Genomic DNA, 1,153,433 nt, shown 5'->3' on the forward strand with positions numbered 1-1,153,433 from the left:
TAAAACTTAACAGGCCAATGGCTTATTTCATGATTAGCATTTTGTATTGTTTCATACCCTAAAGCTCGATGCACACCCCCAGTTTGCAGGGAGAGTGCACGGCACCTCACTCCCTTTTCCTGCTCCCTCCCAAAACATATCTGCACATCAGGAAGGGCTTCCCAGCAACTGCCTCAGTGAACAAGCTCCGGCGTGCCGTGCGGTTCACTTATCTGTTGACAGCGTCTCCCGCCTCTCGCTCTTCCCCCGCTCGCATTGCCCCTCGCTGACATCCCCTCCCCTCCCCACCCCCTCCCGCTCCCGCTCGCGGACCGGCTCGTCGCCGCTGTCGTTCATTGGTGCAGCCCGAGACAAATTGGCGCCATTTTGAAGCGTTCCGGGGGTAGGCGGCAGCGGCGCTGTGAGCTCTGGGCTTTGACACGGGTGAGTGTAGGGGAGAGAGCTGGAGGGTAAGATCGCGTACATTTAATCGTTTTTCTTGCCTCCCCCGCGTTATATTTTGAGGGCAGCGAATGCAGAGTTGGCGTGCCGAGGGACACGTTGTCCGAGTTTTGCGGTGTGGGCGCAGTGCCGTCTCGGCTCCGTTCCCTGCCTGTCCGCCTTCGCTGCTTTCGAACTCGCCTTTGCCTCTCGTTGCTGTCGTTTTGTTTTAGCAATTGGGAGAGTGTCTCTGCTGTAGGACACCCTGCCCGGGATCGGCGTGGAAAGCTCTTTTGGATTCCGCTGGAAGCCATGGGGCGAGATGATTATGATTGCAGTGTGTATGTTTTTTTTTGTGCATGTGGGTGTAAAAGGGGAGAGAGATTGAACATTTATATTAGAAGTGTGGTTGGTTGGTCTTTTCCCCAAAGGGTCGAGTTTGCAGGGGTTTGGGGCCTGTTTTTGCTGGTGTTTTGCTGTGGCCTGGAGCTTGACGTACTTCTTCACATATTTATATTTTTCCTCCCTTTCAGCAAGAAATCGCCGATTCAATATAGAATTTAAAAAAAAGTAATTATGATGGGACCTATTGAATTGTAGTCGATTATGTTGACAAATATATAAATAATTAAATATGTTATTGTTACTGTAGATGTTAGGTTTGATCAAGAAAGTGATTGATAGTGAAGCTGGAATACTGTAAAGCAAGGTAGTGTTTATGACATTCCTCTCGTTTCCTACCTGCGACAAACAGCAGCCGTTGTGGATCAAGAATGGTTACAGGTTTTGATGCGCAAGTGTTCTCCACCCTTGGAATTGAAAAAGCCATTTTTTAGTTTTCATTCAGAAACCACATTTAGCAGAATAACTTTTTGAAACCAAATATAATGCATAATTTTGAAGAAAACAAAGACTTGTCGTTTCTTGCTTTGATTAGCAAAAAAAACTTGCCATTTGAGAGTACAATGAATTTTCCAAGTATTGTAAACAGTTTCTTTTTTTTCTGCATCTTATAAAGCACATGAGCTTGGCAGTATTTAAATTATTTCTCCACATTTTATTGGGAATCATTTGAATAATTGTTCTTAAATCTGTTTAGATTAGAACAAAAATAGTCTGTAAACAAAGCTAACCTAACTGTTTTGAGTGCTGGTTTTGTTAATGTTTCAATATCATTATAGATTGGATAACTGGTGTTCTGAAGTTGTGTATTTTTGGCTTAGAGACCATAAATCAGATCAGTTATTACCTCAATTGAATAGGTTAGAGGCATTGTACGACCTATCCATGCTCGCTTATTGTGTTTTTTGTATTCTCATATATGTTAAAGGTGGAAGGTGTTGACAAAGGTGTTCTGATTTCCTTTTTCTGTTTGATGTTCCATTAAGTACGAGTATCTAGTTTTAGCAAATGGCAGAATTGGATAAAACTTCTCTTGCACAGCATAATTGGAGTTATAATGAGTAAGTTTGCAGATGACAAGTAATGGTATTGATAGTGAGGATGATGGTCTTAAATTATAACATGGTATTGATCACCTGGTATATTGGGCAGATCAATGTCAGATTAAATTAAAGCCTGTTAATTAAATTGCAACTTGATGCATTTTGGGAGGTCTAATGAGGGAAGGGCAGGACCCTAAATGTGTTGAGGAATTGAGGACCTTGGTGTAGCAGTTAGTAACTCACTCAAGGTGGCAGCACAAGTTGATAAGGTGTTGAAGAGGTGTATGGGATATCAGTTTTTGTTTGTTGGGGCATGACATAGAATCTAAGAACATGGGTGTCATGGTACAACTTAATAAAATTTTTGATTAGGCCACAGCTACATTTCTGTACACTATACAGTTCTGGTTGTCAGTCTATAGGAAGGACATTGACTGTGATATAGCCTAGCATGGAATGTTTCAGTTATGAGGAGAAACTGGATAGGATTGGTTTGTTAATCAAAATTAAGTAAGTGGGAAGAGATATTCAAAATTTTGAGGGGTGTACATAGGGTGGATAATGAGAAATATTTTTGCACCCAGAAGACAGCTAAAATCAGAAAGCATAGGTTTAAATTGAAGAGATTCTGAGGGGGAAAAATTATGCCAGAAAGATGATTGCAGTCTTTTAATGCGCTGCCTGAGCAGGTGTCAGGGCCAGGTACACTCTCTGTCATTGAGGAAGTATCTAGGTGAGCACTTGGAATTGACAAGTGCTGCTAAATGGGGTTAATATATATGGTTGCTTGATAATTGGCATGGACATTGTGTGCCAAAGGGCTCTTTTTTTCTGTGCTATGTATCTCTAAGGTTAACGTGATTCAACGCCACTTAAAGAAATGTTGCCTGTTGAAAATAAGTTTACGTGATTTACATTGCCTTAAAAATTCTGTGGAACCTTTGTGCATCGGTTCACTTGTAGCATAACTAGCACTTGGCATAGCAGTAATTCCCTTGCCCTTGAGATACAAAGTATAAGTTTGGGCTTTACACTAGAATTTCAGGGTTTTGACCACAGTTGCATCTTTTTTTTGTTGTATGTAAATTTGTATGGAGTGCTGTAGCAAGGAAGCAGAGATCCCACCATCCAGGCCATGTTCTCTTCTCAATACTGCCATCAGGCTGGAGGTACTGAAGCCTTGGGTCCTATATCACCAAGTTCAGGAACATTTATTACCCTACAACTATTAGGCACCTGAACCGGTGTGGATAACTTCTAATTTGAACTGATTCTATGACTTACAGGTTCACTTTCAAGGACTCTTTACAACTCTTGTTCTTGGTATTTATTTGGAGTTTGTCTTTTGCAGAATGGTTGTTCGTCAATCTTTGTTTATGTGTATTTTTGTGGCAGTCTTTTGTATTTTTCTGTAAATGCCAGCAAGATATTTAATAGTTACTGTATAGTCACATTAACGTACTTCCATAATAAATTTACTTTGAACTTTGAATTAATTGCTGCATTTACTAAAGCAGTAACTATAACAACAACGCAGAAGTAACTTCAAGTGTAAAATGATTGTGACTATCTGAGGAGTGAAAAGTAAGATTGTGAATTTGTTCTTTGCATTATAACATTGTAAAGTTTAAGTTGGGATATTGGACATTTTAGACAGGAACAGATCATTGGCCCAACAAAGCTTGTCAAATTCCTATTCACACAAGTTATAATGAACTTGATCATAATTTATTGTTAAAGAAGACCTTTCTTATTAATATTGGATAGCAGGTTTATTAAACCTCAGATTTTTTGTTTGAAAATATTTGTTTCAGCTTTTTAAACTCTAAACTGCAATGTATGTGTCCTAGAAGTAGGAATTTACTTTGGATATCTAGCTAACAACCAATGGAGAGATGAAGATTTGGTGGGTCCAATACAATTTGTAGACCTGGCTATGTAGATTTAAATGTAGAGGAACCACTGAAGTCCTACTCCAATATGCTGATAAAATGTTACAATGACATGAAAATGAGGTGTCTTTGTAGTATCTAATAGTTCAACTTTTCCAATTTTGGTCTACTTGTACATGTAATGAATCATCTAAACTGTGTAGTTTACATTCGGACTGTTCAGTGTTGAATAGTTGACTGTTGAAATAGTAATAAAGTAATAGTTGAAAAGCTACAAGTAGCTTTTATCAAAAAGGAATTTAACCACACATGGATTGAGTGATGGCTGTCTGTGTAATCTTGAAATACTTCTTTGTTTTTAATTATTGCAGATAGGTTGATTATTATTGATTACAGGTTTCCCCGGCTATTCGAAGGTAGAGCATTCCTCTGAAATAGTTTGTAAGCCAGAACGTCGTAAAGTGAAGAAGCAATTACCATTTATTTATATGGGAAAAATTTGTGATCATTCGCAGACCCAAAAAATAACCTACCAAATCATGCCAAATAACACATAAAACCTGAATTAACAGTAACATATAGTAAAAGCAGGATCTGACAAATAAACAGCCTTTATAAAGCAGGAATACTTTTCTGCAATTATTGCAGCACTGTGCACCACAGCAAAAATCTCACGCAAATGCTCTTGGCAGCACTCGCGGCAAAAACACAGGGCGCAATCGCTCTCAGCAGAAGGACTCTTTCCAGTAACTTCTAAGCTATGAAGCTGCCACATCATACCAAATAACACATAAAAATACACAACCTATATAAAGTAGAAATAATGTACTTCCAGTTTAGTTTCACTTACCGGAATTGGGAAGACAGTGAGCACACTGATGATGGTGTGTTAGGCTGAGTCGTCAGAGGTTGGGGTGGTGGGAGACTGGGGTGTCATCTCATCATCGTCTGTTTCCATCAGGGCAGGCAGGTCATCTTCTATGTCTGCCTGCCTCGATGTCGAAGGTCGAGGTTTGTCGTTTGCTGTGGCTGATGTGGAAGGCTTGAAAAACGACAGTATGCTTGACTGCTTAGCCTCGCGCATTTTTCTATCATACAGTTCTTTGTAAGCACTCAAACCATCCTGCAAATATGCCCTAAACCTATGTACCCTTTCAAAATTAAAGTCATACTTTTCTGCAATCATTGCAGCATTGTCAATCGCAGCGAAAATCTCACACAATTGTTTCACGTTCCGTTCCTGGACGACTTCACTTTTGCTACTGTGTTTGGCTTCAATTGTTATCCTTTCCTTTTCATCAGCTCTTCATCTGTCAGTTCTTGGTCATGGGATGCCAAAACCTCTTCAACATCATCTTCGTCAACTTCCACGAACCCTTAGCCAAACTCACTATATCCTTCATTCACCACGATCGAAATGCTTTATTATGTCTAGTTTTACACTAAGTGTAACACCCTTATGCGCTCTTTGAGCTTTTCCGATACCTTAGAACTCATCTTGCTAACAGATGCGCAAAATAAATCGACATAAAGCACAGATGCTCACAGACACGTGTTTAAGCAATGCTGGCTAGAAGGCAGTTCTGGGGGGGGAGGAGCTTGGCTGCTCGGCACGCACGCTGCCTTTTTTTGCATGCTACCTTTTTTTGTAACAGTGAAAACGCCTTCTGTTAGCGAAAACTGGTAACTAAAATAGGTCTTTTCTAACAGCAAGGTGTCGTAAAGTGAGCATTTTGAAAAACGGGGAGCACTTGTATTAATAACTTAATGCAGATGATGGAAATCCAAAACAATGGCTGAAACATCGCCAGCGAACAGGCAAATAAGTAAATAAGTAAAGACAAATGTAACTTGGGGATTCCAATTTGTTTCAGTAGTTGGTTCTCTGTAATTTCAATGGTGATAGAATAAAGAACTGCTATGTTTTTAAGTGCTTAAATTTGAGGGCATGGTGAGGTTTAAATAGTGTCAAAAATCACTGCATAAATTTCAACAGCCTGTATTCATGCAGTACCTTTTTTTAAAAATCTAGTTTAAAAAAAAGTCCCAAGAAGTTTTACAGATGTGTGGCATTAACTCAAGTCAGTAGTCTGAGTGATTCTGAAGGACAAGGTTTAAGGGGATGGTTCTGGAGCTTGGTGCTTGAGTAATAGAAAATATGACCTCTAATGGGATAGGGAATTTAAAAGTGGGGGTGAACATTGGGGTTAGAGTTGGACGTGCATTTATTGCTTGGTGGTTTGGCAGGAGGTGGTTACAGAATTGAGGGGAGGTGAGAAAATGGGAGTGGCTAATACAGGTGAACATTGTAAATTTGAGATGTTAAGTTTAATATAATGCCAATTTAGGCCAGTGAATAGCGCTGAAGATGGGATGAGATTAGGTGTGAGGCTGAATACCAAGAAAAGTTTTAGTGAGCTGACTAATAAAACAAAATATTTTTTGGAATATTTCAAAAAATATTTTAGAAAGCAGAATTAATAATTTGAATACATGTAGCAAGCTTTGGATAAAGGTACTTTGAACCCATGGACCAGTTTAAGGAGCAGAGGGGTACTGTATACTGGTACCAGTATTCTTGTGGGGTGTTCTGCTTGTGCTGTGAGAAAGGTTTAACCTAATTTCAAATAAAAACAGAAAATGCTGACAAAATTCAGGTCAGACAGCTTCTGTGGAAAGAAAAGTTAATGTTTCAAATTGATTCTTCATCAGAACTGGACATCTTGCTGGAATGTAATAGGCTGCCAACTAGTGTGGAGGAGCACATTTACAGCAAAATTGCAGAAATGTGCAAAAGCTGTAAAGTAGTGGTTTTGGGGGATACCATTTGTTCAAATTAGACTAAGATAATATAATATCAGTAATATAAGTGACAAATAGAGGGGAGAATTTTTTCACTGTCATTATGCTTCTGATCCAACAAGTGAGGCAAATTACTTCGTTCTTGAAAATAAGTGAAACTAAGTGAAGCATGTACTAGCTAAGACAAGAAAGGAAAAGGTGATCATGATGTAGTAAGCTTTAGAGTACCTTTGGAAGTATAGAGCACTCTAAAGAAATACAGCTTCATTGGGATAAGGAAAGATCTAGGCTGCATAAATACTTTTTTTGAAGTTTCGTCTTGTCATCTAAAACTTTGATGGAAGTTCTATAGATGCACAGTGGGGGGTATTTTGACTGGTTGCATCATGGGCTGGTATGGAAACACCAATGCCTAGGAATAGAAAAGTCTGCAGAAAGTACTGGATACAGTTCAGTCCAACACAGGTAAAGCCCTCCCCACCATTGAGCATATTCCCATGGAGCACTGCCATAAGTAGCATCCGTCATCAAACCCGCACCCCCCCCCCCCCCCCCCCCCACCATCCAGGGCCTGCTGTCGACTCGCTGCTACCAGTGGGCAAAGGTGAAGGAGTCTTGGGCCCCACACCACTAGGTTCAGGAACATTTATTAGCTATGCCTCTTCAGGTACCTGAACTAGCATGGATATCTTCACTCAGCATAACTCTGTGCACTGATTCCACAATCTACAGACTCTCTTTCAAGGACTTGACAGCTCATGTTCTCGATATTATTTATTTTTCATTTGCGCAATTTGTCTTATTTTGCACATTAGTCATTTTGTCAGTTTGCATATAGTTTTTCATAAATTCTATTGTAATTATTTTTCTGTAAATACCTTTTAAGATCTGGTAGTATATGGTAATGTGTGTATTTTGATAATAAATTTACTTTGATAAATTGGAATTGAGCCTGGTAAACAAAATAGTAATTGAACAATAAGAGACATTTAAGGTGGAGATTTTCCACCAGTAGTGTGGGTGTAATCACAGAAGGGTAAGGAATTGGAGCTCCATCAATGATCCAAAAAAGAGAATAAAATGGAGCTGAAAGATAGTGGCTTGTCATAGGCTATGTCATTAAAACAAGGGAGTACCAGGATGATTGAGGGAGCTTCCATGGGGAAGTTTTAAAGGGAGGATGAGAAAAGACTGGAGGCAAACATAAAAGGAATGCCAAAATATTTTGTGTATTATGTATCTTATTAAAAGGAGGTGTGTTGATCAGAAACCAAAAAGGGAATTTTACTAATTGTTTCAGTAGGTGTGGCTGAGGAATTAAATTAATATGTTAACATCACAAAAAAGGTGTAGGGAGATGCTGAAAGGCTAAATTTAACAAGAAAGGCTGGTTGCACTTAAAATGAATTAGCCAATTAATCCAGATAAGATGTATCCTTAGTTGCTGAGAGATTTAGAGAAGGAAATTTGACAGGCTTTGATATTAAGGTTAGTGGTATGAATGAGTTCAGGGTATTGATAATTATTTTATTGACACGTACTGAGATACAATGAAAAACTCTTTTGTATGCCATCCATACAGATTTCACAGCATCAGTATATTGAGGTAATATATGTAAAAAGCAATAACAGAGTGCAGGATATAGTGTTGCAGTTACAAAAAATGTGCAGGCAGATAAGACAATAGCCATCACTAAAGAGCTAATGCTGAGTAAACTTGTGGGCCTAAAGATAGACAAGTCCTCTGGTCCTGATGGAATGCATCCCAGGGTACTGAAAGAAATGGCAGAGGTTGTAGTTGAGGCTTTGGTGATAATTTACCAAAATTCTCTGGACTCTGGGCAGGTCGTGGCAGAATGCAAGATGCAGAATGTCACCCCACTGTTCAAAAAAGAATGTAGGCAAAAGCTATATGCCTGTTAGTTTAACATCTGTAGTTGGAAAAATGCTTAAGCTGTCATTAAAGAAATAGCGAGGTATCTGGAAAGAAATGGATCCATCTGACAGATGCAGCATGGATTCAGCAAAGGCAGGTACAGTTTGGCAAACTTGCTGGAGCTCTTTGAGGATATAACAAGTGCAGTGGATACAGGGGAACAGATGGACGTTATTTACTTGGATTTCCAGAAGGCATTCAATAAGGTGCCACATAAAAAGACTTATCCATAAGGTAAGGATGCATAGATTTGGGGGTAATGTATTAGCATGGATATAGGATTGATTAGCCAATAGAGAGTTGGGATACATGGGTGTTTCTCTGATTGGCAATCAGTGGTGAGCAAAGTAGCGCAGGATTTGGTGCCCGCAACTGTGCACGATGTACATTAACGATCTGGAAGAGGGGACTGAGTGTAATGTATCTAAGTTTGCTGATGACAAATTGAGTGGAAAAGCAAATTGTGCAGAGAGATATAGTTAGGTTAAGTGAGTGGGCGAGGGTCTGGCAGATGGAGTACAATGTTGGTAAATGCGATGTCATCCACTTCAGAAGAAAAAATAGAAGATCAAATTATTTAAATGATAAAAGATTGCAGCATGCTGCTCTCCTGAAGGACTTGGGAGTGCTTGTGCATGAATCACAAAAGGTTGGTTTGCAGGTGCAGCAGACTATCAAGAAGGAATTAGAATGTTGGCTTTCATTGCTAGAGGGATTGAATTTAAGAGCAAGGAGGGTATGCTGCAACTGTACAGGGTACTGATGAGGCCGCATCTGGATTACTGCATTCATTTCTGTCCTTGCTTGAGGAAGGATATACTGGCTTTGGAGGCGGTGCAGAGGAGGTTCACCAGGTTGATTCCAGAGATGAGGGGATTAGACTACGAGGAGAAATTGAGTTGCCTGTGACTGTACTTGTTGGAATTCGGAAGGATGAGAGGAGATTTTATAGAAACATATAAAATTATGAAAAGGATAGATAAGATAAAGGCGAGAAAGCTGTTTCCACTAGTAGGTAAGACTAGAACTAGGGGACATAGCCACAAGATTTAGGGGAGTAAATTTGGGATGGAGAATGGGAAAAACTGCTTTTCCCAGAGAGTGGTGAAACTGTGGAATTCTCTGCCCAATGAAGCAGTGGAGGCTACCTCAGTAAATGTATTTAAGACGGGGTTGGATAGATTTTTGCATAGTAGGGGGATTAAGGTTTATGGGGAAAGGCAGGTAGGTGGGGATGAGTCCATGGCCAGATCAGCTGTGATCTTATTGAATGACTGAGCAGGCTTGATGGGCCGGATTGTCTACTCCTGCTCCTATTTCTAATGTTCTTATGTATCAAGGAGTAGGATGTCAGGTCAAGAGTCCACCCTGTTGTACAAGAGGTGAATTGCAAAATTCAAGTAAATTTATTATCAAAGTACATATGCGTCACCATATACAGTCTTACAGCAGTCACAGTAACTCCAAGAAACATAATAAAATCAATGAAAGACTGCGCCCAACAGAGTGGACAACAACCATTGTGCAAAATAACTGTGTAAATGCAAAAACAATGGGAAAATAATAATAAATAAGGAATAAATATTGAGAACATGAGTTGAAGAGTCCTTGACAGTGAGTCATAGATTGTGGGAACAGTTCAGTAACTGTTGAATAAAGTTGAGTGAAGTTTCAAGGGCGTGATGCTTGAAGTTAATAACTGCTCCTGAACTTGGTGGTACAGGTCTTGAGACTGTTATACCTACTTCCTGATGGCAGCAGCAAGAAAAGAGCCTGGCCTGGATGGTGGGCTTTCTCTGATGGATGCTGCTTTCCTGCATCTGCGCTCCATGTACAAAGTAGATGTTTTTGATGGTGGGGAGGGCTTTACCTGTGATAGACTGGACCATATCCATTACTGGATGCAGGATAATTGCTGTATGTATCCTTGTATAATTAAGGAGTACAAGGATAAATCCAGTATCTCCATTAAGCATAAATCACTGGATAAAGTTATAGAAACAGTGTGAGAATTAGCAGTCATTTTTGGCAAGCATATATTGATCAGGAAAAAGTCAGCATGATGTTGCTGAAGGGAAATCATGTCAGCTTTGTTTAAATCTGCTTTTCAATAATCTGGGCTGAGCTAGTGAGGCCAGCATTTATTGCCACTGGAATGCTTGCTAGGCCATTTGAGAAAGCTTTTCCAAATCAACCATATGGAGTGGGTCTGGAGGCCAGATTTGGTAAGGATGAGAGAGTTGCTTCCTTCAAAGGACTTCAGCGAATCAATTTTTTAATAAGATTTTTCATTACTAAAAATTATTTGTTGCTTTTAAAAATAATATTCCAGATTATTAATCTCAGTTTAAATTCCACAGCTGCCATGGTGTGATTTTGGACTTGGTTCTCTGGACCGTCAGTACAGCCTTCTGGATTCCTAGTCTGGTAACTTAATCACTTTGATACTGCTCTGCTACTGATAGTTTCTTAGAAGAAAAGAAGGTCAATGAGGAAAAGATGGTTTTGTGGCATGAATAGATTTCTAAGTAGCATTTGTTCAAGTTCTACAAAATAGGTTAGTTATCAAGATTAAATCCCAGGAACTAAAAGGGGTTAATAGCGTGCATTAAAATTGGCTAAGCAATCGGAAGCAGTGAATTACAGTGTAAGTTTTTTTTAAACTGGATGGAATTGTAGCATGCAATTTTGTGAAAATTGTACCTTATGCACCCAAGTCCATGAAGAAAAATTGCTGCTTTTCTTCAAGGGCTTGGATGCATAAGGTGCAATCTTCAAATTTGTAGAAGTTATAAGAATTGGAGGTTTTTATGTTTGTAAGAAGAATAATATTAAAACTTTAGTTAAGTTGTAGCTGGGTTGTTGCGATGAATGATGAAGTGGCAGTTTAAATGTAATGCTGAGAAATAATTGCTTTTGTTGGAATGAGTCAAAGAGAAAAGACAACATAAATTAAGAGTACAATTCTGAAAGGGCATGAAAGCAGGAAGGTTAAAGGAACATATATTTTCTTGAAGTGGGAAGGCCGATTAAGAAAAATATATGGATCCTGGTTTACAAATGGAGTCATGCAGAAAATTAAGAAAACCTCGATGAAACGTTAAAACACTGGTTCAACCACACCTGTTGAACCAGTATCATGTTCATTTGTAGATGCCATACATTAGGAATGTAAAGTGAAGAATTTTAGTTAAGTGAATGGATAGGAGAGGCTAGAGCATCAATCTGCTGAGGGAATTTATCCTCCTGCACATTATTTGTTGCTTCAGATTCCAGCATCTACAATCTTTAGCCTGTCCAGCAGAGACCAGAGTTTTTCTTGAAACATGAGAGGTTCCAAGAGGGTCTGATGCAAGTGTTTGAAACCAATAAGGATATTGGTAGAGTACTGGAAGGGTCAAGAGCGAAGGGATATACAAGATTGCAAAAGAGCCAAAAAAACAACAAGAGAAAGAAATCATGAAATTAGAGTATTGAATCTGATGAGGATTTCAAGAAGAGGTAGGTAATGGAAGCAGATTCAATTGTGGCATTCAGCAGGGAGTCAAACAAGTATCTAAAAGGGCAGAATTTGAAGGGTGGAATTAGTTCCAGCTGGATTGTTCTTTAATAGAACAGTACAGCACAGTATATGCCCTTTGGCCCACAATGTTGTGCCAATGTTTTAATCTTCTCCAAGATCAGTCTAACGATTCCTTCTCATGTACCCCTCCATCCACGTGCCTGTCTAAGTCTTTTACATATCCTTAATGTATCTGCCTTTATCACCTCCCCCAGCAGGGCATTCAGTGCACTTGCCATTCTCCTATACTTTAATCATTTTAAAAGTATGCCCCCTCATATTAGCCATTACCACACTGAGGTAAAAGACATTGGCTGGCTACTCTATGTGTCTTATCATTTAATACACCTCTATCAAGTCTCCTCTAATCCTCTGCTTCAAAGAGAAAAGCCCAGCTTCCTCAGCTTTTCCTCACCAAATCTTGTTCTCTAATCCAGGCAGCATCTTGGTAAATATTGTCTGCACTTTCACTAAAGCTTCCATATGCTTGATATAATGAGGTGACAAGAACTGAATACAATACTCCATGTGGTCTAACCAGAGTATTATAGAGCTACAACATTAGCTGTTGAACACAATTCCCTGAATAATGAAGGCCATACACAGCATAAACCTTCTTAACCACCCAATCAACTTGTGCAGCAACTTTGAAGGATCTATGGATTTGGACCCCAAGATTCCTCTGTCCTCCACACTACTAAGAATCCAGCACTTAACTAGGTACTCTGCCATCAGGTACGACCTTCCAAAGTGTATCATTGGATGCTTTTCTAGATTGAACTTCGCCCATATTGTCAATGTCCCATTGTAACCTATGACAATCAACACTACCAACCCACACAAAATGCTGGAGGAACTCAGTAGGTCAGGCAACATCTATGGAAGAGTAAACAGTCGATGTTTCAGACCAAGACCCTTCTTCAGGACTTCTTCAACACTGCTAACCTTTGTGTCATCTGCAAACATTCTAATCCACTTCCTCATCCAAGTCATTTATAAAAAGTACAACTAGCAGGGGTCCAAGAACAGATCCTGCAGAACACCTTTAGTATGGAACCTTCAGGCAGAATACACTCCATTGTCTACCACCCTCTGTCTTCTGTGCACATAGTCAAGTTTCTCTGGATCTTAAGCCTCTTGACTTTTGAATAAGCCTACCATGGGAGAAGCCTGTCAAAATCCATATATAATACATCTACCTTCATCAATTTGATTTGTCACTTCTTCGAAAAAGTCCAATCAGGCTGAACCTATCCCTCACAAGCTAAGCTAACTATCCCTAATCAGACTATGCTTCTCAAAGTGCTTGTACATGCTATCTCTAATAGTCCTCTCCAATAGTTTGCCCTCCACTTATGTAACTCAATGATCTATTATTCCAGGGGTTATCCCTAGTACTTTTCTTGAACAAAAGAATAACGTTTGCCACCCTCAAATCATTTTGTACTACTGTGGCCAACAAGGACACAAAAGATCATTGCCAACAGTGCAGCAATCCCTTCCCTTCCCTTCCTGTAGTAACCTGGATTATATCCCATCTGGCCCTGGGGGCATGCCTATTTTCATGTTTTCAAGAGTACCAGCACTACCTCTTTCATAATTTGGCATGTTTCAGCACATTAGTTCTGTGCTGCTCTTCTATTCGGTAACATCCCTCTCTGCTGAACACTGTACCAAATTAGTAATTAGAGATCTCCCCTACCTCCTCTGACTCTAAGCATGTTTCCTCTTTTGTCCCTGATTGGTCCTGCCCTCACTCTAGTCATCCTCCTGTTCTTAACATACATGTGGAATGCCTTGGGATATTCCCTAATCCTGTTTCTCATGTCCCTATTTTGCTCTTCTAAATCCATTTTTAATCTTTTTGGTTACCTTGTAAGTTTAAAGAGCCCTGTCTGGTCTTTGCTTCCTTCTCCTTGATTAAATGTTACACATCTCTTGTCAATCTTGGTTCCTTCACCCTACCATCCTTTCCATGTCTTAAAGAAGCAAACTTATTTAGATCAAAATGTAAGTGCTCCCTAAAGAATGTCCACATTTCCCTGAGAACATCTGTTTTCAACTTGCTCTCCTAAGTAAAATCACAAAATGATGAAGGGTTTCGGCCCGAAATGTTGTTACTACCTTCTCCCATAGATGCTGTATGGCCTGCTGAGTTCTGCCAGCATTTTGTGTTTTTATTTATTTCCAGCATCTGCAGATTCACTCGTTATACTCTCCTAAGTTCCTGCTTATCAGCATCATAATTATTCCTCCCCCAGTTAAATACTTTCCCACGTTGCCTGCTGCTATCCTTGCCTAAGGCTATGCCACAGGTCAGGGAGATGTGGTCACTGCCTCCAAAATGCTCACTCTGTTTGATCTACACATCTAGTGTGTCCTCTCCTCTAGTTGGCCTGTTCACATATTGTGTCAGGAATCCTTCCTGGACACACCTAGTAAATTCTGCCTCATTTAAAGCTCTTGTACTAAAGGGGTGCTAATCAATGTTAGGGAAGTTACTGTCACTTGTGACAACAATACCTGTTAGCCAGATAGTGATTGATTGATTTATTGATAGATAATAGACAGTAGGTGCAGGAGTAGGCCATTTGTCTCTTCTAGCCAGCACCGCCATTCACTGTGATCATGGCTGATCATACACAATCAGTACCCCGTCCCTGCCCTCTCCCCATATCCCTTGACCCCGCTATCTATAAGAGCTTTATCTAACTCTCTCTTGAATGCATCCAGAGACTTGGCCTCCACTGCCTTCTGGGGCAGGGCATTCCACATATCCACCACTCTCTGGGTGAAAAAGTTTTTCCGCATCTCTGTGGCCTCTAGTTCTGGACTCACCCATCAGTGGGAACATGCTTCCTGCCTCCAGTGTGTCCAATCCCTTAATAATATATGTTTCAATCAGATCCCCTCTCATCCTTCTAAATTCCAGTGTATACAAGCCCAGTCGCTCCAATCTTTCAACATATGACAGGCCTGCCATTCCGGGAATTAACCTTGTGAACCTACGCTGCACTCCCTCACTAGCAAGAATGTCCTTCCTCAAATTTGGAGACCAAAACTGCACACAATACTCCAGGTGGGGTCTCACCAGGGCCCTGTACAGCTGCAGAAGGACCTCTTTACTCCTATACTCAATTCCTCTTGTTATAAAAGCCAGTATGCCATTAGCTTTCTTCACTGCCTGCTGTACCTGCATGCTTGCTTTCATTGACTGATGTACAAGAACACCTAGATCTCGTTGTACTTCCCCTTTTCCTAACTTGACTCCATTTAGATTGTAATCTGCCTTCCTGTTCTTGCCACCAAAGTGGATAACCTCACATTTATCCACATTAAACTGCATCTGCCATACATTTGCCCAGTCACCCAACCTGTCCAAGTCACCCTGCATTCTCAAAACATCCTCCTGACATTTCACACTGCCACCCAGCTTTGTGTCATCAGCAAATTTGCTAATGTTACTTTTAATCCCTTCATCTAAATCATTAATGTATATTGTAAACCGCTGCGGTCCCAGCACCGAACCTTGCGGTACCCCACTGGTCACAGCCTGCGATTCCGAAAGGGACCCGTTAATCACTACTCTTTGTTTCCTGTCAGCCAGCCAATTTTCAATCCATGTCAGTACTCTGCCCCGAATACCATGTGCCCTAATTTTGCCCACTAATCTCCTATGTGGGACTTTATCAAAAGCTTTCTGGAAGTCCAGGTACACTACATCCATTGGCTCTCCCTTGTCCATTTTCATAGTTACATCCTCAAAAAACTCCAGAAGATTAGTCAAGCATGATTTTCTCTTCATAAATCCATGCTGACTCGGACTGATCCTTCTACTGCTATACAAATGTGTTGTAATTTCCTCTTTTATAATTGACTCCAGCATCTTTCCCACCACTGACGTCAGGCTAACCGGTCTATAATTCCCTGTTTTCTCTCGCCCTCCTTTCTTGAAAAGTGGAACAACATTAGCCACCCTCCAATCAGCAGGAACTGTTCCTGAATCTATAGAACATTGCAAAATGATTACCAATGCGTAGATACAGCTTAGTAACAGGCAGTTCTGGTCCAATGAGCCCTGCCACTTAATAACACCCGTGTGACCAATTAACCCTCTGAACCATATCTTTATAGAATTTGTGAGGAAATGGGAGTACCCAGAGAAATCCCAAGTGGCCATGGGAGATGATATAAACTCCTCACAGACAGTGGTAGGATTGAACCTGGTTCACTGGCACTTTAATAGCCTTATGCTAACTGCTGCGCTATCTATTATTGCACCTTTCCAAAATATGCCTACAGATCTGCTCATCAGGATCCCTATTCTATTGAGGGCCTATAGAATGCTCTAAAAGAGTGATTGCTCCCTTCCTGTTTCTGACTTCCACTTACAGTGACTCAGTAGATGATCCCTCCATGATGTCCTCCTTTTCTACAGCTATGATCTGTCCCTGATCAGTACTGCCGTTTCCCCCATCTCTTGCCTCCCTTCCTGTCCCTTTTGAAACATCTACACACTGAATGTCTGGCAGCCATTCCTGCCCTTGTGACAAACAAGTCTCTAATGGCCACAACATTGCAGCTCCAAGTACTGATCTATACTCTTAAGTTTATCATGCTTGTTCTTGAAACTTCTCACATTAAAGTAAACTCATTTCAACCTATCCAATTGCCATATCATCCTACTCTTACTGTAGCTCCCTATATTTGCTCTTCAGGATCTCATACTTTTTCGTAGATAATGTCATTAGTGCCACTATGTGCCACGATTTCTGGCTGCACTTCTTCCCCTTTAAGAATCCTGTGCTCTCAGTCTGAAATGTCCCTGATGTCCCTTGTACCTGGGAGCTAGTGAGGCAGTGTGGACTTTTTTTCCATGCTTTAACAACTCTTAGATCTATAAATTTTGGTGCTACACGGCATTCACTGTGTAGTCAAATGTGATTACACTTCAAACTAGCAGGATGGTCAAAGACTAACTGGAAATTGCAATTTTAACACAGAATTCACAAACAGGAATATGATAATCAAATCTATTTTAGTGATGTCAGTTAATGAAAAAATATTGCCCACCTCTACATAGACTGTGCTATATTATTCCCTTTTTATATTTGTGTGATAAAATCATGCTTGAAATTCATTATCATGACCTCAGCTAAAACATTGGTGGTATCCTAACTTGCACTGCATCCATATGTTTGCTGACCTATGGTGGAACGCTTTATCAAGCACCTCAGCTCTGTCCACAAAAAGCAGAATTACCCAGTGGCCAACCATTTCAATTCCTAGCCCCATTCCTGTTATGACATATTAGTCCGTGGCCTCCTCTTCTGCCGTGATGAGGCTGCTGTCAGGTTGGAGGAGCAACTCCTCTCAGGAGCCTCCAACTTGATAGAATTAACATTGATTTCTCCGATTTCTGGTAAATTTCCCCCCCCCCCATCTCTCCTCTCTTACCACTTCTTATCACCTGTTCACCACCTCTCCATAATGTCTCCCCTCCTTTCCTTTCTCCCGTGATCCACTGTCCTCTTTTATCAAATTTCCTTCTCCAGCTCTTTGCTTTTCCCAGTTACCACCTTCTAGCTTCTTGCCTCATCCACTTGGCTTCACCTATCACTTAGTGTATTCTCCTTTCTGTTTCCACCACCACCACCACCACCACCCCCATCTCTCCCCTTCCTTTACAGTCCTGATGAAAGGTCTTGGCTCTATATGCCGACTGTTTATTCATTTCTGTGGATACTGCCTGACCGGCTGAGTTCCTCCAGCATTTTGTGTGTTTTTCAGCATCTGCAGGATCTTTTGTATTTATGGTGGATCCTAGTTGAGTGTTGATCAGTCTTAGCGTACATATCTTGAACATATTTGGGAAATTATTGTTAATAAGATGCAGAGAAAGCTGTATTTCTTTAACAAAGAAAAGTCATTGAGAATATTGGACTTTAGTTCAGAAAAATGGAATTGATTTGAACTGGATATTCCTATATGCAGGTGTCTGTATTAATAGTTGTGCATGAAAACTCTTGGTAGCTGGCCTGCTATTAAGTTTTGGATTGTCTCCTGTTCGTTGATGCTGCAGGGACTCAATTAGCATTGTGACAGTGTATTAATTAAATACAATGTTGGTGTGAAATATGAGGTTATTAAAATATTATGTAAATTCAGTATCACCAGAAAGTGAATCAATTAATAATGTTGATATGATCACCTTGAATTCTGAAATTGTTTATATTTATCTTGAGGTATAGTACAATATATGAAACCATGCTATGTCTGGAGTTTGCAGTTTACCTAAAATTATAGATAAACAAGTAAGAGGTGCGTAAGTTAATCCCTTGTGAAAGTAAAGTGAATTTATAATAAAATCTCTTAATCTTCTGGAACAACCAAAATATTTTGTGATGTAGAATCCTGAACATAGAATCTCCTGGTATTTTGTTGGAAACTTGGAAATATAATATGCCTTGTAACGGTATGGTTGTGGTCCTTTTATTTGGATTTTGACTGATACGAGTTTTTCTTTTTTAAAAAACATCTTTATCTAAAATGATAATTTAGATCATAACATTTTAATATAGCTGTGATTGTACAAAATATTCCATGTTTTTGTCTAGCTAAGTGTTCATGCTGATCAAGGTCAGGGATTTTTTTTTGCAGGAATTCTAATACTGTACTTAAACTCTTTTTATTTCTCAGTTATTTCCAACTTGGGTAATGTTAGCTGCACATATCGGAATGATGAAACGCTGACTTCTGTTGCCTATAAAGATGACAAAAGCTTTGGGATTTTTATGCATGCATTTTGTAACATGGGAATCATAAGGGTGCTGTGAGCATGGATGCTGTACTATTTGCAGCATTACACACTGCAGTAGGGTAAAATCATTGGAATTGTTGTTAAATTTAGCAATTTTAAACTAATTCTGTTGTGAAATACCTTGAAATTTTTGCACTTCATTTCATGGGGTCTGTGAGCTTTTAGTAGCACAAGCTATAATTTGTTTGGCAAAGCGTCTGGCCAAGTGTGCTTTGAGGGTTCCCAAATAAAATGTTTCCAAAAGTGGCAGGTTTATGATCAATCACCTCTCTTTGATGCCCCTCTTCCATTTCTCCCATGGTCCAGTGTCCTTTCCTTGGATTCCTCCTTCAGGTCTTTACCTTTTCCACATATCACACACCCAGTTTCTCACTTCACCCCCTCTCCTCCACCCACCTAACTTCTTTCCCTCTCATCTGGCTTCACCTATCACCTAGGTTGGGCCCTCCCCCCCACCTTGTTGTTTTAGCTTCTTTCCCCTTTTCCAGCCCTGATGAAGCGTCTCAGCCCAAAACATCCTTTTCATGGATGCTGCCTGACCGGTTGAGTTCCTGTAGCACTTTGTGTGTGTATTACTCTGGATTTCCAGCATCTGTCCCTTGTGTTTAAGTTTATAGTCAATCAAAATTTTGAATCCGGTAGCATACATTCATGGTGGTGTCTAGTTCCTCAAAGATAAGCAGCTTTATTTCAGTTTACTTTTTTCAATATCTTTTAACCATTTATTTTCCACGACGGCACTTGACTTAATGGCTTTGTTACAAACTGCCAATGTGTTGGTGACCAACAGGTTGCTAGAGGAACTCTGGCTGAAGCAGCATCTGTGGGAGGAAAAGAATTGTTGATGTTTTGGGTCAGACTGGGAGAAGAGAAGTGAGGTGGCCATAATTAAGAGGGAAGGGCAGTGGTGAGACACGAGCCTCTAATGGTTGGTGGACTTAGATGATGGAGCTGCTAGATAGCGACAGAGCTGGACTTATTCTGTACTATTGTTCTCGACTTGTAGAATACCATAGTAGCGTAGCGTGATACCAATATTTATAATTTTAATCATTTTTAAAATGACTAGATAATAAAGAATGAAAACATCTTTGGACAATTTTGTAAGTTTACTTGGATGTTTAAGATGTCTTCAGCACAAGACTCTGTATTTAAATGCAGAGAACTTGAGTATGATTTCAGTGATGTATCTATTACGGATATTATAGGTGTACATGGTACATCTAGTTCCATTAATGTCTGGTCTTTTGCTCTGGTACTAAGTGTTGAGGAAGGAAGACAATATTTTGGAAACTTATTGAATGTATTCTAGCAGAGTACTTTTAAAAAAGATTTCAAGGTAATTGATCATTGTCAGTCTGGAATTGTGATAGTAAAATCATGTTTGACAATTTTTTTTTCATGAAATTCTTTAGAAGCACTTGCTGCAGATTGGGTGGAAACTGGTGGATGTGCATGGATTTTCCAGAAGGCATATGATGAAGTTTAGTGGAAGGTTATTAGAAAACAGAGCTAATAATGAGAATATGATTATGAATAGAAGATTGTCGAACTGACAGGAAACAGTAGACATAAATGATCTTTTTCTGATTGACAAGGGGATTCAGCTTTTTATGATTTGTACATAGTTTGAGTGAAGCCAACAGAGATCTTGAATATGTAATGAACAAGGTGAATGTATAATTTTAATTCTGTTATGCAGTTTCATGTTTACGGAAGTTCAAAAGCAAAGTGGCACTTGAGAAAACTGCTACACTCAGATCCCACATAATGTTACTCCTCATGGCGCTGATTTGTTACAACACGGCTATTCAATTCTTTATTGAAATTTTTAAAAATGACAAAAATTCATTCTAAACGACACTTAAAACTTCTTGGGTGTCTACCATTACAGTAAACATTCAATCAGCCAGTGAGAGTGCATTACATGCACTCTGAGCCACTCACAGCCAATCATGTATTAGTTCATACTCAGCCTCCCTCACATATGTAAACGTTCTTGCTCCCTGGCCAATTTATTCTTTTTTTCACCTGTAATGTCCGGAAAATGCCTGCAACTTCCAGTGAGAGTAGTACATCTAAGATAACTAGAAAAAGCATTGGCATGGATGTGAAACTTCAAATGATACGGCGTGAGGATGATAGTGAACAGTTGAATAGTTCCTGCATTCTCAGTGTGAGAGCCTTCATAATGAAGAGCTTTGAGGATTGGCAGAGCAACGCATCCTGGGTGAATCTGAGGACACAGATGGAGAAGAGGAAATGCCAGCAAGAAACCTCACCACAATATTCCTCAGCACTGGCATCACCACGATCACACAAATCATGGACCAGTTCATCGATTGACCCTGACTAGGAGGGAACCAGTAAGGCAGAGAGGGGTATTCTCAATGTGATCTTTCTGGTACCGAGATCTGCTTCATGAGATGAAACTTAAGAAAAGGCAGTCAAATCTCAACACTTACTTGAAGAAGAAGCTGAAGTTCGAGAAGGACCCACAGCCTGGTCCCTCCTCTAAGATGTAACCACCACCCACTTCCCTCTGCTGCTGCTGCAATGTTTTGCTGTTCCACTGATGTACAGTTTAGGCCTATTTGCATGTTTGTTATTCCACAAATTACTGTGTATACATAAAATATATATCTTGGGTTTGATTTTTTTTAAATTTAGGCATACATGCCCATTTATGTAATGTTATAATGACCTAGCATAGTACTAATTTATATGACACTCCACCTCCGAAGAACGCATCCTCGGCGTTAAGCGGGTCTGAGTATACTTTCACAAAAGTAACTTCAATTTTTAAAATCGTAATTTGTAATATAATATATAAAACAAACAATTATTAGGTGAGGTAATGAGTGTGATGGATTTTACTTGGGATGAGAATTGAACTTTTGGCAAAGTCATGTTCCTTAGCTAATGTTTTTCCATAGTAAACATCTTTGACCATCCTACAGTCTAGCGTTGCATCAGATGAGTTAATTGCATTAAAAGTATGAATCTTGAATTTCTAAATAAATCTTTGGCTACCAACTGGCCTGTAAAGAATGTTTGGTATAACTATACTGCTCTTGGAAGCGGATTCTTTCTGTAAATAAATTTTCAGTATGACTTTTAATTGGCTATTATGTTTATCGAAGCTGCTTTACAGTATTTAAATTTGTTAAGTGGATTGACAATTTTTGAGCCTCAATAAAACACATCAAAATTTCTCTGGAAAGACAACAACTTGAAACAGGTATGTAATGACAGATACTTTAACAATATCAAAAGAATGATTACCAACAGCTAAATTGGTTGATTATTAGTACAGTAAAGCATCAATAATCCTCTATCCATGCTTAAGGCCTCGCAAGCTTAAAGGAAATTTAGACGTGAGGTCTTGATCAGTTTGTGCTTCCAGCATTCTTTCTAAGCTCGTCAAGGCCCATTTTTGCATGTGCTCTTGAAACTGACCAAGCTTTGTTTACTGCACTCCAAGCTGAACTGGTACATGGAAAAGTAGTTTTACAATTGTTACGAACCCCGTAACTGGGTCACTTACCAGCAAAGATAAAGAGGTCTGTTGAAGTCTGATGATACTATTTTTAACAGTATTTATTAGTAAAAATACACAAAAATAATATCAATGCAAATATACAGATAATATACATTGTCAATACTAAATCTAAAAGTGTGGGTATAATAATAATCAATAAGAAATAAGCTCTATCATTGTCTAGGGCAGGGGTGTCAAACTCATTTTAGGTCACTGGCTGGATTGAGCAAAATGCAGCTTCATGCGGGCTGGATCAGTCGGACGCGTGCGAACGCAGCTTTCGTTGCCTCTGTTTTTTCAGCCTGCTCTCATGTGTCTCAGTCTCTGCTATAACTACAAAGTGTTTCACTTTACAAATTCCGTTTCTTATGAAGAAGACTGCCGAATAAACACTAAAAACCCTGAAAACCTGGTACCTGAATAAACTCAGCATTAGCCATATCATATGCCATAGGCGCTTCGATTACTGGGGCCAGCTTTAATAGTAATTAGATATTATCTCGCGGGCCAAAGATAATTCCACCGCGGGCCTTGAGTTTGACATATATGGTCTAGGGGATAATGTATTGTCCAATGGAAATATGAAGTTCACTCAGTTCATGCAGGCTGCAGCCTTTGGGGACCGCTGGGTTGCAATGGTTGGAGAGAGAGAGAGAGATTTGGAGAAAAACTTGCCGATTTTTCTTTTATGATTTCGATCCGTCGGAGTCTCTGTGTGACCGTTCACTTGTGGCCTCTCCTTTAGCTAAACCGTTCTTCCGTGTTGAGCCCGCCAACCCAGGCAAGGGAGGATGCACACGAGCCCCACCGGCTTTTGCTATAAAACGCTATCACTGGATTTCCAGCGTTTCTCCTGGTGCGTCTAAAGGGGTTGTTCCCCAGACCCTCTTTTATCCTTACTCATGGGGTCTCAGATGTCAATCAGGTTGGGATGATGCAATCCCTCAACCACTCTGGTTGTCCCCTGAGGGTTTCCAATGAATAGTACAGTACTCAATACACAATTCCGTCTCCAAGAGACAATAGCCGTTATCAGTGGCTCCGTTTCACTGAGGCCAGGACACATTCCAAACCTTGTGGATTCTGCGTGTGTCTCTCTCATTTCCTGGGTCCCAGACCCGAATTATTAGCGATCTTGCGATTCTCAAAAAGCAGGGGGCGACTGTGTACCCTTCGGCCCATCAGAGTTGCGTCACATTCGTAACACAATGAAATTATTGAAATGGTTGTATGATGAAATTGTTGGGGTACTAACATAGTACAGCACAGGAACAGGCCCTTCAAACAAGCTATATGTGCCCAACATTAATAAGAATACCAATCAACAGTCCCAAAAATCTGTCAGTCAGAATTGTTCAGCCATTACCTCTATGTTGACCTTTTTGCCCTTCCACACTGATGCCTTTTTCCCTGCATTCACTGCCTCTTGTGCATTGTCTATTCAAGTGCCTGATTAAATGTTTCTTAAAATTAGTGATTTGCATCTTACTCCACCATGTCCTCAGGCAGTGAGTTCAAGATAGCAACTACATCAACTGCTCTTCATGTATATTCAAAAAAACCTTTCATCTCTAATCCCCCAGTCCAGCAGCATAGTGGTCCTGAGTGCATCAGATAATCAGTTTTACTATATGAAGCAATAATAGCTTGACGTGGTAAAATAATTTTGACTTGATGTTGAAAAAACAAATCACAGGATGTACTTCCTAGCTGTAAATCAACCTGCTCAGTTTTTTTGGTTAGGTAATTTCATAGTGCTCTTGGTTTTGAGTCAAATTCTAGATTAAACTGCTCTCCAAGTCTTAAGTAAACTGAGCAACTGCTTTTTTGCCTACTGTGTGAGATGTTTAAACTGAAGTTTCTTTAGTATCTAACTCGAAAGCACTTCCTTGTTTTTTTTTGTGTGTGCTGTCCTAACAAACATTCCGGTTCACCCTTTATTACCTAGGGTACATACTCACTTGTTTATGACATTCTACATACCAAACTTAATTGCTGAATTTGCTTTAACAAGCCATAGTGCTTAATTGTAAGCAGAGTGCTTTGGCACTTTCAAGATGTGATAAGATGTTACTTTATCTTGTCATATTTGTATTTGTGTAATGGAAATTTTACATCCTTGGCTCCTTTCTCACCCCATCCCCATGTTTATATTGGAGATGGAGTAAGTGCTGAGATATTATTTCAAAGTGAATGACATAGGTTATTGCTTCTGCTTAAAATGTGAACCTGCTATTAATCATCTTTCTCATAGTGGTGAGTTTGTGTCTTCGATCATAATAATTTGATAAATTCATAATGTCTGAAATTAATTTCATTCCTTTCCCTAAGCATTTTGGCATGAATTGGATTGCTTGCAAATTTAATGATCATTGAACCTTGAACTGAATCTATGACCCACTGTCACTTTTGTTCACTTCCTGTTCTTTTGGCATTAGTATTGTAGCCTTTATATCTATTTTCAGATATGTAGTGTTGCTCCATCTACCAGTTAATGAAAGCGTTAGCTTGCATACTATTCATGTTGTATACCCTGCACTAATTTATGTCCCTGTCCTTATTGACATAGACTGCCTTGCCATCACCTTTCAGGACTTTAACGTTCAAAATTGTAATCTTGGGCTTAAATATCATCATGGTCTTGCAACTCCTATTTGAAGTCTCAAGTTCTATAGGATTTTTTTCCTTCCTTTCCTTGGCCCGTTGCTGTGATTTGACCCCACTGACAGCAACATAAATATTTCCTTCTTAAAATGCTGTCTCTCTCTTACTACTTTCTTTTAAGCCCCTTTGTTACTCCCTCACCCTTCATTAATTGTTAGTATTATTTTGTATTCATGATCAAATTGTTGTTTTTGGAACTTTGTGTTCATGTCATTCATTCGCTGACAGAAAGACCAAAATGCTACAGGTTGTTCCATAATGCAAGTGAAATAGTGACCATTATTATTGTGATTATTAAACACGAGGAAATCTGCAGATGCTGGAAATTCAAACAACAAACACAAAATGCTGGTAGAACACAGCAGGCCAGGCAGCATTTATAAGGAGAAGCACTGTCGACGTTTTGGGCCGATATCCTTCGTCAGGACCCATTATTGACGTTTCGGGCCGAGACCCTTCGTCAGGACTCAGCCTGAAACGTCGACAGTGCTTCTCCTTATAGATGCTGCCTGGCCTGCTGTGTTCTACCAGCATTTTGTGTGGATTATTGTGATTAATAGCTTAAAATAAATTGAAATGAGACTGGAAATCTATGATTGTGTGAAGCAAATTAATTTCATAGTTAATCTTACATTGCCCAAATTTGCAAAGGTATTTGGAAGTTTCTGCCTTTTTATTACATAACCAGATAGTTTAAAAATCCATAAAAACAGCATTGCTTAGGAATTATTGCAGTTTGATGTGTGTCCTATTCTCTGAAAAATGGTCAAATTGAATGTTATTTCTTTTTTCTTTTTTATTAATTTTTTTATGCGTTTCTACAAAACTACCAAAAAAACCATCAACAAAATGAAGATTAATACAGTGCAAAACAAATGTATCAAATATATAGTTCATAACACTAAAGAAACAGCACCCAAAATAAAATCATATGAAGTTAGTATCCTCCCCACCCTCCCACTACGAAAATCCAGGCCAACCATTACAATATGTAAAAAAAAAAAAAAATAATCAGTGTGCTCAACCCCACAGAGCTGTAAATGTATAATTTTTAAAAAGTATAATGCCTACTACCAAAACTATAATGTAATTCCCATCAAAAAGAAACCATAAAACTTACAGGAAAAAAGCTGAAAGTAAAGGATTATGGTACAGAAAAAAAGAATAAACTTATTCTAAAGAGGAGTTATGAAAGTATTCGAGAAAAGGTCCCCACACCTTATCAAACTTTATGTCTGAATTGAGAAGTGAATAATGAATTTTTTCAAGGTCTAAACAGGGCATAATATCACTAAGCCATTGAGCATGAGTGGGTGAGACAACATCTCTCCACCTGAGAAGAACTAAGCGTCTAGCCAAAAGAGACGCAAAAGATAGTCTTCGACATTTAGTCGGACTCAAATGCATGTCTGCCTCACCCAAGGTACCAAAAAGGGCAATCAGAGTGTTAGGTTCTAAGTGGAAATTAAGAATATTGAATAAAGATAAAAAGACTTTTCTCTCCAGAACTTCTCTAGATTAGGGCAAGCCCAGTACATATGAGTAAGAGAAGCCTCGCTCCCTGTACACATGACGCAAACAGAACTAATGTCAGGATAAAACTGTAACAATTTAGTTTTAGACATGTGAACCCTATGTACAACCTTAAACTGTAAAAGACAGTGGCGAGCACATAGAGGTTGAATTAACTGAATTGAATCCCAAACCGCATCAGATAAAGAAATATTTAAATCATGCTCACAAGCAGTTATAATTTTATCAAAGGGGGCGCGCCTCAAGGTCACTAACTTATCACGAATAGAAGATATTAAGCCTTTACCCAGTGGATTAATACTGGGTAAAAGAAACAGGTCCACAATGTTTTTCTCGGGCATCTCAGGAAAATTGGATAATAAAGGGTTAATGAAATGTCTAATTTGAAGGTATCTAAAGAAATGAGTATTAGGTAGGTTAAACTTTACATACAGTTGTTGAAAAGTTGCAAAGCGTTTATCTATGAAAAGATCTTCAAAGTGCCTAATGCCCTTTCTATACCAATCATGAAATGTTGAGTCTTGCATAGAAGTTAGGAAAAGATGATTGTGTAAGATAGGACTAGAGAGAGAGAGAAACCATGAAGGCCATTATATTTTCTAAACTGAACCCATATTCTCAGTATGTCTTATATGAGGATTAACAATTAGTCTAGGCAAGTGACAAGGAAGTGCAGATCCAAGAAGTGCAGAAATAGAGAGATCCTTAGTAGAGTTCAACTTCATTGCCACCCGTTTTGGGCAGTCAGACTGATTATGAAAGAAGGACCAAAAAGTAAGACAGCGATTATTGGCTGCTCAATAATATGAATGGAAGTTAGGCAAAACCATACTGCCTTTTTTAGATTTTTGAAGGTAAGCTTTATTAAGTCTAGAGTGTTTGCCCTTCCATAGATAGGACAAAATGATAGAATCTAATGAATCAAAAAAAGCTTTAGAAATAAAGACTGAAATAAGTATAAAAATTTAGGAAGGATATACATTTTAATAACATTAATTAGACCTACCAGAGACATAGATAAGGGTGACCATTGTGTCAAACTCTGTTTTGTAGAATTTAAAAGATTCTGTAAGTTCCTTGTTACTGTAATACCAAGGTAAGTAAATTGATTATTAACTACTTTGAAAGGGAGGTCATGAAATACTAATGCTTGTGATTCTCTATTAAGTGGGAAGAGTTCACTCTTGTGTAAATTAAGTTTGTAACCGGAAAGCTGGCTAAATTGATTAAGAGGTAAAAACATTGGGGGGGGGGGGGTAAGGAAGTAGACGGATTTGATATTTTAAAAAAAAAAGTAAAAGATTGTTGGCATAAAGAGAAACTTTATGCTCAACACCTCCCTTCCAAATCCCTGTCAATTCAGGACAGCTTCGAAACGCAATCTCCAGTCTATGGCTAAATCAAAAAGTAAGGGACTTAAAGGGCATCCTTATCGGGTGCCACGTTTAAGGCTAAAAGACTGGGATTGCTGAGAGTTAGTCAAAACAGAAGCGGTGGGACATGAGTATAACAATTTAATCCGTGAAATAAAACTTTGTCCAAAATCAAGTTTTTCTAAAACTGCAAAAAGGTAATTCCACTCCATGCAATCGAATGCTTTCTCTGCATCAAGAGAAATGACACATTCAGGAGACCCAATTGAGGGTGATTATAAGATATTAAATAGATGCTGTATATTTAAAAAAAGGAAGACTATTTTTAATAAAACTGGTTTGGTCTTCAGAAATAATGGAAGTTGCACTGTTCTCCAATCTACAAGCCAAAACTTTAGCCAAAATTTTAACATCAACATTTAACCAAGAAATAGGCCTATACGAAGAACACTGGATCTTTACCTTTTTTGGCTAAAAGAATGATACATGCCTCATTAAATGGTGGTGGCAGTTTACCATGGTTAAACAAATCAGATAGAACTAAAAATAACTGAGATGAAAGTAGTGAGGAAAATGATTTATAAAATTCTTCAGAAAACCCATCAAGTCCAGGAGATTTACCCAACTGCAGTGCAGAAATGGCAGAGGATATTTCTTCTAGTGATAATAGCTCATTGAGTTTTGCTTTAAAATCAGAGGAGAGCGATGGAATATTTAAACTATTTAAAAATGGTCAACGGAGATATTATCATTTGAAGATTCAGAGGTTATAAAGTTGAGAATAATAATTCTTAAATGTGTCATTAATTTCAGAATGATTCGAAGTAATATTCCCATTCGAATTTTTGCAATTTTGTTGTTTAGCTTTGGAGCGTCTTAATTGGTTGACTAAAAACTTGCCGGATTTATCACCATGAATATAAAATCGGCTCTTGCTTACAAGAAGTTGCCGTTCACTGGTTGAGTGGAAATAAGATCAAATTTAGTTTGAAGTTCTACTCATTTCTTGTACAGTTCAGGATTTTTGGTCTGGGCATATAGTTGGTCTATTGCTTTAATCTGACTGATCAAATCTAATCGCTCTAAATGGGTCTTTCTTTTCAGATTTGCAATATATGAAATTATTTGACCCCTCAAATATCCTTTCATGGCATCCCAGACAGCATGGGTTGAGATTTCAGATGACGTATTAGTGTTTAAGAAAAAAGTTATCTGGTCCTTCATAAATTTTACAAAATGTTGGATTAAAACGCCAATGTTTATTCATTTGAGGAAGACCAGGAAAATCTATAGATAGGGTAACTGGAGCATGATCCGAAATCAATATACTCTGATATAATCATGAGCGAACAGATGGAATCAGCTGGTTATCCATTAAAAAATAATCAATTCTAGTAAAAGTATGATGGACGTGAAAAAAAGGAATAATCTCTCTCAGTAGGATGAAAAAAAAGTCACACATCAGAGATACCATAGTTAGAAAGAAGAATGAATAGATTTACTAGGTAGTCTAGGAACAGAGGATGATTGATCCAAAACTTGTATATAATCAACAATTAAAGTCGTCACCCAATATAAATTTAAATCAGGCAATAAAAAAACGTTCAGAAAAAGTACACATCATCCAAATTGGGAGCATACAGGTTAGCCAATACTACCCTAGTATTATACAATTTCCTAGAGACAATAATAAAATGACCATTTGTATCAGATACTTTATTGTGGAGCTCAAAGGAAACATTTTGATTAGCTTTAGCTGGGAAGAAAGAATGGAAATGCTGTCCCACCCACCTTGACATAAGACGAGAATTATCAAAGCTTCAAATATGAGTTTCAGCTTTGAGCTGCTTAAGATGTGAAAACACCCTTCTTTTAACGGGATGGTTCAATCCCTTTACATTCCAGCTTATAAAATTCATTGAGCTAAATATTGTCATTTTTTAAAAATACATAAAAGATAGTAGGTATAAACAAGATCAAACATTCAGATAACAGCTCTAGGGCAAAAGTATAAGCCAAGAGAATCAGGACAAGAAAATGTCCTGAATAACTAAAAATTCAATGTATGGTGTTGGCACTAGAGAACCCTCCCCCAACTACCCCCGAATCCCAAAACAAAATGGCTACCAAAAAAAAGCAGCAAGCTCTTTTGGGGGGAAAAAAGACACCCCAAAACCCAACTTCCAGTTTTGTAATATTATGATAAGCTCTGTTTAACTAATAATTCAAAAACTAGAAAACTTGTGCACTACGAATCAAAGTTATATATAAAGAGAAATAATTCCATCAAAAAGTATTAAACTTAATTCAAAATAATAATCCAGAAAAGCCTACCTGTGAGAAACTATGAAAAAAGATACAGTAATTTAAAAAGAAAATAGGAAAGAAAACAAAGAAGAAAAATTTTTATTAAGTACTTACCGGCCATTTTAAATAATTAGACCGAGTCTGATGATGTCGAAATGGTGGGGAGACCTTCAATAAAATTCTGATCTTCTGTAACTGAGTTTATATATTCAGAGTTATTCAGAGATGGGCTGGGTAATGCAGAGAGGGTCTGAATCCACGATTGTAAAACTCTTTCAAAACTTCTTCATACATGGCACGCATCTTCAAAACTTGAGGAATGTAATCTTCAACGATACGGACAGAGCGACCCCTGAAATCCAATTTTCCCCTCCGACGTGCTTCCATGATCAGAAGGTTTTTCACCTGATATTGATGAAAACAGAGAATAACTGAACGTGGCCTAGAGCCCAGCTCAGGCTTGGCCAGAAATGTACGGTGTGCTCTGTCTAATTCGGGTGAGGTCAGAAGAATTACCTTCCCAAAAATCTCAGAGTAAAGAAGAAAAAAATTCAATGGAGATCCCCTTCTGATAACCTCTGGCAGACCCAGAATTCGTAGATTATGATGTCTCCTCCGGCCTACGAGATCAGTTATTTTGGATGTTAACTTGGTGTTTTGCTCACTCAAATTGGCACAGGCGGCTTCCAGCTGTTGAACGCGGCATTTTAAATCTTCAGAAATTAACTCAAGATGGGATAGATATTCAGCATTTGATCCAATTTTGACTCCAACAAACTGAAAGAAGACTTGTATTCTGATATAATCTCTTGTCGATGCTGTTCCAAAATGGAGACAATCTCGGCAGAGGAAGCAGACAGTTGCAGTCATAGAGACTTTTTCCCCCAGATTTAGGGAACTTTGTGTCCATTGTAGGACAGGCATATTCGCAGGCAGGTAAAAGAGCAGAAGTAATTTAACAGACTGGGATAATAGAAAGGAGATAAAGAGTGCGGAGGTAAGAAATGAAACAGAGCGATAGTTTTAAGCGACTAAACTATTGCCATCTTACCAGAAGTCCCGAATTTGTTATTATTAAACTTTTTAGAAGTAGACTTTAATTTACACAGCACCTTTTCAAGATGGCTGGATGACACAGCACTTCACTGCAACTAAAATACTATAATGAATAAATTAGGATGTTAGAACCATGCCTAGTTAATAACATACTACAAGCTCTCACAAACAACTGTATGAAATGGACAAGATTATCTGATTTAGTTTGGGTGACAATCAAGAACATGTTGGTGACGACGGAAGAAACAGTTCACAACCCAGAAAGACGGCAGTTGGGGCAGGAATTGTTTGCAACCCAACCTGCATCTTCCAAAAGGAGGAAACCCTACAAGCTGCAGACAGACTGATGGAGATATACCCCCAGTGGAGCCTGGGGGGGGGGGGGGTGCGGGAAGATGAGCACTCTGCCAAGACAGACTTAAGAATATCAATCTTTGCGAACAAGTTATTGCTTACAAGGGAGAGGTGCATTTATGGCAAGGTCTGCAAGAATCTGTGGGGCCTAAAAAATATATCAGGCCAAGATTAAATGCCTGGAGCAGGAGAGAACAATGCAGTGCCCAGGATTCACTCTTGGTGAGATGCAGGAAGAGCCTGTCTCATAGTCACCCCACAGTCCCTAGAACCTCCAGGCGACAGAAACTCCCACTCCAGCCAGAGTACCACATCACCAGTGGCTTAAGTGGCCTCCCAACAAATCATTTAAGGGAGTGGTTGCAGTTTGAGGAGGATGTAGTCCATATCAGTGGCCAAGGGAGATTTTGGTAGATGACTCTAGACCATGTTAACTATCATTGTCAACTTTGTTATTGAAAGATTCAGCCAAGTGAAGAAGAAAGTCAGCAAAGCCCTGAACATGATGAACTCTAGGGTGGCCAAAATAAACCATCTACATTAAGTGCTCTTATCCCTTACTAAATTGGAGGAAGCAGTGGTGGTATGCTAAGAAGTGAAACCACCACTTGCTGAGCACTGTAACATGTTCAGAAGTAAGCTTATGACACTGCAGAGATGATATAGCACCCTATAAATCTTCCTCCTGGTTGAGTTCAACAGCAAGGAGATCAAGGAAGTAGTCAGAGCAGCCAGAGTTAGTTCTGCCCTGGCCCTAGTGAGTACCCTGCAAGTTCTACAAGCACTGCCCTAAGCTCCTCCAGCTATTTTGGAAAAGTCTTGGGTTATCTGGCATAGGGGAAAGGTCATGGACTAATGGAGGTGTGCACGGGGAGTCTGGATCCTCAAAGAGGAGAACACCTAAGACATTGAGCAGTTTAGATTAACCTCGCAGCTCATTGTGGAATGGAAGATATTTCCCAGTCTTGTTTCCTGCTGCTTGGACTGAGCTTCTCTCAAAAGATGGCTACAGTGATACATCTATATAGAAAGGAGCGACTCCCAAGATGCCTGGAACACATGGGCATAATTTTCCAGCTGATCAAGGAAACACACAAAGGAAAGGGAGACATGGTTGTACTATGGTTCAACCTTGCCAATGTATACAGATCATTGCCTCATTTTGGTCTAATACGGGAACTTCAGATTGAGAGTCTTCTCAGGATCGACCACATCAGGTTGGCACTGGCACTCGAAGGGTATTATAACTGGATGTACAATCTTAGTCATCCTCTTCTTCAAGACAATGATCATGCTGCTTAAAGCAGCCGAAGTGAAGTGTAGAGGTCCTCTGACTTAAGATGAGTGTGCTGCAGGCCCCAATCAGAGCCTTCATGGGTGACCTCATGGTGACGACTATATCGGTCCCAGGCAGTGGATGGATGCTCCAGGGGCTAAAGAGGATCATCGCACGAGCAAGGATGAGCTTTAAGCCAGAGAATTCTAGCTCTAGTGCTAAAGAAAGGCAGACTGGCAGCCAAATTCTGTTTTTCCTTGATGTTATTGCTATCCCATCCATTTCTGAGAAACCAGCCAAGAGCCAGTCTTTGACTGTAGCCTGAGATGCAGCTGCCATCCAAAAAACTACCAAGAAGTTAGAAGTCTGACTCACCAGTGTTGACAAGTCAGGCCAAGCAAGTTAAAGGCCTGGATCTACCAGCACGGCATCCTCTCCCGAATTCTCTTGCCAATGCTGGTGTATGAGAAACTCATGTCAACTTTTGAGGCTCTTAAACGAAAGATCAGTAGCTACCTTTGAATATTGCTTGGTTTTCTGCATAGTCTGAGAAGCATTGCAAAGTACAGGAAGAGGAATAAACTGTAGCTTCCCTTCAGCAGCCTGAGTGAGGAGTTCATGGTTTCCTATACAAGAGAATTGTTGCTGTATATAGAGATTCCAGTGACCCCAAAGTCTCTACAGCAAGCATTGAGGTCCAGGCAGGCAGGAAGCAGTAGGCCCAAGACACAGCGGAATTGGCTGACTCGTGTCTGGGGTACAGGGGTCAAGTAGGGGCAGTAGAGTCTGATCATTCATGACTGGGCAGCTTTCCTTCTACTATTTCAACAGGGCCCAGGGTAGTAACAGGTTCAGGAAGAGTTGTGGTAGCTGTTGAGGAACAGCGTACCACTAGGATGGTAGGAGTGGGGTAGCAGGGAACTTGGACAAAATAGGAAGGTGCACTAAGGTGGAAGATCTGTTGGTCTAACATCTGACAGGCAGAACCTCAGTGCATCAAGTTCATGATCCTGGCTGTGTATGACATCTTGCCTAGTCCAGTGAACCTTTTTGATTGGAGAAAAAGCAAAGTGCTATCATGGCCCCTCTATCCTGGCAGAGAAACCCTGGAACACACCCTCAGCAGTTGCCCAAAAGCCCTGGGAGAAGGCTGTTACTGCTGGTACCATGACCAGTTGCTGAAGGCTATGGCACAAAATTCTCCTCGGCCGTTATAACAGTAAGCACCTCCACCAATCCAGAAAGCCCATAGCTTTTGTTAAAGCTGGAGAGCAGCCACCTTGTCAGCCCAGATCACTACCAGGCTTGCTTGCCATGCTGTCTGAAAGTAAATCTTGGCAAGCAGTTAGAGCTCCCTGACTTCATCGTATCATCATCACTGAGGCCTGATGTGATCATTCTGTCAGAAACGTCAAAGCAGGTGGTCGGGGTTGAATTGACATTACTTTGGGAAGACCAGATTGAGAAGGCATTCGAACACAGGAAGGCCAAATACCGGGAGCTGGTAGAGCATGCCAAAGACGGGTGGAGGGCATGTTGTGAATCTATAGAGGCAGGGTGTATGTGTTTTTTGCTGGCTGCTCACTCTGCAGAACTTGTTCTTTCTTTGGTATTATAGGGGCTGCAAAGAAAAGAGGCATCAGAACTGTTATAGAGGCTGCTGAGTGTTCTTCCAGGTGGCTGTGGATCAAGAAGTGTGACCCATGGTCCAATGCTGCTGAGATGTAAATCGGGTCTGATCAACCCTGTCTGGATTGACTGGGCAAGGGTGTCTGTTGTTGAAAGACCTAAAACACCTGGTGACCCCAGGTTACAACGCTGTGAAGTGTCCTAGTACATCCCACGATGTATCTCTGCATTTAGCTATTTTTTTGAGGCAGGTATAGATATTGGTTGGGATCTTGTGAATAAAACTCCTTAGAATTTATATAAGATGATACATTGATACCTTTTGCATCCACCAAAGAGGCCAGCAGCCTCCATTTTATTGCATCTTTAATACATATAACATCAGTATACCACTGAAGCATTAGTCTAGATTTTTGTACTCTGATCATTCCTTGATGCTTGGTAGTTAGTGCTGCATTACTGGGTGTGTTCCCTTCTGAGACTTGGCTAACACATGAGTATTGATTCTGCATGTATATTGGTGGAACCTTTTCACTCCCTCCCGTCAAGAGTCACAGGTGTTTAGTGATCAAATCTAACTCGTACAGGATGTCAGTACACTAGTCCCAAATATGCTGATTTATCATCTGTTTTCTTTAAGTTTATTTACAGCTCTCTTTCTGTAAAAAAAAAATAAAAAAAAAATCTCTGAAGTGAAATTATACTTTCTGAACAAAATACACAGTCTCACATGGTCAAGTTATAAATGTTGGCAATGCACATAAAATGCTGGAGGACCTCAGCAGGCCATGCAGCATATCTGGGAAAAGAGCAAATAGTGAACGTTTTGGACCGAGACCCTTCATCAGGTCTGGAAAAAAAAGAGAAGTCAGAGTAAGAAGGTGGTGGTGGTGGGGGGGGGGGGGGGGGCGGGAGGAATAAGTACAAGGTGATATGTGAAACTGTGGGAGGGGGAAGGGTGAAGTAAAGAGCTGGGAAGTTGATTAGTGTAAGAGATAATGGGCTGGAGAAGTGGGAATCCAGAAAGGGAAGAGGAAGGAGCACCAGAGGGAGGTGATGAGCAGGTAAGGAGATAGGTGAGAGAGTCGGAAACAAGAATGATAAAGGAGTGGGGGGGGGGGGAGGCATTTACTGGAAGTTGAAGAAATTGATGTTCATGCCATCAGGTTGGAGGCTACCCAGACAGAATATAAAGTGTTGCTGCTCCAACCTGATTATGGCCTCATCACGGCAGTAGAGTTGCTTTGATTTCCACCATCTGTAGTTGCTCTCAAATTGTAAATTTGTAGTCTTCATGGAATTTGGTTTTACCATAACTCTAATTTGGCAATTTGAAACTTTGAGGGTGCTGGACTCGCAGATCTTGACTATTTTTTCCTTTTAATACTACATAGTAGAATTGTGTTGGAATATTGAAATTTTTCCAAGTACTCAGTAAGTTGAAAATGTGTATTGAAACTGGAGCAACAGGGGAATTTAGTAACTGGCCCACTGGCGAGTCTCAGAAGTGAAGGAGTTGAGGTCCTTGTGATTTACGGGAAGCAGACAGACATAGCCTTATTGGAATTTTTGAATAGCGAGTTAGGATTATCAGTGATGGCTTAAACATTGTAAGCAGTAAATAAGATCTGTTGAATTTCTAAATCATTATGGGATTTGTGTTTTTTTTTCATTATGTAATTAATCATGGTGGCCCTGAACCACATTTACCAGTGCAATTTGGTTATGGGAACCAAGTTTTGTTTCCTTGCCAATGTTGCCTTTGGTTTATTTATAAGATGGGGAGTTGGGGGTGGGAGGAGAGAGGATCCCGTTCTTTGTTACCTGCTTTTCAATAAAGGATAGGATGCACACTATTATAACTTACAATGAAATGCTTTTCCATATCATGGCTGTAATAAGTTGAAGATCATGGGTGAGGCTATGGAAGGAAGATCTATGAAAGCACATGTTTTAGTTCTGTGAACTTGGAGAGAAGAATCTGAAATCGCAGGAGTTTAAAGAGATTGCTAAGCCACCTTTGCTAGTCAGCTTTGCAGGATATTATATGCTTTTAATCTTGTTAATTTTTAAGGATGAAGCCTTGATTGGTAATTTTAAAATTGAGATATCATTTTTATAGAAAATATTCAATGGGGAAAATAAAAATTGCATATGCTAGTGTGTTATCAGCACACTGGTACTTTGAAAAACTTCAGTTCTGAAGGATTAAGTTTCAGTAAAAACTCCCTGATGGCCCGAAACATCAACAGCGCTTTTCCCTATAGATGCTGCCTGGCCTGCTGTGTTCCACCAGCATTTTGTGTGTTGTGTTGTTTGAATTTCCAGCATCTGCAGATTTCCTCGTGTTTGATGATTACCAGTCTTGTGTGTGTGGTCCTTGAGGGTAGAACAAACTTAATTCTTCATGGTTCCTAATTTCCAATTCAGTTACTTCAAAGGGCAAAATGATTGGAGAACCGTACTTGAAGTGTTGATAGCAGATAAGCAATGGATGATATAAAAAATTAATCGTGACGTTAAAGGTTTACCTGGCACAAGAATAAGCTAGGAAAGTGTCCTCAACTGTGGTTTCCAAAGGGATGGTATTGGATCCAAATAGGATGCATTTAAAGTTGCCAGAGAGGAAACAATAGGCTTTTATTTGGAGAGATTTAGAATTTGGTAAAGGAAACAAAAAGGTTCAATAAGGTGATGGGATAGAGGGAGTTGGGAGGGGAAAGTGGAAAATAAAATTTAGTTTGCAGTGAATGCAAAAGCTTTTATTTCTCTCTTCACTTTATAAGTGAAGATAAATACAGATCCCTTACAATCCATCATCAGAGATCTCCACCACCTAGATCATGCACTCTTCTTGCTGCTGCCATCAGGTAGAAGGTACAAGAGCCTCAAGACTCTGGTTCAAGAACAGTTACTACGCCTCAACCATCAGGCTCTTGAATAAAAGGGCCCATCATTGAAATGTCTCCATAACCATTATTGAGAAAGTAAAGAGGCATGGGATCCAAGGGGGCATTGCTTTGTGGATCCAGAACTGCTTGCCCACTGAAGGCAAAGAGAGGTTGTAGACGGGTCATATTCTGCATGGAGGTCGGTGACCAGTGGTGTGCCTCAGGGATCTGTTCTGGGATCCTTACTCTTCGTGATTTTTGTAAATGACCTGGATGAGGGAGTGGAGGGATGGGTTAGTAAGCTTGTTGGAAATGTTGTGGATAGTGTGGACGGCTGTCGGAGGTTACAGCAGGGCATTGATAGGATGCAAAACTGGGCTGAGAAGTGGCAGATGGAGTTCAACCCGGATAAGTGTGAAGTGGTTCATTTTGGTAGGTCAGATATGATGGCAGAATGTAGTATTAATGGTTAGACTCTTAGCAGTGTGGAGGATCAGAGGGATCTTGGGGGCTGAGACCATAGGACACTCAAAGCAGATGCGCAGGTTGACTCTGGTTAAGAAGGCATATGGTGAATTGGCCTTCATTAATCGTGAAATTGAATTTAGATGCCGAGAGGTAATGTTGCAGTTATATAAGACCCTGGTCAGATCCCACTTGGAGTACTGTGTTCAGTTCTCGTTGCCTTACTACAGGAAGGATGTGGAAACTATAGAAAGGATGCAGAGGAGATTTACAAGGATGTTGCCTGGATTGGGGAGCATGCCTTATGAAAACAGGTTGAGCAAACTCAGCCTTTTCTCCTTGGAGTGATGGAGAATGAGAGGTGACCTGATAGAGGTGTACAAGATGATGAGAGGCATTAATCGTGTGGATAGTCATAGGTTTTTTCCCAGGGCTGAAATGGTTGCCACAAAAGGGTATAGGTTTAAGGTGCTGGGGAGTAGGTACAGAGGAGATGTCAAGGTAAGTTTTTTTACACAGAGATTGATGAGTGCGTGGAATGGGCTGCTGGCAATGGTGGTGGAGGCAGATACAATAGGGTCTTTTAAGAGACTTTTGGATAAGTAGATGGAGCTTAGAAAAATAGAGGGTTATGGGTAACCCTAGTAATTTCTAAGGTAGGGACTTGCTGGACCGAGTGGCCTGTATTGTGCTGTAAGTTTTCTATGTTTTAACCAATTATCTCTATTTTAAGGACTCCTTATGTTATTATCCCATTTTCTTGTTATTTATTTACATTTGCATTTGCACAATTCATTGTCTCCTGCACTCTGGTTAATCTTTCATTGATCCTGTTACAGTTACTGTTCTATAGATTTGCTGAGTATGCCCACAGGAATATGAATCTTGGGGTTGTATTTAAAAATGTTTTTGTACTTTGATAGTAAAATTTACATTGAACTTTGAAAGTGGAGAAATTATAATTTGGTGAAAAGATATAATAGAGTAAGTAAGTGTATAGTTTGGTTTTGTCCCCATGAAGGAGGGCATAAATAGCCTCTGAAATGTATTAAGGAGCCAAGGGTTCAGTGAGATGGAGGCATTGACAAAAATCAATGTTGGGAATTGATTTGGGCCTCAGTTACTCTATATTTCAGTGATTTAAATGAAATTACTAAATACTGTGGATGATACAAAACTATGGATGTGGCTGGAATTGCGAGCTCTGTGGGGGATTCAAACAGTAACATGTGGCAGTGCAATATAGTGTGAATGAGTCTGAAGTTACTCACTTTGTTCTTTATAAACATGTTATCTAAATGGTAAACACACAAGGGCCTGCAGATGCTAGAAATCCAGAGCAATACACCCAAAATATTGGAGGAACTCAGCAGGTCAGGCAGCATCTATGGAAATAAATAAGCAGTCGATGTTTATGGCCAAGATCCTTCTTCAGGATTAATCTAAATGATGGCAGGTTTAGGATAAAGGAAGTGCCACAAAACATGGACATCTTTGCACATGAGTAAATGAAAAGTTGTGTTTGGGTATAGTAAGCTATAAGGCAAATGGTATGTTGTTCTTCATTAAGAAAGGATTTGAGTAAAAGAGAAATGGTGTCTTGTTGAAACTGTACAAAACATTGGTGAAATTGTACCTGAAACTTTGTGTACAGTTTTGATATTTTTATCTGAAGAAGAATATTTTTCAATGGATGGAGTGTTACTAAACTCATTCTTTGGGTGGTAGTATTGAATTGGTAGGCCTGCATTTACAGTTATGTGGAAGAATGGGAGATGATCTCATAGAAATTTGTACAATAACAGGAACCGACACCCTCTGGAAGAATGTTCTCAAAGGCTAGAGAAATAAGTAGGGTGTCATATCTTGATTATATTTAGAATTAAGATCAGGAGAAAATTCTTTGACAGTAGATTGTAAACCTATGGAATTTACTAGTGCATGAGCAATAGAGGCCAAGTCATTAAATGGAGGTTGGTGAATTTTTCATGCCAGCGGAATCGATGGATATAGGGAAAAGGCAAGAGCAGGAAACAGTGTTGCTAGGTTTCCTTCAGGTGTTTTGATTTGATCCCACATCCAAAAGAATGCACACTAGTAGGTTAATTTCCTGATGTGCAGATGAATGATAGAAATCGAGAGGGTGTTGTGAGAATGTTCAGAGAATAAAATAGGGATTAACGGGAGATTAAGGAAAATGAGTGTTAGATTGGCACTGTAGACTTGGGTAGGTGGAAGGCAAATGGTTTCTTTTCATGTTGATTTGTCTTGGTTATTCCATTATGAAATTTAATTACCAGTAGATCTTTGTGTATGTTATTTTCTCTAAGTTCTTGCTCTTTTGTGTATATACAGTATGCACCTGAAACTGTCACAGAGAATATCAACAGCCTTCTGAAACTATTCTTGATATTTCTGGAAAAATTGTGGAACAATGAACCAAAAATGGGTTAATTTTCTTTCATTGTAACTGTAATGAATAGAATTTAAATCTAGGTTTATTTTGAAAAGCTGGTATCATCATTTGTCAAAAAAATGCCAGATTTTAAAAGCCTTCAGGTTTTCCTTCACTGGGGGATATCTGTTGTTCTTCTCCAATTTGTGGAGACAACAACAATGTTGTTGATTCATAATTGCAAATTTAATAATTACATTAAAACAAAATAAGATCAAACGTTTTTTTTTGCAGCCCAATTGATGTTGTGAAGTTGGGAAATCAGGTCCACAAGTTAGGATAGGGCCATGCTTGTAAAATCAAGGTTTATAATCCCTTGATATGTCCACTCTGACCATGAGTGTTTGCACATAAGCATAGGTTCTCCCCAGGATATGAATGTCTGACTTAACCAACATAAAAACACTTAAGGATGAGCATTCTGAGACCATCAGGTTGAATAACAAATGATTTATTGGCCTGCTGTCAGTTGGTAAGCATTTTCTGCCAAGTGGAAATTGGATATTTCTGTGTGCTTTCTTTCCCACCATCCCCTGAGCTGTAACAATTGATGGGGGTGTGCATGTGGATTGCCCTGAACAGAACTTGGAGCACTGAGCAGGCTTACTGTCTTGCTGAATGACAGTGGCTGGTGGCCACTCTTCCTGTGTCTGCTTGCTGTCCTGTCACAGCTGCTTCTGTGATCTTTTTTCAAAAGCTGTTCTTGTTACTTCTGACTTACAAACCATTCTCAGGAACAGAACTCTGTTATATACTGACCAGTACCTGTATATTTTCCTCTTGAACACCCCATGGAGAAAATAAAGCGTAGAGAGAAACAGAAGAACAAAATAAACTCTGGATGGTGGATTAATGTGCATGCCATCTCTGCCCAAGTTCTGAAGGTCGTAGCTGGAGAGTGAACTATCAGATGTCAAAGGTGATACAGTTCAGGTATGAGGAGATAAATTCAGTGTGGCAAGTCCAGGCAGAAACAGTTGACCTTCCAGAACAGTACTTTCTGTGAATCTTGGCAGTGTAGGGTTAGTGCACTATTAGATTGGAAGCTTTTTAGGGGAGATCTCCTGATGTAATAACATGTATGAAGGATTGGGAAGCAAAAGTCTTGAATTTGTTGGTTGGATCCTTGTCTGATTAGATAGCAGGGGCTGCTGTCTAGCCTCTGCAAGATGGATGTTAATTAACCAGACTTTTACAGCACTGCACTTGTCTATGGGTTATCAGATTCAAGAATCTGCAGCCCTTTGTCTCTAGCAATTATCGTACAGCCTCTGATTTCATAGCCACCACACTTGATCCTTCCCACTCCACCAGGCTCCATCTCTATCACTCTTCTAGCTCACCCCTTTATACTGGCTGTTTTCTTTCTCCACTCTCCATCCTAATGCAGGGCTCCTACCCAAAATGTCGACTATCCCTTTGTCTCCATAAATGCTGCTTGACATGCTGAATTACTGCCATTAGTTTGATTTTTTTTGTTTGTGAACCAGCATCTGCAGTTTCTTATAAAACAAATGGATTGAGAGCACAAGAAGTCAAAAGTCGAGAAGTTAGAAGTAAAATTATTATTAAAGTACACATAGGGTAAGTGTCACTATATTATTTTTATTTTGAAATTCAGCACGGAATAGGCTCTTCTGACCCAACGAGCTGCACTGCCCAACAACCTAGCTTAATCACAAATGAGAGAAAATCTGCAGATGCTGGAAATCCAAACAGCACACATAAAATGCTGGAGGAACTCAGAAGACCAGGCAGCATCACACAAAATGCTGGTGGAATGCAGCAGGTCAGGCAGCATCTAGAAGCGCTGCCGACATTTTGGGCTGAGACCCTTCGTCAGGACTAACTGAAAGGAAAGATAGTAAGAGATTTGAAAGTAGGAGGGGGAGGGGAAAATGTGAAATGATAGGAGAAGACCGGAGGGGGGTGGGGTGAAGCTGAGAGCCAGAAAGGTGATTGGCAAAAGGGATACAGAGCTAGAGAAGGGAAAGGATCATGGGTTGGGAGGCCTAGGGAGAAAGAAAGGGGGAGGGGAGCACCAGAGGGAGATGGAGAACAGGCAGAGTGATGGGCAGAAAGAGTAAAAAAGAGGGGGGGCAGCTAAATATATCAGGGATGGGATAAGAAGGGGAGGAGGGGCATTAACGGAAGTTAGAGAAGTCAATGTTCATGCCATCAGGTTGGAGGCTACCCAGCCGGTATATAAGGTGTTGTTCCTCCAACCTGAGTGTGGCTTCATCTTGACAGTAGAGGAGGCCATGGATAGATATATCAGAATGGGAATGGGACGTGGAATTAAAATGTGTGGCCACTGGGAGGTCCTGCTTTCTCTGGCGGACAGAGCATAGGTGTTCAGCGAAATGGTCTCCCAGTCTGTGTCGGGTCTCACCAATATATAAAAGGCCACACCGGGAGCACCGGACGCAGTATACCACACCAGCCGACTCACAGGTGAAGTGTCGCCTCACCTGGAAGGACTGTCTGGGGCCCTGAATGGTGGCAAGGGAGTAAGTGTAAGGGCAGGTGTAGCACTTGTTCCGCTTGCAAGGGTAAGTGCCAGGAAGGAGATTGGTGGGAAGGGATTGGGGGGATGAATGGACAAGGGAGTTGTGTAGGGAGCGATCCCTGCGGAAAGCAGAAATGGGGGGGGGGGGGGAGATGTGCTTGGTAGTGGGATCCCATTGGAGGTGGCGGAAGTTATGGAGAATTATATGTTGGACCCGGAGGCTGGTGGGGTGGTAGGTGAGGACAAGGGGAACCCTATACCGAGTGGGGTGGTGGGCGGATGGGGTGAGGGCAGATGTGCGGGAAATGGGAGAGATGCATTTGAGAGCAGAGTTGATGGTGGAAGAAGGGAAGCCCCTTTGTTTAAAAAATGATGACATCTCCTTCATCCTGGAATGAAAAGCCTCATCCTGAAAGCAGATGTGGCGGAGACGGAGGAATTGTGAGAAGGGGATAGCATTTTTGCAAGAGACAGGGTGGGAAGAGGAATAATCCAGGTAGCTGTGAGAGTCTGTAGGCTTATAGTAGATACCAGTAGATAAGCCATCTCCAGAGATGGAGACAGAAAGATCAAGAAAGGGGAGGGAGGTGTCGGAAATGGACCAGGTAAATTTGAGGGCAGGGTGAAAGTTGGAGGCAAAGTTAATGAAGTCAACATCATCTCCAGAGATGGAGACAGAAAGATCAAGAAAGGGGAGGGAGGTGTCGGAAATGGACCAGGTAAATTTGAGGGCAGGGTGAAAGTTGGAGGCAAAGTTAATGAAGTCAACGAGCTCAGCATGCGTGCAAGTGGCAACGCCAATGCAGTCGTCGATGTAGTGAAAGAAAAGAGGGGGACGGATACCCGTATAGGCTCCTTTGGCCTAACAAATTCCCCTCTCCCACTACTCTCCTCTGTCTGGCAGAATTAGTTCTTACTCTCAATAATTTCTCCTTTGGCTCCTCCCACTTCCTCCAAACCAAAGGTGTAGCCATGGGCACCTGCATGGGTCCCAGTTATGCCTGTCTTTTTGTTGGCTTTGTGGAACAGTCCATGTTCCAAGCCTATACGGGTATCCGTCCCCCTCTTTTCCTTCGCTACATCGATGACTGCATTGGCGCTGCCTCCTGCACGCATGCTGCACCAGCATTTTGTGTGTGTTGCTTGAATTTCCAGCATCTGCAGATTTCCTCGTGTAGGCCAAGCAGCATCTATGGAAAAGAATACAGTCAACATTTTGGGCTGAGACCCTTCATCGAGTCCTAAATTTATTTAAATGGGTAAATTCCATAGTTATTTTGTTGTGGATAAAGAAATTTTTGATGGAAGTCATTTGTGCTGGCATTAGTACGTTCTTGCTTGCGCTTAATTTCAGAAGTTCTAAGGTCAAGTTTAATGTCAGAGAAATGTATACAATATATATCCTGACAACACACACAAAATGCTGGTGGAACGCAGCAGACCAGGCAGCATCTCTTGGAAGAAGTACAGTTGACGTTTTGGGCTGTGACCCTTCGTCAGGCCTGAAACGTCGACAGCGCTTCTCCCTATAGATGCTGCCTGGCCTGCTGCGTTCCACCAGCATTTTGCGTGTGTTGCTTGAATTTCCAGCATCTGCAGATTTCCTTGTGTTTGCGATTTTAAATATATATCCTGAAATGCTTTTTCTTTGCAAACATCCACAAAAACAGAGATGTGACCCAAAGAATGAATGACAGTTAAACGTGAGAACCCCAAAGTCCCCCCCAGCTCCTCCCTCCCGCACATAAGTGGCAGCGAGCAACAATCCCCCACCCCCCACCAGCAAAACAAAAAGTGCACCTGCTATCAAACGCAAGCATGAGTTAAGCGATAGCAAAGTCATAGACCAGAGTTAGCCCAAAGTCTTCGCATTTCATCTGACATTCGACAAACTACAGGTTCTCTCTCTCTTGCCCTAGCAAGGGAGTGGGAGGTGTCCCCCATTTTCACAGTAAGCAGGAGACATAACAACAACCTGCTGGTTTACAATGTTAAAAGTCAGTTTTATCGCTTTTTTCGAGCTCTGTGTCCGAAGATCGAGAAAACCTCGGGTCTTTGGGCCCACAGCGAAAGACTTTCCGGCCTCCCCAATGACACCCAAGTCTCCTTCCATAACACTGACCTTCAATCCGCCCATCTCTGGAGGCCTGATATCTTAGGCTTCCGAACATGATGGAGACTCTCAGGCCAAACATTGGCATATTGAATAACGGCTGGTCGTGGAACCCCGAGAATGGGCCCCATTCCCGCAAAGAACCAAGGCCTGCGTGGAACTCCAGGTCAGGGTCTTCAAAAGAACCCTGAAAAGAAAAAATAAAGATATTAAAAGTGGAAAAAGAGCTGTTTCCGAAGATGCAAGCAAAGGAGTTGCCGTTAGGTGCCATTATCCCTCCTAAGTTCCGTCTTTAAGGTAAAATTTATTAGACAAAGAGCTTGCATATTTGTACTCTGTAAAAAGCTGTGGTGTGTGTGTGTGTGTCTATAAAAATAATATAGCTGTGGTATGGGAACTGTACTTCCCTCAATCGCAGGACTCTGCTGAGAATGGTGTGGACAGACCAGTGCATCTGTAGATGTGAGCTTCCCACTACTCAGGACAAGTGTGTAAAAAGGGCTCAAAGGATCGTTGGAGACCCGAGTCACCCCTGCCACAGACTGTTCTAGCTGTTACCATCCGGGAAACGGTATTGCAGCATGAAAGCCTAGACCAACAGTTTCCGGGACAGCTTCTTCCACCAGGCCATCAGACTGTTTAATTCATGGTGACACAACTGTATTTCTATGTTACATTGACTATCCTGTTGTACATAATATTTATTATAAATTACTGTAATTGCACATCAAGTCTCCGTTCAAATGTAAAGATCTTTACTCGTGTACATGAAGGATGTAAGCAGTAAAGTCAATTCAATTCGAGAGAAAAGCCAGGACAGTTTAAAAAGGAACAAATCGTTGCTTTTCAAGAAGGACAGGCAGCAAGTCCAGCACTGCTTTAAATGAATGCCATGTTATAAGGTATTTCTTTTTGGCTGTCTTTGCCATAGAGCTGTACTGCACAAAAATGATCCTTTTGGCCCAACACCACTCATAATGCTAACTAATTGCATTTGTCTGTATTGTGGCAGGTCATTTCATATAACTACCAACCTTTGTATTGGGTGGGGTGGGGGAGGGATACAATCTTGCCTCTTGGATCTCTAAATTTGTTCTTTTTCACCTTAAACATGTGCTCTCTAATTTTAGACTTCCTTGCCCAAGAAAAATGACTGTTGTCCTGTCCATGCTCATTATTATTTAAACCTCTTTCAGATTACACATCAGTCACCTTTTTAGTGAGAATAAATGCAGCCTATCCAAGCCCTCTATTTCAGGCATCATCCTAGTGAATCTCTGCTCTTATGCTACAACTTTCTTCCTATAGTGTGACAAATAGAACTGATCACAATCCTCCTTTATCAGCCTGACCATTTTTTTTTTTACAACTGTACTGTGACACTCTTAAGTCTTTTATTCATGTTTTGGCCTATGTAGGCAAGTATGTTGCATTCTTTTTTTTCACTACCCTATCTACCTGTATTAGAATTTTCAGGTAACTGTGAACTTGCACCTAAAGATCCCTCTGTATATCAATAGTCTTAGAGCCCTGCTCATTACGTATGCTATTAACATTTGACATCCCAAAATACATTACCTGACATTTCAATTAAATTCCATCTGCTACCACTCCACCAACTTTTCTACCTTTCTGTCATTTCATAACCACCAATTTTATGTCATCAGCAAACTTAATAATTGTATACAGATGACAAACAACTGTTGTCCCAGCACTGATCCCTGTGGTGCACTACGAGTTATAGGCTGCCAGTCAGGTTGAACAGCTTTTGGTCATTGCCTGTCTTTTATCATCAAGCCAATTTTCAATCCAGTTTGTTAAGACCCTTTAGATCCTATATACCCTAACTTTCTGGATCAGACTACCATGTGGGGTTTTGTCAGAAGCTTTGCTAAAGTCCTTGTAGACCACATCATCAGTTCTGATTACATCATTTTCTTAGTTAATTTCTCAAAAATCTATCAGATTTGAGAGACAGGAATTCCCCTACCACAAACAATATTGACTCCATAAGTCCCTACCTTTCCAAGTAAACATAATTCCTGTTCCTTGTTCTTTTTTCTAATCTTTTACTCACTATTGATGTAGGGCTGTGGTTTTCTTGTGTATCCATACTGTGCTATTTGAATAAGAGAACATTAGTTATCCTTCAGTCTTCAGATACCTTTTCTGTGGCTAGCAAAGTTGCAAAGATCTCTGTTCGGGCTCCAGCAATTTCCTTCGTTGCTTCCCCATGGTATTCCAAGACAGATCCCACCAGTCTGTGGGGATTTATCCATCTAAGATTCACGAGAATGATTCCAGGAATGAGAGGGTTACTGTATGAGGAACGTCTGGCAGCTCTTGGGCTGTTTTCCCTGGAGTTCAGGAGAATGAGGGGGGATCTCATAGAAACATTCCAAATGTTAAAAGGCCTGAACAGATTAGATATGGCAAAGTTATTTCCCATGGTAGGGGATTCTAGGACAAGAGGGCATATCTTCAGGATTGAAGGACGTCCACTTAGAACTCAGATGTGGTGAAATTACTATGGTCAGAGGGTGGTAAATTATGGAATTTATTGCCATGAGCGGCTGTGGAGGCCAAGTCATCGGGTGTATTTAAGGCAGAGATGGATAGGTTCTTGATTAGCCAGGGCATTTAAAGGGTATGGGGTGAAAGCAGGGGAGTGGGGATGACTGGGTGAAGTGGATCAGCCCATGATTGAATGGCAGGCTAGACTCGATGGGCTGAATGGCTTACTTCTGTTCCTAAATCTTATGGTCTTAAATGTATGGCAATATATCATACTTTCTCTTTTCTGAAACTTGTGTCTTCTAGGATAATCAGTATGCTACTTACCTAACTTAGTTGTCCACCTCCTCTGCTTTAGTGAATACCAATGAGTAGTATTCACATTAATTCTGCATTTATTTTCTGGATTTGTGCATTGGAAGGAACCTACTATTTCTCTAGCTTCCCTGTTCTTTGAGTGACAAAATAAATTGAAGGTAGCGTGGTGAATTTGGTGTATATATGGATGTTAACATGGCATACAACAAAGTTCCCCATGATGGGCTCATTCAGGAAGTTGGGAAGCACGGGATCCAGGGAAACTTAGCTTTGTGGATTCATAATTGGCATGCCCACAAAAGGCAGAGGCTGGTAGTAGTTGGAGCATATTCTGCCTGGAGGTCCATGACTAGTGATGTTCCACAGGGATCTGTTCTGGAACCCCTGTTGTTAGTGATTTTTTTATAAATCTGTTGTATGAAGAAGTAGAAGGGTAAGTTAGTAAGTTTGCAGATGACATGAATGTCGGTAGGGTTATGGATATTGTAGAAGGTTGTCGTAGGTTACAACAGGGCATTGACAGGATGCAGAGCTGGTGGAGAAGTGGCAGATTCAATTCCGTTTAATTTCAATTCAGGTTAAGTGCAAGCTGATAAAATTTGGAAGGTTGAACTTGATGGCAGAGTATAAGGCTAATGGCAAGATTCCTAGCAGTGTGGAGGAGGAAAGGGATTTGGGTGGGGGGGGGTGGTAGTTCCATGTTCATTGGTCCCTCAAAGTTGCCACAAAGGTTTATAGGGTAGTTAAGATATAGTTTAAGAGGATTGTGCTCAAGAGCTGTGAGGTAATGCTGTAGCTCTATAAAACTGGTTAGACTACTCTTAGAAGATTGTGTTCATTTCTAGTTGCCTCATTCTAGGAAGGATGTGGAAGCTTTAGAGAGAGTGCAGAGGAGAGTTACAAGCATGCTGTCTGGATTAGAGAGCACATCTTATGAGGAAAGGTGAGTGAGCCAGGACTTTTCTCTTTGGAATGTAGGAGAATGAGTGGAGCCTTGATAGAGGTGAATAAGATGATGAAAGGCATAAATAGTAGACAACTGACACTTTTTCCCCCTCCCCCAGCATGGCTGTGGCAAATATGAGAATACATTTTTTCAAGGTGATGGAAGGAAGTTTAAGGGGGGAATGTCACAAGTTAGATTGATCTTGGAGTACGTTAAAAGTTCAGCACACCGTCATGGGCAGAAAGGCCTGTACTATGCTGTACTATTCTGTGTCGTTGACGTGACGTGACATGACATGACATGAATGACCTTGACTCCACTCTGCAGCAGGCTATCTGGCCTGGACTTTTGCCAGGCTAGACCAATATGTACTGTGGAAAAGCCAAATGTCAGCTGAATAAACAACAAAGCTTTAGGGACAGATCATATTCCTGCCAAAAGCTGTACTAGGAGACCTCAAACATTGCAGTTATGAGTATCTTGAAGAAAGGAAATAAATTGAATTTGTGGTAACTACTGTGGGATTTCCCCGGTGTGTGCTAAAGGGAAAGTTATTATAAGTATTTTCTTGTTTTCTTCAACTGCCGCCTCCTAGTGGCCAAAGCAGTTGCTCTGGATTTCAGTGTGGATTTTGAGCATTTCAAGGTATAGTATACATGATCTTAATTATTGGCAACTCCTAGAACAGCATTGTTGATTGATTATACTTGGTATTTTATATAAAGCTTTGGCTGTCAGTTGAGAGAGACTGGTTTATATTATTAAATTTGGCTGCCCTCAAAAATTCATCTTTTCTACACGATGATTTTAAATCAAGCTATGATTTTAAACAATGGATCCAGAACAAACTCCATTTTGGTGCACAGTGGTGTCTTTGTGTCATTGCTCCAACACCTGCCTTTAATTGTTCTCACTTTAGTATTACATCTCATTTCCACTATGTTTCCTAGAATGGATCAGAGTGTCGGGCAACTGGGGATACTTACTTGGCCTCCACTCAAGAGTCAGACTCACTTGAACCTCAAAGTTCAAGGTAAATTTATTATCAAAGTACGTGTACGTCACCATATACTACCCTGAGATTCAGTTTCTTGAGGCCATTCATAGTACAAAAAGAAATACAATAGAATCAATGAAAAACTACATACAAAAACCAACAACCAATGTGCAAAAGAAGTCAATCTGCAAATATGAAATATAAAAAAATAATAATAAATATGTAATTAGTAATGAGAACACGAGTTGGAGAGTCCTTGAAAGTGAGTCCATAGGTTGTGGAATCAGTTCAGTTTTAGGGTGAGTGCAGATATTCACACTGATTCAGAAGCCTGATTGTTGAAAGTTAATAACTGTTCCTGAACCTTTTGATATGGGACCGACAACTTCTTTACCTCCTTCCTGATGGCAGAAGTGAGAAGAGAACATGGCCTGAAGGGTGGGCGTCCTTGTTGATGGACGCTGCTTTCTCATGGCAGTGCTATCTTTAGATGTGCTCGGTGGTGAAGAGGGCTTTTTTCCCTGTAATGAATTGGGCCGTATGTCCTTTTTTTTTTGTAGGCTTTTTCATTTTTGGGCATTGGTGTTTCCTTACCAGGCTGTGATACAGTCAGGATACTCTCCACCTGCAGAAGTCCGTCGAAGTTTTAGTTGACTTTCCAATTCTGTGCAAGCCTTTTTAAAAAAAAAATGTAGAGGTGTTGCTGAGCCTGCTTTGTAATGGCACTTGTGTGCTTGTTCCAGGATAGATCGTCTGAAATGATAATGCCAAGGAATTTAATGCTATTGACCCTGTCCACCACCAGTCCCCTAATGACCTGGCTCATGGACCTCTGGTTTCCTTCTTTTTGTATTCAACAATCAGCTCTTTGGTTTTGCTGATGTTGTGTGAGAGATTGTGGCACCATTCAATCAGAGTTTTAATCTCGCTCCTCTACACCAATTCGTCACCACCTTTGATTCGACCAATAACAGTGGCAAACTTGAATATGGCATTGGAGCTATACTTGGTCTCGCAGTCATAGAAGTATAAAGCAAGTAGAATAGGGGTCGGCACACAACCTCTTGGTACATGAGGGAGATTGTGAAGGAGGTGTTACCAATCCAAACTGACTGGGTCGGTCTGCCATTAAGGAAAATTGAGGATCTAGTTGCATAAGGAGGTATTGAGGCCTCTGACTCGGAGCTTATTCTTTGGTATTGAGGGAATGATAGTGTTGAATGCTGAGCTATTGTCAATGAAGAGCATCCTGATGTATGCATCTTCACTGTCCAGAAGTTCCATGCTGTGTGAAGAGCCAATGAAACGACACTTGCTGTTAACCTGTTGTGACAGCAGACAAATTGGAGTAGATCCAAGTTGCTCCTGAGGGTAGTAATTGATATGTTTCATCGTTCATCACAGTGAATGTAAGTGTTACTGGATGTGTTGTTTTCTTGCCTTTAACTGCTAATAAGACCCTGAGCCATGAGATAGAACAAAGCTAGAACATGAAATAAACCTTTATTCAGTAAAACCATCACAGCCTCAAAAATGCAACAGTGCATCCAGAGCACGACTATTTAAAAGGCTTCTGAAGAATATTTGAAGCATTGGGACCGACACCCGCAATCAGTGAAAGTAACACTGGGATTGCTTGTCAGTCAATCAATTGGCATGGGTTGTTTTGGCTCGCCAAAACATCTCCCTCTTGAAGATGACTGCTTGTAGGTTTTGAGCCGAGGGTTGATTTGGATTGGAACAATGAGCTTATGCTGGTGATTATTCCTTAGTGGTCACAGGCTGTCCCGTTCTTGTTGCAATGTTGATTACAGTGGTGGTGGTTGATTTGGTCAGGGTAAATTGAACACTTTGAGGAGATGAAGATCTTTGTTTGATGATCTGCCCGATGAACTGGAGCACAAGACCACAACAGGTTCATGTGGCAACACTAGGAATGTTTGTCTACGAGAACTTTGTAGAGTGCTTTCCCCATTTTTTTCCTTTGACAATCTGACCTGGTACCTGGGAGTCTTAACCATTGCGATACTGTCTGGCCTACACTGCACCTCCAGGCTTGAGTGACTTCACCCATCGATCAAGGTCAGTGTGACTGTCTTTTTGCACCAGACCATCTGTTGTCTTGCATGTTGGATGCTGTAGCTGCATTGCATCCAAAGCTGCGCAGTTTCTTTCCCAAAAGCATTTCAGCTGGAGACTTCTCCTCGACCTGGACACAAAGTAGTTAGATATGTCAGTAAAAATGTGTTGAGAACTTCGGCTGGTGCTCCTTCCTTTCTTGATTTCAGAACCAACTGTTTGAAGGTATCCACAACTCTCTCCACTTGGCTGTTGTCTGTGGATGATAGGGGAGGGAGGTGGGTAAATGGATATGAATTGTTCCACTGTTCTGGCAGAATGCAGCAAGCTACTGTGCACTGAATTGGGTGCCATTGTCAGAAACAAGCATTTCTGTCATTCCAAAGCAGCTGAAGATCTGCAGCATCTGTTGAATGGTAGTCTCTGTCATTGTTGACTTCATTGATGATACTTGGGATAGTTTTGTATAGTCGTCAACCTGGACAAGATAGGTACACTCGTTGACTGTGCCAACGAAATCAATATGTACTTGACTCCTGATAGCCTGAGGCTGTGGTTGTGGCTCTACTTTGATTCTGTGTTGCCATAGAGCATTGAGTACACTGCTTGCATGCGGGTGTGGTATCTTCATCTATGCCTGGTCAGTATACAAAGCTTCTTGCTAGAGCTTTCATTTGATGCTCAGTTCACAATGGTGGATTAGTTTCTTTACTTTTAGTCAAACTGTTCATGGAGTCACTATTCTGTCTCCAAACATTAAGCCAGGGTCCAACGGTGAGACTGATATATGACATTGCTAGAAGGGTATGGTATCTTCCTTAATCTTAACTTGCCATCTGTCATTGAGGTATCTGGAGATCTGAGGAATAAGATGATCTGCACCCATTTCTCCTCTGATCTTGTTGACCATGAGTGGAAGACCTTCAACACCATCTGTTACAACCTGGTGGACTTCGCAATTAACTGAAATCACACTCATGATTGTCATCATTTTCAGTAACTTGCTGACTTGAATCTAGAGAGGGCATCTGCTTGACTAAGTTCCTGGGTTGATGTGTTCTTGATTTCAAAATCGTAGGCTAATAACATTGTTGCCCATTTTTGTAGATGATTAGCAGGATGTCTTCAACCTGAAGATGGACAACAGTGGCTTGGGGTCAGTAAGGAGAACGAAGCATCTGCCATAAAGCATCTTGTGGAAATTCTTCATGACAAATATGATTCCCAAGATTTCCTCCTTGATTTGTCCATAGTTCCTTTATGCTGCAGTCATTGATCTGGTTGTATGCATGGCAGCTTTTTCAGGACCATCAGGGAAGATGAGGGATATGGTGGCATCCACCCCGTAGTTGGACATATCCGTCACGATGATGGTTGGTAACTCTGTTGAAATGTGTCAAGAGAAGGTCAGACAGCATATTCTTCACCTGATTGAAAGCCTCTTGGGATTGTTTGACCATTTGCGCATGGCACCATTGAGTGGCTCCCTCAGCCGGTGTATGGCTGGGAGGAATGTTGAATAATGACAAATCATGCCCAAAAATGCTTGTAAAGTGACCACATCTGATGGAGAAGGCATTTTAAAGATATCAGTGATGTTTTCTGGATCTGAGCGATAATTGTGCTTATCTGTGGTGAACCACAGATACTTGATTGAAGACATCAGGAGGCTGCATTTTTCTGCTTGAAGTTTGAATCAAAAGCATTGTAGATAGTTCAAAATTTGGTCCACAAGTTGGCACAGTTCTGTCTGATATATGCCCATCACAATTATGTAGTCAGGGTAAGCAGCAATACCATCAATACCACTCAGCATGTATCCATAAGCTGTTGAAAAATTGAAGGAGTCACCTTTACTTTGAAAGGCAAATGGAGGTATGAAAGCAACTCCATATGTGTTGTAATGGCAAGAAACTCCTATGGGTTTTGTGAAATTTTTGCTCCTTCTTCCTGGAGGTAGGCTTCAGCCAAGTAGCGTACAATTTTGCAGTGATCTGCAGATAACAGTACATGACATGAGTTTAGATATAATAGTTATATCTGGCACTGTATCAAGTTGTAGTTTGACCAGCTGATTCAAAAATACATGACATTTTATTTCCTGGTGCTGAAGTCAACTTTGAATGTGACCATTAAATTCCTTGTAGATTTGATGCTTTTGAAACTTCTCGCTCTTGTGTTTCACTAGCCTAGAAGACAACGAAGAATGGCAAAAACCTTCTTTGTGACCATGGTGTTGGCATTTGCTGCAAATGTGATTCTTACATCAGCAGTTTCTTGCATAATGCCCCGTGCCACAGTTCCAACAAGCCCTGCTGAGTGATGATGTTTGAGCCACTAGAAACTGCATTGACATGGTTCTGTTCAAGCAGGGTGGAATTGTCTTTCAAGTCAATCAAACACCAACATTCTTGAGTGACAGTTGTAGAGTCATATCAAAGGTCTTTCTGGTTGGAGCCGTTTGTGAACATCTGCATTGCCAGGTGCCTGAAGTCCGCCTATGAAAATTAGATATTTCAACTATGATTCAGTCATGTTTCAATCAACTTTTCACATTCATGATTGATGGCACTGGCATTATCTGATGGAATCATTGGTGCATACTTAATGAATTTTAGGCAATGGTAGCATATACTGAAGAGAGTTGTCTGCTCTCCAAATTTTTCTTTCAGTTATTGGTTAGTTTTGCCAAATTTAAGCAACATGAAGTTGAAATAATGCTCATGTTCAGCAGAACCCTGATTTTGGAGCAAAGTGCATCTCTTCCATGAGTCAACTTTACTGGCAGATTCAACCTGGAAGATGTATTTGTAATTTTGAACCGTGATTCAAACATAACTCCAGGAGGGGCATCGAACCAGAAGTTGGTAATGGTCGCAATAACTGACTCACATGAGTTCTAGTCAGAGTTTGACACAGATGTTGTTGGACTGTGATACCCTGCTGGTCGAGGTTTCATTTAACTTCAGCTTTGCCACATCAAATTGAGCTTGCTGCAGTGGGCATAACCATGACCAAATGGTGTACACCCCAGGGTTCTGAAAGAGGGGACTAAAGTGATTGTTGAGGCATTAGTAATGATTCTTCAAGAGTCAGTTGATTCTGGCAGGGTTCTGGAGGACTGTAAAACTGCAAATGTCTCTCCACTCCAAGAAGAGAGAGAGGCAGAAGAGAAGAAATTTGTAGGCTGGTAAGTCTGACCTCATGGTTGGGAAGATTTTGGAGTCGGTTGTTAAGGATGTGGTTTTGGGGTACTTGGAGGCATATGATAAAACAGGTTGAAGTCAACATGACTTCCTCGAGTGAAAATCTTGCCTGGCAGATCTGTTGGAATTCTTTGAAGGAATAACAGGCAGAATAGACAAAAGAGAATCAGTAAATGTGTACTTGGATTTTGAGAAGGCCTTTGACAGGGTGACACACGTGAGGCTGCTCAACAAAGTTAAGAGCCCATGGTATTACAGGAAAGATAGAGGATTGGCTGATTGGCAGGAGGCAAAGAGTGGGAATAAAAGGGTACCTTTTCTGGCTGACTGTCAATTGGTGACCCCGACGGCCCAAACGCTATTTGGACCGGAGATGAACGACGCCGCATCTGTTCATGCAGTTTCATTAAAACTGCCAAGCTTCTGGACGCTGCAACCTCACCTATGGTTCCAGCAGGCAGAACCCCAATACCACATTCGGCAGATAACCTCGGATGCCACACGTTACTACTACGTGGTGAGCTCCCTCGACCAGGAGACAGCCGCCCAGGTTGAGGGGTTCATACAATCGCCCCCAGTGGACGGCAAATACACAGAATTCAAAGCCTTGCTCATGAGGACTTTCGGACTCTCACGGCGCGAGCGAGCTGCCCGCTTACTGCACCTGGATGGTTTGGGGGACAAGCCACCATCGGCTTTGATGAATGAGATGCTGTCCCTGGCTGGAGGTTACAAGCCCTGCCTCATGTTTGAGCAGGCATTCCTGGAGCAGCTGCCCGAGGACATACGCCTGCTGCTGTCGGACGCGGATTTCAGCAACCCCCGGAAGGTGGCGGCCTGGGCGGACGTGCTGTGGAAAGCCAAGAAGGAGAGTGGGGGCGTCCGTCGCACAGATCACCAAGCCATGCTTCCAGCAGCAAACCAAACCAGGCCCGGCTGCAGAGCCCGCTAACCCCAGAGGCAGGGGTGAGGAGACCAACGAACAATGGTGCTTCTACCACCAGCGGTGAGGCGCAGAAGCCCACCGCTGTAGCCCGCCCTGCAAGTTCCTGGGATACGCCAGGGCCAGCCGCTGCTGATGGCTACGGCGGCTGGCCATCGGGATAGCCTCCTGTATGTCTGGGACAAGCAATCGGGACGCGCTTTTTGGTCGACACCGGAGATCAGCGTCTTACCTCCGACGAGTTACAACACCCACAACAGAGAACCGGGTCCCACCCTGAGGGCCGCAAATGGCAGCACAGTAAGGACCTGTGGCACCTGTACGGTGCGGCTACAGTTCGGCTCCAGCTGGTTCACGTGGGACTTCACACTGGCTGCCGTAGCCCAACCGCTCCTGGGAGCGGATTTTTTGCGAGCTCACAGCCTACTGGTTGACCTGCCCAGGAAGAGACTGGTCCACGTCAAGACCTTTCAAACGTTCTCCCTGGGTGTGCCGGCCCCACACCTAGACTCCATCACGCTGTCCGACAACGACTTCACCAGAGTCCTGGCGGATTTCCCATCGGTTCTGGCACCGCAGTTCACAGCAGCCATGCCCAGACACGGCGCACAGCACCACATCCCGACACAAGGACCATCCCTCCACGCCCGTGCTCAAAGGCTTCCCCCGGACAAGCTCCGGCTGGCAAAGGAGGAGTTCAAGAGGATGGAGGAATTGGGGATCATACGGCGGTCCGACAGCCCATGGGCCTCCCCCCTGCAAATGGTGCCCAAAGCAACAGGGGGCTGGAGACAATGGGGCGACTACCACAGGCTGAAAGAGGCTATAAAACCGGACCGTTACCCTGTGCCGCGCATTCAGGACTTTGCAGCAAACCTGCACGGCGCACGGATCTTCTCCAAGGTAGACCTCGTCCGGGGATACCATCAAATCCTAATGCATCCGGACAACATCCCCAAAACGGCACTCATAACCCTTTTCAGCCTTTTCGAGTTCCTCCGCATGCCGTTCGGCCTAAAGAATGCTGCACAGACGTTTCAGCGGTTAATGGATGTGGTGGGACGCGACCTGGACTTCGCTTTCATGTATCTGGACGACATCCTCATAGCCAGCAGCAGTTGTCAGGAGCATCTGTCCCACCTCTGTCAACTCAACGCCCAACTGAGTGAATACGGCCTGACAATCGACCCGGCCAAATGCCAGTTCGGGCTCGACACCATCGACTTCCTGGGTCACAGGATTACTAAAGACGGGGCAACCCCTCTGCCCACCAAGGTAGACGCGGTCAGCCATTTCCCCCGACCCAACACAATCAAAGGCCTTCAGGAATTCGTGGGTATGGTGAATTTCTACCACCGCTTCCTCCCTTCAGCTGCCTGAATCATGCGCCCCCTGTTCGCCCTGATGTCGGGTAAGGGCAAGGACATTACCTGGGACGAGGAGTCTGCTGCCGCTTTCATTAAAACCAAAGAAGCCTTGGCAAACGCCACGATGCTAGTGCACCCCAGAACGGACGTCCCTACCACCCTCACAGTGGACGCATCCAACACGGCAGTCGGTGGAGTACTGGAACAACTCATCGAGGGTCGCTGGCAACCCCTGGCGTTTTTCAGCAAACACCTACGACCACCCGAGCTCAAATACAGTGCTTTCGACCGGGAACTGTTGGCGCTATACCTGGCAATCCGGCATTTCAGGTACTTCTTAGAAGGTAGGCCCTTCACCGCGTTCACGGACCACAAACCACTTACCTTTGCCTTCACGAAAGCATCCGACCTCTGGTCGTCCTGCCAGCAGTGACATCTGTCCTACATCTTCGAATACACAACGGATGTCCGGCATGTCTCGGGAAAGGACAATGTTGTGGTGGACGCCCTCTTCCGCCCTAACATCCAAGCCCTGTCCCGGGGGTAGACTATGAAGCACTGTCGGAGGTGCAGCAGGCAGACGAGGAGATCCCTAGTTACAGGACTGCAGTCTCCGGTTTGCAGCTCCAGGACCTCCCCGTAGGCCCAGGTGAGAGGACCCTACTCTGTGACGTCACCACCAGCCAACCCTGCCCCCTCGTTCCGGCGGCGGCGCGTTTTCAACTCCATTCACAACTTAGCGCACCCCTCCATCAGGACAACCGTCTGCATGGTAGCCAACAGGTTCGTTTGGCACGGACTCCGCAAGCAGGTCAGTGAATGGGCCAGAACGTGCATGCACTGCCAAACAGCCAAGCACACCAAAGCTCTACCGCAGCAGTTCCACCCCACCCGCCGGCGTTTCGACCACATTCATGTGGATATCGTGGGCCCCCTGCCAGTGTCGTGAGGAGCGCGGCACCCCCTGACTATCGTGGACTGGTTCACAAGATGGCAAGAGGCAGTCCCGCTCACCGACACCACCTCCAAATCTTGCGTCCGGGCACTGATTGCCACCTGGGTATCTTGCTTTGGTGTACCGGCCCACATTACCTCTAACAGAGGCGCCCAGTTCACCTCCAGCCTGTGGTCAGCTATGGCCAGCCTTTTGGGGACACAGCTGCACCACACAACTGCTTACCACCCACAGTTGAACGGACTGGTGGAGCGTTTCCACCATCACCTGAAGTCGGTTCTCATGGCCTGCCTCAAAGGGCCTAACTGGGTGGACGAGCTCCCCTGGGTCCTGCTCGGAATCTGCACGGCGCCCAAAGAGGATCTGCACACATCGTCGGCCGAGTTGGTGTACGGCGCATCCCTGGTCGTCCCAGGAGAGTTCATACCAGCCCCAAGGGGGCAAGAGGAAGAACCCGCAGCAGTCCTGGGCAGACTACGCCAGAGGCTCGGTAACCTGGCCCCCATACCCACTTCGCAGCATGGGCAGAACCTGACCTGCGTACCCAAAGACCTGCAAAACTATAAGTTCGTTTTTGTACGACGGGGTGGACATCGGGCACCGCTACAGTGGCCCTACGAGGGGCCATTTATGGTGATCAGAAACAACGGGTCCACATTCATGCTGGACATTGGGGGGGGAAGAGGAGGTTTTCACGGTGGACCGACTCAAACCGGCCCACGTGGACTTGGCGCAGCCGGTCGAGGTTCGGGCACCGCGGCACAGAGACAGACCTCCCAAACAGAGTCCGACCCAGACTGTGGAAATTGGGGGGGTGTATTGCCGGTTCTGGGGGGGGGTGGGTTATGTGGCGACCCACTTCCCAGCGCACTCGAACCGGCTCACAAAGCGGCGCGCGCCGGCATTGAGGCCGGTCCCAAAGAGGGCGCCAAGCCTGCTTCACCAGCAAGGGGAAAAGCCCGCGTGTGGGACAGGACTGTGAATACGCGCCCCCTACAGCATTCCCGCCCAGGGAAGGCGGGATCAGGAAGGCTTTAAAGCGAGGCCGCGAAGTTTGAATAAACCTCTCTTTGTAACTGCAGCTCACCGACACCGCTACAGGATGTCCTTTTAGAACGGAGATGAGGAGGTATTTCTTTAGTCAGAGAGTGGTGAATCTGTAGAACTTGTTGCCACAGGCGATTACAGAGGCCGTCATTGGGTATTTTTAAGGCAGAAGTTGATAGATTCTTGATTAGTCAGGGCATGAAATGGGGAGAAGGCAGGAGGTTGGCACTGAGGGAAAATGAACCAGCCATGATGAAATAGCTTAGCAGGCTCAATAGGCTAAATGACCTAATTTTGCTCTTGTATCTTATGGTTTATCGTAAGCCTTTTTGCTGAAATTGGCCACATTGATATAAAAACAAAACCTTATTGCAATTTGTTGTGTTTGCTAGCCTGTAACTACTGATGAGACCCTGGACCAGGAAGGCTGCTCTCATGTTGGCCTCAGACTGAAATCGCAGGGATTTTGGGGTCTGTTGGAATTCATGACAGTGCCCCCATGTTTTGTTAGTCAAAGTGAGCATAAAAGGAATCAAACTTGTGGGAGCAAAACCTTTTTGTCACATACATTGTTTGCTTTTGCTTTGTAGGAATAGATGATGTTCAAGCCCTGCCACAGCTGTCAATTCAAGTTTGTTCCACAATTGCCACTTTGCCTATGAGATGGCTTTCCAGAGGTCATACCTGACACTTTTGTACTTTGCTTGGTTGCCAGACCTGAACACCTCTGATCAAGACCTCAGCAAATTGTGGATTTCTTTTAGAGAAGATGGAATGGTTTTGAGGGATCTTATTCCCAAGTGTCTTTTATGAAGTCCTTGCTGTTGCATATTCATTTAGGTCCTCTGAGGCCTTGAATATGGCCCAGTCCACTGACTCAGAGACAATAGCCAGCCCTCTGCATCCCCTGACCACCTATTTGTTCTCCTTGCCTCTGGTGCTTGGCTCTTTAGCCTCTGCAGTTAGAACAGCCCTCTGTCATTGAGCCACAACAAGCAGACAATTCTCACATGTGCTCACAATATGTTCTGGGCTCACTGAACAATTTTCAACTTCCTCTTACAGGCTGACATCCCACAGTACCGAGTCTCTCAGACTGCTCTCTCGGTCATGCCATGCTATTCACATGCCTAACACTATACAACTGCAACAAGCACATTCAGCTCAGTCACTGTGAGAAATTACAAGGAAGGGAAGTAATTTGAGCATGTTCTGGAAACTCATTAAGAAGAAAGTAATATCGTAGTGAACTTCTTGGAATCTTTGACTCATGATCATTCCAAATGGAGAAGGAATATTCACAACTGGACCGAGAATTTTAGGGTCCTTTAATTGAACACTGAGCATAACTGTCACGCCCATCTGCCCTGTCAAGCACCAACTGCTGCAACTGTGCAAGTTGCACGTCCCACATTGACCTCAGAAACCACAGAATTGTAGTGCGAGCAATTTGTCTTCAAACCTGAAGGTATGCCTGAGGAGCAGTGTAATGTATTAATGTGACCTCTGCCAGCTAATTTTCACTATTCTATGGAAAGTTGAAACATTTATTAGGGATAAATTGCATTAATAGATATAAAAGGAATCGTGGTCCTGTCTGGCATCCATGGGGAGCAGAGAACCTTAAATTTCAAAAATTGTCATTCTCCAGACAATATGGATAAATGATGCCTTCTTAATATTGTGAAATATCTCAAGTTTCATGGAAGTTTTATCTAAGTAATAGAAGCTGATTGCACACACTTAGTTCCAATAAGCTATTAAATACACCCCGAAAATATCTAAGAACGGAGCCATAATTGTTCATCCTCGCCATCAACAATTAAAATTTCCCTTATTCCCCAGTAGTTATCGTTATTCCTTTACAGCTCTTCTTAACACTCCAGTCCTCCCATTGGCCTTAAACAATCTTACTTGAAAACTACAGGCTTTGCTGATTTCATATTCTTTGGAAGGTGTGGATAAGTAATTTCATTTAGGATGAGGAAATAAATGCAACCAAATAGTCAAATTTTTGATTCTGTTGAATCACTACTTGTAGTTATTTTCTGCTGTTGATGAAAGGTGCAAATACTGGTGACCTTTTCACACATACTGAAATGCTACTTATGACTTGTAGTATTTTTGAAATATTGTGGAATATTGTAAGATTGGGTTGGGTATTTGGAAGTTTGGTTGATCACTGAGCTTGGCAAAATGTTTGCAGAAGTTTCAGCTCCAATCGAGAAGCTATCATCAGTGCACAGTTGAGGGTGTTGTCTTCTCAGAACGCCAGCTTATATACTCCTCCATGTCCAAATGGATATTGATTAGATGTTGTAATCTGGTTGGCTGGTTCAAAACACTGAGCAGTTTAGCAGTAGAAGAATCTGGTTGACTAACTTCGAGGGAGGTCCGTTGGAAGTGTTTCCTTCACTATCCAGATCCCAAGATTACTGTTGATTGTTGACATCATTGTTTCTCTTTTATTCATCTGGGTTTGTATACCAGATCTGTGTCAATGTCTTTGTTGATTGATTCTTCTGTAGAGAACCACGTTTTGAGAAATGCTCATTCCTTTCTTGTTCTTGCTTGAGTGAAGACTGTCGTCCAGTTGGGATGGTGTCCTTCTTCGACTTCATGAGCTGATACTAGCAAGAGTGGGTTGTGTCTTCTGTTCCTGTAGCCTGGTCGATAGTTTTTGTCCTGTTTGATCAACATAGTACTTGTCACAGTCACTACATTGGATTTAGTAGATGGCATTGATTTTACCAGTCACATTTTGTTGCATGCATAGGTTTTGATAAGTTCCTCCTCAAAGTTGTAGTCGGTATGTGCACAAGTGTGTTGTGCTGCTGAAGCTATCTTACTGTCATTTCTGACTTTTAGTCTTGTTTATAACATTTATCTGAAGGTGTAGGAATATAGAATTTAAGAAGTCTTTTCCACATTACAAACATGCAATAATTACAATAATTGTACAGGGTAAAGTAGATATTTCTAAGTTTGTATAAAAACTTAAAACTACAGTTCATTATAATTGTTTGGGTGGCAAAACCAAAATTGTATCAAATATTCATGACCTTCATAATTTCATTATGACAGAACTGTGGACGGCTATGAAACTTGGAATCTTTCACCATGGTAAAAAGATGCCATTTATTCCTTGTTGCTTGACTATTTTTGAAAATAGAGGTTCTCTGCTCCCTCTGGGTGACAGAAAGGAGCACAATTCTTTTAAGCTTATTGTGCAATTTAGCCAATACAATGTGCTCTACTTTTTTCAGTGAAAATTAGCTAACAGAGGCCACGTTAATACAGAATTCTTTGTAATTTACAAAGAAAATTTTGCTTAAACACAAATGAACTAAAGCAATTATTTGCAAAAGTCAATTGGGACTACAATGAACAAATACTAGGACAATCCCATACAATCACATATCTCATCATATCTGCTGATCTCCTGTTAACAGTCTTTAACCTGGTAATGTGACAACCCCGTGCTACTCACTTATCTCTCCTTCCCAAGATCCACAGAGAGCACTTTCCTTCATTGGCTGATTTGTTTCTGACTGCTCTTACTCCACTGAACTCCTTGAATTTCCAATAATCGCTTTCACCTACATTTGGACACTTCACAAGCTCTCCACCATTTTAACAACAACTGATTTCCCTTGCCCCCACCACTTTGTATTCATATGGCTGTATAATTTCTTGTGCACCTCTATTTCCCCATTATTAAGTCATGAGGGCTTTCAAGAACAAATTCAAACAGTTTCCTTCTATGAATACACTCTTTTGAGTCCCAACACAGGGTATTGACCCTAAATGTTGACTATTTTGTTACCTTCACAGATACCACCTGACTACTTGGTTCCTGTAGCTGCTTGATGTTCTTTGTTCCAAATCCCAGCATTTGCAATCTCTTGTTTGTCTATAGTTTATGGGCAGTGCTAAGGTAATGCTGATGCAATCAGTGGGCCACATGGCTTCCTGCTTTATATGAAGGAGTATTTCATTTGAGAAGAACAAATTTATTAAATAGAAAACAAATTGCTAAGCTGGAAGTTTTCATTTATTAAATTGCTGCTGTAGATGATGATCTTGCACAGTTAGAATATTATCGTCATGGAACTTCGGGATTAACAATGATGCCAGTATTCTTTACCTGTCCTGGAACACTGAATTTGTTAATTTCCATTAAATAGTACCTTAAAAAAAATTGCTTTATTACATTTGTATAAAATCAAGCATAGTCTCAATGCTGTAAAGATAATCAGCGGTTCTTGCATTTACTTGACAAAAATGATGATGGGTTAGGCTTGCATTCTAACATACAGTGTGAATGCAGTCTCCAATCAGTACATGTTTTAATATGATTTATAGACTTGCTCAAGATGCAAAGCTGTTTTTCAACAATGTGAGAGCAACATATTGCATGGCTGTCAGTATTTTCTGACCAAAACATATTCACACTTTTTACTTGACTGAAGTAAGCAATCTTGCAAAACAAAAAGGGAAAAATCACTCATTTTGGCTTTGCTTTCTTTGAAGCTAATGATTTTCAGTAACTAATCTAATTGAATTCATTATTCCATTTCAAATTTCTGTATGTCAAATAGAAATGCATGAACTCCTGCCTCAGTAAGGACCTGGACCCATTGCAATTTGCCTGTCGCCACCATAGGTCAATGGCAGATGCAGTTTCAATGGCTCTCCACACTGCTTTAGACCAGCTGGCCAACACAAGCACTTGTGCCAGGATGCTGTTCTTTGACTATAGCTCAGCATTTAATACCATCATTCCCACAATCCTGATTGAGAAGTTGCAGAACCTGGGCCTCTGTACCTCCCTCTGCAATTGGATCCTTGACTTCCTAACCGGAAGACCACAACCTGTACAGATTAGTGATAACATATCCTCCTCACTGACGATCAACATGTGTGTGTGCGTGTACACACACGCACGCTTAGCCCACAGTTCTACTCTCTATATACACATTACTGTGTGGCTAGGCATAGCTCAAATACCATCTATAGATTTTCTGACAATACAACCATTGTTCGTAGAATCTCAGGTGGTGATGAGAGGGCGTACAGGAGTGAGATACGCCAACTAGTGGAGTGGTGCCACAGCAACAACCTGGCACTTAATGTCGGTAAGACGAAAGAGCTGATTGTGGACTTCAGGAAGGTTAAAATGAAAGAACACATACCAATCCTCATACAGGGATCAGAAGTGGAGAGAGTGAGCAGCTTCAAGTTCCTGGGTGTCAAGATCTCTGAGGATCTAGCCTGGTCCCAACATATCGATGTAGTAATAAAGAAGGCAATACTTCATTAGGAGTTTGAAGAGATTTGGCATGTCAACAAGTACACTCAAAAACTTTTGTGGTTGTACTGTGGAGAGTATTCTGACAGGCTGCATCACTGTCTGGTATGGAGGGGCTACTGCACAGGACCAACAGAAGCTGCAGAAGGTTGTAGATCTAGTCAGGTCTATCTTGGGTACTAGTCTACAAAGCACCCAGGATATCTTCAGGGAGCAGTGTCTCAGAAAGGCAGCTTTCGTTATTAAGGACCTCCAGCACCCAGGGCATGCCCTTTTCTCACTGTTACCATCAGGTAGGAGATACAGAAGCCTGAAGGCACACACTCGGCAATTCAGAAACAGCTTCTTCCCCTCTGCCATTGGATTCCTAAATGGACATTGAAATTTTGGACACTACCTCACTTTTTTAATATACAGTATTTCTGTTTTTGCACATTTTAAAAAAATCTATTCAATATATGTAATTGATTTGCTTGTTTATTTATTATTATTTTTCTCTGCCAGATTATGTATTGCATTGAACTGCCGCTGCGAACATAGAATAGTACAGCACAGTACAGGCCCTTTGGCGCACAATGTTGTGCCGATCCTTAAACCCTGCCTCCCATATAACCCCCCCCACCTTAAATTACTCCAAATACCTGTCTCGCATTCTCTTAGATTTCACTAGTGTATCTGCCTCCACCACTGACTCAGGCAATGCATTCCACACACCAATCACTCTGAGTAAAAAAAACCTTCCTCTAATATCCTCCTTGAACTTCCCACCCCTTACCTTAAAGCCATGTCCTCTTGTATTGAGCAGTGGTGCCCTGGGAAAGAGGTGCTGGCTGTCCACTCTATCTATTCCTCTTAATATCTTGTATACCTCTATCATGTCTCCTCTCATCCTCCTCTCTAAAGAGTAAAGCTCTAGCTCCCTTAATCTCTGATCATAATGCATACTCTCTAAACCAGGCAGCATTCTGGTAAATCTCTGTACCCTTTCCAAAGCTTCCACATCCTTCCTATAGTGAGGCGACCAGAACTGGACACAGTACTCCAAATGTGACCTAACCAGAGTTTTTTTTAGATCTGCATCATTACCTCGCGATTCTTAAACTCTATCCCTTGACTTATGAAATCTAACACCCCATAAGCTTTAACTACCCTATCTACCTGTGAGGCAACTTTCAGGGATCTGTGCACAAGATCCCCTCTGCTTCTCCACCCTACCAAGTATCCTGCCATTTACTTTTGTACTCTGCCTTGGAGTTTGTCCTTCCAAAGTGTACCACCTCACACTTCTCCGGGTTGAACTCCATCTGCCACTTCTCAGCCCACTTCTGCATCCTATCAATGTCTCTCTGCAATCTTCGACAATCCTCTACACTATCCACAAAACCACCAACCTTTGTGTCATCTGCAAACTTGCCAACCCACCCTTCTACCCCCATATCCATGTCATTAATAAAAATCACGAAAAGTAGAGGTCCCAGAACTGATCCTTGTGGGACACCACTAGTCACAACCCTGCAATCCAAATGTACTCCCTCCACCACGACCCTCTGCTTTCTGTAGACAAGACAATTCTGAATCCACCTTGCCAAACTTCCCTGGATCCCATTCCTTCTGACTTTCTGAATAAGCCTACTGTGTGGAACCTTGTCAAATGCCTTACTAAAATCCATGTAGATCACATCCACTGCACTACTCTCATCTATATGCCTGGTCACCTCCTCAATGAACTCTTATCAGGCTTGTTAGACAAGATCTGCCCTTCACAAAGCCATGCTGACTGTCCCTGATCAGGCCATGATTCTCTAAATGCCTATCCTTTTCTGACAGCTTTCCCACCACAGACGTAAGGCTCACTGGTCTATAATTACCCGGACTATCCCTACTACCTTTTTTGAACAAGGGGACAACATTCACCTCCCTCCAATCCTCTGATACCATTCTCGTGGACAACAAGGAGGACATAAAGATCCTAGCCAGTGGCTCAGCAATCTCTTCCCTCACCTCGTGGAGCAGCCTGGGGAATATTCCGTCAGGCCCCAGGGACTTATCCATCCTAATGTATTTTAACAACTCCAACACCTCCTCTCCCTTAATATCAACATGCTGTGGAACATCGACCTCACTCATATTGTCCTCACTGTCATCAAGTTCCCTCTCATTGGTGAATACCGAAGAGAAGTATTCATTGAGGACCTTGCTCACTTCCACAGCCTCAAGGGACATCTTCCTACCTTTATCTCTAATTGGTCCTACCTTCACTCCTGTCATCCTTTTGTTCTTCACATAATTGAAGAATGCCTTGGGGTTTTTCATTACCCTACTCGCCTAGGCCTTCTCATGCCCCCTTCTTGCTCTTCTCAGCCCCTTCTTAAGCTCCTCTCTTGCTACCCTATATTCCTCAATAAACCCATCTGATCCTTGCTTCCTAAACTTCATGTATGCTGCCTTCTTCCACCTAACTAGAATTTCTACCTCACTTGTCACCCATGGTTCCTTCACCCTACTATTCTTTATCTTCCTCACCGGGACAAATTTATCCCTAACATCCTGCAAGAGATCCCTAACCATCGACCACATGTCCATAGTACATTTCCCTGCAAAAACATCATCCCAATTCAGATCTGCAAGTTCTAGCCTTATAGCCTCATAATTTGCCCTTCCCCAATTAAAAATGTTCCTGTCCTCTCTGATTCTATCCTTTTCCATGGTAGTGCTAAAGGCCAAGGAGTGGTGGTCACTGTCCCCCAGATGCTCACAGAAAAGATCTGTGACCTGACCTGGTTTGTTATCTAATACTAGATCTAGTATGGCATTCCTCCTAGTTGGCCTGCCAACATACTGTGACAGGAATCCATCATGGACACACTTAACAAACTTGTCCCGTTTAAATCATTGGAACTAATCAGGTGCCAATCGGTATTAGGGAAGTTAAAGTCACCTATGCTAACAACCCTGTTATTTTTGTACCTTTCCAAAATCTGCCTCCCAATCTGCTCTTTGGTATCTCTGCTGCTACCAGGGGGCCTATAGAATACTCCCAATAGAGTAACTGCTCCCTTCCTGTTCCTGACTTTCACCCATACTGACTCAAAAGAGGAACCTGCTACATTACTCTCCCTTTCTGTAGCTGTAATAGCATCCCTGAGCAGTAAGGCCACCCCTCCTCCCCTCCCCACCCCCTTTCTGTCCATTTTAAAACTCTGAAATCCAGGAATATTGAGAATCCATTCCTGTCCTGCTGCCAGCCAAGTCTCTGTAATGTTAACAAATTTCACATTACATGCCAGTGATAATAAATCTGATTCTGAGATGTGCATTTGCAAGAAAAAGTTTGTGAACCCTTTGCAGTTTCCTGGTTTTCTGCATTAATAACTCTTAAAATGTGGTCTGATCTTCATCTGTCACAATAATGGACAAACAGTCTGCTTAAACTAATAACACACAAACAATTGTATTTCTTCTCATCAAAACTGTGTACACCATTTAAACAAACACAGTCTAATTTGTATGTGAACCTCTGGGGTAATGCCTTCTATAAAAGCTATTTGCACTGGAGATTAAAGGTGTGGGTTGTAGAGCTACCTTGCCCTATATATTTAAAAAGTGACACACAAGTTCAGGTTACTGACAGAGCCTGCTCTTCTCAAGAATGATCTGTTTATGTGTTTCATGCCTCAATCAAAACAATTTTCAAAGGACCTTAGAAGATTTATAGAGATGCATGAAGTTAGAAAAGGCTACAAAAGCATTTCTAAAGACCTGAATGTTCATCAGTCCATAGTTCATGTGTCTAAGAAAAACACTGAACATCAATGGTGTTCATGGAAGGATACCACAATGGAAATGACTGCTCTCCAAAAATAAAACATTGCTGCATGTCTCAAGTTTGCAGAAGACCACGTGAATGTTCCATGGCACTTCTGGGACAATGTTTTGCAGACAGATGAGACAAAAGTGGTACTTTTTGGCAGAAATGCATGCTGCTGTGTGGAGGAAAAGGGGCAATGTACACCAAAGCCTTAACTCAACTGTGAGGTATGGTGGAAGGAGCATCACATTTTGGGGTTGCTTTGCTTGCAATCGTTGAGGGAGCAGTGAATTTAAAATTATATTAAGACATTTTATAGAAGAACATCAGGGTAGAGGTCCATCAGCTGAAGCTTAATAGAAATTGGATGATGCAACAAGACAACGATCCGAAACACAAGAGTAAATCAACAGCAACTGGTTTAAAAACAAGAAAGTTCATGTTTAGTAATGGCGAAGTTAGAGTCCATACCTCAACTCAGTTGAGATGCTCTGGCATGACCTGAAGAGGGCTGTTTATGCAAGGTATCCCATAAATACTCATGAACTGAAACATTATTTTTCTACCAGTTATTACATAAAAAGGTTTACATTCTTTTTCCAACCTGGACTGTGAATGATTAAACAATGTGTTCAATAAAGACATGAAAAGTGCAATTGTTTGTATGTTATTAATTTAGGCGGAGTGTCAGACCATGTTTTATGAGTATTAATGCAGAAAACCAGATAATTGAAAGGGTTCACTAACTTTTTCTTGCAACTGTAGGTTTTCAAATCCAGAAGAAATATATTTTGGAAATTTGCTGATAGATGCGCCTCGGCTTGTACTTCATATACACTTCAATTGAATTGCATATTTAAAATCTAACACCTCTCTGTGACAGACTGTAACTAAGCTATAGAGAAAGAATTGAATAGATTTTATCTCTAACCATAAACAACTGAGTGGTGATCAAATGCGTACTTTAAAACTGTTGATAGTTTAGGATGGATGTAAAATTTAGAAAGATTTGTTTGCTACCTTTCATGATCCTACATGAAATGAAGTAGTTTTGAATTGTTAGTTTTTGTATTAATTAAGAAATGCAGTGGATCAGGTTCTTGGAAAGAGTAGTAAGAAAATCACTAAACATTCTGGTTTGTTGTAATAGCTACTAAGGGTTAAACATTGGCTAGGGATAACAGCCTGATTATAGAAAAATTTTCTTCCGGGGAGTTCAAAGAAGATCAAAATAAAATTGTTGTCATCAAATTGAAGAGCTGAGGTTCATAGTTTGACGAAGTTTTTAAGGATGCTTGTAATTAAACACAAGGGACTGACAATTCTGCAACATTTTGGATAGGAGAAGGCTGTAATGGGACTTTCTATTTTATGTGAGTCAGAATCATAGCAACTATGATTTCATTCTCTCTCACATTGCTTTCAGTTTATCTGTGCTACTTTGCTCTGTTGAATCAGATGCTGCCTCCCTGTCAAGGTCAGTCATTTGCACTTCCCATATTTGTAGTTTGTAGTTAGCAAGTTGTAATGATGTTTTGAAGCAAAGTAGAAAAATAAAGCCCAATGGAATATTGGTAAGCAGTTTATTAGTAAGTACATGCTGATTGAGAATGCTGTTTATAATAACCAGGGTGATAATTAATTGGAATAGATTTGGTCTGCTAATTGCTGGCAAGACTGAACAACAAATTTCCATATTGTGTAGATAGCACAGATTAGAAGTACTGAAATTGCTTGGCCATAGATGTTGCTAGTTCAAGGTCACAATTCTTTTAATTGCCAAATTCTACACCCTTTTCTACCCCAGCCAGTTAATCAAGTTATCTTGCAAGACCCTTGAAAGGAAACTAAAACTGTTTATCTACTCAGGACTGCTGTAGTTGCATTTATCGCCATTGTTGAGGATAGACCCAGCTCTGATATTTAATGATATTTCTTTCTTCCAAGTTGTGGCAGTTGGGAGGAGTACGTCTTTAACTGAAGTTGGATAGGAAGTGGTTTCTTTTGCTTGGAACCACATGGGTTTGAAAATGGTGAAGATGTGTCACCTTCTTATGCATTTGCACTATTAGGACAGGAATTGTGAAAGAGGATTTTAGGATTCTACTGAACTGTGAAATTCTGTGAGTATTACTGTTTCAAGCAGATGCTTAATTCAGTAGGCTGTTGATCAACCCTCCCACAATGCCTTAGCAATGTCTAGTGGACCAGATGTGGGCCTTTGTCTCACCACCCAGCCAGATTTTCAATCTCCCTCCAATATGCTGATTTGTCACAACCTTTTATTTAGCCAACAATAGTGGTGTCGTTAGCAAACTATCCACCACAAAAAGCAAACTTTCCTGGTGGCTATCCATTTCAATTCCACTTTCCATTCCCAAACTGATATCTAACTGTCTGTAGCCTTTTCTACTACCACAATGAGGCCAAACTCGGGTTGGAGGAGCAATACCTCAATATTCTGTCTGGGTAGCCCCAACGTGTGATGGCATGAATTATGGTAATGACCCCCCCCCCCCGCTGCCCTCTTTTTCAGGTCCCCAATCTTCTTAACCCCCCCCCCCCCCAGTTCTCATCATCTGCCCATCACCTCTGCCTGGCCCTTTCCTCCTTCCTTTTTTCCATGGTTCATTGTCCTCTCCTATTAAATTCTTCCTTCTTCACCACTTTACCTTTTCCACCTATCATCTCCTAGCTTTTTATGTCAGCCCCTCATCTAATCTTGCTCATTCATGTGCTAGCTTGTGCTCCTTCCCTTCCCATATCTTACTCTGGCTTCTGCTCCCTTTTACGGTCCTGATGAAGTGTCTTGAGCCAAAACACCACCTCTATAGTTGCTGCCTGATGCTGAGTTCCTCCAACATTTTATGTGTGTGACTCAAGATTTCCAGAATCTGCAGTTATCTCTTGTGCCCAGATACTAATTACACTTTGTGTGTGAATAATGTACCCCTTGTATCCCCTTTAAATCTTTTCCCTCCCACTTTAAACGTGTGCTGTATAGTTTTATATACTTCTATGATAGGAAACAGACAATGATTATTGATCCAGTCTGTTTCTCCACATTTTATATACCTGTATCTCAGCCTCTTTCACTCCAAGGAATACAGATGCAGCCTGTATAATTTCTCATTCAAACCCTTCAATCAGGGTGGGAATTGTTTATGTTGTAGTGACGGGTAACTCTGGCAATTTAGGGAACCTCGGTTAATGAGGAATGTATATCTTTTCTGCACCCTATCTTGCTTAATCATATCTTTTCTATATTCTGGCAACCAGAACTGTGCATAGTACTCCTTGTGCAAATGGATCCTTGATTTTCTCACTTGCAGACATTTTCTCACTTGTCAGTTCAGTTTGGCAACATCTCCTCTACAATCTCCATCAGCACAGATTCACCACAAGGTTATGTTCTTAGTCCCCTGCTCTACTTGATTTACACTTATTACGGTGTGGCTAAGCACAGCTCCAATGCCATATTTTAGTTTGCTGACAGCACCACTGTCATTGGCTGAATCAAAGGTGGTGGCAAATCAGCGTAGAGGAGACATTGAAAATCTAGCTAAGAAGGGCTACAGTATCATCCTCTCACTCAATATCAGGAAGTCCAAGTAACTATTATTTTCTTCAGGAAGAGAAAACTAAAGGTTCGTGAGCCGGATGTTATCAGGGGATCAGAGGTGGAGAGGGTCAGCAATTTAAAATTCCTTGGTGTTATCATTTCTGAGGACCTGTCCTGAGCCCAGCACGTAAATACAATTATAAAGAAAGCATGGCAATGCCTCTATTTCCTTAGGAACATGCTAAGATTTGGCATGATATCTAAAACTTTGACAAACTTCTATAGATGGGCAGAGGAGAATATATTGACTGACTGCATTACAGCCTGTATGGAAACACCAATGCCCTTGAATAGAAAATACTACAAAGAGTAGTGGATATGGCCCAGTCCATCATGGGTAATGCCCTCCCTCCTGACTCTGAGCACATCTACATAGAGCGATGTCACAGGAAAGCAGCATCCATCATTAGGGACTCCCACCATCCAGGTCATGCTCTCATGATGCCATCAGGAAGAAGGTACAGGAGCATCTGAACTCTCACCACCAGCTGTCTTCTTTTGGATTTGCACAGTCTGTTGCCTTTTGCAGAACTGATTGTTTGAATGCCATGTTGGGTGCAGTCTTTCACTGATTGTGTTATGGTTCTTGGATCTACTGAGTGTGTCTAAAAGAAAGCAAACCTCAGGTGACATACGATTATACTTTGATAATAAATTTACTTTAAACTTTGAACTTTATAATCCCATCAAAATGATCACCTTTCTATTTCTAAGTTCCACCTTTTAGGGCCTCACTGGATGTATCCCTTGCCCACTCCCCAACCAGGGATATAATATAACAATACTTTCTCGCCTCCTTTTGTACCTCCATCTCTTGTCAACCTGAAGCAGTCATCAGGGAGGTTGGGTATGGTAAAAGAAACAGCTTATCATTCATAGAAGATGCTGCATTTTGTGATATTTTTTCCCTCCCTCCAACCTCACCCCCCCCCCCCAACACAATGTCAATTCATTTGTGCACACTGCAAAAAATGCAAGTTGAAAAAAAATTCTTTCACATAAATTTTGGAAGAACAGATTTTTATTCTATATCTCAATTTTTGATAGTTATTTGTAATTCCTTAAGGATGAATTTCCACCCTATCCTCGTTATATGCAGGGGATACGTTCCTCGCAGTTGACGCATAATGTGAATAATTATTTAAATGGCAAAAATAGGGATGCGTTCCAGAGGACTTCCTAAATAAGTTTTATCTGTAATTTATTCATATTTTCATACCAATACGACACAAAAGCAGTACCCACAAGGCAACATTTATATTATGTTTCATCAATTTAAGGTAATTTTTCAGTGTAATAAATCATATAAAGTTAACATATTAGGGTGTACAGTACTCACCAACGGTGGCAGGTATGTTTGCTGTGGGAGATGAGTGGTTGTTGTGATGTTGGGCAGCTTTACATGGATAAGGTGGACATCGAGAAAAACAAGGGGTGAAGGAAGACTCACAGAATGGCAGCAGGATTTGACACCGGTTTGAAGAAAGTGGCGAGGGTTGTTTGCTTGGCAGCATTTTGTTTTTCAGCCTAAATTTGCTTGTAAGGAAGAAGGGTTGATGGCAGGGAAGGACTGAAATGCTGACTGCGTTCTAAACTTGGGTCCATGTCCATCCCATTTGTGCCAAGTGTTCCAACTTCCACCGTTCCCTCACCGTTGGTAAACTCCCGGGATTTTCAAAATCGTCTGTTCCTTGCAGCATCTGAGAGGTAGTTCACTGTTTAAAAAAAAAACTTGAATGTGGATCACACCTTGGTCGAGTGGTTGAATCAGCGATGTTGTGTTAGGCAGCAGGAAACGCACTGTTATATTACGATGAATGCTGCCCAAATGTTCAGGATGGGCTGGCGCATTGTCAAGCAACAGAAGAACTTTAAAGGCAAAATTCTGTTCCCGGCAGTAGCGTCCCAGAGCTGTGTTACCTTTACCTGATTCAGCACTGTTTATAATTTCCAACTTTTTTTCAAATGTTAAAGCAGTTCTCTGCCACTCGGCTGATGGCCCAGGACATGAAATTGGATGCTTAGGAGACATAGTTAAATATTTCAAGCACAAAATCACTGCACCGTAGGTAAAACCAATAAAAGTTTAAGAGCGCAAGATCGCACATCCACAGCTTGCCAAAACCAATACGAGACTGTCGGGAGTTAGACTGTGAGACGCGCACCTGACTTATATTGGCGGGAAAGCAGTGCTTCTCATCCCAACTGTGAGGGGTGCGCACGTGACTTGTACTGGCGGGAAAGCAGAGCTCCTCGTGTAACTGAGTTTTGGACGCATATAAGGAGACGTTGGTAGAAATAGGTTCCTCGCGTAACTGTGGATCCGCATAGTCTGAAGGCGCGTATAACAAGGATAAGGGTGTACCTGATCTACTGAAAATTGGGGGTCACCTGTACCAATCCTGCTCATTCCTCAACCATATTTCTATAATAGATGAAATATTCTAATCCCACTGCTAATCCATTTATTGAGTTCATCTGCCCTATCTATGTGGCTTCTTGCATTAAGGTAGATGCAGTTTAAACAATCAGACTTTTCAAGCTTCATGGCCTGGCCTGCCTACTGGGCTTGTTTATATTTGTATTAACTTTCTTTTCTGATACATGACTACTTTGGGTCCCACTCTCCTCCCAGATTAGTTTAAATGCTTCTGAGTAACTAGTAAACCGACCCGCAGACAGGTGCAACCTGTACAAGTCACCTCTGCCTTAAAGAGCAGAACTTCCTCTTCTTGCCCCCCCTCCCCCATGTGAGTTCTACATTCATTTGGATGATCCTTTTATTGCTGCTGCCAGTAGCAAGTAGCACAGGGAATAAATGAAAAAGCCTTAAGGTTTTGAATTTTAACCTTTTCCCTGACACTTTTAATTTACTTTGCATGACATTTTTCTCTTGATATCTGTGGCTGCTCACCACTTTTAGGAATGTCCTGCACTTGCTCAGGTACGTCCTTGATCTTACCGCCAGGAATACAACACATCATCTTGATCTTTACTCTTGGCCACAGAAATACCTATTTGAGTACCTGATTTGAGTCCCCATCACTGATGTTCTTCTAGACTTTGGCCTTCCTGTTCTACAAAGGAGCCAGTAAAGGTACTACTGATACAGCTGCTGCTTTTGCCTGAGAGGTCATCCACCCCAAAAGTATCCAAAACAGTCTACTTGTTATAAAGGGAAAGCCTCAAGGGACAGCAACACTCTATACCTTTTCCTCCAGACAGCTACCCATCTATCTAGTTGATTCTGTTGTGTGACTACTTCCCTAAAACTCATCGTTAGCACTCTGCTGCCTCTGTGCTCCCTAGTGAGTTCAGCCGACACTTCAGCTAATCCATACGGCCTAAGGAGAGCCACTGCTGGACATACTTTCTGCAAATGTAGAGATACAGGCAAGCCCTGGGTTATGAACGAGATCCGTTCCTAAGTCTGTCTTTAAGTCAAATTTGTAGGTAAGTCGGAACAGGTACATACAGTTCTTATTTAGCATCAGTTAGTCAAATGTTTGTCTTAGTATATAGTGTATATTTTACCTTTCTATGCAGAGCTTTTCTTTCTCTCATCATAAATGGCTTTGTAGCAGCTGAGGTCCTCGGTAACTGTACGGTAAACTTTGGTGAATCTCTCTGTATTAGGACCTTGCTCCTCTAATTTTGCCATCCCTGCTTCAATGAGACGAAAGGCTTCAGCTAATTCTTCCGTCAAAAACTTTTTCAATTCTGGAGTTTTTGGGTCCCAGTCTTCTTCCTCAAATGCTATCATCACTTTATTGTTTAAAATTGTTCCGATTGTTAACCGACTGTAGCCTAACGCTTTTCGAGTGACCGATGGCATTTCACCTCTTTCTGATTGCTTTATTATTTCCACTTTTTTTTCCAATCGTGATCGTTTTCCTTTTCTTTGATGCATCACCAGCATTTCATCGGATTTACGCTTTGGAGGCATGGTTACAAGGGTAAATAAGAGAAAAATTTAAGCTAAATACAAAATTACACACTCAACACAGTGTTAACGGCAACCTGATCCAACTTAAAATGGCGGACGGCGTTCTCCTTCCTCAAGTCGACGAACCACTGAAGCAGCACAATGTTTTCATGAGCGCCACAAAGTAGTGCGTGCATTTGTTATTACAAACCATTGTATTTAACTCAATTTTTTAATGTAATAGGCTTTATGGCAGTCCGTTCGTAAGTACAAGTTGTCCGTAAGTCAGACGTTTGTAACCCAGGGACCGCCTGTACTCAATTTCTCCCTGATCTCTTTCTCACTTCACAGGAGGAGCATAGGGCTTTGATGATGAGGGTAGAAGAAAGAAAAACATTGCCTTGACTTACTGCACCTTAACACCCTTCAGCCTTTTCACTGAAACTTCGCTTGTAAAAACCTCTGTACTGTACTTAGCATTTTGGCCTCAAAATAGCTGCTCTGTTTGATTCATTTTTACATGTTGGACATTGCTTACTGGGCTTGTTGGCATTAATATGGCAATAATCTTACCTTGTTCTGCCATTTTAAGTTTCCTCGATCTGCTGGCTAGACCTAGTGTCATTCCAGTCAATCTTGGTTGTTTAATCTATAGATGAATATATATGTATTATAGAGATATAGAAAAGAGAGAAGATTGTTAACTTTTCAGGTCATTGACCTTTCACCAGAGTTGGCAGATTAGAGGGCTTTAAGTTGCAGAGAGTGGAAGGAATGGAGAGAGCAAATCAAGTTTATTGTCATTTAACTACATGCATGTATACTGTCAAACAAGACAATGTTTCTTCGGACCAGGGTGTAAAGCACAGCAGTACACTAACTTATAGAATATAGAGTATAAATAGAATGCACAATAATTTAAGTAAGATGAAATCTACACAGACTAACTGTGATCTTTCAGTTTTTAATAAGTCTAGTATCCAGTTACCGACGGAAGCTTTTAAAAGGATTATTTTGATAGGGTGGGAACTAAAGAGATTGTAATACAAATGGTGGTGGTGCCAACTGAGAGAGGGCGAAGGCATATTAATTTCCCCACCTTCTATCTGGTAAAAATTACCGCTGAGTGTTTTATAAAATACGATAAGGTTCCCTATCCAAGGCTTCTTCAGAAAGTAAGGACGCATGAGATCCAAGGAGACCTTGCTTAGTGGATCTAGAAATGGCTTGCCCACAGAAGGCAAAGGGTGGTTGTAAAGAGTTTGTATTCTGCATGGAGGTCAGTGACCAGTGGTGTTCCACAGGAATCTGTTCTTGGACCCCTTCTCTTTGTGATTTTTTTTATATAAATGACCTGGATGAAGAAGTAGAAGGGTGGGCTAGTAGGTTTGCTGATGACACAAAGGTTGGGGGTGTTGTGGATAGTTTGGAGGGTTGTGAGAGTTTACAGTGGGACATCGATAGGATGCAGAACTGAACTGAGAAGTGGCAGATGGACTTCAACCCAGATAAGTATGAAGTGGTTCCTTTTTGGTAGGTCTAATTTGAAGAGAGAATATAATATAAATGGTAAGACTCCTGGCAGTGTGGAGAATCTGAGAGATGTTGGGGTCGTGTCGATAGGACAGTCAAAGCTGCAGCGCAGGTTGACAGTGTTGCTCAGAGAGGCTCGTCATGAGGCATATCAAGACCCTGCTGTCCCCCTCACTGGACCTCCTGCAGTTTGCGTACCGTCCCAGCCGCTCAACAGATGATGCCATTGCCACCACCCTCCACCTGGCCCTAACCCACATGGACAAAAAAGACACATACGTTCGGATGCTGTTCATAGACTTCAGTTCAGCATTCAACACAATCATCCCTCAGAAACTGATTGGAAAGCTGAGCCTACTGGGCCTGAACACCTCCCTCTGCAACTGGATCCTCAGTCAGTCCGGATTGGGAGCAGCATCTCCAACACCATCACACTGAGCATGGGGGCTCCCCAGGGTTGTGTGCTCAGTCCACTGCTGTTCACTCTGCTGACCCACGACTGTGCAGCAACACACAGCTCGAACCATATCATCAAGTTCGCCAATGACACGACCGTGATGGGTCTCATCAGCAAGAATGACTAGTCAACTTACAGAGAGGAGATGCAGCGGTTAACGGACTGGTGCAGAGCCAACAACCCATCTCTTAATGTGAACAAAACAAAAGAGATGGTTGTTGACTTCAGGAGGGCAGGGAGCAACCACTCCCCGCTGAACATCGATGGCTCCTCAGTAGAGATCGTAAAGAGCACCAAATTTCTTGGTGTTCACCTGACGGAGAATCTCACCTGGTCCCTCAACACCAGCTGCATAGCAAAGAAAGCCCAGCAGCGTCTCTACTTTTTGCGAAGGCTGAGGAAAGTCCATCTCCCACCCCCCCATCCTCATCATATTCTACAGGGGTTGTATTGAGAGTATCCTGAGCAGCTGCATCACTGCCTGGTTTGGAAATTGCACCATCTCGGATTGCAAGACCCTGCAGCGGATAGTGAGGTCAGCTGAGAAGATCATCGGGGTCTTTCTTCCAGCCATCACGGACATTTACACTACACGCTGCATCCGCAAAGGAAACAGCATTATGAAGGACCCCGTGCACCCCTCATACAATCTCTTCTTCCTCCTGCCGTCTGGGAAAAGGCTCCGAAGCATTCGGGCTCTCACGACCAGACTATGTAACAGTTTCTTCCCCCAAGCTATCAGACTCCTCAATACCCGAAGCCTGGACTGACACCTTGCCCTACTGTCCTGGTTATTGTTTATTGTAAATGCCTGCACTGTTTTTGTGCACTTCATGCAGTCCTGTGTAGGTCTGTAGTCTAGTGTAGCTTTCTCTGTTGTTTTTTTTAATTACGTAGTTCAGTCTAGTTTTTTGTACTGTGTCATGTAATACCATGGTCCTGAAAAAAGTTGTCTCATTTTTACTATGCACTGTACCAGCAGTTATGGTTGAAATGACAATAAAAGTGACTTGACTTGATATGGTGTATTGGCATTCATCAACTGTGGGATTGAGTTCAAGAGCCGTGAGGTAATGTTACAGCTATAAAAGACCTTAGTTAGACCCCACTTGGAGTACTGTGTTCAGTTCTGGTCACCTCACTACAGGGAGGATGAAGATACTATAGAGAGAGTGCAGAGGAGATTTATAATCCTGGATTGGAGGGTGTACCTTTATGAGAATAGGTTGAGTGAACTTGGTCTTTTCTCCTTGGAGCGATGGAGGATATGAGGTGACTTGATAGAGGTGTATAAGAAGATGAGAGGCATTGATCGTGTGGATAGCCAGAGGCTTTTTTCCAGGGTTGAAATGACTAACACGAGGGATCATAGTTTTAAGGTGCTTGGAAATGGGTACCAAGGGGATTTCATGGGCAAGTTTTTCACACAGAGTGGTGGGTTTGTGGAATGCACTGCCGGTGGCGGTGGTGGAAGTGGATACGATAGGGTCTTTTAAGAGCCTCTTAAATAGTGCATTCTATAGGAAATTCTAGGCAGTGTGTCGAGAAGGTTACATGGTCTGTACAATATTGTGGGCCGAAGGGCCTGTAATGTGCTGTAAATCTCTATGCTGTATGTATTATCAGAACTTGTATACAAACCATTGCCATTACTAAATATAGGAAATAAAGGAGAATGGTTGAAATATACAGCAGCTTAGATACTGGAAAACTGTTAGCTTTGGGTAGTATTAGCCTCATTTATGCAATATTGTTGATGATAATTCTGTAAGTACATTCACGTGCTTTTTTGCCGATTGGGACAAAGAAGAAGGGTATATACGAGAAGACAATTAATAAAACTGCAGATGCTAGAAATCCAAAATAAAAACAAAATGCTAGTTATTCAGTAGATCAGACAGAATCTATCAAAAGAGAAACAAGCAATGATTTGGATCTGCCACTGCACATCAAACTGGGAAAGAGATGCAAGTTATATTTCAGTAGGAGAGAAAATGGAAAAGGAACCCTGATTGACTGAGTTAAAGTGGCTTAATAGAAACAGAAACCAGCACATTAAGCTTCTAGGTTTATGTAATGTCTCGTTAATGGTAAGGTTATGGCACCTGCCTAGCACTAGACATGTATGAGTAGAATAAGATAAACTGAGGCAATGAAAGTAACAAAATAGAAAATGGAAGAGAAGCTCAAGTGAGGAACCCTTCACTTTACCTGCGAAGGAAAGAAACAAGTTAATCAAAGCAGCCATGAAGTTGGGCAAGGGTGATATGGTGTGGTGGGCAAAAACAGGAATTACTTTGACGAGCTGAAGTCATGTGAAATCAAATTAAACTGTGTATTTTTTGGGTATTATAGTTCAGCCCTGCTGGACATATTTAACAGGTCTGATTATATATGGAGAGGAAAGAGTAAAGGATGATGGACAAAAAATGTTTCTTGTGTAGGCTGGAAGAAAGAGCATGTTGGCTAAGGATGGAGAATTCTGTATAGTCGCCAGAAGATTTCAATGTACTCTGACCAGATAAGGTGGTTTATTTTTAACTTGCATTGAGTCTTGTAACAGTGCAGTATGCTGCATAGTGGTATGGTGAACTGAAAAGTGATTATACCAAACGTAGTTAAACTGTCTGTACTTGATGTTGATATGTGAATATCAGAAGTGGGAAGACATCCCTATCATTGGCACTTAACGTTTCATAAGCTGAAGTGGTAGGAAAAAAACCCTTATTATGTATTCTGTTTATTTTCAGGTGAGAAAACGTGAATTTTTACTATGGCTCACACAAAGCCCAAGGCCAATGATGGAAAAATTATATACCCACCCGGGGTTAAAGAAATCTCTGATAAAATATCCAAGGAAGAAATGGTTCGAAGACTAAAGGTTTGTTTTCAATCTAAAATAATAAACTGGAATTTATGCACCTTGATTACCTTCTGTTACAAGTGTGATTACACTATTGATAAGTCCTCAAAATTAATTAATTAATCAACTGTGGATAAGTTCCAAGCATGTAGGTGTTGTGAATCATGCTACTTCTGAGAACATTAATCCACTATAGGAAGGCTGTGATTGAAATAGAGGGGGCGTAGAAAAGATTCATAAGGCTGTTGCATGGATTGATTTGAGTTATGAAAGATTGGATAGGTTGGATATCTTTTCCCCTGTAATGATGGTGTGATAGAAGTAGTAAAATTTTGAGAGGCATATGTAGGGTAGATAGCCAGAGTCTTGTTTCCTATGCTGGAGCTGTCTGAAACTTGAAGGCATAGGTTGAAGTTGCGAGGGAGGAGGTTTAAAGGAAATCTGAGGTGTAAATTTTTCACAAGGAGCTTTTTTTTTGTTTGGAATGAGCTATGAGAGGATATGGGGAGGCACGAGCAGCACCAACATATAAGAGGCGTCTGGACACATACTTGAATGAGCAAGGCACAGAGAAATTTAGTAATGCCGCTTGCCTGCATTAATTCTATCAATAGGCATGATAGTTGGCATAGACACAATGGGCCAAATGACTTGTTTCTATGCCAACTATCAGCTTGTCTATGTTAATACATCAGGAACAAATTTCTTGATTTGCAGCAGATTCATAAGTAGGATTGTTGGAGAGCCTTACAAGCAAAAATATGGTTGATAGTGAAAGGTTTTTTTGTGTGTTTGTATCTTAATTTTGAGACCATTTCCTTGTTATGTGGTGCAAAAACTGAATTTATTTCCATTTTCATATTTTCTAGCCTAACATGATGCTTGCTCTAACTGTTCCTTAAATTTTTTTTTTGTTATAGTGGAGAAAACAGAAATCCAAGCAAACAAATTGATTACAGGTGACCCCAAGTTACAGGGGAAGGGGTTGCTTTTCTAGAAAATTATCATTTTTAAGAAATGCAAGTTGATAACAAAATTGTTTTGATTTTTTATTTACTTGTTTTCTACATGTATTCAGTGAGAGCAAATTCTATTCTGTTCCTCAAATTTTTGGGTAGTAGTGATTTGTAAAAGCAAACTTCCATAATCCAAGCTGCCATAATGTTGCGTTTGTCTGTAACTGACTTTCATTGCTTGTAGCATTCATATAAAACGAATACAAAATGGTGATGGATGAACTCCAAATTTTGTAGTCATTTGTTTGAAGATTTGTTTTTGGAAATGTCAGTCACCTGTTGTTGATACAACAATGGATTGAAATACTGGTGATACACTTTGTATTTCTGTATTTTGGAAAATACGGCAATGGAAATATTTTGGCAAGATCAAAAATAGTTAGACTTAAGCTTTAATTATTATTTGAATGACTTTTATTGTAGTTTAATGGGACTAGTTAAAATAGAGCTTAGAAGTTACAGTGGAAAACCATACATCAGTAAAGTACTTTGTTTAAGATCAGGAAGCCGTTGGCAGATGTTACTGTACAATATGCTAAAGATTCTGCATGGTTAATTTGAGCTATAACAAACTAACTAGTTCAGAGTCATGGACTTGTAGAGTAGACTGCCACCTAGTGATAGCTGTGTCATAAATTCAATAAGGAACTGAATTGTTTCATGAATCAGCATATTGTGTTAATATAGGGATTAATGATGCACAGTACAAAAAAAGCAGTTGGGTTGGTTTTGAGAATTAAATTTCCACACTGGAATGCCTATTATAGAAGTCATACTGTTATTTGTTAATGGTGAGATTTTCTTGATATTGGGACCATCTGCAACCTAACTTCAGCATTCCCAATATACTGAATTGGTGCTTAAGCTAAAATCAAATTACTGTTTATACCTTAGGCATATGAAGTTAAGGCCTTGAGGACCGGAGATAATGTGCATTAATGACAATTGCAAGCATTAATGATTTAGATATGAATGTAAGGCATATACTATGAGAAATCATTATGGTGCTGGGCTACAGGACTAAATTGATTGGTTGATAAGTATAAGCAGAACAATGGCAGGTGGAATTTACTCCTGATAAGTGTGAGGTGATACACTTAGGAAGGGTGTGTAGAATAGGATAGAGAATTAATGTAAGGATTCCAGTAGCCATGGGGAACAGGGTGTACAAGTTTAATGATCCCTGAAGGTCATAGCACTTGTAGTGGGGAAAGAGGCATGCAGAATACCTGGTTTCGCATGCTCGTGCATAGATTGTAGGATTAGGAAGTCTATGGTAAAACTTTGGTTGGGCTTTAGCTCTAGTACTCTGCACTTCTGGTCACAACATCATAAGGATGTGAAGAAAATGCATGAAAGATTCACCTGGATGTTGCTTCTATTTCTGTTAAGGGGTGAGATTGAATAGACTGGGATTATTTTCATTGGAATGTAGGAGGCTGAAAGGAAACCTAGTTGACAAATGCAAAATTACAAGGGCCATGGATAGAATTGAAAGCAGGGAAGTTTTCCTCATGCAGGTGTCTGAAACTAGCATGTGTGGATTTAGGGTGGTGGTAAGAGGGTTAGAAGGAATCTTAGGATATTTTAACCCCCACACAGATTGTAGTTGGAATCTGGAACTTTTTTTTCAAAGGCATTGTGGGAGTGGTGGAAGCAGGTACTCTTACAATATTTGAGACATATATTGACAAGCACTTGAATCACCAAGGTATGAAAGTACTCACCAATGTGGTTAATGTGGATGGTTATTTGATGGCAAGCATGGACTTGGTAAGCCAAAAGTCCTGCGTCTGCGCTATATAACTCCATTATCTGCACCAAGAACTTTTTTTTTTAAATCTTTTTTTTTTATTAGTTTTTCTATACATTTTACAAATTAAAAAACTCCAAATCCCAATGAGGAACATTAATATAGTGCAAAATTAAGCATACAACGACAATATGCTACAAAGGAAGAGAATTTGACAAAAAAGCACCTAAATTGAAGACAAGTAAGCTTAGTATCCTCCCCAAGCCCCACAACACAAAAAAAAAACAACTCCAGACCAACCACAACATAATATAGAGAGTATAAATCAGGACAATCAAACTCCCAGACTGTGAATACACTTAGCAACAGAGGATAATAATGCCTACTACCAGGAAAAAAAAAGGGAGCTGAAAGCAAGGGACCGAAAAGAAAAAAAAACCCTAGTCAGGAGGAAGGTTATGAAAGTACTCGATAAAAGGTCCCCAGACCTTATGGAACTTTAGATCCAAATTAAGAACTGAATAATGAATTTTTTCGAGGTCCAAGCAGGCCATAATGTCGTTAAGCCATTGAGCATGAGTGGGTGGGGCAACATCTCTCCATCTAAGGAGGATCAAGCATCTAGCCAGGAGGGAGGCAAAGGATAATATTCGGCATTTGGTTGGACTCAGACGTAAATCTGTCTCGCCCCAGAAACCGAACAAAGCAATTAAGGGGTTTGGTTCTAGGTGCTGATTCAGAATACACGATAACGTAGTGAAGACATCTTTCCAAAATTTCTCCAAGCTAGGACAGAGCCAGTACATATGGATGAGAGAGGCCATGCCCCTCTTGCATTTATCACAGAGCGGACTAATGTTAGGGTAGAATCGAGATAGTTTAGATTTAGACATATGGGCTCTATGAACAATCTTAAACTATAAAAGGCAATGGCGAGCACAAAGAGAGGTTGAGTTAACCGATTTGAGAATCGAGTCCCAGCTCTCATCGGATAAGGAGGTATTTAAATCCTGCTCCCAGGCCATTTTAATTTTATCCACAGGGGCCCGTCGTAAGGCTGCTAATTTATCTTGAATAATTGATATTAAACCTTTACCTAGTGGATTAATGGAAAGAAATGTCCATAGCGTTTTTCGCAGGCATTTCAGGAAAGTTAGGAATTAAAGGAGCAATAAAGTGTCTAATTTGGAGATATCTAAAAAAAAGTGAGCATAGGGCAGATTGAACTTAACAGAGAGCTGCTGAAAAGAAGCGAAGCGATTATCAATGAAAAGATCTTCAAAATGTCTAATGCCCTTCCTATACCAAACATGGAATGCTGAATCGTACGTAGTAGGTAAAAAAAGGTGATTATGTGCGACAGGGCTGGTAACGGAAAAACCATGGAAACCATAGCATTTCCTAAACTGAGCCCATTTACGCAAAGTGTGTCTAACAAGAGGATTAGCTATTAATCTGGACAGACTACTAGGGAGTGCAGAGCCAAGAAGTGCAGAGATAGATAATTCTTTAGCGGAGCTCAACTCCAGTGCCACCCAATTAGGGCACTTGGGTTGGCCGTGGAAGAAAGACCAAAAGGTAGCACAACGTATATTAGCTGCCCAATAATATAAATGAAAGTTAGGTAAAGCCATGCCACCCTCTTTTTTAGATTTTTGGAGATGGATTTTATTAATTCTAGAGCGCTTATTCTTCCACAGATATGACAAAATAATAGAGTCTAAGGAATCAAAAAAAGATTTGTGAATAAAAATTGGGATAGATTGAAATAAGTATAAAAATTTGGGGAGAACATACATTTTAACAACATTAATACAACCTACCAAAGACATAGATAAAGGTGACCATTGTACCAGACTCTGTTTTATAGTATATGAAAGATTGGCAAAGTTTTCACGAAAGAGATCTTTAAACTTCCTTGTGACTGTAATTCCAAGATAAGTAAATTGATTATGGACTACTTTAAAAGGGAGATCACGAAATGTTAGTTCTTGTGCTTCTTGGGAAAAGTTCACTCTTATGTAAATTAAGTTTATAACCAGAGGTCTGGCTAAACTGGTCAAGAAGTGAAAACATTAGAGGTAAGGATGTAGTCGGATTTGAGAGAAAGAGTAATAAGTCATCAGCATAAAGAGAAACTTTATGCTCAACACCCCCTCTCCAAATCCCGGTCAATTCAGGACAATTTTGAAATGCTATCGCCAAAGGTTCTATAGCCAAATCAAAGAGAAAGGGACTTAAGGGGCATCCCTGACGGGTGCCACGTTTGAGATTAAATACCTGGGATTTCTGAAAATTAGTAAAAACAGAAGCAGTAGGACACAGGTACAGCAATTTGATCCAAGAGATGAAACTTTGACCGAGGTCAAATTTTTCTAAGACTGCAAAAAGGTAGTTCCACTCTATGCGATCAAATGCTTTCTCTGCATCGAGGGAAATAACACATTCAGGAATCCCAGTTGGAGGTGAGTATAAGATATTGAATAAACGCCGAATGTTAAAAAAAGGGAGACGGTTTTTAATAAAACCTGATTGGTCATCAGAGATAATGGAGGGAATAACGGTTTCTAATCTATGAGCCAAAACTTTAGCTAAGATCTTTACATCAACATTGAGCAAAGAAATCGGCCTATACGAGGAACACTCTGTTGGGTCTTCACCCTTTTTTAATAGAAGAATAATAGATGCCTCATTGAAAGAGGGTGGCAATTTGCCGTAATTAAAGAGTCAGATAATACTGAAAGTAACTGAGGAGAAAGAAGTGAAGAGAATGATTTATAAAATTCTACTGGGAACTCATCAAGTCCAGGAGATTTCCCTGAGGACAGTGCAGAAATTGCAAAAGATATTTCTTCTGATGATATAGGCACGTTAAATTTGGCTTTAAAATCAGATGAAAGTGAAGGAATATTCAGATTCTTTAAAAATTGATCAACAGAGATATTGTCATTCAAAGATTCAGAGGAATAAAGCCGAGAATAAAAATTTTTAAATGCGTCATTAATTTCTAAATGATCTGATGTAAGGTCTCCGTTCTCCTTCCGGATCTTTGTAATATGTTGTTTGGCTTTGGAACGCCTCAGCTGATTGGCTAGAAGTTTACCAGACTTATCCCCATGAATGTAAAAGCGACTCTTGCTTTCGAGAAGTTGGCGTTCGACAGGTTGAGTAGACAGAAGATTAAATTTAGTTTGGAGTTCAACGCGCTTCTTGTATAGTTCAGGGTTCTTAGTTTGAGCATATAGTTGGTCCAATTCTTTAATCTGGTTAATGAGGTCTAATCGATCTGCACAGGATCTTCTGTTGAGATTTGCTGTGTAAGAGATTATTTGACTCCTCAGATATGCTTTCATGGCATCCCAGACAATCTGGGATGGCACTTCAGGTGATGTATTAGTGTTAAAATAAAAGGTTATCTGATCCTTAATAAATTTTTAAAAATCATCATCCAATAATAAAGTTGAATCAAACCGCCAGTGTTTATTCCTCTGAGGGAGACCAGGAAAGTTCAGAGAGAGAGTAATTGGGGCATGTTCAGAAATCAGTATACTCTGATAGTCACAAGAGTGGGCAAATGGAATAAGTTGGTTATCGAGTAAGAAATAGTGAATTCTAGTGAAGGTATGGTGAGCATGTGAGAAAAAAGAATAATCTCTCTCAGTAGGATGAAGGAAACGCCATATATCAGAGATACCAAAATTAGAGAGAAACGATTGGATAGCTAAGGCAGATTTAGTAGGTGATCTGGTAACAGAGGATGATCGATCCAGATTAGGATCTAACCAACAGTTGAAGTCACCACCCAGTATAAGAAAGTATGAGTTTAACTCTGGTAGTGAGGAAAAAAAACGTTCAAAAAAAGTTAACATCATCAAAGTTGGGGGCATACAGGTTTGCTAGTGCAACTTTAGTGTTATATAGTTTACCAGAAACAATGATAAAACGGCCATTTGTATCAGATATTTTATAATGGAGTTCAAAAGGAATATTTGAATTAATAAGAATGGAGACTCCCCTAGCTTTAGCGGCAAAGAATGAATGAAAATGCTGACCCGCCCACTTTGACAGAAGCCGGGAGTTATCAAAACAACGAATATGAGTTTCTTGAAGGAAAGCAATGTCAGCTTTGAGTTGTTTAATATGTGAGAATACCTTCCTCCTTTTAACAGGGTGATTCAATCCCTTTACATTCCAGCTCACGAATTTAAGTGCACTAGCCATTATCAATTACTAATGCATAAAAGGCAGCAGGAATATAAAAAGTCAAGCAATACAATAGCAGTCTGGGAGCAGAAATGTAAACATAGATTCGTAAAATCAAAACATAAACATGTCCTGAGCAATAAAGAAAAACAATAAATACAGTGAGTGATGTTGGAGCTGGAAAATCCACCCCATCCACACAACCCAAAACTAGACGGCTACCAAAAAAAGCAGCTAGCTCTACCAAAAAAATTAACCCAAATACAACTTCCAGATCTGTGTCATTAACAGCAGTTCCGTATAAATACTATAGCAAATAGTAACTAGTTTATGCACTAGAAAACATAACTACAAATTGGAACATCTTCTGCAGAAATATAAGACTTAATACAGAGAAAATCGGAAGAAAACCAAAACTAACCTACCCGCGAAAAATTATAGAAGAATAAAGTAAGAGAAAGGGGGGGGAAAAGGGAGGAAGGGGAAAATTATAAATTCAAGAAGAGTACTTATCAACCATTTACAGAGAGGAGAGAAAAAAAATCAGATTTAAAAAAAAGGGTGAAGAAAAATAAATAAATAAATAAACCAATCAGCAATTAAGCTGTGAACCAACAATCAGGGAGGCCTTCACTAAAGACTTCAAACCTCCAAAACAAGTTAGAGTCAGTTGTAGAACTCTATAGATAAAGTTATACAAGAATAAAATAGATTACATAAGTACTATTTAAACGTCCATAGGGAAACATTAAGCACAGAATGTCTATTTAAAAAAGACACACCAAATCCAGGGAGAGATTGTCAACAGCCTTTAGAGTTTCAATGAATAATGTCTGAGTGATTCAAGTAAAGTCTGAGTCCAGAAAAAGTAATTTTACTACGAGAAGTACTTATCCACCATTTTAGGAGGTCCGATCGGGTTCCGAAGATGACTGGATAGCCGGAAGACTTGCCACAAATGCTTCAGCCTCCTTTACTGACTTAAACCACTTATATTTTCCAGTATTAAGCTTGATTCGTAAATCGGCAGGAGTGTGAAGAGAGGGTTTAAAACCACGATCAAAAAGCACTTTAATTACGCCTTTAAACTCAGCGCGCATCTTTAAGGTCTGGGGTGCAAAATCTTCCACAAAGCGAATGATTGTATTTTGGAAAGTAAAAGTACCTCTGCGATGTGCCTCCATAATCAGACGGTGTTTTACCTGGTATTGATGAAAGCACAAAATTACCGGTCACGGGCGGGAGCCCAGAATTCCGGGGGGAACGTAGACCCTGTGTGCCCTTTCGAGCTCAGGTGGGTTTGGAAGCAAATCTTTCCCGAATATCTCACAGAGAAACTTGGCGAAAAACTTCACGGTTGATCCCTGTTCGGTGGCCTCTGGCAACCCAAGAATTCGAAGATTACAGCGTCTGCTGCAATTTTCGAGATCCACCGTTTTTGGAAAGGAGTTTGTTCCATTTTTCCTCTAGGCTCGAACACGACTTTCTAAATCTTCAGAAGTCGAATCGATGCGAGATAAGTGTTCAGCATGTTTGTCCACTCTATCGTTGATCCGATCCAGTTTGGCTTCCAGCTGTTTGAAAGCAGTTCTAAATTCCTTTAAAATATCGTCTCGGAGCTGTTCGAGCGCAGCCAGGGTCTCAGCCGACAGAGCCGGAACTTCCTTTCTCCTGGATTTAGAACTCTTGCTAGACATTGTAAGGTAGATGTGTTCACAGGCAAGTAAAAGAAACCGAAAAAGTTCCTAACTAAGGTTTAAAAAATTGAGACATTTAGTGCAAAGATAGCGACAATAACGGAACAAAAGTTCGGAGCAGCTAAGCAATCGCCATCTTACCGGAAGTCCCCCCCAAGAACTTTCTTTGAAAGCATTGGCTCTTGTTATTAAGATTATGTTTAAAAGATTCTTTTTGAAGTCTGGAGTAGCAAAGAAATTAGTGGTGTTCACTTTGGATTTCCTGTTGTTCTCCTGCGCTATTCAGAATGTTGGCCTGACTAAGCTATTCGAAGGCTGCATAGTCTCAGTATAAGTATTATAATTTTGCTGTATGGCAGCATTGAACTAAAACCAGCATTGGGATCAGCTAGTCTCAAAGTCATCAGCTTGTATATTAATCAGCTCACACCAGTTGTAGTTAGTGATGTTCTCCCTTTTTGCTTACTATATTCTGTAGGAATAACTTTACTTTCATAACAGAGGTGACGAGCAAAAACTGCTTCAGTGGATTTGCATATTTTAAACGAGGGTTATCGCTCTCCCAGTTCCCCAACCTCCAAAAGTTAACTTATGAATATCTAAGTTATATGGTGCTTAAAAAAAAAATCCAAGTAAGTCACAAGGACTAAAACATGGTCATTTTTAAGAACTTCTGCTTTAATTAAGTACTTGCCAACTTTTTTTCTCCAATAAGCGTATATCTATGTATGCCAAGGAATCTTTCACTATATTCACTCCAGTGTTGCTGATAGTAAACTGGATATTGTAATTCTGATTAATGTTGGGTATAAGTGATTCTGAAAGGATCATATTTCAATCTCTATCTCCTCCCTCTTATTGCGTTCCAAGTTTTGACTGTATCTGATGGAGTAAGTGACTAATGGTGGGACTTGATGCTGACCTGAGCTGTGATTCCTATTACCTTGCTGACAAGTTAAATACTGTGGATATGACTAACTTGAAAGGGAATTTCTTCTTTGCAGACATTCGGTTTAAATACATATTATTTAATCTGAGTTAACTAAATGTGGAAGTTGCGATATAAGTATGTTTAACTTTGTCTCCTCTTAGATGGTTGTAAAAACCTTCATGGACATGGACCAAGATTCAGAGGATGAAAAGGAGTTGTACCTCAATCTGGCTCTACATCTTGCTTCTGATTTTTTCCTTAAGCATCCTGATAAGGATGTGCGACTGTTGGTTGCCTGCTGCTTGGCTGATATCTTTCGAATCTATGCGCCAGAGGCACCCTATACATCACCAGATAAACTTAAGGTAGAGTTGTAATTGATTCAGAAAATTCTATTTGCTCTTTCTCTTTAATATTGAACAGATTTGCATTTATTTGTTTCATTCTTAAGTTATTGGAATACTGTTATAGTTCAATCAAGTTTTGTTTTCAAAGTTGTTTAAGTGTTCTAAAATTTTGTTCTGTTTAGGATATTTTTATGTTCATAACTAGACAACTAAAGGGACTGGAAGATACAAAAAGTGCACAATTTAACAGATACTTCTACTTACTTGAGGTGAGTGGTATAATGCACCTTTTTTTTTGAATACCACAGATAATAGGAAATTGCTGCTTGGATTCCTTATTGATCCATATGGTTGAGTTCTCAGTTGCTTTGAGAAGCAAAGATGTACAGAACTTTGAGTCAAGTGGAATTTGCTGTCATTTGCACAGGTACCATGAGGTACAGGCACATAGGCTCAGAATGTACTAAACTGTTTGGCGGCACAAATCTGTTTTAGTATAGCGGTCTATCTTTTAGTCCTGTTTATAGTTGTGTACCTGTAGCTATTGAGCATCAACTTTCAATTGTGATCTAATAACCCTTTGCACAGTTTTTTCCCCCCTGGTTTTCCCCAAAGTAGTTAAAGTATACTTCAGCTGGTCACACTGTGATTTGGTATATCAGTGATTGCATTTCTTTGTTTTTTTCATGTTGAATGATTCTGTAGAATTTCATTCTCTGTGATCCCTGATCCTTGACCTTGGTTGTCTTATTTGAGATGGTGCTGGTGTTGTAGGCCTTTCTCTCAGTTCAGATTTGTGGTGTCAGCTAGTAATCTGCAGTATTGCTTTAACAGTGTATTGCAGGGGGAGGGCAACTGGGCACTGACCACAAGTGTCCGCAGCATTGCCTTGTACAGAGTAACCAAAACATAGACTTTTCATATTTAGTTCTTTATGGTATAATGTGTGACAGATGGATACCTTAATCACTCTTGTTTTCCCCCTCTATTTTTCTAATTCTAAAGCTTAGTCCAAGGTGACCCTGCCTTTACATGTACCTTACTGTGAATGTTAGTAAGGAATAAAATTCCAAAGATTTTAATGGTTTTTATTTTTTGACCAGATATAACCTTCTGAACATATACATTTTCTCTTGTAGTTCAGCCTTCTCCTCCTTTGTCTTTGAAGACTTCGTTGCCGCTCTGTAAATATTTAAACAACTCACAGCCTGTTCATTTGCTTGTTAGCAATGATAAACTTGGTGTGGCTGTTCTGAAGTTTTCCAACATGCCCGGCCATTTTGTTTCTGTTTGGAAACTTTGATACTTTGCAGTACTGCTTGTTGTATTTGTCTTGAGTATGTCATTTCATCCATTGAACCTCAAGAAGGTAACATCCAACATTAAAGACCCTCACCATAGGGCCATGCCCTCTTCTCATTACAACCATCAGAGGAGATACAGGAGCCTAAGACCCACTCTCAACATTTTTAGAAACACCTTCTTATTCATTCAACTTCTGAATGCATGAATACTGCCTTGCTATTCCTCTTTGTACTTTGTATTTTATGTAACTTGTAGTGTTTATGTCTTGCACTCTACTGCTGTCACAAAAACATCAACTTTCACAACTTATGTCAGTGGTAAGAAGTCTGATTCTGATTCTAATCCGGGTCACATTTCATTCTTCAGGAAGATTCACTAACTTCTGAGCCTCTACAAGCCTTTTTCAATTTCTCTAGAATATTAGCGTTTTGTTTCTGATTTAGGTACAGTACTGTACAAAAGATGTAGGTACATGTATATAACTAGGGTGACTATGACTTTTGCACACTACTGTGTTTGACAACGTAGAGCGGAGAGCAAGTTGCAAGTTGTAGAGCAGGAGCCAAGGATGTTGGGAATGGTGAATGTGGAGTTCCGTATGAGGGATGTGGGATAGGTGGCAGTGAAGAAATGTCAAGGGAGAGGGTGGCGGTTTGCAGATACACACAGCCTTGAGACACCAGGCAAGGTCATTTGATTGCAAACAACTAGTTTATTAATCATTATAGTATGTCTCTCTTGTGCATCCTGCTCCCTCCCATCTCCTTTCCCCCTTTCTCAACCATGATTACCCCTCTCACAGCCCCCTTCCCACTCTTAGTACATAATAAACACTTGTATCAGAATCGGGTTTATCATGATTCACGTATGTCACGAAATTTGTTTTTTTACAGCAGACGTACTATGCAATGTATAAAATTACGACAGTACTGTGCAAACGTTATAGCACCTTGGCTATATATATAATGCCAATAAAAAGTATTCACATTCCCCAACCCCCAGAAATGTTCATGTTTTATTGTTTTACAACATTGAATCACAGTCTTCGCTGACGATCAACACTGGCGCATCTTGGATGTGAGCCGAGGCCACTGTTCTACTCTCTGTGTATGCATGACTGTGTGGCTAGCATAGCTCAAATACCATCTATAAATTTTCTGACGATACGACCATTGTTGGTAGAATCTCAGGTGGTGACGAGAGGGCGTACAGGAGTGAGATATGTCAATTAGTGGAATGATGCCGCAGCAGCAACCTGGCACTCAATGTCAGTAAGACGAAAGAGCTGATTGTGGACTTCAGGAAGGCTAAGATGAAGGAACACATACCAATCCTCATAGAGGGATCAGAAGTGGAGAGAATGAGCAGCTTCAAGTTCCTGGCTGTCAAGATCTCTGAGGATCTAACCTGGTCCCAACATATCGATATAGTCATAAAGAAGGCAAGACAGTGGCTATACTTTATTAGGAGTTTGAAGAGACTTGGCATGTCAACTACTACACTCAAAACCTTCTATAGTTGTACCATGGAGAGCATTCTGACAGGCTGCATCACTGTCTGGTATGGAGGGGCTACTGCACAGGACAAAAAGAAGCTGCAGAAGGTTGTAAATCTAGTCAGCTCCATCTTGGGCACTAGCCTACAAAGTACCCAGGACATCTTTAGGGAGTGGTGGCTCAGAATGGAAGCGTCCATTATTAAGGACCTTCAGCACCCAGGGCATGCCCTTTTCTCTCTGTTACCATCAGGTAGGAGATACAGAAGCCTGAAGGCACACACTCAGCGATTCAGGAACAGCTAAATCACCTCTGCCATCCGATTCCTAAATGGACATTGAAGCTTTGGACACTACATCACTTTTTTTATATACAGTATTTATGTTTTTGCACAGTTTTTAAAAAATCTCTATACGTAATTGATTCACTTGTTTATTATTATTTTATTTTTTTCCCTCAGATTATGTATTGCATTGAACTGCTGCTGCTAAGTTAGCAAATTTCACATCACGTGTCGGTGATAATAAACTTGATTCTGATTTAATTTGGCTTTTTTTAAAACTGATCAACTGAAAAAGACTAATTTGTGTCAACGTGAAAACAGATCTCTACAAAGTGATTTTAAATTAATTTCAAATATAAAACACAAAATAATTGAATGCATAAGTATTCACCCCCTTTAATATGACACACCAAATCATCACTGGTGCAGCTAATTGGTTTTAGAAGTTAAATGGAATTCTGTTTTTGAAGACCTGTGTGCAGTCAAGGTGTTTAAATTGATTGTAGTAAAAATACACCTGTATCTGGAAGGTCCAACCACTGGTGAGTCAGTATCTTGGTAAAAGCCACATCATGAAGACAAAAGAAAATTCCAAGCAACCCTGCAAAAAAAGTTATTGAAAAGCACTCATCAGAAGATGGATGCAAGAAAATTTACAAGTCACTTGTATATTCAATAATCAAGAAATGGAAAGAATATGCCATAGCTGTAAATCTTCCTAGAGCAGGCCATCCTCAAAAACTGAGTGACTGTGACTGAGGGGACTAGTGAGGGAGGCCTCCAAGAGACCTATGACAACTCTGAAGGAGTTACAAGCTTCAGTGGCTGAGATGGGAGAGACTGTGCATACAACAACTGTTGTCTGAGTGCTTCACTAGTTGCAGCTCTATGGAAGAGTGGCAAAGAGAAAAAAGGCACTTCTTTAATGAAAAATACATGAAATCTCAGCTAGCATTTACTGGAAGGCATGTAGGAGACTCTAAAGTAAACTGGAAGAATGTTCTGTGGTCTGATGAAACCAAAATTGAGCTTTTTGGCCATCAGTTTGGTGTAAGCCAAACACAGTGCATCATCAAAAAGGCATCATCGCTACCATGAAGCATGGTGCTGGTGGCTGCTTCATGAGGTGGAGGGTGAAAATGAATTCAGCAAAATACAGAGAAATCCTTGAGGAAAACCTGATGCAGTCTGCAAGAGAACTGCAATTTGAGAGAAGATTTGTTTTCCAGCAATACAGTGATCCCAAGCATAAAGCCAAAGCTACACAGGATTAGCTTAAAAACAAAAGTTAATGCCTTGGAGTGGCTAAGAGTATCCAGACCTCAATCCAGTTGAGTATTTCTGGCTGGACTTGGGAAAAGGCTGTTCACTGACAAACTCCATACAATCTGACAGAGATTGAGCAGTTTTGTAAAGAAGAATGGGGAAAAAATTGCAGTGTCCAGATTTGCAAAGCTGATGGAGACCTGTCCAGAAAAGATCCAGAGCATGTGAAGTGTCATGGATGTAGGATGTAGGATGTAGGAAGGGACTGACTAGGGAGGGGATAAGACAAAATCGATATATGTAGATACGAGTTCAGTGGGGCAAGAACAAGCCGAAACAATGGATCTACCTGGACAAGTGGGTTTGTGGATCTTGGGCAGGAGGTAGAAACAGGAGGTGTGGGGTGCGGGAACTATGATGTTGGTGGCAGTGGATGGGAGATCCCCAGAGTTAATGATGTCTGTGTTGGTGTGGGAGACAATGGCCTGTTGCTTCTTAGTGGGCACTGGGCTTCAGCAAGGTAGAGGTCAGAAGGCCAGACTTTGCAGCGCCCCCTTTATCTGCTGGTTTGATGGTGAGGTTAGGATTAGATTGGAGGGAATGAAGAGCAGAGTGTTAGGAAGGGGTGAAGTTGTAAAAGGAGGGAGGAGTGTTGAAGTTGAGACAGTTGATGTCCCATCAGTAGTTGGAAATGAAAAGGTGCAGAGCAGGCAGAAGACCAGGGTGGGGTATCCAGGAAGAGGAGGCAGGCTGAAGACAGGAGAAGGGGTCATTGGTGCGGGTTGGAGAGTCCTTGCCTAAGAAGTAGGCTCTGAGATGGAGGCGGCGGAAGAAAAGTTCAGCGTAATGGTGGGTGCAGAACTCACTGAGGAGTGGGTGCAGGGGGACAAAGGTGAGGCTCTTACTGAGAACAGAATGTTCTGTCTCAGGGGAACGTCAGAGGGGATGGTTAAGACCTGGCATGGATGAGCCCTGGGATCGGAGGGGGGAAGGGGTTTGGTAGTATCTGATAGGAAGGGAAGTTTGGTGTGAGAGGAAGATGGGGTCTCTGAGGGCTTAAGAGCTGGTGGTGGGATATGAGTGAGATGGGATTACGATGTGGTGGTGGGGGAAGGTGAGATGGGGGTTCCAGCAGCCGTGAGTGAAGAACCGGCCTGGTAGTCAAGACTGGAGTGAGTAGGGGGTTGTGCATTTGGCACTTTGAACCTGCATTGATGGAGGTGGAGTCCAGGCTTTGAATCCGTTCTGGATCATTAGAGCCATCGAGGTCGGTTGCCGAGCTCCAGAATAACATAACTTGTACTGATATAATTGTTCTGTTGTATTTCAGACAAAATCAAAAATGGATGAAAGGTGATTTTTGTGGTTTTTTTGTTTTGGGTATTTTGAAATTAATAATGTGATGCCTGTGACCCTGGAGCACCTAATAAGAGCATTATTAGCAAAAAGGCTCATTGTTAATTGTCTGTTTTTTTTGAGGGACTATTGCTTTATATCTCCATTCCTTTAAAAAAAAATTGTGTTTTATATATATATATATATAAAAACATGGAACTAATGCTAGAGGATGTGGAACATTGCAAATCAATTGACATCTGAAAGGCTGAAAGCTTCAACTTCTGAGACCTCAGTTTTATTCCTAAGAAATGCATTCTTTTGTTTTATTAACTTTTCAAGAGTTTGGTAACACAGCAGTACAGTCAAGCCATTTGAAAAATTATCTGTTGAGCTGCAGTGATCATAATAATGATGCTGATTTGCATTCTGGTATCTAAGTACATTTGACTGGCTTGCCACTGTTTATTACCGAAGCAGAGTATTCAATTACCTTTTGATACTATTGGCATGGTCATATTGATAACATACCATTAGTTTTATTGAATTTTATAATGTAATTTTTCTCCTGCAGTCATCTTTAGTTCATCTGTTTAATCCTGCTGGGCACTGATTGTATTTCTTTTTCTTTATAGAACATTGCCTGGGTAAAGTCATATAACATCTGCTTTGAACTGGAAGATAGCAATGATATCTTCACTCAATTGTACAGAACACTTTTTCAAGTAATAAAGTAAGTTTTGCTTACAACTAAAATGAACTTGAAACGGAGTTTAGATTACCAAGCCAGGTCTACTTACTGCCTTGCATTCAGACTATTAGACAGAGGAGCAGACTTGGGCCACTCGGCCCATCAAGTCTGTTCTGCCATGCCATCATGGTTGATTTATTATGCCTATCAATCCCATTCTCCTACTTTCTCCCTGCAACCTTTGATGCCCTTTCTAACAAAGAACCTATCAACCTCTGCTTTAAATATATTCAAAGAGATGGCCTCTAAAGCCGCCGGTGGCAAAGAATTCCACAGATTCACCACATTCTGGGTACAGAAATGCCTCCTCATCTCTGTACTGAATGAATGTTCCTTTGTTCTGAGGCTTGCCCTTGGGTCCTAGACTCACCTGCTACAGGAAACTTCTGCACCATATCCATTCTATCTAGACCTTTTAGTATTTGATAGGTTTCAGTGAGATACCCATTCTTCTGAACTTCAGCAAGTAAAAGCTCAGAGCCATTAAACGATCCTTATACATCGACCCTTTCATTCCTAGAATCTCCTCTGAACCCTCTCCAGCATCTTTTTCCAGCTGTCCAATATCCACTCTTACCTCCCTTTTACTGCTTGTATATCTGAAAAAAATCTCTGATATCCTCTTTTTATATTATTGACTAGCTTATCTTCACATTTCCTCTTTCTCATTTATTTTTTGTTGCCTTCTGTTGGTTTTTAAAAGCTTCACAATCCTCCAGCTACTCACTAATATTTGCTAGATTATATGCCCTCTATTTTGCTTTATTGCTGTCTTTGAATTCCCTTGTCAGCCATGGTTTCATCCTCCCTTTAGAATACTACTACTTTGGAATGTATCTATTGTCTGCTTTCCAAATTTCTCCCAGTAACTCCAGCCATTGCTGTTCTGTCATCCCTGCCAGTATTGCTTCCAATCAACTTTGGCAGCTCCTCTTTCATGCCTCTGTAATTCCCTTTACTCTACTGTAATACTGATACATCTCACTTTATCTTCTCCCTCACAAAGTGCATGGTGAATTCTATCATATTATGATCACTGCCTCCTAAGGATTCCTTTTACCTTAAGCTGTCTAATCAATTCCAGTTCATTGCACAGCACCTAATCCAGAATAGCTGTTCCCTGAGCAGACTCAACCATGAGCTGCTCTTAAAAAGCCATCTTGTAGGCATTCTAGAAATTCCCTTCTTGGGATCCAGTACCAATCTGATTTTCTCAATACCTACATGTTGAAATTTCCTATGACAATTGTAACATTGCCCTAATACATACTTTTCTATTTCCTATTGAAATTTATGTTCCACGTCTTGGCCACTGTTTGGGGGCCCATATAAAACTACCATAAGAGTCTTTATACTCTTCAGTTTCTTAACTCTACCCAGAAGGATTTTACACCTTTGATTTGATTTTTTTTTACCAGCACAGCCACCCTCCGCCTACCTGCCTGCTCTTTCAAAACAAGGTATCCTTGGATGTCAAGTTCCCAAATGTCATCTTTCATGTATGTCTTAGTGATGCTCACAATGTCATACCTGCCAATCTCGAACTGTACTACAAAATCATCTACCTTATTCTGTATACTATGTGCATTCAAATATAACAGTCCTATTTTCATCACCTTTTTCAATTTCTGTCCCCATGTTGCACTTACCTCATTCCACTGACTGCAATTTTACCCTATCATCTGTCTGTCCTTCCTCACAGTCTCATTACACACTGTATTGACTTGATAAACAGCTACCCCATCCTTAGTCCTATCACTCTGGTTCCCATCATATTACCAACACACTTTTAAAATCCTCCACAATATCTAGCAAACCTGCCCACCAGGATATTAGTCCTCTGGGTTCAGGTGTAACCTATCCTATTTGCGCAGGTCATACCTTCTACAGAGGAGATTCCAATGATCCAGAAATCTGAAACCTTGCCCCTTGCACCACTTCCTCAGCCACTCATTCATTGTATTATCATCCTATTCCTACCCTGACTAATACGTGGTACTGGGGTGTGACCTGGAGATGACTACTCTGGAGGTTCTGCTCTTCAGTCTCTAATTTCACATTCACTGTGCAGGACTTTGAAATCATTGTCCTGCTGGCTTTTTACCCCTCTCCAGTTACTTTTTCTACCATGACTTTTCTTTAGATAGTATTTCAAAAGACAATTTAAAATTTATTCATCTTCCAGCTTAATTGCCACTGTTCCCTTCTTTAAACAGCTTAAAGCTTATTAAGGGTTTTAATTTCTTTATTTGACTGTGTGAAAATTTTCTGATGTGTTTGGCTGCTCATCTTACTTGATGACCTCATTGATTCTCTATATCTGACAGCAACTAATATTGGCCAAAGTGAACCTATGGTGGAAGATAAATGTAATTCACTGTCAATGTTGAGCAACATTACTTTGCTGCTAAAAAATTTGGCCCTTTTTTTTTAAACTCACTGCAGTTATGTCAATATTTGAATATTATAAGGGCTGTCCTGGCTTATGAACACCCCACTTCTGGGCATCTTGCAGACGAATGAGCTTCCATAATATAAAGTGTAATAATCAAAGATCTGTATGTGGAGATGTTCATTCCTATGAACTGCAGAATTTGTTTCCTCAGAGTTGGTCTCATGCTCTTCACTTATAGTACTTGATCTTGCATGTGCTTTTGATGACGCTCATTATACAGTGGTGCTAGAAAGCTTGTGAATTCTATTTCTGCATAAAAATGACCTAAAATGTGATCAGATCTTCATGCAAGTCCTAAAACCCAATTAAATAAATAAGACAGAAAAACATTATACTTGTTCATTTATTTATTGAGAAAAATGATCCAATATTACATGCATTTGTTGGAAAAAGTATGTAAACCTCTGGCGTAATGCCTTCTACAAAAGCTATTTGGAGACAGGTGTTCCAATCAATGAGATGGAGATGTGGATTGTAGAGGTGTCCAGCACTATATATTTAAAAAAAAGACACGCAAAGATGCGTTACTGACAGACCCTGCTCTTCTCAAGAAAGATCTGTTTATGTGCATCATGCGTCGATCAAAACAACTTTCAGAAGACCTTAGTAGAAGAAGAATTGTAGAGCTGCATGAAATTGGAAAAGGCTACAAAAACATTTCATCAGTCCACAGTAAGAGAAATGAAGGGAAGTCAGTACTGTTGCTATTCTGCAAAGATCACACCAAGAGCACAATGTGCAATGCTGAAATAGGTAAAGAAGAACCCAAGAGTAACAGCAAAAGACATGCAGAAATCTCTAGAACTTGCTAAAGTCTTTTCACATGTCCACTATAAGGAAGAACACTGAACAAGAATAGTGTTCATGGAAGGACACCATGGAGGAAGCCATTGTTCTCCAAAATAAAACATTGCTGCATGTCTCAAGTTTGCAAAGAACCACCTCGATGTTCTACAACATTTCTGGAACAATGTTCTGTGGACAGATGAGACAAAAGTTGAACTTCTTGGCAGAAATGCATATTGTTTTGTGTGGAGGAAAAACAGCACTACACACCGACACCAAAACCTCAGCTCAGCTGTAAAGCATGGTGGAAGGAGCATCAAAGTTTGGGGCTGCTTTGTGCCTCAGGGTCAGGATAGCTTGCAGTCATTGAGGGAACAATGAATTCAAAATCATATCAAGACATTTTACAGGAGAATGTCAGGGTAGCAGTACATCACCTGAGGCTTAATAGAAATTGGATAATGCAACAAGAAAATGATCCGAAAGACGAGAGTAACTCAACAATAGCATGGTTTAAAAAGAAGAAAATTTGTGCTTTGGAATGGCTGAGTCAAAGTCCTGTTCTTAATCCTGTAGAATTTTTGAGGAAGGATCTGAAGCAAATAGTCCATAGTTGAAGAAATTTTGTAAGGAGGAATGGCCTAAAATTCCATCAAGCCAATGTGCAGGACTGATCAACAGTTACTGGAAATGATTGGTTGAAGTTATTGCTGTATAAGGAGGTCACCCCAGTTACTGAAAACAACGGTTCACATAACTTTAAATACACATAATATTGGATCATTTTTCTCAATAACTAAGTGAACAGGTATAATGCTTTTTGTGTTATTTAATTGGGTTTTCTTTATCTAGTTTTAGGACTCAGCATGAAGATCTGTTCACATTTTATGCAGAAAGAGAAAACAGTATTGTGAAGGTATAGTTACCATATCAAGTAATATTTGAGTGTTTTCTGAATTATGGACAAATTGACCTTCAAAAATTAAACTTTTGTTTGCTGGAGATTACCTGTAGTTTAACTAATGACCAAAACATGCATACTGTCTACAAAGAAATTGCAAGCATATGATTGGTCCTCTTGATGATTAGAGAAAAAATTCTGTCTCTTTAACAAAGAAATATGGTTATCCTGGCATCAGAGCTGGGAAAAGCTGGAACTGCATTGTTGGGGTTGTCTGTTTCTAAATTAAGATAAAATTGATTAGATTACCTTTGTTTGTCACATTTACATTGAAGGATACAGTGAAATGCATCATTTGCATCAATGACCCACAGCCTGAATATGTGCTGGGGGAAGCTCACAAGTGTCACCATGCTTCCAGTGCCAGCATAGCACGCCCACAATTTACTAACCTTTAGTAATCCAAGTATCTTTTTAGAATATGGGGTAAAGGAGGAGAACCAGGAGGAAATCCATGTGGTCATGGGAAAACGCGTAATCTCCTTTGGGGAATTCAATCCTGATCATTTGTTCTAACCACTATCCTACCATGATGCCTTTGTTAGTTAATTATGTTAGTGTGTTGCATAACCAGAATGCTTGAGAATTGTAAAGTACCGTAGATTCCGGATTATAAGCCGCTACTTTTTTCCCACATTTTGAACAGCTTTGAACTCTGCAGCCTTTAATCCAGAGCGGCTAATACATGGTTTTTTTTCATGCCGCCTCGTAAACATTTTGCCTCGTAACAGTAGACCAATAAAATTGATGAGTAGTTCACAGAGGTCCAATGAAATTGTACGATAAATCAAGCGCACTTTCACAATTAAATTATTGTAAATCAGTCATTTGTACTCACCCTCATCAACATGGAAAATACTCGAAGAAAAGCAAGACCCGAGCGCGTCAGACCCGAGCGCATCAGACCCGATTAGACCCGATCGCGTTACGCAAGCGCGTCAGACCCGAGCGCGTCAGACCCGAGCGCATCAGACCCGATTAGACCCGATCGCGTTACGCAAGCGCGTCAGACCCGATTAGACCTGATCGCGTTACGCAAGCGCGTCAGACCCGATTAGACCCGATCGCGTTACGCAAGCGCGTCAGACCCGAGCGAAAACGCTGCTTTTAAGTTAAAGGCGATCAATAACTTTTCCTGGTAGGCTGCAGTCTATATATTTTTACCAGTCGCTAGGAGATACTGGAATGTTGTTCGTGCTGTTCAGTAAAAAAGTATATGCAACGTAATTTGTGTTACCGATACGTATGTATATTTAAAAGTAGCGGTGCGGCCTAAAATCCGGTGTGGCCTTTACAATTAAAAAATTGATTTTATTTCTAAAATTAGAGCCAGCGGCTTTTAATCAGGTGCGCTCTGTAGTCCGGAATCTACGGTAAATGGCAGAGAAGGCAGGTGCTAAAGGTTCATATTTGGAAAGATGTAAATCAAATAATAGAAACAAGGCTGGTGGGAAAAATAATTGAATGTGGTAAATGACAAGCTAACATTTGAGTGATATTTACTGTGCTGACCAAGACCATTGTTTCACATAACTCGGTGAAGGGGCAGTTTGTTGAAGAGTTGGTTGTACATATAGGTGAACAATCAAATGCATCACTACATATAGAGAATCTGCAGATGCTGGAAATCCAAGCAACACACACACACACACACACACACACACACACACACACACACACACACACACACACACACACACACACACACACACACACACACACACACACACACACACACACACACACACACACACACACACACACACACACACACACACACGGCAGCTATGGAAAAGAGTATAGTTAGCGTTTCAGGCTGAGACCCTTTATCAGGGCTTGTAGAAAAAAAGGATGAGGAGTCAGAGTTAGAAGGTGTGGGTAGGGGAGGATGAAACACAAGGTGATTGGCGAATCTGGGGGTTGGGGGTGGGTGGAGGGGGTGAGGTAAAGAGCTGGGAAGTTGGTGAAATAGAGACAGGACTGGAGAAGGGGGAATCTTAGGAGAGGACAGAAGGCCATGGAAGAAAGAAAAGAGGGAGGAGTACCAGAGAGAGATGATGGGCAGGTAAGGAGATGAGGTGAGAGAGGAAAAAGGGGATTGTGGAATGGTGAAGGGAGAGGGAGTTCATTACCGTAAGTTCGAGAAATCACTATATATGCCATCAGATAATTTATAACTACTTGGGATACACATGCAGGCATGTGACCTCAGAGCGTGGAAGGTTTAAAAAGGGAAGCAATTTTCAGTGGTTTTTTCGATTCACAGCAAGCAGGCAACAGAACAAGTCGCCATTTTTCGGGAGAAAATTCAGATAAAAAAAAAACTACTTGGGATAAAAGGCATGACTGCGCAGGCGCGTGACCTCAGAGCGCAGAAGACTTAAAAAGAACACCGCCATATCCAGTGGGCAGTGGAGTGAGAGAGTGCAGAGTGATAGGGCTTTGGCTCAACAGACTTTTAGGTGGAAACAGGAAGCGGCTTCCAGCGACCATTGAGTCTGATAGTGAAGGAGTGAGTTACAGGTTTATTTATTTAGTAATAACAGTAGCATCAGAGGTATGCATCTAGGATTAGTGTTGTGCTTGGAGTGCCAGATGTGGAGGCTCTGGGAGACTCCCAGCCTCCCCAAGGATTACATCTGCACCAGGTGCATTGAGACGAGGCTCCTTAAGGTACGTGTTAGGGATCTGGAGCTGCAACTTGATGACCTTCAGCTAATTAGGAAAAGTGAGGAGGTGATTGATAATACCTATAGAGAGATAGTGGACAGCACCTCTGTGACAGTCCCCCTCAGAAATCGATATATCGTTTTAGATACTGTTGGAGAGGTTGACCTGACAGAGAAAGACCACAGCAAACGGGACTCTGACACTCTCCCCAGTGCCGTGATCAAGAGAGCCAGGAGAGATGCAGTAGTTATAGGGGATTCCATAGTGAGGGGAACAGACAAAGAGATTCTGCGAGCCAGACAAGGATACCCGGATGGTGTGTTGCCTCTCTGCTGCTAGGATACTGGATGTCTCAGATCAGGTCCAGAGCATTCTGAGGAGAGTCTTGGTACATGTTGGTACCAGTGACATAGACAGAAAAAGAGAGGAGGTCCTAAAGGAAGATTACTGGGAGCTAAGAAGAAATTTAAAAGCCGGACCTCCAGAGTAGTAATCTCAGGATTACTGTGTGAGCCATGCACTAATGAAGGTAAGAGTAGCAGAATTAAGCAGATGAATGTGTGGCTAAATAACTGGTGCAGTGGACAGGGCTTCAAATTAGTGGATCATTGGGATCTATTCTGGGAGAGGAATGACTTGTACAAAAATGATGGGTTAAACCTGAACTCAAAGAGTACTAATATCCTGGCGGGATTGTTTAATATAGATGTTAGGGAGGGTTTAAACTAAGTTGGCAGGGAGAAGGAAACCAGGGTGTTAGGGTCGAGAGAGAGGAAAATAGGAATAAGTCAAAGATGCTGTGCAGTAAAAATGGCAAGAAGGACTGGCAGGTGAATAGATAGAGTAATTTGCTGTGCGATTAAAAAAAAAATATAGCAAAATCGGTAACGTACTGATCTAAATGTACTGTACTTAAATGCACACAGCATTATAAATAAAGTGGATGACCTTGTTGTACAGCTACAGGTTAAAAGATACGACATTGTGGCCATCACCGAGTCATGGCTAAATGATGGATGTGATTGGGAGCTGAATGTCCAAGGATAAACAGTGTTTAGGAAAGATAGGAAGGTAGGTAAAGGGGGTGATGTGGCCCTGATGGTAAGCAACGATATCAAATCACTAGAAAGAAGGGACATAGGATCAGAAGAGGTAGAATCCTTATGGGTCGAGTTAAGAAATGGTAAGGGTAAAAAGACACTAGTAGCAGTTATATACAGGCCTCCAAACAGCAGCTGGGATGTGGACTGCAAGTTACAGCTGGAAATAGAAAAAGCGTGTCAGAACGAAAATGTCAAGATAATTATGGGGAATTTTAATATGAAAGTGGATTGGTAAAGTCAGGAAGGTACTGGATCTCAGGAGAGGGAGTTCGTAGAATGCCTACGGGATGGCTTTTTGGAGCAGCTTGTCCATAAGCCCACCAGGGGATCGGCTGTTTTGGATTGGGTGCTGTGTAATGAACCTGAGGCGATTAGGGAGCTAGAGGTAATGGAACCACTTGGAAGTAGTGATCATAATATGATTGAGTTCAGTTTCAAATTTGAAAAGGAGAAGCTGGTATCAGGTGTATCGATATTTCAGTGGAACAAAGGAAATTGCAGTGATATGAGAGAGGAACTGGCCCATGTTGATTGGAAAAGTAAGCTAGATGGAGGGATGGTAGAGTAGAATTGGATGAAATTCCTACAAGAAATAAAGAAAGTGCAGGAAAAATATATTCCAAGAAAAAAGAAAATCATGAATGGGAAAAATGGCACAAATGTGGCTAACGAGAGAGGTTAAGGCTAAAATAAAAGCAAAAGAGACGGCATACAAGGAAGCAAAAATTAGTGGGAAAACTGAGGACTGGATGACTTTAAAAACTTACAGAAGGAAACTAAGAAACTCATTAGGAAAGAAAAGTTAAGTCTAAGGACTAAGGATAGATAAGTCTCCCGGACCTGATGAGATGCACCCACAGGTTCTGAAGGAGGTGGCTTTGGAGATTGTGAAGGCATTGAAAATGATCTTCCAGGAATCAATAGACTCTGGCATGGTTCAGGAGGACTGGAAGGTCACAAATGTAGTTCCGCTGTTTAAGAAAGGAGGGAGGCAGCAAAAAGAAAATTACAGACCTAGTAGTCTGACATCGGTAGTTGGAAAGTTATTGGAGTCGATCCTCAAGGACAAGGTTATGAAATACCTCTAGGTGCATGTCAAGATAGGCCCAAGCCAGCATGGTTTCATGAAGAGAAGATCCTGCCTCGCCAACCTATTGGAATTTTTTGAGGTAATCTCAAATAAGATTGACAAGGGAGAGGCTGTGGATGTTGTGTATTTGGATTTTCAAAAGGCCTTTGATAAGGTACCGCATAAGAGGCTGCTTAATAAGATGAGAGCCCATGGAATTACAGGAAAGATATAGGAATGGGTAGAGCATTGGCTGATAGGCAGAAAGCAAAGGGTGGGAATAAAGGGATCCTATTCTGGTTGGTTGCCGGTTACTAGTGGTGTTCTGCAGGGGTCAGTGTAGGGGCCACTTCTTTTTACATTGTACAGTCGGCCCTCCACCCCCCGTGGATACCAAAATTCGCGGATGCTCAAGTCCCTTATTTGACATGTATCAGTGTGATGGTCTTTAGGACCCAGCGGAACCCCGGACTTTATTTAACATGTCTCAGTGCGGTGGACCTTGCGGCGCAGCTCTGAATTCGCAGTGTTTCTGTTCACGAAAATAATTACGATCGCAATTGAAAATAAGGTGGAAGTAATAAAGCGATCAGAAAGAGGTGAAATGCCATCGGTCATTGGAAAAGCATTAGGCTACAGTTGGTCAACGATCGGAACAATTTTAACGGAGAATGTGAAAGGCCCTGTCTCAATGAAAGCTACAATTATTACTAAGTAACGCAGTGGTGAAATTATTGAAATACATATGTTTCTTATGCATGGAAAGGTAAAATATATACTATATACTAAGAAAAACGTTTGAATAACTGACGCTAAATAATACTGGATGTACCTGTTCCGACTTAAAGATGGACTCAGGAATGGAACTCATTCATAACCCAGGGATTGCCTGTACTTTTAAGTCATTTCTAGATTACTTATAATACCTAATACAATGTAAATGCTATGTAAATAGTTGTTATACTGTATTGTTTAGGGAATAATGACAAGAAAAAATAGTCTGTACATGCTCAAGCAACGAGTGTTGGAGAGAGAACTTCTGGGTTTTCCCGATCCACAGTTGGTTGAATCTGCACATATGGAATCCACAGATAAGGAGGGCTGACTGTATATCGATGATTTAGATTAAGGATTAAATGGTTTTGTGGCTAAGTTTGTGGATGACACTAGGGTAGGTAGAGGAACAGGAAGTGTTGGAAGAAACGGAAAGGCTGCAGAGAGACTTGGTCAGTTTAGGAGAGTGGGCAAAGAAATGGCAGGTGGGATACAGTGTTGAGAAATGTATGGTTGTACATTTTGGAAGAAGAAATAATCGGGTGGATTATTATTTAGATGGGGAGAAAATTCAAAAATCAGAAGTGCAAAGGGACTTGGGGGTCCTCATGCAGGATACCCTAAAGGTTAACCACCAGGTTTGATCGGCAGTAAGGAAAGCGAATGCTATGTTGGCATTCATTTCAAGAGGAATAGTGTATAAGAGTAAGGAGGTGTTGATGAGGCTCTATGGGGCACTGGTGAGACCTCATTTGGAATACTGTGTGCAATTTTGGGCCCCCTGTCTTAGAAGGGATGTACTGGAGAGAGTTCAGAGAAGATTTACAAGGATGATTCCTGGAATGCAGGGTCTAACATATGAGGAGCGTTTGTTGGCTCTTGGACTGGATTCATTAGAGTATAGAAGAATGAGAGGGGATCTCATAGAAACATTTTGAATGTTGAAAGGGTTGGAGAGAGTAGATGTGGAAAGGCTGATTCCCTTGGTGGGTGAGTCCACAGTCTTAAAATTAGAGGGTACCCATTTAAAACAGAGATGAGGAGAAGTATTTTTAGCCAGAGGGTCATGGATTTATGGAATTCGTTGCCACATACAGCTGTGAAGGCCCGATCATTGAGGGTGTTTAAGGAGGAGATTGTTAGGTATCTAATTAGTCAGGGTGTCAAGGCATATGGGGGGGAAAAGCCAGAAATTGGAACTAGATGGGAGAATAGTTTAGCTCATGGTGGAGCCTGAGAAGGAAAACATGCAGCTGGATTCAAGGCAACTAAAGACCACCTGTTACTCTTGCTATGGGGAATGCATAAAGAGATGTGCTGAAATCTTGTTGATGTAGAAAATCTTAGAATTATTGAACTAAGAGCATCTGCCTGTAATCTGAAGGGTAAATGAGGGCTTGATTAATGTTGCCATCTTCTGATAGTGGTTCAGGATTTTTACCGGAGTGAAACATTCCTTCAGTAAAAATAACCTTGAGTTTAAAGCTCTATTGAATGCTCCTGGCCATCCTAGAACACTGATAACCCAGCAACTGGAGATGATCTACTTTCTACTAAACAGTGAATGAACTGGAATACCACATCCTTTTTCAAGGCTTGTTACCTTTCTTTGAGGCACCTTTAGAGAGTTGTAATAAAAATTTAGTTATAATACACAGTTGAGAAGGAGGTTGTGTAATATGGTGAAGGCCGTTGATTATGTCAGCATATTAAGTGGAAGTCATCAGCATGTATACAAACAGTATTTGGTTGAAGTTGTGCTTCACTAATGTCCACGACTGGATGATTTTGATGTACCACCTCCAGAGAAATGCTCCATGTAAAGAAAGTAATGCTAGATCTCTTCTAAAAGAAAAAGTGACACCCAGATCCCAATTCCCGGTAGTATGAGCTATAGCTTGGCTTACACACTCAGCTGTAGCCTCTTCCACTTTCTCTCCTAATGTCTTTGTGATTTAATTTTTGTCAGTTTCCAATGCATTCTGCATGCTCACTGTTTAATAATTTAATGCCTTTTGTTTATCCTCAATGAGGCCCTCACTTATGCTCATAGACAGAAATATAATGCTTTCAGTAATTAATCTCCATTTATGCATAATGTTTTTGAGCTGATTTATTTCACACCAAGATACCCAGAGACATATCCTGATTGCTAAGTGAGGTATCATTGTACTATACTTTGGTTTCCAAAGGTATTTGATATTAAGGGAAAACTAAAGGTCGTGCTAGGCAAGGTAAATTGGCATGGAAGGAATGCGGAAAAAGACAGCAAACATCTTTTCTGATTGTGACATGTAACAAGAGGTGTCACAGGGATCAGTAGTAGGGCCTTAGCCTTTTACAATGTATGTAAATAACTTGAAATAAAGACACGAGATGGAGTGGCTAAATCTGTGGTTGATACAAAAGTGGGTAAGAAAGCAAGTCATGAAGAGGATATAGGAAAGACTGAAAAGGGATATAGGTAGGTTGTTAATGGGCAGAGATCTGGAAAATAAAGTAGGGGAAAGAGGAAATTAATTTTGGCAGGAAGAATATAATATCTAAAGTGCTGAGAGATTGCAGGATTCAGAGATGCAAAAGGATCTGGGTTTTCCAGCAAGTGATTTGCAAAAAGTTATTATACAGGTATTATAAGTAATTGGGAGATCTAACAGTGATGCTGTTTATTGGTGGGGGAATTTAGTATAAAAGTAGGGAGGTCACACTACTGTTGGTGGTGATGGCTCCTTGGACCATCAGGCTTGATCGGTCTTGATTGCATTGGCTCTCTGACATGGAGACGTATGTTGCTCAGGGAGATGGTGTCGACCAACCTTCTATTTCATCAACCAGTATCATTCTGCCTTGGCATTGAGTCTTTGAGCTTTGAAATAGCATTAATCTTGATGAACTGACTGGCACTACATTGAGACCCCCTCCCCACCCCACCTTCTATCTCCATCACCCCTGGCTCCCAAGTCATCGTTGTTGATGCTTTTGTACTCCAGGATGCCCTTTAGAGTATCTTTGTGCCCCAGCATTTGCCTATCCTTTGAGCATAGGTCAATGCAGAGCATAGAGATGGATTTGATACTGGTGGGCACAGCCTCAGTTATGTTTACACTTGATTCCCAGGATATGTAGGCTATCTGCAGCTGTAATGGAGGTTGATGAGACTGCACCTGGATTAATGTATTCAGTATCAGTTTCCTTATTTAAGTATAGATATTGATGTTAGGTGCATTTTGGGGAATGTTCATTTGACAAATATCTTGAATGGTGTTATGAAAATAGTTGAATAGGCTCAGCTTGTATGTGCTGTAGCTTAGAGTGATAGGGGCATTGAATGAAGCATAATGGGTCTTGACAATGTGGATTTGGAGAGGATGTTTCTTGTGGGGGGGAAATCTAAACTCGAGTCTTTTTAAAAAAAAAAGAATTAGTGATTGCTCACTTAAGAAAAGGAGAAGTTATTTTTTGCTTTTGGCAAGTTGCTGGAATCCTTTTAGGACTGAGTAGTACAGCACAGGCAGAGTGTTGTGCCAAATCAGCTAAAAAGCGAATAAAAAAATGCCTGAACTGTATTCTCTCTACCGCCACCATGTCCATATCCCTCCACTTTCCTTTCATACACATGCGGATTCAAAAAATCTCTTGAAATGTATTTACCTCTACCACCATTCTAGGCAGTGGATTCCAGACGTCCATGAGTCTCTGAGTGAAAAGACGTTGCCTCTCACCCCTCCCCCCCCCCCCCACCCGAACCTATACCCTCTCACCTTCAAAGCATGCCCTCTGGTATTCGACATTCTTGGGGAAACAAATACTCTCTGTCCTCTCTGTCTGCTTCCCATAATCTTCTAAACCTCTATCAGATCTCCTCTCAGCCTCCAACACACCAGAGAAAATAGACCAAGTTTATCTAGCCTCTTGTGATGGCACGAGCTTTGAAAACCAGGCAGCATCCTGGTAAACCTCTTCTGTACCCTCTCCAAAGCCTCAACATCCTTCCTACAGTTGGGTGACCAGAATTGTACACAGTACTCCAGATGTAGCCTAACCCAGAGTTTTATGAAGTTGCAACATAGCCTCTTGACTTTTGAACTCAAGTACCTCAACTAATAAAAGCAAACATTCCATAAGCCTTCTTAACCACCTTTTAACCTCTTTCAAGGAGCTATGAACTTTGATCGCAGAATCTCTCTGCTTAGCAACACTGTTAAAGGTCTTGCCCTTAATAGTGTATTGTCTCCTTGCATTTGCCCTTCTGAGGTGCAACCCTTCACATTTATCTGCGTTAAACTCCATCAGCCATTTCTCAGCCCATATCTATAACTGATCTATATCATGCTGTATTGTTTGCCAGTCTCCTAAACTATCCACAGCTCCCAATCTTGGTATCATCTGCAAATTTACTAACCTGTCAGATGTCTTACTAAAATCCATGTAGACAACATTTGCTGCCCTATTCTCATCAGTCTCTCTCATCAGTTTGTCAAAAAAACTCAGTCAAGTTGGTAAGGCATGACCTGTCGTCCGCAAAGCCATGCTGGCTCTCCCTAATTAGACTATGATTTTTTTAAAATCAACTTCAGCCAAATTGGTGTACTCCGTTCCTATTTCATATGTTGTATGTGTGACACATTCCTTGAAGCAAGATTCATAGTTGTCATTTCCTATTCTCTTTGCTTAACAGGAAGCTAATTTGCATTAAGAAGGCAGCCAGTTATTTGGTCCATTGGCTTACTTAATACGTTGTGAATTCTTCAGAAGTTGAGCTTTAATGCTATATTTTGTATCCACTAAGATCAGTCTTGACACTTCTTGCATCTTCATCTGTAGAACTGGTCCATCCAAGTGCTTGAATCCTTCATCAGGCTTGCATTGGGTACTTGAGTAGTGCAAAATTCCATACTTAAACAGTGCTGCTTGCTAGTTACTGGAATGTCATTTAGTGTTCAAACTCAAAAACAGCTTGTTTCAGAAAACAAACTAAAAACAACAGGCATATAATTAGCAAGGAGTACTGGAAGGGAATGGGAAGAATGAGTGCAAAAATGTGAATGAAAGGTGCTTATCAGAACATACTTCAGTTTGTTGAGGCCCTTCGTTGGTCGGGGTCAACCATGGATATTGCTTCCTAGCTGTCTGTGATACGCAAGGCAGGGCGGTACGATATGGAGAGCGAGCTGTTGCCATGCAGCAGACTCCCCCTCAACACAGCTGATGAATCCAAAGGAATGGCAGATACAGTTATAGTTTGGCACCAGTGGTGGTACAATAGTTGCCAGTCAGCTTTAAACTCATTGTAGGGCTGCCTTAGGGACTTCACCTCTAGACTCCCCTGTTTACTCCCGAACCCTTCCCCATGAGGGGGTATAGCCGCAAAGCAGTGGAGGTTTGAGATCAGAGTTTTCCTTCTCCTAGATGAGCTCCCAGCCATGACTGATGAGCCCCAGCTGCCCAAACCGATTGGTTTTAAGACTCCAGTAACCAACCCCTCACCCCCCTTGCCCCTTCTCCTATCAGTAGAAATGGTGCCATTAGGCTTAGTAGCTAAGCTATACATGAAGGCTAGGAGCTGGACTTGGTTGTCGAAGGCTATTTGAGACGCACACCTTTGGGAACATTTAATAGTTGGTGGGAGCTTATCCAGCTACGACAACCTCAAGAACTTCAATACCAGAAACCTAGTAAATAATCTGGATCAACAAAAAGCAAAAACAATCTAACCACTACTGGAAAAAGCAAAATGTGGATTCAAAAAGAATAGGAATAGCATGTTAGTATTCCTAATTTTATGCCTTTCAGTTGAGATAGATGAGAAGAATTGGAAATAGGGGTGCAGTGTGTTTGAAAAGGAAAATTTACTGCAGGCATAGCATAGCAATGATTGTGGGCTGATGACTTAATAGTTTATGAATGTTCTTTATGCCAGCATAGAGAAGGGATACAACAGTTGCCAAATCTATGCTGTTTGTATGTTGGTGTGTGTAGGGGAGGGGAAGAGTGATCCTATTGATAGTATTGGCGCCTCATCAAAAACAAGTAGAGCCACAGGTGTTGCTGTGTATAAGCCACATTTGATTCAGTGCCGTGTCTCTCTTTGTATCTGTTAGCTTCAACTGTGTTTGCTACATGTACAATGCCAGCTGTATTGCCTATCTGAATACTCTGTTACTACTTTTTTATGCTCTTGAAGTACTGTATATATGCAAATGATTGTTAATATTAATGATAGATAGATAGATACTTTATTCATCCCCATGGGGAAATTCAACATTTTTCCAATGTCCCATACACTTATTGTATCAAAAACAATTACATACAATACTTAACTCAGTATAAATATGATATGCATCTAAAATCACCCTCTCAAAAAAAGCATTAATAAATAGCTTTTAAAAAGTTCTTAAATAGTTTACTAAAATACATTGAATGGTAACTTAAGCTCAGTCATAACCCCGGCACTTTAACATATCTTCCCCCGGCGGTTGAATTGTAAAGCCGAATGGCATTGGGGAGTAATGATCTCTTCATCCTGTCTGAGGAGCATTGCATCGATAGCAACCTGCCGCTGAAGCTGCTTCTCTGTCTCTGGATGGTGCTATGCAGTGGATGTTCAGGGCTTTCCATGATTGACCGTAGCCTACTCAGCGCCCTTCGCTCTGCTACCGATGTCATACTCTCCAGTTCTGTGCCCACGACAGAGCCCGCCTTCCTTACCAGCTTATTAAGACGTGAGGCATCCCTCTTCTTAATGCTGCCTCCCCAACATGCCACCACAAAGAAGAGGGCGCTCTCCACAACTGACCTATAGAACATCTTCAGCATCTCACTACAAACATTGAATGACGCCAACCTTCTAAGGAAGTACATTCGACTCTGTGCCTTCCTGCACAAGGCATCTGTGTTGGCAGTCCAGTCTAGCTTCTCGTCTAACTGCACTCCCAGATACTTGTAGGTCTTAACCTGCTCCACACATTCTCCATTAATGATCACTGGCTCCATATGAGGCCTAGATCTCCTAAAGTCCACCACCATCTCCTTGGTCTTGGTGATATTGAGACGCAGGTAGTTTGAGTTGCACCATATCACAAAATCCTGTATCAGTTTCCTATACTCTTCCTCCTGTCCATTCCTGACACACCCCACTATGGCTGTGTCATCAGCGAACTTCTGCACATGGCAGGACTCCGAGTTATATTGGAAGTCTGATGTGTACAGGGTGAACAGGACCGGAGAGAGCACAGTCCCCTGCGGCGCTCCTGTGCTGCTGACCACAGTGTCAGACCTACAGTCTCCCAATCGCACATACTGAGGTCTATCTGTCAAGTAGTCCACTATCCAAGTCACCATGTGAGAGTCTACTCCCATTTCCGTTAGTTTGTGCCTTAAGATCCTGGGCTGGATGGTGTTAAAGGCACTAGAGAAGTCCAGGAATGTAATCCTCACAGCACCACTGACCCCATCCAGGTGAGAGAGGGATTTGTGCAGCAAATACGTGATAGCATCCTCCACTCCCACCTTCTCCTGATACGCAAACTGAAGAGGATCCCGGGCGTGCCTGGTTTGTGGCCTCAGATTCTGTATTATCAGCCGCTCCATGGTCTTCATCACGTGCGACGTCAAGGCAACAGGTCTGAAGTCATTCAACTCCTTTGGTTGTGGTTTCTTCGGTACCGGGACAATACAGGATGTTTTCCACTGTCTGGGTACTCTTCTCTGCTCCAGGCTCATGTTGAAGATGTGCTGTAGTGGTTCTCCCAGCTCAGTCGCACAGGCCCTCAGTAATCGTGGGGATACTCCATCCGGTCCAGCCGCCTTGCTGGTACAGATCTTCCTCAGTTGACCTATCATCTGTGCAGCCGTAATCCCGGGCGTGGGCAAGGTCTCCTGTGAGTGGCTATTTTCCTGTGAGGGGAAGTAAGAGGGAGGACGAGTAGAAAGACAAGCCTGGTGTGGAGTTCTCCGGTGAGGATGAGATTGTGCTATTGAACCTATTGAAGAAGTTATTCAGCTGGTTCGCTTTCTCCACATCTCCACTTATGTTTGCCCCCCGCTTTGCACCGCATCCGGTGGTGATCTTCATCCCATCCCACACCTCCTTCATGCTTTTGTTCTGCAGCTTTTGTTCTAAGTTCCATCTGCGTCGGGTCTCGCCGATGTAAGTGCTACACCTGTCTCTACACCTCCTCTCTTATCACTATTCAGGGCCCAAAACAGTTCTTCCAGGTGTGGCAACACTTCACTTGTGAGTCTGTTGGGGTCATCTATTTCATCCGGTGCTCCCGGTGTGGCCTCCTCTACATTGGCGAGACCCGACGCAGATTGGGGGATGCTTTGTCGAGTACCTCCGCTCCGTCTGCCACAACAGACAGGATTTCCCAGTTGCCATCAACTTCAACTCTGCTTCACATTCCCATTCAGATATGTCCATACACGGCCTGCTCTACTGCCATGATGAGGCCAAACTCAGGTTGGAGGAGCAACACCTCATATACTGTCTGGGTAGTCTCCAGCCCCTTGGCATGAACATTGAATTCTCCAACTTCTGGTAATTCCCTCCCTCTCCCTTCCCCCATCCCAGTTTAACTCTGCCTCCTCCTCCAGCTACCTCTCTCATGATTCTGCCTTCTTCTACTACACATAGTGCTTTCCCCTTACATTCCTTCTTCACCTTTCCTGCCTATCCCCTCCCTGCTTCCCCTCCCCCACCCCTTGATCTTTCCTCTAATTGGTTTTTCACCTGGCACCTGCCAGCCTTCTTCCCACTCTCCCCCCACCTTCTTTATAGGGCCCCTGTCCCCTCCCTCTTCAGTACTAACAAAGCGTCTCGGCCCGAAACCTTGACTGTTTCCACGGATGCTGCCGGACGTGCTGAGTTCCTCCAGCGTGTTGTACATGTTGCTTTGACCACAGCATCTGCAGTGTACTTTGTGTTTAGGCCTCATCAATGTTTTGTACAACTTCAACATAACATCCCAACTCCTATACTCATTACCTTAATGTATGGAGGCTAATGTGCCAAGAGGATGGCGGGGTGAAGATGTGTCTCTTCCAAAGGAGGTAGAGGGGGCTTCCTCCTCTGCTAGCCTGCATTTCACCCTTGGGCAAGGTGTAGCACCTGCTTAGCCCCCTGATCAGGATTATGTGAAGCCATGGGTGCAGATGGTGGATGGTTGTAGGAGCAACTGGTTATGCGACCACTGACACTAGGCAGACAGTTTCTGAAGAGTATTGATAATAGCTGGGGTCATCTGTCCTATAATGACACTGCCTAGAAGAAGGCAATGGCAAATGACTTCTGTAGAAAAATTTGCCAAGGACCATCATGGACATAGAAAGACCATGATTGCCCATGTCATATGACAGGGCACATAATGAACAAGTGTACCAAAACTCCTCTCTATGACCCCATCTACCTGTGATGCCTCTTTCAAGGAATTATGATTCTGTATTCCCAGTGTCCTACCATTCACCTCAATAGTCATACCATTGTTTCTTTTCCCAAAGAGAGAGAGTGAGGAGAATAATTCTTCAATTCATAGAAACAATGTATGTGCATTAGATTTTTGTATTTATAATATTGTAGGAGCTTTTGCATGTGTAGGTATGACCAAAAACTGGGTGTTCGTAACTGGGGTATGACCTATATCCTGTCTCTGAGCATCTAACATTTACATTCCATCCTGCATCTAAAGGATATTGAAAGATTATGGCCAATGCCTTCACAAATTTAATCATTTGCTTATCTTGGCAACCTTAAGAAGCATTTTATCTGGACTACTATACCTCTGTAAATTCTAAGCCTCTGCAGGAATGGAACCACCTGCTTTACACCTTTTCTTATATGATACAAGTGGATGGCATTGCAGGTTTAAAATCCTATTATTAATGATAAATTTGGCTCATTTATAGGCAGACCATTCTCATTCTTGTTCAGGTTAGAAATACAGCAAAAATATAGAGGTAACGTGATCAATGAAGAAACAAATTTGAAAGCAGGAGTTTAAGGAGCTAGTGAAAGTATGTCTTACTGAACTATTTTCTTGGAATGCATACAATCTTGGGGATTGTATATACTTGCTTTCTGAGAGGAAGATGATGCTGAGCCTCTGAATTGCTGCCGTCTACGCAGCATGATATGGTTGAATTAGGAAATTCTGTATTTAGATCTTGTATAATGACAGTTTATACTGGTTATAAATCTTGATAAATTCTTCATTAACTACATTAAATCTGATTCTTTTCTTTTTGAATACTTTGCAGCAATGGCCATAACCAAAAAGTTCACATGCACATGGTGGATTTGATGAGTTCCATTGTTTGTGAGGGGGACACTGTTTCTCAGGAACTTTTGGATACAGTTCTTGTCAACCTTGTGCCAGCTCATAAAGTAAGTAAGCAATATTATTTTAAAGATTGCAAAATAGTAAAAATACTTCTTGAATTCAAGGATAAGTTAAACTTAGAACAGATTGTTTTGATTGTGTGGGCAAATTACATTTTCATTGAGAACTTATAACAAGAAAAATCATTTGAAATATGCATTTTACTATCTTAAAGTTAATGTACTGTATTAATCTTATAATAACTTGCCCTTTAGATTGAAACCTTCAATTTGATAATCATTTTACATCAGTTGTGATCTCAGTAAATTTAAAATGCTATTAATAACATAATGGAATAATATTTGATGAAACTTGCTCTGTAGTTCAAGTGTATGTGTGGTTCATTATTTTCCTTCTGAAATTCAATAACTTTCTAACATTATGTACACCATGCAAAAATTCTACATCAGGGTTTCTTACCCTTTTTGTAAATGCCAGGGACCCCTTTGTTAGTCTGGTGAAGCCTATGAACCCTTTCTCAGAATAATGTATTTAAATATATAAAGTAAAATTCATAGGATTACAAAAGAAACCAATTATATTGAAACACAGTTATAAAAATATTTTAAAACTAATGAGCGAAAAAGGTGATTTATTAACACATTAAATAACGTGTATACATTTAAAGTATAAGCAAGTTAAAGTTAGGCTGTTGTTGCTTAGCTCAGTGGTCCCCAACCACCGGGCTGCAAAGCATGTGCTACTGCACCGCGAGAAAATGATATGATTTGGCGATATGAAATGATATGAGTCAACTGCACCTTTCCGCATTACCTGTCATACCCACTGTTGAACTTGAACGCATGCGAGGTCATCACTGCATTTAGGTGACTGATACCCTAGCGCCAGGGATCACTGGTTGGCCTCGGGTAACCGGCCGCCTCGCACGACCAGCGGGAAGTGCTGTTGCTACCGGCCTGGAGTGCAGACAGATGGGCACTGCCTCTAAACTTATTTAGCACACTGAATGTTCGTGGGGAACCTGGTGCTAAAATATCCACAGACGACTTAGTTTGGGCTCAGGGTTTCGTAATTAGCAGAGCATCTACCTCATTGAGATCTACTGAAAGTCATCCCTCGAGCCAAACTTTTATCGGCCGATAGATCCGATGGGGGGGGGGGGGGGTCGCGGGCGCGTGCCCTGTCACACTCCTTGCTCGGTCGGTCGCTCTCTCCGGACTGTGACCTCCGTGGCCCTGGCACGGGGATCTCCAGCCCTTACCTTGTCCTCTCACCCCACCCACGACCAGCCACACCTGGCCAAGGCATCTGGTGGCAAGTGGTTGGGAAGCTGGAGTTCGGGCCCGGAGGCTGTCTAATGAGGCAACGAAGCCCACAAAACTGCTTCAGTACCTTGAGTCCAAGCACCCTGCACTTAAAGACAAACCCGTTGAGCTTTTTGAACGGGAAAAAAACGTGAGCAAGCGGGACAGAAGCACGTACTGAGAGCCACAAAAACTAAAATTGTGGAATAGACTGGACATAAGGAACCCCCTTCGAATATCGCTGTCTCCCATCACCCCTTGATGGGACCGTATTGTTGCAGGGATACAAGCCCAGGGCTCCCACTGATTCAGCGATATTGGTGTGTTGCAATGATTTTTATATGCTCATACGAGGAAAATATGCGCTGTGTGTTTAAAATCCAAACGTTACTTAAAATGTTATGATATTGACTTATAAGTGACTTATAATTGACTTATCACTATTCATGCGGGGAAAATACATGCTTTGTGTTTAATATTAAATTCATTAGATAAACCCGTTTAGAAACAAAATTGTGTGTATTAGCCACTTATAAGTGACTTAGTGACTTATAGTTGACTTATCACCTGTATTCCAGTCACGATTAACAACCCCCCCCACCCAATCGGCCAGTCCGCAAGAATATTGTCAATATTAAACCGGTCCGCGGTGCAAAGAAAGTTGGTGACCCCTGGCTTAGCTTGAATAAGAACATTAAACTGTGGGGTGGTCTTTGACAAAGCAGCATTTATGTCATGTGGGACATCCAGCCAATTTTGATTTTTTGTTTTAATGCTTAAGCATTGAAAAACCTGACTTGCAAAGGTATGTTGTTGCTTCCATAGCTTGCTCTACAAGGTGGGGGATAAGCTTCTCTCAAGGAACACCAGAATTCTCCAAGGTTTTTTTGAGTTAAACCTCAGTTGTTGTAAGTTGGTTTTTTTTGTCCTAAGATCAATGAGTTCATCTTTGGCTAGAACAATCTCTTCAATACAGTTTATATCAAAAAGAAAAGGATTACAGGTCCTTGGTTCAACTTTAATGGCATCAAGATGGAAATAACTTTTGAAAGAGTTTTGAAGTGTTTCCAGGTGTTTGCAGATGTCTCTCTTCAAAGAAATTGACAGACAGTTTTGTATCTTGGCTCCATCTTGGTAAAGCACTTCCTTCAGTATCTGAAAGTTTGTGAAGGTGTCAGCCATATCTTCTTCCATATCGGCAGCTCAGCCGCGAAAAGCTTGAAAATTTTCAGTAGCATTCATAATGATGACTTCAGGACTTGGAAATGAAAGGTTTATTTTAATCATTTGGTTAAAATTATCTGCAATCCATGGATAAGCCAATCCTTTTTTTTTTCAAACTGTTCCAAGAGTGGATTTTCTTTTACTTTCAGGCAAAGTGAAACTTCTGTCCTAAGTTCAGACAAGTGCTTTAAGACTTGTCCTCTTGAAGTGTGGGAAAGAAGCACTTCATGTTTTGCAGCCATTTGTTGACAAAGTCTTTCAAAATGTGATTATTCAGAGACCTGCTTTTAATGAAATTGATGATTTTTATGGCTGTTGACAAAACTTCTTTCAGGATTGTAGGAAGAGTCTTTGTTTTTACATGGGCATACACCGGCAACATTGAATGATGACAATGTGAGGGGTTTCCTTTTTTCCTAAAGTTGCCAAACTAAATGTATTATCAAGCATCACAGAAGCTCTGTCAATGCAAAGACTATGAAGTTTCTCTTTCCAGTTTGGGGAAACATCTTTTTACCATGTTCAAAATAAAGGCCTTTGTAGTTTCTAAAAGGGACTCCCAAAATAAGTATTAAAAGTCTTAAAAGCTGAGGAGTAGATTTAAAAGGTGGTGGGGGGGGGGGGCAAGGGAAGGGGGGAGAGAAACATCAGGTGACAGGTGAAACCTGGAGGGGGAGGGATGAAGTAAATAGCTGGGAAGTTGATTGGTGAATTAGATAGAAGGTCATGGAAGAAAGAAGGGAGGAGGAGTACCAGAGGGAGGCAATGGGCATGCAAGGAGAAGGTGAGAAAGGGAAAAGGGGATGGGAAATGTTGAAGGAAGAGGGGTGTGGTGTGCATTACCTGAAGTTTGAGAAATCACTGTTCGTGCCATCAGGTTGGAGGCTACTCAAACGAAATACAGTGTGTTATTCCTCCAGCCTAAGTGTGGCCTGATCATGACAGTGGATAGACATTGGAATGGGAAGTGGAATTAAAATGGGTAGCCCCTGGGAGATCCCACTTGTTCTGGTAGATCGAGTGTAGATGCTACGCAAAGCAATCTCCCAATCTATGTCAGGTCTCATCAATATACAGGAGGCTGCACTGAGCACAGTAAGTGACCCCAAGAGACTCACTGGTGAAGTGTTGTCTCACCTGGAAGGAAAGTTAAGGGCCCTGAATGGTAGTGAGGGAGATAGTGTAGGGGCAAGTGTAGCACTTGTTCTGCTTGCAAGGATAAGTGCCAGGAGGGAGATCAGTAGAGAGGGTCGTATGGACAAGGGAGCGAACCCTGCGGAAAGCAGAAAGTTGGGGGGGGGGGGGGGTTGCTGAGGGGGAAAAGATGTGAAGATGTGCTTGGTGGTTGGATCCCTTTGCAGGGTGAGAAATTTCACAGAACGATGTGCTGGGTGAGGACAAGAGGAACCCTATCCCTGGTAGGGTGGCGGGAAGATGGGGTAAAAGCAGAATTGTGTGAAATGCGGTTGAGGGCAGTGTTGATGGAGGAGGAAAGGAAGTCCCTTTCTTTGAAAAAGGAAAGCATGTGCATAGTGTAAACAAACAAGGAGCTGACTACATTGAGAGATGTCTATAGTTTCATCCAGTTGCATACTGAATGGGAATTGCAAGGCTGCCTATTCCTCAATAACCTGCTTCAAAATGTTAAAAGAAATATCAACTATTGGAGAACGTTTCACAGTATTTGATAAGGGAACTGCTTCCAGTTTTTCCCCTCTGTTCCAGTCCAACCAGTCCACAAACCAGCTCGATCATTTCCAGTTCACATAGCTTTACTAAAGTCTCTCTAATAGGACAGGGCTTCTTTTTGTTTGGCATTCTAGTAAGCAACAGTATAGAATTAGACCATTCAGCCTGTTGAATCTGCTGCTCATTTCCATCATGGCTGATTTATTATTCCCCTCAATCATATTGTTGTGCCTTCTTCCCAAAGCTTTTAACATCCTGACTAATCTAGAACCTATCAACCTCGGCTTTATTGTGATGTACAGGTTTCCACCACTATCCGAAAGTAGTGTTCCTATGAAACCTTTCGTAAGCCGAAGAAGCAATTACCATTAATTTATATGGGGAAAAAATTTTGAATGTTCCCAGACCCAAAGAATAACCTACCAAATCATACCAAATAGCACATAAAACCTAAAATAACACTAACATATAGTAGAAGCAGGAATGATATGATAAAAACACAGCCTATATAAAGTAGAAATAATGTGTGCACAGTGTAGTTTCACTTAAAAGAATTGGGAAGATTTAGCCAAAACAGATTTGTAGAAAAAAATCGGCAGTACATGCATGTGCACACACCTGTCCACTGAAGGCTTCACGGTCATGGTAGTCTTTCTCTGGGTAAACACAAGTTTAAAGCAGGCACCTTTTCTCATAAAAGCAAAAATCCTCTTTGGATTTCTTTCAGTTAGTGAAAACAGGTACTAATGTAGGTCCTTCGTAAAAGCGAACTTTAGTAAAGCAGGGACACCTGTACCAATGTTTTCTGCACAATTGAATGATTGTGTTTTGATTTTATTGTGTTTCTTTGTTCCACTGTGAATGCCTGCAGGAAAACGAATCTCAGGGTAGCACACAGTGACAAATAATACTTTGATAACAAATTTACTTTGAACTTTGAATTTTAAATGAAGTACGGAAAGAGATCTCCACTTATTTGGAATGGAGTATAGGGAATGGGGTTCCAGTGAGATGGAGTGAGATGGAATGAGGTGCAGGCAAAAGACCCCAGTGAGTTGGAATGGGTTGCAAGAAATGGTAGGGTTTCAGTAAACTAGAATGACGTATGGAAAGTAGACCCATTGTGTTGGAATGAAGTGCAGGAAATAGGGTCCCAGTGAGTTGGAATGAAGTGTGGGGTCTTGTGGCTATCCATTAGGTGGCACTTAACTGCAAAATCAAAACCTATATGTTAGATGTTTCAGGAATAGTCATGATCAGTAGTGTCTTGTTCATTAGAATAGAGTTTGGGTATGGAGCATTGGAGAGTCAGAACAAGCACAGGAACCATTACCTGGTCAGCCAGACACTGACCATCGAGATTTCCAAATGGCCAGTTCATGGATTAGTAACTTTTGCAACAGATGGATCATATGGACTTGAATTTGATTTTACAGACAAAGGGGCCTCCTCCTCAAGAAGAGGTTTTTTTAGAAATGGCAAATCCAAATTTTGGAAGTGTCCCAACTTTTTAGAATTGAACCTTCTTTGCATAAAAACTCTTTAACTGTAGGCGTGTTTTCAGGATGAACAGCTGAGGTTCTCTTTCAGTTTTGCTGGTTAATACTTCAGTTCGCAACAACTTAATGGCCTATTCAACGAATGGCCTACTTCTGCTCCTTTGTCTTGTAATCTTGAACTTTTCTCCACAAGAAACACTGGCTTTTGCATCCTGTCATGTGCATTAATGCAAGTGAAACAGTATAATACTTAGTTTTCATCATATTTCCTTTCCTTCGACATTAAAACTTAAATTGGGTCTGCAAAAAATATAAAATAAATCTAAAATGAATATTTGATTCAATTGATAATTTTTTAAACTCAATATTTTTCTGTGGTTCTTAAGTAATTTGTTTCATAAATTTGCAAAGAAATAAGTAACTTGTGTGTTAATTAAGTGAAATGTCAGATACAGATAGTCCCCGAGTAACGAATGTCTGACTTACGGACAACTTGTACTTACGAACCGAGGAAGGAGAACACCATCCACCATTTAAAGTCAGATTGCAACGCCGTCCACCATTTTAGGTTGTTGCCGTTGACACTGTGTTGAGTGTTTAACTTTGTATTTGGCTTAAATTTTTCTTAGTAAGGTTCACCCTGACCCCGCCCCCCACATTCCGGTCAGCTGGTGGCGCAGTGAGATCAGCACTGGGCTCAAGAACGGAGGTTCGATCCAGTGAGGTCCAGTCCCGTGCTGGGTTGATGTCGAGCTCCCAACTCAACCTCGTTTAAAAAAAAACACTGCCACCTCCAGTTTAAATACCCACGCAGAATATTGTGGAGGATCAAATACCCAAACTCAGCACAGCCCCCACTTGTCCCATTTAGCCTGTCTCAGTGCGGTGGTCCTTAGGACCCAGCGGACCTCGGGAGCCGGCAGAGGTCAGGAACCACTGCCCGCAGTGTTTCTGTTCCATTGACGGGAAGCGATCGTGATTGAAAATAAAGTGGAAATAATAAAGCGTTTGGAAAGAGCTGAAACGCCATCGAACATTGGAAAAGTGTTAGGCTACAGTCGGTCAATGATTGGAACAATTTCAAAGGATAATGGGTAAAGTGAGAATAAAGGAGCATGTGAAAAGCCCTGCCCCGATGAAAGCTACAATTATTACCAAGCAACGCAGTGGTTTAATTATTAGAATACATACTTTTCTTAAGTGTTTTATATGCATAGAAAGGTAAAATATATACTTTATACTAAGACAAACATTTGACGAACTGACGCTAAATAATACCGGATGTAAACACGAGGAAATCTGCAGATGCTGGAAATTCAAGCAACAACACACACAAAATGCTGGTGGAACACAGCAGGCCAGGCAGCATCTATAAGGAGAAGCACTGTTGACGTTTCAGGCCGGGACCCTTCGTCAGGACTAACTGAAAGATAGTAAGAGATTTGAAAGTAGGAGGGGGAGGGGGAAATGCGAAATGATAGAAGAAGACCAGAGGGGGTGGGATGAAGCTATGAGCTGGAAAGGTGATTAGCAAAAGGGATACAGAGTTAGAGAAGGGAAAGGATCATGGGATGGAAGGCCTAGGGAGAAAGAAAGGGGAAGGAGAGCACCAGAGGGAGATGGAGAATAGGCAGAGTGATGGGCAGAAAGAGAGAAAAAAAAAGGAGGGGGAAAATAACTAAATATATCAGGGATGGGGTAAGAAGGGGAAGGAGGGGCATTAATGGAAGTTAGAGAAGTCAATGTTCATGCCATCAGGTTGGAGGCTACCCATATAAGGTGTAGTTCCTTCAACCTGAGTGTGGCTTCATCTTGACAGTAGAGGAGGCCATGGATAGACATATCAGAATGGGAATGGGACGTGGAATTAAAATGTGTGGCCACTGGGAGATCCTACTTTTTCTGGCGGACAGAGCGTAGGTGTTCAGCGAAACGGTCTCCCAGTCTGTGTCGGGTCTCACCAATATATAAAAGGCCACACCGGGAGCACCGGATGCAGTATACCACACCAGCCGACTCACAGTTGAAGTGTCGCCTCACCTGGAAGGACTGTCTGGGGCCCTGAATGTTGGTGAGGGAGGAAGTGTAAGGGCAGGTGTAGCACTTGTTCCGCTTACAAGGATAAGTGCCAGGAGGGAGATCGGTGGGAAGGGATGGGGGGACGAATGGACAAGGGAGTCGCGTAGGGAGCGATCCCTGCGGATAGCAGAAAGAGGGGGGAAGGGAAAGATGTGCTTGGTAGTGGGATCCCGTTGGAGGTGGCGGAAATTACGGAGAATTATAAGTTGGACCCGGAGGCTGGTGGGGTGGTAGGTGAGGACAAGGGGAACCCTATCCCGAGTGGGGTGGTGGGCAGATGGGGTGAGGGCAGATGTGCGGGAAATGGGAGAGATGCGTTTGAGAGCAGAGTTGATGGTGGAAGAAGGGAAGCCCTTTGTTTAAAAAAGGAAGACATCTCCTTCATCCTGGAATGAAAAGCCTCATCCTGAGAGCAGATGCGGCGGAGATGGAGGAATTGTGAAAAGGGGATATCATTTTTGCAAGAGACAGGGTGGGAAGAGGAATAGTCCAGGTAGCTGTGAGAGTCTGTAGGCTTATAGTAGATAAGCTGTCTCCAGAGATGGAGACAGAAAGATCAAGGGGAGGGAGGTGTCAGAAATGGACCAGGTAAATTTGAGGGCAGGGTGAAAGTTGGAGGCAAAGTTAATGAAGTCAATGAGCTCAGCATACGTGCAGGAGGCAGCGCCAATGCAGTTGTTGATGTAGCGAAGGAAAAGAAGGGGACGGATACCCGTATAGACTTGGAACATGGACTATTCCACAAAGCCAACAAAAAGGCAGGCATAACTGGGACCCATACGGGTGCCCATGGCTACACCTTTGGTTTGGAGGAAGTGGGAGGAGCCAAAGGAGATATTATTGAGAGTAAGAACTAATTCCGCTAGATGGAGGAGAGTGGTGGTAGAGGGGAATTGGTTAGGTCTGGAATCCAAAAAGAAGCGGAGAGCTTTGAGACCGTCCTGGTGGGGGATGGAGGTATATAGGGACTGGACGTCCATGGTGAAAATAAGGCGGTGGGTGCCAGGGAACTTAAAATCATTGAAAAAATTCAAAGCGTGAGAAGTGTCACGAACATAGGTGGGAAGGGATTGAACAAGGGGGGATAAAACAGTGTCAAGGTATGCAGAAATGAGTTTGGTGGGGCAGGAGCAAGCTGAGACAATGAGTCTACCTGGACAGGCAGGTTTGTGGATCTTGGGTAGGAAGTACAAATCCGACTGAAAGACAGACTCAGGAATGGAACTCGTACGTAACCTGGGGAATGCCTGTATTCAAGAAATTTGTATACCACACATCACACTAAAGGGGCAAAAGCTACTGGCAGTCGACAGCTTTACTTATCTGGGCAGTACTCTATCACGAGCGGTGAACATAGATGCAGAGATCAGCAACAGAATTGCCTAAGCCAATGCCGCCCTTGGGAGACTCCATGAGAATGTATGGGAGTGGAGAGGACTCAGCCTTACCACCAAGCTGAAGGTCTACCGAGCAGTGGTTCTCACCACCCTCCTCTATGCCAGCAAGACCTGGACTGTCTGCAGCAGACACGCTAAACAGCTCAATCACTTCCACTTGAGCTGCCTCCGCAGACTTCTCCACGTACGATGGCAGGACAAAGTCCCAGACACAGAAGTCCTGGAGTGGGCTAGCACCCACAGCATCTACACCCTCCTACAGAAAGCCCAAGCCAGATGGGCTGGCCATGTCGTCAGGATGTCTGACAGTCGACTACCAAAGCAGCTGCTGTATGGAGAGCTGCGCTCAGTTGGAGGGCAGAAGAAACATTTCAAAGACTGCCTCAAAGTCTCCCTCAAAGACCTCAACATCAATCCCAGTAGCTGGGAATTGCTTGCTCTGGACTGCCCAACCTGGTGGAGCAGGACCACTAAAGGAGCGTATGCAGCAGAAATCAGACGCACCGCAGAGGCTCAGAGGAAACGCGCCACGCGCAAGGCTCAAGCTACCTCCACTTCCACTGCAGCACCTACCCTCATGTGTCCCACATGTGGGCGAGCTTTCAGGGCCCAGATTGGCCTCACCAGTCACCTCAGGACCCACAGTCACAAACCCTCCAACTGACTGAAGTTGTAATCGTCTTCAACTCTGAAGGACGAACAACAACAACATACTAAATAAGTAAAATGAGGCAGGTTTTACAATGTATCCAAAGTTTTAACAGTTTTAATCGCTTTTAGTTACTCAGAGTTGTAGCTCACGCATTGGATCCTTCTTGGAATTCAGCTATTGTTGTGCATGTAGTCGCATAGTATAGTCGACCCTCCCTGTCCGGGAGAGATTGGTTCTGGGATCCCTTGCAGATACCAAAAAATGTGGATGCTCAAGTCCCTTATTTAACCTGTTTTAGTGCGGTGGTGTTTAGGACCCAGTGGAACCCCGGACCTTATTTAACCTGTTTCAGAGCGGTGGTCTTTAGGATCCGGTGGAGCTCTGAATCTGCAGTGTTTCTGTTCACAAAAATAATCACGATCACAATTGAAAATAAAGTGGAAATAAAGCGATCATAAAGAGGTGGAACGCCATCGGTCATTGGAAAAGTGTTAACGATCAACGATCAAGTTGGTCAACGATCGGAACAATTTTAAAGGATAAAGTGAGAAAGGCCCTGCCCTGATGAAAGCTACAATTATTACTAAGCAATACAGTGGTTTAATTATTGAAATACATTTGTTTCTTAAGTGTCTTATATGCATAGAAAGGTAAAATATATACTATTTTCTAAGACGAATGTTTGACTAACTGACATTAAATAATACTGGATGTAGCTGTTCCGACTTACTAAGAGAACATGATTTTTTTCGCTCTCAATCCACAATAACCTATGCACGTCCTCCCGTATACTTTAAATCATCTGTACATTATTTATAATACCTAATACAATGTAAATGCTATGTAAATAGTTATTATACTGCATTATTTAGGGAATAATGACAAGAAAAAAAGTCTACATGCTCGAAGAACGAGTGCTGGAAGAGCACTTCCGGGTTTTCTCGATTCGTGGTTGGTTGAATTTGCGCATATGGAATTCGCGGATAATGAGGGCTGACTGTATTACAAAAGGCCACGCGGCATTACAGAGAGTTAAGAATTTTCATTTGAACTGTCCAGTTTTGCAAAGCTTAAACAATTAAAAATGGCTCACCTCCTACGCATTGATCAGGTAATTGTAGATGGGGAATAATGAAGAGCAATGTAGATGTCTAGGTCACAAATGTTAGAAAACACGACTTCATTTGGTGGCTGAGCAACTACTAGGCACAGGGCTGCCTAATAGTTGGCTGGCTGTGTTGCACTGTGATTTGTTGCCTACTATCTTCCTAATTGAAGAAAATGCTATATTTTAGAGGGCATTGAAAATAAATATGTAAATTTTTTCCCCATCCAGGTTCATGGACCTGAGGTTAAAATACTTGCTCTACATTAAACTAATGTTTACTGGAATGTTTTTGCTATTAAGATCATTGGTGATTGCTTTTTTTTCCTGTATTGAAACAGTTTTAACATTGTGTCCACTTAAAGTGAAATAAAATTACAGATCTTAAATGGTTTTACGAATTTGCCAGTTCCTGTGATGATGTTAATTAATACAGCCATTATGTCTGTCTTCGTCTACCAATTATGCCCCTCATATTAACTACATCTATTTGATTTAGTTCCATAATCCTTAGTAATATTGTCTAACAAAAATGTGGTAATAATCAGCTTAAAAATTTGGATTCGATTTAGCTTTGAGCTGTTTTTGGAAGAGTGCCCTAGCTATCAATTTTTGAAGCTCTTGGACATCAAACTTGACTTGGATTCCCTTTGTACTGTGGACTGCACTCCATAAGAATGGCTCATTTTCCAGATTGCATAATCATGAACATTTCATTTGAATAACTTTAATTCCTGTATTCCAGGGGTTACAAACACAATCTATCTAGTATCCCTTATCTTAACTTCCTTTCACTAAATTTTGTTAAATTTGTGATGTTTTGTGCCTCTGTGAGTGCATTGTTTAGATTTAATTTGGAAATACAGGCCAGTGTTTTGTAGTTGGTAGTACAGTGATGCTTCTGGCTTTGAGGGAAGCTCAAATAAATTCTGCAAAGATCTGGTGATATCTTTCCAGCATGTATTTTTGTTTTGTCCAATATTACTTGATTCAGACATCACCATTTTAATGGATTCTTTGGGTGTTTATGCCCTTTGTTTTTCTTGGTCATGTTGATGTTACCACAGAGATTGTTAAATATTTTAATATAAAGGATTGAAGGAAATTGGCATTGAGATAGAACACATTCTATGTTCTTACTGCAAAACAGACTTGGCACAAGGAGCTGAATGGCCCACTACAGTTTCCATTGCTCAGTTATTGGAAAATTGGAATGATGTGTAGCATTTTTTAAAAAAGATATTAATCTGGAATTTCTGTATTGTTGGCAGATTCAATTTCTATTGGCATCTGTAACTGCTCCTGAATAAGGTAATGGTGATTAGCAGCAGTCAGTGTGGTGATTACAGGCAAATTGGAGATATACAGAAAGCACTAGTTTGTAAAAGACAGTAGTGTAAACTGTTTATATTGTACATAATTGAATTTTAGTTGGAAGCTCTGGTTTTCAGATATAGCTCTATATTAGATACAGAGGCAGTAACTGTTCTATTTAATAAAACCCAAAATGTCAGTAACCTTAGCAGAATTAAGTGGCAGATGAATTTTAACATCATTTTGTATGATATCTAGATCACAAAAAGCAAATTGAATAAAAGACGAATATGGTACAAATGTATATCAGCAGTGTGGCAGGTCAGTAAAGCAATTAAAAATAGGAATTTAATTTTCCTGCTATAGAGCTTAAAATAAATGACACTATGAAACTTTGTAGAGGAACACAATTTTGCGCTGTTTTGATGTCCATAAAAATGATACAGTGCTGGGGAAATTGCACAAATAATTTGTATAAGTAGAGGAAATCTATAGGAGCATTGATTGTGGAGTAAGGGCTGTCTTCTTTAGAAAATAAAATTATTCCACAAATCAGGAATGATTGGGACCTGTGCAGTGCAGGATTAGTGATTTTGCTGAATCACTAGTGGTTAGGTTAGGATTAAATAAATAATCACTTCCAGTCCACTTAATGATCACCTCATCCTTGGATAATAAAGAAAAAAGCAATTCTTTCACAAATTCTATCCTGCTCTGCCAGAGTCAGCTGCACGTAGTAGCTGTTTCATAAATAGGGAGCAATATTTGGCCTTCTAATAATGTAACATACTATTGTCCAGGGTTTGAATTAATGATGAACAGTGAAGTGTCAGGTAGATACTGTGAACATTATTCTTTACCAAGAGTTCTGCTTTAGGGTGTGCAGAGCAGTTATCTGAAATCAGCACTCACACTTCTGGAATGAAGTAATGTTCAAACCATTATAATGTATTATCAGTATAATCTGTCCTTTTTTGTGAGCAAAATAAATTACTGGAAATTGCTTCATACCTTTTGAAAGCTCTGGAATACAGGTAGTCCCCAAGTTACGAATGTCTGACTTATGGACAACTCGTACTTACGAACTGAGGAAGGAGAACGCCGCCCGCCATTTTAAGTCAGATCGCGACGCCGTCTGCCATTTTAAGTCGTTGCTGTTGACATTGTGTTGAGTGTTTAACTTGGTATTTGGCTTAAATTTTTCTTAGTAAGATTCATCCTGACCCCGCCCCCCCATTCCGGTCGGCTGGTGGCGCAGTGAGATCAGCACCGGGCTTGAGAACAGAGGTTCCTGAGTTCGATCCAGTGATGGACCGCTCCCATGCTGGGTTGATGTCAATCCAGTGACTCCCGTATGATCCGTGCTGGGTTGATGTCAATCCAGTGACTCCCGTATGATCCGTGCTGGGTTGATGTCAAGCTCACAACTCGACCTTGTTTAAAAAAAACACTTCCACCTCCAATTTAAATTCCCACGTGGAGTATTGGGGAGGAACAAATACCTACATCCAGCACAGCCCCCACTTGTCCCATTTAGCCTGTCTCAGTGCGGTGGTCCTTAGGATCCAGTGGACCTCGGAAGCCGGCAGAGCTCGGGACCCATCGCCTGCAGTGTTTCTGTCCCATGGATGGGAAGTGATTGCAATTGAAAATAAAATGGAAATAATAAAGCGTTTGGGAAGAGGTGAAACGCCATCGTTCATTGGAAAAGCGTTAGGCTACAGTCGGTCAACGATCGGAACAATTTTAAAGGATAGCAGATAAAGTGAGAATAATGGAGCATGTGAAAGGCCCTGCCCCGATGAAAGCTACAATTATTACTAAGCAACGCAGTGGTTTCATTATTGAAATACATACGTTTCTTAGGCGTTTTATATGCATAGAAAGGTAAAATATATACTATAAACTAAGACAAAACGTTTGACTAACTGACGCTAAATAATACCAGATGTACTTGTTCCGACTTGCGTACAAATCCGACTTGAAGACGGACGCTGGATTGGAACTCGTATGTAACCTGGGGACTGCCTGTATAAACTTTTGCCGATGACTAACAACTTGCACTTGTGGGTTCTTGCAGTGTTAGAGCAGCCTAACACAGTGATGTGAACTTTGATATAACAGGTTGGTTATTCTGCATTCTTCTAGTACAACGCCAATATAAGGTGGTTTCATCCGCATTGTAGACTTGCTGAGGAAAAATTTTCATCAGAAACTAACTTAGCAAACTCATCAAAAAAACTCAACAGTTGTTTCCTTTCTTGCTGACCGTTATTCACCATACAATGCACGAAACTTTATGCCATGTCATTGCTTGAAATGCTGAAGCTACCTTCACTGTAATCACACCCATAATCCAGTCTCCTAAATCTTCATGAAATAATTTTGCTTGTTCCTTCACCTTTTCTCCTGACAGTTCTACACCTTCGCTGACGCAGATTTTAGACCATTTTATGAGAACTTTGTCTAGTTGTGAGCATATTACATTTTGTTTTCCTTGTGCACATATTTTTTTGATTCACTGACAAGAAAGAGCTGGAGCAAGTTTTCTTTGTGTTTCTTTATATCATAAATTGTGGAAGAGCTTGTGTTATACAAGTCACGTATGCTTTTCACTGCTATTGACTTTTTCAGAACTTCCACCTTCTCTTGCATAGACAACATGTTTGCACTTTACACCACGAGAAGCGCTTTCTTTATTCAATAAAGACATGACTGTGGCTAGATAAGCACAGGTTATAAAAATAAATGCAGAATAACACAGAACAACTTGCTTCTCTTAAAGACTGCCGACAGCTGATTCTGCTAGTGGCGCAACCATGCACTCTAATTTTTAATCAATTCAATCTCTTATTTAGAAGATGCCCCTAATATTTGACATTGGACTAATAAAGCTATCATTTCCTCATTTATCTAGTCCGTTAGCATTGAGGTAATATTCTGTCTGTCCCAATTTAACTGACTTTATACTATTGTTGGGATATTGCTTTTTATTGTAAATGTTATAGAATCTAAATTTGTACAGTGGAAGACTCATGAAGTAAATATTCCGAACAGAGATATTGATGTGTATAATCATGATTACCAAAATATGTATGGTGAAAAATAATTCTGCATGAAGTCCTTTTGGTATCTTGGTTTGGTGCCTCTGAGTGATCACTTGAAATTGGACATAATCCAGCACTAACATCTGAGGATATTAAAATATGGACTGTGTAGGTAGCACCATAAGAACAGAGAAGTAGCAGGATACCCATCTAAAGAATTAAAATATCATTATTTTATTAAGGCACTAATGCTATCCACCAGCTATTTGCTTTAATCTTAGGAGTGTCCATGCACTTTTGGAAAGTTTTGAAATATGTTATTTAATTGGAATAAAATAACTTTTACTTTGCTTGATAATATTATTGGTGCATCACTTATAGACATGATAAAGTGTTAAGAAAGTACTCTGGTAACCCATTGCTACTGACGTTGTGATCAATTTTTGTTTTTCTTTCGGCTATGGTGTTCATTTGCTGTGGCAAGAACAGGAGAACTTAAAAGAGCTGTTGGATAGGTGTTACTGAAAGAAGCAGAACACTTGGATGTAGTTGTTGATGTAAAGGCCATTCAAGTAGTGCAGGTTCTAATTAAAACAAAATTGTGCATTTTCCCTCTATAACTGAGTATGTTAGAAAGGTGTTAACATCTGAAAATAAGCAAACAGCAGAAACCAGATTGCTTGCTTAGTATCTACAAAACTGAGGCATCCTGTCTCATACCACAACCATTTCACCTGATGTAATTTTAATTAATTTTTGTTTACGTGGGCACCTCAACTAGAGGGATGGATACATCACTGGCACAATGGCAAAATATTTTAACTAGTTTTGACTTTGTATTTCTTAAGACATATTAAAAAATTTAGATTTAGATATTGTGTTTCTGAATTTAGCTTTTGTCCAAACCAGGGGTGCCCAACCTATTTTATGACATGGACCCACACCATTAAGCAAGGGGTCTGGATCCCGGGTTGTTAACCCCTGGTCTAAACAATGTAAATGCAGAATGCATTGGTTAAAACGGTGCAGTAAATGTTTCTCTAACGTATTAGTATGCAGTTCTTTGTTATAGGTCAATATGAATTGGGTTCAGAAACTACAATGTTTTCCACTATAACTCACAAATTAATGTCACTGAAATTTCTTTATTGATGTTTTTTCTTGCAGAATCTAAACAAGCAAGCATATGATTTAGCAAAAGCTCTTTTGAAAAGGACTGCTCAAGCAGTTGAACCATACATTACAAATGTAAGTATTTAACTGATCTCCTCCTCCCCCCCCCCCCCCCCCCCCCCACCACCTCCCTGGACAAGATTCAGAAAATATTGGTTCTGCTTGATTTATATAATATTTGGTACAGCACTGATCAGTAATAGCTATCCCATTGGCACAACATTTGTTTTAGGTTGAACGTTACCAACTTTGCTTCATCACACAACTTGAGCTTGTACTTAGGTTTTATTAAGAATGATTTTACAGTGCATTAGTGTGTATCTTAAATTTGCCTATTGTCACAATAGGTTAACAGCAGACACAATCTCCATGGCTCTTCACCCGGCTTTAGACCACCTAGACAGCACACACACCTACGTAGGATGCTGTTCATCGACGATAGCTCAGCATTTAATACCATCATTCCAACAATCCTGATTGCGAAGTTGCAGAACCTTCGCCTCTGTACCTCCCTCTGTAATTGAATCCTCAACTTCCTAACTGGAAGACCACAAACTGTGCCCATTGGTGATAACATATCCTCTTCGCTGGCAATCAACACAGGCGCGCTTCAGAAGTGTGTGCTTAGCACACTGCTCTATGCTGTATATACACATAACTGTGTGGCTAGGCATAGCTCAGATACCACCTACAAATTTGCTGACGATCAAACCATTGTTGGTAGAATCTCAGGTGGTGACGAGAGGGTGTACAGGAGTGAGATATGCCAACTAGTGGAATGGTGCAGCAACAACCTGGCACTCAACGTCAGTAAAATGAAAGAGCTGAATGTGGTCTTCAGGAAGGGTAAGACGAAGGAGCACATACCAGTCCTCATAGAGGGATCGGAAGTGGAGAGAGTGAGTAGTTTCAAGTTCCTGCGTGTCAGGATTCCTGTGGATCTAACCTGGTCCCAACACATTGATGTAGTCATAAAGAAGGTAATACAACAACTGGACTTTATTAGGAGTTTGAAACGGATTTGGCATCTCAACAAAATCACTCAAAAACTTCTATAGTTGTACCATGGAGAGCATTCTGACAGGCTGCATCACTGTGTGGTATGGAGGGGGTACTGCATAGGACGAAAGAAGCTGTAGAAGGTTGTAAATCTAGTCAGTTTCCTCTTGGGTACTAGCCTACAAATTACCCAGGACATCTTTAGGGAGCGGTGTCTCAGAAAGGCAGCATCCATTATTAAGGACCTTCAACACCCAGGGCATGCCCTTTTCTCATTGTTACCATTAGATAGGAGATACAGAAACCTGAAGGCACACACTCAGAAATTTAGGAACAGCTTCTTCCCCTTTGCCATCTGATTCCTAGATGGACTTTGAAGCTTTGGATGCTACCCCACTTTTTTAATATACAGTATTTCTGTTTTTGCACATTTTTTAATAACCTATTCAATATATGTAATTGATTTACTTGTTTATTTATTATTATGTTTTATTTTATTTATTATCCTTTTCGCCCTCTCTGCTAGATTATGTATTACATTGAACTGCTGCTGCTAAGTTAATAAACTTCACGTCACATGCCAGTGATAATAAATCTGATTCTGATTTTATTTTCAGCCAATAATTTGTATTTAGTTTTGTGAAAATCTTAGGGTAGATTTTATCAAACATTTTTTTAAGGTCCATTAAGGTTCGAATACAGCCTCACCCACCTACTGTAATCTACTTTAGTTGGAGTAAAGAACCAATCCAGTTCCATTTCACATTGGTTGAATTTTACTTCTTTGCTTTTAACATTATTCTTCACATGTACTGTTATATTTAGTACAAAAATATTGAGGAAATTGATTGTATTTTCAATCTTGAGTCAAATGATGTCTGTTAAAATCTATAATAGACATAAAATAATTAAGCTAGAGGCCCTAGTTTTTCCTCCATATCTGTGGGAATTGCTCTAAAATCTATGAAATATTAGAAGAAACACACCACTATACAACTGGATTTTGGAATTCCTAACCAAAGCCCTTCAGGTAGTCAGGATGCACATATGCTCCTCCAACCCAAAAAATCATCCTCAACACGGGTGCCCCCACAGAAGTGTGCTGAGCCCATTACTGTGCACTCTGTGCACATGTGACTACACGGTCAAACACCTGAGTAATCACATAATCAAGTTTGCCAATGGCATGACTGTGGTGGAGCTCATTACCACTAATGATGAGATGGCTTACAGAGGGGAGGTGGAAGAACACGAAACCTCTGGTGCCAAGCAAATAAACTTTTCCTCAATGTCTAGAAGACGTAGAAGAAGGTTATCAATTCCAGGAGAAATTGCACCACCCTCACTGCCCCCACCTTTATGTTAGTGGCACAGCCATGGAAACTGCAAGCAGTTTCAAACTAGTTGGAATTCACTTCTTGCACAGAATACATTCCAAATGTAACACTTACCCAAAAGGCTGGTATATGTCTAGGGGAAAAGGAGATCCAGCCACTCACCAACCCCGCCTCCCGTACACGCAGGTGCTGTGAGATTCGCGTTTATGCCTCGCGCCCGCCAACAGTATCAAACCCACAACAAATACCGGTATGAAATACACTTTAAAGAGTTTACTAAAATTAAAAGAGTATTAGGCAAAGGCGCCAACTTATCAAAGTTCAGTCAGTTTAGTGCACTCGTTGGAGCTCAACCAGCGAACCATTTGACTCCTCATTGCTTGCCCCCCAACTTCCATGTCTTCCACCTCGGACTCCCCGGTGGTCTTCCGAGCGCACGTCCTCCTTCCTCGGCGTCTCCCTCCCGACTCCCTTCACCCCCAAGCCCGCGCAACCCCTCCCCCAAGTTCCCAGCCTCACAAAATACAATAACATTCCCCATTGATTAACAAATGAATACAATTACCATATCAGCCATTCTAAAGCGAAACAACGGCGAGAGAAACATTTAACAGACAAAGAAATATTCCTACTCGTAACAAACCAAAGAAGCCCTTTTTAGTAACGTACACAGGACATTGTACATACACAATTACAAAAGCTCACCAAATCCCCTGTTTTCTGAGGCTGAAGCGAGCTAGACTTTGCACATCTATACTTAAGTCATTCTACAGATGCACAGAAGAGAGCATCCTCACAAGCTGTATCACTGTTTTGCAGCAGATAGGAAGGCTGTACAATGGGTAGTCAAAACTGTCCAACACTACACCAGCACCAGCCTACCTGCCAACAAGGACATGCTTTCTGGAAGGTGCCAGAAAAGGGCCAGTAGCATCATGAGGGTCTCACCCACTCTGCCCATGGACTGTTTGTCCCAGTCCCATCAGGGAGGAGGCGACACAGCATTTATGCCAGGACCACCAGACTCAAATACCGTAGATTCCGGATTATAAGCCGCTACTTTTTTCCCACATTTTGAACAGCTTTGAACTCTGCGGCCTTTAATACGGAGCGGCTAATACATGGTTTTTTTTCATGCCGCCTCGTAAACATTTTGCCTCGTAACAGTAGACCAATAAAATTGATGAGTAGTTCACAGAGGTCCAATGAAATTGTACGATAAATCAAGCGCACTTTCACAATTAAATTATTGTAAATCAGTCATTTGTACTCACCCTCATCAACATGGAAAACACTCGAAGAAAAGCATTGTGCTGCCTTTATGGCAGTTACTTAGTTTATAATATTTTCGCTTAGTAATTCATTTGTTAGTTAAAGTTAGAAGTGTTTTAACTATATTTGTTTTCTGTACTACATCGCGGGATGCTATGACGTCACACCCGGTTTCGCCGCGTCTTGTGGGAAAAATACCGGTTTGCGATAAACGGGAAGGTGGGGGCATTACGCGAGCACATCAGACCCGAGCACATTAGCCGAGCTCATTAGACCCGATTAGACCCGATCGCGTTACGTGAGCTCATCAGACCTGAGCACATTAGCCGAGCTCATTAGACCCGATTAGACCCGATCGCGTTACGCGAGCTCATCAGACCCGAGCACATTAGCCGAGCTCATTAGACCCGATTAGACCCGATCGCGTTACGCGAGCTCATCAGACCCGAGCACATCAGACCCGAGCACATTAGCCGAGCTCATTAGACCCGATCGCGTTACGCGAGCTCATCAGACCCGAGCACATTAGCCGAGCTCATTAGACCCGATCGCGTTACGCGAGCTCATTAGACCCGAACACATCAGACCCGAGCACATTAGCCGAGCTCATTAGACCCGATTAGACCCGATCGCGTTACGCGAGCTCATTAGACCCGAACACATCAGACCCGAGCACATTAGCCGAGCTCATTAGACCCGATTAGACCCGATCGCATTACGCGAGCTCATCAGACCCGAGCACATTAGCCGAGCTCATTAGACCCGATTAGACCCGATCGCGTTACGCGAGCTCATTAGACCCGAGCACATCAGACCCGAGCACATTAGCCGAGCTCATTAGACCCGAGCGAAAACGCTGCTTTTAAGTTAAAGGCGATCAATAACTTTTCCTGGTAGGCTGCAGTATATATATTTTTACCAGTCGCTAGGAGATATTGGAATGTTGTTCGTGCTGTTCAGTAAAAAAGTATATGCAACGTAATTTGTGTTACCGATACGTATGTATATTTAAAAGTAGCCGTATTACAGGCACGGTTCGAAAAAAAGCATTTGCAATATATATTTGTTTGTTACCATATGGATTTAATTAAAAGTTAAAAAATCCTCACGTGTAATATCTTTCTGTGTAAATATCTCATATTACAACGTGGGACACCTGCGGCCGAAAATCCGGTGCGGCCTGTACAAGTAAAAAATTGATTTTATTTCTAAAATTAGAGCCAGCGGCTTTTAATCAGGTGCGCTCTGTAGTCCGGAATCTACGGTAATTGCTTTCCCCAAGCAGTAAGACAGATCAACACCTCTGCCCACTAACTCACCCCACCAGCAGCATTTTATCATTTCCTATTAGCTTCACAAAATGTACAGATGCTTTTTGTGCCTGGTATCACTTTATGGACATACAATCAATCAATGTATATAAGCTATCTCGTGTATTTATATTTATGGCAAATGAGAAAATCTGCAGATGCTGGAAGTCAAAGTAATACACACAAGTGCTGGAGAAACTCAGTAGGCCAGGCAGTATCTTTGTCGGGGGTTGGGGGGGGGAGAAGAAAAGGTTAGTATTTGATGTTTTCAGCTCAAGTCCTTCATCAGGGCGAAGGATTTCAGCAAGAAATGCCGACTGCTTACTCTTTTACATGGATGCTGCCTGACCTCCAGTATTTTGTGTGCATTACTTGTATTTATTGTGTTGTGTTGGTGTTTTTCTTGTCGGTGAAGATACGGAGTAACAAGTATTTCATTCTCCTTAACATGTGTATACTTGAAATGGCATGAAACAATCTTGAATCTTAAAGCTGTCAATGAATGAATCTTCATTCTCATTCAGAATCTTTGGACTTCTCAAGTCCTATGACAGTATCACCTCATAGACCCAATAAGTGCACCAGTGCTAATTTTTCTCTTGATGCTAATTTGTGTTTCTCATTCATTCTAGGCTTCCACAGTTTAAAGAACATTTTCTTTATCTTCAGTAGTTGATCAATTAGCATGTCTGTGGGATGTGGGAGAAAATTCTACACACAGTAGATCAGAATCAGAATCAAGTTTATTATCACTGGCATGTGACATGTGAATTTGTTAACTTAGCAGCAGTTCAATGCAATAATCTAACAAAAAAAAAGGAAAAAATAAATAAATAAATCAATTACATTTATTGAATAGATTTAAAAAAAAACATGCAAAAACATAAATACTGTATAATTGAGGTAGTGTCCAAAGATTCAATGTCCATTTAGGAATCGGATGGCGGAGGGGAAGAAGCTGTTTTTGAATAGCTGAGTGTGTGCCTTCAGGCTTCTGTACTTCCTACCTGATGGTAACAGTGAGAAAAGGGCATGCCCTGAGTGTTGGAGGTCCTTAATAATGGGCGCTGCCTTTCTGAGACACCACTCCCTGAAGATGTCCAGGGTACTTTGTAGGCTAGTACCCAAGATGGAGCTGACTATAACCTTCTGCAGCTTCTTTCGTTCCTGTGCAGTAGCCCCTCCATACCAGACAGTGATGCAGTCTGTCAGAATGCTCTCCACGGTACCACTATAGGAGTTTTTGAGTGTATTTGTTGACATGCCAAATCTTTTCAAACTCCTAATAAAGTATAGCCGCTGTCTTGCCTTTTTTATGACTACATCGATATGATGGGACCAGGTTAGATCCTTAGAGATCTTGACACCCAGGAACTTGAAGCTGCTTGCTCTCTCCACTTCTGATCCCTCTATGAGGATTGGTATGTACTCCTTCATCTTACCCTTCCTGAAGTCCACGATCAGCTCTTTCGTCGTACTGATGTTGAGTGCCAGGTTGTTGCTGCGGCACCACTCCACTAGTTGGCATATCTCACTCCTGTACGCCCTCTTGTCACCACTTGAGATTCTACTAACAATGGTTGTATCATCAGCAAATTTATAGATGGTATTTGAGCTATGCCTAGCCATGCAGTCATGTGTATATAGAGAGTAGAACAGTGGGCTAAGTGAGGTGTGCCAGTGTTGATCATCAGTGAGTAGCATATATTATCACCAATCTGCACAGATTGTGGTCTTCTGGTTAGGATAACCACATGACCATAGTGAAATATGCAGGGGGAAAAAAACAAGACAGAACTAGAGGTCAGGATCAAACCCATATCCTGAAGCTATGCGGCAGCAGTGATAACTGTGTGTGTCACCCTGCTGCCCAAATATCTATTTTACTTCATCCTTCCTTCCTGTGATGCAATGTCCATGCAGCAGAACTTGCTGTCCTATTGCCTTGCCTCCCCCTCCCGCTATCAACATGTGTTAAGTGGTCTGATGTGGTTATCTGAAATTGAAAGAAACTGCGCAGGTCATCCCCACTCCGTGATACAAATTCTTGAACGAAATGTTAGTACCTTGATGGGTTTTCTCAACACTGAAATACTTGAATTCTGTACTGCTGTCATTAGCTTGGGCACTCATTTTTTTGACATTGCTGCTGTGAGATGTAATGGGCATTGAGCAGCCAGTTTAAAGAACAAGACAGTGGGTACATTTTATTTGGAGGAGCTTACTTTTGAAGGAACATCATCTTCAGTGAATGATAATAGTGGTGAATTGGTCTGGCATCTTACTGTTATTTTTCTCCTTTAAATCAGTGCTCTTCAAAAAATGTCACTATGCTGTAGTCTTTAATTTCAGTTAAAAAGGATGATAGTTCCACACAAAACTACAGCATAGTGTAGTTCCTGAACTGTTTCCAAGTTTGGGATCTCCTGTAATTATGTAGAAGTTACATCTTTGGAGATTTTTCTATTGTTGTCTCAATAGCAAATATCGCTGTGATGATTGTATACTCTAGTAGTAAAGTCCAGTAGTGAAAAGTTAACTTTCGTAGTTGACCAGCATGTATGCTAGGAAATCGGCCCATAATTCCTTTGCCTGCTTATACCTGGCTCAGGGTTATTGACCCCCTTCAATTCAAAGGAAACAAACAACCATGAGGTATGTTAAATATAATAAAATTTTTGTTTTATTTAAATTGATCTCTTTGACAACTTTTCAGTTCAAAGGTATGACTTATCAATTCTCAAAGCATTTCTGCAAATTGCTGGTTGATGAGTCTTTTACTGTGCTGGCAGCTGATCAGAAGTTTGGGGCAATTTATAATTAATGCTTGGTATTAATGCTTGGGATGTTGGAGAGGATGTTCACTTTTACATTGAATATGATTTTCATATACACTTTTTGGATTGTTATAGTGCTGATGTTTAGTACATATCCTACTAACTGGTAAATTTTCTGCCAACAGTTTTTTAACCAGGTTTTAATGTTGGGCAAAACCTCCATCAGTGATCTATCAGAGCATGTCTTTGACCTGATCCTTGAGCTCTACAATATTGATAGTCATCTGTTACTTTCTGTTCTACCACAGCTGGAATTTAAACTTAAGGTACATCTGTTCACTCATTTCTATATGTTGCATGGTGACTGAAACATTAACTTGATCTGTAATTCTTAACAAGTAATGTGTAATAATGTTTCTTTAAAATTAATGTAATCATGGATAATTTCTGGCATTAATATAACTAGACCATTAAGTTTCTTTAACTCTATTCAACCTTCACTGCACTGTAACACTATTCTTGGAATAAATTTTAAAATATTTTTCTTGCCTGGTTATTTTCTAGATGCATGGTAAATTGTATCTTGTTTCATTGTCTTTCAAGATAAACGTAGGGAAAGACTGGTTGTGGAAGGGCAGGACAAACATGAGGTTAGCATAGGTAGTTTCCTTCAGCAATAATGTAGGGCAAAATGTAATGTTTTTAAGCAATGACTGAGATGACGGGATGCAAGAGGTGTTGTGGGTGACTCTGAGTAGGTTGGTTTCTTGGTATGAGTAGATCAGAAATTGGACAAATGAACTGTGGAAAAAGAAGATAGTTAAAAGGTGAGAAGAGAGTTTGCTAGGACAATATGATCAGGCACCTTGGGTGCAGGAGTTAGTATTGCTTTGTAGCTCTGGAGACCCACGTTTGTTGTTGACCTCTGGCGCTGTGGTGAGGAGATTGCATCATGTATGTTTCTCCAGATTCTCCTGCTCGCTCTTGTATTCCAAAGGTATTGTGGTAGATTAATTGACTACTATAAATTATTTCTTCAGTTCAGGTTAATGGCAAAAGAATGAAAAGGTAGTTGATGGGCTTATGTAAGAGAGAATAAGTTGCAGGATACAAGTAAATGGAGGGAAGTGGAACTAAGTGCTGAGCCAATTTGGAAAGGCTGAGTAAATGCTGAGACAATTTGGAGAAGTTGAGAGTGGCATCTCCGGCAGTGAAATCTAGACCTGGATTGAGTCATCGCAGTGGGGTCCAGGTCCTATTGTCAGCTTCAGACAGTTTAATCAGATAGTCTATGTGCTCCTTTCTCTGCTACGCTAAGGCTGTAAGACTGCCCCGGTTGCTGTGCTTCACATCTGCGAACTTTGCAGCAACTTGCTCTGCTAATAGAATGAACTGAGTTCCAAAGCTTTGCACCTGAGCAGCTCTGGGGATTTGCATCAAATCTGATTTGGAATACAGTTGTTCACTTCTATTGTTTGCATGGTTTGTTGTTTTTTCTCTTTCTTTGCGGGCACTGGGGGTGGTCTTAATTTTTTTAATTGGTTTCTTTCGGGTTCCTTGCTTTACAACTGCCTGTAAGGAAACAATTCTCAAGGTTGTATAATTTATACATTCTTTGATAATAAATTCGCTTTGAATTCCCCTGAAAGTCACCAGGGACCTGCTGGATGAAACAAGTCTTCTGAATTTGTTTCAAATTAATATGAATTTCATACACTTTTAAAGTAAAAAATACTTGTGCATACATAACCATGAAAATGTTGATGTTTTTTGATATTTGCATACTTTGGTGTTGCATACAACTGAGACTAAATTCTGAACAACATTGTCAATTTCTAAGAAAACCTCCACCTAGTCTTGGGTATAGTTATTTTATTAGTTAACTTCCTGTCTTCCTTACTTTGTTGTTGTTTTTTAATGCTTTTTTTCCCCTTCACTAAGCATGAAAACATGCTTTCAAGTCTCTCCATAAGTGACTATAAACAATTGTGCATTCTTATCCTGATGACACTGTTTCCAATCTGAAATACTGAGGATGAGTTGTTGACAGGTGTTTTGTTTGGTAAAGCTCAGTGCCCAAGTTGTTCTGATTTTAATAATCCAGTTGCTTGAGAGAATGTTGCAGTATTATATCATTTAAAATACTTTGGCCTTTCTAGCCACATATTTGAGCATATCTGAGCTTGTATTTTGCAGTGTGCATTCTGTAAAACTCATCCATCAGAGCAAGGATTTGCTATACAATATTTGATACTAATAAGTATTTTCACCTTATTGTAGACTACAATATATTGCCATTTAGTTCATGCCATTTAGAACATCATAAAGGACTCCTTCCATCCTGCGCATGAACTGTTTGATCTGCTTCCGTCTGGTAGGCGCTTCAGATCCCTCCAGACTAAGACTAATAGGCACTGGAGAAGTTTTTTCCCTACTGCGGTCACTTTGCTGAACAGTTAACTGCCGGTTAACTGTCGGCTAACTATTACTTGGATTGCACTACCTGTATGTATAATCTATATTTTCATTTATATTTATCATTATTATTGTTCTGAGCAGAGAGACAACATCTGCCGGAAGTAAATTCCTTGTATGTGCACAGGTACTTGGCGATTAAAGTCTGATTCTGATTCTGATGTTTGTCAAGGCAGTGTTGAATTCTATGGGAACTGTACAGTAGATATATTAGATATATCTACTATCTAGATATTAGTAGATAAATTGTATATGGAATATTAGAAGTGGCAAAGTAAACTTAAGAAATATTTAAGAAAATGTATCTTAATGTTATGTCAGAGAATTCCAGGTTACATAATCAAGTTTTAAGAACAAATCTTAAGTGTGCTCTTGATTGCAATCATGAAGCTTCAAACTTTTTTTTTGAACTGATTGCTCTTCTACACAAAAATTAAAAATTTTTTTTTGCATATTATAACTGAGAGGGCACTGTTTTAAGGTGCTTGGAAGTAGGTACAGAGGAGATGTCAGGGTAAGTTTTTTTTTTACGCAGTGAGTGGTGAGTGAGTGGAATGGGCTGCCGGCGATGGTGGTAGAAGCGAATACAACAGGGTCTATTAAGAGAATCTTGGATAGGTACATGGAGCTTAGAAAAATAGAAGGCTATGGGTAATTTCTAACGTAAGTACATGCTTGGCACAGCATTGTGGAACGAAGGGCCTGTATTGTGCCGTAGGTTTCTATATCAAGTAGATCTTGTTTAGAAAAGGGAAAAAAAAATAGGATATGTACTATTGAATATATTCCAAATTTTTTTTAAAAACTGCAAAATTCCTGAAAGGTATCGCAAATTTTGCCAAAGAAATTTGTAACTGGATTACCAAATAATCTTCATATCCCTTTTCTTATTCTATCTTGTCCTTTCTTTTTAAAGAACTTTAGATCACTAGTTTCGAACCACTCTGTAAGAATTTCTTTACCTGCTCAGGCACAACTGTAGTCATCCATTAGTAACAATTTCATTTGTTTAATCTGAGTCTTTTTCTGCGATATTTGGGTTTCTGACACACTTTAGTTTCTATCTTTTCAACATTTTGGATATAGATTCCTCATTCTTAGACTAGAATACTTTCATTTTTTCACAAAGTGCATTTGTTAATGATGATGGCAAGAAGAGACTTATTTCAATAAAGGGGTTTTTAACTGTTTACGTGATGAAGCTTTTTTAAAAAAAAGAAATTTGGATGGCAATTTCTTCAATTTTTATGTTTACAGAGCAATGATAATGAAGAACGTCTAGCAGTCGTTAAGCTGCTGGCAAAAATGTTTGGAGCAAAAGATTCTGAATTGGCATCCCAGAACAAACCATTGTGGCAGTGTTACTTGGGAAGGTAGGTTACAATTTAACAATGACATAGAAACATAGAAAATAGGTGCAGGAGTAGGCCATGCGGCCCTTCGAGCCGGCACCGCCATTCAGTGTGATCATGGCTGATCATCCAACTCAGAACTCTGTACCTGCTTTCTCTCCATACCCCCTGATCCCTTTAGCCACAAGGGCCATATCTAACTTCCTCTTAAATATAGCCAATGAACCGGCCTCAACTGTTTCCTGTGACAGAGAATTCCACAGATTCACCACTCTCTGTGTGAAGAAGTTTTTCCTCATCTCGGTCCTAAAAGGCTTCCCCTTTATCCTTAAACTGTGACCCCTCGTTCTGGACTTCCCCAACATCGGAAACAATCTTCCTGCATCTAGCCTGTCCAATCCCTTTAGAATTTTATATGTTTCAATAAGATCCCCCCTCAATCTTCTAAATTCCAGTGAGTATAAGCCTAGTCGATCCAGTCTTTCTTCATATGAAAGTCCTGCCATCCCAGGAATCAATCTGGTGAACCTTCTCCGTACTCCCTCTATGGCAAGAATGTCTTTCCTCAGATTAGGGGACCAAAACTGCACACAATACTCTAGGTGCGGTCTCACCAAGGTCTTGTACAACTGCAGTAGAACCTCCCTGCTCCTGTACTCAAATCCTTTTGCTATGAATGCCAACATACCATTTGCCTTTTTCACCGCCTGCTGTACCTGCATGCCCACCTTCAATGACTGGTGTACAATGACACCCAGGTCTCGTTGCATCTCCCCTTTTCCTAATCGGCCACCGTTCAGATAATAATCTGTTTTCCTGTTCTTGCAACCAAAGTGGATAACCTCACATTTATCCACATTACGTTGCATCTGCTATGAATTTGCCCACTCACCTAACCTATCCAAGTCACCCTGCATCCTCTTAGCATCCTCCTCACAGCTAAGACCGCCGCCCAGCTTCGTGTCATCTGCAAACTTGGAGATGCTGCATTTAATTCCCTCGTCTAAATCATTAATATATATTGTAAACAACTGGGGTCCCAGCACTGAGCCTTGCAGTACCCCACTAGTCACTGCCTGCCATTCTGAAAAGGTCCCGTTTACTCCCACTCTTTGCTTCCTGTCTGCCAACCAATTCTCTATCCACATCAATACCATACCCCCAATACTGTGTTCTTTAAGTTTGCACACTAATCTCCTGTGTGGGACCTTGTCAAAAGCCTTTTGAAAATCTAAGTATACCACATCCACTGGCTCTCCCCTATCCACTCTACTAGTTACATCTTCAAAAAATTCTATAAGATCCGTCAGACATGATTTTCCTTTCACAAATCCATGCTGACTTTGTCCAATGATTTCACCTCTTTCCAAATGTGCTGTTATCACATCTTTGATAACCGACTCTAGCATTTTCCCCACCACCGATGTCAGACTAACCGGTCTATAATTCCCAGGTTTCTCTCTCCCTCCTTTTTTAAAAAGTGGGGTTACATTAGCCACCCTCCAATCCTCAGGAACTAATCCAGAATCTAAGGAGTTTTGAAAAATTATCACTAATGCATCCACTATTTCTTGGGCTACTTCCTTAAGCACTTTGGGATGCAGACCATCTGGCCCTGGGGATTTATCTGTCTTTAATCCCTTCAATTTACCTAACACCACTTCCCTACTAACATGTATTTCCCTCAGTTCCTCCATCTCACTGGACCATCGGTCCCTTACTATTTCCGGAAGATTATTTATGTCCTCCTTAGTGAAGACAGAACCAAAGTAGTTATTCAATTGGTCTGCCGTGTCTTTGTTCCCTATGATCAATTCACCTGTTTTTGACTGTATAGGACCTACATTTGTCTTGACCAATCTTTTTCTTTTTACGTATCTATAAAAGCTTTTACAGTCAGTTTTTATGTTCCCTGCCAGCTTTCTCTCATAATCTTTTTTCCCTTTCCTAATTAAGCCTTTTGTCCTCCTCTGCTGGTCTCTGAATTTCTCCCAGTCCTCAGGTGTGCCGCTTTTCTTTGGACTTGATACTATCCCTAATTTCCCTTGTCAGCCACGGGTGCACTACCTTCCCTGGTTTATTCTTTTGCCAAACTGGGCTGAACAATTGTTGTAGTTCATCCATGCGATCTTTAAATGCTTGCCATTGCATATCCACCGTCAACCCTTGAAGTATCATTTGCCAGTCTATCTTAGCTAATTCATGTCTCATACCTTCAAAGTTACCCTTCTTTAAGTTGAGAACCTTTGTTTCTGAATTAACTATGTCACTCTCCATCTTAATGAAGAATTCCACCATAATATGGTCACTCTTACCCAAGGGGCCTCGCACGACAAGATTGCTAACTAACCCTTCCTCATTGCTCAATACCCAATCTAGAATGGCCTGCTGTCTAGTTGGTCCCTCGACATGTTGGTTCAGAAAACCATCCCGCATACATTCCAAGAAATCCTCTTCCTCAGCACCCTTACCAATTTGGTTCACCCAATCTATATGTAGATTGAAGTCACCCATTATAACTACTGTTCCTTTATTGCACACATTTCTAATTCCCTGTTTAATGCCGTCCCCAACCTCACTACTACTGTTAGGTGGCGTGTACACAACTCCCACCAGTGTTTTCTCCCCCTTAGTGTTATGCAGCTCTACCCATTTCGATTCCACATCCTCCAGGCTAATGTCCTTCCTTTCTATTGCGTTAATCTCCTCTCTAACCAGCAATGCTACCCCACCTCCTTTTCTTTCCTGCCTATCCCTCCTGAATATTGAATATCCCTGGATGTTGAGCTCCCATCCTTGGTCACCCTGGAGCCATGTCTCTGTGATCCCAAATATATCATATTCATTAATAACTATCTGCACATTCAATTCATCCACCTTGTTACGAATGCTCCTCTCATTGACACACAAAGCCTTCAGGCTTGTTTTTACAACACTCTTAGCCCTTATACAATTATGTTGAAAAGTGGCTCATTTTGCTTTTTGCCCTGGATTTGCCTGCCTGCCACTTTTACTTTTCACCTTACTACTTTTTGCTTCTACCCTCATTTTACACCCCTCTGTCTCTCTGCACTTGTTCCCATCCCCCTGCCACATTAGTTTAAAGCCTCCTGAACAGCAGTAGCAAACGCTTCCCCTAGGACATTGGTTCCAGTCCAGCCCAGGTGCAGACCGTCCTGTTTATACCAGTCCCACCTCCCCCAGAACTGGTTCCAATGCCCCAGAAATTTGAATCCCTCCCCCTTGCACCATTTTTCAAGCCACGTATTCATCTGAAATATCCTCCTATTTCTACTCTGACTAGCACGTGGCACTGGTAGTAATCCAGAGATTATTACCTTTGTGATCCTACTTTTTAGTTTATCTCCTAACTCCCTAAATTCACCTTGTAGGACTTCATCCCGTTTTTTACCTATACCGTTGGTACCTATGTGCACCAGGACCACTGGCTGTGCACCCTCCCATTCCAGAATGTCCTGCAGCTGCTCAGAGACATCCTTGACCCTTGCACCAGGGAGACAACATACCATCCTGGAGTCTCGTTTGCGGCCGCAGAAACGCCTATCTATTCCCCTTACAATCGAATCACCTATCACCTATGACATATTTTAAAAGTATATTGTTATTGTTAAGTAATTTGGATGCCCTAAAACAGTGGTCCCCAACCAAGACATGTGCCACCAGGCCACGAGGAAACAATATGATTTGGCGACATGAAACGATGAGTCAGCTGCACCTTTCCTCATTCCCTGTCACACCCACTGTTGAACTTGAACGCACGCAAGGTCATCTGTCGCCTAAATTCAGTGATACCCTGGCGCCAGGGATCACTTGTTGGCCTTGCGTGGCTGGCAGGAACTGCCGTTGCTACTGGCCTGGAGCACAGACAGATGGGCGCCCCCTCCAAACCTGTTTAGCACACCGAATGTTCGTGGGGAACCCGGTGCTAAAATATTTGCAGATGACCTAATTTGGGCTCAGGGTTTTGTAAGTAGCAGAGCAGCTACCTTGCTGCAATCTACTGAAAGTCATCCCTCGAGCCAAACTTTTGTCGGCCGATAGAACCTACCTACGTACGGGGGGGGTGGGGGGGGGCGGGGTGCACATGACTGTTGCACTCCTCACTCAGTCACTCTGTCCGGACTGCGACCGCTGCAGCCCCGGCATGGGGACCTCCAGCCCTTACCTTGTCCTTTCAACCCACCCACAACCAGCCACACCTGCCCAAGGCATCTGGCGGCGGGTAGGCGGGAGGCTGGAGTTTGGGTCCGGAGGCTGTCTAATGAGGCAATGAAGCCCTCAAAAATGCTTCAGTACCTTGAGTCCAAGCACCCTGCACTGAAAGACAAACCTGTTGAGTCTTTTGAGTGGAAAAAATGTGAGCAAGCAGAACAGAAGCAAGTACTGATAGCCATGAAAACTAAATAATTGTGGAATAGACTGGACATAAGGAACCCCTTTCGAGTATCGCTGTATTCCAGTTGTGATTAACCGCGCCCCCCCCCACCCCCGGTCAGCTGGTCCACAAGAATATTGTCAATATTAAACTGGTCTGCAGTGCAAAAAACGTTGGTGACCCCTGCCCTAAAACCATGAGAGGAACTGATAAATATGTTCTTCCAGGATTACATGAATTTCAAATTTAAAAGTTACAGATGGTATCCTCATATTCACATTTATGTGGGCTTGTTTATATATAAAAAAAGAAGTGATGTATCTATTCAATATTATTTACATTGCAGATTTTTATGATTTTGAGCCTTGCATTATTAACACAAAATATAAAAATCATTGCAGAAGGTCCAGCATGGATTTGCTATGGTTCTATGGATGCTGAATTTACTTCAGTATATTTTAAAGTCACTATTTTGATCCTTGTAAAAGTTTTAATTCCATTTGGAAAAAACCTTTGTATCTGGCTACTAAGAAAGCCACATCTGCCTGTAGGGTTTCGCTTGTGGAAAATGAAATGCAGTTAGTTTTGGTGAAGAGTCTGCAAAGTTTATAAAGATTTCATAATAAAGGCTTAAAGCCTCTAGTGTATGTGGCTTAGTTTTAAAAAAAAAATTCCCAATTCAGTGAACTGCTTCCATTTTTGCATTATTTCTACAATCTTCCTGTAGATTCAATGACATCCATGTTCCTATCCGTCTTGAATGTGTGAAGTTTGCAAGCCACTGTCTTATGAATCATCCAGATTTAGCAAAAGATCTGACTGGTAAGTATCCAATTAACTAATTTATAAAGAATATACTGATTTCTCAACTAATAGAAAAAATAATAATAATACTTATCAGAAATATTGGGAAATTGATGACAAGATCAGTATAGTTAAATCCTACTGTATCTTGAAAATGTTCTTCAACGGTTGGAGTCCTTGTTATGAAGGAATATCATGGTGCTGTTGGATAAGGAGTTCCAGATTTTGGACCCAATCACAATAAAAGAATGGTGATATATTGACTACACAACAGAAAACTTGGAGGTAAACTTGCTGATGGTGGTTTTCTGATGTGTCTGTTTTTAACCTTTCGTAGTAAAGATTAAGGGTTTTGGAGATGTTGTTCAAGTAGCTTAGGTAAGTATCACATTGAACTTTGTAAAAGATGCATATTGTAAATACATGAAATTCTGAAGATGCTGGAAATCCAGAGTAACACACACATGCTGGAGAGACTCAGCAGGTCAGGCAACATCTACAGAGAAGAATAGTGCTATGAAGGATCTTAGCCTGAAACTTTGACTGTTTATTTCTCTTCATAGATGCTGCCTGAGATGCACATTGTATTCTTTTTACAGCAGGAATGGAGGGAACAAATGTTTATCGTAGTGGTCATGGTGCCAATCAATCTGGCTGCCTTACCCGAGATGGTTTTGAACTTCAGCTTTTGGAGCTGCACTTATGCAGACCAGTGGAGGATAATCATAACTCACCTGATTTATGTCTCCTAAATCCTGAAAAGGTTTTTGAAATGTTAGAAGGTGGATGACTCACCACAGGACATTCAACTTCTGACATTTCCTTGTGACTTTTGCATTTATGTGACTGCTGCAGTTGTATTTCTGGTTTCCATAATGCTGATAATTGGGAACTTGACAATAGTGTTGCCATATATTCTCGAAATAGAAAGAAATGTGCACAAGAAATAAAACAAGAGTTAATGTTTCAGTTCAATGACTCTTCATCAGAATTGTGAGTTCTGCTGTTGTTCATTGGAATGCTTTGATAGTCACTGAGCATGGATGTGGGTTTTGCTGGCTGTCAAGATCATTTGTAGGTGGACTAGCCGTTTGTAGCTTAGAGGCTGCTGTACTCCCGAGGGCTTTCTGACTATTCAGCAGGGAGGCAGTTGCCCATTGGAATCTTAAACCCCAGAAATCAATGGTACGGGATTGGAAATTTGGGTAGCTGGATGGATTTTATAAGATATATCCCACAAAGAACAGGGAATAAAATGGATATCAATTCAGTGCATAATTGAGGGTACTTGTATTTCTGAAGTTGTTGCAGTCTTTTTGTTACTTATGACTTTGGGTTAGGGCTATTTGAGTGTTTCAAGGAAAGAAGGCTAATTGAAAGAGCATCAAACAAAACACAACAGAAGAGAAAGCTGCAAAGTTCTGATGTGCTGATTTTAAGGTAATTTAATCTTCAAGTAATTTAATAAATATTTGGAACAACAACATAAATTTTATTCTACATCTGGATGTGGTATTTTGATTATTGTTTGGTTACTTTAAATTTCAGTATTGCGAAGAATAAGAATTATTGCTTATGAACTGCGTGCATGGATTTCTTTTAATCTTTATGATGAGGTTCTGAATTAAACTGGGATTTTATGAAAGGCAAGATTGTGGGAACTGTGAAGTGGATTTTTAAGTTTCTAGAAGGATGTGGGATTTATGTTGAATTGTGTTGCTGTATAGGCTAGATTGTGTAGAAAATTAATTAACCACAAATGGATGGTGAATTACAAGTATTGCCCAATAGTCCTCATTGTGTCACAAATGTGTTGAACGTTCACAGTTGAAGTAATTAATGGCTTCAGCTTCAGAAAGGAATATATAAATTCATTGTTGATGATAATGGTGTTGAATATTTCCTTAGAGGATTTAAATTATATTGCTGTGGAAACAACAAAGATTCATTCATAAGTGGTTTGTAGAAAGTAAATTTGTAATTAGTTGCAGTTCTTTCCCGGGTTACTGCAGTGTTCCTTTCCCTGAATTGCTTGTAAGTCTGGAATGCAGCCTCGAACCGAATTGGCACATGGCAGAAGATGTGTGTAGCCCTGCAGAAATCTACAGATACATCCTGCTGGTCTCCCAAATGTTTGATCATATGCACAGGCTGCATACAAATCGGGTGTTTGAAGGTGGCAGGGACCTATACTCTACAGTAAAAACTTTTACTATTTCAGTTTCTTTTGAAAATGGATAAAAACATAACAATTTTAAGGTGTTTTGTATTTCAAGGACTGAAATTAAGTCATGTTGCTCTTCCTCTGAGTTTTATTGATATTTGGCGAAGTCAAAAAGCAAATTTTAAAAAATGACGATGTTCATCACGTGCTCTGCAGTGAACTACATTGCAACTTTTATTTGCTGTTTGCATATGCAATCCGGACAGGTGATTTTTTAAACATGAAGTTAAGTTTGGTGCATCACCTTTGTTACTAGAAACATTTGATTTCTTTTCCTTGAATCCTTTTGAGTATTTCTCATATTGGACCAGATTCAGTGCAACATCACTGACTCAACATGTTATTGTGGCATATTCTCAACTCTGTTCTCATTCAGTAGTTTCAATAGTTCGATTTAACATCAGATAAATGTATGAAATACACATCCTGAAATTCTTGTTTGTCACACATCCACGGAAACAGATGAGTGCTCCAAAGAATGAGTGATATTTAAAACATTAGAAACTCAGAGTCCATCCACCCTCCTCCCCACACAAGCAGCAGCAAAGCAATGACCCTCTCCCACCCCCACCCACTTCCATTTTTAAAAAAAGCATCAGCACTCTCCACCCATCAAGCATGCAATAGCAAATCCCCCAAGAAAGACCATGATTTGCGGTACAACAAAAAAATAATCTTTCACCTAACAATTTGTCATGCCACAGGCTTTCTCTCTCTCCCCCTAATAGGGAAAAAGAGGTGCCCCCTTTCAGCAAGAGTGGAGACATGACAAAACAACTTGCTGATTTATGGTGTTAGAAGTCAGTTGTGCCACTTTTTTTTCTAAGTTCTCTGCTTGGAGAATCGGCAATAATCTCTCCTCCACCAACTAGGGGGAGAGAGAGAGAGCGCGATTCACTGTGTACAGAGCATCTAGCAGCTGATCTGTTGTTCCCGATGTTCTGTTCTCTCCTGCAATGCTTCAGTCAGCGGTACCAGCTTAGAATCATCCTATCCACAGGGCTGCGAAACTTCGGAACCCTGAAGGCCTGCTTGTCTTCTAGGCCACGTCCTTGGGATATTGAAAAGCAGCTGGTTGTGACCCCACAGGAACAGGTCCCAACACCGCAAAGAATGTGGAAGACTGAAAGATATAATGTGTACCCTTCTGACCTCTTACTCTATTTCAAGATCTGTGATTGAGTGCTGGAATAGAAATGAGAGACTAGATATGTTTCACTTATAGTCCTGCCATAATGTTGCTCCATTTTTTTCTAATTGGAAAAAGGTCCCGTTTATGAACATTATGTGCTGTGTCATATGGTGTGGGGTGATCATGGTCTTCCATCTGTCTTTAATCTGAGAAGTTCTAAAAAGCTCTTCAGAACTTTTGGCTGTCCATCGCTTGATGCAACTCATGAATGTCATGCCCTATTGACTGCAACTTTTTCTTCCATCGCTGCATGATGTTCAAGCTTCTCTTTCCTCAGTACACATCCCAGAAATTCTAGCTGCCATTTCCTGATTGTTATCAGTTATCTTCTTATTCCAGCGTTTTACAGTTCATTTATTACTCTGACCTTCTACGATATTTTCAGCATTCTTCTCAAAAACCACATTTCTACAGCTTTTGAGTCTTCCCTCATTTTGCTTTGATATTGTGCAACATTTGCTCCATATGTTAGTGTGGAATAAACATAACACTGGTTTATGTTTATGAGTTTTGTACCCATAGAAATTACGTTATTCTTTAGTAATCTTGCTAAGATGTTCGAACATGCATTTAACAATCACAATCTTCCTCCTAATTTCAACTTCAGCCCTACCGTCAGATGCTATCATGCTCTCTAAGTAATTGAACTAATTACTTCGTTGCCCACTTTCAGTTCACATTTCTGTATTTCTTTCTTTTTGTGACAACCATACATTCGGTCATCTTGCAGTTGACGGTCAGTCCTCTCTTTGCATGTTCTTCGATTTTATCTACTATTTCTTGGAGCTTCTTTTTAGAAGTAGCTATCGGCTCTGTGTATTGTAGGTTGTTCAAATTGTATCTGCCAGTTATCATGCCTAGAATATTGCTAATTGCTCTTAGAACCTTCTCACTGTAAAGTTTGAATAGGTCGGGTGAGAGAACGCTGCCCTGTCTGACTCGCCTCTTAATCTAGACAAAATAATTTGTCTCATTTTCAATTCTCATTCCTGTTCTTTGTTCCCAATACAAATTTTTGATCATTCTGATATCTTTCCCATCAATATCCAAGTGCTGAAGGACTTTTATAAGCTCTTCATGTTTCAACTTATCAAAAGCTTTGGTATAATTGATGAAACTTGGGTACAAGTTTTTTTGTGTGGGAGGGGTACTTGGGTGGGCCGGGGGGGGGGGGGGAGGGGGAGGTTTGATTGTGCCTGTTCTGTTTTTGTAGTTTTTGTGTGGGGAAGTGGGATTTGGGAGTTGATGATCATGCTGCCTTTCTTTTCTTTCCTGGTTTCATGGCTATACCCGGAAAAGAAGAATTTAAGAGCTATACACTTGGATAATGAATAAATGAACCTGAAATCTTTCTGGGCCTCTATAGTGCACTCACAAATCATTCTAAGGATGAAGAATGCATTTCACGTTCCACTATCTTCAGTGAAGCTTTACTGCTCTCGAGTGGTCTCCAGTTTTGTTCTCTTTCCTCCTCTCATCATGATGATTCATTGCAGGACTTTCACTAAGATGACTCATTAAACTAATTGTGCAGTGTAACTAGTATTTAATTGCTTTAGGTTTTGTTCTGGCAGTGTAATAAATGCTGACTTACCCCTTTCCTCAGGTATTTTCCCACTATCATATACGTATTTCATTCAGCAGATCATTAAATTAAATTCATTTAAAAGCCGAATGGAGGTTTTTTTCATTTAATAGCAATTTCATGTGTTTCTAATTTTTAAAAAAATATTTAAATTTTAGTTTTTTTTAATAGTTTCTAGAGATGTTTGATTATCAGATATGTTTGGAAACTGAGAAAGTTTCATGATGCATCAGGTTTGCTCAGTGCAAATGCTCTATAGCTCCAATTGTGAACTGCTATTGCTTAAAGAGTTGCTTGGTGGCAAAACTTAGAAAAAACAGGAGGGGGGAATATTATCTGTGAAATAAGCTACATTAAGAACCTAGTTTGCATCATGTAAATAAAATATACCAGGTGAGTAATAGGGTCCTTTTGCTGTGCGACATTTATCTCATGTATTCTAATGACAGCAATGTTTTGTCATTGCAGTTGCCTTCAAAGTTAATAGTTCTCTGGTTAATAGTTCGAGATTGAAATTTAAGTTCTCAGTCCATGTTGGCAGTCATCACAGTGATTTGCCTCATGTTTTTCCTATTTGCACACTTCACCCATGTGGTTGCATAGCATTATTTAAATGACCAAATCAAGCTGGATGTTGCTCCCTCTCACCCCCTACAGTGTATTCTTCCTCTTTTGCACTAAATTGGTAAAAGTGCATAGGTCCCTGTCACCTGGGACTCAGCGTTGCACAAACAGGTGACAAGTTATAGTAAGGCCTTGGCTGACCTTTTACTGAATTTCCCACCTCAAAAAATGCTGTTAGTCGTTGACAAGAAACAAAACTTAGATGGAACTTTGCCTCTTTCTAAGTTGCCCTGGTTTAATAAAGCTTTTCAGTGTGTGATGTGAAGAAATAACTTAAAACCATCAAACTTGATTTCAGTAATTCTCAAAGTTTTTAAAAAAACATTTAACAAGTGAAACGGATTAAAATAAAATAAAATCATTAAAAAATGTAAGTAATAACTACCAAATTTCCAGCTTAGGAATTCCCGTTCTGTTGATTATGGATTTGATTTTCCTAATCGGAATGACTGATATAGCATTGCAGCGATGTTTTGGAATTGGTGGCCAAAGGCAGTTAGATTGAGCTGAACTCCATAAATCTGTTTCCAAATATATTTTAGAAAGCTATCAAATTAATCTTGTAGGTGTAATTAATATGCAGGCCATCCTCCGATTACAAACGAGTTAAATATCCCCAAGTCGATTCCCCCCCCCCACAAAGAAGTCACATAATATGGTAACCACACCTCCATGGTATTGTAATGAATATTATAAAAATATGTAAGTTTGAGAAGTAAGAACAATTACTAAAAGTATTGGCAGAGAGGTACCATTTCTGCTATTTAGGGATGAATACAAGTCAGACTTTTGAATTTGATAATATTATAGGATCTCTTGTATATGTAGCAGATGCCCATATGGTGTGTGTTTTTTAAACCAGCAATGGTGTGCATATGATATATTGCTCATAATTTTATATTAGTAGATTGAAGTAATTTGGCACTATTGAAACTGAAGTGTTGGTTTGACATGACTACCTGATGAAAAGCAAAGCATGCAAATTCATTCCAAGTTTATTATATGATTTCAGTCTGACATGTAGAACCATCCAAATATTACAATACAATAAATTAATCCAAATCTGCTTTTCTGTTTATTTCAGTTGCTAATTGCACATTGCTTGTGTTTTAAGGTTTTAATGTTTTAAGCTGCTAATAAGAATTTAGTGTAAAGTATATTAGTGTATTACCAGCAGTTACTGGGTTGAATGCATTTTACTTCTGTAGTCCAAAGTATGTGTGATCTCAAACCGTGAGAGAACAAGAAGTTTTTGAAGCCTTAGTTTATTTATCCTTTTATGAGGATTGCAATTTTATAGCCAGTCTCTCTTTCAGATGGTTTTCATCAATCCATAATTATCAACATTTCAGCTTGTCTGTAAAATGATCCTATTTTTGGTTACTGTAAACAAAGAATAAAGGTTAAATTTGGGTATCTCTAAATATAGTGAATGACAATTCACAGGAATTTCAGTACAGTTCCATAGGTTCGGGTTTTAATAAAGGGTTGTTACTACTAATGTCTCCTGAGTAATTTAAAACAGAAGCAGTAATGAGATTTCAAGTTGCCTTTACCTGAATGTGGATATAGCAGCTTATTCAATTTTGGAAGATAAATGAAGGTAGTTAGTGACTTAAAACTGAAAACTGCTGTTTGGCATTTTGTGTACTGAACTGAGCTGTAAAAATATGACAATCGTTTATTACAGAGTTTCTCAAAGTCAGATCGCATGATCCTGAAGAAGCGATAAGGCACGATGTCATTGTATCAATTGTAACTGCTGCTAAAAAGGACCTCTCACTCGTTAATGATCAGCTGCTAAACTTTGTAAGAGAGAGGACTTTAGACAAACGGGTGAGAAGATTTGAGTTTTATCTTTCAAGTGCTATTCTCTACTGCTTACATTAACTTTTTTTTGGTGGGGATTACATCACTAATTATTCACTGACCCCAAACCTTCATATTATTACTCTCCATGATGTTTATAGTTTTGAATAGAGTTTGTTTTCCTTTTTTTCTCTTGTTCATTACTGTTTTACTTTCTTAATTTTGGGAATGACTGGGTTCAGTGTTCAAACTTTTTGAAATGCCACTTGAAAATTATTGTGCAGTGAACAGGATCTAGAAAAATTACTACTTGTCATTGATTGGTTAGCAGATTTTTTTTGAGAAACTTGTATGTTTTTTTAAATATCCCTATTAAGAAACTAGAACAAGATGGGAATACAGATATCCTTAATTGTCAGCTATATAGGCAGTTGTACTGAATGATAAAGAAGCCAGTATGTACTTATGAGATAGCTGAATACTCTGCCTCAATTTTCTTCCTACTTAGGGCAGCACAGTGGTATAACTAGCAGAAACATTGCCTTGCATCGCCGGAGACCCAGGATAAGTCCTGACCTTGGGTACTGTCAATGGAGTTTACAAGTTCTCCCTGCGATCTCATGAGTTTGCTCCTATAGACATACGGTTTGGTTGGTTGATTGGCCACTGTAAATTGCCCTCATCAGTAATAGATTCTGAAGGGGTTAACTAGAAAGTGGAGTGAATATTAATAAATGGGATTAATGTAGAATTAGTGTAAATGAATTATGGTCAGCATGGGCTGAAGGCTTTTGTCAATATATCTTACTGCTCATTAGGGTTGCAGTGAAGATCCTGCATCTCTGGCAGTGTTCAGGGCTTCCTTCATGTCACTCGCTTCCTCTCGGTTTTCACCACTGTCAGTCACACGAGTCCCAAATGGATACTCAGGAATACAAGCGCACTCAGATGTAGAAGGATTCTTTATTGTTGTTTCTGCAACAATTTCGTTTTACCAGTCAGAGTTGTTAGTCCTGAGCTGAACCCCTGAACTTGGAGTACCAGAGGATGATCTTCATCTCTCTGGATCATTGAAGCACACATGCCTCCAAACCCAACAAAAAGTTTGTGATCCTCATAGAGATCAATACATCTATATTATTGCTTATATGATCCTTCATAAAGTTGCCTATTGGGAAAATTTCTTATCGCATCCATAGCCTGTCACATTTTAGCTGACTTTCTGGGCTTGCATCTGCATACAGGAATGTTATTTCAGTCTTATCTTTCTCTAGCATAACCTAACAATTGAAGTGAGTGCTTGTATATATTGTAATAATCACTATATAAGTTAAAGTTTTTTAAAAATAAGGCTCAGACAGGATACTATTCATAAATTTATCTAGTTATTTATTGCATTTTATTGCAGCGGCCAATTGTGGAGACTTGCAATTATATTTTTGCTCTGTTTTTCTGTAGAATTGCATGCTATGACCACACAGACAGATGGGCACACATGCAGACACCAACATAGACACGTACACAGACATAGACATGAACGTAGACACGGGCACACAGACAGACTTACGCACACACGATCATTTAAATCTGGTTCTCGACCTTTTTATATCATGGATCCCTACCATTAACAGAGGGATCAGTTGACTGCAGGTTGGGAGCCCTTATTTTAAATAGAATAAAAATATTTATGCTTGTTTCATTATTTTCAATTGTGTAGAAATAAAAAAATATTATATATCCAATGATTTAAGTAAGTAAGTAACACTTATTTTTCCTTCCCAGTGGAGAGTGAGAAGAGAAGCTATGATGGGTCTGGCACAGATCTATAAAAAGTATTGTCTACAAGCTGAGGCAGGAAAAGAAGCTGCCAAACAGATTTCATGGATTAAGGACAAACTTCTGCATATATACTATCAGAACAGCATTGATGACAAGTATGTGGTAACTTTTGGAAATAAATGTAATGCAGGTGATTGTGGCAATTCTAACTATCAAAGAAACAAAAGTTATGATTGTACCTGTTTTACAAATTTAAAATGCCTGCATTATGCTTGTTCAAACATTCACATTATGATTTAAATCAATTTCTTTCCATGTTAAGATTAATAATTGGTGATGCTATAGGTCTTTTACATCGTGATCTGACTGTTGCAGGAGGATATTCAAATTTTATACCATTGAGTTACAGCAAATTTTGCAAAACTGAAATGAGAAATCCTGGTAATATATCACAGACTTCTTATTTATTTCTTGTTTATTTTCTGTGGCTTTGTCCAATTATAACATCTTCCAGTTCTAATGAAACATGGTTAACCTTTTCTGTATCTAAATACTATATTATCCTGACTTATTTAGACTTTCATTTAATTCCTGAAATTTACCATATTTAAAATATGATGGTAAAGTGCTGAACATTTTTTTGCTCTGTGGTAGTTTTTCAAAGGAGATGTGATCTTGGGTAATATCCTTGGTGATTTGTAGACATGAGAATTTGGCTCTGAGAAGATGAAACTTCCAACTCTGCTGATATTTAAACAGGAGATTGAGTTTGGACCAAGTTACATTGTGAAGTAATCTTAGTGCCATTACCTTGATTTTTTTTTTGCCCTGAATCTCTTTCGTTGACGTGTATTTGCATTTTATTTGTGATAGTTCTGCCTTTCATTTAGTGAACTTTAGTGTTCTATTTTTAAGCTTTGTTCCTTTACTGTGGTGATAGAAAATGAAGGAAGTGAAGAGTATTTATTTATGATTGTGCCTCTTATGGTTAGTTTCATAACCGCAGCATACTGGCACTATATTAAATGCCTAGTGTGTAGAAGAAGGCTGTGGTTTGTGGATTGCTATTCATAAAGTAGTAAATTTATTTAAGATATATTGATCACAATTGTTAGCCAGTTTAGCCATTATCAAATTTATACCTTGCTGGTTACTGTTCCATGTGTAATTGTTAGACTTAGTGGACTTTGATGGACTGGCATATCAGACACCAGACTCCCAGAGCAAACACAGATGGATAGAGGAGTAGATTCAAGTTTTTTTCAAAGCCTCCTTGTCAAAAATTCTAAAATCCCAATAGATTGCAGAAGTTCCTAGTTAATCTGTTTGTTGGGATTGTACCAAAGCCTGATGTAAATGGTGGGAGGAACCTCCCAAAATACCCACCCATTAGTTGAGCACCTCCTGACCCATGTGCACAGAGTATACAATTCTGATCTCTTCGGTACCCAACTTGAATGGAAACAAGTACTCAGTCCTGAGGACTTTCTGAAAAGACTTTCCCAATATTAGTTGCTATTACATGCCCACTTATAACTCCCTCCAAAAAGTAGATTAAAAACAATATTTTGATAGGTCAGTTTAAGACCACAAGGAATATTTCCAGACTTTGGCTTGTTTCTTTTATCTTTGGAACATCTACTCAACAAGCTTGTATATTGGGTGTAATTTGTATAATTCATAAAAATTTCTGTCATCACCCCAGAAAAGAATGTTTACTCTTCTTGCAATAATATTTGTTTTTTTATAGCCATGAATGTGTTTACTTTTAGTGTCAAAATATACTCACTGACAAAAGTAATTTAATATACTTTGAATTGCTATTTTCTGGACTTCATAATTTCTACTCTTAAAGAAATTTTCTGTCCCTCCTATTGAATTAATTGTGTATTTTAAGAAGATACGTTTCACTGTTTGTCTTCCATGTCAGGATGGAACATTTCACCTCAGTTTTCTTACATTGCCCTAGCAAATGGTTGATATTTGTAGTACAGGTCTCTTCTGGCTTGGAGGCTAGTCACTGAGTAGAATTAATTGTAAATTTTACTTAGCTCATGGACTTAATATTCTTTCCTTTGTCACTAAGATGAATGGTGTTTTCAATTTAAATAATTGATAGTAAATCTCAACAAATTGTTGTTGTCATAGATGCAGATTGAACAAATCCCCTAGCTAGCAATAGATCAACATTCTTTCTTAATATCCTATGTTCCCTGAAAAATTATATCCTAAGACTTGGACAAACTAGTCAACTAAGAGAGATTGACTGATGACTTCATTAGCCTTTGTAATTTACCCTTAAGTGCTTTCTTCCTGTCAGTGACTGTTACTGTTTTGCTGCCTGTTAGTGGTATTATCCTGTCAGACTTATTCCCCACTAGGCTAGCCTTCATTTGTTATGTATTTGTGAATAACAGTTTAACCGTAAAGTTATTCTATTACAACATTGCTCCTGATATTTTTTTCTTCCTTTTCATGTACAGGTCAAGTGTGTGATTGATCATACAGTACTGTGCAGAAGTCTTAGCTAGTGTTCCTAAGACTTTTGCACAGTATTATATGTACTAAATGTTTACCAATATTAACAAAAACTTAAGACTCACAGATATTGCTGTTTCATGGGCAAATAAAGAGAAGCTAGTGTAGATGTCTTTCCACCATGTGCTTCAAATCAAATCAAAATTAACCCAGGAAATGATACAAAAAATAGCCTACTGTACTTGCAAAAGTCTTAGGCACCTGCGCTATATATATGTACCTAAGACTTTTGCACAGAACTGTATCTCCATCACAACTTTAAATATTTTGTTTTGTATTCTGTGCAAACAAGTTAGATTAATTTACCAGAGATTCTGACAAGATCTTTACATCTTACTGAGTTCTTAGCTGTCCAAGAATACTACTAGTGCAATTTTAGAATCTTTGGGATAAAGCTGAGGTGCTGCTAAATTTAACAATAGCAATTTATTCCTTACAGAAAATAAATATGCCTGAAAGCTTGAGTGTGCCTAATCATAACCAGCTTAACAGTCCAATAGCAGATCACATGAAGTTCTTAATGACTTTGTTCCAGGACCGCGTTGGGGATATAATATAAATTCTTATTCTTTGTAATGAATATCTTTTTCCTTTGTCCCCTTTTCTGTGTTCACTACCTCTGTAACTTCACATTCATAGTCTTATACATTGTGTGCTCCTTCATTTCCCACTTGTTTCTCTGTATACTACCATCCTCAATTTTTTTTGTTGTCAATGCCAGCAACATAGTTCATTAAATCTCCTTTTTGCTAATTTCTGACCACCTAATTCCTATTGTTGCAAATAATTTTAAATCACATTTACCATTTCATTTAAAATACTTACTGCTCTTTCCTCCAAAGAAATAACCAATGGTTGAAATATGAGCACTTGCCAGAACTTAGTATGATGGATTAAGCAGACTTTTCATGGAAGTTTGACACATTAATGGAGTTTTTCATATTGTAAAACTAATATATAGACCATAAGATATAGGAGCAGAATTAGTTCATTCGAACCATTGAGTCTGCTCCATTATTCCATTATAGCTGACTATGATCCCCCTCAACACATTCTCCTGTCTTCTCCCCATAACCCTTCACGCCCTGACTAATCAACAACCTATCGACCTCTACTTTAAATGTGCCAAATGACTTGGCCTGTACAGCCATAAATTCCACCGATTCACCACCCTCAGGCTAAAGAAATTTATCTTTTATCTCTCTTCTAACTGGATGTCCCTCTATTCTGAGGCTGTTTACTCTGGTCCTAGACTCCCCCACTATAAGAAGCATCCTCTCCACATCCACTTTATTTAGGCCTTTCAGATTTTGATAGGTTTCAATACAATCCCCCATCCCACCCCCATTCTTGTAAACTCCAGCCCAGAGCCATTGAATGCTCCTCATGTTAACCCTTTCATTATTGGGATCATTCTTGTGATTTCCTCTGGTCCCTCTCCAATGCCAGCACATCTTTTCTAAGATTAGGCCCCCAATACTGTTGACATTGTAGTCTGACCAATGCCTTATAAAGCCTCAGCATTATATTCTAGTCCTCCAGAAATAAGTGCAACATTGTATTTGCCTTCCTCACCATTGACTCAACTTGCAAGTTAACTTTTAGGGAATCCTGCACCTATGTACCTTTGCACCTATGATTTCTGAATTTTCTCCCCATTTAGAAAATAGACTGCCTTTATTCTGTCTACCAAAGTGTATGACCATACATTTCATAACATATATTCCCTCTGCCTCTTCTTTGCCCATTCTCCTAGTCTGTCTAAGTGCAGCTGTAGACTCCCTGCTTCCTCAACACTGCCTGCCCCTCCACCTATTTTCGTATATTGTCTGCAAACTTGGCCGCAAACCCATTAATTCTGTCATCCCAATCATTGACGTATAACATGAAGAGAACTGGTTCTAACACTGACTCCTGTGGAATGCCACTATTCATTGGCAACCAACCGGAAAAGGCTGCCTTTATTTGCCCCCTTTGCCTGCTGACAGTTAGCTAATCTTTTATCCATGCTAGTGTCTTTCCTGTAATACCATGGGCACTTTTTTGGCTGCCTCATGTGCTGCATCTTGTCAAAGGCCTTCTGAAAATGATGTAAACTACATCCATTGACTCCTTTGTCTATCCTGCCTGTTATCTCTTAAAAGAATTCGAACATATTTGTCAGACAAGATTTCCCCTTAAGGAAACCATGCTGACTTTGGTCTATTTTATCATGTGCCTCTAAGTACCCTGAAGCCTCATCCTCAATAATGGATTTCAACATCTTCCCAATCACAGAAGTCAGGCTAACTGGCCTGTAATTTCCTTTCTTTGCCTTCCTCCCTTCATAAAGAGTAGAGTAACATTTGCAATTATCAAGTCCTCTGCAAATTTCTTTTTAAAAGGTCACTACTAATATCTCCACATTTTCTCCTCATTTAGAAAATAGTGTACAGTTGGCCCTCCTTATCCGCAGATTCTGCATGCGCGAATTTAACCAACCACGAATCACGAAAACCCAGAAGTGCTCTTCCAGCACTTGTTGTTCGAGCCTGAACAGACTTTTTTTCTTGTCATTATTCCCTAAACAATGCAGTATAACAACCATTTTACATAGTATTTACATTGTATTAGGTATTATAAATAATCTAGAGATGATTTAAAGTATATGGGAGGATGTGCGTGAGTTATCGTGCATCGGGATGGAAAAAAATCGGAGGAAGTTCTCTTACTAAGTAAGTCGGAACAGGTACATCCAGTATTATTTAGCGCCAATTAGTCAAACGTTTGTCTTAGTATATAGTATATATTGTACCTTATTATGCATATAAAACACTTAAGAACGTATGTTTCAGTGCCGGGCCTGGGAAGTTCCCGAGTTCGATCTAGTGACTGATCGCTCCCTAGTGCACTCTCCACCATGCCGGGTTGATGTGGAGGATCAAAAACCCAAAACCCAATAATTAAACCACTGCATTGTTTAGTAATAATTGTAGCTTTCATTGGGGCAGAACCTTTTTCACTTTATCCTTTAAATTAGTTCCAATCATCGACCAACGTAGCCTAACGCTTTTCCAATGACCGATGGCGTTTCACCTCTTCCCGATCGCTTTATTATTTCCACTTTATTTTCAATCGTGATTATTTTCGTGAACAGAACACTGCGCATTCAGAGCTCTGGCGCTGGGTCCTAATATCCACCGCACTGAGACAGGTTAAATAAGGTCTGGGGTTCTGCTAGGTCCTAAGGTCCACCAGATTGAGACAGGTTGAATAAGGGACTTGAGCATCTGTGAATTTTGGTATCTGCGAGGGGTCCAGGAACCAATCCCCTGCGGATAAGGAGGGCTGACTGTATGCTTTTATTCCTTCTACCAATGTGCAAGACCATGCACTTCCCTACAGTATATTTCATCTGTCACTCCTCTGCCCATTCTCTTAATCTGTCTAAGTCTTTCTGTATGTTCCCTCCTTTATCAACCCTTTATACCCCTCCACCTATCTTCATATCGTCCCCAAACTTGGCCACAAATACAGTATATGGATGTCACATGTTGGTGTTACCTCTGAATTACTTAGACCTTTCTTCAAATTCACCACCTCCCATCACAACTTGCTGCCTTTTCCTAAATATCATGCATTCCATTTAAGGTGACTATCTTTCTAAAATTTACTTTTAAACAAGTCATATTTGAAATTCTACATTATAATTGTTAATGCCAACCTGTTTTAAGGGCTGCCTTTACATTGTCAGATTGCTTGGTTAATATCCAGGGAACATCAAAGCTGATGTAGAATTAGCCTCCTTTCTACCAGTTCTATCAGCATTTCAATTGTGGGTACCACTGCCAGAAAACAACAAATTTCAAACTAAACAACATATGCCAGTGATATTAAACCTGATTCTAGTTCTGAAAGGTGAGAAACAACAGTTATTTTGAATGTCTACATCCTCACATCACTAAAAGTTCATTCATATGTACAAAAATGAAAGTCAAAAGCCTCTTAAAATTTTGGCTGTAAAATTGCTATGACTGGAATGTGGGAATATGAAAGGAATTTGTTCAAACCTAGTCATTTTTACAAGTGATTTTTCAGTATGGTTCCTCATAATAAATACAATATAAGAAATTGGAGCAGCATTGACTCATATTTAGCCATTTGAGTCTACTTCACTGTTTAGTAAGATCATGGTTCATCTGATCTTATTCCTAACTAACCTCAAATAAACTTAACTCCCCTGTTATTCAAAATCTCATAGAGCATGGGAACAGGCTTTTTCAGCTCATCATATAACCATATAACAATTACAGCACGGAAACAGGCCATCTCGGCCCTTCTAGTCCATGCCGAACGCTTACTCTCACCTAGTTCCACCGACCTGCACTCAGCCCATAACCCTTCATTCCTTTCCTGTCCATATACCTATCCAATTTTTTTAAATGATAATATCAAGCCTGCCTCTACCTCTTCTACTGGAAGCTCGTTCCACACAGCTACCACTCTCTGAGTAAAGAAGTTCCCCCTCGTGTTGCCCCTAAACTTTTGTCTCCTAACTCTCAACTCATGTCCTCTTTGAATCTCACCTACTCTCAATGGAAAAAGCCTATCCACGTCAACTCTATCTATTCCCCTCATAATTTTAAATACCTCTATCAAGTCCCCCCTCAACCTTCTACGCTCCAAAGAATAAAGACCTAACTTGTTCAACCTTTCTCTGTAACTTAGGTTCTGAAACCTAGGTAAGTTCTAGTAAATCTCCTCTGTACTCTCTCTATTTTGTTGACATCTTTCCTATAATTTGTTGACTAGAACTGTACACAATACTCCAAATTTGGCCTCACCAATGCCTTGTACAATTTTAACATTACATCCCAACTCCTATAATCAATGTTCTGATTTGTAAAGGCCCGCATACCAAAAGCTTTCTTCACCACCCTATCCACATGAGATTCCACCTTCAGGGAACTGTGCACCATTATTCCTAGATCACTCTGTTCTACTGCATTCCTCAATGCCCTACCATTTACCATGTATGTCCTATTTTGATTAGTCCTACCAAAATGTGGTACCTCACACTTAATCAGCATTAAACTCCATCTGCCATCTTTCAGCCCAGTCTTCTAACTGGCCTAAATCTCTCTGCAAGCTTTGAAAACCTATTTCATTATCCACAACGCCACCTATCTTAGTATCATCTGCATACTTGCTAATTGAATTTACCACCCCATCATCCAGATCATTAATGTATATGACAAACAACATTGGACCCAGTACAGATCCCTGAGGCACACCACTAGTCACCAGCTTCCAACCTGACAAACAGTTACGCCCCACTACTCTCAGGCATCTCCCATCCAGCCACTGTTGAATCCATTTTACTACTTCAATAACGACTCTGTTCTGCAAGATGATGTAATTCCACCAATCTTATGCCAATCATTGTATTCTCTGTGCTTCCCTTAATTCCCCACGTAATCTACCACAAACTTGCACACCAAGGGCAATTTACAGTTGCAATTAGCTTACAAACCTGCCCATGTTCTATCCATGAGAAGAAACTAGAGCATCTGGAGGAAACCTATGCAGTCGCAGGAAAAGCTGGGTATGTCCACCCAGGCAGCACCAGAGGCCAGGATTGAACCCAGTCACTATGTCAGTAACTCTACTAGCTATGCCACCGTGCCATTCCCTTTGTCTGCCTTTGCCTATTATGAGTATGGAAACTTAAAAGCTATAGTGATCTGGAATAGAAATTTTTAAAACATCCACAGCAATTTGAGAAGTGTGATGGCTCCTCTCTGAGTGTTGAGTGTTAAGTGGCTGCCACCTTATCCTATGATTAAGTCCTCTACCTTGTATAGCCCTGTCAGATTCTTGTGTGTTTTAATGTGGTTACAGCTTGGTTTTCTACAACTCCTGGTAATTCAATCTTTTTTCCATGGACCATGAAAAAACTCCCTTATTCCATTGAGTTGGAAAACTTGAGCTGCATTGTCCCTTTTTTAAAAAAAAAACAGAGGTCATGTTAGTACAAATTATTTTGGGTGGCTTAATCAAAGCCCTAGAGTGCTTGAATTTGGTACACTGCATACTTCACAAATAATCTTAGGATTTAAAAGGTTGAATGATGAGGGCATTATGGGGAGCTTGTGATGTCTTGAGTTTACATTTTTCAGGGATGGTTTTAAGTTTTTTGAAAATAACTTCCTCCTTTTGGAAAGTCTGGCAGTAGGACTATATCTACAGAATTAGAACTAAATTATTTTAGGAGAGAAATTAAGAAATGCTCTTTCAAATGTTAACGGAAATACAGAATTTGTTTCCTCTTTCCCTTAGTTAAGAGTGTAATGGTTAAATTAAATATAGCAAACAACAACAGTTGAAGTGAAGATTAGCTACGGTTTGATTAACTTGAACAGTAAATGGTTCCCAAGCAGTGACTTGGAGTTAAAGCAGATCATTCATAATAGGATGTGCTGTTTAACCCTGACTCAAATTATACATCCATATCCCCTCCCTGATTTAAAAAAAAAATTGCTACCAACCTCTGTTCCATCTTAGCCTCTGGTGGTTAAAATAAAATCTTATACTTGTCTATCTTTTGAAGCCTGACATTTCTGTGAGCATTATTGTCTTTCTGTTCCTCCACAACTTCCATAAATCTATAAAAGCTGTGTGGACTCTGCCCTGCCCTCCTATTTACCTTTTTGGACCCCTTAGTTAATAGTTCCATCATATTTGGCTCCTCTATCACCCTTTGCAATGCATCCCAGGTACCCACCACTCTGCTTTTAAAACAAAAAGCTTTCCCTACGCATCTCCTCTGAACTTCCTCTCATCTTAAATACTAGTTTACTAGTAGACAAAACAATCCGAAGAAAATGGTTCCAGCTGTCTACCCTCTCTAGGTCTTTTATAATTTTATAAACTATAACCATGTCTCCCCTCAACCTCCACCACTCCAGAGAAACCAATCCAAATTTGTCCATCCTCTCCTTATAGCACATGTTCTCTAATCCAGGTAGCATCCTGGTAAACTGTTTTGTTGCCTCTCCATTACTTGCACAGCCTTCCTATAATGGGATGATCAGAATTCAACACAAGACTCCTGAAGTAGCTGAACTGCATTTTTGGAAAGCTATTTGGGAACCCGGCTCATCTGTAAAACTTTTATCTCATTTCTCAATATTATTTTATTCTATCTTTTTCTATCCATGAAGTAGCATTCTAAATTAAGGATTCTGCAAAAGAACAACTTTTTCTGTATATCTGTAGTTCCTGTGTATATTCCATGCATTGAAAGTGCAGCACCTATTTGCAATAATTTTTATAAAGATCATATAAAAAAACAGAAATCAAATTTGGGATTTTGCAAAATCTGTAGTTTATATTTTTATCTTTTCATTTACATCTTTATTGCAGAATTTTAATAGAAATTAACTATTAAACTATTAACTATTAAAAATTAACTATTTTAATAGAAATCTGCAGATTATATTTTTATCTTTTCATTTACATCTTTATTGCAGAATTTTAATAGAAATTTTATTAAATCTACAGGTCAACTTATTATCTAAAGCTTTACAAAGTTACTTTTAATATTTGACAGAATTAGTTCCATGGCTCTGTAAGTGTCTAGATTTTAAGAATGTCTTGCACAGTAAAAATTGAGAAATAAAAGGAAGTTGAGGGAAAATTGCAATCTTAAAGACATGCTTGGCATTGAAATTTTCCAGCCTGCTATTTTATAGGGTTCCAAATTCTGCCTGTAATTGATACACTGGGCTAATCATTTGATTTTTAAACTCTTTGAAGATGGAAGTTTAAAGCACTTGACTTGCTTTGCTTCAACATGTATGTCTGTTTTAGCTATTCAGTGTAATCTATTACACACGAGATTCTGCAGATGTTCCAAATCTTGAGCAACAGAAACATAATGTTGGAGGAGCTCAGTAAGCAAATCAGAGAGTATATTTGGATCTCTTAGTAGGTACCTATTTCAGCGACTTCCCATTCTGACATGTGTGTCCATGGTCTCCCCTAATGTCACAATGAGACGAAGCTCAGGATGAAGGAACAACACCTCATATTCTGTCTGATTGTCTCCAACCTGATACCACGAACATTGATTACCCAAGCTTTCAGTCATCACACCTTCCTCTCCCCTTCTCTTTTTCTATCCCCATTCTGGTAACCCTTTCTCTCCTCCTTTTCTCATTTACCCATCACCCCTTTCCTTTTCTATGGTCCACTGTCCTCTCCTATTCTTGCTTCTCCTTCAGCCCTTTATCTTTTCCATCTATTACCACCCAGCTTCTTACTTCGTCCCGTCTCCCCAAACAACTTCCCCTTCACTTGATCTCACCTATCATTGCCTGCTTGTACTCCTTCCCCTCCTCCCACTTATTTCTGCCCCCTTCCTTTCCAGTCCTGATGAATGGTCTAAGCCCAAAACCCCTGTTTATTGCCCCTCCATAGTTACTACCTGACATTGGTGAGTTCCTCCAGCACTTTGTGCATGTCGCTCAGTGTAATCTGCGTGCACCATATTATCATAAACTGCTCTTTTGCTTAGCTTATACTGTATATAATCTCTTTGATCAGCTCTATACACTGTAGTATTCAATAAGAGTTAAAAAAAAATATGTGACAGTCCTTTGCTTACAAATGAAAAGGCACAATGCCTATTTTTGTGTGAGTACGATCAATTTTGAAGGGTTTACAGTATACTTAGCCAGATAAATTTACACCCGAATTGGAAGAGTGACCTCTGGTGTGCACTGGAGTCACTAAGCGGTTGTTTGCAACATCAAATAGTTTGCAGAAGTAATTGCTGCTCTGAAAGTGTTAAGTTTTTCATTAAGATATCATATTTGAACAGTATTGCAGCTGCTACATACTGCAATATTTTAAAAACCAAACCAATGCTTTTGAATTCTGACTTACAGATTACTTGTTGAACGGATATTTGCACAGTATATGGTGCCTCACAACTTGGAGACTACAGAAAGGATGAAGTGTTTGTATTATCTTTATGCAACCCTGGACACCAATGCTGTGAAGTATGTTTTAAAATTGTTTTAACTGAACTCCCAAGTGTATGATTCTGAATTATTCACTATTGTCTCTTTGCTTTCTTGAAAAATTAGTCAAGAGTAATGTTCTCTTTACACAAATATGCAATTATATAATACTAATTAGAGTTTAAGCATATTAAACACAGTCTTATGGCTTCAGGTATGATAATGTTTTTACCTTCATAACAAGCATTGCATGGATTGCTGAAGTATAGCACTCCAGCTGTCCTATGGAAATTAGCACTGAAGTAAAAAAGTTCTATGCTCCTTTACCTATGGATTTAACTTCCTGCTTCAGAAGCACTTAGCCATAATATAGAGTTTGTTATAACTATTGCCAGAACAATTTGGAAAACCCTGAATTATAAAAGTAGCTTAGCTATAAAATTCTTTTGACCAATTATTCATGAATGCTGTCAGCTTTCTAAAACTTGAACTAACATCATCCAACTGCATCATCTAAAATTTTCCTTTATTTAAATTGCAAATTTCGTTCTATTCAAGACACGTCAATTGTTGGAATTGTTCAGCTGTACTCAGAGCAAAGTGTTAAAATCCACAGTGAAAATGTTACGTTGTGATGATTTTACTTCCATCATCATAGGGAATTATGGGCCACTGCTCAGAAATGATAGCTACTCTGAGATTTGTTATTTTGATGTTTTTTTACATGACTCTGTAGGGGTTCATGAGAAGTCACCAGCAAGAAAGAATTCCATTTCTCTATGTACAGGATCTCCCCAGGTTACAATAGGGTACCATTCCCAAGAATAGTTTATAATCTAAACATATTGCACATTGGAAATACAGCTACCTGGCAATATATTTAAATAAAAACATAGGCTGACCAAGAACAATGTGTAATCAACCCAGGGTGTTTAACTCAACCGTTCATATTTCTCAGTAATGTCTCCTACCCAAGTTCAGGCTTCAGAAACTCCAATGGTACCACCAAGCTTTCCTGCCTAGCCCCAAGCTCCCAATGCTGTGGGTCTTTTTCTTCCTCCCCTGCCACCATTCTCACAATGGCTTCCTCTCTCCCCATCCCCCACCCTCTGACCTCATATCCTACTCCCAGCCCTGCACCACTCTCCCACCCCTGTCCTTGCCTTGTCTCCAACTCCTACCAGGTCTTTGACATTCCAACCCACCTACCCCTAGGGCAGTGCCATTATAGTCTGGCAAACTAACCCCTACCTTGCAGGGGCCAGACAGCAGCTCTCGGATACTCTCACACCTACACTGAAGCATGACCCCCACCCATCAATATACATCAGACACTACTCCTGCACTGTCACAAATGTCATCACATTCAGAGAGCTCCCCTGCACAGCCTCAAATCTATCATGCCCTAATCCTTATCTCTTAGTCAAGATATATAAACAGGGCTGTCTTTGTTCCTGCCTACACTTGTCCCTCCTCTGCAAGTTCTGCCAGCTGCTACGAGATTCCCACCAATAGCCACATTTCCTCTTCACCCCTTTCTAACTTCCAAAGTAACCACTTCCTCTGACTCTCTAGTCCACTCATGCCTCCCCCACCAATCCTTCTATAACATCCGTCACTTTCCCTGCCGTACTGAATGTCTTCTTACACCTGCCTCACCACCATCCAGGGATCTAAACAGCTCTTCAGCATGGAGCAAATATTCACATGCTCCTTCACCAGCCTCATTTATTGAATTTGCTGCTCCTGATGAGGCATCCTGTAGATTGGCAAGTACAAGTGTAGACTACAGACTGTGCATAAGTTGGGATTTCAAAACCTGGGGAGGACTGTGCCAGTCATTAATTTGGCAAGTGCTTTCTATCATATTAGAAGTGTTTGATTGCTTACACTGCTGAAAAATTAAAAATAGTTGTCACTGACAAAAAATGCACAAAACTTTATTAATAAAGGTTTGTGGTTCTCACATTTCATTACTGTTATCTAATAATTAGTCTTAGATGACAGTAGTTTGGGATTCACGATTCCTTGGTGTGTGAATAAATTTGATTTACAAAAATTTGTTCTTGCAGGTACTGTGTACTATTGCTGGGAAGTTGCCATTGTCAGTGCATGTGTAATTCTGAACTGCAGTTTAAAAATCTAGAAGCATAATTTTCTGGTATTCAGCTATATAGCCTGCTTATTTAAAATATAATTAATGTAGCATTAGGGCTACAACTTTATATTAAGGAATAGTAGTAACAGAACAAAAATTTAGTATACATGTTGTAGTAGCATAATAACTATCTAAAGATGGTAATAAATGGGGAGAAAAGTTTGATTTGGCAAATAGTGAAAAGTTCCTGAGCAGAAGCTTTTTATTATACCTTTTTGGAATCTATAGTTAGCTGATGATTTGAATGTGAAGTGGAACAAAGTCTCAAATGTTCTGCTGCAAGACATTTTCAACTCATGCACTGTGTCAGATCTTGTACTAAATACCTGCAATACCAAGACCCTCTGTCAACCTGTCACAGCTACACCACACTGCCTACTGACAATGAATTGAAGACATGGACCACTTCCTGTATTTTGAGCTCTCAGTGAAGGCAGATATCTGTGATTTTGCACATGAAAGGAAGGGGTACATAAAGATCAAGACTTCAAACTTGACACAAAACTCTCATGCTGTACCAGGCAGCGGCAATTCCTCCCATCCTATGTGTTTTCAAAACCTGGATTATATAGTGTAGATATCATGAGGCATTATTGCTGTGTCTGTAAAATTCTTCTAATGAACTGGAAGGATAAGTGAATCAAAGTCACAGGCCAGCATCCCCAGCACTGACACCCTAATTATTCTTGGTCAGCCACTTTGGTCAAAGTTGTTTACGTGTGTGGCCCCAGATTCCCAAGGTAAACACTTTATTTCAAATTCAGTCTGGGAGAAGACTATTAGTTGGTCAGAGGAAAGGATTCAACGACATCTCCAGGAACTCAAGGGCATCTCTACTTCATAACCTCCCGAAGTGGGTAAGGAACATTCAGGATGGTATTGAGAACCCTAGCCAAGCACTGAAGGCACAAAAGTCCTGTGTAAATGGCAGAAGGAGAATACCACTTCATAAGCTACTTACACATACATCCATTGGCCACTTCATGTTCTGGCTATGGAAGAGTCTGCAGTTACTTATGGAGTTTAAATGCTAGATTTCAAAAGCAAGTGTGACCTGTTAAGATCTGTGAAGATTGAGATTACAGAGAAAGTTGCTTGTGGAGTTCAAGCACCAGATTTCAAAACAGAGGCTTTGACTCAAGAGATGGAGGCTAGGTTGAGATTTCTGTCAGGTTTCTCCTCCTTTGTCTATTAGTGCCTAGCTTAGAGTAGTGCCCAGCCTAGTGTTGTGCTTTTGAAAAATGTTAGTACAGATTAGTCCCAGAAGCCCAATGGGATATGCCGAAGATTATATGGAAAGCAAAGGAAGAGATTGTTGTGCCTTTGGGGATGATCTTTGTGTCTTCAGTGGCCACAGATGCAGTTTCAGAACATTGGAAGCTAGCAAATGTTATTCCTTTGTTCAAGAAGAGTAATAGGATTAACAGTGGGAATTACAGCCCAATGAGTCTTGTGTGTGGTGTGTAAAATACTAGAGAGGGAGAAAGGATTTACAGACATTTGGAGAAGCATAGTCTGATTGCGGATAGTCAACATGGTTTTGTGAGGGGCAGGTTGTGCCTCGCAAGTTTGATTGTTTTTTTTGAGGAAGTGACAAAACAAATTAAAGGCAGAGCATTTTATGGATTTTAGTAAGGTGTTTGACAAGGTTCCCTGTGGTAAGTTTATTTGGAAAGTCATGATGTATAAGATCCATGGAAACTTGGGGACATGGATTCAAATTAGCTTGCCCACTGAAGGCAGAGGGTGGTGGTAGATAGAGCATATTCTGCCTGGAGTTTGATGAACAGTGGTCTTCCGCAGGGATCTGTTTTTGGATCCTGTTCTTTGATTTTTATAAATAACTTGGCCGAGGAAATTGAAGGGTGGGTTATTAAGTTTGCAGATGACATGAAGGTTGCTGGTGTGGATAGTATAGAAGATTGCTGTATATTGCAACAGGACATTGATTGATAGGATGCAGAGCTGGGCTCAGAAGTGACATATGGCTTTCAAGCTGGAAAAGTGTGAAGTGATACAGTTTGGAAGGTAGAACTTGAAGGCACAATGCAGGGTTAGTGGCAGGACTCTTAACACTGTTGAGGAACAGAGGGATCTTGGGGTCCACATCCATGGACCTGTCAAAATTGCAGTGCAGGGGTTATTAAGGAGGAGTATACTGTGATGGCCTTCATTAGTCAGGGGATAGGTTTCAAGAGCTGCAAGGTAATGTTGCAGCTCTATAAAGCTCTGGTTAGAGCACACTTGGAGTATTGTTCATTTCTGGTCACCTCATTATACGATGGATGTGGTGTGGAAGTTTCAGAGAAGGTGTAGAGAAGATTTACCAGGATGCTGCCTAGATTAGACAGCATGTCTCATCAGGATAGGCTGAGCAAGCTATGGCTCTTCTCTTTGGAGCAAAGGAGTTTGTAAGATGACTTGGCAAGGTGTACAAGATGATGAGAGACATTAGATAGAATAAACAGCAAGAAATTTTTTTACCCCCAGGACAGAAATGTCTAATATGGGTTGGTGGGAGGTAAAATATAAAGTGCTTGGAGAAAAATAAAGGGGTTGGATCTACACATAGGGGGTGGGTTTCTACACAGAGACTGGTAGTATGTGGAACGCACTGCCGGGGTGGTGGTAGAGGCAGGTTCGTTAGTGGCATTTAAGAGACAAGACTCTTACATAGTCACGTGGATGAAAGAAAAATGAAGGGCTCTGTGGGAGGGAAAAGTTAGATTGATCTTAGAGGAGGTTAAGATGCTGGGTGGCACAACATCATGGGCTGAAGGACCTGTACTGTTCTATGTTCCTACATTGTCCTTGTTAGCCACCTCATAGCACACAAGAGTGATGTGGAAGCAAATCATCCTCAATCTTTTAGAAGAAGTGTATTCTGTAGCTGACAAAGCCAGATTAATTAGTGAAGAGCCTGTTTTTAAAAAAATAGAAAAGACAGGAACAGCAACAGAGCCTGAGAATTTCTTCAGAAAAATTTAATGAATGGAGGATATTTTAATATAAATTAAAGAGCTTGAACGGTCACCAGGTATGATTGATAGGGAGAAATGAGTGAAACTTTTCTATGACTGGCTTTAACATTGACACTAAAGGTGACATTACTTTTGTTCCTTTTATGGCTGTGATGTGCTTATTGCACATGTAATGGAAAGTTTGAGCGAAGATCTTAAAGGATGGGAGAATTTTACAGAAGAAATTTCTCATTTTTGCCTCTGGCGATAGCAGTATGAGAATTGCCATAGTTACTTTTGAAACAGTAAATGGTAATTTCATGCAACTGGACAAGAAATAGAACAGAAGATGATAATATGAATGCCAATTTTAGTATTTCCAAGGAGATAGAGAAGGGAACAAAAATATCATATTACAGGCAGTCCCAGGGTTACGTACGAGTTCCGTTCCTGAGTCCGTCTTTAAGTCGGATTTGTATGTAAGTCAGAACAAGTACATCCGGTATTATTTAGCATCAGTTCGTCAAACGTTTGTCTTAGTATATAGTATATAGTTTACCTTTCTATGCATATAAAACACTTAAGAAATGTATGTATTCCAATAATTAAACCACTGCATAGCTTAGTAATAATTGTAGCTTTCATCGGGGCAGGGCCTTTCACATGCTCCATTATTCTCACTTTATCTGTTATCCTTTAAAATTGTTCCGATCGTTGACCAACTGTAGCATAATGCTTTTCCAATGACCGATGGCATTTTGGTTCTTTCCAAACGCTTTATTATTTCCACTTTATTTTCAATCGCGATTGCTTCCCATCAATGGAACAGAAACACTGCGGGCGGCAGGTCCCGAGCTTGCTCTTGAGGTCCGCTGGGTCCTAAGAACCACCGCACTGAGACAGGCTAAATGGGGCAAGTGGGGGCTGTGCTGGGTTTGGGTATTTGATCCTCCACAATATTCCACGTGGGTATTTAAACTGGAGGTGGCAGTGTTTTTTTTAACGAGGTCGAGTTGCGAGCTCGACATCAACCTGGCACGAATGGTACGGGAGTCACTGTATCGACATCAACCCGGCATGGGAGCGGTCTGTCACTGGATCGAACTCGAGCCCGGCGCTGATCTCACTGCGCCACCATCTGACTGGAATGGGGGGGGGGGTGGGGTCAGGGTGAATCTTACTAAGAAAAATTTAAGCTAAATACAAAGTTAAACACTCAACACAGTGTCAACGGCAACGACTTAAAATGGCGGACGGCATCGCAATCTGACTTAGAATGGCAGACAGCGTTCTCCTTCCTCGGTTTGTAAGTACGAGTTGTCTGTAAGTCGGACGTTCATAACTCGGGGACAACCTGTACAGTCGGCCCTCCTTATCCGTGCGGGATTAGTTCCTGGACCCCTCGGCAGATGCTCAGGTCCCTTATTCAATCTTTCTTAATCCGGTGGACCTTAGGACCCAGCGGAACCCCAGACCTTATTTAACCTGTCTCAGAGCGGTGAACATTAGGACCCGGCATCAGAGCTCTGAATGTGCAGTGTTTCTGTTCACAAAAGTACTCACGATCACGATTGAAAATAAAGTGGAAATAATAAAGCGATTGGAAAGAGATGAAACGCCATTGGTCATTGGAAAAACGTTAGGCTAGGTCAGTCAATGATCGGAACAATTTTAAAGGATAAAGTGAGAAAGGCTCTGCCTTGATGAAAGCTGCAATTATTACTAAGCAACGTAGTGGTTTAATTATTGGGTTTGGGGTTTTGGGTTTTTGATCCTCCACATCAACCCGCCACAGTGGAGAGCGCACTAGGGAGTGATCTGTCTCAAGTCCCGAGAACTTCCGTTCCCGAGCCTGGCGCTGAAACATACGTACTTAAATGTTTTATATGCAAAGAAAGGTAAAATATATACTATATACTAAGACAAATGTTTGACTAACTGACGCTAAATAATACTGGATGTACCTGTTCCGACTTACTTAGCAGGAGAAATACCGATTTTTTTCGATTCTGATGCACGATAACCCACGTACATCCACCTGTATACTTTAAATTATCTCTGGATTATTTATAATACCTAATACAATGTAAATGCTATGAAAAATGGTTGTTATCCTGCATTGTTTAGGGAATAATGACAAGAAAAAAAAGTCTGTACATGCTGGAACAATAAGTGCTGGAAGAGCACTTCTGGGTTTTCGCGATTCGCGGTTGGTTGAATCGCGGATAAGGAAGGCTGACTGTATAAGAAATAGGAGTGTGAGTAGGCCATCTGGCCCACCGAGCCTGCTCTGCCATTCAAGATTCAAAAACTTTATTGTTATTCTAACCGTACATCAGCACTGCAGGGCAGAATGAGATAGCGTTTCCCAGGAGCAGTGCAATCATAACATAACAAACGCAACACTAAATAATAAACATAACAATAAATAGTAAAACACAACAACCACATGTCGGTTAAAATCAAGTTATAAGTGTCCAGTGCAAGTTAAGTGTCCAAAGCAGAGTCAGGTAGAGCAGCTATTTAGCAGTCTGACTGCCTGTGGGAGGAAGCTGTTTTCTAGCCTTGTGGTTTTAGTTTTGATGCTCCTGTAACGTTTACCTGATGGCAGAAGAACAAACAGTTCATGGAGAGTGTGTGAGGGGTCTTTAATGATGTATCGTGTCTTCTGGGGGCATTGACTCTGAAAGAGGTCTTGGACAGAAGATAGGGAGACCCCAATAACCTTCTTTGCTCCTCTAACCACCCTCTGCAAGGCTTTTTTGTCGGCAGCACTGCAGCTGGAGTGCCAGGTTGTGATGCAAAAGGTCAGCATACTCTCAACCACGCCTCTGTAGAATGTAGTTAAGATGTTAGTGGGGAGTGATACTTGTTTAAGCTTCCTCAGAAAGTGCAATCTCTGCTGGGCTCATTTCACAATCCCAGTGGTATTCCTGGGCCAGGTGAGATTGTCTGAGATCTGAACCCCAAGGAACTTGATGTTTTCCACTCTCTGCACTGTGGAGCCGCTGATGCTGAGGGGTGTGTGCTCAGGCTGAGACCATCTGAAATCGATGATCATCTCCTTGGTTTTGGTGACATTAAGCATCAAGTTGTTGTCACTGCACCAGCTCTCTAGGTGTTTGACCTCCTCCCTGTACATTGTTTCATCATTTTTGCTGATGAGCCCCACCACTGCGGTATCATCAGGAAATTTAATGATCAGGTTCTCCTTGAATCTGGCTGATTCATGAGATCATGGTTGACCTGGTCATGGACTCCTCTCCACCTACCTGCCTTTTCCCCATAACCTTTGACTCCCCTACTATGCAAAAATCTATCAACCTTGTCTTAAATATATTTAATGAGGTAGCCTCCACAGCATTAGGGCAGAGAATTCCACAGATTCACCACTCTGAGAAAAGCAGTTCCTCTTCATCTCTGTCCTAAATCTACTTCCCTGAAACTTGAGCCTATGTCCCTTAGTTCTAGTCTCACTTACCAGTGGAAACAACTTTCCTGCCTCTATCCCTTTCATAATTTTATATGTTTCTATAAGATGTCTTCTCATTGTTCTGAATTCCAGCAAGTATAGTCCCAAGCAACTCAGTCTCTCATAATCTCACACCCTCGTCTCTGGAATCAACCTGCTGAAGCTCCAATTATGGTCACAATTGTTAGAATGTAATTTGTAAGTTTTACTAAAAGTCTTTGTGCTGGGTAACAACTTGATTGGATAAATTTAAGCTGTACTTTACTGAAAAGATTGTCACAGACTTGAAAGCTACCAGTGTGATTAAATACCAATAACTGATTAAAATATTTTTCTGGGGATATGGCATCACAGAAGGATATAACAAATTCCACAGTATTTCTGTAGTGGACTTGAAATTATAATGAATCCATAGGTAGTTTGAAATTGGCCACTTATGTCCTTGCTTTTTATTTCAACTTTTAACAGGGCATTAAATGAAATGTGGAAGTGTCAAAACATGCTGAGACATCATGTACGTGATTTGCTTGATTTGCACAAACAACAAAAAGTAAGTATGTTTTCCCACTCTGTGTGCAGGAAATGAGATGTAAATGCTATCTGTGATACTAGGAGACTGTGCTAATCATGAAATGAGCAATTGATTTTTTAGTATATTTTTGGCTTAAGAACTCTGGAACAGTTGAAGCTTGTCTTTGTATTAGTTCCTGAGAGGTGAAACTTAGCCATAAGTTGCAGTACTGCTATGCTAATTCTCTTTCAGTTTTGTGCTGGTTGACTTACAAATATCATAAATTTGTGCATTGTTCTGTACTTAATGCGTAAGGTTCCAATATTACACATCAGGTCATCCTTGACATTTAATAAATAGTAATTTAGATTTTTATTCATCAAAAATTTAAATTTCAGTTCCTTGAGCATTAGTGTAATGTAACTGAATTTGAAATGCCAACCAGCATTGCAGATGTTCAAGTCAAATTTATTGTCATTTAACTGTATACATCTGTACCACCAAATAAAACATTCCTCTGGATCATGGTGCACAACACAGTACATATAACTCACAACACCTAGTAATGTTACCACAAATAAATTAACAAATAATAAAATGTATTCCAGAAGATGTTTGGCATTATGGATTGGAAGGTAATGGTAGAGAATCTTCAGGAGTGTACTGTCTTTATCTTCAGGAAAATATATAAGGGTTCTGTTCCTAAGAACTATCTGTAATCTGATTATTTTTCTGTTAGTCAGGAATGTAGGGAGGGTTGATTAACATGAACATTTATTTATTGCCTTTCCCATGAAGATACAAAGATACAGAATCAGAATGTCTCACATCCAAAGGCTGTTTTTGATGGCCTTAAATTATCATTTATCAGTGCATGTAATGTTATTTGGCAAGATGTTTCACAAGTTAATAAAAGAGATTGCCTTGCCATTTTCCAATACAAATCTCTTAATAGTGCTGCATCCAGTTGTGAATTGGCAGCTGTGTTATTAACAGAAATTGGTGTCTATTTGATTATCTGGAAGGTTACATGTAAACATTTTATTTGAGGAGTGGTTGCCTTTATGAATTAACTAGCTCTACCCCTATCCCGTATGTGAAAACCTGTAACTAACTTTTTATTTGAAAACTTATTTTAAAAAATAGCATAAATTTGGATTTCTGTTAATTGTCTTTCACAACCCAGTGATCCCTCTATTTGTAATAGAATGCCACAGAGATTTACCTTTGTGATTCTTTGAAGAGCAAGTCTTATATAGAAAGAGACATAAAGTAGACTGCCATTTCTCTCTTGAGTTTAGAAAAATAAGAGCTGATCTCATTGATACGTATGACATTCATTGAGGGCTGATGGGGAGTATACAAGGATGCTGTTTCCTCTCCCTTATAATAGGGAGTCAACTGTTCAAGACCAGGTGAAATATATTTGCTCAGAACGTAGTGAATCTTTGGATTTCTCCATGCAAGAGGGCTGTAGATTATCACAGACAGTGCGGAGTGTTATTGGTTCATTTGTTGAGTATATTAAGACAGAGGTTAATGGATTTTTGCATATGAAAATAATCAGAGAATGAAGGCATATGGAGCTGCTGTAAGAAAGTGGCTTTAAGCTAAAGGATTAGTTGTGATCTGTGGAACAGGTATATGGGGCTAAATGGCTGACTCACCTTGTAACGAAATGGCTTTGACAATATTAAAAGTATATGAGATATCTCAATTTTGAGAAGTATTCTAACTAAAGTTACTGTATCAGTTGTTTATGGATGTTTGATTCCTTATCTCTGGGGATTACTTTAGACATTTTGCTCAGTTATACTTCAATGTAGCAAACATGAGGAAATCTGCAGGTGCTGGAAATTCAAGCCACACACACAAAATGCTGGTGGAAAATGAGCAGGCCAGGCAGCATCTATAAGGAGAAGCACTGTCGACGTTTTGGGCCAAGACCCTTTGTCAGGACTAACTGAAAGGAAAGATAGTAAGAGATTTGAAAGTAGGAGGGGGAGGGGAAAATGCAAAATGATAGGAGAAGACCAGAGGGGGTGGGGTGAAGCTGAGAGCCGGAAAGGTGATTGGCAAAAGGGATACAGAGCTGGAGAAGGGAAAGGATCATGGGACAAGAGGCCTAGGGAGAAAGAAAGAGGGAGGGGAGCACTAGAGGGAGATGGAGAACAGGCAGAGTGATGGACGGAAAGAGAGAAAAAAAGGAGGGGGGGAAAAACTAAATATATCAGGGATGGTGTAAGATGGGGAGGAGAGGCATTAACAGAAGTTAGAGAAGTCAATGTTCATGCCAACAGGTTGGAGGCTACTCAGCCGGTATACAAGGTGTAGTTCCTCCAATCTGAGTGTGGCTTCATCTTGACAATAGAGGAGGCCATGGATAGACATATCAGAATGGGAATGGGACGTGGAATTAAAATGTGTGGCCACTGGGAGATCCTACTTTTTCTGGCGGACAGAGTGTAGGTGTTCAGCGAAATGGTCTCCCAGTCTGCGTCGGGTCTCACCAATATATAAAAGGCCACACCGGGAGCACCGGACGCAGTATACCACACAGCCGACTCACAGGTGAAGTGTCGCCTCACCTGGAAGGACTGTCTGGGGCCCTGAATGGTGGTGAGGGAGGAAGTGTAAGGGCAGGTGTAGCACTTGTTCTGTTACTGCCCCTCCTCCCCTTCTTACCCCATCCCTGATATATTTAGTTTTCTTCCCCCCCCCTCTTTTTTTCTTTCTCTCTTTCTGCCCATCACTCTGCCTGTTCTCCATCTCCCTCTGGTGCCCCCTCCCTCTTTCTTTCTCCCTTTCTTCCTTGGCCTCTTGTCCCATGATCCTTTCCCTTCTCCAGTTCTGTATCCCTTTTGCCAATCACCTTTCTGGCTCTCAGCTTCACCCCACCCCCTCCGGTCTTCTCTAACATTTTGCATTTTCCCCTCCCCCACCTACTTTCAAATCTCTTACTATCTTTCCTTTCAGTTAGTCCTGACGAAGGTTCTCAGCCCGAAACGTCGACAGTGCTTCTCTTTATAGATGCTGCCTAGCCTGCTGTGTTCCACCAGCATTTTGTGTGTGTTGCTTATGCTTCAATGTAGATAGATAGATAGATAGATAGATAGATACTTTATTCATCCCCATGGGGAAATTCAACATTTTTTCCAATGTCCCATACACTTGTTGTAGCAAAAACTCATTACATACAATACTTAACTCAGTAATAATATGATATGCATCTAAATCACTAACTCAAAAAGCATTAATAATAGCTTTAAAAAAGTTCTTAAGTCCTGGCAGTTGAATTGTAAAGCCTAATGGCATTGGGGAGTATTGACCTCTTCATCCTGTCTGAGGAGCATTGCATCGACAGTAACCTGTCGCTGAAACTGCTTCTCTGTCTCTGGATGGTGCTATGTAGAGGATGTTCAGGGTTTTCCATAATTGACCGTAGCCTACTCAGCGCCCTTCGCTCAGCTACCGATGTTAAACTCTCCAGTACTTTGCCCACGACAGAGCCCGCCTTCCTTATCAGCTTATTAAGACGTGAGGCGTCCTTCTTCTTAATGCTTCCTCCCCAACACGCCACCACAAAGAAGAGGGCGCTCTCAACAACTGACCTATAGAACATCTTCAGCATCTCACTGCAGACATTGAATGACGCCAACCTTCTAAGGAAGTACAGTCGACTCTGTGCCTTCCTGCACAAGGCATCTGTGTTGGCAGTCCAGTCTAGCTTCTCGTCCAACTGTACTCCCAGATACTTGTAGGTCTTAACCTGCTCCACACATTCTCCATTAATGATCACTGGCTCCATATGAGGCCTAGATCTCCTAATCCCTGTTTTGTACCGCTTGAAGCCTTTAAGTTAGTTTGGAGAGAGTAAGGCGGGGAGAAAATCCTTTGAAACTACAAAAGTTGCACATACATACTTAAAAAAAAATCCTCAAATGTGTTCTATGTAAAATTAAAATACAGGGATTCCAGTTAATTGGGCCATTCATTAGTCGTGCAGCTACTTATTTGGGACAACTCTTCAAGAGCAAAAAAACTAATCTAGAAAATAGCCAGGATTCCCTTAGCTTATTTCCGACACTTGGACTTAGAATCTATGTTTCTTCAAGCATGCATTCAACTACTGTATGTTCTGAGTTTTTGCCTTACCTCAGCAGGTAACTGAAAAATCTAATGGAATACAGCCTTTTATTTCAAGGGGCATGAAGCAGAAAAACAGGAAAGACTTGTTACAAGGCTGTCATGAGACCACATCTTTTAATTCAGTGAAGGTTTACCAGGTTGATCTCAGCAATAGAGGAACTCTTGTGATAAAATGTTTGTACAAGTAGGCCTATTCTCCTCTAAATTCGAAAGAATGTGAGCATGCAAGTTTCCTTTAGTCTTGACAGTGTATGTGCTGGGGTGATGCTTTAATCATGGGAGAATTTAGGATCAAAGTGCATAGTATGAGAATAACAGGATGCCTGTTTAAGATTTGAGATGAGGAAGATTTTCTTGTTTTGAAAGGTTGTGAATTATTGAGATTCCATGTTTCAGAAACTCTGGAGGCTGAACCCGTGAATATATTCAAAACAAAGATTAGACTTTTTTAAATCAGTAAGGGAATCGAGGGTTGAATGTGGGGAAACTGGATTTGAGGAGAGCTGGATAGGTCATGATCTTATTGAATAGTGAAGCAAGCTTATTTCTGTTCCTACATTTTGTGGACTTCGTTCTATATCTTGTGGTATTGCAGTCTTCCCTATTTCTTGCCTTGTAATAAAATGAGGAATAGTTTACCCCCCCCCCCCACTAACCTCTCCTCACCTCTTGCTACATAATGGCATTTCATTAATCAGTTCTGAGTGTGCATCCCCCGCCCTTCCCACAACCTATAGATTCTACAATACCTATATTCCAATTAATGTTAGTAGTTGAAATTCTTAACTATTATTGCCCTAACATTTTTGGTTTAATTTGGTACTTCAGTCAGCTTGCGCAACTTCCATTTGATGTTCCTTTTATCATATCATCCCATCACAAAGCTCTGAAACGTTCTGTAATTACTATTGCCACAGTCCATACCTTTCTCATATACAACATGATTCTCATGTGCCAGCCTTGTACTCAAAGACATTTAAGTGCCAATTCTATTGTGTTTCAATAATAGCTAAACTATCATTCTTCCTTATGTCTACCAATGCCTCATTTCCCTTTTCACTGAACACTTTGCATTTATTTATAATAAGTTTCCCTATTACAGCAGAGATTATCTAAATTATTTATATCTCAGTGAACACATTTAGAAATAGCCACAGAACCCAAGATTGTTTCACAGCCAGAAGTTTCACCTGCCAAGCAGAGTGACTCCCCTCTGTCAGGATAGATGTTATCCCACTAGAATAAAAAAGTCATATGTCACTAGAGAGCAATACATAACATATTTAAGTTGAGTTACATCCTATGTTGAATTGGAGTTTGTACCTAAGCGGGGAGGAGTGTTGTGAATTTAATATTTTGGTAATATTTGAGTTTTAAGCATTCTTTGTTGTTTACATAATGCATTCTGTGTTATATGTAAATGTACATGAATGGCATATGTCATCATGACACCATGTCATACATTCATGCCTTGCTTGAGGTAAAAACAAAACTAAGATGTGCATTTCTGGCTCCGTGTTTTTCTTTCAATTAGTTTTATGTTTTGAATTTACAAAAACATAAGTTTCCCATTTGTTAGTTGATATTACGCAAGTATATGTTGTTTGAATAAACATTTGGTTAATTGAACTGTGTGCTTCCTTAAAAATGTGATTACTGGGCAAAAATATAGGGGTTTGATTGTTCAATATGTTGTAATTGTATGTGTAAATGTATTAATTTTTTATCTTTAAATTCCAGTCTGATCCCACTGATAAAGCCATATTCTCAAAAGTGATGATCATTGCCAGTAAGTATTTATACTTGCATGTTTTTTGCAACCCTTTTACTTGAATTGCATACTATTAATTGGATGTAATGAATATAATGAGAAACTGTAAGATACAACAGCAAGGATGAACAGTACAATTATTGCAGTAGCAAATGTGATTAAAATACGATTTTGTTGTCAGAAAACTTGCCCGATCCAGGAAAAGCCCAAGACTTCATGAAGAAATTTGATCAATTTTTGGAAGAGGATGAACGAATTAGATCTCAACTGGATGTGCTTGTTAGTCCAAACTGTACCTGCAAGCAAGCAGAAGGATGTGTGGTAATTGCAAAATCATGCTATATTAAAGTTCATTGACAGTACATGAAAATGCAATCCTATTGTTTAATATATTTCTTTTTAATTTTTGTACAGCGTGAAATTACCCGAAAATTAAGTAACCCTAAACAACCTACAAACCCATTTTTGGAAATGGTGAAGTTTCTCCTAGAGAGGATAGCACCTGTCCATATAGACACTGAATCCATTAGGTATGAATTTTACAGAAGTAATAGCGAAAAGTCTGATTATTTTGACACTATGATTCTTGAGCACATATTGTGTGTTACATGGAATCCAGGATTTATTTTTATTATTTAAGCTGTGATACAAGTTTTAACCAATTTTTCATAATATGATAAATTTACTGAATGTTGAGCATGAAATAGCCAAATAATGTCGAAATATTTAAATGCCTGCTGTATATGTTTGAGAAAGAAGAGGTCAGTGGAATCTGATAGACCATAAATATCTAAAGAAGCCTTTAAAGGGGCTTGTGTAGTGCATGAATTATCAGAATGATTGCTTATGCCAAATATTTTATTTCTTGTCAAACATGCCAGTTAAGTGAGCAGTCAAGGTCTGAGATTTTAAAAACTTAGAAGTTCACAGATTGAATTCTGTACCATTGATGTTGACATTTCTTAATTTCTTAATCCATGTCAGACCAAAACTTTACTGCTTTATGTTATACATCTAACTAATAAGATACAGCATCAAAGGAAGACATTTCGCTTTTAGTGATTAGACAAGCTTTTTAGTTAAACTATCCAATTTATTACATTTCTTTCTGTACAGCCCTGTAGATAGTTTAGTTTCTCTTCAATTTTCATCGCTGTTGTAGAATTATTTTCCACCTCTTAAAAGCAAAATATCTCAAATTACAACTTGATACATTAATTATTTTGCTGTAACTTTAGGTAACTGATCTTACTGCCACTAGAAACAATCTTTCCTTGACTTATTCTTGTGAAAATTCTTAATAGTTCTGAATACTTCTACCAGATATACTACCAGCCTTATCTGCTCTGTAGAGAACAACCCAAGTTGCTTCATAAATACGAAGATCGAGGAGGGTAGTCTTCGACTGCACTGTGATATTAATGAGTTGGTAAAATATATAGAAAAATGACAGATTTTAATGCTGAAAAATTTTGGGAGGCTCAGATGTCCATAGTGAACTATGGAATACTAGAAAATGCAAAGGAACAGAGAAATCTCAGCAGCACAGATAGATAAGATGACTAAGGAAACATATGAAATAGTTGACGTCATTAGCTGTGGCATAAACAAGGAGGCTATGATATAAGTATGGTATACATTAAGTTAGGCCACAACTGGAGAATTATGTGCCATTCTGATTGCCACCTTATGGGTAGTATGTAGTGCACTGAAGAACGTGCTGAGGTGAATCACCATGATTTTGACTCAAATGAAGTGGTTAAGCTCAGAGGTGACACTCAGTTGGCAGGGTTTGATTTTTCCCTGGAGTAAATGCAGTTGAGAAGTGTCCTGAGTAGTGTGGGTAGAGTAGATAGTAAACATTTTTTCCCTGCTAAGATGTCTATTACCGGGAAGTATCAGTTTAAAGTATGGGGTAAACAATTTGGTGAGGTATTTGACAAATGTTTTATTCCATCTGAGATTGGTTGAAATCTGGAATGCATTGCCTTAGGGGGTGGTGGAAGAAGGTAGTCTCATAACATTTAAGAAGTATTTAGATGAGCATCTGAAGCACCATGGCATAGAAGGCCATGGGCTAACTGCTGGGAAATAGGATTATTAGAGATAGGTATCTGATGGTCAACATGGACAAAGTGGACCTGTTTCATACTATATAATTCTATAAACAATAGTCTCATAATACAGACTTCCTATATTTATAAATGCAACTTAACAAAATGCACAAACATTCAGTTGATCTTAATCCTGTTGTTATTTTCCTGGCACATGTGATAACAAATTTTCAAAAGAAAAATTAAAAATTGAGTTTAGTTTTTGCATTTCAGAATGAAGTCCCATAGAAAAGAAATCCTAGATGCACTAGTTTTGGCACTTTGGCAGAAATAGCCTAGTACCAAGAATTGAAATGAGTGCTTTAGCCAATTGTTATTCATTGTTGTCGAGAGGCTTGGCTGAGTTGCTTTCTAATTCTGGTTTAAGATGACGCTACCAACAATGTGCAAGAGCTTACTTGTGGTTCAAAAGCAAAGGAATTCAATTAAAAACATTATTAATAAATTTTTTGAAAAATAAATTACGGTTAACTATCACCACAACACTGAAGAGGCAAATAAGGGCAAAGCAAACTCAAGAGATGTGCCTGCATGTGCGCTACAAAATCAGTGTACTTTGAGTCGAAGTGGACAACTCGGAGGGGAGAAGACAGGACAGAGGAGTTTCAATGCACAGCTAACTAACTTAGGTGTGAGGGTGGATCACTCTTAAGTGCCAAGCTGATTTGGAGAGGTGGATAATGGCTTCTCCAGCAGTGAAATCTAGGCCCAGAATGATTTGTTGCAGCAAGGCCTAGTTCCTAGTGCAAGGTTCGGATGATCTAAACATTGGCCTAGATTATCTGAGGTTCCTCTCTCCACTACGCTGATGGCATGCCTTTCTGGGAAAAAATGAGGAAGGTGCAGGACATATGTATTCCAAAAGCGAAGAAATACTCTTATGGTAAAATAGTACAACCATGGCTGACAAGGGAAGTCAAAGTTATTGTAAAAGCAAACGAAAGGGCATACAACAAAGCAAAAATTAGTGGGAAGATAGGATTGGGAAATGTTTAAAAACCTACAGAGAGCAACTAAAAAGTCATTTGAAGGAAAAAGATGAAATATGAAAGCAAGCTGGCAAATAATATCAAAGTGGATAGTAAAAGTTTTTCCAACTATGATAAAAATAAAAGGAAAATAAGAGTGGATATAGAACCACTAGAAAATGAGGCAGGAGAAATAATAATGGGGGACAAGGAGATGGCTGATGAACTAAATGAGTATTTTGCATCAGTCTTCACTGTGGAAGACACTAGCAGTGTGCCTGATGTTGTAATGTGTGAAGGAAGAGAAGTGAGTGCAGTTACTATTACAAGAGAGAAGGTGCTCAAAAAGCTGAAAGACCTATAAGTACATAAGTCACCCTGACCAGATGAACTGCATCCTAGAGTTCTGAAAGAGGTAGTGTTAGAGATTGTGGTGGCATTAGAAATGATCTCTCAAAACTCATTGGACTCTGGCATGGTGCCAGAGTACTGGAAAATTGCAAATGTTTTTCCACTCTTTAAGAAAGGAAGGTGGCAGAAAGGAAATTATAGACCAGTTACCCTGACCTCAGTGGTTGGGAAGATGTTAGAATCAATTGTTAAGGACGAGGTGATGGAGTACTTGGTGAGACAGGATAAGATAGGATGAAGTCAGTATGGTTTATTAAGGGAAAATCTTGCTTGGTGATCCTGTTGGAATTCTTTGAGATTACAAGTAGGATAGATAAAAGGGATGCAGTTGATGTTTTATATTTGGACTGTAGAAGGCCTTTGACAAGGTGCCACACATGAGGCTGCTTACCAAGTTAAGAGCCCGTGGTATTACAAGAAAGTTACTAACATGGTTAGAGCATTGACTGATTGGAAGCAGGCAGCGAGTGGGAATAAAAGGATCCTTTCCTGGTTGGCTGCCAGTGACTAGTGGTGTTCCGCAGGGGTCAGTGTTGGGACCACTTCTTTTTATGCTGTATATAAATGATTTAGATGATGAAATAGATGGCTTTGTTGCCAAGTTTGCAGATGATATGAAGATTGGTGTTGGGGCAGGTAATGTTGAGGAAGTAGGTAGGATGCAGAAGAACTTAGACAGATTAAGAGAATGGTCAAGAAAGTGGCAAATGAAATACAATGTTGGAAAATGCATGGTCATGCACTTTGGTAGTAGAAATAAACATGCGGACTATTTTCTAAACGGAGAAAATCCAAAAATCTGAGATGGAAAGGGACTTCAGAGTCCATTTGCAGAATATCCTCAAGATTAATTTGCAGGTTGAGTCGGTGGTGAGGAAGACAAATGCAATGTTAGCATTCAAGAGGTCTAGAATACAAGAGCAAGGATGTGATGCTGAGGCTTTATAAGGCACAGATGAGACCTCACCTTGAGTATTGTGTACAGTTTTGGGCTCCTCATCTTAGAAGAGATATGCTGGCATTGGAGAGAGTCCAGAGGAGGTTCACAAGGATGATTCTAGGAATGAAAGGGTTATCATAAGAGGAACGCTTGATGCCTCTAGGTCTGTAGGTGCTGGAATTTAGAAGGGTGTGGTGGGGGGGGGGGGGGGGATCTCATTGAAAGCTTTCAAATGTTGAAAGGCCTAGACAGAGTAGATGTGGAAAGGATGTTTCCCATGGTGGGAGAGTCTAGGACAAAAGGGCACAGCCTCAGCACAGAGAGGTGTCCATTCAAAACATATGCAGAGGAATTTCTTTAGCCAGATGGTGGTGAATTTGTTGCCACATGCAGCTGTAAAGGCCAGGTTGTTGAGTGTATTTAAGGCAGAGATTGATAGGTTCTTGATTGGATATGGCTGAGGAGGAGAAAAATAAATGGTCAGCCATGATGCATGGTGGAGCTGACTCAATTTGCCATATGGCCTAATTCTGCTCTTATGTCTTGTCGTCTAATGGAGGCGTTGAATATAAGAGCAGGGTGGTAAACTACACTGCCAATTTTAGTACCATCTACAGTTGTCTTTATTGCAGACAGAAAATGCAGGAAGCACTCAGCAGGTCAGGCTACATCTGTGGCATAGGCATGGTTAATATTTTGGTTCAAAGACTTTTCATCAGAAGTACGTCCATTTGAGTCTGATAACAATAGAATAGAAGCTGCTCTTGAGCTTGGTGGTACATGCTTTCAGGCTTTTGTATATTTGACCTAATGGGCCAGGGAATATTTCTTTGGTGAGTTTTCTTGGCTGTGACATCAACATTGTTTATTCCAGGTCAGGCTGTTGGTGTTGTTCATATCCTGAAGGCAGAAATAGGTTTATGGCAGTAGTTACTTGTGTTTGCTTAGCAGCAAAGAATTCCTTTTTGAAGCCATTTTACAGTGTGTTCTTTGGGTGGCGGTGTTATTCTTATTTCTCTTGTGACCTCTCTTGCTCGAACTCTGCCACAGCTTACTTTTAAGATCTTTGGCTTGAGATTCATGTAGTATTTCATTTCATCCTGGTCTGCTGCAGCTTATTTTGCCTCATTTGAAACTTGACAATCTCTTTTTGAAGATGCCACAATTTCTTTCTACACGTCGTTCATTGTTTCATGGGTTACAGAGCACCAAGAGGTGCTGATTTAAGCTGTGATTATCTTGATACTGTTCTTCCTCCCCATTTTTAGAACGGTTGTTTGTGGCTATATTTCAGCTTTGAAGTAACATCTTCATTATGGCCTACAGAAAGTAAGTCTTGAACATATCAATAACACCCTGGTCTAATCACTGTAATAATGAAGTTGTGTTGAGGAGCATGCATGCTCCTTCACCATTATCAGCCATGTCATCAATAGTAAATGGATCCAGAGGCACAGATGTTGTCCAGGGTTATCCTTTGCAGTAATATTGTTTGGTGTGTGGGAAGAGAAACTAATATCATCTTGAAAGGGCACAGCACACCATCCCTGCAGAACCCCCTTTTTTCTCTAAATGGTAGAATATGAGAGGCTTAAATTAACAGGTACTCTCAACATTATCTCCAAGGGGAGGAGTAAGATGATCTTTGGCTGCATTAAAGCCCGAAGCAGTTTTCTCATCATATGAAATGAACAGTTTTTAAGGTATCTTCTTCTAAAGGAGCCTTATCTCATCACCGTTAAGCACTTCTTTGGGAGTGAATCTTCCCTCTGATTCATTTCAGCTCCTTGGGGTAACTTTCTACTGTCAACAGTGACTATACTTCATTAGGAGTTTGAAGAGATTCAGTATGTCAACAAATACATTCAAAAACTTCTATAGGTGTACCGTGGAGAGCATTCTGACAGGCTGCATCACTGTCTGGTATGGCGGGGGTGGAAGGGGCTACTGCACAGGACCGAAAGAAGCTGCAGAGGGTTGTAAATTTAGTCGGCTCCATCTTGGGTACTAGCCTACAAAGTACCCAGGACACCTTCAAGGAGTAGTGTCTCAGAAAGACAGCGTCCATTATTAATGGCAGCACCCAGGGCATGCCCTTTTCTCACTGGTACCATCAAGTAGGAGGTACAAAAGCCTGAAGGCACACACTCAGCAATTCAGGAACAGCTTCTTCCCCTCTGCCATCCAATTCCTAAATGGGTATTGAACCCTTGAACACTACCTCACTTTTTTAATGATAGGCTGAAGGGAAATGGGCTAGGGGGAAGGTGGAGAATTATGGGAAATAAAAGAGAAAGAAAGGTAGGGCTGGGGGGGGGGGGGGGAGATTATAGTGAGGGGAGAAAAAGAGAGAAAGAGAACCAGACTAAAATTATAGATAGGGATGGGGTGTGGGGGGGGGGGGCAGGGGTATCAACGGAGGTCTGTGAGTTGAATGTTCATGCCGGCAGGTAGGAGGCTACCTAGGTGGGAGATAAGGTATTGCTCCATCAACCTGCGTGTGGCCTCATCTTGGGTAGAGGAGGCCATGGACAGACATATCGGAGTGGGAGTGGTCACTCACCCTTAACAATTTTTCCTTTGGCTCCTCCCACTTCCTCCAAACTAAAGGTGTAGCCATGGGCACCCGCATGGGTCCTAGCTACGCCTGCCTTTTTGTTGGCCATGTGGAGGATTCTATGTTCCAATCCTACACCGGTATCTGTCCTCCTCTTTTCTTATGTTATCTCGACGACTGCATCGGCGCTGCTTCCTGCACACATGCTGAGCTCATCGACTTCATTAACTTCGCCTCCAACTTTCACCCCGTCCTCAAATTCACCTGGTCTATTTCCGACACCTCCCTCCCCTTTCTAGATCTTTCTGTTTCTATCTCTAGAGATAGCCTATCCACCGATGTCTACTACAAACCTACAGACTCTCACAGCTACCTAGACTATTCTTCCTCCCACCCTGTCTCCTGCAAAAATGCTATCCCTTTCTCTCAATTCCTCCACCTCCGCCGCATCTGCTCTCAGGATGAGGCCTTTCATTCTAGGACAAAGGAAATGTCTTCCTTTTTTAAAGAAAGGGGCTTCCTTTTGTCCATTATCAGCTCTGCCCTCCATCGCGTCTCCCGTATTTCACGCACCTCTGCCCCTCCCGCCAGCCCACCAGGGATAGAGTCCCCCTGGTCCTCACCTATCACCCTACCAGCCTACAGATCCAACGTATAATCCTCCATAACTTCTGCCACCTCCTACGGGATCCCATCACCAGACACATCTTCCCCTTCCCCCCCCCCCCCCCCCCCCCCCACTCTCAGCTTTCTGCAGGGATCGCTCCCTACACGACTCCCTTGTCTATTCATCCCCCCCATCCCTCCCCACCGACCTCCCTCCAGGCACTCATCCCTGCAAACGGAAGAACTGCTACACCAGCCCCCACACTTCTTCCCTCACCACCATCCTAGGCCCCAGACAGTCCTTTCAGGTGAGGCACCACTTCACCTGCGAGTCAACTGGGGTGATATACTGTATCCGGTGCTCCCGATCTGGCCATTTATACATTGGGAAGACCCGCCGCAGACTGGGAGACCGTTTCGCCGAACACCGGCGCTCAGTCCTCCAGCTGTGGCGGGATCTCCCTGTGGCCACAGACTTCAATTCCACAGACCACTCCCACTCCGATATATCTGTCCATGGCCTCCTCTACTGTCAAGATGAGGCCACACGCAGGTTGATGGAGCAATACCTTATCTCCCGTCTAGGTAGCCTCCTACCTGCCGGCATGAACATTCAACTCACAGACCTCCGTTGATACCCCTGCCCTCCCCTTACCCCATCCCTATCTATTATTTTAGTCTGGTTCTCTTTCTCTCTCTTTTTCCCCCCTCACTATAATCTCCCCCCCCCCCCCCCCAGCCCTACCTTTTTTTCTCTTTTATTTCCCACAATTCTCCACCTTCCCCCTAGCCCATTTCCCTTCAGCCTATCACTTCCCAGCTCTCTACTTCATCCCTCCCCCCACTTCTTATCCCCCCTCGACCATCCCATGTTACTTCACCCCTGATGAAGGGTTTCGGCCCGAAACGTCATCACTACCTCCTCCCATAGATGCTGTCTGGCCTGCTGAGTTCTGCCAGCATTTTGTTTTTATTTATTTCCAGCATCTGCAGATTCACTCGTGCTCACTTTTTTAATATACGTTTCTGTTTTTTTTGCACGTTTTTTAACCTATTCAATATATGTATACTGTAATTGATTTACTTATTTATTATTTTATTTATTTTTCTTCTATATTATGTATTGCATTGAACTGCTGCGGCTAAGTTAACAAATTTCACGACACATAGTGATTCTGATTCACAGTATTTGCACTTCAGAATTTCAAACTAAACAGGACTGTAATTGAACATGTTGGTACTTTCAAAACTCCATCAATTTCTTCACCATTTTTAAAATACTTGCTCTTAATCCTTCTTTTCCCTAGATCTTTATCGTTTAGATCTCTTCCCTTTTGGAGACTAGGATTTTTTTCATTATTGTTAAGTGTTTTTCACTGTATAATTTAATGAATAACCAGTCTCCACCATGAGTTCATATTTTTTTCACTTTTTATTATATTGATATTTGTAAAAATATATATAGCTTGCCATGATTCCAAGAGGGTTGCAATGTTTTAAGCTGCTGGAATAGTTGAAGCGTTCTTGTAGCCACAATAACGAGCAGAACACAGTGGTATGAGAGGAAGTGCCAGATGCACTCCCATACAGTCAATGGCATTATAGAGAAGAGTCTGAATTCAAATTGGAAATTACTGTAGATGTTTAGCTGGCAATAATATTCTCCTCCAACTTTCACATGCAAATGCATTGTATACTATAGGTTGTTTCCGCAATACAACTACAAACTTTTTGGTTGCAGCTGAAGTCAGGAAAACCTGCTTAAATTTATGCTCTGAAGGCAACTGCAGCCTCTTCTGCTATTGTGCAACTTTCTATAATGTGACGCTTTTTAATGACTGTAAATATAACTTTATAGAAGAACCTTTTGTACACTGAAGTTTGCAGTGTGAGAACTTAATGTGTGGTCTCAATCTTTTTTTAAAATAGTCATTAAATTATTTGTTGCAGTGTTTTTACAAAATGGTTCGTATCTTGTTTTTAACAGTGCATTAATCAAACAAATTAATAAATCCATTGATGGTACAGCTGATGATGAAGAAGAAGGTGTGCCAACTGATGAAGCAATTCGAGCAGGCCTTGAATTGCTTAAGGTAAATGCTTGAAGTGCCAGAACTTAGTTATTGATAATTTGACACAATATTTTCAATAATATTTTTGAAATATTTTAGTGCTTCCTTTTAACTCTTTCTGTATTTCTGTAAGAAGAGTCCTTCAAGGTCAGACTGCACTAGAGTCTGGGAACATTATCATTAAGTAATTTAGTGGGATGTGGCATTGTGCCACAGAATATTATTTTCTATATTACTCTTTGAAAGTTCATAACTGGTTGTAAAATGGTCCTTGATGCTCATAGATTGTGATAGAAATTATATAAATGCAGTGCTGTATAAGTTATGTGTGGATTAATATGGGAGGGAACATACCAAGATGATTATAAGAAGTTTTATCTTATTGGCAAAGGAGTCATTTTAATTCTAATATTTGATCTTGGTGTACATTAACACCTGTATTTGGGAAAGCTATCGCTTTGAAATGTATCAGCTTTTACTGTAATCGCTTGCATCAGAATGCACTAAAAATTCTCCTTGGCAATACGCAGAAGGACCAGAGTATCATTCTGTAGTTTGATTTCCACACCTTTTCTGTTTGTTGTCTATCTTTTTAAAAAGAGAACAATTGTTGGAAGACCACATTTTTGTACACTTTTTTTTTCCTGAAATAAAGCAGCCTGTCTGCATTGAAGTTGTCTGAAAAGTTCATATCTGAAGCCCAGATATTTTCAGAGAAAGATTTATTTTAAAATATAATAGAAAACAGTGATTTTTAAGATTATAGGGGTAGTGTTCTAAAGGTCTTTCGGTGTGCATGTCTGACTAATTCTTCTGAGAGTCTTTGATTGTAAAGGATACCTTAATTTAACTGCCTGAATATAAAACTTTGATGGATTTCTAATATATTTGCATTCATTTTTGTTTTATCCTGATTAAAAATTGGTTGAGAAAATGTTAACACAGGTTTTAATGAGGAGTATTGTAAAGCACCTTAACAGTGGATTCCCGGAAGAGTGAGAGAGATCTTCAGATCCCGGCTAGACATCAGTCTGGCAATAATAATAAATGAAATTTGGAAGTTTAGGTCAGAAACAGAATCAGATTTATTAACACTGACATATGATGTGAAATTTGTTTTGTTGCAGCAGTACAGTGCAAACAGAGACCTAAAACTCTAAATTACAAAAATAAATAAATGGTGCAAAAAGAAACAATAATGAAGTTGTGTTCATGGGTTCATGGACCATTCTGATGGCGCATGGGAAGATGTTCCTCAATCATTAGCGGTGCGACGTTAGGCTGCTGTACCTCCTCCCTGAGAGTAGTAATGAAAAGAAGGTATATCCCAGACAATGAGTGTCCTTAGTGATAGTCCTTTGTGAGGCAGTGTTTCTTGAAGATGTCCTCGATGATGGGAGGATTGTACTCGTGGAACTGAGTCTATTCTGAAACATATTCATTTCATAAAATTTTGATTAATTTAAGTAAAAGGATTTCAAAATAAATTTAAGTAAAAGTAAATTTCAAAACCACAGTAATTGCAAATGCAGTAAAATTATGATGATCTAGCACCCGTGGCATTTTGTTTTTGGTGCTGGACCAACAAATTTTTCAGACTATTGGATGTTATTTCAATTGTACCTGTATGGCAGGTAGATGGGAATCTGGGGAAAGACTAAGAGGGAAGCACTGCAAAGACAAAAGCAGATGTTAGAGAAGAGAGAAGTCAGACTGGAGTACAGTAAAGTCAAATGCAAAGGACACAAAGGTCATTAAATTCTAAAAAGGCAATGAGTTTAAGAGCACTTTATCTGAATGCCCATTGCACTCAAAGCAAAGTTGGTGATCCTGTGCCACAAAACAGTACAAAGGGTATGATCCAGTGGCCGTTACAGAAAAGTGATTAAGGGTGAGAATATTTGGGAGTTAAATGTCCAAGGGTTTCAGCTAATACAGGATAGGCAGAAAGGTATGTGAAGTGAGGTAGCATGCTAAATTAAGGCTGAGATCAGGATGAATGATAGAGATGATGTAAGATCTTAGAAGCAGAATGTTAAGTCCATCTGGGTAGAAATTAGGAATAGTAAGGAAAAAAAAGTGGGAGGTTTCTATAAGCTATTAAATAATAGCATTACAGTGGCACGAGCAATAAATCAGAAAATATCTGATGCACATAAGAATGGAAAGGCAGTTGTCATGGACTTGAACTTGCAGATAGACTGGGTGAATCAAGTTAATTGAGGCAGTCTTGAGGAGGACATACCTGTAGTAGCTTACTTGAACAGCATGTCAGTAAACTTGCAAGGGAAAATGCAATCTTTGATCTAGTCCTGTGTAATTGCACAGTAAAATTAACAATCTTGTAGTTGGGGATCCTCTTGGAAGGAGTGATTACAGTATGATTGAGTTTCTCATATAAATGGAAGGTGCAATAATTTGATCTAAAACCAGTGCATTATGCTTAAACAAGGGAGACTATATTGAGATGAGGGAGGAGTTGGCTAGTGTAGACTGGGAACACGGGCTATATAGTGAGACAGTTGTGGAACAGTGGAAGACTTTCAAAGAGATTTTTCAAGGTGCCTAACAAAAGTATATCCAGTTAAAAGCAAGGACAGGAAGTGTGTGGAGATCCAATCTTGGATAACTAAGGATATAAAGAAGGGACTTAAACTAAAAGCACATGCATATAAAGTTCCCAAGAGTCGTGGGAAAATTTGAAAAGGCAACAAAGAACCACTAAATAGGCAATAAGGAAAGCAAAAATAGATTATGAAAGTAAAGTAACACAAGACATAAAACATAGTGAAAGGTTTTATAACTATTTAAAGCGAAAGGGTGGCTAAAGTGAATGCAGGTCTCCTAGAAGACAAAAAGTGGGAATTAATATTGGGCATTATACCAAATGACTATTTTGTGTTGGCCATCATGGTGAATGACACATTCAGCATGCCAGAGAGACATGTTATGGATGCATTGGGAGGCAAAGACTTCAGTACAATCACTGTCATTGAATAGGTGGTGATGCTAGTTAGCAAACTAGTGGCTTAAAGGTAGGCAAGTGCCCAGGAGAAGTGTTAAAAAGTGTATAGCACAACAAACTAACTAAAACCTAAATTATCATCATAAAATAGAAATCACTAATAAACTACACACAACACTACAGTACATAGCAGGTCACAAATATTTCCACAAAGATTTCAGGGTTCATGATTTCTAGTCACCAGTTGATCATTGCTGTTGTCAGGGGGGAAGCTCCAAATTCTGACTCGCTCATGAAGGGCCCCTGGGACCTAGGCAGTGATTGCTATTTCCAGGTCTTGGTTGAAGTCCAACAAAACCGGGAAAGGCAGTCCAATATATTCACAAGCTTCACAATGCAGAGTAACCAGGAAACAGACAAACTCTTGATCTTTTGTCTCAACACAGCCTGTTTTTATTTCAAACATATACTGAGTCCATTAACACAGTCCTCATACATCAATTAGACATTGTAATGGAATTTTAAGAACAGAGAGCTCATGCTGAAACTCTGCAGGATACTGGTGAGTCTGAACCTGTATTCTGACCTCCTTACTTGAGGAAAGATATACTGGTTTTGGAGGCAGTGCAGAGGAGGTTCACCAGGGAATTAACCTATGGAGAGAGCTTGTGTCACCTGGGCCAGAAAACAGCCTGTGACCAATCCACACTTGCTAGATGCTTTCTGATACCATCAAGACTGGCCTTTCTCCAATTTAGAATCTCAACCTGCAGGCGAAACCACTCTTTGCATATTTACTTTGAGACTAATGGCATTGTGATCACTAGATACAAAGCATTCCCCTATGCAAACTTCTGTCATCTGCCTTGTCTTATTCCCTAATAGCAGATCAAGTATAGCACCCTCTGTTGTTGGGACTTCTATGTACTGATAAGGAAACTTTTCAGAACACATTTGACAAATTCTATTCCATCTAGTCTTTTTACAGTACGGAGTCCCAGTCCTATGTGGGAAGGTAAAATCACCTACTATAAACGACCTCATTTTTCTTGCAACAGTCTGCCATTTCGCTCCAAATTTATTCCTCCAAATCCCTCGGACTGTTGGGTGGTCTGTACTATAGCCCCGTTAATATGGTTGTCCTTTTCTTATTTCTCAGTTCACCCATAATGCCTCACTAGACAAGTTCTCCAGTCTGTCCGGACTGAGTACTGCCATGACATTTTTCTAACAAGTAAGGCCACCCTTCTCCTTTAATCCCTCCTGTTCTGTCATGTCTAAAACAACAGAACCCCAGAATATTCAGCTGCCGTTCCTGCCCCTCCTGCAACCAAGTCTCGTTAATGGTTAGCATACATAGTTCTAGGTTCTGATCCATGCCCTGAGCTCATCTGCCTTTCCTCTGATACTTCTTGCATTGAAATATGTGCATTTCAGGACATTAGAAACACCATGCTCAACCTTTTGATTCCTGACTTTCTCAGAGGGCTTAACAACATGTCTCCAGAACCTTTGCACTAACTGTTCTTGCACTCAGGTTCCCATTTCACGCAGCTCTAGTTTAAACCCTACCGTGTAGCACGAGCGAACACTCCCACCAGGATATTGGTCCCCTTCCAATTCCGGTGCAAGCTGTCTCATCTATACAAGTTCCACCTTCCCTGGAAGAGAGCCTAATGATACAAAAATCTTATGCCCTCTCTCCACCAACTCCTTAGCCACATGTTAAACTGTATAATCTTCGTATTTCTGGCCTCACTAGCATGTGGCATGGGCTGCAGTCTCAAGATCACAACCCTGGAGGGCCTGCCCTTTAACTTATCAACCTAACTCCGTGAATTCCCTTTGCAGAAGCTTGTCACTGTTCCTTCCCATGTACCTACGTGGACCACAACCTCTGACTCATCATCATAGCTTGTCACACCAGACAGCCAGCCACTCTAGTGTTGTTTGGTTGATATTGAGCAGGTCAGTGTCAGATGAGAGTGGGTGGTTGTGCAGAACATGTTCGGTGTTCTGCACCCTTTCACCACACTCACAGTATTCGCTGGTCTTTAAACCCCACTTCACCATATTGTCCCCCGTCCCACAAACTCCCACTCTTGCACCACTTCCATCTGTCTAGCATCGCCCCATCTGGCAACATTTCTGTGCAGTCTTGCACTGTATTGTGTGGTGGGGTGATGGCTTCTGTTTGTTGCTAGAGGTCAATCCTGTATGTTTGGGGGGATGCTCTGTGCGGTAGTTCCTTTACTGTAGCAAAGCTTTTCCTCGATTTTAGGTGGTTGGAAACTGGCCCATGATAATGTAGTGGGTGCCGTGGATTCAAGTTCTGTTTGTCTTTTTCAATTTTTGTTGTTGTGTGTCTTCAGATCTCTGGGGGAGCAATGCCTGCAAGTCTGTAAATGATGGTAGTGGGTGTGGGGCACAGTGTGCCCGTGATTATTCGGCAGGTTTCATTAAGCAACGGGTCTATTTTCTTCGCATGGGCTGATTTGCCCCACACAGGCGCACAGTATTCTGCAGGTGCATAGCAGAGTGCTAGGGCAGTTGATCTAAGTGTGTGAGCTTTAGCTCCCTATTTCATGCCTGCTAACTTTTTCAAGAGAGAATTGCAAGAGCCAACTTCCCCTCAAGAGTTTTTGGAATGTGGGTGGCAAATGTGAGCACCCTATCCAGTGTCACGCCCAGGTAAATTGGAGTCGAATGGTGTTTGAGCTCCTTCCCACATCAGAAAATCTTGAGTTTCCGAGCTGCTTCTCGATTCCTCAGGTGGAATGCATACACTTGAGTTTTTGAAGGATTTGGGTTCAGAGACCATTTTTCATAATACTGCTTCATTGCTTTGAGGACTGCTGTAAGTCATACTTCAACTTCTTGGAAGAAGTTAGCTTGTATTGCTATGCATAGGTTGTCTGCATAGGTAAACCCGCGTGTGTTAGGAAAGGTTCGTTGGTCGTTTGTGTAAACATTAAATAGTAGGAGGTGCCAGGACTGATCCCTATGGTAGTCCATTCTTTTGTGTATGCCACCTACTGTTAATTCCATTCATTTCTACATAAAATCTACGATTTTCTAGGAGGCTTCTTATTACTTTGACTGTGGTTTCGTTCTTTAACATTTTAGATAATTTCAGTAGAAGGCCTCTGTAATTCACAGTGTTGTATGCTGCTGTTAAGTCAACGAATACTGCCCCTGTAATTTGTCACATTTCAAAGCCATCCTCAATATACTGGCAACACACACAAAATGCTGGTGGAACACAGCAGGCCAGGCAGCATCTATAAGGAGAAGCACTGTTGACGTTTCGGGCCGAGACCCTTCGTCAGTATACTGGGTTAGGTTCAGGACTTGACCGCAGCAAGAGTGGCCTGGCCTGAACCCAGCTTGGTCTGGTGTTAGAAGATCTTCGACTAAGGGGGATATTCTTTTCAGTATGAGTCTGTCGTAGAGTTTATAGAGGGTGCAGAGCAAGGAAATCGGTCTGTAATTTTTAGGAATGTTGAGGTCTTTATTGGGTTTTAGGAGAGCAACAACTTCGGCTCTTCACTTTTTAGGTATTTTTAATGATCTTAGGCAACAGTTAAAAAGGGACAGAAGCCAGTGGAGTGCTTTAGGTCCAAGATGTTTAAGGAATTCATTAAGAATCTCATCTATGCCAGCAGCTTTGTTGGATTTTAGCTATGATACTTCATCCTTTAATTTTTCTAAGGTGAAAGGTGGGAAGTTGTTATTCCCTTTTGAGAGAGCTGACTCCATCTCTGATAACACACACAAAATGCTGGTGGAACACAGCAGGCCAGGCAGCATCGATAAGGAGAAGGACTTTTCTTTTGCCTCCATTCCTTGTTATTTGGTCGACCATTTAGTATTAGTTGGTGGGCAACCTGATTGAATGTAACAGCAGCAATTCTCTGTGGTGGTCTATTGTCTGAATTGAGTTTCCCAACAGTTGCCCATGCCTTCTTACTGTTCTTGGTCATGTCTGTGTTTTCTATCAGTTCCTGCCAACGCTGTTGTCTCTCTTGGTTCATTAGGGACAGAACTGACTCTCCCATTTCAATTATGTCTTGACCAAACGGGTCTTGGTCATATAAGCTGGCATACTCATCATAACTTTGCTTGACATCACTAGTCAATCCCTGAATATATTTGGTTCTGCAGGCTGTAGGTATATTCTGCTGCGCTGCTTTCCAGATTAGACAAATTCATCATAATGGTCAGGTTCTGGTGGTATGGTATTGATAAGTTGATCAATGGATTCTGTGAAAGATGTCCAATTCACTTCTCTTAGGTTAAATCTTGGTAGTTACTTTGATAGTACAGGTTTCAGAACTGGAAGGGATTCTACCTGGACTGGATGGTGTTGGGATTTGGGTATATGTTGGACGACTGCTCGTGTGAAGAGGTTGGAGCTTGCTGAGGTAACAAAGGCAAGGTCTGGGTTGTATCCTTTTATCCATCTGGCACTTGTGAAGGTAGGGGTGTCCTTTGACTTGTATAGTAGCTCAAGGCTGTTGTTTAGAGCCCATGATACAACTTCTTCTCCGTTTGCATCGTCATCTTCATATCCCCGGTTGGTGCTATGGCTATTAAAGTCACCAATAATGAGGTACATTTTGTCTTGGAGATCTAGGCTAGGTGGCCATATGAATGGTTCATTAGAGGGTTTGTAGACTGAGATGATTTTTTTTGTTTCAACTTTCAGAAGTTTCATTGAGCCAGCTTGGATGTTTGCTGTGCTCATTACTATAGATTTATCTTTAACAAAGATTGCATTTCCATAAGTTTAGCTAGGGGTGTCAATAGCCAAGTGCATTCCTGGCACATAGGGTTGGTTGTTCAGCCTATGAGTTTCTTGTATGCACAAGATGTCTGGTTTTAAGTTTGCCAGGATTTCTGCTTTACTGTGGCTGAGGCCTTCGATGTTGTGGCTAATGATTTCACTTTTCCCAGTGGGCCGAGGGTTTAATCTTTTACCACCCACTGGATCACTTGGTCTGGCGCGTAATGTCGGGATTGGTCTCCTTTCGAATTAATGGTCATGGCCTGAATGTTCCTGACTCAACCTCTGGCTGTTCACCCATCCACTTAAGAATGCTGAGGGCTCGATCCAAGATATCTTGGACCCTGGTACTTGGGAGGCAACGTGCCACCTGGGAATCTCGGTTTTGCCCACAGAACCTCCATCCTCTTCCTCTAACTAATGAATCCTCTATCCTCATAGCTCACTTCTGTGCCCCTCTTCCCCCCCCCCCCCCCCCCCCCCCCGTGTTGCAGAGTCAGTCTTAGTGCAAGAGACCTTACCACTGTGTCTTTCCTCTGCTAGGTCATTCCCCCCACCCCACCGCTCAACAATATTTAAATTGGTATACCTCTTGTTGAGGAGAATACCTACGGGTATTCTGCATTGGCTGTTTAACCCCTTTCTTTTTCCTGACCGTCACCCAGTTTCCTGTGCCCTACACCTTGGGTGTAACTACTTCTCTATATATCATATCTGGCACCACTTCAGCTTCCCAAGTGGTCTGGAGTTCATTCAATTCTAGCTTCAACAATGCAGAGCTTTAGAAGCTGCAGCTGGATACACTTCAAGCCCTGCTTTCTCACATCCCGCAAGAAGAGCATTCCACTCTCCAGCCTGGCATTTTTACTGTACTAATTGAGCAAGTAGAAGAATAGTAGTAAAATTTGTTATCAGCAAGTTGAAAGAGAGAATGAAACATGGGCCCCATGGTAAACCTCACCTGCTGAGCTGGTTGCTGAACCATGGGGACATTTGAAGAGTGATTTAATAAATTTTTTGACTTCTTCTGTACTACTACTTCAGCCATCTATTGTAACTGACGTTAGGGATTGTTTATTCATTCTGGACAAGCTCTGAAATTTATTGAAAGCTGTTTCTTTCATTGTCATCCATGTTGCCATGTGATGAGAGATGATTTTGTTGTCCCATTTGATATTTTGATGGGCTTTTGAAATGGTAGAATCTAAGAGAATATTCCCTATCGTGGGCTAACTGGAGTTGGGGGAGGGGTGGTGGCATAAGCCTGAACTCACGCCAGTAGACAATCTGTCTGTCTTCAAAATTGAAAATAAATATATTATCAAATTACATGTATGTCACTATATACAATCCTGAGTCTGTTTTCTTAGAGCATACACTCTAAATCCAAGAATCAATGAAAGACTAGACCCAACAGGACAGGCAAATAATGTACAAAAGGCAACAAAAGAGAAATAATTAAATAGGTAGGTAGATCAATATGCAACAAACAACCCAGCAATAAAATATCGCGAACATGAGATTTTTAAAATTTATTTTATCTTACTGAGTTACAACGTGGAGTAGGCCCTTCCGGGTCTTCGATCGATGCCACACAGCAACCCTGATTTAATCCTAGACTAATCAAGGGGCTATTTACAATGACCAATTAATGGACTAACCAGTATGCTTTGAAATCCTTGAAAATGAGTCTATGGGTTTAATGATGAGGCGAATATAGTTGTGTGAAGTTATCCCCTTTGGTTCAAGCGCCTGATGGTTAAGGAGTATTAACTGTTCCTGAAACTAGTAATGTGCATCCTCAGGCTCCTGTACCTCCTTCCTGATGGCTGCAGTGAGAAGAGAGCATGATCTATGTGGTGGGGATCTTTGGTGATGGATGCTGCTTTTCTGTGACAGTGCTCGATGTAGTTGTGCTCAGTGGTAGGGAGGGCCATATCCACTACTTTTTATAGGACTTTCCATTCAAAGGCATTGGTGTTTCTATACCAAGCCATGATGTAACCAGACAGTATACTCTCCATCATGCATCTATAAAAGTTTGTTAAAGTTTTAGATGTCATGCAGAATCTTTGCAAACTTCTAAGGAAGTAGAAACACTGCCTTGCCTTTTGTAATTGCACTTGCATGCTGGGCCCAGGACAGGTCATCTGAAATGAAAACACTGATGAATTTAAAGTTGTTGATCCTCTCCATCTCTTATCCCCCTGATGAGGACTGGCTCATGAACCTCTTGATTTTCTCCTCCTGAAGTCAATAATCAGTTCCTTGGGTCCTGCTGACATTGAGAAAGGTTGTTGTTGTGGCACCACTCAGCCAGATTTTGAATCTCCCTCTTATATGCTGATTTGTCACTGTCTTTGAGTCGGCCAATGACAGTGGTGTCATCATCAAACTTACATATGGCTTTGGAGCTGTGCTTAGCCTCACAGTCATAAGTATAAAGCAAGTAGAGCAGGCAAGGGCTAAGCCCAAAGACTTGTGGTACACCAGTGCTGATGGAGATTGTAGAGGAAATGTTTTTGCCAATCCAAACATTGTCTGGGGTTTGCAAGTGAGGAGGTCGAGGATCCAATTGCACAAGGGGATATTGAGACTAAGGTCTCTGAGCTTATGATTAGTTTTGAGGATATAATAGTATTGAATGCTGAACTGTAGTCAATGAAGTGCATCCTGATGTATGCATCTTCACTGTCCAGATATTCCAGAGCTGAGCGAAGAGCCAATGAATGGTATCTACCATAGACTTGTCTACCGGTAGGCAAATTGGAGCAGATCCTAGTTGCTTCTAAGGCAGGAGTTGATGTGTTTCATCACCAACCTCCAAATCACTTTATCACAGTGAATGTAAATGCTACTTGATGATGGCCATTGTGGCAGGTTACCATGTTCTTTTTAGGCACCTATCAAGACTTCTGAGTGAAGTTTTGTCATCTATGTTCCTTGGTTTTGCTTTGCACAAGGTAATAGCATTCAAGCCCTGTCACAGCTGTCAAGCATCCTTTGTTGATTCAAGTTTAGTCTGGAATTGCCTCTTCACACATGAGATAGCTTTGTGGAAATCATACCTGGAGCTCTTGTATCTTTCTTGGTCACCAGACCTAAATGCCACTGATCTGACCCTCAGATTGCAGATCTCAAAGTTCATCCAGGGATTCTGTTTGGGGGATAACTGAATAATTTTGTGAAGTCACACTTGCCTATGACTGTTTTTATAAAGTCCAGCAGTGGTGTATTCATTTATCCACTGAGTCCTCGAACATGGCCTAGTTATCGATCATTATCTTTGTTATAGCGGGAGCCTGTTCACTATTATCTCTGATATAGGGGGAGCCTATCCACCGTTATCTCAGTTACAGAGGGAGTCTCTTCCTCCATTACCTCTGTTATAGAAGGACTCTTTTTCCCATTACCCCTGTTACAGAGGTAGTCTCTTCCATTAGCCATCGTAATTGGGGACAAGAAATTGTGGATGAACTGAATAAGTATTTTGTATCAGTTTTCACTGTGGAATACACTAGCAGTATGCTGGGATTTCAAGAGTGTCAGGGAGCTGAGGTGAGTGTAAATACTATTTCTCGGGCGAAGCTGTTTGGGAAACTGAAATTTCTGAAGGTAGATAAGTCACTTGGATCAGATGTTCTACACCCCGGGTTCTGAAAGGAGTAGCTGAAGAGATTCTGGAGGCATTAGTAATGATATTTCAAGAATCAATATGTTCTGGCATGGTTCCGGAGCACAGGGAAATTGCAAACTCCACTCTTCAAGAAGGCAGGGGCATTAGAAAGGAAACTATAAGCCAGTTATACTGACCTCAGTTGTTGGAAAGATGTTGGAGTTGATTGTTAAGGATGTAGTTTGGAGGTACTTGCCACATGATAACATAGGCCAAAGTCAGCATGGTTAAGGGAATATCTTACCCTACAGATATATTGGAATTCTTTGAGGAAATAACAAGCAAGGTAGACAAAGGAGAATCGGTGGATGTTGTGTACTTGGATTTTCAGAAGGCCTTTGACAAGGTGCCACACGTGAGGCTGGTTGGCAGGAGACCAAGAGTGGGAATAAAGGGAGCCTATTCTGGATGGCTGCCAGTGACTAGTCATGTTCCATAGGGGCAGTTTTGGGGCCACTTTTTATGTTGTATGTCAATGAATTGGATGACGGAATTGATGGCTTTGTGGACGATACAATGATAAGTGGAGGGGCAGGTAGTGTTGGAACAGGGAGTCTATAGAAAGTCTTAGATAGATTAGGAGAATGGGCAAAGAAGTGACAGATAGAATACTGTGTCGGGAAGTGTATGATCATGTACTTTGGTAGAAGGAATAAAAGCTGGGAGAAAATTCAAAGTGAATGAGGGGAAAGCATAAAAAACAGGTGCAAAGTGATTGGGAGTCCTCGTGCAGGATTCCCTATAAGTTAAGTTGCATCTTGAGTCGGTGGTGAGGAAGGCAAATGCAGTGTTAGGATTCATTTCACAAGGACTAGAATATTAAAAGAAAGATGTAATGCTGAGGCTTTATAAGGCTTTGGTGAGGTCTCACTTCAAGCATTGTGAGTGGTGTTGGGCCCCTTGTGTAAGAAATGATGTGTTGACATTGAAGAGGGTTCAGAGGAGATTCACTAGAATGATTCCAAGAGTTAAAAGAATTATCAAATGAGGAGCGATTGATGCTGTGGGTCTTTCCTCATTGGAATTTAGAACAATGGTGTGGGGGTTGTGGATCTCATTGAAACCTGTTGAATGTTGAAAGGCCTAGATAGATTGGATCTGGAGAGGATGTTTCCAATGGTGGGGAGTCTAGGACCAGAGGGTGCAGGCTTGGAAAAGGGACATCCATTTAGAACGGAAATGAGGAATTTATTTAGCTAGAGGGTGATGAATCTGGAAATGACATCAGGATTGGGGTGTGGTGGATAGTAAGCAAAGCTATCAAGGTTTGCAGAGGGATCTGCATCAGCTGGAAAAATGGGCCGAAAAATGGCAGATGGAATTTAACGCAGGCAAGTGTGTGGTTTTGCACTTTGGTAGGACCAACCAGGGTAGGTCTTGCATGGTGTACAGTAGGGCACTGAGGAGTGTGATAGAACAAAAAGGATCTGGGAATACAGGTACGAAATTCATTGAAAGTGGCGTCACAGCTAGATAGGGTTGTAAAGAAAGCTTTTAGCACATTAACCATCATAAATTAATGTATTGAATACAGACGATGGGATGTTATGCTGAAATTGTATAAGATGTTGGTGAGGCTAATTTGGAGTATTGGGTGTAGTCTTGGTCACCTACCTACAATAAAGATATAAACGAGGTTGAAAGAGTGCAGAGAAAATTTACAAGGATGTTGCTGAATCTGGAGAACCTGAGTTGTAAGGAAAGATTGTATAGGTTAGGACTGTATTGTTTAGAACGTAGGTGGTTGAGATGAGATTTGCTAGAGTTATACAAAATTATGAGGAGTGTAGATAGGGTAAATTCAGGCTTTTTCCAGAGGTTGGGTGGGACTACAACCAGAGATCATGGCTTCAGGGTGAAAGGTGAGAAGTTTAAGGGGAACATGAGGGGAAACTTCTTCACTCAGAAGGTCTTGAGAGTGTGGAATGAGCTGCCAGCACAATGGTTCATACGAACTCGATTTCAGCATTTAAGAGAAGTTTGAACAGGTACATGGATAGTAGGAATATGGGTGGCTATAGTCCCAGTGCAGGTTGTTGGGAATAGGCAGTTTAGGTGGTTTTCGGCATGGACTAGATGGGTCAAAGGACCTGTTTCTGTGCAGTACTTCTCTATGACTCTTAAGTTCCACTTCATCTCTATATTAAATGTGGGGCGACTTATTTTGAAGCTGTAACACAGTTATCCGAGAAGAAGGAATATTTTCTCAACATCTACTTATAAAAAGTTCATCAAAATATTAAATAGGTTAACAAAATCATCTCTCATCCCATGGTAGCTTGGAAGACAGTGATAGAAACTGCCTGGTTTTCAGTAAATGATTTCCAGACTTGTGTCTAATGAACAGACAATACACTAACATCGGTTGCAATAAATGGCTGAATTAATATGTAGTTCTTGAAAAACTTCAGTAATTTGTTACCTCAATCTTCAGAAATCACATAGTCTTTCAAATAGTTCATGAGATAAGATTTGCCTTGTGGCCTTTGTTACAACAGTCCCTTTCAATTTGTCATGTACACTAGAAAATTTATTTCAAGACTCTGTAACATCATTTTTATATTAAAAAAGCAAACTGAGTTATATGTTGGGATGTTGTTTGAAATAGCATCCAATAAAATGAAGAATATGCTAGCCTAGCACCACCAAAGTGCCGGGGTTTTAATGTTTTTGCATTTGTTGTGGTTTTGAAATCTGTCTTCCTTTAAATGGATCAAAATATTAGAAATTGTGCTGAATATGCTTCAGACTGATTAAATTTAGTTGGAAAATGTGTCATATCACAACATAGAAGGAGGCTACTCAGCCCGTCATGTCTGTGCTAGAACCCATCTTTATCACAGCCGCCACACCCCCCCCCCCCCCATTTATTTTGCCCATGCTTTCAGATGTACCCCATCAAATACTCTCTAGTACCCTTGGCATCTGTTTGCGTAAGGGGTAACTTGCAGTTAACCTATTAGTATCTCTTTGGAATGGGGATGGAATATGCACACCAGCTTTACAATATGAATTATTGTTTAAAATATTGATAGCTAATGTACAGTGGCATGCAAAAGTTGGGCACCCTGGTCAAAATTTCTGTTACTGTGAATAGCTAAGTGAGTAAAAGGCATAAAGTTAAAGATGACACCTTTTTTTAATACTTTAAGCAAGATTACTTTTTTATTTCCACCTTTTAAAGTTTCAAAGTAACAAAAAAGAAAAGGGCCCAAAGCAAAATAAGCACTTTCTATAGCCAGCTAAGAGTCTTTCAATTCTTGTTTGGGGGATTTTCACCCATTCTTCCTTGCAAAAGGATTCTAGTTTTGTGAGATTGTTGGGCCATCTTGCATGCACTGCTCTTTTGAGGTCTATCCACAGATTTTCGATGATGTTTACGTCGGGGGACTATGAAGGCCATGGCAAAACCTTCAGCTTGTGCCTCGAGGTAGTCCACTGTGGGTTTTGAGGTGTGTTTAGGATCATTATCCTGTTGTAGAAGCCATCCTCTTTTCATCTTCAGCTTTTTTAGAGACAGTGTGATATTTGCTTCCAGAATTTGCTGGTATGTAATTGAATTCATTCTTCCCTGTGCCACTGGCTGCAACACAAGCCCAAAACATGATCTATCCACCCCTGTGCTTAACAGTTAGAGAGGTGTTCTTTTCATGAAATTCTGCACCCTTTTTTCTCCAAACATACCTTTGCTCATTGCGGCCAAAAAGTTCTATTTTAACTTCATCAGTCCACAGGACTTGTTTCCAAAATGCATCAGGCTTGTTTAGATATTCCTTTGCAAACTTCTGACGCTGAATTTTGTGGTGAGGATGCAGGAAAGATTTTCTTCTGATGACTCTTCCATGAAGGTCATATTTGTGTCGCTGCACAGTAGAAGAGTGCACCACCATTCCAGAGTCTGCTAAATCTTCCTGAAGGTCTTTTGCAGTCAAACGGGGGCTTTGATTTGCCTTTCTAGCAATCCTACGAGCAGTTCTTTCAGAAAGTTCTCTTGGGTCTTCCAGACCTCAACTTGACCTCCACTGTTCCTGTTAACTGCCATTTCTTAATTATATTACAAACTGAGGAAATGACTACCTGAAAACACTTTGCTGTCTTCTTATGTGGGCATCATTTACTTTAATTTTCAGAGGGCTAGGCAGTTGCTTAAAGGAGCCCATGGCTGCTGATTGTTGGGACAAGGCTTGAGTCAGGGTATTAATAAAGCTTTGAAATTTGCATCACCTGGCCTTTCTTAGCAATGACTGTGAACAAGCTGTAGCCCTAACAAGCTAATTAAGGTCTGAGAACTTGGTAAAAGTTATCAGGGAGCTCAAATCTACTGGGGTGCCCAAACTTTTGCATGGTGCTCCTTTCCTTTATTTCACTCTAAAATTGTACGAAACAAAAATAATGCACTAATCTTGCTTAAAATGTTGAAAAGAATGTTTCATCTTTAACTTTATGACTTTTGGAGATCAGTTCATCTTCTACTCAGTTAACTATTCACAGTAACAGAAATTTTGACCACGGGTGCCCAAACTTTTGCATGCCACTGTATATTTACCATAATTTCTAAAATATGTTTTCATGGAATAAAACTAATTATTAAAAGTTTAAAAATTATTTTTATTTTAGGAAACCCTATCCATTAAATACTTCTTTCCTTTGTTCTAGGTGTTATCATTTACTCATTCAATCTCTTTTCACTCTGCGGAAACATTTGAATCCCTCCTGCAGTGTTTGAAAATGGATGACGAAAAGGTAGCAGAAGCTGCATTACAGATCTTCCGAAATACTGGGCACAAAATTGAAGATGACTTCCCTCACATCAGATCGTATGTTTCAATACCTTTACTCAGTATAGTGTAGTGAAATATAAAAATCTCTTTCAAAGAGCAGTATGAGAATAATTTTTTCTGGTTCTGCAAGATTATATTGCTTATCCAGATTAATGTCGGAATAGTTATTCAAAAAAATTAGTTTTCAGAAATTTGAATGTATTAAATACTTTCTACTGTGAATTGCAGATTGACTTTCTTTCACGATGTATGTGTTTATTGTTCAGTGAATACATATTTCCACTGATTTTTTTGCAATACTGCTTTTGAAGAACATTGTTATAGTTGAAAATGAAAGTGAGTAGAGAGATTATATTGTAATTTATAAGGATTTATACTCCTAACTACTGTTATAAAAGTCTGTCACACAAAACATCAATAATAGCGAACTAAGCATTCTTCCAATACACCTAGTATTAATTTATGAACTCCATGTTGTACTGGGGGACGGAGGCTGAGAATTAGAAAGACTGAGGGAAAAAAAGTTCAGCATCGAGTATGTCTGTAAAATTTTAATGTGCTGTGTAATGCATCCCACTGCCTTGCTGCATTCAATGTTCACAAGATGAAGCAACAAATACTAAGAGTAATCATCAAATGTTTGTAGTGAATTATGTTCATTTGCACAATAGTGATTGTGTCATTGGGTTCAGTTATACTTGTGTTGCTTGAAAATAAATTTCAGATTAATTTCTTACTGCTGAATTTTTGTCCATCTATTGTCTTGTGTGCATGTAAAATAAGGTGGACAAATACACAGACAGCAGAGGGTGCTATTCCATTAGTGAGGTTCTTGGAAATATTCAGGTCAGTGCCAAACGATATTTGGCACTGGTATTAACCTTTCTATCAGATGCATATTCAATTTAATTTTCCAAATCTTGTGAAACCAGAATCTCAATCAATATTATGTTTAATTTTTCTTAGTGCTTTGTTACCAGTACTGCAGCAGAAGGCGAAGAAAGGGACTGCTCGACAAGCCAAGCATGCTATTCATTGTATTCATGCAATATTTTCCAGCAAGGAGACACAGTTTGCACAAATATTTGAGGTAAAACATTCATTAAAATTGGATTTCAATGATATTTACCATTATCCTGTTCCTAGTTCAGTTGATGGTTCCAAATTGTTTTTCTGCTTGATGACGGTAAAATCTTTATAAGCCTATTCATATAACTTCAATTCACATTATATTCAAAAGAGTAACTTGCTTTTGGTTGTGTTAATCGTGATTACTTGTACAAATCTTTATGGTCTTGATGGTAACATTAAGCTAGCGTTTCTGTACAATTTAGCATAACTTATTTCACAACTCCCTCTTTTCACTTAAGCCTGATAGATCATTTTTAGCACCCTCTTCTTAGTTCCAGCAATTTTAGTAAAATGCTGTTGCACTCTCCCCTGGACCCCTGAAATAATATCACTAAAGCTTGATCTTTGTTTTTGAAGGAACTAGTATTTGCATGAAAGAACCTGAAGGAAAATGGCATAATGTTGATTTGAGCATGCAGGGTAAAGAATTTTAGTTTTTGGGATCAGGGCATTTTTAGGAAGGCCAATTTATGGCTCATTCTTAATTATCCTTGAGAAGATAGTAATGAAATGGCTTGTTATTCACCTTTTAGTGAAGTTACATTTGTACTGCTGTTTGAGAGGAAGTACCAAGATTTAGATCAGTGATAACGGGTGTAATATATCTCTAAATTGGGATAATGTGTGGCTTAGAAGAAATGTGTAAGTGGTGGTGTCCCCATGCAACAGAACTACCTTTACCTTTTTTGATGATAAAAGTCAGGGGTTTGCAAGGTGCTTACTGAGTAGCTTGGGTCGAGTGTTGCAGTTCAGTTGTAAATACCACATACCGCAGCCAGTTGAGACAGGTGGTAGAAGGAATGAAAGTTCAGAGAAGTGGAGAAGATACCAATCAAATGGATTGTTTTATGCTGCTTGGTGCTGAAGTCCTTGAGTGCTGCTAGAGCTGGACCCATCCAGGCAAGTGACAATATTCCATTATGGTCCTGAATTGCATTTCAGGATGTATATTGTATACATTTCTCTGACATTAAATGTACCTTTGAAATCTTTGAATTGTCCCTAGTAGGTGATGTTAGGATGGGGGTTGTTTGCTGCAGAAAATGCATTTACAAAATCTTGAGTTGCTTTGTAGTGATAACCCACAGGATGTTGATGGTGGGGAACTTTGCAATGGAAATACTATTGTGTCAAGGTTAGTTGGTAGACACCCTCCTGTTGGAAATGGTCATTGATATTTTTATGGCATGGGGGTTATTAATTTGAATACTAATCATTTGATGTTTGTGAAGAGGACATGACATGGTTGACTGGCCTGGACGTGGTTTTGCCTTGGTGGCTTTTGGTGCTTAAAGTTGATGCTGACTTGTCCAACTAGTTTGTTGTATTTCAATTATACTAGTGAGAAGTTTGTTTGATCATTTGAAGGAGGACTTTGGGGACAAACACATTGGTGAGTCTGAGTTACTAATAGGTCAGCCTAGGTAAGATTTGCAGATTTTTTGAAAGACATTAAGGATTTACAGTACTGTGCAGAAGTCTTGAGCACATACCGTTAATATAGCCAGTGTGCCTAAGACTTTTGCACAGCACTGTAGTTGTCAAATTGGAGAGGAGAGCCAGTTTGTAAATCTGGCAGGAGCAAAGGATGTTGGGAATGGTGAGGGTGGAGTGCTACAGGAGGGGTGTGGGACAGGTGGCAGAGACGGAGTGTCGGGGCAGGGGGTGGTGCAAGTGCAGACACACCCAGCCGTGAGATACCAGGCAATGTCATTTGATTCCAAACCATTGGTTTATTGATTATTACAGAATGTCTCTCTGATGCTCCACATTCTCTCCCCCTCCCTTCCCCTTTTCCCAACCATGATTTCCCTCTCTCTACCCTCTTCCCACTCTCAATCCACAATAGAGACCCATATCAGAATTAGATTTATCATTACTCACATATGTCATGACATATTTTGCAACAGCAGTACAGTGCAGTATATAAAATTACTGGATTATTCTAGCCGTTCTGTGGTCGTAATGACTTAACAATTAGTTGTCTTAACTATGAAGTATTATTAACTGATGTCCCACAGTGACATTGGATGCTTTTTGAACTTTGTATTTTTAGATTGTTAGCTATGAATTGCAACTCCATTATTTTAATTTCAGCGGCATCACTTCCAGAAGTTCAGTCTTTCTAGTTGGGGTAATCTTGATGCATGGCGATTATATAATGGTTAACTAATGAAATTCAAATTAATATTTGCATCAAAAGGATTGAAGTTGTATTCCCAATTCTGAACAGATACTAAAGGCAATTCAGTAAATCACTGATGATTTAATAAAGGTGAAATGGAATCCATAGCTGGTGTATTTCTTTGTAATCTATATCAGCATTCAAAATCAAATGGGTTCTGTTGGGTTAACAAACTATTTTCTCCAAAAACTATTAGATTAATTTATGGGTTTGAATTATAACTCTAGAAAGAATCCATCTTTTTGGAGGTCGGATGCTCCTGCACAGATGATTATCAGCATCTTATCATTCAGGTGCTTTCAAAATAACCAGACTAGGAAAATGAGACATAAGAGACTACAGATGCGGGAACCTGGAGGGGGAAAAATAAGATGCTGGAGAAACCAAACAGGTCAGACAGTATCTCAAGGGGGAAATGAATAGTTATTACAGGTTGAGATTCTTAATGTGAATCTTCTGACAAAGGCCTTCAACCCAAAATGTCAACTGTCCATTTTTAGCAACAGATTTTGCTGATCTGCTGAATTCTTCCCAGCAGCTTGTTGTATATTGAGAAAAGAGAGATTTAGACCATAAGATATAGGAGCAGAATCAGACTCTAGTGAATGTGAACTTTGCACTTGCCTTCTTCACCATTGAATCAACCTGTAAATTAACCTTTAGGGAATCTTGCACAATAACTCAAAGTCCCTTTGCACTTAAGAATTTTGAATTTTCTGTCCATTTAAAAAATAGTCTACCTTTTTGTTTCTTCTACCAAAGTGCATGAGCATACACTTCCTGACTGCCATTCCATCTGCCACTTCTTTGCCCATTCTCTTAATCTTTCTAAGTAACCTTTCTCAACATTACTTGCCCTCCTCCTATCTTCGAAACATCCACAAACTTAGCCACAAAGCCATCAATTCCATTATCTAAGTCATTGACATATAAAGTAAACACCGCTAGTCACTGGCATCCAACAAGAAAAGGCCCCGTTAATTCCTACTCTTTGCCTCCTGCCAATCAGCCAATGCTTTATCCATTTTAGTACCTTTCTTGTAATACCATGGTTCTTAACTTGTTAAGCGGCCTCGTGTGTGGCACCTTGTCAAAGGCCTTCTGAAAATCCAAGTACAGCATTACTTCTTAAACTTACTTCTTAAACATTACTCCTTTGTCTGTCCTGCTTGCTATTTCTTCAAAGAATTCTAACAGATTTTTCCTAGAGGAAACCATGTTGACTATGGCCTATCTTATCATGTGCCTCCATGTACCCCAAAACCACATCCTTAACAATCACTTCCAGCAACTTCTCAACCACTGAGGTCAGATTAACTGGCCTATAATTTCATTCCTTCTGCCCTTTTTCCTTGGAGAGTGGAGTGACATTTGCAATTTTCCAGTCCTCCAGAACCATGCCAGAATCCACTGATGCTTAAAAGATCATTACTAATTCCTCCTCAATCTCTTTAGCCACCTCTAAGAATCCTGAGGTGTAGGCCATCTGGTCCAGGTGACTTGTCTACCTTCAGACCTTTCAGTTTCCCAAGAATCTTCTCCCTAGTAAAGGCAGCTCCACACACTTCTGTCCCCTGAGCATGCACTTCGAACTAATGGCATACTGTTCATGTCTTCCACAGTGAAGACTGATACAAAATACTTACACAGTTCATCCGCTATATCCTTGTCTCCCATTACTGCCACTCTAGCATCATTTTCCAGCAGTCTGATATTCACTCACACCTCTTTTACACCACATATATCTGAAGAAGGTGTACTCTTTAATATTATTGGCTAGTTTACTTTTGTGTTCCATCTTTTCTTCCTTAATGACTTTAAATTGCTTTCTGTTGGCTTTTAAAAACTTCCCAATCCTCTAACTTCCCACTAATTTTTGCTCTATTATATGCCTCGCTTTGATGTCAGCTACAGTTACATCATCCTGCCTTTAGAATACTTCTTCTTTGGAATGTATGTATCATGTGCCTTTAGAATTGCTCCCAGGATTTCTAGCCATTGCTACTCTGCCATCATCCCTTCCAATCAGTTTTGGCCAGCTCTTCTCTCATACCTCTGTAATTCTCTTTTTTCCACCGTAATACTGATACACCTGACTATAGTTTCTCCTTCTCCAATTTCAGGGTGAATTTGATCATATTATGATCACCTGCCCCTAAGGATTCTTTTACCTTAAGCTCTCTAATCTTTTCTCTACTCTCTAATCATTGCACAATACCCAATCCAGAATAGCTGATCCTCTGGTGCGCTGAACCACGAGCTGGTCTGAAAAGCTATATTGTAGGTATACTGGGTACTCCCCCTCTTGAGACCCAGCACCAACAAGATTTTCTCAGTCTACCTGCATATTGAAATCCTCCATGACTATCGTAACGTTGTGATTATGATGTGCATTTTCTTTCTCCCATTGTAATTTGTAGATGACATCTTTACTACAGTACTGTTTGGAGGTCTGTATATGACTCCCATCAGAGTGTTTTTACCCTCGCAGTTTCTTTGCTCTACCCACAATGATTCTACATTTTCTGATATCTATCTCTCTGTCTGTCTCTATTTTATTTAATTTTTTACTAATATACCCCTTCTGCCTACCTTCCTCTCCTTTCAATACAATGTGTGCCCTTGGATATTAAGCTCCCAGCTATACTCTTGTTTCAGCCATGATTCATTGATGTCCACAATGTCATACATGCCAATCTGTAACTCTGCTACAAATTCATCTACCTTATTCTGTATACTGTGTGCATTCAAATGTAACAACTTCCGGTATTCATCACTCTTTTCCATTTTGCCCCCTTTTACATTGCAACTCATCTGATTGACTGCAGTTTTGCCCTATCATCATTCTCCTTGCTAACTGTCTCACTACGCACTGCCTCTGTAAATCAACTACCCCACCCTCAGCCCTATCATTCCAATTCCCATCCCCATGCCAAATTAGCTTAAACCCTCCTGGACAGCTCTCGCAAACCTGCCTGCAAGGGAAAATTTATGCTCTGTGAGAGACTTTGGAAACTATTTTCTGAACTGGGAAGCTCTGTAGCAATCTAAGATTAATAAGAGTTCTGACAAAAAGTTTTCTTTTTTCTGATAATTCAGAATCCAAAATGCCAACAAATGAGTAATTTGCATTAAGCTTTAAAAGTTTAAAAGTTTGCACTGAGGCACAAAAGACCATCTACTTATGCTTTATTGACAATGAAAAGGCTTTTGATAAAGTAAGACATGAAAAAGTAATAGAGGTGCTGAGCAAGTACAATCTGGATGGGAGGATGTGCAGATAATAAGAAACGTATTGGAATCAGAAAGCGGTGGTCAGGGTAGAAAATAAGCTATTAAACAAGGCGTAAGGCAGGGCTATGTTGGCTCAGCAGATTTGTTCAACATCTACGGAGAATGGATTTTTCGGGAATGCGACCATCAGGCGACAGGTATTCCAATTGGAGGCCAGAAGGTGGATAACATCAGGTATGCAGATGACATCACGTTGTTAGCTGACAGCGAAAACAAACTGCAAATTGTGTTGAGTAAAGTGAATGAGAAAAGCCTTGACTACGGACTTAAAATCAACCCAAAGAAAACAATATCGATGGTGGTAAGCAAAAGAAACACCAAAGACTCATTCATGATGGTATCGTTACAAATGAATGGACAAGACATTGAACAGGTGCAAAAGTATGAATATCTTGGCAGTTGTCTGACAGATGACAGGTGATGTGAAGTTGAGATCAGAAGAAGAATAGGTATGGCTAAGACCCAGTTCATGAAGCTGAAAGATCTACTATGCAGTCAGAAGGTAGATATCTGAAGTAGAGTCCGTTTCCTCGAGTGTTACGTTTGGATCAGAAACATGGACCCTGAAGAGGGATGACATGAAACAAATTAGTGCTTTTGAAATGTGGTGTTATTGACGAATGTTGAAGATTAGCTGGGTAGAGAAAGTTTCAAATGAGAGGGTTTTGTCCGAAGTTGATAGACCATGGACATTGCTGGAGAAGATTATAAAGTTAAAAGTTGCTTATTGTGGACATGTTACGCGGAGAGATGACATCTTGTCGGACTTGCTATATGGAAAGGTGGAGGGAAAGAAAGGAAGAGGAAGGCAAAGAATAATGTGGCTGAATAACATCAAGGATTGGACCAAGCTGGACAAGACTAGGGATGTTGTGGACAAGTGTCAGGACAGATAGCGTGGAAGGAAATCGTCCGCCAACTGGAAATTCCAGATGCGACCTTGGGATGATGAACTACGATCTAAAGTCTAAAACCAGAAATGAATCTTATCAATCACATCAATGCATTTCTTTATGTAACGGGGTTTTTTTTCTTTTTCTTTGTTACTGTGTATGTAATCAAAATGGCGTCTTTGTTTTGTTACAAGTAGGAATGCTGGCGCCTGTATTAATAGTAGGAATGCTAGGTTCTTTGTTATGATAAGTGCTGGAAGCTTGTTTGGGACTGTAAACTGATTGTTGGCGGGGCTTTTGGGGAGTCGGCACGATGGAGTGAGAGAGAGAGGACGGGGTGCTGGATGCTGGGCGACGGGTCGGACCCCGAGCGGGGGTCCCCGGCCCAAGGTTTTCGGTGAGGAGAGGAGACGGAGACAGAGGAGTGTGGAGCGACTGGTCGACCACCGTAGGGGTCCCAGGAGGCGGGTCGAGAAAGTCGGAGGGGATCGAATACCAGAAGACTTCAGTAATTGAGCTCCAACGGTTGTGCACGAAGTGGTTTGGACTTTGATAAGTTTGGCGCCTTTTCTTTTTTTTTCTCTTATTCATATATACTGTATCGTTAGTAATCGCTTAGTTATAGTAATCTTTATAAATTGTACTCATTTAATCGCATAAGGTGTACTGTCTGTTTTTTGAGCGAGGCGGGGACATCACACAGCATCCACACCAGCTGATTACCCAGTTTGGCGGGGCCGAAGGCTGCTCCCCCTAGACTAGAACGAGTTTGAGCGATGCCAGAGGCGACCCAGGGGTTACATTGTGGGTGCGATCGTCCGGGATTGATTTCTGTGGAAGCTGTGTGATCGCCCTCTTTAAATTGTGTCTGCGGCGAAGAGCTGGTGTGCCTTTGTGGGTGTGCGATTGCCGGTTATCTCTGCATGTGTGTTGGGTGGGGTGGCTGCTGTTGGTAGCCCGGAGGTCGTTGTTCGAGTTCCGACTAGCGCTGACGAAATGGTGGTGGTACCATGGGTTGTCCGTACTGTTTGGAGAGTGAGGAGTGACAGGTTGGGATGTTTCAGCTATGGTGGGCTCTGCCCGGTTGTTGGAATAACGTCCAGCCCTAAAGGGGCGGAGACGTGGGCGGAGCAGACCTCTCAGTTGTTGGGTGAGTGGCAGTGCTTGGCTGAGGGAAAGCGACAGGGATTGGTTGAAAGTTTGAGTAGGCGGGCTGGTAGCGTTGTTAGAACTGTCGGGCGCAATTATCTCGAAGTGACAGCTGCCAGTTCTGGGAAAGTGTGGGAAAATGCGTGTGGTTCGACTGGAAGTCAAATGCCGCAGCAGGGGGATCTGTCAAGGGGATCAGTTGTTCCGTTGATCCGAGAGGTGTCGGGAAACTTAGAGGAGGCCCAGTGGGGGAACGGCTTGGGGTCTCTGGGGGAGCACGTTCCCAGCAATGTACCAAGGAACTCCCGCAAGGAACAGACCCTATTCCTGAAGGCTTAGAGGGACCACGCACTCAGGTGTTGTTACGGATGGATGGAAGTCAAGTTAAAGCCATCCTCGGCACCGGGGCACCGGTTAAGTTGCTGTACAGTTTGTTTTATAACCGTTTTTGGAAGCCTTTACCCTTGATGACATTGACGGCACTGGAGATTTGGGGTACCAGTGCCGGTGATTATAAAGACGACGGTTGTTGGTCAGTGAAAATGGAGTTCTTAGAGGCAAATGTGGAGGTGACTGAGGTTCGTGAATCGTTAATGCTGATGTGTCCGGACACTGTTGAGACGGGCAGCGTTTCGGTTATGGAGAGAACCAATATCCTGTTGGTGCGCTTGGGGGCCTGCCCGGAGGAGGCGGGTGAGAGCTGTTTGGAGGCATTATCGATGCACCCAGAGTTTCGAGCTGCTTGTGCGGACGTGTGTAGCAGCATTGGGCCAATACCGAATTCAAACGAGAGCCGGTGGTGGTATGGCCTGGAGGAGTATCTGAGGGTGAGACCCTCTTAGTGGACGCTGCGAAATACCACCAGGGAGGGGAGTTGACTGCTGAAGACACCTCGGTGAGGCAGAGGTTGCGGCGACTGGCCCCTACAGCGTGGCAGACGTAGGCAGCGTGTGTGTGGATTATATTGGGCCGTAGAGGCGATGGCCTATCTGAGTGGTGCGAAGACGTTTAAGGTGCTGGATCTGAGGAGTGGATGTGGCAGATCCCGATGAGCGAGGCCTCCAAGGAGAAGACGGCGGTTAAAAGTTTCCTAGGAGTCTTTCCGGTCCGAAAAGATACCACAGGGTATCTCCGGAGCCCTTGCAACCTTCCTGCAGGGCATGTGGAAGACCATGGGGGTGTGGAGGCGTTTGGAATTTTGACGTATGTGGATGATCTCCTGGTATTTGGATTTGCCTCAGGAGAATATGAAGTGAGGTCGTTGCTGGAGCGGCTGAGAACTACAGAGTTACAGTGTTTTCTGGACACGTGCCAGGGCTGGCGAAGGTCGCAGCTCGTGTCTGTCTGTCTCTACGGAATCAAGTTTGAAATGAAGACTGAGAGACCGGAGAGAGTGATCTGGAACCATTTGAAAGACTTGCAAGTTGGAGAGAACGAAGAAAGTTGTTTGACTGAGGGCCACAGCGAACTGAGCCTGGAGAAGGGAGTTTGCGGAGGTGAAGAAATTGCAGACAAATCTTGGAAGGGGGAAGCGGTAGCTTGAAGGGAACCTGAAGATGACCATCGACAGTTCAAATGAAGTGCAAAACCTGAAGGTTGATCTGGAAGAAGTCATGAGGAGAAAAAAAAAAGAAGCTGGAGAGAAGTGCAGTGAATACTGAACTGGAGGGTGACCAATCTTTAACTGCTGCTTTTCAGGTCGGGGTGGAAGAAGCTGTTGGAGTAACTGCATTCCAGATTGAGATGGCCGGGATGCAGGAGTCAGAACTGCTGAGCCAGGGGCCAGAGAAGATGATAATCTCAATTGCAGGAGGCTGAAGAGACTGCAGGAGCAGTGCAGGTCACGTGTTTCCGTTTGGAGAAGATCAAACAGCAGCTACCGATCAAAGAAATGAGGATGAATACGGATTCAAAGGCTGATGGCTGGATGTGTGGTACATGCTGCCTTTTGCTGACTTTCCCTCGATTGAGGAAGAGACCTTTGGCCCTTCTTCCACTGAGTCAGGTGTAGTGGGGAGGGTTAGCTGTGTGCAGTGTGGGGTATGAGTGAGAGATTGAAAGAGGAGTTGGTAGTGGACCCAAGGTATCCCCAGCTGTGCCCTAGCCTAAGGGTTTAGGTGAGGGGGGTACAGAGGTCTCAGAAGGGTTTGGGAACGCCCAGATAGTTGGCCTATATAGCGCCTAAGGAACAGGGCGTGAGGTTTACTGTGTGGGGAGGAGATGTCACTGCTGGTGTTTGGGTTATGGTGTGTTGGCAGGAAAGGTGACGAGTTATCTAATAGTCATGAGGACATGACTTTTATTTGGTGGGGGGAGAGTGTAACGGGGTTTTTTTTCTTTTTCTTTGTTACTGTGTATGTAATCAAAATGGCGTCTTTGTTTTGTTACAAGTAGGAATGCTGGCGCCTGTATTAATAGTAGGAATGCTAGGTTCTTTGTTATGATAAGTGCTGGAAGCTTGTTTGGGACTGTAAACTGATTGTTGGCGGGGCTTTTGGGGAGTCGGCACGATGGAGTGAGAGAGAGAGGACGGGGTGCTGGATGCTGGGCGACGGTACGGACCCCGAGCGGGGGTCCCCGGCCCAAGGTTTTCGGTGAGGAGAGGAGACGGAGACAGAGGAGTGTGGAGCGACTGGTCGACCACCGTGGGGGTCCCAGGAGGCGGGTCGAGAAAGTCGGAGGGGATCGAATACCAGAAGACTTCAGTAATTGAGCTCCAACGGTTGTGCACGAAGTGGTTTGGACTTTGATAAGTTTGGCGCCTTTTCTTTTTTTTTCTCTTATTCATATATACTGTATCGTTAGTAATCGCTTAGTTATAGTAATCTTTATAAATTGTACTCATTTAATCGCATAAGGTGTACTGTCTGTTTTTTGAGCGAGGCGGGGACATCACACAGCATCCACACCAGCTGATTACCCAGTTTGGCGGGGCCGAAGGCTGCTCCCCCTAGACTAGAACGAGTTTGAGCGATGCCTGAGGCGACCCAGGGGTTACATTTAATTGTTTAGCACAGTTGCAGACCACTTCTCCATTAATTCGTGCTAAACTGCTCTGGCTCTGACCTCGCCCAGCCTTCATATGAAATTTTTTTAAACTTTCTCAACTTGGTATTAATGATTAGGGAAGCAGATTTCTATGTTTTTGCAAAATAGTTCTGTCCCTCTGCCTACTTGGTTAAATATTATTATAATACTTTGAATATATCTTATTTATTGCAGTAGTTTTATCAGAATCTGGAATGAATTGATTTATAAAAGCCCACTTCTGCTTTAGTTTGTATACAATATTCATTCAAACAAGGGCGGTTTAGGTTATTGACAAAAGGCTTCAATGTAGTGATTAAAGTGTAGAGAGCATCCACCTTTCAATCCTTTACTCTTTCCAGCAATGTAATATTTAGAAGGAAAGTGAAGTTTTCTAGTGAAAGCTGCATAATCTCACTAAATTGCAGTTAAAGTGATCCTCATATTTCAAATATCATTATATTCCTTTATACAGGCTGTTCTTGATTTACATACACCCAATTTATTGACACCTTATATATTTGAATGAGATCCCATGAATATTATTAAATTCAAATACAAACCAGTCTTTGGGGGGGAGGGGTGAAATTGTGTATATGTAACCTCCCTGCAATGATCAGGCACCATTGTTTCTTAACTACATGAGTCACCAGTTTTGCCATGGGAGGCCACTTAAGAGTTGGTTTGGAAATTGACAAACAATTGCTTCAATTGCGTAGCAATACTTCAATAGACAATGTAGCTCCACTGACACACAAGTCCATTGAAACCAGCCATCAAGCATGGGACATCCTGATTCTGATTATTGTAACTAGGCAAGGAAGATGATAAATGTTAGCACTAATTGGCCCTCATCAGCACCATTTCTTATAATAGTACATAGGCATTGCTATGGTATTGAATTATTTTATGGACAAGATTGACTTACAAATATCAGTAAAACCAGAACCCATCCCAAAACAACATGCATTGCTCATCAGGATGATCATGCAGTTTAGTGCTGTCAGAGAATGATCTGGGATATTGTGGTTTGTTGCTTTCAAGAAAAGATCACAAGAAATTTAGGAGCAGAGTTAGGCCACAAGGCACCCTGACCTTCAATTAACACTTGAAATATGTGTCATTTGTGCACCACCACCTCCTGTAAAGTATTCCCTGACGGTATTGTTACACTGGGATGTCAGAGCACAGAACTGCATCTGTGGCATTTGCAGAAAAAGTCAATGTAACCTGATTACTTTGTTTTTTTAATATTTTAGCCTTTACACAAGAGTTTGGATCCAAGCAACCCTGAGCAGCTCATAACGCCTTTGATTTCAATCGGTCACATAGCTATGCTGGCTCCAGAACAGTTTTCGGCACCTCTGAAATCCCTGGTGGCTGGTTTTGTCGTGAAAGATTTGTTAATGAATGACCGGGTAAGTACTGATATGGTAGTTGCAGTTTCTGTTGTTTTTATTTGTGATATCTTCTACCTGCCACCAATTTCAAGCCAGCAAGATGAATTGTAAGTTTATTCCCAAGTTTCACGAACACATATTGATAGTTCAAGAACAAAAACAAAGTACTTCAAACTGTCCACATTCATAATGCAATTTCCTTCAAGTAAACTAACAGTCAAAATGTTTCCTAATCTTCTAGATTGGGAGCTCTTTGTAAGAAAACATTAAGCCTGTGCTGATTCCCATTTGCGCAGTATGTAGCACATCCTTTCACAATACTAAGAAAATGTAAGCAGAAATTTTTATGGAAAGGAAAAGCAAATTAAATCCTGATTGTGTGTACTGTATCTTCCTGATTTTTATTAGCCATTGTACTTTGGCAGTCACTTGCAGTTTCTGTATATAAGGCTTGGATTTTTCATTCTTAACAGATTTTAAAAAAACAGAATACCAGTTATTTTCATCAGTAAAACACTCTGCTGACAATAAATACATACCTGAGAAATGTCATGGAATTCCCTTTTTTATAAAAAGCTCTCATACAAGTAAACATTATGACCATTGATTTGTGACCAGTCCCCTTGAATGTGGATTATACTGATCAGTGACGTGATCAGTTATTCGTGGGAATAATTCCAGAAAATTAAAATGGAGTCAGAAATGAGACAAAATAGGTGTCAAGATGTGTACAATATTAGGACAGGAAAATTTTGTCGAAGAATTACTTAGGAGTGTCTGAACTAGTTTGCCATAACCAGAATTGCCATATCTATGGTTTCTACAAAAAGAATCTGACTGACGTTTGGACAACTTGCACAGTGCCTCACACATTCTATTGAAAAGCTGTAGCCCACCATGAATTAGTAAGGAAATTAGAAACTAGGTAAACTTGAAAGGCATGTGGATGTGGCAAATGTCACTCTTCAGTTCATATAAGTGGCAGTGTAATTTGGAACTTTACAAATCAATTGCTTGGATTCTGATAAGAGCTTCATCACAATAAAGCTGCAGCAGCAACAATTCTGCCATTTGCACACCAGCTTTAGAGCAAATATTGTTCAGCGGTTTTAGAGAATGACTTAAGTTTCAAGCAATGGATGAAGAAAAAGAATAGACAGTCTTTATGAACTTGAGTAAGATGACATTGCATTGATAAGTTAGACATGGTAGGCTAGTCCAGAAGTTGAGGCAGAAGGGATTCTCGTGGACATGAATGTAGGAGGCATAATTAGTAAGTTTGCAAAAGAAAAGAAAGTTGATGGCAATATGGATTGACAGGAAAATTGTCTGAAGTTAAAGGAAAATATAGATCAAATAGATGTTTGTATCGAATGTTGGCATATAGAATTTAAATTGGATTTCTGCAAGGTGATGGACTTTGAGAAGTCATAGTAGTAGGACATATACAATAGATGATAGGATGCTATAGAATGTTGATCAACAGTGGGACCTATGCTTTCTGGTTTAAATTCATAATTCCCTGAAAGTGGCAAACCTAGTGGAAAGAGCAGTGAGGAATGAATATGGCATACAGGCCTCCACATACAGTGGCATACATGTTTGGGTACTCCTGGTCAAAATTTCTGTTACTGTGAATAGCTCAGCGAGTAAAAGATGAATTGATTTCCAAAAGGCACAAAGTTAAAGATGACGCATTTTGTTAATGGTTTAAGCAAGATTGCTCATTTATTTCCATCTTTTACAGTTTCAAAATAACAAAAAAGGAAAAGGGCCTGAGGCAAAAGTTTGGGCACCCTGCATGGTCAGTACTTAGTAACACCCCCTTTGGCAAGTATCCCAGCTTCTAAAGGCTTTCTGTAGCCAGCTAAGAGTCATTCCATTCTTGTTTGGGGAATTTTCATCCATTCTTCCTTGCAAAAGGCTTCTGGTTCTGTGAGATTGTTGGGCCGTCTTGCATGCACTGCTCTTTTGAGGTCTATCCACAGATTTTCGATGATGTTTAGGTCGGGGGACTGTGAGGGCCATGGCCTCGAGGTAGTCCATTGTGGATTTTGAGGTGTGTTTAGGATCATTATCCTGTTGAAGCCATTCTCTTTTCATCTTCAGCCTTTTCAGAGATGGTGTGATGTTTGCTTCCAGAATTTGCTGGTATTTAATTGAATTCATTCTTCCCTCTACCATTGAAATGTTCCCTGTGCCACTAACTGCAACACAAGCCCAAAGCATGATCGATCCATCCCTGTGCTTAACAGTTGGAGAGGTGTTCTTTTAATGAAATTCTGCTCCCTTTTTTCTCCAAACATACCTTTGCTCATTGCAGCCAAGAAGTTCTATTTTAACTTGAATAGTCCACAGGACTTGTTTCCAAAATGCATCAGTATTGTTTAGTTGTTTCTTTGCAAACTTCTGACGCTGAATTTTATGGTGAGGATGCAAGAAAGATTTTCTTCTGATGACTCTTCCGTGAAGGTCATATTTGTGCAGGTGTCGCTGCATGTAGAACCACCAATCCAGAGTCTGCTAAATCTTTCTAAAGGTCTTTTGCAGTCAGACGGAGGTTTTGATCTTCTTTTCTTGAATCCTACGAGCAGTTCTCTCGGAAAGTTTTCTTGGCTTCCAGACCTCAACTTGACCTCCACTGTTCCTGTTAACTGCCATTTCTTAATTACATTATGAACTGAGGAAATGGCTTCCTGAAAACGCTTTGCTATCTTCTTATAGCCTTCTCCTGTTTTGTGGGCATCATTTATTTTAATTTTCAGAGTGCCAGGCAGCTGCTTAGAGGACCCTGTGGCTGCTGATTGTTGGGATAAGGTTTGAGGAGTCAGGGTATTAATAAAGCTTTGAAATTTGCATCACCTGGCCTTTCTTAACGATGACTGTGAACAAGCCATAGACCTAACAAGCTAATTATGGTCTGAAGACTTGGTAAAAGTTATCAGAGAGCTCAAATCTCTTGGGGTGCCCAAACTTTTGCATGGTGTTCCTTTCCTTTATTTCACTCTAAAATTGTTTGAAACAAAAATAATACACTAATCTTGCTTAAAATGTTGAAAAGTATGTTTCATCTTTAACTTTATGACATTTGGAGATCAGTTCATTTTCTACTCAGTTAACTATTCACAGTAACAGAAATTTTGACCAGGGGTGCCCAAGCTTTTGCATGCCACTGTAATGGGGCATAAAGTACAAACATTGGAATGTTGTGTTGCAACTTTGCAGAACATTGTGGTCAAAAGTTCACTTGTGTGCAGTTCTGGTTGCCACACTACAGGAAAGATATTATGCTGCAGAGATTGAAGGGGAGATTTAACAGGATTTTGCCTGGATTGAAGAGATTGGATAGACTTGTCTACTTCCCTGGGGTAAAGAGACCCAAGGCTGACCTGACAAATATATAATACTATAAGAAGTAGAGATGGGATCGGTCGTCAGAATCTTTTTCTTAATATCCCTAGCTCTCTGCAATGTTCAGACTTTATCAAGTTTGTAGGAATAATTTTGGAGACAGGGAGGGCAGTTAGGGGCCAGGTTATGGTTTAGGGATAGGGATGTAGAGGTCACGCCCGATTCTAGTTCTCCATTCCATGCTTGAAGGCAGGTGATGTGGATGTGAGGCAGAGGACATCCATCGATGTCGGGCTGGTAAGCCGTGTGGATGAGGACCAGCGAAGACGAGGGCTCGTGGTTTGCTAGGTCAGTGAGTCCCCCAGGTTGTCGGGTCTTGGGATCAAATGTCCATGTGAGCAGAAGGCAAGAGGGTCAGTCAGCAAGTTTGGAGCTTGACGCTTGGAATTCTGGGTCCTGTCATTGTCCAGACCTGAGATTAATACTGAAGATCGGAGCCCAAAGGTTGTTTGGAAGTCTGAAAGTCAAAGCCAGATAGCTGAAGCCCTTGATCTACCAAGTAAGAGTCCGCAGTGGCAGTCAGTGACCCATTTTCTGAGAGTCTGAGTTCACTGCAGGTTGGAGTGCCGTAGGCCTATCTTGAGGTTGGAGCACTGTGGGTTGCTGGGAGGGAGAAAAGAGACTTGTTTTTGCTGTTGTTGGCTTACTGCTTTTTGTGCTCTTTGTGGGCATGCTATTTTGGTACCAGATTGTGTGGCAACACTTGCAGGTTGCCCTTAGTGCGTCCTTAGGTTGTGTTAACACAAAGATGCATTTCATTGTATGTTTCAATGTATGTGTGATAAATGAATCTGAAGAAAGTACAGGTTTAAAATGAGAAGGAGTTTTAAGGGGGATCTGAGCGCGGCAGTTTTTAGAGTGGTTGATATCTGGAACTTCCAAGCAGAGTAGATACAATTACTACATTTAGACAGGCATTTAAATAGTCCAGTCATAGAAAGATACAGACCTAATGTGGGCAAATGGGAAGAGTGTAGCTGGGCTAAAAGGCCAACACAGACACGGTGAGCTGAAGGGTCAGTTTCTATGCTGTACAACTCTGATTGTCAGACATAATGAGAAATTTAAAAATATATACTCTTAGAAGTCCTTAGATATATTCTTTGTGTTCTGTTTACATTCATTGATGGTATGAATGAACTTGAGAGCAATACTCTTGACAGCTAAAATGGAAGTTGTCCAATTGGACAATTCCCTCTTAGCAAGATTGATCAGGAAAATTCTTAATACATTCAAAATGTTGTGGGGAGATGTAATATGTTTCTGCACAATATTCCAAGCTATGTGATGAAGTTGTTGCAAAATTTGATATCTGTTTGATCTCACTGAGGAATATACCTTCAGTCTCCTTCCACTTATTTCATATGAGAAAAAGGCTGCCTTTAAGCTTATTTTTAAAAAGGTGGTGAATTTTGTCATTCATGTTGATGCTTTATCCAAAAGTACACAGGCGCTGAATTGAACATATTTTGCCACCTGCCAAAAAATTGGCTCAGTGGCAAATGTCTTGAGATGTAAAGTCTATAGGTGTTCTAAATTTAAAATAAAACAGAAAATGCTGCAAACACAGTAGATCAGGCAGCATCTGTGCAAAGAGAAGCAGTTAATGTTTTAAATCAAAGGGATGCTTTAAATCCCACTTGAAATCCAATTTTCTGTTTTTAGGGTTAAAATATTTTGTTGGCTTTTGCTAAAACTGTATAGTGCAGAATTTTTGCTACATTGTAGAGATCCATGTCTAGCTGTCATTTTGAAGAAAATGAGTACCTTTTATTTAGTAGCTTAAGTTTATGTCAAAGAACACATTTGCTCTGATTTATTCAAAGCACAGAAAGTGATGAAGCCTACATTTACAAGGAATTTATCAAGGAATGAAAGGAATGCTCTTCAGGTTGAACCAGCATTTAATTACATATTCCTAATTGCCCTTGGAAAAAGTGCTGGTGAAGTGGTGAATTTTCCCTCAAAATCCCAACTGTTCAGTGTATTTGAAAAGCTGGAATTATTTTTATTCAATATTTACAAAATAGCAGGCAACAGCAGGTGCTGCAATTTTAGGAAGAAGATTTGTTTCAGATTAGTGTACAAGGCAATGACTTTACACTCAAGGAACAATTTTTCCAAGCATTTGATGATAAGGGTTTAGCTTTTGGTTTGCACAGAGATAGATCAGAAGGTGCTGCAAAATCTATTCAAACATTATGCACTTATTCTAAACCTGCAAATTAGATGCCACAGCACTTTGTGTTGTTTCAGCTATTGCAGATGTGTGGTTCCTTCAGATTGGAAAAAAAGCCAGTAGTGTTTGGAATGCTATAGTTTGTTTAGCTGTAATTTGTGAAAGTTATGTGGATATTGCATCTCAGTAATTGCGTTTTTGTTTTTTTAAATTATGCATATACTGTATTTTAATGCAGTATTTTATTAGAAATATTTATATTAGTCAAAGCACGGCACAAATAATGAAGTCATTATGTTTTTGTGCATGTGATATAATTATTATCTATTCATATATACATTAGAGAGACTTGTTTTGAAAGACCAAAATTACTTGATTTATACTTTGTATATTCATTAATATTAATTTGAAGTAATGGTCCTGCTACTGCCTCAAGTGACCAAAAAATAGCTGAGAAGTTCAAAGTCAGTTTTGTGTTCTATTTGTTGTTTTCATGCCACTTATCACATTATTTCCCTAAGATTAATACCTCTGTGATTTCCCTACCTTCCTTAACTGAGAAAACAATAAATATAAAATAGTTAGAGCATATTTCATTTCAGAGATTTATCTTTACAAGGTTTTTAATGAGATGAATGTGTCTAGTTGAGGTTTGTTTTTTCTTAAAATACCTGAAATGCTATAGTATTTAAAGCGATAGGTAATTCAATAACAGTCCTAATATCCACAAAATGCTAAATGAATTCAACAGGCCAGGTGGTATCTATGGAAAAGATGACTAGTCTTTTTCATAGATGCTGTCTGGCCTGCTGAGTTCCTCCAGCATTTTGTGTGTGTTGCTTGGATTTCCAGCACCTGCAGATTTTCCCTTGTTTGTAACAGTCCTAATATTCTGTCTTTAGTTTCCAGTAAAGAAAACAACAAAACTTTGGGTGCCAGATGATGAAGTATGTCCAGAGACACTGACAAAAGTAAGTGCCGTTTTAGTAGAGTGCTTTCATTCTGCTTTGTAAAGGATTTAATTTTCTCTTACTGCATTCATCCTTCATTCCTGAGGTCTGAGTTACTTAAGGAATTTAAAGGGATTCAATAATGATGGGTAATAAACAGGACTTATTGGAAACTCTTGTTTTTTTCATCATGGTACTGAATGTTCAGATTCTTCAGATTTTGTTTCAGCAGTGATTTGCCTTTGTCAACTATATTATTTGAGAGAATCAGCAATGGAGTATCATGATCGTTTTAAAAATTCAGAATTCTCACCTCACTTGTCAACCAGTGAATATTACCCCATAAAATTAGACAGCATCCTTTAGGAACAACAGAAAGAGATTGTAAACAGGTTAGAGTAGAAGTCTGCAACTCGTTCTTGCAGAAGCCTCCAAATGTTGGAGATTCGTACTGTGATCTTTTGAAAATCACTGGATACTGAAATGGTTCCAGCAGACTGGAAAATTTCAAATGTCACTCCACTCTTTAAAGAGGGGAAGGCAGAAGAAAGGAAATTATAGGCCAATTAGCCTGACTGGTGGTTGGGAAGATGTTTGAGTTCATTACTAAGGATAAGGTTTAGGGGTACTTGGAGGCACATGATAAAATAGGTCAGAGGCAGCATGGTTTCTTTAAAGTGAAATCTTGCTTGACAAATGTTGGAGTTTTTTGAAGAGATACCAGGCAGGATAGACAAAAGATGTGGTGATGTTGCCAAGGATGGCAAATAAGGATTTTTAGTCAGTTTCTCTGAAGGATCATACTTGTAATTTAAATGCCGCATCATCATTTTACGTTCAGTACTGTGTATATATTACAATTCAGATTCAAAAGAATAGTTATAACTTTTCAAAGTTTGTGTTTGGGGAAGGAATTGTTTTTTCTAGAACTATATATGTTGCATAATTGAAACGGAACTTTTAAAAATATATTGTAAGTGTTACCTCAATTAGGAGCATTCGTAATGGAATAGGACAAGGCTCAAATGGATCATTGCTTTTCCCAGGTGTAAGAATGAGACCTTCAATGTTGGCTGTGAGGCCCCGATGATATGGCATGGCCTTCTGACTCATTTCGATGCCAGTTCAAACATATTTACAAAAATGCTGAGAAATCTTTGAACAGGTGTACTGACCTGAATTTCTTAACATTCAAATTGATTGAAAATAAATCATGCTACTTTTAAAAAGTGAGGAAATTTAGACACCTTAAACTCAAATGATTAAAATTGTCAGATATTAACATTTTCCATATTTCGTAACAGAAGTTTACAAAAATCATTAAAGCATAACTCTAAATCAGGTTTAAATGGGTATTTGAGTAGATTGCCCAGGAGAATTGCTTCACGTTTCTACTAATTCTTGGCTGGCATTCAGGGAACTTCAAGAATCTCTGTAAGGAAGTTTAAGGATTTGTATTTTTTATGCATATATGAAGTGCATTCCTCCGATTAAATTTGAGGCTTAATAACATAGGAGCAGAAAATGTACAATTTAAAGAGTTTATTTGTTGCATTTCTGTGATACCACATTAGAAGTAATATTCTATTGAAAGACACTCAGGAACTTGAACCTGCTCTTACAATTCAGTTAGATAGAACATTGGACAGTACAGGCTTTTCAGCCCACAGTGTTGTTCCAACCTCTGCAGATCTATTTTATGATCTATCTAACTCTTACCTCCTACATAGCACATAACCCTCAATTGTTCTTACATTCATGTCTATCATGTCATGTTACAGTTGTATAAAACCTTAATTAGGCCACTTTTAGAATATTGTGTGACACTTGGTCACTGCATTACAGAAAGGATATGGAGGTTTATACTTGAGTAAGGATATACTGGCTTTGGGGGCAGTGCAGAGGAGGTTCACCAGGTTGATTCCAGAGATGAAAGGGTTAACCTGTGAGGAGAGATTGAGTTGCCTGGGACTATACTCTCTGGAATTCAGAAGAATGAGAGGGGATCTTATAGAAACATACAAAATTTTGAAAGGGATAGATAAGATAGAGGTAGGAAAGTTGTTTCCATTGGTGGGTGAGACTAGAACTAAGGGACATTGCATCAAGGTTCAGGGGAGAAGATTTAGGACGGAGATGAGGAGAAACTGTTTTTCCCAGGAAGTGGTGAATCTGTGGAATTCTTTGCACAGGGAAGCAATTCAGACTTCTTCACTAAATATATTTAAGATACAGTTAGATAGATTTTTACATAGTAAGGGAATTAAGGGTTATTGGGGGAAAGGCAGGTAGATGGAGCTGAGTTTACGGACAGATCAGCCATGATCTTATTGAATGGCGGGGCAGGCTCGAAGGGCCAGATGGCCTACTCTTGCTCCTATTTCTTATGTTCTTATCCGAGAGTCTCTTAAATACCCCTATTGTAAAACCCTCTACTGTCACTACATTCCAGACACCTACCACTCTCAGTGTAAACAAAAAAAAAGCTACCTCTGACATCTCCCATAAACTTGCTACTTAAAAGAAAATTTTCTTTAAAAAAAAAATTGACATTGGTTGAATCCAGATTTTGCCAAATGCTTACATCAGGAAATTTAAAAAAAATATTGATAGTGCTGGCTATAATTGAATGTCTTTGCTGTAATAGAAATAATTCCAGGAACTTGAGCACAGAAATATACAAAATAATTAAGATTCTGAGAGGATGAAAATATTGAATGGCCATATTGTTTCTTGCAGTATTTTACAAAGTAATTCATGGCATTGGTCAGGGATCAGATTGTGTTGGCTGTGACACCAGCTCTGAAGAAAACGATTGGTGTGCTGCCACTCCCAGATATATGCCACACTTAAAATGATCCACCTCACATCTGTGGAATCTGCTGCATGATTAGAATCTCCATTTATAGTGCCCACAGTTGGAGATATTTTTAGCTTAATATTTAAAATCCTTAAAATATATTTATTCTTTTAATCTAATTTACCTAATCAAATAATGTTGGAATGGAATATTAATGACTTTTTAATGTTTTTAAAAACCATTACAAAATCCTGGCGACTTTGACAAGTGCAGGCTTCACACCCCAACCTTTCCTCCTGTTGAAGATTGTTGGTATGTTTTTGGGGCCTCAGCAGTATGCCATCTGAAGTCCATTCACAACTGAAGCTTCTCTGTCAGCAGTAGAGGGAAACACAGAAGCAACAGATGAAATAATCTGTAATTTGATTAAAACTCTGTATTGGTGCCAGCAAATTCTGTCCTTTACATCTAGACCAGTATAAGTCCACTGATTGCATTAGACAAACTCCAGCATATTTCAGCTCAGAGTAAACACCAATGATTCTCATGTTTACACGAACCATAACAGGATTTTGGACTAGAGGTAGACAACATTTTCATTCGTGTTTAAAGCAGAACATCCAAAATCTAGCATTATTCCTTGTACTTTCTTTTGTTTCAAGTACTTAACCATCTTGCTTCTGGTATTCATATCTTCTAAGTTTTTTTGTCTGTTCGCACCTATAGTAGGAAAACTATGAAGAGAAATTTTAATCAGTTGACTTGAAATGTTTTTTTTATAGACCTAGAAGTTAATGTGCTTGGGTAGGTTACCAAGAGAGCCATGAATCTGTAGTTGACGTGTAGTCTTGATAATGGCAAGGCACTTACTTTAAAGGAAGGTTTAAATACTGTGCAACTGTGATCTCATTAAGTGGTAAACAAACTTGAAGAGCTACATGTCTTTAGGTCTGGTACACTGAAAGAAGAACAAATTGGCTAAAGGATTTCATCCAAAACTGTATAGAGATGAGATTTGTTTCTTTAAGTCCATTTCAATGTATTTGAATCCTTGTTGAGATCAATTGCCAAAACATTGTAAGCCCTTCAGGTGTTGTAATTGAGCCTTCCACCTTGAAGTAAAAAATACATTGGATAAAATGTGATTTCAAATTGTCAAATATTTAGCATTTCATTACAATTAAATATTTTTCAATAGTCATAAACCTTTTTTTTAGGAAGCAGGCAATACAAAAGAGCTCATTATTTAAAACACAGCAGGCTAGGCAGCATCTATAGGGAGAAGCGATGTCGACGGAAAGGAAAGATAGTAAGAGATTTGAAAGTAGAGGGGGGAGGGGGAAATTACTATCTTTCCTTTCGGTTAGTCCTGACGAAGGGTCTTGGCCCGAAACGTCGACATTGCTTCTCCCTATAGATGCTGCCTAGCCTGCTGTGTTCTATCAGCATTTTGTGTGTGTTGTTGTTTGAATTTCCAGCATCTGCAGATTTCCTCATGTCAGCATTTAAAATCCATTCTTAGTTACCTTTAACAAAGTGGTAGCTGAACTGCCAAGGTATCTGGCAAAAGTACTCCCACAGTGTAATTAGGTGGGTGATCTGATTTGGACCCAGCAAGGATGAAGGGCCAGCAATATACTTCCAAGTTAGGATAGCATGCAACTTGGAGGAGCCCCTGCAGTTTGTAGTGTTACCATCTATTTGCTATCCTTATCATTCTAGATTACATTAATATTATATTAGCAATACAGTATCTGTGAATTAATACATGACTGCAACAGCCATTAAGATATTAAAATATTTGCAGATAAGCTCACTGTCAGTAGCTCTTTAACCTGTTTCTTTCTGTTATCACCTTACAGATTATAATATGTATGCAATGCATAATTCAGTATAATTAAAACTGCAACAATTGGTCAATTTGTAGGTTGTTTTAATATTAATTTTAATTTATATTATAGAAATGCAGCTGTAATTATTTATTTATTTCTAAAAATGTATTAAGGTTGTGCATTTTTATTACAGATACAGGCCATGAAGATGATGGTACGGTGGTTGATGGGAATGAGGACCAACGCAAATAAATCGGGGACCTCTACCTTGAGACTGCTAACTGCAATATTACATAGTGATGGTGACCTGACAGAACAGGGGAAAATCAGGTATGTAATAATAATAATCAATTGAGATGGTATATATGCTTTTCCTGAGGAAAAGCCCCCTTACCCTGAGGAGCAGGCACTCTCTCTGGCCGCAGCTGATGAAAAAGACCCTACCCAAAGTCAAGCTACATAAAGCTGCCAGGTCTGATAATGTACCTGGTTGGGTGTTGAGGAACTGTGCAGCTCAGTTAAGAGATTCTAGCAGACATGTTCAATATCTCTTTGGAACAGTCTACTGTCGCCTCAGGCTTCAAGGCAGCCACTGTCATCCTAGTGCCCAAAAGGGTGACAGTAACCAGCCTCAATGACTACTGCCCAGTGGCACAAACCTCAGTGATAATGAAGAGCTTTGAATGGCTGGTTATGGATTACATTAAACCCCATCTCATGCTACATTGGACCCTTTCCAGTTAGCTTATCGCTCAAGTTAGTCCACTGATGATGCCGCAGCCTCTACACTGCACTCCATTCTGTCTCGCCTGGAAAAATGTGCCTTATATGCCAAGGTGCTGTTTATTGACTTCAGCTTGACTTTTAATACAATTATCCCTCAGAATAATTGTCTTTGTTGGGTCTCAACACCTCTCCCTGTAACTGTATCTTGGGCTCCTTGGCAGAAAGGCCACAGTCAGTTTTGTGTTGACAGAAACATTTCTAGCTCCGTCACACTGAGCACTGGCACTCCCCAGGGCTGCGTGTCAGCCCCCTACTGACGCATGACTGCACTGCTAAGTCCGGTTCAAACCAAATCATCAAGTTCACTGATGACACAAACGGTGGCTGGCCTCAGCAACGACAACGAGACGACGTACTGAGAGGTGGTAGAGTAGCTGGTAGAATAATGCAAACACAATAACTTGAGTTTCAACATGAACAAGATCAGAGAGATGTTTATGGACCTTAGGAAGGTGCAGGCTGACTGCTCCTTACTGCACATACACTGCTCCTCCGTGGAGAGAGTTAGGAGCACTAGGTTTCTGGGATTACATATAAAGGATGATCTCACCTGGTCCCTCAACACCTCCTCTTTGACCAAGAAAGCAGAGCAGTATTTCCACTTCCTGAGGAGATTGAGGCAAGTGAGGCTCCCCCTGCCCCCACTCTAACCAATTTTTACAAGAGAACCATTGAGAATGTCCTGACTAGCTGCATCACTGTGTGGTACAGGAATTGTAAGCCTTCTGACTGCAAGTCCCTACAAAGGATTGTGAGGACTGCTGAGAGGATCATTGAGGTCTCTATTCCACCCATCCAGCCATCAAAGATACTTATCTGAAGCACTGTATACGCAGGGTCCTTAGCATTATCAATAATCTCTCCCACCCATCCAACAAACTCTTTGACCCACTACCCTCAGGCAGGAGGTACAGTAGCATTGGGCCAAGATCTGTTAGAATGGGAACAGTTTCTTCCCCCAGACCATAAGACTACTGAACTCCCTGCTGCCACCCAAGTCTCATCACGTATGGAGCACCAGTAATGCAATACTGTTAACTTTTAAACTTGTGTTGTAAATGCACCTTGTTATTTGTAAATTTATTTGGGGTAATATTACTTAATGTATTATGTATGTGTGAGTTATATATACTCTGTTGTGCCCCTTGGACTGGAGGTGTATTGGTTCGTTTGGTTGGCTGTATTCATGTGCATAGTTGAATGACTATAAATTGAACTTGAACTAAATGGTCAGTAAGATGCTTGGTTTTCGATTTTGTGCATTATTTATATTGTAGAGGTAAGTCTTCATTCAGATAGCAATTTAATTTTATTTCTCACAATTCAAGAAATGGGGTATATGAACTCAAACCTAGAAAATGTATTTTTACGGTGCTACCTTAAACAATGAGTAAGGTAATCAATAGTTTCATTTGGTAAAATAGTAGAGACTAATGAACTAGAAAAAGCTATATTTATGAAGAGAGGTGATTAAGGGAATTGGCTTTGAAATCAGCAAGATCAAACTATCTTTGCATTGTTTATCAGAGGAAATAGATTTCTGTATATGAGAATATGATTAAATAGTGAACTTTTTTTAGTTCAGTCTTGGCATTAAATCCACACAGTTCACTTAGGCACAGGAAAAAGCTTAATACAATTCCCCTGTGACATGTTTTAATCTTGGCTTTGGCCTTCAACTGAATTTGATAGATGTTGGGCTTCCACTTTTTTGCACACTCAAACCAAAAATGGTACTTAAAAAGTTATAGAGTTGCACTAATTGCTAAAAAAAGAGTACAAATTTTCTTAATCTTCCTCAGCCTTCTACAAAATTAGTTTCATTTCAGTTGTGAATTGTCATTGCAACTTGATGCAGCAGGAGAGGAGCTGTTATTTTACTGTTTTAAGATTTTTATAAAAGATAATGTTCTGTTCTGGAGGTCATGACTGGTGGTGATCTGCTGCGATCATTGCTGGGACCTGTACTTGTGATTATGTATACAAGAATATAAATGATCTGCGTGGTAAATCTGCAGAAAGCACAAAAATTGGCAAGAGTTTTGGATAGTGAAGAATGTTGTCAAAAGATACAGCAGAATATAAGTCAGTTAAAGATATAGGCACAAAATTGAAAGATAGCATTTAATCTGGACAAATGTGAGGCATGCTCTTTGAGAGGTCAAATGTAAATGAAAAATGTACAGTAAAATGAGAGGATTTTTAGAAGCACTGCACAGGAATCTTGAGATGCAAGTCTTGTTCTTGTGATGTACTGCTCTTTATTCTCTGTTCTGCTATATTTTATTTTGAACAGATTTTAGGTGGTATAGTATGAGTCATAATAAAAGTTTAAGAATGTTTTCCAGTGACAGGTTCCCTTCCTGATGGGCTTGAATGGTAGCTAAATGATCTGAAGCTTGTGTTTTCAACTCTAAATAAACAGACAATGAATTTGGCTTTTTTCTTTTTTTCTTAACTCGTATATCTATGCTTAAGTTCAAACATTACTTAATGAGATTGAGAAGTCAATTAAGTGTAATTTGCAAATAGGAAATGTGGCTTAGCATTGGCTTATTTTAAATTCTAACTTCATCATTGTGCCCACAGGAGCTCAATGAGAGTTGACCCGTATTTTGAAAGTGTGGTATTACTCTATGATTGTAAACTTTACTAACAATGTTTTGCATCACTGAATGCATGGAAGATGGGGAGCCCATGTTATCAGTCTGGGTTTTCTACTCTTTCTGTTTTGTATAATGTACTCTCACTACATCTAGGATGTAGGTGATGATCAGCATTGCCATGGATAATTCAATATAAAGAAAAATAAGTTCTCTTAAGAATAGAATTTAACTATACAGTTGTAATTTAGTTTTAAATGGTTTTTCCAACCTGTATCTGCAATAATGTCTTAGTCTGGTACTTAAAATGAAAACTTCTGTTTCTATTATTCAAATTAAAATTACATGCTACCTGGAAATCTTGCTTGTTTAAAAACATTTTAAAAACTGAGTAAGGTAGAAGAAAAACTGATGTGCTTTGTGTATAGTATTTAAAAGTTTTCCTAAAAACTTAGAGAAATAAGGGGCTAATAATAAATAATCAGTCCTGTTAATGGTAAAACTGAACTAAACACTAGTATGGTTTTTAATCCATGTTATGACTTTAAAGTGTAAATGACCATCCAATTAACCTGCTTGTTTTCCTGTTTCTTCCTGTGTAGCAAGCCTGATATGTCACGTCTGCGCTTAGCCGCTGGATGTGCTGTTTTGAAGCTAGCGCAGGAACCATGTTACTATGAAATCATCACTCTGGAACAGTTTCAGTTATGTGCACTGGTAATGAATGTAAGTCATTTAAAAAAAAATCTTGTTTAGTCTAATTTATTTTTGGTAACTTTTTTGGGCAGATAAATGCTTCATATGTTCAGATATGTTTCTGTCAATATTCTATCCATACTGAGGGTAAGTCTGCTAGGTTTGATATGAAAATATATTTTGAAAGAAAACTTTCAATTTAAACTGATCTTGAGAAATCACAACATTTTTTCTTCCTTTTATTATTGGTTGTATACAAAGTTATTAACATATAAATAGTAAGTTGCTTTACAGAGATGCAAACTCAATATATTTTTAGTGTATAATGTGTATAAGTTGTATTTTTCATCTAAACATTTGGATGCTGATAAAACATGTTTTACATTATGGTATAACTTTATTAACTATAAACCACATAGTACTTAAATTTAGTATTTCTCTTTGCTAAATTAGCAACTGTTTCAGGTTTTTTTAATTTCAAGGTGCAGACAAGCCTGGTAAGGTCAGCATTTGTTGATCATGCTTATTGCTTTTGAGAAAGTACTGATAAACTGCTTCCTTGACCGCCAGAGTATTTCCACATCACTGACACCAACAATTTCTACTTTGTTGAGCAAATCATAATGAAGGAAGAACAACGTGCTTCCAAGGCAGGCTTGGAGGGGATCTTTGGATTGATGTCACAATCTTGTTATTTTTCAGCTATCTTGGAGTCACAGACTTACATGGTGGTTTAGTTGTGTTTCTGGTCAGTCATCAATCCTAGAATATCAGTGAAATTCAACAATGATAATATTTTAAAATAAGCCGCAAGGATTTTTTTTTTAATATTGGGAGAGTCTAAGACCGTAGAGCTCGGCCTCAGAATAGAAAGGTGTTATTTTAGAATAGCAATGAGAAGGAATTCCTTTAGCCAGAGGGTGGTGAATCAGTGGAATTCATTGTCAGGGACAGCTGTGGAGGCCAGGTCATTGAATATATTTAAAGCAGAGATTGATTGGTTCTTAATTAATCAAAGGTTACAGACAGAAGGCAGGAGAATGTGGTTGAGGGGGATAATATATCAGCCATAGTAGACTTGATGGACTGAATGACCTAATTCTGATCCTGTGTTTTATGGTTATAAGGAAAAGGTGAGTGAATGGGGGTGAGAGGGAAAGCAAATCAGCCATGATCGAATAGTGGGACAGACTTGATGGCCCAAATGACCTTATTCTGTTCCTATGTATTATGGTCTTAATGTTACTGGTTTGGGACCTGTACTTGTTGAACATCCTCATATAAAAGGTAATTTATAGTGTGAAACCTGCATCAGGTGTAGCTGGTTTACTGACCTGGATATTACATGTGAAACATTGCTTTTCAAAAAAAAGACATTTATGTAAGTTGAAAGCTTAAGACGATGCATTATGAACTGGTGTGAGCCAATAAGAATGTGGGAATCCACATTGTGATATGTAAGATTGAGCATTTAGTTTCTAATTTTTAAGTTGGCTGTTTTCTTCTGTCTGTTTCAGAGTAATTTGTTTCTTTACAGGATGAATGTTATCAAGTGAGGCAGTTATTTGCACAGAAGCTCAACAAAGGACTTGCCAAGTTACGACTACCACTAGAATATATGGCTATTTTTTCACTCTGTGCAAAGGACCCAGCAAAAGAAAGAAGAGCACATGCCAGGCAATGTCTTGTGAAAAATATCAATATTAGGAGGGAATATCTGAAGCAGCATGCAGCAGTGAGTGGTAGGTTTCACCAAGTTATAGGAAATAAATAACCTATTGCAACAAAAAAAATTCTAATAGTTTTACTTATTCAAAGAAATGTGTAGTATCTTTTTCCCGTGGGGTTGAAGTAATAGTAATTCCACAGTGGATTTGGTAATAAAATTGCTTTTATTTTAATTTTAATCTTCACTCATAGGGTCTGCACAGGTGTTTTACTAGAGAAGTTAATTAAATATAATGATTAAAAATAGACCAGTGGATTTCTAGAGTAAAATAAAAGGAACTGATCAAGGTGTTTTTCAAAGTATTCACTGAACTTATAAATTGATAAATACTCAATGATTTTGAAACAACTATATAATTCAAATATTTCATTAATTGTACCATTTTTTCAACTTTTCTTTATTGACTGGCATTGATATCATATGCCGTACATAATAGTGTTTGAGCATTCAACTGACAGCTTGAAAGGTTACTTTAAGTTGATTGTTACTTGTTTGGTGGTATTTATAGTTAAGTTATGTAATGCTCAAGATGTGTAATGGACACATTTACTTGGTGTGGTACTATGGTTAGTGCTCTTACTGATTTGGTGAATGCTGCTTGCTGGTTATGCTTAGCTAAGTAGTGCTGTGATGGTTACCTCAGTCCCACGTTGGAGTACTCTGGGTGGCATTGCCTGCATCTGTCACTTACAGGATGCCTTTAATGAATTTTTGTTGCCTTTACAATTTGGAAAACTTTTTGTTTTAAATACAGCTTGTAAGAATAGGTTAGGGACTTTAACATGAACAAGATTGTAACATCTCAGATGGAGTTCCTATTTTGACTAGAATGATTGTATCCAAGTAAGTTAACATTTAATACAAATAGCAAAAAGTCTGACAAACAAATACCGGTTGTAGTGAGGTGAAAGACATCTAAAGTTAATATTGAATTGTACAGTATGGAAACAAGCTCTTCGGTCCAACTCATCAATGCTGGCCAAGATGCCTTTCTGTGCTAATACCATTTGCTTCTGTTTGGCCCATACCCTGGACCTGTCCAAATTGTAGTGATTTCTGCCTCTGCAGCTTCCTCAGGCAGTTTGTTCCATATCCTCTCTCAGCCTCCTTTGCTCCATTTTTTCTGCACCCTTTCTTGCTTAATAACATCATTTCTATATCTGGGTGACCAGAACAGTGCACAATACTTCAAGTGTGGTCTTACCAATGAGTTGTACAGTTGCAACATGATGCTCTATCCTTGTACTCAAATACCATGACTGATTGAGGCAAACATTCCAAGTGCCACCTTTACCAGTCTGTCTACTTCTGTCATCACTTTCAGCGAACTACGTATGTATACCCTGACCCCCAAGGTCTCTCTATTTTATAACACTCTGCAAGCCCTTCCACCTACTATGTAATTCCTGCCCTGGCTTAACTTCCCAAAATGCAGCACTTTCTACTGATCCAAGTCTGCTATTACTGACATAATTAAGCAAATTCTTTTTGGTGTTAAATGAATAATTTGTTACCTAATGACTTGTTACAATAGGTTTTTGTTTTTCTATTAAGATCCTCATCTTTTTTTTCTGCAGAAAAGTTGTTATCATTGTTGCCTGAGTATGTTGTTCCATACACAATTCACCTTCTTGCTCACGATCCAGATTACGTAAAGGTACAGGATATTGAACAGCTGAAGGACATTAAAGAGTAAGTATGCTTCCAATTTTATTGTAAAATTGTGTTTACAAAACAATTTAAAATTGCAGAGATTGACTTCATCTGTGTATGTTGTCCTATACACCATTTAATACTTTCTCTCATATCTAGTTGCTTCCTTGTCCTTTTTCATTTTTCATGCACTTTTCTTGTGATTGAATAACTTTTTTCCCCCTCTTCCATCTATCACTCCTCCCTTGTGATGTTTATTTTGTTTTTATCAACAGCTCTGGAAATGGAATGATGTTTACCACTTTTATATTTTAGAAATAACTGCATTCATTTTCACTTCATTAATCTTCTGAATTTGCCATGATTACAGATAGAATACATTTAGATTTATGACAAGCCTTCACATCTTTGGGATATCTTCAAATATTTTATAAAAAAATATTTTGAATATAATTATTGTCTCTTAAGAAAATATAACATTAAGATTATCAGAAATTAAAGCATCTCTATTTTCAGGTAGAATGCAGTTAGAATTAAACCAAATTCTTGACAACAAAATTGTAAAGAATTGGTATTATTGTTGAGGGCAAGGGTGTGGGAATCAAATCACCACTTTCTTTAGAAAGCGGAATTTTGTCTTGAAATTGTGAGTTTCACTTAAAATAAATGAGTTTGTACACAAACCTCATTAACTTAACCTTTCTCAGATCCAGAAAACAGTAAAGGTCTTTTAAATATTAAATATTTGGGGAAAGAATAAATGATAATAATGGCTTTGTTTTGAAACCATTACACAAAATGGAGTGCTTAAATTGGAGTCTGAATTTGAACACAAACTTTGTGCAAGATGGGGAAGGTACTTAATTATCTGTAGTCATGTATGTAAGCTTGAAATGGCAAAGAAATAAAATTTTGTACACTGTTTTGGCACCTAGTGGAAATTATAGACTTTTCCTAGGTTAGAGCAGAGTTCTGTTCTTTTGAAGTGTTCTGTGGCCTGAGCATTTAAAAAGTCAGAAGTGTGGCTGCAGGCTCAGCAGCCAGCAAATCCATCCACTAGTCTCCCATATACTTCTGCATGTTGCGAGCTATATGTGAGTGGGGAATTCATAATCTGGCAGGCTTTAAAAATATATATATAGATTTTAGAATATTAGAGAATAGGTTGTGTGACTCAGCTGCAGATTGTGGAAGTTATTGTGGTAGATATCTCCCATCTTCGAATATCTCAGCTTTGTGTTTTAGTCGAATGCAAATATGAAATAAGAGAGGAGTGAAGCTTTTTAACAGTTTACAGTGGTCACACCTCATGCAGAGTTCTAGAATGAGAATAAGTTTCCTGTTAACAAAACTGTTAGACATAAGGGAAACTCACTGTGAGATAATATACATCTGCCTCCATTTAATTGATACAGTAAAGCATTGGGGAAAGGTTTTTTAGCTACGCAAGTATACTTGAAGGCTGCTTCATCAAATGTTCTGAATTGAAGTGGAATGGTAAGTATGCCTATTTTAGTGAAACAGTACAATTGAAAATCTGCTATTTCTGTACAATTATATTTTTAAACTGATAAATGAATTTCTCTTTTAATATTCTTTTCCAGATGCTTATGGTTTATGCTTGAAATCCTGATGGCTAAAAATGAAAATAACAGTCACGCCTTTATTAGGAAAATGGTGGAAAATATAAAACAGACAAAAGATGTCCAGGGACCAGATGATCCAAAGATGAATGAGGTTTGCCTAAAAATTTTGTGCAGATAATTTGGATGTTTGAGGCTAAATGCAGAAAATACTCAATAGATGAGGCAGCATCTAAGGAGCAACATACTGCACTACATGTCTGGTTGATGATCTTCAATCAGAACTGGCGAAAATGCGTTTCTGTCTCCACAGATGCTCCTAACCTCCTGGCATTTACTTTTTATTGATTTCAGATTTCCAGCATTTATGGTATTTTGCTTTTAATATTTTGAGTATTTAGTTGCTACTTTGAGAATGTTCATGTAACTGCAGAATGTGCAGCAATATGTTTTAGATATTTATGCTTACTGTTGTGCTAATCGCAGAGGCACAAGAAGTGGGTTATACACAAATCTGACCTTCTCTGTTTCTGAACTTGCTTTTGAATCCATTAGAATGCAAAAGTTGCTGAGATGAGTAGCTGGATGGACTTAGCTTCTGGTACCAGCTTTTTTGCTAGTGGCTAGGCCATCAAGCTCAGACCCATGTTTTAATTGGGTTGTTGACTTAATATAAAAGCTAGGTTTTTTTTCATGGAAACCTGCAGCAGCGAAATAGCCTCTTATGACCCACCTTGTCCATTATTTATTTTTCTTATTTCAACTTGTGTTTATGTTTTTAATTCAGTAAAAGTGACATTATTTCACAAAAAGAGATCAATTTTAAAACTTTTTTTTAGCTTTTTTCCCGGAAATGCTTGATTATCAAATATCAAATTCACTGTACTTACAAGCCCTTCTTCCCCCTCCTATCCCTATTCCCACCTACCAACATCATGGCATAGTTGCCATTTGTAGGATAGGCTACATTGTGATGCTAACAGTTTACTGGGAGCTATTCAGTGGCAAGAAGTGAATTTGACCTCTGGGCAAGCAAGAATATTGAATACTAGGAAAAGACAATGTAGCAATGATTTGGCCTGTTTCATTTTTTTTAAGGTTATAGAGGATAAAAGGGGAAAGCATTGAGTGTTGCATTGAGACACTTAATGAAATACATTGAAGCAAACATTTGTGCCTCAATTTTTTTACTCATGAGATTTTAACAATTTGTTCTTAAACTAAGTGGCTTGCTCCACTATTTTGAAGAGTAGTTAGTTGTATTGAAGTGGATTTAGAATCTTGTGTAATAGATAAAGGTAGTAGTTTGCTTCACTCATAGTTTTGTAGCTACTGATTAAACTTTTTATTCCTGAATGACTTAATTTAACTGATTTGCTGGCTATGTTAGTGGAATTTAAATATTCAGGTCATTAATTAATCTCTTAAATACCATGCCACTAGATGACTATACTTATAATTCACAATTGTAACCTATCAGTAAATTATATATTTGATTAATTCCTTTTGGAGAACATAAGTAAAGATTTAAAATGTTTTTGGTGAGAACTAGTAGGATTCTAATAGGAAAGGATGTATTAAATGTGACTCAACGCTTCATATATTTTTTCAAATATTAATTTAAGATAGTTACATATCAATATGCTTTGTTTTTAGAAATTATACACAGTTTGTGATGTTGCAATGAACATCATCATCTCTAAAAGTACTACTTATAGCTTGGAGTCTCCTAAGGACCCAGTTCTTCCTGCTAAATATTTCACTCATCCTGATAAGGTGTGTACAATCAGTTTATTTTAGGAGTTATTCCTATTTAAAATGTCTTATATTTTACTTGCATTTTAGTATGAGAAAAAGGAACATGTATAGCATACATCAATGTCACCATGGTGGTAAATCTATAGAAATTTTTAGAAAATCTGAGACTTGATTGAAACACTACTTGTCTCCATTCTTTGGATGCAAATGTTAGTGACATTATGGCATGTGTTATCCACTGTAAAGTATTCTTGTGAAAAAGCATATGAGCTCTTACCTTTCACTGATGTGATCCCATGAAGCTATTTAATTTGGAGCAGAAGTGAAGGAATCCAATATATTTCCAGTTCATGATAGTATATGATTCTTTAGATTGTATCAGTCTTCACTGTGAAAGACACTAACAGTATGGTGGAAGTTCCAGCTGTCAGGAGGCATGAAGTGTGTGAAGTTACCATAACTAAAGAGAGGGCTGTGGGGAAACTGAAAGGTCTGAAGGTGGATAAGTCACCTGGACCAGATGGTGTACATTCAAGAGTTCTGAAAAAGGTGGCTGAAGAGATTGTGGAGGCATTAGTAATGATCTTTGAAGAACCACTAGATTCTAGAATAGTTTCCAAAGACTGGAAAATTGCAAATGTCACTCCACCCTTCAAGAAGGGAGAGCCAGAAGAAAGGAAGCTATAGGCCAGTTAATCTGACCTCGGTGGTTGGGAAGATATTGGAGTCTATTATTAAGGTGAGTTCTCAGGCTATTTGGAGGTACTTGACAAACTAGGCTGTAGACAGCATGGTTTCCTCCAGGGAAAGTCTGTTGGAATTCTTTGAAGTATTAACAAGCAGGATAGACAAAGGAGAATTGTTGGATGTGGTGTATTTGGATTTTCAGAAGGCCTTTAACAAGGTGCCACACATGAGGCTACTTAACAAGCTACGAGCCCATGGTATTACAGGAAAGATTTTAGCATGGATAAAGCAAGTGCTGATTGGCAGGCGGCAAAGAGTAGGAATAAAGTGAGCCTTTACTGGCTGGCTGCCAGGTCTGTGTTAAGACAGATTCTTTTCTACATTATATGCCAGTGATTTGGATAATGGAATTGATGGCTTTGTTGCAAAGATTGCAGATGATATGAAGAAATGTGGAGGGGCAGGTAGTTTTGAGGAAGTAGAAAGTCTATAGAAGGACTTGGATCAGGAGGATGGGCAAAGAGGTGGCAGATGGAATATATTGTAGGGAAGTGTATCATCAGGCACTTTGGTGGAAGAAATAAAAAGGGCAGGTTGAGTCTGTGGTGAGGATGACATATGGAATGTTAGCATTCATTTCAAGAGGATTAGAATATAAAAACCAGGATGTAATGTTGAGACTTTATAAATCACTGGTGATGCCATACTTGGAATATTGTGAGCAGTTTGGGCCCCCTATCTTAGAAAGGATATGCTGAAACTGCAGAGGACTCAAAGGAGATTCATGAAAATGATTCCAGGATTGTACGGTTTGTCATGTGAAGTGTGTTTGATGACTCTGGGCCTATATTCACTGGAATTCAGAAGAATGAGGGATGACTTCATTGAAACCTATCAAATGGTGAAAGACCTGTTAAGAGTGGATGTGAAGAAGATGTTTCCTATCCTGGGAGAACCTAAGACCAGAGAACACAGCTTCATAATAGAGGGACGTCCTTTTAGAACAGAGATGAGGAGAAATTTCTTTAGCCAGAGGGTTGAGAGTCTGTGGAATTCTTTTTCACAGGCAGCTGTGGAGGCCAAGTCTTCATGTATATTTAAGGCAGAGGTTGATAGATTCTTGATTGGTCAGGGCATGAAGGGATTTGGGGAGAAGATAGGAGGCTGAGGAAAATTGGATTAGCCAGGATAAAATCATGGAGCAGACTCGATGGGTCAAATGAGCTAATTCTGCACCTATATCTAATGGTCTATTGGAGAGATTATTGTTAACAGAAGTAAACACTGCACCTGCAATAATCCAGTAGAGGAGAGATTGAATCGTAAGTGTGGTGAATAGATTTCATTTACAGAGGCTGCTTTATCTTAGAAAGTAGCTTACATCCTCTGTTGTTTGAGTTGCACTCATCCAGGAAAGTGTAAAGTGTCTTGGTACCTTGTAGATGGTGGATAGAGTTTGAAAGTCAAGACATAAGGTATTTTCTGTACTACAAGGAGTTTCTGACTTGCTTTTAAAATGACCTTCACTTCTGTTTTATGGTAAGATTCCAGTAGCTACTTTATTCAATTTTGCATTATATTGCTGCTTAGTATCTGCTGCTAATCATTACTTCACCTTCAGATTTGTAGGGATATACAGCTTGGAACAGACCCGTTTAGTTCATTGTCCATGTCGACTATCACCCATTTGCATTCATCCTAAAATGTGCCTCTTTTTATTCTCGTATTCTCCCTCAGATTGGACCATTCACTTAGCTACTTGAGGCAATTTACAGTGACCAGTTAACTTCCCAGCCCTCATGTCTTAGGATGTGAAAGGAATTGGAGCACCCAGGGGAAAGAAAGTTGGCAGGGAGAATGCACAAATTTCACATGGTTAACACTCATACTCAGGATTGAATCGGGTATCTGGTGCTGCAAGGCAGCTGCTCTACCAGCACTTTCTTCATAACCAGAAGTGGATCAATGCTTTTGTTATAGTCTAGCTGATGTTTTATAAAGATTCCACATCAGCTCTCCTTTGTACTCCATGTCTGTGCTTATGAAAGCTTGAATAAGGTCATTAGACCATTAGATACAGGACCAGAATTAGGCAATTCAACCCACTAAGTCTGCTCTGCTGTTCAATCAAGGGAAGTTACTTCTTTCAGTTCCATTCTCTGACCTTTTCCCTGTAACCCTTAACCCCCTTATCAGTCAAAAACTTACTAATCTCTGCCTTTAAAACACCCAGTGACTTGGCCTCCACAGCCCTCTGTGGCAAGAAATTCCATTACCATCTGGTTGAAAATATTCCTCTTCATCTCAGTTTGTAAATGAGCATCCTTTTATTCTCAGGCTGAATCCAAGGTGCTCTTTTGAATAGAAACATCTTCCACTTTATCCAGGCCTTTCAGTAATAGATTTCAATAAGATGCCCACTCATCTTACTGAACTCCGTCGAGTATAGGCCCAGAAACATCAAATGTTCATTAAATCAAGCCTTTCATTCCTAGGATCATTCTTGTGAACCTTCTCTGGACACTTGTCTGAGCCAGCACATCTTTCCCAAGATTCGGGACTCAAAATTGCTCAAAGGTGGTCTCATCAATGCTTTAGAAAGTTTCAGCAGTACGTTCATGCTTTTACATTCTAATCTTCTTTAAATGAAGGCTTACTTTGCATCTATTTTCCATACCACCAACTCAGCCCACAAATTAATCTAATGGGAATCCTCAACTGGGACACCCAAGTCACCTTCATTCTTCCTGTCACAGTGCAGAACCCCACACTATATTCCACCTGTTACTTCTTTGTCCACTCAATCCAAGTCCTTCTGTAGACACTCAAATGCCTCAACAAGACCACCTGAACTTTGACCGATCTTCATATTGTATGGAAACTTGGCCACGAAACCATCAATTTATTCATCCAAATCATTAATACAGTGGCATGCAAAAGTTTGGGCACCCCTGGTCAAAATTTCTGTTACTGTGAATACTTAAGTGAGTAGAAGATGCACTGATCTCCAAAAGTCATAAAGTTAAAGATGAAACATTCTTTTCAACATTTTAAGGAAGATTAGTGTATTATTTCTGTTTCATCTAATTTTAGAGTAAAAAGAAAGGAAAGGAGCACTATGTAAAAGTTTGGGTACCCCAAGAGATTTGAGCTCTCAGATAACTTTTACCAAGGTCTCAGACCTTAATTAGCCTGTTAGGGCTATGGCTTGTTCACAGTCATCATTAGGAAAGGCCAGGTGATGCAAATTTCAAAGTTTTATAAATACCCTGACTCCTCAAACCTTGTTTCAACAATCAGCAGCCATGGGCTCCTCTAAGCAGCTGCCTAGCATTCTGAAAATTAAAATAAACAATGCCCACAAAGCAGGAGAAGGTTACAAGAAGATAGCAAAGCATTTTCAGGTAGCCGTTTCCTCAGTTTGTAATGTAATTAAGAAATGGCAGTTAACAGGAATGATGGAGGTCAGGTCGAGGTCTGGAAGACCAAGAGAACTTTCCGAGAGGACTGCTCGTATGATTGCTAGAAAGGCAAATCAAAACCCCTGTTTGACTGCAAAAGACCTTCAGGAAGATTTACCACACTTGGTCCACCACACCTGGAGTAGTGGTGCACTGTTCTACTGTGCAGTGACAGATGTACAAATATGAGCTTCATGGAAGAGTCATCAGAAGAAAACCTTTTCTGCGTCCTCACCACAAATTTCAGCGTCAGAAGTTTGCAAAGGAACATCTATCTAAACAAGCCTGATGCATTTTGGAAACAAGTCCTGTGGACTGATGAAGTTAAAATAGAACTTTTTGGCCACAATGAGCAAAGGTATGTTTGGAGAAAAAAGGGTGTAGAATTTCATGAAAAGAATACCTCTCCAACTGTTAAGCAGGGGGGTGGATCCATCATGCTTTGGGCTTGTGTTGCAGCCAGTGGCACAGGGAGCATGTGCGTGAAACATTCAGAATAAGGAAAAATCGCTTGCGGGCCGGATAAGCATAGTATCCCATTATCTGCTCGCAGACCGGTCAAAATACCTTTGCGGGCCATAGGTTGCCTACCCCTGGTTTGCAAGCTATGATACTTGCCAAAGGGGGTGTTACTAAGTAGTGACCATGCAGGGTGCCCAAACTTTTGCTTCGGGCCCTTTTCCTTTTTTGTTATTTTGAAACTGTAAAAGATGGAAATAAAAAAGTAATCTTGCTTAACATGTTAAAGAAATGTGTCATCTTTAACTTTATGCCTCTTGGAAATCTGGTCATCTTTTACTCGCTTAGCTATTCACAGTAACAGAAATTTTGACCAGTGGTACCCAAACTTCTGCATGCCACTGTATATAAACTGAAAAGTTGTGGTTCCAACACTGACTCCTGCAGTACTCTACTAGTCACCAGAAGTGGAATTCTGCAAATTATCCTTTCATTAGAATCTGCCACTTAAGTGCATGCAGGTACTGTATATATACACCCAAGTTCCTCTACTCCAATGTGCTCTTTTGATGTAGTGGTTAGTCTATACTGATGTTTCTGCCAAGATTATACCTTTTATCATTATTGTTTTTAGCCTCTTTCCTCCTACCAGAATAAAAATGGGGTTGTAAATTATGGACATGAGGTACTGCAGATGCTGGAAATCTCGAACAAATACACAATATGCTGGTCAGGCAGCACCTATGGATGGGAATAAACAGTCGACATTTCAGGCCGAAACCCTTCATCAGGATGTGTGTATTGCTGAAAGTAGGGTTCCCCTCACCTTTTATCTGCCAATCTTTACACTCAAAGAATCATCCTCAATAATTTCTGAGATCATCAACTAATAGTTACTAGATAAATTATTCCTTTTGCCCTTCTCACTGCACGATAAATGTAATTGCACGAATTACAGAACTTGTCCTATTACCTCCTCCTTTCCACATTCAAAGACAAACTGACTTATTTGTACTACTTTCAACTTTAGTGCATTACATTTGCCACTCATGATGTGATCTCTTCTACCTTGCAAGAAACAAACACAGATTGGTTGACTGAAAAACTCCATTCAGTCTGCAAATTTGATCATTTAGTTTCCAGTTGCTTGTGACTTTAGTTTTACATTGAAGTCCTGTTCTGGCCTCCCTTTGTCCTCCTAGATCATATAAACAATCCAATGCAAATTTGAGGGACAACACATCATCTTTCTACCAGATCCATTGAATTCAAGAATTTCAGATAAACAGCCATTCTAGTATTGTATCCTGCATAATAATTTTTTATTATTATGTAGTCCTTTACTGTCACCTGTCATTTAGTTTCATCGCATATTCAGTTCTTCCAGCTCTCCATCCTATCAGAGACCATTCCTTTTTAGTTTCTTCCATCCAAGCCTGGAATATCTTTAGCCTGCAATTTCTCTCTTTGAACTTAACTATCTCTGTCTCTGGATAGCCAATCCTGTTGGTTGTGAAGTACAGAAGTGAGACCTGAGGGGCCTGAACAACAGATTTGGTCGTTAACAACAGACCAGAACAAAACTCTTCCACAAACATTGTTACAGTTAGCAAAGATCCTTGCCCAACTTTACTACTACTCAGGTTTTTCCAGTGTTTATAAATGGGCCTGTTACTCAGACACTACATGAGTGATTTTTCTTTCAACTAGCAACTGTTTAAAATAAAATTAATCAAAATTACATGAAAAAGCTTTAAATTTTAAAACCAAATAAATAATTTGAGAATTTTTTCCTTATCTATCTTTTCTTATCTTTTGCCTCAGATTCTGCAATAGGTCTAATTTGCAGTTTTTGAGGGCAGATTCTCAAGCATGAGTACTGATATACCTCAACAAACTCCTGCTCTACTCCAAATAACAGAATATGGCTACAAAATCATGATAAATTAATAGTTTGAAGCTATCAGCAAAAGAATCCATTAATTGGTCAAATCAACTTCTTCGTCATTTTATCTCTCTACCTCCTCTTGTTACCCAGTTATAATTTACCTGTCAGTAGAAAACATTTGGGTTTGTCTTTTATATACAGAGTTGCCATTCTCCTCTTGTATTTCCTCTTCCAGATATCCTTCTTTTCAGCACCATTTCACTTATTTAGCTAAGTTTTCATCTGAATTATTTTTGTGACTTAAGCAGTATGCCCCCTCCCTCCCCTGCCCTTTATTTCTGTTTTGTCACATGCACTGTTTCATTATCCATGGAGTTTTGGCTTTGCTTCCTCCATCATTTTTCTGTTTGAGTTTATATACCTAAACTATATGAAATATAATGGTTCATTTGTTCCATTATCCCTTCATTGTTTGGTTCCACTGTCTTGGCCAGATGCTTACTCCTTCTTTCAATAATCTTTTTGCCCTTTCCTGTTATTGAAACCTCAAGCATATTCTCACTAGTTTTATATTTGTTTTATGTTATTTAGAGATGCAGTACATTAACAGCCCTTTCCAGCCCAACCTGCCCATGAGACCCAATTACACCCATGTGACTAATTAACCTACTGTACATCTTTGGAATGTGGGAGGAAACTGGAGCAGCTGAAGAAAACGCATGTGGCTACGGGAAGAATGTACAAACTCCTTACAAGTAGTAGAAGGAAATGAACCTGTGTTGCTGGTGCTATAATAATAATATGCTAATTGTTAACTACCGTGCCGGCCCCTAGCTAATTGGGTTCAGTCCACCTTATTCCCCATCCTTCTCCCTCATTTATACTGAACGAAGAACTTTTTCTGACCATATTTAAGAACTTCCTCTCTCCTACCTTTTCCTTTGTCTCAACCAATACTGGAGTAATTAAGATCTCTTTTACTGCCATTGTAAAGTTCTTGCAATCTCTGGCCCAGAATTGTTCTTGCACAGCTCTGTGTAAAATTGTTCTTGTATTTTGCCATTTGATGGCCTATAGAGTAACCTCAGTTCTGTGATAAATTCCTTCCTGCTTAAATCTTACCAAATAAATTGTCTTCGATTCTTCTCGAGTATTCTTTTGTTCTATTTCTTTACTGCTTTAAAGACACTTTATTTTAACCACTACCATACCCTTTTTGTTTCTTCCTTACCTTGCAATCGTTTAAACATTTGTAACAGATTACAATAGCAACCTGTGTTTCAGTTTTAAATCTAAAGTAGCTTGAAGGAAGTGTGGAATATTCCAAATGAAGAGGCAGAAGAATAGCCCAAGAAGTCTAGCAAGCTCTTTTACCTCTGCCTGTATTTTTGATCAGAATTTTTTTAAAGTAAAATGGAACTTGCTGATGTTGGTTTGAAGCAAGTAGAAAGAATGTAGTTTGCATGTTTATTCCCAGTGACAGTTTCTTCAAACATCTTATGGTACTACCAACGACAAGGATGACTGTGTTGTAAGAGAAGGTAGTTCTACACCTGTCTTTGGATTTGCTCATTAGAATAAAGCTGTCCTTGCTTTCGGTACATCAATATGTCTAAAGGAGAATCTAAGCAAAATTCACTCTATTTTATTTTACCCCATTTAAAAATTCTTGTTGATGGGTTCAGAACATTTATAAAGTTACCTAGCATGGATAATGATTTGAAAATGACAAATTGCTGTCTTGCCATTTTACTGTGTAATAATACTACTGAAGCTGAAATGATTGTTTTCTGAACTATTTCCAGAATTTCAACAACAACAAAAATTATTTGCCTTCGGAAATGAAAGCTTTTTTCACACCTGGAAAGGTACTTTTTCATCTTTTTAATTCGAACATAGAGAAATTTGGAATAACAATTCAGTTTCTGTTAAATATCTTCGGCAAATCTCAATCTTGATTTTGTTTCACTTTATATAACATTGAAACCTTTAACTTTTTTGTGTCTTGTGCTTTTGATATCTGTATATTTGATATCTGGGTTCAACAGCTTGGAAAGGTATGAATTAAGTAAAAGAGAAGAATGCAGGAGAGGTATGTGTGCCTCCAGAATAAAGAATAAGACAAAGTTTAGAAAGGCTTAAGAATTTATGCCTAACTTAAGGCAACATGAAGACAACATTGAAAAGAAAGGTGGTAAATACATGACTGAAGGTGTTCTATTTGAATTAATGCAGATTACAAAATAAGGTGGATGAGCTTAGAGCTCAGCTAGCAAATGGCAGGTATGAAGATGTGGGCATCACAGAGTCGTGGGTGAAACAAGATCACAGCTGGGATTCTGGGTGGGGTGACTCTATTGACAAAAAATGAAATCATATCTTAGAAAGAGGCAACAAAGGGTGTGGAATCCTTGAGTTAAGAAACTGCAATGGTAAAAAGACCCTGATGAGAATTATATACAGACTTCTGAATAGTAGCCAAGATGTGGGGTACAAATTACAAAGGAAGTTAGAAAAGGCATGTAAATAGGGCAATTTTACGTTGGTCATGGGGGATTTCAATATGCAGGTAGATTGGGAAGATCATATGGTACTGGATCCCAAGGGAGGAATTTGTAGAATGCCTAGAATGTGGCTTTTTAGAGCAGCTTGTGCTTGAGCCCACTAGGGAAAAGACAATTCTGGACTCTGGTGTAGTGCAATGACCCATATTTGATTAGGGAGATTGAAAGGAACCTCAGTGTTGTATATGATTAACATTGAGCTAATCTGGAAGCAAATCCCTGTTGTTGCCTGTGTTGCTTGATTTAACTTAGAGGTGATGGTATTTAAGTTCTGGCACAAATGTCAAAAATCTTTCATTGATTCCAGTTTTGTCCAGAATCACCACGCTGCTTGTGAGCTGGCTTTGTGGAGACCATACCTGATCCTCTTGTAACTTTCAGGGTCATCAGACTCGAATGCCTCTGATCTGGCCCTCAGCAGATTGTGGATCTTGTGGTTCACCCAGAGCTTCTGGTTGGAAAAGACTGAACGATTTTGTGCAGAAACACTCATCCACAACTGTTTTAATAAAGTCCATGAGAGCCATGTTGTATTCATTCAGATGCACTCGAGTCCTTGAACATGCAATTCCATAGCCGCTCCTCTGTCTCCTGCATCTACCTCTTTGTTGTCCTAATCCCTGGAGCATTGCTCTTTAGCATCTGCCTGTGTGCAGGTAGAAGAAGGAAGCCACATTTACAGAAATGTGGTCTGTGCATGGAATGGTAGGCATTCCTTTTCCTAGTATAACAGTGGTCTAGTGTGTTGGGACCTATGCTGCCACAGCTTATATGCTGATTGTGATTGGGCTGGCTTTTCTTCAAACAAGCCTGTATGAAGTCCCTGACTATAATTTGAAATGTATCAGGATGGATTGTTTCTAGTTTGGAGATGGCATCATGTACTATCTTGAGCGCTTGATTATAGTCGGTCATTGGTGGTTTGTAAACTGCGGTCAGGATTATGGAGGAAATGTCCCTAGGTAAATATAACGGATGGCATTTGCTTGTTAGGTGTTCAAGGTCAGGGACCACGAGTTTGACAAAACTGCCACATCAGAGCATCACCAAGGGTTTATCATGAAACACTGACCTCCAGCTTTTACCTTTCCAAATCAGCAGTGTGGTCCACTCTGTAAGTTGAGAAGCCTTTAGATCTGTAATTGGTGTGCTGAAAGAAAGCCACATTGCGCTCAAACATAGAACACAAACTCTCATTTCCCTCTGCTATAGCAATCTTCAGGTCCTCAGTTTTGTTCTCCAGTGACTGCATATTTGCTAACAAGGTGCTGGGTAGATAGGACCTAATCCATCTGTGTTTCAATCTGGCGTGTAGTCCCCTCCCCCCCCCCCCCCGTACTGCCTTAATTCCGGACATGCCAATCAACCTTCCTCCACTTAAGGCTGTTGTACCTGCTTGGTGGGATGAGTCCTTCAGAGGATCGTGAAATCTGTAGATCATTAAATTAATTTAAAATACATTTGAAGGGCAATTACATGCTGCAGAATGCCATGAGAGTTCTTCAAAGTATAGCCCGCAGAACATTGCTGTGGCCCACCGGTGTCATCTTGCTTTTCTAGCCTATTTTCTAAATGGAGAGCAAGTTCAGAAACTGGAGGTGCAAAGGGACTTGGGGGTCCTATGTGCAGGATTCCCCAAAGGATAACTTGCAGGTTGTGTCGATAGTAAGGAAGGCAAATGCAATGTTAGCATTCACTTTGAGAGGAATAGAAAAGCAAGGATTTAATGCTGAGGCTCTGTAAAATGTTGGTCAGACTATATTTGGAGCATTGTGAGCAGTTTTGGGCCCCATATCTAAGGATAAATCTTCTGTCATTAGAGAGGGTCTAAATGAGATTCTGGTTTAATATCACTGGCATATGTCATGAAATTTGTTTTTTATGGCAATAGTACAGTGCAATACATAATAAAAAATATATATTACAATAAGAAAATGCATATTATTAAACAAGTTGTGCAAAAAGAGAACAAAAAAGGAATAGTGAGATAGTGTACATGGGTTCATTGTCCATTCAGAATTCTGACGGTGGAGGGGAAGAAGCTGTTCCTAAAACATTGAGTGTGTGTCTTCAGGCTCCTATACTTCCTCCTTGATGGTAGCACTGAGAAGAGGGCATATCTTGGGTGATAGGGGTCCTTAATAATGGATGCAGCCTTTTTCGGGCATTACCTTTTGAAGATGTCCTCGATGCTGGGGAAGCTAGTGCCCATGATGGAGTAGGCTAAGTTTGGAGCTTTCTGCAGCTTTTTCCAATCCTGTCCAGAGTATCTGGTGACATACTAAGTCTCCTCATGTAGTGTCTTCCTTGTAATTGCATCAATATGTTGGGCCCAGAATAGATCTTAAGGGATGTTGACGCTCAGGAACTTGAAACTGCTTGCTCTTTCCACTGTTGATCAGACTCAATGATGAATCCCTGGTTATTGTCCAGTTCTCTGACATAAAGCAATCCTGTAAGCACTCCTTTGCCTCCCTTGACCCATACCTTCTTGGTCCTCAACTTGAGAGGCTGTTTCCAATATTGGGAGAATCTCAGACCAGAGGGTAAAGCCAGAATAGAAGGTCATCTCTTTAAAACAAAAATGCATAGGAATTTCTTTAACCAGAGTGTGGTGAATCTTTGAAAGTAGAGATTAATGGGTTCCTTATTAGTAAGACTGAAAAGTTACAGGAAGGCGCTAGGAGAATGGGGTTGAGAGAGAAATCAATTTGATAGGCCAAATGGCCTAGTTCTGCTCTGATGTCGTGGTCTTATTGGATCTATTCAGGGGATGCTAAGGAATGATCCTACTAGGGTCAGGTAATGGTGATTTCAAAATAAAATGAAGCTTGTATTTTTTAATAATGGATAATTTCATGACATTTATTAATTAAGCCATAGCATTTAAAACTGTGGTTGTTTACTGACTTGAATTTTAATTTACAGATCAATAACATTTTGGATTTTTGTTCCATATAGCCAAAGGCGACAAATGTTCTTGGTGCAGTAAATAAGCCTCTGTCATCAGCTGGAAAACAGGCACAGACCAAGTCATCACGGATGGAGACTATGAGTAATGCCAGCAGCAATTCTAATCCCAGTTCTCCTGGAAGAAGTAAAGGAAGGTACAAAATTACAAACCTGACATTTCCGTATTTGGTGAGGAGTTACTTAGGTCTACCTAAAATTGAAAGGACATTCAGTTATCAATCAACCCAATTAGTTTTTTTTGTTTCTTCAAGTTTCTAATCTAGAACATTAACTTTATGAAGAAACTTTCACATCTTAGCAGTAAAATTAAAATTATTTTGCACAGAAAACGTAATTCCCAATAAAACATTTAGTTTTGATCCAATACTTCCACTTAAGTGTCCAGTATTACTAAATTCCAATGCCGTTAAATTTGAAAGCCAAAAAATGTATACAGTAACCATTTTAAAAGCCAGTCTATTTTCTGTAGTGAAAATGGTTTGAGATACCATTTCTGTAAGCAAAAGTTTGAAGAAAAACAAGATAACTAAAATATTGAAAAGGGAAACATGGCATCCGTTTATAAGAAACACTCTTGCAGAAAGCTAGCTGTTGGAAATTTTCGGCAAAGTGGCAGATTATGAATAATGGCTAAATAATTAGTTCTATAACAAACTATGAAATTGATTAGGAATGTTTCAGGTTAGACTGCTGTTTGTTCAGATGGAAGGGAAGTTATTGGAGTTAATTCTTTAGTGAACTTCGCCAAGTAGCTTGTTTTATAGGAATGACGTATCTAAAAGGAGAGGAACTAAACATTCTTTGCAGAGTTGCACCCAGAGAAGTATCGGTGTCCAGCTACAGTACCATGGCAGTTTCTATTCTTTTAAAGATAATAGAGATGAGCATAAGTGTTGTTCACTACTTTGTTTCAAAATTGTAATTAGCTAATTCTGAATTATTTGATTGAAATTATTTCTCTTTAGGAAGCCTCATTTTATACTTAAAACAAATAAAAATGGAGTTTACTGGTTTATAATCTTTCCACCAAATACTATGGAATAACCATGATAATGAAAGAGGGTAATCTTATCCTTTTCAGAACAACCATTATGATAGCAGCATAATCTTAATGCAAGTAACAATTATTTAATGTGGGGAAAATCATGCCCCGAAAGACTCATTAGTAAACGGTTCTGGTTAATTGGGTAATCAGTTAATCTGGGCAGCTGCTTATTTGGGACAACTCTTAAAGAACAAAAACTAATTGAGAAAATAGCTGGGATTCCCTTCATTTATTTGGGACACTAATTTGCCACTTAATTAAAACAGGAGACTGTTGCTGAATAGTTTCTAACTAGCTTCAGTGTTGCTGTTAGACACTACACCATGCTTAAAGTGAACAGTTTTTAAATAGCATCAGTTGCCTATGTTTGTGTTCAAAAAGTATTGGATTTTCTCACTGATAGTTGGTGAGAAATAAGCAGTAAGACAATTCAGAATTGTTTTGCTTACTGCGGTTTCAAGCATTCAGAAATGGAGATTCCAGTAATGGCCAGGAGGGAAAATAAAATAATTTCACTGCTTCAAGTTAGGAACTATGAAGAATTTGAAAATATCAAGAATCACCTTGAATGTTACAATGAAAATGAAGATTTGGAGGATGCAATCGTCAAAAGCATTGAGTGAAAGCAGACTGTTATCTGCACTAGGTGTCTCTGCTGACTTCATTCATTTATAATCAAAAGAACATGTTAGTGTACAATTGATGAATTTCTCCATTGATAACTATTAGGAACACAGTTTTATATTTGCATTTCCATGAAACATTGGTTAATTGGACCAAAATTATTGGTTCCGATGTGTCCCAATCCACTAAATCCACTGTGTTGATGATTCTCTTTTGGAATAACAGGTAATGTTTAAACTATAATTGCTGTACATTTTATATTGCATCAGTTTAGAAAAAATGGGGGATAAGCTACTTATAGAAATGTGTCGATAGATGAGTAAAATAATGTAATGAAAGAAAAAAGAAATAAACTTAATTATGTTGGGTGCATTTAAATATTCAATTTGTGAATGATTTATTTGAGGCTGGATAGCTCTGAAATCGATCACAGTGAAAATGAAGACATCACAGTAATGAAGAATCCTCCTCTTCAAGCAAAGAAAATGGAAAAGAGGGAAGACTCAGACCATCTGAGGGTATGTCTAACTGTGTTCAAGAGAAGACTGTATTCCATGGCAAAGCTTTTTTGAGGTCAGAACTAATTTGATATAGTGTTATTAAGGATGTATCACTGGTTTGGGGATAAGGCAAGATGGATTATCAGGATTAGTGGTTAATTACTAAATGGTGATTTCCTTGGTATGCAGAAGTATTTTTTATGGAGCATGTTGGAAGGTTAGTTTCTTTTTCAGTTTTGGTGTTCAAGGAAGAAGGGCTTCATTGAAAACAAATTATCTGTATGTTTGTATGTATACCGTTACACATTTTATTACTTAATCTTATGTGATTTTAGTCTTTTCCCTTGATTTTACTTCACCCAGATTTTACACTCCAGTTCTTAAAAGCCTGAATTTGCATAGATGTGATTCAAAATTTAATTAGATCATGGTTCATTATATTTCAACTCTGTATGCCATTGCTGCTTAAATAGCAATATCTTTGCTTCATAAAACTTTATTGATTCCATTTGTGATTGCTCGTTCCTCTTAGACTTCAAAAGGGTTTGAGTTCCAGATTTGGCCTCTGATGTTTTGAAAAAAGCCTACTTATTTATTTCACTGCAAGTCAGCCTAGCTCAAAATACGAGTTATTGGCCTCTTGTTCAGGATTTTTCCTGCCACTAAAAGGTTTTACTATATGCATCCTTTCCTGCTCTTCATTTCAAAGATTTGAATTGGATCACTTGTTAAACCTTCAAAACTTAAAATAAATATGAACTACAATGATGTAGCTTGTCTTTTTTAAAAAAGTCATAAACTTATACACAAATGCTTTCAAGCAAAACTGTCAATAAACCACGAGGTTCTACATGATGGATGATCAAAAGGTATTAAGTCATGTCTTTTAAGTGTGGAAAAGAAAGGACAATGTGTAAGTGGGATAGAAGAAATTCCAGATCCAAGGACTTGACAGCTAAGACTGTTAAAGTGATTGAAGGGATTCTTAAGAGATCCAAATTGGATTAGCATAAGGATTCCTAAAGATTGGAGATTTGGTGGAGTTTAACAGTATGGTCAGTTGTGGGTATTGGTGGTGGAAGGGAGATTGGGATTTTAAAAAATCAAGAATTGAAGATCTTGAAAAACAGGGTATTGGTTAACCAAAAACTAGTATGGATCAGGGAGCACAGACTTGACCAGTGATTAGTATTTGAATGCGTTAGGATTCAGATACTAGAGTTTATGATGACTAGAACAAGGAATACAAGCTACAGTCATATTGATATGGTAAAAAAGTAAACATATCGAAGGCATGAATTTTCATCAGTAAATGAGCTAAAATGAGACTGGAGTCAGGAATTATTGTAGTAGAAAGTAGTTCTCAGTAATGGTGTGGTCTGAAGGTTAGATAATGTAATACCAAGATTATGAACAGTTTAGTTCAGGTATCAAGAGTTGCTTAAAAAATCAAATGGAGTTGATGGCTAAGGATCAGAGTGAGGATGAAGATTTTTCTTTTCCCACTATTTAGTTGTAATAAATTTCTTGTGAGATACTGGCTAGATTAAGAAATGTAGTATTAAGATAAAGCTGATTGTAATCGTGGTACCTGTGGAAATTGCCGTTTTTCTTTTCAGGTTGAGCAACATGGTAGTGAGACGTATCCTGGCAGTTCATCAGTTCACCATAACTCATTATGGGTTATATTCCAGATTCACAGGCTAGCTAAGAATTAATGCAGTTGGATGAAATCCCACCAGCTTGGGCAACCGTAGAAGAGTTCAGGAAGAGAATAATGTGATCAGCCATGTTAAATGCTACACATGCCAGTCAAGAAGAGGGAATTCCAATATCACAAACATTAGTGAATTTGATACTAGCTGTTCTAAAATCATGACATGTACAGAAACCTTTTTCACAAGGATTCAAACCAGAGGGTCTAGAAAAAAAATGGAAATTTGGCAATAACGTTCAAGAGTTGGAATGCAATAATATGAGGAAGGTTGAATGTGTCAACAGTTTGTTCTGGTTTTGAGAAGAGGCATAGTGAAGAAAAGATGGCGCCTTGAGGTAATTATGAAAATTTGATCCATTCCAAGGAAGGAAGGGAATTGGTGAATTAGATGATGGCATCGTTTTAATTTTGGTAGCAAAAGATGTCAATTGACTGTGACCTGCTAGTAAGGGAAGAAGAAACTGTGCAGAGGCATTTCTATAGGTATGTTGACAGTAGGGAAGGAAGTATAAGGTTATTTTTGTGATCTTTGATACTGGAGCAATCACTCGCTTTAGTGGTTGAGAGCAGGGCTGAACTGTGCTTTCTGTGGTTCATCTTGATCTAATGAAGAATGGCTTAGCTATTGATCTGCACTGTGTCCATTTTCATTTTTGTCTTGGTCTTAAAGGACTGGAAAAGAGGGCCAAATTTAGGGAATGGTCAGCATGAGAGACTAAGGTGTAATGTTGCATAGATTAGACTCTGGGAATGTGAGTCAAGTGATGTGCCAGAAGTTAAGCATTTTGAAAATATGGATGCCAGTGACAATTCCAAGCATTTTGCCATTTTCAGATAGGAAAATTTATCTACATATCCTTGTGTAATTTATGAATGTATATTTCAGTATGTACAAGTGATTCTATCCTTAATAAGACAATTTTTTTTAGAATGTTACTTTCTAATTCTACAACTGTAAGGAGCTTTTAAAATTCACTTCCCTCAGCATTATACTGGCTACTGTGGCATTTGCATCATTTTTTAAAAAATTGTCTGATCTGCAGGCACTTAAAGCTTGAAGATTTGTTCATCTTAAGCCGCATTATTTTGAAGAGTTTATTTTCAAGTGTTTGTTAACCTTGAAATTCACCAAGTTCCTCCCTCTTCCAGATTGACTTTCCCTGTCCTGGAGATTTTTAATCCTCTCTGAAAACAGATGATGTATTTATTTAGCGCAATTTGTGACCTACCTTTTGGTACCTGATATTTCCTGAAAACCATCTTTCTTGATTGATGTCAAACATCCAGGTTAAGTTTACACTGTTTGCTTAGAGTTGACTTGCGATCGTAGTTCCTCCCAGATGAACTCTGCTTTGGTACAAATTCCTATGAGCCATTTTTACACAGAAAGTGCATTTTGTTTGTATTCTGCCACTTGAAAGGATATTAGTAAAAAGGAACATGTAACTTTGCAAGGGATAAAAATGAATAGCTAGGTGGTACTGACAGGATAATATTTAGATAGAGTGAATACACACAACTTTTTTTTTTAAACAAGGAAAGGGAACCATAAACCATTAGGCATAGAGAAAAGATCTGGAAGGAACCTGGGGATAGCTTCTTCACAGAGAAGGTTCTATTTATATGGAATAAGCTGCCAAGAATGTTGTTGAGGCTGGTAAAATAATAGTAAAAGACTTGGATGAGAACATGGATAGAAAAGGTTTAGAGGGATATGGGCCAAACATGGGCAATGGGACTTGTTTAGATGAGCATGTTGGTTGGCATGGATAACTTGGGCTAGAGGATCCATTTCCATATTATTTTTCTCTGACTCAAATCATTTGTGTTTATAACTCCCTGTTCACAGTTTCGTAGTGTGGTAACTTGCAGGCTTCTTAATGCAGTGAGCTTCTCATTCCGATTATTTTTGGAGTTAAGACTCATAAATGCTTTGCAAAGTTGTTTACTACTTTACAATTACCTGCAATACTTATTAAGTAAAGGCTATTTTTCTTATAATACTACAAATTAATCATATTAACCAATTATTCTTTATAGTCCGAGACTGACAAACCCAGAGGACGAAAGAAAGGATCCTCTGCAATTTCATTAGATCAAGATGATAGATCAAGTGTAGAACTTCTGGATCAGGTGAAACCTGCTAAAACAAGTCAACGGGGCCGAAAAAGAGCTGCACATACCTCTGAATCAGATGAACAGCAGTGGCCAGAAGAGAAAAGATCAAAAGAAGACCTCTTGGAAAATGAAGATGAACAGAATAGTCCACCAAAGAAAACGAGAAGAGGTCGTCCACCCAAAGTTACTAATGAGGAACTCTCAAAGGGAGAGACCCAAAGAAAAGGAAGCAAAAAGGGCAAGAAGAGGGCAGCATCAGCGGATGAAGAAGATGGTGATGGAGATAATGAAAATAAAGAACAGAAACAGAAAAGAATGAGACAGCCAAGAACACCCAAAAAATCTCAGCAAAGGTTAGTACTTGAAATTGGATTATTTCTTGGCTTTGGATGCACTGGTGTTTGAAAAGGTTAACTGATTGTTATTGTTAAAGTGAAATAGTGACCAACAACATCCTCAAGACAACTAGAAATATTGTAGATTTTTAAATGTAGGGAAAGTATTCATAAACACAAAATATTCTGCAGATGCTGTATATCTAGGGCAACACACACAAAATGCTGGAGGATCTCAGTAATTTAGCAGCATCTGTGGAGAAGTCCTGATAGGTCTTGGCCCAAAATGTCAACTACCGGAGATTCCGGACTACAGAGCGCACCTGATTAAAAGCCGCTGGCTCTAATTTTAGAAAGAAAATCAATTTTTTACTTGTACAGGCCGTACCGGATTTTCGGCCGCAGGTGTCCCACGTTGTAATATGAGATATTTACACAGAAAGATATTACACGTGAGGATTTTTAAACTTTTAATTAAATCCATATGGTAACATAAACAAATACATATTGCAAATGCTTTTTTTCAAACCGTGCCTGTAACGCGGCTACTTTTAAATATACGTTGCGTATACTTTTTTACTGAACAACATTCCAATATCTCCTAACGACTGGTAAAAAATATATATACTGCAGCCTACCAGGAAAAGTTATTGATCGCCTTTAACTTAAAAGCAGCGTTTTCACTCCGCCGCTCGCCCCCCCGCCATCCCGTTTATCGCAAACCGGCATTTTCCCACAAGACGCGGCGAAACCGGGTGTGACGTCATAGCATCCCGCGATGTAGTACAGAAAACAAATATAGTTAAAACTCTTCTAACTTTAACTAGAAAATGAATTACTAAGCGAAAATATTATAAACTAAATAACTGCCATAAAGGCAGCACAATGCTTTTCTTCGAGTGTTTTCCATGTTGATGAGGGTGAGTACAAATGACTGATTTACAGTAATTTAATTGTGAAAGTGCGCTTGATTTATCGTACAATTTCATTGGACCTTTGTGAACTACTCATCAATTTTATTGGTCTACTGTTACGAGGCAAAATGTTTTTGGCGGCATGAAAAAAAACCATGCATTAGCCGCGCCGTATTAAAGGCCGCAGAGTTCAAAGCTGTTCAAAATGTGGGAAAAAAGTAGCGGCTTAAAATCCGGAATCTACGGTATTTATTCCTCTCTGTGAATACTATTCAGATAGTTACCACATCAATTACCTTTTGGTTGGCAAGTGCTCACATTGATGGTTTGAAATTCTATTTGGATTCTATCTGTTGATTAAATTTGAGTGTAGCTAGATACGGTAGATTCCGGATTTTAAGCTGCTACTTTTTTCCCACATTTTGAACAGCTTTGAACTCTGCGGCCTTTAATACGGCGCGGCTAATACATGATTTTTTTCATGCCGCCAAAAACATTTTGCCTCGTAACAGTAGACCAATAAAATTGATGAGTAGTTCACAGAGGTCCAATGAAATTGTACGATAAATTAAGCGCACTTTCACAATTAGATAGATAGATAGATAGATAGATACTTTATTCATCCCCATGGGGAAATTCAACATTTTTTCCAATGTCCCATACACTTGTTGTAGCAAAAACTCATTACATAATTATTGTAAATTATTGTAAATCAGTCATTTGTACTCACCCTCATCAACATGGAAAACACTCGAAGAAAAGCATTGTGCTGCCTTTACGGCAGTTATTTAGTTTATAATATTTTCGCTTAGTAATTCATTTTCTAGTTAAAGTTAGAAGAGTTTTAACTATATTTGTTTTCTGTACTACATCGCGGGATGCTATGACGTCACACCCGGTTTCGCCGCGTCTTGTGGGAAAAATGCCGGTTTGCGATAAATGGGACGGCGGGGGGGAGCGCATTACGCGAGCGGCTTTGGATCTGAGCGAACGCTGCTTTTAAGTTAAAGGCGATCAATAACTTTTCCTGGTAGGCTGCAGTATATATATTTTTTACCAGTCGTTAGGAGATATTGGAATGTTGTTCAGTAAAAAAGTATACGCAACGTATATTTAAAAGTAGCCGCGTTACAGGCACGGTTTGAAAAAAAGCATTTGCAATATGTATTTGTTTATGTTACCATATGGATTTAATTAAAAGTTTAAAAATCCTCACGTGTAATATCTTTCTGTGTAAATATCTCATATTACAACGTGGGACACCTGCGGCCGAAAATCCGGTGCGGCCTGTACAAGTAAAAAATTGATTTTCTTTCTAAAATTAGAGCCAGCGGCTTTTAATCAGGTGCGCTCTGTAGTCCGGAATCTACGGTAATTTTCCACCACAAATTGTCTCTGTATAACACAAATTTATGCAGCTTTTGCCACCAAGGTTGCGAACATCTGTGATTGGAAAGTAGAATTGTTTCTCTTCATTAGTGTGGCATGAATGAAAATGCACACAATTAAACCTGCCAGAATATTGCCTAAAGATTAGAATTCTTTTTTCACTTTATCCACTTCTCTGTTGAACCATTCACTGACATTTCCTCTGTTCTCTCTTTTTCACCCTACCCCATCCTTTCCTATTTAATATCTGCTGATATCCTCAATTTTCTCATGTAGGATCCTTGACCCAAAACATTGACACTCTTTCTCTTTTCATGATTTCTGTCTGACATGCAGAACACTTCCAACATTTGATTTTTTGTTTTGGATTTCTAACATCTGAACTTAATTGTTTTATCAACTGAATTTGTACGTAGGTGTTGGGGTAGAGATGTGTCTCTGCCATAGGAGGCTTAAGGTGCACATTCCCTCTGCTTACAGCCTACAGGTCACCCTTGGGTAAGGTGTTGTATCTGCCTAGCCCCCCGATCAGGGAGCGATGGGAGCAGGTGGTGGATGGGTCATATGAGCAGCTGGTGCATATTGTAAATACTGGTTATGCGACCACTGAAGAATGTTGATAATGGCTGGGGGCACCCGTCTTATAAAGAGCAATGGCAAACTACTTCTGTAGAAAATTTGCCAAGAACCATCATGGTTGTGGATGGAGAAAAGAATAATAACAATAGCATGAAAGGGGTCTTCCTCACGGGCTTTAGACAGATGGAAGACCTTGATAATACAACATGGCACATGATGAATTTATATGCCTGTAAAATGATGGAAATGAAACCACATTTCCAAGTACTTAAATAATGTTGTTGGCACACTATTTGCATGTTATTAGATTAGAAATATCAAGGAATGGGGGGCAAAATTGATTTCAATTAAATTTAATTGTAACCAAGTTATTGAATTAAATCTAAAATGGGTAGTGCTAAGTACTTCCACAATGGTGAAAAACTAGAAAATATAGAGCTGTGCCATTCATCCAAAGAGGAAGATAAACATTCAGTATTTTATAAAGTTGATGAAATTAAGTTCATACTTTTAATACCCCCCACACAAGCAGCAGGAAGTTTGATCAGTGTTTGATCATTTATACATCAATATGTTCATTTAATTTATTACCTGACATGGTGTCTCCACTGAAATGGAAGTGTTTGTATTAAATAGTTAAACTAACATGCCAAATTGGTCACACACATCTCTACAAATTAGTCCAAATCTTTCAAAAATGCCATTTTTTGTTTTGCTGTGAACACTTTAATGCAGAAACCTAATTAGTAAAAGTAGTTGTGACATTTTTATAAGTTTGCCTGGTTTCAAAACTTTGTTTTGCCATTTCCCTCTTACAATGTGCATGTGCATAGAGGCCAGTGGATGTGTGTAGTACATCAAACAGTGTCACACTTGCACTTGTCCACTGATGGCTTGAGACACTCGCAGAAGAATCACTTGAATGAAGAGTTGAGGTTTGTTTTGGAGCTAATTAAAGGGGACCATTCTTACTAAGACTGATGTGACAATTTTCTGGCAGGTATTTACACCTAATTCCGGCTGATAATATATCAGGACTCCCACCCCCTCCACACCCAACCCAGTCATATCTCTTCATTCTGTGCCCCACAGATAATTAATTGAACTGCACATCCCCCTTTACCCTATCCCCAGCGCTATTCTTTGTATCTGCACCTTAGCGAAATAATCTTTTGCATATATCTCACATGCAGAAATTGAATGGGGAGGTGGGGCATCACTACATTAGTACTGTCTCATATAGTTCTGCTATCATGCACCTTTACTGGGCCAAAATCCCACATGAGAAACGATAGGACTATCATGCGTTCCTCTGACTTAATACTGGTCTCATCCACATTTGTTTCCCTCCCATTTTCCCCATCTCCCTCAGTTCCTTTCTGACCTAATTTAGGGGTAGGACAGTGACACAATTACTAGAACTGCTGCCTCTCAGCTTCAGCAAGCTGGATTTCATTTTGATCTGCATTGTTGTCTGTCAAGCTTGCATGTTCTCCCTGTGAAAATGCATGAGTTTCTTCAGGGTGCACTGGTTCCCCTTCCCAATCCTCATTCCAAAGATGTGCAGGTTGGTAGGTTGTCTGACCACCGTTAATTGACTCTAGTGTGCAAAGATGAATGTCAGCGATACTCTGAATGGGAGTTGATGGAAATGTTGAGGAATAAGGAAACCAGTGTAGGATTGGCAGAGTATATTAAGTTTCAATATAATATCTGTAATTTCCCAGCTCCAGATGTTTGTATTTGCTTCCCTTTGCCCTTATTTGGTACTGCTGTATTTACATGGTCAGCTATCTAAATGGTTATTATGACCTCACTTGACTAGTATTTTTGATTACAAGATTGTATTCTTACTTTGTCACGATTGTAGACCTGGAGTTATTCTTTGAAAAGTTTTGTGTTTATTAAATCTATGGAGCAACAATTTATGAGTCTATTCTGAACTACGTCTTGCTGAAACAGATCTATATAGTTCAAGGAGACTTGTTAAATCTCCAAAGCTGTACTTTTCTGATCTTTTCCTCTAGTCTGATTTGTAATTTTGTACACAACACAAAAATTGGTGGGAATGTAGTGAAGAAGGTTGTGAAAGGATGCAGCAGAATATGGATGAGTTCAAAATTTCGGTGGAGAGATGGTAGATTGAGTTTAATCATGTCACATTTTGCATTTTGGGAGGTCAAATGCTAGAGGAAAGCATACAGTAAATGGCAAGATTCTTAAGGCTGATTTATACTTGTGCGTCGCATCTATGCCGTAGGTGTCGCGTACCCTACGCTGTAGGGTGACGTGTACCTCTTCAGAAAAGTTACTCACACGTCGTGGTGATGCAGACCGCAACAACTGTGATTGGTCCGCTTGGTAGCATTGCTTTTTCTCCTGCACATTTCAGGTTGCTTCTTCTCCGCCATGTCTGTAGGCTGTGCGTACACCGATGCAAAATAGATGAACCAAATCGTCAAATCTACCTGCCGACATGCGAAAATATTTGAAGTGCATTTCCTCGTCCATGTCTCTCACAGAGAAACTCAACACAGTGGCATAGAAACTCCACCGCCAACTAGTGTTTTGGCGCACACCAACGCAAGCTCACTATGGCGTAGAGTGACGCAGAAGTGAAAATCAGGGTTACAGCATAGGCTGCGGCATAACCCGTACGCACAAGTATAAATCAGCCTTTAGGATGATTAATGTACAAAGGTATCTTGGAAAGCGTGTCCATTGCTCTCTGGAAGTGGCAATGCATATGGATAGGACGGTAAGGAAGGCTTGTCTTGATGGTGCACTGAGTACTAAAGTTGGCAAGTCATATTGCAGATGCATTTGGAGTATTGCCTGCATCTCTTGTCACTGCACTATCGAAAAGATGGAAGGATGGGATTGGATTGTTCTTGGAGTAGGTTAAAAGGTTGGCACAGTATCTTGGGCAAAAGGTCCTGTACTGTTCTGTGATGTGGGACTTTGGAGATGGTGCAGAATAAGTGCAAGAGATCAAGTTCAAGCTTTACTTGAACCGTATACATGCATGCTGCCAAACAAACAAATTCCTTGAGAGCAAGGTGCTCAACACAGTACATGTAACTTACACACAGCTCATAAAGTAATATTATCACAATTAAACTAACAAATAATAAAATAAAAGGCTGACATTTAGCATTAGGTGCTTTCACAACATGTTTCAAAAGTAAACAGTGTATCACTACTGGCGCTTCACAGGTGATGAGACCTGGGTGGTGGCAGGGTGTTCAGTAGTCTCATGGCCTAGGGGAAGAAGCTGTTTCTCATCTTGCTCTTTGTCCTGTGTGATGGAAGGGAGTCAAAGAGATTGTGGGACGGATGGAAATAATCCTTGACAATGCTTAGGGCCAAGCGTTTGCAGCACTACTGATGGTGAAAGAGAGAGCCCAATGATCCTCTCAGCAGTCCCCGCAATCCTTCATATGGTCTCGTGGTCAGATGTCTTGCATTTCCCATACCAGATGTTGCCTAGATTGGAGAGTATTAGCTATTTGCTAATGTGCAAGAGGCTGAGGGGCAAACTTTTAAAAAATGTAGAATGGATTTTAAAAAAACTTAATCCAAAAGTATGAAAACTGAAAATGACAACAAAGAAAGAGTACAAGATTGAAAAGTTCAACTGATGATGTTTATGCTATTTAATCTTTTGTAGTTGGATTATGGTTTTAATAAAAGGTCATTGACTTGAAATTGTAACTCTTTTTCCCTTTGCTGAGTATTCGCAGCATCTGCAGGATTTTACTTTTGATTAACTAACTTTATAATTTAATCTCTACATTAATTTTATATCAGTAAGTCAAATCTTTCACATAATGATTTGAATGTATTTTAATTATAAGTTGTAGTATTAGCTTTTTAATAGACTGAGCTAATAATACCAAGTGTTACAATCATCTGTATTATAGAATAGAAACTCCAGAATCTGATATGAATGACTCTTTATCGACGGAATCAACACCACAGAAGAAACGAGGACGGCCACCCAAAGCCTCACCTACATCGCAATCACAGCCAAAGAAAAACTTGTAAGTGATAACTTGCTTTGAAATTGAAGATGTATACTATTTGTTAAAGATTGTATTAATATTTTGAACACAATTTTATACCTCTGCAGGTAATAGCTTAGATGAAAAATAAATATATTTGATCCTTGATAATTTGGAAATTGAAAATTTCTAGATCAGACTTTGTTTTCAAAATTCAAAACTTGTCTTCTTCTAAAGCCCATCACCACTACTGGGGTATAAGACACTGACAACAGCTCAGTGCTCTCTTCTAGGCCAGTCTCTCAATCTTTCAAGGTGTAGCCTATTAAAGATTCTTCCACTTCCAGGGATGAAGTTATTTGGAGCTTCTGTTGGCATTTCTGTAGCACTGGGCTTTTTATAGGCTGGGTTGCCATCCCCATGCCCCATGCGCAACCCTTCTCCTTTGAGTTAGGATGTTTGGGTGATAAGGAAATTGTCCGAAAGCTTGTCCAATCATCCTGTTTCTGTATCAATGGGAATTAAATGGTCCCAATAGTTAGAGAAGCACAATAAAATCTGTAGTGTCATAGGGTTTTAAAATTGGACCTGAAATCTGCTATTTCCTTGGATTAACACGATTTCTCCTGACTTCTGCATCACTATCAGTGTAATACTAAATTAGCAGTAATTTTGCTTATATAAATTGCTTTTGACATACAAACTTGAATTTTTATAAATATTCTTCAACAGTTGTGTATTCCAATATCTAACTTGATATTAAGGGTTTCCCTTTAACTTTGGTCATCATTACATTGCCATTTCCCTGAATATATATATATTTTTAAAAATGCATCTCATGGCTAACCATTTTATCCTAAATTACTAAATGACTTAAATGACTGTACTAGTTGCAGTACATCTGTTTAACAGAAATCAATATTAAATTACAATTCTTCTATCTACTGTGAGTCAGAAGCAAATAAAAATAGAGCTGAATAAACAGTTAGCACCTTGTTCTGAGACCAGTCATCAGAGTGGAGAATCTCAGCCCGAAACATCGATTGTTTATTCATTTCCATAGACGCTGCTTGACTTGTTGAGTTCCTCTGGCATTTTGTATCTGTTGCTCTAGATTTCCAGCATTTGCAGAATCTCTAAAACTAGGACTGCGTCCTTCTGGTTAATGCACTTGGCTTTCAATGGAATCAGCAGGTTTTTTTTTAGCTGCTTAATCAGTGGCAATGTTGTGAACTGATGAAGTGGAAGTACTTTTAAACTATATAATGAAAATTAGAATAATCCATATATCATTGTTGGCGTTTCTATTTGTGATAAATAGAACTGGCTGTGGTACGTGCAAGCAGCATGTAGTTAGCTGTCCTCAAGAAGATGCTAATACAACCCACTCTTGAAACTAGTTTTCATTCATCTAAGTCATTAATAAACATAGTGCAAGACCATTAGTGCCGTCATTGCCAAGTCTGCATAAAAATAAAAATTATTGTATCATGCTTATCTACTATGTTAAAAGGAATAATTTGTCTTCCATAAAATAATCTATAATTACATAGATATTTTCACTTAAATTTTTATTAAAAAACAGTATTTGTCAGAATAAATTGACATGCAAATTGTAACACAGTTTTGTTGCATGATTCCCACCTGATAATTAACACTGTTGTACATCAATCAGAATCAATCAGAGTTAAGCCAATTTTAAGAATAAACAAATGTTGTAATTGAGCTTTTAGATCTTGACTATCCACGTAGATTATCCTACTTGAGGAAGATCCTAGATTGTGTGTGTGTGTGTGTGCGCGCGCGCGCCAATCCGCATGTGCGCTGTCCATACTACAGAAGCTGACAACCAGCCATTTTGGACAACTTTGCAATTGGTCAATGACCTTTTTCTATAGAACCATAGAACACTACAGCACAGTACAGGCCCTTCAGCCCTCCATGTTGTGCTGACCCATATAATCCTTAAAAAAAAAGTACTAAACCCACACTACCCCATAACCCTCCAATTTTCTTTCATCCATGTGCCTGTCCAAGATGCTCTTAAATACCTCTAATGTTTTAGCCTCCACCACCATCCCTGGCAAGTCATTCCAGGCACTCACAACCCTCTGTGTGTAAAAAAAAAAAAAAAAAAAAAAAAATCCCTGATGTCTCCCTTAAACTTCCCTCTGGTGTTTGCTGTTGGTGCTGACTATCCACCCTATCTATGCCTCTCATAATCTTGTAGGCCTCTATCAAGTCCCCTCTCATTCTTCTACGCTCCAAAGAGAAAAGCCCCAGCTCTGCTAACTTTGCTTCATATGACTTGTTCTCCAAACCAGGCAACATCCTGGTAAATCTCCTCTCCACCTTCTCCATAGCTTCCACATCCTTCCTATAATGAGGTGACCAGAAATTGAACACAATACTCTTAAGTGCGGTCTCACCAGAGATTTGTAGAGTTGCAACATGACCACTCTACTCTTAAGCTCAATCCCCCAAGAAAGCAAGACATTGCCCCATCAACATGGGAGGGTCGGACTCAAGATCGCTCACAATGGATGGACACCGTCAGAAAAGGTGTGGACGTTGCTGAGAACAAACTCAAAGAGGCAACAAAGGAAAGGCACAGGAAGCGCCACAATAGAGCTTCTGCCCCTGCTGCCCCTCCAAGCCTCACCTGCCAAGTATGTGGCAAGAAGTGCCTGTCAAGAATCGGCCTGTACAGCCACTCCAGGACGTACATATCAAACTGACTGAAAGGAACCATCATTATCCTATGGGATGGATAGCCATAGCCGGGTGGGGGAAGGTGTGAGTTCTCCTGAAGTCGATTACCATCTCTGTGTCTTGTTGACATTGAGGAAGAAGTTATTTGCCTGTCACCAGGCAAAACAAATAGTTGGTCTACAGCTTATAATTTTTAACTTTTATCTTGCTTATAGATATTAGTACCAGGGAAGGGAGAATAATGATTTTTTTGTTCACCTTTTGTACCCAGTGGTATTGTGAGAAAAGCAAGTAGACAGATCCAAGGAAAAACCTAATCACACTTGTAGAAATACAGAAGTTTAATGTTACAGTGTATGATTCTGTTAAAGGTTCATGAGAAAAGTTGAGCAGTAATAAAGCAATCAAACTATTATGCAGCAGTGTTAAGTTGATCCAATTTCAAACAAAAATCAGTAGCAGATTGAATTTTTAGAAGATTTTGCTCAGGTCACTTGGTGATGATGTCGCTGCTTCAGGAAAGGTTAGTATAAATTTACTTGCATTGAGACCAATTACCCTCATAGTCCTTAAAGGTTTAACCTATTTTCTTTGAAGAAAAGGGAGAAGAGGGAGGGAAGGGGTAGATTGATCTTGGAATAGGTTATAATGTTGTGAGCCAAAGGGCCTGTACTACTTTGTGTTGTATGTTCTAATCATAAAATGGGTGCCTAATTTCTAGGTATAGTAGGACAGAGCAAATATTTTAATACTCCGCATTAGTTGCTACAGTGCTAAACTAAGATGTGAATGCTTGGTGTTGGGCTGAAACACTAAAGTTTGGACACTGGTGTATCCTTGCATATTGGTTTTTAGGCATTACAGGAAGTGTGATAGCAGTCTGCATGACTGGAGGATAGATACTTCCCTTCATAAGAGTACCATTTACTCGCAACAAATTTTAATTTTGAAAATGTCAGAATGAGTGTAAACTTTGATGCTAAATATGAACTTGATAATCAGAAGTGAATCACATTTCAATTTACGCATCAATTATTCACCATTTTTATCATTTGTTATATTGGGCTCCTCATGTCGGTTTTGAAAATACTTTGCTCCTGTGTCTTTGCAGTCGGGCAGGAAAATCAAGACAAGCTACCAGTAGAGAAAATGATTCTTCAGAAGTGGATTCGCGTCATGACAGTTCACTGGAGAATATGGATATTTCTCAAGAAGGGTCAATGGATGGAGTGAACACAGAAGAGGAAAATGAATTAAGTACACTAAGGGTATGATTATCAGTTGAATATACATGTGTTTAATATAACCATTTTTACAAATCCTTGATGTGTATCCAGGGTATTAGCAATTCTTCATTACAAACTTGTTTTGGAAAACCTTTAGTAACTAACGTTGATAAATAAGAAAAAATAAAAGCATCTTTTTAGTGTTTTACTTATTGTCATTTTTATGCTCTTGTGGATCAATTGTTTTAACATGGAAAAGAAGGATAAAATCTGGTAAATCTTGTAATAAATCCTATTAAACCATTACCTTTGTTCTGAGTCTCTGAATTATGTATTATTCAAAAATGAATTTAGGGAATACACATTCCACTTTGAATATAAAAAAACTTAAGTACCATATTAAGTATAATACTTTCAAAATAAAACTATTTTGTATCTTGCAGGTGCGACGCAAACCTAGCAAAAGGGAAAGAAGATGAAGAGTAAATATTTTCTGTTTGCATTGGAGATTGACAATTGTACTGTACAGCTCAAGCCTGGACACTGTTTAACAGATAAATTGGTTGTTAAAGAAGGCATCTTGTATCTATTACCCTTGCATCTGCAGTCCTAAGTTCACAAGCTTTTGGCAAACACATCATTTCATTAATTGTGGGTGGTCGTGCATTGTGATGAGTGCTGACTACAATGTACTGACTTGACGGAAATATTGAAATAAATGATATTGTAAATATTTTTTTTAATGTTTTGATTGAAAATGTGCTTGTATAGCTTTCAATTACAGCTTTAAATCACCAAGACAACTGTGTATTAAATGTGTAGGTGAAGAAAGTTGGTTACAATGAACGCTGACAACTGAAGCAATACTTAATAGTTATTCCTTCTGTGGCATTCTACATTTGAGAAGGGACTGGTTCTTGGAAAGAACATTATTACAATTTCCTGCAGCACATACTTCTGTGGTTAGATTTATTGGGAAGTCACTTTTTCTAAATCCCTTGAGTGTATGATTATACCTACTTGTTTCTGTAATCAGCTCTGTTGCTTCTGCTTTCCACCACTGAAGTTGTTGGACAGGAAGTCCTCAGTTGCATAAAATGTGAAGTCAGCTAAAAATGCTTGTGGCATTTTACTTGTCAGTATTGATGCCAGAACTGTCTAGAAATTTAGATAAAATTGGAAAAATAAAAGGGTTTTAGCTAAAATATTTTAATACTGATGGTGTATTAGTCATTCAAATTGTACACCTTTAGTTAGCTTCTCTGTCAAATTTGTATCAATCTACTGTATCAATAAAATTCTGTAACTGAGTTTGCCTTGTTATAGTGGAAAAAAACTTGTGTATTTTGAAGGATAATCCTCCCTAAGTTATGGTTCCCAAGAGTTAGATCATGTTAAAAGTTGTTCATTGTGGTATGTGATTAATGAGACAAGGAGCCTTTCTGCATTGTAACAACTGTTCTGCTCTGCTTGAAATGCACTTGATATATCGTTTAAAAAATGCCTGCAATAATATTCTCCTTGTTGATTTTTATTTCTGTATTGTCAATCTGTACCAAAATTTGGGTTTAATCAGATTAAAATTATTTTGTTTTACAAAGATAGCTATTTGAGTTACTGAAGAAAAATTGTCAACTATAGTGGAATTTTGCTTGTATCTTGAACTGCACAAGGTTTATGTAAGCTGCTGCTAGAAATATGCTTCAAGATTTGATCTCTCAAAGTTCAGTTCAATCGTGTAAACAGGTTCTCGTATTCATTATGCCCTTTTTAATGTGATAAAGAAATTAGCACATTGTGTAGCACAAGTTTGTGTGTACATTTCTTAGCTATAAAAAATACCTGCAAAGAATGTAAATCAATGTTAAGATTTTTGTTATTCCAACTAAAGCATCTTGAAATAGCAGCATCATTTTTTATTAAACTGTAATTGTGGCTTTTCTGTGCTGGCTGTTTACATGGTATTTTAAACAAGTTGCTGCTTGATTGTAATGCCAAAATTGTATTCACCTATCCAGTAGACGTCTTTGCAGGCATTGTGAAAGATTAATAAGGTAATCTATATTTTAAATACATGCTAAAGATGGTAGGGTATCCATTTTCTGATAATACTAATAGACTGACACACAGAGCAATGCTGAAATTCTGTAGGACCAATGAGTTTTCTGCCATGAATGAAACCAAAGTAAACTACGTGAATATTCAGTTATATAAAATAGATGGTCCTATTGCAATATTTGGCACAGTGGACTGATTATTTTGAGGAATTAAAGCTGAGTAGTACAGGTAGAATCTTTTCCATGACATTTTATATGTACTTTTGCTTCTGCCATCTTGTATCTTATTCATCTCTAAAATGCGTCACTTATATGTTTCATTGTATACTTTTGTTTTCTTGAAAATGATTGCTCTTCAGCAGTTCATTATCAGCTGTGAAGCATTTGGAGATATCCAGCAGAACAAGATATTAATGCAAAATCGTCTTTCCTCCTGTGTTGTTCCTAGAGAGTCTTGAGATTTTTAATTGTTGGATTGCAGCATTTATATATGTATTTTATAACATGCTACTACCTAACAATCATATTGTTGTAATTGTTGACCTGCTTCACCTTCTCATAACAATTGTACTGTTATAATTGTAACACTTGTACAAATGTGCTTTGAATTCTTCTGTCTGTTTCTGCCCAGGTGGAAGAGCATGTTTCTCCATAGAAAAAATACATAAATTGCAACTTATTTTGCATAAATGAGTATCATGAAGAAGACTGTGTAGGCTGTATTTGCAGACTGGAAAGGCTTGGTTTTCTTTGGAACATAGGAGTCTGAGGGTGAACTTAATGGAATTATACAACATTATGAGAGAAATGTTTTAATGGTAGAAACATTTCCCATAGCAGGAGGGCATGGGTTTATAGTAAGTAATAATTGATTTTGAAAGGGGACTTCTGGAGCAATTTTTATTTTCAGCCTGAGGGTGGTTGGAATCTGGAACACATAGCCTGGGAGAGTGGTGAAGAAAGGTCTCCAAGCCATGTGGTTCTGGTACTGTTACATTGGCATCTCCCTGAACTCAACAGTGCCGAGTTTGGACTTTGCCAGGACTACCCTGCTTCTGCTTACACCACAGCTTTATTTCAAGCACACTTTTAAGAGCTGAATTCCCAGAGGTGAGGAGTGGAAGTCTGTCTTGACATTGAAGCAGTGTTTAGCTGAGTATGGTAGCAAGGAGCCCTGCTAAAACTGAAGTTAATGAGCATCAAAGGAAAACATCCAGTTAGCATATATAGGGGAAAGTTGTTGTGGTTATTGAAAGTGAGTCATCACAATCACAGGTCATCTTTGCAGGAATACTTCTAAACAATGAGCTATCCCAACATCAATGTCTTGGGATGTCATTGGTATCTTAACTGGACCAGTACATACATATAATACCTACAAGAACAAGTCAAAGATATTCTGTGGTAAGTGACTCACCTTTATGACGTGTAGCTCTTTCCACTGGCAGCATAAATATTGAAATTGGGACAGAATGTTCTCCACTTTCCTGGAGAATACATCTACACCAACTCTGGAAAAAGTTTAAGACCTTACAAAATAATTCACCACCAGTGGGTAGTAACTAGTGTGTGGTATCTACCAAATGCACTGTAGTTACTGGGCTGTTTTCATTGAACCTCTCAACTGCAATCACTACCACCAATAACAACTGAAACCTTAAGCACAGTAAAATACAATTGCTTGCATATTTCCTTTCAGCACAATTTCCTGCTGAGAAATTATGTCATTAGTTCTGAAGTCCCAAAGTAAAGTGATCTGCCTTAATCAATTGGACGGGAATGGTCTAGGTGGTGAGTTATCACCAACTAATAAAGGACAATTAAGAGTGGTCACTAAATGCTGAGTGTGCAACCATTACTTGGATTCCAGAAAAAAGGGATGGAAATAGGTAAGTTTTTCTGCATTTGGAGTTAAATTATTTTCAACTTGTATTTTTCTTAAATAAATTATAAAATTGATGACCATTAGCTGAGTGGGACTTAATTTGAATTAAGTCCTTTGTAAAGTGCATAAATTAACCAAGCTATTAGAGGAAGTGAGTTAGTATGGATTAAAAACTAGTTATATAGAAAACAGAATTGCGATAAAAGGGGTATTTCAGCTGGGAAGGATGCAAGTTGTGGGAGTACCCCAGGAATTTGTTCTTGGTTTCAATTGTTTTTTATTTATGTTAATGACCAGGAAGGGGGAACAAATTGAAAGTTTGCCAATAATATGAAGGTGGGTGGGAGGGCAAGTGATGAATGAACTTGTGATTGTGCCATTGGGTATTGATAGTCTGAGTGAGTGAAAACCTGGTAAATGAAGTTTAACGTGGGGAAATATAAGATATTTAGCAAGAGCAATTAAAAAGCAGATTATCTGAATAGAAAGAGGGTGGAAGTCGGTAAAGTTTGGATGTATTTAGGTGTTCCAGTGCATAAACTAGCAGGCAGGTCCAACAAGCAGTTAAAAAGGCAAGTGAAATGTTGGCCTTATAACAGAGCATTGGGGTTATATGAACATGGGGGGGGGGGAGTGGGGGTGCAGTTACATCTGTACAGGATGTTGATAAGGCATGGGAGTAGTACACAGTTTTTCTGTTGGAGCAGAAGATACACCAGGCTAATTCCAAGGGTAAGTGGGCTGTCTTATCATGAGAGGTTAGATGGGTTTCTGTAGATTTCAAAAGAATGAGGGATGATTTCCAAACAAGTAAGATCCTAAGGGGTCTTGACAGGATCAATAATTGAGATGTTTCTATGAGTGGGACTGTTGTGAACCAGAGCTTAAGACTACAAATTAAAGAGCAACTCGTTAAAAACTGAAATGCACAGTATTTGAGGTGGAGATGGGTTATGGAGAACTAGTACAAGAGGAACTGAAGCCAGCATTGATCATATTGGATGGCAGTGTGTGAGAGGTCAAGTAGTCTACTCCAATTCCCTCGCCCCCCCCCCCCCCCACTTGCAAGCACAAGGAATTTGATTAAAAATCAATTAAAATGCTTGTCTTTTACTGTTTTAAAGTTGCAATGCCACTTCAGCTTATTAAAAAGCTTACATATTCCTGCATTTAAATATAATTACTGATATAACAAATGAAAGTATAAGAAACCGATGTTAACCACAACAGTGAAATACATATAAAGCTGAAATTTAACTTTGCATTGTCTTAGACAAGCTATTTGTTATTTCCAGGAATATATAATGCTTGAAATGGTCTAAAGGTAATAAACTTGCCAGTATGAAATTGAATATTTTGTCAAACAATAACATAAAAAGGTAATTCTAGATTTTTATCAGGAATTTATCAGAGAGATAGCAGACAACTGCAGGAAACATAAAGATGTGATAGTAGGGGATTTAAATTTTCCACATACTGATTGGGACTCCCATACTGTTAAAAGTCTAGACGGGTTAGAGTTTGTAAAATGTGTGCAGGAAAGTTTTCTAAATCAATATATAGAGAGGATTCAATATTAGATCTATTAGGAAACTAGTTAGGACAGGTGATGGAAGTGTGTGTAGGGGAATACTTTGGTCCCAGTGATCATAACACCATTAGTTTCAACTTGATCATGGGTATAGATAGATTTGGTCCTCGGGTTGAGATTCTAAACTGGAAAAAGGGCAAATTTGAAGAAATGAGAAAGGATCTAAAAAGCACGGATTGGGACAGGTTGTTCTCTGGCAAGGATGTGATTGGTAAGTGGGAGGCCTTCAAAGGAGAAATTTTGGGAGTGCAGAGTTTGTATGTTCCTGTCAGGATTAAAGGCAAAGTGAATAAGAATAAGGAACCTTGGTTCTGAAGGGATATTGGAACTCTGATAAAGAAGGAGAGATGTATGACATGTATAGGAAACAGGGAGCAAATAAGGTGCTTGGGGAGCATAAAAAGTGCAAAAAAAAACTTAAAGAAATCAGAAGGGCTAAAAAAAGACGAGGTTGCTTTGGCAGTCAAGGTGAAGGATAATCCTAAGAGCTTCTACAGGTATATTAAGAGCAAAAGGATAGTAAGGGATAAAATTGGTCCTCTTGAAGGTCAGAGTGGTCGGCTATGTATGGAATCAAAAGAAATGGGGGAGATCTTAAGTGGGTTTTTTGCATCTGTATTTACTAAGGAAACTGGCGAGTCAGTGGAAATAAGGCAAATAAGTAGTGAGGTCATGGAACCTATACAGATTGAAGAGGAGGATATCTTGATAGCTTGCTATCTTGAAGCAAATTAGAGTAGATAAGTCCCCAGGATCTGACAGGGTATTCCCTTGGACCTTGAAGGAGACTAGTGTTGAAATTGCAGGGGCCCAGGCAGATAATTTAAAATGTCGGTATCCACGGGTGAGGTGCCGGAGGATTGGAGGATAGCTCATGTTGTTCCATTGTTTAAAAAAGGTTCTAAAAGTAATCTGGAAAATTATAGACCGGTTAGTTTGACATCAGTAGTAGGTAAATTATTGGAATGAGTACTAAGAAATAGGATCTACAAGTATTTGGATAGATAGGGACTTATTAGGGAGAGTCAACATGGTTTTTTCCATGGTAGGTCGTATTTAGCCAATCTATTAGAGTTTTTTTGAGGAGGTTACCAGGAAAGTGGATGAAGGGAAGGCAGTGGATGTTGTCTACGTGTATGTCCCGCATGGGAGGTTAGTTAAGAATGTTCAGTCGCTAGGTATACATGGTGAAGTTGTAAAGTGGATTAGACATTGGCTCAATGGAAGAAGCCAGAGAGTGGTAGTGGAGGATTGCTTCTCTGAGTGGAGGCCTGTGACTAGTGGTGTGACACAGGGATCAGTGCTGGATCCATTGTTATTTGTCATCTATATCAATGATCTGGATGATAATGTAAATTGGATCAGTAAATTTGCTGATGATGCAAAGACTGGAGATGTTGTGGACAGTGAGGAAGGTTTTCAAAGCTTGCAGAGGGATTTGGACCAGCTGGAAAAATGGGCTGACAAATGGCAGATGGAGTTTAATGCAGACAAGTGGAAGGTATTGCACTTTGGAAGGACAAACCAAGGTAGAACATACAAGGTAAATGGTAGGGCACTGAGGAATGCAGTAGAATAGAAAGATCTGGGAATACAGATACAAAATTTCCTAAAAGTGGTGTCACAGGTGGATAGGGTCGTAAAGAGAGCTTTTGGTACATTGGCCTTTATAAATCAAAGTACTGAGTATAAGAGTTGGAATGTTATGGTGAGGTTGTATAAGGCATCAGTGAGGCCGAATTTGGAGTATTGTGTGCAGTTTTGGTCACCAAATTACAGGAAGGATATTAATATGGTTGAAAGAGTGCAGAGAAGGTTTAAAAGGATGTTGCTGGGACTTGAGAAGCTGAGTTACAGAGAAAGGTTGAATAGGTTATGACTTTATTCCCTGGAGCATAGAAGAATAGGGAGATTTGATAGAGGTATATAAAATTATGATGGGTATAGATAGAGTGAATGCAAGCAGGCTTTTTACACTGAGGCCAGGGGAGAAAAAAAAACAGGATGGGTTAAGGGTGAAGGGGGAAAAGTTTAAAGGGAACATGGGGGGGGGCCTTCTTCACACAGAGGGTGGTGGGAGTGTGGAATGAGCTGCCAGATGAAATAGTAAATGCGAGCTCACTTATAACATACAAGAAAATCTTGGACAGATACATGGATGAGAGGTGTATGGAGGGATATGGTCCAGGTGCAGGTCAGTGAGACTAGGCAGAAAAATGGTTCAGCACAGCCAAGAAGGGCCCAAAGGCCTGTTTCCGTGCTGTAATATTCTATCGTTCTATGGAATCCATTAAAATGTTGGGAGTAATTGGTAAAACAATAAATTGATTTATAACTCTGCACTTGGCAAATCTAGTTGAAATTGATTTGTGGTAATTCTGTATTTCAAGCTGCTTTGAAATCATGGAATGTATCTGTGGCAAAGTAAAGATCACGACTGACCTTTTTAAAAAATATTTACCCTGCTGCTAGCAGGTGGAAAGGAAACTTGAGAAAACCCCAGAGCATTTAATTCAATGCTTATCAATAATAAAATAATTCCTTTAAAGTTGCTTCCATTCATAAATTGGTCCGTTATGCTGTTGGCATAATAAACATAGTTTTGTGCAGAATTAGTTTGACGGCAGACATCTACAGCTGAAGCTGCAAAGAAACTATGGTCTATCTTTAAAAATATCTTTATCCAGAGGCACCGTTTGTCAAAACCTTTGAAGCATGATTGTGATAGGTTCTTTAATGCTTATAACTAATGGTTTAACTTATACAGTTCTTTGACCCAACCTACATGACTTGTATTCAAATCACCTTAAAACAGAACAAATTAAAATCTACTTGTACTGTGTAGTTTGGGATTCTTTGAATGTTGTTCAAGTGACAAGCATCCTCTTTGATGTTTGAGGTTTGGCCTGAACTGATGATCTAATTAATACAACTTTGACTTTGATAGCAATTCTTCCATTATTGTACCTTCTACATCATCTGAATATTAGTGATTGTATGTGAGTGAATGACACTGATTTCACAAAACTGAAGGATTAATTAATCTCTGCTTCATTTGAGATTTTTGAAAGTTCTTTCCCAGGTAAGATACTGTCAATGGAACCTAGAATGCAACCAGAAAGTGGCTAGCTCATAAATCTAGGACTTCCCAATTTGGACAAAGTCTGAAAGCTTATGTTCAATTGTGTTGAGAAATGTCAGCCATTTTGTACGGAATTTTATTATTTCCCAATGAGATTCAATTACCAGTATTTGAGTGTTGAGTATATCCTTTTATCTTAAGTATCAAGCTTGAATGAACAATTGAATTACTAGTGCACAGTATTCAACATTTCCTTTACTGCTTTTGACCCCATATTGTGGTTGGCAACAAAGTTGATTTTGCAGTTTTAAATGTATGTTACTTCTCTCCTCCTCTGCTTAATTGTACAATTCAGTTGTACACCAACATCTACTGGGCAACTTTAACAGAAAAATGTTACTCTCACTGAAAAACTATTCAAAGTTATGTGGTTACGTGAAGGGTACTTTTAGAATAGTTCCCAACTGAGATGTTTTTGTATCAGTTACATTTCATTACATATGTGGGTAAAAACAGCCCATATAGCTGGTAAGTGGGAATTCTGGTTACTGTGCATCAATATTATTCCATAACAATTCACTGATTTCTGACTGCCAATGTGCTACGAGGTCATCATAGAGCTGAAAAATCCCATTCCCACCCTTTATTCATGAACACTAGTGAGGAAATTATTATACAAAAGATTATAGGAGAAATTACTATGGACATGACTTTTACCAGAGTGATGATTAAGGAACCAGGGAGAAAATTAATACTGGAGATCAAAGGCAAGTGAGAAGGGGATCATAAAGGGTTTTGGGAGAATGGGACAAAGGTATCAGGAGAGTTCTACTTCAAAACTAGATATTAGTAAACTATCTTCAGTAAATCCTTTCTGTAGTTGGTGGGTGTTAGGAAACCTCTGGAGTTATTTGATATTTCAAATTAAATTTTTTAAAAATTCTGTATTCTGTTCACAAAAATTAACTTTTCAAAAGGCATAAACCTGTACCTGTTGCCAACAAGTCATCTAAGTTGTGTAAAATTTCCAAAACAACCATTACTCTGCAACTGTTTCAAAAATTATTCTTTATTAAAGGATAATTGAAAGACAGTAAAGTCAGTTCTATTTATCTTTCTAATAATAGAACATTTGAAATGCAGGCTTTTACAGCATGCAGCAACAATGTCTATTTAAATGGTTCCAACTGATACAAAACAAGAAACTAAACTAAGCTCATCATACTTTATATTATTTCTATGTACATACCCTGTAAGTCTACTGATGCCTCTGGACACATCTTCAGTGATGTTCCTGGGATCATCAGGTGTTTCAGGTCTTTCAATGTCATACAACCTCCAGGTGACCCAGCTGGGGCTGATCAGACCCCAGCTTGTGTCCAGATGGCTAGCTACTTATGACTCCAAGGTTCCCCTCTTTTGAGCCACAGTCATCTTGTGGCCCTCTCTGCCGGATCAGTGGTACTGCAATGGCTCTCCTCTTCCTTTCTCCTTCATATTATGCAACCCAAGTTGCTGAAGGCCCTGGCTGAAGAACAGGCTGCAAATCCACTGGGAGACACCTCACTCTCCATCCAGCCTGCTGACACTTGCTGACCAGTCCAAGCTTCCGTTGCTTCATTCCCACCGCCTTGCAGGTTCTCGTCTCCTCCACTGCTGCTCTCACCTCCTCCTGAACTAGGCAGCGCCTTTCCTTCCCTCTGATGGTGTCCATTTGGGGACTTGGAAAGGATCCTAGCCCAGCTCGGCCTCGTGTAACCACTCCCATCACCCTTCTGTGACGCAGCCTTGCCTCTGCTTCCTGAATAGCTTCCTCTGCCCTCCACTTCCTGCCAGTCCTCACTTGGATCCCTGCTCTAGCCACCTTTGGATCACTTGAGTCCCTGTACTGTACCACTTCTCTGGCTCTTGTTACCTTGAATTCCTCCTCCAAGGATTTGAAGAGCAGTTGCAGTTTGTTGTGGTGTCCATAAGAGCGTGATGCTGCTCAGGCTCTTTGGCAGCCCCAGCTATCTCCTGAGGTGCATGCTGACCCTCCTCTCTAAGATTTCGACTGTCGAGATCAGATCTGTATAGACGAGGAGGGGCCACAGGATTCTGGGAAGAATCCCATGCTGATACACCTAGGCTTTGAACTTCCTGGGTAGGCCAAACTTGTCCACAGATTTCAGCCAGCCACCCAACTCAGTGCAGGTCGCCTGAATGGATGTCATGTCTCCTAGGGAGCTGTCAAAAACCTTAGCTAAGCTATTGACTGGCTTTTCTGTGATGATTGGGATGGCTGAACCGGAACTTGTTTTCCACCTTGCCTTTCCTCAGCACCATTGATCTTGATTTGGCTGGTTTGAAACGCATCCAGGCCCACTCCACCAGCTTTTCGAGCCCCTGTAGAATCCACCGGCAGCCTGGGACTGATTCTGTGGTGACTGTGAGGTCATCCATGAATGCCCTGATGGGTGGTTGCCGTTGAGCGGAATTCACTCTGGGCCCTCTGCACTCTGGTTCAGCAGACTCAGTGAGCATGTCCATGGCTAGGGAGAACAGTGTCACTGAGATAGTGCACCCTGTGATGATGCCGATCTCCACCTTGTACCAGCTTGATGTAATTGCTCCTGAAGAGATCCTCATCATGAAGTTGCTGTAATAATCAGCGATAAGGTCTCTGATTCTGCTGGGGACGTGATGCTTGGTCAGTGTGAGCTGCACCGGCTTGTGCGGAATGGAGCCATAATCATTTGCCAGGTCGAGCCACAGCACTGACAGATTGCCCTTGTTCTCTCTGGCCTCCCTGATGAGCTGTGTCACCACACAGGTGGGCTCCAGACAGCCTGGCATCCCTGAAATGTCACCCTTCTGGACTGGTGTATCAATATGGGTGTTCTTTGCTAGGTAGGTGCACAGTCTATTTGAAACGGCACTGAGGAAGATCTTCGCCTTGACACACAGCAGGGAGATGATGCAGAACTGGTCTATCTGGGTGGCGTTTTCCTCCTTCGGGATCCACACCTCTTCCACCACTCTCCACTGTTCCGGGATCTTCTCGAGTTTGGGACAGTTCTTGTACACTTTGTACGAGGTTCTGCTTGGTCCTGGAGCCGAGCTTGCCCTTGCTTTGCGGACGACCTCTCTGACTTCCTTTAGCTGCAGCTCTGACGTGTCGAACTGCACATCCGGTTCCATTCAAGGAGGTCTATTAGGATGTTGCACTCCCCCAACTCCCGCTCTCATTTCAGGATCACTGTAAATCTTCTTCAGATGTTGGTCTGTGTCTTCCTGCGAACAGGCCAGTTTCCCACTGCGCTTCTGCCCTAGCAACTCCTTGGTAAACTTGAAGGGGTTGGCGATAAAGGCAGCACCTTTTCGGGCCCTTTCACGATGCCACTCTGCCCGGCGGAGAACCCTGATCTTCTTTCATAGTATGCATATTAGTTGGGCCAAGCCAGTGCGCTCCTCTTCTCCTGCCTCCTTGTACTGGGACTTAAGCGCTTTCATCTCCCGCCTGATGTTGTGGATCCTCAACGCTCTTTGGTTCTTCGAGTAAGGTGTTCTAGAGCCTTTCCTCTTTTCTCCGAACCTACTGGCAATGATTGTTGTGGCTTGTAACTTCCTATCGACCGCTCCCTTCACCGTTGCCTCCAGAATTTGGTTGACATCTTTGTCAAACTGTTTCCACAGTGAAGTCGTGTCAGCTGCAGGCCATTTGATCCGACTCCTGTTAGACTTGATGTTAGGGGAGTTAGTTTGCAACACTTGGAGGTTCTGGGCACTATGGGGTGACTCCGGGCATGGCACCTCCTTCGTCTCACCAGGCTGGACACCTGCACGTTGTGCTGCTCCTGCTCCCGCCAGACACTTCATCCTCGCTCGGTGGATCTTCAAGCCGCGATCCTGCTTGCAGATTTTGCCACATGCGCACTGCTTGCTCATAGTCATTTGTTCGTTGCCTGGGTCTGATGCCGTTGTGTCCATCCGGCAGGGGTGCTCATCTTCTCCCCTCTCGGGCATCCCTGGGGGTATGTTTCCCTTAGATTCATCGTAGCTTTTGTGGGGGTCCTCCTCTCAGAGGACACAGATTGGGTTGCCAGCCCGTTCTGCCTTGGTCGCCGTCTCTCCGGGCTGTCGCTGACTCCCAGTCGTCACCACTCTTTTCATGGTTGTCACCCAGTCTTTCCTGGCTGTCACTGATGAACTGTGTAAGCTGTGTAGGTACATCTACTGATGCCTCTGGACACATCTTCAGTGATGTTCCTGGAATCATTGGGTGTTTCTGGTCATACAAGCATATGTTAAACACAGTAAATCGTAGCATTTAGGGAGTGTTGGTAAACAGGGACCCTCGGGCACAAGTCCCTATAGATTTCGGTAAGTGACAGCACAGGTGGAAGGGTAGTGATGAAGACATAATGGATACTTGTCTTCATCAGCCAAGTATAGGATACAAGAACAGGGACATTGCGTTACGTTTTGGCACGTACGATGGAGATTGAAAACCTGGTTGAGTGGTGCCTCAGCAGCCACTCATTCAGTATCAACAAAACCAAAGAACAGGAAGAAGAAGCCAGAAGGCCATGGACAATCCTCATCAGGGAAATGAAGCTGAAGACGGTCAATAGCTTTAAATTCCTTGCTATCCCTGGATCAATAGTTCTGCGAGAGCAGGACTTACCGTGCGACACAGAGCTTACGCTGCCAGCAATCAGCAGGAGCTCAGGAAAAGCAGCTACGATCTGTGCAAAGCTATCACGGCTGCGAAACAACAATACAGGGACAAAATTATGTCAAGGTTCACGACGAATAGCACACGTGACTTGTGGTGAGGGTTGCACACCATCGCGACTTCAAAGCCAAACATAGTGGTGTCGCCAACATCGCGGCTTCTCTCCCAGATGAGCTCAAATCGCTTATACACTCAGTTCGATGTCGCTAACTCAGAGCCTCCGAGGAAAGCCTCTGCTAAAACCTGCAACTTGGTCATCTCTGAGGCTGAGGTATGCAGATATTTCTGCACTAGTGGACAGTCACTAGTGGACAGTCACTAGGCTGTGGGACCGGACGGCATCCCAGCCCCAGTACTCAGGATGTGTGCAGCACAGCTGGCTGGTGTATTTACAGATATATTTAATCTCTCCCTCTCCCAGTGTAGAGTGCCCTCCTGCTTCAAATTATCCACCACTGTCCCTGCACCAAAAAAGACCAAGGTAACGTGCCTGAACGACTGGTGTCCTGTCGCACTCTCCTCAATAATAAGCAAATGCTTTGAGAGGCTGGTCAAGGATTATATCTGCAGCATGCTGCCACCCACACTGGACCCCCTATAATTTGACTTATACACAAGGATCCACAGATGATGCAATAGCCACAGCTCTACATATGGTCTTTACAGATCTGGAGAAGAGGGATGCTTATGTGAGCATGCTGTTCTTGGACTACAGTTCAGCATTCAACACCGTAATTCCATCCAGGCTGGACAGGAAGCTCAGAGTCCTCGGCCTTGACCCTGTCTTGTGTAGCTGGAACCTGAACTTCCTATCAGATCACCTACAGGTGGTAAGCGTGGGCTCCCTCACCTCCAACCCTCGGACTCTCAATACAGGAGCCCCTCAGGGCTGTGTACTAAGTCCCCTCCTTTACTCCCTGTATACCCATGACTGTGTTGCCTCCCACAGCTCTAATCTGCTAATTAAATTTGCCGATGACACTACATTGATTGGCCTAATCTCAAACAATAACGAGGTGACCTACAAGGAAGAAGTCATTTCTCTGACACAGTGGTTTCAAGAAAACAACCTCTCCCTCAATGTCAGAAAAACAAAGGAGCAGGTTGTGGATTACAGGAGGAATGGAGACGGGTTAATCCCTATTGACATCAATGGATCTGCAGTTGAGAGGGTGAACAGCTCTAAGTTCCATGGCATCCACATCACCAAGAACCTCACGTGGTCAGTACATACCAGCTGTGTGGTGAAAAAGGCACAACAGCACCTCTTTCACCTCAGATGGTTGAAGAAGTTTGGTATGGGCCCCCAAATCCCAAGAACTTTCTATAGGGGCACAATTGAGAGCATCCTGTCTGGCTGCATTACTGCCTGGTATAGGAACTGTATCTCTCTTAATCGTAGGACTCTGCAGAGAGTGGTGCAGACAGCCCAGCATATCTGTAGTTGTGAATTTCCCATGATTCAGGACATTTACAAAGACAGGTGTGAGAAAAGGGCCCGAAGGCTCATTTGAGACCTGAGTCACCCCAACCACAATCTATTCCAGCTGCTACCATCCAGGAAACAGTACTGCAGCATAAAAGCCAGGACCAACAGGCTCTGGGACAGCTTCTTCCACCAGGCCATCAGACTGATTAACTCATGCTGATTTTGAGTGTATTTCTATGTTACATTGACTGTTCTATTTATTATAAATTACTATGATTGCACATTTAGACAGAGATGTAACGTAAAGATTTTTACTCCTCATGTATGTGAAGGATGTAAGAAATAAAATCAATTCAAAATCAAAGGGTAGCCTCCAACTTGATGGCATGAACATTAAATTCTCTAATTTCCAGTCATTTCCCCCTCCCCCATTTCTCTCTTCTAGTCCCTATTCTGGCTCCCCTTTTACCCATTCTCTTCAACCACCTTTCACCTCCCGTTGGTGCCCCGCTTCCTTTGCTGCTTCCCATGCTGCTTGTTCCTGTCAGATTCCTCCTCCTTCAGCCCTTCACTTTTTCCACCCTGGTCACTTCCGAGCACTCTTCTCAACACACGGCCTCAGGGCTATTTTGTATTTGCACAGCTTGTTTTCCTTTGTACATTGATTGGTCGTCAGTCTTTGTGTATAGTTGTTTTGAAAAATTCTATTGTATCTTTTTTCCTGTAAATGCTTGCAAGAAAACAAATGTCAAAGTAGTAAATGATACTATATACTTACTTTGATAATAAACTTACTTTGAACTGTCTAAAACAAGGCTTCACCTTTATAACGTATCGATCTGTTTGTCACACAATAGTAAGGATGTTATTGAGCCGGAGAGGGTGCAGAGGAGATTCATTATGATGTTGCAGTAATGTTTTACAATACCAGCGATCAGGTTTCAATTCCCACTGCTGTCTGTATAGTTTCCCCACGACCGTGGGGGTTTCCTCCACATGCTCCAGTTGACTCCCACATTCCAGAGACGTATAGGTCAGTAAGTTGTGGGCATGCCACATTGGCACCAGAAGCATGGCAACGCTTGTGGGCTGCCCTCAGCACATCCTTGAATGGTGTGGATGCTGGAGAAACAGCCTACTGAAGGCATACAAAATAATGAAGGGGATAGAAGGGTAAATAGAACATTTTCATTGACTGGGACATTGGTAAAAGATAAGACAGAGGAGATTTAGAGATTTGAGGCAATATTTTTCACACAGAGTAGCTGGAATCTGGAAAGCACAGTCTAACTTGATGATAGAGACAGGTGCATTCAACTTTCAAGAACTACTTGGTTAATCACTATAAATGCCAGAGCATAACAGGTTATGGAGTCAATGTGGGTAGATGTGTAGCATAGATACATACAGTAGTCAGCAGGAACATAATAGGCCAAATAGCTTATTTCTGCATTGCATAGCTCAATTCCTTTGTATAATTTATGATAACCTTAAAATTAATCCTAAAATTATACTTAGAAAATTGATGAACATTTTCCAATCCAGAAACTTAACATAGAATTTGGTGACTTCCGTCATTATCTTTAAGAGATTGAGCATCAGTATGACTTTGGACAAAGTATTAAATCAGCTAGGAGTGAATGTATTGTAACCATTATTGGAGTTTATTAACAATTATATAAATTGGAGAGCAATTTCCAATTATAACACGTGTATTTAAATATGGAAGTGAACAGCTTTACTTAGACATTCAATTAGTTTGGCACAACAAATCAATAATATAAGGGTCGTGGTCCTGGAATGTTAACTGTTTCTTATTCCACAGTTGCTGCCTGACCTACTGAGTGTTTCCAGCATTCTTATTTCAAATATGGAAACCTTCCCTGTTGGATAAAGAAAACTAAATACAAATATTAATCAAACAAAATAAGTGTGCATTTGTTTTCAAAGGTTGCAGGATATTCATTAGAAATTATTTTGTCTGCTGCTGTTACCACATGTAGAAATGATGTGCAAGTTCTGATCCATTTGAGCGAAGGTATTTTTTTTACCAGATGAAGTGGAAGTGAAACAGATCAATGGAAGATTGTCAGTATTTCATATTGACATCAGTTTGTACTTCAAACACCAACAGCATCTGTTTCAGCAAAGTGACAAATGGTTCAAATGAAAGCAAAACTTGATGTAACTTTTAAAATATTTTCAACCATCTAACCATACCGTTCATAGTTTGATCTTCTAAACTCGATGGAAAAGAGCTCTAGTTTTACCACTTGTATTTGCAACAATCCTTAAAAGCCCGGTACATCTTTAATTTGATTTTAATTTACCTTTCATAGATTGTTTCACCTTCGTAACAATAATCCTAACATATACATCATGAGAAAAAAAGCATAGTAAGTGGAATAACAGGAAAAAGTTTGAATATCAATTTATGAAATGAAAAACAAGGGAATGAAAATACAGCATAATTTGAACTTTTATTCAAAAAAAGTAGATTATTTTTCAGTTTTGCAAAAGACCAGAACAGGTGTTAATGCATATTTCAGAAACTTAATAATTTAAAGGTGTGAGCAATACAAATAGTCATCAGTTGTTAAGTCAACATACACAGGGGAAGAAAACAGATAAAAAATGGAAAACCTGCTAGGTTTCCTGGAAAATGTTGTATTTCCTCAAAGTCATCATTAGAAACTCATCCAGAAATGAAGGTATATGAGATCTACAATAACTTGACCATTTGGATTCAGAACTGGCTTGCCCAGAGAAGTCAGACAGGACTTATTCTGGCTGGAGGTCCATGACTGCTAGTGCTCCACAAGAAGCTACAGGACATGTACTGGGACCTCTGTTGTCTTTGATATATACAGTATGTACTGTATTAATAACTTCAGATAGTGTGATACAAAGGTTAGACGTGTTATGGGTAGTGTAGCAGAGTGCTAAAGGATACAGTGGGATATACAGTAAATCAGTTGCAGATATTGGTGGAAAGAAGGCAGCCAAGCATGAGGTTTGCAATTTGAGAGACAGTTCATAGTGAATGGCAGCAGTGTTAATCTACAGAGGGATATATCCAAGTCATAGCTCTCTGAAAGTGGTTGCACAGGTCTGTATGTTTGTTTGTTTATTTACTTATTTAGAGTTACAGCATAGAAGTGGTGCTTGTGGCCCTTTGAGCCATGCCACCCTGCAACCTCTGATTTAATCCTAATCACGGGACAATTTACCATAGCCAATTAACCTATAAACTGGTACGTTCTTGAACTGTGGAAGGAAACCCTCACATTCTATGGGGAGGATGTACAAACACCTTACAGAGGACGCTGGGATTGAAGTCCAAACTCTGATGCCCCAAGCTGTAGTAGCATCGTGCTAACTGTTACGTTACTGTGGCAGGTTGTAAGGAAAGCATATGGCATTGTTAATCAAGGCATTGATTTCATTAGTCAGGAAGTTACTTTGAAGATTTATGAAACCTTAGTTAAACCACATCTGGAGTATTGTATTCAGTTCTTGTTGCCCTATTATAGAAAGGATGTGGAGGCTTTGGGAATAGTGTAGATGAGATTTACCAGGATGCTGTCTGTATTGAGACCTTATAGAAGTTTGGTAAGATTATGAGGGGCATCGACAGACTATCAGTATCATTTTCCAAGGATCAGAGGTCATAAATTTAAGGTGAGACAGGGTAAGTTCTAAGGGGATGTGCAGGGCAAGTGAGTGGTGGGTGCCTGGAAGGTGCTGCCAGGACTAGAAGTGGAGCCAAATTTGATAGGGGTACTTTAAAGCCTCTTAGCTACACATATGAATTTGCAGAGAATGGAGAGATAAGGACGTTCTGTACATAGAAGGGATTAATTTAGGTAGGCATTTAATTACTAATTTAGTTAGTTTGACACAACATCATGGACCAAAGGTTTCTTCCTGTGCTGTACTGTTCTATGTTCTGTGTTCTATTAGGAGGCTGGGGACCCTTCTGAAAGGCAGAAAATGCAAACAATCTCATTATTCTTTTCTAGTTTTACTTCTAAAAGTGAAATCTGGTGATAGTGCCTGAATTTGCTGCAGATCTCCAGTGCTTATATTAAGGAATCCATCCACTAAACCTGCATTAATTAAATCTGGCACAGTGTTATCCAATCATTTCCACAAACTGATTACATTGGGCAAAAGCTTGGATACAGTCATTGTGATTTTTAAATTATTTGAGTTTGCTTAAGTGTTTTAAAATATTCCAACATTTTAATTTTAGTTGTTTAACTGTTTCATTGAATTTTAATACTTTTCAAAACTATCCGAATGTCAGGGACATCAAAACATCACCTGAGAGCAGCTGCTGAACTTTTTCAAAGTGGAGGGCTAATAAACAGAGGTTGTTGTACACATCGGTAGGAATAGAGATGAAGTCTTCCAAAGTGAGTGCAGGCAGCTAGGAAAAATAGTTCAAAAATAGGACCTGAAGGATACTGATCTCTGGACTATTCTCAGTGCCACATGCTAGTGAGGGCAGGAACAGAATGTAGGTCAGGGAGCAGGAGTGAATGCCATTGCTATTACAAAAGCAAAAATGCTAAGCAAACTCAAAGATCTTAAGGTATAGGTCAACTGGACCAGGTGGACTACATCCCAGAGTCCTGAGAGAGGTTGCTGAAGAGATAATGGATGCATTGGTCACGATCTTTCAAGAATCACTTGATTCTGGCATGGTCCCGGAGGACTGGAAGATTGCAAATATCACTCCACTCTTTAAGAAGGGAGGAAGGCAAAAGAAAGGAAATTATAGGCCAGTTAGCTTAACCTCAGTGGTTGGGAAAGTGTTGGAGTCTGTTATTAAGGATGAGTTTTCAGGATACTTGGAGACTAATGATAAAATAAGTCAAAGTCAGCATGGTTTCTGTAAAGGGAAATCTTGCTTCACAAATCTCTTAGAGTTCTTTGAGGAAGTAACAAGCAGGGTGGACAAAGGAGAGGCAGTGGATGTCTGTTGCCTTACTCCTTTCCTAAAGAGTGAGGTGACATTCGAAATTTTCCAGTCCTCTGGAACCATGCGAGAATCCAATGATTTTTGAAAGATCATTGTTAATGCCTCCACAATTTCTAATGCTACCTCTTTCAGAACCCTGGGGTGCAATTCATCTGGTCCAGGTGACTTATGTACCGTGTTTTCCACAGTGAGGACTGACGCAAAAGATGACGAAACACAAACCAATCCTCATAGAGGGATTAGAAATAGAGTGAGCAACTTTGTTCCTGGATGTCAATATCTCTAAGGATCTTATCAAGTCCCAACATGTCGATGCAGCTATAAAAAAGGCAAGACAGCATCTATATTTCACCAGGAGTTTGAAGAAATTTGGTTCGTCGCCTAAAACACTCTAACTTCTATAGATGTACCATGGAGAGCATTCTGACAACCTGCATCAGTCTGGTATGGGGAGCCTACTGCACAGGACCAAAAGAAGCTACAGAAAGTTCTAAAATTAGTCAGCTCCAACTTGGGTACTAGCCTCTGTAGTATCCAAGACATCTTTAAGAAGCGGTGCCTCAGAAAGGTGACGTCCATTATTAACATTCCCCATCACTCAGGACATGCCGTCTTCTCATTGTTATCGTCGGGAAGGAGGGACAGAAACCTGAAGGCACACAGCCAGAGATTCAGGAACAGCTTCTTCCCCTCTGTCATCCAATTTCTGAATGGACATTGAACCCATGAACACTACCTCTCTTTTAAAAAAATATATATGTTACTTCTGTTTTTGCACCATTTTAAATCTATTTAATATAGATGTATATACTTACTGTAATGATTTACTTATTTTTTTCTTTCTGTGTTATCATGTATTGCATTGTACTGCTGCTGCTAAGTTAACATGTTTCACAACACATACTAGTGATAATAACCCTGGTTCTGATTCATATCTAAAGAGTAAAAGGGTGCCTTTTATTTTTTTTTAGAGATCAACATGCATGAAAATTGTGGCTGACAAAGCTCTTTGTCAAAATGTTTTTCAAAATGGTAACAAAGAGGATAGATGAAAGTGGGGAGTGTCTTTATAGACTTTGACAGGCCAGCCTGGAAGGTTCCAGGAGAGTTTGGTTAATTGGATTCATAATTAGCTCAGTGGTGGGAAGCAGAGTGATCTTTGCGGGTTGTTTGTTAGACTGGATGCCTGTGACTTGTGGTGTTCCTCAGGGGTCACTGCTGGGACCTTTGTGAATGTAAATTGTGTGGCGAGTAGGTCTGCAGATGATATTAAAATAGTTGGCATTGCAAACAGTGCAGGCTAGAATGAATTACAGCAGGATCTTGCTCAGATGAGTAAGGGAGCCGAAGATAGTGTGTCATATTAAATTTTGTAAAACATTGAATGAATGTCCGAACAGTTCAAAATTACACTTTAACTCTTTCTGAACCCTTGTCATGTGGGGGTCTGTATGTCTGTTGGAGGGTAATGTCTGTGAAGTAGCTGTACAGATTAAACACTTAATATATGTAAAAAGTCTGTTAGTGACTAAATGTCAGTTGGTCACATTGAAAGCTGGGTTGATGGATTCTTCCTTAGTCCCAGGCACCTTTAAAATGCAAACGTCTGTCATGCTGGCTTGATGGATTCTTTTTTGGATTCAGTCTTATTGCTTATATGTAATATTAATGTTCTTCTGTAAGTCCAAATGAATGTTGCGTCCAAAACTTTTGATGGTCTAATGGATGAAGAGTGACCATTAAAGTGTCTAATTGATTTATGATTTATGAACACTGTGTTAATGGACACAGCATGTGTTTGAAAAGCGACAGGCTGTGTTGAGACAAAAGATCAGTTTGTCTGTCTTGTGGTTGCTCTATGCTTGTGAAACTAGTATTTACTGGGCTGCCTTTCCCTGTTTTCATTGAACTTCAGCTGAGGGCTGGAAATCACAAGTGGTGCCTAGGAGCGAGGGGTGGTTTCATGAGTGATTCGGAATTTGGAGATCCCCTGGCAAAAGCAACAGCCAACTGGTGACTAATAATCGTGAGCCCCAAAATATTTGTGACTTGCTACATAGTATTTTATGTGACTTATTTGTGCTTTCTCTTTTATGATAATAACTTAGTCTGAAGTTACTTTGTTGTGCTTGTTACCACCTCTCCTGGATACTCAAAACATTGGGCCTGATCATTTGCCATTACAGGTTGGCAAATGGCTTTCAGTTCAGATAAACATTTTGGAAGTCAAATCAAATTAGGATGTTCACAGTGAATGAACAGGGCTTGGAGTTTGGGGTGTCACACATACTCGGGATGGAGGAGAAGGTATTGAGCATACTGGCTTCCATTGGTCAGGGCAATGAGTATAGGAGTTGGGACATTATGTTGCAGTTGTACAAGGTGTTGGTGCACATTCACTACCATTGAAAACTAATATTTGTTTTTCTCTCTTTCCAGTTATAAAGAAGGATCCTATAACTGGAATGTTAACAAATTTTCCTTGGAGCAAACACGAGGAAATCTGCAGATGCTGGAAATTCAAACAACACACACAAAATGCTGGTGGAACACAGCAGGCCAGGCAGCATCTATAGGGAGAAGCACTGTTGACGTTTCGGGCCGAGACCCTTCGTCAGGACTTGGATTCTTGCTGTTAACCTCATTAGAGAGCTAGGAGGCATATGATAGCTGACTCTACATTACAGTAGCTGGGTATTTCTTACCCTAAGCCTTCAAGGAATTTTCCTTTGCTGCTAATGACGGGCTTTGGTTCATAAGCTTCTTTTGAGTGAACGACCCACATGCAGAGCTCACTAATCCACTGAAGGAAGAGGGTAGATACCACCATGGCCTTCCTGCATGTGTGTGCAGTGACTGATACACAAACATTTCTCCTCAGTTCCGTTGTGATTATGTTCTTGGGCTTACATTCCATATGCAAAACACACTGAATTTACTTTCCTCGGTATTGTTACAGCACATTCCGAACTTGTGGCCTTGCTTGCCGAGAAGGACAAGGGCAGCAGATTTATGGAAGCATCTCCATCTGCAGGTTCCATTGAATATTGCACACCACCCTGACTTGCAAACACTTTGCTCTTCTTCCAATTTTCAAATCCTGAAAATTTACACTAGAGCACCATCAGGGAGCTTCTACCAGTGGTTTAGGAACATGGTACTCAAGCATTTTCTCATGAACAATTGAGGAAGGAGGTGAGAAGAGGTAAGAGGCCAGAGTGGGGAATAGAAGGAGGTGGGAGGGGGAGGAAAGAAATATCTTTTTTTTACCAGAGGAGAAATGGATATCATGCCATCAGGATGGAGGCTGCCCAGATGGAATATGAGGTGTTGCTCCTCCACCCTGAGGGTGGCCTCATCTTGGCACAAGAGAAGGGTCTCGCCAATGTAGAGGAGGCCGCATGGGGAGCACCGGACACAATAGATGACCGCAGCAGATTCACCTCACGAGGAGAAGACTGTTTGGGGCCCTGAAAGGAAGTGAGAGAGCAAGTGAACGGGCAGCTGTAGCACTTAGGCTGAGTGCAAAGGTAAGTACCTGGAGGGAGAGTAGTGGGGAGGGACGTATGGTGAAGGGAATTGAGGAGAATGCAATCCCTGCGGATAGTGGAGAGGGGAGAGGGAGGTAATGATGTAATAATAGTGGTAGGATTTCTTTGGAGATGGCAGAAGTTGTGAAATACCAAGTGTTTTATTTGTATAATATTTTAAAACAAATCCAGTTGGAGCCCTGTCCAATGTCTCTATTAACTTTAGAGGAGGAAGCATGCTGAAACAAGAATTTTTCTCATTTGTCTTTAAGTGGCTTCTCCATGCAGCCTGTACTTAGAGAAGCAGATGTGCTGTATTAGATGTCACCTTCATTTGCCATACTCCTACGACTTAGAAGTTAGTGAATAGTAACTATCATTTTGAGAAAATTGTCTTATAAGGCCTTGCAAAAAATCCAAGGCAAACAGAAACCTACCTTTAGTTACCTCCTTTGAGACTGGGTTGAGTACATCTTACAACCAGGTAGAATTTGAATTATTGACACCTTTGTGAACAATGGGCTTTATAATTTTTCTACTTTTATAAAGGTTTTACTGTTATGAGCATCATAATGCACTCAATTTTACTCGATTTTATCCCAGAGATTCAATTTTAATATGTGCACCAGCTCAGTATTTAATCAACTACGAGATTATGTATTTTCATTTAGTAGCACTTTCAATCCACTGTACAAATGTGGCAGTTATTTGATCCCTGGGTGTCCTGATAATAGTTGGGATTGGTAATAGCAGACGTGCAGTGGGTGTACTCTCTGAAGTTGTTAGATTTTTTTTTGTAGTGAGGATTTGTCCCTTGTGACTCGTATTAACTCTGCAAAGTAATGGCGTATGGAAGAGTACAGAATATTCCTGCGATAGGGTCTCCAATGGACAACACCAAGAGTAGACTGACAGCACCTCCAGGGACTGAGCTGATTGGGCCCCTCCTGTTCACCCACGGCAGATGTCCTCAATGGCAACTCTGGTAGAGTAACCACTGCTCAGTCCTTGTGAAGACAGAGCCCCATCTTCACACCAAGGACATCGTCCAGTCTGTTGAAGGAATCTGCAAAATGGGAAAATCTCAGAACAGACCTGTGGCATGGAGCACTGTAGACCAGCAGCAGCAGAAATGCACCTCACACAAGCAGCAACCTCGTAGCTCCTCATTCTGTCATAACAATCAAACTAGTAAGTCATCCCTGCTTACTGGGAGAGCAGACAGGAGCAATACAACTGAAGTGCCCACTGAGTGAATCGACAACATAGAACGATAAATGACAAGACAGCAAACAATCGGCAGGAGGAATTCAGCGTGTCAAGCAGTATTCAAGTTCACGTTCAAATTTATTGTCATCTGACTGTACCTAAATACAACCAAACAAAACAGTGTTCTTCTAGAACATGGTGCAACCACAAAACGTATAACACACGCAACACATAAACCAAAATAATACCATAAATAAGTTAATAAGGTACTATTCCAAAGTGCATGCAGTGCAAGTAAACAGTATAGTGTACTGACCTAGAGTGACCTAGTGACAAGGCAGGGTATTTATCAGTCTCACATTCTGGGGGGGGGGGAGGGAGGGGAGGGGCAGGCTGTTGACTGCTCTGGATTCCAGCAACTGCTTGCTTGCTGGCTTTGCAGGGGTTACTAAGTTATGTAAGAGACCATACACTCTTGGGCCCATTAAGCTAAGGAGTGTAGGGGCTTTCATTTGCTCCTCCACTTTGTTCATATTAGAATGCAGTTCAACCCTCTCGATATACAACTCCCAGCCTTCATTACCACTATCAAGTTCATCAACTTCCCCGACTGAACCGATAGTCACGTTATTTTTATCTTAAATTCAGCGTGTCTTTTACAGTTACTTGCGCGTTCCTTTGTTAACATCTGTGATGGCTTTCTCATGAGCGAGAGAGAGAGCGAGAGAACAATGTGCATGCACAGAAGACAGATCAATACGTAGTGCTAAGGGGGGTGTCATTGCTCTAAAAGAAATAGATCCAAACATTACACATTTCTCAACAGGAAACTCACCATGATGGGCCCAGAACTGCCAGGTCATTGTCAATGTCATGAGAACAGCCAACAGTATCTGTGCCAATGTTCCGTTCTTACCTCAAATAGCGTCCTTCAAACATTTCCTTTAGTCGTAAATTGCATTTCATTAATAAGGGACATTAATCATAAGCCAAATTAATAATGGAATTCTAACTTTGACCTGGTTCGGATGCGAAAACACATGAGCCCAGGATGAGCTAGGCAATTGGACACGTAATTGTCTCAGTGGCAGGAGTCTGAGGGGTGATCATGGAGGGTCCTTTTCCAGATTGGAGGCCTGTGACCAGTGATGTGCTGCCAGCATTGGTTCTGGCTTTCCTATTGTTTGTCATATTTGTTAATGATTTGGATGAGAACGTCAGTGGCATGATTAGTAAGTCGGTGGGTTTGAGATTGTTTATTGTCATCCATCAGTAAACAAGTGTAAGTGAGAACAAAATGATTGTTACTCTGGATCTGACGCAGCTTGAAAAAAACAAAACATGATAAGCATAAAGAACACAATAAATATAAATACATAAGATTAGTTTATAAGCCAGTCGGTGGTGTGGTGGCACCTGCAAAGGACTTTCAAGGCGAGTGGTCCCAGGTTCGAATCTGGCCAGCTCCTTACGCGCTTTCCATCTGTGCTGGGACGAGCATCGAGCTGGCAACTCGTGTGGTGAACTACATATACCTGTCTGGACATGCCCCCTGCTGAAGTCTATCAGGTGGTCGAATCTGTCGCTGCGATCTACGTAGCACCGGCTGTGATTGCACAGGTGCCGGTGGTGGTGATTGCACAGGTGCCGGTGGTGGTGATTGCACAGGTGCCAGTGGTGATTGCACAGGTGCCGGTGGTGGTGATTGCACAGGTGCCGGTGGTGATTGCACAGGTGCCGGTGGTGGTGATTGCACAGGTGCTGGAGGTGGTGATTGCACAGGTGTCGGTGGTGGTGATTGCACAGGTGCTGGAGGTGGTGATTGCACAGGTGCCGGTGGTGATTGCACAGGTGCCGGCGGTGGTGATTGCACAGGTGCCGGTGGTGGTGATTGCACAGGTGCCGGTGGTGGTGATTGCACAGGTGCCGGTGGTGATTGCACAGGTGCCGGTGATGGTGATTGCACAGGTGCCGGTGGTGATTGCACAGGTGCCGGTGGTGGTGATTACACAGGTGCAGGTGGTGGTGATTGCACAGGTGCTGGAGGTGGTGATTGCACAGGTGCCGGTGGTGATTGCACAGGTGCCGGTGGTGATTGCACAGGTGCCGGTGGTGGTGATTACACAGGTGCAGGTGGTGGTGATTGCACAGGTGCTGGAGGTGGTGATTGCACAGGTGCCGGTGGTGATTGCACAGGTGCCGGTGGTGGTGATTGCACAGGTGTTGGAGGTGGTGATTGCACAGGTGCTGGTGGTGGTGATTGCACAGGTGCCGGTGGTGGTGATTGCACAGGTGCTGGAGGTGGTGATTGCACAGGTGCCGGTGGTGATTGCACAGGTGCCGGTGATGGTGATTGCACAGGTGCCGGTGGTGGTGATTGCACAGGTGCCGGTGGTGGTGATTGCACAGGTGCCGGTGGTGATTGCACCGGAGACGGTGGTTGTGCTGGTTCCGGCCTAACTGGAGGTGTCAGCCCACTAGGCGTCAGTGATCCCTCACGCGTGTGCGAGGCACCTGGTATATACGCGTACGAAACGCCCGGTATAGGAGTGTCGTGAGGAGTCTGTGTAGGGCTTGGTGTGCGCGGTGTCACCTCGGGTACAGGGTTCATAGTTACCGTGGAGTGTTCGGGGTAGTGGTCTGCTGCTCCTGTGGGCGCCAGGTCGCGGACGGAGACCGTGTCCTCCCGCCCATCAGGTAAGACCACGTAGGCATACTGGGGGTTCGCATGTAGAAGGTGAACCCTCTCGACCAGCGGGGAGTATTTATTACTCCTCACATGTTTCCGGAGCAGCACTGGCCCTGGGGATGTCAGCCAAGCTGGTAGGGTGGTCCCAGTGGCAGACTTCCTGGGAAAAGAGAATAGGCGCTCATGAGGGGTGGCATTGGTGGACGTACATAACAGGGAGCGGATAGAGTGGAGTGCCTCGGGGAGGACTTCCTGCCATCGAGAGACCGGCAACCCTTTTGACTTAAGGGCTAAAAGTGTGGCCTTCCACACTGTGGCATTCTCCCTCTCCACCTGTTCATTCCCCCGGTGATTATAGCTGTGGTCCTACTAGTAGCAATACCCCTAGCCAGCAGGTACTGGCGCAGCTTGTCCTCATGAAGGAGGACCCTCTATCACTGTGGATATAGCAGGGATATCCGAACAGAGTGAAGAGCTGGTGCAGGGCTTTTATGACGGACGTGGTAGTGGTGTCGGGGCAGGGGATGGCAAAGGGGAACCGCGAGTACTCGTCGATAATATTGAGAAAGTAGACATTGCGGTCGGTGGAGGGAAGGGGGCCCTTAAAGTCAACACTCAGTCGCTCAAAAGGGCGGGTGGCCTTGACAAGTTGCGCCGTTTCAGGACGGTAGAAGTGCGGTTTGCACTCAGCGCAGACTTGGCAGTCCCTGGTCATCGTGCTGATGTCCTCAAGGGAATACGGCAGGTTCCGGGCTTTCACGAAATGGTAAAATCGAGTGACCCCTGGATGGCAAAGATGTGCATGGAGGGCGTATAGCTGGTTGAGCTGTGTGCTGGTACACGCTCCCTGGGATAGGGCATCAGGGGGCTCATTGAGCCTTCCAGGCCGGTACAGGATATCATAGTTGTAGGTGGAGAGTTCTATTCTCCACCGCAAAATTTTATCATTTCGCCCCGCTGTTGGTTGCTGAACATGAACACAACTGAGCGCTGGTCGGTCAGCAAAGTGAACCTTTTGCCGGCGAGATAGTGCCTCCAGTGCCTAATAGCTTCCGCTATGGCCTGGGCTTCTTTCTCCACCGCGGAGTGCCGAATTTCAGAGCCTTGAAGGGTACAAGAAAAGAATGCTACTGGTCTGCCTGCCTGATTGAGGGTAGCAGCAAGCGCGAAATCGGAGGCGTCACTCTCTACTTGGAAGGGAATGGTCTCGTCCACCGCATGCATCATTGCTTTGGCAATGTCCCCTTTAATGCAGCTGAAGGCCGCACAGGCCTCGGCAGAGAGGGGAAATGTGGTAGACTTGACCAGGGGGCAGGCCTTGTCTGCGTAATGGGGGACCCATTGGGCGTAATAGGAAAAAAAACCCAGGCACCGTCTGAGGGCTTTGAGAGTGGTGGGAAGAGGGAGTTCTAACAGCGGGCGCATACGGTCAGGATCAGGGCCAATGACCCCGTTTTCCACGACATACCCAAGGATAGCGAGTCGGGTGGTTCTGAACACACACTTGTCCCTATTATAAGTAAGGTTCAGGGCTTCGGCCACTTGGAAAAATTGTTGGAGGTTGGCATTGTGATTCGGCCAGTCGCGACCACAGATGGTGATGTTATCCAGATAGGGAAATGTGGCCTTCAGTTGGCACTGGTCCACCATCTGGTCCATTTCCCTCTGGAAGACCGAGACACCATTTGTGACACCAAATGGGACGCGCAGGAAGTGATAGAGCCTGCCGCCCGCCTCGAAGGTGGTGTAGGGGCGGTCCTCTGCGCGGATGGGGAGCTGGTGATAAGCGGATTTCAGATCTATCGTCGAGTACACCTTGTACTGAGCTATCTGGTTGACCATATCCGCGATGCGGGGTAGGGGGTACGCGTCAAGCTGCGTGAACCTATTGATGGTTTGACTATAGTCCACGACCATCCTATTTTTCTGCCCAGTCTGAACAACAACCACCTGGGACCTCCAAGGGCTTGTGCTTGGCTCAATGATCGCCTCCCCGAGCAGCCGCTACACCTCTGACTGAATGAAGGCCCTGTCCCCCGCGCTGTACCTCCTGCTTTTAGTTGCCACAGGTTTACAGTCGGGGGTCAGGTTGGCGAACAGCGGTGGGGGAGGGATCTTGAGGGTGGAGAGGCTGCAAGTGGTGTCAGTAGCGCAGCTGTCGGCATGGTGCTGGGTGGGATGTGTGGTTCGGTGTGTGTGTGTGTGGTCAGTAGCGGGGTATATGACGAAGTCCCACAAAACTGAGGATTCCTGACAGTGAGTGGTGGGAGGGGCCCGTCATATGCCATAGTCACACTTTCGAGATGGCTGTGGAAGTCCAGACCCAATAGCACAGGCGTGCACAGTTGAGGCATGACCAGTAGCGCAAAGTTCTGATATTCTGTGCCCTGCACCATCAATGTCGCTACACAACCCACCCGGATGTCTGTGGAATGCGACCCAGAAACCAAGGTGACCCTCTGGCTTCCCGGCCGTGTCACGAGTCCACAGCGTTGCACTGTGTCCGGGTCAATAAAACTCTCAGTGCTGCCCGTGTCAAACAGGCAGCTAGTCCTGTGCCCCTCCACCAGGATGTCCATCATTGACCTTGCAAGCTGGTGTGGGGCACTTTGGTCGAGGGTTACAGAGGCCAGAGTTGAACCGGCTTGGTGCCCGGTAAACACCGGCGGGTCAGGGGCGGGGCATGCTGACGCTGACAAAGATGGCCGCCCACATCCGGACATGCAAGATGGCGGCCCCCATGTCTCACACGGGTCAGGGGCGGGGCATGTTGACGCCAACAAAGTTGGCCGCCCACATCCGGGCATGCAAGATGGCGGACCCCATGTCTCACACGCAGCGCTGTCCGACCCCGCTCGTAGTTTAGACTTACAGACCTTGGCGAAATGGCCCTTCTTCCCGCAGCTGGAGCAGGTCGCTTCTCGGGCCGGGCAGCGTTTTCGGGGGTGCTTTTTGAGTCCGCAGAAATAACACAGCTCAGGCTTTCGCCTGGCCGCAGCCGTGGTCAGGTTCGGGAAGTTCGTGGAATCGCGACTGGCAGCGGCGTTGGCGAATTCGCTCGCAGGAACCGGCAGTGGCGGGGACTGAGGTGTCCACGGAACTGGTGGGGGATCGCGCGACTGGACAGCGTCAGCATTGTGCAGAGCAGCCTCCAGCGTGTCGGCCGTCTCGATCGCCGAGCGTAAAGTAAGATCGGTATTTTCCAGCAGCCGCTGGCGCACATACACAGACCTGATCCCTGTAACAAAGGCGTCTCGTACTAGCAGCTCCGCATGCTGTTCCGCCGTGAGTGTTTTGCAGTCACAAGTTCGGACGAGTGTCTGTAGGGCTCGGAGAAATTGGGCGCTCGATTCTCCAGGCCGCTGTCGTCGGGTAGCTAAGCGATGTCTTGCGTAGACGGTGTTCACCGGCCGCAGGTACTGCCTTTTGAGGGCGTCCAGTGCCCCTTCGTAGGTCGACAAGTCCCTGATAAGTGAATAAACTTTTGGGGTGACCCTCGAAAGGAGAATTCGATGCATAAGTGCGGGGTCAGTTGCACGAACCTCCTCCAAGTATGATTGGAAGCATGCAAGCCAGAGTTCAAAGGCAAGAGCTACTTCAGGGTCTTAGGGGTCCAAATCCAATCTTTCTGGATGTAAAACGGTTTCCATGTTTTAAAACTTCCAGTCAATAAAATTGATGCACCATCAATAACTCACTCTGAGACGTAAAAGCGAGGTATCGGCTTTTATTGACTGGAAGAAGGAACAAGCAGTGATTGACCACCATACTACATCCTGGAGACAGAGAGGCCGGGCTCAGATCTCCATCACCTTTATACCGGGGTTTGTGGGAGGAGCCACAGGAGCAGTCAGCAGGGGGCGTGTCCAGACAGGTATATGTAGTTCACCACAACTTGGCCTTGTAAAAACAGACAAACGGTAAGGTTGCCGCCCGATGTGCCACAAGGTGCGGAACGGAACAGCAAGATTAGCTTATATACGTAGACTGATCATATGTACGTAAAGTGTCACTAGGTACAGGGGTTTCTGTACATAAGGTGACTCTGACAGGAAATGAAAAAGTAATGGTGGTGGGGTGGGTTAACGGGTGGAGGTGTTTGATCAGCCTGACGCTTGAGGGGAGTAACTGTTTGTCAATCTGGTGGTCCTGGTGTGGATACTGCGTAGCCTCTTCACTGATGGGAACAGGACAAGCAGTCCACGAGCAGGGTGGGTGGAATACTTCATGATATTACTGGCCTTTTTTCCCCAGCACCTCTCTGTATATATGTTCTTAACGGCAGTAGGCTGGTGCTGGTGTTGCATTGGCAAGTTTTAGCTACTGGTTGTAGAGCTTCCCTGCTGCCGTAGTGCAGTTTCTGTACCATGCAGTGCTTACTAGGATGCTCTCACATGCACATCTGCTGAATATCGTGAGATTAGAGTGCATAGTCCAGCTCTCTTCAGCCTCCACAGGAAGTAGAGAACTTCCTGACACCAGAACTCCTGATGCTGTGGACGGTAAAGAAGGTTGCCTATAGAATAATGCCTTTACCTCTGGGTTAGTGAGCAGTAACAAGGGTGCTTGCTCATTTCCAGAACACACTTTGGTACCAGATCACATTTCATTTTGGGGGGAGCGAGAGATTATTAACAGGAATGCTTTTCACCGCTGCTGACGATAGAAATATCCAAATGAGGCACAACATCAGCGATTGGTTCTTTGCATTTATTAAACACACTGACTTCAAATTAGGTGAGTATTGTTCTTGGAACAGGAAAGATTTCTGAAAATCTAAGATACCTATTAAGCATCAGATCCACATGAGCCATAATACTCATAGCATTGTTTTACCACAACTCTGATACAACTGTTACGTCAAGGAATTATTCCCAACTTGTAAATCTTCACGACAATCAGGAGATGATTTCTGCAACATTCTTCATCTTTGATAGTCATTGAACATGTTTTAATATGATTATTATCCATCTGTGCATCTATCAAATGCTCATCCAAAATGTTAGTTTTTCACAGCATGTTAAGGTTGTTAATGTATTATAATTCTGGGTTAAATGCACTAAAGGATAAACAGGAAAATTATTCCCACAATATCCCAAAGCAATGAATTATATTTTTGAAGTGTAGTCATTTTATTATATGTACACTAATTCATGTGTTTTATAAGCAACACACACACAATGCTGGTGGAACGCAGCAGGCCAGGCAGCATCTATAGGGAGAAGCGCTGTCGACATTTCGGGCCGAGACCCTTCATCAGGACTAACCGAAAGGAAAGGTAGTAAGAGATTTGAAAGTAGGAGGGGAAAGGGAAAATGCGAAATGATAGGAGAAGACCGCAGGGGGTGGGGTGAAGCTGAGAGCCAGAAAGGTGATTGGCAAAAGGGATACAGAGCTAGAGATCGGAAAGGATCATGGGACGGGAGGCCTAAGGAGAAAGAAAGAGGGAGGGGAGCACCAGAGGGAGATGGAGAACAGGCAGAGTGATGGGCAGAGAGAGGGGGAGAAAAACAAAACAAAAAAAAACTAGATATATCAGGGATGGGTTAAGAAGGGGAGGAGGGACATTAACAGAAGTTAGAGAAGTCAATGTTCATGCCATCAGGTTAGAGGCTACCCAGCCGGTACATAAGGTGTTGTTCCTCCAACCTGAGTGTGGCTTCATCTTGACAGTAGGGGAGGCCATGGATAGACATATCAGAATGGGAATAGGACATGGAATTAAAATGTGTGGCCACTGGGAGATCCTGCTTTATCTGGCGGACAGAGCGTAGGTGTTCAGCGAAACGGTCTCCCAGTCTATGTCGGGTCTCACCAATATATAAAAGGCCACACCGGGAGCACCGGACGCAGTATACCACACCAGCCAACTCACAGGTGAACTGTCGCCTCACCTGGAAGGACTGTCTAGGGCCTGAATGGTGGTGAGGGAGGAAGTGTAAGGGCAGGTGTAGCACTTGTTTCGTTAATGCCCCTCCTCCCCTTCTTACCCCATTCCTGATATATTTAGGTTTTTTCCCCCTCCTTTTTTTTTCTTTCTCTCTTTCTGCCCATCACTCTGCCTGTTCTTCATCTCCCTCTGGTGCTCCCCTCCCTATTTCTTTCTCCCTAGGCCTCCCGTCCCATGATCCTTTCCCTTCTCCAGCTCTGTCTCACTTTTGCCAATCACCTTTCCGGCTCTCAGCTCCACCCCACCCCCTCCGGTCTTCTCTAACATTTCGCATTTTCCCCACCCCCTCCTACTTTCAAATCTCTTACTACCTTTCCTTTCAGTTAGTCCTGACGAAAGGTCTCGGCCCGAAATGTCGACAGCGCTTCGCCTTATAGATGCTGCCTGGCCTGCTGTGTTCCACCAGCATTTTGCGTGTGTTGTTTGAATTTCCAGCATCTGCAGATTTCCTCGTGTGTTTTATATATATTTTTCTATATGAGAGTATTCTCTATGTCCATACGTTATATCTGAACCTAATAAGTTGGTTTTCTGCTGCTGTAGCCCATCTACTTCAAGTTTCAATGTGTTGGGCATTCAGAGATGCTCTTCTCCACACCACTGTTGGTTATTTGAGTTACTGTTGCCTTTCTGTCAGCTTTGAACCATTCTGGCCATTCTCCTCTGACCTCTGTTATTAACAAGGTGTTTTCACTTACAGAACTGCGGCACACTGGATGATTTTTGTTTCTCGTACCATTCTCCATAAACTCTAGAGATTGTTTCCTGTGAAAATCCCAGGAGATCAGCAGTTTCTTTTTTTTTATTAGTTTTTTAATACATTTTCTACATAGCTACAGATAAAAAAACCCCAGATCAAAATGAAGAACGTTGATACAGTGCAAAAATAAACATACAATAATAATATGATACAAAGAAAGATAATTGAGAAAGCACCCAAATTGAAGACATGTAAAATCAGCATCCTCCCCAAGCCCCGCAACAAAAAAAATCTCCAGACCAACCACAACACAATACAGAGAATACAAATCAGGACAATCAAACCCCCAAAACTGCAAACACACCTAGCAACAGAAGACATTAATGCCTACTACCAAAAAAAAAGGAGCTGAAAGCAAGGGACCGAAAAAAAACCTTAGTTAAGAGGAAGGTTATGAAAAGCAGTTTCTGAGATATGTACTCAAACCATCCCCAACTGGCATCAACAATCATTCCGTGGTCAAAGTCACTGAGATCACATTGCTTTCCCATTCTAATATTTGCTCTGAACAACAGCCATACCTTTTGACCTTTTGTCTGCATGCTTTTATGCATTGAGTTTCTGCCACATGATTGGCTGAATAGATATTTGTATTAATGAGCAGGTGTACAGATGTACATAATGAAGTAGCCACTGAATGTATACAGATGAGTCATAAATAATATGAAGTATACAATCGTTGACAAAGGAGTACTCTCTTGAAATGGTGCTAATGTTATCTGTTTAACTCCATGGTGAGGATTTGAATTCACAACCACGTGGCTTAAGGATACTTGGCTGCCTGCACTCATCTCCTACTAAGAGTAATTTTCACAGTGCTTTAGGTGGCAAACCAAACCTCAAATGAACCTGACACTAAATTCACATCAGCTACTGCAGTATTGATAAAAATGATTATTGCCTATAAACAAAAATGCAAAATGAATACAAAAACTATGAAAATATCTATTGTATATAATATTCTGAACCATATTTAGCAGTGATTCATCTTAAGATGACAAAGCATTCTGCAACATTAAATTAATGCACTTTTTAGCAGTCAGTTGACCTTCCCTTTAAACTGCAGTGCCAAAAGGAGTTACTGAATAATTCACCGGCAGTTCATCTGTGTGTTTATATGCCTGAGGAGTTAATTTTGAGAAAATATTGATTTTAAAATAGATCTCAAGTATTTTGTAAATATAATGGAGCTTAAAATCAATGGCATCTAAACACATCTATTGACAGAGAGCAGGGACTTTTGATGAACCTTTCTAAATTTTCGATTAGAGTGCATTTGTCTGAAAGATATTTTCAGATAAATCACATGTTTGTGAAATATAGTGTTGTAATTTTGGCAGTGTTCTTTTGAAGATGAAGGTCAGTGAAACACAGGCCTCGGATTTACTGCGCTGGGATTCCCAACTGGAGGGTGTGGAGTTCTAGCTTGGGTTTCCCCAAAGCCCCATGAAATTATAAGCTTATAACATCCAAACCCTATATTTAAACATTTCGCCCAACTGGATTCCACCCCGACTAGCCTCTGGTCAGTTGAACAATTCTCCGGAAGAGAACAGTTAGGAGTGTTTAAAGAGGAAAAGCTAAAAGCCTGGGCTCCATAACCTCTCAAAGACCTTTAAGGCCCTCTAAAATGCGTGCTGGCCTAATGTACTACCCTGAACTTCCTAGCATAGAAAGTATGGTGTAGGGAGGGTCACAGAGGGTTGGAAAGGAATACAGGGTACAGGGATGGCAGCTTGGGAAGTGATTGGAGCAGAAAGAGCAAGAAACTCAAGGGAGAGATCAAGATCAGATTCTGGGTGTGGAGTCCAGAATATCCAGTTGGATGGGAGTGTATCATTCTGGTCTGTCCTTCCACAAACTACAGTGAAATAGTAATTGCTGTATCCTATGGTAGTCTTCACTTTTCCTTAGCATCAAAGGTCTGGGATACTTCTGTAGCCAATGTTAAACCTAAAGCAAGAAAAATCTAAGGCATAGCCTGCTTAAAATATTTATGAGTTCCCTATCTCCCAGGAGTGGTTTAATTCATCACACACCTCCATTAAAGCTGAATAGGAGCAATAACTTTGTTTAAGATTTGTTACATATTAAGTTCCGACCTGGTTTAAATGCACTCATCATTGAAATTAAAATGGCATCTCATTCATTTCTTGGTTCTGGGTTAACTTACTGTTATTGCAAAATGATATTTACTTTCCATTAGATACTCTATTCCCCATAAAAATTCAGAATTTTTCCTTTACTTTTGCTTGGTTGTTATTGATCTTACAAAAATTCTGAATGAAAATATTTCAGAACAGTTACAATAAATGATAGACACCCTGAAGTGAAATGGTATTTCTCAACCATTAGCAAATGAAGTGATTACATATGCTTTTCTGATCTATGAAGACTAAAACACTTACATAATCATCAAGGGATGGAGCTAGCCACATGGTGATAGTAGTTACTGACTGCATAAATTGAACAATTTGCTGCCTGATTTACAGTTATTTGTAGTCCTGTTTTGAACATGTTACAATGTACAAGGCAATAAATCTGTAACCACTTATCAGCGGTCAGTGTTTGAACATAGAACATTACCACACCATACAGGTCCTTTGGCCCATCTTTGACCAATCTTTTACCCTATTCTAAGATAAATCCAAACCTTCTCACCTACATAACCCTCCATTTTCTATCATCTGTGATTTGAATTGGTGCACTGGACTGTATTCAGAGATTCAACTTTGAACCTGGATGAGTATGCTGCAGTTGTTACTGACTTCATTAAAACCTGTGTGGATGAGTGTGCGCCTACAAAGACTTACTGAACAAAAGCCTTGGATGAACCAGGAGCTACGTCATCTGCTGAAGGCTAGATCTGTGGCATTCAAGTCTGGCGACCCAGACCTGTGCCAGAAAACAAGGTATGATTTGCGGAGGGCTATTTCACGGGCGAAGAGACAATTTCGAACGAGGTTGGAGGCGATATCAGATGCATGGCAACTCTGGCAGAGTCTGCAAGACACTACTTCTTACAAAGCAAAACCCAATAGTATGAATGGCAGTGATGTTTCACTACCAGATGAACTCAACACCTTCTATGCACACTTTGAAAGGGGGAACGCAACTACAGCTGTGAAGATCCCTGCTGCACCTGATGATTCTGTGACCTCTGTCTGATGTTAGACTGTCTTTAAAGAGAGTGAACCCTCACAAGGCAGAAGGTCCTGATTGAGTACCTGGTAAGGCTCTGAAAACTTGTGCCAACCAACTGGCGGGAGTATTCAAGGACATTTTCAACCTCTCACTGCTATGGGCAGAAGTTCCCACTTGCTTCAAAAAGACAACAATTATACCAGTGCCTAAGAAGAATAATGTGGGTGCCTTAATGACTATCGCCCAGTAGCACTCACATCGACAGTGATGAAATGCTTTGAGAGGTTGGCCATGACTAGACTGAACTCCTACCTCAGCAAGGACCTGGACCCATTGCAATTTGCCTATCGCCACAATAAGTGAATGGCAGACACAATCTCAATGGCTCTTCACATAGCCTGAGACCACCTGGACAACACAAACACTTACGTCAAGATGCTGTTCATCGACTATAGCTCAGCAGTTAACAACATCATTCCCACAATCCTGATTGAGGAGTTACAGAACCTAGACCTCTGTACCTCCCTCTGCAATTGGATCTGTGACTTACCAACTGGAAGACCACAGTCTGTGCGGATTGGTGATAACATATCCTCCTCGCTGACATTCAACACTGGCACACCTCAGGGGTGTGTGTTTAGCCCACTGCTGTACGCTCTATATACACATGACTGTGTGGCTAGGCATAGCTCAGATACCAGCTATAACTTTGCTGATGATACAACCATTATTGGTAGAATCTCAGGAGGTGACGAGAGGGCGTACAGCAGTGAGATATGCTAACTAGTGGAATGGTGCCACAGCAACAGCCTGGCACTCAGCGTCAGTAAGACAAAAGAGCTGAATGTGGACTTCAGGAAGGGTAAGACGAAGGAGCACATACCAGTCCTCATAGAGGGATCGGAAGTGGAGAGAGTGAACAACTTCAAGTTCCTGGGTGTCAAGATCTCTGAGGATCTAACCTGGTCCCAACGTATTGATGTAGTTATAAAGAAGGCAAGACAGTGATGATACTTTATTAGGAGTTTGAAGAGATTTGGCATATTGACAAACACACTCAAAAACCTCTATAGTTGTATTGTGGAGAGCATTCTGACAGGCTGCATTACTGTCTGGTATGGAGGGGCTACTGCACAGGACCGAAGAAGCTGCAGAAGGTTGTAAATCTAGTCAGCTCCATCTTGGGCACTAGCCTACAAAGTACCCAGGACATCTTTAGGGAGCGGTGTCTCAGAAAGGCAGTGTCCATTATTAAGGACCTCCAGCACCCAGGACATGCCCTTTTCTCACTGTTACCATCAGGGAGGAGGTACAAAAGCCTGAAGGCTCACACTCAGTGATTCAGGAACAGCTTCTTCCCCTCTGCCATCCGATTCCTAAATGGACATTGAAGCTTTGGACACTACCTCACTTTTTTTAAGTATACAGTATTTCTGTTTTTGCACTTTATTTTTTAATCTATTCAATATATGTAATTGTTTTACTTGTTTATTTATTGTTATTATGTTTTATTTTATTTATTTTTTTCTCTCTGCTAGATTATGTATGGCATTGAACTGCTGCTGCTAAGTTAACAAATTTCACGTCACATGCAGGTGATAATAAACCTGATTCTGATTCTGATCTAAGCTTGTTAAATATCCCTAATGTATCTGCCTCTACCACCATTGTGGTAGGATGTTTCACACATTCACCATTCTCTGTGTAAAAAAACTTAGCTCTGATGCCCCCCCATTTCTTCAAGTCACCTTAAAATTATGTCCCTTCATATTAGACACTTTTATCCTGTGCAAATATCTCTGGCTATCCAGTCAGTCTATGCCTTTTATCAACTTGTACACCTCTATTGAATCACCTCTCATCCTCCATCGCACCAGAGAGAAAAGTCCTAACTTGCTCAACCTATCGAATCTTATCCAGACAGCATCCTAGTAAATCTCTGCACCCTCTCTGAAGCCTCTACATCCTTCCTATAAGAACCTCACGGCTCTTGAACTGAACCTCCTGACTAATGAAGACCAACACACTATATGCCTTCTTCTCCTCCTCCTCCTCCTTGCTGACGATCAACACCGGTGCACCTCAGGGGTGTGTGCTTAGCCCACTGCTCTACTCTCTCTATACCCATGACTGTGTGGCTAGGCATAGCTCAAATGCCATCTATAAATTTGCTGATGATTCAACCATTGTTGGCAGAACATCAGATGGAGATGAGACGGCTCACAGGAGCGAGATAGACCAGCTAGTGGAATGGTGTTGCAGCAACAACCTGGCACTCAGCATCAGTAAGACCAAAGAGTTGAGTGTGGAATTCAGGAAGGGTAAGACAAGGGAACACAAACCAATCCTTATAGAGGGATCAGAAGTGGAGAGAATGAGGAATTTCAAGTTCCTGGGTGTCAATATCTTTGAGGATCTAACCTGGTCCCAACATATTAATGTAGCTATAAAGAAGGCAAGGCAGTGGCTATGTTTCATTAGGAGTTTGAGGAGATTTGGTTTGTCACCTAAAACACTCGAAAACCTCTACCGATATGCTGTGGAGAGCATTCTGACAGGCTACATCACTGTCTGGTATGGGGGGGGGGGGGGTGCTATTGCACAGGATTGAAAAATGCTACAGAACATTGTACAATTAGTCAGCTCCTTCATGGATACTGGCCTCCATAGTATTAAAGACATCTTTAAGCAGCGATGCCTCAGAAAGGAAGCCTCCATTGCTAAGGACCCCCATCACCCAGGACCTGCACCCTTCTCATTGTTACCATCAGAAAGGAGGTATAGAAGCCTAAAGGCACACACTCAGTGATTTAAGAACAGCTTCTCCCCCTTTGCCATCCATTTCCCAAATGGACATTGAACCCATGAACACTACCTGACTTTTTAAAAATTATTTCTTTGACTGAGTCAGATAACGCTTTGCCATAGATTTGATCCATATGATTTTGTCAGAAAAACGAATGAGATAACATTTGAAATTACAAACTTTGGTACCTATTCCAATATTCTGTCTCTTTCCATTCATTTTATTAGGGGTTTGAGGACTCAGGCGTGATCAGTAATGGCACTTCCAACAATTTTGTTTTTGTTTCACCCTGTCAGTAAGATTGGGTTGTAGTAATCTAAGTCTCATCCATTATTGTCTTTCCATGAGACATTCTTTTGGTAGATATTCTGCAGTGCTATGTGGTATACTTCTGTATATTAACGGAAATGTTACTGATCATTGTATTTATGAAAGAGAAAGAAACTTGCAGTGCTTGCTCTTTACTGTATACTTCATTGTTCTGTCATATTATTCAACCAATGGATGCAGAACAATTTGGGAATGCTGAGGTTTGTTTGATAACATTCCTTTTACCAAAGTTGTTAAAGAAGCTTCAAGTGTAATAGTGGTCTATTGTCAGAGATTATTTCCTCCAGTAGACTTAGACATACAAAAAAATTGATCTTACCTGATTAAAAGTAGATCTTTGGTAATAGAAATTCCCCTAGACTTTAACTTCCAGCCAATCAGAATGATTGTCAATAGGACTAAGAGATTATCATATTCTTTTCCTCACTAAGTGTATCAGCCCTCATTGAAAGAGGTTTATTGAGCATGTGCACTCTTGCAATAATGCTCTCATGGGTATTGAACTGAGCTACGGAAGTAAAATGGTTCATTTTTAGCTTCCGCAAATCCAGCCACTCTTTACGAGGATCTAAGACCCCAGCTCAATGGATTTATTTGAGATTTTTAAGATAATCGGTCACTTGTGACAGGCTTTGGATGGCACTTCCACGTTTTGCTAGAGTGGTCTAGATGCTGCATCTGCCTCAGTAATCTGTTTTGAGATACCAATTTTCATTTGGGAGGTTCTACTGAAGGAGTATGGGCAGGCAGAGTCCAAATTTTAAAAAAAAACAATTACTTCTGGATTATTATCTGAGATATGTAAAAATTTACAGGACACGAGAACTAAGCACTGAGGGAAGCAGGAGATCCTGTATTCCATGGGTAGGGCTTTATCTGAATCAGAGTAGGAGCAGTAAAATGATAAGAGAAATTAAAATGAGTGGAGCAGAATAAGAAATATAACAATTGACTGCAAAAGCCTCAAAGCTGTGTGTAAAGGATTGGGAGCAGGTTGCTGTGAGGATTGAATCGAATTGACTTTATTATTTACATACTTCATATACATGAGGAGTAAAAATCTTTATGTTACGTCTCCGTCTAAATGTGCAATGAGCAATTTATAGTAATTTATAATAAATAGTATGTACAACAGGACAGTCAATATAACATAGAAATACAACTGTATCAGTATGAATTAATCAGTCTGATGGCCTAGTAGAAGCTGTCCTGGAGCCTGTTGTTCCTGGCTTTTATGCTGCGGTGCCATTTCCCGGATGGTACCAGCTGGAAAAGTTTGTGGTTGGGGTGACTCTGGTCCCCAGTAATCATTCAGGCCCTTTTTACGCACCTGTCTTTGTAAATGTCCTGAACGATGGGAAGTTCACATCTACAGATGCACTGGGTTGTCCGCACCACTCTCTGCAGAGTTCTGCAATTGAGGGAAGTATAGTTCCCATACCAGTGTTGTGGATGCCAAGGAACATAAAGCTGTTCACCCTCTCAACCCCAGATCTATTGATCTCAATAGGGGTTAGCGCATCTCCATTCCTCCTGTAGTCCACAGCCAGCTCCTTTGTTTTTGCGACATTGAAGGAGAGGATGTTATCTTTCCACCACACAGCCAGTATGTACAGACCTCGTGAGATTGATACAATCTCATCATCACTGTGTCAGGGTGATGACTTTTTCTCTGTAGGTTGCCTCATTATTATTTGAGAATAGGCCAATTAGTGTAGTATCGTTAGCAAATTTAATTAGCAGATTGGAGCTGTGGGTGGTGACACAGTCATGGGTGTGCAGAGAGTAAAGGAGGGGGCTTAGGACACAGCCCTGAGGGGGCTGTGGGGTATGGGACTGTGGTTGAGGCATCCAGCACTTCCTAGGGCAATGAAGTGTTGAAGCAGAGAAACAATTGTGATCTGTAACTATTACGGGTGGGGGCAGGGAAGATTTTAGTAACTGGAGGATTGCAGATCTGGTGGTGAATAGGAGATTTTAAATTGCCGAACAGGTTGTGCAGTATGAGGGAGGCATCCCCAAGGATTCCAACAGATAATTTACTTTCCTTGCAGAATTCCCGGTCAGGCAGTATGGAAGTAAGACGTTGTGGCCAAGAACATGTGTCTCCAGTATAACATGGTCTGAATTTCTTTGAAATGCTTCAATAGCATCAATTCATGAGAATGATGGCAACTAATGAATCTCAGAGCTGAACAGCAAAATAAATTTGTTGACTGATGTAGGGAAGAGAAAATAAAAAAATGGACATTTGAAATAACATCATCAATAAAAACAGATGGAAGGATAGGACGTAAAGGTTGGGAATATCTCTGGTAGGAAATTGCCAGCTTTGGATAACTTGTTCTGAAGTGAATCCATCTGTAATACTGGTTGAGTGTTTCTCTGTGTTAGCACTGCCTAATATGTATGGTTTATAGCTTTACATTTCATTACTTTTACATTTTTAATATGTTCTCACTTTCTAACGGCCCTTGTTTCATGCCTTTCTTTGTGTTCTCTATCTCTAACTCGTCTCAGCAATAGCTAATCCCTGTGACAATGTTGGACTCGCACTATTAGAGATATTCCCTTTGTCCTATCCATTCTTCCCCCAATCTCGCTACTACTTGAAACTAAATTGTTTTCCCTTGTCCCAGGTTAACTCTGTTTCACTTTCTATAGATGCAGGGATATGTCGAGATGAATTTTCTAAGTGATGTGAAACAACCTCGTCATGAAGCTACACATACACAATACTAAAGGAACTCAGGGGCTCAGGCAGCACCTATGGAGGGAAATATGCCTGACTTGCTGAGTTCCTCCAGCATTTGGTGTGTGTTGCTCAAGATTTCCAACATCTACAGAATCCCTTAACGATTAGCTTTACTTGTCAGCTGTGCACCAAGATGCAGCGTGCAATGCGTTGTTTGCATCAACAACCAACGCAGCCTGAAGATGCGCTGGGTGCGTCCACAAGTGTCACCAGCATAGCATGCCAACGTCTTACCAACTCTAACCGGTACACCTTTTGGAATGTGGGAGGGAAATGGAGCACCCTGAGGAAATCCATGCGGTCAGGGGAGAGCGTACAAATTCATCACAGACAGTGGCAGGAATTGAACCCTGATCACAGGCACTGTAAAGCATATTGCTAAATGCTACACCACTTTGCTGCCCATCTGTTTATGGAACTCATTTTCACCTCAATATTACCTTACGTTAATCCATCTCTGCACAACTATTATTAAAATCTTTCCTCACAAGGATGATCAAATTTCTCCAGAAAAGCAGATTCACATCGCTAAAAGTAGCCCCAGTACATTTCAATAAGACATGTGGCAGCTTGATGGGATTCAATTTCATAAATACGCAGCTGAAGTTTCTAAAATTAACTCATGGGCCGGCAATCAGAAGAAGAGCTGCCCTTCCCCATAGGGTGGCAGACAGAAAGGCAGGTGTCGACAGTGTTACAGCTTTATCAGCAATGAGGATGTTTCTCTCAGGAAAGTGCCACAGATTTTAGTCCGAGGAGATTTGTGAAATTACTATTTAGGTATCTTGTATGGAAATGAGAACATATTCTACCAACATACTTCTCAAATATCTTCCAATACAATACAAAAATAATATGACTGCTGCACCCCGTGATCTGGATGTTTACAATGTAACATCCCTACAAAGAGAATTTGCTTTATGTAATTTGACTTGACTGGATGCGCTCGTATTTTTATCCTCGACCTAAGGGCTTCTTTGAAACAGGTGACAGAATAATCTCTCTGCTAGAGTGGAATTTGAATCTTCAAAAAGGTCCAGGAATATCTGCCTTGGTTGTCTTTCTTGCATCTGGCAGTATGACCCTGCTCTTCTTCATTCAATTATTCTTCTATGTAACATAGAAAGGAGGATTCCAAAAATCTCCCACAAACTGCACCGTGTATCCCACCTACTTGAGTCTATGTACTGTCGCACATTACTGGCACTGCTCTTTGGTTTGATCCTGACCTTGGCTGTTGCCATACTAGAGGTTAATTGGTTACAATAGCTTTCCCCTTGGGGTATCCAAGTTAAGGAAAAGAAGTTCACTTCTAGTGTTAGAAGCAGAAATGTTTTAATGTAAAATATGATTAAAATAGGTGATGAAGGAAAAGGAGCTCAAGTGATATGAAAAAGGATAGATACAAGTCCATTATCCAGAAGCTACCATTAGTTTCCTCACTGTCAAACCCCATTCTTATAAATAAATAAACCATTGTTCTTTCATGATCTCTAACTCCACATCCTAGACATTCCTCACCATGAGCACTGAAGGAAAGCCTTCACCCTAGACAGAACTGGACAAGAAAGTGGTTCATCATCTCCTGGTCAAGGGAAATTAGGAGATTATTATTTTTTGGTGATGTTCATTTCCCCTGGATGAATAAGAAAACTAATTAGATCTATTTGCTTATATGGAATATGAACAATGTTTGACTAAGCCAAATGGTCTGCTGTCATTTTGTAAATACCAGGTCTAAGAATAATAATACACTGCTAAATTCTGAACAGTTCCATCTGAATCATTAATCTTTCCATTTATTGCTTTTGTGCTGAACTGCTATGTATTTTTCAGCTTGTTTTCATTTACTGTAGTTTATTCTACTTGGTTTGACATGCATGCCAATTTATCTTTAATCTCCAAGAAGTTTAATTGCAGCCACAACAATTCTACTTTTTACTGGGCGTACAAGTATTATATAAGGAAGGAGGTTCTGCAGTGTGAATTTGAGCATCCAGGAAACATAGTTCCTCTCCATTTAATGGATTGATATTAGTTTGAATCTTGAAGGCTTAAAACCATCATCATCCTATCATCCTGCTAGGAAACACGCCTCTCATTTGTGTAATTGCTCCTCAAAATATAAATCCTGGAGTTCATTTGTTCCTCTGTTGCCATGGTCCTCCTTTCCCAAGGACAGTGCCCGGAATGCCTCTCTGTATTCCAGATGTGATCCAAACTGTTGGAAAAATTCTATCCTATTGAATCCAGTGCTCCAGATATAAAGACCAGCAATTCTTTAACATGGTTAACTTCTGTGTATCCTCTGACATTTTCATAATCCACATACGTGGACCAAAGACCCTCCTTTCTGGATTGTGTTTTCCTCCATGCCATAGCTGAGAGAGACTTTGACCGTATCTCATCCATTTCTCACAACTCTGCTCTTGCTCTTAGATAGATAGATAGATAGATAGATACTTTATTCATCCCCATGGGGAAATTCAACTTTTTTTCCAATGTCCCATACACTTGTTGTAGCAAAACTAATAACATACAATACTTAACTCAGTAAAAAAATATGATATGCATCTAAATCACTATCTCAAACAGCATTAATAATAGCTTTTAAAAAGTTCTTAAGTCCTGGTGGTTGAATTGTAAAGCCTAATGGCATTGGGGAGTATTGACCTCTTCATCCTGTCTGAGGAGCATTGCATCGATAGTAACCTGTCGCTGAAACTGCTTCTCTGTCTCTGGATGTCAACTTCCTCGACAAAGCAAGAGCAGCTTCCGCATTCATAAGATCACCCTTTGCAATTTCTGTCATCTTCAACAACATTTCATCACCAGGCACATTCCTCACCAACTCCCACCACCATGCCCATTTACTTTTTCCATTCACACCATCCAGAGACCTATGCACCTCTACATCAACCAGTGATTTCCTTAAACCTCATAGACCCCTTCCTGCAGCTGGCTCCATCTGCCCATCTTCCTCCACCTCTCCAGTAACCTACCAGCCCTTTTCCCACCTCTTTGTCCAGGCTATCTATCTTCCAAGTTCTTCAGATGTTCCACTGAACAGGAGTCCCTTATAAATCCATCTTCTTACCTTTGTCCAGGACTCTGATTATGAATCATTCCTGACTCCTGTTCAACTCCTTCCCAATCTCCAATCATGAGCCCCCTAAGTAGGAACCAAAACCCTATGCTCTGATGTTTTGACTTCCTTGTGTCTTCCAAAATATCCACCTGGATATCATGACTCTGGTTAATTATCCTCAGTATCCTCAGACACTGACACCTCAATTACTCTCCATTACTTCTTGCCTCCCCAACATCCAAGATCACAATGAAACTCCACTTACCTCGAGGGCCTGTCAGTCCTCAGCCAGCTGACATCCCGGATGCCAGTTATCTTCATTCTATTGTCTCTGTAGCCCAGTGGCTCCAAGAACACAGTCAAAGCTGGCAGCCTCTTTCTAAAAACATGCAATATCTTTTGGATCATGCTAAAATTGCAAGGTTTTCAAATGATGAGCCCTTAACAGAACCAGCGAAGGTTACTTTGTTTGTTCACTGTTCTTAACGCCTACGACAACTGGAGCTTTATTGGGCACTATTTACCATGATTGTTTAATATTGCATTATTGTGCTATATTTTAAATTTTAAAATTGGTCACTGTTTGAGTAAGTTCAATAAGACAACATAATTTAATTTTTAAAGCTTCAATGCTTTATGTACTCAACATACACAAAGAGATAGGTTTGCATGCACTTGGCAATTTTCCCATAGATTCTACCATTAAAGAGAGGTAGAACACATTTAATTTACATGCGTAGCTCTGTCTCAGGGTGTAACAGGTTGGTGTTTGAAGTCACATAAAATATAATTGCTTATTATTTTGGCTGAGGGATCTGTAGCTTATGGTCAAAGCTCAAAAATGTAATGTTGATAACTTGTGCAGCAACATCAGTGCAAGGAACTTCCAAATTTTATATTCATGTTCACTGTTAGGTTTCTCAGCAATTATGAGAAAATGCCTAGTTTTCACTCAGAGCAGCAATGATAGGCTTTGAATGGTATTTTTTAATAATAGTAATCATAGCTCATCAACAAGTATTTAAAAATTACTCATATCTCGACAACAAATAATTAAAAAGAAATAGAGCAGCTTCTGAGGTTGGTGATGCCATCGGTGGGATGGGGCTTCAATTCATGACCACTTTAACATTCGTGACCACTGAATGTTTTAAGAACTGCACTCAGTTAATTGAGGGTTGATTTATGGAGGTAACCACCAGGGCTATTCGGGCCCACAGCCTTCTGAGTAAGTGTTCAGGGATCCTTCTCTGAATCTGATGATCCAAGATATCCCTCTTCCTTTCCAAAAGACCCACTGATGTTGCACCATTCTGAAACGTTTGCCAGGTCAGATTCATCTGTCAGCCCCTCTCCCAGCCATGATCCACATCTTCTTTTAGAAGATTAAGTTAGTTTTTATTAGTGGAGTCTTACATTAGTTGGTGCTACTCTTTCTATATTGGCCATCTGCGAATGTACCTGGGAACTCAAAAACAGATGAGCATGAGCTCAGTGCTAAAATCATTGAAATGATCAGAGATACTTACAGATACCTCCTGTACCTAATAAAGAGGCCACTGCCTGTATGCTCATGGTCTTCTGCCGCTGTAGCCCATCCACTTTAAGGTTGGACATTTTGCTCATTCAGGGATGCTCTTCTACACACCATTGTTGCTGCACACAGTTAATTGAGTTCCTGTCACCTTCCTGTCAGCTTGAACCAGTCTGGCTATTCTCCTCTGACCTCTCTCAGTAACAAAGTGTTTTGATCCACAGAACTGCTGCTCACTGGATTTTGTTTTGGATTTTTGCACCATTCTTTGTAAACTCTCGACACTGCTGTGTGTGAAAATCCTAGGAGAACGAACAGCAGTTTCTGAGGTACTCAAATTACCCCGTGTGGCACCAACAATCATTTCCATGGTCAAGGTCACATTTCTTCCACATTATGATGTTTGGTCTGAACGACAAGTGAACCTCTTGACCATGTCTGCATGCTTCTATGCATTGAGTTGCTGCCACATGATTGGCTGTTCAGACATTTGCTGTATTGAGCAGATTTACAGGTGTACCTAATAAAGTGACCACTGAGTGTATGTCTATCATCCTGCTGAAATAAAAATACTTGTTTATCAAGATCATCTTATTGTTAAATAGCCTGAAGATAGGTCTGGCTTTTACATATTACTGACATTAAGCATTTTTATCAATCGCATTAGGATCCTTGATTAAATACACATTGCATACAGCCAACTGTCGTGACATTTTTGATCTTAATAAAATCAGGGATGATTGTTGTCCTTTTGAAGCAGACAGGGACCTTCAACTGCAGCAGTGAGAGATTGAAGGTGCCCTTGAACATTCCCGCTGGTTGGTTGGCACAGGTTTTCAGAGCCCTACCAGGTACACAATCAGGGCCTGACACCTTGCAAGGGTTCACCCTCTTGAAAGATGTTCTGAGGTCCACCTCCAAGATAGCAATCACAAGGTCACCAGATGCTGCAGGAAATCGCAAAGGTGTAATATTATTCTCCCTTTCAAAGCATGCACACAAAGTGTTGAGATCATCTGGGAGTGAAGCATCACTGCCATTCATTATTTTAGGTTTGCCTCGTAGGAAGTAAAAGCCTGCAAATCTTGCCAGAGCTGATGTTCTTCAATTCCATCTTCAACCACAATCAGAATTGTTTTTCCACCCTTAAATTAGCCTTCTGTAGGCCTAGACTTCTTGTATACTGTAGATCTGGATCATTAGTCTGAATGCTACAGATCTAGCCCTCAGCAGATATGATCCTCTTGTTTCATCCAAGGTTTGAGTATGTCCGATATGTTCTTGAAGGCACACACTCATTTGCACAGGTTTTGATGAAGTTCCTGATGACTATGGTGTATTCACTCCGATTCGAAGATGAATTCTTAGGTATTCTCCAGTCCACCAAACCATCCCTGTAAATGCTCCTCCACATCCCTTGACCATACCTACTTGGTCCTTGCCACCGGTGCTGTGGTCTTTAATCTCTGCTTATATGCTGGGAGTAGAAGGACGTCCAGGTGATAGGGCTTTCCAAAGTGTTGGTGTGGAATGGCACTCTTCAGGGTGCTATAACAGTAGACAAGTGTGTTGTCTCCTCTGGTTCCATGTATGATATGTTGGAGGTAGTTCTTCAAGCTGGCCTGGTTGGAATCTGCTGCAATGATAGGGAAAGTATCAAGGTGCACTGATTTGTGCCTGTGGATTTCATTGCTCAGTTCTTCCAGTATATGCCTGACATTGGCCTGAGGTGGAATACACACTGCTACCAGGATGATGGCAGAAAACTTCCTCAGCAGATAAAATGGATGACATATGACCAATAGATGTCTAAGTCAGGTGAGCAGGACTGAGACAGAACTACCACATTTGTGCATCATGATGAGTTAATCATAAAGCATACTCCACCTCCCCTGCCTTTAAAAAACTGAGCCAATCTGTCTTTGTGGAGAATGGTGAAGCCATTGAACTGCAGCGCTGTCTCTGAAATGGTGGCGGATAGCCATGTTTCTGTGAAGCAAAGTACACAGCAGTCCCTGATGCCCCTCTCGTTCTGCAATCTAGCTCTGAGGTCTTCAGTTTTATTTTGCAGAGACTGTACATTCTAATGTAAGGGTGAATGTTACTGAGAGAGGTCACAGGAGTGGAAGTCTAAAGCTTCAACGTTTCAATTGAACTAGTAGTAGAAGCGGCATCCTCGCTTCGGTTTTCTTAAAGGGAAACTGCACTCGCGACCTGAGTCTGCCATCCGAGGTTCATCAATTTTGAGTATTGATAGATTTTTTAAACATCTTAAAATTATGCTGCTTACTGGAGTACCCATGTCTGTGACTGTGGTTTTCAGTTGTAGTAGAGTCCTAAATGGGAATATTTGATGATTCCGATCAGAGCTGCTTGCCATTTAATGGCGATATCTTGAAGATTTCTGAACGGACAATGAACCCATCCACCCTTCATCAGTCAGCAGGTTCAATAGAACCAATAAAGAGAGAAACTGACTTAACATTTCAAGTCAATGGCCCTTCATCAGAGTTAGGAAACGTAAGATGTAAGAAAGTGGAAAGGGTGGAGAGAATATGGGGAATGGCTGTGTTCAAGAGAGAACAAATGACCTAAATGGCAGCTGAAAGAGGGTGATATGGGCTTGTCAATCTATCTCAAATGTGAATGGAGAGAACCAGAAATGCTACTGCAGTGAGATGCACAACATTGAAATTGTATATGAAGGTAGGGTATTCTCAGCAGGCCAGTCTGATTCTGATGCAAACAGGAAAGGCATCAGACTTGTTAAATTCATTGTTCATATGACCTTTAACTTGATCAGTTGGAGGGTTAGATGTTATTTATTAAGATTACTTTGGAATTTATTGAGGCCAAAGACAGAGAGGTCAAAGTGAGAGTGAAATAGAACACTTAAATGAGAAGCTTTTTTAAACTCGGGCTCACACCTGCAGACTGAACTGAGGCATTCTACAAATGGGTCACCTGATCTACCTTTGGTTTCTCTAACATTGAGAAGTTAATGATATAAGAAATAATTGCAGTACATTAAATTGGACAAAGCAAAAGTGAATCACTGGATCACCTTGAAGGAACACTTAGGTCTAGTAAGAAAATAAAGAAGCATTTGTACATTTCCTGTAGTTACAAAGTGATTGATTGAGTGTTGCTGGAAACAGAGGAAAAATCGGGGAGCTGCAAAATGAACAGTCAACCTTGGAATACTGAAAGGGAAGGGAGAGGGTGGATGTGTCTGGTGTTGGCATTATTTTGAAGGTGGTGAAAATGACAAAGGATGATCTGTTGAACGTGGGGTTGCTGGAGTGGAAGGAGAGACGAAGGAGTTTGCTTCAGCAGATTGGTTGTTTGAGTTTGTACATTGGTTGCCTGTCAGTCCTTGTTTGTGTGTAGTTTTTCATTGATTCTCTTGTATTCCCTTGTTCTACTGTGAATATCCACAAGAAAATGAATTTCAGGGTAGCATATGGTGACATATACGTATTTTGATAATACGTAAATTTACTTTGAACATTGATATTTCAACCTTGATTTGGTTGAGTGGAGGGTAGCTTCCAGGAACTGGAGATGTAGTGGAGAGCCCTGCCAATCATGGCAGAAGGCACCCTGGGGTTACAGACAAAACATGCCATTTCAGCACCTCTGGTGTGGATGGTATCCACACCAGAATAGCTACCATGGAGCTGGTGAAGCTCGGTGAATGGAGTGAAGTCATTACAGAATGGACAAAGATGGGTGGAGCTGTGACACAGCTCGAAGAGCAACTGGCTCACAACACCAGACATCGGGGTTTGTTTGAATGTAATTGACATTAGGATAAGAAAGACTGAGAAAAAGCGTGGGACAATGACACAGTCTTGTATGACAATAATCATCATCTCTATGATCAGCAATCTTAACACCATCTTCTTATTCTCTCCCTATGGCCCTTAATGCCTTATATATGGAGAAGGTGAATTTAAGTCCTACTACAAATGACACTTTGACAAATTGAATTCAGTTGCTTTTTAAAAAGAAATAAAAAGCTGGAGTGATTTTGGAATGGGTCTTTCAAATTATTTACTGAATTAAAATAGAAAATAGCGGAAGTACTCAGCAGGTCTAGCAACATCTGTGGAGCAAGATATGTAATGTTAGACCTTGAGGAATTTTAAACAGGAGGATACAAATAAATTTGTGAAAATGCCTACAGTGACATTGTGCATTTGGGAAAGGAACCTGCCAAACTGCATTATATCTGACTGCAATCCCAGACAATTTGGCTCTATTCTCTGATCTATTCTTTGGTCTAGTAAATAGTTCCATCATATCAAACCTTGAGCAGTATCGAGGAATGGGAAATAATTGCCATCTTGGCAACCTATGCCTACATCCCGCTAATGAATCAAGACAAAATTGTAGTTTTGCTGCAGTTTGCATTTTTCTTACTCAGACATGCCATTTGGGCTCTTGCAAAGTCTAATATGTCTCCTAATTACTTGATTCATTTCTTTCCATCTATGTAATGTTCCTTGTGTCCACTGCTCCATAGTGTCTACTTTAATCTATCTGATCTGTGATCTTGTAAAAGTGTTTAACTTACATGCATATTCAGCATGATACACTCAGAGGCCACTTTATTAGGTACACTTGTACATCTGCTTATGAATGCAAATATTTAATCAGCCAATCATGCGCAACTCAATGCATAAACAGATGCCGACATGGTCATGAAGTTCAGCAGCTGTTCAGACCAAATATCAGAATGGGGAAGAAATGAGATCTAAGTGACTTTGACTGTGGAATACTTGCTGATGACAGACAGGGTGAGTGGTTTGAATATCTTGGGAAATGCTGATCTCTTGGGATTTTCATGGACAGTAGTCTTCAGAGTTTACAGAGAATGGTGTGAGAAACAAAAAGCATCCAGTGAGCAGCAGTTCTGTGGGCAAAGATGCCTTGTTAATGAGAGAGGTCAGAGGAGAATGGCCAGACTGGTTCAAGCTGACAGGAAGGCATCAGTAACTCAAATAACCACGTGTTACAACAGTGCTGAGCAGAAGAACATCTCTGAATGTGCAACATGTTGAAGCTTGAAGTGGATGGGCTGTAGCAGCAGAAGACCACGAACATACACTCAGTGGTACCTAATAAAATGGCTACTGAATGTATATTCTTTTTGGTTCAGACTGCATCTTATTTTCTCACTTCCCTGCAACTTTGAAAACCTCTTAATTTTAATCTTTACATAACACATTTGTTCATTTATTTCTTAACTAGTTCTATTCAATCTATTTTCAAAACTTCTCATCTGGCTTTGTCCCTACAAATTTTGCCTGTCATTTATTGTCAGATTTTCTCTTTTTGTAGCTTTCCCCTGGGAATCCTCTGGTATTTGAGAAATTATTCTGTCATTTATCGGTGACTTAGCCACTTCTGTACCTTCAGCTGGAAAATATTATTAAAAATTATGGGAAGCTCTTGGAGGAAAAAAAGTGAGATTGAAACTTCTAAGTTCCAGGCATCTTTTCACTGTAAACATAGAAACATAGAAAACCTCTAACACAATACAGGCTCTTCGGCCCACAAAGCTGTGCTGAACATGTACTTAGCTTAGATCTACCTAGGCTTACCCATAGCCCTCTGTTTTACTAAGCTCCATGTGCCTATCCAGGAGTCTCTTAAAAGACCCATCGTTTCTGACTCCACCACCGCCGCTGGCAGCCCATTCCATGCACTCACCACTTGCTGCGTAAAAAACTTAGTCTTGACATCTCTCCACTGTACCTACATCCAAGCACCTTATAACTTTGCCCTCTCATGCTATCATTCCAGACCTGGGACTATCCACATGATCAATACCTCTCATTATCTTGTACAACTCAATCAGGTCACCTCTCATCCTCCGTTGCTCCAGGCGAAAAGGCCGAGTTCACTCAACCTATTCTCATAAGGCATGTTCCTCAATTCAGGCAACATCCTTGTAAATCTCCTCGGCACCCTTTCTATGGTTTCCACATCCTTTCTGTAGTGGGGCAACCAGAATTGAGCACAATATTCCAAGTGGGGTCCTATATAGCTGCAACATTACCTCTCGGCTCTGAAACTCAATCCTATGGTTGATGAAGGTCAATGCACCATATGCCTTCTTAACCACAGAGTTAACCTGCATAGCAGCTTCGAGTGTCCTATGGACTCGGACCCCAAGATCCCTCTGATCCTCCACACTGCCAAAAGTATTACCATTAATGCTATATTTTGCCATCGTATTTGACCTACCAACATGAACCACCTCACACTTATCTGGGTTGAACTGTACTTCAACAAATCCCATCCATTTCCCCAAACAGTCTCACCACCCATGACGGGCAGCCAGACCAGCTCTGGGTTATTGCGGATTATGATAGAAGAACAAGACAGGTTGTTTCCACAAGAACCTAAGAAAAAAAGCAGCAAAATTAGCTCAGCCCTGCTCCATCATTCAACAAGATCATGACCCTGACCTCAGTTCCTCCTCAGTGTCATTTTCCCATATCCTTCAATTCCTAGATCTTTCAATACGTTTATCCATCTCCTCATTAGGTACATCTTATGATCTAACTTTCAGAATCAGAATCAGGTTTATTATCACCAGCATGTGACATGATATTTGTTAACTTGGCAGCAGCAGTTCAATGCAATACATAATCTAGCAGAGAGAGAAAAAAATAAATGACATAAAAATAATAATAATAAAAATAAATAAGTAAATCAATTACAGTATATGTATATTGAATAGATTAAAAAATGTGTAAAACTCAAAAATTCTGTATATTTTAAAAAGTGAGGTAGTGTTCACGGATTCAATGTCCATTTAGGAATCGGATGGCAGAGGGGAAGAAGCTGTTCCTGAATCACTGAGTGTGTGCCTTTAGCCTTCTGTATCTCCTACCTGATGGTAACAGTGAGAAAAGGGCATGCCCTGGGTGCTGGACGTCCTTAGTAATGGACGCTGCCTTTCTGAGACACCGCTCCCTAAAGATGTCTTGGGTACTTCGTAGGCTAGTGCCCAAGATGGAGCTGACTAGGTTTACAACCTTCTGCAGCTTCTTTCGGTCCGGTGCAGTAGCAACTCCGCCCCCCCCCCATCCCCCCACTCATACCAGATAGTGATGCAGCCTCCATGGAAGGGAATACCAGATTTACAATTCCTAGTGAGAAGGATTTCTTATGCATGTTAGTTTCAAATGGCTGGCTGTCTCCTTGTCTGGGTTGCTGCTTTCAGCTGGACACCTCATTGGCAGCATTTTGATAAGGCCCAGATCTTTCATACATGCTACCTTATTACCAGTCAACACAAAATGCCTCTAATTAAAGCACTTTCAGAGTGTCATTTCATTTTCAGATTTGCCCTAGTGCCAAAAGAAAAAGGAATTGTAAATCCAAAGCAGAGGAAAAATATATTGATACACAGCAGACAAATCAGCATTGGAGTGAGGTTGGACTTTTTATAGTGTTCAGAATTTAATTAATTTACTTTCCTTTTTCAGACATGAGTTTTATCTGCCGTGCATTTCCAGCACGTTTGTTTCATATTAAATTCAAATGGATTTATGTCATGATTCAAATACTTTGAGATGGTCCCACTTACTTGATCAATATTTTAATTCTATTTGTGCCTGCATCTATTGTGTGGTTTCCATTTAGAATGAGCTCACGCTGTGATTTTGATTTTGTGTGATGCTTTTCACAATTTAATGGTTTTTCTTTAAACTATCTATAGAATCAGATTACATTCAGGACCCAAAGTATACTTATACTAATACTATATCTCTCTGTTATTGCAGTGGAAATCAGTCAAGCGATCAGTAGCAATGGGGTCCTTAGATGTTTAGTAGAGCTGATTGTAGCAGACAAATCCACAAGCAGAATTCAGTTAATTTGATAAGTAATGCTGTTACGATTTTATCGAAGGTTTCTGAACTGAAGCAGTTACATTGTGAAATTGAATAACAGAAATTATTTGAAAGCTTGGCAATTTCTACATCAACTCCTCAAGTAATATGATAAACAATCAGTCATTAATGCTGATTATCAATCTGAAAGAAATTCTGCTGTTTAATGCTGAATTCTGCCAAAGGGCTTAATCTTGTTTTAGACCTGAAGTTACAGTTATTGTGTCTGCTAGTAATTTTATGATTATATGTATGTTTTCATATATCAGATTACAATAAAAATGTTTTGTGTAAATATTCCAGATTTGCTTTAACTGATACATTGAATTTTGAACTCTTTGCCTCATTCAAACTCACGCAAATTCTACAGTTAAATATGTAGTATAGTTATAATTATGAGCCCTGAAGGAAGAGTTTGGGATATAGTTGCAGCAGTATGGTTCAACTGTCTCTTGTTCCCATTGGGAATGCTGGAAGGGAATTGTGAGATATAACCTTCGAATCTCTGATTGTAAATTAAGCAGGGGCTGTACATTTGCAATACACTGAGAAACACTTCTGTGAGAGCTCGTGCATCATGATCAGAGAAAGTGAACTTATACCAAAACATTTTTCTACTTATGACTATGTGGCTGAGAACAGACTCAATGCTGTACTTAAATTTGCTGAAGACACTGCTGTTGTTGGCTGAATCAAAGGGGTGATGAATTGGCATAAAGGAGGGAAGCTGAGTATCTGGATGGGTGGTGCCACAGTGCTAACCTCTCACTCAACACCACCAAAACCAAAGTCCTGTCTACTGGCTACAGGAGGAAGAAGCTGGATGTCCATGAGCCAGGACTCATTAGTGCAACGGAGGCGGAGAAGGTCAGTAACTTTAAATTCCTCTTTATCAGAGGACCTGTTCTGGAACCAGCATGTAAGTCATTACATAGAAGGCATGGCAACACCTCTACTTTCTCAGAGCTTTGTGTAGATTGAGCATGTCACCAAAAACTGGAAATGTTTATAGATGCACAATGGAGAGTGTCCTAACTGGTTGTTGCACAGACTAGTATGGAACAGAAAAGTCTACTGAAAGTGGTGGATACAGCCTAGTCCATCCCAGTTTAGCCCTCCAGAACATTGAGTATATTTATGGGGAGCTCTGCACAAGAAAGGGGCATCCATCATCGAAAACCCCACCGTCCAAACCTTGCCTTCTTGCTATTACCATTGGGCAGGAGGTACAGAACCCTTAGGCCCCACACCACCAGGATCAGGAACAACATCACCCTACAACCACCAGGGCCCTGAAGTGATGTGGATAACTTCAATCACCACGACCCTGAGCTGATTCTATGATCATGGACCTGGTGCTCTCGGTATTATTTTCGTTTGCACAGTTTGTCTTCTTTTGCACATCGGTTATTTGGTTGTCTTTGTCTGCTTATATACAGAGTTTCTTTTTGTAAATCTTATCATATTTCCTTTCTCCTGCAATGCCAGCATGAAAAGTAATCTCAAGGCAGCATATGGTAACATACAGAATAGGCACTTCAATAATAGATTTACTCTGAACTTTGAATTTTCAAATGAAGGGCTCTATATCTCAGTTAGATCAACCAAAACATCAGCAGTGCAACACCAGGATCATCCAACCACAAGTTTACAATTTCAAACACTAGAATTATTGCCGACTGTCGAGGGAGAGTCAATAATATTCCCTGATACAATGCATTTACTAAATATAGAGTAAGCACCAGGGACGGCATATTCAAACTTGTGCTAAACCTGTCAGCACTTTTTGCAGCACAATGCAGATAGGATTACTTCAGGAAAGCCATTCAGGTTTGCTAAATGTAGCAGTCACATTTTTTTGGCAGCAATAACACGGCTCATCAAAAATATGCTTAGTCTTACAGAGAGTACAGCTGCTGTCACACAGCTCTAATGACTGGGTTCAATCATGACCTCCAGGTCTATTTGCGTACAAGCTGCATGTTCTCCCTGTAACCACATGGATTTTCTTTGAGTTCCTCCCACATCCTAAAGACATCTGGGTTGGTAAATTAATTGCCGTTGTAAGTTGGAGTGCAAGCAAGTGGTCATACGTGGGGGAGCTGAGAATGTGGGGAGAAAAATGGAATTATTGAAGGCAGATAGTCGAAGCACAATGGGCTGTATTCCTTGATCTATAATTCTTTAACTCCATAGCCTTTTCTGGACTCCCATTAATTCTGAAAGTTCTCATGAATAATCCAGGATGCAGATAACATAAACAGGAGAAATTAAGCTGCAGGCAAAAATAATTTAATGTAATATATGTGAATATATTTTTTATTATTTATCAAAATAAATGTGAATATATGAATATATTTTGATTTAAATTTGGATAATAATTGACATTTTTGTTTAATTGACTGTCCACCAAATTATTCCAAGCCAGACACAACAAAAAGATAAAATATTATCAGTTTGATTGGCAGGTTAGATATTTTGCTCACGTGGTCAGAAGGACAGAAATAGAGATAGAAAATAGAGATGGAAATGCCTTCAAAGCTTAGGGCAACCTGCCAGCCACACTTAGGTGGATGTTACTAATTCTAGGTTTAAGGTAAAATGGGGTGAAATGTATCTGCAGTTGTGCTCCAAATGGTTTGTTTGACCCAGCTCAACTTGCCGTGCCAACATAGTAGAAAGTTTTGTCAGAAGTCAATGGCCTCTGCAGAGATTTTTTTTAAAAATATATATGTGAATGGACATACAAATTTAAAAAAACCTAAAAACCAAGAAGTCTTTTTGCTCAATGTTACTTAATCAATACATTGACAATGGAATTAACCATGGAATCTTACTCACAGGATGCAAAACTCCAATCGAGTGGGGTCACAGTATGATAAGTAGCAAGTACACTTCTCAAATCAGTGGAATGGTAGGGTGTGGCAGAAGTTCATTTTGCATCTGAGCAAATTTAATTCCCTTCCCTTTGAAAGTACACTCATTATGTCCTGCAAAGCATTTATTTAATAGGTAAAAATCTATGCCAGCTATAGACTAGAACACTTGTTTTCTGAGGCTGGGCCCTCTGGTCTTAGACTCCCCCATTATAGGAAACATCGTATCTAGGCCTTTCACTATTCTATATTTTTCTATGAAATCCTTCCTCTTTCTTTTAAATCAATGATGATGTCTTGGATCCACTCCAAGTTGTCTACCATCACAACAGGTCAACAGCTGTTTCTGTTTCATTGGCTCTTCACTCCGACCTGGAATATCTGGACAGTGAAGATACATACAACCTTCCCTCCAATTTTTTTTACAGCTGCGTGGACCAGCCATTGTTCTATGCAGGTAAATTTACATAGCCTGAAAACTGTGTGGCTCTTCAATAATTGAAAAGTATTATGAAATTCAGAACAACAACAAAAATCTTTCACATTTCATAACTTTTTTTCATCTGTCTTTATTACAAATCCATTCTCTATAAACACTGTCCTGATTAATTTCAGATCCAGATGAAAGATATGGGCTGGCAGTTTATTTACAATGAGCTACCGACTTCTATTCTGCGCTTATTGTTACAATTTGAACAGTGTTGAACTTGAAACACTGACAGTATAAATACATTGAAGCTCTAAAACGTTTTAAAGTAAAGGCTGTGGAATGGTTATTATTTAGAAAATATATTGATTATATTCATTAGCACATAATTACAGGATATTTCACAATTATACCAACATAGGTTTTCAAATTATGTTAGCGCAATTTCAAAATTATATTAACATTATATAAAAGAATATTCCATCTATGCATCGACAAAGAGTATGTGTGTGGGGGCATTTCAGTTACTGTGTGGTTGAACACCCATGCAACTTAGAGGGAACACATGAATACATACATCAGCATGTTCTTCATTGACTACAGCTAAGCATTCAACGCCATCAATCCCTCTGAACTAATCAATAAGCTCCAAGACTTAGGCCTCAATACCTCCTTGTACAACTGGATCCTCGATTTTCTTACTTGCAGACCCCAGTCACTTCGAATTTGCAACATCTCCTTCACAATCACCATCAGCACAGGTACACGACAGGGCTGTGTGTTAGCCCCCTGCTCTATTCACTTTACCCTTACGACTGTGAGGCTAAGCACAGCTCCAACGTCAGATTCAAGTTTGCCGACAACACTACAGTTATTGGCCGAATTAAAGTTGGTGACAAATCAGCAATTGAAAACTTGGCTGAGTGGTGTCACAACAACGACCTCTCACTCAATGTCAGCAAAACCAAAGAAGTGACTATTGACTGCAGGAGGAGGAAATCAGAGGTCTGTATGCCAGTCCTCATCAGGGGTCAGAGGTAGAGAGGGTCAGCAACTTTAAATTCCAAGGATCTGCTCTGAGGCTAGCACATAAGTGCCATTACAAAGAAGGCACAACAGCGCCTCTACTTTCTTAGAAGTTTGTGCAGAATCGGCAAGTCATCTAAAATTTGGCCAATCTCCTACAGTGGAGTGTATCCTGACTGTTTATATCACAGCCTGGTATTAATTGAAACACCAATGCGTAGAACAGAGAAGCCTACAAAGTGTAGTGGATATAGTCCTCCCCCACACCCCACCCCCATTGAGCACATCTATAAAGAGCGATAGCACAAGAAAAAAGCATTCATCATGAAGGGCTCCCACCATCCAGGCTATGCTCTCTTCTCACGGCTGCCACTGGAATGAAGGAAACTTCGAAATTTACTTTGAAACTCCAGCAAATACAGGCCCAGAGCCATCAAAAGCTCCTCATATGTTAACCCTTACATTAAAACGATAGAATATTACAGCACAGAAACAGGCCTTTTGGCCCTTCTTGGCTGTGCCGAACCATTTTTCTGCCTAGTCCCACTGACCTGCACCTGGGCCATATCCCTCCATACCCCTCTCATCCATGTTCCTGTCCAAGTTTTTCTTATATGTTAAAAGTGAGCCCACATTCACCACTTCATCTGGCAGCTCATTCCACACTCCCACCACTCTCTGCGTGAAGAAGCCCCCCACCCCCAATGTTCCCTTTAGACTTTTCCCCCTTCACCCCTAACCCATGTCTTCTTTTTTTTCTCCCCTAGCCTCAGTGGAAAAAGCCTGCTTGCATTCACTCTATCTATACCCATCATAATTTTATATACCTCTAACAAATCTCCCCTCATTCTTCTATGCTTCAGGGAACAAACCTATTCAACCTTTCTCTGTAATTCAGTTTCACAAGTCCCGGCAACATCCTTGTAAACCTTCTCTGCACTCTTTCAACCTTATTAATATCCTTCCTGTAATTTGGTGACCAAAACTGCAGACAGTACTCCAAATTCGGTCTCACCAATACCTTATACAACCTCACCATAACATTCCAACTCTTATACTCAGTATTTTGATTTATAAAAGCCAATGTACCAAAAGCTCTCTTTATGACCCTATCTACCTGTGATGCCACTTTTAGGGAATTTTGTATCTGTATTCCCAGATCCCTCTGTTCTACTGCACTCCTCAGTGCCCTACCATTTACCTTGTATGTTCTACCTTGGTTTGTCCTTTCAAAGTGCAATACCTCACACTTGTACATTCTTGAGATCATTCTCGTGAACCTACACTGGAACCTCTCCAATGCCAGCACAACTGTTCTTATATAAGGTGCCCCACGCCACTCACATTACTCAAGTGCGGTCTGACCCATGCCTTATAAAGCCTTGCTCTTATGTTCTCATCCTCCTCAAATGAATGCTAACGTTGTATTTCCCTTCCTTACCACTGATTCAATCTGCAAAATTAACCTTTAGGAAATCTTGCACTAGGATTCTCATCTCCCTTTTTCACCTCTGATTTCTGAATTTACTCCCCATTTAGAAAATAGTTTATGCTCTTATATCTCGCATCAATGTGCATGACCAGACACTTCCTTACACTGTATTCCATCTGCCACTTCTTTGCTCATTCTCCTAATCTGTCCAGGCCCTCCTGCTGCTTCTCAACACTACCTGGTCCTCCACCTATCTTTGTATTGTCCACAAAGCCATCAATTCTGTCATAACGTGAAAAGAAATAATCCCAGCATTGATCCCTGTGGAACAACACTAGTCACCGCAGCTGACCAGAAAAGGCCCACTTTATACCTGCTCTTCTCCTCTGCCCATCAACCAATTTTCCGCCCTCCATTGTATCTGCATTTATTGATTCTGACTTGAAATTATACGGGGCACATGAGTTCTGTAGATCCTGCATTACTGCATAGCCGTAGCAGGTACAATGCAGCTTGAATATAGTTAGGAGCGCTCCATGAAATAGAAGCACAAATTTATCAATAGCCTGCCTAGTGAAGTTGTTCTGTATTGGATTTCTCATTTCCTACAGAGCAAAATCTGCTTGACATATTGCAGAATTGAATTGTGCAGATTATTTATTCATGTTTGTGCTTCAGAAAAAGAACAGCAAGCAAAAATAGAGAAACATCATTTCCATTTTTTTTGTGCAATGGTTGTGAGTTCAATAATGTACATGTTGTGAGATGGATAAATATCAGTTTGTTGTATGCTGCTGCTGGGGTCGTCAGCCTTTGCTGCTGTGTAGCATTGCAGTAAGTAAAACCAATGATTGCAAAAGGTTTGTTAGTATATTCTGATTTTTACACACATGTTTCACATCAAATTGTTAAAGACATTTTAGTAGTTGCTCATCCTTTTGTTAAATGAATTGGGCTTATACAGTCGATGTTATACAGCAGCTTCAGAAGATTGGCTTGTTATAAACGGAAAACCACATAATGAAAAAGAGAAATTAGATTCTGGAAATATTAAAACAAGGCCAAAATTATAGTTTTTAAAAAGCTACAGCATTATATATTCTGCAAAATATCATTTTGTGAAATAAACACACCAGATGCTTGATTTAAATCTGAATTTTTTTGTTTCTATTTCTTTACAGACGGTGTAGATATTAAAGATTTCATTGTCAGAGAGGTACAAGAGAAACCACTAAAGTGCACTCAATCTTCATATTGTTAATTAATTATTCAGATTGTCCTTATATTGAACACTGTGATGTGAGAATAAATTCTTTTTAAAGTGATCGATTGGAATACTGAATAAGCTGCTGACCAAAGTGATCAATTTTAAAGGTTGAATTAAATTGTTATCTTTCTGGAACAACTGCCTACAACAATTCAGTTTGAAAACCTTTTAAGTTGGGGCATTAGAAATTCTGTCCTATATTTAAAAAGAACATAGTCTGTTCTGATTCAGTGAACCATTCACTTTCCAGCTCATCCAATATATATGCATCTGCTAATGGCATAGACGCGTATTGCAGTTCATAACATTTTATAATGTGAACTTACTTCAGTGGCAATGCAGATTCTTCATGGCACAACACACTCTAAAAATCAAATGTTATGCTTTTTCTTATTCAGATAACTTGTTTATGTGCAGAAATATTTTTGATAACTTGAGCAAGCATAAGTATTGCAATGCAACAGCTTAAGTCCCAGTAAAGTTGCAACCTCATGGAAAATTGCTCAGGAATAGCCTGCCTCCAAATGCAGGACAACTCCAATATGGCCAGTTGCTGTCTCACCAGACCATCATTTATCAGCTAAGTGATGGAAAGTAGCATGGCAGTTATATCAACAGGTATTTATACTTCGATAACTTGTTTAATGATTCTTACTCTGTGTTTTGCCAGAACCATTCAGCTCTGGCTTTCATTACAGCCTTGGTCCAACAAAGACAAAACACTTAGGTTCCAGAGGGCAAAGTGGTAGTTACAGCCCTTGCAACTGCAGCATAAGGAGTTCTGGCAAACTGAAGACAATGGATTTGAAGGGGAAACTGCTTCGATGGTTGCAATCAAACCTCACAAACAGGATGGTGGCTGTGGTTTTGGAAATCAGTCACCCTACTCACAGAACATTGCTGCAGCATTTCCTTAAGTCATGGCCTGATCAGTGACAAGTAGCAACAGCACCAGGTAATGACTATCTCTGACAAAATAACACAAAAAATAGGAGCAGGAGTAGGCCGTCAGACCATTCAGGCCTACTCCAGACCATCCAATAAGATTATGGCTAATTTGGGACTGGTCTCAGATCCACCGACCTACCATGACTCTTGTCTTAAATGTATTTAATGAGGCATCCTCCACTGGGCAGAGAATTCCACAATTTCACTACATTCTGGGAAAAGGAGGTTCTCCTCATACGTCCTAAGTCTATTCCCCTGAATCTTGAGGTCTAGTTCTAGTCTCACTTAGTAGTGGAAATAACTTTCCTGCATCTATCTTATCTATGTGTTTCATCATTCTATGTTTCAAAAAGATCCCCTCTCATCTGTCAAAATTCCAGCGAATAGTTCCAGGCAACTCAATCAGAATCAGGTTTATTATCACTGGCATGTGACATGAAATTTGTTAACTTAGCAGCAGCAGTTCAATACAATACATAATCCAGCAGAGAAAAAATAAATAAATTAATCAATAATAATAACAATAAATAAACAAGTAAATCAATGATGTATATTGAATAGATTAAAAAATGTGCAAAAACAGAAATACCGTGTATTAAAAAAAAGTGAGGTAGTGTCCAAAGCTTCAATGTCCGTTTAGGAATCGGATGGCAGAGGGGAAGAAGCTGTTCCTGAATCGCTGAGTGTGTGCCTTCAGGCTTCTGTACCTCCTACTTGATGGTAACAGTGAGAAAAGGGCATACCCTGGGAGCTGGAGGTCTTTAATAATGGACACCACTCCCTGAAGATGTCCAGGGTACTTTGTAGGCTAGTACCCAAGATGGTGCTGACTAGATTTACAACCTTCTGCAGCTTTTTTTGGTCCTGTGCAGTAGCCCCTGCATACCAGACAGTGATGCAGCCCGTCAGAATGCTCTCCACGGTACAACTATAGAAGTTTTTGAGTGTATTTGTTGACATGCCAAATCTCTTCAAACTCCTAATAAAGTGTAGCTGCTGTCTTGCTTTCATTATAACCACATCGATATGTTGGGACCAGGTTAGATCCTCAGAGATCTTGACACCAAGGAACTTGAAGCTGCTCACTCTCTCCACTTCTGACCCCTCCTTGAGAATTGGTATGTGCTCCTTTGTCTTACCCTTCCTGAAGTCCACAATGAGCTCTTTCATCTTACTGACGTTGAGTGCCAGGTTGTTGCTGTGGCATCACTCCACTAGTTGGCATATCTCACTTCTGTACGCCCTCTTGTCTCCATCTGAGATTCTACCAACAATTGTTGTATCTGAGCTATTTCTAGCCACACAGATATGTGTGTAGAGAATAGAGCAGTGGGCTAAGCCCACACCTCTGAGGTGCGCCAGTGTTGATCGTCAGGGAGGAGGATAAGTTATCACTAATCTGCACAGATTGTGGTTTTCCGGTTAGGAAGTCAAGGATCCATTTGCAGAGGGAGGTTCAGAGGCCCAGGTTCTGCAACTTCTCAGTCAGGATTGTGAGAATGATGGTATTAAAAGCTGAGCTATAGTCGATGAACAGCATCCTGACATAAGCGTTTATGTCATCCAGGTGGTCTAAAGCTGTATGGAGAGCCATTGAGATTGTGTCTGCTGTTGACCTATTGTGGCGATAGACAAATTCCTCATGGATTAACCCTCTGATCTCCAGAATCAAACTGGTGAAACTCCTCTGCACCAGTTCCAGTGTCAGAATGTCTTTCCTCAATTAAGAATGCCAGAACTACACACAGTACTCCAGGTACCCTGTACAGTACTGATGGGGATACTTGAGTTACATTTTAACTTCTCTACCAATGAAGACCAACATTCCGATTCCGAATTGTATGCACATTTGGATGGATTTATCAGAAGGATGTGGAAACATACACAAATGTACTAACAACCAAAGGACCTAAGGATGTGCTGGGGCAACCTGAAAGTGTTGCCACGCATTCCAGTGCCAACGTTGCATGCCCAACAGTGCTCAGCAGAACAACCCAGAGCACGGCACAACAAGCAGCAAAACAAGTCCCTTTCCTCCCGACTACAGACGTTAACAATATCTGCAGATTCTCTTGTTCTTATAGCTTGTAATTACTTGCCTTTTGCCTACATCTTCTTGTAAACAGTGGCATGACTTTCACTGTCTTTGAACCTAACAGGACCTGCCTAGAGTCCAGAAAATTTTGGTAAATGATCACAAATGCATCTACTATAACCTCCTCCACCCCCAGCACCTTTAGGCCCAGTAGTTTGCTCAATACTATTTCTTTAGTGATAGTGATGGTATTCTGGTCCTAACCTCCAATTGTATCCATTACATCTCTCTACGGCATATTAGATGTGTCCTCCACCATGAAGGCCAACACAAAATAGTTGTTCAAGGCCCGGCCATTTCCACATTACCCAGTATTAATTTCCACTTCTCATCTTACAAGAGACTTATGGTTACTTTAGCCACCGTATTCTGCTATATAAAATTATAAAATCTTTTTTATGGTTTGTGCTGGTTTACATTCATTATCCAGTACAAGAGAGATAACGGAGAATAACCACTTACCTTTGACATTCAGTAGCATTTCTATTGCGGAATCCTGCCCAATCAATATCCTGGGGTTCACCACTGACCAGTAAAATCTTGCTTTCTTCATTCCTAGTCATCATCTTAGATATACCCTTTGGTCCTTTGTAACAAGCAGTCTAGTCAAATTCATTTATCAAATCTCTTTCCTCAGCTTCACCTGCTTCTACCTAAGTAGTCCTGAGTGATTTTAACTTTAATTAAAATTTTAACTTGATTTAAACTTTGAGTACAAATTTCTTGGGAAATAATTGCTCTATGGTGATTTTAATGTCCTGTTTCCTAAATCCAGTGCAGCCTCATTAATATGTATATCGATCAATTGTCTTTTGTTTTCAGAATTGTACCCTCTTAATGGCAACTTCCAGCGGACTGTTGATTGGACTACACATAAGCAGGCATTGACTGAAGTCACAGCAGCTTAACCTTCATATAAATTTCAGCCTAACATATTGGAGGGAGACTGAAAATCTGGCTGAGTGGTGCTACAACAACAACCTCTCACTCAACGTCCGTAAGACCGAGGAACAGATGATTGACTTCAGGAGGAGGAAACTTGAGGTCCATGAGCCAGTCCTCATCAGGGGATCAGAGGTGGAGAGGGTCAGCAAATCGATTTGGGTTACTCAGAGAAATCGGCAGTAGCAGAACACTTCGTCGACACAAAACTTCTGTGCTGTGCTTTTGGAACCACCTGGTAAAGGAAGCCATTGAAATAAAATTAGAGGAAAAGAATTTTAACAAATAGGAAGGCCTCACTCTAAGTAAGAACCGGAATTCAATTGTAAACAAGGTGGGAGAGTGGAAACCTGATTGGATGAAAACTGACCAATCAGGAGGGTCAGACTATGGACGTATAAATAACACCTGACTAGACATGCCCAGACATCATCCCTGATGAAGGTGGCAGAGTTTGTCATCAAAACATTGGTTGTAACTGATAACTGCACCTGGCTGGAAGACCAAGAAGAGTTTATCTGTCATATACGCCAGGAACTTCACTCACCCCATCACTGTACTGTTTCTTCAACCTATGGCCTCACTTTCAAAGACACTTCATCTAACATTCTTGATATTTTCTGCTTATTTATTATTATTATTTTTTCTTTTGTATTTGCTTAGTTTGTTGCCTTTTGCACATTTGTTATTTGTCTGTCCTGTTGGGTGCGGTCTTTCGTTGATTCTATTATGTTTCTCGGATTTATTATGGTGGCAAGAATACCATTCTCAGGGAATGTTGGAATTCTTAATCAACAGACCTTAGATAGTCAGGATACACAACCACTCCTCCCTCCCCATCATTCTCAATGCAAGTGCCCCCCACCCCAGAGATGTGTGCTGAGCGCATTGCTGTACACTCGGAGTCAAATTTAATGCACGAAAATACTCATGTTCTTTTACAGATGTACAGTAGTAAGCATTGAAACAGGTTGCATTACTGCTTGGTACCAAAACTGCACTGCGACGGACAAGAAGGCTTTACAACCAGTAGTCAAGCTGCCCAATGCATCACCAGCACCAGACTACCCACCTTCAAGGACATATATACAGAAAGCTACCGGAAAAAGGCCAGCAATATCATGAAAGATTGCACCTACCCTGCTCATAGTCTGTTTGTTCCAATCCAATCAGGCTACATACATCCATGCCAGGACCATCAGACTCACAAACAGCTACTTACCCCAGGCAGTAAGGCTGATTAATAACTCTGCCCACTAACCCCTCCCTTCTGTCAAAATCACTTTACATACAGACACTCCTGTACCTAGCATCACTTTATGTACAGATAATCAATTTGAATATATAAGCTATCTTATGTATTATATTTATTGTACTTTTTATTGTGTTCTATATGTTAGTGTGCTTTTTATATGCTGCATCAGATCTGGAGTAACAGTACTTCCTTCTCCTTTACACGTCTGTATTGGAAATAACAGTCCTGAATCTTGACTCTTGAAACAAAATTCCTAGAGGGAACCCAGGGAGAGCATGCAATCTCCACACAGACATAAGACCATAAGACACAGGAGCAGAATTCGGCCTTCCGACCCATCGAGTCTGCTCCACCATTCAATCATGGCTGATCCTTTTTCTATCTCCTCCTCAACCCCAGTTCTTGGCCTTCTCCCCGCAACCTTTGATGCCATCTCCAATCAAGAACTTAACAATCTCTGCCTTAAGTACACCCAACAACCTGGCCTCCACAGCTGCATGTGTCAACAAATTCCACAAAATTCACCACCCTTTGGCTAAATAAATTTCTCGGCATTACTGTTTTGAAAGGGCGCCCCTCTAAGCTGAGGCTGTTCCCTCTTGTCCTAGACTCTCCCACCATGGGAAACATCCTTTCCACATCTACTCTGTCTAGGCCTTTTAAACATTCAAAAGGTTTCAATGAGATCCCCTCTTGTCCTTCCAAATTCCAGCAAGTACAGACCCAGAGCCATCAAATGTTCCTCGTATGTGAACCCTTTCATTGCTGGAATCATCCTTGTGAACCTCCTCTGGACCCTCTCCAATGCCAGCACATCTTTTCTAAGATGAGGGGCCCAAAACTGTTCATGATACTCAAGGTGAGGCCTCACCAGTACCTTATAAAGCCTCAACATCACATCCTTGCTCTTGTATTCTAGACCTCTTGAAATGAATGCTAATATGACATTTGCCTTCCTCACCACCAACTCAACCTGCAAGTTAAACTTTAGGGTGTTCTGCACAAGTACTCCCAAGTCCTTTTGCATCTCAGACTTTTGGATTTTCTCTCCATTTAGAAAATAGTCTGCACATTTATTTCTGCTACTAAAGTGCATGACCATGCATTTTCCAATATTGCAATTTTATTTGCCACTTTCTTGCCCATTCTCCTAATCTGTCTAAATCCTTCTGTACCCTACCTGTTTCCTCAACACTACCTGCCCCTCCACCAATCTGCATACCATCTGCAAACTTGGCAACAAAGCCATCTATTCTATCATATAAATCATTTATATACAGCATAAAAAGAAATGGTCCCAACACCAACCCCTGTGGAATACTACCATTCACTGGCAGCCAACCAGAAAAGGGTCCTTTTATTCCCACTCACTGCCTCCTACCAATCAGCCAATGCTCTAACCATGTAAGTAACTTTCCTGTAATACCATTGGCTCTTAACTTGGTAAGCAGCCTCATGTGTAGCAGCTTGTCAAAGGCCTTCTGAAAGTCCAAATATACAACATCCACTGCATCCCCTTTATCTATCCTACTTGTAATTTCTTCAAAGAATTCCAAAAGGTTCATCATTCAGGATTTTCCCTGAAGGAAACCATGCTGACTTTGTACTATCTTGTCCTGTGTCACCAAGAACTCCATCACCTCATCCTAACAATTGACTCTAACATCTTCCAAACCACTGAGGTCAGACTAACTGGTCTATAGTTTCCTTTCTGCTTACTTTCTTAAAGAGTGGAGTGACATTGCAATTTTCCAGTCCTTTGGCACCATGCCAGATTTTTGATTTTTGAAAGATCATTTCTAATGCCACCACAATCTCCAACACTACCTCTTTCAGAACCCTAGGATGCAGTTCATCTGGTCAGGGTGACTTATGTACTTTTAGGTCTTTCAGCTTTTTGTGCACCTTCTCACTTGTAACAGTAACTGCACTCACTTCTCTTCCTTCACACACTACAACATCAGGCACACTGCTAGTGTCTTCCACAGTGAAAAGTGATCAAAATACTCATTTAGTTCATCAGCCATCTCCTTGTCCCCTGTTATTATTCCTCCTGCCTCATTTTCTAGCGGTCCTATATCCACTCTCATTTCTCTTTTATTTTTAACATACTTGAAAAAACTTTTACTGTCCACTTTGATATTATTCGCTAGCTTGCTTTCATATTTCATCATTTCCCTTCTAATGATTTTTCAGTTGCTCTCTGTAGGTTTTTTGAAACTTCTCAATCCTCTGCCTTCCCACTAATTTTTGCTTTGTTGTATGCCCTTTCTTTTGCTTTTACAATAACTTTGACTTCCCTTGTCAGCCATGGTTGTACTATTTTACCATTTGAGTATTTCTTCACTTTTGGAATACACCTATCCTGCACCTTCCTCATTTTTTCCAGAAACACATGCCATTGCTGCTCTGCTGTCATCCCTGCCAGCAGCTCCTTCCAATTTACTTTGGCCAACTCCTCTCTCATACCACTGTAATTTCCCTTACTCCACTGAAATACTGTCACATCAGACTTTACCTGTCAAATTTCAAGCTGAACTCAATCATAGTGTGATCACTGGTTCCTAAGGGTTCTTTTACCTTAAGCTCCCTAATCGCCTCCAGTTCATTGCATAACACCCAATCCAGTATAGCTGATCCCCTAGTAGGCTCAATGACAAACTGCTCTAAAAAGCCATCTTGTAGGCATTCAAGAAACTCACTCTCTTGAGATCCATTACCAACCTGATTTTCCCAAGCAACCTGCATGTTGAAATCTCCCATGACTATCATAACATCGCCATTTTGACACACCTTTTCTATTTCCTGTTGTAATCTGTGGTCCACCTCCCAGCCACTGTTGGGAGGTCTGTATATAACTGCCAACAGGGCCCTTTTACCCTTGCAGTTTCTTAACTCAACCCACAAGGATTCAACATCTTCTGATCCTATGTCACATCTTTCTACTGATTTGATGCCACTCTTTAACAGTAGAGCCACACCACCCCCTCTGCCGACCTTCCTATCCCTTCATTATAACATGTACCTTTGGACATTCAGCTCCCAGCTACAACCATCCTTCAGCCATGATTTATTGATGGCCATCACTGGAATCTGGGTCACTGAAGCCGTGAAACAGCAGTTCTGTGCCACTGTGGCACCGTGTGTATAGGAATATGCTGCCAGCTATCAGCACTATATCTAATGTCTTCCCTTAACCTGGCATAGCTGAACACACACCCATCAGCAAGAACTACCTCCACCGTGTACGAAAAGAGAAGGCACAAGGATAAATCATAAATCTGAAGAGAGTGTGGGATGAGTGGAAGGTGGAATATTCCAAGGAAGATTAAGATAACTCTCTGATAATTTCAGTGACCCAGCTGTGAGAAGTATAGTTATGACATGAAGGTGCTCCAATCTACTTAGTACTCAGTGTCCTTGTTTAAACATCACCTTGCCTTGCTTGACATATTGAAGCATGCTAATGAGTGCTACACATGCAGAGTAGCCAGACTGGTTGAATAGTCGGTAGTGAATGCAGATGATGAGATATCAGTGAAAATGTACAGAGGTTCTTTATGTGACAGCACCTGCTTTATAGATATGGGACGTGTGTCGTAGTTGAGTGATACGGGTGTGGTAACTCAAGCAATATTTGAGTACAATATTTGATAGGATAGGGAATTTAAAGATTTAGTCACTGGCCTTGTCGAGTAAATACTCACTCCCTGTTGTAGTGCCCAGCCATCTATAGTTAGCTCTGCCTTGCTGCTGAAATCATTTAGGATATTGGCATGCTGTCAATATTGCAATCAGTAAATGTGGGCTTGCTTATTGTCATCCCATGCCTGTTAATGGGAGGACTGAATTCACACCCCCCCCCCACCCCTTCCACTCCACTTTACCCAATGGAAATTTTAAAATCCTGAATGTCAAATTGGAGAGTAAGATTCAAACATTTACAAATATTTACCCAGAAATTCTGCTCCACTAGTAATACCATGTCATGCAGCCTTTATGAGCAGCCATACTGTATAAATTACATTCTAACTTCCATATTTTCTGCATAGATACACACCTTGCTGTGCATCACTCCATATATCTCCATGAGTTCATCCCACAGTCCTTAACATTTGGATCATTAATCCTGAATCGTTCATTAAAATCAGTGAACTGAACTATAGTAGGTTACAGCTCCTTTTATGTATGCTACCATGTGTAAGAGGCCAAACATTTTTGTATAATAATTGTTCTTGCAGTGTAAGCTTAGACATCTGAAAGTCCAACCATAATTTAAAATTAACTGAGCATATTATTTTACATTCTGTGAAGTATTAGAGTGGCATGGTAAAGTGATATGCAATTCATCCTGACCACTAATCTGTTTTAATGATGCTAATTAAGCAAAATTAGTAACTACAAAAAGAAACAATGAGCCCAAAATCTGGAGAAAACCAATCTTTATTTCAGATTCACAGATTATAATCAATAGCAAACTTCTCCTTAAAATTTTGCAAGTAGAAAAAGATGGTGGGAAACAAATACGTTTCTTAGATCACTTTCTAACAATAAACTTTGATGGCTTTAATGCCCCAAGTAATTGAGCCTGGTGGTGTAGATCAAAAAATGATATGAAGATAGAGCAAGTTCTTTCGTTGTAACAATACAATTTGATTTGAATCAAAATAGGTTGGCTAATGAAACTTTCTTACCTTAACAAGTAATGAGAGCTGTGTTGGTGGACATAAGATCAGAAAGTGCTTAAAATGCACTACTGTTGTAGCGAGGGACATGCTTATACCTCAGACTGATATCATTTTGGGAAACCAGGGTGACCTCAGGGCTTGAATTGTAAACACAGCACAAAGAGGGCAGAAATCTAACTTTGTAAGATTTTCCGTTACTATTCACTTTGTGAGAAACACTTCACTTTCAGGAACTTCTGGAATTAAAAGAATTTGCACTAAAAGATTCTGCTTCAATAAACATGTATAAATTCAAGGCACGTGTTCAAAACTGTTCTGCACACTTGAGTTGTGATAAATTAATCTGAGACTGAACAATTCTCAGATTCTCAGAATGAACATCCAAACAATTCCTGTTATTTCTATTTTAATTTTCAGATTTCCAACATCTACGGTATGTTTCCTTTGTAGAACTCCTGTATCATCATGTACCTGATGTCAAAATGTGTGAAATAAAGAATGGGAATTTTCAAAGTGCTCCAGCATAAATTTAAGCCACCAACATTTATTTTTTTGGAAAATACTTCAACAAACTTTACAAGTTGGGGACACAAGAGATGACAGATGCTGGAATTTGAAACCAAAAGTAAACTGTTGGATGAAAGCAATGGGTTGACCAGTATCTGTGGAGGTGAAGAGGTGGTGGACGATTTAAGTCGAGACCCTGCATCAGGACTGAGATTGTAGAATGAAGATAACCAGTATAAGGATGTAAGGGGGAGTGGTGATGCAGGATCTGATAGGTGTTGAGTGGAACTAGGTGAGGTGGGGGACGAGAGGTAGATGTAGCTGGGGGGAAGGAGAGGAGGAAATAGGGACATGGACTGAAAGGTGATGTGCAATGAGATAAGGGAGAGATGATGAACAGATAGAACTAGTTGGGGTAGGCAATTGGAAAGAGAGGATAGGAGAGAAGAAACCCAGGTAGATAGGAATGTGAGTGATGGGGGAGGGTACTGAATATACAGAAAAGGGGTGGGGAGGAGTGCAAAATGGTGGAAGTGAACAAAAGGTGATATCATCTTAGTAGAGCAGCAGAGTGGTAAAGGAACACAGGGAGTGTAGGTCACCTGAAGTTTTAAAATTCTGATCTACTTATGGAGAATATGAAACATTATTCATTTAGTTTGTGTTTGGCTTTTCTGAGGCAGTGGAGAAGATCAAGTAACTTTACAAGTCATTTTACTTTGGGACCTTATACACAATTAGAACAAATTTTAGTGAATTTCATGGTTCCAAAGAAAATATGTTGGGAATTGGGAAATTTATGTACCATTACTCATTCAATCTGTTCAATTGACAAATGTTGGTCTTGGCAACATCCATATATTTTCATTTGTACAGCTCATTTAACATGGCAAAAATGTTCCAAAGTGCTTCGTAAGGGCAAGAAATTGTCAACAGTAGCCATAAGGGCAGACTGCTGAAGCTTAGCCAAAGAAGTAGCTTTATAGGAGAGTTTTAAAAGATGAAAGAGAGTTAGGGAGGCAGAGAGATTTGAAAGAAGAGTTCCAGAGCTTAGCATTAGGCTGTTGAGGATGTCACTATTGAAGTGATAACATTCAGATGGGGCACAATAATCCAAAATTGGAGGAGTCTAGATACATCTGAGGTTGAAGAAGATTTAACTATAGGTGTAAAATGAAATCTTAAAGTCAAGGTTTGGTTTAACTGAGAACAAAAGCAGTTCAGCAATCTCAGTGATGATGGATTAAAAAGTTTCCTTAGATATTAAAATATCAGAAATGTTATTAATTTATGTGTAAATTATTTTTTATGTTGTAACCCTATTTTATAGTACTAAGTGTTCACCCAAGCACACTATCCAACAGTCCATTCAAAATGATTGCAAAAAGTGTCATGGTCCCTTCTGGCAATCACCCACCTGGCTATTTACCTCAGGAATTGGGCCTCGATCACCTCATTTAGTTTCCAATCATACTCAGCTTCCACTAACTACAAACACCTGCTTTCCATCAGCAACTGCAGTATAAAAACCCTGTGAGCCCAACAGGGAACTGCCAGTTTGTTGGTGGACTCTGGTGTGAGTAACCTTGTTCATAGTTCTTAGGACTACCAGTCCTTGGTCAAGCATTGCTCCTGGATACTGACTCTATGCTTGCTATGTTAATAATGCCTCCTGACTCTGCCTCCATGCCTGTGTTCTGCACTTGGGTTCTGTAACTGTAGCACTTTATTCTGCATTCTGTTATTGCTTCCCCTTGTACTAACTCAATGCACTACTGTATTATATTGAAATAATCTGTATACTGTAGATGACATGCAAGACAAAGTTTCTCACTGTACCTTGGTATATGTTATAACAATAACATTATAATAATGTTATTGGCCAAATCAAGGATGGTGATGAATCAATATATAGGAGGGAGAATGAAAATCTGGCAGAGTGATGCCACAACAGCAACCTCTCATTCACTGCCAGCAAAAAAGATGATTATTGACTTCAGGAGGAGGAAATCAAAGGTCCATGAGCCAGTCCTTATCAAGGGATCGAAGGTGGAGAGTGTCAGTAGCTTTAAATTCCTCAGTGTTATCATTTCAGAGAAACTGTCTTGGGTCCAGCAAGTAAGTGCCATTATGAAGAAAGCACAACAGTACCTTTACTTCCTTAGAAGTTTCACAAGATACAGTATGTCATCTAAAACTTTGATAGATGAGTGGTGGGGAGTATATTGACTCATTGCATCACAGCCTAGTATGGAAACACCAATGCCCTCATATGGAAAATCATACAAAAAGTAGTAGATACAGCCCAATCTATCACAGGTAAAGCCCTCCCCACCATTGAGCGCATCTACAGAGAGCCTTGTCGTAGGAAAACAGCATTCAGCATCAAGGACTCTCACGATCCAGGCCATGCACTCTTCTCACTGCTACCATCAGGAAGAACATACAGAAGCTTCAGGACCAACACCACCAGGTAAAGAACTGTTATCACTCAACCATCAGGCTCTTGAACCAGTGGCGATAACCTCACTCAATTTCACTTGTTCCATCATAGTACTGTTCCCACTGAACTGGACTCATTTTCAAAGTCTCTTCATTTAATGTTCTCCATATTTATTTCTTATTAATTTATTAATAGTATTTCATTTTTTTCTCTCATGTTGTATTTACAGTTTGTTGTCTGTCCTTTTGGCTGAGGTCTTTCATTGATTCTACTACATTTCTTGACTATAATTGCCCGCAAGAAAATGAATCTCAGGGTTTGTATATGGTGACATATTTGGACTTTGATATTAATTTTTTGTAACTTTTTAAACCAATTTACAAATTGATTTACCAGTTTACCAAATCTCCACTTAATAGTTTTCAGATCAGGACCTGGGGAATTAAAAAAATTCCAAGATATCCATATCATCTTTATTATTAAATCTTTGCTCAATTACACAGCATACATGTGCAATCTACTGGTAGAATCAAACTACATACTTTGGAACACAAGAGATTCTGCATAAATCCAGTATAACACACAAAATATTGGAGAAACTCAGCATGTCAGGCAGCATCTATGGAGAGGGATATACAGTTGACGTATTGGAAGAGACCCTTCCTGATGAATAGATACAGACTGACCTGCTGAGTTCCTCCAGCATTTTGTGTGTTTTACATACTTAAGAATATTTTTTTTATCATTTACATGTCCCTATACGCTTTAATGTTTATGAATGAAATGTTGCATCTTTCTTTACTTTTATGCATGGATTTTTATTATTATAGGTATATAAATGCAGAATCCTCATTTTGATTTATAGAACATTACGGATACTTCGGCACATCTAAGTATTTACATCATGTCAGTGTATTTTACAGAATTGAGCTACTATGGGAAAGCACTGATGAGCTGTAGGCCTCTGGTTCAGAAAGGATGACAGTCAGGTGGACAGAAAGTGGGAGATACCTCATGGCACTGTGGAATTCACCAAGCCTGAGTGAGCTGAGCAAAACTCAGTGCGTGCTTTGATTGTATTTTCTCTGCTATAACCTTTAAGCTCTTTGATCTCTATGATTATTGTATTTCTAGCAGTAATTCTCAGAAATGTCCTTGTTGTTTTACCTTCCATAAACTCTGTCCTTTGGAAGGCATCCAAAGGTCAAGTAGTTGTTTATGTGTTCTCCGTATACAGTATATTTACTACCAAAATATACTTCAGTCTTTTAATGTTTGGATCAGAATGACACAGCAGAGAGCCTAATATATTGACTGATAATGAAAGATGGGCCAGTGATTTAACTGACAGTCCAGCCTACAGGGAAAATATACTGTGATCCTGTAAGTTGCATAAGGAGAGAAATCGGAGTTGGAACATCTTCTCATTAGAATAATGATAGTAAGTCTATGTACCGTTTGCATTGTTTTTATTTAGATTTAGAAGATGAGTTTCTTTTGAATACATAGCACATTGATGGTAGTGATGGCCTGATCTGACAGATTGGCAAAGTGCAGAGGGTTCAGTCCAGAATAGTATATCTCACCATACACACTGCAGCAGGCCAACTTATGTCCGTATGGAGGCAGTACATCTCTTCTTATGGAATAGATCAATCTGCAATGAAACAGGTGAGCCAGGTTAGTAACAACACGGGTGCCAAATGTCCCATACTCAGATTACATTTACTCTACAAGCTGAGTGTTATGAATCTGTACCATCCTGCTGGCATTCAACCCAATGCACCAAATTGGCTCTATAATGTAATGCCTGCTATTCACCTTCCATCTTTCTCTCATGTTCACTGCATCTTCAATTTTCCCAATTCACACTGATGACTTCAATTATTTTCCTTTCTCCTTTAAGCTTCTCAGCTCACCACACGGGATTACTTTATGATATTATCTTCCTACTCCTGGAACATATAATATTGTCTGGAACATAAACACTGGCATTGCTACGGGAGATCTGAAACTTATCTCCACTTGTCCTAAAAACTGCAGGCAACTCTGTGTGAACCTGTCGGAAAAGCATTGTAAACCAGGAGACATTATGATGCTGGTACTTAAATCTTCTCCTCTATAATTTTGTTAGCAGCTCAGGTTGGCTACAAGAATAAAACAACCCTTTCCAAAAAACAACACACACAAAATGCTGGTAGAACCCAGGATCAGAATGACACAGCAGAGAGCCTAATATATTGACTGATAATGAAAGATGGGCCAGTGATTTAACTGACAGTCCAGCTTACAGGGAAAATATACTGTGATCCTGTAAGTTGCATAAGGAGAGAAATCGGAGTTGGAACACCTAGGCAGCATCTATAGGCAGAAGCACTGTCGACGTTTCGGGCCGAGAACCTTCGTCAGGACCTTTCCAAATATCATTTGAACGTGCTATACCAGAAAGAACCATGAATTATTTTATTCAATATGCCTCCAACTCCAACATTTTGAGACTTACTACAATATTACCACTTCTATAAATCGTAACAATGCCCTAAAATCAGATTTGATAGAGATTTTTGATTGCCTATTTCACAGAACGAGGTTTGGAAACATTGGTCAGTTTGGTGTTTATCGAGAATTTATCGATCTTTTGCGGAAAATGGTGCAGAAAATATTTACCAAGTTTCTACTTGATTCAGCTTTCAATCCTTCTTGGATTTTAAAGGAGGAATTACTTTTCAAAGTTGTTATTAGATTACAAAAATATTCTTTGGGTTGAATTAAAAAATACAGCTGCTAGAGAGCTAAAATAAAATGTAAAGTACTAGAAATACATAACATCTGTCAGAATTTTAAAGAGGAAAGCCAAGTTATGTTGTTCTGGCTGTATTCAATAGTGGCAAATAGATTTTCATGGAATCTGCAGCCTAGAATCAAACAATCTAGTCTTATTTACCAGTGTTTATACTGTAGAAAAGCCTCTAACGCTGTCAGGCCCCAGCTTCCTGAGAAATAATGGCAATAGTGAATAATCCAAGAATCCTTTAAGTTTTTGGATCCTTAGCACAATTTTATTCGAAGTATTATTGAAATCTGGAAGGAATCTTAATACAAACACTAGAAGCGATGGCAATGGATGTTTTGTTGCATTAAGACAAGCTTTATTGCTGCTTGTGGGAATGGTTGTCTTAGAAAGTTGCTGGATTAATGTTCTCAATGAATCTTTTACCACTGGGATGTTCATGATGTACCCAGACAGATGTAGTCTGAATTGCCAAGTAATAAATCAAATGAAACTGAACATATGAAATGATGCCATAGCAACCTTACATTGCTAACAACTGGTGCAACTAACAACTCATGCAGATAAACTGCATAATAAATACACAATTTAAAAGTACAAACTGATGCATGCTTGTTGAGTTGTTTATCAAAGTGGCACATTACTTTATTCAGATAATGGGCAATCAAATTATTGTCAGCAGTGGGTTCTCTTTGTAATCACTCCTGAAGTTTTGATTTAATTCCGGATACTCAATTAAACATGTTGCACTGACAATAGAAAGGTACATATAAATTCTAATTATGCCTGCAACTTGGCTGTGATTGATGAGCCTTTGTGAATTAACAACAACGTCTTGGAGATAATAGAAAGGCGATTTTCAAGAATTTAGAAGGTAGTGTGATTTGTGATGATATTAAAAGATGTGCGGCTTGCTACCAGTTTACCAATGACAATAAGGTCCCCAGTGAACCTCAAATGCACCTGATCTGTGTGCAGAGCTAGTCCAATTTGATCGGTAGCACCACTGTAGGTTTACGCAATTACATTTCTCCCAATTATGTTGCCCTACAGCACCATTTAAAAACTGGTAGCAAGCAGCACCAGTTGAACAAGCTGGTTGAACAAGAATGATTAATGAATTAAGAGAAATCAAGAAGGCATGTGAGACTGGGAAGAGAGAGGAGGACTGTTTCAATGCCGTACTTTCAATGCAGAACATGCTATGAAGAATAAAGTTCCATGACAACCAAACAAGCGTTCAGGTCTGAAATTTTAATACTGATTTTGAAATGCTTTACAGTATGTCAGGTATGTTATTAAGATGTGATTCTTATAGATTGTAGATGGGACGATATGCTTGGGGTCAGAAACCTGATTAGATGCACACTCAGTGACACACTTGCTCATTAGAAACCCAAGAGGTCCAGCTGTTGTTCAGACCATACATCAGATTGGGCAAAAAATGTGATCTAATTGACTTTGACCATAGAATTATTGTGGGTGCCAGCTGCGATGACTTAGAATCTCAAAAACTACTGATCCCTTGGGATTTACATGCACAACAAACTAGAGAGAATGTGTGAGAAACAAACAAACAAAAAAATCCAGTGGGCAGCAGTTCTGTGGGTGAAAATAACTTGTTTGTGAGAGAGGTCAGAGGAGAATAGCTAGACTGGTTCAAGCTGACAGGAAGACGACAGTAACTCAAGTAACCTGGCTTTACAGTAGAGGTGTGCAGAAGGGCATCTCTGAACACACATCCAAGCCTAATCACAGGACAATGACCAATTAACTTACCAACTGGTATGTCTTTGGACTGTGGGAGGAAACCTGAGCACCCGGAGGAAACCCATACGGTCACAGTGAGAACGTAAAACTCTTTACAGGCAGCAACAGTAACTGAACCCAGGTTGCCTGTACTGTAAAGTGCTGTGCTAACCACTATGCTAACATGCTTAAGTTAGAGTAAGTGTGTTCATTACAGGTGTTACTAAAACAAGGGGTAATCAATGTAAAATAGTTATAATGTTGAATTGGAATTCATGAAAATGTTGTTTGTCCAGGGAGTAGTTAGAATGGGGGATTTCCTTTCATATGGAATAACAGAGGCAAGTATTATAGAAGCATACAACAAGAAGGCAGATAAACACAAAATCATAAGAGAGAACAGTTTTGAGAGACATGTTGAACAAGACAGAAGAGAAAGAGTGGGAAAGTGCTCAACAGTATTAATTGTGGAAACAGTATGACCTTGAGGTAGCTAGTTTACAAACAGAGGCAATGTGTAGTGAGGGGAGGGCAAAATTACAGTTGACAGGAGGTGTTGCAACTTAAAAGGAGGACATAATCAAATCAAAAAGAGTGAATACAGAGCTGAAGGTATTGAACCCGAGTGCACATAGTACACGGAATAAGGAGATGAACTTGCAGTGCAGTTGCAGGTTGGCAGATATGATGTTGTAGGCATCACTGAATCATGACTGAAAGATTATAGCTGGGAGCTTAACGTCCAAGAAAATACATTGTATCGAAAGAATAGGCAGGAAGGGAGAAGGGGCAGTGTTGCTCTGTTGGTGAAAAATTAGAATTTCAAATCATTAGAAAGAGGTTACATAGGGTGGAAAGTGTTGGATCATTGTGGATAGAGCTAAGGAATTGCAAGGTAAAAAGACCCTGATGAGAGTTGTACACACACCCCTAAACAGAAGTAAAGATGTGGCCTACACATTACAACTGCAGTAGAAAATACATGCCAAAAGGGCAATGTTATAATAGTCATGGAGGACTTCAATATGCAGGTAGATGGGGAAAATCAGGTTGGCACTGGATTCCAGGAGGGGTAATTTCTAGAGTGCCTACCAGGTGGCTTATTAGAGCTGCTGGTTGTTGAGCCAACTAGGATGAACTATTCTGGATTGGGTGTGGTGCAATGAACCAAAATTGGAGACCTTAAGGTAAAGGACCCTTTAGGGGAAAGTGATCACAATGATCAAATTCACCCTAAAATTTGAGGAGTAGATAAAGTCAGATATATCAGTATTACAGTGGAGTAAAGGGATTTACAGATGCTTGAGAGAGGAGTTGGCCAGAATTGATTGGAAAAGAACACTGGCAGGGATGACTGTAGAGCAGCAATGGCTGGAATTTCTGGAAGCAATTCAGAAGGCACAGGATATATACATCCCAAAGAGGAAAAAGTATTCTCGATGAAATATGACACAACCATGGCTGACAAGAGGTCAAACCCAACGTAAAAGCCAAAGAGAGGGCATCTAATCGAGCTAAAATTAGTGGGAAGTTAGTGGATTGGGAAGCTTTTAAAAACCAACAGAAGGGAACTAGAAAAGTCATTAAGAAGGTAAGGATAGAATACAAAAGTAAGCTAGCCAGTAATATCAAAGAGGATACCAAATGTTTCTTCAGATACATAAAGTGTAAAAGAGAGTCAAGAGTGGATATCAGCCTGTTGGAAAACGATGCTGGAGAGGAAGTAATGGGGGACAATGAAATAGCTGATGAACGAGTATTTTGCATCTGCCTTCACTGTGGAAGAGACTAGCAAAATGGTGGAAGTTCCAGGTGTCAGGGGGCATGAAGTGTGTGAAGTTGCCATAACTAGAGAGAAGATACTTGGGAAACTGAAAGGTCTGAAGGTAGATAAGTCACCTGGACCAGATGGTGTACACCCCAGAGTTCTGAAAGAGGTGTCAGAAGAGATTTGTGAAAAGCATTAATAATGATCTTTCACAAATCACTAGATTCTGGAATGGTTCTAGAACACTAGAAAATTGCAAATGTCACTCCAGTCTTCAATAAGGGAAAGAGGCAGAATGAAGGAAATTCTAGGCTAGTTAGTCTGATCTCAGTGGTTGGGAAGATGCTGGAGCTGATTATTAAAGATGAGGTCTTAGGATACTTGGAGGCACATGATAAAATAGGCCGTAGTCAGCATGAAAATCTTGCCTGACAAATCTGTTGGAATTCTTTGAAGGTGTAACAAACAGGATTGACAAAGGAGAATCGGTTGATGTTGTGTACTTGGATTATCAGAAGGCATTTGACATGGTTCCACACCTGAAGCTGCTTAACCAGCTATGAGCCCAAGGTATTACAGGGAATATTCTAGCATGGATAAAGCAGTGGCTGACTGGCAGGAGGGAAACAGTAGGAATAAATGGAGCCTTTTCTGACTGGCAGCCAGTGACTAGTGGTGTTCCACAGGTATTGGGACCAATTCTTTTTACATTATATGTCAATGATTTGGATGATAAAATTGATGGCTTTGTTGCAGATGATATGAAGACAGGTGAAGGGGCAGGTAGTTTTAAGGAAGTAGAAAGGCTACAAAAGGACGTAGACAGATTAGGAGAATGGGCAAAGAAATGGCAGATGGAATACAATGTTGGGAAATATATTGGCATGCACCTGGTAGAAGAAATGAAAGGGTTGACTATTTTCTAAATGGAGAGAAAATACAAAAAACTGAGGTGCAAAGACCCTTGTGCAGGATTCCCTAACAGTTAATTTGCAGGTTGAGTCTGTGGTGAGGAAGGCAAATGCAATGTTAGCATTCATTTCAAGAGGACCAGAATATAAGAGCAAGAATGTAATGATGAAACTTTATAAAGCACTGGTGAGGCCTCACTTGGAGTATTGTGAACAGGTTTGGCTACTTATCTTAGAAAAGATGTGCTGAAACTGGAGAGGGTGCAAAGGAGGTTCACAAAAATGATTCCAGGATTGAATGACTTGTCATATGAAGAGCGTTTGATGGCTCTGGACTTGTACTCACTGGTATTCCGAAGAATGAGGTGAGACATCATTGAAACTTATAGAATGGTGAAAGGCCTTGATAAAGTGGATGTAGAGAGGATGTTTCCTATGGTGGGAGAGTCTAGGACCAGAGAATACAGCTTCAGAATAGAGGGGCGTCCTTTTAGAATGGAGATGAGGCAGAATATCTTTCGCCAGAGAGTGGTGAATCTGTGAATTTCTTTGTCACAGCCAGCTGCAGAGCCTAAGTCTTTATATATATTTAAGGCAGAGATTGATAGATTCTTGATTGGTCAGGGCATGAAGGGATATGGGGGTGGGGAGCGGGTGAGAAGGCAGGAGATTGGGGCTGAGAGGAAAATTGGATCAGCCATGATGAAATAGCGGAGCAGACTCAATGGGCCATATGACCTAATTCTGCTCCTTTGTCCTATGCTCTTATAATGGCGTTTTTCTGTCCTTCACATAGAGTGTTCACTTCCATATTGTTCATATCTGATAAAGTTAAAGAAAGATCTTTCCCTTTCCTGAAAACATTAAATTGAACTCACTACCCTGCACATAATGACCATTGAGTCATTGCTATTACAGGTTGAGCATCTCTTATCTGAAATGCTTGGGACCAGAAGGGTTTTTGGTTTTTAGAGATTTTGAGTATTTGCATTTAAACCCAAAATTCATTTACATCACATATACAGCTTGTGTACAGTTGGTATGAAGCTGACAGAGTGAACAGGCTAACATGATGGAGCTGGGTCCACCACAGACTGTTGGGGTTGAATGACCGCCCTCGACCGTGTCTATAACCAGGTTCCAGCACTATGATTGAACTCATGTCCACCATCAATTTCAAACAGCCTGCCATTCCACAGCAACTACAATGGGAGGGGGTAGCTTTATATAATTTTTAAAAATAATTTTGTGCAAGAAACAATTACCTTCAATTTTCAGTTTATCATAATAGATCTTTGCTTGTTTCATGATCAGCATACCATTAAGCCGCACAGGTGCATGCTGATGCTGATGAACCTACTCTTTCAATACACAATCGAGAGCTTCATTTTTGTTTTATGCAGTGTTTTTCTATTTTTCATTAACTTCTCTTCATTACATATGTGAGGTCACTTCTCAGAATTGCCTGTGGTGCTCAGAGCCCTATGCATCATCTGGGAACCTTCCCAGAGCCTAGCGGAATTTTCCATTTGTGATATCAGAAAAATTCAGAGTTTGGATTCTGGAATTTTGGATAAAGGACGCTCAACCTAAATAACTAAAGTATGCTCAGATAGAAAAGGAAACAGCAGGTTAAGGAAAGGTTGAATGTTTAAACTTATTTAAATTTAGTTTGGAACTTGTAAAACATGATATGTCAGTAGTAGGTCTTTAATTAAACTTACCCACATTAAACATTAGCTTGTCATATTATACCATAAGGCCATAAAGACATAGAAGCAGAATTAGGCCACTCGGCCCATCGAGTCTTCTCCCCATTCCATCATGTTTGATTTATTAACCCTCTCAATCCCATTCTCCTGCCTTCCCCAATAACTTTTGATGCCCTGACTAGCTAAGAACCTATCAACCTCCACTTTAAATATACTCCACAGCCATCTTGGCAATGAATTCCACAGATTCACAGCTAAAGAAATTCTACCTCATCTCTGTTCTAAATGGACATCCCTCTATTCCGAATCATTCTTGTGAATCTCCTCCAGAATCTCTCCAAAGTCAACTCATCATTTCTTAGATAAGAGGCCCCCAACAGCTGACAATACTCCATGTGTGGTCTGACCAGTGCCTTATAAAGCCTCAGCATCACATCCTTGCTCTTATATTCTAGTCCTCTCGAAATGATTGCTAACATTGCATTTGCCTTTCTCACCACTGACTCAACCTGTGTTAACCTTTAGGGAATCCTACACAAGGACTCCTAAGTCCCTTTGCACCACTGAATTTTGAATTTTCTCTCTGTTTAGAACATAGTCTATGCCTTTATTCCTTCTACTATAGTGCCTGACTATACAATTCCCTACACTATATTCCATCTGCCACTTCTTTGCCTATTCGGCCAATCGGACCAATTTTCCCTGCTTTCTCAACACTATCTGCCCCTTCACTTATCTTTGTATCATCTGCAAATTTGGCCACAAAACCATCAATTCCATCATCCAAATCATTTTGACATATATTGTGAAAAGAAGCAGTCCCAATACCAGCCGCTAGTCATCAGCAGCCAACCAGAATAGGCCCCCTTTATTCCCATTCTTTGCCTCCTGCCAGTCATCCAATCTTCTATCCATACTAGTATCCTCATGTGCGGCACCTTCTCGAAGGCCTACTGAAGTAAACAGCATCCACTAACTCTGTTTTATCTATCCTACCTGTTATTTCCTCAAAGATTTCCAACAGATTTGTCAGGCAAGATTTCCCCTTAAGGAAACCATGCTGACTTTGGTCTACTTTATCATTCACCTCCAAGTACTTGGACACCAACGTCTTTCCATTAATAATGGGCTCCAACATCTTCCCAACCACTGAAGTCAGGCTAACTGGCCTATAATTTCCTTACTGTTGCCTCTCTCCCTTCTAAAAGAGTGGAGTGACATCTGCAATTTTCCAATCCTCCAGAACCACTCCAGAACCTAGTGATCCTTGAAACCCCGGGTACACAGTCCATCTGGTCCAGGTGACTTATCTACCTTCATATCTTTCAGCTTCCCAAGCACCTTCCCCTTAGAAATAGCAACTATACTCATGTCTGCCCCCTGACACTCTCAAATTTATGGCATACTGTTAGTGTCTTCCACAGTGTAGACTAACACGAAATACTTATTAAGTTCGTCTGTCATTTCTTTGTCCCCCATTGCTACTTCTCGAGCGTCATTTTCCAGTGATCCAATATCTATTTCTGTGTCCCTTTTACTCTTTATATATCTGAAAAAAACTTTTGATATCCTCTTTTATACTATTAGCTCGCTTACTTCATATTTCATTTTTTCTTTCTGGCTTTTTTAGTTGCCTCCTCTTGGTTTTTAAAAGCATCTGAATCCTCCACCTTCTCTCTATTTTTTGCCTGTATTATATGCCCTCTCTTTTGTTGTTATGTTGTCTTTGACTTCAGTTGTCAGGACGGTTGTCTCATCCTCCTGTCAGAATATCCCTTCATCTTTGGGATGTATCTCTCCGGTACCTTCCAAATTGCTCCAATACTACAGTGACATCTTGTCGTCATTTAGAATCATAGAATCGTAGAGCAAAGCAGCTTGGATACAGGCCCAATAAGTACATGCAAACTACATTCTTACATTCTGCGCCATGAATGCCTGAATTCTTTGAACATCTTGGGACATTTTCTCCATTATAAAGATGCTACATAGAGTCAAGTTATTGTTGAATAGTACACACACTAGCCACTTTACCTCATAAAGTGGCCACTGAGTGAATGTTCTTGGTCTTCTGTAGCCTACCCACTTCAAGGTTCAACCTGTTGTGTGTTTGTGTGTTTAGGGATTGCTGGGCGGCATGGCTTAAAGGCCCGGAAGGGCCTGTTCTGTGCTGTATCTCAATAAATAAACAAACAGAAAAAAATAAACATCATTACCATTCTGCTCAATCCTTCTTGAGAGCTGAAAAGTCTCACATAGCGGGTGAATTTTTTAAGACTTGTCTAATCCTCTATAGCAGCCTTTGAAATGGCTGCTGGAGATATCACATGTTCAGGAGTTGTATTTTGAGTCAAAAATGAGTGATGCTTTTCTCAAATGTCACTGGTGTAAATTGGATTATTAAGTGTTCAACCAGGACATTGAACTAGGGTAGTCAAATATAATCCAAATTATAATTGTGAGCCAGGGATGTTTCACATTGCGCTACCTCTCTGTGCTTGGCCACTCAACCAGAAATCCTTTGAATGGCTCAGTCCTCAGAGTCCTTATCTTTTTCACTCCCTCTTCCCTGATAAAAATCACAGCTTTGGAATTTCTTTTTTAACCCTTTACCTTTTCCATCTATCACCTCCCAGCACTTCATCCCCCCTCCCTCCCTCACCTACCTTCTTGTTTCGCTTATTGCCTGCCAGCTTGTACTCCTTTCCCTCCTCCTCCTCCTCATTCTGGATTCTTCCTCCTTCCTTTCCAATCCCGACGAAGGGTCTCAGTTTGAAACATTGACTGTTTAATCCGCTCCATAGTTGCTGCCTGACCTGCTGAGTTCCTTCAGCATTCTGTGTGGCTTGCTCAAGATTTCCAGCATCACCTCACACCTACCAGGATTAAATTTCATTTGCCATTGTCCTGCCCAGTTTCCCAGCCAATCTATATCACCTGTAGTCTAGAACTAGACTCATCACTATGAACAACTAATGCAATGTGTGTTCTCTTAGAAAAGGGAAATACTGTAAAGAGCTAATTAGTTTTATTTGTCACATGTACATTGAAACAAACAGTGAAATGTGTCATTTTGTATCAAATCAAATGAGAAGAATTGTTCTGGGCAGCCTGCAAGTGTCACCATGCTTCCAGCACCAATATAACATGCCCACAACTCACTAACCCCAACCATACGTGTTTAAAAAGTGGAAGGAAACCAGAGAACCCAGAGGAAACCATTCTGTCACGGGGAGAATGTACAAGTTTTGTCCAGGCAGCGGCATAAATCGAACCCCAGTCGATCTAACAGCTGGTGCTGTAAAGGTTTACTCTAACTGCTACGCTACTATGACCCCCCACCCACCTACTGAGCTATTAGTGGTTAATAAGAAGGCAGGAGGCAATGTGTGGTTCTTAAATAAAATGAGGAGGAGAGATGCTTGATGAGAGTCCCCTGAATGTGAATTGCAGGAGTGCTGGCAAGACGTGCAGGTTGTGCACTTGAGAGCAAGTGAGCTGTTTGTGGAAATAGTGAAGGCAACAAGCAAAAAAAGGGACATGTGCAAGAGATGATTTTGCAGCCAGAAGAAATGGGAGTGATGGTGCACAGAATGGTCATTCATTGAATAGAATAGAATAGAATAGATGTGATGGAGTGAGTGAGGGGAGTGTGAGAATTGCTGTTTCCTGTAGCATTCAGTCAAGGTCCTCGGAGAGAACATTTTGATGCCAACCCTTTCTACTGCTTTGACTCAGTGGCTTCTGCTGATATTGCGTGTGTCGTCTTGCTACTTAGTGAGACTGGTTGCTTCCCTCCTGGTCTGTAGCGAGCACCGCTTTCAGAGAGGCACCAGCAACCATGAAGTATTTTTTCTTCTCTTTGCAGCAAAATTAGGAGTGTCAAAAGCACACCTCCCATTCAGAGACACATCCATCCATGGATGGGCTCAGGATTCCCACTCGGAATTGCACGATGTTAACAGAGATTTGATAGGCAGATGTCCCAGCCTCACTGTAATGAGATCTTATTAATGTTTTCAAGGAAGACTTTGTTGGTCTCTGCACAGGTGTAGCCTGTAAACATTTTATTTCATATTTCCAATATCTGTAATATTCTACTAAAGAAGCCCAGTTGTTAAAATTAGCTGCATTTCAATATATTTCAGGCCCATGAGTCCATTAACATTTGAAACTCCACACTGCCTCAACTAATTACCCATCTTGCACCATTCCTGTGCTATGTTGAGTTTAATTTGCTTCATTTGTAGGAATGCCCTTATTTCCTTTGGATATACAAAGGATAAGGCCTGCCTTCTAGTACTGTTGTATGGTTTCTACGTGTTGGACTTAAGCAATTCCTTTGACAAAATTCCACTTGGTATGCTGGTCTGGAAATATCGAAACATAGAAATCCTACAGCACAATACAGGTTGTTCAGCCCATAATGCAGTGCTGAATATGTACTTAGTTCAGAAATTACCTAGAGTTACCTATAGCCCTCTATTTTTCTAAGCTCCATGTACCTGTCCAGGAGTTTCTTAAAAGACCCTATTGTATCCACCTCCACCACCGTCACCAGCAGCCCATTCTACGCACTCACCACTCTCTGCATAAAAAAACTTACCCCTGACATCTCCTCTGTGCCTACTCCCCAGCACCTTAAAACTGTTCCCTCTCGTGCTAGCCATTAGGTTCCAATAAATCCAGGGGAGCTTGTTGGATAGATTCAAAATTGGCTCAGTGGTAGGAAGTAGAGGGTGGCATTTGAAAGTTGTTTCTTGAAAGGGAGACTAGTGAGTAGTGGTATACCACAGGAGTTGGTGTTGAAGCCCTTGTTATTTGTTATTCTTATAAATGATTTGGATACAAATACACAAGACTCGATTAATAAATTTGCAGATGACACAAAATTAAGAGGTGTTGTTGACAGTAAAGAAAATTATTGTAGATTATGGGGGGGATCTTGATCGGTTAAGGAAGGGGGCCAAGGAATAACAAATCGATTTCAATGTAGATAAGTATGAGATGATGCATTTTGGAAAGTCAAAACACTGTAGGACTTATTCTGTGGGTGGTAAGGCACTGGGGAGTGTAATAGAACAGAAGAACCTAGGAGTACAAACCATAGCTCTTTGAAAGTGGCATCACAGGTGGTGAAAAAGAGCTTTTAATACACTGGCCTTCAGGCCCCTGAGTATACAGTAGGAGTTGGGATGTTATGTTGCAGGTGTTGATGAGGCCACACCTGAAGTACTGTGTACAGTTCTGGTCACCCTGTTAGAGGAAAGAGGTAGTTAAACTGGAAAGGGTATAGAGAAGTTTTACAAAGTATTTGCCAAGACTAGAAGGCCTGAATTATAGGGAGAGACTGGCCGTGTTAGGTCAAGATTTAAGCTGGTATGGGAAAATTTGATAGGAACCTGGGAGCAACTTTTTCATGCAGAGGATGATGAAGATATGAAATGAGTTGCCTGAGTTGTCAATAGAATTATTTAAGAAGCCCTTGGATAGGTACAATAGGAAATGGGGCTACAGCTATGGACTGAAGGAAGAAATTAGGACCAGCTGGGTAGGCATGGAGTTGTCGGGCCAAAAGGCCTGTATTCATGCTGTATTGCTCTATGACTCAATGAATCTAAAGTCTATATAACCCAGTAGGTTGTATGTTGTCAATGCCAACTTGCATACAAAGAAAAAGGGCAGGAAATCATGGTAAATGGTTGTTTTTTCAGACTGGAGATTGGTAGGCAGTTGTGTTCCCCAAGTGTTAGTATTAGGAAAACTTTGATTTTGATATTTATAAAAGAAACTGCATGTTGGAGCTCAAACTGAAATTCTATGCAATTATTGTGGTACTAAAATATAGATGTGTGACAGACAGTGATGATAATTTCAATCAATTGTAATTGAGCAAAGGTAGCCCAGCAAATAAGGGGTGAGTGGAGTTTAATTGCAATGTGAGAGATGATGTACTTCAGCAGGGGGAATGGGAAAAAAAATCAATATATCAGACCTTGGGCTTTGTTAATAGAACAACTGAGTATAAAAACAGTAAAGTTATATTTATAAAGGTCCAATTGGACAACTGTTGTATCTGGATCTGACCACTACATTTAAAGAAAATGTGGAAGTCCTTATGAGGGTCCAAGTAGACTGACTAGAATGATTCTAGGGATAAGGGATTCTAGCTGGAAGGTCTAGGCTGGAGAAGCAGGGATTTGCAAGGAAATCTGGAAAATAAGATAGACTTGGACAATGTAGATAAAAGCTGTTGCAATGAGGTGATGGTCCTTAAGATGCAGAATTAAGACATTGGTCAAGCGACATGGAGTTAACATAGAGGTCTTTACTATGCAGTGAATGATAGTGACCTGGAACTCACTGCCTATAGGGTGGAAAAAGCAGAGATGATCAATAAGTTCAGACAAAATTAGACGATAAATTTACAAGGTTATAAGATTGAATGAATGAATGCATCTGACTAGACAGATCTACAGAATGCCATCATGGAACTGATGGGGGCAAATTGCTTCATTCTGTATCATAATGACTCTATTATCTGGGCAGTGGGTGTGACAGCTTTGTTTAAGAGGGCTTGGGCGGACTATGTGTCACAAACATATGGATTACTTTGTACATACTTATCAGTCAACATAATGAAGCATCGTTTCAGGCTAACAAATAGATGAATTCAAACGAGGCTCTGAAGGCACGATCTGTCAGTGTGCATGTTATCTCATCGTTATAAAATAAAACTCACCCTTTGTTCCATTCATGTTGATTACCAATGACGTCTAATCCCCAGCAGATAACTGAAAGAAAGACAGCTGAAGAGTGAAAGGAGCATTCATTGTGTGGAGGGCAGTAGATGCAATAGGCCTCGAAGTTGGAAATTAATTTTCAATTTTTCTTTTCAGCCTCAGTTTTCAGCACTTCACGTAGCTATCAAAACTTAAATTTACCAGAATATTACTCAAATATCGTATGTATGCCTTTTGATATTATATTGCTCAAGCTCTGACCGGCTATATATTCATTAAAGGTTAGCTCATTTTGTAAAACTGCTTTTGAAAATATTTTAACGGGATAGTGGGATATTACTAAGCTGAAAGGTAAAATTTTAAGTGCATGGCACTTACGTAAATTTATAGCCTCTGGTTACAGAAGCAATGAAACATTGACATGTAACATTCACCTCCCCTGCATTAACTTCAAATAGTCAAGTTGAACAATGTTAGAAAATTTTATCTTTTTATTGGTAACAATCAAATCAAATATTCACTTTTCTTATAAAATAACACGGTTGAAAAAAACATTAAATGGGAATAAATGGCTTAGTTTGTATTTTTATTCCCGATGCCATAGTTTAGTGTAAAATTGTCAATAGCAATTTATCCAGATGATCTCACTAATTTTTTTGATGTATCTTCATTGTGAGAAACTGAGCTTGTTGCAGGTGATTGATACTGAAAACGGTTAACACAAAATGGTGTGATATAAAAGACTCCTCGTCACGACTCACATTAATCGCTCCTTGTTAAATGAGCTATTGTGGTCTTAATCTCTTTCGACAGTGACTCCGCATCAGAAGTTATCCCTAATTTCTCTCTCATACGTATACTCAGATAAAAAGTCGATGTGACACATTAGTACTCACAGGGATTTCTGTTTGATGGTTTCCTGTATTCCATGCACTTAATTCACTTTGTGCAAGAATTTGATGAAGTTATGGAACATGGTGAAATGTAAAGCAGTAAACATTAGAATAAAAAATATTACAACTAGATAATCTATTTATTTATTTATCTGTCTACCTACCAGCTATTCATTTATTGAGATACTGCGTGGAGTAGGCCCCTCCGGCCATTTGAGCCTCTCTGTCCAGCAGCATCTGATTTAACCCTTGCCTAATCATGCGTCAATTTACAATGACCAACTAACCTACCAACCGGTATGTCCTTGGACTGTGGGAAAGAACTGAAGCACTCAGAGGCAGCCCACGTGTTCGGAAAGAGAATGTACAAACTCCTTCTGGCCAGTGGCACGAAATGAACCAGTATCGCTTGTGGTGATCGTGCTGCCCAAAATTTTTCAACCAAAGGGGATACTTCACATTTTTCTGCATTCTTGCTCACTCTTTTAACCATCTATACTCCTGAAGAATGCAGGCTTGAGTCAAAGTTAGATATAAAGTGGATTCCGATTAACTGGGACACATTGGGACCGGTATATTTTGGTTGGAGGAACAACGCCTTATATTCTGTCTGGGTAGCCTCCAACCTGATGACATAAGTATCGATTTCTCAAATTTTCCAGTAATGCCCACCTCCTCTCCCCCACTTCTTCCCCGTTCTCCATCCCCTTTTCCCTGTCTCACCTTACCTCCTTGCCTGGCCATTGCTTCCCTCTGGTGCTCCTCCCCTCTCTTCTTTCTCCCATGGCCTTCTGTCCTCTTCTATCAGACTCCCCCTTCTCCAGCCCTGTATCTTTTTCACCAATCAACTTCCCAGCTCTTTACTTCATCCCTTCAGGTTTTTCCTATCACCTTGTGTTTTTCTCTCTCTCTCCTTCCCCCACTTTTTAAATCTACTCCTCAGCTTTTTCTCTCCAGTCCTGCCGAAGGGTCTTGACTCGAAATGTCGACTGTACTCTTTTCCAAGAACGCTGCCTGACCTGTTGAGTTCCTCCAACATTTTGTGTGTGTTGCTTACAGTATTATAAAATCGTAGTAGTTCCTAATAGTTACTGACGGATCAAATGTACACAATGAACAAAGTCAGCGCAGAGACCTAATGCAGATACAATGCTGTCGACAATTGCATCTTTCAAATCTTAATTTTTATTGTAACATTCAAGATAACTGTCGATGATATCAAATTCTTCGTAATTCCTAACTTGTTGAAGTAGTGAAATCATTTCATTTTCACTTCTGGCATCTCTAAGCCTGAATTCTTGAAACCACAGTGAAACAAACTGTTCTGAATTCTCTTACTGCTTATTGCTCGCCAACTATCAATGACAATGATGGATCATTGAGTATACTCAGTATTGATATTAATTGTTTTTTTTCTCACTGCTTTTTGAACACAAATGCCCATAACTGATGCTGTTTAGAAACTATTCTCTCTAGGCGCAGTGTAGCATCCTATGGCTACACTGACGCTAGTTAGGACCTGTTCGGAAACAGTCTTCTGCCCAATTTGGCTGCCTGGTGTCCCAAATAAATAAAGGGAATTCTAGAAATTTTCTTGATTAGTTTTTGCTCTTTATGAGTTGTCCTAAATAAGTGGCTACCCCGATTAACTGATGGCCCAATTAACTGGAATCCACTGTATGTAGAGTCAAAGTTACTTACAGAATCATAGTTTGACATGGACTAGATGGGCCAAAGGGCCTGTTACTGTGTTGTGGTGCTCTATGACACTGGCTCTGGTTTGGCACTGAAGTCAATACAATATGGATTTACGAGGGGTGATTGATAAGTTCGTGGCCTAAGGTAGTGTTACGAACCCCGTAACTGGGTCACTTACCAGCAAAGATAGAGAGGTCCGTTGAAGTCTGATGGTACTATTTTTTAAAGTATTTATTGATAAAGGGACACAAAAATAAGATTAATGCAAACATACAGATAATATACGTCATCAATACTAAATCTAAAAGCGCGGGTATAATAATAATCAATAAGAAATAGCTCTATCGTTGTCTAGGGGATAATGTATTGTCCGACGGAAATATAAAAGTCACTGTCATTCAAGCTGCAGCTCTTTGGGTTGAAGAGAGACGGTTTTAAACTTGCCCGGGTCTTTTATGATGCCAATCCGTTGAGTCGGGGGAGTTGGTTTCCCCATTGTTAGTTAAAAGCTGTTTTCCGTGGTACCAGCCACCAGTTCCAGGCAATGGAACTGAATGCGCGTGGCCTCCTTCAAATGGCTTCCCGCTATTACGGGATCGCTAGTGTTTCTTCTGGTGCGTCTGAGGGGCTGTTCCTACAGCCCCTCTTTTATCCTGACTCGCAGGGTCGTAGATGTCAATCAGGTTGGGGTGATGCACTCTCTCTCTCAACCAGCCCACTTTGCCCGAGGGTGTGCACGTAGCATAGTCCCCAATCCACAAACATTGTCTCCAGGAGACAATGGCCATGTCTCATAGCTTTTCATCGCCGGAGAACAAGGCAATCCGCACGTCCCTCCCTCATTTCCTGGGCCCCTTGACCCAACTCAACAGTGATCTTGCGATTCTCACAAAGGAGGGGGCTGCAGGCATAACAGTAGAAGTAGTCAATTTTAGAAAACCTAGCACATTTATTTTTCAACAAAGTCCCCTCCCACATTTACACACTTAGTCCAGCGGTCGTGGAGCATACGGATCTTGGACCTCCAGAAAGTGTCCACTGCAGGGGTGATTAATAAGTTCATGGCCTAAGGCAGAAGGAGATGAGTTATACAGCTCTTGTTACATGCACATGCAGGTCAACTTTTTGAGTGATTATGCAGAAAGTTTGAAGTTAATAACTCATCGGGGTGATTGATAAGTTCATGGCCTGAGGTAGAAGGAGATGAGTTATTTGCCAAGGATAAGGAGCTGATGAAAAGATATCTGTAAATCTTTGCAATTCTCTATTGGAGTGTATTGTGAATGCTCTGCCTTTGAGTAAACTCAGTTTTGATATCAGTTAATTTTTTTTGACAATTAATAGATACAGTATAGGGATAATGTGGAAAAATGAACCTCGGGCATAAAATTAGATATGATCTTATTGAAGAATGGAGAAGATCCGATGGTGTATTCCTGCTTCTAATTCTTATGTTCTTATACAGATCTTTGCAGCCGTCCTATAGATTACTTTTGAATTAGACTTATACAGTCTGAAGTCTTAGATATACTATATTCAACCCTCATTTCCCTCATTTTGTTCAACAACTTGAGTCTCAATGTGGACAAGACCAAAGCAATGATTGGGGACTTTAGGAAAATGGAAGCTAATCTCTCTTCACTGCACATAAATGGCTCCTTCATGGAGAGAGTTAGGAGAAACAGGTTTCTGGGAGAGCACATGATAGTCGATCTCACCTGCTCCCTCAACAACACTTCTTTAGTCAAGAAAGCACAGCAGCACCTCCACTTCTGGCAAATATTGAGGAAAGTAAGGTTCTTCTCTGCCTCATTCTAACCAATTTTTATAGGAGCACCAGTGATAGTGTCCTAACCAGTTGCAACACTGTCTGATATGGGGACTGCAAGGCATTTGACTATAAGTCCCTGCAAAAGATTGTGAGAATGGCTGAGAGAATTATTTGGGTCTCTTTTCCACCCTTCTGAGAGGTTTATCAGGATCACTGTATACGCAGGGCCCTTAGCATTGTTAGTAATCCCTTTCATTTGTCCACCACCATCAGGCAGGAGGTACCAGTGCATTAGGACAAGGCCTGTTCGGACTGGAAACAGCTTTCTCTCACAGATTGTGAGGCTTCTGAACTCCCTGCACCATCCAGGTCTCATCACACAGGAAACACCAGTAGTGTTATACTAGCAACACACACAAAATGCTGGTGGAACGCAGCAGGCCAGGCAGCATCTATAAGGAGAAGCGCTGTCGACGTTTCGGGCCAGGACCCTTCGTCAGGACTAACTGAAAGGAAAGATAGTAAGAGATTTGAAAGTAGGAGGGGGAGGGGAAAATGTGAAATGATAGGAGAAGACCGGAGGGGGTGAGGTGAAGCTACAAGCTGGAAAGGTGATTGGCAAAAGGGATACAGAGCTGGAGAAGGGAAAGGATCATGGGATGGGAGGCCTACGGAGAAAGAAAGAGGGAGGGGGGCACCGGAGGGAGATGGAGAACAGGCAGAGTGATGGGCAGAAAGAGAGAAAAAAAGGAGGGGGGAATAAATAAATCAGGGATGGGGTAAGAAGGGGAGGAGGGGCATTAACGGAAGTTAGAGAAATCAATGTTCATGCCATCAGGTTGGAGGCTACCCAGACGGAATATAAGGTGTTGTTCCTCCAACCTGAGTGTGGCTTCATCTTGACAGTAGAGGAGGCCATAGACATATCAGAACGGGAATGGGATGTGGAATTAAAATGTGTGGCTTTGTAACATTGATTTCTCTAACTTCCGTTAATGCCCCTCCTCCCCTCACCCCCTCCTATCTTCTCCTATCATTTCGGATTTCCCCCTCCTCCTCCTACTTTCAAATCTCTTACTATCTTTTCTTTCAGTTAGTCTTGACGAAGGGTTTCGGCCCAAAACGTCGACAGTGCTTCTTTCTATAGATGCTGCCTGGTCTGTTGCGTTCCACCATCATTTTGTGTGTGTTGCTTGAATTTCCAGCATCTGCAGATTTCCTCGTGTTTGAGTAGTGTTATACTGTTTACTTTTTAACCAGTGTCATAAATGCACCTTATTATTTGTTAACTTATTTGTGGAGATATTACTTTATGTGTTGTGTGTGTATTATAGGTACTGTGTTGTGCACCTTGGTCTGGAGAAACGTTGTTTCATTTGGCGGTATACATGTATGCGGTTGAATGACAATAAACTGGAACTTGAACTCAATTAAGTTGTAAATATCTGATGCCCTTGGTCCTCAGAAGGATAGTGTGACAAAAAGTGGCACCACACCAAAGAAGCAGACATTGCACCAGATTTTGTCGTGTTTGTCAGCAGTTCTGCATGTGAAAGCCATTGGCAGGCCAGCATTTATTGTCCACCCCTCACTTCTCTCATACTGAGTCATTTCAGAGAGCAGTTAAGCATAAACTAGTCGGTGCGGTGGGCTTGGAGTTACACAGCATGGTAGGGCTGGCAGTTTTCCTTACTTGAATGACCTCAATAAGCCAGGCATTTATTTTACTATAACAGGGCAGTGTCATGGTAACTATTCCTGATCCCTATTTTTTTTTGCTTCACATGCAATCAGTAATTTTATTTTAAGTTCCCTAACTATTAAGGTGGAAGATCTAACTACTGGTGCAAACCTGGTAAATGGGGAATTTGTTCTTCTAAATTTGATCATGTCAATGAGATTTGATGACTGTGAGGAGGAAAGAAAAGATTTAAGTTCCATTTTAACAATTATTTGTCTTTGTATTAACGTTTGCAAATATTTAAGACTTTTTTTCATTATTTTTGCTGGTATTATTTCTTTGAGAAGTTGTATTTTTAAATTTATTTATTGACATACAGCATAAAGTAGGTCCTTCTGGCCCCTCGAGTTACACTGCCTAGTAATCCCCTGATTTAATCCTGGCCTAGTCACGGGATGATTTTACGATTGCCTAATTAACCTACCAGCCTGTAGGTCTTTAGAATGTGGGAGGAAACTGGAGTACCCAGAAGAAACCACGCGGTCACAGGGAGAATGCACAAATTCCTTACAGGCTGCTACGGGAATTGAACCTGGGTCGCTGATACTGTAAAGCATTGCGTTAACCACTTCACTATTAGAAGCATCAAAACTGAAAAGCTTTGTTCTTGGCTGGCACGTTTATACTCTCAGGTAAGTGTGCAATGTTGATGTAGTTCAGCGGTGATCTGGGCCATATGATATACAGACAGCAAGGGAAGTAATAATGCACAAATTCAGTCCTTTTTTCAAGAGTGAGATTAGAAATTAATGCAACTCTTTAGGGTTGCACTCTTTCAGAAGTGCTTCAGTACTGGTACATCAAGGAAGGCACATGAGGTAGGTAGTCATCAGGTTAGAGTGGCAATAGTATAGGATGAGAGGGCTTCTAGGGCAATCAATAAAATCTTAACTGGGTCTGTATCCTACTCCTTGTGAAACCAGAATTACAGTCAGTTCCTATCTCAAATGGTCATTTGATCATATTTATGTCACTATGTCCTAATTGCTATATTAAATATGATCAAATACCTTAATTAGACAAGTGTATTGGTCATCTGGTGGTAAACTCCTCCAAAATAGTGTTACCTGCATTGTCTGAACTGATGGGGCAATAAGTTCTCACCTCCCTTCCAAGCCAGGCGAGGTGAATCAAAACTGACACCAATGGCGTTCAATCAAATATCCTGAATTGCAGATCTCGCCTTTTGGGAGAAGCAAGGGGTGGTTGCTGAGAGCATCGACAATTCCTTTCTCTGGCAAACAACATGGCAACCACCTCGTTACCATATTCGAGGATGGTAACATGATTGTTGTCAGCAACATTTTCTGTGCTGATCTGCATTGAGTGAGACAAGGCAAACTGAGCTAGTTGGCAGCCATTAGTAGCAGTGTTCCTGATGGATTGCAGTCTCCAACTACACTATTCTTCAGATGTTCAGCCAAGATTATTGTGATCTTGGTTGGTTGGAATTACAGAGGATGTGGAATATCTTCGATAGAATAATATGGTTTGACTCTTTGCTTTCATTCTCTAGAGCACAGGTAGTGGGGAATCCTCACTGGAGCCCACAATTTTCTGTTATGCAACAATTATTATAAAATGGATACCTTAAAAGCTATGCTGAGAATATGCTTCAAATACAGTGTTGGAGAGCATCATAAAGCACTGAGATCACACATGAAATTTGAAGGCTGGTGCTTTAAATGATTCTGCACACAAGGATATAACACAGCAATGCTATTTATATGGAAACATTAAGAGGCAATTCCTGTCTTGAAGATCAGAACATTAGATCATCTTCTAAACCATTTCTACTAAATTATTAAACTCCTCTTTATTTTCTGAAGATACTTCCTCATTTCTTTACATTGCCCAGGAATTTGTTAGGGAGTACCACTACCTGTATTCTCTGCAATAATCTGTGTGACCAATTCTATCTAAATTTCATCCAGTTGCACATATTTATTAGGCAGTGAAAGAACTAAATCCAAAATGACAAAATCAAAACATTCACTGTGATGTGTTTTATCAATGTCTGCTATAAAAAGAAATCTATAGGAAGGCTTTCACTATTTTCTCTTATTATAAAAGAGGCACTAATAATTCACTTACTTGTGCTTATCAAAGTACTAAGCAGAGGAAAATATGAGGAGTAAAATAATTTCAGCCTGTTTTGGGTGACAAGCATGGAGTGTGCTTTCCAGTTCTGACAGCTGAATTTGAACCAGGGTTAATGTTATTCAAGTGAACTGCTGTGAGCTTCAAAAGCCTCCACCAGCAGCTCCACTTGCTTTACCAGTAGATGGCTGTGTATGATTCATCAGGATGGTAGTGGGTGGGCAGGGCAGGGTGGAAGTGGTGTTGTCCCGGTTGGGCTGTGGGATCCAGCGAGGTGGTCAACTGAGGAGGATGCTAAAGGGTCAGGGGAAGCAATCTTGCCTCTCTGTCACCTTAAGGATAGTTTTAAATTGTTTTAAAATGTATTAACTGGTTTTAAAATGTATTTGTTGTACACTAACCTTGAGATAACAGCTGAGGAAGTTTGTGTAGATTGAGTCGATGCTCACTTTGCCCTGTGCAGTACGTTGGACAGTAAGGTTCCGGAAGTAGGTGTGAGTGTATCATTTGGATAATGATGTATATCACCTTGCTGGGTTGATCTCAAGGGCAGCTAACCCAACCTTATGTCGAATGCCTCTTAGCCACTCTTAGGAAGTTGTCCCTTTCATATTCAAAGGTTGCTGGCAGACAACCAGTGCAAAAAGCTCCAATTTCTGCTATATTTCTGGAGCGTGTTTGTTGCCAGATTTTACAGACTGATCCAACTTGAGTCATGATCAATTCTTAAAACTTAATTCCTTCAGTCATCAAAAAGTTGTGACAAGAGATGAGAACTTATCTGGTGTAATAAGCAAAAAGAGTAGAAGGCAAAATCTCAGGATCAACAATTACGTTCGGTGGCTGGGGGTTTTAGTCCTGTCTGATGTGATGAATTCTTGTCAAGTCTCAGCAATTTTACCTCAGGGGACAGAATGCACTCTACCTTCATTAGTTTTGTCATGGAGATGAATGCTGAAACTATATTAACCACACACGTAAAAATGATCTAAATCTTCCTTCTGCAGCGGGGACAAAATCAAATAGCAAGAGATCCAATAATGGAAGCAATGCAGTGTTGTAACCATTTGATAAAGGTAGCTCGGTATTTGTCCGTCAGGACAATTAAAATATTGTTTGAGGAAATTTTTGTTCACTAAGTTGTCAGTAGTTCCATCCTAGTCAAAATAATTTAAGATATTTGACATTAAAATGAACTTGTTTGTAGGGTTGTTTACCGAGTCTGGAGGTTAGGTTGCAAACGTTTCATCACTAGTTGAGTTGACACCGTCAGTGAGCAATTGAGTGTTATTTTTGCAGAAAGCATTAAGCTATCTAGTTGGGCAGGACCTAGAGGTCAGTGCGTCAGCCAAAACGATCAGAACAATGAGTCAGACCAATACAAACGTGAGCATGCCACAGAAACAACACTCAATTGTGCACTGATGATGTCACCTCGACTGGTGATGAAACGTTTGCGACCTAACCTCCAAGCTTGGTGAACAACCCTACAAACAAGTTCACTTTAATGTCAAATATCTTAATTTACTTGCTAAGTTGCTTAACACCTCACTTAGTCCCAAAAACTACAGTGGTACTGAAATGATAGAATTCAGGACTTGTTACAAATGTGATGTTTATTCCATGGCTTGTGCTTCTCATAGGAACCACCAGAATCAAATTACTGCCAGATCATACAGAGCTGCAGTGAATCTTCTTCACTCATATAAAACTAATTGTGATTACTGGCTTTTTCTCTTGTTCCTGGGCAGCCAAGCTTGATGGTCTGCACCATGCGTTCAACAATGTTACTCCAAAAGGAGCATCAGAATTAAGGAAGTGATGTGCACCCTTCATTTTTTGCTTAACCAACAAAAACAGCGAGTTGGGAAATGGAAATGCTCTCTGCGGTATTCTTAAGATTTATTTTTCAATCAGAAACACTTCTCGGGGACCAAGGCACAACAGGTAACTTCTGCTGACTGGTCAAACGGTTACCGTCTTTAGAGATTTAAACATGTGCCACGCAAGTGGTCTGTGTTCCTCAAATGGATTCTGAATGCCACAGTTAGAAGTGCCAGTGAAAAGTATTATTGCATTTATCTTCTAGATTTTCAACAATGTTGAATCCAGATGGAGCAGCTGTGAGCATCAATCAAACAGAAATGTGCAGTTATTTCTCAAGTTTCCACTCCATTGCTTTGGAGGATTCCCTCCCTGGATTGGATTTCGAATTTCCATTGAGCTATAAATAACAGCCACACACTCTTCCACTTGCCAACGAATTTCCTCAGTGCAGACCCTAATAACATTATTTCACAATTGCTTCATATAATCTTCAGTGTCTGGTCTCTTTCTTCAAGATTTGTACACTTGTTTTCACTGATGAACTAGATACTAGTCACAGGTAAGAATTTTTATCTGATAGGTACATTTCCCAAGTCAACAAAGAAAATGTTAGAATATAATTTTGGATTGCCTAAGATAAAGCTACCAGCAACAATATTAGTATCATTTTCATGACGCATGTATAACCTGACTTGTCATGATTTCTTCAAATAATGTCTGGAAGCTAGCAAAAACTGGTCAGCAGTGTTAGTTGCTCAAAAGTTGGCCCAAACCCACAGAGAACTGATAAAGTAGAAGGGCTCAAATAGGTGTTTGTATATTTTCCTTATGAATGTATGTTTCCTCCAGGTGCTCCAGTTTCCTCCCACATTCCCAAAACATACAGTTTAGTAGGTTAATTGGCCATTATGACTTCTCTTGTGATTAGGCTAGGGTTAAATAAGTGGGCAGCTCGTTGGTGTATCTTTAAATAGCTAAATAAATAAACAGATATTTATAAACAGATATATAAACAGATCATTCTCATCCCACTCAGTGTAATTGCCAACGAAAACTTAGAGCATCAGTCCAAATAGAAAATGCAGTGTTCTGGAACGTTCCATTTTCAAACATTCCATGTAGGCTCACACCACTGAGAACGTTTAGGTGAGTTTTCATCCCAGGAAATGGGGGACAGGAATTATGATTGATAGCCATAACTGGAAAAAGGTGACAACAGCCATTGTTCTGACTGCTATCAACCGGCTTAACTGGCTAAGTTTTGCTATTCTGGAGTAGCAAATCTGGCTACTCCAGAATATAAATTGTTGCTCCTCCACCCTGAGAGTGGCCTCATTGTGGCAACAGAGGGGGCCATGCAATGACACATCAGAACAGGGATGAGGATAGGAATTAAAATGGTTGGCCGCAGGAAATTCTGCTTTTGGCAGATAGAGTGGAGGTGTAGCTTGCAGGGATGTGTGCCAGGAGGGAGATTAATGGGGAGGGACGAATAAACAAGGGAATTACGATCCCTGCAGAAAGAGGAGGTAAAGATGCGTTTGGTGGTAGGATCCTGCTGAAGATGGCAGAAGTTGAGGAGAATGATGAGTTGGATGCAGAGGCTCATAGGGAGGTAGGTGAGGACAGGAGGAACTCTATCCCTGTTATGGCAGAGGGAAGATGGGGAGAGTGCTGATGTCCTGGAAAGGAAAACATCAGCCTGGGAATAGATGTGGTGGAGACAAAGGAACTGAGAAAAGGGGACATTTTTACAGGAGACAGGGTGGAAGAAGGTATAGCTAAGATAGCTGTGATAATCAGTATATTTATAAAGGAAGTCGTTAGATAGTTTGTCTTCAGATATAGAGGCAGGGAGTTTAAGAAAGGAGAGAGTGATGTCAGAGATGGACCAAGGGAAAGTAAGGACTGGGTGGAAGTTAGAGATAAATTGAGTTTGGAGAAGTGGGATGAGCCGAAGGAAATTGTTGAGTGTGAAGACCAGTTCTGCCAGATGGTGGAGGGGACCTGGTTCAGTCTGTTGCCCAGAAAGAAGCGGGGAGCTTTAAGGACTTCATGATGGGTGATAGGGTATAGGGACAGGACATCCATGGTGAAAATGAGGAGGTCAGGGAATTGAAAATTGTGGTGAGATTGAGGGCATGTGAAGTGTCACAGTTGTAGGTAGGGAGGGATTGAACCAAGGGGGATAGAATGGAGTCGACTTAGGCAGACACGAGTTCAGCAGGGACAGACAATGGACCTGCCTAGATAGTCAGATTTGTGGATCTTGGGTAGGAGGCAAGCTGTGTGGGATAAGGGAACTATGGGTTTGGTAGCATTGGATGGGAATTCTCCAGAGGTGATGAGGTTAGTGATGGTGTCAGAGACGATTTTCTGATGGTGCTGAGTGGGGTCCTTTTCAAAGGGGTAAGTAAGAAGAGGTGTTTGAGAATTACCACATGGCCACAGCAAGGTAGAGACGAGCACATCACATTACAATGGCACCCCTTTTGTCTGTGGGTTTGATGGTGACTTTTTTCCAGAAGACTTAGCAACCTGTTGGACATTAGGCGAGAATGAGGAAATTCTTGAGAGCTCTATCTCATCACATGAAACAACGTTTGTGAAGACCCTGTTTAGGATAAGCCTTCCATTCTCTTTTCCATCCACTGCTGTTCATTTTGTTACTGTTTTATTGCTTCCTTGTCAATCCAGATATAAATTCCTTTCATTTAATCCAGTCCATTTCGTTCTCTTCGTCCACTTATCCAATGCATATAGTACCCTTGTCTGCCCCTACTTTCCAGAGTTCAAATTTATAATCAGTTCTTGATCTCTACTTTATTCTGATACTCTGCCTCCCATCTCTCTCTATCACTCTGTGCATGTATTTTCCCCCATCTTTACATCATTCTGCTGTTCTGACTTTTTTTAAAGACTGGTTTTATTTTCACATGTACATCAAAACATCGAAACCTACAGTAAAATGTGTTGTTTTGCATCAATGACCAACACAGTCCGAGATGTTTGGGGCAGCCCACAGGCATCACCGTGCTTCTGGCATGCTCACAACTTAGTAACTCTTTCTGCCACCTTTCTTCAAAGAAGTGCCCTTAACTTTGGCCCCATCCCTTCTTTATTTTCTTTCATCTGTCACTGTCCATTTTCTCTTCTCACATTCCCATTAATTTCCCCTTTCCTATGATTTGCTTCCTTTGCCATCCACTCTCTTTCATCAGATTATGTTCTTAGCAGCAAAATGAATATGAAAAGAATAAGTGAGTAGCATTTACATTTAAATAAGGTTCTAACATAGCCAATGAAAGGACAGTTATATTTGAACGTGTTTTTGCTAATTTTGATACTTTATATCAAAACTGTTGAATCCTGTTTGTGCTGGACACTGTCAGCTGGAATAATGCGCCACAATCATCAGCTGTAACTAACGTACAGTAGAAAACAGCGGAGGATTATTTACTAAATGTTAGCTCTTATCCTCCCAATTTTCTTGGAGCAATTAAATATTAATACTGTGCAATAATCAGTGCTGTTACCTTGGAGTCTCTCCAGACTCATAGAATGTGATACCTCAAAACATTACTATAAAAATAAGCCTGATTTGTATAGTAAAGAGATAGGTTAATTGAATTAACATGCAGCAGTTGTTGAAATATTGAAAAATTGACTTCATGGTGAGATCACAACACTAAAGTCCATGAGTTCCTGACTCCAGTGTGATAAAAGTTGACTGATTCGGTTATGGCAAAGCAGTGGCTGTGAACACTGGCCAGGTTTCTGCATGAATTTGCAAATACATTTAAGCTGCCTAGAAGCTCCTGCTCAGTCTCCTTTTCCTTCCTGATGTAACATTTTTGTAAAATTGTTATTTGGTCTTTTTCCCCAAAAAAAAAGAATATAGGGTCAATGTGTAACTTATATCATCAAAATTACAGAAAAAAATGTTCAAAAATTTATGAACACAATTGTATTTTTTCTTATTAATGTGATGTATCAAATTGATTCAATCATGTCAGATTCTGTACTTATATGTATGAAATGGTCCAAAATTCAATAAGCTGTTTTATGGGTCTTGGCTCTGACTTTGTTACACTAGCAAATTGTAATGAGAATTGAATATGTTTTCATCTACTTGAAAGCTGCTAGGTTCAGCTAAAAGGCTGAATGTTTCCTTGCAGTTCATTTGATGTTCTGCTCTGAGGAAATCAAGCATATACATCCACTGTGGGGGAGAAAATTAAAATTAAATCTAGATGTGGAGGGTAGAAGCATATATGTGCAAAAGAAACAAAACGGATGCCACTGAGGAAGTTATTTAAACCAGGTGCTTCATGCAGTCTTTGACTTATGTATACTTGCACTGTGTTTTGTTTTCCTACCCCTCACTTTCATCTGGCCAATAAGTCATGGGAAATTTGACTTCATCTGTTTTGAATTTCATAATCATTGGTGAAAATACTAATTCTGTTTTAGGTAAGCAACACTTTGTTTATTTCATAGGGGCAAGAGTCTGCAGGTGTCTATTAAAATATAAGAACTAGAAGCAGCCGTCAGGCCATTTGGCATCTTGACCCTATTCTGACATTTACAATCATGGCTAATACACATCCATATCACTTTTCTGATCAAGTTCATTTTGTAACCAGTCACAAGTGTGGATCATGTACTTGTATCTTTCACCCTACATTTCAGCCTGAATGCAGTAGTTAGACCTGCAGTGAAACAGCTGGATGAAGCTTGCATTCAGGCAGAATTCTGTCATAGCATTCAGTCAAATTCCTGTGGATGGTAGCTTCACTCTTCAGCCAAGCATAAGCACCAAGTGCCCAAACTATCATTCTTCTTGGACTGACCAGGATTACTACTACAACAACACATTATCATCATTAGAATAAAATTAGCTTATCTCACAAGCAACTCTTGTGATATTTTAGGGGTTGTACTGTGATATCTAAGGTAGGCAGGAAGTTTAGTGTACTGTATATGGTGATTTATACTATCTGTTGATAATCAGAACTGTTTGTTTGAAATTCAAAGTAAATTTAACATCAAATTACATGTATGTCACCATATACAAACCTGAGATTTGTTTCCTTGCACAGTAAGTCTAAGAAACACAGTAGAATCAATGAAAGACCACACCCAACAGGACAGACAAACAACCAATGTGCAAAAGACAACAAACTGTGCAAATGCAAAAAAAAGAAATAATAATAATAAATAGATAAGCAGTAAGTATCAACAACAGGAGATAAAGAGTCTTTGAATGTGAGTCCGTAGGTTGTGGGAACAGTTCAGTGATGGGGCAAGTAAAGTTGAGTGAGGTTATCCCCTCTAGATCAAGAGCCTGATGCTTGAGAAGTAATAGCTGTTCCTGAACCTGGTGGTGTGAATCTTGAGGCTCCTGTACCACCTTCTTGTTCAGTTTGTTTTCACTACCAAAAGAAACATGGCAGAAACATCCTTTACTAATGGCAAACTAACAGCAGAGGCTCTACATAACAATGTGAGGTGCAGCACCCATTCATTTACCTCTTTCTTGAAATCTGAATATTGTTGTTCTGCTACCATAGCTCAGGAACTCAGACGTTTTGACATCACCATATCCACACTGAGTGTGACATGATAAGCAGGACATGTCACATCTATTCACCTATCCATTCATCTAGAGGTGCAATGGAGATGATCTTCACCACACAATAACTTCAAAAAATTCCAGAATGTGACAACAGCTACTATACAAGGCTTTTCTGGATTACATCAAAGCCTTTAACTGCATTACCCTGGAGAACACTCTCCTCAATTTCATCTGTCTAAGTTTGCCCCCATTTTGCACATGATCCATGGCACAATGGAGCCAACCTCGATGCAGACAGTTGTCAAACAAAGCTGCAGCGGTACCCCAAAACTTCTCTCAGTCACGCTTGTGACAATATTGCACCTCATCTTCAAGAAATTCTAGAGCAGAGCTCACCAACAGAAATAGTGAGAAACTATCCAAACAGTAGTGACTACATCAAGGTCAACAGATTCTCAAACTCCCAAAGCAGACACTCCACTTCTACCCACCAATACAGTTCATTGGGCACCTCCTGCTCCATTTGTGGAAGATTTGATGATTCCAGTCCTACTGGAGAGTTCCGACCCGAAATGTTGACTGTCCGTTTCCCTCCACTGATACTACTTGACCCATGGAGTTCCTCCAGCAGCTTGTTGTTTAGTTATTGAATCCCACATTGGCCTCATCAGCCAACTTGAATGCACACAGCTGGAGTGGAAGCAAGTCATCCTTGATCAGATGGAAATGCCTTTGAAGAAGAAGAAGATGGAGTTGATCAGCATTTTATTTGATCTGGCAGATTATTCACTTCATTAATACACATCATTACTCTGCCAGTTGTGATGTAGTGAACTGTTTTATTTCCAAGTACAATAGCTTCTTTATCACTGAATAAAACTTGACAGTATCAGTTTAATTGTGTGCTTTGTTAAATTTCCTATGCAAATTTCTCATCACTGCGTTGTATCATAAAGATCCAAATACGTACTGCATTTGAGTTGAGCAGCAAAAGGATGGGCTGAATTTCATCCTATTAGGGATGGTAAAGGATTCTTTTGCTTTATTTACTGCCAGGATTTAATCCAGAAAAGATGTGAGAATTTTTTTTCATATCCATTATACAGATAGAAGATGGTCACTTAATCCATTAGGTTCATGTTGGCTCCTAGTAGAGCAATTCCATCAATCCCATTCCCTTTCCTTTCAACCCTGTAGCTCTGTAACTTATTCTCTGCTGCATGGTCCATCCGCTTTGCTTGGGATCTTTTGGCCCTTGTCAAAAATCCTAACTTCTTCTCTCAGAGAGTGGGGCAAGTGTAGAATGAGCTGCCAGCAAAAGTGGTAGATGCAGGTTCAACTGGAACATTTGAGAAAAGTTTGAATAGGTACATGGATGAGAGGGGTTTGGAGGGATTACGTTAAGGTGAAGGTAGGTGGGACCAGCTGGAAGATCTCATCAGCATGTTCTGGATGGGTCAAAGGGCTTGTTTTTGTGCTGTATGAGTCTGTGACTCAAAGGGTATCTTTGGGATGTGGCAGGAAACTGGAGCACCCAACAGAAACTCACATGCTCACAGGAAAATCCTGCGAACTCCACGGAGAGAGCACCCAAGCTCAGGATTTAATCTGAGTCCCTGGAGTAGTGAGTTACTGGTACTAACTGCTGCTGCACTGTGCACCACACAGTGGTGCTGAACAGAAGGAAGAAAAAGAAAATTACCGATAAGAAGGCAGCAACTTCTTGAAGTTTGTTTTCTTTAATCCATGGTTCTTCTTGTGCTTTTTAGTTGGATTTGATTTACTTCAAATATTCATCAATATATATTTGAAATCACTAGATACAGGAAAACTATAGCTTCAGACGATATCATTCCACAATGTTGATGCATGCTATGGAATTAACTGTTGCAATATTCAATACTGACATCTACCTAACAACATGAAAATTTGCCCAGGAATATCTGTTCAGAGAAAAGCAGGACTAATTCAAACCAGGTAGTAACTGTCTATCAGTCTACTCTCATTCGCTAGCAAAGATATAGGTGCTGTCACTGACTTGCTCACCAGTCGCCTGCTTATCAGTGCTGAATTTGGGTTCACTGGGAACACAAAATTCCAGAGGCAAGGTGAGAATTATTGCAGTTTTGAACTGACTGGGGCATGAAGAAGCCCTGGTGAAATTAAAATCATGAGTAATTAAAGGGAAATGTTTTCATTAAGAGCTAAGCCAAAGAAAAAGGAAAAGGGTTATGATCAATGAAAACTGTGATCCCAGTTAGTGGTATTCTAGACCTAACTGTCTCAGTATCTTCATTGTCGTAATGTCAGAAATGGGCTTATATGGCTTCATTTGCAGTTTTTCATTTAATGAAGTAGCTCACGTTAACACGGAGCAAGATCTAGACAGCAGTCAGAGATAAGCTAATATGGTAAGTGACATCCCTGTCTGAAAACTACTGGCAAGAGAGATTAAAACCACAATGCTTGGCATTCAGTAACATTACCAACCCCAGGCTCACTATTATCCAAAAAGTTAACACAGCCAGCCTCATAAACACCATGAGCAAAAGATCACATCTGATGCTTGATATTCTGCAGTAACTCATCCCATTTTTTTGGAGCTTCACCACCATCAAGACATAGGTCAGCACTCCAGTGTAATAATCTCCACTTGCATGGGCGAGTGCAACTCCAACTTACTGAAAGGATTCAACTCCATCCAGGACAAAGTAATCTTATCCTGCATCCTAATTATGAACCAACTCAACTATTAGCTCATGATATAAGTAGAACAGGAGATGAGGTCCTCAGAATGAATGTGAGGAGTGAGGAGTTAGGTAAGAAACTAAAATGCAGAACCTCAAGGATAGTGATCGCAGAATTACACCCAGTGCCATGTGTTCATGAATCCTGGAAGAGAAAGGTAGGCCAGATGAATTCATAGCTCTGCAGATGGTGCAGGGGGCAGGGCTCCAGGTTCTTGGATCACTGGGAGCTTTTCTGCATTAGAGGCAACCTGTAAAGAAGGGAATGGTTGCACTTGAACTAGAGGAGGACTAATATCTTAGTGGGAAATTTTGCTTTACCATCAGGGAGCATGAAAACTAGACTGGCAGCTGCATGGGACTCGAGAGAGCAAAAACAGTGAGAAAACAGAGAGGCACATGCAGCAACCAACGAGTGTAAGCTTAGCAATTAAGATAGCCATGTTTACAGTAAAAGGACAGATAGGACCACTGCTTTAAACTGCATCTATTTAAATATAATTTAACAGGTAATGTGGATAAACCAAGGGCATGAATTGCCTCTAGGGACTGTGATATTGTGGCCATAACAGAAATGTGGCTGAGCAAAAAGCTATACCAGAGTCTCAATATTCTGGCAAACTGATGCTTTGTGACAAAGATTCAATGGTTCCATTTAATATCAGAGAATGTATACAATATACAACCTGCATTTCTTACTCTCCACAGACATCCACGAAACAGGAAAAAAACCCAAAGAATGAATGACAGAAACATCAGAACTCAAAGCCCTTCCCACTCCCACGTACAAGCAACAGCAAGATCATCACAAAAGGATCAGGTCAGAATGGAGGGGGTATTGCCTTTGTGATGAGGAAGGATATCTGCAATGCTTAGGGAGGGTTTCTTGAGGGACTATCTAACCAGGCCATTTGGGTAGAACTCACAAAATAAGAAGAGGATGGTCATTTTAGTAATGCTATAATATAGGCCCCTAATAGACAGAGGGAATTTGAAAAACAGATGTGTTGAGAAAGTGCATGCAGTTTTGAGAATAGTAGGCTAGTGCTTGTGGGAGATTTCAATTTTCCCACCATCAACTCGGCCACCCACACTGCAAAGAGCTTGGATGGGACAGAATTGTGCAGAATGACTGAGGCAGGTTCCTCTTGCACTATATAGAGGAACCTACTCGGGAAGGAGAGAGAATGGTAAGATAGAAAATAGAACTGCACAGGACAGTACAAACCCTTCAGCCCATGATGTTGTACTGACATTTTAACCTACTCCAAGATCAATCTAATGCTTCCCTCCAACATATCCCTCCATTTTTCTTTCATCCATGTGCCTCTTCATCTATGTGTCTCTTAAATAGCCTTAATGTACCTAACATTGGCCAAATCAAAGATGGTGATGAATCAGCATATAGGAGTGAGATTGAAAATCTAGCTGAGTGCTGCCATAACCACAACCTCTCACTCATTGTCGGCAAGGCCAAGGAGCTGATTATTAATTGCAGGAGGAGGAAACCGAGATCCATGAGCCAGTCCTCATAGCAGGATCAGAGGTGGAGAGAGTCGGCAACTTTAAACTCCTCAGAGTTATCATTTCAGAGGATCTGTCCTGAGTCTAGCAGGTGAGTGTCATTACAAAGAAAGCCCGGCAACACCTCCACTTTTTCTTAGAAGTTTGTGAAGATTTGGCATGTCATCTAAAACTTTGACAAACTTCTATAGATGTGTGGTTGAGAGCATAATGATGGATTGTTATGGAAATACCGAACAGAGAAGTCTACAAAAAGTAGTGGATATGGTCCAGTCCATCATGGGTAAAGTCCTCCCCACTATTGAGCACATCTACATGGAGTACTGATTCAGGAAAGCAGCATTTATCATTTAGGACCCCCACCATCCAGTTCATGCTCTCTTCTCACTGTTGCCATAATGAAGGTGGTACAGGAGCCTCAGGAACAGTTATTACCTCTCAACCAGCATGCTCTTAAACCAGAGAGGATAACTTCACTCAACTTCACTCACCCCAACACCAAAATGACTCACTTTCAAGGACTCTTCATCTCATGTTCTTGATTGTCTTGCTATTTTTTTGTCTATATGTATTTATTTATTATGTTTCTTTGTACTTACTGTGAGTGCCTGCAAGATAATTAATCTCTGGGTTGTTTATGGTGACATATATGTACTTTGATAATAAATTTACTTTAAGTATTTGAACTTTGAGATCTTCAGGGCCACCGATGTGCAGAGCCACAGGAGATGGGTTAGATTTTTAATGTTTGATTCCCTTTGATTATTTATTAAGGAGAATATAGAAACATAGAAAATAGGTGCAGGAGTAGGCCATTCGGCCCTTCGAGCCTGCACCGCCATTCAGTATGATCATGGCTGATCATCCAACTCAGAACCCTGTACCTGCTTTCTCTCCATACCCCCTGATCCCTTTAGCCACAAGGGCCATATCTAACTTCCTCTTAAATATAGCCAATGAACTGGCCTCAACTGTTTCCTGTGGCAGAGAATTCCACAGATTCACCACTCTCTGTGTGAAGAAGTTTTTCCTCATCTCGGTCCTAAAAGGCTTCCCCTTTATCCTTAAACTGTGACCCCTCGTTCTGGACTTCCCCAACATCGGAAACAATCTTCCTGCATCTAGCTTGTCCAATCCCTTTAGAATTTTATACGTTTCAATAAGATCCCTCCTCAGTCTTCTAAATTCCAGTGAGTATAAGCCTAGGCGATCCAGATCCCAGGAATCAATCTGGTGATCCTTCTCTGTACTCCCTCTATGGCAAGAATGTCTTTCCTCAGATTAGGGGACCAAAACTGCACACAATATTCTAGGTGCTGTCTCACCAAGGCCTTGTACAACTGCAGTAGAACCTCCCTGCTCCTGTACTCAAATCCTTTTGCTATGAATGCCAACATACCATTTGCCTTTTTCACTGCCTGCTGTACCTGCATGCCATATCATGGATTTCAAAGTAGAGAGGTCTTGGATCATATGCATTGGCTTGAGTGCATTAAAGTAGACAAATCCCCAGGGCCTGACCAAATGAACTGACCCTGAAACTTATGGGAGACCAGGGAAGAAATCATAGAGGCCAGAAGTTCCTTAGAGATATTTGCTTCACTACTCATAAAGTTTCTAAAGGACAGTGGGTGGTTAATGTTGTTTAAGAGGACAGCAAGGATAGACCAATGAGACTAACATCAATTGTAGGGAACTTACTGGAGGGTATTATGAGGAACAAGATCTACTATCACAAGGATAATCAAAGCCTGATCAGGGATAGTCAGTGTGGTTTGTGAGGGGGAGATCATATCTGACAAATGTTTAGGAGTCTTTCAAAGAGGTAAGTAAAGGGATAGGTGAAGACAGGGCAGTGAATGTTACTTGTATTAACCTTAGTAAGGCCTTTGGCAGGCTGAACTGAAAGGTCAGATCACAATGGATTCCAGGGATGCTTGCTGATGATACTAAATTAGGGCTCTTGTAGATAATGAAGCAGGTTACAATGAACTGCAAAGAGATTTTGATCAATTATGGCGATGGCTGAGGACTGCAAATGGATTTCAATTTAGGTAAATGTGAAGTGATGCATTTTGGGTAGAACCAACACAGTGAACGACAGGGCACTAACAAGTGCTTTGGAACTGAAGGACCTGGGGGTACAAATACATGACTCGCTGAACATGGTCAAGCAATTAAACAGGGTGCTGAAGAAGGTGTTTAGCATGCTGGTGTTCATCAGTCAGTCAGGAGTAGGGCCATTATGTTGCAGTTCTTTAAGTCATTGTTGAGATCTTGGAGTATTGTGTACAGTTTCGATCACTATTATAGGAAAGACAGTGTCAAGCTGGAGAGGGTGCAAAAGAGATTTATGTTATAGGGATAGGTTGGCCATGCAGGATCTTTATTCCCTAAAGCACAGAGGTGACTTCATAGAAGTTTATAAAATCACGAGAGGTATGTATAAGGTGGAAGGTTGTAGACTTTTCCCCAGGGTTAGGGAGTCCAAAACTAGAGGGCACAAACATAAGATAAGAGGGAAAAATTTTAAAAGAAACCTGAGAGGTAACTCCTTTACACAGAGAATAGTAAGATACTGGAACAAGATGCCAGAAGAAGCGGTTGAGGTGGGTTTGGTTGCAACATTTAAGGATAGGAACATGGAGGGGATGGGTTTGGAGAATTATGGGAAAAATCCTGACAACTGGGAGTGGAAGGAAAGATGCTGTGATTGGCCTGGACAAATGGGCCAAAGGGCCTGTTTCCACGTTATATTATTCTGTGATTCTGTAACTCTATGACCATCAGTAAAATACACTCTAACAACTTGCCAAGGCTTTCTCAACAGCACCGACTCCACTAGCAGAGCAGCAAGTTTTCCCACTTCACTGATGCCTCTCATCATCTTGTACACCTCTACCAAGTTGTTTCTCAGCATCCTTCACTCCAAAGAGAAAAGTACTAGTTGACTCAACTTCTCATTAGACATGATCTCAATCCCAGACAGCATCCTGGTAAATCTCCACTGCACCCTCCCTAAAGCTTTCACATCCTTCCTATTATGAGGTGACCAGAACTGAACACCTTACTCCAAGTGTGGTCTAACCAGAGTTTTATAGAGCTGCAACATTACTTTGAGGCTCTTGAATTCAATCCTCCAACTAATAAAGGTCAACACACGATATGCCTTCTTAACCACCCATTCAACTTGAGCAGCAAACTTGGGATCTATGGAGTTCAGAATCAGAATCAGGTTTAATATCACCGACATCTGTCATAAAATGTGTTGTTTTACAGAAGCAGTTCATTGCAATGCATAATAATAAAAAACTATAAATTACAATAAGAAATATATATATATATAATATAAAAAGTTGAATTAAACTAGTAGTGCAAAAAGAGAGCAAAGAAAAAAATCATGAGATAGTGTTCATTGTCCATTCTGAAATCTGATGGTGGAGGGAATGAAACATGTTACTGAAACATTGAATGTGGGTCTGCAGGCTCCTGTACCTCCTCTTCGGTGGTAGCAATGTGAAGAGGCCATGATTTGTTGTTCAGTCGTTTAGTTGACTCGTCGTGACCTCATGGACCATAGGGTCCATAGGGTTTTCATGACAAGATAGGTTGCCAGGCCTTTCTTCTGCCTAGATACTGCTGCTGCCCAGGTTGGGACCCGGCTGGGCTTGAACTCAGGACCATCTGCCTTGAAGTCCAGTGCTGATGGCACTACGCCACCAGCCAGCCTGGGTGATGGGAGTCCTTAATGATAGATACTGCCTTCTAGAGACATCATCTTTTGCATCTTTTGGAAGAGCCCTTGATGCTCAGGAGACTAGTGTCTATGATGGAGTTTGCAACTTCCTGCAGCTTTTTTCAATCCTGCACAGTGGCTCCTCCATACCAGGCAGTGATGCAACCAGTTAATAAGCTCTCCACGGTATAGAAATTTGTGAGAGTCTTTGGTGACATATCAAGTCTCCTCAAACTCCTCATGAAATATAGCCACTATCACACCTACTTTGTATTTGCATCAATATGTTGGGCCCAGGATAGATCTTCAGAGAAGTTGACAGCCAGGAACTTAAAACTGCTGATCCCTCAATGAGAACGGGCATCTGTTCCCTTGACTTCCCCTTCCTGAAGTCCACAATCTATTACTTGGTTTTACTGACACCGAGTGTAAAGTCATACCTTACAAGCTTAATTGACTTTTTCGAGAAAGTGATAAAACAAATTGATAAAGCTGATCAAGCTGCTCCTGATACCATCTCCACTGTCAATACCATTTATTTTAGTGTCATTGCATTTATTCCATTCATAAAATGCTTCCCATTTACCAAATACTAATGCTAAAGAAGAACAAAACCATTTCGCAAAGAGAAGCTAAGGTTAGTGGCATTTGAACGACAGTACATCAAATGTAAATATATATTTTTAATGAATGAAAAAAATATATAATAACTATATATAATAATAATAATAACTGAGGCTGATTCGGACGGCCAAAAAGGAAAATTCAGTACTCATAGTGGAATTTTTTTTAAATTGTAACAAGTAGAGAGACAAACTCTGTCACCCAATCAGTAAAAGCAGAATATCCTTATCCGGAGAGCACTGACACTACTTATCACAAGCCATCAGCACATCGTGTACTTTCTGTGACCTTGTACGTTTTGTGCTTGGTGTGGAATATAATTTGATTTGTTTTTCAGGTGAAACTCTGGCTGTACTATGGCATTATTTTCACAGTGAGCAATAGACTCTAGTGATGCATGGGTGGAAAATGACACACAACTACGTCATGTTAATAATTGTCACATTTACAAATATCCTTTACTTCTGCCTGCTGTACTTCTTAACACTGGTAACAAATGATCTCTGATGGCTCAGTGAATTTATCCAATAAGTTCCTGGAATATACACTTTAAAAGATTCAGGCTCTATCATAATTTAAACCATTAACTAACATCTAACAGAGAATATGGAAATGCTATAGTTGGTCCCAGCTTTGGACCCTTAACAAAGCATCTTCTCTTTATCTATCCCTTTAAAACTACTTTGTAATTTTAATATTTCTGTCAAGGTTATGCTGAGTTCTCCTGGATGATATTGCTTTCCCCAGGGATTATTGATATCCCCGGGGATGTGTGCTCTCCCCACTGCTCTTCTCCCTTTACACTAATGACTGCACCTCACAGAATCCATCCGTTAAACTCCCGAAGTTTGCAGACGACACAACTGTCATTGGCCTTATCCAAGATGGTGATGAGTCTGCATACAGACGGGAGGTGGAACGGCTGGCCCTCTGGTGAGGTCAGAACAGTCTGGAGCTAAATACACTCAAGACTGTGGAGATGACAGTGGACTTCAGGAGGAGCCCCCCAATACTCCCCCCACTCACTATACTCAACAGTATTGTGTCTGCTGTGGAGACCTTCAGATTTCTGGGTGTCACAATCTCCCAAGACCTGAAGTGGACACCCAACGTGGACACTCTTATCAAAAAGGCTCAGCAGAGGTTGTATTTCCTACGTCAACTCAGGAAGTACAACCTGCCTCAGGAGCTGCTGATTCAATTCTATTCAGGAATAATCCAGTCTGTTCTCTGTTCGTCCATCACTGTCTGGTTTGGATCAGCTACCAAGCAAGACAAGAATAGACTCCAAAGAACCGTCAGGGCTGCGGAAAGGATTATTGGTGTGAAGCTGCCCTCGATCCAGGACTTATATGCATCTAGAGTCAGGAAGCGAGCAAGCAGCATTATTGTAGACCCATCACACCCTGGACATCACCTGTTCCAACTCCTTCCTTCTGGTAGGCGCTTTAGATCACTGTATGCCAGGACAAATAGATACAAGAACAGTTTCTTTCCGTATGCCATCAGTCTTATGAACACTTGAATTTTAGTCTATTATAAATCAAGTCCACCTGTACATTTAGTGAGGTGGACCTCATTGTATATAGTTGATGATTATTTGCACTATTGTTTTTGTTTGCTTTTAATTCTGTACAGAGAGAGCTCAGGGAAACCGGCATCAAATTCCCTGGATGTGTCCTCATACTTGGCGATAGTAAAGGATTCTGATTCTGATTCTTTGTCAAACGTTATTAGGAAAGGAAGACTGTGAAGGAAATTCTAAGTTGGTCTAAGTTAGGTTCTATAGCAACTGTTTATTGGGTAATTCTTAAGAAGCCAAAACAGATTTTCATTGTGTGAAATGGATCCAATGGGAAATGTTTTGAAAGCTACATTTGTAAAAAGCTGTTTATAGTGAAGCTGAAAAGTCCACTAGACAAATAATGAGAAAGATCATAAGCATTTTCATTAGTGCTTTGAGCTAAAAATCCATGGTGTTTAGTCTCAGGAATACCCCCATAAAATGTAAAGAGAAGTCAAAATACATATTTTGACATTGTTGTTAGAATATTTGAAACTGTTGTGTCAGTGTTTTTCCAGGCAAACTGCACACGTTTTAACGTGATAGTGACCATTTCTGGAGTAAGTCCCACCCATTGGGAAATTGGATGATCACTTGTGCACAATTCACCGTAGCACAGCTGACTTTTTCCAGTATCATTCAAGCACAGAATAACATCACCAACATTCACAAAACTCAACACTGCTTTCTGGTCAGAAGTCAGAAGAATAATGTACAACCTGTGAATAGCCACTGCATCATTACTGGAAGTCATGTTTACTGCAGGCTTGTAAAGCTAGCACGGTAGAAATGCTGTGTAATCTACCTGAATAATGAACTCATCTTCTCACTAGCATGGAGCCTCTTGTGGTTTGGAAATCTGTTCCACATCCTCCCCCCCCCCCCCTCCCCAAACTTCATAACCATGGCTGCCTATTATTTTGCTAAGCACAGGAGATTCTGCAGATGTTGGAAATCCAGAGGACTATGCACAAAATGCTGGAGGAACTCAGCAGGTCAGGCAGTGGACATTTCAGTCTGAGACCTTTCAACAGTACCTCATGTGGTGAACTAGATATACCTGTCTGACTGCTCCTGTGGCTCCTCCCAAGACCCTGCTGACTACCCCTGTGGCTCCTCCCACAGACCCCTGTATAAAGGCGACTGTGGCCTGCTGCTCTCCCTCATTTTCCCCAGGATGTAGTGTTGTTCTTCAGTCAATAAAAGCCGATATCTCACTACCTAAGTCTCGGCGTGAGTTATTGATGGCGCATCACCTCATTAAAGGTCTTGGCCTGAAACATCAACTGTTTACTCCTTGTCATAGATGCTGCCTGACCTACTGAGTTGCTCCAGCATTTTGTGTGCGCTACTCTTTTATTTTGCTGTTCTCTGGCTGTCATGGAGAGAGTTCTTTAAGGTGAAGACTCACTGCTCATCATTCCTCGTGCCAAAGACGCAATAGCTGCGATGTCCGTGAGCACGTGTGTCTGAGCCAGCAGAAATCATGGGAAACAGATCGTAGTCTTAAAGAGCGCTCTCTATGCCAGCCATAGTGCTTCAGATCTAGGCCTCATATGGAGCCAGTGATCATTAATGGAGAATGTGTGGAGCAGGTTAAGACCTACAAGTATCTGGGAGTACAGTTAGACGAGAAGCTAGACTGGACTGCCAACACAGATGCCTTGTGCAGGAAGGCACAGAGTCGACTGTACTTCCTAAGAAGGTTGGCGTCATTCAATGTCTGTAGTGAGATGCTGAAGATGTTCTATAGGTCAGTTGTGGAGAGCGCCCTCTTCTTTGTGGTGGCGTGTTGGGGAGGAAGCATTAAGAAGAGGGACGCCTCACGTCTTAATAAGCTGGTAAGGAAGGCGGGCTCTGTCGTGGGCAAAGTACTGGAGAGTTTAACATCGGTAGCTGAGCGAAGGGTGCTGAGTAGGCTATGGTCAATTATGGATAACTCTGAACATCCTCTAAGCACCATCCAGAGACAGAGAAGCAGTTTCAGCGACAGGTTACTATCGATGCAATGCTCCTCAGACAGGATGAAGAGGTCAATACTCCCCAATGCCATTAGGCTTTACAATTCTACTGCCAGGACTTAAGAACTTTTTAAAAGCTATTATTAATGCTTTTTGAGATAGTGATTTAGATGCATATCATATTTTTTTACTGAGTTAAGTATTGTATGTAATTAGTTTTGCTATGGGACATTGGAAAAAAAGTTGAATTTCCCCATGGGGATGAATAAAGTATCTATCTATCTATCTATCTATCTATCTATCTATTACCATTTAACCATACATAAATACTTATGAATGCAACCAAATGAGACAGGGTCAAAGTAGAAAGACACATTACCAACAGCTATACAGAGTAAGCACACACAAAATCACAATCATGTAATAAGAATCACGATGCCCACCTTCCTCTCCACCACAACGCTGCAGATTGATACATACAAGTCAATAAACCCATATAGAATGTCAGTAAAAATATGACGACACAGAATATATGTGTGTATATGTATATGTATATATATATGTCATCCAAATAGTATCTGTCAACTGGCCCCAAATGCACGCTAACTGAAACTGTGTCTTTGAGGCCTAGTTCTCACATATACAAGCACATATAGAATATTAGTAAAAACACAACCAGACAAATATATATGTACATAATCTACACCTCTCAGTTGCCATGACTGTGCTACACCGCCCCCAGGAGAGCGTGATGGCTCAGATACTTCTCCTCTGGTGGCTGAAAAGCAGGTGACCCTGCAGCCTGAGGCCCGAGCCCACTGAGTGCCGCTAAAAAATCTGCAGCTGGCCACACCAGCTGTCTTCTGCTGAGAGAAACTCTGGAAGGGCAGCCCCAACTCCATTTGGAACACACTGCCCCCGGTAAAGTGCAATGGCTTCAACCCCTCCCTCCAAGCGACTGCAAACAGGTGTCTTCATGGCTTCAGGCCTGGTCCTCGCTACGACTGAGGACTAGGCTCCCTCCATCCGCCCCTGATTGCATCCAATAAATCTGTGAATCGAATCTGCAGCGTACCAGATTAACAATGTCTAAAGGGGTCTTGCAATCACAAGAAAAGTGACCATGACGGCCACTTGCTATTTAACAGTAAGCCTCCACTGACTCGGGCAGCAATGTGTTGTGCAGCTCCTTCATTATCTCTGTCAGTAAGCAACTCCCGGAAGGTGTAGACCTGCAGTACTTTGAGTTCTTAACACGTAGCAGGATCTAGTGATCATTAGATGTACATATAAGTAGAGCGGTAGCACCTTTTGTCAACCCCATGGAAGCCACTGCGAGCTGTCGCACCGCCATCTTGCTATCTTGCATTTTAATGCAGCAGTCAACATATAAACCATCTGAATACTGTTTTTAAAAGTAATTATTCCCAATTCAATAATTCATTGGGATCCTGTAACTGAGCATTAAGTGTCAAATCCAGAACCCACACTGAATGGCCACTTTGTTAGGTACCTCCTGTACCTAATACAGCCTAACCACTTCAAGGCTCGAGATGCTCTGCTTTCAGCCATGCTCTTCTGCACACCACTCTTGCAGTGCTTGCTTACTTGAGTCACTGTCACCTTTCTGTCAGCTTGAACCAGTCTGGCCATTCTCCGTGTTTTTGCCCACAGGACTTCACTGGAAGTTGTTTGTTTATCACACCATTCTCTGTAAACTGTAGTCTTGCAATGCAGGTCCCAGGAGATCAGCTGCTTCTGAGATACTCAAACCACCCCAACTGGAACCACAAGCATTCCCCAGTCAAAGTCACTTATACACACATTTCTTCCTCATTCTGATGTTTGGTCTGAACAACAGCTGAACCTCTTGACCATACCTGACTGCTCTTATGAATTGAGTTGTTGCTACATGATTGGCTGATTAGATATTTGCATTAATAAACAGGTGTACAGCTAATAAAGTGGCTACTGAGTGTAGTTAATGTTCTAAATAAGGACAAATCTAGAACTTCCATGTCTCAGAATGTTCTCTGAAGTAACAGCATGGTGTGTGGCACCAGTGTTTTACACCAACTACCTACCTCCCACTTCATCACAACTTAGGCCAAAGGTTCATACATGATAGACAGATCTTGGACATGTAAACCCAGACCATGACCCTCAAAACTTGCATTGCAAGCCATTTAGTGTTAATGCAAACACTGACAACCTCTGGCTTTATTTACATTAAATCTGTGGACTGGCCACAACAAATTTGGAAGGTGTGTTACCTTTGCATCAAGTCCTAAAAAGAAATCGATGTAAGAACGTTATTTTAGAGATAGAGGACTTTGGAGTAATTTTGGTTTTGACAATAGTTTAAAACAGGCAAAAACCAATCAACAGCCCTCTTCTCTTCATAGATAGTTCATGCAGAGAAAAGTAATTGTGATTGAAAGATATAAAAATCTCCTGTTTACACTGTTTTGCTTTTGTACTCAACTTTGACAGATCAAGGCCACAAAATAACTGATATAGCTGATCCACAAAAGATCTCCACAAATGCAATTATCATAGTAAGTCAATTTGTAACTTTAATACTCAAATATGAAAAAATAGATTGATAAACATGGCCAGTCTATCATTGGCAAAAATCTGAAACGAGACCACCTAAAGTTGTTGGCAATTAAACCATTCTGTTGTCAAGGATTCATTTGCAAATGTACTTGATAAGAATCTTGGCAACAGGCAGGACTCCATTCCTCAGACATCATTCATTTCATAAATGATAACAAACAGCAGCTGGGAACCTTGGAAAAACAGACATCATTCTTGGACTGAACTACATGCACAGACCCTTATTTCACAAGAAGGCAAATATAACCTTTATAGTTTAAATTACCGAGTCTTTTGTATGTAACCAAGGTGCAGTCAGTGGACAGTAATTAACATATCTTTGTTAAAAACTAAAGTAATAAACAACTTCTTATTTTGAACTTCAATGTGTTTTCATTTCCTGATCTGCTTCATTTCGCATGGATGTGCGATTAAATTTCCAGATGAATCAGCCTGTGAAGACTTCGACACCTGACACCCATGTTTAGTTAAACCTCCAGTTTAATTGGACTGAGTATCAAATGATTCTGCTTTAGGCTTATTACCATCAACTCCTATTTGTACATAAGAAGGCATCTGGGGAATTAAAAGATCTTCGCAACTAAGCAGCCTTAATGAAAAAGATATTTGATTTAAGGCTGCTTAGACACAAAAATAAAATCATTTTATAATATTAATAACACCATAATGTAATATTAATAACAATTTCATAATAAAAGCTTCCATTTAAATGTGAAATTTTATGTTAAAATGCAAGTTCTCAACAATACCTCTAGTCTTCGTGACAAATCAAGAAAAGAAGTAATTTGCTCTATGAAAGCTCCGTCACATCCTCTGGATGTGCGATTTTACAAACAATAGATTATTTACAAAATGTAGTCAACTAATAGAGAAGTCATCATGAGCAGAGAAAGAACGAGAAGTAAATGAAAGATAAGATCTTGGAAATTAATTTGGATAATCCCCAATAATAGACTCACAAAGCATGTTGTGTTATTGAGCTCAGTCTGCTAACTGAAATGTAAACAGTACTGTAGCATTTTATTGATTTTTTTCTACTCTATCCTGGTGCAGCATTGCAAATGTCTAGGACTAATCAAAGTTCCACAGTGCCTCTTTCAAAGGATGGTGTTGGTGTTGGTGGAAGTTGCGGTTGCTGAAATAATTGGGAATGTTATGCTGTGCGATTGTCAACAATGATTGACTATGAAGAAGAGCAGTTACCAAGGTTTACAGATAATGCACAGCAAATCTTAGATTAGATCTGAAGAAATATTCCTTCCCTCAGAAACATCTCCAGGTATTTACTCTTGCAACAGTGCTAATTGATCAGTACAGAGGTCAAAACCAGTTCTGAGAACACAATTGTGTTTACTAACCTCATATGAGAAATATAGAAACATAGAAAATAGGTGCAGGAGTAGGCCATTCGGCCCTTTGAGCCTGCACCGCCATTCAGTATGATCATGGCTGATCATCCAACTCAGAACCCTGTACCTGCTTTCTCTCCATACCCCCTGATCCCTTTAGCCACAAGGGCCATATCTAACTTCCTCTTAAATATAGCCAATGAACCGGCCTCAACTGTTTCCTGTGGCAGAGAATTCCACAGATTGGCCAGGACCAAGAGCTTTGAGTGCATCTCTAAATGCCATATCCTGCTGACTGCACCATTTACTTCAGACACTACCTTCAGTTGCTGGACTTGTATCTGCCGTTTGGATACACCAAATCAGAGGCTGAAACCATTACCATTATTTTGGAAGCTGACCATATATGCCACCTAGTCAGAATGCAAATGCATTGTCCATGCTATTTTTAAAAGCTCACACTTGTACTTCAAATTTGCTGAATTCTCAATAATTCCTGGCAGATGATGTCATCTCTGTAATTACATCCCTATCCATGCACATTTATGCATAAGATGCACAGGGCAAATTATATTTTGGTCAAATATTCCAACAAATTCTTCCTTTTACTTCTCATGCTCCAAATGATCTTCCAGCTGGGTTTGGGGATGGAAAACAAACCGACGATGCTTCTATGTCTGGTTTATCTGGTAGTTTGAAGACTGTATGTGGAGAATTTCTCCACCTGATTACGTGGAAGAGCATTAGAGAGTTAAGTGAAATTCTGCCAAGATACATTAACAACAAATCTATCTCGAGAATTGACGTCAAATTTGATGTGATGTTAATTACTCTACAAAGGAATTAAATCTCAAGAAGGGTGGTGCAAAGTACTAATGGGAAAACAAATGCCGCCATATTGCATAGGTTACCAATTTGCACTTGACTTTCTAGCTTTCACCAATTTACTAGAGACTTACTCTAGTTATCAATCCGTGTTCAGAGTTGTCTCAGATACACCAACATTAAACAGAGAGATGGATAACTCTTCTGACATTCACATTTCCTAAAGTCAATACAATTTTATACAAAAAAAGTACTCACATGCCTGCTTTCTTTTGCTTAGGGTTTGTTCTCACAGGCAAAGTCGAGCATTGAGAAAAAGTACAACATAAAAAGCAGTAAATAACGACATAAAACTGTGAAAATATTAGACAAATACAAAGAGAGAGGTTTCTGGCAGTGGATGAAACAGTCGGCTAGAGTTCATGCCCTTCCTACATTTGCACTTTGTAAAACATAACCTGTGTTTCAACCCAAGAGACTGTTTCTTAAAGTACAAATCAATGCTTGGAATTGTGAGCTGTTCATGGCAGGAACATGGAACGTCAGTGTACAATCTTCAACTGTAACTGAATTCTCTGACATTCACGGGCAAATTCACCATATTCCCTCATAACTCTGAAGGTTCTGAATTCTGATTGTTAGTTCAAAAAATCTACCCTGTGACCTCCACTAAAATAATTGATCAATGAAATGTTTAAAGTTTCTTTCATACTGATGTGTTCAGTGATATCAGATATAAATCATTGGTACCATCACCAAAGGAAACCATTTTCTGTTTGTGATTATTCAGATTCAGATCTAGATTTAGGTTCATTTATACATCCCGTGTCCATCGAAACATATCGTGAGGTTAATAACCAATACACCCAAGGATACTCTGAGAGCAGTCTGCAAGTGTTGCCATAAATTCCATTGCAAACAAAACATGCCTACAATGTTCAACACAATAACAATACACACAATGCACAGCAACAGAAGCAGCTACAGAATAAAATAAGGCTCTTTCCTAAACTACCACCACCTCACACACATAGGCCTCCGACCCCAAGATAGGCTTCCTCTGGACCTCCAGTCCTTGGTCCTGGACGGTCAAACTTGCAGATGCCCATCCGCTAACACTTCAGATTCAATCTTCGAGCCTTTACCTCAGGATTCGCTGACTTCAGTTGTTGACCTTTCAGGTTTCTGCCTCTGGAACTGGGTCTTCATCTTTGCCCTTCGGACTTAGCTGCCCTCTGGGTGTTGATCAGTTACCCAGACTCACCAATCACGGGTTTGACCTTCTGGCCTCGATCGACCCAACCCCTGAGATTGTTGACCTTTGACGTGGGGCACCTCAGGCCTCGACTTCGAGACTCACATGCATCACCAGTCTTAGCCAGTAACATCATAGGCAGTTAACCCACCCAATGAAATAATGTAAAATAAGTAAATGTTTGTGATTGTATAATAATGAACCTGGTCAGGTGACAGATCTCTCAGTAGCTGAACACTTCGGAGACAGGGACCACAACTCCCTGATTTTATCATAGCCTCAAACAGGGATAGGAGCAGACGGTATGGTAAAGTATTTAATTAGGGATGATGTTATTAGGCAGGAACTTGGGAGCATAAATTGGGAACAGATGTACTCATGGAAATGCAAAACAGAAAGTGGGGTTGTTTAGGGAGCTTCTGCATGAGTTTCTGGATAGGTTTGACCCATTGAAGTAGGTAAAAGATGGTAGGATGAGGGAACCATAGCTGTCAAAAGATGTGGAGCATCTAGCCAAGAGGAAGAAGGAAGCATATTGAAGGTTTAGAAGGCAAGGAACAGCTTGATTTATAGAGTAGCCAGGAAGGGACTTAAGAAGAACTAGAAGGGGAAATGAGAAGGCCTTGGTGAGTAGGATTCCCCAAGGCAGTTTATACATACATGAAGAACAGGAGGATAACTAGAGTGAGGATATGACTGATCATGAATAAAAGAGAAAAGATGTGCTTGGAGGTCCTTAATGAATATTTTCTTTCAGTATTACCAGTGAGAGGGAATGTGATGAATGTGAGGAGAGTATAAAACAGACAAATATGCTGGAACATGAAAGAGGATGTGATACAATTTTTGAAACACATTAGGATAGATAAGTCCCCAGGGGCTGGATGGGATATACCCCAGGTTATTATGGGAAGAGATTGTGGTGCCTTCGGCAATGATCTTTGTGTCCTCTTTGTGCTGTACAGTACTGTTCAATGCTCTAATTTAATGATGTGTCTGAGGACTTAGTTAGAACTTGTATTCCTACCCACAGGTAAAATACATGATAATAGCAAGAGAGGTCAATGTAGAAATTTAATGCAAGTCTTTTCATTTGATGAATGATTTATAGCCAGAAGTGCTGGGGGGAGAATATTATTAAAATGGATGTAGTGGAAGAGCTGAAAGGAACAAACTGAAAGATTTAAAAAGACCCAGAGAACAACACAACATCTACAATACCAATTTACATTTATAAACCACCTGTAATATAGTGAAGTGTTGAGGGTCAGCTCACAGGTTCTTGCCAAATAGAGTTATGGAGCCTTAAGAAGTAACTTCAAGGGGGAAAGAGCAGTAGTGATATGAAAATGGGCAGGGAAGAGATTTTGAGTTTAGTGTCTTACAGGATAAAGTCTGTTCGTATTCATGATGGTTAGCAACAATTTCAGATTTGAAATCCACGCCTCCCCGAACTTCTATTTAAGTTTCTCTACTTCTTTGTAGCATCCAATTTTCCATGTTAAACATAAACTTATCAATGACTTAGTTCTTACAAGCCTCTATATCTTCACTCTTTTGGCTCTAAAACTCAGTTTGTTGTCACTGGCGGCCTTGTTTTCAACAGTTTAGGCTCATTCTCTAGATTTCCCATCCTTAATTCCTCCCACACAAAACCTGCTTCTGCATTTTAAAACATTCTTAAAATCTGTTCTCCTATTATTTCTTTTAACATTTTCATTCAATTTTGCTTATGTCTCTGTCTGTATTAGAAACATTATTTAAATGCAAGCTACCTTTAACATATATTTGAAGCAATATTAATTTCCCACCACATCAACATTTCACTCACTGACCAGCCACCTTGCTTCTCATTTCCACTTTATAATTCCAAATGGAAAGATAAACTCCTTCACCTCTGGGATTTATCTTCTTTTTGAAAATTTAGGGTCACAGTTCCTACTTACCAGGAAAATACCAGCGAATCAAAAACAGATGATGGAACAAATTTGGAACTTTAAAAGTTATGAATTATAGATGCAGAAGAGGTTTTGTAGTAAGCTATATAATTTTCAAGTCTGGAGATCATTAGGAAAATACAGAGAAGAATAGAATTATTTACTCAACAACACAAAATTCTTTATTTCTAGAAAATTAAAGTCCATAAAGTACAGTCCCAGTGCTATTAAATTCCAGTAATATAGAAAGATGTATCTTTTCCAAGAAAATTCCAGGCAGTCTTTTCAGCTGAAAATTCTGTAAGAAGATTTAGACCTTTGAATAAATTTTGTGAGAGATATTAGAACATATACAAGACATTCATGATTTCTATACTACTGTATAGAAATAGAATTTTATTAGAATTTTCGTACTGATGTTAGTCTGTTAATTAATAAACTTCATAAGTTCAAAATACATTTATTATCAAAGTATGCATACTATATACAATCTTGAGATTTATTTCCTTTCAGAAATCCATTAAAAAATCGACTAGAATCCACTAAAAAAGACTGTCAACACCCAGTGTGTAGAAGAAAAAACACACAGTGCAAACACCAGAAGTAAGTGAACAGCTGAGTTCATGAAAGAGAGTTCACAGCTGTGAAGCTGGTCACCTCAGCGCTGATCCAGTAGCAGGCCACGACATCAGTTCAGCGCAGAGACAGGTAAACCTTTCAGACATTGAGCGGAACTGACCCATCCCTCGACATCCACCCTGACACCTGGACCTTTTCGATCTGGGCCAGCTCTTAAGTCATCTAAACTTGTGTCGTTCCTTGCTCTTGGACCCTGGCTCGGCCACTTTGCTATGCTCTTGGACCCGGGCCCCGCTTCCTCAATTTGGCCCATACCTGATCTTTCCATTGCGGCCTGGCGCTTAAATTGATCAAATCTCGGGCTGCTCCTTGCTCTTGCACCAGGGCCCTACTGCTTCGATATGGTTTTGGGCCCGGACCCTGCTGTCCCAGCTTCGCTCGCTTCGCCAAGGTTCTGCCACATCAAATCACCTCCAAGTCTACTCCAGCAAAAGACAAACACCGGCTCGTTTCCTGCTCTCGGGGCTGGGCCTCGCCACTTCAATTCCGCTCGTACATGCCACACCGCAACCATCCTGCACCTTCGAGACTTCAGTTCACTCTGCAAAAATGCCAGATCGTGCAGATGGTTTAAAAACTCAGCTCCAAAAGGGTTATTGATTGCAGAGATCGGTATAGAGTTTGATGCACACTGGACGATAAAGCTACAATAACAGTTGGCAATTCAAAGTCAAAGTAAAGTTATTATTAAAGTACATACATGTCACAATGTACTGCCTGAGATACAGTTTCTAGTAGGTTTATGAGCTGCCCACAAAACGTCGCTGTATGTTGGCAGCACCATCTTAAAAAGTTCTCAACAAAACGGGAAGAAATGTCCTCTTGTCCGACATGTATGCAAATATTAGAACACAAGATCACAAGAAAATAGGAGTAGGAGTAGTCAGGTTTGTTCTGTCATTCAGTATGATCATGGCTGATCCATCCCGAGCCTCACCTCCTTCTCTGTGCCAGAGTGTCATGGACCCCAATCTCCTGATCCTTCAAACATTTATCTACCTTCACTTCAAATGATTTATCGTCTACAACTTCATGGGGTAAAAAAATCTCCAAAGATTAGGGACTATTTCTTACTCTAAGTCTCTTTGCCTTTCACGGTGTACCGTATATCAAAATTTCGTTCCCTGACTTCACACAGATTAGTAAACTAGTGCCAGCATTAATTAATTACTAAATCACTGTCCTGAGGCATCTCAGTTTATCAACTATCTTTAAGAAAACAAAGAACAGATTCTTTTTTGGAAAAAACATCTTAATTTTGAAGGCTCGGGAGACTGCCAAGCAACATCAGTGGGAGGAAAGGTATTGTCTATTTTTGGAAAACTATCCTGACGCCGGGTTTGGACCCAAAATGCTGATAACGCCTTTCCTCCCACAGATGCTACGTGATCTGTTAAGTACTTTAGCAGTTTGTTTGTTGTAACATCTTAATTTTGTTTGCTTGCTTAGTGCAATTGTTCAGCAAATTCAATGTATTAACTAGTTGTTTTGCACAGGATGGATTTGGGCTAAATTAAAACCACAACCTCTCATCACTTAGCTGTAGCGTTGCAGATGTAGAAAGGCCCAACAAGTCCCTGGGAGATATCTGGCCTTATCAGGAGTACTGCTGTGGTCCCATCTCTGAACTACCTTGTCTACATATATGCTTGCATGTAGTGGAGAGTGTTTTGACTTGCTGAATCACAGCACGGCATGAAAACACCTATACCCTCGAACAGAAAATCCTGTAGTAAAGTAGTGGAAACAGCCCAATTCATGACAGGTAAAGTCTTCCCCACCACTGAACACACCTACACAAAACTTTCTCACTGGAAAGCAGCATCCACCACCCAGGCCCTGCTCTCTTCTCACTGCTGCCATCAGGAAGAAGGTACAGGAGCTTCAGGACTCACAGCACTAGGGTTCAAGAACAGTCACTACCCCTCAAACATCAGGCTCTTGAACCAGAGGGCATAATTCACTCTACTTCACTTACCCCATCACTGAACTGTTCCCAGAACTTTCGGACTCATTTTCAAAGACGCTTCATCTCATGTTCTTGACGTTTATTGCTTACTTATTTTTTCTTTTTGTATTTGCACAGTTTGTTGTTTTTGTACTCTGGTTGAATACCCAATCTGGGTGGTATTTCATTGATTCTGTTATGGCTATTATTCTATTCTGGATTTATTGAGCATGCCTGCAGGAAAATAGCTCTCAGAGTTGTATATGGTCACATATATGTACTTTGATAATAAACTTACTTTGAACTTTGATCAAAAAATGTAGTTGAAACATTTTAAATAATCATGAAATAATAAATAACCTATATAATAAAGGAAGTATGAAATGAATATAGGCACATGAGTGAATCTGCAGATGCTGGAAATAAATAAAAACACAAAATTCTGGCAGAACTCAGCAGGCCAGACAGCATCTATGGGAGGAGGTAGTGACAACATTTCGGGCCGAAACCCTTAATCAGGACTGAAGTAACATGGGATGGTCAAGGGGGGATAAAAAGTGGGGGGAGGGATGAAGTAGAGAGCTGGGAAGTGATAAGATGAAGGGCAATGGGCTAGGGGGATGGTGGAGAATTATGGGAAATAAAAGAGAAAGAGAAAGAAAGGTAGGGCTGGGGGGAGATTATAGTGAGGGGGAAAAAAGAGAGAGAAAGAGAACCAGACTAAAATAATAGATAGGGATGGGGATGGGGGGGGGGGGGCAGGGGTATCAATGGAGGTCTGTGAGTTGGATGTTCATGCTGGCAGGTAGGAGGCTACCTAGGCGGGAGATAAGGTATTGTTCCATTGACCTGTGTGTGGCCTCATCTTGACGGTAGAGGAGGCCATGGACAGACATGTCAGAGTGGGAGTGGTCTGTGGAATTGAAGTGTGTGGCCACAGGGAGATCCCGCCACTGCTGGAGGACTGAGTGCCGGTGTTCGGTGAAACAGTCTCCCAGTCTGCGGCGGGTCTCCCCAATGTATAAATGGCCACATCGGGAGCACCGGATACAGTATAACAGCCCAGTTGACTCGCAGGTGAAGTGGTGCATCACCTGAAAGGACTGTCTGGGGCCTGGGATGGTGGTATGGGAAGAAGTGTGGGGGCAGGTGTAGCACTTCTTCCGTTTGCAGGGATGAGTGCCTGGAGGGAGGTCAGTGGGGAGGGATGGGGGGGATGAATGGACAAGGGAGTCGCATAGGGAGCGATCCCTGCGGAAAGCTGAGAGTGGGGGGGAGGGGAAGTTGTGTCTGGTGGTGGGATCCCGTAGGAGGTGGCGGAAGTTACGGAGGATTATACATTGGATCTGTAGGCTGGTAGGGTGATAGGTGAGGACCAGGGGGACTCTATCCCTGGTGGGCTGGTGGGGGATGGGGTGAGGGCAGAGGTGCGTGAAATACGGGAGATGCGATGGAGGGCAGAGTTGATAGTGGACGAAAGGAAGCCCCTTTCTTTAGAAAAGGAAGACATCTCCTTTGTCCTAGAATGAAAGGCCTCATCCTGAGAGCAGATGTGGCGGAGGTGGAGGAATTGAGAGAAAGGGATAGCATTTTTGCAGGAGACAGGGTGGGAGGAAGAATAGTCTAGGTAGCTATGAGAGTCTGTAGGTTTGTAGTAGACATCGGTGGATAGGCTATCTCCAGAGATAGAAACAGAGATCTAGAAAGGGGAGGGAGGTGTCGGAAATAGACCAGGTGAATTTGAGGGCGGGGTGAAAGTTGGAGGCGAAGTTAATGAAGTCGACGAGTTCAGCATGTGTGCAGGAAGCAGAGCCGATGCAGTCGTCAATATAACGTAAGAAACGAGGACAGATACCGGTGTAGGCTTGGAACATAGATTGCCCCACATGGCCAACAAAAAGGCAGGCGTAGCTAGGACTCATGCGGGAGCCCATGGCTACACCTTTAGTTTGGAGGAAGTGGGAGGAGCCAAAGGAGAAATTGTTAAGGGTGAGGACTAATTCTGCAAGGCGGAGAAGAGTGGTGGTAGAAGGTGACTGGCTTTGTCTGGAATCCAGGAAGAAACGGAGAGCTTGGAGACCTTCCTGGTGGGGGATAGAGGTATATAGAGTCTGGACGTCCATGGTGAAAATAAGGTGGTGGGGGCCAGGGAACTTCTTAGACTTGTTCCTCATAATGTCCAGGCTGGGAATCTGTATGCATGTGAATGTACACTGTGATCATGTACCAGACAGCAGCAGAATATCACTCAGCACATCCCTGATGCATAACAGCTCCACATAAGTCTGCCACCTCTATGTTGAGGACTACCAGGCATATCTAGTGCCATTTAGCACCTTGTAATTTTATTGTTTAAGGAAAACATGAGCATAAAATCAGAAAATAAAGTCCCTAATACTGCAGAAGTTAGAGGTTGGGATTGGTGGTATCCATTTTTTGGATCCTGTGAGTACCTTTAGAGACCTTAAGTGGTATCCGTGGAAAGTGCAAACGTTTGTGAGATGAGTTACTGACACACCGATAAAGCCAGAGAAATACACACCATGATATCAGTCAGTGTGCAACACTGAGTTATTGTAAAGTGTGCACCTTGGAGCTTGATATATCCACTAAAGTTCTTGAACAAATGTGTTTGAACATCCATTCAAAACTAGGGAGAATTCTCAGACCAGTATGTGTTAACCAATTGTAAATCACTTACAGGTAATTAGAGGTTGATCTACTCTGTCTGCTGTTACAATTCCATAAACATTTGGTGCTAACTATGGTTATTTCAATTTGGGAGTTCTGAAAAAATACATTTACAGACCAAGACTTCTACAGAAAACAGTTGCATCCACTCAGGTAAATTATCAAATATTCCCTTGAAATACGATGTGAGAGAGCAGAGGCAGAGTAGGACAACTTTGTTGAAAAAACCATAAGATATCTTAACTTTAGCTGCTTGTTTAACACTTTTATCTTGTATTGCACAGAAAGAACTTGGGCCAAATTTGAGCTGTATTTGGCTCCCTGCCCGGACTGAGCTGGAGGCTAAGCAAGGGGTCAAGGGACAATTTCGTCAATGCACATCAGAAAGAGACAACGTATGAGATGTTGGCTCATAATAAGAGCATCCTCACTGAAATCTGCCACCTGCTTTAAGCTTGAGCACAGCTTCAGAGCAGAAGATTGACATCGGTAGCAGGGCTGCCAAGCTGACTGCAACAACGAATGCTCATGCGTCTGGCTCCTTCTAATTTGCAGTTGCAGATAATTGCAACATTTCACAGCTTCCCATCTGCTGCTGTGCAAAGAAGTACATGAATGAGAGAACAGCACACAGAGAGAGCGTGCAACTTCACTGAAACTTGAAATGGTGCAGGATGTTATTGACTGCACAGATTTTGTGAGCGCCTTGCGTTACCCTCTCTCTGTACTGAAACAAGAAGAGATTCCACTCTCTCAATGTCTGATTAGTGTGTGACTGGAGGAAGTTATTCATGCAGGTTGATGCTAACTTAGTTACTGTCCATTACGCTGCTGGTGTGTAGGGTGGCAATGAAGGTCCTCCTCTCTGGCAGTCTTCAAGGCCTCCTTGTGTCAGTAGCTTCCTCTCGGTTTTCACTACAGTCAGGGCGTTAACCCTGAATTGAAACCTCAAACCTGGAGGACCACTGGACCACTCAGTCTAACCTCTACCTTTTGATCTGTTTGGCATGGGTGACCCTACCAAGAGCCAAAGCATAAAGCCCTGGCTCCAGCCAACTTATCTCTCCAGGTTATTGGGAAATGCAAGCCTTCAAACGTAGCAACTAGATTGTGGTCCTCTTGGAGGAGGTTGTGCAAACCAATGATACAATTGTGCATCAATTCTTTGTGCCCGCTACATTTGAACCAATATGGCATAAGAAGATCTATTGGAAGAGAGGGGGCTCTGCTAAGGGTTGTTGTGTAGATCGCAAGCACGGTGAAAGCCATGCCAAAACAGAAAATCTGTTAAAGCAAACAATTAACTCACGGAGACAATGTCTCCAATGTTGTGCTATACCAGAGAAACCCTAAGGTACCTGGTATATTGAGACTTAGGGTTGGAGATCTTCTTAGCCATTGTGTTAGGATGAAGGTTAAGTTTCTTACAATACTGAGCTTATTTGCAAGGAGAATGTAGGATTCATAGACACCTCCACAGAAAGTGCCTAGGATGGGCGGTGTGTTATTTGTGAACAGAAATCACACGGACAACATTTGGGCATCACAGACTTTACTTGAGGTCATTAGGCAAAGCCACAAGGCATCATTGAAGTAATCACTTCCTGTATGGTCAATGTGTACCTATAAATCTTCAGAAATTCAGAAATAAATCTTCAGAAAGCTACAAAACTTTTCTATTAGCTACAGAATATTTGGCAAAAAGATATGTGATATTGACAAATATTTTAGATCTTATTTTCAAAATAGAGCATTTATTAAAGACATCTTTCTTTCAACACAATTGTGAATTTTAGACCTTGGGCTCGTTGCCGATGTTATTATAACTAAAGTCACATATAAAATCTATGTGTGACGTATACGCAGTGGCCATTTTATTAGGTGCCTCTTGTACCTAATAATGTGGCCACTGAGTGTATGTTCACACTCTTCTGCTACTGTAGCCCATCTACTTCAAATTTCGAAATGTTATGCGTTCAGAGATGCTCTTCTGCACACCACTGTTGTAACGTGTGGTTATTTGAGTTACTGTCACCTTCCTGTCAGCTTGAACCATTCTGGCCATTCTCCTCTGACCTCTCTTGTTAACAAGGTGTTTTCACCAACAACACTACTGCTCACTAGGTTTTTTTTTATTTTTCTCACCATTCTTTGTAAACTCTAGAGAATGTTGTGCATGAAAACCCCAGGAGATCAGCATCTTCTGAGATACTCAAGTCACCCCATCTGGCACCAACAATCATTCCCTGGTCAAAGTCAGACCACATGCTTTCTCCGTTGTGATGTTTGGTGTGAACAACTGAACTGCTTACTACGCCTGCATGCTTTTATGTAATGAGTTGTTGTTACATGGTTAGCTGATTAGATGTTCGATTAAAGAGTAGATGTACCTGATAAAGGGGTATATATTTCATTGCCATAAAAATTAGTAAATATCCTTAACGTATATGTCTAAACACAAACACATCTTCAGTAGTGTGATTTCTTTGTAAGACATAAGAAATAGAAGCAGAAGTACACCCCAAAACACCTTCCAATCTCTCACTGTTTGAAAAGTACTCTGCCTTTCACAATCACGCTTAGGAATAATGGAGAATTATTCAGGTTTGTCATCATGGGAACTATTTATTGACTTATTTAGAGATACAGCGTGGATGAGACCCTTCCAGCCCAATGAGCCGCACTGGCAAGCAACCCACCTATTTAACACTTCCCTCGTCACAGGACAATTACAATGACCAATTAACCTACTTACTGGTACGCCTTTGGGCTGCGGGAGGAAACTGAGGCACCTGGAGGAAGCCAGCGTGGTTCAGGGGAAAGATGCACAAGTTCTTACAGACGGCACTACAATTGAACTCCAAACTATGGAGCTCCCTGACCTGCAATATTGTCAGGCTAACTGCTGTATACCATGGTGCCCAGTATAGGCTATAATATTAATATGTGTACCAAGCCAATCTATTGCAATTGTAGCAATAATTAAAGCAAAAAATGAACTGTTAGACTATAGGATAATTAATTGTTGATCTTGAACTAGGTAATTAATACTGAATTATATACTTTGATTTCTTCCTAAGACTTATATGTAGAAATTTTGGCAGCCAAAAGTTATCACGTACATATCCTCAAAAGTAGTAAAGGAGAGTCAGCATTATTTATTAACCAATGCGGTTTTATTTTCAATGTAACAGTCTGTGTGATGTGAAATCATCACCAATAGTCTATCAGGTTGCAAAGGGAAAGATTCAACACGATATTGATTATTACCTTTGATATTGAGTTAGTGCACTACTAGCCGCAAGTTTTCAAGAATAAAATCTGCAAACAATGAAATATATAGAGACCGCTACAGGAGATATTTTGATCCTACTGAGAAGGCAACACTAGAGATTGTTTTAAGTGAACAAGTTTAATCATTTCCTTTAGGTGGAGATTTTAATTTGGTCATAGACCATAAATCTTTATGAGCAATTCTTGAGTTTATGTCCGATATACTGACAATGGATGTTCCGGAAAGCAAAGATGGGTCATTCCCTTTTCTTGATATTATTCTAATTGAATGCAAATATTGAAAACAAAATGCAATTGCAGATGTGTTATTAAGATAACTACATGTGAATTCTGATTATATGAAGTGAAGCCATGTTCATCATACTGTAAATAGTCAAAGATAATATCCTGGTTCGATCAGTGGAGTAGCTAAGATGAAGCTAAAGGTTAATTTTGTAAAATAAGGGGAAAAAGGAAACGTCACATGAATAGAGTAAGTTAGTCCAGGTAAAGCTACGAAACTAATCTATAAGGGATTGCATTAGTTGCCGATGGAACAAAGTTGATTTAATTGGGAAGAAATACTTGGCATAACAAGCTAAAATGTTTAATCATTTCCTATTTGGCAAAAATTTTATTTTGGTGCCTTCAAGCGAGGGTTCCCAACTATTTTTATGCCATGGACCCCTATCATTAACCGAGGGGTCCACGAAACCCAGATTGGGACCCACTCTTAGAGTCATCAAACACTTCAGTACAGAAGCAGGCCCTTCGGTCATCTAGTCCATGTTGCCTAGTCCCATTGACCTACACCTGAGCCATCTCCTTATATCCCTCTCCCATTCATTTACCTATCCAAATTTCTCATAAATGTTGAAATCAAACCTGCAGCCACCACCTGTTGGTAGTTCAATCCACACTTTCTGAGTGAAGAAGTTCTCTTTCATTTTCCCCTTAAACATTTCCTCTTTCACCCTTAACCCATGACCTCTATTTATCATCTCACCCAGCTTCAGTGGGAAAGATCTGCTTGCATTTACCCTATCTATACTCTTCAAAATCACCCCTCATTCTCCTATGCTTGAGAAAATAAAGTCCTAACCTATTCAAACTTTTCCTATTACTCAGGTCCTCAAGTGCTAGCAACATCCTTGTCAATTTTCTCTGCACTATTTCAGTTTAATTTACATCTTTCCTGTAGGTGGGTGACCAGAGCTGTACCAATGCTCCAAATTAGACCTCACCAATGACTTATACAACTTCATCATAACATCCTAACTCCTGTACTCGATACATTGATTTATGAAGGCCAATGTACCAAAAGCTCTATTTATGATCCTATCGACCTATGACACAACGTTCAAGGAATTTTGGATCTACATCCCCAGATCCCTCTGTCCTACAGCACTCCCCAGTGCCCTACCACTGACTGTGTACGATGTATCCTGGCTTGCAATCCCAAAGTGCAACACCTCACACTTGACTGCATTAAACTCCATCTGCCATTTTTGCTGCCCATTTTTCCAGATGCTCCAGATCCTGCTACAAGCTTTGATAGTGTTCTTCGCTGTCCACTACACCCATATTCTTAGTGTCATTCACAAATCTGCCGATCTAATTTACCACATTACCATCCAGTTCATTGATATAGATGACAAACAACAACAGACCCAGCTCTGATCCCTACGACATACAACTAGTCAGAGAGAGAACCATCTTCCACTCTCTGGCTGCTCCTGCAAAGCAAATGTCTAATCCAGTTTACTGCCAATGAATACCAAGAGACTGAACCTTCTTAACCAACCTCCCAAAGGGAAACTTGTCAAAGACCTTGCTGACATCGACGTAGACAACATCCACTGCTTTGCCTTCATTAGCTTTCCTAGTAATTTCCTTGAAAAAATCTATAAGATTGGTAGACATGACCGGTCATGTACAAAGCCATGTTGACTATCCCTGATCGGTCTACGTCTATCCAAGCACTTAAAAACCCAGTGTCTTAGAACACCCTTCCATAGCTTACCCACTACTAGCAGAGCCTCTGCAATTTCTGCTCTAGAATCCCACAGGGTCCGAGGGAACACCTTGACAGGTGCTGGGATTTATTCATTCTAATTTCTCTCAAGACGGGAAGCACTTCCTCCTCCTCCTCCTCTGTAATCTGTAATCTGAATATAGTCCATGGCCTAACTGCTGCTTTGCCCAACTTCTATAGACTCTGTGTCCATCCCTCAAGTAAATACAGATACAAAAATTTCATTAAAGAGTTCTCTCATCTCTTTCGGCTTCATGCATCTGACTTTCCAGAGGGCCAATTTTTGTCCCCTGCTTTCCTTTTGCTCTTAATATACTGTAGAAGCCTTTGGGATTCTTCTTCACTGTGTCTGTTAGACAACCTCATGTCTTCTTTTAGCCCTCCTAATTTCTTTCTTTAGTGTTCTCTTGCATTTCTTAGACTCCGGGATCACCCTATTTGCTCCATTCTGTTTATACCTGCTATGCTCTGCCTCTTTTCCTTTACCAGGACCTCAATATCTCTTGAAAACCAAGGTCCTTTAAACTTGTTATCCTTGCTTTTTATGCGGACAGGAATGTAAAAGCTCTGTACTTCTAAAATTTCACTTTTGAAGGTCTCCTATTTGCTAAGTACACCTTTGCCAGAAAACAACCTGTCTCAATCTACACTTTCCATATACTTTCTGATACCATCAAGATTGGTCTTCCTTCAATTTATAATCTCAACCTGAAGACCAGACGTATCCTTTTCCATAATTACCTTGAAACTAATGGGATTGTAAAGCCGTAAGACATCGGAGCAGAATTAGGCCATTCAGCCCATCGAGCCTGATCTGCAATTCCATCATGGCTGATCCTGGATCCAATTCAACCCCATACACCTGCCTTCTCACCATAACTTTTGATGCCCCTGACCAATCAGGAAACTATCAATTTTTGTTTTAAAAACAGCCACGCTCTTGGCCCCCACAGCTGTCTGTGACAGAGCATTCCACAGATTCACTACTCTTTGGCTAAAAAAAATCCTCCTTACCTCAGTTGCCCCTCAATTTTAAGGCTGTGCCCTCCAGTTCTGGCCATCCTTACTATAGGAAACATCTTCTCCACATCCACTCTATCTAATCCTTTCAACATTCGGAAGGTTTCAATGAGATCACCACGCATTCTTTTAAATTCCAGTGAGTACAGGCCCAAAGCTGCCAAATGCTCCTCATATGTTAACCCCTTCATTCCTGGAATCATCCTCATGAAGCTCCTCTAGACTCTCTCCAATGACAATGCATCCTTTCTGAGATATTGGACCCAAAACTGTTGGCAATACTCCAAGTACAGCCTGACTAGTGTCTAATAAAGCCTCAGAATTATCTCCTTGTTTTACTATTCTATTCCCCTTGAAATGAATGCCAACATTGCATTTGCCTTCTTTACCACAGACTCAATCTATAAATTTACCTTCTGGGAGTCTTGCACGAGGATTCCTAAGTCCCTTTGCATCCCAAGGTTTGAATCATTAGCTGTAAAGTGTTCCCCTACACAAACTTCTGTCACCTGCCCTGCCTCATTCCCTAATAGGAAATGTAGTGTTGCACTCTCTCTAGTTGAGACTTCTATGCACAGATTAAGGAAACTTTCCTGAACACAGTTGACAAACTCTATCCCATCCTGTCCTTTCACAGTATGGGAGTCCCAGTCAATATCTGGAAAGTTAGAATCTTCTATTGTCATAAACTTATGTTTCTTGCAACAGTCTGTGATCACTTGACAAATTTACTCCTCTAAATCCCGTAGACTGTTAGGAGGTTATAATAGTCCCATTACTATAGTCATCCCTTTCTTTTTCATCATTTCCATCCATATAGCCTTAGCAGATGAGTTCTCCAGTCTGTCCTGTTTGAGTACTGCTGTGACATTTTTCCTGACTTGCAATGCCATCTCTCCCCCATTAATCCCTCCGGTTTTACCAAATTAAAAACAATGGAACCCTGGAACACTGTGCTGCCTCTCCTGCAGTGAAGTCTCACTAATAACTAATTCCATGTGATGATCCATACCCTAAGCTTATTCACCTTTCCTGGAACACGGCTTGCATTGAAATATGCACAATTCAGAACATTAGTCCCACCTCAATATTTTGATTCCTGTCTTTGATGAGAAAATCCAGTTCAGGAGAACTTCATGTTGAATATTCATGTATTGTAAACAGTATGGCTATTCTTGAAGGTATTGCCTATTGGCCTGGACTATATAAGGATCCTTAAGAGAGAGAAGACAAATGTACTACTACCTGCCAGGTTTGCAAAGACAGGCCAGAATGGACACCCCAAGGAACTTCAAAATGACAAGTGAGATTATTCCAAAAGTCTATATTGATTATTTCAGTAACCTATTTTTTGGTCACAAGTAGTCACTTGAAATGGATCAAGACAAAATATGTTGGGACAAAAAATAAACTGCTAGACAACCTCAGTGGGTCACATAGCATATGTAGGGGCAAAGAGATGCTCCCCAGATGTTGCTTGATCTGCTGTGTTCTTCCAGTAGATTTTGTTTTGCTCAATTCTTGCTGTCTTTGTATCTTCAAAACGTGTTGGGTCCTGTTCTATGGCAAAGAACTAAGATCTGGTTATAATAGCTCAGCAGAACTGGTCTTCAATAATGGTCCACAGTTTTGTTCATCTCCTTTTCAGCACTTGATGAAACAATAGACAATAGACAGTAGGTGCAGGAGCAGGCCATTTGGCCCTTCTAGCCAGCACCGCCATTCACTGTGATCATGGCTGATCATACACATTCAGTACCCCGTCCCTGCCCTCTCCCTTGACCCCGCTATCTATAAGAGCTCTATCTAACTCTCTCTTGAATGCATCCAGAGACTTGGACTCCACTGCCTACTGGGGCAGAGCATTCCACATATCCACCACTCTCTGGGTGAAAAAGTTTTTCCGCATCTCTGTTCTAAATGGCCTACCCTTTATTCTCAAACTGTGGCCTCTAGTTCTGGACTCACCCATCAGCGGGAACATGCTTCCTGCCTCCAGTGTGTCCAATCCCTTAATAATCTTATATGTTTCAATCAGATCCCCTCTCATCCTTCTAAATTCCAGTGTATACAAGCCCAGTCGCTCCAATCTTTCAACATATGACAGTCCCGCCATTCCGGGAATTAACCTTGTGAACCTACGCTGCACTCCCTCAATAGCAAGAATGTCCTTCCTCAAATTTGGAGACCAAAACTGCACACAATACTCCAGGTGGGGTCTCACCAGGGCCCTGTACAGCTGCAGAAGGACCTCTTTACTCCTATACTCAATTCCTCTTGTTATAAAAGCCAGCATGCCATTATCTTTCTTCACTGCCTGCTGTACCTGCATGCTTGCTTTCATTGACTGATGTACAAGAACACCTAGATCTCCTTGTACTTCCCCTTTTCCTAACTTGACTCCATTTAGATAGTAATCTGCCTTCCTGTTCTTGCTACCAAAGTGGATAACCTCACATTTATCCATATTAAACTGCATCTGCCATATATTTGCCCACTCACCCAACCTGTCCAAGTCACCCTGCATTCTCATAACATCCTCCTGACATTTCACACTGTCACCCAGCTTTGTGTCATCAGCAAATTTGCTAATGTTACTTTTAATCCCTTCATCTAAATCATTAATATATATTGTAAACAGCTGCAGTCCCAGCACCGAACCTTGCGGTACCCCACTGGTCACAGCCTGCCATTCCGAAAGGGACCTGTTAATCACTACTCTTTGTTTCCTGTCAGCCAGCCAATTTTCAATCCATGTCAGTACTCTGCCCCCAATACCATGTGCCCTAATTTTGCCCACTAATCTCCTATGTGGGACTTTATCAAAAGCTTTCTGGAAGTCCAGGTACACTACATCCACTGGCTCTCCCTTCTCCATTTTCATAGTTACATCCTCAAAAAACTCCAGAAGATTAGTCAAGCATGATTTTCCCTTCATAAATCCATGCTGACTCGGACTGATCCTTCTACTGCTATCCAAATGTGTCGTAATTTCCTCTTTTATAATTGACTCCAGCATCTTTCCCACCACTGACGTCAGGCTAACCAGTCTATAATTCCCTGTTTTCTCTCTCCCTCCTTTCTTGAAAAGTGGGACAACATTAGCCACCCTCCAATCAGCAGGAACTGTTCCTGAATCTATAGAACATTGGAAAATGATTACCAATGCATCCACGATTTCTAGAGCCACCTCTTTAAGTACCCTGGAATGCAGACCATCGGGTCCCGGGGACTTATCAGCCTTCAGACTCAACAGTCTATCCAACACCGTTTCTTGCCTAATATAAATTTCCTTCAGTTCATCCTTTACCCTAGTTCCTTTGGCCACTATTACATCTGGGAGATTGTTTGTGTCTTCCCTAGTGAAGACAGATCCAAAGTACCTGTTCAATTCGTCTGCCATTTCCTTGTTCCCCATAATAAATTCACCTGTTTCTGTCTTCAATGGCCCAATTTTGGTCTTAACTATTTTTTTGCTATTCACATAGCTGTTACTATCCTCCTTTATATTCTTGGCTAGTTTACCTTTGTACCTCATTTTTTCTTGGCGTATTGCCTTTTTTGTTATCTTCTGTTGCTCTTTAAAAGCTTCCCAGTCCTCCGGTTTCCCGCTCATCTTTGCTATGTTATACTTCTTCTCTTTTATTTTTATACTGCCCTTTACTTCCCACATCAGCCACGGCCACCCCTTACTCCCCTTAGGATCTTTCTTCCTCTTTGGAATGAACCGATCCTGTACCTTCTGCATTATTCCCAGAAATACCTGCCATTTTTGTTCCACTGTCTTCCCTGCTAGGGAATTGTTCCATTGAACTTTGGCCAGCTCCCCCCTCATAGCTCCATAGTTATTCCATAACTCCAAAATGGAATGAATTTCGTATATACAGTATAACCATATAATCAAATATCAAATGGTACGATTTTGAGATCAGCAAAAGCTATCAAAATAATGTTGAAGACACAAACTACAAGGTGGTCAAATGTAACAAAGGGATAGTGGTTAGTAATCTTTTGATAAACCACAGAATGATGCCACATTCCAAGACAGTTACAGCCCTGCTGAATTAATATGAAGATTCAGAACAAGACTGAGCTCGGTCCATCAGAAACTCAAAGAAATGGTAGAAGAGAGACAATTAAAACAGAAACCAAATTATAATTCAATTTATTTGGAGAAACAATTTAACAACATGCTAGAGTGTGTGTTAACACCAGCTGTCAAATCTGGCCTTTGGAAAGGGGATTCTGCAGTGACATTCAAAGTATGCGATGTAAGGAGATATCTTGCAGAAGTAAAACATGAAATCAGATATGCGCATGTTTGTTTCGTATGTGTGCCATGTCATATGGCATGGGTGATAATGGTCTTTCTATGACCATGATAGACTTTGGCAAATTTTTCTACAGAAGTGGTTTGCCATTGCCTTCTTCTGGAAAGTGTACATGTAAATTACTTAATTCTTGCATGAACTATACAAGAGAATGAGGAGAGGGCACAGTTTTAAGGTGCTAGGAAGCAGATACAGAGAGGGTAAGTTTTTTTACACAGAGAGTGGCGAGTGTGTGGAATAGGCTGCTGGCGATAGTGGTGGAGGCGGATATGATAGGGTTTTTTAAGAGACTCCTGCATAGAAAAATAGAGGGCTATGGGTAACCCTAAGTAATTTCTAAAGTAAGGACATGTTTGGCACAGCATTGTGGGCCGAAGGGCCTGTAATGTGCTGTAGGCATTCTATGTTTCTATGACTATGAATAAGCAGAAGAAGAGACTCAAGATTCTACTGAACTAAGTCCAGTGACATTTTCCAAAAGTTAAAAAGACCATAAGACATAGAAGCAGAATGAGTTTATTCATCCCATCACATCTGCTCCACCGTTCTATCACAGCTGATTTATTTTCCCTCTCAACCCCATTTTCCTGCCTTCTCCACATAACTTTTGGTGCCTTTACTAATCAAGAACCTATCAACCTCTGCTTTAAATATACCCAATGACTTGTTCTCCACAGCTGTCTGTGGCAATGAATTCCACAGATTCACTACTCCCGGCTAAATACATTCCTCCTCATCTCTGTTCTAAAGGGACATGCTTCTATCCTAAGGCTGTGCCCTCTAGTCCTAGACTCCTCCACTATAGGAAACAACCACTATAAGAATTGGAAACAATGCCAACAACACAAATTCAGTTGAGAAGATCTTAGAGATTCAGAAGCTGTAAATAATCTGAGTCACTCTGTTGCTCTGAAAAAGAGGGAAATAGGGAAGAGTATGTAAATCTATGGCATGTACTGTGTGCCTGATAAATATGCATGTGCTCAGTGTAAGTGCAGAATTAAATAATTCACTTTGACATGTTCTAATAGCTCCTTATGTCATTTTGTGTTTCTCTATCTCCTCTGCATTCCCTCTGAGTGAAGTAAAACAAAACACATATTAATGGCTGTCTATTCATTCTAAATGAGAATATTTTTCTGCTAGTTATCAAGGTACATTCCTGTAATTGTAATCGTGTGATCACTCAAGGTGAGTATGATGTTCTCCTATGCCTATTGGTGGGTCCTCAGGAGGCTAGAGGGGCTGATCTGGGATTTTCACATTCCGGTGCTGTGTGGTTCTTCAGTCTCTCCGTTTACAGCTGCCGCCTGTTCTCTGCAATAGAGTGGAAGTCAATAGCCCTGTAATGCTCAAGTTAGCAGCAAAGAAATTCAGAGGCCAGCTATTAATAACTGTGATAACACGCAGCCCGTGTCATAGGCACACCCACGAAAAGTGAAAAAAGAAGTTCAAATATGGTTAATATTCACATCAGGATATCAAATTTTACTGACTCACCAGCAGGGATTATTAGGACTGGCAAGTTTGTAATACAGCGTGATTTGCATTTATCCATTGATTAAGGAAAAAAATCAGATGGAGTGGAATCAGCTGCTGATTTGCTTTCACTCAGATTTGCACTAGAGAACTGACCCAGCATGCCAATGCTGCATTAAAGCCTACGGATCAAGGAGAAGAAATGTTATATATTAGAAAGGCGCTGAGATAAATGATCGCAGTGGAGACAAAGTAGACATATGACACACAGCACCAGATTTTATTCAGACAATAAGGTTAAACCTGTCCTGTCACTATTATCGCAGCTGACAAACTTAGAATGCTGTCACCATTAAAATTGGCAGTCTGGAAAAATGGGTTTAGCATTTTAGAATATAGAAGCACGGGAGATATCAATAAAACATCTTGGAAGTACATAGTTGGTTGTCTCTAAAGAAAAGAAGGCTAACAATGATGTTTCAGATGTGCACTTGACTGTGAGATGTTGCAACATGAAGCAGCTGTGTACCTGGTTTGCATGTAATGTGGACACAAGAGACTGCAAATGCTGGAGCAAGAGAAACACTGGAAGAACTCATTCCTGATGCAGCACCTCAATCTAAAATACAGATTATCCCTTTACTTCCATCGATTCTATTCCAACACTGAATTCCTCCAGCAGATTGTTCTTTGCCTTACGAAGTTAATGTGATAGTTAAGTTGCCTATAGTAAACTGATTTGTTAATTCCCACATAGCAAATGAAATGTGTGAGCAAGTTCAGGATCATAACACACAAATGGCTAATTGTGTTAGAAGTGAAATTTGTGAGTCATATTATACTGCTTGTCCTTCGGCTTGTCGTAGTAAAAGTTACAAAAACATAATAATTCAAAGTACTGTAATTAATTTGTCACAAAGCCCTCAAAGCTTTTCTAACCATATCAGTCACCGCTGTTGATCTATTAGTGTTAGAAATGTCACTTTCACCTATGAATATATCTATACTTGTATAACAAGCAAAGTTCATGGATTCACAAACACAAGAAAATCTGCAGATGCTGGAAATCCAAAGCAACACATACAAAATGCTGGAGGAACTCAGCAGGCCAGGCAGCATCTATGGAAAAAAGTAAACAGACAAGGTTTCGGGCTAAGACCCTTCATCAGGACTGGAAAGGATACCCCATGGACAGTTTTTTTTTATTACACCTTTCAGAATGCTTTTATTTGCTTTGAATTACTGGAGCTACAAAGGATTAAAATGATGATGCAGCATTGTTCCAGGACCTGAGGAACTCTATGCCCAGCATCTCCCCTGTAAAAATTATGGTGAAAGAAACACAGCAAACAAGAGAAAGGAAATAGTAAAACAGAGATTAAAGTCATATTAGGTATAAAAAGGTAAATAAAGTGAACAAGAAAGGAAAGAAAAAAAGAAAGGGAAAAACACAGAAAGGAAAATAATAATTTTCTTTAGAATAACACATTCTTGACTTGCCAAATAGATGCTATAAATGCTTTAGGAATCAGGAGGCTAGCTGCTCAGTGTCTGACATACTGTGATAAACACAGTATTTATATTAATTATGATGCTGACATATTAGGATTCAAACAATTACAAAGTTAATGTAGAATGCTCTTACATAGCTTTCTCTGTATCTAAAACACTCGGTCGTTTCTTGAAATTATATGGAGTCAACTGATGAAGATTTTTTTGTGATGGTGGAGCCCTTGAGAGGAGATCAGTTTGAATCTTTCTCTTATAACTGCCGGCTGGAAACTGTAGTTAATGCTTGTCTCTTCTGGAATATGTCACTGATGTTTGCAAAGTCTCCTACTCCTGTTAGCTGTTTAATTGTTCAACATTGTTCACAAATGCACTTCTAAAAATTCATTGAAGGGTTAGGGGCTTCGCGGGGTGAGTCAATATTTAATTGCCCATCTTTAATTGCCCCTGAGTAGATGGTAGTGAGGTGCCTTCTTGCATGTAGTAGGACAAGGGAAATTTGTTCTGTTGCCTTGGATTATGATATCAATTATCCGTCCATAAACTGGTGCTGCACTATTTTTAAGAAAGGTTGTAACCCCGTATTGTTGGTCCTTGAGCAACATTGTATGAATATATCACGAAATAAATGACAGTGAAGATCTATGAACTGTGCTAATGTACTTGATTCATGAAGGTCAAAAATGTTCCATTCTTCAGGAGCAGCAGAACTGATTTGAAAGGTATATAAACATTTACAAGTTAATATAAAGTTTACTTTCTGCAACGAGAAGGACAAACACCACTGCCTAACTGGTTGATGGTAGGTTTGGAGAAGATTGCTCACTTTGAAAGGTTCATTGCAGCTGTGCATTTCGTAGATCTCAGCCAGAGGCACTTGTGGAAGGTTAGCTGTTTAAGATGAAGGACGAGGAGCCAATCAATGGCCTGCTTTGCTCTAGAAGGTGACATGCATTCTGAGCTGTTGAGGCTGTATGCTTTTGTTGAATTGAATGTGTACCACAAAATTTCTGATTCTAGCCACTGAGTTAGGAGATTTTCAAGTAGCATTCCTGAGCCTTGAACTCAAAAAATATGACCGATAATTCAGCTTATTCATGGGTGTTGCACCACAAGAGGTTATAACAAAAATTCTATTGTACCATGTCATATTATTGCACAGTAGGTGGTATACAGTGGATTCTGGTTAACTGGGGCATCGGTTAATTGGGGCAGCTGCTTACTTAAGGGAGCTCTTAAAGAACAAAAACTCATTGAGAAAATTGCTGGGATTCTCTTTGCTTATTTGGGACAGTGTGCAGCTTAACTGGGGCAGGAGACTGTTGCCGCATCAATGGTGCACACTTGTGTGGACATTAGACCCTACTCTGTGCTCAGAGCAAAGAGTTTTTAAATAACATCAGTTGGGCGTCTGTGTTCAAAAAGCAGTGATTTTTGTCATTAATAGTGGGGGAGGAAATAACCAGAAAGAGAATTCAGAACTGTTCTGCTTGCTGGGGTTTCAAGCATTCAGGCTTGAAGATGACAGGAACCTTGATTTCACTACTTCAACAAATCAGGAACTATGAAGAACTTGAAAGTATCAACAATCATCCTGAATGTAACAATGAAAATGAACATTTAGTGGATTCAATCATTAATAGCATCGAAGGCAGTCCATTATCTCTTCTAGGTGTCTGTGCTGATTTTGTTCATTACATATACTGGATTAATCCCTCCATTGATTATTATTAGGAACTAATACATACTTTTATAGTATTGTACTACTATTGGTAGTGTTCTAATTTGTTCTGGATTTCATTTAAATATATAATTTGTTATTCAGTTTGTCTCTTTTATACTTTTTTAATTATTTCCATGAAACTTTGGCTAATTTGGGCAGCCGCTTAATTGGACCAAAATATACTGGCCCCAATTAACTGAAATCCACCTTATTTCAGTATGTCTTGAGCCTTATCTTCTTGTATGCAAAATGATGAAAATGCTTTTTAGCGCCTGAAGAGTGTGAGCTCTGAACAATAGCCTGATTAATTGGGCCATTTAGGCCACGTCACAAGTCTAGGACCCACTATTGTAAAAGTGGGCCTCAGAAATAGATATTTGTTGACTGTGCACCACTGATTTAATGTTCTTTGCCAGGCAACAAAGGACATAATGGTAGTCATTTTACAAATAAGATATTTCATTGAGGTTTTGCCTCCTCTGTTGGATTGAATTAAAAGATCCCAGTATTAGAAAATAATAATAGAGGACACATACTCCGTTATCCTACTAATCATTACTGGATAATCTCACATTGGTATTTCAATGCCATGTAAAAAATGCCTGCTGTATTTCCATATGGTACCTACGGTTACACTACAATAGTTACTTCATTGACTGTGAAGCAGAACATCCTGAGGTGGTAAAAGCTGCTTGAATACAATCCTTATTTCATTTTTAAAACTCATGTCTATCAAGTAGCTGGGCTTTGAGGAAACCTTCAAGAATCTGAAATAAATTTCCTGGGGACAATATCAATCAACTATTTGAGATATTAATGGGAATTGATAAATTAATTCACAATTCTGCAGTTTCAGATAGTGACTCTCGATGTAAGAAAAAGGATTGTAGTGACTATTATTTTTAAAAAAAGCTACTCAGGGCAGCAGTTGGAGATCAAAGTGCAAAACAATCTAAAAGAAAGAAGGACAGGTCTTTGAAGTAGACAATATAGGAAAAAATGTTCATGACTGCCTGAAGTGCCTTCAAAACAGAGCCAATAACTAGAAGAAAAGGTGAATATGAATTAAGCTAATAAGTTATATGGATGTAAACAGAACAGAAATAGGAAATAAATTAAAACCAGAGTTCTGCAAGTGGCTTCTGTGCGTAGTATAAAATGTTCTGTGTTACCAAAGGGAAATTTAGAGAGAACATGTTTCAATGTTGGTATTTTATTCTGGTTGAATGTTGCCAAAGAGATGAGTATTGTGGGGTAATTGACACTGGACTGTCTGAAATACTTTCATATTTGTCACTCAAGTTGGACAATGGCATTTTATACGTCCATGTTTATACAAACAAATGTAATACTTACAAAGCCATCCCACCTCCCTCATCTTGGCTCCTCTGAGCACATCTCTGTAATGTTAATCCCAGCGTACCGACTGCTGCAGAGAAAGGAGAAATCAGTCAAGGTGACCATCACTGCACGGCCTAATGAGGCAATCGCTATGCTTCAGGGCTGTTTTGGATGGACCAGCTGACAGATGTTCAAGGAGGTTCTCACAAATGGAGAAGACACAGACCTCAGGGAATATGTCTCATCTGTCACGGATTCCATCTGTAAGTATGTAGATGATGTTGGTACCTCAAGAACAGTCATCTCACAGTCCAACAGGAAGCCCTGGCTGAACGCAGAGGTGCGCTTCCTACTAAAGGCCCAGAATGCTGCCTGAAGGTCTGGTGACAGAACAGTGCTCTGAGCAGCCAGGAGAAGCCTCCTCTTAGGCATCAGGAGGGCAAAGGCTGGCTACGCTCAAAACATTCAGAAATACCTGACTGATAAACGATCGCTGGCATATATTGGCTGGGCATCAAGAGCATTACTGATTACATGAGGACAAGCAGCATCGATGGTACCAGTGATGCCCCAATCCCTCATGCTCTAAACAACCTTTATGCACGCTTCGAGGCATGCAACACAACGCCAGCCATGAAAGATACCCCGTCCCAGGTGGCAGCCACTCTCTGTAACAGCAGCAGACGTGAGAAGTATTCTGCAGAGAGTCAACCCGGGTAAGGTGGCCAGGCCAGACAACATCTCAGGCCAGGTACTCAGGGAGTGTGCACACCAGCTCACTGACATCGTCAACATATCACTCATCCAGGCTGCAATCCCCGCATGCTTCAAATCAGCCACCATCATCCCTGTACCAGAGAACTCTACACGTTCAGATCTAAGTGACTACCACTTGGTGGCACTGATGCCAGTCACCATGTAGTCCTCTGAAGGGCTGATAATGGCACACATCAACAACTCCATTCCTGCCGTGTTGGACACTCACCAATATGCTTACCAACAGATGTTCTACGACAGATGCCATAGCATCAGTCATGCACCTGGCCCTAATACACATAGAAAACAAGGACATTTATGTCCGAATGTTGTTTCTGCATTTCTGTTTGGCATTCCACACTATTGTCCCATCGACCTTGGACAACAAACTCCTACTGCTCAGTCTAAATGTACAACTGTTCAACGGTGTGTTGGACTTCCTAACCAACAGATCTCAGATACTGGAGGTGCACAACCATTCCTCCCTCCCCATCATCGTCAACACGGGTGCACCCCGGGGCTGTGTGCCGAGCCCGTTACTGTGCACTTTGCTCTCACATGGCTGCACGGCCAAACACCTGAGTAATCACATTGTCAAAGTCACCGTTGACGTGACAGTGGCGGGGCTCAGCACTAACTACAACAAGGCAGCCTATAGAGAAGAGGTGAAAGAGCCTGAGGTCAGCTGCCGTGCAAACAAACTCTTCCTCGATGTCAACAAGACAAATGAGATGGTTATCGATTTCAGGGGAACCCGCACCACCCACACCACTCTTTACATCGGCAGCACAGCAGTGGAAACTGCGAGCAGTTTCAAACTCTTGGAAGTGCACATTTCACACAACCTCTCATGGTCTCAGAACACATTCCACTCAATCATGAAAGTTCACCAAGGCCTCTGCTTCCTGGTGGCCAAGAAGGCTCTACAAAGGGTAATGAAAGTTGCCCAATGCTTCGCTGGCACCAGTCCACCTGCCATCAAGGATATATATACAGAAGGATGCTGGAAAGGACCAGTAACATCATGAAGGATCCCGCCTTCCCTTCTCATGGATTGCTTGTCCCACTACCATCAAGAAGGAGGCTATGTGGTATTCCTGCCAGGACCACCCAATTTAAAAGCAGTTACTTTCCCCAAGCAGTAAGGCTGATCAACACCTCCACTCACTAACTCACCCCACCACACCCCCAATCACTCTACTTTTTCATTTCCTGACAATCACCTTATGTACATACACTCCTGTGCCTAGAATCACTTTATGAACATACAAACAATCTATGTATGTAAGTGAGGTTGCACCACCGGAGCTGGGGTAACAATTATTTTGTTCTCCTTAACACTTGTGTACTGGAATGACATTAAACAATCTTGAAGAGAATAGGTTGCATTTTGGACGCAAAATATTTGGTCTTTAGTTTGGTTCCTTGAGCAATTCTTATCTGTCATTGTAGAGGAATGGTTCTCTGATTGACAGGTGCCTCTATAAAACTAGAAACAGTAGATTTTGGCAGAGAGTGGAATAGTCCAGATGTTATGATTGAATGGCTATAACTACTAGAAATGAAGAAATATAAGTGTTTTGATTGAATGCACTAGTTTTTCTGACAGCTTAGGACCACTTGTAAGATGAAGTTTGTCAGGAGAGATCATTGCATAAAGAGGAAATCCATTCATATTGTAGAGAGCTGCATCTCCACATCCTACACCACACCACTTCTTGCTCCCAATTTTCATTCATCTCCATGACAGCCTTTATGTTAATGAACTGTGCTGCCATGGAGATAGAACCTGAAGGATCTGACTCACTTCCCAGTGGTCAATGCAGGAATGATGCAGCAGAGCTCCACACTCTGCAGGCTGCTGCCATTGAAAAATGCAGAGACAGCACTTAACTCAGTAAATGAAGGTGAAAACCACCCTCATGATCTTCCTACCATGGGATATTCACCAATTTAGCAATTTATTTTACTGTGTTAAGGTTAAATGGAATATCCATTCACTATGCCAACATGGATGAAATTTAATTTCTAGACATCTAATTCTAATGAGATCATGCTAATTTATATCAATCTCAGGTTCTGATCTCAACTAATTTATAGTCAGCAACCAATTAATGCTAAATTACTGTGATGCAACTAACCTATCTTTGTAATCATTCTTACTTAAATAAGTGATCATTTGACTCAATCAACTATTTGCATTAGTAATGTGAATGCTTAAATGTTCCTAACCATTGGAAAGAATTGATCCACAACCTCAATAGTCTAATGGGAATAAAAAGTGAAAGAAGAGACTAGTTGTCAGCTTTCAGAGTTATCTTAAATAATTAATAATAAAATATTAATTTATTCATACTTAACTGGGTGTGGATCCTAATGGGTAGCTATTAATGAAAATGCTCATAGAACTCAAATATCTTATGAAGAAAGATTGACAAAGGTAGGACTTTTCTCTTTGGAGTGAAGGAGAGTGAGAGGTGAATTGAAAGATGACAGGACAGAGGTCTATAAGATGACAAAAGGCATGGATAAAGTAGACAATCAAATCCTTTATCCTAGGGTGGTGATGGCTAATGTGTGAGGAAGTATAGAGGGATGTCAGGTACAGATTTTTTATACATAAAGTGGTAGGTGGGAGAAACATACTGCCAGGGGTGGTGATAGAGACAGATACATTAAGGATATTGAAGGGACTCTGCGAGAGGCTCATAGATGAAAGAAAAGATGGAGGGGTACATAGAAATGAAGGTTTACATTGACCTTAGGCTAGGTTAAAAGGTTGGTAGAGCGTCGCGGGCCAATAGATCTGTACTGTCTATATTGTTCCATGTTATATGTTCTATTCAAGTCAAAGCTTTGTTATCTCAAGGCATAGGCAGGCTGATAAACATAGATAATGCCTCTTTGAGGAGCTTTGGTAGGCATTTTAGCTAATGCACATTTTGATGCATTAATCCCGATGTTATTGTAATATCTGGAAAAACTTTAAGTGTTGGGACTGTCATTTACAATCTTCTCTGGTCATGTCTTTTGTCTTGCCCAATGAAATATCATATGCATACACAGAGCACAGCAAAGCAGAAATAGCTGGAGGAATGCCTGTGTCTCACAAGGCAATGGTATTGAGAACAGAGAAAGAAGAGGAATGCAACAATTAAATTTTTCAAAAACTCCAAAACAATTTGAGGAGCATGTAAAGAAAAGAAATGCAACCACACTAAATCCCACTGGTGCCTTTGGCTGGGCAGCATATCAATCAGAACAAAGACTAATCAAATAATTAGTGTTACAATATGCTACCGTAATTGTTTTGCACAATTGCAATTATCATTGGAAGTAAAAAATAAAATCCGTATGAGGGGTTTTCAGCACAAATTGGGATTAGTTGAGAATTAGAACTTCAGAAGAACAGCCTGCATGACTCATAGTTATGATTCATCTTATAATTCTGCTTTGCTGATTATCAGCAGATACAATAGAACTTTTATACATTTAGTTGTAATCACAATTAAAAACTTGCGTGATTCTGATGTGTTCCGTGACTAACTAAATTCCGAAAAATCACAAAGAAACATCCAGTAACAATATATTAGTCTATTACATTGGATTTTGAAAGCGTCCCAAGGGATTTTGCAGAAATGTTTAAAGGAACTGATGCAAAACCAGCCATGGAGAATTAGAAAGATTACCTGGTTGATTACAATAAAAAGGTAATCAGGAAATGTTAAAGTTTGGGAAACTTTAAAATGATGGATAATACATTCAGTGGCTGCATTATTAGGTACACCTCTATACTTGCTTTACAATGCAAATATCTAACAGCCAATCAATTGGTAGCAACTCATCGTATAAAAGTATGTAGACGTTGTCAAGAGGTTCAGTTGTTCAGACCAAACATCAGAATGGAGAGGAAATATGATCAACGTGACTTTGACTGTAAAATGATTGTTGGTGCCAGATAGGGTGGTTTGAGTATCTCAGAAATTGCTAGTGTCATGGATTTTCATGAAGAACTGTCTATAGAGTTCACAGAGAATAGTGCAAAAAACACAAAAAAAAACACCCAGTGAGTGGCAGTTCTGTGGGCAAAAATGCCTAGTTAATGAGAGAGATCAGAGGAAAACGGCCAGATTGGTTCATGCAGACAGGAAGGTAACAGTAACTCAAATAGCCACATGTTACAACAGTGGTGTGCGGAAGAGCATCTGAATGCACAACATCAAACCTTGAAGTGGATGGGCTGCAGCAGCAGAAGACGATGAACATACACATAGTGGACACCTTCTTAGATACAGGAGGTATCTAATAAAGTGGCCTCTGAGTATGTATTGGTTTTGAAAGTGATGAGCCCTCTTCCTGATTCAGGTATTAGCCCTCAAGTGTAGGCACTAATTAACGTTCAGCAAGGTTAATGTATCTCTGAAGGCACTAAAACATTTGCACTGGGCAGCTGCTTGTCTGCCTACAGAAGGCAAGAGCATAAACAGAAGCAGGAGTAGGCAATCCATTCCTTAAACCTGTTCCAGGTCTGATTTTCTCTCTGAGTGCCATTATACCAGCACTATCCCAATAAACCCTGATACTCTTGGTATCCAGAAATCTAAGGATGTGTTTGGAATGAGCACATTTACTGGGCCTCCACAGCCCACTGAGATATTTAACCCCAAAGGTTCACTAGCCTCTGAGTGAAGACAATCACTTTTCATCATGGTCCTAAACCACCCACCCTTTATTCTGAAACTGTACCTGGCAGTCCTGCACTCCTCAACGAGGGGAAACAACTTCCCTGTATCAATTCTGTCAAGTCTTTGAAAAAAAACTTTGTTGGTTTGATGAGATCTCCACTCTTTATTTTAAACTCTTAGGATTACATTCTCAGTCTCCTCAATCTCTCCTTGAATGGAAATGATCACCTTTGACAATGCCTAGTAAATCAGAGGGCGGGGCTAAGGACGATGGCACCTAACGGCAACTCCTTTGCTTGCATCTTCAGAAACAGCTCTATTTCTATCTTTAATATCTCTTTTTTTCTCTTTTTCAGGGTTCTTTTGGAGACCCTGACCCAGATTTACACGATGACTTTCTTTCTTTGTGGGAACGTGACCCGCTCTCGGGGCCTCACGACCGGCCACATTTCTATATGCTAAGGACGTGGCCTGGAAGGCTAGTGCACCTTCAGGGTGCCGGAATTCTGTGGCTCTGGAGGCGGGCAGAATTAAGGTCGGTGCCGCCGTCTGATGTGTCGTGGGAGACGGAGGATCGAAAGCAGTGAGCTGGCTGCTGGCTGTGTGTCCAGAGACCCGAGTTCTTTGGGCACCGAGCTGGGAAAAAGTGACGCAATAGATTTCTAACACCATAAATCAGTGAGTTGTTTTGTTATGTCTCCCCTTGCGCTGAGAAACGGGAACACCTCTTTTTCCCTTATTTGGGAGAGAGAGAGCCTGTGGTATGTCGAATTACCAGGTGAACGAGTAGTCTTTGGGGTACTGTAAGTCTGTGTCTTTATTGATGCTTTGCTGCACGCTTGAGTGCTCAGTGGAGGGCGCTGATGCTTTCTTGATGGTGGGGAAGGGGGGTTTGTCACTTTGCTGCTTATGCATGGGGGGAGCTGGGAGGAGCTTTGGGGTTCTAACATTTAACTGTCTTTCATTCTTTGGGGCACTCCTCTGTTTTCGTGGTTGGTTACAAAGAAAAAGAATTTTAGGATGTACAGTCGGCCCTCCTTATCCGCGAATTCCACATGCGCGAATTCAACCAACCGCGGATCGCGAAAACCCAGAAGTGCTCCTCCGGCACTCGCTGTTTGAGCATGTACAGACTTTTTTCTTGTTATTATTCCCTAAACAATGCAGTATAACAACTATTTTACATAGCATTTACATTGTATTAAGTATTATAAGTAATCTAGAGATGATTTAAAGTATATGGGAGGATGTGCGTGGGTTATCGTGGATCGGAAGTTTTCTTACTAGGTAAGTCGGAACAAGTACATCCGGTATTATTTAGCATCAGTTAGTCAAATGTTTGTCTTAGTATATATTTTATCTTTCTATGCATATAAAACACTTACGAATGTAGGTTTCAGCGCCGGGGTCGGGAGCCATTGACTTTCGAGTGTGCCGGGTTGATGTGGAGGATCAAAAACTCAAAACCCCAAAACCCAATAATTAAACCACTGCATTGCTTAGTAATAATTGTAGGTTTCATCGGGGCAGGGCCTTTCTCACTTTATCCTTTAAAATTGTTCCGATCATTGACTGACGTAACCTAACGCTTTTACAATGACCTCTTTCCAATCGCTTTATTATTTCCACTTTATTTTCATTCGTGATTGTGATTATTTTCGTGAACAGAAACACTGCGGATTCAGAGCACCGGCACCGGGTCCTAATGTCTACCGGACTGAGACAGGTTAAATAAGGTCTGGGGTTCCGCTGGGTCCTAAGATACACTGCATTGAGACAGGTTGAATAAGGGACTTGAGCATCTGTGAATTTTGGTATCTGCGAGGGGTTCCAGAACCAATCCCTCGCGGATAAGGAGGGCCGACTGTATATTGAATACGTTACTCTGACATTAAATGTACCTATTGAAATCTTTACTGGATTCCCTATATGGTAAATACAGTATATCTTTTCTTCGGCAAGGAGATCAAAACTGCAAAGACTCCAAGTATCCCAAAGATCCTATACAAGTGCAACAATATTTTGTTATGGTTGTATTCAAATCACCTTGAAATAATGGCTAACAGATCACTCTGTTTCTGAATTGCTTTCTGGATTTCAGTGACTTGTATAAGAGGGCATCAGGGCACAAATTTCCTGTGAAACCAAGAAGAACAGGCCCTCAACAACCATCACCTTGCGGCTTACTTCGTGCCAGCGATCCTCAAAGCCTGTGGTCAAGGAGCTAGTTGGAGATACGTGGATGAAAACCAGCAGATAAAACCCAATGGGACTGAAATTTCTGAGAGCAGGTGATCAGCAGATAGAGCCTCCCTGATAACTTGGGGGAAATGATGTTATATGAAGTTGAATACACCGCCATGATAATGTTGTTTCTCTACCCCTGCAGTCCGACCAGCTGAGCATTTCCAACATTTTCTGATTTTATTTTAGGTTTCCAGTATGTACAGTTTCTTCCATTCTTAATAAAATGAATTAATTTGTCAAGAATTGGAAAACCATCATTCCCCCCCTCCCCCCCCACCACCACATACATACATATTAGTCCTTGTGGTCATCTTGTGTCTTACTCTTTGTGGATACATGATTCCTTGTTGTCTTCTTACTTAAAGCAGGAATACATCTCCCAAAGAGGTTAGAGCTAGACTCAAATTTCCACTGCAACATTTTGGACTCCTTTCCAGTGGAGCTAATGCGCTGAAGTGCTGTGCCGTATTACTACCCCACTCCTTCAGGTAGGTCAAAAAGGTCAGAGAATTACCTAGAGTTTCTAATGTCCAAAACCGCAACCGGCTCCAACACTGACGGAAAGGGTAGTTTGAAAACTGGCAAAAAAAAAGGATTTTCTGGCAAGGCCTCAAGGTAACAGCCCAGGAGTTCCAATATAATGAGCTCAAAGAAGTGATGGCTGTTTTTAAGACTAAATATTGGATAATCAGTCAAAGGATCAAAAGTGGCAGTTGCTATGTGAGCATGAAAGCTGAAATTGTTCTTGCATTTTTAAGAGGAAATCTTTTAATAGGGAGGATGAGAAGGCCACGGAGGGAATTCCTAAAATGACATTTTAGGGAGGGAGGGATGTTTAATCACTGCTGATAGGGTTTTCAAAAGGGTTTTAATAAAACTGAGCAGGGACAGCCCACTACTGCTGGGATCATTAACTGTGACCTGATTTCAACTTGGATTGTGTAGAATGACCACAATGTAACCATATGGATTTATGCCAAGTGTTCTGGTTTCTCCCTGCATCCCAAACGCAATCTAGTTGTAGGCTTATCGATTCCTGTATTGGCCTCTCATGTGCTGTAGGAGGGTGGTGAGGGTTATTGGCCTCTCATATGCTGTAGGTGGGTGTTGGTGGGGGGGGGGGGTTTATTGGCCTCTCAAGTCAATTCAAGTCACTTTTTATTGTCATTTTGACCATAACTGCTGGTACAGTACATAGTAAAAATGAGACAACGTTTTTCAGGACCATGGTGCTACATAAAACAATACAAAAACTACACTAAACTACGTAAAACAACACAAAAACTACACTGGACTACAGACCTACCCAGGACTGCATAAAGTGCACAAAACAGTGCAGGCATTACAATAAATAATAAACAAGACAATAGGCACCGTAGAGGGCAGTAAGTTGGTGTTAGTCCAGACTCTGGGTATTGAGGAGTCTGATGGCCTGGGGAAAGAAACTGTTGCACATTCTGGTCGTGAGAGCCCGAATGCTTTGGTGCCTATTCTCAGATGGCAGGAGGGAGAAGAGTTTATATGAAGGGTGCGTGGGGTCCTTCATAATGCTGTTTGCTTTGCAGATGCAGCGTGTGGTGTAAATGTCTGTAATGGCGGGAAGAGAGACCCCGATGATCTTCTCAGCTGACCTCACTATCCGTTGCAGGGTCTTGCGATCCGAGATGGTGCAATTTCCGAACCAGGCAGTGATGCAGCTGCTCAAGATGCTCTCAATACAACCTCTGTAGAATGTGATGAGGATTGGGGGGGGTGGGAGATGGACATTCCTCAGCCTTCGCAGAAAGTAGAGATGCTGCTGGGCTTTCTTTGCTATGGAGCTGGTGTTGAGGGACCAGGTGAGATTCTCCACCAGGTGAACACCAAGAAATTTGGTGCTCTTAACGATCTCTATTGAGCAGCCGTCAATGTTCAGCAGGGAGTGGTCGCTCCGTGCCCTTCTGAAGTCAACAACTATCTCTTTTGTTTTGTTCACATTCAGAGACAGGTTGTTGGCTCTGCACCAGTCCGTTAGCCGATGCACCTCCTCTCTGTATGCTGACTTGTCGTTTTTGCTGATGAGACCCACCACGATCATCAGCAAACTTCGAGCTGTGTGTTGCAGCACAGTCGTGGGTCAGCAGAGTGAACAGCAGTGGACTGAGCACGCAACCCTGGGGAGCCCCTCGTGCTCAGTGTGATGGTGTTGGAGATACTGCTCCTGATCCGGACTGACTGAGCTCTCCCAGTCAGGAAGTCTAGGATCCAGTTGCAGAGGGAGGTGTTCAGGCCCAGTAGGCTCAGCTTTCCAATCAGTCTCTGAGGGATGATTGTGCTGAATGCTAAACTGAAGTCTATGAACAGCGTTCGGACGTACGTGCCACTTGTGCTGTAGGAGGGTGGTGGGGCTGGGGGTGAGGGTTATTGGCCTCTCATGTGCTGTAGGAGGGTGATGGGGGTGGGGGTTATTGGCCTCTCATGTGCTGTAGGAAGGTGGTGGAGGAATCAGCAGCAATGGGCAAGTGAAAGAGAATAGGTTACAGAGAATGTAAGCTGGAGAATGGATTGATGGGAGCTGGTATTGACGTGATTGCCTGAATAGTCTCTTTCTATGCAATATGAGAATACCTCTGAGGCCTCTGTTGGTCAGGGTTGACCATGTATGTTGCGTCCTGGCTATCTGGATATGCAATCCAGGCAAGTATAATATGGAGAGCGTGTTGCTGCCCATGTAGCAAGCTCCCTCTCTCCATGCAACTGATGAACCCAAAGGAACAGCAGAGACTGCTACAGTTTGGTACCAGCAGTGTCGCAGGAGTTGCCAGTCAGCATTGAATTCAACGTAGGTCTACCCTAGGGATACCAGCTCCAGATTTTTCCCGCGGGGTTTACTCCCAAAGCCTTCCCCGTGAATGGGTATAGCTGGAAGGCAGCAGAGGTTTGAGATCAGAGTTTTCCTTCTCCTCGAGGAGCTGCCAACCATGGCAGATGAGCTCCACCTGCCTGAAGTGACTGGTTTTAAGGTGTCAGTAATCTGCCTTTGCCCCTTCTCCAATTAGTAGAAGCGGTTCAGCCGTTTGAAGGCCAGAAGCTGGACTTGGTTGTCAGAGTCTATTTGTGCTACACGCCAAAGGGAGCATTCAATAAGAAGTGGAAGCTTATTCCCATTACCACCCCCGGCCTTAACAACCTTAAAGAACCAATATGAGAATACGAAAACCACTTAAAGTCACTTCCTTTAGACACAGTTCTTGATACAACAGAAATGAAAAGGCGTTTTCCAATTGTCTAACGTGTCTTCATGTGAAAAAAGATGATTTTCCGAGTGAATAAAACTTATCATCTTTCCAGCTCTCTTTGTAAGAACTGACCTTGTTCCATTCACATTCATTCCACAATTTCCTTCCTTCTATCATATTCTTCGATGGTCAACCACACGGGCAAACTGGCAAAGTCAAGATTCCCTCCTTCCATATCCATTCTTTTAAAACAAACTCTCCTTTATCATTCTCTTTTCATAAGCTCCATTTGTTTTACTACTTCCTTCAAACACTCTCCTCACTTCATATTCAACACTCTGATTACATTGAAAATCAAAAAATTAAAGATGTTGGAATGGAAATCAGCTGAGTTAATGTAACACATATAATGTTGTGTCAGAACTGGCCACTTCTGACAATATCCTTTACATGCCCAGAGATTTTGGCTATTTTGGCTATGCCTCCTCTCGTCCTATTCCATTTTCCCAATTTCTCTAGCTCAATGGTATCCACTCTGATAGTGAACTTCCCACACCAGAGCTTAGACCATGAGACCATAAGGCATAGGAGCAGGATAAAGCCATTCAGCCCATTTCATCATGGCTGATCCCGGATCCCATTCAACCCGATACATCTGCCCTCTCACCATATCACTTGATGCCCCGACCAATCAGGAATCTATCAACTTCTGCTTTAAATGTACGTATGGACTTAGCCTCCACTGCAGTCTCTGGCGGAGCATTCCACAGATTCACTACTCTTTGGCTAAAAACATTTCTCCTTACTTCCATTCTAAAAGGCCAGGTCTGTGCCATTCAATTATGGTGAACCAGGTCTGTACCAAACAACCAGGTATGATTTGCAGAGGGCTACTTCAAGGGCAAAGAGACAATTTCGAATGAGTTTGGAGACAACATCAGATGTACGACAACTCAGGCAGGGTTTGCAAGATATTACTTCCTACAAAGCGAAACCCAATAGCATGAATGGCAGTGATGTTTCACTATCAGATGAACTCAATGACTTCTATGCCCGCTTTGAAAGGGAGAGTATAACTACAGCTGTGAAGATCACTGCTGCACCTGGTGACCCTGTGATCTCTGTCTCAAAGGCTGATGTTAGGATATCTTTAAAGAGGGTGAACCCTCGCAAGGTGGAAGGTCCCGATGGAGTATCTGGTAAGGCTCTGAAAACTTGTGCCAAACAACTGGCGGGAGTATTCAAGGACATTTTCAACCCTTCACTGCTACGGGTGGAAGTTCCCACTTGCTTTCAAAAAGCAACAGTTATATCAGTACCTAAGAAGAATAATGTGGGCTGCCTTAATGACTATTGCCCGGTAGCACTCACATCGACAGTGATGAAATACTTTGAGAGGTTGGTTTTGACTAGACTAAACTTCTGCCTCAGCAAGGACCTGGATCCATGGCAATTTGCCTATCGCCACAATAGGTCTATGACAGATGCAGTCTCAATGGCTCTTCACATGGCCTTAGACCACCTAGACAACACAAACACCTACGTCAGGATGCTGTTCATCGACTATAGCTCAGCATTCAGCACCATCGTTCCCACAATCCTGATTGAGAAGTTGCAGAACCTGGGCCTCTGTTCCTCCACCTGCAATTGGATCCTTGACTTATGAACTGGAAGACCACAATCTGTACAGATTGGTGATAATATCTCCTTCTTGCTGATGATTAACACTGGCGCACCTCAGGGGTGTGTGCTTAGCCCACTGCTCTACTCTCTATACCCATGACTGTGTGGCCAGGCACAGCTCAAATACCATCTATAAATTTGCTGATGAAACAGCCATTGTTGGTAGATTCTGAGATGGTGACGAGAGGGCACATAGATATGCCAACTAGTGGAGTGGAGCCGCAGCAACAACCTGGCACTCAATGTCAGTAAGATGAAAGAGCTGATTGTGGACTTCAGAAAGGGTAAGATGAAGGAACACATACCAATCCTCATAGAGGGATCAGAAGTGGAAAGAGTGAGCAGCTTTAAGTTCCTGGGTGCCAAGATCTCTGAGGGCCTAAACTGGTCCCAACATATCGATGCAGTTATAAAGAAGGCAAGACAGTGACGATACTTCATTAGAAGTTTGAAGAGATTTGTTATGTCAACAAATACACTCAAAAACTTCTATAGATGTACCTTGGAGAGCATTCTGACAGACTACATCACTGGCTGGTATGGAGGGGCTACTGCACAGGACTGAAAGAAGCTGCAGAAGGTTGTAAATCTAGACAGCTCCATCTTTGGTACTAGCCTAGAAAGTACCCAGGATATCTTCAAAGAGCGGTGTCTCAGGAAGGCAGCGTCCATTATTAAGGACCTCCAGTACCCAGGGCATGCCCTTTTCTGACTGTTACCTTCAGGTAGGAGGTACAGAAGCCTGAAGGCACACACTGAGCAATTCAGGAACAGCTTCTTCCCCTTTGCCACTCAAATCCTAAATGGGCATTGAACCCGTGAACACTACTTCCCTTTTTTAATATATATTGTTTCTGGTTTTTTTGCACAATTTTTAATCTATTCAATATACACATACTGTAATTGATTTACTTATTTATTCATTATTATTGTTTTATTTATTTTTCTTCTTCTATATTATGTATTGCATTGAACTGTTGCTGCTCAGTTAACAAATTTCACAACACATGCCGGTGATAATAAATCTGATTTTGATTCAAATTCGAAAAGGTTGCCTCTCAATTTTGAGGCTGTGCACTCTAGTTGTGAATACCCCCAACAGAGGAAATATCCTCTCCACATCCACTTTATTTAGTTCTTTCAACATTCGGTAGGTTTCAAAGAAATCCCAATGCATTCTTCTAAATTGAAGTGAGTCCAGGCCCAGAGTTGCCAAATGCACCTCATATGTTAACCCCTTCATTCCCAGAATCAACCTTGTGATCCTTCTCTGGACTCTCTCCAGTAACAATATATTTCTGAGCTAAGGGGCCAAAAATTGTTGTCCCCTTGTTGTCCCCTTGTTGTCCAAGTGTGTCCTAACTAGTGATTTATAAAGCTTCATCATTATCATATGTTTTTATATTCTATTCTCCTTGAACTGAATGCCAACAGTGCATTTACCTTCTTTACCACAGACTCAACCTGTGAATTAACCTTCCAGGAATCTTGCATGAGGACTCCTAAGTCCCTCTGCACCTCTGATGTTTGAATTTTCTCTCCATTTAAATAATGCATTATCAAACATTTCCCAACACTGTATACCATCTGCCACTTTCTTGCCCATTCTTCTGACTTGTCCAAGTCCTGCAGCAATTGTATTGCTTCCTCAGCACTACCTACCTTCCACCTTTCTTTGTATCATTTGCAAACATTGTCACAAAGCCATCAATTCTACTCTCTAAATCATTGTCAAACACTGTGAAAAGTAGTTGTTATAATACTGACCCCTGAGGAACACCACTAGTCACCGGCAGCCAACCAGAAAAGGCCCCCTTTATTCCCACTTGCTACCTCCTGCCTTTCAGCTATTTCGCTTTCCATGCCAGTATCTTTCCTGTAACACCATGAGATTTTATCTTGTTAAACAGCCTCATATGAAGCACCTTATCATATGCCTTCTGAAAATCTAAGTAAGTGACATCCACTGCCTCTCCTTTGTCCACTCTGCTTGTTACTTCCCCAAAACATGCTAACAGATTTGTCTGGCATGATTTTCCTTCACAGAAACCATGCTGACTGTGACTTACTTTATCATATGACGGTGAGGACAATATGAGTGAGGTTGATGTTCTAGAGCATGTTGATATTAAGGGAGAGGAGGTGTTGGGGTTGTTAAAATACATTAGGATGGATAAGTCCCCGGGGCCTGACGGAATATTCCCCAGGCTGCTCCATGAGGCAGGGGAAGAGATTGCTGAGCCTCTGGCTAGGATCTTTATGTCCTTGTTGTCCACGGGAATGGTACCGGAGATTGGAGGGAGGCAAATATTGTCCCCTTGTTCAAAAAAGGTAGCAGGGATAGTCCAGGTAATTATAGACCAGTGAGCCTTACGTCTGTAGTGGGAAAGCTGTTGGAATAGATTATTAGAGATAGGATCTATGGGCATTTAGAGAATCATGATCTGATCAGGGACAGTCAGCATAGCTTTGTGAAGGGCAGATTGTGTCTAACAAGCCTGATAGAGTTCTTTGAGGAGGTGACCAGGCATATAGATGAGGGTAGTGCAGTGGATGTGACCTACAGGGATTTTAGTAAGGCATTTGACAAGGTTCCACACGGTAGGCTTATTCAGAAAGTCAGAAGGCATGGGATCCAGGGAAGTTTGGCCAGGTAGATTCAGAATTGGCTTGCCTGCAGAAAGCAGAGGATCGTGGTGGAGGGAGTACATTTGGATTGGAGGATTGTGACTAGTCGTGTCCCACAAGGATCTGTTCTGGGACCTGTACTTTTTGTGATTTTTATTAATGACCTGGATGTGGGGGCAGAAGGGTGGGTTGGCAAGTTTGCAAATGACACAAAGCTTGGTGTTGTTGTGGATAGTGTAGAGGATTATCAAAGATTGCAGAGAGATATTGATAGGATGTAGAAGTGGGCTAAGAAGTGGCAGATGGAGTTCAACCCAGAGAAGTGTGAGGTGGTACACTTTGGAAGGACAAACTCCAAAGCAAAGTAAATGGCAGGATACTTGGTAGTGTGGAGGAGCAGAGGGATCTGGGGGTACATGTCCACAGATCCCTGAAAGTTACCTCACAGGTAGATTGGGTAGTTAAGAAAGCTTATGGGGTATTAGCTTTCATAAGTCGAGGGATAGAGTTTAAGAATCACGAGGTAATGATGCAGCTCTATAAAACTCTGGTTAGGCCACACTTGCAGTACTGTGTCCAGTTCTGGTCGCCTCACTATAGGAAGGACGTGGAAGCATTGGAAAGGGTACAGAGGAGATTTACCAGGACGCTGCCTGGTTTAGAGAGTATGGATTATGATCAGAGATTAAGGGAGCTAGGGTTTTACTCTTTGGTGAGAAGGAGGATGAGAGGAGACATGATAGAGGTATACAAGATATTAAGAGGAATAGATAGAGTGGACAGCCAGCGCCTCTTTCCCAGGGCACCACTGCTCAATACAAGAGGACATGACTTTAAGGTAAGGGGTGGAAAGTTCAAGGGGGATATTAGAGGAAGGTTTTTTACTCAGAGAGTGGTTGGTGCGTGGAATGCACTGCCTGAGTCAGTGGTGGAGGCAGATACACTAGTGAAATTTAAGAGACTACTAGACAGGTATATGGAGGAATTTAAGGTGGGGCGGTTATATGGGAGGCAGGGTTTAAGGATTGGCACAACATTGTGGGCCAAAGGGCCTGTACTGTGTTGTACTATTCTATGTTCTATGAGTCTCCAAGTACCCGAAACTTTGTCCTTAACAATGGACTCCAATACTTTCCCAACCACTGAGATTAGGCTAATTGGCCTATAATTTCCTCTTTGGTCTTCTCTCTTCTTAAAGAGTGAAGTGACATTTGCAATTTTCCAGTCCTCTGGGACCATGCCAGAATCAAGTGATTCTTGGAAGATCATGACCAATGCATCCATTGTCTCTTCAGCCACCTCTCTCAGGACTCTGGGATGCATTACACCTGGTCCAGGTAACTTATCCACCTCAAGACCTTTCAGTTTTCTTGCACTTTTTCCTTTGCAAATGGCACTCACTCTTCCTCTCTGACACTCACAGATCTGGCATACAGCTAGTGTCTTCCACAGTAAAGACAGAAGCAAAGTACTTATTAAGTTCATCTTCCAATTCTTTGTCCCCCATCACTACCTCACCAGCATCATTATCCAGTGGTCCAGTATCAACTCTCACCTCTCTTTTATTCTTTAAATAACTGGAAAAACTTTTAGTATCTTGCTTTATATTATTACCTAGTTTGCCCTCATATTTCACCTTTTCCCTCCTTATGACATTTTGAGTTGCCTTTTGTTGGATTTTAAAAGCTTCCCAATCATTCAACTTCCCACTCACTTTTGCTACCTTATATGCCCTTTCCTTGGCTTTTATGCAGTCCTTTACTTCCCTGTCCTCCATGGTTGCCCACCCCTGCCATTTGAGAACAACAACTTCTGTGGGATATACCTATCCTGCTCCTTGTGAACTATTCCCAGAAACTTCGGCCACCTCTGCTCTGCTGTCATCCTCCTCCGATCAAACTGGGCAAGCTCCTCTCTCATTCCTCTCTCAGCTCTACACACTGGTTCCTTGCCATATTAGTTTCTTAACTATGGTGTTCCTTCACTGTGTTTAGGATTGCAAATGGGGTGCCAGTCAAGCAGGCTGTTTCATACAAGGTGTCATCAGAAATTTCGATAAGAAAGGGTCAATAAGTTAAATACAAGAAATTCTGCAGATGCTGCAAATCTTGAGCAACACAAGAGTGCCCAATGCAGCCCTGGCAAATCTGTAAGCATTTGAAAGCAGGTCTGGAGGCTTATCCGAAGAGAGTCTGCATATTAATTGTGTACCTTTATTTATTTATTTATCACACAAAAACAGCAAACAAGCTGCCAACAACCTACGCCAAACACACGTAGGCAGTCCAGGTCAGAACTTGCAGGGAGCAGAGATCTTTATTCATTGCAGTTGTGATATTGATTTTCTCAAGTTTCAAAGATGTATGGTCATCATGTGGAAACTTACATGATCCTAATTCATTGATTGTGTACCACTGAGGAGGGGTTCCTGTTCAGATTCTTCTGGATCACCACCTTTCTTCAAATGCAGTATAGAACTGGGGGACAAACATTTGTCATCCTTTGCATTGAGTGTGACAGTCAGTACAGAGGATGATATACTATTAGTTCTACAATGGATCAACAGACAATCTGCTGGAGGAACATGGCAGGTTGAGCAGCATTTGTTGAAAGGAATTGTTAAAGTTTCAGAACCAATGTGAGGTATTGACCTGAAACATCCTTTCCCTCCTCAGCCAATCCTCAGCGCACTTTCCTAACTGATCAAGATCTCCTGTAATCTACAATAACCTTCTTTACGATTAGCAATATCTCCTAGTTTCCTGCCAGCTGCAGACTTACTCATTAGGCACTGTGCTTTCACATCCAAATCATTTATATAAATAATCACTAACAAGGATCCCGACACTGACCCCTACATCTCTTGTCACGGCTTCCATTTTAAGAAACAACTTGCAACCAGCTTCCTACATGTGCTGCTCAACCTACTGAGTTCCTCCTCCAGTTTGTTGTTCCATATTGTTGGACCTCAGGGCTTTGTGACAAATCTTGACAAATCTTTTAGAATATTTTGAAGAGGTAACCAAAAAGGCAAAGGAGGGTAGGGTAGTGGATGTTGTCTGTTCAGACTGTAGCAAGGCCTTTAACGAGGTCCCACACAACAGACTGAGCTGGAAGGTTAGGTTGCAAAAAAGCCAGGGAGAGCTAGTTAGGTAGATTCAAAATTGACTCGGAGGTCCTGATGAAGGGTCTTGGCCCAAAATGTCAACAGTTTACTCTTTTCCATAGATGCTGCCTGGCCTGCTGAGTTCCTCCAGCATTTTGTGTGTGTTGCTCGGATTTGCAAAATCTGCAAATTTTCTCGTCTTGATCAGTAACATAGAAACATAGAAAACCTACAGTAAGTCTGCAGGTAACACGGAATTAGCAGATGTTGTTTATTTTGAAGAAGTTTATCGTAGATTACGGGGATTGGGCCAGTTAGGGAAGAGGGCTGAGGAATGGCAAATAGATTTCAATACAAGTGTGAGGTGATGCTTTCTGGAAATTCAAACCAGCATACGACCTATACTAAGGAATGGTAGGGCACTAGAGATTATAATCAAACAGAGGGACCTACCAGTACATACGTATAGTTCATTGAAAGTGGCATCACAGGTAAATGGGGTGCAGAAAAAAGCATTTGGCCTCCATCACTGAGTATAGGAATAGGGGCATTATGATGCAGTTATATAAATTGCTAGTGAGGCTCCACTTTAAGTACCGTGTATAGGTTTGGAAAAGATGTAGTTAAACTGGAAAAAGTACAGAGAAGATTAATGAGGATGTTGCTGGGACTAGAGGACCTGGATTATAGGGATAGGTTGGCTAAGCTGGGTCTTTACACATTGTAATGTAGGAGAAAGAGGGACACCCTTACAGAAATGTTTAAAATTATGAGAGAGATTGGCGAATGGTAACTGTCTTTACCCCCGAGTAGGGGAGTCCGATACTAGGAGGCATAGATTTAGGGTGAGTGGGGAGAGATTGAAAATGGACCAGAGGGGCAATTTTTCATGGAGAAGGTGGTGAGTACATGAAGTGAGCTGCCAGAGGAAGTGGTTGGGACAGGTGCCCTTGGATAGGTACTAGGAGGAATGGGGCATAGAGGGATATGGGCTGAATGCAGAAAATTGGGAATAACTGGGTGGGCATCACATTTGGCATGGACATTTTGGGCTGAAGGGCTATGCTGTATTGCTCCGTGACTCTATGAGTTTATGTGGGTATTGTTGGCAATGTCATTATGTATTGTTCATCCCTAATTGCAAACCAGAGTCAGCCACATAAAGTCTGGAGTCACATGCGAGCCAAACAAGCGAGAAAGGCAAATTTACCTCCCTGAAGGACACCAGTGAACAAAATTTAGTTTTACAGTTTTGCTGTGGTTTTATTTTTTTGTTGTAATACATTAATTAAACAAAATCCAGGTCTTTTTTTACTTGCATTGAAATTCCTTAGCTGCAATGACAGGATTTGTACTCACTTCTCTGGGTCAATGTTCCGGATCTTTGGCCATCAGCCAGGTAACCTAGGTGCTACGGTGAGGGTCTATGAAAGGATGGCCACTGTTCCAACCAATTACAATAGTGCTTGCAGACAAAAAGCAACATTTTTCATGTGTCATAAATCTGAAAATAGAAGCAGAAAATGCTAAAACGCTAAGCAGTTTGGGCAGCATGGGTGGAAAGAGAACATTATGAGCTTTCTGCAGAATGGGAACACTTTTGAAAACAGCTATGATTTAAGTTGCAGAGAATGTGGCTGCTGGGAAGGGGTGTTAGGAGAACAAAAGGAATGCCTGTGTTGGGCTGGAGACCAAGAAGAAAATGGATGATAGGTATCTGTCTCCACAGATGCTACTGACTTTAGTAACTCTAACATTTTCTACTTTGTTTCTAGAAGATGGCTATAAAAGTCCGCAACATCAACCTGGTGAGTAGCCTCCAAAACAAAAGAAATTAATACACTTGACTGATCTGCTCCTCTCTAAGTTTTATTTTCAATCCAAATAGAAACAATAATAGCCATTGTAAAAGACAGCTGGGGGAAATAACGTGTCAATTAGTGAAGATATTCAGAAACAAAAACCTCCCTTCAGGACCTAGCTTTCATAGCTACACACAAAGCTGTGTTAGATATTATTTCACACTTACTAACAGACCTACTAAATTGTGTAAATAATAGCAGAGACATTAGAGATGTTCAGCAGTTCGGGCAATATCTAGGAAGAGAAAGCATAACTAGTATTTCAGGTTGAAAATCTGTCAGACAGATGCTGCCACACCTATTGGGTGCCTCCAGCATTTTCTTTTTATTTCAGATTCTTAGCATCTGCAGCATTTTACTTTTCAACCACCAACTTTCATGACGGTGGGAACTGGTGGGACTTCCAAAGTAAAACAAGTGTGAATGTTAATTGCCTCATAGTTTCTCAATTTGCATATACTCATGGCTTCTGCCTGTTTTAGACAACTCAGCTGAGAGTTGAAAGAATAATTGGTCCAATATTTCCAAAACAGTTAATTAGTCACCACGTCCAATACAAAAAAAAAATCAAATGATCAGCAGCACACTCCTTCACCTTTCACCTCTGAGACTGGTTTAACTTCAGGGGTTGGGTCAAAGTTCGAAGGACAGAAATCTTAATTGCCATATGGGTTCAGATGACCCCAGGTAGCAGCTTGCGCGATGTTAATACAGCTCGGGGCGTTGGAGTTTAATCCCGGCGCTGTTCTATAAGGAGACTGTTCGCCCTCCCCGTGGAACGCGTGGGTTTCCCCCGGTGCTGTAAATTGCAGGCGATTAGTACCATTTGTGAACCTTAACGTTTAAATCTAATTAGTAGCTCTGAACGTTGGTGTACATTAAAATGAGGATCAGCAAGTAACAAAAGAGAATGCAGATATCGGAAAGCAGAACAAAAAGAAAGAGAATGTTGAACAAACCCAGTTGGTCAAGTAGCATCTGTGGATGGAAAAGGGGTATCCCATATTTCCAGTGTGCCCCTTCTACCTAGTTTCCTCTCCCTCTGTTCACCTTTCACATCCCATACTTTCCCATCACCTGCTCTCATCTGCCCATCACGCCCTGCCCCATCTAGTTTCACCTATAACCTTCCAAACTCCACGCTACCCCCTTCCCCCGCCCCGATATAGATCTGAGCTGGAAACGTCCACTTATAACTTCTGCCTTTACAGTTGCTGCGTGACCTTCTGAGTTCTCCGACCTTGAGTTTTTTTAAATGTGTAACAACTGACCAAAAGTTTTCAACCTGGAACGTAAACTCATTCTCCACACGTTCTGTGTTACCAGCATCTTCTGATGAACAGTTGTACGGACAGTGGGACGCGTACTTCTATCTTTCTTCTCAGTATTTTTTTTAAATTAAGGCTCATCTTTTCACTGGCTGGGCTTCTGATCGTCCTTGCGGTAAACCGGGAAGAAAGTTCAATCTGAAGCGTGTAGGTGATGAAAATGTTTAAATGTCAGTCAGATATGTGTCAGTTCAACTTAAACTGATTATTAAGAAGCAACCGCGAAATTCGGAGCCAAGTGGCGCGCACTCTTGTAACCGAATCTTTGCCGCGATGCGCAGCCCCTTCTAAAGTTACGGAGCCCAAAGGGCGATAAATGATCGCACGGGAGGATGGAGCGGGTCATTGGGCAGCGGGAAGTTGCAGAGTAAATCGTCGCTCGGGGAGGGGGGAGGTGCGAGCTCGTTCACTCTAATACTCAGGAGACACACACTTTCTCCCACTTCCGGACGATGTCTTTGATCCGTCGCGGAATTTTTGAATGTAAGCTCTCAGCAGCTCGCGGATCAGCAGCCCGACGAGAGGCGGTCACTTCAGATTCAAAGCTGCATCAAAACTTGTCCTCTCAACGATTCTCCGTTACTTTCTTCCAAAATGCCATGCCGTGGACAGTTGCGGTGACGCACAGAGGGAAGAGGATGACACTGTTCTGTGGCACCTCCTTCGCTTTCACACAATAAGAAATAATGATTGTACAATTTCTGATTGAGCATGAGGACAGAACGGGGCAGGACATGTTCACCCGCGGCTGCTTCTCCTGAATTAGAATTCTTCGGGCCATTCAATGACCGCGTATCACTTGGCTGCACTCTATTTCTCCCTCCCTCCCTCGTTGTGTGCCTCGGGCTGTTGGTTAAGAGCACTCAGTGGGTAATTATTAATAGATGTCCCTGGATAGAAAGTGCCCGTGTTTTGATGAGCCTTATGATAAACCTATGCGTATGTGATGTGGGTATGTTGTGTGTGTCACTTCCCAGCCTGACCCCCTTCACTTAGACCACAGCAGGAACCCAAGCCATGCCTGCCACGCACCGGCCAGCAGCATGAAGCCACCAACGTTTGCTCTTCTCCTCCTCTGCCCATGGCTGCTGACTGCGAGCGGGGACCTTGGGGCGGGAGCGGGAACTTGGGCCAGGTTTGCCAGCCTGCCCTACCCTGAGGACAAACTCTTCCTGCACGACATTTTCCCCGAGGGCTTCATCTGGTCGGTGGGGACATCAGCGTACCAGACGGAAGGTGGCTGGCGACAGGATGGGAAAGGTCAGTCGGTCTGGGATACCTTCACTCGCCAGCAACTCAGTGGCAATGGAGATGAGGCCAGTGATAGTTACAATAATATAGAGGGGGATGTGTCGGCTATCCAGGCTTTGGGTGTCACGCACTACCGATTCTCCATAGCCTGGTCCAGGATCTTCCCAGATGGTCTGGTCTCAAATCACAATGAAGCTGGACTGAGCTACTACATCCATCTGCTCCAAAGACTCCGGGACATTGGTGTTGAGCCCATAGTGACTCTGTATCACTGGGATCTGCCCCAGGCTCTCCAGGATAGGTACGGAGGTTGGATCAACGAAACCTTAGTGGATCGCTTTAGTGAATATGCGGAGTTCTGTTTCAAAGTTTTAGGAGACCGAGTGAAGTACTGGATCACCATAGACAATCCTTTCGCTTTGGCTTGGCACGGGTACGGGACGGGGAAGCTCGCCCCCGGTATTCAGGGAGCTCCCCGTGCACCGTACATAGTGGCACATAATCTGATTAAGGTAAGATCCCCCGTTACACTGAATGGATCTGTATTATATTTAGCTCTGAAAACTTTTGGCGGAGAGTATCAAATGAACGTGCATAGGATGCAATCTGCAGAAAGGTTGACCGTGAGAAATTAAACTTTTTCTGAGCTGAATCCATCTGTTAAATGGATAGTTAAGGAAGCAGCGCGTGTACCTGGGAACTACATTTTGCTTTTATATACATATATATAATTAGAACGTAAAACTTAAGGGACTTGACATGATAGCAGAGCTCCGTTCAGCTAAACTCTGGAAAAGAGATAAAGTACTATGAAGAAATTGTCATGATCTATTTGATCGAGTTTAGCTTTTAAGAGATCTGTACGGGGATACTATGTCTCCTGTTTCATAAAACATAACAAAACGATGGTATGCGATAGTGGATAGTCATCATTCGTATTATTTCCCGTCATAAAAGTTGAGCAAAAGTTTCGCCTGAAGTAAGTAATGGACAAATTGAAAGAGCAACGCAATGATATTACATGGATGAGTGAACTGACAGAATGGTGCATGCTCAATACGCAACTATTTAACGGCCAGAAATATGTTAATTAAAATAGATGCAATATTTTATCGGATTCAATAGATCATCATAATTGGAAAAACGAATATGCATTACATACCCATCGCAAGGTAAAAGATAGAAGGATAGAATATATTACAAAACTAACATTTAAATGTAGATAATGACCTAGAGAACAATATCAACCAGTAGAATGACTTTCACATGTTTGCAGGGATGGGCCAATGGAAATACTGTATATTATACACATCAGTGAACTTCTATGGGATTGTAGAAAATTTCACGAAGAAAATAATATAACACGTTTGATTTAAACTATATATATTCACTTCAATATTAAATATACAAATATGTGACTTATTAGATAAACTTGAAGGGCAGTTTATTCGCAAACTTGTGCCATGCATTACATCCATGGACGTGTATTGTTTATCCTCTCGGGAATCAAAGCTTTCCGTCCAACATGTACTTTGTGTTTTTCAAGGCATTGATTACAGAATACACAAATATATTTTGAGAATCTCTAACACTGAACATTATGAAAGTACAATTAAGCGTTTTCATTTCTGTATGAGATCTTAGCTGAGGCCGATTAACTCAGCATAGAAGGAAATTCAACTCTTGGGATTTTCCCTTCTTCATTGTTAGGCAATATATTGGGAAACTGAACCATTGGTGAGCATAGGCTGTGGAAAAAGGCTATGAATTTGTAGAAATGTATTTCTTAGCTGAATTGGGACTGCCTTGGAACAGCAGAAGATTTTATTAATATTTTACTTGGATGCTTATTATAGTCAGACTTTAGATACTAGTACATTAATCCAAATCACAAATAAAAGTATGGATTTACAAAAGGAAAAAAAATTGATGACCAAACTGTTCCAAAGGCAGGTTAGAGTTAAAAATAAGTCCCAGGTGACTCTTTAGTTAAATTTGCACTAATACTATGTATTTTATAAATTAGGCTTGTTTAGTTAAGATTCATTTTATTTTACAAAAGTACCCGTTCTGCCAGAAAAATATCAACGCAGTCATGGATACAGTTGTGATCAATCTATTTTCCACCAGTATATTCCATGGTATGCTCTTAACTGAAGGCAACTGCGTATTTAGTTTATGATCCAGATTCAGTGGATCCTGTTTTATTGGGCAATCGGTTAATCAGGTAATTCGCTTAGTTGGGACAGCACTCAAAGAACAAAAATAAATTGAGAAAATAGCTGGGATTCTCGTCATTTATTTTTGACACTGTGGTGCTTATTTGGGACGGGAGAGTGTAGCCGAACAGTTTGTAACTGGTGTCAGTCACATGCAACGGCTTGTGTGGCCGTTAGACACTACAACGTGCTTGGAGTGAACAGTTTTCAAATTGCAACAGTTGGGTGTGTTTCTTCTTGAAGCAGTGATTTTTGTCATTGATACTTGATGAGAAATAAGACAATTCAGAACTGTTTTGCTCATTGCAGTTTCAAGCATTCAGGCTGGAATTGCCAGAAATGGCGGGAAGTGAAAATGAAACTATTTCACTACTTCAAGTTAAGAGCTATGAAAAATTTGAAGATATCAACAGTCATCTTGAATGTTACCTGTTTGTTTATTTATTGACATGCAGTGTGGAATAGGCCCGTCTCGTCCTTTGAGCCACATTGCCCAGCAGTTCCCTGACTTAATCATAGGACAATTTACAATGGCCAATTAATCTACCAACTGGTACATCTTTGAATTGTGGGAGGAAACCGGAGTTCCTGGAGGAAACCCACATGGTCGCAGGGAGAAGGTACAAACTCCTCTCAGGCAGTGGCAGGAATTGAACCCAGGTCACCAGCACTGTAAAGCGTTGTGCTAACCACTGTTTCCGTGCCACCCCTCCAGACACTCAACTCTCACCCGTGGCTCCAAGTAGCTGTTCGCATGCGACAGTGGCCATACCATGGTACACAGCTTCAACAGGCAGGGTAGCTGGCAGGTCACATACCCCAGTGAGATGCAGACATGCCCATCCTAGCTTGCGATGTCAGCTCCAGTGGACTGGGCAGATGAGATCTATAGTGAGATCCAATGGCCAGGAAGGCTGCTCTACAAAGCTCTTGGAGAATGAATTGCATGACAAGGACAGAAAAAGTCACGGACGTCCACTGCAATCAAGGAAGACCCCTGTTGTGATGTCTATTTTTACCACTGGACCTGGACTTCCGAGGTGGAGAGAGTGGAACTGCCCCAAGGCAACGACTTTTCCACTTTAAAAACTCTCCTGCACAGGTTTTCCGTCATCGTCAGATATGACAGATAACCACCTTAGTACTAGTAGTGTTTTAATTTGTTCTGAATTTAATTTAAATACATAATTTGTTACTGAGTTAAATGGTAGTTTTTTCTTTTAATACAATTTTAACTATTTCTATGAAACATCGGCTAGTTAGGACAGCCGTTTACTTGGGTCAAAATATATGGCCCCGATGAGTCCCAATTAACCAGAATCCACTATATACAAAAATTGAAGGGATGATTTCTCACCCTGTCTTTAAGCTAATAATTATACGATTATTTATACCAACATACGGTCTATTCAAATAAATAAATAACCCATGTTATCAGTCACTAGCACCTCTAGCACTGCAGACACCAGGCATACTATATCAAACTGCTTAGTGGCCTAGAACTTGGGATAATTAGAAGCTATCAATGTTTCCTCTTTAAGTTGAGGAAATTCACAACGGCTTTTACAGTGCATACTTGCATGGTTAGATTTCAAAGTTGCTTCCACATTCTGTAGGCTTTAACTTCTGTGTTATTGTCACTGCTAAGAAAGGACACTAAAAATAGTTTGCACTGTTGGTTGAGCTTTTAACTGCAGAATGAGCATTAATCACTTGTAAGTGATGTTGCTGGCCATGACAAATTAACTTTCCATGTAAGAAACCTAATTCCCACAAAATAATTAAAAACAAAATTAGGTATCACAGTAGCGCAGTGAGTAGTGCTGCTCCCTCACATCTCCCGTGTCCTGGGGTCAACCCTGACTTCTATGCTGTTTAGAGTTTGCATGTTCTCCTTGTGACCCTGTGGTTTCCTCCCACATCCCAAATATACAGTGGTTGACCAGATTAAATGGCCACAGTGTATGAGTGAATGCAAAGAAAGGGAAAATAAAAGAATTGGGATTGGTCTAAATGGATACTTGGTGTTGGCATGCATCGGGTGGGCAGAAGGCTGTGAGACCGTAAACAATAAAAACTAACTGAACGTTAGAGCCATGTTTAAAATTCACTTTAAATGTTTCAACCTCTTTCTTAATCCACACTATCTTATTTCACAAAATTATATAAAAAAGAGAGCATTTTATATTTTGACACATCTTTCCAAATCATTGGTTTGACTGACTGTTAAGTTAGTTGAAGTCATTACTATTTTTCTATCCAGTCACTCCCCTATAAGATGCTTGGCAAGGAGAAGTCTGCACCATAGCACTGAAGCTTTATGAACAATTTTCCTTGCCACTACTGCAGAGTGCTGTTCCTTTAGTAAGAATAAAATCTTGCTCCATAGGGGTTGTTGATTATAATTTTATCAAGTCCTGTTTATTGACTCTCTCATTCAGTGAACAAAAGAGACACTAATTTGGGGAAAGGGAGCACAGAGGGAGTCAGGATCCTCCAAGAGGAGAACTCTAAGGACATTGAGAGGTTTAGATTTATCTCTCTGCTCAGTCTGGAAGGGAAGATATTTTTCTGTATTGCCGTCACCTGTCTGATTTTCTCCCCAAAAATGACTAGCTTGATATGTCTGTACTGAAAGGAGGGATTCCCAGGGTGCCTGGGACTCATGGGCATGGTTTCCCAACTGATTAGGGAAATGCCTGAAGGCGAGGGAGACCTAATCGTACTGTGACTAGACCTTGCCAATGCTGGTGGAGATTGTGCTGAACCAACATCGTGTTCTGAGGAAGATAAAGGACCTCATGTTGGACTACTACAAGAGCTTCAGATTGAGAGTCTCCTCAGGAATGACAATATCAGGCTGTCAGCGGCTTGAGAAGTGTGTTATAATGCATGTATAATCTTAGTGATCCTCTTCTCCCTGACAATTATCACGCTCATTAAGGCAGCTGAAGTGGAGTGTAGAGGCCCCCTGACTAAGAGAGGCATGCGGCAGGCCCCAGTCAGAGTCTTCATGGATGATCTTTTGGTGACAACTACATCAGTCCCAAGCAGTAGATGGATCATTCAGGGGCTAGAGAGGCTCATCTCATGGGCAAGGATTAGTTTTAAGCCTGAGAAATCCAGGTTTCTGGTGTAAGAGAAAGGCAGACTCGCTGACAAGTTCCATTTCTCCTCGAATGGTATTGCCTTCTGCTATCTGAGAAATTAGTCTAGAGTCTGGGGAAGGTCTCTGACTGCAGCCTAAGAGATGTGGCTGACATCCAGAAGACCACCAAGGGGTTAGAAGTCTGGCTCACCAATCTGGACAAGTGAGGCCTACCTATCAAGTTCAAGGCCTGGATCTACCAAAATGGCATCCTTCCCACAAATTCTCTGCCCCATGCTGATATGGGAGGTGCCCATGTAAACAGTTGAGGCTCTTGAGAGAAAGATCAATGGCTACCTTTCAGGATGGCTGGGCCTCACACGTAGTCTGCGCAGCATTGCTCTGTACATGAAGGAATAAACTGTAGCTTCCGTTCAGCAGCCATAGTGAGGAGTTCATGGTTTCCTGTACAAGAGAATTGCTGCTTTATAGAGGTTTCAGTGACCCCAAAGTCTCATCAGCAGGCACTGAGGTCCAGACAGGCAGGAAATGAAAGGCCAAGGACGCTGTGGAGATGGCTGACTCATGTACGGGGCCTATCAGCAGTGTCAGCAGAGCTCTACAAAGAGGTGTTTTCGCAGGTTGGCAGTGATTATCTATGAAGACAGCTTCGTGGTTGTTTGTCCATTGTACGGGGCCTATCAGCAGCATCAACAGAGCTCTGCGAACTAAATAAAAGTACAGAAGGGACAAATGGAGTGGTCATCGTCGGGAGTAGGCCAGCGGTGAGAATAGAAGCTTTGGCTCAAAAGAGGCTTCAGCTCGGAGGAGGCCTTGGCTCTGTGTAAAGTGTCCGTTAAGGTTTCCTTTCTGTTTTTTTTCACCTCCTCTCCTTCTGTTCCATTTAAATAGCTGTGGTGAGCCCTTCGTGCCAGATGTTGGAGAACTGGGAGACCCAGGGAAATACATCTGCATGAAGTGCATCTGGCTGCAGCTCCTTGAAGACCATGTTAAGGATCTGGAGCAGCAACTGGATGACCTTCAACTTGTATGGGAGAGTGAGGAGATAATTGATCAAAGTTACAGGGCAGTAGTTACCCTGAAGTTGTAGGTGGTGAGTAGCTTGGTGACTGTCAGGAGAAATGGAAATAGGCAGTTAGAGCAGAGCACCCCTGTGACAATTCCCCCCCAAAAAACAAGTATACCGCTTTGGATACCTCTGTGGGGGATGACCTCCCGGGAAAATGCCACAGCGACTGGGTTACAGGCACTGAGCATAGGTCTGTGGTGCAGAAGGGAAAAAGAGAGAAGAAGGGAGCAGTAGTGATAGGGGACTCAATAGTGAGGGGAACAGACAGAAGATTCCGTGGACATGAATAGGATATCTGGATGGTACATTGCCTCCCAGATGCCAGGGTCAGAGATGTCTCAGATTGCATGCACAACATTTTGGAGAGGGAGGGGGAGCAGCCAGATGTCTTGATACATATTGGTACCAGTGATATAGGAAGGAAAAACAATGAGGTCCTGAAAAGAGAATTTAGAGAGCTAGGTAGAAAGCTGAGAAGCAAGACCTCCCGGGTAGTAATTTCTGGATCGCTGCCTGTGCCACGCACCGGTGAGGGTAAAAACAGAATGATTTGGCAGACAAAACATGTGGCTGAGAAGCTGGTGCAGGGTGCAGAGCTTCGGGTTCTTGGTTCATTGGAATGTCTTCTGGAGGAGGTATGACCTGTTCAAAAGTGACGGGTTGCACCTGAACCTGATGGGGATCAATGTTCTTGTGGGCAGGTTTCTTAGAGCCGTTGGGAGGACTTAAAGTAATTTGGCAGGAAGGTGGGAACCGGAGTGAAGGGACTCAGGACAGGACGGATGGTAAGAAAGTAAAGATAGCAGTCAGACTGTCAGGGAGGGCAGGCAGGTGATGGGACTTAGATGAAGCCAACAAGCTGAGTATCTAAACATTAGGGATGCAAAATGAGAAAGGATAGCAAATACGGTACTCAAGGTGTTGTATCTAAATGTGCGTAGTATAACAAATAAAGTGGATGATCTTGTTGCACTATTACAGATCACCAGGTATGATGTTGTGGCCATCACTGAATTGTGGCTCAAGGATGGTTGTAATTGGGAGCTGAGTGTCCAAGGTTACACGTTATATTGGAGGGATAGGAAGGTAGGCAGAGGGGGTGGTGTGGCTCTACTGGTAAAGAATCGTATCAAATCAGTAGAAAGATGTGACATAGGATTGGAAGATGTTGAATCTTTGTGGGTTGATTTAAGAAACTGCAAGAGTAAAAGGATGTTGATGGCAGTTATATACAGGCCTCCCAACAGTGGCTGGGAGGTGGACCACAGATTACAACAGGAAATCGAAAAGGTGAGTCAATAGGGCAATGTTATAGTAGTCATGGGAGATTTTAACATGCAGGTTGATTGGGAAAAGTAGGTTGGTAATGGATCTCAGGAGAGTGAATTTGTTGAATGCCTAAGAGATGACTTTTTAGAGCAGTTTGTCGTTGAGCCTACAAGGGGATCAGCTGGATTGGTTGTTATGTAATGAACCAAAAGTGATTAGGGAGTTTGAGGTAAAAGAACCCTTAGGAGCCAGTGATGACAATATGATTGAGTTCAACTTGAAATTTGATAGGGAGAAAGTAAAGTCTGATGTAGCAATATTTCAGTGGAGTAAGGGAAATTATAGTGGTATGAGAGAGGAGTTGGCCAAAGTAAATTGGAAGGAGCTGCTGGCAGGGATGACAGCAGAGCAGCAATGGCATTTCTGGAAAAAATGTGGAAGGTGCAGGACATGTGTATTCCAAAAGTGAAGAAATACTCAAATGGTAAAATAGTACAATCATGGCTGACAAGGGAAGTCAAAGCTAGTGTAAAAGCAAAATAAAGGGCATACAATAAAGCAAAAATTAGTGGGAAGATAGAGGATTTGGAAGATTTTAAAAACCTACAGAGAGCAACTAAAAATCATTAGAAAGGAAAGGATGAATTATGAAAGCAAGCTAGCAAATAATACCAAAGTGGATAGTAAAAGTTTTTCCAAGTATGTTAAAAATAAAAGAGAAATGAAGAGTGGATATAGGACTGCTAGAAAATGAGGCAGGAGGAATAATAATGAAGACAATGAGATGGCTGATGAACTAAATGAGTATTTTGCATTATTCTTCACTTTGGAAGACACTGGCCGTGTGCCTGAACTTGCAGTGTGTGAAGGAAGAGAAGTGGATGCAGTTACTATTACAAGAGAGAAGGTGTGTATAAAGCTGAAAGTCACCCAGACCAGAGGAACTGCACCCTAGGGTTCTGAAAGAGGTAGTGTTGGAGATTATGGTGGCATTGGAAATGATCTTTCAAAAATGATTGGACTCTGGCATGGTGCCAGAGGACTGAAAATTGCAAATGTCACTCCACTCTTTAAGAAAGAAAGAAGGCAGCAGTTAGCCTGACCTCAGTGGTTTGGAAGATGTTAGTGTCAATTGTTAAGGACGAGGTGTTGGAGTACTCAGTGACACAGGACAAGATAGTACAAAGTCAGCGTGGTTTCCTTCAGGGCAAATCCTGCCTGATGAACCTGTTGGAATTCTTTGAGAAGATTACAAGTAGGATAGATAAAGGGGATGCAGTGGATGTTGTATATTTGGACTTTCAGAAGGCCTTTGACAAGCTGTTACACTTGAGGTTGCTTACCAATTTAAGAGCCCACGGTACTACAGGAAAGTTACTACCATGATTAGAGCATTGGCTGATTGGTAGGAGGCAGCGGATTGGGAATAAAAAGATCCTTTTCTGGTTGGCTGCCAGTGACTAGTGGTGTTCTGCAGCGATCGATGCTGAGACCACTTCTTTTTATGCTGTATATAAATGATTTAGATGATGGAATAGATAGATGGCTTTGTTGCCAAGTTTGCAGATGATATGAAAATTGGTAGAGGGGCAAGTAGTGTTGAAGAAACAGGTAGGATGCAGAAGGACTTAGAAAGTGGCAAATGAAATACAATGTTGTAAAGTGCACGGTCATGCGTTTTGGTAGTAGTAATAAATGTGCCGACTAATTTCTAAATGGGGAGAAAATCCAAAAATCTGAGATGCAAAAGGACTTGGGGGTCCTTGTGCAGAACACCCTAAAGGTTAACCTGCAGGTTGAGTCGGTGGTGAGGAAGGCAAATGTCATGTTAGCGTTCATTTCAAGAGGTCTAGAATACAAGAGCAAGGATGTGATGCTGAGGCTTTATTAGGCACAGGTGAGGCATCAGCTTCAGTATTGTGAACGGTTTTGGACCTCTCATCTTAGAAAAGATGTGCTGGCATTGGTGAGGGTACAGAGGAGGTTCACAGGGATGATTCCAGGAATGAAAGGGTTATCATATGAGGAACGTTTGATAGCTCTGGTCCGGGAAGAGGTATGACGGCTGTCGAGGAACTGCGTACCATTAGGATGGTACGAGTGGGGCAGCAGGGAGCTTGGACAAGGTGGGTGGGTACACTGAGGTGGAAGATCTGCTGGTCCAACATCTGACAGGCAGAAGCCCAGCGCATCAAGTTCATGGTCCTGTCTGTGTATGACATCCTGCTTGTCCAGTGAACCTTTGTGCTTGGAGCAAAAGCAAAGCACCATCATGACCCCTCTGTACTGGCAGAGAGACCCTGGGACACATCCTCAGCTGATGCCCAAAAGCCCTGGGGGAAGGAAGCTACTGTTGGTGCTACAACTGGGTGCTGAAGGCTGTGGCAGAAAATTCTCCTCAGCCATTAACAAAAGTAAGCACCTCCACCAACCCAGAAAGCCATAGCCTTTGTCAAAGCTGGAGACCAGCCACAGCTTCAGCCCAGGCTACCAGCAGGCTTGCTTGCCATGGTGTCTGACTGGCATCTGAAAGTCAATCTTAGCAAACAATTAAAGTTCCCTGACTTCATCGTATCATCATCACTGAGGCCTGATGTGATCACTCTGACAGAGAACTCAAAGCAGGTGGTCAGGGTTGAATTGATATCGCTTTGGGAAGACCAGATTGAGGAGGCATTTGAGTGTAAGAAGGTCAAATGCCAGGAGCTGGTAGAGCAGTGCTGGAGGCACGTGGCGGGCACGCTGTGAGCCTGGAGAGGTGGGGCTTTACTGGCTGCTCACTCTGCAGACCCTATTCTCTCCTTGGCATTATGGTGGCTGCAAAGAGAAGAGCCCGTCACAGAGGCTGCTGAGTGAGCATCCAGATGGCTGTGGATCAAGAGGTGTGACCAAGTCAGGGCTTGATCAACCCCAGCTGGGTCACCCAGGTGAGGGTGTCTGATGTTGAAAGACCTGAAACACCTGATGTCTCCAGGTTACATCACTGATAATGTGTCGCAGAGCATCCTAGGAGGTATCTTAGTATTGGCTTATCGTTAATTTAATGGTTGGTTACAGTTTCCTTTGTCTATGTACTCAGTCTGAAAAATAGTGTCTTCTGTTCAACAACTATTGATTGCTCTACACTGACCATAACTAAGTTCTTTCACAGAGAATTTTACCCTGGTTTGAATTTGTAATAGGGTACAGCATTTGTCTAAACTCTATGCATTGTTACAAGTTTCTCTAATTGATGCTCTGTACCAGTGATGTACAATATTTACACTGTGCAGCGAGGTTAACAATCAGATTCAATTTCAAGGCTACTCACTCAAATGTGGAAGTCCTCAGTTTCTGTAAGGTTTTTGTAACTGACATTCCAACTACAGTTTGACACTGGCCTCCTCGTGGACAGCAGATCTGGAGCACCCTTCTCCCAATAGTTAAACTAGGCACTGAACCCTTGTTAGGTTAGACTTGCCACAGATGCAGAAACTCCAGCCATTCAACAGAGAAAATCTATAAGCTTTAAATAAGTTCCTTTGAATTAATTGATAAAATTCTTAACTTAAAAGTATTTAGAACATAGAGTATAGAACATAGACCAGTACAGCACAGGAACAGGCCAAATTAAATTAAATTAATATTCAAAGGCCCAACTAAACTAATCCTTTCTGCCTGTGGCCTACTAAATGTCTGTATCCTATCATTTCCTGCACATTCAAGAGCTTCTTGAACACCCCTATAATAAATGTCACCTCTACCACCCAGAGAGTGCATTTGAATCAAACACTCACCACTATGTGTAAATACTTACCTCATAATTCTCCTTTGAACATAACTCCTTCTCACCTTAAATGCATAATCTTATAAACCTCCATCAGGTCTTCCCTCAACCTCCACTGGTCCAGAGAAAATAACACAAGATATATCACATACCCTCTAATTCAAATAGTATCCTGGTATACCTCTTCTACACCCTCTCCAAAACCTTAACACCCTTCCTATAATGGGATAATCAGAGTACGATACTCCAATGTTAGGAATGTAATACTCCTCATGCTGCCTAATTAACATTTTATAAAGCTGGAAAACTTTAATTCTTTAAATATTTAAACACTCAATTATTTTAAAAGTATCTTCTAGTGTTTCTATTTTAACTTTGCCAAATACTTTCTAAGCAATGGTCTTGTCTTTTTATGTAGTTTTAATAGGAAGGCAAATGCTTGATAGAATATTTTTCAGTGTTAATGTTGGTCAGATTGTTACAAGCTCCTTGTTAGCTTTCAAGGTGAGGCAAGCAAAAAACAAACTACCGTAGTGGAAATTCCTGCATCTGTCTGTGGTCTCTTGTGTTTTTGTGATGAGCAAGGGCAGGGCTAAGGCTGCTGTAAAAGCACCTCACTACCACTTACAGCAGGGCATCACCAGTCAGGAACTAACTCTGACTCCAGGAAAACACAAGTATGAACGTGTCAGGCACAAATACTTCGTTGCACGCTGAGTTAGACTCAACAAGAACACCTCCTGGACCAGATATGGCCTGTAGGGCCAGTATGTTGTATACTGCTGGTACAATATAAAGTCTGCACCATGTACTAGGCAACACATTGTAAGATTTTCATCAGTCCCAATCACAACTCATCACACTTAAATTTTTTGTTTTAAAAACATTTTGCTTATTAAGCCTAAATAAAACTTCTGAAAATAATTATAAGTTTGCTAGTCAATTCTCTGTAAGGTTTCTGGATTTATTGTTCTGCTTTAACAGAGTATATTATTCAAAATGTTCTATGTGCTATTTCTCATTGTTTTTAGATTGCTACTCAAGACAAAGTAGGTGGTGGTAAATTGAACAGAGTGGCTTGGAGCAATCTTGCATTAATTGCAAACATAGATAATCTTGGAACAATAAACGACGATTATTTTATTGCCTCTGCTTACTTCACTTAGCTTTGGCTCAGTGACTTGCATCTCTGAGTCTGAAGGTTACCTCAGAGGACTGCTGTTATCTCTGATTAAGAAAGTTATAAATTGGAAACCTTTCCTTTGGTTCAATGTTGTTATTGCTTCTACATTGATATTTCAGTAGCAGTACTAAAGGGGTTTTGTCCTGGCAGAATTTACTGCCATTTGGAGATCAGTTAAAATGATATTAAAAAGGAGCACAAGGTGTTTGAAAAAAGTTCAACAACAATATGCATTTATATTGTGCCTCCTAGAAGTGTCATTGATCACCATTTGATACCAAGTCCCTGTGTAAGAGAGATGAAGAGAATTAGAGAGGATATTCCTCAGCCATTTATTCATTTACAGTACAATGGCCAATGCTTGTTGACCATTCCATCTTCCACCTGTGAATGGGGGACTGTATTCCTCAACTGCTGTGGTCCATGTGCTGAAAAAACACCTAGTGTCCACTTTATTAGGTACTCCTGTACACCTGCTCGTTAATGCAAATATCTAACCAGCCAATCAGGCAGCAGAAACTCAACACATAAAAGCCAGCAGGCAGGGTCATGTGACTCAGTTGTTGTTCAGACCAAACATCAGAATGGAAAAGAATTGTGATCTAAGTGGCTTTGGCCGTGGAATGATTGTTGGTGCCAGATGGGGTGATTTGAGTAAAACAATGTCCAGTGAGTGGCATTTCTGTGGGCAAAGATGCCTTGCTAATGAGGGATATCATGGGAGAATGGCCAATTGGTTCAAGTTGACTGGAAGGCAACAGCATCTCAAACAACCATGCATTACAACAGTGGTATGCAGAAGAGCATCCCTGAATAGACGATGTGCCAAACCATAAAGTGGATGGGCTACAGCAGCAGAAGACCATGAACATATGCTCAGTGGCCACTTTATTAAGTACAGAAGCTAGCTAATAAAGTGGCAGCTGAGTGCTTTTTTACAACGCTGTTTAGCAGAGAGTCCCGTTATGTGGATACAGCAGTGATGAAGGAACAGTGATATAATTCAACATCAGGACTTGGAGGATGTTGATAGGAGTTGGATATGCAGAAGGTAACATCAAATAAATCTTGGTGAATTGCTTCGTATACCACACACCACAGGCATGGAACAGTAATAGTGAAGGGCATATTTTAGATGGAAATAGGGATGCCAAGAAAGCTAGATAGTGCTTTTGGAGCTGCAGGCCTATCTCAGGAAATGGTGAGTATTTCATTACATAACTGATTTATATTTTATGGATGGTTAAAATCTTGGAAGCCCAAGGTAGTAGGCTTCTCCTCCATGGGAGGAGAACTGATGTGTGAGTCAGACTGGAGATAACAGACCTTTGGGCAAGGATTTCAGCAGCAAATAAACTGAGATGGGGCCACTGAGATAGAAGTAGTAGCCTTAATAATGGTGCACTTTGTGATCAAAATCTCATCTTGTGGTCAATACAACACCATGGTTTGAGTAGCCTAATTCAGCTTCAGACAGCCTTCAAGTTTAAGGATGAAGTGAGTGGCTAGTAAACAATTTGTGGTAGGAAGAAAGATAATGGCTTTGGTTTTCCCAATAAACAGAAGTTGCCTTCAATTAATCCAGTACTCTGTGTTAAAAAAGCAACAAGGAGAAAAATTAAGAAAGGTGTTGGTGAGATGGAGCTAGTTGCCATTAGTGTACATGTGAAAACTAATATTGTATTTTTATCTGCAGTCACTGAGAAATGCAGGGATAAGGAAGAAGATAAAGGCCAAGATTGAGCAGGGCCCTATCTACTATTCACTTCAACATGACAGACATGTTTACAAGTCACTTATCTCTTTGCTGCTCATCAGACTTGCTGTATTCAAATTCTCTGAAAATTTACAAGGTTCAAGGGTAGCTCACTCTAAAGCTATGGGTATGAGGCCCATTGCCGAGATTTAACAAGGCTGAAATTCCGTTGCAATATTTAAAGGTCACTAGACAGTTGGAAAGGCTTTCTATGAGGTAAGATACTATATCAATCCTAATTGCCCCTTTCATGGATTTCTTGTAGCATAATTTTGGAGAAGCACTTACAGCAAGTAATAGTTAGAAAAAGGAAGAAGGAAATATGAATAAATAGAATGCAGAGGTATAGTGTATATAAAATAGTTAGCATTTTATAAAATAATTCCAGTTATTTAATATATAATAAATCTTCCAGCTACAAATAAATTTTACTACACATTTTGACTTAAAAACTTTTATCATGTCAGTTGAATTATAATTACTAGTTTATGATAAAAAGATTCATCAATATTGTTAAGATTTATAAATATTCACATAGAATTGTTTTGGTTTCATGGTCCATACAACATTTATAATGGGTTTAGAAATATTTAAATAGTCAAAAGCTAAAATACAGGGTTCCAAATTGCAAGATAGCTGCTGTTTTGAAATGTATAATACTAAAGAAACATTGTAAATCTAAGTGAAGGTACAGGAACACCCAAAGCCGTGGACCACAAAGAGGCAAATAAAAAACAAAATACTGTGGATGGTGGAAATCGGAAAAACTCAGTACGTCAGTTAGTATCTGTGGAGAGAGCAGCAGAACTCATGTTTGTTCCTAACAACAAAACCTTGGAGTAAAAATTGATTTATTTTGCCACCATCCATCATGAGGTCCACATTAGCCCAAACTGCTGTGGGGCTGTTGTGTTCCTAGAAAACAAGGCTGCGTTGCAATCTTCTATAATGCAAAGCTGCATCATCTGTGCATGTGTCAAGAAACATGACCTGAAAAAAAAGTGTTTACTAATTTATTTTGTTTCACATAAATTTTATGGGAATGAATTTTATTCCATATCTAAAATTGTGGTTTAATTTTATAACACAGCAGCCACAACACAGGGCCCTGCATATATATGTCTTGAGAAAGACAATTTAAACTGGTTAAAAGTTCTGAAAGTCAAACTTCTGCCATTCATACAGTTTTCTGGATAACAAGTTATCCACAAACTAATCAGAAACCCTGGTCTTATATTTGCTTTGTGTTTGTTGAGCCAGTATTTTTTTTTTTTGAGTCAACTACTTTGTGAAATGTTTGCAGATTGTAGGATTGCATATTGTTTGCCAAACTCCATCTGTAGTGCATGAGAGAGCTGACAACTGTATGTGTAATATTGCAAATCAGTTGAGACAGTGATTATTTTGCTTCATCTACTTCGTAAAACATTTGTACCTTGTTGGGTATTAAATTGTTTGTCAAACTCTATCTGTAACACACAAGAGAGCTAAAGATTGTATTTGTTAATACTGTAATATTAGTTAAAACAAAGTATGAGCAGGGATTATATTGTTCTTTAAAATCTGTTGGGAGTAGCAAGGGCGCATAGAAGAACCAAAATCGGATTGGAAAGTATATAAGAACATAAGAGCAGGAGTCGGCCATCTGGCCCGTCGAGCCTGCCCCTCCATTCAATAAGATCATGGCTGATCTGGCCATGGACTCATCTCCATCTAGCAGCCTTTTCCCTATAACCCTTAATTCTCCTACTATGCAAAAATCAGTCCATCCTTGTCTTAAATATGTTTACTGAGGTAGCCTCCACTGCTTCATTGGGAAGAGAATTCCACAGATTCACCACTCCTTGGGATAAGCAGTTCCTCCTTATCTCCGTCCCTAAACTACTCCCCCAAATCTTGAGGCTATGTCCCCTGGTTCTAATCTCACCTACCAGTGGAAACAAGTTTCCTGCCTCTGTCTTACCTATCCTTTTCATAATTTTATATGTTCCTATAAGATCTCCTATCATTCTTCTGAATCTCAGTGAGTACAGTCCCAGGCAACTCAATCTCTCCTCATGGTCTAACCACCCTCATCTCTGGAATCAGCCTGGTGAACCTGCTCTGCATCTCCTCCAAAGCCAGTATATCCTTCATCAATTAAGAGACCAGAATTGCATGCAGTACTCCAGGTGCGGCCTCACCAGTACCTGTACATTTGCAGCATAACCTCCCTGCTCTTAAATTCAATACCTCTAGCAATGAAGGCCAATATTCCATTTGCCTTCTTGATAGCCTGCTGCACTTGCAAACCAATCTTTTGTGATTCATGTACAAGCACTCCCAAGTCCCTCTGCACAGCAGCAGCTGGCAATTTTTTACCATTTAAATAAGAATCTGCTATTTGGCTTCTCCTTCCAACGTGCCAGATGTTTGCCCACTCACTTAACCTATCTATATCTCTTTGCAGACTCTCCATATCTTCTGTACAATTTGCTTTTCAGTATCATCAGCAAATAAGCATAATAAAAAAATGTTTTAAAACTTGTGAAACCAATGACTACATTTGAATATTTAGGTAAAGAAACTAGTATAAGAATGGGATCTAATGAAGTTGTTCTGATATCCCTATTATTATAATAATAATTATTATTATTATTACAACTTATTTCTCCTCAGCTCAAGCTGGTAAAACCTGAGATACGGGCATAGCCAAGTACACTCATTTCTCAATTGCTGGGAACTTTCAGGCTATTCTAGTGATGTTTAGTATTGTGGCTTTCTGAAGATTTTTATAAATATGCTGTGCAGGTCCAATCATTTAATGCTATTGTGCAGTGACTTCGGGATGATACCAGTTGTAGATATTACTATTGTGACAATGTACACCCTGTTCACGTTCCATAATCTTTCAATTTCCTCTTTTAATTCAACAGATTTCTGGTGTTTTTCACTTATGATTTCTGTAAATTATGTGTGTTTGGAATGGCTTTATCTATTAAGTAAGTTGTTCTTGTTTGTTTATCCTGTGTTATTATATCCAGATGGTTATTATGGGTTGTCCTTTCTGTAATAACGGATCGATCATAATATCATTTGTAAGACTCTAACTCTAAAACTGAGTCAGGCTTGTATTTATAGTAAGGTATGGTTTCTTTTATGAGTTTGTGTTTTAAAGCAAGATTTTGGTGAATAGTGTTTGCTACTTGATCGTGCCTTGTGGAACTAATCAGATTGAGTTAACTGCTGCAGGATCCTGTGAAGTGTTTGCTTATTTCTGTCTTTTCTTGGCATTTTCTACATTTATCATCTTAAATTTGGTGGGATTTTATCATGCATTTTTGATAATATTTTGTGTTACCAATCCAGTCCTGTACTGCAACAAAGAACAGTACAGATTCCCAGAATCTTCCCAGACATTCTGGGAAGATGTCTCCAGTTCTGAGCCAGGTGTTTGATGCTTCCTTGTTGACATCTAGTCTGCTCAGATTGTGGGGGTGTTTTCCATGGAGGGTCATGTTCATCCATTAGTTGTCTTTTCCTTCTGTAGTGACAATTTCTTCATTTTCTGGGTCGTGCATTCATTTAAGTTTAGTGGTGTGTACTTCTTATCAGAATTGCATATGCTCATGTTGAGTGCTGAATCTTGTTTTTGTTGATGAAAATATATCCTTCGAAGTTTTATATGACCTTAGTGTAAATTTTTAAAGTCTGTTATTCTTCTTCATCCTTCTGGCCTAGATAGAGTTAATGAAAGTACATTAGAGCGTACATAGTATTTTCTAGAATTTGTCACTTCAGTTCTTTTTTTAAAAAAAATTTCCGGATCTGTTTCAAATCAAGATATTATGCCAAAAGAATATGTTAATATGTGAATAGCAGGTATTTTTTCCTTTGTTATATTTTTACTGTTGAACTCTGTTTAGCAGATTTTCTTAAACCTTGAAGTAAATTCTGTCAAAAGTTTTCCCTTTTATCACACTATGATCTATTTTCTTTGATTGTAGATGTCCAAGATATACATTCATCCATTGGTTGTATTGTATCCTGCTGCTCTGTTTTATATTCAACTAGCTCTATTGCGCCCTTCTTTATGTTTAATGTCCTGCATTTATCCAGTCCAAATGTCATGTTTATACCCATAGAAAATAGTCCTACTATTTTAATTAATTGCTTTAGCTTTACTGATGGAGAAGCATATAATATAATTTCAAGTTGTTCATGGGTAGATCTATTATTACTACTATCCATTTACGACTGGATGCCTTTTTTGAAGTTAGAGAGGGAAATCTGACATGATTTAGAGATGGTCAAGTTATCCTCAGCTGGAGATTCACTGATGAGTACAAAGGTCAATAAAAGTGAAGTGGCCTCCTCACAAACCATTAACACTTAACAGTTCTTAAATGTCATTGCACATTTTATTGACAATAAATCTTTTCATTATGATTTGTTTCAATACTTTCTTCTAATAAGAGGCATGCTGACGATGGCAACTGGTTGCAGGCATCACAGCTGCTTATAATATTGTTATTATAGTAAGACCTGCATTGTGTGGTGAAGGCGGCTCAGCGAACTGTCAGGATGGAGCTCCCAGGACTGGACACCATCTATTCCAGCAGACTCAGGAGGAAAGCAATCAGCATAACCAGAGACACCACACACCCCGGCCACTCCCTGTTTGACCCGCTGCCGTCCAGCAAAAGGTTCAGGACACTAAAAACCAGAACAAATAGACTGAGGAACAGCTTCTACCCCAGAGCTGTGGCTTCCATCACACCACTCCCACAGAACAATGATTGAAACTGTGAGCACACACAAGGACGCAAATACTTGCACTAACAGCACTTTGTGCATTACTGTGATATTCTGGTGCTGCTGCAACTTATTTTCTGTTACTTATCTATTTAATACTTTTTTTTTTATTACTGTCTTGTTTTTATCTACCGCTTTATTTAATTGCCTGAGAGGAAGCCAAACAGAGTTTCATTGTACCTGTGTATAATGACAACAAAGATCATTCAATTCAATTCTTTCTACTGTCCTTTCTTTTCTGCCTTCTCCATAATGGTGGTAAGGGTTGGTTACTCACTAAAGTAACATTTTCAGCATGAAGCTCATCACCAGAAATTTAATCCTTCAGATTTGGAGGTAGTGAAGCCCATGGCCTGCTTTGAGGCTTTTTCTAAATTCTTAATTTGAATATTTATTTTAGCAACTATCTTCTAAATGGAAACATTTGTGGAGCATGCCCACTTTATCGAAAACTTCAATGATTTTAGAGGATTCGTTTTGATCATAGGAGTGCTGTTATTTCTTGTAATGATTTCCCAGAGTAGGATTTGCTACCAAGCACCGAATCTCTTGCCTAACCCTTGAGAAAGTGGAGGTAAATTGCTCTCTTGAGTCCCACAATTCCTCTGGTAAGTGCTATTGAGCAGAGAGTAACACAGAAGATAAACTCTTGTGTTTATGATTTGAATAGAGTGTTCCAGGATTTAGATCCAGTGATGATAAAGAACAGCAGGATGGTACATGACTGAAATGAGGCTAGTGAAGACAGACAGTGGAGTTCTCTTGCATCCAAACACCACCCTTCTTGCTAGTAGAGTTTGTTAACTTGGCAGAGCACTTTAATGAGCAATATCAGTGCATTTTGTTGGTAGTACACACTGCAAGCATTATGCACCAGTAGTGGAGGGAGTGAGCCAATCAAATAGTCCTGGAGAGAACTGAGCTTTTTTGAGTATTGATACTTGGAGAGAATTCTATTGAACTGTTGTGTTGATACTTGGAGAGAATTCTATTAAACTGTTGTGTTGATATTTGTAGAGTAGTCTATTAAACTGCTATAAATTCTGTCAAGACATTGAGTGACAGGAGGAGAATCCAATTTTGCATTATCTTCTGCAGCACTGTAACAGGGGCTATATGCATTGATTCAAGTGTGCTCTGGCCAAGTTCTACAGAAATTATGAAAATACCATCATTTTTGAATCCTATCCCTCTGATAATACATGCCACTCCTTGTTTTTTTAAATAAATTTACTATAAAATAACCAAAGGCATACTCAAGGAGCTACTATACTATAAACCCTCTGGGTTTAGCGTGTTTCTCCATCACTCGCTGAGTCTGGTGACTTAAACTGACTGGTAACCAATATTAACTGGCTTTCCTTAAAAGGGAACTCCCTGGGTTACTTTTTTACTACTTTTTCTGGAAACTCTACAGATATGAGGGTGTAACTTTAAAACTAAATTTACTAGATTTAGCTGATAAATTTGAAATAAAATAAACCTTACTTATTCAACAAAGTTCATACTCTGAAAGTCTTGTACTTAGAGAAATGCTGAGCTCAAAGTGTAGGAATAAACAGGCCTTTTTGAGACTAGCAGACTGCGGAAAGTGGGATTACATTAGCTGGACTCCAACTATTCAAAAACACGAGAAAGTCTGTGGATGCTGGAAATCTGAAGCAGCACACACAAAATGCTGGAGGAACTCAGCAGGTCAGGCAGCATCCATGGAAATGAATAGATAGTCCTCGTTCCAGGCTGAGACCCTTTGTCAAGACTGAGAAGAAAGGGGGAAGCTGCCAGAATAAAAAGATAGAGGAAGGGGAATGCCGAAGGTACCAAATAAAACATTTCTAAGTTTGCTGATGAGACTAAGTGGGAATATGAGCTTCGATGAACATGTAGAATGGCTTTTGCAGATATGGACGGATTATTATGGCGGGTACAATGTGGCAATTGAAGTACAGGAATACAATGTGAAGAATAAGAGGTTTACACTTTGCTAGGAAAAATAGAAAGGTTGATATTAAAAACACAGAATGCTGGCAGAACTCAGCAGGCCAGACAGCATCTATGGGAGGAGGTAGTGTCGACGTTTCAGGCCAAAACCCTTCATCAGGAGTGATATTGTTTAACTGGTGACATTGGGAGATGTTCAGGTTGTCCATGTACACAAGGCACTGAAAGCTAATATTCAGGTGCAACAGATAATAAGGAGGCAAATAATTTGTTGGCCTTTATTGCAAAAGGATTGAGTACAAAAGTATACAATTATTAAGGCAGGGGTTTCCCATCCTGGGTTCATGGACCCCTTGCTTCAAAAAAGTTTGGGAAGCCCTGATTTAGAGCTTCGGTGGACCACCACTGGAATATTGTGTGCAGTTTGCCCTCCTTATCTAAAAATTGGAGACATTACTTGCTAGAGAAGTGCTGTGGCAAAGATTCACTAGACAAGTTCCCAGGATGTCGTTGAGGAGAGATTGAGTAAGCTAAGGTTCCATGCTCTGAAGTCTAGGAAACTGAAAAAGCTCCTCTTTTAAACATAAAGAATTCTAAGAAAGCTTGGCAGGGTGAATATGGGACTGTGGAGTATGGAACTAAAGGTCACAAAATCAAAATAAGGGTAGGCCATATAAGAATGAAATAAGGAAAATGTTGTTCTCTCAGAAGGTGGTTAATCTTTGGAATTGACCATCCTAGAGGCAGTGGAATCTCAGTTAAAGATTGAAAGATTTCTAGATATTAAAGGAATCACGTGAATTGGGAGTGGGACAGGGAATGATGTTTGGGGTGGAGGACCAATCATAATCATGCTGAAAGATGGAAAATGTTGTGGGGTTGAATGCTGTATCCCTGCTTCTATTTTGTATGTTCCATAGATCTGGTTTGCTTTTGTTATTATCTTACTGATCAACATCGCAATTGTTTGTGATTTATGTCTTTGGAATCATGGATTCCTTTGTTAAAACTTAAAAACAAACTTCTGCGTTTTCTTATAAAATGTAAATATTTTTTCATAGAAAGGAATTAACCGGCATATAAATTTAGGGATTTTCCCATCTATTTAACAGCATGGTTAGACTTTTTTAGTCCAGGCAACATCTCTGGATCTGAAGTTACTTCTTAGATTATTGAATTTTGTTCTGTAGTTTTATTCTTGTGTGGTCATACTTGTCTGTGATTTCTCTAGTTTTTAAACTCATCACAGTCTTCTGCTAACTGACTTGTCATTGAATTCAAGAAACTCTCTGATATTTCCTGATTCAGAGTCTGAACTGTTCATTTCACATTTTATTTAAATCTTTGGTTGGGAAATTAAAAAACAGCAACTCAAGTCTTATGTATTTGGCAGAATTTCATCCAAGTCTGTTATCATCCTTCATTAATGCTCAGATATATTAAAAAAGGTGCGCCATTCTTTTTCCTATGGACTTTGGGAATAGCAGTAGAGGCACAGGGGCAACTGTGATTATCTGTGATGCTGTAGGGATTGGACCCCGTTCCACAATGATAAATTCCTTATAAAGTGCACATCATCAAATCATCAGGTGTCTGTGCAGGACATTCTGTACTATTGATCTGTTGTCATGATCATTTCACCTGTGACTATTTGGCAGAAGCTACATGAATTAACCAATTAAAATTGAGTAAGTGTGCTTTATTCTGCCTGGTTCCCTCTGACCATAATTTGTTCATGGGCTTTTTGATTTGTGGCCTAAGCCACCTACCCTTTTTCATGGTATCACCTCTTTGAATTTCCTGTGAGAAGCCTGTTGGAGCAGCAGTGGTGATTCAGTGGTGTTTTTTATAAGCCTAATTACAATAAAATGTTATTTGTTTTCCTTGTTTATGTATGGTATTGGTTAGAACGGATGCTCTTTTTGTTTCTCCTCTGTAATTTTTATCTCATGTGCGTAATTATTAATACAATTACACATCATTTGAGTGGCAACTTGTTTATTAGCAAAAGTATAAACACTTTTTAAGATGTTTATTTACTTGCAGGATTTTTATTTTCCCTCATCTGTTCCACTTGACAGGGGTTTGCAGTAGTTAAAATAAAAGCATTTTGTGCTGCCTGACAGATCAAGATTAACTTCTCCTGATTGAATTGTACTGATGTCACCTTCAGGGATGTTAGTACAAAGGTTCATTGATTCCTGATGGGGAATTAGATATTTAGTCAGCACATACTGACTTAATCATAGTGACGCTAGAACTGACGTCAGGATTGTATCATTCTCAACAAGGCATCACAATTTTGAAGTGTTATAAATCCAGCCTGATTTAATTTACAGTCAGCCAATGCAAAAACAACTTCCATTTTTAACATAGTACATGCCCAAGGTGCTTCAGAATAACATTATTGAAAGAGAAATGACACCAGTCTCATAAGATGATAACAAATGTAGGTAGCCAAATCAAAGGAGCCTCCTCAAGGAGGGAAACAGATGGAGAGGTTTATAAAGTGTGTTCCAAAACCTGTAATACTCATCAGATTATAACTTTGATCTGTTATTAAGATTTTAACCATTTTATTTCTAATTGTATGTTTCCATTCCTTGTCAATTAATTTTTATTATAATTAACTAAATCAGTTTTAGTCTATTTAAAAGGTCAAGCTTTCAATGTTCAGTTTGATCTTAAAAATAGACACTGCAAACAAATTAACTCCTTACTATATACCTGGAAAATCAAATCCAGCAAGGATTTTCACAGTGGAATTGGGAGTGTTATAGAACAGAGGGACTTTGGAGTACAAGTACATAGTTTCCTGAAAGTGGAATCTACTCAGAGTAGTGATGAAGGTTTGTGCTACTCTGGCCTTTGTTGGTCAGGGCGTTCAGTACAAAAGTTGGGAGTTCATGGTGTGGTTGTACAGGACAATTGTGAGGCTGCACTTAGAGTACTGTGTTCAGAATTGGTTGGCCTGCTATATAAACATGGTATTAAACTGGAAAGAGTCCAGAGGAGGTTTACAAGTATGTTGCCAGAACTTGAGGGACTGAGTTATAGAGAGAAACTGGTCAGGCTGGGGCTTTATTTCTTGGAGTGTAGGAGACTGAGAGGTGATCTTATGGAGGTATATAAATTCCTGAGGGGCATAGATAAGGTGAATGCCCTCAGACTTGTTCCCAGGAATCGGGAATTAGAAGACATAGATTTAAGGTGAGCAGGGAAAGGATTATTAGGGGCAATTTTTTTTTTACACAGAAGCGTGTTATGCACAGTATGTGAAATGAGCTCACAGAGGAAGTGGGTGAAGTAGGTACAACAACACAGTTGGACAGATACTTTAATTGGAAAGGTTTAGGAGATTTGGCATCTTGGCTGGCATGGACCAATCAGGCTGAAAGATCTGCTTCCGTGCTGTATAACCCTATGACTCCAAAGCTTGTGCCCTGACAGTAATGTGTTCCATTTGCAAGATGCACTGCAGCGATTTGTCTGGACCATCACTACAAACCTTCTCAGCAGCCAGTTCTAGCACCAAGAAGGAGATGGGCTGCAGACACTTTGTACATCACCAGCTGCAAATACACAAATCACATAGCATTCTAATTCGCCTGTAAAATGATGGGGAATAAGTGCTGGATTTGCCAGTGGTGCTCAACTCAAAGAATAAATTAAAACTAGTCCAAGAAAACAATATTTTAATTGCAATTAATGTGTTCATTTGTAATGCTTCTACCCAGTCCTGACCAATGCCTCCTGGTTCCATTGACTTGAGTCATATTGACTTGATATCAAATCTTACATCAGTCCATTGTGCCCTTTCAGAACTGATTAAATTCATGTTCAAGATTAAGAATGTAGGTTCATTTGAACAAAAGATACTGGTCTTCACATGCTGAATAAATGTTGAATACATAGAATGAAAGGGAATTGCATCTAAATGTCTATTTATGAATTAAATTATTTATTATGAATGTAAATAGTACTAGCAATGCAAGGAAGATTGCTATTATTAATAGCAGAGATAACATTGCAGAAAGGGGAGAGAAACTAATGTTGGCATTATATTGGTAGGGTAGAAATACACAGAGGAATATATACACAATTGGATATTGGAGGAAACAAGATGGACTAGGATGTCACGGCTGACGATATCTACAACTGCATTTCTGATCTTTCTATGAAAGAAGTCTTTTCCACCACCACCCCCAACCTAGCACACCCCCTACTCCCTTCCTCTTACACACTTACTGTTTATTACACCGCTGGCGTTTATGGCAGCAATGAAGCTCCTCCATCTCCAGTGGTGTTCAGAACTTCTTTCATCATGTCAGTAGCTTCTTCTTAGTTTTCACTGTCAGTCGTACAAATCCCGGGTGGAGGCTCAGGAATACTGTTGCACTCAGATGTAGAAGAATTCTTCGTTGCCGTTTCTGTAACAGTTTTGTTTTTATCATTCAGGGTTGTTAGTCCTGAGCTGAAACTCCGAACCTGGAGGACCAGTGCACCACTCTTAGTCTGGCCTCTACCTTTTGACCTGTTTGGCATGAGTGACCCTAACAAGAGCCAAAGCACAAGGCCCAGACTCCAGCCAGCAAAGCTCTCTGGGTCATTGAGGCATGCAAACCTCCAAACCATGACAAGGTTGTGGTCCTCACTCCTCTCCTTGGTTTGGTTTATTTTCCTGTTGTAAACAAATATTCAGAAAATCATGGAAAACTTGCACACACAATTCTATCTTTATATTACAGTGGTGAATGGTTCATAAAATATGTTCTTAATTTCTTTAGCTTTTAATTTATTAATGGTTTGGAAGAGAAATCAGAATGAAAGAATCAAACTTTGAATTTGTCAGTGTTTGCTTATTTTCTGTGGTAACTTCTACTTTACAAAAAGACCATTCGACAAGTTGATGGCCAAAAGAAGACCTTTATCTGGGACGGCAAATGATATTTACAATACAGAGGCTTCCAGGTACCTCGTGCGGCATGGGTGGAGGAACTATATACAATGCATACTGGGAGTAAAAAGAGCGGAAGTAAAGACCCCGTCAACCCCGGATCCCGCCTCTTGCTACCAACAACTTTCCGATTAGTATTAACTTACTTTTAACAATACTCACATTACACCATTTTCATTTTGAAATTTGGTCAATGGTGTTGGGAGGGATTGAATGACCTTCTATTCCATGCATCTGAACATGAACAGCATGAATAGTTGAAAAGAATTATCTTGGAGATGAAAGTTCTTCAGAAGTTTGTTTTATTTTTTTTAAATAAAGAGAAGAATGTTTGAAGCTCATCGTACTTTTTGCATAATGGTCAGTGTTCTACATTGTAGTTGCCTGGCTACAATTTTCCATCCATTAAAAAGAAATGGTGAGCACAAAAGTGGAAAATTCTGCTTGATGTTTAAATAAGAGATGGATGTTCCTCAGCATGTGTTCGTTGAGTGCCCATGTTCCTAAAATATCTGACCCTGGGTCGCTGCAAATATCTCGTGTAGATTGAAGGCCTGTGTGAGGTTTTGGGAGCAGTCCCAAGATTAAGAATTACAGAAGCTCTGTAAATTCTGTCTTGCAGATTGTGGGATTTTGAGGCCTCTGGCTGCAGCTCTTCAACTGTGAGCAGACGGTCTCTTTTTCTCTGGTTAAGCGTGCAGTGGATGTCCTTTCCCACAGTGAAGAGAATATCAGATATGAACAATATATAAAACTGGTTTAAAAATTAAAGAAACTAAGCAGAAGTAAGCTGATAAAAGGTATAAGTGCAGTAAAACTACCAACAAACTAATTCTGAGTGGCAACACAGAAATATCTATTAATATTACTGCACATTAGTGTATTTAGCTAAGTGTCAGGGCTGAGGAAAGGAGTATGTTTATTTATAGTGTGTTTATGGGCAGGAAGTATTATTGTATTGCCACCTATTTCCTCGTAAAGATCTGTTTGTTCTGGAAGCAGCCAATCATAAAATGTTTCAAATTATGTTTAATTAATTTTTGTCATTGAATAGATATGAGTCAATAATGTTCTTTATTTTATGTAATCACAATAGAACTACCTTTCTACAGAAGGAAATGACGCAATAAGTTAAATATAAATAAACAATATTTCTATAATTTAATGAGACACAGAACATTAATGCTTTGGTCATGTGCTGTGATGCTGAAATTACTCAGGATATTTAGCTCAGCTGGATGCAGCTTTGTAAACAGCTTTATTATAGACTGAAGTAATATTGCATTTATAGTAAAGCGGCTGTCTGCAGTGATTTAGCAATGTTGTGAAAAGTGCATGTACATTAATGTGGGCTAATATTTACATTGACTAAATGTTAAAATTATCATCTGCGTCAGAAGATTGTAGCCTCGGTTTCTAAAACGTTCAGGAGTGACACCACATGCAACGTATTTGTCAAAGCTTGAATGTCTTTAATTTTATAAGCAGTTAAATAAGTAACTGTCAGAAAACATCAGGAGTTTTGTTGCTGATAAACTTACAACTTAATCTTCTTTTATTTACCAAGAGCTTAACCATAAATCAAAATAAAGTAGTTGAAAATAAATTGAAAACTTACAGAAAAGGGAGACTGGGGAAAATGCAGATGTTAACAAAGCTTGCTGCTTACACTTGTGGAAATACTTGGCAGCTGAAGAATCAGTAAGGACATGCTGAGTAAGACACCTCAAGGATCTGTCTTAGCGTCCCAATGGTTTCAAGTTTACATTAGCCACATTGACACCATTCATATTTGCTTTAATCTTGTGCTGTTGTTTTCTGCCATTTGCTGGACCCCATTGATGACTAGGTAGTCTTAGCAAACCACCTAGCTTCCAGTGGAAGAACTGCTCCAGAGGTGAGGAAGAGAAAAGCCAAGCTTGGTTAGATTAGCAAATGACATCAAACTAAAAGGTGCCATTGAATTCCAAGAGATAACTTAAAAATTACAAAAAAAATGGTTAAATGGATGGAACATGAGAGATGGAGGATAATATATATTCAGTTTATAATAACTTGAATATAAGATTGAGAAATGAGGAGCCGAGTCTGTCAAAGTGCTGAGGGAAATCTCAAGGAACATTGTTGCATTCCAACACTGTACATTAACAAAATAAGTAGATGTGAATTGACATAAACTAAACTGGCAGGAATTAACTGTGTTCCCTCCTAGGCAGCCTTTTGGGGTTGATGATGACTCGTTTCTAGTTGGGTCTGTGAATTCAGAGGTGACTGATGAGGGCAATGTGGATTGAAAGGGTCTTCCACAACTGGGCAAGACAATATGGGTAGTTTTGGAGGTGCTGCACCCCTTTTGCCATATGTACAAGTTTCTGAGTTCTCAATGAATGCTCATGGCCTTTTCAGTGTCATCCTGCATACTCCTTCATTTTGAGTGGTGACAGTTCGAGGATTTCTGTATGTCTGAGAGGATTTTACACCGTTCCAAAGGGCCTTTGAGAAAATGTTTGAATTGTTCCCTCTGACCACCTGAGGATTACTACTTCCAAGGTAGTAATTTCTGGATTGCTACCAGGGCCACGTGCCAGTGAGGTTAGAAACGGGATTATTTGGCAGGTAAATGCGAGGCTGAGAAGCTGGCGCAGGGGGCAGGGCTTCAGGTTTTTGGATCATTAGGATCTCTTCTGGAGGAGATATGACCTGTACAAAGGTGCGCACCTGAACCTGACGGGGACCAATATTCTCGCAGGCAAGTTTGTGGAAGCTGTTGGGGAGGGTATAAACTAATTCTGAGGGGGATGTGAACCAGAGTGAAGGGACTCAGGATAGGACAGATGGTAAAAAACCAAAGATAATGTGCAGACAGTTTGTCAAGAAGGGCAGTCAGCAGGGTGAGTATCAGTGCGTTGGGGATGCAGAATCAAAAAGGGTAGCAAATACAGTACTCAAAGTGTTATATCTCAATGCACAGAGTATAAGAAATAAGGTGGATGATCTAGTTGCACTTTTACAGTATGTCGGGTATGATGTAGTGGCCATCAATGAATCATGGCTGAAGGATGGTTGTAGTTGGGAGCTGAATGTCCAAGGTTACACATTGTATCGAAGGAATAGGAAGGTAGGCAGAGGGGGTGGCATGGCTCTGCTGGTAAAGAAGGGTGTCAAATCATTAGGAAGATGTGACATAGGATTGAAGATGTTGAATAGTTGTGGGATGAGTTAAGAAACTGAAAAGGTAAAAGGACTCTGATGGGAGATACATACAAGCCTTCAAACAGTAGCTGGGATGTGGACTACAGATTACAACAGGAAATAGAATAGGTCAAAAGGGCAATATTATGATAGTCATGAGAGATTTTAACATTCAGGTAGATTGAGAAAATCAGGTTGATAATGGATCTCAAGAGAGTGAATTTGTTGAATACCTTTGAGATGGCCTTTTAGAGCAGTTTGTCATTGAGCCTTCTGGGGAATCAGCTATACTGGATTGGGTGTTATGTAATGAACTGGAGATGAATAGGGAGCTTAAGGACACAGTGATCACAATATGGTTGAGTTCAATGAAATTTGATAGGGAGATAGTAAAGTCTAATGTAGCAGTATTTCAGTGGAGTAAAGGATATTACAGTGGTATGAGAGAGGAGTTAGCCAAAGTAAATTGGAAGGAGCTGCTGGCAAGGTTGACCCCAGAACAGCAATAGCGTGAGTTTCTGGGATCACTAGGATCACTAGAAAATGAGGCCTGAGAAATAGTAACAAGGGACATGGAGATGACAGATGAACTAAAAGAGTATTTTGCATCAATCTCCACTGTGGAAGACACAAGCAGTGTGCCAGACATTGAAGGGTGTGAGGGAAGAGAAGTGAGCATAGTTACTATTACAAGAAAGAAGGTACGCAAAAAGCTGAAAGACCTAAGTCACCCGGACCAGATGAACTGCACCCTAGTGTTCTGAAAAAGGTAGTGGTAGAGATTGGGGAGGCATTAGTAATGACCTTTCAAGAATCATTGGACTCTGGCATGGAGCCAGAGGACTGGAAAATTGCAAATGTCACTCTACACTTTAAGAAAGGAGGGAAACAGCAGAAATGAAATTATAGACCAGTTAACCTCTGTGGTTGGGAAGATGTTTGAGTCAGTTGATAAGGATGAGGTGATGGAGTACTTGATGACACAGGACAAGATAGGACAAAGTCAGCACAGCTTTTTTAAGCAAAAATCTTGCCTGAGGAACCTCTTGAATTCTTCGAGGAGATTACAAGCATATACAAGGTTATAAAGGGGATGCAGTGGATATTATATATTTGGATTTTCAGAAGGCCTCTAACAAAGTGCCACATATGAGGCTGCTTACCAAGCTTAAGAGCCTGTGGTATTATTGGCAAGGTTAGAGCATTGACTGATTGGTAGGAGGCAGCAAATGGGAATAAAAGGATCCTTTTCTGGTTGGCTGCCAGTGACAACTGGGTTCCACAGGGGTTGGTGTTGGGACCACTTCTTTTTATGCTGTATATCAATGATTTAGATGATTGAATAGATGGCTTTGTTGCCAAGTTTGCAGATGATACAAAGATTGGTGGAGGGGCAGGTAGTGTTGAGGAAACAGTAAGACTGCAGCGGGAATTAGACAAATTAGGAGAATGGACAAGAAAGTTGCAAATGAAATGCAATGTTGGAAAGTGTCTGAGGACTTGGGAGTGCTTGTTGTCAGGGCACTGGAGCAGGGATCCAATCGCAGACCCAGTACTGTGCACAGAGTGATATCTATTGAGTAACAAATCTCAAGGCGCAAACAAAGTCAGTGTCAAAGTTCAGGCAGAAATCAAAACATCCAGAGAAATCCAAAAACCAGAATCAGGAAACAGGCAGAGTCAATATTCAGATGGACAGAGTACAGATGGGAATGCTGGAAAGGCTCAGGAAAGTTCACTGGCACAATCTGGTAACAGACAGGTGAAAACACAGGACTGAAATACACTGAGCAATAAACAGAGACGCAGATGATAGGTGGAGCACAATGAAACAGAAATGGAAGCAAAACAGGTAATAATGAGAAACAGGTGAGAGGCGGAGTACTCGGTAATACAGGGGCCGGAGTAGAGCAGGATCGGGGACAGGAGCACATGGCAATACAAAACCACAGACTGACAGCTAGGGGGAAAACACACAAAAAGATAGAGTTCAACTGGAGGTACTAACACTTGTGCAGAACACCCTAAAGGTTAACTTGTAGATAGAGTCAGTGGTGAGGAAGGCAAATGCAATATTAGCATTCATTTCAAGAGGTCTACAATAAAAGAGCAAGGAGCAAGGATATGATGCTGAGGCTTTATAAGGAACTGGTGAGGCCTTACCTTGAGTATTGTGAACAGTTCTGGGGTCCTCATCTAAGAAAAGACGTGCTGGCATTGGAGAGGGTTCAGAGGAGGTTCACAAGGATGATTCTGGGCATGAAAGGGTTATCATACAAGGAACATTTGATGGCTCTGGGTCTGTACTCACTGGAATTTAAAAGGATGAGGGGGATCTCATTGAAACCTTTTGAATGTTGAAAGGCCTAGACAGAGTAGATGTGGAAAGGATGTTTCCCATGGTGGGGGAGTCTAGGACAAGAGGACACAGCCTCAGGATATAGGGGAGCCTGTTTAAAACAGAGATGCAGAGAAATATCTTCAGCCAGAAGGTGGTGAATTTGTTACCACAGGCAGCTGTGGAGGGCAGATTGTTGGGTGTATTTAAGGCGGAGATTGAGAAGTTCCTGATTGGACACAGCATCAAAGGTTATGGGGAGAAGATTAGGTTGTGGGGCTGACGTGGGAAAAAGAAAGAATCAGCCATGATTAAATGGTGGAGCAGACTTTTCTACTCCTATGTTGTATGGTCCTGGAGTCTTCAACAACTAAATATTAATCTCCTAAAAGCTGTTGTAAGACAGTCAGGGAAAAGATCTTAGGGACACTCTGATTTTTTACGATTACTTTCTTTAATAACTTTGCTTCATTGCGTTTGAAGGACAGTACAATTGAACATAAGATATATGCTCTATCTCAGAAATCCAGGAGTCTCGGTTCAATGCTATCTTCTGTCAGTGTGGAGTTTGAGTGTTCCCCCTCTGATCCCATGTGCTTCCTGTGGTACCTGTTCTCCTCCCACATCCCAAGACATAAGACCACAGGACACAGAGTAGAATTAGGCCATTTGGCCCATTGAGTTGCCTCCTCCATCATGGGTAATTTATTATGCCTCACAACCTTTTCTCCAGTTTTCTTCCCACTGAGGGGAGAATTGATTAAAGATTCTTAAATTTTGAGAAGCACAGATAGGAGCCAGAATCTTTTCCCCAGGTTAGTAATGTTCAGTACCAGAGAACATACTTTTAATGGTGGGAGGGGGAAGTTTAAAGGTGCAGAAGGAGCAAGTTTTTTTTTAACAGAAACCATAAGACATTGGAATGGATTTGGGCCGTTCAGTCCATAAGGCCATAAGACATTGGAGGAGAATCAGGCAATTTGGACCATTGAGTTTGCTTTGCCATTCCATCATGGCTGATTTATTAGCCCTCTCAATCCATTCTACTGCCTTCTCACCATAACTTTTGATGCCCTGAATAATCAAGTACCTATCAACCTCCATTTTAAATATACACAATGGCTTGACCTCCGCAACCATCCATGGCAATGAATTTCACAGTTTCGCTGCTCTCTGGGTAGAGACCTTCCTCTTCATCTCTGTTCTAAATGGACGTCCCTCTATTGTGAGTTTGTGCCCTCTGATCCTAGACTCACCCACTATAGGAAACACCTCTCCACATCCACTCTATCTAGATCTTTTGTTATTCATTAGCTTTCAATGACACCCCCCCTCCACCATTTTTCTAAACTCCAGCGAGTATAGACCCTGAGCCATCAACCAATTCTCATTCATTCAACCTTTCATTCCTGGAATCATTCTTGTCAACCTCCCCTGGAGCCTCTCCAATGCCAGCACATCTTTTCTTAGATAAGGGGCCCAAAACTGCTCATAATATTGCTAGTGCAGTCTGACTAATGCCTTATAAAGTATCAGCATTAGATCTTTGTTCTTATATTCTAGTCCTCTTGAAATTAATGCTAATATTTATTTGCTTCCTTAACATCGACTCAACCTGCAAGTGAACCTTTAGGGATTCCTGCTCAAGGACTCCCAAGTCCCTTTGCATTGATGAATTTTCTCCCTGTTTAGAAAATAGTCTATGCCTTTATTCCTTCCACCAAGGTACATGACCAAGCACTTTCCTATACTATATTCCATCTGCCACTTCTTTGCCCATTCTTCTAATCTAAGTTCTTCTGTAGACTTACTGCTTCCTCAACGCTACCTATCCCTCCACCTATCTTTGTATTGTCTGCAAACATGGCCACAAAATCATCAATTCCATCATCCAAATCATTGACATAAAACGTGAAATGAAACAGTCCCAACCGACCCCTGAGGAGCAGCACTAGTAACTGGCAACCAACCGAAAAAGTTCAGTTTTTCCCTATTCTGTGCCTCCTACCAGTCAGCATAGATTCTATCCATGATAGTATCTTTTCTGAAATACCATGGGCTTTTATCTCGTTAAGCATCCTCATGTGTGGCACCTTGTCATAGGTTTCAGAAAATCTAAGTCAACACGATCCACTGACTCTCCTTTATCTATCCTGCCTGTTATTTCTGCAAAGAATTCCAGCAGGTTGGAATGTTATGGTAAGGTTGTATAAGGCATTGGTGAGACCGAATTCGGAGTACTGTGTGCAGTTTTGGTCACCTAATTACAGGAAGAATATTAATAAGATTGCAAGAGTGCAGAGAAAGTTTACAAGAATGTTGCTGTGACTTGAGAAACTGAGTTACAGAGAAAGGTTGAATAGGTTAGGACTTTATTCCCTGGAGCATAGAAGAATGAGGAGAGATTTGATAGAGGTATATAAAATTATGATGAGTATAGATAGAGTGAATGCAAGTAGGCTTTTTCCTCTGAGGGTAGGGGGAGAAAACCCAGAAGACATAGGTTAAGGGTGAAGGGGGAAAATTTTAAAGGGAACATTAGGGAGGGGCTTCTTCACACAGAGAGTGGTGGGAGTGTGGAATGAGCTGCCAGATGAAGTGGTAAATGTGGGCTCACTTTTAAGATTTAAGAAAAACTTGGACAGGTACATGGATGAGAGATGCATGGAGGGATATGGGTCAGGTGAGGGTCAGTGGGACTAGGCAGAAAAATAGTTCGGCACAGTCAAGAAGGGCCAAAAGGCCTGTTTCTGTGCTGTAATGTTCTATGGTTCTATGGTTCTAGGTTTGTCAAGTAAGATTTCCCTTTAAGTAAACCATGCTGACTTTGGCCTCTAAGTACCCCAAAACCTCATCCTTAATAATGCATTCCAATGACTTCCTTACCACTGAAGTCAGGCTAACTGGCCTTTAATTTCCTTTCTTCTGCCTCCCTCCCTTCCTAAAGAGTGGAGTACCATTTGCAATTATCCAGTCCTCCAGATTCATTCTAGAATCTAGAGATTCTTGAAAGATAATTACTAATGCCTCCACAATATTTCAGCTACCTCTTTCAGAACCCTAGGGTGCAGTCCATCTGGTTCAGATGACTTATCTACCTTCAGACCTTTCAACCTCTCATGTACCCCTGAATTTTTGTCATGTTGCTAGTGACTTCCACAGTGAAGACCAACACAAAATACTTATTAAGTTTGTCCACCCTTTGCCCCCATTACTACCTCTCCAGTTTCATTTTCAAGTGGTCCAATATCTTCTCTTCACCTCTCTTTTACTCTTTATGTATCTGGAAAAAAAAACTTTTTGTATCCGCTCGATTTCTTTGGCTAGTTTACCTTCATATTTCTTCTTTTCTCTCCTTGTGGCTTTTTAAGTTGCTTTCTGTTGGCTTTCCAATCGTCTAACTTCCCACTAATTTTTGCTTTATTATATGCTCTCTCTTTTGCTTTTATACTGCCTTTAACTTCTCTTTTCAGCCACAGATGCCTCAACCTCCCTTTAGAATACTTCTTCATCTTTGGGATGTATCTATCTGGCACCTTCCAAATTGCCCCCAGAAATTGCAGTCAATGCTGTTCTGCCATCATTCCTGCTAATGTCCCCTTTTAATCAACTTTGGCCATCTCCTCTCTCATACCTCTGTAATTTCCTTTACTCCACTGTAATACTGATACATCCAACTTTAACTTCTCCCTCTCAAACTTCAGGGTAAATGATACAGTACTATGTTATGATCACTGCCTCCCAAGGGTTCCTTTCCCTTAAGTCCACTAATCAAATCTGGTTCATTACACAACACCCAGTCCAGAACTGTCTTTCCCGTTGTGGGCTCAAGTACAAGCTGCTCTAAAAGGCCATCTCGTAGGCATACTACAAATACCCTCTCTTGGGTACCAGCACCAAACTGCCTTTCCCAATCTACTTACATGTTAAAATTCCATATCGGTATCAGAACATTGTCCTTTTTCATACACTTTCTATCTCCCATTGTAATTTATATACCACATATTGGCTACTGTTCAGAGGCCTTATATAATTCCCATCAGAATCTTTTTATTCTTGCAGTACCTTAACTCAATCTACAATGATTCAACATCATCTGATCCTATATCACCTCTTTCTAAGGAGAAGATTTCATTTTTTTTACCAATAGAGCCATTCCACCCTCTCTTCCTACCTGCTTGTTCTTTAGGTACAATGTGCGTCCTTAGATGTTGAGCTCCTAACTATGATCTTCTTTCAGTCACATCTCAGTGATGCCCACAACATCATACCTGACAATCTCTAACCATGCTACAAAATCACCTACCTTATTCGTATACTGCATGCATTCAAATATAACATCTTCAGTCCTGTTTACATCATGTTTTTTGATTTTCCCTGCATGTTGCACTTCAACTCATCCCACCAACTGCAATTTTACCCTATAATCTGCCTGCCCTACCTCCGTGTCTCACTGCACACTGCATCTACTTGTATATCAACTGTCCCCATCTTCAGCCCTATCACTGCAGTTCCCTTCCCCCTGCTAAATTAGTTTAATTCCTCCCCATGTGGGCTAATAGATTAATTGGCCACTTTAAATTGCCCCTTGCAAGTGAGTGAGTGGTAGAATCCAGTGGGAATTGATAAGAATATTATTAAAATTAAATGGGATTGGTGTAAATGTTGCTTAATAGTCAGTGATGAGGGTATGGCTTGTTTCTGTGTGTATAGCTCTATTACTTTTTGATTGACATGACGTGAATCATCTCATCAAGTGAAAGTCAAAGTAAATTCATTATCGAAGCACGTCTATGTCATCATATACTATCCTGAGATTAATTTCATTGCTATTCATTGAGGATTTAATAAAAAGTTTATGTGTGACAGGGGGCTCCAAAACTATGGGAGTAAACAAATATCAAACAGAAAATACAGACTTTTCAAATGTGTTGCTGTATGGTACTGATTTATTGACAAAGAAGGCATAAAATATGAAAAATTTCAGGTGTTAAAATTGCTCAGTTTGAAAATTAGCCTAGAATCACTTAAAACTTTCCATGGGAAGTAAGTTCTTCAATAAACAGGGATGTTAACCTTAAAGTCAATTTGTTAAGACTCTGCTGAAATGGGTTTGTGAAATAAAATACTTAGGTGATCTCAGTAGTGAAGCATTAAGACTTAATGCATTACTAACTTCTGATTAACCAGAGTGCCGCATTGCTAACAGCCAGTGTTAATCAGAATGAACAACGTCAACTAGCCACGTAAAAATAAAAAAATAATTAAAATTCACACTAAATACTGGAGTAGTCTGGCGGTGTGTTATTATGTGTGTACATAATAAGAACTGCAGTTCCCAGTCTGCAATGCGGAGGGTTCACCCGGAACCAGAAGTGACATTGGTGAGCTAGCCACACACGATACTTTGGAGCTACAGCCATTACCATAATTAAATACAGTATGTGTTTGGATGAGTATTTAGTGCAGTGTTTCCTAACCATTTTTTGCCTAACCCCACCCCCAAAGCATTTTTATACTTGCCAATGCCCCCTTAATCACAATGTACTTTCCGACACCCCCATAGTGTAAAAACCTGTTTACTATATGCTAACATGAGAAAATCGATTCTGCTTTAAATTTTTATTTGTCTTATTTTTAAACCTAGCTTACACAGTAAGAGTATCCTGGCTGCTCTCCAAAGACCAGGAAACATTGTATGACAGTGTAGCCACATACCACAAAAGCTGACATTTTTGAAAAGCATATTTGCTTTATCACTTTGAATTCTGATCATTTCTTCTTGCAAGCTCACTTCCTGTTCTTCCACCTTGCAAAGAAATGGGTTAGTTACCAAGTCTGGAATTTACAGATTGTTCAAATCCTTGAATCGATCCTGAAAATTCTTCTTCAGTAACTGCAGATGTAAGCAGTACTCTTGGAGATCACCGTCTGTGAAAGAGTGCCATAATTTTCATGCAGGGAAACTGTGAGAACATTCTTCTCCCAATGTTTTGCTTATGTATTTCTAATTTTCTGATAAAAGTGGACCCTGCACTTTTTGCCTGAATTAAATTGAAATTCTCACCCTGCAGTTTCATAATTAGAATGTTCACTTAGTCATACATATCAGCTAGGTATGCCACATCTCCAAGAAGATGTTAAATCTTGTTTCCCAAGATCTTGTTGACTTTGAGCAAAAATTCAACTACAGTGTCAAAAAGATCAAAGAAATGTTTTAAGAGGGAGCCTCTTGACAGCCAGTGCACTTCAGTGTGAAGAAGCAAGCATTCAAACTCTTCATCGTTATCTTGTCATAACTGGCGAAATATTCTGCTATTTAATGGATAAGCTTTAATTTTGTTGATAACAGATATTACAAGTATCATGCTTGATAAAAGTCACTGGCTGAGGTTTTTGTCTGTGAGATGTTGATGATGAGTTATACAATGGATTGAAAACAGACTTGAAATTTTCTTTTTTCATAAGTGCCAATAAACCAACATGGCGACCTGTCATCTACGGTGCTTCATCTGTTGCACAAGAAATCATGTTCCTAATCAGAATACTTCTATCTTCAATATATATTTTGAGCTTGTTGTATATTGATTCTCTATTAATACTTGTTTTTAACTTATTACAAAAACGAATCTCTTCATAAACTTTCCTATTTTTGATATATCTTACATATACCATTAGCAATGCCTTGTTGCCTTGCACAGTTGGCTCATCCAGTTGTATCCCAAATTCTGTGTTTTGTAGCTCTGTGATGCTCGATGTCTTCATTCATTTCATCGATATGATGAAGTACAGAGATTACTCTTAAATACTACTTAAATATTTAAATACTTATTACTCTTAAAATACTGCTATCCATTTCTGATACAGCAGGCGTTATTAATCTTTTACCAATTGTATGAGGATTTTCCACATTTTGCTATTATTTTGGAAAAGTTATCAGATGCAATGAGACCACTATCAAGGTCATTTTTAGCTTTCTCGGCAAATGACTTGAATGTGCACCACTTTTCGAAGTGAGGCAAAGATGAAGACAAACACAACAGTGAAAATTACACTGACAAGGATTCAGATTGGAATCTGAATGTTCGTCGGGATAGAGCTGGTGTTCAGCAAGCTACCTTTATACTATTCCAGTCAGTGCGACTGACCAGTCATATAAGGTCTCGTGACCCCAAAGTTCGTTCTTGACTGCACATATGAAGCCGAGGTTGCTTTGAACACCTGAAGTGGAATCCTCGGGGTGGGCAGGTTCACTGATTGGCCCTATTCCACTGTTTGGCTCTGGCCAGCGCTGTATCATTGCACAATCTGTTTGCGTAGATCTGTAAAGGTTGAGAGGGTGTACTTATCAACTGTTAAATTGCATGAACTTGTTCCACGCCGCAAGTCAAGGGGAACTACAGGGCATCCTAGTTACTAATTTCTGCATCCCCAATAATATCTGTTTGGTTGGTAAGGTCGGATGAGACGTATTGTGACGATGAGTGCTCAGCGGCTGCTTCCTGGGTTCCACTGACTTGTCCTTTTTTTGGAAATGCCTGCTTTGCTAACAGTCAGCAAGGTCTCATGCCTCGTTAGGGTGCTGTTTACCATTCCCCCCCCCAAGAACCTTGAATGCCCCCAATGCCTCCTTAGGACATGTAACCAGCCCCATAGGGAATCACTGATTGAGTGCTTATCCAGTGTATATGACAAATAAAATCTTCTTGAGCTTCCAGCCAGGTCCAGGTATCGATTATAATTGACATTTGAATGACAAACTGTCATCTTCGATGGGGATGATGCCCAGGCATGTTTAGTTTGGTGGTGTTTTTACCCTTGTGGTCCATCCCCCCCCCAATTGGTTAGTCCTCATCCAAACAGGTGCCCACTCCCTCACCTTATTTACAATCGAATTCCAGTTCTTACTTAGAGTGAAATCTTCATCTTTGTTAAAATACTTTTCCACTATTTTTATTTCAATGGCTTCCATTACCAGGCAGTCCAAAGAAGCATTATTGCAGCGTAGTAGTCTTGTGCCATCAAAGTCAATCCTATGGCCATTCTGAATGCTGTGTTTTGCCATTACCTATTTCTCTAAGTAACCCACATGGATACACCTGATAAAGGAATCTATTGAAATAAAACTAGAGGAAAAGAACTTTATCAAAGGCAAAGGTCTCGCTCTAAGTAAGAACCGGAATTCGATTGTAAACAAGGTGGAGGAGCGGAAATCTGAATGGATGAGGACCAACCAATCAGGAGGGACTGGCTATGAGGGTATAAATACCACCTGACTAGACAGGCCCAAGCCTCATCCCTGATGAAGATGGTAGATTTTGTCATCAAAGTGTCGATTATAATCAACATTTGTAACTGGCTGGAAGCCCAAGAAGAGTTTGTCGAAAATATCTGTTAGTTCTCCCCATGCTAAATTTGCTTTTTATCAAGAACAAACATAACATGGCGCCAGAATCGGCGTGAGTCTAAACATGGAGAGTAAATGAATACCACGAACAACTAAAATGGAGGTGCGGTTTCCAACAGGGGAAAAAAAGACTATGCGACTACAGAAAGTGCTAGCAGCAAGTGAGGTTGGCCAAAGAGGTGAGAGCACACTATGTCCAGAAGTTCTCCAAGAGATTAAGGTGAGAGAAGCTGTAAATCCCCGTAATGGATAACCTAAGTCCTCCTGCACCAATGCAGTGTACGGGCAATCTAACTGATAACTGGGATCACTTCAAACTGTGATTCAATACATATTTATGAGCAAGTAGAGCCAGAGGTGTGGGTGAAAATTTGAAAGCATCTATCTTTCTACATGTCATTGGTGAAGATGCTTTCAAATTGAGACCACATGAACTCAAGCTAAGGAGCTGCACAGGGCAGAAGCAACAGTGCAGGCTGTGAAAACAAAGTGAACGAGGCATTTCCCAAAGGCAACCGCTAAGCAAAGCAGAAGGCTCAAACAGCAAATGCGGATGTACAATGTCCTGTGTATGTTACTCAAAATGGCTTCTTTGGTTTGTTACGAGTAGGAATGCTTCTTTGTCTGATAAGTGTTTCTCTCGCCGTTGTTTCGCTTTAGAATGGCTGATATGGTAATTGTATTCATTTGTTAATCAATGGGGAATGTTATTGTGTTTTGTGAGGCTGGGAACTTGGGGGAGGGGTTTTCGTGGGTTTTTGGTGTGAAGAGAGTCGGGAGGAAGACGGACAAGGAAGGGGGACGTGCGCTGGACGGCTCGTAAGACCACCGGGGTGGTCCCAGGTGCGATGAGTGGCGGTCGGATGGTTCGTTGATTGAGCTCCTACGATGTGCACTACCCTGACTGAACTTTGATAAGTTGGCGCCTTTTGTTTTTTTCTTTCCTTGTATATATATATATATATATATATATATATATATTATATATATATATATATAGTGTTGCCTAATACTTCTTTAGTTAATGTTAGTAAACTCTTTAAAGTGTATTTCATAATGGTATTTGGTGTGAAGTTGATACTGTGGGCGGCACGAGGCATAAACTTGATTCTCACAGCACCTGCGTGTACGGGAGGTGGGTTGGTGTGTGGCTGGATCTCCTTTTCCCCTAGACATATACCAGCCTTTTGGGTAAGTGTTACACGGAGGTAGTCACATTCCAAAGACATTTTCTGCTTATGGAAATCCCTACAAAGTTGTGGGAAGAAGAATCATTTTGCAAAGTGCCGCAAAGCTGGGACTACCACGAGAAAGGTGCACATGGTTGCTGAGGAAGTCTTTGTAAAAATGAGTGGATTGTTCCAGTGACTGTGAATGAGACAGTAATTCCATTCAAGCTTGACAGTGGAGCCCAGGTAAATCTGTTGTCTATGGATGATTACAAGACTCTCAAAGTGAAGAGCTAGATTTATCCAGTGACATTAAAAGTGACAGGCTATATTGGAGAGAATGTACCTGTAAAAGAGGGCCGTATAGTGATCTTCAAGCACAAGGGCAGCACCTAAAGGCACAGCTACTGATTGTTGTAAATTGAGTACAGCCAGTATTATGTCTCAGTCCATGTGAAAAGCTCAAACTGGTGAAGAGAGTTTTTGTAATGGCTTCACAGGCCAAGGATGACCACGCTTCACTCATGGAAGAGTAAGCAGATGTCTTTAAGGGACTCGGATGTTTACCTGATGTAACTCGAGAAAGACATAATAGCATCCATTAGAGTTCCAGAGAATTATGCAAAAGAAGCACAAGAACTCCACCTTCCATAGACATCCATACCAGCTACAGTCAGGATGCCATTGTGGAACAGAGTGATGAAGAACATGATGAAAAAGTCACCAGTCTTGCTTCCACATCATGCAGCTTTGGTTCAAAATCTGTCTCTCATCAACTTCCCATTGAAGACTGGAAATCAAAAATATCTCCATGATTCTCTCTGAAGATGAAGATGAAAACTAAAAAGGAAGATGGTGAGACTACGGAATCCCCAAGATCATAACAATAGCACCAGTTCAACATAAACCGACAGGAGGAGTTGCTATCTATGATACGCAGCCAACAGAAGGAGCTCTGTGAATTGAGACCAAATCAGTTAAAACTTGTACAAAGACTCACTGATCACATTGATGTAGTCCAAGGCTCCATTATGAGGCACATGGAGTGAATTATGGTCACACAGCAAGAACAGAGATGAACAGATAGGATCTTGGCAGAAGGATGTGAAAAAAATGAACATGTTGATCAGAGACTGAACACAGCAAGTGAAAGCAATACACCCATGGAGACAAACAGAAGACCAAAAAGGATAATCAAACCACCTCAGAGACTGATTGAGAGTTACTAAGTGAATAAGGAACTGTATTTGCTCATTACAATTGAAGTTAAAGTAAACATCTTTATTGGAAAGCATTATTGTTTCTTGCAGGTTTATGAGGACAGAGTATTGTGTTTGGTTTTTCTTTAAAGGGGAATATGTGTTATTATATGTGTACATAATAGAGAACTGTAGTTCCCAGTGTACAATGCAGGTGGTTCACCCAGAACCGGAAGTGATGTTGGTGAGCTGGTCACACGCGATCGTGTGGAGCTAGAGCCATTACTGTAAATAAATATGTGTTAGTTTTACCCATGCTAAGTTCGTCTTTTATCAACACAAACATAACAGGTGGGTTGCATAGTGTCTATGGAGAGAAGTGGAGAATCAATGTTCCAGGAAAGCATGAAGGGTCTTGGCCTGAAGTGTTGACTCTTTGATCCTCTCCATGGGTGCAGCCTGATCTGCTGTTTTCCAGCATCTGCAGAGTGTTTTATGTTTAAGATCTTAAAGCTACAGGGTAGAAAATGAATTAAGATTTTAGCACAGGAATATTAGAAGAATTGTTCACTCTGTGTCCTCCCTGTTATTCTCTTCAAGTAGCTGTGCTATGATGGAATGGTGGAGCAGACTCGATGGGCTGAATGGCCTAATTCTGCTCCTATGTCTTATGGTCTTATGGTCAAAATACTGGATGAATTCAGCAGGAGGGCAGCATCTATGGAGAGGAATAAGCAGTCAATGTTGGGTCCTGATGGAAGGTCACATGCCAGAACATCAACTGCTCTTTCCTCTCCATAGATGCTGCCTGATCTGCTGAGTTGCTCTAGTGTTTTGTGTGTGTATTTAACCAGAGATTTAGAGTGAGAATCCAGCCCAGTACTGAAGGACTGCTACTTTATCAAGAGGTGCTGTCTTTCATTGAAAATCTTAAACTGAGGCTTTATCTACTATCTCGCGTAGATATAAAATACCAATGGCTTTAATTTCAATTTTCAACTGGAATCTGTCCTGGTTTTCTGTCCACTGTTCATACATTCACTAACATCATGAAGTCAGATTGCGGACAATCACCAAGTTTTTGATTGTGCAAATTTGCTTTTACAAATCTCATGTTGCTTTCCCTTTATGAGAACAGTGAAGAAAGAGTATTTAATTGGCTCACAAGTGCTTTTGGACATCCAGAGATTGTGAAAGGCACTAAACAAATATATCTGATTAATAGTCAGTGTGGACACAGTGTACACAAGTGCCTATTTTGATGTTGTATCTCTATAACTCTTCTAATGATCTTTATGTTCTATCAGCTGGGTAAAAGTCAAAAAGTTGCTTTGAAGATGCACTAAGATAATCATCAGAAATGTATCTCCAGTAACTACATTATGATAAGCCCCTCCATTTATATCATACCTTTAATGTAATGAATAATTTCAATTTACTTGATGTTAAATCCTGATCGATTCATCTGAAACTATTAACACCTTTGTTCCAATATTGAACAATCTGTATTTTCTGGAAGGTAACAAAATCTTCCAGTAAAAATTACTGGAAGGGCATCAAGGGCTCTATATTTTACAGATATTAGATTTAAATTTTGATAAAAATTAACTGCTGGTATATATTAAAGTATTTGGCACCATCGATTGCAAGATGTATTCTTAATGAACTGCAAAAGAAGATTAAATGCCAGTAAGTTATATAAAATTGCAACGTAACTTGGCAACCAATGTAGGCCAGCGTGAAAGTAACCTGCATCTGAGCAACAGCAGTTTGGAACAGATTTTGGCTTTAAGGTGTAATGTTATCAAATAAATATCTCTATATCTATAAAGGAATTGAATTTTCTCTTATATTTAATGTGTCTATTTTCAGGCACACTCCAGGACCTGGCATATCTACAATGATCACTTTCGCCAGTCTCAACAGGGCTATGTGTCAATCGCTTTGGCTTCCCACTGGGTTGGGCCAAAAAATGGGGACATTAATCCAGAAACCGTGCAGCTATGCCAGTGCTCCATCAACTCTGTACTAGGGTGGTTCGCCAAGCCAATATTCGTAGATGGCGATTATCCAGCATGTATGAAAGATAACCTCGAATCTCTATTGCCAGTTTTTGATGATAAAGAGAAAATGAAAATAACAAAAACGGCCGACTTCTTCGCTCTCTCATTTGGACCATTAAGTTTTCGACTTTTGGACGCAAAACTACTATTTAACCAATCGAAAAAATATTTTCTGAGACAACTTCTCTCTTGGATTCAAACAGAGTACAACAATTCAAAAATATTAATTGTGGAGAATGGTTGGGATGACAGCAACAGCAACACAAGGACAGCAGATGTGTATAATATGTACCCATTAAAGAACTTCCTTATGGAAGTGCTGAAAGGTAATCTTTTTCTGTTTTCTTTTTCCTAATGAAAATTTTTGAGACCATAAGACCATACGATTTAGGAGCAAAATTAGGCCATTTGGCCCATCAAGTCTGCTTCACCATTTCATCATGGCTGATCCATTTTCCCTCTCAGCCTCAATCCCCTGCCTTCTACCTGTATCCCTTCATGCCCTGACCAATCAAAAATCTATCACCCTCTGCCTTAAATATACATAAAGACTTGGCCTCCACAGCTGCCTGTGGCAAAGAATTCCACAGATTCACCACCCTTTGGCTAAAGAAATTCCTCCTCATCTCTGTTCTAAAAGGACACCTCATTCTTCCAAGTTCTAGTGAATACAGGCCCAAGCTATCAAACACTCTTCATATGGCAATTTTGTAGAATTTACCTGAAAGTTAGAAAACTGCATAGAAACTTCTGATAAAGTCAATTTCCATGCCTATTTAGTCTAAAAGTATCCTCAAATGGTTCATGTAGAAACAAATTCAAAAACACAGATGTATAGAGAGTGAACTCCAGGAGAAATCTTAGATATTCAAGCTAAACAGGAACAGCGTCATCAGACAAAAATAATAATATTTTTTGGAATGATGATCAAGAATTTAATGGTGGGCTGAAATAAAGGATATGTTGACACAGCTTATGGGAATAATTCAAAATTCTTTCTCATTACACCGCACCATCTGAACTTCTGTTACCTTTAACTAGTCACCTCTGGTAAAACTCAGCAGGTCGGGCAGCATCTGTGGAAACGTTTCCATGGATGCTGCCCGACCTGCTGAGTTCCTCCAGCTTGTGTACATGTTGCTTTGACCCCAGCATCTGCAGTGTACTTTGTGTTTACACCTCTGGTAAATTCTGTTAGGCTGTAAAACAAATCATTATGTATTGAATTTGAAAGAATCTCTTTAGAGAAAGAGGATAAGCCCAAAAGAAGCCAATGAAATAGAAGCAGGGTAGGGTCAATTGGCCTCTGACCATCCAAAACACTCTTGGCCGAATCACCTTAGGCCTTAGCTCCTCAACTGTGCCATATTCCCATAACCCTCAGTTTCCCAGTCTTTCAAATCCATCTATCTCCACATGAACAACCTCCTTAGGGCAGAGGATTCCAGAAGTTTGCCACTGTCTGCTAAAATAAATTACTGTGCACCTGGGTGTTATATGATCAGCTCCAACCAGAATGTTGAATTCTTCAGCCACACATTGCTTTGCATAGAAATAGGTATATTAAAGGATTTCGAGAATGGTCAGGAAGATTGCGTTAGATAATTGGCATTCATGGGGGAAAAAACATCATTGTAAGCTAATTAGGCCAAAAGGCCTATTCCAGTGAGGTTGCCATTCCTTGATCTAGTTCTTTCCCCATTCCCCTACCGTTATTATGATCTGCTTGCTTCTGGCAACTTTGCTTGGCTGAAAATGTTGGGGTGGCTCTTCAAGAGAGTCTCTAATCATACCCTACGTACAGTACCTTTATCACTAGCAGGCAGGGTGGTGTGACATGAGATAAAGGATCAGTTGTTAACTTGATGTTCAGTGTAAAGTCATCCAGGTTAATTTTCAATGACCTCAGTGACACCAGTTTCACATGCAGTATGATGAAAGATGACTCCAGAATAGTACATAGTTTTGTCTATTAATATTTCTCAGAAGTGGATCACAGACCTTTTAAATATCCTTTTTTGTGTTACTGACTTGGTGACTAGGTACATGTTAGAGAAAGAAGCAAATGGAACCTAATTAGCTGAGTACATTTAATAATAGACTAGTCATTATATTAAAAAAAATGAAAGCCTCGGATAAGATCCCCTTGATCTTTGACAAGTAACGGCCAATTTGCATACAGTGAGTAATGAAAGAGTTGCTGTGTTATTCTGTATAGTAAAGTTGATTCATGTATATAAGGTGGCCCAGAACTTCCTTTGTAATGTAGTATTTAATGTTTATCCATGAGGTTAGCTGGGAAAAGAAACCAATTTTTAAAAACTGCAGATGCTGTAAATCTGTAATAAAAACAGAAATTGTTGAAAATATTCAGCTGGTGAGACAGCATATGTCGTAGGAGAAATTCAGGTCCAGAATGCTTCATCAGGTTAACCCAAATTTTGACTCAACATCTCAGTCCACACCTCCAACAGCGAAGTACCTCTGAAGTGCCTCATTTACATTGTACCTTTATCTAATCCATCCGAAACCTTAATGTAGGTGGGGAATGGGGCATCCCAATTAGAACTGGGATTTTATGTGATAAACATTTCTATTTGCCTCAATCTTTATGCCAACTTCAGTTTCTCTGGCTCCCCCTATTGGACAGTAGGATATTACTTCAACTGAAAGATTAAAATTCCTCTCTTAGTGCTTCTGTTGTGTTGGACAGGCATGTATGTCTACATTATGTAAATAGCTTTGTTCCTGATACTTAGATTGATAAATTTCCACCTTGATGATGATGGTTAGATATTCCCTTCTTAGTGTAATTTGCAGTGATGATTTAATAAGCTACAGCTGAGTTTTCCCGAGGTTTAGATACATGGGCAGAGAAATGATACCCTTGTCAAATTCAAAATCACTGTGTCCACATAACACCTCAGAGAGAGCCAGACTGAAATGTAGAATTATTATGAATTTGTAACACAAAAATTAACCATTAGGCTATAACACTACCTATCAGATGCCTCCTATAATTAACTGATTTAGCAGCCTGATTATCTTTTTCACACAACTATCCAGCATCAACTTAAATACAGTCACTCCCTGTCTCAGATAGTTGGCAGCATCTCAAGCCGAAACCATTCATCAGGACCGATGAAGGATCTCAGCCCGAAATGTCGACTGTTTACCCTTTTCCATAGGTGCTACCTGGCCTGCTGAGTTCATCCTGCATTTTGTGTGTGTAACTCAGTAATTCTTCTCGATTATGAACATTCTGTTCTTAATTATTAACCAGAATGAAGTTAAAAAGCCCAGCTGACCCAGCTCCAAAGAAATTTTTAACCTTAAACAGTTATTGCATGAACATGTACCAATGATGATAGTTATTACTATTTACAATTAGTGTTATACAATTCTATTGAGGAACACAAACATTACTCTTTGGTTTTTTTTTCTTTAGCCAACCTTCTCTCTGTCTGTACACAGTTAGGCTATGGAGTAACTAGATCTAGAACATTCTATTCACATTGTGCCCTGTAGTGATGCCAGATGCTGCCCAAACTCCATTACGCAAGTCTAGCCTCTTCCAGCTAATAACTCTTTCTGCACCTGCAGTAGCCGTGCATGAGAAGCATCTTGGATTTCCTATTGCAGAGAGGATCTGCATTCATTGTGACTGAGGAGCCAGCCATGCCTTTATTCACTAGAATTAAAACTTAAATTCCAACCATTAGAGTAAAAGAAAGAGTGGTACATCTATTCTGCCTGCTTCCTACTGATAACTCTTTGATCTTTATTCTATGTCCACCATCACCAGATAAATCTTGGCTTTCTCTCTCCTTCTGGCATTTTGAAGGGACTCCTTGATCTGCACTTTCGCTTTCACCAACCACTCCTTTTTTTACAGCGCTTACAGTACCTGTCCTCTCACTTCTCCCCTTCCCACGTGAAGCACCAAATCCCTTGCACTTCTTCCAATCTAGTGTACTATATCTGGTGTTCATAATGTGGTCTCTACATCAAAGAATCCATATGCAGGTTGGGTGATGTTATGTAGAGCACCTGCATTCAGTCCATAGGGGCAACCCTGAGCTTCCTGGTGCCTGCATCTGCACTTCATCACCCCACTCCCACTCTTAATGATTTCTCTGCAGCCACCTATGCTGTCACAGTGAGACCTAACACAAGTTTGGGGGTTATCTCCTCATTTCATGTCTAGCTAGTTTACAGGCTTCTGAACTCAATATTAAATTCCACAACTCGCTTTCTCTGTCTGTCGCAGAATGAGCCTCTTATCCATCTATAACATTACTCAGTTTCACACTGCCCATAAGCATACCCTGAGCTGCTGGGCATTCCTGCATTTCTGAATCCTGCAGCTCTTACACTCCTTTGTCTGTATTTGCCTGGTTTACTAGCTTTTATGAACAATTGACTATGTTCTCCCTCCCTAATTGCCCCTCTTAATCCATTGACTACTCAAGATTCAAGATACAAGATTGTTTAATGTCATTTCCAGTACAAAATTGTGAGGGAGAATGAAATAATTGTTACTCTGGATTCAGTGCAGCACGAAAAGCACAATAAGAACACAATAATGAAAAGACACAATAAATTTAAATATGTAAGATAGCTTATACACGTAGATAATTTGTAAATAAAGTAATGCTAGGTATAGGAGTTTCTGTACATAAGGTGACTCTACAGGAAATGATGAAGTAGTGGTGGTGGGGTAGGTTAGTGGGTGGAGATGTTGATTACCCTGACTGCTTGGGGAACATTACTGTTTTTTGAGACTGGTGGTCCTAGTGTAGATACTATGTGGTCTCCTCCCTGATGGGAGTGGGACAAACAGTCTGTGAGCAGGGTTGGTGGGATCCTTCAGGATATTGCTATATCATGATAGTATTTTGTTGAAGGTTTACCATTCTCTTCGCCCTATCCACACCTTTCAACCATTCTCCCTGGAGCTTGACACTGTCTTGTTTCTCTCCTTCCCAATTTCAACAAAGGGTCCTCAACCTGAGTCTTTAACCCAGGTTCTCCTCCCACAATTGCTGCTGACCTGTCAAGTGCTTCCAGCATTTTATGCTTTTATTACAGATTTCCAGTAAATGGATTATTTTAAGTTTCTATATAGTCGCCAGTTATAGCTGACTTCTAAATAACTGGCAACTATAAATGTCAGGTAATTTGTTTACCTTTGTTCAAAATTGTAAAGGATACTGCAAGTTAAACTTAAAATTGCATTAGTAAATTAAACTCTAAGTGCAAAATTAAATGAAATATCAGGATTGCTCCCTCACCAATGTCCACAGTGGATTAATTCCCCAGTTTTTCATTCTGTTCTAGCTGTAGTCTGTGTGGTACACTCCCAATATTAATGTATAATTATTGTTTCTAGATTTTGCAGTTTTAAACTTGTATGTTTTGACATCTTTGAGAATTTGTTCTCAATTAGGTATCTGTGGATGAAAGATTAAAAGAAGTTTTAAATTACTATTTTCCATCCAAGCCTTTTCTGCAGTGGTTACATAAATTTGGAATTCTGTGTATTAGTCTCTTGAATATAGTACAATATTATCTTCTCTTGAAGTGCTACAGGAACTTTACTGAAAGGCTATGTTGAAAAATGTTACTTGATGAACATTCTTTCATCAACAAGGGTAATATCAAGACCTTCTTCAGATCAAGCACTAACATGCAAGCAGGCAGAATAGTAGAACAAAAATGTTCCTTTGCAAAGCAAAGTCCACTTGCACATATAAATATGGCATAATCTGTTGGTAATAAAGAAAAACTTGCCATCATATAAGCTGTAGGTGCTAAAATCATGTCGCAAAATAATGAGCTGTTTGCTTTGGTAAACATCTATTCTTGATGTTTGAATGCTGAGCTGCCAATTGACCATATTGGAAGTCATTTAGGTCTTTGTTATCTTGGAATAGTTATCATTTGTGATGAAATTGTTATGATTTTCAAATTTAGCCTCTTTCATTTTCACAGTATTAAGTACAGTTGTATATGTTGATCGAAAACCTATCATGAACTAGGAAATAATAACTTCTACTTAAAATTAAGAAATAATGGAACCTGCTTTATGTCTTACACCATCGAATTAAAATCATACCTCAAACTTTAAGCCTTGGTCCTTTAGCTAAAAGAATGTGAAACCTAACTATAACTGTACCTATGCTACAGTTCCTCATGGAGTACAATTTTGCTTATATTCACCAGCATCCCTTTTAAAAGCATCAAATATTGTGTTTATAGTGCATCTCTAATTAATCAGCACATAAAGTTACTATATTTTAAGTTAAGATAATTGGCAAGTCATTGAATTGAAATTCAATACCTAAAACTATAAAGGATGCAGACTCAATTGACAGTTTTTAACACGCGCTCAAAAGCTATTTATTTAACCTTGCTTTTAACTACCATAGTTTTGTCTATTATTTTCATGTTTATTTTTATTGTATTTTCATTTTTGTACTTTTATCCTATTGCAAAGTACTTTGAACTTCATCATCTATATAAAAAGTGCTCTATAAATAAAGTTAATATTTTTGTAAAAAAAAATTAGTCAACTAAAGTAGTTCTGGAAGATAAATGTTTCTTTTAAAACAGATGCATTTTACCCTTATAGAGTTTCAACATTAAAATTTTGGTCCTTGTAATTTTACAGCAATTAAATATGATGGAGTGGATGTTATTGGATACACTGCATGGTCATTGGTGGATGGCTTTGAATGGGATGCTGGTTACAATTCCCGACGAGGATTATTTTACATTGACTTTCAAAGCCAGAAAAAGGAGAGAATACCAAAATCATCTGCTCTCTTTTATCGTCAAGTGATAGAAGACAAAGGATTCCCACCAGTGCCAGAAAACAAACCTATCACAGGAACCTTTCCCCACAATTTTGTATGGGGTATTTCAGAAGATGTCATACAGGTATTTTATTTAAATTAAGGTCCTGATTTGATTAACAAGATAAATGAGATGTAGTCATTAACCATGATTATTATATCAAAATCAGTTTCATCCAACTGCACTTAGTGGTTTCCTCTTATTTATAAATTGTATCTAACATTGTGACATTTACTATGGCACTACAAAAGTCATGGTACTGTTTGATTCATCCTCTGTAAATTATATCACAACCCCTTTCTAGCCACAGCTATCAGCTTACAAGTCTTACTTTACATAGTGTTAATAATTCCGTTCAAGCATTCCATCGGATATTGCACAAAACAAGTGAGAAATATTCTGAGTTGTGTGTTTTTAATAACACTAAGACATCCTGTTTTTATTTACTGAATGGTCCATTGTACACAAAGAATTAGACAACTGGAAGCAAGTTACCACACATCCAATAAGGATTTGTGAGAGGACACATTCATTGTCCTATGTTAACATAGTGGGGGTGAATCTGTGAAATCTATTGCCACAGGTGGCTGTGGAGGCCAACTCATTAAGTATATTTAAAGCTGAGGTTGATAGGTTCTTGATTAGTTAGGGCATCAAAGGTTACAGGGAGAAGGCTGGAGAATGGGATTGAGAGAGATAATAAATCAGCCATGATGGAATGGTGGAGCAGACTCAATGGGCTGGATGACTTAATTCTTCTTTTATGTCTTATGCTCTTATGGTTAAGGGGGCGATAATATTCCACTGGGGTTTGGAGAATCAGATTCAACCCATTGTAGGATGCACAAAATGTCTTCCTGAAATGTGCCCCTCCTTGCTACTCCAGTTCCTCTTGCCCTCGCTGGAATTGCTCTCTGCTGGGTTGTGGAGATTTTGTAATCATAGTCTGTGCAATGAACCACCGTGATCAACATTTAAGCATGAGAATGAAAATAATTTCCTCTATGAAGAAAGATCAATTTCAATGTGACCTAAATGGAATGCCTTTTAAGACACAGGAGAATATTCTGCATTAGATTTGTCCCATATATAACTGCAAATTAAATGGTAACTAAACAAGCACACAAAATGGAAGCGTTAGCTTATTTTGTCTCCTTTTCGAGAGACTCCTTCAGATCCTCCATGTTTAATGTATCTTTCAGTTTCTTTATCATAACCAAAACTGGCATGTAGTTGTACAGAAGTTTATCTTAGGACACATTATTATACAACATGAATTTCATAGGAACAGAGTTGTTCATTTAGCCCTGTTGAAGTAGATGAAGTAGTTCATACCTAATTGGACCATAAAATCTGTATCTTAACCACATCTATCCACCTTAGATTTGTGACCCTTAATAGTTGTAGTATCAGTTTCAACATCAAAAACTTTAATATTATCTCAATAACAGATTGCTAGAGAAAACTTCAAGGTTCCAGAGATTATGTAATAATGTACTTCTCTGATACCGATACACAGATATTTTTTTTTATCTTCCCTTCTAACATGTTGCCAAAAATGTTGGGCTAAGATCTTCCAGTAAATTTGTATTGAAACCGAAATCCAAATACAAGATTTCGGATTGAAGACTTTTTATTGCTCAGCACACAAGTGTAAAGGAGAACAAAATGATTGTTACTCTGGCTCCAAAGCAGCATGTTCTCTAAGTAATCCTATAAAACACAATGTACAAGTAACTGCTGAGTGTGGCCGTTAATACAAAAGATTAGTTTATATTTAGACTGACTGTACATGAGTGATGCTGGATCCATGAGTATCTGAACATAAGATGACTCTGGCAGGAAATGATGTAGTGACTGTTGGCAAGAGGAACTCTTCTAGGTAGCAGCAGGGGGTATGGAAATACAGTAGGACAGTGTCTATGTCAGTGTTGGTATGAGATGTGGAGTGTAAGGGTAAATCGGCAGTGCTTGGGGGGGATGGAGGGTGCTGAGGGGCTGTGGAGAGGAAGTAGTAGTGCGGATGTAGTGGTAGTGAGGGTGATGGGGTGTGTTAATGAGTGCAGGTGTTGATCAGCCTGACGGCTTGGGGGGAAGTTCAAGAATTCAGGTATGCAGTAAAATGAACACCTTTGGTCCCAAGTCCAATAATACAGTAGAATCAGGTTTATTATCACCGACATATGTCATGAAATTTGATAATTTTGTGGCAACGGTAGAGTGCAAGACATAAAAATTACTATAAGTTACAATAAGGAAATTGTGCAAAAGATAATGTTCATGGGTTCATGGACCATTCAGAAATCTGATGGCAGAAGAGAAGAAGCTGTTGTTAAAATATTGAGTGTGGGTCTTCAGGTTCCTGCACCTCCTCTATGATGGTAATAATGAGATGAGGGCATTTCCTAGATAAAGAGGATCTTTATTGATGGAGGCCACCTTCCTGAGGCACTGCCTGTTGAAGACGCCCTCGATTGTGAGGAAGGTGATGGAGCTACAACCCTCTGCAGCCTATTTGGACCTTGTGCATTGGAGCCTCCATATCAGGTGGTGATGCAACGCTCGCTCCAGTACATCTGTAGCCGTTTGCTAGAGTATTTGGTGACATTCCAAGTATCCTCAAACTTCCAATGAAGTAGAGCTACTGGCATGCAGTTGTGACATAACAGACGTGAAATAACCAGTGGATGCCATATGTTAGGTAATCTAATTGAATAACTTCCTCCCAAACATTCATGAAAGAGTGCATTTCCCTAAAATAAATAACCTAGACAAGCTTAATGATTTTATGTAAAGCAATGTTATATAAACTGGAGATAAGTTAAAGGACTCGGTAAGGTGCTATTCTGCCAGTGGCAATCAACCTGTTTTCCATTAAGTGTTGCAGAATCTGACACAGTAGAATTGTTGCTCGAAGAAGTCCCCATTGTACATAACAACTTTTCACATGGGAGGAAACCAGAACACCTGGAGGAAACCTACGCAGTCACGGGAAGAACATGCAAATTCTTTCTGTGCCGCGGTCTGTAAGGAGTTTGTACATTCTCCACGCACACATAGAAAAAAAGGATAATAAATAAATAATATTGTGACAAATAAAACTAACCTTTCTCTTTTCTGACTGGCAAGCTGTATTTAGTTGAGTTCCGCAGGACTCAGTGCTAGGATGGTAATAATTTGGAGCACAGATAATATTACAGCACAGGAATAACCCCTTCAGCCCATGATATTATGCTGAACTAATTAATCTAATGAGGCCTAATTAAACCAGTCCATTTACAAACTTTATTAATGACTCAGGCGAAGAGGGTAAGTGCAGCCAAACACGCTGATTATAGGCAAGAAAACAACACTGGACTATCGATGAATGTTGAATATACGCACAAAAAGCTGAAAAGATTCAGCAGGTCAGCTAGCATCCGTGGAGGGAAATGACCAGTTGCCAAGGGTCCGCCATAGATGCTGCCTGATCTGTTTCAGAACAAGAGGTCAGTCATTTAAAATAGAGTGAGGAGGGATTTCCTCCCCTACTGCAATAGGAATATTGCAAACCAGATTCAAGTCACAGACAGATCATAGTGAAATCAATGCTTACTGAAGATTGTCAATGGAGTGAAATCGAACTCAGGATCAGATCAGCCATGATTTTATTGAATCAGGGCGGCCCTGAGGAGTTGTTTGACCTAAACCTGCATGTGTTTTTATATGTTCTATACTTTTAATGGATTAAAGAATGGGGAAGGGAAGGGAAGAACTAAAGATTATTAGATCAATGGATATTAAAACATATTTGGCCGTCAGTTTGAAAAGGAGGAAGATAAAGTGATTTGGCAGCCTCCTGTAACTTTTTCAGGGGTTGTAGGAAAGGGTCAGTCAAGGTCGAGTGGGCTCCTTCTTTCCTGTAATTACTACCATTCTTTGAATTTCCCTCAGTGAATGATTGGCGATGTTGGAGTCAAACTGAGTTTATGGTGACATCTGCAATGACAAGTTTCCAAGCATTGAGCCTACTGTGCTTTATTTGGCTCAGGTCAGTCTTAAATAGGGATCTTGGAGATGTCAGGTCAAGCTAAGATCAACAGTCTCAGCTGTGAGCTGTCATCTTCACAGAGATCTGAAAGGCAAGGTACTAGAGAAAAGACAGTGTCATAAAAAATTGGTGTCACGGGAGGACCTGATTGTTACTGTATGCAATGCACATTTCTTTGCAACAAATATTTGTTATAATTTTGATAATTTCTGTTAGTTGCAGGTAAGATCGTGAAGCATCATACCTATTGACTCCTAGTGAGTTACTGTGTTATACTAAGTACTGATAATGTTCAAGAAGTCAGACCTTCTTTGTAAGATAGAAACATTGGAATGATATGGAAGGCTAGGAACAGAGTGGGAGTGATACGGAGAATGAAGGTAAATAAAAGTTCAAGATTAAGCTTGCTGAATGAACTGAGAAGTTCTATTGAAGCTCAAAAAAGTGTTTCTTTCCAACTTTGTAAATATTGTAAATAGTGTACATACTGTAAATATTGTATATACTTATGTCAATAGATTATGTGGCTTGATGATATTTAAATGGTTCTGTTTATTATCTGAGAATGTATAGAGTATACAACCTGAAATGCTTCATCTTCACAGACATCCACGAAAACAGAGCCCCAAAAGAATGAACGACAGGAAAACATTAGAACCCCAAAGCCCCCTCTCTCCCATCCCTGCACAAGCAACAGTAAGCATCAACATGTCAACCTCCCCCTTCCCGCACCACCCATTCAGCAAAAAAGCATTAGCGCCCACCACCCACTAAGCAATAGCAAAGCACCCAAAGAGAGACCATGATCTGCTGTCAACAAAAACTATTGTTTACTCAACAGTTTGACAGCTACAGGCTCTCTCTTTCACCCATTTCACTGCGAAAGGGGAGGTTAACAGCTGCAGTTAAGGTGTCAGTCTACTGTTTTTTTTACAAATTATATTGTTATGTCTTTCCTAGATCTCACTACATGTAAGTTCACAGCTGTTATTGATTACTTTATTATCGCATTGTTAAGCATTTGGCCTTCAACAGAAGTGTGGCCATTATATAGTTGTTTCTGCATTTCATTTAGTAGTTAGAAGTACCTGCTCGAAGTTGAAGGAATTTCAATCAGTATTTCATCTGCCTTTCATCAGAATACCGAGAATTACTGTCTTTTTACACCGGCATGTTGTAACACATGATGAATATTAAAGCCACCTTCAGCTACAGCTAGGCTGGGACAGGAGTTATCTATCTGTCTAGCTTGAGAAACAGGAAGACTATTGAGTGAGGGCAGAAAAGTAAAAAGACACTCTCAATGGTGATTCCATCTGCGATGGATTGATAATGATTCTGCAAGCTCCCGCACAGCAGAAAGCTAAAACGTTGGCAACGGAGAAAAGAAGGCTTGAAACCAGGTCAATGTTGGCAACGGAGAAGAGAAACCTTGAAATCAGGTCAGTCTGTTCGATAAGTTCATCTAGATTATCAAGACATTCTAATGGATCAGCAGCAAACATGGCGGCACTGGGAACCCCTGCCAGGACCAAAGCAGTTCTAGCCAGGGCGTCGTTTGCAGAAAAAGAAATTGCTGTTAAAGTGAGACAGGCTGAATTAAACGTGGATAAAACCCACATTATAGGCACTGAAGCATAAAAAGGCTTTAGCCGAGGCCAAGGTCTTTGAAGCAGACATGGAGGAGCTAGCTGACAATGACGATGTTAGATCAAACTCACCACATCATTCAGCTGAGAGGACCAAGAGGCATGTTAGAGACCAGCCTGCTTCTGCTTATGCCCACCCACAAGCAGACACTGAAGACTGAGGCCAGCCGATCAAGACTGAAACGGGGGTCTCCTCTTCCACAGGCCAACTCGATACCTTTCACCCAAATGGGACAGAACAGAGACTGTCTCCATCACGTGCTCACAACTCCGACGTCCCACGGCATAACACTGCTCAGCCACCTGGTAAAATGCACCACACCCCAATGAGCCCCAGCCGAATCACGATGTGTCAGATCTTGCGAGCTTCCTAGCCCGCCGCGACCTGCTAATGGCCAGACTCACCAAATTCAATGATAAGCCAGGGCTTGGAAGTCCACATGCTCCAATGCCACTGAAGACCTCAAGCTCAAACCTAGTAAAGAGCTCGACCTGCTGGTGAAGTGCTTTGGACCCAGGTCTGCTGAGCATGGGGAGGAAGCATTAAGAAGAGGGACGCCTCACGTCTTAATAAGCTGGTAAGGAAGGCGGGCTCTGTCGTGGGCAAAGTACTGGAGAGTTTAACATCGGTAGCTGAGCGAAGGGCGCTGAGTAGGCTACGGTCAATTATGGATAACTCTGAACATCCTCTACATAGCACCATCCAGAGACAGAGAAGCAGTTTCAGCGACAGGTTACTATCGATGCAATGCTCCTCAGACAGGATGAAGAGGTCAATACTCCCCAATGCCATTAGGCTTTACAATTCTACCGCCAGGACTTAAGAACTTTTTAAAAGCTATTATTAATGCTTTTTGAGATAGTGATTTAGATGCATATCATATTTTTTTACTGAGTTAAGTATTGTATGTAATTAGTTTTGCTACAACAAGTGTATGGGACATTGGAAAAAAAGTTGAATTTCCCCATGGGGATGAATAAAGTATCTATCTATCTATCTATCTATTAAGGTCAGTTCACATCAAACACCCCAGTGCTGCTCTCACTTTAGTCTGGCAAAGACTGGAAGGATGCTATGGACCCACAGAGGCAATGGAGGCTAGCAGGGAGCCCTAATATCTGCGAGAGCTAGGAGACCTACTACTGGAGTTGGAGGCAGCCAAAGCTGAAAGCTTCTTATGTGGTTCGTTTTACCTTGACTCTGTATGAGGAATCCATCCGATCTTGGAGGAACTCCCCTTTAGTCTGCAGGAGAAATGGATGTTAGAGGGGACAAGACACAACTGGAAAAGGAGTCAGCTTCCCACCCTCCTCCTTTTCTAGTTTCATTCGGACTGAAACAAAAATGAGGAACAGCCCTAGCTTCATTATGAGCCCCTCTAGCTCGGAACCACTTAAATCAGAGAAACCTGTTAGAGAACCTGTCATGGTGCATAAAAGTGAGGTGGACAATGCTGTCCAAAAGGAGAATTCTAGAATTCCTGAAGATTCTGGCAAACTGTGCCCTCTACATCAGAAACCGCACCCACTCCAGAAGTGTAGAGGCTTCAGAGAGAAACCTCTACAGGAGTGAAGGGGCTTCCTTAAAGAGTACTCCATATGCTTCTGCTGCTGTTCTTCAACCAGACACCGAGTGAGGGACAGTAATGCAGTCACCCAGCGCTCAGAATGCGACAGCGGCAAACACATTGCAGCCCTTCATGTTGGCCCACCTCCCTGGTCTGTGAAGAACAACACAACTATCTCCGTACAGCATGGCAGGGAGGGAGATGAATCCCCTTCCTCTCTGGTCGCCACCTCTTCCTGTACTGAGGTCTGTGGGGAAAACTCCACTATGTTCAAAGGTCTTCCTTGTCAATGTTTACTCCAAGGCCACCGTGAGAAGAGGATGAGGATGTATGTTGTCTTGGATGAGCAGAGCAATAAGTCTCTAGCTAAATCATCTTTTTTTAATGTCTTCAACGTAACCCATGGCTTCTCACCTTATACACTTAAGACATGTGCAGGTATGTCACAGATGGTTGGGCAAACAGCAGGAGGCTTTGTTGTCGAATCTGTTGATGGAAAGACTTGTTTAGCTCTTCCCGTGCTCATTGAGTGCAACGAGCTTCCGGTCAACAGGAAGGAAATCCCCACTCCAGAAGTAGTGACCCAACGCAATCACCTCAAGTCCCTATCCAGCAGGACACCATCACTTGACTCAAAGACAGAGATCCTGCTATGAAGAGACATCATACAAGGTACATGTGGATAGGGTGGTGAAGAAAGCTTTTGGTATGCTGGTCTTTATAAATCAGAGCATTGAGTATAGGAGTTGGAATGTAATGTTAAAATTGTACGAGACATTGGTGAGGCCAAATTTGGAGTATTGTGTACAGTTCTGGTCACCGAATTATAGGAAAGATGTCAACAACATAGAGAGAGTACAGAGGAGATTTACTAGAATGTTACCTGGGTTTCAGCACCTAAGTTACAGAGAAAGGTTGAACAAGTTAGGTCTTTATTCTTTGGAGCGTAGAAGGTTGAGGGGGGACTTGATAAAGGTATTTAAAATTATGAGGGGGATAGATAGAGTTGTCGTGGATAGGCTTTTTCCATTGAGAGTAGGGGAGATTCAAACAAGAGGACATGAGTTGAGTGTGAAGGGCAAAATGTTTAGGGATAACACGAGGGGGAACTTCTTTACTCAGAGAGTGGTAGCTATGTGGAATGAGCTACCAGTAGAAGTGGTAGAGGCTGGTTCGATATTGTCATTAAAAAGAAATTGGATAGGTATATGAACAGGAAAGGAATGGAGGGTTATGGGCTGAGTGCGGGTCAGTGGGACTAGGTGAGAGTAAGCGTTCAGCACGGACTAGAAGGGACGCAATGGCCTGTTTTCATGCTGTAATTGTTATATGGTACTCAAGCAATGTAATGGCCCTCCAAAGGCTAAGTTCCTCCAGCATTTTGTGTGTGTTGCTCCAAATACTTCCTTTGCGCAGAGGTTGCCATATGGGTGGGTCATAGTCAGAGACGTCTGCCTCGGGAGTGCACATAAACCCTCACCTGTGAACATCTTCAGAAATAGCATTCTAGGAAACAGGGGCTCCAGTCTCATGACCTCCTGCCATAGCAGCATCTATATCAAGGAGAGCTTCAGCCAGTTCTGCCAGCCTCCCACCTCTCCCACCTTGATCTCGCAACAAAGAAGTTTGACAGTAAACATGAGTGAATCTGTCTTTGTCCATACAAAGGATGACTACAAACCAGCTCCTTCAATGGTTAACCCTACTTTCCTGAGGGTGCTGGATAACGGGTTCCATCAAGAGAGCTCAAACAACTGGGTGGTACCGCTACCCTTACGTAGCCCCCGACAATGCTTCCCAAACAACGGTCAGCAAATAAGACCCACTTTCTTTCACTTACACACATGCTCAAGAAATCTCCCGAGATTACTTAGGAAGATTGGACACGATAGAGGCAGGAAGCATGTTCTCGATGTTGGGGGAGTCCAGAACCAGAGGCCACAGTTTAAGAATAAGGGGTACGCCATTTAGAGGAGCCATTTAAGGAAAAACTTTTTCACCCAGAGAGTTGTGGATCTGTGGAATGCTCTGCCTCAGAAGGCAGTGGAGACCAATTCTCTGGATGCTTTCAAGAAAGAGTTAGATAGAGCTCTTAAAGATAGCAGAGTAAAGGGATATGGGGAGAGGGCAGGAATGGGGTACTGATTGTGGATGATCAGCCATGTTCACAGTGAATGGCGGTGCTGGCTCAAAGGGCCGAATGGCCTACTCCTGCATCTATTGTCTATTGAAGAAAAGAAACAGTATAAATGGAAAAATGGGCTGTTGAAAATGATTGAAATGTGAATTCTGGTTACCAATCTGTAAACATATTTTGGGTTTGTACAAATTCTAGATTTGTTTTGGATTCTCTGTATACTTTATTCTATCTAATTGGCTTATTTTGAAGTTTGGGTCATGATCCCTCTTGTAGGACAGAATATTACTCCTGTATTTTGAATCCAGTTGATGGTCTTATTATTCTTTAGTATCTGACTGTGCTATTCAATTGTTCAGGAGCATTGACTCTAATATGGTTAATGTTTGTTTTGTGAAAGCCTGGGTTCTGTTATGTGGTATCTTTTACAGATACCAGGTGGACAGTGTTATGTTTTCCTGATGTGGTTTATTTATCTCTACTAGATCTCACTTCGTGTAAGTTCACTGCTATTGTTGATTACTCATTATCGCGTTGTTAAACAATTGGCCTTCGACATTAGTGTGGTCATTATATAATGTTTGTACATTTCATTTATAGTTAGAAGCACTTGATAGAAATCGAAGGCAGATTTAAATATAGATTGAAATTCCTATCTTTAGAAAACTGAGAATTACTCTTTTTACACCAGCATATTGTAATGCATTGGTGAATTATAAAACCACCTTCAACTGCAGCTACGCCGGCTGGTGGCATCCACACCGGACTTTGGAAGCGAAGGCTCCCAAGTTGGAACCCTGTCAGCTCCACCTCCACTTGGCCTTGTAAAAAAAAAACTGAGGGTCGAGTCAGGAACGTTCATACCGTGACCCAGTTAATCCGAAAGGAGACCAATCCTGACACCATGCACTAGCCAAGAGTGGCTGACTGTCTGGTGTGACAAGCTATGAAAGGAACTACAGCTACACCGGGGCTGGAGTTATCTACTTGTCTAGCTTGAAAAACGGGGAAAACTATTGAGCGAGGGCGGAATAAACATCACGTCTAGGGAGCTCCTTGCTGTTTAACACCCTTCATCAAATCTCCAGTGTTCTTTCCACTGTTATTGAAGTTGAGACTTACCAGAATTCCAGTCGATTCTAATATCCATCTTAGGAGACATTACAGCCTCCTTTCATTGAGCCAAGAAACCAAAAAATAGTCAAAATAGATTGTGAATGAGAGTGGCAGAGTCGTTATCTGGACTGTTGATCTTTATTATTTCCTGATAAGAGGCCATTGCCTGGCGATGTTAACTCTGTTTCTCTCTTCTGACCTGAGTGAGCATCTACTTTACAGCTTTAGGACAGGTTTCAATAATTTCTGATCATGATTCTGTGACAACATGGAAATAAGACAAAGAAGCAAAGTGTGGGTTCAGAGGAGGTATGATTACCAGTGGCAGAATCCAGAGGTCCTTCTTTTCTTTTTTTTGCCCCATCACTTCTTTTGTAGTTTAATCTCTCCACTCATAAATCTTTGCCATTGTACTCGGAGACGGTAGCTCTCGGACACCACTTTATATGTACCTCTGGATCGTGACCACACTAACAAACATCAGGCCACCATCTCTCACGCTGTCCCAGTTCTCATTACTTCAGCAGATCTCCTGTCCATCCACAGCCTCCTCTCGACAGTCTTCAACGTGATCATGCTGCAGCCTCTCGCTTCCCACTTTTGTCTCTCACAGGTTCTATCTATCTACAACCCTCCCAACAGTTCCTCTCCTCTACCTGGTTTTGTCTGCCTGTCATCTTTTCCTGAATGTCCTATTATCATCTTCTTTACTCATCAGATTTCAGCACTGGCTGCATTTATGTTCCCACATAATAATCTCCACAACTAACTCCTCCTCACCCTCCCCTCCTCACCCTCCCCTCCCACTACTTTGCTCCATCTGTTCTCTTTCCCTCTTTTTATCCTTGTCTATTTTTACCGATGAGCCAGCTGTCTGTCTCTCAAATCCACCCTGACCTCTCTCCCATCCTCCCCCATCTATCTCTGACTATTTGTCCCTTCAGATTCTAACAACTGTAGTCTCTTGTTTCTTCAGTTCTGTTCATTACTTCTTTCTTGACATCTTAGTATTTGGAGTTTGAATTGCACCCACTCAGTGAACAGGAGTGTGAGAAGAAGAGGCGGCTTCACACAGGTCCGAGATGGAATATTAAAAACGCAGCCCTTCGTGGCAGTTTTCAGAGTTTGATCTGTGCCCAAGCAGTCAATGGGATTCATCAGCAAAAGCAAATAAAAATAAGGCAGGGGCAAGTGGAGCGGCCATTGTGAGAGTGTGCCAGTTTCAGAGTGGGGAGTCTTTGGCTTTGGCTCACCAGGCTTGGCGAGTTCAGCCTTGGGCAAGGTAAGTATCTGGTAAGTTTCTCCTCCTTTTTCTTTGTTCTTCATCCCTCGTCCGCTAGGGCACAATTAATCCAGTGAAAATGGCTCCAGGGCTGTGTTGTGTTCTTTGTGTGAGATAATAGAATACTGGGAGACCTCCAACCTCCCCAGTAACCACATCTGTGCTAAGTGCACCGAGCTGCATCTCCTCAGAGAACATGTTAAGTAAGTGGAGCTGAAGCTTGATGACCTTCGACTCATGTGGGAGACTGAAGAAGTGACAGGTAGGAGCTACAGGGAGGTGGTCACCCCTACGTTGCAGCTGGCAGGTGAATGGATGACTGTCAGGAGAAGAAATGAAAATGGGCAGCCAGTACATCATAGTACCCCTGTGGCCATTCCCCTCAAAAATAAGTAGACAATTTTGGATACGGTTGAGGGGGACAACCTACTGGGGGGAGGAGCTGTGGCAACTGGGTCTCTGGCACTGAGTCTGGCTCTATTGGCACAGAAGAGGTGAAGAGGACTGCAGTAGTAATAGGAGATTCCATAGTCAGAGGAATAGAGATGAGATTCTGTGGATGCGATAGAGACAACATACGTATGATGCCTCTCAGGTGCCAGGATCAGAGATGTCTTGGATGGGGTCCACAGCATAGTAAAGGGGGAGGGTGACCAAACAGGAGTCTTGGTACATATTGACACTGATGACATAGATAGAAGAGGTGAGGAGGTCCTGAAGAGGGATTTTTAAGGAGCTAGGAAGAAAGCTGAAAAGCAGATCCTCTAGGGAAATAATCTCTGAATTGCTGCCTGTGCCACGCACCAGTGAGGGTAAGATTACGAGCATTTTGCAGATAAACGTGTGGCTGAGAAACTGGTGCAGGGAGCAGGGGTTCATATTTCTGGATCATTGAAATCTCTCCTGGGAAAGGTACGACCTGTACAAAAGGAATAGGTTACACCTAAACCCAAGGGGGACCAATATTATTGCAGGCGGGTTTGCTAGAGCTGTTCAGGAGGGTTTAAACTAATTGGCAGGGGTATGGGAGTTGGAGTGATAGGGCTGAGGATGGGGTAGTTGGTTTACAAATGGAGACAGTGTGTAGTGAGACTGTTAGGCTGACAGGCTGATGATCGGGCAAAATTGCAGTCAATAGGATAATTTGCAATGTAAAAGAGGTCAAATTCAAAAAGGGTGATCAATACAGGACTGAATATGTTATATTTGAATGCACGCAGTATAACAGAATAATGTAGGTGAACTTATAGCACAGTTGCAGATTGGCATGTATGCTGTTGTGGGCATCATTGAACCGTGGCTGAAAGAAGATTAACCTGGGAGCTTAACCTCGAAAGGTTCACACTGTATCAAAAGGTCAGGCTGGTAGGCGGAGGGGTTGGGGTGGCTCTATTGGTAAAAAGTGAAATCAAAACTTAGTAAGAGGTTACATAGGTTCAGATGCTGTAGAATCCTTGTGGGTAGAGCTAAGAAACTGCAAGGATAAAAAGACCCTGATGGGAGTCATACACAGACCTCTGAATGGTAGCAAATATATGAACTACACGTTACAATGGGATATAGAAAATGCATATCAAAAGGACAGTGTTACAACCATCATGGGTGATTTCAATATGGCGGTAGATTGGGAAAATTTGGTTGGTGCTGGATTCCAAGAGGGGGATTTTGTAGAATGTCTACAAGGTGGCCTTTTAGAGCACTAGGGGATCAGCTATTCTGGATTTGGTGTGGTGCAATGAAATGGGATTGATTAGAGAGCTTAAGGTAAAGGAACCTTTAGGGGCCAGTGATCATAATATGATCAAATTCACCCTGAAGTTTGAGATATAAACCAAAGAAGAAGTACAGTATTCTAAAGGCAGAATGACACAACCGTGGCTGACAAGGGAAGTTAAAGCCAACACAAAAGCCAAAGTGAGGGCATATAATAGTGCAAATAATAATGGGAAGTTAGAAGGATTAGGAAGCTTTTAAAAAACAACAGAAGGTAACTAAAGAAGTCATAAGGAGGAAAAAGATGGAATACAAAGTTAAGCTAGCCAGTAATATTAAAGAAGATACCAAAAGTTTCTTCAGATATATAAAGACTAAATGAAATGTGAGAGTAGATATTGGACTGCTGGAAAATGATGCTGGAGAGGTAGTAATGGGGAACAAGGAAATGGCTAATAATCTGCATAAGTATTTTGCATCCGTATTCACTATGGAAGACAATAACAGTGTGCTGGAAGTTCGAGTATCAGGGTGCAGAAATGAGTGAAGTTGACATTACTAGGAAGAAGGTGCTTGGGAAGCTGAAAGATCTGAAGGTAGATAAGTCTCTGGACCAGATTGTCTACACCCAAGGGTTCTGAAAATGATGGCTGAAGAGATTGTGGAGGCATTAGTAATGATCCTTCAAGAATTACTAGATTCTGGCGTGGTTCTGGAGGGCTGGAAAATTGCAAATGCCACTCCACTCTTGAAGATGGGAGAGAGGCAGAAGAAAGGAAATTATAGGCCAAGTTAGTCTGACCTCAGTAGCTGAGAAGGTGTTGGAGCTGATTGTTAAGGATGTGGTTTCAGGGTCCTTGGAAACACATGATAAAATAGGCTGAAGTCATCATGATTTCCTTAAGAGAAAATCTTGCCTGATAGATCTGTTGGAAATCTTTGAAGAAATAACAAGCAGGATAGACAAAGGAGAATCAGTGGATGCTGTGTACTTGGGTTTTCAGAATGCCTTTGACAAGGTGCCACACATGAGGCTGCTTTATCAAGTTAAGAGGCCATGGTTTTACAGGAAAGATACTAGCATGGATAGAGCATTGGCTGATCTGCAGGAGGCAAAGCATGGGAGTAAAGGGACCCTTTTCTGGTTGGCTGCTGGTGACTGGTTTCTGTGTTGGGACCGCTTCTTTTTACACTATATGTCAATGATTTGGATGATGGAATTGATGGCTTTGTGGACAAGTTTGTGGATGATACGAAGACAGGTGAAGTGACAGGTAGTTTAAGGAAGCAAAGAGGCTGCAAAATGACTTAGACAGATTAAGAGGATGGGCAAGGAAGTGGCAGATGGAATATAGTGTCAGGAAGTGTGTGGTCATATACTTTGGTAGAAGAAATAAAAGCGTAGAGACTATTTTCTAAATGGAGAGAAAGCTCAAAAATCTGAGGTGCAAAGGGATTTGGGAGTCCTCTTGCAGGTTTCCCTAAAGGTTAATTTGCAGGTTGAGTCAGTGATGAGGAAGGCAAATGCAATCTTAGCATTCATTTTTAGAGGATTAATATGTAAAAACAAGGATGTAATGTTAAAGCTTTATAAGGCACTGGCGAGGCCTCATTTGATTGTGAGCAAGCTTAAGCCCCTTATCTAAGAAAGGACGTTCTGACGTTGAAGAAGGTTCAAAGAAGGTTCATGAAAATGATTTCGGGATTGAAAGGCTTATCATATGAGGAGTATTTGATGGCTCTGGGCCTGTACTCACTGGTATTCTGAAGAATGAAGGGGACATCTCTTTGAAACATATCAAATCTTTTAAGGCCTTGATAGAGTGGATGTACAGAGGATGTTTCCTATGGTGGGGAGTCTAAGACCAGAGGACATACCCTCAGAATAGAGGGAAGTCCATCTGGAGATGAGGAGGTATTTCTTTAGCCAGAGAGTGGTGAATCTGTAGAATTTGTTGCCGCAGGCAGCTGTGGAAGACAAATCATTGGGCATATTTAAAGCAGAGATTGATAGATTCTTTATTAGTCCGGGAAAGAGGGGTTATGTGGAGAAGGCAGGAGACTGGATCTGAGAGGGTCACGGATTAGCCATGATAAAATGGCGGAGCAGACTCAATGGGCCAAATGGCCTAATTTTGCTCCTATATCTTATGGTCTTAAACACCTTCAATGCTGCCTTTTACAACATTAGTTCTGTTTATCTCTGCATAGATGCTACATGACCTGCAGAATATCTCCTGTACTTTCCATTTTATTTCTGATATCCATCACGTGGCATTTAGGGCCTTGAATTATTATGTTACTGTTACTGATGAGAGCTGTCATTATTACAATTAATTATCCCATAGTTTCAATAAGTTGGCATTACTGGTGGAATTGAAGTTTAGATTTCCATTCCCTTTCTACTCCCTTCTGAGGATCTTTGATTCTTCCATCTCATAGATTCCCCCTTTTCATCTACCCTGTTTCCTTTGGGTTGCTTTTTTATTCATCCTTGGGTTCTCCCTCCCTCGGGCTCCCCTTCTTTCTCCTCCCTTACATTCCCACTCTTTCTTCTCCCACCCCTTCTCCCCCCCCCCCCCCCCCCCACTTCATCTGTCACTGGGTTCAACACTTCTACCTCCTCTTGTGGACTTTAGTTCCTGGAATGTCAATTAACAGCTACTGGCTGAACCCACAAAAATATGTGGAAACACAAGGATTTTGATTTTTTTTGACAGTCCAACAGTATTTGTGGATCAACTGTCATGAGGTCAGAATATCACATAGTCAAGCCTGTAGCCATAACAACCAAGTTATAACACATGCCAAAAGCAATTGTGGAAATGCAGAAGATTCCCAAGATAACAAATGGCAGACTCAGGTAAACTCGGGGGGAAAAAAACCTTGTACATACTGAACATTGTAATTCTCTTTACCTAACAGCACATTTGAGCCTAGTTGATTAGCAGATTATCTCTTGAATTAGCTCCATTTTTGGATACAAAAAATTAAACTGCTGAAGGAACTCAGCGTGCCAAGCAGCATCTGTGGAGGTAAATGGCCGATGTTTGAAAAATACATTGCAGATGTACTGAAGACCTCAATCCACCCATGTGAAGAGCACCCTGCCCTGCTGTTCAGCTCCCTCTAGTGGCCATATTCATTAACACGCCAGCAATTCACCATAACTTCAGTGCTTTTTATGAAGAGAAGATATTCTTGGTTAGTGATCCAAGTCAAAATCGAGTTAGTTGTGATATGCACCAATACATGTATGCACAGGAAAAGTGAAAAATTTACATACAGCACTATCACAGGCACATAGCATCGGTTAAGCAGCATTCACAATTAAAATATAAATTACGCTAAACTTTTACAAGAAAGAATACAATTAGGAAACGAAAAGGAATACTTTAGTACAAAGTGATCAAAATAGCAGTGTTGCTGAACTGTTGTGATTAGGGTTCTGCCAGTTGGTCGAAGAATGAAATGGTTGAAGGAAATGAGCTGCTCTTGAAATTGGTAATGTGGGATTTACGGCCACTGTACCTCTTGCCTGATGGTGTCTGCAGGAGGATGGTGCAGATCTGGTGGTGAGGGCCTTTGATGATGGACGTTGCCTTCATGTAAATACTACCAGTGGTGGGAACGGATGGGCCGTGATGGATTGGGCTGAGTCAACTATTCTCCACAGCTTCTTGCATTTCTGCATATTTGAATTGCTATACCAGGCCGTGATGGTTTCAACAAGACATCTATTGAAATTTGTTTGAGAATTCAGTGACAAGCCAAGTCAACTTAGCCTCTGAAGAAGATAAGGGGATTCTGGCGTGCCTTCCCTGTGACTGTATCTCAATACTGGGCTGAGGACAGGTCAGCAGATATGTTAACACCTAGAACTTAAGCTACTGGCATTCTCCACCACCAGTTCCCCTGTTGTAGATTGTTGCATATTTGCCTTCCTTCCCCTTCCTGAAGTCAACAATCAGCTCTTTAGCTTTACTAATGTTGAACGAGAGTTTGTTGTTGCAGCTCCATGCAACCAGGTGTCCTATCTCTCTCGGGTAAGCTGGCTCATGACCCCCAGTAATTCATTAAGCAACAATACTGACACTGGCGAATTTATATATGTCTTTGAAGCTGTACTTAGCCACACAGATATGTGTCTAGTGAGTAGCACAGGGCTTTCAGCATGCAGCTTTGAGGTGTTCTGTGTTGATGGTCAGTGAGAAGAAGATGTTGTTACCAAGAGTTGTAGAGCAATGCATCATGGATACGTGCTCTTTGTCACTGAGTTCATGCAAACCATGGTGCTGTGGTGCCACCGCATCCAATTTGGCTCTCCATCACTGAGGCAGGAGGTGATTTGCACCGTAACCAACCTTTTGAAGCCCTACTTTAGTGGCTTAAGTGCTACCAGACAGTAGATATTGAGACTGGTCAGCAGGCTCTTCTTGAGCACTTTTTGAAGCAGTTGGGAATCTCTGACTACAGAAGCAAGGGGCTAAGTGTCATATGTAACTTTTTAAAATCTAGGTTGCACTGAAAGGTTAAAATGATATTCCCTGCAGTGTTTTGTAAAGCAACGTACATAAAATAATTGTCAATGCTTAATAGTACTTAAATGTTGACAATTTTAAAAAAAATCTTCAGTCTAAAAGTAGTTAAAAAAATTTCTATTCATTTTGTACTTTCACCTAGTATCTTGCTTTGCTTAACTTCTTCCATCAGCTTGAGAGAGAAGGATATTTTTCCAATGTGATTTGGCATGAAACTTCCAGGGTACTAAAGAGAAGTTATTTAATAATTATGGGATTATCACTGAATAGACTCCTGGTCCTAATATTTTGAAGTCAGGCATCACAGAGCAGACAGTAAGGACATACTCCAAATCTGAAGATCCCATTACAGTCTGCCTGGTATGGAGACGTTATTGGTTTTTATGATGGTGGGAAATGAGGCAAGGGGTATTAGATCTCTGCCCACTTAAATCCCACCATTATTAGTCATAGCTGAAGGAGGGGGCTCCCTTACCTCTGAGTGATGCTTGTAAAAGAGGAACAGTATACTGTATTTTCTAAACCTCCTCCTAGACACCGCCTTAAAAGTGAATGTGGATTTAAAGGGATAAGCCAACACTTTAACACATACCATTGAAATCCTATTGATATTGCATTTTACTTCAGTGTTTGAATGTTACACCTTTCATCAAAATATTTGCTGATTAGCTGTAATCTTCTGTCACTTTTTTGTCACAGTGCTTTTATTGAGGAATTACTCTTATCTTCTTGGAAGAAGTAGAAGACATAGTAAGGAAGATGTGGGTTGTCGAGGCCTCACTTCAGATGTAAGGCATTCACTCGCCCTTGCCCTCATAGGCAGGACTCCTCAAATCCATATCTAACTGAGGAGCTGTGATCTTGCCTTTCAAAGGAAGCTATCCCGTCGTGTCCTGTGCTGCTTCGTCAATACTGCTCTGCTAGTGGCTGTTCAAAGTCCTTCGGCCATATGAGAATTATCACACTGGATTAATAATACGTGTCATGAAATGGTAGCATGGCGAATCATGAGCACCTGAAGTGCCTCAACATAACAGGGACTGAATCAAGCACAGAAAAAGGCCCATTGAGATCATGACAGCCATCATCTACCCTTTTACACTAATACCATATTGATTAAATTTTTAAAAAATCTTTCCTCATTCTGGTCATTTCTGCCCAACCATGTCACTCACCTACACACTAGGGGCATTTTAAATGGACCAACAAAACAACTTTGTGATGTTAGAGGAAACTGGAGCACCTGGGAAAAATGTATGCAGTCACAGGGAGAGCATGCAAACTCTACACTGAGAGCACCCAAGGTCAGGGTTGAATCTGAGTCTCTGGCACTGCGAGGCAACAGTTCTACATGGCATGTACAACCTCGCTTCAGTATGATACACCTTTAAGATATTGCGGAGTTGTTCAAGGCTCTTTCACCTTGCTTCTTAAAAACAACGTACCTGCAAGGATCATTTACTGGGACCCAGCTAGACTACATTCTGTGGATATGTCTTTCAGTGGGTTTATCTGTATACAGATGTTACCCAAGAGTTTAACAAAAATAAAATCAGAGGCTCCTTGCTGAGATATGAACAAGAAGATCTGGTGGGACCACAGCAGTGATGGATCTGTGCCAGCTGCCTCATTTATAGACAGGTATTGATGAGTTCTCCAGAAGTTTATCTTGTCTTTCAGCTCCCAAAGTGTAAAAAAAGTTACAAAGAAATACTGCAAGTTCTGGTGTATATAAGAAAGACTGGCAGGGATCCTGAAAAGTGTATCAGTAACAAAAAGGCCAAATTTCAAAGCCAATAGATTGTAGAAATTAAAGAAAATTGCATTGGCTAGCTTGAGGGCATTAAGGTCTTGGACTTTCACAGAGGAACTTCATTCTACCATGTGCCAGCTGGTTTCAAGTTTTCTCATTTAGATGTTATTGGTTTAATAAGTGAAGCAGATCTATTTCCAGACAAGAGAAGTTCAACACTGAACTTGTACAGGACTTGTGTGAAACAGTATAATTATTTTTTATCCTCATATGGACTCCTCCTGCAGAAAATGAGCCAACATCAGCGAGCAAAGTCTTGATTTTCTTGTATCTCTACCTTGTACAAAGGAAGTGCCTTTCAAGGCCGATAGGCTGTCAATCTCAGCTTATCTGTACTTTTAGACTGGTGCTGTACAAAATATGTTCAGACTGTCTGAAGACTTTGATTGGCTCATTTGATATTCTTCACAACTTGAATCTTCAATATCTCTTGCTGAAGGAAACATTTGATAGCTTCCTCTTTTTAACAAAGACCAAGATGTAGTTCTTGGTTTCAATACTTGCGTCAACACAATATTTTCTGACAATTAGGTTCTGCACCAAACCTAATTATTTCTCAGTTTGATTCACAGTATGTGTAAATGCTTCAATCACAAACTTGTCAGCCTGTAACATATTGCATTCACCAACATGAGTGTTCCTAGTCGGTCAACTTTCACCAATTTTGTTAAAACTGTAGTGGCACAGAGAATAGTTTTAAATCAAAATGATGGTTAGATAAATAGAACACCAAAGAATTAACACTTTCATTGCAATATAAGGGAAATCAAGTTTTACAATAGATCACTTAATTGTAACTTTTTATTTATTTTTCAAATAAAATGGCCAATTACCATTCACTTGTCATTTCATGATGCCCGGACAAGAAGCAGTGGAAGCCCCATTTTGTTTGGCTGGTCCTTTTCCTTTACTGACTTCGTCTTCTATTTTATGTCTCCTACCAGGAAGGAAGTCCAGTCAACCCGAAAACCACTTCTTTGTAAAGAATATATCAGGTAGATCTGCCACCATTTATTAATGAAGGAACTCCTCTTGGCCTACTAGATTCCCATTGCTGAATGCTTTCTTCAAACACTTTGGCTTTAATTTTCCTTCCAGTAATTGTTAAACTTATAATTCATTTATTTCATTCAGTCCAAAACGTTACTTTCTCTTTCATTAAATTCATTAATGGGATGAGGGCCTTGCTGGAAAGGTTGATGTTTAATGCCTTTCCTAAGTGCCCTGAGAATATGGACAGTGGAGGCAGCCTTGTAGTGGTGCAGTCTATGTGGTATTCTTTGCAGCGGTTTGATACAGCTGGGTGTTTGATAGGCCACGTCAGAGAAGAAATAAGTCAACCATTTTGGTGTGGGATTGGAGTCACAAATAGTTCAGACCAGGTAAGGATGGAAGGTTTCTTCCCTCAATTATATTAGAAGGCTGAGTGGGTTTATTGTCACATTTACTAATGCCAGATTTTTTTTAAATTTCAGAAATAAAATCAAAAATTGCTGGAAATGCTCAGTAGTTATGGAGTTAAAGCTTAAAACATTAACCATGTTTCTTTCTCCACAAATGTTGCCCAACCTGCCAAGTATCTCCAGCACTTTTTGATATTATTTTTTGTACCAGAACTTGCAATTTTTACTTTTGTTTTTCTAACTTCGGGTTTGTTGGACCATTCAAATTTTCAAAGCACTTTTGTGAGTTTTGATTCCACAGTCTCGGGACTAGTAACCTCACCACTACACTCATATGTCAAAGACTTAATTGCATTTCTTGTGATAATTATAGAAGTGTTTTTGCTTCATGCACTCTTTGCCTCTCCTGGGTCTGTACAGATTTCCAGAAACCATCTGCTCCCATTATCAATAGGCAAGTAATAGGAAATTCTACTTTTTTTAATATTTCCCAGAAAGTTTAATTATGATGACAAACAATGCAAATTAACTTTTTTCTCTTGATTATAGAAGTTTAAAGAGGAATCTGATCAAGACATTGAAATGATTTAATTGAATATTCTTTTCATGGGGGAGATCAAGAAATAAAGAGCCATCAGCTTAAAATTAACTTACAACGTTCAAGAGTTAACTTATTCTTATACAGAAGAAACCTAGCACTTCCTTCCTTTAAAAGGTGATCACTGTTGCAACACAGAATTTTCGCAATAGGGAAAGAGACATTTCTATAAAACAGGATAATAGAGACATGTGGAAGATTAATGGAGTGAAAGAGAAGGTCAGTCCCAATCCACTGAAGTGGCAAAATAGGCTTGAGTGACAGAATCACCTATTCTCTTCATAATGTTCTATACTGTGGACATAAAGCATATTTAATAAATGAGAATTAAAGTAGTGAAAAACCCTCAAGCCTGAATTACACATATTATAAAGAGGCCATGTTCAATGACTGTTTGAGATGTTTATTTTACTGGCACTCATTGATTGTTTATTTCCGTGAAAGATCCACTATATAAAGCCATTGATTTAAAACTTGTAGCAGAGTGAAACAAAACAGAGTGCTGGAATTGTTGAGAAAGTTAATCAGCGTCACTGAGAGGAGAAACCGTTGCCTTTTTTTAAAAAAATTGTTACCTTGGCAACTTCTGTCTGCACTTTCTTCCCTCCGTTCTCTGCACTCTCTGCCTCTTTGCAGCGTCACTTTTTCAGTTCTGACGAGGGCTCCTTGATTACAAGTATCACTTCTTCCTCTGCCCACTGGTACTGCCTGATGTTTCAACCATTTCCAGTGACCCCTGCACTTCATTTCAGATTTCCAACACATGCTTTCCACTTTACTCCAAATTTTAATTTTTAATATGCCATGTTCATATTTGTTAATTGAATTGATCTTGAATAACAGTTGAGTGTCAGTCTGACACAATTTGTAGACCCCTTGCCTTAAGATCAAAAGCCCTACTATCAGAGAAGTAGAGTTAATACCTGCAATCTGGTTTGAATTGGCTTGTAATGCTGTCTGGTGTTGAGCGTATGTTGCATTGTTTCTGGTGCTACACTTTGTGCTAACCGTTAGACCACTGTTCTGAGTGCCTGCGTCAGGTGATATGGGAAATATTTCTTTCCCCTTTCATATAATAACAATTATATCCAAAATAACTAATCGTTCATGTAAAGCTATTTTTAACATTCCCTTGTGAAGAATTGAAAATGACAGGGTTGAAACTACCTTGTTTATTGCAGCTCCTGGGAAATCATTTCATAGCTTTTTACTCTTTGTCATCTGTCTATTTAAGACTTCTTGCACAAACATCTACTCCAGTATTTACCATAATTTGGGCTTAATATTAATTTGTGAATGCATTGTTGTAGGAGCTGGCAGGCTGGGTGTTTAAATTCACTGAACTGACAGAGTATTTGAAAGTCACCTTCAATTCAATGAGTTAAGCATTTAACCATACACATAGGAAAGTGTGCAAGCCAAGCCCTATGGGAGAAGCAAATTGCCACTTGAACTATGCTATTCCCTCAATTAGAGGGATAATGCGGGGACTTTGAAAAGTTAACTGGGGTCATAAAGCTTTTGGTAACATTCCAGTAAAACATGGCTGGGTCACAATGCCAAGGTTTATGCCTCCTGAGTGACGTTGTGAAGTACACAGCTAACCTTAAAAAGCTGAGAAGCAAAAGTGATAACTTTTCAGCTGAGGTCCAAACCTTGGTGATGATGGTCCATGAACTGCACTCTCTGCTTCCCAACGATCACACTTAGTATGAGGGCTGCCCAAAATGGAAAAGAAGATCGCAATGAGCGATTGCAGGTGCACCAGAGGCAGAAGGAGGCTCATTACATACCTGCAGCTACACTGGGAGCTGGGGTGAGCCATCAGAAATATATAGCTGGCAGACAGACATATCAGCCAGACCAGGTAGTACCACAGAGGATAAGCTTCCATGTCGCAATTAAGTATCAGAGCCTCAGAAGGCTGATAGATTCATCTTCTTGTATAATGTTTGCTGTGAAGTCCTTATTGTATTCAGTTTCTTGATGGATGCCAACTCATATTATTTCCCTTGGCATCTTCCATGGCTCAAAAGAGACAATTGCAGCATCCCTTGGCCGTGAGCCCACATATGAGTGAAGCAGGTTATCAATGACTTGTTTCCCAGGGCTGGAGATCGAAAGAATCCGATTAAACAGCTACTCTGGCTTACAACTCCAGCTGACCCCTGACATATGTGGCAGTCACCACATGTCACCTACAAGCTTCTCATCCAAGCTACTCTGACGCCATCTGTAATCCTTGAGTTTTCCACTATTTTCTGTTGTATTATATACCCTTTCTTTTGCTTTTATGCTGTCTTTGATTTCCCTTGTCGATCATGGTTGCCTCACCCTTCCTTTAGAAAACATTCTTTGGGATGAATCTATCCTGCGCCTTCCAAATTGTTCACAGAAACTCCAGCCAGTGCTGCTCTGCCATCATCTCTGCTAGTGTCCCCTTCCAATCAACTTTGGCCAGATCCACTCTCATGTCTCTGTAATTGCTTTTACTATTTGAATTGATGGCTTTGTGGCCAAGTTTGCGAATAATACAAAGATAGGTGGAGGGGCAGGTAGTGTTGAAGAAACAGGAGTCTGCAGAAAGACCTGTTGGTTGAGTCAGTAGTAAGGAAGGTAAATGCAATGTTAATGTTCATTTCCTGAGGACTAGAATATAAAAGCAAGGATGTAATGCTGAGGCTTTAGCCTATACTTGGAGTACAGTGAGCAATTTTAGAATATAGAACATAGAATAGTACAGCAAATTACAGGCCCTTCGGCCCACAATGTTGTGCTGACCCTCAAACCCTGCCTCCCATATAACCCCCCACCTTAAATTCCTCCATATACCTGTCTAGTTTGAGCCCCTTATCTAAGAAAGGATGTGCTGGCACTGGAGACGGTCCAAAGAAGGTTCATGATAATGGTCTCCAGGATGAAAGGATCAATGTATGAGGAGTGTTTGATGGTTCTGAGCCTCCATTCACAGGATTTGAGAAGGATAAGGGAGGAACTTATTGAAACCTAATTAATATTGAAAGGATGTTTCCAGCCACGTCCACTAAATGCTGGAGGAACTCAGCAGTCAGCCAGCACCTATAGAAGGGAATAATCAGTTGACTTTCTTTTAGCTGAGACCCTTCATTTGTCCGAAGTCTTGGCTAGCCCAACATCTCTGTATAACTCAGGCTCTTGAGTCCAGGCAGCATCCTTAGAAAACCTCTCTGTTCTCTTTCCAAATTAATGATCTTTCCTATAACTATACTCAAATAAAACTGTACTCTGTACTCCAACTGTAACACAAAATATCAACTCCTATCCTCAGTCCCCTGACTGATGAAAACCAATGTGCCAAATGCTTTCTTTGTCACCTTGTCTACTTGTGCCACCCCCGTTAGTGAACCACGTACTTTGTGCTCAGGTCATTCTGTTCCACAACACTCCCCAGGGTCCACAGAATAAACAGTAGCCACTATGTAGGATAGAATTACAATGGGAAATAGAAAAGGCATATAATAAGAGCAACATTATGATAGTCATGGAGGATTTCAATATGCAGATAGATTGAGAAAATCATGTTGGTTCTGGATCCTAAGAGAGGGAATTTGTAGAATACCTATGAGATATTTATTTTTAGAACAGCTTGTGGTTGAACCCACTAGTGGAAAGGCAGTTATGGACTGGGTGTTCCGCAATGAACCGCATTTGATTAGGGAGCTTAAGGTAAAGGAAGCAGTGATCATAGTATGATAGAATTCACTCTGCAGTGTGAGATGGAGTCAGATGTATCATTATTACAGTAGAGTGAAAGGAATTACAGAGACATGAGAGAGGAGCTGGCCAAAGTTGATTGGAAGGGGACACAATCAAGGGTGACGGCAGAACAGCAATGGCTGGAGTTTCTGATGGCAATTCAGAAGGTTCAGAATAAACACATCCCAAAGATGAAGATGTATTCTAAGGCAAGGATGAGGAACCTTAGCTGACAAGGGAAGTCGAAGATAGCTATAAAAGCGACAGTGAAGGCATGTAATATAGCAAATGTTAGTGAGAAGTTAAAGGATTGGGAAGTTTTTTAAACAGAAGGTAACTAAAAAAGCAATGAGGAGAGAAAAGACAAAATATAAAGGTAAGCTAGCCGATAATATAAGAGGGGATGCCAAAACCTTTTTCAGATATATAAAGAGCAAAGGAGAGGTGAGAGTGGATATTAGACTTCTTGAAAATGACAAAAGAGAGGTAGTAATGGGGGACAAAGAAATGGCAGATGAACTTAGTAAATATTTTATGTCAATCTTCACTGAGGAAGACACCAGCAGTACGCCAGAAATTTGAGTGTGTCAGGGGGCAGAAGTGTAGATGCTTTTACAATAAGTAGATGCTTGGGAAACTGAAAGGTCTGAAGATACAGTAGATATGTGACCTGGACCCGATTACTCAGTGTGTCAAAGATACAAGGAGAAGACAGGAGAAGAGAGTTGAGGGGGTAATAAATCAGCCATAATGAAATGGCAGAGCAGACTTGATGGGCCGAGTGGCCTAATTCTGCTCCTATGTCTTATAGTCTTATGGTCTACCTTGGTTTGATTTCCCAAATTGCAACATTTTTCACTTATCCAAATTGGAAACCATTTGCCAGTCCTTGGCCCATTTACCTAGTGGGTCAAGATCCTTCTGTTATTTTTAATAACTTTTTCGCTGTCAATGATGCCACCTATCTTAGTATCATCTGCAGATTTACTAACCACACCTTATATATTCATATCCAAATCATTTATATAAGTAATGAACAAAAAATGTCCCAGCACCAAACCCCTTGGCATACCACTAGACACCAGCCTCCACTCGTAGAAACAATCTTTGACCTCTGTGCTTTCTACTATCAAGTCAATTATGAATCCAATTTGCGATCTCTCTATGGATCAAATGCAATCTAACCTTCCAGATTAGCCTGCCCATTTGGGACCTTGTTAAAGGCTTTGCTAAATTCCATATAGGCAACATCCACATGACGAACACTTCTTTCTAGCTTAGGGTAACTTGTGTAACTTGGAAAGGCGATTGGGTATCTAAGCAACATGCAATACACTGGAACGGTATTGCATGTTGCTCAGATACACATGATTTTCTGATCATTCATTTTTATGGTAGAAACTTGTGAGAAGTGTCCTCACACTTTGCTTGTACATGTTAACTGTGGGAGAAAGCTATGGATATAGCTACTTCTGTTGAGTTTTATCCATTGGGGAAATGTTCAAAATTTTTTATCATTTACTGGTAACAAATATCTAGGGCAGGTTTCATAAAATAGTTGTGTTTACATAGCACTTTTGAGACCTTCAGGACATCCATGGACCTTCAAAGTCAGTGAATTGTTCTTTGTAGATAGCTATTGTAGCTAGCTAGTTTTCAACAAGGTAGAATAAATAGGCTAAATAAATGATTGATCTGATTTGGTGTTGCTGACTGAGCATCTAACATTATCCATTGCATCAGCAGAAATCCCCCACCTTTGATTATTATCATGGGATCATTTGCATTCCTCTGTTATTGTGTTCATTGTTCCATCCCATACTCAAGAATCACCATTCAGCATTGGAGGGTCAATGAGGGCTGCATGGCCCTTAGTTCAACACGTTTGACAATGTAAAGCATCTCCATTGCTGCACTGTCTGACCAGAATCTTTGCTCAAGTCAGAACTCTAGAATGAACTTATGTTCAAGTGATTCTGAAGTAAATGCTGTGACTGGGTGTCCGTCTTGCACTTCGTTGAAAAAAATTCATTTTGAGTTTAGTTCACGTTTCAACCAAGAAACTAACCCCCTTACAAATGACCAGGTACTGTGTCTCACCGTGGCCGACGTGAGAAGAACCCTGTGCAGGGTCAACCCACGGAAGGCTGCTAGACTAGACAACATTCCTGGTAGAGTGCTCAGAGGATGTGCAGACCAGCTAGCAGATGTTCTCACTGACATCTTCAACATCTCCCTGAGCAGCACCACCATTCCAACGTGCTTCAAGGCCGCCACCATCGTCCCCGTGCCGAAGAAGTCTTCAGTGTCCTGACTAAATGACTACCGTCCCGTTGCACTTACATCCATCATCATGAAGTGTTTCGAAAGGCTCGTCATGAGGCATATCAAGACCCCGCTGCCCCCCTCACTGGACCCCCTGCAGTTTGTGTCCTGTCCCAACCACTCAACAGATGACTGTGCTGCAACACACAGCTCGAACCACATCATCAAGTTCACCAATGACACGACTGTGGTGCGTCTCATCAGCAAGAACGACGAGTCAGCTTACAGAGAGGAGGTGCAGCGGCTAACGGACTGGTGCAGAGCCAACAACCTGTCTCTGAATGTGAACAAAACAAAAGAGATGGTTGTTGACTTCAGGAGGGCACGGAGCGACCACACCCCACTGAACATCAACAGCTCCTCGGTAGAGATCGTTAAGAGCACCAAATTTTTTGGTGTTCACCTAGCGGAGAATCTCACCTAGTCCCTCAACACCAGCCCCATAGCAAAGAAAGCCCAGCAGCGTCTCTACTTTCTGCAAAGGTTGAGGAAAGTCCATCTCCCAGCCCCCATCCTCATCACATTCTACAGGGGTTGTATTGAGAGCATCCTGAGCAGCTGCATCACTGCCTGGTTTGGAAATGGCACCATCTCAGAACGCAAGACCCTGCAGTGGATAGTGAGGTCAGCTGAGAAGATCATTGGGGTCTCTCTTCCCGCCATCACAGACGTTTACACTCCATGCTGCATCTGCAAAGCAAACAGCATTGTGAAGGACCCCACACACCCCTCATACAAACTCTTCTCCCTCCTGCCATCTGGGAAAAGGCACCGGAGCATTCGGGCTTTCACGACCAGACTATGTAACAGTTTCTTCCCCTAAGCTATCAGACTCCTCAATACCCAGAGCCTGGACTGACACCTTACTGCCCTATTGTCCTGTTTATTATTTATTGTAATGCCTGCACTGTTTTGTGCACTTTATGCAGTCCTGGGTAGGTCTGTAGCCTAGTGTAGTTTTTTATTCTCTCTGTGTTATTTTTTACATAGTTCAGTCTAGTTTTTGTACTGTGTCATGTAACACCATGGTCCTGAAAAAGGTTGTCTCATTTTTATTATGTACTGTACATAGCAGTTATGGTCGAAATGACATTAAAAGTGACGACTTGACTAATAAGGGTTTACATGATTTATGAGATTTGTAAACAAGACTGACTTAAGCTGATAAAGTTAAACAATTTATTCAGAAGTGAATGCATCTCCTGAACTCTTTTAGACACCTTTGCTGATATTTTGGAATCAAAAGATATATTTGCCCCCTTGACTTTTTCAGAGAAGGGGAAAGATACCTTTTGACGCCAAAATCCAACTTTGCACTATTAATTTCTCTCCAGAAACAAATTTTTACTAATTCCGTTGTCCTGGCTAATCAACAGTCTGCAATGAAAACAGATTTGCCTGGGAATGGTTTTCAGGGTAGTGAATCTGTTCCCCGTTGAAAGGAAGGTACATAAAACAGTAATTAATGATGAGTTGAAAGTAAGTTGGTACTGGCTGGTATGGTGCTAATTTGCTCAGTACTATTGGGTTATAACTAACATTATTGATATGACTGATGGTAAGTTGTATATTTTCATCGCTGAAGTAATGGCATACATAATCAGAGTAATAAAACATTTTGTCACTTGTCGCTGATATAAAAGTCTCCTTCCACCTTACTGTTATTCTTTTAAATAATGATGAAGAAATTTAGTTGTGACCAGTGATAAAATTACATTCTGCTTCCACATTGCTACACTCATTTCTTTGTCTTAAATTCTTAGGTTGAAACAGCTCCTACAACCCCCCAGTTTGTTGATCGCAATATTTACCAATGGGACGTAAATGGTACAGGAAAGCTGGTGAGAATTAAAGGAATAATTGGCCAGTCTCGCACAGCTCAGTGTACTGAATACACCACCATCAAGCAAGAGATCCAATTATTGCAAAATACACATGTCACTCACTTCCAGTTCTCCCTCAACTGGACACTGCTCCTTCCTAGTGGTGACTCTACGCAAGTCATCAGAGCAAACCTTCGCTACTACAAATGCTATGTCAGTGAGCTTCTACAGGCAAATGTTACTCCAGTCATTGTGTTGTACCATCCCACCCTCGAGCATCAGACTCTCCCTTCAGTATTAGAGGCCAATGGAGGCTGGATGAATCCGGCAACTCTTCAGGCTTTTGTGGAATATGCCAGATTTTGTTTCAGGCAGCTGGGAGATAAGGTGAAATTCTGGATAACTATGTGTGAGCCAAATGGCATAAAGCACCTGGAAGGATATAAAACAAACTTCTCTATTATAGGCCACAACTTAATCAAAGCACATGCTCTAGTCTGGCATCTCTACAGAAAAGAGTTTCGCAAAGCACAAAATGGACAGGTCTCTGTTTCTCTTCATGCTGATTGGGTTGACCCCGCTGATCCTTTCTCCCGAGATGACATAGAAGCAGCTGCCAGGACTTTAGAATTTGATATCGGCTGGTTTGCAGAACCCATTTTTGGTAATGGCGATTACCCTTTCATCATGCGTGACTGGCAGAGTCAAAGACAAAACGTTGCATGGCGAAATTCTTATCTGCCACACTTCACCAGTGAAGAGAAGGAACTGATACGAGGCTCCATTGATTTTGTAGCACTGAATCACTACACAACTCACATGGTGCATCTGGAAGGAAGCACTGAAGCTCTGGGTGACATGGAGCTCAAAGTGCAATACTTGAAGGACACTACATGGCTGTCCTCACCAGATGGAAGAGCAGTTGTACCGTGGGGTTTACGTAAATTATTAAGATGGATAAAGTCAAAATATGGCAATATTCCCATCTACATCACATCCAATGGAATTGATGATGACTCATCCTCCAAGGACAAATTACGAGTTTACTACATTCAGAGTTACATTAATGAAGCTTTGAAAGGTAAGTCATTTTTAATCTGCCAGAGTGGAAAATGATTAAATTAAATACCTTTTTTTTATCCTAGTCCATGATAGAACTTTAATCTTACCAGAGAGCATCATAAATAAAAGCAGGATTATGCCATTTAGACTTTAAACACAAGAAATTCTGCAGAGGCTCGAACACCAAAGCAACATACACAAAATACCGGGTGAACTCAGCAGTTCAGGCAGCATTCTGAACAAACAGTCAATGTTTCGGGCCAAAACCCTTTATTAGGACAACAAACAGATAATTTAAACCTTAAAGCTTGCACTGTCATCACAAGGCAATGGCAGATTGTCAAACTTAATTCCATTTTAAAGCCCAACAATATTACCCTCTGACTCTTTAAAGCCAAAGTCTACCAATTTCTTTTTGAGTGGTTTCGGTAATTGAGGCTCCCAACCCTTCAGTTTGGGGAATTCCTTACCCCACATGAAGAAACTTCAGTATGAAAAGGCCTACCCTTTATCCTGGGACTGACTCTTTCTTCAAAGCTCCTTAGCCTGGGGAAACATACACCCTGCATCTATCCTGTTGTGAAGACTTCTGGAAATTTCAATAAATTCAGATCTCGTTCTTCTAAACTGTAGGGAGTACAGGCCTGGTGTTCTCAATCTCTCTTCATACAAAGTGTCAGTCAGTCTAAGGAATCTTCGCTGCCCACCTTCTATTTCATGTGTATCAATTTTTAGGTACAGTGTCACCAAGGCCTTAACACTGCAATACATTTTCTTACTGTTATAATAAAACCTCCTTATAATAAATACCACTAAAATATTTGTCTTTCTAAGGACACCTGTTCATCTGAACATCCTAACCCTCACTGTTTATAAGAAATCTTTTTTTTTGTTTGTGTTTCAAAGGACAAAATATCTATGTTGACTTGCAAACACCATACTCTTGCCCACTCATTACAGTTTGTCCTTGAAATCACTTTGTGTCTTCTTCTCCACTTGCAAACACATCCAGTTTTATATCATCAGCAAACTTATAAAAGTACTGTTTGGTCCTCTCTGCTAAGTAATTGATTTGAATCCTGAAAAGCTGGGCCTAAAGATCAACTGTGGTGTCCCATTAGACACAATCTACATCTCTGAGAAGAATCCGGTTGCACCCACTTTATGCTTCCTGTCCAATGGAGAGTTCTCAATTGATAGCAATACACTAACTATGGATTCTGAATTTGTTTTCTGTGTGAAATCTTAAAAAAGCCTCCTGATAATCCAAATTCATCACAACCACTGGTTTACCCATTGTTAATCTACTAGTCACGTTCTCAAAGAAATCTAGTAGCTTAAAAATAGTTTTTCCTTGAAGAAGGATCTAGTGCTTATTTTTCCTTCATAAAATCTATTGAATCCTATTAATCTTTTCAAGATTGCTTCTGTCTTTCATTGTAGATTGCACATTTACCATAGTACTGATGTTAGACTAACAGGTCTGGAGTTTCCTGTCTCTTTTCTCCCTTTTAAAAAAAAATGTTAATGACAAATTTGTCACAATCCAAATCACAGGAACAATACATAATCTGCGAGGGGTGGTTGATAAGTTCGTAGCCTGAGGTAGAAGGAGATGAGTTATTAACTTCAAACTTTCTGCATAATCACACAAAGAGTTGAACTGCATGTGCACGTAACGAGAGCTGTATAACTCATCTCCTTCTACCTTGGGCCATGAACGTATCAATCAATCACCCCTACTGCGGACACTTTCTGGAGGTCCAAGATCCATATGCTCCACGACCGCTGGACTAAATGTGTAAATGTAGGAGGGGACTATGTTGAAAAATAAATGTGCTAGGTTTTCTAAAATTGACTCCTACCATAGGCCACGAACTTATCAATCACCCCTCGTTTAGCATTTTTCAAAATGATAACCAGGGCTTTTACTGTACCTATAGCAACCTTTTTCAGAACTCGGGGGTATCAATTAACAAGTCCATGGGAATTAGTCATTATTTTGTCTGACCAACATCTCTAGTAATATTTAACAGTATTCATTTCCCTCAGCTCTTCACTTTTGCTTGATCCTTGATTTTCTGGTAATTCCTTCCATAAAGATAGATACAAAGTAATTTCACTGCCTTTCCTTATCCTCATTATAAATTATCTCATTTCTATGTTATGTTTCTTACGACTTTACGCTCACATTATCTCTTTTCTTCATTTATCAATTTCTTATTCATTCAAAGTTCAGTTATAAAAAGCTCCTGATCCTCAGGTCTACTGCTATTTGTCAACTTTATAAAACTTCTCCTTGGATTTTTATATCATCTTTAAGTTATCCTCTCAACCACAATTGTGCCTTAAGTATCTCTTTCCTGCAAATTGTGTATTATTTCTTTAAATACCAGTGATTACCTGCCATTCTTCAGTTTTCCAATCTACAACAGTCAAGTCATAACCCTCATAGTTTCATCGTCCCAGATTTCAGATTGGACTATACCTTCTTCAAGCTAGTGTAAAAAATCTACCATTTGTATGTGAGAATGAGTAGAATATTCCTCTGGTATCCAACCTTTGCATTTTTCAACATCAATCACACTTCATCTGCTGATTGTGGCCTTACTTGGTGCTACTTTATATCAATGACTGCAGGTCAATAGATTTTAGAGGACTTGAGGTGGGAGGATTGAAGTAAATGGGACTTAAGATGGGAGGACTGAAGTCAAATTTTGGCTTTGGTGTAGGTGAATTTGTCCCCCATTATCCTCTCTGCCCAGTTAATGTTGACAGGTATGACAAGCTACTGTTTCTTTTGTGCCCCTCACCAAAGTTGAAAAATTTCCCTCAAGTGCTCCGCAGATCTTATGAGGAACATGTATCAACTCAAAACAATGGTCTAGTTTGCTCTTTTTAAGCCTGTTCCAGAACAACTGACTGGCTAGCATCAGTGTGTGGCTAAGCACGTTCCTGACTTCCATTTGTTTGCAAAGCAGCCTGGAGGTTAGGAATGGGTTCGAGATGTGATGTTAGCTGCACTGCTGGATTCTGCATTGCGCCCTTGGTTGGTGCTAGGCTGTGCCGAGGGGTTGGATGTGCTTTTATTGTATTTCTTAAGCTTAAACCAGGATCAACAGGTACATTGAGAACAACCACACTTAGCTGGTGGATCATTGATTGAGATTGTGAGTGCATGTAAGAAATTAATTATTTTTAATTTTTTACTCAGTTATATTGTTTTAATATGTATTTAAGTAGTTTAAAAATTGCTTTAATTCTTACTGTTCAAATTATTGCAATAACTTTTAAATGCTTAAATCTATTTCCTTTTTTCCTATCACTAATTATCAAAGATATTTTGTAACAGTTTAAAAAAATCATTATAGGCTTATGCTCTCCAAATGTCTTCAATGTGGTCCAGAGCTTCCACTTACAGACTGATACACTTTGTAGGACAGCATGGTAAGGAGCTCAGTTTGTTCCACAAGGCCACAATGAGGAGTGTGGCCATTAGAATAGTTATAGGTAGAGAAAATGAGATGGGGTCCATGTCAAGCTTGGTTCATATCAATGGCTATTAATACAAATACTTGTATTCCATGTATAGTTATTGATTTCATTTTGTCTTCCATTTAATTCCTTATGCAGCATTAAAACTGGATGGAGTCAATGTCCGTGGATATTTTGCTTGGGCTTTAAAAGATATTGACAAACCAGACTATGGCCTCTTCAACTCCAATCAAGCAGCAAAACTCTCTGTTGAATACTACCGGCGAATTGTTGATAATGGTGGATTTCCTGCATCAAAACCACCCAGTACCAAATGCTATCAAGGCTTATATTCTTTGGAGGAATGTAATCCTTTCCAATTAAGGAAACAGTTACTAATTTTCACATTCTGCACTTCAAGTGTTTTTACAGCAACAATGTTTTTGATTATTTATTATTCTTCAAAAAGATGCAGAAAATATAAGTAATCAGATTTATATACAGAAATGTGGAGAAATGAGTCATTTGTGTGGTAAGGAGAGTGATATTTAAAGTAATTCTCTGCTTAGTGAGCAGTTTGGCATTAGTTTTGGATTGTAACTTTGTTTTTCTGAAAAATATTCTCCTCTCCCAATATGAAACGAGTGAGTGAAGGTTTTAGCCACAATATGATGGAGCCTGTCCAATGAGCATCTACTAACTAGACTGTGGACAAACATCACAGTTGAGGCTACTTCACAAAATAACTTCCCTAAACACACACCACTAATTGTGAGGTAATGTCAGAATATAAGCAGATGAAACTAACATATTTGACATGTCTAATTCTCGTTTTCAGTGAAGCTAATAAAGATCTTAGAAGATGTAAAGCAGATTGTTGATTCTATGTCATTGTGTTGTACCATGATATAACATTAAAATTACTCCACTAACTGTAGATAGTAGTTAGTACATGAAATCTTCTAACTCATTCAGGACTGATTGTGGCTCCAAGTCTTCATATTAACAACCAGGTTAACATCAGTGAACTCAGGACCTACTGAAGACAAAATGTGCATATCTCATATTCTGAAAGGCTTAGTACTGTAATTGGCAACAAATTAATGAGCAATTGATCACTCACCCATGCCCATTGTTTGAATAATTTCTTACAATTATAAACTTAGCTTGAAACTACTTTAAGCACAGCAGAGGAACCAAGAGTGATGAAGAAAACCTTTCACGTCTGGTGCTCCTAAAAGAGCAAATAGTGAGAGGTATGCGGTCAGTCAACAGTCAAGAACTTACCCAGTTTTCGATCAGCCTTTTCACATATTGTAGCACAAGTTTCCTTCATTTGTTCCAAAAAATTAAGAGTAAGAAAGTTTGGGATGTCTCATCAGGTGGTGGAGCATAAGTGATGCTGCCACAGTTCCTTCTGCTTCCCTTCCTCCAAAAGCCCCAAATTGTGGAGAATGACTCCTAATAATGCTTAGAATAGACAACACAATTGGGAGTATTTTTCAGTTCCCCTTTAATTTAGAAACCATGAATATACTAGAAATCACTGATCCATAGAAATGGTTGGATGTACATTTTATTTCAGTTTTTAATGCTTGGCTCTATTTATTAAACACTCAAATATTTACAAAAAAAAACTTTTCTCTCATGTTCTCCAAGTTTTATTTGTTTATAATTACATAGTTATTTACAGATTTAGACCCAAAGCCAAAACTTGATTCCAAACCTAATGCCAAGATGCTGACTATCTTTACAAATGCAATACCCATTGCATTTTCACAATCCACTTCAGACTGGATGGAGAAAAATATTTTATGGTACTTGGGCAAATTGGCATTGCTTTATTATTGAAGTGAAACGTAAAGCAGACATTTGCAAACCAAATGGTATTTATCCTTCATCGTCCTTTTTCTTTTGACTTCTGCCAAGTATTCATCTTGGAAAAGTGATATACAGTAGGAAGAGAGAGGAAACCCCAGAAAAGGCAGCTCTTAAAAAAAAATGTCTGGAGACCAGATGAAGGTTAAAAGGTTCTTATACAGCAGGGTATTATTTAAAAATAAGTAATGAATGAATTCAAAGTTTATTTTTAGATGTGTATATTTGTGTTGCTGCTCAAGCAATTGTTCACTGTGATAATGATTGTGTTGTTTGTACATAAAGGTTGCAGAAAATTTTGCTTTGTTAAAAGTTGCATGTGACAAAATGACCGAGTGGTGCCCATAATTAAAAAGTGCAGTGGCTCATACTGCAAGTTGCTCTCTGGGCTTGGTTCTTTGAAATCATTATTAAGTTGCTGATGAGCATGACTTGTGACATTGGGATGCCACAAGCATCCATCTTAGCTGTGGGCATTGCAGGAGCCATTTTAGAACTTGATGGCTTAAATTAAAAATGATTTCCCAGCAGACTTCAGCCTCGCAGGCAGTAGTATTACAAAGTCAGAGATTTGTCATTACCAACGTCCATGCTCACCCACATCAGACAAACATTTCCAATGACTTACAGTGTGTCACATTACAAACAGCTGATGCTGAAAAATTAGTCACAACTAAAGTGCAACTGGGGGTGAAAAGTGTGCCCATTCTGCTTGTTGATTAATACCACACTTGCAATGATTTAGATGAATAGTACAAATGAACTAAAGTAGCTTAATTCTTGTAACACCAAGCAATGCTTAAGGTACTGCACATCAATCCATTAACAACAGGAGACTATTACAGTTTTCCTCAATGAGCCAAATAGTTTCATCATCATCTTCTGCTTGCTCATCATGCTTTACAATATTTTAAAAATTTTTGAAGCGACCATTACATTCATAGTTCAGTTTCAATGGTGCTTGTGGCAGGATATTTAGTATTGTAACCATATGTAAAGAAAAATTACTGGACACTGGGAGCTTTGTCAAGTTTGATTTGAAGCCTTTTGAAGGGTTAATATTTTTTTTAATTTGAGACCAGAATTGATGTACATTGAATGACTTTAACTTACTAACGATAGCAACTCTATTTAAAAGGGGAGAATGGGTTCTGTAAATGTACATATTCAAATGGAAAGCTGGAACTTTGTTGTGCTGATTTAGCTTACAATTTGAGCCCCACAATGGGGCCGAGTGTTGGCTAGTGGATTTCTGAGAAAAAGTACAGACAGTCTGAGTCATTGTCTGCTGGTTGAAATATTAAACTGTGGCCAATTCTGCCAGCTTGAGTCACTCCAAGGTCCTATGTGATGAGTAACATCAGAGTTGTCTGTGTACTGACCGATATTTATTCCTCGACCAGCAATTCCATTATTTATGGTGCCTCCCTGTGTGTAAACTGGCTGTGATATTTCTTATATTACAACGATGATCACACTTCAAGAGAACTTTCATTGATTGTAGAGTGGATTGAAAAGTCCCAAGATTGTTAAACGTTACACAAATTTCCCTCTATATTGCAGTACTCATCACCTTGCATCTCCTTCCACATGATTGACTTCTTTCTCCTCACTTCTGCCATGTTCCAGTTACCTACCTCTGACTTAATCTCCCATTCACTGTTTTTTTGGGGTGCTTCCACCCCACTTTATACAGCCGAAGGTGCATTCATAACTATACTGAAAATAGCACAGGACAGGCCACAATTTTGCTGTAGGGCATCTGAAGAAATTACCATAAGGCATTTCAAAGCTAGAAGTACTTCATGCAAAGCAGCTACTTATGATGTAATCTTTATTAGTGCATTTCATAATATGACAAAAGGAAAAATAAATTTTGTACAAGAAATAATGAAAACATTAACCACGTATTTCTTTAAACTGCATCAGAATTTCTCACTCTAAATATTAGGTAATCATATTTACAATCAACAAAAGTCCAGCAAATGAGGTAAAAATGAGGTATAAATAGCTACATCTTTAAATAAAATTCCTTGTCATTCTGAATCCCAATCAGTGATATAATACTATGCTGAAAATATGGCCCAGGTACAAATGGAAGTACAATCACTTGACACATGCACATATAAAGTGACTACATTCATGAAGGATATATTGCAATTGAGTACATGACACTGACGTGGCAACTTTTTCACAATTGTTTAAGAGTAACTGCACCTTGAACATTGCATAGGAAACAGTGAAAATTATAATGTGCTTTAAAACATGCCCAGTATAATAGTAGAGTAAAATCACTATGATATTCTCCTCAGAAAAGTTTTTAAGCTTCCAGCACAGATTCTTGTTTTAGTTAATCCAGAGTAAACAATAAATTATTGAACTGCATAATTACTTTTTAAATATATATTTGCAGGTTGGCAGGAGGGAGGGACTTGGTAGAACATTCTACTCTATCTGTACATGCACATTATTTTCAGCTCTGTTGGTATTCGGAACAATTTTCATTACAGGTAGTCAAGCTGCAGCTTTGTCAAGGCAAATCTGACCTTAACAAAGGACACTATGAAAATTGCTTCACTGTGTAAACATCTGACATACACAGCAAATTCTGCGGCAAGATATTGGGATCCAAGTGACAGGAATATAAGCTCATTAGCCTGCATCATGACTGATTGTTTAAGGCTGAAAATCTGAATACAGTTTTATATATATTTATGCTTATTCTTCATAGATATCTTTATTATCTACATATTTATATATTTATATATACACACATATTTATACAAATCTAAATGCTTCTCAGAAGCATTTATTCCTCAAACTGTGCAAAGCACAGATTAAAATTTTGTATAGCTTAATGGATGTTTTAGAAGCCCCACTGTAATTTCCTGGACCATAAACTTGGAGTCCACTGAGCATACGTGGATAAATTAAAAATTAAAAAAAATGTTAAAACTATAACTTTCCAAACAGCTCCAGAGGCATGACTTTATAAAATTGATTGAGCAACGGGCTCATGAGTTTGGAAAGATTGAATCACATCACAAAGAGGCAGATTGCAATGTTAGAAAACCCAGAGGAACACCATGGCAACCATACAGCACAGTGAGAGCTCTGCTGGAGAACTACTTGATACAGGATAATTTTACAAATCTATTTACCAGAGAGCAGGTCATTAGTGTGAAGCACTTTATTGCTCCTTTATCCATTCTCATCTCTGGTTCCTGTAAAATGGCATCCATTTTCCTTTGACAAACGCACCCTTTTCGATTAAAGGCATCTCCGTTTCAGATTTTGGTTTCTGGTCCCTCTGCATTTATAGGTTGAAATGAGTTTCTAATTCTTGCAATATCTGCGGCACAAAGATAGCCAAAGGCTTTGTTGTACCATTCTGGAGTCCGACCTCTTTAAAAAAAACACACACACAGATATCAGTGAGATGGATTTCTGTAAGCCAAAACAAGAACACATTAACATAGCATAAAACACACAGTCATTTTGTGCTATTTCATGAAATTACAACAGCCATGAGGATAGCTTACAAAATTCTATTTCATGTCAATATACAATTTCTTTCACACAGGATTAACCAAAAAGATTAACTATTGTAACGTTGACTTTGGCTCATTAAAACCAGAAGAATATTTGTGCTTTTTCTAAAATGTCACTGAAGGGAATTCAATGGTACAGAGAAAATTCTAGAAATATAAAGTGTAGATTTCTCTATACATAGAAAAAAGATTTAAGGTTCACAGTTAATTCTGATGCAGTGTATGACCAGAGCTGCTGATCTATCAAATGATTCATTATCTGCCTGTATCCATTGGTTTCAGTTTGTGGTTCACTTAGGCAGTATTGCTGTGTTCAGGAGATGGCTGATGGTTACAAAGTAGTAATTCAATCCTGTGCTGTGATAACATCATTAACCAGAGGGGTAAAGGTTGTGCAGTTTATGACAACTTGCAGAATTGCATGACTGAAATAATGCCTTGAAACTTGTTGATTAACAGATTTTTCCTTGTGGTGCTTTGGAAGTTTCCTCTTGTTTACAAACTAAGGGAGCTCAGTCTGGGTTCCTCCAGCATTTTCTGTGTAGCTGCTCTGGATTTCTAGCATTTGCAGAATCTCCTGTGTTATTAGTCTAAGAAATATATGATGGTAAAAAGCTGATAATGTGACAACAAAGCAGGATCTAAACATTGCAATTCTCAAGTTACATGATCCAAGATTTTTCTCTTCTGCTTTTTTTAAAAATATAGTTATTCATTTAAGGCACACGAGCTATATGAACATGTGCCAAGGTTACCATTTATTACCCTTCATTGGATTTGAGCCGTGGTTTAATAGACAACAGAAATATGTAGAAGAAACGTGACAACTTTGCAAAGTGATGGAAGAGCAAAAGGCAGATTGAAAAGCAAGGTACAACATAATATTCAGAACTAGCAGCCAGTTAGATTGCTTTGCTGTTTTTCCATCAGCATGGTGACAGGAAGTTATTTATCTTATGTCCAAAAGTAAAATAACAGCAACTGAAAAATATGAAATAATGCATTTCAAGTCATCAAAAACACAGAAACAGGCCCCTTGGCCCACCGAGTGCACACCGACCAACCACCACCTATTCACACTCATTCTATATTAATATGCCAGTTTTTATTCTCCTCACATTCTCATCCACTTTCCTCAGATTCTATAATTCACCTCTATCCTTGGGATAATTTGTGGTGACAGAAACCAGGAAGCCTGGAGGAAATCCACAATGTTACGAGGAAGAATGTGCAAATTCCACATAAACAATGTCTGTTAAGTTTTCTGGTGTGGTGAGACAGCATCCTATTAGTTATGACACTATTTCTTTCTACCTTGATACACGAGTTATTGTAGAAGATGTTGTCTCCTCTGCTTTTGGGTGGCTGGACTACTTTGTCCTGAACTAGCTTGTCCTTTGCCACTTTAATTCTTGGTCAAAATTCACTCAGACACCTATCCCTTATTCGCAACTTAAAAACATTTGGTTTCTAACCTTTCCTACTTCTGATGAAAGTAACTGTTTCTCACTCGTCCGATGCTGCCTGACCAATATTTCCAGCATTTTTAATAATTACATACAAGTTCAAACACGGACTTTACTGGACCTACAGCCAGAGTTCTTAGACAATGGCGCAGAGGCAGGTTATAATTGCCTCAATGAATGCAGGGAATTTCAATCCAATTAAATATGAAAAAATAAAAAAGCCTCAGTAACAACTGTAAGAGTACAAGAATGTTTTTAGAACCCTATTGGATTACTAATAGCTTCAGGAATGAAAATCTATTGTCCATACGCTGTGTGGCTAGACTCATCATTATGGTTGACTCTGAAATGCCCTCTCAGTTCAAAGGCAATGATGGACAGTAAATAGTCTGTGGGTTTGTCAGTGATGTCCGCATCCTATTAACAAATACGACAGTGATGGCGTCTATATCCACTACCTAAAAATACAGTGGTGGTAGAAGCCCTCACTATATTCAAAAAGTACAAGCACTTTTCATCTACAAAGCTACAAATAGGGACAAAAAGGAAGAGAAATTAATTAGAATAGCTCCTTTTTGTCGAGTATAAATAACAGCTGAAAGGCCATACAATAGGGACCCTTAAATGATTAAAGAAGGTATGGTTGCATCACGGCCAGGTATGGAAACGCCGAAGCCCTTGAATGGAAAAACCAATTAAAAAGTAGTGGATACAGCCCAGTCTATCACAGGTAAAGCCCTCCCCACCATTGAGCGCATCTACTGGGAGCCTTGTCGCAGGAAAGCAGCATCCATCATTAAGGTATGCCACCACCCAGGCCATGATGTCTTCTCACTCAGGAAGGTGGTTCAGGAGCCTCAGGAACCACACCACCAGGTTCAGGAATAGTTATTACCCCTCAACCTTCAGGCTGTTGAACCAGAGGGCATAACTTCACTCGCCCCAACACTGAACTGTTCCTACAACCTTTGGACTCACTTTCAAAGACTATTCATCTCATGTTCTCTATACTTATTACTCATCTATTACTTTTCTCTCTTTTTGTATTTGCAGTTTGTCACCCTTTGTACATTGATTGCTTGTCCGTCCTGTTGGGGGCATTCTTTCATTGCTTTTATCATGTTCCTTGTACTTGTGATGAATGCCCACAAGGAAATAAATCTCAGTGTTGTGTAGGTTGTTAGGGTGACGTGTATATACTTCAACAATAAATTTACTTTGAACTTTGGATTTTGATTAGCAAGCTGAACATAAAGAACAATGGTGGTGTTGCAGAAAATGAGGAGGGCAGCTGATACGTCAGGCAAAACAATGGCAGAATTGATCCTCATAAGCTGGTGGTGAGGCATCTTGGGGATCTAACAAGGGTAGTACATATACCATAAAAGGTGGTGCCTTAGGGAATATTGAGCAACACAGGGACTTCGGTGTACAAATCCGAAGATTCCTGCAGATTGCAGCACAGGTAGGTAGGGTGGAGGATGTGGAATGTTTTGAGTACAAGTGTCAAGAAGCCATGTTGTAGCTAAGTAACACTTTTGTTGGGCTTCATTTGGAGTAGTGTGTGTAGTTCAAGTCTCCACACATTAGGAAAGATGTAATTGCTCTGGAGAGGGTGCAGAAGAGATTCACCAAGATGTTGCTTGGAATAGAAGTTTCAATGAAAAGCAGAAACTGGATCAGTTGGTTTTCTTCCCCTCTCAGAGCAGGGGAAGCAAACAGGGCACCTGATAGAGACGCACAGATAGGGTGACTGACTGATGGCATCCATTAGTTTCGTGACACCATGGATCTGCACCTGGAAAGTCTCTCCAGGGCACAGGCCTGGGCAAGGTTGTATGGAAGACCGGCAGTTGCCCAAACAGCAAGTCTCCCCTCTCCACGACACTGATGATGTCCAAGGGAAGGGAAGGGCAAGAGCCACCACAGCTTGGCACCAGTGACATCGCAGGAGTTGCCAGAACGAGGTTGAAGGCAACGTCGGACTGCCTTAGGGACTCCAGCTCTGGATTTGTCCTCAGGGTTCACTCCCGAAGCCTTTCCCATGAGTGGGTATGGCGGCAAGGCAGCAGAGGTTTGAGATCAGAGTTTTCCCTCTCTTAGATAGACTGCCTTCCCAGGCTGATGAGCTCCATCTACTTGAAATAGATAGAGAGGGGTTTTGCGCTGTATACCCTATGTCAGAGGTATTCAAGACTAGAGGGCAGAGATTTACAGTGAGGGGTAAGAGGTTTAGAGTGGGTCTGAGGAAGACCTTTCTCTCCACCCAGCAGGTAGCTGTATTCAAGGACACACTGCCTGAGGTGGTAGTGAAGGCAGACAGTCTCAAAACATTAAAATATCTGGATAAGCATTTGAATTGCTGAAGCACAGTAGGCTGTGGGCTAAATTCTGCTAAATGGGATTCATATAAATAGGTACACTTGATGGTGATAGAGTCATAGAGCATTACAGCACAGAACAGGCCCTTCAACCATCTGGTCTATGCCAAGCCGTAATTCTGCCTAGTCCCAACAACTTGCACCCTGACTATATCCCTCCATATCACTCCCATCCATGTACTTACCCAAATGTCTCTTAAACTCTGGATCCACCAGTTCTGCTGGCAGTTCATTCCACACTCGCACCACCTCACCACCCTCTGAATGAAGAAGCTCCACCACAGGTTCCCCTTAAACATTTCACCTTTCACCCTTAACCCATGACCTCTAGTTTTAGTCTCACCTAACTCATGGAAAAAGCCTGCTTGCATTTACCCTATATCTATACTCGTCGAGTTTTTAAAAACTCTATCAAAGCTCCTCCTCATTCTCCTAAACTCCAGGGAATAAAGTCCTAACCGATTCAACCCTTCCTATAACTCAGGTCCTCAAGTCCCGGCAACACGCTTTCAAATTTTCTTCTGTACTCTTAATTTTATTGGTGTCTTTCCTGCAGGTAGGTGACGAGAACTGCACACGATACTCCAAGTTAAGCCTAACCTACATTGTATACAACTTCAACATAACATTCCAACTCCTGAAATCATTACTTTGATTCAAGGCCAATGTACCAAAAGTTCTTTTTACAACCCATTCTACTAGTGATGCCACTTTTAAGGAAGATCTGTATTCCCAGATCCCTCTGTTCTACTGCACTGCTCAGTGCCCTACCATTCACTGTGTAAATTCTACCCTGGTTTGTCCTCCCAGAGTGCCATGCCTCACACCTGTCTGCAATAAATTCTATCTGCCATTTTAAGGCATTTTTCCAGCTGGTTCAGATCTCACTCCAAGCTTTGATAGCCTTCCACACTGACCACTACACCCTGAATCTTGGGGTCACCTGCAAATTTGCTGATCCAATTTACCACATTATCATCCAGATCATCGACCTAGATGATAAACTACAACGAACACAGCACCAGTCCACTAGCCATGGGCCTCCAGAGAATCAACCATCTACAACCACTCAAGCTTCTCCCACAAAGCCAATGTTTAATTAACTACTTCATTCTTGTATGCAAAGCAAATGAATCTTCTTGAACAGCCTCCCATGCGGGACCTTGTCACATGAACCTGGTGGGCCAAAAGGCCTGTTTAGGTGCTGTATTACTTAACAGCCTCCTTAGCTGTTAGCATCTGAAACTATAATTAAATCTCAACTTTTTTTCTGGAAAGAAACTGATAGGTTTTCAAGGTCTAAAGTTCTTCCTAAGATTTTTTTTTCTGCTCATTTTGTTGATATAGCAAATGTTTAAAACACAGATAAGCAAAAAAATTACCAGGAGTACAAGATTTCATTTACCTTAGGTCAACTCTGCTGATTTGTGTCATTCTGGATTTCCCAGAGCCACAGGGCTCGATCAGACACTGGCTATCCATGACCAAAGCACGGACTCCACCCACCAAAGTTGCCTCATCGTGTTCAATGGAGATGGCCACTAGTGCACATGTTCCTTTAGGTAAATTAGTTCTCCAGGTTCTGAAAGAACCAGAGTAAAACAAGCAAAGGTTAATGTCAATGGAAAGACAAGCCTAGGCATTATGGTCTTGGCAACCACTGTAAAGGCAGCAAGCCAAACACTTATCAATTTCTACAGTTTGGATTTTCCCTCTGATTTTAACTAAATTATCCTAAGATTAAGAACTGATAACAAATGAGAAAGGACACAAAATCACAGATTTACTTCATAGTAAAATATTAACCAAGTATTTTTAAAGAAAGCTATACAAGCATTTCTATAAGTAACAATTTTTAAATGTTAGTGTTAATATTTCTTATATAGTGGAATAACTAAGTGAATTACAATCCATATAGATAAAGTTAGTGTTATTTAGGGACAGAACGCTTACAAAGCAGTAATAATGAGTTAATAAGCCATTTGAAAACAAACTTTATGCAAAAATCTAAACATTTCAAGAAATTTTTTTAGCAAGATCTGTGTAAAAAAAGATGTCAGGTTCAAGTCAATTGAGGTCATCTTCTTTTAATTCCATAAACAACCTAGCTTGTGGAGAAATGCTGAACCACTAGCTACAACTTTACAATATGTGGAAACCGAAAGTTTGTGAGAGGTTTTCCCCACTGATGTGGAAACCAAAAGTTTGTGAGAGTTTAATGGTGTGATAGTCATTAATGCAGTCATTACCAGTGGGGAAAATCCAAATCGGTATATTCCTAGCATAGTGTCAATTATGCAAAGACCTTCATTGCAATGATTACATCCCATGATGGTCATAGAGGAACAAATCTTCTCCATTAAATTGAAAATAAATCTTATGCAATTTAAGGGCGTCATCATAAGCTTCGTTTCAATAACTGCTCAGATGTGCAAAGTTAGTTAAAGTGTAAGATTTGGCTTGTAGTCTAGTTAAAATTATGACTGTGCTCTTAAATAATGTTGTATGCCTCAGTATTTTACTGTTATGGACAACTCTTGTTGACTGCTGATGGCTTGTTACAGATGTGTGTGAAATTGACTTCAACCACAGCTAACTAGTGATGGTGCACTTCTTGTTTTTCCACAAGCAGTGTGCATCATTGGATTATTTTTTGTCACCAACTCAAACATTTTGCAACAAAACTCAGCTGAATCCAGTATAATTTTCACTAAAATTCTTGTCCCTTAAAGCTTTCAAAAAGTAGATGGAAGTAGACATTCCATCACTTTAAGACACATATATTTTTGTAGCTGAAGGCAGAAAATACAGTTGATTTGATCTACAACTGTGGCATCTTAATTATTGAAACTTTTTTTTAAACGTTTGGCTCCAGAACCTGTTGTCGTCATGACACTTCTCCGGTGAAGATGTGAGTTTTCTCCATTACTGGCTGAAGTTTGAAGCTGGAAGGCAGTGGAAATTTCAGTGATCCATGTCTTTACAACTACTGCCATCCATACATGCATAAATGAACACCAATATTGGAAATTGCTGCCCATTCCTCCACAGAATACATCTGCACACTCAACAAACAATATATAATTTTGGATGGCTCAAATGTTCACCCAAACATCTTTGTTTGTCTTCATTCAGTAAAGTCATTCAGGTGCAAAAGCCTTGTTGAATGAAGTATAATTGAGCTTGCATGCCATTCTGAGACATAATTACTGTGCTAAATAACCTTCTAGCCTAGAAAAAGTGAAGTTCTATTCCTCAGAATCTAAAATCAGATGGTTAACAGCCTAATCTACGTCTAAGCCTTAACCTTCACTTCAGTTTTAGAAATCCCTTAAAAAGTTATCTTTACTTCTTGTTTTTCAACTAATGTGAATGTTTCCTTCTGATCAGCTGCTCAATAACCTCAGAGTTGCTTGACTGCATCACAGTTGTGGGATGTCACACAGGTAGAGCCAGACAGCCACGTTACATTGACATAGGAAGCCTTTCCAAAGAATCTTTATGGACATATTGGTCCCTTACTCCAAAATGTCAGTAAATGCTTCATATAAATCTATGCACACTTAATCATACCAACACACCCATTAAAGAAATCCTTTCCAAGACCACTGAATCTTTAGGGTTATAACTTGGTGTATTGGAAAAATTCAACAACTAAGTATTACATCAATATACACCTATAGAATGTCTATCTACTTAAAGTAATTTTCCAAAGGAAAGCAAAGTAGAGCTCCTAGAAATATATTTTAGTTATTCATAGGGAGTCAAACTTTAGGAAGCCAAAAAATTAGTTTAAATCAGATATCAGTGATAGTTGTGGAATAGATAATGATGAGAATGCCACTGAAAAATGTCACATCAGTTCATAAATATTTGGAATGAAGATAGATTGAGGAACCCAGTCTGAGGTATTTAAACAACGGTGATAGATAAGTGATAAATAACTCATCTTCTGGAACCAACTTCCAGCACACGGTGCACTTAAATTAAAATCTCACCTCAGAATGACAAAGTCTCTGCTAGGGTGAGGAGCCATGCTGTTCAAGACATATTGGAAGACTTCTGTCTGCTTATCTAGCGCTTCTATGATTTTCCACTGGAGAAGATCATCATCCCACAGGTGTCGCTCTCGTAGTACCCGATTTAGCACTACAGCAGGTGGAGCCTCCACTTCAATGGACACCTTCCACAGACGGAGTGGGTGACCATCACCAACCTACATCAAAAGGAAGAGCATTAAGCCTTAATTAAATGCATATGGGGGTGGGGAGAGAACGATCTATTCCAATGTATAATCTGAGTTGTCTTTTACTAATTTAGTTGTTAATACCTTTCATTCCAAGTCAGAGAACTTGTGCCAAGAAAAACACCAGAGTCTTTGACTCAAAATTCAGGCCAACTCTTGGTTGTGCATTAAAGTAGTGATGCCTTATTTGGGCTAAACATTGAATTGTCACAAGAAACTCTAAACAATCTATGGCACTGTTCGGAGAAAAGCTGACGAGCTATCCAGAGTCACAGCCAATATTTGGCTTCATCTGAAGTCTTAACTAATGTTTCTACAGAAATACTATGATTAGAGATTTTTCACTTCCTTACAACTGTCTCTACAATGAACATTTAAATCCTTTGTATCTCAATATTACACAAATTCTAAAACAGTTCAGGCCTAACAGCAGAAATGCAAACATTGTTGGAAATAAAAACATCAGTAAAGTTCTGCAAAGTGAAAGGGTCATAACACTTCCAGTGGTACTGGAGTCACTTGCAAAAAACTACAGATGATAAGTGACCTTCATTTTCTGTTTCTCCTTTTCATAAAAACTGTTGAAGAATTAATCAGCTTTGTACTATCACGAGGAAGCTTTTGCAACCAAATTTGTCAATGTTATTTCAACATGTATACCACAAAGTAACAGCCTACTCATCATGCCATGAAAATGCATACCTCGCCTTGGAGACACTAAGCAGCAGCAGCACAGCATGCAAAATGAAGAAGTGTCTGTACCTAAAATATTACTCCTATCCTCTACTAAAATGCTGATTTGTTGTGGATTTCCAGCACGTTAGGTAGGCCTTTACAAGTTCTAAGGATATTCTTAAGTGTTTGCTTATTTAGCATCTCCCCACTTTATAAGTTATTTTGTACCCATCTTCTTGCCTTTCCTTTACCAATGATTGCCCATGACTAATGAAGTTATATGTAAACTAATCACATGTTTCTTTTCCTCCAAATAGACTTTTAGAAAATCCATGAGGTGCAAATTTACTTCAGTACTCTCTCCTCCTCACAGAGTTGGTTTCCCCACTACTCCATCACCAGTCCTCCTTGCAGAACATAGAACAGTACAGGAACAGCTGCTTCAGTTCACAATGTCTGTGGCGACCATGCCAAGACAACAAACCCCATTTGCTGGCACAAAGGCTGTATCCTTCTATTACCTTTAAATGCTTCTTAAACCAACTACTATCTGTGTAAGAAATCAAGCCTTGCATATCTCCTTTAAACTATTGCCCTGATACCTTAATGCTGGGTGCCCTAGCATATGACTTTTCCACCCTGGGAAAAGGATAACCTGTCTATGCCCTTCTTAATTTTATATACTTCTATCAGTTTGCTTCAGCCTCCAACACTCTAGACCAAACAACCTAAATTTGTCCAATCTTTCCTTATAGCTAATACTCTAAACAAGGTTCACCAGAATGTTGCCATTTCCACACCCTCTTCAAAGACACCACATTCTTCCTGTAACGCAGTGCCCAGAATGACATGTAACATGCCAAATGTAGCCTAACCAAAGTCTGATAAAGCTGCAATATGACTTACATGCTTATATATTCAGGATCTTGACCAATGAAGGCAAATATGCCATATGTCCTCTATATCACCTTATTTAATTGCGTTGCCACTTTTAGGGAGCCATGCACTTGCACCCCAAAATCCCACTGCACATCAATGCTCCTAAGGGTCCTACCAGTTACTTTTCTTTTACATTTGACCTTCCAATGTGGAACATCCCACAGTTCTCCACATTAAATTCCACATGCCATTTCTCTGCCCTCATTTCCAACTGGTCTATATTCTTTGACAACCTTTCTCACTACCACAACTCTGTACATGTTATATCATTTGCAAGCTCACTAATTAGCCACCCATATTTTACATTTAAATCATTGATATACAGTATATTAAAAACAGCAGAGGCCCCAATTAAGTTTGTCAGATATGACCTCATCCACATAAAGCTATGCTGCCTTTTCCAAATGAGTCACTGCTTTTCTAGAAGCAGATAAATCCTTCCCCTAAGAATCCTCTTCAATAATTTCTGTGCCACTGATGTAAGGCTCACCAGCCTATAGTTTCCTTATTTCTCTCAATTGTACCTCTTAAACAGAGGAACAGCAAAGGCTATTTCTCCAATTGCCTGGGATTTCACCTGTGGCTAAAGAGGACACAAAGATATCTGTCAAGGTCCCAGCAATCATGTCACTTCCTTCTCTCAATAACCCATGAAGGAGTCCATCAGTCAATGGGGTCTTATTCACCTTGAGAGGTTGTGTCTAATTCACTAGAGAATCACTGGAGTAATTGGAAAATACAAAGCTAACTGCACAGGAAGTGAGAATCCTGCAATTATCTCTTAGAGCATGGAACACTATAGTACAGGCCCTTCAGCCCACAATGTTGTTCTGACCTTCTAACCTACTCTAACATTAATCTAACCCTTCCTTCCTACCTCCATTTTTCTATCATCCATGTGCCTAAATAAAAGTGTTCCCTAATGTATCTGCCTCTACCACCACCACTACCAGTCAATGCACTCGCCATTCTCTGTGTAAAGAACATGCCTCTGACATCCTCTTTATACTTTCCTCCAGTCAACTAAAAATGATACCCACTTGTATTAGCCATTTCTGCCCTGGGAAATAGTCTCTGGAGATCCACTCAATCTAAGCATTGTATGATTCTGTATACCTCTATCCAGTCATTTCTCATCCTCCTTCGATCTAAAGAGCTCAATCAACCTATCCTCATAGGACATGTTCTTTAATCCGGGCAGCATCCTGGTAATTCTCCTCTGCACCCCTCTCTGATGCTTCCACATCCTTCCCATGAGGAGATAACCACACAATTCCAAGTGTGGTCTAACTCGGGTTTTATAGAGCTGCAACTTGATGGCCCTGGAACTTGATCCCCTGACTAATGAAGGCCAACACAGCATTGACCTTCTTAACTATCCTGCCAATTTGCACAGAAACTTTGAGGTATCTGTGGACATGAACCACATGATCTCTCTGTTCTGCAATTCCAACAGTCATGCCATTAACCCTGTGTTCTGCCTCCAAAAACAATTCACTTCTATTGATAACAGCAATTTCACATCTCTAATTTTTTGAACTAATATAAGGTATCACTCTTATTGGCAGTGAAAAACACAATAGAAAGAAAAGATATAAATGAATAATTACTGATGAATATTTCAGCAACATGGTCCAAACTGAATTATACAGATCATTAAATGATATATAAAAGCCTTTATTCAATAGCAAACATACTTCAGTTCACTTGAAGAGTGTACGCACAAATATACCTTTTTATAAGCAAGTTCAATGTTATCAGGGCACGGACATGAAACCCAGCCCTTAAACTTCTCTCTGGCTTCTTTCTGAAGGTTCTGGATGAGATTCTCCAGGTACGTCTGATAGTTTGCTCCCTCATCTTCTAGTTGCTTCCCAAGCTCCTCGAGAGTCAAAGGATGGGCATCAGCTTCAATGTAGGAGTTTCGTGATTGTGTCATCATATCTTGAGGAATCTAATCCAAAAAAGATAGATAACTGGATAAAAATGATTTTCACTCACAGTAGATTCACTGTCAAAGGTTGTATAAATGAGATGAGCTCTCATTATTCTTAAACCAGGGAGTAAGGACATCCTTGTAATCACATCATCTTGCAGATACAGCATTCACCTTCCCAGTTGCTTATTGAATCCAAAAAATAACATTCAATTATTTGTCTACTGGAAAATTGATTTATTGTTGTCACATGTACTGAAGTATAGTAAAAAAAATTGTCTTGCATATTACACAGATCAATTCATTGCCAGTTTAGTACAGTAAAATTTAAAACAATAGCACTTTGCAGAATAGTGTAACAGCCACAGGGAATGTGCAGCATAGACAGACAATAAGGTGCAAGTTCATAAACAAGAGAAAATCTGCAACACCAAAATGCTGGGGGAACTCAGCAGGCCAGGCAGCATCTGTGGAAATAAAGTAGAGTCGACGTTTCAGGAGGTCACAGCCCTTAGACTTCATAAAGTTCAGAACAAGATAGATTGTGCGGTCAAGAGCCCATCTTATCATGCTAGGGAACAATTCAATAATCTTACAACAGAGGGATAAAACCTGTCCCTGAGTCTGGTATGTGCTTTCAGGCTTTTGTATCTTCTACTGGTAGAAGGGGAAAGAACGTCTGGGGTGGATGGGATGCTGGTGCTTTACTGTATCCACAACTCTCTGCAGTTTCCCACCATCACAGACAGAGTTGTTGCCTTACCAAGCCGAGATGCATCCTAATAGGATGCTTTTTATGGTGCATCAATTAAAATTGGTGAGGGTCAATGGGGACATGCAATTTTTTTTGCCTCCTAAGGAAGGAGAGGCTCTGATGAGCTCTGTGATAATGATACCCTAGCCCCTCTGCTCTCTTCCAGATGACAAAAAAAATCTACATTTCTACCTGTTTCTAAAAATTTCCTCTAATTCTATACACTATAATCTTTTCCAGTTTTCTTACTTGCAAGATCTTGCCAATAGGCATTTAAAATCCATTGCATTGTCACTGCCTCAGACAGCTCAAGTCCATTGGCTGAGATCAACCAATTAAAGTATTACGAATACTTGCGCTATGTTATACTTCATCACTTTTGTGTGAATATTGAAGGTCATGCAATGATCCAATTATCAAAATATATTCCCTAAACTGTCACACATTTAAAATTCCTCATTTTAGGTACACTAACTCTGACTCACCTGGAAAATTTTGTTGCAGTCTGTGATCATCTGCGCCAACCCCTGAGTCGCTGCCAAGTTTTCATTCAAATCTTTCTGATCCGGTTTTCCTGTTGCATACTTGCGATGCATTACCCTATTGCAATTAGAGAGAAAAATTTGCTATCAATCAATGATAAACTGAAAAAATTAGACAGAAATAACACTTAAAATATTGTTTCCCATTATGAGGTTTCTGCTTTTCATTTGATAAGTAACCCAGACAGCCCCTACTAAGACATACTCATTAGCAAATTGTGGAGAATGTGTTAGGTCTTAAATTTTGTTCAAGGCATGAAGATGACAATGCTATTTTATATCCCAGGCCATAAAATAAATTAACAAGATCCCAACTCAAGGCTATTAGCTCCATTAGATTATGTTAATTTACTCTGATAAACATTTTCCTCTAACCTGCTTATTTGCTCGTCAAAGGAATTTTTAAAAATGGGCAAAGCTTCCCAAGAAAATTAGGTTGGCATGAAATGTAGCTCCAATCTCCGAATGCTAATTGTATGAAATTCCAGAACATTTCCTTATAATAGTTTGATGCATGCCTCTATATAAATTTGTAGTTTTACATTTGATATTTCCATATACATAGATATTGAACATGCAATCATTTTAATCAATGCAGAACATCAAGAAATAAAGCAACAGCTGTTTCAGGCTTTGTTTTTAATTAATTTTCTTTCATGTATTAATGACTTTTGGAAATTAAGAGATCCACAGTATACATTATGATTCAATTGCTCAAGTCAATCATTTTACTAATGTTCACGACTTTAAACAGAAAACGAGTTGAGAGTTTGGATTTGGAACTTTCAATTCACAAGTGTGTAACAGTAAGGGGATACTGAGAAATAATAGGAGCTTCAGGCAATTCATTTCTGGAAAATGAATACTTTGCCACAGGTAACTATTAAGATTGAAATGATCATGCTCTTTGAAGAAAAATTGAAAATTTTAAAAACATGGAGAAATAACATTACAGAGAGCACAGTTGTGTAATTAGCTTGGTTTACTTTAGAATTATAGCCACAGATACATTACCTGTACATTGTGCAACACCACGTCCTAATTAGCTCAGATTTTTTGTTTTCTTGTTTGAAAAGTAAGCACGTATACATGTAGCATAATCAAAATTGAGTCAGCACAGGGCACGGTACAAGCTTGTTTAAATTAAATAATTAACCACACGGCCTCTTGCAACCACCAGCACATCACAGATGGGCACAAAGGCCTTTCCTTTACTAGCACTGTCAATACAGAGAGGTTCCTATCACAAGTCACGGAAGTACAAACACAGGCATTGAAGATTAATATACAATTGGTGGAGGTCTATGAATGGTGGAAATAGGCAAAAGTTCAGAGAACATTGGGTGTGAGAGCAACTACTCTAAGTTTACCTGCCAGAAAATCTGTGTGTTAGATTTTGCTGCCAAATAATGCTGAAACAAGCTTTAATTGTCGGCCTGCTTCTATGTGCATGCAAGCAATGCGTGCTTAATGAATTATTTACAAGTGGCACCAAAACATCATTGCATCTCATTTTACATTACTGCACAGTGCCTGGTGACCTCCACGTCACACTTATCATGGATATGAAAAACACAGGCCAGGGTTAGAGGCCCCATGATTCCTGAACAAAAGGACCTGATCAGATTTTTGATCATTTCTATCTTAATAGCTACCTGTGGTAAATGCTCTGTGTAGTTTGCAAAAAATACTGCACTGCATGAAAAAATACCCAGACCCTCTTTCAAATGCTGTATTTAGCACAGCACACCAGAGGGATCAGAATGCCTAAATTCCATTGTGCTTGTTATATCTAATCTAGGATGCAAGAGGTCTACCTTGGTGAGGAGGATCCTTTCTTAATCAGGTTCAGGTGGAAGAGGGAAGGTGCAAGACAGACAGCAAGGTTCATGGCAGTCATTTGATTTTCTGTTACGGAAGTCACGTCACTAAGGAAACAAAGCAGTGTTTGCAGGACCTCACGATTTTCATCTGACATCAGCATGCTGGCTGCCTGCACTGCCTGCAAACGTTGCTCTTTGGGTACGTCTGTAAATCAAGAGGCCAAAGGTCATTGATAGAGAACACTTAAAAATATGAAATTACCACCTACGTTACAGCACACTTATAAAAGCACAGAGATTAATGGATTGCCTCAATCTTGCTAAGTCTGGAGTTCATGAAGCGATTACATTAAATTGTTGGACAGGTTTTGCAGCCAGAGTTTGATTATTTACAAATCCCCTGCTACCTCTACAATGGCTGCAAGTCTGTTATCTCCCCGATGCACTAATAAAAAGCCTTTGTAATTAGTATCTGATATTACGTGATAGTACATTCTTCAGTTTTGGAAGATCAGGATGAAGTAGTACAAAGGGGTTTGCTGACTGGCATTCAGTGGGTGGAGGCAGAGATAATGATGTAAAATTTCACCACACTGTTCAAGAGAAGTGACCACTTGAGCAACTCTCAGTAAAAATTAACACACTTCAGAGTATTCAAAAGGAATCAGTAAGTTACAATTTAATAAACACATCCTGATCTCCAAAAGGGTGAATACTGTAATTCTGCAAATTATTATTCCCCTCGCTTGTGCACTCACAATGGTTAACTTTGATTCTTGACTAGTTTATCATTTCACTGTCTGAATTCCTATTTCTGTGCAGGGCAATGGAGAGAGTAGGCTGGGAGGAAGAGTACATCAAAATGATATGCTAGGTCAACACCCCATCCCTTCACTTCTCCCTTCTTCTCTGCATTTTCTGCTTATATATTTTCTGCTATTTCATCTCATCATCCTTTGTGAGAGCACATTTATCTAACCATCATTTTCTTTTCTCGGTTTCCAAGTATCTCTTATTTTTTGCTCCACTGACAGTAATAGGTAGTGATTACCGGCATTGTCTGTAGTCTTGACCATTAGGTGAAGATTAGGATCTTAGATAAGCACATCGCATCTTTTTTCTCTTACAGCACATAAGAGGCCATTAGGCCCTTCAAGAGCCCCACTTTCCCACTTATACTGTCACCTATTTCTCTGTTGCATATCCAGCAACTCTCCCTTAATATTTTCCTGCCCCCCAACCTATCCTCTGTGAAAATTACAGAAGCCATTTAACCTTTCAACACAATAGAAAGCATCCAAGGAAAACCCACCCAGTCACAGGGAAAACATGCAAACTTCGCCTGAAGTCAGGATGAACCAGGCTGTTGGTTCTATGCAGAAGGATCAGCAACTGCTCATATGGAATATAAACACATGAATCAAACATGGCAAGTGACCTGTAAATGTCCAGTACATTCAGTGTAATTTCCATCAATTCCCAGATTGAAGTTAAAATCATCAACATTTAACATGTACAATTGGTATATCTCAACCCAGTCATTTGGAAGAAATCTTTACAAAAGTCACTTTCACCCTTTTTTTGTATTAGAATAGAAATAGAAACAGATTTATTCCAAATCCATTTGATTTAGTCTTTGTGAAAAGTTTTCAAATCAGCTTACACATTCTAGTGCACAATAGGATGTTTTATTTCTTTATCATCGTTAATTATTCTATTCCTCATCAAATACATTGGTCTCATTACAAAAGATTAAACAATATTTAAGCTCCAATCATTAGATGAAGGCAATAAATATTGATTAGCTATCACAATCACAATGCACGATGGTTACTTGGGTGCTTACATTGATAGATATGAAGAAAGGTTTCTCCCAGCTTGCTGGTCAGGAGAGGATCAGGAAGATCCCGAAAGAACTGCTTCAGCATATCTGCTACATCATATGGGCACTGATCTTCATAACTAACATTATCTGGAGAAGCCTCATTCATCTGTCGAAGTGCCTGAATTCGAGATTTGGCTCCAGACTTCCTAAAGAGACCCACCTAGAAGGACATGAACACATGAGAATGCAGGTAATGAAAAATTCCTGCTGAATCTCTGTGAAACATAAGTTATAAAGAAATACAAATTCATGTTATTAATTATGAAATCCATATAGAATATTATGAAATTTCACATTCTCCATCTAATGGATCTGTTCTCTGGAAATTCAAAAATACCTCAAAGTTAGAAAAGTGTAAAACATTTGTGTAAATTGAGAAGTTTGAAACAGCAACAATGGAATTATGTTACCACAAATAAATAAATTCTGTTATATGACAAAATACATAAATATTGCCAGTTTTCAAAATTAAAAATTCTCTTCATTTTAATAACAGAACACTTCTCCTTTGGTCACCAACTATGCAGCCTCTCCCTGCTGAGGATAAAGAGCTCATTATGGATGTGGACCAACATAGCTTTGAGCAATCCAGCTAGCCAACTAAACTGAACTTTGGTTCTTCAGTCATTTTAATGTTTTGGGATGTGAAGAAGGCCAGCATTTGAAACCCTTGAGAAAGTGGTAGTGAGCCAACTTCTTGAACTGTTACAGTCCTTCCAGTAAGGATGTTTCATGTTTCACTGGTGCTGTTGGATACAAATTCCAGGATTTAGATCCAGCAATGATATGGTCACTGATGTCAAGAAAGCGCATGACATGGAAGGTAACCTGCAGTGGTGTTGTTCCCTTGAATCTGTTGTCCTTGTTCACCTTGGCAAAGGTTATAGGTTTTGGAGGAGCAATAAGGAAGCTGAACAGGAAGCTCAGAGACCTCGGCCTTGACCCTGCCTTGTGCAGCTGGATCCTGGACTTTATCAGATCGCCAGCAGGTGGTAAGAGTGGGCTCCCTCACCTCCACCCCTCTGACTCTCAACACAGGAGACCCTCACGGCTGTGTACTAAATCCCCTCCTTTACTCCCTGCATACTCATGACTGTGTCGCCACCCACAGCTCTAATCTGCTAATTAAATTTGCTGATGAATCTACATTGATTGGCCTAATCTCAAACAAAATGAGGTGGCCTACAGTGAAGAAGTAATCTTCCTGACACATTGGTGTCAAGAAAACAACCTCTCCCTCGATGTTGCAAAAACAAAGGAGCTGGTTGTGGATTTCAATAGGAATGTCCATTCCTCCTGTATGGACAGCCCCTACTGACATCAATGGATCTGGGGTTGAGGGAGTAAACCATAAGATAAGATATAGGAGCAGAATTAGCCCATTAAGCCCATCGAGTCCACTGCCATTTCATCATGACTGATCCATATTCCTCTCAGCCCCAGTCTCCTGCCTTCTCCCTGTATCCCTTCATGCCTTGACCTATCAAGAATCTATCAACCTCTGCCTTAAATATACGTAAAGACTTGGCCTCCACAGCCAATGTGGCAATAAATCCCACAGATTCACCACTCAGGCTAAAGAGATTCTTTCTCATCTTTGTCCTAAATGGATGCCCCTTCATCCGAGGCTATGTCCTCAGGTCCTAGACTCTCCCACAATAAGAAACATCCTCTCCATATCCACTCTATCAAGGCCTTTCATAATTCCATAGGTTTTAATTCAGTCAGACCGCATTCTTCTGAATTCCCATGAATAAAGGCCCAGAGTCAGCAAACGCTCTTCATATGACAAGCCATTCAAACCTGGAATTATTTTCATGAACCTGCTTTGAACCCTCTCCAGTTTCTAAATGTCCTTTCTGAGATAAAGGGCCCCAAACTGCTCACAATACAAGTTCAAACAGCTTCAAGTTCCTTGGCCTCCACAACACCGAGGATCTCACTTGGTCTGTACACACCAGCTGTGTGGCTTTCACCTCAGTTGGTTGAGTAAGTTTGGTATGGGCCTCCAAATCCTAAGAACTTTCTATGGGGGTGCAATTGAGAGCATCACTGCCTGGTATAGGAATTGTATTTCCCTCAATTGCAGGACCAGAGTCACCCAAACCACAATCTATTCCAGCTGCTACCATCTGGGAAACAGTACTGCAGCATAAAAGCCAGGACCAACAGGCTCTGGGACAGCTTCTTCCACCAGGCCACCAGACTGATTAACTTATGCTGATTTGGTTTAGTTCTATGTTACATTGACTGTTCTATTTACTATAAATTACTATAATTGCACATTAAACATTTAGACAGAGACATAACATAAATATTTTACTCTTCATGTATGTGAAGGATGTATGAAATAAAGTTAATTCAACTTAGCTTAAGTGAGTAACTGCAGCATATTTTGTACATGGTGTTTTTTGGTAGAATAAAGAGAGTTCAGGATAGTGAACTGAGTGCTAACTAAGCAGTTTGCTTTCTCTTGGATGGTGATGAAACCTCTTGGCATTTATTGGAGCAGTATTCTTCCAGGTAACTGAAGAACACTCCTACCTTGCGCTTTGAAAATACAGAAATGTCCTGAAGTGTCAGCTGGTGAGTCAGTCACTGCTATATAGCCCACCAACTTTTTAAATCACAGATTATATGTGGCTGGTCCAGATGAGTTTCTGGTCAGTGTTGAACCCCAGAATGTTGATGGTGATGGTGATGCTCCTGAGCATCAGGCTAGGCTGTCGGTCCAAATGACGCACTGGTGTCAGGGACAGTACTCAAACCTTAACTCCAGAGTGCAGCTCTTTAGATAACATTCAAACCAATCTGCGGTCGAGTGCAACCTAAAAAGTGTATAAGATGATGAGAGGCATTGATCGTGTGGAGAGTCAGAGGCATTTTTTCCCAGGGCTGAAATGGCTTACACGAGAGGGCACAGTTTTAAGGTGCTTGGAAGTAGGTGCAGAGAAGATGTCAGTGGTAAGTTTTTTTTAAAACGCAGAGAATGGTGAGTGCGTGGAATGGGCTGCCGGCGACAGTGGTGGAGGTGGATATGATAAGAGTCTTTTAAGAGACTTGTGGATAGGTACATGGAGCTTAGAAAAATAAAGAGGGCTATGGGTAACCCTATGTAATTTCTAAAGTAAGTATACGTTCAGCACAGCATTGTGGGGCATTGCTGAGAAGGTAATTGGTAAAGTAAGTGTCACTTGACAACAATATTGCCAATACATTCCATCAGTAGCATTACTGGTCTTCATAAAATATTAAATACTTCAACTGAAAATGACCATGGATATGAGACTTCCACAATGCACAATGTTCAAAGCAAACTGAATTTTTAAAAGCATCAGAATATTATGTAGAGAAAAAAGTTATACAGCACTCAAATTATACAGAAAAAGTTATATAGTCAACCATCTACACTAACATTTGCCCATATTAGGACAGTGATGAGAACAGCACACAATAGATCAGGTGCTGTCCAACCAGTCCCACCTCTTATATTCTATGCCTGAACCTATGAATGCAAACATGCCATACACCTTCATCACTGTCAACACTTTCAGAAAACTACTGTTATGATACCAGCCCCCTCCTTTGTGAGAATTGCAAGAGCCCTAGAAAAGGGGGGGTCAATGACCCAAAAGAGAGAGAGAGAGACAGGCTGAATGGACACAGGAAATGGAAAGACATTCCACTGGGACAAAAGCTGGTGACTGTGGCATTGTTCTCAGGAGACACCTGGGAACTGCAGACGTGCCAACTCGCAGGGACATTGTAAAGCCCTCGGGCAAAGTGGGCTGGTTGAGAGAGAGATTGCACCACCTGCAACCTGATTGACACCTGAGATCCCGTGAGGCAGTATAAAGAAGGGTCTGAAAGAGGACGACCCTCAGACGCACCAAGGAGACACCAAGAAGCACGATAACGCTTCCCGTGGGAACGGGAAGCCATTTTGAAATAAGCCACGTGCGTTAAATTCCGACTGCGGGGTTTGTGGCTGGAACCAACGGAAGATCGCTTTTAACTAACAACGGGGAAGATCGCTCCCCTGATTACACGGATGTAAACGGCAAGTTTTTCCGTTTTATCTCTCTCTCTCTCCAACACGTGAAACCGAAAGCCTGCAGACTTCAGAGTGACTCTTTATATTTCCAATTGGACTCAGTATTATATACCCTAGACAACGAAAGAGCCTATTTCTGATTGATTATGGTTACACCGGTGTTTTAGATTGAGTTTTGACGATTTGAATGTTTTGTATTAACCATACGTTTGTGCCCTTATTGAATAAAACGTTTGAAAATAGTAGCATCCGACTCAGCTGATCCATCTATCTTTGCTGGTAAGTTACCTGGTTACGGGGTTTTCGTAACACTACAAACATGAACCCCAAAGTCAATCTGTTCTTCAACATTCCCTAGCATCCTTCCATTTATTATGTACATCCTACCACTATTTGATTTCCAAAATGCATCACCTCACACTTATCAAGTTTAGATTCTATCTTCTAAAGCTTCACTCAACTTTGCATCTGAATCATATTCTGTTGTAGCTTTAGGCAATCTTCCTCACTATCTACATAAGCACCAATTTTCATGTCATCTGAAAATCAGCTGATCATCTCTCCTACATTCACATTTATCTTTTTAATACATATCATAAACAGTCTTGGTTGTAGCATCAATCCCTGCGATAGACTACTGGTCGCAGATTTCCAATGAGAAAAACAACCTTTGCCTCCCGTCACTAAGCCAGCTTTGGATCCAATTAGCCAGCCAGCCTTTGGTCACATGTATCTTAATCCTCTGCACTAGCCCACCGTGCAGCACCTTATCAAAGTCAAGAAAGATGATGTCTACTGTGCTGCCTACATCAATCTTCTTAGCTAATTCAAGTTCTTGTATCATGCATAAGTGGGCCACTGGGTCTGATTTATCTGACAATATTGGCTTTACAAACCATCCTTTGAGTCATCTAAAGAGAATATTACATTTAATGTTCAACATATTTAGCACAGATACTTCTAAAGGATATGTCTAAAATCTCAATCTTTTGATCTTTAAACGTTTTCCAATTACTCATTGCTAAATGCTCTTTTAGATAAACTAACATTCACATGTACGCATTGTCAAAGTTTCACTGTTATTTTAATTCCAAACTGGAGGAAAAATTTGAACTACCTTTACAATTATTAGTAAAATATGTGAAAATTTACATTTGAATAAAAATCAGCTCCTTTAAAGTTATAAATTACAATGTACAAACCAGTGAAATGTGACAATTAATTAAAATCACCCTTGTCATTGATAAAAGGACTATGATCTACCGTAGATTCCGGATTTTAAGCCGCTACTTTTTTCCCACATTTTGAACAGCTTTGAACTTTGCGGCCAATAATCCGAAGCGGCTAATGCATCGTTTTTTTCATGCCGCCTCGTAAACATTTTGCCTCGTAACAGTAGACCAATAAAATTGATGAGTAGTTCACAGAGGTCCAATGAAATTGTACGATAAATCAAGCGCACTTTCACAATTAAATTATTGTAAATCAGTCATTTGTACTCACCCTCATCAACATGGAAAACACTCGAAGCATTGTGCTACCTACCCTACTTAGTTTAAACTATATTTGTTTTCTGTACTACATCGCGGGATGCTATGACGACACACCCGGTTTCGCGGTGTCTTGTGGGAAAATGCCGTTTGCGATGAAACGGAAAGGAGGGGGGGAGCGCATTACGCGAGGGGCTTTGGATCTGAGCGAACTCTGCTTTTAAATGCCGTTTGCGATGAAACGGAAAGGAGGGGGGGAGCGCATTACGCGAGCGGCTTTGGATCTGAGCGAACTCTGCTTTTAAATGCCGTTTGCGATGAAACGGAAAGGAGGGGGGAGCGCATTACGCGAGCGGCTTTGGATCTGAGCGAACTCTGCTTTTAAATGCCGTTTGCGATGAAACGGAAAGGAGGGGGGGAGCGCATTACGCGAGCGGCTTTGGATCTGAGCGAACTCTGCTTTTAAATGCCGTTTGCGATGAAACGGAAAGGAGGGGGGAGCGCATTACGCGAGCGGCTTTGGATCTGAGCGAACTCTGCTTTTAAGTTAAAGGTATCAATAACTTTTCCTGGTAGGCTGCAATATATATATTTTTTACCAGTCGTTAGGAGATATTGGAATGTTGTTCAGTAAAGAAGTATACGCAACGTATATTTAAAAGTAGCCGCGTACGGGCACGGTTCGAAAAAAAGCATTTGCAATATGTATTTGTTTTTGTTACCATATGGATTTAATTAAAAGTTAAAAAAATCCTCACGTGTAATATCTTTCTGTGTAAATATCTCATATTACAACGTGGGACACCTGCGGCCGAAAATCCGGTGCGGCCTAAAATCCGGTGCGGCCTTTACATTTAAAAAAATGATTTTATTTCTAAAATTAGAGCCAGCGGCTTAAAATCAGGTGCGCTCTGTAGTCCGGAATCTACGGTAATTTGTTTCATTGTATTAGGTCATGTACCTGATCTAGACATTGGCTTCTGAGATAGCGCATAGCTTGCTGAATGCTCTGAGGGAGAGGTTGTCCCGTTCTCTGTACATGAACTATCAAAGGCACACCAAAGACGTTCTTGTCCTTGTAGTCAGGCACTTTCACCCTCTTCATAAATTTTGGCACAGACCTGCAAGAAACCATTGCATATTATTTGACAAGGAGAGCGTGACTGCCCTAACTACTAACGCGACATCCTTTACAGTGCAAGGTTCACACAAAAAAGACACAATGCACAACTTCGAAGTTGTTTTTAAATCCAACGTCAAACTAAGCCACTTCCATTAAGTATAATGAACACACAATTTCATTTTGTTTAACACATTTCCTAGCCAACTGTGGTCGTCAAGGATACCTAAAATACTTAGTAAGTGCTTAATTCAGAAGTGCACTGTGTGTAAAATTCCTTACTAATTCAGCATCAGATTGTTATTACCAATCACGAAACACTTATCAGACTGCACATTCATGGAAACAAGAATGTTGTAAAAAAAAATTCCAAAATAAAGAGAGTAACAAAACAGTTGATTGATAAATATGTGCCAGACCATATTGTGCTGGCACAAATCCATAGCACAAATGGTTGCTCACATATAAACAGGAACAGGACTTCAGCCCTTCAGCCTGGTTGTTCCATTCAATTAAATCAAGCCTGATCTGCATCTTAATTCTATTCTCCTTCTTTCTGTAACTTCAATTCCCTCACCTACATAAAAAAATCTCTAATTCCCAGTTTGCTAAGGATGGAGTTGCAGATTTTCACAATGTGCAAAGAAATGCTTACTTCCTGGCACCACATCTGAACTGCCTAGCTTTATGCCCTCACCACCATACATAAATATTCTATAACTCTTGAAATCTAGCAATAGTCATTAACAAGTTGGGTCACTATGACCTTAAAAAGCCTTAGCACATGGTTAATGTGGCAACAGTATGTTTAAAAAGCATGTTGGAAATCTAAGAAACATTGTGTGCACATGGTTAGTTCAATTTAGGGAATCCACCGCAACGCTAAACATGTTCCAAGTCCAGGATAAAGTTAAAATATAGTTAGAATTCAACACAATCACCATCATTAGAATTCCCATGCCCTAATAAGCATCAAAGTTTCTTTATTGTTTTAAGTGATTTTTTTCAAAATAAAAAGGGACATTTATTGATTCCTGCAATGTTATCAACTTTGTTATATGTGCCAGATGGTCAATGTACTGTTGAAATGCCATTTAATATCTCTTCAGTAATTACTACAATTTTGCATTAGAAATTAGACAGATGAATAACTAATGCTTCTTATCTGGAATACACTCCAAATATCAAAGCTGGACCCAGATGCTCATCAATCTATTCTTTCTGATACTGTCAGATTTCACACACACGTTCTGAAAAGAGTGTCAGCAGGAAGAGAAAGTAATTGCTGCATGCTTCGTAGTTTCTGTGCATCATTTGCCCAGAAGATTAAAGTACAATTTCCCAAAGCAGCTGTATGCACATGATGCTACTGATCACAACTAACAATCAGTTTTCAAATATAGATGATATTTGCCCAGGCTCTACTCCACAACTGAACTTTAAACACAATCCCCTTATTTCTAAGATCAGAGTTACTATCCCAGATATGACTAATAAATAGTTTCCAATTAGTTTAACTTTTATTACTTCTTTCTTTTCCTTTCACTTTATGAAGATCTTTCTGTAGGATAGGTGTACTGTGAAATTAATTTTGATTGTTTTAATTCCATTCATTCAGGTACAAATATCCACCACCAAACTAAGCACTCAGACAAATACAGACTAATCTCAGGAGCACACTTTTGCACTCTCCTGTGCACAATGTGGCACAGAATTTAGACTTCAGACCATACGATATTGAGGAGAGGCCAAGGCTGCAGCTGAAAACCTACGCCAGACAACAGATGAAAATCAAAAAACTGCAGATGCTGAAAATCTGAATAAAATTTAATTTTCCTCTCCTCCCCCAGCCAAGATCACTTCCTCTGCTGTTTCTTACCAGGTCCAGCCATGTTTGTTAGACATGGAATACTTCTCCATTATAGCAGTGAGGCGAAGGAGGGAGAACTTCTGTAGTAGATTGAGCTGAGCTGCTGACTGGTTGCTGATCTGCAGCGAAGCTAAGCTGAAGCTAAGTCGATGCGAGATCTGAAAACTGTGCCATCGCAACTTTTGACGCCTGTGAAAAATATTAAACCAGACAATGTGTGAGATTCAGAAACTGGATTGAATTGAAAAGTCTAATTATTAACTATAAAAGCAGCAACTTAGGAATGATTAAAGAAATATTATTTTGGCATGGCATCTAGAGTAGAACTCTTAATATGGCACTGAAACATCTGGTTCTGCGAAGATTAACAGGTGGTAGCACATTCTGCAACACTGGAATGTCTATTACTTCCAAGAGAAAATCTGCAGATGCTGGAAATCCAAGCAACACACACAAAATGCTGGAGAAACTCAGCAGGTCAGGCAGCATCTATGGAAATGAGTAAACAGTCGATGTTTTGGGCCAAGACCCTTTAGCAGGACTGGAGAAAAAAAGATGAGAGGTAGAGTTAAAAGGTGAGGGTGGAGGGGAGGGAGAAACACAAGGTGATAGGTGAAACCAGGAGGGATGAAGTAAATAGCTAGGAAGTTGATTAGTGAAAGAGATTGAGGGCTGGAGAAGGGGAAATCTAATAGGAGAGGACAGAATGCCATGGAAGAAAGAAAAGGGTGGAGGAGCACCAGAGGGAAGCGATGGGCAGGCAAGGAGATAAGGTGAGAGAGGGAAAAGGTCATGGAGAGACACATTAGAGTGGGAATGGGAGGTGAAATTAAAATGGGTGACCACTGTAAGACCTCGCTTTTTCTGACAGAGTGTAGTTGAACCAGCACATAATTCTCCACAACTTCTGCCATCTCCAACAGGATCCCACCACCAGGCACTTCTTTCCTTCCCCTCCACTTTCTGCTTTAGGCAGGGATTGTTCCCTGGGCAACTCCTTTGTCCATTCTTCCCTCCCCACTGACATTCCTCCTGGCACATCTTTGCAAGCAGAACAAGTGTTACACCTGCCCCTATACCTCCTCCCTCACTTACCACTCAGGACCACAAACAGTCCTTCCAGGTGAGGTGGCACTTCATTTGAGAGTCTGTTGGGGTCACCTACTGTATACAATGCTCCCAGTATGGCCTCCTGTATATCAATCAGACCTGACGTAGATTGGGAAACTGCTTCGCTAAGCAACTATGCTCGGTCCACCAGAAGAAGCAGGTTCTCCCAGTGGCAGCCCATTTTAATTCCACTTCCCATTCCGATATGTCAACATCGAATCAATATGCCCTCCTCTACTGCCATGATGAGGCCACACTTAGGTTGGAGAACCAACACCTTGTAATCTGTCTGGGTATCCTCTAACCTGATGGTATGAACATTGTTTTCTCGAACTTCTGGTAATGGCCCCCTCCCATGCTCATCATCTCCCTCTGGTGCTTCTCCCGCCTTTTCTTTCCTCCATGGCCCTCTGTCCTCTCCCAATAGACGCCGCCTTCTCCAGCCCTATATCTCTTTCACCAATCAACTTCCCAGCTCCTTTTTTCAACCTTCCCCCTCCCAGTTTCATCTATCACCTTGTGTTTCTCCCTGCCCTCCCCACTCCCACCTTTTAACTCTACTCCTCATCTTTTTTTCTCCAGACCTGCTTAAGGGTGTTGGCCTGAAACATCAACTGTACTCTTTTCCATAGATGCTGCCTGGCCTGCTGAATTCCTCCAGCATTTTGTGAATGCCTATTACTTTTTGCTTTCTGTGTGTTCTTGGTCCTGATACAATCCAACATCACTTCCAAAGTAATCAGGTACACTGACACAGAAGTGAGGTGTTCACCTTGAATTCTGTTTCATAGCTTGAATTGGAAAGAAGAATATATCTGCAACAACAGCCAAGCTGAGGGTGCAAGTTTAACAATGTACAAAATTTAGAAGACAACACTCTCCAATAAATCAATAAAAGAAATATGGTGATTTAATTCATTGTGAGGAACAAGCTGGTAAATCAGGAGCATGTATTAGTTTTTATAAATTATTCCCCTTCAAATACAAAATATAGCATCTGAAGATAAATGTCTACGTGCACCTTTCACTCATGCTGGTTCTGGATGTCTCCTTGACAGAAATTCTGCACTCTCCAAATATCAACCTGGCAAGAGAATAGTTTGTAAAAGTTAACACAAAGAAACTCAGCAAATCAGGCAGCATCTACCAAGAGGAATAAACAGTCCACGATTTGGGTTGATATTGTCATATACTCTTCACTAAGACTTATTTTTCACTTGTTCACTCTTTAGGCCAATCTTGAAGAAGGATCTCTGCCCAAATGCTGACTGTTTATTCCCCTCCACAGATGCTGCCCGACTTGCTGACCTCCAACATTCTGTGCATGTTGTTCAAGATTTCCAACATCAGCAGAATCTGTGTATATACTTGTCACTTCTGGTCAAGGTTTCAGTTACCTACAGCATCATCTACTCCTTTCAATTTAACGGTTTTATTTCTGAACATATGTCATGTTCCTCAGAAGTGTAATAAAAAAACATAAAAATTGTGGAATACTAAACTTTAATTACCTGGGTATTTTAAACAAACTAGTAAAGAATTTTATTAATAATTTGATTTATTTTATTGAAATAAGTTTCATTGAATACAACAAGAATTGAATTTATTTTTGCCTACTTATATGTAAATCATTCATAAATAGAGTCTACTCCTGTGATTGTGTCTGCTTCCTGTTGAAATTCTACCTTTCAGCAAATTAGAAACTGGACCAGATATTTTCTAGTATAACACACCCACCAGTTCACTTCTTCCTATTTTGTGCTTGTGACAAAGTCATGAATAATTCACAAAGAAATCAGGAGTTCATAATGCTGAAAGTAGTGAACCATGCACTAATTAAAGTAACCCGTCCCTGGGGACATCACAAGAAAAGCGCCCTCTGTCATTTCCATTAAAAAATTGTTAGTTTGCCTCCCTGAACTGGTAACTTTACCCCACAGTATCTTTAATCTGTAGACGTCACACTGCAGCTACTAAGTTTGCAGGGACTTAGAACAATCTCCGATCACAGGACACTACTAGACCATAGTGGTCTATTTGATGGTGAATGGCTCTCTCTCAGGAAAATGGTGCCGTCAACCAACCAGAACCACCATTTGCAGAGACCATGAGCCTCATTCTCCCTGGAGACAGAGATCTTTTTAAGTGCATTGAGCCACTTCTCATGGATTAATGAGCAAAAGCTGCAACAGCTGCCCTATCTAGAAAGCAATTTTAATGTTTCTTAAAGGGAAGCAAGCAAAGTTAACAATTTCCCAAAATAAGAATGTCTCAACATTGCAATTTCTTACGACTTGATTATGACAGTAGCACCACACCTGGAGCACCAAGTACAACTACAATCCAATTTCTGAGCACTGGTGTTCTGTTATGCCAATTGCAGTGGAGTTTGGTTAATTGGGACACACTAGGACCAGTACATTTTGACCCAATTAGCCAAAGTTTCATGGAAATAGTTAAAAAGATACTTTAAAAAGACAAACTGGGTAACAACTATGTATTTAAATGAAATACAGTGCAAATTAGAACACTTTGACAAGCTTCTATAGATGTATGGTGGAGAGTATATCGACTAGCTGCATCACACCCTGGTATGGAAATACTAATGCCCTTGCATGGAAAATTTTAGAAAAAGTATTGGATATGGCCCAATTCATCAAAGGTGAAGACCTCTCAACCGTTGAGCATATCTACATGAAATGCTGATGCAGGAAAGTAGCATCCACCATCAGGGACCCCACCATCCAGGACAAGCTCTCTTCTCGCTGCTGCCATCAGGAAGGTGACACAGGAGCTTCAGAATTCCCCACCAGGTTCAGGAACAGCTACTACCACTCAACCATCAGGTTGTTGAACCAGAGGGGATAAATTCACTCAGCTTTACTTGCACCATCATTGAACAGTTTCCACAAACTTATAGACTCACTTTCAAGGATTCTTCATCTCCCTCTTCAATACTATTATTACGATTATTGGACTTATTGAGCATGCCCGCAAGAAAATGAATCTCAGGGTTGTATATAGCAATACATTTACTTTGAACTACTACAGTACTACAAGACTGCATTAGTTCACAATAGTTATCCACAGAGGAATTCATCCAGTGTATACTGATATGTTCTTTTGATTGATTGTACATAAATTAGCAAAATCAATGCAGACACCTAGTGCAGATAATCGACTGTTTTCATAAAATGCTTTCAACATTTGCACCCTCCAAATCTTCATTTTCATTGTAACATTGAAGATAATTGTTGATGCCTTCAAAAAGGTATCTGCATAGTTCTTAACTTGTTGAAATAGTAAATAGTTTTGTTTTCAATCTTAGCCGTTCCTGGCATCTCCAAGCCTGAATGCTTGAAACCACAGTGAGCAAGGCAGTTCAGAATTGCCTTGCTGCTGATTTCTCACCAAAGGTCTCTGACAAAAATTACTGCTTTCTGAAGAAACACGTGCAACTGATGCACTAAGCACAGTTTCTAATGGCCACACATGCTTACGACTGACGCTAGTTAGAAACTGTTTGCCAACCATAACCTGCCCCAATTAAGCAGCATAGAGGCCCAAATAAACAAAGGGAATCCCAGCTATTATCTCAATTAATTTTTATTCTTCAAGAGATGTCCCAAATAAGTGGTGCCTTGATTAACTGAAGGCCTAAGTAACCAGAATCAACTGTATAGACATCTTACTACAAAATAAAAACTATAACTTAAACTCAATAAGTGCAACATAATTTTTACACCCCACACAATTTAATTCCCTATTGAAGATAAGTATTTGAGGCAACACCAGCAATCCTGACTCCATGGATTTCTTCTCCCATTGTATTTGGTTCAAATGAAACCTAGTACTTTAAGGGACTGAATTTGATTCTAATGTCACAAATGAAGCACTGTGGAGATGAAGCAATCAATTATTACCTTTATTGATGTTTTAATAAAATGCTTAACTAAACCCATATGATTCTACCATCATTCCTGCAGGTCAAAATTAACCAAATGAAAATAGAGTTTCAGCCTTTTAAACTCCAATTCCTAGGAGACACACTCCAATTCTCAGTCCCAATAAAGAAAGTCCATCAATACTAACTCAAATAGACTGAGAATCATTAGCTGCATCACATTCTACTCCCTGGTCCATCCAGCAGTCTGAATCATTTTGATGAGCTTCAAGCGAATGTAACATGGGCACAGTTACCATTTTGAAGCAGGGATTAAGTGAATATTTCAGGGAACAATGGAGACAACCCCACTCTTGTTTCAGCCAGAGCTACTTTCCTGTGAATTCTACAACGCCAATAAACTAATTGACACATACACTCCACTGGGACTTATTTTCCATTTGTTCACTTTTTAGGCCAGTATAAATAAACATCGTTTGGTTACCTGGTGGGTCTGGTTAAAGATGCACCTACTCCAGAATCCCTGCGATCTCTCATTCCCACTGCTTCAGACTCGTTGAGGGAATGCCCATCACGTTCAAGGTCACTGGGAGTAATCTGACCATCCGACATAGAGTGTCTTTCAAAGTCATGCATCAAGTGATTACATGGGTTGAACTGTCGCTCGCAGACCGAGAGTTCATCATCCTGTATTTCAGGCAAAACATTTTTTGACCAATGGTCCACAATCTGTTGTAGTCCATTCACATGCTGTAAAATATCATCCAAGTGGGGAAAAATATCTTCCTTTTCCAAGTCCATTAAATCCCCAGTACTGGCATATAAATGGGACCCAGGCACATTGTCATAAATACTAATTCTGCTTCCCCTAGGGTGACAATTCTTGGATTTGCTGCACTTCTGTTTTCCTAGAGAGATGCTCCCAGTCCGCCAATTTACAGGGCTGCATTTGTCAGAAGGAGAAAGACTTTCAATGGAAAGTGCCTTTGGAAAGGTTCCTGGTTTGTGATCCTTTGGAATGTGAACAACAAGGTTTTCCTGGGAACAAAATTCATTCCTACGATTTTGATCAGCCACTTGCTTCATTGTTGTCCCTGAGAGGATGTCCACATCCTCGAGATACATGCCACTCCGCTTGCTGGCAAAGCGTCTCTTCCTTGATTTTAAGCATGGTGTACTTACTGTACTGCCACTGTTTTCTGAGTGGCTATCACTACTAGACTGAGTAGATGAAGAAAATCCACTCTTGGTTGAGTCCTTTGCTAAACTATTAAGATTTTCATTGACTATATCCACACAATGCATTGTCCTCAGTGACTCTGGCTCCTGTTGTAATATTGGTGAACTAATAACCAAAGCACCAGTTCGCATAGAACCCTTTAACTTATGAGAAGCTCTTGGTCTTAATGTTTCCATACGCTTAAAGAGATTCCTTGCCTTCACCCTTGCATTCTTCTCAGTTTTCACATTAAAGCTGCAGTTCGTGAGGTCTTTCGCAGTCTGTGGGAAAGAGATGGAGTCTGGCATTACTGTGGTTTCAACAGAGGTCCGTACAGAACTTTCTGGGTGTTCTGCAGTTGCACTGTTTGTTTCGACAGTTCTACCAGCCAAGCTCCTGTTGTCACTTCCCCCACTGCTTTCACTGTGAATGGAGGATACCTCTGGTTCACTAAGATCTGTAAGCACGCTCTCACTGCTAGTTGTATTTTTTAGTTTCATGCTTCCTGTAGATATCCGGCCATCTTGCCTAGGAAACAGTACATCGACATCACCTAGTCTTGACCATCTCTTGCTACTTCTCTGAAAGGTCCATTTGTCACTGATTGCACACAAGTCTTCTTCATCGGAGTCTTCACTCTGAAATATTAATGCAAATTATCAATTATGTTTTTCCATCAATCAAACGAATAAGATTTTGCAAGATAAGCATATTCTCTGAGGTCTGCTCAGTTGTTGTGCATACAGGAAACCAAGATTTAAAAAAAAGTCTTATGAAACACAAGAATGAACAAATTAATAACGATTAAAGACAGAACTTTTTATGTCCTTGCACCGTACTGCTGCTGCAAAACAAGTCAGTGATAGGAAACCTGATTCTGATTCAACTTGCATAAAGATGCAGTATAAAGATTACATTACTCAACCTCATCAATAATGGCTCTCTCCTTTACAACAGATTTGACAGGCACGATTTCCACTTAAGGAAACCATGCTGACTTTCCTCATCATATGACTTGAAGTACCCTGAAACCTCATCCTTTCCCAACCATTGAAGTCAGGCTAACTGGGCTATAATTTCCTTTCTTCTGCCTCTCTCCTTTCTATAAGAGTGGGAGGAATATTGCAATTTACCAGCCCCGTAGAACCATTCCAGAATCTGGTGATTCTTGAAAGATCGTTACTGAAGCCTCCACAATCTCTTCAGCCACCTTTTTCAGAAGCCTGGGGTGTGATCCATCTGATCCAAGGTGACTTATTTACATTCTCAAGCACCTTCTCCTTAGTAATAACAATAACATTCACTTCTGGCCCCGACACTCTCAGATTTTTGGCATTCTGCTCAGTGAAGACTGATGCAATATTATTATGGAGTTTGACACCATTTCTTTGGCCCCATTACTACCTTTCCAGCATGATTTTCCAGCGTTCCAATAACCACTCTCAGCTCTCTTTTATTCTTTATATATCTGAAAAAACTTCTGGCATCCTCTTGATATCTTTGATTAGCTTAACTTCATATGTCATCTTCTCTCTCCTTACAGTTTCTTTAGCTGCCTTCTGTTGGTTTTTAAAAGCTTCTCACTAAATTTTGCTCTATTATATGCCCTCTCTTTCACTTTTATGCCAGCTTTGACTTCCTTTACCTCATCCTCCCTTTAGAATGCTTCTTCATCTTTGGGATGTATCTATGCTGTGTCTTCCAAACTGCCCTCAGAAACTCCAGCCATTGCTCTTCTGCCATCATCCTTGCTGGTGACCCTTTCAATCAACTTTGGCCAGCTCCTCTCTCACACCTCATATATTACTCCACTGTAATACTGATATATCTGACTTTATCTTCTCTGTCTCAAACTGCAGGATGAATTCAATCATACTATGATCATTGCTTCCTAAGGTCTCCTTTACCTTAAGCTCCCTAATCAAATCTGATTCATTACACAACACTGAATCCATATTTGCATTTCTTCCAGTGAACTCAACCTCAAGCTGCTCTAAAAAGCCATATTGCAGGCATTCTAATTCCCTCTCTTGGGATCCAACAATTACGTGATTTTCCCAATCAACCTGCTTATTGAAATCCCTGTGATTTTTGTAACATTGCTCTTATTACAAGCCTTTCCTATTTCCTATTAAAATTTATATCCCACATCCTGGCTACTGTTGGAGGCATCAGTGATTTTCTACCCTTGCAGTTTCGTAACTTTAACAAGGACTCTACACCTTCCGATCATATGTCCCCTTTTTCTAAGGATTGGATTTCATTTTTTACCAACAGAGTCACCCTACCTCCTCTACCTACCTGCCCATCCTTTCAATAAAAGGTGTTCCTTGGATGTTAAGCTCCCAACTATGATCTTCTTTCAGCCACATCTCAGTGATTGCCATAACATCATACTTGCCAATCACCATCTGTGCTACAAGATCAACTACCTTATTCAAATTTAACACCTTCATCGCCCTTTTCAATTTTGTCCCCATGTTACACTTCACTTTATCTCACTGACTGCAATTTTGCCCTATTATCTGTCTGTCCATCCTTACAGTCTCATTGCATACTGTATCAACTGCCTTATCATCAGTCCTATCACTCCGGTTCCCATCCCTCTGCCAACATAGTTTAAACCTTCCCCAATAGCTCCAGCAAACCTGTCCGCAAGGATATTGGTCCTCCTCGGGTTCACATATGACCTGCACGAAAAGGACGGGTTACACCTCTCCCAGAAGAGATCCCAATAATCCAGAAATCTAGAACTCTGCCCCCTGCACAATGTCCTCAGCCACTCATTCACTTGTACTATCATCCCATTCCTACCCTTTATAGTATGTGTTACTGGGAGTAATCCAAAGATTACTACCTTGGAGGTCCTGTTCTTCAGCCTTTTCCCTAACTCCCTATACTCACTGCGCAGGACCACTTCACCCTTTCTACCTATATCATTGGTGCCAATGTGGCCTATGACCTCTGATTGCTTACCTTCCCTCTTGAGAATCTTCTGCAGCTGCTGAGACATCCTGGACCCTAGTACCTGGGAGGCAACACACGATTCTGTCTTCTCTTTTGCGGTCACAGAATCCGCTGCCAATCCCCCATCACTTACTATTCGCCTGACTTCACCCTTCCCTGCTGAGCCTCAGTGCTGGCCACATGGGAACCCTGTACTGACTAGTTACTCCACTTACCTCTTCTTCTACTTTCTGAAGCCTGCACCCTGGATGTGATCACCTCAATAAGAGACTCATCTATGAAGTTTTTCAACCCCTGAATGGTCCAGATCCAGTTACTGACCTTGTCCATCAGGGCTGAAAGTGGGTGTACTTCCTGCAGATGTAGTCATCAGGGAGACTGTTAAGTACTGTAATCTGAAATCCCATATCTTGGAGGAACATTTCCAAGCCTGAACTACCATTCTGCCCTCACTTGTTATGCCTCAAACATAAGTACTAACCTGCGCCTGTTCTCACCCAAGTCTGCTGAGTCAAAGCCTAACCACTCTAACACCCTCCACTCATACAATGGCCACTCTGCTCAAGCCCTGCTTCATTTTATTGGCCCTCGCTAATTAATCCTAATTGCTATTAACTCAAGCAATTTCCCGCTCGCAGACAAGTCCCAACAAGACCCATTCGCCTTTTAAAATTGGCGAGCAAACTCCACAAGGAACCGTCTCCAACTCACTGCACGATCTCCCACTCCAAAGAATATTATATGGGATGCATTAGTATCTATCTTCAGAGTTTAAATTTAATGTCTTCAGTTTTGTTTCCTTTTGAAAGATAACTTTACTTCCTGATAATACTATCACAATAGATCCCCCAATTTTTCTTTCATCCAATTGCCTATCTAAGAGTCTCTTAAATGCCTCTAACGTAACTGCTTCTATGTCAACCTGTTCCATATATGCACCAAAAAACTACCCCTGACATCCCCTATACTTTCCTCCAATCACCTGAAAATTATGCCCTCTTATATTAGTCTTTGCCTGCCTGTGAAAACGGTTAAGGCTGCCCGCTCTACCTATGCCTCTTATCATGTTATACACGTCAAGTCCCCTTTCATCCTCCTTTGCTCCATCATCATAAGACATGCACTCTAACCCGGCAGCATCTGCTAAATCTCCTTTGAACCCTCAATGAAGCTTCCACATCCTTCCTTTTCCCTCTCCTGGTTCCTGCAACTTAAGAGCAAATGCCTCCCTGTAGCTCCTATCTATAAACTCCTTATTCTCCCAAATAATCTGTAGGTCATTCAACTTCAGCTCCAGTCCCCTAATATGGTCTATCAGAAGCTGCACCCAGATACATTTCTCACAGACGTAGTGATCAAGGAGGCTAGAAGCTGCCCAGATCTCCCACATCTTGCAAGAGGAGCACATCACTTTCCTGGATCCATTTTTGCTATTCTAGCTAGGAACTAATAATAAACTTGACAAAAACCTCAAACTAGTCTCCGCCTCTCTCACTGAAGCCACAGTTCTCCAACTCTGTCCACTCACACCATGGCTGTTCTGCTTAAACCCAACTTCTTTTTATAGACAATAGACAATAGGTGCAGAAGTAGACCATTTGGCCCTTCGAGCCTGCACCACCATTTTGAGATCATGGCTGATCATCTACTATCAATACCCGGTTCCTGCCTTGTCCCCATATCCCTTGATTCCCCTATCCATAAGATATCTATCTAGCTCCTTCTTGAAAGCATCCAGAGAATTGGTCTCCACTGCCTTCCGAGGCAGTGCATTCCAGACCCCCACAACTCTCTGGGAGAAGTTTTTCCTTAACTCTGTCCTAAATGACCTACCCCTTATTCTCAAACCATGCCCTCTGGTACTGGATTCTCCCAGCATCTGGAACATTTTTCCTGCCTCTATCTTGTCCAATCCCTTAATAATCTTATATGTTGCAATCAGATCCCCTCTCAATCTCCTTAATTCCAGCATGTACAAGCCCAGTCTCTCTAACCTCTCTGCGTAAGACAGTCCTGACATCCCAGGAATTAACCTTGTGAACCTACGCTGCACTTCCTCTACAGCCAGGATGTCCTTCCTTAACCCTGGAGACCAAAACTGTACACAATACTCCAGGTGTGGTCTCACCAGGGCCCTGTACAAATGCAAGAGGATTTCCTTGCTCTTGTACTCAATTCCCTTTGTAATAAAGGTCAACATTCCATTAGCCTTCTTCACTGCCTGCTGCACTTGCTCATTCACCTTCAGTGACTGATGAACAAGGACTCCGAGATCTCTTTGTATTTCTCCCTTACCTAACTTTACACCGTTCAGATAATAATCTGCCTTCCTGTTCTTACTCCCAAAGTGGATAACCTCACACTTATTCACATTAAACGTCATCTGCCAAGTATCTGCCCACTCATCCAGCCTATCCAAGTCACCCTGAATTCTCCTAACATCCTCATCACATGTCACACTGCCACCCAGCTTAGTATCATCAGCAAACTTGCTGATGTTATTCTCAATGCCTTCATCTAAATCGTTGACGTAAATCGTAAACAGCTGTGGTCCCAATACCAAGCCCTGTGGCACCCCACTAGTCACCACCTGCCATTCCGAGAAACACCCAGTCACTGCTACCCTTTGCTTTCTATCTGCCAACCAGTTTTCTATCCATGTCAATGTCTTCCCCCCCAATGCCATGAGCTTTGATTTTACCTACCAATCTCCTATGTGGGACCTTATCAAATGCCTTCTGAAAATCGAGGTACACTACATCCACTGGATCTCCCTTGTCTAACTTCCTGGTTACATCCTCGAAAAACTCCAATAGATTAGTCAAGCATGATTTACCCTTGGTAAATCCATGCTGGCTCGGCCCAATCCTATCACTGCTATCTAGATATGCCACTATTTCATCTTTAATAATGGACTCTAGCGTCTTCCCCACTACTGATGTTAGGCTGACAGGTCAATAGTTCTCTGTTTTCTCCCTCCCTCCTTTCTTAAAAAGTGGGATAACGTTAGCCATTCTCCAATCCTCAGGAACTGATCCTGAATCTAAGTAACATTGGAAAATGATTACCAATGCATCCACAATTTCCAGGGCCACCTCCTTTAGTACCCTAGGATGCAGACCATCTGGACCTGGGGATTTGTCAGCCTTCAGTCCCATCAGTCTACTCATCACCATTTCCTTCCTAATGTCAATCTGTTTCATTTCCTCTGTTACCTTATGTCCTTGGCCCATCCATACATCTGGGAGATTGCTTGTGTCTTCCTTAGTGAAGACAGATCTAAAGTACTTATTAAATTCTTCTGCCATTTCTCTGTTTCCCATAACAATTTCACCCAATTCATTCTTCAAGGGCCCAACATTGTTCTTAACTATCTTCTCTCTCTTCACATACCTAAAAATGCTTTTGCTATCCTCCTTTATATTCCTGGCTAGCTTGCGTTCGTACCTCATTTTTTCTCCCTGTATTGCCTTTTTAGTTAAGTTCCGTTGTTCCTTAAAAATTTCCCAATCATCTGTCCTCCCACTCACCTTAGCTCTGTCATACTTCCTTTTTTTTAATGCTATGCAATCTCTGACTTCCTTTGTCAACCACTGTGGCCCCTTTCCCCCCTTTGAATCCTTCCTTCTCCAGGGGATGAACTGATTTTGCACCTTGTGCATTATTCCCAAGAATACCTGCCATTGCTGTTCTACTGTCTTTTCTGCTAGGATATCCGTCCAGTTAACTTTGGCCAGCTCCTCCCTCATGGCTCCATAGTCTCCTTTGTTCAACTGCAACACTGACACCTCCGAGCTGCCCTTATCCTTCTCAAATGGTCCCTTGCAAGTGCCTAATAGCTCAACCAATCTCAAGCTCTTCAGAAACATGTCCTTACATTTTTTCTTGGGAAAGCCAATACCTATTTTAATAGAAGTGCACTTGTTAAATCTGACTGGAATATTATGATAACGCATTGCTCAGGCAAGTAAATAAAAATAACAGCAAATTGTCTGAATAAATCTAATTGAGTAATAAACTTCAGGGAAAGTTTCATTAGGGCCTGAAAGTATATTCCTATCATTTATTCTGTGGCTCTTTATCCCATTAGCCACCTTTCACAGTTGTCAATAACATCCCTGTTAATTGTAATATTTTAATTAAATCATATTAAATATCCCAATTATTCTGATCAGTCCAAAGCAGCTTTTTGCCCTTATTCTGTCCTATTCACAACATCCTCTAACATTCTGGTTCGGTTTTAAAAAAAATACTTCACAGACTTTTCTTTTACCAATCATGTAGGTGAAAGCACACTTCCACCTGGCAAACCGTGGCTCCCACAGACACCTTCTTCTACCATTAAAGTTCTACCTCTACATCTCCCATTCCAAAGCTTGCAATGAATATAGAGCCTAGCTTCACAAAGTACCGGGCGGCTATGTTACTGCATTGATGATGAAGCATCTGAACTCTCAGTTGTTCATTTCCTTTGTCTGCCACACGGCCACAAGATTTATTGCAGGGTTTATTAAAGGAGGAGCAAGCCAATTTTATATCCAGTCTGATTTTGGGCACCGCTAAAGTTAGGCAGGATGCAAAAGTGATGTCGGATCTGACCCTACCCAATCCCCTGCTAACTTGAATTAAAGGAACAGATTTATAATGCTGAACAGCAACTCTAAAAACAGTAGAATCTGTCTTACAGACTCTTAATATAAAGTTTATATTGAAAATTGCAAAGCTGCTTACCAATTGCTGCAAAATTGTTGTTGACCTTATTCATAAGCAGCATAAGCTACTTCTAACACCATAATACATGCATAGCTTACTTTAAGATTATTCTTTACAAAACCAAACATTGCCTGAAGCTACACATGCCAATAGGAAATTAAATAAGAAACATGTCCTTACTTTTTTCTTGGGAAGGTTTATATCTATTTTCATAGAAGTGCACTTGTTCAATGTATTCAGTCGCCTGGAAATCAACCAAAATCCAGTATATTAAAATTCCATTTTCACTGCAAATACCTTCACTCACTACATCTAAAGCTGGGACTGAAAAGAAAACATCAAGGCAAATAATTATTATATTAACTGCAAGACATAATCCTCCATTTCCAAAAAAACAGTGAATTACTAAGGAAAGATTTCAGCTCTACTGTACCATTTTATGCTGTAGATAGATGGACTGAGCACAGATGACAGGACTGTGTACGTCAGTCAGTGGAGACTCTGATAAGGCATCCTACTTACCATTCTATTCAGGTACTCTACGCACCAACACTGTGTGGGTGTGGATTTCTCTAGCCTATACCTTTAGCAAATATTGATCAGCTGATACCTTCACTTCAACTGCAGCTGTTAATGTCAATTGTTCTTCCTACCAATTGCCTTTCAGAGTCTGTGGTTGCCATGTTCCTACCAAGGTCAGTCTAGTCGATTAACTGAGAGTTAACTAAGTGGCAATCGTCTTTACTGAGCGTGTGATGAACATCAGAAATGATGAACTGATGAGCACACCTCTCTAAGCTACTCAGACAGATCAATGTCATCATAAACACTTTTAGCACCCTATAAAATGCTAATCTATAAAATCAGTGTAAACTGCTTACTGGAACGGAATAAACATTGTGGTTGTGTGTAAGACACATCTCCTGAGAACTCATCACAAGGACATTCAGATGTGTTTAATAAAATTATTATTAGTCTGAGATAATTCTCCCAAATATGGTGTTTTGAGTCAATATTAGAATAAAAATAAAGCTTTATATGAAAGGATGGATAAAAAGACAGATGCTTTCTCTTTGTTACAGATGCCATTGTGACTGCTGCAATAATCCTCCCTGAAGTGCAGTTTGGCGGTGTGTTTGTGTGCCGTGAAATATTACAAATACAAAGAGCTGTGAGGGTGCACACACTAATGAAGGGGACAGCTCGCCTGCTGTGAGTACCAGTCCCTCTGTTTAAGGAATCACTAAGTGTGGGGGGGGGGGGGGGGGGTGGTGGAGTGGCAGCGTGTCTATGGTTTTGCAGCATTCGATTTAAAATCACAGCAAGAGAGAAATTTAAAGCTGGCTTACTTAAAAAAAAATCACAAACACGAGAAACTCTGCTGATGCTGAAAATCCAAAGCAACACACAAGGAATGCTAGAGGAACTCAGCAGGTCAGGCAGTATCCAAACAGTCATTGTTTGAGCTGAGATCCTGCTTCAGGACCAGAAAGGAAAGAGGAAGGTGCCCGAATAAAAAGGAGGGATGCAGGAAAGTAGGATAGCTAGAAGGAGATAGGTGGTTCAAAGATTCAAAGTACATTTATTATCAAAGCACTGTACATATGCAGTACACATCCTGGAAATTAGTCTTCCACATAGACAGTCATGAAACAAGGAACCAAGGAACCAACCTGCTCAAAGAAAAACCAAACCTCTTCACCACCTCCCATGCTGGGGAAAAAAAGTGCAATCAGCAACAAAAACGAGCGAAAACACCGAATATAAAACACACAATCAAAAGGCATGTTTCAGTACAGGTCTGCTCAGTGTTCATTATCTGCAGGTGGGTAGGAAATGTTCCTCCAGCACACGTGCTTTTAATATAAGAGGGAAAATCAATATGCTACAGAAATATTTAATTGAAGGTGGCAGTAGAAAAGTTATCAAGCCTCCTTCATCTGGACTGACATTCAGTCTTCATCTTAAAAAAGTAATCTTTGCTGATGGGCTTTACTCTGGAAAATAAGTTTGTTCAAATCTGGGGTAGAAATTGCTTTTGTATGTACTGACCTGCCTTTCCCTTCCTGGGGAACCACTTTGTAAGGACATTAGAATTGATGTCAAATATTAAGGTGTTCGCACAAGAGTAACTGTAGGTATTAATAATTCACATACTGTACCATTCATTCAGTGAAGACTACTGTCTTCAGCAATGGAGTCACAGAGCTCTACAGCACAGAAACTCTTATTCTGCCATGGACCATAACTCTCTGATATATCTCCCATCCATGTACAGTGTATATCCAAAGCTCTCTTAAATGTTGCAACTGAACCCACATCCACCACTTCCGCACTTGTTCGTTCCACACTTCCACCACCCTGAGTGAAGAACATCCTCCTCAGGTTTCCCTTCAATATCTCACCTTTCATCCTTGACCTTCGATCTCTAGTTATAGTTTCACCCATCTTCAGTGGAAAAAGCCTGCTTGCATTACTCTATCTATATCCCTCATAATTTGGCAATGCAAAATGATTTATTTTGGTGCTACAGTGTTATAAACCTCTATAGTCCTGACCAGGAATATCAGTGAAGTTGCCCTGATTGAGACTGTTGATTGAGCACATTGGTACACGACATGTTTCGTGGGGCCTCAGCTGGTGGAGGGCTGTGTGCACTTGTTGCTCTAATGCATGCACTGACACAGCCACAATCTGGTCCCTGAAGCTGGTTCCCAACCACCTCCCTGTGGTGCAAAGGGCTTTCCTGCTAAAAATGAAGCACCATTCCCTAGAGTTATTTTGAGAAGTGGCCAAGTCATGGCCTGTATCATGTACCTATACCATGGGTATCAAAACTGTCAAGATCTTGAAATTAAATTTATATCCCAAATTACATCATTATTCCTTAAATAATGTATCAGAATGTGGGGCGACTTTAGAGAAACATTAAAAAATGACGAGAACCATTAATAAGCTAGATGGTAACAATCTTTTCCCTTGGGTAAGGGAGACCAAAACTAGAGGGCACAGAGTCAGGGTGGGAGAAGCAAGATTTAAAAGGGATCTGAAGAGCAATTGCTTTTAATGCAGAGGGTATATAGAATGAGCTGTTAGAAGGTTCATATGGTTGAGGCAGACATAGTAGTATTGTTTAAAAAGCACTTAGATAGTTACATGCAGGGGTGGAGTTGAAGAGATATGAGCTGAATGCAGGAAACTGCGGCTAGCTTGGCACTATGGATATGGAGTCATTAGGCTGAAAGGCTGTATTGATCTATCTCTTCTCAATTCTGAAGGCCTATCCCTTTATTCTGAATTTCTACCTTCAGTTCCTACACATGGAAATAGCCTCTTCATGTCCCGTCTATTCAGGCATTTTAAGCATTTGAGGGGTTTCATCCTTCTGAACTGCATTGTGTACAGACCTAGAGCCATCATACAAAGACTTCTATTCCCAGGGTCATTCTTGTGAACTTTCTGTAGATCCAAGGTTCCCAACTTGGGGTCCACAGACCCTCGTGGTTAATGGCAAAGCTTCCTGACATAAAGCCGGTTGGGAACCCCTGCTCGAGATCCTCTCCAACACCAGCACATTATCCCTGAGATACTGGGCCTAAAATTGCACATAATACTCCAAATGCAGTCTGACTAATGCCTCCTAAAGCCTCAACAGTACATTCTTTTAGTTTCCCAGGAACCTCTAATTACCAGATACTTCTGACTCTCACCCAGTGCGGTTCCTCTCCATGGCATCAGCCCCCAGACTTCCCACAAAAGCGGGAAAGCTGTGGGATATTGTTGCTGAATTCCAACATCAGCATGTGGTCAGAATAACAGAGGCAAAGGATCTGAGAGTGACCCTCAAAAGGAGTTCCAATCTGCCCCTCTCCACACGCAGTTCATCTACCCCGCACCCTGAAGGTGTGTACACTACCCAGGTGGAGTTGTTCTGTGGCCTGGGTGACAAAGTATGTGCCAGATGAACTTTTCTTTAATAATTCCCCACCTTACAGCAATGCTGAAGCATTGCCCATTGCCTTTGTCAACAAAAAACACATCCTCACTCAGATCACTTTTGTAGAGAAAGACTGTAAAGCACACTGCAAACAACAATGGATATTGTAACTTGATGGGTATTTAGTTTGTGCCAACTCCCATCAGAATAACCCCAATTTCCTGCAATTCATCCTCGTACATGGTCACCAACTTCCCTTTTTTTTATTTCTTTAGCAATTAACCTACCAGTGAGGCTTTGGGATGTGGGACCAAACTCCACACAGACAGCACCTGAAGTCAGTGAAGCTGTGAGGCAGCATCATTAACTCTTGCCCTACTGTGCCACCTCAGTCTAGTCTAGGAGTTCCCAACCTGGGGTCCACAAAACCCTTGGTTAATGGTAGGGTGGTCAGAGTTTAACAATTTCATCTATCCCATCAAGATATTGAACCTATCACTTTGGGATGTCAGTGGGTTGTCCACTCTCTGGCCCTTTGTGACTGCATGACCAACGAAGTTGGTGATTAGACAAGTGAAGGTTTCAACCAAAGCAGATACACTGGCAAAACCAGCATCACTTACTACCCGATGGCAGACAAGTTCAGCCATGAGCAATCAGACGTCCATTCCTGGCTGCTTGTATTCTCCTGGGTTATGTGATATATGCACTGTGTGATATACAGACCCTATTAGAAAAAGCAAGTAGGTTCCTCCTGCAGTCCACCTCTGCGGCCAGATTAGAATCAGGTGTGACTCAGTAGACACTCAGAGGTAGAGAGCTGCAAATTCAAGTCCTACCCCAGTGACTTGAGGCTGTATTTTAGAAAGACACTCCTGTGGGACACTCTACCAGATGTGGTCTTTCAGATCAGATCTTGAACTTTTAATCTCCGATGCTACAAATACCTTTTCAGGTAGACACAAAGTACTTGCAGTTTCACAGATTAAATATGGGAGCTCTTCATTATGTTGTGTCTAATATTTTACCCCTCAATTATAAAAGAAAGTGACCTGATCATTTATCTCATCTATGGGATCTTGCTGCATACAAATAAACTGCTCTGTTTATTGGCATTACAACAGTGATTAAGTTCTCAATAAAGTCGCTGAAGATATTCCAACATACTGGAAGACACAATTTCAATGCTAATCTAGTTTTTTTTAAATGAAAGAATGTCACATCAGCGCTTGTCATGGAAAGTTTAGTAATATCAGGAAAATTTTGGAAGAAACTGTGGATAACTTTGACAGGTACAGGCAATGCTCCGCCTGGAATGTTTCTGGGGTCTAGCTAATTGCAGAGATAAATGATCACATTGCTGATGACAGTGTGCACCTTCTTATGCATGCTGCTTCAATGTACTTTATACAGGATGTCCTCTTTCTCAAGACACTTCATGTACTTCTCTCTGTATACTCTTGCAACCACTGCAAGTCTTTGTGGCTGGTTTCCTTCTCTTTGTTGTGAGATTAACCCATTTAGCACTGCACCTGAGAAACTTCATGTTCTTATCTCTCCCAAAGTATTTTATAGTTGAAACCAATAACACATCCTGAAAGCAGTCTCACAGACTAAATATTCTAATCACAAAACGTATCTACTGGATGTACGCGTCATTTTCATTTGCCCTTGTGAAGACTAGTTCACACTTCTGGGACCTGTATGAACAGGCAGTGAACTGTGCATCTTCCCAAACAATCAGAATAAAGAATTGTTAACTGCATTGTACACAGAGTCTGCACTATGAAATGCCAGCAAGATTTGATTCAACATCAACGAACAACCTGCTGGAGGAACTTAGCAGGTCAAGCAGTATCTGCAGGAGGACAGGAAGGGAACAGTCAATGCTTTGTGTCTTGCGCATTTCAATGATTTCTCCTCCCCACCATCCACAGATACTGCTTGATCCACTTGAGTTCCTTCAGCAAATTGTATTATACTCCAAATTCCAGTATCTGCTGTTTTGTTTCTCTAATTCAGAGGCTCCCAACTTGTGGTCCACAGACTCCTCAGTTAATGGTAGGAGTCCATGGCACAAAACGATTGGAAACCCCTGCTCTAATTCAGTGTAAGGAGAGAGGGTGAGAAGTTGGTTTAAGAGAAATAGAAGGGAAAATTAGAGGCATACATTATTAAAATCTCCAATAATTTGGAAGAATGAGATTCCACACTGCTTAAAGTTTCAGTGGTAGAGAGGCTGACAGTCAAGAAATGAGTTTATTCACCATTCCAGCTCTGGGATGGACAAAGATAGATGGCTCATTTTCTTATGAGTTCTGTGTGTACATAGCTGGAAACCTTGTTGCTTAATGTCATTCCATATATTTTAATGACAACATAACATTCCTGTGCGACTTCTGGGAAAATTTAGGCATCCTTGTCAACAACTTCCTGATTTTTGCACTTCCACCATGTGCCTCTGGTCACTAGACATTCCTTTCTATTTTTAATAGTGAACACCTTCAGTCTCACAGAGACTCGCAATATCCAGCTTATTCCATACAATTCCTCATCAACACTGTTAATAACCAGCACTGCTGATAAACCATCATTGGTGCTGTGGCACAATTGATTTAGTATTCTAGGCTAGTAAAGAAAAACAGTAAATAACTCCTGTTTGTTGAGCTTTAAACCTGTAACCTGAATATTGACAATTCACTACATGCTTCACTATGCAATTTTGGATCACAATGATCACAAACGAAGAACTACAAATTTCTGACTGTTAACTTGCACTACTACAGCCAGATTGAAAGGGGATATTTTTAAGAATCAGGATAAGATAGACAACTGCTCAAGGCTACTGACAGTTACTGAGTTAATATTAATACTGTACACTTATCAAAAAAGCTGTATATTTCAAGCATTTTCTGCTTCATACCAGCATCATTATACTGAGTATAAAATATTGAAAGTAATCCTGAAAGTAGACAACAAAAATATTTTGCACAAATTTGATTTTAATGGGTGCTGTCTGGCTTTATAGAAAGTACCGATTATTTGAACAATAAACTGTAATGCCTCAATGAAATATCAAGTCCAGGCTGACTAAAACAGTAAGCACAGTTCTTACACTGTACCAGAAGTGCATATTCAGGTCAAAACACATGAGTAAAATCAGGCTACCAAGGCTCTTAGCTCAGTTCATCACCGGTCACTATAGGATTGCTGTAAACAATGATGGGGACGTAGTCCAGCCATCAAACCACCGTGGTCTTTCTGGGATCATCACCATTCAGAAATGCACAAATTAAGCCATTTCTGGATAGATCAAGTTGAGGTGATATAATACCCAAGGAGAGCAGCTGTGTAGCAGAGCAGCCAGAAAGATTAACAAGGAACAATTAAATACTTTGCTACTGGAATCAAGCAAGTACTTAAATGTTTACTTTTACATGACTCTTTTCTCTACCACCTTGAAGATGCTTTGCTGGCACAAGAATCAAATTTCAAACCTCTTTTTAAGAATCAGGTGGGCAAAGTATGTTTCAGTCAATATCTTGCCAGATGCATCATTCGCCAGATGTACAGGATTGAAAATATTATTCATTTCAGAAAATGAGAGACAATAACATCACTATAAAAATCAACATGTCATCAAAGACCTAGGTGAACAATGAAAAGAATGTGTTCTGATAACCAATGTGAAAGACTGAAAAAAAACAGAGCAAGGACAAGGAGCAATTGCATATTGAAGGACAAATTTGATACATAAAACATGGAGAGAAGGAAGGAAAGATTGAGAGTAACAAAAATAGAAAATGGAGAAAGAGGTTTAATTTTTTTTTTTAATAACTTGGTGATTGAAACTCCAGATGGAATTATTTACTTTCTAGGTAGGAGAAGAGACTGACTGGCAATTATTTAAGGTATCGAATCTATCAATTATTAGATAGCTTTTGTAGCAAGATTAATAAGTGATTAAGGTACAAATTAATGAAAATTTTAGGATTCAAAGATCTAGATGTCATGTCCTGATGAAGAATCTTGCCATGAAATGGTGACTGTTTACTCTTCTCCTATAGATGCTGCCTGGCCTGCTGTGTTCCTCCAGCATTTTGTGTGTGTTGCCATTTTAACAAACTCAGTGGAGCAGCAGGGTAAACAGGCCTGTAACACAGAGCTTCTTAATTCACAGGCTATCCACATGGTTGATCTGTGCCACAAGAGTGTGCCACAGTTTTTGGATGCCGCTTTTTTTTAAAAAACCCCAAAAAGGGTACAGAATAGGCTGAACAGGATATTGCCTAGATTAGAGGGCACGAGATAGGAGAGGTTAGATGAACTTGGCTTGCATTCTTTTAATAGAAGTTCATAAAATGATGAGAGGCATAGATAAAATTGATAGTCAGAATCTTCATTCAAGGGTAGAAATGTCAAAAACTAACGAAGATGAAAAAGAGAAAGCTTAGAGGAGATGCACGGGGCAAGATTTAAAAAACATTTACAGAGAGTGATAGTTGCTTAGTACGGACTGCCTAGAGTAATGTTGGATGCAGATACAATAGTGTTGTTTAAGAGGCTTTTAGATAAGAATATGTAGTGAATGGAAGAATGTAGTGAATCGTGTGTGCAGAAGAGATTTAGGTTAATTTAGCATCATATTCAGCACAGATGTTGTGGACTGAAGGGCTTGATCCTGAGTTCCATCTTCAATGAATACGATTTACATCGTGTATTTTGCCCTTTTAAGGTGCTCCAAAGAACTGCATTGCTCGTGACTATTAATTGTGTTTTTGTTCTAACAGTCATAAATGAAAATTAAAATTCACAACCAAGTCAATAGAATTTACCAGCACTGAGGAATAGAAGCAACTTCTTTTTTCAATGAGAGGAAAGCAAACTTTAAAACCAAACGACATGCAAAGCTCAAGCATCCAAGAAAACAAATGTGAAATGTTTTTGCTGATTTAATGTAGAAAAGGCAGCAGCCAATTTGCACTAAAGTCTTGATTATGGCTAGATTAATTCAGAGGAAGATATTGGCCATGATACATGAAAAAACATCCTAGTATTCTTCAAAATACAGCTTACTCTGGATTCTACATTGCGTTCTCACATCATCTTCCAGCAGTTGAATTGCCCAACTGTTAACATGATCTACCCATTTCCTTCACAACGGACACGCAATCACATGGCCAAGAGATTGAAGTGATTAAGCTGAAAATTACTTCCATAGAATGTTATCTATCTGTTCGGGGGGGGGGGGGGGGGGAATTGACACAATACAGCCATCAACTCCTGACTCTTTAATAGAACTAATTTTTATTTTTGCTCCTGTGCTTTTGGCAAAATAACCTTGCAAGCTGTATTTTCCACTTCACTTCAAGTACAGTGTGATGCAGTTTAATGCCCACATTATACTTCAAACACACTGGAGCTCCCCTATTATCCTCAGAGCACCAATCATCCTTGTACCTTCTCCCTTTCACAGAGCAGCTCATAATTTCACACCATCCACATCCAAGTCTTGCTCATCCACTAGCAAATCATCCCTAAATAAGACTTTCAGCTGACTAAGCCTCCAATTTCAAATGATTGTCCTGTGTTAAAATTCCTTTTCCTGTCTCTGTAAAATCATTCATCTCAACAACCCTCTTTTACAAAATACAGTTTCTTCAGCATCAATTTCTTCCTTCTCTTTAGCCACGTTGCCAGTTGCTTTGAGATCCATTGCCTGATATCTCTTCACTCATCTCACCTACACTACCTCCTCCTTTATGCCCCTCTAAAACTCAGCTCTTTGATCAAGCAGTTAGCATCCACTTGACTTGCCATCCATCTTATAAAAATAATAAGACCATAAGACGTAGGAGCAGAATAAGGCCATTTGGCCCATTGAGTCTGCTCTGCCATTTCATCTTGGCTGATCCAATTTTATTCTGAGCCCCAGTCTCCTGCCTTCTTCCCATATCTTTTCATGCCCTGACCAATCAAGCAACCTCTGCCTTAAATAAACATATAGCTGCCTGCGGCAAAGAATACCACAGATTCATCACTCTCTGGCTAAAGAAATTCGTCATCACCATTCTATTCTGAGGCTGTGTCCTCTGGTCTTAAGACTCTTCCACCATAGGAAACATTGTCTCCGCATCAACTCTAGCAAGGCCTTTCGCCATTCGATAGGAATGAGGGGTGACCTCATTGAAACCTATGAATTCCACCGAATACAGGCCCAGAGCCATCAAATGTTTTTCATACGACAAGCCATTCAAGCTTGTAATCATTTTCATGAACCTCCTTTGAACCCTCTCCAGTTTCAGCACATCCTTTCAAAGAGGCCCAAAACTGCTCACAATAGTCCAAGTAGGGCCTCACCAGTGCTTTATAAAGTCTCATCCTTGCTTTTATATTCTAGTCCTCTTGAAATGAATGCTAACATTTCACTTGTCTTCCATACCAAAGACTTAACCTGCAAATTAACCTTTAGGGAATCTTGCATAAGGACACCCAAGTCCCTTTGCATGTCAAATTTTTGTATTTTCTCTTCATTTTGAAAATAGTCAACCCTTTCATTTCTTCTACCAAATTGCAAGACCGTACACTTCCCAACACTATATTCCATCCGCCATTTCTTTGCCCATTCTCCAAATCTGTCTAAGTCCTCCTATAGCCTCCTAACCTTTCTCAAAATCCCATGAAGGCTTTTATTTTATTTTACATTATTAATGATCTCTTAATTCTTGTTAATGACACCAACTTCACATTGTTCGATTTAATAGCACGATGGTTTTCTCACTACACTGTCAAATTTGTGCCGCAGACAGAAATGATCTAAGTTCTCAAGTTCCTGTATCAGCAACAAATTTAGATATTTACAGCAATGCTTGGCAAACTAGCATTTTTAATCAGCAAATGTTGATTCACTTTAGACCTGCAGACTGACAAAACAAATTTCCCTTGTTAATTATCAGAGCTCATTCACGAGTGCAAATTGTAATGACGGAATTAGGTATTTATAACTCTGGCTGGAAAGCATGCTTTAGCATGAAACAGTAAAAAATATTCTGCATATTACTCAAGGGCATAGTGGTTGTGGTCAAAGAGGAGGAAGATCATCTTGCTTGATTATAATGGTGATGGCCAGTTAAATTGCAATAATATTAGTTTTGGTTGTGTTGCAGCCAATTTTGTACACTCAAATCGATAAAAACACATGGACAATATCTGATAATTTTTGCTAATGAATTCTGCCCCTGTCAAGTTATAGCTACTGATTTCCTCCTCGTCTGACAATAAGCCTCACTTGAGTTTCTGGGTTCTTTGAAAAGCAAAATCTGTAACAAAGATAAAAGGTTAGAGTGGTAGTTCCATTCACATTAATTTGGATTTTCAGATTAATACTTCAAAATATACAGCATCTCCTTTTATCTGTTGGGATTTTCTGTACTTGGATTAGAGAAGCCAGAATGGGTAGAGTCTTAGCATCCATAATCGCCCCAAGACATTTCCTCTATTCACAAGATGATGCTGATAAAGCTGAATGTGTTATGCATCCTAGTTGTCATGTCAACAGCAGCTGCTAAAGCAATTACCCTAGATTCAATGTTTGAAATCAAGTGCAGGAACATAGCGATTTGAGAGTTAATTATTATCTTATATTTCTCTGGGATAGAAAGTTCAGTATCTGCAACATAAAGAGGAGGGGGGAAATGTCAGAACCTGACCTATGTGAGCCAGAGTGACTCATAGACCATGACAAATAAAGATCTAATACAAGTCTTCTCACAGAGAGCATGAATGATGTTAATTACAGTGCCCTTATCATTTCTGAGGATAATTACTAATCCGTTCTTTGGGGTTTTTTTTATATATAATTACAGAAATTGATTGAGCCATTTGGTGTATATGGACTTGTGCTCAAAATGTAATCTGTCGAGCCTAGCAAACAGTCAAATCTTTGTTATCTGAGTTTTTAATGTAGATACAAAAACACTGCTGAGAAAAATCAGACTTCTACCCAGCAGACTTCCATTTACATTGCTGCTCGCTGCACTTGCGCATCAACTAATTATACTCCATTAAAAGAAAAATACAGCATAGTAATAATGAGCAACACACAAAAATGCTGGAGGAACTCAGCAGACCAGGCAGCATCTCTGGAAAAGAGTCTAATTGATGTTTCAGACTGAGACCCTTCATCAGGACTGGAGAAAAAAAAGATGAGGTCAGATTTAGAAGGCGGGGGGGGGGGGGGAGAGGAAGAAACACAAGGTGATAGGTGAAACCGGGAGGTGTAAGTAAAGAGCTGGGAAGTTGGTTACAGGGCTGAAGAAGGGGGAATTTGATAGAGGACAGAAGAAAGAAAAGGTGGAGGAGCACCAGAGGGAGGTGATGGCAGGCATAAGGAGATAAGGTGATGGAGAGAGGGAAGAGGGAATGGGAAATGGTGGAGGACTGGGGCATTACCAGAAGTTCAAGAAATTAAGAAATAGTACATCCACACTATGATTTTGTGGAAAGAGATTTCTGTGTCATTAGTTTTCCAGAAAATTGTGTGTATTGGCATAATAACATCTGAATTGATGAGCACATAATTGGTATTTGATTCAAGTTGAAGCACTCTCATCTTAGTTATATTGAATAAATGGATATCTGCTTTTTGATTCCTTACCTACAAAGTGGTTCTATGAAATCTTTGTCAAGAAAATCATGATCTTTCTTCACAGAAGCAATGTCAATTGGAAACTGGGAATCTGCAATAAACCAGAATATTGATTATTTTTCTGAGCTGTATTGCGAGAATTAAGGTTTAAAAAATAGAATCTTGGCTGTTAAATTGCATGATTTTTACATAAAGCTAACAAAATATCAGAAATACTCAGCAGGTTCAACATGGTTTGACAAGACTGAGGAAAGATTAGGGAATAGGACTCGCTTGATAGAACTGGTATGGAATAGGTGAGGCGAACGGCTCTCTTCTTTGCTGTAATCATTGTGATTCTGTGAAGAGAGGCAGCATTTGCAGCCAAGCAATAACCTGCCCTTTTCAGAATTTGATAACCTGCTGTTTATTTCCAGTGTTCTCAATTTATTTTTCAAACCTCCATTAACACAGTTTGATGTTTATGCAGAATTCAGCTTATATGGCACTTAATCGCGCTTGAATATAATTTTCCAGTGTGTTATTGGAAGACAAGGGAATACACAAGCGTAAATTAGTACAAAACTTGATTTGTGAATGCAAGTAGCTCTTACCGAAGGAGAAATTCTATGTGATCATGGAGTACTACAACACAGAAACAGGTCAGTTGGCACATCTAGCCCATGCAAAACTATTATTATTATTATTATTATTATTATTATTATGCCTAGTCCCATTAGACTGCATCTGGACCAGAGACCACCATAAACTGTCTTTATTATATAAAATAATTTTTACAATTGTTTGCAGGTAAATTTCAGTTTATTTAATCAATGTTCTTTAATCATCGCGTGACTCCAGATCTGGTATTCAGAGACAAATGCTCTCCTCCTACATTTAAATTAAAGTAACATCTATATTGACAGCAATAGTTTCTTTTATCACACTACTCAACAGTATTGGTAACAATCTCTACACCAACACAGTATTCAGATAATTAGCGAAACAATGAACTCAAGATAATATAGAAAAGCGTATAGTGTCAGCCAGCTGGTAGTGTAGTGGTATCCGCACCAGACTTTGAGGCAAGTGGTCCCAGATTTGAATCTGGCTGGCTCCTTGGTAACTTCCCACCTGTGCTGGGTTGAGTGTTGAGCCTCAGAAAAACGCAGACAAAAATACTAAAGGAATGGCAAGTTTGCCACCCAATGTGCCGCAAGGCACAGAAAGAAACAACAAATATGGTGTCAGAAGATTTATAATATGCAAATAGTCTACATTTGCTTAAGATAAGAACACACTGTGCTTGGGTTTATGTCATTTTAAACCTTTAGGATGGATCTGCAGAAGGCAAGTTGACTTGTATGATGTCAATGTTAGCAAATCAAAAGAACAATGTACAGTGGTAATTTTATGTATTGCGCTGTACTCCTGCCGCAAAAACAAACACATTTCATGACATATGAGAGGGATGATTACCCTGATTCTGATATGACGCTCCTTCCACCATGCTTCAGAGTTGGGAGGAGGATTTGCTGTAGGTGTTCAGTGCCCTTTTTCCTCCAAACGTAGCAGTGTGCATTTCTGACAAAAAGTTCAACCTTTGTCTCATCTGTCCACAAAACATTACCCCAGAAGCATTGCAGAACATCCAGGTGGTCTTTTGCAAACTTGAGACGAGCAGCAAAGTTTTTTTAGCAGAGCAGTGAGAGTAGCGACAGAACGGAGTTTCCTCCATTTGTAGACAATTTCTCTTGCTGTAGACCGATGAGCACTCAGATCTTTAGAAATGCTTTTGTAGCCTTTTTCAGCTTCATGCGCCTCTACAATTCTTCTTCTAATGCCCTCAAAGTTGTTTAGATTGAGGCATGGTGCATATAAATAGATCTTTCTTGAGAAGAGCAGGCTCTGTTAGTAACCTGACTTTGTGTCTTTTTTTTAAAAATAGGGCAGGGCACCTCTACAACCCACACCTCCAACCTCATTGCATTGATTGGAACATCTGACTTCAAATAACTTTTGTAAAAGGCATTACCCCAGAGGTTCACATACTTTTTCCAACAAATACATGTAATATTGGATTATTTTTCTCAATAAATAAATGAAGTATAACTTCTATGTATTATTTATTTAATTGGGTTCCCTTGCATGAAGATCTGATCACATTTTAGGTCATATTTATGCAGAAATAGAGAAAATTCTACAGGGTTCACAAACTTTCTAGAACCACTGTAAATCTCAGGAAGAGACAGCAAGTTCACTGATTTCAATGGGACTCCAGAGCTACGAGAAAGAAAGGAGAAAATAGTTTCATTGTTTTAATTCTTTGTTTCATTTAAAGCTTTTAATTAATGTTAAACATTTTGGTCAATTTTATTTTTATTTTAAAATGCTAAAAAATTATTTAACAAGTTTCAACTCTGTTTCTTGCTATAATTTTTAAATATTTCTCATATCTCACAGGCATTCATTTGGGTCAGTAATCAAATTCAGAGGAACTGTGGAAGGTGAGGGAATAAATACAGGCATCTGGGGTGGAATGGTGAAGGAGGAGATGGTAACATCGAAGGAGTAGGCCTGCTGCAGTTCAAAGGATAGGCAGCATGTCAAAGGACATAAAGTGGGGTAATACACACAAAAGGCTGGAGGAATGCAGCAGGCCAGGCAATAAAACAATAAACTATCAAGACCCTTCTTCAGGACTTAATGAAGGGTCTCTGTCCAAAACGTTGACTGTTTACTATGTTCCATAGATGTTGCTGGCCTGCTGAGCTCCTGCAGAATTTGTGTGTATTACTTTGATTTCCAGCATCTTCAGATTCTCTTGTTTGTGACACAAATTGGGACACCAATTACATTGATAGTCACTCCCAACACAATGTGGCTTAATTGAACCATCAACATTATAATAGGAGCACTGAACGGAGTGCAACTTCTCCCTTTGATCGTCTGATGCTGGAAGAACCATCAGACATGAAAATACAATTCATGCTGTTAAGTAATAAACAAAAACTACAGACGAGGGAAATCCAAAACAAAACCTGAAAATGCAGGAATCGTTCCGCAGATCACTTCTGGAAATTTGATCTTATTTCACATTGAAGAGATGCAAATCATCTGGGAATTGTGGTTTTACTCAATCTAAAGTTTATTTCAGGAATACACAATCAAAAATGTGATCTAATTTCCAGGCCTCTTAATTTTTGTTGGCACAAGCAGCTGTTGGTACTCAAATTTTGATAAAAGGATAATTTCAGAACTTAGTCAATGTAAGAGAGGTTGGAATATTTGACCCCTTTTAATTGTTTGGGCAGCTTTTTTAAAAAAACTAAAAGTCACAGTATTCAAGAGGAAAAACAATATGTCATTGGATTGCATCTTGTAAAGATATATACATCAACATTAAGTATGATTGAACTATTTATTGTGGATGCAATTTAGATGGTTTAATTGATAGTTCATTAATAGACAAAGATCCTAATAGAGGGACTCTGAAATGCTGCTACACTGACACACCTATAACTTCCATTCAGGGCTTGACATTGAGTTACCTCCTGCCACCAGTCTTGTTGCCCCCAAAATACTTTGTCAGAACAGAAATCAGATTTAAGTCAAGTCAAGTCAACTTTTATTGTCATTTTGACCATAACTGCTGGTACAGTGCATAGTAAAAATGAGACAACGTTTTTCAGGACCATGACACAATACAAAAAACTAGACTGAACTATGTAATAAAAAAAAACACAGAGAAAGCTATACTACAGACCTACACTGGACTGCATAAAGTGCACAAAAACAGTGCAGGCATTACAATAAATAATAAACAGGACAGCAGGGCAAGGTGTCAGTCCAGGCTTCGGGTATTGAGGAGTCTGATAGCCTGGGGGAAGAAACTATTACGTAGTCTGGTTGTAAGAGCCCAAATGCTTCGGAGCCTTTTCCCAGACGGCAGGAGGAAGAAGAGATTGTATGAGGGGTGCATGGGGTCCTTCATAATGCTGTTTCCTTTGCCGATGCAGCGTGTAGTGCAAATGTCCGTGATGGCGGGAAGAGAGACCCTGATGATCTTCTCAATGGGACCCGATTCTGTAAATCCTAGTGCAAACCGCAGGACTCTCTGAGTGGTTAAGAGCAGAACAGGGTTCATACAGTGATAGAAGTGATGATAACGTGAGACAAATAGAGATGCAATTTAAAAAATTAAAACGTAATGACCACATCATGCAGCAAAGGGTTAAAGAAATCATTAGCCACTTGTGCAATTTTTGATGTTAGCCACTGCTCTCGTTTTCTCTCCTCCAGTACATACTATGATGAGGGAGGGCACAGTGTCTCTATGATGCAAAGATGTTCTGATGGTGGGGATGGTCTTTATCCCTGGTATTGATTCAGCTTTTTCCTACTCCACCTGGCCAGCTTTTTCTGGAATTCTTTTCCGAGCAATTACAAATGATGCTTTTAATTTTCCTACCAGCGTGGTCAGTTTCCTCCCATGCTTTCTCTTGTCTTTTCCTCCTTCCAACCCAGTTATCCATGACATATCTCTGAGAAAGGGCACATCTTGAAATGTTAACTCTGTTCATTCATCTGCAGCAGCCACCTGGCCTGCTGAAAATCCCTACACTTGTGCTTTCATCTTGGATTCTCAGCATCTGCAGTATTTTGCCTCACGTATGAGGGCACTTCCAGGAATTTGTTTTAACTAGCTGACTGAAGTCTAATGGGTTGGAATTAATAATTTATAAACCACAGCAGCAAGGACCAGATACAAAGATGCATTATGTACTTTTAAGCATCTGATTGATTTTTTGAATCAAAATGGAAAACAGAGCTACTGCAGTCTCTTTCAACTAAGAAAATCTGATACATTCTTGAAGTGTAGCCACTCAAAATCTCCCAGGATTTTGAAAATCCACTAAGCACTCTAGAGTTACACTGCTGGACATTTAAGTCTTCTTGAGGCCTCCTACTTATTTTGAAATTTTAATCATATCTTCAAAATAATAATTCAAAGGGAAATTCAAAATTCAAAGGGAAACCGTGTAAATAAAATCAATTACTTGGAGTCAGAATGATATAGCACAGAAACAGGCCCTTTGACTCAACTGGTCCATGCTTGATCACAGCTTCCTTACCCTGGTCCCATTGATTTTTATTTTTATTTAGAGATACAGTGCAGAAAAGTCCTCCCAACCCCTTGAGCTACACTGCCAGCAACCCCGATTTAACCCTAGCCTAATCATGGGACAATTTGCAATGACCAATTAACCGGTACGTCTTTAGACTGTGGAAGGAAACCCACATATTCCACGGAGAGGATGCATGAACTCCTTACAGGGTTTGTTGGTTCTGAACTCTGAATTGTGCTGCCCTGAGCTGTAATACTGTTGTGCTAGACACTATGCTACCATAGTGTCCCCATTTCAATGATATCCCTCCAAGCACTTTCCCTTCATGTACCTATTTCATTATTCAAGTCACATTAAAATGTTGTCTACAATACAAGCTGAGAAGTTTTCTATCTTGTCCAAGCATGCTTGGGGATGCTTAGGTAGGGCAGATGTTGCATGGCCAGGCAGGTCTTAGAAAGGCTATAAAAGTGTCACACACACATTGTTCTATGCATTGTGTTTACATGTATACCAATTTGAGATCACCTTGATATGCATGCTCTATGCACATAGCATATTGTGTGTACTCATTATAATAAGCTTATTTGCATTTTCAGTATTCGTGATAGAAAACTGTCTCACCAATGTAGCATCAGCTGCAATACTTTCTGTTATATTTGTGGTGAGTATACACTTAAATCTCAAAGACATAGCATTATTCCTCTTATTAAGAAAACCCATAAGCTCTACTATGGGCATAAAATTAGTAACCAAGGCAAAGCCTGGACTCCTCACAATTGCTGTGCAACATGCACTGTCGATCTTATAGCTTGGCTCAGACGTACTCGGAAGTCAGTGTCATTTGTTGTCCAATGATATGGCAAGAGCAGAAGGATCATGTGACAAACAGCTACTTCCATCTGACCAGCGTGTCTGGTTTATCCGCTGAAAACAAGAAATCCATTGAATATCTCAATCTCCCTTCAGCTATGAGTTCTGTGCCACATGATGATAGTCCTCCAGTACGAAAGTCACCAGAGAGATGGTGTCTACAGGAGGCAGACAAATATACCATGATACACGAGTCAGGAATGGAAAACAACACACTTACTTGTACAGATTTTGAACTCTTTATGTCGCATGATCCTCATCTGATAACTTATTCTTAGTTAAATGACCTGGTCAGAGACTTAGATTTGTCAAAGGCAAAAGCAGTACTACAGGGTTCAAACTTCAAAAGATGGAATCTGCTGTCACCAGGCACAAAAATTTTCATCAAGGATTGATATTTGAGACAGATGCTTCCCAGAATATCTGATGCCAAGATTAAGGAAGGGATTTTTGTTGATCCACAAATCAGGCAGGTCATCAATGACAGGCAAATTGAAGAACTTCTACTGGGACCAAACCATGAAGTCCATTAAAGAGCAAACATGAGAAAATCTGCAGATGCTGGAAATTCAAACAACACAGACAAAATGCTGGTGGAACACAGCAGGCCAGGCAGCATCTATAGGGAGAAGCACTGTCGACATTTTGGGCTGAGACCCTTCGTCAGGACACTAAATACTAAAACGTTGACAAACCTATAGATATGCTGTGGAGTGTATATTGACTAGCTGCATCACAGCCTGGTGTGGAAACATCAATGAAACAATAGAAAATCCTATAAAAATGGTGGATACAGCCCAACCCATCATGGGTAAAGCCCTCCCCACCATTAAGCACATCGACATGGAGGGCTGTTGCAAGAAAGCAGCAGCCAGCTTTAAGGACATCCATCATCTGAGACATGCTCTCATCTTGCTGCTGCCATCAGGAAGAAGGTACAAGAGCCGCAGGACCTGCACCACCATGCTCAGGAACAGTTCTTACCCCTCAAACATCAGGTTCTTTAACCGGTGGGGATAACTTCACTTGCCCCATCATTGAACTATTTGCACAACCTATGGCCTCACTTTCTCAATATTTATTGATTTTATTTCCTTTTGTATTTGCATTTTGCCGTCTTTTGCACATTGATTGGTTGTCTGCCCTGTTGGGTGCGGCTTTCATTGATTCTGTCATATTTCTTGGATTTACTGAGTATGCCAATAAGACACTCAAATCTCAGGGTTGTATATATCGTTGGTGACATATATTTGCTTTGATTACAAATTTACTTTGAACTTTGAAATCTATTTCTCAACTAGAGGAAAGAAAGCAATTAAAGGAGTCGGCACAGCAACAGTTTTCATTTAAAAATGCCAATGAATAACCAAGACCAAATAAAAATAAACAGAAGGGAAATAAGGAAATATCTCCATAGGGGAAATAAAGAAAGTCTTTCCATTAATCTACTTCACATGTCATAAGAATGGCCTGTGGGGGCAGGGTATAACATCTTAAAAAGTTATCCCTAGAGTAATAGATTTCCTATTTGATGTTGAGATTCAGTTTGTGTTGTGGCTTCTTAAAAAAAATAAATCAGACTAGCCTGCTTTACGGAAGGACATCCATTTAAGGTCAGTGGACAGAGTGGTGGGTGCCTGGAGTGGTGGTAGAGGGTGATAGACAGACACATGGACGTAAGAAAAGTGCTGAGTTATGGGTTGTGTAGGACAGAAGTGTTAGATAGATCATGGAGTAGGTTTCTGCAAGTCAGCACAACAGTGTGGGCCAAAGTGCCTCTACTGTTCTATGTTATTACTAAATCAGTCAACATTTGAAAGCTACAGCAAGTCTTCCAGCAGATTTAATATAAAAAACACACAGGCTATCCTGAAAAAAAGACTTAAAACTTAATGTGTAAAAGAAACCACATGACAGCAATGATAGACTTTATTATGCAATTTGAATGTTATTAAGTGTGGGATAAATATTGTCTAGGTGTTAACGTCCCTGCTCCTCTTTAGACTAGAAGCAAAGCACTCTTAACACCCACCTGGAAAGCCGACTTAAATGATTTAATGGCCTCCTTTAAAAGTTTCACCACTCAAGGTTAAGAACTCCCTCAGAACTGCACTGAAATCTCACTTCAGATCTCCACACTAAAATTCTCTAGCGTAGGACTTGAACCCACAACCTTCTAACTCAAAAGGCAATAGTTCCACTAACTGAATCACATGCGTCATACTAGCTGAACAGCTGTTTTTCAGTTTCTGATTTTCAGTACTGGCAACTTTCTTTAGAGTAATAATACAACATGGAAGGAAGCCCCTCAGATCAACTTATTTTCACTTGTCCAAGTTACTGATCGAAGCTGGTCCCATTTACCCGTGTTTGGTTCATATCCCTGAATCTTGCTCATCCATGTACCTAGACAACTTTGCAACTGTACCCAATTCCACCACTGTCCCCCTTCTCCAGCAGCCCTCCCCATACACCCAGCACCCTTTGTGTGGCAAAATTGTGCTTCGCAGGTCCCTTCCAAATTCGTCCTCTTTCTTTACTCACGTAACCATATCAACATTATATATTTTTTAATATCTATAGTGAAAAGAATAGAATCACTTCCATTTGGCACTACTGCCATCAGAAAAACCCATATCCTTCATGATGAATGGATTATTTTTAAAAATTAAATCTGAAATAATAACAGAAAACACTGAAAATATTCAGGAGATCAAACAACAGTTGACAAGAGATAAAACAATAGACTCAATAGTTCAAGGAGTAAGATGACTGATCCAACACAAACTGATGGTATTTGCACTGATGAAATTCCAGTATTTTCTGTTTTCATTTCTCTACTAGTATTCAACACAAATCTTATTGAATTTTTTGAAGAGGTTATGAGGAAAGTTGACGAGGGTAAAGCAGTGGATGTTGTCTATATGGACTTCAGTAAGGCCTTTGACAAGGTTCTGCACAGAAGGTTAGTTAGGAAGGTTCAATCGTTAGGTATTAATATTGAAGTAGCAAAATGGATTCAACAGTGGCTGAATGGGAGATGCCAGAGAATAGTGGTGGATAACTGTTTGTCAGGTTGGAGGCTGGTGACTAGTGGTGTGCATCAGGGATCTGTACTGGGTCCAATGTTGTTTGTCATATACATTAATGATCTGGATGATGGGGTGGTAAATTGGATTAGTAAGTATGCAGATGATACTAAGGTAGGTGGTGTTGTGGATAATGAAGTAGGTTTTCAAAGCTTGCAGAGAGATTTAGGCCAGTTAGAAGAGTGGGCTGAACGATGGCAGATTGAGTTTAATGCTGATAAATGTGAGGTGCTACATTTTGGTAGGAATAATCCAAATAGGACACACATTGTAAATGGTAGGGTGTTGAAGAATGCAGTAGAACAGAGTGATCTAGGAATAATGGTGCATAGTTCCCTGAAGGTGGAATCTCATGTGGTAGGGTGGTGAAGAAAGCTTTTGGTATGCTGGCCTTTATAAATCAGAGCATTGAGTATAGGAGTTGGGATGTAATGTTAAAACTGTACAAGGTATTGGTAAGGCCGAATTTGGAGTATTGTGTACAGTTCTGGTCACTGAATTATAGGAAAGATATCAACAAAATAGAGAGAGTGCAGAGAAGATTTACCAGAATGTTACCTGGGTTTCAGCACCTAAGTTACAGGAAAAGGCTGAACAAGTTAGGTCTTTATTCTTTGGAGCGTAGAAGGTTGGGGGGACTTGATAGAGTTATTTAAAATTATGAGGGGGATAGATAGAGTTGACATGGATAGGCTTTTTCCATTGAGAGTAGGGGAGATTCAAACAAGAGGACATGAGTTGAGAGTTAGGGGGCAAAAGTTTAAGGGTAACACGAGGGGGACCTTCTTTACTCAGAGAGTGGTAGCTGTGTGGAATGAGCTTCCTGTAGAAGTAGTAGAGGCCAGTTCAGTTGTGTCATTTAAAGTAAAATTGGATAGGTATATGGACAGGAAAGGAATGGAGGGTTATGGGCTGAGTGCGGGCCATTGGGACTAGGTGAGTGTAAGCGTCTGCACGGACTAGAAGGGCCGAGATGGCCTGCTTCCATGCTGTAATTGTTATATGGTTATACGGTTATAAACAATTGACATTAATAACATCATCAATTAACTGGAATGAAAGAACTATATTAAAAGTATTGCAAATAACCATAATTGACATATTTAAGCATAATATTATGAACTCAAATTACAGGGCACAGATCAATGGCATGAACTTCTTACAGAACATAAATGTAACAGCTTTATATAATTAGTATGCAAGAACCTTTATAATCCAGTATGAAAGCTAGTCAAGAGAGACACTAAATAAGTTCCTTTAGTTTGATGGATTTGTTCTCTTATTTTAAAGAGCTCTTAGTTTAACAGGTAACATACAGAAATATATAAAAGTGGCACAAGCTGATAGAATTGCTGTGCACCATTTCAATAACCGGGGGTTCAATCCTGACCTTTGGTGCCCTCTGTATGAAGTGTACACATTCGCTACATGGCCACATGGATCCCCCCCAATGAACCTTTTTCCTCTGAGATCCCAAAGGTCTGTGGGTTGATAGGTTACTTGGCCACTATAGATGAGTGATAGCATCTGAAGGGAGTTGGAACATGTGTATAAAATGGGATTGGTGTCAGATTAGCACAATGGTTGCCTGATGGTCAGTGTGCATGATGTGGATTCAGTGAAACAAAAGGCCCATTTCCTTATGCTGTATCTTTCAATGACAATCCTGTTGCCTGGATCCCTGGGCCTGGCTCTTACCTCAAAAGTTAGTGAGCCGTCATACTTGCGCTGACAGCTCTGTAAAAGCTACATTCATTAAACAAAACACAAACAGAAAATGCTGGAAATTATCTGCAGGGCAGATAGCAGCTATGGAGAAACAGAGCTTCTTCCATTGACTTGAACTTTTAAATCTGCTTTTCTCTCCACAGATGCTGCCTGATCTGCTGAGCACTTCTGGAATTTTTGGCCTCATTTCATATTCAAAGTAGCTGCAGTCCTTTGCTTATGGACATCTACTGGCAGCTCTGGAAATTTATAGAGCTCAACAGGCTGAAGTTAATATACTTACATTAAAATGTCCAGTTTGATACCCTTTCCTCCTGCATTTTAGGTGGAAAAGACCATAGAAGCTTCTCAATACAGATTCAACTTAAAACTGCAGGCAGGTTTTAATGATATCAGTAAAACTAGTCATGTCAATACAAAGAAAGACCTCAGTGGCTGCACCAGTCCACAGAATGAAACCACAATTCCATGGCTCCAGGACATACAAGCAACTTGAAGGAAAAAAAATAACCCGAGGAGTCTAACCTTCTCATTCATCACCGGTTTCAGCGGGATTTCCGTTACAAATACCACGACAGTACACATGTAATTTAATACAATTTCTTGCCAGAGCCATACAAGATATTGCTAGACTGAAGAATAGATTTCCATTGTTAAATTTGTCAGAAGTGATTTTGTGGATTTCCAAGATATGCAGTTTAAATTGCCATTGTAGTTAGCACAAACAGCTTGTTCCTGTGCTGTACTGTTCCACGTCCAATGTTCGGAGTAACAACCGACTTTCCTGTCAGTTCATTGTAGCGATGCAGGTTGCTCAGCAGTAAGCAAGTGTTAAATCTTGTGCTGGTAACCAGAGCAATTCATTATCAAATCCCAACTAAGCTTGGTCCCTTGTTCTCCTTCCAACCCCTCTTCCTCCCTTGAATGAAGTAAATTTATTCAGGATTTAATGTCACCAACAATCTGTAATTGTGGTCCCATTTTTCATATGTACTAGATATTGGACGAGAACTGGCTTTAAAGTGCAAAAATTAACGGGGAATACAAAACCAAGCCAATAGTGATTCAACACTGGCAGATCTTTAGATAATTCTTAGACAAGAGTATAACGTTAAAAAAAAACATGTCAAAAACTACATCTTCTCTTGCAACGTACACAAAATGCGTGAGGAACTCAACAAGGAAGGCAGCTTCTGTGGAAAAGAGTAAACAACTGACAGTTTGGACCGAGACCCTTCAATAGGTCCGGATAAAAAGATGGTGAGAAAGAAAGGTGGGGGGAGAGGAGGAAGAAATACAAGGTAGTAGATGATAGGGGAAATCATGCGGGCGTGGGGGGGGTAAAGAACTGGGAAGTCGATTGGTGAAGAGATAAAGGACTGGAGAAGGGGAATCTGATAGGAGAGGATAGAAGATCATGGAATAAAAGGGAAGGGGGAGGAGCACCTGAGGGAGGTGATGGTCAGGTAAGGAGATAAATTGAGAGGGAAATGGGAATGGGGAATGGTGAAGGGAGGGAGGCATTACCGGAAGTTCAAGAACTCTGAACATCCTCTACATAGCACTATCCAGAGACAGAGAAGCAGTTTCAGCGACAGGTTACTATCGATGCAATGCTCCTCAGACAGGATGAAGAGGTCAATACTCCCCAATGCCATTAGGCTTTACAATTCAACCGCCAGGTCTTAAGAACTTTTTAAAGCTATTATTAATGCTTTTTGAGATAGTGATTTAGATGCATATCATATTTTTTACTGAGTTAAGTATTGTATGTAATTAGTTTTGCTACAACAAGTGTATGGGACATTGGAAAAAAAAAGTTGAATTTCCCCATGTGGATGAATAAAGTATCTATCTATCTATCTATCTAAATAAATGTTCATGCCATCAGGTTGGAGGCTGCCCAGAATGAATACAAGGTGTTGCTCCTCTGACCTGAATGTGGCTTCATCATGGCAGTAGAGGAGGCCATGAACTGTCATGTTGGAATGGGAAGTAGAATTAAAATGGGTGGCCTCTAGGAGAGCCTGCTTTTTCTGGTGGAAGGAGCGTAGGTGCTCAGCGAAGCAGTCTCCCAATTTATGTCGGGTCTCACTGATATATAGGAGGCCACACCAGAGCACCAGATATAGTAGATGACCCCAAGAGACTCACAGGTGAAGTGTCACCTCTCCTGGAAGGACTGTTTGGGGCCCTAAATGGTAGTGAGGGAGGCGTAGAGGCATATATAGCACTTGTTCAGCTTGCAAGGATAAATGGGCAGACTATTTTCTAAAAGGGGAGAAAATCCAGGAATCTGAGATGCAGAGTAACTTGTGACTCCTTGTGCCGAACACCCTAAAGGTTAACTTGCAGGTTGAGTCGGTGGTGGGGAAGGCAAATGCCATGTTAGCATTCATTTCAAGAAGTCCAGAATACAAGAGCAAGGATGTGATGTTGGGGCTTTATAAGGCACTGGTGAGGCCTTGCCTTGAATATTGTGAACAGTGTTGGGCCCCTCATCTTAGAAAAGATGTGCCAGCGTTGGCGAGGGTCCAGAGGAGGTTCACAAGGATGATTCCAGGAATGAAAGGGCTATCATACGAGGAACGTTTGATAGCTCTGGGTCTGTACTCACTGGAATTCAAAAGGATGGGGGGGGGTGCGATCTCAATGAAACCTTTTGAAATTTTGAATGTTGAAAGGCCTAGACAGAGTAGATGTGGAAAGGAGGTTTCCCATGGTGGGAGCTCTAGGACACGAAGGCACAGCCTCAGGATAGAGAGGTGCCCTTTCAAAACAGAGATACAGAAAAATTTCTTTAGCCAAAGGTTGGTGAATTTGTGGAATTTGTTGCCACATGCAGCTGTGGAGGCCAGGTTGTTGAGTGTATTTAAGGCAGAGAGTGATATGTTCTTGATTGGATATGCTATCAAAGGTTACAGGGAGAAGGCTGGGAACTGGGATTGAGGAGGAAATAAAAACAGAAAAAAAACGAGGATCAGCCATAATTGAATGGCGGTGCTGACTCGATGCACCAGATGGCCTAATTCAGCTTCTATGTCTTATGGTATTATAAGCTCCAGGTAGGAGATCAGTAGGTAGGGTAAATGGACAAGGAAATCATGTAGGGAGTGTTATGATCCCAGCCCCCTCCTTCCTGAGAATCGCAAGATCGCTATTAATTCAGGTCTTGGACCCAGGAAAAGAGAGAGAGACAACGCAACAGATTTGACCATTATTTCTTGGAGACACCTTTGTGGATTGCGACTCTATGCTACGTGCCAGCTATCATGGCTACATGGACACCCTTGGGCAATGTGGGGTGGGGATTGTATCACCCCACCTTGATTGACATCTACAACTCTGCAAGTCAAGATAAAAAGGGGACTGCAGGAGGCAGTACCCTGAGCGACGCACCAGAAGGAGACACCATCGCTCATCGCTCCCGTGATGACGGGAAGCTATTCGGAAGCCACGTGTGGTTCGTTTCCCCTAGCCTAGGGAGTGAGTGGCTGATAACACCGAAAGGGACTTCGAACTGACAACGGGGAACCCACGTTCCCGATTCAACGATTTGAGTCCAAAAGGCTGGCAAGTTTATTTTCTCACCAAAAATTCTCTCTCTCTCCAACATGTGAAACCCAGCAGTCCCCAGAAGGCTAAAAGCCTGCATGAACTCCAGAGACTTTGATATTTCCATTGGACAATATTTTTACCCCTAGACAAACGATAGAGCTACTTCTTATTGTTGGTTATTACTATACCCGCGCTTTAGATTGAGTATTTACGACGTATATTATCTGAATGTTTGTATTAACCTTACTTTTGTGCCCCTTTATAAATAAAAACGTTTAAAAATAGTACCATCAGATTTCAGCGGACCTCTCTATCTTTGCTGGTAAGTAACCCAGTTACGGGGTTCGTAACAACGTGGAGCCTCGTCTCGAGATTTGATACCAAATTGGAGGGCCAGTGAATCGGGCTTAAGTCCAAACTTGGATCTGGTTACGCGGGTAGCCAGACGGGAAACCAGCAAAGATGGACGTGGAGGAATTTATGGGAAACCCAACTCTGGGGGCGCTAGAGGCGGCCACCAAATTAGACTTGGTAAATCTGGCGAAGGGGTTAAGCCTCACAGAGGTGAGGTCGTCAATGAAAAAGCGGGAAGTGCGAAGGGCCATAACTCAGTATTACATTGGGAAGAAGGTGTTTACAGCTGAGGATTTGGAAAATATCCCTGAAAAGGTACTAGCGAGTGGGACGGATCAGTTAGAGTTGGAGAAATTAAGGTTGGAACATGAATTTAAAGTAAAGCAGCTGGAAGCAGCTGAGAAGGAGAAAGAAAGGGCCGACAAACAAAGGGAGCAGGCGTTCCATCTAAAGGAATTAGAGGCGAAGCGGGATCATGAGCTCCAACTAAAGGAATTAGAGGTGAAAAAAGAGCAGGACCAAGCCGAGAGGCAAAGAGAGCATGAAATTCAGTTAAAACAGCTGGAAGCAGCTGAAAAGGAGAGGGAGAGAGAGTATGAGGAGGCAGAGAAACAGAGGAAACATGACTTGGAGATGGAGAAGTTAAGGCAAGAGCGAAGAGATCAAGGGTCAGACCGAGAGGAGCGGTTTAATGTTAGTCGGGAGTTAAGGTTAGTAACTCCGTTCGAGGAGACGGATGTTGATAGTTATTTCTTGCTTTTTGAAAAGGTGGCAGTGAATCAGAAGTGGCCCAAAGAGCAGTGGGTGGCGTTGTTACAAAGTGTGTTAAAAGGGAAGGCACAACGAGCATATGCGGCGTTGTCCATGGAGGAGGGAGAAGCGGAGAATTATGCCGAAGTAAAGGAGGCCATTCTCCGGATTTAAGAATTGGTACCTGAGGCGTATAGACAAAAGTTCAGAAATTTAAGGAAAGGGTGGAATCAAACGTATACCGAGCTAGCCCATGAGAAGGGTGTGCTCTTGGACCGTTGGTGCACCACGGAACAGGTGGATGAGGATTATGGGCGTCTCAGGGAGTTATTTTTGATTGAGGAATTTAAAGGTTGTGTTCCGGAAGAGACCCGGATGTATTTGAATGAGAAGCCGAATAAGTCCCTCTCAGAATTTGCTAGATTCGCAGATGAATATGCCCTAACCCACAAGACAAAGTTTCCCTCGAATAAAAGTACCCCGAGAGACCGTGGGAACGATCGAGAAAGTCCGCCGACTGAGGCAGAGGTCCCGCCGGGAGCTAGTGGTAAGGTTGAGGAGGAAAGGCCAGGCGGCCAGAGATTTCCAGGCTTGACCTGTTTTAATTGTGGGAAGGTGGGTCATATTGCATCTAAGTGCTTTGCTCCGAGGAAGGAGCCAGAAAAAGGGAAAGCAGCGGTCCCTATCGGGTGTGGAGTGGTAATCAGAAAATCGACAAGAGAGCCCCGGGTAGGCAGAGTACAAGAAGGGTCTGAGATTTGTCTGTCACACGGAACCGTGTCTTTGAGGGAGGGGGACCCAACAATTCCCGTACAGATTTGGAGAGACATGGGGGCGGAGCTATCATTGATTAGCAGTAAAGTGTTAAAGTTCGGACCTCAGACGGGAGAGGTAGCCCTGAGAGGCATAGGAAAATGGATAGAAATGGTGTCCTTACATAAGGTCATTATGGATTGTGAGCTGGTGTATGGATCAGTTGAAATAGGGGTGCCATCAGAATTCCCGAGAACCGACGTGGACGTACTTCTTGGGAACGATTTAGCAGGGGGTAAGGTTTGGTCAGCCATGACTATGACCCGCCGACTGGTGCGTGTTGAGGCCCTGCCCCTAGCGTCCCCGAGCTATCCCGCATGCGCGGTCACTCGCAGCCTGTCGAGAGCGGCAGCTGAGACCGAGAGCATTTTAAAATTGGCCAGTTTTGATTTGGCCGAGACGTCTTTACCGACCCTGTGCCACGAGGGTTTAGAGGGTGGTAAAACGAGGAGTAGTAAAGTGAAAGGGGGTAAGACAGAGGAGATAGATCTTCCCTTAGCGAAGAGAAAGGTCCTAGAGGTAGGAAATAAAGATGAGAAACAGATAAAGCTGTTAAAAGGTCCAGAGTTGGACATGGATGATCTGTCTGGTTTGGCAGACCTGTTTGAAGAAGTTGAGAGTTATAAAGATCTTCCCGATAATGAGATGAGGGCAGTCCTAGATGAAAAGGGTGCCATTACCTTGGAGAGGTCTGCTGGGTTGGCAGATGAGGTTGTTTCAGCCCGCGGGGTTGAGGTTACTCCGGAAGGGAGTTGCCCAGAGAGTAGCTGGGAGGAGCAAGGGAATTTGGAATTTGAAAAAGGTATGGGTATTGAAAGCCTGGAAGAGGTCAATGTCCCGTTTGAGTGTGTCCAAGACGGGGATGCACGTGGTCCCGAACCTAGTCCCGGAGCTCAGAAAAGGTCTGAGGTATCTGATTCAGCTGAACGAGACGGCCGTCCTTTTGGGTCAGATAGACTGGGTTCAGTGAAGACAGGGTTAACCCTGGTAATTGTGGGAAGTGAGGGTTCCCAGGTGATTGTACACGAAGGGGTGGTGAACCTTAAAGTGGAACTCGACCATGGGGGGGATAAATATTATTATTGAAGGAAACGGAAAGTTTGTAGTTCCCAAATCGAATGAAGAAATTTTAAACCCTGCAGCTCGCTTACAGAGTAAGCCGGGAGCTGCCGGGGCCCCACACGCTATTGTTATTCAAGGGTGTGGTGTGAAAAAGCAGAATTTGAAATGCTGTTTGAACAAAGAGGGATCGCTTGCAGATCTTAAATTGAAAACTAATAGCATGATGGGTCCTGAAGAGAAAACTAGCAACTTGCTTAAAACTAAAGAATTGGGTGGAAATGAACTAAGTCTGGGACACGGTGTTGACAAAATAACTCCTATGAATGAGGCGGACGGGAGTTTACCCCGTCAAACTACTCGAGTTCCTTCCGTAGGAACTCACCGGAAAAAAGGTGACGATTAATGGGGGCGCCATTTTTAAATAGAAAAACTGGCTGTACGGGATTTTGACAAAGCATGTGAATAACAAAGGCAACCCCCTTGGAACCTGCCTGTTAAGTTGAAATCTGATGCTACCAGCCTTTAGTCAGGTACAAGAGGGAAAAATATTAAAGGAAGTGCCACCGTAATCGTTACCTGTTTAGATGCTGAATTAAATGTATAACTGTATAGCTCTGTAGTGAAAAAAAAAGCTTGTGTATTGTGTTAGATTCTAAAATCCTGTAAGACTCTGTACGAATCCGTTTTTAACCGCTGGTAAAAAACGTTTTTTTAAGAGGGGAGGTGTTATGATCCCAGCCCCCTCCTTCCTGAGAATTGCAAGATCGCTATTAATTCGGGTCTTGGACCCAGGAAAAGAGAGAGAGACAACGCAATGGATTTGACCATTACTTCTTGGAGACACCTTTGTGGATTGCAATTCTATACTACATGCCAGCTATCAGGGCTACATGGACACCCTTGGGCAATGTGGGGTGGGGATTGTATCACCCCACCTTGATTGACATCTACAACTCTGCAAGTCAAGATAAAAAGGGGACTGCAGGAGGCAGTACCCTGAGCGACGCACCAGAAGGAGACACCATCGCTCATCGCTCCCGTGATGACGGGAAGCTATTCGGAAGCCACGTGTGGTTCGTTTTCCCTAGCCTAGGGAGTGAGTGGCTGATAACACCGAAAGGGACTTCGAACTGACAACGGGGAACCCACGTTCCCGATTCAACTATTTGAGTCCAAAAGGCTGGCAAGTTTATTTTCTCACCAAAAATTCTCTCTCTCTCCAACACGTGAAACCCAGCGGTCCCCAGAAGGCTAAAAGCCTGCATGAACTCCAGAGACTTTGATATTTCCATTGGACAATATTTTTACCCCTAGACAAATGACAGAGCTACTTCTTATTGTTGATTATTACTATACCCGCGCTTTAGATTGAGTATTTACGACGTATATTATCTGAATGTTTGTATTAACCTTACTTTTGTGCCCCTTTATAAATAAAAACATTTAAAAATAGTACCATCAGATTTCAGCGGACCTCTCTATCTTTGCTGGTAAGTGACCCAGTTACGGGGTTCGTAACAGGAGTGATTCCAGTGAAAAGCAGGAAGTGGGGGTTTGGGTAGAGGAAAAGATGTGCATGGTGGTGGGATCCTGTTGGAGATGGCAGAAGTTATGGAGAATTATGTGCTGGTTATGGAGGCTGGTGGGGTGGTAGGTGAGGGCAAGAGGAACCCTGTCCCTGTGGGGCTGTGGTAGGATGGGGTGAGGGCAGATGTGGGCAAAATGGAAGAGATGCAGATGAGGGCAGCATTAATGGTGGAGGAAGGGAAGCCCCTTTCTTTGAAGGAGAATATCTCCTTAGTTCTGGAATGAAAAGCCTCATTCTGAGAACAGATGCACTGGAGATGAAGGAATTGAAAGAAGAGATGGTATCTTCATTTCTTGTGTAATTTGCAGGTACTCAGCTCATTTCCACAATTTAAGCAGGAATGAAGGCTGATGATTCTTTTTACATTTGTACTTTCTTACATCTGTAGTTGAAGTGACCAGGAGAAGGACTTGATAACTCAAAATTCTGTGGCCTACCATGTGAACTCAGATTGGTTGAGATTAACAATATAACCTAAATCTCCTTTTCCCTTTCTACACCATTATAATCACCGTTTCTTTCTTTCTTTACAAATCTATTTGTAAAAAAAACTTACCTTTTCAGATAAATTATTCTGCTAGAATGATTAGATAGGTAGATAAATTGGAGAATTTATTGCCAATAAAACATTCCATATTCAATTTACTGAGAAAATCATAAATTTGTCCGGGCTTGTTGCATGGGTTGAGGTCTCTTCTTCTTGCTAACTCTTTTTAGCCGTGATGCACTATCAATAACTCCAAAAGACTGGAAGTAAAGTAAATACTGAAAGGCTTTTATTAGCAGTAAAATGGACCACGTCCATGCCAGATGACTGCCCTGGACTGTGGGAGGAGCAGTGACACAATCACCTTTATCCAGGGGTCTGTGGGAGGAGCCACAGGAGCAGTCAGCAGAGGGGTGTGTCCAGACAGATACACATGGTTTACCACAAGCCAATTTCAAATATATCACGTATGGGGAAGAAACTTGTTGAATATAACAAAATCCAAACATACCTTCATACAATTGCGCATACTGAGGGAATCCAGCAGCTCGCAACCAGTCACATGCTTCCTTGGCTTCAATCTCTAAAGAGAGGAAAGAAAGGCACATTGAAAACTATTCAACATTCAGCCATGAGCACTACGCTGAATTGTAGCTTCCCTCATTGAGCTCCTCTGGCAGCTGAACAAGGGTGGCTTACAATGAATCAAATCCCTTTAGCGGGTTAGGTACACAACATCAATGAAATACAGTGACAGAAACTCCTCAATGTTTTGGCTTAGAACACTGGCAAACAAGTGTACAGATAAATTTATGAAAAGATGAACAGCAGATGAAGGACAGAAGTGTACTTTCTTTGCCAATTTCCCTTTTTTTTGGTTTTAACTTCGTAAGTATTTTGTGAACTCAGATGAACTCTGCAATGTCGTGCAGCATCATGGAAACAGATGGTTACAGCACTGTTCTACAGAGTAAAGCTCAAAGTATTTCCAAGAGGTGCATTGACTGAACTCATTCTTTTCAGTGGCTTCTAGTGCACATAACTAAGACAGCACCATAAAGATCAATCAGAGCTAATGCAGTGAGCATGGTTTCAACTGCTGACTAATTTCTCCTGAGGGAAATATTGACAATTTGTCTAGTGTCGTATCATCTGCTGTTTATAAATGAACTAAATGACTGCACTTTAAAGTTAAGTTATTGCTATCTCAGCTTTATGATGTATTTCTTAGCTTTTGGAAAGACATAGGCCGCATAATTAATGCATGTAAAATATTGGCGTTAAAGTGGTATTTTGGTTTGACCTAGTGCTGATTGTGAAAAGAACAGAGAAAATCACTTGCAAGCTTTAAATAATTGAATTATGTTCAGTGTTGGTTGCCTCATTATAGGAAGGATGTGGAAGCTTTAAAGAGGGTACAAGGAGACTTACCAGGATGTTGCCTGGAATAGAGAGCATGTTGTATGAGGGCAGGGTGAGCTAGCTAGGACGTTTGGCTTTGGAGCAAAGGAGGATGAGAGCTGACGTGACAGAGGTGTACAAGATGGTAAGAGGCAACGATTGAGTGGACAGCCAGCAACTTGTTCCCAGGGCAGAGGTGGCTAATATAAGAGGGCATAAATTTAAGGTGATTGGAGAGAAGCGTGGTGGGGGGGAATGGAGGATGTCAGAGGCAGAGGGCACTCCGTTTTTCCTCCGGAGTGGTGGGTACATTGAACATCCTGCCAGGAGTGGTAGTAGAGACAGATATATTAAGGAAGTTTAAGAGACCCTTAAGTAAGCACACGGATGAAAGAAATAGAGTAGGGTTATGTGGGAGTGAAGGATTAGATTGATCTTGCAGTAGGTTAAAAGGTTGGCACAACATGGTGGGCTAAAGGGCTTGTACCATGTTATAGTTATTTTTTGGTTTAACACAACACTGAAACTGACATTATCATCAAAGAAGGCTCACGGTATTTCCCTACACAAAGTACATGTTGCTTTGTATATAAAGTTCATGTTCTTTAAGAACTTGTCCCAACTCTTTCAATCTCCATGATAGCACTCCCCAAACCCCTGACATCATTGCAGTTTTCCTTCAGTAGCAGTTGGTTCTTTAAATAGTCTGGGTGCAGAGTCAGTAAAACCTGGCTGTGCTCTTAATAAATAAGGTTTATTTGTCTCATCAGCATGATCAAAAACCACACTGATGACTAACAGTTTTAAATCACTGTTGATACAAGTTTTGGGCAAGTTTTGTGCTGCAAGGAAAGGTGCTAGGAAAATGAAAATCCCTCTGAAAGATAGAGGCAAACTTCTTGACAGACACCCAGAAATGGATGCAAGATTGCTCTATTCCAGACAAAACTTTTTTTAAAAAAAAACAAGCACAGCACCTTGTGAATAACTTTCTAATTTTTCTTTGCAACTCACCTCCTTAACAAGCCAGTTCTGGCCTTCAAATCTACATTACTACATTCTTTTAATTCTGTTTACTGGACATTGCAGGAGAGTTACGGGAGTCCCCATGAGTACTGTGACCTCTGAGGTCACAGAGTGAGGTGAGAATCTTTGTCATGCTTATTCCCAGCAGTTTACTGAGTAATTACAATATATTGGCCTGCCTTACACGTACTCACACCACTACTCTATCTTGACACCTGCTATAGTAGCTTCATTGCAGACAACAAATGATCATCAGATCTGTCACAATTAATAAATACAATGCACAAGGCAGATGCACAATTGTATCGAATAAGTTCTGCAGAATCAAAAGTTGGCAAATATCTGCACTATCAATGGCAGAGTCAAAGCTAAGTGGATGTGACTGCCACTTGCCTAAATATGCCTGCAGAAGGTTAAATAGACACAAGTTGGTAAATTTAAAGCACAAATAGACTTTCCATTGAAATGGCAAGAGATTGGATCTTGCCTCTTATTAGTGCACTGAGTGTTGGTTGCGGATTGTGCTGGTGGCTAGTCTGATTACATGTAAAAAGAAGTCTTGAATTGGCCACAAGAAGTACTAGGAATAGCATTACAGTGATTTACTCCCGAAGCTGAGTTGTAATAAGTCCTGGACAGTTGCTGACAACACCACATCCAATTTAGTGCAGCCAGAACTACTTTTCTCCTCAGCAATCGGAGAAGGGCGTCAGCCCTTAAAGACACACTCTCAATAGCTGCCTGACAGCAGGAATATGCATTAAGGATGCCAGGAAGGAAAATGGGCTGCAGGGCAGAGGAGGAGATTTACTAAGTTGGATACTTGAGTTCAAGTGTACAAGATACACGTCAGGAGGGACATTCAGTGTGCCAGGAACTTCCTAGATCCACCGACGGAAAAATATGGCAGGAGGTGGCCGACTTTACAAGGCGAGTTCAAGTTTATGTTTAATTATTATCCAACCATACATGAATGCAGTCAAACAAAACAGCATTCCTCTGGGGCCAAGGTGAAAAACATATTACCAACAGCACACTGCACGTAGCACAAATAGCACATATGGTTACACCTGCAGATAAACATAGTCACAAAGAAAATAAATATATAATGTAGCTCAAGTTCTTGAGTAGCATGACTGTGTGTTAAGCTGTCCTGGTCCAGCTTGCTTTTCCACTGAGCAAACACCGGACAGCAGCACCATCGGGAGAGGCCAGCTCCCAACCCAGTATGGATTCTAGTGCGCCCACAGAGGCCTCCGCTCTCTTTCACACCACCTCCAGCATCTCCTCACCTGGGTGACTGTAACGAGTGACCCTGCAGCAAGGGCCTAGTCCTCACCACAACCGAGCCAATGCAGTTCCCCCACCAAGGGGCTCGCCAATGAACCAGTGAAACGGACTTGTGGTGTTCCACATTAACAATGTCCAAAATGATCTTTCAATCACAATAAAAACATCCAAGACAATCACATGCACCACTTCAATACAACAGTATGCAACAAGCCCAGCTGTCAACATAACAATGGTGCACACGAGTCCCTTCCATCGCTATCGAGCAAGTCACTGTTGGGGTAGTCCTGCATTACTTGATGTTCTTAGTCTTCAGTGTCTTGTGAACACAAAAAAAAAAGACATAAAGGACAAACAAATACCCCCTTGATTGGACCTGCAGAGGCCACTAGGTCCGAGCATGCTATCATCTAACTGGAAGTAAGATGGAGCAACAGAAATACTACTCTTTCTTTCTCATTCTCTCTGTAGTAGATGGCTAGAATAGACCCCCTTCTGGATGAAGAATTCCTGTCTATGGAACAATGCTAGAAGAATTTTTAATTAATTTACACTGTACGTCAAGGTGACTTCTAGATCAACAGACTTTGCTATTCTAAATGCACACACGATGACATAATGATTCTCAGTCATATCTATAGATCCTCATCTATGCACCCTTGTCCATCTATAATTGATATTATTACATAACCTCCACTCCTTTCCGCCTACGCTGTCCCTCAAGCAGAGGTCAAATAATGAAGAGATTATTCAATGCCTTTCACCTCCTCTACAGCTATTCAGGAGGGTATGCCATCTAACCCATGCAATGGAGACCATTTTGCACTCATGGATAGAAGAGTCACTGAGCCCCCAATTACTTCAGGAAGCAGAGAGATAGATTCCTGGAACATGCTGCAGGGGAGGCGGTAGAAGTATTTAGAAACACGCAAATAGGCAGAGAGAAGGGGGATATCACCATGTGCAAGTAAATGGGATTAATTAGAATGTATTATTGTCAATGCAGACATGGTGGGACCTCTGTTGTACGAATCTCTGATCTAACTTGTGTAATACATAATCTGCCCACTGTGCTCAAAGCAATGATTCATTACTGTTATTACAATCTCTCTACTGAATCATCAACACACACTTGATAGCATGTAAAAGAAAGTTTTAAAGAAGTCCTAGATGTTGAAAGTCTGAAATAAAAGCAGAAAATGGTGGACAATCTCTGTAGGATAGGGAGCATTTGTGGAAAGAAAATTGAAAAATTTCAGTTCAAACGCTGTCAGAACTAGGAAAGAGAAAAATACAACTTAGTTTTCAGGAGGATAGAAGACTGGAGGAGGAAGAGGACAAAAATATTTCTGACAAGGTAAATACAAACAAGTTAATGGGTACAGTTGCCACAGAAACTTTTGATTTGTATATATGCTGATTTGCATAAGGGGTGGCTACTAATGACCCCTTCAGTTACCCCTACACTTCAGTTACACCATCTCTGTACACAAATGATTAGGCAAGACATCCTGTATGTTGCATTAAAAACCCTTAACATGTTTTTTTTTTAAAGACAAAACTGCACTGACAACAGATGATTGAATTAATCCTTGCTCCAAATACTTGGCCTGTCACAATGCTGCATCTCTTGATGGTAACCTTGCTTAAAGAATTAATACCTCTTCATAAAAGGCAACTTTCCTGTGAGGATCCATAATCTCCATTAAGATTAGTATGTAGAGCACCCTGACGCAGAGGACCTGATATTTCTTTCCATGCTGCACAACTGAATGAAAATTCCCATCCTCAGGAGAGACCACATAGCAAATCCCTGCCAAACTCTCCTTGTGGAAAGTTTCCTGGCTGCTTCTGGTGTACAGGTCCTTGCACTCAATGGAAATATGGTGAGTCAATCTAGTTATCCCTCTCCCCTACAGCCATACTGTGTAACGCATACAAAGCCATGAGCTGTTTCTGTCTAAACAAAAAGCAGATGCTGCAAATCTGAAAGAAAATGCTGTAAAAGAATTAGCAGGTCAGGCAGTAACTCTGAGCAAAGAGTGAATAGAGTCAAGGTTTGGAGTTTCATCTCTTCTGTGCTTTTAAAGGTCTGACATGTTTCACTAATTATCATGTAGCACCGGTAGTCTTAAGGTTTCCCTGAGTTCATATGGGAATTACACAAGTCTCATTTTGTTCTTGGGTTTAAACTACCCTAATTCTGGTTCACACTAGATTTTGACTAATTTCAGAATTCTGTTTTTCAAGAGAGCCTACTTGGCATTAATGCTAAATATAACAAAATGTTACATTGCTTGAAATATAATGGAGCATTCCCATTTTTGGTCACGAATAAAGGAGACCACAGTTCTGACAGTTGAGCTTGAGCTCGAAACTCTGATTCTGTGCTCTTCTAAATTTGATGGGTGGCATGACCTCTCCCATCTGAACTGACTTTTCTTATCAAAGCTTGCTTTCTAAAGCACCAGGTGCACAGAGTGATTTAGACACTGATCTCATCAATGGTGTCTATCTTCACACAATTTAATTAATCTTATTTATATCCTAAGGGTAAAGAAAACTGTCAAGTACCACCTTGTTGAAAGATTTCCAGTAGCTGGTAACATGGCAGACACTCAGAGTTATTTCTAGATTTTAATTGGTCTGAAATATTAATTAGATCAACAGTGATTTTTAACAATACTCATCTCAAAGCTACTTGAAAGGATTGCTCAGTAAGCAACTCTGCACAGCATACTTTAACCTAAAGCACATCAAAACATCTTCCATCATCTTTTTCAGCAAATACCTCAGTATTCTATGAAGTGGATTTCACTAAGTTAACTGGAAGGCAAAATTTGCACTTGCTGTTTTTGTATAAAGTCATATTTCAAAAGCCACTTAGCTTGAATATATTAACTGATGCAAACCAAATACACAAGAGAATTCTACAGCTGTTTCTGAATTGGTGAAGGAATTTTTTCTGCTGTTTTAGATAGAATGTATATGAGCAATTCTATTATTAGTGAGCTATAAAATAATTATTTTATTTAATAGAACTTGGCTACTAGTTTCATAACAATTATGCAACATAAGGAATAATAATTTCCCGCCTTTCTGACAGCAATTGCAGCTTTTGCATGCCATATATAAATTTATTGATCACTCAATTTTTCTAGGAGCATGTCATATTACTCTGCATTAAGAGACACTAATCAGGTAGCTTCAGGATTTTTTTCAAGCTGCTCAAAACCCATCCAAATTTTGCAAAATGTGCTTATACAAATGACTGATGCTTGTTACTGTACTTAGCTACCAAAATACTCATTCAAAGGGTAAAACATACTCATACAAAAGGTAAACACGAGGAAATCTGCAGATGCTGGAAATTCAAGCAACACACACAAAAGACTGGTGGAACGCAGCAGGGCAGGCAGCACCTACAGGAAGAAGCACTGTCGACGGTTCGGGCCGAGACCCTTTGTCAGATGCTGCCTGGCTTGCTGCGTTCCACCAGTATTTTGTGTGTGTTGCTCATACAGAAGATATTACTGCTGGTGTAGAGCTCACCTTGACATACAATTAGATATTATTAAGTTCTTCCAGGAATGGTCTATCAGTGGTATTCCCCAGGATGTGACTACTGTAGCCACATCCGATCACACTTTTTCCAATGGGAGATTTGTTGGGTCTCCTGTCTTCCTGATTACCAGGACTTTGTTGCCACTTTGACTGATCTTTCTCCCAATTCCTAAGCAGTGCTTCTCCTTCATGGTAGCCATAAACATTGTTGCTGGCTTGTTGCCATGGGAATATGCCTAAAATGAGTTGCGCCCTTCTATGACTGCTTCAGCTTGGGCGAGGTCCTGTCAGGAACTGTGTGGGTCCCACTTCCATAGGTCAGTAAATCAATTTCTGACGCCTTCATATTTATCGAGCATATCAAAAATGTGCAAAATCCATTTTCTGGGCACTCCAATACAGTCAATGTGATCTCTGACATCAGGCATACTTAACCGCATGCAGCACTGGAGATGCTGCATCTTCAGAAGAAGCCTATTCACAACCTTGCCATCATGATGACAGAGTAACTTTATAAGCATTTTGACTAGTGGAAAATTATCAAAACTAGAATTACACTTAAATATGAAAAAGTATCACGAATATTTCAAGTGGGAGATAAAGACTGAAAGATGGTATTGTCCTGAAATGCTATTGTCCACTACAAAAATCTCAACCTGGTGTGCCATCTTTCCTCATGCATGCCTGGGAGGTCTGACAGGGATAAGAAAGGCTGTATCTACATCCAGTATTCAAGGAGTAAGGCCCATCAGAAAATTTTTGACTCAAAGATGCAAGGAGTATACATTTTATTGGTTTACCACTCAATTTGTGATCGAAGAAGTCAGAGTTAGCTGATAATCTTACCAAAGCTGAACAATTGTTATACAACGTAACAGATTAAAAGCAAGTCAATAAACCAACCCAAGTCAGGAACACGTGTTACTACAAATGATAGAATCTTTAAATTATGCCAAAAGATAAAGAGGGTAGATTTTAAATTTACAGAAATTTAAAATAAATTATAATAAACAAACTCATAATACTAAAACACAAATGATGGTAATATGCTCATTAAATAAGTGAGTTGTTCTCAAAATCATCTGAAGTTTCAAACTGATAGACATGCATTCACACTCACGGAGGAAATTGCCACAGAGTTTAACTGTTGCTTGTGGAGACAGACACATCCTCTGGGTTAAATGTACAGGTAGGGCCCCACATAATCACACAACTGTTCAACGAGAACTTTACAGAGATGGGCTGTTGCTATTTGTGTTAAAAATGAAGAGCAAAAAATAACTAAAAGACAGAATAAATTTATTCTGAATAAACTGGTTTTGTCCTAAAGCTTGCACACTGCAGTTATGAATGCTGGATTCCATTCTATGAATTAAGAACGCACCAGGTACAGTATTTAGACAGGTTGCTGACCTCACTACTCTGCATTTTGCCTTCAATATGTCAGCACTTCTGCAGTAATACTTTAGGATGGTATGAGGGTGCGTTCCAGGCCTCCCACCTTGTTGTCCTCAACGTGTGTCTGCTGGCCTGCCTTTACAAAGCGGTGCCTGAAGAAACTAGCATTACCCCAAGTAGAGGCAGGTACACGTTGCGGTGCTAGTATAGAATGAATAGGGAATACAGACAATTGAAAATATAGTGTTATTACTTATGATATTTATTATCAGCACAAACTTTCCTGATATCCAGTCTCACAATTCTAAAATGCCATTGTACTCTGGACTGAAGTATTTCATGAACATTTGGCCCAACGCTTTTTAAAATTCATAACAATAGTCATTTGGAAATTGTGCTGTGCCATTGACCCATAACTTCAGATGTTGTCTATGCCATCTGGTGTCTGATCTCCTTCACTGTGGTCTCAGTTTTAAGAGGAAGTGGCAAAAAAATTTCTGGATTTCAGACATTACTTTATAAAACTCCAGTGATGGATAGTCTCCTTGAAGTGATGATTAATACAGTGCACCATCCGTCTGGTATTTAAACAGCTCCTAAGGTCCATTAATCATGATTCCCAGTAGAAGTTAACCTCAGCACACACATCTTAAGGGATTTCAGGAGCTGATAAAAGCCACAAGATATGAGTACTTCTACAGTGGAAATTGCTCAGCTCAGAGGCTTAGATAGTGACATTTTAATTAAGTTCAGATTTATTCACTTATGAAAAATAAGCAAATTTTTGCAATAAGAATTAATTTGGATAAGCAAAGTTTATTAGCTCACATTGCGCATCTCGTCAGGCTCGTACTTGGAGTGGGAGGGATCAATAGCAGTTCAGTTGTGGGCTTACCTTACAGAAGGAGGAAGAGAAGGAGAGGGAGAAAGAAACAGGGACAGCGATACGTGCCAGTTGTCAGTACTCAGTAGCTCGAATGGCTTTGCAATAATTGGAGTCTGGCAAGGTGGTCTAAAAGTAACAATTGCCATGGCTGATCAAATATAGAGCATTAGTGTTCTCTCTCGATGTGCAATGAATGGAAATACTGGCTACAAGAAGCTTTTCATCTTGTTGATTCTTTACCTTTTAAGTCGCTATAGAGCGGGAGGTATGCCAGATAACATCTCACCTCCCTGCAAGAGTAAAACTGTAGCATCTGGCACGTGGCTCACAAAGAGAACGGAAAAAATACACAATGGCACAGACATCTGTTTCTATACTTTTGCATTCCTGAATTTACTCTTATTTTTCTAAACAGTGAATGGCTGCTAAGAGCCAGCAGGGAGAGTGCCAAATAAAAGTTAAAAGATGACAAAAACAGAGAAGCTTCAAAAATAAAGGTGTCACATTTGCTTACTCACAAATTCACAGAATTAAGAAATCATAGCAAAATCAAAATTATAATTTTGAGAATAATATAATTTACAGTGTTATCTACCTTCCCATCTTTTCCCTCTCACAGTCATTCATATGCAGAACATATGCATCATAGTTCGAGTCGGTCATTTATCAATTACAGAGAATGCACCAGAAGTTTGAGTGCCACATTTACAGAGCTAACTGAAAAAGCTACGCTTTCTGTAACTGTATCTAAAAGTTACAGACTTGGCAGGAGAATTTACCATCTCTCTTCGGCATTAAACAAGTTTCTCTCAAAAACTGAACCTTTGTTAAAACAATAAAACGCTTGTTGCAATTAGAAAAGTACAATTACTTACTTGGAAGAATCATTATGGAGCGGAATCCTTAGGCATTCAATAGATTTACCAGATAAACTTTATAATTTGACCATATATTTCAGTGTTTATCTAACCTAGAAATCATTAAAAAGACAGCATTGGTCCTATCTAGTCATCTGGCAGTGCTATCTGAAATCTAGTCAGATGCAAACTATTTGGATAAAGGTGCTCTTTTATGAAAGGAAGCCTTGTAATCCAGTAGCAGTAAATTCTCTAAAAAGCAGGAAAACACAGCTTTTCAGTACATCCTTATCCAAGCAGATTTAAAGCACACTTACATACCCAGAAATCCAACCACTCAGTTAAACTGGCCTAATCCTTGGAATCAGTTTGAATGGGGTGGGGCTTCACAGACATTACTCCTACATGTCAGCACAATGAAAATGCTGAAGGCAGGGTAGAGCTTTAACTAATTTTTGCTAACTTTGTGCTGTCACAGCCACTTGGCTGGTTTTACATAAACTGACTATTGCTGCTTCGTGTTTATGAAAGGCAAGTTGGTTAGTCACAGAATAAACAAATTGACAGAATTGTCAACATCCACATCAGGCCTTCTGACTAGCCCTTGTACTGCTTCCTTTTGCATTTTATATTAATTATTAAATGAGGAATAAGTTTAAAACCTTATTTTTTTAAAAAAAATTTACAAATAAACCCATTGTGTAAAATGAGCGTCATAAAAGTTATAAACAAGTTTGTGTTTTTCACCTCTCTGAATCTTATGACAGCAAGCAATACAGTAGAAACTATTTTAGGTAAGAGTAGAAAAAGGGCTTGACTCAACTCTGGTGCCTTTCATAATACTCAAAATTCTGACTTAAAAACCATTGAATGGTCCAAATAAACGAATCATGAATTCTAATAAACTTTGCTAAGTCAGTAGCATTAAAGTGCAATATTGCAGTTTACATAAAACAGTTTACTATAAAACAGGACACTAGCAGTACACTTAAATGGCACCCCAGTTGCACCCATCCAACAAACAACTGAAACAATTTCTCAAAGATGTCAGTATAACTTCAACAACAGAACCACGTGAGCACACGACATTCAAATTTTAAATTTTCCGTTCAGATTAATTTTAAGAGTAGATATTTTTTCTTTGTTTAATACTCCAACGGCCCAGAAGGTCTCCATTGATGCTATACTTGCTTATGGAACTGCACGTTATTTATTTAGGCAAGACAGAAGTCTATCTGGAGAACAGATTCCATTTCATTTCCACTACAGCTGCTGACTCATTCTTAACTTTTAACCTAGCACAGCCTCAGAGGAAAGCTGCAGATAACATTCGAATTAGCAGAGAAAGAAAGAGCAGCTGCTGACTAATTAAGGGGCTGTGAACAGTCAGGTGATTTTCCAATCTAGCCTCTTGTCACGTATCAGTGTAGCAACTGCAATTCAGTCTGACCAACAGAGACATGTAGAGCTTTCGCAGGAAATTTGCATATAAAAGTTTAACCTATCAAACAACTTTTAAAAAAATATCTCTCTACCTGGAAGCCTTGAAGTATGACAAAACAATTCTAAAGGACACAAGAGATTCTGTCGGTGCTGGAAATCCTGAGCAACACACACTAAAAATGCTAGAGGAACTCAGCTGAATTCCAAAGGAATGCTTGATTAGTTGTTATTTCATTTGGTGTCAGAAGAAAATTTAAGAACATTAAAGGATGAAGTGGCTATGATGTTCTCCTGAGGGAAGGATAGGCGCTAATCTACAAAGTGAACGTCCATGTCTGTAAGGCAGAATGACAGGTGTGGTGATGAGGATTCCCTGGTGGGGTGGAGTAAAAAGAACGCTACTTGTGCAGATTGGTAGATGTAGTGGACTATTGGGAGATATATCAACATGTACCTGGCTGATTTTGCAATGTAGTATTTCTTCCCTTTTCATGCCTCAAATTAGCTTCTTAGATGGGGAACATGAACATTTTGAGTAAAGGAAGGGTCAGGTAATGAATGGTGCCCACACTCAGCAGATGACCAGGCAATGATTGCTCAACACTCTGCTAATAACTGGGCGGTAATCAGCACAGAGCTTGTCAGTGAAAAGGCAACAATCAGTTTTTGTTTAAGAATGGAGCACAATGGTCTTTGGGCAAAATATTTTTATTGCACAATTAAGCTTTCTTTATTTAATGAGACTTGATACTATGATTTTATATAAAATACTGGAGCAATATTTTGAATGAAAAATAGGAGATCAATTTCACATTCACCTGGGTATGTTAATGCCAATTTGATAGTTTTAACTGTTTGAAAGTTGCTGCTGGATTAAGACCTGTCAGCAGGCAGGTTTCAAAACCTGTTGATAAGCAATATACACGTAATGTCATTATAGTGTAAAATGATACACTTTTGGTCAGATGAATGAGGAGAGAACGTAAAACAAAAGATACATTCTGAAGAAGGGCCTGCAGAAATAGAGAGCAGAGGATGAGATGAATCTTTATAAAGATTTTAGAAATTGTTACAAGTGGCTGGACATTTTAAAAATCAGATAAAATGCTTGTGATTTGTGAATGAAGCACAAAAACAAGGATATTATTACTGTAAAGCAATGGTTTGGTCACAATTGATGCATTGTGGCTATTTACATTAGAGATATGTGAACACTTAACAAACGTTTATAGCAACAAGTTCTAGATGGTCAGTAATGACAGGTTTAAATTGTGTAGCTAGACCAGAAAAGCTGAAATTATATGGAGTCCTCTAGTCCTTACCTACCACCCCATCAGCCTCCACATTCAATTCAGGGACAAAACAGTAAGCTATTGTTCACCTAGTTGAACCTGCTGGAATTGTCTATTGTGTTCAATGTTCCCAATGCAACCTCTTCTATATTGTGGGAACCCGTAGTAAACTGAGAGACCACTTCGTCGAGGACCTCCATACAATCTGCCACAACTGGGTCCTTCCGGTGGCCAATTTTAATTCTGATTCCCATTCCCATTCCAACGTATCAATGAATGGCCTCCTCTTGTCTCAGGGTAGAAGAGCAAGACCTTATGTTCTGCCTGGGTGCGTTCTAATGATGGCATGAACATCAATCTCTCTTTCTGGTGAACAAATTCCACCCCCCCCCCCCCCATTCCTTCCCACTTCCTCTATTCCTCATTCTGACCTTTCACTTTTCACTTGCCCAGGGTCCCCTCCTCCTTCCCTTTCTCCAATTGTCACACTTTCCCATCCACCTGGCTTCACTGATCACCTTCCTGCTGCCCTCTTTTCTTTCTCACCTTCAACCTTCCTTTCCAGTTCTGATGAAGGGTCTCAGCCTGAGACATCAACTGTTTACTCTCCCCCCCGCACCCCCCCCCCCCCACATATGCTGCTTGATCTGCTGAGTTCCTCCAGCTTTTTGTATGTGTAGCTGGGGTTTATTCTCTATGACAGCAGGGAAAGTGAAAAGGAAATTTGACAGACATATTTGTGATCAGGACAGTAAATAAAGAGGAACTGTTCCCAATGGTAAAAGAGTTAACAACCAAAAAAAGTACTGATTTAGGATGAATGGTAGAAGAACTGAAGAAAATACACAGAAAATCTCTTCAGCAAGTAGTAATAAATTGTGATTTACCACTTGAAAGGCTGCAAACATTGGAAGCTCTCAAAAACAACTGTTAAGTATTAGTAAATGAAATTTCACATCCATGGGGGAAAAGCCAATGGAAATAACAGGGTTTCCTCCTGAAAAGGTCAGTACAGCTGTATCATCTCCTTGTCCTGGAACAATTCAATGGCTTTATGTAACAACGCAGATAGTTAAATGAACCTTCACAGTGCAAAACATCACAATACGGCACAAACCTATTGGCAGCTCTTTCTTGTTTTTGATTTCCATGTCTTGAGATAATTGAAAACTTTGCTCATTAATTCCATGGATTTATACACTCAACTTTAAAAATTGTTAAGTAGCTTGATTAGTTGAGTCTTAGATGTAATTTGACTTGTAATTTTAGTGAATGGCATGATAGCGTAGTGGTTAGTGTAACACTATTACAGCACCAACAGGTTCAATTGTGCCACTGTCTATAAGGAGTTGGTATGTTCTTCCCAGTGCACGTTTTTTCGGGTGTTCCAGTTTCTTCCCACATTCCAAAAATGCATAGGTTAGTACGTTAATTGGCCACATGGGTGGCATGGGCTCATTGGGCGTGTTAATATACTGCATCTCTAAAATTTAAAGAACGATCATCCTGGACTAGTATTTGTCTGATGAAGTAGACATTATAATGCAAAAAAACAATTGGCCCGTCTGTTGTTAAATCTTCTATTGGCAAAGGCAAGATTGCACAGAAGAAACTGACATTGCATCAAAAATTTAAAAAAAGTTTGTAATTCTATTCACCCTTGCAGAAATTTTAAAAATGGACATGCTGATTTCTTAAAATGGAGAATAGACACTTGAAAGGTCATTTTTAGTTCATTGAACTGAATCAGACATGCCTCAAACTCCTAACCAACTTCAGCACAGCGCTGACATCAAGGCGCAGGTTTAAATTTGACACATCTGTATTCTCCGCAGTGAATCTCAGCTCAAAGGAACGCAAGCATGAGAAAGATGCGACCAATACCCTAAGCTCTTGTGCATAAATTTGCTGCCATGGCAGCCTTAATAACAATAACACTGACTGCAATGTGAAAGTATTTTCTTGTAAGTACTTAGAGAGGGTTCTCATAGGCATAACAAGGTTGCAAAGGAAAATAATATAAAAGAACTCACAGCACACAAAGAGTCAGTTCTGGTCTGTAAACCCATGTGGAATTTCACTATCAAACTGAATTTACTTCTACCCTTGTCTAAGTGGCTGTATCAAATAATTTATCCTTCTCATCCTTACCCTTGCTTATCCTCCTATTATTTGAATACATCTTGATTATTGCAAACGGTAGCAAGTTCCACACTCTCAATGAACTCTATTCAAAGCAGTATCTCACAGGAACTGCATCTACTTCATTAAACCCTTTCTTAGAGTTTTACAGACTGGAAACAGGGCCTTAGGCCCAACATTGCCAATGCCGAACAGTAGGCACTCATTAGTATTAATCCCAACTTCCAGCACTTGGCTCATAGCCTTCTATGTCTAGGGGATTCACATACTTGTCTAGACACCACTTCCACCACACACTTGGGCTGTGCAATCTTAAAGATCTCCGTCCAGTCACTTTTCTTTTTTCTTCAGAATGAATGTTTGCCTATTTAATTTTGTCTAATGGATGTAAAGGCTCAGTTCAAGTATCATTCTAATTTATTTATTTAAAAATGCTGAGCATCACAATGTTCCTTTTTATAAACTGGAGACAGAAAGAGTTCAAGGAGGTTAAACAAGATTCCTGTTAAGTTAAGACAACTTCTTTGCTTTTCAGATTCATTCCTTTCTCAAAAATAATGATACCCTATGTTGTAGTTCTTCTTCCAAAAATTGCAATGACAGATCTGTCTTTCTGGGCATGTTCAATCACGAATGATTGATCCATTGATTAAACTCTCAAAGAAATGCATTTCAGTGTATAGATACTGTATATTCAGTAGCATTAAAGACGAATTACCAAATTTCAGTGTCATGTATTGTACACCAGAACAGGGTGAGTGGTGGGGCACCGAGGACTGTGCTAGATGTTCAAGTTCAAGCTCAACCACCGAATGAAACAATAATCCTCTGAATCAAGATATGCAACATAGTACATACAACTTACATACCACAAAGTAATATGACCACAAATACATTAATAATAAAATATATTCTAGAAGACTGACATTTTACACAAGGTGCATTTACAATACAAGTTAAAAAGTAACCCGTGTAACATTACTGGCACTTCATACGTGATGAGACCTTGGCGGTGGCACCCAGAATAACAGAGATCTGGGAATATTAATTATTTGAAAGTGGCATCACAGGCAGATAGGGTTGTAAAGAAAGCTTTTGGCACATTGGCCTTCATAAATCAGTGTATTGAGTACAGGAGATGGGATGTTATGCTGAAGTTATATGAAACATTGGCAAGGCCTAATTTAGAGTATTGTGTGGAATTTTGGTCACCTACCAAGGGAAAAGATGTAAACAAGGTTGAAAGAGTGCAGAGAAAATTTACATGGATGTTAATAGAACTTGGGGACTGAGTTATAGGGAAAGGTTAAATATATTAGGACTTTATTCCCTAAAGCATAGAAGATTGAGAAGAGATTGGATAGAGGTATACAAAATTATAAGTGGTATAGTTAGGGTAAATGTAAGCAGACTTTTTGCAGTGATGTCGGGTGAGACTAGAACTAGAGGTCATGGGTTAAAGGTGAAAGGTGAAATGTTTAAAGGGATCATAAGGAGCAACTTCTTCACATACAGGGTGGTGCAAGTGTGGAATGAGCTGCTGGTGAATGTGGGTTGGATTTCAAAAGTTCAAAGTAAATTTTATTATCAATCTACATATCTTTCACTATATATAACTACGAGATTCATTTTCTTATAGGCATACTCAATAAATATAATAAGTAAGTAAGCAACAAGTATCAAGAACATGAGATGAAGAGTCCTTGAAAGCGAGTCCATTATTTGTGGAACATTTCAGTAATGGGGCAAGTGAAGTTGAGTGAAGTTCTCCCCTTTGGATCAAGACTCTGATGGCTGAGGTGTATTAACTATTCCTGAACCTGGTGGTGTGAGTCCTGAGGATTTTTTTTATCTTTTTCCTGATGCCAGCAGTGAGAAGAGAGCATGTCCTGGGTGGTGGGGATCCCTGATTATGGATACTGCTTTCTTGCAACAGTTTCATACATGGTGGGGAGGGCTTTACCCATGATGGACTGGGCCACATTCACTACTTTTTGAAGAATTTTCCATTCAAAGGCATTGGTGCTTCCACACCAGATTGTAATGCAGTCAGTCAATATACTCTCCACTACACATCTATAGAATTCAACAAATTTTACATGTCATGCTGAATCTCTGCAAACTCTTAAGGAAGTAGGGGTGCTGCCGTGCTTTCTTCATAATTGCACTTACATGCTGGGCCCAGGACAGATCATCCAAAATAATATCACCTAGGAAATTATAGTTGCTGACCCTCTCCACCTCTGATCCTCCAATGAGGACTGCCTCATGGACCTTTAATTTCCTTTTCCTGAAGTCCTCCTCTAGGCTGATTCATCACCACCTTTGATTTGGCCTAAAACACTGGCGTCATCAGCAAACTTGAATATGGTATTGGAGCTGTGTTCAGCCACACAATCACAAGTATAAAATGTGCAGAGGACGGATTTCAACATTGGAGCGAAATTTGGGGAAGTATATGAATGGGAGTGGTAGGGAGGTTGCAGTCTGGGTGCAGGTCGATGGGACTAGGCAAATTAATGGTTCAGTATGGACAAGATGAGCCACAGAGCCTATTTCTATGCTGTAGTGCTTTATGACTTCTATAAGCAGCTCCAGAGAGCGTCAACCAATACTTTTGCTCTTGTCTGTGAACTTCCTGTCTTCCTAAGTGTAGTAAATCTGTATAACAGTGGATGACGTATCAAACACAATGGCTGCATCAGAGAACTTCCAAATAGGACTTCAACTGAAGAACAAAGCTTTAGCATTTACTTAAAATGTGCCTATAGTAGAACCAGGCCTGAAATTTTCTTGAACAGGCAAATTTTGCAATTTATGCTAGTGTCAAATCAATTACTGATAGAAGGTGAATCTTCAAATTGAGGAAAAATAGATCTCATCTTAATTGTGCTGCTTCTTATCTAGAGTCTAGTCCACGTCTGTACTTCTGGCCTATACCCTTGCAAAATTAGTTACATCTATATCTTGGACTTAGCACTGAAAGGAACATTTTGATCATCGCTCTATTCTTCATAGTTGTTTACACCAGTTAAATATTGTAAATTATCTTGATGCTATAGGCGAAGACAACAGTAGTCTAAAAGATTAAAAAATAGGGTAACCTCGTGACCACCCAAAAGTGAAAGAACTTTACATGTTTGCAGTCCTTACAGGTGGAAAATGTGAAACTAACTTCAAGTAGCTGCCAAGACAAAGAACCGTTCCTGACCAAACTGGATTTTTGTTATCTTATTTATTTTGGCAAGAAATTGCAACTGTTCCAAGCATTTATTTAACTTTAAGTTGGAATTTTCCACCTGAATTAACTGTAACTCCTCTATGCTTAACAGAACAGTAACACCAACTCATGCAGTAATCTCTTGTTAGATCCATTGAATCACTAGAGCGTCATCAGGATTATTTCACTGAAATCAACTACAAATTGCTTTTTCTTGCTATGATTATATGACGGCATTTACTAATCTGTGAATTAATGTTAAATCTGAATAAAGCGGACTTACAATGTTCATTTCTAGCATTGAATAATAAATGACTAATCAGTGCTGCCATCATGACAATTCACAATTAACATTAATGATTTAAACTTGGCATTATAAAGAGAATTTCTAATTGTCATACCAATTGTCAATACCAAACTGAGGATTGGGGATGATGTTTAAAGGATGGAGAGTGTTCAATTCTAAGCAGAAATACATCAGATTACAGGACAATATTGAATTAACTCAAGGTATAGAATAAAATCAAAAATAAGACTTCACTCTGATATCTGTTGAAGCAGCAGATCTGTGTAGCTAATAGAGTTGCTGTTTCACAACTCCTGGGCTCAATGGTGATCTCTGGTGCTGTCTGCGTGGAGTTTCCTCAATCTTCATAATGAACAGGAATGTGAGATGAATGAAATAGGATTAGAGTAGGAGTCTGATGCTGATTGGTGACCTATTACATGTCTTGATTACAAGTATCTGGGAGTACAGTTAGACGAGAAGCTAGACTGGACTGCCAACACAGATGCCTTGTGCAGGAAGGCACAGAGTCGACTGTACTTCCTTAGAAGGTTGGCGTCATTCAATGTCTGTAGTGAGATGCTGAAGATGTTCTATAGGTCAGTTGTGGAGAGCGCCCTCTTCTTTGTGGTGGCGTGTTGGGGAGGAAGCATTAAGAAGAGGGACGCCTCATGTCTTAATAAGCTGGTAAGGAAGGCGGGCTCTGTCGTGGGCAAAGTACTGGAGAGTTTAACATCGGTAGCTGAGTGAAGGGCGCTGAGTAGGCTACGGTCAATTATGGATAACTCTGAACATCCTCTACATAGCACCATCCAGAGACAGAGAAGCAGTTTCAGCGACAGGTTACTATCGATGCAATGCTCCTCAGACAGGATGAAGAGGTCAATACTCCCCAATGCCATTAGGCTTTACAATTCTACCGCCAGGACTTAAGAACTTTTTAAAAGCTATTATTAATGCTTTTTGAGATAGTGATTTAGATGCATATCATATTTTTTACTGAGTTAAGTATTGTATGTAATTAGTTTTGCTACAACAAGTGTATGGGACATTGGAAAAAAGTTGAATTTCCCCATGGGGATAAATAAAGTATCTATCTATCTATCTATTTATATTTTCCAGCAGCATTTTCAAAACCCCAATTATCATGCTTTCTCAACAGCAAGGTGCAGTGCAACAATTTGTCTTGTACATACCGGTATTCATCACTTAATCCTCTCCCCTCTCCTTAACAAATGGTTCTGTGTCCAGAAACATTCTAAAGTTATGTCTCACAGCGGACAAAATATATCCCTTTGCAAATCAGCATCTAATTACACATTGCAAATATGTAACTCAACAAATATTGGATAGTGCTCGGTTAATGTATACTTTCAACATCATAACAATTCCATCATCTGGTTGTTCCTCGTGATGTCATTAGCCTAGAATGCTGTACAAGTGTGGGAACCTACCAGTATTAATGACATTGCTTCTTTTAGTCATGGATTGCTGCAATTTGTTCTTTAGCATTCTAGAGTCTGCAGGTGACACCAAACCTCATTAACATTGCAACATGACGGTACATGACCTCCTCTTCTGTCACGAGGAGGCCACTCTCAGGAGCAAAACCTCATTCTATGTAGCCTCCAAAGAGATGGCATGAACATCAATTTCTCCAGTAATTATTTTTTCTTTTCCCCCTCCCCCCCCTTTTTCTATTTCCCACTCTGGCCTCCTACCTCTTCTCCTCACCTGCCTATCACCTCCCCCTGGTGCATCACCTCCTTCCCTTTCTCCCATGATCTGCTTTCCTCTCAGATGCCTTCTTTTCCAGCACTTTATCTTTTCCACCCATCACCACCCTGCTTCTACTTCATCTCTTCCCCCACCCCTAACCCACCTGCCTTCACCCATCACCATCTAGCTTGTCCACCTCCCCTTCCTCCTCATTTTCTTCTTCTGGCTTCTTCCACTTTCCAGTCCTGACGAAGGGCCCAAAATGGCATCTGTTTACTCATTTCCACAGATGCTGCCTGATCTGCTGAATTCCGCCAGTATTTTACTGCTCTGGATTTCCAACATCTGTAGAATCTCATGTTAATGATGTGATCCTTGCAGATTGTTTCCAAATATTCCAAGTAAACACTAAGCATCTTCTGTGTTTCAAAGTACTCAATTTTTACCATCTGGTCTTAAGTTCCCTTTGTGCTCATGATGATCTAATTTAGCTTTCAATAAATACCTCCCTTATTACTACACTTTTGCAAATTTGAAAAATTATCAAGTCTTACTTTCTTCAATTAGGACTAATGCACAACTGAACCTTGTCAGTGTATTGTGGGTTCTTCTGGAGTGGTCCAGAGATTCAAGGATCAACCTTCATTCATTTACTCACTCAGACAGTGAGTGGCAAGTAAACACAACCCCTTCTCCCTTGCAGTCAGATCTGAACGGAGGCTGTAGGCAGTGTGAAACAATAGTATAATAGACAAGCATACCACTTAATTTCTTAAAACCAGCCTTAATATGGCATTTTCTCAAAATCTAATAAACATACAATACAATTTTGTTTTCTGATTATCATCAGTAACCCTAGGGATATGCATCTACAAGGATATTGACTGGGCCAGGAAGCATCTGACGACTTTATTTGGTGTTATGAACTATTCACATTCATTGCACAGAAACAGCTGGTGAACAATTTTCAATCTGTTCCCAAAATATAAAATTGAAAAAATATTTTTGTTTTATTTTATATTTTGAAGTTTGAAAATATCTTGAAGTGGGTTTTCTAGGACTCACACATCCAAATACTCAGAAATAATAAAATAACACTTAAAAGGACAAGAATTCACTTCAATTCCCATCAACTTTTCCAAAGGCTTGACTAATATTACAGTCCAAAAGTATTAATTTTAGCTTTAATCTTCTGATCTCTTTTTCAAATCACATCCTTCCTGTTAAAATAAGTATCAGCAATTTAATTTGATGTAACAACCATGCTGAGGAGATACAACTTAGGACTGATTAAAACAATGCACCAGGTCTAAGCAATCAGAATTAATCTTGTGTGACTTAGATAACTGACATGTAGGAAAGCTGTCCTTTTAGTGTGAAGGAACTCCAAGAAAGCCCTGCCTTTTACAAAGTATTATGGTTTTAGTTCAAATGTTTCCTTGGCTACTTCCTGTAGCTGAATCACAAGCATAACTGAACAATAAACAGGAAACAATGGTATTGTCTCTTGCCACTGCTAAAGCTTGTACTAAAATTTAAATGAGAAACTCCATCAGGTTTTAAGTACGCAACTGTGGAAAACATTTTTGGTAAAGGACAGCTTTACTGTTAATTTTTTTTTAGGGCAGTGGTTCTGAAAATGGTCGATATCACCTCCTGCGGAAGATGGGAATTTCAAAGGGGGAGGGTAGCAAAAGGGGGCAGTTTAGGGATTACAGGCTTAATTTAAGAAATTAATTACTTATTATAAGCATTTGATCCTCAGTGCCTCAAAGTTGATTACAATGAGCACAATCACCTCATCTCTTGCGAACCCACTTTTAGACTTTGCTTGAAGTGCATTATAGTTCCTGAAAAGCAATGCAACACTCCTAGGTTTCAAAGATTCAAAGTACGTTTGTTATCAATGTATAAATTAAACTCCTTGAGATTTGTTCGCTTACAGGCAGCCACAAAGTAAGAAGCCCAGAGAACCCAATGAAAACAAAGACTGACCATAACCGCTGTGCAGAGTAAAGGAAACAGGCACACACATGAAGCAAACAACAGCATTCTGAACCAGACTGAGTCCTTGGATCTGCTCCCCAGTTCAGCCAGAGCAGACCTAAACCTCAGTCTCAGTTCATCATATTAGCGGGGCAAAAATACTGCAAAACTTGCCGAGATGACAGCCTCCAGATCAGTTCACAGCCTCGTCACTGCAGAGAGGAATGAACATCATGGGAGAGCGAGCAGGAACTGCCCGACTTTTGGGCTTTCCAGTTTATCTGGGCCAGCGTTTAAATTGTCCAAGTACAGGGTAGTGCTTCATTCTAGGACCCGATCCTGGAGCAGTGACACGTTTGGGCTGCACAGCCTGAAGCCCTTCTCGATTTCACCAAATTGGCTTGGTGCTTGGAGCGATCCAAACTCACAGCCAGGTTAGGTGGAAAGGCATCGAAATTCTCATGCCTCCGTTTGCACCCCATCTTGAATACATTGAGTTTTAGCTTTGCAATGCCACTCCTTCGAATCAGCTTCACCTCAGTTTGCTTCATCATTATTTGCAGTGATAGTTTACCACAACTTACTTCAGAAAAGGTGTTATCAGTAGTGTTTTTAGTCAAATTTCTTGCTTTTTGAACTACCAGTGAGCTGTTGCACGTGTTCGATAGCGTCACCTTAAAATAGAAGTTTGGCATATCATGAGCGATCTGGACTGAAGAAACAGTGTTATTTCTGGACCTGGCCTATGCATTACTGCTGTTCACTACTGTAGTATCATGTTAGGTTGTACAATTCCCATACTCCAATCACACAGTGACACAATTCCTGTGAATTAGGGCATGGCATTCAATAGGGTAGAGATCAGAATCTGCCTTTTTGCACGGTAGTGACTGCATTTCTCTAGCCCACTTAGATATCGTTGCCCCACTTTATGTACCTTCAGGCAGAGTCAGGTTTTGCCTGAACTATGGTGACATTATAACTTTCCCCTTTACTGATCGCAGCTCTTGAAGCTGGACTTTAATGATTGACCTTAGTCATTAATCCATAAAAAAAAGCGGCAGAAGCCCACCAGGTGAAAAAGGAACATAGGCACTATACTGTGGGCTATCTGAATATGGATTTATACCAGCACCAAGCAACCAACAGCAGTCAATGTGTCTGCTGTGTGAAAAAAATTTTTTAAATGAGGCAATGAAACGATCCAGGCTCCTTGAACATTTGAAAGAGAAAACATTCTGATAAAGCAAACAAGAGCTTGGCTTATTTTCATTTACTTTGAGAAAACTTTCAGAAATGGAAACCTTTCAAAGCGTGCTTGCCAGCACTTAACAAAACAGTGATGGATTGCATGCTTCATACAACATTTCATTGCTAAATCTGGAAAGCCCCAGACAATTGGAGAAGAACTGGTTGTGCCAGCAGCAACGGAGATTCTGAATATGGTTTTGCATAAATCACTAGACCAAATAATTAACAGCATTCAGCTCGGCGACAACTCTGCTCAAAGTCAAATGGATGAAATGTCTGAGAATGTGGAAGACACATTGTACTACATACTTAGGACAACAGTATTTGTTCTGCATGTTGGATGAGTCAACTCTGCCAAGCAACAAATCTTTGCTTCTTGTTTATGTTTGTTCATAAAAGATGAAAGCAACAGCTGGGGTACCATCCATGACAGGACGCCACCTTGGGTTTATTAATTTCTTGAAAAAGCTGTACCTTACACATTTAACATTCACACACAACAGCTTGTCACAAAAGCCCTCAGTAACTGGCTGCACAAATCATTAAATCCTAATAAAGTTCCATGCTCTCAGTTCTCAACTATTTTGAGAGCTTTGTGTTCAGAATAACAAATAATCTGAAAACTTGCTGTTGCACACAGAAGTCAGATGGCTCTCAAAATGACATTGCCTGAGATGCTTTATGTGCCTTTTGAAACTGTGATAAAATTCTTTGAAGATTCAAATGCTCCATTCCATAACCAACTCAAGCGAAGTCATGCCTAATATTCTTATTTGTCAGAATCATTTGCAAAATTTAATGAAATCTTCAATTGCAAGGAAATCAATCACCTCCATGGCTGTGCAAGTAACCCTATGCAAATGCAACATTGGCCATTGTGACATTTTCCGATTTCACAGCCTCTTTGAGTTGGAAGAGAAAGAAAGAATACCAGATGATTATCTTCAAGTATACTGTAGCCACTTGGGTGAGCTGCATAAAGACATGTCAGAGAGATTTCAGGATCTTCTCTGGATCCCAATTCCGGACTGGGTAAGAAATCCATTCCTGAACACTTGTAATGAGGAATTAACAGAAAAGGTGGAAGATGGTCTGATCTTACTATAAAATGGCTTTGAACTGAAGCAGAAGTTAAAAAAAATCATATCAAGAAAAAGTTAACGATGTTATTTATTGCCTTTCTAACATCATGTTTAGTGGAGGGTGGTTTCAGTGCAGTCACAACTTTTTTCCCAAAGCAATGAAACAGGCTGCAAATTACTGAATGTGGGAATCGGAGACTCCTTCTGAGTGGCATTCAGCCTGATGCTGAAAAGCTGATATCACTGAACTTCCCCTATGGTCCACGAACACTATTTCATCTACTTACTTTGTAATTTATTGTAATTTTATCTCTGCACTGTACTGCTGTTGCACAACGAATTTCATGTCATAACTGAGTAATAATAAACCTGATTCTAATTTGCATTAAAAATTTTAACTGAATTTTGTAAGTGAAAACAATACAAAACATAATATCCTAACTCACCTGTTTTTGATTAATAGGTTTTTCTTTAATTTAACTTCTCAGCATTTTAAGACATACGGGTAAAAGCCCAGATGTAGAACTGCACCATCTGAAAACTACGCCTACCAACCAATCACAGTAAGCCACATCAGAATGAGTATATAAGGAAGAGGTAAGTTGGAGATGGCCATCCCCAATAGCCATCTACAAATTATGGCTTGTGAGCATCTGTCACTTCATTGCATTAAAATGTGCATACAGTCCTCTAAAACATGGTAAACATATATCCTGACAAAGTATAACACACAGGTATAGACTTTGTTGCTAGTGGTGAACAGATGGTATTGACTGTTTATCAAAGCCAAACTTGCCCTTCAATTTTCAAAGGGATTTGGCACTGCATGTTGACATTTCTAGAAACTCAGCCTTCTCTTTTATGGACACTCATCTCCCAAGCATCAAGGACACCTTCAAAAGGTGGCACCTCAAAAAGACAGCATCGATCATTAAGGACCCCCATCACCCAGGACATCCCCCCTGCTCATTGCTATCATCAGGGTGGTGGTATAGGAGCCTGAAGATACAACTCAACATTTTAGGAACAGCTTCTTCCCCCCCATCATTAGATTTCTGAAAGGAAAATGAACCAATTCATGAACATTACTTCACTAACTTTGTTCTCTTTTTTATGCTACTTACAAATGTTTGTATTTAATTTATATACATTACATTGTAAATTTATTGTTTTTATGTACTGTACTGCTGCTATAAAACAAATTTCACAATATATGTCAGTGGTATTAAACCCGATTCTGAAACTTTAAAAAAACACAGAGGGAAGCCTCCTACGCACATGGGGAAGTTGCAGTCAATTTCAAGAAATGGAATTTACTTTTTTGTCTATGCGATGTGGAGGTTGTGCTGAGATCTGGAGTCAATGATGCTGGAGAAAAACAAAGCTACAGTATGAATCATTAAATATGTTTATAAATGGAAATGCCATTTATAGGCACTATTGATAGCTCTTTCCATCATTATGCTGATTATTGAGAGTGATATTTGCTAGATTTTTCCTGCATATTTTGGTCAGGGAATACCTGAGCAAGTTTCCAAATTGTGGGGTAGTGTAGCTGCACTGGGAGAAGTTGATCAGATTGTTCAGCAGTATGTCTACAGCTCCATTATGAAGATGAGGTCAACGCTCTTAGTCATTTTTCACTATCAAATTTGATGAAAGTTGGCTTTATTGATTGGCTTTAGGAGGAGGCTGTGATGGAGCATTCTATTGGCATTTTTGGCTGAGGACAATAGGAAATGATACCCACTTGTTGTTGGCATTCGTGTTAATGACTGGATAATCCTTCTCCCTCATGCTGATTGGGAACAGAAAAATCACTCTGGAACTCAAGTAAAGTCAAGTAAAATTTGCCATTACCGGTGACCACCTGAAGAGGTGAATGGAAAAAGCTTTCCAACTAATGGAAGAAAACCACTTTCAAGGCATGGATGTTAATCACGCCTTCAGATGCTGGAAAGCTGCATTGAATTCCAAACCTCAGAAATGTCTGAAAACTTGGAAAGCTAATTGACTATTTAATAGATGTCATCTTGCACAATATCATTTGGAGCCTGTTCTTCTCTTGTCTATAGTGCACTGCAAACATTTTCGGACACATATCACCACAATTAGATGATTAGAATTAGCAGCACATCCAAGTCTGGTTACTTCTGTTTTGGAAAAGACTGAAAATAATTGCATCCCTTGCCTATCCTTGCAGCTGAGGTATTCAGATCAGCAAAACAAAATATACTTAGCATAATCTCAGCGAAAGGTGATGAGTAAAAGTGTAACACACATACGAAGTATTCCCCCCAAAAAATAACATTGCATATTTGCTATATAGAAACCAATTTCTATCAAATGAATAATAAATAGAAACCACAGCTCAGCTGAAAGCCTTTATTTGTTGATTTGATTATTTCAGTTGTTCATGCATCAACTTCATGCATGATTCCAATTTTAACCATAAAATAGAAATAACAAGCTGTTATGAACACCTGACCTATGGACACCCATACATACAGCTGAGCTCCCATAACTGAATTCAAAAGTCCAACATACAAAATATGCTTGTTCCAATGAATAATCTCCTCTCTCTTCCAACTTTCAGTAATCATTCTTTCTTATCAGTGTTGTGCTTTTGGAGCCATTTGTAACATCACTGCAGAAATACGGTTTTTCAATCTTGTGGACACAAATCGAATCATAGACATCTGTAAAAACAACCTGTTCATTACTTGGGGACAGCCTGTACTGTGAAACTGATAGCACAACAGGGACAACTAATTCCTTCAAATTCGCTTGTTATACATTACGCACCTCTCATCAAGTTTAATGCCACTTAAGTAACCATGTAAAAGCTGAGGGCATTCATACTTTAACTGCACCTTCATACTGAATTATACCCCATAAATAGAGTAGGTTTTATAGCATTTGTCCCAGTGAATGAAAATAATTCAGAGTTGAAAAGCATTCAGTAACAAGACTTTCCTTTCATACATTATAAACTCCACTAAAGATTTTCTCAGCAGGGAAACAAAAGAGTTTCTGCATATTTTTCTGAAATATTAATGCTTCAGACAGAATAAATGCATGGATTACAGCAGAATTCTTTTCCATTGCCGTGGAATTTGGTTACGCTCGTGTAATTCCCGTAACTCAATCTTTTATTTGCTGTTACTATGAAGTTGTGCTCTGAAGTGCCTGAAAACTTAAAGTGCTAAGATACTTCAAAAGAATATCCTAGCAACCAAATGATAGAGATGAGAAGGGAGAGGACACAGTGTTAAGAAACTGGGTTACTTTTGGTTTCTATTACTTAGGAGAGTACAGTAAAATTGTTCACATGTTTTCTAAGAGGAGCTGAGTCAGAAGAGAAAGAGGGTCTATGTAAGGGGATGGATCGTTGGCTGTAAAGGATTGTGAATGATGTGTGCAGTAAGTAATCATCAAATGATGGTGAAGGTTAGCAGTCTGGAATGGGGCTACCAGGTTGGGATGAAAGGTCTGTAGGTGTGAATGAATAGGTCCCCAAGTGGAGTAGAGTAAATTACTTGCTTAGAGGGGCTAGTTATCAGTATCTCAAGGCTATGCTAGCACCCACTGAGGGAGATCCCTTTTAAATCATCAAGAAGTAGACATTGCAGGTATGTTACAAACACACGTTGGCCTCTGGACCACTCATACATGAATGAAGGTCCACAGGATGACATCTGTCAATGCACAACTCATCAATGGATGTAATTGCACATATGGGATCTACTGAGAAACAGTGAGGATTCCGGTATGAAAATAAAATCTGTATAGTAAACTTGCAATGTTTTGTTCACCTGTCTTTGGATATAGTAGATAAATAAGAAAGTTGTGGCACTGTGTGGCATATATCCCTTTACGTGCATTGAGCAGCGGCAAAAATAAAAGCAAGAATGTATTGTAACTTTACTGACCTTCAATTATTTTAAGCACAGCTTTCAATTATGTAAACACATTAAAAACTTTAATTCTCTATCTTGCCTCAACTTTGACCTGTTTGGCTATGAGCCCCTGCACTGTTAAAACAAGACCTAAACATAAGCTTGAGAAACAACACATCTTCTGTCTGGTACATTGTAGCCTTTTGAACTCAATACTGAATTCTCTAACTTTAGGAAGCGATTTATTTATGTCTGTGTCAAAATTAGTCATTTCTGCCTCTTGGGTCAGATTTTTCTTTCTATTAGTTTAGATTATTGTGTGAGGCATGTTCCTTTATTAACACCACATAACTTGGACAAAAGCTTAACTCCCACAAAATTATTTGTTCTCACCTGATCAAAGATATTTACTTGCTTTACCCATATTCCCCCACATTCTCTGCTATTGAAAATTAACTTTTCTCCCAGCTCTGATGAAATCTGAAACATTAGCAGTCTTTCTTTCCACAGTTACTGCCTGATCTGCTGAATCTTTCGACCATTTTCTGTTTCTATGTCATATTTGCACAGGGTCAGCAGTTTTTTTGGATATCTAATTAAATAGCTTGTTTAGAATACATAAACTACAAAGTTTTACATGGTTACATGATCAGGGATATATTAACACTGACCCATGGATAAAGGGGTTAAAGTTGAGGGAATGCTGAGAGCACAGCAAGGGACAAAGGTCAAAGGGAGAAAACCGCAGTGTACAGGCAACTAGAAGTACGTAACATGCACAAAATGGAGAACACAGCAGGGCATGCAGCGTGTGTGGAGAGGAATAAATATTCGACATTTTGGGCTGAGATACTTCATCAGGACTGAAAATATGTTCACCAATGCTGGCACAAAGGGAATGGAAGAGATCTCAATGGACAAGAGTTGGACAGACATAACCTTCTGATCTTGGGGCAGAATCTTTCAGTCACCCATTTGTTCGTGAATATATTTGTAAAACCTAAGCAAGAATTTTTAAGTTGATTTTTTGGTTAGGTGGCCAGGACCTTGTGTTAGCAGTGAGCTGTTAGTTGTTGTTTAAGCTCCCCACAGAAGAATGAAGGGAACACTCAGGTGGTGTTTGCACTAGATGAACATGGTGTAATAATAACAGGGTTGTTGTGGTGGGAGATATTGATTTCCCAAATATCGATTGGCATCTCCCTACAGCAAGAGGTTTAGATGGGGTGGAGTTTGTTAGGTGCATTTAGGAAGATTTCCTGACACAATATCTAGATAAGTCTACAAGAGGAGAGGTTGTACTTGATCTAGTATTGGGAAATGAACCTGGTCAGGTGTCAGGTCTCTCAGTGGGAGAGCATTTTGGAGATAGTGATCACAATTCTATCTCCTTTACCATAGCATTGGAGAGGGATAGGAACAGACATTAGGAAAGCGTTTAATTGGAGTAAGGGGAAATATGAATCTATCAGGTAGGAACTTGGAAGCATAAATTGGGAACAGATGTTGTCAGGAAAATGTACGGAAGAAATGTGGCAAATGTTCAGGGGATATTTGCGTGGCATTCTGCATAGGTACGTTCTAATGAGATGGGAAGGATGGTAGGGTACAGGAACCGTGGTGTACAAAGGCTGTTGAAAATCTAGTGAAGAAGAAAAGCTTACGAAAGGTTCAAAAACCTAGGTAATGATAGAGATCTAGAAAATTATAAGGCTAGCAGGAAGGAGCTTAAGAATGAAATTAGGAGAGCCAGAAGGGTCTATGAGAAGGCCTTGGCGAGCAGGATTAAGGAAAACCCCCAAGGCATTTGAGAAGTATGTGAAGAGCAAGAGGATAAAGCGTGAGAGAATAGGACCAATTGAGCATGACAGTGGAAAGGTGTGTATGGAACTGGAGGAGACAGCAGAGGTACTTAATGAATACTTTGCTCCAGTATTCACTACAGCAAAGGATCTTGGCGATTGTAGGGATGACTTACAGCAGATTGAAAAGCTTGAACATATAGACATTAAGAAAGAGGATGTGCTGGAGCTTTTGGAAATCATGAACTTGGATAAGTCTCCGGGACTGGACGAGATGTACCCCAGGTTACTGTGGGAGATGAGGGAGGAGATTGCTGAGTCTCTGGCGATGATCTTTGCATCATCAATGGGGAGTGGAGAAATTCCAGAGGATTGGAGGGTTGCAGATGTTCACTTATTCAAGAAAGGGAGTAGAGATAGTCCAGGAAATTATAGACCTGTGAGTCTTATCTCGGTGGTTGGAAAGTTGATGGAGAAGATCCTGAAAGGCAGAAATTACAAACATTTGGAGAGGCATAATATGATTAGGAATAGTCAGCATGGCTTTATCAAGGGCAGGTCGTGCCTTATGAGCCTGATTGAATTTTGTGAGGATGTAATTAAACACATTGATGAAGGAAGAGCAGTAGATGTAGTGTATATGGATTTCAGCAAGGCATTTGATAAGGTACCCCATGCAAGGCTTATTGAGAAAGTTAGGAGGCATGGGATCCAAGGGGACCTTGCTTTGTGGATCCAAAATTGGCTTGCCCACAGAAGGCAAAGAGAGGTTGTAGATGGGTCATATTCTGCATGGAGGTCGGTGACCAGTGGTGTGCCTCATGGATCTGTTCTGGGACCCCTACTCTTTGTGATTTTTATAAATGACCTGGATGAGTAAGTGGAGGGATGGGTTAGTAAATTTGCTGAAGACACAAAGGTTGGAGGTGTTGTGGATAGTGTGGAGGGCTGTCAGAGGTTACAGCGGGACATTGATAGGATGCAGAACTGGGTTGAGAAGTAGCAGATGGAGTTCAACCCAGATAACTGTGAGGTGGTTCATTTTGGTAGGTCAAATATGATGGCAGAACATAGTATTAATAGTAAGACTCTTGACAGTGTGGACGATCAGAGGGATCTTGGGGTCCGAGTCCATAGGGTACTCAAAGCGGCTAGGCAGGTTGACTTTGTGGTTAAGGTGGCATACGGTGCTATACAATATCCTTCATTAAGGGTTTGGAGACCTTTCAACAACTCACAGAAACGTATCACTTAGAGAAACAAGACTTCTTTAGATTTGTTCAACTAAGACAATATTTTAATAAAAATATTAAAACTATTGGAGAGAAAGGGTTGTCTGATTAATATATTCAGTGATGTGTATAAAGGTAATATTAAAAAGAAACTGATAACCAGAATTTACTCGATTTTACAATCTAACTGGGGTTTCTCCACAATGTATGTTAAATCAAAATGGGAGAAAGAAGCCAAGATAAAATTGACAGAAGATGATTGGTTAAACATACGCAGAACACATTCGACTACTTCAAGCTCAGGTCTGTGGAGGGAATTCACCCGGAAGAATACCTTAAGATTTTTCATAATGCCAAAGATAAAGAAGTTACAAAGTAACAGACCTGAACAAGGTCAATGTTAGAGAATGTGTGATAATGTGTTGGCTGATCATTTTCATATTTTCTGGGAGTGTCTAAAGATTTTGTCTTATTGGTTAGATGTGGTAACAGAGATAAGGTTAATAATCAGCCTATAGATTAATTTTGACTTTAGCGTTATTTATTTGGGTAATGTACCAAATGGGCTCAAAGAGTATGAAAGATATTTGTTATAAATACTACTAGCAGCCAGTAGGAAAGCAATTACCAGGAAATGGCTAAGCTAAGGGTCTCCTACAGTCCTGGAATGGATAGAAATAGTTCAGACTTTCTCTCTGAGACATGCCACTAAAAAATTTGAAAGATACTGGGAAAATTGGACATTTTATTTGAACCTGAAATGACTTCTTCACAGTACATTTATTTGGTTTGAAGAACTTTGTTTTATTTCTTCCTATGAGAGAACCTGCAAAATGGACTTTAAAGTCATTGATCTTACGTTCCCCTGAGACTCTGAAGGATAATTATGGACATAAGAGTTTGGTTAACCTTGATACAACAATGTAACCCATTTCTCTATTCATTTTTACTATTATAAGACTTTACTTCACTTATGATGACCCTGTCCGTTTTTATCCTGTTTGTTCTGTTATTGGCAAAATAATAAAACTAAAGCTTAAAAAAAAGGCGGCATACAGTGCATTGGCCTTCATCAACCGTGGGATTGAGTTTAAGAGCTGAGAGGTAATGTTACATCTATACAAGACCCCACTTGGAGTACTGTGCTCAGTTATGGTCACCTCACTACAGAAAGGATGTGGAACTATAGAAAGGGTGCAGAGGAGATTTACAAGGATGTTGCCTGGATTGGGGAGCATGCCTTACGAGAATAGGTCGTGTGAACTCGGCCTTTCTCCTTAGAACGATGGAGGTTGAGAGGTGATGAGTTTGGGGCGTATAAGATGATGAGATCGTGTAGATAGTCAGAGGCTTTTTCCCTAGGGCTGAAATGGTCAACAGTTTTAAGGTGCTTGGAAGAAGGTACAGAGGAGATGTCAGAGGCAAGTTTGTTTGTTTGCTTGTTGTTGTTGTTGTTGTTGTTGTTGTTTTTTTTACACACGCAGAGAGTGGTGAGTGCCTGGAATGGGATGCTGGCGACAGTGATAGATGCGGATATGATAGGGTCTTTTAAGAGACTCCTGGATAGGTACATGGAGAAAAAGGAGGGTTATGGGTAACTCTAGATAATTTCTATAATAAGTACATGTTCGGCACAGCATTGTGGGCCAAAGGGCCTGTATTGTGCTGTAGGATTTCTATGTTCCTAACATTGTTCATCTTCATAGTTGAAGATCATCTGCTATTAGATGAGCTAATACCCTTTGGTGCAGCACGGGCACAGAAAATGCCGCTTCACAGCTCACGTGAACAAGATTCAATTCTAACCTCTGGTGTTGTCTGTGTAGACTTGTGCACTATCTTCCTGTGACCAGCGGGTTTTCCCCTAGATGTTCTGCTTGCCTCCTACATTCCAAACACATTCAGGTCAGTTAGGTTAATTTGCCACCATGTTTGTATATGAGTGGAAGAATCTGGAGGAGTTGGAAATGTGGGGAGAATAAGTTACAGGGAAAATCAGTGGGAATGGGATTGCGTGCCAACATTGACTGGATAGGTAAATTCCAATATGCTGTAAAGAAATACGGAAAGGTATTTAGTCCATGATAGCCTTTTTGACAGAGGTTCTTCAACAGAATGAAATAGTTATTTCTAGGATTTCCCATCTCAGAGGCCTTTAACTGCATCTCCTCGTTGATAATATATGCGAGTTCTTCAATGCTGATTTGGGGAAAAGTGTTAAGTCACAGTGTAGTGGGTTTTTTGTGGGAGAGAAACAATTTTCTCATAGACTCCTTGGAAATGTTCCAGGCTAGTCTAAAAGCCAGTGTTGTCAACCAGTCACTGGATATCTGTGCCCAAGTAATTTGTTACATGTATGTTCGAGATTGTTACTTGAACCCATCTCCGAACAGTCAAGAAATGTTAGCAAACGTGGCTTAAATTTTATAATTTGCTTTAAGAAGGATGTTACAAACTACATAAACAGTTGAAAAAACCCAGACAACTATGTATAACTATTTTGACTTAATTTCATCTTAATTCTTTATTTTATTTCCTGTGGTAAGACTCAAGATGATTCATCTCTCTCTCTTGGGGACGTAGACTCAGTGATGTGGAAATTGCTCTGTTCTAGTTGTGTATACAGCAAGCTGAATGTTTAATAAGTCTGGATATTTTTGGGAAACTGTCTAAGGGACTATTTCTTTGAAAGGAGGCTTTCCCAGTCTATATTTGGCCTCTTAACAAGGAAACAGGCCATTAAAATCAATGTAATACACACCTTCTAGACTAATCACTTTACATTCTTGAGACTGGCAATTCCTACAACTGCCCTAATGAAGATGTGCTAATCAAAATATAATCCTTTGTTTTATGATTAACCATTGTTTATGAAAACATACTGAATTCAGGTCTTTAGAATTATTGTATTTGATTTCTAATTAATTCAGAAACCAAACCTGGGCTATGTCTGTAGAAATAACCTAGTGTTGTGAACTTGCAAGCACACAAAAAAAAAGTAATAGATTTTTCCTATGAATCAGTTTAATCAATTTAAAGTAGTCTAAGATTCTGGCAGGGAAATAAACCAATTGCCATAGGTGGTTTATTTTTTAAAACCTGCATAAGACAAAGTCAAATAATTATTTATAGAAATAACAACTGAAGTCAAAGCTTAAAACGCAGTCAAATTTTTTATTGTAACCCCAGGTCACAATAGATTGAAATACTGGTGTACCATGCCACAAGAGCAGTTGAATACAGCCAGGTATACCCCAGTATTTTCTTAGAGCCTTCGTAGCTGGAGAAATGAAGCCTCTCAAGGTTATGCAAGTTGCTCTGCAACACCTCCTATAGACTAACAAGAACAGCAATTGTCTGCATATACAGTACTTTATCAGGTAAACTGTGTGAAAGTCTTTTTAAAATTTTGTGTACAAAATAACAACTACAAGACTCATCACTTAAAATCTGCATCAAACACTACGAGTTGCTTCTTTCACAGTGAATCTTAGACTTGTAAATTAATAACCTGGGAAAGTTACTGCATAACATTACTACTTCTGTACATCCGATATTTTTTTACTCCTCAGATTCAGTCATGTACGTTCAGGCTGATGTGGCGATTATTATTGTAACTTTGACCAGATGCACTGTGCCAGCGGCAGAAACCCTCACTGGCAGTAGTTGTTGACTAGATCACAAGAAAGTGAGTATTAAGCAACTCAGTAGTTGTCCAATTTTGCAAAGGATGATTTTTAAATGAAAAACTGAAAGCCCATGGCAAGTAATCCTGTCAAATTTCTTTGCTTCTCAGCGATCTTTCAGAATGCATAACACAACATGCAATAAAATTTGAATGCAGAGATTTTCTGGGCCTGGGACATCCCAAAAGAACCTCTAGCAAGAGCTGCTTCCAGGAATTTTTTTTTTAATGTTCCTACATGGAATTTCCTTATCAGTTTCATATCTTTTGATTTTTGATACATTGCCATCAATTCCTTCCCCTACTTTCTTGGTACACAAGTTTGAAAAAATCCCTCAAGAGAATGAATTTGAGGAGGACTGAGATGTTGCCAGGCTTCCTTCCCATTTCCAAATAGTAGTTTTGAAGGAGTAAATTGTCTGGATTGCTTAGATTGGTGTAGCACATCCCCCTCCACCCCTAAGTTGATAGTATTTTCCTTTAGTGAATCTCTGCTTTAGCAACACCTCAATGCAAGGCATCAGAATAAATGCACATAGCTTCTTGTATCCCAGAACAAACAGTCCAATTTTTGCTATTGCCACGGTGTCCTCTTTTCCTCTGCAGTCTTGTATATAGCAGTTAATGGCTTACTGAGATCCAGATTACCATAGTAAAGTTCAGAGTAGCTTGCCCTACTTTCCCCAATGGCTCTATTGGTAAAAGATTAAATAAAATCCTTAGAAAGAGGCTACATATTACAATCCCATGTCAAATCCTTGTGGGTAGAGTTAAAAATTGCAAGGGTAAAAAACCCTGATGGGAGTTATATACAGGTCTCCTAATGCTAGTCAGGATGCAGGCTCCAAATTACAACTGGAGTTAGAAAAGGCACATAAAAAGTAGCAATGTTGTGATAATCATGGGGGATTTTAATACGCAAGTAGATTGGGAAAATTAGGATGGTGCTGGATCTCACGAGAGGGAATTTGTAGAATGGCTATGAGATGGCTTTTCACAGCAACTTGTGGTTGAGTCTACCAGGGGAATGGCAATTCTGCATTGGGTGTAATGTAATGACCCAGATTTGATTAGGCAGCTTAAGGTAAAGGAAATCTTAGAAGGCAATGATCATAATATGATAGAAATCAGCCTGCATTTTGAGAAGCTGAAATTGGACGTATCAATATTACAGTGGAGTAAAGGAATTAAGAGGCATGAGGGAGGTGCTGGTCAAGGTTGATTGGAAGGGGACACTAGTAAGGATGACAGCAGAACAGCAAATCTGGAGTTGCTGGTAGCAATTCGGAAGATACAGGACAAATACATCCAAAAACTTAAGTAGTATAGTAAAGGGAAGTGGAGGTAACCTTGGCTGACAAGGGAAGTCAAAGACAGCATAAAGGCAAAAGAGAGGGCATAAAATATAGGAAAAATTAGTGGGAAGATAGAGAATTGAAAAGTCTTTAAAAAACCAACAAAAGACAACTGAAAAGCCATAAAGAGAGAAAAGATGAAATATGAAGCTAAGCTAGCCAAAACTATCAAAGAGGATACCAAATTTTTTTTTAGATATATAAAGAGCAAAAGAGAGGCACGAGTTGGTATTGAAGCAATGATTAATGATGCTGGAGAGGTAGAAATGGGGGACAAAGAAATGATGGATGAACTTAAGTAGTTGGCGTCAGTCTTCACTGAGGATGAGACTAGCAGAATGCCAGAATGTCAGGGGGCAGAAGTGAGTGTTGCTGCCATTACTAAAGACAAGATGCTGGGGAAGCTGAAAATTCTGAAGGTAGACAAGTCACTGTGCCAGATGTAATACACATCAGAATAGGGGGACATCCATTTATAACAGATGAGGAACAATTTCTTTAACCAGACTGTGGTGAATCTGAAATTTATTGCCACAGGTTGTTGTACATGCCAAGAAATTGAACATATTTGAGGTGGAGGCCGATCAGTTCTTGATTAACCAGGACATCAAAAGGTTATGGGGAGAAAGCAGGAGAATGGGATTGAGAGGGATAATAAATCAGCCATGAAGGCAAGGCAGAGCAGACTTGATGGGCTGAATGGCCTAATTTACTTCTGTCTCTTATGGTCTAACTTTTGCAAGACCGGCCCAATTTTAAGAAAAAAAACTACTGATCCATTACATTAACTGAACCAAATATTGGATTTTCATTTTCTTACAGTACGAAGACTTAAGTACTTACTCAGATACATTGAAGTGCAACTTTTATTTAGTGAAACATTTACCCATGTTCTCAAAGACAACAAAAATTAATAATTCCAAAACACTCAAGGTCAGATGAGGGGATTTACTAGGATGGAGGTACTCCCAAAACAATCCAGTAACTGACCCAGATAGGTCACAGTACTTCTGAGCAATGCTGATGCTTAACCAAATAACCTAGTTATTTTGTGATTGTTGAAGGTTTTACTTCCTCAACACAAGATAAAATGCTTCACAATTTTAACTGGCTGAGCTTCACCATCCATTTGATGTTGTTTAAAACCTGTAAACTTGCTCTCTCATATTTGGTATGCATTGAATTTGCTTCCAACACGTAAGACAATGCACACCATCAGATAAAACTGTAAAGATCAACAAACACGCACAAAATAACTCAGGAGGTCAGGCAGCATCTATGGAAAGGAATAACAAGACACAATTTCAGGCCAAGACCCTTCATCAGGACTGTAAAGGAAGGGAGAAGAAGCCAGAATATGGTGGTGGAGTGGGGGGGGGGGGGTGTGAGGGAAGGAGGGGAAGGAATACAATTTAGAAGATGATAAGTGAACCCTTTTGAGAAGGAAGGCACATTAGTGGGGGCTGGGGGTAAGTGAGAAGCTGGAAGGTTAAAGGTGTAAAAAGTAAAGGGATAAAGGAGAGATATCTGATAGGAGAAGAGAGTGGACCACAGAAAAAGGGAAGAAGAAGGCGCCAGAGGGAGGTGATCAGCAGGTGAGAAGAGAAGAGAATGGTTAAGTGGAGATTCAGAATGGGGAATAGAAAAACAAATAGTTGAGGTGAGGAGAGAAATTACCACAACTTAGAGAAATCAATGTTCATGCTATCAGGTTGGAGGTCACCTGGACGAATTTCAAGGTCTTGCTCCTCCAACCTGAAAATGGCCACATTGTGACAGCAAAGGAGACCATGGACTGACATGTCAGAATGGGAATGATTAGAATTAAACTGGTGGGCCTCCAAGAAATCTTGCCCGTCATAGACAGAGCAAAGGTGCTTGAGAAAACAGTTTCCCCATCTATATCAGGTCTCACTGATGTAGAGGAGGCTGCACCAGGTGCACCAGATACATTAGATGACCTAATAAACTCACAGGTGAAGTGTTGCCTTACCTGGAAGTACTGTTTGGGGCCCTGAATGGTGATAAGGGAGGAGGTGAATGGTTAGGTGTAGCACTCCTTCCATTTTCAGGGGAAAATGCCAGGATGGACATCAGTGAGGACAAGGAAATCATGAAGAGAGCGATTCCTGTGGAAGGTAGAGAGTTGGGGGGGGGGGGGGGTGGAAGTGGTAAAGATGTGTTATGTGATAGAATCGCATTTTGGTGATGCAAGCTGCAAGAGAATGATGTGCTAGATACAAAGGCTCATGGGTGGTAGGTAATTAACTTGACCAATTGTAACACACACAGAATGCTGGAGGAACTCAGCAGGCCAGGCAACATCTATGGAAAAGAGTAACAGTCAATGAAACCCTTCTTCAGGACCTGGAAAACATTAAATATTTACTCTTTTCTATAGATGCTCCCTGGCCTGCTGAGTTCCTACAGCATTTTGCTTGTGGCTTTGGATCTCCAGCACCTGCAGATTTTCCTGTATTTGTAGCTTGATCAATTAGCTTCTTCAGTGTTAGCCATCAGCGACATATAAAAAACGACACCTGGCCTTTACCAAGAAACAGTGACACAAAACTTGCTCCACAAACAGCACAGCAATTTCCCTAGCCAGTGATAAATGTCAAACGTGTTGAGACAGCTTTCTGCTGTGGTATCTTTTCCCAATGACAACAGAATTCCAGATGTGCAATTGCCTGTGATGGCTCCAAATATGGACTAGCTATCCTTTCTGGAGTAAGATCTGCTACCACAACTGTTAGCAATGCTATAAAAAAACAGCAGGGGGTGTTAAATAACATCATCCGGTGCCTTTGACTGGCAGGGTGAGGAGGACAAAATTCTAATTGCCACCAACACAGCCCACCCACAAAGTAATAACAGATAACCTGACTCAGGTTTCCTCCTTCCACAAACCATGCAGAGATTGGACCCCACTCATTTAATAGATACTTTGATAGTCTTTTTTGATATCCCACAGCACAGTAGTTAATTACTGATAATGGTTCATTCTTCTGCATTCAAAGTTGTACAGAAAGCTTGAGAATCACCACTTATAAAATAAGTCACATAAACATATGTTTGTTATAAAAACAACTGTGCTAAGTACAAGAAACACAATTTCAATACTAGAATTTTACATCACACGAAGCAGCTCGGGACCTGAAGAGGATTAGCAGCCAAATATTATATAATGAGTGATGGGGCAGAGGAAGCTGTAAATTTCTGTACCACCTAGGCCAAACAAAGCTTTTGAAAATATTTACTCACACTCCTCCCACCTTATGGCATGATGTAGTTTTTAATTAGTGTCTTCGAGATTGAACACAGTTTAATCATTTACCAAATTAAATACTTAGGATTGGACACAAACCACAACACTGAAGTTCCTACTTGCCTTCAGCATTTATCTTCTGCCTGAAAAAACGTAGGAAGTCAAGAAACACACAGATTTATTCGACCACTATTTTAACCCCATGCTATTCTGTACTCACTGGATGGAAGGGTGAAAATCAGGCTAATTACAATGGCAGACTTTGAAAAATTACAAATATACATCATGCACTAACATGCCAGTTTTCAGCCAATTTTTGATATAAAGCAATTATGAACATGGGCATATAATAGACAGAACTACCATCTGCAAGCTCCAAACACTGAAAGGGTCAACTGCGATGAAAGGAGGCACGTACTTCCATTGATAATTCAGCTCATATGTCTGTGCAACTCTGAGAAAGCCATCCAATTAGTCCCAAAAGCCAAAAAGAGCAGATGCTGCAACTATCCAAATGCATATAATTGTGAACACTGTGGCCCAAAATAGCACATCAGCAAATTGCAAATTAATGAGACACAGCAAACAGTGAACTCTACAAACCAACCAGGGCAACCTAAATGGATGATAGGCCAGCAAGCTCTACAGATGCCCCAAGGTGAGTGGCAAAGCTATCACAGTCAAGTAAACTAATTGATCAATATACAGCACTTTACCCATTTTAGTAAGTAAGCTGGTTTTTAAATTCCACAATAACAATGTGCTTCTAAACAAAAACACTTTTCAAAAACTAAAAACAAAGACAACAGAACAAATGAAAACATTTTCATAACAATGCACTTCTGTAAAGATATAATTATTCTCTTTCTTTTGATTGGAGAGACTCCATTTTCCAATTTTAACCCACATAACTGTTTTCACTTTGTACTTAAAATCTACCAGAGGATACCCTTTTGGCAAATTTCTGATCCTGGCAGAAACCAGGCACATTGTTGTTCCTAGGAAACATTTTGTTCTTTTCATAACTGGCTCACTCTATTGCACTTCACATACTGGTCCACTGAAGGAGGCCAGTTGCTATCACTTGTGAAAATGGCAAAGACTTTCTTTTGAAAACCCATCTATGCTGACATAAACGGATTGTTGATGTGCAAGCAAATAGTTCATTCGTACAGGCAGAATCTATGATTGAAAATTTTAAGTCTTTGAGTAAAAATTTAAATGAAGTCACAACAGGTGTACAGCAGACGCAATCTCAATGGCTCTTCACACAGCCTTAGACCACCTGGACAATACAAACACCAATGTCAGCATGCTGTTAATCGACTACAGCTCAGCATTTAACACCATCATTCTTACAATGGTGAAATTGGATCCTTGACTTCCTAACCAAAGACCACAATCTGTGCGGATTGATGTTAACATCTCTTCCTCACTGACGATCAACACTGGTGGTGCACTGAAGTTCTCAGAACTGATTCTACATTATGGACTTTATTGCCATTTTGCTTGTTTTCCTACCTTCATCTATTTTTATTCAAGTTATTGATGAACACAAGGTTCCCAAGGTTATTATAGCCAGGGGTGGTAATGGGGATAAGCTCCCCGTTACCGTTTAAATGCTTCTAATGGTGTGTGCCTCAAATAGCCTGACAACCAAGTTCAGTTCCTGGTTCTTCACGTGTGGCTTAGCTACTAAGCCTGGCAGAACCATTCCTACTAACATGAGTAAGGGCAGAGGCGGGTTACTGGCACCTTTAAACCAGTCGCTTCAGGCAGATGAGGCTCATCAGCCATGGTTGCAGCTCAGCTATGAGAAAGAAACTCTGATCTCAAACTTCAGATGCCTTGCAATTACCCCTTATGGGAAAAACTTCAGCAGTAAACCCCAAGGGAACTGGAATCTCAAAAGGCATTCAGGTTTATTATCACCAACATGTGTCGTGAAATTTGTTAACTTAGCAGCAGCAGTTTAATGTAATACATAATCTAGCAGAGAGAAAAAAAATTAAAAATATAAATAAAGTAAATCAATTACATATATTGAACAGATTTTAAAAAGTGCAAAAACAGAAATACTGTATTTTTAAAAAAGTGAAGTAATGTCCAAAAATTCAATGTCCACTTAAGAATGAGTGTCACAAATTTTCACTGCACACTAATTGAACCTTTGAAATACAAAGAACTGCAGAAGCTGGTGAACTGAAATAAAAGTTAAATTGCTTGAGATAGTCAGTAGGTAAGGGAGCAACTATGAAAAAGAAGTTGATTTAGCATTTTTGGGTGAAAGTCTTTTTATTGAAATATTAACAGTCAAACTTGCACTTTTTATAGTAATTTCCATGGGTGTATTTGTGCTGAGGAATCCTAAATTCATTGGAAGCCGAATGGCTAAGGAGTGGCCCAAACTGTGTGTTCCACAGTGACTGCCAAGATAATAACAATGACATTTACATAATGTTTTCGCAGTCTCAGTGAAGAATGTTCCAGTCTCTTGGCAAGTTGCAGAAACTTTTCTAAAGTATGGATCCAACAATGTATTAATTAAAATATATTTAAATTTAAAAATTAACACATTGAATTCATCTTCTAAGCTTTTTTAAACAGTCAAGCCAAAGTTGAAGTCTTAACTGATGAAGAATCAAAAAGTCAGCAGTTGATAGTGTGTGAACTATTGGGTTTTTACAGATTTGTAATTCCTGATGCATTTTTCTGGTTGCTTGGGAATAGCTCTAATGAAATTCTTTTTAGTGATTCTGTGGAACAATGTACCTTGCTGGAACATCAGAAGCAAGGCAGTAATGCTAAAACAAAGTTTAGTTGGAATGCTTCAACATACTCTTAATATTTAAGACAGTATACAAAAATAGTCTGGAAAATTAAGATGCTTCCAAACTAATTTCATTCTGATAAGCTCTTTTCATTAATGAAGCTGGTCCTACAAGGCCACTCCATTCATGAAGATTGTGTCCTATCTTCTACCTCCACTTCATCTTCCTGTACTATCGTCATACCCACTGAATCCCTTAACATCCAGAAACTAATCTCTGCATTGAATAAATTCAATGACCAAGTCACCATAGCCCACTGGGATGGAGAATTCATATACATCCACACCCTATGAATGAAGAAATTCTTTTCTCACTTTTGAGCTCTGTAATAATTTTATGTTTCAAAGAGATCACTTCTCACCCCTTTGAACTCATTTGAAAATATTCTTGTCTACTGAATACATGTTCACAAGACAAACTCACCATCCTAGAAACTAGTTTGGTAAATTTTCATTGCAGTCCTGAATGGCAAGTACAGTGGCATGCAAAAGTTTGGGCACCCCTTGTCAAAATTTCTGTTACTGTGAATAGCTAAGCGAGTAAAAGATGACCTGATTTCCAAAAGGCATAAAGTTAAAGTTGACACATTTCTTTAATATTTTAAGCAAGATTTTTTTTTATTTCCATCTTTTACAGTTTCAAAATAACAGAAAAGGAAAAGGGCCCGCAGCAAAAGTTTGGGCACCCAGCATGGTCAGTACTTAGTAACACCCTCTTTGGCAAGCATCACAGCTTGTAAACACTTTCTGTAACCAGCTAAGAGTCTTTCAATTCTTGTTTGGGGGATTTTTGCCCATTCTTGCTTGCAAAAGACTTCTAGTTCTGTGAGATTCTTGGGCTGTCTTGCATGCACTGCTCTTTTGAGGTCTATCCACAGATTTTTGATGATGTTTACGTCGGGGGACTATGGAGGCCATGGCAAAACCTTCAGCTTGAGCCTCGAGGTAGTCCATTGTGGATTTTGAGGTGTGTTTAGGATCATTATCCTGTTGTAGAAGCCATCCTCTTTTCATCTTCAGCTTGCTTTTTATTTATTTTTTTAAACAGACGGCGTGATATTTGCTTCCAGAATTTTCTGGTATTTAATTGAATTCATTCTTCCCTCTACCAGTGAAATGTTCCCTGTGCCACTGGCTGCAACACAAGCCCAAAGCATGATCGATCCACCCCTGTGCTTAACAGTTGGAGAGGTGCTCTTTTCACAAAATTTTGCACCCTTCTTTCTCCAAACATACTTTTGCTCATTGCAGCCAAAAAGTTCTATTTTAACTTCATCAGTCCACAGGACTTGTTTCCAAAATGCATCAGGCTTATTTAGATGTTCCTTTGCAAACTTCTGATGCTGAATTTTGTGGTGATGACGCAGGAAAGGTTTTCTTCTGATGACTCTTCCATGAAGGTCATATTTGTGCAGGTGTCGCTGCACAGTAGAAGAGTGCACCACCATTCCAGAGTCTGCTAAATCTTCCTGAAGGTCTTTTGCAGTCAAACGGGGGTTTTGATTTGTCTTTCTAGCAATCCTACAAGCAGTCCTCTCGGAAAGTTCTCTTGGTCTTCCAGACCTCAACTTGACCTCCACCGTACCTGTTAACTGCCATTTCTTAATTACATTACGAACTGAGGAAATGGTTACCTGAAAATGCTTTGCTGTCTTCTTATAGCCTTCTCCTGCCTTGTGGCATCATTTTTATTTTAATTTTCAGAGTGCTAGGCAGTTACTTAGAGGACCCTGTGGCTGCTGATTGTTGGGACAAGGTTTGAGGAGTCAGGGTATTTATAAAGCTTTGAAATTTGCATCACCTGGCCTTTCCTAACGATGACTGTGAACAAGCTATAGCCCTAACAAGCTAATTAAGTTCCGAGACCTTGGTAAAAGTTATCTGAGAGCTCAAATCTCTTGGGGTGTCCAAACTTTTGCACGGTGCTCCTTTCTTTTTTTTCCCCACTCTAAAATTGTACAAAACAAAAATAATACACTAATCTTGCTCAAAATGTTGAAAAGAATGTTTCATCTTTAACTTTATGACTTTTGGAGATCAGTTCATCTACTCACCTAACTATTCACAGTAACAGAAATTTTGACTGGGGTGCCTAAACTTTTGCATGCCACTGTATATTTCATTTCACATGAGGAGATCAATACTTTATACAATATGTTAGGTGGTTTCCGCAAGGCCTTGTATAATTACTTGTGTACTTGAATGAATTGAAAGCACTCATTAGGTGCTGTTTATTTGTTTTTTTTTACACAAGTGTATAAGCAAATAACATTTTATTAATATTTTGGACATATTGAATAATTACTTTGCATCAGTATTTACAGAAGTTAATGGCATGATGGTGTCCCAAAGAAACTAATTAACACTGGTAGTAGAACAGCGAAGTAATGAAAAATCTCAATTTGAAGGTTTCCATTCCAAGCTTTAATGAAAATAGTTGATAACAATGTGATGCATCAAAATTTTCCTTGATTTAGGAACCATTCCTTTAGGCTGGAAAATTGTGCACAAAATTGCCATTCAGAAAAGTGAAAGGGGGAGAAAAAAAAACGAGAGATTATAGACCAGTTAGCCTAACATCTGTTTTGGAGAGTGAATAGTCTGTATAATTAAGTAACTGACTACCTGAAGTTTTCAGTTCAACAACAGAGCCAGAAGGGATTTCTTAATGGTACTTGAAACTTGTCAAGACCGGCTGAATTTCATTAAGAGCTGAATAATGAAATGCACTGGCTAATTCTTAGCCTGCAATTAATGAGTATTTCTGGAAGGCATTGTTTAATGTTTTGTAACTCCAAAAATCTAATCGAAAGAGAAACATGTGAGCCGGAAATAAATGATTCTACTTTGTCTTACTTTAGTGAGGCACACACATGAAGTGGTGGCGTAATAATGTAGGACATTCACATACTTTTACTTATAGCCTGTAATGAATTATGTAAACAAAGAATGCTTAATCAAACAATATATTTACAATATGATTTAAATATTACTGATAAAGTCCTTCACTTGAGGCTGCTAGCTAATGTTGAAGCCCTGATTATGCTGAAAGGACTGATAGATCAGGAGGTTCCTTTTTAGTGCAAAAAAAACTGCTGGAGGAACTCTGCAGCTCAGGCAGCAGATGACTATTTTCATTTATAGGATGCTTCCTGATCCACTAAATTCCTCCAGCAGTTTGCTTTTTGCTCCAAATTCTAGTACCTTCAGCCTCTTGAATCCCTTTTCAATGAAGAATGTGGCATTCTGGAAAGAACCATTCTTGAACAAATTATTATATTTATACATTTCATGAAAGGGAAACTACAAACATCATATTATTTAACTAGAGTTTTGATTTTTGTTCAACCACATCATAACAGTTCATAAAATATGGCTGCAACAGTATTTGGGGCAGCATGGTGACCTGGTAGTTAGTGTAAAGCTGTGACAGCGCCAGTGACCAAGTTCAATTCCTGCCTCTGTCTGTAACGAGTTTGTATGTTCTCCCCATCAGTTCCATCCAGGTGCTCCGGTTTCCTCCCACATTCCAAAGACGTACGAGTTAGTAGATCACATAGGTGTAATTGTGTGGTATGGGCTCATTTGACTGCAAGGGCCTGTTACTGTGCTGTATCTCTAAATAAAATTTAAAAATTAAAAGGGCACTATTGCCCCCGGACAGATGGTGCTGTAGCAAAGTGCTGATCGGAAATGATTCAGCTCCCTCTCAGCTGGAGTACCAATTGAGCTTCAGATTCTCAAAAGAGAAAACATTATGAAAATGTCTATTCCTCTTGGAAAGGGCAAGCAGAGGTTGGCTGAGGACAGTAGCAAGCTCACTTGAGAGACTTCCTGTGGTTAAACTATTGGCATCAATTCCACAAGCGGAATAACAGGAACATTAGGTCCTGGAAAACAGGTGCTGACTGGGAATCCAGATGCCATTATGCATGTCTAATATCAAGACTACAGGAATGCAAAACAGAAATAAATCATAAACATAGAAAACATTAATTTCAAGATTGTTTAATGTCATTTCCAGTACACGAGTGTAAAGGAGAATGAAATAATTGTTACTCCAGTTCCAATGAAGCATGGACAAAATGCAATAATAAAAAGTAAAAGATACAAGATAGTTTATATACTGTACATAGATTATGGACAGTACTGTACATACTGTCCATAAAGGGATGCTAGATACAGGAGTGATCTATACACAAGGTGACTGACAGGACATGACAAAGTAATAGTAGTGGTGGTGCTTGGGGGGGGGGGGGTGAAAAAGAGGTGTGGAGGGGTGGATTACTGGGTGAAGGTTGATCAGCCTTATTGCTTGTGGAAAGTAACCGTTTGAGTCTAATGGTCCTAGCTTGGTGCTACAAAACCTCCTCCCTGATGGGAGAGGGACAAACAGTCCATAAGCATAGCAGGTGGGATCGTCCATGATATTACTGGGCCTTTTCCAGCACCTTTCTGTATACATCTGCTCAATGGTGACTAGCCTGGTGCCGGTGATGCTTTGGGCAGTTGTGACAACAAAGTCCAGAGCCTTCCTGTCCGCTGTCGTGCAGTTTCCTCACTGTACAATGACACAGTATGTTGGGATGCACTCTGTGTATCTGTACACATAGTCCAGCTATTGCACCATTACCCCCAGAGTGTTTTGGAGTCTAGCTCCTTTGAAGCACTTAAAGTGGACTGGGGGATTGAGGTCTAGGGAATCCAGTATAGTGGAAGAGTAGAGGTTTGTGGTAGTTCAGCCTTGGCCATAAGGAATGGCAGGGAGACTATAGAGGACAGGTGGCTCTTGTTCTCATGTTACTTCTCCCGGTGCACAGCTTGCATTGGACACAACACAATACTCAGCATGCTGTAGTCATCAGTAACTGAATGAAGAATGATGTCTCATTTTGTGAATGCAGTACAGAAAGCTTACTTTGACATCACTGTGTTATTTATTTTCGTGTCACTTTTGTGAAAACTTAGACAACCATATAAACACTGGGAGTTTTCTATGATCTCGTACCCCCTTTGCCAATACATCTGGACAGAAATTGCATTTTGCAACATTGATAATGTTTATGATGAGCCTCCACTAGCTACAAAGGAGAAACAACTGTTCAAAAAATTCCTGGTATAAAACTTAAAGTAAAGCAATGTTGATATTAATTCCCATATGCAGTCTATGAATATGAAAATTAAATCTGATTCTGTCACACTCTTCGCAGGTCAAAGTCAAATCAAATTAGTTATTTCAAAACACGTCAAGGAATGATATTTGTTTAATACTTTCTGGAAACAACTGTGCAAATAGCCATTTTCAATCCTACAGATTGGCAAAATTCAAATCAGATGAACAAACAAGTGAGAAATACAAATATTGTGGTGTTGAATTTCACTGGTTTCACATTGGCTAATGAAACAGCAGTCATCTGACATGCCATACCCATGCCAGATGAAAAAGAACTAGCCAAATCTCCGACTCAGGGTATGGGATGACATTTTTGTTCCCCCCCAATCATCTTTTAAATCTTCCTCCAGCAACAATGACCTGGAATAGGTTTATCCTTGATTCTTTCCCCTTCCACAGTAAGCTACTCCTGATCTGCAGTCTCACCAAATTCTTGATTTATAAACCTTGTCCCTTGGAGTGAGGTTGAGGCATGTTTGAGATGGAGCTGGGCCCGGAGTGTGGGAGTGGAGAAAAGTTGGAGTGTAGGAGAGGCAGTTTCAGGGCTTGTCCACTTAAACTGAAAGTGAAGTCTGATCAATCTAAGCACGAGGCTGGTTTGGAAAGCTTGGGTACAAGCCAAGACTAGATGATAGGGTCCAGGCCTGGAGTGTCATGATGCAACAGGGCCAGAGTCCTTGAGCAAAGAACGACCTGATGTTGAGATGATTTTAATGCTGGCCCAGATAGATTTGAAAGGCAGGGAAGTAGGACCAGTGGTGAGGGTCAGGGTGGTTCTGCTCACTGCTCTTTGCTGCACTTAAGCAAAAGCTGTAAGCATGCTCCAGCAGCTCTAGGCTTCATGGCTAAGGACTCACTTTCGTTGTATGCCATTTGCTTACTTTTACTGTTTGCACAATTTGTTGTTTCTCTCCCTGCAGATTGGGTGCTTGTCAGTCTTGTTTTTAAAATGGTTTTTTTTGGGTTTCTTGTTTTGTGGCTGCCTGTAAGGAGACAAATCTCAAGGTTGTATAAAGCATACATACTTCGGAGATAAATGTACTTTGAACCTTTTTGGCTTCTTCTTTTTCTTCTCAGCCGACCACTATCCTGCACCCTTCTGCTTTCAAATTGCCAAGAATTTACAGCACATCAACAGGAGGCTGAGCAGCAAGAGACAAAAGATGACCATACCCAGAGGAACAGGTGCATTTATTCTAGAGACCTCTGATAAACACTTTGGTGAATCAGGGAACAAAAACACTGCTGGACATGAACACTTGTAGGTCTGCCTCAAAGCACGAGTGGGTGAGACCCGTTACAGCCTTGTATGTGTGGAGTTTGGAGCCCTTTTTCTGAGCACATAAGGCAAAACTAGCTGAGTGCATGTTTAACCAGATTAGTGCTTCAAGATTAGTGTACAATGTCACACTTAGCTCTGTAAAATGACAATTGCTCACACTCGTATGCACTAATATGGTATTCTTAATGCAGTAAAATATTGAAAGAAACTTCAGGCATTTCTCAAACAGAATTTGGCATTGATCTCCAAGACAAAAGAAAGATATTACAACTGATTACAAAAGCTATGTCAAAGCAGGTCATAAAGGAGGAAAGATGTTAAGAAACAGAACCGTTTAGGAAAGGAATTCCAAACGGTGGGGTTGAGGAGCCGGCGCAGAAAAAATTGTGGAGCAGAGAAAATTGCAGATCAATAGAAGCCAGAAATGGATGAGCATAATAACCTCAAGAGAACTGGAGGAGGCTACAATTAAAAGCAGAGGTATGGAAGGAATTGATAAAGTAAACATTTGACATGTCTTGGACAGAGCATGTTTCTACAGACTCTTCTTCCCTCCAACAGTTGGTTCGGAAAGACAAATTAGAACAATATGAAATAAATCTGCGTTTCAGTAGATAAAACATCTGGCACACAACATAATCCAGTCTTTCCAACAACACATTCAAACTCTCCCCTAGCAGTAACAAAATTCAGATGCTAGTATCACCAAATGATACTTTAATAAAACAATGCATAGAAATAGCACTGTATCTACAGTGAGCAGAAATAATTTAAGGAATACGTAAAATAGACAGCCATGGTACTTCAGTGTGACTTCTAGAAATACATTGTAATATAGGGCACTATCATATTAAATATAGCACCACTCTGCTTTAAAAATAATAATCAATAAATATACCCATGAACATAGGCTCTCTTTAGATATTACTGACTTTTATCCTTACGTTTCTGCACTTTGACCAATAATTACACAGCTCTGGGATAAGATTTTTGCAAACATTTTCAGTTGTACGAAAGCATTTCACTATTTATTAAGTGTGCTATTCTTAAAAAAAAAAGCTGCAGGTAACAAGCATGAATGCAGTCTTACAACAAGCTGGCAACAATAGAAGAATGAATATATGGAGGGTAGCACCAATGGTGAAAAGGGAAGAATGGAGAATCTGATTAAAACAAAGCCTCCTGATGGTCAATGAACTAAATAAATTGAGAAACTGAAGTTCTAAATCAGTTATACAATATCATGTAGCTTGCAGATTTGCTCCACTTGTGTTTCTATTACAATGCTGCAGAAAGGCACTCACTAGTGAGCCTACTAATGGATAATCATCAAAAACATCTTGAATTGTGGTTAGCAAACTTTGCTTTTGCATTAAACAGTTATGTAATTAATAGTTCTTCCAGTGCAATGAAAATCAGACAAGACACCAACAGATGGAGACACTGATACAGCTTTCATCTGCCAAGAGAAAGACATACACCAGTAACACCATGTGACTATGTGAGGGGAACAATTTCTGAAGGAATACCGTATGTACATACTATTGCAAAATCATACTTCTGTATTTTACTGGGATAGCCATTGCAATAGTTATGCTTGCATTTCTTTCACCGTATTGTAGTGTATTTAATATTTCTGTAATATCTAAGCATATTGTTTGATTAAGAATTCTTTGTTTACATACTTCATTATGGGTTATAAGTAAGTATTAAGTGAATAGCATATGTTATTATGCCATCATATCATATGTGAGCACCTTACTAAACATAAAGGAAAAGAAAAGCGAAACAAAAAAGTATTCTGGGCTCCTGTGAATTTTTTCAATTAGTTTCTGGAGTTACAAAACATAACAGAGGCAGTGAGAAAGTTTTAAATTGAACCTCAGACAGCAACCTATCTGTTGAAGTGCAGCACGTTTTTCTTCAGAAGAGGAGCGAGAGATGTTAGGAATTTTTTTTTTTAAACCCAGAAGACAGATGAAATTATCAAGCCACAGGTTCGTAAGCAGTGAGCAGCAGTGATAATAATGAGCAAAGCGCAGAAATGGCCGGAAACATCAGAAAGGTAGACATGTTTGATTGCACAATAGATAACTGGATGATGTATACTGAACAAATTGAGCAGTACTGTGAAGCAAATGAAATAGCCAATGAAGAATGAGTGCCTATGTTGTTGAGTGCAATGAATAGAAGAGCATGCAGTATGCTTAGAAGTTTAACTGCTCCACCCAAACCAGCCAAAATGAGCTTTGCTGAATATCAAAGTAATGCAGGAACATAGAGAACCCAAACTATTGTTGATTGCAGAACACTTCAGGTTTCATAAGTGGAATTAAAAGGAAGGAGAGCCCATTTCAGCTTATGTGGCTGAATAGAAGAAATTACCTGAGACCATTTGAGGTTAAACATATAAGGTATTGACAAATATATGATGTATTACAAGATAGTAAAGCAAGGAAAAGATTATTTGGAATGTGACTCTACATTACTTTCATTAAGTGCACAGTGAAATTTTCAAAAGAAAACAGGCTCCTCGTTGCAATGCAGGATACAAAATGTAAACTGAAAACACTTCCAGTTGCAAAAATTTTGTTCATGTTTGGAGCAAAAATTACCTAGTCTCTGGAGAAACCCTGCCAGACGCTACAGAGTATGATGTTGATAGGAGGCTTTAGATGTGGTCACATCTTCATCCACTTTGATGGAGTTGGTACAATAGCCAAAGGAAAAGAATTCATGATCTCAAGTACATTTATTTAATTAACCTATTTTGACTTCTTTCCTGCCCCAACACAAATAGCAAAATACATTTCCCTCTCTATCTAGTTTGTTCCATTGTGATTTGCAACTGGAGTAGATTACTTAAGAGTTCAGTACCAATTGGCAGAAACTTGCACCCAATGTGAATGAGAACAGTACAAGTTTGAACAGAGCCAAGTACTCCTTTCAGTCATACAGCTTAATTCTCAGATAGTGGCCAATTTGATGCCACAATACACAATTAGCAAAATGCAGTTGCTTGGCTACACTGTATTTGTTGAAAGCAACTTAGCATCCCAATGAAATTATATACCTTCTCAAGTTAGAGAATCCAGAGAGAAAGGAAATCTTCATTACATGGTCCTTTAACACAATACAACACAGCTACCCAAAATCACTAAGGAACTCAGAAGCAATTTTTAAAAACTGGCTTTGTTGGAGAAATGGCTCCTGAAAAAGATCAAACATTTAAACATTAATACTTATTAGCTTAATTTGATTAATCATTGTATCATGTAGAGTGCAGGTGTGAAATCACAAACCAGAAATTTTAATGTTGAACCTATTCTATTGGTATTGACAAAATTAATTCTCATCCATTCTTTAGATCTGAATTTTTTCCCCAGAAGCACGAATTCCAGGTTTATGCAGCATAAAATATTGATTGATTTGTAAGCCCTGGAGGATTCCACATTTTTAAAGGCTGTTTAATGTTCAACTGACATTAAGCAGCTCAAAAAGAGTGGCTTCAGCATTTGGCACTCACTGAAGCAGGTCTTTCAGTCCATTCCATCTCTAGCCTGAGCAGCAAGTTCTTATTGATATTAATCCTATTTACTGGCATTTGTCCCATAGCCTTCTGTGGCTTGCCAATTCAGATGCCTATTCAGATGCCTGTCCAGATGTTTCTCAAAGTTTTGATGGTACTTCATCCACCAGGTTCTCGGGCAATGAGCTCCAGAATTAAAACACTCTCTGGTGAATGAAACTCTTTAGATCCCTGCTAAAACTTAAATATATGCTCTCTGGCTTTAGGCACCTCTGCATAGGATACCTACCTACACTATCTATGCCTCTTGAAATTTTGTATACCCCATCGGTCAACCTATCATTCACAGGTCCCATCCCCAGATTCCTCGGGTTAAGGGAAAACAAGCCCATCTAATGGGTCAGTTAAGTTTCTCATTTTGTCACTGCAGAATTGAGTCTAAATTCCATGAGCGCCTTTTGATAAGTTCACTTCCCTTTGCAAAGCTCCACGAGAAGTGTTGCACTGGAATGCTGCATCCCGAGAGTGGAAGCGGGTATTGTAAAGATGTCTGCGACTGGAAGCACTCAGGTGAATATCACAAATGCCGTGATTTGAGCCGGAAAAAGAATAAATGCTGTTTACTTCAGGTTGTACACAAGATTCTGCAGATGCTGGAAATCAAGAGCAACACACAGAAAATGCTGGATGAACTTAACAGGACAGGCAGTGTCTATGGAGAGAAATAAATAGTTGACTTTCGGGCAGATCTCCTTCATCAGGACTGGAAAAGAAGGGAGGATTGGATTAAATTCAGATTGAGGCAACACCACACAAAATGCTGGACAACACACAACATTGCTACTACAGGATTCTCTCTGCCACCTGCATCCAGCACTGTGTGTGTTGCTTAGACTTCCAGCATTTGCAGATTTTCTCATCTTAATTCAGAATGAATTTATTTTCAATCATCATATTGAAAAAGGGAAATGGAGTATAATAAACGAAAGTATTCTATAAAGCCTGTCTGAATCCCACATGTTTGAGTGAAGTAACCGTACTTGTCACCCTGGCAAAATAAAAAGTGACTGCTAATGTGTAACATGTACCTTTCAGGAATAAGCAGTGTCTAGTTGATGTTTGCCTCCGTATTGACAAATTATCAATCTGTTAACACAAAAATCTACTATACTTGGGATTACTATTAAAACACCTTCTACAAAATGCTTTAGAATTGATCATTCCATCTTAATCTAAACCAGTTAGAATCTCTACAATGAACTAGAAGCGCATGCAATGGTTGTGTTAAATTGTCTTTCCAACATAATGAAGATTAGCATTCATTTTGAGAGGACTAGAATACAAAAGCAAGGATGTAATCCTGAGGCTTTATAAAATATTGGTCAGACTGCACTTGAAGTATTGTGAGCGGCTTTGGACCCCTTATCTAAGAAAAAAAACATCCTGGCATTGAGAGAGTCCAGAGGAGTTTTATGAGAATGATTTTGGGAATGAAAGGGTTAATGTATGAGGAGCATTTCGTAGCTTGGGCCTGTACTCACTGGAGTTTAGAAGGGGGGACCTCATTGAAACCGAGCAAATATTGAAAGTCCTAAACAGAGCAGTTAAGGAGAGGATGTTTTCTATGGGGGTGGGGGGGACCCAAGGTGAGAGGGCACAATAAAGGGATAAAGGGACACCTATTCAGAACAGAGATATGGAGGTGGAGATGGTGAATCAAAAAAAAATTCTTTATTCATTAAAAGACCCAAAATAACCTGTTAACAAAAAAACTCAAAATAGGTCAGATGTGACATCCGGATACTACTGCTGTATAGCCTGTTTTCTTAGTCAGGATGAGATTTTACAAACCATCGCTCTCACTCCTGCTCCCCCCTCCCAATCCCATTATATCTCAGCTCTTTACCACTGAAATTATTCCTTCAGTGCTGTAGAGTACAGCAGCTCATTAATGCTTGTTTTAGTCACACGTTATCATTGCACTCCTCTGCAAAAAGTAACAAAAAAAGGTTTACAGGAGAATGCAAATTGCTTTAAAAACAAGAAGCTAATGCATCTATGAAATTTTCTACTGGAAACTGTAGGTCAAGTTTGGGCAAAGTCAAGTTTTACCTACAGGTTGGACAATAGATTACAGGAATTTTTTTTTAAAAAGGATATAGTAATGGGTAGACACAGGAGAACATGGCCACTGTGTTGTTCAATGGTGTCATTTTCTAATTGCAACTCCCCTCTTATTTTCCCTTTTATTTCCAGTTGTGATTTGTCTTGAGAATAAAATAAGTTTTGTTAATAGCATCAGAGATTAGGGTTTAATTCCAACCACCGTAAAGAGTTAGTACATTCTCCCCACGACCACGTGGGTTTCCTCCGGTGCACAATGGCTTCCTCCCAAATTCGAAAGTCATACAGCTTAGGGTTAGTAAGTTGTGGGCATGTTATGTTGCTGAGAAGCATGGTGACACTTGCGGGCTGCCCCAGTGCATCCTCATACTGTGTTGTTCATTGACAAAAATAACAAATTTCATTCGCAAACATGAGGAAATAGTTAGTCCTGACGAAGGGTCTCGGCCTGAAACGTTGACTGTACTTCTTGCTATAGATGCTGCTCGGCCTGCTGCGTTCCACCAGCATTTTGTGTGTGTAACAAATTTCATTGCATGCTTTGATGTACATGTGACAAATGGAGGCTCTCCCACCCCCATATTGTAACCTATTTATTTTTTTGAAAACCAGGATTACCATTGAGAGTGCCCTGACCAGCTGCATCACCGTCTGGTACGAGAATTGCAAGGCATCTTACACAAGACACCACAAAGGATTGTGAGGACTTCTGAGAGATTATCAGGGTCTCTCTTTCATCCAGAGATATTTATCAGGAGCACTGCATATGCAGTGCACTTAGCATTGTCAATGATCCCTCCCATCCATCCAACAATCTCTTTGACCCCTACCATCAGACAGGAGATACCATAGCATTAGAACAAGGGCTGTTAGGATGGAAAATATCTTCTTCTCCCAGGCCATGAGACTGCTAAACACCCTGCACCACCCAGGTCTCAACACATATGAAGTGCCAGTTGCATTATATTGTTTACTTTTTTAAAAAAAACTTGTGTCATAACTGCACCTCATTACTTGTTATTTTTGGTAATATTTTATGTGTTTTGTGTAAGTTATACTGTATGTACTGTGTCCTGCACCTTGGTCTGGAGCAAAATTGTTTCCTTTGGCTGTATACGTTTTTATAATATGGCTGAATGACTATAACTTGAACTAAAGCTAATCTTTAGCTCGTTATTTTTAAATCTTCAATATCTAAAGCTGGCAGTGTGCTTTGGGTCATTAAACTGGGAAGGAAGGTAGTCTTTCAGCAGGACAATGGCCCAAAGCACACTGCCAGAGCAATGATGGGAGTGGCTTCATATGAAGAAAATTGATGTCCTTGAGTGGCCAAGTCAGAGTCCTGACCTTAACCTGATCGAACATCTTTGGCAAGGCCACAAGATTGCTGTCCACAGCCGCTCCCAAACTAACCTGGCACAACTTGAGCAATTTTGCAAGAGGAATGGGCAAATCTTGCTGCATCATGTTGTGCAAAGCTAAGAGGGACTTATCCAAAAAGACTACTAGCTGTAATAGCAGCGAGAGCTGGTTCAACCAAGTACTGAGCAAAGGGGGAATGAATACTTCTGAACTGCTGACATTTCAATTTTTTATTTTTAGTTTTTCATGCTTTACACTTTTCCTCTGTTCTGGACTCTGGAAGAAAAAGCAGCATGTGATTCACAAATAAAAATTCTCAGTTAAATTGATCAGAATCCCTGGCTCTAATACTCACTTAATAACAAAAGTTGGAGACTGAATTTTTTTTAAAAAGACACTGTAAATGTCCCTAATCTATCTTCCTCTACACCACCCCTGGCAGGGCATTCCATATACCTACCATTGTGTAAAGAATTTACCTCTAACATTTCCCCTATACCTTCCACCAATTACCCTAAAATTATACCTCCATGTATTTGCCATTACTGCCCTGGCAAAAAAAGTCTCTGGCTATCCACTCTACTTATGCCTCTTATCTTCTACACCTCTCTCAAGTCTTCTCTCATCTTCCCTTGCTCCAGCAAAAAGCCCTAGCATGCACAACTTAGCTTTGTAAGACATACCTTCTCATCTAGGCAGCATCCTGGCAAATCTAAAATCAGGGAGTTACAACAAAATAGTCATGTTAAACCCAGCACTAAATCACTTTGACTACCGTGCCCCCCCCCCAACCATCAACTCTTTTCACTTATTTTCTCATTCAGTTCTGCAAAAGACCTTCAAAAAATTAAAAGTTAAATAACAGTCGATGATAGTTGCAGAACAGGAACATTGAATATGGATCCAGACTTCTGTTTTTTTTTGCATAAGTCAAATATGCTCCCAACCAAATGTTAAACGTTCCTATGGTAAAATGGGTTTAAAAACTTCACCCACAGTATGATTGAAATTTGATGCTTGTGACAAGAGATTCATTCACAGTGGTCCCCACAGACTCAGTTTCCTTCCTTAATTTCCATAAAACTTCTCCCATCCTGTGAATTAATTCATTTACACTTCCATCTAAACAAATGCAAATCAAATTTATGTTATAAACTTTTATCACAACGAGTCAATCCATGTAATTAACATCTACTTATTTTAGATTCAGAAATGGTTGGGTTGCCGTGCTTGTCTGCATGAGCACATAGAATACCCTGGTTTCATGCAACACATCATAGTGCGGGGAGTCAAACCAGTGTCAGTGCTCCCAACCCTTGATCTGATTAAATCTGAAAGTCAGTTTTTGAGGAATGATGGATTCAGACAAAGAATCCTTGTTTAGATATGTCTTTTTGTACCACAAATCTATTCATAATGGTATCACTATGTCTTTCAAGCCTGGAATTCAGGATTAATTTAACAGAATGCAGGCTTACTCAGTTAACCAATAGACATCACATCCTTCAACATTACTGGAAAATCTTGAATACAAACAGAACAAAAGCTAAAGGATAGGGTAGAAATTACAGACTTGATTCAGAAATATCACAGGAAATTACCAGGGAAAAGCGTTAAGAAGCCTGTGAATAGCACATTCATTTTTGAACATAGGCGGCAGTGTTTTCAAGCAACTGCCCAAAGCAGCTGCTCAGTTTATGCTGGGCCTGTTAGTTCATCACTGGAATTCTTTCCCCAATGAAGTTGATAATGTGAGCTGTTCAAACAGCTGGGGGCAGGGCTGTGTGCGTTGGCGAATCTGGCTCACACATGTAACTTCAAAAGCAGGCTACAGGATCTGCACCATAACTCAAAGGTGAATAACTACACTCAGACATTCCACCATTCAAGAGGTAATTACTTTCACGTGACAATTTCAATGCCCCCAACAGATCAATGTATCACCTGTCTCTCTTGCAATGAATTATCAACATTCAATGAGGAAAATCGCAAGCTGGTTAGAAAAATATATAGCAATAAATGGTAATCTCATAGTGTAGCCAAATATAAATTGATTAAAAATCCATCAAGTTTATTTTTTATGTCCTTCTCAGCACAGAGATACTGATTTTCCTTGGTGGCATAATCGCCAAGGGGAAAGTGCAGCAGAGTAGCATTTGCATCCATGCACAAGATCCAGCCCTGCCTGATTTTCTTTGTTGTAAGAATATTAATATATTTTTGGCAGTAGCATTTCTGGCCATGTCTCACAACTTGTCCATGATTAAAATATTTTGAAAAGGCTAACCAGCACTGTGAGTGGCTATTCAGCCCTTCAACCCTGTTTCATGATTCCACCAGATCACTCACAGCATTGGCAATCCTGTAGCCAATGACTATCTAAAGAACCTCATGCACTATCAGCATTTAAGTTGATTGCTTACTCTATTCTGTCTGCTGTGGGCATTTAAACATTTTCCACATCTTGGATTGTGTTAGCCATGCTGGGCACCAGCTAACAGTTACTGAGGCAGCAATGTGGGCAAACATGGGGTGTAACCTCACCACTCCGGGACAATCCAGCACGGACAAAAAAATATTACAGGTATAAAAGCAAAACCAGTAGGTTCCTTCAATATAGGTTTATGGTCATTGTGTGTTGAATCAAAAAAAAGAGAAACAAAATAAAGAAATCACAGTGAGTCAGTGCTCTTGTCAAAAAAGGGAGAAAAGGAGGAAGCATGACTAATTTTGCAAAGCAATTCTCCGCATCACAAAGATGCCTTGTCTCTCGTTATCTCTATAGTCACTTTCATCTGCACCCATTCACTCAGATCTCTAGCCCTCATCTTCTGTACATCTACCCTTCTGTTAACCCAGATGTTCCCAACCTTTTTCATGGCATGGACCAATACCACTGGTATAAGCAAGGGGCCTGTGAACCCCAGGCCGGGAACCCATGTTAACCCAACATTGATAGCCAAGTACTCAGTCATCTAGGTTCCATACTTGAAATTCTCTAAATCTACATGTGTTTCCTCTTGGCTGAAAATAAATAGTCAAAATAATTTGAATGCTTTCACAGTAGAAACAAAGAAACACAATATAATCAATGAAAAAAAATCACACACAAAAGATGGACAAACAACCAATGTGCAAACAACAATCTATGCAAATACAACAAAAAAGAAAAAAATAATAAATAAGCAAAAATATCAAGAATTCGATTTGCAGAGTCCTTGAAAGTGAGGCAATAGGTTGTGGAGTCAGTTCAGCATTGGGATGAGTGAAGTGATTCCCTTTGGTTTGAAAGCTTGAGAGTTAAGGGTTAATAAAGCTTGATATTTGAGGGTTAATAACTGATTAAAGTAACCTGAGGCTCCCATACCTCCTTCTTGATGGCAGCAGTGAGAAGAGAACATGGTGAGGGTCCATGATGATAGATGTTGCTTTGCTGTGACAGCACTCCATGTAGATGTGTCAATGGTTGGGAGGGCTTTACCCATAATGGACTAGGCTGTATCCACTACTTTTTGTAGGCTTTTCCATTTAAGGGTATTAGTGCTTCCATACCGGACCACAATGAAACCAGTCAGTATACTAATATACTTCTAAAGATGTGTGGTGAAGTTTTCGATGAGATGCTGAATCTTTGCAACCTTCAAAGTAGAAGTGTTCTTGTACCTTCTTTCTAATGGCACTTATGTGCAGGACAGTACCTCTGAAATGATAACACCAAGGAATTAAGTTGATGACCCCCTCCAACTCTCATCCCCTGATTAGGACTGGCTCATGGACCTCCAATTCCCTCCTGTTGTAGGGATAATCAGCTCTTTGGTTGTCCTGACATTGAGTGAGGCTGTTGTGGCACCATTCAGCCAGATTTTCAATCTCCCTCCTAAATGCTGATTTGTCACCAACTTTGATTCTTTGGGGTTGGCACAGTAGCGTAGTGGTTAGCACAATGCTTTACAGTACCAGCAACCGGAGTTCAATTCCCACGGCTGTCTGTAAGGAGTTTGTACATTCTCCCTGTGACAGTGTGGGTTTCCTCGGTGCTTCTGTTTCCTTCCACAGTCCAAAGACATACCAGTTAGGAGATTAGTTGGTCATTGTAAATTGTCCCATGATTAGGCTAGGGTTAAACTAGGAGTAGGTGGGCAGCGCAGCTTGAAGGGCCCCAAAGAACCTATTCCTCGCTGCATCTCAATAAACAAATTCAGCTAATGACAGTGGTGTCATCAACAAACTTAAATATGCCATTGGAGCTGTACTTGGCCTCACAGTCATCAGTGTAATATGAGTAGAACAGTGGGCTAAGCACACAGCCTTGTAGCATATTTGTGGTCATGGTGATTGTGCAGGAGATGTTATTGCCAATCCAACTGAGGAAATCGAGGATGCAGTTGCATAAGAGTTATTGAGGCCCAAGGCACTGCTCTTTAAAACAAAACTTTTAAACCCTCTTTACATCACTTCTAACTGTTCAAGTTTTTGGCTTGGCGTAACCTTTCCTCAATTTATATTGATGAAGTATCCGGAAACATACTGAGGTCAATATGCTCGAGTTATTCCAGCCGTTGCACAACGACCTCTTTATTGTTTAAATTTAGGAAGTCCCCCAGGATTGACATCAACTTGCTTCTACTCTATTTCTGTGAAATCTGAAGTAGCTGTTGAGGCCATCATGTAACTCAGCAACAGTTGGAGCAAGGAGTGTTGAGTGGAGCAGGTGAGTGAACCTTTGTGCACACCCATGGAAAATGAGGTGTTCGCCGTCCTCTTGCATACTTTGTCTCCATTTTGCTTGGACACAGGCTGAAGGCAAACCAGAGAATACCACACTTATCACCGAGACTTTGGGAATGTTCCAGAAGTCTTTTACTGTCCTCCTGAAAGTCTTTGCTGTGAAAAAGCTTCGAGTAGTAGGCCTGCTTTGAGAGTCCGCTGTTTATTAATGGAACAATGTGGGTTGCTTATTATAAACATCTGACTTTAAAAAGGCCTGATGCTAGAGATATAGCACTGGGAGATCTTTCATTGGTTAGCATTTCATTGCCAATGGACTTGGAGAATTTTGTGGAAACTGTGAGGATTATACCTAACAAGTACTTTGGAGAAATCTGCTGTAGGTTGTTCATATTCGTGAGACACACAGGAGGATTGGGATTACTGCCAACCAGTAGAGCATAGATTGTCTGCCAGGTTTGAGATCTCAGTAGTTCAGGCACTCTTTTCCTAAATCAGTGAAAGACTGTACTGGCAGAATGGGGGCACTGGTAAATTTCATCGTCATCTGCTTTCACTGAGAAATAGCTCCGAGAATACAGATAATCATCATACTTTGAAAGGTCTTGTCAAGGTCCTTTATTATTGGTGGGGCAGTGCTGTGGAGAAGCACCAGATTAGCAGAGGATCTGCTACTTGACAGTATGCGGTTGGGAGACTGTAGGTCTGACACGGTGGTCAGCAGCACAGGAGCGCCGCAGGGAACCGTACTTTCTCCGGTCCTGTTCACCCTGTACACATCAGACTTCCAATATAACTCGGAGTCCTGCCATGTGCAGAAGTTCGCTGATGACACGGCCATAGTGGGGTGTGTCAGGAATGGACAGGAGGAGGAGTATAGGAAACTGATACAGGACTTTGTGATATGGTGCAACTCAAACTACCTGCGTCTCAATATCACCAAGACCAAGGAGATGGTGGTGGACTTTAGGAGATCTAGGCCTCATATGGAGCCAGTGATCATTAATGGAGAATGTGTGGAGCAGGTTAAGACCTACAAGTATCTGGGAGTACAGTTAGACGAGAAGCTAGACTGGACTGCCAACACAGATGCCTTGTGCAGGAAGGCACAGAGTCGACTGTACTTCCTAAGAAGGTTGGCGTCATTCAATGTCTGTAGTGAGATGCTGAAGATGTTCTATAGGTCAGTTGTGGAGAGCGCCCTCTTCTTTGTGGTGGCGTGTTGGGGAGGAAGCATTAAGAAGAGGGACGCCTCACGTCTTAATAAGCTGGTAAGGAAGGCGGGCTCTGTCGTGGGCAAAGTACTGGAGAGTTTAACATTGGTAGCTGAGCGAAGGGCGCTGAGTAGGCTACGGTCAATTATGGATAACTCTGAACATCCTCTACATAGCACCATCCAGAGACAGAGAAGCAGTTTCAGCGACAGGTTACTATCGATGCAATGCTCCTCAGACAGGATGAAGAGGTCAATACTCCCCAATGCCATTAGGCTTTACAATTCTACCGCCAGGACTTAAGAACTTTTTAAAAGCTATTATTAATGCTTTTTGAGATAGTGATTTAGATGCATATCATATTTTTTACTGAGTTAAGTATTGTATGTAATTAGTTTTGCTACAACAAGTGTATGGGACATTGGAAAAAAGTTGAATTTCCCCATGGGGATGAATAAAGTATCTATCTATCTATCTATCTATCTATCTATCTAATACGAATACCTAGCCCCAGGCTCATTCTCTTGCATGATGACTTGGAACTTGGTATCCAAATGTGCCCATACACAAGCATTGCCTGCATCTGACAGCACATTAATTGATGTCAGAATGACCTTGGTTCTGAAGCGAAGACTAAGATGAAACAGTCTCATTTGTCCTATAGGTTAGCTCCTCTCTTGTGACAAGCCTCTTGAAGGGAATAAACACTGCAGCAAGGAAAATAGAGAAGTGAATAACCTAATTCACAGATGATTAGAATGATGGTATAACCTTATTTGAAATAGTTATGTCTGATTTTATATTTATGAAGCTTGTTAATATACATTTCCATACTAAAGTTACAATATACATACAAATTGTTGTATCAAGATTGAAGAACAGTCAATTCCTTTAATATTCTTGTGTACCTGGAAAATTAATCATGCCAGAGTTTGAAGTGATGCTTAGGGTCATCATTAACATAATGGAAAGAATATGCCCACATCATCCCCTAACTAATTATGGAAAACGTTTTGATGTGACTCTGAGCTGCACATGTGTGTGTGACACACACACACACACACACACACACACACACACACACACACACACACACACACACACACACACACACACACACACACACACACACACACACACACACACACACATTAAAACAACCCTGATGAATTGGAAGAATGTCTGTCTCAATGAAAAAAAAGTTTGAAATCATTAAGTTTGGATTCCTCTAAAGAAGTTTTTGCTGCGTCCAGCTTCCAATGTGAAACTGAACACTTTCAGCTCCAATTTTCACCACAGTACTCTGAAGAGCCACTAGAACCTTTCCTGAAGGCAATATGAATAATTAAAGCTACACAGAGTGCTTTTCTGAACTGTGTTAGAGGTACAGCATTAATGTGTGTTTCTGTCTCGTTATCTGGGAGAGCTTGATACTAATGCCAAAGGCAGGAACCATTACACTGTATTAATTGATGCTTTACTATAGTCATTGCAGAATGCACTCCACATTTTTTTTTTATTTAACAAAAAGCAAATCAGGATGTTTGACAGTTAACAGTCTGAAGAATATACTAAAAGGATTGGGCACAAAATCAAATGCCAGGAGGTCATGTTGGTGCTGCATAAAACACTAGTGAGGCTGTCACTAGGCCAGGGTATGAGTGGAGTTCTGGTTAGCATAGATGGTATTATACTGCACAGGAGTATATTGCCAGGACTGGATACTTCCAGTATGATAGCGATGCATTCAAACTCAGCAGACTCTCCAGAGCCAAAGGTGTTTTTGTCTGTTTTAAACATTGCTTTTATAATAGCAGGACAATGCTGGACATTAAGACTTCAAGTACTGCGTGTCTGCCCCATCAGAGTTGCTTATCGGTGGAGGAGCTGGACTTGGTGCAGACCATGTTACTGCCTGTTACAGGAAGGTATCACAGTCAGTGTGCAAAGGTGGTGTGCAGTCTAACTGAGTGGTTGTCTTGGATAGTTCTCTTGTGATCGCAATACCCTGTTGGACACTGACAATGTAAAATGACGCAAGTCCATTTCCCTTGCTTATTGGAAAGACAGATGGTGGGGAGGCTGCGCGGCCTTTGTCGTAGCGAGTCCAGGAGTTGAGATGCCAGAGGCTGTGTAGCATGGTTCCATGCTGGAATGGGCTGCACCCGCCTGTTGGTGCTGCCCTCCAGTGTTCGATTGGTGGAATGATAAAGCTGGAGAGCATGCATGCACGTGCACACTCGCCTGTGGACTGCTGAGAATGGTTTGTTTTAGCCGTTAACATCCACGTACCATATATTTACAGGACATGACACTCAGGAACTAGGACTATAATATTTTTTAGTGTGACTATCTTTTGTTGCTATTTTATATGTACTATGTTTGTCTTGTGCTCTGTATGACTGTTGGCACTGTACTTTGTACCTTGGCCCCAGAGGAATGCTGTTTTGTTCGGCTGTATTTATGGGTATTCATGTATGACTGAGTGATAATTAAACATGAACTTGAAGTGTAGTAAGGAAGACCATCTAGACTAGGCTTGTTTTATTTGGGATAAAAGAAATCAAGGGGAAATTTTACTGAGATATATAACTTATGATAGTATTTACCCCAAGGACCCATTTTTCTTAATAAGTGGCTAAAGAGCACAGATTTAAGTTCATTGGCAGGACAAGAGGGGAGTTGCAAATCATTTCTGCACTCTGGGGGTATGGAACCAACAGAGTACGATTGTATTCATAGCTCCCCCATAACCCTGCCTCCACCACTTGCCGTCCATTGACTTGATCCCAAACCCCAAATGGGCCAATATACATTGATTTTCAGTACTCACACCTTAATCCCCAGATTAACTGATCAGCATTTGTGGAACAGCTGGCTTGACAGTGAAGCTAATCACCATCCAATGCCATCTGTGCCAACCAGAACTCCACTCAGTACCCTAGTAATGGCCTTACCAGTGTCTTATACTAACATTCAACTGTTAGTAAAATAATTGTTGTACTCCTCATCATTCACTTAGAAAGGAACAAGAAGATATACAAGATTACATGTTGCTTTGAAATGGTAGGCTTTCTTTCAAACTGACCAAATAATGGTGTTTATGATGTGCTATATTCACACGAATTAGCAGACTAACAGAAAAAGTGAAATCAACTGAAAGCTCACCGAATCCAATATTCGATTCACCTCATACAATCAAAATGAAGAACTGTTATAAACTGACACTAAAGTCATTCCTTCCTATATTAAAAGTACACAAAATGTTCAACACAATATTTCAAAGCTTCTTCTTTTATTAAACAACACAGCATAAAGCACTATTGCAGTAGTAAATTAAACTAGCATGTTCTTCTGTTTTTGATCTCTGGTGTTGGCTCAATGGAATGCTGTACTGCACCCACACACAGGTCTTGTCTCAACTAGTTGAGACAAGGTGAAAAAGCAAATTATTTTGCTGTGTGTCATGTGAAAAAAACAGCACAATTCGACAAGCTCAACTTTGCTTACCGTTTGTTTCAAAACTAAGGCAATAACAATTTCAGCAACTCTCACCCATCTAGAGACACAAGATCTTTTTTTTAAAAAAATTGAGTAGTAGTTAAGACTAACTTGGATATTTCTACTTAATCTGAGAGTTACATTTCTGGACATAAATATTAATAAGTCATTTCTAAAAATGTCAATCTAAATAAAATTACATCTTTACTTTGGCCTAACCAAAGAGTTAAATTACAAAAATGTAACTGCTACTATTACAGTTGTGAAATCACACAAAAATGTTGGAACAGAGCATGATTGCTCCTATGACTCATTGACATGGGAAGCAACAAATATGCTGAAGGCAATTCACTCATTACTAGAGTCAGGAATCTAAACTTAAATTACCGGTAGTTCCAAAGTCTCATAACAGACCAGGGTTGTGGAAAGAGTGGATCTAGGCCAAGAGTATTCCCGTTATCCAAAGCAGTTTTTCCACTTAAACAGTTCTAATGTTGGAGGGTCATTGGATTGTTGGAATGCCACCTCAAACCAATATCCCAATTATCAGGCTCAAATGGATGAATGGTTTGAAATATTGTTAAATATACTACTTGAAGCTAATGAATCTAAGGAAATTTAAAATGAAATGCTGCTATATTCTCAATAAATATTCCTCAAAAATTGAAAAAAAATCAAATAAACTTAAGGTGATGGAATTCTGATATTAATTTAAAAAAATAGAAAATGCTGGAAACACAAAGTCAGGCAGGGTATTAAAAAAAAAGAAAAGGAGTTAATGTTTCAGGTCAAAGATCCTTCATTGGAACACTTCACTTTATGCTTCAGTTAGTTTGCATTTACAGGTCCAATGACCTTGCAAGTTTGAATGAAGATTGAATGCATTTACCTAGGATTCATTTACGTGCTCTGAAAAATTGCAAATTAGTTCCAAAGCCCATTGAAATTGTACTGTCATTGTTCTAAGTACTAAGTTACAAACTTCCTGCCAGGAACTGCACAGAATCGTCATGACAATCATGTCTTTGCTATGTTGTGTGCATGGAAGGTTGAAAGCCTTAAAGGCCATTTCTCCATGACAACACCAGGCCAGCTGCATCAAAGCCTACTAAAGTTGTGAAGAAAAATGGCAGGGAGAGAGTAATGCAATTTACAATCTATGTGACCATTCTTTTCCCTCACCACTGTCCTGGTTTGGTGGCAGTACTGGTTCAACAACAGTACCAGATGACCAGTGAGGCAATTACAAAAACCGCACATAGGATTAACTTGATATATTCGGAATCTCTTGATTAATGAAGATTCATTAACGTGTGACAAAGGCATCAAATACTGCATGCAAATAATAATAACAAATATAGGTTTTCTCAATACGAATACGACAGTCACCACTTTCAGGTTAATGCAACACATTGTCAATCTCATGAAGGAAGACACGAGGGTGGATTTTTTTCATTCAGATGGTTATAGGTCTCTAGAATGCTAATCAGAGTGTAATAGAATTGGATTATTGCCACACACACCAAGATGCAGTGAAAAGCTTGTCTTGTAGACTGTTGATTACAAAGCGCATGAGATAGTACACGGTAAAACAATAACAGAATGCAGAATGAAGTGCAGTGGAAGACAACACCGATATAGATTTTGAGGTCAAAAGTTCATCTTATGATACTAGGTAATCATTTAATAGTCTGATAACAGTGGGATAGAAGCTGTCCTTGAGCTTGGTGGCATATGCTTTTCTATCTTCTGCCTGATGAGAGATAAGAGAAGAGACAGTGTCTGGGATGGGTGGGGTCTTGATTCTGCTTTCTCAGAATGCACTGCCAGGGATGGTGGTGGAGGCTCTGAGAAAGGCACATGAATATGCAGAAAATTGAGGTATAGGGACCATGAGCAGGTTGAAGGGATTAACTGACATTAGTTAATTAGTTCAGCATGAAGTAAACCAGAGGGTGTATTCCTGTGCTATATTGTTCTATGTTCTTAGCTTCCTGGGATAATCTTCCATTCCCTGTCTTACCAAGAAGCCACCTGTCTTGAAAATATTCACTTTGCTTCTCTCAGACCACCTCAACCCACTGCAAATCGCCTACATCCTCCTAGCACTACACACATCTCTGGAGTATCTGGACAGTCAAGATACTTGCGTGAGGCTATTGTTTTATCAACTACAGCTCCGACTTCAATACTACAAGTCCAAACAAACATCACCAAACTCTGAGAGCTAGGACTCAAAAATCTCACTCTTCCTGAACTTCCTGACCAATAAGCTGCAATCAGTAAGGAAAGCTATAAACACCTGTGCAATGATTATCTCAGCAATGGTGCTCCATATAGGTTATATCCTCAGCACCCCTACTCTACTCCCTGTACACTGTGAGGCCAGATTCTGTTCTAGCTTCATCTACGTTTGCAGATGATTCCATCATAGTAACTTAAATAACAATGAGTCACTGTATTGGAAGAAGATAGAGCTTAGTAACATGGTGTCATGGCAACAACTTTTCCCTCAATGTCAGCAAAACAAAAAAGCGGTCATTGACTAGGAAGGGGAGCAGTGCACCTGCTCCTGTCTTCATCAACAATGCTGAGATGGAGAGAGCTGACAGCTTCAAGTTCCTAAGAGTGAACATCACCAACAGCCTGTAAACACAAAGTACAGTGCAGATGCTGTGGTCAAATCAAGACGTACAAAAATGCTGGATGAACTCAGCAGGTCAGGCAGCATCAACCAACAGCCTGTCCTGGTCCAAGCACAAAGATGCCACGGCCAAGAAAAATCACCAATATTCCTTCTTCCTCAGAAGGGTAAAGAAATTTAGAATGATCCTCATCAATCCTAGTCAATTCTTATCAATGCAACTATCTGGATGTATCATGGCTTGCTATGGTAGCTGCTTTGCACATGACCACAAGAAACTGCAGAGAGCTTCTCTCCTTGGACTCTGTCTATATTTTTTGCTGCTTCTGTAAAGCAGCCAGCAAGGGTTTTGTGGGAATGGGATGAATATTCTGGTTGGCAAGAAGTAGATGTTGCAAGCAGTTTGTCCTGGGGAAGGGAATTCCAAGTCCCTCCACAGAACTCTCATATTATAAACTCTGCCGGTGGGTAGATGTTACTTAAAGTGAGCTACATGTTTGATTGGCTGTTAACTTTGTATTGAACTGAAAACAAATATTTGGATTGATTTCATTGGTGATCTCTTTTGTATGTTTACTTATTCCATTGCTATCCCTGCTACCTTGCACCATATGTACAGACATTTTCACAATTGATTTTTTAGGGTCACACAACCAAATTTTATTGCCCATTCTAAACTGCTCTTGAAAAAGTGACAGTGAACTATTTTCTTGAGTACACACAAGGAGAAAGGAGACAGCAACCAGAATAAGCTCACTGGCTTCTTAAAACCGGCCTCTCCATTCATTATGATCATTGCTTTACTACCCCAGGCCTCAACTCTTCCTGTGTCAGCCCTTAATCCTGGAATCTTCCAAAAATTTATCTACCCAAAATCAGAAGTAGGCCATTCTGTCTGTTGTGTCTGCTATGCCATTCAAAAGGATCATGACAATCCATTGACCTTTTATATCATGACTCCTGTAATGTCTAAAATCCCACCAGCTTCCATTGAGAATACTCAGTGACTGGAATTTTCTACCAAAGAGGGAAATGTTGGGTCAAAGATATCCTTCCCTGTCAGTGAAGAAACACGTGTACACTTTGAAAATGAGAATAAGACTTAAACTTGTGAGAATCCCTGAAGCATCAGGTGACGCTGTGATACCTGTCCCAGCACATCTTTCAAGAGGGCGAACCCCCTCACAAGATGTCAGACCTCAATGGTGAACCTGGTAGAGCACTGAAAACCTGTGCCAACCAAATGGCTGGAGTGTTCAAGGACATGTTCGATCTCTTGCTGCTGCAGTTGGAGGTTCCCACCAGCTTTAAAAAAGCAACTTGCAGTGACCTAGAAGAGCAGGTGAGGTGTCTCAATGATGATCACCCACTGGCACTTACAGCTACTGTGATCTGAGAGGTCGGTCATGCCTAGAATTAATTCCTGCCTGAGAAAAGACCTGGACTTGCTGCAATTTGCCTATCACCCCAATAGGTCCACTTAGCCTTGAGCTACTCGGATGACAGCAATACCCATGTCTGACTGTTTATTAATTACAGTTCAGTGTTTACCTCCATCACCCTCTCAGTACTAATAGCCCCAGGTTTTGAAGCTTCTGTATCTCCCTCTGCTGCTGAATCCTCAACTTCACCAGGAGGCCACAGTCAGTGTGGATTGGAAGTAACATTTCCTTCTGGATGACAATCAACAATAGTGCACCTCAAGGATGCATGCTTAGCCCACTGCTCTGCTCTACTCTACTACACACACACACACACACACACACACACACACACACACACACACACACACACACACACACACACACACACACACACACACACACACACACACACACACACACACACACACACACACACACACACACAAAATCGATAAATTCAATGATGGCACATTTGTTGTTGGTAGAATCTCAGATGGTGGCGAGGTGGCGTACATGTTGAGAGAGATTGCATTCAACATCAGTAAGGCCAAGGAATTGATTGTGGATTTCAGGAAGGGGAAGTCAAGGAACAACCAATGCTTATTAAGAGGTCAGCAACGGAAAGGGTGAACAGATTCAAGTTCCTGAAGATCTATCCTGGGCCCAACATATTGATCCAGTGGTTACAGTTCATTAGGAGTTTGAGGAGATTTGGTATGTCACCTCAGACTCTAGCAAGTTTCTACAGATGGACTGTGGAGAGCATTTTAACTGGTTGTATCACCACCTGGTATGGAGGGGCCAGTGTACAGGATCAGAAAAAAGCTGCAACAAATTGTAAACTCAGCTAGATCCATCATGGACACCAGCCTCTTCACCATCCAGGACATCTTTATAGGCAATGCCTTCAAGAAGGCATCAAACATCATTAAGGACCCAGGATATGGCCATTTCTCATTACTACCAGCAGGGAGGATGTACAGGAGCCTGGAGACAGGCACGCAATGTATCAGGAACAGCTTCTTCCCCTCTGCCATCAGATTTCTGAACAGGCCATTAACCCATGAACATTACCTCACTATTTGCACTATTTATTTTTAATATACATTTATCATTGAAACTTATAGTATATCTTATGTATTGCAATGTTCTGCAGCCATAAAACAACCGGTTTCATGAGATGTGTTAGTGATAATAAACCTGGTTCAGATTCCCAGTTCTGCTGCTGTTTATAGGAAATTTTAGGCTTCGGTCCTTATTGACATAAATTGAATTTTAAAAAACTTAACCTGACTAATAAATACACTCATTTTCTCTTCTACCTCTTCCTGCTTTATGCTTCTTTCTATTTTATCTGCGTGTTTCCTGCTCTCTCTACTTTGCTCCTGTCTTGTTCTTCCATTCCATTTTAGCATTGGTGACAAAAGACTTGCACATTTACTAGTGTAGGTGGCAGTGTGTTAGTTGAGACACCTGTTTTCTTAAATTTAACAGCAATTCATGAACATAATTAAAATGCCATTCAGCTTCCTGGGACAATTTGACTGCTAGTATCGCTTCTGTAAAGCTAAAACTGCAGGTTGGAGTTGTCTTTCCAACGTGCTTGGAATTTTTCCTGACTAACCACCTACTCCCTGGTCACGAAGGCTTTGGGGGAATTTTAACGAGTTCAATCCTACATGAAATACATGTACACAATCCTTGCTACTATATCACAGTGAGAAGAATCTGACCTTGTGGATTGTACAGCTGAGCTAAAGTTGATACTAATGATTAGAAGCTTGAAGTACAATGTGACCCTAAGGCAGCTGATTACATTTGCATCAGGGGAGAAAAGAATGAGGACATGCAAAGTTCTCGAGATTCTGTAACATTGTAATAAAATGAGTATGACCATGTTGTTCCAATGTAATCACAATAAAATAAACAGTTTTGGAGTGCAGAGGCCCTTTCTGATCCAATAATCCCCCAATCGAGATTCCCAATTGTAGTCTTATATAAGATTTTTTATTACAACAAAGTCTTACTGACATCTCAGTGACCACTTCATTAGGTACAGCAGCTTGTTAATGCAAATATCCAATCAGCCACAACTCAATACATTAAAGCATGCAGACAAGGACAAGAGGTTCAGCTGTTGTTCAGATCAAACGTCAGAACGGGGAAGAAATGTGATCCAAGTGACAGTCACTGTGGAATGATTATTGGTGCCAGACAGGGTGGTTTCAATATCTAGAAACTGCTGATCTCCTAGGATTTTGATGCACACCAGTCTCTAGAATTTCAAAGTTCAAAGTAGGTTTATGATCAAAGTACCACCATATACAACCCTGAGATTCATCTTCTCGTGTGCGTACTCAACAAATCTATAGGATAGCTGTAACAGAATCAATGGAAGACTGCCCTACTAGGGTGTTCAAACAGACTGCAAATTGTGTAAACACAATTTTAAAAAAAACGAGAACATGAAATGAAGAGTCCTTGAAGGTGTGCCCATTGGTTGTAGGAACATTTTAATAATGAGCCAAATTGAGGAAGTTATCCACTTTGGTTCAAGAGCCTGATGGTTGAGGTGTAGTAACTGTTCCTGCATCTGGTGGTGCAAGTCCTGAGGCTCTTATACCTTCTTCCTGATGGCAGCAACGAGAAGAGAGCATGTCCTGAGTGGCGGGGTCCCTGATGATGGATGCTGCTTTCCTGCGACAATGCTCCATGTAGATGTGCTAAATGGTTGGGAGGGTTTTACCCGTGACAGACTGGGCTGTATCCACTCCTTTTTGTAGGACTTTTCATTCGCGGGCAATGGTCTATCCATACCAGGCTGTGATGCAGCTCATCAATATACTCCCCACTACACATCAATAAAAGTTTGTCAAAGCTTTAGATGTCATGCCAAATCTCTGAAAACTCCCAAGGTAGAAGAGGTATGGCCCTGCTTTCTTCATAATTACACTTCAAAGGTACAATTTAATGTCAGAGAATTGTATACAATATACATCCTGAAATGCTTTTTCTTCACAAACACCTACGAAAATAGAGAAGTGCCCCAAAGAATGAACGACAGATAAACGCAAGAACCCCAAAGTTTGTCCCAGCTCCCCTCCCTCACGTATGGAAGCAGCAGTGAGCAACTATCACCTCCCCCCACCAACAAAATAAAACCAGCATCGGCACCATCGCCGAACACTCAAGCGTGAGCAAAGACACAGACTTCCAGTTACCCCAAAGACTTCGCGTTTGACCTTCTATTCAACATACCACAGATTCCTTTTCTCCCTAATAAGGGGGAAAAAGGTGTCTCCATTTTCCCAGCGAGCAGGGAGACATAACAAAGAACTCACTGGTTTATGATGTTAAAAAGTCTGTTACGTCACTTTTTTCGAGCTCTGTGCCCGAAGATCGCAAAGATCCCGGGTCTCCGGGCCCACAGCAGATATCCTGACTCCTCTGATGACACATGGGTCTCCTGTTGTGACACTGACCCTCGATCCACCCACCTCCAGAGCCCCAGGCTTCCGAATTCAAGCCGGACTCTCAGGCCGAACAACGGCCAGTCCTGAAACCCTGAGATGGGACCCATTCCCACAAAGAACCAAAGGTAACATGTAACTTCTGGTCAGGGTCTTCAAAAGAACCCTGAAAGGGAAAAATAAAGATATTAAAGATGGAAATAGAGTTGTTTCTGAAGATGCAAGCAAAGGAGTCACCATTTAGCACCATCTTAACTTTGCTCCGCCTCCTCCTCACATGCTGGGTCGAGGAGAGTTCTCCGAAATAATAACACCTAGGAATTTAAAGTTACTAAAGCTCTCTACCCATAATCCTCCAATGAGGACTGGCTCAAGGATCTCTGGTTTCCTCCTTCTGAAGTCTATAAGCAAATCCTCGGTCATGTTGACATTCAGTGAGAGGTTGTTATTATGACACCTCAGCCAGATTTTCAGTCTCCCTCCTATATGCTGATTCATCACCATCTTTGATTTGGCCAATGACAGTGGGGTCATCAGCAAACTTGAATATGGCATTGGTGCTATGCTTAGCCACACAGTTGTAAGTGTAAAGTGAGAAGGACAGGGGACTAAGCATACAGCCCTGTGGTGAATTGACAGAATGGTGCGAAAAACAAAAATAAAACCAGAGTGGCAGTCCTGTGGCCTAAAACTCCTTTTTAAATGAGAAAAATCAGAGGAGAATGACCATTCCAATTCCAGCTGACAGGAAGGTGACAGCAACTCAAATAACCACGTATTACAACAATGTTCAGAAAAAAAAAATTCTGAATGCACAACATGTTGAACTTTCAAGTGGATGGGCTTCAACAGCAGTAAACCATGAACATATACTCAGTGGCCACTTTATTAGGTACAGGGGATAGTTCTTAATGGTGAACAACAAAAAATTGTCTCAATTTTTTTTCTTTTAAGTTCAAGAATTTAAAAAGGAATGAAAATAAATTTGAAGTATTTTAGTTCATAAGTTTTCTATATTCTTTCTTACTATCATCCTGCTTTATTTGTTATATTCAGATGAATATTTATTGATTGATTTGGCTGGCCTTGGGGAGTGGTACTATTTGTCTGCCCTGTTACAAGGACACACACTGAAAATACGAACACTTTCCCTAGCATTTGATAGCACACCTACGAGTATTCTAATCAACAACCCCAATCAAGCTCATTCCCAATAACCAATTTTTCAAAGTGTCAGAAGAATAATCATTTCAACTTCTGTTTTTACAGCTTGTTTCAATTAGTGAAGAATACGAAAACTCATGACATCCCATTTTTAACCATTACAGATTTGCCTAAATTCATGTGATAACTTGTAATATTGCAAAAAACCATTGTTTTTCATATTCAAATTATTTAATAGACAGGCGTTTGTTTCCATAACCAACTGGAAACAATGTCCAGGAGATCTTAAGAATTATTCCTTGAAGAATTTGGGAATAAAATCTACCACAAACAATACTTGCCACAATGGTGCATCATAATCTGCAAATGGCCTGAAACAACTACAAATAACTCGAGCTGTAAATGACATTCTGTGCAATGCACAGAAATAATTCAAGTCACAAGCATTAGCCTTCAGAACTAGATATCATAGCACGCTGTAAATAGCATTTGGCAGATATTAACATAACTGTAAACAACAGACACTGCCCTCACCAAGTCAGGAATATCATGAGCACTAAATACCATTCCCATATCACAATCACAACGGCCAGCAGGTCATATGCGAGAATATATGTTACATTGCCAGTAAATGAAAGCGGAGGATATGCTAACTTATTTCAAGTTAAAGCAAAATAGTTTCAAATGGATTCCAAAAGAAATATTGCTGCACTATGACATCTCTTGGCAGAGCACAAAATCTTGCACACCTTTACAGAGTAATCAGATTACAGTCTCATCTGTGAGTTTTAAAGTTAACTTGGAAAACTAAAGCTAGAACACTGCTCTCATTGGTGTTGTTGTAACCCTTATAACTGCTCATGAATCTTGGTCCTTTTGAATCTTTTTTCATTTAGGAGTGGTACTAGGCTTTCTTTTCCTGCATACTGAAAAATGAGAAGTAGTGCTCATATTGCTGGCTTGGATCACGGTACACCATCTGGAAATGTACTTAGTAACTGGAAAGGCCTGATTTTATGCTTTTTGCTACAACAATAAAGCCGATGCATATCTGCTTTTCTTTCACAGTAGCCAGTACCGTTTTTTTCCTCCAATGAACTGGTATTCTGGCATATTTCATTGGAAATGAGAAGTAAAACAATATATTGGCAATTTTGCATTGGTTTACTTGACTACTGAAGATTAATCTATATTCTTTTTACTGAAAGTGCAGATATAATTCATTGTACTATGCTTAAATTGATTTAATACTTTAATTTTTAATAATCTACTATAAAGTTTCATGTTTCAAGTATAATGGGGAAAGGCAAATACAGAAGGTTCTACATTTGATTTTAGGCACTGAGAATCACAACTAAAATATTTGTAAAATGGAATCGTTAGCATACAGAAAAACAGTTGGCCCACTGAATCTGTCTTCCTCTTCATCTTAGGTAGATCTTCAAAAATGAAGAGGAATTACTTCACCATAGCCTGTAGGTTCTAAGGTGGTCAATGAGACCACAATAAGCAATAAGAACCACAGACTCTTCCACAAATAGAGCAGGTGATGGCTGACAGGGAAAGCGGGTGGGTAGTTTTTGTTGTGGCCTCTATACATTTACGTAACTGATTTTGATCTTCTCTATTGCATCTTCATGCTCTTTCTCCAAATTGAACAGTCATAGGCTGGAGATTTACAATGCTGGATTTCTCCACATCATTGATTTACCTAAAAATTGCTCTCCATGACAGAGCTCAGAATAGAGCAGCTGTTTCCATCCATGCCCATCTTTAGCAAAGTGATTCCACATTATCCTTTTTCCATAACTATTTTTCTTCATGTGTATACAAGATATAATTTTCGTAAATACGAGGAAATCTAGAGATTCTGGAAATTCAAGCAAAACACACAAAATGCTGGTGGAACGCAACAGGCCAGGCAGCACCTATAGGAAGAAGCAGTCGACGTTTCAGGCCGAGACCCTTCGTCAGGACTAACTGGAAGAAAAGATAGTAAGAGATTTGAAAGTAGGAGGGGGAGGGGAAATCCAAAACGATAGGAGAAGACAGGAGGGGGAGGGGTGCTTTTTCTCTTTTGCCTAACACTTTAAATATGTGCCCTGGTCCTTGAACCATCCACTAATAGGAGAATACAGAGAAAATGTCTTATCGAAACTAGACAATCTATCAAATCTCTGCTGGTCCTTCATTGTTCTGTTCCTGATGAACAGCTGCTCGCAGTAAAATAGTTGCAAAAGAACCAAAGTCAACATTAAAATAATTACGCTTTGAGCTGTAATGAAAAGTAATATAATGCTTGGAAAAAAATTGAGCAAGGTACTTCAATGATTCATTTAAAAAAGAAATTGGATAAACTCTTGAAGGAGAAATATTCTACATGTAAGAAATATTCTGCATGAAAGATTCTGTATTTTTGAACATTATGTTCCTTCCCGGTCATAAACCTGTCTTAACAGTTAGGAAGAATGGATACACGAGACAGATTAATCAGTAATTTTCCTTTCATTAATTGAAATAATTGAAGGCCATGCACAATGTTCCTACAAATTTGTTGAAAAGTGCCAAATAAAAACAAAACCTCCCCATCTTTACAGTGAAGAAAGAAAGATGCGTAACTTTCAGAACGAAACAAGCTCTTTGTATTGTTTAGAGACTGACTAATCTCTTGAAAGAAGTAAATCAGATAAATAGAACACGTTTTCCAGGTTCATAGTAAGGACATGTTTCAGATCTGAGATTGAGGAAATATTTCAAAACATTCTTAGATATACCAGCACAGGGCAAACGCAAACCATTTGTTCTTCATTTGGTGGAACAAGTTTTATAGGCATACAGCACCTGGAATTGTTGTTAACCCACTCATTACCTTGACTGTTTATAGAAATCCATGCCACAAGTTAATTTCTATTCAAAGTGAATAGGCCCTGAGGGTAAATCTCTAAGAATGTCTGTCTCCTCTGAGAAGCAAGATACCCTTGATTCTTAGGGACTGCCTCAAGATCCCAATGGCAACAGCAGCAGAAAAACCTTTAACTTGGATGTGCATATGATGTCTCCCTATTATCAAATCTGTACTGACTAACTCTGAATATATAATCAGTAAATTTCACTAACTACAAAAAGAACAAGAAACCCTGCATGCTTACCAGCAAATTTAGAAAGTAATGTTGGAGTTGAAAGTCAAATATGGTTAAAAAAAATCACAACTGTTTTATAAATAGTTAATCAAGACCTCCGTCCTTGGGTAATAGAAAGAGGCCAATTAAAATAAAACAGGCAGTTCTCAGATAGCTGTTCCCATGTAAATATACTTAATGAGATCAGACAGACAAGGCAACTTTTGTTTTAGGCCCTGAGCTTGAGTAGGGAAAGTACAACTAAGATTCTGATGGCAAAAAAGGAATTGAGGTTCAGGGAGAAGATGAGTGTTTAGAATGGTCTGGAGCTTGTATTTGTGCTCCAAAGCAAGTGCTGTTCTTGTTCCTGTCAAGATCAAATACAGCTCTAATAAATTGAGACAGAATGATGTTGTGATACAGTATTTTAGATGAAGGTGAATATATCAACAAGCAGCTCTTTGACAGCCTTAATCGTAGATATAAGCTCGAATAATGATCAAACTTTCAAACTGATATAAATAACCTTGCTAATCAATAACTTTCCTCTTCTCTGGAGAGTGCAATTCCATCAAAATATTAGTTATTTTAAATAGCACTAAGCTTTTCAAACTAGTAAGAAAATGATTTTAATGAATATTTTGTATTCATTACAAGATTCAAAACAATTTGCTCTAACACACCCAAGAGATGATAATGTCTGACATTTAAATAGTATTTTATTAAATGATTACTTTTGGTAAAAAAAATGCTCTGCATAGATCACACAGCAGTAGATACTGCATTTGAATCTCTCCCAGGATAGGTACCAAATGAAAACATTCTTCAACTGCATAAAATGTTCCAAGAAAGTGATAAGGTCTTTTGAATAGACTGTTCCTTAATTGACACAAGTTGGCAAAATATCCACAGCTTGTGGCAAACAAGTTTTGTCTTAAAAGTATAGAGCATGTAAAGTATAATAGGCAAAATCCAGTGTACAATTACACAGATGAGGCTAGTTGAAATGATTACTAAGCAGTGAAATCTTGCAATGTAAATAAGGATGATTACAGCTGTTGGTATGAGACCTGCAGTAAAAGATTAAACTCTGTTGCTAAGCAATGCAAGCTAAAAGGTACACAGCTGATGATTCACAACTAGTTAATGTTCTATTTTGAAAGAACAACTTCCATTATTGAGAGATTCAGGTAATTTAAGCATTTTAATTAAAAGGGGCAGCCCCCTAATGAACTATTTCAGCAAACTATTTTTGGTTGAACATGAAAAAAAACCACAGCTGTGCATTATTTCCGTAGCAATGATGTTATGTTCAAGGCATAGATACCGTTTTTCTTTTGTCAGGAGATTCCGATTGTTGATTTGTCAATGCCATAAAATAGAAATTACTAAATTTCCCATGTGAAAACAGATCAAAATGCTAAAATTATTTTCCTGAACATTGAACTACATTAGGGGAACATAGACAAGAAAAATAAGGCCATCTTTTGACAAGTAAACTTCTGTTTATCCATACACATCATACAGTTAATACATTAATGCTTTCACTACTGAAATTGATTATTACTGGATCTTCACCATGCCATGGATATAATGCACTGCTTATAGTTCACATTTGTTACAGAAAAAGACAATCTCCTCACTGAATTATATAAGTGGTATAGATGCATGTCAAGAAAAGGGAATATTATAGGCAGCAAAGGTGGAAGACAACATTTCTGCCCTAGGCTTCGAACTACTAAGATTCGTAAGATAAAACTTTCTCCTAATTAGTAAGATAGAGCAACATTAAATGCAGCTGTGTTTAAACAAAATTCTCTTGAACAATGTTCACTAACTTCAGTTTTCTCTCACAGTAAATAGGATTCAGCAACATAAACATTTCCCAAGTACTGAAAGACATACCTTGCTGAATTATAGTCAGCAGCTGCTGCCTTGCAATAATCCTGCTCATCCTATATGGTGATCGCCGTTGTGACCGATCCAGCCTCAGGTACATATCCTGGCCCTGAGGTGACAGGGAACTCAGATAGGCACAGCCTGAGCTTGGTGACAAAGGTACCTCCATGAGCATAACGGCAACAAAGTTTGAGTACAGGCTGTCTTCACCTTGTGAGGGGCAGACTAACAGACCAAGCAGCTGGTGAAGCGAGGCAGTAAACACTGCTGAACTGTGAAAAGTTGAAGCAGACTTCAGGAAAAGGGAGTAGCTGCTGACAGAACTCCAGCTCATATGTCACATGACCAAGAAGAACCAGTGAACTCAGTGAGTGAGAAAGCACCATTTGACAAATTAAAATCACTGTCCATGTGTTTGTGATCTTATACAATTGTGGAAATAAATAAAACAACCAATCACATAACTTAGAGCTGAATAAGTACTTTGAAACAGTGTGAAGGAATTTGAAAAGACTTGGACAGAGTTAGACCACTCTGGGAAAAGCTTTTATACTGAAAATAATGTTTCAGCAAGCATGACACAGAGATACTAAATGGAGGAATTTGCTTCAATCTGAAGCAAAAACATCACCACATTCATCTATTATACATTCATCATTTGTCAGGTGTCTCAATGTCCACTGGGATCAATCCATTTTGTTGATTCTTTAAAATATCTATATGCTTCTACAGCCCTGTATTTTCTGAAGGAGTATTACTTTCAAATAAATCTTTATTTGATACTGTCACAACATGATCACAAGTACAGTATCATAATTGGTGTTATTTACATATAATTAAAGCTGGAATAATTTGGTGAGCATGCCAAACGGATGAATATTACATGTTGGAATTCATTTCATAATGACATTGTTTTAGCAAAACTTCCTGCCTAAACATGGAGCCTCACCCCTTACCTGCCAGAGGCTGTGTGAGTGTACTTAATTAATCACAATTGGCCTGGTGCTGGAGGGTAGTGCTCTGATAGGTAGCAACAAGCCTGCAAAAGAATTTAGGCAGGCACATTTTATTTTCCCTCTTGGTAATTCCACAATCAACTGTTTTGATAAAAACAAGGTCTAAGAGTGGCTGACTGCAGGGAAAAACAATCGATATTTTACATGGGGAAAAAAAGCATTATCGGGCTGCAACTGTAGGAGAAATAATTTATGCAAATTTCATAACTTGATTTTTAACTTCCCTCTTTAATTGGATTAGTGGGACAGATGAGATGCCAGTGCATGAACTACCTTCGAGGCACAGAACTTTGAGAGCAAAATGGAGACACAACAGAGACTGCAAATGCTGGAAATCTGAAGCAACACACAAAATGGAGGAATTCAAAAGATCAGTTAGCATCTGTAAAGGGAAATGGTTATGTTTGAAACACTTCAACACTGGGAAGTCCTGAGGAAGAGTTTCAAGCCTAAATGTTGACTGTCCATTTCTCTCCATAGATGCTGCTTAATCTGCTGAGTTCTACCAGCATTTTGTGTGTTGCTCCAACTTACAGAGCAATGCCCATTCTTCCAAAGGGCCGAACTGAAAGAGCACCTAAGTTATATTCTGATGCTACATTAAAAAAAAACTCTACTGGCAGAGATTCTGTCTTTCAGATAAAATGTTAAACTGGGGCCATGTCTCTCACTCAGATGATGAAGAAAACCTCACTGAACTATCTGAAGGATAGCTTCAGAAATGTCTCAGTGCCATTTTTATATCTATTACTCAACTGGCATTGTTAAAATACGTTGGGAGTGAACGTTAAGCTTGGTATCCAGTATGACACCAAAGAAGATTGGCCCCAGTTGTACTTACTCCCACACATTCAGTTCCATTGATGAATGCAGAGATGCTTGCACCAACTTGTTGTGAATGCTTGTACTCACATTCAGCACTCGTTACTTTGCCCATTGAAAGCATGCTGTATGGAAATTAACCATTGTATTTACACAGTAAGGTATTTTGAAATATTCTGTGACTGTGAAAGGCACAGCGTAAATGTTTGTCTTTCTTTTATCTACAAAATTGATATTGAATCTCCACAAACAAACAGCCCTGTATCTTATGACTTGCTTCTAACTTTAAAATAAAACATTTCTGAAGGATTCTGTGTTGTCTTTGAATGTCTTCCTGTATGCACTTCTGTAGAACAATAAATAGGGAATAAAAATAATTATGGCAATGTTTTCATATTAGTATTTTTCTTCTTATAATAACCTTGATATGCATGGAACAGCATAATTTATACTAATCATTCAGATGCTTTATGCTAATTAATGGTGCATGGTTTTATAGCACATGATATTCAACATCAGCCTCACTGCAAAAATAAAATCCTCTGGACTTGCTGCTCTTGAGTTTGTATGTTTGCATTTACTGATACAGCAGAAAGAAGGGCAACGTCAAGGCAGCAGCACAAATGTTAAGTGTAGGATTGACAGTAAATAAAATAAACCATGTTTACACTGTCACATAACCAACCCTCCTGAATTCTGTACTACTAATCTGTCAATTGGACCAATATGTGTTGTTCATCTGGGCAATCAACATCATGGGCTGAAGGGCCTAAACTGTACTGTACTGTTCGATGTTCTATGTTCATTTCCACACAGACGGCTGAGGGGGCCACGTTATTGAGTATATTTAAAGCGGAGGTTGATGGTTTCTTGATTAGTAAGGGCATCAAAGACAGTAGAGTGGGGTTGAGATGGAAAATATGATTGAATGGTGGAGCAGTCTCAATGGGCCAAATGGCTTAATTCTGTCCTATGTCTTCTGCTCTTATAAGGTTAGACGCATGCCTGTCTCAGGATAGCCCAAATTCAAATGTAGCTGAGAAAGTTTTTTCTAGTTTTCCTTCCTGTCTTTGCCATTCATGATAATTCTCCCGATAACTATACAAGGTAAAAGGTGAGCAGGAGCACAAGGTAGAGTGGTTTCTCATTTCAACATCATTTGAGTGTGAGGGAAAGCGTACACGGCTGAAGTGGCTCTCAATTGATTTATCACAGTATTTGTAAACAGAACCTCATCAGGCAGTCAGCTACCATTACAGTGTGCTCCATCACAAGTGATGAACAAAACAGACAACTGCAATCTAATCTCCTTTCAGAGAACAGGACAGGATCAGGCTAGAGGCCTAGATTACCCTCTGTCCAATTTTACTTTCCACTGGAGTTAGTACGGCCAGTAGCCAGGGTAAAGGTTTGTGTTTCACCCTGAATGGTTTAGTCCAAAACTGCCCCATGACCACAAGATATAGGGGCAGAATTAGGCCATTTGGCCCATCAAGTCTGCCCTGTCATTTCATCATGGTTGATCCATTTCCCTCTCAGTCTTAATCTCCTGCCTTCTTCTCGTATCCCTTTATGGCCTGAATCTATCAGCCTCAGTCTTAAATATAGCAATGATTTGGTCTCCACAGCAGCCTGTGGTAACGAATTCCACAGATTCACCACAAATTCTTCCACATCTCTGTTCTAAATGGATGTCCCTCTATTCTGAGGCTGTGTCCTCTGGTCTTAGGACTCCTCCTCCTTTGAAAACATCCTCTCCACATCCACTCTATTGAGGCTTTTCAACATTCAATATGTTTCAATGAGAACCCACTCATTCTTCTAAATTCCAGTGAGTACAGACCCAGAGTCATCAAATGCTCCTCATATGATAAACATTTAAATCACAGAATTATTTTTGTGAACCTCCTTTGAACCCTCTCCAGTGTCAGCACATCCTTTCTTGGATAAGGGGCCCAAAACTGCTCACAATACTCCAAGTGTGGCTTCATCAGTGCCTTATAAATCCTCAAACATTACATCCCTGCTTTTATGTTCTAGTCCTCTCAAAATAAATTGTTTCCTTAAGGAAAAATCTTGCTTTACAAATCTATGGGAATTCTTTCCTCACCACCAACTCAATCTGTAAATTAACCTTAAGGGAGTCCTATACAAGGACTCCTAAGTTTCTTTGCACCTCACATTTTTGAATTTTCTCTCCATTTAGAAAATAGTCTACACTTTTACTTCTTCTACCAAAGTGCATGACCATCCACATCCCGACTCTGTATTCCTTCTGCACATCATTGCTATTTCTCCTAATCTGTCTAAGTACTTCTGTATCCTCTATGCTTCCTCAACTACCTGACCCTCCAACTATCTTTGTATTGTCTGCAAACTTCGCCACAAAGCAATCGATTCCATCATCCAAATCATTGACATATAACTTAAAACGAAGTGGTCCCGATACAGACCCCTAGTTACCGGTTACCAACCAGGAAAGGCTCCTTTTATTTCCACTCTTTGCCCCTTGCCAATTGGCTAATGATCTATCCATGCTAGCATCTTTCCTGTCATGCCAAGAGCTCTTAACTTGTTAAGCAGCCTCATGTATGACACCTTGTCAAAGACTTTCTGAAAATTCATGTACACAATATCCACCAATTCTCCTTTGTCCATCCTGCTGGTTATTTTTTAAAATAATTCCCATAGGTTTGTTAGCTGAAGATTTTCCCTTAAAGAAACCATGCTGATTTCAGCCCATTTCATCATGTGCCTCCAAGTACCCTGAAACCATATCCTTAACAATCGACTCTAAAATCTTCCCAACCACTGAGGTCAGAATAACTTACCTATAATTTCCCTTCATCTGTCTCTCTCCCTTCTTGATGAGTGGTGTGACATTTGCAATTTCCCAGTCCTCCGGTACCATGCCAGAATCTACTGACTAATGCCTTCACAATCTCTTCAGGCACCTCATTCAGAAACCTGGCGTGTAGACCATCTGGTCCAGGTGACTTACCTGCCTTCACACCTTTCAGTTTTCTGAACAGCTTCTCCCTCGTAATGGCAACTTCACTCACTTCTACCCCGACACTCTTGAATTTACAGCACACTGCTAATGTCTTCCACCGTGAAGACTGATTCAAAATACTTTAGATCATCCACCATTTCTTTCCCCCCATTACTACCCTTCCAGCATCAATTTCCAGTGGTCCGATCTCTACTCTTACTATACACTGCCTCTGCTTGTAAACCAACTACACCATCCTTAGCCCTATTACTCCAGTTCCCACCCCCCTGACAAATTAGTTTAAACCCTCCCAAACAGCTTTAGCAAACCTGCCTGCAAGGATACTGGTCCCCCTCAGGTTCAGGTGTAACCCATCCCTTTTGTACAGGTTATACCTTCCCCAGCAGAGATCCCAATGATTCGGAAATGTGAACCCCAGCCCCCTGCACTTGTTCCTCAGCCACACATTCATCTGCCTAATCATCTTGCTCTTACACCAACTGGCACATGGCACAGTCAACAATCCAGAAAGTACTACCTTGGAGGTCCTGCTTTTCAGCTTTCTACATAGCTCCCTAAAATCTTTCTTTAGGACCTTGCTCAAAGCCCTCCATTTTTCTTTCATCCATGTACCTGTCTAAGACTCTCTTAAATGTCCCTAATGTAATTGCCTCTACCATTCTCTGTGTAAAAATAAACATACCTCTGATATCCCCTCTATACCTTCCTCCAATCACCTTAAAAGTTTGTCCTTCCACATTAGCCATGGACACTCTGGGATAACCGTTCCAGCTGACCACTCTATCTATGCCTTTTATCATCTCATATACCTCTGTCAAGTCTCATCCTGCTTCACCCCAAAAAGAGAAGCCCTATCTTGTACAAACTTTCTTTGTGACATGTTCTCTAATCCATGGAGCATTCTAGTAAATCTTCACACTCCCTCTAAAGCTTCCATATCCTTCCTATTATAAGGTGACCAGAACATAACACAATACTCCAAGTGTAGTCTAATCTGTGTTCTACAGAGATGTAAAATTGCCTCACAGCACTTGAATTCAATCCTCCCATTAACAAAGGATAACACACCATATGGATTCTTAAACACCCTATCAATTTATGGGGCAGCTTTATGGGATCTATGGTCTTGGACACCAAGATCCCCCTATTCCTTCACACTGCTCAGAATACTGCCACTAATTTTGTACTCTGTCATCAAATTCAACCATCAAAAGTACATCACTTCACACTTTTCCAGCTTGAATTCCATCTGTCAGTTGTCAGACGGCTCTCAATCCTGTCAGTGTCCCAGTGTAACCTACAACAACCTTCTGTGCTAGCCACAACACCACCAACCTTCATGTCATCTGCAAACTTACTGAGCACCCTTATGTTCCCTCATCCAAGTCATTTATAAAAATCACTACCAGCAAGGGTCCGAGAACAGATTGCTGCGGAACATCACTAGTCATGGACCTCCAGGCAAAATACACTATTACCACACTCTGCATTCTTTGGGCAAGCCAATTCTGAATCCATGCAGTCAGGTTTCATTGGATCCCATGCATTCCCATGCCTCTTGACTTTCCGAATGAGACTACATGGGGAATACCTTGCTAAAATCCCAAAACACCGCATCTATCATTCTACCTTCAATAATTTGTCTTGTTAATTCCTTGAAAAATTTATCTCAGCTAACTTTGTACTAGCTGAATGCACTGATCTGCAAGAATAGTCTACAAGACAAGTATTTCACTGTACTCTGGTACAAGCTTACTAACTGTATGTGCATACTTCACCTGCATATCATTGGTGTCAAAAACTAGTGTTTAGGACTTGCAATACGTATTTTCTTAAAACTTTTACATTTTAGTAATCAAAAAAGAGAACGAATAAAGCAAGTTGAATTGATGCAGAGAGCTCGATTAAAGTTGCTCCTATCGACTGAGTCCTAGAAACAAGTGCTTGGATTTGTCAAATCAGAACTGACTTCACAGTGTATGTTTAGTTAAGATGGCAACAATGATCTTCTGTCAAAAGAAGCTAGTAAACATGCATTATAAGCCCGGCACACCCTAAAGCCACAAACATCCACAATTTCCAAAACTCCAGAATCTTCCAAATTACCACAGGGAAGATCTGTAACGTTATCTAGTCCACAATGGCTCAAATAGATCATTATTGCTTAGTTCACCAGAAAGAATAACGTAACCACCATTTGTAGGGAACAATAGAATGAAAGACCAAAGTCCCGAGGCCTTTTAGAATGACCTATCCAGGAATGTAAAGATTTCACTATTGCCTCTGTAATCTGCAGAGTATTAAATGATCAAAGTCCCCACTTTCCATCACTGGACTCCACGTGGACTTTTCAAAGCTTTTTTACTAAAATCCAATTTTTGTTCAGAAACAAAATTCAGCTCACCTCTTGTAAAAACACTGTAATAGTTTTCTGGGGACAGGGCCTCAGAAGTATAGTACCAGAGGCTTCATCCCAATTGAGAACTCAGTGTACCTTTTTTTTTGATTTATTCTTTTCTTAGGCATCACTGACAAGGCTACTATTTATTGAGAAATGCCCTTGAGAAAGTGAAAGTTAGCTAACCTCTGCAATCTTTACAGAGCTCTTGGTGAGGGAGTTTCAGGATTTCTAGCAATGATGGAAGACCAGCAATATATGAAGATTTTGTGACTTGGAGGGAAATCCATACACAATGATGCTCCCATGCCTCTTTTTCCCTTGTCTTTCTTGGTGATTGAGGTCATGGTTTAGGAGTTATTATTGGAAAAGCCTGATCAAGTAAATCTAATACATGGTACACACTGCAACCAGAGTGGACCTGTGTTGATGGGAATGGATATTTTAGATCGTTGATGAGCAGCCAGTCATATAGGTGTTTTGTCCTGGATGACATTAAGGTTTTGAGCTTTGTTGGAGTTGCCCTCATCCAGGCACAAGGAGAGTATTTCATCACATTACAGATTTGTGTCCTGTGGATATAAGTTTTATTATAAAGTTTTGGAGATGAGCCACTCACTTCAGGATACCTAGGAACTGACCTGTTCATGTACACTCAGTACTGGTCTAGTTGAATTTCCAGTCTCTGGATGTTGGTGAGGATAAAGCCATTAATTGCCAAGAGTAGGTAGTTAGATTCTTATTGGATATGGTCACTGCCTGGACCTGAGCTATTAACTCTACTCCACTTTCCGTAGGTGTTCGCTGCCCTGCAGAGTGTTCCCAGTAATTTCTGTCTTTATGTTGTGGATGATCAATCGAAACCTCTTCCTAATACACACAAAGTGCTAGGGAAGATCTGAACTTCTTCAGGACAGGCATTCCTGGAAGAGACTTCGCAGTGTAGTAGTCGAATCACAAACAAAAGGAAGTCTGCAGATGCTGGAGAACAAAATATTACACCCAAAATCTAGGAATGCTTATTCTGGTAAGTTCAAATCTTCCCCAGCATTTTGTGTGTATTACTTTGATTTCCAGCATCTCCAGGCTTTCTTTTGTTTGTGACAACTTCCTCCTTATAATTTATCTAATCTTTCTTCATAATTTAACATTTTAAAATCTACGTACCATTCTAGTAAATACCAAGGCAAACATACCCCTCCAAAAGATTTGTCCCTTTTACTTCAACAGACACCAAGGAAATTTCATATGAACAACCCCATAGGTTATCCTGATAAACTCCATTTAGCATGCTGAGAGAAGACCCTGCTGAAAAATCTAGAAGTGGCCTAGAATTATGATCACTAACTAGGAGCTTAGTACTAACTGTTGTGTGCTTGTGACAAGATGTAGGCAATGTTGGATATTGCCAAGGATGGTCCTCTCATTAAATTCAATGCTGGTCAGAAACACTAACCTCAACAATGGAGAGATTTGATTTCCAACAAAACCCAACAATTTTTATTCAGCTCCATGAGCTTTAAGATCTGTAAATCTTATGTGCTCTCTAACTCACAATATGTTTATAATAAAAGCTTACACATTTAGCACCTATTACACTAATATGAATTTCTTCTATTTCTAACACTAGCAACCTTTCTGAACATAGAGTGGTTTCTGCCAATTTTAAAATGATTTTCTGCAGTGGTTTCTTGGATTAGATTTAAGTATTAAAGGTCTGTGAAGTAAGAATTCTTCTTGGTACAGTCATGTTCATTATCCTAAGCAGTTACGTTAGCATGACCTGTGTCCATTGCCCAAATCAACAACACTTCATAAATCCCCCTTGTGTGTTTAGAAAGTACCCACTATATTGGAGATCTGCCCCATTCTTGAATGAGATGAGAATCCGGGCATTTTTTAAATGGTCAGGTGAGGTGTACACCCAACCCTCCTGCCCTCTTCCCCTTATCTTTCAGAGTTGTGATTTTCTATACTTTTATTACTAAGTTTGTAACTGTAGAGAGAGAGAAGTATGCACTGAATCCACAGTAAAGAAAACATTCCCTGAGCACGCAGACTGAGAAAGCAGCCAAATACAAGGCTGACCAGACAGGGAAATACTCTGAATACTTAGAACACGTCCTTATCCATTTCATCTCTACACTTTAGACAAAGAGTGTGCATCTGTATATGCACAGTAAAACATAATAAAATCAGGCAAATTGGTCATTTTGAAAATACCATTTAAGCATTTTCACCAAAGAAAACAAAGCCAAACTGCTACAGATGCTGCAAATGTGAAAGAAAGAATATTTAAAAAATACGCAGCAGGTTGGAAAGCATCCGTAGATGCCAAAATAGAGTTCCTTTCAGATTGAGACCTTTTATCAGAAAGGTTTGATGAAAGATTTTGATTTGAAATCTTTCTTTTTTCACACAAGCAATATGACCTGCCTAATGTTCCCAGAATTTTCTCAAATTATTCCTTTGGAAGAAACCCACTCAATGACTTCGTCAAGAAAATTAACTAGTTGATGCACCATCAATAAGTCTCTCTGAGACGTGAAGGCGAGATATCGGCTTTTATTGACTGGAAGAAAGAACAAGCAGTAGTTGACCACCATACTACATCCTGGAGACTGAGGGCCGGGCTCAGGCCTCAATCGCCTTTATACCAGGGTCTGTGGGAGGAGCCACGGTCTGTGGGAGGAGCCACAGGAGCAGTCAGCAAGGGGCGTGTCCAGACAGGTATATGTAGTTTACCACATTCACCCCCCCTTTGTTTTAAAAGAGAGTCCCCATGGGGCGAAGTTTCTTACAAGTATATTTACAGGTTAAGTCTATCAGGTGGTCGAATCTGTCGCTGTGTTATACGTAGCACTGGCTGCGATTGCACAGGTGCCAGTGGTGATTGCACCGGAGACGGTGGTTGTGCTGGTTCCGGCCTAACTGGAGGTGTCAGCCCACTAGGTGTCAGTGATCCCTCATGCGTGTGCGAGGCGCCTGGTATATGCGCATACGAGACGCCCGGTATAGGAGTGTCGTGAGGAGTCTGTGTAGGGCTTGGTGTGCGCGGTGTCACCTCGGGTACAGGGTTCATAGCTACCGGGGAGTGTTCGGGGTAGTGGTCTGCTGCTCCTGCGGGCGCCAGGTTGTGGACGGAGACCGTGTCCTCCCGCCCATCAGGTAAGACCACGTAAGCATACTGGGAGTTCGCATATAGAAGGTGAACCCTTTTGACCAGCAGGGAGTATTTATTGCTCCTCACATGTTTCCGGAGCAGCACTGGCCCTGGGGATGTCAGCCAAGCTGGTAGGGTGGTCCCAGTGGCAGACTTCCTGGGAAAAGAGAATAGGCGCTCGTGAGGGGTGGCATTGGTGGACGTACATAACAGGGAGCGGATAGAGTGGAGTGCCTCAGGGAGGACCTCCTGCCATCGAGAGACCGGCAACCCTTTTGACTTAAGGGCTAAAAGTGTGGCCTTCCAGACTGTGGCATTCTCCCTCTCCACCTGTCCATTTTCCCGGGGATTATAACTCGTGGTCCGACTAGTAGCAATGCCCCTAGCCAGCAGGTACTGGCGCAGCTCGTCACTCATAAAGGAGGACCCTCTATCACTGTGGATATAGCAGGGATATCCGAACAGAGTGAAGAGCTGGCGCAGGGCTTTTATGACGGACGTGGCAGTGGTGTCGGGGCAGGGGATGGCAAAGGGGAACCGCGAGTACTCGTCGATAATGTTGAGAAAGTAGACATTGCGGTCGGTGGAGGGAAGGGGGCCCTTAAAGTCAACACTCAGTCGCTCAAAGGGGCGGGTGGCCTTGATAAGTTGCGCCTTTTCAGGACGGTAGAAGTGCGGTTTGCACTCAGCGCAGACTTGGCAGTCCCTGGTCATCGTGCTGATGTCCTCAAGGGAGTACGGCAGGTGCCGGGCTTTCACGGAATGGTAAAATCGGGTGACCCCCGGATGGCAAAGATGTGCATGGAGGGCGTATAGCTGGTCGAGCTGTGCGCCGGCACACGCTGCCCAGGATAGGGCATCAGGGGGCTCATTGAGCCTTCCAGGCCGGTACAGGATATCATAGTTGTAGGTGGAGAGTTCTATTCTCCACTGCAAAATTTTATCATTTTTGATTTTGCCCCGCTGTTGGTTGCTGAACATGAACACAACTGAGCACTGGTCGGTCAGCAAGGTGAACCTTTTGCCGGCGAGATAGTGCCTCCAGTGCCTAATAGCTTCCACTATGGCCTGGGCTTCTTTCTCCACCGCGGAGTGCCGAACTTCAGAGCCTTGAAGGGTACAAGAAAAGAATGCTACTGGCATGCCTGCCTGATTGAGGGTAGTAGCAAGCGTGAAATCGGAGGCGTCACTCTCTACTTGGAAGGGAATGGTCTTGTCCACCACATGCATTGTTGCTTTGGCAATGTCTCCTTTAATGCAGCTGAAGGCCGCGCAGGCCTCAGCAGAGAGGGGAAATGTGGTAGACTTGACCAGGGGGCGGGCCTTGTCTGCGTAATGGGGGACCCATTGGGCGTAATAGGAAAAGAAGCCCAGGCACCGTCTGAGGGTGGTGGGAAGAGGGAGTTCTAACAGGGGGCGCATACGGTCGGGATCAGGGCCAATGACCCCGTTTTCCACGACATACCCAAGGATAGCGAGCTGGGTGGTTCCGAACACACACTTGTCCCTGTTATAAGTAAGGTTCAGGGCTTTGGCCACTTGGAAAAATCGCTGGAGGTTGGCGTTGTGATCCGGCCAGTCGTGACCACAGATGGTGATATTATCCAGATAGGGAAATGTGGCCTTCAGTTGGCACTGATCCACCATCCGATCCATTTCCCTCTGGAAGACCGAGACACCATTTGTGACACCGAATGGGTCACGCAGGAAGTGATAGAGCCTGCCACCCGCCTCGAAGGCGGTCCTCTGGGCGGATGGGGAGCTGGTGATAAGCGGATTTCAGATCTATTGTAGAGTACACCTTGTACTGAGCTATCTGGTTGACCATATCCGTGATGCGGGGTAGGGGGTACGCGTCAAGCTGCGTGAACCTATTGATGGTTTGACTATAGTCCACGACCATCCTATTTTTCTGCCCGGTCCGAACAACAACCACCTGGGACCTCCAAGGGCTTGTACTTGGCTTAATGATCCCCTCCCTGAGCAGCCACTGCACCTCTGACTGAATGAAGGCCCTGTCCCCGCGCTGTACCTCCTGCTTTTAGTTGCCACAGGTTTACAGTTGGGGGTCAGGTTGGCGAACAGCGGTGGGGGAGGGATCTTGAGGGTGGAGAGGCTGCAAGTGGTGTCAGCGCAGCTGTTATTGGAGTATAAAAGTTGAAATTTTGCTGTGTAACCAAAACTATGTAGTCAGTTTTGAAACTTGCTATTTGCTATGCATGTATCCAATTCTGTAGGAGAACGAAATCTTGTAGAAGACAATGGTGTGTTAATGAGAGGTAGCTAAGAGATGTAGATTAGAACATGATTAAATCATGAAATCTTAAGAATGTAGAAGACAATGGTGTGTTAATGGGAGGTAGCTAAGAGATGTAGATTAGAACATGATTAAGTCAATGGGTAGAAACAATAGTGGCGGATGTACGTGTGATACGCAACTACAGACCGATTACATATGCTAATGTAACTAAACCAGGAGATTGCTATAAAAAATGCTATGTACAAGGATCGGTGGGCAATCAGCGACTAGCTCAATGACTGTCTCAGCTTTGATTTGCAAATTAAAGTTTAATACTTCTTGAAGAATCTTCTGCGTCTCCTGGTCGTTTGTGGGGCACGAGAAACCACGACACTGTCGGCATGGTGCTGGGTGGGATGTGTGGTTCGGTGTGTGTGTGTGTGGTCAGTAGTGGGGTATATGGCGAAGTCCCACAAAACTGAGGATTCCTGACAGTGAGTGGTGGGCGGGGCCCGTCATATGCCATAGTCACACTTTTGAGGTGGCTCTGGAAGTCCAGACCCAATAGCACAGGCGTGCACAGTTGAGGCATGACCAGTAGCGCAAAGTTCCGATATTCTGTGCACTGCACCACCAATGTCGCTACACAACCCACCCGGATGTCTGTGGAATACGACCCAGAAGCCAAGGTAACCCTCTGGCTGCCCGGCCGTGTCATGAGTCTGCAGCGTTGCACTGTGTCCGGGTCAATAAAACTCTCAGTGCTGCCCGTGTCAAACAGGCAGCTAGTCCTGTGCCCCTCCACCAGGATGTCCATCATTGACCTTGCAAGCTGGTGTGGGGCGCTTTGGTCGAGGGTTACGGTGGCCAGAGTTGAACCGCTGTCTTGGTGCCCGGTAAGCACCGGTGGGTAGGGGGCGGGGCATGTTGGCGCCAACAAAGATGGCCGCCCACATCCGGGCATGCAAGATGGCGGCCCCATGCCTCGCAAGAGGTGGGCAGGCAAGATGGCGGCCCCCATGCCTCACACGCAGTGCTGCCCGACCCCGCTCGTGGTTTAGACTTACAGACCTTGGCGAAATGGCCCTTCTTCCCGCAGCTGGAGCAGGTCGCTTCTTGGGCCGGGCAGCGTTTTCGGGGGTGCTTTTTGAGTCAGCAGAAGTAACACTGCGCGGGCTTGCGACTGGCAGCAGCTGTGGTCGGGTTCGGGGAGTTCGTGGAATCGTGACTGGCAGCGGCGTTGGCGAATTTGCTCGCGGGAACCGGCGGCGGCGGGGTCTGTGGTGTCCACGGAACCGGCGGGGGATCGCGTGGCTGAACAGCGTCAGCGTTGTGCAGAGCAGCCTCCAGCGTGTCGGCCGTCTCGATCGCCAAGCGTAAGGTAAGATCGGCATTTTCCAGCAGCCGCTGGCGCACGTACACAGACCTGATCCCTGTAACAAAGGCGTCTCGTACGAGGAGCTCCGCATGCTGTTCCGCCGTGAGAGTTTTGCAGCCGCAAGTTCGCACGAGTGTCTGTAGGGCTCGGAGAAACTGGGCGCTCGACTCTGCAGGTCGCTGTCGTCGCGTAGCTAAGCGATGTCTTGCATAGACGGTGTTCACCAGCCGCAGGTACTGTCTTTTGAGGGCGTCCAGTGCCCCTTGGTAGGTCGACAGGTCCCTGATAAGTGAGTAAACTTTCAGGGTGACCCTCGAGAGGAGAATTCTGTGCATAACAGCGGGTTCAGTTGCACTAACCTCCTCCAAGTATGATTGGAAGCATGCAAGCCAGAGTTCAAAGGCAAGAGCTGCTTCAGGGGCTTGGGGGTCCAAATCCAATTTTTCCGGACGTAAAATGCTTTCCAGGTTTTAAAACTTCCAGTCAATAAAATTGATGCACCATCAATAACTCTCTCTGAGACGTGAAGGCGAGATATCGGCTTGTATTGACTGGAAGAAAGAACAAGCAATAGTTGACCACCATACTACATCCTGGAGACTGAGGGCCGGGCTCAGACCTCAATCGCCTTTATGCCGGGGTCTGTGGGAGGGGCCACAGGAGCAGTCAGCAGGGGGCGTGTCCAGACTATGTTGTTCACCACACTAGTGATACATCTTGCAATCACTTTTGCAGCAGTAAGATAAACCACTTTTCATAATAATTGTCCCAATCTCCTTTAGAATAGATATAGATATGTTTTATTATATAAAGACCAGTGTCTTTAAAGAGACTGTGTGGCATTTTAATGGCCAACATTTCAATGAGCACATTCTCCTAGCCACAACCAGCTGCTTGAAAGTGAACATGTTCATGGTGTTTTCAAACACTACCTAAAAAAGGCACTCGCATGGGCCCCAGCTATGCCTGCCTCTTTGTGGGTTATGTGGAACAGTAAATGCTCCAAATCTATACTGGCACCACTCCCCAACTTTTCCTCTGCTACACTGACTACATTGGTGCTGCTTCCTGCACCCATACTGAGCTCGTCAATTTCATCAATTTTGCCTCTAACTTTCACCCAGCCCTTAAATTCACTTGGTCCATCTCAGACACTTCTCTCCCCTTTTTTGATCTCTCAGTCTCCATCTCTGGAGACAGACTGTCCACTGATGTCTTCTATAAACTCACTGACTCGCATAACTACCTTGACTATACCTCTTCCCACCCTGCCAATGCAAAAATGCCATTCCCTATTCCCAGTTCCTCCGTCTCTGCCACATCTGCTCCCAGGATGAGGCATTCTGTTCCAGGACTTCTCAAATGTCCTCTATCTTTCAGGATCGTGGTTTCCCTTCTGGCGTCATCAAAGATGCCCTCACCCGCATCTCCTCCACTTCCCACACTTCGGCCCTCACCCCATCCTCCCGTCACCACAACAGGGACAGGGTTCCCCTTGTCCTCACCTACCACCCCACCAGACTCCGGATCCAATACATTATCCTCTGCAACTTCTGCCACCTTCAACAAGACCCCACCACCAAGCACATCTTTCCCTCCCTACCCCTCTCAGCTTTTTGCAGGGATCGTCCCCTCCTCGACTACCTGGTCCACACGTCCCTCCCCACAGAACTCCCAATTGGCACTTATCCCTGTAAGCGCAAATGCTACACCTGTCCCCACACCTCCCCTCTTACCACCATTCCGGGCCCCAGACAGTCCTTCCAGGTGAGGCAACACTTCACCTGCGAGTCTGCTGGAGTCGTCTATTGCATCCGGTGCTCCCGGTGCGGCCTCCTCTACATCAGCGAGACCCGACGCAGATTGGGGGACCGCTTCGTCAAGCACCTACGCTCCGTCCGTCACAATAGACAGGACCTCCCGGTTGCCACCCACTTCAACTCTGCCTCTCATTCCCATCTAGATACGTCCATACATGGCCTCCTTTACTGCCATGATGAGGCCAAACTCAGGTTGGAGGAGCAACACCTCATCTACCGTCTGGGTAGCCTCCAGCCTGGTGGTATGAACATCGAATTCTCCAATTTCTGGTAATTCCCTCCCCCTCCCCATCCCCTATCCCAGGTCCCTCTCTGCCTCTCTCCCCTTTCAACTTTCTGCTTCTTTATCTCTACAGTTCTTTCATGCTTATCCCCTCCCCCCTTTATCCTCCCTTTGATTGATTCTCCACCTGGCTCCTCTAGGCCCTACCCCCTCCCCCTCTCTATTACTGGGCTTCGACCCTCTCTTCCCCCCCATTCCTGATGAAGGGTCTCGGCCCGAAACGTTGGCTACTCTTTTCTCACGGATGCTGCCTGACCTGCTGAGTTCTTCCAGCATTGTGTACGTATTCTTTGATCCACAGCACCTGCAGTTGTATTTTTGTGACCTAAAAAAGGTAAACTCTCCTCTTAAGGGGATGCTCAAAATTTTATGCAGCTGTGAAAAGAACCTCCAAAAATCATTGGGAGGCTTTCTTGGATGTTTTGTTAAGACTTTACTGACACCTGAGAGAGATTTGTTCTGGGAATTCCCTAAGGCATTTACATTTAAAAAGTATTGTGCTACTTAATCTTATGGTGCACTATTTCTGAGCAACCAGAGGAGTATTTGAAAGAGCAATGGAAGGAGGATACGAAGCAACAGTAAAGACAGACCAAAAAGACCGATACTGCATATCTCCTTGAAGGACAGTGTGTTTCCTTGCACTAACTCCTTCAGTGTCATAACTCAGAAACTGTATCATTTTCCTTGTATTCTCTGGCTTTCTGCAATTTGCTAGCGATTTCCACTGCATTGTAATAAAAGCTCACCAAAATTGGAAATAATCTACAGTTGAATGCCGACGCTGCTTGTTTCTGATTTTGCATTTCTTTGCAGTATAGAGAACGGTTAATCGGCAATTCAATCAAAGCTGAATGCTAAATCCAGATTTTCAACTAGGCCTGCCTTGTTAGCACTCAATCTCTTGCACAACGTTTCCAATCTTTGGTCAAAATAACTCCTATTGTTGCAAAAGACAAAACAGCTGATCTAACAACAATCTGCAATTGTATGTCACATTGGATAAAGCAACATTTTCAAATGACTTCACAGGGGAGTCATCAGACAAAAAATTAATAATGAGCCACATTAAATTTTATAAAGGCAAGTGACCAAAAGCTTGATGAAAGAGATCAGTTTTAGGTGCCACCTCAAAAGAGAAAGAGATAAAGACAGAGACGAGTAGTAAGAAGAATACCAGAGGACAGAGCAGTAACTATTAGTGACACCAGCGAAATAATTTCTATCAGATCTGCACAAGAGGCAGAAACAGAATCCACCAATAGAGAGAGTGATGGGCACCAAACATCTTCTTTTCTTGTATTCTTTAAACCAGCTGGACTGATCTTCAGCTGTCAGGCCACTGTGACAGCTGAAGATCAATGGTAAAAGAGTGAACCATTCAGCGCCTCAACAGTTTTGCAATATTCAATAATACTGTATTTCAATTCCATTTAGCCACCTGTGTTCTATATCTTTTAATACCCTATCTGCATCAGTCCTGATACTTTCACATGACCCGGCATTAATCATTGTTAAGAAGCCAGGCAAACAAAGAATGCTTCTTCATTTCCTCCCTATTTTCTAAACTTACATCCCTGCCATCGGAAATCTTTTGAAGATCCCCACCTCAGCCTTCTAAACTCAAGCACTATAAACCCGTTTTTATTTCATTAACCAATCCCTAGAAACCTTTCAGCTAGATACATTGGTTGAAAGGGGATTAAATATTAATTCATCCTATGGTGACAATGACTGAACTGTAATTAACCTCATCTGTCAAGTCAGAAGATTTGGGGGATTTGGATATTTCAATCCAATCAGTCTTTGAGTGCTTATTTTTATTCCTTTTGCTTGAGCAAATAAACCTTTGGTTAAGATTTGAAAAGTTCATCACTGTGGAAACCAGTGACAAAAACTGCGTAACTGTCTCCGATTAGATCAATCTTTAGCAATTCCATTAGGAGCCTATATCTTATGCAATTATTCATTTTTATTTGGGCTTTTCAGTTTGTTGTTTAAGAGGTGGAATGATATTGTTAACGAAACAGGAGAAGATTTGGTCTGATGTCCCCCTACTGGCCTTGGAAAACATTGCAGCAAAATCTCACATTCAAGCACTAAGTCCTCCACATTGCCAAAAATTTTAATTCTGATTACATTCAGGGCCCCAAACAGTCCTTCTAGGTGAGGCAGAACTTCACCTACAAATCTACTGGGGCCGTCTACTGTGCCCAGTGCTCATGATGCAGCCTCCTCTACACTGGAGAGACCCATTGTAAATTTGGGGACAACTGGCTGACAAGAGGAACTTCCATGTGGCTAAATATTCTAATTCAGGTTCCCATTTTGACATGTTGATCTATGACCTCCTCTTGTGCGAAGATGGGGCTACCCTCAGGTGGAGGTGCAACACGCCGTCTGGTTACCTTCCAACCTGATGGCGTGAATATTGATTTCTCTTTCTGGTAAACAAATTCCCCCCCCCCCCCCACTCCTCTCCTCTATTCCCCTCTCTGACCTTTCACTACTCATCTGCCTATTACTTCTACCAGGGTCCCCTCCTCCTTCCCTTTCTCCTATGGTCCACTCTCCTCTCCTATCAGCTACTTTTTTCTCCAGCCCTTGACTTTCCCCACCCATCTGGTTTCACCAACGACCTTCCAGTTAGCCTCTTTCCCCTCCTTTTTATTCAGGCATCTTTCCCCTTCCTTCTCAGCCCTGAAGAAGGGTCTCAGGCTGAAACATCCACTATCTATTCTTTTCTATAAACACTGCCTGACCTACTGTGTTCCTGCAGTTTTTAGTGTATGTTGCTTAAGAAGTCCTCAAGACCACTTTCACAGAGTATTTAATACTGTTCACTCAGTGGTCATTTCATTAGGTACAGGAGTGAAGACTGATGTAGTCTTCTGCTTCTGTACGCTCATGCACTTCAAGGTTTGAAGTGTTTTGTGTTCAAAGATGCTCTTCTGCACACCACTACCAACAGATGCACCGTTGTTTGAGTTGCTGTTGCCTTCCTGTCAGCTTGAACCAGTCTGGCCATACTCCTCTGACCTTTCTCATTCACAAGGCATATTTGTCTACAGAACTGCCACTCGATAGATTAGTTTTGTTTTTGCACCATTCTCTGGAAACTCTAGATACAGTTGTGTGTGAAAATCTCAGGACATTAGCAGTTTCTGAGGTACTCCAACTACAGGTACCACCAATCAATCCACAAAGTCACTTGGATCACATTTCTTCTCCATTCTGATATTTGGTCTGAACAACAACTGAACCTCTTGACCATGTCTTCATACTTTAATGCACTGAGTTGCTGCCAAATGATTGACTTACTAGTTATTTGGATTAATAAGCAGTGTATAGGTCTATCTAATAAAGTGGCCACTGAGTGTATATTTCCCTACCAAATTTTTATTGGATTCTGAATGTTGGGATTGATTAACATGACTCCAATTTCTTCAGTTACACTAGCCATATCACAAACCATGGGAATACAACACCAGCAGTTTGCAGACCTTATCTGAACTTCTTAATCTATACCCTTTTCCCTCAATGCAATTTTTTTCTGACATAATATAAAGAAAGGCAAAAGAATAGAAAATGAGTTTATTACAGTCTTTGCTTCAAATACTTCCCATTCCTCCGGCAACTGTGAGGTAATGGCACATCAGAGTAATTTTAATTGAGAGAACTCATTGAAAATTACCTTTCAAAGTTCAAAGTAAAATTTATTATCAGAGTACATACATGTCACCACATACAACCCTGAGATTCTTTTGCTGCAAGGATACTTAGCAAATCTATAGAACAGAAACTGTAAACAGGATCAATGGAAAACAAGCTGATAATGAGATATAGAGTTCTTAAAGGGAGACCATAGTTTGTGTGAATGCTGGAAGCGGAACGAGTGTAGTTATCCCCTTTTGTTTAAGAGCCTGATGGCTGAAGGGTAGTAACCTGATGGTGCGAGTCCTGAGGCACTTGTACATCTGACCTGATGGTGGCAGCGAGAAAAGACCATGGCCTGGGTGGTGAGGATCTTTGATGATGGGTGCTGCTATTCTGCAGCAATATCTCATGTAGATGTGCTCAATGGTTGGGGGGGGGGGGGTTAACCCGTGATGTCCTGGGCCAGATCCAGTAGAGGATTTTCCACTCTAAGGCGTTGGTGTTCCCATATCAGGTGTAACGCAGCCAGTCAGCACACGTTTCATCACACTTCTATAGAAGTTTGCTAAGGTTTTTAATGACATGCATTCTCCTGAGGAAGTAGAGGTGCTGTCGTGCTCTCTTTGCAATTATATTCATATGATGGGTCCAGGACAGGTCCTCCTAGATAGTGACACACAGGAATTTAAAGTTACTGACCCTCACCACCTCTAATCCTTTGATTAGTACTGGCTCATGGACTTCTGGTTTCCTCTCTCCTGAAGTCTACAATCAGTTCCATGGTCTTACTGACACTAAGGAGAGGTTGTTGTTGTTGCACCACTCAGCCAAACTTTTAACTTCCCTCCTGTATGCTGATTCATCACCACCTTTGATACAGCCCACATCAGTGATGTCATCAGCAAACTTGTATATGGTGTTGGAGCTGTACTTAGCCACACAGTCATAGGTGTAAAGTGAGTAGAGCAGGGGCTAAGCTTCCATTGTAGAGGAACAATGAAAATCAGTTAGTGTCTCTTGTTGCACCTTATGGTAACCTATTTTTCTCGCATTAATCTGAGAGGTATGCTGTGAATAACAGTTACTGATAAGGAATTAGTGGTTGATTATATTAAAGGTCTGACACCTAACAACAATAAACTGAAGTAATTAAACTGTCTCCTGATGAAGGGTTTCAGCCCAAAACATCGTTATTACCTCCTCCCATAGATGCTGTCTGGCCTGCTGAGTTCTGCCAGCATTTCGTGTTTTTTTAATTAAACTGTTACAGTACTGAAAGGTCATCAGGATATAAGAAAGTATAAATACTCTGAGTCAAATAGTTACAACTAGCATCTATTGTGCAACTTTTGGGGTACAAGGCATCTCAGTGATCTTTACAGAAGCTATATAGTAAATATAGTACAGGAAGTTGGTTTCAATTAACATTACAAAAGAGATTAAGGGATTTAAAAAGGAAATTGTAAATTTTGGGAGCTTAGCAACCAAAGACACGGAGGCCATATGGTGTTAGAGTCATAGAGCACAGTATAAGGCCCTTCAGCCCACTGTGTCAATGCAAACCATTATTCCTAATTTACTAATTGCATATGCCTGCATTAATTCCATAGCCCTCTGCGCTTTTCTCATTCAATTACCTGTCCAGAGGACTCTTAAATGTTGTTACTGTCTGTGCCGCCACCACCACCTCCGGCAATTCTTTCCAGATACCAACTACTACTTTTGTGCAAGATTTACCTTTCGGATTTTCTTTAAAACATATCACTCTCACCTTAAACCTCTAGTTTTAGACACATCTGCCATGGCAATTAGATGCTAGTTGCCTACCATATCTATGCTTCTTATAATTTACTATCACTCCCTGATGTCACCTCTTAACCTCTTTTGTTTTAGGAAAAACAGACCATTCCCAGCCAATCTCTCCTTAAAACTCAAGTCTTTCAATCTAGGCAATTTTTTGTGTACCCTTTCTAGCTTATTCACAGCTTGTAAGTAGCATGCTGACCAGATCTACTCTCTATACTCCAAAAGCAGCTTAGCCAAAGTTTTCTACAAATGTAACATAAAAGGTAAAAATGTTACTAGAACTAGAGGACATAGTCTCAAGATTCGGGGGAGAAGGTTTAGGACGGAGATGAGGAGGAACTGCTTTTCCCAGAGAGTGGAGAATCTGTGGAATTTTCTGCCCAATGAAGCAGTGGAGGCTACCTCAGTAAATATATTTAAGACAACATTGGATAGATTTTTGATTAGTAGGGGAATTAATTTTTATGGGGAAAAGGCAGGTAGGTGGAGATGAGTCCACGGCCAGATCAGCCATGATCTTATTGGATGGCAGAGCAGGCTCGACGGGCCAGATGCCGACTCCTGCTCCTGCTCCTAGTTCTTATGTTCTTATGTTATGTAAAATCCTCACCTCGGCCAATAAAGACAAGTATATCATACACTATCTTCACCACCCTATCTACCTGTGTGCTACTTTCTGGAAACCATGTACTTGTACCCCAAGGTCTCTGTTCAACAACACTCCATGCGCTCTGCCATTCACTGTCCTGGTTAAAATTCCCAAATTGCATCACTTTGCATTTGATTTAGGAAGGGATGTCATGTTACATGTGATTTACTTGATTAGGACCAAGGGAGCATGATGCTGGTCCCATGATAAGAAAAACACAGAGAGGGCAGAGGAGGAGGCAGTCAATTGCCCCTTTTCTGTGTTTTAATATGTTTATGAATCTACAGCTTAAGTGAGAAACCAGAGAAAGACAGGTTGAAATTGTCATCATGATAGCGATACTACAGAACAAAGGTTGTCCCAACATGAGTCAACAACCTGCAGTGCACAGTTACCGTAGATGTCGGATTATAAGCCGCTACTTTTTTCCCACATTTTGAACAGCTTTGAACTCTGCGGCCTTTAATACGGTGCGGCTAATGCATGGTTTTTTTTCATGCCGCCAAAAACATTTTGCCTCGTAACAGTAGACCAATAAAATTGATGAGTAGTTCACAGAGGTCCAATGAAATTGTACGATAAATCAAGCGCACTTTCACAATTAAATTATTGTAAATCAGTCATTTGTACTCACCCTCATCAACATGGAAAACACTCGAAGAAAAGCATTGTGCTGCCTTTATGGCAGTTATTTAGTTTATAATATTTTCGCTTAGTAATTCATTTGTTAGTTAAAGTTAGAAGTGTTTTAACTATATTTGTTTTCTGTACTACATCGCGGGATGCTATGACGTCACACCCGGTTTCGCCGCGTCTTGTGGGAAAAATGCCGTTTGCGATAAACGGGACGGCGGGGGGCGAGCGGCGGAGCGGCGGAGCCAAAACGCTGCTTTTAAGTTAAAGGCGATCAATAACTTTTCCTGGTAGGCTGCAGTATATATATTTTTTACCAGTCGTTAGGAGATATTGGAATGTTGTTCAGTAAAAAAGTATACGCAACGTATATTTAAAAGTAGCCGCCTTACAGGCACGGTTCAAAAAAAAGCATTTGCAATATGTATTTGTTTATGTTACCATATGGATTTAATTAAAAGTTAAAAAATCCTCACGTGTAATATCTTTCTGTGTAAATATCTCATATTACAAAGTGGGACACCTGCGGCCGAAAATCCGGTGCGGCCTAAAATCCGGTGCGGCCTGTACAAGTAAAAAATTGATTTTCTTTCTAAAATTAGAGCCAGCGGCTTTTAATCAGGTGCGCTCTGTAGTCCGGAATCTACGGTAATTTGCACATTGTATATCTAAAGATCAAGTTCCAAATCAATACAACTCGTGCACAAAGCAGATGAGAGGACAGGCAGTAAACTTAATATCCACAAAGCAAAACTCCTCTGCTGTCTTGCTTCCCATTATACAACATCATCATTTGACATTATGGTCCATGATGAGTTGTCAGAAAACATGGACACTTCTTAAGAGACATCCTTCAAAGAAGGCAGACGTCAATGTCTAAATTCACCATCACTGTAGTTACTTATTACTATGACAGAAGGAAGTCATTTAATTCACTGGGTTCCTGCCGGTTACCAATAGAACAATCCCATCAGTCTAATTTCCTCTCTCCTTATTTCCTTGTATCTTGCAGCTTATTCTCTCTCATATGTCCATCAACTTTCCCTTGATTCTTTACTCATTTACCTATATGAGGGAATAATTCACAGTTGCCAATTAACCTAGCTTCAATTCTCCGTGACATGGAAGAAACCTGTGCATTCACGGAAGAACATGCAAACTCCTTGTGGACTGCACCCGTTAGGATTGAACCTGACTCCCTGGAGCTGCAGGGCCACTGAAATTATGTTTAAAGATCAAGACCTCAAAACCAGCAAAGAAAAAGCTTACAATAAACCGGTTTCTGCCCTGTTGTACTCTTCTTCCCTGTGTCAAATGGAAGAAGAAATATGTAACTTCACAACCAGTACATCCACTGTCCCAGCTGCCCCCTCATCAGCCAACTGAAGACCTACAGAAGTGGAGTGGAAGCAAGTTGTCCTTGATCTTAAGGGTGGGTCTAGAAAAGAAGATACATCAGCAGTGGCCCTTCCCTGTCACTACGTGTAGTTTGTCTTGTACTTGCTTAACGTTCTTAATCTGCAGTGGGTAAATATTATACTGAGCCATATCTTGAAACATTGTAGATTTTCAATCCATTATAGTAGCTCAAAGTCAAAGTCAAAGGCAAGACTATTGCCATATGTACAAGTATATGTATGCACAGGTGCAATGAAACACTTTGCGGCAGCATAACAGCATCATATAAGCAGCCTTCACAAGAAAAACATAATTTAAACATAAAACAAAACAAAGTCCATTTTAGTGCAAAGGATCAAAGCAGGTACAGTGTAAATAAACTATAGTAATTAGGGTTGTATTGATTAGTTCATGAACTGAAAGGTGATAGGGTAGTAGCTGTTTTTGAGAGTAACCCACACAAAATGCTGGAGGAAATCAACAGGGCCAACATTTTGGGCAAAGGCCCTGCATCAGGACTGGAAAGTCAGCACTTATAGCTCATTCCTACTCACCAATAAAAAGCAAATGAGCTGCTCTCTTAAACCCTTCACAGTGTTTTGGTACTCTGTGACTATATGAATCTACAATGTTGACCATGAAGCCAACCCCCACAGACTATTTCAGAGGACAGTTAAATATCAAAATGCAATGTTTGGATCTGGAGTCAAAACCAGGGTCAAACCAGTTAAGATTGGCACAGATAGGTTTCAGATCTGTGGGGGTTGGCTTCATGGTCAACATTGTGGATTCATATAGTCAGAGCACCACAACACTGAAACAGGCCTTTCAGCCCATCCAGTCCATGCCAGCCCGTCTTTCTGCCCAATTCCATCTACATGCACCCAATGATATCCCTTGAAACTGCCCCCACCACTTCTAATAGCAGATCATTCCACAATTATAAGACCATAAGATCATAAGATACAGGAGGAGAATTAGGCCATTTGGCCCATCGAGTCTGCTCCACTCAACAGCTGATCCATTTCTCCTCTGATACCCAATCTCCTGTCTTCTCCTCGTATCCCTTCATCCCCTGACTATTCAAGAATTTATCAACCTCTGCCTTTGATATACCCAATGATTTGGCCTCCATAGCTGCCTGTGGCAATGAATTCCACAGATTCACCACATTCTGGCTAAAGAAATTCCTCCTCATCTCTGTTCTAAAAGGATGCCCCTGTATCCTGAAGCTGTGTTCTCTGGTCTTAGACTCTACCACCTTAGGAAACATCCTCACCACATCCACTCTATTGAAGCCTTTCACCATTTGATTGGTTTCAATGAAGTTACCCCTCATTCTTCTGAATTCCAGTGATTACAGGCCCAGAGCTATCAAATGTTCTTCATATGACAAGCCTTTCAATCTCAGAACCAGTTTCGTAAACCTCCTTTGAACCCTCTCCAATGTTAGCACATCCATTCTTAGCTAAGGGGTGCAAACTGCTCACAGTACTCCAAATTAGGCCTCATCATTGCTTTATAAAGTCTGAACGTTATACATCCTTGCTTTTATATTCTAGTCCCCCTCCTGAAATAAATGCCAATTTTGCATTTGCCTTCCTCACCACTGACTCAACCTACAAATTAACCTTTAGGGAATCCTGCACAAGGACTCTCAAGTCCATTTGCACCTTAGATTTTTGAATTTTCTCTCCATTTAGAAATTGTTTTCTACCCTTTTATTTCTTCAACTTAAGTGCATGACTATACCCGTCCCAACACTTTATTCCATCTGCCACTTCGTCCATTTTCCTATTCTGTCCAAGTCCTTCTGTAACCCCTCTACTTCCTCAAAAATATCTGCCCCTCCACCTACCTTCGAATCATCTGCAAATTTTGCCACAAAGCTATCAATTCAGTCATCCAAGTCATTGACATGTAACATAAACAGAAGCAGTCCCAACACAGACCCCAATGGAACACCACTAGTCACTGGCAGCCAACCAGAAAAGGCTCCCTTTATTCCCACTCTTTGCCTCCTGCCAATCAGACACCGTTTTATCCATGCTAGAATCTTTTCTGTAGGTTCTTACTTGTTAAGCAGCCTCATGTGTGGCACCTTGTCAAAGGTCTTCTGAAAATCCAGGTACACAAAATCCACTAATTCTCCTTTACCCTTGAGGAAACCATGCTGACTATGGCCTATTTTATCATGTACCTCCAAGTACCCCAATACCACATCCTTAACAATCAACTCCAACATCTTTCCAACCACTGAGGTCAGACTAACTTACCTATAATTTCCCTTCATCTGTCTCTCTCCCTTCTTTAAGAGGGGAGTGACATTTGCAATTTTCCAGTCCTCTGGAACCATGCCAGAATCAACTGATTCTTGAAGGATCATTACCAATGCCTCCACAGTCCCTTCAGCTACCTCTTTCAGAACCCTGTGGCGAATACCATCTGGTCCAGGTGACTTACCTACCTTCAGACCTTTCAGTTTCCCATGAACATGCTCTGTAGTAATGGCAACTTCACACACTTCTGTCCCGAGACTCTCGAACTTCTGGTATATGGCTAGCGTCTGAAGACTGATGCAAAATCCTTATTCAGTTCATCTGCCATTTCCTTGTTCCCCATTACTACCTCTCCAGCATCATTTTACATCTATTCTTGCCTCTCTTTTACACTTTATATACTTGATAAACGTTTGGTGTCCTCTTTAATATTATTGCCTAGCTTACCTTCATATTCCATCTTTTCCTTGTTAATTACTCTTTTAGTTATCTTCCACTGGTTTTTAAAAGCTTCTCAATCCTCTAACTTCCCACTAATTTTTGCTTTGTTATATGCACTCTCTTTGGCTTTTATGTTGGCTTTGACCTCCTGTGTTAGCCACAGTTCTGTTATCATGCCTTAGAATACTTCTTCCTCTTTGGGATGTATATATCCTCTGCCTTCCGAATTGCTTCCTGGTGTTTCCAGCCATTGCTGTTCTACCATCATCCCTGCCAGTGTTCTTTTCCAATCAATTTAGCCAGCTCCTCACTCATGCTTCTGTAATTCCCTTTACTCCACTGTAATACTGATACTTCTGACTTAAGCTTCTCCTTCTCAAATTGGAGGGTGAATTTGATCCTATTCTGATCACTTTCCCCTAAGGGCTCTTTTACCTTAAATTCTAATCAATTCCAGTTCATTGCACAATGCCCAATCCAGAAAAGCCAATCCCCAGTAGGCTTAACCATGAGCTGTTCTAAAAATCCATCTCATAGGCATTCCAGAAATTCCTCCTCTTGGGATCCAGTAACAACCTGATTTTCCCAATTTACCTATATACTGAAACTGAATGTAACTATTGTAACATTGCCTGTATGGCATTCATTTTCTACCTCCTGTTGTAACTTTTAGACCACATTCTTACTACACTTTGGGAGGGTCTGAATGTAACTCCTATTAAGGTCTTTTTACCCTTGCAGTTTCTTAGCTCTACCCACAATGATTCAACATCTTCCGACTCTATGTCACCTCTTTCTAATAATTTGATTTCATTTTATGCCAACAGAGCCTGCCCCCCCCCCCCCATCCGCTCTGCCAACATGCCTGTCCTTTCAATACAATGTGTATCCTTGGACGTTAAGCTCCCAGCCATGATTCACTGATGCCCACAACGTCATACATACCAATCTGTAACTGTGCTGCAAGTTCATCTACCTTATAGTGCACACATTCAAATATAACACCTTCAGTCCTGTATTCACCCTTCTCAATTTTGTCTGCCTTTTACATTGCAACTCATCCTGTTGACTGCAATTTTGCCCTATCATCAGCCTCTCCTTGCCAGCAGTCTCACTACACACTGCCTCTGTTTGTAAACCAACAACTACTCATTCTCAGCACTGTCACTCCGTTTCCCATCCCCCTGCCTATTAGTTTAAACCCTCCTGAACAACTCAATTATATAATTGTACTTTACCTGGGTGAGTGAAACCCCATCAACAAAGATAAGGAAAAAATAGTTTTATTTGTCATAAATACATCAAAACATAGAGTGTAATGCATTGTTTGCATCAAATCAATCAGGGAGGATTATGTTGGACAGCTCACAAGTGTCACCACGCTTCCGGCACCACCAAAGCATGCTACAACTCACTAACTCGCACCGTACGTCTTTAGTATTTAGAAGGAAACCAGAATACCTGGAGGAAACCCATGCAGTCACAGGGATAACATACAAACTCCTTTAAGGCAGTCACAAACTCTTTTAAGGCAGTGGCAGGAACTGAACCTCGATCAGTGATTGCTGACACTGTAAAGCAAAGAACTAACCACTATGTTACCACGCCACATCAATAATCAAAACTCTTGACATGTTCTGGGTCAAAGCAGTTTAACCTGTTCTTTGTCTACTGGAATCCTTATCCACCACTCCAAATGTTTCCTCCTTCTACCAGACATGCAACAAAGCTGTAGTACTTATCACCTAATAACTTCTTGGCCCCAAGTCACCAAGCTTCTTTAATCACACAGGCCAAATTCACAATTTCTAACGCTGGAAACCCAGGGGCAGTAAACACATACAAATTCACCTTTGCATCACACACCATCCCGATTTGAAATGAAATCTACACTTCTCCCTCCATTGATTTTGCCACCATCCACCTAGGTATAAAAGTCAAAATATTATGCTTTATTTTATGCTTTTTAAAAAACCTGATACTTTTATCAACCTGCATGGCATTATTAGGGAGCTAAGTATATGAATTCCAAAAATCTCTTCTGCAAAACATGCTTTCTTTTTTTCTACTTTGCTTCATATCATTTTACTCTTTACATACAAAATGGATTGCACGTGATATCACAGTGCTCATTATGCCAACCTAAAAAGCCATTCTAAAGTCTCTTCAAACCACTTCACAATTTGCTAACTCTCTACTTTTCTGTCTCTAGCTTTGTTCAAAATTTCACTTAAAGCACATAACTCAAAATAGTCAGTTAAAATTGAAATGAACTTAGAAATAACTTCTCAAATTTACCATACTGACTCTTCTCAACTCCATCAAGATGTTTTACCTGAAGTTTTTGACAACAAAATTCAGCTTCGTATTCTGTCTGTGACATTTGCCTAATTGTTTCTAAGAAGAAGTCATATTGTGGACATACACATCTCTGCTAAGCTTTGTACAGGATACCTTACTGGTGATGGCATTAACATTAACCATCCAAATGTCTACTTGGTTGCAGTACAAATATATAAACACTCTCAAAATAAACATTCAAAATTAAAAATAAAAGTAATATTATCTAGAAATCCACTTATCAGTCACATGCTTTCCCTTTGAGTCTTTTATCAGAGTATGTCTGCCCTAATGATCTTTCGCAGTATCACCCAGTGACTGCCAGTGGAAGACGCTTGACTTTCAGTGGAGAAGGCTGGAGATAAACTGGAGGATGACTTGGAGCAGCACTGGTTAAAGAAGGGTCAACTTCAGACAGTATCACTTTGGCAGCACAATCATCAAGGAAGGTCTACATAAAGTGGCAATGGCAGCATCATCTTCCTGAGAGATGTCACCAGGTTCAGGATCACTCGAGGCAGTGCCATAGTAATTCTTCATCCCCTTGCCTAGGCTGCAGTCTTCTTGCTTTGCTGCCTCACATCCTTTCTCAGACTATATGGTACACGGAGTCAGTATCTGAGCTGAATGACAGAGCATTAATCTACTGACATTCTGATTCTTCTTCTTTATTATCTTTCTACTATCTCCTAGTTAAGCATCACTTCAATTTTCAAATAGATATCCCTGTTTTCAAGCATCTCCATTTCCTCTTTCCTTCTTATTCATTTCCCCAACTCCACAATCCTCCAGAACACTTTTGCTCCTGCATGCTCTGGATCATCCCAATTTAAATGTTCCATAACCTGCAACTATGCCTTCAGCAGCCAAAGCATAAAGAACTTTGTCCTTTAACTGCTATCCCTTGCTAATTTTTTCCCTTTAATATGTTCTCTAAAACCTCTTGGCCTCTTTTGGCCAAGGTATAACTTGTTTTTAACATAAGTGGCTTGGTATCAAATTCTGAAAATCAGGGAAACTTAAGATGTTGGAAATCTGATGCAAAAATAAAAAATTCTGGAAACAATCAGCAGGTCAGGTTGATGTGAAATGTTGACACTAGACATCTTACCACACCTTTTCATTGTTTGCAAAGGCAATAAGTAGATTATGCTTTTATTCATCTGTTGAAGACCTAGGTGTAGAGCCACAAACAAATCAATCACCTCACAAACTGCAGTTTGTTTCTGATTGCCAATAGAGAGATTGCCTCTCTGCTTTTTTCCACCTCCTCCAAAAAGATCATTCCTGCAAATTTAAGAATTTGAGTCATAGAACTAAACAGCAGAGAAACAAGGAATTTGGCCCATTGCATTTTGCTGGCCATTAAGCTCCTATCCTACTTTTAAGCACTTGACCCATAGTCCTGTATATTATGTCATTTCAAGAAGCCTTCAAAAAACTTTTAATGTTTTGATAGAATCTATCTGTATTATCCTCGCAGTGCATTCTTGATCTCAACAATGTCTGAGTGAAAATTTCTTTGTTAAATCCCCTGTAAGTGCTTTCCGCTTACCTCAGAGCAATGCTCTCTGGTTACAGACAGCTCTGCTCACCACCTACCATAACTAGGCCTCTCATGGTTTTGTATTCTTCAGTCATGCCACACCACACTGTAGGAGATTTACATGAATATCGCCTGGGATGGACAGGCTGGGTTATCCTTTGGAACAGGCAAGGTTGAAGTGCGTCATAAGACCATAAAACACAGGAGCAGAATTAGGCCATTCAGTCCATTAAGTCTGCTCTCCCATTCTATCATGGCTGATCCCAGATCCCACTGAACCCCACACACCTGCCTTCTCGCCATAACCTTTGATGCCCTGGCCAATCAGGAAATGATCAATTTTCACTTTAAATACACCCACGGTCTTGGCTTCCACCTTATCTAATCCTCTTAACATTCGGTAGGTTTCAAAGAGATCCCCCCCCCCCCCCCCACCGCATTCTTCTAAATTCCAGTGAGTACAGGTGCAAAGCTGTCAAACACTCCTCATATGTTAATCCCTTCATTGCTGGACTCTCTCCAATGACGATGTGATATGATCATCAAACCAAAGAGTCATTCAGCATGGAATAAAAGCCCTAAATCTCTTGTCCCTTATTCTATCCAATGCCCTCTAGTTTTATATTTGTCTGGTAAGGACAATTCCTAGCGCCCACCCTTTCTATGCTCCTTATAATTTTGTATATCTCTCTCAGTTCCTCAGAACCTTCATTTCTCCATGCTAACAAGAAGTGCACAGAGTACTCCAGCTATGATAGAACTAGTAACATATAATTGTACCATAACCTCCAAGCTTCTATGTACTATGCCGCAACTATAGAAGGTAAGTGTCATGTACACCTTCTTAAACACTTAGCTGCCACCTTCAAGGATCCTTAGATTTTGTAGAAAAAGGTCTTTAGTTTCCTCAAAATTTCCTTGAGTCTTCTTAGCCTAATTAGTCTTCTTTTTTTCCGGATTTAATTCCATTTGTTTTTTCCCTTCCCACCTCACCAATAGATCAATATTGTTCCGTAGCTGAACACCACACCTGTTGCAATAACTTTCTTTCTCTGTGTTATACTTCAACAGCAGCAAGGTCAGGCTCTACACAACAGCTGTCCTCACTGCTGCAGTCATAACGTACTATTTTTCTGAGAAACTAATGCTGCCATTAATTAACCAAAGATACCTTGAAAAAACTTAAACTATTCATGGCATCGGCTTTTGCTAAGAAATGCAACTAATGGTTTGCATTGGCTGAATGCAGCAATTTTGTAAATGCACAGGTAATACAAAATCTGTGGAGTAACAAACAATCTGGTGGAGGAACTCAGCGGGTTGAGCTACATCCGTTGGAGGAATGGAACTGCAACATTTCAGGTCAAAACCTTACATGAGGACCCAGAGTAAAGTCTGTGTGCAGCTCATGTTGGCAGCAACAAGTGTGGGATGACTGCATATACACACACCCAATCTTGTTTTCTGGGGCTTTTGTTTTTTATCTTTCTTGAATCTTTGTATCCATGCCTGCACATTTCCTATTATATTGGAGCAGACTTGATGGGCTGAATGGCCTAATTTGTCCCTATGGTTTATGGTCTTCTATTGCATGCATGAAATTTCCTGGCAAAACTTTTATGATAAGACAAAGATCTGCTGATGACCAAAAGAAACTTTACCACTGCATTGCCTTTAACTTTCCACTTCTTGAGAAGCATTTAGTCAATTATTTAATTTGTAGCCTTCCTTTAACTAATCCACATTTATTTACTTAATAACCCACTACTGTGACACAGAAAGAAGACATTTGACCCAAAAGATCCATGCCAGTAACCATCAGAGCATTCCCATCAATCCAATTCTCTTTCTATTACCCTGCTTCTGTGAGAATAAATTCCAACACATCTCAGTTTTAAATGGCAGCCCCTTTATTTTGGAGCTATGTCAGCTCATTCTACACTCTCACTAGTGGAAAGATCTCAGCATCTATCCAGTTTTTCCTGCCTCAGGATTTTACAAGTTTCAATAAGATCACTTCTCATTCTTCTAAACTCCAAAGGGCACCAATCAATTTTTTTTAACCACTCTTGATAAGATAACCCTCTCATCCCAGGAAATAGCTTAATGAATCTTTTCTGGTTTGTCTACAATGCTAGTACATAATCTTTAAGGAGACCAAAACTATACAAAACTAACTTGTGGAACAAGGTTCCACACGGTGGGCTTATTCAGAAAGTCAGAAGACATGGGATCCAGGGAAGTTTGGCCAGGTGGATTCAGAATTGGCTTGCCTACAGAAGGCAGAGGGTCGTGGTGGAGGGAGTACATTCAGATTGGAGGGTTGTGTCCCACAAGGACCTGTTCTGGGACCTCTACTTTTCGTGATTTTTATTAACGACTTGGATGTGGGGGTAGAAGAGTGGGTTGGCAAATTTGCAAACAACACAAAGGTTGGTGGTGGTGTAGACAGTGTAGAGGATTGTCGAAGATTGCAGAGAAACATTGATAGGATGCAGAAGTGGGCTGAGAAGTGGCAGATGGAGTTCAACCCAGAGAAGTGTGAGGTAGTACACTTTGGAAGGACAAACTCCAAGGCAGAGTACAAAGTAAATGGCAGGATACTTGGTAGTGTGGAGGAGCAGAGGGATCTGGAGGTACATGTCCACAGATCCCTGAAAGTTGCCTCACAGGTAGATAGGGTAGTTAAGAAAGCTTATGGGGTGTTAGCTTTCATAAGTCGAGGGATAGAGTTTAAGAGTAGTGATGTAATGATGCAGCTCTATAAAACTCTGGTTAGGCCACACTTGGAGTACTAAGTCCAGTTCTGGTCGCCTCACTATAGGAAGGATGTGGAAGCATTGGAAAGGGTACAGAGGAGATTTACCAGGATGCTGCCTGGTTTAGAGAGTATGCATTATGATCAGAGATTAAGGGAGCTAGGGCTTTACTCTTTGGAGAGAAGGAGGATGAGAGGAGACATGATAGAGGTATACAAGATATTAAGAGGAATAGATAGAGTGGATAGCCAGCGCCTCTTCCCCAGGGCACCACTGCTCAGTACAAGAGGACATGGCTTTAAGGTAAGGGGAGGGAATTTCAAGGGGGATATTACAGGAAGATTTTTTACTCAGAGAGTGGTTGGTGCATGGAATGCACTGCCTGAGTCAGTGGTGGAGGCAGATACACTAGTGAAGTTTAAGAGAGTACTAGACAGGTATATGGAGGAATTTAAGTTGGGGGGTTATATGGGAGGCAGGGTTTGAGGGTCAGCACAACATTGTGGGCCAAAGGGCCTGTAATGTGCTGTACTATTCTATGTTCTATACTCAGTATGAGTGGCCTCACTAACTGTACAATTGTAACAGTACTCTATTTTTTATCCCTAAACTTCCAATAAAGGCCAATATGCTAATTCCTTGCTGCACCTGCATACTAACTTTCTGTGTTTCATGCAGAGGAACACAAGGGGTTGTGTACCACTCATTTTCCATCTCTCTATATTTAGATATGTATCTGCCTTTTGATTTCTCCTACTGGAGACGATACCTGGAGAGGGATGGGCTCCACCAGGTTTCAGATGCCCAAGACACCAAAAAGATCGGTGCAAAAAGCTTGTCATGATGGCACCCCGATGACTCCACCAGGAGTTAAGGGCACACACACACTGGAGATGATAACCTCACACTTCTTTACATTAAATTCCAACTGGCAAACTTCTGCCTACTCACTCAACCAATCTACATCCTGTTACAGAATCCAAATATCCTCACTGCAGCATGCCATTTCATGTCAGCAAACTTGGATACCCAGTCCCCTCGTTCAAGTTATTTGTTCCTTATTTTTAAAATGTAGAATTCTTCAAATGTGTCATACTTTAGATGCTATTTGAAATAAGCCATTCTGATCCCTGTTGCTTTTTCTGCTTACGAAATAGCTTAAAACAAACCTGTTAGCTATTTAAAAGATTTGCATCATAATTGTGGCCCTTAATTGTTCCCTTTAGATGTGCTGGAAGAAAGACAAAACATGGCAATTTAAAAAAAATAAATTTTATACAAGTAGTTCCAATTTCTTTATAGACAGATACAGACACACATACCACGTGCAAAAGGAAACCATATTGTTTTGCTCTTTATACTGCAGGCCTGTGTTTTCAGCTGTAACTCGCTCCAAAGTAATTAAAGCTGAATGATCAAAGTAATAGTGTTGTTTTAACACTGCTTTGAGATTACAGTAAATCTAGGTCACCAATTATAACTGTGTTCAATGAGCAACATTACCTTGCAATTCTGAAATGTCTCTGATTCAACACTCCCATCTTTGTGTACAAATCCCACTGTGTCCTCGTTCCTCCAGCCCTCTGTAACTTCCTTCAGGTCCCTGCATTGCTCCAATTCTGGCCAATAGATTATCAGTGACTTTCTTTGCTGCACAATTACTAGCTCTGCCCTTAATTGTCTAGGATTAAACTCTCTACATCTCATCTCCCTCTACTCCTTTAGAATGCTTTCAAAAATCTATCAATATGATCAACCATTTATCTAAAGCTCATGTTGCTCATTGGCTGCTAACAATCCTTTGATAATTTACTCCATTAATATTGATATACAAGTGTCAATTACTTTGTTACTTAATTTCCAGCACTGGTAGGAGTTCTGCACATTCAGTGTGTATGCATAACTGTGTACACGAATGCTGGAATACCATTGGAGTGCAGTATTATTTTACTTCCTGGTTTATTGCAACCAGTTACTTCAGGGATCACATCACCCTGGTCTCCAAGACTCAGAGGTTTCAGTAAGGAATTGGGAAACCTTGGCATGTTACAAAAAATAACTAATACAGTTGGTTCTTTTTGCAATTAGAAGAGTAAGATTAAAAGTTGTAATCTATCTATAAATAATTAAGCCAATTAAGCGTAAAATGGCAGTCTTTCATTGGTTACCTGTATTAGATTTATTAGGTATGCCCGCAAGAAAATGAATCGAATATACAATGTGATAAGAAATTTATTTTGAACTTTGAACTTTAAATAAATAAATAGTCAGCTGCCTTTTTCATATTAGCTGAATGCAGTCCTCTTTGACTTTCTTCTTAAATATAAAATAGCAAATTGCAGTTACTGGTCCCATCACTTTTTGGTTGTACAATGTGACGACATTTTACAGTTACATGACAAGACACTACCGGCAAGCAGCCCAGTAAGGCACGGAAACCCTGGAAAACACAATCTTCCTAGGCTTAGCTGACAGCTGGCTGCTAAAATCTCTGCATTTACATTGGATGTCATCCTAGCATTTGCTCTGCACACAGCAACAGTGGACGGATAATGAAGGAAGCATCTGGCCTCAACCTGCAGTATGCAGCGGCAGTTTCAAGAGGAGAGAACAGCTGAGTCACCATCACATTCATTAACTTTGCTAATTGTCTCACGCTGTGCTAAAGTCTGAATGGATATGTTAGGGAACAAAATCTTCCAAGTTTACTCTTAGTAAAGACATTGCGTCCCAGTGCCCGCGAATATCGATTGACAGCTGGAAACCAGTTTCCCAAAGAATTGCGTCTCAATCAACCATTCAAGTAGAAATCCATCGTTAAGAAAGGAAATAGCGGGTCAGCATCTCCCCATTTACCCCCTCACCTCTGCCCCCCCACCCCACTAGCCGGGCATTTTACGTTCCATTGCTAGCATCTTATTTTCTATATCAGCAAAACTTGCTGCAATTAGGAATCGATTGAATTCTGGTTTCTGGGAAACAAGAGCCCCGTATCCTCTCCAGGTGGGCTCCCGGTCAAACTCGCTGAGGTGATAGGAGATTGGCCCATCCGCAATGCTCCGCAGCCCGGACCCACCTGCAGGCGGGCATGAGTTTACCTCGCTGCAGTGCATTAATAATAATAATTATTATTATAATCTCCTCCCAACCCCTCCTCCCCCCCCCCCCCTGTAAAGTTTACAGGAGCGAGAGCACCATCCAGCTCCGGGAACTGACCTGCCAGTCTTCGCTCCCTGACATTTTTCCACAATAAATCCCAAGCTTTGGCGGTGGAGTCCTTCAGATGCTCGCTAAAAGACCTCCTCAGCGGGTGCCTTGCAGATTTCCGATGGGCCATGTCTTATTCAAAGATTTAACGCCCTTGCTGCCAAGATGACAGCAACTCCATGAGATTTCCTGCGCCCCTTCTAAACTTTGCAACTCCTCGGCTCCTTAATTCACTGTCCGCCAGTGAGTCGACGGACCCTCTGACAGCTGCCTGCGGTCCGTACACTTACACAGCTGCCAAAGGCTCCAGGCATGACTTGGCGCTGCTGGGACAGTGTGTTGCGCTGCCCGCCTTTCGGACGGCAAGGAGAGCCGGCCAGTGAGCCCCCAGCTGGACTCCGTGCTCCTTCTTCCCAGGCAGCGCCGTGCCAGATGTGCTGACTTTCCCACTGACGCGAGCGATTACAGTAGCCGCTGGGAGAGGGCTGTGTCCTCTGCTGCAGAGCTCGCATGTCCCAGCAACAGATGCACTCACTGACTCTGCATCTGCAGCTCAGCGCAACCCCATCTCCAGAAACTTGCACTTCCGTCCGGTATTTTAATCTTGTCCTACAAAGCCCAAATCACTACTACTTACAATATAACTGATCAACGATTTAATATTAATAGGGCAAAATATTTTTCAAGACGTAAAGCCATCTTTTGTATCTGATTAAACAAAGGCATGGTTGTTATTATTTCCTACGGGATCTTAACTGATTTTACCTCTGCCTGATAATAGATTCGATTTTAAATACAATGCATCATAAGAAATTATGGAATAATTTGAAAGTGACTTGGAGCTCATTCAAAGATTATTTCTACATTAGACGCATCTGTTGATCAACCAGCAATTTTTTCTAAATAATGCAATTAGTTAATCAAATCTCTTATAAGACCAACACCATTTCCCTACTTAACTGAAAACAAGATACCTTATAAATGAAAAGGAACATTTCAAAATTCACAATATGGCCAAATTGTTGTTTAGTTTTTGGGGCTGGATGTTCTAACTTTGTGAAGATTTGAGTAATTATTTCCAAAAGAAGATATATATACCAGAAAATCAAAATACCGCAGATGCTGAAAGCATGGAATAAAAACTGAAAATGCTGGAAATACTCAGCAGGTCTCACAGCCTCTGTGTAAAAATACAAAAGAGTAAGTATTTCAGGTCAATGATCTTTGCCTCAGTGACTTTACAGGCCATTGATCCGCCTGATCTGTTGAGTCTGACCAGCATTTTCTCTTTTTCATTACAAAGGTAGATAGCGCTCCTTTTCAAGGTAGTGAAATGATCAATAATCAGGTTCCAAGTCAACTAGACTTCACTTTTAAATAGAAACATAGCTGTGAGATTTTCCTTCAGTTATTCTTGCTCAAATAAGTACCAGTCTTAGCAGGCAAGAGAAAATAAATCAAATTGGAAATGTCTAAACTTTGCACAATTCAGTTTTACAGTCACATGTTAAAAAAATCTAATCGAAGAAATCACATGGAAATAGTACCAATACACGTTATGTAAGAAAGTACGTTTGTAGAAATAAACAAGAACCCTAGAAAATTTTGAATTGGGAGCTGACATAAAACTTGAGGGAACTGTGCTGAAATTCTGGATTTATTCCTGCTGTTACTTTGCTGGGATTGAATCTTTGCCAGCATGATCAGTTACATTGTGGGCTGCTGCTTATCTCCGCTTTGTAGTTATCACAGCAGCAGAGTGCAGCAAGTGCAAATTCATTTAATCTTTCTCAGGGATTGTTTACCTTTCTCACCATAATAATTTTCATTTGGCACAGTGCAATGTCAGTCCTATGTAAATTAGACTCAAATGCCTGTTACAATGTCACAGGACTACTCAAAGCAATGTTAGATGTGGGAAGAAGTAACATGGATTCAGACCTGCAGGAAAGGAGCAGGGAAAAAAAAACATGTTTGCAGTATTTATAGATCCATAAAAATCATCTCCTAGATGCAAACAGCTGCAATATTATAAAAATCAACAACATTTGTAAGATACGTTATTACACCTACATAGAAAACAAGTCTCCAATACTCAGTCTCTCCTCAAAGAACTTCTAAAGATGAAAAAAAGCAAGATAAGAAGAAATAGTTAAAAAAAGTTCAGTTAACATAAGAATATAACTAACAGGAGCAGAGGTCAGTCAATCCTGCTCTGGTATTCAATTCCCATTATTACGTAATAATAACATTGCCCTTAATTTCTCTGGTGCACAGATTTTTATCAACGCCCATCATAAATATAATTGATCACTGATATATATTGGTTGCAGAATTTCAAAGGAAGTATCTATCTATCTATCTATCTAACATCTCCTCTTCCCACCTTTAAATAGCTACCCTTTAACTTGAGATTATGCCTCCCAATTTTAGACTCTCCAGCTGGAGACAAGGGACTCTCAGCTTTTATGTGGAAAGCCTTCTCAAAACTTATTTTTCTAAATTTCAACTTATCCTAATTTATCTCTCTTCTATGGCCAAAACAGTTCTAGCTTGCTTACGCTACACTATCTTCAAGACACATATAGAAACTTAAGGTATTATACAGTACCCCAGATGTGGTTTCATCAAAACCCCATGCAGATACAATTGCACTTCATTATCCTTGCACCAAAGACCAATATATGCCATTTAATTTTTCAGTAAGTACTTCTCCTACCTGCCTAATAACTGTGTTTCACACACATCACAATCTATATATTTTTAAAAATGATTTACTTTTCTGCTCTTTAAAACATTTTTTCAATGTTCTTCCCTTGTAAATAATCCTACATTTTCCACATTTTACATTTATTTCCCACTTCCATAAACTGTCCCCATTTCCTTCCAAATTCTTTGAAATCTCCTTGTAGTTTAAGAGACTCCTGGATAGGTACATGGAGCTTAGAAAAATAGAGGGCTATGGGTAACCCTAGGTTATTTCTAAAGTAAGTACATGTTCGGCACAGCATTGTGGGCCAAAGGGCCTGTATTGTGCTGTAGGTTTTCTATGTTTCTATGTTTTATTTTCTAACTGGTTTAGTATCATTAAAATATGGATACATCATACCTTTGTCATTAAACATATTACTTGTCGGTAGCAGCAAACACACTATGCAGTGGTTGCCTTACACTGAGTTCTGCTTCCACAATTCAATCCACTGAATTCAATGGATAAATTACATAGGCAGAATGCAAAGTGTTAATTTTATTATAAAATGGGTTTAACGCTGCCAACTTGTAAGAATTTCCAGGTAACTCCCTTTTCACTTGATCTTTTATAAATACTTTAAAAATCTGAAACCCCAGTACTCAAAAAATTGTGAATGCTGGAAATATTAAATAGAAATGGAAAAACTGTAAATACTCAGCTGGTCAGGCAGCGTATTTGGAAAAAGAAATCAAGTCAAAATTTTAAGCCTGAAATATTGACACTATTTGTCTCTCCATAGATACTAACTATTTCCAGTGTATCCTATTTTTATTTCAAAAGCCCAAGCTCTGGGCATTCTGGTACCATAATGTCAGTTTTCCCGAAAATAATCCATTTATTCCTACACTTTGTTTTCTGCTTTTGTTTTAAACAATTCTTCAGCTATTCAAAGGTATCAAGCTCAGTCCAATAGAGCCTCAAACATGCTGGTTTTATGAATGGAGAAGTCAGTTGGTGAAGTTTTGTGATGTTTCTCAGAATATGGATCCTAAATAACCAAAGGCAGGCTGAAGGAAGTAGAGCTACAGAAGGAGCCACAGCTGGAAGGTTACAGAGATCTGTGAGAGATAGGGGATGGGAATTGATTGTCAGAAGGACCACGGAGGGACAAAACCTTGTTGAGATGAAACACATGACAAACAAATCTTTCTTGAACAGATTGGAAGTTAAATTATGTCAGTACAAACAGACAAACCTATTTATCATCAATAGATAGTACTGCCATGTGGCAATTTTGATGATGTAGTTTCCTTGGCTTTAGAAATAGCTGACGTAATAAATACTATTTAAATATATAGAAAAGGAGTCTTTATAAATCTTGACTAACTACTTATTGTGTATCATTCTCAAATCTGTTTTCTATTGAGGTTTACACTGTATTTGATTCAATACAGTAGCCAAAAGCAAAAATAATTTTCTCTAACCACTTGTGTATTCAAGAAACACATTGACAAGCAGAAGAAAAAGAGCAAATTGGGGATTTGACTACATTCTTCATGGTGTCCCAAGATTCAGAGATCAGGGTTATAGCTTTCAGCAGTACTCATTGGGCACAACACAGACTTGAGAAGCAAGATTTTGTCTTTTCCCCCTAATATTTGCTTAATAAACTTCATAGAAAATCCTTTCTGCCTATGCCACATAACAGACAATCTTCATATTGAAAAGGGTCAAAAGCCAAACCAAGTCCCTGTCAAGGGATTATAACCTTACTGAGATGTGTAATTAATCATACACATGCTGGCTATAGAACAGCCCAATAATTGATCAAGTATTATTTTTGACAAACCCACTGGAAATGCCAGTTCTTAAACCTTTTGATCATTGGCCAGTATTATCCACTTGATTGAAATGCCGTCAGAACTTCTCAATTAAATAAACCCAAAGTAAATAAATCTATTATTGTCCACAAATAGCATGTGGTAGGGAAATGCTTGATCTTATAATCTAGCAGATATAATGGCCATTCTCCCAATGAAATTATTTTGTGATTATCTGGGAGTAAAATTTCAGGACATTTCCTGGCATCTCTGGCTGTCCTGTTATTCCTTTGATTGCTACACTTCCTGTAAATCTTTAACAAGGCTTGTTTCCTGGCAGCCCCCACTTCTGCCGATGGGACCAAACAGATCTCTACTCTTTTTAATTAGTTTGACCTGATTGTCTAATTCCATTTTAAGTTCATTTAATTTCCATACAATTGGGAAATATGTCAACATTTTAAATTTATTTTTCCATTTAGTTCCATCTATTTAGTTCCATCTCAGTGGATGGATGATCTGCGTAGAGCTCTCCCTGGCAACCATGCACCAACGGGACTTCATGATTAGGTAACTGAATATATGATTTAAATGTGTAATCTTAGGAACCATGACCTTCAGCAGCAATGTACTGCTTCACTCTTCAGCCAAGATCATTGGTAGTATTTTTACCTTGGAGTAAACAAATTGTAAACTCAACATCTCCTCCAGTTATTGATCGGAGTCCTCGTCCTAGTTGTTCAGTACAGTATTGTGGATGTGCAGCATTGTCACAATTAATTTTCTGAACTTGAGCTAAAATGACGTTCTTCCTACCTGTTTATAACTATTTATGGAACCGTTATAAAATTTCTATTTTACTCTCTACCATTCCGATGCACACTCTGAGATCAATATTCGTTTCCACCTCTGCTTCCTTTAGCGATTCATTCGAGCAACAATTTATTACTGGTAATAACATTCTGGGGAACTTAACGTGCATGCCTGAAGATTGGGTGCACCATCAATGAGTAAAACACAGGGGAACAGATTCAATGATACCTTCAACATGGTTTACAAAATTACTTCCTGACAAAGAAACCTGCTAAAATACAGGTTTTATAGTGAATTAATCCCAATTATACACAAAAGTATATAAAGTTAATCAAATGAAAATCTAATAAGACTTAAAGAATAAGATGCAGCTAAAGAATTCTCCATAAAGAATGCAATCTCCTTACTAGATAAATAAGAAACACAATACTAAACATAAAATTCAGATATAACATAACACTGAACACAGAGCTTGCCAGAGATACCCATCCATAAGATTGTTTCTTGGTTCCATTTTCCGATGACAGTGTTTGTCTAAAGTAGCATTTAATTTGCAATGAATGTCCTCTACAGGGGCAGAAAATTGTTTAGATTCCACCTCTGACCACCCATCTCATCACTGTTATATTCTGTGTGGTCTGCAGCTGTACCTTGCTTGGCATTTTAATGCTAATTGTCCCGTCTTTATCTAATAAAAGGACATATTTTAGGTCTTACTTGGGCTTAGAACTAACAAAACACAGTCTTAAAGATTTTACTTCAAGGAAGAGAATCATATTGTAAAATATCTCAATGGAATTGTTTAATGTTCATTGCTTTAAAAAACCCTCTCTTAAGAATGTACAATGTATCTTTTTGAATTTTACTGGGACACTCTAAAATATTAGAAGTGTCTTACCTTCAGTGCTACTCTTTGGAGCAGCCCTGTTGTCTTAGTTTATTACTAAAAGTGCTCCTGTATCAGCCAAGGTGGCATGCAGAGGGTGAGAAACTTTATCCAGAAAGAGTTAAAGAGATCTTAAGAGTTAAAATACAAAAACTCTATTAATGCTTTATAATTAATTTGGAATGTAATATACTTTTAATTTGGAATGTTTAAATACTACAGCAGGTACTGTATGGGTAACAATACACTAAGAGGTGTCAGTCTTTTATAAAATGCCTGAATCAGGATCAGAATCAGGTTTATTATCACTGACATACAGTATGTCATGAAATTTGTTGCTTTGTGGCAGTAGAATGCCATATGAAATGATGATCATTTCAGTAATTTAAGATAGATAAATATTTTATTTATCCCAAAGGAAATTACAGTGTCACAGTAGCATTACAAGTGCACAGATTATGCAAACATACACCTATTAGAAGAGAAGTAAGAAAGAATTAGAAAATGTTACCTCAAACAGTCTAACAGGAGGGGGTTATCGCTTCCTTGGCTATAAGCTGACACATTACAGAGACTAGTGGCCGAGGGTAACGATGACCTCATGTAGCGCTCTTTGGAGCAGCACTGTTGTCTTAGTTTATTACTAAAAGTGCTCCTGTATCAGCCAAGGTGGCATGCAGAGGGTGAGAAACTTTATCCAGAAAGAGTTAAAGAGATCTTAAGAGTTAAAATACAAAAACTCTATTAATGCTTTATAATTAATGCTTTATTAACGTGTAAGTTAGTCATTATGGTCAACACATAATGAAGGTAAAGCACAATAGGCTGCATTCCTAAGTAGCACATAAAACTGTCACTCTTGCATTCAATTAAATATAGATTCAGAAATAAATACTATAACCTAAGATCTATTATTTTTGCCTGCTTCACTGACAAAGAATTTTCTGTTTAATTACACTTCAGAATAATTCTCCTGATCCTTGACATTTTGCATTATTTTGGGAAAGGGAGTCAAGAAATAGTTGGAAACATCCTTGCTGTCAGCTAACTTTGAAAAGGCACATTTCATTCAGACAGTTGGTGATGCTTGGATAGGGTTTGCTGTAAATACTGTGTGATACAAGTATGCAACTACTAGCAGCTAGCAGTTATTGAGCACTTATCATTAAGGCCAATAGCAAAAGATTTCAATAATTATTGTTCTTGTAAAGCACTTCAAGGCTGACCAAAATACATTTTCAGAAGAATATTTATGTATTAGAAATTACTTCCTTGCAATGACCCAAAATAGACTTTGTTTCACATTCTGAATCCTACACTCAATACAATATATTGTTATTTCTAATTGGAGTTCATGTTTTATATTGACAGCACTTCCAACATACTATCTATGAATTATATAAGAACTTTTCTTGCATAATTCAGTTATTTGTAGGAAGGACCTCTGCTACAATAAGCAGAATATAATATGTTCTACATCAAACAGTCCTGCTTCTGCCGAATTATATACAACAAATCCAGTAGAATGAAAATAATAACATGCCAGTGTTGATCCATGTGGCTTTCTGGTGGACACTGGATGCTTTCCAAATATGGTGCATAATAAATTAATGAAATATTTGGCTGCTTCGATTATTCAGCACTATGTTTTGAGTGCAGAATGGAATATTAGACATGATGCAGCTTTTGGAAGGCAGATTCACAGAAATCCTTGGAGTTTCAATGTTCTCTAAACAGCAGCTTTTCAAGACTAATTCTAGCCAATTAAGCCTAGGCTGGTTTACTCATTATCTAATATTTTTAAATAGCTGAAAAACAACTGTAACTAAATTCAGAAATACATTGCCTGTTTTATATCACAATCAATATCAATTAGTTATTTGAAAACAAGATAAATAAGACAATTTATAAATCCAACTGAATTAAAGAAAGTTAATAATTGTTGGCTTATCGTGTCCTTTCCAGACAGAGATCAATTCCTAACTTCAGAATGTGTGACATTCTGTAAATGACTACTCTTAACCCTCTGCTTCAGGTGAATTAATACAGGAAAACCGCACTGTACTCAGAAGTTAGGTAAACATATCTTGTAATTGTTCTAATAATCGGTGTGTTTTAGCTTTAACTACACAATTTCTGAATTGCCAAGCCAATTTGATAATCACAAGTCAAATAGAAGAAAAGAGCAAGCTGGAGTAAGAATGTTAAGAGGATGGAAAATGTTTAGACATAGCAAGGAACACTGTAGGAAAATGCATTTAAATCATTTTTTAAAGGTTTTGTTTGATATTGTTCCTGTGAAGTGCCTTGCAATGTTTTTGCATGTCAAGGTTACTGCTATTAGTTTTGGGTTGCTGGATTATGAGGTAGAAGTATATTCTTTTCCTGTCAGGCTCAGGTACATTTTTAAAGCACATTTCCAACATAGGACTGCATTTTAGCATTACAATGGTATTGAAAATGTCAATGTTTGCTGTCATTACTTTGTGAAGCTGTCAGCAACTTCTAAATCTTATACATCTGAGCAAAGTGTGGAAATTCAGTAGTTGATGTAGATTTTTATTTGCTTTTTAGTAGGATGTGGTGTTTTCAGTTTCCTCCAGACACAAGTAGATTGAGAGGATGTTTGAAAGTTATTTTTGCTGTAAAATTCTCTTAAAATGCTATGTGTTATTGCATGTGTTTTAAAGTATTTTATTTCTAATGGGGTAAAATTCCTCAGGGCTTCTTCATTTATGTTTTGTAAAGGGCTTCCTGAAAATTTCAGCAGCTACCATTTATTTGTAGAACAAATCATGGTAGGAGATAACAGTAGGAAGAACAGCAAACATCAGTCACATAGACCCAGTATTCAAAAAACCCCTCCTGAAAATCTTCTGCATCTTTACTTCAATCCCTCCTCACTTTTAGATTCTCCTTATAAAACACCAAAGATAAAGCATAAATATTAATATACACTGTATCTTTGTTTTCACTGACTTACTGCCCATAGATCTTCATGCTCATTATTACTTGGCATGTTGGTAAACATCACATGTCCCGCCACAGACCAGTTCTATGGCGGTCATGAGTCCTGCTTGCCTTGAGATGGATTACTTTTGATGTCTTGTGCTGGCAAGTAATAAAATATTAATAATTGGTGTGTTGCCAGAGCTGAGGTCAGGGAAGGGAATACCATGCTTGGGAAGGTGGGTAGATTAATGATTGAAACTGGAGTTCAGAGAGCTTACTTGTCTCAAGCTGCAGCATACAATATCAGCTGAAACCTACATTGAAGAGGTAATATCCATGGAGGAATATCCAAGACTACAGCCTTAGAGTTATTGTCACTGATGCTAGTGGTAGCCACATTTTACTGTTACCTGTGGGAAGCCCTTGCTTGTATTGCAAATAACAAGACGCTAATGTACTTCAAAGAAGTTAAATTCGTTAAAGACTTACTGAAGAAAAAAGAGAGCAACATGGTGTAATAAAAATGGAAAGCAGTTCTTCCTCCTTTTTCATAAGAATTGTTATGGAAATGTTAAGAAATTTTACCCAGTACTTACCATTTGCATCTTCATTTAATTTGAATATTTATTCAGTTAATTTCCTTGTCACCTGCAATTATTTCTTTATATATTCCCTGTTTTCTTCTGAAGGGGGAGAATATGATTCTTGCCTCAACTTAGAGTAAGTGTAACAGTACTTTGCACACTTGGGAGAATTATGAGCATCTTTTGTTTTCTTTTGTGTATATCAGACTATATGTTCACTACAAATGTATACGAGTGATACTTTAATAATTTGTTCTAAACAAGTTAACAACCTAGTTATTGGAAATCAAAGGACCTGCGAGGTTGACAATAATGCTGAGAATAATTTCTGTAAAACTGTAATTTGAAATTTAAATTTGGATTTCAGTGATGTGATATTATAGTATTCAAAACTGAAATGCCCAGAGAATGTTCTTTAAATTGGTGCAAGTACATTTACCCACCATTTTTCTCCTCACCATTTCTCTATCCCTCAATGACTACCAAACAGTAGCACTCACATCTACGGTGTTGAAATGCTTTGAGAGGTTGGTCATGGCTAGAATCAACACCTGTCTTGGGAGGACCTGCATCCACTGCAATTTGCCTTTTGCCACAATAGGTCTACAGCAGATGTGATCTCAATGGCTCACCACGCAGCTTTGGATCACCTGGACAAGGTAAATACTTTTCTCAGGATGCTGTTTATTGACTATAGCTCAGCATTTAACACCATCATTCTTACAGTTCTGATCGAACCTCTGCAACTGGATCCTCAGCTTCCTAACTAGAAGACCACAATCTATGCGGATTGGAAATAACATCTTCAGTTTGCTGACAACTAACGCTGGCACTCCACAGGAATGTATGCTTAGCCTACTGCTCTACTCTCTCTGCACCCATGACAGTGTGGCCAGGTATGCTTATACAGCACGTATAAATTTGCTGATGATACAACCATTGTAGGCAGAATTTCAGATGGTGATGAAAGGGCGTGCAGGAGTGAAATATACCAGTAGTTGAGTGTGTCACTACAACAACCTTGCACTCAATGTCAGCAAGACCAAAGAGCTGACTGCAGACTTCAGTAAAGTTAAGATCAATCACAAACAAGAGAAAATATGCAGATGCTCCAAACCCAAGAAACACAGACAAAATGCTGGAGGAACTCAGCAGGCCGGGCAGCATCTATGGAAAAGAATCCAGTTGACATTTTGAGCTGAGGCCCTTCATCAGGACTGGAGAAAAAAAAGATGAGGAGTCAGAGTAAGAAAGTGGGGAGAGGGGAGGAAGAACCACAAGGTAATAGATTAAACTGGAAGTGGGAAGGAAAGGGGTGAAGTAAAGAGCTGGGAAGTTGATTGGTGAAAGAAATACAGTGCTGGAGAAGTGGGAATCTGATAGGAATCTGAGGCCATGGAAGAAAGAAAATGGGGAGGAGCACCAGAGGGAGGTGACAGGCAGGTAAGGAGATAAGGTGAGAGAGGGGAATGGGGATGGGGTATGCTAAAGGGGGGGGGGCATACCAGAAGTTTGAGAAATCGATGTTTATGCCATCAGTTTGGAGGCTACCCAGATGGAATATAAGGTGTTACTCCTCCAACCTGAGTGTGGCTTCTTTGCGACAGTAGAGGAGGCCATGGATTGACATGTTGGAACGGGAATAGGAAGTGGAATTAAAATTGGTGGCCACTGGGAGATCCCGGATATTCTGGTGGACAGAGTGTAGGTGCTCAGTGAAGCGGTCTCCCAATCTGTGTCAGGTCTCACTGACACTGGGAGACCATACTGGGAGCACTGTATACAGTAGGTGACCCTAACAGATTCACAAGTGAAGTGTCGCTTCATCTGGAAGGACTTTTTGGGGCCCTGAATGATAGTGAAGGGGGAGGTATAGAAGGAGGTCTACACTTGTTCTGCTTGCAGGGAAACAAACCAATCCTCATAGAGGGATCAGAAGTAGAGAAAGTGAGCAATTTCAAGTTCCTGGGTGTCAATATCTCTGAGGGCCTAACCCAGTTGCAATGTATTGATGCAGCTATAAAGAAGGCAAGACAGTGGCTATATTTCATTTGGAGCTAGAGCAGATTTGGTTTGTCAACTAAAACATTCAAAAACTCCTACAAATGTATCATGGAGAGCATTCTGACTGACTGTATTACTGTCTGGTATGATGGGGCTACTGCATAAAATCAAAATAAGTTGTAGAAACTTGTAAAATAAGTCAGCTCTATCATGGGTACCAGCCTCTGCAGTATCCAAGACATCTTCAAAGAGCGGCACCTCAGGAAGGTGGCATCCTTCATTAAGGGCCCCCACCACCCAGGACATGCTCCCTTCACACTGGTATGTTGGGAAGGAGATACAGAAGCCTGAAGGCACACACTCAGTGATTCAGGAATAGGTTTTTCCCTTCTGCCATCTGATTCCTAAATGGGCATTGAACCAATGGACACTACCTCACTACCCTTTTATTTCTGTATTTTGCACTACTTATTTTAACTTAACTATTTAATAGACGTATACTTAATGCAACAGTTTTTTTGTTTTCTCTATTTTTATTTATCATGTATTTCATTGTACTGCTGCAGTAAAGTTAACAAATTTCACAACATATGTGGTGATAGTAAATCTGATTCTGATTTCTGACATAGGAATGGAGACAGTACTCAGGAAATTGCCACAGAGTTCGATGCATACCAGCATCCTTGTGAGAGCATAAGTACATCATCTATCCCCACTAAATCACAAGCTGAAACAAGTCCCCTCCCTAAACAATCTGTAAAAAGTGTTTTCAGAGTTACCAGTTGCTGTCTTCTGTATCCTAGCATTTCTAACTGAGAATTCCTTTTTGGCCCTTTTAAAGCTCATCCCTATGGCTGAAGCAGTAGAAGGATAGAGCAGAAATATTTTTAATAGAATTTTAAATACATAATTCCTCATACAGTATTTTGAGAAGGTCTTTGAAATATGAGCGCAGAAAGAGAAGTTACTGGCAGGGAATGCTGTACTACTGGGAACAGCAATACTATATGCTTCAAAAGTGCAGTCTATTTCCCTGCAAAGGGTAAAATCATTGTTAGTCAGTGGAAACCAATGACCTCTTTAAAGTGATGTTAAGGACTATTCAGCTAATCATAGATTTGAGAATTCTAATATATTTTACATCCTATTTTTAGATTGCATTACAAAACCTAATTACCTGAGAGGAATCCTTAACCACACTGAATAAGTGAACAAATATCAGGTAATCTGGAAACTAATATGAAACTCACCCATTCATGCAATACTAGAAAGTGGTTCCGCAATTTTTGGAGCAAATGTGAATTAATCAAACCAGGCAATCAATAAGGGTAGTTGCCAAGTTATCATTGAAAAGTTGTAACTTCAGTGAATACTAAAAATAGTTGATTGAAGAGAATTAATAGCTGAATAATATGGAGATAACAATGGACTGTTCAATGTCAGTATCAGATTTCATCATAACCATTTTCTTTAGTCTTTAAGTTCAGATCATGGAGCTATGTTTCTATATGTTAGAATAGTTTTACACAAATGACAAAAGACCATAAGTCATAGGAACAGAATTAGACCATTTGGCCCATCAAGTCTGCTTTGCTATTCCATCATGGCTTATCCCTCTCAACCCTATTATTCTACCTTCTCCCCATAACCTTTGACAACCTTACTAATCAACAAATCTATCAACCTCTGCTTTAAATATACCAAATGACTTGACCTCCACAGCCATCTGTGGTAATGAATTCTACAGATTCACCACCCCCGGCTAAAGAAATTCCTCCCTCATCTCTGTTCTAAAGGGATATCCTTCTATTCTAAGGCTGTGTCCTCTGGTCCTAGACTTCCCCACTGTAGGAAACATCCTTTTCATATCCACACTACATAGGCTTTTCAAAATTCAATAGGTTTCTATAAGATCTCCCTCATTCTTTTAAACTCCAGCTAGCACAGGCCCAGGGCCATTAAACGCTCGTCATACATGAACCCTTTCATTCCCAGGATCATTCTCGTGAACCTCCTCTGGATCTTCTCCAATGCCAGCACATCCTTTCTTAGATAAGGTGCCCAAAACTGCTCTCCAATACTCCAAGTGTGGTCTAATCAATGCCTTATAAACCCTCAGCATTACATCCTTGTCCTCTCAAAATGAATGATAACATTGCATTTGCCTTCCTTATTACCATCTCAACCTACAAGATAACCTAGGGAATCCTGTACGAGGAATCTTAAATCCCTTTCCACCTCTAATTTCTGAATTTTCTCCCCGTTTAGAAACTAATCTACACCTTTATTCCTTCCACCAAAGTGAATGACCGTACACTTTCCTATAGTGTATTCCATCTGGAACTTCTTTGCCCATTCTCCTAATCTGTCCAAGTCCTTCTGCAGACTCCCTGCTTCAACACTACCTGCCTCTCCACCTATCTTTGTATTCTCCGCAAATGGGGCCATCATTCCGTAATCTAGATCGCTGACAAAAAATTGTGAGAATCTGAGAATCAGAATCAAAATTATATCACTGGTATGTCATGAAATTTGCAGCAGCAGTACACGCAATACTTAAGAATAAGAAAGCTATAAATTACAATAAGAAATACATTTAAAAAAATTAAATTAGATAAGTAGTGCAAAAAGAGAGAAAAAAGTTATTGAGGTAGTGTACGTAGGTTCACTATCCATTCAGAAATCTGATGGTGGTGAGGAAGAAGCTACTCCTAATGCATTGAGTGTATATCTTCAAGCTCTTATACTTCCTCCTTGATGGTAACACTGAGAACGGGCATGATGGAGTTGAACGTTGAGCTGAAAATAACAAATGGCAGCTTGACGTAGGTATTGCTATTATCCAGGTAATCCAAGGCCAAGTGGAGAGTCAGTGAGACTATATCTGCTGTAGTTCCATTGTGGGAATAGGCAAGTTACAATGGACCCAGGTCCTTGCATCAGCAAGAGTTGATTCTGGCCATGACCAACCTCTCAAAGCACTTTATCACAAAAGGTGTGAGTGCAACTATTCCCAACAACAACCCTTGTGGAACAACCCTAGACACCAGCAGCCAACCATAAAAGCACCCCCCCCCCTGCCCCCACTTTATTCTCATTTTTTGCCTCTTGCTGGTCAGTCTATTTATTTATTTATTTTATTGACTTATTGAGATACAATGTGGAATAAGTCCTTGTGGTCTTTCAAGCCCTGCTGCCCTGTAACCCATGATTTAATCTGAGCGTATTCCCGGAATAAATTACAATGACCAATTAACCTACTATGAAATTTTATAATGATTTGGCCATTTTGCATTAATCTCTTACAATCGTTTAAAATGGATATGAGACATCTGAAAAATGTACATGAAGCAATCAATAGCTCTTTTGAGCTTTCTCAGCTAAATTCAATACCATTAAGCCAATCAGATGTGGTCTTGATCTATTTAGGATTCACCAATGCTTAATACACCTTGCACAGCTCGCAAGGACAAATATATCTCCCAGTTCCAACCTATAATGTTTTGTAAAGTCTCTTATTTTGTGTTCCAAGACACTAACTTTCAAAATCATTAAAGTGCAAGCGGTATCCAAATTCCCAGGTAAGTCTGTTTCCCCACAGTTGCTACTCCATTCCTACAGTGAAACATATTATATGGCACCAATATGACAAGTGTTCTGAGACTCAACTATTTCGAGTTTGTAAACTTTCTGTGAATCTAAGACGGATGCTGTTGATCACCTAAGTACTAAAATTAAAACCTAAAAGCCATTTACAGGTATATTGTTTAAGCACATAGTTAGAGTACAATTGACTAGTTAAACATAAAAACCCCACGTGAAACCCTTGCAATGAGAAAGGGGTTCCCAACTTGTTTATGCCATGGAGCCTTACCATTAACTGAGGACCCCTTGTTGGGAACTCTTGCTTTAAGTTAACTATCAGTTCCAGGAAATCCTGCATAAATTATTGATAATCTGATGTTCAGCTGATGACTTCACTCCAAGGCCATGGATCAACTTGTGAGAAAGTGAAACTGGCTTATCATGGGTAATTATCAGATGGCACATTCTTTGTGAACCTGCATAACATTTGCACACTCAGTTCGGCCTAATAGCACGGGCTGTTAAGATAAAGATCTGGCATGGAGATGCCTGGAATCGTATACATGATTGGTTGTCCATCGTGTCTGGCAATTGTTTACATAATGTACTGCTGAACTGGTAAATCTATAATCTGGTGAGCAGATATATACATAAAGCAAGTAAAATGTGCTGCCACACTGCAAAACAATGTACATTGTGCTTTTAATTTTTATGTAAAACTTTAAGAAATGATGGACATCACATTATGACCATGTATATTCTATATAGACTTTCAGGTGAATGTGGCTAAACATGCATTAGCTTTGATGGAATGAAACAGTTAAGTTATAGTGTGTGTTTGATTAACATTACTGGATTGAGAAGTACAATATCATCCTCAAAGCCAAAGAAACTAATTTTTGGCCAGGTTTAATTTATTAAGTAGAACTTTGAATTAGAAGAGTGGGGCAAAAAAAAAGAGAAATTAAGCCGAATTAACAACATTTACCTCTAGTGATAAGTAACCTAGTGAAGAGCACAGAACAGAAAAAAAATTAAGTTCCAGAAAATCTAAATGTTCTTCACTGGCTGGAAAACAATAAACAGTAAGAGACCTGGATGATTTTCCACTTCACTCACAGCATGACACCCTCTACTTCACTCTAGCTGAGATCAGTCGTAGCTCAAACTGAACTGGATATGGACCTCTACGGCTCACCTTCTAACTCAGTAATCAAGTACCTGAGTTTCCTTTTAAAATCTTTGCAGTTTCACCTCCTGTATATTAGACCTCCTAAATATGATGAAAATGTTTAATTTGGTCCCCTAAGCCACGACTTGCAGATTCTAGTTGTGGCATGGAGTCTCAGTCTGCATGTCTTTCATGCTTTAATTTGCTTTAACAGGTTGTATGCAGAACTCAGATTTCTTTTTGCAGAGTTCAAGATTGTTATCTTGTTTCTTTCTTAACTGACTTAACCTTTTGTAGCCTCAATTAGTTGGCATCTTAGAGCTTGACATTTGATGGCCAGACCAACACGCTTGCCTTTGTTGTACTTGATGGGCCAACAAAGCAATGACTCCATAATTAGCTTTACCATTAACTCAGGGGTTTGAAGAGGTTTAACTGGCACTGCCCCTTTGACCTAAGCCTTTTTCACGTATAGCTGAGTTGGATAAGTACATGTAGAACGATAAGAGGAAAAGTACCTGTAGCTATGCAGTGCATTATAGACAATAGACAATAGGTGCAGGAGTAGGCCATTCGGCCCTTCTAGCCAGCACCGCCATTCACTGTGATCATGGCTGATCATACACAATCAATACCCTGTTCCTGCCCTCTCCCCATATCCCTTGACCCCGCTATCTATAAGAGCTCTATCTAACTCTCTCTTGAATGCATCCCAGAGACTTGGCCTCCACTGCCTTCTGGGGCAGAGCATTCCACATATCCACCACTCTCTGGGTGAAAAAGTTTTTCCGCATCTCTGTTCTAAATGGCCTACCCCTTATTCTTAAACTGTGGCCTCTAGTTCTGGACTCACCCATCAGCGGGAACATGCTTCCTGCCTCCAGTGTGTCCAATCCCTTAATAATCTTATATGTTTCAATCAGATCCCCTCTCATCCTTCTAAATTCCAGTGTATTCTTCACAGTTTCAAACAATATGTCCATTGCACAATTTGGGCCTTATTAAACATTTGATATTACAAAACAATTGTATGAAAAGTCCACAGATTAGGTCAGGAACGAGTTCAGAAAGGAGGACGATAACAATAAATATTGTTCCAAATGTAGCAACATTTCTAAAGAAAGTGGTGTTTAAATCAAACTCAGTACAGTTTAAATAACCCAGCACTTTCCTCAGGAGCTCAGTCTAGTACCTGTTGTTAGCAAAAGTCATTGCAACTTGTTTTTGAGCATATTGAAGCAGTGGAATTGAATTTTGGAATTAATTACTATTTTTGCCATCTTTAATGTGATTGAAGGCAACATAGTAGTAGCTCTTTGTTCTACTTCATATTGTTATATACGTTTCATATTATTGTAATTTAGGAACAATGCCTATCACCTCTCATGTTTGGATAGATGATTATATTGAGATTTGAATTGTCCCTTTAACATTTCTCCAAATGTAATTGTGTAGAATATTTAACTCCCTCCTTCAAGACAGAAACAGCATCAGGAATGATCCTGAATCCCTTAATGCATTTGATACATTGGCAATATGGCTGGGACGTTTTTGAAAGGGGTTCTACCACCAAATTATCTATTTCAGTCAATTGGCACCTTTGGTCTATGAAACAAATAGCATCGGATGGCTATTTCTACTAGAGGTTGCACTGAACCGGACGGTGAATGATGAGCCTAAATAATGGTCCATGGATTTTGTTTACATTATTTAGACAATCTGCTAGAACTCACCATGATAATAACAGCATTCCCATTTCATGTTGATGGATGCAGGTCTGATTTGGTCAGTTTGAAACTTTAAGTTGTATCATTGTTTTGGGTGGCAAGGATTGGGGAATGGAAAGTAGAGTAGCACAAAGGTGGGAGCTTATCTCTGTTGATAGAGAATTGGAGAAGTATCCAGATATGCATTTAAAGTTATTTGTCAGTGGGTTTTGTCCAGGCTGCAGAATCCTAACATGACAGGCCTGGCACCTGGCCCATTTATCAGCTTGGCTTGAAACAACTAATTTGAATATGAATCTGAAATATCAGTTCTATCCACACCAAAGACATGTATTTGACACACAAAATGCTAGAGGAACTCAGCAGGTCAGATAGCATCTATGGAAAGGAATAAAAGTCCATGTTTCGGCCCAAGACCCTTCATCAGGACTGATTTCCAGCATCTGCTGAATCTCTTATGTTTATGAATTTGTTACAGTTTCAATACAGCTTTCCACTGCTCATTTTTATATTAGTAATCCTCAGATTTAGTCCTTTGTCTATATGGATATTTCAAATTACGCTGGACCTATGAAAGTCTGAAAAATACTTATTTGAGACAAAATACTTTCATGGAAAATCAAATAGGGGTGGGACATGAACAATAAATGGCAGGACACCAAGGAATGTTGATGAACAAAGTCATCTTTATGTTCAAGTCCATCGTTTCCTGAAAGTAGAAGCCTGAAGTGTTAGGGTGGTGAAGAAGGTCAATGACATACTTGTCTTCAAAGATCAGATCATGGAATGTATAAGTTGGGAGGTTATAATGCAACTTTACAAAACACTGGTTAGTCTGCACCTTAAGTATTGTACACAGTTCTTGTTACAGTAAAGGAAGAATGTTGTTGTGTTGAAGTGAGTACAGAAGAGGTTCACCAGGATGTTGCCTAGATTGGAAGACTTTAGAAATGGAGAGCTTTAGGAACAGCTTCTAACCCGCTGCCATCAGGTTTTAGAACTGAAAATGAACTCATGAACACTATATCGCTACTTCTTTTTCACTTTTTGTATTGTAACTTATAGCAATGTATAAGTTGCACTGCACTGTGACCACAACAATAAATTTCATGAATAATGTTAGTGATGATAAACCTGATTCTGACTCTGAGAAAGAGTTGATAGAATCTTTTAGGTGCATCAAAAACAAGATAGCATAGTTTAAGGTGAGAGAGGAAGGTGTATTAAAGTAGATATGAGGGGAAAGATGAGCTAATTTTAAAATGAACCCAAGATGACTACCTACCAGTTGAAGCACAGCAAGACGTTTGAGTTTTAAAAAAAACTGTAGCAAGAAACAATAGAGTAAAAAAAGTGAAGCATATTTGTTTTTCTTCAGAGCAGCATGTCTTCTTTGAAAAAGGAAAAACAAGTTAAAAAAAGGCAGAAAATAGAAGAATTCACAGGTTCATAAATAGTAAGTAGCAGGTGATCATAATCATAAAAAGAGCTGAAATAGCTAGCTACATTGAATAGATTGACACGTTTGATTACACAACAGCTAACTGGATTTTGTATACTGAACAGATTGAGCAGTATTTTGAAGCAAATTAAATAGCCAATGAAAGGTCAGTACCAGTTTTGTTGAGTGATTTGAATTTAAAGGCATACAGTCTGCTTAAAAGTTTAATGGCTCCAACCAAACCAACCAAATGAGCTTTACAGATTTTGTAAAAAATATGCAGGAACACTTAGAACCAAAACCATTGTTGGTTGCAGAACAATTTAGGTTAAATAAGTGAAGGGAACATCATCAGTTTGGTAATGGCTTAATGATTTACTGAGAGATTGTTTAGTTTGTGGCATTATACAAGAAAGCATTCAAAACAGCTTCTAACTGAAGCACAACTTACATTTAAAAGAGCAGTTGAAATTGCTGTATCAATGGAAACGACAGAGACGCAGTTGATTGCGGTCAGGAATGAAAGTGAGCATGAAAATAATTGCAGTGTCTAAATAGAAGCGTGCCTAGACAAACAAATTGTGTTACCATTTGGCAGGGGCTCACATAGACCAGACCAATGAAAGTTTAAAGGTGAAACTTGTAGAAAATGCAGCAAAAGAGGACACATACAAAGAGCGTGTCAGGCAGATGAACATAAATGGATTTCACAAGGAAGAGAAAAAGCTAAAAGTCAAGTTGCATTTTCAAAAAGAGCATTAATCTGCATGTTGTTGATGAAAAATCTGATAATGGTGAGAGTGACACAGGACTGAGTAGCTTTGAAATTTACATTGTGAGAACAATAGAAAAGCAATATGTCTTACACCAGAAGTGGCGGCAAATAAATTAAAATGGAATTGGAAACGGGTTTGGCCGTTTCGGTCATTCCACAGAACAAGTCTGAAAGGTATTTCAAAGGTACTGAACTGAAGCTTACAAATATCCAGCTAAGAACTTATACTGGAGAAAAAATAACCCCTGTGGGAATGATATTTGTAACAGTGAAATACAATAAACAGCAAGTCACATTGGGTTTGTTAGTTGTAAAAACAGGAGGGCTAGCATTGTAGGGTAGTAATTGGCTGAGACAGATTGGAGATGAATCCATGCATGTCACATGCCCTTTAAAAGAGGGAACTGAAAGCGAACTATGAAAGGTATCGGATGATGCCACAACCGTCTCCATGTTGTACAGCATGAACTGTTGCCCAATAGAGAGCAAGCAGGTGCTGGTGCCAAACTCTGTGCCTCTGGTTGAAAAGCATACTGGACACAGGAAGAACCATGCCACTCAAAGGAATCTTGAAAGTGACAAAAGCAGTGGTTCGACTACAGCAGTTTTTGTTGGCGACATTTTCGAGAAAGCTTCTGATATGTTAATCAGGCAGTTACTTATGAAATGTGGCTTGGCTTTAACTGAAAGGAAGTTCAAGGAGCTTCAGGAAAGTTGCAAGCATTCGGTTTTTGTGAGTAAAAAGAATCAGTATCTACTCTGCTTGCATTAAGGTTATTGCAAGAACTTCAAGTAGGAGCCAAAAAGCTGCTTATAAAAGTAGCTGTAAAGACCAAAGCCCAGCTAGATGAATGGAAGTTCACAAAGAATGGAGTTAATGGATTCACACAAACAGAGGATTCATCAGATCAATCTGTAGATGAGGCAACCAAGTGGAGAGATCAGATCATAAAGGGACCAATAGAAGGATTAATAAGAGAATACCCCAGTGAACTAAATGCACCATCCCAAGATCAAGATGCACACAAGATGCACAGAAGAAAAAGAAAGACAAGAAGTTCAGGAGAGAAGAGACAGAGTGAAAGAATATGAGTGAAAAAGAGAAAGGCGTGAAAGAGAAGAATGTGAAAAGAAGAAAGAAAAAGAGTGGGATAAGAGCGAGAAGTCGGGACCGGTAGAGAAGCAAGGATCAAAGTAGATCCAGAGAGAACGGCAGAGAAAAAGAGAAGAAAGGTGTCCAGTGTTGTCAGAACCACTCCTGCAGTCCCAGAGTCATCTCCTACCATCACACCCGATGTGGTCCCAGAATCTGAAATTGCTTTACAGTCTCACCTGCCAAGAAGAGTGATACCCCTTGTCAGGAAAGACAATACCACACAAGAGTAAGAAATTTTCCACTGTGATTAAATTTTTAGGCCTGAATGGGCCATTTTAAAATTTACTATGCTGTGGATGTCTGTATATAGTAGTAGCATTACATAATATACTGTGTATATAGTTAAGATGCATTCTATATTGAATTGGAGTTTATAGCTAAGCAGAGAGGAGTGTTGTGTATTTAATATTACAGTAGTATTTGAGTCATATTATAAATACATTGCTTGACTAAACATTCCTGTTTTTAAAAAAAATTAATTACGGGTTATTATAAGTGAATTTCATATGCATGCCTCACTTAAAGTAAATACGAACTAAGACTCACATCTCTTGCGCTCCAGATTTATGTTTTAGAGATACAAAACATAATACAGCCTATTATAATTTCCTGAGTGTTCCCTAACAGTAAAATGGATGATGGAAAAGTTTGGTCGTGCCTCATGCACCAATGAATACTGCTGCAGCGGACCCATCATCAAACTGTTTATTGGCTTGCTCTGCAGGGGACCATTAATATGAACAAATAAGAATTATTTGACTATTTGGCAAATGCTCCCGAAATGTGAAAGGATTTACTTTTTCTACCATTTTAGCAGAAATAGTGATTTTCTATAAAATAGTAGAGTGAAGAATTTTAGGGCAAATATTTACACATTCATTTCCTGAGGCATAATCCCAGATTCAAAGGATAAAAGTAAAATTTAGAGACAAAACTGTTTACAAAGTGATTGTCACAATATCAGCTCACCAGTAATTGGTAACCAAAGATCCAAAACGTCAAGGGAAGTAATTTCACACTACAGGAAATCATTCAGATCTATTAGAGTCAAGCATCGGTCAGTTAAAGAATGTTAATACTCTTCTACCCATACTGAAAGGAGAGGTTTTTTTTCACTTCTGCAACAAAAAGCAAGCAAACCTAATTACATTTGTAAGAACTCAGCCTTTATTGCATTTTACAAACTATTCACCATGAAATCCTCAGAATCAGGATATCTTGGCATCTTGGACCCAGACATTATGTACTCAAACTTCAAAAGAACAAGTCAAAGTAGTAATGTAATTTGATTGAAGTATTAAGCATAATACTGCCAGAAGAAACATAGTTTCAACAGTCCCGACTTTGAATGAGAGGTTGCAGTTGTGCCCAGGGCCATTGCCAGGAGGATAATCATGGACAGGTTGGGAGTGACAGTCAGTCTTGGATAATACTTTATTTTATATCAGATAGGCAAGTTTAACTTCTGGTTTGAGGTTCAATGGGAAAATGATCACCTTTGTTTAAATGACACACACAAAATGCTGGAGGAACTCCGCAGGCCAGGCAGTAACTATGGAAAAGAGTACAGTCGACGTTTCGGGCCGAGACCCTTCAGCAGGACTGAAGATGCTGCCTGGCCTGCTGAGTTCCTCCTTCATTTTGTGTGTGTTGTTTGGATTTCCAGCATCTGCAGATTTTCTCATTTCAGCTTTGTTTAATGGTAGTTACCGGTAAGATACTCATCCCTGAAAATTTTCCCTTTTATCCATCACTATATTCACCATCCAGCATAGTCATACTTGACTACATCTCACTCTCATTACCTACAGTTCCACACACTAGTTAGCCCCTGCAGAGACAGAAATTTCTCTTGTAGAATCTTTTCTACATCACATCCATTTATTTCCATTCCACATCACTTCATCTTAAATGCCCTTTCTCTTGCTCTCAAAATGTTCATAAGCCCTGCACATATGCATTTCTCCATTTAGAAGTCACTCACTTATGCGGTATTGAATGCCCATTGAAATTGTTCGTTCATTATGTGCCATGTTGTATGACGTGGGCGATCATGATCTTTCCATGAACATGATTGTTCTTGACAAAGCCTATTGAAATATTCAAGGTAAATAACACCAGAGCCTAATTGTAGTTTTGCAGGGTCAGTGACAGTGATGGCCCTCTACTCTTCACAATGTTTTTGGGCCAAAAGCCTAGAAAGATCAGACTCATCAGGTACAATTTTCTTCTATAACATACACACACAAATACTTTAATGAAGAAGGAGATGACAAACTTTGCAGCTACTTCATGAAGCTTTTTAAATATCTATCAATTGGTTGCATCTTGAATTAACTTTAACTCTGCTAAATATGACTATTATAGTTCTTCATATGATAGTTAGCAATGAGCTTGCTTACTAGTTAGTTTGGAGATGATAAACAATATATTTCAGATTTATTGGTACAAAATTTACTTCTCTTGGTTAATTACAGGAAAGACATGAAAAATGTGTTTCATATGTATTTTAAATTGAAGATGATGAAATGAGACTGCATAGGAACCTGCAAATAACACCAAGTTTCTCCAGATAGTTAGATTTAACTCTGCAGATGCTACTGAGGAAAACCCCTACAAATGAGGCAAACATAACTTGTGCTGCATTCTTGAATTTGTTAGAAATAACTAAAATTGAGCATTTATGTTGATATTTTTTGTTCATACATAATAATTAGCACAGAATTACACAAATAATTCTATTGATTTAATACTAAATAAACAAACGCTCTCTCTTCCGTACATCAGATGAATTTGCCAGTTAAATTTACCTCTTTGTTTATGAAACTTTATTGAATATTCTCTAGAGAGTGAAAGCAAATATCAAGCAGGCACTAATCCGTATTAATCCTGAGTTTACATTGACCCAACACGACTAAAAAAAATACACATCTAAAATTGCTCTTTTTGTGTTACATCATCTCCATCTCCTGTCTCAAACATCACAGAACCCACTAAATTCATCATTAAGTATGCTCTGCAAGCCCACTACTATTTTCCAGTTTGGAAAAGCACAGCTCTGTTTTTTTTTTCTAAAAATCAAGCTGGATATGTATCTCAAACACAAGAGTTTTTGCAATTCTTGAAATCCAGAGCAATACACAAAATGCTGGAAGAACTCAGCAAGTCAGGCAGCACAGACAGAGGGGAATAAACAGTTAATATTTTAGACTGAGACCCTTCATCAGGACAGGAAAGGAAGGGGGGAAGAAGCCAGAATAAGATATACGTCTTTGAATTCTCTACCACCGAAGTGCAAGTCTGTAACTCCAATTTTGATTTTTTTTTAACTTCAACTATCATTTTGCAATCCTAGCTTCTCCACCATGATCAGAAACTCAAAATGTCCTCCTGTGATCCATAAGGATTCAGAAAATTGCTTTGGCATAGAAAGCCCCTTATTGCGTCGATTTTGCGTAAAATATTGGCAAGGTGACAATGATCACCACAAATTTCCATCACAATAATTCTGGTTACCACAACTTTGTCTATGGTAGAACCTAGGTCTGGAAAGGTAAGAGTAGATAAGTAGCTTGTTGTTTTTTACTTTTTCTACTTAATCTGAATGTTTTTAATTAATCACTAGTACTTAAAAAGGTTTGAAGTAAATTCAGAATCTGAATTGGAATCAGGAATAGTATCACTGGCGTATGTCATGAAATTTGTTGTTTTGTGACAGCAGTGATTTGCAAAACATAATAAAAATAAATTACAATAAGAAATATATTTTAACATATTCAATTAAATAAGTAGAGCAAAAAGAGAGAAAATATTGAGGCAATGCACGTGGGTTCATTGCCCTTTCGGAATTCTGATAGTGTTGATAAGAAGCTGTTCCTAAAACATTGAGTGTGTTTCTTCAGGCTGCTTTTCCTCCTCCTTGTGTTCATAGGTAGCAATGAGAAGAGAGCATATCATACGTGATTGAAGACTTTAATGAGACATTCTGCCTTTCTGAGGCATCACTTTCTGAACATGACCTCGATGCTGGAGAGGCCAGTGCCCGTGATGGGGTTGGCTAAGTTTTCAACTTCCTGCAGCTTTTTCTGATCCTCTTTACAGTAGCCCCTCCATATCAGACAGTAATGCAACCAGTTAGAATGCTATCCATGGTATATCTAGAAATTTTCAAGTGTTTTTGGTGACATACCAAGTCTCCCCAAACTTTTAATGAAATATAGACACTGTTGTGCCTTCTTTGTAATTGCAACAATATGATGGGCCCAGGATAGATCTTCAGAGATGTTGACACGCTGATCCCTCGATGAGGACTGGTGTGTGTTCCCTTGACTTTCCCTTCCTGAAGTACACAACTAATTCCTTGTGGAGCAGTGGGTTAAGCATCCATCCCTAAGGGGCATCAGTGTTGATTGTTAGCAAGGAGGAGATGTTATTTCTGAACTGCAGAGATTGTGGTCTCCCAGTGAGCAAGTCAAGCATCCAGTTGCAGAGGGAGGTACGGAGGCCCATGTTTCAGATTCATTTATGATTGTGTTGAATGCAGAGCTGTAATCAATAAACATCACCCTGACATAGGTATTACTGTTCTCCAGGTGATCCAAGGCTGAATGGAGAGCCAGCGAGACTGCATCTACTGTAGACAGGTTGTGGGAATAGGCAAATTGCAGCAGATCCAGATCCTTGCTTAGGCAGGAGTTGATTCTGGCCATGACCAACCTCTCAAAACATTTCATCTCAGTACTTTTAAAAATATTACTTTTAAATCAATTCTAAACATCATTAAAGGCAATGAAAAACAGTTCAACATTGGTTGCAGGGAGCTATAGAAGGCTATTAAGTTTCCAGGAGCTGGGTCTCTGGATTCACATATGTTGCTTGCAGCCTGGAGACCACTCCAGCTTTGGAGATATCTGTGCCAGCAAGGCCTCAGGTCTACAGGGCCACATGGCTACAAAGGATATGTTCAGCCTTGGGGACCGTATGGGCAGGGGGCTTGTTTGCATTGTTTACTAGTGTATGGTGAAAAGTCGTGAATAGCACGTTCAGTGAGTTGGCCACACCGCAGGTGAAGGCTACACAGGCAGAAAGGGAAGGGGTGGCCACTAGACAGTGTAGCAGTAGGCAGGTAGTGCAGGAGTCCCCTGAGGTCATCTCCCTCCTAAACAGATATACTGTTTTGGATACTGTTGGGGGAGATGTCTCATCAGGGGAAGGCAGCAGCAGCCGAGTTTATTGCACCATGGGTGGCTCTGTGGCACAGGAAGGAAGGAAAAGGAGTGGGAGAGCTATAGTGATAGGGGATTCGAATGTAAGGGGAATAGATAGGTGTTTCTGCGGTCGCAGACGAGACTCCAGGATGGTATGTTGCCTCCCTGGTGCAAGGGTCAAGGATGTCTCTGAGCGGCTGCAGGACATTCTGGAATGGGAGGGTGAACAGCCAGTGGTCGTGGTGCACATAGGTACCAACGATATAGGTAAAAAATGGGATGAGGTTCTACAAGGTGAAATTAGGGAGTTAGGAGATAAACTAAACAGTAGGACCACAAAGGTAATAATCTCTGGATTACTACCAGTGCCAAGTGCTAGTCAGAGTAGAAATAGGAGGATATTTCAGATGAATACGTGGCTTGAAAAATGGTGCAAGGGGGAGGGATTCAAATTTCTGGGGCATTGGAACCAGTTCTGGGGGAGGTGGGACCGGTATAAACAGGATGGTCTGCACCTGGGCTAGACTGGAACCAATGTCCTAGGGGGAGCGTTTGCTACTGCTGTTCAGGAGGCTTTAAACTAATGTGGCAGGGGGATAGGAACAAGTGCAGAGAGACAGAGGGGTGTAAAATGAGGGTAGAAGCAAAAAGTAGTAAGGTGAAAAGTAAAAGTGGCAGGCAGGCAAATCCAGGGCAAAAAGCAAAATGAGCCACTTTTCAACATAATTGTATAAGGGCTAAGAGTGTTGTAAAAACAAGCCTGAAGGCTTTGTGTGTCAATGTGAGGAGCATTTGTAACAAGGTGGATGAATTGAATGTGCAGATAGTTATTAATGAATATGATATAGTTGGAATCACAGAGACATGGCTCCAGGGTGACCAAGGATGGGAGCTCAACATCCAGGATATTCAATATTCAGGAGGGACAGACAGGAAAGAAAAAGAGGTGGGGTAGCATTGCTGGTTAGAGAGGAGATTAACGCAATAGAAAGGAAGGACATTAGCCTGGAGGATGTGGAATCGATATGGGTAGAGCTGCATAACACTAAGGGGCAGAAGATGCTGGTGGGAGTTGTGTACAGGCCACCTAACAGTAGTAGTGAGGTTGGGGATGGCATTAAACAGGAAATTAGAAATGCGTGCAATAAAGGAACAGTAGTTATAATGGGTGACTTCAATCTACATATAGATTGGATGAACCAAATTGGTAAGGGTGCTGAGGAAGAGGATTTCTTGGAATGTATGCGGGATGGTTTTCTGAACCAACATGTCGAGGAACCAACTAGAGAGCAGGCCATTCTAGATTGGGTATTGAGCAATGAGGAAGGGTTAGTTAGCAATCTTGTCGTGCGAGGCCCCTTGGGTAAGAGTGACCATAATATGGTGGAATTCTTCATTAAGATGGAGAGTGACATAGTTAATTCAGAAACAAAGGTTCTGAACTTAAAGAAGGGTAACTTTGAAGGTATGAGACATGAATTAGCTAAGATAGACTGGCAAATGATACTTCAAGGGTTGATGGTGGATATGCAATGGCAAGCATTTAAAGATCGCATGGATGAACTACAACAATTGTTCATCCCAGTTTGGCACAAGAATAAACCAGGGAAGGTAGTGCACCCGTGGCTGACAAGGGAAATTAGGGATAGTATCAAGTCCAAAGAAGAAACATATAAGTTAGCAAAAAAAAGCAGCACACCTGAGGACTGGGAGAAATTCAGAGACCAGCAGAGGAGGACAAAGGGCTTAATTAGGAAAGGGAAAAAAGATTATGAGAGAAAGCTGGCAGGGAACATAAAAACTGACTGTAAAAGCTTTTATAGATACGTGAAAAGAAAAAGATTGGTCAAGACAAATGTAGGTCCTTTACAGTCAGAAACAGGTGAATTGATCATAGGGAACAAAGACATGGCAGACCAATTGAATAACTACTTTGGTTCTGTCTTCACAAAGGAGGACATAAATAATCTTCCAGAAATAGTAAGGGACCGAGGGTCTAGTGAGATGGAGGAACTGAGGGAAATACATGTTAGTAGGGAAGTGGTGTTAGGTAAATTGAAGGGATTAAAGGCAGATAAATCCCCAGGGCCAGATGGTCTGCATTCCAGAGTGCTTAAGGAAGTAGCCCAAGAAATAGTGGATGCATTAGTGATAATTTTTCAAAAGTCCTTAGATTCTGGATTAGTTCCTGAGGATTGGAGGGTGGCTAATGTAACCCCACTTTTTAAAAAAGGAGGGAGAGAGAAACCGGGTTATTATAGACCGGTTAGTCTGACATTGGTGGTGGGGAAAATGCTAGAGTCAGTTATCAAAGATGTGATAACAGCACATTTGGAAAGAGGTGAAATCATCGGACAAAGTCAGCATGGATTTGTGAAAGGAAAATCATGTCTGACGAATCTTATAGAATTTTTTGAAGATGTAACTAGTAGAGTGGATAGGGGAGAGCCAGTGGATGTGGTATATTTAGATTTTCAAAAGGCTTTTGACAAGGTCCCACACAGGAGATTAGTGTGCAAACTTAAAGCACACGGTATTGGGGGTATGGTATTGATGTGGATAGAGAATTGGTTGGCAGACAGGAAGCAAAGAGTGGGAGTAAACGGGACCTTTTCAGAATGGCAGGCAGTGACTAGTGGGGTACCGCAAGGCTCAGTGCTGGGACCCCAGTTGTTTACAATATATATTAATGATTTAGACGAGGGAATTAAATGCAGTATCTCCAAGTTTGCGGATGACACGAAGCTGGGAGGCGGTGTTAGCTGTGAGGAGGATGCTAAGAGGATGCAGGGTGACTTGGATAGGTTAGGTGAGTGGGCAATTTCATGGCAGATGCAATTTAATGTGGATAAATGTGAGGTTATCCACTTTGGTTGCAAGAACAGGAAAACAGATTATTATCTGAATGGTGGCCAATTAGGAAAAGGGGAGATGCAACGAGACCTGGGTGTCATTGTACACCAGTCATTGAAGGTGGGCATGCAGGTACAGCAGGCGGTGAAAAAGGCAAATGGTATGTTGGCATTCATAGCAAAAGGATTTGAGTACAGGAGCAGGGAGGTTCTACTGCAGTTGTACAAGGCCTTGGTGAGACCGCACCGAGAATATTGTGTGCAGTTTTGGTCCCCTAATCTGACGAAAGACATTCTTGCCATAGAGGGAGTACAGAGAAGGATCACCAGATTGATTCCTGGGATGGCAGGACTTTCATATGAAGAAAGACTAGATCGACTAGGCTTATACTCACTGGAATTTAGAAGATTGAGGAGGGATCTTATTGAAACGTATAAAATTCTAAAGGGATTGGACAGACTAGATGCAGGAAGATTGTTTCCAATGTTGGGGAAGTCCAGAACGAGGGGTCACAGTTTAAGGATAAAGGGGAAGCCTTTTAGGACCGAGATGAGGAAAAACTTCTTCACACAGAGAGTGGTGAATCTGTGGAATTCTCTGCCACAGGAAACAGTTGAGGCCGGTTCATTGGCTATATTTAAGAGGAAGTTAGATATGGCCCTTATGGCTAAAGGGATCGGGGGTATGGAGAGAAAGCAGGTACAGGGTTCTGAGTTGGATGATCAGCCATGATCATACTGAATGGCGGTGCAGGCTCAAAGGGCCGAATGGCCTACTCCTGCACCTATTTTCTATGTTTCTATGGTGGTAGGGTGTTATAAAAGGCAAATGATTAGAACCTTAATTCCATTTTGCAGCTTTTATTGCATATTTAATTGAAAATACTTTAAAGCCTTTGGGACATTTAAACAGTAGCATGATCTAGATTATACGGGACTAATTAAATTCTAAGAAAAATGAGCAACATTCCAAAAACCTCATTATTGCAAATGGTCATATTCTGTATGTAAAAATGCCCAAGCATTAAAGACTACTAACGAAATTCAGTTTTGAAATTTTAAAGCAGTATGTCTTTTTTTAAATAAACATTCTTAATTAATATGAGGAATCATTGAAAGGATAGTTAATTATAAGATACTATATATTCCATTACAAAAATACCAATTTGTGTGATGCTGTAATATCTTAAACAAAAGCAAGATTTACTATCTTGTAAATACCAGATTCTATGAGAAGCAGCTGCACAGCCATCTGTCTGAGATTTTGGTGCAGGTTTTCAGTGCAGAATTCAAATGAAAGTGTGTCAGCATTTAAAACAATCTGTCAAAGTTTTTTTAGAAAAGAAAATGTTAATATTTACAGATACGTGCAGTAAAACATTCCCTAAAAAGAAACAAAAAGATTCTGTTTCAAACATTTCATAATACAAGTAAATAAATGATTATGGAAACATTTATGGCAGAGGAATTTAATATAATAACACTGTCAGAAAAACAACTCTCGGCGTGGAACTAGCTCTCAGACCTTTTCCTGCAATATTTGCAATAATTTTCCTCCTTCAAGCCAGGCTGCTGGGAAATGGCACTGTGCCTGAATGACAACATATTGAGTCTGTCAATGATTCTACGCCGGAGATAGGTGCCAAATATTTAAAATAAGAACCAGTCCGTTAGGGACGATATCAGGGAGCATTTCTGCACACAAAGGATGGTGGGAATCTGGAGCTCTCTTCCTCAAAGCTGCTGAGGTTAGGTCAAAGGAAATTTTAAAACTCAGATTGATGAGATGTTTGGCAAGGACTAAACTGAGGAGACTGTATTAAAATGTAGATCAGCTGCAATCTAATTAAATTTTTCCAAGAAGCCCCAGAGATTGATTTGTCTATCCTGCTTAATGTCCTTTTTGCATCAAGCAAATTACTAGACACATACAGGTACACTTATTGTCTGCTGGCCCTCAGGGTCCTAAGGAATTTTGCCTTGATCCCTAACTTTCACTTAAGCAATTACATCATTTGTGAGAGCCTTCTGCGCATTCACAAGTTATGCTGCAGCAACCAAACTAGTGGATCTTACCTCAAACATTAGTGAATATTTTTCAACATCCCTCAGTTGTGCTGACGAGACCATATTGGTTGTGTTTACTGGAACACAGATATAATGGCTGCACTTGTTCCTGTAAGTGTAAAGCAGACACAGTGCGAGACAGCCTGAGCCCAGTCGGTCCACACATATGTGGCATTGGCAACTAATCAGGTGCACTTCAAGGAATTTTACAGTAGGTGGTTGCTTAAAACAAGTATTAAACTTGTCAGTACTGTTAAGCTACCAATCTTCTCTTTCAGTACTAAGCTTCTTATGGAAGTAAATCAGGGGCTTCATACCTCCAGTAACATCTTTCTGAACTTTATAAAATTTTGGTTAGGTCACACTTGGAGCATTGTGTTTAGTTCTAGTCACCTCATTATTTTGAAGCTTTAGAGAATGCAGAGGAGATTTAACAGGATGCTGCCTGGATTGGAGATGTCTTATGAAACAAGGCTGACTTTTCTCTTGGAGTGAAAAAGGATGGGAAGAGACAATAGAGTCATAATATGATAAGAGTCATAAACAGAGTAGACAGCCTGCACCTTTTTCCCCAGGGTGGAATGGTAGATACGAGAGGATATTTAGGGTGATTGGAAGAAAGTATGGGAGGGATGTCAGAGGTAGGTTTTTACACACAGAGTGGTACGTGCATGGAATGCATTGCCAGAATGATGATAGTGGCAAATACATGGGGATATTGAAGAGACTCTTTGATAGACATATGGATGTCTATGTGGGAGGAAAGGGGTAGATTGATCTTGGAGTAGGTTAAAAGGTCAGCACAACATCATGGGCTTAATGGCCCATAATATGCTATACTGTTCTATGTTCTATGCTTTCTTTCAACAACTTGCCTCATCTCACACCAAGTACACAGGTGAAGCCTGTGTACATATTAACTCCATAGTCCTATCAGATGAGTTAAAGATGTGGCTAACCAATACGTAAGGCAGAGTCAGTTCTTAGATAGCAAGTAACACCCAGTAGGGCCCGTACCTGGTGATTAGTTGCACTTCAGACAAAAATATTCAGTGTGCAGCAGGCCATATTTTGCCCAATAGATGCAAAAACCATCTTCTAACACATTCTACATCCACCCATAATAGGTGGGAAAGTCTAAATGACAACACTTAAAAACTGGATCACATCATTTTGTTTTAATCAATGCCATGGTAGGCACTTCAGATCCCTCCAGACTAAAACTAATAGGCACTGGAGAAATTTTTTCCCTACTGCGGTCACTTTGCTGAACAGTTAACTGCCGGTTAACTGTCGGCTAACTATTACTTGGATTGCACTACCTGTATGTATAATCTATATTTTCATTTATATTTATCATTATTATTGTTCTGAGCAGAGAGACAACATCTGCCGGAAGTAAATTCCTTGTATGTGCATAGGTACTTGGCGATTAAAGTCTGATTCTGATTCTGATGTAATTGAAAGTAATTCTTTTTCTGGAGCAGAATGCAATATTAATTGTTTTCAGCTCCTCTTGCATCACTCTGGAAACCTTCCTGTTGTCTCCTGGAGTCCTTGCACCATGATGTGATTTCTACCTCAGGAGCACATGGCATGACATCGTTCCCGCTGGGACATCATGAGGGAAGACAGAACCTGGAGGAGTTCAGTTCCCATTGCTTACCATTAATCATTCTGGTCAGCACCCCCACAACCATTCCACAGCTTCCTTCCCTCATCCCATGATTTCCATGGACCACCTTCCAATTATCCCTGGGCCAGGCCCAATTCATTGGCCTTCAATTTATCCAAAACCCTGGTCTCAAAACCCCAAACCCCCTCTGAAAACTCCAATCCCCCAAGTACCAGGGTGCACCCCCTCCCTCAAAAGACTACCGGTATGATAACTAAGTCATAATACTCTGAAGTCCAGGCCTCAACATATTTCCCCTTCTGACATATCAATCTCCAAAGGCCCAAGCTCTGATTCTTCAACACTCAAACTCCCTAAACCTATGATCACCTTAGATCAGGTCCTTATCCGACTCCCAATATTCTTCAAAGCTCAAGCCACAGTAGAACTCTGGTAGGTCAAATTTGAAGACAGAATATAGTATTAATGGTAAGACTCTTGGCAGTGTGGAGGAAAAGAGAGATCTTGGGGTCCGTGTTCATAGGACACTCAAAGCTGCTGCACCGGTTGACTGTGAGGTTAAGAAGGCATACGGTGCATTGGCCTTCATCAATCATGGGACTGAGTTCAAGAGCCATGAGGTAATGTTACAGCTACAGAAGACCTTGGTCAGACACCACTTGGAGTACTGTCTTCATTTCTGGTCACCTCACTATGGAAAGGATGTGGATATTATAGAAAGGGTGTAGAGGAGATTTACAAGGATGTTTCCTGGATTGGAGAGCATGCCTTATGAGAATAGGTGAAGTGAACTTGGACTTTTCTCCTTGGCGTGACAAAGAATGAGAGGGGACCTGATGGAGTTGCATACGATGATGAGAGGCATTGATCGTGTGGATAGCTGGAGGCTTTTTCCCAAGGCTAGAACGGCATAGTTTTAAAGTGCTTGGAAGTAGGTACAGAGGGAGTGTCAGGGTTAATTTTTTCACACAGAGAGTGGTGGGTGCATGGAATGCACTGCTGGCGACGATGGTGGAGGCGGATACAATAGGGTCTTTTAAGAGACTCTTAGATAGGTACATGGAGCTTAGAAAAATAGAGGGCTATGTAGTAGGGTAATTCTAGGCAGTGTCTAGAGTAGGTTACACAGTCGGCACAACATCGTGTGCTGAAGGACCTGTAATGTGCTGTAGATTTCTATGTTCTACGTTCTTGAACAGCTAGGCCTCTAGACATTATTAACCAAGCCCTAAACCCACTAGTACAAAAATGAATTGTAGTCTCTCCCTTAAAGTGCATCAAGTTGCAGGATTTGGACTGCCATGCATCAACAGCAACAGTCTGTTTTTTAAACGTGGGCATACTTACCTTTGGAGTCGGCCTGGTGCCTACAAAGAATCCACCCACATAGTTGAAAGCTCTTTTCAGAAAGTTGGCAGTTCTTTTTTCATAGAAAGATGCCTTTCAGTTGAAACAACGGGCATTCCCTTTGCTGAAATCAATACCAATCAGGTGTTTCTAATTTGTAGTGGGATCCATAGCTTAGGTCCACTTTGTTCTCTTAGACTCAGATCTTGAGGCAGTCTTTAAAGAAATTCATTTGGCAACAACTGATCTCTTAAACTTAAGTTTCTATTTGCAGCTAGATTAACAGATCCTGCAGTCACTTGTAAAAATACTACTGTGCTGCATCAGACGTAACCGCTGGCAAAATTATTGGACTAACATATGACCTCACTTTGCCTGCTATTTTAATGGAGGCAATAATTTCTACAGCAGTCTATGCTGGCTTACATTAAAATGGATGTGTTTAAAAACTAGCCTTGATAATTGAATTAATTTGCCATCTCTTCCTCCATATAAAATGGTTTTACATAAAATTAATAAAATGAAATAATCACATAATGCTACATTCATCCATCTAATTTGCATAAGGAATGAAAGATTCTTTACAATGAACCAACTGCATTGTTTCTGTAGTGAATAAAGAAATGGCAATATGCACCTTCTCTAAAAAAGAATGACTAGTTTAAAAGTTAACAATAGAATGAATAATAAGTCACATTTCCATGGAATTAGTTCAGATTTTTTACTGTGAAATGGCCCAATCATATTCTACCCTTTGCTTTGGCAGAGAATTCCAATAACCTGCCTCCGTCACAGGTTTTCAACCAACATGTCAGCAAGGAGTCTACATTTTACTAATTTAGGCTCAAGTGACTGTGGATAACTAACAGTTAGCAAAAATAAACTGTTGACAGGAATGTATCACAGAACTATCACTGGAAAGATGTCAGTGACGCCACACCCAGATAACAACACCACCATTCAACTAATAGCTGTGGGAAAAGCTGACAACTACACTGGGCAGCCTGATAACTGACTATCTATTGGTGAACTCAAGGGTTTGGTGTTTGATACCAAGATAACTGAATTGTTTGTTGTCAACTGAGTTCTGGAAATGATGAAAAAGAACTCACAGTTTTTGATCTAGATTAAAGTGTGAGGTTTAAACTTAGGAAATGATGACAGGAATCTCACACGCATGAACAGGATAGTCTTATTAACACAGACAAATAATGAACAGTACATCACACCCAGGAATTAGTACTGCCCGCCAACTATTTGTGGTGAAACTAAATGAAGTTATTCTAACACTGCTGAATAATTTTATTGAGTGAAAGGATCCTTATACAAGGACTGTTGGCCTAGAAATTCACTGAAGCCCACAACATTTATTAAACTGTCATCATGGGATGTGCTAATGACTCCTTTGGTTGTGGGCCTGCTGCTTAAAAATTCAGCAGCAGCAGAGGCCCATGGTTGGAGTCCTGCAACATGGGCTTTACAGAGCATAAGGGCTGTCCTTGCCTGCTGGTAGAGAGCACACCGTGAAAAGCCAGACAATCCAAGGTTTAGGATCATGAGGGAGGGAAGTCTAGGGAAGGGAAAGAGGGTTGGAGAATGAAAAGCAGGTTGGGGCAGGGATTATTTGCTGGTAACAAATGGTGCCAGGAGTTTGATAACTGGTTGAGAGAAGGAGAGTTGATAAGTTAGATGTTGGCTGCTAGAAAATTGGGGTTGGGATTGGTAGGGTGGGTTGGGGGTGCCGGTGTGGTAGATATTTGCTTCTCTCTCATGTTTGCTAAGCTTACTTTCAAAATATCAGCTGCCACTTGAAAGGTCACAAACAGTGTAAGTAAACTTTCAACTATATTGCTTTGTTTAACTTTTGATAGTTAATGGAACTCAGCCTTCATTTCTGTAAATGTAAATTGAAAGCAGAAAAGGCACTCTTTATATAATAGCTTTGCAAATAGGCTCTGTATTTTGAAGATGCTCTGTCTGTAAAGAGTCACTGTACCTGCTTTATTATTGCTCAAGAGTAGAGTATAATACAATGGGTTGTTTAATTTGGGTTGTTTCAAATAGACAAGCTGACTCTTAATTTGCTTAGTTCAAAGAAGCTTGCTGAACAGATGGCTAATATTATTTAGCATATCAATAACTGTTGAGTTTATAGTTAGAAGAGTGTTATATACTCAGAATTGAGCTTCACAGCATTAATGGTAGCTAGCTAAGATCTATGTCTTCAGAAAATGCTTTCCAACCATTTGTATTAAATGGATACCTGAGGAAATATCACACGCTTGTGAAGACACCCAAGTGACTGGAAAGAGTATAAATGTAGAGAGTAGTTCAGGCTTATTAGGAACGGGATAAAGAACAACAAGAAGCTATGAAAGAAATAAGGGGTGAATGAGAATCCATTCTTCCAGCTTAGGTTTCTGCGTTGGACATCTTGTTTGCTTGCATCATTGGTATGCCCTTTTAGCTTATAGGAATTATACCCATGTTTTGGAAATACTGACGCCTTTATGCTTGAGAAATGCTTTGTGCTTTGGAAATGGTTTGTGTTTTAGAAAAAGTTCGTAATTGGTTAAAGTTTAAGACAGAAATTCTCTGTGAGTTTTAAATGTGTCTTAAGAGTGTTATGTGGATATAAATATATATCACTGTAAATAAATGAACAGTGTTTTAAACGAATCTGTTAGCTGAAAGCATTTTCTCCTTGGTAGAGAGAGGGAACCCACTGCTCAAACAGTGGGTATGGCAGCTAAACTCACCACAGAGAATAAACAGGGAAATAAACTAGTCTTTGAAGGTTGGGTAGTTACAGTATAATCTCCCTTTAGTGAGGGTACTCGTAGCTATTTATATCGAATTGGGCTGTAAGTCTTTGAGTTTAAAACTTCGCAGTCAGCAAATCCAATACCATCACACAGGGAGGTTGGTTACTGAATCTGACATTGCTCATTAATTGGGAATGGGAATGTAGGTGAGTTGGGTGGTATCTAAAATGGGAAATGCATCATTGACACATAAGGAATTTGTAACCAGAAGTGAATAAAATTCCCCTTCCAAATTCTGATGGCAACTTTGGAGTGATGCCTGGAATTCCAAAATACCAATGTCAAATGGCATTTCTTAAAATGAGTCCTCCAATAGCAACTTAACACTATCACATCTTGGAGCATTGGAGTTTGGAGTTCAATTCCAATATCCTCTGTAAGGAGTCGGCACATCCTCCCTGTGGAATGTATGGATGTTCTCCAGGTGCTCCAGTTTCCTCCTACAGTCTAAAGACATACCAGTTGGTAGGTTAATTGGCCATTGTGAATTGTCCTGTAATTAGCCTAGGGTTGAACTGGGAGTTGCTGGGGCAGCATGACTTGAAGGGCCCACTCCACACTGTATTTCCAGATTAAAAAATTAAAAAAAAACAACTTCAAAATGGTTCATAGCAAATAAGAAAGATTTGGGAGGCAATGGATCCCCTTCCCATCAGGAATATTAAAAAGATATTGATAATGTCTTCTTTAAATCTTGCAGCACAGTCATCAGAGCAGTGTTTTGCACAAACATCCCACACATGTAAACGCTTAAACAAGCATTCAACAAGTCTGTGACCCTGAAAATTATTTTGCTAGTTCTCCCTCAAATCTTCCTGAAACTTCTTACACCTTACTCTAAATTATTTCCCTATGTTATGGGAAATGTTACCTACCATCCACTGTATCCATGGTCCTCACTGTTTCTATGCCTCTGGGGCCACCCACCCCCATCCCCCTTCTCTCACTTAGCTTTCTCTGCTGCAAGGAAAACAAACCTAGTCTATCCATTCTCTCCTCATCCTAAGCAAAACCCTGGCTCATCTCCTTGGAACCCTCTGCTGTGCAATCACATCCTTCCAATAATATGGCAACCAAAACTGCAAACAGCACTGTAACTGTGGTCTATCCAGAGTTTTATAAAGTTGCACCATAACCTCCCTGCGCTGTCCCAGATAATGAAGTCAGAGAAAATAGAACATATAACAGTGCAGTGCAGGATTTTGACCCACGATTGCTCTGTCAACCACGATGGCAAACTAAACTAATCCCACCTGCCTGTCCATGTGTTACACATTGCCATGATCTGCTTCTACCACCTCCACTGCCATCATATTCCAGGTGCCTATCACCCACTGTGTAAAAAACTTGCCTCATGAATCTCCCTTGAACTTCTGCTTTCTTACTTTAAAACTGCGTGCTCTAGTACATGACATATCCATTCTCTGAAGAAGGCTGACCATCTCTCCTATCGATGCCTCTCGTACACTGCTGTCAGTCACTACTCAGCTTCTAACACGCCAGCAAAAATATTTCAAATTTGTCCAATACGAATTCATACTCCCCAATCCAGACATCATCCTGGTATACCTCTTCTGTAACCTCTCCAAAGTCTCCACGTTCTTTTTGTAATGTGATGACTAGAACCACACACTGTACACAACGGTTTGGCCCGAGAAAAACAATGATTTTCCAACTTTTCTGCTGAATGTCCCAACTGATGAGTGCAAGCATGCCATGTGCCCTCCCTACTACGAAATCCAGTTGTGTTGCTAATTTCAGGGAGTCATAGACTTGCACCTTGAGATTTCTCTATGCATCACTGCTCCCAAGGGTCCAACCATTTGCTGTATTTTTCTATCTTAAATTTGTACGTCCAAAATCCAATACCTTACACATGTCCAGATTAATTACCATCTGCCATTTCTCAGCCCAAATTTCCAACTGATCTATATCCCACTGAGCTGTTTGACAATGTTCCTCTCTTCCTGCATTTTTTGTGTATCTGCAGACTTGCTAATCAGTCACTTACATTTTCATTCAAATCATTTATCTACGTATTAAACAACAGAAGTCCCAGCACAGATCCTTATGGAATCCCACTGGTCACCAATGTCTAATCAGAGTAAAGTTCTCCAACACTACCCACTATCTTGAATGATCAAGCCAATTTTGAATCCAACTACCAACTCACTATGGATCCCATGTGAGTCAGTCTTCTAGATCAGCCTACCATGAGGGACCTTGTTAAATGTTTTACTAAGGTCCATGTAGAAAACATCTACTGCCTTACTTTCATCAATCACCTTCAGTACCTTTTCAAAAACCTCAATCAATCTTGTGAGACAGGATATCTTTCATACAAAGCTTTTTAACTATCCATGTCTTTCCAATTGTGAATAAATCTTGTCCTCCTAAATATTAACATATTCCAAAATAGCAACATACTCCTTGCTGACCCCACTATCATCCATTGCCTTTTACCTAAATAACAAACCAAAGTACTCATTCAATATGTTGTTGCCTTCCTGTAGATCCAGGGATAAATTCTCTTCTTTACCTTTGAGCAGAGCTACCCTTTCCCATGCTGTCCTCTTGATATTAAATATATGTGTAATATACCTTGGGAAGGCAAGCATTCCATACACCTTCGTCATTGCCTTTTCTACCTGTCCTGCCACCTTCAAGTACTTCTAGACTTATTCATCAAGGTCTTTCTATTCTTCATACTCTCTGAGGCTCAATTATTCATTGAATATACCACATGCTGTTTAGTCTTCTCATAATTAAATTCTATCTGCCATGCCTGTGCCCATCTTGTCAACTGATCAATATCATCCAATTTGTGTCAGAATCTTTTAGTTTCTTTGTTGTATAGGACATTGGTTCCTGAAACTGGGCCTCATTTTGCCCATTCTGTGTCATCACAATGGACATAAAATAGTCCAGTCTTCAACCTGATTTCTGGATCTGGAATCATAGAAGATGAGAGTCCTACTCAACTGAGTTCACAGGACTGGGAAGCACAAAACTGCACATGCAGTAAATCTGAAAAAAACCCAGAACATGTTGAAATTCTGAGCAGCATCTGTGAAGAGACTCACAGAGCTACCTTTTCAAGTTGGTATGTTTCCTCAGTTATCAGAAAAGGTAAAAGGGGAGGGATTTATGGAGGAGGACTAGCAGCAATGAAAGGAATGCTTATAAAGGGTGTAGACAAGAAGAATATATAATAAGAATTAGTGTCATTTTAGACATGATCATATTAATGACAGTACTGTAAACAGAGAGAGAGAGAAATAGAGACAGACAAAGGGAAAGTTAATTTGGTTCTCCCTCTTGAGAAGCTGCCTGACCTATTGGGTATTTACAGAACTTATTGATTTTATTACAAAATTTCAAAGACTGTGAATTCACCTCTTGGTTAAAAGAAATGTGAAGTACAACACTGGATATAAAGTGTGTTATATTGTCAGAAACATAGGTTGAGCATCTACTGAAATAAGCACATTAGCCTGAAAACAATTTATTGTTAATACATATGTAACTTTTCTTCAGAGCTAGACAAATAGCAGAGGTGAATACAACAGGTTGTCAAAAAAGTAGTGAATTGTTTTGAGTGCACAGTATTCACTGATGTAACTTACTCACTGCAAAAAAATAACTTTCGGCTGTAGTACAAGTTATATGTTACTATCAACATAAAATATGTCCTGCTTAAAAGATTAAAAATATATAGGAAAGATTTTTATGATAACATATCAATAAATTTTGGGTCCAACCTCTGTCAGATGGGAATATGCTGAAGGACTCAGCATCGTGGCTACAAAATGTACCTTACCATTCATGCCGAACCTCAAGAGAATCCTCTGCCTTTCTGTTTTCCTAAAACATGTTTCACATGGTTTTATCCTCTGTTGGGGGAGGGGAGGTGTTGGTTGATGATGAGGTGGGGGCTGGGGGCTGTAAATCCCAAACCAAAATTTCCTTAACTTTGGCAGCCATTACACTGGGTGAAAGAAGATGTTCTAGCCTTGCTGAGATCTACTTTGAAACCTGCATCTAGAAACTTTCATGATGTGTGGAAGCTCGCATCCATACCCAATGCTGTTAGCATGTTTACTGGGATAAATGCAATTTTCCTTCAAATCATTAGCAACTACTTAGAGGTGTTCAAAACAGCACAACATTGTGAGAACGTGAACTAGGGAATCTCCCAGGACCCTGAGGTAGTACATCCTGGAAATCAGAGCAAATCATAAACTTAAGAGATTCTGCAAATACTGGAAATCCAGAGTAACACAGGAAGTCAGGCAACATCTATGGAGAGGAAATAAAGAGATGACGTTTTGGTCCGAGACCCTTCATCAGGGCAATTAAGGCATATAGTAGGTTCATGTGTTCACAGTCTTCCCAAGTCTTATTCTCACTTCTCTGAAATTCAGGTCACTTCCTTATTAATGACTATACTTCTGCTAACTGTCCTGTGTCTCCTAATTATGTTAGTCTATGATCAATCAATAGGAGCTGCAATTGGACTAAGAAGAATTGCCTGACAGCTTGCTTTCTCTCCTTTCCCTCGGCCTCACATCTTAAGGTGAATGATAGATTTCAGACGAACTATCAGATATGGAAATAATGCTGCTTTTCTGCAGCTTTATTCCTACAACTGTGATAATTCTGTAAGTGAACTGATTTGAAATGCTGTGGAGACTACGTTGCCAAGGCTACCAAATAATTACTAGATCATGATAAGAAATTTGTTCCAGACACATTTAATTATAAACATTGATCCATCAAAGAAAATTCCAGAACTTCCTGTTCTGTCTCTCACTGGCTTAACAGAATCTGTGCATTTCTATTACAATACATACATTTAGGTCAGTACCTTTGTACTGCATCCTGAATGTGTGGGTGGCTCTAAAATTATTTACCATTCCTGCACTTGCCTATGTATTTGAGGGAGCAAATTAAACCAGTTGTAACGATACACAGGAGAGGCTTCATTCCAAATTAATGGCAATGCAATAAAACTGCTGAACTGCATGGAGACTGGGTGACCTTCAGCAGTATTTCACTGTAAGTTTCTCCTTGAAACCAGTCCCTTGGGATTATGAAATCACGAGTGAACTACAGAACGTCAGCTACATTCATTTGTCCCTTTAGACAGGAGGACCTCAACATTAAACTGCTCTCCACCAGAATCTGACTACATAGCTTTGTTCTCACTCGTTCATAAAGGGAAACATTGGATTACAATCTTGACTAAATAATGTTGATCCTTCTGAATGTTTGATTATATTGGCAACATTAAACATTACACTGCACATACTTCTACATTTTCATTTCTTATTCAGTCTTTTGAAGGGAAGCATTTTAAACTCCGGCTATCAACATAATGACCTACGGTATTTAATCATGTACTTAATCTGATTATTGAGAGAACAAAATAAAATATTTTTTATATAACATGTTACACAATTTTCAGATAGATGATCAGCAACATTTTTTAAACAGTCCACAACTACAAAAGCATTTTTATATTGCTACATAATAATTTAATTGCTAATTTTCTGATGGCTGAGTTGAAGGTCAGTTCCATAAGAACATGATAATTTAGAGGGGTAGGAAATGCTTATAAGGCAACTCAAGCCTGCCATTCAATATCATCGTACATCTATCTCTTTCATTTCTGGCCTAATCTCTTTTCACTCCCTCTGTGTCCAGTAATCTATTTATATTAAACATTATGAAAGATCAAACATTTCAGATCTACTTTGGCATTCAAGGCCCTTGCAAGTCTCATTTGCATGGCAGGAGTTTCCTTACGCGCCTGCTGCCAAATTGGACACTACATGCTGTTGACATAACACTGTCCAGCAGCTCCAAGTATTTGCATGCCACTGTCATAGGCACAGAGATTCAAATTGTGGGAATAGTCTGTTGGCACATGAAATACCCTTATTGATCAGGTTTATTTTAAAAGTTCTCGAAGAACATAAATATACAGAGCTATGCAATAAATATTTAATTTTCTGTAAAATGTTAATGCAGCTTAAAAATACTTATTTTAACACAGCCAATTTTCTATTCTGATATCTATTTTCTTATTTAATGTTATAGGTTACATTTCACTCTTTGAAGTACACTGCCTAAAAAAGTCCTATGTACATTGAGGCATTGTTCTTTTTTGAATTGTGTTCTGGGGTGAATAATGTTCATGACAGGAAGATTTCAGTTGTGTCATCTTGTGAAAATTTTCTTTGACATTGCTTGTTTTTACGAGCTGAATACCCTCCTCTATTTTATGTTTGGAAACCATTTCCACATAACTCGGCAGTCTTTGGAAATAATGCTGTTCTGCAGAGCAATAACTGGGTAATTCCATCAGTATGAAAAGTTGGTGGCAATTGGGGGTGGGAAGTGCGGAGCAGTGGGGATTCTGGAAATGGTTTGTAAGAGTAATTTGACAGTGTGGAAGTACCTAGCACCTAAACAATGTGTGAATCATGGAGAGACTCTGACAGCAGTTAGGCTGTATAGAAATGAGGCAGGGGTAAACAGCCAGTTGAAAGTAGACAAATGTAAATGGAAAACATGGGTATTTTGAATGAACTAATTATACAAATACTCAACATGAACTAGAAGTGACAGTAGACAAAACAGAGTAAGTATATCCACAAGGCCACTTGTTCTGGATTGGATGCTGTTGGTTACAATTCCAAGTATTGTCAGAATGCCACAGACAAGCATTCCGGAGTTTATCCAGTTCCAGCTCCAATTCCTTAATGCGGAATGTTAGAAGCTGCAGCTAAATGCATTTCACGTGGTTGTAGCCGTCAGGGACACGGAAGTTCTTCTTGCCGCAGGAGGAGCATTCAACTATCCTGCCTGGCATCTCTAGTGTCCTAACTGAGTAGATAGAAAGAAGAGAAGGGAAAAAAATCTAACTGGAGCTTTTCTTTTCTTTGCTTTCTCTGACTGAACCCTCTCTTTGCTGAAGAGCTGAAAACTCAAAATCACCTCTCTGACTCTCTCCACTCAGACAGTAGCCGCTATGCTTTCCCCTGCCTTCCTTGAATTTCCTCTCGCTGATCACACCCAAATGCGGATTGGTGGCTGTTCAAAGCTTAATCGTGCTGCCATGATCCACTGCTGCCTTTTTCTACTGAGGCAGCAGACTTGGGTGAAATTCCCTCCTCCCTAATTTCCGATATCCGTATTGGTCGTTGGCCAAAGCTCAATTTATCAGATCAATCACTAATTATGATCAATTTCCAAACATATAAGCATTCTTATTTTAGAAACTGTTCACAGACCAGCTGTCCAACACAGGTGTCCTTAAAATTCATAGAAAAGCTGAAATCAAAGCAAGAACAATACACATCTTGTTTACTGATGACCAAAACAAGCAGAGAAGTGAAGAAATGACTGATGCCTGCGTAAAGTATGACTGCAGTCAGCTTTAGAATTCACCTGTTCTCCAAATAATCAGAAGTAGAATTGCAACTGTGCATAACTAGTTAAGCTAACTTTTAATTTTTATACTGAAATAATGGTTACATTATCAAGAATTTACAATCTATTAATATATTTGTTACAATAGAGCAAAAGGATCTTGATTCCTCATTGAGGGTTATGTTATGACTTACATTTTCTATTTATTGTTTTTAGTTCCAAATGGAAATTATTTCATGACGTGACAATTTCTCATCTCAAGTTTTCATCACCTCGTACATGTGTCATGTTTTTAGGCTAGCAGATAAATCTCCCACTATCTATTGGTAACAAAGAGAGCCTACTGATTGTTGGTGTCCAACTTTTTTTTATCCACCATCAGTACTTATTACAGCTTGCTTGCTAATAAAATTGAGTAAAATGTGTAACATTTGTAATCTCCTACACCTATCAGTATTGATTGAAACCTGACCTTGGACAATAGTTCCTTACTGCCTGGTTTTTTTAGTTCCTTTTCATCTACTTAATACATTGTTTTTAAAGGAGCAAAATGATCTCATGATATCTTAAGATGCCATGTATTGCTGTATCCCAGAACTATTGACAATCACAGCAGTTAGTTTTTCACCACATTCACAAAGATTGGCAAGGGCATTCAAGGACTACTCTCTACTGCAATGCAGCATCATTTAGCAGCCGCTTGCAACCTCATCAGCTTAACTCCAGTACATCAGCATTCCAACACCTTCTTTGATTAGCATTCAGTTCTAGTCACCATTGTCATCTCTAGCAATCATTCAGATTGAGGTAAAATAATGAACATACCAACTGCTTGAATATAATTCTAGGAAGCTTATTTATTTTGGTAATATTTCTTGGTTTTAATATACAGTTGTGAGGTAAGTTTTTAGGATGCAAAGAAAGCTTGTGCAATTTCTGCAATTTTCACATTCTGATTGTGAGCAAGTATCCATTAGACACTAGGGAGATTACATAAATGTAATTATGTAGCGTGAATTCCATTAATCCTGTTTCCTTTCAGTATCAGCATGGATGATTTATACTAATAGGGAGGAATTAAGTCATTCACATTTTTACATAATGCCATACACTCTCAGTTACACACTGTGTAATAAATGGTCCTATTGTGCATAGACCACAATGATATTATTTTCCCTTCTATACAATTAGCTCATAATGATATTTCAAACACCTGCGTGGTATATGTATTACTTTGTATTTTAGGAAATGTTCTATTCTTCAATTATCAATAAAGTTCTTTCCCTTGCTAACCTGGCAATGCCAAACATCAGGATCAGGATCAGAATCAAAATCAGGTTGATTATTACCACCTTATATGATGCTAAATCGGATGCTTTGGGCCTCAGTACAGCGCAACAACATTAAAATCACCATCAAAAGAAATAAATCGTTCAAAAAGAAAGAATAATGAGATGGTGTTCATGGGTTCATTGACCATTCAGAAATCTGGTAAGAGAGGGGAAGAAGCTGTTCCCGAATCGCTACGTCTGGGTCTTCAAGCTTCTGTACCTCATATCTAAGAGTAGCAGCAAGAAGAGGGCATGTCCCGGATGAAGAGAGTCCTTAATACTGGGGGCCATCTTCTTGAGGCTCTGCCTCGTGAAGATGTCCTCAATAGTGGGGAAGGTGGTGTCCATGAGGGAGCTGGTTGAGTCTGCAACCCTCCTCAGCCTCTTGCGACCCTGTGCACTGGAGCCTCCACACCAGGCTTTGAAATCACCAGTCACAATTCAGAAATTTGCAAGTGTCTTTGGTGATATGCCAAAACTGACCAAACTCCAAATGAAGAAGAGCCACACTGGCCTGCCTTCTTGGTGATTACAACAACGTATCGTGCCCAGGAGAGATCAAAGTCAAAGTCATCAGAAAATTTATTATTAAAGTACATATATGTCACAATATACAACCCCGAGATTCATTTTCTTGTGGCCATACACAGTAAAACCAAGAAACAAAATGGAATCAGTGTAAGACCGCACCCAACAGGATGGACAAACATCAATGTGCAATAGACAACAGACTGCGCAAATACAAAAGCAAAAAAAGAAATAATAATAATAAAACATGAATAAACAATAAATATTGAGAACATGAGATAAAAAGTCCTTGAAAGTGAGTCTATCGGTTGTGGGAACAATTCAGTGATGGAGAGTAAAGTTATGCCCTCTGGCTCAACAGCCTAATGGTTGAAGGGAAATAACTGTTCCTGAACCTGGTTGTGTGGGGCCTGAGGCTCCTGTATCTCGGAGAACATCCTTCAGGAGGATGAACCCACGAAAAGCATCCGGCCCAGATAGGGTACCTGGTTGAGTGCTAAGGACCTGTGGTGATCAACAGGTTGGATTGTTCACTGATATCCTTTACCTCTGAGGTACCCACCTGCTTCAAGCAGGCTTAAATTATACCAATGCCTAAGGAGATTGTGGTAACCTGCCTCAATGACTATCATCCAGTAGCACTTACACCCACAGTGATCAAGTATTTTGAGAGGTCGGTAAAGAAACATATTAACTCTTGCCTGATAAGCAACTTGGATCCACTTTTGCCTACAGTTTGCCTACCAGCACAACTATTCCACAGTAGAAGCCATTTCATTAGCTCCTCACTCAACCCTGGAAATTTCCGGATAGCAAAGATGCTCTTTGTTGACTACAGCTCAGCATTCAGTACTACCATCCCCTCAAAACTAATCAGTAAACTTCAAGGCCTTGACTTCAATACTTCCTTGTGTAAATTGATTCTCAATTTCCTCACTTGCAAACCCCAGTCAGTTCGGATTGGTAATAACATTTCCTACACAATCTCCATCAGCACAGGTGCATAACAAGGTTGTGTTCTTAGCCCCTGCTCTACACACTTCACACTTATGACTGTGGGGCTAAGCACAGCCACAATACCATAGTTAAGTTTGCTGATGACCTCACTGCTCGGCCGAATCAAAGATGGTGATGAATAGCATATAGGAGGAAGATTAAAAATCTGGCTGAGTGGTGCTACAACAGCAACATCTTACTCAATGTCAGCACGACCAAGGAGATAATAATTGACTTCAGGAGAAGGAAGCTGAGATTTGAGCCATTTCTCAATGGGGGATTGGAGGTGGAGAGGGCCAGTAACTTTACTAGAGGGCCTGGTATGGAAACACCAATGCTTTTGAATAGAAAATCCTACCAAAGTTAATGGATATGGCCCTGTCCAACACAGGTAAAGCCCTCCCACTATTGAGCATGTATATGCTGTTGCAGGAAAGCACCATGGATCATCAGAGACCCCCACCACCCGGGTCATGCCCCCTTCTTGCTGATGCCATCAGGATGAAGGTGCAGGAGCCTCAGGACTCACACCATCAGGTTCAGGAACAGTTATTACCCCTCAATCATCAAGCTCTTGAACCAGAAGAAATAACTTCACTCAATTGCACTCCCCCATCACTGAATTGTTGACATAACCTGTGGACTCACTTTCAAGGACTCTTCATCTCATATTCTTGATATTTACTGCTTATTTATTATAATAATTATTATTATTTTTGTATTTGTTCAGTTTGTTGTCTTTTGCATGCTGCTTGTCCACCCTGTTGTGCAGACTTTCACTGATTCTATAATGGCTATTGAATTCATTGAATATGCCCGGAAGAAAATGAATCTCAGAGTTGTATATGGGGACATACAATAAATCAACATTGATAATAAATTTATTTTGATCTTTGAACATTCCTGATGGCAGCAGCATGGAGAGGGTAAGACCTGGATGGCGGGTGTCCTTGATGATGGATGCTGCTTTCATACAACAGCATTCCGAGTAGATGAGGGCTTTATCCATGATGGACTGGGCCATTTCCACTACTTTTTGTAGGATTTTCCATTCAAACTGACCCTCCTGTTTTTACCCCATACAAGCCCAATGTGGTTTGTTGGTGTTGCATTTCAATGTTGTAAATGTCGTTTCTACTGAAGTTATCTTTTCTTCAGTGTAAGTTCTTATTTGGATACCAGCAGAATTCAGTTGAGTATCTTTCAAAATTTGTTCAAACTCATTTTGTGGAATGACTGAAACAGCCAAGCCAGTGTCTGATTCCATTTTAATTAATTTGCCATTCACTCCTGGTGTAAGCCATATTGCATGTCTATTGATACTTTTCACATTATAAATATCAAGGCTACCCAGTCCTGTATCACTCTCACCATTATCAGAGTTTTCATCAACAGCATGGAGACTAATGCTCTTTATGAAACTGCAGCTGGACTTTTCATCTTTTTCTCTTCCCTGTGCAATGAATTTATTTTTGTCTGCCTGACATGCTCTTTGTATGTGACCTACTTTGTTGCAGTTTTTTTTGCAAATTTTGCCTTTAAATTTGCAGTGGTCTAGTGTATGTAAGCCTCTGCCACAATAATAGCACAATTTGTTCAGCCAGAAAGGTTTATGTTTAGACTTGCAATTTTGTTCACGCTCACTTTCATTCCTGACTACAAACCAATTGTGTCTTTGTCTGCAGTTTCCATTGATACAGTGATTTCAATTGCTCTATTAAATGTGAGTTGTGCTTCAGTTAGGAACTGTATTTGAATGCTTTCTTGTAAGATTCCACAAAATGTATTATTTCTCAGATAATCAAATAAATTAAATCTAATGCATTGAGGAGTCAACAATGGTTTCAGCTCGAAACATTCCCGCATTCCATTCACAACGTTAGCAAAGCTCATTTCAGCTGGTTTGGTTGGAGAAGTCAAACTTCTATGCAATTGTATGATCTTCCATCTATTGCACTTAGCAAAACTGGCACTTGTTTCTCATTGGCTATTTGATTTGCTTCAAAATACTGTTCAATATGCTCAGCATATAAAATTCAGTTATTTCTTGTGCAATTGAAGACATCCATATTTCTGATGTAGCCAGCCATTTCTGCTTTTTACTTATTATTATGTGGTACTCACTGTTTATGAACTCATGAATTTTGTCCAGTTTCTGACTTCTTTTTTAACTTGACCATTTTTCACTCCTTGCGAAGAAAAAAAAACGTGTTGCACCCTTTCCCAAGACGGATGTCTTGCTGCACTTCAACAGATAGGTAGTCATCTCAGGTTCATTTAAAAACTTATTCATTGCCACTGTTATGTTTTGTAACTCCAAAACTAATTGGAAGAAAAACACAGAAGATCAGGAAAAAGGCGTATTCTTTGTTTTTACTGTGGTGAGGTGTGCACATTTGACATGGTGGTGTGATGATGTATGCCAATCATGTACCTTTACATATAACCTAGAATGAATTATGTAGACAACAAAGAATGCTTAATCAAACAATATATTTACATTATTACTCAAAAGACTGAAATATTAGATACACAACAGTCCACCTGGGTACCAATGTAGTTGACTGGTTCCTGAATTCATGCCATAATCTGCTGAAGGTTTATCCTTGACACCCTCCTTTCCCTCCACCACAAGCTGCCTCAATGTAACATTATCACAAAATGTGGCTTTGTTTTGTTCACAAGTATCCCCGCTTATCCCATCACAGTCATAAAACTTCCTGCTACATTCGTCAGCATCACTATTGGCTAAGCAAAGCATTCACTCAGTTAAACATTTGGACTAAACTTCTACAACCCTCTGGCTAGAAAACTCAAAAAATTCACTATCCTTAGTCCTAAATAAGTCCTAAATTTCCTCCTGCCTATTTTAAGATTAAAAAAATATATTCTTTTTTAGTCAGGAAGACCAACATGGTGTTTCAGGATCAATTTGATCAGCCTTCCACATCTGGCCCAAGTGCGTGCAGGTAGACAGCAACTGGAGCGGGGATCCACCCAATGTCCAGTGCATATGTATACGCATTTCAACTAATACATCAATGGTTTATAAAACATTTTTACAAATTTACTTTGCTTTAGAGAAAGAAAGTTTGAATACAAATTACCAAAAAAAAAAAAATCCAAAACCTTACCACAATACTAAAACATACCTAATTCCAAGAGAAGTGAACACCTCTGGCAGTGCTGGTACTGAAACAGGGCCACCTTGGAGAGGTAGTAAACACTAAGTTCTAAAGTTACCAGGCTACCTTCTTTCAACTATCAAATGTCAATGTTTCTAAACAACTTAATGATTATGATTAGTTAATTGTAAACCTTTATTTAGAGCTGGAGTGACAGCTGAGTAACCTGAACTGTTTGGGAATGTTTGCACGGGAGGGCGTTTGGACTGACTGGGAAGTTAGCTATTGAAGTGTTGACATTCTTCTGAATGTCTGCCATCCACAATGGGATAAGTTAAAATAATCTGTGGCGATTTGCTTCACTCATCACTTGGTACATTAGATTCAAATTGCAGATTTTGCCATGTGAGATGCTGGGATGAGAAGCAGCAGGAGGTCACTGTGAATAATAACCCTCTTGGCCTATGGTGGATTGTAACTCAGCACTGTGGCTCTGTGAATTGTATAGTTATTTGGTTGCAAGCAATTTATTAGAAACTGTAAATAGGCAATGAATTCAGAATTAGATTTATTTATCTAGATTATTTAGAGATGCAACACGATAACAGGCCCTTCCGGCCCAATGAGCCCAGGTTGCCGAAGTACACCCATGTGAACAATTAACCTACTAACCTATATGTCTTTGGAATGTGGGAAGAAACTGAGCATCTGGTGGAAACCCCACGCAGTCATGGGATGAATGGACACACTCCTTACAGACAACGGTGGAATTGAACCTGGGGCACTGGCGCTGTAATAATGTGATGCTAACCACTATGCTACCGTGCCACAACAAATTATCACTGACATATGTTGTCAAATTTGTAGTTTTGAAGCAGCAGTACAATATATAAAAGTTTACTCTAAGTTACAATAAGAAATATTTAAAAATAGATAAATGATGTAAAAAAGTGACATTCAGATATCTGATAGTTTTCCTAAAACAATGGGTATGTGTCTTCAGAATCAGAATCACTGGCATATGCTACAGAAGCTCCTGTACCTCCTTGCTGATGGTAGTAATGAGAAAAGGGTAATATGCAAAGCTGTGTGTCATTTTTCTTTCACTTAATTGTGATATAGCAGGTAGAACAAACAGCAGAATATTGACTATTACAACAGTAAGTTTCTTCAGTTTTGTTGTGAGTTGTTTAAAACTTGAGAGCATTGGAGATGTTATAAAATGCTTACCGGTAGTTGTTTAAACAGGCTCAAACCCTCAACATACTGCACTTGCTTGCTGAAAGGTTAAAATTTAAAAAAATAATTGTGAAAAGTACTAGAGGATTTTCTTCCTCACAAATTCTATTCTATTTGATCATCTGGCATCATGTTTTTGTGTGTCCCATATTCAAACTTTAATGAAAAACTGACCAATCAAATACAAATACAAGATATTCTGCAGATATTAGAAAATTTGAGCAATATACAGAAAATTCTGGAGCAGCTCAACATGTCAGGCAGAATCTGTGAGTCCTGATGAAGAGTCTCAGTCTAAAACATTGACTGTTTATTCCCCTCCATAACTGCTACCTAACTTGCAGAGTTCCTCCAGAATATATTCAAATATTGGGAAGGAACCATGTGAGTTCAATGTATTCTGTTATTCTCATTCCCCATCCTCTGTGTCTGAACTTTAACACACAGAGAACATCCTGAGTTGTCCAAAGGCATCCAGCCCATCAATGAATGCTACCTGCAGTGTGTGCCATCCACAAAAAGCACTAACAATATTTGCCCAAACTGCTGCAATAATGCCTCCCACACCCATATCCTGAATGCCAAGAATATCAAGGGTAGCAGGTGCACAGGAACACTTGCAATTTCACACCAACCTGATTTAATATTGGTTTTCATTGATGCTGGATCTAAACTGTGGAACCTTTTGCCTGTGGCACTGGAGGAGTACTTTCTACAATAGGGCTGCAGCGGGTTCACCTTTGCCTTCTTGGGGGCAATCAGGCCTTAAATGCAGGCCTTTCCAGAAGTATTAAAATGAAATAAAACAAAACTACTACTATTAAACCACTAGCCATTATTGAGGAGAAAACTGGATTCGATTATGTCAAATTTCCAGAGGTATTCACACTGTGAGGCCCACTACTCCCCATAACAATACTGAATGCTGAAAGCGTAACTGAGTTGCCATTGCCCAGCATAGCTCTGGTGTTAATTAAGAGATATGCGTTAAAAGTGCTTTTCCATTTGTATCTCATTTGACTATTTCCAGCGTTCGTGCAGACACAATGCCAGAGAAAAATCCTGGAGAAATTCGCCAGGATGACTGCCAGCAGCCAGTAGTGGGATTGGAGAAGTAGCCTGATAAAAGTAGTTATAGAAGTTCCTAGAGTGTACAATGTTATATGAAGACTGAGACAGGAGATAACTTCATCGGTACTAGGCATAAGGATACTTTGAACATGCCCAAGGTTCCTTTATGTTTATGGTATTTAAGTTTTGTGTTCATTTTGGGCAGGCGGGGTTTGTTAGCTGTGGTTGGCAGCTCATCTAGAAGAACGAAAACTCTGATCTCAAACCTCCGCTGTCTTACAGCTATATCCACTCATGGAGAAGGCTTCGGGAGTAAACTCCAAGGGAAAAATTCAGAGCTGCAGCCCCTAAGGCAGTCTCACATTGAGTTCAATGTTGACTGGCAACTCTTACAATGTGGCTGGTTCCAAGCTGTATCGGTCTCTGCTGTTCCTTTGGGTTCATCAGATGCGTGGAGAGGCGGAGCTTGCTACTTGGGCAACAGCTTGTTCTCCATATTGCACTGCCCAGGATTGGGTATCTAGGACGCAGTATCCATGGTGAACTCTGACTGACGGTGGCCTCATTAAGGTGAGATTGAGTAAATGAAACTCCAGCCCTTTAGGGCATTGATTGTAAGTATTGCACATCCCCAGGAATGGTGTAGCCCAGTGGGTGCAGAGATGCCTCTACTCCAATCAACCCCTGAAAATCAAACTATCTGTGTTAGTATGAGACTTCTATTTTCAATCTTTTACAGTATTCCTATGGCCTTTCTGAATGAAATTGTCAATTAACTTATCACCATGGGTCCAAAACACAGTGCAATAACTGAGTTGGTCTGAAAGGGAAGAAATAGATTGAGAGAGCCCAAATTCCTTTCATATAACATTGCTTTGCAAGCAGATAGGGAATCCAATCTGCTTAATCAGTCTAAGCTCGAGTTTAAATCTGAATCTTAAAGTGTTCGTTCACTCTTGTGCAGAATCGATCATATCTGTTTCTCATGATCATGATCAGATTGTCCACAACAACCTCTTTAATGAAACATGACTTATTAATTCCCATAATAGAAATGAATCATACAGTATAATTCACTGCTGAATTTCTTCAAGCGGAAATAGGGTGTCACTGCTCAAACTTGAAAGTTCGAGCATCAATAATCACACAAAATATTTTGCAATTGCCGGAGGTTGAACTTATGTAAAGCTCACAATGGTTAAGAGATTGCCTACATTGGACAACTAAATAAAATAAGACTGCTTGCCTGCATAGGTCAATCTATCCAAAGCCAGAAATACTGTACATGGAATTACCAGCAGCACACGTCATCACCTCTGGCACTTTGCTCCTCCAGCTAGGGAGCAAATTTACCTCTAACTGCGTTGATCTGTTCCTTTGGCAGCAATGCCATTGTTACGTTTCAGCCCTGCCTCTGAAGGCAGTGATTTTAGATAAATGGAGTGCAAATAAGTGTAAAGCAGCTAAGATTTGTGTAGTCAATAATGTTACTACATACAACAGGCAAGTTAAACTACTGGATGTACTTTGTCCTCTTCCTATTAATTTATTTACTATGTGAGATCATAAGGTAAACATACAACACAGAATCTGTGCAAAAGGTCCCCGAAAGCTGTCCAGCATATGTAGTACCAGGATATAGATACTGAAGGAGCACAGGAAACACTGAAATAATTTTTGTCTTCCAAAAGCAAATGAAAAAAAAATCCACCAGTTTAACTCGGTTAAAATGGCACAAAAAAAATCCTGTCCTGATTCTGTCAGGCTGGAAATTATTCTAGACTTTGGATCATTTAAAACACAGAAGTATTTTCTATAAATTGCAGTATTCATTCTGTAAATTAGGACCATGCCAGTACCTTCTTTTATGAACTATGAAGTGTCAAATTAAGACATTTCTATCTTAAAAATAAACAAATAAATTCAATGTGCTGCAATTCAATAATTAATTTCAATCATTTCCACCAAAATGGCAACTTAGGTAAACATGAAAAAGAAAGGCAAATCTAGAATTGTCTAGAGCCTTCTAGTCTTAAAATGCTTTCCAACCCGTAGTCTAACAGAAAACAACATTTCTGCTTTTGAAGTCTTTACAACTGAGTACAAAATTGGTACAATGAATTGTCTCAATACCACCCAGCACAAACCTGCAGTGAAATGGCTGCACTTTTATTGTCACATGCAAAATCCATTAGATATTATTGTATCTAAGGAAATGTGCTCAGACTGTGAGGCTCAAAAGAAATCAAACTCACCAGCTGTCTCCTGGCTCAACTTCAGTGGCAGCGCCTAAGAAAAGAGAGAGAAAAAAGAGAACTTTCAGTTTAACCCAACAATGGCCCAGATGAGCTTGAAAGCTAACGCAGCTGAGGACAGACCTGATGTCTAGAACTGTCCAGGCAAAGAATTAAACCATGAGACAAACACTGGATAAAAGATCAGTGATAAACATGTTACTAATCAAATCCAAGATGGCTGAGACAGAAAGTTAAATGTATGAACATGTGGCTGAGGAACTGGTGTAGGGGGCAGGGTTTCAGATTTTTGGATCATTGGGACCTCTTCTGGGGCAGGTGGGACCTGCACAAGAGAGATGGGTTACACCTGAACTACAGGGGGACCAATATCCTTGCAGAGAGGTTTGCTAGTGCTATTGGGGAGAGTTTCAACTAGATTTGCAGGGGATGGGAACCAGAGTGCCAGAGCAGATAGTGGAGCAGGGGTGAAAATAAATGATGTTAAAAGTTCATGCAAAGTCAGAAATAGAAGGGTTGTGTGTGGTGGTAATAATCTTCTGAGGTGTCTATTTCAATGCGAGGAGTATTGTGGGAAAGGCAGACGAGCTGAGGCCATGGATTGACACATGGAATTATGACATTGTAGCCATTAGTGAAACTTGGCTACAGGAGGGGCAGGACTGGCAGCTTAATGTTCCAGGCTTCCTATGTTTCAGATGTGATAGAGGCAGAGGGATGAAGGGTGGGGGGGTGGGGTGGCATTGCTAGTCAGGGAAAATGTTACAGCAGTGCTCAGGCAGGACAGATTAGAGCGCTTATCTGCCAAGGCCATATGGGTGGAGCTGAGAAACAGGAAAGGTATGACTACATTAATGGGGTTGTATTGTAGACCTCCCAATAGTCAGCGAGAATTGGAGGAGAAAATCTGCAAAGAGATAGCAGAAAACATAAAGTTGTGATAGTAGGGGATTTTAATTTTCCACATATTGATTGGGACTCCCATACTGTTAAAGGTCTAGACGGGTTAGAGTTTGTAAAATGTGTTCAGGAAAGTTTTCTAAATCAATATATAGAGGTGCCTACTAGAGACGATGCAATATTAGATCTCCTATTAGGAAACGAGTTAGGACAGGTGACGGAACTGTGTGTAGGGGAACACTTTGTGTCTAGTGATCATAACACCATTAGTTTCAACTTGGTCATGGATCAAGATGGATCTGGTCCTCGGGTTGAGGTACGAAACTGGAAAAAGGCCAAATTTGAAGGAATGAGAAAGGATCTAAAAAGCGTGGATTTGGACAGGTTGTTCTCTGACAAGGATGTGGTAAGTCGGAGGCCTTCAAAAGAGAAATTTTGAGAGTGCAGAGTTTGTATGTTCCTGTCAGGATTAAAGGCAAAGTGAATAAGAATAAGGAAGGAACCTCGGTTTTTGAGGGATATTGGAAATCTGATAAAGAAGAGGAGAGAGATATATGACAGGTATAGGCAACGAGGAGCAAATAAGGTGCTTGAGGTGTATAAAAAGTGCAACAGAATACTTAAGAAAGAAATAAGGAGGGCTAAAAGAAGACATGAGGTTGCTTTGGCAGTCAGGGTGAAGGATAATCCTAAGAGCTTCTACAGGTATATTAAGAGCAAAAGGATGGTAAAGGATAAAATTGGTCCTCTTGAAGATCAGAGTGATTGGCTATATATGGAACCAAAAGTAATGTGGGAGATCTTAAATGGGTTTTTTGTGTCTGTATTTACTAAGGAAACTCACAAGGAGTCTATGGAAATAAAGAAAACAAGTAGTGAGGTCATGGAACCTATACAGATTAAAGAGGAGGAGATGCTTGCTGTCTTGAGGCAAATCAGAGCAGATAAATCCCCAGGACCTGACAGAGTATTCCCTCAGACCTTGAAGGAGACTAGTGTTGAAATTGTAGGGGCCTTGGCAGATATATTTAAAATGTCGGTATCCACGGGTCAGGTGCCAGAGGATTGGAGGATAGCTCATGTTGTTCTGTTGTTTAAAAAAGGCTCTAAAAGTAATCCGGGAAATTATAGGCCAGTAAATTTGATGTCAGTAGTAGGTAAGTTATTGGAAGGAGTACCAAGAGATAGGATCTACAAGTATTTGGATAGACAGGGACTTATTAGGGAGAGTCAACATGGCTTTGTGCGTGGTAGGTCAACCTATTAGAGTTTTTCGAGGAGGTTACCAGGAAAGTGGATGAAGGGAAGGCAGTGGATGTTGTCTACATGGACTTCAGTAAGGCCTTTGACAAGGTCCCGTGTGGGAGGTTAGTTAGGAAGATTCAGTCGCTAGGTATACATGGTGAGGTAGTAAATTGGATTAGACATTAGCTCAATAGGAGAAGCCAGAGAATGGTAGTGGACGATTGCTTCTCTGAGTGGAGGCCTGTGACTAGTGGTGTGCCACAGGGATCAGTGCTGGGTCCATTGTTATTTGCCGTCTTTATCAATGATCTGGATGATAATATGGTAAATTGGATCAGCAAATTTGCTGATGATACAAAGATTGGAGGTGTAGTGGACAGTGAGGAAGGTTTTCAAAGCTTGCAGAGGGATTTGGACCAGCTGGAAAAATGGGCTGACAAATGGCAGATGGAGTTTGATGCAGACATGTGTGAGGTATTGCACTTTGGAAGGACAAACCAAGGTAGAACATACAAGGTAAATGGTAGGACACTGAGGAGTGCAGTAGAACAAAGGGATCTGGGAATACAGATACATAATTCCCTAAAAGTGGTGTCACAGGTAGATAGGGTCATAAAGAGAGCTTTTGGCACATTGGCCTTTATAAATCAAAGTATTGAGTATAAGAGTTGGAATGTTATGGTGAGGTTGTATAAGACATTGGTGAGGCCGAATTTGGAGTATTGTGTGCAGGTTTGGTCACCGAATTACAGGAAGGATATTAATAAGGTTGAAAGAGTGCAGGGAAGGTTTACAAGGATGTTGCCGGGACTTGAGAAACTGAATTACAGAGAAAGGTTGAATAGGTTACGACTTTATTCCCTGGGGTGTAGAAGAATGAGGGGAGATTTGATAGAGGTATATAAAATTATGATGGGTATTGATAGAGTGAATGCAAGCAGGCTTTTTCCATTGAGGGTAGGGGAGAAAAAAACCAGAGGACATGGGTTAGGGGTGAAGGGGGAAAAGTTTAAAGGGAACATTAGGGGAGGGGCTTCTTCACACAGAGAGTGGTGTGAGTGTGGAATGAGCTGCCAGATGAAGTGGTAAATGCGGGCTCACTTTTAACATTTCGGAACGACTTGGACAGGTACATGGATGAGAGGTGTATGGAGGGATATGGTCCAGGTGCAGGTCAGTGGGACTGGGCAGAAAAATGGTTTGGCACAGCCAAGAAGGGCCAAAAGGCCTGTTTCTGTGCTGTAATGTTCTATGGTTCAATGGTTCTATGGTTAGCTGATCCATTCTCAAATTATTAAATATGAATAGGACTAGAAAGAAAACATTAAACACAGAAAATATTTGAGAAATAAATCCAGAATAAGGATGCTCCAATGTTAAACAGCAGTTCATACTTCTATTTGGCCCTTTAATTTGTCAATTAACACTGTTTATTTGAGTCAGTCGAATACCTGGTTAGCCCATTCAGAATATCAATTAAGGTGGAAAAAGCAGCTTAGTTTATGAATTTCGGAGAAAGGCCCTTGTTTTCTTTCTTACAACAAGTCACAAACATTATTTTTTTTTAGCCACTTTACAGTAAAGACAGTTGAGATGGTTTGCAATGAATTTCTGATGTCTTTCAAGTCTGTGGAGTACCCTTTCCAAGAGAGGTCCACAACCAATGCTAAAGAGCTTCACCTACTCTTTACAATGGGCCAGATCAGCTTTATCAAGAATTGATCTCCATTATTAAAAATTACAGGGGCCACCTTGATCAGCCAATGATTGCCATGTGGTTATCAATTTGGCTGAGTGCAAAGAGTTGTATTTTGGGGAGTCAGACCAGGTTAAGAATTCCACAGTGAATGATTGCAGCCTGGGGAGTACTGTGGAACAGAGGGATCTAAGAGTACAGTAACACTGAAAGCAGTCTTACTGCTGGTCATAATGGTGGAAACTGCATTTGGCATGCTGGCCCTCATCAATCAGGGCACTGAGTATAGAAGATGGAATGTTATGCTACAATTGTGTGGTTGTACAGGACCTTAGTGAAATTACACTTGGCGTATTTTGTATAGTTCTGGTTTCCCAATTATAGAATTTTATAGTTGGGAATTTAATTTCCAAGGATACTCAGTGTATCGAAAGGATAGGCGGGTAGGCAGAGGTGGTGTTGTGGCTGTGTTGGAATAAAAATGAAATCAAACCCTTAGAAAGAGGTGACACAGGTTCAGAAGATATAGAATCCTTGTGGGTAGAGTTAAGAAACTGCAAGGGTAAAAAGACCCTGATGGGAGTAGCCAGGATGTTAGCTATAAATTACAATGGGAGACAGGAAAGGCATGTCAAAAGGACAATATTACGACTGTCATGGGGGAATTCAATATGCAAGTAGATTCGGAAAATCAGATTGGCGCTGGATCCCAAGAGAAAGAATTTGTAGAACGCCTACAAGATGGCTTTTTAGATCAGCTTGTGACTGAGACCATTAGGGGATCAGCTTTTGTGCACTGGGTGTTGTGTAATGGACCAGATTTGATTAGACAGCAAGGTAAAGGAACCCTTAGAATGCAGTGGTCATAATATGATAGAATTCACCCTGCAATTTGAAAGGGAGAAGGTAAAATCAGATATTCATGGAATAAAGGGAATTACAGAGGCATGAGAGAGGAGTTGGCCAAAGTTGATTGGAAGAGATGACAGCAGAACAGCAATGGCCGGAGTTTCTGTGAGCAAGCTGGATCGTGCAGGACAGATACACCCCAAAGAAGAAGTATTCTAAAGGCAAGTTGATGCAACCATAGCTGACAAGGGAAGTCAAAACCAACATTAAAGCAAAAGAGGGAGCATGTATTAGGGCAAAAATTAGAAGGATGTTAGAGGATTGTGAAAAAACTCAAAAACCAACAGAAGGCAACCAAAAAGCCACAAGAGGGGAAAAGATAGAATCTTAGAGAAGTACAGCACAGAAACAGACCCATCAGCTCATCTAGTCCATGCTGAAACCATTTAAACTGCCTACTCCCATTAACCTGCACCAGGACCATAGCCCTCCATATCCCTTCTACCCATGTACCTGTCCAAACTTCTCTTAAATGTTGAAATTGAGCTTGCATGGACTGCTTCTGTTGGCAGCCCATTCCACACTCTCATGACCCTCAGAGTGAAGAAATCTCCCCTCATGTTACCCTTAAACTTCCCACCTTTCACTTTTAATCCATGACGTCTGGTTGTAGTTCCACCCAACGTCAGTGGAAAAAGCCTGCTTGCATTTACCCTATCTGATAACTTTCCCACAATGATGAAATATGAAGGTCAGCTAGCCAACAATATCAAAGAGGATACCAAAAGTTGGTTCAGATGTGTAAAGAATAAACGAGAGGTTAGAGTAGATTTTGGACCACTAGAAAGTTACACTGGAGAGCTGATGATGGAGGACAAAGAGATGGTGGATGAACTGAATAAGTATTTTGCATCATTCTTCACTATGGAAGATAAGAAGCAGTATTTCAGAGTTCAGGAGTGTCAGGGGGCAAAAGTTAGTGTAGTTGCTATTAAAAGGGAAAAGGTGCTTGGGAACCCAAAAGGTCTGAGGATAAAGAGGTTACCTGGAACACCCCAGAGTTCCGAAAGAGGTAGCTGAAGAGATTGTGAAGGCATTAATATGATCTTTCAAGAAGCACTAGATTCTGTAATGGTTCTGTATGACTGGAAAATTGCAAATGTCACTCCATTCTTCAAGAAGGGAGGGAGGCAGAATGAAAATAAATTACAGGCTATTTTGCCTGATCTCAGTGGTTGGGAAGGTGTTGGAGTTGATTGCTAAGTATGTGGTTTCAGGGTACTTGGACGCACATGATAAAATAGGCCAAAGTCAACATGGTTTCCCTAAGGAAAAATCTTGCCTGACAAATCTGTTGGAATTCTTTGAGGGAAAAACAAGCAGGATAGACAAAGGAGAATTGGTGGATGTTGTGTAAAAAGAGAGGGATTCAGGATAAAGGAAATTATATGCCAGTTAGCCTGACTTCAGTGGTTGGAAAGATGTTGGAATCCATTATTAAGGAAGAGGTTTCAGGGTACGTGTAGGCACATGTTAAAATAGGCCAAAGTCTTGCCTGACAAATCTTTGAGGGAATAACAGGCAGGGTAGACAAAGGAGAGCTGGTCGATGTTGCTTCTTGAATTTTCAGAAGTCCTTTGACAAGGTGCCACTCCTGAGGCTGCTTAACAAAATAAGAGCCAATGGTATTACAGAAAAGATACTAGAATGTATATTAATGGACAGGGGCAGAGAGTAGAAATAAATGGAGCTTTTTCTAATTGGCTGCTGGTGACTGGTAGTGTTCTGCAGGGGTCAGTGTTGGGACCACTTCTTTTTACATTGTATGCCAATAATTTGGATGATGGCATTGTTGGCTTTGTGACCAAGTTTGCAGACGATACACAGATAGGTGGAGGGGCAGGTAGTGTTGAGGAAGCAGGGAGGCTGCAGAAAGATGTGGACAGATTAATAGACTGGGCAAGAAAGTGGCAAATGGAATACAGTGTCAGGTACAGTATGGTAATGCACTTTAGTAGAAGAAATAAAAGCATAGACTATTTTCTAAACAGGGCAAAAATTCAAAAATCAAAAGTGCAAAGGGACTTGGGAGTCCTCATACATGATTCCCTTAAGATTAATTTTCAGGTTGAGTCTGTGGTGAGGAAGGCAAATGTAATGTTTGCATTCATTTTGAGAGGACTAGAATATACAAACAAGGATGTAAAGCTGAGGCTTTATAAGGAAGTGGTGAGGCATCACTTGGAGTATTCTGATATTCATTTAAGAAAGGATGAGCTGACGTTGGAGAGGGTTCATGGGAGGTTCACAAGAATGCTTCCGGGAATGAAAGGCTTATTGTAAGAGGAACAATTGATGGCTCTGAGCCTTTAGTTGCTGGAATTTAGAAGATTGGGGAAGAGGATCTCTTTGAAACCTATTGAATGTTGAAAGGCCTACATAGAGTGGATGTGGAGAGGATGTTTCCTGTGGTGGGGGAGTCTAGGGCCATATGACACAGACTTATAGAGGGACGTCTATTTAGAACAGAGATGGGGAGTTACTTCTTCAGCCAGAGGGTGATGAATCTTTGAAATTCATTGCTACAGGCAGCTGTGGAGGCCAGGTCATTGGATGCTTTTAAGGTGGAGGTTGGTAGGTTCTTGATTAGTCTGGGTGTGAAAGGTTATAGGGAGAAGGCAGGAGAATGGGGTTGAGAAGGAAATGGATAAGCCATGATGAAATGGTGGAGCAAACTTGATGGGCTGAATGGCCTAACTCTACTCCTTCGTCTTATGGTCTTATGGACACATTAAATGGGAAAGAGTGCAGAGCAAGCTGTCAGGAATCAAGGGCCTGAATTATAGAGAGATTGGGTAGGCTAGGACTTTATTCCTTGGATGTGGAAGATTGAACGTTGACCTTATCAAAGTGTATAAAATTATGAGGTGTGTAGGCGCACTCTTTTTCCCAGGGAAGGGGAACTAAAAATTAAAAGACATAGCTTTAAGAAGAGAGGTTAAAGATTTAAAAATTACCTGTGAGGAAGGTACAATAACCTAATTTTAAGTACATGGATAGGAGTAGTTTAGAGGGGCAAAGGGGATTAGCTTGATGGGCACTATGATTGTCATGGACAGGTTGGGCCAAAGGGTCTGTTTCCATGCTGCATTACTTTATGACTCATAACTGGAAACAAGTACTCTTGTTGGATATGCAGGATGTTCTAGTTTGATACGATTTACATCTGAGGAATCTGCCTAATGAGGGTCCTGAAGTATGGCATTAAAAATACATTTTCTGATACTGTAGAAAGTCTACCTGAAAAAATAAATTGGAAGAGTCTTGCACAACTCATGCTACATATTGGATGAGGAATAGCTACAAAAGAATGCTTAAATTTCTTTTGTACCAGGCGAAAGGTACAAAAACACTGGGACAATGCATCGTATTTACACATAAAAATACTAATACAGTGGATTCTAGTTAATTGGGCCATTAGTTAATCAGGGCAGTCACTTATTTGGGAAAATTCTTCCAGAACAAAAACTAATTCAGAAAATAGCCAAGATTCCCCTCATTTATTTAGGACTCTATACCACTTTGATATTACCAAAGTTTGTAACTGGTGTCAGTTGCACTTGTGTGGCTGTTGACTACTGCATCATGCTTAGAGTGAACAGCTTTGAAATAGCATCAGTTGTGTGTGTTTATGTTCATGAAGCAGTGACTTTTGTCTCTGATAGTTGGTGAGAAATAAGCAGTAAGACCTTTCAGAACTGTTTTGCTCACTGCAGTTTCAAGCTTTCAGGCCTGGACATGCCAGAAACAGCTGGGAGTGAAAATGAATTGATTTCACTACTTCAACAAGTTAGCAACTACAAAGAATTTAAAAGTACTGCAATTAGCACTGATTCTGTTTATTTACAGTCTATCAATAAAAAATGTATACTAGATGAATTCAGCCATCAATAACTATTACGAACTATAGTTTTATAGTGCTATAATAGCATTGTTAGTGTTCTAATTTGTTCTGCATTTCTTTTAAGTACATAAGTTGTTACTCAGTAAAGTGATACTTAGTCTTTTATACACATTCTAACTATTTCCATGAAAGTTTGGCTTACTGGGCCAACCATTTAATTGGGCCAAAATGTACAAGTCCTGATATGTCCCAATTAACTGAAAACTATTGCACTAACACATTGAATGAATGTAATCACTTCACAATTATGTTGTATTTTTATTCATTTATATACAGTAATTCAGACAAAGATGGGCTAATTTGAAGTAGTTCAAACTGTATTTGGTTTTCTTTCTATCTCCTGCAACATCTTTTTGCTGAAAGCTTTCCCAATTCAGGCATTCAAATCACAGTCGGTACGTAGGATTCCCAAGCACAAGAAACTCACACAGGAAAAATTAGTCATAGAAGTTTCAGAGTTCAAAGCCCAGTTTTGTCAGTCTGCCTTTAATGTGTTTAGTCTGTACATATCCTAATTATCTTTGTTGAGACCACTGCTCCTTTGAGACCACACCTCCACACCATGAAGCTGTGCAAAAATGTATTGGTTAGCACTTGAGAAGAGAGATCCACAGCAAAATGTGTTTTATCATTGTTATATCAGAGTTACCAGAAACATACTGTATGTAAACTTCCCATATAGTGCAAGCCTTAATCTTTGATGCTTGCAAAACTAGGGTTGTTAGTGATGGTTTTAGAGTAAATGATAAACACATTATGATTGAATGTAGTAAGGTAATACAAACTAAAACCGGAAATTCTAGACATTCTCAGGCAGTCAGGTAGCATCTGTGAAGAGGAAAACAGGACAAATGTTTCAGGTCAATGAACTGTTGGGATACATCTGTTTTAAGACTTCTGGAACGAAAATGACAGAGTCAAGCAATTGGAGTTAAAGAACAAAGAAACTGATAAAACAACGTGGATTTTGTAGTGAGAAAATGTCCAGTAATTTTAGGCGGAGGGAATGTTGTTTAAGGTTAGATTACCATCCTCAGCAGTGCACTCATTCGTATTTTGGTTGCCCCATGTAGTTCACAATCTAACCTCCTTGTATGACTTACATAATTTTCAAATTAAAAAAAAAACAGAAATCAGAATAACTCAATTTTCTTCCTGGGGATAACAGAATTTTGTTATTTCTGTTACTTCACAACATTCATAAAGCTACATTTACTGTTTTTACTGGTGTTCTCAATGATCTCAACTTTAAATAAAATGTATTATTAGGATATCAGAATGAATTATTAAGTAAACATTAAAAAGTTAATATTCTTTATCGATACAATAGATTTTCTTATAGGAGGAAAAGTGCCTGTGCCATCAGCACTTAATTTCATTTTGTCAATAAAGGATAATTTAGGCAACTGGTTTTATATGGAGACTGAAGTTGATTCAGCCACCTCATGGCTGTGAGGAGTTAAAATGTAGGTTTCAGCTTCTCTAGAGGGCAATATAAAAGGAAAATTGCTGGACAGGCTGCAGTTTGCCAATCACCACAATGGGCCTACAGCAGATGCAATCTCAATGGCTCTTCACACGGCCTTAGATCACCTGGACAATACAAACACCTATGTCAGGATGCTGATGGTTGACTATAGCTCAGTGTTTAACACCATTATTCCTACAATCCTGATTGATAAACTATGGAACCTGGGCCTCTGTACCTCCCTCTGCAATTGGATCCTTGACTTCTTAACCAGAAGTCAACAATCTGTGCAGATTGGTGATAACTTATCCTCCTCACTGACAATCAACACTGGCACACCTCAGGGATATGTGCTCAGCTCACTGTCTACTCTCTCTACACCCATGACTGTATGGTTAGGTATAGCTCAAATGCCATCTATAAATGTGCTGATGATACAACCATTGTTTGGAGAATCTCAGATGGAGATGAGAGGACATACAGGAGCAAGATATACCAACTAGTTGAGTGGTGTAGCAACAACTTTGATCTTGACATCAGTAAGACCACAGAGGTGATGGTGAAAGGGTAGGATGAGGGATCATGAATCAATCCTCATAGAGGGATCAGAAATGGAGACAGTGAGCAACTTCAAGTTCTTGGGTGTCAAGATCTCTGAGGATCTCTGGTCCCAACATATCAATGCAGTTATAAAGAAGGCAAGACAGTGGCTATATTTCATTGGGAGTTTGAGAAGATTTGACTTGTTACTTAAGAGACTCAAAAACTTCGACGATGTACTATGGAAAAGATTCGGACAGGCTGCATCACTCTCTGGTATAGGGGAGGATGGCACTGCATAGGATCAAAAGCTACAGAAAATTGTAAAATCAGTCAGCTCATTCTTCGGTACTAGTTTCCGTAGTATCCAAGACATTTTCAAGGAGCACTGTCTCAGAAAGGTGGTGCCCATCATTAAGGACTCCCATCACCCAGGACATACCCTCTTCTCATTATTATCATCAGGTAGGAGGTACAGAAGCCTGAAGGCACACACTTAGTGATTCAGGAACAGCTTCTTCCCCTCTGCCATCTGATTCCTAAATGGACATTAAACCCATGAACTCTACCTCATTTTTATTATTTCTGTTTTGCTCTATTTTTCAATTTATCTTTTGCATATAATACATATACATACATACACACATACATATACATATATATATATATATATACACACACACACACATATATATATACATACACACATACTGTTATTTATTTATCTTCCCTTCCCACCCCACCATTTTATCATGTATTACATTGTACTGCTGCTGCTAAGTTAACAAATTTCATGACACATGCTAATGATATTAAATCTGATTCTGATTCTGAAAAGAAATGACTTGAAAAAGAACATAGGCAATAAAATAAATTTAGGGATAGGAAAGAAACAGGAAAGAAATATGGAGAACAAACTATTGATTTCCACCTCAATTATCAGGACCGCATCAATAATGCAGAAAACATTTGGAGTTTACGACTTACACCCTATCCTCATTGTTGCAGTTCAATGTTCTTTTTCTCAAGGCCTGTAATTAGCGGTCATGACACTTAGCTCTTTAAGCTTTACAGGTTGGAGTCCTATTGCTTATACAAGACTATGATGTAATTATCAAATGTTATGAGCAAGGCAAAGACCATCCAGTGGAATTCAGCATAGGGTGTCTAACCTGCAGTCATTAAGAGGATTGCTTCTGTTAATCAAAACAAACAGTTTGGTTTAAGTTATCTCCCCCAACCTTCTACGTTATCTCTCCATCCTCTTTTACAGAACTCCATTCATCTCCTATGTTAAGGCTCCTCTCCTGCTTTGGCTCTGTGGAGGAGATTGCAAATTTCCTACCTTCAAACCACAGATAGTTTGTAATATTGTATTATTGGAATATTGTAATATTCAGTTCTGTCAAAAAACAAGAGGTTTTCAGATGAAGGCTAACAAGAAGTTTGCAACATCCACCTCCTGTCTGACATACCAGATAGATGCATATTTATTTTAGAATGCGTGTGTGGCAAGTTTGAATCCTACAAAATTACCCCTCCTTAGTAATTTATCTCAATATGTTGTAGCTTACATACTGAAGCCGTAGTAATTCTTGACTTCCTATTAAGTTTTTGCATTGTGAGTTCTCCTTTAAATCCAAATTTTGCTTAATCACTTCTTTTTAACTAAACACTTTATAGATATTTTGGAGTTTGATTTAGGTTTCTGGTTAATGTGTGAATTTTTTGTCTCTAGCTTTCTATGTATGGCCTAACTCATGGAACTGAATCTCTGCGCCCCAAACCTTTCCTCTTAGTACCAGGCTCCAACACTGAATCTTTATTGTCCCCTAAATCCCTGATCAGCCCCATTCATAATCGCATCCTCCTCAGGCCCGATACCCGAGCACACACACCCACTGGACGCAATCAGAAGCGTTCCATGCTTGAACATGAACCTCAAAATCCTACCCACCTTTCAGACCTACATTCTATCCTTGAGATCCCAACATGACCCCAATCAAACACTCCCCACCCTCAGAGGACACTGGTGCTATTGAGGCCCAGTCATTCAACTGATGATAACCCAGCTATGATAGCCATAAAGCTACCTTCCCACCTTTTTAACCTCCCTTGAGTTTTGATAAGACTGACCACCCCTACTTATCCTACCCCTTAGCTGGTGCCACTTCTCTTCTACCTAGGCCATTTTTACTTAATGCTAGGGAGTGCATATTAAAACAGTACACTTAAAAGAATTCTCTTGAGTTCTTGCTGCTTCTTTTGTTATAGTTAACATCTAGATTGAGAGCACTGAGCGTTTTCCACCATACTCTATTCTTCAGTGAAGTCATGCCTCATCCTTGTATACTTTGTTCATTGACCAAATGCTCCCTGGAAAAGGCTGCTCTGTGGCCTTTTCCTCAGCCATTCCTCCATTGAATGCACAGTGTTTCATTCGCTTAAGTAATTAATGAATGTGACTACAAAAGTTATTCCCTAATCATGCTGTTTCCTTTTCATTAATTTTGCAAACTCATTTGCTTAGATATTGGAATAGTTTCTATTGCAATATTAGATGACCGACTATTGTTTCAATAACTTTATCGTAACTTGAGAGACAGGGAAATTGAGGAGCAATAGTTTTTATTTGCTTTTAGAAGTACCAATCAAAGTCACTGGTGAAAATCTAGTCAATGTATTGCTTGATTTAATAAATGACAAAATGAGAGAAAAAGTCAGGGCCAGACCTGCAGCTGGATTGTGGTTACGTATTTAGCATGGGCTTAGAAAAAGACCAAGGTCTAGAGATTAGATGGCAGGATCCAGAATTTACACCACTTCAGAATTCAATTTAAAAAAAAACAATTCCAAAGAGAAATTAGGCAACTAGGAATTTCCCAAAGGCTTGTATTATAACTGTTCCAAAAACTGTACTGGTCCCCAAGCAATAATTAAGCCTCAGCTTGCGGTTTCTGAGGCCCCACTCAGACTGCCTTGGTGACCTTCTGATATTTTGCTGCTTCCGAAGACTTTTTCAACTTTCTAAATGGCTCTCAGATCCATAAGCAGTATAAGAATTGAAATGTAATTAAATAATTAACATGTATAAAATCAATCTAATTAAAGCACACTTACCTGGCATAAATTAACTGAAAATAATAAATTAAATTAAAATACAAAAATCATACTTACTTTCTTTTTTACCCATCTGGGTAAGTGACCTCTATTCAGATTGAACAGGTCCATATCTGACACACCAATATGTCTGGTGCAAAACTGAGGGGCCAAGTTTGAAATATATCCTGCTGGTTAGCCTTGGGATATCCAGAACCACTCAGTGATTCTCTTCTGGACTGGCAGCAAATGGTGAGTGCATTTCAGGTCAGTATCTGAACTATTGCATAATCTGTAAAAGGCTATGCTTCTAGGCAAATAAAGGATGGTCAGATATGATATATGTGGAATGCAATCTGTGATGAGTAAGTAGTTAGTATAATGTAAAAATAAGCACTAGCTTGCCAAGATTTTGCCAAGCATAGTAATAGAGCCATAGAGTAATGCAGTATGGCCCTTCAGCCTAACTAACTCATGCCGTCCAAAGTGATTTCCTGAATTAGTCCCACTTGCCTGCATTTGACTCATATCTTTCTAAACTATCATATTCATATACCTGTTTAAATATCGTTTAAATATTTCATATACCCACTACCCTCTGCGTGAAAAACTATTCCCCAAATCCCCTTTAAGTCTTTCACTCTCATCTTAAACCCGTGCTCTTTAGTTTTTGACTCTCCCAGTGTAGGACCATTCTCCTTATTTCTGCCCCTTATGGTTTTATAAACCTCTATAAGGTTACTTCTCAGCCTCATTCACTCCAGGGATAACTGTCTCAGGTATTTAATCTCTCCTTATAACTCAAGCCCTCTAATCCCAGCAGCATCTTGAATCATAATTAGGGTTATTATCACTGACAAAAGGCATTAAATTTGCTGTTTTGCAGCAGAAGTACAAGGCAGGAGCTAAAAATGTCTATGATACAAAATAAATAAACAGTGCAAAAAGCAATAATGAGGTAGTGTTCATGGATTGATGGACAGCTCATATATCTGAAGATGGAGGAGTAGAAGCGGTTCTGCAGCCTCTCTAATTAAACCATATTCCTCCTATGGTATAGTCACCAGTATAGCAGACCTGGACATTGTTGTAACAGGACATCCCATTTCCTGTACTCAGTGCCTCCTCCAATAAAGGGGAGCATGGCATATACCTTTTCCCACCATTTCAGCTACCTGTATTATCACTTTAAAGGAACTATGTTCTTATACCACCAAATCTCACTGTTCTACAAACTTCCAAAGGTATTGTCATTCATTGTGTATGCCTGCCCTGCTTAACGTCCCAAAATTGATTATTTTGCATTGAGTTGAATTCCACCTGCAATTTCTTTGCCAAACTTCCCATTTTCTCACTTGATCTAGAACCTGTTGTAACCCCAGTTTAATATCATTGACATAGTCATAAAATTTGTTGTTTTGAGGCAGTAGTACATTGCAATACCTTAGATTTTATGTCTCAGGTGTATCTTAGATAACCTTCACTGCCCACCATGCCTCCAATTTCGGTATTTGCAAACTTACTAATCATGCCACCTGCATTCTCACTCAAATTGTTGATATATGCTGTGTAAGAAACAGCAGGAGACCCAGTGTTAATCCCTGAAGTACTTCACTGATGATAGGCTTCCAGTTTGAAACAGCAACCTTCCACTACCACAGTTTGACTCCTTTCAACAAGCCAGTTTCGTATTAGTTGCCTAGCTTAGATGCTAAGTGATCTAACCCTCTCTGAAGGGTCTCAGCCAGATTTTCTTTTGTCTATATAGACAACGTCTACAACCCTGCCATCACAAATCCTCACAGTCTTCTCTTCAAAAATTCAATTAAATTTGTGATGTATAATTTCCCTCTGGTAGAATCACGCTTGCTATCTCTAATCAGTGCTTGCCTTTCCAAATGTACATCAATCCTTGGCTTTCAGGTTCTTCTCTAGCATCTTAGCCAACACTAAAGTTAGGCTCGCAGGCGTGTAGTTATCTGCCTTGTCCTTATAATCTTCCTTGAATAAACATACAACATTAGCCACCCTCCAGTGTTCCAGCACCTCACCTGTGGCTAACAATTCTCTATTGGGCTCCAGAATTTTCTTCCCATACCTTTCCATACAATGATCTTGGGTACATCTGTTTTGCCCTGGCTACTTTCACTTTTATGCACTTCAAAATCAGCAGTACCTCCTCTCTCATAATATTGATCTGTTTCAGGACATAACTATTATCTTCCTTAATTCCCTAGCTTTCATGACCTTCACCATGGTAAATACAAATGGAAACTATTCATTTAAGGCCTAATCTCTCTCTAGTAATTACACACATAAATGACTGCACTGATCCATATGAGGACATGTTCTTTTCCTAGTTACCCTTTTGCTCTTAATAAACATAAATATAGAATCTTAGGGTTTTACTTTACCACATCTGCCAAGAATATTTCATATTTCCTTATTGCCCTTGTGATTTCCTTCTTAAGCATAATCCCTACATCCCTTATACTGCACTAGTCAAGGTATTTGCTTCATCCCATCTGCCAATACCTGACATAAGGCTTCTGTCCCTGACCAGAACTTCAATATCTTTTGCCATCCAGAGTTCCCTAATCCTGCCAGCTTTGCCCTTCCCTGTGACGGGAACACATAGGCCCTAAATTCCCTATATGTCATTTCCAAAAGGTCTCCAACTTGCCAGGGCAATACACACAATGTGCTTTTGGAGCTCAGCAGGTCAGGCAGCATCTATGGATGTGAATAAACAGTCGACGTTTCGGGCCTAGATGTCGACTATTTATTCCCATCCATAGATGCTGCCTGATCTGCTGAGCTTCTCCAGATGTTTATTTATCTACTTCCAACCACTCTCAATCAACTTTTGCATATTCCTATCTAATGCCATCAAAATTAGCCTTGTCCCAATTTAAGACTTTAAACTGTGGATATGTCCTTTCTCCATAACTATCTTAAAATTGAACTAAAGCCACTGATCAGAATCAGGTTTAATATCACTGGCATATGTGAAATTCGTTTTGCAGCCACAGTACTGTAAATTACATAATAATAACAAAAAGCTACAATCCCACAGAGTGAGAAACAGACTTCATTACCTCACATGAAAATCAGGAACAATTAAAGGTAATCCACTTTAATTGCACAGTAAGGTTGGGAAGAGAGAACAAGAGGGGAAGATATATTGTGGTGATCAAAGGGATAATGGAGCAGGGCAAAAGAAGGTGAAAAAGGGATTTACGGTAATAAATAACAAAACTAGGTCTGCAGAGGGCGTTAACTAGAGAAGTATAAAATTAACAGCAGAAAAGAGGCCAAAAACAGTTTAAAAAAATCTATACATGTTTAAAATGCGGGATGTCAAGGTTGGAAATACTGATTATCTGAAATTCTTGAATCCAGCTTTGTCTGTAAGGCTAATAATATGAGTGGCTGAAAGATAAGGTTTTGTTTCCCCTGCTTTCATTGGGCATCATTGGAACAAAGTAAGGCAAACGATGCGGACGTCTGAGTGGGAGCTGGGGTTCAGGACGTGAATTTAGTTAATGTAACAGAGGTAGCAGTAGTGACTCTGTTCCAGTGATGCCCAAAGAGTTTGATTTTATTTTCCATTGAAGTCAATTTCTCATACATAAAGTCAAGATGTAATACATGATCTTTATGTAAAACTATTTGCCACATCCCTTTTGTTGTTTATTGTATATATGTTTACAGCAAAGCAAACAAAATCAAAACAATTCCATTTGGACTTAAAGTGATTTTTTTTCTCAAGTATTGAGAGAATTTTCCAATATTTGAAAATAAATCAACTGTCTTGAGTAAGGATTGTTAAATTGTTAAAAACCTGAAAACAAAACCCAGACCACCCACCTTGCACCCACCAAATTGCAAATGATGAATGTTTGATGAGCAGCCAAATGCCCCAAGATTGTAGCTGGGTGGGGAACAAAGCAATTACAACATATACCCAGATATATCCGCTACTATAAAAACAATCTCTCATTTGGTAAGTTGTCCAAGCTTCAGGAAAATAACTTGGAGAGGGTGGGTGCATGGTGAGTGCTGGTGGGGAACCAGGTAATTTGAATCCACTTGCCTCTTGCTATTGTTTCTAACATCTCTTTAATGTTCATTAGGAATATTAACATAACATCCTCTCTAATGTTTCTGATGTCACTTGCTGTTTCCAAATCGTTCTTGCCCTTTGCAATCTTCCAATTCCTCTGATCTCTCTGATTTCACCCAAAAGGCTCCTGATTAGTTTCATTAAGTCTCAGACCTTCGTTGAATTCTTAAGTTATATCCGAAGGCTTTAACTTCTATGCCCGGTTTGAGGCGGAAAATGACGTGGTGGCGAGGAAGTCCACCCCTCCTGCGAATGACCAGGTGCTGTGTCTCTCCGTGGCTGACGTGAGAAGAACCCTGTGCAGGGTCAACCCACAGAATGCTGCTGGACCAGACAACATCCCTGGTAGAGTGCTTAGAGGATGTGCAGACCAGCTAGCAGATGTTCTCACTGACATCGTCAACATCTCCCTGAGCAGCACCACCATTCCAACGTGCTTCAAGGCCGCCACCATCGTTCCCGTGCTGAAGAAGTCTTCAGTGTCCTGCCTAAATGACTACCGTCCCATTGCACTTACATCCATCATCATGAAGTGTTTCGAGAGGCTCGTCATGAGGCATATCAAGACCCTGCTGCCCCCTTCACTGGACCCCCTGCAGTTTGCGTACAGTCCCAACCGCTCAACAGGTGATGCCATTGCCACCACCCTCCACCTGGCCCTAACCCACCTGGACAAAAAAGACACATACGTTCGGATGCTGTTCATAGACTTCAGTTTAGCATTCAACACAATCATCCCTCAGAAACTGATTGGAAAGCTGAGCCTATTGGGCCTGAACACCTGTGTGCTCAGTCCACTGCTGTTCACTTTGCTGACCCACGACTGTGCTGCAACACACAGCTCGAACCATATCATCAAGTTCGCCGATGACACGACTGTGGTGGGTCTCATCAGCAAGAACGACGAGTCAGCTTACAGAGAGGAGGTGCAGTGGCTAACGGACTGGTGCAGAGCCAACAACCTGTCTTTTAATGTGAACAAAACAAACGAGATGGTTGTTGACTTCAGGAGGGCACGGAGCGACCACTCCCCGCTGAATATCGATGGCTCCTCGATAGAGATTGTAAACAGCACCAAATCTCTTGGTGTTCACCTGACGGAGAATCTCACCTGGTCCCTCAACACCAGCTCCATAGCAAAGAAAGCCCAGCAGCGTCTCTACTTTTTGCGAAGGCTGAGGAAAGTCCATCTCCCACCCCCATCCTCATCACATTCTACAGGGGTTGCATTGAGAGCGTCCTGAGCAACTGCATCACTGCCTGGTTCAGAAATTGCACCATCTTGGATTGCAAGACCCTGCAGCGGATAGTGAGGTCAGCTGAGAAGATCATCGGGGTCTCTCTTCCCGCCATCACGGACATTTACACTACACGCTGCATCCGCAAAGGAAACAGCATTATGAAGGACCCCATGCACCCCTCATACAATCTCTACTCCCTCCTGCCGTCTGGGAAAAGGCTCCGAAGCATTCGGGCTCTTACGACCAGACTATATAACAGTTTCTTCCCCCAAGCTATCAGACTCCTCTATACAGAAGTCTGGACTGACACCTTGCCCTACTGTCCTGTTTATTATTTATTGTAATGCCGGCACTGTTTTTGTGCACTTTATGCAGTCCAATGTAGGTCTGTAGTCTAGTATAGCTTTCTCTGTGTTTTTTTTATTATGTAGTTCAGTCTATTTTTTGTACTGTGTCATGTAACACCATGGTCCTGAAAAACGTTGTCTCATTTTTACTATGCACTGTACCAGCAGTTATGGTCGAAATGACAATAAAAGTTGACTTGACTTGACTTAAATTGCTTCTTGCCTCCTCTCTAGTCCTCAAATGCAGCTTGGAATCTGACAGGCTGCAGCCAGGAGACAGTGTCATAGGGCACAGCCCAACACATCCATGTTGATCATTTTTTTTGCCCATTTACACTAATCCCGTTTACATACATTAGAATCATAGTGTACAGCATGAAGCTGCCCACGCCAGTAAGATGACTATCTAGGATAGTCCAATTTGATTGCATTTGGCTACATACCACTATAAATCTTTCCTATCCATATACCTGTATGAGTGTGTATCTTGTAAAAGTTGTTATTGTACAGTAGGTCCTAATGACTACATCCCAATAAATACAGAAGATAACAGATGCAGACAGAAAACACTGAACAGGAAATATTAAATTTGTAAAAGAAAACTATTCTTTGGGGTTTTTGCATCTCAAATCAGTTTCCAGAGTCCCTCATTATCTCTGAGATAATACTTTACATACCACTCACTCTCTTTTGCAAATCTCATTCAACTTCTTACCAGCCTATCCAAAGGCTGGAGCATTATATATTCTCTCTTCTGTCTCAAGGTTCCAAATGTATTAATTTACTACCATCGTCTTTACTTTTTGAAAAAAAGGAGAGAAAGGAATCTCTGTTATTGAGTCCCCAGCAAAAACCATACTGTGCATCCTTATCCTGGCTTCAAGGGAGTCATTTTTACTGTCTGGCCGTAATGATTTGATAATGCTGTCAAGATTAGAGGATTGGGAGCTGATAGAAATCTCTGTCTATTTTTGGACTTCTGTTCGCGACCACATTTCCTGTCATTTGTAGTAGAATGCTCTGGGGCAATAACTTGCTAGTTCATCGTAAAATCTTAGTTCATATGGTCCATTTTACTCTCTCAGGGGACCCACAGGAGAAGGAATGGAACACAAAGGAAATATCATAAAACAAGACATATACAGTTTGTCCCATTAGAAGACAAATTCAGTAATTGAATAAGATCTTTCACCCGATGAAAAGTCTTAATTAAACTCCAAACTTTCTTTAATGTTTAGATTCCAAGTAATCCGCACATAGTTTCAGCATTGAATTTTGATTTCAGTTTCTAGCAATGACACATTTTCTTTTTGTTTCTTAATATTTTCTCTGTAATATTTCAGCCTCAAGATGTCACACATGAAACTGTCTCCAATGTGAGTAATAAATTATATTCTATATAGGTACAGTGGACATGGAGAAAATGTTTCCTGTAGTGGGGGAGTTTAGAACCAGAGGGCACAGCTTCCGAATATAAGAATGTCCCTTTAGAACAGATATGAGGAGGACTTTCTTTCGACAGAGGGTGGCGAATCTGCGGAATTCATTGTCATAGATGGCCTTGGAGGCCAAGTCATCAGGAATACTTAAAGCAGAAGTTGATAGGTCAAAGGTTATGGGGAGAAGGAAGGAGAATGGGGTTGAGAGGGTTAATAAATCAGCCTTGATGGAATGGTGGAGTGAATTCAATGGGCCAAATGGACTAATTCTGCTCCTATGTCTTATGGTCTTATAAGACTGACTCACAGGGCTATAGGCTGTAGAATGTCAATTTGATTGTAAATTAATGCAGGTGTAAATAAATAAATAATATTATGTGGTTCTTAATTTCATTTGTAAAGTAGTCACTGATTTAATAGTTGAAAAGTGCTAGAAGAAATGGAAAGTGCAGGTTCTCATCAGTTAATGTGTAGACATTCCATATGATTTCAGGAATGTGACATACACAGCACTTGTGATTTTTGCCCTTGGCCTTTATACATGTAATATTTTGCTGTAATATAGGACTGGATTTTATCCCTGAGAATTGTTCTGGCAGTTGTTTTCAAACACCCACTCACTGTGTTTTTTATATGTCTGGAATGAACATTCCAGCGGCAGATTTCTGACCCTCAGTCTCTCTCTGCCTTCACCACAGCCTCCTGAAAGAGACTGGGAAAAATGAAAACTCTTTTACCCACACACAGCCTCTCCTCAGTTAGGATAAAATCCAACATCAACATCGTTGTGAGGGAAAAACACAATCAGCTGAAATTGTTTTTCATTTAGATACTTCTACCTAATTGGCTTAACAACATATACTTTAAATCACGCTGAGAAGAATCTAGCAACAGTAGATGTTAACATGTCTCCAGCCAGCCTGCCTCATTGAAACAGACCTAAATTGCTTCCAACAATTCCATAAATTTTCTTTTCTGCTGACATTTATTCAGAAGTGCACCTTGGTATTAGTTTTAAAAGCAGACATTTAACGTGCATTGGCTTCACTATGGTGCAATTCATTTATATTTCTGTTCCCACACCACTTCATGCTGGAGGAAGGGAGAGTTCAGTTCCTGAATGCTATAACAAATGTGCTCTGCTCCATTTGCTTGATTGCTCATCCATATGTTTCTGAATATACTGCTCTATCCTGCAAGCTCTTATATAATAGTATCAAGATAGTTGGCATGGTCAGTAAGTTTTATCCATATTGGAGGTACACTTCTTGAACTATTCACTTAACTGAATCGGCTGAATGAATGCTTGGAAAGCACTGACAGTATGATCCACAAAGACTAACGCACTTCCAGTGCAGAAAATTACCAAGCAAATTTTGCAGAACTCATGCTAAGTGTAGATTTCCATTAGTTGAAAATACAATTTAGAGATGTGGAGGCAGCACAATGGGGCAATTCTACAATGAGCAGCTCCAAAGAAAAAGCTCTGCTTTACAACTTATCAGTCTATTAAGTTAGAATAAGTGATATTGAAAACGGCTTCTAACATGAAAGCATCTGATTGGTTTGGAACCAACAACAAACTCAGCGTTTGACTGTAAAAGCTATTTGGGCTATTTGCATGGTCCATTGGGAATATACCAAACTAGAAACCAAGCACCATTAACCAAGTAAGCTCTAAATTCAAATTTAGGTCTTTGCTGTACTAGTTGAGTTTAGAAAGAATCATATTAACTCTGGACTTAGAGCCAAAAAATCTTCTCTTTCCTGGTCATACAAGTTACTGAGTAATCCCTGTTGTAAATGCAACTCTGCAGACACTAAAGTTGAAAATAGTTTGCACAGTGGTACATACCAAGACTAAATATCTTTCTGAATTCAGTTTTAAATGGAATGAATAGTGTTTGTGACTTTAAAATAAGCATATCAGCTTTTTTTAAGTACTAACTCAAAATTAATATTGTAATATATTGCCTTTAATATAGTGAAATATTCCAAAATTCTTCACAGGTTTGACTCTAAGCCAGACAAGAATCTAATAGGGATAAAGAAGAAAAGCTTGGTCAAAGACTAATTTATAAGAATTATCTCAAGTGGAGAAAGTCAGGTGGTGATGTAGAGAGGTTTAAGGAGGATATTTTGGATTGCTGGGGTTGACCACCAATAGTGAAGTAACTAAGTTCATTTCCAAAATTGGAGAAACATGTCTGTCCCAGGAGGTTATGGTGCTGCATGGGATAACAATGATAGGAATGGGTGAGGCCTTGGAAGGATTTAAAAACAAGGATTAGATTTTTAAAATTGAGGTGTTGCTTAATTAAAAGTCACTGCATGTCAGCAAGTGCAGAAGTGGCAGATGAAGGGGACTTGGTGTGAATAAGGAAACAGCAGATTCAGAATAGCTTAGGTTTACAAAGGATATTAAAGAGATGACTGCTGAGGATTGTGGTGTGATTTCAGAGATACCATTCATTTTGTTTACTTATTATGATGCAGAAGGAGGACATTTGACCCAACAGGTCTTTACTAGCTCTCAACAGACTTTCCCCTCACCCACCCCCTTTACATTTTTGTAGCCCTGAAACTTATTCTCTTTGACATGCCCATCAACTTCCTGCTATTAACCTACACCATGAAGCACTTTATAGCAGACAATAAATCTACTGGCATGCCTTCGTCAGAAACACCTAGTGTAAACTCAAGTACAAAGTTCAAAGCAAATTTTATTTTTCAAAGTACATATATATCACAATATACAACTCTGAGATTTGTTTTCTTGTGTGCATACTCAATAAATCTGTAGAATACTAACCATTACAAAATCAATGAAAGACTGCTCAACAAGGATATTCAACCAGAGTGCAGAAGACAACAAACTGTGCAAACACTAAAAGAAATAATAAACAAACAAATAAATAATATTGAACATGAGTTGAACAGTACTTTAAAGTGAGTCTATTAGCTGTGGGAATGTTTTAATGATGGGGCGAGTGAAGTTATCCCTTTTGGTTCATGAGCCTGATGGTTGAGGGGTGGTAACTGTTCCTGAACCTGGTGATGTGCGTCCTGAGGCTCCTGTACCTTCTTCTTGATGGCAACAGTGAGAAGAAAGCATGTCCTGGGTGGTAGGGGGCCCTGATGATGGATGCTACTTATCTGCCACAGCATTCATGTAGATGTGTGGGTCAAATCCACTACCTTTTGTAGGAATATTTTTGTTTAAGGGCATTGATGTTTGCATATCAGGCTGTGATGCAGCCAGTCAACATACTCTCCATCACACATCTGTAGAAGTTTGTCAACATCTTAAATGTCATGCTGAATCTCCGTAAACTTCTAAGGAAGTTGAGGCACTGCTGTGCTTTCTTCATAATTGCACTTATATGTTGGGCCCAGGGCTGGTCCTCTGAAATAGTAACACTTGGAAATTTAAAGTTGCTGACCCTCTCAACCTCTGATCCTCTGATGAGGACTGACTCATAGACTTCTGGTTTCCTTCTCCTGAAGTCTATAATCAGCTCCTTGGTCTTGCTAACATTCAATAAGAGGTTGTTGTTATGACACCACTCAGCCAGATTTTCAATCTCTGTCCTATATGTTGATTGATCACCACCTTTGATTCAGCCAATGATAGTGGTGACATCAGCAAACTTGAATGTGGCACCAGGGCGGTGCTTAGCCAAGTGTAAAGAGAGTAGAGCCGGGGGCTAAACACACAGCCTTGTAATGCACCTGGGCCTATGGAAATCATGGAGGAGATGTTTTTACGAATGTGAACGGACTGGGTTCTGCAAGTGAGGAAAACCAGGAACCAATTGCACACAGAGGTATTGAGGCTTAGTTTTGAGGGGATTATGGTATTAAATGCTGAGCTGTAGTCAATAAAAAGCATCTAATGTATGCATCTTTGCTGCCCAGATGTTCCAGGGTTGAGTGAAGAACCAATGAGATGGCATCTGCTATGGACCTGTTGCTCCAGTAGGCAAATTCGAGCAGATCCAAGTCACTTCTTAGGCAGGAGTTGATATGTTTCATCACCAACCTTTCAAAACATTTCATCACTGTGGATGTAAGTGCTACTGGGCGATAGTTATCGAGGCAGATCAACACACTCTTCTTGAGCACTGGCATAATTGAAGCCTGCTTGAAGTAGGTAGGTACCACACATTGCCAAAGCGAGAGGTTAACAATATCACTGAACACACTAGTCTGGTGGCGTTTAAATATTGGTATCACAAATACCACCAGTCTGGACATGCCCAGGCATCAGCCCTGATGAAGATGGCAGAGTCTGTCATCAAAATGTTGGTTATCATCGATACCTGTACCCGGCTGGAAGCCCAAGAAGAGTTTATTTGCCAAACTAGAGCAAGTTTGCTGAGGTTTTTGGTCACAGCATATATACTTAGTCTAAAGCTAATCTCAGGTACAAATAAGACATCAACTATTTAGTTCAGCCTCATACAGTTTCCAAAGGGATGGATAAACATGGTAATCATGAAGAGGTGTTTGGGACCAAAGACAAAAAAAACAGATCTTCCCAATATTTAGTTTTGGGGAAACTTCTACACATCTGGTAATGAATGTTGGACAAGTAATTCAAAGGGTTGGGAGAAGTAACGTTGGGATAGAGCAGAGTCCATGTAGAAACAGACATTGCATATCCAATAGAGGGGCAGCAGACAGATGGGAAATAGGAGGGCCAAGTTTGAAACCTAGTTGACTGGTCAGCAGAGCAGTAGTATGGGAGCAGGAAGCAAGACCATTGCAAATACTTCTCTGGCTACAGCAGAATAGTTAATAATAGAATCAAACAATTATATAAACATCCAGCTGGGTAATAAGGAGGTTTTGGGAAGGCCAACCAGGTCAAAGAATTCAGACAGATGAAAGAAGACAAGTGTGCATAGTTTATTATTATTATTACTACGGTAACACTGGTTGTCATTTGCAGGATAGAGTGAGTTATTGTCCTTAGAAAGAAAGGGAATATTGAATTGATGTTTGCTATGGAGATGAATGTAGTTTTGAATATAAACATCATTGCTGATGGACTTCTGTGACAACATGGCCATGCCTAGCAGTCACCAAAAGATTATTTTTTGGAAAAACTCCTTCTTTTGGATATCAAAAAGAAAACACTTAAAAGCTTTCATGCAAGCGACCCATCACTTAACAGATATCTATGGCATAATTTCTCCTCAAGTAGAACAAATCCTCTTTCCTTCAGCTCATCTTTAAGTTGTAATCTGATTTGATCCAGTTGAGCCTCTGTCTTCCTTTGATTTACATTCCTATTAACAAAGCTACCTATTGGGGCAACAGACTAGAAGGATGACAAAATAATAAACTGACTTGTCAATGCCTCATGGCCTTTTCTTGCCATTGTTCAAGGCTCTTTTCTTGGAAAACTAAAATTCAGGACAAAGGAGTCAGAAATAAAAAGCAAAGATTTAGATTGTGTTGTGCCTGCTTTTAGGGACTGATTGTGCAAAATTAAATTTTACCCAGAACAGATCAAGCTAGCAATGATTTCTAGGTGAAATTGTGCCAATTGTGAAACTGAAAAAGGCAGCTTCCTCACAATCAACATTATTGTACCTGATCTTTTCTAGCATGACGTTTTTATTAACATTACACCTATTTCTATCTGTACTAACATAAACTGCAGTTCAAAGCTCCAAACTACAACTGTGTGGTAAACTTCTTTGAACTGGAACACAGTTCTGGTTTATTATTTTTCAGCTTTATGCAAATCTGGAGATATCATATTCTATCTGGACCTTTCTGATGAATTATGCATTCACAGACTTATTTCCAACTCTGTCATCACTGACCTCAATGAAGAAGGTAAATGAGACATGGGAGCCTTCCCTGCTAAATGCTGTAAATCTCAAAGTGACATTGACTGTTAGCTTCCTAACCACAGATCCTTCGAAGAGGCCAGAGCAAACCTCTGCAGTATTTCCTAGTTTACAGCTTCAGAGAGCTCACCCTGGAACTGCATTCACCAAGAAATTATTTCACCTACTTTGATTTATTTGAGGATATGGCAGTACCTCAGGTATTGTGATGCGTATATATTGCTGTGTATATATACGCAGCTGTGTTTCTTAGAGCTCTTTTTTAAGAATTCAGATATTTTCATGTACAGGTATGGCTTTCGCTCCCTCACTCTTCTGCTTGCTGTGGATCACAAGTAGAACTTTCACATTTTTAGTATGCAAACATGACTCATTCGTCCTTGGAGATCCTGCATTGCCAGATATTTTCATCAGCCAGCATTGTGCAGAGCAATGCATCCTGAGGGAAAGGGCTACTCGCTGTATCTGTGGCTTCTCACACCAATATGTTCTCCAGCAACAGTATCCAAGTACAGATACATGAGACATGCTGGGACCAGAATTGTATTAAAATGCACAATTGGTCTTGAGAAGCTGAGATTTCATTTGCTACATCAGATTGCAGGTACAAGCAGCTGCAAAGATTTCTTTTTTACATTCTACAAGCTGTACAGTCTTGCAAACTGAAGATAGTTGTTAGAGCCGGGGGAAGAGCAGCCTCTGAGTCAGAGTTCATAGAGCAGCAGGAGCAAGAGTATCAGAAGGAAGAATATGGTTACTGTGGAGATGTTAATGTACAAAATCCTCAGCTTTATCACTCAGCTGGGTGGAGGCAGGAGTACTGTCTGCAGGGATATAGAAGGATTTCCTGATAGAAACCTTTACAAATAAACCTTTACAATTACAGAACTCATTATGACCAATCATCAACTCCAAACTGCAAATGTTATCATCAACAAAATAATGCAGATAACACAGAAATATTGCTCACTTGCAGTAATTATAACAGATTGAATGAATCCCTGCTCCACTTTCTTAATGGTTAGCACAAAATCTCTGCTTTTCCCCATGAATGGCACCTTAAAGTACTTAAGCTTCCACATAATCTGCACTTTCTGCACATGTAAACTTGCTTTGATATAAGTAGCAAGGAGATGAAGTTTACTTCTGCATTGTACAGGAACTTTCATTTGTGAAGGAGAGGACTGCGGTGAGCTCCTGTCAGGATCTAATATTGAGCTTAGTAAATCTGACTCCAAACCAACATCCCTTCTGATGTTTACGTATCTCTTTCCAGTGAAAGTGGGAACTGGTCCTCTGCAGCCTCTGTCTGTTTAAGGCAGCCATTTTGTGTGTTGCTGCCTCAGCACACGAAATGTGTGAAAAGTGACTTCAGAGATAAAATAGAGGATTTTCCCCCCACCTCTGAAGGAACATGTCAAGTGTTGTGCTAAACTGAATGAATCCACACCTGCAATTGCACACCTTGATTTTGTTTTGTGTTTACTTCTATATGTTATCCACTCAGACACTGTTCGCGGAGGATTTTTATGGGAAACCAGATCTGCTGTTGGCACTAACTGCAAAGGATTTTTAGCATACTGAAAATAAATGCACCAAATTGTGCTGGAATGCTTAATATCAAAATCTGAATCTTTGAATCTTCAAAGGTAAAAAGGAGGCATTGATTGCAGAAGCCATAATACTTGCTTTTATTTGGGTCTTTATTGCAAAATGCAGTCATCTTGACAGGTTCATGTTGTTCTCTGAAACTCTACTGCAGTCCTGAGGGGCTGCTGCACTGAAAAATGCACTATCTTTTAGATGGGTTATTAAACCAAAGCCCTAGCTATCTGTTTGTCCTCTCAAGTATTCAAAAAATGTCCCATATTACTTTCAAGAAAGGCAGTAGAGATCTCTTGATTTCCAACAAAGGGTCGTCCACTTGAAATGTTAACTCTGTAGCTCTTTTCACACGCGATGCCTGATCTGCCAAGTGCTTCCGTGTTTACTTCTTTTACTTGTGATTCCTCCATTGTTTTCAACCACCACTTATCTCTAAATCAACATAATTAAAACCAATTATCTGATAATTGTTTCATTACAGCTTGCTGGATTCTGCTGCAGTTAAACTGGTTGCCAAGTTTCCCACATTGCAACAGGGACTAAATTTCCAAAGATCTAAAGTAAAAGCAGGAAACATTCAGAAGGCCTGACAGCAGCTCTGGAAAAAGAACCAGGTACATGAATTTTCATTAGACAGCTTACTGATATGAAACACTTACACTTTTTCTCCATCCATGTATGTTGCCTGACCTGTAGTGTACTTACAACATTTCCTTCCTCACCGCTGCATCTGTTCTCAGGATGCAGATTTCCTTTCCAGGACATCAAGGATGTCCTCCTTCTTCAAAGAAGACTTTTCCCTTCATCCACTTTTGATGCTGCCCTCACCCACATCACCTCCATTTCCCAAGCATCTGCGCTTGGGAAAGCATCTAACAGAGATAGAGTTCCTCTTGTCCTTACCCACCACCCCATGAGCCTCCACACCCAAAGCATCATCCTCTGCAACTTCCGCCATCTCCAAATCTGCAGAGGTTGTCTATTGTGTACGATGTTCCTGATATGGCTTCCTCTGCATCGGTGAGACCTGTCGTAAATTGGGGGACCGCTTCATTGAGCACCTACGCTCCATCCGCCAAAAGCAGAACTTCTCAGTCGATGAACATTTGAATTCCGATTCTCATTCCTGTTCCCACATGTCAGTCCCCTCCTCCTTCCCTTTCTCCTATGGTTCACTCTCCTCTCATGTCAGATTCCTTCTTCTGCAGCTCTTTATCTTTCCAACCCGCCTGGCTTCACCTAACTCCTGACTATCCTCCTTCCCCTTTTTATTCTGCTGTCTTCCCCTTTCCTTTTCAGTCCTGAAGAATGTCTTGACCCAAAACGTGCATGACGTGCAGAGTTCCTCCGGCACTTCTTGTGTGTTGCTTTTCTTATATTATTTCACATGAGTAATTTTTAGCTCAAAATAATCTGTGATAACTTGAATTTGTGTAAGGCACTGTATAAGTGCAGGTACATTTCTTCTTTTATTAAGCTGTTTATCTTCTTTTACAGAATGAATAGAATGTGATTGGAATATCTCTTCAATATGATAATAATATAACAATAAAATTTAGGTACTTTGTAGCAGAGGATCTATAACAATCCTCTTGATGTCACAGATTCAATTTGAAGGTAGTCCAAGAAAAAATGTTTAACCTTTTCAGATAAAGTTGCTTAAATTATGGAGGCAGATCAGAAAGATCCAAGCTTCTAACGTTGCACATCAGTCTGTTCTATTCATAGTACAGCACAGGAACAGGCCCTTTGGCCCATAATGTTGTGCTGAACCGAAACGATTAGTAATCAAAAGGCCAACTAAGCTAATCTCTTATGCCTACACAATGCCCATATCCTTCCATTTCCCTCACATTCATGTGCCTATCTATATATTTGTTAAAGGTCCCTAATGAATCCTCATCTACCAACAGCACAAACCAGGCACTCTGCACTCTCAATGTAAAAAACTTGGCCCTCACATCTATTTTATTCAGCAATACAGTGTGGATTAGGCCCTTCCAGTCCTTTGAACCACGCCACCCCAGCAACCTATGGCAAACCTAATTAACCTAATTGGGACGATTTGCAATGACCAATTAACCTGCCCGGTATGTCTGTGGACTTTAGGAGGAAACCAGAGGACCCAGAAAAACCCTATGCATTCCATGGGGAGGATGTACAGATATTCCTTACAGAATGGCACTGGAATTGAACTCTCATCTCTGCAATGCCCCAAGTTGTAATAGCGTCGCACTAACCGCTACCTCACCTTAAATTACCCCTCTCACCTTCAATGCATGCCCTCTGTTATTAGACATTTTAACCCTAGGAAAACCCTACTCTATCTATGTCTCTCATAACCTTATAAACCTCTGTCAGATCTCCCCTCAGCCTCCGCCACTCCAGAGAAAACAACCCAAGTTTGTCCAACTCTCGTGAAAATACTTGCTCTCTAATCCAGGCAGCACCATGGTAAACCTTATCTGCACTCTCTCCAAAGCCTTGACATCTTTCCTATAATGAACTGCATGCAGTACTCCAGTTTTATAAAGTCATTGGTAAATGCTTCTACTGGCTACTTTCTTCAATTAGGTCAATCCTATAGTGAGTAGTAACGAGAACCTTTGAATACTTGTGCGGGCTGTAAAGAGGCAAAATCCTCTTCTGACTTGCTTCATCCCTGCTGCAAAGCCACTTTGTGTCCACTATTAGGACCAGGTTAATGTGTCATGTGGTTCTACTGACTTCATTGCACCTGTATTAGCATATTTAAGGAAGGACTGTGCTCGCTTCAAACAGATACCAATGTTGCTTGAAGAGCAGTTTAAAACTGAACATAGCAGGATTCAGATGGCTTTCTAGCAACTGATTAACATGTGGCATTGAAACTCTTTACTTACTCAACTTTTACTTGGCAGATTAAACATTCGCCACTCTCCCACATCAGAAAATGCCAGTTGAAATTCTGTGCATGGCTCTTAATCGGAACTGTGTCAAGTGATTGAAATGGCAGCAACGATGAGAGAAGCCACTAGAGAGAAGAAGTGACACTATTTGATGATAGCAGAGTTTGTGATGAATGGTTATTTTCTGTTCCCTTTAGGTCTGTGCTGCAAAGGAATAGAAAGGCTTTCTAGAAACATTGCCTGAGGTTGAAGTCTGGCAGGGTGGTTCATTTGCTTGTTATAGATGCTACTGCTTTTGATATCTATTGATTTCTCTCCTTTCATGCTGATATTTTGTTCATTTTCCTCTCTTTACTAAAAAATCTGCTGCAGAGAATGCTGCAAGGAAAACATTATTCTCAACTCTGGGGGAAAAAGTTGTTATTGTGGCAGTTACTGGCATAAATAGGACAACATATATCGAGGTGCTCATTCTGTCTGAGTGTTATTAATGATCCCATGGTGCCTTCACTTGCTGCAAAATCAATGACTTCAGTATGACAACATTGCCTTACTTTTTTAAAAAATTCCTTTTTGGTAAAGCTTGTTTTTATTTTAAAGAGATCAGGAAGCTCCAAAGTGGTAGCAAATAAGACAGAGAAATCCAATCTACACTTGAAGACACTAAACATGGAAGTGAATATTGTCCATGCTGTACTTCTCTCATACATTAGGCTCCACTGGTTAAATAGCCTCTCTTACTTAAAGTTCAAGTTCAAGTTTATTGGCATTCAACTGTACACATGTATACCGCCAAATAAGACATTGTTCCTCTGGACCAAAGTTCAAAGTCGGAAGTAAATTTATTATCAAAGTACATATATGCCACTGTATACAGCTCTGAGATTCATTTTCTTGTGGGCATTCACAATAAATACAAGAAGTATCATAGAATCAATGAAAGACCGCACCCTGAAGGACGGGCAAATAATCAATGTGCAAAAGACAACAAACTATGTAAATAAGAAAGAAAGAAAGAATAAATAAATAAGCAATAAATATCAAGAACATGAGATGAAGAGTCCTTGAAAGTAAGTGTTATGGGAACACTTGTGTAATGGGGCAAGTGAAGTTATACTCTCCGATTCAAGAGCCTGATGTTTGAGGGGTAATAACTATTTCTGAACCTGGTGGTGTGGGTCTTGAGGCTTCTGTACCTTCTTCCTTATGGCAGAAGTGAGAAGAGAGCGTGGCCTGGATGGAGGGTGTCCTCGATGATGGATGCTGCTTTCCTGTGACAGTGCTCTATGTAGATGTGCTCAGAGGTGGAGAGAGTTTTATCTGTGATGGACTGCTCTGAATCCAATATATTTTGTATGCTTTTCTGTTCCTGGGCATTCGTGCTTCCATACCAGGCTGTGATGCAACCAGTTAATATACTCTCCACCACACATCTATAGAAGTTTATGAAAATTTTAGATAATGTGCCAAATCTTAGCACACTTTTAAGAAAGTAGACGTGCTGCTGTGTTTTCTATGCAATGGCTTTTATGTGCTGGACCCATGACAGATCCTCTGAAATTATAACACCGAAGAATTTAAAGTTGCTGACACTCTCCATTTCTGATCCCCAAGATTATCGCAGCATTGCTCTTTTCTATCTCTCATTGAAATTTATAGGCCAAATCCAGGCCACTGTTTGGAGCTTGTATATAACTCCCATTAGGGCCTTTTTACTTATGAGTTTCTTAACTCTACCCAGAAGGATTCTACATCTTCTGATTCTAAGTCACCTCTTTCTAAGGTTTTGATTTCATTTTTTACCAACACATCACCCCCTCTGCCTATCTGCCAATCCTTTTAATACAGTGTGTATACTTGGATGTGATAATGGAACTTCAGTATAAATAAGGATAGATAAATCCAATGAACAAGAGCAGCGATGGATGAATATGGGGGGGGGGGTTGTATTTTAAGGAATGTTGTATGTTAAGGTTGTATGTTAAGGAAACATCAAAGAGACACACTATTTTAGATTTAGTACAGTTTAATAAGGAAACACTAATTGATAATCTGCCAGATAAGGAATCTAGGAATCATAGATAATAATATAATAGAATTTTGCATTAACTTTGAAAATTCTGAAACCGTAGTCTTAAATCTGAATAAACTAATCTATGAATTTCAGAGGCATGATTTAGGCATGGTAGATCAGTAAACTGCATTAAAAGTTATAATAGTAAACCAGCAATAGTTAATTTTGAAATAATTAACCCATGGCTTTGAAGTTACATACATCAATTTAAGCTAACTATGACCCAGTGATTTAATTGAAGATGGAACTTACAAATAAGATATGGATAATTGCTTTGCTGGGGTTATACAATAGACTTCCACATAATCAGCAGAAGTTAGAGAAGCAAATTGCAGAAAGGAGTAAAAGCAGTAGGAATATAGTAGTGGGGTATGTTAACTTTCCCAAGATGGACTGAGATGGTCTTAGTGGGCAGAATTTGTTAACTGCAGCCAATACGTTTTTTGAAACTTTATGTAGAGAGTCCTATGAGATATGGGGCAGATCTGAACCTTTCCTTGGGCAATGAATCTGGCCAATGATGGCAGTGTCAGTGGGGAACATTTTGGGAACAGTGGCCTTAATTCTGTAAATTTTGTGGTAGTTATGGAAACGACTAAGTTTGGTCTTCAAGTTAACATCTTTAATTGGAAGAAGGTTGATTCCTATATTGCAAAAGAAGATCTGTCTAAAACAGATTGAGAGAAAATGCTTGCAGATAAAGCAATAACTGACAAGTGGGAATATTTTAAAAGTGTGTTACTAAGAGTTCAAGGCCTGCATATTCCAGCAAAGGTAAAAGTCAAAGATGGCATGATTAGAGAACTTTGGATGTCATAGAATATTGCTAGTTTGATTAAGGGAGAAAAGGTAACGTGGTTGATATAGGCAGTTGGGAATCAAGGGAGTCTCTTGAATCTGTAGCAGAGAACATAGGAAACAAATTAGGAGGACAAAAGGGGGCATGAAATATCCTTGACAAGTAAGATAAATGAGAATCCCAAAATATTCTATAAGTGTATCGGGAGCAAGTACATCGTGAGCAAGAAGGTAGCCAGGGAAAGAATGGGTCTCGTTTGGGACCAAATAGGTTAAGTTCAAAGTTTAAAGTACATTTATTATTGAAGTGTGATACTATATACAACCCTGAGTTTCATCTCCTTACAGGCAGCAACAAAATGAAGAAACCCAGTAGAACCCATTTAAACAAAAAGACCATCATATGCCCAGTATGCATGAAATAAAAACAAATTGTGCAAACAATAGGAGTAAGCAAATAACATTCAGAAATGAAATTCATGAAAGTGAGTCCTTAACCACAAAGCCATTCACAGTCTATCTAGGAGCCTGTTAGATACAGGCCACAGCCTCAGTTCAGTGAGCAGTGAGCTGAACTCTGGCCCCAACACCCTGGCCATTTCAGTCTGGCCTGGCACTTAAATCGGCCAAACTGCAGGCTGTTCCTTGCTCTCAGACCTGGGTCCTATATGTACAGAGTCAGTGGGTGTGGGCGAGCTCTTCCAGGAATACTTCTTATTTTTGTTCACCAAAGAGATGGACATGGCAGATAGTAAGTTCAGGGAAGGATAATCCACAGCACATCTGGACATGTTAGATTCCATGTGATGCCTAAGGCTGATAAATCTCTCAGACTGGGTGAGATCAATCTCGGGTTGTTATGGGAAGCAAGGAAGAGATAGCTGTGGCACGGACAGAGAGAGTTTTACATCTTTGTTAATCATAGGTGAGGTGGCAGAAGGCAGGAAGATGGTGAATATAATTCCCATTTCAGGAAAACAGCAAGATTTAGCCAGTGAGCCTTTTGGCAATGGTAGGGGAGTTAGCAGAGACAGTCATGAAAAATAGGATTTATGTGCATTTGGAAAGGCTGGCAATGATCGGGGTAATCATCATGACTTTGTAAAGAAGTAATTCTGCCTCAGTAATTTGATTGAATTTTTTTGAGGAGATAGTGTAGTAGATATCTATAAACAAGAGATAATCTGAAGATGCTGACAATCAAAGTAATACACACAAAATGCAAGAGGAACTCAGCAGACCAGGTAGCATCTATGGAAAAGAATAAACAGTCAACATTTGTGGTCGAGACCCTTCATCAGGATTGGAAAAAGAGATTAGAAGTCAGAGTAAGAAGGTTGAGCAAGGAGAGGAAGAAGTACAAGGAAGGTGATAGGTGAAACTGGGAGAGGGAGAGGCTTATAGTAAAGAGCTGGAAGTTAATTGGTGAAGGAGATAAAGGGCTGGAGAAGGAGAGGACAGAAGGCCATGGAAGAAGGGGAAGGGGGAGGAGCACCAGAGGGAGATGATGGACAGTTAAGGTGAAAGAGCAAAATAGGAATGGGGAATGGTGAAAGACTTTAGTAAGACATTTTACATGGTATGCTGGTCCAAAAGGTTAAGGCACATAGGATTCAAGGTCAGCTTGGTTTGGTGATACATAGCCGATACAATGGTGGAAGGATGATTTTTTGATTGGAATATGATCAGTGGTGTACCACTGCGATTGGTGCTGGGACCCTTGTTGTTTGTGGTATATATTATTGAATTTGATGTGAAGGTAGAAGGTATAATTAGCAAGTCTGTAGATGTTAGTTAGATAGGGTAGTGAAGGCAGCGCGCTATGTGCCTTTTTCAGAGGGGGAGCAGAGTACAAGAGTTAAGACATTATATTACAGTTGTTAGACCACCCTTGAAGTAGTGCATGCACTTCTATCAACCACACTACAGGAAAGAGATGATTAAGCTAGAGAGGGTGCAGAAAAGATTCGCTAGGATGCTGCTTGGATTGGTGGGCTTAAGTTATTAGGAAAGGTTGGACAGGCTGAACAACATACACAAAATGCTGAAGGAACTCCACATGTCAGGCATCACCTATGGAGGAGAATAAACAGTTGACATTTCGGGCTGAGACCCTTTATCAGGAGCTGTTGAAGGATCATGATGAAGGGCCTCCACTTGACATTGACTGTTCATTCCCCTCCATAGACGCTGCCTGACTTGCTGTGTTCCTCTAGAACTTTGAGTGTGTGTTCAAGATTTTTTGTTTTGGATAGGTTGAATCTGTTTTCCTTAGGGTAAAGGAAGTTGAAGATACACAACAAAAGTATATAAATTTATGAGAAACACCGATGTGGTAGATAATCAGAGTTTGCTTGCCAGGGGAGGGATGTCTAAAACTAAGGTGAGAAGGAAGTAGTTTAAAGGGGGTTTTTGGTGTAATATTTTCAGACAAAGTGTAGCTGGTATATAGAATGAACTGTTACTGGAGGTAAATGGTAACTACTTTTAAGAGATATCCAGACAGGTATTTGAATGAGTAGAACACAGATGGATATGGAATTAATGCAGGCAAGTATGGATGCAGTGGGCAGAGGGGCCAGTTTCTGTGTTGTACATCTCCATAACTCTATGAGATTGAAAGGTGTTCTTGTAAAGAAGGACAAGGGTGACCTTGCTCACAAATGACTAAAATTAATATGAAGTTTCAGCAAACAATTAAGATGTTAACTGGTATGATAGACTTTATTGCAGGAAGATTTGAGTATTAAGTTAGAAGCACTTTGTTACAAGTATATGCAGCCCTTATGAAAATGCGCCTGAACATTGTAACAAGGTCAAGTTGCTCCAACTAAAGATGCAAACAAGAGACAGCAGATGCTGTAATATGGAACAAAAACAAACTGCTGCAGAAACTTAGCAGGTTAGGCTGCATTTGTGGAGGCAGGGAGATGGTCAATGTTTTGGGTCAAGACCTTGTTCAGGACGGATGTACTTGTGATAGAAATAGTGCAGTGAGAGTTCACTATATTGATTGCTGGAATCGCAGATTTATCACAAGGAAAGATAAGGAGACTAAGCTGATGCTTTATAGAATTTAGAGGACTGAGAAATGATTTCATTAAGATGTATGATATGCTTAAGGGGCTTGACTGGGTATATGGTGTGTCTGGATGTCAAAAACTGGTTATGCCATCTAGGACAGAGATGCAAATAGATTACTTCACAAAATTGTGGTGAAGCTTTGTAATTCTCCATTCAAAGAATCTGATGAGGCTCAGTTGTTGAGATTATTCAACAGTAAGTCTCCACTGGGGTTACTGTACATGCAGTAAGGCTGCATGTCAAAATGCCAGACATTGTGAGACTGAGAATGTGGAGAGGGTAAGGGGTACGGTGGGCGAGAGGTAAGTGTAGCAAAATATGTAGACAGGACCAGGGAGTGGTACGTCATTGGGGAAGTATAAGGAGAGGTAGCTAAAATAAGGTGCCAGACAAGACGTGGAAACCACAAGGAAAAGGGAACCTGCGACCACAAGACAATGTGTTTGGCAAAGTATTTTGAGCTATACCTATTTCCAGTGTTTTGAGTGTGTCTGTACTTAATTCCAAGTATTAACGTTGCATCTTTGCTTATTCCGAGTATTTCGCATGCTTAGCTATGCAATAGCCAATCAATTGATGAATTTGAATCGGTAACCATATTTGTGAATGTAGTACCCTGCTTTTGGGTATAAGTATGACTTTTCTAAACTGACAAATTGGGAGTTGGCTACCTTACGCCCGAAGTGCGTGGGGCTGCGAACTCCTCTCTGAATAAAAACCATTTCAGAGGTAATTTCGTGTCTCTGGTGTTTTTCCTCAACTGAGCAGGTTAATAATTTCAGGTTGACAAGACCTGTCTAAAAACCAGGAGCTGCTAAAATGAGTCTGGATTCCAATCTTCACGAGGGTTTTATGAACATAATGGTTCTCTGGCAGATTACTAAAATTGTTGAGCCAGTGCCCCAGATCTGTAGAAATGCTCCATGGTACTGCTTTTGTCATTCCAACTGTGATCACAATGTTACCCATTGGCCACTTAATCCAGAATACTCCCATTCCAGGTGAGAGGATGAGGTGTGAAGCCTGGTCTTGTGGTGGTCTGTAGCCTCTTCAACAACAAAGGAATGTTTTCTACCAGCTGGGCTAATGTTACAGGAAAGCACTAGAAATAATCGGTAAAACAAAGTCAAAGTAATGGCAAAGGAATTGTCCCGAATTGTTTAATTCCTGGGTCTATGTGTTAATTATGTTATTAATACTACTAGATCAGCAAAGGTTTATGTGTTACATTTGAACTGAAGATGCCTAAGTAAACTTTGTATTTTCTATTGTTACTATTTTTCTGTTTTGCTTTCCAAAGCCTACCTTTTTGTTTATAGCTTAAGCTCTTCCCCTTTGGATTTTTATATATCGACTTTCTGGGTGTAGGATTTCACAAGACAATTGTGTCGTATTCATTACACTAAATGTCCTGCTTGGTGGCGCAATAGTATCAGTGCCGGACTCCAGAGCAAAGGTTCCTGAGTTCGAATCCAAGTTGGGTTGAGTGTTGAGCTAGCAACTCAGCCTTGTAAAAACAAGAGTAGCTTGCCGCGGAAACACCGTCATGACGGTGCCTTGGTAACTCCACTGCCAAATTAAGGGCTATTCTTCTTCTTCTTCTTCTTCATTACATTAAATACAGTAACAATGTTTTCTGTTCAACTGATGGACTAGATGTAAAATCCGATACAATGCATGTAAGGTCACACTTCAGTTTGTAGGAAGCAAGAGTTCACTTATAGGAGTTACCTTTGACATGATGCATGTGAAAATATCTCTGTACATCCAAAATTTAAGGGAATTGTGTTTCAAATGTGTCCCTGTTGCTTGAAGACAACAGATTCCATAGCACTCCTCAATGAAAGGAGATTTTGGATGTTGTAGGAATGACAAAGAGAAGTTCAATGGATGGAAATTTAGGTTCAGTTGCAATGTACAGCATCATTTTAACTGGCTGTTCGTATGGATAGTTGAAATGATTCAAACAACATAAGGGCAATAATCCTGCTGCTATATAATTTTCACCTGTACTTTTGCTCATTCCAACTCAACTCTTAGGAAGAAAGGATAAAAAGGATAACATGGACAATGTATAAGGCACATGGTGCACTGTCTCAGGAAGCACAGAAAATGTCCATTTGGCCCAAATAGTCTATACGATGTTCATGGCCAACACAATTCTAGGCTCACTTTATTCCATTTAAAACCATTAGACAGTGGAGCAGAATTAGGCCATTCAGCCCATTGAGCCTGTTCTGCCATAGCCGATTTATTTTCCCCCTCAACCACATTCTCCTACCTTCTCCCCATAATTTTTGACACCCTTATTAAGTACCTATCAAATTCTGCTTTAAATATACCTAATGACTTGACCTCCACAGTCATTTGCGGCAATGAATTTCACAGATTCACCACCTACCGGCTAAAAAAATTCTCCTCATCTCTTTACCAAAGGAACATTTTTCTATTCTGAGGCTATGTTATCTAGTCCTGGATCATCCCACTATTGGAACCATCCTCTCCACATCCATCTTATCTAGGCCTGTCAATATTCAGTGGTTTCAATGAGATCCCCCCCCCCCCCCCTTCATTCTCCTTAACTCCAGTGAGTACAGGCCCAGAGCTATCAAATGTTCCTCACACGCTAGTACTTTCACTTCCAGGATCAATCTCAGAAACCTCCTCTGGACTGTCTCCAAAGCCAGCACATCCCTTCTTAGATATTTTGGCACAATATTCCAAATATGGTCTGACCAATGCCTTATAAGGCCTCAGCAATACAGTACAATCTTTACTTTTATATATTAGTTCTCTTGAAATGAATGCTAAAATAGCATTTGCTTTTGTTACTACTGTCTCAACCTGTAAGTTAACCTTTAGGGAATCATGCATTATGACTCTCAAGTTCCTTTGCACCTCAGATTTCTAAATTCTCTCCCTTTTTATGAAATAGTCTACTCTATATTCTGCCTACCTAAGTTCATGACCACGCACTTCCTTACACTATATTTGATCTGCCACTTCATCAACATATCTTTCCACTCTCTCATTCCTCATATGCTCTTCAATCTATTTTCGTTCAACCACACTGCAAATTTATAGTCCCCAGATCTGGACACCTCCACAAGTGGAAGCCTTTACCCAGCAACTAGAGAGGCTATGAACAAGGTTGTAAGTATTTTGTTAATTAGGCATCTATCTGATAATAACATGAGCTTGTTTTAAGCCCCCAAAATAAGGCATCCAGTTAAAAGTCACAGCCATTTAACTGTTAATACCCAAAATTTTACAGATGTCTTTTCACTATCATTATTATGGACCTTTGAGGCTCTATAAAAAAGGTGAAAAACGTATGTTCTTTAATCATAAAAATCTCTGAAGTGACAGAAGTAAAGCAAACTCAAGCAACTGGTCTACTACTGCTGCTCAGCAATACCTAACCACTGATGCTAAAACAGAATCTGTATTAGTTAGATTTAGGCCAAAATTAGCACCACAGAAACAAAGTTATTTTACTTTGCCAAATTAATGTATTGCACAGGGGGCTAAGAAGCAGTGGGCAATTAAATTAAATTATTTTGTTGGAGCTTCCAGCTATAAGTTTATAATCTATAAGTATTAAGTCTATAAGTATTTCAACTTATAAATTATTAATAAATCAAGAAGACCATATCCACTGAAGTTGGAAGGAATTATGTGACGTTTGTCAAAAATCCTTGTACTTTGGAAATAATATTTCAAAGTAGCTCATGAATGTAATAAGGCACCAGAGAGAACACATTCAATATCTTACTCTGCATGCTGACTTTGATGATTTCCAAGTCGGATATCTTGTTAGGTAGCTTGCTTGCAAGATAAAGCCCCTTAAAGCATAAAGGGGTTAACTCATTTCTGTCACACTGCATTAACTTCAAAGGTGATTACTTGAATCTTATCACACTATCATATTAGACAAAATTCTTGTTGCAAAGTACCTACATATTTTACAAAAACAAATGGAGGCTAACTTCATATAGGCATAATATCCTCTTCATTGATTAGAATAATCGTACTTTTTTGTGATTTCCCCCCTCCCCCCACCATTTTGAATTAAACAAAGCTGGCTCTTGCAGAAGTATACTTTCAGTTGCTATCAACACTGGTATTTAATTTCAGTGGCAAATCATTGTGTAGATGCCAATTCCAACTCAATATTAACTGTTCCTTAACTGTCCCCAATCTTGCTGTTAGATGACATTCACACACAAGCACATTTAATCCGGTGTTTTGAGACCTGGTAAATGAAACCTGTAAAGTTCTGGTCTTGTTGACACATAACACATGATAGATAGTATTTTATTAGACTACTGAAGAAGTTTTGTTAGTACTTTTCAGATCTCATTTCAAAATTAGTATAAGTTGAACTCTACATAGAAAACTGAAGATTTTACAAGTTATTCTCATGAAAACACTTGATGATATCTACAAGCCTTTTGGTTGCAATTTCATCCCATTTCCTAAGTTTATATTAGCTTCAGCATGAGTATTTCACTGGGGGAAGTCACAGAGATTTGATTTATTTTTGTTTTCTTTATCAGTGAAGGGCAGTACAAGTTGGTCAACTGGAGCAATCATTATAGATTCTAATGAAGTTTTCAACAAAGTCCTTGGCTTCCCACATTACAAGTTCAAATTACTCCACTTAGTCACATCATATCAGGAGGTAAGCTAGAGATACAGAACAATCTTTTATAAACTGATTATATGTCATTGTTCAGAATTCCCAGCTAGTCTGTTTGTTACTAGCATAATGTATATAATGAAATAGAAGTGATTCTGATTTGCTACTTACACAGATCAAATCACATAAACCAAGTATAAATAGTATGAACAGTGTGCAAAGAAATAACGTGAATACAGATAAAAACTATATTGTAATGTCTTGGGACTCTGAGGCTGCCCTAGTTACTGTTAGATTAAAAATATATGTTTTCTGGTTACTTAAACCACCAGTTTCCCCCATTTCTGTGATTTATTAAGTAGGTACTTGAAGTATATGTTCATGTAAATCAGAATGCTTTCAGCTTGGTAAGTTTTACAACTATTTCCAGTGTACCTTATGATTTCCTTCATAATAATGTCAGAGTAAGATGCTTTGTCTATTTTACTAAGTTTGGATGTTTAGAGGACATTGAAAATAGATTAGATACACTTATAAATAAATGATATTCACTTATAAATAAATGAAGCTGAATATAACTTACAACCCTTCATTATCATTTTACTGTTAAAGTTAAATATAATATCACCAAGCATCAATTTAAAATATAGGCTTGTGTTTAATCCCACTCAGCTAATGGGAATGCCATCATCATTATGTGCCATATTGTATGACGTGGGCAATCATAGTCTATGACCATGATTGTTCTTGGCAAAATTTCAAGAGAAATGGTTTGCCATTTCCTCCTTCTGAGTAGTATCTTTACAAGATGACACAAAGGTTGGGGGTGTTGTGGATAGTGTGGAGGGCTGTCAGAGGTTACAGCGGGACATTGATAGGATGCAAACCTGGGCTGAGAAGTGAAGTTCAACCCAGATAAGTGTGAAGTGGTTCATTTTGGTAGGTCAAATATGATAGCAGAATATAGCATTAATGGTAAGACTCTTGGCAGTGTGGAGGATCAGAGGGATCTTGTGGTCTGAGTCCATAGGACACTCAAAGCAGCTGCACAGGTTGACTCTGTGGTTAAGAAGGCATACGATGTATTGGCCTTCGTCAATCATGGGATTGAATTTAGGAACCGAGAGGAAATGTTGCAGCTACATAGGACCCTGGTCAGAACCCACTTGGAGTACTGTGCTCAGTTCTGGTCGCCTCACTACAGGAGGATGTGGAAACCATAGAAAAGGTGCAGAAGAGATTTACAAGGATGTTGCCAGGATTGGGGAGCATGCCTTATGAAACCAGGCAGAGTGAACTTAGCGTTTTCTCCTTACAGCAATGGAGGATGAGAGGTGACCTTATAGAGGTGTATAAGATGATGAGAGGCATTGATTATGTGAATAGTCAGGGTTTTTCTCAGGGTTGAAATGGCTGCCACAAGAGGGCACAGGTGCTGGGGAGTAGGTACAGAGGAGATGTCAGGGGTAAGTTTTTTATGCAGAGTGTGGTGAGTGCGTGAAATTGGCTGCCAGCAATGGTGGTGGAGGCGGATACAATAGGGTCTTTTAAGAGACTTTTAGATAGGTACATGGAGCTTAATAAAATAGATAGATAGACAGATAGATACTTTATTCATCCCCATGGAGAAATTCAACTTTTTTTCCAATGTCCCATACACTTGTTGTAGCAAAACTAATTACATACAATACTTAACTCAGTAAAAAAATATGATATGCATCTAAATCACTATCTCAAAAAGCATTAATAATAGCTTTTAAAAAGTTCTTAAGTCCTGGCGGTTGAATTGTAAAGCCTAATGGCATTGGGGAGTATTGACCTCTTCATCCTGTCTGAGGAGCATGATAGAGGACTATGGATAACCCTAGTAATTTCTAAGGTACGGACATGTTCGGCACAACTTTGTGGACCAAAGGGCCTGAATTGTGCTGTAGGTTTTCTATGTTTCTGAGACTGGTGATCCCAGCCATTATCAATTACTCTTCAAAGATTGTCTGCATGGTGTCAGTGGTCGCATAACCAGGACTTGTGATATACACCAGCTGCTCATACAACCATCCACCAACTGCTCCCAAGGCTTTACATGACCCTGATCCAGGGGGAGTTGGCGGGTGCTAAGCAGGTACTACTGTGTACCTTGTCCAAGGGTGCCCTGCAGGCTAGTGGAGGGAAGGAGCATCTTACACTTCCTTTGGTAGAGATGTATCTCACCCTGCCATCCTTCTTCTAATGGGAATATAGGAGATGAATTAAGTCACTATGGTGCTTACCACTTAATTTTCTGTACGTTCCATACAGCTCTTAATTTAACAATAGTTTGCAGAATTAACCAATGAGTTTTATAAAATGTTAGAAGCAGAGGTAGGAATAGATAAATCAGTATCAGTAAATACCTGCATCAAATCCCATTTCTCTATATTTCACAGTAAGTGTTACATACTGCTCCATGGCATACATTTCCATAACTCAGCTAATAATATGTTTATTGAACAGAATTTTTACCTAACATTCACACACCTTAATCACACTTCAGACATATACTACTTTTCCAAGCCTTATGAACCACACGCTGTTTTCAACCAGACATGTCATCCAAGCAGAATGAATGATGCCAAGGAATTGTGCTTGAGACCCTTTTATTGAAATTGATTCAAATTTGAATGTTATCCTTGTTTTGCTCCATGTGGGCATGGATTGCTTCATTACCTGAATCATGGGGATTCCGCTCTGTGTAATTTAGTGGTCTTCAAGTCTCAAAATGAATAAATCAGATCAGTTAGCTGTTCCACCAGATTTATATAGGTGATATTTGGTCTCAAACGTTAATACAAAACATATTTAGTCTCAAGGGGCAGTAAATAGAACAGTTACTGAAAAGAACTTACAGATGATGCTTCAAATGCCACAGTCATGCATTTTCAAATGCTTTCTTGGCATAAATAAAATGTGCCTTGGCAAATACAAGACTTGTATTGCAAAGTACAGTGTCACAAAGGAAATAAAATGCAGCTCTTTCAAATGATTTATTTAATGAAAACATATAGCTGTTTGGAGAATAAAATGCTTCTTGTCCTGTTCCAATTTTCTTGCACAGATAAACAGCACTTATATATTGGACAAAATGTTGCATGTGGTGCAAGCTAGAGATGAACAGTCAGCTGTCACCATCTTAATATTTTAATAAATTAGTGTGCGCTTGCCATGTGGAATATCTGTCAAAACTCACAGTTTGTTTTTTGGACAGAATCAGTTACATAAATTATTCAAACAATCCATTTTCAAAGCTTTTAACAATAAATTTGTTTTTTTTACCTTTAATTGAAAATGATAAGTTTATAGTTTTTACGTTTTTCATTTGTGCGGTGCTTGCACATTAGCTGATTACTAAATGATCCTTGCTATTAGTTCCAGTACTGCTTGGGTTACCATTCTCCTCCCAGATTAGGGAATGTGGAGGATCTGTTATCAGATTTCTGCATCTTTTTATTGCTGCAGGGTTACCAACATCCTACAAAGGCAGAATTGATCATAAAGTGTGAGGAAGGATTACTAATGTTTCATCTTCTTTCCACTAAAGGGGCATTCACACAGTGGGAATCCACAGATCAATGGGTCACCAGTGGTCTGCTGAGCATTCTGTGGTTGCGTGTCTATGTACATGTATGTAATCTACATTAAATAAACATTTCTGTGATTACCCTGACAGGCATCCACTCCCATACTGTCTCATGAAACTGATACTGGGCATTACGTTACCACTTTGCAAGAAAAGTCCAAAGGAGATCCAAAGAAGAAGAAGATCATCAAAGTAATTTAATTCATTTTGTTCCTGGATCGAGGAAATTCAGGCTGTGCTGCCTTCTGGTGTGCCTCCAACATTCGCCAGTGTCACTAGAGCAATCTAGGATATACCAATGGCCTGGCACATGGCAAAGCTAAATCAACACAGGGAAGCACAAGCACAGAAAATGCCTTCTTCATTTCTTGAATATGATTCCGAGCCTCAGAGCCTTAAGACAAAGTCCATTTCCTAGAAACAATTCCCGGTATTGTGAAGTTAGCTTGTCGATTACATCCATAAATCTGATCTGACAGAAAGGGTCAGATTGCTTTGAGTGGTAAAACAGAATTGCTGCAGAACGGGAGAGCTTTAGTTCAGTGAAACCCATCTGCTGGACAGGAGTGAGTAGTGCTGAGCTTTTTATTAATCTCTTTATTTATTAGTTCACAAGAAATGCACACAACTGGCAGCATTTATTGTCTATCACGATGAGCACTTGAACTGAGGAGGCAGTTAAATGCCAACCACATTAGTGAGCCTGGAGACATATATAAGCCAGAAAGGGTAGGTGCAAATTTTCTTTACCGAACAGCATTAGTGAACCAAATAACATTTTCAGGGAAGTCCACTGATTCAATTTTTACCAGCATAAACACTAGCTTTTCATTCCAGGCATTTAATGACCTGAATGTAAATGCAATATTTGCTTTGTGGAGTATCTGAGTTCAATCTGTAAGAGTGAGTTGGAGCTTGCTGTTGACTGCCATCCCTCTCCAACACTGGGCTATCTGTCTTTGACCTCTAGCACTGTTATCATGTGGCTCAAGATGAGCTTGATTTCTTCTTCCAGACGAAATGCTGAATTGTACAACTAAATCACTTTCTCTGTTTATATCAGAACTGGTTCGTTTTGCTGCAATATCCTTTGTAATATTAGGTCATGCATTAGCATGACCTGACATTCTGGGTACTTTCACAGCTTTTACATTCTTTCTCTCTAACTACACTCATTTCACACCCTTTAATTTCTTCATACACATTCTCTCTCTAAATGCATTATTAACTTATTAATCAGACAATGTTATCCACAACTTATATTGATGTCATCCATGGGCGTACTTTGTCCATTTGCTCTATTCTATCAATCTCTCCTCCAACCCCTCTTCAAATTAAAACCAATTGGTTTCTTCTCTGTCCTATTTCTGACTTGAAACATTAATTCTGTCTCTTTTTCCAAAGAGGCTGCCTGATCTGTTGAGTGATACTAGTATTTTCTATTTTAATTTCAAATTCATGACTTTGGATTATCGATGCCATTCTTTTATCATAGTCCAGTAACTTAACAGTACCATGGACTATATCCACATATGATCAATACTTACTCATTTGGAATTTATTGAAAACACTCCATTCAATTGGAAATATTTTATCCTCCTAAATTTTGCATTGTCGGCTGATAGAGTAATAGAGCCATTGAGCATGAGTGCAGAGAAACAGGCCTCTCAGTCCATCCATCTAATCCATGGCCAGCTATTGTTCTCCCTTGTTCCATTGATTTGCATCTGGACCATAGCCCTCCATATCTGCATCTGAAAAATATCCCTCTATACCCCTCCTTTCCATGTACCTATCCAAATTTCTCTTAAATAATGTAATGTAATAATGACATAATGTATTAAGTTTAATGTACAGTTTTCAGATGCTCTGGCCATGAACATCTTGCGTGCCACAGTTCCTGAGGGAGACACTGGATTGTGGGGAGAGGGAGAAAGAGGGAATGAGGGGGAGAGAGAGGTCCTTGTGTGAGTGGGTCAGTGATAGAGTGGGTTGTTGAGGCTTTGACTCATTGAGGCTTCAGCGAGGAGAGGCGTAAGCATAGGTATATTTTTCATTATTTATTCTTTCCTTTTTTTGCACATTTAGAGCTGTGGGGATGCCAGGTAGAATAGTGGAATGCTCCTCTTGAGGGATGTGGAAAGGCAGGCAGACCTCCAGTGTCCCTGATGACTACACCTGCAAGAAGTGCATCCACCTGCACTTCTAACAGACTGTGTTAAGGAGTTGGAGCTGGAGCTGGAGCTGGATGAACTCCATATCATTCAGGAGACTGAGGGGTTGCGAGAGACAGGACATACAGGGAGGTAGTTACCCCCAAAGTGCTGGACATAGGTAACTGGGTGACTGCCAGGATGGGGAAATGAGTTAGACAGTCAGTGCAAAGTACCCTTGTGGCTGTTCCCCTCAACAACAAGTATACCACTTTGGATATTGTTGGGGGGTGGGGGTTGCCCTAGCAGAGAAAAGCTACAGCAGTCAGGTCTCTGGTTTTGAAGTTCAGAAAGGAAGTGGAGTGAAGAGGTGAGTTGTAGTGAGAGGAGATTCATTGGATAGGGGATCAGACAGGAGGTTCTGTGGACAAGAAAGAGATTCCAAGATGGTATGTTGCTTCCCAGGTGTCAGGATCAGGGAAATCTCAGATCAAGTTCACAGCATTCTTAAATGGGAGAGTGAGCAGCAGCTAAAGGTTGTGGTACCATTGACATAGGTAGGAGGGGTGCAGAGGTCCTGCAAAATGAGTTCAGGGAGTTAGGTGCTAAGTTAAAGGACTGGACCTTCAAGGTTGTGACCCCAGGATTACTACCCATATCATGTGCTAGTGAGGCCAGGAAATAAGAATATCATATGTGGCTAAGGAGATGTTGCAGGAGGAAATCTTCAGATTTTTGGATCATTGGGCTCTCCTCCAGGGAAAGTAGGACCTGTACAGAAGAGATGGTTTACACCTCAACTGGAAGGAGACTAATATCCCAGTGGGAAAGTTTGCTTGTGCTGCATGGAGGGCGGGGGAGGGGGGGGGGGGGTTTAAAACTAGAGTCGTAGGGGGATGGGAACCAGAGAACCAGAATAGATAGTGGAGTGGTTGTGGAGAAAGATTTGTTAAGCCTACATACAAAGTCAAGAATCAAAAGGTTGTGCATGGTGGGACTAATGTTCCAAGCTGTGTATATATTTCAATGCAAGGAGTATTTTAGGAAAGGCAGTTGAGCTTAGGGCATGGATCAGCACGTGGAATTATGCCATTGAAGCCTAAGTGAGACTCAGTTGCATGAGCACAGTTCAATGTTCTGGGGTTCTGTTGTTTTAAAAGTGTTAGAGCATGAGGGATTAAAGTGGGAGGGCAGGCATTACTAGTCAGGGAAAATGTCACAGCAGTGCTCAGACAGGACAGACTGAAGAACTTGTCTAATCAGTCTCTATGGGTAGAACAGAAGAATAAGAAAGGTATGATCATGTTATTGGGATTATATTATAGACCAGTTAGTAGTCTGCGAGATTTAGAGAAACAAATTTGTGGAGTGATCACAGACTGTTGTACGAAACATGCGGTGATTTTAACTTTCCACATATTGACTGGGACACCCATACTGTGAAAGGACTGGATGGGAAAGAGTTTGTCAAACATATAACCATATAACCATATAACAATCACAGCACGGAAACAGGCCATTCCGGCCCTCCTAGTCCGTGCCGAACTCTTAATCTCACCTAGTCCCACCTACCCGCACTCAGCCCATAACCCTCCACTCCTTTCCTATCCATATACCTATCCAATTTTACCTTAAATGACACAACTGATCTGGCCTCTACTACTTCTACAGGAAGCTCATTCCACACAGCTATCACTCTCTGAGTAAAGAAATACCCCCTCGTGTTTCCCTTAAACTTTTGCCCCCTAACTCTCAAATCATGTCCTCTCGTTTGAATCTCCCCTACTCTCAATGGAAACAGCCTATTCACGTCAACTCTATCTATCCCTCTCAACATTTTAAATACCTCGATCAAATCCCCCCTCAACCTTCTACGCTCCAATGAATAGAGACCTAACTTGTTCAACCTTTCTCTGTAACTTAAGTGCTGAAACCCTGGTAACATCCTAGTAAATCGTCTCTGCACTCTCTCTAATTTATTGATATCTTTCCTATAATTCGGTGACCAGAACTGTACACAATATTCCAAATTTGGCCTTACCAATGCCTTGTACAATTTTAACATTACATCCCAACTTCTGTACTCAATGCTCTGATTTATAAAGGCCAGCGTTCCAAAAGCCTTCTTCACCACCCTATCTACATGAGACTCCACCTTCAGGGAACTATGCACTGTTATTCCTAGATCTCTCTGTTCCACTGCATTCCTCAATGCCCTACCATTTACCCTGTATGTTCTATTTGGATTATTCCTGCCAAAATGTAGAACCTCACACTTCTCAGCATTAAACTCCATCTGCCAACGTTCAGCCCATTCTTCTAACCGGCATAAATCTCCCTGCAAGCTTTGAAAACCCACCTCATTATCCACAACACCTCCTACCTTAGTATCATCAGCATACTTACTAATCCAATTTACCACCCCATCATCCAGATCATTTATGTATATTACAAACAACATTGGGCCCAAAACAGATCCCTGAGGCACCCCGCTAGTCACCGGCCTCCATCCCGATAAACAATTATCCACCACTACTCTCTGGCATCTCCCATCTAGCCACTGTTGAATCCATTTTATTACTCCAGCACTAATACCTAACGACTGAACCTTCTTAACTAACCTTCCATGTGGAACTTTGTCAAAGGCCTTGCTGAAGTCCATATAGACTACATCCACTGCCTTACCCTCGTCAACATTCCTCGTAACTACTTCAAAAAATTCAATAAGGTTTGTCAAACATGACCTTCCACGCACAAATCCATGCTGGCTACTCCTAATCAGATCCTGTCTATCCAGATAATTATAAATACTATCTCTAAGAATACTTTCCATTAATTTACCCACCACTGATGTCAAACTGACAGGTCTATAATTGCCAGGCTTACTTCTAGAACCCTTTTTAAACAATGGAACCACATGAGCAATACGCCAATCCTCCGGCACAATCCCTGTTTCTAATGACATCTGAAAGATCTCCGTCAGAGCTCCTGCTATCTCTACACAAACTTCCCTCAAGGTCCTGGGGAATATCCGGTCAGGACCCGGAGATTTATCCACTTTTAAATTTCTTAAAAGCGCCAGTACTTCCACCTCTTTAATTGTCATAGGTTCCATAACTTCCTTACTTGTTTCCCACACCTTACACCATTCGATATCCTTCTCCTTAGTGAATACCGAAGAGAAGAAATCGTTCAAAATCTCTCCCATCTCCCTCGGCTCCACACATAGCTGACCACCCTGATTCTCTAAGGGACCAATTTTATCCCTCACTATCCTCTTGCTTTTAATATAACTGTAGAAGCCTTTCGGATTTACTTCCACCTTATTTGCCAAACCAAACTCGTAACTTCTTTTAGCTTTTCTAATCTCTTTCTTAAGTTTCCTTTTACATTCTTTATATTCCTCGAGCAATTCCTTTACTCCATGCTGCCTATATCTATTGTAGACATCCCTCTTTTTTCGAACCAAGTTTCTAATATCCCTTGAAAACCATGGCGCTTTCAAACCTTTAATCTTTCCTTTCAACCGAACAGGAACATAAAGATTCTGTACCCTCATAATTTCACCCTTAAATGACCTCCATTTCTCTATTACATCCTTCCCATAAAACAACTTGACCCATTCCACTCTCTCTAAATCCCTGCGCATCTCCTCAAAGTTAGCCTTTCTCCAATCAAAAATCTCAACTCTAGGTCCAGTCCTGTCCTTCTCCATAATTATATTGAAGGTAATGCTATTGTGATCACTGGACCCGAAGTGCTCCCCAACACATACATCTGTCAGCTGACCTATCGCATTCCCTAACAGGAGATCCAACACTGCCCCATCTCTAGTCGGTACTTCTATGTATTGTTGCAAAAAGCTATCCTGCACACATTTCACAAACTCTAAACCATCCAGCCCTTTTACAGAATGAGCTTCCCAATCTATGTGTGGAAAATTAAAATCTCCCACAATCACCACCTTGTGTTTACTACAAATATCTGCTATCTCCTTACACATTTGCTCTTCCAACTCACGCTCCCCATTAGGTGGCCTATAATACACTCCTATCAGTGTTACTACACCTTTCCCATTCCTCAATTCCACCCAAATTGCCTCCCTAGAGGAGCTCTGTAATCTATCCTTCCAAAGCACCGCCATAAGATTTTCTCGGACAAGCAATGCAACACCTCCTCCTCTGGCCCCTCCTACTCTATCACACCTGAAGCAACTAAATCCAGGAATATTTAGTTGCCAATCACACCCTTCCTGCAACCATGTTTCACTAATAGCTACAACATCATAATTCCATGTATCAATCCACACTTTCAGGAAAGTAGTTTCTTTAATCAGTACATATAAGTCTCAACTAGAGACAGTGTGACATTAAATCTCCTATTAGTGAATGAAATAGGGCAGGTGACAAGTTTGTGTAGGGGAACACTTTGTATTGAGTCATCATAATATTATTAGTTTCAAGGTAATTATGGAAAAAGATATGTCTTATCTCCGGGCTGAGATTCTAAATTGGAGAAAGGCCAATTTTGTTGGTAACAGAAAAGATCTGGCAAATGTGGGTTGGGATAAATTGTTTTCTGGCAAAGGTGTACTTAGTAACTGGGAGGCCTTCAAAGGTGAAATGTTGAGAGTAGAGTTTATATTTTCCTCTCTGAATAAAAGGCAAGGATAACAGCTTATTGGAATCTTGTTTTTTGAGAGATATTGAGGCCCTGGTTAAGAAAAAGAAGGTCCATAGCAGCTATAGGCAGTTAGGAACGAATAAGGTAATTGAGGAGTATAAGAAATCGAAGAGAACACTTCAGAAGTATATCAGGAGGCTAAAAGAGGGCTCGAGGTTGCCTTAGCAGACAAGGTGAAGGAGAATCCCAAGGGCTTCTACAGGTACATTAAGAGCAAAAGGATAGCAAGGGTCAAAATTGGTCCTCTGGAAAGCAGAGTGGTAGTCTATGCATGGAGTTGAAAGAGATGGGGGAGATCTTAAATGGGTTTTTTGCATCTGTATTTACTAGGGAGACGGACACAGAGTCTATAGAAGTGACGCAAAGCAACAGCGAGGTGTTGGACTTTATACAGATTACAGACGGGGGAGGTGTTTGTTGTCTTGAGGCAAATAGATGGGTTGTTGGCCAGAAGAAACTGTAGTCTAATCAAGGACAGGGGAAGCAGACAAGCCAGTTGTCTTTGTTTCTCCCTTTTTGTGGACTTTAAACTGATTCTTGCTCTTGGATAATCTAATCAGAGCAACTGAATGTGGACACATGAAGCTTCAGGTAATGATCTGCTAAACCTGAGACCATTCTCAAACAAGTAGCCATTTGTTATGTAAAGGGTGTGGACTCTGAACTGATTCTTGACTCTGGGACAATCTAATCAGAGCAATTAATCTTGAGACCATTCTCAGAGGAGTAGCTACTTGTTATATAAAATGGCAGAGCTACCAAAGAAGCAATCTGTAACCTCGTTAGAAACTGTCTGGGTTGCCTCATTTAACTGGTTTGGACCAGTCAGAGTGTAAAGACACAAATACACAAGGCTGGGGTGGGCAGAGCCATGAAACAGTGTTGGGTGTAGCCCTGTACAATGACCAGTAAGAAGGTGACCCAGGTAGGTCAGGTGACCTTGAGCCAATGGGATGGAGATCCAATGGTTCAATTGATGAGGAACAGTATAAGACTCAGGAGTTCCAGATACGCAGGGGCAATAACTCTTCAACAGCCAGAGACCAACCATGGCGGATAAGAAAGACCCCGCGGATATGTGGAGATCAGGACCACAAGGAACGCCTGCCCAGCGTTAACCCCTTTCCTGGGTAATAACTTTTTTCTTCACTGACTGCTCATTGAGTGTCAGGGGTTCTAGTAGGGAGCACACAGGTAGATAAGAGTGTGAACCCACGTGATTTTTAGAAATAATAAAAGTTACTCGTCAGTAAATACAGATTCTGTACCTCACTGATCATTATTATAAGGGGGTGATTCTTGTAACAGGGTAAATCTCCAGACCTTCTCTCAAACCCTGTGGATGGTAGTGCAGAAATTGCAAGGGTCCTAGCAGAGATATTAAATATATCCTAAGCCTCGGGTGAGTTGCCAGAGGATCAGAGAACAGCTAAAGTTGTTCTGTTGTTTAATAAAGGCTCTAAGAATAAGATAGGAAATTATAAGCTGTTGAGCCTAACATCAGTAGTAGGAAAGATATTGGAAGACATTCTAAGGGACTGGATATATAAGTATTGAGATAGAAAGGGACTGATTAGGGATAGTCAACATTGCTTTGTATGTGGTAGGTTGTGTCTAACTGATCATAGAGCTTTCTGAGGAAGTTGTCCGGAAAGATGATGAAGGCAAGGCAGTTGATGTTGTCTACATGGACTTTAGCAAGGCCTTTGACAAGACCCTACATGGGAATTTGGTCAAGAAGGTACAGCCACTTGGCATTCAAGATGAGCTAGTAAATTGGATTAGGCATTGGCTTTGTGGGAGAAGCCAGAGAGTGGTAGTAGATGGTTGCTTCTCTGACTGGAGGCCTGTGACTAGTGGTGTGCCACAGGGATCAGTGCTGTTGTTTGTTATCAATAATCTGGATGATAATGTGGTAAACTAGATCAGCAGATTTGTGGATGACACCAAGATCTGGGGTGTAGTGGACAGCGAGAAAGACTATCAAAGCTTGAAGTGGGATCTGGACCAGCTGGAAAAATGGGCTGAAAAATGGCAGATGGAACTTAATGCAGACAAGTGTGAGGTGTCGCATTTTGGGAGGACCAACCACAGTAGGACTTACACAATGAGTGCTAGGACATTATAAAAAGCCTATCTCTGACATCTTCCCTAAAGTTTCGGCCAGTCAAGCAAGTAGATGTCCTTTGGTATTGGCCATTGTCAGCTCAGCCTACTTTATAATCTTATATACCTCTATCAAGCTGCTTCCCATAGCCCTTTGCTCCAAAGAAAAAAGCCCTAGCTTGCAACTGATAAGAAATCAAAGTGATGATGGCAACAATTAAGGGAGAGGTGAAGGACACATGGAACTGGATAGGAGAGAAGATATGAAAGATGAAACATATTGGTAGAAGGTGGAAGGAACCAGGGAAGGAAGGGAAAGAGGCAACATTCGGGGGAACCAAATGCAGAAACCAAGGTTGGAGGAGGTGCACATGAATCTTTGCCTCAACCAGAAGGCCTATTTAGGTCTCTGGGTGGTAGTGAGGGAGGAGGTGTAAAGAACAAGTATTCCAACTCTTGCAGTTGCAGGAAATTGTGCCAATGGTCATAGAGGAGAAGGTGGGGAAGGACAAGTGGATCAGGGTGTCACAGAGAGAGTGATCTCTTGGAGGATGAAGGGAAGTGGAAGAGAAGATGTAGTTAGTGGTGGGAAACATTTGCAGTGGCAGAAATTCTGAAGCTTGATGTGCTGGATGCAGAAGCTGGTAGGGTGAAAGATGAGGATGAGGGGAACTCCTCTGTCCTGTTTCAAGGGAATAGATATGAGAGCATAAGTCTGTGAAATGGAGGAAATTTGAGAGAAGGCTCCATCGACCACAGCAGAAGGGAAGTCATGTGTTCTTAAAAAGGAGAATTTTTCAGATGTTGTGGAATAGAAGGCCTCATCTTAAGAGCATTTGTGGTGGAGACAGAAACTGGTAGCCAAGGATGACATCCTTTCAAGACACAGGGTGGGTAGATGTGTAGTCTAGATAGTTGTGGGAGTCAGTGAAATGGAGATGGAGTAAAAAAGATCCAGCAAAGGGAGATAAATGTCAGAAAGGATCCAAATGAGTTTGAGAGCAGTACTGAAATTAGTAGCAAAGCTGATAAAATTGATGAGTTCTACATGGGCACAATCATTGAGGTAATGGAGAAGTTGTTGGGGAGTAGTACTGCAGAAGCTTTGGAAGAAGGATTGTTAAATATAGCCAACAAAATAACAGGCATACTTAGGAGCAATGTGAGTGCCCAAGGCTACACCTTTGATTTGTAGGAAGTGAGAGGTGTCAAATGAGAAATTATTAAGGGTAAGAATGGGTTTTACTAGGTGGGTAAGGGTATTGGTGGAAGGAAACTGGTTAGACCTTTTTTGCTAAAAGAAGCATCAAGGACATTACAACCTTTCTTATGGGGTTGGAGGTTTGTAGAGACTAGATATCTAGATATCTAATGTGAAAATGAGGTGTTGGAGGCCAGAACTTGTCAAAATGGTAAAGGGCATTTGAGGTGTTTGCATGTAGGTGGGAAGGGACTGGACAAGGGGAGATATGATAGTCTTGAGGTATGAAGAGATCAGTTCAGTATGAACATTGAATTATCTGATTTCAGTCAACCCTGACCTCTTGTGATCTCCCATCTCTCTGTCCTTCCAATCCACATCCATTCTTACCATTTTTGTTCCATTTCCCATACACACATCGCCCACTTTCATTCCTCCTCCCCTGCTGAATTCTTCCAGCAGTTTGCTTTTGGCTCCACTCAATTCATTTAATATTGTCCAGATCAGCTGAATTCACCCTATGGCAGAAATACAGAATATCTTGATATTATATAGATAAGATTATCTTCAATCAAGACATCCTGTACATTCTTATAGACGGTTTATAATTGGGCATTCACGCATGCTGTGCCGGATCTCCTTACAACATATTTCCACATCGAGAAAACATCAAGGACAAAACGGACAGGGTGGGTTAGAGCAGTCTTCTCATTTTTCCACATGCACTCCACCCATATAAACTTTACACCCAAAGGAAAATCCTTCTCATTTTTATAATACAGAAAATATTTAGCAGCCTAATGATAGATCCAAGCCAAATTACAACTTGATTTGGGATGGCTAAATGCTGTAAACACTGCGATGAGCTGGCAGCAGTGGACTGACTATTCAGAAATCTTGACTGCAGCAAATTTAAATTGGTGGAACCTAATTTCTATAATCTGAACTTCTTTTCTATCAATTTTGTTTCTACAATGGTCATATTTGTCCATGCAGCAATCTTGTAACTTTCCTTTGATAGGAATTTGGCCAAATGATTGAGGATTTCAAAGTTCAAAGTAAATTTATTATCAAAGCACATGTATGTCACTATATACAATGCTGAGATTCATTTTCTTGTGGGCATACTCAGTAAATCCAATAATTTTAATAGAATCAATAAAAGACTGCACCCAACAGGGCAGAAAACCAGTATGAAAAAGACTATAAATTGTGCAAATACAAAAGAAAAGAAATAATAATAATAAATAAATAAACATCAAGAACATGAGACAAAGAGTTCTTGAAAGTGAGTCCATAGGTTGTGGAAACAGTTCAGAGATGGGGCAAGTGAAGTTATGCCTCTGGTTCAACAGCCTGATGGTTGAGGGATAATAGCTTCCTGAGCCTGGTGGTGTGAGTCCTGAGGCTGCTGTAGCCTTCTTCATGATGACAGAGGTGAGAAGATAGCATGACCTGGATGATGAATGCTTCCCATGATAATACTCCATGTAGATGTGCTATACCAGTGTACAGGGTTTGAAATGCATTGTGAGATATATTCAAGAGGTACAGTAATTGGATTTGCATCAGATTTGTAATAATTTGGATATTGCATTGGATATAGACTATGGAGAGCGAAACGTATAATAGCAGGCTGTACACAGTGGGCTGATATAGAGTTAATGGGAGAAATGGCCTCCTTTCAAATAGTCATCATTCAGTAAGTTCAAGGCAGCAGAACCTTGGGTTTTTCCTTCTGGATGTCAGGAAACATTGAGGAGACTTGACCCAAAAACAGCAGCAGAGAGAATTTTGGCAGTAAACGACGCTTTACTAATAAACTGCAAAATGACAAGCCACGAGAGGCCATAAAACAAGAGAGAACAGATACTTACAAGGCAATAAGGTAACTGAAAGTAGGGGGCAACTGGTTGAATGGGTGAACAAGGGATTGTGGCTAAGAGCTGGGGTTAAATAGGCTGCAGATGATGAGTTGGAAACAAGTGGCAGGTGACTCCTGATAGCTGGGTGGAGATTGGGAGGTGCCTACCTGTGCAGACTTATGGGAAAACCCCTCTTATAACTGGCACCCAACAGCTCAGAAGGCTCCAGATGGATCCAGTGGAACTCTTCAATGGGTGATGGATCCAGGATGAAACATCACCTGGACCATACCCTTCCCAATCGACCAGGTACTGCACACATATCCCACGATGATGCCAATCCACCAACTGATGAACTGTGTACATTGGACCACCTTCCACCATCCTTCATTCCAGAGGTGCAGGCTTAGGTGGATTGAATGGTCAATGGACCATGGTGAGGCAGGACATGTGGAGAGTAGGTGAGATCCTGAGGGAGGCTGACATCTGGAGATGGTAAGTGACTGGGTTGATGTGATGCGATAAGAGCTTGTGGGAATCGGTGTGGAGAGGCAGCTCCCCAGTAGACTGCCAGACACAGTCACCAGGCCAGAGTAGTCTGGCTGGGTGACATGCCTCTGGCAGAGGAAGTGTGTAGATTGTGGGAAAGTTGGGTCCAGAGCAGATACTTCTTCCATGTGGAAGGGTTAAAGATGGCAAAGCATCGCAGAAACTTCTCTCTCCTGCCATCACGGACATTTACACTACACGCTGCATCTGCAAAGGAAACAGCATTATGAAGGACCCCATGCATCCCTCATACAATCTCTTCTCCCTCCTGCCATCTGGGAAAAGGCTCTGAAGCATTCGGGCTCTCACGACCAGACTATGTAACAGTTTCTTCCCCCAAGCTATCAGACTCCTCAATACCCGAAGCCTGGATTGACACCTTGCCCTACAGTCCTGTTTATTATTTATTGTAATGCCTGCACTGTTTTTTGTGCACTTTATGCAGTTCAATGTAGTCTGTAGTCTAGTGTAGCTTTCTCTGTGTTTTTTTTAATTACATAGTTCAGTCTAGTTTTTTGTACTCTGTCATGTAACACCATGGTCCTGAAAAACGTTGTCTCATTTTTACTATGCACTGTACCAGCAGTTATGGTCGAAATGACAATAAAAGTTGACTTGACTTGACTTGACATTTGCTGATTTGCTCTTTATGATTGACTGTTGGTACGCAGATGATAGCTAGAGGACATACTCACTGAGGTGCGGTGGAGGGAGCAGAAGGCTCGCCAGAAGCAGGAGACAAATTGTGGGCCCTGGTCCACCAGAATGTCCTGCGGGAAACCGTGGATGTAAACTACATGTTGGAGAAGCAGGTCAGCTATCTCTACGGCTGGAGGGCAATGATGTGGGCAGCCTTGGAGAACCGGTCCACCACTGTCATGATCACCGTGGTCCCATCAGAAGGTAGCAAACCTGTGATGAAATTCATAGCGATGTTGGACCATGGGTATCAGGATACTGTTTGGAGCTGCAGGACCCTGAGGGCCACTGGTTGGAGGAATTGCACTGGGCACATTGAGGGCAGGCAGCAAAGAACTGATGTGCATTTGCGATCATGAAGAGCCACCAGAACCAGTGCAGCAGAAAATCAGGCGTCCATCATGTGCCTGGATGGCTAGAGAGGGATGATGAGCGGGCCTACTGGAGTGCCTCAGATCGCATGGCTGCCAGCACATACACGTGCTTGTCAAGTGTGTTGGCCAGAGCAGCCTTGTGCTGTAGGGCCTGGTGGATCTGTTTCTCAAGATCCCCGTCAATTGGGGCAAGGATCTACAAGGACGGACCAATGTGTTCAGGGTTGATCTCCATTTCAGCTCGATTGAACTCTTGTGACAGAGCATCTGCCTTAGTGTTCTTACTGCCAGATTGGTAGGAGATAGTGAGGTTGAATTTCTCAAAAAAGAGGGCCCAGCAAGCCTCAAGTGGGTTTAGTTGGTGGGCCTATTGAATGGATATGAGATTCTGATGGTCAGTCCAGATCAGGAAGAGCTTGGTGTTTCCCATCAGCCAGTGACTCCATTCCTCCAAGGCCTACTTAAAGCTTGCTGTCTTCTACTCCATAATGGCATTGCGTAGAATTAAACTTGCTCAAGAAGAGACAAGCTTGTGTCTTCCCATCAGGTTTCACTGGGTGGGAATGGCTCCAGCACCCACGTCAGATGCATCCACTTCTAACTCAAAAGATCTGGAGCAGTTCAGATAGTGAAGAATGAGAGTAGCAGTGAAGCTCCTTGAAAGCATGGTCCATGGCAACAGACCAGGTGAATTAGGTGATTTGGTGAGGGAGATGAGAGGAGCAGTGATTTGGCTGTAGTTCCTGATGAAAGAGTGGTAGAAGATGAAGAACACTGTAGCAATCTGAGGGAGCTCAGCAGGCCATTCAACAACAGTGCACAATTTCTCTGGGTCCACAGTCATGCCTTGGGATGAAAAGACATAACCAGGAATTAAAAGCTTGGGTATAGAACTGGCATTTTTCTCCATAGGTACAATTTGCTGAAGACCTGGACCCTGGCAAATCTTTAGAATGCACTATCCATCAAGAGCGGTAATCAATGGTAATTTTGTTGACTCCATGGTAGTTGATGCAGGGACGAAGACCTCCAGCTTTCCTTTTTATAAAGAAGAGTCCTGCATTGGCTGGAGACTGGGATGGTCAAATGAGTATCTCAGAAACAGCTGATTTCCTAGGATGTTCATAGACAACAGTCTCTGGAGATTATAAAGAATGGTGCAAAAACACAAAAACATCCAGTGAGCAGCAGTTCTGTGAGCAAAAACATCTTGTTAATGACAGAAGTCAGAGGAGAACGGTCATGCTAGTTAAAGCTGACAGGGAGGCGACAGTAACTCACATAACCACACGTTACAACAGTGGTGTTGTATGTACAAAACGTTGAACCTTGATGTAGATGGATTGCAGCAGCTGAAGATCATGAACATACAGTTTAGTATGCACGGGAGGTACTAATAAAATGCCCACTGAATGTATCTGCAAACCAGGAAGGAAAGAAGTGTTTACTTATGGGCACAAGAGGTTAAGTCTTTGAAGGGATGACAAAATCAAAACCTAAAGTATGACCCACATAAACTCCTGGAGGAACTCAGATCAGACAGCAGCTATGGAAAGGAATAGAGTCGACATTTTGGGCCAGGAGCTTTCATCAGGACTCACAATCTAAATTAGGACTTTATCTCATACTAGATTTATGTATTATCATTTTGTGAAATACTTGTTACTTCTGATCATGAATAAATTGAATAAAAAGCAATACTCAATAGGTACACCCTTATCTGCTTACACAATAATAATGCCAGTGATAATAAACCTGATTCTGAATCTGATGACTCTGCCTTGGTGGAACCAATTGATCTTACTACATATTTCCTTACATTTTAATAACTTTTGAGATTTTCTCCTGGTACCGTCTTTGGATATCTAGGCATGTTTTCCTTTGTCAGAATTTAGCACTCAAAAGACATGCACATCAGCCCAAGAGTATAAGAAGTCAATGAACAGAGCTTGTGAGTAACACTCGGTTTCTTTAGTTGATATGTAGTGATATATAAACAAAACCAAAAATATTTTGAAGGAATGTAAGTTAGATTTTCCCAAATTCAGGGTGATTTTTTTTACACACTTATCTAACCCCAAGTTCTTCACTGGTACTGGCTACTTGCCATTTTCTTTTTTTTGTGGTGCTGACAGTACTCTAATATTCTGATGAAACCCCAAGTCTGCTCCTAGCTTCCTGTAAGACTGACTGCAGGAAAAGGATCAATTCATTGCTTTCCATCCCAAGAAAACAGTGGTAGAAGGGTCAGTTACCCAGACACATTTTATCTTTAGGTTGAATTTAAGGCATTCAACAATTGTACATAAAGCTAATCTATTACAACAACACATTGATGATAATAATATTTCAGTATTGGAAATCACAGCACTAAAAAACAATAAAATTAAAGGATGCATCACACAAATTTTAAGAAGTAGTAAACATAGAATTGAATCATTCAGGATAACTATTTTACGAATTGAGCCTATGCTATTTGGAAAATCAAATTGGTAATGGATCTCAAGAGACTGAGTTTGTTAAATGCCTATGGGGTGGATTTTTAGAGCATGTTGTTGAGCTTACTAGGAGATCAGTTATACTCGATTGGGTGTAATGTAATGAACTGGAGGTGATTAGTAAACTTGAGGTAGAAGAGCCCTTAGGAGCCAGTGATCACAATACTATTGAGTTCAACTTGAAATTTGATAGGGAGAGAGTAAAGTCTGATGTAGCAGTATTTCAATGGAGTAAAGGAAATTACAGTGATATGATCGAGGAGTTGGCCAGAGTAAATTGGAAAGAGATGTGGGCAGGGATGACAGAAGAGCAGCAATGGCTTGAGTTTCTGGGGAAAATGAGGAATGTGCAGGACAGATGTATTCCAAAAATGAAGAAATACTCAAATAGCAAAATAGTACAATCAAGGCTGACATGTTAAGTCAAAATGAATATAAAAACAAAAGAGAGAGCATACAACAAAGCAAAAAATTAGCAGGAAGATAGAGGATTGGGAATCTTTTAAAAACCTACAGAGAGCAACTAAAAGAATCATTAGAAGGGAAAAGATGAAAATGAAAGCAAGCTACCAAACATTCTCAAAATCGATAATTAAAGCTTTTACAAGAATGTAAAAAATAAAAGAGACGAGAGTGGACATAGGACCGCCAGAAAATGAGGCCGGAGAAATAATAATGGGGGACAAGAAGATGGCAGATGAACTAATGTATATTTTGCATCAGTCTTCACTGTGGAAGACACTAGCAGTGTGCCAGATATTGAAGGGTGCAATGGAAGAGGAGTGCAGTTACTATTATAAGAGAGAAAATGCTCAAAAAGCAGAAAGACCTAAAGGTACATAAGTTACCCGGACCAGATGAACTGCACCCTAGGGTTCTGAAAGAGGTATCATTAGATATTGTGGAGGCATTATCAATGATTGTTCAAAAATCATTGGACTCTGGCATGCTGCCAGAGGCCTGGAAAATTGCAAATATTACTCCACACTTTAAGAAAGGAGGAAGGCAGTAGAAAGAAAATTATAGACCAGTTAGTCTGACCTCAGTGGTTGGGAAGATGTTAGAATCAATTGTTAAGGATGTGGTTATGGAGTACTTGGTGACACAGGCCAAGATAGGACGAAGTCAGCATAGTTTCCTTAAGGGAAAATCTTGCCCGACTAACCTATTGCAGTTCTTTGAGGAGATTACAAGTAGGATAGATAAATGGGATGCAGTGGATGTTGTATATTTGGACTTTCAGAAAGCCTTTGACAAGACAGACAGACAGACAGACATACTTTATTGATCCCGAGGGAAATTGGGTTTAGTTACAGCCACACCAACCAAAAATAGTGAAGATATATAGCAATATAAAACCAAAAATAATTAAATAATAATAAGTTAATCATGCCAAGTGGAAATAAGTCAACCACCAGCCTATTGGCTCAGGGTGTCTGACACTCCGAGGGAGGAGTTGTAAAGTTTGATGGCCACAGGTAGGAATGACTTCCTATGACACTCAGTGTTACATCTCGGTGGAATGAGTCTCTGGCTGAATGTACTCCTGTGCCTAACCAGTACATTATGGAGTGGATGGGAGTCATTGTCCAAGATGGCATGCAACTTGGACAGCATCCTCTTTTCAGACACCAGCGTCAGAGAGTCCAGTTCCACCCCCACAACATCACTGGCCTTATGAATGAGTTTGTAGGTGCCACACATGAGGCTGCTTACAAAGTTAAGAGCCCATGGTATTACAGGAAAGTTACTAACATGGTTAGAGCACTGGCTGATTGGTAGGAGGCAATGAGTGGGAATAAAAGGATCCTTGTCTGGTTGGCTGCCAGTAACTAGTGATGTTCTGCAGGGGTCAATGTTGGGACCACTTCTTTTTATGCTGTATATAAATGACTTAGATGATGGAATAGATGGCTTTATTGCCAAGTTTGCAGATGATGTGAAGATTGGTGGAGGGGCAGGTAGTATTGAGGAAACAGGTAGGCTGCAGAAGGACTTAGACAGATGAGAAGACCGGGCAAGAAAGTGGCAAATGAAATACAATGTTGGAAGATGCACTTTGGTAGTAGAAGTAAATATATAGACCAATTTCTAAATGGGGGAAAATCCAAAAACCTGAGATGCAAAGGGACTTGAGTCCTTGTGCAGAACACCCTAAAGGTTAACTTGCAGGTTGAGTCAGTGGTGAAGAAGGCAAATGAAAAATTCATATTCATTTCAAGAGATCTAGAATACAAGAGCAGGGATATGATGCTAAGGCTTTTAGGGCACTGGTAAGGCCTCATCTTGAGTATTGTGAAAAGTTTGGGCTCCTCATCTAAGAAAAGATATGCTAGCATTGGAGAGGGTCCAGAGGTGGTTCACAAGGATAATTCTGGGAATTAAAGGGTTATCATACGAGGAACATTTGATGGCTCTGGGTCTGTATTCACTGAAATTCAGAAGGATGAGAGGGATCACATTGAAACCTTTCGAATGTTGAAAGGCCTAGACACAGTAGATGTGGAAAGGATGTTGCCAATGGTAGGGGAGCCCAGAACATGAGGACATAGCCTCAGGATAGAGGGGCATCCATTTAAAACAGAGATGTGGAGAAATTCCTTTAGCCAGAGGGTGGTGAGTTTGTGGCATTTGTTACCACAGGCAGCTGTGGAGGTCGGGTCATTGGGTGTACTTAAGGCAGAGATTGATAGGTTCTTGATTGGACACTGCATCGATGGTTACGGGGAGAAGGCTGGGAAATTACATTGAGTAGGGGTAAAAAGGATCAGGCATGATTGACTGGTGGAGCAGACTCAATGGGCCAAATGACCTCATTCTGCTCTTGTATCATATGGTCTTATCAAATTGAGGCTATGGTAACAATTCAATGAGCTTGATGTTTAATCTCATTTGTACTAAGTCTGTCTGCTTCCTGCTTGGTAATAATGCAAACTTTTTTTATTGCTATTGTTATGATACCAGCCCCCTCCTTTGTGAGAATTGCAAGAGCCCTAGTGAAAGGGGGGTCAATGACCCGAGAGAGAGAGAGCAAGAGAGAGAGAGAGACAGGCCGAATGGACACAGGAAATGGAAAGACAGCGACGTGCTGGATACCGCATTCCACTGGGACAAAAGCTGGCGACTGTGGCATTGTTCTCAGGAGACACCTGGGAACTGCAGACGTGCCAACTCGCAGGGACATTGTAAAGCCCTCGGGCAAAGTGGACTGGTTGAGAGAGATTGCATCACCTGCAACCTGATTGACACCTGAGATCCCGTGAGGCAGTATAAAGAAGGGTCTGAAAGAGGACGACCCTCAGACGCACCAAGGAGACACCAAGAAGCACGATAACGCTTCCCGTGGGAACGGGAAGCCATTTTGAAGTAAGCCACGTGCGTTAAATTCCGAATGCGGGGTTTGTGGCTGGAACCAACGGAAGATCGCTTTTAACTAACAACGGGGAAGATCGCTCCCCTGATTCCATGGATGTTTTGGGCAAGTTTTTCCGTTTATCTCTCTCTCTCTCCAACACGTGAAACCAAAAAGGGAAAAGCCTGCAGACTTCAGAGTGACTCTTTATATTTCCAATTGGACTCAGTATTATACCCTAGACAACGAAAGAGCTTATTTCTGAGTGATTATTAATGTACCTGCGTTTTAGATTGAGTATTGACGCATGTTATCTGAATGTTTGTATTAACCTTAATTTTTGTGCCCCTTTATTAATAAAACTTTTGAAAATAGTACCATTGGACTTCAACTGACATATCTATCTTTGCTGGTAAGTGAAACCAGTTACTGGTTTCATAACACTATGCAAACTAAAAACAATGCTTGGCTTGAAAGGCAAGACCAATAATATATATGCGTAAATTATTGCACGTGAAGTTAATAAACTTATGCACTTATAATTTTCACTCACAGCTGTGTTAAACTTTACATTACTTAAAAAGATGTTTTCAATATTGATGATGGATTAATTCATTAGATCATTAACCTTTATCGTGCGATGAGATTGTATTTGTTTAAAAGTAGCTGTTTGTGGTCATCTTTTGCAACAAACCAGCAGTTGAGAGCAATATAGCAACAGGCAAAATCACTGCTGCTGTGAGCAAGCTCAATGATTCTCAGGGCAACTTATTTATGGCACTGAACACCTGCTATATATCCTTAATGTTGATCAATGTGAGCACTTCAGCAAACAGCATCAGACAACAATGTCATGAACTTGCATGTTCTGAGTCCATTTATCTTAAAAAGATCTTATTTCAATAAGGAAGAAAAAGTATGTCAGGAAAATGCAATTGAGCCAATGAAGAGATCATAAGGTACACCTTTAACTTAGCCTTTACCCTGTAATTCAAACCTGTCCTGAGTTAAAATGAGTCAGCATTATCAACTCAGCAGTGATTGAGTGAATTAGAGAGCTTTGCTGTATGTAGTATGATACTAATTAGGCTCACTGAACAGATTTATTATTATTAAGGAATTTATTGATGCTGCTCATTAAAGTATGCATATTATTTATGATCAATAAGCTGTATGGATAAAGTCAGGAAGGGAGAGAAGTGGCACGTTAATGTTGCAGGAAGTGTTTTTTTTCAAAATCTGCAGTTTTGTTTTTAAAGTACATTCTGCCTGGGATTTTTCTCTGTTATCCTTTTATTCATCTCAGTATACTTGAAGTCAGTTGAATAGGAGAGACAAGAAGAGTGCAATCATTACTTACTGGCTGCTGGTGGCAACGTCTCTTGATGGCAGGAGGACCAACAGGGGAGGGACTAACAATAAGAGCATCCTCAATGTCCAGGTTCAGCTGGTCAAGCTTCTTCATCAGCAAAGTCATGGAGTCTCTCGAATGGAAGACATCTTCGTTAGACTCTGCCTGAAACAAGCATCAATTGCAGAATCATAAAGTCAGTGCCTCTGTAGCCACACAAGTAAAATATACAAAATGTCTTGTTTTTCTGCTGGAAACAGAAGGGTGCTTCCAGGTCTATACTATTTTATTCACTGTATTTGAACTGTTGAATGGTTATTCTTACATTCATCCTTGAGATATTGCTAGCACGTATCTCCGTATCCCTAATGTCCTTGAAATGCTACTGGTGAGTGTGTACTTCAGCTGCCGCAGTCCTGTGCTAAATGATCTCAGGATTCTGACCGAGTCATGGTGAAGAGTGCATGATATGCAATTATATTGAAAGCATGGGTTTGAAATAACTGCAGGGAGATGACAGGTTGCATACAGTAATAATATTTTGTCTGGCCAACAGTAACATGAGTCTACGTGAAACAAAAGAATAAGTCAGCTGCCACATATACACTGATAATACATGGCCTACGTGTCCGCCTGTTTTCCTTTCCCCTCTGCTAGTTGCATGCTATCAGCTGCTTAAGTGACAACCAGTCTCGGATAAACCCCAGCTTTCTGTAGTTCAATTCCATCATATATATGACAAGGAAGGAAGTCCTTTGGTCCATCAACTTCATACCAGCTCTCAGAAAAGCAAACCAGTTAATTCCTTTCCTCATTGACTTATTTCCCTGCAGCCTGCAACTTACTCTCTCACACATGAACATCAATTCCCCCTTTTAATACTTCAGAATATTTGGACTTAAATAATTATCAGGACCTGTTTGGGAAAGTCTATTACTTATTCCCCTCCATAGATGATGCCTGACTTGCTGAGTTCTTCCAGCATTTTATATGATTTGCTCATGATTCAGAGCATCTGCAGAATCTCCTGTGTTTATAATCTAGCAACCCCGCCTTGTCTATATGAGTCCAGTCCCAAGCAAAAAGTTTAATCTTGATCGTCTCCGAAATTATCCAAATATAGGAGCAGAATTAGGCCATTTGGCCCATCAAGTCTGCTCCGCCATTTCATCATGGCTGTTCCAATTTTTCTCTTAGTCCCAATCTTCTGCCTTCTCCCCATATCCCTTCATGCCCTGACCAATTAAGTATCTATCAACCTCTGCTCTGACTTGGCCTCTACCACTGCCTGTGGCAAAGAATTCTACAGATTCACCACTCTCTGGCTAAAGGAATTCCTCCTCATCCCTGTGATAGAGGCTGCTCCTCTGTTCTGAGGCTGTGTCCCCTGGTCTTAGACTCTCCCACCACAGGAAATATCCTTTCCACACCCACTCCATCAAGGCCGTTCACCATTCAGAAGGTTTCAATTTGGTCACCCCTCATTCTTCTGAATTGTAGTGAATACAGGGCAGAGCCATCAAACACTCTTCATATGACAAGCCATTCAATCCTGGAATCATTTTCATTAACCTTCTTTGAACCCTCTCCAGTTTCAGCACATTCTTTCAAAGATAAGTGGCCCAAAACTGGTAGGGTGGTAGGTGAGGACCCTATCCCTGGTAGAGTGGCGGGTGGATGGGGTAAGAGCTGACGTGTTTGAAATGGAAGAGATACAGATGAGGGCAGCGTTGATGGTGAAGGAAGGGAAGCCCTTTTCTTTGAAGAAGGATGACATCTTCTTCATTCTGGAATGAAAAGCCTCATCCTGAGAGCAAATGCAGCAGAGATGGAGGAATTGAGAGAAGGTGATTGCATTTTTACAAGTAACAGGGTGGGGAGAGGCATAGTCCAGGTCGCTGTGAGAGTCAATGGTTTTATAATAGACATCAGTAAATAAGCTGTCTCCAGAGACAGAGAGATCGATAAAGGAGAGGGAGGTGCCAGAAATGGACCAGGTAAACTTGAGGGCAGTGTGGAAGCTGGAGACAAAGTGGATGACATCGACGAGTTCCACATAGGTGCAGGAAGCAGCACCAAAGCAGTCATCAATGTAGCGTAGGAAAAGTGGGGGATAGCCACTAGTGTAGGCTTGGAACATAAACTGTTCCATGTAGCCGACAAAAAGGCAGGTATAGCTGGGACCCATGCAAGTGCCCATAGCTGCACTTTTTGTTTGAAGGAAAAGAAAGGAGCCAAAGGAGAAATTATTAAGAGTGAGGACGAGTTCCACCAGCTGGAGAAGAGTGGTGGCGAAGGAGAACTGGTTGAGTCTGGTGTCCAGAAAGAAACAGACATTTGAGGCCTTCCTGGTGGGGGATAGAGGTGTATAGGGACTGGACATCCATAATGAAAATAAGATGATCGGGACCAGGTAACTTGAAATCATTGAAAAGATCCAGAGCTTGTGAAATGTCACAGATGTAGGTAGGAAGGGACTGAACTATGGGAGATAACACAGAGTTGAGGTATGGAGATATGAGTTCAGTGGGGCAGGAACAAGCTGTAACAATGGGTCTACCTGGACAAGCGGGTTTGTGGATCTTGGGTAAGAAATCATTGACATTTAACGTCAAGGAGGGTTTAAACTAATTTGCAAGGGGGATGGGACCCAGAGCAATAGAGCAGTGAAAGAAGTGCATGGAGTAAAGTCAGATCTAACATATAGAGAGGCTTTGAGGAAAGAGCAGCAGAATAAAGGGTATAAAGGTAGTAAGGTAGAAGGGCTAAAGTCTGTGTGCTTCAGTGCAAGAAGCATCAGGAACAAAGGTGATGAACTGAGAGCTTGGATACATACATGGAATTATGATGTAGTGGCCATTACAGAGACTTGGTTGGCACCAGGGCAGGAATGGATTCTCAATATTCCTGGATTTCAGTGCTTTAAAAGGGACAGAGAAGGGGGAGTGGCATTACTGGTCAGGGATACTATTACAGCTACAGAAAGGGTGGGTAATGTAGCAGGATCCTCTTTTGAGTCAAAATGGGTGGAAGTCAGGAGCAGGAAGGGAGCAGTTACTCTACTGGGGGTATTCTATAGGCCCCCTGGTAGCAGCAGAGATACCGAGGAGCAGATTGGGAGGCAGATTTTGGAAAGATGCAAAAATAACAGGGTTGTTATCATGGGTGACTTTAACTTCCCTAATATTGATTGGCACTTGATTAGTTCCAAGGGTTTAGATGGAGCAGAGTTTGTCAAGTGTGTCCAGGATGGATTCCTGTCACAGTATGTTGACAGGCTGACTAGGGGGAATGCCATACTAGATCCAGTATTAGGTAACAAACCGGGTCAAGTGACAGATCTGTCAGTGGGTGAGCATCTGGGGGACAGTGATCACCGCTCCCTGACCTTTAGCATTATCATGGAAAAGGATAGAATCAGAGAGGACAGGAAAATTTTGAATTGGGGAGGGGCAAATTATGAGGCTATAAGGCTAGAACTTGCGGGTGTGAACTGGGATGATGTTTTTGCAGTGAAATGTACTATGGACATGTGGTCGATGTTTAAGGATCTCTTGCAGGATGTTAGGGATAAATTTGTCCCAGTGAGGAAGATAAAGAATGGTAGGGTGAAGGAACCATGGGTAACAAGTGAAGTGGAAAATCTAGTCAGGTGGAAGAAGGCAACATACATGAGGTTTAGGAAGCAAGGATCAGATGGGTCTATTGAGGAATATAGGGAAGAAAGAAAGGAGCTTAAGAAGGGGCTGAGAAGAGCAAGAAGGGAGCATGAGAAGGCCTTGGCGAGTAGGGTAAAGGAAAACCCCAAGGCATTCTTCAATTATGTGAAAAACAAAAGGATGACAGGAGTGAAGGTAGGACCGATTAGAGATAAAAGTGGGAAGATGTGCCTGGAGGCTGTGGAAGTGAGTGAGGTCCTCAATGAATACTTCTCTTCGGTATTCACCACTGAGAGGGAACTTGATGATGGTGAGGACAATATGAGTGAGGTTGATGTTCTGGAGCATGTTAATATTAAGAGAGAGGAGGTGTTGGAGTTGTTAAAATACATTAGGACGGATAAGTCCCCGGGGCCTGACAGAATATTCCCCAGGCTGCTCCATGAGGCAAGGGAAGAGATTACTGAACCTCTGGCTAGGATCTTTATGTCCTCGTTGTCCACGGGAATGGTACCGGAAGATTGGAGGGAGGCGAATGTTGTCCCCTTGTTCAAAAAAGGTAGTAGGGATAGTCTAGGTAATTATAGACCAGTGAGCCTTACATCTGTGGTGGGAAAGCTGTTGGAAAAGATTCTTAGAGATAGGATCTATGGGCATTTAGAGAATCATTGTCTGATCAGGGACAGTCAGCATGGCTTTGTGAAGGGCAGATCGTGCCTAACAAGTCTGATAGAGTTCTTTGAGGAGGTAACCAGGCATATAGATGAAGGTAGTGCAGTGGATGTGATCTACATGGATTATAGTAAGGCATTTGACAAGGTTCCACATGGTAGGCTTATTCAGAAAGTCAGAAGGCATGGGATCCAGGGAAGTTTGGCCAGGTGGATTCAGAATTGGCTTGCCTGCAGAAGGCAGAGGGTCGTGGTGGAGGGAATACATTCAGATTGGAGGGTTGTGACTAGTGGTGTCCCACAAGGATCTGTGCTGGGACCTCTACTTTTTGTGATTTTTATTAACGACCTGGATGTGGGGGTAGAAGGGTGGGTTGGCAAGTTTGCAGACGACACAAAGGTTGGTGGTGTTGTAGATAGTGTAGAGGATTGTCGAAGATTGCAGAGAGACGTTGATAGGATGCAGAAGTGGGCTGAGAAGTGGTAGATGGAGTTCAACCTGGAGAAGTGTGAGGCGGTACACTTTGGAAGGACAAACTCCAAGGCAGAGTACAAAGTAAATGGCAGGATACTTGGTAATGTGGAGGAGCAGTGGGATCTGGGGGTACATGTCCACAGATCCCTGAAAGTTGCCTCACAGGTAGATAGGGTAGTTAAGAAAGCTTATGGGGTGTTTGCTTTCATAAGTTGAGGGATAGAGTTTAAGAGATGCAATGTAATGATGCAGCTCTATAAAACTCTAGTTAGGCCACACTTGGAGTACTGTGTCCAGTTCTGGTTGCCTCACTATAGGAATTACGTGGAAGCATTGGAAAGGGTACAGAGGAGATTTACCAGGATGCTGCCTGGTTTAGAGAGTATGGATTATGATCAGAGATTAAGGGAGCTAGGGCTTTACTCTTTGGAGAGAAGGAGGATGAGAGGAGACATGATAGAGGTGTATAAGATATTAAGAGGAATAGACAGAGTGGACAGCCAGTGCCTCTTCCCCAGGGCACCACTGCTCAGTACAAGAGGACATGGCTTTAAGGCATATATGTCAAACTCAAGGCCCGCGGGCCAAATCTGGCCCGCGGTGGAATTATCTTTGGTCCGCGAGATAATATCTAATTACTATTAAAGCTGGCCCCAGTAATCGAAGCGTCTATGGCATATGATATGGCTAATGCTGAGTTTATTCAGGTACCAGGTTTTCAGGGTTTTTAGTGTTTATTCGGCAGTCTTGCTCGGCAGTCTTCTTCATAAGAAACGGAATTTGTAAAGTGAAACACTTTGTAGTTATAGCAGAGACTGAGACACATGAGAGCAGGCTGAAAAAACGGAGGCAACGAAAGCTGCGTTCGCACGCGTCCGACTGATCCGGCCCGCATGAAGCTGCATTTTGCTCAATCCGGCCCGTGACCTAAAATGAGTTTGACACCCCTGCTTTAAGGTAAGGGGAGGGAAGTTCAAGGGGGATATTAGAGGAAGGTTTTTCACTCAGAGAGTGGTTGGTGTGTGGAATGCACTGCCTGAGTCAGTGGTGGAGGCAGATACAATAGTGAAGTTTAAGAGACTACTAGACAGGTATATGGAGGAATTTAAGGTGGGGGGTAATATGGGAGGCAGGGTTTGAGGGTCGGCACAACATTGTGGGCCGAAGGGCCTGTAATGTGCTGTACTATTCTATGTTCTATGTTAACATCATCCAAATCATTGACATATAACATAAACAGAATCGGTCCCAACCCAGACCTCTGTGGAATACCACAAGCTCCATACTTCAAGGGCTATTAGGGATAGTATTTGCCCCTTGCCAGCAATCCCTACATACCATGTAGCCAATCAGAAGAAAACTTCTTCCTTTGACTTGCTCTAGATTTTGTCTGATATTGTATTGTGCAGTACATTGAAGTTACTCTATTTCCAATTGAGATGAGTACAGAGAACAGTGCTCATTTAGTATCATTTAGTAAAACAGATAGTATTTGCCCCTTGCCAGTATACTTTTGGCACCTATGCTGTACATTTCTATTCAACTTCAAATGTTGCTTTATATATGCATGAAAATCTTTCCATTTATGGTAACGACCAGCTAAATTTAATATTATTTTCTATTACTATACAGGAGACCCATTGTCTCACTTTACAGTAGAAGTTTCAGTGCTTGAGTTCACTAGTGATCAGTTTAAGGCTGCAGATTGCAGCAAAGATCTTGTGGGATCACATCCTATTCTTGTTGGTGGAGTTTGTATTGGAGTTATGAGTCAAATGGTATGAAGATAGGCCTTATCTTCAGCTAGCTAGATTGTGTGGCTTGTAGATGGAAAGATGCAGATTATCTCAAAATAAAAAACAACATAGCTACCACCCTGGATTATCTTGGTACTCATCATCCTGATTCAGAAGATGTAGATGAAGACCAGCTACAAATTCAGGGAACTAATTCACTTGTTTAACCATGGTAATGGAATCCAGCCAAAGGTAGATATATTTGGAAGCTCACAATCTTAGCAACTTAATGTTCTTTCAGCTTAACACTCTCCACCAAGGGAGAAAGGAATGGATTGCACTGACATCAATTAGTGAGTTTGTTTGACTTTGCTACAAGTAGTACATATGTCTGTTAATCCGGAGAAATGGAGCCTCCAATGTCATTTAATGAGACACCCATGAGATGTTTTCTCTAAATGCTCTGCTGGAGAGGATCTTCTGCAGAGGCTCATTTCCTCCCAACTCTCTCCTCCTCCTCTTGAAAGATAGCTTTTTATTTGACATGCTTGTTACTCCCTCAAGTAACACTAACAAATATGTCAGATGCAGCTTCTCTTCATAAAGCAATAATGACTCCAGTTGATAGTCTAAATATCCTGTTGTTATCTCCCAAGTAAAAGATTCCAGCATTTTCCCAATGACAGATGTTAGGCCTACTGATCTATAGTCACCAAGTAATGAAAACAAAGAGTCTGCAGACTGCAGATGCTGGATCTCACAATCGACCTCCACCTGAAACACACTTTCTCTGCAACTGCAACACAATATATTGCATTCTTTTTTTTCTTCTCACTCGATCACAATCACTTTATGGCATGATCTGTGAGGCACACAAATAAGATGTTTTTCCACTATATCTCAGTACACAATATCATGCCAATACCCCAGAAACTGGAGCAACAATCTGCTGGAAAAATTCAGCAGGTTGTCCTGATATTTCAATAATTCCATTATCCCCTCGCATGGAGGCTACTCACCCCACTGAGTTCCTCCAGCAGATTGCTTATTAGTTACCAATGTGGAACTGCAGCAGTTAACTTACACCCAGTAAGCCCACAAAACAGCAATGTGATAATAACTGCAGAGTTCAAATTTATTGTGTTAACTGAGGAATAAGTATTAGACAGAACATTAGGGGAAATTTCCCTGCTCTTCCTCAAACCAAAGTACTGGCTGAAAACTTCTTTCTGGATATTTGTCCTCATCCATCTGGAGTGTGTCCTGAACCCCCAACCTGTGAATTCGAGACATGAGAGCATGCACAGAGCTGGAGCTGACACAAGGGTGACACTTTAAATACAGGGTCAAATCGGTTTCCTTTGTCCCGAGGTCATATACATCTCATATAAGAGTGCATTTGAGAACATTATTATTCTTGACTGACAGTGATTGCTAAAATTACCATTTCCATCTGTTAAATAGCTCATTGTCTTTTTCATTGCTCTAATGGAAGCACTTTTCTACAAATCATCTTCCTGCAGATGGCCAACTGGATAAAGCCCAGCTGCTGGTTCTGAATGCACCAAGATTATAAGATAGCTTTGAACTCCCTAAACGTCAGATTAGTTCTGGAGGTTAGTTCCGCAGTTGGTCTAATTAGTTTTGTGATAAACATATTCCATCTACAATTCCAAAACAACAATATAATAAGCCAGAACAATTACAGACAAGTTATTCAATGAAAACATTAGGAAAGAAAAAGTACAATACCTATTTAATACAAGCTGAAAACAACTGGAATTTTCAAGGTGTGACTCAGAATCAGAATTGCGTTTTAATTGTGGTAACAGTAGTGTGCAGACCTGCAATTGCTATAAATTACAAAAAGAAGTGCAAAAAGGAATAAAGAGGCAGTGTTCATGGGTTTACAGAACAATCAAAAATCTGATGGCAGAGGATAAGAAGCTATTTCTAAATTGTTGAGTGTGGGTCATCAAGCTCCTGAACCTTGCCCCTTACAGTAGTAACGAGGAGAGGGTATGTCACAAATAGTGAGGGTCTTTAATGAAATAAACTAGTTTTACTGATTCATTTACCCTGTACACACCCATTGCTGTGATTTATTTTATTCTTCCCTCTCTGAAGTCTCTGTGGATCACACATCACTGAGCAGACTATCCCTAATCTCCTAAACGCTGCCAGTGTTGTTCTATAAGAGTGACTTTGGCTCCTCCCTTTTGGCAGAAACCCAGGTTACTTACGAATCTTGAAAATGATGGAAGGCAGACTGTCCATTGCTGATTTCAAGCTACTCTCTAAATAGCTAACAAGGACCTCCCTTTAAAGAGTACTTCAATCTGCAAATCAGGCTGTAATAATCAGACAGTTTTAACTTGGCAGTCTGAGCAGGAAGGTTTTCAAGACAGAGGAAGACATGGGAGAGGAAGATCCCAATCCTGATGAGGCACAGGAGCATCAGAGATTAATTCAGACTCTCAACAGGAGCATGCATCATCCCTGCTTTGGACAGAATCCTTGCTCAATTGAAAAATCTCTGGATCCAAGCAGCTTATCTCTACATCTAACTCCAATCCTCAAGCAGGATCTAAGTGAAGCCTGGGTGCTTAGAACATAAAACATAGAACACTACAGCACAGTACAGGCCCTTTGGTCCGTGTTGTTAACCCATTCCAAGATCAACCTAACCCTTCTCTCCCATACAGCCTTCCACTTCTCTATCTTCCATATTTTAGATTCTAACTCACTTTGTTCCCCAACCATACTAAATAGGCCTGGAGCTATAGACTGACATACATTTCCATGCTTTCTGTCCATCTTCAAGTACAGTTATTGTTGTCAGAATCTTGGCATTCAGTTTGTATGTATAAGATACCCCACAATGACAGGAACCTTTCTTTTATTCATGGGCTATAGACATTATTTGTAATACTGGCATATATTATCAATCTCTAACAGAGGAGACAGTTACAATTAAATACATTGATGGGTCTGGATCTCCAAACTGGCAATAGTTGGGGAAGAACAGCCAATTTTCTTTCTTGAGGACATTTGTATGCAGATGGATTTTTATGGCAATGTGGTTATTTCATAGCAGCACACACCAAATGCTGTAGGAATGCAGCAGATCAGGTGGCAAATATGGAGAGGAGTAGAACATGGAACACAACAGCACAGTACAGGCCCTTTGGCCCATGATATTATGCTGACATATTAACGTGTTTTACGATTAATCCGACCCCTCTTACGTAGCACTCCATTTTTTGATCATTCATGCGCCTATGTATTAGCAAAGACATCACTGATAATATCTTGGGAAAGGTACCCTGTAATATGAGGTAGAAACCTGCTGGTATTACAAATGTGGTTTGACTGATGTAATTCTACAGAAAAGGAATATATCTGAGGCATAAAAACTCAAAGCATTGATGAACATGATTACCAATGCTTTGCCTTTTAGTAGAGGAGATAGTTTATAAGCCAAATTTTAGCAGATAGTACTCAACTGTCAATTTTTCTATGACTGCTTTTGAAACTTGTTAGAGTTTATGGGAAATTGGGAGAATATAAAAAATAAAAGTGGTATTACTTTAAAATACGGTTCCTTGATGTTCAGCAATACACACAAAATGCTGAAGGAACTCAGCAGGTCAGGAAGTATCTTTGGAGAGGAATAAACAGTCAATGCTTTAGCCCGAGATCCTTCATCAGGATTGTAAAGGTGAAACCTCCCTCTTGTGCCCTTCTTCCCTTCCTTTCTCCCATGTTCACTGTCCTCTCCTATCAGATTCCTTCTTCCGCCCTCTAACTCTTCCACCTGTCACCTCCCAGCTTCTCACTTCATCTTTCCTCCACCACCTATCCACCTTCCCCCCCCCCCCCACCTGGTTTTACCTGTCAGTTGCCAATTTGTACGTTTTCTCATCTCCCACCTTCTTCCCCTGCCCCACCTTTTTAATCTGGCATCTTCCCGCTTCTTTTGCAGCCCTGAAGAAGGGTCTTGGCTTGAAACATTGAGTGTTTATTTACTTCCATAGATGCTGTCTGACCTGCTGTGTTCCTCCAGCATTTTGTGCGTGTTGGTCTGTTAAAAATAGAGGTTAAAGATAATTTAAAAAATTCAAAGTGAATGCTGCTTCTGTCCATAGTCAGAGGAAGAGCTCTGGATTTGGTTTTACTTTCTTTGATTCTCTGCAAGAATTTGGGGTAAGTGTCAACACAAAAATCAGGTTATTTTGCAGGTTTATTATGTTGTCAAACTTCTATCAGTTGAGTTATTACCAATTGTTTTATATTCATTTTTAATAAATAACCCAGTTATCAGAGATACAATAAAGGCATAACAATGCTCAATAAGCAGTAATTTGAAGTAAAAGAACAGAAAGTAAATGAGATTTGAAGCTGTCCTGAAACTGAATACATTGAGGATCAGACTTGTGTCTTGCACCAGAGACCAAATGGAAATAGGACATTTCCACTTGCCCTTCTGAAAAGAGATAGTCTGCTATATCTTACACACTCCTCTCTAACCCAACTTTAACTTTTCCCTTCCTTTCCTCCACCTCTCTATCTCTATCTCTGGGATAGGATAGTGACCAATATCCACTAAAAGGCAGCAGATTCTCTTGACTAATATTGCCCATAACAATTCCGATGATGCAGTCTTCTATATCTTTGTTTTCAATATGCCTCCTTACTCCTTGGCCTTGAACGTTTCTGCTCTCTCCTCTTTTCTCCCCTACAGGATTCTCCTTGTCCTTGTTTCTCAACTTCCCAGCCTTCACATTAAATTAAACTTCAGAAGATTGTCATGACCGTGTGCATCTTTACCTGTTCATTTCCCTCACAGATTCCCTAGTTTACTTTTCCCTCACCATCACCAATCATTCCTCTTTCCACAGTAGTGCGATGGATATTCACTGTCTTCGGGTTAGAGGCCTCGTCTTTTGCCAAACTCAGCTTTCTAAACATAGCAGCAATGAGCTTCTAAGATGAACTGGTTGTTTTGGAATAAGTTAAACTTCCAATTCATCTTTTTTGTTTAGCTTCTGGTCATAAACGGGAGTCTGTCTTCAGTTCTCAATGTAACTGGCAAACAGTAATCAATCTGAAGTTGAAATGATAGCTTTGCAAACAAACACTCTCAATAGAGCAGACTGCTAGCTCACATCACCTGGTCTAATTTCTGAAGAGGTGCAATATAAGACAATGGGTATGCTAATTTGGCTTGTTTCAAACTAGACAATGCTAGCTAAATTGTTTAGTTCAAGGAAGCTTGCAGATCAGATGGAAATGATCTTTTAGCACAAAAATAGATGATCTATTAAGTAGTTGGAAGTTTGTGTACTCATGGAGTCAGCTTCACAGCATTAATTGTGGGTACCTGGGATCTCTGACTGTAGAAGCCTTGTGTTAAAAGGGATATGAAAAAATATCACGTGTAAGTGGCAGAGAAATAGTATAGATGCAGTTCAGACTTCTTAGGAATGATCCAAGAACATCAAGAAGCATGACAGAAACATGGGGTGAATTTGAATCCATTCTTTTGCTTTTGATTCCTGCAACAGATGACTGGCTTGTCAGTGGCTCATGGGTATGTCTATTTAGTTTATAGGAATTTTATCTGTGTTTTCAAAATCCATTGTGTTTTAGAAATCTCTTGTAATTTGGAAGTTTTTTTTATGAGATGAAAATCCTCTGTGAGTTTTAAATGTTTTAAGAATGTTGCTTGAATTTAAACATGTATCACTGAAAATAAATGAACAGTGTTTAAGCTACTTTGTTAGCTGTAAGAATATTCTTTTAAAAAAAACTTTTTAAATTGAGTTTTCAAATAATTACAGAAAGAAAAAAAAATATACCCTTCCCCCCTGCCCTTAGCCCCTCCCCCCTAACATCCCTATATAAAAAAAAAGAAAAAAAAAGAGAGAAAGAAAGAAAGAGTGCCTGGATATCAGAAGATCCCACATGTTCCACGGAGTTCGTAATAACTTTAGTATATGTATTTATTTCTTTCCCCAAATAACCAATTATTTTATCTTCGGAGCACCTATGTATTTAATCCTGTCTTTTGTAAATAAGGGCGCCAAATTTTCAAAAATGTTTCATATTTATCTCTTAAATTATAAGTAATTTTTTCAAGTGGAATACAGCTGGAAATGTCATTCTTCCAACGATCTATACTTAAGTATGCATCCGATTTCCAAGTAACTGCAATAGCCTTTTTGGCTACTGCCAGTGCAATTTTTATGAATTCTTTCTGATATTTATTCAATTTGGGTTTCGATTTTATCCCTTCAATATCGCCTAATAAAAATAATATTGGATTATGTGGAAGTTGTGTTCCAATAAAACTCTTAAATTTGTCCAAAAAGGTTGAATTTTAGAACAAGACCAAGTAGAATGTAAAAAAGTACCGATTTCTTGGTTACATCGGAAACACGAGAATATTCTCCTTGATAGGGAAGTGTACCCACCACCCAAATAGTGGGTATTGGTGGCTAAACTCTCCATGGAGAATCAACAGGGAAGTGAACTAGTCTTTGAAGATTGGGTAGTTACAGTATATCCTCCCTTTAGTGAGGGTGCCTGTGGCTATCTTTATTTGATAGGGCTGAAGTTCTTTGCTTTGAGTTTAGAATTTTGTGATCAGCAAACCCAATACCTACACAGTACCTTTTCCTCCAATAACAGCAGGTGTAATATCTTCTTCTTTACCTCCTTCCTTCATGTCACCCAAAGCACTCTGGTGCTAGGAATACTGTATTTATGCTTACAATGTGGTCTCCTTTAAAATGGAGAGTCCTAATAGTCGTTGTGTGATTCATTTGCAAAATATTCCTGCATTTGTGACTTCAAGCCTCCACGCTCTCCTCAGCCTCCTCCAATGAAGATTAATATAAGTTCAAGAACACTACCCCATCTTCTGACTTAGAGCATTATAACCCCCAGACTCAAAACTCAGTTAACAACATAAGGTAATCAGCAACTCAGGCAATATTATTTAAGATATACAGCAATCATTCTACTTTTCCTTTGCATGTGGAGGACTTACCTTACTGATCTTCCTCACTCCAAAGTCCCCAGCAATGGATAAGGTGGCCACAGATCCTTGCAAGCATTAGAGTCATTGAGTTACATATTAGAGAAGCAGACCCTTCAGCCCAACTCATCCATGCCAGCCAAGACACCTACCCAAGCTAGTCTGTGTTTTGCAAGTCCCTCTAAACTAGGGTTCTGAACCTGGGGTCCATGAACCCCTTGGAAAATGGTAGGGGTCCATGGTATCAAAAAGATTGGGAACCCCTGCACTCAAAACCTTTTCTATCCACGTACCTGTCCAAATGACTTAAACATTGTGAACGTACCAGCTCTACAGTTTCCTTTGCTGTTTGTATCAGACTGTGTGAACAAATTACCCCTCAGGTTCTTTTTTAAATCTTCCTGCTCTCACAAACCTATGGTCTCTACCTACGATTGTCTGCCTTATCTACATCCCTTATGATTTATATATCTCCGTAAGGTCATTCCTCAGCCCCTCTTTTACTCCAGGGAAAAATGTCCAAGTCTATCCAGTTTCTCCTTTTACCTGAAGCCCTCCAGTCCCGGTAGCATCCTTATGAATCTTTTCTTCACTGAATTTTTTTTCGGTTGATGACAGTTAAGAGGTCCTGCCCTTGAAACACCCTCAAACAAAGCTAAAAGAAGGGCTTTCCCAGCGGTGACAGATATCACTACTGAGGGTAGGTCAGTGGATGTTGTATACATAAACTTTAGTAAACCTTTCAACAAACTCCCTCGTGGTTGGCCGATCCAAATTAAGGTACATATTGCAGCTGTATAAAACTTTGGTTAACCTGCATTTACAATAGGATGTGCAGTTCTGGTCGTTGCACTATAGAAAAGATGTGGATGCTTTGGGGGATGGTGCAGATGATGTTCACTAAATTGTGCCTGGATTAGATGGTATTAGTTCTAGTTAGAGGTTCAGCAGAGCTGAATTGTTTTTTCTTTTGAGTGTCAGTGGCTGAGGGGTGAACTGATAGAAGAACATAAAATTTTGATAGGCATGGACAGGGTAGATTGACACTTTTCCCCAAGGTGGAAATATCAAAGACTAGAGGACATAGCTTTAAGGTGAGAGGGGTAAGTTAAAGAAAAATCAGCTGGCAGGTTTTATTTTTACATAGAGACTGGTAGGTGCCTGGAATATGCTGTCATGGTAAGTGGTGGAAGCAGTTATTTTAGCAACATTTAAGAGACATTTAGATAGGCATGGAAAGGAAATTGAAGGATATAAACCAGGTGCAAGGAAATGAGCAGTTCAAATTGGGATCATGGTTGGCACAGACATTGTGGGCCAAAGCACCTACCTCTGTACTGTACTATTCTATATGTTCAGATGTATTGAAGGAAATAATTCAATAAAAATAAACACTATTACAAAATAATAGATATATTAATCAGAAATGCATAAAAATAGCTTATTCCCTCCTTGCTTCCTAAATCATTCTTGTATAATTTAACCTAGCAGTATATTTGTGAGGTGATTCACCAGTGTAACTCACTAAGACTAGTGACAGATGGATGACAGAATGAACTGACAAAATCGTCCCTTCCAATCCATCAATAATTCTCAGACTTTTGTCCTTGACAGAGCATATGCAACAGTGTGGGAATTTAGTTTCTATGAGTAAGTACTTGTTGTTTCAGTCAGAAGTATCAGGAAACATCAGTACAGTGGATTCTAGTTAATCAGGACACATTAGGACCAGTACATTTTGGCCCAATTAAGTGACTACCCCAATTAGCCAAAGTTCCATGGAAATAGTTAAAAAGGTATAAAAAAAGACAAATGAGTAACAAATTATGTATTTAAATGAAATACAGAACAAATTAGAATACTACCAATACTACTGCAAAGCTATAAAACTATGCATTAGTTCCAAATATTTTTTGACGGAGGAATTCATCTGCATGGATTTCTTTTCACTGTAAATGAACAAAATTAGTGCAGACACCTAGAGCAAATAAGGGTCTGCCTTTATACACCACTGTCGACGATTGCATCCTCCAAATCATCATTTTCATTGTAACGTTAAAGATTAAATATTTTCTGACTGGTTGAAGTAGCGAAATCCCGCCCATTTCTGGCACCTCGAAGCCTGAATACTTGAAACAGCAGTGAGCAAAACATTTCTGAATTGTCTTACTACTTATTTCTTGTCAACAACCACTGACACAAATCACTGATTTTTGAACATGAATACACACAACAGATGCTATTTTCAAACTGTTCTAAGAATGGTGTCATGTCTAATGGCCACAACTGATGCTAGTTAGAAACTGTTTATCAACAATCTCCTGCCCCAATTAGCAGCTTAGTGTCCCAAATAGACAAAAGGAATCCTTGTGGCAGTCCGCACACACGGGGCTCGAACCGCCATCGGGTGCTGCAGGCAGACATGCGGCCCGCTCGGGGCGGACCTTCCGGGGACGGTCTGACGTCACGTCCGCCCCGCTGGTTGTGGGGACCCACGGGAGGGGGAATTTAAGCGCACGAGTTTAAATCAGTAAAGACATTCCGAGTTCAGCTCTCTCTGCCTCCATGTGTTCCTTTCACAGTGCTTTGCACGCCACTACATCCTGGCTATTTTCTCGACTAGTTTTTGTTCTTGAAGAGTCGCCCCAATTAACCGATGACCCAATTAACCGGAATCCACTGTACATTGCTGCTCATTATTTCACACCAAAGGGGAAAGGAGTTAGCTTGCAGACATGATGCTTTTGAGGCAGGAAGGGGAGATGTGTTGTTTGATTTTCAGTGGGTTCTAACATGAGCATCTCTCCAGGCAGTAGTTTACGCATTCGGTACTCACAATGATACCCCTGGGTTGAGATCTTGACCAATGTCTCCATCCCATACGGTGAAAGCATACCCCGATATTGCCAATGTTAAGTGTTAGTTTAGGACCAGTGAGCCTTCCACCATGCGACCACCTGAGAATTCTGCTAAAGGTTGTACTTGAATTTCATTTAGACCCAACAGGTATTAATAGCATGCGTGCTTGCTGTGCTGCACACAAGTTTGTGGAAATATAAACACAAACTGATTTTTCTTATGCCCTTGATACAGTTTAGTATTTGTGGAATGTTTGAGGTCATAAACAGTGTAAACACTAGTGTGCAGAAAGAATATCTCATTCTGATCAGGATTCGTCAGTTCCATTGGGACTTACTGTTTCAATCCACCGACTGGGAGGTAGAAGAGTATCACTCTGGTCTGTCAGCTGAAGAGTTGTACAATGCCAGTCCCAGCCTGACAGATGGTGAGCAACTCACCATCATGACAGATGGGGAGATGTCAAGGCCAGCTCCAGTATGACAGATTGGGGAGAGTGCCAGATTCTGCATTATTAATCGAGTTGATTTGCAACCCCCCCAAAGCATCACTCACCTCCACTGGATCCTTGGATCCCTAAAGCTCCACGATCCATCCACTGTACAATCTCCAGCTTAGTGAACATTGACAAACTGCCCCTCAGATCATTACTAGACCTCCAAATACTGCAAAGTGACTGCATCCTGCTACTAGTGAACTTCATCACTATGAGATCTGTGATTCCAACAATGGACTGTCTCACTTTGACTCTTCCATGTGCTGAATACACTACAGCATATGTAAACTAATCTTCAACTGGAAATCTGTGTTCTGACCCATCTGTACATATGTGGCATTTTTGGCTGCCGCTTCAGAACCAAGTTAACTACTTTCATCTTTTATATCTATTCTACCCATTTATTTGGGTCACAATGGTACCATGCAATGCCATCAAGAGGTATAAGAAACAGAATAAAATTTATTATCTCTGATTTATATGACATGAAATTTGTTGATTTGTGGTGACAAATGAAGCAATATTCTCCACTTGCTTGGATAGATGGGGTGCCAGCAACTCTCGGGCAACCTGATAGCATCCGTAACAAAGCAGCCCCATCAATCACCCTGAATATTCATTCCCTCTGCCACTGATGCACAGTGACATAGCATGTGTCATCCAGAAGCTGATCCACTACTATGTACACAAACAGCTCTCATCAAGCCCACGATCTGTACCTTGAAGAAGTTTGGTATGGGCCCCCAAACCCCAAGAACTTTCTACAGGGGCACAATTGAGAGCATCCTGACTGGCCGCATCACTGCCTGGTTTGGGAACTGTACTTCCCTCAGTCACAGGACTCTGCAGAGAGTGGTGCGGACAGCCCAGCGCATCTGTAATTGTGAACTTCCCACTATTCAGGACAGTTACAAAGACATGCGTGTAAAAAGGGCCAGAAGGATCCTTGGAGACCAGAGTCACCCCAACCACAATCTATTTCAGCTGCTACCATCTGGGAAATGGTACCACAGCATAAAAGCCAGGACAAACAGGCTCCGGGACAGCTTATTCCACCAGGCCATCAGACTGTTTAACTCACGCTGATGCAGCTGTAGTTCTATGTTATATTGACTATCCTGTTGTACATAATATTTACTATAAATTACTATATGTGCACATTGCACATTTAGACGGAGACATAACGTAAAGATGTTTACTCCTCATGTATATGAAGGATGTAAGTAATAAAGTCAATTCAATTCAATGCAATCCAGGAAGGACAAGGGCGGCAATGCATAGGAACAGCACTGACTCAAACTTTCCCTCAAAGTCAGCTTGGAAATGTATAACACCTTCAGTAATAGAACACAGAACACTACAGCACGGTACAGGTCACTCGGCCCATAACGTTGTGCCAACCTTTTAACCTACTTTATGATTAGCCTAACTCTTCCCTCCTATATAGCCCTCTATTTCTCTATCACCCGTGTGCCTAACAGTAATCAGATTCTAGAAACCCCTCACCTAAGGGTGCTGTGGAATGCCATCACCAGAGGGGCAGCAGAAGTTCAAGAAAACAGCTCACTGCCATCTTCACAAGGGCAAATACGAATGGGCAATAAACTCTGTCCTTGCTTGTGACACCCAAATCCTGAAAGTGAATTGGAAAACAATCCTTTGACACTTCTTTTTACCATGTCTCCTCCATTGTTACCCCATCATGCTCTGTCACAGGCCCAAAGCTGCATTAACCTCCCACTGTTTTGCTGCTCTTCTACTTTCTAACCAGATTTGTTGAGTATCTCCAGCATATTATGATATTTTTCAGATTTCCAACATGCACAGTATTTTTTGTAACTCATGTTAAACAACAGGCAAAAGCTTATACTTAAATTACACCTTTTAAAGGTAAAATAAACAAGCAGCTTCGTATGATAATAATATAATCCATATGCAGTATACAGCATGTAGAGAAAATGACCAAGGCTTGCTTTGAGATAAGTTTTAAGGAACAAGCTAATACACCGGAGAGAAATAGGGAAGCTGAAGCTTAAGGAAATAATTCCTGGCCTTGGAATCTCACGACAGGAAGTTCTGCTGCCAAGGGGAAAGTAAACAAAATTTTCCTACTATATTCTAAAGCAAGAAAAGCATTGAAACTTGTGAAGTGGAAGGAAATTGTTGAAATGGAGCAGGAAAGTACCATGGAGTGATCATCAAGAGAATTTTAGAACTGAGCCTTTGTCCTACCAGGAGTCAGTAAGCAAACATGACAAATAAAAACACACGATGAATTATGCAATAGATAGCGGAGGTTCAGGTGAGCTCCCCTAAATGCTGATGACTTCAATCCACATCTCAACACTTCCCTCCCACTCTAATGTCACATTCAAGATTAAAGATTGTTTAATGTAATTTGCAATACACAAGTGCAAAGGAGAACAAAATAATCGTTGCTCCAGATCCAAGGCAGCACAAAAAAAAATCACAATAAGATCAAGAACACAATAATAAAACCCCCCCCCAAAAATATACATAAGATAGCTTATATACATAGACCGATTATTTGTATATGAAGTGCTGCTAGGCACAGGGGTGTCTGTATATAAGATGACTCCAACTGGGAAATGATAAAGTATAGGGATGATGGTGGCTGATTTGAAGCATGTGAAGGCAGCAGCTGAATGAGTGAAGTGTTGAAGATGCCCATGAAGACATCAGTGAGCTGGTGTGCACGCTCCCTGAGTACTTGGCCTGAGATGTTGTCTGACCCAGTAGCCTTACGGGGATTGACCCTTGTCATGTCTGCTGTTGTTACAGACAGTGACTGCTCACCTGGATGGGTGTAGCTTTCATGGCTGGCATTGTGAATCATGCATAAAGTTTGTCTAGAGAATCAGGGAGGGAGGCGTCACAGGTACAGACAATGCAGTTTTTCCTTGTGTAATTAGTAATGCCCTTGATGCCCAGCCAGGTATGCTGGGGATGGTTACTGGACAGGTGCTACTGATTTTTTTTTTTGTGCCTAGGTGACCCTTGCCCTCTTGATGCCAAAGACGAGGTTTTGCCTGGCTGCTCTGAGAGGTGTTCTGTCTCCAGACCTGAAGGCAGTTTCCCGGGCTTTTAGTAGGGAACACACCTCTGCGTTTGGCCAGGGCTTCTGGTTGGGTCGTGAGATGACCGTTCTTGAGGTACCAACATTGTCTACATGATCATAGATATAGCCAGGACAGAAGAGGCACATTCCTTGAGAACTGTGTCTTCTCCGTTTGTGTGACCTCCTTGAACATCTGCCTGTTAGTCCATTCAAAACAGTCCTCAGCCATGGAGATTGCCTTATTAGGCCATCCAGTAATGGTTCTCTGAACTGGTTCCTCCGTCTTTAGGAGTGATCAATATGCTGAGATGAACATTATGCAGATGTGGTCAGAGAGGCCAAGGTGAGGGTGTGGGATGGCTTTCTAAGTATTGCGTCTATTTGTATAAACATGATCCAAGCTGCTGATCCCTACTGTGATATGTTGGTGGAATGTGGGCAAAATGTTCAGTACGTTAACATGACTGGAGTCTCCTGTCTGGATGCTTGTTTTGTAAAAAGCTGATGATACGGTAAAGCTCTCCCAGTGTGCCTTTTGCACTTGCGCTTGGGGGAATGTTTGCAGTGATGACGAATACAAGAGTAAACTCCCTGAGCAGGTAATGTAGCTGGTATTTGATAGTAAGATGTTCAATTGTCCCAGAACAGTGACTGCTAACTAGAGATGAGTTTGCACCAACCTTTGTTAATGTACACACAGATTCCACATCCTTGGATTTCCCCGACAGGGAGTTTCGATCTGCGTGGAGCTGAGTCATCCTGTCAAGATGAAAAGCTGGATTGGGCATGTTGTTGTTTAGCCACATTTCAGTGAAAACCAGAATGCAGCAGCACCTTATCTCTTTCTGTGCGTTCATTCCCAATCTCAATCCAATCTAGCGACTGGACATTGGCCAGGAAAAGTGATGGTACTGCTGGCCTGGTCAGACTAGGCTCAGCCTAGCTAGTACTCTGGCTCTCTTGCCACATTTCTGCTTGCCCTCGCACCACCTGCTCCAGGTCACAGACACTGGGCCTGGTGACCATAGAATCCCTACTCCATTGAACAGCTCTATTAACTCTACTACCAGCAGATTAAAAGTAATTTTGTCTAAGAGTTCAGTTGTGCTGTATTCACAGAACTTTGGTTGACTGAAATTCCTTTGAAGCATTATCTAAGAATTTGAAACTAGAACCATTACTGAGAGCCAGGGAAGTTGCTGTGTCTCTTATAAACTCTTCACAGGCTTTGAGCGGATACAGGTATCAATCTTAATAAAGTCAACGGTCTCGCTCTAAATAAGAACTGGAATTCAATTGTAAACAATGTGGGACAGCAGAAACCAGTTTGTATGAGGACTAACCAATGAGGAGGGTTGTTTCTCATAAACAAGAGAAAATCTGCAGTTGCTGGAAATCTGAAGGGCTTCAGCCTGAAACGTCGACTGTACTTTATTCCATAGATGTTGCCTGGCCTGCTGCGTTCCTCAATAGATTTGTGTGTGTTGTTGGGGGTATAAATATCACTGTACCAGGCATGCCCAGGCATCATCCCTGATGAAGATGGCAGTTCACCATTGAAACGTCAGTTAAAATCAATACATGTACCTGGCTGGAAGTCAGAGAAGAGATTATTCATCATTTATGCTGGGAAAGCATTAGATCGTTTTTTTTGTTGTTGTGTCACTGTGCGGTCATTTTCAACTTAATCGATTCTCCTAACCTTTCCCACCTTTTCTTTCATATAATTCTCTGATTCTCTTTTCATGATTAGCCTCTGATCTTGTCACCTCAGGTGGCCCCTCTATTCCCATTGTCTTAATGGGATATCTCTGATTGCTTGATCTCTCCACTTTCACCTCCAACTTCTTTCTTATTCTGCCTCAGAACAAAACTTTTCCCTAAATTATATCACAATAATTTTTCTTTCAAGTTCTTGGTCACCACATTTTAATTGGCTTCCATAAAAATTCCATGAAGTGTATTCCAGATCCTTATCACTCATTGCATCAACAAAGCTTTCATCAATATCATTTCTGGTTCTTTTGTCATTCTAAGTCCCCTGGTTCTTGTCCTGTCTGCCAATGGGAACAACTACTTTGGATTCAGTTTCAAAACTTTAGTGTTGTTCTGTCTTTCCTAAAGTGTTGTTTCAGATCCAGAGTCACACAAATGGCCACCATTACTTTCTTGCTCTTCTGCCTTGATGTATCTCCTTTTTAAAGCCCAGGATCCATTTTAAACCACTTTCTCAAACAGCCCAGTCTTTCTAATGTTTGAATGCATATAAAGACCAATAATCTCTGATCCTATACCCTTGGTACTTATATTGCCTTTTCTCATCATTCCTCACAAGTTGTAAAACTTCAAGATTTTCCACATAAAATGTCATCTGCCACATATTCATCCATTCCACCTACGTGACTGTTCCCTCTTAAAATCTTTTATTACCTCTTCACTGTTCTCCATTGTTTCCCTGCAGGTTCACTGTAAGTCTGTCCTATTACACTACTGAACAATTTCTGGACCCTTTTTTTTGGACATTGCTCCATTCTGTTACATTGAAATTTATGGGAAAAATACGTACTGCTGTTATGGGGGTCAGGGTGAATGGTAGCGCGGTGGTTAGAATAACACTATTACAGCGCCAGTGACTTGAGTTCAATTCTTGTTACTACCTGTGAGGAGGTTGTAAGTTTGCCCCATCAGGTTTCCTCCTGGTGCTCCGCTTTCTTCCCCCATTCTGAAGACATATGGGTTAGCAGGCTAATTGGCCACACGTGGTGTAATTGAGTGGCACAGGTTTGTTTGGACGGAAGGTGCTGTAAGTCTCTAAATCTAAAAACCTAGATGGCCTGTCTAGTTTGCAAACATTTTATCGAACTCATAAGTGGTTAATTAGGACAACTTTTGTTGCAGAAGCTGGAGGATCAGCAGTGAAGTAGACTGATGTGAGCAGGGCAGCAGATAGAGGAAAGAAGAGGGAATTGAATGTGCAGGATTGTTTACTTAAAGCAACAAACAAAACGTTGGAAGAACTCAACAGGTCACGCAGTATCTATGGACAACCAACATTTTAGCTGAGATGCATTATCAGGGCTGGAAAGAGGGGAGAAAACTGGTAGAAAATGGTAAAGGCAAAGGATAGACCTGGAGGTGGCAAGTTACATATGGACCTAGATGAGGAGGGGTGATAGGCAGGTGGAGGAAGGGAGAGGGGAAATAGTGACAACAGCTGGGAGGTGACAAAATGTCGCAGGTGATGGAATCTGACAGAAGGAGGTGGAGCACAGAATCAAATAAGGGAGGCGGAGAGTGGCAGATGGGAACAGGATATGGGTGATGGGCAGATGGAGGGGATGTGGGATGGGAAGGAACCAGACGCTGGGTGCTGGGGATAGATCAGGATGGGAGAAAGAAAGGTCAGAGGGGGAGAAGGTTACCTTTAATTGGAGAGTTCAATGTTCATACCATTGGACTGCAGACATTGCAGGCAGAATATGAACTGCTTTCTTCTAGTTTGCATTGAGCCTCACCCCGGCAGTGGAGAGAGAGATGAGAGTGGGAATGGAGAGCGGAATTAAAATAAATACCAACCATGAGCTCCAGACAGCCAAAGCAAATGGTGTACAGCTGCTAGTCAAAGTGGTCTTCTGGTCTGCACGTGGACTCACTGATTGTAAGGAGGCCAGATCTGGAGCATCAGATGTAATAAGTAAGGCCAGAGGAGATGCATGTGAATGTCTGCCCCATCTGGAAGGGCTGCTTGGAGCCCTGGATGGTGGTTCAACAGGGAGCTCTCTTCAGGTTCCACTCAACAAGGAGCTTCTCACTGAATTACATCACTTACTGCAATGGCAGTTGTTGGATCAAACTGAACGTAGACAGTATAGCCTATGGTTGTGACTTCCTCCTTAGTTTGACTGCAGCCGGGTGAGTCAGGTCATTCTTACATATAGGATATTGACAGCCCTGAACAGAGTCAGGGTGGGTGTGGAGGATGCTTCCTACAGCGGAGGTATCTAAGGCCGGAGGGAACAGCTTCAGAATACAAGAATTCCTTTGGGCAGAGGGTGGTGAATCTGTGGAGTTCATTGTCACAGACAGCTGTGGAGGCCAAGTCACTGAGCACATTTAAAGTGGAGGTTGATAAGTTCTTGGTTAATAAGGGTGTCAAAGCATATGGGGAGAAGGCAGCAGGAGAATGGATGAGGGGGATAATAAATCAGCCCCGATGGCATGGTGGGGCAGAATCGATGGGCTGAAAGGCCCAATTCTGCTGCTCTGTCTAATGGTCCTAAGGTCTTATTCTTCATGCTGACGTTCGTAATTTTGTTATAAATGGGAAGCAGAGGTGAACATTTCCCAAGGTTATGGGTACAACATAAAGTTTACCAAAATTAACTAACAACTGAATAGCATAACTTATATCTATGGACAGCTGGAATTTGAAGTCATACACATCACAATTTTCTATAGTGTTGGAGATGCACTGTACTGCTGCCGCATCTCACCAAATTTCAAATCATCGAAGACAGAGATAATAAACCTGATTATGGTAAGTGCAGAACATCAGAGACCAATATTATGGTGAACCTGATGTACACACAGAAAAGAAACTATACAAAAGCAGATGAATTCAAATATAATTAACGATAGAAGTTGAACTTATGATCCTTTGCTCTGATGATTAATGTTCTTCATTGATCAAAATAAGGGACTGGAGTTTGCTATTTTTTTCACAAGCAGGGAAGTAAATAAAAGAACCATAATTCAGTATAAACAACCAAAAGATCTATTCCAGCTGTAGCACACATGAACATTGACTGAGAGGTCACACACAAAAACAAATCTGTTCAAAGCAAAATTTCAACTAGCAGGTTTTGGATAGAAAATACACAGCTGTCAATACAACTTGAAGAAAGAGACTGAAAACAGAGAATTTCCTGGTGTTCCTTTCCAGCAGAGGATTTAACAAATGCACTCCAGATATGCTGCATAATCAGTTTTGTCCATTGGCACAGACATTTACTTTGTATCAAAGCTCTCCAACAATCCAAATGGAAAATGCCATCTGTAATAAAAGTTAGTTCTGCCAAAACTCACTTAGATATTCACTGCGGTGGTTGATGCTGAGCATTGCAGCAATTAGTAATGCTTCCGCAGAATTCTGCAATGTAATATAGATGAAAAGTTGCACGCTTCAGGTCAAGGCTGAGACTATTGCCAGCTTTCACATGATCCAAATATAGAAAGTCTTGTGATTTGTGATTGCATATATAAGGGTTATGGGAAAAGTCAAAAGCATTAAAGCCTGGCCATTTTTGTTTAAACATACGGGAAAAAAATTAAATACAAGATGACCAGGAAGTTTACATTTTGTACAAATAAAGTTTTTTTTTTCTCCTGAGATATTTTTCATTTACCAATTATAGGCAAAAGGTCAGAATTAGTACATAACACAGAACTCATTTTATTTGCTGATAGACAATTACTGAAAACAATTTAAATATATTCAAATATTTTACAAAATATAAAGAAAGAACTATGTGTGAAATGTAAATTCATTGTGTGAATTTCATTTTGGTATCTTATACAAAGCACAATAATATATCATCATCACGGAGAATTGAGCCTGTTATTTGGGATGCAGTAAATAAATTAGTGTTAAAATGCCTTAAAATCTTTGTTTTCTACCCACATCTTCAATTCCAGAACTTGTGGAGAGCGAAGATGCATACATCATACTTCATTGACTACAGCTTGGCATTCAGTACTATCACCCCCTCAAAACTAATCAATAAGTTTCTCATTCTAGGGCCTCAGTACTTCCTTGTGCAAATGGATCTTGTTTTCCTCGCTTGTAGATCCGAGTCAGTTCGGATTAGCAACAACGTCCCCTCCATGGTTTCCTTCAGCACAGCTTAGCCCCGCTCTGCTCACTTTACACTTACGACTGTGAAGAAAAATACAGCTCCAATGCCAATCTCATGCTTGCCAATGACATCACTGTTGTTGGCCAAATCAAGGGTGGTGATGAATTAGCATTTAGGAAGGAGATTGAAAATCTGGCTGAGTGGTGCCTCAACTAAAACCTCTCACTCAAAGTCGGCAAGACCAAGGAGATGATTATTGACCTAAGAGGACGAAACCGTAGGTCCATGAACCAGTCCTCATTGGTGGATCAGAGGTGGAGAGTGTCATCAACCTTAAATTCCTTGGTATTATCATTTCTGAAGATCTATCCTGGGACCAGTATGTAGGTGCCGTTATAAAAAAAAAGCCCAACAATGCCTCTACTTTCTTAGAAGTTTGCAAAAATGTGGCATGACATCTAAAACTTTGACAAACTTCTGTACATGTGTGGTGGAGAGTATATTGACTGGTTGCAAAATGGTCTGGTATGGAAACACCAATGCCCCTATACAGAAAAGCTTACAAAAACTAGTGGATGTGGCCCAGTCCATCAAGGTAAAGCACTCCCCACTACTGAGTACATAGAGTGCCATTGCAGGAAAGCTGCATCCATCATCAAGGACCCTCACTGACCAGGACATGCTTTCTTCTCACTACTGTCATCAAGAAGAAGCTACAGGAGCTTCAGGACCCACACCACCAGGTCACAAACAGTTATTACCCCTCAACCATCAGGCCCTTGAACCAGAGGGGATAATATCACTGATTGAGAAAATCAGGTTGGAAATTAATCTCAAGAGAGTGAGTTCATTGAATGCCAATGAGATAGCTTTTTAGATCAGATTGTCTTTGAGCATACTACGGGATCAGCTATACTGGATTGGGTGTTATGTAAGGAGCTGGAGGTGATAGATAGATAGATACTTTATTCATCCCCATGGGGAAATTCAACTTTTTTTTTCCAATGTCCCATACACTTGTTGTAGCAAAACTAATAACATACAATACTTAACTCAGTGAAAAATATGATATGCATCTAAATCACTATCTCAAAAAGCATTAATAATAGCTTTTAAAAAGTTCTTAAGTCCTGGCGGTTGAATTGTAAAGCCTAATGGCATTGGGGAGTATTGACCTCTTCATCCTGTCTGAGGAGCATTGCATTGATAGTAACCTGTCGCTGAAACTGCTTCTCTGTCTCTGGATGGTGCTATGTAGAGGATGTTCAGAGTTTTCCATAATTGACCATAGCCTACTCAGCGCCCTTCGCTCAGCTACCGATGTTAAACTCTCCAGTACTTTGCCCACGACAGAGCCCGCCTTCCTTACCAGCTTATTAAGACGTGAGGCGTCCCTCTTCTTAATGCTTCCTCCCCAACACGCCACCACAAAGAAGAGGGCGCTCTCCACAACTGACCTATAGAACATCTTCAGCATCTCACTACAGACATTGAATGACGCCAACCTTCTAAGGAAGTATAGTCGACTCTGTGCCTTCCTGCACAAGGCATCTGTGTTGGCAGTCCAGTCTAGCTTCTCATCTAACTGTACTCCCAGATACTTGTAGGTCTTAACCTGCTCCACACATTCTCCATTAATGATCACTGGCTCCATATGAGGCCTAGATCTCCTAAAGTCCACCACCATCTCCTTGGTCTTGGTGATATTGAGATGCAGGTAGTTTGAGTTGCACCATATCACAAAGTGCTGTATCAGTTTCCTATACTCCTCCTCCTGTCCATTCCTGACACACCCCACTATGGCCGTGTCATCAGCGAACTTCTGCACATGGCAGGACTCCGAGTTATATTGGAAGTCTGATGTGTACAGGGTGAACAGGACCGGAGAGAGTACGGTTCCCTGCGGCGCTCCTGTGCTGCTGACCACCGTGTCAGACCTACAGTCTCCCAACCGCACATACTGAGGTCTATCTGTCAAGTAGTCCACTATCCAATCCACCATGTTAGAGTCTACTCCCATCTCCGTTAGTTTGTGCCTTAAGATCTTGGGCTGGATGGTGTTAAAGGCACTAGAGAAGTCAAGGAATGTAATCCTCACAGCACAACTGGCCCCATCTAGGTGAGAGAGTGATTTGTGCAGCAAATACATGATAGCATCCTCCACTCCCACCTTCTCCTTATACGCAAACTGAAGAGGATCCTGGGCGTGCCTGGTTTGTGGCCTCAGATTCTGTATTATCAGCCGCTCCATGTAAAGTAAAAGAACCCTTAGGAGACAGTGATCACAATATGATTGAGTTCAGCTTGAGATTTGATAGGGAGAAAGTAAAGTCTGACGTAGCAGTATTTCAGTGGAGTAAAGGAAATTACAGTGGTATGAGAGAGGAGTTGGCCAAAGTAAATTGGAAGGAGCTGCTGGCAGGGATGACAGCAGAGCAGCAATGGCATGAGTTTCTGGGAAAAATGAGGAAGGTGCAGGATAGGTGTATTCCAAAAATGAAGAAATACTCAAATGGCAAAATAGTTCAACAGTGGCTGACAAGGGAAGTCAAAGCTAATGTTAAAAACAAAAGAGAGGGGCATATAACAAAGCAAAAATTAGTGGGAAGACAGAGGATTGGGAAGCTTTTAAAACCCTACAGAGAGCAATTAAAAGAATCATTAGGAGGGAAAAGATGAAATATGAAAGCTAACTAGCAAACAATATCAAAGTGGATAGTAAAAGTTTTTTCAAGTATGTAAAAAATAAAAGAGAGATGAGTGTGGATATAGGAGCTCTGGAAAATGAAGCCAGTGAAATAGTAACAGGGTCAAAGAGATGGCAGATGAAATAAATGAGTATTCAAAGATTTCAAAGGTACATTTAACGTCAGAGAAATGTATACAATATACATTCTGAAATGTTTTTTCTTCGCAACCATCCACAAAAACAGAGGAGTGCCCCCAAAGAATGAATAACAGTTAAATGTTAGAACCATAATGCCCCCCCCCCCCCACCACCACCCAGCTGCCATCGGTTTTCACTGTGGAAGACACTAGCAGGATGTCAGATATTGAAGGGTGCAAGGGAAGAGAAGTGAGTGCAGTTCCTATTGCAAGGAAAAGGTGCTCCAAAAGCTGCAAGACCTAAGGGTAAATAAGCCACCCAGACCAGATGAACTGCACCCTAGGGTTCTGAAAGAGGTAGCGGTAGAGATTGTGGAAGCATTAGTAATGATCTTTAAATAAGCATTGGACTCTAGCATGGTGTCAGTGGACTGGAAAATTACAAATGTCACTCTTCGCTTTAAGAAAGGAGGAAGGCAACAGAAAGGAAATTACCGACCAGTTAGCCTGACCTCAGTGGTTGGGAAGATGTTGGAGTTAATCGTTAAGGATGAGGTAATGGAGTACTTGGTGACACAGGACAAGATAGGACGAACTCAGCATGGTATCCTTAAGGGAAAATTTTGCCTGACAAACCTATTGGAATTCTTCATGACATTACAAGTAGGTTGTTGTATATTTGGACTTGCAGAAGGCCCTTGACAAAGTGCCACACATGAGGCTGCTTACCAAGTTAACAGCTCAAGGCATTACAGGAAAGTTACTAACGTGATTCAAGCATTGGCTAATTGGTAGGAGCCAGCAAGTGGGAATAAAAGGATCCTTGTCTGGTTGGCTGCCAGTGACCAGTGATGTTCCGCAGGGGTCGGTGTTGGGACCGCTTCTTTTTATGCTGTATATCAATGATTTAGATGATGAAATAGATGGCTTTGTTGCCAAGTTTGCAGATGATATGAAGATTGGTGGAAGCATAGCTCCTGTTGAGGAAACAGGTAGGATGTAGAAGGGCTTAGACAGATTAAGAGAATGGTCAAGAAAGTGGCAAATGAAATACAATGTTGGAAAGTGCATGGTCATGCACTTTGGTAGTAGAAATAAATGTGCGGACTATTTTCTAAACAGTGAGAAAATCCAAAAATCTGAGATGCAAAGGGGCTTGTAAGTCCTAGTGCAGAACACCCTAAAGGTTAACTTGCAGGTTGAGTTAGTGGTGAGGAAGGCACATGGAATGTTAGCATTCGTTTCAAGAGGTCTAGAATACAAGGGCAGGGATGTGATGCTGAGGCTTTATAAGGCACTGGTGAGGCCTCACCTTGAGTATCGTGAACAGCTTTGGGCTCCTCATCTGAGAAAAGATGTGCTGGCATTGGAGAAGGTCCAGAGGCGGTTCACAGGGATGATTCTGGGAATGAAAGGGTTAGCATACCTGCAACATTTGATAATTCGAGGTCTGTACTTGCTGAAATTTAGGATGAGGGGGGATCTCATTGAAACCTTTCAAATGTCAAAAGCCTGGACAGAATGGATGTGGAAAGGATGTTTACCATAGTGGGGGAGTCTAGGACAAGAGAATAGAGGGACATTCATTTAAAACAGAGATGCAGAGAAATTTCTTTAGCCAGAGGATGGTGAATTTGTGGAATTTATTACCACAGGCAGCTAAGGAAGCCAGGTCATTGGGTATATTTAAGGCAAAGCTTGATAAGTTCTTGACTGGACATAGCATCAAAGGTTATGGGGGCAGGCTGGGGAGTGGGGAGGATCAGCCACGATTGAATAGCGGAGCGGATTCGACAGGCCAAGTGGCAAATTCTGCTCCTTTGTCTTGTGGTCTAACTTAATTCACCCCATTGTTGAACTGCTCCCACTGAGCTGGACTTATTTTCAAGTTCTCTTCATCTCAAGTCCTTGATATTATTTATTTATTTATTTTTAGTTGTTGTTGTTGTTATTTCCTTTTCTCTCTTACTTTTTTGTATTTGCAGTTTGTTTGTTTTTTGCACATTGGTTGTCCATTCAATTGGGGATGGTCTTTTATTGGTTCTATTGTGTTTCTTGTAGTTACTTTGATTGTCTGCAAGAAAATGAATCTTTGTATGTCATGATGTATGTCATGATGTATACGTACTTCAATAATAAATTTACTTTGAACTTTGAGTAACTTCTCTAAGTAATGAAAACTGTTCGTGGTTTCTTTATGTTTTTGTTACATTTATCATATTATATATACACGCTAGTTCCAAAATCTTGTTTTTTTTGTTAATTCATTTACAGGATGTGGAAATGTTCATGGCATGTTAACACTATAAATTCCAGCAGTTATTGCCATTGATAATTGTCCCTGAGCTGAGGTGGCAAATAACAAGCTGAGTCCAGTTACATGTAAGTCAGACCAAGTAAGGAAAACACATTCCTTTCTCTGAAGATTCAAGACCATGAAAAGCACAAACGACTAGGTTTAAGGATAGCTTTTAACCCCCAGAAGTCCATTGAATAGTCCCCTATTATGATAACATAGGCCTCACAATCTATCTCATAATGGCCTTGCATTTTATTGCCTGCCTGCACTGCACTTTCTCATGAACTGTACCTATTTATCTAATGCCCTTCCCTTGGACAACATCAGTGGCGTGGAGAGGGGAGACTTGCAGCTTGGGCAACTGCCGGTCTTCCATAAAAAAAAACCTTGCCCAGACCTGTGCCCTGGAAACTTTCCAAGGTGTAGTCTGTCTTTCCACCGCAGTCTGTGGCCGAGCATTCGACAGATTCACCACTCTGACTGAAAACACTCCTCCTTACTTCTATTCTAAACAATCGCCCCTCAGTTTTGAGGCTGTGCCCACTTGTTCTGGATACCTTATGAGGATAGGTTGAGCGAGCTGGGGCTTTTCTCTTTGGAATGTAGGAGGTTGACAGGAGGCTTGATAGAGGCACAGGTGTCTCCCCCCTCCCTTTACAATGGAAGAGCGTTCCTATGAAACCTTTCTTAAGCCGAAATGGCATAAAGTAAAGAACCATTAACTTATTATGGAAAAATTTTCATAAAAGCGAAAATCCTCTTTGTAATGCGAAAACAGATTACTAATGTAGGTCTTTTGTAACAGTGAAGAGGTGTAAAGCGAACATTCGTAAAGTGGGGGACACCTGTATACAAGATTATAAGAGGCAGAGATTGATTGGATAGCCAGAGACATTTTTTCCCAGGGCGGTAATGGCTAACAGGAGGGGGCATAATTTTAGGGTAATTAGAGGAAAGTATTGGGGGAGGGAATGTCAGAGATAAGTTTTTTACACAGAATGGTGGGTGTGTGAAACACCCTTCCAGGGGTGGTGGTAGAGGTAGATACATTAGGGGCATTTAAGAAACATGAATGACAGAACAATGGAGGGCTATGTAGGAGAGAAGGGTTTGATTATCCTTAGAGCAGGTTAAAGGGTTGGCACAACATCTTGTGCTGAAGGGCCTATCCTGTGCTGTAATGTTCTATGTTCTAAACCAAAGTGTTTCACTTTACCTCAGTACATATGACAATAATAAACCAATTTACCAATTTACTTAGAATCCAGTGCTTTTATGCTCTTATAGTAAAAGCCACTGAGACTAAACTTAAATTTCAACCTATTTAATGACTACAGTTGAAATTTCTCAGCTACCATGGTAGGATTTGTGCCTCTGGATCAATGGCCCAAGTTTCTGGCTGCAAGTGTAGTAAATTAACAATTACACCATGCTACCAAATAACTTCAGACTGCATTATCAAAATTAATACAGTCCCACCTCCACTATTAATCTATAAACTCCAATCTAGCTTTGTCTACATTTAAGATCTTAGGTAGGTAACCTGGCATATGACTGCAGTTCACCATTAGTCTCTGCTTGTTGAGTGAAGTGCAGGCAGCATGTCATCTCTGTGCTACCAGCTAATTTGCAGGATTCCTGCATTCAGTCAGCACTAACCATGCTGTTTATTGGACTCGCACATCGGCAGGAGGCCCTATATTATAACCGGTACCATGCAAAGCCAACGTGGATTACTTAAAGCAAGCCAGCATATCAAAAAGGGGATAGCATAATGGCCACAGCAGGTTTTTAAGGATAGCACATTCAGGAGAGAGCATGTCCACATCCTTCTGATGATGAAGGAAGAGCTGAGTAGCAGCAAGATGCTGTGTGAACAGGGAATGATGGGTACAGCTCCAAAGTCAATAGCAGGATGCCTGCACTCAATTTACCATGCTGCATATTTAGTCTTCTCTAGATTAGGGCAAGCATATTGGAGATGGACAGGAATAACAAGTTATGCGTGTATGGTGCATTGTGGATGTATGAGTTTGGTGGCACATTCAGTGGGAAAAAGAACGTAAAGACTTATTCTAATGAGCGGAAGCGACCACTTACTTCAAATGAGTACATTCAAAATATATTGGGCTTTATTTGTTTTAAAATGTATGCTACTTTTGCAGAAAAGCATAGAATCTACATTTTGGAGCAAATTACACTTCGAGCAAAAAAAAAATGGCACAAAGAATAGCAGGTCAGAGGTGCCACAATTCATATTGAATGTTTAATAAGAGGTCACATCATAGGCTATTGTAGAAGATAAAAGCTCAGGGCATAAAGAAGTAATATATTAAAGTGGCCATGTTAGGTGGTTAATAGGAGAAAAGGTCTTTTGTGCTGGGGAAAGATGTACAAAAAGGTACGCTGTAGCAATCAGCTTTTTATAATTTATATAATGATTTGCATGGAGGCAGCAGAAGTATAGTTGCTAAATTTGCTGATTATACAAAGTGCATTATGAGATTACAAAGACATACAGGAGGGTTAAATGATTGGGCAGAGATCGAGCAAAAGGAATAAAATGTATGAAAGTATGAAACTGTTCACCTTGACAGGAGAAATAAAAAAAGAATATTATATTACTGGTGAAAGATTGAAGAGGACTGTGGGTTTTCAAGTGTATGGTTTGCAAAAGGCTAAATGCAGTTTGTGATTAGGAAAGCCAACCAAATGGAATTGTTTATTGCTGGGGAATTGAGTACAAAAGTAGAGAGCTTATCCTACTGTTATATAGGGAAACTGAAACACTGAGTTCTGTCTTCTTATTTAGTGATGCCTGTTAATGCATTAGGAGCAGCTCAGAAAAGGTTTACTAATCTAATTCTTGTAATGTTATGAGGATTGTTTAGACAGATTAGACTTATGTCTGCTGGAATTTAGAAGAGTGAGGGGGCAATTAAAATATATATTGACCTGAACTATTTAAAATGATTAGTCATCCATTAAAAAAATACCCTCAGAGGGTCATGAGTCTTCAAGACATTCTTTCTCAAAGGGCATGAAGTAGGCAAGTACGCATTAAGCAACCACAAGAAAGATCATTGGGAGATAAGTGGGAAAGCGGAGTTGAGGTTACCTTCTAAATTCCTGACTCACAATTTTTGGGCATCCTAGGCAAATATTCAAAACAAGTTGTAGATTCTTTGAATATACTAATACTGGGCAGACTACTGTTGAAAGACACTCCGGAGGGGATGACCAGGGAAAGAGCTGTACCTTCCCTGTTCTGACTTCTTCAAGTAATAAGATACATTGCTGAATTAAACATAACCTCTTTAGACAGCTCCTTTCTTCAGCTGTAGAGGCTTACTGAGATCTGCCCAAGAGTATCAATGTTGCCCTTGATACTCACCCGCTCACTTCTTTTTTTTCTTGATCTTCACTTTGCACTCTCCTGGCCCTCCTTGATTTGAATTCACACCTCTGAGACTTAGCTGACAGTCATGGACCATACCAATGAATCCCCAGAGCACAAATTCCTGCTTCTATCTACCAGCTAAGCAATCAATTCCACTGGAATTGGGCTGAAATCCAAATAATAATATGGAAAAAGTGCTATTTTTAAACATTTAGATAGATCTTCCATTCCCTATTCATTCCTTTCATCACATATTGAAGTGATTGCTAAGTAACAGTAAATACAATTAATGCTGAGATTAAATGGCGCTAATGTGAGGTCCATACTTGCAGGTTGCCAACAGTGTAGCAACATCTGACAGTAAGCTACAATATCATAAACCACACTGATCAATAACAATTATCAAATGACCTTGGGATACAGGAGCTTTGATGTCACTGCAATAAACTAGATCACTTAAGATTACCTCCTGTATAGTTGTGGACAATTAAAATTACTGTATTTGTTACAAGAGATATCATATTTTCACATAAGAAGTTGAGGTTGAGGCCACCGTCGGTCAGAGTTGACCATGGATATTGTGTCCTAGTTGTCTAGATATACAAGCCTGGGCAGTATGACATGGAGAGCAAGCTGTTGCCCATGTAGTAAGCTCCCCCTCTCCATGCATCTGATAAATCCAAAGGAACAGTAGTGTCGGAGGATTTGCCAGTCAACATTGAACTCAATGTAGGACTGCCTTAGGGGCTCCAGCTCCAGATTTTTCCCTCAGGGCTTACTCCTGAAGCCTTCCCCATGAGTGGGTATAGCCACAACGTAGTGGAGGTTTGAGATCAGAGTTTTCCTTCTCCTTGATGAGTTGTCAAACACAGCTGATGAACCCCATCTGCCCAAAGCGACTGGTTTTAAGGCACCAGTAACCCACCTTTGCCCCTTCACCTGTCAGTAGAAACAGTTCCACCAGGTTACACGTGAAGGCCAGGAGCAGGACTTGGTTGTCCGAGACTATATGAGGTGAACACCACTGGGAGCATTTAATGGGTAGCGGGAGCTTGTCCCCATTACCACCCCTCCCCGGCTATAACAATCACTAACATATTTGTTAATGTTTTGCTGTGAAAAAGCCTTTTGGAAGAATTTCTATTGTTCCAAAGAAGAGTAGGTGTCTTTTCCCATTCTTGGATATCATAAACTGTGATAGTTGCAGACAGCTACTTCGTTATCCTATAAAAGGTAACAGTTGTATGAGGGCAGCAAACTGCCTTTATATTTCTAGCATTTTGTTAATTTTTCAAGATTAATTACTTAAGCAGCACTTACACACTGCAAATATGTAAGGGAATTATTTCAGTAATCTTACTGAATTAGAGGAGAATTCTTTCTGAAATTCATGATGGTGGGAACATTAACGTTTTTCTTTTTCTTACTTCTTCAGAAGATCCAGACAAAAAGGGATATTGTTTCATTACTGAAAAAAAATCACTACTGTTAAAAGTTAAAAGGAAGATGTTGTCTAATCTCTGCCAAATTCTCAGAAGAAAATAGCAGTGACCAAAAACTGCTGGTAGTATCTCACGGGATATAGTACAAAGGAATAGTTATTCCTTCATTTGTCATCTGGAGGACCAATGCCAACAGCTGGGTTTGTGTGGGTTCAAAAGTGTACAGGCGCTTTGAAATAGTCACCGAAGGGTCAGCTTCAAATAGTTTATGTAATGGACTACAACTTGCTGACCATTCATTATTCTTGCAGAAAAGACAAATGTTGTCGCTTATTAGAATGAATGACAAACAAATTCCAGAGAAGGTTTATCGATTTAAGTTTGAGGAATACAGCTAAACATTGAATGCGGGACAGGCAATGATAATGCCTATGTTCAAAGAAAAGTTAGAGTCCAAATGATTTACAAGGAATACATGAACAATACACTCTTCATCTATTGCTTTATCTCACAGTAATAATAGTTAAGCAGAGACGTAGGTGAAGGTGTTTTACTACTGGCGCTTATGGGAACAGTGAAGAAAACAAGAAGGAAGACAAGGTGAAGATTAGCTCAGGGGTTTTCTGCAAAGACCCCTGACCAAATTTCCTCTTCGACACACCTTCTTAACTTGTATTCAGCTTTGGAAATCATGTTTCAGTGCAAAAGTTCACACTGGGCCAATTAAGAAGTGTTATTGACCAGACAATATCTGAGAGAAATCAAAAGAATGGTTGAGAATAGGTCATCTTCCCAACAGAAGCATAAGGCAGGTCTCCTTGAGTCATATTGTTCAAACCTTATGGAAAACTTCCAGGAGTGAGGGATGTTGAGAAAGAGTTTCTTTGATTAGCAGGATAAAACCCAAAAATCACCTGCCGTATACAGGCTGCAGCTGAGAAAGTACCATTGCCAATTACATGTTCCATGGGTGTTTTGTTGATTGAGAGTACAGTATCTAGGCAGCAAGGACCTGGATTGGATTTGTCTTGCTACTTGAGAACAGGACATTCCTGGCAATTTTCCCAATGGAATGAGGGATAATCAAGAAGCATCTGCATAGAGAGGAAGAAGAGTTAATATTTTATCAGAACAATGATCTGAAAAATGCTATCTGTTATTCTCTTCAAACTGCAGCCCGAGCTGCTAAGTATTTCCAACATTTGCCATTTTATTTCCTATATCCAGCACGTACAGCTCTTTTTTTCTATGATGTAGGCAACTGTTGGCAATTGCCAGTGTTATATGTGTATGGAAATAGCTTTGCTGGAGTTGCAGTATGCTTTCAAGAAAAGGTCGTCAGAAGCACAGCCGAGAGACATTGTAGGTCCCGTCACCTTTGCTGTATCCAATGCTCCAGGGCATTTCCATGTCGATTTTATTGGGAATCTCCTTTAAGCTTCATTTCCAGTGAAGTTATGAACCTAAGTAGGAGCAGCTTCATAAAATTCCTGACCATAGTCTTTGCAACAATCACTGCAACTCAAAGTGAACCACATTTCCTGATATTGTGAAGTTTCTGGTCCTCTGTTCTAAACTGCTTGTATTTAACCTTGTACCCTTCATTTTTAACAATCACCTTCTCTCCATCCATCTTGTGACAAACATAGACAATTTTTTAAACTTCTGTCAACTGTCGTGCATAGGTATACAAGGATGAGACTCTCCACTGCCTACTAGCTCAGGTGGTTGAAAGATTTTTTGAAGATGTGATTTTCTGGGGGCCCTGGTCCATATCTCCCAGGCAACAATATATAAATAACGATTAAGATATGAAAAGAAAGCCCAGAACTTGTGAATTTGAAATAAAAACAGAAAATACTGGAAACACGCAAGGTAGGCAGCATCTATGAAGTTTTCTCATGAAATGTTAATGACCTGAAACATTAATGTTGATTCTCAGATGCTGCCTGACCTGCTGAGTATTTCCAGCATTTCCTGTTTTATAATAGAATGGTCACATTGCTACTCACGGGTGCCCGCTGCTTGTAAATTGCTGTTCTTACATTGTAATCGCATCTGTAAAGTTGGTTCATTGGCTGTAAACCCCCGAGTTCATGAAATACAGGTCTTTCTTAAAGTCACTTTTATATTTATGTGGCTTGTTAAAATGATTGGAGATCTTTTATGCTCGTTCCTTTAGTCAGCAGGTTTCTGCAACGTCTAGATGTGGTAATATCAAGGACACCCTGTGTAATTTGTACCTTTATTTTGAAATCCATATGTAAATCATTATTTTCCTCCCCCAGTGGAAAGTACGGTTTCTGGAGAATCTGGCTAGACAGGAAATATTGTGATTACTCCTCACTTTTCCATTGTCAACCTCTGGACTGAACTGGCACTGGGTTAATTTACATGCTGTTTTGATAGGGTGATGGAAACATAAACAGGTGTGAGAGGAAAGCAGATTGCAGAACTGAGAAAAGCAGCATTAAAATACAAGAAAGAACAAAATCCCCAAAAACAAATAAACACCTCAGGTCAGTAGCAGAAAATATGCTACACACACTGATCGGACTACGAGTTTCATCCCATTGCCATCAGGCATTCTAATTCCAAAGCCAATCCTTTAATTCACTGGGATGGTAACATAGAGAATTAATTCTTCTTTGCAGATTATTTGATAAACTGAACATAAAGACCCCGCTATGTTGGCTGAAGTCAGCAGGTCAAGTTGCTCCGTGGGAGAAAAGGAAGTGCCAATGTTTCAGCTTGAGAGCCTGCATCAGGACTGAGAGTGGAGAGGGAAGAGAGCTGTACAGAGTAGAGGGGGTGGGTGAGGCCGGGACCAGTAGGTGATAGGTGCGCCAAGGAGGGGAGAAGCATGATGGGCAGATGTAGGTAGTTGGGTAATAGGTGAGAACAGGCAAAAAAAGGTCAGATGAAGGCAGGGGAGAGAAAGGAGGTGGAAACAGCTAAGAAAGTAATAAGCAGGAACACAAAAGCTATTGGTGTTGTAATCCAATAAACAAAAATAGGTGTTAATGCAGACCATTAGTGAAGGGGTGAACAATTAAACAAATGACTGTCTACTTATACGAGCACTGGAGGCATTCCAATAAGGATTCACTAGGCTAGCTCCTGAGCTGAGTAGGTTGTCCTATTACAAATACCCAAAGAAATTATATCCACATTATTTGGCCTTTAGATACCACTGAAACATATAAGATCGCAAGAGGACTTGACAGGGCAGATGACACCAGTGTACAATGCTCCCTCAGTTGACATCTTCCAAATAGCTCACAAAAATATCTTTTTTACTTCTTTTATGCCTGTTTTTCACCTCAAATGTGTTTCTGGGACTGTTAGAGCCTGGGATTTATAGTTTGGAGATCGTTTGAGTGATCCAGCACCTTGCTAGCTCTGGGAAGATCCTAGGAAATGAGTGCATGCTCAGATGGCCTTGATGTGAAGAAACCAAGATGGGTCACAGACCAGTTAAAATGTCCACCAATCACTGATTAAAGCATCGAGGAAGATCGAGACATTGAGGCGAATGCAGAAGGTAAGCATGAGCTCAGTTCCGACTGTCTTCATTTTGATCGCTGCCGGAGAAGGAACCTGTGAGTGGCCTATCACTGTGGCAGGTGCTGTCCCTCTCTTTCGATGACTGGCGGTGAAATCGCAGGGCGGTATCGTGGTTCTGTGTTTGCAGATTGGACTATTACGTTTGTGGATTGTGGACTTTTTCAGACTTACGGTTTTTATCGTCCAGTCCTTTTCCGTTTTGTTGTGCGAGGGGAGGGTGTTTGGGAGTTGATGTTCTGTTCTGTTAGATTTTTTTGTCAGGAGGAGTGTTATTTTTTGGGGGGCTTCGATGTTCCTGTTCCTCCTTGTGTGGTGGGAGGGGGTCTGGGGGTTGATGATCAGGATACCATTCTATTTTATGTGGTGGGGACGTGGGTTTGATATTTCTCTCCAAACAGCTTTTATGTTCTTTTTTTGTTTCGTGTCTACCTGGAGAAGACAAATTTCAGAGTTGTATATGGATACGTGCTTTGATAATAAATTAATCTTTGAAGATCTCTCTTGTCCATCTCAAAATGCTACCATTAAGTGGTGACTGTTTACATGCAGCTCAGATGGGAATCATCAAATATTCCCGTTTAGGGCTACTATGGCCGAAATCCACAGTCACAGCATAATTTTAAGATGTATAAAATAATCTATCGATACGCAAAACCGAAGGGTTACGAGTGCAGTTCCCCTTTGAGAAAGCAGAAGCATGGACACCTTGCTGGTGTGCAAATTCGATTGAAACCCAAAGGATTTAGACTTTCGCTCCGGACTATCCTGCTGTCGAATGATGACCTCAGAGCAAGCTTGCAGGACCAGAGGGATATCAGGGACTGCTGTGTAGATTGCTTCATGGAAACATGGCTCACCTCCACCATTTCTGATTCAGTGCTGTGGCTTGTTGGCTTAAGCATTTTCCGCAAATCCAGGACAACTCAGTGTTTTAAAGGCAGAGAAGGAGGATTATGCTTTATGATTAACTCATCGTGGTGCACAGACGTGGCAGTTCTGTCCCAGTTCTGCTCACCTTACCTGGAACATCAAGCGATTAAATGTTGTCTATTTTATCTGCTGAGGGAGTTTTCCACCATCACCAGTTGTGTATATTCCACCCCAAGCCAACGTCAGGCTAGCTCTGGGGAAACATGGCAATGTAATCAGCAGGCATGAAACTGCGCACCCAGGCACCTCCCCTATCACTGCGGGAGATTTCAACCAGGCCATCTTGAAGAAATCTCTGAACAACCACCAACATATCACCTGTGGGACCAGAGGAGCCCATGCACCTGACTACAGTTATACCACCATCAAGAACGCTGACTATGTCATCTAACACCCACACTGTGGAAAGTCCAGTCACCTGGCTGTACATCTACTTCCACTGTACAGGCAAAGACCAAAGATTTCAGCACCAGTGGTGAGGACTAAGAAGATACCGTCAAGGGAGGCAGAGGAGTGCTTACACGTTTGCTTTGAGCCTGTGGACTGGTGAATATTTAGGGATTTATCTTCGAGTCTAAATGAATACTCCACAGTTGTCACCAAATTCATCAGAGGTGGTGTGGATGAGTGTGTGTCTTCAACAACATTCTGGACATACCCAAATCAAAAGCCGTGGATGAACCAGGAGATCAGTAGTTTGCTGGGTGATAGATCTGTGACATTCAAGATGAGTGATTCAGATCTATACAAAAAGCCCAGGTATAAGAGCATACAAACATAAGAAATTAGAGCCTGAGTAGGCCATCTGGCCCGTCGTGCCTGCTCCACCATTCAAGAAGATCATGGCTGATCTGGCCATGGACTCATCTCCATCTACCTGCCTTTTCCCCATAACCTTTAATTCCCCTATTATGCAAAAATATATCCAACCTTGTCTTAAATATATTTACTGAGGTAGCTTCATTGGGAAGTGGATTCCACAGATTCACCACTCTCTGGGAGAAGCAGTTCCTCCTCATCTCCATCCTAAATCTACTCCCCTGAATCTTGAGGCTATGTCCCTTAATTCTATATGTTTCTATAGGATCTCCTCTCATTCTTCTGAATTCCAGCGAGCTATATAGTATGACCTACCAAAGGTTATCTTAAGGGTGAAAAAACAATTCTGATTGAGGTTAGAGACAGAATTGGATGCACATCAACTCTTGTAGGGTTTGTAGGCCATTACTCCAACAAAGCAAAACCTAACATCATAAATGGCAGTGATGCTTCACTCCCAGACAAGCTCGATGTCTTTTTGCATGCTTTGAAAGGGAGAATAAAACTGCATCTATGTGAATTACTGCAGTATTTGGTGACACTGCGATTTCTGGCTGTAAGGCATCAGACCCTGATGGTATACCTGGTAAGGCTCTGAAAACCTGTGCCGACAAACTGGTGGGAGCGTTCAGACATCTTCAATCTCTCACTGTTTCAGTCGGACGTTCCCAACTGCTTCATAAGGGTGACAATCATACCAATGCCCAAGAAGAGCAGGGTGAGCTGCCTCAATGACTACCATCCAATGGCACTCACATCTACTGAGATGAAGCACTGTGAGAGGTTGATCATGGCGACAATCAACTCCTGCCTAAGCAAGGACCTGGACACACTGCAATTTGCCTACCGCCACAACAGGTCTACAGAGAATCCAATCTCACCTGCTCTCCATTTGGCTTTGGATCACCTGAACAAGAGTAATATTTATGTCAGGCTGCTGTTTATTGACTACAGCTCAGTGTTAACATAATCATACCCTCAGTTCTAATCGAAAAGCCCGAAAACCTGCACCTCTGGACCTCCCTTTGCAACTGGATCCTTGACTTCCTCAGCGAGATATCACAGTCAGTGAAGATCGGCAATAACATCTCCTCCTTGCTGACAATCAACATTAGTACACCTCAAGGATGTGTGCTTGGCTCACTGCTCTACTCTCTCTATACCCATGACTGTATGGCTAGGCACAGTTCAGATGCCATCTATAAATTTGTCAGCGACACAACTATTGGTGGTAGAATTTCAGAAGGTGACGAAGAGGCATACAGGAGCAAGGTAGATCAGCTGGTTGAGTGGTGATATAGCAACAACCTTGCACTCAACAACGGTTATAACCAAGGAAATGATTGTGGGCTTAAGGAAGGGGGAGTCGAGGGAACACACACCAGTCCTCATTGAAGGATCAGAAGTGGAAAGGGTGAGCAGGTTCAAGTTCCTGGGTGTCAACATCTCAGAGGATCTATCCTGCGCCCAACATATCGATGCAAGTATAAACAAGACATGACAGCAGCTATATTTTATTAGAAGTAAGAGGAGAATTGGTATGTCACCAAAGACACTTCCAAATTTCTACAGATGTACTGTGGAGAGCATTCTAACTGGTTGCATCACTGTCCAGTATGGAGGATTGGAAAAAGCTGCAGAAAGTTGTAAACTTATCCAGCTCCATCACCAGGACAGACCCTTTTCTCATTGCTGCCATCAAGGAAGAGGTACAGGTGTTTGAAGACATACACTCAACATTTCAGGGACAGCTTCTTCCCCTCTGCCATCTGAATGGATAAAGTGACCATGAAGACTTCCTCAGTGTTGTTTTCTTCTCTTTTCGTACTACTTAATTTATATATATAGTACTTCATTGTAAGTTCATAATTTTTATACCAGTACATATATATTGCCATGACCTGCTGCTACAAAACAACAAGTTTCACACCTGATATTTAATCTGATTCTGAGGTGTTTCCACAAGTGGTAGAATTGTGACCAGGGGAAGGTTGGGAGCAGTCATTTAAAACTGAGATGCACAGGAACTTTCCAAGCACTTCTCTACACCTCAGAGTTATGCGTATTTAAAGAGAAAGTAAATACATTTTTTGAAAGATCAAGCAATTGAGACCAATGGAAACTGGTCCTTTAGAGGAGATGAGGCCGGGTCTGATCAACCACAATTATCTTGAACAGTGGGGCAGCCTTGAGGGGTGAAGTAACCTTCTCCACTTTTCCTGTATTTTTGTGTTCTTGTCTGTACTCTATTGCTTATTTTATCTTTTCTTTAATGTCAACTGAAATATTAATTCTGTTTTTTCTCTCCTGATTTGCTGAGTCTCTAACATGTTCTGCTTTTATTTCCAAATCTATTGTTTGTATCTTGTTTCTTTAACTGTTTGCAATTAGACTTTAACTCCTTACTAGAAAACTTCCTTACTAATTCACTCCTCTCTCCACGGCACCAGAGCCTTTCGCTGTTCTGTTATTTGTTCAATTTAAACACTGGTCCAGATAGACTGAAAATACAGGGTGTCAGGATCTGAGGCAAGAGCCAATTTCTCTCACTCTCCACTACAGTCACTCCTCTCTCATGGCACTGAGGCTATGAAAACTGCCCCAGCTCCTGTGCTCCGTGCCTTCTAATAATGATGAACTGATTGGCAAGGCTTTGGGCCTACTCCGCGGCTGCTCCGGAACTTGGACCTGCGTACTCAATTTTGATTTGCAATGTTTTTGTTCGCTTCAATTGTTTGCATGAATTGTATTTTTTTCTCTGGGTGTTGGTCTTTATTTTTTTTTACTTGGGTTCTTTCAGGTTTCTTGCTTTGTAGCTACCTGTCAGCATACAAATCTCAAGGTTGTATAATTTATACATTCTTTGATAATAAATGTTCTTTGAATCTTTGAAATAAAGAACTTCTGACTTGAATGTGTTTATATCAGACGTTCAAAGCAGCAAAGAGCTTAGTTTGAGTTCCTAATTTCACCCCAGTAACCCGTGACTGAGTAACAGCCATAATAGTCAGGTTTACTTGCTTCTCTGACCTTCCAGCTTGATTACAAAGCAAGGTAGTGAGGAGAATGCATCAGAACAGAAGCCATTGCCAAATAAATTATATATGTGTATATACATTTGAAAAAAAAATCTTGTACAGAGGTGTGGATTCTTTTTTATTGTTTTCTTTCTCCCTGATTCTTAAGATTTGACAGAAATAGATCGGCGCTTGAACAATAAAATTGCTGCGCCTTGCAACAGAAGATGGAAGCTTTCGCGAGCACAGAAACATGACCTCATTCTGTATATTTAGCCGAGCTTTTTTCTGGCCAAGCAGCAGATTCGGTCCAGAAAACAAACGCTTCCCCCAGCCACAGCGTAGCTGCAGCGCCACTCTGTGGCACAAAGTGGCAGTGCAAGTCGTGTCTCCTCCCCCCCCCCCCATACCGATTCAAACTGAATTCATTTGGTACGGAAAGGCGAAATTTAAGAAAACCGTTTTCAGTTCGAAAAGTTACCGGCAAGAATCAGTAAAAGGGGAGCAAATGGAAGATGCAGCGAGGTTGTGATAATTTGCAGTTATATCTAAATACTGGTCAGTTTCGACTTATTCTTAATTCAAAACATGACACTTTAGAGCAAGTTCTTTGTCTTATTACAGTTAAGAATAAGATAATTTATAAAATAATTAATAAAGTATTAAGGCACAATTGCTTACTTGCCTTGGTACAATGATTTTTCAACAGCATCCTATTGGGTAGTGTATATGTATCAAAATGATGACTATGATTACTGATATCAGTTCTCAACCAACAACTGTAATTGTGATCTTTTCCACACACATGCTGTACCTGAATGTCTGGCTATAACCACTCCCCCCCCACCACCACCCACCACCCACCACCCACAACCATATGCTGGAGAGGAGTTCTCTCTCCAAACTTCCTAAGTGCTTTGCCTCAGCAGAAATCGTCATTTTGTGGTTACCAGGAAATAGAAACAAGGGTCCTCACTGCACTTTCAGGAATGCCCAAGTTTGTTATTACTGCGAACATACAGAAATTTCAATATTTTTATTACCAAAGTGCTCAGAACAGGAAAGTAAAATATCTGTCGATTTGAGGAAAATAGTTAGTAGGTAGCGTCAGATTGGTAAAGCCTCTGACTTGGACCAATAGGCAAGTGAGGTGTGCTGGAGCCAGGAGCTATTAGATATTACACGAATCGAACATTGTTAAATCCAGGAAGCTTTCTCTGTTTGAAAACTCACCAACGCTTGCAGAGGAAAATTTCTGGAACCGTTCCAATGTATCCATTTGAAAAAGTAAAAACAATCCCAAACACCATCATGTGACTTCTATTTTAAGCAGAGGAGGCCAACGGCTCATCATTAGTAACACAGTGCCTGACCATTGAAGCATATTGTGCAACAGCTAAAGGAAGGCATAATCATTGCTTTGGCTATCTGTTTTCAGGTTCCTGTCGCATATAACCTTGTATCCACCTTGCCCCAGAGTTCCTACCCACTGTCATTTTCGGATATGGCATTGTGGTCTTGAATGAAATTTAGACGATCATAAAGCTAAAATTGATACCTCTATGTGATGTACTCTCGGTGGCCACTGAGTGTATGTCCATGATCTTCTGCTGCTGTAGCCCATCTACTTCACAGTTTGACACAGTGTGCATTCACATTCAGAGATGTTCTCATGCACACCACATTTGTAACACGTAGTTATTTCTGTCAGCTTGAACCAATGACCAGTGGCCCATGGTTGTATAAATAACCCATGTCCATTGTTGTAATGTCGGCAGCATGCCATCTTCGTACCTCCAGCTCAATGGAATCATTCTGGTGCCCAGACCAATCCCATCATTCCCTGGCATCAATGTCATGACTGGCCAATGTCAGTTGAAACCAAATTAAGAAGAGAAAATGCTAGATACACTCACAAGGCCAGGCAGCATGTGTGGGGAGAGATACTGAGTTACTTTTTAAGAATCAGAATCAGGTTTATTATCACCGGCATGTGTCGTGAAATTTGTTAACTTAGCAGCAGCAGTTTAATGCAATACATAATATAGAATAAAATATAAACAAGTAAATAAATTACAGTATATGTATATTGAATAGATTAAAAATCATGCAAAAACAGAAATAATATATATTAAAAAAGTGAGGTAGTGTTCATGGGTTCAATGTCCATTTAGGAATCGGATGGCAGAGGCGAAGAAGCTGTTCCTGAAACATTGAGTGTGTGCCTTCAGGCGTCTGTACCTCCTACCTGATGATAACAATCAGAAAAGGGCATGCTCTGGGTGCTGGGAGTCCTTATCATTGGACGCTGCCTTTCTGAGACACTGCTCCTTGAAGATGTCCTGGGTACTTTCTAGGGTAGTACCCAAGGTGGAGCTGACTAAATTTATGACCATCTGCAGCTTCTTTCGGTCCTGTGCAGTAGTCCATCCATACCAGACAGTGATGCAGCCTGTCAGAATGCTCTCCACGATACATCTATGGAAGTTTTGAGTAGATACCTTCTCATCAGAACTGATAAGGGGACATGTGTGATAGGACACATAGACTAGATTTCTCACTTCTTCTGTTATTATGATAACTATAAATATTGACTCCTTCTCTCCACGGTCATGCTACATGACCTGCTGATGTGTTTCCTGTTTTTGTTGTTTTGGATTTCCAGCACTTGCAGCTTTGCGGTGCGTTGGGCAGAGTGGCAGAGAGCTGAAGTTCAACGCAAAGCAGCACAAAGGAGCCCCAAGCCTACCACGAGGCTTTGTGCAGTCGTCCACCCTGGAAGTGCTGACTCATTTCAGTTGAACACTTCTGGAGAAGGTGGCGGCCCCCACCCAGTGCGTAAAAGTTATAACAGGAACTCAAATCAATGTCTTTAAGACACCCCTCAGTGGCAGAAATGTCATTGTGGGGTTGTTACAGTGGCTGCTTGAAGCACAAGCATGTAGATTAGGGATGTTTAAGAAACTCTTAGATAGGCACATGGATGAAAGAAAAAATGGAGGGCTATGTGAAAGACACCTCGGATATGCAGACGATACTCCTTTAATAGATGAAAGTGAGGAGGATCTGAGGAAGCTTCTAATCAAAGTGAAGGAAGAAAGTGCAAAAGCTGGCTTGTTGCTCAATATTAAGAAAACCGAGATTATGTCAACCAGCCCTGTTAACTCCGTGGTAATAAATGGAAGCAGTGACGGAGTTTGTCTTCCTCGGTTCAAAGATTTCTATATTAGGTAACTGCAGCCACAAAACTAAACAGTGCTTACTTCTGGGGAGGGCAGCAATGGCAAATTTAGCTAAAATACTGAAGAGCAGAGACATAACGTTGTCTACGTAGATCCGTATAGTCAAGTCTATGGTATTTCCAGTTGTGATGTATGGCTGTGAGAGCTGGACTATTAGTAAGACTGAATACAAAAGAATCAATGCCTTTGAACTTGGATGCGGGAGATAAGTGTTAAAGAGTTCGTTGGACAGCAAGAAGATTCAACAAGTCAATACTTGAAGAAATACAACCAGGCTGCTCGCTTGGAGGCTTGATAATGAGACAAAAACTCAAATATTTTGGCCACATCATGAGAAGACAGGATTGCTTGGAGAAGACTCTCATGTTAGGTAAAACACAAGGTAAAAGGAGAGGACAACAGAGGCTACGATGGGTACTACTCAGACAATGCGCATGACCTTGGGGGATCTTGGAGAGGCAGCTTCCAACAGGAAGGATTGGTGTGCAGGAGGCCACGAGGTCACGAAGAATCAGACTCGACTGAACAACAACAAATGTGAAAGAGAAGGATCAGATTGATGTCAGAGTAAAGGTCATGGGCCAAAGGGCCTGTACTGTGCTGTAATGTTCAACATCCTATGTTCAAGTGTACAGTTCTCTCTCAGGAAGACAGCATCTGATCTTGCACGCTGGCCACAATGCCAGCGTTCTCACAGGAAAGTGAAAACAAAACCAAAACTGGAGGAAATCCAAAATGAAAACTCAGCCTATCCGCTCTCTCTCCTTATAATGGAAACATTCCATCCACCCAGTTTATAAAATAAAAGCAGAAAATTCTCATTCACTGGGCCATCAAAAGAGGTCTGCCTCCTCACACTGCTTGCTGCATGGCTGGCGACAAGAGTGAACCCCGAAAGATGGTGATGTTGTGCTTCTTCTCCTTCTGGTGGACCCTCAGAATTGGTTTTCTGGGGTCCTTGGTGGCTGCCTGAACCAATATGAGATTTCCGTATCATTCAGAGCTGGGCAGGTGATGGCCGATAGCGAAGGATGGTGGATAGCCCGTGAACTGCAAAATAGCGTCACCGATAGACAAGGTGGTGAAGAAGGCGTGTGTGGCATTCTGGCGTTCATCAGTCAGGGCAATGAGTGTAGAAGTTGGGATGCTGCTGTACAGGACGTTGGTGAGGCCACATCAGGAATATGTTCAGTTTTGCTCACCCTGCTGTGGGAGGATGCCATTAAACTGGGATGAGGGCTGAAAAGATCCACAAGGATGTTTTCTGGACTCGAGGAACTGAGTTATAAAGAGATGGTGAGCAGGCGGGGAGTTTATTCAACGGAGCGTGAAAGAATGTGAGGTGTTCTTACAGTGGTGCATAAAATCATGAAGAAGATAGAAATGTACATGGACTTTTTCCCAGGGTTGGGGAATCAAGAACTAGAAGACAGAAGGCGAGAAGAGAGAATTTAATAAGCAACTTCAGGGCAATCTTCTCACCCAGAGGGTGGTCTGCCTGTTGAATAAGTGCTTGAGACAGGTACATTAACAACATTTAAAGTACACTTGAACAGGTATGTGGATGAGAAAGGTTTAGAAGAATAGAGCCAACAGGGACATATAGGACTAGCTTAGATGGACATCTTGGTCAGTGTGTATCAGTTGGATCAAAGAGACTGTTTCTGTGTCGGATGAATTTACGAATCTACAGTATAACTGGTGTCCTCCTTTCACTGTTTACACAGAGCCTCTAGATGTTCCTGATACATGGCCACAAGACTCTCAATACCATCTCAAATGCTCCTTTTCCGCTTTGAGTGCCGTGGCCCAGGGATTCCCAAGGGCCTTTGGGAACGCAATATTTCTTGAAGAAGGCTTAGAGCACATGCTTGTATCATTTCCTCTACCACCTCGTAACCTCATTACAGAACCAGGAGCTGATTGTTTGTTTCTGGAGAGTGGGATCAGGCATGTCCTGCCTCAACTAGCCAAATGAGTGTAATGCATTTCTCAGTAATGGGTCACACATTGTTTTTTGCTGAGTTTCCTGACAGATGTAGACATCTCTCAACCCTTTGTATTCTCCTCCCTATTCCAGCAACTTGTCCTACCCTGCTTGTAATTTGCTTATTCTAGCATTCCACGGAAATGCCTGCGAATGCACCCATGGCTGAGAACAGATGGCTGATACACTTATTAAAGTCATCATAAGGTTCTTCAACACCATTCAAACCACTCCCTAAAGACTATTGCAAACGAAACTAAATAAAGAAAACAGCACCAATCTCTTGTTAAATCACAGCAAGAGCCAGAACAAATCGTCCAGCAGCTATCTGTCATCAGTCGATATTTCCTTTGGTGAGAGGTTCTTCCTGCCACAAAATGTACATTCAACCATGCAAGGGTGTTGGCGGGAGTGGGAGCTCTAAAGTGACAGCTCTGTTGCCAAAACATTGCAGTATGATTGATGCATGTACTGCATATTCTGCATTTTTCTGACAGATGTTCACTGATCACAACAAAACACCCTTTTGCAAACAAACCATCGAGTGTAGTTTGCCTCTAAAGGGTGCAGGGGTCTCTGGATACCTCTTTGGACCAATACGGCACTCATATATTTCACTGGACTTAGTGCAGGAAAGTGGATTAGAGGCAGAGTGGGCATAAGGGTCTGATTGGGGTAATATTAATTGTACTTCATTTGATGTCACCAATTATCAGGCACAGCCTCAGAATGGGTTATCCCTCAGAACTGAAATGAGGAGGATTTTCTTTAGCTAGAGGGTGGTGAATCCATGGAATTCATTGCTACAGATGTCTGTGGAGGCCAAGTCATTGGGTATATTTAAAGCTGAGGTCGATAGGTTCTTGATTCGTAAGAATGCCAAAGATTAAGGGAAGATGGCAGGAGAATGGGGTTGAAAGGGAAAACGAATCAGCCATGATGAAATGATGGAGCAAATCTGATGGGACAACTGGCCTAATTCTGCTCTATGTCTTATGGTCTTATAATTAATCTGAATAATGTCAGAATTTTCTTCTTATCAATATCAGAATTAATTATACAAAACTGGGTCACAATACATCAGTCTCCTTGTTCGTAAAATTTTCACATAATAACTTGGGGTTATCAGTTGAATAGTTAATTTATTGCATTTTTTTCTTTGTTTTCAGAACAAGACTTAATGCACAACCTGTACAAATCAGAAAAATCTGATAGCCTGTCTCTAATACGTCTCTCCTCATACACATATTTCCACCACAATTTTCTACTTGATAGCATGATACAAAGCCTTGAAGTTGTTTGTTTCAGGTTTTGTTGCTTGTGATGGCAACTTCCACAACATTTCAGCTCTTGACACAACCAGCAAAACTGTACACGCTTTGCCACATGATAAATAAAATAACTCAAACCAATTCTGAACAAGGCCAATTGGTAATAAATTGTAGGTAATTCAAATAAAGCAGCTAAAAATAGATGATTGTATGTGATCTGGAAGAAAAACCAGCATGTTTCAATTTTAATATTATTTTCTAAGTGCCTGAAAAATGTAATCTTATGGTCTCCCTTTTTTAGGTAGCAAAGAGGAAACATGCACTCCATCATTGTCATGTTTGTGGTTATATGTGAGCCATATGAGTGAATGCTTCCAATTGCTTCTATATCTCCAAAACATAACTACAATAAAATCCTTCATGTAGCTATCAGACCAAAGCTTTCAGGTTTACAGAATAAACATAAGGAACATAAGAGATAGGAGCAGGAGTAGGCCATCTGGTCCTTCGAGCCTGCTTCGCCAATAGTAAGATCATGGCTGATCTGGCCGCGGACTCATCTCCACCCACCTGCCTTTTCCCCATAAAACTTAATTCCCCTACTATGCATATCTGAAGTTTCTTCAGTAGAATTCATCTCAAACTGTTGACGTGACAACACGTTGGATTAGCAATGTGCTTCATATCACAGGGGAAATCAGACACAAAGCATCAAGTGTGGAAAAAGGATAGAGAAATTGGATAAAGGCCTGCTTGATCAGCAAAATTCTGAAGGTAGGGATGGTAAATAAATGAATACTTCCCCATTTGGATAAGTGTGAGGTATTGCAATTTGTGAAGGGAAAGTACACAGTTATTGTGAGGAGCCTTAACAGCAATGATGTACAGAGGGATCCTGGGGTTGAAGACCATAGCTCTATAAAAGTGGCCATACAAGATGATAGGGTGGTAAAAATGTTGTATGGCATGCTTGCTTCACTAGTGGAGGCATTGAGTCCAAAAGTCAGGAAGTTATGTTGCAACTTTATCAACTTCCAGTTAGGCTGCATCTGGAGTTTTACATGCAATTCTGGTTGGCCAGTGTAGGAAGGAAGTGGAAGCTCCCGAGGGGTTGGCCAGTGTAGGAAGGAAGTGGAAGCTCCCGAGAAGATGTTAGAAGCGATTTATCAGGATGCTGCCCTATAGGGAGGGCATGTTCTATAAGGAGAGGCTGGACAAATTAGGATTGTTTTCTCTGGAGCGGCAGAGGTTAAGAGGGCAAGCATTTAAGGTGAGTGAGAGAAAAATTTAAAAGAGATGTGGGGGTAAGTTTTGTTTAAAGAGAGTGGGCACTGACTGGAATCTGCTGCCAGGTGTAGTTGTGGAGGCAGACACAATGGAGTCATTTAAGAGTATCTTAGAAAGGGACACAGATATGCACAGAATGGATAGAAGGATATGGAACATGTGCAGGCAGAGACAATTATTTTAATTAGGTATCATTAGCCTAATTAGTTTGACATAACTGAAGGGTCTGTTCCTGTGCTGTACTGTTCTTTGTTCTGTGCATTTAACATGGAGAAGCTCATGAATGCTAGGCAGTTCAGGGAAGAGAACAGTGATGTCTTGAAACATATCCAAATGACAACAAAAGGAGTTTTGGCAGTCTTCAGGTGCATAAAGTTGGATAATCAGAGAGCCTGACCAAGTGTTTCCTGGGATATTATGGAAGCAAGGGGAAAAATTGTTGGGTTCCTGGAAGAGGTTTTTGTATCCTCCTTGGCCATGGGTGGGGTACTGGAAGACTGGAAGGTAGATAAATTTTGCCTTTATTTAAGGACAAGCTAGGAATTGAACCTGAAATCAGCAGTAGGAAAGCTACTGAAGGGGATTCTGAGAGACAGGATCTATATGTATTGGAAAGATGAAACCAATCAGGATAATCAGCATGGCAATGGGTGGGAAATCAAGTCTCATGCATTTATTTATTGAAGAAGTTTATTCCAAAGAGTTGGGGTCGTCATTGTCTAAACAGATGTTGAGCAAGGCTTTGACAAGGTTTTGTACAGGAGACTGGTCCGGAAGATGAGGTCATGAGGGATCCAAGGTGAACCAGCCAACTGGATACAAAACTGGCATGGTGAAAGGTGTTAGTGGAGGGTTGTTTATCAGATTTCAGGCTTCTGTCCAGTGGTGTGCTACAGGGAATAGTGCTTATGCTGAGGCCCCTGCTGCTTGTCTTGCATATTAACCATTTGGATGAGAATATAGTCAGTAGGATTATTAAATTGCAGATGACACTGAAATTGGTGGTGTGGTAGACAGGAAGAGGGTTGTATAATGCTACCACAGGATCTAGATCACAAGGAAAAGTGAGCAAAAGAATACCAGATGGAATTTAATTTAGACGACTGTGAAGTGGTGCACTTTGGCAGCATTTACACAGTACATGAAACAGTCTTGGAGAACAGAGAAAGCTAGGAGAGATTTCATTTTATACGCCAGTTACAGATACAACCTTGTAAATATTATTATGGTAACAAAGAATAGTGCTAGAAGGACCTGATTCTGGGAAGGCCACGTGTTTTAGGCAGTTGGGGGATGGGGTGGAAAGGTTGAGGGGGGTGTTGTGAAGGGGCTTAGAACTATTATTATAGTTTGTTTGAAAGCAGTGGGTCAGCTTTTTTTCTAAAAGAATGAGATCAGTCTGGGTTGCATCTAAATCAAAAACTGCTGTGGTAACTTAGATTATCTCTTCAGATAGTGAGGCTTACCATAAAACTAATGTGACCAATAAGTCAAGCACTCATTTTTTTCTTAGAGGTAATAGGTCAAGGAGCTTCATCCAAATAATGATTACAGGGATGACAAGAGAGAAATAACATAGGTTTTCACTGAACTCTACACTCCCCAGGTAAAATTTTAGTCATTACATTAATGAGATTCTTACTATTAAATGAGTACATATGTCCTAAGCACTTAAAAAATAAAAAAAAACGGTGCACATAAACTAGTTTTCAATTACATAGGCCCCAATGTTGGGAAACTGTCAGAGGATCTGTCATAGTGACACAGAAATGTCATGCCACTCTCTAAGAAGGGAGGGGGACAAAAGAGAGGAAATTATAGATCAGTTAGCCTGATGTCGCTTGTTGGCAAGTTGTTAGAGTCCTTATTAAGTGTTGGGGTACTTGGAGGTACACAGCAAAATCGGCCAAAGTCAACATTGGTTCCTTATGGGGAAATCTTGCCTGACAAATCTGTTGCAATTATTTGAGGAATTAACAGGCAGGATAGACAAAGGTGAGTAAATGCATGTTTTTTACATGGACTTTAAGAAGGCTTTTTGAAGGCCATCAGTCCCACCAGTGCATGTGAGGCTGTAAACAAGTAAGAGCCCATGACATTACAGGAAAGATACCAGCATAGACAGAATACTGACTGACTAGCAGAAGGCAGAGTGGGAATAATGGATGTTCTTTTTGGTTGGCTGCTGGTGTTCCGCAGGGATCGGTGTTGGATCCACTACTTTTCATATTAAATATTAATGATCAAGATGATGGAATTGATGGTTTTGTGGCCAGGTTTTTGGATGATACATAGACAGGTGGAGGGGCAAATAGTGTTGAGAATATATGGAGTCTGCAGAAGAAATTAGAAGGATGGGTGAAGAGGCAGATGGAATACAGTATCGGGAAGTGTATGGTCATGCACTTTGGTAAGAGGAATAAAAGCATAGACTATTTTCTAAATGGGAGAAAATACAAAAATCGGAGATGCAAAGGGTCTTGGGGGTGTTAGTGTAGGACTCTCTAAAGATTAATCTGCAGGTTGAGTTGGTAGTAAGGATCGCAAATGCAATGTTAACATTCACTTCAAGAGGACTCGAATACAAAAGCAAGAATACAAAAGACAATGCTGAGACTTTATAAGGTATTGGTCAGACCATGTTTGGAGCATTGTGAGCAGTTTGGGGCTCCATGTATAATAAAGGATGTGCAGGCATGAGAGTGGGTCCAGAGGAAGTTTACAAGAATGTTCTAGGAGTGAAAGGATTAACGTATGAGGAGCATTTGATGGCTCTAGGGCTGTACTTACCGGAGTTTAGAAGAATGAGGAGAAATCTCACTGAAACCTGCCAAATATTGAAAGGCCTAGATAGAGTAGATGTGGAGAGGATGTTTCCAGTAGTGGGAAAGCAGATGACTATAAGGCACAGCCTCAAAATAGAAGGCCATCCTCTTAGAATAGGATGAGGAGGAATTTCTTTAGCCAGAGGGTGGCAAATCTGTGGAATTCATCCCACCAATAGCTGTGGAGGCCAGGTCACTGGGTATATTTAAAATGGCAAAGGCAGAGAATAGCATTGTGAGGGAAAATAAATCAGCCATGATAGAATGGAGGAGCAGACTTGATGGGCCAAGTAGCCTCATTCTGTTCTTATATCTTATGGTTTTATAGCCTTATGGTTAGCTAACATTATACTATGTAAAGCACATCAACTTCCTATTCTGTAATTTTGAGAGTCTTAATGTCAATACATCCCAGATGCTGTGTGTTGCAATCCATGAAGTGAGACCATTACAGCCTAGAATTCCCAGATCAAAATCTACTAATTTTATTAATCGGAATTTGACCATCAAATAAATACATCAACTACAGTTTTAAAAGGTTCAAAACTTTTTAGGGAAAAGGATGTGTTCATGACCTGCATTTGGCTTTACACTGGCCAGAACTTTCCTGAGAAAAGTCAGTAGTTACTGCTTGTTATGCAGAGTAACGTTGGAGGCACTATAGACTACAGATATCATTACCTGCACAGAAATGTCACTCCCACACTATCACTGGGCAGCAGGCAACACTTCAGTACAGGCTCATGGAGTTCATTGTGGGAGTCTAAGTTTGCATTTCATCCTGAAATTATGCATGACTCCCACACCAACGCTGGGTAAGAGAAGGCACAATTAACATTTTCCTCAGCTAACAATTTATTCATGTAAAAAGTAACACATTTAGAAAAAACCTTTTAAATCATTTTACAATTTTTAAACTTCTAATCTCAGAAACTTTATAAACATTCCAAATGTTTTAATGGATAGACAGACTTTGACAGAACCGGATAAAGACGGGTGATCTGGAATAGCCAGCTGTCACTGTTTCTCCTTCATTAGGTATTTGTGTTTGGCCTCTGCATGAAATTCCATCATAAAGCTGGCTGTCCTTTTACTGCACTCTGCTTCCTACCATAGGGTCCTGCAAGCAAGTTCTGCAGTATCCTGCTGGGAGGAAAGCTGAAAGAAAATCTGATTGATCTTTTTTTTGGAAATCAGTTCAATTACCTCCAGGAGCCTGATCTACTACCGTAATCTGGTTGATAAAAGCATAAAAGCACCTACCAATCTTGCTTCAATAACTTTTAACTCTATTGGCCAACTAAAATCACTTTTATAATTGCCATGATTCCTTGCCTCAGTATTTTGGGAAACACTTCTACGCATTTCTAGTATCTTTTATTTCAAAAGCATGCTGTTTGAATTCCTCCTTACTGAATAAGTTGAAAAGTAATGAATCATAATTGAAATAATTAATAGTAATTGAAAAAATATAACTTCTCATTTTGGCTCTTTATTCATCTTGACCAATACAACAAAATCACCCTTTAATCTTCTACACTGTAGAGTTTATACAGCTAGTCTTGGTAACCTGTATTTAACTCTTTTAGACCCGCTGCATTCTGCTAAAACACACTTGCTGAGCTGTTGTGACCAGAATTGAAACTGCAATATTAATAGAGTCTGTGCAACTGCAAGGCAAATTCTACCATTTTGCAGTCCAGACAATAACACACATTCCTTTAACCTTTTTAATTATACCTTAGACCTGTCTACTAATTCAAAGTAGTGTTTCTCCCTGGTCCATTAAACTTCTCTGTTCATCCCAGCTTGCAGCCACTTAAAAATCACTTGGACCTCTTTTCCCAAAGCGAGTGACCCCTTAGTTTCCCCCGTTGAATTCCATTTGCCACATGAATGACATTCAAAACAAAGAAAAATCTGAGGGATTTCAGATAATTGAATATTTATGTAGGCTGGTGTAGGATTGGGAATTAGAAACAATATGAATATATCCTGGGAAATATTTGACATTTACGATAGAAAAAAATTGTTTTCAAAGAGCAGTTAAGCATCCCTTGTAGCATGGCTTTCTGAAGGGCAGGGCATGTCTTTCAAACTTAATTGAGTTTTTGTGGAAGTGATGAAATTGATTAAGACAATAAGACCAATGGCAGAATTAGGCCATTCAGCCCATTGAGTCTGCTGTGCTATTTCACCATGGCTGATCCACTTCTCTCTCAACCCTATTCTCCTGCCTTATCCCATAACCTTTCACACCCTGACTTATTAAGAACCTATCAATTTCTAACTTAAATGCACCCAATGACCTGGCCTCTTTAGCTGCCTGCAGAAATGAATTCCACAGATTCTCCACCTTCCAGCTGAAGAAGTTTCTACTCACCTGTGTTCTAAATAGACATCCATCTATTTTGAAACTGTGCATGCTGGTCTGGGCTCCCCCACCAAAGGAAACATCCTCTTCACATCCACTGTATCTAGGCCTCTCAACATTTGATAAGTTACAATGAGATCCATCTTCATTCTTCTAAATTCCAGTGAGTACCAGCTTAGATCCTTCAATTGCTGTTCATATGATAACTCTTTCACTTCAGGTAGAGCTGTGAATGTTGTCTACATGGACTTTAGTAAGGCATGTGACAAGGTCCATCATGGAAGGCTACACCAGAAGGTTAAGATGCACAGAATCCATTAGTAATTTGAATTTACAATTGGACATATCAGACATTAGACAGTGCTGGAGGGCATTCTGATTAGGGGTCTGTGACCAGTACTGTTCTACAGGGACCGGTGTTGGGGATCTCTGTTGTTTGTGATATACATAAATAACTTGGATGAAAATGCAGTTGAGTGGGTTAGTAAACTTGCAGACAACATAAAGATTGGTAGAGTCACTGACAGGTCTGTCACAGAATAAAGCAAAATGTGGATCTGGTACAGATGACAACTAACACCAACCTGTAGAGTCAGAGGAGCCACTGTTATACCATTGCTTACTGTGCCATCCCATGCCCACAGTTTTGAAAGTCCAAACACCTGGCTAAACATCTACTTCCAGCGTATAGGCAGAGACTAAAGGCCACAGGACCAGTGGTGCAGATCAAGAATGTATGGTCAAGGGAGGTGGAGGAGAGCTTACAGGACTGCATTGAATCTGTGGACTGGACAACATTCAGGGATTCTTCTTTGAGTCTGAATGAATACGTCAAGTTGTCACTGACTTCATCAAAACCTGGGTGGATGAGTGTGTGTTTTCGAGAACATACCAGACATATGCAAATTAAAAGCCATGGATGAACTGGGTGATTTGTAGTCTACTGAGGGCTAGATTTGTGGCATTCAAGATTGGTGATCCAGAACTATACAGGAAGTCCAGGTGTGACTTACAGAAGGCTATTTTAAGGGTGAGAAACTATTCTGATTGAGGTTAGTGATGAAATCAAATGCACATTATCTCTGGCAGGGTTTGCAGGCCATTACGTCTTACAAGGAGAAACGTAACATCATTAATCGCTGTGATGCTGTTCTCCCAGGCGAGCTCAACACCTTTTATGCATGTTTTGAAAGGGAGAATAAAACTACATCTGTCCAAATCCCTGCAGCATCTGATGGCCTTGTGATCTCTGTCTTGCAGGCCAATGTTAGAACATCTTTCAAGAGGTTGAACCATTACAAGGCGTCAGGCTCTGACGGTGTACCTGGTAGGGTTCTGAAAACCTGTGCCAACCAACTGGCTAGAATCTTCAAGGACATCTTCAATCTCTCACTGCTGCAGTCAGAGGTTCCCACCTGCTTCAAAAGGACAACACTCATACCAGTGTTCAAGAAGAGAATGGTGAACTGCCTTAGTATTTTTCCTCCTCTCTTTCTGCACTACTTATGACAGTCCAGAAGACAATAACATATAGGAGCAGAATTAGGCCATTTGTCCAGTCAGGTCTTCTCTGCCATTTCACCATGCCTGATCTGTTTTCCCTCTCAGCCCCAGTCTCCTGCTTTCCCACCTGTTTCCCTTCATGTCCTGAACAATCAAGAATCTATCAACCTCTGCTCTAAATATACATAAAGACTTGGCCTCCATAGCTGCCTGTGGCAATGAATTCCACAGATTCACCACTCTCTGGTTAAAGAAATTCCTCAATATCTTTGTTCTAAAAGGACGCACTGCTATTTTGAGACTGTGTCCTCTGGTCTTAGACACTTCCAACACAGGAAAGATCCACTCCTTCAACGCCTTTCACCATTCCATAGGTTTCAATTACGTCACCCCGCATTCTTCTAAATTCCAGTGAACACAGGCCTAGAGTCATCAAACACTCTTCATATGACAAGCTGTTTAATCCTGGAATCATTTTTGCGAATCTCCTTTGAACCCTCTCCATTTTCTGCAAATATTTTAAGGGCCCCAAAACTGCTCACAATACACCAACAGTGCATTATAAGGTCTTAAGGTGCAGTTTAATTTGGAATAAGTATGAGGTGTTGTAGTGTAAGGGGGAAGTATACACACATTTTCAGGACCTGCAACAGCACTGATGTACAGAAGGATCTTGGATTCCAAGTCCATCTTCCCTGAAAGTGGCCACACAAGTAGATAAAGTGGTTAACACAGAGTATGGCATGCTCGTCTTCATTGGTTGGGTTATTGAGCACAAGGTCAGGAAGTCATGTTGCAGCTACAGTATATAAAACTTTGTTACAGGACTACATTCGGAATATTGTGTGCAATTTAGATCTCCCGCTGCAGGGAAGAACATGCAGAAGAGGTTCATCAGGGTGCTTCCTTGATTAGCATGTATCATTTATAACAAGAGATTGGACGAGTGTGTTGTCACACTTGAGGACTGGTTGTTAATATGGATGATGTATTTCACGGTATGTTTTCAAGTCAAGTCAAGTTTATTGTCATTTCGATCGGTACAGTACACAGTAAAAACGAAACAACATTCCTCCAGGACCCTGGTGCTACATGAAACAACACAAAACTACACTAGACTATGTGAGACAGCACAAGGCTTGACTAGACTACGTAAAACAACATAAAAACTGCACTAGACTACAGACCTGCACAGGACTACATAAAATGCACAAAACTGTGCAAGGCAGAACAATGATTAATAAACAAGACAGTGGAGGACAAATTACAATATAATGATAAATGATGTAGACATCAGTCTAGATGTATTCAGATAAATAAATGAATCTGAATTTGAATCAGAATCTGGACAAAATTGGTTGTTTTCTCTGGAGCATTGCATTCTGAAGGGAGACCTGACAGAGGTTTGTAAGATTATGAGAGGCATGAACAGGAAAGACAATCAGAATCTAATTCCCAGGGTCGAGTAGCAGAGGGCAAACATTTAGGTTGGGGAGGGGGGAGATTACAGTTGATAGGAAAGGCAAGTTCTGATTTTTTTAAAACATGGGGTGGTAGGTGCCTTGAATGGGCTGCCAGGGAGGTGGTGGAAGAAAATATGATAGTGGCATTAAAGAGGTTGTTAAAAAATCTCATGCATATGCTGGGAATGGATCATGTACAAACAGAAGAGAATTAGTTTAATTCGGCATTGTGTTTGCCATAGATATTGTGGTCCCAAAGACCGGTTTCTGCGCTGTACACTTTTAATATTAATTTTATGTAATGTAAACATACATTAATTAAGGCAAGGTTCTTGAACAAGCTGGCGGTGTAGTGCCATCAGCACTGGACTTCAAGGCAGATGGTCCTGAGTTCAAACCCAGCCGGGTCCCAACCTGGGCAGCAGCAGTGTCTGCACGGAAGAAAGCCCTGGCAATCTACTTCCATATCTTGCCATGCGTACCTTATGGATCCTATGGTCCACGAGGTCACGAAGAGTCGGACCTGACTTAACAATTGAACAACTACAACATGCACCTGGAAATTCTATGAAGCAAGCTGGCCACAGTAGTGGATACCACCCTGTAACAATGCTTTGCTCATTTTAACCCCAAAATTAACAAATAGCAGAAGAGTTGCATAGAATAATGTCCTGCTACTTTAGCATGGTAAACTAGACTCGTAGACCTAAACGTACAATTACACTGGACAGGTCCTCAAGAAATTATACTTTGCCAATTTAGTCGGCAATGTTATAAAACAAGCTGCCATCTAATATTGAAAGACCTGAAAAGCACTTTTTGTTTCTTTTCCATTTAGTTAAATCATGTTCTCATCAAATAGAAATTAGAACATACTGAGTACTTAAAGCACTTATTAAATATAACTAATTTAATTTGCACAAATATATGCTATTTTCACAGAATTATATTTCAACATCAGCACCCCTCTGTTACTGGTCATACACTCAGTGGCCACTTTATTAGGTACAAGTGCACATCTGCTCGTTAGTGCAAATATCTAATCAGCCAATCATGTGACAGCAACTCAATGCAACATGCAGACATGGTCAAAAGGTTCAGTTGTTGTTCAGACCAAACATAAGAATGGTGAAGAAATATGATCTAAATGACTTTGACCGTGGAGTGATTGACGGTGCCAGATGTGGGGGTTTGAGTATCTCAGAAACTGCTGATCTCTTGGGATCTTTTACGCACAATATTCTATAGAGTTTACAGATAGTGGTGTGAAAAACAAAAACAAAAATCTAGTGAGCAGCAGTTCAGTGGGAAAAAATGCCTCATTAATTAGAGAGATCAGAGGAGAACGACTGGACTGGTTCAAGCTGACAAGAAGGTGACAGTAACTCAAATAACCATAAGTTACAACAGTGGTTTGCAGAAGAGCATGTCTGAATGCACAACACATTGAACCTTGAAGTGAATGGGCTACAACAGCAGAAAACCACAAACATACGCTCAGTAGCTGCTATATTAGGTTCAAGAGGTACCTAATAAAATGGCCACTGAGTGTATTCTAATTTTACACTGCTGCAAAAATGTTTTATTGAGTATAAATGATTGAAAGATACTTGACAAGGCAGACTTAATTCCTCATTTCCAACAGATGACCTAACAACAGCTTGTTATACATGAGAGTTCTTAGCATGCAATCTGTATGTGTGATATAATATCAGGACAGCTGCTGCAATTTGACAACATGATTTTACAGACAAGGCAATTTAAATATGCCACCATTGCTCTTTTGAAAGAGCAGACAAAAATGCAGTTAAACTTGAGCAAACATGCAAGATTCCAGTGTCTGAAAAATTCTACTTTTCTCCATTCTTAGGGTTCATCGACACTCAGCTGCAGCTGAACATATTTTTACAGTAAGATAGTGTTTATTATATTGCACCTTCTATGTCAAATCATCTGCCATCTGCACATCCTCAGTATTAAAAAAAATCTTATAAATGCCATCCTTTATGTACATCACATCACACTCAAGCACATACTCAGTGACCTCTATAGATTCACCTGTACATCTGCTCGTTAATGCAAATATCTAATCACCCAATCATGTGACAGCAACTCAATGCATGAAAGAATGCAGACATGGACAAGAGGTTCAGTTGTTCATACCAAACATCAGAATGGGGAAGAAATGTGATTCAAGTGATTAAGACTGTGGAATGATTGTTGGTGCCAGACAGGATGGTTTGAGTATCTCAGAAACGGCTCATCTTCTGGGATTTTCACACACAGAAGTCTCTAGAGTAGTGAATGGAGCAAGAAACAAAAAACATCCAGTAAGCAGCAGTTCAGTGGCTGTAAACGGCTCGTTAATGAGAGAGATCAGAGGTGAATAGCCAGACTGGTTCAGCTGACAGTAACTCAAATAACCATGCACTCTGGTGTGCAGAAGGGCATTTCTGAATGTGTAACTCTTTGAAACGAAGTAGATGGAGAGACGAATGTATGGAGGTACAGGAGGTATCTAATAAAGTGGCTACTAAGCATATATTCTTTAAGCCTTTGAATTACAGAGGAAAAACTAATTGCCTGTTATTTTGTGTATGTTTCTTGTGTGAACTGAAGGCTATACAGTAATGATAGAGAGACCTGTTTTTACTAGATTTTTTTTGGTATATTAGCAATACTTGTCTAATAGCTTGGGTGAAGAAACGACCAGGAATATATTGCTTTGCAAAGTTGCTGTCATCTTTCCTGTGGAACAGATCATGCTGCAGCAGGTGTTCCAGAGAGATTTGTTCCCTAGAGCTTTGAATAACATTATGAAAAACAGCTGCAGTTCAATTTTGTTAAAACCTTCATTCTTAACTTTTTAACAGGATTTGCCTAGTGCCAAGGAACCAACTTTCTGGTCAATGCAGGAGAATGATGAAAGATTTCAAATAAGCTTTTGTTATTTTAGTTTGTCCTGAGCTTGAAAGAAATTGATAATTTCCATTGTTTAAGTCTGGTATGACCGAAACTGATGTTCAGATTGTAATTTACTTGTGGTTTAGATATTCATTTTCAGCCTGCATTCTGAGCATGTTGCCTCTGAGTGCATCTTGCTGATCACATTCTCACACAATCCTGTTGAACTCCCTCCTGAATAAAGCTGGATGTTTTAATAGGGAACAGGAGTTAAAGCAAAAACGTCATCTTTATACTTTCACAGCCTCTGGTAATTTCTAGTATCACAAATTGAGACTAGATCAGGCAAATTTAACAAGGCAAGAATGACGTGAGGTATTTAACCATATTAAATTAATTAGCCATATTAGATTAAATATATTTTTGTAAGATGTCTATAGAAAATGATGGTCCTTGTTTAAACTCTAAAAACAAAACACTGCAGTTATTTATGCATTTACAAGCAATAAGCTAAGAAGCAACACAGAGATGGTGAAATTCTTCTTGAATGCCAGAAAAACACAGTGACAGGTTGTTTGGTTTCTTTTCCACTGAAGTCCTAGTGCTAGTGTTTTCTGATGGTGTCAATGGAAGACAGATCAACATTCAATAATGCTCTGTTCTTGTGGATAATCTGTGTTGTACATGGATTTCACAATCCTCTCTTGCTACTTCCAATTATTCAAGAGATCATTGATTAAGGCTTTTATTCTGACAATTGCCTGTTTATTGGAAATCTGTGGCATAGATTAAAATGTTACTATTTCTCCTAGATCACCCTGAACTGAGCTAGCAGCAAGGATTTTCGAACCACAGGTGATGTTGAATGTAACTAGTTGTCATTACGGGTCACACTGTGAGCAGTGAGCTCCTCCAGCATTTTGTGTGTGTTGCTTGGATTTCCAGCATCTGAAGATTTTCTCTCATATGAGAGGTGATTCAGTTCTCTCACAGTGTCCTTAGCGAAGTATAGTCCTTAGGATGCCACTCTAAAGACTTTAAAATCTGGGAGAACAAGGAATCCTTCCTTTTCTACGGCAGTGCTTTGCCTTGAGTCCATTAACAGTTTGTGATATTGAACAGGCACCACAAACAGTTAATTATTGGTCTAAACAGCCAAAAAATTGTCTGAAGCTAGTTCAGTGACTCCAAATATTTCTGTTAGAAATATCCTTTCACTTTGGCTGTCTGAGGAAAATAATTGCATGAAAACTGAAAACATTTTGAAATACTCTATTTTGATATTAATTTGAATAAAATTCAAACACGTTGTGCGAATGCCAAAATAATTCAATTAAGTGATGTTTTTTCTGTTATTTAATTCACTGTTGTGTGTCCAGTCATGCAGAACTTTAGCTCCCATGCTCTGGACCCTTGACTCCTTCCAATTTGGCCCTAAACACTCCGCCTTAGCCACTCTGATGTCGGGTGTTTTGCCAATGCACTTGTGTAATAGAGACTAGCAGACATATCCGTGTATAGTACAGCTAAAGGGAAGCATAATACATTGTCAGATTAGCTAGTACACAAAGTGCTAGCTGTTTATCTCATTTCAGAAGTTTACCTTACACAAAAAACAGGAAAATTAAAATCTTGCGCAGTCTCAATCATGAGGATACTGGACTTTGGACACTGGCTCTATTTTGTTGAGATTGCGAAGCAGATTGTAACTAAAATACTGTTCTGAAAACAGGATGCAAACCTCAGCCTGGATACTGTTACTAAACTTATTATAGACAGACACACTAATGATCTAAAATCGTATCAGAAACAAAATCAGAAAAATCATAATAAAATTAATTGTAACGTCAACAGGATGATAAATACTGTGTTTATAGAAATAAATATCTTGATTGATTTTGGGATCCCACTGCCTGGGTGTAACTGTTCAAACACATGTAAATGCCATATGTCACACTGGACATACAGAATGATTTTGTCAGGTTTTGTTGAATTGTGAGACAATGGCTCTACTAGCTGCATCTTGATACCACATGGTATCATGTGCCCAGTGCCTCGTGCTAATGTCCACATCACATGCTGTCAGTCTCCATACTGGTTGCTATGTTTGTTGGATCAAGTGGTAGAAGACTTCATCTTTCCTCTCCTGCTAGTCAATCTCCGCCTCATCAAACTGGGCTTCTTGGTTATCCAGAAGGTGAAAGGCACAGGTATAGAATTCAGGTGAGGACAAGGGAAGAGATGAAGTGAATAGTACATGCTCAACCAACTGGCAAATGAGAAAAAAAAAGGATAAGTGGAGGAGGATTAAGTATATTCACACCACCTCTTCATTTGTCTTAGCTTTCCTTAGACCTGGTGTTGGCTATTCCAATTATGCCTAGCATTCCCTTCACCCACACCACGGTCCTGTGGTGTAGTGTTGATTCTGCATTTTCCCAACAACTAAAGCATATTAATCTTGTGTCATATGAATGATACGATATAGTTGTAGAGCTGGCAGTCTGAACAAGTTGGGAGATCTGGTTGTCAAAGTTTGGCTGGACTATCAATGGATAAGGATTTCTAGTAGATGAGGGATGTTGGTTTGATGCACTGAGCGATATGTAAAGTTAATGGTGCAGGTTGTTAAGGCTGGCTTTTGAAAATATATCATTGACTTTAGCTATCACATGGGGCCATTGATTTTTGACAGCACTGCATTCAGTCTTGGAACTGACTGTCCTCACTAATGTGTCTTATCTCACCATTGTTTTAGATGTGCTCGGACAGGTTCCTGGCACATGAATATAACAGGACTCTCTCCTCTCCCCTTCAGCAATCAAGATAATGTGTTACAACAGAAAATATGTTTGCTGCATTCTTCCATCACTTGCCACAAGCTGTAAAAGCCTGTGGAATAACATCCATCACCTGTTCCAACCCTAATGTGCCTTCCCTATTAAGGAATGGTTTGGTTTTAATTACTGCATTTAGCTGGAATTGCTGACAAAACAAGCCCAATTAAAGTATGTAAAAGAACTCAACAGCACAATTAATGTTGCTGGGGTTGGAAGCACGAACTTTGTGTGCAGCCTGCAGTGGATTGAACAATCAAGGATCAGCTCACCTTTTCCACCATGATCCAATTTAGTAATTAAAAAAAAAAAATTAAGCATCTGGCATGTGAACCTTTACCAGAGAAACTTTCTTTTTCTTACAATATGGAAAAGCCATTGAGTCCAGCAAGCCTATGCAGCTCAGAGAACAATCTCAATCCTCCTCTAATTTTCCATAGGACTGATTCTTTCTGTACTTCCATCAAATTTTCTCACAGTTCTACCACTCACCTACACACAAGAGGCAATTTACAGTGGCTAATTTATTTACCAATCCAGATAAATTGGATATGGGAAGTAAACCAAAAATGCATGATGTCATAAGGAAATGCAGATTCCATTCCAGCAGCCCCAGAGGTGAGGATTAAACCTGGATCGCTGAAGGTGTGAGGCAGAACCTCTGATAGCTCTGCCACTGTGTGGCTATCAGGACACATGTGTCATTCTTAAAACTTTAGACATCTCAAAAAATGCTACAGATTAATTCAACCTGACTATAAGCTGAACTCTTTTGAGTTAGTGGTGGAGAGCAGATCACTGAACAAACTGTTATCCAGTATGGACCATCTGGCATATCCTCTCCATGACCTACTGAATAAACAGAGGAGCACCCTTTCAAACAGACTTATTCAGCTCCGCTGTCACAAGGATCGTTATAGGAGATCTTTCCTGCCAAATACAATAAGCATATACAACAGTTCATCTCTGTGTGACAGGAGAACATGTATCATAGTACAATAATATCTGCACACTGCAGGCTGCACACAAAGTTATTTTGTACCTTATTATTGCAAATGTTTGTACATTGGTAAATGATTATTGTGTATATTATTATTCTGTGCTTTATTATTAGTTAAGTCTGCACACTGCCAGGTGTGTTTTTGTTGCTGCTGTAACAAAAAGAATTTCCCACTTAGGATCAATGAAGTATTTATTATTATTATTATTACACAAGTTCAAATTTGGCTTCCGTGGCATCTTTGGAACCAGCTCCAAACTGGAAACAAAGGATAATTTATATGATGGTAACATATTTGTGTCTGCTATCTAGTCGAGAATAATTATAATAATACAGTTTTGTTGGATGTACTCATGAACCAAATACTCTACTATAGCTTTAATAAAATCTATCAAGCCCTGTAATATATGCACAAAATAACCATCTGCACTGCTGTCGAAGCAGCTTCACTTTCTCATTCCTCCCATTATAACCAGTGCAGCTGCTGTTGAACTGCATAACTGAAATGTTAATCAGCAACAGGTCAATTCTTGAGCAGTTCTTCAGTTTCTCCAATTCTCACCTTCGTCGATATTCTCTTGTCAAGAAAACTAAAACTGCACCAGAAGATCAGGTGAGAAAACAAAGGTTTTATTTTAGATTTATAAAGTACACACAGACCTCACATCTCATTAAGGATGGAGTTTGTACCATACACCATCTGTGCTATTGCTCAATCTGCTTTCTGGTCTTCCCGAGTGCAAGACTTTGCCCAGAGCTATAAAGCAGCAGATTTGCTGAAGGACCATTATTAAATGATTGACAGGAGGTCACATTGGTTGAGGCAGGCAGTTTACTGTACTCTGGCGCATTGTTGATGATTCACCAGATAGCCTGTCTCATTAGTGGAACCTGAGGAATAGATATGTCAATGCCATGCAACTGTGATGAAGGGGGAAGGGCGGCAGCAGGGTTGTAGGCCTTTCCTCCCATTGAGTCCCAAATAATTTCACCAGCATGAGACATGCAAGTCACACTCCAATGAATAGGATGGGCCTCAAACTGACAAGCACCAGCAAGCTTAACATTCATCCTACTTTTTAAGTAACATACTTTTAACAAATTAAACAGTCACAGATCCCGTGCTTTCCTAAGGGCGAACTACAGTTAAGACCTTTGAGCAAAATAAGTTTAATGCAAAAAGAATGTGGATTACATGTTAGGCAAACAGAAACATTACTACCTAACAAGTTCACAGCAGCTTGCTTTGAAGAATTTCATGTTATGGTTTCTCTATGTGAGGGAAGGCTGGCTTATTAGTTTTGTGCTCAATATGGGGCATTATAATACAATAGGATAATGTTGTAGATGGAACATACTGTATATTATTACTGCAGATTTAAGTTCCAACTGAGGTGATTAAGGAAGGTACCTGCAGCATGATGTGAAAGTCATAAGATAATGGAAAGATGAGTGGTACACCAAAACATGCAGTGTGTTTTAGAAACTAGCCAAGTATGACTAAGTAAAAGAGGAAGAGAGGAAACTAGTGATAAAGAGTAAGTTTTACATTCAATAGCAGCATTAAAGAAGTTATGGTAAGTTGTAGCCGCCTCCAGGCGAGAGCCGAAACACCTCCTCTTGATATTCAAGAGCTTGCTCCTGCCAAAACCCAGCCATTAATATTTTGAGAGTTAACACTGATCAGAAATTTAACCCAATTTCCTGCACTGCAAAGAGTAAGTTATACAATTTGCCTTTTCTTGCTGGCGGTTTTCCAAGTCGGTTATCAAAAGGTCTGAAATTCACATAGTGTATGCGCAAGACGTAGGGTTAGAGATTGGAATTCATAATATCTGCTTTACATTACATCTGGTCCCCTTCCTCAAAACTAGCAACATACACAAAGTGCTTGAGAAACTCAACAAGTAAGGCAGGTGAATAAACTGTTAACGTTTCAGACCGAGACCCTGGAAAGGAAGAGAGAAGCCAGAATAAGAAGGTAGGGGATAGGTGACACCTGGTGAGGGGGAAGGAGGGTGGATGGGGGGGGTGAAATGAAGTAAGAAGGTGGAAGAGGAGAAGGGCTGAAGGAAAAGGAATTTGATAGGAGAGCGAAGTGGACTATGGAAGAAAAGGGAAGGAAGAGGGGCAACAGTGGGAGGTGATGGGCAAGTGAGGAGTAGGGCTGGGGGTGGGGAAACAGAACATGAGATGGAAAAAGAGAGGGGGGGGGGTGTAAAGAGCAATGGCCAGAAGTTAGAGAAATCAATATTCATGCCATCAGGTTGGCAGTTACCCAGATGATATATGAGGTGTTGCTTCTTCAGTCAGAGTGGGGCCTCATCATGACCATGGAGGCCAGGGGCCGACATGTCAGAGTGGAGGAATTACCAAAGGTCAGAGAAATCACTATTCATACCGACAGGTTGAAGACTGCCCAGAGTATGAGATGTTGCTCTCCAACCTGAGTGTAGCCTCATTCCCCTCCATAGATGCTGCCTGACTTGCTGAGTTCCTCCAGCAATTTGATTGTGTTGCTCAAGATTTCCAGATTGCAGAATCTCTTGCGTTCACAGTAATTCAGCAATGGGATATCCATCCCTTCATCTGTAGAAACACTGGTCCACTGTTGAACTAATGGATCCTGTATTTTATACAACCTAAAACATACCATAAATGATTGATTGCCTAGTAGAGACAAGTTCTAAAAACAAACTCCTATGGTTACCCAGTAAAGAACAGTTCTGAATTAAAGGTTAATAATGAACATATTCCCTAGTACGATGCCCAGCCTTTTACAGCATTCTGCAACACAACCATATTCGAGGCTGACCCCAACCTACTGACAGCTTCATTATCAGTTTGACATTGTCCACAACAAATGCCAGGAATAGACAGATGCAAGTTCATGTTAATCAGCTACATACCTATGCGGAATGTTTTCTTATCTTCAGCCACTCCTTACTTGGAAACCTTTTGTTTATGATGGATACACCCTTTGTAGAAACTCTGCAGCCCTTTGACTGCTGTCATTTCTAACATTCCTATTTAGTTCTGATAAGGCATTATTTATTACTGTTACTTAGCATAACAAAATATGGCATTATAGAGGTAGAAGCTAACAGCTAAGATGAAGATACTTATCTGATAGTGGTAGAGCGAAGTATGTTTGTGATTATACATGTTGGTGGTATACAATGCTTCAATTTCAGTGGAACTGAATGTGCAGAGGTGAGTGTAAGCACCACCCAATACTAGGAATAGAACAAAAACAGGGACTGCTAGAAATATCTAGCAGCTGTGGAAAAATCATTGAAACAATAGCTACGATGATTCAGATGAAGGAAAATTTAGAAAGTTAAAAGAAAGGGCAAGGCAACAGTGGGAGTGGAGATAAGGATAATGATCTACACCAGGCTTACCAGACTCTAAAACAGTTTCTTCCCTCAAGTTAGGCTGATCAATGCTTTCACCCATTAACCCATCCCACCACCACTAATTTTTCATTTCTTGTTAGAGTCAAGTACACGCATGTACACCATGTCACTTTGTGTACATACAGTAAATCTACGTACTGAATACAAGCTGATCATGTGTATTTATATTTATTGTGTTCTTCATGCTTATTGTGTTTTTTTTAATATGTTGCATCTGATCTGTAGTAACAATCATTGCGTTCTCCTTTACACTTGTGTACTGACGTAGGACAATAAAGTGTTGAATCTTGAATCATCAGTGTTGAACAGGAAAAAAGAGAGGTACAAATATGAAGACTCACGGACAGGATGGGAAAAATACTAAAGTGGCAAAATTAACTGCTATTTATCAGAATACTCACAATGTTTATAGCAAGATGGATAACTGATAACACAATATAATAAATGATGATAATCTAACAACCATTATATGCGAACTGCAGAACGCACACTCTGATGGATTATTTATTGTCACCGGAGATTTCAACCATGCGAATCTCAAGTCAGTGCTCCCCAAATTCCATCAGCATGTGGACTTTGTAACGAGAGGGGCAAACTCATTGGACCTTGTTTATACAAACATCCCCGAATCATACCAGGTGGAGCCCCGCTGCCACCTCGGTTACTCAGACCACATCTCTGTTATGCTAATTCCAGTATACAGACCGCTCGTCAGATGCTTCAGACCAATTCAGAAGCAGGTGAAAACCTGGCCAGCAGGAGCCATCTCTGCTCTTCAAGACTGCTTTGAGCACACTGACTGGCACATGTTCAGGGAGGCTGCAACCGATGGCAACTCCACCAACTTAGAGGACTACACAGCATCAGCGACCAGCTACATCAGCAAGTGCATTGATGACAGAAGCCATGGATGTGCGTGGAGGTGCGTGTGCTGCTGAGGACCCGAGACTCTGCCTTCAGAGCAGGTGACAAGGCAGACCTAACAACAGCAAGGGCCAAACTGTCCCAGGCCATCAGAGGGGCAAAGCGTGCACATGCCCAGCAAATCCACAGCTACTTCCAGGACAGCAGTGACACGGAACGCATGTGGAAGGGCATTCATGGCATCACCAACTACAGGACAACATCACCTGCCTGTGCTGGTGATGTCTCCCTCCCAGATGTGCTGAACAACTTCTAACCTCGTTTTGAGGCAGAAAATGACATGGTGGCAAGGAAGACCACCCCTCCTCCCAATGACCAGGTGCTGTGTCTTACTGTGGCTGAGGTGAGGAAAACTCTATGCAGCGTCAACCTGCGGAAGGCTGCTGGAGCAGACAATATTCCTGGCAGAGTGCTCAGAGGATGTGCAGACCAGCTGGCAGATGTTCTCACTGACATTTTCAACATCTCCCTGAGCAGCGCCATTGTTCCAACGTGCTTCAAGGCCACCACCATCATCCCCGTGCTGAAGAAGTCTTCAGTGTCCTACCTCAACAACTACCATCCCATTGCACTCATATCCATCATCATGAAATGTTTCGGGAGGCTCTTCATGAGGCACATCAAGACCCTGCTGCCCCCCTCATTGGACCCCCTGCAGTTTGCGTACCATCCCAACCATTCAACAAACAATGCCATTGCCATCACCCTCCACCTGGCCCTAGTCAATAAGATGACTACTATGATAGAGACTGCAGAAAGGAAAGAGGTGAGCTGGTCAATCACCAGAAGTTGAACACCATCAGACTAGCAATGGATTGACCACTAAAGCAGCTGTGAGAATGCTAGTTACTAAGGTTAGCATGAGCCATTATGTTAGGTAGAGACACAAGAGACTGCAGATGTTGGAAATCTTGAGGAACACATAAAGGAGCAGGAAGAACTCAGAGAGTCAGGCAATATCTGTGGAGGGAAATGAACAGTCACATTTTGGCAACACGAGTGAATCTGCAGATGCTGGAAATAAATAAAAACACAAAATGCTGGCAGAACTCCTGATTTCCTGTTTCTCCTGTTTCCTCCTGATGAAGGGTTTCGGCCCGAAATGTCGTCACTACCTCCTCCCGTAAATGCTGTTTGGCCTGCTGAGTTCTGCCAGCATTTTGTGTTTTTAGACACATTTTGGGTTGAGACCCTTCATCACAACTCCTGTGTTATGTGATTGCATTATTTCAATCTGAATAAAGATAAATTATCACAGAGTGTGAAATTCTAGTCTTATCATTTGCTAAATTTTTGGGTTGGATCGTTGTATAGTTAGCAGCAGTTCAAACCCAGCCTTCTGTCAACATGGGTAGATGTAAAGAAAGTAAAGCTTGCTAATGTCCCTGAACACATTGACCTGAATACTAGACCCTTAAAAGTAGCAGAGAGCTCACGTCATTCTACAGGTGTGCGATAGGGATCATCCTAACAAGCTGCATCACTCCATGGTATGGAAACCGCACTGTGGCTGGCAGGAAGCCTCTACCATGGGCAGTCAAAACTGCCCAATACATCACTGGTACTAGCTTCCCCACCATCAAGAACATATATACAGAAATGTGCCAGAAAGAGGCCAGTAACATCATGAAGGATCTCACCCATCCTTTTCATGGACTGTTTGTCCCACTCCCATCAGGGAGCAAGTTATGTAATATTTATGCCAGGACCACCAGACTCATAAAGTTATTTTCACCAAACAGTAAGGCTGAAAAATACCTCCAACAACTAACTCACCCCCTCCTCACCCCCAATCAACAACTACTTTATCTTTTCCTGTCAGTCACCTTATCTACCAACACTCCTATGCCTAGCATCATTTTAAAGTCAATCCATGTTTATAAGCTACCTTACCATTTATACTGTATGTTTGCATTTTTAAAAATTATTATTATGTTCTTTATCTTACTATGTTTTTTTGAGCTGCATCAGAGCCAGAGAAACAATTATTTTTTCCCCCTTTACACTCGTGTATTGCAAATGACATTAAACGATCTTGAACCTTGAATCTTACTATTATCTTCCAAGGTTCTCCAGATCCTCGAAAATTTTCAACGGACTGGAAAACTGAAAAGATAAAACCCTTCTTCAAGAATGAAGGGAGAAAAATCAGCAGGTAAATATAGTCCAGTAGGCTAACACCTGTTCTTGGAAAGTTGCTGATAACCATTATTAAGTAAGCTATTTATAAAGGGAAAACTGTATTTGACAAATTTATTAGAGCTCTTTGAAGATGTAATTTACAGTGTGGATAAATCAGAACCTGTAAATGTGTGTATTTGAATTTCAAAGGGCGTTTAATAAAGAGCTACATGAAGGGTAAGTCTTCATAGCACTAGAGGGTCACACGTTTCTATGTATAGTGGACCAGCTGAGCAACAGAACAGAAACAAATGCAACCATTTAGACTGGCAGGGTAGGGGGTGTCATGGCAGCAAAGGTGGTGGCAAGGTAGCACTTCGGTTAATGTAACAGAACCAGCGACCCAGGTTCAGTTCTGCTGTTGTCTGTAAAGAGTTTGTACAATCGACTGCATGGGTTTCCTTAGGGTGCTCTGGTTTCTTCCCACATTCCAAAAATGAATGGGTTACAGCTAGTAAATAGCGGGCATGCTATGTTAGCCCCAGAAGCATGGTGACAGTTTTGGGCTGCAGCCAGCACATCCTTGGACTGTTTAACATTCATGCAAATCACATATTTTACTGTACGTTTCAATGTATATGTGACAAATAAACAAAACTAATATAACGAGCCAAGTTTGTCTACCAGGAGCACATTGGAGTTAATGATACTGTCATCTACCTACTGAACAGAGCCTATTCCCATTTGGTTGAGTAGGGCAGCACTGTGAGAATCACGTTTTTTGCTTTTTTAAGTGTCTTCAATACCATACAGCCCTCATTGCTGGGGGAAAATCTCCATTCAATGCAGGTTAGCATTTCCATTGTATCCTGTATAATGGACTGACTGACAGACCACAATTTGTGTGGCTTCAGAGCTGTGCGACAGACATGGCTACAAGCAACACTGGGGTCCCACAGGGGACTCTATTGGCTCCCTCGCTGTTTACCCTGTATACCTCAGACTTAGATACAACACAGAGTCATGTCATCTGGAGAAATTCTCTGATGACTCAGCAATAGTTGGGTGTATAAAGGCAGGACAGGAGGATGAATACAGGGCCCTGGTGGAGGATTTTGTCAAATAGTGCAAGCTGAATCATCTGCAGCTGAACATCAGTAAGACGAAGGTGATGGTGATGGACTTTAGGAATATTAAACCTGCACTGCTCCCTGTAACTATTGATGGTGAGGACGTAGATGTGGTGAGGACCTACAAGTACTTGTGGATGCACCTGGATGACAGACTTGCATGGACCACCAACATAGAGGCTGTGTACAAGAAGGGCTAGAGTCGCCTCTACTTCCTGAGGAGGGTGAGGTCCTTTGGAGTATGCAGGCCTCTCCTTCACATGTTCTACCGGTCTGTTGTTGCTAGTACAATCTTCTATGCAGTGGTGTGCTGGGGCAATGGCATCAACTTGGTTGATGCCAACAGGTTCAATAAACTGATTAGAAAGGGTGGTTCAGTTATAAGAGTCAAACTGGACATACTGGAGGCTGTGATAGAACAAAGGACCCTACTGAAAATCCTGGCAATTCTGGACAATATTTCTCACCCTCCGTATGCCACGTTGGCTGAACAGAGGAACACCTTTATTAATAGACTAAGACAACTGCACTACTCCAAAGAGCACTACAAAAGATCATTCTTACTCTTGGCTATTAGGCTCTATAATGAGTCAACCTATAGCTGGGAAAATGATGACCCCCTCCTGTTAGACTGTTTGAGGTAACTTACTTTTTTATTCTTTCTTACTTCTCTTCTAATATTTGTATATCTGTACAGTTGTAATGCTACTGTGACACTGTAATTTCCTTTGGGATCAATAAGGTTTCCATCTATCTACTACAGGGAACAGTGCTGGGCCTCAGTTATTATAAAGGATATTAATAAAATTGAGTGCATTCTGGAAAATGAACAGTTAACATGGGGAGTCAACATCTTAACTCCAGAGTTCAGCCCAAACTTTTGCATTACCCCTCCTGATCACCCCACAGTACAGGACTTCAGGGTGAAAGGAGGAATTATGTCATGCATCACTCCTTTAAGGGATTGTTAGACAAATCCCTTGATCTCTGGTTTTATCTTTGATAAAGGTGTTCCATATCAGAATCTATATAGTGCAGATAATTTTCCTTTAGGAAACAGGAATGGGAATGATAATAACTCTAATTGCCACTGAATAATTCTCAGGGTTGTATATGATGGCACATATGTACTTTGATAATAAACTTATTTTGAGCTTTGACCCCAAAGGAAGATTCTGCGAAGATCTAACAATTTCTGTCAGAAGGTCTTCTCTCGACAATGTTAGCTGCAACCATGAGAACTGCTGATAACCAGCACCTGTGATGTCATCAGATTTACTGAGCAGCCAATTAATTAAAGAATTACCTAAGACTGCAAAGCAGAAAGGTTAAAAAAGAATCATCATCATCATTATGTGCCGTGTTGTATGAAGTGGGGGATCATGGTCTCATGGCAATTATTGTTCCTAAAAAACTTTTCTACAGAAGTGGTTTGCCATTGCCTTCTTTAGGGTAGTGTCTTTACAAGATAGGTGCCCCCAACCATTAACAATATTCTTCGGAGATTGTCTGCCTGGTGTTAGTGGTTACATAACGAGGTCCTGTGATGCGCACCAGCTGTTTAAATGACCATCCGCATCCTGCTCCCATGGCTTAACATGACCTGATTGGAGGGATAAGCAGGTGCTCCACCTTGCCCAAGGGTGACCTGGAGACTGGCGGAGGGAAAGAGCGCCCTACACCTCCATTGGCAGAGACATATCTCCACCCTGCCACCCAAAAAAAATCATAATATTTAATTAACTTTCGAAGTACCAGATAAAGAATGAAAAAGATAAAGGTAGATGTTTAGCACACATAAACATTAAAAAGATGAAAAACATCTATTCCGCTGGAAATATATATATCAGGGAGAATTTATACAGCTTTTTAAGAGCAAGAGAATTTGCTATGCAGTAATTATGGTTGAGTATAATATTAAAAAATCATTTAAGATTTTCAGGTCTTATTGTGACAGTCGGCCCTCCTTATTCGTGAATTCTGCATGCGCGAATTCAACCAACCGCGAATCGCGAAAACCCGGAAGTGCTCTTCCAGCACTTGCTGTTCGAGCATGTACAGACTTCTGTTTCTTGTCATTATTCCCTAAACAATGCAGTATAACAACTATTTTACATAGCATTTACATTGTATCGGGTATTGTAAGTAATCTAGAGATGATTTAAAGTATACGGGAGGATGTGCATGGGTTATCGTGGATCGGGATCGAAAAAAATCAGAAGTTCTCTTAGTAAGTAACAGGTACATCCGGTATTTAGTGTCAGTTAGTCAAACGTTTGTCTTCGTACATAGTATATATCTTAACTTTCTATGCATATAAAATGCTTAAGAACGTATGTTTCAGCACCGGGATCCAGTGACAGACTGCTCCCGAGTGTGCTTTCCACAGTGCCGGGTTGATGTGGAGGATCAAAAACCCAAAACCCCAAAACCCAATAATTAAACCACTTGATGCACCATCAATAACTCTCTGAGACGTGAGGCGAGATATAGGTTTTTATTGGCTGGAAGAAAGAACAAGCAGCAATTGACCACCATGCTACATCCTGGAGACTGAGGCCGGGGCGGAGTCCCCAATCGCCTTTATACCGGGGTCCGTGGGAGGAGCCACAGTCAGTGGGAGGAGCCACAGGAGCAGTCAGCAGGGGGGGCGTGTCCAGACAGGTATATGTAGTTCACCACACCACTGTGTTGCTTAGTAATAATTGTAGCTTTCATCGAGGCAGGGCCTTTCTCACTTTATCCTTTAAAGTTGTTCCGATTGTTGACCGACGTAGCCTAACGCTTTTCCATTGACTGATGGCGTTTCACCTCTTTCCGACCGCTTTATTATTTCCACTTTATTTTCAATTGTGATCATGATTATTTTCTTAACAGAAACACTGTGGTTTCAGAGCTCACCGCCGGGTCCTAATGTCCACCGTACTGAGACAGGTTAAATAAGGTCTGGGGTTCCACTGGGTCCTAAGGACCACCGCATTAAGACAGGTTGAATAAGGGACTTGAGCATCCGCGATTTTTGGTATCTGCGAGGGGTCCTGGAACCAATCCCTCGTGGATAAGGGAGGGCCAACTGTATAATGCAAGTGCATAACCTATAATGTATTACAATATGGAAAAGCATGCCCTTCATTACAGATCAACTATTTGCATTTTTGTAATTAACCAAATAACTCTATCCATAGAATTTTATCAGACAATGCACAGCTTCACAACGGTTCAGGGGTCAACTTTACTTCTTGACATGTGGTGGTTTAACATTTCTGCTATGCAACCAGCCATTTCGAGCATTTGGCTTCATTTACATCAGTCAAGTGAACTATAAGCAGTCAAACATGGCTCAAAGGATGCAGTAAAAATGAACCTAGAAGCTAAGTCATAAATGTTAACTGTGAAGATTTGAAGGAATCAAAAAAGGTGGGTGGGACAGTAATTAGAAAATGTTCAGCAACAGTTGCTGCCCCAGTCAAGCGGTATCATGTCCTAAATAAACTAAGGGTATCCCGGCTATTTTCTCAATTTCTTCTTGTTCTTTAAGGGGTGTCCCGAATAAGCGGCTTCCTTGATAAACCAGTGGCCCAATTAACTGGAATCCACTGTATTTCCAAATGAGGAAAGTGTGCAACTCAGAGAGAAACCTGTAGATAGTGGTGTGCCTGCCGCCTCTGGTTGCAGAGGTAATGGTTTGGGACACGCTGTCAGAGTATCTTAGGTGAGTGACTGCAAACAATGTTGTTGATGCATGCTCTGCAGCCAGTTTGCACAAGTAGTGGAGGGAATTAAGACTTAGTTGGGCTGCTTTATCCTTTAAGGTGTTGAACTGTAGCTGCACATAAGAAGAGCATGCCATTGGATTTATGACTTGCAGATGATAGAAAGGCTTTAGGGAGTTTCTTGTTTCAAGATATCGACTCTTGTAGCCACAGTATTCATGTGGCTAGTCCAGGTGAGTTTCTGGTCAATGGAAACCCCCAGGTTATTGATTGCGGGATTTTTGCAAAGGTAATGCCCCGAGTAGGTGATTAGAGTCTCTCTTCTTCATCTTTCGTCTTTAAATTACTCAGACAAACTGATTGCTCAGTAGGCTTGTAGACGAGAGATAAACGAGGATATTAACAACAGAGTAATTAACTAAAGACATCAAGTTAAAAGTAATTAAATAAAGTAGAGTTACAGGATCAGGAGAGGTGCTGCAGTTGGATAACGTGGGAGCTGGTGAACCATTGTGGTTCCTGGTGACCACATGTGCAGCAAGTGTTGGTTGCTTGGGGAACTTAGGCTCAAAGATGATGACCTGGAATCTGAACTTCACACACTGCGATGTATCAGGGAGGGGGAAAGTTACCTGGTTGTTATGTTTTAGGCTGCAAGCACATCCATTAGGTTAGTAAGGCATTTGACAATATCCCGCACGGGAGGCTGGTCAGGTTGCTTGGCATTCAAGATGAGGTAATAAATTAAATTAGAAATTGGCTTTGTGGAAGAAGCCAGAGAGTGGTAGTAGAGGGTTGCCTCACTGACTGGTCTGTGACTAGTGCTGTGCCACAGGGATCAATGCTGGGTCCTTTGTTGTTTGTCATCTATATCAATGATCTGGGTGATAATGTGGTTAACTGGATCAGCAAATTAGTGCCTAACACCAAGATTGGAGGTGTAGTGGATGGTGAGGAAGGCTCTTTTGACTTGTAGAGGGATCTACTCCCTATGGTAGGATCAGCCTTTGGCACATTGGCCTTCATAAATCAATATACTGAGTACAGGAGATGGGATGTTATGGGAAGTTGTACAAGTTTTGGTCACCTGCCTACAAGAAAGATGTAAACAGAGTTGAAAGAGTACAGAGAAAATTTACAAAGATGTTGCTGGATCTGGAGGACCTGAGTTATAAGTAAAGACTGAATAGGTTAGGACAGTATTCCTTAGAATGTAAAAGATTGTCAGAAGATTTGATAGAGATATACAACATTATAAGAAGTATAGATAGAGTAAATGCAAGTAGGCTTTTTCTGAGTTTGGGTAGGACTACAACCAATAGTCATGGGTTAAATGTGAAAGGTTAAAAGTTTAAGGGGAACATACTGGGAAACTTCTTCACTCAAGAGTGTTGTGAGTGTGGAGTGATCTGCCAGCACGTGGTGCATGCAAGCTTGACTTTAACATTTAAGAGATGTTTGGACAGGTACATGGATGGTAGGGTATGGAGGGCAAGGATGAGCAACCTAACTGTGCTCTGTGATTTGGGGGGGGGGGGGGGTTGAAATTGGGTATAGTACAGCCACAATTAAAACAGACACAATTTTCTGTCTCAAGGATTGCAAGTACTAAAGGCTGCTGCCCAGGTTCAGCTTTTTACATCTGATCTGCAGAAGAATTTAGAGAGGGAGGCAGAAGTGAGTACAGTTGCTGTTTGCTAAGGAAAGGTTGTATGGGAAGCTGAAAGGTCTGTAAGTCCCTGAACTGGATGGACTGTACCCCAGGGTTCTGAAAGGGATAGCTGAAGTGATTGTGGAGGGATTTGTAGCAATCTTTCAAGAATCTCTAGATTCTGGAAAGGTACCAGAAGACTGGAAAATCACAAATGTCATTCCATTCTTTAAGAAGGGAGGAAGACAAAAGATAGGAAACTATAGGCCAGTTAGCCTGACATCAGTGGTTAGAGGATTAAGGATGAGGTTTTAGAGTACTTTTAGGATCTCAATAAAATAGGCTGAAATCGGCATGGTTTCCTTAAGGGAAAATCTTGCTTGACTAATCTCTTGGAATTCTTTGAGGAAACAACAGGCAGGATAAACAAAGGAGACTCAGTGGATATTGCTTACTTGGATTTTCTGAAGGCCTTTGGCAAACTGCAAAACAATATAAGAGCCCATGGTATTGTAGATAAGGTACTAGCAGGGACAGAAGATTGGCTGACTGGAAGAAGGCAAAGAGTGGAAATAAGAGGGCCTTCCCTGACTGGCTACCAGTGCCTAGTGGTGTTCCTCAGGGGTGGGCATTGGGTTCACTATTCTTTATATTATATTAATGATGTGAATGATGGAATTGATGACATTGTAGCCAAGGCTGCAGACAATATTAAGATTGATAGAGGAAGCATGAAGTCTGCAGAAGGACTTGCATAGATTGGGAGATTGAGCAAAGAGGTCCAGAGGGAATACAGTATAGGGAAGTGTATGGCCACGCATTTCGGTAGAAGGAATTAGACCATGTGACATTGGGGCAGAATTACGCCATTCAGCCCATTGAGTTTGCCTCACATTCAATCATGGTCCTCTCAACTCCGTTCTTCTGCCTTCTTCCCGTAACCTTTGAAAGCATAACTAATCAAAACCCTAAAGATTTCTGCTTTAAATATATCAAATGATTTGGCTCCATAGCTGTCTGTGGCATTGAATTCCGCAGATTCACGACCCTCAGGCTAAAGAAATTCATCCTTATCTCTGTTCAACAGGTGCGATCCTCTATTCTGAGGCTGTAACCTCTGGTCCCAGACACTCCACTATAGGAAACATCCTCTATTTCATCCCCTCTATCTAGGCCTTTCAGTATTCAATAGGTTTCAATGAGATCCCCACTCATTCTTCTAAACTTCAGTAAGTACAAGCCTGGAGCCATCAAATGCTTCTCATATGTTAACTCTTTCATTCCCGGAATCATTCTCGCACATTTTCTCTGAACCTTTTCTAATGTCAGCACATATTGTACTTTCTTAGATAAGTGACTCAAAACTGCTCACAATATTCCAAGTGTGGTCTGATGAATAAATACCTTATAAAACTTCAGCATTGCATCCTTGCTTTAATATTACATTTGCCTTCCTTACCACCGTCTCAACTTGCAAGTTAACCTTCAAGGAATCCTGCATGAGAACTCCCAAGCCCCTTGGCACCTCTGATTTAGAATTTTCTCCCATTTAGAAAATATTCTATGCCTTTATTCCTTCTACCGATGTGAATGACCATACACTTCTCATCTATATTCCATCAATATTCCATCTGCCACTTCTTTGCCCATTCTCCTAATCTGTCTAAATCCTTTTGCAGACTCCCTGCTTGAAGGATTGTTGAGGATTTTGTTGTGTTCAGGCAAAGGCTTCTTCATTTGCATTTGTTGTCAATCATTTCTGAAAAATGCTAAGTACTGTATTTCATCTTATGTATTCCTTTTAGCTCTTTGCTTGGCCAAACTCTTGTATTAAGTTAGCCAGATATGCCTTGTCTTTCACATTGCATGATTCCCTAACTCTGTTAGAGCATTTGCTCATAAACGTTCATTGAAAAATTACTTCATCAGTTCCCAGACTTTCCTCTGACTGGACGCAATTGATCCTTTAACTTTAGCTACAAAGCTCATGCAACTATTGACTTTTACATTTCAGGACCTCAGCAGATTAACCACGATTCGGGAACTTGCTTGGGTTTTTTCTTTAAATAGTTTTATACCTTTTGCTGGTTTGCAGGACAAGCATGTCTGAAGAAATACTTGCACGTCTATGGAGCAGGGACAGAGAGTGGAACTGCCAAGTTGCTCAGTTAGAGAGCTCACCTGGATGCAATGGAGTCAATACACTCGTTCCATGTTACAATCCAACCCCATGATTCTATGAAAATATACACTGTTTATCAAGATTTGCAAAGAATTACAAAGTGTTTGGATGATGATACCCAATCAAGCCATCAACTTTGGAACCTTTGGCTATTGCCAGAGTTAAGGATGAACTTGAAGGGATCACACAACATTCCATAAGCAGCGGTTCCAGAGTTCTCTTTTTGTTCCAGTAACATCATATTTCAATAGGTCAGTGTTTTAATTGGCTTTTCTTACACAGCATGTCCATTCATCCTTCAGACAAAATTGCTTCAATACTCACAACACATATAATCCCAGGTGCACACACTTGATGCAGATTAGAGAATTAACATTTCTTAAACAAGGGAAATGACACCTCACTCATAGAAAATAGAACATAGAATAGTGCAGCACAGGAACAGGCCCTTCAGCCCACAATGCTGTGCCAAACCAATGAAATTAGCCATCAAAAGGCCAACTAAACAAATGAAATCTGCCTACACAATGTTCATGTATCTACGTTTTCTTCATTTTCATGTGCCTATCTAAGTGTCTCTTAAAATCCCTAATGTTTCTGCCTCTACCACCACTTCAGGCACCCACCACTCTCTGGGTAAAAAAATCTGCCCTCATATCTGCTTTGAAAGTACCCACTCCTTTGAAACTACACCTTAAATGCATGGCTTCTGATTTTAGATATTTCAACCCTGGGAAAAATACTGTCTGGCTACTCTATCTATGCCTCTCATAATCCTATAAACCTTTATCAGATACCTCCTCAGCTTCCGCCACTCCAGAGAAAATAACCCGTTTGTCCAGCACACGCCCCGTAATCCAGACAACATTCCGCACCCTCTACAAAGCCTCGACATCCTTCCCATAGCGAGATGACAGAACTGTAAGCAATACTCCAGATGTGGCCTAGTTGATGTTTTATAAAGCTGCAACATAACTTCCTGACTTTTGAACTCAATGCCTCGACTAATAAAGGCAAGCATACCACTTTTGTAGCTACTTTCAGCCAGTTGTGAACCTGAACCCCAAGATCCCTCCGCTCATCAACACTGTTAAGGGTCTTGCCCTGAGCAGTGTACCGTCTCTTTACATTTGACCTACCAAGGCATGACACTTCACATTCGGCTGCATTAAACTTTATCTGCCATATCTGCAACTGATCTATATCATATTATATTTCTTGCTTGTCTGCTATGCTATCCACAACACAACCAATCTTTGTATCATCTGCAAACTTATAAACCCACCAATCTACATTTTCATCAGGGTCATTTATATACATCACAAACAGCAAAGATCCCAGTACAGTTCCGTACAGAACAACACTAATCACAGACCTCCAGCTGGAATAAGGCCAATACCCTCCGTCTTCTGTTTGTAAGCCAGATCTGGACCCTGTGTATTTTAATCTTCTGAATGAGCCTCCCATGAGGGACCTTGTCAAATGCCTTACTAAAATTCGTATAGACAATATCCGTAGCTCTACCTTCATCAATCATTCTCGTCACTTTGTCAAAAAACTCAATCAAGTTAGTAAGTCACAACTTGCCCCACACAAAGCCAAGTTGGCTTTCCCTAATTAGGCTATGGTTTTCCAAATGCTCACATTATCCCTAAGAATTCTCTCCAGTAACTTGCTTACCAATGACGTGAGACTCACCTGTCTACAATAACACCAGAAAATTAACCTGAATTTTACCTAGAACACTAGACTTTATGTTTACAATGACATTATTTGTGAAAATTGGAGTTACTTTGCTCAGTTGCTCAGATTTCTTTCTATCATTATAAAGCCACTCACAGACTAAAACTACACTGAATAATTTCCAGTGATAAGTGTTAATACTTTGCACTAAAAATAAAAGCAGTTATCCAAAAATTCATTTCACTGCTAAAATGATTTAATGGCTATTTAAAAAAAATGTAAGTTTGAAGTAACCTTTTTAAAGTAGCACTTACGAGGAAAAGCTCATCAGATTAAAACATAGTGTTTGATGGATTGCTACTTGACAACACTTTGGAAGCAAGTGCACACACAAGGTGCTTTCATTGTAGAATACCATGAATCTGTGCTGTGGGATTCATTAAACCCTATCCTGTCTGCTAATTAAGTCCCTGGAGCTAGAGTGCCTCCATAGCTAGCTAAAGATGTGACCAAAATCTGACACACAGTGATACGTGCTATTTTTGGTTTATGAATGTTCTCTGGATCTGAGAGCAGTGTACAAACTATGGGCATTTCTTACTTACATATGGGGTTTAACTCTTAGCTAGCCAGTCACCAAAGAAGGAAGAAAATTACTGACTACTTTCAGCTGTGCTGGGGGGGGGGGGGGGGGGGAAGGGGCAACATAAAGTCAAAGCATCATAGCGATGAATTTCCTCCCTTTGCCTAATACCTAAAAACAAAAATGAAGAAAGAGAGGATGGTGACACAAAATTCCAAACTTCCTCGCCATTATTTAATGCCTGCACACATGGACTTGGCTATTCAGTGAAGTGGTGCAACACGGGTTATTTCAGGTCCTCATGCTCATTACCAGTTGATAATAGAATTTGGGAAGACAAGCCAGGAGGTAGATCAGTGGACCCAAGAAGTCCTGGCAACAAGCTGAGAGGATTCATCAGCTATAGGATTTGGGGTTCTGTCTGCTTTCTCAAGTGGGCACAACAGGACTACTGGGTGAGTAGGGGTGTTCTGCTAATGGCCTGGACAACATTTATCCTTTCAACTCGCATCAATTACCTGCTTTTTGGATCTTGCTGAGTGCAATGTGGCTGCTGCAGTTGATCAGAATTGGTACTAAAGTCCTTTTAAATAATATGTTATACAAATGCAAATTATTTATTTTCTCTTCAATAAATGAATTTTGGGGCTTCTGAAGCAAAAGCACCAAATCACTGCTGGAAGCACTGACTTGTGCATGATTTTGCTTTAACTAGGCTGTTCAATGGTCTATAACAATAACTGGAGCAGGTTCTTAATGATACTTGAGTTGCTGTGTGTTATTCTATAAACCTCACAAACTTTCATTAAGTAAATCCATTTGATCATCCACTACACAGCACTGCTGTAATATAGTCACAAGAGACTGCAGATGCTGGAATTTGGAGCCACACACAAAACACTGAAGAAACTCAATGGGTCGAGCAGCACCTGCGGAGGGAAATGAGAAATCGACATTTCAGGTGGAGACCTTTCAACTGAACTGGGTCTCTCACAAAAGTTCTCATCATATTTAATTGCTGTTTGGATGATTAAACTCAAAAGACAGGAAGTGGGTTTAGGCTGAATGTGTCCATGTCAACTGTCAGAGAACCAATGTCTGAATAGCCTCTGCTTGTGTTGTAAAATACCTTAATTCCAAAACTTTTACTTGGTCAGATCTAAGGAGGCACAGAAATTAGAATGCTCCTCCGTGCCCCTGACATTTTTTGCTTCGTGCTAGGAGTCCTTTCATCCTACTCCTCCCTACACCTAAACCTAGAATCTATCTCAACATGAGCTCTCTGTAGATAGGTTGGGCCATCTATCTCTCTCTGTAATTAGAGTGACTGTAGAGTTACTGTTTGGCACACTTAGATTTTTTTTTGTCCAGTTGCAGCAACCAGAACAGCTAGATAGAATGGACATGGAGAGGATGTTTTCAATAGTATGAGAATCTAGGATAGTCTCAGAATAGGAGGGCATCCCTTTAAAACAGAGATGAGGAGGAACTTCTTCAGCCAGAGGGTGGTGAAGCTGTGGAATTCATTGCCGAAGATGGCAATGGAGGCCAAATCTTTGGGTATATTTAAAGCAGAGGTTGATAGGTTCTTGAGCCGTTAAGGGAAGAAGGCAGGAGAATAGGATTATGAGGGAAGATAAATCAATCATATCAAATGGCGGAGCAGACTCAATTGGCCAAATGACCTAAATCTGCTTCTACGCTTTATGATCTATGACCAGATTTCATCTCTCCTTATGAATAAATCATAAGATTCCAAGACAGAATCTTTCTTTTTTACTTCATGTTATGCTTTGTAGTTTATTATTCCAGATATTTTACTTGCATTCCGGGTCTCAAGGTGGCCCTTAAGGCAAACACTCATTCCACACTAATGGAGTCAATCACGACACTGGCTGCAACCACAGCATCATTCTCATTGTAATGGAGATCAATGCACAATATTTCACCATTTATTTACCTGTATCAACCTTGTACAGTGATTCCCTAAATCTAATCCCTAGCAAATTCAATTACAAAAACTTACTTTCGGTTTGCATTATTGGGCTGTACATTCTTAAATCATTTGGAATAATGAAGCTGCTGATCTATATCCAAGAGATTCTTCTGTAAAGAATGACTTAATTCTTTCCTTATTAATCTCTAGCAGAAGTAACAGAAATGAAGCTACTTTATATTGAAAAAATATAACTTATTGCCTATTTGTACACTGCGAAAATCACAGTTCTAACTTTGTCTTTGCTTTGTCCCAGCTAAACCAAACCATATTCACTTATCTCTGTGTTTTGCTGTTCTCTTCCCATTTTATATCAAAGATTGCTGAACTGTGCATGTGACATAATTTAATAAAAAATACTTTAGCTTATAATAAGTCTAAATTCAAACTAGGTTTTTCTGCTTGTTAAAGAATAAACCATATTAATGTCAACATACTGCAGTTATTATGATATTTTTCCCTCTCCACAGATGCGGCCTGACATGTGGACTATTTCTAACTGCATTTTTCTAAGAGTATTAACATAAAATGAAACAGAAAGCACTTTTAGTTTCATTTTATGTTAGTACATTTAGAAAAATGCTACATTTGGCATAATATACATACATTTGCAGAACCATCCATTGCAAAGATATCTTTCATAATTTAAAACTTTTTGACATCCTTACCTCTTCTCTCATTTCTTTATTCTCTCCTGGATTGTCTTTATCAGGGACCTCTAGATCCTCAGTGTATTTCCTAAACTGGCAGAGTCTTGCACTCACATTGGCAGCATTGCATCTCTGCTCTCCACTGACACCTTGCCTTCTCTTTCTCATAAAATATCCTGCATTATGTGACATCTCTGTGGAATTATGTTCAGACGAAGAAGGTTCACAAAACCCATCTGATGCTTCACAGATGTAGAGTTCAGTGTTTTTATGGGGTGTAGATTCAACTTGACATACATAATCAGAAAATACAATAACACTCGATCCAAGATTCTTGACTTTTAGCTCAGATGGTGAATTTGCTGAATTGCATGTATTTTTATACATGGAGGAAACAGAAGGCATCTTCCGAACTGAAGCAGAAGCTGGTTCCACAACATTACTTTTCAAAGTCCATTCTGTGGGGTACAGCGAAATTTCATGCTGCCGACGTCCACTGGGTTCAATACTCTGACTGGCAAGTTCAGACTCCCTGTACAATTCCAATGGCCTCTTGATACAGCAGAGTGGTGATGAAGTCTTGTCCTGATCTCCCATGGGATCAATGATCTGAGTTTTGTTATCTTGCTTGCACCCAATGAAAAACTCTTCTCCTGAGGTATATGTTGCTGACTCCAAACACATGACCACTACAGAAATGGGAACTTTCTGATGATCTGAACTGTGTATTGATTCCATTCCAGTTTCTTTAGTAGAAATGTCCTCCAGTGTGCAGGAACCAGGAGCAGTGCTGCATTTTATATCAAACTTAAAGCCTTGATACCCGAGTTTTCCAATATATTGTGGATCTCGTTGATGTACAAACCTTTAAAAGTCAAAGGTCTTAACTTTTGCTCGGATGTCACTACATCAGCGACATACCTACATAAGAAAAGTTTTTAAAATAAAAAATTAATTTCACTTTAGCAATCAGAACTGAGTTCACTTCTAATCTCTGGCGAAAGTCAATCACTTACTCATTATAAAACTAAACTAAAACAGAATTACTTAGGATTGGTTTGGGTGTTGGGGTGACTTTTATGTAAAGTGTTGAGTAATCAATGGGATTAGATTAAGTTTACACTACTGGGCAAAGAGCACTTATCAAAGGTTTGCTAAAGCGGAAGATTGTAATTTAAAATTTGAAAGTACTCTTCTACACCTCATAAAAATATTTGCATTATCAATGAACTCACATTTTAGGGTATATAAAGAGGGAAGTATCTGAATAATCAACCAGTAATCAACTAAACAAACCTTTGCTCCAAAATGTTACCAACCACTGATTATTATTGCAGGATACTCCCCGAGGTCAGGTGATCCACCACCATGGATTATTTCAATAGTTGGCATATACTGTATTCTGCTCCTTTTGACTGATTTTCATTAAAAATACAAAACCAAATTCCCTTTTACCAAAATAGACCAGATGCCTATTATATTAACCCCACCAATTTTCATTTCCAAATTCTGGACAAGTGTGTATCTTCTCAGCTGATTGTGGATGAAATATCAGGATCCCAGTATGGAGCAGCTCATGGCAGAAGTCTTGCCCACAGTGATAATGGTGGCCTAGTACCTGAAAGTATTCTCCCGCAGAGTCACCATCAGTGATCACCCTCAGAACCACCACATAGAAATCCCAAAGAAATTTCATGCATTCTATTGCATTTTTTAATAGAACTTCCTCTTGTGAGAGATTAATTATGATTCACATTGACAGCTAAAGAGCTGATTAAATTATCTACAAGGATCAGACAAGAATAGTTCAGACAACCAAGTTTTCTATTACATTTACATATTTTTTATAAGGACACTTTTTTTGTTTTGTCCTGACATATTGTGACTCACGTGAATGGAAAACCATATTAAATGGAACATAGAACATAGGATAGTACAGCACTGGATAGGCTATTCAGCTCACAATGCCAATTTACACTAAATGTCCTCCTCCTGTGTATCATCCATATCCTTCTATTGCCTACATATTCTTGTGTCTTTCAAAACTCCACAAAACTGCCTGATCCCACTCCTACTTTGACGACCCATTCTAGGCACCTACCACTTTTGGCATTAAAACTTGCGCTCTCATGTCACCTTTAAGCCATCCACCTCTGGCCTTAAAAGCATGTCCTGGGAGAACAATCCAAGTTTATCCAACCTTTCCTTGTTGCCCATACTCTCTGACTCAGGCAGCATCCTGGTAAACCTTTTCTGCAACCTTGCACAGGCTCCATTTTATTCCTACACTGGGGCAACCAGAAATGCGCACAGTACCCCGAATGCAGTCTGGTTAAGGTTGTATGCGACTGGTTCAAGACTTCCTGATACTTATACTCAACACTCCTCAATGAAGGCAAACATGCCATACACATTCAACCACATGCTATTTATCCACTTGCAATGCCAATTTCAGTGTATAATGGACCCCAGAGTCCTTCTTTACCACAGTGCACTACCATTAACTGCATAGATGTTCCTTTCATTAGGCCAATATTAGAGAGAGGAGTTCAGGTTTTGGTTCATAGAGGCTTTGGGGAGGAGAGGCAGAGGCTGTAGGTGGATTTTTCTTTTTTTCCCTTCTTTCTTTCATTCTTTCTTTCTTATTGCACAGTTAGAGCAGTGGGAATGCCAAGCAGCAGAGTTGAATGCTCCTCTTGCGGGATGTGGAAAACCTCCTGTGTCCCTGAGGACTGCAACTGCAAGTGCATCCAGCTGTAGCTTCCTACAGACCGTGTTAAGGAGTTGGAGCTGGAGCTGGATGAGCTCCAGATCATTCAGGAGGCTGAAGGGTTGATTGACAGGACATCCACAGAGGTAGTTACAGTCAAGTAAGGTAATTGGGCGACCGTCAGGTTCTGAGTTCCGCCCAATTTGCCTCTGTGTATGTGCCCTCCAGGAAGTCCTCTCTGATTACTGCTGCAACTTTCTCCCTTATCACTAGTGCAATCCCTCCCGTCTATCACATCATAAACAACGGAATCCAGGAACACTAAGCTGCCAAATCCTGAACCTCACACATCTAGGTCTCTGTAATGGAAACAACATCATAATTCCATGTACTGATTCAGGCTCTAAGTCCATACTCCTTACCCATAATATTCCTAGCATTGAAATAAACACATTTCAGCCCATCAGTTCCATCATGTTTATTAGCTTGTCCTTCTCTTTCAGTCTTACTAGTTATACCATCTTTCTTGATCTCAACGTACCATCTGCTGCCCTTCTGCTGTACTTCCTTTCTCAGCCATTTTAGTTGAAACCATCCTGAGTCACAGACATAGCAGCAGCACTAGGAAACCTCCTGGCAAGGGTATTGGCTCCCCTTCAGTTCGGATACAAACCGTCTTGTTGGTACTGATTCCACTCACCCTGGAAGAGAGCCCAGTGATCTGTAAATCTGAAGCCCTCCTTCTTGCAGCAACTCTTTAACTACATACATATACACGGAGTGTTGTCACAGGAAAGCTGCATCCATCATCAAAGACCCCTAACCCTCAGGCCATGCCTTTTTCTCACTGCTGCCATCAGAAAGAAGCTACAGGACCCTCAGAACCCACACCACCAGGTTCAGGAATGGTTATTACCCCTCAACCATTGGCTTTGAACCACTGGGGATAACTTCACTTGCCTCATCACTGAACTGCTCCCACAACCTTTAGACTCACTTTTCAGAAATCTTCATCTCATGTTGGTGATATTTATTGCCTGCTTGCTTGTTTGTTTGCTTATTTATTAATTAATATCTTTTTTCCTTTATATTTACACAGTTTGTTGCCCTTTTCATGCTGGTTGTTCGCTCTGTTGGGTGTGGTCTTTCACAGATTCTATTATGGTTATTGGACTTATTGAGTATGCCCACATGAACACAAATATCAGAGTTGTATATGGTGATCTACATAATAAATTTACTTTGAACTTTGAAATTTGAACATATTGAGCTACACTATGTATCTATTTCTTACATCATAAGCACCATTAATAACGAAATATCCTCTCTAATACTCATTTTCTATTTTTGGGAAAGAATGCATTGCAAGAGGTGATTTGAAAGGGATACTGTTTGTCTCATAAATGTATAACACAAGGTATAAGGAAACTCTTCATCCGGAGTGTGCTGTACTTATGTTGAGCTAAAGAGTTCAATCTTCATATTCATGTTTCTGGGCCTGATGAGCAAGGTCGATATAATTATATTTCAGAATCACAACTGAATATGGGGAATATTAATCTGTGTGAACAGGCCAGGTTTGGAAACTGCAGAAAAATAAATCTGCAAAATTAGATATGCATTGGGAATGTGCCAGCTGCAGGAATTGAGCTGAGTGGGTCAGACTGCAATCGAGATGTCCTTAGGGAAGGTAGGCTCTCAATTTAAATATTTCTAATCTTTCGATAAAAAGAGTGATCTAAATAGCGGTTTTGGAATTCAATTCTAGGTTCATAGATTTCTTAATCTTTCTGGAGTTTACCCATAAAGCTTGGTGGGAGCATAGAGGCATTCTTGATGAAACAATGGGCATTATTCATGCAGTAATATTGAGATGCTTGGAGTGGAAATATAGTTGTGCCCCATCAGCTAGTTAAAACAGCCCAGAAGTACTTTAGCCAAAGTCAACTTTCCTCAAGAAAGGCCATCAAGGAAGCCAACGATACCAGAAAATGTGCTTTGGGAGGTTTTCCTTTGCCAGCTAAAAAAAGCAGAAAACACACAGGATGGAGGTGAATGTACCAGATGGTGTGCATCCCAGGGTTCTGAGAGAGGTGGCTGAAGAGCTTGTGGAAGCATTAGTAATGATCTTTCAAGAATCACTAGATCCTGGAAGACTGGAAAATTCCACTCTACAAGAAGGGAGAGAAGCTGAAGAAAGGAAGTTAGTCTGACCTCAGTGGTTGGGAAGATGTTGTAGTCGATTGTTAAAGATGTGGTTTCAGGGTACTTGGAGGTACATGGTAAAATAGGCCGTAGTCAGAATGGTTTCCTCAAGGGAAAATCTTGCCTAACAAATCTGCTGGAATTCTTTGAAGAAATAACAAGCAGGATAGATAAAGAAGAATTGGTTCATGTTGTGTATTTGGATTTTCAGAAGGCCTTTAACAAGATGCCACACATAAGGCTGCTTAACAAGTATGAACCCATGGTGTTAATGGAAAGATTCTAGCATGGAGAAAGCAGTGGTTGATAGACAGAAGCAAAGAGTGGGAATAAAGGGAGCCTTTTCTGGCTGACTGCCAGTGACTAGTGGTGTCCCACAGGGGTCTGTGTTGAGACTGATTCTTTTTACGTTATATGTCAATGATTTGGATGATGGAATTGATGGCTTTGTTGCAAACTTTGCAGACGATATGAAGATAGGTGGAGGGGCAGGTAGTTTTGAGGAAATAGAGTGGACACAGAAGGAGTTAGATAGATGAGAAGAATGGGCAAAGAAATGGAAGGTGGAAGACAGTATAGGGAAGTGTATGGTCATGTACTTTGGTAGACAAAAGGAAAAGGTTGACTGTTTTCTAAATGGAGAAAAAATACATAAAAAACTGAGGTGCAAAGGTCTTAGGAGTCCCTGTGCAGGATTCCCTAAAGGTTAATTTGCAGATTGAGTCTGTGCTGAGGAAGTCAAATGCGAAATTGGCATTTATGTCAAGAGGACTAGAATATAAAAGCAAGTATGTAATGTTGAGACTTTATAAAGCACTGGTGAAGCCTCATTTGGAGTATTGTGAGCAGTTTTGGGTCCCTTATCTTAGAAAGAATGTGCTGAACCTGGAAGGGTTCAAAGGAGATTCACAAAGATGATATCAGGATTAAATGGCTTGTCATATAAAGACCGTTTGATAGCTCTGGACCTGTATTCACTGGAATTCAGAAAATAAGGGGTAACCTAATAGAAACCTATTGAGTGGTGAAAGGCCTTGATAGCTTGAATGTGGAGAGGATGTTTCTTATGATGGGTGAGCCTAAGACCAGAGTGCACAGCCTCAGAATAGAAGGCTGTCCTTTTAGAATAGAGTTGAGGAGGAATTCTTCAGCCAGAGTGGTGAATCTGTGCAATTTGTTGTCAAAGGCAGCTGTGGAGGCCTAGTCTTTATGTATATTTAAGGCAGAGGTTGATAGATCACTTCAGGGTATGAAGGGATACAAGGAGAAGCAGAACATTGAGGCTGAGAGGAAAAATGGATCAACCATGATGAAATGGTGGAGTAGACTCAATAGGCCAAATGGCCTAATTCTGCTCCTGTATTTTCTGGCCTTATGGTCTTAAATTTAAGTCCCTCTTACAAACACAGTGCAGAACATTATGCTCTCCTGTGCCCAGCATATCAAGAAGTTAAAATTTAGTCTTTTGTCTCAATGACAACGAACTGTAGAAATAATCTCCTACCCGTAGTCAGTGATTTACTGCAAACTATTTTAAGTCAAGCGTCAATGCAAATGCCTTACATACCCACGTTTAACAGTCAACAAAGCAAAGGGCATTCCTATCTTTACAAAATGGCTTGGTATTTAAATTCATTTACATATTCATAAATATTATATTCTCAAAGAATGAGCTGAACAAAGATAATTCTAAACCACTGTAAAAACAATGGAACCAGAAGAAAGGCCACCAAAGCCTATTCATACAAGATAGCTCTGTTAATTCATCACGGAGCCAATGCCCATTGGCTGTGTAAAATTCTATTCATAATTACAAAGATGCACAATGATTTTTCTTCAATGGAATGTTGCAACAAATTGCAAAGGATGACATATTATATTTGGAAAATACTTTTAAAATGTCATATTGAATAATCGAAGGATAGGCGGTGTCAATCAAAATTTAATTCACAGTTGGTTCTTTATAAATACTACAGAAAGAAATAGAAAGGTTTTGCACCACAGCAATTTTAGAAATTAGTTAATTGATATTAGGCCAAGGATTCAGTAACTGGGCAATGCAATCTCCACCCTTCTCTGTATTCTGAAGAGATTAGATACAACATTTCACTGTTTACTTTAGGTAATTCAATGAACATTTACACAACAATCCTGCACAGTGCCTATCAAAAGTATTCACCCCCTTTGAAATTTTCATGTTTTATTGTTTTGCAACTTTGAATCACAGTGAATTAATTAGGCTTTTTTGACACTGATCAACAGAAAAGGACTATTTCGTGTCGAAGTGAAAAGAGATCTCTACAAAGTGATCTAAATCAATTTCAAATATAAAACACAAAATAATAGATTGTATAAATATTCACCCCCTTTAATATGACAAACCAAATCATAACTGGTGCAGCCAATTGGTTTTAGAAGTCACATAATTAGTTAAATGGAGATATGTAATTCCACTTCCCATTCCCAATCTATTATGTCATTTGACTTCCCATTCCCATTCCGATATGTCTGTTCGTGTTCCCCTCCACTGTCATGATGAGGCTACACTTAGGCTGGAGGAACAACACCTTATATTGTATCTGGGTAGCCTCCAACCTGATAGCATGAACATCAATTTCTTGAACTTCTGGTAATGCCCTCTCCCCCCTCGCCACCCTTCACCATTCCCCATCCCCATTTCCCTCTCTCACCTTATCTCCTTGCCTGCCCATCACCTCCCTCTGGTGCCCTCACCCCTTTTCTTTCTTCCATGGCCTTCTGTCCTCTTCTATCAGACTCCTGCTTCTTCAGCCCTCTATCTCTTTCATCAGTCAACTTCCCAGCTCTCTACTTCATCCCTCCCACTTCAGGTTTCACCTATCACCTTGTGTTTATCTCTCCCCTCCCTCCACATTTTAATTCTACTCCTCAGCTTTTGTTCTCCAGTCCTGCCACAGGTTCTTGGTCTGAAACATTGACTATACTTTTTTCCACAGATGCTGCCTGGCTTGCTGAGTTCCTCCAGCATTTAATGTGTGTTGCTTGGATTTTCAGCATTTGCAGATTTTCTCTTCTTTGTAGTTAAATGAAGCCCTGTTTTTAGAGACCTGTGTGCTGTCAAAGTGTTTCAACTGACCGTAGTAAAAATACACCTGTGTCTGGAAGGTCCAACTGCTGGTGAGTCAGTATCCTGGTAAAAACTACACCATAAAGACAAAACACAAAATGCTGGCAGAACTCAGCAGGCCAGACAGCATTTATGGGAGGAGGTAGTGACAACGTTTCGGGCCGAAACGTCGTCACTACCTCCTCCCACAGATGCTGTCTGGCCTGCTGAGTCCTGCCAGCATTTTGTGTTTTTATTTACTTCCAGCATCTGCAGATTCATTCGTGTGACCATAAAGACAAAAGAACACTCCAAGCAACTCTGCAAAAAGGTTACTGAAAAGCACAAGTCAGGAGATGGATACAAGAAAATCTCCAAGTCACTGAATATCTCTTGGAGTACAGTTAAGTCAATCATCAAGAAATGGAAAGAATATGGCACAGCTCTAAATCTGCCTAGAGCGGCTGTCCTCAAACTAAGTGGCCGTGCAAGAAGGAGACTTGTGAGGAAGGCAACCAAGAGACCTATGACAACTCTGGAGGAGTTAAAAGCTTCAGAGGCTGACATGAGAGAGACTGCACATACTACAACTGTTGCCTGGGTGCTTCACCAGTTACTGATTTATGGGAGAGTGGCAAAGAGAAAGCCACTGTTGAAAAAACTCATATGAAATCTTGACTAGAGTTTTCCAGAAGGCATGTGGGAGACTTTGAACTCAGCTGGAAGAAGGTTCTATGTTCTGATGAAACCGAAATTTTTTTTTTTTGGCCATCAAACTAAATGCTATATTTGGTATAAGCCAGGCACCTCATATCATCAAAAATACACCATCCCTACCATGAAGCATGGTGGTGGCTGCGTCATGCTTTGGGGATGCTTCATTGCAGCAGGCCCTGGAAAGCTTATGAAGGTAGAGGGTAAAATGAATGCAGTAAAATACAGGGAAATACTGGAGGAAAAGCTGATGCAGTCTGCAAGTGAACTGCCACTTGTGAGAAGATCTGTTTTCCAGCATTACAATGACCCCAAGTCTAAAGCCAAAGCTACATAGGATTGGTTTAAAAACAACAAAGTTGATGTTCTGGTGCGGCCAAGTCAGAGTCCACACCTCAATCCAATTGAGAATTTGTGGTTAGACTTGAAAAGGGCTGCTAACTCACAATCCTCATGCAACCTAACAGAGTTTGAGCAGTTTTGTAAAGAAGAATGGAGAAAATAGCAGAGTCCAGATGTGCAAAGCTGAGAGAGACCTATCCACACAGACTCAAGGCTATAATTGCTGTCAAAGGTGCATCTACTAAATACTGGCATGAAGGGGGTGAATGTTCATGCAATCAATTAATTTGTGTTTTATATTTGTAATTGCTTTAGCAGATCACTTTGTAGAGATCAGTTTTCACTTTGACATGAAAGAGTATTTTTCTGTTGATCAGTGTCAAAAAGAGCCAACTTATATCCACTGTTCAGCCTATTTTTGTTGGACTAGATAAATTATTGGAGTGTGGTTAAAGTTCTAAGATATCTAAATCAAATGTTAGGCTACCATGGAATGGTGTAACTAGCCCAAAATAAAGGTAAAGAAATAAAAATAAGGCAGTAGTTACAAAATACAGCTTAGCAAACAAGGTTATGATGACATTTGTAGTTTGTGTTTCTTGCTGGTTTCCTTGATTAACTTGAGCACAATTGGCTCGGGCTATAAAACAAAATGTATATCATTTTGTCCTCATGGCAATATTCCCACATGTTCATATTTTTCTCTTACCATGTTCCTTCAAACTTTTTAGGAGACATAGGTTTCTAGGATGAATGTTATTGAATCATATGAGCAATCCCAAGAGATTGTCCATGCTCGAATGATCCTTCAGGATATGTTAAGGTTGAAGAGTTGTCCCAAATACTGAATAAAATAGAAAATGAATGTTTGATTGGTGAATGCCTTAGACAAAGGATATGTATAGAAATTTGTTTCTCACATTAAAGGTATCTAAAATATAATGCATCTCAATATATAGAGCCCACTAGTAAAAAAAATTCTTTCATGGATGCATTCCAGGTTGCTATTGTAATACAAATGACCAGCCTCACTGATTTCACTTAGATCTCATGATTGGGCAACAAAAGCAAGAGGATCTTCTAACAAGTGCAATCTTGAACATGATGACCTATTCACATTGACATAAAAATTTATTGACACATTAGTGGGTCTCAGTTCCTGGAACTGCTGCTTCAACAAATGGTTTGGAAGACTGCAGTATTTTACTATATTATAAAACTTCTACAATGGAAGTTTCAGAATTGTATCTGAATGCAACCAAAAGATTAAAGCCAATTACATTTCCTTAGTGAAGACAATTACTGATATGAAATTGCTCTACTTCTATTATTCCACCAGTATTCATTGTAAACATTACTAACATGTTGAAAAAATTATAAAGGACAATGTATAATTCTAAAATATTAAGAACAGGAAGAAATGGATGTCTTTTATTCCCTTGCCCACCATTGCTCTGCTGGCGTTTGTAGCTGTGGCAAAGCATTTGAATGTCCTAGGCTGCAATGTGTTAACATCAATTGCACTTGATGCTCAGATTTCCAATGCCCAAATTTTCTAGATTGGCTAAATTGTTGGCCCTCTATTTTATCACCTGTCAAGGCTCCTAAGTTTTTTGAAATATTTCATAAATACACATTTTAGGAAATAACATTGCATTACTGTCTTCAAAGATATTTTAAATAAGTAACTTTATTATCTTTTCCACACAGTTCTGAAGCTTCCATTGAAATAAATGAGCAGAATCCACAGTGGGAAGTTTTGGGGCTTCTCACCAAGTTTGAGTTACATCACTGAACTCCAAGTTGCATTCAGTGGCAGAGCAAATTGATGCACTATCAATAACTCTGAGACGTGGGTTAAGGTAGGCTTTTACTGGCTAGAAGAAAGCACAAGCAGCAAGTGACCATCATACAACATCCTGGAGCCTGAGGAAGGGTCTGTGGCTCCAATCGCCTTTATACAGGGGTCTGTGGGAGGAGCCACAGATCAGTCAGCAGGTGGGGTGTGTCCAGACAGGTATATGTAGTTCACCACACAAATTGACCGATTTTACCAGGTGGAACCTGAGGTAGCTGGGGACTTGCATATATGAATGTTTCTGCGCTGGAGTTTGAATTTACCAGCATTTATAGGGATAAGTGATGGCAGATCACTGTTAGAATTGGCAGTATTTACCAGCAAGCTTTGATTCAGTGTAGATCAATCAAGTCACTGCAATGAAAAAAAATCAAGGGCACGGTGTAATGTGATGGTTCCATTACAGGAATACTTATCCAAAGGCCTGCAGAAATACCCAGAAAATATGAGTTGAAGTCACACCATGGGGACATTGAGAAATTTAATGTGGTTTTATTATTTACACCATGGCTGCAGTCAAAGTGAGTGCAAAATTGGTGAGTAGTTGCAAAACTGTCCCAACACGATTGCTCTGTGATGTGCACATAGTCCATAAGTTGCAACAAAGCATCATGAAGAACGTGGCATGAAGTGCAGCTGTAGCTACCATATCCTTAAGACTACCTGGGATTACCAATAACTTCCAACTTTGCTCACAATAATTCCAGAAAACGTGTTATAGAATCCTAGCTTGGTGGCCAAGTTACCCATAGTGCCACTGCTGATCCTTTGACAGAGATATCCAATAAATCCCACTCTGCGGCTCAAAACTGGCAATAAAATAAAAATTGTGCCAGAGTGTGTCTGGCACAGAGTGGATGAGTAATCATGATTACAGGACTTGAAGTTTAGTGCTATGCATTTAGAAAACCTTCTTTATTAAATTTACATGGACTTTTAGTGCTTTGTTCTCCTTCAACTCTAGCAGCAGCCCGAAGGTATGCTTCCTGTTGTACTTTCATGCAGAGAATATATCACCCAGAGGAGAGAAACAGAAAAATATAATTAACAAACATGTCACCTACCATGTTGTTTGATAAGATATATTTCAGATTTCCTTAAATAATTTACCTGTCTTTTTATGTGGATGCACAAGCAATAGTAAACATGAAACCTATTCAAATTCAAAGCAGATATCACACTGAATACATGGAAGAGTATAATTTACAGTAAAACTGGCTGGTGTTGTGGATCAGTTTTCTCTTATAGAAACAGCTTTGTTTTTATGTTTTTTAGCTTCCATTCTTCTCCAGACGACAGAGTATGTCCACAGCAATAAAATATAAAGTATTGATTTATGATTGCATCCACATAACGGTTGTCAAAACAGAGCACAAATTTAAACTTGAATACCGATGATAATGCTGTTAAATCTGCCCCTAAGTGCAACACTGGCAATTGCTATTTTGAACCAAAAATAAAAGTATAAATGCCAAAAATACACAAAGTCATAGAACTCAACAGCATAGAAATGGGCCCTTTGGCCCACCTAGTCCAAACCATTCCAAACTATTAATCTACCTTGTCCCATCAACTTGCAGCTGGACGATTCCCATCCTAGCCACATACCTATCTAAATTTCTCTTAAATGTTGCAATCAAACCCACATCCACCACTTCCACTGGTAGCTTGTTTCATACTCTGAGTGAATAAGTTTCCCCTCATGTTTCCCTTAAATATTTCACCTTTCTTCTTAGCCCATGATTTCCAGTTCTTTTCTCACCCACCCTCCGTGGGAAAAGACTGCTTACATTTACCTAATCTATACCCTTCATATACCTCTGTCAAATCTCCCCTTACTCTTCTACGCTGTAGAGAATAAATTCATAATCCATTCAACCTTTCCCTACAACTTAGGTCCCCAAGTCCCGGCGACATCATTGTAAATGTTCTCTGCACTTGTGGATAGGCGGATAGAATTAAAGGTTTAAACACTTGGCTGGCTAATATCCATTCTTTGGGCATATTTTCGGCAGAATGTTTAATTTGAATGAGGGACGTGTCTCTGGAGGAAATAGTGGCTATTATCCTGATCTTCAGTCACAGTCTCATAATATTGGTTGTCAGCTTGAGTTGTAAAAGTACAATTTTTGAACACATCCCAGATCCAGTTAGAATTAGAATGATGAATTGGTCTAAAAGAATTTGGAGAAATCTAATAATTTTTATTAAAAGTTAATTGAGAAAACATAAACATTAGGTTTTTCCAAAATCTTTATTGAATTTTCTTTGTAAGTTGACTAGATCACAGATATCGATGGTTTTTATTTGATACTGGCATAATATTTAATGAGGATTCATTTTCAGGTATTGCAGTTCTTCACTGCTGAGTAATTTCAACTCATTCTTGGAAAGTGGTTAACGTAAAGAAAATACTCATTTTGATCACTACTTTTTAGCTGTTTCTTAGAGACTATTATACTTTGTAAAAGAGGCTTATAGCCATTTTGTTAAATATCTGCTTTGATTGAAGAAAAGACTTGAAATAAAAGTGTTTTAAGTTTTCTAAATTTTGTAATAGAATTAGATAATAAAATAGGCTACATCTAATAATGAAACAGCCCAAAAGACTGAAAGTTGTAAAGTACAATGCAATCTATCTTTTTTTTTAATGCATCTTGGTTGTTTTATTTGAAAACAGATTAAAGATAAATCTCTTTCAAATTGTGGACAACAGTACCTTGTTTGAAATTATATGCATGAGTCACCTAAAATGAGGTTTGAATATATAGTGCCTATATAAAGTATTCACCCCTTTGGAAGTTATCATGTTTTATTGTCTTATAACATTGAAACAATTCATGCTAAGAAATCATAATGTAAAAAATTATTTAACTTCTCAGAAACAGACCCGTCAGGCCACTAAGTCTATGTCGACCATGATGTCAATCTAACTAATCACACCTGTCAGCACACAGAATGGATCTATCAATTCCCTGTCTTTTCATGTGCCTCTTAATGCCTCTTAATATGCCTCTTATTAATATGCCTCTATATGCCTCTTAAACATTACTATTTTATCTGCTTCTATTACCTCACTTGGCAGTGCATTCCAGGCACTTACCGTTCTCAGTGTAAAAACTTGCCTTCCATGTCTAGGAGCTATGGATTTGCACCCCAAGTCCCTCTGTAATCAATGCTCCAAAGAGTCCTGTTATTTGTTGTGTAGCTTCCTCCTCCTTTTGCCCTCCCAAAATCCCCCAACTCACTGGCCTCCATAAGCTATTTCTCTGTCCAGCTTTCAGTCTGATCTATATCCTGCTATATCCTTTGACAACCTTCTTAACGCTTTACAATTCCACCAATTTTCTGTCATCTGTCAACTTCCTAAACAGAAAACTTACATTTTCAAACAAATCATTTATGTATTTGTCTTACAAACAATGACAGATGGGATTCTCAACAGGCCAGGCAGCATTTATGTAGAGTACAGTCGACGGAATGAAGGGTCCTGCTGAAGGACCTCACCCAGAAACGTCTTCTGTACACTTTTCCATAGATGCTGCCAGGCCTCCTGAGTTCCTCCAGCATTTTGTGTGTGTTGCTTGGATATCTAGCATCTACAGATTGTCTCTTGTTTGCAGATGGGATTCTGCAAGGAACAGCACCATTCCTTGCAGAATCCCACTGGTCACAAACCTCCAATGAATAGAACACCCTTCCAACTCTACCTTCTGTCTTCTATGACAAAGCTAATCTTCTATCCAATTTACCAACTCATCATTGATCTCATGTAATTTATCCTTTTACACATGTCTACAATGATGGACCTTGTCAAATGCTTTATTAAAGTCCATGTAAACAACGTTTTCTGTCCTACTCATATCAATCATTTTTGTTACCTTTCAAAAAAAACTCAGTCACATAAAACCATGCTAACTATCTCTAATAAGTCAATGTCACCTGAAAATGAGAGTAAATATTGTTCTTAAGAATCTTCCCCAATAACTTCAAAGGGATAAAGATTACATGACATCTTAACAGCAAAATCAGTTCACTAAACTAAGTATAAATGAATGGCTTCACAATCTCTAGTATTGTAGACAGTTCATTTTTCATGCTGGTGTTGAGGTCAGCAGCGAGATTTCTCATATTCACTCCCCAAAATATCCCAATTATGAATAATTCATCTGAATAGAAATACTCAATGTAATTTGGTTCACTATATTCAGATTTCTAAGCAGAAATTTAAATTTTTGATATTTCTAGCTTGGTGCTCAAAAATGAGTGCCAAAATAGTAAACAAGATAAAAAAAGGAAATCAAGTCTACAAATTATGTTTCTTAATATTCACCCGTTAAGTTAGTAAGAATCATCTTTTATCCTCTATGTAAAACACACTTTGCATCCTCCAATGTTTCCTACAAAAGGCCAGACACCCATACACTTCACTTCATTTTGAGTCACAGGGAAAATAGCACAAAAACGGAAAAACATTTTTACTGAGGCGTATGCTGTTGTTTGAATTACCGTAGATTCCGGACTACAGAGCGCACCTGATTAAAAGCCGCTGGCTCTAATTTTAGAAATAAAATCAATTTTTTAATTGTAAAGGCCGCACCGGATTTTCGGCCGCAGGTGTCCCACGTTGTAATATGAGATATTTACACAGAAAGATATTACATGTGAGGATTTTTTAACTTTTAATTAAATCCATATGGTAACAAAAACAAATACATATTGCAAATGCTTTTTTTCGAACCGTGCCCGTAACGCGGCTACTTTTAAATACATTGCGTATACTTCTTTACTGAACAACATTCCAATATCTCCTAACGACTGGTAAAAAATATATATACTACAGCCTACCAGGAAAAGTTATTGATCACCTTTAACTTAAAAGCAGCGTTCGCTCAGATCCAAAGCCGCTCGCGTAATGCGCTCCCCCCCTCCTTTCCGTTTATCGCAAACGGCATTTAAAAGCAGCGTTCGCTCAGATCCAAAGCCGCTCGCGTAATGCGCTCCCCCCCTCCTTTCCGTTTATCGCAAACCGGCATTTTCCCACAAGACACCGCGAAACCGGGTGTGACGTCATAGCATCCCGCGATGTAGTACAGAAAACAAATATAGTTAAAACTCTTCTAACTTTAACTAGAAAATGAATTACTAAGTGAAAATATTATAAACTAAGTATGCCATAAGGCAGCACAATGCTTCGAGTGTTTTCCATGTTGATGAGGGTGAGTACAAATGACTGATTTACAATAATTTAATTGTGAAAGTGCGCTTGATTTATCGTACAATTTCATTGGACCTCTGTGAACTACTCATCAATTTTATTGGTCTACTGTTATGAGGCAAAATGTTTACGAGGCGGCATGAAAAAAAATCATGCAGTAGCCGCTCCGGATTATAGGCCGCAAAGTTCAAAGCTGTTCAAAATGTGGGAAAAAAGTAGCGGCTTAAAATCCGGAATCTACGGTAAATGTTAAACTTATACAATGTTGCACTCTCAGGTGAGGTTTAAAGACTTTATCAAGCAACACTGCAACCTCAACAATATTTTGTAGGCTGTAAATATCTTTGTGATGGGCAGTATATTAATCTGAGTTTTCCTCTCTAAGATTATATTATCCAATATATCTTTAATCATACTTTTTCATCTCAAAAGCATCCCTTTTACTCCTCAAACTCAATCTCAAAGCTTTATTTCAGCTGCCTTTATCTCATTTCAGTTTATCATTGTTTATTTTCATTGTTGCTTTGAACCTTGCTCTGCCATTGCTCTAAGCTTCTAAATTGTAGCTGCTGTCCCACGGTATTTCTTCATATTCCATTTTCATTCAAAACCTCATTCTTCATTTCTTTGTATAATGTCCAGAGAACCCAAATTTCAAGTCTGATATTGTTTTATAAGTTTCTGAATAAGCTCCTCTAATATCTTATTATTTTCAACCCAGGTTGTGTAAACCTCAGTGTCCTGATCATTATCTTATTTTCTCAAGAGTGGAAAAACTGGCCAGAAACAAATAAATAGGCATTTTCCTGAGCAGTAATAAGCCTTGTGATATGAATTACATTCACTGCATGCTTGAGCTCCACTCACAGGATTTATGTCACCTGAACTTCTTAATATATCAGTGCTTGCCATCCATCCAAGATACCTATTATCCTATAATGTGTACTGTAGAGTAAATAACCCAATGGATTACTGAAATAATAAAGCTTCTCTACTTGATATGCAATGCTTTAATCCTGCTAACATTACTTTACATATACCAAAGATCTCAGCCAGCCAGCTGTGAAGCTAAAGGTAATGCAACACCTCTCAACTGAGTGCTCCCCACCCCCGAAACACAGCATGCAGTAGGTATTATGACAATAACAGATATTCATAAGGAAGCCGTAGGGCGTAACTCAATCTTGGGGTTCATTTTATGTTGATGAACCACTTGAGCTTCATTCTCACAGTTTGTGACATCATCTGAACTCCTTGATTGGGCAATGCCTCTTAACTCCTTCCCAAGGATATGTAACAGGATAATGTTACTTTTTTTCACCGAAGTACTTCTCAGAAAAATTCTCCTTATTTTCTAATATTTCACTCCTGGAAAGAAATGTACAATCCTTCACTTGTCTTTATAATCACCTTCATTGTATTGAACTGAGATAGGACACCCCGCCTCCCTGGGAGATTTGCCACACCCTGTAATTCAGGCACAAGTGTTGCTTTGCTATAGCTTACAATAATGTTTAAGTCTATTTTCCGATAAAATAATAACATTAACTTGAAAAAAAGCTAATTTATTGGTTGCGAATTCGCTCCACTAGACTGTTGCACTTGAATTTTACATTTAAGGAAATTTGAGCGATTTTACCATTGCCCCAAATTGCATAAGGTTTTGAAGTGCATACAGTATAAACGTACAGTTCCTTTGGCCTGGGTGTAAAATCATGGGGAATAGTTTTAACACAATTGATTAGAGAAAGGAAGAACAAGTAAGGTGAGTTAATGAGGTAAAGTCACCTCAGCTTCAGCCAGCAATAGGACAACAATGAAATTAATGCATGTATGTTACCACTGCAAGTGTATTCCAAAAGATACCTAAATTGCCATGTAATGTATTTGCATATTTTAAAGTCAGGAAAAAGTGTATTTGTATGCAAGTGTAATTATTATTTATTGTAATTCTATCGAGAAATGTATTAAGCATCTTCTTCAGCCCTTTACCTTCTCCACCTATCATCTCCCTGCTTCTCACTTCATCCCTCCTCCCGCACCCACCTACCTTCCCCATCACCTGGTTTCATGTATCATCTCCCAGCTCACCCTGCCTTCTTATTCTGGCTTCTTTCCCCCTTCCTTTCCAGTCCTGGTGAAGGGCCTTCATCTGAAACATCAAATGTTTATTCCTCTGCATCAACGCTGCCTGACCTGATGAGGTCATCCAGCATTTTTTATTTGCTCTGGATTTCCAGCATCGGCAGAATCTCGTGTGTATTAGGCATGAGTCAGATAGATTGGTTATCAAACAATTTCAAAGGGATGAGAGTAGAATCAAATTGATGAAAAAAAGTGGGAAGAATAAAAGAGAATCATAAAAGAGTGTCCTCCGAGGGAAGGTAGGACTAGAAGAGCAGAATGAGCTGTCTCAATGACTGTCGCCCAGTTGCATTCACATCTACTGTGATGAAGTGCTTTGAGGGGTTGATCATCGCCAGAATCAACTCCTGCCTACGCGATGACCTGGACCCACCGCAATTTGCCTATCGCCACAATAGGTTAAAGCGGATTCAGTCTCGCTGGCTCTGCATTCTGCCTTGGATCACCTGGACAAATGAAAAGCCTACATCAGACTGTGGATTACAGCTCATCATTCAATGCTGCCACACCCTCAATACTAGTCAACAAGCTCCTGAAGCTGAGCCTCTGTACTGCCCTCTGAAGCTAGATCCCTGCCTTCCTCATTGGGAGACTACAGTCAGTGCAGATTGGAAATAACATCTCTGATGCACCATCAATAACTCTTGGAGACTGGAAGTGAACGATTGGCTTTTATTAACAGCAAAAGGGAGCACGACATCTCAGAGACTGAGGGAGGAGCAGTGCCCAATCGCCTTTATACAGGGGTCTGTGGGAGGCGCCACAGGAGCAGTCAGCAGAGGGGAGTGTCCAGACAGGTATACATAATTTACCACTATCTCCTAATTGACAATCAGCACCGGTACACCTCAAGAATGCTTGCTTAGCCCACTGCTCTACTCTTTCTATATCCATGACTGTGTAACGAGGCACAGTTCAAACACCATCTATAAACTTGCTGATAATACAACTATTGTTGGCAGAATTTCAGATGATGACAAACAATGTACAGGAATGAGACCGATCAGCTGGTTGAGTGGTGTCACAACAACCACCTTACACTTAACGTCGGTAAGGCCGAGGAATTGATCGTGGACTTCATGAAGGGGAAATCGAGGGAACACACACCAGTCCTCATCAGGGGTTCAGCAGTGGAAAGGGTGAGAAGTTTCAAGTTCCTGGTGTCAGCATCTATCTTGGGCCCAATTTATCAATGCAATTACAAAGACAGTAGCTATATTTCATTAGGAGTTTGAGCTATGTCACCAAAGACTCTCGCAAATTTCTACAGATGTACCATGGAGTGCATTCTAACTGGTTGTATTACTGTCTGGTATGGAGGGGCCTCTGTACAAGATTGGAAAAAAATACATAAAGTTGCAAACTCAGCCAGCTCCATCTTAACCTCTAGCCTCCCTGGCATTGAGGACATCTTCAAAAGGTGATGCCTTTAAAGGGTGGCAACTGTCATTGAAAACCCCCATCATCCAGGATATGCCCTTTTCTCATTGCTACCATTAAGGAGGAGGTACAGGAGCCTAAACACACACTCAACATTTCAGAAACAGCTTCTTCCCTATGCCATCAGATTTCTGAATGGACGATAAACCCACGTATACAACCTCACTATTTTGTTGCACAAATTTAATTTTAAGATATATTTCTTATTGTAATTTATAGTTTATATTATGTATGCAATGTACTGCTGCCACAAACAACATATTTTGTGACATAGCATATGGCAGAGATATTAAACCTGATTTTAATTCTGATTCTGACAGAGACCATCACAGACCTGCATTCATTTAGTTCACGGGCAAAAAAGCAAAGCAAAAAAAAACTTTTACTCTAAAGTTAGAGATCATTCAGCCCAATCAACTTGCACAGTCAACATCCAGCCAGAACCTAATTAGTTTTCCATCTTTTCCTTCCCTCAAGCCGAGACATCTCAATTCTGTGAAAAACAAATCAGATTTATGGAGCTGGAAACAGGTTCAAATTCAGCCTGTTTGTCTTTGTTAGGTCCTGTGTTGTAATAAGTTCCAAGTCATAATGTTATCAAGGCAATGTTTTACTGAGTGGACCATCAAGGACTTCTAATCACATTAAAGTCAATGGGAATCAGCAGGAAGCCCCCACTCACAATTGGCTGGAGGCATAATGGGAGTAAAGGAAGGGAAATATGATTGTTTGAGGACAATCATCTAATTCAAGGACTTCCAAGTCCCAACCACTTTCAGGTGCTTCATCACTGATTTTTCTGCTCTCATGTCAGAATGGGATATTTTTGCTGATGATTGCAATCTCCAGTTTTGGTTGCAGCTCCTTAGATAAAGAATGAGTTTGTGTGTGCACACAGACAATCCTGGACAGTGTTCAATGTTGGACTGATGTAGCAAGTATCATTTATATTACTGAAATGTCAGGGAATGAATATTTCAAAATGAGACTGTTAACCACCTCCCCTTGACAATACTGATATTAGCATTATTAAGTCCACAATCACTGACATCATGGAGGTCACCATTAACCACAAACTTAACTGGACCTGTCACTTAAATATTGAAGGTGCAAGAGCAGGTGTTCTATAAAGGATGGCTGCCTCCTGATTCTCTGAAGTTTTTCTTCCATTCACAATTCAAGATCATGATAAAATATTTGATAGACTGACTGTCCAATTCCAAAAGCATGATGCTATCTATGGCAAAGCAGCCTATTGACTGCCACTCTGTTCAGCACCTCAGACACCAACAGCAGCAATATGTATCATCTACAAAAGTGATATTGCAGTTTACTAAAGTCTCATTAACAGTTCCTCTTAAACACAAAACCTTATAGTCTAAGAAGTCAAAGAAAACCTTTCCTTTCTGCCAGTTCCCCTCCAGGGGATCAAATTGCTGCTGCTCCCTATTTAACAGTTAATAGATGTTAATGTGGTAAACTGGATCAACAAATTTGCAGATGACACCAAGACTGAGGGTGTTGTGTTCAGGAAGACAGGCGATCGAAGTTTGCAGCATGATAGCATGATTTGGACCAGTTCGGAAAATAAGCTGAAAAATGACAGATAGAACTTAATGCAGACAAAATTGAGATGCACTTTGTCAGGACAAATCAGGGTAAGACTAACAGAGTGAATGGTAGGGCACTGAGGCGTGTGGTAGAGCAAAGGGAATACAGATCTATAATTTCTTGAAAGTAATGTCACAGATAGATGGGGTCATAAAGAAAGTTTTTGCCACATTGTCCTGCATATATCAGAGCACTTAATACATAAGTTGACATAATATAAGACACTGATGAGGCTGAATTTAGAGTATTCTATGCAGTTTTGGTCACCTACCTATAGGAAAGATATCAGATATATAAGTTTAAAAGAGAAGAGAAAATCTCCAAGGCTGTTGCTGGGACTTGAAGACAAAGTTATAGGGAAAGGTTGAATTGGGTAAGACTTTATTCCCTCGAGCAGAGATGAATGAGGGGAGATTTTATAGATGTATACAAAATTATGAGGGGTATATTTTGAGTGAATGCTTGCAGGCTTTTTACCCTAAGATTGGGTGAGACTAGAACTAGAGGAGATAGGTTTAAGTTGAAATGTGAAATATTTTAGGGGTTTCAGGGGGAACTTCACTCAGGAGGTGTTGCATTTGTGGAACGAGCTGCCAACGGAAGTGTTTGAAGCGAGTTCAATTGCAACACTTGAGAGAAGTTTGGAATGGTACACGGATGGGAGGGGTATAGAGGACTATGATCTGGATGTGGGTAGACAGGAGTGAGAAAAAATGTCAGCACAGATTAGATGGGCGAGGAGCCTGTTTCTGTGCTGCTGCACTGTATGACTTTCTTAATGGAAAATAGCATTAATTTAGCATTAATCTGAATTGGTATATACTCCAATTATATTATGAAGTTCATTTTAATATAAATATTACAGTTATTCCCAAAATTATGTCACTGTAGTTACCTTTGCCACACCCATTTCTTTCTAGACCTATAAAGAATTTGTTGGAGGAGCCCAGTGGGTCAAGGAAAGGCATTGTTAACTTAATTTAATTGATCAAAAATGTCTTAATCTGCAGATGTTGTATCTATGAACGGAAATCAACCTGCAATTGTGACACACAACTCTTTTATTCATACCAAGAGTTATTTTGGAGGCAAGGCAGACAATCCTTGATGACATTGCGTCAATATTTTCTCCTTCGATGGATTTTATTACTACAAAATTGTTCTCTTAGTGCTTCAAATTCTTAGTTAGTTGATTCATGTAGACAAAAGAAGCAAAGGTAGCAGTTGTTTTAAGCAGTGGTTTGCACTCGGCAAATTCCCAAGGTAAATGACTGCATATTCTTTTAGTTGAATGACGAATGCTGGCCAGGGCAACAAGAAAAAATGCATGAGTAGTTATCATCCCTCTGAACAGAAATAACTAACCCTAATATAATTATTCAAAAGGGTGACACATTTAATAACAATACCTCTCCTAATATTGCCCTAGAATACCAAGCACTGTGATGTGGTGATTCTGATTGAAAGGAATCCCCGTAGAATTATTGTGATAGCTCTGACAATATTTAGATCTTTAACTGTAAAGAACACATGAAGCATACATTTTTAATTATCCTTGCCACACCCATTTCTTTCTAGACCAACAAAGAATCTGCCAGAGAAACCCAGTAGGTCAAAGAAAGGCCTTGCTAACTTTTTGTGTTGAATTTCTGCATTGGGAGAGGGAAAACTGAAAAAAAAACACTGCTCATTGGTGATGTACACATAGAAGGCACAAATATTTTCACATGAATGAAATGCAATGACGACTCTTAACTCAGTCAGCTTGCCTGAACAACTTGCATGAATTCAGATGTGTGGATTGTATTGTGTGATCCATTGTCTGCAATGAAACTAGTGCTGATAGAAGTACTTCTCAGATAAGTAAGACCTGTCTAAATAAAATCTGCCATAAGTTTACAAATATATTAACTGTGGAGCTTGATAGATGCTATTGTAAGAGGGTTCGTATCCTGTTCTTTGAGGGAAATAAAACCAGATTGTTAAGTTACCAACTAAGCTAAACTGCTGGGAAATGAGCCAAACCAAATGAGACTGAGATGGCCCAAACATCTGGGATAAAGATAAATGAGTTCTGGACATGGCGATAGCCAAGTGCAGTTAATGAAATCTTAAAGCATTTGTGTACCATGAGTCTCCTTAAAACTTCCCTTTTCCTTCCTTTGCTAAATGATTGTTTATTACAAGAACACTCAACTTGTTGAAAATTTTGCTTTCCTCTGGCTCTACATTTGTTTATACTTTCAGAATGAAACTCGGAGTCATTCTCAGGAACCTCAACTTGGTCGAGCACGTGGCTGCACCATCACTATGGCAGTCTGTTTATTCTGGCTTCACAATATTTTTTTATATAATCAAAATATACTTTATTCAAAAATAAAATTAGGTACAATAAACCATTCCATAACTCTCAGTCCTTTACAAGTGTTTCCATTACAGACTTTACATTCCCTCACTTTTGCCACCCAGGTGGCACTCTGTTATTCTATATTTACATACAGTGGTTTAGGGGTATACACCCCGCCACCCACCCCTCAACTCCCACGGGAGAAGGACCCTAGACTGTGGTCCTTCCCCACCGGGCCTTTGCGGTGGCTGCACCAAGTTTGAGTGCGTCCCTCAGCACGTACTCCTGCAGGCGAGAATGTGCCAGTCGGCAGCATTCCCCCACGGACATCTCCATGTGCTGGTAGACCATCAAGTTTCGGGCCGACCAAAGAGCGTCTTTCACCGAGTTGATGATCTGCCAGCAGCACCGGATGTTGGTCTCGGTGTGCGTCCCAGGAACAGCCTGTAGATCAGAGAGTCCTCTGTTATGCAGCTGCTGGGGATGAACCTCGACACTGCCCCTTCCATCCTCCTCCACACCTTCTCCGTGAACCCACAGTGTGCAAAGAGGTGGGTCACCGACTCCTCCTCACTGCAGTCCTCCCGTGGGCAGAGGGGTGTGGAGACGACGTTCCGGGCGTACAGGAGGGATCGGACTTGGAGGGCCCCTCTCACCGCCAGCCAGGCGAGGTCTTGGTGCCTGTTGGTGAGGTCTGGCGATGAGGCATTTTGCCAGATGAACTGGACAGTCTGCTCAGGGAACCAACTCACTGTGTCCATCTCGTCCTTCTCCTGCAGTGCCTGCAGGACCTTACGTGCTGACCACTGCCTGATGGCCCTGTGGTCAAAGGTGTTGACCTGAAAGAACTTCTCAATATGAGCCACTGACACCATTGAAGTTCTTTGTCGTGGCAGTTATTGAAGTAACTCTGACAAATTAGTCTTTACATCAAAGTTGTAACCCTTACAGTGATAACAACAGCTTCAAATCTCTAACTAATCACAAAGAAACCACAAGAAATCAACGTAAGAACATGTTCAAATAACAAGGGAGATGGCAGAACAAACAGAAATATTGAAAAAATCCTTTCTTCATTTATTTTTAAGCTACTGTCAGTGGCCTTGTTATTAGCTACATCAGTACACTTGCTCGTTTAGGCAAATATCTAATCAGCCAATTACAGTGCAGCAACTCAATGCATAGAAGTATGCAGACATGGTTAAGAAATTCAGTTGTTGCTCAGACCAAACATCAGAATGGGAAGAAATGTAATCCAGGTGGTTCTGACTGTGGAATGATTGTTGGTGCCAGACAATGTGGTTTGAGTATCTCAGAAACGGCTGATCTCCTGAGATTTTTACACACAACAGTCTCGAGAGTTTATAGAAATTGGTGCGATAAACAAAAAAAAAACACCCAGTGAGTGCCAGTTCTGTGGGCAAAAACACCTTGTTAATGACAGAGGTCAGAGGGGAATGGCCAGACTGGTTCAAGCTCAAAGGAGGGCAACAGTAACTCAAATAACCACATGTTAGCACAGCGGGGTACAGAAGAGCATCTCTTAAATGCACAACACATGGAACATTGGAATGGATGGGCTACAGCAGCAGAAGCCCATACTGAGTTCCAATTAAGTGGCCATTGAATGTATTTAGTTCATATATTTTATTTCAGGTTGTTATAACTAGGTTGAACATATGCTATTTATTAATTAGTATAGTTTACAGTATTTATGCAGTTATTAAAGAAAGCACATTAAGTGGACCAACATAAAATTCTAAGTCTATTCCATGAGTGAGAAAGTTCATGTTCATTGGCTATACCACTTTACAAGTGAACTAATGCACAGCTTCTCATGAATAATTTTTAGACACAAATAAACATTAGAAATAATGGTTTTAAAACAGAATTATAAACAGATGCTTTTGGTTCTGAAGTACTCTCTTGGCAGAAGTTAGTGAGTCCAGAACATAGAGTTATAGAGTAAAACAGCACAAAATAGGCTCCTCAATCCACCACACCTATGCCAACTGTTACACAAATCTATAAAGTATAATATAATTTGTCTACATTAGTAACTCTGTTCCTTGGCTATTCCAAAGGAGATGGAGGATGCCTCTTAAATGCTGTGATTCTCTCTGCCTTCACCATCTCCTCTGGCAGTGCTTTCCAGATATCAATCACTCTCTTTGTGAAAATCATTCCTCTCTTTATACTCTTCTCACGTTAAACCCATACCATCTTGAGTAAGACACACCCGGCATGGGAGAAAGATTTTTACTATTTACCCGATCAATGCCTCTCACGGGTCCTTCAGCTTTCTATGCCCCAGTCTATCCAATCTCTCTTTGTAACCAAAGCCCTCCAATCCAGGCAACATCGTAGTGAATCTCCTCTGCACCCTCTCTAGCACAGTCATATCCTTCTTATAGTGTGGTGATACTGCATATGATAAAGGCAAGCATGCCTAATCCCTTCTTCACCTCTTCATCCACCAGTGCTATCACTTACATAGTACTATGGATAGGTATCCAAGGTCTTTCTGTTCATCAACAGTCCTTAACACTCTACTATTTTCTCTATATGTCCTAGTCTTGGTCAATTTCCCATAATTTGATAGTTTCTATTAGTTCATGTAAATCCAATATCTGGCAAGCTCTCAATGGGGTTGAGAGGGATAATAAACCATCTATGTTGGAATGGTGGAGCAGACTCGATGGAATGAATGGTCTAGTTTTGGCCTTCTGTCTGATGGTCCTATCATTTTTAAAAAATCCTAGTTGATAAATTTAGTAATCCAACGATCAGAGTGGAAATTAAGGGCATAAGAATTGACAACAAGAAGGACTAATACAAAAAAATGAAAAAAGCAATTTGGTGGAAAAGAGGAAAACTTGAATCACATTTTTTTGGAGGGGATTCTGTTGAGCACTTCTGGGACAACAGAATCTGTCTCCCACGCTACTGAGCTTAGAGGCCTTAAAATAGTGATATACCTACTGATATCACTTGAAACCTCTCTTCCATCACCACACTAAAATAATTTTGCTTTCCATGTGGCTTTTGAATCCTCTTTCTATTCTTCCCTATCTAACTACCTCTTTGTAGCAGGTCCTGGTTTATTCCCACAACCTTCAATATCCTGCAACCTTTTTCTTAAGCATTCTTCTGTTCTCAAATTTCCCAGTGATTCATAGCCTCAGTTCCATCTCCATTTCAAACTCCTGGCTTTTCTGCTCAAACACAGATGCATCCCACCCTGCCACAGACCTCTGTTCCAAAAGCTGGTTTTGGGTGTCTCATCCTTGCCACAGGCCCAACCACCTTTGTGGCCAAGATCCTGTGGGCAGCCCCAGGAGAGAAGGATTAAATGGCTCATTTCCTCTGTGAAAATATATACCTCCTGCTCTGCTCTATCCAAGACCCTGAGTTTCAATTACAATTGAGATCTGATGGTGCACACCTTGGAGATACACTAGAATTTCTAAACTGCAGTTTTACATGGCTCACTACTGTGAATCAACGAACTGGGATTATGGTTTTATACACCCCTCTCTGGGATGTACTGTCTAACAAATCACCAACCAAAAACTCAGAAATGTATCCTCTTAATCTTATGATGGAAGTAAAAGTAAAGCATACACATTGATAAATGAGTTCCTGATTTCTGCCTGATTCAAAAATGTAAACAAGCAAAGAGTACAAGATGTCAGTCCCATATAACCATCTGCATTATGCATTGATGACCAAATACAATGTCCTGATGGCATTTCAATTATCTCTGAGACTGAATGGACACTAAGCACAAAGCTTATTGATCACCTATCTATACTTAACTGCACAGATTTCATCATCCTTAATCTTATATACATCCAGATTGTTTTTTTTAAAATTCAAGTTATTTAAGAGAATAGCATGTTTGTTAAAGGGAAGTTTCCAGGATGAATGTCAATGCACTTGGATTTGTATTACTGACCAGTTAATTGTTTTAAAATCATAGAATGGAATACTTACAATCAGCTTTATGGACAATTACAAAGGCAGTTCAGATCTTACTTTTTAAGGGGTTGTCTGCTGGAAAAAAAATGCATCGGGAGTCTGCTTTAGCTGAATACATTTAACATTTTATTCAGGTTTTAAAAATAAGGCCTTGATTGATAATTTTGTTCATATTTAACAATGTGTATTACAATTAAATTTTAAATGAAGTAACATGAATTGTACGTTTTAAGATAAATACTAACTTGTTACTGTAGACAAGTGCTCCTTATGGAGTCTTTGTAAGCTCTAGTAATTGACTGCATTTGGACTCCCAGAATATACTTTATAAAACTAGAACACATCGTCCTGACTTTTCTCAATCAGTGCACATGTGACATGTGCCATTTGGAACACTATTTGCCAAGTATGCATTCAAAACTATTTACCTGCTATTTTAATTTGTGATTGAAGTGAAGATTGAGTCAGTAAAACAATAGAATAAATAAATGATTGAAGGGATTGCATATGGATAGAGCACAGATACATAATGTGAGAAGGGACTATCTTGAGGGGGATAAACACAATTACAAACTCTCTGAACTAAATGGACTGCTTCTGTCATTATACATGTAATTATACATCATCAAGGAATTTAAAATTAGTAACCAATGACAATGATCCTCCTTTGCTCAATATATTTTAGAAAACGAAATGTTGAGTTTTGTATTGCTGCAAAGCATACACATCGCTAACTTGGATTGTGACCAATATGCAAGTTAAAGTGTTAGTATTAAAGTTCTAGGGAACATTCTGAACTGAAACTTTAAGATATGGTACTTTAAAATACAAAGTGCATATTCACCATCTTTCAAAACAGTCATGCTACACAGTACATATACATGGAGCAAATATAAGCATCAGTCATTCTGAATTTGTTTTTGACACATTGGGTTATTTTGTATTCAGTCAACGTTGGTACTCACACTGCCGCTCATAAACCACCTTCAGCACTGCTACCGTTGATAGAAAAAAAATTAAGTTTCCTCAACATTCCATGTTTAAATAATCAAAACAGCTTTATGGAGTCTGCCAAAATTTTACATTGATGGTGCTTTCACATTGACAACAAAAACATGAACTTTTCAAACGCTTCAGATTGTAACAGAAGGAAATATCACAGAAGCCACTCACAGTTAAATGGTCGATAAAAGAGCATGCTTCCCATTACTCCATCCTCTCAGTCAGAGACTAATTGTATCCCATGCTTTTCTATGAACGAACAGTATCTGCTTGTGAGTGCAGTATGCAGCAAGAAGCATGCAGAACAAGTTAAAGCTGCTGACTGTGATTGAACAGGATATTTTGTGTGTATTTGCATAGTTGTGATTAATGATTTCCCGCCCCCTTTTTCATTTCGGAGAAAAATAGCTATTCTCTAAACTTCAGAAGGGTTACAATTAATCCAGACACGATAAATTGCTTTTGGGGAATAAGCCTTAATTGTGTTAAGTACCATATGAAGTTACAATTGTGCTGCTCACCCATGATTTAGTATTTTGTCCATGTTCTTTGAAAAATTCTGTGTACTGAAACCTTTGTTCCAGGAAAGACTATCTTCATCGTTGTGTATTTAATACCCAATCCAAATAGTTAATGCATACAGGACATTAAAAACTTAATTTTAATGGTAGGATATTATAGTACATTTGACAGGTTCATGAAAATTTGATTAATATTATTTTGCATAAGCATTCTGACCATAGAACAGTACAGCACAGGAATAGGATCTTCAGCACAGCAGATCTGTGCTGACCATAAATACAGTGGAATGAACATGAGGAGATAATTGTAAAAAGGAAAATCTTGTTAATAAAGAAGTAGCCTGTGTTTGCATCGTTTAGTGGCATGTTGATATGCAACAGAGTATAAGATACATTAGAGACTTTTAAGACGTGTTTAGATAGGCAAATGAATGTGAGGACATGGAAATATGTAGGCATAAAGGATTAGTTAAGTTGGCCATTTGATTATTAACTTACTTGGTTCAGCCGAAGGGCCTGTACCTGTGCTGTACTGTTCTTTGTTTGTTCATGTGTCGAGTGACCTCCAGCATCAATGTACAGAGGCCACAATAGGAGAAAATAAAAATCTGAGCATACTTAAGTTGTCTCTGAAACTTTTGCTCACTCAGCAACCCTAGGAGAAAAAGGTGAGGCAGTAGGTAATGTACTAATGTTTGATACAACAGTTAGATACCATCCCACTACCCAGGCAGGCACACTGTCTGAACCCTAGGACCTATTGCTGCTCCTGAAACTTCCTTTAAAAAACCTTGTAAAACTTTCCAGCCACCCGTGCAATATCTATGAGCCATATCACCTTGGTGGGCTGTGAGTGGGTGATGGGCCTGTATGGGTTTTAATGACGAATACAGTCTGTGCATGTTGTACTGTGGCTCTGTTAACTCCTCACTGCACCACTGCAATCCAGCACGCTATACACCGCGATCTTTGTGAACTCTGCTGTTACTCCTCTGCCATTAAGACCTCTGTCCCTGTGCTTAGATTCCCCATTTCGGTTTACCGGCTATCAGAAAGTACCTGCTTGCATACAAATTGTTCACGAGGTTGCATACAAGATTTTCAACTTCACAACTCCTGTACTTTGTATATAACGTGTGATGTTGAGGGGAGAAGTCTTTTGGGATCCAGTGACTGAAGTTTTCTCCAAATTCACAAGATTTTCATAAATGACCAGAGATTCTAATCATATTGAGAAAATTCCCATGTATGGATTAATTGATGTTTCTCTTGGCTAAAATATATATATGGTTGTATATTAAGTGACTCACTTCTTCGTCGACTTGCCATCCCCACTTTACACAACTGACCGTTCATTCATACACAGAAACACAACATTACTTTCCTGCATTGGCACACATTCTGTTCACAGACTAAATATTGACAATACTATACTTAAGTTTTGTATTTGATTATTCTACAAGTAGGCTCTCCGTATTTTGTGAAAACTATTTTTGAAATGTCTTGTATCTCCGCACTTACCAATCATTGCTGATATCAACCTTTGCCCTTCAGTAGACTGTCCCAGAGCCACTGATAATAATGGGATATATGCAAAGCTATATGGGACTTGTAGTCACATCAAGTAGACTTCCCCATTTAAGCAAGAACCAGTTAGAAGAAAATCTGCAACATTCCTTCTGTTAAAAAAACAATTACATTACAGTGCTGTTTAGTTCAGACATATACAGTAGGTTTAGGGGAACGAGTTTCAACCCGCAGTGAAATGGAATACATTCCAAGGTCCCTTGAGTCCCGGTATTTTCAGTAAGAAATAAACAAAATTTATGCACAAATCATGTATCGATATTGAGATATGAGTACAACCAACACTGCACCCCGAGGCTTAATTATACAACTTGCAATGAATAATCTTTCTTATCCAACCTACTTCCAAACATTGTTTGCTATCTACATGGTTGTATATTATGTGATACCTTCTCAACTTCCCTGAATTGACATGTATCACTTTACACAATTGACCTTCACTCATTCATATGACTGAAATGCAGCATTGATATCTTCTACTGGCCCACAATCTGTTGACAGGAATACCTAATAAAATACAGACAGTACTACACTTCAACACAAAGACAGTTTGTAAAATCCACTGAATTCACAGCTTGTTTTAACCCTATTTGTTTGTGCCTGAGCAGTTAAAAAACAAAGGCTAGAAACTCACCACCACTGCAATTAGATATTGCTTCTCTCCCATGTTTCATACCTGCTGCTGTGAGTCTCATCTCCCCTACTTTTACCTTGCTGCTCTGTATACTTTTCACCCTCTCCTGTTTCAGCTGCACCCCATCAGCACACAAACATCAGCAGAAGCACTCTTCCAGCTACTGGAAAACATTGATTTCTTGGATAGGTCCAGATTTAGTGGATGATTTAAGTGGTGGATTAAATCACCCAAAGAAGAGATTCATCCTTCCTCTCATCCCCCACTTATTACATCTAAAGAGATATAGTTAAAAAGTCATACAGCACAAAACAGCCCCTTAATCTCCAATATCTATGCCCACTCAGTGTATTTATCTACACTGATCCCATTTATCCACCTTAGGTCTATAGTCTTCCATGCCTTGGCAATTAAAGTACTTGTCTAGATGCCTCCACATCTCTTTAGGCAGCAAACTGCAGGCTCCAACTAACCTCTCTCAGATCCCTCCAAAACCTCCTACCTCTCACTTTAAACCTTGTTTGTTCCGACTCTGTTTTCTGCCAGAAATGAATAGATTAAATAGAGTGGCGAGGAAGGTTTACAGAATGCCTACTTTCACTAGCCAGGGCTAATAGGAGTATAATAAAAGCAGGGAGGTCTTGGTTCCACTTTACAACACATTGGTTGAAAAGAATGTTTCAGTTCTTAAGAGAGAATGGATAAGCTAGGTTTGTTTTCCTTGAAGCAGTGGAGGCTAAGAGGGACCTGATGGAGGTGGACAAATTATGAGAGGCACAAACAGAAGTCGAGAAGAAAACTTTCCCCCAAGGAAGAGGTTGCCAAAACTAGATGGCATAGATTTAAGGAGAGGAGTAAGAGTCTTAGAGCCAGAATATTTTTTTCTCACAGAGGATAGTTTAATCTGGAATGCATTACCTGAGAAGGTGGCAGAAACAAGCATTCACACCATTTTATGAATACTTGAGTCACCAAGGCACAGTAGGCCATGGGCAAGTGCTGATAAATGGAATAATTGTAGATGTGTACCCTATGGTTGGAATAGACAGAGTGGGTTATAGTAACTACTTATAAGCAGTATGACTACATGACAATCTTTAATCCATGCTAGTAGGTTACTCCCAATACTGTGTATCTATGTGTCTCCACTCTGCACACTTCTTTATTTAGTAATATCTTGCAAGGCACCATATTCAAATACAAATACACCACATCAAATGATTCACCTTTGTTTATTCTGCTAGTTACAAGCTCAAAATCTTCCAACAGATTTGTTAAAAATTATTATTTCATATTCTCATGCTGACTCTGCCCAAACCTATTATCATTTTCCAAGTGACTTGATACCATTTCCTAACAAATAAACTCTGCTATGTTAGTGCAATGACAGAAACAAATTTTCCTCAATATAGTTTCTTCTGTCTCAGTTTGTAAGGGATCTTATTTTTATATTTTTCACTAGCCTACTCTCATATGCTATTTTTCTTTCCTTTTCAACACCTTGCTGGATTTGCTGAATTCTGAAAAGTTTTTTGTTGGCAATGTAATAAACCTTTGATCAAATACAACTTCTCTTGAAAGTTACAACTGGATCACTTTCTCTCTTTTTTTGCCTTAAAGGTACATATATTACTAGTAAACTACGCATTCATTCTTTACATTTTAATCAGCTCAGCCCAAACCTTGTAGATTCATTGCTTGCTTTATTTAGCTTTAAGACTCTGGTTTCAGGTTGAGTTAAATCACTTTCAGTTTTATATCAAATTAAGGACTCTGTTTGCTAAAAGCTTTTTGGCAACAATACAAGATCTATAAAAACCTGTACGCTCTTTTGTTCTTCAGAATACTGTTGCAGAAAACAATCTTTTATACACTCTATAAATTCATCTTCCACCTTGCCACAGCTAACTACATTGTGGCTACTTTATTAGGTACCTCCTGTACCTAACACAATGAACAAGCAGCATCTTCAAGTTTCCAGGTCAATACTTGCATAAAGATGCAGGCTGCACACACAGCCAGCATTCTACAGGCAGTTACAAGGCATGTTTGGTGAAGTATTAACATTTCCAAGTGAACACTGTTGCAGGAAGATTTAATGTGCATCCTTCGTGAGATCTTCCACAGACAGACAGGGCAGAGAGCTGCAACCCAATGCCTCGTGGAAACCAAAGGAATCTTTTACAGAGTGGATGTAGGTGTCAGCACTGATTGATGCAAAAGAGGAGTAACCAATGTGCAGGGGTACTGATCTCCATACAGCACCAACTCAGATAAGAGCAAGGAAGTGGTCAGATTAGAGCAGGGGTTCCCTACCAGGGGTACATGGACTACTCGGTTAATGGTAAGGCTCCACGGCATAAAAAAGGTTGGGATGTTTGGCAGAAGAGGAAGGGAAATTGCTGTCTTGGTTCCACAGTGATGAACTCCAGTCAGTAGAGTTTAATAACTAAACTTTTAGTTCGCAAACCTTTTACAATTCCCTTAGCTCCCAGACCAGATTCCCAGTACCTCTCTCACCCATTACATAAAAACTATAAAAAATTTTGATTTACAATGCACAGTGGAATAGGAAATGCACATACACAGCAGTGACAAATAATTGCAAATATTATTTAAATCTATTTAGAGTGAAAAATAAAATAATTTCTTTATTTAATTACAGTAAAAACAATTTTTATCAACAATTTTAGAGTGTATATCAGTAGTCCAACTATTCACTACTTCATTGCTTTTTCACTTTTCAGTGAGATGGGTGGGCTTGGTGCAGTAATTCAGCTTCTCAACATCAGGCTGAATGTCACTCAGAAGGAACCACAGATCCCCATGCCCAGTAAATTGCAGTCTGGTTTGTTGCTTTGAAAGAAATTGGGGGACTGCACTGAAACTATGCTCCACTAAATATGGAGTTGAAATGTCTTTATGCCGATCACCCCGGTGGGCAAAGAATACTTGAAGATCATCATCTGGTATTCTTTCTTTCTCTTCTAACTCAGAGGCTCGGAAACTCAGGAAGGTCATAATGGCCAATGTTGCTTTTAAACCATAAGACCATAAGATATTGGAGCAGAATTAGGCTATTTGGCCCATCGAGTCTGCTCCACCATTTCATCATGGCCAATCTGTTTCTCTCTCAGCTCCAATCTCCTGCTTTTCCCCCCATAACCCTTTATGCTCTGACTAATCAAGAACCTATCAACCTCATCAATGTCAGCACATCCTTTCTTAGATTAGGGCCCAATACTGCTCACAATACTCCAAGTGAGGCCTCACCAGTGCCTTATAAAGCCTCAACATTACATCCTTGCTTTTATATACTAGTGCTCTCGAAATGAATGTTAACATTACATTTGCCTTCCTCACCACCAACTCAACCTGCAAATTAACCTTTAGGGTTAAATAGGGTTTTTATTTTATTGAGATACAGTGCAGAATAGGCCCTTCCAGCCTGTCACACCACACCACCTAGCAAACCCCCAATTTTACCCTAGCCTAATCATGAGACAATTTACAACAACCAATTAACCTACCAATCAGTACAGTTTGGATCTGTGGGAGGAAACCGGAGCACTCAGAGGAAACCCATGTGGTCATGGGGAGAACATACAAACTCCTTACAGGCCGCAGCAGGAATTGAACCTGAGTTGCCTGTGCTATAAAGTGTTGTGCTGACCACACTACAGAAATGTGGAGAGAACTCTGATTTGACTTTGATAAGATTCATATAATTTCCTTGTAATTGGAGATTGATTTCATTAAACATTGAGAATAATTCTGACAAATAAGCAATATCATGCCTAATATTTTTGACTTGATTACTGAGTGAAGTATTCGTCTTCACAAAATTTTATCACAGGTTCAAATAGTGCAAAAAAGTGTCTCAGGCAGTTTCCATTTGAGGGCTTTCTGACTTCTGTGTGCAACAGAAAACATTCAAACTGGTCCTTTTTCTCTATATAAAAAGCTCTCAAAATAATCTTTGCCATCAACACAGCCACGAGCTGGAGGAGTGGCTTGGCAAGAAACAATTAGAAATGTGAAGTGAAAAACACCTGCCAAATGAAACAACAATTGCCTCATTTAAAAATATTTCACACTACACATTGGCTGCTGTTGGTTGCTTGTTGCTGGTATAAATTCCTAGTTTGGATATTCCACACTGTAATGTCTACACTCCTTTCTCATTTGGTCTGCTTCTGACATTTTCGTTATGGATTAACGACCACAGTCAATCACCTATTGCTTAAGCCCAACCTCAAGCACTGAGATCAATAAAGGGGAAAGTTATGACACCATCATTGCTCTGGAAAACCAGTCTTTCGGTCTGTAGGTGGATAAAGAGAGGTACTGGTATCTCAGATGGGTCGTGGGCTAGAAAGATGCGGTCAAAACCATTCAAAAGGGCAGACTCTGAAATTTACCCCAGTGAAAACCATACCCTAATTCACAGGAACTGTGTCACTGCGTAATTAGAGTACGGGAATCATACTAGCTAACACTGTACTACAGTACTGAATGGCAACGCTGCGCAGGTTGAGCTCAGAAGTAACAAGATTTCTTCAGTCCAGATTTTGCATTATTTACTAAATACAGAAGTGCCACATTGCTCTTCAACAAATATAATGTGCAAAGCCTAACCTATAAAGTGCAACATTCGCAAAGTCTAAGCTAATGGTTGGTTAACAAGAGATGAGATGATTATGTGATCATTGTATATCAATTGTGAAGCACTGATGATCAATCAAGTGCTTATAATAAGTAATTCATTTCTGAAATTATGCCTGTAATCCCTCAGCAACCCTCCATGTTTCTGAGCAGCCCGCACCACCCACTTTATCTTTATCACCCCCTTAGAATTTCCCACAGCACCCAGAGAGGCAATATCGCCCACTTTGGGGACCATTGGTTTAATTTAAATAGTTGGAAGGATTTCAAAATAGGGAGCCATTTAAAAGGCAGAATCAGAATCAGGTTTATTATCACCGGCATGTGATGTGAAATTCGTTAACTTAGTAACAGCAGTTCAATGCAATACATAACCTAGCAGAAAATAAAATAAAACATAATAATAAATAAACAAGTAAATCAATTATGTATATTGAATAGATTATTAAAAATGTGCAAAAACAAAAATACTGTATATTAAAAAAAGTGAGGTAGTGTCCATAGCTTCAAAGTCCATTTAGGAATCGGATGGCAGAGGGGAAGAAGCTGACCCTGAATCGCTGAGTGTGTGCCTTCAGGCTTCTGTACCTCCTACCTGATGGTAACAGTAAGAAAAGGGCATGCTGAGTGCTGCAAGTCTTTAATAATGGACACTGCCTTTCTGAGCCACCGCTCCCTAAAGGTATCCTGGGTACTTTGTTGGCTAGTGCCCAAGATGGAGCGGACTAGATTTACAACCTTCTGCAGCTTCTTTCGGTCCTGTGCAGTAGCCCCTCCATACCAGACAGTGATACAGCCTGTCAGAATGTTCTCCACAATACAACTATAGAAGTTTTTGAGTGTATTTGTTGATATGCCAAATCGCTTCAAATTCCTAATAAAGTATAGCTGTAGTTGGGTCAGCACTCTAAACTACTTGGAGTATTGTCCAGCCTGCCAAAGAGCTTCATGAGATGACTAGGAAAGGCAGAGTCCATTTTCTTGGGAGTTTGTGGCAGACTAAGGGACACTCAATTCTGCCTAAGAAGTAATTCACTTCTCTATTCCAGACAAGCTGAGGAAATATGATGCTTGAGGGTGCAGATTTCCACAGCCCTCTGGAATTCAGTTAACCTTGAACTAACAGCAGGCTGATTCCTGAGAACAGCAGCTCCCTGTTCTGCAAAACATTGATACAGTGGTCAAGGAACAGAGTGGCCTACTCCTGACATCTATTTGTTGGATTAATGGTGTCTAGTGACTATTTTTTCAGCGGTGCGTTCTAGGCAACATTAGTTTACCTTGTACTATGAGGATCCTGTTGGAAATGTGAGAGCTGAGATTCCTTCAGGATGTTAAGGTCTGTCCTATAGTCACTGGCTCCCAGACACTGACCTCAGTAGCATAATCAAGCATGTTCATCAAGACTTCAAGTACACAGCCTGTGACCTTACAGTCTATAGCCAGCCCATCAAGGACACAAGCTTATTTTAAGCATTTAGTATCTCATTCAAGGAGAGGATCAACTTCCAGCGGTAAGGGCAGCTGAAGACATGCAACTCTGTTGAGTTTTCAAGGCTACATGGAAGATCAATAAAACTCAAAAACTTCTGTGTGAGTAGACTCTGATTCATTGTACCAAAAAGCTCCCTTTGCAACCGAAGATTTTGTTCTGTCAAATTTGTTGATCTATTTGTGCAGCTTATTTGAGGTGAAGCCGTTTCATCAAAGTGATTGAAAATTCTGCTCATGCTTTTCATTCCTTAGTTAATTATCCTTGCTCACAAAGGTGAGTCAATCAATAGCTTTTGGGATGTTTACTTGTGCTCTGCTGTCACAACATTTAAGTGGTGTAGGTTACACCCGTACTGTCATGTGCTGCAATATCCCACTCTAGTCCTATACATGTCTATGCTTTGGTCAAGTTTCACTGGATCTTTCAGACAATAAAACAGCTAGACGAGGCAAAATTTGGCTGCCATTGTTAAGGCTACTTTATGGAGTCTAGCATCAGAGAGCAGGCAAAGCTGACAGGAAATCTGTGGTTGTCAGGCTCACTTCCAGTATCAGGACTGAGAGTGTAGAGGGGAGATTGCTCAGACAAGGAGGTGAGAGGAAGGAATGAGGCAGGGACTGGCAGGCAATAGGTAGAATGGAGTGAGGAGGGAGATCATGGCCAAAGGAAGCCAGGTGGGGGAAGGGCCAGTGGTGATAGAGGTGATGTGGAAGTTCAAAAGGTACAGATACTGAAATCTAATAAGCAAGGGATGTAATAAGTAAAACCAGGTAAGGGAGGGATAAGGTGCAAATGAAACCAAATGGAGAAAGCCATAGTAGAAACAGTACATGTAATGTGTGTGTGATAGGCAGATGGAACCATATGGGCAGAGCAATCACATTGGGTGATTTGGGCAGAGAGGAAGAGGGTAACTTAAAAATAAAGGGAAGGAGCACAGGGAGCATGGGCTACCTGAAATTGCAAATGTTAAGTACTGTAGCACTCCACTGTTTTTCAGTCCAGGCCTCACCTGTTTCTCCCAGGTGTACTGCTCAGCCTGACTGACAATCCCAATAGCTTCCTTGGACTCTACTACTCACAATCTGACAATTCACCTACTTTTTGAGGCAGACTAATAGAATATTAGATAATCTAGTAATATTGATATTGCAACCAAATAATAGTAATATTTCCTTATTTAAAATGCATGGAAAATGAGTTATTGATTTACATTGGAATGTAATCTTTGGTGCCAAGGCCCCAACAGCCACTGGAGATTACATCAAAACAGCATGCCAATCTTTGATGTTGTATACCTCACTGGTTTCAACAGCAATACAAAATTTCTACTTCTACCATGACCAAACACATGTTTTACTTCAAATTGTTTCTGCTGGGCAGTAAATGGGAAAGTTAAAGCTACTGAAAGTTCCAGAGTTTCTGTTTGGTGAACATCCAGTTCATGTCATCCATCTTTTTTCCTCTGCCATCACTCTCTTCCAATACACACATACAGCTCTATATAACTCATGTTATCAACATCTTCCAGGCTTTCTGACTGTGGTCTTCCAAGCTTGGGTTGAAAGAGGACTCAGGCTGCTGCTGGAATTTAACTAAAACTCAAGCATCAGCACACACAATGAGCACAAGTCAACATGTCAGTCCAAAGAACAGGACAGGACATTTACTTTTGGAATTTGCTAAGTCGCCTCTCTGGACACACCACATCTGAAAGGCAAGATTTTGGTGATGGGGAGGGTTTAGAATGGGCGTGATGTCTGTGGTAGCATATGGGACAACACAGAAATTCTGGACATTCAGACATTTCATTAATTTGGAAACTCAAGGCATTTTTAATGGTCAGATGCTCAAGTGACCATTAGAATAAAGCTGTTTCAGGTCAGTAACTATCATCAATTCTGATCAAAAGTCATCAACCTAAAATATTAAGTCTGTTCCAGTCTCCATGCATGCTGCTTAATGTGATGAGTATTTCCAACATCCTGTTTTTATGCCAGGTAGCTAGCATCTACAGTATTTTATCTTTGCAAAACATATTAACATTGATAAGACAGAGGACAAATGAAAGACCCTCCAGATCCATAACACCAAACCACAGAGCAAAACAAATGGCTCTGCAGCTGATCCAAGCATAATTTTCCAGTAATGAGAATATGGGATAGAAAGGTACAGCACAGGATGCTGCCTGACCTGCTGAGTTCATCCAGCTTTTTTGTACGTCTTGATTTGACCACAGCATCTGCAGTGCACTTTGTGTTTACAGGATTTCTTAATCTTGCCAATTTACAACAATCAGACCAGTGGTATTCATATATCTTTTGTACCTGGACAAATATACTATATATCTTTCCCAAACCACCACCAATTTGCTCTAGAAACAGGATTGGCAGGATGCATGTAGACTAAACCTACTGATGTTGACTTTTTGCTGGTGCAGAGTACTGGACCTCTGCTAGACATGGAATTTAAGCTATTAACTTATTGCTACTGTTTTTGAGATCATGTGCAGACATGAGGAAGATAATACAAAGTAGAACAGCACAGCACAGGAACAGGCCCTTCAGCCCATAATGCTGTGCTCAACTAACTAATCTTTTAACTAAATGCCTATCTAAACAAAACGATTTTACCTGCACAGTGTCATTATCCCTGCATATTCATGTGCATATCTAAGATCCTCTTAAATGCCTTTCATATTTGCTTCCATTACCAACCCTTGCAGTGCATTCCATGCACCCACTACACTGTGTAAAAAACATTGCCCCACACATCTCCTTTGAACTTACTCTCTCTCACTTTAAATGCAAGCCCTCATGTACTAGATATATTTATCCTAGGAAAATATAATAGATCAGTGATAAAACTGAATGGTCTGGAATAGACTACATTCTCCCACAGTGCTGATCATGTGGTGTTTCCTAACCAACTGTTAGATTTGCAAATTTTGTTGTAAGTTTCTGTTGTAGAAGGCTACAACAGGTAGTAAGCTGGCGTGTTAGAATTCAAGTTTGGACGGAAAGAAGCTGAGCTGATCAGTACCCAACCCAACATTGTCATGTCAGAGGCTCCTAAAAAGAACGAAAGATAGAAATTCATGGACTAGATTTGGCCAACAGAAAAAACACGTGCACCAATGGTGTTAGAGATTGGCCAGCACTAATCAGAAGAAAAGTAGGGGAATTATTTTGGATATTCTGACTAACATCCTGTTCATTATTACTAAAACAGATTATCCTCTTACTTGATAATCATTGCTACTTGCGGACTCTTTTAAAACCAACAATTGCATTTTCTGCATTACACCCATGAATGCATTTCAAAGAAACATCACTGGATGTCCCAAAATGGATGTAAAAGGCAGTAAACAAATGGAGATCTTCCTTGGGATTATGGTTCAGTTCTATAGGATTATCTATGTTAATGTCTCCCACATCATAAATATCAAAATTGTAGTATCAGCCTAATAGCAGAAGCAACATGTAAATAAATCAAAAGAAAAGTGCAGATGCTGGAAATCTGACATAAAAGCAGAATATGCTGGGAACGCTTAACAGATCATATATCACTTGAGAAAAGAGAAACAGTTTACATTTCCAGTCCAGGGCCCTTCTTCAGAACTGGGAGAGCAACAAGTTAGTGTAGATAACAGAGAAGGTGGAGGAGGAGGGTGGTGATGAGTGGAACAAAAGGAATTTCTCCAATAAGTATATTGAGATAATGTGAACTAAAGTGGTAGTTAGTGGGCAATTAAGATCTACTTAGCAACACAAAAATTCTGAACAAACTCAAAAGATAGCATCTGTGTAGGGAAATGATGCATCTGGACTGATGCATTACCACATTGTAGCTTCCAGAAGAAGAAGGCATTGCAGCCTGGTATGGAAACACCAATGCCCTTGAATGGAAAATACTGCAAAAAGTAGTGGATACGGATAAAGCCCTCCCCACCATTGACCACATGTACATGAAATGCTGTCACAAGAAAGCAGTATCCATCATCAGGGACCCCCATCACCCAGGATATGCTCTCTTCTCGCTGCTGCCATCAGGAAGAAGGTACAAGAGCCTCAGGACTCACACTACAAGGTTCAGAGACAGTTACCACCTCTCAACCATCAGGCTCTTGAACCAAAGGGGATAACTTCATTCAACTTCACTTGCCCCATCATTATAATGTTCCCACAACCAATGGACTCATTTTCAAGGACTCTTCATTTCAGGGTCTCAAAATTTATTCCTTATTTATTTTTTATTATTATTTCTTTCTTTTTGTATTTTCAATTTGTTGTCTTTTGCACACTGGTTGAGCACTCAAGTTGGTGCAGTCTTTTGTTGATTCTGTTGTGGTTATTATTCTACAGATTTATTGAATATGCCTTCAAGAAAATGAATCTCATGGTTGTATATAGTGACATATATGTACTTTGATAATAAATTTACTTTGAACTCTGATCTTTCCTTTCATCAATGCTGCTTGACACATTGAGTTCATTTGTATGTTTCTCTAGATTTCAGCATCTGTAGTCTCTTAGGTCTCTTGAAGACCTAATTATGCTCTTTTGTATGTGTCATGGGTTGAGAAACGACTTAAGGAAGCTGATTGGGAGTTGGTGTGAGGGATGTGAAGAGAAAGAAAATGTGGGGGCATGAATGGAATGTGGCTGCCACCATTTTTCTCTGCTGTGTAATTCTCTCAAGACTTCCCCTGTAAGGCAACTGCTATTACTGACTCTCCATTGCTGAAGGAGCTGGGTTAGCATCATTTAAATCAGGCATGGAACCACAACTAGACAGTGTGTTTCTCACCCTACCCATCCAGATCACATCTTGAATTAAAGTCAGCTGTCCTGACTTGAATTATATTTAAAATTTATATTTAACAATGAAACACTTTGATAAAGCACTAAGACTATCTGACTTAATATAATCCAGTACCTGCTGAATACAGAAGAATGTTGTCTCATATTCAAATAACTTAACAGATGATATCCTTTTAAAATTCCAAGAGTTTACAAGAATAGCAGTCCATTATAGACACAAGATTTAGCCTTTATCCTTCCCAGAGAAATGCCTCATCTATCAAATTTCTTTGCTCAAAGCAACAGAGGTTGACAACTCAGTCATGTGACAAGATCAGTCTTGCAGTGCCACATATTGATATTCCAGTGTGGTATGTCATGACCTCCGCTACTCACACTCCCATCAAACTGATTGCCACATCCCTTTTAGTTGCACCACTGTAAGAAAGCAAGCAACATTACAAAACACAGCACCACATTCCTTGCACCCAGCCATTCACAAAACAAGCCTCTAGATCTGTCTCTTCCATGAAAATATTACTTTCATCTTGGTTCTGATCATCCCATCAGGCAGCATATCTTAACAGTAATATTGCTAAATGAAGTAACCCCTAAAGTGTATATTCCCTAGATATTAGATAAGGAAGATTTTTGTCTCCTTAGCTAAAAAAGTATGCACTTTCCACAGAGAGACATTTCCTGAGATGGCAGTTGAGGAGAGATCTGTGTTCTCTAAAGGTGAGAAGAATGAAAGGTTCAGTGGAATTTGGACTGATAGAGTGGGTGGAGAGAGGACTCCCTAGCTGAGGAGTCTCGAACCAGTGGTGCTGATCTCAAAATAAAGGTTAAGCCATTTGCGACTGGGATGAAGAGAAGATCTTTCATTCAGAGAGTGGTAAATCTTTGGTATACCTCAGAGACCTGTGGAAGCTCAGTCATTGAATTCATTCTAAACATGAACACTGGCTATCTGGACCTTACAGAACTTAAGGGATAAAGAGATAATGCTGGAAAATTGGAAGGAAAACAAAAGAAGATAATTCACTGTCCTGATGAATGGTGGAATAGGCTTAAAAGCCAGATGGCTTATTCCACTGTAAATCCTGTTCCAAATTCTTACATTTGCAAACATTCTTCCAACTTTTCTGATACTTTCACTATTGTTACCTTCCTCTTGTAATTAGGGAGTTTCAATGTACAAGTTTTCCAAGGTCTTGCTTAAGCTGAAGTGCTAAGAAAGATGATGTCTCTAGTTTGTTCTTTCTATGTTCAGCTCATACTTGGAAAACAACTTCATTATCTTGTAGAATTAAGAATGTATTAACATGTGGAGATATTATGATATCTGGACCTTGGGAGTCAATGCCTCCTCTGCATCTGGGTCCCTGACTTCCTGAAAAACAGACTGCAATCCATATGCATACACAGCAACACCTCCAGCATGATTATTCTAAATACTGTTGCTCCACAAGGTTGCACCCTCAGCCCCCTACTGTACTCCATGGACTCCTGTGACTGCATGGCCAGATTCTCTCCAATTCCATCTACAAATGTATAAATTATACCACCACAGTGGGCCTTATCTGAAATAATGATGAGTCAGAGTACAGGAAGGAGATAGAGAGCTTCGTAACATGGTGTCATGACAACAACCTTTCCCTTAAGGTCGGTAAAACAAACAAGCTGGTTGAGATCAGGAAGGGGGCCAGTACACATATTCCAGTTTACATCAATAGTGTTGAAGCTGAGAGGGTTGAAAGCTTCAGGTTCCTAGGTCTGAACATCTCCTATATTCTGTCCTGGTCCAACCATACAGATGGCAGTGTTCAGGGCTTCCTTCATCACGCCAGTAACTTACTCTCGGTTTTCACTACTGTCAGCCATCAAGTCCTGTGTGGAAACTCAGGAATACCGTTGTACACAGGTGTAGAAGGATTCTTTATTGCTGTTTCCGTAGCAGATTTGTTTGACCAGTCAGAAGTCATTAGCCCTCATCTGAACCCCCAAACCTGGAGGACCACTGGACCACTCTTAGTCTGGACTCTACCCTTTGACCTGTTTGGCATGGGTGACTCTACCCAGAGCCAAAGCATAAAGCCCTGACTCCTGCCAGCATAGCTCTCCAGGTCACTGAGGCATTTAAGCTTCCAAACCACGACAATTTTGTGGTTCTCTTGGAAGTGATGCACCATAGAAAGCATGCTATCTGGATGCATAACAACTTGGTATGGCAACTGCTCTGCACGATTTCAAGAAATTTCAGTCAAAGATCAAAGTAATTTTATTACCACAGAACATATATGTCACCATATACTGCCTTGAGATTCATTTTCCTGCAGGTATTCACCATAGAACGGCGAACCCAATTCTCATTTCCCAGTAGCATCAGTGGGAAAAGTATTGTTTGGATGGTGGGAATGTTTGTTGATGATGCTGCTTTCCTGCAACAGTGCTCCTTGTAGATATGCTCAATGGTGTGGAGAGCTTTTCCTGTGATGGACTGGGCTGTGTCCATCATTTTTGTAGGCTTTTCTGTTCATGGGCATTGTGATTCCATACCAGGCCGTGATGCAACCAGTGAAGATACTCTCTGCTGTGCATCTATAGAAGTTTGTCTAAGTTTTAGATGACATGCCAAATCTGCACAAACCTCTAATATGGTAGAAATGCTACTGTGTCTTATTTTGATGGTACTTACTTGCTGGTCCCAGGCAGTTCTCTGATATGGTAATGCCAAAGGATTTATAGTTACTGATCCTCTCCACCTCCGATCACCAATTGAGGACTGGCTCATGGACTCTGGATTCTTCCTCCTGTAGTCAATAATCAACTCTTTGGTTTTGCTGATGTTGAGTGAGAGATTGTTGTGGCACCATTCAACCAGGTCACTGGTCAGCACATAATGGAAACCAGCTTCCAGCTATGGACTGTGACTATATTCCTCGCTGCTTCAGTAAAACAGCCAGTACAAACAAAGACCCCATTCACCTCAGGTATTCTCTCTTCCCCAACACTTCCAGCAGGCAGAAGATATAAAAGACTGAAAGCACATATCACCAGGCTCAAGGATAGCTTCTATCTTGCTGTTAAAAGACTAATGCATGGTTCTCTAGTACAAGATAGACTCTTGACTTCACAATCTACCTCGTTATGATCTTACACCTTTTTATTTACCTATACTGCACTTTCTCTACAATTTATTTTGCATTTTGTTACTGTTTTACCTACTTCCGTCTCAATGCACTTTGTAATGATTTGATCTGTATGAACAGTAGCAAGGCAAATTTTTCACTATATCTTTGTAAATGTGACTATAATAAATCCCTAAGGAATTTCTGCAGAAATTCTAAAGAAAGTCATGTAGGTTTTTGATTTTGATACAGAAAAATCAAGAACTGATTTTGTCATATGTTATCTTTTAATCCACTAGAAGTCCCAATTTGCTCTATTTCATTGCCAATACCACAGTGTAAATGATTTTTTTAATATAAAGACAAAAATCAGCCAAATTGCCCAGTTCACTTTAACTTTCCAGATGATTTAAATTGCAATGCTTCCTGGATTTTCTAAATCACTTTCCGCTTCTCAACATTGGATTTAATCTGACATCTGTTTCTCTAATTTCTATTTAATGCATCTACTTTGATAAATGTGCCTTTCCTGCATCTTCAATAAGATAATTTGCTTTTCATCAATTCACGTTTTATATTTGCAGAATTCATGTAGTTGCTGCACAATATATTTTCTATCACTGTATCACTGCCCTCTACACGAGAATATCTGCAGACGCTGGAAATCCAAAGCAACACACACAAAATGTTGGAGGAACTCAGCAGGCCAGGCAGCTTCTATGGAAAAGAGTAAACAGTCGTTTCGTACCGACACCTAGACTGCAGAGTTCCTCCAGCCTTTTGTGTATGTTGCCTTGTATCATTACCCTTTGCTGTCTGTTATTTATATTTGTAAAGTACTCTTCATAATAGTCATCTGTTAGCCCACCCTGAGATACTGGAGAATATTAAAGCCTCACAGGAGGAGACCATTATCTTCAGTTGCCGCACCATCTGTTCACCATCTCCAATCAAGCTCCAGGGCTCTTGATATTAGACCTCAGACAGAGACATCATTTGTCAGTGTACCTTTGGCCATAATGGCAAAAATGAATGGCAACGTGCTTAAACCTACAGCTGTTGTCACGATACGCACCCGACCATGCCAGCTTCTGGGGTTTAGACGTTCCAGTCTCTGGAATACGGATAGCTGATGCAGCCCCTTTAAAGATTCAGGTCCACCCCACTAATTGGAGGCCCTGTTTTGGCGCCAGGATTTTAATATTTAAAGAGCACCTGAACTGAGGTTCGGAGCCGAATTGTCAGCTTTACTTTGGATTCTCATCTAGCGTCTAGTTCAGGACCCTGTCTCTGACTTAATCTCATATCATATCATTCTCGTCTTGGATACTCCAGCACATGGCTCCTTACCATCCCTGCCTCGGTGTAGCCAAATAGAACCCTGCTGCAGAATGGTGTTGCTAACAAAGAGACACACACCCAAAGTTGTTGCTTTTGCACAGATGCTGCCTGCTTTGCCGAGTCTCCCACATTTTCTGTTTCAGGTTTCCAGCATCTGCAGTTAATTTGAATTCTCAATGCAAAGAACAGTCTTGGCTGGAGCTGCAACAGCACAAGAAATACTAAAGGCTAAGAAGGGATTGTGTTAATTAGGGAGAGAAAAGTGAGATGTTATGATCCCATGGTTGACATTTTATCCTTCCTCTTTGTAGCAATACGATCCCATGAACACAATGAACGACACCTCAGAACAAACTAGATTTGCAGTGGAAACCCTAAGCCGTTGTTACGTCCTTCATTACTATTTACAAAAGGGCTCGTGCTTCTTTCAGGCATGGGTAAAAGTTGCTTCTTGGCTTTCTTAGAAAAGTATATGGTGTTCAAATATGCCTGAGCAGATATGTGTTTGTTTTCTGACTCACCCTCTCAGTTGAGTGTAACTGGTCATCAATATTTTCACTTGTGTTAAGCTTTACTGACCGGAGACAAATTTTCATAGGTTCATAGGTTAATTTATTATCAAAGCACGTATCCATATACAATTCTGAAATTTGTCTTCTCCAGGTAGACACAAATCAAAGAAAGAGCATAAAAGTTGTTCAGAGAGAAACATCAAACCCACATCACCCCCCCAAGCAAAAAAATACGGCATCCTGATCATCAACTCCAAAAACCCCTCACTTCGCACAAAATAGAACAGAAACATCGAACCCCCCAAAAAACAACCCCTTCCCTGCACAAAAAACTAACAGAACACTAGCCCTCAAATACCTTCCCCTTGCACAACAAAATGGAAAAGGACTGGACGATAAAAACCGTAAGTCTGAAAAAGGTCCACAGTCAACAAACGTAATAGTCCGATCCGTAACCGCAGAACCACGATACCACCCTCCGATTTCACCGCCAGTCATCGAAAGAGAGGGTCATCACACGAAACAGAGAGGCCTACCCACCTGCCACAGCGATAGGCCTCTCACAGATTCCTTCTCCAGCAGATATCAAAAGCAAGGCTGTCAGTGCTGAACTGTAGGTTGCCTTCCGCATTCACCTCGATGTCTCAATCTTCCTGACGCTTTAATTGGTGATTCATGGTCATGGACGCTTTAAATGGCAAAATGGAGTCAAATATCAGCTTGGGCCCCATCGCGAAGTTCCTTCTCATCAAGGCTGTCGAGTACACGCTTGCTTGCAAAATTTTCTCAGAGACAGTGATCACTCAAACAATCTTCAAACTGTAAATCACAGGCTCTAACAGTCCCAGAAACACACTTAAGGTGAAAAAACAGATGTAAAATAAGTAAAAAAGACATTTTGTGAGCTATTTGGAAGATGTTGACAGAGTGAGCATTGTATACTGTTGTCATCTTGACCAGAAGTCCTCTTCCATAACTATAATGTTTGTAGGAATGACGGGCTGCCTGGGAGTTTCTGTGGAGGCAGCCAGCCCAGTGGTGAAGGGCAGTTTGTTGGGTGGCAGGGTCTGGGCCACACCCTCAAGCCCAAGTACGAGAGAGATGAGACGGCAGACCCCCACCCCTCCTAAGACCATCAGTGCCGTACTCATGACTGCACATTTTCTTGCCATCGCTGAAGAATGGTGGTTGATGAATTACAGCAGATGGTTTCCAACAAGAGCCAGGCAGCACCATCATCAGCAGGAATAAAATGCTTTGATGAGTAATGTGTGAGCTTTGCACTTATGAAACAGGAGTAGAAGTAGGGAATTTTGCCCCTTATGCATGCTCTGAGATTTAATAAGACCATGGCTGATCATTTCTCGCGATGCCATTTTCCTTAAATAACCCCATTTCCTTAATATCCAAAACCAATATCAATATCTGCTTTGAACATACTTGCCTCCAAGGCCTTCTTGGATAGAGCATTCCAAAAATTTTCTGTCCTGTTTTTAGATATTTGTTTTGCAACTGAGTCCTGAGATGATCACTCATTCTGAACGTGGTTTTGGACAGACCAGACACGGGGGAAAAATCAGACTCATATCCACTCCATCAAGCCCCTCAAGTTTGTAAAACAGGAGTTATAGAACAAACCTGCTTTATCTCTGTCATAAGCAAATGCCACACTTCAGGAATCAAGATAGTGAATCTGTTGCACTCCCTCCTTTGCAAGAATATCCTTCTTCAGATAGGAAGGCTGGACCCGTACACAATATCCCAGTACACCAATACGCAGTATCACAATATCCCAGATGCACTAATACCTGAAGGAACCTGTATCATTTCAGTCAGACCTTTTTACACTTGTATTTAAATCCTTTTATAATAGAGGCAAAAATACCATGTTTTCCTGATCACATCCACTACCTGCAAATGTTAAATTCCTGTGATTGAGGTCGCCCAGTTCCTTTCAAATACCAACGTCATTCAATCTCGTTATTTAAAACTGCTCCAGTTTTCAATCTTTTTCTACAAAGGTAGGTAGAAAGGGGCAGCACAGTAGCGTAGCAGTTAGCATAATGCTGTTACAGTGCCAACAACTCAGGTTCAATTCCATTTCCGCCTGTAAGGAGATTTTACATTCTCCCTGTGACTGTGTGTGTTTCCTCCCACATTCCAAAGACATATAGGTTAGTAGGTTAGTTGATCACACATGTGCAATTGGGCAGGGCAAGCTCTTTGGGCCAGAAGGGCCTATTACTGTGCTTTATCTCTAGAAAAATCAAAAATAAAATGAAGTAGGTGAACTCACGTATGAAATAAAGAAGGCTCCAAGAAGGCTTAGAGTACCTTTTACAACCTCGCAACTGCACAAGGTGTTGCAAGGTTAGTTAAATATTTTTGAAGCTTAGTTATGATTGGGATTAACGCTGCAACCAATTTTATGCATGACATGTCCATACAGACAGCAGTGCAATCACATTCATCTACAGGGTAGGGATTGGCTCTCTGCTGTACAAGCTAAATACTTACATACATGATCATCCCCAGTGACAGAACAAGTATCATTTCTGTGGACGTTAGCATGTGGAGGATTCCGATGTTGGTTTATCTTGCCAGCGGATATGGAAAATTTTCTAATGTCCCTTCACTGCAGTGAACTGCCTGTTAGTCTCAAAAGCCCCAGGAGGGCAGGTATCACTGTTGCCTGGTAACCAAGGATTTTGTGCCTGGTTTAAGGTTTTGATCTACAAGCATTCTTGTCTTCAGACTGCCAAAAGCTATGTTGGCACATTCAATGATGTGGTGAATTTTATAATGTCACTGCCTACTTCTGTTGAGATATAGGAAAGCAACCCATATTTTACAGGAGCAAAACAAAAAACAAATTGCTGGAGGAATTCAACCGGTGGCAGCATTTGTGGACAGAGATGGATAGTTGATGTTTAGGGCCGAGAGACTTAATTGGGACTCAAAGACAGAGCTGGGATGGCCAGTGTAAAGAGGTAGGGAAAAGGGGTAGGGCAAGAGATAGCAAGTAATAGGTTGATCCAGGTGAGCAGTAGTGGTCAACCTTTTATTATCCCTCTTTATCTACCCATTTCCCACAACAGATGTTGCCTGACCTGCTGAGTTCCCCCAGGAGTTTGCTTTTGTTGACCCAGATTCCAGCATTTGCTGTGTTTTTGTCAAGCACTTTTACCATCTAAGGGTGGTGTTGAACAACAGGGAAGATTGGCAAAGATCATTTGCTTTGTAAAAGGGTAAGGCCCATTCTCTTACAAACAATTCAGTTTTAAGGTCACACATATGCTTTAATATCCCTTAATTTCCCTTCATTTATTTTGAAAATTTTAGACAACAGAATGGGGAAGAGCTCAGATCACTCATTACTTGTGGATGTGTTGACTAGATCTTCCCATTCCAATGCTACTATATGTTGATATAGATCCTTTGAATGCCTTCCAATTGCACAAACTGTAATAGCAAAGCAGAAGCCCTCAGTTGTACAGGTGAGCAGGATGGCAGTGATCGTCAGGAACACTACAAAGGGGGAGGTCTCCTCCAAGCGGGAGATGCTCTGGTGCACCTGTTCCTGGTGACGGTGATGTCTGGTCTCCCTGAGAGACAAGCTGGGAAGAAACTATTGGAAAAGGAGGTGAAGTTGACAGCTGAGTCATTCAACTTCAGGGACTCCCCGGTCGGTGTCTGTGGGTTGAAAGAGGAGGCTGGAAGAGAAGATGTTGAAACTGGAAGGTGTTTTTTCCACTGACGAATTTGATGTGGGTTATACTAAGAACACTTGTCACACTATTAGGGTGACCGAGGACACCCCGTTTAGAGAGAGGTCGCGGCAACTGGCCCCTGCAGACGTGGAAGACGTGCGGCAGCATTTGTGTAAGTTGAAGGAGCTGTGATCATCAGTGAGTCCGAAGCCCCTGTGCATCCCCAGTAGTGGTGGCCTGGAAGAAGAATGGGAGGGTATGCATGTGTGTGGACTATAGAACAAGCGCACTGTCCCTGACCAGTATATGGTCCCAAGGATCGAAGATGCGCTGGCCTGTCTGAGTGGGGCGAAGTGGTTCAATGTGCTGGATTTGGGGAGTGGATATTACCAGATCCCCATGAGTGAGGCTGACAAAGAGAAGACGGCATTTATATTTCCAACGGGATCCCACTACCAAGCACATTTTTCCCTCCCCCATCCTTTCTGCTTTTCACAGGGATCGCTCCCTATGCGACTCCCTTGTCCACTCATCCCCCCCCATCCCTTCCCACTGACCTCCCTCCTGGCACTTATCCTTGTAAACGGAACAAGTGCTACACCTGCCCTTACACTTCCTCCCTCACCACCATTCAGGGCCCCAGACAGTCCTTCCAGGTGAGGCGACACTTCACCTGTGAGTCAGCTGGTGTGGTATACTGCGTCCGGTGCTCCCGGTGTGGCCTTTTATATATTGGTGAGACCCAACGCAGACTGGGAGACGGTTTTGCTTAACACCTACACTTGGTCCGCCAGAAAAAGCAGGATCTCCCAGTGGCCACACGTTTTAATTCCATGTCCCATTCCCATTCTGATATGTCTATCTATGTCTATCTATGATATCTATGGCCTCCTCTACTGTCAAGATGAAGCCACACTCAGGTTGGAGGAACAACACCTTATATACCGGCTGGGTAGCCTCCAACCTGATGGCATGAACATTGACTTCTCTAACTTCCGTTAATGCCCCTCCTCCCCTTCTTACCCCATCCCTGACATACTTAGTTGTTTGCCTGTTCTCCATCTCCCTCTGGTGTTCCCCCTCCTCCTTTCTTTCTCCTGAGGCCTCCCGTCCCATGATTCTTTCCCTTCTCCAGCTCTGTATCACTTTCGCCAATCACCTTTCCAGCTCTTAGCTTCATCCCACCCCCTCCGGTCTTCTCCTATCATTTCGCAATTCCCCCTCCCCCACTACTTTCAAATCTCTTACTATCTTTCCATTCGGTTAGTCCTGACGAAGGGTCTCGGCCTGAAACGTCGACAGTGCTTCTCCCTGTAGATGCTGCCTGGCCTGCTGTGTTCCACCAGCATTTAGTGTGTGTTGTTGACGGCATTTATATGTCCCCTGGGATTCTTCCAGTTTGAAAGAATGCCCCAGGACATATCGAGAACCCCTGCAACCTTCCAGTGGGTCATGGAGAAGATGGTGGGGGATATGAACTTGCTTGAGGTGTTGGTGTATCTGGATGACCTCATAGTGTTTGGATCCACCTTGGAAGAACATGAAGTGAGGCTACTGAAGGTGCTCGGCCACCTGAAAGCTGAAGAGTTAAAACTTTGCCTGGACAAGTGCCAGTTCTGTAAAACGTCTGTTAGCTATGTTGGGCACATAATCTCCGGCAATGGAGTAGCTACAGACCTGGCTAAGATCGAGGCGGTGTCCACTTGGCCAAGACCCCAGACTGTGAGCACTCTGTGCTCTTTCCCCCAGTTCTGTGGTTACTATTGGAGGTTCGTGAAGGGCTACGCAAAAGTGAGTCACCTATTGAATCAGCTTCTGTGTAGTTACCCTCCCTTGGGGAAGAAAAGGAGGAGGAGAAAAGGACAGGAGGGTGGAGAATATCTAAACCCGTCAGAGCCCTTTGGACAGAGGTGGGTTGTAAACTGTGAGGAGGCCTTTCAGTCGCTGAAGGAGCTGCTGCTGACCCAGATGCCGGTGCTGGCTTTTGCGGACCCCCGATTGCTGTACATATTACACACGGATACCAGCTGAGAAGGCTTAGGGGGCGTCCTGTATCAGGATCAGGGCACCGGGCTGAGACCCATTGCGTTAGTCAGCCGGAGTCTGTCGCCCCCCCCCCCCCCCCCGAGAAAAACTATCCCATGCACAAGTTTGGAATTTCTGGAATTGAAGTGGCAGTTCAGGATAAGCTGAGTGACTACCTCTACGGGGCCAAGTTGGAGGTGAGGATGGACAACAACCCCCTAACTTATATTCAGACCACAGGCCATCGGTGGTTGGCAGCGTTGTCTGCCTATGATTTCAGCCTGAAGTACCGGCCGGGGAGTAGGAACATTGATGCTGATGCTTTGTCCCGACAGGTGCATGAGGGACTGGACGGGGATGAGGCGTGGGGAGAGCGTTCCTGCCCCAGGGGTTTGCTATCACCGTGAAGGCAGAGAGAAAAGAAGGGCAGGATCGAGCGGTGGATCAATTGGGAGCTTCTGATGATGCCATTCCCTGAAAATACTATGTCCTGACTGCTCTGAAGACAAATCAGCTGCCGGAATTGATTCTGGAAAGCAGCAGCTGCTCAGCAAGATGATCTGGGCATTGATACCATTTGGTCAGCGGTCGAAAAGGGAGACATGGCTCAGGCAGAGAAGACAAAACACACAGCGGTGCCTGCATTGCTGAAAGAATAGCCTCGGTTGGAGTTGCGAAACCAGATCCCATACTGGGTCACGTCACCCCCGGACCAACCTCAGTGTTGCCAGCTGGTTCTGCTGGAGAAGTATTGCGTTGAAGTCTCTTCATGATGATTCTGGACATTAGGGGGTGGAAAAGGCCTATGGATTGCTCAGAGTCCGGTTTTACTAGTCCCGAATGAAGTCAGAGGTCGAAGAATACTGTAAGTCATGCATTCAATGCATATGGTGGAAGACACTGCCTACATGGGCGGCTCCCTTGTCCCACTTGCAGAGTGCAGGACCCCTGGACCTGGTGTGTATTGATTTCCTGTTCATAGAACCCGATGCCAGCAACACGGCAAATGTCTTAGTCATCACAGACCACTACACCAGATATGCACAGGCTTTTCCTACCAAGGACCAGAGGGCGTCTACGGTGGCCAAAGTGTTATGGGAGAAGTATTTCATTTATTATGGCCTTCCCAAGTGGATACGTAGTGATCAGGGACAGGACTTCGAGAGCAGACTCATCCATGAGTTACTGGGTATGCTTGGAGTCGAGAAGTCGAAGATCGCGCCTATCACCCATAAGTGATCCCCAGCCAGAGAGGTTTAATCGGACCTTGCTGGACATGCTCGGGACCCTGGAGGTCAGCAAGAAGAGCAGGGGGAGTCAACATATTGGACATGTGGTTCACAGTTACAACTGTACTTGAAATTAAGCTACTAGGTACTCGCCAAATTATCTGATGTCTGGGCGCGAGGCGAGGTTGCCCATTTGACCTTTGGTTTGGGAGTGACAAGGGTGACTTACCACCGAAGACTTATCTGAAGTATGTGTCTGATATGAGAAGAGAGCTGAAAAGGGCTTACGAATTAGTTGGGGTCGTGGCTGCCAAGCAGAATGAAGGAAATAAGAGGAGGTATGATCAAAAGGTGAGGTTCTCCGAACTCCTGCTGGGAGACCGGGTCCTAATAAGGAATTTGGGGCTACCTGGGAAACATAAACTGGCAGACCATTGGGTGGCTAAGCCCTATGTGGTGGAGAGTCAGATGCCAAACCTATCAGTCTTCTGGGTGAAACCAGAGGATGGAATGGGCCTGTCAAGATTCTCCATTGGAACCACCTGCTGCCCCTGGGACAAGAGGAGCAGGTACATCCAGAGCCTGACCTGGAGCCTACACCTGGTAAGAGGACTCAGCAGAAAGCAGGGTGACTCCAGTGCCCACGGCAGGCGAGGTTAGGGCAGCCCCCACCCCTGAGAGGGATACTGATTCGGAGGATGAGGATCTGGATGTGTGGTATATGCTGCCTTTTGCAAACTCCCCATTGGTTGAGGAAGAGTCTTCCAGCATGCGGGGGTGGGGGGGGAGCTATCTGTGTACAGCCTGGGTTGCAGCGGGACCCTGCAAGGGATGAAGCGGGGCTTGGCCAGGGGACAGAGGGGTCCGAGTTGCAGTTGGGCACGAGTGATAGGTCGGGGGAGGCCTCACCAGGTAGACTAGAAGTATCCCCAGTAGTGTTTGAACCTGAAGAGTTAGGTCTGGGTGTATGGAGGTCTCAGAGAATTAGGAGGCCACCGGATAGGCTGGACTATGTAGCACCAGAGGAACAGAGTTTGACCCCTACCGTTTTGTGGAGCTATGTCACTGCCTTGTGCACCTTGATTGGACTTTGTGTTTTGCAGGAAGGGTTGACAAATTATCTCAACATCATGAGGACATGACTAAATTTGGTTGGGGGGGGTGAATGTAATGGCCATTCTGTAATGTTCTACTGCTAAGGTAATGGCTTCTCTGTAGCAGCAATGTTTGGGTTATGACTAGAGTTAACGGAGTCTTTGGAATGTATGTCTACTGATCAGCGGGATGTTGTTCTTTCTTATGGGTCCGGGAGCAGAGATTTTGTGGCCTTTTGTTGGCGAGAGATGAAGAGGGAAGACGCATGTGGAGAGAGCTGGTAGACCACTGGACGGAGTGGATGGGGATCGAGGATCTGAAGGACAGAGATGCTTGGAGGAGATTGATGGTGGATGTATGGCCTTATCAGTGAGCTCCAATGTGCACATTTGACTTTTTCCTTAAAATGGGCCCTTTTTCTTTTTCTTTTCTTTACTAACCCTATATTCAGATTAAGATTTACAAAGTTTAATCATTTAATTGCATACTGGATGATATTTTGAAGTTTGGATTTGTAACTAGGTAACACATCACACAGCGTCCACACAAACGAGATTTCTCATTTTGGCAGGGCCAGAGGCTGGCTTCCCCTAGACGAACATGTGCTGGCTGACCCTGAGGGTTAGACTAAATTAAAAACACCTTATAGATAGATAGATAGATAGATAGATACTTTATTCATCCCCATGGGGAAATTCAACTTTTTTTCCAATGTCCCATACATTGTTGTAGCAAAACTAATTACATACAATACTTAACTCAGTAAAAAAAATATGATATGCATCTAAATCACTATCTCAAAAAGCATTAATAATAGCTTTTAAAAAGTTCTTAAGTCCTGGCGGTAGAATTGTAAAGCCTAATGGCATTGGGGAGTATTGACCTCTTCATCCTGTCTGAGGTAGCATCCAACCTGAGAGCATGAATATCAATTTGTCAAACCTGCTAATTCTTCTCCCTTCCCCTTCCTTTTTCATCAATTCCCTACACTGGCTCCCCTCTTACTTCTCTTCTCCTCACCTGCCTATCACCTACCCCTGGAGACCCTCCTCCTTCCCTTTCTCCCAAAGCTGACTCTCCTATCAGAGTCCTTCTCCAGCCTTTTACCTTTTTCACCTATCACCACCCAGCTTCTTATTTAACCCCCCCCCCCTTCCCCAACCACCTGGCTTCACCCATCACCTTCTGGCATGTACTCCTCTCCCTCTCCCCCACCTTCTTATTCTGGCATCTTCCCTCTTCCTTTCCAGTCCTGATGAAGGCTCTTGGCCCAAAGCTCTGACTGCTTAATCATTTCCATAGATGCTGCTTAACCTGCAGAATTCCTCCAGCACTGTGTGTCTGTTGCACTTGCAGAACCCCTTGTAGTTAAAAGCACTATTACTTTCAAAACAGGTAGTCAGTCACGTATACACACAACCATATAAACTCCTAAGTTTGCTTTGTTCTGAATTAATAAAGGCTTTCATTTTTGAGGATTTCACAAGGTACTTTTAGACAGTGGCTTTTATAAAAGGCTGAAAAAGAACTGTAAATACAAAGGAGAATTAAATCAGATAGGAACTGTTTCTCCCAAGTGTAGAAATCTGTGTAGAAGTGCCTTTGGCCCCAGCAAGCGTTGAATTCTTTGGCATTTCTCCCATCTATTAATCATTGTAAGCTTTAGAATCATAGCCAAGGAAAATAGAATAGAAAATAGTTTAGAGGCTACAAAGATTGATAAGTAGGAACCTTATTTGACTACTGAGCCTTTAGTATCAATACTTTCACTGTCATGTAAATGCCAAGAATTAAGGATGCTGAAAATTCAAGATTGAAATAGATAATATTGGAAATGCTCTACATTGTCTCTATGGAGTGAAAAAGAGAGGTAATATTTCTGATTGATATCCTTTCAGCAAAACTAGAAGTAATTGGAGGTAAGTTTAAAGTAGAGAAAAGGGGCAAAAACAACAGAGAACAGAAGGCAAGACCAGTGATGGATAGAAAGCAGAAAGGAGTGAATGGTAAAATGTGTGACAGTGAATTGATGACATTCCAGAGTGGCAAGCTCAGAATAATTAACTGAGGTACCAAACAAATGTGGCACGAATGCTAGAAATCTGAAACAATGCACAGGAAATACTTATTATCTGATGTTGTTGAATTCAGAATGCTTTAATGCTCCTAGTTGGAAGACGGTGCATTGTTTTGGGTCCAGTTAATGGGAAAAGAGGAGAAGCCATATATCCTTTGTTTGCTTGCAGGTGTCCCACTGGCAGTGGAGAAAGAAACTGAAGAATCCCGGAGGGAACAGTCCCCTAAGAATGCTGAAAAGGGGAAAGGCCTTCATCAATCTTTACTCCTTGGCTGACAAGAACACCTGAAAATTTGCCTACTTCTCTCAAAGCTTTGGGAATCACAGAACAAACACTTCAGAATGTTCTCATTGGAATTCCCTCATCCACTCACCTTTTTCTGAGCATTATACCTTTTACAAATATTTATCACGATTGCATTGGGTAACAAACTCCCTGTTTGTGTCTGTAAGGCTGAGAATGGAATGGTACACCTGCTCATTAATGCAAATATCTAATCAGCACATCATGCGGCAGCAACACGATGCGGGGGTGGAGCTTAAGAGACGACGGCGCCTAACGGCGACTCCTTTGCTTGCATCTTCGGAAACAGCTCTATTTCCATCTTTAATATCTGTATTTTTCCCTTTCAGGGTTTTCTTGAAGACCCTGACCCACTCTCAGGGTCTCACGGTTAGCCGCTATACCAAGGATGCGGCCTAGAAGATTAGCACACCTTCAAGGTTCCGGGATTTCATGACTCTCATGGTGGACGGACTTGAGGTCAGTGCCTCCACAGGAAATCGTATGTTGTGGGAGGCGGAAAATTGAAAGCAGCAAGATGGCTGCTGGCTGTGTGCCCAGAGACCCTAGTTTTTTGTGCACAGAGATCAGAAAAAGTGACACAATAGACTTTTAACATCGTAAATCAGTGAGTTGTTTGTTATGTCTCCCCTCTCACTGTGAAACAGGGACACCTCTTTTTTCCCTTATTAGGGAGAGAGAGAGAGAGAGCCTGTGGTATGTCAAATTACCAGGTGAACGAGTAGTCTTTGGGGTACTGCAAGTCTGTGTCTTTATTGATGCTTTGCTGCATGCTTGAGTGCTCGGTGGGGAGTGTCGATGCTTTTTTTGCTGCTGGGGGAGGGAGATTGTTGCTTGCTGCTGCTTACGCGTGGGAGGGGGTGCTGGGGGGGGCTTTGGGGTTCTAACATTTAACTGTCATTCATTCTTTGGGGGCACTCCTCTGTTTTTGTGGATGGCTGTGAAGAAAAAGTATTTCAGGATGTACATTGTATACATTTCTCTGACATTAAATGTACCTTTGAAACCTTTGAAAAAGCATGCAGACATGGTCAAGAGGTTTAGTTATTGCTCAAACCAAACATCAGAGTGGGGAAGAAATGTGAACTAAGTGACTTTGACTGTGGACTGATTGTTGGTGCCAGACGGGGTGTTTTCTCAGAAACAGCTGATTTCCTGGGATTTTCATGCACAACGGTTTCTAGAATTTAGACTCAGAGAATGGTGCTAAAACACACACACAACATCCAGTGAGCAGCAGTTCTGTGGGTAAAACTGTCTTGTTAATGACAGAAATCAGAGGAGAATAGCCACGCTTGTTCAAGCTGACAGGAAGACAACAGTAATTTAAATAACCATGTATTCCAACAGTGATGTACAGAAGAGCATTTCTGAAGACACAACACATTGAACCTTGAAGTTGATGGGCTGCAGCAGCAGAGGACTATGCCAGGTTCCACTCCTGTACTTAATAAAGTGGCCACTGAGTGTATGTTTAAGCAGGGCCACTTAAGAATTCAAAGAACTGAGATTGAAGCCCATTTTAATCCAAGCCTCTCATTGACAAACAGAAGCCAGCTTTCTGACATATTTGCTCCATTGAGAGCACACAGAAAAGCATCAGGTTAGACTGCACATCAGTCACACACTGTCAGCCAAGGGAAATCAGTAATGCTCCATTTATACAGAACAATGCTTTTTACAATAATAACATTTAGCTGCACCAGTGTTGTGCTGTGTGCAGAAAGTAATCTTGTTATGAGGTTAGATAATACATCATCAAGTGCCTGAATTGAAGTCTTTGACAGGTAGGAGAATGATGAGTAATGCTGCTGGAATACTCAGAAGCAGATTCCTTCCATGATATCTGAACAAATGGCTCTAATAGTCTATTATGTTTTCTTTGCAATTGCACTTTCAGCTTCATCCTCCTCAACAGTTCCATCATGTTGATTACTCCCATGCTCTTTGGAAGGCAAGTAGAGGGAACACGGAGAAATTTGCATTGCTGTGTGAAACTGTGTGAGTCTGTGACTGAGGTCACAAAAGGAAATAAATCTCATAAACCAGTACATCGTTCCAAAGATGTACCAGGTAGTATGTTAATTGGTCATTGTAAATTGTCCTGTGATTAGGCTAGGGTTAAATAGCTGGTTGTGGAATGGTGTGAATCGTTGGGCTGGAAAGGTCTGCTCTACGCTGTATCTCGAAGTAAATAAAATAAATGACAAAAGGTGCTGCTTGAGTCCAGCTTCGTTAAGTAAAATGGTGTCTTGAGAAATAGGTGAGTAAAACCGGAGAAAAATTGAAAGAGCTGCAGATGCTGGAAATCTAATATAAAACAGAAAAAGTTGGAAATAGTTGGAAAAGTCAGGCAATAGCTGTGGAAAGAGAAACAGAGTAAATGATCATTCAGTACCTCTCATCAATAAACCTGCTCTTTCTGATAGTTGATGAGGTCTATTATTTTCAAAACTGTTGAGACCCAAAACTCTCACTGTTGGCCAGTTTTGTACATTGTACAACTATTGCCATTATCGGGGGCAAGAGTACACGAGGAAAAAATTGCTTGGGCAAATAAAATTCTGCCAGAGTGTCAAGAAACAAATTTCCTCATACAAATGTCTGCAAAATGCTCTGCTCCAAGTTTTGTCTGTTTTCAACTTCATATCTATTTTGTTTTAAGAATTTTTGAGCTCCTTTGTTATCAATTTTATGGACCAAAGTAAAGCAGGGAAAGTTCATCCAAGGTTCAGTTAAAAGTACAACACTCCACATAACACATTTTCACAATCCCACTGATATCCTTGCCTCCATATCTCAACTGCCATTCGATTAAGTGTGCAGTCTGGAGGAAATCCTACTTCTCTACAATTGTGACCTACTTGTTTTGCATCTATACTCAGTAGCCACTTTATTAGGTACAGGAGGTAACCCAGGAGTATGTTCCTGGTGTTCTGCCGCTGTAGCCCATCCACATCAAGGTTCAATGTGTTGTGCATTGAGCGATGCTCTTCTGCACACTGTTGTTGTAACGCATAGTTATTAGAGTTATTGCCGCCTTCCTATCTACTTGAACCACTACCAGCATTCTCCTCTGACCTCTCTCATTAACAGGGCTTTTTTGCCCACTGAACTGTTGCTCACTGGATCTTTTTTGGGTTTTTTTCACCACTCTCTGTAAACTCTAGTGACTCTTTGTGCACAAAAATCTCAGGAGATCAGCAGCTTCTGAGATACTCAAATCACCTTATCTGGCACCAACAATCATTCCACTTGGATCACATCTCTTCCCCATTCCGATGTCTGGTCTGATCAACAACTGAACCTTTTTCTTCTTCCTGTAAAGTTTAATTGCATTTGGCAGACCAACATAAGGTGCATTACCACCACCAGTTGTGTTGGAATGACACAGAAAGCATTTCCACTAAATTCCCCTCTGCCAAAAAATACTGGACGATATCAAAGTCTAATGCTTTACAGAAAGTCAAATACGCACTTACATTAAAATGACAGTGATATCCTAATGCTTTTCGTGTTAAGCTGCGTCTCTCCCAAATATCTCAATTTAGAAATTAGTTGTTTCTTTTGCACCTCAAAGGAACTGCATTCAAACAATATTTGCTGCACCATTTCACAAGTACACTCCCAATAAATGCCCATATTATGCATTTTAATTCTGAATAGGGAATTATTCAACCTAGTACGTCCAATACACAAACATGTTAGTCTAATTTCTTCCCTTCTTTCTCCCAGTTGAGTTCCCACCTGTTGTGTATTTAATATTACAATAGCATTTGAGTAATATTGTAAATATTTTGCTTGATTAAGCATTCTTCTTTGTTTAAATAATTCATTATGGGTTTTATGTAAAAATAAGTGAATTGCATTCATCATGACACTACCATGTGATACGTGCATGCCCCGTTTAAAGTAAAAAATGAACTATGACTCACATTCCCGGCTCTGTTGTTTTCCTTGCAATTAGTTCAATGTTTTGGAGTTACAAAGCATAGCAGTGGTGATAAAGCATTTTTAAAGTAAACCTACCAGTTGAAGCACAGCAAGAGATTCGAGTTAAAAAAGTGCAGCAAAAAATGGTGGAGTTAAAAAAAAACACAGCACATACTTTTTCTTCAGAACAGCTGCTTTATTTACAAAAGGAAAGATGATCGAGTTAAAAACAGGAAGAAAATGGAAGAATTCACAGGTTCATAAATAGTGAATAACTTGTGATAATAATCATAAAAAATATGAAATGACTGGCTACATGCAACGATAGATGCTTTTCATTACACAACAGATAACCGGATTTTGTGTACTGAATGGATTGAGCAGTATTTTAAAGCAAATGGAATGGCCAATGAGAAGTGAGTGGCAATTTTGCTGGGTGCACTGGGTTTAAAGACATAAAGTTTGTTTTGAAGTTTAACTGCTCCAAGCAAACCAGCTGAAATGAGCTTTGCTGATTTTCATGAAAGTAATGCAGGAAAATTTAGAAATAAATGTTAAAATAAGTTGATTTCAAAACACTTCAAATTTCATAATCAGAATCAAAAGTAAGGGGAGTGCATTTCAGTGTATGTGGTTGAACGGAAGAGACTGAGCATTGTCAGTTCAGTAACAGACTTAATGATGCACTGAGATCACTTCGTTTGTGGAATCTTATAAGAAAGCATTCAAAAATGGTTCCTAACTGAAGCAGAACTCACATTTGAAAATGTAGTTGAAATAGCTGTATCAATGGAAACAACAGACAGAAATGCAATTGAGTTGCAGTTAGGAATGAAAGTGAGCGTGAACAAAATTGTAACATCTAGACAGGAACCGGCCTGCCTAAACAAACTGTGTTACTGTTGTGGCAGGGACTCACGTACACCAGATCAATGCAGGTTTAAAGGTGAAACTTGCAGAAAATGCAACAAAGCAGGACACATACATAGGGCATGGATCTGCACATTGCAGCCACTGAAGTGACTTAGTTGCAACAGGGACAGGACTGGCAGCTGAATGTTCCAGAGTTTCCATTGTTTTAGACATGATAGAGCAGGCAGAACTAAAATGAAAGGGTTGGCAATACTCGTCAGGGAAAATGTCACAACAGTGTTCAATCAAGACAGAATGAAGAGCTCATCTAGTGAGGCTTTATGGGTAAAACTGAGGAATAAGCTGGGTATGATCACGTTAAAGGAATTATGTTATAGACCACCCAACAATCCATGGGATTTAGAGGAGGAAATTTGTACAGAGATCACAGACTGTTGCAAGAAACATAACATGAAGAAATTTGCAGATGCTGGAAATTCAAGCAACACACACAAAATGCTGGTGGAACGCAGCAGGCCAGGCAGCATCTATAGGGAGAAGCGCTGTCGACGTTTCGGGCCGAGACCCTTCGTCAGGACTAACTGAAAAAAGGAAAGATAGTAAGAGATTTGAAAGTAGGAGGGGAAGGGAAAAATGCGAAATGATAGGAGAAGACCAGAGGGGGTGGGGTGAAGCTGAGAGCCAGAAAGGTGACTGGCAAAAGGGATATAGAGCTAGCAAAGGGAAAGGATCATGGGACGGGAGGCCTCGGGAGACAGAAAGGGGGAGGGAAGCACCAGAGGGAGATGGAGAACAGGCAGAGTGATGGGCAGAGACACAAAGAAAAAAAGGGGAGGGGGGAAAAAACTAAATATATCAGGGATGGGGTAAGAAGGGGAGGAGGGGCATTAACGGAAGTTAGAGAAGTCAATGTTCATGCCATCAGGTTGGAGGCTACCCAGCCGGTATATAAGGAGTTGTTCCTCCAACCTGAGTGTGGCTTCATCTTGATTGTAGAGGAGGCCATGGATAGACATATCAGAATGGGAATGGGATGTGGAATTAAAATGTGTGGCCACTGGGAGATCCTGATTTCTCTGGCGGACAGAGCGTAGATGTTCAGCGATTTTCTTTTTATTATGGTTGGAATAAATTTATTTCATCTGTCTGTAAACAAGGTGGATTAACAATTATGGCATTCTGTAAATGCATTTTGGCTGGTGTGGTATACTGTGTCCGGTGCTCCCAGTGTAGCCTTTTATACATTGGTGAGACCTGACGCAGACTGGGAGACCGTTTCACTGATCACCTACACTCAGTCCGCCAGAGAAAGCAGGATCTCCCAGTGGCCACACATTTTAATTCCACGTCCCATTCCCATTCTGATATGTCTATCTATGGCCTCCTCTACTGTCAAGATGAAGCCACACTCAGGTTGGAGGAACAACACCTTATATACCGACTGAGTAGCCTCTAACCTGATGGCATGAACATTGACTTCTCTAACTTCCGTTAATGCCCCTCCTCCCCTTCTTACCCCATCCTTGATATATTTAGTTTTTTTCCGCCTCCCCTTTTTTCCCCCTTTCTCTCTCTGCCCATCACTCTGCCTGTTCTCCATCTCCCTCTGGTGCTCCCCTCCCCCTTCCTTTCTCCCTAGGCCTGCCGTCCCATGATCCTTTCCCTTCTCTAGCTCTGTATCCCTTTTGCCAATCACCTTTCTGGCTCTCAGCTTCACCCCACCCCCTCTGGTCTTCTCCTATCATTTCGCATTTCCCCCTCCCCCCACTACTTTCAAATCTCTTACTATCTTTCCTTTCAGTTAGTCCTGATGAAGGGTCTCGGCCCAAAACGTTGACAGCGCTTCTCCCTATAGATGCTGCCTGGCCTGCTGTGTTCCTCCAGCATTTTGTGTGTGTTGCAAGAAACATAAGATTGTGATAACAGGTGATTTTAACTTTTCTCATATTGACTGGGACTCACATACTGAAAAAGGGCAGGATGAGAAAGAGTTTATCAACTGTTTCAGGAAAGATTTCTTAGTCATTACATAGAAGTCCCATCTGGAGAGATTGTGATAATACATCTTCTATCAGGGAAAAAACAGGGCAGGTGACAGAAGTTTGTGTAGGGGAAAACTTTGTATCTGGTGATTGTAATGTCATTACTTTCAAGGTAAAATTATAGAAAAGGATAGGTCCGATGCTCTGGCTGAGATTCTGAAATGTAGAAAAGCCAATTTCTTTATTTATTGAGGTGAAGTGCAGAATAGGCCCTTCTAGTTCTTCGAGCTGCACTATCCAGTGAGCATCTTAAAGTTCCTGGGTGTCAAGATCTCTGAGGATCTAACCTGGTCCCAACATATCGATGTAGTCATAAAGAAGGCAAGACAGCGGCTATATTAGGAGTTTGAAGCGATTTGATATGTCAACAAATACACTCAAAAACTTCTATAGTTGTACCGTGGAGAGCATTCTGACAGGCTGCATCACTGTCTGGTATGGATGGACTACTGCACAGGACTGAAAGAAGCTGCAGAAGGTTGTAAATCTAGTCAGCTCCATCTTGGGCACTAGCCAACAAAGTACCCAGGACATCTTTAGGAAGAGGTGTCTCAGAAAGGCAGTGTCCATTATTAAGGACCTCCAGCACCCAGGGCATACCCTTTTCTCACTGTTACCATCAGGTAGGAGATACAGAAGCCTGAAGGCACACACTCAGTGATTCAGGAACAGCTTCTTCCCCTCTGCCATCCGATTCCTAAATGGACTTTGAAGCTTTGGACACTACCTCACTTTTTTTAAATATACAGTATTTCTGTTTTTGCACTTTTTAAAATAATCTATTCAATATACGTAATTGATTTACTTGTTTATTTATCATGTTTTATTTATTTATTTCTCCCTCTGCTAGCTTATGTAACGAATTGAACTGCTGCTGCTAAGTTACCAAATTTCATGTCACAGGCTGGTGATAATAAACCTGATTCTGATTCTGATATATCCTCAGCCTAATCACGGAACAATTTCCAATGACCAATTATTCCATCAACTGGTATGTATTTGGATTGTTAGAGGAAATCAGAGCACCCGGAGGACACACATGCAATCATAGGGAGAACATATAAACTCCTTTCAGACAGCAGTGGGAATTTTGATGGTATCAGAAAGGATTTGGCAATTGTGGATTGGGACAGGTTGTTTTCTGGCAGAGGTGTATTTGGTAAGTGTGAGGCCTTCAAAAGTGAAATGTTGAGAGAACAGAGTTTGTATGCTCCTGCAAAATAAAAGGCAAGGATAACAGGTTCAGGTTTTCAAGAGATATTGAGGCGCTGACTGAAAACGAAGTAGGTGCATAGCAGGTACAGGCTAGTAGGAAAAAATGAGGTACTTGAGGAATATAAGAAATGCACAAGAACACTTAAGAAGGGATTCAAAGGGTCTGTTGTACTTTGAATAATTCTTGAAATAATAAAATTTGTACTTAACATTAACTTTGCTAACCATTGCAGAAAATACACCAGTACACTCCTGGGCAGTTCCTAACCTGTGTATATTTAAGGGAATAAATATTTCACTGAAAAGCAATTGAAACACACACACACGCACGCCCGCCTGCCCCTGAAATAATCTGAAAATGTCTTGCAGGTCAGACAGGATCAGTGCAAAGAGAAACAGGGATAACATTTCAGTCTGATGACGTCTCATCTGATGAAATAGTTTCAATTTGTAAGGTGATTTCTCTTTCAGTCTGATGACCTTTGATCTGATGAAATGGTTTCAATTTGAAAGGTAATTTCTCTTTTTCTTTTCCCACAGAAGCTGCCTGAACTGCTGAGTATCTCTAGCATTTTCTGCATTCATTATACAAAAAATGCACGAGGATTGATAAATATTTACTTACTGGTTTCTCCTAGTTGCTTTGACTTTTTCTGTTACATGTTACAGAATTACTGGAGATAGTCACCATCAGGCAAAGAGTTTGTCATGACCATTTGTATCAAACTGAATTTGGCTATAGAGACCTCACTGCTTAATCAATACAGACCTTCTAAGCTGAGACAAATCACTGAATGGTAATGAGGTTGAAAAATCTACAGCCTGCTTGTCTATTTGGAACAGCTGATCCATTAGAAGTGGTTGAAAACTCCATCAGTCCAATCATGGAGTCCAGCTGTCCAGATACAGTCAAAGCAAAGATGCTGCTTTATTAAAAAACTAGTGAGGTAGTGTTCATAGGTTCATTGTCCATTCGGAAATCTGATGGTTGAGGGGAAGAAGATGCTCCTGACAGGCTTTTTGTGTGTGTTCAGGCTCCTGTACCTCCATTTGATGGAAGCAATGAGAAGGGGTATATGTTGGGTGATGGGGGTCGTAATGATGGATGCCATCTTTTGAAGGTGTCCTCAATGCTGGGGAGGCTAGTGTCCATGGTGGAACTGGCTGAGTTTATAACTTTCTGCATCCTCTTTTGATGACTAATTCCTTAAACTTCGCCTGGTAGATCCTTCTAACATAAAAAAAACAGTGAACACTACATATTCTTCAATGTAAAGTTGCTCCTACTCACATCAAAGGATTGTGCTTAGTTTGTGATTGAGGCTTTGACCCATTTGCAACAGGAACCTGGGCAATTTATTACAAAGATAGTAAAGCAAATAATCATTGGGAATAGGATGATAAATGCTGTAACAACAGACACAAACTCAGCCGGCCAGGCAGCATCTATGGAAAAAATTAAATAGTCAGTGTTTCGGCTGAGGCTCTTCATCAGGACCAGAAAGGAAGAGGGAAGGAGTCAGAAATAAGAAGGTGAGGGGGGTGAGAAAGAAGTACAAGCTGGCAGGTGATAGGTGAAACCGGGAGAGGGTGAGGGGCTGAAGTAAAGAGCTAGAAGCTGATTGTTGAAAGGGCTGGAGAAGAGAGAAGCTGATAAGAGAGTGTAGAAGATCATGGAAGAAAGGGTAAGGTGGAGAAGCATCAGAGGGAGGTGATAGGCAGAGAAGAGAAGGTATGAGAGGGAAACAAGAATGGGGAATGGTGAAGAGGGGGGCAATTACTGGAAGTCTGAGAAATCGACGTTCATGCCATCAGGTTGGAGGCTACCCAAATGGAGTATAAAGTGTTGCTCCTCCAACCTGAGTGTGGCCTTATCCTGGCAGTAGAGAAGACCAAGTTCTAACATGTCAGAATAGGAATGGGAAGTAGAAATGAAATGGGTGGTGATGCACCATCAATAACTCTCGGAGATGTGAGGCAAGATATAGGCTTTTATTGGCTGGAAGAAAGAACAAGCAGCAAGTGACCACCACACAACATCCTGGAGACTGAGGAAGGGGCTGTCTTTCCAATCGCCTTTATACCGGGGTCTGTGGGAGGAGCCACAGGAGCAGTCAGCGGGGGGGGGGGGGGGGCGTGTCCACACAGGTATATGTCGTTCACCACAGGTGGCCACAGGGAAATCCTGCTTTTTGTGGCAGATGGAACGAAGGTGCTTGACAAAGTTGTCTCCCAATCTATGTCAGGTCTTGCCGATATAGAGAAGGCCACACCAGGAGCACCAGATACAGTAGGTGACCGCAACAGAGTTGCAGAAGGATGGTTTGGAGCCCTGAATGGTAATGAGGGAGTAGCTGTAGGGGCAGGTATGGCACTTGTTGCACCTACAAGGATAAGTGCCAGGAGTGAAATTAGTCAGGAGGGACAAGTGGACAAAGGAGTCGCATAGGGAGTGATCCCTGCAGAAAACGGAAAGTAAAGGGGAAGGGAAAGATGTGCTTGCTGGTGGGATCCCGTTGAAGATGGTGGAAGTCACAGAGAATTATGCCTGGATGCGAAGACTTATGGGGTGGTAGGTGAGGTCAAGAGGAACCCTATCCCTGGTATGACAGTGGGAGGATGGGGTGAGGGCAGAAGAAGGACATCTCAGTTGTTCTGGAATGAAAAACCTTATGCTGAGAACAGATGCGGTGGAGACAGGAACGGAGAAAAGGGAATGGAGTTTTTTACAACTGACAGTAGTGGGAAGAGGTATAGTCTAGATAGCTGTGAGAATCAGTGGGTTTATAAAAGATATCAGTAGTTAGACAATGGAGTAGTAGAGATGGAGGCAGAGAGATCGAGAAAGGGACAAAGGTGTCAGAAATGGACCAAGTAAATTTGAGGGCAGGGTGGAAGTTGGAGACAAAGTTGATGAAACTGACGAGCTCAGTATGGATGCAGGAAGCAGCACTGATGCAGTCGTCAATGTAGCATAGGGGGAGTCGGGGAGTGATGCTGGTGTAAAGTTAGAACATAAGATTGTTCCATGTAGCTGACAAAGAAGCAGGGACAGCTGAGACCCATGCGAGTACTCATGGCTACAACTTGGGTTTGAAAGAAGTGGGAGGCACCAAAGGAGAAATTGTTGAGGGCAAAGACTCTCATGTTTGTGCTCAATGCTGTACTTTTATTTCATGTGAGCTACCGCCCCAACCTCCTCTCTATGAGAGGATAAAAATTGTCCTTTTTAAATGTGCAAATCCCACAAGTGCCATGGTTACCTACTTAGATACTGTAATCAATCAGGAATCACTAAGCTTTAGCATATAGTTGAAGGAAATTGACTGAAGCATATCAATAATTGGATAGACATCTTCCATAATAGTTTCAATGATTACATTACAGTGGAGTATACTTCCCCTTTAAATACTCAATTGCCAGAACTGCAATGCTGATGGAAGGTAAAAGATGCCTGAGCAAAATCCATTTTGGTAATGACAATCATCTACATTGATAGCAAAATCAGTTCAAAAATGTTTCTGTAAAATAAACAAATTACAAAACTGCATATTATCCTAGCCAGTGTTCAACCACCCTAATCAAATAACTTCAGCTATTTGCAGTAATTAAGTAAATCCTTCTGTACTTGAATTACCATATTTTACAGCAAAAATTATATAATTACCTCTATTATTTCCAGTCCACAAGTTGCAATAAGTAAGGATGTAACAGAATGAGATTTAAAATGTAAGATCTCTCCAGGTAGTGTATACACAAAAAATATATGATACTGTGTTAATCTTTTTGTAAATGAGTAAATCAATGTGGTTGAAGTTAACACTCAGCAGGAGTTAAGTGTGTTAGAAACAAACATATGCAACTGATTGTACACTGAATGGTCTGCCAGATTACTTTTAAGACTGTAAATAATGCATTCTTCTTACAGATGCTGTGTTTAGTATCAAATACCACCAGCAGCTTGCTTCAGCTTTTGTATGAAGTTATGGTACTGAAAAACAACATCTGGTGTCTCTGGGTTCAACACAGTAGCACAGCTGAGTTCTCAGCAGCTGTCACTGCAGCTTCAGCAGGAACACCAATTTGGAATTGCTCTCTGCTACCCCTCATAAGTAGAAATCTAGTGATTAAAAAGAAAACAAACAATGGAGTTTGTGGAATGACCTACAATGGATACTTTTTAATTCCAAAATTGTCACTAACAATTCCAGAAAATTGAAGACTCAGAAGGTGAAGGTCAGCTCAGTCTGAGCTTCCATGCTGGTGCGGCAGTGAATGAATACGATACAGCTTGCATGCCATTAAGTTAACCCTTCCTCTGCCGTATTTCTTCTGCATTTTTGAAAAGTACGGTTCCTTTTTTGCTCTCTTTGAACTTTTTCATGGTATTAATTGGCACTAAATCATCATCATATGATGTGTATGTGGTGTTGCCATCACAGAGACAGTGCAGTCATCACACAGTTCTTACTACTCAATCTGATCCTGCCTGAGTGAAGTTTGCAGGTTCTCCCAGTAACTGCATGAGTTTCCCTTGAGACTGTTTTATCTCACACCACAATGAGCTGATAGGTTAACTACCCACACACACACACACACACACACACACACACACACACACACACACACACACACACACACACACACACACACACACACACACACACACACACACACATTATTGATCCCGAGCGAAATTGGGTTTCGTTACAGTCGCACCAACCAAGAATAGTGTAGAAATATAACAATATAAAACCATAAATAATTAAATAATAGTAAGTAAATAATGCCAAGTGGAAGTTAGTCCAGGACCAGCCTATTGGCTCAGGGTGTCTGACACTCCGAGGGAGGAGTTGTAAAGTTTGATGGCCACAGGCAGGAATGACTTCCTATGACACTCAGTGTCCCTCTCTCTCCCTCTCTCTCTCTCTCTCTCTCTCTCTCTCTCTCTCACACACACACACACACACACACAGTACCCCACTGTAGCAAAGAGCTTTACATTTTACATTTTAGAACTAAACAACTACTACCAATCATCACAAAGTGCTTTGAATGGCTGGTAATGGCACATATCAAAAACTCCTTTCCTGCCACATTAGACATTCAATAATACGCTTTTAACAGAACCGCTCTATGACAGATGCCACAGCAGCTGGCCATGCCACACCTAGAAAACAAGGACACTTATGTCGGAATGCTGTTTCTGGATTTCAGTTCAACATTCAACACTATTGCCCCACAGACTTTGGCGAACAAGATGTCAGAACAACTCGTACCACTCACACGCCTCTTTACATCAGCAGCACAGCAGTGGAAACACGAGCAGTTTCAAACTTCTGGGAATGCACACCTCACACAATCTCTGGTGGTCCCAGAACACAGGAGAGCTCACCAATGTCTTCACTCTCTGAGGAGGCTGCAGAGAGCTGGATGGTACACATCAATATTCATGACCTTCTATTGATGCACAGTGCAGAGCATCCTAACATGCTACATCACTGCATGCTCTATGGCAGACAGGAAGGTCTGAAACAGGTAGTCAAAACTGCCCAAAGCATAACTTGCACCAGCCTACCTGCCATCAAGGACGTATATACAGTAAAGTGCTGGAAAAGGGCCAGTAACATCATGAAGGATTTCTCCCACAATGCCTATAGACTGTATGTCCTTCTCCCATCAGGGAGGAGGCTACGTAGCTTCTACACTAGGACCACCAGAAATAAAAACAGGTACTTTCCCCAAGCAGTAAGGCAGATCAACACCTCCAACCACTAACCCACCCCTTCACAACCCCAACCACCACTATTCTATCATTTCCTGTCAGTCACCTTATGTACAGACATTCCTGTGCCTAGCATCACTTTATGGACGTACAATCATTTTATGCGTATAAGCTATCTTATGTATTTATTAATATGTTCCACTTGTTATTGTGTTGTTTTTGTGCTGCATTGCATCTGGGGTAACAATTATTTCATTCTCCTTTATACTTGTGTACTGGAAGTGCCATTAGGCAATCATGAATCTTCAATCTGAGCCCATCACCCCTACTAGGGCATAGACAGTTGACAGCAGTTCCCCAAAGTCCTCTGTCCTGGAGCAGTCTTTCCAGTTGTTCCCAGAAGTATCCCATCTTCAAAGATCTTCTTGTCCTAAGGGTGAGGTTTCTGGAGCTTCCATTGGCATTCCTATAGCTCTGGTTTTATTTGACAAGATGGAGTTGCCGGTACCATGCCCAACCCTCCTTTCACAGCCAGGCTTGGAACTGTCCATGGTGGAAGTGGTAGGTTAACTGGCTCCTGTAAAACACTCTCTGTGCTGGTATGTGGGTGCAGAATCAGAGGGAGTTGATAAGCATGTGAGAAAGAATGATTTACAGTGAAGTAAACTGGTGAATGGAACTTTGAGAATCCTCTGAGAGCCAGTATTGACTTGATAGACTGAATTGCTTCCTTGCCCATGAAGTCAAGTTTATAGTCACGTACAGTGAGATACAGAAACAATGACAATCTTATTTCCATCACAGGAATGTAGATTCAGACAACACACAGAATATAAATTATACAAGACAGTGAATGAAATGTTTCTGCCAGCTAACTAAATGAGATTGAGAGAAACCTTGAAATGATATTTTTTCATTTGTGAAGCATGATTAAGTATGGCATTTACCATTGTGCTGCAGCAATTCTTCCCCCCATAGGTCAAACCTTTCTCTTTTATTCTCTGCCTCTTTCCAAGTTTCAGAGCTAAATTGGTAAATTGATTTATTATTTTCACATTTACCAACATAGAGTGAAAATCTTTGCTTTGCATGCCATCCATTCAGATAATTTCATCACGTCAGTTAATTGAGTAGCACAGAATGCAGAAACAGGTGTTAGAGAAAAAATGCAATGCAGACAGGCAATAAGGTGCAAGGCCAGGACAAGATTGATTGTGAAGGCAAGTTCACCTTATCATATGAACAGATCATTCAATAGTCTTATAACCGTGAGATCCTCTGAGCATTGAGTATAGGAGTTGGGATGTAATGTTAAAATTGTACAAGGCATTGGTGAGGCCAAATTTGGAGGATTGTGTACAGTTCTGGTCACCGAATTATAGGAAAGATGTCAACAAAATAGAGAGAGTACAGAGAAGATTTACTAGAATGTTATCTGGGTTTCAGCACCTAAGTTACAGAGAAAGGCTGAACAAGTTAGGTCTTTATTCTTTGCAGCGTAGAAGGTTGAGGGGGGACTTGATAGAGGTATTTAAAATTATGAGGGGAATAGATAGAGTTGATGTGGATAGGTGTTTTCCATTGAGAGTAGGGGAGATTCAAACAAGAGGACATGAGTTGAGAGTTAGGGAGCAAAAGTTTAGGGGTAACACGAGGGGGAATTTCTTTACTCAGAGAGTGGTAGCTGTGTGGAATGAGCTTCCAGTAGAAGTGGTAGAGGCAGGTTCGATATTGTCATTTAAAATAAAATTGGATAGGCATATGGACAGGAAAGGAATGGAGGGTTATGGGCTGAGTTCAGGTCAGTGGGACTAGGTGAGAGTAAATGTCCGGCACAGACTAGAAGAGCTGAAATGGCCTGTTTCCATGCTGTAATTGTTATATGGTTATAGATAGATGCTGTCCATGAACCTGGTAGTTCATGCTTTCAGGCTTTTGTATCTTCTTTTCCAAAGTAATGAGAAGTATGTACCATGAAGAGATGGCTCATTGTAGAGATTGTGGATCAGATGATCATCTACATCCTTTTGCTGCTGATCTGGGTTTTACTGACAAGGCCAGCAATTATTGTCCATTGCTATCTCTTCCTGAGAAGATAATGATGAACTGATACAACCTCTTAGTGAAAATGCTTCCACAGGTTTTTTTTTCGGATAGAGAGTTCTTTTCTCTCTTTCAGTGTATCATGAGTATAATAAGGCAACTGTGTGACTTATTAAGCCATTTCAGAAGGGATTTAAGAGCCAACCACATCATCCTATCCATACCAAATGGCCAATATTATTGTTTAAGCATCTGAAGTGTGTCCAGATGTCTCTCACCAAAAGGGTAGATGAGGGTAAGGATAATGGATATTATCTACTTGGTGTTTAACAAGGCTTTCAACAGTCTCCCTTGTAAAAGATTAGTCTGGAATCTAGAGTTAGGTAGATTCAAAATTGACTTGGAGGAGGGAGGGAAAGGGTGGTGGTTGAAGGCTGTTTCCTGGAATGAAGGCCAGTAATTAGTGGTGTGCTTCAGGCATGAATGTTGGGATCTTTGTTATTTGTTATTTATATAAATGATTTGGATAGAATGCACAAGGATTGATCAGTAAGTTTGTGGAAGACATGAAATTAGGAGCTACTGTTGATGGTGAAGTGGTTATCTAGATTACAGAAAGAGCATGATCATTTAGTGATGTGGCTGAGGAGTGGCAAGTGGATTTTGATACAGTTAAGTGTGAGTTAATGCATTTGGAAATTCATGCCAACATAGGATGTACTTTTTGAATGGTAGGGCCTAAAGAATGTAATGGAACAGAAGGACTTAAGAATACAAGTGTATAATTTGTTGAAAACGATGTCTTAAGTAAACCGGGTGGTGAATAATGTGTTTATCACACTGGCCTTTATCAGTCAGGGCATTGATTATAGGAGTTGGGACATTACATTGCAGTTTATAAGCTGTTGGTGGAGCCGTACTTGGGTGTACTGTGTATGGTTTTTGACACTCTATTTAATGAAAGATCTGGTTAAACTAGAAAGAGTATTGAAAAGATATATGAGGACGTTGAGAGGTCTAGAGGGCCTGAGTTAAAGGGAGAGCTTGGCCAGGATAGGTCTTCATTCCTTGAAATGCAGGAGAATGAGGGGCAACCTAACAGAAATGCTTAAAATTATGAGAGGCATAGATAAGATGGACAGTATCAGGTCACTTTTCCCCAGGTTAGGGGAGTCCCAAAGGTTAAGTGGTTTGGCATTCAGGATGAATGATTTCTATATTAGCTTAGTGGGAGATGCCAGAGAGCAGTAGTAGATGTTGTCTCTCTGATAGGAGGCCTATGATTAGTGCCATGCCACAAGGATGCATAAACATGCTGTTTATCATCTATATTAGTGATTTAGATGATAGTTGTTTCCACTGGTAGGTGAGACTAGAACTAGGGGACATAGCCTCAAGATTTAGGATGGAGATGAGGAGGAACTGCTTTTCCCAAAGAGTGGTTAATCTGTGGAATTCTCTGCCCAATGAAGCAATGGAGGCTACCCCAGTAAATATATTTAAGACAAGGTTGGATAGATTTCTGCATAGGAGGGAATTAAGGTATTGGGGAAAAGGCAGGTGAGTCCATAGTCAGCCACGATCTCATTGAACAGAGAAGTCTCGACGGGCCAAATGGCCTATTCCTGCTCCTGTTCCTTATGTTTTATAATTGGCAAACTGGGTCAGCAAGTTTGTGGATGACACCAAGATTAGTGGCATAGTGATCAGTGAGGAAGGCTATCATGATTTACAAAATAATCTGAACCAGATGGGAAACAGGGCTGAAAAATGACAAATGGAATTTAATGCAGACTAATGTGAAGTGCTGCACTTTGTGAGTAAAGGGCAGGCTAAATCACACAGTGAATGGAAGAGCACTGAAATGTGCAATGGGAAAAAAGAGACATAGAAATACAGATCCAGAGTTCCTTAAAAGTGGCATCAAAGGTACATAGAATCATAAAGAAAGCTTTAGCCACATTGGGCATTTACATCAATTAGGGCATTCACTATAGGAATTGAAATGTTGACGTTTTGTAAGGTGTTGTGAGGCTGAATATAGAGTACTGTATGCAGTTCTGATCACTTACCTACAGGAAAGGTAACAATAAGAGTGCAGAGAAAATTTACATGTATGTTTTGGGACCTGAGCACCTGAGTTACAGAGATGGGTTGAATAGGTTAGGACTTTATACTCTTGAGTGTAAGAGAATGAGGGAAGATCTTACACTAGTACACTAATTTATGAGGGGTACAATGGTGTGAATACATGCAGACTTTTTCCCATCAGAGTGGGTGAAGCTAAAACTAGAGATGATAGGTTTAAGGTGAAATGTGAAATATTCAAGGGGAATCTGAGGGGAAACCCCACTTCGTTCAGAGGGTAGTGCGAGAGTGGAATGGGCTGACATTGGATGTGGTAGATGCAGGTTCAATTGTAACATTTAAGAGAAGTTTGGATAGATACATGAATGGGAGCAGTATGGAGAGCTATGGTTTTGGTAAGAGTAGATGGGACTAAGCAGAAAGCCAGGCCAGCATGGATTAGATGGGTCAAAGGGCCTGTTTCTGTGCTCTAGTGCTTGATGATTCTATAACAGCAGAAGACAAATTTTAAACATTAAGCACCAAAAGTATTCACAATTAGAATAATTAGGATATAGTGATGTTAGTGAAATACCTGTGACAGATTATAGACTTCTAGACTGAAGAGAGAAAATGAATAGTCTCATTTTGTTCACTTCTCTCATCTCCCTCTGCCGATTGATTCCATCTACCCATCATCACCTCCACACCTGGTTCTGTCCATCACCTACCACCTTTTATCCCACCTGGCAATCTTTCCTCTTCCTTCTCAATCCTGATGAGTAGCCTCAGTCCAAATGATTGATTTACACCTTTTGTCTCCATGTATGTTGTTGGACTCACTGAGTTCCAGATTCCAGCATCTGTAGTCACTTTTGTCATCAACAGGTGGAGATACTTTCCATATCAGATAATCCGACCAAGGAGGGAAAATGGAGTGGGAGGGGAAGAGGAAATGGCTATTGTGCCTTGGCTGTCTTATCTACATATCTAGAAGAGATTTTACAATTAACTTCTTCATGCTGTAATTAATCCATCTAAAATTTATTGAGTGTTTGTAGCCAATTCTATACTGCAGGGGATGGGGTGAGATGCAGGAATTCTGTTTCAATGAATCCTCTGGTATCTATTTTCAATTACTTTTCTATTGGCCCTATCAACAATGAACGCCAAATATAAACTTTTGCAACCGACTATGTTGATATCATGATAATTGTGTTATAATATATGGTGCCAAACCATTATTCTCACTTACTTTAAGTATGTGCTTTAGTGCCAACAACAACCAAGGATATGGTGGAATGACTTTAAAACCAATTTTCATCAAATCTTAAACACAAGAAAGTCTGCAGATGCTGGCAATCCAAAGCAAAACACACAAAATGCTGGAAAAGTTCAACAGGTCAGGCAGCATCTATGGAAATTAATAGATAGTTGATATTTTGGGCTGAGCCCTCTTTCTGGACTGAGAGGTAAGGGAAAGATGCCAGAATAAAAAGATGGGGAGAGGGGAAAGAGGTGGAAGGTGATAGGTGAAGCCAGGTGGGTGGGAAAGAACACGGGGTGGAAAAGAAGGAATCTGATAGGAGAGGAGAGTGGACCATAGGAGAAAGGAAAGGAGGAGAAGACCTAGGAGGAAATAATAGGCAGGTGAGAAGAGGTAAAAGTTAAGAGTGGGGAATAGACAAGGGGAGGGGGGTAATTAGTTCACCAGAAGAAGAAATCAATCTTCATGCCTTCAGGTTGGAGACTACCCAGACGGAATATAAGGAGTTTCCTTTCCTTAATATGATTGAAGTGGTAGAAGTTCCTGCATGCAAACTTCCACTGATGATGCTCATTCTCCACAAGGGAGCTTTGTAAACAGGGTTCATTATAAGGAGAAACAAAACAGTAAAAACTCTGCTGAATGTATAACTTCTCTCACTACAGAATTCTCCAGAGATTCCTTGAGATTATTTTTCCTCATTCACATACTTACATTCAACAACATAATTTGAAAACATATCATCTTCCACTTGTACATGGATAATATCTGCTTTGCTTTCCACTGCCTCTGTTGAGGGTGCCACTGTTTCTCTACTATCAAACTATTTTCTTTTTTACTTCTATTTTAAATAAATCATAATTTCATCTAGCTAAACACAGGTAAGCCTGAAGCCATCATTTTTAATACTATTGTATAGTTTTTTTTCCCCTTTCACCACCAACTTCCATCCTTGATCTCTGTTGGTTGTCTTAAGATGAACCACACCATACATAACCTCAATGCCCAATGGCTGCAGGGCAACAACTGCTCTCGAACGTGGTGTTGTGAGACCCAAGACTCCTGCACCTCACACCCGACGGCAGTAGCGAGAAGAGAAGGAGGTGCAGGAACACAGGTGGACAGCACTGAACATTTTCTGCTCCCGTCTTCTACCTAATTTACTTGATCTTGTCTCTCCACCTAAGGAAGGATATGACTGGAGGAGGACAGTGAAGGTTCATCAGATTGATTCCTGTCAGACGAGGACAGAATATGTGGACTTTGGCTGTAGATCCTTCGAGGGTCAAGAATGAAAGGTGATCTTAGTCATAGAGTATCGAGTCATAGCATACAGTCGGAAACAGATCATTTCACCCATCGAAATCCACACCAACCTTTCCACTAATCCTACATTAATCTTCTGTTTTTATTATTCCCATATTCCTATCATCTCCTCATGGATTCTACCACTCCTTTCTACACAATGGGGACAATTTACGGCAGCCAATTAGTTTACCAACTTGCAAATATTTGGAATGTGAGAAGAAACATTTGAGGCATTGATCATGTGGATAGTCAGAGGCTTTTTCTCAGGGCTGAAAGGGTTGCCACAAGTGGACACAGGTTTAAGGTGCTGGAGAACAGGTACAGAGGAGATGTTAGGGGTAAGTTTTTTACTCAGAGAGTGATGAGTGCGTGGAATGGGCTGCCAACAATGGTGGTGGAGGTGGATACGATAGGGTCTTTTAAGAGACTTTTGGATAGGTACATGGAGCTTAGTAAAATTGAAGGCTAGGGGTAAGCCTAGTAATTTCTAAGGTAGGGACATGTTCGGCACAACTTTGTGGGCCGAAGGGCCTGTATTGTGCTGTAGGTTTGCTATGTTTCTATGTTCCTAAACCAGGGTGCACAATCAAAGGAAGAAAAAAAAAACAAATTCCACACAAACAAAATCCAAAGGTTTAGACAGAACCAGGCTCTCTGGTGCTGTGAGGTAGTGGCTCAATTTGCTGCACCAATGTGCCACCTGAAGATGTATAGGTGTGTCTAAAACTAAAGGGTTGGTCATTCAGGATAGATATGAGAAAAAACCTATTCACTCAGTATGTGGTGAATCTTTGTGATTAACTACCCAAGAAGACTGTGGAGATTCAGTCACTGAGTATAGTTAGAAAAGAAATTGAAATGTTTTAGATATTGAAGAAATTAAGGGATGTGACATTAGAACAGGTAAGGAGTGGGCAGGGTAAATGATCAGCCATGATCTAACTGAATGCTGAAGCAGGTACAAGGGGCTGAATGTTCTGCTCTTGCTTCTATTTCTTAGGTGATTACTTTCTTATGGAGAAAGCAAAGAGAGTAGAAAATGGAAGGAAACTGAGGCAAAGTGAAATGAACCAAGCCAGAAAATAAGTAAATAAGTAAGCAAGCAAATAAATAAATAAATAAATTTTGCTTTCCTCAGGGCTAAAATTTTGATGAACAATCTGTCTACTGCCACTGTGGGTCTACAGGGGTGGAGCTTAGAAGGACGATGGCACCTAGCGGCAACTTGTTTGCTTGCATCTCCGGAACAGCTCTATTTCTATCTTTTCCCTTTCAAGGTTCTTTTAAGACCCTGACCTGGAGTTACCTGGAGCTGACTTTGGTTCTTTGCAGGAATGGGACCCGTTCTCGGGGTCTTACGACTGGCCACAATTCGATATACCAAGGACGCAGTCTGGAAGATCAGCACGCCTTCAGGGTTCTGGGATTTCATGGCTCTGGAGGCGGGTGGACTTGAGGTCAGTGCTGGTGTGACGTGGGAGATGGAAGATTGTAAGCAGCAAGCTGGCTGCTGGCTCTGTGCCCAGAAACCCGAGTTCTTTGGGCACAGAGCTCGGAAAAAGCGACACAACAGACTTTTAACATCTGCAAGTTGTTTGTTCTGTCTCACCTCACACTGTGAAACGGGGTCACCTCTTCTTCCCTTATTAGGGAGACAGAGGGAGCCTGTGGTATGTCAAATTACTGGGTGAATGAGTAGTCTTTGGGGTACTGCAAGTCTGTGTCTTTACTGATGCCTTGCTGCACACTTGAGTGTTCGGCGGGGGGGGTGCTGATGCTTTTTTTGCTGGTGGGGGGTCATTGCTGTGCTGCTGCTTATGCATGGGGGGAGCTGGGGGTGGCTTTGGGGTTCTAACATTTAACTGCCTTTCATTCTTTGGTGTACTCCTCTGTTTTTATGGATGGTTGCAAAGAAAGAAAATTTCAGGATGTATATTGTATACATTTCTTTCACATTAAATGTACCTTGAAATCAGTGACTGCAATCTCACTGGCTCTCTACTGGGCTTTGGAGCACCTGGACAACAGCAATACAGCCAAGAAAGCTCAACCACACCTCTATTTCCTCAGGCAAGTCCCCATTGACACTCACCAATTTTTATCAATACACTATAGAAAACATTGTGTCTGGATGCATAACAGCTTAGTATTGCAATTGCTCTACATGTGACCTCAAGAAACTGCAGAAAATTGTGCACACAGCTCAGCACATCACAGAAACCAGCCTCCCCTCTATGGCCTCTATCCTTCTTGCTGCCTCGGTAAGGCAGCCGGCATAACCAAAGACCTACCCACCCCAGATATTCTTGCATCTCTCCTCTCCCATCAGGTAGAAAATACAAATGCCGGAAGCATGTACCACCAGGCTCAAGGAGAGCTTCTGTTCTACTGTCATCAGACTCTTGAATGGACCTATTGTACAAGATGGACTTTCGGCTTCACAATCCACCTCATTATGATCTTGCACTTTATCATTTATCTGCACTGCAATTTTTCATTAGCTTTACACTTTATTCTGCATGATTATTGTTTTAACTTATTCTAACTTATTTGACTGTATTATGGTTTGATTTGTATGAACAGTATACAAAGCAAGCTTTTCACTGCATCTTGGTACATGCATCAAAAATAAGCCAATGCCAATACCAATACACACAGTCAGTCCTGCCGAAGGGTTTCAGCCCAAAACCTTGACTGTACTTTTTTCCATATTTGCTGCCTGGCCTGCTGAGTTTCCCCAGCATTTTGTGAGTGACACTCAGTTAGTGGCCATCTATTAGGTACAGGAGTGGTATAATAAATGACCTTCTGTTTTATGTGTTTTATGTGCTGTAGCCCATCCACTTCAAAGTTCAGAAACTTGGATATACATCAGTTAAAATCTGAGTACTGCTAAACTTGAAGTACCACCTCCTTGTCTCCTCTTATCCTACCCCCTTCATGCCCCACCACCTCTATAACCAAGATTTTGACAATATCCTAATTTTTCCAAAGGCAGAAGCAAGGTCACTTTTCAGCCATCCCCTCTGTTTCCACAATTTGTATTAATATTGTGTACAGCCTGTGATTAAAGCTGAAATGTATTGCTGGAGAAGTAAACAAGTTTTTCTTGAATCTGATTTTTCTAGGTCATGAGTCATAGAACACTACAGCTCAGAAACAGGCTCTTCAACCTATCTGGTCTCTACCAGCTGGATCTTCTGCCTAGTCCCATCTACCTGCCCCAGACCATAGCCGTCCATGTCTCTCTCATCCATGTACCTATCCAAACTTCTGTTAAATGTTACAATTGAAGCCATGACCCTTCCTTCAGCATGACAAGCTTCTTTTGTCTCCATCCCAGTTCCGATGAAGGGTATTTCATCTGAAACATTAATTCTGTTTCCCTTCCCATATACAGTATGTGGCCTGATCTGCTGAGTATTTCTGTTATAACTTAGGATAAATGAAAATGGGACCATTTTGAATGGATGGTCAGCAGAGACTCTGCGGGCCAAGGGTGCAAATTTCTATCAATTATCATTGCCAGCTGCCATCAACCACTCCAGAAAATTAGAACAAGCTTACTGGTAAGGCCAGTAAAAAAACTAGCTAACTTTGGCTTGTCTTTCCAATGACATTAATGAGGTTTGAGCAGTAACATTCCATGTCAACCACAATATTCATATGTCTACTGAATTTACACTGCAAGTCCGATGTCCTTTCCAGTGCCTTTAAATTCATAGCATGTGTGCAAAATGTTGCAACTAATAAAATAGCATAATCTGCCTCTTATATCAATCCACTCCACTGAATCCTAAGAAACTACTACCTTTTCATCAATAATTAAATGTGTTCTAACAATATTATAAATCCTAATCATGAAACTACTATATGTAGGAAAACAGATTACACTTTGATCACCAGAGTGTGACGCTTTAGAGCCTAGAATTGTTCAACACAGAAACAGGTGGAAGTGGAAGGGTCGATTAGGAAGTCTGCACTGGGGTTGTGGATAAAGTCAAGGGCCATCATAGGTTGCAATGGGACACTGACAGAATGCAGATCTGGGCTGACAAGTGGCAGATAGAGTTGAATCTGGAGATGTGTGAAGAGATGCACTTTGAAAGGTTTAATTTTAGGCAGAATACAGTGTTAATGGCAGGATTCAGCATTTTGGAGGAATAGAGGGATCTTGGGGTTCATGTTCATAGATCACTCAAAGTTGCCGCACAAGTTGATAGGATTGTTAAGAAGGTGTATGGTGTTTTGGCCTTCATTAGTTCAGCAATTCAAGAGCCCTGAGGTAATGTTGAAGTTCAATAAAGCCCTGGTTAGACCACACTTGGAATATTGTGTTCATTTCTGGTCACCTCATTATTAGGAGGATGTAGCAGCTTCAGTGAGAGTGCAGAGGAGATTTACCAGAATGCTGCCTGAACTAGGGATCATGTCTTATGAGGATAGGTTGAACAAACTAGGGCTTTTCTCTTTGGAAGAAAGGAGGATGAGAGGTGACTTGATAGAGGTGTACAGCATGATAAGAGGCATAGACAGAGTGGAAAGCCAGAGATGTTGTCCAAGTGTGGAAATGGCTAATACAAGCAGGCATAATTGTAAGGTGATTGGAGAAGAGTATAAAGGGGATGTCAGAGATAAGTTTTTTTAACACAGAGAGTGGTGGGAGTAAGGAACACCTGCCAGGGGTGGTTGTAGAGGCAGATACAGTATATTAGTGTCATTTAAAAAGCTCCTTGATGGATACATGCATGACAGAAAAATGGAGGGCTATGTAGGAGGGAAGAGTTTGATTGATCTTCGAGCAGGTTAAAAGGTTGGCACATGGGCCAAGGGGCCTGTACTATGCAGTAACGTTCTATGTTCTTTGCGACCTGTTGGACAGCTATCCCATTTCCGTACCTGCTGAGAGAATAGATTCTTGCCAAAGAACCATAGAACATGACAGCAGCACAGAAACAGGCCTTTTGGCCCTTCTTGGCTGTGCCGAACCATTTTTCTGCCTAGTACCACTGACCTGCACCTGGCCCATATCCCTCCATACACCTCTCATCCATGTACCTGTCCAAGTTTTTCTTAAATGTTAAAAATGAACCCACATTTACCACTTCATCTGGCAACTCATTCCCCACTCCCACCACTCTCTGTGTGAAGAAGCCCCCCCCAATGTTCCCTTTAAACATTTCCCCCTTCACCCTTAACCCATGTCCTCTGTTTTTTTCCTCCCCTAGCCTCAGTGCCAACTCTATCCATATTGATACATGTTAACATTTATCTAAATAATCACATTTCTTACCAAAGATTATTTTAAACAACCTTGAAAAATATAGCAATATTTTTCTTGGAAGTAGAGTGTGTGGATTATACAAAGATGGATTCTACATGAAATTTCACTTAGCTTTTTCATTAGTGGCAACACAAAAAGCAAAGATTTGGAATAATTTTACTATTCTCTGACCAATTTCTGCAGAAAAACTAAAACAAGTTGAATAATTCTGGCACCACCTTTTATGGCTGAGAACTAAACTGCTGATGTATCCATGAAGTACGGTAAATAATTAGAAAATGTCATCACAAATCAGCTTTATTTTGAATGATAGACTTTAAATAGATAGGCTCTATATTTTTAAAACTGTTACCTGCAGATACTTCTCAGAATCATTTACATAAAACGACACTCATGGTTGGCCGGCAGTACAGTGAGTGATGAAGTCATACCCTCCAATTTACTAAAGATAGTAAAACCACAGTAAGCTGTGCAAGAAAAAAAATCTAACATAGCTTAATTAGAACTGCACGTAATATGCTTTTTTTATGTACTGCTCTTATATTCGAGGTCTATCCAATGCAGGTCCTGATCTACTACACTGATTTCAGGACACTAATCATGGCAATTTAAAGTTCTCATGCTCATGTTTAAATACATTCATGACTTCGCTCTTGGTTTTAACCCTACTTTTGACTTATATCATGACCAAGTATTTTCTTCTTTGCTTGAACATCCAATTAACTCTTATCAGACCACTGAAAAGGATTGAACACTTTTGTTACATTGAATATGCTACACTAAAGCAAGATATTTTTCCAGTAAATACCCATTATGGCAACAAAGAAAGCTTTACAGCTGGCCACTGCAATGCTAAAATATTCGAGCACAGTAAAACAGGGAGGGGCGAGGGTCAGTATGATAGCATAGCGGTTAGTGTAATGCTATTACAGTGCCAGTGACCCAGATTCAGTTCCTGTCACTGATTGTAAAGAGTTTATACCTTCTCCCCACGACTGCACAGCTATAATCAGGGTGTTCAGGTTTCCTCACAACTTTCAAAGAGTTAATGGGTTAGCAGGTTAATTGGTCACTTGGGTGTACTTCGGTAGCTTGGGCTGATTGGTGCTGATACTGTGTTATATCGATCAACAGACAGACAAATGGACAGAATATCAGGAATCTGTACTAAAGGAGGCAGAAGTACTCTGAGATTTTATTCAAAAGTTTAATACTATGTTGCCTTACCGTCAATCTTGCTGTCCAACACAGTTAGTAGTGGATTTAATGCCACTATTGCATTATATATCACATTTCTTACATCAGCTGCTGTGTATAGACGTTTATCAGCTTGAAGGCTTTGCCCGTCTGGAGTAACTGCAACTGAATGGTCAGAGTTGGGGGTAGTTTAAAACTGAAAGACACAGAGTTGAGTTCCTCTGATTTGTGAGGGGTCGGGACAAGAGTAGGAGAGGAAGGCTTCTGACAGATGAAGATTGAGCATCTAGTCATAGGACAGGTCTTCTTTATTCTCCTGTATTTTCTTATTTCTTCTGCAGTCATACCACTTAGAGGCAACATTGCAAAAAATTGAAGGTTGATAAGAGCTTTATCAACTGACAACTAGGACCTTACATCATACTGTCTCTACATTTTTTTGTAGTTAACACAGAAGCTGGCTGCTAAGTAGATATGTAACACTGGTGACAACACACACAAAATGCTGGTGAAACACAGCAGGCCAGGCAGCATCTATAGGGAGAAGAATTGTCGATGTTTCGGGCCGAGACCCTTTGTCAGGACTCTCACTGTTCGTCAGGGTCTCGGCCCGAAACGTCGACAGTGCTTCTCCCTATAGATGCTGCCTGGCCTGCTGTGTTCCACCAGCATTTTGTGTGTTGTTTGAATTTCCAGCACCTGCAGATTTCCTCGTGTTTGCTATGTAACATTGGTGACAGTCTTAAGAAAAATCTCAAACAGCTCCTATACTCACTAAAAGCATGTATCAAAACATCACTTTGTGAATCCTTTTCAAACAAATAAATTGGGCAGAACACATGATACAAACACATTGCATTCCTTCAATGATCGGGGCAGTGAGCATGTGCAGCTATAAAAATTCCAATTAGTCTGGTATATTATGCACCATGGCAGACATTCCAGTCTTTCAATTTACAGCTGTGTGCTTACTGGAGAGTAATAAAGATATGAGCAGGTTAGTGGGGTTATGTTATAGACCACCCAACTGTCCACAGGATTAAGAAAAACAAATTTGTAGAGAGATCACAGACTGTTGCAAGAAACATAAGGTTGTTATTGAAGGTGATTTTTAACTTTCCACGTATTGACTGGGCCTCCCATACTGTAAAAGGAATAGATGGGATCAAGTTTGTCAAACGTGTTCAGGAAAGTTTCCTTATCAGTACGTAGAGGCCCTGTGAGAGAGTGTCTGATACTTGATCTGCTATTGGGAATGAGTCAGGGCAGGTGATAGAAATTTGCTTACAGGAACACATTGCATCCAGTGATCCAGTGCTATTAGTTTCAAAGAAAATATGCAGACAGATAGGTCAGGTCTGCAGGATGAGATTCTAAATGGAGAAAGGTGAATTTTGATGGTACCTGAAAAGATCTGGCAAGTGTAGATTGGGACAGGCTGTTTACTGGTAAAGGTGTACTTGGTAAGTGGGAGGCCTTCAAAAGTCGAATTTTGAGAGTACAAAGCTTGTATGTACCCGTCAGAATAAAAGGTACAGATAACAGGTTTGGAGAAATTTGGTTTTCAAGAGATATTGAAGTCCTGGTTAAGAAAAAAAGAGGCGCATTTCAGGAATGGCAGGTAGAAACAAATGAGGACCAGGTATTTGAGTATTTGGATAGACATGGACTGATTAGGGATAGTCAGCATGACTTTGTGTGTGGCTTGTCATGTCTAATCAATCTTATAGAGTTTTTCGAGGACGCTATCAGGAAAATTGATGAAGGCAAGGCAGTGGATGTTGTCTACATGGATATTACCACGGCATTGGACAAGATCCTGGATTGGAGGTTGATGAAGAAGGTTCAGTCGCTTAGCTTTAAGATGAGGTAGTAAATTGGATTAGTGTCCTGCTGAAGTGTCTTGGCCCAAAACACCAACTGTACTCTTTTCCATTGATACTGCCTGGTCTGCTGAGTTCCTCCAGCAATTTGTGTGTGTTGCTTGGATTTCCAACATCTGCAGATTTTCTCTTCTTTGAAATTGGATTAGACATTGGCTTTGTGGCAAAAGCCAGAGAGTGACAGTAGATGGTTACCATTCTGACTGGAGGCCTGTGACTAGTGGAATGTCGCAGGAATCGGTGCTGGGTCTATTCTTGTTTGTCATCTACAGATCACACCAAGATTAGGGTGCAGTGGACAATGAGGATGACTATCAGAGCTTGCAGAGGAAGCTGGACCAGCTGGAAAAATAGGATGAAAAATGCCAGATGGAATTTAATGCAGCCAAATGCAAAGTGTTGCACTTCAGTAGGACTAACCAGGGTAGGTCTTATGCAGTGAACAACAGGCACTGAAGAGTGGGGTAGAACAAAGGGGTCTGGGAATACAGGTCTATAATTCATTATAAGTGGCATCACAGGTGAAAATTTTAAAGGGAACATAAGGGGAAACTTCTTCACTTTGAGGGCCACGAGAGTGTAGAACGAGGTGCTAGCACAAGTGGTGTATGCAAGCTCAATTTCAACTGCTGAGAAGGCAGTTTAAATGGTTCCAGCATGGACTAGATGGGCCAAAGGGCCTGTTTCTGCGCAGTACTTTTCTAAAACTCCACGATTCTCTGACTCTAGTGTTATTAAATACAAAACTGTTAACAATCATATCTGCTGACTGTACACAAAAGCAGATAACAAATAGTACAGTAATGATACAAAATCAATGATGGCTAACAAATGAATAAAAAATGTAGTTCTTCACAAAAAATGTAATTTCATAATAATTTAAAGCCAGGCAGAAATTATTACCTATCCTTGTTCAATAAACTTCACAACTAAGCCACATCTTTCAGCATGACTACCTCAAAATGATCAAACATTAGAAAAGTTAAGCATTATGCTTTAACATAAAGAATAATCCAAGACAGTGGAAAATTTAATGTGATACATAAGATTTAGGATTTTGCTAATGTATTTATATCACAATATATTTTTCTTTAATCTTGACTTAAGGAAATACAAGAATTTCAGAATTAGTGGTAAATATTCACAAGCACTTGCAAATGTTCTTATTGTTTATATCTCTGGTTAATGGGAATTATGTCAATTAGAGCTGTGACAGGAGGCTAGAGAAATTTAGCATGTCCCTTTAACTCTGACCAATTTTTATTGATGTGCCATAGAAAACATCCTCTCTGTATGTATGTCAGCTTGGTATGGAAAATATTCTGCAAGAAACAGCAGAGAATTGTGGACACACCTCAGCAGATCATGGAAACCAACCACCCCTCCTTGAACTCTGACTACACTTCTCCCTGCCTCCATAAGCAGCTAACATAATCTAAGTCCCCACCCACTAAGGACATTTAGTCTTCTCCCCATTCCTATCAAGCAGAAGATACAAAAGCTTGAAATCATGTATAATCAGACAAAAAGGCAGGTGCTATCCTGGTATCATCATACTAGTCCCCTAGAAAGACGGACTCTTGATTTCACAATCTACCTTGCTATGGCCTGCTGGACCAGTTTGTCATTGAGCCTACTAGGAGATCAGCTATACTGGATTGGGTGTTATATAATGAATCAGAGGTGATTAGGGAGATGAAGGTAAAAGAACCCATAGGATCCACTGATCACAATATGATAGAGTTCAACTTGAAATAGGAAGAAAGTAAAGTCTGACGTAGCAGTATTTGAAATTACAGTGGTATGAGAGAGGGACTGACCAAAGTATATAGGAAGGAGATGCTGGCAGGGATGACAGCAGAGCAGCAATAGCTTGAGTTTCTGGGAAAAATTAGGAAGGTGCAGGATAAATGTATTCCAAACAAAGAAATATTCAAATGGCAAAATAGTACAACGTGGCTGACAAGGGAAGTCAAAGCTAATGTAAAAGCAAAAGAGAGGGCATATAACAAAGCAAAAATTAGTGGGAATTTAGAGGATTGGGAAGCTTTTAAAAACCTACAGAAAACACGTAAAATAATCATTAGGAGGGAAAAGACGAAATATGAAAGCAAGCTAGCAAACAAAATCAAGGAGGATAGTAAAAGCTTTTACAAGCATATAAAAATAGAAAACAGAGGAGAGTGGATATAAGACCACTAGAAAATGAGGCCAGAGAAATAATAACTGGGGACAACGAGATGGCAGATGAACTAAATGAGTATTTTGCATCAGACTTCACTGTGGAAGACACTAGCAGTATGCCAAGTGTTGAAGGGTGTGAGGGAAGAGAAGTGAGTGCAGTTACTATTACAAGGGAGAATGTATTCAAAAAGCGGAAAGACCTAAAGTTGCATAAGTTACCTGGACCAGCCGAACTGCACCCTAGGGTTCTGAAAGAGGTGGCGGTAGAGTGGAAGCATTAGTAATGATCTTTCAAAAATCATTGGACTCTGGCATGGTTCCAGAGGACTGGAAAATTGCAAATGTCACTCCACTCTTTAAGAAGTGAAGCAGGCAGCAGAAAGGACACTATAGACCAGTAATTCTGACCTCAGTGGTTGGGAGATGTTGGAGTCAATTGATAAAGATGAGGTTATGGAGTACTTGGTGACACAGGACAAGGTAGGATAAAGTCAGTATGTTTTCCTTTAGGGAAAATCTTGCCTGACGAACCTGCTGGAATTCTTTAAGGAGATTGCAAGTAGATTAGATAAAGGGGATGCAATGGATGTTATATATTTGGATTTTCAGAAGTTCTTTGACAAGGTGCCACACATGAGGCTGCTTACCAAGTTAAGAACCCATGGTATTACAGGGAAGTTACTGACATGGCTAGAGCATTGGCTGATTGGTAGGAGGCAGTGAGTGGGAATAAAAGGATCTTTTTCTGGCTGGCTGCCACTGACTAGTGGTGTTCCACAGGTGTCGGTGTTGGGACTGTTTCTTTTTATGCTGCATAGCAATGATTTAGAAGATGGAATAGATGGCTTTGTTGCCAAGTTTACAGGTGAAATGTAGACTGGACTGGTGGAGGGGCAGGTCGTGTTGAGGAGACAGGAAGGCTGCAGAAAGACTTACAACGGATTAGGAGAAAGGGCAAGAAAATTGCAAATGAAATACAATGTGGGAAAATGCATGGTCATGCACTTTGCTACTAGAAATAAATGTGTGGACTATTTTCTAAATGGGGAGATAATGCAAAAATATGAGATGCAAAGGGACTTGAGAGTCCTTGTGCAGAACACCCTGAAGTTTAACTTGCAGGTTGAGTTGGTGTTGAGGAAAGCGAATGCAATGTAAGCATTCATTTCAAGATGTGTAGAATACAAGAGCAGGGAGGTGATGCTGAGGCTTTATAAGGCACTGGTGAGGCCTCACCTTGAGTATTGTGAACAGTTTTGGGCTTCTTATCTAAGAAAAGATATGCTGGCATTGGATAGGGTTCAGAAGAGGTTCATAAGGATAATTCTGCGAATGAAAGGGTTATCATATGAGGAACATTTGATAGCTGTGGGCCTGTACTCACTGGAATTTAGAAGGATGAGGGGGGATCTCATTGAAATCTTTCGAATGTTGAAAGCCCTAGCCAGAGTAGATGTGGAAAGGATGTTTCCCATGGTGGGGGAGTCCAGGACAAGAAGGCACAGCCTCAGGATGAAGGGGCGTCCATTTAAAACAGAGATGCAGAGAAATTTATTTAGGCAGAGGGTGGGGAATTTGTGGTATTGTTACCACAGGCAACTGTGAAGGCCAGGCAAAAGGGTGTATTTATGGCAGAGATCGATAGGTTCTTGACTGACCAAAATACTGAAGGTTACGGGGAGAAGGATGGGGAGTGTGTTGAGGAGGGGAAAAAGGATCAGCATGATTGAATGGCGGAGCAGACTCTATGGGCCAAATTCTGCACCTATGCCTTATGATCTTGTAGTTTATTGTCTTCCTGCACTGCATTTTCTCTGTAAATGTAATACTTCATTCCACATTGAGTTTTATCTTGTTCTACCTCAAAGCACTGTTGTAATGAAATAATTTGTATGAATGGTATGCAAGACAAATATTTCACTTTTCCTCAGTACATGTGATAATAATAAATCAATTGACCAATTTCTTCAATTGCCATGGCCAGTTGTACAAAAATACAAAGATTAATCAACCTCCAAATGACAGTAAGATATCAATAAGGGCATTGTGAATAATAAAGCAATATTTGTGAACATAATCCATTGATTATGCTCATCTCATTGTTAAATATATAGATTCTAAATTGCATTAAGAAGTATTACTCATTTTTCTTGATATTCACTGAGTACTTAAGATCAGAAAGATGTTATACTTGGATAATACGGGAATATTAGAGATTCTATACTGCATTCCCTATTTTTCATAGCATGAAAACATTTCAACTAGGTGGGCTCCGATTCCATTCATCTTTGTACACTTGTCCTACTTTATGAATTGAACAACATGGAAAAGATTATAATGGTTTTATTTTGTTCTGTTCAGAGCTGGAAGAACATATGACAAGATATTTTTAGATCCTATCGGGATAATTCCTATTAAATGAAATCATAATAGCTTTTAGAATAACTGATTAAATCATTATTGTTCCTGACAACCATAAGCAGTTAATAGCTTTTTGCATTTAGAAAATATAGAAGTTAGCAATCACATTATCCAAAACAACATGCAAGGAGTTTCATATTCTAAAGCATCTTCTATATTGACAATAATTTTCATTATACCAAAAATAAACAACAGAGGACCAAAGACCTAACTGTGGTCAGAATAAAACTGAACAGCTTCAGGTGAGTCTATTTATTTCATATTTCTAAGAAAAAATTGTTCTTAAGCAAACAAAAACAGCAATAAATAAAGGAGTAAAAAGAAATAAAATACAAAAGCAAAAAGGAAAATGGAAGCTTTTTATAGGCACATTGGTAGTAAGAGGACAAGCCAGACAAAAAGCAGGCAAGTTTGTACTGGAATGGTTAAACTAAAAAGATGCTCAGTAATTTGTCTTTATAGAGGGAGTAGATTTGGGCTTGTCGAATTACCAGAGTGGAATACAATTTAAGTTTCAGAGAGAAATTGTACTTAAAATATTAATCAAAATTAGATACATCTGAGTCATTAATAAGTGCTAATCCCAAGAAAACAAGTACCAAAACAGCATAATGTCCAAACAAAACTGTATATTGGGAAGTAACTGTTTCTCAATGGCAGTCAGTTGGCACCTTAACATATTGCTCAAAAAAAAAGACTGAACTGGGAAATTGTAAAAAATTAGACTTACCTTAGCTGTCCATTTTTCATAATCAATGCATTGTTTTAAGGGGATTATGAGCTTATGGACAGAGTTATTTGCCATCACCACTAGGTTTAAGAAAAGGTTCAACCTCTCAACCATATGGTTCTTGAACCAATCGACACAATCCTAATGACTGATGTCTAGCAACAGTATGACCACTTTGATCTCTTTGAACTAAAACGGATTTACATTTTGTAAACATCAGAATCAGAATCAGGTTTATTATCACCGGCATGTGTCGTGAAATTTGTTAACTTAGCAGCAGCAGTTCAATGCAATACATAATATAGAAGAGAAAAAAAAAAATAATAATAATAAATAAGTAAATCAATTACAAAAATATGCAAGAACAGAAATACTGTATATTTTTTAAAAAGTGAGGTAGTGTTCAAGGGTTCAGTGTCCATTTAGGAATCAGATGGCAGAGGGGAAGAAGCTGTTCCTGAATCGCTGAGTGTGTGCCTTCAGGCTTCTGTACCTCCTTCCTGATGGTAACAGTGAGAAAAGGACATGCCCTGGGTGCTGGGGTCCTTAATAATGGATGCTGCCTTTCTGAGACAATGCTCCTTGAAGATGCTGGTTACTTTGTAGGCTAATACCCAAGATGGAGACAATTAAATTGGGTATAATTTGTTTAATTTATGTTTTTCTTGTGAATGCTGCTTACATGACGCTATGTTCATGTGATGCTACTGAAAGTGAGCTTTTCATTTCTCCTGTGCATATGGAACAGTACTTATGTATAATGTATAAAGTAAGCTCAAATACCATGTATAAATTTGCTGACAATACAACCATCGTTGGTAGAATCTCAGGTGGTGACAAGAGGGCGTACAGGAGTGAGATATGCCAACTAGTGGAGTGGTGCTGCAGCAACAACCTGGTACTCAATATCAGTAAGACGAAAGAGCTGATTGTGGACTTCAGGAAGGGTAAGACGAAGGAACACATACCAATCCTCATAAAGGAATCAGAAGTAGAGAGAGTGAGCAGCTTCAAGTTCCTGGGTGTCAAGATCTCTGAGGATCCAACCTGGTCCCAACATATCGATGTAGTTATAAAGAAGGCAAGACAGTGGCTATACTTCATTATGAGTTTGAAGAGATTTGACATGTCAACAGATACACTCAAAAGCTTCTGTAAATGTACCATGGAGAGCATTCTGTCAGGCTGCATTACTGTCTGGTATGGGGGGGCTACTGCACAGGACCAAAAGAAGGTGGTAAATCTAGTCAGCTCCATCTTGGTTTCTAGTCTACAAAGTACCCAGGACATCTTCAGGGAGCGGTGTCTCAGAAAGGCAGCGTCTATTATAAAGGACCTCCAGCACCCAGGGCATGACCTTTTCTCACTGTTACCATCAGGTAGGAGGTATAGAAACCTGAAGGCACACACTCAGTGATTCAGGAACAGCTTCTTCCCCTCTGCCATCCGATTCCTAAATGGACCTTGAACCCTTGGACACTACATCACTTTTTTTTAATATACAGTATTTCTGTTTGTTGCATGTTTTTGTAATTGATTTACTTATTTATTATAATTATTATTTTTTCTCTTCTATATTATGTTGCTAACTGTTGCTACTAAGTTAACATGCCGGTCACATGCCGGTGATAATAAACCTGATTCTGATTCTGGTAACAAACTTGACTTTGACTTCATTTGGACAGCAAGAAGCACAGGATGAAGATATAATGGAACTCCCTAGTACTAGAAAAATTAGAATATATCAGAGGGTTCAGTTTTAAGGCAACTTATACATATCACAAATGTTGATAATCTGAGGAACTTCAGAAACAATTTCAAAATTTGTTGTTAAGAAAAGGAAATTGATGGGACCAGCAAGTTAGTTACATTTTGTAAATAGGAATTGGGTGTGAAAGCATATTTTAAACAGTCATATAATAATTTAAGAGCAAAGGTTCACAAACATATACAGGAGGTAAATACAAGAGATTATGCAAATGCTAGAAACCCGGAGTAACACACATAAAATGCCGGAGGAACTCAGCAGGTCTGGTAGCATCCTGCTCAGACCTGATGAAGGGTCTCAGCCTAGAAAGCTGACTTTTTATTCTTCTCCATAGATGCTACCTCACCAAGGAATAAATATCATTTTGGGGTGAAAAGTAAAAGAAGTTGCTGTACAAAGAGAAAACATCTTATTCAACTAAAAACCAGAGGCCTAGTAATTTAGTCAGAAAGAGTTTCCTTGCTTATAAACTGCACTTAAAGGGGTATTAAACGGCTGACTTGTTCATCAGGCATTAGGGTAAAGGGCATAAAAACCTTCAAAACCTTAAGTTACTCAGGAGGCAATAAATCAAACTTTTCTCTGCATTGAAGCAAAAAATAACTACAATCTTGAAAGAATTCAGTAGGTTTATTATTAATATCAAAGTCCAAATTTGGCACAGTTTGCAGTCAAAGCTATTCTGTCATGTCAAACATACACATTATAATAAGTCAAATTTGCAGTAAATCTGATAGAGTCCTCTTTTTACATTTGATCTGATGGCTTGAATTCCCAGGATATGGTTAGTATCATTCATATTTTATTTCTTAATGCCAGACGAATGAATATAAACTTTGAATGGGCAAAGTGGTTGCCAGGTTAATCTAATAAAGGGTCTGATGATCACAATGTAATCTTACAGCTGTGACATTAAGGGACTTTTGTTGTGAAAGTTGCAACTTGGACTCAGAAGATAACTTCAGAAGAAAGGATCTGAAAACGTATGAAAGGTTTTATGCCTTAAAAAGTTAGCAATACTCTATGTGACACTTGGCAAATAAATACCCTCTGATATGCTTATTATGATCCATTAATGATTAACACAAAACTCCCGAATTTGTCTGAAAAAAAGTACAGTATAAGATAGATGCAGGTCCTTCCCCATGTTACAATCACCTGACCTATGGACACTGTGTGTAAAACCAAGCATTTGGGAGACAGGGTGGATGGGGATAGATTTGCCTGCTGTTGCAGTGCAGCAGGCATCTTTTGCCAGGTGGGAATGGGGTACTTGCTTGTGCCTCTCCCCCTCGACATAGGGGGCTGAGTTGAGCCAAGGACCAGGGGAGCTGTGCAGCCTTATTGAGACAGTGAGACTGGTTGATCGGCACCCCTCCCACATCTGCTTGCTCCCCTATCACAGCAGTAATTATTCTCAGGAATAGAGCTCTATGTGAAACTACCTGTCAATGTGAAGTGAACTGCTTTGGTAGGAAAAAACAGTAAACTGGAATATTATTTAAATGGTGCTAGAAATGTTGATGTAGGAACAGTTTTGATTATCTTTCCACACCAGGAAACAGGTATTGCAAAAAAAAGGAAAACAGCTGTTTGCCCTTATTGCAGGAGAATTTGAGTGTAGGAACAGGGTGCCTTGCTACAGTTGTATGGGTCCTTGATGAGTCTGCATTTGGACTACTAGGTGAAAATTAGTCTCCTTACCTCAGAAAGAATGTATATGCCGTCAAGACACTGTTGTTAAGGTTCACCAGACCGATTCCTGGAATGGTAGGACATTCCTGTGAGTAGAGATTGTATCAATTAGGCCTACATTCACTAGAGCTGAAAAGAAAGTGAAGGGACAGATATCATTGAAATTTATAAAATTCTAAAAGGGTTTAACAATTGGATGCAGGAGCAGTTGTCCAAGCAGAAAAAGAGCTCTCAGGGTACAAGATAAAACATTCAGAATGAAGTGTGGGAAAATAGTTTCACTCACTATATACGGTCACTCACAATCTATTCAATATATGTAATTGATTTACTTGTTTATTTATTGTTTTACTTTATTTATTATTATTTTTCCTCTCTCTCTGCTAGATTATGTATTGCATTGAACTACTGCTGCTAAGTTAACAAATTTCATGTACATGCCAGTGATAATAAACCTAATTCTGATTTTAATTCTGATTCTGGAAAACCTGTGAATTTCTCTCCCAGAAGCAGATGGAGGCTCAGTAAATCAATATTTAAGAAGGAGCTTAACCAGCCCATGCTTGGCACAAACATTGTGGGACAAAGTGCCTGTTCCTGTGCTGTATTATTCTAACAATGGATAAATTTGTAGACAGGCATCAAGGGGTATAGGAAGAGAGTAAGAATATAGTATTGAAATAAAGGATTAGTCTGAATGTTGAAACAGGCTATACATTTATAATAGGTCCATTAAATTGCCACTTTTGATGTGCAGGTTCCATTTTTTATTTAAAAGGAAAATAATAAACTTAATATTGTCTTAAGAGAAAGAGATTGGAATGTGCCTATATATCTCAAAGTGAGTAAGTGACCCATCAGCCCTCCTCTTGAGATGTTCCTCCACTCTCAGGGTGGCCTCATCGTGTCACAAGAGGAGTCCTTAGACTGTCATTTCAGACTGGAAATAGGAATCAGAATTAAACTGTTTGACCACCGAGAAGCTCCGCTTCTGATGGATGGAACGGAGGTACTCGACAGAGTGGTTCCCCAATCAACCCTGTTCAGGTTTATATTTAAACTTTAGCCGTTACATCGGGAATATATTTAGAAAGACAAATCACTTCAGGGAGAAGGCTTGGAATGCGGTCAACAGCACCCAACAAGTAATGATTATTGTAAATGCCTCCTCTCCTGATAGAAAATTTAGGCTTCCATCTTCTCTGAGTATGCAACACTCTCATTCCTGCCCCAGCAGCAAGACCTAAAACCATAACCCCTGAACGGCACCAAGCTGTTCCAAATGAAAGCACAAAAATATAGAATTACCTTTCCCATAAAGGCAAGATTCCAAAAGAGGATTTAAGTAGCACTGAGAGTATGCCAATGTTAAACTTAACTGGAATAAAGAAAGCTTGTATTGCTCATTTCATGGTATTTTATATTTCAGGAATTTACGACATTGCCATGCAAGTATCAACAACAGTAACTTAAAGTCTGCACTGTAATTCCCTCTCCCACCAAATGTATAAGACCTGCTCTTTACTGTAGATCCACAGGCTGTGTACAGCATGTCCCAACATTCAGGCAGGGTCCCATTCCTGTTTGTTATCTGGACTGTTTGTAAGTCAGAAATGAACAAACAGTGTAGGGAGAGAATCGCAGAGACAGTTGTAACACTAGCAAGTCCATCCTCATGCATCACAGTGGTCTCCCAAGTGTTCATTCATATGCACAGAGTGTTCATAAAATGGGTGCTCAAAATCCAGGGAAAACTTGTCTTTGCAGCTGCACAATGATAAGTTCTATCCTGCTTAGAATCATTGTCTTAGAATTCCTTTAATCTCAATTAAACCACATAATCGCTCAACCAAAGAAAGTCATAATAACAATTGTTCCAAAAATTATTTACCTGTGCAAGAATGTAAAAATTGGCATAAATTCAGCATCACCAATGATTAACATAGACTGTTGTATGATGTCTTTATAGGTGAGGAACGGGAGGAGAACAGACTTTTTAAAATCAGCCATGATTGATTGACAGAACAGACTGAATGGGTCAAATAGCCTAATTCTGCTCCTGTATTTTATGATCTTATAGTGAAACTCGTCACTCTGACAGCCTCTTACCTTTGCTGATTCCCCTATCAGAGGAATTCAAAAGACCACATCCAACAAATCTGCCATCAATGTGCTGCCTTGTCTATACTATACCACCTCTTTTCTGACCTCTGTAATCTCTATCCCTATGAAGTGAAGAAACACCTCCCACTTCGATTCCTACACTGACTCTGTCCTCTCTGATGTACCCCACATTTTGCACCAATTTTGAAAGAGGACCTCCTAGCCTCAAGTGACAAAAACTTCAATTTCACGTTTCTTCATTACCACAATTTTTTTCAAAATATCTGAATATCAATGGAAGTTGTTTGTGAAAGCCCGAAAACACCAGCCAAATTCTTCAGTGATTACAGCAGGGGACAAATATTGGTTATCATGTTACCAGGCATAATTTTAGTTCAAGAATGCCATAAACATGGAATTTGACTGTACATGCAAAGAATTAAAAACAACATTGTATCAGCTCTACTGACAGGAAGTAATTTCATAACAAAGTTTCCAATAATCCTTCTACAGGCAGAATTTTTTATCTAAACATTGAAAATAGATCAGCTGTTAAACATCCAATAAATTTTGCTTGGAAAACGCAGAACTTTTACTTTAATTTGAGACAATAAAAAAGCTAGACACTGACAACACAAAATGCTGGAGGAACTCAGCAGACCAAACAGCATCTATGGAAAAGAGTAAACAGTCAACATTTCAGGCCAAGACCCTTCAGCAAGACTTGGAAAAAGAAGATGAGAAGTCAGAACAAGAAGGTGGAGGGAAACATCAACTGTTTACTTTTTTCCATTGATGCTGCCTGTCCTGCTGAATTCCTCCAGCATTTGGTCAGCAAATGCAGAATTTCTCGTGTTTGAAAAGCTAGACATGCTTTTATCAGTTTGAATCGACTTAAAGAGGGAGTTTTACCTCAGCACATTGTGGAATACTTATCAAATACTAATTTGCAAAACTTGTATTTCGTACTGAAGGGACATATAGAGAAATAGCAGTGATTAAACATAATGGCCTAGAAAGTATACTCGTTCAAGCATAGTTTGATGTACAGTTTGCACATAATGGCTCTTCCCTAAATGATTATACCAGCAATCATATGCTACCTGACTGCTAGTATAATCCATTGAATATTGACCATCAAGAAATTAGTTTGGCAGGTCCAAAAGTGATTACCCTTAGTACTACTGAATTTGCCCAGCATGAAATACTGTATGTATCTAATGATGCCACTTGACATGCAGAAATTATTTCTACATGTACTGACAGAATTTATTTGTTGAAGATGCAACCTGCTACCTGTGTTTTTCATTCACTATAAATTAGAACAAGCTCCACAGCAAGTCAGCAATGCAAAGTAAATTGAAGGACTCACATTGGGACTTTGATGCCTTGCCAACAGCCTCTGCCAACTCATACTTCTGTTCTCACCTTTCTTCATACACCTTACTGACAGCGATACATCATATCAACATCATCCACCTCAGTGCAAGATGCTGCAGTCACCAGCTCTTTGGTTTGGGGCTCAGGCAGAGGATGGTACATTGAAAGAGGAGGAGGTAGGGCATGGAGTAGAGAGATGCTTGCATTTGATAGAGTGCACAATGTTTTTCCTCACCCACCGCCCTCATCTGCACCTGGGTTGTCCCTCGTGTCTAAGGTAATGCTGCTATTTTCTGGATGACATGGAGAATGTTCTTTAAGGTCTTTCCTACAGTTGGCGTAGAAATGAGGTTACAGATACAAACTCCTTAGGCATTTGCTATTTTGAAAGGCACTGGTAGAGTTTTTGCCCATGATTCAGTAAAAAGAACATTCTCGTTTCCATAGATGCTACCTGCCCTGCTGAGTTCCTCCAGCATTTTGTATGTGTTGCTTGGCTTTCCAGTATCTTTTGGGGAGTTTAAAACACGTTCTCAGTATTTTGTGGATTATCTAATCAGGCACCAGGTCCACGTGCAGTACCTAAAAAGGGTAAAATCCAGTTCCTGGGCAATTTTGTTGAATCTGCTTATTTTGATTTGTACAAGAAACAAACATATTGTGCCTCCCAATCTAACTGTGTGATATTATTTTGCGCTGCCAGTTAAAAAAGGAGAAAATGAATCCATTGTATAAGAAATGCTACTATCAATAAAAGCCAAAATTACACCAGTAACTTCCAACGATTCACTTGCAATAAACCCGTCTGACAACGTCAACAACTTGCCCTAGCAGCCTAAGTTTACAACCTACGTAAGTACAAGTCTGCTCTCATTCTTTTTTCTGTTTACAGCCAGACCTGAAGTCCATCAATTAACCAGTTCCTACTAGGCTCCCAGGAAGAGAGGAAGTTGGTGCCATCTCAATTTCTTGCTAGTATAAAAAATGCTTATTGTTTACAGTCTTTAGAGACTCAGCTACAAAAACATGTACTTAACTGTTGCACTTAACAAAGAGGCTGATATTAGGTTAGGGGACCAAAAGCTTGATTGAAGATGTAGGTTTTATAGGAGAAAAGACCAGTCCAGGGAATATACGTTTAGGAAATGTTTACCAGAGCTTCAGGGTTTCAGCTCAGTCTATCAGAGCTCCAGATACAGTTGATAAGTAGCAATTCAGGGCTGAACAAGCAGCCAGAATTGGGGGAACTCAGATAACTTAGGAAGAGTAAAATATAAACAGAAACAGCTAGAAACATATAAGTCAGGCAGGATTTGTGGGAAGAGGAAAAGAGTTAGTGTTTCACATTGAAGACCCTTTATTATTTCCACTAAATTAGAAAGAGGTTAAAATCTAAGGGAAGAACATGTTGGGTTTTTTTTTAACCATGTAGAGTCAATTAACAGGAGGATTACTTTAATCTCAATGCATTTTTAAAATATGTTTTAAATTGAGCTACTGTACAAATTTTAAAGTTAAATGTAAGTGGTTTGAAAATCTGTATCAATAGGTAAATAGTCAAAATTCCCAAAATATGATATGCTTTTGTTAATGACCCTACCATTGTTTCTGAACAGATGGTTTGTAAATTTTAAATTACTCTCATAGGTAGCCTGCATCCTTTCTTGGCTTCATCAGTCCTAAACAAAAACAGGGGATCTCGGTGGATCAGCGTAATGCTCTGGAAAAGGTTTCATTGCTAATGTAATGGTCTTTCTGTAGAAGTAGAATTTGGGTTATGGTTAGAAATAACGGGTGCTTTGGAATGTGAGCTGTCCAATGGAGGGAGTGTGTTTTTGTGTTGTGTGCCTGACACCGGTGTGAGCTGGTCTTTTGTTCGGCGGGAGATGAAGGGAGAAGATGCCAAAGAGTTGTAGAACTCGACCAGGAGCGGGGCCATAATTTGACAAAGCCCGGGGAGATCGAAGGAGAATCAGTGATGGGGAAACCATGAGCTTCAACTTGTGCACATTAGACTGTTTCATTAAAATGAACCTTTTTCTTTTTTTTTTGGCTTTTTCTTTAATAACCCTTTAGTCAAGTTAGTCATTATAAAGCTAAATTGTTTAATTGTATGTGGTGCACTGTCTGTTATTTTGTAGTACTTATTTGTAACTGGGTAACAAATCACACAGCATCCACCCAAACAGGGGGTTTCGGGGTGGGCTTGCACCTCATTCTCACACGTTTGGTGGGGCCAGAGATTGTCTTCCTTAGACATATGCAGCAGACGGAACCAGAATGATTCAATTGTGGGGGCTCATCCGGGATCGATTTCGTTGGATGCTGTGTGATTGCCCTGACCGTCGATCCAGTGGGTTGTGTGTTTAAGTCTGTGCTAAACTATTGTCCAGTAAAGTGATTATGGTACGTGGCTATGGATGCTGCCAGGGTTGAGCAGTGGTGCAAATCCACGGGGTTACTGGTAATAAATGTGTGCATGCTGAGTGGGGTAGGCATTTGAATCCCTGATGAATTGTTAATTCAATTTTTACATACTGTTAAAGCTGTAGGAAAAGTTATGTTTGTGGGGCAAGGGTTTGATAAAATGGCAGGCAAATACTTTGTTTTAGTCCAGACTAGTGCTGACATATTGGCAGTGGAACTGCCTGGTACTATTGGGGCCCCAGAAGAGAGGGGGCTGTGGGCTGTTCATACTTTTTGCGAGGAGGAAAGTGTAGGGGAGCAGGCCGAATTGCAAGTCGAGTCTCCCATAGCTGGGGGCAGAGACTTCAAAGACAGGGTGCTCTCGTTTCTGTGGAAAGACTGGAAGGAGTGGTCTGACTTGGAGTGTCTAACGAGTCCCGAGCACCATTTGGTCAGTGGTGGAAAAGGGAGACATGGCCCAAGTGGAGAAGACGAAACATGCTGCAGTGCTTCCATTACTGAGAGAATGGCCCAGATTGGAGTTGAAGAACCAGATCCTATACCAGGTCACATTGCTTCTGAACCGGCCTCGGTGCTCCCAGCTGGTTCTGCCTGAGAAATGCTGGAAGATTGTGTTGAAGTCACTTCATGATGTTTCTGGACATTTGGGAGTTGAAAAGACATATGGATTGCTCAGAGATCAGTTCTACTGGCCTTGAATGAAGCCGCAAGTCAAAGATTACTGCAAGATGTGCATTTGCTGCATACAGAGGAAGACACTGCCTACAAGGGCCACTCCGTTGTCCCACTTGCACAGTGTGGAGCCCCTTGACCTGGTGGGTATGGATTTCCTGTCAATAGAGCCAGATGCCAGCAACATGGTGAATGCCTTAGTCATCACAGATCATTACACCAGATATGCACAAGCTTTCCCTGCCAAGGATCAGATAGCGTCCATGGTGGCCAAAGTGTTATGAGAGAAGTATTTCATTAACTATGTCCTCCCCAGGCAGATACACAAAGATCAGGGATGGGCTTTCAAGAGTAGGCTCATACATGTTACTGTGCATTCCTGGAATCGAGAAGTCAAGGACTATGCCTTATCACCCACAGGGTGATCCCCAGCCTGAGAAGTTTAATCAAATCTTGCTAGACATGCTTGGAAACTTGGAAATCATCAAGAAGGACAAGTGGAGTTGACATATTGGACATCTGCTCCACTGCTACAACTGTACACGAAATGAAACTACTGATAGATAGATAGATAGATACTTTATTCATCCCCATGGGGAAATTCAACTCTTTTTTTTTCTCCAATGTCCCATACACTTGTTGTAGCAAAACTAATTACATACAATACCTAACTCAGTAAAAAAATATGATATGCATCTAAATCACTATCTCAAAAAGCATTAATAATAGCTTTTAAAAAAGTTCTTAAGTCCTGGCGGTTGAATTGTAAAGCCTAATGGCATTGGGGAGTATTGACCTCTTCATCCTGTCTGAGGAGCATTGCATCGATAGTAACCTGTCGCTGAAACTGCTTCTCTGTCTCTGGATGGTGCTATGTAGAGGATGTTCAGAGTTTTCCATAATTGACCGTAGCCTACTCAGCGCCCTTCGCTCAGCTACCGATGTTAAACTCTCCAGCACTTTGCCCACGACAGAGCCCGCCTTCCTTACCAGCTTATTAAGACGTGAGGCGTCCCTCTTCTTAATGCTTCCTCCCCAACATGCCACCACAAAGAAGAGGGCGCTCTCCACAACTGACCTATAGAACATCTTCAGCATCTCACTACAGACATTGAATGACGCCAACCTTCTAAGGAAGTTCTAAGGGTACTCGCTATATTACCTGATGTTTGGGTGTGAGCTGAAGTTGCCCATTGAATGTTGATTTGGGACTGGTGAGGAAGACCTCCCTAGACTTACACAGCCGACGGAACCAGAGTGTTTCAGAAGGGTGACTTTATAGAGTCATAATGAGCATAAGTAAAATGGATGGTAACAGTTTTTCCATTGTGGTAAGAGGGGTCCATAAGCAGGGGGCATAGATACCAGGTGAGAGGGGAGAGGTTTTAAAGGAACCTGAGAGGTACTTTTTTCATGCACATGGTGGTGAGTATATCAGCTGAGCTGCCAGAGGAAGATACAATAATTTAAGTATCATTGAAGAAGTGCTTGGATAGGTACATACATGGCAGGACTGAGATGGACATGCCAAACGCCGGAAATTGGGTCGAGCCAGGTGGGCAACATGGTCCGCATGGATTCACTGAGCTGAAGGGCTTATATCCATACAGTTTTACTCTTTGACTTTGTCTCACTGAACAACTAACAACTCATTTGGCAACACAACAACAAGATTGCAAAGCCATTTGACCCTAATGCCACTGCAGAATGTGGAAAATTATGAGTTTGGAACCTGCTACCAGAGTTTAGCATAAATAACCAGCAATTATATGGCAATTCTAAATTCACTGCAGCATCTGCAACTCAGACGGGTTCTTGAGTCACATGTTGGAAGAAAGGTTTGCATACAATTAACTGATAATGGTGGATCTAATAGACGCACATGACAACGTCAATGAAAAGGGCTTCTAAAATACAGTCAGCTGGCACAGAACCTACAATTACTGTAATGGTAGAACTCAGCAGGTCCAGCAGCATCCGTTGAAACAAGCAGTCAATGTTTCGGGCCGAGACCCTTCATCAGGACTGAAGAAGGAGGGGGCAGAAGCCCTATAAAGAAGGTGGGGGGAGGGTGGAAGGTGCCAGGTGACAAACCAATCAGAGGAAAGATCAAGGGGTGGGGGAGGGGATAGGCAGGAAAGGTGAAGAAGGAATGTAAGGGGAAAGCACTATGGGTAGTAGAAGGCAGAATCATGAGAGAGGTGATAGGCAGCTGGAAGAGGAGGCAGCGTGAAAGTGGGATGGGGGAAGGGAGAGGGAGGGAATTACCAGAAGTTGGAGAATTCGATGTTCATACCACCAGGCTGGAGACTACCCAGACAGTATATGAGGTGTTGCCCCTCCAACCTGAGTTTGGCCTCATCATGGCAGTAGAGGAAGCCATGTATGGACATATCTGAATGGGAATGTAAAGCAGAGTTGAAGTGGGTGGCAACCGGGAGATCCTGTCTGTTGTGGCGGACGGAGCGGAGGAGCTCGACAAAGCGGTCCCCCAATCTGCATCGGGTCTCGCCGATGTAGAGGAGGCCGTATCGGGAGCACCGGATGCAATAGATGACCCCAACAGTCTCACAAGTGAAGTGTTGCCTCACCTGGAAGGACTGTTTGGGGCCCTGAATGGTGGTAAGAGAGGAGGTGTAAGGACAGGTGTAGCACTTACACTTGCAGGGATAAGTGTCAGGTGGGAGATCTCTGGAGACAGACTGTCCACTGACATCTTCTATCAACCCACTGACTCTCATAACTACCTCGACTATACCTCTTCCCACCCTGCCAAATGTAAAAATGCTATTCCCAGTTCCTCCGTCTCCGCCACATCTGCTCCCAGGATGAGGCTTTCCGTTTCAGGACATCTCAAATGTCCTCTTTCTTTACGAATCGTGGTTTCCCTTCTGTCGTCATCAATGATGCCCTCACCCGCATCTCCTCCACTTCCCGCACTTCAGCCCTCACCCCATCCTCCCGTCACCACAACAGGGACTGTGTTCCTCTTGTCCTCACCTACCACCCCATCAGCCTCTGGATCCAGCATTTTATCCTCCGCAACTTCCGCCACCTTCAACAGGACCCCACCACTAAGCACATCTTTCCCTCTCCACTTTTCGCAGGGATCGTTCCCTCCGCGACTGCCTGGTCCACACGTCCCTCCCCACAGATCTCCCACCTGGCACTTATCCCTGCAAGCGTAAGTGCTACACCTGTCCCTACACCTCATCTCTTACCTCCATTCAGGGCCCCAAACAGTCCTTCCAGGTGAGGCAACACTTCACTTGTGAGTCTGTTGGGGTCATCTATTGCATCCGGTGCTCCCGATACGGCCTCCTCTACATCGGCAAGACCCGACGCAGATTGGGGGACCACTTCGTCGAGCTCCTCCGCTCCGTCCGCCACAGCAGACAGGATCTCCCGGTTGCCACCCACTTCAACTCTGCTTCACATTCCCATTCGGATATGTCTGTACATGGCCTCCTCTACTGCCATGATGAGGCCAAACTCAGGTTGGAGGAGCAACACCTCATATAGCGTCTGGGTAGTCTCCAGCCCCTTGGTATGAACATCGAATTCTCCAACTTCCGGTAATTCCCTCCCTCTCTCTTCCCTCATCCCACTTTCACTTTGCCTCCTCTCCCAGCTGCCTATCACCTCTCTCATGATTCTGCCTTCTACTACTACTCATAGTGCTTTCCCCTTACGTTACTTCTTCACCTTTCATTCCTATCCCCTCCCTGCTTCCCCTCTCCCACCCCTTGATCTTTCCTCTGATTGGTTTTTCACCTGGCACCTTCCACCCTCCCCCCACCTTCTTTATTGGGCCCCTGCCCCCTCCTTCTTCAGTCCTGACGAAGGGTCTTGGCCCGAAACGTTGACTGCTCGTTTCAACAGATGCTGCCTGACCTGCTGAGTTCCTCCAGCTTGTATGTGTTGATTTGACCACAGCATCTGCAGTGTACTTTGTGTTTAATGTAATGGTAGTACAGGGTCCAATGGCAAGAACAGTGTCAGGAGTTCTGACGTTGAGTTCAAATGTCTATGGCTAAGCAGGTCTGGCAGGAAACCCTGCTCATATTGCAGCAGAATTGATTGAGCACAGGTGAGTCATTTTAGTTTGGAACAACAAGCTTTAACTAAAGAAAGCTAGGGCATAAAGTGATAGCATGCAGGGCTAAAGAGATGAAAGCAAATCAAAGAAATGACAGTCTATAAACATCCCAAAGAAGGGAAACAATATCATTAAAAAAACACCAAAGGGAGGTTTACATAACTTTTAGATACATGAACAACTGAAGTACATTTTTAAACAGCTTACATGTTACAAAGAGTGACATCTAAATCATGATTTCTACTGATACGAACATTGGCACAGTTGCTGACTGCTCTTGACTTTTGGTATTATCTTGAAATAGTGAGATCCTACAAATGTCAGGGTAAATGCAATAACTGCTGCATAATGCGAAGAATGCTAGAGACTGATTATGTGAATAGAGCTGCCTGGGATAAAATAGCAGAGGCTGCATTTTAAAAAATGTATGACTACATCAGAAGTATGTATGCTCAAAGTAAGATTTTGGAACAATATGAATATATTTTTAAGGACTTACTTACAGGCAATAAAGGACATAAGAGCATAAAAAGATAAGAAATAGGAGCAGAAGTAGGTCACTGGCCTGTCTGCCATTCAATATGATCATGACTGATCTGACCATGAACTCATCTCCACCAACCTACCTTTTCCCCATAACCCTTAATTCCCCTACGGTGCAAAAATCTATCCATCCCTGTCTTAAATATGCTTACAGAGGTAGCCTCAACTGCTCCATTGGGTAGGGGATTCCACAGATTCCCCATTCTTTGGGAAAACCAGTTCCTCCTCATCTCCATCCTAAATCTACTCCCCTGAATCTTGAGGCTACGTCCCCTAGTTCTAGTCTCACCTACCAGTGGAAACAACTTTCCTGTCTCTATCTTATCTATCCCTTTCATAATTTTATATGTTTCTATAAGATCTCATCTCATCCTTCTGATTCACATCAAATTCACATTTATAAAATTGCTAAAATAATCCATTGTAAATCTATCCTGATACTTTAAGTATTGAAAGCTCAGCTGGAAAAGAAGCTGAACTTTATTGGAATCGTCAAAATGGTGCAAAGCAATTGGATGACATCCATCATGCCAGTATCTAAGGCAGACAACACTTTCAAGCTCTGTTCAGGATATGAAGCAATCCTTAACAGAGAGATGGATGATGAACAATACAATCTGGCATGTGTCAGGATTTGTATGTCAAATTTTTAGAGTCTAAAATCTTTCTTAGGAGGTTAAGGAGGTTTGGATTGGTGCCAAACACTAACTTTTACAGATGTACTGTTGAAAGTATCCTGACTGGAGGCATCATGATCTGATATGGCAGCCTAAATGCTCAGGAATGGAAGAAGATGCAAAAGGTAGTGGACTCAGGAAAATAGTGCAATAAGTGCAGAGTAGGTTTATACAGGTCAGAACAACAGCATGAGCCGAAGAGCCCATACTGTGCTGTACTGTTCTATGCTCTACTATAATTCTACTTCAGAATTTGAATGTTTGTTCATTAATAGTGCATTTTTAGTACGTTACCTAATTTAGCGTTCTTCATGCCACAATTCTCCAGTAACCTGGGGTATATCCAGTCCAGCCCAGGGATCTATTTGTCCCAGTGTTTTTCATAAATTCTAATGCTGTCTCTTTTTTAAGTTCAACATGTTCCAGCACATTCACCTGTTCTAAGCTGATCTCAAATTCATCACTATCCCTCTACCTGGTGAGCACTGAAGCAAAGTATTCAATAAAGACCACCTCTACCTTCTCCGTCTCAAGACCCCTTTATCCCTGAGTACCCTATCCTTACCCTATTCATCTTTATGTACATATAGAATGCCCTGGGGGTTTCTTTAATTCAACTCACCAAGGCCACCTTCTGTCCTCTTATTGCTTTCCTAAGTCCCTTCTTAAGCTCTTTCCTGTCTACTTTATAGTTCTCAAGAACCCTGTTGGATTTTTGCTTCTCAGTATTTAACTATACGTCCTTCTGTCATGAGCCCTGCAGCTTGCCATAGAGCATTGAGCTTCTAGGGGTTTTTGAGCATCTGCAATTACTAATCAATATCTTAACTAGAGTTGCTAAGCCCTTCTGCTTTTGGTTTAATCTTGTTAAGTTAATTGTGGCTGGCACATGGTTCCTGCATTCTATGATAATTTAAATAGGTTTCCTATTCAGTGCCTAAGTGGGGTTACTGTGTCAGAGAGAATGAATTATCTTGTAATGCCACTCAGTTGAGATGGTTGGTGTTCTGATGTCTAACCTGTTTCTGTCTCTTCCTGGGGATCCTGCTATACCTCTGCTCCAGATTGAGTTGAGGGCCTGATGTCCACAGTTCCTGGGTTGAGTAGGTGCCAGTGATCTCTGACAGAGAAAGCCTGCAATTTCTCTACACCTTGGTCCAGTCCTTCAAGAGTGCACCATGACAGAATGGCCCCCATCCCCCTATGGACCCTGGGAAGGTTCTGAGCTTCACCAGTCCATTTTTCAAGATTTGTTCCAAGGTTCTCTAGGTCAACAAGGTTCATAAGGACCCCATATTATGCAATGTTTGAGCTATATGGTCTGTTCTGGATTTTCCTTAAGACAGACCTAGAGCTCGTGTTTTTCAGACATGCTTTGAGAGCTCCCTGGGCTGTCAGGTGCTGGCCTTGAGCGACAAGGTATTGTAATGAGCCATGTTGCTTGCTTGAGCTTCTAGATCTCTTGAGTACCTGCAATTACTAATCAATATCTTAACCAGAGTTGTTTTGCTCTTGTGTTTTTGGTTTAATCTTAAGTTAGTTGTGACTGGTACATGTTTCCTGCATTCTATGATTATTTAGAGGTTTTCTATTTAGTGCCTGAATGGGTTCATTGTGTTGGAGAGAATGTATTGTCTTGTGATACTAACCAATTGCTCCACTGAGATTCTGTTGGTATTCCAATGTCTAACCTCATTTCTGTCTCTCCCTGGGGATCCTGTTTGTCCTCTGCTCCTGGTTTTAGTTGTGAGCCTGCCTTTCATCTTTACCTGGGTCCAATTCTTCAAAATCGCATCATGATACCTTCCTCTTGACTAGATGTTCCACATCTCTTGCCCTTCACCTCAACAGGAACATGCTGCCTGAAAGTTCTCAATATAACATTTCTAAAATCCTTCCACTTGTCAGATATCCCTTTTAGGGGCAAGCAGTCTCACCAAATTGAACTCCAAGTTCCCCCTGAGCAGCTCCAAGACCGGCCTACTCCAATTTAAGACCTTAACTTATGGGCTAGGCCTAACTTTCTTCATAACAATCTTAAAGCTAATAGCCAACAGCTTTAAAGCTAAGAATTTTTTCAAAGGATAAATAAAAGAATCAGAAAAAAAATCACGTGGCCCACTTGATCCTAGAGCACTATACGTTCAAGAAGTGCCATAAAGAATGTGACATTAAAGATTTTATTAAATGAGTCACAATTATTCAAGAACCAATATGTAATTTTTCTGATACATCACTGAGTACAGTGGATTACACCTTAAGAACATCTGAATCTGCAAATTTGACAAGTATTGTCAGTAATATTGTAAAAATCATGTTCACTATGAAAGCTTGTGACCAGATAAATTGCCAATAGTTTAAATTGTTTTAGATGAATCAGTACAGTTGATCTGAATTTACTATGTGCATAATTTAATTTGGGAATATTTGACTCCCAAAAGTATGTTAATATATTTCTCCAATTTTCCAAGTAGTCCAACTTTCCACATTCTGATTCTTTTATTCTTACTGAATTGAGAATTTCATTGTAGTTAAAGAATTCAATGAAGGTGATGCAGTGATGAAGAAAAAGATGTTGAGCATTTCAGTTGTATTCTGACTCAGTCTATGGAAGTCCATCATAACTCATTTATGCATCACAATCCATAGCTAATAAAGAAATGTGCTAGAACTTGCTCTAGTATTGCAAGTACTCTGCGACATCACTTGTGACATTTTATCTCACTTGTGTATTAATGTGCACCAGGGCAGGAATTTTGCATAAACTAGACACAGCTTGTTTGAGCTTTTTGTGGCTCACGTGTAGTAGTCTGTATGTTCTGGTGTGGAATTCATTCGAAATTAAGAACTTGCTGAGTACACATGCCTTGCAGCTTTGATGACAGATGGTATTTGCCTTGAAGAAACCATGACTGTCACTTACTTCATACAAAAAAAACCAAAGACCATTTTAAACCAGTTAGAAATTGGAAAATTTCAAATCTCCACTTGTCAATAAGTCAATGGTGGAAATGTGCTAAAAATGGAAGATTAACCAGTGTCACAATGCTTCTAAATATTGCTTTTGTGGAGAAAAAAAATAAAGAGCTTATGTTTATGAGGTACTTTTCCTAATCTAAACAAATTTATAATGTACAGCAACCAGTTCAGCTCCACATTTGCAGTGGCCACTGTTGATAAGGAAGGAAATATATCAGTCAGTAATAGCATAGCAAATCTCACATGCAGAAATATAAATCTGGCTTCAGGTTCGTAACTCAAAGTACATCAGTATTTACTGGAGGGTCAATATGAATTAAAATCAAATTTGGAATCCTACAAAATCAAGTTTGAAGCACGGTGGGCATAATGACCACAATGACAGTTCTCTCAAGTATAGACCTGTTTGGCTATGCTCCACAATAGCAGCAAAATTTTAAAGATACATTTAAAGGGAATACTGATTGGTTAGTTTAAGCTTGTGAAATAATCCCTAAGTTGGCATGTACTCAAGTTTTTTGGCTAAAGGATACTTCTGTTTTAAAAGCTTGGCTCAGCATAATTCACAAAGTATAAAAACAATCAAGACAGCACATGCAACACACATAAATTCTAAGGTAAGCCTTTGAGGCAGATGACATCAATGAAATAGGTCAGTCAGAGTGCTTTGACTCAAACATGTACTAGAAATTAATGCCAAAGGGGACTTACAGTTTTGTCCATTGTATAACCACAGAATTTCTAGGAAAATTGTAGACTAACTAAATAATCAGATTTAGAAATAATTATATTCTCTACTCTGCAAATAGATTTAGAACAGCCTAAAGGTTTTAGTGGGAAATTTACAGAAAATGTGATAGAATTATTTTTGTAACTCATGGTTATCTCTAAGGTTGAGTAATAAGTAGTGTAACTGAAGATTAGCATGTTATGCTTCTCTTAGTAACTGGAACTCACTGTTTCATGAACTTTAGAATCCCATTGTGTAAAGTGATCCAAGTCTCCAAGAGGTGTGTTTCACTGTTTGATTTGTGTATTTACCACTATTCATAATCATCAGTAGAAAGAGTACTTTTCAGCAGTATTTATTGAAGGCTTCTTTGCTTTTATCCCTAGTCTCCAAGCATGCTGCATCCCAGTGTGTGCTCTGAGACAAATAGAAAGCTGCTATTTCAGTAACAAGTAGAAAATATCTTCACCATATAACCATAATAAATAGAATTGGTAAACTTACATGCCTTTGTTTTACTTGTGGAACATTTTTCAAGAACAACTCAAATGTAGTAACATAACTATCTTCAACATAATTTCAATGACCACTGGAAAAAAATCTTTGCCATGCTCTATGTAGCAACTACTGTGCAGTATTGATAAAACCAGTTCTGATATAAGGTCATTAACTTGAAATATTGGTAAATTAGTAAATTTGCTTATTGTAGATTTTCGCAAATAAAATGACATGAGGTATTTTGTGTAAGTAAAACTGTAACAATCCATTTATTGAATACCAAACACTGAATACAATACATGATAACAGAAACTTGTGTAATTACATCTTAAAATGAACCCAACTTAATGTCAGTGGTTGTGAGCTTTCTGAAGACCGTATTCAGTTATCTAATGCAATTATTGTAGAAATCATTTCCAAAACTGGACTACTCTTCCAATAACTTACTGAAGTTAACCTTAAGAATGAATGTCAGTAAGTTATCTAAATTTGGCCATATCCTATGGCATCTGTAAATTTGAGCTTTTAGTAAGAATTAATTCAGAACTTACTGAATTTAACCCTGCTATATAGGACTATAATATTAACTGCTCTGTTTCATTCAATTAAATTTTATCCATAACAACCCTTGCAGTATAGGTAAGAGGAAAGGGGTGAGAACTGGGATAGTGGTAACAAGTTGAAACACACGGTGCTGGGAGAAGAAAAAAGAAAATACACATACTAGAGTTTAAAGTTGTTGCTTGTGAATTGGAATGGCTATGATTATACAAAGAGCAGGAATCTATTTGTACCATGATTGCTTATGAGTTAAAACCATTGCAACTTCTAAGACACACCACAGCCATGCAGGTCTTTAACTATGTAATTACTGAATGGTGTAAATAGTCATTAAATATAACTAAGACTGTTTTGCTTTGTAATAAAATGCAATTTATAATTGCACTGACATTTTAATATTATTTTAAACCTGTAAATTGAATAGTGACAACAATGAAATAAGTTACGATATCGCTGCGTAGCGAAGTGAATGAAAATCATGAAAACACTATTAAGATGTTACCAGGGCCAAGCAAGAAACAAACTTTAATCATGCATAACAGACCAGGACTGTATTCTTTTGATTAATGTTTCAAACACAAATGATCAGTCAGATAAAAATTCTTTTGGGATTAGGTTGCTCACTTAAGATTATTACAGCACACCAGAATGGATAAAGTCTTACGCAAAAAAATGTCCTGAATGACAAAACTGCCTTCAAATATTTAATGGTTTCAAATTAGAATAAGAAATTCTTGTTTCTTGATGTATGGCAGTTGACCAGATTCCTTGGAAATCATGCATTTGAAAGTATGATTTTTAGGCTATGGTCACATACCATTTGACTACTTATTGAATAGTATTCTTTTCTACTGATGAACATTGTGGGACACTGCAAAGAGTTTTGAATAACCAAATGGATACAGTTGATGGTCCCCTGCATCCTGGGAATGCCACATCTTTCATGACCACCTTTGCTGATTAATTACGCCACCACTATACTAAGATAAATTGCATTACATCAAAACAGGTTTTGGTATAGGATGAAGCAATCTTGCTGATTCCTCTTTTAGAAATATAATAAATGGGAGTATGATTACACTATGTTGCTCCCATGCAAGCCTTACCATCCAGTAAAACAATGACTTATATGATCCAGGCCTCAGTGCTGTTTTTTGTCTGGTTTCCCATCAGTGTTGATTATACTACAGTTAAAAAACCTATTCGTGCCGTGAAGATATTCATTGACTCGCTCTACAGCTATTTCAGAGAAGAATTCGAAAGTTTTCCTCTGAGGAAAGAAATTCCTTCTCACCTCAATGCTAAATGGCAAACCCTTTCTCTGAAGCCAAATCCTATCGTTCTAGATGACCCCAAGAGCAGAAATATCTACTGAGTACATATCACGTCAAGATCCTTCACCACCTTACATGCTTGCATGGAATCTAAGTGCTTTGGCAGAAAAGATATCCTTAAGTTGCTCCTTGGTTATAAAAAGGGGTAGAATAGAGGGATTAGTTTTGAATTTCTCAAGCAAAATGTTGGTATTGACTCAGTGGTTCAGATGGCATGCTCAGTGCATATTTACATTGTCTCTCAAAGGAGATGTGAGGAATCATCTGATGTAGAACCCCCCCCCCCCCCCCCACTATGGTCCCATAGTTCTTCAGTCACCTACTGCTGCACTTTTAAAACCTGCTGAATTCTCTTTGTTCAAAGAAGTACTGAAACATCTTGGCTCTGTGTTCAACCTCTGCTGACTCTCTACACTACTTTGATTAGAGGGAACATTAACTACTGTGAGCTCTCAGGCAATTTCAATTCTGTATTAGAACTCTTTCAGATTTATTGTTCCTTTCTTTTATGTAACTGGACCCACAACTTTAATGTTGAAAAGTTTAATTTATTATTTAATATATGGTTATACATTAACGCAACCTGCAGGCAACAAAGGTCTCCTATCCTTGTGTTATTTTAATGAATCAATTCCACACTCATCTCGATTTTCATGAAATCTCTTTGATAGCAATGTATGCCAATCACCTGCTCAGATAGTGTTACAATTCCTGCCATATATTGTCTGGTAATCATCAGTTCTGGGTCCTTCAGGTGGTGTCCAACAATCTACACCTCAGAGATAATTCTGAGATTCTATCTATTTCTGCAGGTTTCATGCAGATGCTCGTGACATTTGTAAGGGCACCTCTGTATTACGAAAACAGCATCAGATCACAGTCCAAGGAATTCAGCGCTGAAGGTTCAGCCTTAACAGGTCCCTTTTAACTAAAATACTGTCCTGGTTCTCTCTCATATGCATGAACAATCCAACACCAACCATACTGAGCTTCCAACTATCATTCTACCTCCTACTGAATACTGATTGACCCCCATCATTTCACAGCCAGAAGCAGTGGACTGCAGTTTTCACCACTGTCTCACAGAAGGGGGTGTCAGCTGCCTGCCTTTTGATCGCTGGGGGGATTGCTCTGCTATGGAGAGGGGATACTGCCTTCTGATAGCTGGTTGACCTACTTGTCAATGAAGAGAGGGACTGCCTTCTGATTACTGGTATGATCACTCTGCTACACAGAGGGAAGGCCTGCCACTGTGCCCAGAGAACGTTACCCAGATTTTCTGCATTTTGGCTATGGACTTGACTATAGACTTCTTTTTCAGTCTTACAGTTTTTTTTATATTTGGTGTTTTTCACCCACTCTTTCTTGTTTTGTACCTGTTCCATTTTTGTTTGTTTTCATATAAGGAGGAGAGATTTGGGGGATTGATGATCGTGCTGCTGTTCTTTTCTTTCTTGGTTTCATGGTTATCTGGAGATGAAGAATTTCAGAGTTGTATACTTTGGTAATAAATGAGCCTTTGAACCAGTCTCAAACATCAACTGTCCTTCTGATTGTGATCATTGAACCTTCGTTCAGTCTGTGGCTGCCAACAACTCTTCCAACACTGCATACTATCACCTTTTTTATCCTTCCTGATTAGCAATATCACTTCTCTTTGCTAAGTGAAAGCCTCACATTATGAAAGGGCATTAAGAGAGATCCCTCAGACATTTAAGAAACTGTTAGATAGGCACAAGGATGATAGGAAAATGGAGGGCTATGTGGGAGGGCAGGGTTAGAGTAGGTTAAAAGGTCAGCACAACATGTGGGCTGAAGAGCCTGTACTGCCCTATAATATTTTATGTTCTGGATCATCAGGCTAAGCCTTGAAAGGAAATGTTCTCTGAGCTACTATGAACCATCTATTTATGATGTTTTTATAGATAGCCCTCAGTTTCTAGGCTATAGAGTTGCATAAATCTTTAAGATAATAGATAAATAGCTTTGATAAACTGAGCATAGATAATCACCAAACAACAGCAATTGCAGCTAAAGGAAGAAGTAACTGTGGTACCTATAGTTTAAAAAAACTGACAGACTTCCTCTTGTGTTAAATATGGAGTATGTTCGTGACTAAGAAGTAAACTGCGTTTATGAGTTGGCAATACACAGCAGCTTACCCAAGGTGAAACATGTCATTAAAGTAAATAAGGATGGGCAGTATAGAATTTTTTTATTACTGGTGTGAGTATTCTTACGTGGAATGAACACTGTTAACATAAATTATATTGCTCTGCTTCTGGAAACCATCCTGTGAAAATGTTTCAGGCTATTTGTAACTGGAGGAAAAAGTTATTATTTATTTACTCAGCAAATATTTTCATAAGGTTTAATTCTGGAACACTGTGTTCCTGAATGTTCTTTATTTCACAATGGGCAGGGTATTTTATTTCTATCATTTGGCTATACTTTGGACAGCACATGAAACTGGGAGGGTCAAATACAGATGTAGACATAACCTTATAATTGAGGCAATGAAAAATGTAGTGGAAAAAAGGCATTTTTGGCAGAATGTAATTTTGAGTCACTTTGCCAAGTTCCCAGTTTCATATTGCTGAGGAATGAGTTGAAGAAAAGTCAGTGGTTGGATTGGCTGGACATCGAGGGAGTCCAGCAAGGGTGTACACCATATGATAATTTCATCTATGCTGTAGTTTGTAGCAGCATATGGAGATCCTGGGAGTCTTTAAACAGCCACTTACTTTTGGATAGATGACAAGAATAGAATGAATTAATTAAAGCTAATGCCTCCTCCAGAAAATTGCAACAACTATGCCATCTCAAATCATGCATTTGGACATTATTTCCTATGTCCCTGGGTGAAAATTACACATCTAATCGTGATTCTTTTGAAGATTGAAACATTTACATCCAAATGCGATACAGCTCAGCAGGAGCTCCAACCTTCCGAAAGAACATTTAATTCCTTTCCTTCTACTTCTAGCTCTTTATACTCACTAATGTTCAATACTTCAGCCATTGGCAACTCATCTGCTCCACCAAGTACTGACTATGAACGACTGAATTTAATATTCAAGTTTTTAAAGGCCTCAAAAGAGGTGTTGAGGAATTGTCAGGAATTGCAGCATTCAATAAAGAGAGGCTGCAGCATAACTGTCATGATTATACTAAACAAGCAATCAGCCAGCCTATCTATCTCACTCCTGCACATCTCCTCCTCATCATCATCTGAGCGTTTACCAACAATGGTGCCATCTACAAATGTATAGGTAGTGTTTGAGTTTTGCTTAGCTGCACAGTCATATGTGTAGAGAAAGTAGAGCAGTGGAGAAAGATATGCATCCTTGAGTTGCAACTGTATTGACATGGACATCTGTGAGGGAAAGAAGTTGTGAAATGGGAATTGTCCCTTGTGGCAGTATTGCTCTTTTAATGTCACTGATAAGCACAAGGTCCAATATCCAGCTGCATCCTCAGATGAGAGATTCCTTTTGACTCGGTGCTGTTCAAAAAGCACATCAGCACAGCTGTAGAGTCTGATATGATTTAGCCATGAATTACAGTTTAAGCTCCTTCAAACTTCACTCCTACTGAAGATGTTAACTGAAGGTGGTCTCCTTCAGTGTTGCAAGGAAGACTCCTTCTGTGTTGTAATGAATTGATTCTGATTAATTGGAATTCATTGGGACCAGTACCTTTTGGCACAAAAGCAGCTGCTCCAATTACCCTAGTTTCATGGAAATCATTAAAAAGGTATAAAAAAGACAAACTACTATTTAACTGAGAAACAAATTATACATTAAAATTAAATACAGTACAAACTAGAACACTACCAATACTACTGGTGGTTGTCCATCGTATACGGTGATGACAGGAAGCCTCTATGGGAGTTTTTAAATTGAAAAGGCCATTGCACTGGGGCAGTTCCACTCTCTCCATCTCAGAAGTCTGAGTCCAGTGGTAAAACTTGATGTCACAACTGGGGTCCCCCTTCTCATGAATTCTGGTTATTTGGGTCATTGGTTAATTAGAGCAGCCATTTATTTGGACCACTCTTAGAGAGCAAAAGCTAATCAAGAAAATAGCCAGGACTCGCTTTGTTTATTTGGGACACTATCCTGTTTAATTGAGGTAGGAGACTGTTGCCAAACAGTTTCGAACTAGCATTAGTTGTGTGTATTTGCATGCCATTAGGCAAAACATGGTGCTTTGAGCGAAAGGTTTTTAAATAGCACCAGTTGCATGTTTGTGTTCAAAAAGAATCAGAACCGCCATGTGATGTGAAACTTGTTAACTTAATAGCAACAGTTCAATGCAATACATAATATAGCAGAAAAAAATAAAATAATAATAATAAATAAATAAATCTCATTTGGTATACATTATATAGGATACATAAATAAATCAAAAATCATGCAAAATACTATCTATTAAAAAAAAGTGAGGTAATGTCCAAGGGTTCAATGTCCATTTAGGAATTGGATGGCAGAGGGGAAGAAGCAATTCCTGAATCACTGAGTGTGTGCCTTCAGGCTTCTGTACCTCCTGTCTGATGGTAACAATGAGAAAAGACCATGCCCTGGGTGCTGGAGGTCTTCAATAATGGACGCTGCCTTTCTGAAACACTGCTCTCTGAAGATGACCTGGGTACTTGGTAGGCTAGTACCCAAGATAGAGCTGACTAAATTTACAACCCTCTGCAGCTTTTTCGGTCCTGTGCAGAAGCCCCTCCATACCAGACAGTGATGCAGCCTGTCAGAATGCTCTCCACGGTACATCTATAGAAGTTTTTGAGTGTATTTGTTGACATAACAAATCTCTTCAAACTCCTAATAAAGTATAACCGCTGTCTTGCCTTCTTTATAACTGTATCAATATGTTGGGACCAGGTTAGATCCTCAGAGATCTTGATACCCAAGAACTTGAAACTGCTCTCTCTCTCCACTTCTGATCATTCTATGAAGATTGGTATGTGTTCCTTTGCCTTACCCTTCTGGAAGTCCACAATCAGCTCTTTCGTCTTACTGACATTGAGTGCCAGGTTGTTGCTGTGGCACCACTCCACTAGTTGGCATATCTTGATCCTGTACGCCCTCTCGTCACCACCTGAGATTCTACCAACAATGGTTGTATCATTAGCAAATTTATAGTTGGTACTTGAGCTATGCCTAGCCACACAGTTATGTGTATACAGAGAGTAGAGCAGTGGGCTAAGCACATACTCCTGGGGGACATCAGTGTTGATTGTCAGCAAGGAGGAGATTTTATCACTAATCCGCACAGATTGTGGTCTTCTGATTACAACGTTGAGGATCCAATTGCAGAGGGAGGTACAGAGGCCCAGGTTCTGCAACTTCTCAATCAGGATTGTGCAAATTATGGTATTAAATGCTGAGCTATAGTCTATGAACAGCATCCTGACATAGGTGTTTGTGCTGTCCATGTGGTCTAAAGCTGTGTGGAGAGCCATTGAGATTGCATCTGCTGTTGACCTATTCTGGCGATAGGCAAATTGCAATGAGTCCAGGTCTTTGCTGAGGCAGGAGATCAGTCTAGTCATGACCAACCTCTCAAAGCATTTCATCACTGTAGAGTGCTACCGGGCAATAAGGCTGCTAACGTTATTCTTCTTAGGCATTGGTATAATTGTTGCCTTTTTGAAGCAAGGGGGAACTTCTGCCCATAGCAGTGAGGGGTTGAAAATGTCCTTGAATACTCCCGTTAGTTGTTTGGCACAGGTTTTCAGAGCCTTACCAGGCACTCCATTGGGACTTTCTGCCTTGCAAGGATTCACTCTCCTTAAAGTTAGCCTAACATCAGCCTCTGAGACAGAGATCACAGGTTCATCAGGTGCAGCAGGGATCTTCACAGCCGTAGTTGCATTCTCCCTTTCAAAGCGGGCATAGAAGGCATTGAGTTCATCTGGTAGTGAAGCGTCGCTGCCATTCATGCTATTGGGTTTCGCTTTGTCAGAAGTAATGTCTTATAAGCCCTGCCAGAGTTGTCGTGCGTCCCATGTTGCCTCCAGCCTCATTCGAAATTGTCTCTTTACCCTTGAACTAATCTTCTGCAGATCATACCTCGTTTTCTGGTACAAGCCTGGATCGCCAGACTTGAATGCTACAGATCTCGCCTTCAGCAGATTATCAGATTATCCTGGTTTATCTGATTCAAAGCAGTCCAGTCCTATAGGCACTCCTGTGCTTCCCTTGTCCATACCTTCTTGGTCCTCACTACTGGTGCTGCAGTCTTCAGTCTCTGCCTACACTCAGGGAGTAGAAGTACAGCCGGGTGATCAGACCTCTTGAAGTGGGGATGTGAAATAGCACACTAGGTATTCTTGATGGTGGTGTAGCGATGGTCCAGTGTGTTGTTTCCTTTTGTATTGCAAGTGATTTGTTGATGGTAATTGTTTAGTGATATTTTCAGACTGGCCTGGTTACAATCTCCCAAAACAATGTTGCAGGCATTAGGATGCAATGGTTTGTGCATGTTGATCCCATTGCTCAGATCATCTAAAGCCTGATTGACATTGGCCTGAGGTGGAATATATACTGCTACCAAAATGAACCCGGAGAACTCCCATGGTAAGTAAAAGGACGGCACTTAACTGTGAGACATTCCAGATCTGGTGAGCAGAATTGGGACAGCACTGATATATTTGTGCACCAAGAAGAGCTGATCATCAGGCTTTTGAGAGACCTATAGATCTATCCTGAGGATGTATAGTAAACCCGTTGAACTGAATTGCTGCATCCAGAATGGAAGAGGCTAACTAGGATTCCATGAAACAAAGGACACAGGCAGTCCAAACGTCCCTCTGATTCAGCACACTAGCTCTGAGATTATCAATTTTATTCACCCGAGACTGCATGTTTGCCAGCAAGATAGTCGGTATTGGGAGTTTAAAACCCCATTTCCTTAAACGTACTTGTAACCCTGATCTACGGCCATACTTCTTTCATGGGTGCTACATCTACAGTCAGAGTTGTTTCCATCAGTTTTAAGCAGCAATAGTTCGTTTAAACGCATTAAGACATCTTTATTGACTGTACTGACCTTGGAAGCTATTATGCTTTTTAGCTGTATCAGGCTGAAACGAGAATATTTAATCATATCCATTGAGAGTATTGCTGCTACTCGAGTCACCCGTAGGCACCTCAGAAATAAAAGCAGTGATGTTTGTCGCTGTCAGTTGTTGAGAAAGAAGCTGTAAAAAAATCAGAAATCTAAGTAAGTACACGTATGGCACAGCACTGTAGGCTGAAGGACCTGTATCACGCTGTAGGTTTTCTATGTTTCTATGTTTTGCTCACTTCGATTTCAAGTATTCAGGCTTGGAGATTCCAGAAATGGCTGGGAGTGTAATTAAAACAATTTCACTAATTCAACAAGTTAGTATTTGAAGTATTTGCAGGTATCGACAATCATCTTGAATGTTAATGAAATGAAGATTTGGATGTAATTGTCAACAGCATTGTATGAAGGCAGTCCATTATCTGCACTAGCTGATTTTGTTTTTGTTCATTTACAGTCAAAGAATGCAATGTGGATGAATTCCTCTGTTGATAACAATTAGGAATTAATATACAGTTCAATTCTACTACAGTAGTGTTCCAATTTGTTCTGTATTTCATTTAAATACATAATTTATTACTCAGTTTACAATGCACGAGGACAATCAGCCTGTCTAGTCTATGCTGACTCTAAGTGAAAACCCATTTCACTTCTTCTTTCTTTGAAACTTATTCTCTCATACCATGGACTCTACGCACAATGGATTCTCTTTACGTTCCACCTTAGCTATGGGCAATTTAGAGCAGTCAGCTAGCCTAACAGTCTGTACACCTTGTGGGTATTGGAGGAAACTAGTGAACCTAAGGAAAGCCTACACATCACAGAAAGTACAAACTTCAATCCAGATGTTAGAATTGATTCTGGGTCCTTGAAACTATGAGACAGCTATGCTACCTGCCATCCAGAAATGGAATCACATGGTGCTACACAACTACAAATGTTTATTCAAGGAAAATGTGAAAACACTTTGACAGAGAAATTGGACCACTTACTTCTAGTCACCTCCCTGATGTTACGAACACAAGCGCACAGAGCGATATGCTTTTTGAGAGTTATCAGCTGAAACTGGGACATATTTTCACTATAACTGCACATATTAAAAAGCCACTTACATAGATATTTTATATTTCTCCTATTTCCTTTAGGTGTAAATAGCAGCAAATGGGCCCATCAAGTCAATGCTAACTCTCAAAGCACTCCCATTCCTGCACTTACTTCCCTGTAATCTTCTTTCTCACATACTCCATTTGTGAGGATTGAGAGATTGGGGTGTGTTGGACTGTGCTTCAGTGCTTTCTTAAAAGGCCAGAGCTCGATATAAATTCCAAGGGTTAGCACAATGTCAACAACTGTTATTATACAACAGTAGAGCACTGTACAGGCCCTTCTGCCCATGATGTTGTGCCAACCTTTTAACCTGCTCCAAGATCATTATGACCCTTCCCTCCTATGTACCCCTCCATTTGTTTTGAATGACATTTTTATTCTTACACTGCTCATATTATCCAGCATATTTCAGGTGTTGCTTTGTACAGATGGTTGAGATCTTTGACTTTTTTGACTTTTGATTGCTTGTGTCCCAGAGAATCCAACTGACCATCACTATCGCCATTGTCACGAAACCTCCAGAAGCTTGGTGTACGATACCTTCAAAGTCAGCATGATGCAGTTCTGGTGTTTGTGTCATTCAGGAGACACATTTCAGTGCAGGAAGATCATAAACAGTGATGTAGTAGGTTTGCCTTTCATTTGCAATTACCAAGGTCCCAACTTCTGTGAACTCTTAACCCTTAACACATGTCCATACCTATCAACATGTGCACTGGCAATATCAAAACCCGATTGCAGAGGAAAGACAGATTCCCATGTAGAGACAGCAACCAAAGTTTATTCATAAGACAGAACATCGGAGGTTCAGCCAAGCAGCACTGTGAGACGAAACATTTGCAAAAGTAAGACCCTGCGATAAACGCTAATCAGTAGTCCACTTAAGTAATACAAGTAACCCAGAATATCTGAGCCTATCAAACTAAACTTAACAAGTGCCAGGAGACCGCATCACAAAGAGTGAATCACTTGTGGAAAAAACACAAGGAACCCTAAATGATTAACGACACGTTAAACAGCAATTAACCAATTCACACACACAAAATGCTGAAGGAACTCAGCAGACCAGGCAGCATCTATGAAAAAGAGTACATTTGATGTTTTGGGCTGAGACCCTTCTTCAGGACGAGGGAAATAAAAGATGACAAGTTAGAGCAAAAGGTGGGAGGGTGGGAGGAAAAAGTACAAGGTGCTAGGTGATAGGTGAAACCTGGAGAGGGGGAGGAGTGAAGTAAAGTGCTGGAAAGCTGTTAGGTGAAAGAGATAAAGGGCTGGAGAAGGGAAAATCTGAGAGAGTAGAAGATCACTGAAGAAAAGGGAAGAGGGTAGGAGCACCAGAGGGAGATGACGGGCAGGTAAGAAGATAAGATGAGAGAGGGAAACAGGAATGGTGAAGGGGGCAGTGCAATTACCAGAAGTTCAAGAAATCAATGCTCATGCCATCAGGTTGGAGGCTACCCAGACGGAATATAAGGTGTTGCTCCTCCAACCTGAGTGTGGCCTCATCGCGGCAGTAGAGGAAGCCATGGACCAACATGTCGGAATGGGAATGGGAAGTGGAATTAAAATGTATGGCCACTGGGAGATTCCACTTTTTCTGGCAGATGGAGTGTGGATGTATGATAGGGTATCCTCCCAATCTGCGTTAAGTCTCACTGATAAACAGGAGGCCACACCGGGAGCACCATCTACAGTAGATGACCGCAACAGACTCACAGCGAAGTGTCACGTCATCTGGAAGGACTGTTTGGGGCCCTGAATGGTAGTGAAGGAGGATGTGTAGGGGCAGGTATGGCATTTGTACAGTAGTACACTGGAAGATCTGTTTGGGGTCCTAGACTCATCCATTATAGGAAACATCCTCCCTCATCCACTCTATCCAGACATTTCAATATTCGATCGATTTCAATGAAATCACCCCTTCCCCATTCTTCTGAACTCCAGCAAGTACGGGCTAGGAACCACCAACTGGTCCTTTGAGATTAACTCTTTAATTCCCAGAATCTTTCTTATTAACCTCCTCTGGACCCTCTCCAATGCCAGCATACCTTCTCTTTGCTAAGGGGCCCAAATCTGCTCACAATATTTCAAGTTTGGTCTGACCAAAGCCTTATAAAGCCTTGGGATTACATTCTTGCTCTTGTATTCTAGTCCTCTCGAAATGAATGCTAAAGTTTTATTTGCCTTCCTTACCACCAACTCAACCTGCAAGTTAACCTTTAGGGAATCCTTCATAAGGACTCCTAAGTACTTCAGCATCTCTGATTTTTGAATTTTCTCCCTGTTTAGAAATTAGTGCATGGCCATACACTTCCCTACACTGTATTCCATCTGCCAGTTCTTTGCCCCATTCTTCCAATCTGTCTCAATCCTTCTGCAGACTCCCTGCTTCCTCAACACTACCTGCCCCTCCATCTATCTCCATCTACAAATTTGGCCACAAAGCCATCAATTCCATCATTCAAATCGTTCACATAGTGTGAAAAGAAACAGTCCCGACACTGACCCCTGCAGGACACTACTCATCACTGACAGCCCACTAGAACGGGACCATTTATTCCATACTTTGCCTCCTGCCAGTCAACCAATGTTCTATCCATGCTAGTATCTTTCCTGTAGTACAGTGGGCTTTTATCCTGTTAGGCAGCTCATTTGTGGCACCTTCACAAAGATCTTCTGAAAATCCAAGCAAACAACATGCACTGATGCTCCTTTGTCTATTTTGCCTGTTATTTTTTCAAAGAATTCCAACAGATTTGTCTTTTACTCTTTCTATATTTGGAAAAAAAACCCTCTGGTATCCTCTTTCATGTTATTGGCTTGCTTACCTTCATATTTCATCTTCTCTCTCCCTTTGGCTTTTTTAGTCAACTTCCATTGTTTTTTAAAGCTTCCCAATTCTATAACTTCCTACTAATTTTTGCTATATTGTTTGCCCTCTCCTTTGCTTTTATGCAGTCTTTGACATCCCTTGTCAGCCACAGTTGCCACATCCTCCTTTTAGAACACAACTCCATCTTTGGAATGTATCTAGAATTGTGACTTACAAATTATCCCCAAGAACTCCAGCCATTGTTGTTCCACCGCCATTCCTGCTAGTGTCCCGTTCCTGACAATTTTGGCCAGCTTGTCTCTCATGCCTCTATAATCCTCTTTGTTCTACTGGAATACCGATACATCTGACTTTATCTTCTTGCTCTCAGTGGCAGAGTGAATTATTTCATATTATGATCACTGGCTCCTGGGGCACCTTTACCCTAAGCTCTCCTATCAACTATATTTCATCACACAACAACCAATCCAGAATTGCCTTTTCCTTAGTGGGCTCAACCACAAGCTGCTCTAAAAAGCCGACTTGTAATCATTCTACAAATTCCCTCTTGTGGATCCATCACCAACCTGATTTTCCCAGTCTACCAACATATTGAAATCCCCCATAACTATTATAACGTTGCCCTTTTTACATGCTTTTCCTATCTCCCAGCTCGTACCCAACTCCCATCAGTCTTTTACCCTTGCAGTTTCTTAACCCTATCCACAAGGATTCTACATCTTCCAATCCTATGTCACCTCTTTCTAAGGACTTGATTTAATTTTTACCAACAGAACCACCCCACCCCTCTGGCCTCCTGCCTGTCCTTTTGATACAAGCTGTATCCTTGGATGTTATGCTCCCAAGTATCATCTTCTTTCAGCCATGACTCAGTGATGCCCACAACATTGTACCTGACTATCTCTAACTGTGCTAAAAGATCATCTACCTTATTCCATATACAGTGTTACGAATGTGCCACAACTCTGAGGGGCCGAAGGGTACAAAGTAGCCCCCTCCTTTTTGAGAATCACAAGATCGCTATTAATTCAGGTCTGGGGACCCAGGAAATGAGAGAGAATCCTCAAGGGTTTGGAATGTGTATCCTGCCCTCAGCGAGACAAAGCCACGGATGCCGGCCATTGTCTCTTGGAGACGGAATTGTGTATTGAGTACTGTACTATTCATTGAAGCCCTCAGGGAATGACCAGAGTGAGCTGGTTGAGGGATTGCATCATCCCAACCTGATTGACATCTGAGACCCCGTGAGTAAGGATAAAAGAGGGTCCGGGGAACAATCCCTTTAGACGCACCAGGAGAAACGCTAGAAATCCCGTGACAGCGTTTAAGAGAGACAGCCGGTGGGGGGCCCGCGTGCGTCCTTTCCCTTGCCAGGGATTGGCGGCCTTATCACGGAAGACGGCTTAGCTAAAGAAAGAGGCCACCACCAACGAAATTTTGAAGGATAGACATCATAAAAAGGAAAAGCTGGCAAGTTCTAAAAAATCTGTCTCTCTTGACTCCAACCAAAGGCTGCAGCCTACATGACCTGAATGACTTCTATATTTCCATCGGACAATACATTATCCCCTAGATAACGATAGAGCTTATTTCTTATTGATTATTATTATACCCGCACTTTTAGAGTTAGTATTGACAACGTATATCATCTGTGTGTTTGCATTGATATTATTTTTGCGTATTTTTACCAATAAATACTGTTAAAAATAGTACCATCAGACTTCAACGGACCTCTCTATCTTTGCTGGTAAGTGACACAGTTACGGGGTACATAACAACAGCATGCATTCAAATATAACATTTTCAGTCCTGTATTCTTCACCTTCTTTGATTTTGTCCCCATATCACACTTCAATTCACCCCACTGACTGGAATTTTGCCTATCATCTTCCTCTCCTTCCTCACAGTCTCACTATACACTGCATCCATTAGTAAACCATCTGCCCAATCCTCCACCTATCATTCTGATTCACATCCCCCTGCAAAATTAGTTTAAACCCTCCCCAACAACTCTAGAAAACCTGCCCACAAGAATATTGGTCCTCTTTACGTTCAGGTGTAACCCGTCCTTTTTATATCGGACACATCTTCCCCAGAAGAGATCCCAATGATCCAGTAATCTGAAATACTGCCCCCTGCACCAATTCCTCAGCCACAAGTTCATCTGCCAAATCATCCTATTCTTACCCTCAATGGCACATGGCACAGGCAGCAATCCAGTATTTACTATTCTGGAGGTACCTTCAGGACCTTCTTCCATTTCATACCCATGTCATTGGTGCCAATATGTACCACGACTTCCGACTGTTCACCCTCCCCCTTTCAAATGTCATGGACCCAAATTGAGACATTCCTGACCCCGGCACCCGGGAGGCGAAATACCATCCCGGTGTCTTTATCACAGCCACAGAATCTTCTATCTTTGGAATCCCCTTTATCCACTGCAATCCTCTTCTCCTCCCTTCCCTTCTGAGCCACAGAGCCAGATTCATTGCCAGAGACCTGCTCACTACAGCTCCCCCCAGTAGGTGGTGTCCCCTCTCCCCTCCCTCCCCCCAAAGTGATCTACTTATTATTGATGGGAACAGCCACAGGCATACTCTGCACTGGCTGCTTTTTCCATTTCCCTGTTATGACAGCTGCCCAGGCACCTGCCTCCTGTAATGACCACCTCAATGTAGCCCTTATCTACCACCTCATCATTTTCCTGTTTGATGCGAAGATCATCGAGCTGTGGCATCAGTTCCTTCACACTGTTTCTAAGGAGATGCAGCTCAGCACACTCTGAGCAGATGTAGTTATCGGGGAGGCTGAAGGTCTCCCAAAGTTCCCACATCTTACAAAGGAAATAACACTAACTCTGGACCAATTTTCAGTGCACAGGCTCTGTATTAACAGAAAAATAACTTACTAGAAACTTACTTAGAACCTCTGCCTGTCCTCACCCAACAGTGCTGAGCCAAAGCTGGACCACTTTACACTGCCCGTACTCCAACAATGGCCACTCTGCTTAAATCTCCTTTCTTTTTATTGGCTCAAATAAGACTCACTACTGACGAGACTTGCAGTTTTCAAATGGCTCCCGCCTTGCAAGATGTCACTACATCATTCATATTCCAGTTAACACCTATCATGCATGTATTAATTCTATATAGTTACTGAAGGAGATTGACAATGTACTACAGGAATTTGCACATATTCAAACAATGAACTAGCCCCTTATTTCCCTATTCTTTTCTTTTAAATACATCCAAAACACAAAACAAATGACAAAAATCACACAAAATATTTGCATCAAATTTTTCCCATCTTTTAGAAGTCCAGTAATTACATTTGGCCTTTTAATTGAAGTCATGTCACTTGAATAATTAAAAGGCAAAATTGTGGCGACCCACTTCCCAGCGCACTCGAACCGGCTCACAAAGCGGCGCGCGTCGGCATTGAGGCCGGTCCCAAAGAGGGCGCCAAGCCTGCTTCACCGGCAAGGGGAAAAGCCCGCGCGCGGGCCGGGACTGTGAATACACGCCCCCTACAACATTCCCGCCCGGGGAGGGCGGGATCAGGAAGGCTTTAAAGCGAGGCCGCGAAGTTTGAATAAATCTCTTTTGCAACTGCAGCTCGCCGACTCCGTGTCGTTATTGCAGCGCTGCATGTAGCACACCGCTACAATTGGTGACCCCGACGGCCCAAACAATATTTGGACCGGAGATGAACGACGTCGCATCTGTTCATGCAGTTTCGTTAAAACTGCCAAGCTTCTGGACGCTGCGACCTCACCTACGGTTCCAGCAAGCAGAAGCCCAATTCCACATTCGGCAGATAACCTCGGATGCCACACGTTACTACTACGTGGTGAGCTCCCTCGACCAGGAGACAGCCGCCCAGGTTGAGGAGTTCATACAATCGCCCCCAGCGGACGGCAAATACACAGAATTCAAAGCCTTGCTCATAAGGACTTTCGGACTCTCACGGCGCGAGCGAGCTGCCCGCTTACTGCACCTGGATGGTTTGGGAGACAGACCACCATCGACTTTGATGAATGAGATGCTGTCCCTGGCCGGAGGTCACAAGCCCTGCCTCATGTTTGAGCAGGCATTCCTGGAGCAGCTGCCCGAGGACATACGCCTGCTGCTGTCCGACGTGGATTTCAGCGACCCCCAGAAGGTGGCACCCGGGCGGACTTGCTGTGGAAAACCAAGAAGGAGAGTGGGGCGTCCATCGCACAGATCACCCGGCTACGCTCCCAGCAGCAAACCAGACCAGGCCTGGCCGCAGAGCCCGCTAACCCCAGAGGCAGCGGTGAGGAGACCAATGAACAATGGTGCTTCTACCACCAGCGGTGGGGCACAGAAGACCGCCGCTGTAGCCCGCCCTGCAAGTTCCCGGGAAACGCCAGGGCCAGCCACCGCTGATGGCTACAGCGGCTGGCCATCGGGATAGCCTCCTGTATGTCTGGGACAAGCAGTCGGGACATCGCTTTTTGGTCGACACCGGAGCCAAGATCAGCGTCTTACCTCCGACGAGTTATGACACCCACAACAGAGAACCAGGTCCCACCCTGAGGGCCGCGAATGGCAGCACAGTAAGGACCTATGGCACCTGTACGGTGCGGCTACAGTTCGGCTCCAGCCAGTTCACGTGGGACTTCACACTGGGCGCCGTAGCCCAACCGCTCCTGGGAGTGGATTTTTTGTGAGCTCACAGCCTACTGGTCGACCTGCCCAGGAAGAGACTGTTCCATGCCGAGACCTTTCAAACGTTCTCCCTGGGTGAAGCCCAATTGCCGGCCCCACACCTAGACTCCATCACGCTGTCCGACAATGACTTCACCAGAGTCCTGGTGGATTTCCCATCAGTTCTGGCACCGCTGTTCATAGCAGCCATGCCCAGACATGGAGTACAGCACCACATCCCGACACAAGGACCACCCCTCCACGCCCGTGCTCGAAGGCTTCCCCTGGACAAGCTCCGGCTGGCGAAGGAGGAGTTCAAGAGGATGGAGGAATTGGGGATCATATGACGGTCCGACAGCCCATGGGCCTCCCCCCTGCACATGGTGACCAAAGCAACAGGGGGCTGGAGACCATGTGGCGACTACCGCAGGCTGAACGAGGCTACCACACCGGACCACTACCCTGTGCCGCACATTCAGGACTTTGCAGCAAACCTGCACAGCGCATGGATCTTCTCCAAGGTAGACCTCATCCGGGGATACAATCAAATCCCAATGCATCCGGACGACGTCCCCAAAACGGCACTCATCACCCCTTTCGGCCTTTTTGAGTTCCTCCGCATGCCGTTTGGCCTAAAGAATGCTGCACAGACGTTTCAGCGGTTAATAGACGCGGTGGGACACGACTTGGACTTTGCTTTCATCTATTTGGATGACATCCTCATAGCCAGCAGCAGTCGTCAGGAGCATCTGTCCCACCTCTGTCAACTCTACGCCCGACTGAGTGAATACGGCCTGACAATCAACCCGGCCAAATGCCAGTTCGGGCTTGACACCATCGACTTCCTGGGCCACAGGATTACTAAAGATGGGGCAACCCCTCTGCCTGCCAAGGTAGACGCAGTCCGTCATTTCCCCCGACCTAACACAATCAAAGGCCTTCAGGAATTCGTGGGTATGGTGAATTTCTACCACCACTTCCTCCCTTCAGCTGCCTGAATCATGCGCCCACTGTTGGCCCTGATGTCGGGTAAGGGCAAGGACATTACCTGGGACGAGGAGTCCGCTGCTGCTTTCATTAAAACCAAAGAAGCCTTGGCAAACACCACGATGCTAGTGCACCCCAGAACGGACGTCCCTACCGCCCTCACAGTGGACGCGTCCAACACGGCAGTCGGTGGAGTGCTGGAACAACTCATCAAGGGTCGCTGGCAACCCCTGGCGTTTTTCAGCAAGCACCTACGACCACCCGAGCTCAAATACAGTGCTTTCGACTGGGAACTGTTGGCGCTATACCTGGCAATCCGGCATTTCAGGTACTTCTTAGAAGGTAGGCCCTTCACCGCGTTCATGGACCACAAACCGCTTACCTTTGCATTCACGAAAGCATCCAACCCCTGGTCGTCCCGCCAGCAGCGCCATCTGTCCTACATCTCCGAATACACGACGGATGTCCGGTATGTCTCGGGAAAGGACAATGTTGTGGCGGATGCCCTCTCCCACCCTAACATCCAAGCCCTGTCCCAGGGGGTAGACTATGAAGCACTGGTGGAGGTGCAGTAGGCAGATGAGGAGATCCCTAGTTACAGGACTGCAGTCTCCGGTTTGCAGCTCCATGACCTCCCCGTAGGCCCAGGTGAGAGGACCCTACTCTGTGACGTCACCACCGGCCAACCCCGTCCCGGCAGCCTGGCGGCAGTGCGTTTTCTACTCCATTCACAACTTAGTGCACCCCTCCATCAGGTCAACCGTCCGGATGGTAGCCAACAGGTTCATTTGGCACGGACTCCGCAAGCAGGTCAGTGAATGGGCCAAAATGTGCATGCACTGCCAAACAGCCAAGGTGCAGCGGCACACCAAAGCTCTGCCGCAGCAGTTCCACCCCACCCACAGGCGTTTCGACCACATTCATGTGGATATCATGGGCCCCCCGCCAGTGTCACGTGGAGCGCGGCACCTCCTGACTATCATAGACCGGTTCACAAGATGGCCAGAGGTGGTCCCACTCACCAACACCACCTCCGAATCTTGCGCCTGGGCACTGATTGCCACCTGGGTGTCCCGCTTTGGTGTACCGGCCCACATTACCTCCGACAGAGACGCCCAGTTCACCTCCAGCCTGTGATCAGCTGTGGCCAGCCTTTTGGGGACACAGCTGCACCACACAACTGCCTACCACCCACAGTCGAACGGACTAGTGGAACGTTCCCACCGTCACCTGAAGTCGGCTCTCATGGCCCACCTCAAAGGGCCTAACTGGGTGGACGAGCTCCCCTGGGTCCTACTCGGAATCCGCACGGCACCCAAAGAGGATCTGCACACCTTGTCGGCTGAGTTGGTGTATGGCACACCCCTGGTCGTCCCAGGAGAGTTCATAGCAGCCCCAAGGGGGCAAGAGGAAGAACCCGCAGCAGTCCTGGGCAGACTACGCGAGAGGCTCGGTAACCTGGCTCCCATACCCACTTCACAGCATGGGCAGAACCCGACCTGCGTACCCAAAGACCTGCAAAACTGTAAGTTCGTTTTTGTACGATGGGGCGGACATCGGGCACCGCTACAGCGGCCCTACGAGGGGCCGTTTACAGTGATCAGAAACAACGGGTCCACATTCGTGCTGGACATTGGGGGGGAAAGAGGAGGTTTTCACAGAGGAACGACTCAAACCGGTCCATGTGGACTTGTCGCAGCCGGTCGAGATTCAGGCACCGCGGCAGACCTCCCAAACAGAGTCCAACCCAGACTGTGGACATTGGGGGGTGTATCACCGGTTCTGGGGGGGGGGGGGGGGGGTTATGTGGCGACCCACTTCCCAGCGCACTCGAACCGGCTCACAAAGCGGCGCGCGCCGGCATTGAGGCCGGTCCCAAAGAGGGCGCCAAGCCTGCTTCACCAGCAAGGGGAAAAGCCCACGCGCGGGACGGGACTGTGAATACGCGCCCCCTACAGCATTCCCGCCCGGGGAGGGCAGGATCAGGAAGGCTTTAAAGCGAGGCCATGAAGTTTGAATAAACCTCTTTTGTAACTGCAGCTCACCGACTCCGTGTCGTTATTGCAGCGCTGCGTGTAGCACACCGCTACAAAATGTTATTAAACTTTTAGGAAACCTATATCTTGACATCAAACAACCACCCAGGTGCTTTCCTCTACACTAATCTTCCTCTTTCCTATGACTTTGGCAGCAGAAACTGTCAATTTTAAGTTTACCTAATAACCAGCCAAGGAATAAATGTAACTCTATGAAATGATTTCGAACGGATTGTCTCCATGTGTCAAAACAGTGTTTACACAGTTGGGACTAGATAAAGTTGCAAGATACCTCTTGTGCAGGTCAAGACCACTCCTTGTCCTGTCTAGGACTGTCGATGTGCTGGTAGCAAGTTGAAGCCTGCTTGTTGTTTAGATTTTTGTATATGATGATATTGTTTCTAAATATGCTTTTCATCTAATATTTCCTTTAGGATTCATTAATGCTGAGGAATAGTAAGTGCAGCATTAATCTCCAAAGGTTTCCAAGAACAAATGCTGAGTTAAAAGGACTTTAAGGTTCCTGGGAATGGGAAGATACAAGTTGCTGTATAAATGTTAATTCTCTGTATGTTGCAGCTTTGTATATGTAACCCTCAGGTTTGGTAGTGGCTTAATCTAGGGGAGCACAGCCTCCAGCCCGGCCAAACTTGAGAAATCTTGTTTGGGTGGATGCTGCCTGATGTGTTCCCCTGTTACAAATCAGTACCACGAAATAACAAATAGTACACAATATGTAGTTAAACAAATGAGCTTTATAATTCTTAATTAGACTAAAGGTTAGTAAAGAAACAAAAAAATGGCCTATTCTCATGAAACAGTCTATTGCGCAATGTTGGAGCTCACGGTTTTCCCATCTGTTCATTCTCTATTGATTTTCCCCTTGGGCATCGTCTCCCAACCCCATTCCAAGTCCACTCCATCCTGTGGACTATGACTTCTGGCATCTTCTCTCTCCGTCTTCCACCAAACAAAAGACTGCAAAACCTTTGCTCGGGCACACAAGAAAGAAAATAATCTCTCCTCATTGGCCAGTGCACATTCCGAAGTCCCCATTATCTCTAGTCATAACCCAAACACTGCTATTACAGAGAAACCATTACATCAGCATGAAACATTACAGCAAGTTACATATATAATGGAAGGAAGTACAATACTTGGAAGAATTTGCACCCATTCAAATAGAGTTGATGGCCATTATAGAGACTTGGATGGCTCACGGACAGGAGTGGTTACTTCAAGTGCCGGGTTTTAGATGTTTCAGAAAGGACAGGGAGGGAGGCAAAAGAGGTGGGGGCGTGGCACTGTTGATCAGAGATAGTGTCACGGCTGCAGAAAAGGTGGACATCATGGAGGGATTGTCTACGGAGTCTCTGTGGGTGAAAGTTAGGAATAGGAAGGGGTCAATAACTTTACTGGGTGTTTCTTTATAGGCCTCCCAATAGTAACAGGGATTTCGAGGAGCAGATAGGGAAACAGATCCTGGAAAGGTGTAATAACAACAGAGTTGTCATGATGGAAGATTTTAATTTCCCAATATCGATCAGCATCTCCCTAGAGCAAGGGGTTTAGATGGAGGGGAGTTTATTAGGTGTATTCAGGAAGGTTTCTTGACACAATATGTAGATAAGCCTACAAGAGGAGAGGCTGTACTTGATCTGGTATTGGGGAATGAACCTGGTCAGGTGTCAGATCTCTCAGTGGGAGAGCAGTTTGGAGACAGTGATCATAATTCTATCTCCTTTACAATAGCATTGGAGAGATATAGGAACAGACAAGTCAGAAAATTGTTTCATTGGAGTAAGGGGAATTATGAGGCTATCAGGCAGGAAACTGGAAGCTTAAATTGGGAGCAGATGTTCTCAGGGATAAATACGGAAGAAATGTGGCAAATGTTCAGGGGATATTTGTGTGGGGTTCTGTATAGGTACGTTCCAATGAGACAGGGAAGTTATGGTAGAGTACAGGAACCATGGTGTACAAAGGCTGTAATAAATCTATTCAAGAAGAAAAGAAAAGCTTACAAAAGGTTCAGAGAGCTAGGTAATGTTAGAGATCAAGAAGATTATAAGGCTAACAGGAAGGAGCTTAAAAAGGAAATTAGGAGAGCCTGAAGGGGCCATGGGAAGGCCTTGGTGGGCAGGATTAAGGAAAACCCCAAGGTATTCTACAAGTATGTGAAGAGTAAGAGGATAAGACGTGAAAGAATAGGACCTATCAAGTGTGACAGTGGGAAAGTGTGTATGGAACCAGAGGAAATAGCAGAGGTACTTAATGAATACTTTACTTCAGTATTGACAATGGAAAAGGATCTTGGTGGTTGTAGTGATGACTTGCAGCAGACTGAAAAGCTTGAGTATATAGATATTAAGAAAGAGGAAATGCTGGAGCTTTTGGAAAACATCAAGTTGGATAAGTCATTGGGACTGAATGAGATGTACCCGAGGCTACTGTAGGAGACGAAGGAGGAGATTTCTGAGCCTCTGGTGATGATCTTTGCATCATCAATGGGGATGGGAGAGGTTCCAGAGGATTGGAGGGTTGTGGATGTTGTTCCTTTATTCAAGAAAGGGAGTAGAGATAGCCTAGGAAATTATAGACCAGTGAGTCTTACTTCAGTAGTTGGTAAGTTGATGGAGAAGATCCTGTGAGGCAGGATTTATGAACATTTGGAGAGGTATAATATGACTAGGAATAGTCAGCATGGCTTTGTCAAGAGCTGGTCATGCCTTATGAGCCTGATTGAATTTTTTGAGGCTGTGACTAAACACATTGATGAAGGAAGAGCAGTAGATGTAGTGCATATGGATTTCAGCAAGGCTGATAAGGTACCCCATGCAAGGCTTATTGAGAAAGTAAGGAGGCATGGGATCCAAGGGAACATTGCTTTGTGGATCCAGAACTGGCTTGCCCACAGAAGGCAAAGAATGGTTGTAATGGATCATACGCTGCATGGCAGTCGGTGACCAGTGGTGTGCCTCAGGGATCTGTTCTGGGACCCTTATTCTTCATGTTTTTGATAAATGACCTGGATGAGGAAGTGGAGGGATGGGTTAGTAAGTTTGCTGATGACACAAAGGTTGGGGCTCTTGTGGATAGTGTGGAGGGCTGTCAGAGGGTACAGTAGGACTTTGATAGGATGCAAAACTGGGCTGAGCAGTGGCAGATGGAGTTCATCCCAGATAACTGTGATGTGGTTCATTCTGGTAGGTCAAATTTGATGACAGAATATAGTATAAATGGTAAGACTCTTGGCAGTCTGGAGGATCAGAAGGATCTTGGGGTCTGAGTCCATAGGACACTCAAAGCAGCTGCGCAGGTTGACTCTGTGGTTAAGAAGGCATATGGTGCATTGGCCTTCATCAATCGTGGGATTGAGTTTAAGAGCCAAGAGATAATGTTGCAGCTATATAGGACCCTGGTCAGACCCCACTTGGAGTACTATGCTCAGTTCTGGTCACCCCACTACAGGAAGGATGTGGAAACCATAGAAAGGGTGCAGAGGAGATTTACAAGGATGTTGCCTGGATTGGGCAACATGCCTTATGAAAACAGGTTGAATGAACTCGGCCTTTTCTCCTTGGAGGGACAGAGGATGAGAGGTGACCTGATAGAAGTGTATACAATGATGAGAGGATTGATCATGTGGATAGTCAGAGGCTTTTTCCCAGAACTGAAATGGTTGCCACAAGAGGACACAGGTTTAAGGTGCTGGGGAGCAGGTACAGAGGAGATGTCAGGGTAAGTTTTTTTACACAGAGATTGGTAAGTGCGTGGAGTGTGCTGCTGGCAACACTGGTGGAGGCGGGTATGATTGGGTCTTTTAAGAGATTTTGGATAGATACATGGAGCTTAGAAAAATAGAGGGCTATGGGTAAGCCTAGTAATTTCTAAGGTAGGGACATGTTTGGCACAACTTTGTGGGCCGAAGGGCCTGTATTGTGCTGTAGGTTTTCTATGTTTCTAAAGTTCCAAAGATTATGCTCATTGTTATTGTAATGTCATTAATGTTATAAAGTTATATGTCAATGGGTTTTGCGTAATGATCTAGACAGGATAATAAGACTCAGCTTTTGTGAATATATTCAGGATTTATAGGAAGACGGCTTTTCCGGTATTATCTATGCTAAAGAACTTGCAGAAGATGATTTTCAAGTTGTATTCCAAACTAGGCTTTCTAGTTCTTATATATGTGGGCATTGCACCATCCCCTCCTTGCAATCTTCTTCCACCCACTCCATCTGATCCGCATTACCTCACAACCTTTTCTTAGAACTAAGAACTCCAATTCTGTAAAATAATCTTTTATATACACTTTAGCTAATGCCTTTTGGAAACCAAAGGACACTTGCTAATCATAGCACTTACATTTTTATCCAATCGTTTGTATATATTATGAACAACAGAGGTCCCACTACTGAATCTCTTCAGACTTCCAGTTAGAATAATACCCCTGCACAACTGTGCTCTCTCTTCTATGACCAAACCACTACTGAATTGAATCTACCAAACCACTATGGATTTCATGACTTAATCTTACAGATTCCCCTTCCATGAAATACCTTGTCAAATGCTTTACTAAAGTCCATTCAGAAACACCCACTGCCCAACCCACATCAATCACCTTACTTAACTCTTCAAAACACCATTCAAATTTGTCAGACGTTCTCCTACAAAGCCATGTTGACTATTCCTAATCATCCACGTCTTTTCAAATGCAAGAAAATCTGTCCTCTCCAGTAATTTCCCTACCACTGATGCAAGACTCACTGGTTTATAATTTCCTGGATTATCCTTATTTCCCTTACTAAATAAACAATGTAACTCTATTTCAGTCTTCTTGGACCTTGCCTGCTGTTAAAGAAAGATCTCTGCCGAAACTTCAGCAGTCTCCTCCCCAGCCTCCATCAGCAACCTTGGATAGAACCCATCAGGTCCTAGGAATGTGTCCACCTTAATATTCTTCAAGAGACCCAGCACCTCTTCCATCTTTATATCAACATGACACTCCCTGATCTCTAAATGCCCATAGATTCTGTCTCTAAGAATCTTTTATAAATAGCTTTCCCATCACAGACGTAAGGCTCACTGGTCTATAATTACCCGGACTATCCCTGCTACCTTTTTTGAACAAGGGAACAATATTCGCCTCCCTCCAATCCTCCAGTACCATTCCCATGGACAACGAGGACATAAAGATCCTAGCCAGAGGCTCAGCAATCCCTTTCTTCGCCTCGTGGAGCAGCCTGGGGAATATTCCGTCAGGCCCCGGGGACTTATCCATCCTAATGTATTTTAACAACCCCAACACCTCCTCTCCCTTAATATCAACATGCTCCAGAACATCAACCTCACACATATTTCCTCACTGTCATCAAGTTCCCTCTCATTGGTGAATACTGAAGAGAAGTAATCATTGAGGACTTCACTCATTTCCACGGCCTCCAGGCACATCTTCCCACCTTTATCTCTAATCGGTCCTATCTTCACTCCTGTCAACCTTTTGTTCTTCACCTAATTGAAGAATGCCTTGGGGTTTTCCTTTACCCTACTCACCAAGGCCTTCTCATGTCCCCTTCTTGCTCTCCTTAGCCCCTTCTTAAGCTCCTTTCTTGCTACCCTATATTCCTCAATAGACTCATCTGATCCTTGCTTCCTAAACCTCACATATGCTGCCTTCTTCCATCTGACTAGATTCTTCACCTCGCTTGTCACCCATGGTTCCTTCACCCTACCATTCTTTATCTTTCTCACGGGGACAAATTTATCCCTAACATCCTGCAAGAGATCCTTAAACATCGACCACATGTCCATAGTACATTTCCCTGCAAAAACATCATCCCAATTTACACCCGCAAGTTCTAGCCTTATAGCCTCATAATTTGCCCATCTCCAATTAAAAATTTTCCTGTCCTCTCTGATTCTATCCTTTTCCATGATAATGTTAAAGGTCAGGGAATGGTGATCACTGTCCCCCAGATGCTCATCCACTGACAGATCTGTGACCTGACCCAGTTCATTATCTACTAGATCTAGTATGACATTCCTTCTAGTTGGCCTGTCAACATACTGTGACAGGAATCCATCCTAGATGCACTTAACAAATTCTGCCCTGTCTAAACCATTGGAACTAATCAGGTGCCGATCAATATTAGGGAAGTTAAAGACACCCATGATAACAACCCTATTATTTTTGCACCTTTCCAAAATCTGTCTCCCAATCAGCTCCTCGGTATCTCTGCTGCTACCAGGGGGCCTACAGAATACTCCCAATAGAGTAACTGCTCCCTTCCTGTTCCTGACTTCTACCCATATTGACTTAAAAGAAGATCCTACTACATTACCCACCCTTTCTGTAGTTGTAATAGTATCCCTGACCAGTAATGCCACCCCTCCTCCAATTTCCCCCCCCTCTCAATCCCTTCTAAAGCACTGAAATCCAGGAATATTGAGAATCCATTCCTACCCTGATGCCAGCTAAGTCTCTGTAATGGCCACTACATCATAATTCCATGTATGTATCCAAGCTCTCAGTTCATCACATTGGTTCCTGATGCTTCTTGCATTGAAGTACATGCATTTTAGCCCTTCTACCTTACTACCCTTACGCCCTTTATTCTGTTTCTCTTTCCTCAAAGCCTCTTTATATGTTAGATCTGGCTTTACTCCATGCACTATACTTGCAGCTCTCACATGTCCCTTATCCTCCTCCACCTCACCATCTGCTCTAACATTCTGGTTCCCCTCCCCCTGGAAATCTAATTTAACCCCCCCCCCCCCGGAGCAGCACTAGCAAAGCTTCCCACAAGGATGTTAGTCCCCCTCCAGTTCAGGTGCAACCCATCCAGTCGGAACAGGTCCCACCTTCCCTGGAACAAGGCCCAATTGTCCAGAAACATGAAGTCCTCCCTCCTGCACCAACTCCTTAGCCACGTATTTAGCTGCATTATCTTCCTACTGCTAGCCTCACTAGCACGTGGCACAGGTAGCAATCCTGAGATTGCAACCCTGGAGGTCCTGTCCTTCAACTTTGTACCTAACTCCCTAAATTCTCTTTGCAGGACCTCCTCCTTCCTATCCACGTCATTGGTCCCTACATGGACCACGACATCTGGCTGCTCACCATCCCTCTTGAGAATACTGAAAACTCGACCCGAGATATCGCAGACCCTGGCACCAGGGAGGCAACAGACCATCCGGGATTCTCGATCTCTTCCACAGAACCTCCTATCTGTCCCCCTAACTATTGAATCCCCTATCACTACTGCTCTCCTCTTTTCCCTCCTTCCCTCCTGAACTGAGGGTCCAGTCTAGGTGCCAGAGACGCAACCACTGCAACTTGTCCCTGGTAGGTCGTCCCCACCAGCAGTATCCAAAACGGTATACTTGTTATTGATGAGAATGGCCACAGGGGTGCTCTGCTCTCTCTGTCTATTCCCCTTCCCTCTCCTGACAGTCACCCACCTACCTGTCTCCTGACTCTTAGGGGTGACTATCTCCTTGTAACTCCTGTTTATTTCTGCCTTTGCCTCCCGAATGATCCCAAGTTCATCCAGCTCCAGCTCCAGTTCCCTAACACGGTTTGTCAGGAGCTGCAGCTGGATCCACTTTTGCAGGTGTAGTCATCAGGGACAATTGTGCTCGCCCTGACTTCCCACATACTGCAAATGGAGTACCTAACTGCTGCCTCCATTACCTACTCCCAAGCTAATTAGATTAATTAAAGGAGCTTACCCGGCCTTACCTCACCTGGAGTGAAGCTCGTACTCAGCCTCTGCTCGCCAAAGCCTCTCGAGCCAAAGTCTTCCTACTCTGTCTCCCACTACTCTGTCACCTGCTACTACGTCACCCACTCCGTTAATCTGCTCGCTTTTTAAACTCTCCTGCTGCCTCACAGGCCGACTTTCACGCGCTTGCACAGTCGTGCCCCATTCAAACTGCCGAAGAAATGACCGCCTCTTCTCAATCTGCTCAGATTGAGAAATGCTGTTTTGATTCAGCATTTGCTCAATGACAGATGCTAAATAAACTGGCCATGGATTCCTGTTTTCTCACTCCTTTCTTATTCAACTAGTCCAACCTGCTGGGACATTTCCATTACCAAAAGCATTTTGGAAGATCACAATCACAATTACCTCTTTTAAGAGGAAGCTCCAGCTCATCAGGCCTAAGAGACTTGACAGTCTTTAGAGTGATTAATTTACCTTGTACTTTTCCTTTGATGGTAACTTTTCGTTTTCCCTCTCATTGCCACCTTTTTTTTCTATTATTGGGATACATTTTGCTTTTTCTACCATTAAGAAAGATCTTAAATAGTTATTGAAGTTTTTGATCAAAAGCTTTGCCAAAGGGCTTGGTCTTAAGGAATGCCTTAAAGGAGGAAAGGCAAGCTTGGGAGTGAATTTCTAAGTATTGCCGTAGTAGCTGAAGGTACAGCTGTCACTTGTGAATGATTATATATATGAATGACTATGAAACCAGTATTGGAACAGTGCAGGTTATCTCAGCTAGGGGTTTGCAGAACAGTAAGATTAATCTACAGTAAACAGAATACACTATATATGGGCATCTTTAAACTGAAAAGATTGCAGTTACTGAAATTAGACAGAGTGGAATTTAACAAAAGTTCACACCATGAATTTACACAAACAATAGCTTTAGGATTGTTTGATTCTCATCTCTTTTGGTGTATATTGGAAAAGTGAATGATTGAAATGTCAGTCATGAGATTCCCTTTGTAATAGCACCTGCAGCCATTTAACTGTTAGAGAACTGACAACATTGAAATTAATGAAAATACAAAGCACACCATTTTCCACAATCTGTAAAACTGTTTTTATGCCCCAATGACAAGTTAAAAACTTGTCATACAGGTATCAGGACTAGTAAGATCTATGGCATTTCAACTTCAGTTTTGATCAAATTTGCAATCAAGGAAAAAGAGGAATACTTGCTTGCAGCCCAGTAAGTACACAGAACTTTATTAAGGCTTTGGGGTTGCCAAGATAAACCTGTGGAATGGTAACCTTCATACCTGTGTTATAACAAAAAGAACTCAAAACAATTTGCAAGAAATCCTATTAAGAAAATGATTGTGAGGAATGTAAGTATTGAGAAAAGTACCCAACTATATAACAGCACAGTATAATGTTACGAACAAGATAGTTAAAAAAGATAGCAATAAAAGGACAACATTCACTACCTCAAACACCATTTTCCTCTTCTATCTTCATATACCTTAATTCCTCTAATATACAGAAATCTGATGATTTCAGCTTTGAGTACAATCAATGCCTAAACCTTCACAGCCATCCAGAGTAAATAATTCCAGCGACTTACCACTTATTTTGCAGGTTCAGTCAGTGGTAAGGAAGGCAATTGCAATGTTAACATTAACTTTGAGAGGACTAGAATACAAATGTAAGGATGTAATGTTGAGGCTTTATAAGGCATTGGTCAGACAACACTTAGAGTATTATGAGCATTTTTGGTCCCCTTATCTAAGGAAAGGTGTGCTGGCATTGGAGGGGATCCAAAGGAGATTCACGAGAATGATCCTAGGAATGAAAGGGTTAAGATACGAGGAGCAGTTGATGGCTCTAGGACTACTGTCACTGGAGTTTAGAAGAACAAGGGGAGGATCTTATTTAAACCTATCAAATATTGAAAGGCCTAGATAGAATGGATGTGAGAAAGGATATTTCCTATAGAAGGAGGGGTCTAGAACCTCGGATTGGAGTAATGTCCATTTAGAACAGAAATTTAGAAAAAATCTTTAGCCAGAGGGTGTTGAATCATTGGAATTCATTGCCACAGACAGCTGTACAGGCCAAATCATTGGGTATATTTAAGGCGGAGGTGATAGGTTCTTGATTAATGAGGACATCAAAGGTTATGGGAAGGAGGCAGGAGAATGGGGTTGAGAGGGGTAATAAATCAGTCATGATGGAATGGCTGAGCAGCCACAATGGGCTGAATGATCTAATTCTGCTCCCATATCTAATGGTCTTATAGTCTTATTTTTGAATAAAGACTTTTCTCCTTATTCCAGTTACAAATGGCTTACTCTTTATTTTGTTTTAGATACCTAATTAAAGCAATTCACATACCTTTAATACAAAGCAGAATTGCAAGACTAGGCGAATAGAAAAGCTGGAGGGACAAAAGCTGGGTGATATTATAAAAGAGTAGGAGCCAGAGTAACATTGTAGGCATGAACATACTTAATCTTGTAGAGTCCTGTAGAATTGCAAATTCACTAAACTGTAAGTATTGGAAACGTAGAGATCCATAATCATTATTTCAGCATCTGCCAGGAAATACCAATATAGCTTTGTGCACTGCAAATATGAATCTGTAGGTAAACAACAAATTATATCTCTAAAATTACTGAGATAGTCAAATTTCTACAGCCACTAGAAAATCCTTAATGCATGTTTATGTTGTAACGCCTTTAAGGCAATGCAAAGTATAGACACACATGCACAAGAAAACCTAAACAAACCTCTTTTCAGCCAGCAATTTAGGGAAATTCATTCCACTTTGAAATATGCATAAATTAAATAATAAAGAAATGTAAAAGTTAATTTGGGGAAATTAACTCAAGTTGTACATTCCGGAATGTTCAATTATCACAATTACAGTGCCTATAAAAAGTATTCACCACCTTGGAAGTTTTCATTTTTTATTGCTTTACAACATTGAATCACATTGGATTTAATTTGGCTTTTTTGACACTGATCAACAGAAAAAGACTCTTTCATGTCAGAGTGAAAACAGATCTCTACAAAGTGATCTAAATTGATTACAAATACAAAGCACAAAATAATTGATTACATAAATATTCACCCCCTTCAAGTCAGCATTTAGTAGATGCACGATTGGCTGCAATTGCAGCCTTGAGTCTGTGTGGAAAGGTCTCTATCAGTTTTGCACACCTGGACGCTGCAATTTCCCCCCCCCCCCCCCCATTTTTCTAAACAAAACTGCTCAATCTCTGTCAGATTGCATGGGGATCAAGAGTGAACAGTCTTTTTCAAGTCCAGCCACAAATTCTCATTTGGGTTGAAGTCTGGACTCCCACTTGGCTACTGCAGGCCATTAACTTTGTTGTTTTTAAGCTATTTGTGTGGGTCATTGTCTCGCTGGAATACAAATCTTCCATGCCACAGCTCTCTTGCAGACTGCTTCAGCATTTCCTCCAGGATTTCCCTGTATTTTGCTGCATTTATTTTACCCTCTCACTTCACAAACCTTCCAGGACCTTCTGCAATGAAGCACCCCCACAGCATGATGCAACCACCATAATGTTTCATGGTAGGGATGATGTGCTTTTTATTATGTGCAATGTTTGGTTATGCCAAACATAGTGTTTATAATGATGGCCAAAAAGCTCAGTTTTGGTTTCATCAGACCATAAAACATTCTTCCAGCTCACTTTAGAGTCATGCCTTCTGGCAAACTCTAGCCGAGATTGCATTTGAGTTTTTTTCATCAGTGGCTTTCTCTTTGCCACTCTCTCATAAAGCTGTGACTGGTGAAGCATCTGGGCAACAGTTGTTGTATGTGCAGTCTCTCCCACCTCAGCTACTGAAGCTTGTAACTCTTCCAGAGTTGTCATAGGAGTCTTGGTAGCCTTCCTCACTAGTCCCTTTCTTGCATGGTCACTCAGTTTTTGAGGATGGTCTGCTCTAGGCAGATTTACAGCTGTACCATATTCTTTCCAATTCTTGATGATTGACTTAACTGTACACCAAGGAATATTTAGTGACTTGGAAATTACCTTGTATCCATCGCCTGACGTGCTTTCCAAACACCTTTTTGTGGAGTTGCTTGGAGTGTTCTTTTGTCTTCATGGTGTAGTTTTTGCTAGGATACTAACTCACCAGCAGTTGGACCTTCCAGATACAGGTATACTTTTACTACAGTCAATTGAAACACCTTGAATGCACAAAGGGCTCCAAAAACAGATATCGACTTAACTAATTATGTGACTTCTAAAACTAATTGGCTTCACCAATGATGAATTGGTGTGTCATATTAAAGGGGGTGTGTACTTATGCAATCAAATATGTTGTGTTTTATATTTGTAATTAATTTAGATCACTGTAGAGAACTGTTTTCACTTTGACACAAAATAATCTTTTTCTATTGATTAGTGTCAAAAAAGCCAAATTAAATCCACTGTGATTCAATGTTGTAAAACAATAAAATATGAGATCTTCTGGGAGGGGGGTGGGGGTGGAGAATACTTTTTATAGGGAGTGTATATTTGGTTCCACCATAAAATCCATATGAAACAATGTAAACATGTGGTTTAAGACCACACATGTCATGATGGTACATGTAATTTCTGAAAAAGGATTACAAGGAAAATGTTAAGAGTGGAACATGGACTTGTATTCAGTGCTCAGTAGCATGAAAAAAATAAGGAAAGTTGAACAGTTGACTTACCCATGTAAATTCATACAATCTATTGTCTGTTTCATCACTACATTATTGGTAGATGCTCTCCAAAGGTGATTCCTGAAGAATTTATAATCAAAATGGAAGTGAATCAAGGTTAAATACTTCTCAGCACTATTTTACTTGTTCGTTACCCATGTTTTTAATCATGTCACATGAGATTTAATTAGCATAATATGTCCTTATCAATTCAATGGCTTCACCTTGATCTTTAAAGAATTGAAACAAAGATCACAATGCTGTAGAGATAGATACACACTGCAGATGACTGCAACCCACTGGCCTGTTGATGTAATAGTCTTCAGCCTACAGTTGACAGGTTTTCTGAATTACCCTGGTCCTTAGGTCTCATAATAAAGCTCAATAAGAAAGAGCTCTTGTTCCAACTTAGAAAGATCTAGGATATGACTTAAGTTTATGACAAGATATGACACGTTAATGTAGTATTGCGGATGACTCTCACTGTTAAATATGTGGTGTTTTAGACAGGATGATAGACCAAATTTAGGTTGCAGTGGATAGAATTTGGGGTAATATACTAGCATGCATTGACACGGAGTTGGTTAATAGACAGAAAATAAAGAATAGGTCCCTCTCAAGTTGTTGGTCCATGTGTTACAAATATTCAGAATTTACATTAATTTTTGGCTGAGGGGATTGAATGGAATTATTTCCACTTTTGATAATGACACAAAACTTTGTGGAACATGAGTAGAGATGAGAAGGCAAAATCTTCAAGGCTTCATAAATAAGTTATGTGAGTATTCATTTTTACTTGTTCAACGTGTATGGCCTTTGCAAACTGAACCAGCATTTATGAAATTGCCGATCCTTAGTTGCCCTTGAGAATATGATGCGAGTTGCCTTCTTGAATTGTTCAGGTCCTTGAGGTGTGGCTATACCCACAATGTTATTAGGGAGCATGTTCCAGGATTTGGTACTCGTAACAGTAAAGGGTGTATGGTGATGAGTTAGAACGTGCCATCTAAGGACTCAGTGAGTTTTAGCAGTGCTGCAGTGCATCCTGTAGATGGTACAAACCGCTGGCACTAGCATGAGTGAATAAATGAGTGTTCTATATGGTGTCCTAGTTCTTGAGTATTGTTGAAGCTGTATTCAATCAGGCAAATGGACAGTTATTCATCGCACCCTTGATATGAGCCTTATAGATGGAAGACACTTTGATGAGATGGAAGAGAGACACTGGCAACAGGATTCCAATCCTGTGACATGCTCTTGCAGTTGCCTTGGGCATATGGCTACACTAATTCAACTCCTAGTCAATGGTAGCAATCAGGATATTGAAAATGGGGGATTCAATAATAGTATTGCCATTGAATGGCATGGGTAATACAGTGCCTTGACAAAGTATTCAGCCCATAACACATTGTTCACATAAATGAGTATTACAACCAGGGATTTTGATCAATTTAACTGATAATTTTTATTTGTGAAGCACATGTTCCTTTTTTTTACAGCACAGCCCAAAAAATAGGGAAAATTGTAAATCATGAAAAGCTAAAAATTCAAAAACTGAAATGTCAGCAGTTTAAAAGTATTTATTCCCTTTTGCTCAGTACAATACCTCTTGCAGCTATTACAGCCAGTAGTCTTTTTGGATAAATCTCTATTAGCTTTGCACAATTTGGAGCAAGATTTGCCCATTCCTCTTTGCAAAATTATTCAAATTGTTCCAGGTTAGTTGGGATGCAGTGGTGGACAGCCATCTTGAGGTCTTGCCAGATATATTTGATTGGATTTGGGTCTGGATTCTGACTGGGCCACTAAAGGACATCAATTTTCTTCATTTGAAGCCACTTCATGGTTGCTCTTGCATTGTCCTATTGAAAGATGAACTTTCTCCCCAGTTTAAGCTTTCTGGGAAAGGTTTTTACCCAGGATCTATCTGTATTTAGCAGCATTCATCTTCACATCAATCCTAACCAGATTTACAGCCCCTGCTGCAGAAAAGCATCCCCATAGCATTATGCTACCTCCATCATATTTTACAGTAGGGACGGTGTTACCCAGCTGATGGGCAATATTAGATTTACGCCACTTACAGCACTTTCAAAAGGCACTTTCTTGCTCATAAAGACTTTGCAAAGTATCATTTAAAAGATACAGTAAAGATATAGAAGAAGGTCCTGTGGTCAGATGAGACTAAAGTGGAACATCTTGGCTTCAACACTAAGCAGTATGAGTTGCATAAATCTAATACTGCGCATCAACCAGGTAACACCATTCCTTCTGTAAAGTATGGTGGAGGTAGCATGGGGATGCTTTTCAGCAGCAGGGACTAGAAATCTGGTCAGGAATGATAGGAAGATGAATGCTGCTAAATACAGAGAGATCCCGGATAAAAATCTGCTAGCCTCCACTAGAAAGCATAAGCTGGGGAGGAAGTTCATCTTTCAGCAGAACAATGACCCAAATCACACTGCCAGAGCAACCATGGATTGGCTTCAAATGAAGAAAATTGATGTCCTTGAGTGGGCCAGTTGCAGTCCCCACCACTGCTCCCCAGCTAACCTGGCACAGATTGAGCAATTTTGCAAGGAGGAATGGGTAAGTCTTGCTCCATCACGTTGTGCAAAACTAAAAGAGATTTATCCAAGAAGACTACTGCCTGTAATAGCTGCAAGAGGTGGTTCAACTAAATATTGAACAAAGGGTTTACATAAATGAGTACTGCAACCAGGGATTTCAAACAACTTAACTGAGAAGTGAAGTGGTTGTGGGAAGCAGGGGAGCAGCTATGGGTTTGCTTCAAGTCTGTGGCCAAGACCATCTTCGAGGACTCAGCAGAGGACCCGAATGATAAACACCACAGATGTCAAACTTCATAAAATCATTTGTGGACAAAGGTGTCGCCACAAAATCCTTCAGAGTCTTCCCTAACCAGAAGCCCTGGATGAACCAAAAGATTGCAATCTGCTGAGGGACATATCGGTGGTATTCATGTCTGGTGACCAGGTAAGGTACAAGAGGTCCAGGTATGACTTCTGGAAAGTCATCTCATATGCCAAGTTCCAATTTTGGACCAAACTTTAATCACCTGTGGACAGCTTGAATGCTGTCAACTGCTACAAAGTAAAACCAAATGACATACACTCAGTAGCCGCCTTATTTAGTACAGGAGTGGAACACAGTGTGGTCTTTGATAGCCCATCCACTTCAAGGTTTGATGTGCTGTGTATTTAGAGATGCTCGTCTGCACACTACTGGTGTAATGCATGGTTATGTGGGTTATTGTCTCCTTCCTGTTGCTTGAACCAGTCCAGAAATTCTTCTCTGACCTCACTCATTAATAAGGCATTTTCACCCTCAGAACTACCGCTCACTGGATGATTTTTGTTTTTCCCACCATCCTCTGAAAACTCTAAAGACAGGTGTGTGTGAAAATCCAAAGACATCGACAGTTACTGAGATACTCCAACCATCCCATCTGGCACCAACAATTATTCCATGCTCAAAGTCACTTAGATCACATTTTTCCCCATTCTGATATTTGTTCTCAACAATAACTAAACCTCTTGACCATGTCTGCATGCTTTTATGCATTCATTTTCTGCCACATAATTGGCTGATTAGACATTTATATTAATGAGCATGTGGTCATTGTACATATGTGACAACAAGGTTTTGCTTCCAGTTGAGCTCAATGTCTTTTATGCTTGTATTACCATCAAAACATGGAGGCACCTTCATGAACTACCACAGCCCTCAAAAAATCTGTGACTTCAGTCTCTGAGGTTGATGTGACAACATCCTTCTGGAGGGTGAATCTATAAATCCATCTGACCCAGACTGTTTTCCTGGCCAAGTGCTGAAGACCTGAGCTAATCAACTGGCTGGGGTGTTTACTGACATCTTTAACCTTTCACTTTGGCACACTATGGCATCCACCTGCTTCAAGTAGGCTTCAATCATACTGGTGCCCAAGAAGAACGTGGTAACTTGCCTCAGTGACTATCATCCAGTAGCACTTACATCCACTATAATGAAGTGCTTTGAGAAGTTGGTTATGAAAAAATATCAACTCTTGCCTGATTTGGTTTTGCTCCTATTTGGTTACTGTCACAATAGGTCTACAGCAGATGTCATTGGCTCTTCACTCAGCACTGAAACATCTGGACAGTGAAAATGCAAGCATTAGAATGCTCTTTATTCACTATAGTTCTGCATTCACCATCCCCTTAAAACTAATCAATAAGTTCTAAGACCCAGCCCTGGATACCTCCTTGTGCAACTGGATCCCGATTTCCTCACTTGCAGACTCCAGTCAGTTTGAATTGGCAACAACATCTCCTCCACAATCACCATCAGCACAGGTGTAGCACAAGATTGTAAACTTAGCTCCCTGCTCTACTTAGTTTATACCTTTGACTGTGAGGCCAAGTACAGTTCCAATGCCATATTCAAGTTTGCTGACAATATGCTGTTGTTGGCCAAATCAAAGCTGGTGATGAACCAGCATATACGTGGGAGATTTAAAATCTTGTAAAATAGTGCCACAACAACAACCTCTCACTCAACATAATCAAAACTGAAGAGCTGGTTATTGACTTTAGGAGGTGGAAACTAGAGGTCCATGAGCCAGCCTTCATTGGGGGAATCGCAGGTGGAGAGGATCAATAACTTTAAATTCCTTTGTGTTATCATTTCAGAGGATCTGTCTAGGGTCCAGCACATAAGCACCATTACACAAAAGGAACGACAGCACCTCTACTTTTTTAGAAGTTTGTGCATTGACAAACGTCACTAGATAAACAGTAGAGGAGTATCCTGACTGGTTGCATCAGGCCTGGTATGGAAACACCAACGCCCATGAACAGAAAAACCAACAGAAAGTAGTGGATACTACAGAAAAAGCCTTCCCCACCATTGGGCACATCTAGAAGGAGCGAAGCCACTAGAAATCAGCATCCATCACTGGAGATTGCCATGATCCAGGCCATGCTCTCTTCTTTCTGCTGCCATCCGGATGAAGGTACAGGAGCCTTCAGTCACACACCACCCGGATCAAGAACCAATGTAGATAACTTCACTCACCGCAACACTGAACTCACTTTCAGTGTTGAACTGAAACTCACTGAACTCACTTTCAGGAACTCTGCAACCCATATTCTCAAATTATATTTTACTTATTTATTTATCATTATATTATTTTTTGTATTTGCATATAGCTTGTCTTCTTTTACATGCTGGTTGTAATTCCACCTTAGTTTGTGTATAGTTTTCATTCTTTCTATTGTATCTACCTTAAATGCCCACAAGAAAATGAATCTTAGGGTATATGTGGTAACATATATGTACTTGATAATAAATTTACTTTGAACACAATAAAAATAATGGAGGGCTTGGTAGCACTCAGTTCCTGGATGATGCAGGTGCACTTAAGAATCCCAAAATTGCCCCCAGTGAAATTTAGAGTGAAATTTGGCTGAGCAATAATTAGCTTAGGTACAGTGAAAAATATACTGGATGCTAGAAGAGTGGGCAGACGATGGTGGTCAGTGTTTAATACGTACTCATTTAATGGCAGCACAGTCATTTTGAACTTTCCAATCTTACTGAAGCGAAGACACAGATATTTACCAGGAAATTTACAGAGAACTCTAAGAAATTGGAAACTTTGCTGTGTGATTTAAATGAAATACTTTTGAGAATACTATACAATACAGATATGGCTTCAACTGTAAATGCACTTCATTGGTTCTGGTTCATTCCGGTAAAGTGAACACCAATTTGAGTGTACCAATCTTTCTTTGTAAAGTGTGGGATGTTTGGGCACTGTGGATAATACAGGATTTCCAGCAGATTGGCACATTTGTGGCTACACAGTCTGATTTTACAACAAAATTGCTGTTTTGGAACTTGGCTCTCTGAGGTTCAGTCAAAAACTCCCTCAGGTAAATAATGCATAAGTTAAAGGGATCATGAACTGCTGAACTAGTTGCTGATTTTAGTGCTGATTGCTCTGGCAACACATGCACATAATACTCTCTGGTGTCTTTAAAGCTACTAAATCTACAAGGAATGGACTGTCAGGAAGTGTGTTTAAAACAGAAATAGTTGGACCTCTCGGCAGATTATGCAGAATCTGTAGGAAGAAAAATAAAGTTAATGTTTCAGGTTGCAGACTGTTAGAAATAGGAAAGGAAAAATGTTAGTTCTGAGTTGCAGTGTGTGAGGGAAAGAAGGACAGAACTAAGGGTGGAATGGCTAGACTATGGCGATAAACTGCTGAAGCTATCTAGTTGATAAATCAATTAGGAAAATTAAAGAAAAAAAACAAATAAAGGAACATATAAAAGCCTCAAAATGCAGTTGAGACATCAAGTCAAGTCAAGTCAACTTTTATTGTCATTTCGACCATAACTGCTGGTACAGTACCTAGTAAAAATGAGACAATGTTTTTCAGGACCATGGTTTACATGACACATGTATAAAATGCCCACAGATTAGCAATGTCAGTGCAGAAAGAGAAACTAATTTAGGTAACCTACAGCAAAATTGGCCATTTCGGGTACAAACAGTGGAAGGGAGTCGCCTAAAATAGTTGAATTTGATATATAATCCAGAAACCTGAACAAGTTAGGATGGAAGACGTTCCTCAGACTTACATCGGGCCTTGTTAACACTGTGAAAGGGACCAAGAACAGAAAGGTCAGAGTGGAAGAGGGATGGAGAAGTAAAGTATCAGCCAACTGGAAGTTTAGGGTCATCCTTGGAGACTGAATGCTCCGCAGAGTGATCATTCAATTAGAGTTTGATGTACTTTACCCTGACTTCATAGATTTTGTAGAAACCTTTGGTTTTCAGTAATGAAGACATTAGTGAACATGTCCTGGAGTACAGAATAATTGGGGAAATAAACAGAGGGTTCAAGGAGCATACCAAGTTGATGTAAGAAAGAGGAAGAAAGCAGTGGCTTAGCAGGAGGCTCTAGGAGTTAAGGTATAATTTTCTTACATGAACCTGAGTAAGGAAGAATGTGTGAAGCATTTGTGCTTTTACAAAGGCATCCTCATTGAAATCCATCACATGCCAATCAGCCACAATCACTGTACAACAGATCAGGAAAAGGACTACTTTGGCAGGAGTTCTCAATGCCACTAGCACCAGGAATTAGAAACTTTTGAGACTATATAATCATACATGGTGTTTAAGAGTTAAATGGCAAAAATTTGAAGGCATCCTGCAAAGTGATGCAGAAATCTGAAGCACTGAGTAATGAATGCACATCTTGCCAATCTGAGTCATAAATTGGTACTAAACATATTCTACCATACACTGTTTTTTTCCTTTGAATGGCAAATCCCCAGAACACTTTGATAAAGCTGTTAAAGGTGATGGGAAAGCAAAGTGTAATAAAGTATATGATTTAAAATTACATTTTCAAGAAACAATGTACTATTTTAATCTCTAACATCCAATAGGGTATTTCAATAATTAACTGAATTCTAAATGATAAAGTTTACCCTAACCTGTATTTTTAGAAACACTGTTATGAATCTTGGTAGTAAAATCCCATGACTGAAATCTGCCAGAATTGCAGAAACAAGAAATTACATATATGGTTATGCCACTGCAGTCATGCCACTCTGTTACTGTGCCATGGCGCAATGCATGATTTATCCCATAGAACCACAGAACCATAGAATATAACAGCACAGAAACAGACCTTTTGGCCCTTCTTGGCTGTGCCAAATCATTTTTCTGCCTAGTCCTACTGACCTGCACCTGGACCATATCCCTTGATACTTTCTTTATTTATTTATCCCATTCTTTATGACAGTACTTTGTGATTTGCTATTTACTTTAAATAATTTTGCGATAAGATTCTCCTGCATCAGATTCAGGAGGCACAGGAGCCTCAGGACTTACACCACCCGATTCAGGAATAATTATTACCCCCACAACCATCAGGCTCGTGAACTAAAGGGGATAATTTCATTCAACTTCACTGACCCCAATACTGAACTGTTCCCACAGCTGATGGACTCACCTTCGAAGACTCGCGATTTGCATTGTTTATCTATCCATCTATCTATTGTCTTTTGCATTCTGGTTATCCACCCTTTTGGGCGCAGTCTTTCATTGATTCTATTATGGTTATTGAATTTATTGAGTAGGTCTGCGAGAAAATTAATCTCAGGGTTGTATATGGTGACATGTATGTTCTTTGATATTCAATTTACTTTACCTTATCTTGGCAAATTTGATTTTGCTCAGACTTAAGTATTTGAGTATTATCAACAACATACAAATCAAGGAAATCAAATATAAAACAAGGAGATGCATGGGATTTTGAATTGATCACATCTTCAGTAGCTCTCATTTAAGTGAAAATTTATCTAATGCAAGCTAATAAAAGAAAACTGTTCACTATTTCATATCAAAGTCTGAATTAACTGAAGCCATGCACTTGTGAAAAGCTAACCTGGCTGTCTTCCAAATTATTCCTCCTCCCTAGCTCATCTGCTGTTTAGTGAACCTACAAACCACAGCTGTCTCAAAGTTTTGACATGGAGGAGGTTTGTATGGATACTAATTCATCATTAATAAATCAAGTATCCCATTTAACAAGCTGAGTGGTACAGATATGAATCAAGCAACCACACCTGTCAATAACATTTGGTTGTTTTACATACACATAAAACGAATGTTCTGGGAATCTACACCCACAGAACATGAACAGATGCTGTATTATTGAAAACTAATTCAAGATTGCAGAAAGAACTAATGGATGGAACTTAATTCATTCTCAATATAATTATCTCCACTTTCAGCTTCCATAGCAACTTCAAGTAGTTCACCTCACCTGCAAGAAAACTTAACTAATCTCTACTAGAACATTTTCTACCTATCATGAGAAACTAAATATTTAAGGCCTGGCTGCAATTTGGAATGAGAGATAGGGAGATAGCAGCTAAGGCGATAGGCAGAAATTTCTTTGCCTCCGTGAAGCCCAGAAAATGTTAATTCCAAAGCCACATCTGAAAACCCTCAGTCAAAATTCTACCTGAACTCAAAGCAGTGAAAGCTTACTGTCAGTTGAAAGGCAATTTCATACAGCAAGAGGTCACATAAGAGGATCTTTAAGTAATTCAGGGATTGGATTTATTCAGCATGTAGTGTTGAACGAGGTGCCAAATTACAAAATCAGAAAACCCCACTCTGAGATCACAATGTACAATTAACCCAAACTGTACAGCTTCTGCACAAAATTCATTCAGCCTGTTCTTGATCATAACTTAAATATGCAAGTATGCTGGCCACACTTCACTACATTAGCACTTTAAAATGGGCTCAATTTTGTAAGAAGTGGTATGACATGAATTAGGCCAGATTATAGTCTTCTTATACCAGATAAAGGTGAGGTATACCGTGACGGGAACAGATGTGAAAGTCACTCCAAAGATCTTTGCAATTTGTTGGAAGTCATAATGGGTCCTCTCAGAATTGACAGGGCGTGTGTTTTCATCAATGCTATTCCTCATATATCCTTGCTGCCAGCTGTCTGCCAGTCAGCCCAAACCACAAACAGTTATACTGAGAGGCTGCAGTGCTAATCTATATCTTCAAGACTCATAGCTCCACGGGATTATGTTGCAAGGATCATGTTGCACCTGCATTTTCCTCCATTCAAAGTCTGTAGTCATCCATCAGCCATGATGCAACCACTGGGAAAGAACCAAGACAGGCAAAGACACATGAAAGTAAAGCACTGCCCAAGAATAATTAGTTAATGTTTGAATTGTTGTTGTCAAGGTAATAAATATAATTTAGATTATTGATGCTGGCTTTTGTTGAGTCATTGTGTCAAGAAGACACAGAAATGAACATTAACTGAGATAAGGTAGGATGGGTATTGTTCTGAAATGCTTGAAGTGCAAATGTGATCATATACACAAGGTTACATATTCTGATCTATATCCTAGCGTGTTCCCTGACCCTGATTTAGAGGGCTGAGAGGGGATCTGATTGAAAGATTATGAAGGGATTGGACACGCTAGAGGCAGGAAACATGTTCCCGATGTTGGGGGAGTCCAGAACCAGAGGCCACAGTTTAAGAATAAGGGGTAGGCCATTTAGAATGGAGTTGAGGAAAAACATTTTCACCCAGTGAGTTGTGGATCTATGGAATGCTCTGCCTCAGAAGGCAGTGGAGGCCAATTCTCTGGATGCTTTCAAGAAAGAGTTAGATAGAGCTCTTAAAGATAGCGGAGTCAAGGGATATGGGGAGAAGGCAGGAACGGGGTACTGATTGTGGATGATCAGCCATGATCAGATTGAATGGCAGTGCAGGCTCGAAGGGCCGAATGGCCTACTCCTGCACCTATTGTCTATTGTTACAAAGCTGTTAGATTTATTTATGAATTTACGAAGGATCAATTTCAAAATGTCTCCCATAATGTCATTGACTCTTTGAAGATATGCATCTTCAATGTGCAAATCTATCTTTCACTACAACAAATAGCCCACCACTTTCTGCCCAGTGCAAAGTACCCCTGTGGCCATCCCCCTCAACAACAGGTATACTGTACCACTTTGGATACTGTTGGGGGTGATGACCTAGCAGACGAAAGTCACAGTGGTTAGATCTCTAGCACCGAGTCTGGCTCTGTGGCTCAGAAGGAAAGTAGAGAAAAGAGGTGAGCTGTGGTGATAGGTGGTCCATTAGTTAGGGGAACAGAAAGGAGATTCTGTGGATGAGAACGAGATTCCCAGATGGTATATTGTTTCCGGTGTGCAATGGTCCAGGACATCTCGAGTCCTCAGCATTCTTAAGTAGGAGGGTGAACAGTCAGAGGTCGTGGTCCATATTGATACTACCTCATTACATTTTTACTTCTATTTTTGCACTACTTACTTAATTTAACAATTTTATTTATATACATACCTATATAACACACACACACACACACACACACACACACACTCACACACACACACACACACACACACACACACACACACACACACACACACACACACACACACACACACACACACTTACTGTAATTCACTGTTTTTTCCTGCTGCTGCTGCAAAATCATGAAACTTTACAACATATACTGGTGATATTAAAGCTTATTCTGATTCTGAATGACTTTTACACAAAAACTAGCTAATTTGGGGGGAATTGTTAGAAACCATTTTGTGAAACAACTTTGGATCTCAATGACTAATGAAATGCACTCTGTGTATTTTATACAGTGTATAGAGTCATAGAAAATGCAGCACAGAAACAGACCCATCTTCCCATCCAGTTCATGCTGAATCATTTAAACTGCCTAATCCCATTGACCTGCACCCAGACCATAATCCTCCATACCCCTCTCATCCGTATATCTAACCAAACTTCTCTTAAGCGTTGAAATCAAAATTGCATCCAAAACTTGCGCTGGCAGCTCATTCCACACTCTCACCACTTTCTGAGTGAAGAATTTTCCCCTCATGTTCCCTTTAAAAAAAATCACCTTTCACCCTTCACCCATGGCCTCTAGTTGTAGTCTCACTCAACCTCAGTAGAAAAAGCCTGCTTGCATTTACACTATCTATACTACTCATAATTTTGTATACCTCTACCAAATCTTCCCTCAGTTTTCTATGTTCTAGGGAATTAAGTACTAACCTGTTCAAACTTTCTTTAAAATTCAGGTCCTCCAGATCCGGCAACATCTTTGTAAATTTTGTCCCATGCAATCCTTTTGTTCTTAATATGTCTGTAGAAGACCTTAAGATTCTCCTTCACCTTGTGTGCTATGGAAAACTCATGCTTTCTTTTGGCCCTCCTGATTTCTTTCTTTAGAGTTCTCTTGCATTTCTTGTAATCCTCAAGAACCTCATTTGTTCCTACCTGCCTATACCTGCTGTGAATGTCCTTCTTTTTTCTTAACCAGGGCCTCAATATCTCTCCAACATCAAGGTTCCCTAAACCTGTTATCCTTGCCTTTTATTCTGACAAGCGCATGCAAGCTTTGTACTCTCAAAATTTCACTTTTGAAGGTCTCCCAGTTACCAAGTACACTTTGCTCAAAAACGACCTGTCCCAGTCCACACTTCCAGATCTTTCTGATACCATCAAAAGTGGTCTTTCTCTAATTTCGAATCTCAACCCAAGGGCCAAACCTATCCTTTTCCATAATGGAATTAATGATCACTGAATGCAAAGTGATCCCCTACACAAACTTCTGTCACCTGCTCTATCTCTGATTACTGATTAAGGAAACTTTCCTGAACACATTTGACAAATTCTATCCCATCTAGTACTTTACAGTATGGGAGAGCCAACCTGCGTAAATTTAAAATCACCTTCTATAACAACCTTATTTTTTTTGCAACAATCGTGGTCTTTACAAATTTCTTCCTCTAAATACCACAGATGGTTGGGTGGTTCTATAATATAGCCCCATTAACGTGGTCATACTTTTCTTATTTCTGAGTTCCGCCAATAAAGCCTCAGTAGATGAGTTCTCCAGTCTGTCCTGACAGAGCCCTACTGTGACATTTTTCCTGACTAGTAATGCCACCCCACCATTTTAATCCCTCCCGCTCTATCTTGTCTAAAACAACAGAACCCTGGAATATTGAGCTGCCAGTCTTGCCCCTCCTGCAATCAAGTCTCACTAATGGCTGCAATATCATAATTTGTTGTGCCGATCCTCACCTTGATTTCATCTGCCTCTCCTATAATAGTTCTTGCATTGAAATACAGTATACACATTTCTGAACATTAGTCCTATCATGTTCAACCTTTTGCTTCCTGACTTTGTTTGAGGATTTAACAACATCTTTCTGCATAACTACTATAATATTTGTTTTGACACACTAGTTTAACACCCCAGTACTAGCAAACCTTCCCGCTAGGATATTAGTCTCCCTCCAGTTTAGGTGCAAACTGTCTCTTCTGTACAGATCCCAACTTCCCTAGAAGAGAGCCCAATGGTCCAAAAACCTGAGCCTTTCCTTCTACACCAGCTCCTTTGGCATGTGTTAAACTGTATGACATTTCTACTTCTTGTCCTCACAAGCACATGGGACAAGTCGTAGTCTCAAGATCACAACCCTGGAGTTCCTGTCCTTTAATTTAGCAACTAACTCCCTGAAGTCATTTTGTAGAACCTCATTCCTCTTTCTACCTATGCTCATCGAAGATGTCCTGGATACACTGGAGGCTGGTGCTCATGATGGAGCTGACTAAGTTGACAACTCTCTGCAGCTTTCTTTGATCCTGTGAAGTAGCAACACACCCCCACCCCCAATATCAGATGGTGATGCAGCCAGTTAGAATGTTCTACAGTATATCTGTAGAAATTGTCAAGTGTTTTTGGAGACATACCAAATCTTCTCCAACTCCTAATAAAATATAGCTGCTAATGTGCCTTCTTTGTAGCTGCATCGATATGTTGGGTCCAGATTTGATCCTCTGAGATATTGACACCAGGGATTTGAAATTCCTCACTCTCTCCACTTCTGATCCCTCTGAGGACTGGTGTGTGTTCCCTTGTCTTACCCTTATCCCAAACAGAACATGAACATAGATAGACTTTATCCACAAAGCAGCTACAATAACTTGGAAAAACAACTAGTCTTATCAGACATCCATTAACATATTTGTATCATCAAAACAAGCTAATAATTCATAAAAAATAGTTTTATCCTGTTGTTTTAAGATAATCACTTGATTTGTCTATACATTGGCAAATAGAAGAATTTGGTTTATTTTTCCTACTAACACAACAGAGAAAAAGAAAATGTAATGAAAATTTCATTTACTTTGTTAAATCAAAGTGTCTGTAAGCTTTTCTCCTCCGTTCTTCACTGATTTTTACTATTTTGACAGCAGGTTTGATTTAATCCTTTCATCCATACATAAGTGCTCAGCACCAGATTAGATAAAACAATGCACCATCTTGGATTGATCTTCCCCTTTGAATGTTCCCATGGTTTGACACCTTACTGAACAGCCTTGCAGATGTCTAATAGATCCATGCAGTAATTAACTAACAGCAGGATTGGTTTTGCTGAATACCACTTACATTTGTCTCAAATACAAGTCATAACAGTTTAGGACTTCTTATTAATAGTAGTATATGGAACTTAATTGTGGATTACAAAGCATAACAAGGCAAGTGAAAAATGTGTCTACCTAATTCTATTTCAGAGATTTTTTATAAATACATATATCAATATACAGTAAATTCCCTATAATGTCAGGCACCAACAAATATGTTTCTGTCTAAAGTTTTATGAGCATATGATATCAAGGTCAGACTATAAAGCATACTTAAACAATATTCCTAGCAAGATTTTACTCACCTGTTGATTCTGACATGGCTTGTAAAAATAATTTTCCACTGCTTTTGTACTGCAATTAAATTTTCCAGGGAAATTAAGGCATGAGTATAAATTGCAGACTGAGAACTCCTGACTTATAAAGAACCACATGGGAGTCTGGACTAGGATATGTGGTAGGTGTTCCTCAAAACCACAGGAAAACATTTGTCTGGCTGTCACGAATATGCCAGTTCAACCATAGTAGTATATGTTCAAATGGCTTTCAAATACCGCAGAAAATCACTGCAAACAATATATGGTCTTTATTCCAGAGAACATTCATTATTGCTAATAACAGTATCATTTGAGTCAATGAAGTGGAACAGTGATTAATTAGAGCAAAATGTAGCGAGCATAAAGGACAAACACATCTGACTGAATCAGAGTGTAACAAAACATCTACACTGCCAGTTTAATAAATTTCTAACAAAGTCAATATAAACAGATAATAGCGAAAACAGAATGTGTTACATTAAGTTGGTATACCAGTGCTCTGGATTACAATGATATTGGACATAGATTTAAATTATTTTTGTATAAACTGGATACTGCTCCCAGTGGCTACTTTATTAGGTACCTCATGTACCTGATAAAGTGGCCACTGAGTATTATATTCATGGTATTCTGCTGCTGTAGCCCATCCATATTAACGTTCATCTTGTGCATTCAGAGATGCTCTTCTGTAAACCACTGTTGTAATGCAAGGTTATTTCAGTTCCTGTCAGTTTGAACCAGTCCGGCTATTCTCTTCTGACCTCTTTCATTAACAAGACATTTTTGCCTGCAGGGCTGCAGTCCACTGGATTTTTTTTTTGTTTGTTTTTCACATCATTCTCTGTAAACTCTAGAGACCGCTGCTGTGTGAAAGTCACAGCAGATTAGCGGTTTCTGAGATACTCAAACCACCCCATCTGGCACCAGCAATCATTCCATGGTCAAAATCACTGAGACCACTTTTCTTCCCCATTCTGGTATTTCCTTTGAGCAACAACTGAACCTTTGTTCACACCTGTATGCTTTCATGCATTCATTTGCTGCCCGTTGATTAACTGATTAGATATTTGCATTAATGAGCAGTTGTGCAAGTCTACCTAATAAGGTGGCCACTGAGTGTATCTGAAAACAGATGAAATAAAATTATGGGGCGGTACCCAAATTTGTTATCCAAAACCTTTTGCAGATTGTTACAGTGCTGTACAGTATAACTGGGGAATTACACTTAAGATGGTGACCTCAGTATGTAAGGATAACACTTAACAAAGATATACATATAAGTAAATTAGAAGCAAGCTTTTGGAAATCAGTGCTGAGTTTCTAGAATTTTTAATCGGCATATATTCAGTAAAAATTGCTTTTAAGCTGTTGAGAGGGGAGAGGGGGATGTAGTTATAAAATTAACTGTACATGAGGAGCTATTCAAATGGTAACGAAAACTTCCTTTGGCAGAGTGAAGGGCCCAATTGGACCAATAGTGATGAGATGGATCTAGTTAAAGACTGGGATTCTGATTGCAGGGGATGGAGTGCACATGGCTGTGTGATTGAAGAGGATCAGTTTGAAAGAGCAGATAGTTGAAAGAGAGCAGCAGATTGTGATGGTAGTGGTTCACAGAGCAGAGGTTCCCATTCCCCTTGCCAGGCAAACTATGCTATAAAGGTACATGGATTCAGTCTTTCCTATATGTATACAGCTGTCTTCTTTGCAAAGCCCCACATTAAAATTAGACTGCAGCTTCCTTAATATAGCTAAATGATCAAACAATTTTCCAGAAGCAGATTGATCACCCATCACCATCCTATTGCTTTGAAAATAACATTGAATAACATTGGATGAATTTGTTCCTTTTCAATTGAAAAATATTTTTTTTCACTTCAGCCAATGCCAGAATCTAACTCATCTGTTTTTGAGAGTTAGGATTCATAATCTCCGATGTTACCCACTGTGTTCAATAGTCCCAGTCATGGACAATTGCCAAGGGATGGACATGCATCATTCTTCTTTCATTGTGAACAGAGAAGGAAAACAAAACTGGAACATACACCAACAATTATCTACTGGGACAGGCTTTGCCCTGAGACTGAAGGTTAAGATTCAAAGATAGGCATGAGCTATTTGTTTAAACCCAGTAAAGTGACCCACACAAATGCAAAAATGCAGCATGCTTAAGTTGTATTGATATACAAAGTTGAACTATATTGACATACTTAAGCCCAACATATCTGTTGCTGTCAATAAAACAAAATAGTGTAATGATTAATGCCCATTTCATTTCACTGGATTGTAAGATCAGATAAGAGAGTCACATTTTAGAATCTACATAATGAGGGGAATGCATTTTCACATTTGCTGTATTGCACTTTCATTTAACCAGGATTTAGGTTGAGTCACTGAAATGTTGGAAGACAAAGGGTAAAGGAACCCTTAGGAGGCAGTGATCATGATATGATCGAATCACCCTGCAGCTTGAGAGGGATAATATGAAGTCAGATGTAACAGTAATACAATGGAGTAAAAGGAATTTTAGAGGCAAGAGAGAGAAGCTGGCCAAAGTTGATTGGAAGGGGACTCTGGCAGAGATGACGACGGGACAGAAATGGCTGGAGTTTCTTGGAGCAATTTGGAAAGCACAGGCTAGATACATATCAATGAAGATGAAGTGTTCTAAAGGGAAAATGAGGCAACTCTGGCTGACAAGGGAAGTTAAAGACAGCATAAAAGCAAAAGAGAGGGCATATATTCTCGCAAAAATTATGGGAAGTTGGAGAATTGGGAAGCTTTTAAAATCCAACAGAATCAGAATCAGGCACATGTCATGAAATTTGTTAACAAAAGGCAACTAAAATGCCATAAGGAGAGAAAAGATGAAATATAAGAGTAAGCTTATCATTATTATGAGTCATGTTGTATGATGTGGTGATCATCATCTTTGACCATGGCAAATTTTTCTACTGAAGTGGTTTGCCATTGCCTTCTTCTGGGCAGTGTCTTTACAAGACGGGTGACTCTAGCCATTATCAATACTCTAAAAAGTGCCAGTGATTGCATAACCAGGACTTGTATCAGCTGCTCATATGACCATCCACCATTTGCTCCCATGGCTTCATGTGACCTTGATCAGGGAGGGCTACACCTTTCCAAAAGGTGACCTGCAGGCTAGCGGGGGATAGAAGTGCTTTACATGTCCTTTGGTAGGGATGGATCTCCACCCTGCCACCCAGGAAGGGAAGCTAGCAATAATAAAAAAAGAGGATACTAAAAGTTTTTTCAGCTAAATAAAGTGTAAGAGAGCAGTGAGAGGATATCGAACTACTGGAAAATGACACCGGAGAGGTAGTAAAGAGGACAAAGAAATGACAGACAAACTTAGCAACTATTTTGCGTCAGTCTTCACTGCGGAAGACACAATTCTGAGAGTATCGGAGGGTAGAAGTGAGTGTAGTTGCTGTTAATAAGGAGAAGGTGCTTGGAAGCTGAAATGTCTGAAGGTAAATGAGACACCTGGAGCAGATGGACAAAATGCCAGGGTTCTGAAAGAGGGTGTTGAAGAGATTGTGGAAGCTTTCGTAATGATCTTTCACGAATCACTAGATTCTGGAATGGTTCCAGAGGACTGGAAAATTGCAAATGTCACTCCACTCTTTAAGGACAAAGGGAGGCAGAAGAAAGGAAATTATAGGCCAATAAGCCTGTCTCCAGTGGTTGGGAAGGTGTTGGAGTCCATTATTAAGGATGGGGTTTCGGGGTACTTGGAGACACATGGTAATAAAGGCCAAAGTCAGCATGGTTTCCTTAAAGGGAAATCCTGCCTGACAAATCTGTTGGTATTCTTTGAGGAAATAACAAGCAGTATAGACGAAGGAGATGCAGTGGATGTAGTTTACTTGGATTTTCAGTAGGCCTTTGACAAGGTGCTGTGCATGAGGATGCTTAAGATATGAATCCATGGTATTACAGGAAGGATACTAGCACAAACAGAAGATTAGCTGACTGGCAAGAGGCAAAGAGTAGGAATAAAAGGGGCTTTTTCTGGTTAGCTGCCAGTGACTATTGGTGTTTTGCAGGAGTCAGTATTGAGACCATTTCTTTTCACATTATGGCAATACAAATACAAATACTTTATTGCCACCAAACAATTGATACTAGAGCGTACAATCATCACAGTGCTATTTGTTTCTGCGCTTCATGCTCCTTGAAGTACAAATCGAAGTAAATATAACAAAAATTTAAATTATAAATCATAATTAGAAAATAGAAAAGGGTAAGTACGGTAGTGCAAGTCAGGTCCAGATATTTGGAAGGTACGGCCCAGATCCAGGTCAGGATCTATTCAACAGTCTTATCACAGTTGGAAAGAAGCTGTTCCCAAATCTGGCCTTAAGTATTTTCATGCTCCTGAACCTTCTCCCAGAGGGAAGTGGGACAAAAAGTGTGTTGGCTGGGTGGGACTTATCCTTGATTATCCTGGCAGCACTGCTCCGACAGTGTGTGGTGTAAAGTGAGTCCAAGGATGGAAGATTGGTTTGTGTGATGTGCTGGGCTGGGTTCACGATCTTCTGCAGCTTCTTCCGGTCTTGGACAGGACAACTTCCATACCAAGTTGTGATGCACCCTAGAAGAATGCATTCTATGGTGCACCTATAAAAATTAGTGAGGGTTTTAGGGGACAGGTCAAATTTCTTCAGCTTTCTCAGGAAGTAAAGGCGCTGGTGGGCCTTCTTGGCAGTGGATTCTGCTTGGTCAGACCAAGTCAGGTCATTTGTGATATTCACCCTGAGGAACTTAAAGCTTTTGACCTGTTCCACCTGCGCACCACCGATGTAGATGGGGTCATGCGGTCCACAACTCCTTCTGAAGTCAACAACCAATTCCTTCGTCTTGCTGACGTTGAGGGATAGGTTATTGTCTTCATACCATGCCACCAGGTTCTTAATTTCCTCTCTATACTCAGACTCATCATTACCCATGATGCGGCCTACAATTGTGGTGTCATCAGCAAACTTATATATTGAGTTTGATGGAAACTTGGCTACACAATCATGGGTGTACAGTGAGTACAACAGGGGGCTGAGTACACAGCCTTGTGGGGCACCGGTGCTCAGAGTGATTGTAGAGGAGAGCTTGTCCCCTATTTTTACAGCCTGGGTCCTGTCTGTGAGGAAGCTGAAGATCCAGCTGCAGATCTGAGTGCTAAGACCCAGGTTCCAGAGCTTAGGAATCAGTTTATTTGGAATGATGGTATTAAAGGCAGAGCTGTAGTCAATGAAAAGGAGCCTTACATATGTGTCTTTATTCTCCAGGTGTTCTAAGGAGGAATGTAGTACCAGACAGATGGCATCTGCCATTGACCTGTTGCTCCGGTAGGCGAATTGCAAAGCATCGAGGTTGACCGGTAGGCTATGGTTGATGTGTGCCATAACCAATCGCTCGAACCACTTCATAGCAATTGATGTTAGAGTCACAGGTCGATAGTCATTCAGGCATGCCACCTTGCTTTTCTTCAGCACCGGGATTATCGTTGCCTTCTTAAAACACGAGGGGATCTTAGACTGAAGCAGGGAGCAGTTGGAAGATGTCAGCAAACACTCTAGCTAGCTCGCTTGCACAGGCCCGGAGAACCCGTCCCGGGATGCCATCTGGGCCCGTCGCCTTCCTTGGATTTATCTTCAGGAAGGCTCTTCTAACGTCTTCCTCGGTGATGATGAATCTCGATGCCACCAGGTCCGGTTCAGCCAGAGGGGGTGGGATGCTCCTCTTCTGTTCGAATCTTGCGAGGAATACGTTAAGTTCGTCAAGAAGAGAAGCGCTACAGTTATTGATATTCCCAGCCTTTTCTTTGCACCCAGTGATCTCATTTAGACCCTGCCATAGTCTACTGGCATCCCTCTGGTTAGCCTGGGCTTCCAATTTGGCTCGATATTGCCTCTTGGCACCCTTAATGGCTTTCCGGAGTTCATGCCTGGATTCCATGTAGCGACTGGTATCTCCGGACCTAAAAGCCGCAGCTCTAGCCTTCAAGAGGGACTGGACTTCATAATTCATCCAAGGCTTCTGGTTAGGGAATACCCAGATTGTCTTGCGAGACACACAGTCCTCTGTGCATTTCCAGATAAAGTCCGTGACAGCTGAGACATACTCAACGAGGTTAGCTGCCGAGTCCTTGAATACTAACCAGTCCACCGATTCAAAGTAGTCACGGAGGACCTCATCCATTTCCTCTGTCCAACACGACACCACTTTTGACACCGTGACCTCCCGCTTCAGTTTCTGTTTGTAAGCCGGGAGGAGGAGTACGGCCTGATGGTCCGATTTTCCAAAGTGAGGTCGTTGGACGGAACGGTAGGCATCCTTGGCTGCTGTGTAGCAGTGGTCAAGTATATTTAGGCCTCTAGTGGAACAGGAGACATGTTGGTATAACTTTGGCAGCGCTTTTCTGAGGTTGGCCTGGTTAAAGTCGCCGGCTGTAATGAGCAAAGCCTCCGGATACCTGGTCTCAAGTTCACTGATATTGGCATACAGTGTATTCACAGCAAACTCCACGTCCACCTGGGGGGGGGCGGTATGTAGGCCGCTGTCAGTATGACCGAGGTGAATTCCCGTGGCAGATAATAGGGACGACACTTCACTGACAGATGTTCCCGGTCCGGACTGCAGGAGCTTGTCAGTGCCACTGTGTCCGAGCACCACGCAGTGTTGATCAGTTGGCAGACTCCACCTCCCTTCGTCTTGCCCGAAGACGCCTTGCGGTCCATCCGATGGATCAAAAACCCTCTGGTCGGATGGCACAGTCGGGGGTGGCAGGGGAGAGCCAGGTCTCTGTGAAACAGAATACACAGCAGTTCTGCATCCTCCTGCAGTAGGTGAGTCTCCCTTTAAGATCATCCACCTTGTTCTCTATGGCTTGCACATTAGCTAGTCGGATGGTGGGCAGAGGGACCCTAAAGCCCCTCCGCTTCAATCTGACCAGCAGCCCAGCTCTTTTCAGATTCAGATTCAGATTCAGTTTATTGTCATTTAGAAACCACAAATGCAATGCAGTTAAAAAATGAGACAATGTTCCTCCAGAATGATATCACAAAAGCACATGACAAAACAGATTATACCAGAAAATCCACATAATGTTTGGCAATCCCCAATCCAGAGTCTGGAGAGGCTGCTGCATATTAATATCGCGATACCATCTTAGCGCGTTCCCCAGAAAGGAGCTCCAATCCCACCAGACAAAACAAGACCAAAAACTAAAGCTACAAGACCTGCACAAAACCACATAGTTACAACATAGAGTTACAACAGTGCAAACAATAGCATAATTGATAAAAAAAAGACCATGGGCACAGTAAAAATAGTCCAAAGATGTTAAAAGACTATAAGTTTGAAAGAAACCACCACATAGTTTCCACAAGTGCTCAGGGTCCCGATAGACTCGTCATCCCACGCCGGCGGCAGAAGGGAATACCCCCGCTATGGACTTCCACGGCGCCGCCTGACTCTGCCTCACAGACGCAGCACATAATGAAAGCTCTGTTGAACCTAGCCTCGCAGACGCAGCGCACAATGAGAGTGCTGCCGGACCCAGCCTCTCAGACGCAGCACACAGTGAAAGCGCTCCAACCGCAGTGGACTCTGAGTCTGTCGAACCTCCGAGCCACCAACCATCCCCTCCGGCACAGCTTCTCCGAGCTCCATCCTCTGCCAAGCGTATTAAGATTCCCCCGCCAATGGCCATCGGCAACGCGACCCCAAGGACTGGGGGCCTGTTCTTCCCACCAGAGACCCGGACCTCACAGCAACAGCAGCAACGAAGAAGGTCTTCCTGGAGATTTCCAGATGCTCCTCCGTGCTCCCACGTCCGTTTTTCATCCGATTATGATTGCACACAGCATCCCGCTTCACAAATAACAGATAATCAGCTCCGGAGAGGCCGCTGCAAGCTGTGTCACATTGCCATCTTGGTGATTTGTGCATCTTTCCAGACTTCCATCGATGCAGTGTGTTGTTGGCAGCTCTTTGAGGTTGGTGGACGCGTCCCACGGGGATCGATTGGCTGGTCGCGTCGTCGGGCGCTCCAGGTCGGGCTGAATGACGGGGGAGGCTCCACTGCCACTTCCAACTGTCGGGGGCCCGGGCTGTCGATCGGGTCGGGCCCCGAAGCCGACACTTAATCCCAGAGGGCCGGGCAGCCGGCTGAAACAAGTCCGTAAACTATGTCACGGTTGTGGAGGCCTCTGCTCCAGCCGAGCCCCGGGCTCGATTTCCGAGCTCGGCGGCAGAGGCCTCACTTCCGGCAGCTGTGGATGGCCACCAACGGGGCTCAACGGTGGTCGCTCCGGGGAAGCGTCTGGGGTATCCAGGGAAGCTTCTGTGTGCTTGTTTGCTTTGGAGAGCTGCTGGTCGAAACGGGCCATGTCTCCAGGTGCTCCGACATGGTAGCAGGACGTGGGTCTCCGGGAACATGGTGGACCTCGGACCAGGCCTCGATGATCAGGTCCAGGTACGGTCTGGAGTTGAAGCAATTCTGGCGCGTTGATGATCTCCAGCTGGGTCAGTAACTTCGCCAGGGTGTTGTTGATCTTGCTAGATGTAGCAAATTCGAGGTTTAGAAGGGTTTCTCGGGTATAGGATAGTGTAGAGGGCAGTTTGCTCAGCAGAGGACGCGCAGAGTCGCCAGTTACCGGCGCCATCTTAAACCAATAACTTGGATGACGGACTTGATGGTTCTATGGTTAGGTTTGTGGATGATATGAAGGTAAGTGGAGGAGCAGGTGGTGTTGAGGAAGCAGGAAATCCGCAGAAGGAGTTAGACAGATTGAGAAAATGGGCAAAGAAGTGGCAGATGGGATATAATGTAGGAAAGTGTATGATCACACACATTGGTAGATGGAATAAAAGTGCAGACCATTTTTTGAACAGTGAAACAATTCAACGATCTGGTGCAGAAGGACTTGGGAGTCCTTGTGCAGGACCTGCAGGTTAAATTGGTGGTAAGGAAGGCAAATATAATGTTAGCATTCATTTCAAGAAGTCTAGAATATAAGAGCAAGGATGTAATAGCAAGCAGCCATTGATCCCAGGGGATCATGGGTTTGTGCCTATGATGGACTGTGTCTTCTCCAGGGTGCAAGCCTGGGTGGGAAGATTTGAAGAACCAGTTGTTGCCCATGCAGCGGGTTCCCCTCTCCACGTCACTGATGTAGTCCAAGGGAAGGGCAAGCGCTGATTCAGCTTGGCACCAGTGTCGTCACAGAGGTTGCCAGAGTGAAGCTGTAAACAACATCAAACTGCCTTAGGGACCCGGGCTCTGGATTTCTTCCTCAGGGTTTACTCCCAAAGCCTTTTCCATGGGTGGGTACAGCCGCAAGGCAGTGCAGGTTTAAAATCAGAGTTTTCCTTCTTCTAGGTGGGCTGCCGTCCAAGGCTGACGAGCCCCACCTGCCCAAAGCAACTGGTTTTGAGGTGCCAGTATTCTGCCTTTGCCCCTTCTCTTGTCTGTAGAAACAGTTCCGCTGAGCCTAGTAGCTCGTCATCATGGCTATCCCTCGAAGTCGTGGATTATGGTCTTTGTTCCATTTCCACAGAGCAAAGACACCTGTGCGTGTATTTGTTTAACATGTACTTGATGTTGCACTCCAAGAAGCACACAATACTTCCACAAATCAACCAACTGATTCCAATGGCATGGAAACCACAATGATTGGAACTGATGGATTTGTTGCAGCCTTCATCCGCCTTCACAGCTGTTGAGTTCGAAGTAGCTTCGTCCGCCCGTTCCACTGTTGAGGTCTTGGTTGGATTGTTCTTTGTCAGGGACCTCACCCTTGACCTTACCGCCATGGTGACCCTACCAGGAGCATAGCTCCAGAGGCATCGCTCTCGGGATCTCAGGACCACACAAGCTTCTCCACCATGACAAGATGACAATCCACGGAGAAGGCCTAGTAGCTAAGCCACACATGAAGGGCAAGAATTGGACTTGGTTGTCAGAGGCTGTTAGAAACGCATGCCATTTGGAGCACTTAAGAAGTCATGGGAGCTTATCACCACCACCACTCCCAGCTATGACAACCTTAAAGATATAATGCTGAGGCTTTATATAAGGCATTGGTCAGATCACAGAGTATTGTGAGCAGTCTTAGGCCTCTTATCTAAGAAAAGATGTGCTGGCATTGGGTAGTGTCTAGAGGAAGCTCACAACAATGATCTGGGAATGAAAGGGTTAACATATCAGGAGCATTTGATGCCTCTGGGCCTGTGCTCACTGGAATTTAGAAGAATGACAATGGGATCTTATTGAAACCTATCAAATATAGAAAAGCCTAGATAGAGATGATGCGGAGAGGATGCTTCCTATGGTGGTTGAGTCTTGGACCTAAGGGTACAGCCTCAGAATAGAAGGGTGTCCATTTAGCAAAGAGATTATGAGGAATTTCTTTAGCCAGAAAGTAATGAATCTGTGGAATTCAGCATCACAGACGCTATAGAGGTCAAGTCATTAAGTGTATTTAAAGCAGAGGTTGACAATTTCTTGATTGGTCAGGATGTCAAAGTCACAAGGGGAAGGCAGGAGAAGGTGGATGAGAGGAATAATAGATTAGCCATGATAGAATGTCAGAGCAGACTTCATTGGCTGAATGGTCTAATTCTACTCCTATGTCTTATAGTCTTATGGTTTTCTTATGGAAGTGCAAGCCTTGGCCTGGGTTAAGAACACCCAATTTATAGACATCACTGCATACAAAAGAGTTCCCATAATATTATTAAATTCAAAATTCTGACATACTGTCAGCTTTGATCTAGGATTTCAAGCTGGAATGTCAGCATTTCCTTTCCTCCCACAGATGTTGCTCGACCAAGGAGTGCCTCCAGCAGATTGTTTGCTGCTTTGGAAGCAGATGGGGCAGGTAGCCAGCAGTAGGTGCCAGCAGAAGATCTATCTCACAAATTTTTATTTATAAAAATAATTAAGCAAAATTTGTGACTAAGTAGGAAGCCTCCCTTTCCAGTGGTAGATATCTGGTATATGGGCAGTTCACCTCACCGTTTTCATTATTTTACACCCTAATTTCCTCATACACAAAATGCTGCCTTGGAATAATTTACATATGCATAGATTTTGATCATTTGCTTCTGAAGTGAATTGAAGTGATCTTATTGATCCCTTTCATAATCTTATGTTTCTATAAAATTCCCTCTCATTCTTCTGAATTCCAGTGAGAGTGAGTTTCATCCCAGGCAACCCAATCTCTCTTTGTACGTTAATTCCATCATTCTCCAGAATCAAGCTGGTGAACCTCCTCTGCGCCACCTTTTAGAAAGAATGGTGCGAAAAACACAAAACATCCAGTGAGCAGCAGTTGTGTGGGCAAAAACACCTTGTTAATGACAGAGGTCAGAGGAGAATGCTGGACTAGTTCAAGCTGACAGGAAGGCAACAGTAACTCAAATAACCACACGTTACACTAATGGTGTGCCAGAAGAGCATCTCTGAATGTAGAACATGTCGAACCTTGAAGTGGATGGGCTGCAGCAGCAGAAGAACATACACTCAGTGGCCGCTTCATTAGGTAATGGAGGTATTTTCTCGCATAAGAAAACTAGAACAGCATGTAGTACTTAATGTATGGCCTTACAAATATTCTGTACAATTGCAGCATAACCCCCCGCTCTTAAATTCAATCCATCTAGCAACATTTCATTTGCCTTCTGTATAACCCTTACAGCTGCAAAGCAATCTTTTGCAATTCATTTACAGGCATTCCCAAGTCCTTCTGCACAATAGGATGCTGCAATATTTCACCATTTAAATAATAATCTTATTTTCTATTTTTCCTTCTGATGCACCATCAATAACTCTCTGAGATGTGAGACGAGATATAGGCTTTTATGGACTGGAAGAAAGAACAAGCAGCAATTGACCACCACACTGCATCCTGGAGACTGAGGCCGGGGCGGTGTCTCCAATCGCCTTTATACCGGGGTCTGTGGGAGGAGCCACGGTCAGTGGGAGGAGCCACAGGAGCAGTCAGCGGGCGGGGGCATGTCCAGACAGGTATATGTAGTTCACCACACCTTCCAAAGTGGATCTCACATTTACCAATGTTTAACTCCATATGGCAGCCCCATGGCTACTCACTTAATCTAACTGTTCTCTGCAGACTCTTTGCATATTCTGCATAATTTGCTTTCCACTTAATTTAATGTCACCAGTAAACTTAGATACACTATACATGGTCTCCTCTTCTAAATCCTTGACCCTTGCCAGCATTGACCCTAGCAGTACTTTGCTCACCACTGATTGCCAATACAACATCTTCCAAGAGCAAAACTACATCATTTTGAGGGTCCAGTCATGTCCAATCAGAGGAATATTTGATTCAGCATTTCTGTAGTATAATCTATTTATTTTGTCATGGAGAGACTGCTCAAGAGTGTATACCTGTCTCCATTTATCAATCTATTCCAGAAAAACACATTACAACTTCTAAGGAAACCTGGCACACAAGTATTTGATGCTGATTGATGATCACATATACTCCACATAGTTGTTCAGTGAATCCTCCTTACCCGTACAATTTATAGATTTGGTATATAAAATTGCATGAGTTCCAAAAATGACTCCCTACATTCCTCAAGATGTCGGAAAACATCTTTTTGTGCTATAAATTTTCCAATAGAAAAATGATAAAGTCACTAGCTTTAAAAACTAGCTGCAGATTGGCTGATCTAGCTGATATTCCCCTCCTAAAGCAATTTGAAGGAGCTGATCATTTTAAGGCTCCAGTGAGATTACAGCTACAGAAGGCATTGCTTCCATTCTTGATAAAGTTTCTGGAATGCTATACAGCTGATAGCAAATTCTAGGAATGCTTACTTAATGGAAATTAGGCAAAAGAAGCAGATCTCTGCAGATGTATCCAAGAAAGGGTATGTAGACATGCTGCCTCAAGTAATATTAGGTTGGAACAATTTCCCTCAGCATATTCTTCAGACAATGCTTCATTGTCCAGCTGCTACAGCAGAAGAAAGATTTTTGGAATTCCACTGATTTAGGCCATAAAGTTAATCTCTCTATTGTGATAGAATAAAAAAGAAGTGAAATTAACAAAATAATTAAAAACTTTAATTCTCAATGCAACACAACACATATTTGAGGAATCCTACTAGCAAAGTCAAGGCAATGAGTTTCAAAATGCAGGGTTTTGGATATAGCCTGGTAGTAAAGTTCCTGTGTAAATAATCCAAGAAACATGAGCAAGTTTAGAATGTGAAGTTTAAATTTTTAGAAAATATATACCTCATACACATAAAGATAGCCAAATGTCAAAAGAGAAAACAAACTGGTCCATTAATTACCATTACAGATTTCAATAAAATGAACCCTCAATCTATTCTCATTCTTGCTAATACATTAATCCAGTACTACATGAGTATCTTAAACTCTTAAAAATCATCTGTGCTGAAGGTTAACAAGAATATCCCATCAGTGATACAAAAAAAAATCCTTACAAGCATTTCAGTTCAGTAACAATGTTGACATTTTTACATTTCATTCTCACAAACTCTGTGCCACTGTGTCCCCCAAGGTGCTTCCATCGAAATATGTTGATACTTCAGTCAAGAGAAGTACACCTCACTTAAAGCCAATGTCCAAGACTTTTCCACCTCCATTGCAGAGTGTGCATTAACTCACAAGCCAATCAAATCCAGCAGAGATCAGGATACTGACTCAGTTTGAAATATTGTGGACTATTGGTAGCTTGGGTTAGCTATTTGTAAGTTTGGTTGATCACTGAGCTTGGCAAAATGTTTGCAGACATACTGGCTCCAATCAAGAACCATCATCAATGTGCATTGATGATGGCTTCTCGATCGGAGCCAAAATGCATGCAAGTATTTTGCCAAGCTTGGCGATCAACCAAACTTCCACTGAGTCAGCATTTGGTCTCATTGCTGCACTGAGGGCTCTGGATGTTGTAAAATCATTAGGTCAAACACAGGATAAAAAAGACCCCTGTTTCTTACCTTGTATTATTTTCCCACAGCTTAAGGATCAATTCTCCTATGTGTTGAACACCACTTGGAGGAAAGACTGAATAATCACTGTCTCATTAGAGGACTTCAATGTTCACCATTAAGAGTGGTTCAATAGCACAACCACGGAATGAGTATTGAAGGATACAATGGGCAACCAGGGGCTGTACAAAAGAAAGTTGAAGGGTATAAGCAACTTGGAAAAAAAAACCTAAATCAACACGTCCTATCTAATATGGTTCTCTTGTAATTGTACTTGTATCTAATAGAATAAATAGCAATGACCACCACAAAATTGTGTGAAACTCTGTCAAGCTCCAGCCTTCAGGACAAAGCCATGCTTCATCATGCTGTGTGGCACTAATACCATTTTAAGTAGGGTTGATTAAAAAGGAATCTGGTAGCTCGAAGTTGAGGATTCCTGAAGTGCAGAACCATACACGGATGAAGCAGCTGTGTTACTACTAGGAAAAGTTTACTGCTGTCTAGCTGATCTAGAGTGCCAGGGATCAGTTTTCCCAACAGATGTGTTAAGCCTATTTGCTATGGCAGTATAATTTGTTTCTAGAGTTGTGAGAAAAACCTTTACAGGCTCTTATGTACACCATGGAATAGTGCCCCATTGTTAGTAATGAAACTGTGCCCTCAACAGTTAATAAATTTTATTTTATGTGCAGCAAATGCAAGGTGTTTAAAATTATCTGCATATTCATTTTAATGAAACATTTTTGCTTTCCCAAGAGTGCTGATTCAACCAAAACATTACTTTCCCACCACTGACTCACTTTAAATTAAGACAATTTGGAAATAAGAACCCCGCCACATCTGTTCACAGTAATGAGACTTTATAGTAGCAATTATTCCCATTTTGTTTAAAAAATCACAAATTCTTGGCAAATGCAAATAATATTTTCAAAACAAGAACTAAACATGAAGTTTATACTCCATGAAACAGCTCTTAACCAGACAAATGCAATTATACCTAGCAGCGAAGTCAACTTCGGCTGTATGAAGCCAAAATTTACAAGATCCTACTGGTTAAGAAGTAACAAACAGTATTTACAAATAAGAAAGCAAACCTTTAATTTTGAGCAGTAATAATTTCCTATGGAACAGAACTGATAAGTAGTAATTCTGGGAAAGAAATCCAGAAACGTACTATTTGGATTACTAACTCTGGAACAGAACCCCGTCATAACCTGGTGATTGCCTATACAGTCAAAGTACCATGGTCCTTCAGCATGTACGCTTTGGGAGGTCAGACCCATGAAAGCATCCATAATGAATAAGCTCACTGAGTTCTGAAGAACAAAGCTGCCACAACTGGTATGTAGTGAACCATGTTAGACACTTAGTGTCCAAACCAATCTATCTATTAGAGCTAAAGCTATTCACATTATTGTTGCTAAGAATCCACTCAGCAAGTCTTACTGAGAAAAAGTTCCATTTTCACATTGAGGAAACCTCCATCTTATGTGGCATGATAGTCACATTCGTCTGATAGTCTTGGAAAGATATGGCAGCTCAAAAACCAGCTATCCATCAGATTTCATGGACTATCTGAACTATTATGCATTATTTTATGGAGGTTGCGTCATCAGCTCTCTACCCTAATCCCTGTACACTCATAACTGCTTGGTCAGATTCTGTTAGAACTTCATCACAGCAATGATACTATTGTAGTGGGCTGCATCTCAAATAATGATGAGTCAGAGTATAGGAAGGAGATAGGGAGCTTAGAGGCTAGGTCATGACAACAACCTTTCCTTCAATGTCAACAAAACAGAAGAGCAGGTCATTGATTTCAGAAAGGAAATGTTTCATATGCTCCTGCCTACGTCAACATTGTTGAGGTTGAGAGTGTTGAGAGCTTCAAGTTCCTTAACAAGTTTTATTGAAGCACCATAGAAAGCATTCTGTCTGGCTACATTATGGCTTGAAATGACAACTGCTCTGTACTGACTGCAAGAAACTGCAGACAATTGTGGGAACAACTCAGTACATCACAGGAACCAGCCTCCTCTACAAGGACTCTGTCTAGAATTCTTGCTGCATTATTAAACCAGTCAACATAGTCAAAGACCTCACCCACCTGAAAATTCTACCTTCTCTCTCTTCCATCAGGCAAAAGATTCAAAAGCCTGAAAGGACATATTACCAGGGTCAAGGGTAGCTTCTATCCCACTGTTATTAGACTTCTGAATGGACCTCTTACACAATATGTTGCAATCTTGCATTCATAATCAGTTCCATCAAGGATACTAGACTCTATAGTATCAGGACACCTTCAAGGAGTGATGCCTCGAAAAGGCAGCGTCTATCGTTAAGGACCCCCATCCCACAAGGTTCTCATTGTTACCATCAGGAAGGAGATACAGGAGCCTGAAGGCACACTCTCAATGACTCAGGAACAGCTTCTTCCCTTCTCCAATCTAATTTCCGAATGGATATTGAGCCCATGAATATTACCCCACTACTTCTTCATTTTTTATTTTTGCACTACTTATTTAATTTTATATATATAAAATATATACATTTTTTCTTTGATTATGAATGGCCACAAAGACAACAAATTTCATGACATATGCCAGTGATACTAAACCTGTCTGACAATCTACTTCATTATGATTTTGCACTTTATTGTTTACTTGCACTGCTTTTACACTTTATTCTGCATTGTTATTGTTTTATCTTATTCTAACTCATTGTACTGTGTAATGATCTGATCTGTACAAACTATGTGCAAGACAAGCTTTTCACTGGATCTTGGTGCATTTGACAATAATAAACCTAAACCAATCAGGTCAGAATTAGGGATATTTACTGGTAATTGTGCTATATTCAGTTCCATTCATAACTTCAAATTAAATGAAGCAGTCTAGGCCTGCTTACAGCAAGACCTAAATAATATACAGGTGTGATTAACAGGTGGCAATTAATTATCATGCCACAAAGCAAGCGCCACTTACTATTTCCAGCAAAAGAGAGTACAATCACATAGCCATTGCATTCAAAGGCATTACCATCACAAACCCTTCCCTAATGCCACCCCACGCCCACCTCCCCACCATCAGCATCCATCATTTTTCAGGAGTTGTTACTGGACAAGCCAATTAAATACAGTAGCTACGAGGACGGGTCAGAAGTTTTGTATCTCGTTGTGAGTAACCAATCCTCTGAAATCACAAATCCATTCCTGCATCTGGATGGTACATTTAAAATGGTGATGGAGTGCGCTCTGCTTGCCTGAATGAGTGTGGCTCCAAAAAATAAAATTGGATTGGTATATGGACAGGAAAGGAATGGAGTGTTATAGTCTGAGTGCAGGTCGGAGGGACTAGGTGAGAGTAAGTATTCGGCACGGACTAGAAGGGCCGAGATGGCCTGTTTCCGTGCTGTAATTGTTATATGGTTATAAAAACAAACAACTTGACAACAACCAGGACAAACCAACCTGCTTGACTGGTAACCTGTCCTCCACTGTAGACATTAATTCCCTCCATCAATGCAGCACTGCGACTGCATTGTAGTTACTAACCTAGTCTAGTCTAACAGTACTGTTCAAACACAGGATCTCTGTCATCAAGGATAAGGTCATCAGAAGCATGGGTATACAGAACCATCTGTAGGCTCCTCTCCTATCATACATACTATTCTGGCTTTGCTCCTTCATTGTCAATGTATCCAAACACTGGAAACACCAACTGAACAATACTGTGGAAATAGCACACACAAAATGCTGGAGGAACTCAGCAGGTCAGGCAGCATCTATGGAAATGAATAAAGAGTTGATATTTCGGGCCAAGACCCTTCATCAGGACTGGAAAGGAAGGGGGAAGATGCAGCATATAAAGGAGGGCAAGGAGGACAAGCTAGAAGGTGAAAGGAGAAGCCAGGTGGTTGGGGGAGGTGGTATGCAGCAATTTAAATACAAACTTCATAACAACTTTTGTAAAAGAAACCACGTACTTGCTCAAATGTTAGACAAACATCTCCCATATCTTGTAAAAACATAAATTATAAAATAATAATAGACATGTAAATCATTAACAAAATTGTGAGCACTCTATGTTGAAACTGCTTTTTCAAAGTATCTCAACTGAAGTATTATACTTTTATTTCATAAATTTTGCAAAGTTAATAACAAATTTAATAAGATATTAACAATAGCAGGGACATGTGACCATTTTGGAAATAGCTAAGAGATCTTCTATTTTGGAGACTGGATAAATCAAAATAGTGTCCAAATTAGTGCATAGGAATGGACTGAGCAGTTGCGTGAAGTTTGAATTAAATGATTGGTGTTCATTTGAATCAGTAATGTTTCACAGCTATAATTAGTCAACCTTTGTGGTTAGCAGCTGAATCATTGTTAAACTCCTTTGAACAAAATAATTATTCAAAAAATTTTCAAGGGGAAATAATGGTGGCAGTTGAGGAATCCATACAGAAAAGCACTTTGTTTAATATTTCAACACGCATAACACATGGATTCAGGCTACATGATGTAGTATAAGAACTATGTCTGGAATGCTGAGAAGATCTACATTACCAACCAAATGTTAGTAATAAAGAACTTGTTTTTAGGGAAGGGAAAAATGACCCCAGTCAGAGCAAATAGCAAGTATAAACTGCGATCCACGAATACTTCACATAAACCCTCCATTCAGAGCTCCCATAGTACAGCTTTATTTTTTCCAGATAAATGCCACTGGAGAGAAAAAAGGCTTTGAACAAAGGTCACTGAATATAGGAACCTTATAAAACATTTTTTGTCATCAGATTATAAAATGAATGCCCCATATTTTAAAGTAATCATGAAGAAATGCCCCACATCTACTTAATTAATCAACAATTTCTAATTGTTGAATGAAAAGACATCTATCCATTGAGTCTATGCTGGCTTTATGTTAGAGAAATCCAATGTCCCTTTGCCAGGATTTTTCCATGTAGTCCTGCAACTTATTTCTTCACTTATTTATCCAAAGCCTTTCTGAAATCCATTAATGAATTAGCTTCTCCTAATTTTTTTGGCCTAGACCTCAGCTAAAAAATAAAATCACATGTTGTCTTTCATTCTTATGCCAATAATCTCAAAATAAATATCCTCATCGTCAGCCCTTTCTGTTTGGAAAACCACTTCTCATCATTTATCTAATCCAGTCTTTTACTTTAAAAATTAGCTTTATTTCATCGAAACATGCAGTGAAATACACCGGTTGAGTTGAGGATGTGCTGGACAGCCGTGTTTCCAGCACCTCCATAGCATGCCCAAAACTTATTAACCCTAACCTATTCGTCTTTGGAATGAGAGAGAAAACCGGAGAACCCAGAGCAAACTCTTATGGTCATGCAGAGAATGTATAAACTCCTATAGACAGTGGCGAGAATTGAACTCTGATCTTACTGCTGGTGCTGTAAAATATTGCTTTAACAGCTATGCTACTATGCTGCCCCTCAACTTTCAACCTCCTCTGCTCTAAGAATAATCTGATCATCTCCAGTCTTTTCAGGTGACTCTTTGACCCTGGGATTTTGATAAATTTCTTCTGTACACCATCTAAGGCTTTAACCCAGGGGTTCCCAACCTAGCGTCCATGGAGACCTTTGTTAATGGTAAGGCTCCATGGCTTAAAAAAGGTTGGGAGCCCTTGCTTTAACATATTTCTTGAAAAGGTTTATTCTGTGATGACATGCTCTGAATGAAATTCTCCACTAATGGCTGAATAAATGTTTTATAGATGTAGCTTCCTTACCTTTGTCATTATCACAGAATTCTTATCATTTCAATGTTTACAGCCCTCCCCATCACTGAGCACATCTACATGGAGCATTGTCAGAGGAAAGCAGCATCCATTATCAGGTCATGTTCCCTTATCACTGCTACCTTCAGGAAGAAGGTACAGGAGCCCCAGTACTCACACCACCAGGTTCAGGAACAATTATAACACCTCAACCATCAGGCTCTTGAACCAAATGGATAGCTTTATTCAATTTTACTTGCCTCATCACTGAAATGTTCCCACAACCTATGGACTCACTTTCAAGGACTCTTCATCTCATGTTCTCAATATTTATTGATTATCTATTTATTTGTTTATTTATTTATTTTTAATTTTGTATTTGCAGTTTGTTGACTTTTATGCACTGGGTGAATGCCAAGTTGGTACGGTCTTTAATTGATTCTATTATGGTATTTATTGAGTATGCCCAGAAGAAAATAATCTCAGTGTGTATATGGTGACATATATGTACTTTTATAATAAACTTACTTCAAACTTTGAAACTTTCTCAATCTATCCTGCCAGCCTTATGTGCATAAATACATTTGTTATGGTTCTTTTTGTTCCTCACTTTAGAATTGTACCCGCTATAGTATACTGCATTTCATTGTTATTAGCAACCTGACCGATGTTCTGATTATCACTTCAGTATACATTGATAACCTCTTTTTGAAAATTCAGCACTTATGGTCCAATTTGTAACTGAATAAGCAGTTATGACATTTAGCTAATCAATTGTTGCTGGAGCAACTAAATGAGGCTGGTAGTCTTTTAATACCCAATTTCATTTAAATTCCACCCAATTCAATAGAGACTTGACTGGAAAAATTAAAACCTACAGGTTTAGCCATCCTGTAGGAAACCTACAGGTTTAGCCATCCTGTGGATGTGTTGCACTTGGTTTTGAGGTACAAATCAATGACAAAGTAGGCTGAGTTTCCCTTGTGAATCTTTTAAAAAGTAGGTCAAAAGGCTTCCTGTTTTGACCTCTTATGTCCACATATCCATTACATATCCTCTTAATGAGGCAGATCAATTCTATGTGATCACCTGCTCTATTTATTTGAGTGGATATGCTTAAAATTCCAGTCCAGTCTTAAAAAAATGTAGTAAATCATATATTAAGTTACATTAATAATTATTTTTGTCTGCATCATTAAATAAATTTTTCATAAAAATAAGACATCAAAGATGAAAACAAAGGGAACCATTTTCTTTTAATTCTTTTTACTGCAAAGTGATTGTAGGACTAGTTTGAAGCGTATTGTAAATATCAAACCAATATTTATGAATATAGAAAGCATAACATCAAAGAAGCAACTCTGCAATGTATATTAAATTTAATTCAATACAATAACTTGACATTATCTTGAATTTTTTTGCTTTGAGCTGTTATTGCATAAATCCCAGCTGTAATATGTGAAAAGCCTTATTGGGCACAGTTATGACTTTCATTGTTAACAACTGAATACTCATCAGTTCAAATGAAAGTCATCCATGTAATCAACAAACAAACTGGGCTACTGCCCAGTCTCGGAACAATGGTGAAAGATATTTGCTCTTTTGACAGGTCAGTAGCAATAACCGTCTTGCACATTTACCTTTTATGTTGTGTAAGTAGCTTCAAAGGGGCTTAGCAAACCTCATATGATGAGTCATGTATTAATAACTTTAAAAGAAAAGTATCTATAAATTCTTGGAGCCATTTACATCAACAATGCCTGGATGTCACCCCTACTACACTTTCTGGCTGCCAGAGGACAATGAATTAGGATATTTGAATATCCATTTATATGCTGGGGAAATAATTTCTATGTTATTATATCGAGAAAAAGAGAATTTGTGGAGTTTGGAGTCTCCTGTCAAAGATATACAGGAGACTGTCAGAAGAAGTTCAATTACATTTTGGGACTCCAAATTAATAGTAACTTCTAGGTTTTTCCTCTTAGGCATCAGTTGGTCATTTGGTCCATTCTGTTATGAACATTCCTGCAGAACAATACTTTGCAAGCTATCCTCAAAAAATGTAAGAACCAGTTGCACGAGTTGGCCAAAAGACCCTCAATTCTACTCCATAGTTCAATTAGACCATGGCTGATTCAAATCTGACCTTAACTCTACTTCCCTACTCTTTCCCCACACAACTTGTAGTTTAAATGTCTTTCAGTTTTTTCCTTGAATATATTCAATGACTCTGCCCTCACAGTTCTCTTAAGGTACAAAATTCTCCAGTTTTATCACACTCTGAAAGGAGGAATTCCTCATTATCTCTAAACTAAATGGGCAACCCCTTATTCTGAAACTATGCCTCTTAGTTCTAGACTACCCCACTAGGGGAAACCTCCTTGTAGCGCTTACCTTGTAAACTCACCTGCAATCTTAATATGTTTAAAAATGATCGCCTTCATTCTTCTGAGCTTCGATGTATTAAGGCCCAACAAGCTCACCCTCTCTTTATCCCAAGAATCATTCTAGTGAATCTTCTCTGAGCTATATCCAAAATAATTATATTTTCCTTAAATATGGAGGTCAAAATTGAATGCAGTTCTTCATATACAGTCTTAACAGCACACTGTAAAGCTGCATCAAGACTACTTTTATAGACCATATTCCTTGTAATAAAGGGCAACGTTCCATTAGTCTTGCTAGAGAAATATGGCAAATCAAGGCTAAAAGTAATGTATGATAGAAACCACATAATTGTAAAAGAAATTAGTATCAGACATTTCGCAAAACAAGCAATTGATCTGTAATATTCATTTTACATCTGTATGATCACTGGAAATCTACCCAAGCAGAACGCATCATGATTCATGAGAATTCCTGTCAGCAACTGACTTGCCACCTGTTGGTTGAAATGCAGGTAGCCAAGGCAACATCATGTTCACTAGACATTATAACAATTTTGAAGTTCAATCAACGCTAGCCGTATTATCTGTTGGTGGGATGCACTGACAAGGAACTCAATAGAAGTGACAAACAGCAATTTAAGCAAGACTAAATTTGTTAAATAGGAGGTGGAGTAGGTGCAGGCAGTGATGAAGATAAGTAATAAAGAATATTCCATTCTAGCAGAGAGAACAAATGGTAGTAGGTGTAGCTGGCCTTGGAACCTTATTTCTTACAATATGGTGTCACAAGAAGTTTAATGACTTAACAATTGATAATGCCCAATAATCTTTGCATCTTTCAATGTTAAGACGTACCAAATGTATCACAAGTTTTACCCATCACTCACCTACTAACCATCAATCAGGCGGACCTGTATTCCATGGGCAAATCGACATATTCAAACCCAGAAAAGATGCAGTTGGCAAACTGAAGCAGCCACTACAGATGCTTGGCCCAAGACTAAGGCACAAACTATCAGATTTGATAGATTCCTTGTACCAAGTGTATGGCTTTCTTCTTATTGCACAATCTTTTCTGTCTTACAAACAACACTAGGCACTAACTTTTAACTTTGCCCTTATCCTTACTATTCTTGTGCCTTTCTTTCACATCTACAACGGGGCAGCACTGTTGCATAGCAGATAGTGTAACACTATTACTACATCTGCTGTACGATTGGTGTTCAAATCCCACCATTGTCTGAAAGAAGTTTGTATATTCTCCCCGTGACTGAGTGTGTTTCGCCTGGGTGCTCCAGTTTACTTCAACATTCCATGTATGGTTAGGGTTCATGAATTGTGAGCATGCTGATTTGAGTAACGCATCAACGCATTTCACTGCATGTTTCGATGTACACACGACAAATAAAGCTAATCTTCCTTTATTTCTATCTTTAATGCCACTAAGCAGCTAAGAAAGAGCAGACACACACACACACACACACACACACACACACACACACACAGTGATTGACAAGTTCGTGGCCTATGTAGAAGGCATCAATTTTAGAAAACCTAGCACATTTATTTTTCAACATAGTTCCCTCCTACATTTACACACTTAGTCCAGCGGTCATGGAGCATACGGATCTGGGACCTTCAGAAAATGTCCACAGCAGGGGTGATTGATAAGTTTGTTGTCTAAGGTAGAAGGAGATTAGTTATACAGCTCTCGTTACATGTACATACAGTTCAACACTTTGAGTGATTATGCAGAAAGTTTGAAGTTAATAACTCATCTCCTTCTACCTTAGGCCACGAACTTATCAATCACCCCTGCTGTGGACACTTTCTGGAGGTCCAAGATCCCTATGTACCACGACCGCTGAACTAAGTGTGTAAATATAGGAGGGGACTATGTTGAAAAATAAATGTGCTAAGTTTTCTAAAATTGACTCCTTCTTCCTTAGGCCACAAACTTATCAATCATCCCTCGTAAATGTTTTACATATTATTAAGCCTACAGAAAACCTGCTTTTAATCATTTGGTCAAAGTGCATGAAATCCAGCATCAATCTGACACATCCTCTATGATATGGAAGTAGTGGCTGGCTTAGTTTACAAAGGTGTGAACCCTGCAACAACATAGGATCTAATGATTGATGTCACAGCTTCTAATAACCATATAACACTACTGTACTACTATTGTAGTACAAGAAATATCTAGCTATGGCAGTGTTGCAATGGAGTTTAATCTCCTTCATGCAAGATCAGCCAAAATATCAGAGACTGTTATCGCTAAGACCTTTGATTATGGTGTGCAAATTGGTTTGCAGCATAGCACAATAGTCCAGCATTTTATTCTTCATAGATTACTATTCTCCATAGGTCACTAGAAATTCTGAGATTCTGCCCTAGGAGAGGTATGCAGAATGAACTGGGCACATTGCAGTTAGTCATGTTTGTCATAGGTAGTGCAGATGTAAAGGAGCTATCTATTTTCCCTCCTTTCTTCTTTGGCTCTTCATCCTATTCTTCCTTCTTCTCAGCTGTTTATCATCTAGCACATGCAAAGGTCTATCATGCATGCTATTTTGCTGAATGAAGCAGACTATTACAGCTCTTGGCACACAACTGTCAAGTCTTTCAGGTAACCCCCCCCCCCCCCCCCCATATGCCCAGTCAGTGGAAGCATTATTTCAGCACATCAGAGCTCCATTTTATCATACTTCCTGTGAATTATGTGCATTCTAAGCATGTTGTCAGCAGATAATTCACCCCATCCTGTGGGACAATCTGTACAAAAGGGACAGGTTGCCTTGATCCAGAGTGGGTCCAATATCCTTGCAGAGAAATTTGCTAGTGCTGCACAGGAGGACTTAAACTTGATTGGCAGGATTGTGGGACTCCAGGCTGACCAAGTCATGGGATAAAGCAGTAGCCTGCAAGAGTAAGTTTGCTAATCAGAATAGCCAAAGACACAGTAAAGGCAGGTAAAGGAATACTCAGTTAAACAGCATTTAATTCAATGCACAAGAAGTAATGGGTAAGGCTAAAGAACTCAAAGGGTGGATTGGTTCTGAGGACTGGGATGTTATAGCCATAACAGAAACATGGCTGAGGAAGGGCAGGACTGGCAACTCAATGTTCCAGCTCAATACCACAGACTTGACAGAAGTACAGTAGTTGAGGAGAGGATGGTGCCTTTTAGATAAGGGAGGATTTAATAACAATGCTTAGAGATAACATCTTTGGAGGAGAATCATCCAGTGAAACCATATGGGTAGAACCAATGTACAAAAATGGTGGGAAGTCACTAATGAGGTGGTATCATAGACCCCAAATAGTCAGTAGGAACACAAGGAGCATTTGTAGAGAAATTGTTCATAGTTGTAAGAATAACAGATGTATTAATGGGAGATTTTAATTTCCCCACTATTGACTGGGGTGCACAGAGTGTTAAGGGCCTGCATAAAGTGGAATTTATGAAATAAGTCCATGAAAATTTCATGAGTCAGTATACAGAGGGATTTGCTTGGGAGGGTGCAAATCTAGTCCTCCTCTTGGGAAATGAGGGAGGGAAAGTCACAGAAGTGTCAGTCAGGAAGCACTTTGGCTCTAGTAACCATAATTCTCTTAGTTTTAAAACAATGATGGAAAAGTACAGGACAGGTCCACAGACTGGGGTCCTAAACTGGAGCTGGGCTAATTTTGAGGGATGTAGCAGAGGCTGATTGGGTGAGCCTGTTTGTGAGTCTGTTTAGGAGTCAGCATGATTATATGCATGAGAACTCATATTTGACAAACCATTTAGAGTTTTGAAGGGGTAACCAGAAGGGTAGATGAGGGTAGGGCAGTGGATGCTGTGTACTTGGACTTTAGCAAGGTCTTTGACAAGGTCTTGCATGGCAGGCTGATCTGGAAGTTTAGGTCTCATGGAATTCAGGGAGAGCCAGTTAGGTGGATTCACAATCGGTTTGGAGGGAGGAAGCAGAGGGTGGTGGGTGAAGGTTGCTTATCAGAATTAAGAACAGTGACTAGTGGTGTACCACAAGGGTTGGCTTTGGGACCTTTTTTATTTGTTATTTATGTAAATGATTTGACTGTGAATGCACAAGGTTTGATCAGCAAGTTAGCTGATGGCATGTAATTCGGAGATGTTGTTGATAATGACGAAAGTTATCAAAGATTACAAGGGAACAGTTAGGTTAAGTGGGCCAATGAGTGGCAAATGGATTTCAATACAGATAAATGTGAGGTGGAAAGTCAAACTAGCACAGTATTTACACCATGAATGGAAAGGTCCTACAGAGTATAATGGGACAGAGGAACATTGGAGTACAAGTACATGGTTCCCTGAACTTAGAGTCACAGATAGACTGGGTGGTGAAGAAGTCTTTTGATATGTGCCCTTCATAAGTCAAGGCATTAAATATAAATGATAAAAGGTCATGGTACAGTTGTACAGGATGCCAGTGAGGCCACACTTGGAGAATCGTACTCTGTTCTGGTCACCCTGCTGAAGGAAAGGTGTTATTAAACTGGAAACCTCAAGCACTAGAGGACCAGATGGCAAGGTGTGAGGGAAAAGATTTAAGGAGAACATGAGGGGCAACATTTTTTACACAAGGGTGGCATTGAGGTGTAATCACCTGCGAGAGGAAGTGGTTAAGGCAGGTACAATAACAACTAATAAAAAGCAGTTGGATGGGAACATGGATTGCAAAGGCTTAAAAGACTAAATATTGTCAAACAGGACCAGTTTGGACAGGGCAGCTTGGTCAGCATAGGACTGAAGGCCCTGTTTCCATGCTGTATGACTCTGACCCAAACGCACATGCAGAGAGTGAAACCTGTATTGGCATACGGTACGTAACAAGGATGTGCAATGCTACATAGCAATACACGTGCATACAAAAGCAATCTGCACCGTACACCATGAGAAGCCTTCATCCTTGAGAACTGCAACTCCTCCTGTATCTTGAAAGGGAATAATGTAATGTAGTAAGATGTCTTTGAATAAAAAAGATTCAATGATTGTCAATGGGTATTGAAATACTTGAAGATTATGTCATTTTGATTTAAGATGGTGCTACTGAAGATGAACAACAGCTTACTAGTGGTTAATAAGGCAAGAAATATGACTAAATATTTTATTAATAACACTTTTTCTGTGGTAAACTGTGGTAAAATATCACTGCAAACAATGATGAGCAAGCAAAGGCAAGGCTGACTTAAGGGTTGAGCTGTGCATTTGCAATCCAAAATCACAGCATAGCGAGGAGAAGTGGTCAGAATGAGGTCAAGGCATGGTCAAGACAGTGTTGGAGTTGGAGATGGAGTTGAAGTGAGTGAATTGGAGTGGAGTCAGTGCCAAGGAGTATCTGAGCCAGTCCACCTAAACTAGGAGTAAGGTTAGATCAAGCTAAGTGCCGAGCTGATTTGGAAAGGTCGAGAATGGTCTCAGGCTGTGTGGCAGAGTACAGGTCCACAGCGTATCACTGAAGCCAGGCCTAGGTCCTAATGCCGGGGATGACTTGGTGTTTGGATGATTTAAATGCCGGCCCAGATAGACTGGAATGGTAGGGTAATGGGACTGGAGACGAGGGTCGGGCCAATTCCGCTCTCTCTTCCATGACACTTACTCTGCTCTCCAAAGCACTGAGGCTATGAGACTGCTTCGGCTGCTATGCACTTCACATTTGCAAGCTTCGCGGCGATTTGCCAATTATGTGATAAACTGTGACTGGCTGCTGTGGGCCCCAGGTCTATGTATTGAACTTGGTTCAGAATGCTGTTGCTTGCTTTTATTGTTTGCATTATTTTTGTTTTTTTCCCTCTTTCCCCTGCGCTCTGGATATTGGGTCTTTTTAAAAATTGGTTCTTTTGGGCTTCTTGCTTTGTGGCTGCCTGTAAGCAGACAGATTTTAAGTTTGTGTAACTTATACATTCTTTGATAACACATGTATTTTGAATCCTTTGATGTCTGGTGTAGCTTAAGATAGATCTACTGCACTAATGACAATGTAATCCTTCCCCTGATCAGAGGTTGCATTAGGAGCGGCAAGTGTTAGATTTTAGTATTAATATCATTAGTCAAGCACAGACACTTCACAATTAGCAATACAGAAAGTGCTGGAGATTTAAGTTAATGACATTTCACTAAATCAGAATCAGGTTTATTATCACCAGCATGTGACATGAAATTTGTTAACTTAGCAGCAGCAGCAGTTCAATGCAATACATAATATAGAAAAAAAAAGTAAATCAATTACAGTATATGTAAAATCTCCAGTATTTTCCATATAGCTGAATGTAGTCATTCATTAACTAACCAGTATATAACTAATGATCTAATTAATGGCAGAGGCTAAAGCACTAAAATCATATACAGTCTTATGTTAACATATAAGCGAGGTCATACTGAACTTCAGCCAGTAGAACTATCAGCAGAATGCAGATTAGCTGTAATTACATGTGACTGTGTATTTAAGAACAGAAGTCAGAGATGAGCAGAAGACCAGATGCTGACCTTTTTCTCTGCTGCTGCATTCACCTCTGAATCCAATGGTGAAATGCAAATATCCGGAGCTGAAGGGCCAGATGTACATTGCCTTCATTCCCTCAGTTTTATAGCAGAGATAGCTAGCCTATATAGCATGGCCTATTCATTCAAAAGAGATCACTAAATCTGATTAAAATCATAAGTGCAACTCAGTGTTTTGTTTATTTTTCTTAATTTTTCTTTATCTCTATGCATTTACTTAGTTTCTGTAGTTGTAGGTAACTTCATAAAATAGATATTTTATAAATTAATTATTTTCAATATATGTATTTAATCATCTATATCTACAGTACTGTGTTAATTTTTCAGACACATGTATCTATATAGCTAGGGTGCCTAAGACTTTTGCACAGTCCTGTATTCGTCCACGCGGAGCAGGGAGCGAGTTTGTAAATCTGGCAGGAGCAGAGGATGTTGGGAATGGCAAGGGTGGAGTGCCATGGGAGGGGTGTGGGACTGGTGACAGAGAAGGAGTGCCAGGGAAGGGATGGCACGGGTGCGGGCACACCCAACCTTGAGATACTAGGCAAGGTCATTTCATTCCAAACTATTAGTTTAATGTCTCACCAGTGCTTCCCATTCCCTTCCCCTTTTCCCAACCATGATTTCCCTCTCCTTGCCCCCTTCCCAATTTCAGTACAAAATAGGGACCCATATCAGATTCAGATTTATCATCACTCACTTATGTCATGAAATGTGTTTTTTTTTTGTGGCAGCAGTACACTACAATATATAAAATTACTACAGTATTGTGCAAAAGTCTTAGGCACCCTAGCTATACATATGTGCCTAAAACATCTGCACAGTACAGTATTTAAAATGCTTTTTAAACATTTTAGGTTGTCTGATATCTTAATACTAGTAAAAAAAAACCAGATTTGACAAAAGTTTTTGGAAGGCCATGAGCTCCAGCACAGGGTCTCAGGTTTTGCCGCCTGAGAATAAGGCCTGTTCCACTTCATAGGATGGCTGCAGCATCCAAACAGTCAGGTAAAATGACCCCTACAGAGCAAAAAACTGTGGATACAGGAAAAGATTAAGGTCAGACATTGACCCAGATTAAGCATAATCCAACTCAATGTGATATTTGAAGTACAGAGCTCTAATATTGCAAAACTGAGATCAAAACTGGACTGTAGAGATTGGCTTCATAACATACTTGTTTAGCTCACTTCACAAGCACTGTGTATGTATGCTAAAGCTTTCAACAATGTGGCATTTGATGCAATTCATGCCAGAAGTGTTTACATTCAAGATTGTTTATTGTCATTCTTCAGTACTGTCAGGAAATGTCGAGGAGGCTTGACCCAAATGCAAAGCAACAGAAATGATTTAGCAGCGAGTGCTAACTTGATAATAAACTGTAAAATAATAAGCCACAAAGGGCCTCAAAACAAGAAAGAATGGGTATTAAACACAGTCAACAAGGAAACTTAAGGCTAGAAGCAACTGGTTGAGGCTGGCTGGCTCAATCACGGGTTCACTCATCCTGTCAGGAACTGTAGAGGAGGCTTGATCCAAAGTACAGAGCAGTGGAGATCACTTAATGGTGAGCAATAACTTCAATAATAATCTGCAAAAGAACAGGGCATAAAGGGCCACAAAACAAGACAGATCTGATACTCAACATCACAAGGTAACTGGAAGCACCTTGTACAACATGCTGGAGAAACTCAGCAGGTCGGGCAGCATCCGTGGAAACGAGCAGTCAACATTTCAGGCCAAAACGTTGACTGCTCGTTTCTACTGATGCTGCCCGACCTGCTGAGTTCCTCCAGCATGTTGCATGTGTTGCTTTGACCCCAACGTCTGCAGTGTTCTTTGTGTGAACTGGAAGCACCTGGTTGATGCTAGCTGGTTCAAAGAGTGAACAAGGGCTGAAGATGCCAGCTGGGTTTAAATTGGCTGCAGGAGATGAGTTGGAAATGAGTAGCAGATGTTTCCTGTTAGCTGGGTGGATATTGCGAGGTGCCCGCCTGTGCAAGCCTGACAAGCACATGAGTGTAAATGAGAACTAAATGATTTTTACTCCAAATCCTTGCAGAATAAGAACACAACAAAGAAACAAACACAATAAACAATTTTGTGATTTGATTGCTACAATAAATATAAATACAAAGTGACACCTAGTGATGTATATGTAGTGGTGGTGGTGGTAGGGTGGCTTGATGGGTAGAGATGTTGATTAGCCTGACGGCTTAAAGGAAGTAACTGCTTAGTGGTCCTGACATGGATTCTGCATAGCATCTTCTCCAATGTGATTGGGACAAAAAGTCCATAAGCAGGATGGGTGGGATCCTACATGATATTGCTGGATTTTTTCCTGCACCTGTCTGTATATACATTTTTAATAGTATGTAGATTGATGCCGGTGATACATTGGACAGTTCTAACTACTGAATGAAGAGCTCTCCTATCTGCTGCAGCGCCGTTTCCATACTGCACAGTTATGATGCTGTATAATTGTTCTCAAGCAGCAGCTCTCGTGCCCAAGCAATGAACACTACCAATAACAGTCTTTCTTTAGGATTTGGACCAAGGAATTTGTCTTTAATTTCTAAATATAGAAGTAAAACTGAAGAATCCTCCAACATCCAAATGGGACTGAATGCAATTTCACTTGTATGCAGAATATATTGTTTTGTAGGAAGGATCCAAATTTTCCACTAAATGCCACTAATAGTGAGGAAATAACTTCTCAGAAATGTTGCCTTTTGTGACCTATGTGGCATTAATGTCGCAAATGTGGATAGGTCATGGAACACAAAAAGAAATTCTAAAAGTGAACACAGCTTGGCAGAGTAATAGAAAGTTACTGTAAGTTTTAAAATGACTGCTGTGCTCTTAACTTTCAAGCTGAATAGTGGAGTTGTGTATTCATAAAATCTTATGAATTAAGCTTTTGTTCTTCAGTTGAACTTCCCAAATTAAATTTCTAATATTGTAGTGCTATTTTAGGAACCCCAAATCCAAACTGGATTAGGTAACACAAAATGTATTTCTAGATAATGCTACTCCCCATCATCTGATATGTACTTAAATTACATCAAAATCTATTTGGAAATCTAAAAATATTTGGTTAAAATACTTTGATTAATTACAGTGATCCCACAGTACATTTTAACAAAAGCTAAGTTCATTTTCTCTATTCTTTACATCCTCTCCATCAACGTTCCACTTCACAATTAGTGGTTAGGGCAGACAACCTAATACCTGACTCATGCTTGTCTTACTCTGGGTCAAATATGGGGGATGATTGGTGAATTTTTTTATACAAAAGGGAAACATAAATAACTATTAAATATCATTTAGTCTATAATCTTAAGGAGAAAGTATTTAAATTCTGTTACACTTGGGGAGAAACCAATCACTAGTATTGGGCACAGCCAGTATTGACAACACAAAATTTCTTAAGACTAGTACTGAAGATCAGCTCTCGCGCATTAGTCATGCTTCACATTGTGCTGCACATGTACAGTTACAACAGCAAGATAAATATTGTCCAAGTACGTGCAGTTCAGTGAAAACAGGACAAATCCAGTGCAGCTAATTATCATCTAATCAATCCACACTTAATTATCAGCAAAGTGATGGAAGATGATACTAACAGTACTGTTGGGCAGTACTTACTCACCAGTAACCTGCTTACTGGTGCCCAGTTTGGGTTTTGCCAGGATCACCAGCTCCAGACCTCGTGCCTAGTCTAAACTTGGACCAGAGATGAATATTATAGATGAGTTGAGAATGATGGACTTTGGCATCATGGCAGTATTTGGTATTAAATAGCTAGAGTCATATGTTGGAAGTCAATCATCTTCATTCCAAAGATGTTATTGCAAGGCTTCCTCAGGGTAGTGTTGTAGGCCGAGATCTCTTCAGCTTCTTCATCAATAACCTTCCTTCCCCATTCAGTCAGAAGGGGGAAGATAACTGATGATGACTCAACATAAAATTGAACAATTTCAGTTAATCAGTCTTGTAACTCACATTACCAACATTCTTTGTCTTCTAATCTGAAAATTTAAATTTCATTGTTTCTCATCCTTTTTCCCTTCTTTTTGGCTGGCTTCACCTCCACTACTTGAGTTATTTAACGTCTCCTGGGTTCAAACCCAATTGAGATATTTCCTTCTCTCTGCACATTTTTCTTTTTTCTGGCAGTTTTACTTTCCATGGATACTGTTTAACCTGCTGAGTATTTCCATCCAAGATGAAATTAAGTGTTTGCAACAACTCAACATTCACCTTCCACCTTAATGTATTGAAGATTTACTGAAGCTCTCTAATCAATAAAAGCTAATTAAATGTCACTTCTTTGCATCAAAAACAAGATGGCAGAATAAACACATAGTTTGATAATCAACCCTATGATTTTTATCGTCATCATATTTCCAAGTCAAAATAATTTCCTGCACAATTACTAGCACCTGTTCCTTTCTCTGGTGCTGCAAGCAGCTTTTAACAGTCCTGAAAGATCCCTTGCACCACTCATAATATTGTCCCCTGACGATGCATCTAGCCAATGAAAAATGTGGTTGTTACCGATAGACACAGGAGTCACTCAAATGAGCAGGAACCATGAATTTGTTGTGCATGTTTATCACACTGTCATAATTCTCAGAGTCTGTTTTTGCATCATCTTCATGTCTTCATGTAAAGCCTTCATGTCTTTGGTATGGTATTATACTGTTCACTCTCAAAAAGCTTTTGTATGGAAGGAATTGGAGGTTTACTGGGTTAACATGTTTCACAGACCTTTGCCAATAATATTAAACTGCTATAAATATGGGCAACCTAGTATGCTTTGTAAAGTTATGCACCTTTATCCAAATCACTTAACGATACTATCAAGACTATTAATGACGAATGATATGGTGGTGAAAGTAGGTGACCTTTCTACACCTCTACTAGGCTATTTGATTGGAAAATTTACTGCCTAAAGACAAGTGAAATCATTATGGATTGAAAAAAAACACCTGGTAGAGGTATTGTCAAAGATAAAATCTTAGGTCACTGAATATTAATTCCACAGGCTGATCACTTAAAGTGACATGTATTTTTCCAGCATAAGTGAATGTTGAGGGAGCTCAATTGAAAAACAGTCAATCAATTTCAGTATACTACCTACTGGCAACTGTTTGCAGCAGCATTTTAGCTGGGTTTTGTTTAAACCTGCATATTGTTAAATTTGCAAAATGCTGAAGACTCTATCAATCAAGCAGCCATGTGAACCAAAGTTTCCCTGAAGCGCAGCTGGGAGTACAAATACTTGTAAGATGACTTAAGTTCTTTCACAAGAAAAAAATACACTCGTTTCACAAGATTCCCACGTGCTGTGCTTGTTTTGTCAAACAGATTGAAGCAATAATCTCATTTTTCACAGCAAACATTTGTACTATTTGAAGCAGCTGTGGATACAAGGCCAATTTTTTTAATCAGAGGTATCTATATGCAAATTATTAACTAATCTGTAATTGCCAGCAATGCTGTAAGCTGAAAAGATTTTAATCACAACTTCTCAGCTATGTACATTAATAATAAACAATAATTAATCAATGACTAAAAGTATCTATAGATGTTTGCAGAACCTTTGATAAATAATCTCAGCATACTTTAATCATAGTTAAAAGCTAAATAACCTTGGTCATTTACTTCTTTAAAAGAGTAAAATACTAAGCTTATAAATTACTTCACTAAAATGTAACATCCCCTCCTAAAAATAGAGATTGTTTACACCTTGCAAAAGCAAGAGATTTTGCCATTTTATGGTGATTTATAAATGATACTGAAGTGCTGGGGCCTCTTCCAAATGTGAACGATCAAAGCAACGCGATTTGCTTCATAGATAATTTGAAAATTATCAGATTAGGCAAAATTCTCAGATTAAGCCTTTGTACTAAAGTTTGACTTAATGTTTAGATACAATACAGTTAAACAGTGAACTCTCTGTAACAATCTCAAAACAATCCCTTAATGAATATGTTTTTCTCAGAACTTTTCACCTTGCTTCCATCATTCTGCTCATTGGATATATTGAACAAAGAGATAATTCTCCTATGGCAGTGTTCCACAGTGAACATTATCCTATGATAAATTATTTAACCATATTGGGAAACAATATAGAGATGACATCTGAGTCCGCTGGAGAATGGAGGCCGAAGAGGATTATTAACTTTGTATGTGCATGGGTGGGAGTGAGGAATGGGACTTGTTTAGTTGTTTGTTGTGTTCTGGGTTGTTCTGCTGAGAATTTTGGCTGTTATGTTGGTGCCACAATACATGATGACACTTGCGAGCTGCCCCTAGCAAACCCTTGCATATGTTGGTTGTTAATGCAAACATGTTTTACTGTATATTTCATTGTGCACATAAAAAATAAACTTGAATCTTGAACCTTGATCACCATCCTGTCATCAAATATTGGCTATGGATAACTATCAAGCCTGGAACCTTCAGATTTACCTTTCATACAGCTGAAGGAACACAAGCATATCTATGAAATAAGTACAGATTAAGCCACCAGCATCAGGGAATGCATCTTGTAAAAGATACCAGCCAGTCAGCTTGTATTGTAATGCCTGAAAAATCGCAGCCTGTGTTCCCAGTACTTCCTAAATTACACCATTTGTCTGCAATGTTCCCTACTGGGACACGTAGACAGTAAAATTATCTTTTTTGTTTCCTACCGCTAATTTAGTGAGATTATTTTGGGAAAGTTCTGCATTAGCTTTGCAATTTCAAAACTGACATTCATTCACTATCTTAGATTTGCAAACTAAAATAGATCACACTATTCAAAGAGTAAAAACCTAAAATTAAACCTATAATCTGTAGGCTGTTAGGTAACAGCAAATTACTTGATATGTCCCCTTGCAATAGGCAAGCTCTAAATCAAAATTCTGCAATATCTTCTTTAAAATCAAAGATTTCTAACAACTGTCTCTAAAACACAAAAATTATAATCAGGAGTAGGCAAAATTCATCCTTTGAACTTGTTCTGCCATTCATTAAGATTATGGTCATCCAATCTTAGTCTTAATATCACTTTCCTGCTCATTTCTTATACTCCTTATCTCCCTTATTATTCATATCTGTCAGTACCTGTCTCTATGCTTCTCTAGGTAGGGAATTCTACAGAAACATAACCTTCCAAAAGAAAAATAGTTCCCCTTCTCTTGAATAAGCTATCACTTAACTGAAACAGTGCTGCCCTAGTTTTAGATTACCCCCTCTCCAGGGGAAAAAAGTCTCAACATCCACTCTGTCAAAATCACACTCAGAATTTTACCCGCTGCAATAAAATCACTTTTCATAGTGTCATAGACCACTACAGCACAGAAACAAGCCATTTCACCCATGCCGAACAATTAACCTGCTTGGTCCCATAGACCTGCACCTGGACTATAACCCTCCAGACCCTCTAATCCATGCACCTATCCAATTAAAAAAAAAATAAGACCATAAGAAATAGGAGCAGAATTAGGCCATTCTGCCCATTTCATCATGGTTGATCCATTTTCCCTCTCAACCCCATTCGCCTGCCTTCTCCCTGTAACATTACATGCCCTAACTAATCAAGAACCTATCAATCTCTGCCTTAAATACACCCAGTAACCTGACCTCCACAGCCACCTGTGGCAACAAATTCAACAGATTCACCACCCTCTAGCTAAAGAAATCCCTCCCCATTGCCATTCTAAATGGATGTCCCTCTACTCTGAGGCCGTGGTCCAAGGCTCCCCCACCATAGGAAATATCCTCTCCAAATCCACTCTATCCATTCCTTTCGATATTCAAAAGGTTTCAATGAGCTCACCCCTCATTCCTCTAAATTCCAGCGAGTAAAAGGTCTGAGACATCAAATGCTTCTAATAGAATAACACTTTCATTCCTGGAATCATTCTCGTGAACTTCTTCAGAACATCCTTTCTTAGATAAGGGGCCCAAATCTGCTCACAATACTCCAAGTGAGGCCTCATCAGTGCCCTATAAAGCTTCTGCATTACATCCTTGCTTTTATATCCTAGTCCTCTCAAAATGAATGCAAACATTGCATTTGCTTTCCTCAACACCAACTCAACCTGCAAGTGAACCTTTAGGGATTCCTGCACGAGGCCTCCCAAGTCCCTTTGCACCTCAGATTTTTGAATTTCACTAATACTGCTACATCTGACTTTATCCTCTTCCTCTCAAACTGTCGGTCAATACTATCACATTATGATCATTACTTCCTAAGGGTCCTTTACCTTAAGCTCCGTAATGAAATGCGGTTCATTACACAACACCTAATCCAGAATTGCCTTTTTCCCAGTGGGCTCAATCACAAGCTGCTCTGAAAAGCCATCTCATAGGCTTTCTACAAATTTCCTCTCTTGGGATCCAGCACCAACCTGATTTTCTCAATTTACCTGCATATTGAAATCCCCCATGAGTATCATAACATTCCCCTTTGATGGCAGCAATGAACAACACAACCAATGGTAACGTCCTGCAGTTCACAATACTACTTCTTCTTTCAAATATGATTCTACTACTTATTTGCATGCGATTAGAACCTGTAATTAGCATTTTGATGGTACATCTTTAGGCTGACTGAGTGATCTGGTGCTTTACTGTCTTCGAGGGAGTTTGGTGAAGTTTGGAGGGGAGTGTGCAACTTGGAGTTTTGGAAGCCTGGAGACAGGACACAAGCCCATAATCATCTCATTTCTTCTCTCCGAGTGAGGCGTCCAGCAAGGTTGAAGTCAACAAGACTAGAGCGGAGACCAGATGAGTGCTCTGCACCGTTTGCCTATATTTAACTGGTCTTCCTCTCCCTCTTGCTAGCTGCTGTCGAAGGAAAGTGCAGGAGTCTTGGGATCCACGTTACAAGAATTGATCAGTGAGGCTATGGACTCATTTTGGGGGACTTTAACATTCATGTTGTATGTGTTTCTGGATTACGGTTACTGCTTTTTTTGCTGTTTTTGAGCGGTTTCATTGGGGTGATCGATGCGGACTGGTGTGCTTTGGTGAAAATGGTCCTGTGTCCAGCAGTGGGCTAGCAGCGTGGCGCAACACTAAACTAAACTGAATGCCACTGGACTCCTGGTTTGATGTTTGATTTCTCTGTGTTGTTTGGTCACATTTTGCCATTTGCACAATTCATTCTTTTTTCACGCCTTGGGTATTTGATACTTTCTTGAATGGGTTCCACAGTGTTTCCTTTTTTTTGTGGCTGTATGTGGGAGGAGGAATCTCAGAGTTGTATTCTGTATACATACTTTAATAATACATGTACAGTACTTTGAATCTTTGAAGTGTGTTTTCTATCTCCCATGTTAACTTGTAACCCACATCCTGGCTACTGTTTGGAACCCTGTAGGGTCTTTTCACATTTGTAGGTTTTTAACTCTACCTACAAGGAATCTATACCGTCAGGTCTTATGTCACCTCTTTATAAGGATTTAATTTCATTTTTTACCAACAGAGCCACCCCACACCCTCTGGATACCTGCTTGTCCTTTCGATACAATGTGTATCCTTGGATTTTAAGTTCCTAACTATAATCTTCTTTCAACCACAACACAATGATGTCCACAGTGTCATACCTACCAATATCTAAATGCACTACAAAATCATCTACCTTATTCTTGCATAATGTGTGCATTCAAATATAACACCTTCAGTCCTGTATTTGTCACACTTTTTGATTTTGTCCCCATGTTACACTGCAACTTATCCCACTGACTGAAATTTTGTCCTATCATTTGCCTGTCCTTCCTGACAGTCTCACTGAACACTGCATCCAGTTGTACAGCAAACTGCCCCTTCCTCAGCCCTATCACTTTGGTTCCCAACCCCCTGCCAAATTAGTTTAAATGATCCCCCAACACCTCTAGCAAAACTGCCCACAAGGATATTGGTCCCTCTCGGGTTCAGGTGTAACCTGTCCTTTTCATACAGGTGATACCTTCATCAGAAGAGATTCCAATAATCCAGAAATCTGAAGCCCTGGCCCCGTACCAATTCCTCAGCCACATATCTGCAAATCATCATATTCTTACCCTCACTGGCGCGTGACTTAGCCTGTTGAGCCAAAGTCTTTCCACACTATCACTGGTCTGCTCACACAATGGCGGCCCTGCTTGTCTCTACCTTATTTTTATTTGCCTTTGCTAATGAATCATGGTTCAATTTGACCGCTGAATAAAGCCAAATGTCCATGAATGTTCCTTTCTAAAGCTCTCACCCTGACCTGAATGTAGCCTCCTCTTTAGCTTCAATTGGATGAAAAAAAATCATTGAAGTCAAACCCAAATCCAACACTTTAACTGGCAGTTCATTCCACACTCTGACCATCCTCTGAGAAAAGATATTCCCCTCATATTCCTCCTTAACATTTCATTTTTCTCCATTAACCCAAGATCTCTAGTTCTTGTTTCACCCAACCTCAGTGGAAAAAGCCTGCTTGCATTTACCCTATATACCATACATAATGTTGGACACCTCTGTCAAATCTCCCATCAATCTTCTAAGTTCAGGGGAATTCAACCTTTCCCTATAACTCAGGTCCTCAAGTACTGGCAACATCCTTGTAAATGTTCTCTGCACCTTTTTAAATTTATTGATATCTTTCCTCTAGGTAGGTGACCAAAATTGCACATAATACTCCAAATAAGGCCTCACTAACTGTTTTATATATCTAGTGTTAAAGTTGTATATTATGTTATCCAACTTCAACGTAATATCCCAACTTCTGTACTCAGTACTTTGATTCATGAAAGCGAATGTGCCAAAAGCTCTCTTTACAACCCTAGCTACATGTGACATCATTTTCAAGGAATTATGGATCTGTATTGCTAGATCCCTCTGTTCTACCACATTTCTCAGTGCCCTACTGCTCACCGTGTAAGCAGTAGGGTACTTACTGCTGTCCTCCCAAAGTGCAACACTTCATACTTCTCTGCATTAAGTTCTATCTGTCATTTTTTGCCTATTTTTCCAACTGGTCCAGATCCTGCTGCAAGCTTTGATAGTCTTCCTTGACATCCACCACGCCCCCAGTCTTGGTGTCATCTGCAAATTTGCTGATCCAGTTTACCAGATTATCATCCAAATTGTTGATATGGATGACAAACAACAGCAAACCTAGCGCCAACCCCTGCAGCACACCTCTAGTCACAGGCCTCTAGACCATGAGGAAACCATCTACTACCGTTATCTGGGTTCTCCCACAAAGCCAATGTCTAACCCAGTTTACTACCTCATCCTGAATGTCAAGCGAATGAACGTTCTTGATCAATCTCCCATGCAGGACCTTATCAAAGGCCTTGCTAAAGTCCATGTAGACAACATCCACTGCCTTGCCTTTATCAACACTTCTGGTAACTTCCTTGAAAAACTCATACTTCCAAATTCCAGTGAGTATGGGCCCAACCATTTCAGACTCTCCATGTGTCAACCTGTTTAAATCAGTAATTAAACTGATGAACATTTACTACACAGCTTAAAACTTGTATATCACCCTTAAATACAAGACAAAATTTATCTAATTACTTGATCTCTTAGAGATGTTGACAAGTGAATTATTGTGGTGATTGTATGTAAACAAATATAGCAGTCTTTTTTGCAATACAGTAATTCTCAAGCAGCAATGAAATGAATAATGACAGCTTTTGGTGGGGTTGGTGGGGTTGGGGAAGTTGGAAAGTGGCCAGCTTTTCTCTTAATAGTTCATGGACTTTTTAGCATCCTCCTGAAACACAAAAAAAGCAATATCTTGATTTTAATTGATCATTTTAAAAGCTTTCATTAGTCTGGATTATACATTCCAGCATTGAAATTGGGTTTAAATAAGCAAATTCTTCACATGATATATGATATATTACCAATTGATAATGGTAATTGCAACGTTGCGCACGGATAATTTTACCCTGGTGATCTTTTGTCTGTTTCCTGGCTGGGTAATTTGGTTGCACAGTTGGTCCATCTCATTTCTGTGGAATCTTGGCAGCAAATGTCATATAAACCTGTTTTCCAGGCAAGCTGGGGGTAATTTCTCCAATTGTGTTCAACTACTGATACTGAAACAGAAAATTCCAGATACACAGTTCTGGAATTTTAAAGTTAATGACAAAGGAAGTTGCTATCAAAGGTTCTACCCATGGGGATAAAATTTAGCTAAGGATTAATTCATCATGAAATAGCTTACTGATTTTAAAATTAAACATAAAGTGGTCAAGAATATATAAGAAAAATCTCAAAATTACCTATAAAGAGTTTGGATGGTTTATATTACACATTTCTTTCGAAGAAACCACAGGTCATGTATACATGGGTATATTTGAATAGACTTCTAAACAGTTCATATATTACACGTGGTCTTGAATATATCAGCACTTGGTGCACTGAAAATGAAAATTCAAAACAATCTCAATGGGGTTAAAGTTGAAAACAACAAATTGTGTTACAAAGTTCCTCTAATGTAATAAAATATCCAATGCATTCTCAGACAAAATTTGACATAGGGTAAGAGATCAAAAGCTCAAAGGGCTAGCACCCCAAAGATAAACAAAAAGGAGATAGAGAAATGGTTCTAGTTTCATAAAATGTAAATCATATTTGCTTCTTTCTTCATATAAATTGCCACCAGTGGAGCTAACCTTTAAGTTCATTGCATCACCTAGTGGCCAATTAAATGACTGCTGTATTTTGCATTTGATATATGCAAGTAGATTTTTCAGTGAGACTTTTTCCATTTGCACAGAACAAGTGAACAGTAGTTGGGAAATTAAACTTGGGGGAAGGACCACAGTACCAGCTCTTTCTGCTACCAGACGTGGATGGGCAGAATTGGGTGGGAGAAGCCCCTCGATCAAAGAATAGATCACCTCAGGAAGGTCATGTGAATGGCAATGGTGTTATTTTTGTTTATATTTATTTTCCTTTTCAATGTGTGCTGTATTGAAGGTACCCACCATGAATGTAAAGGGTTTTTTTTTGTTTCTATATTGTATATATCTTTTTATCATGAACAATCGATTTTAAAATTTAAAAAAGGCACTGTTTACTGCCCTGTTCTTCACATTATCTAGCACAGTATGGAAAAGAAATCAAGTAATAATAGGGTCAGGTTTGGGTCCAGATCATTTTGGGGGAGGCAGAGCAAGGGGTTTTTATTAAGGAGAGAGGTCCAAGTTTCAATCAAGAATCAGAAGGATTGTCATTAAATGCAAACTGTGCTGGAATAGGATGAGTTTAAGTCTGAAGACCCAGAGTCATATGAGAAGTCCAGGTATGACTTCCAGCAGAAGACTGTGAGCACAAAGAGGCAATTTCAGACAAAATGGGAATCATAAATGGACATTGACAAGTATAGCAGAGCTTGCTTAATACTACTTCCTATAAAGTGAGATTAGTTAGCATAACACAGTAACACGATTTCCAAATGATCCTGTATTCTTAATCTCTGAGGCCGATGCTAGGACATCCTTCAAGAGGGTGAACCCACAAAAAGTATCTGGTCCAGTTGGTGTATTTGACCAAGTACTCTAAAGATTTGTGCAGACCAATTGAAGTAGTTACGAACATAATCAACCTTGTTTCTGTGGTCTGAGGTTCCCACCTGATTCAAAATAGCATCTATTGAACTGGTGCTCAAGAACAGCGTGGTGACTTGCTTCAGTGACTACCATCCAGTTGCACTTCCATCATTGCATTAGCTCTGATGAACTGCTTTGAAAGGCTGGTTATGGCACTAATCAACTTCTGTCTCAGAAATTACATGAATCTGCTTCAATTTGCCAACTGCCAAAAACAGCACATGATATTTCTTTGGCTCTTCACTCTGTTTTGAAGCACTGCGACAAGGACTCATATGTGAGGCTGATGTTCATTGACTACGCTTTGGCACTCAACACAATTATGCCATCCATGCTTCAAAGCCCAAGCCTCAGTACCTCTTTCTGCAACTGGATACTTGACATCCTGATCAGCTGATCTCAATTGGTGAGGTCTCAATTCATCTGAATTCTAGTGAATACAAGCTCAGAGCCATCAAGTACTTTTCATATGACAAGCCATTCAAACCTGGAATCACTTTTGTGAAACTCTTTTGAACCCTCTTCAGTTTCAGCACATTCTTTCTAAGATAAGGGGCCCAAACCTGCTCACAATACTCCAAGTGAGCAGTATACTCACCAGTACTTTATAAAGTTTCAACATTATACTCTTGCTTTTATATTCTAGTCCTCAAGAAATGAATACTAACATTGCATTTGCCTTCCTCACCACAGACTCAACCTGTAAATTAACTGTTAGGGAATCCTGCACAAGGATGCCCAAGGGTCTTTGCACCTCAGTTTTTTGTATTTTCACTCCATTTAGAAAATAGTCAACCCTTTCATTTCTTCTACCAAAGTGCATGACCATACATTTCCATCTGCTACCTTTTTGCCCATTCTTTGAATCTAAGTCTTTCTGTAGCCTCTCTACTTTCTCAAAACTACCTGCTCCTCCACCTATCTTCATATCATCTGCAATCTTTGCAACAAAGCCATGAATTGCATCATCCAAATCATTGACTTATAACGTAAAAAGAATCGGTTTCAACACAGACCCCTGTGGAACACCACTAGTCACTGGCAGCCAGCCAAAAAAGGCTCCTTTCATCCCCACTCTTTGCCTCCTGCCTATCAGCCACTGTTTTATTCATGCTAGAATCTTTTCTGTAATATCCTAGGTGCACAACTTATTAAGTATCCTCAGTGTGGCACCTTGTCAAAGGCCTTCTGAAAATCCAAGTACAGAACATCAACCAATTCCCCTTTGTCTATCCTGCTTGTTATTTCTTCAAAGAATTCCAACAGATTTGTCAGGCAAGATTTTCCCTTGAGGAATCCATGTTTACTGCAGCCTATTTTATCATGTGCCTCCAAGTACCCTGAGGCCTCATCTTTAATAATCAATTCCAACATCTTCCCAACCACTGAGGTCAGACTAATTGGTTTATAATTTCCTTTCTTCTGCCTCTCTCCCTTCTTGAAGAGTAGAATGATATTTGCAATTTTTCAGTCTTCCTGTACCTTTCCAGAATCTAGTGACTCTTGAAAGATCATTACTAATGCCTCTCTTCAGCCACCTCTTTCAGAACTCTGGGGTGTACACCATCTGGTCCAGGTGACTTATCTGCCTTCAGACCTTTCAATTTCCCAAGAACCTTTCCTCTAATTATGGTAACTTCACACACTTCATGCCCCCTGACACCTGGAACTTCCACCATACTGCCAGTGTCTTCCACAGTGAAGACAGATGCAGCATACTTATTCAGTTCGTCCACCATTTCCTTGCCCCCCATTACGACCTCTCCGGCATAGATTTCCAACAGTCCTGTATCCACTCTCCCCTCTCTCTTACACTTTATGTATCTGAAGAAACTTTTGCTGTCCTCTTTAATATCATTGGCTAGCTTACTTTCGTATTCCATCTTTATCTTCTTAATGACTTTTCTAGTTATCTTCTGTTGGTTTTTAAAAACTTCCCAATCCTCTAACTTACCACTAATTTTTGCTCTATTAAATGCCCTCTCTTTGACTTTTATGTTGGCTTTGACTTCTCTTGTAGCCACGGTTGTGTCATCTTTCCTTTAGAGTACTTCTTCCTCTTTGGGATGTATATATCCTGTGCCTTCTGAGTTGCTTCCAGAAATTCCAGCCATTGCTGCTCTGCCATCATCCCTGCCAGTGTTCTTTTCTAATCAGTTCTGGCCAATCCTCTCTCAAGCATCTGTAAATCCCTTTACTCCACTGTAATACTGATACATCTGACTTTAGCTTCTTCATCTCAAAATTCAGGGTGAATTCAATCATATTATGATCACTTTCGCCTAAGGGTTTTTACCATAAGCTTTCTAATCAATTCTGTTTCATTGCACAACATCCAATTTAGAATCGCTGATCCTCTAATGGGCCCCACCATGAGCTACTCTGAAAAGGAATCTCGAATACACTTTAAAAATCTCCCCTCCTGTAATCTAGTGTCAACCTGATTTTCCCAATTTACCTGCATATTGAAGTCCCTGACTATTGTAACATTGCCCTTTAACATGCATTTTCCATCTCCCATTGTAATTTGTGGGCCACATCCTTACTACTGTTTGGGGATCTGTATATACAACTCCCTTCAGGGTCTTTTTACCCTTGCAATTCCTTAGCTCTATCCACAATGATTTCACACCTACTGACCCTATGTCACCACCTTCTAATAATTTGATTTCATTTTCCCAGCTATAATCTTTCAGCCATGACTCAGTGATGTCTACAATATCATACCTGCCAATCTGTAACTGTGCTGTAAGTTCACCTACCTTATTCTGTATACTGCATGCATTTAAATACAACACCTTCAATCCATTATTCACCCTTTTTGATTTTGTCTGCCCTTTATGTTGTAATTCATCCTGTTGACAGCCATTTTGCCTATCAACAGCCTCTCCGCACTACATATTGCCTCTGTTTGTGAACCAGCCACCTCATCTTCAGCACGATTATCCACCTATTAAACTGTATAATCTTCCTAGTTCTGGCCTCACTAGCATGTGGCACGGGTAACAATCCTGAGATCACAACCCTGGAGTTCCTGCCCTTTAACTTAGCATCTAACTCCCTGAACTCCCTATGCAGAACCTTGTCACTCGTCCTACCCATGTCATTGGTACCTACATGGACCACGACTTCTGGCTATTCACTCTCCCATTTAAGAATGCTGAGAACTTGATCCGAGATATCCCAGACCCTGGCACCCGGGAGGCAACATACCATCCGGGAATCTCGTTCTCGCCCACAGAACCACCTGCTATTGTTATACCTCAAAAATACAGTCCCCATCACACCTCCCAATATCAAGAAGTTCTTTCTACTTTGCAAAAACTATTTCGGGCCCAGATAGTCTCCACAAGGAAATAAAACGATTATGCACGGTATCCTTACAGAATGGCTACAAGGCAAAGGAAAGCAATCAGGCCCTTAAAAGAGAGAAAATCAGGAAACCTAACTACAAGGAGGAATCCGTCACTACTGCCTGTCATCCCTATATCTCCACAGTTCCTGGAAGGATCACCAGGATCCTGAAAAAATCCCAGATTAATACCATCCACAAACCTGTAAGGAAGCTCAAATTCCAGTTTATGTGGGTCATAGATGACCTGGGACTCAGGATGGCTGGGGTTTACAAGATTCTCTGTGAATGCGGCAGACAGTATGCACGGTGGAAACCCACATCAAGGAGCATAGGAGTATCTGTCTGTGTTGCCTGGACAAATCAGCGGTAACAGAACATTGCATATGCAATGGCCACAGGATTGACTATGATGGCACAACATTACTGTGCCATGCCAATGGCTTTTGGGACCGCCTGGTGAAGGAAACCATTGAAATAAGACCAGAGAAAAAGAATTTTATCAAAGACAAAGGTCTCGCTCTAAGAACTGGAATATAATCGTAAGCAAGGTGGGACAGCGGAAACCTGATTGGTTGAGAGCTAACGACTGGTAGGGGTGGACGACTGGGGTATATAAGTCACTGGACTAGATGTGCCGAGGCATCACTCCTGAAGAAGACAGCAGAGTCTGTCATCGAAACCTCAGTTAAAATCAACACTTGTACCCAGCTGGAAGCCTGAGAAGAGTTTATGCTACAAAATGTTATAAACTCAGCCAGCTTCATCACGGACACTAACTTACCCAGCATCGAGGACTTCTGTTTCAAAAGGCAGCATACATCATTAAGGACACCAACCCCCATCAGCCAGAACATGCCCTCTTCTCATTACTACCATCAAGGTGAAGGTACATGAGTCCGAAGACACACACTCAACATTTCAGGAACAGCTTTTTTCTCTCTGCCATCAGATTTCTGAATGGACGATGAACCCATGTACACTAACTCACTATTTTTCTCCGCTTTTAGCTCTGTTTTTGCACTGCTTACTTAATTTATACATATATATATATATAAAATTGTAATTTATAGCTTTTTATTATGTATTGCAATGTACTGCTGCTGAATCTGATTCACCTGATGCACCATCAATAACGACGTGGGTTAAAGTAGGCTTTTATTGGCTGGAAGAAAGTACAAGCAGCAAGTGACCATCACACAACATCCTGGAGACTAAGGAAGTGTCTGTGCCTCCAATCGCCTTTATACCGGGGTCTGTGGGAGGAGCCACAGGAGCAGTCAGCGGGGGGGGGGGGGGGGGGGGCGTGTCCAGACAGGTATATGTAGTTCACCACATCACCTCATCAAAAAAACTTAATCAAACTAGATAACACCTATTATCAAATATCCAGGCCATGCCATCTTTTTGCACATACCACCAGGCAGGAGATACAGAAGACTGAAGTCTCACACCACCAAGTTCAAGAACCGCTACTTCCCTTCAACCAGTCAGTTCTTGAATCAAAGGACATAGCTCTAATCACTACCTTGGTGTAGCAACACTATGCCCACTTTGATTAATTTGCACCGCAATTCAGAAAGTCATGAGGCAGGGATCCATAGAAACTTGGCTGCATGGATTCAGAATTGGCTTGCCCACCAAAGGCACAGGGTGGTAGTAAGATGGAGCGTATTGTGACTGGAGGTCGGTGACCAGCACTGTTCTACAGGGATTTGTTCTAAGACCCCTTCATTTTGTGATTTTTATAAATGACTTGGATGAAGAAGTGGAAGGGTGGGTTATTTGGTCTACAGATGGCATGAAGAAGGTTGGTGGTGGTGTAGATAGTGTTGAAGATGGGATACAGACAGAGAGGTGGCATATGGAGTTCAATCCAGAAAATAGTGCAATAATAAAAATTGGAAGATAGAGTACAAGGTTAATGTCAGGATTCTTAGCAGTGGGAGTAACAGAGGGATCTGGATTCCATCCATAGATGAGGGAGTGGAGGGATGGGTTACTAAATTTGTTGATGACACAAAGGTTGGGGTGTTGTGGAGAGTATGGAGGGCTGTCAGAGGTTGCAGTGGGACATCGATAGGATGCAAAACTGGGCTGAGAAGTGGCAATGAAGTTTAACCCAGATAAGTGTGAGGTGGCTCATTTTGATAAGTCAAATATGATGGCAGAATATAGTATTATTAGTAAGACTCTTGGCAGTGTGGAGGATCAGAGGGATCTTGGGGTCCGAGTCCATAGGACACTCAAAGCTGCTGCACAGATTGACTGTGTGGTTAAGAAGGCATATGGTGTATTGGCCATCATCAACTGTGGGATTGAGTTTAGGAGCCGAGAAGTAATGTTGCAGCTATATAGGACCCTGGTCAGACCCCACTTGGAGTATTGTGCTCAGTTCTGATCACCTCACTACAGGAAGGATTTGGAAACTATGGAAAGGGTGCAGAGGAGATTTACAAGGATGTTGCCTGGATTGGGGAGCATGCTTTATAAGAATAGGTTGTGTGAACTTGGTTTTTTCTCCTGGGAGCGATGAAGGATGAGTGGTGACTTGATAGAGGTGTATAAGATGATGAGAGGCATTGATCGTGTGGATAGTCAGAGGCTTTATCCCAGGGCTGAAATGGCTAACATGAGAGGGCACAGTTTTAAAGTGCTTGGAAGTAGGTACAGAACAGATGTCAGGGGTAAGTTTTTTACACAGAGAGTGGTGAGTGCATGGAATGGGCTGCCAGCAACAGTGGTGGAGGTGGATACAATAGGGACTTTTAAGAGACTTTTGGATAGGTACATGGAACTTAGAAAAATAGAGAGCTATAGGTAACCCTAGGTAATTTCTAAAGTAAGTACATGTTCGGCACAACACTGTGGGCCAAAGGGCCTGTATTGTGCTGTAGGTTTTCTATGTTTCTAGATTTCTCAAAGTTGATGCCTAAGTTAATAGGGTACTTAAGAAAATCTATGGTATGTTGGTCTTCAGCAGTCAGGGGCTGAGTTCAAGAGCTGCAAGATAATGATGTAGCACTATAAAACTCTGGTTAGACTGCACTTGGACTACTGTGTTCTTCAATGGCCAATACCAGAAGATATCCATTTATGGTGAGCAGAGAAAAGTTTAGGGAAGATGTCAGCGATAGATTTTTTGCACAGAGTGTATTAGGTGCCTGGAATGCATTGTTGTGGTAGAGGCTGATACAATAGGGGCATTTAAGAGACACTTAGATAGATACATGGATGTAAGAAAAATGAAGGGTTATGGACTATGCGAGAAGGAAAGACTAGATTGATCGTGGAGTAGGTTTATATAGGTTGGCACAACATTATGGACTGAAGGGCCCATATTGTGCTGTATTGTTCTATGTACAATGGACTATGTTATTTTTTCTTCTAATTATATTGTTTCTTGTAAAAATTGTATATAATTTATGTTTAATTTATGTTTTTGTTATGACCGCTGTTTATCTAATGCTATGTGTCTGTGATACTGCTGCAAGTGAGTTTTTCATTACAGCAATGCATACATGTACTTGTGCATATGGCAAAAACTCAATTTTGAATTTATGGTCAGTTGTGGAGGTTGGAAGAGGGGTCAGATTGAGGATGAGTTGCCAAGATCATCGGCAGAAGGAGGAGGAGTGATAATGTTGGCAGTCAGATGGAAACATTAAGTCAAAAAATAGCAGCTCGGGGATTTGGAGGAGTGGGAGTCACAAGGGGATAATTGGAGGTAGGGGACTGCATACTGTTGGTTGCCACTGCATTGAGCGTAGAGTAACTCCCTAAGCTTCTTTTTATTTTACTATTTAAAATGAATCATATACTGAAATAAAAAGGCTTTATATAATCCTATTTCTGAGCAGAATTGTTCAATTTTTCAGCTTATTTCACATTAGAGTTCACCAGTGCATGATTTGCATGTACTGCATTCTGATATGGAAAGCTATGTGCAAGATTTTTCTACCCTATTGTGCAATTTCTTAATTTTCCCATAAAGAAATAGCTGACTTATGATGGTCTAGTCAAACTTTTTCTTTTTATTGTTAACGTTTAAACATCTGGATTTCTGTTTCTCAGTATTTCTTCTTGTATTTTCTTTGAAGGTTTTCTGACCACTGAAATTCAAAATCAGAAAATGGCAGTTGCTATAGGGTTAACTTCACCTCTTTGGTGAGAAAAAAGAATCAAAGGAGTTTTGGCAGCCAGATTTTACTGCAGCAATGTAGCCATATGTACACATTCAGACACATCTAACTGTGTGTCAGAAAAATAAAAGACTTCACATTTCACTAGGAAGGGAGCATGGAATTGTGTCGCCAATTTAAATCTTATCTGAAGAGCCATAAATATGGGAAAAACATGGCTAGTGGCATTCAGGTCACTGCTGCCTTGAATTTCAATGTCTCAGTCTTATTAGTAACATCAGTCACTCCACACTGCACGAATGCTTCAGGCAGATCACGGGTGTTTTTTTTATCAAGGAAAGAGTCTTCATTGTTTTCTCCATGGAAACCCAGTAGGAGAATGAGAAGTCACTTTAATTTTTCCACAACACAAAATTCTCCAAATCCCAGAGTGTTAGTGATTCAAATCCCAATGAACAATGCTTTACACAATACAAGTGTATTACTCAATTATATTTTTGAAGCACTGCTACCACACACAGGCTGAGTTATTGAATTCAATATTGTTAAACAGGAGTAATGATGCCTATGGAATCCTTGCCATACTTAATGTAGGAAAATAATACAAAAACATCAAGTTACGCCATATGTTTATAAAACAAATTTTAGGCTTCTGCTAGAATATTATGTTCAATTCTGGTGCTCTAGAAACAATATCAAGAGTTTGGAAGTTACGCTAAAGGAATGATTTACTTGGTGAGCAGAATCTGGGAAGTCAGAGTAGTACTTGCAGAACAGAAAAGGATAAAAGTTGATTTGGAAGTGGTCATAAAGGCACAGACACATGGAAACAGGCCCTTCAGGCACTGAGTCAGTGTCAACCATCAAACAGCAAAATGCACTACTGCTGCTATCCCAATTTCATCAAAGGTGGTCAATTACTTTACCAACCTATCGCTAGGATATGGGGAAAAAAAACTGGGAGTCATCAGAAGAAACTCGTGTGGTTACAGGGAGAACATGCAAACTTCACATAGACAGCACCTGAGCTCAGAATTGTAAATGGATCTCTAGTGGCTTTGAACAGAAGGACAGTTTTCACCTGAACTGAAGGGGAATTAATATCCTAGCAGGAAGGTTTCCTTGCACTGCTCGGGGAAGGGGGAGTTAAACTAAAGTTGCCGGGGGCTAGAAGCCAGAGTGCCAGAACAGATAATGGAGTGGTTGTGGAGAAAGATGTTGTAATGAATATGCACAAAGTCAGAAATCCAAAGGTCGAACATGGTGGGACTAATATTCTGAGTATATTTCAATGAAAGGGTATTGTGGAAAAGGTGCATGAGCTTAGGACATGGATCAGCACATGAAACTATGACATTGAAACCACTACTGAGACTTGGTTGCAAGAGGGACAGGACTGGCAGCTCAGTGTTCTGGGTTCAGCTTGAGGTGTGATAGAGCAAGAGGAATTAAAGGGGGAGGGGTGGTGTTACTAGTCAGGGAAAATGTCACGGCAGTGCGCAATCAGTACAGACGTGAGAGGTTGTCTAATGAGACTTTATGGATAGATCTGAGGAATAAGAAAGGTATGACCACATTAATGGGGCTATATTTTAGACCACCCAGCAGTACGTGAGATGTAGAGGAACAAACTTCTAGTGAGATCATAGACAGTTGCAAAAACTATGAGGTTGTGATATTAGGTGATTTTAACTTTCCACATTTGACTGGGACTCCTGAATTGTGAAAAGACTGGATGGGAAACAGCTTGCCAAATGCGTTTAGGAAAGTTTCCTCAATCAGTACATGAAAGCTCCAATGAGAGAGTGAGTTACTAGGTTTCCTGTTAGTGAACGAAACACGGAAGATGACAGAAGTTTGTGTAGGGAAACACTGCATCTAGTGATCATAGTGCCATTAGTTTCCAGTAATTATGGAAAAGGATAGGACTGGCCCTTGAGCTGAGATTCTAAATTGGAGAAAGGCCAATTTTGATGGTAACAGAAAGGATCTAGCAAGGTGTATTTGGTAAGTGTGAGACCTTCAAAAGTGAAATTTTGAGAGTACAAGGTTTTTATGTTCCTCTCACAATAAAAGGCAAATATAACAGGTTTAGGGAACCTTTGTTTTCAAGAAATATTGAGGCTCTGGTTAAGAAAATGAAGCAGGTACAGGCAGGTGGGAACAAATGAGGTACTTGATGAGTATATGAAATGCAAGAGAATACTTAAGAAGGAAATCAAGAGGGCTAAAAGAAGGCATGAAGTTGCTCTTGCAATCAAAGTGAAGGAAAATCCTAAGAGCTTCTACAGATATATTAAGGGCAAAAGGATAGCAAGGGTGAAAATTGGTCCCCTGAAAGATCACCGTGGTAATCTATGAGTGGAATAAAAGAGATCGGAGAGATTTTAAATGGGAGCTTTTGCATCTGTATTTACATGGGAGATGGACATGGAGTCTAAAGAAGTAAATCAAAGCAGCAGTGAAGTCAAGGAGCCCATATAGAATACAGAGGAGGAGGTGTTTGCTACCTTGAGGCAAATTAGGGTGTATAAATCCCCAGCATCTGACAATGTGTTCCCTCAGATCCTGTGGAGAAATTGCAGTGATCCAAGCAGTTATTTAAGACATTCTTAGTCACAGATGAGGTGCAGGAGGATTGGAAGATAGCTAATATTGTTCTGTTGTTTAAGAAAGGCTCTAAGAATAAGCCAGGAAACTATAGGCCGGTGAGCCTGACTTCAGTAGTGGAGAAGTTATTGGAAGGTATTCTAAGGCACCGTATATATAAGTATTTGGATAGACATGTGCTGATTTAGGACACTCAACATGGTTTTGTGCATGGTAGTTTGTGTCTAATCAATCTTATAGAGGTTTTCAAGGAAGTTACCAGGAAAGTTGATGAAGGCAAGGCAGTGGATGTTGACTACATAGACTTCTACAAGGTCTTTGATAAGGTTCTGCATGGGACATTGAACAAGAAGGTTCAGTCACTTGGCATTCAAGATGAGATGGTAAATTGGATCAGACATTGGCTTCACAGGAAAGTGGAAGTAGATGGATGCCTCTCTGACTGGAAGTCTGTGACTAGTAGTGTGCCACAGGAATTGATGCAGGGTCCGTTGTTGATCGTCATCCATATCAACCATCTGGATGATAATGTGGTAAACTGAATCAGCAAATTTGCAGATAACACCAGGATTGGGGGTGTAGTGCACAAGGGAGACTATCAAAGCTTGCAGCAGGATCTGAACCAGCTGGTAAAATGAGTTGAAAAACGGCAGATGAGGTGCGGTGGGTTGAAAAATGGCAGATGTCAAGTGTGAGGTGTTGCATTTTGGGAGGACCGTCCAAGGTAGGTCTTACATGGTGATTGGTAAGGTACTGAGGAGTGCAGTAGATCAGAGGGATCTCAGAATTCCATGAAAGTAGCATTAAAGGTAGATAGATCCATAATTCCTCGAAAGTGGTGTCACAAGTAGACAGTGTCATAATGAAAGCTTTTGGCACATCATAAAACAATGTATTGAGTACAGGAGTTAGGATGTTATGTTGAAGTTGTATAAGACATTGGTGAGGCCCAATTTGGAGTATTATGTGTAGTTTTGGTCAGCTACCTACAGGAAAGATATAAATAAAATTGAAAGAGTGCAGAGAAAATTTATAAGTATGTTGCCAGGACTTGAAGACCTGAGTTATAGGGAAAGTTGAATAGGTTAGGACTTTATTCCCTAGAACTTAGAAGATTGAAGGAAGATTAACGGAGATTCAAATTTATGAAGGGTATAGATAGGGTAAATGCAAGTAGGTTTGGCAAGGCTACAACTAGAGGTCATAGGTTAAAGAAAAAAAGGTGAAAAGCTTAAGGGGAACATGAGGATAAACTTCTTCACTCAGAGGGTAGTGAGAGTGTGGAATGAGCTGCCAGCGTAAGTGGTGAATGCAGGTTCGATTTAAGAGAAATTTGGATAGGTACATGGATAGGAGGGGTATAGAAGGCTATGATCCCAGTGCAGGTCAATGGGACTAGGCAAATTAATGGGCTGGCATTGTCTAGGTGGGCCAATCAGCCTGTTTCCGTCCAGTAGTGTTCTGTGACTCTATTACTCTATTAGCTGTATCATTGTGCAAGCTATAAAATACTCATTTCAATTTGTGAAGTATTTGACGGAATGAATCAGAAAGCTTTTTTTGTGGCTAAAGAGATGAAAATCAGCAGAGACAGATTTAAAATAATTTGGGGAAAGAAAACCAAATTGGGCACAATGAAACTTTTTACACATGGTGAGTTTTTTCCAATCTGTACTGTTCTACCTGAAAGTGCAGTGGATTCAAGAATAAATTTTAAAAATGAATTACAAAAATACCTCAAGGCAAAACAAAAATACCAAACAATATGGAAAGAACAGGAAATTGGGTTTGGATATCTATGGCACAGTATATAATATTATTATTAATACCAACTCCATTGTTAGTATGTGTGAAAACTTAAAATATTGAACAGTTACTTACAACGATGGAACAAATCCCTTGGCACACAATATTATGCTGAACTAATTATACCAATAATTAAATGCCTATCTAAACTAATCTCTTCTACCCACACAGTATCCTTATCTGTGTATTCTTTGACCTTCGTGTTCTATATTCCTTTATAAGGTCTCTCTGTAGCTTCCATTACTTGAGAGAAAACAAAACGTTTGTTTCACCTGTCCATTAGTGTCCTGGACTATCTGTCCAGCCGGCCACAGTATGTGAGATTGCAGAGCTGTATATTAGACACTGTGGTTAGTGGCACAGGGGCACCTCAGGGGACTGTCTTGTCCTCCTTTATGTCTACACCTTGGACTTCAGATACAACTCGGAGTCCTGCTACCTGTATAAGTTTTCCAATGATTCATCAGCTGTGGGCTGTATTAGCTGTGGTCAAGAGGCTGAATACAGAAGAGTGGTGGACAACTTTGTTGAGTGGTGTTGTCTAAGTCACGTGCAGCTCAACATCACTAAGACAAACAAATTGGTGGTGGACTTCAGAAAGATGACAACACCTTGTATTCCCATCTCCATCAAGAGAACAGATGTGGAAGTCGTCATGTACTACAAATACCTGGGATCTCACCTGGACAATAAACTGGACTAAAAATACAGGAGTTCTGTACAAGAAGGGACAGACCCCACTGTACTTCCTGAGGAGACTCCAGTCATTCAACATCTGCAGTACTATACTCAGTGGTGGCCAGCTTTCTATTTTATGCTGTAGTCTGCTGGGACAACAGGGTGAGAGCAGCTGACACAAAGATTGATGAGCTTGTCAGGAAAGCTGATTCTGTTCTGGGGTGGAACTGGATTCCCTGGTGGTTGTGTCTGAGGGGAGTATGCTGCAGAAGCTACGGAGCATTATGGACAATCCCTCTCGCCCCCTCCATGACATTGATGCACCATCAATAACTCATTCTGAGACGTAAGAATATACAGGGGTCTGTGGGAGGAGCCACATGAGCACTCCAGACAGGTATATGTAGTTCACCACAGACATACTGGACAAACAAAGGGACACCTTTAGTAACAGACGGATTCCACCGAGGTGCACCACTGAACAGGTGATCCTTTCTCCCTGTGGCTATAAGACTCTACAACTCCTCCTCCTTAAGTATATAAGAATATGGCTTCATTGTACAACTGTGCTATTATTTTTTAATGCACATTGTGTATTTTTTTCATTACTCAATGCTTACATTTTGTATTTAAAGTATATAATTATGACTGAGTAACCTTGCAACAATAACTTCTTTCAGGATAAATAAAGTTTTATCATCTTATCTTATCTCATTTTAAGAACCAATCCTCATAGAGGTATCAGAAATAGAGAAAGTGAGCAATTTCAAGTTCCTGGGTGTCAAAATCTCTGAGGATCTAACCTGGTCCCAACATATGGATGTAGCTATAAAGAAGGCATGACAGCAGCTATATTTCATTAGGAGTTTGAAGAGATTTGGTTTATTAACTAAACACATAAAAGCTTCTATAGATGTACAGTGGAGAGCCTTCTGACAGGCTTCATCACTGTCTGGTATGGGGGTGGTGTGAGCTACTGCACAGGACCAAAAGAAATTACAGAAAGTTGTAAAATTAGTCAGCTTCATTTTGGGTACTATCCTCCATAGTATCCAAGACATCTTCAAGGAGTGGTGTCTCAAAAGCACGGCATCCATTATTAAGGACCCCCATCACCCAGCGCATGCCATCTTCTCATTATTGCCATCAGGAAAGAGGTACAGAAGCCTGAAGGGACAGCTTCTTCCCCTCGGCCATACAATTCCTAAATGGACATTGAACCCATGAACATGACCTCACTTTTTTTATATTATTTCTGACTTTGTACTTTTTTTAATCTATTCAATATACATATACTTAATGTAATTTACTTATTTATTTTTCTTTCTGTACTATCATGTTTTATGACACATGCTGTAATAATAAACCTGATTCTAATTCTGATTCTGAAACTAATTCTTTCAACTAAAACACATTGAATATTTATGAATTTAATCAGGCAGAGACAACAATGATAATCTGGAAAGGAGCCTTAATTGTAAAAGATATAAACTGACATAAAGTTTGTTTGGTGTTTGAATAATTCACTGAATTGAGCACAGTTCTAGAAATTTTGTCACACTGTTCTGTTTATTTTTGCGCTGTATCATTAAAAATAAACTTTAGATGAATGGAAAGTTGCACATCTTCAATTAGGCATTTCTTGGCATGCCTAAGGTGATTTCAGCACCTGATACACAGCTAGTAATATTATTCCCCTTCCAATAGTCATTTTGGAGCTATGCGAGGAAATTATACTGCCCCTGGGAACAACCATTGTTGATTACTGGCAAAGCAACCATGATTCCATTGCACAATGCCAGACCAGGGCCCCACTAACTTAACATCCATTATCTTTTATTCTCAGATTCCCAGCAATCTTCTCAAACCTCAAACCCTCCAATCAACCCAGGCGCTAATCCCACAAATCCCAAGAGGCTCTTGACCCATTCAATTCTTTCCTAACACTAGGGGAACATGACCTATTGATACCCAGGGTCCCTGAACCCTGTTCCCCTGAGGCTTCCCCCAATATCCCATCAGCAAAGTGTACCAATCAACTAAGGTCCCGAAGAAAATAGACTCATAAAGGTCCCTGGTCCTATGATTTCCAGAACGCTAGACCCACCAGTCTCCCTCTCCCTACAACACCTATCAACCCAGGTACCTGACATACTGATCCCACAGAGACTCTAAACCACAGATTGCTTTGAAGGATCATGAGAACTATTGTAGAATGAAGCGCAGCCAATAAAATAACTAAAATGGTCAGTACTATGTTGCACATTCACACACATTTATTATTCCAAGTTAGGGATATAAATTTCCATTAACTGTTTAAATAGTCCAAAATAAGTGGAACAGTCCCCAACATAAGGCACATAGAGAAAAGAAAAATGTTTTCAAAACTTCAGCAAAGTTTTTAATTTCCATATACCTTGTGGCTCAGAACCAGTCTGGGTATATTTTGTATAATTATGTAGGAATGACTTGAAGGAAATGTAACATTGGCAGTTTGCAAGTAACAGGGTGGGAAGAGGTATAGCCCAGGTAGCTGTGAGAGTCTTCCTACCCTGTTACTTGTAAAAACGCATCCTCTCCTCTCTACTGTCTCCACCGCATCAGCTCTCAGGATGCTTTTCATTCCAGAGCGAAGGAGATGTCTTCCTTTTGCAAAGAAAGGTGCTTCCCTTTCTCCACCATCAACGCTGCTCTCAAACGCATCTCTTCCATTTCACGAATGTGTGCTCTTATCCCATCCTCCCGCTACCCTACCAGGGATACCCAACACCCTATCAGCCTCCGTGTCTAGCACATAGTTCTCTGGAACCTCTGCCATCTCCATTGGTATCACACTACCAAACACATCTTCCCCCCGCCCCCACCTTCTGCTTTCCATAGTGTTCACTCCCTACTTGACCCTTTGTCCATCCCTCCCTCCTCACTGATCTCCCTCCTGCCACTAATCCTTGCAAGCAAAACAAGTGCTACACCTGCCCCTACACCTCCTCCCTCACAATCATTCAGGGCCCCAAACAGCCCTTTTAAGTGAGGTGACACTTCACCTGTGAGTCTATTGGGGTCATATACTGCGTCTGGCGCTCCCAGTGTGGTCTCCTGAATATCTGTGAGAAACCAACATAGATTGGGAGACCGCTACACCAAGCACTTACGCTCCATCCACCAGAAGTGGGATCTCCCAGTGGCTACCCATTTTAATTCCATTTCCCATTCCCTTTCCAATATGTCAATCCATGGCCTCCTCTACTGTTGTGATGAGGGCACACTCAAGTTGGAGGAACAACACTTTATATTCTGTCTGGGTAGCCTCAAACCTGATGGCATGAACATTGATTTCTTGTATGTCTGGCAATGCACCCACCCCCACCTTCACATTCCCCATCCCCTTTTCCCTCACTCACCTTATGTCCCTACCTACCCGTTGCCTTCCTCTGGTGCTCTACCCCCTTTTTCTTTCTTCCATGGCTTTCTGTCTTCTATTGGATTCCCTCTTCTCTTTAATCTTAAAAAATTTAGACTGTGTAGTATCATTTATCATAATTACCTTTTTAAACCTTCTTGGAGTGATCCAAATTTTTTACTTTGGAAAAATAAAGGTATTAATTTTTTCTGGATTTATTTAAAGAAGACAGATTGATGTCTTTTGAACAATTAGTCGATAAGTATTCTCTCTCATATTCACACTTTTTACAATATCTTCAAGTTAGGCATTTTTTACAAAAATATTTAAGTAATTTTCCTTACATATTGGAGGCTGACTTGTTAGATACTATTATGAACATGAACCCTTCATTGAAAGGTTCTATTGGAAGAATTTATAATTTATTATTACAATGGGATAAGCGTCCTTAAGATTAAACAGGATTGGGAAAAGGAACTCAATTTGACTTTTATATGGGACGATTGGATGCAGATTCTGAAGCTGGTTAACTCTTCTTTGATCTGTGCTAGTCATTCACTGATTCAATTTAAAATTGTACATCGTTACCATTTGACAAAGGAGAGATTTTCTAAAATATTTCCCAATGTTGACAAGTATTGTGATAGATGTAAAACTGAGATAGCTACACTGACACATATGTTCTGGTCATGTTCTATATTAAAACAGTTTTGGAAGTCAGTCTTTTTGACAATTTCTAAAGCACTCAGAATCAATTTACAACCTAATAAATTGACTGTGCTTTTTGGAATAATTCCTCAAAATATCAATGGTATTTCTGTGTCTGACCAACATGTTATTGCATTTGTTACATTGATAG

General features: G+C 40.6%; 3 protein-coding genes across 13 annotated transcripts; 2 read left to right on the top strand and 1 right to left on the bottom strand.

Annotated features, from left to right (window-relative positions):
• Positions 1–299: 299 nt before the first annotated feature.
• Positions 300–278,517, top strand: pds5b (PDS5 cohesin associated factor B). Of its 5 annotated transcripts, none has more exons than XM_073043867.1 (36): positions 359–423; positions 10,856–10,922; positions 80,822–80,952; positions 90,696–90,899; positions 91,064–91,150; positions 97,202–97,299; positions 117,390–117,516; positions 133,950–134,030; positions 141,836–141,976; positions 145,383–145,498; positions 150,601–150,695; positions 157,993–158,138; positions 159,894–160,045; positions 171,359–171,472; positions 180,492–180,573; positions 186,424–186,472; positions 186,636–186,775; positions 186,869–186,984; positions 196,038–196,143; positions 212,206–212,366; positions 213,297–213,420; positions 225,269–225,427; positions 231,902–231,970; positions 236,775–236,911; positions 240,573–240,696; positions 242,204–242,408; positions 243,973–244,087; positions 245,653–245,785; positions 247,288–247,407; positions 255,690–255,752; positions 259,410–259,555; positions 261,506–261,608; positions 265,348–265,778; positions 272,566–272,685; positions 276,470–276,626; positions 277,028–278,517. In XM_073043867.1, the coding sequence occupies exons 3-36, from the start codon at positions 80,845–80,847 to the stop codon at positions 277,061–277,063; spliced, it is 4,365 nt and encodes a 1,454-aa protein (XP_072899968.1). In that variant the 5' UTR covers positions 359–423; positions 10,856–10,922; positions 80,822–80,844; the 3' UTR covers positions 277,064–278,517. The 5 variants fall into 5 exon arrangements, with proteins under 5 accessions (XP_072899965.1, XP_072899968.1, XP_072899963.1 ...); XM_073043862.1 differs by having other exon boundaries at positions 361–423; positions 261,497–261,608; XM_073043863.1 differs by lacking the exon at positions 359–423 and adding an exon at positions 425–449 and having other exon boundaries at positions 261,497–261,608.
• Positions 278,518–447,302: 168,785 nt separating this feature from the next.
• kl (klotho) lies at positions 447,303–535,942 on the top strand. The gene is made up of 5 exons (XM_073043878.1): positions 447,303–448,631; positions 492,360–492,876; positions 499,224–499,492; positions 529,082–530,222; positions 533,837–535,942. The coding sequence occupies exons 1-5, from the start codon at positions 447,912–447,914 to the stop codon at positions 534,163–534,165; spliced, it is 2,976 nt and encodes a 991-aa protein (XP_072899979.1). The 5' UTR covers positions 447,303–447,911; the 3' UTR covers positions 534,166–535,942.
• A 1,430-nt stretch (positions 535,943–537,372) lies between these two features.
• stard13b (StAR related lipid transfer domain containing 13b) lies at positions 537,373–964,278 on the bottom strand. 7 transcript variants are annotated; one of them, XM_073043870.1, is made up of 17 exons: positions 964,173–964,278; positions 935,362–936,264; positions 848,436–848,591; positions 782,111–782,144; positions 610,706–610,777; positions 590,794–590,875; positions 578,381–578,444; positions 569,786–571,158; positions 564,297–564,476; positions 562,259–562,418; positions 555,715–555,913; positions 553,863–554,073; positions 551,989–552,103; positions 550,546–550,767; positions 546,952–547,169; positions 544,359–544,535; positions 537,373–538,960 (listed from the first exon to the last, which is right to left on the bottom strand). In XM_073043870.1, the coding sequence occupies exons 2-17, from the start codon at positions 936,079–936,081 to the stop codon at positions 538,843–538,845; spliced, it is 4,101 nt and encodes a 1,366-aa protein (XP_072899971.1). In that variant the 5' UTR covers positions 936,082–936,264; positions 964,173–964,278; the 3' UTR covers positions 537,373–538,842. The 7 variants fall into 7 exon arrangements, with proteins under 7 accessions (XP_072899971.1, XP_072899974.1, XP_072899973.1 ...); XM_073043873.1 differs by lacking the exon at positions 935,362–936,264 and having other exon boundaries at positions 964,173–964,236; XM_073043872.1 differs by lacking the exons at positions 935,362–936,264; positions 964,173–964,278 and adding an exon at positions 917,693–917,899.
• Between the last annotated feature and the right edge of the window lie 189,155 nt (positions 964,279–1,153,433).

The sequence above is a fragment of the Hemitrygon akajei genome, chromosome 4 (assembly GCF_048418815.1).
Source record: "Hemitrygon akajei chromosome 4, sHemAka1.3, whole genome shotgun sequence".
NCBI lineage: Eukaryota > Metazoa > Chordata > Chondrichthyes > Myliobatiformes > Dasyatidae > Hemitrygon > Hemitrygon akajei.

Excerpts from the sequence above, each read along its gene's own strand:
- kl (XM_073043878.1), top strand. The coding sequence starts at position 447,912 with ATGAAGCCACCAACGTTTGCTCTTCTCCTCCTCTGCCCATGGCTGCTG. Across the intron at positions 492,877-499,223 it reads CCTTATGGAAGTGCTGAAAG|CAATTAAATATGATGGAGTG; the intron begins GTAATCTTTTTC and ends GTAATTTTACAG. Across the intron at positions 530,223-533,836 it reads CATTAATGAAGCTTTGAAAG|CATTAAAACTGGATGGAGTC; the intron begins GTAAGTCATTTT and ends TTCCTTATGCAG.
- pds5b (XM_073043864.1), top strand. The coding sequence starts at position 80,845 with ATGGCTCACACAAAGCCCAAGGCCAATGATGGAAAAATTATATACCCA. Across the intron at positions 213,421-225,268 it reads AGTTTGCACAAATATTTGAG|CCTTTACACAAGAGTTTGGA; the intron begins GTAAAACATTCA and ends TTAATATTTTAG. Across the intron at positions 236,912-240,572 it reads ACAGAACAGGGGAAAATCAG|CAAGCCTGATATGTCACGTC; the intron begins GTATGTAATAAT and ends CTTCCTGTGTAG.
- stard13b (XM_073043870.1), bottom strand. The coding sequence starts at position 936,081 with ATGGAATCAATACACAGTTCAGATCATCAGAAAGTTCCCATTTCTGTA. Across the intron at positions 848,592-935,361 it reads ATAAAGAAATGAGAGAAGAG|GCAGAGTCTAACGAAGATGT; the intron begins GTAAGGATGTCA and ends TGCTTGTTTCAG. Across the intron at positions 610,778-782,110 it reads GTTGAGCCAGGAGACAGCTG|AGATTGAAGCCAAGGAAGCA; the intron begins GTGAGTTTGATT and ends TCCTCTCTTTAG.